Genomic DNA, 1153433 nt, shown 5'->3' on the forward strand with positions numbered 1-1153433 from the left:
ATGTCCTTATCATTCACCCTCCTGTTTCCACTCACATCCTAACCCACTCTTTTCCATCTTCCCTTGCCTCATCTACTGCCCCACAGACCAGGTCCTCCAAAACACCTTTGCAATTCATTTATATATAACAGAATCCTGAAAGCATGCACATGACTATCCAAAGTAACCACGCTCTCCTTTTTGTAACCTTTGTTGTCCTCAGTCTCGTCTCAGTTTTATCATTCGTGTCTGATCTTAAGAACTGGAACTGTCTTATCAGTGTGTAAAAGTGCTTAGTAATACTTTGGACACTACATAAATAGTAAATAATAACTGCTGTGTTACCACTTAATGCTGTTACTCAAAAGTGTTCCGTTCAATCGAATCAATGTAATATCAGCTGTACTCTGCCAACAGAGGATTTTACACAGCACATGTCCATCAGCAGTCATTAGGTTAAAAAATAAATTGCCAATTATTCTGACGACCTGCCTCACAACACTATGTGTAAGGGAGCAGAGTTCTTCCATCAAAAGTGTAAGGGAGCTCCAAACTACCTGACTGTGTCACCGCCCTCTTAGCCTGGTGACTGGAGTATATCAAACAAACAGGTAAGTAGTTGGACAGAGGGGAAACAAGTTATCTTCTTGTTTCCTTTTTTAAGAAAAACAAACACACCAAAATCAATTAAATTTCATTTCTATATTTCAGTAAAACCTACTTGAATACACTTTGAAACAAGAGTACAACAAAATAGAATATACTTCAAATGTTGAATATACAAACTATTATAGTTCATTCTGAACACTGGTACTTCCCTCTTAACTTCAACTAAGAAACTGTACAGGTTTAGAACTACCTGACAAAAATTCATGCTGAGCGTGACCTTTCAAGTGACAGAGTGGAGCTGAAACTGAAATGTATGCACAGATGTCAAGGCTAAGTGAGTGACATAGGCATGTTACAGCAAAAGGCCAAAAGCCTGCTGCTATTTTGTCCACAATTAAGAAATTTAGACAGACTTTAACTACCATACAAAATATGTTACATGTAATTCTATAACAATACTGTGCTAGGTACAAGATTTTTAAAAAATTTGTTTTAATAAAAAAGCTTTACACAAACAAGCCATTAGCTTATTTCAAGAAAGATAACTGAAAATCAGTCTAAGGCTTTCATTTTAAATCTGCTAAGCTGTATGATACAAAATCCCTCTAGGTCTCTTTGTCTTCTTTTAGAAGCTCTTAATCCTCTCCTTTAATTCACATTCTAGTATACCTAGTAGCAGAGTTTTTCACATAGCACCAGTTGAGTACTGTGCGCACACAGTAGTAATTGCTGGTATGCATACAAAAATGCATCAGATTTGCCATCTGTAACAATGAGACTCCTCTCCCCCTGAAAATTAAACCAAGACAAGCCTCTCACAGAACTCATTTTAGTGTTCCAGGTCTTAGTGTAACTTGATATCGTAGTGAACTGTTTGGTCCCTTTCAGTCCAGTCCCTATAGTTTTCCTTCTTCATAGGTTCAGTTGTTTCCCAACTGAAAGAGGCAGTTTTCTGTCAGCATATGAATGTGTGGTTCAATTCCCACTGAAACATGGGACAGTTAGTTAATTTCCAGCAAGTCTCTGATATACGCATGTATGTTTACATTTTTAAACTCTCATTTTTGACTTCTTGATCATGTCCATTCCCCCACCCCACCCCAAGTCTGTCAGAATGCTCAATCAATAAAAGTCAGGAAAATCCATGTTGGTAACTGCCTTTTCTTCATTTCTCACATGTTACTATTCCTTCTGTTTTCATTGTTACAGGAAGGGCAATGGCTGAGGGCGTACTAACTACTACAACATGCGTCACAGTCTTGCTTCCATCTGCTGGCTTTTCTTCTTGCACAAGTTGCAGTGTTTTCATTTCACGTTCCTGTTTTAAAGCCACTGTATCTGTTTTCACGTCTGGCCCTTTTATGACTGCACTAATAACTCTGGGAGGAGTCTGGCCAGATGCCTGCTGGGCAGGCATTGATAGTCTCATTACTGGTGTCCCATGAGCTATAGACACAGGGGTAAGTGCTCTCACAGCCAATGGGGTTCCGACTATGTTAATACTTCCTGACCCAGTCAGGCCTGTTTTTGTCTGCAACTGACACTGTGCGAGTTGCGTAGCAGGGATGGTAATGATTTTGGCAGGCTGCATTGTGATTTTATCTCCATTTTCAGCAGATGCTGGCATCACGGTAGGGATTGTCTGGATTACTACCTTTGGGGTTGTTGCCGTTGTTGGACTTGTGCTGGTTATTAATGGTGACCCTGCATTTACTGACTGTACTGCCACAGTTGAAATTTTCTGCCCCAGAGATGTCATTACGACAGGCACTTGCATCGCCACACGAACAGTCCTATTGAAAGATTAATATATATGTATATACATTCATTGTGTTAAAACAGCTGTCAGATCACCACAAAAATTAAAAGGGATAAAAATGCCAGGATTTACAGGGAGTTGTGCCAAAAGAAAACTGTACCATTTTTGATACACCCAGCAATCAGAAAAAGCATTCACATCCTTTTTCTTCAGTTAAATACATCATCAGATTATTTAAAAAATGAGTCTGGTGGCAAGCATTCTGATAGCAGCAGCACAATGAGTGGGCTGCGAATCTGTCACAGAGGTCATGGAATCCGTGACCTCTATAGTGGCTGGTGCTGGCCCAGGGACTGCCCGTGTCGGGCAGTTTGGGTGTGTGGGATGGTGCTCAGGCCTAGGGCTAGGGGCAGGGGTTTGGGGAGGGGGCACTACCTGGGTTTGGAGGCCCCCTCTTCAGTTCCCAGGCGGCAGGGGGGGGGGTCATCTCCGCGCCGCATGCTACCAGCGCCCACAGACACTGTCCCCACAGCTCCTATTGACTGCGGTTCCCAGCCAATGGGAGCTGCGGCAGCCGGCGCTTGTGGCAGGAGCAGCAAGCAGAGGAGCCCCTGCCCTGACCCTACCTCCACTGCCTAGGAGCTGCAGGGGCACAGAGCTGGGTAGGGAGCCCCGCCAACCCTCTTTCTCCCCCAGTACCAACGGGGGACACGTGCTGCAGCCCGCACTGCCCTCCCCCAGCACCAGCGGGGGTCCTGGGCTGCCTGCTGCGGCCTTTCCCCCCAGTACCAGTGGGGGTCCCGGCGTGTGCTGCAGCCTGGCCCCCACCTCCCCCGCACCAGCAGGGGTCCCAGGTCACCCCCCCAGCACCTGCAGCATCCCAGACCGCTCCCCCCCGAGAGCGCCCCTGCCCAAGTTTTAGTCACGGTGGGTATTCTTAGTAAAAGTCATGGACAGGTCACGGGCCCATGGACTTTTGTTTACAGCCCATGACCTGTCCATGACCTTTACTAAAAACACCCATGACTAAAACATAGCTTTAATGATGAGACATTATCATGAGATGCTTGCAATGGGCTCCAGTCCCAGAAGCTAGACTGGTAAATCAGTTTCCATCCGGTAATAATGCTATTTTGATAATCTCAAAAAATTCAAAAATTTTATGTTTAAAAACAAAATCTGTTTAAATCAGTGGTCCCCAAATTGTGGGGAGCGCCCCCCCAAGGCAGCATGGAAGAACATTCGGGGGGGGGGGAACAGCAAGGCCTGTATCAGCCCACATGGGGGGCAGTCAGGGAGTGCCACGCAGCCCTGCTCTGCCCCCAGCTCCTTTCCAGCCCCACCCCCAGTCACAGCTCGGGCCCCAGGAGCAATCTGTTTCTTGGCCACAGCGGTGGCTCTAATCCTGGCCCAGCTCCCAACCACGGCCCCCAGGAGGGGTGCGGACAGGTTCCATTATTGGTAAGGGTGGTGTGATGGAAAAAGTTTGAGGACCACTGGTTTAAATAGTAAGGCCAAAGCTTTCTAAATTAAGGGAGTCTAAAGTTTGACTCCTAAATAAGTGGTCTCATTTTTCACGAGCTGAGTACTTAGCAGGTCAGTCTCACTGACTTGCAGGCTGCTCAGCCCTTTTGAAGAATCGGTCCACTTATTTAGGAGCTTAAATATGGACCTTGGGAGCCACAAAATCCTATTTTTGAAAATCTTGGCCTAAGGGCTTCATGACTGGAGACCAGTTTACAACCACCTATGCTGGGCTCCCATTACCACAAGTATTGTTTTAGCAAGGTGGCTGACACCAGCTTATCTGTAGGCACTATATTACAACAAAACTCAGCTTCCTGACTGAAGGGTTCAGCAGATGACAAACAGTGTGGCACGAACCTGGGAGCTGCTGTTGCTGGAACAGTGGTAGTGGTGGTGGGAGGACGAGATGACGTTTCATGCCCTGGAGAGGCAATATTCACAACTCTGGTGACTGCCTTCTCTGCTCTTGTACAATTTAACAGAGAAGAATTTTTTCCACCACGTGCAGATGCTGCTGCTTTCAAGAGGCTTTCTGCAGACAATGACACTCGTTCCAATGACTTCTCATCTGTAGACATTGATAAATCTTCATTGCAGGATTCACTTTTGTCATCATCTATGACCACTATGTTTTTTGGCATCTCCTTAAACTGATATACCAGCCTTTGCCCCTCAACCTTTGCAAGAATTCCCCTTTGATAGTAATATCTGCAAGGAAAAGTACAATTATGAAGTAAACAACACTGATGGATGTACATAGGGACTCAACATTTCAAACTTGCTTGTTGACATAGATCAAAAACACACTAATTTCTACAATAATAGGAAAAAAAACTATCAAACATACTGGCTAAGCATAACTATTCAACAATCATGGCTTAAAAGTTTGGATTGTGGTTTTTTTTAAATCATGTTTATACAAAATATTTAAAAAATAAAATATATTCACTGGGAATATGAAAAAGCCATGAAAATGGCAGAGATTATGATTTATAGTCTACAGTTGCATTTTAACTCTTGTAAAGAGTTAAAATCTAGTAGCTATAGAGAAATTTAGGTCAGATGTTTATGATCATACTTTTTTGGGTTTTTTTTAAGTCTCCGATTTAAAATGACTAATTATATAATTGCAGATTATTTTGTAATTAAAGGAAAGCCCCAATATTCTTCTCCTTCATTTACCTCAGGGCCCTTCCCATTGTCTCATAGTTCATGTCAGGTTTGTTCTTGTGCTTTCCCCATAGTTTGGAGACCGCTTTGGAGTCCACAAGTTTAAAGATGCCCTTCTCTCGCTGAGTCCACTTAATGTATCGAGGACAAGTATTTTTGTCCTGAAGAAGATCCAGAAGGAACTCCCACAAATACGTTGTATTTCCTACAAAAACAGAAAGCATATGAACGTTAGACAACTTACACTTAAAGATATTAAAATCCTCTCCATATATAGACATACAAAAGTGCACTTAGACAACTATCTGATACAGAAACTCTGAATGACTACATTACATACCATCCTCTGCCTAACCTTCACTTGTAATGTGAATGTATTTGTTCACTCTGATAAATTTAGGAAAGATTTCATAAATATTTACATTCTGAAACTCAAAGGGGCTAGCACTAGAACTGTGCTATGCCGCATGATGTGGGAGACTCGTCAAACCAAAATTAGCTTTCAACTGCTATAAGAAAGGGAGTGATGGAGTCCTACACCACCAACACTTCCTGAACTGCCTAGAGGACATAAACAATGCTCTGAAAGGAGTTCTGTTCAGCTCTTAAGACTGCAGATAGCAGTTCCAGAACATAGACTGTACATTCTCGGATGGAGTCTGGTGATGAGAAGAGAAGGAGAGAGAATAGAGAGATTACTTAAGGAAAGGGAGACTTTTTCTTTGGCAGAGGACGGGGGGAAAAGATATCCCCATACAGAAGCCCCTAGAAACCACCCTCTTTTTGACCTGCCTCCATCCCTCACCTTTATTACTGGGAGTTCAGTGTTCACAAGTGTCTTAGCCTGTTCACTGGACTCCATTGCTGCGCTAAACCTTCCCAACAGTAACATCAGAGTGCCTAAAACACCTCTAAATCTCCAAGCCATTCCCCTACTGTGTAATATTATTTGTACTGCAGTAGCCCACAGCCATCATAGATCAACACCCCATTATGCGATGCAGTATACAAACAGAGAAGAAAAAGACTGTCTCTACCCCAAAAAGCTTACAATCTAAGTAAGTGTATGCTCTCAGGTTTCAGAGCTGTAGCATATGTAATAGAGAAGACCCAGCACTGCACTAAATTTGAACAGAGAACCTGCTTGGATGGTCCAATTAGACCACTTCCATCTGGGAGAAGGGGGCTAGGAACAGAAAAACGCAGGCCACATTCTGTTTATTACAGGTGGAAGGAAGTGATTATGTGAACAAATCATCAAAAAAAGAAAGAAAAGGAGTACCTGCGGCACCTTCGAGACTAACAAATTTATTTGAGCAGAAGCTTTCGTGAGCTACAGCCCACTTCATCCGATGAAGTGAGCTGTAGCTCACGAAAGCTTCTGCTCAAATAAATTTGTTAGTCTCGAAGGTGCCACAAGTACTTCTCGTCTTTTTGCGGATACAGACTAACATGGCTGCTACTCTGAAACCTGTCAAAAAAAGAAAGGAGAACCTGCAGAATCATGCGATGGGAGAGCAGGGGAAGGACTGCTGAATGCTGAAACACAGTTAAAAAGTTTGTCAATTTTGAGATTTACTCACACCTAAAAAAATAAAATAAAAAGAAGCCCTTCAATGAGAGTACAGATTAAAATCTGACCATCCTATTAAAGGGACACTCAGTCAGAGTCCCCAGATTTTGAGACCTGACCAAGTTTTCAATCCTGGAGGAATGCAGGAGCCCAAGTAAATAAACAAAAGCCCATTAAAGAATAAATCTGTTTGTGCAACATGCTGCCATATCAATTAACAAATACTCAAGCATTCGCTCCTGAAACTTGGGGACAGCATCACTGAGGCTAGACTATTACAAAGTCTATGATAAAAGCACTGCAAAGTACATTTACTTCCCTTAGAGGTAGTTTAAAGAGTGCCACAGTCCTCAAAATTCCTTAAAATTTACTAACCCTTATCTGGGGAAGCTATTATAGTTCCACTTTATATTTCCACTTTACAGAGATTAAATGACTTGTCTAAAGCAATATAGGTCCTGATCCAAAGCGCACTAAAATCAATGTGAAACTTCTCACTGATTTCAATGAAATTCATATCATTCCCATAGTGAGTAACAGTCAGGAACACAATCTAGGAATCCAGTTCTCAGTTCTAACCAAGAGACCACACTTCCGAGACACTCCCAGATCTAATCATTTTATTCTGACTTGCCAAATGAAATGGAAACAAAGTTCCAGTACTAAGTGCTGTTTTTTAGATATAATACTTAATAGCTGTTCTATCTGCCATGATAAAAAAAAGCAAAAATGAGTTTTCAATTCAATAAATTGCTCCTACTAGAAAAAATTAAACTGTTAATTTGCCGTAAATTCTTTGGAATTCTTTTAACCATTATTGACTTCTAGTCCACCCAGATAGGATTTCTCCAATGCTCATTACCAACATGCTAAACCCCAGCTATCAATGCTATCTGTCTTTCTGCAATAGCTTCTGCAGTGAGAAAATGAAAACCTCACAGCGTTAAGCGAACAAGAATTTCAACATCTGTTGTTTCCCGTGCAACAACACATTAGATCCACAAAGTGCCAGATCAAAGGAAATGGCCCTCATTTTGCTGCAAGAAGTGGTACTGGTGATTCAGTAGGTGGCACTCTTCCCTCATAGTCTGCATTGAACGAAATATGTATATTTCCATCAGCAGGAGTTTGGGACAGCCATATTAATCACAAAAGAGTGCCAATAAAACTAGATTATACCACTGCATATTCTGTAGCTATTACATATTTTCTAAAATAGTGTTTTTGTTAATATTTAATATAAATTTTAAAACATTTCAATGGGATTTTTTTAATCCCTTCACTTACAAAGCCAGGATCCCTTAGTGAATCCAAGCATACAGACCTCTGAGGAAGAGGAAATAATGCCTGAAAACCTTTTTAAATGATCTAAACTAGGTTTTCTTTGCACAGAAGTGTCACAATGGTAAAGCCCAATAGGGCAAGTCCTTCCAGGGCTAACACACATGCTGTATCTCACTGGAAAGCTATGAACGTGCTCTAATGACTCAGAACCCTATCTGTGATTCAAGAAAGATTTGTCAAAACCGAGTTGTTTTCACACAAACGGTTCAGTTTCAACAAATCAGCATTTTCAAGAAAAACTGTTTCATCAAAAAGAAAAGGAGGACTTGTGGCACCTTAGAGACTAACCAATTTATTAGAGCATAAGCTTTCGTGAGCTACAGCTCACTTCTTCAGATGCGTATCGTGGAAACTGCAGCAGGCTTTATATATACACAGAGAATATGAAACAATACCTATTCCCACCCCACTGTCCTGCTGGTAATAGCTTATCTAAAGTGATTTCCAGTGCTGGTTTCCAGTGCTGGAAATCACTTTAGATAAGCTATTACCAGCAGGACAGTGGGGTGGGAATAGGTATTGTTTCATATTCTCTGTGTATATATAAAGCCTGCTGCAGTTTCCACGATACGCATCTGAAGAAGTGAGCTGTAGCTCACGAAAGCTTATGCTCTAATAAATTGGTTAGTCTCTAAGGTGCCACAAGTCCTCCTTTTCTTTTTGCGAATACAGACTAACACGGCTGTTACTCTGAAACCTGTTTCATCAAAATACTTCCAACGACCTGACCTCTAAGTCATTCTTTACCACCTAGGGATCCCGCCCCCCCCACAATAAGGACTCCTCAGGGGACCAATTAAGCCACGTTTACAGCTACTTTGCACTACCACAGCAGCTCAAAGCACCAGGGATGCACCAGTGAATCAGTCTACATCTTTGTGTGCATATTATATGTATAATATAATCTTTGACAGTTGTAGTCCAATATGAAACTGGTTGCACACCATCTGCTGTCACTCCGCTAGTCCCTGAGAACCTTGCTGTCAGTGCTGAATTGCGTAAGGAGTTCCCCAAAAGATGCCAAATGTAAAAACGAACCATAAACATGCAAGAAACTCTTGAATACACAACAACCCCACAATACATCCCAGACAATAAACAAAATATACATCTAGCCAGGCTCAGGAGGAGAGAGAACTCTCCTCAATAAATCTTGGAAATTGAGAATCCTGTGAGATGACCCCTTCAAATAAGTACAATTACAGGTTAAGTAATTGCTTCTTCTTTAAAAATTCCAGGACTGTCAAATTCTTATTCTTGGAAACTAAATATTTTGAGAGATGTTAAGTTAGCCAATACCCAGCAAGATACATGAATTGTTTTTAATATAAAAGAAGGGGTTAGAGACACAAGCAGAGTCAGTCTCAAAGAAAAGTGTCCTCAGAAAAATAAACTTTCAAAATATTGGTCAACTAAAGAAGAAGAGATCCCAAATGGAGAAAACACTCAAGGAGACAGGAGTTTAGACATTCTTCAGAAACAGGTTCTCTAAAAGGCCTAGAACTAGGTCACTTCCCTAAAGTATTCTTCAAGTAATGGAAAGCCAGCTCGAGTGAAGCCAGTAGAAAGGAACAAAGTACATCAGCTAAATTTTAATGGAAATTAAGAGGGCTAAGAGGATGTTGAAATGCAAAGTGCTAAAACACAACACAAATGTATTCTTTAAGGGCAACCAAAAATCTGTGACAATCAATGGGGTTCACTGGAATACCAACGAGTAAAGGGAGCAATTAAAGAGCATAAGGACACTGCAGAGAAGTTAAATGATTTATTTACAGTGGTTTTCACAACAGACTTACCTTGGTCACACTACTCCTCCCCCATTCTCCCCCAGACACCTGCTCGCAAACACCAGGCCTCTGGAGCTCTACCCTGATAAGGAACCAGGTAAACAGGAGGGGACTCCTGGATTAGAACAGAGCATGTAGAGTTCTCCATTCTCCAAAGGAGGAGATTTTGCACTACCAACTACACTAGAGCTGAAAACCATACATGTCTCATCCTGTATGTTGCTATTAAGTTCACTAAACCTTTGTCTCTCTTGAGTTTGGTTAAGACCTTTGCTACCAATTGTACTAGCGGACAGGTGTACAGGAATTTCTCTCCTTTTCTCTTCTTCAACATAAAGAAACAAAAAGAAAAGGAGTACTTGTGGCACCTTAGAGACTAACAAATTTATTTGAGCATAAGCTTTCGTGAGCTCACTTCGTCGGATGCATTCAATGGAAAATACAGTGGGGAGATTTATATACATAGAGAACATGAAACAATGGGTGTTACCATACACACTGTAACCAGAGTGATCACTTAAGGTGAGCTATTACCAGCAGGAGAGCTGGGGGAGGGGGGACCTTTTGTAGTGATAATCAAGGTGGGCCATTTCCAGCAGTTGACAAGAACGTCTGAGAAAAAATGGGGGGGGGGTGCGGGGGGGAGATAAACATGGGGAAATAGTTTTACTTTGTGTAATGACCCATCCACTCCCAGTCTCTATTCAAGCCTAAAGTTAATTGTATCCAGTTTGCAAATTAATTCCAATTCAGCAGTCTCTCGTTGGAGTCTGTTTTTGAAGTTTTTTTTGCTGAAGTATTGCCACTTTTAGGTCTGTAATTGAGTGACCAGAGAGATTGAAGTGTTTTTTCCGACTGGTTTTTGAATGTTATAATTCTTGACGTCTGATTTGTGTCCATTTATTCTTCTACGTAGAGACTGTCCAGTTTGACCAAAGTACATTGCAGAGGGGCATTGCTGGCACATGATGGCATATATCACACTGGTAGATGTGCAGGTGAACGAGCCTCTGATGGTGTGGCTGATGTGATTAGGCCCTATGATGGTGTCCCCTGAATAGATATGTGGACACAGTTGGCAATGGGCTTTGTTGCAAGGATAGGTTCCTGGGTTAGTGGTTCTGTTGTGTGGTGTGGTTGCTGGTGAGAATTTGCTTCAGAAAACAGTATCCCTTACTTAGGGTGATCTTTTCCTTATGCCACAAGCAGAAGTCCAAACCACTTTTTGTTTAGTAAGCAGCAAAGGCATCCATGTTTTGTGTCTTCCACTGGAGGAAGATCTGATATATCACATACTGATTCTGAGGCAACTTGTGAATGCCTACTACCACCACCTTTCTGCTGACTGGAGGGAAGGGGCAGCAAGGAAGGATACTCTATGCATCAGTGGAACTGATGGTGAAAGCATGGCTCTTCTGACCAATTGGTCAAGAAAGAACAACTGGAAGGCTCTAAGGTAGTGACAGTTGGCAACACAGGGGCACGTATGCATACACACAGATAGGTGATGGTGGTCGTGCACTGACAAGCATTGCCTCGCAGGGCCAAAACACTTCACACTAAAGGCATTCTCTTCCTGCCTCATCTTGTGGACACAAAACCAAGTCTTGTGATGTAAGAAAATATATAATAATTAGTTTTCCACCTAGTTAAGCCAACCACTGAACCTACTGCTAAGGAAGGGTACTTCCTTGTGTATATTTAAGCTACTGCAGAGGCTGAATCCACTACTAATGCAACAAGCTTCTCTGAACATTCAACAGGGAGTCCATAAATGAATTATTATACAGCGTAAGTGCAGACACACTGTCTTGCTTGCTCTGCCCGACCACCGTCTCTCCAGTGGCAGCGTAACAAAGCATGCGTCCAGCAACAAGCCAACAGGGAGCACAACACCCAGCATGAAGTGAAGTCAATATGTGCAAACAGAATTTCAGATGAAAATAATCATAACGGCAGTCGTTATGATTATTAAATATTGATATTACAGTAAAACCTAGAGGCCCCAATTAAGGCTTCAATTTACTAGACCCTTTACAAACACATACTAAAACATTGGGTGGAATTCTGGCTCCGCTGACTTCAGCAAGGTATTTACAAATCTTGGTATTTTACAATATGTATTTAGTACCAGTGCATGAAAGATGTATTGGGATTTTTAGATAAAATGCACTACATTATTCTAAGACTTAATACATGGAAGAAATTACCTTTGCCTTCTCTGGGTTTCTTCTTTATACCTAAATCTGGAGAACCATTGGAAATGGCTGACTGTTGGGTCTTTGGTTTACGGCCAGCTGTATATGATATTTAAAAAGAAAATTGTAAGACATACATATAATAGAAATAATTAACATCTTATGTCTGAGTGGTAATTCATGTTTCTCATGTTATTTCCCTTATTACATTGTATGGACAAATAGGCCTTTATCAAGTAGGCTAATTTAAAATCTTATATTATTATAAGGTAAGATTATTTATTTTGCAAGTCACAACACTAAGTCACAAACTAATACTAAGTTTGATTGTGGATTTTGTAAGTCAACGTAACTCAGTTCCAGATGAGTTAAATATAAGGTATGCACTAAACATAAAAATTAACACACTTACAAGTTTGCATTCCTTTGGTCTGATGTCAGTAATAATTATTGCTATATTAATTTAAATATCTTGTCCATTGTATTTTATGCTTCCTTTCAGAAGAACTAATTTGTTTTATAAAAAGATTAATAAATATAAGGAAAACAATTTTTTAAGAAATCTGACCATTGAAATTGTACTTTTTTTTTTTTTAAAACCTATATGGAAAACAGCTCTTACATTAAAAATCCCTTCATTACTATGCAACTGTGGAGCAGAAATACATTTTACAGTAGAAGAACATTACGACACCACTGAAGCAGAGGTCAAAACATGAAGTACTGCATCCCTTCATTTCTCTTTAACCTTTTGTCCGTTAAAGGGCTAGGAGCGAGAGTCTGTGCTGTACTTCTAAGAGGCGCAGCACCAAACTCACAGCGCACATAGAGGGGGGGCTAAGGTGATTGTAAGCCAATTTTCTACTTTCTTGATGCTGGGCTGTTTTCCTTTGTGACTCTCAGAATTATTTAGACAGCCTTCGGGGCCTAAGTTATAACATCCTCTCTGTGGCTGCCTATGATCCCCCTGCCTGAAATCTCTGCAGTGGTGCATGCTATGGCCATGCCCTGACATGCCTTTCCTGCCCCCAGTTATGCTCTCAACAGGAGGGCTTGCGAAGTGGGGGCCTAGGAAGGCAGCTTTACAGTTGATTTCCTCAGGTTCTTGTGCCAAGGGAATCCTTCCCCAGCCAGATTTGGTGCTTTCAGAGCCACTCTATGACCCTTTAACTCAGCATAAAGGGGCCAGAGCAAGGGGTGAAGATCTCACCTTAGGTCAGCAAGCTGAAGAGAGTCTGTGTTTCTGTTCAAGGCTAAAGAAAACTTCAACCAATACCTCTCATATCTTAGTAACATGAACACAAATTACTCCTGAAGAAAAGTATTGTGCATCAAACATTGAAATTTAACGACATGTATTTTTATGGAGGTGCCAGTTGCAGTTCCATAGTTAAGGCAGAATTGAGTTTTACACTTACAGCAGGGTATCAAACTCTTTGTAATGTACAAAAATAGAGCATATCCCTCCCAAAAATCAAAGAACTTACTCTTTGACTATAACTCTGTCTGGTAGCGACACAATAGTAGGTTAGGGAAAAGTGTTTTTAAAAAAGTCTGTTTACTCTCATCTGGGACCACAAACATTAAAATTACTTAATCATAAAGATCACTTCAGGAAGGAGCTACAGTTGTTTGGATGCCTTAATTCTGCATTTCCATACCATGTTTGCATTTCTGTTAAGTTAGCCATAATGAACTCCTTGGATTTATACCGCTTTATCCCTGTACTGTACTTTATCCTAAACTACTGCTGGGTCCTCCATCTTAATGTACTTTTTGTCTGTAAATCTTTACAAATCTCTGTCATACAGAAACATCTCTATATATGTGAATGATTCTGGTGCCTCAATGAAAACTGCTTATTTTACTAATTGCCACAGGGAAGACTAGCCTGCTGCCGTCCTCTGAAGGCAGTGCCACTTAGCAGATGCATATGAGTTTGGAGAATTTCAGTGTTTTAAGATGATTTACATTTGCTACATACGTTTTTCTATTAAATAAAATATACAAAACTCTTCTTAAAACTGTACAACTCTCCAAATTCATGTATTCCCCTGCTGAGTAGCATTTCCTTCATCAATGGGTGTCAAGCAAACAAGCAAGAAAGTAACTTCTTCCTTTAATAATTTAATTCTTGTATTTATTTTTTAAAATTGGTGATTTATGGATTTTATAATTTGATACAATGGTTAAAAAATTTACAAATTAGAGTCCAGTTAGTCACATAATGGACCTGAAGCTTATAGTGACAATGGAATATTTACAAAAGACATATACTGAGGAGGATTACTGCCCACTGAAGGCAAATTTTTAAAGGAAAATACTTTGCTGAGGCTATGGTTTAGTCATGCCTGCTTCAACCGAGGCAACAGCTAAATTCAGAGGGGAAGCAGGATTTTTTTAAAAAAATAAAACAATAAAAATAAAAAAGTGGAAAGAAGAGACAGAGACATTCTGTGGAAAGAAGAAAGTCCCAAAAGGCGCATACACACAATTGGCTGCACTGCAGTTGTGTAAGGACATGGCTACACTTGTAGATATAGAGCACTTTGAGTTAAACCAGCCTTCGTAGAGCGCAGTAGGGAAAGTGCTGCAATCTGTCCACACTGACAGCTACAAGCGTACTGGCATGGCCATATTAGCAGATCTTGCAACGGGCAGAGAGAGCAGTGCATTGTGGTAGCTATCCCAGCATTCAAGTGGCTGCAACGTGCTTTTCAAATAGGGGTGGGTGGGGTGGAGTGTGACAGGGAGTGGGTTGTGTGTATGTGGGAGGAGAGAGAGTGGGTTGGGGGGGGGGCTGAGAGTATGTCAGCATGCTGCCTTGTAAGTTCAGACAGCAGCAGACACCCCTGTCCCCCGCCTCTCTCTCTCACACACAGCATTCCACACTAATGTCTCCGAGCAGATAAGCATGCCGCCTGTCAGAAACGGAGCTTTCAAAGAGCATATCCGCATTCCTACAGCAAGTTCAAAACAATGACAAGAGTGGCCACTTGACTTAAGGGGATTATGGCTCGTTTCCGGAGGCTGATCAGAGCGCAGTAATGCAACACCTCGTTCACACTGACGCCCGGGCGTTTCAGCCAAGGCGCAAAAAGCGTTAATCTTCTCGCTGAGGTGGAGTACCAGGAGCGCTCTAGCCGTGGAGTCAGAGCACTCTACGTACCTTGCCAGTGTGGACGGGTAGCGAGCTAGGGCGCCCGGGGCTGCTTTAATGAGCTCTACCTAGCAAGTGTAGCCAATTCCTCAGTCTTTCCGACCAACAATTAGACATTCAAGTTACTGGCACCAAAAACTTGGCCTGCTTTAAGGTTAACTGCTAAGACAGCTTTAGTAACATGACCCAACTCTGGTAAATCTGACTGTTTGATAGAGAGAGATTTTGGAGGGTTGTAGATTTTATTTTTCACTGGATATCTGAAGCATCAAAATGGCTGAACAGAGTATTGTTGTAGCTACTGCAGAACTCATTATGGCATTTGGATTTTGACAAAGTTATTTTTCTCCTCATGGTGCTGACAGTAAGAACAATCTTACTACTATATTCAGAAAATAAGCCACAGCTAATGATGGCAAAATGGAGATACTACTGGAAGTTCAACTACAGTGTCTTAGGTGTTGTCTACACTAAAATCTTAAATTGACCTATATTAGGTTGATGTACAGCCACACTACCCTCCTTGGGTCCGTGATGCGTGTCCTCACCGGCAGTGCTTCCACCAACCTCAGAGAGGCAGTGTGAGGAGCTGAAAGTCCAGTCTCTCAGCTCTGCTGGCAGCTCCCCACAGGCTCCTGGCAGGCTGCACCCCACCTCAGCTCCTCATTCCCCACTGGGAGCAGGGGAAGCCGCCCGGGGAGGCTTCTCACCTCCCCATTCCCTGCTAGGAGTGCAGTGGGGGGTTTGGGGGGGGGGAGTGGGGAGGAAGCCGCCCGTGGCTTCTTGCCCCCAGGAGCGGGATCCAGCTGCCTCGGCTTCTCAGCCCCTCGCTTCCCCTACTGGGAGTCGGGCAGCCTTGTCAATTTGACAAGACAGCCAACAGCCAGGAGCAGGCACCCAGCCTCCTGTGCTTCTTGCCCTGGCTCCCAGCTGTGAGCAGGCTCCAGCTACCCAGCTCTCCAGGAAAGTGGGGAACAGTTGTGCTCTAGCTGCCCAGCTTTCTTGTCAATTTCACACTCCCATCCCATTTCTGCTGGAGAAATGAAAGCTCCATGAAAGCCATGACAAGAGAGCTAACAGCCCATGTAAGTAACAGAGTGTCTACACAGACACTGTGTCACCCTAGCTACACCATCATAAGCCCTATGCCTCTCATGGAGGTGGAGTTATTATCTCAGTGTTCTGGGGCACTTACATTGGAAGGACATGGCTGTAGTGTAGACACTGACATGATACAGTTGATGTAAGCTGCCTTACATCCACCTAACTGTGAATTGTACACCAGGCCTTAGCATCTAGTGTGAGCTGTGAACCTCAGCCCTAGGAGGAGGAAAAGGAGCATGTTTCAGCCTATAAAGTCACTGTTCACAAGGACCCACCCACAAACACTTTCAATGAAACACCTGGCGCTAATGTGCATTCTACAGTTCTTAAACCCCCCTCTCCACCCCAGGCAATAATTTATACAGATGTCATTTCCTCTCATGGTGGCCTGAACTTGTTTCTGATGTGGCATTTGGAATGATCTGAAATGGAATTTAAGGCAACCATATATTAAAAACAGTATCTTTAAAAGGGCCCTTAGATAAGCAAGAATGTCTAACACACCAAGATTTTCACAGGTTTCAACTATTAAAATGTTTCAAGAAACTTAGAATTTTATTTATATTTGAGATACTCCTTGTGACTTATGGAAGAAATTATACATATTCCAGAGAATATTTACAGACAAATTCTGTCTTGAATCCTTTAATTTTTTCCAGTGTTGCCTCCTTTTCTTATCCTTATTTTTTCAACCTTTTTTCTTATGATTTAACAAACCATATTCTTTTGCTTATGCTTTCCCCCTTCTTTTATTGCATGCTCACAGCTCAGAGTTCATTTTGTACACATTAGCATATGAGTGGGGATACTGTCAAAACTATCTCCACCTGAACCAGAAACTTTGCATACAATACTTTGGACTAGGGATAAAATATGCTTAAAATCTCTTACTTTAAATAAAAGTCATGTGTACCTTTTTTCTTTTTCATTGGCTCACGGATATCAGGGGATGTTGGAACAGGAGACATATCCATTGGTTCAGACTCCTCGGTTGACACCTCCACTACAGTCTCTGTTATCACATCTGGCCTCATCGCAGCATGGATAAACTCTGGGGTTGACACACAGGGAGGGACAAAGACTTCCACTAAAGAAAAAAAATGCACAAGATAAAGTTTCTACCCAGCTCCTTTATTATGTCGTAAATCAAATTATTTACAGCAAAGAACCTGGAAGGGACCTAAGATTCAGGTACCAAATCATGCAAACTTTACATAATTTGTCACTCAGGAGCTCAATCCAGTCCCCAAAACATGCATATACAAGTCAATGTTATTAGACATATGGCAAGGACAGGTATCTAAAAGTCCAATCTAGGTCTCACTAAAGTCAGTAAGAATGTTGCTATTCACATCAGAGGGAGCAGCAACTTGTCTAAAGGGCAGAAATAAGACTAGAGACTTAAATAAACTGTTTGCTGCAAGGTCAGTAACATTCTTTCTTAACATAGTAAGAAAGCATTCTACAATATTAAAAATAAGTGAAAGATAAATGGCTGCATTTTAAATCAGATACGTTTAAGTACTAGTGAAACTTTCCACGTTCCTCTTTAAAGCCCAAATTTAATTTTTTCAAAAATGGGTAGGAGTTAAGATGCGGCATTTTGATATTTACTGACGTTAATGGCCCACCAGCAGTTCTATCATACTCCTATTTTCATAAGTTTATAACTTATCCATGATTACAAATTCTACCATAGAACTCTACACACCATTAAGTTTAATCAAAATGTTACATATGCATATAGGAGAGTCCCCTTTGTCCCCACTTAAAACTATGAAACTGTTTATTCAGCATATTAAAAAAGAGATTAGTTTACAATTTTAGTTGTATTTTTGCCCATGTATTTCAAAAATCGTTTTTAGGTGAATTTTTGAAGACTGGTCATCTAAAACATACATTCAGGCTTATAAGTATTTTTTGTTATTTATTAGAAGTAGCCAGATTACCTTTTTACAGCTACTGGACATGAACTATTGTCCTCACTTGATTAACTGATTTTCATGTGTAACTTGTATCACCCCCTAGCACAGGTTGTATGCTACATTATATCACCCAACAAACTATATAGTACATAATGGCTCCTTTGGAGACATTATGGTTTACCTGGTTGGAAATCCATTTTTTTTAATAAATACAGATTCAGCCAAGGAGCCATAACTGTTGTAAATAGGACTCTAGTAGAGTTAGGGGGCAACTATACATTTGTTATATATTTACACGATAGGAAAATTTCTCGAGCAAACATTAAAATATAGCAAAACTCATGAGAAACTTATAATCCTTAAATATTATTACAGTACTTGAAAAAGGGATAAACTTAGCTACTAAGAACTATGGCCCCAATCCCACAGAGACTTAAACTCATACACAATTACACATGAGTAGCCCTAATGAAGGGAACAGGGCTAATCACATGCATAAAGTTGAGTACATGCTTATGTTTTTGCAGGATATGTTATTATGGATTGGATTTCAACCACAAAAACAAAATTCAAAGTCAAGTTGCAATTAATGAGTTATACTTTTGATATATACATATTTAAACAAAAAATATCCAAGTTGTATTAAATATTTTTAGTTGATTTTAGAATGGCCTAAATTGAGGGAACAAAAAAAATCATCTCACATCTTTTGAAAGTGGCTTCTTTCCCAAGCATTCAAATGATTTCTACATTCACCAAGTATCCAAACTTTATAATGTGACAGATTCCCATTTGTCTTTATTACAGGTGGGGCTCAGAGCAGTGCCTATTATTAAGGTTGCCCACACTTTCCAACTGTTTTCAGATGCTTATAACTTTGCAAAACTCTTAACAGTTTGGGCTGAAATTTTCATGCCAGGTGTCCAGCTCAGGCTGAATTTTTTGGAATATTTCAGCCACAACAATTCAGTCATTTCCAAAAATAAGGCTATGGGGAAATATGCTGTTTTGCCCATATAAAAAAAAAGGTCTGGCAACTTTTTTGTTTTCGTAGCTCCTGTGCTCATCCACTTTGGAAAAGCGACTTGAAATTTGGCAAGGGGTGGGGGAGGACTTTATGTCAGGGACGTGCCTTTTCTATTCCTGTGAAAATACACCCAAATTTGGCCAAGTTATAAATCTCAAGAATCGTGGTTCACAAAACTCAGTAGAGACTTGCTAGAGCTTCACAGTTAAATTCCCTGAAGATTCCACCTGCACTGAGCATGCTCCAGCCTGGGTTCCGGCAGGACTTTCCCTGCAATTGCAGCTGAGTTGCCACTGGAACAGAGGTCAGAGAATCTGTCTCTCCTGTGCACTCAATGCTCCACCTGCCGGGCCCAAGCAGCATGGAGGAGGAAACTGCCCTATTCTTCTAGTGCAGAGGAGACAAGAGCCAGAACCAGAGGAGGGAGGGGAGTAGACTGAGACCAGGACCCTGGGGGCAGGGAGAGAGCAATCTTAATTAGGCCTCCATGTGCATAGGGATTATGATACAGTCTTTAATTATGACCACATGCTATTTTTTCCACAAGATCCCTGCCTCATTCAGTTCACCAAATGAATGGTGCTCGTTTAATAAGCAGCTATTCAATATTTTGGTTTCAATGTATTGTTTAAACGAGTGATCCCATGCCTTACTTACTATACACTATTCAAACCCAACTCCAAAGACAGAATTATCTTCGTGGGCTTTCCTATGGCACTCATCATTATGCTGAGTGCTTCACAGATATTAAATTATTTTCACAACACGCCATAGACATGAGGAAGTATGGTTATCCACATTTTATAGATGGGGAACTGAGGCACAGCGAGATTAACGTCAAAAGTATCCACTAATTTTGGGTGCCCTAGGTGAGATGCCTAGGACCTGATTTTTCAGAGTGCTTAGCATAATATAGCATTTTATAGATTCAAAGCACAGCTTCTATACATGTGAGTTGCAGCTGTGGGCACTCAATACTTCTGTACATCAGACCAAAGGGTCGCAAGTCAGGCACCCAGAAAATAAGGAACACACAATTAGTGAATACCTGTGAAACGTTTGGTTAAAGTGATTTGCCTAGCATCACAGAGGGAGGGACAGAATCCAATTATCTAGGGCATCATTCAACTGCCTTAACCATGAGATCATACTTTCATCTCCTACAATCCTCTGCCTCACTAGCTACACACCTTCCAACTTCTTCAACTTGAAGCAGGAGTCCTACAGATAACAGACTCCTTCATTATACAACCCTGATTTATCTCCAGAGTAGGTCCATCCTGTGCAAAAGAAAATAGTAATGATATGACCACATAAAGACTGTATCATAACATATACACACAAGGGGTCCAAATTAATATGGCACCAACAACTTACATTCTGGCATTTCCTAACTTTTGAGTGCTTGACTTTGCAGCCTCACAAATGTTCTTTTAATGTAGTTTGTGTGGTTGTGTAATTATACTAAGATACATCGGTAGCTACTTTTCAGAGGTGCTGAGAACCCTCAGTTCCCACTGAGTTCAACAAGAGTCTTAGATATCCAGCACTTCTGAAAATTAGACCCACGCCTTCTGTGTATGATTTAATCTCCTTTGTAATAAAATGGAAAAGTTAGACTGGAATTCTCTTGTAGGAATGTAACTTGGTTCTTTATCAGGCAAATTAGGGGTCAGGCTTAGAACAATTTATGAAACAAACTAGAAACAAAGCTGACTGGTGTAAGTTTCATGTCTGCAATTTTTCACGCCCAAAAAAGTTTTATGTATAAATCTAGCTAAAAATGTCATACTTTAGCCTTTATAAAAGAGAAAAAAATCATCATGTATCTCCATTGTGTGTGACTGAAGGGATAACCTATTTAAAGACTCATGGACACTGAACGGACCATGTCTAACAGAAAGCACTATTTACAATGGTTTTAGAACTACCTCAATGCTTTTGATCCTCAGCTCACTAGGATGAGAAAGTTTCTAGAAGTGAGACAGTCCATCTGAAGGAAGAATTCACTGTCACTTCGTAAAAGTACCACGGTGCCTATTGCTTTGCAAGGAAATAAGCGTTAGGCAAAGACTTTTCAAAGCTATCCTACCATTAAAACTAACTAATGTGCCAAGATCCTGCCTCAGAAGGGTGAAAACTGTTAGGAGTATATCCCTTTCAGGACAGAGACACCAAATAAAACCTCTCACAAACCTGGGGAACTAAAACAAATCAAACAATTGTTTTGAAATGAGAAAACAAATGTATTTAACATCTTACAGTCCTCAATATAAGCAAGCTCCTTGTAAATCTGGTTATTAAATTAGTGAAGGGAGAAAGATCTTATACAATATGCAACTGTGGTTGACATACCAGGACTCCTGGCATCTCTCAAGCAGGTAGGAGACTCCATATGAAGCAAAGCTTCTGCAGCTTCAATTGTTTTATCTGTGCAGTGCACATTGCTGCCATGAACGGATGCTTCCACTGCAAAATAATACAAAACATAATCATAAGAGGGTCACAGATGCTGTAATACAACCTCCTTACATGATTCAACATACATTTGAATTGTGTTGTACAAGGTGAAACCCAAGAGAAATCTGACAGATGTCATTACACCAAGGGCTTCATGCTAATAATAAAATATGTTTTAGATAGATCAAAGGCAACTAGAAACCAATGTCCCCACTTCTTAAACTGGATTTTGGTTAGTCAGTGAGAATACAGTTCCTGGTAGGTAACTAAGGGATTACAAGATAGGCCTTTGAGATTTGACTTCTGCCTTAATTTTAAACCAGACAAAACTGATTTTTAATAAGGATGGTTATAGATAAACCATTGTCTACACAAGGAGTTACTATTTAGATGCATAGCCAAGCACTGTCCCATTAAAGCCCAAGGGTCACCTAGTAATGTTTTCAGTTCATTTGGGCAGAACAGGTAAACAACAAAATATTTAGTTTGCATAACAGATCTATTTGGTTCTATGTTCTATTACCTCACCTTAACTACAACTTCACAGAGATGGGGGTTAGCAGTTTTCTACTATGCAGCTTTACGCTCTTAAGTGAGAGCTGGGAAGAGAGAACGAAGTACTGAATATTTCACTTTCAACTTAAATCTTGCAAACACCAAGTTATTAAACAAAAAGTTTTAAAATTAAATCTAGCTGTAGCATACATTTCAAATTATACCTTGACACAGGACACGTGTGTTAACATGAGCACAGCAATAGCCTTTTTTCTAATAATAAGCAAGCTGAATTTTAAGTTTAAAATATCATTACATTCAAGGCCAATTCTCTACTCCTCTCCCTTGGACAAGGTTTTTAAAACCAGCAACTCCATAAACACCTGTTGCACATCACTGACACTCTCACCAAGGTACCCTGTCCCTCTCCAGTTACTCTTTCCATTTATGGAAATCTGCTCAAAGCTAAATCGTTCCTGCAAGGCAGCCAATGTCTGAGCAAATCTATCTTTAGAGTAAGCAGAGTCACCTATCTCCAGCGTCAATGAACTAAAGAGGATTCAACTAGTAACCCTACTGGAACTTCAAGACACCTATCCAATTACTAAACATTCTGGTGAACAACCTGACATCATTTAACTAAAAAGTAGGGAAAATACCCAAACTATGAACTATTACATCTGGTGCAGGAAAAATAAATTGTTCAGATATATACAAAGTCATGTGATACATGGGGGGAAGAAGGTGTCTTTCTAGCATGGTCTCCAGTTAATGTTACTAAAAGGCAGGGACTGAGAAATATACCGAACACCTACTTGCCAAAGGACTAAACATACTAGTCCAGAAGCACATATGAGAAGGGCATTATCAGCAAGGCCCTGGGACAATGCAGTGCCTTGATGAAAAACCTATCTCCCCAATCAGCTGGCTACTGACATCTCTAAGAAGGAACTGATCCTGGACTCTAGTTATGGGCTTATCTTTTTGCAGTAGTAGGTGCCTGGTAAATTTGATGTTCCATCACTACTCTATAGCAGCCGGAAAGAAAAAAAAGCTCACTCCAGAGCATCCAGATTGCTGTGAGTTGAAATAGTCTCCACTACTTACTCATCCCCCCTCAACCTTAGCCGCTGTAAGAAGAGGAGGAAGGAATTCTCCAATTCCCTCCCCACCTTCCCATGGCTGCTATTTTTGGATCTTCCTGCCTCTGCTGCTGCTCCTGCTAACATTTTCCCAAGCAGCAGCAACTTGAAATTGACATGATTCTGCCAGTTTCACTGGTGCCCAGCATTCTGAAGAGCAGCAATGAAAATTGACCAGTTTTGCACTGTCACTGTCCCCACACACGCAAAACAAACCTCTGTGTAAAAGCTTCCATTATACAGAAGTTGATGGCTCAGCCCCCACACTCAATAGGTAAAACTTTCCTCCAGTCAGTCATAAGTAGAAATAAGAAAAGGAGTACTTGTGGCACCTTAGAGACTAACCAATTTATTTGAGTGTAAGCTTTCGTGAGCTACAGCTCACTTCATCAGATGCATACTGTGGAAAGTACAGAAGACGTTTTTATACACACAAACCATGAAAAAATGGGTGATTATCACTACAAAAGGTTCTCTCTCCCTCCACCCCACTCTCCTGCTGGTAATAGCTTATGTAAAGTGATCACTCTCCTTACAATGTGTATATTGGGGTGGGGATGTTGGGGGGGGGGGGAGAAAACCTGGATTTGTGCTAGAAATGGCCCACCTTGATTATCATACACATTGTAAGGAGACTGATCAATTTACATAAGCTATTACCAGCAGGAGAGCGGGATGGGGGGAGAGAAAACCTTTTGTAGTGATAATCACCCATTTTTTCATGGTTTGTGTGTATAAAAACGTCTTCTGTACTTTCCACAGTATGCATCCGATGAAGTGAGCTGTAGCTCACGAAAGCTTATGCTCAAATAAATTGGTTAGTCTCTAAGGTGCCACAAGTACTCCTTTTCTTTTTGCAAATATAGACTAACATGGCTGTTACTCTGAAACCTGTCATAAGTAGAAATGCTATTCAATCAACTAATTATACAATTTCAATTCCACACCAGTCTGGAAACTAAAAATGCAAAGTTATATTTAATGGCATGTTGCAGCAGTGTTGGTCCCAGGATACTAGTTACATTTTAGATAAAATAGACCCTAAAAAGCTTCCAAACAAGATCTCAAAATTATTCTGATACTTTCCCCTGTGGTCAGCTGTGAAAATTTTCATTTTGTTTTCATTTGCTTTGTCTTAGGAATTATTGTTTGCAGTATTGCTAGTTAGCAGCCTATACCTTTTCAAGATTTATTGTTCTGTACATAAATGCATTATATGAATACAAAACAATTTATGATGGATTTAAGTTCTAAGTAAACTAATTTATACTACTTCTAATTTAATAAAATTGTGTACATCTGTATAAATTTAACATCTGAAGTTGTTAGTCATTTTTTACAGGTGGTACTGGGTTCTGCTCTGCAGCTGAGGAGCACTTGACCTATCACAGGAGCAGAGGCACAAAAAATAGCTTCAAATCACTTTTGCACATCCCCAGTACTGAGGCTGTTTGGGTGCCAGTATAGTCCCAGCTGTATGTAAGAGCAGAGGTTCTCAACCTTTTTCTTTCTGAGTCCCCCGCCCCCCCAAAAAATGCTATAAAAACTCCACAGCCCACCTGTACCAAAACAACTGTTTTTCTGCATATCCAGTAAATTAAAAGCTTTATTAAACGGCTAGTTACACAGTTAAACACACACAAACAATATATTTTAAAAAATGGACAACAGAGGCACAAAAATTAAAAAACTGAATTTTTTTTTAAATTCTGTGAAACTTGTTGAGGGTGCTAATCAACAATTCTGTCAAGACATGGGGGAGTATCTTTGACATGCACATGCACAGGTCATGGTCAATGTTCATCCTGATTTGGTACTTCATTTTCATTGATGTCATGGCTGAAAATCTGGCTTTGCATAAGTAGATGGTATTAAAGGGGATCAAAATTTTCAGCACAGCAGAAGCAGCATTGATGAATACATCAGAACACTCATATCAAAATGTCTCCAGCAGCATGTATTTGAACCTGGTTCTGAGGGAGCTGTCTGACAAAATGTCAGTGAGCTCTTCTAACAGTTCTGATGGCATGGGAATGGAAGTTTATCTTCAATGTTCTCATTGTAGCCCACATGTGTGTAGCCGTTTCTTCTTTTGTGAGTTCGGAAAAATAATCATTAAATTTGTTAAGCAGACTAGACAGAGGCGCTGCTAGCTGAGGTTTAATTACGTCCAAGTCAATGTTTCATTCCTGAATAAAAGAATGTATGAGCTCAAACATATCAGTAGTGCCCTTCCAGACATGAACTTTCTAAAGTTGTAGTTTTCTTTTGAATGCCTTAATTCTTTCACGGTGGGCAATAAAATTAATATTCCCATCTTGCATAGTTTCATTCATCTTATTCATTGAATGTGTCTGTAAGGTAACCCAGTTTTGCCAGACACACGTGATCTCAACAAGTTCAGGATTCTTATCATCTAAGAAAGTACGTAACTCTTCCTTGAGATTAAATATATGGGCAAGCATTCTGCCTCAAGATAGCCATCTCACCTCTGTATGCATGACCAAGGAATGGTGCTCTGTACACACTTCCTCACAAAGTGCAGCAAAACAGCTGGAGTTTGTTGCTCTGGATTTAATAAAATTAATGAGTTACCGCTGCATTCAGAACACTGTGAAGACTTGGTTCAATATCTTTTGCAGCAAGCACCTCTTGGTGTAGAAAGCAGCGTGTCCAAATAGCGCAAGGTACAAAGGCTTTTATTTTTTGCATAACACCAGACTGCTTTCTGGTCACTGCTGTGGCTCCATCAGTGCAGACCTGAATGCAATTAGTTCAACTGATTTTGCTGAAATCATAAAGTCATCTAACAGTCTGAAAATGTCATCTGACTTTGTTGTTGCCTTGAGCTCTTTGCAAAACAAAAAATCTTCATTTCCTTATTCCACACACACCCCAAACACAGGCAAGTAAATGGGACATTTTCTAAATGTCTGTGGATTCATCTAGTTGTATAGCAACATCATTGTCACGCAGCCAATCAATACACTGTGAGACTATGTCTTCTGACATAGAAGTGATCCGTTGTTTGACAGTGTCATTTGACATTGGCATTTTTGTCAGTACCTTGGCCTTCTCCTCTCCAAACACTTCCTTTGTTATTTCAGTAGCACACGACATTAACAAAGTCTCAGCAGTTGTTTGTGATTTTTTTGTTTTAGCAATTTTCTGCGCTACTATGAAGGATAACCTTAAAAGCTTTTCATCCACAGTAGTTATGGATTTCATTACTGCTTTAGTACCAAGCACTTCCTTGGCCTTTCGCTTATCCTTATATAGTTCATGTTTTGTAATTAAATGTTTCTGTAATTTGGAGGGCGTCAAACATTCATTGGACAGTACTTGTGCACAAATTTCACACTGCGGTTGAGGTACATCTCCACTTCAAGAATAAAACCAAAATTCAAATAGATGTCTTTGTATTTCCTAAATTTTGCAAGGCTAATAGCTTTAAGTTTCTTAGTCACATCACCTCCTCTGTGTTCTTCACCCCTTATGGTAGCTGAACATGTTGAAGGAAGTTCAGTATTATCACTCTGTGGGTTTTGTTGTTTTGAAGCTGATGGTCAAATTAAAAATGTATCCATATTTGATATATATTGTTTACATTTACAACAATTTTCCCTGTCCTGTGTAACTTGTCCTGCTCCCACAGAAATAGATCCTTTACACCTGGTAAATGGAGCTATGTAACCTGCAAGGCTGGTGTTAGACTCACTGGGCCCAGAGAAGAAGCAAACTGGAGTGACCCTTGCATGCTCGTCTCTAGAGGAGGAGCAAGTGTTGGGTGAGAAGACACTGAGGCTGACCTACAGGCGGGGTTGCCCCCATCCCAGGGGCTGATGATGATGATTGATCCCCACCTCCCAGGGGCATAGGCTTTGGATTCTGCCCAATGTCAACTGTCATTAAATAATAACTGTCCTCTCCCATTGTCTGATCACCCCCCATAATTTCCCCAAACTGAAAATTGATAAAAATATAAAAATTCTTAAAAATTAACACTGATCAGTTTAAATTATTAATAACAAAAAACCCTGAATTCTGCCAACCCTAAGTACACTATTTTTTAAAACTCCTCTCATCTACCTCTGCATACGTACTATGTGTGTAAAATTCTGTAAAGTACTTAAGTAACCATATAAAAGCATCAGACCAAACATTACAATGTCCTCATCTTGATGGACAAAAAGGGTGTGTTTTTCAATCATGTTAGTTTAATCAAGTTATCTTAAGATGATCTAAAAGCCCTTTTAAACATTCGTTAAGACAGAGGCCATCACCTTTAAAGCCATGTTAGCTAGCCATACTCTTCCCTAGGCTTCAACACAGCCACCTAACACAGCTTCAAAACTGTTAGTCTGCCTAAAGAGCATTAAGAGGGCTTTTCAAACATGCAAAGTTAATATAACTGAACACACACAATTGCAGGGAGAAAAAAAAATCACCCTATATGGTAATTTTCATTTCTTAATGCCAAACATGTACATTTGTGCTTGATCTCTTAAGAGGCACAGTCCAGAACTCACAGCCCAGGCGGAAGAGAGGTGCTTTTTGTCCTCCTCCCAGGCATTTCTGGGGAGTTGGAGAAGCCCTTGTGGTAATTCAGATAGCTCTGACGACCAGTCTCAATTACAGTAATGTGTCTCAATCTCTGCAGCACTCCCATTCCAACCCCTTCTTTGGCACAGGCTTGTGAGAGGTCCCAGGATGGCAGCTTTATGGCTATGTTCCACGGTTCCTGTGCTGGAGGAATCCTTCCCTTCCTGAAACCATTTTAGAGCCCCTTTACATCTCTCCAGTCCCTTTTACACTAGACCAGTTTTGTCAAAGTCTATTCTGGAAAGTCTTTTTAATTCTCAAAATTGTAGTGTGTGTCTGGCAGGAACAGAACCTGGTGAAGCTTTGTAACAGAAAGGGGAACTATAAGAGGTATCCTGGAGATTTAATTGGGGAGAAGACTCCCTTTGCCAGCACTGCCATTGCTGCCAAAACAGCAGATGAGACAAATAAGCCAGTTGGCTGACCTTGAAGACACCAAGAGATCTGGGTGATAAAGCAGAGCAGGTCATTAGACTGCACTCCTCACCACCACCACCACCTTTTTTATCATGTCACCAGGTAAGAGTGGTAAAGAAGGGAGGAAAACAGGTGCCCCAATAAAATCCAAAACCAGTCATAAACAAAACAAACACTCTCACAGGGAAAAATAATTCAGAAGGCGCTACACAGCAAAATGCCTTTCAACAATATTGAATGACTGTCTGGGGTAGCCAACTTTTATTACGTTAGAAACCTCAATTCTCTCTCAACACCTATCATTATAATACATAAGCACTGACACCATAGTAAGACAATCTCCTTTTATTTGATTAGGAAAAAAATACTTCTTTACATTTTTTAACGTACATGCATAGGTACCTATTCAGCGCAAACGGAAATATCTTTATAACTATACTACTCACTTGCACGTCTGAAAAACTCAATGTAATAAATATCAACTGTACTGATTAATCAATTCAATAAAGACCTAGCTCTGACACCTTAAAAAAATCGCCTATGAATGAATTACTACCTGCCCAAAGGAGACTAAATAATTCGCTCATGTGGAGATAAATTTTGTAAAACTGGGTAACAGAATCACAGGAAATGACACTTACCTATTTGGAATAGTTAAAAACTAACATGACGCTCACATTCCATTCTTTACACCAAGTTTTATCTTACTACGTATATGAAACAACTTGATTTTCTGGCACCTTTTAGACAGTTTATAAAATGATGGCATCTACTGAAATGCTTTGTGGAGAAAAAAATTAATTCTTCTTAAAAAAAGAAGTTATGAACAATCCAACATGCCGAGTGGCTCTTTCTAATCCCTCACCACTAGGAGAGTTAACAGAGTAAAGAAATCAGGAGAGTTTTAATTATTAAAAAGTAGTAAGTACGTCAGTGTTTCTGTTCACTATTACCTAAATGTCATCTTATTTCATTTACATCTTTCTAAACAAACATTATGCACAGTAGATTATACAAGGCTCTCAACAGCTGTTACAAAACACCAAACTTGGTAAGTAAGTCTGACAGTGCTGTGCTTCAGCATTACAGAGCAGAATACTGGCAACGTATCCAGTTTTAAAACTAAGAGCAGTTACAAATAATATATAGTAACAAAATGAGCTAAAGCAAATAGAAATAAAGCCTGGATTTTTTTTAAGGCTAGTTTAAAAAAACAACAATTATGCAACAGATCCCTTCCAGTCTTTTATCTTGATAGCTATCATTACATGGTCAACATTTAACTGCTGCAGCTGATTTACAATACCTTATTATTTAATACCATGTCGCAACTAGAGCAATACTTTAGTGAAGAATTCATAATTCCAAGCATTGAAAATGGACAAATACATGAATGGCAAATGTATTCTAAATGATTTCATAAAGTTCTACAGAAGAACATTATTTTATTTCAATATTTCATATAAAAGAGAAAAACTAAATGTTAGTATTTAAATGATAATTTAATTAAATAGCTAAATTGTGTCTAGATGTATTCATTTAATACTCAGGAACTTTCAGAACAGAATATTCCCACTTGCTGACAGCAATTTTAGACTATTCGGTGGTTCTTGATAGAAATTTGTTCAGAAATCTAAAAGGGCAGTTTATTTGTAGAACATTTTGAATTCTAGTAATCTGAATTAACTACTTTAAGATTGTCATCTGAAAAATACTTCAGAGTGATAATGAAATCACTGCAGAAAAACAAAACTGAATAGTAGAAACAAGAATAAATGTTTCCAAACACTAATTTTTGTACAGATATTAGCAAATTATCAGGCCAACGTCGAGAGAAATATTTTGCTCTTATGGCCACAATTTTTTTTTTTTTAAATTTTAAGATCAATTCATACCACCAAAGATCAGGATGAACTTGAGTCTTGCCACTTTTGGGGTACGTCTTTGCCCAGGCCTTCATATAGTAACCATAGACTAGCTAGAAATTTTTGCTCTCAGAAACACGTATTAGAAGACCTCCTGAACAGAAAAGCCAAAGCACTAAAGAGTACAATTTCTTAGGATAAAGGCTTCGTTTTCCTAAATCAATTTGACATCATGTAGATACATTAAAATAAGTAGATAAATATGGTGTCTATATACTATGGTGATGAGCATACTAGAATTGTACAAAGAAAAGAAGTACTTGTGGCACCTTAGAGACTAACCAATTTATTTGAGCATAAGCTTTCGTGAGCTACAGCTCACTTCATCGGATGCATACATAGCTCACGAAAGCTTATGCTCAAATAAATTGGTTAGTCTCTAAGGTGCCACAAGTACTCCTTTTCTTTTTGCGAATATAGACTAACACGGCTGTTACTCTGAAACCTAGAATTGTACAGATACTCATATTGCAGTCATGGAAATGGCTATCAGTTAGTTAAAGGGTAGATAAAGACAGATGTTGTGCCCACCACTTCTGCTAAGTAAGGAAATACCTTGCAAACATCTAGGCCTATTCTACTCTAAAGAAATTAAACCAGTGAAAGGTCCCAGCACATTTGTAGAACACTATGTCCACACACAAAAATACCCCAGACAGTCTACCAAGATCTAATAACTGGTTTAAGACACTTTTTAGCAGGCTTAATAAAGTCAAGTCAAAATCATCTGGCTGCTACTGTGGATGCACATAAACTGAAAGCATTCAGCTAATGCTCCCACTATTGTCCTCGTGGCTTTGTGAAACCTGCCAGAATGCACTACTTCTGAGAGCTCAGCTAGGATGAATACCCAGCAGGAATTGAAAAATAAACTCTTTAGGATAGGGCTTCTGTAAATGTGAGGCAAAATTTATATTCAGGATGGCTAGTGTGAACACACTGTTTATGCTTAAACTGATTCAGTTACAAACAGTTCAATTCTCTAGTGAAGACAAGGTCTTGGGCCACAACCAGCTCACCCTATTCACCTTTCAGAGTAACAGCCGTCCTTTTCTTTTTGCCTATTCACCTTTGTAAATCCCACTGAAGTCATTCGGCCTACTCTACTTGCCTAAGGCAACAACGATTTAATCTTCAAATTGCATCTTTCTAAATGATTTAACACCATTAACAGCTCTAGTATTAAGAACAAAAGATAAAAGAACACTAAATTTAAATACACCACTAGTGTTGATCAGGCAATCCTATCCCTACTGTTCTTTGTATTCTCTTGGCATGCTTAAGATGATTCAGACTTCAGTTGTTCCTAGTTTCATACTCTTTTTTTCCCCACTAGTGAAAACTGTGGTAACCATTCGGATTTAACCAAATTTAGGTAATTTTATGCAGAATATTTTGGTTAGCAAGGGGCAAGTTCTGATGGAGGTGAGCTGCTTTTTTTCCTGCATTTTCTTCTTCTTCTAACTCCTATTGGAGTGTCTATTGCTTTTGATTGACAGTGCTTTTTATTATAAATCCAAACACAAATATTGCTCTTTTAAAAATCTGAATTTTAAGAAATTAAATGAAATAAACAAGCTCATCTTAAATAGTTTGAGGTGTGTGTTGGGCACAGGAGAGACAGGGAGTTCTGTGTACAATAGAAGAGATCTGATTTTACCAAAAACATTTTAATATTCCTTTAGTACACTGATAGACAACAGAGCATTTACATATCAAATGTGTCCATTGTAGTTGTCTCCCAAAGTAAGCAGTAACAATTATTAAATAACATTTAAAAAAAATCAAATTAATATTCAACTTGTCAGAGTCTGATTGAACTACATGGTGGTGTCTAATTCAAACTCAAAATTCCAGAGACTTCTTGACTCCATCCTGCAATCCATCCCGCATCAATTGCCTCCAGTTTTAAATACTAGGCCTCTATGAAACCTTCTATGTGACTACTCATGAGTAAGGACACCAGAATTGTATCCTTAAGTTGTAAAGGAAGGACAATGAAGAGAGAAGCATGCCAAATCAACCCAATTGCCTTCTCTGACAAGGTTAATGGCCTAGTAGTGGGTGGGGGGATGCAGCAGATGTTATGTGTCTTGATTTTAATTAAGCTTTTGACACAGTCCCATATGACATTCTCATAAACAAACTAGGGAAATTACAATTAGGTGGATATACAACTATTAGGTGGATATACAACTTGTTGAAAGACCGCACTCAAAGAGTAGTTATCAATGGTTTGCTGTCAAACTGGGAGGGCACATCTAGTGGGGTCCCACAGGGGTCAGTCCTGGGCCTGGTACTATTCAATATTTTCATTAATGACTTGGATAATGGAGTGGAGAATATGTGTATACAATTTTCAGAGGACACCAAACTTGGAGGGGTTGCAAGCACTTTGGAGGACAGGATTAGAATTCAAAACAACCTGGACAAATTGAAGAATTGATCTGAAAATCAACAAGATGAAATTCAATGAGGAAGGAAAAATCAAATTCACAACTACAAAATGGGGAATAACTGGCCAGGCAGCAGTACAGCTGAAAAAGATCTGGGGTTCATAGTGGATCACAAACTGAGTATGAGTCAGGAATGTGATATGGTTACAAAAAAGGCTAATATTCTGGGCTGTATTAAGAGGACTGCCATATGTAAAACACAGGAGGTAATTTTTCAGCTCTATTCAGCATTGGTGAGGCCTCAGCTGTCCGCCACTCTTGGCAGCATACTTTAGGAAAAATCCATACAAACTGGAAAGTCCAGAGATGAGCAACAAAAATGATAAAAAGTTTAGGGAACCTGACCTATGAGGAAAGATTTAAAAACTGGGCATTTTAGTCAAAAGACTAAGGGGGAACCTGAGAATGCTCTTCAAATACATTAAGTGCTGCTATACAATTGTGATCAACTGTTCACAAGATTCACTGAAGACAGAACATAAAACAATAGGCTTAATCTGCAGCAACGGAGATTGAGGTTAAATATTAGGAAAATCTTTGTAACTGTAAGGGTAGTTAAGCTTTGAAATATGTTTTGAAGGGAGATTGCAAAATCCCCATCAATGGAAGTTTTGAAAAACAGGTTGGACAAACACCTGAGAAGTGGTGGTCTAGATTTACTTGGTCCTGCCACAGTGCAAGGGGCTGGACTTGATGACTTCTCGAAGTTCTATCCAACCCAACACTTCTATGATTCTATACCTGACATCACAGCCCTAATGATGAAGTCAGCAGTAAAATGTTTATACTGTATCCCAGCTTTAGTTCGTTCTTAAAATGCTAATGAACATAGATTAATCTTTGTTTTCAAATATTTCTAAATACATTTCCAGAATGTTTTTGTATGGTATAATTTTGTTGTCATTCATGAAATATGTTCCAAAAGGCATGCAACACCTTAAAAATACTTTAATTTTAAGTCAAAATTTGTACAATTTACATTTTAATCAAAAAAACAGGGCACATTATGTGGATTTATGCCTGACTTTGTATACATTTAACAGCATTCCAGACAGGTGTGAAGTCTCCAGTCTCAATACTCTAACAGTGGATTCTGTCTATACATCATGGTTTTACAGATAAGGAGAAGTTATGGGAATGAAGAAGAAAAGTGTTAATACTGTACATCTACAGACATGCAAATAAACTTTATTTTTATAGACTTATAAATGAAAGAACATTAGCATCCTACTGCTGGTTGTGCAGATAATTTCTTGGGACAGTGGTTCTCAATTTTTTTCCAATTCTAGGACTCTTTCTATACAAGGAAACTGCCTTCCCCTTGCTTCCCAGGTTCTCCAACCCATCTTCCTGGGACCCCGTTCTCATTTAGCAATATTGGAAGGGCAATGTCACAACCCTGTGACACCTGTTTGAGACATACGTATACACAGACAAGTTGAGAACCCATTATTTTGAAAAATTATAACACTGCTATATTTATAATTATTTGCAAACAAAAAGTAATAATTTCATTCAGATCCTCTATCACCCTATGCAGGTCCAACCACTTTTTTCTCTATTCTCCCCACCTCCACACTGAATATACAGAATGGTGGCTTCAGTGTATAAGTGATGACCAAATGGATTTTCCCTGGGATATGTCTAGTTGACTGGAGGCATCATTGTTGAGCTACATAAGATTACCTCTCTCAGTGGTCTGAAGATGCTACTTCATTACATTCCCAGTATCTTTTTTTTTTTTTTTGCTTAGGAGCCACAAGAACCTATGCCTTCTATACAGCTAGGGGTGAATAAAGGTGAGAATACATGGTTCTGGGCCAGGAGAATGCAAGATTTGTATCCAAGGGGGGGACCCACAACCATCCTCCATAAAAAGTGGGAAGCAGGACAGCAGTGGCAGCAAGGCAGTAATGCTTGGAGAATTTTGATTTACTGTAGAAGATCCTTTGGTTGAAATGAATGTGATCCCCTTAATCCATCCCTGCAGGTGGGACGGCAAAACCACTCAAGTGATATTTTAATCACAGGGATGTTAAGGAGACAGCTTTCAGTTGGGCTAGACTACAGAGAGAGACTTAAGTTTGCAGGTTACTCTGTTAATGTAACTGTAGAAGCGTGTTCTGTACGTCTGTGTAGCACACCCTGCCCAACTCTTTCCATTACGTTCAGTCTGCTACAGACCACCGTAGCCCCTGCCGCACATATACCCTGCTGGGGGGCGTGGCGGGAAGGTCGAGTCTTCCTTCCGGGCCGTAGGGGGAGGGTGTTGAGGCAGGCGCCCCACGCGCGCTGGTGGAGAAGCGGAGCTGCCCGCCGCAGAGCCAGTGCCTGAAACATGGGTGCATGGACCCAAACCCGGGCTGGGCCCGCTCACTACAGCTCCAAGCGAGGAGCAGGCAAAAGTCACTCCCACCCCACGAGGAGACTGTCCGCTTCCCTCGCCTCTGGCCGGCTTGACATTGAACTTCTCCCGCGGCCAAGCAGGGAGACGGCCCCGTCCCAACCGCGCTCCCCCCAGCACTCAGCCATCCTCTTACCCCCCCCAACTTCCGTGTTTACAACCCTCTTCCCTCCAATTCCATACGCGCATTGTCAGCGCCACGGGGAGCTGCCACTCACCCTCCTACGCCGCTCGCATTGGTCCGGCCGGGCCGAGCCCCGCCTCCAAAGACCTTAGCGTTCTGATTCCGAACGTCCCCGGTAGTTGATTGGTGAGCGGGGCTCTCACTCCCCCCGAACTCGGGCCCCTGAGGGTGCTCGGCGCTTCCGCTATGGGGTTTTGTGGGGGAGGGGGAGACCGACTTTCCTTTATCACCCCCGTGCACTGCCCCCCCCGGCCGCACACGTGGGCCGGGCAATCTCCCTGCAGCTCCCGAGCCTGCCCCGCCGCAGCAGCACAGATCCCAGCCCCTGCGAGAGGGGAATTTAAAGGGCACAGGAACAACGGGCTCAGGGTACAGCACCGCCGGGCCGCACGAAGCCCGCCAGTCCGAAGAACGGGGCAACTGCCCCCACCCCGCCCAACGCAGGGAGGGGACGAGTGTTTGCGCGGGGAAGCGGCTGCCCACGGCCTCTCTGCTCAGACAGCGTGGCGGCAGCGGCGGGAGGAGGGACGGGAGGGAGGGAGGGAGGAGGTCGGACAAACCCACACACTTCCTGGTTCTCTCCCTAGCAGCACAAACCCCACAAAACTCCGCTACCCGCCCCGCCACAACTTCCCCAAAGGCAGGGGCTCCCCTACGCAGACACAGGTGCCCGCCGGCCTGCTGCCCAGCCCCATGCCAACCAGGTTGCTACCCAAGGTGATCACTTCCTGATTTGTCCTCCATTGCTTCAGCACTGCAGCCACCCCCGGCCCAAGGGGTGCGCAGCTACCCTCGCAGCCCCCGGCGCGCACCCCCGAGGCGGAGAGGAAACTTGTGCGGGGTACCTACCGGCTCGGATGAGCAGGTCGAGCTGGTTCGTGGGCCCCTCATGCAGAGAAGTCGCCATGTTTATGGGGCTGGAGCAGCTTCACATTGACTCGCAGGGAGCGCAGAGCGGGCGGGCTCGGTCACACGCGGCCCCAACGCGGGGCGGGCACACGGCGCGGATCCTTCCGCACACCGAGCGGCCCGCCAGCCAGCCCAGCGCGGGTCACCCCCACAACACAACGCGGCGGCTGGGGAGCGCTTCCTCCAGCACAGCACACGCGATCCTTCCGCCGCCAGCCTCAGACAGGAAGTGGCGGGCTGCCACTCACAGCAGCAACAGAGAGCAAGCGACGGAGCCCGCGGCGCGGGAGGGGGCAAGGGCAGGCCGGGAAACAGACACCTGCGGCTGGGGAGGAGGCAGGGGAGTGGCACCGCTGCTGGCTGCACCGAGTAGCTAATGCCGTGCCCGGTTCCCCTCGACAGGCTCCGGCAGCCCGGGGCAGGTCCCAGCATTCCCTTTACTAACGCTGCAGTCGCAGCGGAGGAGCCCTGCACAGCTCGCCGTTGCCCCTGTGCAGTAGGCAGGACTCCGCACTAACGCGGCGGCCCTGCCTTGGGTGTCTGCGGACTGTGGGTAGCGGAGGCTCGTGCCCATTGCACTGCGGAGCATCCTCTCCGCCCTTCTCAGCTCAATCGGGAGCAGGCAGGTGAGCGACAACTGTCTTCAAACGTCCCCGCTGCCAGCGAGGTGGCACCTGCTCGGCAGGCGAGAGCCAGCCCGGAGGAGGGCCAACGGCGGGTCCCTGTGCGGAGAGAAGCGAGTCCGGGGCCGACAGGAAGGATCGCGCAGAATGGCAGTAGGCTCCTCAGCCGTGCTGTCAGCGAGGCGGCTTTGCTCATGCAACGCACCTTCCTCCGAGGAGTCTAGCCTTTATATGAAAGGGAGGGAGCTTCGTGCCATTAGGTGTCCAGGCTCTGTCTCCCCATTCCTCCTGGAGCACAAGCGCCTCGGGCCCTGAGGAGTTGGAGATCATGAAAGGCTTCCCAAACGTCCGCAGACCAGAATCAGGAAGACCTATGAAAGTCAGCCGCAGGCTAAAATGCATTCTTCCAGCACTGCGTTGTTGCCTGTGTCCACTCCAAAGTAGTTTAACAAAGAAACTTTGCAAGAGATTGGTAAATTAGGTTGAGATTCAGTTCCACAAACAAATTCTGGATGAGCCTTAGCTACTGCCATGGATGTATTAAAAAAAATTAAGCTGTCCCTCAACTCTAGCCTAACTGCTAAACTCTGTTTACCTTCACCTTTAACTCAGCCACAACAGTTGATTATTTCAAGAGAACTGGGATTATATTATAATTCACTGTAGTCTCACACTTCATAAATACAATGAGTTACTCATTCAGATTTGGCAGAAATATTTTTTCTGGACCAGCTAGCTCTGTGAAGTCCATCTCTAAGACTTGTTGATAGAAGATGTGCCAAGGTATAGCATTTCTCCCACTGCATGTAGAATTCCTCCACCTGACAATAATTCAATCACAGCATCTACTTAAGATTCTGATTACTGAGAGAGACCATAGATACAGAGGTTGCTAGCTTCCATTAGTCTTACAACTGGAAGACTCCAACAGCTTTATAACCTTCCCTCTAGGAATTGTGAAAAGTTCCAGGTCTTGTCCTAGGCAAACTCCAGGTCTTCATTTAGACAAATGAAAGGCAGCCACTGTGCATTGAGTTTTCTATGAGAAAGATCATGTGCAAACACGGTTAGGTCTAGCTACTAGTTGTCTACCAAATAATGGCATGACTCTTTCTTAGGAAATTTTAACCCTTCCCACCAAATCAGGTTAAACCTCAGCAAATGAGCTGTACTTATATCAGATTAGCAACTGTAGGCACCTTGATCCTATATCAATAAGCATTTTGACTTTAAGTAGTGTGATTCTACTCTAAAAACTGAATAAGTGTTCTTTAATATCTAGAGAGCAGATTACTTAGTGGCAAAATCCAGCCTTCCACTGCCTGACATGAAAGGAAGTACCTACAGAAGCAATACTGAGAGAATTTCCATCCTTTGTTTACTGATAAGAGTCCACCTATAAACTATACTGTAATCTAGCTGAAACTGAAACAGTGTGTACTGGGAGCAGTTATCAACATCAGCAAAATTATGCTACATATTGAAGTTTTTTCAACAGTGTCTCACTGTGACTTTAAAAAGTACCCAACTGGGTATAAGCACTATATCCAGTGCACTGGGACTTTTCAGAAGGAATCTTTATCTAGACCAAGGGTTCTCAACCTTTTTCTTTCTGAGGCACCCCACAACATGCTATAAGAATTCCAGGCCCTGACCAGGTTGTGGGGAGGGACGACTCAGGCATAGGCATAGTTAGACTTCTATTTTGGGTAGGCAGGGGCCAGCTCTGCACAGGAGCATCTGGGGAGGGAGTGCCACTTCTTCTCCCTGACTCACCTCAGCAGGCTACCTGCCTGTCTGGTGGGGTGGGAGGGGGAGGGCACAACCAAAAATTATAACTCAAAAGGTGGGGGGCTCACCCCAAAAAGTTTGAAAAAAGTTCAAGGAGAGGGATAGCTAGGGGCTGCGTGCAGGCAAGAGGGTAGCTCAGGGTGCAGGAAGAGGGGGATGGCTGGGGCTGTGTGCCAGGAGACAACGGGGGGGAGGGGGCGGGAAAAGTGTGGAGCTGCCCCAGGACTGCCATGCTTTGTGCTGTAGTTTTTTTGGGGGGCGGGGGCAACAGTCCCTGTGCCCCCCAACTCTACACATGGGCTCAGGGCTTCTGCCCCATGGAGGGCACTGTGGCTTGGGGCTCCCGGATTCAGCCCCGCTGGGGATACCTAGGATTGGAGCTTCAGCACCACGGGAAGTGCTAGGGCTCAGGCTCTGGGTTTTGGCTGTGGGGGCCCATGGTCCCCCAGAAAGGGTTCATGGACCCCCTGTTAAGAACCGTTGATCAAGACAGTATGTTTTGCTCAAAGCAGCTTCTTTCATACATCTGCCAGCTACACAGGGCCCCATCATGTGTAGAGTAAATGTCCTCCTATGGCTTCCTTTAACATTTTTAGAAGGGGTCTCTATTCCTTCTATCAAGTTTTTTTTGTTTTTTAAATATAGCAGTCACATCAGCCAGAAAGCTCTAGAAAGTCATAAGACCGGCCCTACTGGGTCAGACCAAAGGTCCATCTAGCCCAGTATCCTGTCTTCCGACAATGCCCAGTGCCAGGTGCTCCAGGGAGAATGAACAGAACAGGTAATCATCAAGTGATACATCCCCTATTACTCATTCTTAGCTTCTGGCAAACAGAGGCTAGGGACACCATTCCTGCCCATCTTGGCAAATAGCCATTGATAGACCTATCCTCCATGAATTTATCTAGTTCTTCTTTGAACCCTGTTATGGTCTTGGCCTTCACAACATCCTCTGACAAGGAGTTCCACAGGTTGACTATGCTTTGTGTAAAAAAATACTTCCTTTTATTTGTTTTAAACCTGCTGCCTATTAATTTCATTTGGTGACCCCTAGTTCTTGTGTTATGAGAAGTAGTAAACAACACTTCCTTATCTACTTTCTCTACACCAGTCATGATTTTATAGACCTCAATCATATCTCCCCTTAGCTGTTTCTTTTCCAAGCTGAAAAGTCCCAGTTTTATTAATCTCACCTCAGCCGGAAGCAATTCCATACCCCTAATAATTTTTGTTGCACTTTTCTGAACCTTTTCAAAGTCCAGTATATCTTTTTTGAGAGGGGGGTGATCACACCTGCATAAGTATTCAAGATGTGGGCGTACCACAGATTTATATAGAGACAACATGATATTTTCTGTCCTTTTACAGAAAGTAAAAAAAAATAAAATAAAATCCAAACGCTAAAGTATTTAGGAGAGTTAGCCCATCAGAGTTTGCATACTGGCAGTGAGGGATCTAGATACTGAAGACCTTTTGTTCATCCATCGGATGACATGAGTCACACAAGGCAAACAGATTCTCTTCTGCACATAGATTATCTATGTATTAGGGGCATTTGAGGTGGACACATCCCCTTAGCAAGCAACCTGCAATACAGCCACATGGTCCTTCATAAAACACTTGTTGAGATGCAGGCCTCAACAGGGGAGGATTATATTGCATACTCTAGTGTCTCACTCACTCCACCAGGAAAGCCTACATGCCTTGTTTTTTCAATTTTCAGATATGTATTAGGGAGGAAAACAATCTAACCTGTTTACATGCTGCTGCTAAACTCAACTCTATGAACCTTTCTGAGCTGAAGAACAGGAAAATGGGCATGCCTACAGAAACTTCCATCTTCAATTAGTGACGTCCACATCTATAACCAACTCTTAAGAAATAATTATTTAGTAGCTAAGTCAATAATAGTTCACATTCCCAATGTGCTATAGGTATATTAATAGATTATTATTAATATTTTACTCTTAAGAACTTCAGAGTAGTAGAAAGCTGGGAAATCATCTCACCAAGATAATCTTTCTTCCAATAAGTAGAGACCTTGTGGTTTTTATATGCCTGTACAATCATCACTTATGCTGGGTCCAGAAACCTGTACAGCCCTCTTGATTAAGGGCCACTTTTATACAAGCAGCCCACCAAACATCAGATGACAGCTCTGAATGCCACCCTGAGCCTCTAGGTATGCTCTAGGAGCTAGCAGCCCAGCCCTGCCTTCTAGTAAAAGAAGTCCCTCTAGCTTTAAGCCTTTTTCTACTGAAGCTGAGCCATCACCTTCTCACCTGTGTGGAAGGAAAAGATCCAGGGCAGATGTGGGAAACAATACTCATGTAAATAGAGCAGTACAGAGCATATAGCAGAAGCAGCCCAATGATACACTTCATGTTTGATACGCTGTCCATACAAGTAAAATTCTAGTTATGCCAAAACTACAAGTTTGAAGAAATGTCTACTTTAAAGCTTGAACCCACAACAGACCGCTCCTGGAAGGTGGATTTACAGCAAGTTACGTGGCAAGTAGTGCTTACACAACGAGAATACAATTATCCTGTGTCTGAATACTGTCATCCATAAACAGGAAAAGTAGCTCTTCAGATAGAAGAGTACTGTGAAGATGCACTGCCTAAATTATAGCCCCATCTATTATCATGCAATGTAGTAAGACTTTGTAGGGGCACAAGCAGGTATGGACTAAAACTTTCACATGATAAAGCCCTGTGATTTCAGCTCAGCCTGGCTGCTTACCAAAACTCTCTCTCCACTACTTGTCCAGTTAGCATTTAGAACACTAATGTATTCATGTAGTTAGATCTAGGGGAAAACAGGGTTCACAGACTGCATTTAAGCACCAGTTCAGCTATCTTACATAAGAATGGCCATACTGGGTCAGACCCAAAGTCCATCTACCCCAGTATCCTGTCTTCCAACCGCAGCCAATGCCAGGTGCTTCAGAGGGAATTAGCAGAACAGATAATCAAGTGATCTATCCCATCGCCTATTCCCAGCTTCTGGCAAACAGAGGCTAGGGACACCATCCCTGCCCATCCTGGCTAATAGCCATTGATGGACCTATCCTCAATTAATTTATCTAGTTCTTTTTTGTACTCTGTTATAGTCTTGACCATTACAACATCTGGCAAAGAGTTCCACAGGTTGACTGTACGTTGTGTGAAGAAATACTTCCTTTTGCTTGTTTTAAACAAGCAGCCTATTAATTTAATTTGATTCTTGCTTTCCAAGAACTAGCTCCTTAAAGGAAATGGATCACTGTCCCTTGTAACTCCATAAAATAAGATTTCCTTGTAATAACTAAAACAAGAATAGGCTGTTATACCCTATCCATTACTGTAATATCTGAATAGGTACTCTGCTTCCTATAGTTATGTAAACCTTTACTGTGATCCTGCAGCTTGCTATTAATCATGGCCTTAAAATGCAACTCAACTCTGAAATATGATTATTTAAAATGTATTTTTATAGATCTACTGACTTTAGTGATTAAAGTAAACTGTTTAACTATTTAAGTCCATTTAGTACTGCAGAGCCCACCAAGCTTTGATAGTGAACTGGATTTTATTCTGACTCATGCATCAATTGTTAAATAAGTTCCAAATAAAGAAAAAACGCTGCTGTGTGTTCACCTATGAAATACTGTGGGACTCAAGGGATAGGATGCAACTTGGACAGACAGTATGAAATTGGATAGGTATAGTAAAAATTTGGCTTGCAGAATTTTATTTTATTTTTTTTTAAATACACACAGGTAGCAGCACTGCCTGAACCAGAAAGAACATAACTTGACTTTTCAGATCCCAAGTGGAGTCTTCAGTATTTAAACAACAAGCTTATGCCCCAAACTTTGACTGCCCCACAATGCTATTTTTGCAGTTCTATGCTGGAGAAAGACTATTTGAACAGGAAGACGCTGCTCAGCAAGAGGAACTATTAACAGAGAGCTCTAAGGCAGACATGTTATGTTCTATTCCAAAAGCTTCCTTAGAGTATCCTTGTAGGCTTTAGATTCCAAAAGTTGACTGTTTAACAATGGTGAAGTACCACAAGGACAACTGTCGGGGCTGCTTCTTCCTGACATAGAAACAAGATCTAAAAGTTACATTCGTTATGTTGCTCCCTTTCACTCCCATTTTAATTTACAACATGATTTGAGTAGTCCTATCACAAACAGACATTTGAATGCAGGAGTTTCAGGCTTTTCCATTTCTTCTATAGCAGTTTGAATTCAATTTGGGAGTTGAGGGGATATCTTCCAAGTTAGAATTATCTGAATTTAAGGTCTAGCATTTCAAAACCTATACAGACCTGGTAGAAAAGACTACAAGAAATCATATTCTCAGCCATAGAATGGCACACAGTTTAATTTTCCATCCCTGAATACTTCTGAAATTAGCTTTTCAAGTCATTGCGGACACATGTTGCCAGGTCAAAAGACAAACCCCGGACCTGTAAAAGGGATAAAAAGAACCCTTACAGGACTGCTCCTATAAGTGCACTTCAAAGAGATGAAAAGGTGCAGATATAACTATGGCACCCAATGTCTTACTAGACTATTGCTTGTTATTTTCTCAAGGAAGGAAACACACCGGAGTTGCATGGCAGAAGATGGCATCAAAGATTTCAGTTTTAAGGGATGCCTGCTGTTTATGAACTGAGAAAAGAGAATTCACCAGTGCATCCATCACTCTTTGGTTAGTATAACTGAAGGTGTAGAATTAACAATTTAATCCCCATTTTCTTATTTGTAGATATAGAGATAGAATTTATGTTCTAAATAACTTGTGTATATACTAGGGTTGTTAAGCAATTAAAAAAATCAATTGCAATTAATCACGCTTTTAAACAATACTTACATATTTTTGGATGTTTTCTATATTTTCAAATATATTGATTTCAGTTACAACAGAATAAAAGTTGTACAGTGCTCACTTTATATTTATTTTTTATTACAAATATTTGCACTGTAAAAAAAACAAAATAGTATTTTTCAATTCACCTAATACAAGGACTGTAGTGCAATCTCTTTATCATGAAAGTTGAACTTACAAATGTAGAAATATGTACCAAAAAATAACTGCATTCAAAAATAAAACAATGTAAAACTTTAGAGCCTACAAGTCCACTCAGTCCTACTTCAGCCAAATCGCTCAGACAAACAAGTTTGCTTACAATTTGCAAGAGATAATGCTGCCTGCTTTTTATTTACGTCACCTGAAAGTGAGAACAGGTGTTCGCATGGCACTGTTGTAGTGGCATTGCAAGATATTTACGTGCCAGATGCGCTAAAGATTCATATGTCACTTCATGCTTCAATCACCATTCCAGAGGACATGCATCCATGCTGATGATGGGTTCTGCTTGATAACGATACAAAGCAGAGCAGACCAAAGCATGTTCATTTTCATCATCTAAGTCAGATGCCACCAATAGAAGGCTGAGTTTCTTTTTTGGTGGTTCATGTTCTGTAGTTTCCGCATCTGAGTATTGCTCTTTTAAGACTTCTGAAAGCATGCTCCACACCTCGTCCCTTTCAGATTTTGGACAGCACTTCAGATTCTGAAACCTTGGGTTGAGTGCTGTAGCTTTCTTTAGAAATCTGATATTGGAACCTTCTTTGTGTTTTGTCAAATCTGCAGTGAAAGTGTTCTTAAAACAAACATGTGTTGGGTCATCATCAGAGACTGCTATAACATGAAATATGTGGCAGAATGTGGGTAAAACAGAGCAGGAGACATACAATTCTCCCCCAATGAGTTCAGTCACAAATTTAATTAATGCATTATTTTTTTAACGAGCATCATCAACATAGAAGCATGTCCTCTGAAATGGTGGCCAAAGCATGAAGGGGCATATGCTAAACATTCGTATCTGGCACTTAAATACCTTGCAATGCTGGCTATAAAAGTGCCATGCAAACACCTGTTCTCACTTTCAGGTGACAGTGTAAATAAGAAGCAGGCAGCAGTATCTCCCGTAAATGTAAACAAACTTGTTTGTCTTAGCAATTGGCTGAACAAGAAGTAGGACTGAGTGGACTTGTAGGCTCTAAAGTTTTACATTTTGTTTTGTTCGAGTGCAAATTATGTAACAACAACAAAAATCTACATTTTTAAGTTGCACTTTCACAATAAAAAGATTGCACTACAGTACTTGTATGAGGTGAATTGAAAAATACTATTTCTCTTGTTTATCATTTTTACAGTGGAAATATTTGTAATAAAAAAATATAAAGTGACTACTGTACATTTTGTATTTGTGTTGTAAAAGAAATCAATAATTGAAAATGTAGAAAAACATCCAAAAATATTTAATAAATTTCAATTGGTATTCTATTGTTTAACAGTGCGATTAGTTACAATTAATTTTTTTGAGTTAATCACGTGAGTTAACTGTGATTAATCGACAGCCCTAGTATATACATATGATGTGCAGTTTGGGAAAATGGGAACTTAGGCCAGTGCTGCTGCAGCATTAAGTGTTCAAAACATATTTTTTTAAATTCAAGTTTCAAAAATTAGTTCTTAATCCCCTTTTACGTTAAAACATAATAAAAGTTTGATTTATTCATTAAAATAGATACACCATCTTTTAGCCAAAGTTTTTAGATAAATAGAAAAAGTTTTGTAAAGTACTACATTTTTGCTCCCTGATGAAAGGGTAGTAACTGATATTAACTTTGCTCGAAAGAGCTGAGTGCTTAAGCAATTTTGTAGAGCTAACAACTGGACAGCCTCATCAGCGCTTAGATCTTCCACAACAAGCAACACTCGGTTTATATTTTTTAAACTATTCTCAGTCAATTCCAGGAAACAGTATTTTCCTACTCTGTCTGAATTCTGTCAATGGGATACATCTCAACCACTAATTCTAAAGGGTTAAGGAAGCAAATGTTTCCTGAAAATGTAGGCCAGATGTCCACATTAGAGTCTTGCTAGTAACACAGCTTAATCAAATGTCTGGACAGAATGGAGGATAATGTACTGTTTTATCTTGTCTCCTCCTCTTCTTCCCCCTCCCCCAAAAAATCAATTCTAATCCAACTACAAGGTTTAAACCTAATTTAATGTTCAGTGCTAAGCATACAATGTATCAAAACTAATGCAGACATATCCAGACCACTGTAATACTGCTTGGAGACTCAGAGTCAGAAAGGTCAAAAGTAGCATTTTTAATTAAAATGGAAAAAGGTCTAGGAACACAAACAGGTAAAAACAATTAAAGACTTGAAGTGGATGTACAGAATTGGTTCCCACAGCAGTAGTAGTGTATGTAGTAATCTGAAATTTCATCTGTGAGAGAGAGAGAGAGAGAGAGAATTTGTTTTAAAATAAACAGTTTAATGTATTATATTGTATAAAGGGATGGGGAGTTCTAAGCTTTACTCCACTGTTTACTATTCCCCCCACACTTTTTAAGGATAACCATGAGCATCTATATGATAACTTTAAATAACTAATCTTCCTATCTAACTTAATTTCTAAATAAATTATAAACAAACATACCAGCATCGTTGTCTTTCTAGCTCAATATTTTTGATCACATGGTAATCTTGAAGCGGCTCCTTTGCAGATCCCAGTTTTTCAGGTAGATCTTCTACTTCCCATGGCAACAATATTTTTAAAATTAAAACATTCACTTTTTGCCACAAGGAGGATTTCTGATGGAATGCCAAAAGCAAAAAGGAGTTGTCATAGTTCACAATGAAGTCAAATGAAATCTCAACTTCTCTTTAAAAAAAAAGTTGGGTTTCCTCTTGATTGTGATCTGATTGTTCTGTAAAATCTCAAACCTGTACTCGCTTATTTTCGCACATTTAAAAACAAGAAACAAAAAACAAAAAAACTGCATGCATACAACTGATTAGTAAATTTTTGTCTTGAATTACCTGAAACACGATACATATTAAGTATCAATATATTCTTAAAAAGAAAAGGAGTACTTGTGGCACCTTAGAGACTAACCAATTTATCTGAGCATAAGTTTTCGTGAGCTACAGCTCACTTCATCTGTAGCTCACGAAAGCTTATGCTCAAATAAATTGGTTAGTCTCTAAGGTGCCACAAGTACGCCTTTTCTTTTTGCGAATACAGACTAACATTGCTGTTACTCTGAAACCTGTCAATATGTTCTTAGTTTACCTAGTCTTTGAAAAGGACTTTGAGAATAAACATTTTCTTTATTCATTAGAGCAATATTTTTCAAAATAGCTTATTTAGTTTACTGCACAGCAAAAGGTATTTTAAACACAACCTGACACGGTTTCTGAAGACTCAACATGCAGTAGCAAACAAATCAGTGCTGACAATATGTTCATGTTAGCATGATCAAACAAGGTTCAACAAAATAATAAAGCAACTTTCCTGAAGTATTCCCAGAGATTTTCTGTTGTTGTATTTTTGAAATAGCATTATTTTAGTGTTTTATCTTTACTTAGGACTGTCATAACAGTGTGGCATTTTACCAAGCATCCAGTATACCAAAAGAAATTTAGTGATGTTACATGAATATAAACCTACTTCAGCAATGCAAGAATGGTAAATTAAGTTTGGGTGTTCTACTGTTATTAAGTCTCAGACTTAGTAATAGCCATATAATTATCAACATTCAAAATATATGTACAATCAGCAAAGAGATTTAGGTAAACTTTATTTCAGAGAGTGTGGCTACATTTTCTTAAATGGAAACACCTTCTGCTCCTACTAAGGGTTAACTGCAAAGGTTTTGCTGAAGGGTATACAGTTTAACAGTAACCACCACTGCATTTTAACAAAACTTTAAGACAGCAATGTCTACACTGCAGCTGGGAGTGTGCCTACCAGCCAAGGGTGGAGAGACACGCTAGATCAGGGGTCGACAACCTGCGGCACGCGAGCCAATTTTTACTGGTACGCTGCTGCCAGCTGTGGTGCCAGCTGCCGGCTCCGCTCAGCCCATTGCTGGCCTGGGTGAACGGAACCCCAGGCCGGCAGCAGACTGAGTAAGGCCAGCGGCCAGGACCCCGGCTGGCAGGAGCCGGTGGACAGAACCCCAGACCATCAGCGGGCTGAGCCACTGCCGCTGGTCTCGGGTTCTGTCTGCCGGCCCTGCTCACCTCGCTGCTGGTCTGGGGTTCCAGCCACCTGGCCCCCTGCCAACCGGGGTCCAGGCCTCCGGCCCTGCTCAGCCCTCCTGCTGGCTTGGGGTACCGGCAGCCAGCCCAGCGCTCTGCAGACCTTATCAAAAATTACACTACAATTAGCTTAAAAACTTGAAAACTTAAAAACTTTGTATATTACAGTAATCGTTAAAAAAATGTATAATGTTAATAAATACATAGATTTGATGACACAAAAGTAGTTGTACTTATGTGCCTGTGCTTAATTTGTGTTTTTGATGATTTACCTTCAAAAAAAAAAAAAAAAAATCTTGCATGTCTCACACCCCCAGAAAGGGCATCTCGCACCACCCACAGGGGGTGCGTGCACCCGAGGTTAAGAACCACTGCACTAAACTGATAAGATCTGCATTTTAATTTAATTTTAAAAGAAGCTTCTTAAACATTTTAAAAACCTTGTTTACTTTACATACAACAATAGTTTAGTTATATAATGTATAGACTTATAGAGAGAGACCTTCTAAAAACGTTAAAATGTAGTACTGGCCCGCGAAACCTTAAATTAGAGTGAATAAATGAAGACTCGGCACACCACTTCTGAAAGGTTGCCAACCCCTGCGCTAGATCTATTTGAACCAGTGTGCTAAAAATAGCATACCTGGGTGGCTAAAGCACGTACTGCAATGTCTACGCTGCTGTTTTTAAGCGCAATAGCTCAAGCAGAGCTAGCTTGTGTCAATCTATCTGAACTGGGAGGCATGCTCTCAGTGGCAGCAAAGCCATACCCTGTGAGTCTAAAGAAATTGGATTGTAGGCTCCCAGGTTCCTCCACTAGAGTGGCATCACATCTATGGTAAATATAAGTTAAGTCAATCTAAGCCCTATGTTCTGGCTTTGGAAGCTTACATAAAGCACCCACTGACTTCAGTGGAAATGCCATGTGTGCATAAAATTTAACCCTCAGCTACTTTCTTATGGTGTTCCTGAGGGCTGAAATTTTTCTACTCTCAGTCAACTGGTGGATATTTCTGGAATGTTCAGAAAAATGTCATTTGAGCTGTTCTTAAATTTTTCAAGAGTATGAAATCCATGTCCCTTTTAAAAAAATGAAGATGCCTTTTTGGTTGTTGTTTTTTTTAATACCCTGATGATTTATGCTGGTCATGGATGGAATCCTCAATAAGAATTAGTATCTGATGTTTAAAGAAACTTGGTATGACCAAAATAAAACAAACAAACAAACCCAACCCGTACTGCTAGCATTAACTGACAGTTAAGTACTACGGATTTCCATTCTTATGCTTTGTTTAGTCGAGTCAGTACTTATTTGAATCACATTCTTCAAATTCATCAAAAGCACAGTCCTTGATGACTTTTTGCTAGAATAAGCCCACACCACAGGCTGTGATAGTACAACTGGCGCTGCACTGACAGACACGAGGGTCCACACAAGCAGATCTGATGCCTGTAGCCTCTGTCTTGTAACCATTCTTCACTACATGGTACACAAGGTATAAACTTCAAATTCTCTCTCAACGTTACAAGTCCATTGTGTAAACCTTACCCTTAACCAACCCATTATATTTGGTAAAAAGGAGATTGTCCCATATCACTGAAAACAAGGAATTTGTGTTTTAATTATATGCTTGTGAATAGATTAGTTTCGAAGTGGTTCAGAGCTTTTAGGATATTCTGTGCTATTTACATCCTGTGTTACCCTACAGAAGTCAATGAATTGCAGTGGGTTGGAATCTAGCCCACTGATTACATTAGGCACTCAGATACCACAGTGAGTACTACAGAAATACTTACAGACAAGCTGTATATAATATTCAGTAGTGCAGTTGTATAATGAAATGTGAACTTAATGCAATGTTTAATTTTAAAGCCTGTATGAATTTTAAATATTGATTTTCTATCCTCTAGTACCAACACCCACAGTTGACTAGTAAGATGACAAAACAAGTTCATTATACAGTGGATTCCAAAGCTGTACAAGTGATTTCTGTTAAACTTTACTCCTACAGCATTATGTTTAATTTTATCCAAAGAACTACTGTATATTTAATGGTCAACATATCACTGAGCAGTCTTCTTTGAGAAGTTTAAATAATTTCCACACATTAGTAAGAAATACATTTGAAACATTAAGTTATTTGAAGTCTGCTCCGGCTAAATTATTCTGTCAATTTATAATACCTGAAGTTTTATGTCTAGTGTGAAAAGTCAAACCACAATATTTGTACTCCTGGTTCAAGTACATCAGCATAACTTAATCACATGATCCTTGGGAAGCCAACATGTACTCTTTCTTCTACTCTTTAAATTAGTATTATAGACTAACTGCTGCTGTCGTCTAACAAGTGCTTTCCTTGTTATTTAATGTATTATGTTTATCATTTAGATGCCTGCTTTATCATTCAGTTTTGTACACAATACCGGTCACCAACTCCTGCAAGCAGCTATTTTCCACTCAAAGCCCCAAATCCTATCCCCTGCACAAAAACATTCCCAAGGTTACAGCTTACTGCATCTCACTAGTTACTCTTACAGGTTACCACCTTTGGTTTACCCTTCTTCCACTGCAGCAAGTTTCCCAGGCCCTGCACACCAGTATTCTGAAAGTAGTACCTACACTTACCTTAACATTGGATGTGTAATATGCCTAACAGAAAAGATTAAATGACAACAATACTTAACAGATTTTCTTTACATAACTTTGTTAAACTTGTATGTCTTGACTTAATTACATGAATTAAATGTTGAGGAAGCTAGTTAGTGTAAATATTAACATCAAGTTACAATCATTGGCCTATATGCATTTTAATGGGCTGATGCGCCCTTTGGAGCAGTTGCCTGAGGGAACTAAGGCCCAGATTCTCAAAAGGTATTTATGTATCTAACGCCTACAGATTTCACTGGAAGTTAGTGAGTAAATATCTTTGCACATCTGGGTATAAGTAACTCTGCTTTTACTGAACTACTTTAACATCAGGGTCCTAAGTTTATTCCCTCTTAAGTTAATGGAAAGACTTCTATTGACTTTAATGGGAACTGCATAGGACCCCAGGTCAGGATCTCTTCTTGTGGGTGAATATAAAGTCACATTCTTCTGGGAGTGCTCGCCCTGAACTCATGGGAGGAGAGGGAGAAGAAAAGTTCATTAAAAACATTTAAAAAAAAAAAAAAGTCTACCTGTTTCCACAGTTTCAGTCTCAATTTCTTGTTCCTCTGCTACATCTTGCATCAGGTAAGTTTCATCATCATAAACCAGGACTTGAGCGGCATAACCCTGCTCTAGTCTCGCACTAGGAACTGGTTCCACAATCACTGCTGGGTATTCAGAGACGGGCTTATTTTCCTATAGGGAGAGAAAAAGTCTTAAATATTGAACCACCAAATCTAAACTAATGCTTTCACCTTCTTTTCTATTGTTTTTTTTTTTATATATTTTGTGGAATACCAATACAAAATATTTGTAAAAAGTTATTTTTTGTGGAAGTTAAGGTAAAACTTTTAAAACAAAATTAAAAATAAAGGACCTATCGTAAAAGAAGAGATACTACCAAATCATAACTTGTTTTATATTTAAAGCCAGACGATAACAGCAGAGTTTTAAAATATTTCTATTGTGACAATAAATTTATTTTCCATGAGAATGTTGGCAGAGTGTGTTACGTTTTCCAGTAAAAAAATTCAGATATGAGAAGTAATTCTCTCTCTCCAATGAAATAATTTACATGAATCAGTTTTAGACACGATATTTCCTTTCTGGTAATGTACTTGTTACACCACAGGGTCTTTGGTCCCTATCTTGCAAACACATATTCGCATGCTTATCTTTATGCATCTGAGTGGTCACAATGAAGTCAACTGAACTACTCAGATGTTTAGAGGTAGGAACATATAGAAGTGTTACATACTTAAATCCTGAACCTGCGAACATACTTAATGAGCCAAATTCTTCTTAGTGGTGGGGCACAGGTATAACTGAGTGGAAAATCTGATTAATTATGAACACTATACACAAAGTTATTGCGAGCCATATGACAGTAACACACCTCATTGCTTAACAATACAAAATATGATGATTTAAAAAGTCTTTGGAGCTAGCTAATTTTAAAAGCTTCTGGTCTTCTCTCTTTATATTATACAAATATCAAATTGGAACCCAAAACCCTGTTTAAACTTTTAAAAATGCATTTTATATACAATTCTGCAGTTTAGCAGACAGTACAACTCTCCATTTCTTCTCTGTGATAAGAGAATATCTAATAAAGGATACTTTTAAAATTGACTAATATCCTGCACTCTTCAGCAACTACTAACCTATTTTACAAAGCAAGTTTACAGTAACCCTTGTTTTTTATATTCAGAGTGATATGAAGTTTGTAGGCAAATAAGTTCTATACAGATTTCTAACCTCCTGATTTTCTACTCCACTGTTGTCAAACTCCAGGCCAGAACCTCCACTGTCAACCACTGCTGATGTCATGGTGCATTCCTTGGAGGAGCTTTGAAAGTTGTTAGTGATCCCAAAGACAGTAATGCTGAAAACTTGAGGTACCAGAGGCTTAAATTCAGTATCCAAGTAGCATGTATCCAGAACACCAGGTTTTTCGTACTGCTAATCAGAGATGCTGAAAAACAAAACGATTTGAGAGAAAGGTATAAAAAAGGAAAATACAAGTTTTGTAAATTCTCAGTTTTGCATTGTTTAAATTTACATTCAGTGCCTTTAAATTGTTACTACTCTCTTCATCAAGAGGGCACCAGCGAGCACTCTACTTCAGACACAATGCACTGATCTTGATAGTTCAACACTCTGAACAAGTAGTCATTTACCATCACACACACAACAGTATTTCCATACCAGCTTTTAATGCTGAGGGAATAAAGTTTAGTTACCTGGAAATTGACAAATAGTTTTACATTTACCTTAACTATATGCCATCATGTGCCAGCAATGCCCCTCTGCCATGTACACTGGCCAAACCGGACAGTCTCTACGCAAAAGAATAAAATGGACACAAATCTGACATCAGGAATCATAACATTCAAAAACCAGTAGGAGAACACATCAACCTCTCTGGCCACTCAGTAAAAGACTTAAGGGTGGCAATTTCGTAACAGAAAAGTTTCAAAAACAGACTCCAACGAGAAACTGCTGAGCTTGAATTAATATGCAAACTAGATACAATTAACTTGGGTTTGAATAGAGACTGGAAGTGGCTGGGTCATTACACATATTGAATCTATTTCCCTATGTTAAGTATCCTCACACCTTCTTGTCAACTGTCTAAATGGGCCATCTTGATCATCACTACAAAAGTTTTTTTTCCTCCTGCTGATAATAGCTCATCTTAATTAGCCTCTAACAGTTTGTATGGCAACTTCCGCCTTCTCCGTATGTATACATATATCTTCTTACTATATGTTCCTTTCTATGCATCCGATGAAGTGGGCTGTAGCCCATGGAAGTTTATGCTCTAATAAATTCGTTAGTCTCTAAGGTGCCACAAGTACTCCTGTTCTTCTTAACTGTTCACTGTCACTGTCCTTAGCACAACGGAAACATTCTCTCCTTGAAAACCAGAGGTTCAATTCTTTTGGGGCTACTTGTATGCATCCAATCAAATATAGTTTTAAAAAGTTAATTTATGGGACAAGTAACTGTCAGAACAAATATTTAATAAGATTTTTCTATATTACTCTTTTTCTTTATTGTTTCCCAATACAATAGGGAAGGAAGGAAAGGAAGACGTAAGGTGAACTGATTTTGTAGAAAATGTTGTGATTTTGTTACATGATTTTGGGAAGGAAGCAAATATATCCTATTGCTCTGGAAAGTTTTAAGAGATGATTTATGACTTCAGTAAATACTGTGGTCCAAATCCTCTGGTTTGGCTAACCTATGCTGATCATAAGTCAAGATGAACAAAGTGGTTTGAAGACATTTTTACAGTCCCTGGATTCTGAGGCTGGTCCACTTCCCAGTGCAAGGTAGAATAGCATTCAGGCTACTTATTTTACCATGTGTCAGCTCCCAATAGCATTTACTAGCAATTCCTCCATGTCAGGGGCTACAAGGAGGAATGACTCTATTCCACCTGGGAATTCTCTTATGCAGCTGGAATCCTTCAGTGGATGGAGCCACTGGATTTAGTGTTGCCTTGTATTATCCAAGTGATACAAAGAAGCCCTATCACTCTACAGAGCTCGGTCTAGTGTGTGTGTTTCCCTTAAATTATTGTGATAATCAAACCCTTACTAAATACATCAATAAAATTCTCTGACATGGGAAGAACACAGACTGCCTGGTTAGGAAAATGGATCTTACCAAGTCACCAAACCATTTAATCTCTCACAGAAGACACATCTGACAGCATTAATATTAAGGAATTACCAACTCCCTCCACTTATTAATATCAGTACAACATTTTTAAAGATTGGTAGTGAGCAATTAAGGGAATTAATGATAGGTAAGGAACATGGTATTCAGGTGCAATTACATCTCAAATGGAGTATGAGAATTTTTTTTAAGTGTCTCTGAAGAAGTGACGAGATTAAAAATAGGATTCAGAGGTCATTTGACATGGATTGCATCAATTTTTGAGTATTTAAGGTTATGTCTACGTGGAGGATTTGCTCACTCTACTGTTGTTGCTCTAGAGCCAATGCATCTGCAGAGATCACTAGCAACAACAGAAGCACTAGTCTCAACTGGTCAGAGTTTTTAGAACTGTGTCACCTAACTAGGCTCAGAAAGGGTCCAGATGATAACAGAAGTAAAGACACCAGTGAGTGGGTCTACATAAGTGGAGCACTGGTTTGCCTCATTAATATTCACCAAGTACTGATACAGGGGAGAGGCAAACATAACACATATTAGAGTCTAGATAGTTATCTGAGATACTCAGCAGGAAGGCAGATATCTCAATTTTTTAAAAAATGTTTCCAATTTTGCAAACTTTATCAGGACAGGTTTTTTGGTTCTGGGCTTTTTTAAAAAAAAATCTCTATATACAATTATGTTCTTGTCACTGATATTTATCAGAGACTAGTCCCTAGCTGTGAAAAAATTAATTTACACAAATGCAGTGCTCAAACAGGTGTATAGTACTTGATCATGTCAACACCTGATAAGGTATGAAAGAAGAAATATACTTACTAACTTCTACTAACAACATTTTTTGGCTTTAATACAGTTAAATACTAAATTACTCCTAAACATAAATTAATGCATTAGCCTTAACATATGTTTCCAGGAATATTGTAGATGGGAAGATGTAAAGACAGAAGGAACCACCAGATCATCTGACCTCCTTTCTGGATTTTTCCCTAAATGGACAGTGAACTTGAAAAAAAAAAAAAAAAACATGCCTCAAATTTTTTTCACCTACTGTAGTAACAATACCTACTATTACTATAATTTTTTAAAACGTTCAATGTTTGATTTGTACATTTGACAGCACACTGCGCATAGTCAGTTTCACTGGTTCCCTGGACAGTCAGCCTTTTCTTTGGTGAAGAAGAAGTGAACCTCCAACACATAAGCAGTATCCACTGGAGCCATGCACATCTCTTCACCACCCAGGTTCTGTGAATATAAAAAGTGCCATGTCCTCACCTGTCTTTCAGCTCCTTCACTATTCAGAAATCCTTAACTGAAAATTTTGAAAAAAAAGTGGCCGAAGTGGATGAAGAGTAGATCCATTAACACGGTCCTCTAGGAGAGCCACATTTACCAGGTAAACAACCATTTTTAGCTTTTCTAGAATTTCCTGTATGGATCCACACTTGGGAGATTAACAAGCAATAGCGACCCTCAAGGAGGGGTCTGAGTTTGAAATTGATTGATCTGGACATCAGATCAAAAGGCCAAATTGAGGAAGTAATGCCATGTAAAGGTATATACAGAGCACCAAGTAGAAACTTTGCATATTTCAAATGACACATGCACCATGAGGACATGCCATAAATCTAGTTATTTATATTAATATAGTGCCTAGAAATCCCAGTCATGGACCAAAACCCCAGTGCTGACGGTACTGTAATCCCCCAAAGGTGGCTGAACAGCTGCCAAGTTCTAGCAATCAGGAATACATAGATAAATTTGGACAACGTACACTGAGATACTGACCCTAGTCTTTTCCTTCTATGGCACAAGTAGTCTGGGGGACTTCTAGATTGGTTTGGTCCTATTTAAATAACTAGGGTCCTTCTTAAAATGCACCTACCCTGGCTGTCAATGAGGTGAAGGAGAAACAGGAAGAAATGGCAATGGCCTGAGTGTGATGGTCTTTGGTTTCCATCTCAATGAGAAATTCAAGGGGAAGACACAGGACCACCTTATTCTTACTGAACACAGTGTACACATCGGGCCCTGGATCTCACTAGCCCTTTGCTGGGTTAATTTATAGGTATGATGAATGCCATCTTCAGAGAAACAGTCGGGAGAATAGTGAACGAACAGGCAGGTTGATAAACAGATCTGACTGTTTTAAATCAAGTAGAAAGACCAAAATTAAGAGAATACAGGACTGTTGCATATCTATCCATTTCTGAGCTGCCCTGGTGAAGATTTTTTCCATTTCATTAAGACAAATTTTCTTGTAGAACACTTCTTGCTTTTCAATAGAATTTTTGGACCTCAACAGAACACTCAGTCTCGTGACCCCACCAGTTCAGAAACTGAACTGTCAGCCTGCGACTATGGCTCCAAGAATAGAATCTCATTCCAACCCTGAGATAAAAGATCCGGTAGACTGGGAAGCAGGACTTAAAGCTCCAATATAAGTTCCACGAAGTTAGAGAACTCAGACTGTCAAGCCCAGGACAGGGATATTAACAACATAAAACTCTGTCCTGTTTGGCTTTCTGAACAATAAGGGTCAGAGGGAATGTGCAGAGCAACTATTGTCCTCCACCTAGGAGAAAGGCACCCATTAGAGATGCTGGATCCTGCCTATCCCTGAAACAAAGATGGGGGCATTTAGGTATTTTCCTAGCTGGTTTACAAATCTAATTGAGGCCCTGCCCCATTTACAGAACATATAACAAACAACTAATTTATGAAAACTCATCCCCTAGATTATAATTTCTGCTCTTGATGGAGAACTATCAAGGTGATTATTATTATTATTATCAGATAGTGATTATTTCCCTCCCAAATCAAAATCACTGGGGACGGCTGCTACTAAAGACCCTAGAGTCACATGTGGGTAAAAGTACTCAAAACTTTCTAAGGAACTTTATATTAACGGTTTGCCTTCTTTGAGACAGGAGGCAATAAAGAGCCCACACATTCCATCTCCTCTATTACTGACCACTCAGTCTGAGACCACAGCTATGGAGATGCCGAACTGGAGCATAAGATTAAAGGCTAGATCATTTTCTTAGAATGATTCTCAATCTTTTCAATCCCAGGACCCTCCTCATCTAGCCATAATTCCACTTCCCACTTAACAATATGGGGAAAGCAAGGTGATTGCAATGCCCTAACACACGGGTCGGCAAACTTTTTGGCCCAAGGGCCACTTCGGGGTTGCAAAACGGTATGGAGGGCCAGGTAGGGAAGGCTGGGCTTTCCCGAACAGCCTGGCCCTTGCCCCCTATGTGGCCCTCCCACTTCCTACCCCCTGGCTGCCCCCCTCAGAACCCCCGACTTATCCAACGCCCCCGCTCCTTGTCCCCTGGGACCCCCCTCCCCTAACTGCCCCCAGACCCCACCCCCACCCAACCTCCCCCCGCTCCTTGTCCCCGACCGACCTGACCCCCACCCCCACCCCATGACAGGCCCCCCAGGACCTCCGTCCCATTTAACCCCCAATCCCCCCCCACTCCTTGTCCCCGACCACCCCCCCCAGGACCCGTTCCTAACTGCCCCCAGGACCCCACCCCCTATCCAACCCCCCCCACTCCCTGTCCCCCGCCTTCTGGGGCCCCCCGACCCCCCCCATCCAACCCCCCCCGCTCCCTGTCCCCCGCCTTCTGGGGCCCCCCGACCCCACCCCCTATCCAACCCCCCCCCGCTCCCTGTCCCCCCCTTCCGGGACCCCCAGACTCCACGGGACCCCCACCCAATCCCCCCGTTCCCTGTCTCCTGACCACCCCCCTCCCCGAACCTCCACCTCATCCAGTTGCCCCCTGACTGCCCCCCGGGACCTCCTTCCCCTTATCCAACCCCCACCCCCTTATCATGCCACTCAAAGCAGCAGAACAGGCTTATTGGAAAGCCTGGGAGGTGCGTGGGCGCAAGCCGTGCTGCTGGTGTGGCTACGAGGGAGGGGGACAGCGAGGGAGGGAAGAATGGTCCCACGGGCCGTAGTCTGCCCACCTCTGCCCTAACACCTGTTCAAAACTCCAAGGCTGAGAACCCCCGCTTTAAAGGGCAGGCTTCTACGTAGAGGAGAACTCAGCCTATTCCTCTCTGGAGATCAGGCCCCTGGCTCTCATTCCCCAAGACTGAGAAGGTCACAAAAGCCAAACAAGGCCAAAGGCTCATGGCTCCATAAGGAAAAGAAGGTGCAGAAGGTTTATAAGACTCCAAAGAACCTCTAGAGATACAGTTCAGACAGGGTAAATGCTGGTCCAGGATAAAAATTGTGTTGAATTCAGACACAGTGCAGCCAGAAAGATAAGGCAAAGCTTAATTACTCCCTAGAGAAGTGTGTGTGCCAAAGCTTAAAGTGGAGTAAAAAGGGGAAAATCCATGCTAGAGTCTATGGGGAGGAAGACGACAAAACCACTGTAACTAGTATTAACAAAGGCACAACCGGCATCATCTCCTCAATCTTCCTGGTTTACAGAGTATCAGCAACACTGAAGCTCCCAGAGCCCTTGGCATCAAGAATACTAACATTGCGGGAGCAACAATGAGGCATCATCCCCTTGGTAACAGAAAGCAGCTCGGAGAGTGACTTGGTACCATGTCTTCTGTGACAGATAAGTAGAAATGGGGAGGGGAGAAACACCTGTTACCAGAGCCGTCCCTGGGGTAGGGCAAATATGGGCAACCACTCCAGGCCCCGTGCTTTGGGGGGCCCCGCAGGCCAGTGCGATTGGCTGGCATGCTCGGTCCCAGAAGAGACGAATCCATCACTTCTGCCCGGGGCCATGCATCCCCATTGGGATGGCCCTGTCTGTCGCACTGTACCTCTTCAGCTTCTCCCTCTTGCCATGAAATACTGAGTCTAGATGCCAAGAAACTGCGTTGGAGTTGCAAGTCCATTTAGCTGGGCTCAGCATCAAGGAGCTTCTGGCACTGACCTTTACACTCCTCATAGACAAAGGCGAGACTAGAAAAGGAGTACTTGTGGCACCTTAGAGACTAACCAATTTATTTGAGCATGAGCTTTCGTGAGCTACAGCTCACTTCATCGGATGCATGCCGATGAAGTGAGCTGTAGCTCACGAAAGCTCATGCTCAAATAAATTGGTTAGTCTCTAAGGTGCCACAAGTACTCCTTTTCTTTTTGCGACTACAGACTAACACGGCTGTTACTCTGAAAGGCGAGACTGTGATCTTTGTTGCTTTTGGTGGTCCAAAAAACCACTTCTGGCAAGGAGATAAGTCTCAAGACTAAAGGCTACTTGTCACAGATGGTGTCAGATGTTAAGTACCAGACTTAGTCAACTAGGCCTATCTAGATATATTTATGGCCCACATCACTATAGTATCCGAGCATCTATCCACAGGAATTTGAGACAGCCCCAATAATATTTTGAATACTGTTGGAGAAGGTAAGAAATTTAGCAAGTCTAAACACTAGTCTTCTCCCAGTCACTGAAGTCAATGAATCATCAGTGACCATCATCACTGGGTCACATGAAGCCCAAGGCTTTCAGTCTATCCTGGTAGCCATGATGCTACTTGGCAACAGACCACTAACAAGGCCGAATTAACCCAACAGAGCAGAAAAAAGAAGAAAAAGGAGCATTAGAGGGATGGACCCTGAATGACACAGGTACTTCAAAACCGAGTTGTTGGGTTTAAAAACAAACACAAACCACACAATCTAGACAAAAGCACTGCTTAGAAAGGCAGAAAAGGAACAGCAGCAGCAACAAATAAATTAAACAAGGGAAGCTTTAAGGATACTGAGCTGTGCTCAGACATCTACTTCTGCAGGAGACAGAAGGAACTTTGGGTAGTTGAAACATTAACATCTTTTATACCCAGAGTGTGGGAGATGGATTTTGATTGGTGCCCACATGGATGAAGTCAGCAGCAATGTAGTATACTACTTTTCAAAACAGCAGCAAAACTTCCACAGATGCAATTCACAGGATGGAGCAGTCAGCCAAGAAACTAAATTAGTTACAAATTCAGGCCCAAATCCTGCACTGGGATCCACTAATCCAGACCCCCTGAAGAGTCTCTTTACCTGTAACAAGATTTCACATCTGCACAGGGGTCCAATTTAACAAATACAGTGGTTTCTGTATCCCAGCAAATTTTCACTATTACTCTCTGCTACACCTGCTATAATTAAAGTACTTATGAGAGATTTTTCCCCAGATGATATTCAAACTCTGGTTTAAAAAAAGAATAAAATTGGCATTTGCAGATGAAAATTTGGATCATTGTCATTTGCTGTGAAACTCAGAGAATCATTACCCAGAAAGAGAAGATGTGTTGTCGCGTCATCAGCGCTGGGAGAGAGCTCTCCCAGCACTGTAAAAAAACCACCCCCACAAGGGGAGTAGCTCCCAGCACTGGTGCACTGTCTACACTGCCACTTTACAGCATTGAAATTTGCATTGCTCAGGGGGGTGTTTTTCACACCCCTAAGCAAGAAAGTCTCAGCACTGTGAAGTGGCAGTGTAGACAAGGCCTTAGATTCAGGCACAGATCTTCCGTTACAGCTGCTGAGCACCCACCACTACTGCTTAAGTTAAGGGATGCAATAGTGGTCTTCGCAGTCCCCAGTCCAAGGCCACCTGTCCTCTGAGTCAGTCCCTCAGTGAATTCAGAACAGCCCAATGAGTTGCCAAATTATACCAGTTGCCAGTTCCAACTTGCTAATACAAGAACTAAGAATCACCAAGACAAAAAATCCTGGCCACATCCCCCACACCAGAAGCTCTACACCACCAATGGATCCCCCTGCATTAGGGTAATCTTTCTGTGGCCAGTTACATAAGAACTGCCATACTGGATCAGACTACCAGTCTGTCTCATCTAGTAACCTGTCACCAACTGCGGCAAGTACTAGCACCTTCAGAGGAAGATGCAGGAAACCCTACAGTGTAGGCAAAGAGTTTCCTCCAAAATCTCAGTACTTAGAGGTCATCTCAAGCTCTGAACCATGAGGGTTTCTATCCCGTCAAACCTTTTTTTTGGTCAGTATTTACTATTATCACTGGATATTTTTGTTATCCATACAAATGACTAATCTCTTTCTTCATCGAATGCATCCGATGAAGTGAGCTGTAGCTCACGAAAGCTTATGCTCAAATAAATTTGTTAGTCTCTAAGGTGCCACAAGTACTCCTTTTCTTTTTGTGAATACAGACTAACACGGCTGCTACTCTGAAACTAATCTCTTTCTGAATCCTGCTAAACTCTTGGCCTCCATTATGTTGTGTGGCAGCAAGTTCCACAAGTTAATTATGTGAAGTTATTTCCTTTTAACTGTTTTGAATTTGCCACTTTTCAATTTCATTGAATGTCCCCTGGTTCTTACTTTCTTAGATAAATCTGAAGCTTTGATTCACCCTACCTTTTCTGTACTATTCATTATTTTGTATGCTTTTATCAAGTCCCTCATATCTCCTCTCTAAGGTAAATAATCCCAATCTTTTCCATTTATTTTCATAAGAGTTTTTCCATGCATCGACTAAACCTTTCTCTGACCCACCCCCCCACTTCAGCAATATCCTTTTATACTGATCTTAAGAGTTGTTTTTGCATCTGCAGTGTGGTACAAAATGGCCACATCATAGCATTTAGGCCTATATCGCTTAGAGCAAAAGAAATACTTGATTATTAGAATGTTGTTTCAAAGCTGTTTTCTTGCATTTCAGATTTCCACATACCAGAATATCACCTAAATTTGTGTCTGAATCCTGATTTCATGCCCTTTGTCTCGACTAATTATGATATCAGCATAGAACTTTGAGACTATGGGTGCATCAAGAAATACCTAATAACCATAGGTCTGATATTATGATCCAAATTTACTGTAGCACTGATAGCGGGAATACTAAATTTAAATTCTGAATAACTCAGCATACATTTAAGAAGTTGACTCTTAGATGGCACGACAAGGACATAATACAGTATATCCTCTGGAAAAAATTATTTCACCAAAATAAGGCTCTTTAGACTACTTTAAAAAGTTGTTGTTGCTGCTGTTCTTTGTAAAAGAGATAAAATAGTTAAATACTGTTTGTGGAGGACATGGTAGTGACTAGTCATAGGTAGGGAACAGGAAAGAAGACATGAGGAATTAAATTATTTTAATGAAAACTTTAAAGGGATAGTAAGTAAAAACAAATACAAAATTGATAGATCTTAATATATTTTACAAAATATTAATATATACAGTTATATATAAGCAAGAGTTCAAAAAGAACATAAATGGACAATCTTAGAAATGAGCCATGATAGTTTAAAAATAACAATATTTAATTACTGTTACAATAAGAGAACACGATTACGAAAGGAAGGGTGGCAGAAAATAAATGTTTTTTAAAAGTAAACTTGGGAAAAGGCTACTAGCTAACCAGCCATCATAGAGCAAGCTAAGGCTGCCATCTTACTTAGCCCATCCTGTGTAAACAGGAGAACGTTTCTATAATATTTTTCTAATACCCTTTCAAGTTACTATGCAAACATGTAGATGTTCATATTTATCAACCTGAAGTTCTGCTTCTGGACTGGCAAGTAACATGAAGAAACATGGAATAGGTATTTTCATGAAAGTAGGAAACTAAACATACAAAGATTCCTGAGGCTATGTTTATACTGACAGCTAAGAGAACTGCCATCATGCCTGGCTGAGAATCTCCCCTCCCCTTCCAGGATATAACCCCTCTGGTGATGACTCCCTAACATTTCTGTGTTTAGTAGGTCATCAACGACAGGACGGGAATCCCCATGAACAGCACCACCATAAAACCAAGCAAGACACATCAAAGAGCTAGAGCAGCATAGGAACTAAATCATAGGGAAAAACACAGACTAGATGGTCTCAGTTACGGCGCTCCTACCCTGGAAAACATTCGTGTGTGGACTGCAGGCTGATTCACGCTGCTGTTCTCAACAGAAGTGAAAAACACTTCCAAGCCACCAACTCCTCGGCCCAGCACGCACGCACACACTCACTGTTTAAAAACTGACTCCCAGAACTAGTATCACACAATCCACAGCTACTCACAGCCACGAAGAAAGGCAAATGCGATTATCAAACCCCCTGCCTGAGTGACGGTTCCCCGAGGAGTTACACGCAACGCCGAGCAGGGAAGGGGGCGAGTAAATACACATGAAACTGAAAGTGCAGGCGGCTGCGGGGGAGGGGATGGTGTTGGTGTAACGCCGACAGCTCATTCGCCAAGGACCGATTCAAACTGCTCCATTTCAGTCCGCTCGGCTGCAAAGCAACACGATGGCCTCAGTCAACCCCAGCACGGAGCGGGCAGGCTGTTGCCTTGCAGATCACTCCGGCTCTCCGGAGACGTCTCCCTCGAGCCTGTTTGTTTGCATAGCACCAAACTGCGCGAGTGAGAGCGGGGCAAGTTCCCCCCGCCAGCGCCTGAGTGCCCTTCCGCGGTGGTAAATACCTACAGCACCTGCCCCCCCCCCCCCAGTCTCCTATTGCTCCGGCTGAGGGTGGAACCGCGCCGCTGTCCGCGGGGGCGCTGCCCAGGCAAGTCCTTGTTCCTGCCCAGGACACACGTCCGTAGTGGGGGGGGAATTTACCGAAGCCTCCGGATAAACAGCGGCGGGGCTAAGCGCATCCCAGCCTCCCCCCGGGGAGGGCGAGGTAACATCCCAGCCCCGCTGGAGAGGGCCACAGCGAGACCGCGCCGGGAACCGGCTGGGCGCAGGCAGACACCAATCGGCCACCTGAACCGGCCCCTCCATCCCGCCCACCATCAGCCCGCTCCGGCCCGCCACGCAGAGCGGGGGAGAAGGACTCGCCCGCCCGCACCCAGGCCGGACTCACCCCGAGTCGCTGCTGCCAGGGTCGCTGCCGCCAGAGGAGCGGAGCGGAGGTGGCAGGGTCCGGCCCCCTGGCGCACACGGGGAGGCGGCGGCGGCAGCAACACCCCTTCTCGCCTACCTCGTTTGTGTGTCGGGGCAGGCGTCGCGTCACCCTGTCTCCCCTAGGCCGAGAACCCGCAGCCGCCCGGAGACTGAGAGCCGGGGCCTCCCCAGCAGTAGCAGCCGCCCCGGGGGGTGGGAGGGGGCTTGGCCAGTGTAACAGCAGAACCTGCCCTGCCTCAGAACGTGCCCCGTTCCCTTCTGCACATGCTCGCACGCCGGACGGGGCCCCAGTGGGCATGCGCACAGCCTCCGCACATGCCCACTGGCGACGTGAGGCTGCTGCCCTCACCCTTTGCCTCCCTCGGGCTCCTGTCCCTGGCCAAGGTAACGCCCGCAGCGAGCCGGGCAGGAGCGGGCTGCAGCAGCGAGCACCCAGCAGCTCACCAGAGTCCGGCCAGATGGGTGAGTGGCTGGGGAGAGGAACGGATCAGGAGACAAAGGAGGAAATAGGGGCCGGAAGGATGAAGGAAGAGGTCGGGGTAGGTGTTGAGGGAGCAGAAGTGGATCGGAAGGAGAGGAGGAACAGATCGAGTTGGGGGACGGAGGAGGCTGGAGCAGCTTTTGGTGATGGAGCAAAAAGCTGGGGTCTGGGGGAGAGAGAGAGGGAGAAACAGATCGGGGATCCGAGGGGGTGGCAGAGGAGAGAACGGGAGTGGGGGACAGTGAGGCAGATTTTGGAGGATGGGGGTGATGGAGGAGATCGATGGGATGCAGAGATGGGTGAGCAGATGTAGGTTAAGGGAAGGAGGAGCAAAGGAGGGAGAATATAAGAATAATAAAATGATTTTATTGGATTTGGATTGTCATTACTGGAACAGAAGGAATCTAGATTGACGGGAAAAAACTAGAATACAAATATTCAGTGTCCGTTGTATGCTTGAGCGGTTTCCTCATTGCTATGATTAATTGATAGTGCCTGTGTATTTGATGTCCATGATTTCCCCTGAAGATTACCCAGAAGATGCATCTGATGAAGTGAGCTGTAGCTCACGAAAGCTTATGCTCAAATAAATTGGTTAGTCTCTAAGGTGCCACCAGTACTCCTTTTCTTTTTCCAGAATTAGGTATGATTTCTGTTCTGATAATTTTATAATCTACATTAACCAGATGTATCAGTTAAAACATAATAAAGTGTCTCACTTTCAAGTGACTTTCAAATTAGATTTTGCTGTGGATTTTTTTCTTTCTGTATTTCCATAGTTATTCGGTTTTATTTATATTGGGTGATGTTTCTAGTCATATATTTTCTTTTTCAGATTAATAGCCCTCCTTTTTCAGAAGTAAAAAAAAATGTTTAAATTTCAGTGAGTACCTATCATAAATATAAATTGTCTTGCTGAAGAAGTACTTTGGCTTTTCCTTCCAACTATTTTTGAAAAAAAAATCAGTAAACATGTTTTGTTCTGGTAATGTGTGATATTATAACATGTGTTGTTGTTTCTTCGTTACAGAAGGCATCTATACAAAACAATGTCATATTAATGGAAATGGAGATGTACTGGTAAATTTAATGATATCAGTGTAAAAAGAAAAAAATCTGAAAGACTTGTATGGGGTTTAAAGCTCTGATGTTTGGGTACCTACACATTTATAGAAACTGATTTCTGCTACAATAAAACAATGATTCTTTGTTGCAAGAGCAGCTGTCACTTGCAAAATAGAGGCTGTACATTAACAGTCCACTTACTATTCATGCTTGTGACAATGAAAATCATAAAAAGAACACTTTCAGTGACAGTTTCTGTAAACATTGCTGAATCAAATAGTGACTACTTGCACTAGGCAAGATAAACACCTCCATATGTTTGTAGGATTGACACTTAGGCAGTTTGCAATAAGATGACATAACAATCACGTTTGGTTCTATCAAGTTTGATTAGCATTCAACCTAAAATAATGAGATTTGTTATTTTGTTGGTCAACAGCTTATATTGAAAAATTCCCAACTTTCTCTTCTCTCCCCTCTTCCTCTCAAAGCAAGTTCACAGAACTTGAGTTGGTGGTTAGTTTTCCATTTCTGCTGTGGTGCACATTGATCAGATTTTCCCCTGGATAATTTCCAATGTAATAACCAAGGGAAAAAATGAGATCTTAGTGGAGTAGTATGACATTACAAAATTATTGCATTCAGACCCTTGTGGTGATTCCCTCACAGAGATCTCCCTCGTGTCATCCTGGCAAGGAAATGGGGATTCCCCTCATCCAAAGGAAAGGTTGTCGGACTGTCTCCAAGCCGGAAGGTTCCTCAGGATCCACAGCATGCCTCTGCACCAGCAGCTTGGCACTTCTGAAACCAGGCCACTTTCATTTAAGTACCTAAATATGTATTTAGGTGCTTAACTTTAAGGACCAAAGTTTGAAAAGAAACTTGAAAAGGTCTTAAAGAACGAGTGAAATGACATATGAAAAGAAATTAGCACATAAGGCTATATACTTTCAAAATCTTCTCTGTCAACATTTTTATATTGTCAAAAAACTCTCTGAATCGGCTGAAAAAAATATAAAAAGTTAATAAATATAGAACTAATGTATGCTTATTTCTGAAAATGAAGGGAGACACAATGTAAACACAAACTCATGTAATAAGAGTTCCTTTTGAAAACAGTTACGTTAAAAATGGCTTAACAGATAACATGTAGTGACAGTGTTGAAATGTCCATTCAAGTTTTCTACAAATAAAAAAACCACACGATTGTTAAAATAATCCAAATGTATAATACATTTATCATCCCCTCAGTGATGTGGCATGTCAATTCTTGGCCTGATTTTGCTTTCATACTAGTGTGTATCAGGAGTAACTCCGCTGATGTCAATGAGTTACACTGGTATAAAACAGCTGTGCGCTCCAAATTGAACCCTCTGTTTGCAAATATTAAGCTTTAGCCAGGCTAAAATGCCACGGTGTTGGCTGTGATTTAAGACCTTGAATAGAATAGAAATTTATGTACAGATTACACACACAAAACTGTGTTAAAAGAACTTTATTAAGATTGCCTGTGCAACCTTAATTCAGCCTCCTGTGTTTGCATTATGATACAGTCTTTAATTACATGATCACATACTATGTTTTCCACTAGTCCCTTCCCCTCCCTGGCTCCTTGTCCTAATCCTATTCTCCCCACCTGGCCAGTCCCAATCTACACTGCTCAGGCTGCTCATCCCAGTCTCAGTCTCCTTGCCCTACAATCCTAGTCTCCCTTTGCAGATTCCTGGTCCTTTTGCCTAGCCATTCGCAGTCCCTTTCACCTTCAGCTCCTTGCCCAGACAGTCCCACTTCTCCTTTTCAGCTCCTCATCTGATCCATCTTTCTCCCCAACCCTGGCATCCAGTCACCCTACCCCAGTAGCTCCCTCTCCCAATCTCCCTCCCCTGGCTCTTTGTCCCAGTCTTGTTGCCTGGTCAGTCCCAGTTTTCTCCCCATACCCTGACTCCTTGTCAGATCTGTCTCTTCCCCATAACTACTTCCTCCACCCCACTGGTTCTCAGTTCCAGTCTCCTTACCCAGCCAGCCAGACTGGCTCCCAGTCCCAGTCTCTACTCCCAGCTCCCAGTCTCTTTACCTAGCCAGTCCCAGTCTCCCCCCACTTCAGCTACCAGTTCCAGTTTCCCTCATTCCTACCAACCTCCAGTCCCAGTTGCTACCACTCACACTCCTTTTCCCTAACTCATATCATCACTAACCTCCCACAGTCCCAGCTCTTGGACTCTCTACATTCCAGTCCAGCAGTTTCCTCCTCCACACTGCTTAAAGTTTGGCAAAGATATAAGCAACAGACAGCACGATCTTACAACTGGCAGTGTGGAACAACTTTAATGTTAGATGGTGATACCAGCCCCATCTGTAATGCAGCCAATTTACATGAAATCGCCACTATTGAGGCATATACTTGGTTAACAGTTGTTCGTAAAATATACACACTGTCTCAGGAAAATTAGGTCTTAGCATCTACAACTAGCCTGCTAGTCCTTCAACTAGGCGTGCACTTCCATATACGTGATCAGGAGACTTACACTGAATATTTTAATGAATAAATTAAGCACAATCAAATGCATATACACAGTTGTGTGTGTGTAACTTTAAAAATCTGACCACATCAGTTTTCAATTTTATGATCAGTCTTAAAGAGAAAGATTATAATAGCAATCAGTAAAGAATTCAGGAAAATAGTTCAGAAATTTTTCGGGACATAGTCAGATTCCAGTTTTCTGTTGGAAATCATAAGAGAGTTTCCAGTGCTTGTATTATTGTGCAATGTATTTGTTTATGATGTTTTAAAAGATAATTGAGATGCTAATTGTGTAGACAAGGATATACAGTTAGAACCCCACTGATGATGCATTGAAGATAATTGCCTTCTACAACTGTAGAATGAAAAGAAACAATATAATTTGCATTTCCTTCAAACTGCAGTTAAGCTTCAAAATCAAGCCAATTTTCTCCAGTAAAAACCATAAATTATTCATTTTTGTCTGCATTGTTCAGCTTCAGGTTTTCTGTGTACTGGAAGGATCCTCTGTGGTACTTTTCAGCAACCTTGATGCCTTTGATTTAGTGCCCTCTTCTGTTTGATAGTGTCACTACACACGAAGCCAATGGTTTGTTGTCTTCATTTAGCCTAAACAGAGATAATGCTACTAAAAACTATAGGGAGTGGAAAGAGGCTGAAATGTTTTAGAAGTTGAAAACTACAAGAGCACTAGACATAGGAAGAAAAGCTCCACTAGAAAATTCTATTGTGGAAAAAGCCATGAAATCATTGCAAGCCTGTATGTCCCTTTCTTTTAATGTAATTACAATTCTTCAGAAAATGCCCTTTTTTGGAGTAATCTTTGCTGGCTATATATTGCATACTTGACAAGTGTTTGGGCTTTCTCCTTTTCCACTTAGTCTCTCCAATTTATTCCTATGTCGTTTCCTTTTGTTTACTCGTTTGCAGAACTGCAGAATTTTTGCTGAGACAAATTACAACTCATACCACCTACTGAGCTGAGCCAATGAAGCAGTGGCAATATACAGTACTTTCCTTGGTGGGACATCTGGGTTCATGTTTATATCATAACCATGAGGTAAGGAGGCCATAGGTATTTGGAGTGGGGAAAGCTAATCACCAGTACACTACCAACCCTTTGAGATATTTAGGAACACTTAATCTGTACATGAAGCTGATACCTTGGGTTTATGTCCAGCAAAATATAATTAGTTGGCCAAGTACAGCAAAGTCCTACATGCAACTTGATGATATTTTTCTGTTTGTCTGTGTGTAACATGGTAACTTTAGAACACTGAATCTGATCAACTACAAAATTTCAGGGAATGTTCTAGGCATTAATGGGCAGAATCCTATTGAATTTGGTAAAAAAACAGATGGGGAAAATGGGACCAGCTCCTTTTGTCGGGTTAGCAGACCAAGCAGTTTCATCGACATCTGTAAGTGTCTGTAGATCAAGGAACTGGTTCATGGGATCCATTAACAGTTTCTGGCATAATAATACTCCAGATCAGCTCTCCTCACCATCCCAATGTTAAAAATGTTGACAGGTAAAAATAAAAGAAATTAGAATGGTGGAGGAGAAGGGGGGGGCATGGTAGGGACCCAGGAATAGGGAGGCACAAGGAATAGATCCACAAAGGTACTTAGACACCTAAGTCCTGTTTTTGGCCCCACTATAATTCACAAAACTCCCTCCTGGCTGCTGCCTATCCCTGTATGTGCCTAAATTCGCTTGATGTCTAAGTTTTTGCCTCTGTGCATGTGCACTTCAGTCTCACTCTAGATGCCCAGATGCCTATCTCCTGCCACACAAACTGGGAAAGATAGGTGTGCAGCTGCCCAAGTCACGTGTGGGTGGGGGGCGCAATCCACTAGGCTTGCTCAAAGGCTGCCTACGGGATTGGGCCTCTCAGGTGAGCTTATACAATAGCAGGTGCAGTGGGGAGGAAGGAACTCCCTTGTAATCCTTAGTGGACAGGGTACTTACCAGGATGTGGGAGACTCCCGGTCCAAGTTCCCCCTCTTCTTGAGGGGGAAGAAGGGATTGGAACAGGGATCATCTACCTCTCAAATGGGTGCCCTAACCACCAAGCTAGATAGTCATTCAAATGCTTTCTTTAGCCCAATTAATGTTTAGATAGTCCGTTGTTTAATTTAAGTGGACCAACTTCAACAGAGATTGAGGGAGCCCCACATCAGAATATCCTATAACCTAGTGATTAGGGCACTCACCAGACTGCAATGAGTGATGTGTTTAAGACATACAAAAATCCAGGCCAGATAAGACCACCAAACTTATTTGGGCTGATGACCTGACTTTAACTTTGAGGAGATGAAAAGCTAATGCATTAACCCACACCAAAATATGCCCCCAGCTATTTTTTAATATTTTTGGCTATTTTAAGGATTAGAACTTGGATGACCTCATTCTAATTGCTGCCCGCAGCCCCTTTTATAGGCACAAAATGGATCAATTCTTGGTGTTCATGTTATATTGATCCTTAAGGAATAATAAAATGATGCTGATATATGCCTGAACATAAAGAGTAGACAGAGTTACAATATAGTATTTGATTCTGTTGGTATTGGAAAAGTAATGGTTAAGAGAAAATAATTTCATACAAATCCCAGTACAAAGTACTAGCTCATTATTGCTTGTAAATCTGCTAATCATGCCATTGTACCCTAGCTGAATGTCTTTTCTATTGATATGCATGAGATCTAAATTTGATTCTCACTTGACCACCAAAGAACTCAGAATAAAGCAAGGAAATGCACTCTGCCCCTTTCAGAGAGCGTTTTAAGTTACTAAACACTAACCCTTCCAGTTAAACAGTAGCATTGATGAGCCGCAAAGACAATCCCATCCATTCTTTCTTAGGGGGAAAGATGCTGGGTGAGATTCAGGGCAGCAGATTCTGTGCTTCCTATTAGCCATGTTGCCACGGTCTAGAAAGCTGCCAGATCTGGCCAGGCTCCTTATTCCAATCTACTCCCTCCTCTAAACTCTTGTCCCATCTCCATGTTTCTCCTCCATGCTGCCTGGGTCATTTCAAACACAGGAGAGACAGGCTCCCTACTCTCAGTTTAGGTGCCTGTGCCAGGATCTGAATCTGGATCCAATCAGCCCCTGGCATCCAGGGCTTTATTGCAGGGAAAGTTCTGCTCAGCCCTATGCTGGAGCATGCCCAGAGCAGATGGAATCTCCAGAGAATTTAGTTGCTAAAATCTAAGGTCTGGATCCATAAAGGGACAGAGGCGTTGCAATGCTCAGTGTCACAATGCTTAATTGTTAGACACCTAGAAAATCACAGGAACAACACTGTGATCCACAAAACCTGAATTAGGCACCTTGACTCCCTATACAATGCATGGGGAGAGATAGGCACCTTAGAATGTGATCAACAAAAGCCAGCAAGTCATTAAATTAGTCAATGGGAGATGCCAATGACAGGGGGAATGCTGTTCCATTGTCTCTAAATACTTAAATAGTAATGGGCCGAGAGAGAGGCACCTAGGAGGTGGGAGACCAAGGTCCAGTGCCCCCTACTCCAATCACTCTTTCATTATTTATCCACAGTGGAGCAGCTTACACAGGAGAGATTGAGAGAGACCCATATCAGAAGAGCCTATAGCACCATAGTTAGAGCACTGCTGAGTGGTGGGAAACTCCTGTTCAAATGCTTTCTCCCCCATCAGCCAGAGAGGGCAATTGAACCTTGGTCTCCCACATCCAAGGTGAGTGCTCTAACTACTGAGCTAAAAGTTATAAGAAGACACCACTGCCACTGCTGAGCACATGTACCTGATCAGCTGCTGCCTGGAGATGGATGAGTGAGTGAACACCTATTTCCCCCCAGTTTGTGGATCACTTTGGGGCTTAGGCAGGAAATAAGCATCCAGATGCCTAGGGTGAGGCAGCAGCGCATGCTCCCAGTGGCAGAAACACAGATGCCTAGAGAACATTTACCCTGAAAACTTAGGCACCTGGAGCACCCGGATCACAGTGGAGCCTAAGATTGGGACCAAGATTTAGCTGCCTAAGTAACTTTGTGGATTGGTGCCTGAGTCTCTACGGAGCATATGCAAACTATGATTTTTTAAAGGCTTAGAACTTGGCCAAATTTGGGTGGGTTTTGACAGGGGCTGCCAAAGGCACGTCTGTCACACAAAAGCCACCCCCTGCCAAATTTCAGATCTTTGCTCCAAGCAATGGAGGTGCTAGAGATTTTCAAATAAAAGTTTACCAGAGTTTATTTAGATGGACAAAACAGCATGTTTTCCCCTGACCTCGCTCTCAGAAACAGTTGAACTGTTTTGGCTGAAATTTTCCAAAAATAAATAAAAATAATCAGCCAGAGGCAGACAACTGGAACAGAAAGTTTCAACCCAAATGGTTACAGTTTGGCAAAGATATAAAGCCACTGAAAACAGGGCCTCAGAGTATTACATAGAAAGACTGTAAGCTTTCTGCGGCAGTGTCTGTCTTTTTGTTTGCTGTTTGTACAGCGCCTACCACAATGAGGTCCTGGTCTATGACTGAGGCTTGTAGATTCTATGGCAGTACAAACCCAGAGTTAACTCAGGTCTGGGCAGTCAGGGAACCTGGCTTAGCAAAGCCTGGGTCTGAGTGTCCACACTGCTAAGCCACCTGTCCTGCCTGCATAGTCACATCCCCACTGGCACTGCCCTAACCCAGGTTAGGACTTCTGGGGCCATATCCCATGGTTCTTAGCTCTGCACTAAGCTGCACCACTCTATGAATTGTTTCACAGTGTGTTGTGGGAGAACTTGTCTGTGCTTGCCTTCCCCCTGTGTAGAAGGACTCTTAGCCTGTTTACTCAGTAAACTGAAGTACTTCTAGAAACTTGGAACGTGGGTTTAAATACTAAACTGGTGTACATAAACTGATAGGTGACTTCCAGTGCAGAAGAAGGGAGTAGGTAGAAGGGCAGGAAAATATGGCCCAAGAGAATTGTGGGAAGGCATTGGAAGACTGTCAGTACCCATGTTAAATAACTGGTTTACAGCCTGCATCCATACTGCAAAATACATGGGTTACAGCCCAAGTTCAAGCAGAACCCAGGCTCTAGTCTATACCCTCAGCTGGGTAAGTTAGCTCGCATTCAAAGCACCTCCAAACCCAAGTAAAAAGTTTTCATATGTGAATAGTCAGGGACTCAGGGCTAAAGCCCAGGCAGGAGTCCAGGTTAACCCTACAGTGAAGGCACACCCAACACTTCCAATGAGAAAGATAACCTTAATACTACCAGCTCCACCTATAAGTGTTTTTAAAAATAGGTGGGGGAAACCTTGATGCATTACCGTGGTATTAATAATAGTGCACTGTTTTGATAGAGAGGTCAAAGACAACCATTAAATGATTCTGACATTAACTTTCACTTTAGTTGAGGTTTCTCCAAAATCTCATTGTTAATTATGTTTGTGGGGTTTTGGTAACTGATGTATCAAGACATATCAATGGAAGTCATCTCTTACGCAGCAGCTCAGCCAGTATAGACACCAGATATTAATGATTCAACCAACAGCACATCACCATGGTAATCTGCACATGTATAAGTAAGGAAATTTTATAGACACTCCAAATTCTCACATTCCATCATTTTTCAAGGCCTAGTTCATCCTTTCTTGACACAGCCAAATGCACAGATGTATGCAGAATATCTCATGTATTTGTTAGAATTGTGGAAATGCCTGGTTATGGAGACTCCATAGTTAGGGTAATGTTCAAAAATAGGGCATAAATTCCTGTTTTTTCTCCAAAAGTGTATCGCCAGTTAATGTGAAATTTAAGATTGGGTTAATGTTTTTTCTCTTTGAATTTTCTATGTAGTTTTTGTTTTGTTTCTTGTATTTTTAATGGTAAGGGTTTGAAACTTGGGCTCTGGTTCAACATCTCCTTGGCAGTTCTACTTACAGTTTATCCACACAAAAACTTGGTAGAGGTGGATCCTGCAGAGAACCGGGGCAACAGAGAAAATGTTTTAACCGAATGTGGGATTTAGGGTCATTTTTAGCTGCTACTAACATTGTAACTGAAAGTTCATATGTACTGTGCACGCAAGCATGATCGATGGAGTGCAAGTACACGATAACACAATTGATTGTGGCAGTGAGGGGAGGATGTGCACAATATTGATTGATTGATGGTGGGGCATGGAAGCCTGATTATTCTGAGGAGGGGAGGGCAGAAAGGGGCATTCACACAACCCTGCTTGGTTAATGGGGTAAGGCAGGAACACAGAAGGCTGATTGGTTATTTGGGAAGGAGTGAACGCAGACAAAACATGATTGATTGATTGGTGTGGGGGCATACAAAAGTCTGATTAATTAGAGGAGAGTTTAGGGGTGGGCACATGCTATCCTGACTGATGGTGGGGCAGCAGTGGGGGCAAGCACAACCAAACCTTATTGATTGATGTTAGGGGAGACATAGAAACCTGCTTGAGTGAGGGGGAACAGGCCTATGCAACCCTGACCAATGGGGTCAAGAGTCCAGACACACTTAAAACTATCTCCGGGAGGAGCTGACTTTTCTGTCAGATTTTTGTCCTACAGCAGAAAAGGGTTTGTGTGCACAACTGCTGGTATGGGAGGGTTCAGGCAGAGCTAATGCCAGATAAAATATTTTCCTACTTCATTTGTAGCCCCGCAGGCCCACTCCTCTCTGCTCATCCACTGCCCACCCCATTAAGCACAGAAAAAACCTTGGAAATTAATACACAGCATACTGAGCATCAAGTATCTGGTGTGTTGTTCTTATTAAGACATAAAGAGCTTAATAGTTAAGTTAGTTTTATTTAAATGTTCCCTAACAGCCATCTGAGCCAACTATAGGCATCAGACTGCCAGGCTGTCTGCCCTCTGCCTTCCAGATGTCCGTGTTCTAAAACCTTAGGGTTCCGGACTCACTCCCACATCCTTACATAACCGTGGCAGCTACTCCATACACAGCACAACTGATTCAAACCCACAAAATCGAGGTCATGAAAAGTTAAGCCACTTGACAGCAACCATTATTCTGCCCCCTAGAGTTGCCAGCCTTCAATTACCCCCTTCAGCTGCCCGTCTGTATGCAATCCTTCATCAAACTATCTTCTCTTAATGTAATCACCTACTACATCAAACATCCACAACTACTTGTGTTGTGGGAAAATAAGCTGGTAGGGATGTGTGCAGAAATGTGAAAATGGAGCAGTGTTACGGCTGCTGTGCATGGTTTGTGGTGTATGACAGTTGTAATGATACTTAAAGTGAGTGCTTGTGGGTGGAGGAGTAGAGGGTATGTACTGTTAAGTAGCTTATCTTTTAATTTCCTGCCTTTTGTGTGTACAGCAACCCTGCTTCCCAATGAAGTTTTGTGTATTAATATATTAATAATGCTAGCCACTTTAGATTCTATAAACAGGTAGAAGATTGGAGAGCGGGGGATACAGGCATAAATCCACCAGAATACTCACAGTTCTCTGCTTAGTGAGGGTCTAGTAGCCATCAGCCTTGTCTTATTTGGAGATTTGTCCCTTGATAAAAATATTAGATGCTGACAGCTAGCCAAGGCCCCCAGTACAAGCGTATGGGCCCCACTTCTCTGACAGTAGACGAAGCATTTTCTTTAAAATGGCTCAGTTATGTGTATTAGGGGGGCCCAGACAGGTCATCCTAAACTCTCAAAGTCAGCTGTGGGAGCATCACGGGATTTTGTGAACTGTTCTGTTTACAGACATAATAGAACTTTTTTGCACCTTTCAGATTTGTTCAGTCTCAGGTATTACCATTTTCATGAAAGCACTGCCTTCTGTTGGAGGGGGGAAAGCCCTTCCTTCTTCTCTAAATGTATTCTGTAATACTTACGACCAAAACTAATTTCATGCAACCAGAACTACCTATATGCTAAGAGAAGCCCTTAACTGGCTTCGCTTGATGCCTAAATACTACACTAATGAGCACCCTCCACTTACTCAGAATAGGTATGGATCTTATCTGGAGGCAACATGATCCAAAACCAACGAGGACCTGGACAGGAATTGGTAAACCTGTGTTCTACTCCCTGCTCTACCATTAAGCTGTTGTGTGACTTTGACCACCTGAGTTACTTCAGCCACCTCAGTCTCTGTTTTCCTAATCTACAAAACAGGGATAATTATATTTACCATCCTTTGTAAAGCACTTTGCCACCTTCAGATTATAAGCACTAATTATTATTCTTGCTGTTGTAGAGAGTGGTGTGATCATATACAAGGATACATTTTATCTTTACATTCTAAAACTTCTTTTAAGTGCTTTACATGTTGTAGTTTGCTATTCTATATAGAGCACCACTCTACATACTATGAAATACCATCACACGTCAAATCCATAGCTATCCAGGTGTTTTGGTAGGCAGTACTGTATGTTGTGCTAACATGTAGTCACAGCAAGACTTTACAGTACAACCCTGGATTTCTTGTCACATAGGTTGCAGAAGCACTGTGGACATATTTTCAAAAAAAGAGCTATGACAAGAAGCAGCTGTACAATTTGCACTGGAGTCATTAGATTCTTTAGTTTGGTTAAAAAGCCTCTGGAAACCCTAAACAAGTCCTGGATTGAGGCCTGCTTCTAAGGACCTTTCTTCTTGAAGGCTGACAAACTTCTCACTCTTGTGAAAGAGCAGCTTCAGAAAGCAACTGAGCATTCTCCAACACCGACTTTTTGAGAAGTACAGTCAGCACTTCCTGAAAAATAAGTCTTTTTTTTTAATTTTTAATGTTTAAAAATAGGTACAGCATGTTTAACATTTGAAGTAAGTTAGGGTACAGATCACAGCCAGAGAAATATCAGATTAAGACTTTTATTCAAAACACGTCTTCCCACAATAGTATTTGTTTCTAATCAGAATAGCACTGTTTTAAAGTGAAAGTTTGGGGTATAGATTATTGAAGTTCAGAAGCCCCATTCTGCCTCTGCATTATACAGGGTGCAGAGACTGAGGCCATATATTCATCTTGACATCATTATATGGGTGGTGGGGGGGAGCGATAACTCAGTGGTTTGAGCATTGGCCTGCTAAACCCAGCATTGTGAGTTCAATCCTTGAGGGGGCCATTTAGGGATGTGGGGCAAAAATTGGGGATTGGTCCTGCTTTGAGCAGGGGGTTGGACTAAGTGACCTCCTGAGGTCCCTTCCAACCCTGATATTCTATGATAACTTACTGCAGGATGTCAGGGAGGGAGCATACATTCGTATGTAATCAGAAGGAAGAATTCCACATGTAGACTACACTACATTGATTTTTGATTATTACTACAAAAGGCTTCCCCCCCCTCCCCCGCTTTCCTGCTGGTAACTCCTCACCTTACCTGATCACTCTCCTTACAGTGTGTATGGTAACACCCATTGTTTCATGTTCTCTGTGTATATAAATCTCCCCACTGTATTTTCCACTGAATGCATCCGATGAAGTGAGCTGTAGCTCACGAAAGCTTATGCTCAAATAAATTTGTTTGTCTCTAAGGTGCCACAAGTCCTCCTTTTCTTTGGCTGCTACTCGGAAACCTGTCATTAAATCTACTGTTTTTCTTGGTAAATAGATTTAGTGTGTACTATGTGGTACCTTGACCTATATTACTGTATGCTGTGTCTCTGATTCAGAAAGAAGCATATCCACTGCAAAAGCCTATTGCTCTCGGACAAACTATACCATGTTAGGTTATCTGTTGTAAGGAATGAATACTGATCAAAATATCAAATGCTAGCCCTAACAAGCAGTTTTAGGTGCAACAACCTGCAAGATTTGTTTTACATCTCCAAAGAATAACATTAGGTTTCAGAACATCAGCTGGTTGATTGTCATACATATTTCTGTGAAACTCTTCAAAGGCGTCACTGTTGCTCACTGGGAAAAGAGAAAAAAAATACACTGATGTTTTAGAGAGAGAAGAGTAACTTATGTTTAATGGTAATAAACCTGATGCACCATCACTTCCTGTGCAGCTATTAGAAGTACCACTGTATGTTTAATTAAACTGGCTTAAGAACATAAGAACAGCCATAGTGGGTCAGACCAGTAGTCCATCTGGCCCAGTATCCTGTCTTCTGACAGTGGCCTGTGCCAGGTGCTTCAGAGGGAACAAACAGAATAGGGCAATTATTGAGTGATCCATACCCTGTCATCCACTCTCAGCTTCTGGCAGTCAAAGGCTAGGGACACCCAGAGCATGGAGTTGCATCCTGACCATCTTGGCTAATAACCATTGATGGACCTTTCCACCATGAACTCGTCTAATTCTTTTTTGAACTCAGTTATAGTTTTGGCCTTCACAACATCCCCTGGCTATGAGTTCCATAGGTTGACTGTGCATTGTGTGAAGAAATACTTCCTTATGTTTGTTTTAAAACCTGCTGCCTATTAATTCATCAGATGACCCCTTGTTCTTGTGTTATGTGAAGTAGTAAATAACACTTCCTTATTCACTTTCTCCACACCAGTCATGACTTTATATACCTCTATCATATGCCCCCTTAGTCATCTTATTTTCAAACTGAAAAGTCCTAGTCTTTTTAATCTCTCCTCATATGCAAGTTGTTCCATACCCCTAATATTTTTGTTGCCCTTTTCTGTACTTTTCCCAATTCTAATATATATTTTTGCAGATGGGGCAACCAGAACTGCATGCAGAATTCAAGCGTGGGCATACCATGGATTTATATAGTGGCATTATGATATTTGCTGTCTTATTATCTCTCTCCTAATGGTTCCTAACCTTGTTAGCTTCTTTGACTGCTGCCGCACATTGAGTGGATGTGTTTAGAGAACTATCCACAATGACTCTAAGATCTCTTTCTTGAGTGGTAGCATCTAATTTAGATCCCATAATTTTGTATGTAGAGTTGGGATTATATTTTTCAGTGTACATTACTTTGCATTTATCAACATGAGTTAGCTTGTGCAAGCTAACTGACTAAGCAATAACTAAAGAAATCTTGGGACCTCATGTCTCAATCAGGAGCTAGCTACACTAAAGATTTGCAGAGAATAGGTGTACAGTTTGGTGTATGGATGGGCTCCACCTAAACCAAAATGGAACCAGATTGATGGTACTTAACATTAAAAAGGTCATAGAACAGTTTTTAAACTAAAGGCTGGGGGAAAGTCGACAGGTGTGGAGGAGCACATGGTTCAGACATCCCTTAGGGGAGGATCTATTAAGAGAGAATCTCTATGTCCTAGTGAGGACGAAAGGATGGAAAATGATAAAATACAGGCAGGGTCTGATCAGAAATAGACAAATAAAAAAAAAGAGTCCCATTCAATTACATCATGTAATGGCAGACAGTCTAAAGGAGACAAGTTTTTATAGTGCTTATATACCAATACTAGAAGTCTAAATAATAAAATGGGTGAACTAGAGTGCCCCATATTAAATGAGGATATTAATATAATAGATATCACAGAAACTTGGTGGAATGAGGATAATCAATGGGATACAGTAATACCAGGGTACCAAATATAACGGAAGGACAGAACAGGTCGTGCTGGTGGGGGAGTGGTATTATATGTGAAAGAAAGCGTAGAATCAAATTAAGTAAAAATTTTAAATGAATCAAATTGTACCATAGAATCTCTACGGATAGAAATTCCATACTCTAATAAGAATATAGCAGTAGGCATAAATTACCGACCACCTGACCAGGATGGTGAGAGTGACTGTGAAATGCTCGGGGAGATTAGAGAGGCTATTAAAATAGAAAACTCAATAATAATAATAGTAATTAATAATGGGAGATTTCAATTATCCCCATATTGACTGGGTACATGTCACCTCAGGACAGGATGCAGAGATAAAGTTTCTTGACACCTTAAATGACTGCTTCTTGGAGCAGCTGGTCCTGGAACCCCACAGAGGAGAGACAATTCTTGATTTAGCCCTAAGTGGATCAAGGGTCAGGATCTGGTCCAAGAGGTGAATATAGCTGGACCTCTTGGTAATAGTGACTATAATATTCTTAAATTTAATATCACTGTGGCAGGAAAAACACCACAGCAGCCCAACATTGTAGCATTGAATTTCAGAATGGAGAACTACACAAAAATGAGAAGGTTAGTTAAACAGAAATTAAAGAGTATAGTGCCGAAAGTGAAATTTCTGCAAGCTGTGTGGAAAGTTTTTAAAGACACCATAATAGAAGCTCAACTTAAAATGTGTACCCCAAATTAAAAAACATAGTAAGAGAACCAAAAAGGAGCCACCATGGCTAAACAACAAAGTAAAAGAAGCAGTGAGAGGCAAAAAGGCACCCTTTATAAACTGGAAGTTAAATCCTAGTGAGGAAAATAGGAAGGAGCATAAACACTGGCAAATGAAGTGTAAAAATACAATTAGGAAGGCCAAAAAAGAATCTGAGGAACAGTTAGCTAAAGACTCAAAAAGTAATAGCAAATTTTTTTTAAATACATCAGAAGCAGGAAGCTTGCTAAACAACCAGTGGGGCGACTGGACGATCGAGGTGCTAAAGCAGCGGTCCCCACAGTGGGGTGCGCAAGACTATCCATTGGGGGGCACGGCAGGAGGAGCGCCACCGGAGAAAAAGGTGCGGCAGGAGGGGCACCACTGGAGAAAAGGGGGGGGGGGCGGCCGGAGGAGCGCCACCCTAAGATTGGCTGGAATGCCGCCCCTTACAGTGTGCCACCCCCCAGGCACATGCATCCTACGCTGGTGCCTGGAGACAGCCCTGTGAGGTATCCTGAGGGAAGAGTGGGAGTTCCACAACCAGAGGGGTTGACAGTGGCGCCCTCACTCGTTCATTGGCTTTCAGCGTATTGCGACGTATTGCAGTTTACATGTGCCCGGTTAAGTGGATTTACGGATTATATTATTTAGTTTTAACTAAAACTAACCCTCACAAAATGGACAAGTGGCTTAAAAAGATTCCTGCAAAGAAACCGCGGATTGAAGAGAATACTAATAATGCGAGCACAAGCAAACAAGAAGAAAATGGCAGAGCTGACAGTTCTCCTACTCCTAGTACGAGCTCTTCATCAGCCACATTATGAGGTGAAAACAACGACGATCTAATCAGATCTGACAAGAAGTCAGCCAAAAAAATTTGAAATTATCAAGAAGACTATTTGAAATATGGATTTACATCCACTATATTAACTATGAACCTCGCCCTAAGTGTGTATTGTGCCTTAAGATATTAACTAATGATAGGATGAAGCCCTCACGATTAGCAAGACATTTAAAAACTAAGCCTCCAGAACATGAAGACAAACCTCTACCATTTTTTCAGCGATGTTTAAAGTCATGCGATACTCAATCCAGTACTTTACAAAATTTCACTAAACTTAACGATAAATGTTTAGAAGCCTCTTTTGAGGTTTCTTACTGAATAGCAAAAGACAAAAAGCCACAAACCATTGGGGAAACACTTGTTCTTCCTGCCGCGGTAAAAATGGATGAAATAATACAAGAAAACAATATGGCGACAAACTAAAATGCATTCCTTTGTCAGCAAATACTGTTGGAAGACGCATAGAAAACATTGCTGAAGATTTGAAGAAACAAGTATTAGAACAAATTACGCAGTGTGGGAGGTTTGCTATACAGTTGGATGAAAGTACAGATGTTTCTAACATGTCTCAGCTTATGGTATTTGCTCGATTCTGTTTCAATAATGAAACACATGAAGAACTACTTTTTTGTGAGCCATTAAAGGAAAAATGTACCAGAGAAGATATATTCTCAACAGTAAAAGACTTCTTTAATAAAAAACAATGTTTTATGAAAAAATTGTAAGTGCAACCACTGATGGAGCGGCTGCTTTGACTGGAATAAAGAAAGGATTCCGGGGTAAGGTTACAGAGATAGCACCACACGTGAAATTCATTCACTGCATCGTTCATAGGCAAGCTATTGCAGGAAAGAAGTTGGAGCCAGAAGTGCACAAAGTGCTATAGGATGTCATCCATGTGGTTAATTTTATAAAAACAAGACCTTTAAATAGTAGAATCTTTACAATACTTTGTAATGAGATGGGGAGTGATCTTGAAAACATTTGTACCACACACAGACATTTGCTGGTTAACTCGTGGCAAAGTGCTTAAAAGAGTTGTCAAACTTAAAGATGAGTTACGCATTTTTCTTTTAGAAAAAGACAAGGGTTCCAAATTTGCTGACCTTTTCTGTGATGACAAGTGGCTGTCAGTAGTGTGCTATCTAGCAGATATTATCGAAAAAATAAACACACTTAATCTGTCCCTTCAAGGTAAAGGGGACGTTTTAACAATGAGTGAGAAAGTAACTGCTTTTCGAAATAAACTCGTGCTATGGAGAAAATTTTGAAAACAGATGTTTGGAAATGTTTCCATCGTTATGTGATTTTGTTGCCGAAAACAATGTAAGTGTGTCACCTATAAAAACCTCTCATATCTGCACACTTAAAAAACTTGGAAACAGAATTTTCTAACCTGTTTAAAAATCTTCCAAATGAAGAGGTTCAGTGGGTTTTGAACCCATTTGTTAAAAATATAAAAATGTAACATTATTATTATCTGTTCTGTTCATTCCCTCTGGGGCACTTGGCACTGGCCACTGTCGGAAGACAGGATACTGGGCTAGATGGACCTTAAGAATGGCCCTACTGGGTCAGACTATGTTCTTATGTTTGAAAAGCAAACAGTTAGTTTTAGCAATAGTACTGGATTCTGAAAGGATGGATAAATCTAGCAAAGTTATTTCAGACTTATATGAAAGCACATATTAAAAATTCCTGTCAAAAATGAACTCCATGCATTAATAACTGAGCTTTCCTTTTATAACAATATCTTATGAATTAGTTAAAAACACATAAATATTATATAATAGTCATTAAGTTGTAAACAACGCCTAGAGTCAGGTATTCAGTATGCATTGTGTTAAATCAAATCATCATATATGTTTTCGGAATTTACAAGCCACCGCTTCCTGTCAACCCCGTTTTAGATCATCTGATAGGGAGGATTTTATGCAGCAGTAGTTTTTGTATACTATAGATCTCTTACATGCTGGTTTACAAATACTTTGACCGTTAGCACAATTAAAACTGCCAGACCTTCAAGGAATGTTTAAGGTGATAAGACATTCATGTATTTTGATACACGCTATGGGCATGCCACTTAAGCACAGATCCTGCAATACACACAACATTAAGCATTTAAGTAGTCCTATTGTCTTCAATGGGACTATTGATGGGGTAAAATTACATATATGTAAGTGTTTGCTGAATGGGGGCCTTATGCAGTAGCCCAGTGCAGCGATGCCAGTCAGTGACCAGTGTAACTACCCCCAACACCACTCCCCCCAGATTTTTATTTTAAAAAAATAACTTTGTGGATTCTAACACCTAAACTCAGTTGTGAAGCTACTGTTCTGCTGTGTCTCTATAATGTGCTTCTGCAAAGCTAGATAAAGCAGATATTATGACACCCTTTTTGTTGGACCATCAACTAACTTAAGAGAGACACTTGGTGAAGGCCAAAAGAGAGAGGTGCACCATTTCCCTTGTCAAAGCTAAGGTAATTGGGACTTTGTGCCAGGACCTATACAGGGTTAGGGAGACTGATTCAGTCTCAGACCCCAGATAGGCTGTGGTGCTGCAACACCACCCCCTCACTGTGCTTGCCCTTCTTCCCCACCTCTCAAGGCACAGTTTTGGGCCACTGGAACCACTGAGTGTGGAGCCACAGGCTCTTCTCCATTACACCCTCTTTGGTATCATCCTATTGGAAGACAATACAGATTTCCCTCTGCAGTGTGAGGGGTTGTGGATGCATGCCTTGCCCCAGAGCCTCTCCACCAATGGTGTCCTGCATGGATCTATCCAACCCACAAGGCTTAAGCAGAGTGAAGGGCCTGTTGTGATAATTGGGCCTACAAATTAACCCTGATTGTGAGTTCAATTGCAAAAAGTGAAAGTTCATAAACTGTCACAACAACTTATAATAATAAATGCTGATGGGAAAAGGTGTAGAAAAGAGACAAAGGCTGAATTAGTCCAAACAAAAAGGCCTACTGATAAAACTCAAGCACTGTGTTAAAATCATACCCCATAACAAAAACCAGAACAGTGTGATACTGGAAATCAATGACCCAAAACTGATAAGTCAGACATTAGGCCTAACTGGTTAACAAAATAATGAGGGAGATGAGCTATTCCACACATCACTCCCTTTTAGGGTCCTCAGAAACTTTGCAGGGAAAACTGACTCCTGCAAAACTGGCTGACAAAGAGGAGAAAGGATGAAGCAAACTCCACCATGATGGCTGCCATCCCCACTGCATCCTGGACCCTTGACCTTCTTCATCCTAATCCTGAACAATGTCCTGACCAGACCATGGAGAGGGAACCAGATGACATTGCCACCTTCACTGGCTCTGACTAAGTCCTGAATACCACTTGGAATGTGAGACTTTGTCTCATGCACACACACACCTCCCGCATGTGTTCTTTTCCTTCCCTACCATATTTCTTCTCTTTCCTATCCCTCTCCTTTTTCCTTCTGTCTAATACGAGTTTGGCTTAGTCAGTCAAGCCTGTATATTGTGCAACACTGTTGAAACCCTGTGACCAGAAAGAGGCTGCTACATGCAATGCCCTAAACAGCCCAAAGCTGGTACAAATTTGCCAGGTCTCTGAGTGGCTGATAAGACGCCTGTGCTGTGCCTGTGTTTTTCCAGCAGTCAGATTGCAAGTGAGAGTCAACATCAGAGACAGAAGTCACATCGGCTATCTTTGCAGTTCTTTGCCCTCCTCCTTTTAAGTGTGTTTGTCTTGTTTTGTCTTCTAGGAAACAGGTTCGGACTTTAACAACAACAGCAACTCCAGCCCATCTCAATGGCTTCTTCTCGTTTCCCCAAAAAGATAGTTATTACCATTTAAGATGGTCAAACACAGGGGATTTTTCCTTCTAAAGACTGTCTCCAGCTAAGTGGAAAAGGAACAGGGGATGTTCTTAAAATTAAAGCCTTACTTAATACTTTACATTTCGAAGGCTTGAAGTGTTTTTCTTTCCCCCTCTCCAAACCTCCCCAGAATCTTTAATAAAGGTTTAAAAGGTTTGTAATAATGTGTTTGCCAAGACAACATGCAGGATGAGGTCTCTGTATTCCAAACCCCAAACTTTGTTTAAAAAACAGGCCTCATATAAGCCTCTTCCACACCTGAATGATTTTACTTTGGGGCCAAACTCTCACCCAACAGGCATATATTGAAGCATGGCTCTACTTTGAAAAGTAACTATAAAAGTTACATCTTTCAGTGTCTATTCAGAGCCATAGCTAATGACTTCATCAATTAAAATAAAAAGCTTACCATCTTGTTAACTATGTCCCGAGTGGAGAATCTTTATTGCTAGTGATGCGTGGGGCAGAAAAACCCAGCTTGCCTTTCAGATTTCATGCTGTGTTTGCAGCACTGGCAGTTAGAAAAATACATCCTTTTATTTGTAAACTAAACAGGATTATATATGGAGTCATTTGGATCCCCATGATGCTATTTTGTAAAAGTTGCTTTTTGGAGTAGAAGCACATTTTAACGAGTAATATTTGCAGCCATATTCTAGTTGGTAACAACCACATGCACAGACTCTCCCTTACTGCTCAGAATAATTTTTCCTTTAAATTTGGAGTTAGTTCAAAAACGGATCATTTACAGTTGTGTGTGTTTATTATTCCTTAACAAATGAAATAATACTGTTACTACCTCTACATTCATTAAGGTGACTATGTTTTCAAAATCAAAACCTGGGACACCTTTATGGGAACAAGTAGTTAGGATTGCAAAATCTTCATGTAAAAACCAAAAATACATTTCCTTTTTTAATCTATACTAGTGTTGTTGCTGTCGCCTTATGATTCAACAATATGTTCACATTTCTCGGCTTGCAGGATAAATTCCAGTAGGTTCGTATTCTCAATGAATTTGTCATGACACACTGTGTCCACTTTGAACAAAAGAACGGCTTTGCCTGTGTCAACACTCATTCAGATTTTTTCTGCACTCCCAACATGTGCATCAAACAGAATACCTGTTCCACTGCACCATTTTATTCCTGGTAAGTACAGAGCAATTTCTATTTGGAACAGCAATATGTCCTGAACAAACATTGTGTAGTTATTAAAAAATGTTTGGATCAATGAAAGGAAAAATACAGGACATTTCAGATGATCCAGAAATGGTTTTCGGGACATATCAGATGAAAAACCAGAACATATGGCCTCTCTATTAGTACAATACAAAACAATATTTGCCCTTTTAATCACAAGATGGTGACAGGTATTGAGTGATATTACATAGTGCCATGTAATGGACTGAGCAAATTAGCAAACGGATAGAGAGTGACAGTTCCCTGGTAAACAGTCAATTCATTTCTATTCAACTTCACCCTCTTCTTTCACAGGTCCACTAGGGAAGTGCTAGAAGAAGGTTGCTTGAGAAACTAGTAGGGAGACAGAAAATGACTTTGGGAAGGGTTGAATCCTAAGCTGAGAGTTTTTCTGTTTATGATCATTTACATTTTTCTTATAAACCCTTATGGAAAAGATCTTGCAATGGACAGTTTTTTCTGCAGATTCATTTCACTATCTTACACGCTCCTTTAGGTCTATATAAAATCACATGGCATGGTAACACTTTCTTCTGGAAAGCCAATTCAGCAAGGTACGTAAGCACACACCTAAGTTTAAACCACATGTTGTATGCCGTGAAGAAGAGCTCCGTGTGGCACAAAAGCTTGTCCCTCTCACCAACAGCAGTTGATCCCATTAAAGATATTCCCTCACCCACCTTGTCTCTTCAAACTACATGAGTAGTTCCATTGTCTCCAATAGAACTACTCACATTATTAAAGTTAGGTATGTGCTTCAGTAACCTTGCTGAACTGGGTCTGAGAAAGATATCAGACAAACTCAGGAGTTGTATTAAAGGCAAGTTGAAGAGTCCTAAAAATTGAAAAGCTGATCCTGGTCAATGACTGTACTTAAAAGGAACATATTGGGCCTGATTGTGTTTATAACAAGAGAGGAGCTCAGTTTGATAAGGTAATAATCCAGGGGTTCAATATCTGTTCCCATTTAAATCAACATCTAAAGAACTCATTATCTTGAACAAAATTAGGATTCCACCAGCTCCTACGAGCTTGATCGAACTCCCATGAAAGTCAGTGGGAGCTGAATCGGATAAATGTGTAATCAGAAATTTCACTCATTTTAATAAAAATCACTAGAAGCAATATCTCCTGGGGAGTGTAATGATGCATATTCGGTAACAGGATAGCACCATGTTAAATGGAGATTTGATGGATTAAATTACTGCATAGTATTTCTCTAAACAAAAACTCACTGTTGTAATGAATATAATTTTGTCACTGACATATACATAGCAATGATTTATAAACCTGTTAAAACTTGCTAAATAAATAGATAAAAAAATTATGAGACCATTGATAGTGTAATAAAGCTATGCTTCCTCTGGCTCCAATCAGATGTCAATAGAACCACTGTGATTCTTGAGCTATTCAAGACACTTCAACGAAGTTATTTTTTACCATTTTCTTTTATGGGGGATGGAATGTGAATTCACAATCAATATCTATGTGCAAAGTTTCAACATAGCCTGATTGCAAATAGCTGAGAAAGCTTGGAAGTTGGAGGTTAAAATGAAAATGGCGTGCTTGAATATTCAATATACCTTTAAGAATCCTTAAGAATTTCTTGAGATCCCGTTGTTGCCGAAGAAGCTGGAAGACAAAATACAAACAGTTGGAAATATTTCTGTTCAGTGGTTTAACAGTGTAGCTACAGAATAAAGCAAACCCTGTTTTAGAAATAAGAGAGGTACTTTGGATTCATGGATTAAAATTTTCAAAGACATCTAGGGGATTTGGACACATACTGGTCATTAACTTTATTTTGTTTCTAGTTTTAATGGAAGATGTATTTACCCCTCTAGACTGCTCAACCATGACCCATTCCTTCTAGTTTAGTTATATCATATTACTGTTTAAGATAAATGAGAAATTAAAGGTACCATGACTGTATTAAACATTACATTGCTTATAAACAATAATAAAATACCCCTTTAGCATATTGGTCTTTTCATCAGCTTCATGTCAGAAGATTTCTCCTTTCAAATTCAGTTAGGTTAAAAATTCTTTATCACAGCATGTGACAAAAGTCGAAGTTTTCTTTAGGCAGTAACTTTTCCATCAAATAATTTTGCTACCTGTCATGAGGAAATTGCAGTATGCTACCCCCAAAAAGCTCTGGGGGTTTAACTTATTAGCCAGAGCTTAATAAAAGCTATTTTCAATATGTGGTGATGATTTAAAAATTAAATTGACTTACAAAAGACATTTTAAAATGTATGGTATATTCGTTAGCATATATATGGCTCCACTTAATTTTTCTAGACAACAGTGCAGCTAACCCAAAGCAAACAGCCATGACTTTATTTTTAAAATAAACCATTTTAGATTAGACAATACTCTGTACCTTCTGAATCCTGCCCAGACTCACCCTCAACAGCCTCTTGGTTCCTTGAGGATGCGTCAGGCATCTCTTGAGCTGCTGAGGCTGTTCCTTCTTGAATACCGTCTACATTGTCCTCATGAGCAGAAGGTGCTGCAACATCCAAGCCTTCACCCACAACTTCTGTGAATTAGAGAGATCATTGTCTTTTCTTTTTTCTCCTTTTGCCAGTACAAATGAAGCCCCATTTGAGCCCCAATTCAGTAAGCATGGTTCTAATTTTAAGCATAAGCTGTTGAAGTAGATAAGACTATTCAAGTGCTTAAAGTTTAAGCATGTTCATAAGTGTTTGCAGGACTGGAATTTAAGATACCATCCACTGTTTTTCGTTGAATCCGCCTACCCTTAGGGCAGAGAAATATAAACATTGATTAACTATTTTGCTAATAATTTATAATATTTTTCTAGTACTTTTGAGAAAGTGTCTCCTGGTGGGTCATTTTTATATTTTAATTTTCAATTTTTTCTAACCCACATTGCACAATGCTGATACTTAATTTGGGTGAAGAAGCTTCAGTGCAAACTGGGTGGGATTGGATAATCTACTGTTTGGGGATTATATACGATGTATTTCCACTTTCCCATATTTTATGGAAAATGAAGATACTGTTGAGCAGTTCTTTATGTAAACTAGCCCTTTTAAACAGCATGCTTGGGTGATTGGTTTGAGATCTGCCATAGCATGAATGCTATTTAACCTTGATGGGCTGTATTCCTTTGCCTCTTTCGGGCTTGTCCACAGGGAGACTTACTTCAAGGCTAGCCAGGGTGTAAATGTACAGCACACCAGCCTGTCAAGCACTAAATTGCCATGTGGACCCTGCTGCCATGCACTGAAAGTTCTGTCACGTGCTTTGACCTACTGTCTGAAACAGCAGTACATCAGTGCGTACTACAAAACTTAAACACCAAGACCAAGATGTTTAACAAAATAAGCTCTAAAGGCAAAAGACCCACCATTAAACTCAGCAGTATAAGCTAACTTGAAACACCTTAATTCACTGTATTGACACCTTAAATGAAAAGGTTCCTTATGGAAAATGGGGATGCCAGATTGCTGAAAGGTAAAGTATGTTTAAAGCTCAAGAGCCTTGTGTCTTTTCCCCTCCGTCTCCATCCCCTTCCCTATGGGCTCATCCCCAGAATGACAAAATACATGTAACCATTCCAGGTTTCCATGACTTACCTCCCTAGTCTCTTACTAAGACTTTTTTCTCCCACATGAAACTGCAGTTGGGTGTGACTATTTGAGGCTATTTGATCACATTTGTTTCTTAAGAACATCACCTTGTAGATAAGACTTTAACACGTTCAAGCAAGATCATAATTTATGTCCCATAAACATCACTGGCATCGGCTTTGTAATTGCAAGTACTGCATTCCTACAGGCCACTAGAAAATTCACAGTCTCGTGTTGTAAGGTACTTTTATCCGAGCTATAGCACAGTTAAGTTGCTTGAGTATGTCTGGATAACTTTTCCAGTAATCCATTTGTGGTAAGATGGCAAGGAACTGATGTAAGACATTTGATACCATTTCTTTTGACAAACAATTGAAACTCTTCAGATGTGAATTGCATTCCATTGTCACAGTCTGTTCAGGAACTCCCACACATGAAAACAATAGTCTTAATACTTATACCATCTATGTTGATCTAGTTGAATTCAGACAGAATACTTAGACTCATAGAAGCATAGGACCGGAAGGGACCTCGAGAGGTCATCTAGTCCAGTCCCCTGCACTCATGGCAGGACTAAGTATTATCTAGACCCTCCCTGACAGGCGTTTGTCTAACCTGCTCTTAAAAATCTCCAATGATGGAGATTCCACAACCTCCCTTGGCAACGTATTCCAGTGCTTAACCACCCTGACAGGAAGTTTTTCCTAACGTCCAACCTAAACCTTCCTTGCTGCAATTTAAGCCCATTGCTTCTTGTCCTATCCTCAGAGGTTAAGAACAAAAATTCTTCTCCCCTCCCCCTTGTAACAACTTTTTATGTACATAAACTGTTATGTCCCCTCTCAGTCTTCTCTTTTCCAGACTAAACAAACCCAGTTTTTTCAATCTTCCCTCATAGGTCATGTTTTCTAGACCTTCAATCATTTTTGTCTCTCTTCTCTGGACTCTCCAGTTGGTCCACATCCTTCCTGAAATGGAAAAAATACTCCAGTTGAGGTCTAATCAGTGCAGACTAGAGCAGAAGAATTACTTCTTGCGTCTTGCTTACAACACTCCTGCTAATACATCACAGAATGATGTTTGCTTTTTTTGCAACAGTGTTACACTGTTGACTCATATTTAGCTTATGGTCCACTATGATCCCCCAGATCCCTTTCTGCAGTACTCCTTCCTAGGCAATCATTTGCCATTTTGTATGTGTGCAACTGATTGTTCCTTCCTAAGTGGAGTACTTTGCATTTGTCCTTATTGAATTTCATCCTACTTACTTCAGACCATTTCTCCAGTTTGTCCAGATCATTTTGAATGACTTCCGGCCATTTAGAATGGGCACCTATTGCAATCATAGATGTCCCAAAAACTGTCCAGCCTTGGCTATGTGGATTCATTGCCACTGCATAGAGTGCTATCAAGGCTGATTCCCAACTCTGGCAGTTGGAGTGCAGAAGGTGAGGGCCCGCAATGATTCTAAAAATTAATACTGGCCACTCCAGGCTTCTATTAAACTCCCAAGGTTACAGCTTCTCTCTGACCTTGGATGGGTAGATGCTGCCACCACCCAAATGCAAAACCCCTGAGGACCCAGGAAGGTGTACTTGGGAATTCCTTCCTGTGGGGTACCCTCAAGCCCTTTCACCCACCGTCTGGGGAACAGCTGAGAAAGAAGACAGAGGAAATTAGCCATTGCCCCCAGCTAATTAAACAACATATGCACAAACCTCTTAGGACACCAAAAATCCAATCCTGTTCTTTAAAAAGGTAAATTTTATTAAAAACAAAAAGAAAGAAAATACATCTGAAACTTAGGCTTTGCTAGATTAAAAAAAACACATTTACAAAATTATCAAGAATAACCTTCTTGAGGTCCAGCTTAAAGGTTACAAGCAAAACAAAAGCATTTGGGGTTAGCACAGTGGAGTTCACAAGCCAATAAGAAATAAACAGAAAAACTTAAGTGCATCTTTCTAGACATTTTCTGATTTATGAATAGGTTTTAGGTATGATTTGATGATTTCCATACCTGACAAAAAGCTTTTTACAGCATAGTCCCAACCCTGTCTGTGCTCTGTCCCCTCTGGAGAGCGACAGCAGAACAGACAAAGGGAAGTTTTTTCCCCAATTTTAAAAAGTTCTAGCCCTCCCATTGGTTCTTTTGGTCAGGTGCCCACTCCTTTCCTTTTACCTGTGGGCTTTTTAACAGGTAAAGCAAGTAGAGAACAGCTACTAAGAGGGATTTTATACTAACTGGCTCACTGGGTGTCCATAAAAGGGAGCTCCCCCCCCTCGCCCCCCCACTTCATTTATCACAGGTGCAAAGGAGCATGTTTAGGCATGGATTGACAATCTCATCTGTGTTTTCACCATTTCCTCTATTTGTGTATCAGTCCCTGGCCACCACACAAAACTCCTGCCCAGGACTTTCATTTTGACAATTCCCAAATGGCTTTCATGTAACTCTTGGAATACCTATGACTTGAGATTCATAGAAGTAATCATGCTGGTGCCACAACTTAGGGAACCATGATGTACACTTTACTATTCTTTTTAAGAAAATAAAGCTGGAAGAGTTGTTTGTAGGCATATGTCCATTCATTCATTGTAATGTCATATACTTCAGCTAGCAGTGGATCATTTTTTGTTTTGTGTTGCACCATGGCCTTTGTCACTGCCAAGGGTTCAGTTTGTACCACAGAAGTCATATCTACTGTCTCTGGTTCCACTTCAGTATCCTTATCTGCTATTGCCAATGGTAGCTGTGACAAGCAATCTGCACTGGTTCTTTGAACTCAGTATTGTAACAATGAATGCCCAAGGTATCACCTAGCTCTGTAACTGTGCTGCAGCCATTGCCGGTACTCCTTTCTTTGGGTTAAAATTTTAAAGCAGCAGTTATGCTCTGTCTGCACTCAGAGTAAAATTTTTCCCATACAGATATTGGTGAAGTTTTTTAACTCCCCAGACAAAACTCAAAGCTTCTCTGTCAAGTTCAGTATAGTTACATTTGACAGAGGTTAGAGATAATAGGCCTTTCTGGTCAACCTTCCGTCATATGAAACTATTGCATTTATTCCATGTTGGGAAATGTAACAAGCTAACGTTTTATGCAAAGATGCACTGTGGTACGTAAAACCCTTTCAGATGCTAAAAGCTTATTGGCTTCATCCAGAGCTTTGGTTTGGCGTAGACCAACGCCATTTCTGTCCATTGTGTAACAGTTCATTCAGAGAATGTAACACTGTTATAATGGTAGGCAAGAGCCTATAGTAATAGGTAATCATTCACAGGAAGGAACATAATCATGACATGTTTTGTAGTTGTAGTGCCCGGAGGAGTGCCTTTGGCTTTATCTTGCGATTCATGCAAACCATCTCTGTCAATGGTACAGCCACAATATGTAACAATCTTTGAAAAATTCACATTTTCCCTTATTTGCTTTAAGGCCACACTCAGCCTTCCAAGTGGAGATTCTCAAGGTGTTCATCATTAGCTTCTGTGAGCAATATATCATCCAAGTTAACATGAAGTGCCAGGAATCCCCTGTAATACCTGGTCCCTGGGTCACTGCCAAATAGTTGGTTTGGAAGCAAGCCACACACTAGCCTGTTATATTGAAATAAGCCCTTGTGTGTGTTAATCACAAGGTTGTACTTACCACTGTGTTCAATCTCCATTTGTAGATAGAGTTGGGCTAGGTTGATCTTGGAGAAATGCTTTCCACCAGCTAATGAGGCAAATATATCTTCTATTTGCGATAAAGGATGTTGATCCTCATGCAACACTGGGTTAGTGGTAACCTTGAAATCACTACTGGTAGGGACAGCCACATTCTTTTTCATTACTGGTACTACAGTGATGTTCTAGTCTCTCCTTGGAAATAGTTCCAGAGTCCTATAAATGCTGATGCTCCACCTCTACTTTTGGCTATATTGCAAAAAGTACTGGACAAGCTTGGTGAGATTTAGGAATTGCTCCTTCTTCAAGCAGAAATTTTTGCTTTCATATGTTTTAAGGTTCTGATACCACACTGAAAGACATCAGCTGCCTTGTCCAAAAGTTCATCTAATTTTTCTTTTGTGCTGAAGTTTATAAAATTAGATTTGGTTTTGTTAAGCCGGCAGACAATTCAGGTGTTTCTAGACCAGCTGAATCTCTTTCAGCCCTTCACTTCACAACATAAAGGTTTAGCACATCTTTAATATAAAAAGTGATACTTTTACTGTAATAACACCCAGGGAAGAAAGGATTTCCCCTGTATATGTTTTAGTAGCAGTGAGATTTTCTGCAACTTTACCTCTCAGTAGCCTGTGATAATCCTACAGGAACAGCAGACCCTGTGTTAAGGTTTAAAATGGAGCTTATTCATTCCACTTGTAATGAAATCCAAATGACACTTCATTTGTCTTAACAATTGTAGTGACACTGTAACATTCTCTGTGGATTCTATATCAGTGGTTCTCTAACTTTTGTACTGGTGAACACTTTCACACAGCAAGCCTCTGAGTGCGACCCCCCCCTTATAAATTAAATACACTTTTTTATATACTTAACACCATTATAAATGCTGGCGGCAAAGCGGGGTTTGCGGAGGAGGCTGACAGCTCGCGACCCCTCATGTAATAACCTTGTGACCCCCTGAGAGGTCCCTACCCCCAGGTTGAGAACCCCAGCTCGAGAACCCCAGCTCTATATTGTCATCTGCCAGCTGATGACTTTGAAATCCTCTGATATTGCTCTTGTGGGGAGGTGATTATGCTTTTCCCAAAACCTGCACATTTTCTGCATGCATCCTAATTTCTTCCAGTTTCTACAGATTGTGCCCTTAAACTAACAATCATTTTCATTTTGAGACTGTTTCCCACAGTGAAAGCCCACAGTCTTTGAGCATTTTCTGTTGTGCTTTCTGTGTGACCCTCAGTTTATTTGTTGCACATATAACATGATGCTGTTACAGCTCCATGGCATCTTTGATAGCTGTCTTCAGCAATTTTTGTATGTTTTAGAGTCAAATTAGCCTTGGTCAACTGGTGTTTTGGGATTTCTTCATGTTGAACATCACATACTAACAGCTACCTTAATTCATTATTTACAGTCTTTCCAAACTGACAGTGCTTTTTTAGTTTCCTTAATCCAGCCCCAGATTCAGAAATTGTTTCATTTTCTTCTTGAATCAGTTTATAAAAGCAGAAACACTCTGAAATCACTCATGGCTTTGGGGTTCATAGATTCCTAGATATTAAGGTCAGAAGGGACCATTATGATCATCTAGTCCGACCTCCTGCACAACGCAGGCCACAGAATCTGACCCACCCACTCCTGCGAAAAACCTCTCACCTATGTTTGAGCTATTGAAGTCCTCAAATCGTGGTTTAAAGACTTCAAGGAGCAGAGAATCCTCCAGCAAGTGACCCGTGTCCCATGCTACAGAGGAAGGCGAAAATCCTCCAGGGCCTCTTCCAATCTGCCCTGGAGGAAAATTCCTTCCTAACCCCAAATATGGTGATCAGCTAAGCCCTGAGCATATGGGCAAGATTCACCAGCCAGATACCCAGAAAAGAATTCTCTGTAGTAACTCAGATCCCACCCCATCTAACATCCCATCACAGGCCATTGGGCCTATTTACCATGAATATTTAAAGATCAATTAATTACCAAAATCATGTTATCCCATCATACCATCTCCTCCATAAACTTATCGAGTTTAATCTTAAAGCCAGATAGGTCTTTTGCCCCCACTGCTTCCCTTGGAAGGCTATTCCAAAACTTCACTCCTCTGACGGTTAGAAACCTTCATCTAATTTCAAGACTAAACTTCCCAATGACCAGTTTATATCCATTTGTTCTTGTGTCCACATTGGTACTGAGCTTAAATAATTCCTCTCCCTCTCCGGTATTTATCCCTCAGATATATTTATAGAGAGCAATCGTATCTCCCCTCAACCTTCTTTTAGTTAGGCTAAACAAGCCAAGCTCCTTGAATCTCCTTTCATAAGGCAGGTTTTCCATTCCTCGGATCATCCTCGTAGCCCTTCTCTGTACCTGTTCCAGTTTGAATTCATCCTTCTTAAACATGGGAGACCAGAACTGCACACAGTATTCCAGGTGAGGGCTCACCAGTGCCTTGTATAATGGTACTAAAACCTCCTTAGCTCTACTGGAAATACCTCACCTGATGCATCCCAAGACTGCATTAGCTTTTTTCACGGCCATATCACATTGGCGGCTCATAGTCATCCTGTGATCAACCAATATTCCAAGGTCCTTCTCCTCCTCCGTTACTTCTAATTGATGCGTCCCCAGCTTATAACTAAAATTCTTGTTATTAATCCCTAAATGCATAACCTCACACCTCTCACGATTAAATTTCATCCTATTACTATTACGCCAGTTTACAAGGTCATCCAAATCTTCCTGTATGATATCCCAGTCTGTCTCTAAATTGGCAATACCTCCCAACTTTGTATCATCCACAAACTTTATTAGCACACTCCCACTTTTTGTGCCGAGGTCAGTAATAAAAAGATTAAATAAGATTGGTCCCAAAACTGATCCCTGAGGAACTCCACTGGTAACCTCCCTCCAGCCTGACAGTTCACCTTTCAGTAGGACCCGCTGTAGTCTCCCTGTTAACCAATTCCTTATCCACCTTTCAATTTTCCTATTGATCCCCATCTTTTCCAATTTAACTAATGATCCCCCATGTGGCACGCTATCAAACGCCTTACTGAAATCTAGGTAAATTAGATCCACTGCGTTTCCTTTGTCTAAAAAATCTGTTACTTTCTCAAAGAAAGAGATTAGGTTGGTTTGGCATGATCTACCTTTTGTAAAACCATGTTGTATTTTGTCCCATTTACCATTGACCTCAATGTCCTTAACTACTTTCTCCTTCAAAATTTTTTCCAAGACCTTGCACACTACAGATGTCAAACTAACAGGCCTATAATTACCCGGATCACTTTTTTTCCCTTTCTTAAAAATAGGAACTATGTTAGCAATTCTCCAATCATACGGTACAACCTCTGAGTTTACAGATTCATTAAAAATTCTTGCTAATGGGCTTGCAATTTCATTTGCCAATTCCTTTAATATTCTTGGATGAAGATTACCTGGGCCCCCCCGATTTAGTCCCATTAAGCTGTTCGAGTTTCGCTTCTACCTCAGATATGGTAATATCTACCTCCATATCCTCATTTGTCATGCTACCATTATCCCTAAGATCCTCTTTAGTCTATTAAAGACTGAGGCAAAGTATTTGTTTAGATATTGGTCCATGCCTAGATTATCCTTGACCTCCACTCCATCCTCAGTGTTTAGCGGTCCCACTTCTTCTTTCTTTGTTTTCTTCTTATTTATATGGCTATAGAACCTTTTACTATTGGTTTTAATTCCCTTTGCAAGGTCCAACTCTACTTGACTTTTAGCCTGTCTCACTTTATCCCTACATGTTCTGACCTCAATAAGGTAGCTTTCCTTGCTGATCCCTCCCATCTTCCACTCCTTGTATGCTTTCTGCTTTTTCTTAAATCACCTCTCTCTCTGAGATGCTTGCTCATCCAGCTTGGTCTACAACTCCTGCCTAGGAATTTTTTCCCCTTTCTTGGGATGCAGGCTTCCGATGGCTTCTGCAGCTTTGATTTAAAGTAATCCCAGGCCTCCTCTGCCTTTAGATCCATAAATTCTTCAGTCCAATCCACTTCCCTAATCCACAATCTCAGCAAATGTTTTGTCCTTGAGCTTAGCAGGACCCGTTAGCTTACACAGCAGATTGTAAAATTTTAGCCCCCCTATTACACTCCATAGAATTGCCACCTGTTTTCCCATCAGGTATTTCATTAGCTATCATAGTGTTCCAGTATAGTTGGGCCAGTCATCCACTGAGTTATCAAAGAAGTCTGTTTCCCTCAAACAGCCAGATATTTCAATTTTTCTCTGAGTGAGCAGTTAACTCACAGTTCCAGCAGCTGCAGTTTCCTTCTCAGTTTCATTACTTATTAGGCCCCTGTAGTCACACTTTGTTTCACTGTATTCCTGGACTAGGGGTCTGTCCTTGTCCCCAATTGACTTGTGTGCTTTAAAGAACAGAAATGTAATCTGAAGGAACCACAGGGCTCAGCGGGGGTCCAAGTATCTGTTTATTAACGACAAACAAGGCCTACCTACTTCTACACACAGCTGCTCAGTCTGGCAGGGTTCCAGGGGCTTTTAAAACACAGAAGATACTGAGGGCCATTAGAGTGCTCAAACTTTTTTAAGGGATATCTACTCTGTTCCTCTCCAGTCTTTCACAATTTAACTAAACGCTTAAACTACGCTAGTTGCTTACATATCACACTGCTGACATCTAATGAAGATATTTTCTATACCACACATTTTTTGTTGTAGTATTGTCCATGCTGACTAATTTCTGTCCTGTTCTTGGTATAAGAGGACAACTATTTTGGGAAGAAATATGTCCTTCCAAGCTAATTTTATAGACCTAGGGTTGCAAACACAAAACGTGACTGAGCAAGTGCCATCAGTGCCCTTGGACTGCTATCAAAGCAGGGGATATCAAACTATTCGTTATAAACACAAAATTCTGTAGGTAGTTATGTGGAGGAGAGGAAATTGCTTATGAGAACAAAAGGAAATGGCAGATTATGACTGAATGCTTAGGAGACGGGAACTGTGATGCTCCCAATAGCTTAGTTCCAATGGAATGAACGTGGTATGAATCTAAAGCCTGCTTCCACCCTGAGAGCTGGGTTTATAAAAATGCCCCTACTTACTCAATTAACGATCTGCTCCCTAGATATATGAAGAATCAAATCTGCTGGATTTAAAGACATTTTTACTCCTAGAATCATTGAGCACCAGCACAGTTAAAACTGTGACAGAACAGGATTCTCTATTCTTATGTAGCACCCAAAGAATTAATTTGTTTCATCAGCCACAATTGCAGTCCTTTTGAAAGTAATGGGACTCAGGCCATGATTGCAACAGAATGGCAGGCAGAGGTGTAACTGAGGGCCTAATCTGACCTGCAGAACCTTTATTATGGGTGATGACACATGAGAGAGAAAGAACCCAAACTAACTTTTAGAGTCAAGGTTGAGTTTTGAGGGCTAGCTGTTTGGAAATAGATTTACTCAATTTATTAGTACAATATGAGATATGGAAATTTTTGTCAGCTTTTATACATACCCACAACATCCTTACAGCCATGTTTTAGGTTACAGACATACTTTAAACTGGCAAAGATTTCTTTCCTGAGCAACCTGTGTCAGTCTTTTAATAACACTTACATAGCATCTTTCCTCTGAGGATCTCAAACTGTTTTACAAACAGCAGTGAATTAAGCCTCACCTTTCTTAAAAGATTAGATACTAGCCCCATTTTACAGATGGGAACTTGAGGCAGAGAGGTGAATTGACTTGCTTAAGGTCACAGAAGAACAGGATTATGAAAAATCTTCTCTCTCAGGAAACAACGCCGTCCGATAGGTTTTTCCCACTTCTCCCTTTATTTTTTTAACTTGTCCCTCTGAAGTAGTTACGTGAATTGTAATATTTATGAAAGTTTTTTGACATTAGAAACGGGCTGGAATTTCTATCCATGAATAAAAACTTTATTCTACAGCGTTAAAAAAAGTGGTGAGGACAGCAAGGGACTTTTGCCTACTGGGAAACAGCGAGTTATAGAATTGTCTATTAAGTAACAGGTGAAGGGGGATGGGTACAGTGAAGGCCATGGCAAGCATATGGAACAAACTCTCAATGGATGTTGTTGGAACTGGGTGGATTTGAGAACGGGTAGGGACTTGGTTTAGTTAATTAATAACTTTCCTGAGTGTTCACATTTAGACAAGCCCTGAGAGACCACAAAGAATAGGAGTGCTCAAGGTCAACTGTGCCGTTTAATGAAGCTTTATCCATTAAGCAGAATAGAACAGAACACTGGTGAGCTCGACAGTTCTGGAAGTGAACTGTTTTCAACAGCTATGTTGTAATTAAAAAAGGATCCAGGATGCCAATTTAAGGCACTGTTTTAAGCCTTGCAGCAACTATTCAACAACACCAGCACCTGTATTTAGGGGAGGCTCTGTACATGTTCAAATACCCCGACTCAAAAAAAAATTCTGATTATGCTCTAAGGAAAACTAAAAAGGCAAATACTTGAAGGTTTCAACTTTCTTCTATAACAACAACATGACCTTAATTTAAAAAGAAATAAAGGTGACACTTTATCCTGTGGAATTAATAATGAATTCCTTTCCTTCTTAGCATTTAAGATGGAAGATGGTGGCAGGGAAGGTTGTGTCACAATTAGTTGCAGCAAAATGATGGAAAATGATGGAAGTAAAAATAGGACTATGGAATTTGGAATTGTCATAGTGTACAAAGTGTTCAGCACTTACCGTTCTGCCGGCTCTGTAGCAGTTCAGCATGTTTATAGCACATGGGGATTGCTTTGGTTGAAATTTAGTAATAGTGTAGGTGCTGAAAGAAGCAAACAAGTTGCTAAAAGTATTGCTTTCTAGGGCCAGATACAAAAGAGCAGTAGGCCTAACTATCTAACTTAACTTGGTTATTGTGTTCTTGTATCTTACTTACGGGAGTGCAAGCTTTTCAATTTGGCCTGTTTTAATGTTTGAGGAATGAATATATTCACAACATGATTATTATGTATTTTCTTCTTCCTCCCACACCCCTTAAAACTTGGGGCTTATTCACACATTTTTCCCCCTCCAGAGAGAAAAGAGGGAAATTTTTTTGCAGATAGGGAGAAGTCACAAACAGCCAGAAGTGGAAGACTGCAAATAATTCAGGAATAGAACTCATACTTCAGTTCGCAAGTTCTTTCTGCTATTAGTTGTAAATTCTTCCTAGGTTTTCTTCCTGCTTAATAGGAAGCAAGGTTTAACTGTTAAACTCAAAGAGTGATGTTAAGCTAGAAATAAACCAGGGGACACAGAGGGGGAAAGGAATCTTTTCAGAAGTAAGAATTTACACTGCTTAGGTATTTAAAGCAATGTTTAAAAAGCAAAGGAAACTCTATGAAAGAGACTGACTACTTCACTCAGAACCACATCTTCCATTTAATCAGTTAACTTTTCAACCAAGAGAAGTCTGCTCTTTCTAATGCAAAATGTCATGTTCAAATAGTTCTGCAAAGAGTCTTTGCAGAACTTATGAAGCTAAAATAATACAAGTTGGCCAGCATAATACAACAGGAATCTGCCTGGAGCTATGCATGTGAACAAGAGCAGGAGTGCAATGCAATGTCTTTCACGATTTAATCTATCTGCAGTGTATGCAGTGCGTGCTGCACAGAGCAATGCAAAAGAAAAAGATTCTCTCATAACAAACACTTATGAAAACAGAAGATAAAATATTCTGTTAACAATTGTTGAACACTGTAGCTAAAAACCATCACATTCTAGTGCAACATAGAAAACAATCCTTCAGTCTAATCTCATGCCTTAAATACGAGTTTGCTGAACACATTAAAGGGGCAAAGCCTCAGGGTAGTTTCTATTTATGAATGAAAGCTACATATAAATTTATTATAAATAAAATTTACAGCAGAGCTCATAAAAAAGGGAAAGTTTTCCCACCCCATCCCTTCAAACAAAATTAAGAAAACTTTTGTGCACCCTTTGAATTGTAAAGATCTGCAAATTTTATGGTAATCAACTTTCTTGAAATATACTTTTGTTCTTTTTTTAAAGGGTAATGCCATGTCTACACTATGGGTGCTACAGCAAGATAGTCATGCTGCTGTAACCCCATAGCGTAGATGCAGACTCCAGCGACAGAAGGAGTTTTTTTCCATCTCTGTAGGAACTCCACCTCCCTGTGTGATAACTAGGTTGATGAAAGCATTCTTCTGGTGACCTAGCTGCATCTACCCTGGAGTATTTATTTTCAGAGTAAGCTACTTTTCTTGCCAAAAATATGCCAGATGTAGTTTAGGTAGAGGGACCCCCCCACCCCCAAAAAAAACCTCCAAAAAACCCAAACACCTCCCAATTCTGGATACAGTTGAAACTTGGAGTCTCCTCCTTTTGGTACCACACTAATTTCATAACTCATCCTGAGCACAATGCTCAATTTATGTCCAAGGGGTTCTGAGGAAGTGAAACCAGAATGGAGAAGGCTTGGGATTCCTGAACCTTTGTGCCCCTATAACTCAGAATGCCAGCCTTTTCTTTTATAATTCATCCATAAACCCTCAGAACAGAAACTTGAGGAAAGGCTCCATCCAGAGACAACTATCTCTGGATCCTAACTCCAACAGTTTAGAAGTACATTTAAAAACAACAAGCAAGGAGTCTGTATTTCTAAAAGTTTGATTTTCTAAATCCCTGTGTAACAATGAAATTGGTTTTCCAAGCAAACATCCTGCATGTTATTAGTCCCTAAGGTAGGTCATTAGCTCCTACACACATACACAGCCCTTATTAATTCACATGAATGACTAGAAGACCCATGGCAAACTGGTGAATTTTGTGAGTTAGCAAGTGAGCAATTAAAAACCCAAGGATACAGCATTGTAAGATATACTTTATTAATTTGATAAGTGTAGTTTAATGTTATTGGTGAAAATTCATATTATCACAAATTTAGTAAAAGTAGGAAGTATTTTCATTGTTAGGAACTCAGGTTTTTAGGTTTGTTATGTTTTATAGAAATATGAGAGAACTCACATCTTAACTATTCTTGTTTTAATAAAATGTTTTCCATAGTGGTCTATTCTGATCTATTACTGACAACTTAATATCTAAAACTAGTAACTAAAATTCATGTGGCTCTAACAATCAAGTTAATGTTATAGTTTACATCTGAAAGTGGTCAGTAAGAAATAATAGGATTTATGAAATCTTTCAAAAGTTTTTATACCATATTTCCCCTCCCACCAAGATGCATTTATTTACTATAGTACCAGTCAGACTCAAGATATACAAGTGAATCCACTGAATTACACTAATGTGGTGACTGTTTCCAAAGGAGCAACCAATGTGCCCTTGTTACAGTAACTCCCATGCAGTTTTGAAAATAACATTTACTGCAAGGAGAAATGTTGGCCTCAAATATTTCCCCCCAATTATTTAGAAGAAATATCATGGGATTTTTTAACTTGCATTTGAACAGCCACTAGAAATGAGCAGAAAAGAATTGGTTTTAACATTGTTCAAAGAGTAGCATCACTAATATTCCCCAAACACTGCAGTGCAGTAGTGTCCCTAGATGTAGCCCATGTACTGTTCAGTGTAAGGTAGACATTAGCAGAGTTTAGGTTCATCCAGGATAAAACTATTTTCTATTCTTTAAAATAGTACAGTTATCCCAGGCTCAGTCTTGGCAGGAGTGTCTATATCTTTTATAGTTTTGTTAGCCTAGATAATGTAACTGCAGATGATCATTTTATCATTAATTATAAGCCATTTGTCTCAGTATGATTCATGGCCATGAGTTTCACATGTTAAATCATTTTGTAAAGCTATTTCATCTGAATTAAATTATCGTCTTTTAATTTCACTGCCTGTCCCCTTGTTCTTTTCTTATAAGAAAAGATAAATAGAAGCACCCAAACAACCATCTCTGTATAAGTCATGATTTTATACCACTATCATTGTAGTACCTATTGGTCTTCTCTTTAAACCAGAAAGCTCTAGCCTTTTTAATATTTCCTCACATATGGTTTTCCCCATTCATCTAATATTTTTATTGCTTCTCTCTGACCCTTCTCACATTTGATTAGATCATCCTTTTCTGAGATCTGTTCAGTTCTGGGCCACCATTCATCCAACTTATAACTTCAGATTCTAACAAGCTCTCTGTTTTAAAAATCCTTCCCTAGAGTCCTCCCCCAAGGATTTGGAACTTTGTTATACTACAATCACTATTACTCAGTGGCTCAACTACAAGGGAAAGAGAGAAAAGAAATAGGTAAGCAGTGGTCAGTGTATTGCAGTAGCACAGATGAAGTACAGAGGTGGTAAGAGAAGAGAGGGGGCACATGAAACAGCTTGAAACTGCCTAGGCAAGACCTTTGGGGGGAGGAAAGAGAGAGGCACAGAGACAGGAAGTGACTTGCCCAAGGTTAGATAGCAGGAATCGACCCTAGGTCTCCTGAGTCCAGTCCAGAGCCCTTTCTGCCCCTCACCATAACATCCAATGTGGAAGAGATCCCAAAGTGCAGGCAACTGGGTTTTCCCTCCAAGTCACACTCACCTGATTAGGAAGACACATCCTCACTCTACTGAGTGGACTGAGGGGTTTTTTTTAAATTGCTATGAAAGACATCAATAGTTTCATCAACTAATATTCTTCAAGCAGTTCTCAAATGCCAGTTTATCCTTCTCCCATTATTAGGGTCGACATTAAAACAAAGGTGGACATGCACACGGGGTTGACATCACACCAGACAAAAGGATAACATTTACTTAGATAGGTTTTTTGGGCCATTGTGTACAGAGATTTTGCTGAACCTTATTACAAAAAGAAGCGACTCTCCAGTCTACTGCAATCTAGCCCCGTTGCTTTGAATGGAATCAGTGCACAAACATTTAACATGGAAAACACTGGCACATTCACACACTAATCCTCTCCAAACCCACTTTACTCACCCTCCCTAAACCTCTTCATGAAGGACAGTACTCAAAACACCAAACTGACAAGAGAGTCTGTACTCAAACATTTGCAAGATTGAAAATTAAATTACTTCCACTGTCTAATTCAGAGGCTCTCAACTTTTCCAGACTATTGTACCCCTTTCAGGAGTCTGATCTGTCTTGCCTAACCCCAAGTTTCACCTCACTTAAAAACTGCTTGCTTACAAAAAGGAAGGAGGACTTGTGGCACCTTAGAGACTAACCAATTTATTTGAGCATAAGCTCAGACAAAGATACAAAAGTGTCACAGCATACTGTTACTCACAGATTGCTTACTTTCTCGTTTTTACCATATATAAAAAAAGTTAATTGGAATATAAATATTGTGCTTACATTTCAGTGTATAGTATATAGAGCAGTATAAACAAGTCATTGTATGAAATTTTAGTTTGTACTGACTTCCCTAGTGCTTTTTATATAGCCTGTTGTAAAACTAGGCAAATATCTAGATGAGTTGATGTATTCCCTGGAAGATCTCTGCATGCCCCATGGGGTACGCATGCCTCTGGTTGAGAACTACTGGTCTAATTTACTGCTTTAGAACTCACAAAATTCTGCAAAATGCCTGTTCCAGGGGAAATGGTTTTGTTGCTGCAGTCATTAGCACAAAGCACATAGAGATCAAGAAAAAAGTGTATAAACAAGATGTGTTGGGCAATATTTTCAGTAAGTTATCATTAAACAGTACTCAGATTGGAAGGAAACATAAGTGTGATGTACCTATTTCATTTGTACTTTCATAAATATTTTGGGTGCTGTACAAATAATTATGATAAGCAATTTTTAGAATTTTTCCTCCTATTTTCAGTCAATGAAAGTAAGAGGAAGTATAGGATAACTACCTACAAGCCTCCCCCAACCCAGTTCAAGCACTTTGAAATACGCCAAAGCCTGCAACCCATAAGATATTTAAGACTGTTAGGGTACTCACCTTTCATGAAGAACATAACACTGCTCAATCTTAACAGGTAGGTTCAGATTAAAACATTTAGCTTTTGTAGTTTACCTTTGCCACTTTTGCCAATTCTTAGACGTATGCTCTCAAGCATTTCCTGCCCCATAGCCCATAGTTAATCTTGTCCTCCCACTTGATCCCAGATTGAGAGCTGTCCTAACAATACTTAGTTACAGATATCACAATCATTTCTATGGTAAGAAACTGAGAAGCCTGAAACACAGGATTACAATTCTGTGCAAGATCAGGAAGTTAGGTTAAGAGATCTTATACGTAGGTCTGCAACAGCAGCCAAGTACAAGAAAAAACACTTTTTATTCATCAACTTTTTGCATTTTTGTTTCACTGTGAAAGTACTCAAGTGTACATTTTTAGTTAGCTATTTTAATAAGTTATCTTAAAGTCCAGCACGCTGTTTACGTGGCTTTCAGTTTATGTTGATTTTCAATCTGTTTAAGAATCAGGTTTTGATTAAAAAAATAAAGCTTAGAGATCCACTGATGAAGAGTGCTAGATAAGAGTAAATATTTTTCTTTATACCATCACAATAAATATATGGAAGCGCTTTGTACTATCTGTCAATAAAAGTGGTGCTAAACGGGTATGCCTACAAGCAGCTGTGCCAACGTTAGTTATCTGACTCTGAATCTACAGATAAATAATGGGAAGGAAGTAGGTATGTCAAAGCCTAAAATACATAGTAACTAATGCCTATTCTGAGTTAGCAAAACATGTTTCTGCTCCTGTGCTATTAATACCAGAGTGGGAGTAAATATTTATTGCATAAAAGCAGTCCAAATGCTCTCATAAATAATGAGACTCTTAGTACAAATGACAGGTTTCAGAGTAGCAGCCGTGTTAGTCTGTATCTGCAAAAAGAAAAGGAGGACTTGTGGCACCTTACAGACTAACAAATTTGAGCATAAGCTTTCGGAAGTGAGCTGTTAGTCTCTAAGGTGCCACAAGTCCTCCTTTTTAAATACAAATGGTGTCCTATCAGTTCGTGCATTGTTTAATATCTATACCGCAAGACTAATGGACCTTATTTAATGGCCTCTGAACATCTAATGCATGATTGTAATATAGACTGATACCAACAAGTTTCACACAACAATATGGCACTTTGATAGCTCAACTTCTATGATCAGCCATTACTATGCAGAAAACTGGAGTTCAGAGTAATTTTCAATCTCAGAAGAGTAACATGGAGGAGCGATCATGGCATCTCTAAAACATTAGGCCCAGACCCCAAAAGATTCCTCTTGACTACGGCGGAACTAAGGCCCGCATCCTGCTCTCATTGATTTAAATCAAACATAATCAGCTCTTCATTGTGGCCAAAATCATTTGCAGGACTGGGCCAGAGAAAGCAAAACTTGCAATGTGAAATTAGAGGCAACGTATTTCATAGTGTTATCTTGTTAAATATACAGACTGACTGTCCAGTCTCCATGTATCACAGGTACCACTCAAGGGTTACGTTGGGGGTGTGGAGAGAATTCTGACTGGTAACTAGCTTTCATTTACTTGGTAAAATTGTAATTATCCTAATCACGTGAATCTAGCCCCTTACATATCCCTTTTTACACCCTAGACTAAAAGATGGATGTTCACAAACTGGATTCTTTATATTTCCAATTATATGGCAGAAGAACTTGATTTATCCCATGGTAAGTAGTGAAAGTTGGTTTGTATTTAACCTCCTAGAAAAAATACTTGCAACACTGTGCAGAGGCATGTCGACCTACCAAACACAAGCTTTGAAAAGGGTACTTCTTACTAATAATTTTTTAATATGCAAGTATTTTAGTAAGTCTGCCTTTTCATTATCAGTAGTAGACACCTAAACATCTGAAAGGAAAATATTGCTATATCTGATTCAGCAAAAGCTTGTCAAAACCTAAGTTGTTTGTTTTTAAATAAAGAGGCTACATTAAAACACTGCAGAGGATGGTGTTACCAGAACTTGCTTGATAAAGCAAAAGAAAAATTAAATTTAAAAAAATGCAAACTGTTTGTTTACTGCAGGTAAGTCCCTTGAGCAATAACATCATTACCCAGTCCTTGATCAGAGATCTGTTTGAAATTGACAGCTATCAACGTGAGTTAGAAAACTTTCTCCTTGTAACATTTCAAATAAGGGATCAGTGTTTTCTGTATCTTCTGCCAGGAAAGAGGGAATTGCAGTTTTTATACAATTTCAAGTTATGTACTCAAAGAAGAAACTAATATTTAACCACTGAATATCCTTGTGATCCAGTGTATAGTTCAGCTATATTGGCCAAGGGTCTACATAGTGACCAGTGGAGTTTGGCATTATCTAACAGTTTGCAGATAAAACTGGTCTCTAGAGATGCATTCAGTGCCAAATTATAGTAAAGGTAAAGATCATAATGTATCAAATTCAAGAGGGGACAGGCAGTTGCTACATTGGACAGGATATACCCTTCTATGAGAGCATGACACTATTCATAGGGACTGTAAGAACATGGTGGTGAGCTAAACTTTCAGCTACCATGTAATATTTTGTGACTAGAGTTTAGCAGAGAGAGGGCTGAAAATTGTGAAAGGCTTTTTTTCCCCCTTGATTGGTTCATGCAGTTTCACATCCCAAATTCTGAAACCCTTGCAAAAACATTACATTTTTTTCCAAAATTAAACAAGATCTCAGTCCCTCTTAATCAAACATTTGGAAGGCTGGGTTTGCATTGGTACCGTTCCGCTTTAGGCCTCTTGAAAAAGATAGGGCTGCAAGTCAAGAATACTATACCTGCCTCTGATCAACTTCCATAATCATTTGCACTTACATAGTACTTAAACATTTAAGTATGTCTCATAACACACCATGAGGAATCCAAAATTACTATGTCCACAATTAGACCATCAAATTCCAGTCTCACGCCCCATTCACTAGAGAATAATGCCTCCCAGATAAGTACCTGGATCTTAGTTTCCACATCTATAATACAGTGGCAATTACATTTACCATAGGTAAGATGCACAGGATTTAAGAGGTCTACAGCTATACATAGGTAGGTAAAACAGGAAAATGTATGAACTGCATCCAGATAAAGGAAACAGCAGAACAGACTTAAGAGAAGTTCTGTAATTTTTCTGCAACAGGACAGGGCATATGCTAAAAGGGGGAAAAAAAGTTATACAACTTCTAAGAAGAGCTATGTAAATATTTTGCTGAACCCTGTGTGTCTTGAGCTCTAATCTGCCTATGTTATTATAGGTTGCACTGTATTTCCCATGGAATTAGAATACCAGTCTGCTAGGATTGTATAGCAATGGAGATTTTGAAAGATTCTCGGCTATTCTTTAATTCTGCTTTATGATTTCCTTAACTTGCTACTTCATATGCAGAATGTAAGAATCATTGCAGACATATTCATCAGATGAGAAAAAAAACTTAAAGACAAGCCACCACATCTCAGTGACACAGGTAATATCTAACAGTACACTATTATTTTGAGAGCTTGACTACCCCACTGAATTGAAGATGAATGAGTAATAGAAAACTGCTTTTTTGTTTTAAACTACATTTATTACTCTATACATATACTTCATAACTGATTGCTTTGCAAACAATTGTCTGTAGACACTCTTCAAACATGAAAGAAAAATCCATACAGATCCAGAGATTTTACAGAAGTCTGCAATTTGAAATCCTGTGCAAAATGTACCTCCCTGCTTTATTTAGTAATAGGCAGTTAACACACACAAACTCAGCATTCTGTTTGTCAGTAAAAAATGCTCTATGAGCCAAAGTGGGTAAGCAGATGCAACTTGCGAGGTCAAATGAAGTTGTGTCTGCTTATAGCAAAGCTGAAAGTAGCCCTAGTCTTATACTAGTCACTTCAGTATTGTGAATGCAAGACTTAGCCGACACACCTAATTTATGGAGGGCTTTTCATAGTCATTACTAAAAGTCCATTTCAAATCACCACAATTGACAACATGGCAGTCATTTAAAAAAACCTCTGAAATCTGCTTTAATGTATTCCATTAGGCTGATGCTAGCTTGTTTGGCTGAAGAGGTACCATGCATACTCACATCGCATCCAATGAAGTGAGCTGTAGCTCACAAAAGCTTATGCTCATATAAATTGGTTAGTCTCTAAGGTGCCACAAGTACTCCTTTTCATTTTGCGAATACAGACTAACACGGCTGCTACTCTGAAAACAGTACAAGATAAGTTCCAGGAATAGTACAAATAATACTCACTTCTCCTATCCACCCAAGATATTCCTAGACTACATTGCAAATTATATTGAAAGCTGTATCGATGTATTTTTCATCCACGTTACATTCACACTAAAGACTAAAAAAAAAATTCTTCCCTTCAAGACAGGAACTGAGACACTGCACAACAGATCAAGTGCATATGTCTGTTTTTTACAAAAGACCTTGGATTTACGTGGATGTTACTTTCCTATCCACCATGAAATCATGATTGCTTTATGTCTCCCTACTGATATTAGCTGTTCCTTTATGGAAGAACAGGACAAATAGATGCTCTATATTTCCAGCCCAATCACAAGATTTATGTTACTAAAATCAATTTAAATTATTTCTGTAGTTTTTAAATAAAGTCTCATTTTAAAATCATTGCATTTCAACAATGTACTTGTTGGTTTGCATTTGTATTGCTTTATGATAAAGAAAATAAAACGTGTTAAGTGAATAACTACTATGTCCCAAACAGGGAAAAGCTTCAGAAGACTTGAAACTTAACGAGATAAATAGCCTCCAACAAACTGTTTTTTGCCATCTGCAGCAAAGTCATTAAATACCTAATTCTGATATTTTTTACTGCACTGTAACATATGATCATCAAACTGACAGTTGTATGTCTTCTTGTGAATGTTTTAAGGTGGTATTTTCTTTAAGTCAATGAGGGAGAAGTTTATTTTTGGATGACAAGCAGTGTAGTAAAAATATAGTTATTTATTTACATAAAAAGAATTAGATGCTTCATGTGCAAGCCTAAATAGTAACCAACGGAGTATTTAAATTCCTTATGAGGGAGCGCTAACACATCTGTATTCCTGTCATGCTATTTGCCAGTGTTACTTTAAAAACATGTGGAAGAGACATGGAATGTAGAAGTAGTAAGGACCAGTCATTCTAATGGTCTTAAGCACCAACTCTGGTGCCCCAGGTGCTATGCTTTTAGAAGAAAAAAAAAAAAGATTACTGCAGTACACTACTTGAGAGTACAATTAACAAAGCTCGTGATTTGTCAAGCAGATGATGGAATTAGTTTTCACTGCAGGTTAATTCCACTAGGAATACTACACTATTCGTTGTGAACAGTACAGAACTCCCTGCAGTAAAATATTTTTTTGTTTTTGTTTTAAAAAAATAATAATGAATTAACCTTGCATTTGGGCAGCCTCCAAGCTAGCAGTGGCTTCCTGCCGTGCTTCTTCCACAGCAGAGGATGCATCTGCAACTGGTGATTCTTTTTGCCCTTCAGCTTCAGTGGATACCATAGATCCTTCATTCTGTTCTGTTGATTCATCAGCAGTTAGTCCTCCAGCTTCTTCTGTAGGTACCTCTGTGGCCTGCTCGCTTGCTTCAGTGACTTCAGCCGTCTCCAGTTCATCACCTTTTAAGGATTTATTTAATACAATAAAGCAAGTGTAAAGTGTATGCATGCAACAGGAAAACAAGTTCACCAATTGCTTTCGCCATCTTATTTAAACTTAAAATGAAAAAATTTTGTTTGTTTTGTGGTTGAAATTTTCCATATAAAAGTCAAGGAACTCAAAGTTATGGTCCCCATATCAGATAATGTTTAAAATATCATTAAGCCATATTCTCAATCATTAGCTTAGCTTTACTACCATGTCACTATAATGAAAAGGAAAATATGGCTTAAAGCAAGTGGTTGACAACAAAGAAAATAATAGAATGAGCGTGCACACACAAACTGAAACCATGCCAGAGGGATGTAAGATTTATGGGTCCAAACTTGTTCTCATTGAAGGACTCAATAGGAAAATGGTTATTGACTTCTTTGGGATTAGGATCAGAGTCCACATTCCAGTTGAACCCAGTGATGAAATTATCTAAACATCGAATACAACACATTAACTTTCGTGCTTAGAAGCTCTTATGCAGTTTAGCACCATTCAGAGTTTCAGTTCAGGAGAAATGGCATTCATAAATAATTAAGGAAAGTAAAGCCCACTCTATGGGACAAACAAAAACAACAAAAGACACTTATTAAAAAACTAGGTGTGTAAAATGGAGAAAAGTTTGTAAACACTAAACCATAGTTGATCATCCAGAGACACTGGAGATGCATGCAGCCACTTACAACTGATCATTTTCTTGTTTGCAAACCTGAGCTCTCTCTGTTTGAGGTTTACCAGCATCTCTGCGTATAAAATTGTTCAGAAGCAGTGAAACCCCATGTTGTCTCATAGAATGAACTAGTTCAGCCTCAAATGGGATTAAAAAAATAATTCAGATGAATACAGTCCAAGGTAGGAGGGCATGCAAAGGAGAACACACACATGTACATGCACAAAAACCAAACATGCATACACATCACACAAGTTGGCAAAATGAAAAAGTATGCCATGTGTTCGTTGTTAGTTAACCCTCACACCAAATTCATCAGGTGCAGAACAGAACTTGAAAGAGTTGTATAATAGTTACAAGCAGGAAGAGAGAGAAAAAATAAAAAAGCTTAAAGAGACATTGTCTGGCTAAAAAAATAATCCTGTTTTTAAAAATGTTAGTACTTTGGATTAAAAGGGAGGACCATATGCCATTTACTTACTCTTTGCATTTCACTCAGATAGGAGAATGAGAACAGGTGCGGGGGAAGGGGTGAATGAAACTGACCAGTCAGTTTCACTCCCTGGTTCTCATGCACTTGCACAGGGAGGCATTGTTTGGGTTTAAATTCAAACAAATTTTGATTCCATTGGTTAAAAAACAAGACAAAAAAAACCCCTTCACAATAAATAGGATCAAGTTACCTGACTGTGTCCCTTTAAGTGTCCCTCAGTATCTTTCCAACAAACTAAGCTTTATCACACAAAGACCAGAGTAACAGGCAAGCTCAACACTTTATTGGACAGTCAAATAATATACAAGTGCATTCATTCAAAACAGCCAGCTCCTTAACAATCTCAAAGTTGCCTTCTACAGGATATATTCAGTAGCTCAATATGGTTGAGCCTTGCAAATGTAAAGATAGTATTTTTTAAGTCTCACAAGTGTGAAGTTTTACAGTAGAAGGCATAAAGTCATCCCAAGGTAGGCTGCGAGGTATGCAATGGTGAAGGATTATCTCTTTGTTTGTATTTTACATCCTCAGGTTTGGAAAGACAGATTTCCCTTGTATTTTATTCTGGAAAGTGTAAAAGTAGAGTAATGATTAGAAAGGCTGAATCAGCTTTTACAATTAAATGTTAAATTAAGAGAAAATTACCACTAAAAAGCAGATCAGAAACAAGTTTGAAGAGGGGGGCACATTAGAACAAGAAAGGAGGACACATAAGCAAATACATGCACTCAGAGGATAAAAAATGAAGTGTATTCTGTTGCAGCAAACATTCATTTCACAATAAGTTAATTCCCTAAGATTTTCCACCATTGTTTCTATTCATGCTCCTCCCAGAGACTTTAAAACCCACTATTACATTCTGTGTTTGTTAAAGTGTGGTTTATAGATCAATAGGAGTTTAAAAGGTTTGTTATTAGAGCTGGTTGCAATTTCTCAAGTTTTCAAATAACCAAATTAAAAATGAACTTGAAAAAAGCATTTGATATTTTTGACCATTTTGTAGGTTTTTTTGTACAAATTCTTTTTGGGAGGGCTGTGTGCCGTCTGAGAATTGAGTATTTTTGGAAAAAAACATTTAACAGGGAAAATGACATTGGTTACTTTATGGAAAAGAAAAGACAAATGCCTGGGAGAAAGTGAAGGAAATTCTCCCTCTAACCTAACCATCCATTCCCTGGTTGTAAATTCCAGTCCTTCTAGCCACACGGTTGCCCTCTCCATGTTATATTAATAATAGTAAGTAAATATAACTATTATTTGTATCATGCTAAGAGAGTGTACTGGGATGTGTTTACCTCTGTCCACTGTTTTGTACAGTTCCCCAACATCCCAAAAAAAGCAGAAATTTCTCAAATAAGTCACTACCCGTAGCATCACCTAGCTTTAAAGGGTTAGATTTTATGTTCTTCTGAGTGGCAGGTTCACCAGTTCTCTAATTAGTTATTTCCACAACAAGCACTGTGAAAAATAAGTATGACTAACTGCACTCAAAGGAGGTGAGGGTGGCGAAGTTGTGGGCGCTGATTCTGTGGAGGCAGGGAGGGGAAGCCATGTAGCACTGCTCTGTGATGAGACACATGCTAACTACAGGATTAGGACTACACGTAGAAGAAAAAAATAAGAGAGAGCAAAGACATTTGAGAAAATGAAAAATGTTAATCTAGGGGATTCTAAGATAGAAGGGAACAGAAGCCAGTTTAGGGAACATGGGAGAAGAATTTGGGGGGCATGGAGAATGGAAGGGGAGGAACAATTTTAAAAGCTATAGAAAGGGTAGAAATGCGAGAGCTGATTCAACGGTGGATTTGTGTTATAAATTGAAGTTACCGCTATTTGAATGCTGAATTAAAAGTGAAAATCCCAAGGCTGACATTCAGAGTCAGGAGTGTGATTCTGGGAAAGAGATTGGAGAGAGGTTTCAGAATGTAAGTTAATTTATTAATGGGCATGGTCATTAAAGAAGAGGACAGTTGTGAACTGACAAACAATAGAAGAGAAGTATCTGAGCATCCTCCATTGATGGTCACTTTACCGCTTCATCAGATCTTTGTGAAATACATCCAGGAGATGAAAGATATTAGGTATTATATAGTACAGATTTAAAGCTGTGGGAAAGGATCTTGAAGATAGTTACAAAATCAAGGCTTGATCCTATATGGTATAAAGTACTCTGACCCCAATCCAAATACATGCTTAACTTTAAGCATTGAAGTGGGCCCATTCACTTTAGTGGGATCACACTCAAGCTGAAAGTTAAGCACATGCATGCTCTGCTGGATTAGGACCAAAAGCCCCAGCACCTTGTAAAATCAAATCTTCAGAGAAAGAATCCAGTTAACTACCTTATGAAGTTCTACTTGCCACTGCTAGACTGTCTACCCCTCTGTAGAGATATCAGGCTTTTCAGGATAAAATTACTCTAAGACCATCCCAATATTGTCAGGAAAAGGCAACATCTTTTTTGGTCTCATCACAGAAGTATTTTAAATTCTCACACATTTATCAAATAAAGACTTACATTTTGGGAAGAGCCTGCCAATGTTTGTTTGCTTTTTGTATTTAAACTAACAAGTCCTAACACCTAGAGAGGAAATTTAAAAACTTACCATTTCCAGTTGTTTAAGAATAGGAAAGAAATATACATATTTGATCATTTATAAGAGTAGTGTTAAAATCCTTTACTCTTAAACTTTAGAACTAGTGAAGGAAGTAGGATATAACTTTCCCTCGCAAAGTAATAGCAATCCAGTACAATTCAAGAGGGGAATCAACCTTTACAGAAGCAATCAGTTTTAAGAATGCCTCTGTTCTGAAATGGGACTTTCAAGATGGTGCTTTCTTACTCCAGAAATCTGCTCTCTGTATGTATTCAGTTGTATTCAGCAAACTTTAGCCACAAAAATCACATATACCAGCTAAGTGCCATCTCTCTATTTGTGAACTGAGCCCATTTGGCAATTCAAGCAATATATATATATATATATATATATATATATATATATATATATATATGGATCCCTACAATACCATTTTACAGTTATTTTTCATAATGGAACTGCATTTAAAACCTCGGGTCATTTTTAGCCTAATTTCCCTCCCCACCATCTTTTTTTTTTTTAATTTTAGTAGTATTAGGTTGCAATATACATTGTGCGAACCCGGGCATGTACAAATAGGCCAATATCTGAAACAGCACATATAAATATGGGCAAAGTACACACCAGGGGAAAAACATAGTCTAATATAGATGGAAAACTAACTGATTAATGAAAAAAGACTATAAACTTCTGTACAATAATAATGTTAAAGAACAAGAAGAATGATGTCTCTGCTCAAGCTAACAGACCTCTGTAATCCTCTAGTTCACTTAAATTGGCTGTAAATTTAAATTATGTCAGTTAGTTTAATGTTAAGATTAAGCCAATGCTTGGGAGGCGAGAAGGCAGGAGGAAGAAATGGGTTTTATACACAGTATTTTGAAAACTTAAACAAATTTCCCTCCCCCCAGCCTGCTGAGATCGGACTGTACAATTGTGTTCACTAATGTATGGCCTGGAGCCAAACTGTTGACCAGGACAAGGACATAATTTTGCTTCACAAACAAACAAAAGGACAGAACTGGTTTTGACAGCATTATTCATTTAGTCGACTTTAATTAAGCTTTCAGTCATCAAGTTCTATCACCCTGTCTGCTATTACTGGTTCCTCTGTTAACCATTTCCTTTCAAATGGATTTTTTCTAATGGGGTACCTACCAGATTCACTGTCTTCTCATTAAGTTTTTTTTCTCTGCAGTTTAAACAGCAGCAGAATGATTTAAACTGATAAAGTAAGTAAAAAGCTACGGACTGTGGAGGAGACAGAGTATGGTAGAGGTCTGACTGTCTAGTCTAGAAATAAGCTCCATTTCTTGCAGAATTCTTGTGTGCTGAAAGAAACATGGTAAAAACTAAAACAAAACAAAAACACCACAACTTACACTGGGGTGGCCAGGGTTTTGGTTTCCACTCAGCTGTATTACTCTGCTGAATAGCATGGATACGTTCATTGTACCTCTTTTTGTCTGACTTGATTGTTCTGTAGGCCTGAAAATAAAATTACATACCTGCACTTATTTCCACAGCTCTACTACTAAGTTAAAAAAAAATATATCATACTTTAACCAAGTGTTCTTCCCTATATTGAAAGGCCACCTTAGATTATTTTTTTAAAAAAGTAAATCTGCTTTAAATAGTTAATCATACAAATTTTAGTTTTAAATTTTGCATTTCTCTCCCCTTGCAAAGTGGAAACAAACTAGTCAGTCTCACGTTCACACAATACTGCATCGCTTAGGAATTGGAGGTGACTATTTAAAAACAAGGAAATATTTCTGTTAATCTTTATGCTTTATAAAAACGCTAAATGTGGGGGTCAAAATTGACTCAGTCTTCATTTAATAAAAAATACTTGTCAATCAGCAGTAGAAATCATTACAAACCACTTGAAGTAGAAAATTAAGCCTAATGAAAATAATAAAATGAGTATATTTTTGAATACTCATTGAGTGATAGATTCCATTCACCCACCAGAAGCTGTTATATTTGGAGGCAGCAATTAATGGCTGAAGAAACTGAGAAATGAAGGATTTAGCGAGATGAAGTGGAAGAAAAAAAGCGTGAAAGACTGAGGGGGCGGGAGGAGACTGACTTCGCAAAAGGGGGAATAAAAAAAATGCATCACTCCATCATGAAAATACTACACATTCACAGAACTGAAGTATTTAGAAGACTGTTATAGTCTGACATCGGTGCTTCAAAAAAAATGTGTCCTCAGGGAGCAATCTATTCAAAGGAGAATGGGTCTTGAACTGGGCCCAAACATGGTTCGTTCAGACATGCCTGTAATCTTTATACCTGTTTTCTTATTAGCCAAGAACACAGAAAGAGGAAAAAGCTTGCTCTCTCTGTTTCTGTACACCTCTTTTACATTATCTCACTGCCGATGTAGAACAGCATCATTTGGTATGAAATTCCCACTTCAAGAATCTCCAAAAGAGAAATTCAGCTTTACTTTGGGACAAGAGATTTCCCTCCCTTCCCCCCGCCAACTTGAAATTTAATTATCCAGAACCCATCATCTCATTTCCCTGGTATGGAAAGAGAAGAGGTGCTTGATTCACCAAGGAGCTCTGTTTTCATATTTTAAGTCCATGTTTGATTACGTGATCATGCTACATCTCCCCGTCTTTCATATACTCTTAAAACACAAGGCACTTACATAATATCCACCAGCAGTGCACGCCACACCAGCAAACAGATAGTAAATCAGGTTCTCTCCAGAAGAGCCAGGGACGCTGCCAGATGACATCTGGCGAAGAGGTGCTGTATAAAACATTAGATATTTTCTGTTATTTTATTAGCACTTTATTTTAATCTGAGATGCAGAGTGATGAATCTGTAGAAAGTTGAAACAAAGTCAGCTGGCAAAAACAAAGAAAATTAAGCAAGTACTTTAACTAAATGTAGCTTCACACTTGCTAAGAGGAGTATCTCACTATGAGAACATTACATGTGTGGTCCATGATGTGCACTGGCTGTCTATTAATTTAAGCTATGAAGCCCTAAATGGAACACACTTATGTGTGAGAATGACTGTCCCTTTGTGACTCTGCCATAGTTGTAATCAACAGAGGCACTGGGCCCTGTCACTTTAAAGAGGAAGGATTACTGGCTGTGCATTCTCTGGGAGGAGTCCTTGGCTTTAGATTTACATATTCCTGGTCCCGATAGCTCAAACTTGGAGGTCACTCCAAGAGTCCTAGTCTGGGACATCCCGCAAGGCCTTGTCTCTCAGGCATTTGGGAAGGGTTAAGAAAGGGTGGGGTATTACACCATGTTATCAGTAGTGGTTGAAATTTATTTTGTTATAGGGAACAGTAGCGTTGTTAGCTGGGTTTGTTTTTGTCTGTTCTGGTGGTTTGATGCTCACCCAGATGTAGATCCAACAGGCACCGCCAAGGAATTCTATTGCACATCAGTTTAAATGTCAAATAGAGCTTAGAAAAAACCATACATACTACTGTGACCTAATGAAGATTTTAACTGCACTCTGTAACTGCACCCCAAATTAATAATATATATTAAGTGTTATGTTCTTTAAAGATCTTTCAATAAATATAAAGCTGTTCTGTCGTCAGAGTTGTAACTAGGGTATTTAGGGAGGCAAAATGGACTCAAGCCTCAAAATGGACTCAAGCAATATAATCATACATTCACAGGGTCTATTGCAATTCAAAATCTATGTATATTGTCCAGTCATTTCTGCAGCTGTATACACACCAGTGTCTGGAAGAAGAATCAATAGCCTCATTCTGTAATAAACTATTACCATCATGTACCAGATTATGTCTAGCAGCATTTGTCTCATCACATGCTATGCTGACTGTTCTCTTGGTGCAGGAATCTGATGCATAAATATTGATGAAGCTCTGTTGCAAGCGGTTGCTGCAGTGTTCTGTGGGTAGGGATTCTCAGCGTGGCTTGTGTGTTATTTGTATGAAAGTATACAGTTAGGATGAAAATATTCAGTATCGTTGAGAGGCATTGCTACGGGTTATACACCTCCGGAAGTGTCAAAAAGTATCACTGCTATGTACCAGACTGAATTGTATTGTCATATTCAGAGAGAAAAGCTGAAGTTTGGACACTACTCAGAGCCTCTTCTTGACTATTTTCATTCAAATTACAACAAAACAAACAAAAACCATTCTAATCTAAATATATAAATGCATTTTCTTTTGAGTGAAGAGGAGGAATACACATTTGAACCACTGACTCAGAAGATCAAGCAGCGAAGTGCACTATAGGAAAAAAGTCAAGAATAAACTGAGTTTTGTTTTGTTTTTTATGAAGACTTGGTCATCTTCAATAGACCAGTTGTTTTTAAACACAGCAGTTACTCTACACAAAATATTTGTCATTACTAGAGAAGACTAGGGGAATGTATTTTTCAAAGCAAACTTTTGCTATCACCTTTGGCTACTTGAATCTTAAATTTCTATCCTTATCACTTATTCTCCTTCCCTAAGCAAGCACCAAGGTGTCATCACTGAGTTGCTAATCATTACCTTTAAAAAATTAAAACAAGTTTTGTTCTTCCAAGATAACTTTACATGGACTTTAGAGACATATGGGGGAAAGAGAAGGTTATAAGGCCAAAATATAACCTAACATAGCAAGTGCATACACTCAGATAAACACACAGCTTATTGCAATGCATCTAAATTTTCAGGAACAACAAATGAAATGGATCAACGCTGGCTGGAGGCAGCAGGTTTTGATGCTGAACCACATGAAAATTCTGTTCTTGCTCGTTATTCCAACCCAGCCACATTCAGAGTTCCAAATTATTCACAAAATCGTTGGACCTTGTTTGCAATCTCCTGTATTTGTGTCAGCTGGTTACACTGAGGATCCCTGTAGGGCGCAGACTGAGGACGTCTGGCTTCAATTGCACAACACCCTCACAATGCTCAGTTGGCATATTTATAGACTCGTGTCCCCCCTTTTCTTCTTCAGCAAAAAATAGCCCAACCCACCCTACCCTCAGTGTTTAGCACGACATAGAAATTAAAATCAGCGCAGAAGGATCCGGTAGCTCAAGACTGAACGACACCTCTCGGTCAGGCAAATAGCAACGGTACAGGGAGAGGCGGGCGACACCTAGATATGTCAAAGGAGCAGCTTCCAGGCCTGGAGCCGGTTGTTTCGTTCCTACCTCTGCCTGGCATTCCTCCTCTGCAGGACCTGGCAGGAGGATGGCGGGGCTGAGCTGTAACTTACCCCCGGCTGGGCTCCATTCCCCACCTGTGACCTTCACTTCTCCTCTCCCCGGGCATTTCACCAACAGGCACGCGCGGGGCGCCCTTCACCAGCACGATTTCACCTCCTCGCCCAGCCGGGGGCTGCAGATGACCGAACGGAGCCGTGACTATGAATCGCTGTTGTCTGACCGCTACCCCAACCTGCCCCGCAGCTCAGCCCGTCCGCGCCCCGTCCCCATGCGCTCGGCTCCCCGGCGCTCTTACCATGCTTCCTGAGAAGGGTGGCCGTGGAGGACACGCTGGCCAAGCGAGCGGCTAGCGCCTGCCAGGCAGCCCTGCAGACGTACATGGTGGCTGCGCTGCGGCGGCTGCACGGAGCGACTGGGCAGAGCGAAGCTGCGGGATTGAGCCAGGGAAGGAGGCAGCGGTTCCGCATGAGTGGGAGGGAGCAGGTGGGAGGGGAGAGAGCAGACCCGGCCCACTCTCCTCCTCCCGGGGCAGGGCCTCACCTCTCCAACCAGGGCCCAGCATCCCTTCCTTCTGACCGGCACCTCGGCTCCTTTCCTCCTCTCCGCTGTCCGTGAAATGACCCCACGACGGCTGAGTCACGAGCCACGCACGGACCGTGCGGACCTACCAGTCCTTGGGGGATCGGGAGCTCTCCCATTGGGAGTCATTTATATAACTAAAGGGCTAGGGTGATTAGAGGAGAGGTTTTTTAAAAAGTTGTAATCTGAATAATGCGCGCACACACACACAAATCCTCCAGCACACAAGGGATCTCTCATGTCTGTGATGTAGGATTTTGCTAGTCAGGTCTAACCGATTTAAAAGCCAGGAATGCAAGATTCTTGAAGACCATAGGTTTACTTATTGTGAAGAAGGGTTGTGTGGTCTTTCCAGTTTCCTATCTTACTTTATTTTAATCCTCTGCTGCAATTTGTTGCAGTCAGTGCTAGAGAAACAAAATATAGTTTGAAATTTTCCCACCCTATGATTGCTATTTATGCCACAGTAGGTTGAGTAGTACTATGTTCCATCAGCTAAATCAAAGGTAATCTATTTTTTGTCAAGGTCCAGACTCAGAAAAATTAAAAGATTTCATGGTCTATTCAAAAGCATCTGTCCATCCAGATTTGGCCCCCAATCTTCTTCTTAACCACCCTTCAGCTAAATATTGTCACAGCAGAACTTCAAGCTGGGCCCCATACTGCCAATTCTCAACCCTCGTGGTCAAACTTAATTATTGTCACCCTTTGAGAACTCCACACCTTCTGGAGAAGTCAAATATCTGAAAAAAATTCTATAACTTTAGCATAGGGACCAATGCTGCTTCATGAACACTGACCTGTAGTTAAAAGGAATAGAACATGATCTAGATCTATGGCTCCCAAACGCACAGAAGATTAATCTCTATTAGGCCAGGTTTCTGTGAATGCAGAAAGACATGTGATGATCAGTTTTAGGGGTTGATGCAGCAGCCCTTGCGAATGGCCCAAATAGGAAGGTTCCTTGAAGATTTTTCACTGGAGAACCATCTTTCCCCAGTGTCCCTCATTTTGAGTGATAGCACTCATTTTAGTCCCAATTTCCTATATTTCACACAGATTTGGTGTCCTCTTTATTTGTAGAAAATTTACATTAAAATAAAGGTTATTTTAGTAAAGAAAAAAATCCCACAGCATTTTAAATTTCATGCATAAATATTATATTGCAAGTCTTTGTCACATAGTGTCCCAAGTTTGGGTCTTGGGAGGTTCAGAGGTATGTTAGGAACAAGGTAACAACTGCTGATTTCTATACCTGTATCTGATTGAAAGAAACAGGGCACAGAAGAAAGAGATTATCTGGATAATCACAAAGGAGTTGCTGGAATTTTCAGTAGGGTTGAGTAGTCTTCATTTAAGGCAATAGAGCTTGTCACACAAATAAGGTCGTTAACTATGACCTGAAAAGGAAACAAAATAGCTCTGTACCCTTTGTTGCTCTGTGATTAATCAAGCAAACTTAAAGCCCTTTCCATACACCCAAAAAGATTTGTTCCACTTACAGAAATTCAGGTTTTGTCTGACCTTAATTTCATAAAAGGGTTGGTGGCTGACTGCAAAAATAGTAGGTTTATGACAACACAGGTTTAAAGGAAATAAGAACTGGATTAGTTGAAACAGGAAATTATTTTAATTCAGTCTGATTAACTTCTTAATGTTAGCATCTATTTAACTCAAACAGCTAAAATCACAGCTTTCTCTGAGACTTGGCATCCTTGCTCCTTCAAGGGCTTCCACTGCAATTCTTTTAAGACTGGACTAGATTAGACGTATGCACTGGTGTAACCAGATAGATTTAAAATCTATCTAGTTACATTAATTCAAACCCTTAATAATGTTGATGCACTTAACCAGTTTAAATCATGCTTAAAGAGATTCACTGATTTCAAATGGTTACATGCATCTACAGGCAGCATGATCCACTGGATTAGGTGCTGGACTAGGACCCTGGAGCTGGGTTCTATTCCCTACTCTGCCTCTGGCCTACTAGGTGATCCTGGGCAAATTACTTCACCTCTCAGCCCCAGTTTCCCCATCTGAAAAATGCGGATAATGATACTGTGTAAAGCAAAAGGTCTAGGTATTATACTAACCATTTGCACCCCAGTCTAATAGATAAATTAAAAATTGATGTAGTTACCCTACTGTAATTTTTCAAAGAAAGACAATGCCTTAGTCATCAAGGGAGAGAAGACTTAATACAGTAAAGAAAAATCAAGTAGAAACCATAACCCCATTCCTTTTTCTCTTTTAAATGAAAAAACCATTTCACACTTTCTCTACATCAAAATAAGTTTTTTAAAATAAAAAAACCTCACAAACCCATTTTTACCCTCAGCAGCCTTTAAATAGGAGGAAACTATTCTCTTACATAAATAGAGGTCTTGAAATGTTTTATCATTTAATGCAAGAACATGTTAACAATTACAGACCACCAAATATCCGTTTAAGACTTCTGAGTCACCATCCTATCTCAGAGAACATGTGATATCTTTAGGGGTAGACTGGTATGCAGAGGTGAAAGTAAGCCGGTACAGTGTACCGGCAAGAGCCAGTGCGCCATACGGGGGCAGTCCGGCTTCCCCAGGGGGCAATTTAAAGGATCTGGGACTCCACATGCTGCCCCCGCCCCAAACGCCTCCCCTGCAGCTCCCATTGGCTGAGAACTGCAGCCAATGAGAGCGGCAGGGGCGGTGCCTGCGGACAGGGCAGCCTGCAGAACTGCTTGGCCACACCTCTGTGTGGGAGCTGGAGAAGGGACATGCTGCTGCTTCTGGGAGCCGCTTGAGGTAATCACTGTTCAGAGCCTACACCCCTGAGCCACCCCCCCACACCCTAATCCCAGCCCTGATCCCCCTCCCGCCTCCAAACCCCTTGGTCCCAGCCTGGAGCACCCTCCTGCACCCCAAACTCCTCATCTCCAGCCCCACCCCAGAGCCCACACTCCCAACCGGAGCCTGCACCCCTTCCCGCACCCCACTCCTCCGCCCCAGCCTGGAGCTTCCTCCTGCATCCTAAACTCATTTCTGGCCCCACCCCGGAGTCCACACCCACAACCTCCCACACCCCAGCCCCAATTCTGACCCACCTCCCACACCCCAGCCCCAATACTGTAGCATTCATGGCCCGCCATACAATTTCTATTCCCAGATGCAGCCCTCGGGCCAAAACGTTTGCCCACCCCTGTGCTATATACACTCATGAAGGGGAAAAACATGGAAGTATGTTTCTCTTTGCACTATTAAACTTTTAATTTAAGAGCTTGATTTAGTGTGTGTTTCAAATTTTATGATTCAAGATAAATATTATTTATAATCAGTCTCCAAAAAATTAGTGTAAAAAAAATCATCAACTCCCTTTCCTCCCATACAGAATTGTTGAAGGCTAATTCTGCTTTCATGATTCTCAATGGAGCACTTCTAAAACAGGGGATGTAGGGCAGATCAGACTAACTTCAAAGTTAAGACTAACCCTTCATTCCATATTGCATGACCTTCAAAAGAGACACTACATAGCATTTCTGTAATTTACATAGCATTTCTCAAAAAGCCCTAGAAAGCAAAAGCTCCAAACATCCACCACACCAAATCCAAAGGCTGACTATACCTCTGGTTTTTCTCTCCTAGCTGAATGAAGGTCTACATCTTTGCTATGGGACAATGAACCCAGTGTGCATCTTGCAGAGCAGACAAGATTGGAGAAGCACTCTAGTACTCTAAGAATGACTTCAAGCTTGTATGCAGATGTGTAAATGTGAGTTGCAGTAGCTCCTGAAGCAACTCTTCCAAGGCCAACTGGAATTTCAAACAAGACTTATAAGAAGAAATTATTTTCAATGTACAATATTCACAAGGTTAAAAACCCTGAAATGCACATTTTAGCATTTATATACAGATTGCAACTTTGTTAGTGCTCTTCTTTCATGAAGCATGATTCACTTTTTCTAAGTGAATCCCCAACACTTATGAAAGTCATATGGTTTATTTTCTGTACTTTTAAAGGTTAGTGACTGAAATGATTTAGTTAATGACTTCAGCAATTTGCTACATATAAAAATTCAGAGAGAGTGCTATTTGAACTCCACCTTTCAGAATAACTGAGGTAATCTCAAAAGCACAATGATTTCTTAAAAATTAAAAATCATTAACTCTGAAACAGTAACACTGATTTTATGCAAAGGTGAAATATCAGTTGAACACACTTTCTGCTAGTCTTCAGAATAAAACACATACAGCAAGAAAAGAGATTCAACCACTTTCTTCCATATTAATTGCTGTTTATTTCACAGTGCTCTGTACAAAACATTCAGAACAGATAAATATCCAGATATATTCTGATACCCTGTTCATCATTTCCTTGTGGATTACAATTATCACTCAATCACTTCTTAGAGCATATTGTCAACCTAGGAAAAAAAACATACTTGTAAGGTTGACATGAAAAATTAAATACGTTCAGTAAGTGTGATGAAATGTTTTCTCTATGTTCATTCCATTTTTAGCTGCATAGTAGAGGCATTTATAGAAAATTGAAAGAGTGACCATCAACTGTGGGGTTTCCCAACAAAAAATGTTCTTTTAAAGCTGCATATTAACTGCTCTGAACCCATAGCTGTCAGTTAATTATGTGTTTTGTAACAGTAAAGTAAATAAATTACATTTAAACACAGATTATGAGTGAAATATTCTGATCAGCATTATGAGGGCTATTACCTTTATATTTAAAAAAAATCAAATGGCCCAATTCATATGCATTGATTTAGAGTTTTGGTATCCTCTATGTACCAAGCTATATAAAATACAAGGCACAGGAAAATTCTCTGATATGTGAAATTAAGAAAATATTGATTTCTATTGTGGGCCTGATCCTACAATAAGCTGAACAGCTCCTTCGGACACCTTATTATCAAAACATATATATTATGGTACTGGCCATAGGGCTCAATAAGGACTGAGGCCCCCTTGTCCTGACCATCATACAAACGCTCAGACACATACATGCACAAAGAGAATTCAGGACTTGGTGGGCTTACAATCTAAAAGCCAAACACAGATGAATTGGCACAGGTATCTTAGTTATTATTTGTGTTGGACTTTTTTTCTTTTTTAAAATTCTTAATGAGGGGTTGAGTTAGGGAATGGGGGATAGTGAGTAACGGGTAGGAAACAAGGAAAGAAGAGGAACAGACAACTCTCATTGTTTAATTGGCAAGACAGGCCAGTAAGCACCTTGCAGGAGGTAGGCTTGTCTAAAAAGAGATATATCAGTCTATGTATTACCAGTCTGTATTTGTATACTTACTATGAACATCCTGTACATGCATCATGTTTCTCTCTCTCTTCTCTTCTCCTTTCATATTCCATTACATCTTCATTATGTTGCTTGAAGAGCTAGAAGGTGACAATATGATTAAAAAAGCCATATGGGGAAGCAGCAAGCTGGAACCAGCATTATTGTAAAAATAAATAAAAGTAAGTTTTGGAAGAGATAAAATCTCCTGATTCAGGATGTAAGTCGGTGTTTGACAATCGAAAGATAGGAGGAGACTCCCTGGGATGAAAGATTATCCCACTACTACCCACAGGGAGGTTTCTTACACCTTCCACAGCATCATCTTGTGCTGATCACTGATAGACAAGACACCGGATACTGGACAAATTGGGAACAGTGAAACATTTCTCTGACTGCTGCTTATTCTGCACAACATGTTCATTTTACCGTTACTACATTCTCCCTCCACCTACTATGTCTTGCCACTATCCTGGACTATGATGCCTCTCAGGAAAGAAATTTTATTTAAGAATTTGCGCAGTGCCTTGCACAATGCTGCCCTGATAGTAGACAGGACAAAGCTTTAAAGTAGCAAAAATAGGAGTGTCTGATCCAGTCATAAAATTATGATTTTCCTAATATATTTAAAAGAAAAATAAGGTTTTATTACAGCCCCTCCCTAAAGCATGTCTAGTTTCTCTTGGAGCAGAAAAGAAAATGCTGTTAAACACATCTACACAAATATATACATGCCCACCCGTTGTCTGGGAGAGAAGTTGGTAGATCTGTAGAAAATCAAATCTTCAGTGTATGGTTGTTTGGAAAGTTGTAGCAAAGAGGAATAGCTTCATGAATTTCTAGTTTATAAAGGAATATTACAAACTACCTGGGGCTTCAGAGAGACATATCTGATCTACGTGTATTTCTTAAACCTTGACGTTTCCTTTGGTTATCTTATCCATTACAGCAAATGAATCGGTATTCATATACAACCTTCTCTTAACAAAAAGAAAAGGAGTACTTGTGGCACCCTAGAGACTACAAGTACTCCTTTTCTGTTTGCGAATACAGACTAACACAGCTGCTACTCTGAAACCTTCTCTTAACAGTAGCCCCTGTCTTAAGATTTCTCTAGTGACTAGTTAAGTATAGTGTAACAATGTGAGAATACTTACTAGGACCCACAGAGCTGCAGCAGTGCCAAAAGTCAGTCCAACCTTTCCCCAGTTTGGTTTAGTATGGTCAGGATTTCTTGCAATGAATGCAGAACGAGTCAATGCTAAAATACAGGAATTTCATACACACACGTTAGTTTCTGTCAAGTCTATTAGATTATCAAACCAATTCATGACAGTCTTGTCTGATCTGTATTATAAAAGATTCTCTGAAAAACTATATTACCAGTGTAAATGGTTTTCCAGCCCTCTCATTTCACCCATTTCTGCAAAGATCATTCATTGAGCACAGGGATTCATCAAGGGAAGGATGAGCAGCAACAACGATAACACAATTCCAACTAAATTACCTATTTCCATCCCTCTGGGAATATAGGATTGTACCTGACTATATTTTACTCAATCAGTTGTCTCACTTTAGAAGTCCTAAGCAACGGGTCTTCCACCACTTCCCTACATATATCATCACACTGTGTATTAGATCTAATCATCACAAGGAGGAGAAAGGGAAAAAGTCTTTATTATGGTGAAGATTATTTAATCAGGACTTCAAGAGTCAAAAAGTAAAAATGCAACCAAGAGTGAGAAGATGTGCATTTTCAGGGGGAAGGAATTTAAGATACTCAGGGAGAGGTTAACCAATTATTTTTGATGATAAAAGTAATAAAACCTGGCTAAGCTAAAGGGTGATAACAAAGAAAACCTTCCTAGAAACAAATGTGTGTGTGAAATAAAAACAGCTCCATGTAATACAGGCAATAATATTGTGCATTTCTATATAAGTGCCTTGTTGCTATTAGGGTGACCAGATAGCAAGTGTGAAAAATTGGGACAGGCGTGGGGAGTAATAGGCACCCATATAAGACAAAGCGTCAAATATTGGGACTGTCCCTATAAAATCAGGACATCTGGTCACCCTAGTTGCTCTGGTGATTGGTGCTCAAAGTAATAAAGACAATAAATAAGTTATAACTTCTTTCATCCAGTTTTCTCAAAGCACCTTAAGTGTTTCAATATAAAGGGGGATTAGGATAGGGATTTCACTATTATAAATGTTATATGCAAAAATTAAAAATATTTTTAAAACTTAATCCTAATATTATGAGATAGGCCCTATTGTTAACCTGAGCCAGCTCACAGATGGCAGTAAGAGGTTGAGGGCAAAAGCAGGTTAAGATTTGCCTCTGTCTGTTCTAAGGTATGTGTGAGAATATAGAGGAAGGACAGTCTGGCAGGGAGTTGGTACAGAACTTCTCTGGGATTTACAGGCACCAGAGGAGAGGGGTCAGGAAAGGTCGTTTGTTTGTGTGTGTCCGCAGCTGGCCCCAGCCAGCCCCATTTAACAGATGGGCTCATGGGCATTGAAACGACACACACAGAATAAATATAACGGGCAAATCCCGTCAATGCGCACCCTCTCCAAACCTCTTCCAAAGAGGGGACCCCCAGTCTGATCACCTACCTTCGGAGGCAAGAAAGGGCTAAATCCAAGACAAACCCTATGTCGCGGGCAGGCACCTACCGTGCAAACCCCCTCCATCGCGGCCGCCCTCCGCTGAGCCGACACAGGACACAAGGCACCAAATGGGGGGACTCTCCCCACACCGATCCTGCCAGCCGCATCCCGCCTCCGCCAGGGACAGGGGCGCGCGTTGGCCCAGCGAGAGGCTGAAGGTCACTCCCAGCCCCAAGCCGGGGGGCCGCCAGCCCTCCCCGCGGAGACAGCGGCCGGGCAGGGGCCCGCCGCTCCTCTCCCCTCCCCTCCCCGCGGCTGCGGTCCGGTCTCCCCAGCCGCCATGCCCGCCAGGGCGGGGCCCGCGCGCACTCACTGTGGCTCAGGCTCCCGGATCTCAGCAACAGCCGCTTCACCAGCCCCAGCGGCGGCGCCATCTTCCCGGCCCAGCTTCCCCCGCGCCGCCGCAGCCCGGCCTGAGCCGCCCAGAGGCGGGGCTGGGGCGCTTAGGGCTCCCCCTGCTGCGGAGAGGCCCTAGCACAGCGCCCGGAAACGGGAGAGCTGTGGCGGCCCGCCCAGGCCGTCTCCTCTCGCAGGGACCCTCACTCCTCTCCTTGCCGGGCTGCTGAGGCAACAGCCTGGCACTCTCACTGCGGGGCTCATGGGCTGCCTGGCGGCCCCGCCTCACTCGGTGGATGGGTGCAGTGTTTAATTTGTGCCAGGGCTCGGTAGTTCATAGCCCCGCCACCTCTGGGCTTGCTGCATCATATTTGAATGTAAAAGCAATTGCTTGAGCCCTGGCACCTGTTTCATTACAAATGAAGCACTTGGCAGGTGCCCAGCAACTGGCCCCCAGGAATGTCCCTCACCGGCTGCACACTATATAAAGCAGCATTGATTTCCATGCCCCCCTATTGTTTACCCTTTCATTTACCATTCAAAGCAGAGGGACAAATCAATGTTCACTGCACCCTTCCTACTTTTGAGTATCTCTTCTCTAACTCATCACCTACTTGGTGTTAAAGTAAATCATCCTCATTTTTTGGCCTCCTTTTGTAACCTACAAGTCTCATCCTCTAAGCACCATCTCTGCACCTTTTCATTTTCTTCTGTATTTTTCCACTTGAAACCTTCAATTAGAGAGTAGCAAATTGACAGAATTAACCATCCAATGAGAAATAATTTCCCAGAATAAAGTGGGAGGCATAGCAGTGCCAAACCCAAGCATTCACAAATCATGTCAGGCCCCCCAAAATCTACTACTGACTTAAAAATCATTACATTTACAAATCTCACATAATCGCATGGCTCTAGTAGCTGGGGCCTTACGGAAAACACCAAATATCATGATACTCATCATAAAATCACAACAGTCTGGGTGGTGGAAAAAAGGTATTTGAGGGACAAAAGTCAAACAGATGGAGTATAGATGGGGTGTTGAATGACTTTGTTTGGTGGAATATGCCATCTAGCAACTGTAACTTACAGTGGGCTAAGTATTTTGTGTGGAGATTTCCCAGGTTTTTAAAGAATTGTGCATCAATATATAAAAATGAGTCACATGGGTCCCAACCCTGCAAACACTTATACATGTGCTTAACTTTATTACCAGGAGTAGTCCTATCAAAATCAGTGGGACTATGCATTGTAACTGTGATGCTGGCAGACCAGATGTCAGCTTGTGCCAAGTCCCAGGGCCTCACTGAATACAGACCTAAGCATAGTTGGAAACTTACCTGTGGGTTAGTATAGTAAAAATAGATATTAGTTATAAGGAAGTGTTTATACTTTATGGAATGTTTGTAGGATGCTACATGTGTTAATCCTACTCATAATATCTGTATCCCACTTATAAAGTGCTCACCAAACAGGAAAAGAAGCATTAATGAAGGTAAAGTGTTCATTCTGTACACAAGATGGCCCATTGAAAGCAAATGAGGCATCGTGTAGTACCGAAGGGTAGAGAGACCTTGTTGATTGTTTTCCCAATCCCCTCCAAGAACGGGAGGCTTGCACATGAACTCATCCCATCAGCTTGGATTCTAGGTTCAGGGGCAATACAAATCCCTAATAAGGAGAAACTGGGACTCTTTATGCCTGTCCTGAGCCCCCTGCCCCTGACCCTGCACCCTGACCCCCTGCTGCACTCCGAACGCCTCCTGAACCCCCTGGGGTGCAGGGAGGGGGCGGAGTGGGGGTGGGGACTTCGGGGAAGGGGTTGGAATGGGGGCAGGGAAGGGGTGGGAAGAGGCAGGGTGGGGGCAAGGCCTCATGGAAGGGGTGGAGTGGGGGCGGGGCCGGGGCAGCGAGTGGGGGGGTGTCAGTGATGTAGCTCTCAGGCCAATGCACCAGTCCTCATGTGGCCCTTGTGGTCATTTGAATGTGAGGCCCCTGCTTTATGCTGTCTGGACTCTGAGGTTACATCTACACTGCAATTAAAAACCTGTGGCTGGCCCAGGCCAGCTGACTTGGGCTCGCAGACCATGGGCCAAGGGGCTGTTTAACTGTGGGGTAGATGTCTGAGCTCAGGTTGCAGCTCAGGCTCTAGGCCCTTGCAAGGTGGGAGGTCCCAGAGTTCAGGCTGCAGCCCGAGCCCAAACATCTACACTGCAATTAAACAGACCCTTAGCCCAAGCCCCGTGCGCCTGAGTCGGATGGTATGTGCCATCTGATTGCAGAATAGACATACCCTAACCAGCCATGTAGCCAGGTGGAGGGAACAGGGGGAGCGATCCCAAAAAAAGGTGCTTTTACTCACCTGACAGCACTCCGGCTGCTGGCCAGGGTTCGGCAGCAGGCTGAGTGGGGCCGGTGGCTGGGACCCAGCAGGCAGCAGCGTGCCATTAAAAATTGGCTTGCGTGCCGACTTCGGCATGCATGCCATAGGTTGCCGACCCCTGATCTATCACATAGTCTATCTTGCCTGGATGGCAAGATAAATTGGAATGCCCAAGGGGACTATCTACGACTCTGTGGTAAGACTATTATAGTGCTTCAGGAGTTCACACTTGTTTTTAGGCTGGTGAAATCTAATTATAGAACATACAACCAGTTTGGGATTTTTGCCCTGTTTTTTGACAGTCTGCCCTGAGGATGGCATTCATGGTCGTGAGCTACTCCAGTCAGCATGACAACAGTAAAGTTAAGCATGTGCAGTGTGCACAAATCTTTACAGGACTGGGATCTTAATCTTTAGTTCCTTCTGAAAGCTTCTCAGAGCACTCTTTAGTCTCTTCATATGCAAATTTTGTGTCCCGGTGTCCATTCCTTTTTCCAGATAATTAATACATATATTAAACACCTCATACAGCCTTATCCAAAACCCACTGAAGTAAAAGGAAAGAATCCCATTGATTTCAGTGGGCCATAGATCAGACCCCTAGTACAGAAGCAAGGCACCCCATTGTTAACTTTTGCTATGTTGAAACTAGACTGTTTCTTCCTATTGTTTGTTTTCTGTTTCTTAGCAAGTTTCTAATCCATAAAAGTACTTTAACTCTCATCCCATTACTAATTTGGATGTTAAAAGCAGTTCAGGACTTTTCATTTAGGGTACAAAACCGTTTCACAGTATCATTGGCTGAAGGCTTGTGGCACAATAGGTTGAATGTAAACTTTTCATTAGACAATTGGGTTCAAATCCTGCTGAAGTTATCAACAAAAACTGAGGATCTCATCCTAATTTGCATTTAAATACCATACAAAATTCTAACACTGCACATAAGAATTGCTTTACAGACTTCCAAAAGTGCAACAGTTGTGTTTTCTGTGGTTCCACGGCCCAAGAGGGAAGCAGAGGAGAGCAAACAGTGGCCTGAACCACTGTCTTGGGGCAAGAGTTGACTAGCTTCTGAGTTGTTTTGCTGGCACAGCACTGTGAAGGCGGGTCCCAAAAAATAGCAGTCATTTGCCTTTTTTGTAACTGGTTCTGCAAGGTTGGAAGATAACAGGGTGATGCTGCAGGTGGAGGTGGGGTGTCAGAGCCGTGTAAGGGGAGCTGGCACTGCACCAAATGCCCACATATGGTAGCGACTCATCACTTTTGGTAAAAAGCCAGAGAGGGAGGTACGGTATGTTCCTGAAAACGGCATCCACCCAGGCCTGATCTACAGTAGGATTTAAAGGCACAATGTTAGCACGAGCTAACAATCTAATAATTCTAATGCAGCCAACGCGCAGCCCCCCGACTTTAGCCCCACCAGGCTGACACCTTACAGGGAGCGGGCCTTGTTTACATTAGGCTTCTACAAAGTGCTGGCTAACTCAGGCGATCAGCACAATTAAACCCTAGTCCAGCCGGGCCGGAGCTGTCCAGCCTCTGGTGGGAGAGACGCGCCTGCAGCCAGCTCGCGGGACCCGTAAAACCTGCCAGCAGAGGCGGCCCCGGAGCCGCTGCGGGGCGAGGGAGGGCTGGTGCCGGTTGCTGGGCGGGGTGCATAATGGGGCGTGCAAAGCCCCCGAACGGCCTCATTCCACCCTCGGCTTTTGCGGCTGCGGGGGCTGGAGGCGAGTCACGACAACGCCGCCCGCTCCGCGGGGGAAGCCTGGGACGGGCTCTGAGTCACCAGGGCGGACCGCGGGAGCGGCCTCACTTCCCAGCATGCCCCGCACCGACTCCCGAGCCGTGCTCGAGCCGTGCTGGGCCACGGGGTCGCGGCGCATGCGCGTTGAGCAGCGTGACCCGGCTGGGGAAGCCGTAAGGGGCGGCGGCCATTTTGACGGTGCCTCTCTCCGGCCTGTTCAGTTACCACGTGAACTGTCGCCTGGGACTCGGTGCGGGGCAAGGGGGAACCCAGCGCGGATACGGCGGCCTGGAGGAGCCGGGCCTGGGACGGAAACGAGGAGGGGGCGGCCCGGCAGGGAGTCCCGGGAGGCGGCGGTGACCGAGCAGTGGCAGGATACACCCCGCCCCCCGGAGCCTCCAAGCGGAGCCGGAGCCGGCCGCGGCAGCAGCAGGAGCGATGCCGTCCGTGAGCCTCCCGCCCAAGGAGAACGCGCTCTTCAAGCGTATCCTGGTGAGTGAGCCGGGCGGGGTGCCCTCGGGGGCGCCTGGCCAGGCCCCTGCCCCTGGTGAAGCGCAGGGAGCTGCAGCCCTCGCTGCTTCGGTGGGACGGGACCTAGGGAGCCCCCACACCTCTGCCTGGGCCCTGGCGCCGGCTCTCGTCACCCCCTGCTCCGCTGGTTGCTACATCCTCCCCGCTTCGGGCTCTGTCTTTCCCCCGCTGCCCCTGAAGAGGATTGGGAGGACGGTCGAAAGCCCCCCTGCTCCCCCGGTGCTTGGGAACGAAGGACTTCTTAAAGCATCCCGAATTCACTAATTCTGTTCCTACAATAGTTGGGGGCCTTGGGATTCCTCTGGGTTTTTTACAAAGTCAGATTTGGAGAGATTAGTTCTTGCTATTCAGTGGGGAATGTGTCTTCGGCAGGAGGAAATGTAAAATGGTGAAGGTTTTAGAGTGACTTTTCCTAGACTAACTGAGCAATTAAGCCTTGTCTACATAAAACATTTTGACAGTTAACTTTCCCTGGATTCTAATTCCGGCATGTGTCAATGAAACAAACTCTGCTCCAGAAAATAATTACTGAGAGTACAAACTAAGACATTGTACTCTCCTTTTAAAGTATGCATAAAAGGAATACATAATTTACTGTACAAAGCAATATAATAGGTGCACATCAGCTTTGATTCAGTGCAGTATGAAATTTGATTATAAGGCACTTGATGTGCATGGAGTATTGTAAGGAGATGGATCAATTAATGAATGATTGTCAAGAGTTTCATGATTAGAGGATTCCCTCTTATCTACTTAATCTTGAAATATCATATAGTTCTCTCCTACAAAATTTTTTGCAAACTATTGCACGTTAGTTTAGATTCTAAAATGTTTGTCTGTTTTTAAAGACTCTTAAACTATTATGTGCTCCCAGAGATCAGGAATGTTAAGCCAGATGCTGTAATCTATATGAAATGTCTCAGATTGCAGAAATAGTAATCTGTACCACAGATGAATACAATTGGGTTATGCAGAGAAACTCATTAGAAGGCTGCATCTTATTCATGTTAGTTTAATCTTGTCAATTCTACTGAAATAATGAGAAATATCCCTTTTAATATACGCATCTTAAGGTTTTTTGTGCAAAACATTCTTACAATCTTCTATAAACCTTTGCTTTTAATGTATCATATATGTATTCTATTACTGAGAGTTTAGTTGAAAAACACTACATTGGAAATAAATGTACAGAAGTGTAGATAACTGCACAATAGTTAATAGTGCAAAGGTATGTATTATCATCATGAAACACATAACTTCAGTTAGTACTCAAGAACAGAAGTCACCACCCAAATGTGGACACAAGTACATTCTAAATCCTTGCTATGTAGTCTCTTCAAACTTCCTTCGAAAAGTTCCTCAAATGTCAAAGTTGTCTTGGCATTCCACTTTGAAAGGTGTGGCTTGGAGTGTTCTGTCATAGCTGGAATTTAAAGAAGATGGCATTAAGGAGCGAAAAAGTCAGCCTAACCCAGCTTTGAAAAAGTCAGCCTAATTTGATCTAGCTCAGAAAACTTGGTTTTAGGCTGAGGTCTGTTCCAGACTAAGCAGATTTTGTTTAGCCTGTTGTTTTTGTTCTGTTTGTTTGTTTGTTTGTTTTAACTGGAAATTCTGTTGTCATCAAGTTGTGGGGGAATGTTTGTAACCTAAATAACTTCAGTTCCTGTGTGATATACAATTTTACATTTACACCTCTACACTGATATAACGCGATCCTCGGGAGCCAAAAAATCTTACTGCGTTATAGGTGAAACCATGTTATATCGAACTTGCTTTGGCCTTGAGCATTTCCGTTATTAATAGTCACTTCCCACCCCCTGACTGACCTCTCAGAGCCCCCAACCCATCCAAACCCCGCCCCCGCTCCATGTCCCCTGACTGCCCCGACCCCTATCCCCACCCCCTGACAGGCCCCCAGGACTCCCACGCCCTATCCCTGTCCCCGTCCCCTGACCACCCCACCCCCAGAACCTCCGAGTCATCCAACCCCCCCTGAACACCCCGCCCCATGACATTCTGCCCCAATCCAACCCTCCAGCCTGGCACCCTTAACATGCCGCTCAGAGCAGCGTGTCGGAGCCATACACACTGATCCGCTGGAGTGCGGAACCCCGTCCCCCAGAGCACTGCTTTACTGCATTATATCCAAATTCATGTTATATCGGGTTGCGTTATATCGGGGTAGAGGTGTATTTTGTAATGCTCCTCACTCTTTCTGCACCTTTCCGATTCATGGTATTTGAGCCCACGACCACGGTTCACGTGTGTAGACCGCTCTGTGGTTTTCTACTTGGTTGCAAAATAAAATAGGTAGGTTGAAAAATAAGTTTTTCAGTATTCCTATTGAAAGCTTGACCAGTGAACATGTGGAACATGCCACCTTGTTTCAGGTATGTCATTTTTTCGTATATATCAAGAGGTGACTTATAGCTTCAAGGCTTTTTCAGCAGACACTGATGTGATCTAGCCTACAGGGTACCCAGAAGAGGCATATTGCCCTTCAATAGATAATATTGTTACACAAAACTTTTATCAGAATACAGAACCATCTAAACTGCAGTTCTCTCGGCTGTTGTAAACTCAGTAGTTCAAGCAGGTAAACTGCCATTTTATTTTTGTAAGCAAAGGTTAAAACAGACAGACATTTTGGAGACTAAACCAGTTCTGTATACTTTGGAGAGGGGTCTCATTTATTCATAGTGTTAAGAAAATTTACTCTTAATTCAAAACTTGAATGTTATGCTTTACAGAAACAGAACAAAAAGAAAAGGAGTACTTGTGGCACCTTAGAGACTAACCAATTTATTTGAGCATAAGCTTTCGTGAGCTACAGCTCACTTCATCGGATGCATGAAACAGGACAGGATCTCATCAGTCTGTTGGGAATATAATTTACCTTTTAATCTTTGGAGGTTTGGAGCAGTTGTCAGTTTTTTAAAGCTGTCAAGATCAAAAATCTGTTACAGAAATCTTTATGTAGAAATCTGCTTGCAAACCAGTTCTTCCACTTATCTGTGTCTGTCCTATCACTGTTTGCTAAAAGAACTGAATAGAGTAAGATTTTCCTAATTTGCTCATAGATGTATGGCAGTTTTACTGGGAATGTGCTCTGTAGCTCATTTAACATTTTGGCACTACTGTAATACAAACAATCAAGGCTTGAAAAATCCACTCACCCTACTCAGTATGAGTAAGAGAGACTCTCCCAGGAAGTTACCACACTCTGCTGAGCTTAAGTTCATTTTTGAATATGTTTCTCTAGCCCTTAGAGATATGAAGGTATACAAGTGCAAACCAAGGTTAAACTAATTCACTGTTGTCTTAAATCTGCAGACAGAGCGCTCCAGTACCTCTGCTGTTGCTCAGGGCTTCCACAGGGTGCAGAAGAGGGAAAGTGGATTTCCTAAGTTGTCACTTTTCACTGTTTCTTTTTGATCCTTGTGGGCATCAGTGAAACTGACATGAATTGGATATATTTCATTCAACTATACTTGGACAAGCTATGAGCAAGGGCAGAGGCTAACACTGGAGCTGTTTACTGAAAGGAGGACTCAAATTGGGGTTGAGAAGAGGGAAGAGTAATAAACACCCCTTTCACCAGCCAGAAAATTGCGGGAGGGATAAAAAACCATACACCCCCTTTGCGGTTGCTGGTGAGTTGTAATGTAATGGAGAAATGCACTTTCCTTGGAAGGAAAGGAGAAAGTGGAGTGAAGAAAAAGACAAAAAAAGTGAAACAAAATCAAGGCATGTAGGAGGAAGGACTGGTTGAGTTGTAGTTTACAAATGACTGGTGAATTTTACACGTTTTTGGCAAATATTCAGTTAATACTTATGCTATTTAACCAGCTTTCGTGGTATGACTAGCTGGTCAAATACAACTCAGCAAAGGTATTTAGATTAGTACTAATTTGATATGTCAAATATTAAATGAATGCTTTTGTTTGACCAGACCTTGTATGCATTTAGTGGGGGAGGGAAATAAACAGAGAGCTGATTTGCAATGATAGTTAAATATGGTACATGATATTACAAAACTTTTTTATTCTTTCAAATTGCAGAGGAAATAACTTTGGGGAACAATATCCTTTTGGGAAAGCATGGTGTCACATGTACTTTTCACCCTGGCTAGTATCATAGGCTTACTAGGTGTAAGGTAACTTTTTTGAGCCTCAAATATAACAATATTTAATTTCAATTTTGTAAAGAAAACATTTTCAAATGAGGAAATTACACCTAGGCCATGTCTACTATAGGGATTATGTTTTTCCAGTGCTTCAAAGCTTTGTACTAGATGTGCTAAAGTAAGTATCATATTAAAAATATTCCAAGTATGTGTTTTAGATCTAGTATTAAGTACATACTGTGTGTTGTTCAAGATATATTCTTTTATGCCATGCAGCAGCAACCTGGTCCAAGATTAAAGATTGTGATAATTCCAACTTCTAGTGATAACCCACTGAGTTAATATGCTATACACCAACGATGATAATTGCTACACCATAATGTTACTGGTTACTTGAGTATGCTGAACTCTGTAGTTTAACTCTGTGGATCACCATGCTTCAAATGGGTAGGGATAACAAGATATTACTGTATTGGTTTCTGGTTTTCCCTGCTAGGAAGGGTATTTTACTAATATATCTTTCCAGTAATTAGGTGGAAGTATGGTCTTGTGGTTGAGGCAGTGGGCAGGAACTCAGACCTAGGTTCAGTTCCTGTCTCTTACACAGCCACGTTTGTGACCTGACTGCTTCTGTGAAAATGGGAATATTATTTCCCTACCTCATAGGAATGTTGAGGATCAGTTTATTGGTGTTTTGAAGGTCTTGGGGACTACAGGTCATGTAAGTACTTAGGTAATTTAATAAGCTTGTTTACCAACTGAAATCGCTGTCTAGCATCAACTGTATCATGGATTTTATGCACAAAATTCCCTGCTCAAAAGTTCATAGTATTTATCATCATTTGATTCTCTGTTTTCTTAAGTGTGAAGGAAAAGACCGTTGCTTGTGATCGAAGAAGCTTCTACCTAAGGCCCTTACCTGAAAGAAATAGAAAAAATCTCCTAGTCAGCCATAGCTGTAAATACAGGAATCTAGGAGCAGATATGAACTTAGCAGAACTCAGAGACTGGGCATTGCATTACAGTCTGAAGTGGGGAATAGTCTCAGTGAAGGAGAGAGATCCAAACTCAACCAGTTTTGTACAGTGTCTTCTGTCAACAAATACTACCTTCTCTCTTGCTCCAATTGAATCTAACCTAGCAATTTTTGTTCCAGTACTTTGGTGTCAGAAGGGTCTGCTGGTTTTGCTTCTGGACATAGTTTAGATAACCACATTGATTTATTGTGTGTTATCACTTTTAAATGTGTCACAGACATTGAATAAGAGCAGTAACAAGACTGAACTTTTCTGGACTTGGCAGATTCAGGTTCTTGGAGAAGGTGACCAATTGTGCATTGCTACTCTTATGGTGATTCTGTTCTCAGACCTAACATGTTTCCATCTACTTCTGTGAGAGTCTGCATTTGAGCTAGCAGAACCTTGTAATCCATGATGTTGAAGAATGCCAACAGATCTAGTAGTATGGATCTTCATCCTCCATTCTGAGAGAGATCATCCATCAGTGCTACCAGTGTGATCTTTGTGCCATATTCAGTCATGAAGCCTGATTGAAAAAGATCTAGAGTATTGGATGGAAGTCAGCTGTTGTTGTTTGGCCCGCTGCCACTTTTTGAATAACTTTTCCAAGAAGGGGACACTAAAAATAAGGCAATAGTTGCTAAGGTAGTTGATGCTGAAAGATTGCTTTTTGAGCAGGACGTGTGGCGCAAGTTGAGAACCACTGAGCTAGAGTGAGTGACCACATTGCAAAACACTCAAGATACACTGTGATATTAAGAGTGACTGGATTAGCAGCAGATGATTTGTTGTAACTTGAGCTACAGCGTCTCCACTGCATTACTAACTAGAGATTCTTGTATGTGGATGGAAGTCGGGCTGGGGCAAAACTCAAGTTATAGCTTGAGTTAATGATGCAGGGAAGACAAGTCTGACACTTTCATTTAAAGAAAACCTAGTCTTTATAGTTGCAAATAGATTGTTCCCAACATGACCCAAATGTAAACTGTTTAATTATCATTTTCCTATGATATGTCATCACTGCAAAAAAGTGTGTTCTTAACTCTCGTTAGCTAACACATATCAACTAACTCAGGTTAAAATAGAGGTTAAGGGCTTGGCTACACTTACATTTTATAGCGCTCTAACTTGCTGGCTCAGGGGTGTGAAAAATCACCCCCAGGAATGCAGCAAGTCAGAGCGCTTTAAAGCGCTAGTGTAAACAGGCTCCGAGCACTGGGAGCCGTGCTCAGAGCTAATCCCCTCATGGAGATGGATTACCAGGAGTGCTGGGAGACGTCTCTCCCAGTGTTCGCGTGGGACCACACTTACACTTCAAAGCGCTGCTGCAGGAGCTCTCCCGCGACAGTGCTTTGACGTTTCCAGTGTAGCCATGCCCTTAGACAGGGCAGCGCTGCTTTTAACATGGATTGGCAGCGCTGCTTTTAACATGGATTAGCAGCTCAAATTCAGCCTAAGGCTGCTGTTTAGGCTTCAGCTCGAGTTGCTAACCAGAGTTTAAAAATGTGACCATGTCTTCACTGCTGTTGTAACCCAAGTTAAGACCGCACTTTTCTTTTGCAGAGAAGATAGACCTTAAGGCTCCAGTGTCATTGCTGCTCACAGCTTTTCAAGTGGCAGTAGAATGAAGACAGACCATTGTCCTGTCAGTTTTTACTACTCCTCTTAGTACCATTATGGGCAGTAGTGGAAACTGACAAGAATCAGTGGCTCTTTGAGAAGGCAATGAACATCAATGGAGGCAGGCACTTGAGCCATTTGGGGAGGAAAACCCAAGAACAGAAGTTTGGGAAGAGGTAGATTAGCGGAGACCCTCCCACTACCATCATCATAGTAGCCAACAAACCACAAGTTTGAGGGGTATAAATGGTGCGAGTATTGAAACTGTTACTGCTTGCTTCAAGCAGCCAGAGAGAGTCAGGTTATGTCAGGTTAACACTGCAGTTAAATACCTGGGGCTGGCCCATGTTATCTGACTCTGGTTTGGTCTATGTGGCTGTTTAATTGTGTAGATACTCGGGCTTTGGGACCCTGCAATGGGGGCATAGAGTTACAGCTACTGGTAGTGTGATCATTAGTGAACATGGAAGAACTTGTTCACTGACTGAAATTTCTAGGCAATAAACTGAGTTCTTAAGTGGGGACAGCTATTGAGTGTCCTGTCCAAGGGATTGAATGCATGCACAATAGGAAGATTGCTGGTACTTTGTGGCAGAAAATGACCTACAGCTGTATCTTTCTTTGAAGCAAAGATATATGAAATGCATCATTGTCTTAGCAGCTCATGCCATGTCTTCGACACTATGATTCACACTCAGATATTAGTCCTTTGCTTGATTTGTATCTTTATGCTTTAGTAGAGAACATACATACATGGCCATTTAAATTAAAACTCAATTTTGAGAGAAAATAAACATATGTTGGATGGGTAAGTTAGGGCCAGAAAAGTCCATTTGCCTACTTTCCTCTGGTGAGAGGGAAGAGGGAGAATTAGTGAAAGTAGCTTTTGCAGATTATTTTAAAAAAAAAAAAAGTTTATAGGCTTTACAGGTGTGAAGATAAACTTTCCATATTAATACCAAGTGTAAAGCAGTACACTGTTGTCTTATATCTGTAGACACGTGACTTTAGTGCTATTGCTGCTGCTCAGAGCTTTCCGAAGTTGTATCAGAGTGATCGCTGACAAGACCTGTCAGTTTTCATTGTGGTTGTTTATAACCTTGTGGGTACATAGTGAAACTGATGAGAACAAGTCAAGTTTTATTCTGTAGCAGTTTCTTTGGGAAGCTCTGAGCAGCAGGTGAAGGCACTAGAGATATTACATAGAGAGGAGGAACTTAAATTGGCAGCTCCGAGAAGGATAGAGTAATAGAAATGACCCCGTTGCATCAGCCAGAGTAGGGTTGGGCATTTGAGCAGTCAAAAATAATTGGTCAATTGCAAACATTGGTTAAATGTGAAAAATGGTCAAATATTTTAAAGCACTAATTTGTTAGACAATAACAACTATAACGAAAGGAGTAAGACTTTATGGTCTCCAGTAGGCTTAGCCTTAGATTCTTATGCCTAATTACAAAAAAACAAGTTTTGTAACTGTATTATTTTAACTCAGAAAAATGCAAAACATAATTAAATGAAGTTCTAAAAAATGAAACTGTTCAGTCTTGAATAATTGTCACATTCTTTCATTATTGCTATGTTTGCTTTTCTTTTGTAACAGAAATAAAACAAACGTAGCAACTATAAAGGAAGTCATTTTTAAATGTTGTTCTGTGCAGGCAGTAGTAGTATACAGAAGTATTAAAAGAATTTCTGCTGTTGCAGCTAGACTGCAAGTTGGGCATGACCCTTTCCACCATGATCGAGAAAGTTGTTTTCATTCAACTGCTGGGATTGCACTCTGGTTGTTTTACAACTGAATGGGATGCTTCTTGCTTTATAATTTGCTACTTCCATCAGACATGTTGGTTTGTGTGCATGTCCTTTAACACTTGCAACAGCCACTATGAGGTCACCAGATGAATCAAATTAATCATCAGAAAGGTCTTGGCCCTAGTAGTGTGGATCAAGAAGATAGGCAGCATTATGGGCAGGACTGATCGCCTGATTTTTTTTCTGTGATATTTTGTTTGTCTTTTTCCCATCAGCTTTTGTATGTGTACTGTGTTCAGTATTCTCACAAATGTTTTTCATGTTCAAGAATCATCCTTGGCATCAGACAATATAGAACTATAATTTTCTGTATTCTGAATGGACTGAGCTCCGAGTCCAAATAGTGAAATGAATTTTGGATATGCATCCAAAAGACTGCATCATCAAGAACATGAGTGACGATTACTTGAGGGTAGCACCCAGCCACCCCTTTGTGAAGAGTCTGCTTGCGTATTGGAAGATCTTTGAGGCATTTAATAGAAGGAGCCCCATTGAGTATGCAAGACTTACTCAGTGTGGATGAAATTGAGTGCTTTACTAAATGATGCAGAGAATGGCTGCTGGTACTTTATTTTTGAAAAACTTGACAGTGCTTTTTCACTTTTCTCATATGTGATGAGAAAGTTGTCAAATCTTGAACATCACCAATGAAATGCTGTCTCCTCAGAGCAGCGTGCTCATAACACAGAAGATGTGGATACTCATTTATCAGCAAAGACTAAGCTGCTTTCACATTAGTCATGTTCTCAGTCACAACTGAAATACCCTTCTGTGTGGACCCAATTCATTTATTGTATTGTCAGCAATATTGGGCTGCGTGATTATGCTCAATTGTGCATTGGAATGAGTAAAACACTGGTTGTGGAGTTGTTACCATGAAGTTGATGATGTTCTCACTGTGAATATTGCTTCATCTATCAGATACTAGAGACACATAAGGAGCTTGAGGAATAGGAACACCAATTCTTTTTCACATCCACTTTTGGCATTCAGAAGACTTTCCTGAAAGCTGTTTCCTACTTCGTAAATTGGACACAACTTATGAAAAAAATCTAATATATAAGGATTTTTTTCTATATGAAATGGTTTATTGCTGGCATTAATACCTCTAGCGAGCATACGGTCAGGTTTGTTTTTCTGGTCCGAGGACACTATCAAAAAACCTTTTAATGCCAATTTGATGAACATATGAAGACTTTCCAGGAGTAAGGAATTTTTGATACTAAAAAAGATGGAGTAGCAAAATTCTTAATATGAAAAAATGGAATTCGCTTCACTTTCATTGTTATTTGTATCACTATCTTCATCAAAAGATGCCATGCTCTGTGATGCAGCTGCTGAGGACAAAGTAGAAGAAGAATGCACAGAAGAGAAATGTTGATGTAGACCAGTTTTATGTTTCTTGCTGTTTAACTGCAATAATTCTTCTTTGACAGTAGCTTTACATATATCACAAGAATTTAACAAGCACTTCTCCTTTCTATCTACATGTATCACATAATCAGAAGCACAGTAGTTGTGTTTAGCTTTAATTTTTTTCAAAGTTTGTGGAGTAAAAAATTTCCATACAAATAATTTTTGGCTTCCACTGACTCTGTGTATATTATGATGTCACTGTTAGCATTCCAGAAGTAGTGAGACATTAATATCTACATTTATGAAGTATCTTGTGGATTTCAGTCAACCGGTAACCGTGCAGTTCTATTTCTAATGGCTGCTATATCAGAAGATTCTAGGCACTCAATGTTTTTGGGCATGCTGCCCTCTCCCTCCCTCCCAGGAGCCTTACAGATTAGATGGAGGGGAAAGGTGGCAGGCAGTCCATCTTCTTGCAGCAAATGCAATGGACTAATAAGCAGCTGCAGGAAGAGAGGGTCTTTACAGAGATGTAATGTTACACCTCCTTCATTAGCCTAGAACTTTGCATATTATCAGCAAAGTATTGCTGGGGATACACGTGCGGTATGAAGGGGATTCTTGTTGAGGGGGAGGAGTGAGGGTTTTCTTACATGGGCATTTAATGTAGGTTATTGGGGGAGGGGAGTATTAGGGGGGTTTAATAGCTGTGTTACGTTTGTTTAAGGGAGAAGCTTAATCGCTGCACATCTTTGCGTAGAGGAAGGAGGTTTAGTGACTGAACGCCCCACTCCCTTTTCAGTTAATTTCTGTATGTTTGCCTAGTCACTTTAGATTGTAAACTCTTCAGGGCAGGGGCCATGTCTTACCTTGTTTAATGTGCTTTTTGTAAACTGCTGTGTGTGTTGATGGCATGGTATTCAAATAAATCTACACATACGTACAATGTTTGTTCTAGTATATTGCAGCCAATCAAGATGCTCAACTTTCAATTAGTTCACCTTTTTCCCAACAGGTGGCATTAGTATGTAGTATAGTAAGTGATCCAAACATTTAAGTAGGGCTTCTTAACAGATGGCACCATGATTCAGTCAAAAATGTAGGTCACTACCTACATGAGGGTATTCTTGCTGGAATACTTAACTATTTGACCATGCTCAAATAATAGTCAATTGACCAGTTTGCCAAGCCTAATCCAGAAAGTTGAAGGAAGGGCACATCTTCCTTCAGTCCCCTGTTGCAGCAACCAGGAGTCTGAGTGAGGTGTAAAGAAGCGGAGTCCCTCCATCTTATCCTGCTGGCAGCCAGGAGGCTCTGAATGGGAAGAGGTTGGGGAGAAACAGAGAGAAAGCTTCTTTAACCTTTTAACATCTGGAGGGTTGATTGTGGGTGGTGGTAGTCAGGATGTATTTATTGTCCATTTGTTAGATGAAAGGTGATTCAAAAGGGGTGTCCCTAAATCCTGCTTGAGAGTCTCTACCCATACAGGGATGTGAGTCCTTGCCCGTTCTCAACATGGGGGTGGAGGATTGGACTTCTTACTAGGATATTATAGGTTATAGATCTCACTCAGTCTGTTTTATATGGCTCAGTCTATCTAGTACACTTCATACTTCCAAAGCCCTGGAATAAATGTTTCATGAAAAAATAAATCAATAAAAATCAGGCTGAATAATTTAGTGTTTAGAGCAGGGAACAGTAGGCACTGTGAGTTTTGTTCCCATTTTTGCCACTGACTCAATGTGTGACTTTGGACAAGTCTGCCTCATCTTATATATAGTGGTGTCCCTTACAGTCTCATGAGCAGATACCTCAGTTATTTTCATGTATCAGATATCACCATATAATGGTAGGTAACTTAAAAAGTTAAATTTTATGTCCATAGCACTCATAGAAAGGGATATCTACTCATGGCTGTAAAACCCTTGGTGATTTATTGTTTGAAAAGCCCTGTATAAGTGCAAATAATTTAACGGATACCTGGGGAAGTTTCAACATTTCTGTGCCAGTTGATAGTTTATTTATTTTGTATAAGTTGCCTGCAAACTATGGGTTGGAGTCTGCGAACTAGAGTGCCCAGAACAGTGGGTTGGGGCCTGTTGGCAAACTTCAATGAAAGGACATTTTCCCATTTATTTAAATGGGGGGAAATACATCTCCCTTAATTTCTCCCCTACCCCCTTCCCCCATTCCAAATGGAGTGTGTACAGACAGACACAGGGATTGAGGAAGCTCTTCATAAAGACATGTTTTTAGGGTGGATGATACTTGTTTGTCTCTAAAATTCCTGAACACCATCTGCCTTTGAAATAAACAATTTTAAATAAAATCATTTCAGCGTGCATTTAAAAATATGCAGATAAACTTATTTATAAATATTTTTCCTATTCAAGGGTACTTTGCTATTTTTATTTAACTGGTTCACAGGGAAGATGGCAGTCTCCATGAAGTCAATGTATCTTTCCATTTTTATTAAAAACAGATTTAAAAAAATGATTTTACACATGCTAGTCAAGTTTCAGAATTACACAATCACTGAAGTTTTCCTTTTACAAAATGAAATAGATTGGAGAATGTGAACCAGGAAGTTCGGAGATATTTCATGTAGGAAATCCGTGTCAGACCAATTATCTTCCTTTGGCCTACCAACATCGGAGAAAACAGAAACAGCAGCCTAGAATTCTTAACTACCCTATCTATAATCAGTTTGTTCATTTCCCAAGAAAGCAAGCAACTACACCGGACCGTCGCTAGAACACGGGATTTGGGATCCATGCGCAGTACCACTTTAATGCAGGGACAGCGTTATAGCGGGGACCGCGTTAAAATTAATTGCAATTAAAGTATTTAAATTTGGGATCTATGACCGCGAGCGCGTTATATGCGAATTCACGTTATGTAGATGTACGTTCTAGCAAGGATCCGGTGTATTACTGCTGGGTCCTCAGTTTCAGCACCTCAGGTGTCAGTGTTTGAGTTAATTTGTAACAAGCTCTTAGGGTCTTACCAAAGCTCATTGAAGTCAGTGGGTGTCTTTCCTTTGACTTCAGTGGTCATAGGATCAGGTCCTTAGTTGTCTAAAAGAGAAAATTTGCTGTCATTCTTAACTTGTGTTATGCTGGCCATCATAATAATTTTAGAAGATGCTGAAAAAGTTTTATCTGGACATCTAAAACTTGTGTAGACATTTTCCTACTTCTCATGAGTATAATATGCATCTTTGTTGACTTGCCTTAAATGTCAAGATAAGACTTCTGTCAAAGCACATACAACTAAACTGCCAAGAGGTAAGATCCAGTGTTTCTAGCAGGCAAAGTAGTGTAACAGTTGTACTTAAAGCTGAACTGCAAAGCCAAAAATTTGTCCCCTTCTCTTTATGGTGTTATCTGTGTTACTATTGCAAGCTGCACTTTTAGGCGCCCCCGCGCGCCCGCCCACCCCCCCTTTAGTCCCTTTGATGACGGAATTAGAATGGTCAGTTTATTTGCTTTGTGTCATACATAAGCAAACTATTAGGTTTGGATTTTACAAAACTGCAGAGGAATGTTTAAATATTTCAAAATAAAAATCTGTTAATGCATTTAAAATTCGTATCATATTCTTTGTTCTAAACAAATCCTAAATTTCAAATCTAAACTAAATAACAAAACCCTTCAAACTTTTAGGTACGAAAGGGGAACATATATTAATCCTGACTTTTTTTTTTAAAGTGCTACTGAAAGCTATGTTCTCATCAAGATGACCACTTCAAAGAAAAAAAGGGAGAAACTGGAGAACATCTGCAGCTTTAGTAGATTTCAGTAGCATTTTCATCATGGTACTGTTAAAGGAAAACTCCAATGTAATAAGAGCAATTGCATCATGTAATTACAAAGAAGAAATCAAGTGTCTTGTATATAATAAAATAAAACACACACACAAAAATAACATCCTCTGTGTAGTGATCAGCTTTTGCTGTTAAAGTATTCTCTTATTTAATTAACTGCTGTCCAACATATTACCAATCATTGGTCTTTTCCTTCACACTTTCTTATTTCACAGTGCATCTTAAACAATGATCTCTTACGATCTATTTAAATAGCAGATTCGGGAAATCCAATTTGTTATCCTAGTTAGACATTTAGGTCATGTCTGTAGATACAGCGTTGCAGCAGCGCATATGGTGAAGATGCTCTATGCCGATGGGAGAGAGCTCTCCCATCGGCATAAAAAACCCACCTCCACAACATAGCACCGTGCACATGGATGCTTATGTCAGTGTAGCTTATGTCAATCAGGCAGTGGAATGTTCATACCCCTGAGTGACATAAGTTCTGCCGACATAGGCTATAGTGTAGACAAAGCCTTAAAAATATCTTGGATCCTCTCCTGCTGAATATGGCATTCTGAAACATATCTGGAAAGGTCACAGGTTCCATATCTGTGGGAGGCTATTATACTAAGCAGGAAAATTACCTTGCTCAGTTCTTTTTAAAAAAAAGAACAGTTCCACAGCTCAAAGCGGAGTAGTTTCACTTGGAGAGCTTATTTAAATAATTTTTATTTTGGAGAGTTTCCTGCTCCTGTTACAGAACCTCAAGGATTGCATTCAGGTAATTGTTTTTGTTGGAGTCATGAGGAAATATAGTATAAGCCCCAAAGGTGTGAAGACTTAAGCATATGTGTAACTTTGCACATGAGTATTCCCATGGGCTCTCTGCCCCAAACTACTCCACAACTTGAATCAGTGGGGCTATTCTCACTGTTTATATTGGTGAAACTATACCCAAGTGTTTCAGGTTGCTCGTGTACATGTGCCTAAGTCTTTGTGGATTCAGTGCTACTGTGATGAAAGTATTAAAAGAAGCAAAATGGATCTGGTGTTATCCCAGTATTCCAGAAAGGAGAAAACAATGTGTACAATTTAGTATTTGAGTCTTGCTAGTGTTTTCCCATTTGCTGAGAAAAAATCTGTTTCAAATATGTAGTTGACTGTAAACATCTTAGTAACAGTTTTAGAAAATTACATACCATACAAATAACATTTATTAGCTACATTCAAGTGAACCTAATTGGCAAGAACAAGATAATAGAAGGGAGAATCGGAAAGGAGGTGGAGAGAACAGGAAAGGATACCATATGCAATCCTCATGATACAGACTAACACCTTATTGCTGTAGAGTGTCTTTACTATATACTTCCAGGAATGAAGACCATATTTCTTCAAAGGAAGCCAAGCTCTGACTTACCAAGAGGAAAACTCTCAAGACTTACTAGGTCATTGAACTTGTACCAGACGCTAATAGGAAACTTCAGTTTTTCTGCTTTCCATTTCTTTGCAGTATGATTTTTTTGTGATTTGTGTGGGTTTGAGAAGTAGATAAGTCCCTCAGTTCTCTGTTATATCCAGGAATAAATAACAAAGGATCACATGATAAACTGAAGATCAAATTCAAATTAAACTAGATAAATATTGCCGGAAACCTTTATCTAATAACCACATAGCATATATCTGTGGCCTGGTCTACAACTACAAAGTTAAGTCAACATAAGTTGCTTTGCGTCAACCCTATTTGTGTATGTGTCTACGGACTACATTCAAATTTGTCTCCGGCCGACATAAGTGCCCCGTTACAGCAACACAGTAAAACCACCTCCCCCTACGGCATTGAGTCCCGGTCGACCTACTGAGTTTGATGTAGTGCGAGTGTAGACAGTGTGTGACCTGTGTTGATCCTAACAGTCTTCCAACAGCTGTCCCACAATGCCCTGTTCCCTGCTGCAGTAGCCACTTCAGTCACAATTCTGAACTCGACTGCCAGGGTCACAGACTGGAAGCCACCCCCACACCCTATTTAAAAACACCCTTTGAAGTGTCTTTTCCTGATTGCCCAGCATGATGAGCACACCTAATAACTCTCCTTTGAGTGTGCAACTGCCCAACCGACAGGGCCAGGAATCCCAGCAGGAAAAGGAGAGGGAAATGCACTAAGACATAATGGGGTTTCTGAGGCAGCAAACATAAATGCCACAGAGCCGATGCTGGTTGACATACAGGTCCAGCAATCCTGGACTCCCCACCCTTTGCAGTTGTTTGAGAATTGCCAGGTACCGGCTCCCTGCCTTCCCCAACATTCCATCTGGTCTCATGGGCCACCTATTTACCCCTACTATTCCACGCCAAGGGACAGCAAGGAAAACCACAGCTTCGCATATGCTGACCTATGAGAGCCATGGTTGGTGTATGTGTAGCCACAATTTTAATTACATTGCTATTTTTTTGCACATTATTTTTTCTGAACTGTTTTTACTACTCCAATACATTTCAATTTTTTTTCCAAATAAAATGTTCTTTATTAGTTCACAATACATAGTGCAGAATACATAGTGGTTCTCTAAGCACCCAGTACTTGAGCTCTTCTAATGGCCCACTTGTCTGCCTGTCCAAACTTGTCTGCCTGTCCAGACAGTCTCTCCACTTCTGCCCTCCACTCTGAGTGTAGATTTTCCCCTTTACCTCACAGTTACTATGCAAGACACAACAGGCAGTTCTAACCATTGGGATATTTTTCTCACTGAGATCCAATTTAGTGAGTGAACACCACTCGTGTACCTTTAATCTATCAAAAGCACATCAAACTGTCATTCTGCACCTGCTGAGTTGGTAGTTGAATCTTTCCTTGATGCTCTTCAAGGTGGCCTATGTATGACTACATGTGGGTACTTCTGGAGGGTAGGCACAATGGTTGAATTTAGTAGTAAAAGCTTTAATCTCTGTCCTGTAAGATCAGAGAGGGTGAACATGTGGCTTACCCAGAGGCTCATCCCTTATGTCATTGGACATCTGCAGTGGCATTTGGCAATCTAATTTAGAAACTCTTTACTTTCAGATTATAGAGATCTGAACCTTGCTGCTTTTCCCAATCTTTTCTGCCTACATGGCCAATAAAGATTACATTTCACATTATTAACTTCTGTGACAGAGGCTCATTGGTGACAACTGGCAGAAGGGTTCAGTTTTTTCCACAGGCTACTCCTCTCTCAGACCTGATAAACTCACTGGACCTAATACATCACTTTTATGGTATTTCTCAATGAAGGGTGAGGTCTGTACTGCACGTTTGTAACTTACCAGTACTCATAATCATTATGAGAAGTGTGTATGGATAATATTTAAGGATTAATATAACTATATTGAAAAATATTCCGTTATGGTCTTGGAGTAAAAGTTAGTCCCCAGGTAACCATTGTCTTGATGATGACCCATTCATGTGGGAGGGAGTTGTCACCACACCCTGGGTAGCCAATTATGTGACATGTTCGATTGCCCACCCTTACCCCATCCAAGAATAGTCACTGGAAAACTACCAAAGACAACTGCAAACAATCAAAACCACTTGAAGGTAAGGAGCATTGTAACAGACAAGTGCTCGCCCTGCCTGTGAATAAAGACAAAAAAACTTGATTCAGTATATGTGGGGGTGGAGAAAGACCCTCTGCATCCATTCACTGAGGAGAAAACTTGTTGAAAGGGGGTGTATTTCATGAAAGATTAGATCTGCAAGAGAATGAACTTTGGGATGGGGGGAGAAAACTACTTTATTTGATAGGAAAGTAACTTAATTGTAGGCCCTAGTTTGTATTGTATGAATTTATTTTATATTGTAACCATCTGTTTTCATCACACTTTCTTGTTTTTAGTGGAACCTCTATTCTTTTTCACTTAAATCTTTTTTATTATGAGTGCTCACAAGAGCTGTGTGTTACAGAGGAGTGGTGATTTAAGGTAAAACTGGTAAACTGGGCTACATTATTCCTGTGGGAGCAGAAGACCTGTCATTTCTATGAGCTGCCAGTGTCAGGGGCTGGTTATCACACGGGAATGCTTCAAGGGGGCTCAGGAACTGGGGTGCACCACTTGTTAACCTGCAAGGTGAAGTGAGGGCTGGCATAGCCTGGAGGAGGTAAGGAGCTAACCCGGAGCTGCCACAGGCAAGACTCACTCCTGCTGTAACAAGGTGACTCTCAGCTCTGGGTACCCCAAGAACCATCACAACCACCCTTCTCCCCATTTGTCCATCTAGAATATTTGTGTTATGCTATATCCCCTTGTGAAGAGGCATTATGCCAAAGTTGATTGAACACTTGTAAGGCATGTTTTTTTAATAAAAAAGGTAATCTGTTTTAAAGGAGTTGAATAGGTCTGATATGGCTTCCATAATGTAGAGTCTGAACGAATATCAGTTGTTATACAGGAACATTATCTTCAAATATGAATCACTTACATTGTGATAAGTATTTAGATAAACTACTTAGCCTGAGTATGGGTACAGTATGAAGATGTTTTTTAATTTTGATGAAGTGCCACTGATTCCTATTGTAAGGTTAATAAAATTGCCAAGGACATGAAATATTAGCTTTTACTGCTAGAAAAACTATATTGCTTAATGATAGGTAACAGAGTAGCAGCCGTGTTAGTCTGTATTCGCAAAAAGAAAAGGAGTACTTGTGGCACCTTAGAGACTAACGAATTTATTTGAGCATAAGCTTTCGTGAGCTACAGCTCACTTCATCTCTAAGGTGCCACAAGTACTCCTTTTCTATATTGCTTAAAGCAATAATATCCAATATGTTGGTACAAATGACTGATATTCTTAACATTACAATGGTATGTTAATGGACATAGCCCATTTTTTTTGAAGCCCAAAACTGTCCACACAGACATTTCAATATCTGAAATTATAGTGCTTTAGCTTTTTGTTTTAACATTGCATAACATTTGTGAATTAAATTACTGACTTTGTTGTTCTTCTACAGAGGTGTTATGAACATAAACAGTACAGAAATGGGCTGAAGTTTTGTAAACAGATCCTTTCTAACCCAAAGTTTGCAGAACATGGAGGTGAGGCTTCAGATGGCATATTTTAAAACTACCATAGCCTGCTTATCATATGCTTTAAGACAAGTAATACATATTTTAAGAGATTTTCCATAAAACTTCATAAGTCTTTCAGCATCTTTTTGTTCATCCTTTTGGATAAGTAATTTTAAGGGGAAACCGATGAAGTACAAAGTGTAACTTTTGGAAACCCTGCATCATAATGTGATACTTTATTGCTGATGTAACATTTTTAAAATCTGTCCTTAATCTTTTTATTTTTTCTCTGTCTCATATCTGAACAAGCAGTACAGTATTTGGGGAAGGGGTTGGGTCGAACAACACACACAAATTGCGGTTAGAATTATCTTCATCTTCCAGTGAGAGGGACACAGTTTGGAAGAGAAAAAAGGGTTTTTTGCCACCCAACTTTTTTTTTTCTTCTTCACTCTTTCGGTTGAACCTCTTTCAAGTACTCAAAGGAATTGCCTTTTTACCTGTTAAACTGGCATGACTGTCCTTTTCTGGAATCCACTTTAAATGACTCCCTTTTCTGTTAAAGAATGGACTATTTAAACAGACATGGCACTCCTTTCCAATAGAGAGAGACTATGTCTGCCTACCAGTGTATACAGGGAAAACCAATGTGCTCTAAAGTAGAATACTGGTTCCTTTTTTTAACTGATTGTTTGAGCCTCATCTGCTAACTGAATAAGCTATAATGTAATCTTTTGGACCTGAAAATAGAATAATTGGAATCTTTGTGCTACTAACTTTCCTGAGTCTAAAGTCTTATGTATGAATATTTATATGCATTAAGTTATTAGTTTATATCAGGGGTGGGGAACCTACGGGCCAGATTTGGGTCTCTGCTTCATTTCATCCAGCCCGTGGCAAGTCACTGCACTGTGGGCTGGAAGCCTCCTCTCCCCCCCGTACGTTAAAAGTCCGGTCGGCTCCCAGAAGCAACCGACATGTCCCTGTAGCCCCTAGAAGCAGAGGAGATAACGGAAGCTCTGCGCGCTTCCCCCAGTACTGGCTCCGCAGCTCTCTTTGGTCGGGAACCGTGGCCAATGGAGCTGTGGGGGTGGCGCCTGCAGACGCGGGCAGCATACACCATATATATACGCCAAGGGGACGGATATAGCAGCCCCTTTGGGGAGCAGCGCGGAGCCAGGGTAGGCAGAGAGCATTTACTAGATAAACCCCCAGCCCTGAGCCCGTCTCACACCCAAACTCCATTCCAAAGCCCACACCCCGAACCTCCTCCCAGCCCTGAGCCCCCTCCTGCACCCCAGAGCCCACCCCCATCCCAGAGCCCACTCGCTCAGCTGGAGCCCTCCCTCCCTCCCACATCCCAGCCCAGAGCCCCTTCCCACACCCTGAACCCCCTTTTCTGGTCCCACCTGGGAGCCTAGAGGAAGCCCCGAGTCTCCGCACCACCCCGTGGGGCTGTGGCGCCTGCAACTGATTTTTTTCTGTGGGTCAGTGTCCCCGATAGAAAAAAGGTTCCCCACCCCTGATTTATATAATGTCTCTTGTGTTTAATAAAATAATAGATTGGTGTCAATTGAATCCTAATGTTTTTTAGAAACTCTGGCAATGAAAGGACTAACGCTGAACTGTCTAGGGAAGAAAGAGGAAGCATATGAACTAGTGCGTAGAGGTTTACGGAATGATTTAAAGAGTCATGTCTGTATCCTTTTTGAATATACCTTCCATTTGTGAATGCAGAGAAGGCTGTTGTTAGAGTAACTGATTATTTTATAGAATGTGAACAAGAGCTAACATCTATCACTGTTCCAAAACTGAAAGTGTACAACTGGTACTTTTAATATGCATATACATATACAAGTACATTTTGTTTAAACTTTTCTTGAACAATTTCATACCTAAATTTTGTGTCAAAGCTATCCTTCAAAGCACAAGCAATTAAATACACATTCTTGCTTTTGTGGGAAGAATTATAGTTGTTGAATCAAAATCATGCTGTTCTTTTCCATTGTATTTGCAAGTGTAAACTTTTTCCTTCAGAATTGCTTGCTATGGCCCTGATTTAAGCATGTACTTGAGCATGTGCCTAACTTTAAGCACACGATTATCCTATTGATGTCAGTGGGACTAATGACATACTTGAAGCTTAAATACATACTTAAGTGTGTCCCTGAGTTGGGGCCTGTATTAGGCAAGTTAAAAAATGCAGGTAATACAAGTTGATAGTCCTGTCAAACAGTAGGAAAATGAATTGCGATAATGTCCGTCCATCTCTCTCCTTTCCACCCCACACCGTGTTCCTGTAATATCAATTGGTGAAAAGCTTTATATCATCAGTTTGAATGTTCTGGTGGTGTTACTGTCTGTTACAAAGCTGGATTGATTATTAATTATTATTTTATTTTATTTTACCTAGTAGGCACGCTCTTTGTGCCTTTCTGGATTGATTTTCTTCACCCTCAAATGCAGTAGTACCCTTAACAAAGTTTTCCAGGCTGGCATGTCTATGGTCTTCTCCAGAGGTCAGACAAGAAGTATGATGAAGCTATCAAATGTTACAGAAATGCACTGAAATGGGATAAAGACAATCTTCAAATCTTGAGAGATCTCTCTCTGCTACAGATTCAAATGAGGGATCTTGAGGGTTACAGGGTAAGTAGAGTATTTATGTTGTTGGTTTCCAGGGACACAGAGCAAAGGGTTAGTGCAATAATTAGTAACTTGCATACGGTTTCCTCGGGTTAAAGACCATAGGAATCAAAACATTAAACCCTTATATGCTTAACACTTAGACATTCATACTCAGATATGCAGAAGACTACTTTTTAATAACTTTCATATAAAGAAAATAATTTGCTAGGTTATCTTTCTATTAAAGTAGAATTGTTCACTGGTGGACACTTTGAGTGTTGTCTAGTCTATAAGTGTCCCAGGTGTTGATAGGGCTTTTACCACTTTCTTTTGAAGACTGTTCTGCTGCCTAACAAAGTTTACTATCAGGAAAACTGTCCTGATATTCAACCAAAGTGTTTTCCTTTCATAACTTTCTCCCATATACTCATATAAGCCTCTATCTATTCCTCTCATTCCTTGGTTTTAGATTTTCAGTTGTTCATAGACTGTTACCCTGTTTCTCCTGTTGATTATCCTGTAGCCAAACTGAACATATTTTAGTTTTCAACCTTCTGTTTTCCTTTTAAGCCAGTTTCTTCAGCCCCTGACTAAATGTGTTGCTGTTCTCTGAATTCATGTCAGTTTGTCAATAGTTTTCTGGTAAAATGTTGCTTAGAACTGAACATGCTATTCTAGGTACAGTCGCACTATGGTGTTTTGTTTCTGTGGACAAGGACTACAAGCACTGCTCTCACATCTCTGCAAATGCATCCCCAAATTGAATTGCCCTTTTTTGCTGTCCTGTTGCATTGTAAACTCATGTCTGATTTGCTGTAATTAAGAATTACTAGTTTTTTTATCTCCCCATGTGTGTTGAAGGTGGAATATTTTCCAGCAAACATATGTGCTCATATGTTTCAAGTTGAATCTCATATGCTGTTCATGTTTCTAATTTCTCCAAGTCCCTTTGTATTTAATCTGTCTTGACTGAAGCTCAAAACTCATCACAATTTTGAATCTGTGAATGTCATCATGCAGTTTTCTACTGCTAGGTCATTTAATATAAAGGTTAATTAAGAGTGGACATAATGCAGCTCCTCCCAATTTTATGCATTACTGTTTATTATTACTCTTAGCTGTTCTTCATGATCCCTTTCTGTTTATTGCTCATGCTTGTTACCCTCTATGTGTATAGTGACTTTTTAAAAATATTTTTAAATTACTTGCTGTTCCGGAAATCTGAGTCAAAAAAATTCATGACTCCCTGAAGAGTCATACAGCTAGGTTCAGAAACTAATTAAAGGCCATTTGTAGATGCAACTGTAATCACCATAAAGATGGATGCCATTTACACGCAAACACTTTTATGTTGAGTTGGGTAGAATCTCTGATTGAATACATACAGGCTCCTTGATAAATCTGAAGTGTCATTACAACAAGAACTTTTCCCTAGGTCCCAAACTGAAACATCCTGAATGATGCTTTTTATTTAGTAGTTTTAGGATAGAGAAGAACATGCCTTGATACCTACATTAATGTTAGCCTGGCTCATGAGGACCACTTAGTTGGAAATAGGACCTCTTTAGTACTGTTTTAGTTAAATGTTATCTTTTTTCACTTTATCAAAGTTCAAGCTTTTTAATTTGGCACAATTGCTATTTTTTCCTTTGTACTGTGTCAAGTAGTCTTACTAAAATATATTGAAATGTTAAAGCTACAGTATTTTATGGAGAACTTTAGCGTCCATGAGAACAGGAAAATTAGTAGTTATAACTGTGTTACAGGAAACCAGGTACCAGTTACTTCAGCTCCGACCTGCACAGCGAGCCTCGTGGATTGGTTATGCTATTGCTTATCATCTGCTGGAAGATTATGAAATGGCAGCAAAGATTTTAGAGGAATTTAGGAAGACTCAACAGGTATAAAAAAAGAAAACATGGAATTCTTCGTTTTGATTAGTTGTGAGCCAAAAAAAGTAATTGTCTTTCAAACACATAAACAATTTAATAACATTTAGATTTTTAAAACCAAATGAATTCAGTTTATCTTAAGTTTAAGTTTATGCTACAAGGGTGAACACTCATCTGCCTTGTTTACATTCAGACGTCTCCTGATAAAGTGGACTATGAGTACAGTGAGCTGCTGTTGTATCAGAATCAAGTCCTCCGAGAAGCAGGACTCTACAAAGAAGCCTTGGAACACCTTGGTACCTATGAAAAGCAGATCTGTGATAAACTGGCTGTTGAAGAAACTAAAGGTATTTTGCCTCTTCAGGATGCTGTCACTCTTTGTGCTTATACATATCTGCATTATGGAATCTTGTGTGTGGTTCCTGTATATGCTGTTTGAGAAACGAGCTATTTTTATATGACTGAATTATGAAGCATACCAGACAGGCCCGTTTAGGTCTACAAGAGTTAGCATTGGGTCTACTGTTTTCACTGGACTTTCTAATGTTCTTGGCAGAATTTAGCTCTCTTCTGGTGAGATACTACTTCCTGGTCCTGTCATGTTGGTGGGTGGGCCAGAGGTGTCTCTCCATGGCTTAAGATTATCTAAGGTGGCTGCTATGTGAAGACCCATAGCCCAAGTTAACATTTCTGTAGTAAGCACTAGCTTGTGCTGTGAAAGTTGCTGGAAGAGAGGAGAGGGGTAAGACTTTGCTCTTTTCTTCCTTTCTGTAGAGCAAAATTTCACTAAGTTATTGAGACTTTCCTCTAAACATGATTCCTTCTTAATTACCAGATCACCTCTGATGAATTCAGTCAAGTGTGCTTACTTGAATGGGTGTGTGAGGGGGAGGTGTCATCAGTTACGTGATGTCTAGTTACTTTTAAGTGTGTGTGTGTGTAAAATTACTTTTACTGTTTTTTAGCACTGCTAAGTCAATGCAGCTCTGAAATAGGTGGATTGTGTTCTGGCTGTAGCATCAACAGAAATGCTGGTTACACCTGCTGGTCCAAATTCTATCTTTGTTATCACTATGCCATCCCATTGCCAGCTGTCAGTGAGGGAAGAACTTGCCTGCAGAATCTCTCAGTACAACTCACAAGTTAGACAAATAGCTGATGTACAAATCTGAAAAGATGGTTTTTCACACTCAGACTTTGTAAACTTTTCCTTTTACTTGCAAACTGAGCATATTTGATTTTGACGTCAAGAAACTATAAACATGGAATACCACGTACCATTTTTAATTACTTTCCATAGTAGAACTGTACTTAGTTCTTTAAAAATTTTAATCAAGATACATCTAATTTTTGTTCCTCGCTCTTAATGAAGTAACTCCTTCTACCTATATAAGTCTTCAACTAAAAAGCTTAATGAGTTGTTGGCTGTGAACATGAAAAATTGTTAAACCTCAAAATTGAAGTTCTTGTCAGTCATACCATTGATATTCATGTCTAGGAAACGTAGATTAACAAAGACTTGAGGAATGTCTAACAGTCAAATTAGCACTACAGATGTTTAGCTGTTGCATTCTTCCTCACACTCAGTGTATAACTTTATGAATTTTAAACAGGAGAACTTCTGTTACAACTCTGCAGGCTGGAAGAAGCAGCTGAGGTGTATAGAGGATTGCAAGAAAGGAATCCTGAAAACTGGGCTTACTACAAAGGCTTAGAAAAGGCACTTAAACCAGGTAATGATTTTACAGCTTGTAATAATAGAGTATCAAGAATCTGTTTTTGCTCAGTTGTCATTTACTTATGCATTGAAAACATGCATTAAGTACGTTCTTAAAGGGACACATATATTTGACAACTTCTAGTCTAGTTTTTGATATGTAGTAGGGATTTTTTATGTTTTTGTTACTAACATTATCTTGAAAAACTTGCATGACTTTTTGTCCTGATGTCCTGTTTGTCTTCATTGGGTAAAAGATAGATAAATAAAAAATGGCAGATTGTAAGAGCTGTAGTCCTTCTGTTTGTATGAATGGTAGAAATAGAAGACAAAGTCCTTTTTTTAGAAGGGACACTATCAATTAAATTTTTTTCTCTGATCTCATTTATGGTAATCTTGTGTTTACAGTCAATATAATTTTCAGGCAGAAGTATGATTTCTTTGTTTATTTACTTTGTGCCTTTGACAGCACTTCAAATACAGTCAGTTTAATTGCTCCATCTGTATAGTTGGTTTTCCTCTGTGTGGGTCATTCACCCAGCAATGGAGGATAGAAACCTTTTTTTAAAAGGGGAAAATGCAATCAACAAACTTGCAGGGGGACTCATAACCGTTGTACCTGAAACTACTTTTTAATGACCTTTCAAAATGGACTACATTGCAAATTAACTATGTTACTTAAAGTATACAGCTACTACTTGCTATGCATTCTGGGGAGGGTGTAATTTAATTACCAGAAAAGATTCTTTTTAGTAGTTCCAAATTTTGTTTTGTTGTAGCCAATATGCTTGAGAGGCTGAAAATCTATGAAGAGGCCTGGACTAAGTACCCAAGGGGACTAGTTCCAAGAAGACTGCCACTAAACTTTTTATCTGGTATGTGCATTTTTGGCAAGCAAATAAAAATAATTTCACTTTTTTATTTCTTTTGCTAAAACTTCCTATTTAACAATATAAAAAGTTAAAATCGCAAAGTAATATTTGGTAAAAACAAAATCAACAGATCTTTTTCCCCCAAAGGTGAAAAGTTTAAGGAATGTTTGGACAAGTTTCTAAGGATGAATTTCAGCAAAGGCTGTCCACCTGTTTTTAATACTTTGAGATCATTGTACAAAGATAAAGAAAAGGTAAATGAATCTTTCCAACAATTTGGGTTTATTTTTATACACTAAAGGAATAAAAGCAACTTTATATTAAGTTGGAGCCTACTTTGGCCTGGAATTTCAGTGCTTAGACTGGGATCTCCCAGCTGACACTACTCTATTACTGTCACTGACTTGATTTTTCTCATTATTCTAGGTCACAACAGCAAAAATCCAGTTCTACATTTCCTATTGTGCAAATTTACATAGCTCTTTTCCAAGTCAGTTGTACCAAACCATGAACTACTTAACAGAAATCAATTAAGTGTATGTGTACACAAAATTGTCAGGATTTCTCTCTATATGCCAACAGGAGAGATGGGAATTGAGCACATTCCCCTCTGTACTAGGACTTAGTATATTGCAATAGTAGATCTCTTATCGTCCGTGTGGACAACACCAAGGACGTTCATGTTAAAGTGAAATAACACCTGGATCACTAATATTTCTTGTTTTGTCTTTGCATGTGGAGGTGGTAATTATAGAAGAGTTGGTGGTAGGTTATGAAACTTCTCTAAAAAGCTGCAGGTTATTTAATCCCAATGGTGAGTAACAATGATTTAATACTTTATGAAAACACTGTGCCAATCATATGTTATATGTAACAATTCAGGCAGGGGTGAAGGAATAGGAAAAAAAAACCCTACAAACTTTTGAAAGTGGAGAAGTGAGCTGTAGCCCTCCTTACAATTTGAGTACCATAGTATGTTCTCAATCTGTACTCAGAATGTATGCTGTTTTAGCCTAGGCAGCTGTCCGCACTCACTTCAAGATATCATACGATGGGACACCCTTAAATGTGATGAGGAAAGAATTATAATTATGGCAGCCATGTGAAATAAAAATGGATTATGTTGTAACTGTATTGATAGTATTTAGTATATACATTGTTCATGTTACAATAAAACTTTCTATTTACAGAGAAGAACTTGAGATGTAAAATTCCCATATTTAGATATCTTGGCCAGTCTGTCTTTTTCCAAGAAATGATGACTGTTTCACAATCTTGTAAAGACCTTCTTTGGGCAGTTAATTAAAAATTCATCCTTCCTTGAATGTGAAAACATTGTCTACATGTAAACTTGCAGCAGTTAACAAAAGATTTGTTTTTCAAACCAGTGCAAGTAGTGTGGAGATGCTCTTTAGCTAAGAGAATGGCTTACTTTATTTTGGCTTGGTTTTTTTACAATATTAAGCTAAACTGAAATAAGCCAATCTTTCAAACTGAATTCAAAATTTAAACATAAACTTGTATTGGCTTTTTTAAAAAAACTTTAAATTAGGGCACATTTGTGTGGACATGGCTGAACAAAACTCAATCTGTTTAATTTTCATTGGAGAGAAAGTATTAAAAGTAAAAATATGACTGTGGGGTAAATCATGTCATATGTAAGGCTGTTTTAGTCATGGGTATTTTTAGTAAAAGTCATGGACAGGTCATAGGCAGTAAACAAAAATTCACAGCCTGTGACCTGTCCATGACTTGTACGATATACCCCAAACTAAAACTTGGGCCCGGGGGCCTGCGGGTGCTCGATAGGGGAGCGGTCAGCGGCGCATGGGCCGGGACCCCCACAGGTGCTGGGGGGAGCAGGTGACAGTGCACAGCCAGGACCCGTACTGGTGGGGGTGGGCAGGTGGTGGCACACAGCCTGGGACCCCCCGCTGGGGTGGGGATGGGTGGCCTGGGACCCCTGTTGTTGCTGGGGGAGGGTGCGGTGGGCGAGACGGGGTTGGAGGGGCTGGCAGGCTCCCTACCTGGCTCCGCACAATTCCCCGGAAGCAGATGGCATGTTCCTGCAGCTCCTCAGGGGAGGGAAGGCCTGGGGGATGCCGCACACTGCCCCTGCCACAAACTCTGGCTCTGTAGCTCCCCTTGGCCAGGAACCGCAGTCAGTGGGAGCTGCAGGAGCGGTGCCTGCAAGCAGGGGCAGCACGCAGAGCCCCCTCACCCTCTGCCTAGCAGCTGCAGGGACATGCCAGCCGCTTCCGGGGAGTACCATCCCAAGGTAAGCACCGCCCTCCACCCCAGCCCCCTGAGCCAGCTGCAACGGCCGCCGCAAAAGTCACAGCAAGTCATGAAATCCGTGACCCTGACAGACATGCAGCCTTAGTTATAGGTACAGTAACTCGTCACTTAACGTTGTCCAGGTTAACATTGTTTCCTTGTTATGTTGCTGAACGATTAGAGAACATGCTTGTTTAAAGTTGTGCAGTGCTCCCTTATAACATCATTTGGCAGCCGCCTGCTTTGTCCACTGCTTGCAGAAAGAGCAACCCGCTGGAGCGAGCTGGTGAGGGCTTGGAACCAGGGTGTACCGGCAGCCCTCCGATCAGCTCCCTGTTCCCCTAAGGTCCCTGTGCGACAGCTGCCCAGCAGGCTATCAATTGCCAGCAGTTCAGCTGTCCCTCCCCGCACTGCCATGTGCTGCTCCTGCCTTCTGCCTTGGAGCTGCTCCTGGGAGCCTTCTGCTTGCTATGCAGAGGGTGCGGGGGGGAAGAAGGGTGCTAAAGTCAGGGTGTCCCCCTCCTGCTCCCCACTCCTGCCCTCCATCTCTACAGAGCAGGGGGGACACAACAGGGCTCAGGACTAAGGGAGCTTGCTGGCAGCAGCTGCTGTCTCAACTTTCTGATCTACTTAAAGGCAGGTTTCAGAGTAGCAGTAGTGTTCGTCTGTAGTCGCAAAAAGAAAAGGAGGACTTGTGGCACCTTAGAGACTAACAAATTTATTTGAGCATAAGCTTTCGTGAGCTACAGCTCACTTCATCGGATGCATTCAGTGGAAAATACAGTGGGGAGATTTATATACGCAGAGAACATGAAACAATGGGTGTTACCGTACGCACTGTAACTAGAGTGATCACTTAAGGTGAGCTATTACCAGCAGGAGAGCGGGTGGGGGGGGAAACCTTTTGTAGTGGTAATCAAGGTGGGCCATTTCCGGCAGTTGACAAGAACGTCTGAGGAACAGTGGGGGGTGGAGGTGATAAATATGGGAAAATAGTTTTACTTTGTGTAATGACCCATCCACTCCCAGTCTCTATTCAAGCCTAAGTTAATTGTATCTAGTTTGCAAATTAATTCCAATTCAGACTCGTTGGAGTCTGTTTTTGAAGTTTTTTTGCTGAAGTATTGCCACTTTTAGGTCAGAAACTGAGTGACCAGAGAGACTGAAGTGATCTCCGACTGGTTTTTGAATGTTATAATTCTTGACGTCTGATTTGTGTCCATTTATTCTTTTACGTAGAGACTGTCCAGTTTGACCAATGTACATGGCAGAGAGGCATTGCTGCACATGATGGCATATATCACATTGGTAGATGTGCAGGTGAACGAGCCTCTGATAGTGTGGCTGGTGTGATTAGGTCCTATGATGGTGTCCCCTGAATAGATATGTGGGCACAGTTGGCAACAAACTTTGTTGCAAGGACAGGTTCCTGGGTTAGTGGTTCCGTTGTGTGGTGTGCGCTTGCTGGTCAGTATTTGCTTCAGGTTGAGGGGCTGGCTATAACCAAGGACTGGCCTGTCTCCCAAGATCTGTGAGAGTGATGGGTCGTCCTTCAGGATAGGTTGTAGATCCTTGATGATGCGTTGGAGAGGTTTTAGTTGGGGGTTGAAGGTGATGGCCGCTAGCCATCACCTTCAGCCCCCAACTAAAACGTCTCCAATGCATCATCAGGGATCTACAACCTATCCTGGAGGACGGACACACACACACACACACACACACACCCCGTTTCCTCAGACATTCTTGTCAACTGCTGGAAATGGCCCACCTTGATTATCGCTACAAAAGGTTCCCCCCGCCTCCCCTCCGCTCTCCTGCTGGTAATAGCTCACCTTAAGTGATCACTCTGGTTACAGTGTGTATGGAAACACCCTTTGTTTCATGTTCTCTATGTATATAAATCTCCCCACTGTATTTTCCACGGAATGCATCCGATGAAGTGAGCTGTAGCTCACGAAAGCTTATGCTCAAATAAATTTGTTGGTCTCTAAGGTGCCACAAGTACTCCTTTTTTTTTTTTTTTATTTTAAAGGCAGTGTACTTAGAGTGGGGTCAGCATACTTAAAGGGGCAATGCTTGTCTCTCTCACACAGGGTGTGTGTGTCTGTTTGTGTCTCTCTCTTTCTCTGCCATGCTGTGTCTCCTCCCTCCATTACTGCTACCTTGTAGAGTGTGAGGCTACATTAACAACAGTGTGTTAACCATTGAGGGCTCAGCCAAGTGCTAGTTCATCATTTAGCATTAAGGCATTCCGTGGGAAATATCCCACCCACTGACTCCACCACCTGAACCAAGCTTCACAATCATCATTGCTGTGTACAGTATTAAATTGTTTGTTTAAAACTTATCGTGTGTGTGTGTGTATTTTTATATATATGTATACACAAAGTATTATGTCTGGCAAAAAAAAATTCCATGGAATCTAACTCTACCTCCCCCCCTCTCACCCCCGCGATGTACATTAATTCTTATGGGGAAATTGGATTCGCTTAACATTGTTTTGCTTAAAGTTGCATTTTTCAGGAACATAACTACAATGTTAAGTGAGGCGTTACTATACTGAAGAATTAAAGCCTTTGGACTTGTTCTGGTACTGGGCACTCCATTCCCAATTCAGAGTGAACTTAACTTTAGGCCTTGAGTAGTCTCTACTGACTGGTGCTTAAGTGCTTTACTGGATCAGGGGCTCAGCGTGTTGCAGGATCAAGTCCTTTCAGAGTCATGGTTTGTGTTGCACACAAAGGAGATATCTTATGATTTAGGGTTACTTTGGAAAAAATTGGAATACATTTATCTATTCAAGGTGGGTTTAATCCAACGCCAGCTATGTCCAAAGCTTTTTAAAGATATTTATAATGAGACCAGAATAGATTGGTGCCACTTAATCTGAGCTAGTTAAATATTTAAAGTGCTTTAAATTGGTGTATTGAAAATATACTGATGTAAATGCCGAACACAATGATATATTTCAGTTGCTAACATTTGCAATTGGCATACTATGTCTTTGACCTAAATCAGTAATTTACTGTAAAGTGCTAAGATTACTCTCCAGATAAAGTAGACATGTTTCCTACTTTTGATTTATCAGTGGGTTGAGAGGTAGATATAGAGATAAACAATGAATTCTGTACACTACATCAATAGGATATTCCTTGTGCTATATGCTGGTTAAATGGAATATATGACATCTTTTCCCCCCATAGATGACGGTAAAGAAGAACCTCCAACCACTTTACTGTGGGTCCAGTACTACTTAGCACAACATTATGACAAAATTGGGCAGCCATCCATGGCTCTGGAATACATAAATGCTGCTATAGAAAGTACTCCCACCTTGATAGAACTCTTCCTTGTGAAGGCTAAAATCTATAAGGTAATCTTGATTGATTTGTTCTTAATTATCAGATATGACTTTTCTCTTTTATTTTGCAGTGAAACCTTTAATCATGACTGTACTTCCCTGTAGTGGTTCAGCACTAATATTGGTTGAGGAGTTGGGTTTTGTATGAGCAGACTTTTACAAAACCTAAGACCCATAGAAATGTTTCCATGAGTTCTTAAAATTCCATATAGTAGAACCTCCCTAAATTTACATCAATTAGTTTATTGCAAATTAGTAATCATTACTAATTATTAGTAAAAAACAATTAGAAAGGAAAAGTGTTATCACAAAATGTACTTTGTTGATTGACGGTTATTGTAATTTTAGTTTACTTTGCTAAATCATAATAAATTAGTAAACTTATTAATTATTTTTTAAATAATCATGTCCTAAAAACACCCTAATCTGACCCCAATTCTCTGTAACAACTCAAAGTGCTGTAGTGAGGCCTAGTTTTATTAAGAGGTCTTAGGCTTGTGAATTAGCAAAATATGGATTAACAAGGTCTGTTTGGAGACAGTAGTGTCAAAGGAGGGAAACTATAATATTGAGATGCAGTTGTATCGCCGCTTTTTTGTTGTGAGGTATGGTTTTGTTTATGAAACAGTCTTCTTACAACAAAGTTTTTGGTACCTTGTTTAAATTAACCCTATTTTATAATATTTAATTTGTTAATGAAGAGTGGGTGGATAAGGCTAAACTGTATGCATTTTATAATTTCCTTGCTTACTTGATTTGAATTTTTCTTTTTAAGCATGCTGGAAACATTAAAGAAGCTGCGAGGTGGATGGATGAAGCCCAGGCTTTGGACACAGCAGACAGATTTATCAACTCCAAATGTGCAAAATATATGTTGAAAGCCAACTTGATTAAAGAGGCAGAAGAAATGTGTTCTAAGTTTACAAGGGTTTGTTCCTGTTACTATAGTTTTTGATGAATAAAATGTAGACATCATCAAGTGTAAAGTACGTTGCATATTTTAGCTGTCCTTCTGAGCCTCTAAATTGGTCAGTAATTTCTTTCCCTGTTCTGGCTGAGTTATGAAGGTTGCTCACTTCACTTGTAGCAGTTTGTAGCTAAATTTCATTTACATGGTGATAATGGCTCCATAGTTAAGGTTAAGCTGAGTTTTGCACTTACAAGGATTCAACTTCTTTGTTACATATGAAAAATGCAGTACATCCTCCCCAAAAGTACAGCACTCTGAGTACAGAAGTTTCTGCAGACTTACAGATAAATCAATTTAGATTTTAAATTAATTCTTAAAATTCCCTTACAAAATTTAGAATCCTTTGTCAAATCCTTTTTTGTTCCAAATGATCTCAACAACAGAGACTATTTAAACTTTCCTCATAGAAGTTCCATATAGTTGGTAATAGTATTCTTTGAGGTCCCTTATCTCTGGAACAGGCTATCCCCATCCCATATGTCTGAAATATCCTGAGTATAACGATTTCCAAGGCATACTCCAAGGTGCATCTTATTTGTTGGGCTGCTGGGGAGGTGGACTTTTGAGAGTAATCGGAGTTGTGGGGAGGACAGTTTTGTGTTCTGCAGGTTGTTTAATTTTATTTCTTCTTGTTTATGGCAGAGACATCTTTAGCCTTGGATAGGCGCTCTGTTTTTGTTTTATAAATTAGAGGCTAAAATGCACTGAAATCTTGATCATGGGCTACATGTGAAGAATTTTTGAGAATTGACTGTCACTTTTCGCCAGTGTTCTTCATAACTGAAAGTTTATTTTTCAGCAGAGGCTGGCATAGTCTTTCATCAGCTTGCTCCCTTTCAAAATGGTTGCTCTCTTATTGTTTACAGAGGCACTGAGGCCACAAGCTGCCGTTAGTTATTGCCTCCATTGCTCTGTTCCTCTCTTCCTTCAGGGAAGGCAGGAGGGAGGAGAAAACTGAGGTGTGCCTGAGCAGAGAAATGTTTTTGGATTATTTCTAATATTTCTGTTTTGCTTTTAGGAAGGAACCTCAGCAGTAGAGAACTTGAATGAAATGCAGTGCATGTGGTTCCAGACAGAATGTGCCCAAGCTTACAAGGCAATGAATAAATTTGGAGAAGCACTTAAGAAATGCCATGAAATCGAGAGAGTATGTGTCTAAGTAATTTAATCTGTTAAAATTTCCAGTTTTGCTTTACTGTCATTGCATGTTTTCATCTAAACATTAACATCTCTAGCCTGGCCCTTAGAAACCTTGTAATTTCCTGTGGCATGCTATGGCCTTCCAAGTGTGAAAGAGCAGCCTATACCCATGTCTAATTGTAACTGTATTAAATAAAGCTCTAATCCTGCAAACACACGTGTTTAATCTTACTCATATGAGTAGTCCCATTGTGTTCAATGAAAGTACTCGTATGAGTAAAGTTAAACATGTGCCTAAATGCTTGCAGGATTGGAACTTAATCTGCATGGGTTTTGACAAACAAGGCCATTGTAATGACTTTTTTAGTCCTAAAATGCCAGAAAGCAGCCAGAAGCTCAGAATGATTTTTCTCTGGTTTAATTGCTGAAGGAGAAAAATTGTGCCACAAGTCAAAACTTTGTTTGGTACTCTGAAACTACTCAACTTGTGTGCTTAAGGCTCGACCACTCCACAAAGTCTTCCATGGCTTTTTTCTTCAAAATTTATAGTTCATGTTAAATTCTTTCTCACAAAATAAATATTCTTTTACAAGTTTGTTTGTTTTCCAGCACTCTCCTCTCCTCTCTATTCGCTGTAGTAGTGTCTGAAAGAATTAAACTTGTGCTTTTTGGTCCTGACTTGTTATACTCTACATTGGTCCTGGAGTAGTTCCTTTTTTGACATTGGGTATTAGGCAGTTCGTGGAATTATTTTTGTCAGCTTTTAGGAGAAAAACGTCATTTTGTAACTTCACCCATAACTTCATACATTTTTCTTAAGTCCAAGTACCAAAACTTGAATGACACTCACTAGTTGAGTATGTAAGGCACTGATCCATTATCAGTTGGCCGGTTTTTCTTCAGTTGCAATTTTTTTCCATAGCTGCGTCTAAGAAAATATGTATTTGAATTTCAGGTTTGTTTGGTTCTCTAACACTTGCTAAAACTTGCTGTTTTCTGTTAGCATTTTGTAGAAATTACAGATGACCAGTTTGACTTCCACACTTACTGTATGAGAAAGATTACACTTAGGTCTTATGTGGACTTGTTAAAACTAGAAGACGTACTTCGGCAACATCCATTTTACTTCAAGGCTGCACGAATTGCCATAGAGATATATTTGAAGCTTCATGATAATCCTCTAACAGATGAGAATAAAGAACACGAGGCTGATACAGGTATAAGAAATTTCCTGGATTTATTTTGTGTGCAGTTTATGTATTTGGGGTATATTCTGTAGATATAGATATTTGTATGTTTGACATTGATAGTTAGACTGGAGCTCCTAATTCAGTGGTAAAAGTTGCAAGCCAGAAATTGACTTGTAACAAGTGAATGCTAACTTTCTATTAAAAATAGAGGCAGTGTATCCCAGTGGGTAGAGAGCTGGACTGAGACTCAGGAGATCTGGTTTCTATTCTGTCACTAGCCTGCTTGGTGACATTGGACAAGTCACTTTAACTCTCTGTGCCAGTTTCCCCATCTGTAAAAATGGGATAATGATACTAACCTCCTCTGTTCAAGTGCTTTCAGATCTACAGATGAAAAATGGTGTTATTACTTCTACGCATTCTGTTTATACAATGCAGATTTATAGTTAAAATCCAAGTAGGATTTTGATGGGATAATTCTAAAACACTTTTTCAAACCCTTTTATAATTTCCAAAGAAAACCATTCAAATTTCATTTGAGACTGATCAAGAAAATGCTGCATATTCATGGTCTCTTGTCTCGATGAAGCAGATCTCAGGGGTTGCATTTGAAGCAGCTGTTCTTCCAACAAGTTTCAGCACAATTCGAAGGTGACCTGCAAAAGGTAGAAAAATTGAGTTGTGCTGTTGTGACATTCCCCAAGGTACAATCTAGACTGATGGACAGCTGTGACCCCGCAATTCTCCGGTGCCTTTTACACGGTGTAGCTGTGACAGCATCCACTCGTGGTCAGCTCACACACTGCTTCCAGCATGTAAATCGCTTCTAGCTATACTGTATGAGTGCTACAGCCACGCATTAATTACACTGCAGGGCAACACCAGCAAACTCCCGGTCCCAGACTTTCACCCCAACTGTGCGTCCTGTACTGCCCAGCACCTTCCTGGACAATACAAGTTTGGTGTAAAGTCCATCGTTTCATTAATAGAAATTTATATGCACAAATCTTGTTATCTCAAATGAAGTTTCTGAAATACTTCAGTCCAAACACACACTGGTTTAGATAAAACAATAAAACAAGTTTAGTAATTACAGAAAGATAGATTTTAAGTGATTACAAGTAATGAGGCATAAAAGTCAGAATTGGTTACAAAGAAATACAAAATAAAATGTAACTGACACCTACCTTAACAAGCTAAGTGATTTCAAAGCAAAAGTCTCTCACTACATGTTTTAGCAGTCTTACGGACTGAAATTCTTTCAGCCATGATCCCTCCCCAGTCCATTGATGCTTCCTTTGTCCTTCAAGTGTTGATGATGCCGTCAGTAGAGATGAAGGGAGAGATATTTTGAGGACAGGAACCTCTAGCTGTTTCTTTGCCAAAGCGTAAATTTCTCACTCACCCTTTTTCCTGCTGAACAATGGTCGTGTAACCAGGTGATAGTTCATTTGATTTTGTTTACACCTGGCTGAGGCATCAGTTTGCCTTTTGTCTTTGAGGAACTGGTTTAGGCCTGCTTTTCTAAACTTGGAATGTGTCTCAGTAATGTTAAATCTTATAACTTTATATATAGTGTTGCCACGCACAATTTACCAGGACAATAATGATCAGGAAATTGAGTTTTCAAATAATACCTCACAAGGCATACTTTGTACAAAATCCATTATAGTTTTGTAAAAGGGGCAAACATGAGGGTACAGACTGTCACAGATGTCTTCTGCTTTTTGATCTATAAAGTCCTCAGTGTTAAGTATTTGGTGGGGGGCGGATGGGTGTTTTTATTATTAAAATGTCAGTCTGGCCTTCTTAACTGAAGGACAACTTGGATGACTTGTGGACTGGGGACTTAATAGAGGAGTTGAAAGGAAGGGTACTGAATCTTTGTTAAAGAAATAGGAATGAACAAAACTAGACAGTTTAAAAAGTTTAGTGAAAATTGCTTCTCATCTCAGTTTCACTTGCATAGCTTCAGGTCTAAAGAAGCTAGAAAAGGCACAAATGCAATATGTTTTTACAGATTAATTTTTGGATTTTGTTTCAAACTTTCACAATGCCTTGGTTGTTATGGAAATCCCAAATGTGAATCAAATGTAAACTGATGCAGTGTTACCTCTCAATTCTGCCTATTCATCTGTGTAGGCAGTGAAAAGTTAAACCTAATCACACCATATATTTAAAAATTTAATTGTTTACCTCAAATATTTTTGCTAAATGTTTACGTAATTTGTTAAGCAGGTGCTTTCTTTAGTTGTTAAAACTCAAGGATCTGTTCTCTGCTCTGAGTTCTACTCCCAGCTCTGCCACTGACTTGTTAAGTCAAAACTTTTTACAAATGTAATGGCAGCATTACTTAATAGGAAAAATATGGGTTAGAAAATAGACGTGGAAACTGGCAGTCGTTTGAAGTAGAGTAAATTCAAATATGTAGTTTTAAAAAAATCAAATCTGTGTCATCACCCATTTATTGAAACATTGTGTGCAGCAAATATGTCTGACAAGGAGCTAAAGAAGCTTCGCAATAAGCAGAGAAGAGCACAGAAAAAAGCACAACTAGAGGAAGAGAAGAAGAATGCAGAAAAAGAGAAGCAGCAGAGAAATCAGAAGAAGAAAAAGGATGATGATGATGAGGAAATTGGTGGTCCAAAAGAAGAACTTATCCCTGAGAAACTAGCAAAGGTACTTGCCTGACTGTGTTCAGTAACTGGCTATGAGATTAAAATCATCTTTGCAGCATATTATCTTGAACTCCAGAGAGCCATTAAATTTTATTCTTGCATAACTTCTATTCAGAAGTGTCACCATTTCAAAACAAAGGTTTCTGGAACAATTTCTTATCTGGTTTGTAATCTACAAGTTTTATGGAGGAACTGAGTTTGTCTCTAATCCTTCAAAGACCACATGCATTGCAGCAAGAACTGTTGTTCAGTCATTCACAATAAGTAGAAATATCTTCATAAATGTGTTGTACTAGGTCACTAATTAGATTTATCATCAAGTTTAGCAGGTTAAAAATCTTCATATTCTGAAGGTGAGATTGATACATTCATTTTTACATTCTTCACATCACATAGTAATTTGTATTTGCAGTTTGTCAGGCATTGTGGAATTTGTAGGAATCAGGAGGTAACTGAAAAAGTTTCAGTAAAATGATTGAGAAAATTGGGTGAAACATTTGTTTGGAATTACCTGGAGGATGAGTTTGAGGTTGGATTACAAGTTATGGAATAATTTACACTCAAAGAAACTGCAGTAGGTAGAGGGAGAACAACGTATGAGAAGAATGTTCTATGCTTCTGTTCTTGTGAAACATAGGCTTTGAGTAGGAGGAATAGAAAAACATTTGAAGTGTAGGGAACAGCACGGAAGAGTTTAGGTTGGACAGATAGGGAGAGCAGACTAATTCCATGAGGATCTTGAATACTATTGTAAAAAGAAAAGGAGTACTTGTGGCACCTTAGAGACTAACCAATTTATTTGAGCATAAGCTTTCGTGAGCTACAGCTCACTTCATCGGATGCATTCAGTGGAAAATACAGTGAGGAGATTTATATAAACACAGAACATGAAAAAATGGGTGTTTATCATGCACACTGTAAGGAGAGTGATCACTTAAGATGAGCTATTACCAGCAGGAGAGTGGGGGGGAGAAAACCCTTTGTAGTGATAATCAAGGTGGGCCATTTCCAGCAGTTAACAAGAACGTCTGAGGAACAGTGGGGGGGAGGGGGAATAAACAAGGGAAACAGTTTTACTTTGTGTAATGACTCAACCACTCCCAGTCTCTATTCAAGCCTAAGTTAATTGTATCCAGTTTGCAAATTAATTCCAATTCAGCAGTCTCTCGGAGTCTGTTTCTGAAGTCTTTTTGTTGAAGAATTGCCACTTTTAGGTCAGAAACCGAGTGACTAGAGACACTGAAGTGTTCTCCAACTGGTTTATGAACGTTACAATTCTTGACATCTGATTTGTGTCCATTTATTCTTTTACGTAGAGACTGTCTGGTTTGGCCAGTGTAGATGGCAGAGGGGCATTGCTGCACATGATGGCATATATCACATTGGTAGATGTGCAGGTGAACGAGCCTCTGACAGCGTGGCTGATGTGATTAGGCCCTATGATGGTGTCCCCGAATAGATATGCGGACACAGTTGGCAACAGGCTTTGTTGCAAGGATAGGTTCCTGGGTTAGTGGTTCTGTTGTGTGGTGTGTGGTTGCTGGTGAGTATTTGCTTCAGGTTGGGGGGCTGTCTGTAGGCAAGGACTGGCCTGTCTCCCAAGATCTGTGAGGGTGATGGGTCGTCCTTCAGGATAGGTTGTAGATCCTTGATGATGCATTGGAGAGGTTTTAGTTGGGAGCTGAAGGTGATGGCTAGTGGCGTTCTGTTATTTTCTTTGTTGGGCCTGTCCTGTAGTAGGTGACTTCTGGGTACTCTTCTGGCTCTGTCAATCTGTTTCTTCACTTCAGCAGGTGGGTATTGTAGTTGTAAGAATGCTTGATAGAGATCTTGTAGGCGTTTGTCTGAGGGGTTGGAGCAAATGCGGTTCTATCGTAGAGCTTGGCTGTAGACAATGGATCGTGTGATGTGGTCTGGGTGAAAGCTGGAGGCATGTAGGTAAGCATAGCGGTCAGTAGGTTTCCGGTATAGGGTGGTGTTTGTGACCATCGCTTATTAGCACTGTAGTGTCCAGGAAGTGGATCTCTTGTGTGGACTGGTCCAGGGTGAGGTTGATGGTGGGATGGAAATTGTTGAAATCATGGTGGAATTCCTCAAGGGCTTCTTTTCCATGGGTCCACATGATGAAGATGTCATCAATATAGCGCAAGTAGAGTAGGGGCATTAGGGGACGAGAGCTGAGGGAGAGCTGTCACCTACTACAGGACAGGCCCAACAAAGAAAATAACAGAACGCCATTAGTCGTTACCTTCAGCCCCCAACTAAAACCTCTCCAACGTATCATCAAGGATCTATAACCTATCCTGAAGGATGACCCACCGCTCTCACAAATCTTGGGAGACAGGCCAGTCCTTGCCTACAGACAGCCCCCCAACCTGAAGCAAATACTCACCAGCAACCATACAACACAACCACTAACCCAAGAACCTATCCTTGCAACAAAGCCCGTTGCCAACTGTGTCCACATATCTATTCAGGGGACACCATCATAGGGCCTAATCACATCAGCCACGCTGTCAGAGGCTCGTTCACCTGCACATCTACCAATATGATATATGTCATCATGTGCAGCAATGCCTCTCTGCTATCTACATTGGCCAAACCGGACAGTCTCTACGTAGAAGAATAAATGGACACAAATCAGACGTCAAGAATTATAACATTCAAAAACCAGTCGGAGAATACCTCAGTCTCTCTGGTCACTCGGTTTCTGACCTAAAAGTGGCAATTCTTCAACAAAAAGACTTCAGAAACAGACTCCGAGAGACTGCTGAATTGGAATTAATTTGCAAACTGGATACAATTAACTTAGGCTTGAATAGAGACTGGGAGTGGTTGAGTCATTACACAAAGTAAAACTGTTTCCCTTGTTTATTCCCCCTCCCCCCCACTGTTCCTCAGACGTTCTTGTTAACTGCTGGAAATGGCCCACCTTGATTATCACTACAAAGGGTTTTCTCCCCCCCGACTCTCCTGCTGGTAATAGCTCATCTTAAGTGATCACTCTCCTTACAGTGTGCATGATAAACACCCATTTTTTCATGTTCTGTGTTTATATAAATCTCCTCACTGTATTTTCCACTGAATGCATCCGATGAAGTGAGCTGTAGCTCACGAAAGCTTATGCTCAAATAAATTGGTTAGTCTCTAAGGTGCCACAAGTACTCCTTTTCCTTTTGCGAATACAGACTAACATGGCTGCTACTCTGAAACCTGAATACTATTGGGGGATTTTTAACTGAAAGCTGATATGGTGACAGGAAGCCAGTGATTTGAAAAGATTGATTTGGTTTTTGGTATGGAAATTAAATAAATACAGATTGAGCAAGTTGAATTTTAGAGACAAGGCTGAGCAAAACCACAGAGAAAGGAATTACACTAATGCATATTAGTTCTGATGAAGACCATGGATAAGAGCTGTGGCAGAGGAATAGTTGAGTGACCAGTTCTGATTTTGTATGAAGCTTATCTGCGAGGAGTGAAGCAAAGAAAGCTTTGTGTGGCAAGTGAAATGCCAGCATTGAATGCAACAAAACGTTGTCTAACTTTAAAATTCTCAGTAGGGTAATCTCTGTTGACAGACCTTAATTAAAACTTAATATTTGGCTTTTGGCAGAAAATGACTTGGATTCTCCTGTTTTTGAAAGAGTGTATTACCAGTGATAAAGGCAACAGCTGGCTCTTGTTTAAATTGCTTCAGTCTCTAAACATTAGACATCTGAGGCTACCATGAGGGTTCAGTAAGTGTTTTAGCACCAGGGCCTCTAACTAATCCCTAAACTAACCTGCAGTAAGGCAGACTTTCTGTTTTATTAACCATCAGAGAGGGATCTCTGGTAGAACAAATCCTTCAAAATGGTGGATACTGCAGATGCCTTGTCAGAAGAATGCTGACTGCACTAGTCATGTTAGCTGAGCTAACGGCAGCTGCTCCCCATGCCTTTTTTGGGCCTCTCTGCTCATAGAAATGTCAGTATCTCCATATGCAGGCAGATACTGTGGGATTAGGAGAGGTGTCTCTTGTCCCTTGGCTAATATGTATCAATATGTTTTATTTCCTGCTCTGAATTTATCTTTTGTTCCTTTTCAATTGGAAAAAACTCTCCTTGGGCTCTGAGAGATTATATTAAGGGTACGCCTCAGAGAAACAGAAGTGTACAACTACCACTCTGTTTCTGCTATGATGAGTAAGAGGAGCAATGGCTGCAGATAGTGATCTCTTTTCCACTGGCACTAGCCGAGTGAGGCAAAGCTCCTCCTTTGGGTGCATTACATACATTTTATGAAGAATCATGGTATCAGGGAAGCAGTGTTTGGGTATGTGATCTGAGCTAAATGTATACACAAGCTATTGTTGCATCAGCAGGATTCCCTTCTACTGAACCACAGGAGGTTTGTCAGGTGGAGTACCATTGTGTTGCTTCTGTATTGTCTTGCAGCCCTGTGTAGTTCCTGAGTGCCCTTCCTATTTGGATCTTTCTGCTCCTGTGACATCCAAGTAAGGTGCTCCTCAGCCAAACTTCAGCTTCTCCCCCGAGACTCCCTTTTCCCACCAGAAATGCGGTGATTTGTGGAAACTGCCAGTAGCAGGAGGAGTGAGGACATTAGAGGTGCTTAGGAGCAGATTAGAGGAATAGCTGGAAGAAGTGGGGAGGAAGCAGGAGCATTTCCTGTCTTTTCCACCTGACAGACTTCCTTTGGTTCATCAGAGACTCCTCTTATAATCCCAAGATAGTTGGAAGACCTCAGGAAGGTTGGAAGACGGGGACGGGAGGTGACTAACTGAGAACATAGGGCTTGGGGCAGTGTGAGAGGAGCTAGTCTTTTGGAATGGACTTCCTAAAAGGCTTCAGGAGAGAGGAGAACCCCCAGTGAATCTTAGGAGACTCAGCAGGAGCTCTCACAAATCTTTTGGAGAGGAAATTGTTTTCTACTGATGAGCCCCCCTGTTGGCTAGTTAAATTTTGAGATCCATCTCTATAAGGGAAAGGGCTAGAGAAGTTTTTAATTTTTTTTTAAGTGAATTAGACAAAAGATTCCTAAATTATGACATCCAGAGTTGTTCAGAAATCCCAAAGTAACATTGTTGCACTTCTTAGAAAATAAACACAAAGCAGGAGAGAAATAAAACTTTGTTTACTGGACTGTTCTAGCTGGGATCTAGTGACCAAGATCAACATTTAGTCACTTAAAGTCTACCTTAAAGCTTATCAGTGTCTTAATTGGGACTGGTGCTATGGGTTGACAGCTCCAGTGACTGTCGAGTGGCATGTCAACTGAGTGCTAGATACCTGAGGATACTTTTTTTTTTTAAAAAGGCCACCAAAGCAGGCTAATACTTTGACAATCCATGTTCTTATACCAATATATGAATGCAATATCTGACATGCAATATATGAAATAATATACTTTCAGGGCATCCAGTGTACATCACCCTATGAGAGCTGTCCTATTGCTGGTTTGATTTCAAACTAGAAAGTTCATATTTCTATTGGTAAAGAAGAAAATTAATCTAATTCATTTTATTCCCATTTGAATTGCATATTTCTTGCCTTTTTAGGTTGAAGCACCTTTGGAAGAAGCCATTAAATTTTTAACACCGTTGAAGAATTTGGTGAAGAACAAAATAGAGACCCATCTTTTTGCTTTTGAGATTTACTTCAGGAAAGGTAGGTGAGAGAACTAATAGAATAAAGAACTTTGTAGTTATCACACTAGAATAATTTTCATAGATATTACATTAATCATCACTGACCTATACTGCTGTAGTATCACTAGTTGATGCAGATTGCTTTTAATTGGACACATCCCCTCCCCTGATTGTTCTGTGGAATAACAAGGACCACCTTTTTCACAGATCTGGAAGAGCTGGTGTTTATCCAGTTTTTTTGCTGTATTCTTTAAATCCTTACGAACCAGAGATAAATACGCAAACTTTCACATTCCCAGTGTGCTTGCTTGCACCAATAGTCATTCATGCATGCAAGTTAAAGGTATGCAGATTTTTACATTTGGATTTAAGTGTCCTAATCTAATTTCAGGCTCGTGTTCTTATGTAAATATAGGTAATATTCAGGTTTCTTTCACTCTGATGTGTTTTGTAGCAGAAAGATCCTCACTGTATTGAATCAGGACACTCGTAAGTCAAAATGGGATATGCTCTTAACATCTGTCATAAATATAAAGGGAAGGGTAACCATCTTTCTGTATACAGTGCTATAAAATCCCTCCTGGCCAGAGGCAAAACCCTTTCACCTGTAAAGGGTTAAGAAGCTAAGGTAACTTCGCTGGCACCTGACCCAAAATGACCAATGAGGGGACAAGATACTTTCAGATCTGGAGGGGGGGTTTGGTCTGTCTGTGTGATGCTTTTGCTGGGAACAGATCAGGAATGCAGCCTTCCAACTCCTGTTAAGTTAGTAAGTAATCTAGTTAGAAAATGCGTTAGATTTTCTTTTGTTTAATGGCTGGTAAATTACGCTGTGCTGGAGGGAATGTATATTCCGGTTTTTGTGTCTTTTTGTAACTTAAGGTTTTGCCTAGAGGGATTCTCTGTTTTGAATCTGATTACCCTGTAAGGTATTTACCATCCTGATTACAGAGGTGATTCTTTTAACTTTTCTTTAATTACAATTCTTCTTAAGATCCAAGGGTTTGGGTCTGTGTTCACCTGTACCAATTGGTGAGGATTATTATCAAGCTTTCCCCAGGAAAGGGGGTGTATGGCTTGTGGGGGATATTTTGGGGGAAGACGTCTCCAAGTGGTCTCTTTCCCTGTTCTTTGTTTAAAATGCTTGGTGGTGGCAGCATACTGTTCAAGGACAAGGCAAAGTTTGTACCTTCGGGAAGTTTTTAACCTAAACTGGTAAGAATAAGCTTAGGGGGTCTTTCATGCAGGTCCCCACATCTGTACCTTAGAGTTCAGAGTGGGAAGGAACCTTGACAACGTCCATGTGTGATCAGTACAGTTAAGTTGCACTTAGGTCAGGGCTCTTCATTGAGGGGTTGTGGGCAGTGTTCTCTTCCCTCCTATTGGGTCCAGACTGAATAACAGGTATCCTATTGCTGCTTAGGATTCTGTGACACAGACCACGTCAGTGTTATCTACACTTGCCTCTGTGGTGACTTCAGCACTGATACCTCTGATGTTGTTTTTTTTCCTGCCTTTGTTTCAGCTAAGAAAAAAAAATTGTGATTTGAATGCCCTTAGGCATTTCTGCCATGCACCAAAACTGAAATCTGCAGTACCTTTTCACCATAACCTTAATTTGGCCATATTGTACTGTATTGAGATACTGTACTACCTGTACAGTAATATGAAACACTACAAAAAGAACAAGATACTCAATTGATGTCCAAACTAGAAAATTTGATTGCTTAACTTTTGTACATTTAAGTTATCAAATAAAACATTGTTTTAGTTTGAATAGCTTGTATTTTCATTCACTCACTAACTTTAATGAAGTAGGGGTGAATTACTTGCAAAAGAAGCAAAGGTAATACATTCATCTTTGATTTGTTCTGGTTATTGACATTTCAGATATAATTTTCTTTCTCAATCTTAACATCTAAAACTTAATTTGATGGTTTCATTTAAAAGATTTTCAGAGATAGTTCTATAACCACCCACCACCATTATTTCATTTACAGAGAAATTTCTTCTGATGCTGCAGTCTGTGAAGAGAGCATTTGCTATTGACTCCAGTAATCCTTGGCTTCATGAGTGTATGATTCACCTCTTTGGCAGTGGTATGTATCTGTCGTATATATCTCTACGTAAAGTATTCCTAGAGGAATTCTGCACCAAAAAATTAAAAATTCTGTGCCAAAATTTTTTATATTCTTCACACGAGTTGTTAAAATTATGCAAAATTCTGCATATTTTATTTGTCAAAATAACACAATATAATCATGTCAGTTTCAATTATTTTAGTAATTTATTTCAAATTAAGGGATGGTCTAGATAATATTTAGTCCTGCCATGAGTGCAGGGGACTGGACAAGATGACCCCTCGAGGTCCCTTCCAGTCCTATGAATCTATGATATCTGTCAAGAAGTATGTCTATAACAATACAGTCCACAAAGAAGATTCAGGAAATGTTTTTTGACAAATACATTCCTTATTAGGCATATTAAGACACAACTTTGAGTAATAATTCATTTAAAACTACAATACAGAAACTTATTTCCCCATTCCCCTCAGAAGCAGTGAAAAGGCTTGGGTGGGGAGGCAGAGGTCAGGGTACTGGAGGAGATGAGGGAGAGGGAAGTAATTCCTGGGAAGAAGCTTAGAAGTGAACCTGGAGGGTTGTTGAGTGTGTGTGGGAGAAGTATGGAAGAGTTTGGGGTAGGAAGGTTAGGGGGTGGAATTGCTAAGGAGTTGGGGAACCTCACCCATGCAGACTGTGGCTGACCCCTAACCTCTTTCATTTAGTCAGACACATCTGCCCCTGTCCCCATGTGTCCCTGCACCCCACTCCCATTCATCCCCCACCTGTCTGTCCCACACTAGCCCTTCTGAACCCAGGTCTGACACCCACCCAGAAGTCCCATGTGCCCCATACTGTCCATCCCCTCCATATTCTGTGCCTCCTCACTTGGCCCCACAGGCAGGGTGCTTTGAGGAATGCAGCTTTTTCTCCTACATATCCATAGAGGGCTGCTCCCACCTGGGAGCAGCTGCCCTCTGGTCTGGTTCCACAGCAGCCTCTGGTGGGCAAAAGAATGTATTTTCTGCGGAGAAAACAAATTTTGCCGGGGACATGAATTCTGCACGTGTGCAGTGGTGCAGAATTCCCGCAGGAGTAATATGTATGCTATCTGCAGCTATCTTTTGTGGTAATCTGTTTCCGTTTACAAACTATCAACACAATTAATTCAAAATATTTAATATCAAATGTACATGCATTAGAATGCTCTTTAAATGACTAACTTCATGTTGCTAAATTAACAGTACAGTTTTGGCTACTACAGAGTGACTTAAAGGAGCGCTGTGATATTAACAATCATATTCTGTAAACAAACTTCTTAACCAGTGCTATTAAAAGTAAGGAATTTTAAGTCAAATTTACTTCCTGCTATGTAAGTTCTGTTGCTTTTTTGCATTTCTTGCAGCTATGATAATGAAAATCAGTGAATACAGATTTACCTTTTCGTAAACATTTTACCTTTTCGTAAACATTTTACTTTCATGTTTGTAATGCTGCAGTCTTTGGGTTACAAATGCTCCATGAGAATACTACTTTGTTTTTTCAGAACTTTAATTTTGGCCCAAACTTATGTTGACATTATCCTTTTAACTAATGTGATTTCCTCAGTTTTAGAAAACCCTTTGATAATTTTAGAGGTTTTTTCCCCCCATTCTAAGGCAATGGTACCTAAAGCAATTGGTTTTGCAGTTAAATGGCTATGGGGTTGGAGAGAGGTGTTTTCTTTTTTTAAATGTGGCATAGCCAAAGTACTTGTTTGTGTTTGGTGGTATAAAAGATTTTGTGGGGATCTTGTATGTCCTGCATAACTTGGGAGTGGTTTTGCCAGTTCTTGGCATCAAGTGAAGTCAATTGTGAGTAGTTGACTAAAGTGGCCATCTGAAACTCATATCAGTATAGTTTTATACCACAACATGCCTTCATGAATTTTGTATAAAATGTATACTCAACACCTAAATCTTGCTATTTGTTAAGAAGAAAACATTCTGAGACTTTTTTTTTTAAACTTTTTATTAAGGCAAAGTTGCACTAAAATGTTAACATGCTACATCTTACATTACTGATGACTTGTTCAGGTTAATACTTTTAAACTGTTCAGTAAAATATTTTTAGGAAAGCCTCCTGTGTTCTGTGCACTTATCCATAAAATAAAATATACAAAAGGACTGTCCACTAATACAGTTTTTCAATGGCCCTGATTAACTTCTGCTGACAAACTCTTTAGATGTGATCTGCAAAGCGGGGGAGGAAAAATTGGGATTGTGCACTTCTGCTTCTTTATGTTTTTAGGACACCTAAAGGCTAATTTACATGCTGTTAAGAAGTTTGTTGGAACCCCACCTCTTCTCCAATCCTGCTGGAAGAGTAGAACTGTTATATCATAGGGCAGGCAATTTCTCCAGGTAGGAGATGTGCTTATACAAAATGTTGCTTAGAGTACTATATGCCTGAAGTCTACTTTGGTGAAAGAGTCTAAGTGAATTTAGAAATGGTTGAATGTGTGGGACAAAGAACAGATGGTGGTCCTGTGGCTCTATACTTCCAGCAGGATGTGGGAGAAGAGGACAATGGATCTGTACTTTCAGCAGGATGGAAGAAGATGAGGATGGGTCAACAAAGGCTTTTTATTTCTTTTAATTTTTTTTTTTTTTTTTACATCGGGAACACAGGTCTTGTTTTGAGAAGAACTGCTTATTTGCTGTATTTAAAACTTGTTTAAGATTAAATACCTGAGCAAAGAGTTAGAAGAAAAGTTCTTTTTTGTTAAAGGTTCAGCACTCCTGCACTTTTCGTTAAGGGGTCCCAATCTACATCACTGCTTTCTGAAAAAAGACCCATAAGCAGAACAGGGAAGCTGTTTAAGGGATCCCGTTCTCTGTACCCTCCCTGACTGACACACATCACAGATGCTTCAGGGACAGCCAGGAGTGTCCATCTGAGCCACCTGCAGATGCAGGGGACATAGTCTCAGGATAATCTGAAGTTACTGATAGAAGTAACTTCATGGATAATGTTTCTGCCTGTTCTGCAGGAGTGCACAGTGGTGCAAATCCTGAAAGTGCATCCAAGATGTACTATATAAGCAGAGAGGAGCTTGATCATGCTTTGTCTGCCTGGAAGCCATTAGGCTCTGGAAGTGGAGTCATCAACATAGGATAACCCCGCTGGCTCTGGGCATCCCACTTTCCACTGGCAGACTTGTTAATTAGACATGCAGTGACCAACCATAAGTGGCCAATGAAGAAATTTGTCATAGATCCCATATTTCATTTATGAGGAGCTACCATAGTAGACTTGTTTGCCACAGGGGACAACACCAAATGACAGACTTCTCCAGAGGAGGCATGAGGCAAGGACCATTGCTGGACACCTTTCTTTGGTGGTATCAAGGACTCCCCTTGTCTTCCCACAGATTCCCCTGATCTTCAGAATAGCATCCAAGATCAGGAGAGACCACACTACAAAAATCCTGATAGCTCTTTACTGGCTGAGACAGATTTTTGGTTGTTGGATCTTCTGTAGACATTCACATGACCTCCCGGGCACCTCATGGCCTACTTTGGACATAATATCTTGGAATCACAGTCAGTTCTTCTTTGAGTAGCGTCCCTATGGATGCTCCACTTCAGGTGTGCTTGTGCCTCTTGAGCCTTGATCAGAGATTTTCCATTAGCAGCATCTGTTCAGCCCACATATATGCATGCCACACACCAAGGGTATATAGAGTTGCGCTGGCAAACCGCCCTCAGTTTCTTCACTACCACCTTGGTCTGAGGCAGAGCTCCACCATGCCTTAGTGTGTTCTTCAGTTGTTTTTTTAGTTAATTTAGTGATTCTAGTTAACATTAGTTGTTGCTGTTAGTAGTGAGAGGTTTGGGGTTTTTTTCTCTCCCTTTTCTTGGGAGCTTATATGGCTTGGCTGAGCATGCCTTGCTAGCCAGGTTTCATATGTTGCCTCTGTTGTCAGGAGGCTGTCCCAGTCAGCGAGAGCCACTCTAAGTGTATCCATTGCTTGGAAGAGTCCCATATGTCCTAAGAGTGTAACTTTTGCCTAGTTCCCAAATCTAGAGCACAGAAGAATCAGGAGACCAAACTGAGGCTTCTGATGATGGAGTGCTCCCTTCGACCCACTTCTGAGTCAGGACAGGAGTGCGCACACATGCCATACATCTGTCTCTTGCCAGATCCATTGCCCCTTTGACCTCAACCAGGTCTCTCCTAAGAGGGGCAAGATTTCAGAGAACTCTGGGAAAGCTCCAAAGAGGAGGAGCTTGGTCTCCCACCACAAAAAGCTGGCTCCCAAAAAGCTCCAATCTCACACTGAGTCTATGGTGTTGGAGCCCTCAATGGCTTGGCTAAGTACTCTGGAAATGAAGGACTTTTCTCTGGTACCAGCAGATTTGTGAGATCCCAGAGTGCTTTGGAGAAGCACAGCTCTAGGAGGCCCGCCATTATTGTCTGTGAAGGACAGGGAGGCCTAGGACATACATTCCTCTAGAACGGCACCATCTGCATCAGACTTACTATCAGTGTCTTCTCATTCGGCACCGTCGGTCCCAGGAAAATTGAAGCACCAACAGTTTTGGTCCTGGCTCCAGATCAATGGTATCACCCACCTCAACTGCTGCATCAGTACTGACCCACTCGGTACTGCAGGAATTCTGCTACTCTAGAGACATGCCAGTTTTAGATGATCCAGAGTCCCCACTTCTTAGGGATACTGAATGACTCCCAGTACCGGGGCCCCGGTCTTTGGACTATCCTTCCTTCCTGGTATTTTTCTACTGCCCCCCGCCTTCCCATTGGAGGACGCTGAGGAGGAGGCTGAAGACCTTCAATCAGTCTCCTCATCAGTGCAGGGCTCCCCTCCACATCCATACAGTAACCCATACTTTGACAAGGATCCTCACCCACAACAGGGATGGAGAGATCAGTATTGCGTGCCAGCCCCTCTCCAATATGCCTCCCCGCCCCCCCATGCCATACTGGGATCCTTGGGATCAGCAACAGTTTGCCAGATCTCTAGCTCCATTGCACTGAGAAGCTAGGGCTAAACAGTGTGCTCTATCAAATCCCCAACATGAGATGACCTTTGAACAGCAGGAGACTAGGGTGGATAAGGAGGCCACCCTTTGAACTCTTATTTCATCCTCGACTCTTAGTGAGGCCATCTTGCTTACACCACTATCAATGGCCAATGATTTCTGACAGTTCAAAAACCTTATGAAGAGGGTGGCTGCCAACCTTCTCAAGAGGTATGTGAAGGATAAAGGCCCACAACACAAGCTCCGTCCAGCTCTTTCAGTCACCACCACCCACATGGGTTGTGCTATCTGTTTAGTGAAGTGCTCCTAGATCCAGTAAAGACTGTGTGGCAAACTCATGTCACCATCCCACCAACTTGCAGATGGGCAGATAAGAAATATTATGTCTCTCCCAGGGACTCAGAATTTTTGTTTTCCCACTCACTCACCTAATTCCATGGTAATGGAAGTAAATGAGAGGGGTAAACAGCATCACTCTAGGTCTACCCCTTATGAGAACCAGAAGAGGTTAGACCTTCTTGGCTGAAAGGTTTACTCATCTGCAACCCTCTAGTTTTGGATAGCAAACTATCAGGCAATCATGGCCAAGTATAACTTCACAAATTACATCAAGTTTGCAGCAATTAGTGAACGTTTTCCATAGGAGCATAATAGAGAACACTGCTTATTCTATGCCCTCAAGATTTATTAAGGGTTTAGGGAACCTTTACCCCCCTGGTTAAGGATCCTACTCTTTCTTGGGATCTCAACTTTGTATTTAGCTACCTCATGGGGCTTCTGTGTGAACTTATGGCATCCTGCTCCTTGCTTCACTTAGCTGTGGACAGGCCATATTCATAGATATCACATCAGCCTGCAAGGTTGGGGAGATTGGGGCATTGTTCACAGACCTCCCATTTACGGTATTTTTCAAGGATAAGGTCTTACCTAACGTGCTGTCAGATTTTCATCTTAACCAGGCCATTCATCTATCAGTATTTTTCCCTAGTCCACATAGATCTCAGTATGAGACCTTCTTTCATACTTCGGATATTATACAGGCGTTGGCCTTTTATCTAGATGGGACCAAACAATTTTGGAAATCACCTAGACGGTCTCCATCGCAGAGAGATCCAAGGGGTCCACGATCTCTACACAGAGGCTTTTAGGTGGATCTCTGGATGTATCATCGCAGCTGGTGCTCTGTCTCCCCAAGCGATAATACCACACTCTACCTGGTCACAGTCAACTTCCCCAATTTTATTCAAGAGCATTCCAGTGTCTGAGAGATGCAGAGCTGCTGCATGACCCTCATTGCATACTTTTTCTAAACACTGTTCCGTGGTCCATGCTGTCAGATCTGATGCAGTTCTTTGTATTGCTGTACTGTCTTTAGTCTTGGACTCGATTCCAAAGCTCCCTTCTCCCTGTGGGGATACTGCTTGGGAGTCACCTGTAGTGGAGCACCCATAGAAACCCTACTTGAAGAAGTAGTAGTTACTGACCTTGGGCAGTAACTGTGGTTCTTTGGGATGTGTGTCTCTATGGGTGTTCCACTACTCACCCTCCTTCCCCTCTGCTTCAGATTTCCTTGTTGAACATTCAAATAGAGAAGGAACCAAGGGTGATTTGCACTCACAGCTCTATATACCCTCAGTGCACAGCACAATGTTGTGTAGAGCACACACACGGGCAGAACAGATGCTGCCAACGGAAAATGTCCAATCAAAAGCTCAAGAGGTGCATGCACACCTGAAGTGGAGCACCCAAAAGGACCCACTTCTCAAAGAACCACAGTTACTTCACAAGGTGAGTATCCTCTTCATCTACCATGCAGACCTCCAGTCATTGCACCTGGCAGCTTGGATGTTGGGTGGTTGAGCAGTACTAATAGGTTGCTCCCTTCAAGTTTCATTAATTCTCATACAAAATAGAAGGTCCTCCATCAAGAAGACTTACTCTCAAAGTAGAAAAGATTTTCCATATGGTCAGCCCAAAACAACTTAGACTCAATTGAGGCACCAATACCAAAGATACTAGATTATATGCTGCTCCTGAAGCAAGTGCTTGGTTCTCTCAAGGTTGAGCTAGCAACAGTATCCGCTTGCACATCCGTCCATAGGATCTAGGCGGTGCTAAGACTGCACCCAAGTTCATCCCTAAGGTAGTCTCAGATTTTTACCTAACTTTGCCAGTGTTCTTCCTGAAATCACACACAATAGGAGAGAAGAAACTACACACACTGGACACCCAGAGCATTTACAGTATTACCTTAATAGGACCTGATCCATTTTAGCTGTCTCCCTGCCTCTTTGTGGCCCTTTCTGGTCCATCCAAAGGCCAAGCCATCTCATCACAAAGAATCTCCAAGTGGATTGTGCAGTGCATTTCCATTCTGTATCATGCTCAAAGAAGGAGAGAATGATACTTACCCAACAGTAACTGTGGTTCTTTGATGTTGTAGTCAGTGTAGATCTCATAACCTGCCCTCAATCCCTGCTTTTCGGTGTTAGACACTGGCTTCGAATTGCGAGGGAACTGAGGGAGGGTCATAGCTGCCCCACCCTTTGTCTTTGTATGACATGCGCACCCTTGACAGACACTGCTACTCAAATTTCTAGTCTTGGGTGCATGAGATGCATGCACACCGTACAGTAGGATCCACGCTGCCTACAACATCTCAAAGAACCACAGTTATTGTAGAGTAAATTGCTGTTATTTTTGTTAATTTCTGGGCACCAGCAATTGTTACAGTATTTGGCATCTCTATAACGAGGTAACCTTTACCCTCAATATAATCTGTAAAAGCACAGCTTGCAATGCTTCGTCTGTAAAGGCTTATTAATGATAAAGTATAGAGGAAAAAATAGAACTTCTTGGTTATTTACCTTTTTTCATCTTAATGAACTTTCAGTTGATGCTGATTTCTTTCAATTACACTGATATAAAAATGGTGGGTGATATTTTTCAAGTCAGTTATATTTTGCTGTGATTAATGGTAGAAAGTATCTATATTTGTGTTAAAGATTTTTTTTTTCCTTTTTACCCAATAGTATCTGAAAGTAAAGATCTACCTGATACAGTTAGAACAGTGTTAAATCAGGAAATGAATCGGCTTTTTGGGGCAACAAATCCAAAGAACTTCAATGAAGCTTTCCTTAAAAAGAACTATGACTCACTACCACATAGGTTATCAGGTACTTTGTTTTTGTTGTTTCTAAATTATGTTTCCTGTTTTTGTGGATTTATCTCAAGGACCCATCTCTTTTTCTTTCCCACTTCCTATGCTCATGTAACATTGGCCTCTCTCTGTTCCCACGCTGTCAGTGTGATAGGCTGCTCTTTCCATTTGGAATGGCTTTCTTGTATCCATTTAAATTCTCAGTTGAAAACAGCTTTTTCTCTTTGCCTATATATCTTAATAATCTCTCCCTCTATGCCTCAATTCTTGGCTGCACTGTGTAAAAAATCTTTGCATCATCTCTGGCCCATAGACATTTCTAGTGTAAGTGAAGTGTCATGAAAGATCTTTTAACGCTAACTGTTGTTTAACTCTGTAAAATGTTTTGGGATACGGTTTATCAGAATGACACTTGACAAAATAATTGTATTTTACTGATTCATTAATTTTAAAATAGCCTGGTGATGGGAAGTTTCCATAAAATGGAAAAACTTAATATTGTGAAACATTTTTCCAGCAAGCTTTCTTTCTAATTCTAGCAATAATTAATTGATTTTAAAATCAAAGTGATCCTTCAATGCTGGTTTTATGTTTCTGAAATTGTTGGATTAAATTTTGGTGCAAATCCGAGATTATAACTGCAAATGGTATTGGCAACAAGTGGTATTTGATCAAAATAGATAATAAATAGTGGGTCCAGTAGTCTAGATATGCTGCACTTAAACATTCAGGCAACTGCCGTCTCTACTGGCTCAACATAAGTGCTGTTGTGTCATGGAAAAACTTCTGCTTCAGTTTGTACTCAATCATTGTCTGAACTGGTTGGTTCCAATAGGGCAGAAACCTGTAGAATGGTTTGTAGCCACTAGAGAATACTCTCTTCCTTTATCTGGAGTTGCAGCCAGGTGTCCTGAGTCTGTATATTCTTCTGCTGTCAGCAAATAGCTGTGAAACTCACTGGCAAAGTGTCTCATCCTCTTTAGTGGCTGTTTCATGTAGACAATAACAGTCTACTATCCTGCTACCAGTTACACCATTAGCTGAAGAGGTTGATGTCTATGCTGTGTGTCTAAAAGTCTCAGTCTTTCTGATGACCCAAGTTGAGGATCAGTGTGATTCCAAGTGATAGATTTTCTGTCTTTAAGAGGTGTTTTGTTTTTGTTTTTAATTACAACAGTTTTGCCCTTGATCTCTTTGTGTCTCAGTTCCCCAGTTGCATGAATGCCACCTAATCTCACTGGGGTGCTGGAAAGATAAATTAATTGTTCGTAAAGTACTCAGATAGTATGGTGAACTCAGGATCAATGTTCCCTCTAATTTTTGACAGGGTGTTTGCGCAAAAAATTTCTTCTGTGCAAATTGTGCTTCTGTGCAAATTTTTGTGCGCGTGGTGTTTCGCCATGTGTGTGGGGTTTAGGATCTGTGTGTGTGCGCACACACGCACAGCTTAGAGGGAACAGTGCTCAGGATACACACTCACCAGGAAATTAATAATAATTGTTTTTATTCAGTGCAGGATTTAGATGGTTTACAGTCAGTGTGTGACCGATCCCTTGTTTAATGAGGAGGATAAATTAAAATACACTATAACTACTCATTTACTGTATGAAGCCAGGGTCCTGAGGAAAATGTAACATAATCATGATAAAAGGCTATCCTGTATATGCACAAGAGGCCAAACTAAGGTTGCATGGGTAGCGTGGATTCTGTCAGTTTGGAACTTCTGAGTGCTTGACTTCTGAACTGAAACATTCTTTTAATGTAGTTTTTAAATATTATATTAAAGCATTAAAATTAACATTATACATGACGATAGAAATGCTACATATAGACAAGTGGCTGATTTGTAATAGCTGTGGGAAGCCAAATTTGAGTTTCTTCATGTATGTCTGAAATGTCAACTATAGTATTATATTAATGCAGGTTTCCTAAAATGTGTTAAAATGTTCAGTGCTGGTGAAACATCTCCAAGGTGCAGACAGTAATTTGAAGCATACAAACCTCCACTTTTCCTGCAGAGTTGCATAAAGGATTGGCCTTCTCATCAGGGCATTGTTCCCTTGACCTCACAGAACCCAGTGTTGCTGGAACAATTTTTATAGTGGGGGTACTGAAGGCGGAAACCATGTATTTGGGTTGTTATTACTACTTGAAGCCAGATGGTGGGGCAGCACCCTCACCAACCCTAGTTGCAGCACCGATGGTAGAACCTTCCCTCTTAATCTCCCATGTTTACTTCAGCCTAATAGTTTGTCATCCAGTTATTAGGTGTCCTCATTTTTCAAGTCATGGTTTACCATAGCACCCTTTCCCAATGGTGATTACGTATTATAGTGACTACTGCATTACAGCCTGGGCAGTGGTGACGCAAGGTTCCCAACACAGCCCTGACATTGTGCCTCAGCTTTGATCTAGAGGGGCCACCACTAGCATTTAGAGGTTAGTACATTCTCCATGCCTATTCTGTATTTTGAAACCACCACCAAGTGTGCCAATCTTAATTTGTTTTATGTAGACTCTTATGCATTAAAAAGTAGACAGAGAGCACCATCTATTTACTCTAATCTGGAGAACATGGAACATAAGACTCCCAAAGGTAATCCCTTTGGGCCAGTTTTGAATTTTGATCTAGAACTCAGTATCCTATTTTTTTCAGAGCTGTGCAGTCTTTATATTGTGTAATACAGATTCGTTTGACTTGATATTATGCTGGAGAAAATTATTTTTCTCTTGCAGCTGCCAAAATGGTGTACTATTTGGATCCTTCCAGTCAGAAAAGAGCAGTAGAGATGGCAACATCCCTCGATGAATCCCTTACCAACAGGAATCTTCAGGTAAAGAGGGTAGATTTTTTTTTTTTAATTTTTTTGGACCTTGCGATTTGCCTCTTCTAGATAATTGGAACCAGGAGTGTTGTTCCTATGTTTTGTCTCCCTGCTGTATTAGCCCCCTTCAACTTTTTGGTTCTGTAAGCAATATCATTTTGGTTGTTTGGGAAGTTTTGGATTGTATTAGACAGTTGGTACATCCATAATCTGTACATTTAATGGTATTCTGCAGATGGGCAGAAATCCTAGTTTTAGGATGTTTTTGTCAGTCATAAAAACTGTTAAAATAGCTTTTTTCCCATCTTACCTGCTTTTGCCACAGACTTAGGAATCTTTTTATCCTGCCCTTTCGGGGGGCGTATGGACTTCAAATCTGTGAAATACTCTCTCTCTTTCAGGAAGAAATAATATAGGAAAGAATTAGGACAACGTGTATCTGATGAGTGAAAATCTAGTATTGAGACCTCAAATAAAGGTCATTATAGTTGCAGCTATTTTGAACAAATCAGAGTGGACAGATCAAAACTGTCTGGATTAATGTACAAAACTCCTCTGAATTTCCTCTTTCTCCTCCCTCCTTCAATGCCAATGACACTTACTAGACACTTGACACTTACACATAGGTGTTGGAACTAGAGATGCGGGGGGTGCTGGAGCACCCCCTGGCTTGAAGTGGTTTCCATTATATGCAGGGCTTACAGTTTGGTTCAATGGCTCTGAGCACTCCCACTATAAAAATTTTTCCAGCACCCCGAACTTACTAGAAAATGTGGTTCTTCAAAGGCTGTTCCTTTTCAGTATGCTCCTTGGCTCTTGCTCCTAGTGCTTGACTGGAATGCCCATAGCTCAAAAAGCTGAGCCATTAGGCTCTAGCGTTGTATATAACCCCAACTGCAGAACCCAGGTGTCTCTTGTGCTGCCAGCTGTCCAGTTCCTTTCTTACTATTGAGATCACTGTCCATCAGTTGTTGTAGCAGACCTGTTTCCTCTTCACATTCTTGGAAGAAAAAACTCAGGTTTTCTTCAGCAGAATTCATATACTTACTATATAACTTAGTGCTGTTTCATGTTAAACTAAAAATAAACCATTTATCAGCATCACATGTTACCAGTTTCTTCTTCCCAGTATAGTAGACTAGCTGTGGAGTCGGATTTTTTCAGTATAATAGACCTAAAATAGAAAATGTTTTTCAGTGATACTTTGAGAACACACTTTACAGGGCTGCTAGCTGATGGAGCGGTTGATGCTTTCCAGCATTGTGGTACTATTTTCTTAACCAGTGAAAGGAAGTCTGATTCTGAATTTTAGTGACTTAATGATTGCTTGCATTAAAAACAGACTAGGAAAACATTGAATAGCCACTCGAAGGGTGGGATTAATTATAGCATTCTCATCATCCAAGAACCACTAATTATCAGGCAGTCACACATCTTAAATACCCTTAGCCTGACAGTTCCAACAATTAGCAGTAAATAGAAATTAGATTTTGAGCTACTTTGTGTAATCTTGGACTCACATGAAGATCTTTATTCTTTGCAGTGACTGCAGCCTGCAGAGAATGTGGATCAGTTCAAGAACTGTTGAATTGCTTTGTAGACCACTGAGCTGGAGCCCGGGCTCTGGGACCTTCCCCCCATGTGGGGTCCCAGAGCCCAGGCTCCAGCCCAAGCCCAAAGGTCTCGACCACAGTTAAACAGCTCCATAGCCTAAGTCTCTCAAGCCTGAGTCAGCTGACATGGGCCAGCCATGGGTGTTTAATGGCAGTGTAGACATACTGTTTGAATCTATCACTATAAAGCAGGTTTTCTAATCCTTTAATCATTGTCGTGAATCCTCTCTGAACCCTCTCTAATGTATCAACATCTTTGAACTGTGGGCACCAGAACTGGACACAGTATTCCAGCTGCAGTCACACCAATATCAAGTACAGAGGTGAAATAACCTCTCTACTCCTACTTAAGAATTCCCTGTTCATGCAAACCAGGATTGCGTGAGCTCTTTTGGCCACAGCATCACAGTGGGAGCTCATGTTCAGCTGATTATCCACCACAACCCCCAAATTTACTTGTCACTGCTTCCCAGGATAGAGTCCCCCATCCTGTATGTATGGCCTACATTCTTTGTTCATAGATGTATACATTTACATTTAGCCATCGTCAAATGCATATTGTTTGTTTGCGTCCAGTATATCAAGAGATCAAGACCACAATGAATCAGTGACCCATCGTTTTAATATTTTATCACTCCCTCAATTTTTGTCATCTGCGAACGTTATCGGTGATTGATTTTGATTTTCTTCCGGGTCATTGATAAAAATGTTAAGTAGCATAGGGCTAAGAACCAGTCTCTGTGTGATCCCACTGGAGAAACACCAACTTGATGACGACTCCCCATTTGTAGTTACGTTTCGAAACTTCTCAATGAGCCGGTTTTTAATCCGTTCAATGTGTGTCATGTTCATTTTATATTATTCTAGATTTTTAATCACAATATTGTGTGATACTAAGTCAAATGCCTTACAGAAGTCTGAATATATTGTGTAAACACTATTATCTTTATCAACCAAACTTGTAATCTCATCAATAAAGATACCATATTAGTTTGACAGGATGTATTTTCTGTAAACCCCTGGTGATTGACATTAATTACATTACCCTTTAACTCCTTATTAATTGAGTATCAGCTGCTTAATTATCTTGCCCAGGATCAATGTCAGGCTGACAAGCCTATAATTATCCAAGTCGTCTCATTTACCCTTTTTAATAAATGTAGGGAAACTACATGGAGTTTTCAGATGCTCAAAGTATTATTGCTTGGATTCAGCCGTATAGTAAAAATCTAGATTTTTGCCACCAATGTTGTAAGTCTTTGGGTTATGGATGCTCCACCTGTTATACCTCCCAGATGTTTTATTTATTTAGTAGATGTCTTTATAATTTGTAGATGGTTCTCCACAGTTTTCTCTAAACTATGTCATTCTTCTGGTCGAGTATCTTTTCCCTGTGTGGTTATCAAGGTGCCTTCAAGTATTCTTTCCAAACTCTTCTACTTGCAGGCCCAATTTAATGCAGAGTTCTATACCTTTTTTTAACAAAAGGCACATGATTCTTGTAACTCTTTGAGTCTCCAGGGACTTGGATCTATTGCAAGGCATCTACATTTGATAAAAAGAAAATATACTTCCCTGTAATTTTTGAATAGTATTTTTCTGCCTGTAACTTGACCTCTTTTTGCCTTAGAGTTGGGGATTCTGTAACAGTTTTTTAAGAATCACACCTTTTACGTAAGAGCTAATACTTGGAAGCACTGTGGCTTATGTAGAGCTCCGCTGCACTGGTTCCTTCTGGAACCCATTGGCTGAGGATTTTGAGCAATGAGGTCCCACTAGTTATGTGTGAGGAGTGTTATTGCAGGAATATGGATCTCTTGCAATGCAAAACACCTATACATGGAAAAATAACGACTGATAAGTATTTTCTCCTTGGTTTTATAAACCCTAGTGAGTCCTAGACACAATCACATAATGGTACGGTCCAAATATTTAGGAAAAAATACTTCCGATTTCATCTAGAATCATTGTGTAGGTAAAGCTAGAAACAAAATTTAAATCAAATGCTTTATCACTGGAATTGCTGACCTCTGGAACTGTGTGGTATTGACCCTTTGATACTCTTCCAGTTTTTTCTCTCAGCAAAGTCAACAAAGTGAAGTGATAATTATTTGTGTTAAAAGACTCTGCAACTACTTGATGCTTTCACTCTAGAGAGTAAATTTAGTATTTTTACAATATGCTATCAGAAGGCTTTTGCAGTAATGCCCTTAAACTAAGCCTATAAATGTTCATACAACTTTCTCAAATATGCATAATGTTCTGTATATGTATTTATTTAGAAAAATACACATTTGAGAGTAGGGCAGAAGCTAGAAAATAACTATATATTCAGAAGTATTAAATCTTTTAATGAAAAAAGAAAAGGAGTTCTTGTGGCACCTTAGAGACTAACCAATTTATTTGAGCGTAAGCTTTCGTGAGCTACAGCTCACTTCATCGGATGCAAGTACTCCTTTTCTTTTTTGCGAATACAGACTAAGACGGCTGCTACTCTGAAACCTATCTTTTAATGAGTGTCACAGATGAATATAAGAAGATTTAACACTTTGTTCTTTTGTTTTAATTAGACTTGTATGGAGGTATTAGAAGCTTTGAGTGATGGTAGCCTGGGAGACTGTAAAGAAGCAGCTGAAACTTACAGAGCGAATTGTCATAAGCTTTTCCCTTATGCTTTGGCTTTCATGCCCCCTGGATATGAAGAGGATATGAAGATCACGGTTAATGGAGATAGTTCTGCAGAAACTGAAGAACTGGCCAATGAAATATGAACAACTTTGTTTAAAAAAAAAAAGAAAGAAAGAAAAGAGAGAGTGGAATAACATTGGTCCATATCTGGTGTATAATATTTTTGTCACGCACCTGCTGAATTGTTCTAACTTACACAGAGAAAGGAAGGAGTAAAAATGTTGCCTTCAAATAGTTTTACTTTTTTTATCCTGCTGACAAAGTATATATATAAAATATCTAACATATTACTGGATATAGGTTGTTCAGTTTCTTAAGAAAAATTAAAAGCTGCTAAAATTGAAGAAAAAAAAACCCTTATCCTTACCTACCTACCCCATGTTTTTAAACTAATTTATATGAAATCTGGAGGCTCATAACCCTCAGAGCAGGTGTGTGGCAGAAATATTACTTTAAATTTGTCTTGTGAGATTACTATTATCTCAGACAGCAAAAACGCTGTTTTAGCACTGGATTCTTTCACTGAGCACAAAGAGTTGTTGGGGCTTTAGCATCTGACTGATTTTGATACGGAGATGATTCTATTCATAGGAAGTATTCATTGTGAATCACTATTTACAGAGAAACCTACAACATACATGTGATGTTGTAGAGGCTGGGACATATAGATACCAGCCAGAATTAAGAAACATAGGGTGTTCAGTAAGCTTGTTGTGTCTCCGAAGTTCACTGTGCATGATTAGTTTGGTGTTCTTGCACCACAGGTTTTAACTGAAGGAAACCAGTTAGAACAATCTCTTCATTTTAATTAAACTTGAAAAGAAAAAACACTGCTGGTTTTTGAGATGAACCTCACAGCATAGTTTGGCCAAACTTGTTAAAACTGTAATGCAAGAACCAAATGAAATCATGCACTGTGATGTGGCACCAACTAATTAGAAAGATAGTGTGCATTTTTCACAGAGAGTGAAAACAAAATGAGAACATACTATGGCTTGAAGTTACAAAGAGCGGAACTCCTGACTACCATTTTATGACTGATCAAGAGACTAATAGTTTAAAACCTCAGCAGGCCTTGTTCACGTTATGCAGAGAATAACAAGTGCTGCAGTTTAGATACCTCTGGAACTTTTCCACAGTGTCACAGGTTTGTAATACTTGAAGCCCTACATTTCTAAGAATATATTTCTTGCTCAGTTGTTTCAGGCAAACACAAGACTTTGTAACTTTTAAGGGGCCCAAGATTTTTTTTTCAAATAACAGACCAGATTCTTATTCCTGCAGTTACAGATGTAATTTCCTTTGTCAAACATAAGGTACCAAATATAATGCAATAAAATGTTTTGAAAAACAGTTGTGTGAATATTTTAACCAGTCTGTGTTGGACTTTGTAAATTACTGGCTGAAGAGAGAGGTGCAGTTCAGAGTTGATTTAATATGCTGTTCAGTTCCACTGTTAATGTGTCACTGCTGATGGGTGGACTTTGATTGTATATTAAGTGCTAATGCATTATATTATTAGTGCTTCATATCAGGGAAATCCAATAATACAAAATGCATTACTACTTGGCTTCAGAATCCCAACAACAAAGATTATGCTGACCGCTATTGTGGACTGCAATTCGTCACTTGCAAAATAAAGTTCAAGCAACCTGCATTAATGGTATAGATGAGAGAAGTGCCCAATGCTTTTATGGACCATAAAGCAATGAAAAAATTGACCACAGGCTAAAAAGTCAGTGCCTTCTTTGCAATATTTCAATTATAGAATATCATAATGAAGTGAAAGTATAAATTGTATCTTTTTTCATATTGTGGAATTTAATGATTGACACTTTTTATAATTGTGGCCTTTAGGGGGGCTACTTGTTTCTCTAACCCTCCTCTTAAAATAGGAAGGGCAATTTTTACTATTGATTTTTTTCCATGTAATGCATTCAGCATCACTTATAAGCATGGTTTTCATGGATACAGACTTATTCTTGTGTATGCAAATGGTCTAGTTCATATTGTAAATGTAGTGAAATGTAAGTTGCATTGCCATATATGTGTTTTAATTTGCCAGGCTTTCAGGAACTCAAATACCTTGGAAACTTTTTAACTGACTCTGCGACTGGTGCTGATGTATAGAGCCTGACCCGTCCTTCAGTCCCAAGACATTTGGACTACACCTCTTCTGCAAATACTGAAGGCAATTCAGCCTTGTCCATAAGGGTCTGAGTTTTGGCCATGCTGCTTCAACCATCATGCCACTTTCTCTGCCTCTGGTACTGTAGGCAGGCAGTTCTGTGCTTCTGCCTTTTTGTAGTTAATTGTGAGTCAGCAGAGAGCAAAATCTTTCCCCCCCTCATTCTCTCCGTTCTGGGGCTCTGCTGTATGAATGGGACCACTCTCTAAACTCATTCTCTGTATTTGTTCTCTCTTCATCATGATGGATCAGGCAAAACAGGGAATGCCAAGAGGCACTCCATCACCTTCACTCTGCCAAGTGACTCAATCAATAAGGCTTGTTTGGGCCTCTGTCTCACCCCCCTCCCGTCCCCCCCCCCACAAGCTGTGGTTACTAGAGCCACCGCCACACCATCTCTGTTCAAAGCTTCACCCCGATCAATCCTTCAGGCACAGTGGTTCATGATAAAGAGTTCTTTGATCTGCTCTGGGAGGACTGTGCACTTACAAGGCTAGATAAGCTAAACTAATTTTCCCTATGTGAAGAAGGCTTTTAAGATCCCAGCACTGATCTTTGAAGTATCACATGGAACAAGTGTGTCATCCATCCATCTTTACCTTAGCTTCTGTATGTTCTTGTTTCATGCATAGAGCATACTTCGTGGGTAGGAATGTATTGAGAACTGCTGGGATTCAAGTTTTGGAACCATTTCCAGCAAGAAATGCAGAGGAATGTGAAACTATCATCCAGAATAATTCATTCCTTCAGCTGGTGGCAACAAAGCCCCCACTGATGGTAGGAGCCTGCCTTCCTATTCTGAACCCCAAAATACTCGTCATTGACACCAGTCTTTGAAGGTGAGGAGCACACTAGGGGCATCACAATACACAGAACATGGTCAAGATCAGGAGGACTTCAGAGCCTCAGCTTCCTAGAGATGGTAGCAGTTGAGTTGGCTCTTTGAGATGTCCGATATCACCTGAGGAAGGAGCACTTCCTCGTTCAATCAGACAATATTACAATCACAGCATACATGATATAAGAAGCTGAAGTCTAAATGTCAAAGCCAATCAGGCTCTGGCCCTGACAGAAGATCACCTAGTGTGCCTCAGGGTAATCCACATAAAGAGGAGACTTGCTACAAAAGGTAACAAAGTTGTCAGCAGATAAATAAAGTGGTCCCTGAACCAAGATGGTATTTAGGGAACTAGCCCAAGATGCAAAGGGTGAGACTTTCCATAGGAGATGCAGACCAAATTTCATTGGGAACACAAATGGCAGAATGGGTTCTCTGTGCTTTCCCCTCCTCATTTTGCCTGAAGTTCCAATACCCAAAAAGAAAGCACAAGAGAAGAGCAGGAAAATATCTTAGTAGAACCAATCAATTCAGGAGTCCATCTTTGTTTCTTTGGCCTTAAATGCCTGCCTTTGAAAGCATCAAAGTAATGCATAGGTAGGTGCATCAAGCTCTGCAATATTGAGTTCTATTACACCACTGATAAATCAATTTGAGAGAAAATCAGAGCCCATGCAACACATTCTGTGGTGGCATCCTGAATAAAAATGGTATTTTCCACCACAGAGGAAATACATAAAGTTTCATCTTCCATCAATTCTTGCAGTACTACATTCTTCAGCAGGGAGCTGCTCCAAGCAGTGATCCCAAAATAGACTAATACTACCAATTGTAAGGAAACATAGAACATTTTCCCCTGTTGATCTCTTTCCCTCCCCCCCTTCATTTTTTTTTTTCTGCTTGCTACATAAATGTATATGACTAGGGCAGATAGAGTGGAAAAACTGTCACTTGATTATCCTTTCTGGAATTTACCCTCTCCTGTCGGTCCTATCCACGTTCTTGAGATATCTGTACCATGCCTTCTTTGCGTCTTGTACATATAATTAACAGCGCTATTTAAAGTTTAATAAGTAAAAGGTTCAAACATAAAGCTAAGACCTTTGATAAGATGTTTTCTTGTAAGGCCACTATAACCAGTGCCAACTTCACTGCAAAATTACCATTCCAATAAGGATGGTTCAGCTGGGGTTGCATGCCACCAGCCACACAAATCGAAAACAGTTTGGTACAATATTGTGATCTAAATGTACTGAATTAAAATTAAACACTGAATTGAAACTCGCCCTTGCATGACTGGTTTAAAAATGGCTTCAGTTTGAAGTAGTTTAGAAAGGTCTCTCTTTCTGTTCCGTGGGAGTAGGGAAAAAAAAGACTCATTACTTGTTTTCATAACTCATTTTGAACTGGGATCTAGTCTGCACTGGCAACATTGAGTAACTCTACAATTGACTTGTTGAGTACTCTAGAACAGTCCCAAACTACCTGTTTATAAAGTTTTTGGTGAGGGTGTATTGCTCTAATACAGCTTTAAGAGGAGATGCCAAGGTCATTCTTCCAAGGACATTGATCATCTTGAGTACTGGGCATGAATAAAACCTACTTACTTTAGCAAGCTCAACAAATATGGGGTAAAAGTAACGTACATATACTGCTGCAGGCATTTAAATGTCTGTTCACTTAAACCCTCTGAAAATTAGGTTGATATAAGCATTAGTGAGAAGTAGTTTGACCTGCCTTGCTATAAAGAGATTAGAAGGAACATGGAAATTGCCATAGTAGATCAGACCCAAAGTCCATCTAGTCCACTATCCTGTTTCTGACAATGGCCAGCCCCAGATGCTTCAGAAGAAGATGCAAGAACCTTGCAGTAGATGGATGTGGGATAATCTGCCCTGTTCCCATACACACACATTATATCTCATTTTAATCTCTAACAGAGATTGGCTTAAACCCTGAAATAGAAGGTTTAATATCCCTTCCACAAAACCACACAATTTTTGTGAGAATTAGGATAATTTTGGATATTCTTAAGATTCAAAAAGGGATTTTTATAAGGATCTCAAATTCTTGGCTTCAATGACTAGTAGCTGATTTCCTTTAAATTAAACTTCAGTACTATGAATGAACACCAAACCTGTGTAGGGTGTTGAAATTTAAGGACTAACCTCAGTTCCTTTCTCCAAACACTCAAATCAGTATTACAAGTATAGCCTATACCTGACACTGACAAGGCAGGTCCGTTTTGAAGTGAAATAGTTTAGTTGTACATGATGTTAGTAAACATTTTTTTTCAAATATCAATGGCCAAGTGCTGTGGGATCCTCTGAGGAGAGGTGCTGTAAATGTAGACAAATGGTAATAGCAATAAGGTGCAATTGTTAGGAGGCTTATTCCTTCACCTACTTACTTCCCTGGTCCTTCTCGCATGAACAGAGCACAACAATACCCAAAGGTGCAAACAATTTGCTGTTTATTGGGGTGAACTTCCAGCAAGCATGATTCCAGTTTCCTTCCTTAGTGTCCCCCTTCCCAGCTCTGACACCACAGAGCCTTACCTGTGTCCCTGTTCCCATTCTTCACCACTTAGCAAAACATGATTCCAATTCCCCTACCCCTGTTCCCGTTCCCCCACTTATTTCCTGATTGACTACAGACTATATAGTAAAACTTGAGTTCTGCTTAGCTATACCTTAACCAATCATTTTACTGAAATTTAACTAACCAATCCTAACATATTGTAGCATGATTAGCTAACCAATTATATCCCCACCACCTTAATTAGTGTACACCCAGCAAAATTATGCATACCCAGTTTCCACGGCATGCATCCAATGAAGTGAGCTGTAGCTCACGAAAGCTTATGCTCAAATAAATTGGTTAGTCTCTAAGGTGCCACAAGTACTCCTTTCTGGAGGTGATAGGCATTATCTGGACAGGATTGTATTCCTAACAGCCCAATAGCACCTTATTTCAGTGTGATTAGTTTGGAATGTGAGGATGTGACCGGTCGCTTCCCAGCTTACGGATGCCTCTGCTGCTTAGCCAAAGGCCTTAGCCTAAGAACAGGGCCCCAGACTGTCACAGTAAGGGAAGGCCCTTACACCAGCAGACAGTGATTTTGTTTCTTTCTTTTATCCTTCTATAACTAGCTAAGTGAGAAGAATACAACTTTACAGCTTTCCACACAAAGATGGACTACAAGCCGTCAGGAACAGTATCCCCGATTAATGTCACGGCAAACCTGGTGGCTGAACTTTGTGACTTTGTCCTCACCCATAACTATTTCACATTTGGGGACAGTGTATAACTTCAAATCAGGAGCACTGCCATGGGTACCCGCATGACCCCACAGTATGCCAACATTTTTATGGCTGACTTAGAACAATGCTTCCTCAGCTCTTGTCCCCTAATGCCCCTACTCTACTTGCGCTACACTGATGACATCTTCATCATCTGGATCCAGGGAAAAGAAGCCTTTGAGGAATTCCACCATGATTTCAACAATTTCCATCCCACCATCAACCTCACCCTGGACCAGTCCACACAAGAGATCCACTTCCTGGACACTACGGTGCTAATAAGCGATGGTCACATAAACACCACTCTATATTGGAAACCTACTGACCGCTATACTTACCTACATGCCTCCAGCTTTCATCCAGACCACATCACGTGATCCATTGTCTACAGCCAAGCTCTACAAAACAACTGCATTTGCTCCAACCCCTCAGACAGAGACTAACACCTACAAGATCTCTATCAAGCATTCTTACAACTACAATACCCACTTGCTGAAGGGAAGAAACAGATTGACATAGCCAGACGAGTACTCAGAAGTTACCTACTACAGGACAGGCCCAACAAAGAAAATAACAGAACGCCAGTAGCTGTCACCTTCAGTCCCCGACTAAAACCTGTCCAACGCATCATCAAGGATCTACCACCTGTCCTGAAGGACGACCCATCACTCTCAGAGATCATGAGAGACAGGCCAGTCCTTGCTTATAGACAGCCCCCAACCTGAAGCAAATACCAGCAACCACACAACAAAAACATTAACCCAGGAACCTATCCTTGCAACAAAGCCCGTTGCCAACTGTGCCCACATATCTATTCAGGGGACACCATCACAGGGCCTAATAACATCAGCCACATGATCAGAGGCTCGTTCACCAGCACATCCACCAATGTGATGTGCCCCTCTGCTATCTACATTGGCCAAACTGGACAGTCTCTACGTCAAAGAATAAATGGACACAAATCAGACGTCAAGAATTATAACATTCAAAAACCAGTCGGAGAACACTTCAATCTCTCCGGTCACTCGATTACAGACCTAAAAGTCGTAATATTACAACAAAAAAACTTCAAAAACAGACTCCAGCGAGAGACTGCTGAATTGGAATTAATGTGCAAACTGGACACCATTAAATTAGGCTTGAATAAAGATGTGGGGTGGATGTGTCATTACACAAAGTAAAACTATTTCCCCATGTTTATTTTTCCCCCCTACTGTTCCTCACATGTTCTTGTCAACTGCTGGAAATGGCCCACCTTGATTATCACTACAAAAGTTTTTTTTTCTTTCCTGCTGGTGATAGCTCACCTTACCTGATCACTCTCGTTACACTGTGTATGGTAACACACATTGTTTCATGTTCTCTGCGTATATAAATCTCCCCACTGTATTTTCCACTGAATGCATTCGATGAAGTGAGCTGTAGCTCACGAAAGCTTATGCTCAAATAAATCTGTTAGTCTCTAAGGTGCCACAAGTCCTCCTTTTCTTTTAACTAAAGCTGTGATCAAAATTTGGGTAGGTGGTATTGAACTTGGTGACATTTTTAGAAATGTTTCAATTGCAGAATGTCTATTACTGGATCATTTGAGGGACAAGAGTATACATTGTCTTATCTGAATCTCATCATGATTGTGTTTCTTGGAAAGTAAAGCTACAGTGCATGAGCAAATCTGGTAAATGGTGGAGGGACTATGTGCATAGGCTCTTCCTTTCCAGAACATACAAGCAGCAATGAGAGTGGAAGAGAGAAGTTGGCAGGCAAGGGGAGACTGAAAGCCATGGCATAAAGTAGCACAGTCAAGATCCAGCTTTTAGGCTGATTTGTAAAAAATGCATTCTCAGTGTGTGTGTTGATATGAAAACGTAACTAGATCTGCTGGACCTGTAAACTTAGCCATGTTGCAGTAAGAAAACTGCAGGAGTGTGTACCATTTTTCAGTGGTGTGACAAAACCATTCACACAAATGCCTGCTTTCAATGTTGGTCTTTTGAGATTTGTTTTTAAGGTTAAGAAGGGGGCTTGATCACCTGCAAGTCACATTATGGAGGGGGGCTTACGGAAGATAGAGAGTAAGACAACCAGCTGAATTACAAGGCCATACATCAACAGGTTTGTAAGAAAGCTACACGACCACGATTCAAATGGGTTGCAACATTATAAGACAAATCCAAGATGGTTTAGAATGGCATTCCTAAGCTGCTTATAGTCTAATGCATTAACAGGGCAGTTAAAATTGAAATACAAAAATACACTTTAAAAAACAAATATATACCTTAAAAACAATACACTAACTCCAAATTCAAACCCTGCCCAGCACCAGTCCCATTCTCGCATGGATTTCACAAAATTTTAGTCCTTTATACTTTAATTCACAAAAAAACACAATGTTCATCCGCCCGTCTTGTGACAAGGGTTTATTTGGCTTATTTTCGTTTTTGAAAATTGAATGCAATAAAAATCTCACCTATTATGTCCACTGCAAGCTTCATAGTCTGTCAACTGCAGCAACATCTGCAAGGTGCATGCTAAACTGCAAGTTCTTAAGTTGTAAACTCTGCCAATTTATTCACAATTGTACTGATGGTTTCCTTTTTTGTCAGCAGTGTTGCAACCTGTTTTTTACCCATTCTCCCTTGTGAAGGCAGAGTTTATATTTGACATGAATAATAAAAGCACTGACTGTGAGCTTCATGGGGATTTGAAGTACAGGGGCTAGGTAAGGTACCATTTGTACAGTGCTTTGAATATGTAAACTGCCAAGTCTTCTTGCTCCTTGGTATATCTCATTTCCATCAAGTATGAATGTTTCTCCAACTTGTACATATTTTTCTAAGTTGTTTTGAGGGTTACAGACCCTCTAAAAGATTAATAAATATCTGGTCCCTTTGATGTCTATACAGACCAAAACCTTTTTGTCTATTTCACTGCATCTTTTCATTGTTTTTATGGATATTCTGGAGAACTCTGCAAATATCCAACTACTTCTTCAAGTAGTGTCCCTGTGGGTGCTCCACTGTAGGTGTGCCTGGGTCCCTGCGTTGCTGCTTGGAGAACTTTGCTAGCAGTGTCCATTAGGCCCACGCATGCGCTGTTTCTCCTCGTGCCTGCCACTAGGCTAGCAAGTGCGCCCAGGCTAGTCCCCCTCAGTTCCTTCTCAACCACCCCTGGCTAGAGAGAGAGCCATTAGCAGTCTGTTTGTGATCATTAGCTTCTTTACCATTTCTAGTAGTTGGTTAGCCTACAACTAAGACTAAGGAGACTTTCTTCCTTTTATGTTCTCTAACCCCAGTCAAAACAACTAAACAAAAGTCTTTATTCATTGGGGACCATTTCCTCCAATGGGATATGCCTGGTTCACCAGGCTTCAAGAAGTGCCTGTCATGCAAAGAGGCCATCCCTGTGGCAGATAAGCATTTACACTGCCTCGGGGAAGGCCACATCACACAAAAGTGTGGTCTCTGCCAGCAACTTAAACCCAGGTCTCAAACGGACAGGGAGTTGAGACAGAAGATCATTTTTATGGAAGCCGCCCTCCAAACTTCCCTAGACCCACGCTGAGTGTCATCTGGCAGATGTAAGTCTTCCCCACAGCCCTCAACATCCAAGGATTGTGGGTCAAAGAAATCAATGGTGGACCCCTCTCGTAAGTCATTGCAGAAGAGCATGGTGAGCCTCAAGCTAGCTGCACAAGATCTCTAGTAACATCAATACTATCAGCACCAAGACAATCCCAGGCCAGTACCCATGGCTCACAAAGATCTGGAGCGGCTGGCACCATTGACATGCCTAAGGACCTGCTGGGCACAGGCATTCAGACAACAGTACTGACTGACAAAGACAGGCGTGAATGGCATACCAGTATGAAGACACTGCCGGTATGCAATGTATCGTCAGCACCACCATCAAAGCCTCATTTGGTGCCAGAGTGGTTGGTATGGGCGAGATCCCCAACGCTTTCTGTACTACCAGTGGTACCAAGTCGGTCAGCACCACCGGAATTCCAGCATTCAAGAGACCTGTAGCTATCTGACATACCAGAGTCTCTCCTCGGCACCAGGACCTCAGCACTGAGTCTCCTCCTAATGCGGGAGTCTTCTCCCGTACCTTGCCATGCACCTCCACTTTCAAGTGCAGAGTCAGACAGTGAGCCAGAGGAGACCATTTTCCACTACTCCTCCTATGCTCCCCACTACCAAGAGGGTCCTTGAGTATAACCTCAGACAGCCCTACCACCACCTTGATATGCTCACTCTGTTCCACTGCCCCAGTGGCCACACTGGGATCCCTGGACTGCATATCGCCCCCACGCTTCTCGAGCTTCCAGCCATCGCCTATGAACCCTCAAGATGTGCTCCCTCAGCTACAGCATCTAGAACATGGGAACCTCTAGAGATTGCTGAGGAGCAGGAGGGTGAAATTGAGGAATAGGTGACTCCGAGGACAACATATTCTCCTCCTCCTCCCCAGATGAGGCTCTCATGCCCAGGCACTGTCTTTAGCCAAGGATTTCCAGCTTTTCCAGGTCTTGGCAAAATGGGTTGCAGATACACTGTAGATACCCTTGGAGGAAGTCAATGAATCCCATCACAAACTCCTTGATATATTATTACATGTGTATTTGAAGATTTTTAACTGACTATAGACACTTCTGTAGCACAAAAAAAAGTCTGTGGCCTAAAAATCACTACACTATATATGAGTGGACAACTAATTTCTTATCGGATTTGTAGACACAAGTGGCCAGTTGACACAAAAGACCTGCTTCAGCTGTGACTTGTACAAATATTGCCTTTCTACAAATGATATAAATAGACATGTAGTGTCTTTTCAGAAAAAATTGGGCATATCAAAGGTGGATCTGATAGTTAATTGATTGGTTATCACTTTTGTCTAAAAGCACACCTACAACTAGACCGTGATCTCTTCCTACCTTGTACATTTCCACGACCTTTGTGCTATTTGATTCGCTCCTGAGCCTCTCGGAAACGAGAGCGATGCCTTCTCATCTGCACCAGAACACCACTATGGTGGCAGATCTGTGCTTGCTAGTGTAGCAACTTAAAATGGGAAAGCTCTTCCTAAGTAATTGCTTTGATCAAATGCATTGCTTGGAAAAAAGAAAATGTAAAATCAAAATATTCTTAATCTCCAAAACTGTCATTACTCCATTATATTTATTTTTCTTGCAGAATAAATAATTGGGTTTTTTATAAGGTATCTTTTCATTTAATTCAAAGCCTTTTTGTAAAGTTCTAGACTTTTAGCTGTTTGGATGATTGTTTATGTAGAGCTGTACTAAAAAAAATTTTTTTTGCAGGATTCCAATCAGCAACATCCATGAGTTAGCATTTTCACTTAATTTTATTTGCAGTGTAGATAATTTCAATTTTGTAATAAGACACTTATATTTTGACACATTTTAGCTGTGAATGTATCTTTGCTTTACTGCAAAATGGACCTTTTTGGCTTGGAAAAATTCCCGTAGTTTATTTTTCCTTACAAACACTTGTCAGGGATGGTCTAGATAATATTTAGTCGTGCCTCTGTGCAGGGGACTGGACTAGATGATCTACTGAGGTTCCTTCCAGTCCTACATTTTTAGGATTTTTCCATCACGTCACTTGTCTTACACTTTAGTTTGTAAATTCTTCAGGCCAGGGACCATCTGTTATACTTGTTTGTACAGTGCCTGCCACAATAGGGCTTTGGTCTCTAGGTGCTACTGAAATACAAAAAATAACCTCTGATATCAAGTAGATGTACTGGTTGAATTGATATGGATTATTTAACTAAATACTACAAACCCTTGCTCATGTGAGTAGTGCCAGCGATCTCAAGGACTATGTGCATAAGTAAGAGTTTGCAATACCAGGGTATAAGTTTGTACTTTGTGCGGTTCAATGTTTATTTTGTGAATTACTTATGAAACAGCCCTATCCTGTTCTTATTTGTTACCTTTAAATAAGCAGGCTCTGACCCTATCTTTATAATTTTCTCCCCAGATATGCTAACAAAAGAATCAGAATAATCCCCACAGTCCAACTCAGCAGAATGATTTTTCTACTGTTTTTGGATTTCAGCCTATTTTAAAACAAAGCCAAAATGCTCTTTCTACTAATAAGGCAGCTTTAGTGCCAACTGGCAAATTCAGCTACAGTAAAATTAAAATAGTAATAAAACAAGTTTAAAAGACTGCTGAACTGGGGGAAATTTCACCTTGAAGATTAACATATCTGTACATAATCGTACAGCTGGTACATTGTCTATATTGTCAGACTGCAAATAATAAAGTTCTCTCTCTTTTAGGAAAATTGCCTCCTATTCAGTATATCTGGGATTATAAAAAACATATTGTAACAATCAATCAAAGCCATTTTAATCACTCTAGATAAATAGAATGTAAAGGCACACAGAGTTCAGAAGAAAGCTATATCTTTTTTTGGAGCCTGATCTTCAGAGCGCTCGAGCTAGAACAAAATATGATTCTGTATTAACTGTCATCACTCATGCCACTCCATAAAATCCCAATTTAGCGGCATGATAAGACTTTAAATATTCAGATTATCAAAACACCCTATTAACAACTACTCCTCAGTTTTCCCTTGCTAGAGAAGGCATTCTCTATACAGCTAAAACAATGGAGCTTATCGATGGTGCTTACATTTGCTTGTGGCCCATCTGCTTTCTATCGCTATTTAGTTCAACCTGTGTGTATTGGACCAAATTACATTATAATCTTGCTTTAGCCTATCCTCAGTCTGGGCTAGAACAAGTTGTTTTAATACAGTTTTGACATTGTTTAGCCCTGTCCACACGTGTTGGAACTGTATTTTACCACAGTGTATGGGTTTGTTTGAATACCTAAGTGTGGTATACAATTGTGTTTTCAAATGCCTGCGTCAATGATTTGGGTTAGCACAATTCTCAGCAAAAGGCCCTGTTCATGCCTCTCAGAGAACCAAATGGTGAAAAACCTGTGGAAATTGTCAGGGAGGGGCATTCCCAAGGATACAAAAGTGTTCCATACCATGTAGTTGCCTTTTATCTCATTGCAGCGAAGGGAGGCAGAGGTGGGGCAGGGAGTGACTGGTCAGTGGGGCATGTTCTCTTTTTAAGGCTGCAGCATTGCTGATTCATTCTGACAGCTTACAGTTGGTGACAGACTACAAGAAAGTATAGGCAGATGGCTAGCAGAAACTGAGGGGGCCCAGCAATGCCAATGGGGGCAGAGAGAACAACTACGGTGTGAACAGACTGAGGGTCATAGGACATGGTTCTGTTGTTCTCCCAAATCTCAGCTGCTTGTGACAAATGGCAGCCTTGCTTCTTCCAAGTCCATTTTGCTGTTGACCCTGCTTCCTAGAGGGGGCAGTGCGGTTGAATGGCAGCCCAATGAGGAGCATGTAACTGGGGTGGGGGGAGGAGGAGGCCACTTTTATGCCTGAATGGAGCCCTTGGCCTAGTGTTGCAAATCATCATGCAGAAACCTAGCTCGTTGAAGACAAAAACCAGCCCTTCCCTGTCCCCCACTAGCTTCTGAGTTCATGTTATTTAGGGAAGCAAGTCGGAATGCTGCTGCTGCAGGTTTCCTCAAGTGTATCAGATGGCTGTAGCAACCTGCATGGAACTTGGCGGGAGAAGCATGGGTGAAGGAGAGAAGACTGTTGCAGGCTCCAGGGAGTCAGTCTGTGCGCCCAGGCTTAGGAATGCTAAAATACAGCTGGCGCAGCTCCATAAATAGTTGCTTTAACACAGAGAGAGAATTCAGTTTAATCAGAATTGAGTCCTCCCCCATTATGACACTGCATTCAGTACATTACATGTGGTGGCAGTGGTCAGTTTAGCAAGACCCACAGCAAGGAAAGATTACAAGGTAGTATGGAGGCATGCAGGCCACCAGCAAAGCCGGATTCCAGATAAAGCATATGAAACAATGTCTGCAGAAATATATCTAAACCTCTGGCCTGCCTGGGAAAAAGGGGGCCAGGGCAAGTGAGCCTGCTGTCCCTCACCCTTTTGATGAAGTATTGATAGGCACACAAATGTAAACATGAGTGCAAATTACTTATTGTGCTCTGAAAGTACACCTGAGGGAAGAATAAATGGGGATGGAGGAAAAGATCTCTACCGGGATTCCATAACACTGAGTGAACAAAATGGCCAAGCACAGGGTCATATATCTTGTGGTCTCTCAATGCAGGATGTTGCTGTTGACAATCTGTTTAGGGGAATGGTTGGCAGCTGAAAGGCTGACATAGGTTGATGGATGGGATGATGATATGAAGAAAAGGGGAAGCGCTAGATAGAGTCTGATGAATGTAAATCCGTAATGTACTTGAAAGACAGGCAAAGGTGTGGGGAAAATGATACTGTATTGAATATTTTTCCAAATAAACTAATTAAAGCCAAAACTTCTTGCCTCTTCTCCGTTTAGATGCCAGTGTGGAAGGGTATTCCGACTCTGACATCAGCAACAGCCAGAAATACCGTTTCTTAAAAAAATCGTGGCTCTATCCTGCAAAACCTTACTACTTACTGATTGTGATGCTCACTGCCGGGAGTAGTCCCACTGAAGGTTAATCCTGGTAGCAAATGCCAGGAATAGTTTAAAAAAAAAAAGTTTTCATCAGGCCCTATATCTTCATTTTCCCCATCTATGTTTTTAATCTTTACTTATCTTAAGCAATTGTTTCGGTAGGAGATTGTGACCTGAACAGCACAAATCTGCACCAGAATTTGTTTCCAAACCTCCTTTCGCTACATCACTTTCTTGAAACAAATGCAATTGTGTGTGGATGATAGCTGTGAAGACTGCTTTTCTGATCAGACCAGATGCACTTCAAGCCACATCCTGATCTGAAGGGAATGGGCTCTCTAGGTAATAAAGTAGTTCTGTCACCGTAGCCCATGCACTTCCTAATGCCTCTAAGGAGAGTTGCCAACTAGTGCCACTTGTGTTGGGGGTGGGTTTGGGTTTTTCTGAGAACATCATTTTATTAAATTGTTCATATGGGCCTCCATCCTGCTGTCCTTGAGCCAGCAGCAAAACCCCTATTGACTTTGGTGTCCTCAGAATTGGGCCCGAAATGAAATTAAGGAATTCGAAAAAGAAACGAGAAAGTTCAGGTCTCAGTCCTGTTCTCATGGAAATCAGTGAATGTTTTTCCATGACTAACATGGGAACAGGATTGTGCCTTTAAGTAACAAATGGAAGATTGGTCAGGCAGGGAAAAAGTTTGCCAGCCTAAGTAGAGTGATTAAAATATATTCTAATATTCTTGCAATACTTGTATTGGCAGCTGTTGACTAACAGGAAAGGAGATGATAAAACTTCAAACCAAACAAAGTAATGAAAATACATTTCATGGGGATCAATATCCTTAATGAATTGGGAACTTAGAAATTTGGCCTAATTGGTGGCTGAGCACTGTGCTACCAAACATGATTTATTAATGGTTGTAGGACACACAGAGATAATTATAGATAGCTCTTGACATTACTTAAAACTGTCTGCAGTGCTCATGCTGCATACAGAGAGAGCCTTCTGCACACAGTATACAGAATTGCATGTGGTCGAAAGATACTGGGAACATGGGTTTCGATTATAAATGTATTTCCTGGATCAAAACATTCTAAAATAGCTTTAATGGCTCATTGTCAAAATTGTTCAAACCTATTGTCTAGGTGTTTAAAATAAAGTTGTCCCATCTCCCTTGGTTCAACATCACACTAAAACCACAGGAACCACTTTGGGGAGATTATTTATAAATCTAGAGGTTGCATGAGGTATGCATACAATTTTTGTCTATGTTGATGACATATTGGCCTAGCACAACTAACTCCTTTTCCAATGATAATCTGTATACATAGAAGTGATTTGGTTACCACCTATACTATAGAAACTCACTGACTAGCTAATTATTTTAGTCCTCTTCATGACAAGTTTGCCACTACACTGCCTTTAAACAGACTTCTGTAGCACAATATTGTATTTAGGCACTAAGGACCCGATCCTATAACCCTTATTCTTACTAAAAGGAATAGTTCAGTTTGCAACTACTCCAATCAGGATTACTCACATGAGTCTGGATTGCAGGACTGGAACATGAATTCTCTCTCTCAGTCTTTGCTGTGCCTTTACATGGGCAAAATTCCGCTTGAAGCAGGCTTTGTTTGTGTAAGGACTGAGTAATATCTGCAGGATTAAGCCTATTAATACCCATAGCACTTGAGAATATATACAAATATGAAGCCCCTTTGCTTCAACAAATGAGAGTTAAACACCTTGTCACTTATCTAGAGTACTTGTGTTTATAAACATGAATATCTTATCAGATTTTTCTCATGTTCCAGGCAAGGCATTGTCACCAGCTAAACAAAGGTTTTAACTCTGAACTTCTGTGGTACCTTCTAAGGATTTCAATGGGTTTTATAAACATTGCTTAAGTTTCTCAGAATGCCTATGAGCTGGTAATTTCACAGATGAGGAAACTGAGGCACAACGGTTAGACTTGCCCAAGGTCACACAAGATGACTGGCAGAGACTGGAATAGAACCCAGGTTTCCTGACTGCCTATCTCAATCACATAACCATCCTCCCTGCCAAGGAATCATAGATTCATAGACTCATCGCGTTTAAGACCAGAAGGGACCAGTAGATCGCCTAGTAGTCTGACCTCCTGTATGCTGCAGGGCATTAAACGTCACCCAATTACCTCGTATTGGGCCCAACAATTTGTGTTTGGCTCCAGAAAGGCAAACCATGATGAAGAACCCATCACATCCCTTGATAGTTTGTTCCAATGGTTAATCACCCTCGTACTTAAAAACCTGTGCCTCATTTCAATCAGCCAACTAATACATTGATCTATATGGAATAATAAAAACAGAATATTTAGTTCTTAGTTTTTTACCCAGAGCTGGTTTCTCACATTTTGGGTGAGATTTTCAAATGAGATCAACTTTAGCCTATTGAAGCCAAAGGGAATGTGTCACCACTGACTTTGATGGGACCCATTCTAGGCCAAGACGGAGTGTTTTTGATACTTCCATCCTAACATATGATCAGGTACCACTTTTTTAAAAGATTACAGAAATAGATGATCCTAGGAACAAATAGCGATATATGGAACCTCTATAACTGAATTGTTATAAACAATTTAAAAGCTTAGATCAAATTACGTAGGAAAAGAGGGACTGTTTGGTAAGTTGAATTAAAAAAAACAAGAGCTAATCAGTACATTCTCAGTCTGAACCCTCTTGGTAATATTTGTCTGAATTTCCAGTATTTTACCTTTTTTAAAAACTGACCATAAAATTTCTAGGGATTCCTCTTTCCTATCACCATTTTTGAGCATTTAATTTTACTCAAAATAATCTTTGAATAAGAATAAATATTCAGCCCTAAACATGAGGCAGTAATGTTCCAATGATGCAATATGGCTCATCATCATTTCTTCACAGAATCCGCATCTGGGCTCCTTTTTTTTCACTCCCTTGGAGGACCGACAGCAACAGCAGTGGATCTGCCAGCAGGAGTGAAAAGTTAATGCTCTCAGATTTCTGTAAAGGGGGTTTCAAGTGATCTCAGATATTGTACTGTCCCTGTAATATGCAAATCCAAAATAACCTTACTAAATATACTGTACTGCCAGAATTACTTAGCTACTTCCATTTAGATGGCAAATTAATACATTTATTTTTGGCATTCTATTTACAAAAGCTGCATGATTAGAACGGAGATAAGTGAGACTCTCTTCCACGTTCCAAGATTGCCAGATGGAAATCAATTATTCAGTGACCATGGAAAATGAGACACGATAGTACATAAGAAAACTGTGTGAAGCAATGTAATCTTTCCATGTGGAATACAAATATTTTAAGGGAGTTGTATTTCTAATCTATAATAGCCTCTCAGGATACACAAATGGCAGACGTAATTTTTGCTCATCTTCTACTGACTATTTCCCTATATTCCATAAGTGTTTGCATGTACCATAGCTAGGGAGTGAAACTATATGCTTCATTGATCCAATCCTTTTTTTAGATCCTCATCTCATCAGTCAAAGGGAGGCCTGAAGGCCTTTGCCATTTAATACAGCATCAAACTTTAGATTGCTGGTATTTAACTTTGTGTGACACCCAGGCTGCTTCATTATTCTGGCCAAAAATAGGCACTACATATTGCCGAAAACCTGTTTGATCAACCAATAATTAAAAGCTGCAAGACAATAATGAGCTTAAAAAGACATATTGGAGGTAAACAAATATTGGAAATGACAGGTTTCAGAGTAGCAGCCGTGTTAGTCTGTATTTGCAAAAAGAAAAGGAGTACTTGTGGCACCTTATTTGTTAGTCTCTAAGATGCCACAAGTACTCCTTTTCTTTTTGCAAATATTGGAAATATAATACAAAAATGTGAATAAATCCATTATGGAATTGAACAAAATTACTAGTAATAAACAACAAATAGAATCATAGAACCATAGAATATCAGGGTTGGAAGGGACCTCAGGAGGCATCTAATCCAACCCCCTGCTCAAAGCAGGACCAATCCCCAACTAAACAGGGAATGAACTATTGAAAAAGGGTGACCTTTCTCTACTAGCTCCAAGGATTTGTTTTTAATCTCTCTACAGAAGATGTTGTTCTCACCAACAGAAATGTCTACATAACAGTAGTTTTGTGTGTCTCGTGCCAAGGGCATTCAGAAAAGGTCTAAGCAGTAAATGAAGAGATTTAAGAAGGTTCACAGTGGGCTGACGATGGATTGATTTATAGACAGAGATAAGTGGGACTGTTCACAGGACCCTCTTCTAGGTACGTTGTTGTATAAAATACAGTGTTATTATACTTCCTAATGTTCCATCAGGCAAACACTTTACTACTGAGCACAGTGGTTACTATCATGAAGTTCAGTGGGACTCTTCATGGTAAAAACGCACTATGCTTGATAGTCAGTTTTTTCTGGATTGTGCCATTAGTTTGTTTAAAAACAAAACAGAAGTTGTAGGAATATAGACACACATTAGATTTGGGTGAACCGTCGTATTAAATTGAATTGGGATATTAGCATTAGCAATAGGCCCCAAGCATGTGAGTCAAAAGCATGAGATCATGAGAAAAAAGAGTTGTTTTAAACTTGTAATGACCTTTGAAATACCACTGTTATCTTATTTAAGGTTTGAGCTGTAGTAATAGAAATAAAAAAGGGTTAAATAGGTACCAAATGCAGTAAATAATTGGCTATATAAGAAATTCCTTCATCTGGCCTTAGCTAATGTCTGATAATTGGCAATGACATCACTTGTTTGTTAAAGGGTATAAAAAAGTAAACTTTTAAAGGCTTCAGGGCTAATACCTGCCTGACCACATTGGAGCCAACCAATATGGGCTCCCTGGTTTTAGCCCATTTGTAAGAATCTTGAGCAAAAACTTATAAATATTTTGTTGCTGTTAGGATGTAGTAAACTGCTTATTATTTAGGCTTTTGAGCATGTTTAGAGCAATTATATAAAACCATTTGGCCTTTAGGTTTAATAAAGGAATTTATGGTTAAAGTGGTGTCATGGTAATACTGTGCACAAAGAATAATTCCACTAGAAAGTACTGCAAGTTGTCACAGGGATCTGGAGGACAAGGCTCTTTAAAATGAGGACTTTTTATGCTAGGGCAGATAATTGTATTTTGTTTGTAAATGTAAATATCATTTACAATGTTGGGAAAATGAGTTTTAAGACTCCATAAGCATGCTGCAAAAACCTATGAGACTTTTCTTTCATTAAGGATTGGGGGGTGCAGGGCGGGGGGGGGGCTTTTCCCTAAAGTGTACTTTCAAAGACTGGGCCAGATTAATTTCTGGCATAATGCCATTCAACTAAATGGAGAAAAGATTATTATTATTACTGCACAGTTACAGTGCCAAGCTAGGATACAGTAGATGTCATTTTTTTAAAAGTCAGTGATATCACAGTTATCTCATGTCATAAGTAGAACTACTGCAGTATCTCATCATATACCACTCTGCGTCAGCTGCTGGTTAAGTGTTGACTTTCTCGTGGCAACCGCTGCGATAATTGCTACCTATTGCTTGAGTTTTGGTCTCTGCTATTTTGCAGAGCACTGAGACTTGTCTAAATTAAAATAAATGTACATTAATCTAGTATTGTTTACTGTATCCATATTTTAAAATTGTGCAGCCTTGAAGGAATTGGAGTAATTGGTTGTAGAATAAATCACGCACTGTCTAGAAATCAGTAGGGTCATTGAGCCGTTTTACTCTGGAGATCTGAGTTTCAATATGATTTTGGAGCCATCGTTATGAGCAAAACTCCAACTGATTTCAATGGGAGCAGGTTCAGGCCCTTAATTAGCAGCGCTGTCTAGCTTTCTAGACATTTGCACACCAAATTTGCACACCACCAAAGAATTTGCTAGAATCTCTGATGTAGATAAACCCAGTACTGGAATACTCTGGATTGAGAGCCACACAAGATCTGTGGCATACACAGCACCTGCTTGAATTGAATTTGATTCTAGCCAGAGTTAACAAAGTCACTTTCACAAATTCAAAAGGGTTATCACCTACGGAGAGTTTTCTGATTCCCCCCTCAGACAATGACAGTGGAAGAAAGATACTCCCATATTTAGTTTTTAAGTGTAAATTTGTTCCTTAATTTTCCGCCAAAAAACCCTCTAGACGTTAATTTTCAGATGTAAACACTTTCTTCCATGTTTATATGACTGACAAGTTAAAAAGTGTCTCTGGGAGAATAATTATCTAATCTTGCAATGATGAGCAAATCCAGAACATTTTGTAACTGTAGTTTCAGGAAGCCTCTTCCTTAGAATTCCTCTACCTCTGCCAAAGAAGACTATCAGCAAACTTATGCTCTTGCACATTTGCATACTGAACACATTTGAATGCTATATTCAAAGCATTAGTCTCTGTAAAGAAGAAAAAATGCTTTCTCAAATGATTGAGTAACAAGAAACATTTAAATGTATTCTCTTATTTCTGTGCATTGTTTTCTGTGTACTTGGAGGTTGGTAAATCTTAAGAGGCAATACAAAGTTAAATTTAGTTATGAGTGCTGAAACAAATGTCAGTGATTTAATCTTCATATTTTAAACTTTAAGCTACTACCTATCTGAAATGGAAAATACTGGAAGATTACAACAGAATGGTCAACATGGGGGTGGGGCTGATTCTTGGAGGTTCTGTTGAACTCCCACTAATTTGATTTCTGTGGGAGTTATGGTGCTATCTAGCTGCTAGTATCAGGCCCAAATTTAGAAGAAAACCCAGCAGACAATTCCAATCTTAAGAAGTGATAAGCCCCTCTTGGGAACTGCTGAATGCCCTTATAAACTTTGAGGCCAGAAAGAACCATCATGATCATCAAGTCTGACATGCATATTACAGGCCACAGAACTTCACCCGCTACTCCTGTAATAGGCCCATAACCCCTGGCTGAAATACTGAAGTCCTCAAACCTTGATTGCAAGGGTTCAAGTTATAGAGAATCCACCATTTACTCTAGTTCAAACCAGCAAGTCATCCATGCCACACACTATAGGGGAAGGCAAAAAACAAACCCCATGGTCTCTGCCAATCTGACCTGGGTGAAAATTCCTTCCCAACCCCAAATATAGAGATCAGTTACACCCTGAATATGTGGGAAAGATCCACCAGTCAGACTCCTTGGAAAGAATTCTTATAGTAACTCAGAGCTCTCTGGAACTATTGTCCAATCTTTGAAAATATTTGCTAATAGTAGGTCCGGATGTAAGGTGTAAGGCTAAGTTTTAGTCATGGGTATTTTTAGTAAAAGTCATGGACAGGTCACAGGCAGTAAACAAACATTCATGGCCTGTAACCTGTCCATGACTTGTACTATATACCTCTAACTAAAACTTGGGCTGGGGGCTGGGGGTGCTCTGGATGGGGGGCGGTCCAGGGGTGGCCCGGGGCTGTGACTTCCTCTGGTTTGGGGGGGGAGGTGGGTGCCGGGAGTGGCCTGGGACCCCTGCTGATGCTGGGGGGAGGGGGGAGAGGCAGGCAGTGGCACGCAGTCCGGGACCCCTGCTGGTGCTGGGTGCTGGGGGGAGAGTTGGCAGAGCTGGTAGGCTCCCTACCTGGATCCATGTGTCCCTGCAGCTCTTAGGAGGAGGAAAGGCCAGGGGGCTCCCCGTGCTGCCCCCACCATGAGCTTCGGCTCTGTAGCTCCCATTGGCCAGGAACCACAACCAATGGGACCTGTGGGGCGGCGCCTGCAGGCACGAGCAGCACGTGGAGCCCCCTGGCCCCTCCACCTAGGAACTGCCTGGACATGCCAGCCACTTCTGGGGAGCCCCCTGAGGTAAGTGCCGCCCCACACCCCAACCCCTTTCCTCAGCCCTGAGCCCCCTCTCACACCCAAACTGCCGCAGCAGCAGCCAGTGCTGCTGGCCCAGGGGCTGCCTGATCTGCCCAGAGCCAGCCGCACCGGCTGCTGTAGAAGTCACGGAGATCACGGAAAGTCACAGAATCTGTGACTCCCATGACTTCCATGACAGACACACAGGCTTAGCCATATGCCATTGTAGGCAACCTCATCATATCATCATCTCCATAAAATTATCAAGCTCAGTCTTGAAACAAGTTTGGTTTCTTATCCCCACTACCCCCCACCCCTTGGAAGGCTGATCCAGAACGTCACTCCTCTGGTGCAGGTGCTCCAAAATAAATAATGAAAAAATGTTAAAGCTTAAATTAGAAAGATGCTTCAAAAACCAAATGGTTTATTTCACTTTCTAATGAGTGGTGGTACCTCATGTTTGTCTCCAAAATTAGTTGATCTTAATTTACAGATGAGGTAGATTAGAAATATTTGTTTTTATCTAACAAATAAAACAGGGGAAAGAGCCTCATATTTCACAAGAGTTGTGCAATCCTTGTCATATGAAACTCTAAACAACACAGCTTGGTGCCTGGTTCTGCACCCATTGAAGTCAATGGGAATTCTGCCATTGACTTCAGTGGAAGCAGGCAAAGGACCTTGAAACTTAGGCCAAGCTTGCTGGAAAGTTTGCACACCTGTTGTGGAAATTTCAAGCAAAATTGGGATGATTTATAGCTTTCCCATCAAAATGATATAGTTTAGGGTTTGCATGGTTTTCATGCAAAATCAAGTGAAATGCAGAAGTTTTGACTGAGTTTGGAATTTGGGGATTGATTTGAGGAGGAGGAGCAAAGCGGGAGCGAGGGTGTTGAGGCAGAGGAAGACACCCCGGAATCCTTAGATGCATGCAACCAGAAGCTGTTCTCAAGCCAGGAGGAGGGTAGCCAGTCACGGTGGCCGGTGCTTGGGGAAGGACAAACACCAGAGGAGGTCCCGGTAAGTGGCTTTTATTTTGGGAAGGAAGTTATTCGATGTGGGATCTTGGGGCGAGGAGGGTTAGGGCTGCATGCATGCTGAGATGCGGAATAGGGCATTGATGTGGTCTCTCACATCACGGTAATCGGCCTCAGTGATCTCTTCAAAGGTCTCATCCAGAACTTAGGCATTGCGCTTGCGCAGGTTTCTCGGGAGAGCCACTGTGGTCCTTGTCCCAGTAAGGCTAACTTGTCCACGCCACTGTGCTGTGAGGAGCAGGGGGACCATTGCTGCACACAGGCAACTGCATATGGGCCAGGGCGGAAGCCACATTGCAGTAGAAGACCCTCCCTTGCTTCCCAGGTCACCCTCAGCAGCGAGATCTCTTCCAGGATGAACTCCTGTGGAAAATGTGGGGACAGTGTTCAGTGTAGAGGCCCCCTGCCACTGCTGGCTCTCCTCAAAGCACAGAAACCCAGAGGACAGCACAGCCGTGAAACAATCAGTCACACTTGACCCTGTGCTTACTCACCATTTTGGGGTTCCCGTGGGTTATGTGTGCTCTCTTTGGGATGGGCAAATTATGCTATTGTGTAGACTGTGCTTGCTCTTAAGTATGGGGGAATCATTGCTCTGTCTGGTATGAACAATGCTGCCTCTGTTAAGTGTTGCATTTTGCCTTTACAGATGCAACCTTGAGATCTCAGCTGTCCATGTTATCACCAGCCGAAAGACTCCAAAGAATCAGAAAGAGGCCACGCAGAAGCAAGGAAGACATGTTGCATGAAGTAATGCAGCATTCAAGTAATGAAAATCAAAAAGTGCAGGAGTGGCAGAACAGTGAAAGGAGGATCCGCCAGCAGAATGAGGAGTGCCCCACAAAAGTGTGGTGCTCCGGCAGCAAAGCACAGATCGGCTGATAAGCATAATGGAGCGCCAAGCAGACTCTATCCAGACGCTTGTAGCCATGCAGGCAGAGCACTACCGTGCCCACCCCCCTAGCCCCCCCACAGCCCTTGTCCCAAAACTCTTTCCCTTGTGCCCCCATGTCACCTCCAACCCACTTTCCCCAACATCCGGGTTCTTACTGCCACCAGCTGCCCCCAACACCTGTAGCTTCACCACCAAGCCCTGAAAACTACAACCCTTACCCACTGTACTCAACCCCCATCACCATGCAGTATAGCCATCCTGAAGTGCTGCACTCATTGCACAGCACTCCAGACAGGAAGGCTGAGTATAAGAGGACATACGCAAATCTGTGACTGTACTGTTCGCCACCTAACCCCCTTGCCCTTTCTGTTTCCCAAGCAGTTGTATTTCTTTTCAATAAATGAATTTTCTTTTCAATAAATGGATTTTTTGGCTTTGAAAACATTCTTTATTATTGCATAAAGTAAAAGATACCTTAGTCCAGGAAAGAAACAGGCACTGCAAGTCAGCGTAGCAAACACAGATTCCTACTAACATTGGAACCACTGCAGTTCACTCCTATGCAGGGCACCAGACATTACTGGTGACTTTCAGCCTCAAATTGCTCTCTCAAGGCATCCCTAATCCTTGCAGCCGTGTGCTGGGCCCCTCTAATAGCCCTGCTCTCTGGCTGTTCAAATTCAGCCTCCAGGTGTTGAACCTCTGAGTTCCAAGCCTGAGTGAATCATTCACCCATCCCTTCACAAATGTTATGGAGGGTACAGCACGCGGATATAACCGTGGGGATGCTGTCATCAGCCAGGTCCAGCTTCCCATACTGAGAGCGCCAGAGGCCCTTTAAACAGCCAAAAGCACACTCCACAGTCATTCTGCACCAGCTCAGCCTGTTGTTGAACTGCTCCTTGCTGCTGTCAAGGCTCCCTGTGTAGGGTTTCATGAGCCACGGCATTAACGGGTAAGCGGGGTCTCCAAGGACCACAATGGGCATTTTGACTTCCCCTACAGTGATCTTCTGGTCTGGGAAAAAAGTCCCGGCTTGCAGCTTCCTGAACTGGCCAGTGTTCTGAAAGATGCGTGCATCATGCACCTTTCCAGGCCAGCCTGCGTTAATGTCAATGAAACGCCCACAGTGATCCACAAGCGCTTGGAGAACCATAGAGAAATACCCCTTCCGATTAATGTACTTGGAGGCTAGGTGGGCTGGTGCCAGAATTGGAATATGCGTGCCATCCATCACCCGTCTGCAGTTAGGGAAACCCATTTGTGCAAAGCCATCCATAATGTCATGCATGTTACCCAAAGTCATGGTTCTTCTGAGCAGGATGTGATTAATGGCCCTGCAAACTTACATCAACACGAGTCCAATGTTCGACTTTCCCACTCCAAACGGGTTAGCGACCGATCGGTAGCTGTCTGGAGTTGCCAGCTTCCAGACTGCAATAGCCACCCACTTCTCCACCGTCAGGGCAGCTCTCAGACTTGTGTCCTTGCGCAGTAGGGTGGGGGGAGAGCTCCTCACACAGTCCTATGAAAGTGGCTTTTCTCATCTGAAAGTTCTGCAGCCACTTCTCGTCATCCCAGACTTGCATGATGATGTGATCCCACCACTCAGTGCTTGTTTCCCGAGCCCAGAAGCGGCGTTCCACAGTGGTGAGCATGTCCGTGAATGCCACAAGCAAACTCATATGCATTACTCGAGTCAATATCATCGTTGGAGCCTCACTTTCACTTTGGATCATAAGGAATAACTCCACTGACAAATGTGACATGCTGGCGAGACTCGTCAGCATACTCCTTAGCAGTGCAGGCTCCATTCCCGCAGACCGAAAGGGAAGACAGAGTGCCCAGTACAAAAAACCTTGAAAGATGGCACCAAATGTGGACGGAAGCACAGGGATTTCTGGGATGTGAACCGATGCATCACGGGGTGTTGGGACAGGACCCAGAATGCCCCGCACCCTTCCCACAAGCCACAGAGCCAGAATAGGAAGACACGCTCTGTGGGATAGCTGCCCGTAATGCACGACTCCCAATGCTGCTGCAAATGCCGCAAATGTGGCCATGCCAGTGCACTTGCCGCTGTCAGTGTGGACAGACTGCAGCGCTTTCCCTACTGCGCTCTCTGAAGGTGGGTTTAACTCAAAGCGCTCTACATCTGCAAGTGTCGCCATGCCCTGAGTGTAGACAAGCCCATAGGCAGACTGGCTTGCTGGAGATATCAGCAGCAGGCAGGAAACTGTGCAGCCTTAAGCCCGCCTTCCTTCAGAGGGGAGTGGGACAAGGGTCTTTTCCCAGAGACAGGCTATGGCTGCAGTCCTGACTGGAACTCCTGGAGAGGGCCGCACAAGGAGAGAATACTGGAGCAGTTACTCTGCAATGACAACTAGTACATGGATTAAAAGGAATATCAGGCTTTCTTACCACTCCCACTCCCAGTGTCAAGAACATCTAATGTTGATACTTCTGTTGACCTTGTTGTCAATAAAACAAAGGTTTAGATTACTGGCTTCTCCCTCATCTCCAAAGAGCTTGCTGACAAAGCATTTAAGGGCAAAGTGTGGGGAGTCCAACCCAGTTGCTGTAAAATTAAAATTGAGTCAAAAATTCTGTGGCCACTAGATGGCCTACAGATACTGTAATTGAAGGATCTGATAGATGCTGACATTAAAACCATGTTTAGAACTCAGTTTAAGCAACTGAAATCTAATTATAACACAATTTGGCCCTGTTCCCATATACCAAAACAAATAGTGTTAACTGAGGTATGGTCAAATCATGCTGAACAGCTGTTAAACTCTTGTTTTAGCAGGGTAATCAGGGCTCCAGATCAGAGCTTCTCAAACTGATCCATGGAGATTCTTTCAGTGGTCTACAGAGTGATATGGTTGGCTCAGCCCTCATGTGAAAACCCAGCTGCCATGTTTAAAAGCTACAAGCATTACAAGACTGAAAAGTGGCCAGGCTCAGGATCAAGAGGTAGCTGCTACCACAGGTACCCCTTGGGACTCCTCACAATCATGGAGGCAACAGCAGTGAGGTAGCTGAGCATCAGTGCCAGTGGCATAGCAAGGGCGCCCTATATTGCGGCTGCTTCTGTTCAGTGGGGATGCAAAGCAGTAGCATTGCTACAGACTCCTTGGTGCACAGGAAGTCAGCTCCCCCTGACCCCACATGCAGAGCTCTGGATCTCCAAACTTTAGCTCCCTTCCCCTTCATGCATTCCTGATCTCCATCCATCCCCATTCAAGAAAGTGCAACTCTGTGGGCAGGTGTGGGAGGGAGAGAGCAATTTAGCAGGGAAATAGCATGTGGGAATGTGAAGGGAAGTAACATGGAAGAAAAAGTGAGGCTTCAGTCAAAAGCTGGGATAAGCAGAGCAGAGAGGATCCCTGATGAATATCTGGTGGTTTATCTGCAGCTGCTCTGATGAACCATGGGATGAGATTTCACTTCTCCCACCCAGGTTCCCACAGAGCCCAATCCTCCTTTCTCCCCTGTAACACTGCCTCTGTGATCTACATCCCAGATCTCCCTGGTCAGTAATGTACCCTTGACCACATCACTGCTTCCCACCATTCCCCGCTACAGCATTCAGCTTTCTGAAGTTATGTAGCAATGTGGTCGTGGGGACATATAGAGGGGGAAAGGCTGAGTACATGCATGTAGAACATGAGGTAACAGATGGAAGGGTAATGGGGCTCTGGAAGGGACATGCTAGAGGAGCACAGCTATGTGATGGGTTGGTAAAAGAAGTGGGCCTATAACAGAGACTGTGAAACACATGAAAGATAACTTACTCTAATGTTTATAGCTATCCCTATGAACACTGTCAGTGTTGATATACATCCATTGTGCAATTCTCCTCCATTCAAAAACATTAACTTAGAGTTAAGAATGTTCGAGGGCAGATCCCACCATAGCAATCATTAAAAATCAAGACAGTCAACCTTCTTTCACATTCCTTGTTAGCCAAACATCGCAATACCCAAACAAGCTCACAGACTCCTTTCCTCTACATAAGTCCCTTGTGCTTTCAACATATGATCAGCCGTAATGCACATATCATCAAACTTCACTAAATCACATGGAACTGCACAATCTGCACTCTGGCTGCATATTTTTCTGTGTGCACATATGCTCAAATAACACTTTCTCTACTTTACCAGAATACATATATCTGGACAGACTACATCTTAATCTAGCTATGGTAGCAAATAAGATTGTGCATTTGAGTATGATGTAAAGGAATTGTGACACTTACTGGCTTTTAGATCCTTGGATGAAATGTGCTATATTGGTGCAAACTATTATTTTAAAAGGGGTGGGGGAGAGAATGTTCACCAGACTTCCACACAGTCAAAAAAAAGTTCAGATTGCTGGAAAAGATCAATTCTTCAATGTGAGAGAAATGAGACACACAGACAGACCTATTTCAGAGTAGCAGCCGTGTTAGTCTGTATCCGCAAAAAGAAAAGGAGGACTTGTGGCACCTTAGAGACTAACCAATTTATTTGAGCATAAGCTTTTGTGAGCTACAGCTCATTTCAGCGGATGCATTCAGTGGAAAATACAGTGGGGAGATTTATATACATAGAGAACATGAAACAATGGGTGTTACCATACACACTGTAAGGAGAGTGATCAGGTAAGGTGAGTTATTACCAGCAGGAGGGGGGGCAGGGGAGAACCTTTTGTAGTGATAATCAAGGTGGGCCATTTCCAGCAGTTGACAAGAACGTCTGAGGAACAGTGTGTGTGTGTGTGGGGGGGGTGGAATAAACATGGGGAAATAGTTTTACATTTGTGTAAATGTGTCAGTCATGACACAAAGTAAAACTATTTCCCCATGTTTATTCCCCACCCCCACCCCCTACTGTTCCTCAGATGTTCTTGTCAACTGCTGGAAATGGCCCACCTTGATTATCACTAAAAAAGCTTTTTCCCCGCCCCCGCTCTCCTGCTGGTAATAGCTCACCTTACCTGATCACTCTCCTTACAGTGTGTATGGTAACACCCATTGTTTCATGTTCTCTATGTATATAAATCTCCTCACTGTATTTTCCACTGAATGCATCCGATGAAGTGAGCTGTAGCTCACGAAAGCTTATGCTCAAATAAATCTGTTAGTCTCTAAGATGCCACAAGTACTCCTTTTCTTTTTACGGACAGACCTAGGATGTTTTTTATTTGCAGTATCTACACTGTTCCTATTCACCATTAAATAAAGATAAAAATAAAATAAAAACAGCAACAAAACTTATCTACAGAATTTCAGAACTTCAGCTAAACATTTCCTCCTTTGTGTTCCCTAACTCACCTTCTCTTAGTGCTCTTTCTATACTGCTTCTCTCAGTTGTAAGTCTTTGTACCTTATCTCTATCCCAAATGCATTGAGTTTAGTCTGTCACTCGGGGAAGGGAGGCGTCATTTAAAACCACTCCCCCTCAACCAGGTAGCTAACTGTACAGTGAGAGCCAATGTCCAGCCAAACTCTCCTTATCTGAATTCTCCAATCAGATCATGACTGGGGGAGGAGCTGGTTGTTCACCACCACATAAACAATAGCTGATTTTAAAACAATAGATGCCAGTGTGGCAACTAATGTGTAAGCATCTTACCCAAATACCTGTGCAGGATTCTGTGTAGGGTAGGTCAGATATTTTTTAATGGTTTCATTTCTCTACCCTCTTTGCCACAATAATATTTTACTTCTTCATGTGGTAATTTTCTTTGCAGTTTTTACAGATGGAGTTTGTTTGTAGATGATGTCTACATAATACCCCCTCCGAGGCTGGAGGACCTGGGGTGCCTCAAGCATCTGCTAATAGACAATGCCCTGTTTCTCATCTCATTATGAGATATGTCACTCATTTTAGGCCTAAATGTATCTCTGTCACAAATCAACTTGTTATCTCATTTGTTATAGAAGATGACAGGAGAACACTCAAGTGCTACATTGTGAGACTTTAATGTCAAGCTCTACCTTCCCCCTTCTGCCCATACACAAGAATGCAGTGTTGACAAAATGTCAGCAATGCCATGATACCACACTGACTGCCCCAAAGCTAACTCAGGGGTCGGAGAATTTCAGCCTGAGATAGACTTGTTGCCTGCTTGAGAGAGACTTGTTCTGATTACATATGACTTGATAGGCGTGTTGCCTAGTATCAGCAGAAATGCTGAATCATGAAATTATTGGGGAAAATTTTCTTGTTAAAAATAAACCCTAATGATTTCAGGCTTCCTCTTATTGCTGATATCTTCATTGCTCTCAGTCCAAAGGAGAATCTGACTTTTAAAGTTTAAGCTACTTCACTTTACATTTATTTTACTGTTCCCTAAATTTAAAAATTCCTGTTGTAAAAAAATTTCCTGTGACCTAATATACGCAGCTAAAATAATTGAAAGGTAACCAAAAGTAACAATTCAAACTGGCTTGTCAAAAAAAAAATTACACTGATCAAAACAAATGAGCAGAAGCTTGAAGGAAAATGATGTATTATATTTAGTTAGATGTTCAAATAACAGCAGAATGTATCATTACCAGGGAGTGGCACACACACGATAACACTATCAGATGCACCAAAAAATAATCTCTGTGGACTCTCTTCAGCTCTTACTTGTTCCTTACTTAGACTATGCAGGGACACCATTTAGAGAGGACAGGAGGGGGGACCTGCCCCTCCCCCACTTTCGTACCACCAGGGATGGCCTTACGGGTGAATAGGGTGACCAGATGTCCCGATTTTATAGGGACAGTCCCGATTTTGGGGTCTTTTTCTTATATAGGCTCCTATTACCCCCACCTCGTCTGATTTTTCACATTTGCTGTCTCGTCACCCTACGGGTGAATGATGTGGGGAACTGTCCAAGGCAGTGCAGTGTGCAGCACAGAGGTGTGCGCTGCCAGCGGGCAGGGGAGTGCCTGGAGCACTGAGTGACAGTGGGGAGTGCTGCGCTCACTCTGTTCCGCAGAGGCATCAAAAGGGGCACCCATGGGGAGCCAGGAGTGGCCAGAGGGCTGAGGATTGACCATGGACTCCAGCAAGATTCAGCCCCTGTATGACAGCACGGAGCCCGCCTTGAGCCACAGGCCGAACACCAGGCACCACGAGCCACAACAGTAGCAGCAGCAAATGCAGCTGTGGCAGAAGCTGAGGGAGCTGCTAGCGCTTCTGCAGAGCAGCTCACGCTGTGGAGGAACCCGCCACTGGGGGCTGGATGAGTGACCCACCGACCCTGACCTGCCCTTCAGCAGCTGCCCCCTTCCCCAGCCACTGTAACACCTGAGGGAGACTAGTGGCCTCAGTCCCACTCCCTGAGGTAACTGCTTGGGTAGAGGAGTTCTGAATAATTACCCCTTTCCTTCCTCTGTGCAGAAGGAGGTCAGTTTGACTCTGGTGCTTGTGGCCAGGAGGCTGCTGAAGGGGGTGGGCTCTCCCGTGAATCACCAGTGCAGGTGTCCTTTTCCTAGAGACGAGCATTTCTTGGAAGAGGTCTGTGCCTTCTACCGCTCCTGAAATAACCAGCTTTGGAATATTCCCTCCCTGCCTCTGTGATCTACAGGAAAGTGGGGTTTGCTGCATGGTTGAATGGCGGGGGCTGTGTACAAATGCTGGCCAGGTCTGGTTTTCTTGGTGTATTCTACCTGAGTCTAGTGTAAGCCCCACCAACAACCCCACAGTAGGGATGGCTTTTTGGACAGCACATTAGTCAGTGAACCCTCTCTGCTTGAGTAATGCTTCATATATGCACGACAGGAATTATTCTGAAATGTATAAGTACGGCTGGATGGGAAATAGCTTTCCCATCCTGCAAAACTTCAAGATTTCAGAATGTTTTCTGTTGGGACCAAACAAGGTATTTTGAAATCTCTTGCAAAAACCAAGTGGGGTGCAGAGAGAGAGAGACACCAACCCCAAAATAGCTAATAGTCCAGTGGTTAAAGCACTTGTGGGAGACTCAGTTTCACTGTCCTAATTTAGTCTTAATTAATTTGTGAGATAGTGATTTATTGTTAATTCCTATTTTGCCAGTGGGGACATCGAAGTATAGAAAGGCTAAATTATTTTCGCAGGTTCACTCAGCAAGGGTTTCTCAGGTCCAGGATGGAATTTCTGGTCAAGGAGAGAGACCCAACCTACTCATTGCTCTCCTTGCTTATGAAGCTGTCCATTGGCCATCTTGACAGCACTAAGGAACAATTCAACTACCAGCTCAGCAAGTGCAGAATGACAGTTGAATGTGCTTTTCGTCAATTGAAAGGACAGTGGCATTGTTTACTCACAAGATTGAATCTTGGTGAGAAAAATATGCCAATGCTTATAGCTGCCTGCTGTGTTTCGGCATAATATAGGTTAAGCAAAGTGGGAAACCTTTCTGCTGGGGTGCAGGGTGGAGGTGGAGTGGTTGTCTGCTGCGTTTGAATATAGATATAAGGTCTAGTAGAAGATTTCAACTTGGAGCTAGATGTCTCAGGCAGACTTTAAAAGATCATTTTAACAGTGAGCCACAGTAACGCATTTTGTTGTACTGTGTTCTAACTGGCCCTGCTCTTTTGTGGCCTGTTAGGAATTGTATGATGATTATTGAGCAAATAGGAATATAACATTGTCAATACATCTATTAATTTTGTTTGTGGCTTACCCTATGAGTTGTGTCACACTGTCAGTAACAAGTAATTGGTTGTTTTCAGACCTGCTAAGCACACAGTAGCGGATGTTGCAAACTAATAAAGATGAGTTAATATAATAGACAGGTTTTTTGCAACAGAATTCAGTGCAGAAAAAAAGAAACCATGACATTTTAAAACAAATATATTTAAAACTTAATAAATCAAGAGAACAGACTGTATGAAGAGGAAAGAACGTTCACGTCCATTTCAGCTACATCTTCACCGACGATGGCTTTCACAAATCAGTGTATGTGAAGCTGTGATTGTCTTTACTGTCCCACGAAGTGGAGTGGGGGGTAGTGCAGTGGCCCCTGATGCCACTTGGAACATTGGTGGTGGTACAGGGAGGTCCCAAAATTAAGTTTTCAATGGGCTGCAGAGGGAGGCAAGCCCAGTATTGTTGAATTTGCAGTTTCACCAGAATCGGCAGTATCTGTGTTTGCTGCCTGAGAAGCCCCATTATGTCCAGGTGCATCTCCCTCTCCTTTTCCTGCACCTTTCTCCTCTCTACTCTTTCCTTTTCCAGGCTGTCCTCAATGTTCATCCTCCAGGCGCTGTGCTCACAGTCCAATGCAGCACTGGCTCATAGGATCTCACTGGACATGTCATAGATTCATAGATACTAAGGTCAAAAGGGACCATTATGATCATCTAGTCCTACCTCCTGCACAACGCAGGCCACAGAATCTCACCCACCCACTCCTGCGAAAAACCTCTCACCTATGTCTGAGCTACTGAAGTCCTCAAATCGTGGTTTAAAGACTTCAAAGAGCAGAGAATCCTCCAGCAAGTGACCCGTGCCCCATGCTACAGAGGAAGGCGAAAAACCTCCACGACCTCTTCCAATCTGCCCTGGAGGAAAATTCCTTCCCGACCCCAAATATGGCGATCAGCTAAACCCTGAGCATGTGGGCAAGATTCACCAGCCAGATACCCAGGAAAGAATTTTCTGTAGTAACTCAGATCCCACCTCATCTAACATCCCATCACAGGCCATTGGGCCTATTTACCATGAATATTTAAAGATCAATTAATTACCAAAATCATGTTATCCCATCATACCATCTCCTCCATAAACGTATCAAGTTTAATCTTAAAGCCAGATAGGTCTTTTGCCCCCACTGCTTCCCTTGGAAGGCTATTCCAAAACTTCACTCCTCTGATGGTTAGAAACCTTCATCTTCCTGAGTCCTCTTCTTTCTCCGCCTTATCTGGATTGGGCATTCTGCAGGTGCAGACGGGGAGACCCTCAAGGCCACAATGGCTGCAGCTGCAGATAAAACACAGAGGTACCACTGTCAATATATTCAATATGTAAAGCGAAACTTAGAATGCAGAACTCACTCCTGTTGCTCTCCTAGTGTTTTAAGTACTACGTTCTCCTTGTCAATTCTGCTTGGGAACGCTTGTGCACTGGGCAAGTCATGGTGAGTATGGCGCAGCAGGGGTTAGGCAAATAAGAAGGGAATGGCTGGGTTGAATGAAACTAGTAGCACAGGGCAGTGGCACCGAATATTGGCATCATTATCCACAGAGCATGGTGATTTTAGTTGATATCTCACCCCTGAGGGTAACAAAGGCACAGAGAGCACTGCTGCTGCTGGCATCCTGAAGCTGCACAGGCCCGTATGCTGCTAATCGGCGTACTACAATAGTGCCTGCTGAAATTAACGCTGACTGACGTGGGAAAGTGTCCTAGCATGGAGGAAGAAATAAGGCTGCCATCCCCACACACCTTTCATCGCAATCTCTCAGGAGGATTCAAGGGACATCCCTATATACAAACCCAAACTGCTCTGCATGGCCCCTCTGTCTAATTCTAGAGGGGACTGAAAAGCAGATAGCAACTCTACCTCTCTTGGTTGTACCACTATCTCTTACAGTACAAGTAAATTAATTAAAAGTCAAACCCTGTGTCCTGCTGCTTTGGAAGCGGGGCATTCCTCTAAAGGAAAATTTATGTATACACTTACCGGAGGCTTCTTCCCCTAACCCTGTGCTTGACTGACTGGACTGTGTTGGAGTCAAAAACAGTTCCTGGCTTACTGCGCAGCTGGCTCCCTCGGTCACCTTTCCCTGATCCACCTCCTCCTGCACTCTGTTCATGCCGGGGGCCTGTGATTTGGGCTCCTCAGAGGTATTGCTTGTGGTATGTGGGGTTGTAGTGAGGTCTCCACCAAATATGGCATGCAGCTCATTGTAAAAGCAGCAGCTCTGTGGCTCAGCACCAGATTGATTGTTGGCCTCTTTGGCCTTAGGGTATGCTTACCACAGCTCCTTGGCTTTCACATGGCACTGTTGCAGGTCCCAGTTGTAACTCTTCTCCTGCATCCTCCTTGCAATCTGCTTGTAGTTGTTGACATTTGTACAGTGGGTTCAGAGCTGTGCCTCCACAGCCTCTTCTCCCCACAGACCCAGGGGATCCAATATCTCTTGTCTATTCCAAGCCAGAGTGCATTTGGAGCATGCAGCTGGCATGGTTAGCCAGGCAGTTGCACTAAACAATGGAGAACTGCTATGTGTGGTCACCAAACTGGGAAATCAGGAAAAGGAATTTCAAAAATGTGTAGGGCTTTAAAGGGGAGAGTGACCTTCTGGTCTACATGACCCTGGGACAGTGTGTCGGGATATATAGATATATACATTGTGATTCACATATCCATGCAATATGTTATAGGTCACTGAGGCCTGGTATGAATGAAGCATGCTTGACATGAATACATGCATTGCAAGTTGGCAACCAAAGTAAGAACTTAAGGTCAAGAACTATTAGAACTATCTGTGCAAAAACAATCTTGTTATGTTTTGAGAAAAATACAGAGAATCAGCAGAAAAGGAAACGACACCAGCTGGATTGATATAAAATTGTATAAGAATTGGAAGAAATGGCACGACTTGGATCATGGCAGCCTGCCCAGGATTGTCTCTATGGAATTGTGTGGGTAGAAGGCCTAGTAAACAAAGGCAAAGAACAGATGACGTGATGGAATGGACTATAAAATATTGCCAATGACTTCCGCAAATAAGAGTAGTTTATCCCGTGTGGATATAGATGTGGTTTTTGCCAGCTCCTGGCATTTTATGATCTTATGGATGGAAGGAATCTCAACTGGCCATCGGGACCATTCTGACCTTTGGACTCTGGTATAGTATGTTTGGTGTATGAATGTGGAGTGAATAAGGTTTGTTTTGTAATCAATAAAGAGCATTTAGCGTATTATATACCAACACTCTGTCCGGTATCTGCCTGCTCCCCATCCCATAGGGAGACCTCTATTGCGGGTCTAACAAGTGAAGTTCACAATGGTGACCAGAGTGGTCAGTGTAAGGCATTGTGGGAGAGTTGCTGGAGGACTGCTAGGCTCCATAGGTAACACAGTCTCTACAAGCAAGATGTGTCGACCTCATAAACTTTGGTTCCCCACTGCTTGGAGAGGTGGTGTAGTATGTTGGCGTAACGGGGCACTTACACTGGTGGGAGACAAATTTAAGTGCACAACTAGGTTGACGCAAGGCAGCTTGTGTTGGCCTAACGTTGTAGTGTAGATCAGGCCTTAGAGCAAACTCTTAAAGGCTGGACTAAAAAGGGGCAGAGATTATTTCAAAGTGACTGTGAATATGTATAATTTCTGAGTATGTTATTTTTTACAAAAGCTATCATTTCAGCTATAAAAAAAAAACTGTGGGCAGATTACAGATGAAAAGTAGTCAAAGGCAGGGGGAAATGTTTCAAAGTTACCTTGCCATTATCAGTGACATGTAATATTAAAAAAATACTGTCATTTTTAAGGGGGGAAGGTAACTTTCACAACCTCATGCTCTACCCACCTCCTCGGCCCCGCTTTGCATGGGAGCCCCGATGTGGCACATGGGGGGAGGGGGAGGCTGCGGTTGCCAACTTCGGTTGGCTGTATTCCTGGAGGTTTCAACATATAATTCCTGGAGATGCCAGGGCAATCCTGGGGGGCTGGCAACCCAACGGCCCTGGCGGTTTTCCGTTCGTGATTTAGTAACCGTCAGGATCAGCCGCAGCTGGCGACTCGGGGCATTATTCCAGGGGGCAGAGCGCGCGGCCTGGCTCGCGCTGGCCCGAGGCGACCCAAGCCACGCGACCGCCCAGCAGGCGAGGGCAAGGGGAGGGGCGAGAGGAGGTGCAACCGGGCGACGGGCGACGGGCGGCGCCGGCGGGGGGGACGGGGAGGACGCGGCCTGCGTGGGCCTCGTCTGCCCCGTTACATTCAAGCTCCCAACGCCGCCCTACCCTGCCCACTCTTGAAGAAGGGGCCGGCAGCGCCCCGCTCTTAATCCCACTTCTCGCGATATTTCTAATACAACGGTGCTGCGGCCACCGAGGGAGGTTCTCGCGGGAAGTCTCCTAGTGCCCGCCACTCAGAGGCTTGACCTGCCCTCGGAGGGAGTGGCACAAATTACCGTACGTGGCGGGCGCGGGCGTTGTTACTCCGATCCTTGGCCTGCCGCGGCAGCGAGGTGCGGACGGTTGAGCGGCTGCTGCTGCTGCAATGAGCGCGCGCCAGTGAGGAGCCGCGCGCCAGTGAGGAGCCGCGCTGAGGCTAACGGGTGGGCGCGCGCGCGCCAGCCAGCGAGGTGGCTCCGTCCCCAACCGTTCCGTCCGGGAGGAGGATGGAGGCGGCGGCCGATCTGGAGTCCTCGCTGGAGCTGAGCTACTCCGGCGCGGGCCCTGGGGGGCTGCCCCCTGCGCGCTCCCGCATCTTCAAGATCATTGTGATCGGGGACTCGAACGTGGGCAAAACGTGCCTGACCTACCGCTTCTGCGCGGGCCGCTTCCCGGGGCGCACGGAGGCCACCATCGGCGTGGACTTCCGCGAGCGCGCCGTCACCATCGACGGGGAGCGCATCAAGGTACCGCCGGGCCCCGGCCCTGCGCTCCCGGACGCCGCGGGGGGAGCGGCCCTGCTGTGCTCGGCGCTGCACGAACACCCGGGACCTCCCCGCCCGCTCCCCCTCCGGCCCTGACATCCCGGCGGCAGCGGCTCCCTTCTGGCGTGGGGGCTTCAGGGCCGGCCGGCCCCCCGTGCGGCCCGCGGGGATGTCGGCGCCGGCGGGTGAGAATGCGGCTGCCCTGGGGCTCCTATTGCCGTCGGGCTGATTGCCTGATAGGGTAAATAGGAGCTGCCACCCCTCGGTGCAAAGAGGCAGGCTGAGCAGGTTAGGGAGCCCATCATACGGGGCTGTCGTGCCGCCTAGTTAAAGCTCGACTCTTGCATGCTGGGATCTGTAGTCCCTTCAGGTTACATTTCCATAGCAGGTTTCAGAGTAACAGCCATGTCAGTCTGTATTTGCAAAAAGAAAAGGAGTACTTGATGCATCCGTTGAAGTGAGCTGTAGCTCACGAAAACTTATGCTCAAATAAATTGGTTAGTCTCTAAGATGCCACAAGTACTCCTTTTTTGTTTCCATAGCAAAGCATCAGGGGACCATATTCTAGAAGTCCAACCATTGTGGTATAGCCACACCTGCTTCACAGCTTTGTGCACAATTCCTTGTGAGAAACGTGCATTGGTGTAACTAAACTGATAACCCCTTAGCTTGGCCTCTGACTGGTGTTAAAAAGGACAAGACTAGCCCTTTAAAAAGTGTCTTGATTTCCAAACTCATCTACTGAGAGATGTCAGTGTTTACTGTGACTTTGCTTTAGATGCATATTAACAGTGAAGCCATGTTTCAGTGTAGCACCACCAATCTTCCTTGTAAAGTGCAAACATTCACGCCATATGGGTGCGTGCCACTGTTCTGGAATGTGCATTTGGGCCTTTGGCTGTCAAGTTATTCTGGCAGTGGTCTGAAATGTTTCCCAAATTAAGCTTTTTTTGTAATGCAAACATAAATCCCAAAGGTGATGTGCAGGAGGGAGAGGGAGAAAGCAAGATTCTGTTTACTGGGACACTTTATCTCTAGTGTCAGTTTCAAGATTTATCATTTCTGATACAAACAACTTAACAGAAGTGAGAACTCTACAAATATTCTATATCAAAATAAGAGATGTATCTAATAACAAGACAGTGGAGAGGTGTGAGCTAATGTGGATATTTTACATGTTAGCTCAAGGTGTTCAGTGTCAGTTTTTAACAATCAAAGAATGTAATGTTCTTCAATGACAGATGTACTTCATTCAGATTGTCACACTGCTAGGGGCAGGAAGGAGGGAAATTGAGCTTTGGAATGTGGCAGGTTGGATAGCTAGATCACATCTCTCTCACTTCTGAATCTTAAATTTTGTTTAAAGATTATTCTTACAAACCTAAATTTAGGGTGAAATTTGACTCAAGGGTGAACCTAGGCCCTCAAATTCCTAAAAGCAAAGGAACTGAAATATACTAAATTTATCTAATAGGTAGGCACAATGAGGCACTGAAAGGCGAGAGTTAATTTCAAGCTCTGATGATAAGTTTGTGTTAAAAACAAACAAACAAACATATTGTTGTTTGGATATAGGAGTTGATCTTAATGTTTTGTGGAGGGAAAAAAACCATACCCTTGGGATTGCTCCATTGAATTAAAGGACAGTAAACCCTTTATCCGTTAATATGTAGCTGATGTTTATGCTCTGTACTTACGTGCATTTGTTTACATGGCTTCTGATTTAAAAAAACACCTGGGAAGTCTCCAAGTCTTTCTGTTCTCTCTGGTTGTGTGTGTCTTTTCCCTTCTGAGGATTTTCTCTTCACTTCATGTTCTATTTTTTATTTTCCTACCATTTTCTCTTCTGTAGTAACAGATCCTTCTGTTTACCAACACCAGGGGTCTGCAACCTAAGGCACACGAGCCCCCAGCAAACAGCAGCATGCCATTAAAAATCTGGCTTGGCCCGGTCTTCTCCCCCTTCCCCTGCCTCTTCTCCCAGCTTGCTGGGTTCCTGCCCCTCCTCCTCTCCCTCCCTGCGGCCAATCGGCTGACGGAGGTGGAGAGGGAGGTGCAGCATGCTCTCTGCTCCGGGACCTTCGGCAAGGGAGTGGAATTGGCATATCCCCTCCAGCACCCCCACGACCCCAGCCCACACCTCCAGCCCTCTGCCCTGAACCCTCCTCACAGAGGCCCAGCCCCGTGCCCAACCCTGAACCCCCCACACCTCCCAGCCCTCTGCCCTGACCCCTGCACCCCCCCACAATCCCAGCCCTGACTCCAGCACCCACCACACATACCCAGCCCCCCTGCCCTGACTCCTGCACCCCCACACCCCATGCCTTGACTCTTGCACTCCCCACATCCCCACCCCCAACCTGAGCACCAAACAGGAGCTCCTGCACCCCCACCTGCCACACACACACATTCCCACCTGTACCTCTTCCACCAAATGGGAGCTACCCAGGTAAGCACTCCACACCTAAACCTCCTGCCCCAACCCTGAGCCCCCTCCCTCATTCTAGCTCCTGGCCAGACCCTGCACCCCAACCTCCAGCCTGCTCCTTCATCCTCAGCCCTGTTCTCAGCGCACTCCCACTCTCATCTCAGTGCAGAGAGAGGAAGAGAATGGCTAGAACCAGGGAGAAGGTAGGTACTTACTCTGTGTGGGCAGGTCCGGGACCCCAAGCCAGCAGCCGGGACCCTGGCTGGTGGGAGTCGGCGGACGGAACCCCAGACTGGCAGCGGGCTGAGACGCTCAGCCCACTACCAGTGTAGGGTCTTGGCCGCTGGCCCCACTGAGCCCGCTGCCGGTCTGGGATTCTGGCTGCCGGCCCTTTGCCTGCCAGGGTCCCGGCCGCAGGCCCTGCTCAGCCTGTTGCCAGCCTAGGTGAACAGAACCCCATGCTGGCAGCGGGCTGAGCAGGCCGGCAGCGTAAAATCAGCATTTTAATTTAACTTTAAGCTTCTTAAACATTTTGAAAACCTTGTTTACCTATGACAATAGTTTAGTTATATAATATATAGACTTATAGAGAGAGAGCTTCTAAAAAACGTTAAAATGTATTATTGGCATGCGAAACCTTATTCACTTTAATTTAAATGAAGACTCGGCACACCACTTCTAAAAGGTTGCCGACCCCTGACCTGCACTATTCTGCTTTGGTCCCTTCCTTTTTTATGGGAACTGCTGAATTCTTTCCTTTAGCTCTTCTTTATTCTGAGACTGTACATTTTTCTTCCCTAAGCTGAGAAACTGGATACAGTGTTCTCTGGCCTCTTGATATCCATCTCTTGTCATGAGGTGGCCTCTAAAGGGTTATCTACCTCCCCCCCCCCAGCACCATGTAAGTTGTGGATGTGTTTACTGTTGATAAGGTATTTGTAGGTGCTGAGGAAATGTGGGGGATCCAGCCTGGTCCTCAATTCTGAGATACTTCTAGTAGGTCTTAGGGCCATAATATTATCGTATATATATTTTAGAGGAGGCTACCTACAGGGGACACCAGTTCCTTCAGTCCTCCACCTTCTTCATCAGGAGACTCCTTCCGTTCATTCCATTCCCATAAAGCTATTTGATGATCTGCTCTAATTAAGTCTTTTCCACTTGTCATGAGTCCCAGTGTTCTGGCTGATAAGGGATTGCCACATGCAGGAAGGGTGCCATGTGCAATCATACTGTGCACATCCATAGGACCCCAACTTCTTATATTTCTTTCCTCTTTTTTCTTTCTTTCTTTCTTTTTTTTTTTTAATTACCTAACCTCAACCCGTTTCTCTGTTTTCTGGCTCCTGCCCACTTATTTTCTTGTATATGGTGGTAACACCTCTCAAGCAATGCCTGCTGGAGGATCAGAGAAGGAAACTGGTGAGCCTAATCGCTCTTGGGCCATGTCTACACTACAGATTTAAAGTCATGCCAGCAGGTTGGTCCCTGGTGTGAAAAGGTGAGATCTGACTGACAGTAGCTGTGCTAACAAAAGCATCTAGTGCAGACACAGTTGTACCAGCAAAACTGTGCTTTTACCATTCTAGCTTGTTTCACTGGGGGGAAGTAGGCTATGCTGGTAACAGGACAGCTTTACTGGTATAAGCTGTGTCCGCAGCAGGAGTGCTTTGCAGCGCTCTCCTAGACTAGGCATGGCTGCTGTTCTTGCTGGGCCCTGGAGGAGCTGCTAAGAATAGAATTCTTACCTTGTTACTCTGGAAGGGTTTATTACATATTAGTCTCCCCTTCTTCTCTGCTGCTGTTCTCCGCTCCTCCAGGTAGCTGGATGGTTGGTCTTTTGCTGGCTACTCATGCACAGAGCACTTCCCTTGCAGCTGTGGAAATGCTGTGTCATTGGTAGTAAGTAACACAGGCACAATTCTTTTCTGCAGGGTTTTGTTACCTGGGAATTTAAAAAAAATACAGGGGCAGCCAGTGTTCATGTTACATTTGTATTGTAGACTAATGACTTTTAGATCTTTTTGAAGCAGCAGTGCTTAGATGTGATATACGCACTAAAGCTATCTCAGAAAATGAGGATCTTCTCAATTTTAACTTCTTATCTGTTTGATTTGAGCTCTAGAAACCCATTGTCTTAACTCTTTTTATTTAATTGAGGTAAATAATGACACAAATAAAATAAAAAGGAGGAAATCCCATAAAGCATATCCCATGCCTTAGAGCGCCTCACTGATTTGCAAAGCAAAATGAGGTGCAGAGAAATATATGAATTATCTTAATCAAAAGGCCATTTATATTTTTAAATTGGCGTAAACGGTGCATACAGATTGTTCATGGTGAAGAAGCCTTTTTTAAGAATGCTCATCCCATCTAATTCAACCCCAAGTCTCTTTAGTTTAGCTTGAGGGGAAGGTGTTAAGTCAACATATTGTTTAAATACCTATCCCTCAGCTTCAGTAGTTGAATCATGTTGTTGTTTTTGCCTCAAATCTAATGTCCCAACGGGGTCTTGGCTGCATTATACTTTAAACAAAAATGCAACCCCTTGATGGACGGTTTATTTAAATAATGATTGAATCATAGTCTCAATGTCAGTCTATCAATATGCATTTTTCAAAGTGTGTTTAATCATCTGTGTTGTGTTTGTGAGGAGCCAGGGAGGGGGAAAGTACAAAAAGCACTTTGAGTATAGTCTGCAGAATCTCAGATAAATACTGGGGTGTCCGTAAGAGTTGGCTGGCTAACAGAAGAAATGCATATATAAAAAGTGAAAAACTTTGTGCAGCACTAGAGAGCGACAGAAAGCCACTTATCGGCTTCATGAGCTAACATATCAAGAATATATATTTAAAAATAATGGTAAAATCATAGATTTCAGGTCCACAGTCTGAATAGCTGCAAGTAAACAAACTGTTCTTAAATTGCAGCTTCTCATAAAACTTTTTTTCCCCTCTTCTAATGCATCAGCAAATAGTAGTAATGCTCTGGGTCTCATCTTTGCTGCAAATCTTCACTGTCACTTTATTATCACTTAGTGTAGTTTTTATAATCTCCACTTTTTGGGGCAGAGTTTCTCTAAGTTCTGCAGCTGCCCAAGTAAATAAGTCAATTTTAAAATCTAGTATTCAGATCGTGTATCATAAGGTTGTTCTGTAACTCCTCAGCCGCACACTGTCCCTGCATAGGAGCTACCTATTTTATCTGCCCTTATTCTGAGTTGAAGAAAACCCTCCCTAAATCTCTTGGCTTTTCAGGCTTTCTTTCTAAATCTCTAGAATCAGATCCCAGGAAAGATGAGAAATATCGAGTAAAAATAGCTTCCTTTGAGCCAGCCTCTGGGAAAAATGAAGGGTAAGAGAGAACAGGGTGGGTCCTCAGCTGGTGTGGATTGTCATAACTCCATTTACTTCAGCTGAAAATCCTCCCCCTGGTCTGTTATTTAGTGAACTTTGTGTTAGAGAAAGATGCCAGCCTGAAGTCCTTTAATTGTGGTGAAAAAAAAATTATTTAGGTGCCTCAGTTAGGTATCCAATTTATATTTAGTCACAAAACAGATATAGCTCTGGCAAGAGCAGTGCAGCCTCCTTACCCCTTGATACCAGCTAGAGGAGAATTGACAGCAAGGAGTCTGCTGCTCCTGGTGCCTGCTTACCACAATGGACTCGGAAGTGGGGAGAAGTAGTTGCAGGGGCAGTCCTATTCAGCCCCTGTAGCCCAGGGGAATGTTCTCAGTTGCACTGTGGGCATGGTGCGCAGTCAGTCTGTTCAGCACGTAGAAGCAGGGTGGGGATGGAGCATGCTCAGAGCAGGTAGACTCTTGGAAGAATTGAGCAGCAAAGCTCTTACTAATCTCTGCTGAGCATGTGCTGCTTGGAATTTTTTGGAGGTTTATAACTTGGCCAATTTTGGGTGAATTTCCAGAAATGGCAAAATGCACATCTCTGATGCCAGGGGGAGCCCTTCCCCCACCTTCCTCCAAACTTCAAGTCTCTGTTCCAAAGCATGGAGGTACTAGGGCAGGGGTGGACAAACATTTTGGCCCGAGGGTCACATTGGGGTTCCAAAACTGTATGGAGGGCTGGGTAGGGAAGGCTGTGCCTCCCCAAACAGCCTGGCCCCTGCCCCCTGGCTGCCCCCTCAGAACCCATGACCCATCCAACCCCTCTTTCCCCTCCTCCCCCCCGCTCCTTGTCCCCTGACCGCTCCCTCCCGGGACCCCCTGCCCCCCCCCCCGGGACCCCCTCCCATCCAATGCCCGCTGTCCCCTGATTTCCCCGACCCCTAGCCACACCCCACCCCCAGATAGGCCCCCTGGGACTCCCAAGCCTAGCCAACCGCCCCCTGGGACTCCCTGCCCCTTATCCACCCCACCCCCTTACCATGCCGCTCAGAGCACCAGAACTGGCAGCCGCTTCGGCATGGCTGGAGCCAGCCATGCCAACGCACAGTCTAGATCACCGGGGCAGGCCAGCAGCTCTCACAGCTGCGCTGCCTGGCAGGAGCTTGCAGCCCTGCCACCCAGAGTGCTGACCGCACAGCGAGCTGAGCTGAGGCTGCAGGGTAGAGAGGACAGCAGGGGAGGGGCCAGGGTCAAGCCTCCCTGGCCAAGAGCTCAAGGGCCAGGCCGGATGGTCCCGCGGACCATAGTTTGCCCACCTCTGTACTAGAGCTTCTCAATGGAACAGTTGTAAGATTTTTATTTTGTAACATGGACAAAATATTTTTCAGTAATCTTTCTCAGAAACAGCTTGAACAGTTTAAGTTGAAACTTTTCAAAAAGTTCAGCCTGAGCAACTTGGCATGGAAAATTTCAGCCCTATTAGCTAAAATTTGGCTAAGTTATAAGTAGCTATAAACAGGGTCTCTTAATGGAAAGTGTTGGGCAACCTTATCTGCCTATAATGGTGCTGGTATTTTTTCTTTAGGAAATGGACTTAACATGCCAACTTGTGGCCCTCTGAATAGACCTCCCACACAACTTCTTGGTCACCACTTGGTCACACTGGTTTAGTTTTAAACTAGTATATTAGAGGTGTAAAGCTGATAGCCTAATCTCATGATTCATCCAGTTCCTTTCAGAAGAGGATTCTTGAATCTGCAGGGCCCCATGTTCTTTTCTCTGACTCTTAATTGCAAATCATTATCATAGTTGGAGCGAGAAGGAAAGTGAAATAATTTTAAAAATAGCTTTCTTGCGTTTAATTCAGGTGCTAATTGCAATAATAGGCTCCTTTCCAAGAATACTGTGCATATATCAGGAAAGCAGTTAAGAGAAACACTGAAGTAACATCATAAAATGTGACAGATATCAAGTGATCTCTCATTATGCTCAGTCCAGTCGCCCAAAGCTGTATGTTCCCATAGCTAAAGCAAAGTTTTATTTATAAGTAACATTAAATAGTAAATTTAAACTGGACATCTTTTATTAGCAACAGCATAAGATATTATTATTCCACATAGTGCACCTCATAGCTTTGTAGAGAGTCTGAAAGTCAAGTGCCATTGACCTCTTAAGTGTCCTACTTCCTGCACAACCAAACTCTTGGTTGTAAAAGGCATTTTATAGGTGTTTTTATAAAGAAATGCTGTGTAAACTAAAGACACTTTAAGGGATGCACGTATAAAACCTAGTCAATTTAAAAAAAAAATTAGTTTCCAGTACTACAGCTGCACCTTAATCACCCTGCCAAATCTTAGGGTTTCCGATTACATCTCCCTATTTTGAAATTGTTACTTTCCCTTATTGCTGTGTGAAAAACGTCTGCAAACAAACACAGCTTACAAAAGTATTGTCAAGTGGACAAAGTAAACAAACAAGGTTAAAAATAGAAAATCTGTTTTTCTGCTGGAAGAAGTAGTTTTTCCAGAGGAATTTCTGAGAAGTTAAAGGAAGAAAAAATATTAGTCCAATTTGATCTCCTGATGTTGACCAAAATTTAATTATAGAGCACAGAGGAAGTCCACTTTCAGTGTAGATAGACATGGTGGGAATTTGTTCCAGAGTTCCGTTTCTCTGCTTTCTTTTGTTTATGTACACTACTGACAAATGTATTTTAAAAAAAAAAAGGGGGGGGGAGTGACACATTTACAGTTAACTCGTCAAGCTATACAATTATCTGCCATTGTGAATAACTTGGCCTTGTGTGCCGAACTTTGAAACCCCCAAATCTCCTGAAGTCTATACCTTGAAAATGTTTCCTTATTCAATTACTGAAAAGGCTGTAGGTGTGGAAGCATGTCTGGTGCAGAGCTCTATCCTCTGACCAGCTCAGTACTATCAGTGCTGAAGAAACCCTCTTCAGCAAAATGAGTGTGCTAAGAGATGTCTATTTGTTGCTACTTCAAAAAAAAGTCTTTTATTACTGCAGATTTCAATATCCTTTGGTGTAAGATTTTACAAAATATCAGTGTCCGTAAACTCTTACAGAAATCTGTAGTGGTGATCAAGCAAAACACAACACTAATTTTTTCATATCTTTGATTATGAATAGGTGGCTCTGAAAACAGTATTTATATAATATTTTGGAACCTTCAAAAACTATGGTGAATAGCCATAGAATTTTCTTCAAGAACTAAACTTCCCAATATGACTAATACAGAGATGATCTATGTGGTTTTCATAGTTCAGAATGATTTATGTTGTTGTCTAGCATGAATTGAAATCAGTTCTGCTTTTGTTTTCTCTGTTCCTTTTTGCCCTTTTAGATCCAGCTGTGGGATACAGCAGGACAGGAACGCTTCAGAAAGAGCATGGTGCAGCATTATTATAGGAATGTACACGCTGTTGTGTTTGTGTATGACATGACCAACATTGCCAGTTTTCATAGTCTGCCATCATGGATAGAAGAATGCAAACAGCACTTGCTTGCCGGTGATATACCACGGATTCTTGTTGGAAATAAATGTGACCTAAGAAGTGCTATTCAGGTGCCTACGGACTTGGCCCAGAAGTTTGCCGATACTTACAGTATTCCACTGTTTGAAACCTCTGCTAAAAACCCCAATGACAATGACCATGTGGAAGCCATATTTATGACACTGGCTCATAAGTTGAAGAGCCACAAGCCATTAATGCTTAGTCAACCCCCAGATAACGATAAGATACATTTAAAGCCTGAGCCAAAACCTGCCACGACCTGCTGGTGTTAGATCACAGTATTCATGCAGTTATCACCTCGTCTTGTTTGCAAATACTCTAAAAATATGATCTTGGCAGGTTTTAGTATCAATTATGTATGATCCCTTTGGCACTTTAATGTGTGTTTTTTCTTGTGTAGATGTGCCCCACTCATATCTCTGCACTTTGTGCTATCTCAATTACTGAAGCTTCACTGTACATATACAGAAAAATAGACTTTCTAATGAAGTTTTGATGCAGCAAGTTCACTTAAGTTACTTGCTGCTTGAGAGCATTTCCATCACTGATGGTATGGTTAATAATCCAATTTATTTATTTTTGTTTGTTTTTTTGGTTAGCATTTCGTTGGTCCTCCTGCATTATACCAGAGTTTTGGAGTAGCCAAAGGACTCACATCTTTGGCTAGCAGCGGATGAGTGTTGTGAATTGTTGGTTTTGTGGGTGTCTGGGATAATGACACAGAAGACTTAGACGTTTCCACTGCATCTCAAAGTAGCTATAGCTGTAGATGTGTGCTATGAAAGGAAGGCCATCAATAAAGATCAACCTAGAATGTGAATGTAGGGGAACACCATTGGTCTCAGTAGTTTGTCATTCCACCTCAAATCCTGGCTATTCATACATGGCAAAGGTGGGAGAATCCACAGATTGTCCTTGCCCTCAGATACTTATTTAAACCCTAAAACTTGATAAATTCTTTGTAGTTCACACATTTTTATCCCACAGGCATCCTTCTTATGAAAGATAGTTTGGTTAAAGCACAGGGATGGGATTTGAGGGAGGATCCAAGTTTCTAATCTCGAGTCAGGACTCATATGCTGCAGAACAGGGAGGAGAGCTCAATCAAACTGCTCTCATAGAAAGTGAATTGGGTTTGGAGAATGTTGTTATGCAGTAACATCACATGAGCTCATGTTGCTTCTGTGATTTCAGTGAAAAAGTTCAGCTCCACACAGCACTTGAATAGTTGTAGAGTTAGAGGCATCATTGAAGCATGTTCCCCTCTCAACATAGCATAATGTTATGGTGTATTGTACGTCTGGTGGCAAGCTAATATCAACAGCCATAACTCTCATGACATCTTCCAACCTAATTCAAATTTCTTCACTTGGATCATTTAAGAACAAATGCTGTCTCTGAATTGTGTATCCCAAGGTAAATAAATGTACTCCAGTAGTCTAAAATTTTAGTAAGGTTGAGAGAAACAAATACTGACTTTTTCAGATTATTTTAAAAACAAAACGCAATTTTGAAGAGGAAACTTATTATGCGTTTTAGGGACTAAAGTATTTTGGAAAAAGTGCTAGTTCCGATGCCCAGTTGCCACATTCAGACCTGTGCCTTAGCTTTTGAAAATGTCAAGGTCACTATGTTTTAATGGTAGTAAACTGGTCTCTGCCAGAAAAATGTGAAGGCAGATGTTCTGGATAATTGAACTTCACGATAAACTTCCAAATAGTGTTCAATTCATTCCCACTTGCCCACTATTATAGTAGAATGATATATTCTCTTTAAAGAACAGAGAAACTGGAAATCCTTGAAAACATACTTAAATACTGAATCATGTAAATTAAGTATGGAGAAGACCTACCATGTCATTTTGTTCATCCCCAAACAGATTTTCCTTAATAGATCTTCAGGTTAAATCCTGCTTGGGTAACCCCTTAGAGTTCTTTTGCAGAAGAAAGGTGAACTGGGTTGGATTTTTAGAATCCTCTGCTTCACTTGGTATTGAGAAAGTATTGCAACCATTTCATTTCAGTTGTTTTTTGTATGCTGGTTTGAAGGTCATGTTTCATATTGGAAAGCATTCTGGATTGCACATAACTGTATGGTTACATCAAAAGGGAATGTAAGCCATAGAACTTAATTCAGCATATAACATTCATATGCAGTGATACAACAATAGTATGCTTGATTATTATGTGTTCAAAGAAAAGACTTATAAATGAGGAACTCTGCTTACAATATGTGTATTGTAGGATGCTGACTGGAAACTAAACACAAAGGTCATTTTAGAGCTTTGTCAACTATTATCCTGATGGTCATATTATAGTAACTAAATAACTGAAACAAGGTAATTATATTAACCAAACTATGAAAAGTAATAAAGGATGTAATTATTCTATTACACACAGCATTGGTGAAAGAGAAAATCCACTGGCTTTATTCTAGGTTTAGAAAGATCTATTTGGCCTAATCATATTGGAATTAGGATTTTTAGGATTTTTTTCATTTAGAAACTATTTTTGTAATGCCACAGCTGTGACCATTTTATTTATGCAATACTTGAAAAAGGGAACTCTGTTTTATCTGTTTCAAACCCTAAATAGAATTTGATTTACAGTCCTTCTAGAAATAAGAGCTTTTTAACACTAGGGACCTTAATGATTTTTAAGAAGGGATTGATCTTAAATGTATTTTGTAGTACTACAAATAAATATGGTTTACAGTCCTCCTGAAGGATTTATTTTTTCACTCATGTCCTTAATCCTCTTTCAAAGGACCGATCTGAAGTGTTTGTATAGTATTAAAGTATTTCAACAACCTTTCTAATCTTATTTTTTTATTTTTTAATATTCCAAAGTAAGAGAACTGGAGTAAGGTAGTAAATCATGTAGACACAATATAAATGTTCAACTCTCAGTAATAAGCAGCTGGGAATCTAGCATAAGTTTTATTTAAGCAAATTACTTACAATTTGTAAATAAGGGCCCTGAATCGTAACCACATGAAATAATGTTTAGCTATGTAATCTAGTCTTTTCAGTACCAAACATGTTTTGATTTTCCTGCCCTAGAGACAGTGTGGTCTTTAATTCAGGATCCAGTATGCTTCCTGGAGTAATGTTCTACTCACAGAAAGGATGTCAAAGGTACTGAACATTTTGTGTATGTATTTTCATCCTACCAAAATAAAATCATATTTTGTCTGTTTTTATAAACAAACACTGGCACAATCCCAGCAACCTAATAAACTGGCTTTGTCGTAAATAATGTCCTTGGTCTTCATTTGTGTTATATGGGGGACATGATGAAACTATTTGTTGGTATCAACAATATAACCAGATAAAAAGGAATCCCTAGTCTTCACTGATCTGGACAGCAACCTGGTGAAAGAGACTTTCAGTGCTTGGGCTTCTACTTCCTGCTCCCTTGCAGGGTGACTTTCTCACTACGTGAAATAGACATGTCTGGATTTACCCTAATCTCGGCTAGTGCACTCAGTCTGTTGTTCCCTTAAGTGAATAATATTCTGCTCATTACCTTAAATGGAGTTACCTAGACACTTCAACTTAAACGGGCTGGATCAGATAAAACAAGTTTAACTACAAAGAGAGAGATTTTGAGTACAAGTAATGAGGCATAACAATCAAATGGTTACAAGAAAAAATATAAAATACTTTCTAGTGCCTGCCTTAACAAACAATATTAGATTGAAGCAGTTTCTTACCACATGCTTCTAGCAAATTTACTGACCAAACTCTAGGCCAAACCCCTCCATCGGAGTTAAAAGGCTGTTTCTTTTGTCATCCTTCATGCAGAGAAGGTGATAGGTGGGTAGAGAGGGGAGAAGTCTTGGGGTGTTTACCCCTCCTTTTTATAGTTTCAGTCCTCTTTGAAAAGCATTTCTATCTTGAGAACCAAGAGACAGGGAGTGGATGTGGAAGGATGTTCTCTGCCGCTTCCTCCCTCCCCCCACCTGTTTGAACTTCATTTGTTTTCTTCCTGCTTGATAACTCTGTTTAGTGCTTAAATGCAAATTAAGGCAAGCATGCATTCTTTTGTTGAGGACAGAGCTGTTTGCTGACTTCAACCTGTGGGGTTTGGAACATAGGTTAATAACATCATACAGGGGAATCTAATAACTTCGCAATACAATGTTGCCACACATATTTTTATCAGGACAATACTGACCAGTGCAAGACACACTTTGTACAAAGATTACTCCAGTAGCGTGTAGGGTGTGAATACAGGGGTGTATTCCATCACACTCTCCCCAACCCCTCAAAATACACTGTAGCTACTAGTTTCTCACACACATAGCCCAGAGGGTTGGGGGATGGAACTAGTTGTTATAATGCTGAGAGGTGTGCAACTTCTGGCCTCACTCCTGCTGCAGGAGGAATGGAGCAGGGGACTGCACTTTTGAGTGGAACTAGATTTCTCCAGTCATAGTCTGCGCTGTCTGAAGACTGGCATGGGCAGTTGGGCTGCTGAGATGCTAGTGGAGAGCAAACTCCCTCTCCTGCCTGCTTTGGAGTGCAGCGGGGGCTTGTCCCTAAAGCTGCCTCTGGAGCTAGGGGTGCCAGCTCCATTCCAACAGCTAGAAGCACTGTAGCCAGAGTATACCTCCCTTCACTCCACTACCGCCATCCTCTCCAGCTCCCTCCTAGTGTAGAGCTGGGGGAGGGGAGGAGGGTCTTAGGAAAGTGTGCTCAAGGCTTCCACTGACTCTGTTAGTGGTGCACATATGACTTCATTTTGTCCCCAAGTATGTCCTTAAAGGGCAGTGTGAAAGATATCCTGTCTCTCTCTTGCAAGATGCCACCGCTGGCTCCTTGCTTACCTAAGGGTTTTATAAAAACACTATTTCTGAAAATCCATTAAATAAAGGATCAGTTTCAAAAGCACTAGGGCCACCTTCCTTGCTCTGTAGAGGCATACCTGGGGCCCATGGAATCGTCTCTGTCCCCAGCAACCCTTATGCACCTTTCAGGCTGTCAGAAGCACAGCTGGTAAGCAGAACCTCACTCTTTGAGTGTTTGCAGACATGTATTCTACTTGGGTATGCATGCACCCAGCACACTGAAGCTGGAAAACTTAGTTTAGCAGTACCCGTTGGAATAGGGCCAGTGGTAGCGAAGGAGCTACTCTAGGTGGATTGCTTGGAAGGGTTCTTGGGATCAAACAGGGAGACATCTCAGGTAATCATACCTGATGATCATCTCATCAAGACCTCTTCGAGATCACCTTCATTATTGGGATCGGTACCATTCCTGCAGTAGGGCCAAAAAGCTTCCTGGGCTAGTTCCTACTGGCCACTGATGCCTTACCTCTGCACAATGGCCTCCTTGGAATCCCTGTGAGGTTCCTTGTTCAACAAGGTCACAATCATCTGCTCAGTCCAGAGCTATATCCTCTGTTTCTCTGGTACTCTCTCTACCTGGGCCACATCCATAGATTGAGGAGACTCGTTCTGACTTCTTGCAACCTGAACCCTTGATGCCGTCAGATGTGTTACCATAAGAGATTCCGATGGTTCTGCTTTCCTCTTCCCCAGATGATGCTATGGTTCCCAAGTCTTCATCTCTGATACCAGAGGACTTTATATCTTCTCATGACCACCTGAGATGAATGGCATCATCCTTGGGTATGCAGGCTGAGTTTGTTCAAGAGACCACCCTAAGTTAGTGGATATTCCACAGTCCTAAGCTCCTGGTGGAGGTTCTACAGACCACAGAGAACTTACCATTTGGTGCCATTTTTATAAGAATTCCTAAGTGACTTTTGAGGTTTTTACACCCAGGCCCCAAAGAGGTGTCATTTTATGGGTGAACAACACCACCATCAATCTTGCTGTCAGCAGTACTTCTGTCAGTCATCCTATCCTGCTAGGCAGCTACACTTCCCTAGAAAAGGACATAGCCTCACAGAAGAGAATCACCCCATCCTCCTCCACCGTCAGGCAGGCAGCCTATTTGACTGGCATATCCAGAGCAACATTCCAGTTGTGAATGTCTCATCTCTGTCTCCTCAGTTTCAGGACAGGGTATCTTGTTTCTGCAAGTGCTTGGGAAACAATAACAGTGAACAGATAGGTTCTAATCACTTTGGGATCAGGTTATACTATTCAGGTGCAGATTCTGTGTGGTCTAGGGGCTATAAAGGAGGTTCCTCATCATCATATGGAAAGGTGAGTCTACTCCTGATACTGCCTGATCCCCAAGTCCAAGGGAGGGATGAGACCTAGCCTCCATATTCACGGTCTCAACAAGTATATCAAGTATATGACATTCCATGTGGTTACCCTGACTATGACTATTCCCATATTGAACCACAATGACTGATTTGCTGCGCTTGATCTTCAGAGCACCTATTTCCACATGATCATTTTCCCAGGTCACAGGAAGTTCCTGAGCCTCTTTGTCACTGGTCAAAACTATCAGTACATGGTTTTTCCCTTTTGGTCTATCATCAACCTATATTTCTTTACCATATACATGATGGTGCTAGCAGTCTTTTGCAGAAGGAGGCGATTGGCTATACAATTGGTTAGTGAGACGCAGATCTGAGGAAAAAGTCCTCAGTCATGTCCAGTTTACACTGGACCTCTTGAATCAACTGGCATTGATTTTGAACAAAAAGCTGACATTGAATCCAACTCAAAAAATTCAGTTCATTATGGACCCTACTAGGTGTATGAATTCGAGGGCCTTTCTACTCCATGAACAATTCCAGTCAATTCAGCCCCTTTGTCTGGACCTTCAATGTCATCCTTTGGGCACGGTCCATGTATTCCTGAAGTTAATGAGCCATATGGCTGCATAAATTTACATGGTTCAGCATGCAGAATTGCATATTTGCCATCTTCAGTCATGGTTGGTCTAGCACCAGAGTTGCCAGTCATTGGACATGCTTAGCCAATTGCCTCCAGAGATACTGGACTGTGGGCTCTCTACAGTGGTGGGTAAAACAGAACAATATGTGCCAGGGTATTCCCTTTGCCCATTCTCCACCGACCAAGACTGTGGTCATCAATGCCTCCTCAGTAGATTGGGGAGCACACATAGGGACATTAAAGGTCCAAGGTTTGTGGTCAGAGCAGGAAGCATCTTTTCATAATGGCATATTGTGACTTTGAACCATTTACAATGCATGGGCGATCGGACAGGGAGAGCAGTGGTTCTCATGCTCACTGACATCACCACTGCAATGTATTATGTGAATAAGCAGGGAGGCGCCCACTCCAACCAGCTTTGTCAGGAAACAATGAAGTTTTGGCATTTCTTCAGGAAGGAGGATGACAGTCGCACAACCGCACATTTACTGAGCTCTCAAAACCAAATTGGCCAACCGTCTCAGTAGGACATTCTGCAACAACTGCAAGTGGTCGCTAAATAGCAGTGTGATGAGGTTTCTGTTAGGGAATGGGGCATCCTGTCAGTCACCCTATTTGCAAGGAAAGACATGAAGAAGTGCTGTCAATTTTGTTCCTGATGGGGACTCAGTCCAGGATCTCTAACTGATGCCTTCCATCTGAACCTGATGTATGCCTTTCTCCTAGCCCACTCATCTCTCAGCTTATCCTCAAACTGAAGTTAGACCATGCCATTCTTACACTGGCTTGGCCAAGACAGTGTTGGTTCTCCAACCTTCTCAGTCTGTCTGATCTCTTCCTCGCTTCCCAACCTGATGACTCAGCATCCTGGCCAGGTTGTTTAGCCTTTGCTGAGCAACCTACACTTCACGGTCTGCATGGTAAAAGGCTTGAGGAGGAGGAAGGCCGATGTTTGGCAGCAGTTCAGAGGGTCCTCTTTAACAGTAGAAACCATCTACTAGGTCTACTAAGTGGGGTATGTGTTGAAGCCGAGCAACAGCCAGCCAGCACATCAGGGATAAAAGCGATCCTATGGGCAGAACTTACAAAATTTTGTATCCACATCCGAGCCACAATCCGCAAACATGGTCTGCAGATATCTGCAGCTATCCACAGATTTTCAGGGCTGTACCTGTGGGCTCAGCTAGCCCATCCCTTTATACCTGCAGCCAATGCCAGGCTTGGAGGGAGGGAAAAAAGGAAAGAGCCTAGCTCAGTTTGGGCCTGACCAGTAGAGGGGCAGGAGCTAGCCACCTCGCTAAATGTGGGGAAAGAACACTAACCTGCCCACCAAGGCAGCCACCTGGGAGGAAGCACTGTCTCCCCAGCCAAGGGAGACTCTGGAGCAAACCTAGGATCCTCCACCTCGGAAGTCAGCTGAGTGGGTGAAGCCCGGGGACATTGTGGGACTCAGTCTCTTTGGCGGATTGGGTCACAGAAACCACCTTGGACCTGCCACCTGATGTGCTGGGACTACCTCTTAGCCCATTTTCCCTGGCAGCTTGGGACTTCGGTACCTTGCCTGGTTGTGCCAGACATGCTAGCCTGTACAAATACAAATACAGACCAAGGTCTGAACCACGTCCCCAAAAAGCTGCAGGCTTAACTGAAAACAGCTTAAGAAGTGCTCCTGTCTCCAACACCCAGATACCCAGTTCCCAGTGGGATCCAAACCCCAAATAAATCCATTTTACTCTTTATAAAGCTTATACAGGGTAAACTCATAAATTGTTCGCCCACTACAACACTGATAGCAAGATATGCACAGCTATTTGCTCCCCCAGGAATTAATTGCTTGCTCTGGGTTAATTAATAAGTAAAAAGTGATTTTTATTAAATATAAAAAGTAGGGTTTAAGTGGTTCAAAGTAATAACGGACAGAACCAAGCAAAATAAAATAAAATAAAACACGCAAGTCTAAGCTTAATACAGTAAGAAACTAAATGCCGGTAAATCTCATCTTCAGAGATGTTCCAATAAGCTTCTTTTAGAGCCTATACGCCTTCCTAGTCTGGGTCCAGCAATCACTCATACCCCTGTAGTTACTGTCCTTTGTTCCAGTTTCTTTCAGGCATCCTTTAGGGTGGAGAGGCTATCTCTTGACACAGCTGAAGACAAAATGGAGGGGTTGCCAGGGGCTTATATAGTCTTTTGCTTGTGGGTGGAAACCTCTCTCTTCTCCAGTGTAGAATCACAGCTACAAGATGGAGTTTTGGCGTCACATGTCCATGCATGACCCAGTTCTTTATAGGCCGCTATCATTGTTTACATATTAGTTTGACCGGTCCAAGGAAAGCTCAGATGTGGATTGGCATCTTTCAGTGTCCAATGTTAGTTAAATATGCCCAATTACTTGAATAACCCCTTCACACTTTAGTGACCAAATTTGTCTTATCTGTCTTGTCCTACAGCAAACACTTTAACTACAAGCACAGAGCCAATGCTCATAACTTTGGATATAAAAATGATACATGCATACAAATAGGATGAATCCATTCAGTAGATCATAACCTTTGCAAAGACATGGTTACATGGCATATGTAGCATAAAACTTATGCCAGTTATATCATATTTACATTCATAAGCATAGTTCTATAAAGCATTATGGGGGGCAATGTCACAGCCTCCCCAAACTGTGGCCACCTCCCTGAAGGAGCCTCAGACTATGACAAGGTGCTACTCAAGACCCACAAGAAAGACCCTATGGGAAGCAGGCCCCCCCCAACTAAGTGGACTAGACGGGCCAGGCACCAAAATGAACAAGACTGGTTCAAATTTAGACTCCCTACTAGGAGGGCTGCGCCTGTTCAGGAATGATGAAAACAAGGGACCCATCAGACAGGGAGGGTCTGGATTTCCCTACCTCCCTGCCCTTAAAGACTGATGCCTGACAACCAAGCAGGGGACCGGGAGCCAGGCACTCTAACCACGAGGCCATCTGGCCCTCCATGTTTTCAGTTTGATCATTATCTAAGGGGATATTACACCTCAGCTTGTGTTCAGGCCATTTTGCAGTACCTCTTATATTTGACATCATGTGGGGGGGGGTCATACATGGATCATTGAGCATGGGAAAAATCAATTCTGGGGGTCAGCCAGGATAACATCAAGGCTGGGGTGGGGGTGGGGTTCCCCGCAGGAATCAATTAAGAAAAACTTGGAGGCATTTGGGGTCATGCAAGATCAAGGACGGTCACAATCAACAAGGTGGCGTCACACAGTGTGAATGAGTGGAAGGTGGAGAGGGGTCATACAAAGGTCAATGTGGGAAAATGTGAAGGCAATTTGAGTGAATTAGGGTAAATAGTGGGGTCACGCAGGGTGATAGCAAGTGTAGAAGTGCTGGGGTTTATGCAAGGGTCAATGAGGTATAGTTTGGGGGACAGGTTTCAGAGGACGTCATGGTCAATCAGAGTGAATAGCAAGGTAGAGGGGTTACACAAGGATATGGAGTGCAAGTCTTCAAGTGCTTGGTGGTCATCCAGGGGTCAATGAGGTGTAATCTGGAGGCAGTCAGTGTCAATTAGTCAATCGACTAGGTGTCATGAAGAGCAGGACTTGAAGAGCTGGGGGGGTTGTACAAGGGGATCAATGAGGCATAATTTGGAGAAAGTCTTGGTCAATCAGGGTGAATAGCTAGCCTGTGGGGGTGGGGGGGTGTCACACAAGGTCATTCACAGCAAAGCCCTTGACATGCTGGGCCGGGAGGAGGGAGGGCGTGGTCATACAGGGTTCATGAGGATGAATAACAAGCCTAGTGGGGGGGGGGGTCACATGAGGTCAGGCACAGCAAGGCTCAGAGTGCTGGGGGTAATGCAGGGAGTCAATGACACATAATTTGGAGAGCGACCGTGTCAACAAGCCTGTTGGGGGTCACGTGAGGTCAGGCACAGTGAGGCTTGGTGTGCTGGGGGATCATGCAGGGGTCAAAGAGACATAATTTGGAAGCTGTCACGCTCAATCAGGGTGCATAGGAAGCCTGTGGGGAGAGGGGGGGCCACACGGGCTCATGCAGTGAGGCATAAGTTGGAGGCCCCCCCCACTGCCTTCTTGTTCACCCTGGTTGACTGAAGCAGCCTCCAAATTATTGACCAATTTGATGACCCCCCCCCCTCCCCCCAATATTTATAGTCTCATTCAAGGCAGCAAAAGCAACACCAATTGCATGTCTCCATGTTCTTTGAATAGTGAATATGTCCAGCGCTGCTCTGTTGTCTTCTGTGCAGACTTTCACCAAATATCATTACTGCCAAAGCAGCTCAAGCTGAGTCAAACTTTGGGAAGTGCATTCTGCAGACGCTGTACAAGTGGAGGCTGAGCTCCACCGCCTACTAGAACTGCTTGTGAGTCAGCTGACTGAAATGCACATCTGGAACCAGTCCAAGCAAAGATGTCTCCTTGTCTGTATTGTAACTGTTGTTGTTTGAGTGCACGTGTGTATTCCACATCCGACCCTTTGATTCCAACATTGGGGTGTGAAGAAACTGAGGAAGGGCAAGGTGATGCTGCCCTTATATAGCCCTGAGGACCTGACTGCCACTCCGCTGACTACTGCTAAAGCAGAGCTCTCTGGCTTTGCCGTTTACACATAGCTGCCCTTTGTGTGCACCCCTATCCCAAATAACAGCAGTTACAATGCATGGAAGGAATTGTCCTTTATTATTTGGGTTGCAGGAGTGCCGAGGAGCTCCCATGAGGCCCTAGGTCCCAGGCTCATCTGTGCCCCACAAGTTTGTTATAGTCTTCTCCTGTTATTGACAGCTGCCATGCCTTTATATCCAGGGTCACTCCTCCTTCCTGCTGCTGCTCCCCAAACTTCCTGCCTTTGGTGGCTCAGGCTGATTGTGCTGGTCTCCTCTCCCTGCCCCTGGGATGGGTTGGCATGGGGGAGATATGGGTTTGTCACTGAGGTGAAAGGAAGAGTACAGGGGCAGTTGGGGACAGAGTAGAGCTTAGGAGGAAATTTGTGAGGGCAAGGGCAGCTGAGGTGAAGGTAGAGCAAGGATGCAATCTCTACGCATCGTGAGTGACAGATGGCCAGGTAATCAAGGGCAGGGGTGTAGGGCTGCTGGACTGTGAATCATGGAGTTGCATGGGTTCTGAAGATCCAGCGAACTGTTGGGAAGACTCAGATCTGAAGAGTGAGGCAGCCCCTGCTGCTGACAAAGTTCCCTTCGTTTGCTGAAAAGGAGTTCAACTTCTGGTGAAGCAGGAATTCTGTCAGAGCCGAAGGCTGCCTCACTTCTCGGCTCCGCATCTCCTCAGCTCCACAGAAGTTGATGGCCTCTGCCATGTTCCCCAGACCTTGGAATTCTCACACTGTGCTGCTTCACCTGTCCACAAGGGTCTTCTTCAGCCTGTAAGACAGGTGAGTCAGCCACCACCTTCCTCCTAGCCCAAGAAACCGAGCACGTTCACATGCACACACTTCTTTATGGTGAAGTTAACATGACTGCCCAACAGCGTAGTCTGTTCCCCATACCCTTCTGAAAGGATGGGCTTTCAAAATCAAAACTCAAACATTAAGGGCGGGGAAAGGTAAAACTGAGCTAAGATCTACTGCATATCCCCAGAACTAATGTTAGTGTTAACAAAAACAAAACACACGCACAAACACACCAAATGTCATGAAAACCAGGACATGCAGAGCTGTGGTGGTGCTTAACACAAAAGATAGCCGCCTACCCTTAACTCTACCCCTTTAAGACAGCAATAGGGACTGGAATGCTCAGAATGGACCTGATTTTTAGATATATCAAAGCTCATTTTTGCTGCTCAGTGGGTAAAAAAGGGAATTAGTGTGAGAAGCAAATCTAAAGTCTCACTTCCCCTTCAGAAAAAATGCCATTTTCTCTGTTTGCACTCTAAATCCAAATCAGGACTCCTTGTCAGAGGATAAATAGAATCATCAATGCAGCTTGTGAAGCACCATGAATATGGAGAGTAATTGCTGCTAGTTTCCAGTAATCACATTTGACATCTTTTCCTTGCTTTTCCCAGCTGCACAAATCTCAATTAAACAACATATTGGAGAATTTCCTAAAATCTGGTCCCTGCAGTTTAGGCAAATATTCTCCACATTTAAAAGAATGATGCATAAAGTGCTGGTATAACAGTGATGCAACCCCACTAGGTTCAAACAATATCTGGACTGCTTTTATGCTGCATCTATGTAATCCTCTTGTTAATGAGACTGTTGAACGAAATAACTTCCTTATTACTAATAGGGGGTGTCATAAATATAAAGGGAAGGGTAACCACCTTTCTGTATACAGTGCTATAAAATCCCTCCTGGCCAGAGGCAACATCCTGTTACCTGTAAAGGGTTAAGAAGCTCAGCTAACCTGACTGGCACCTGACCCAAAGGACCAATAAGGGGACAAGATACTTTCAAATCTTGGGGGCGGGGAGGGGGAAGGCTTTTGTTTGTGCTCTTCGTTTACGTGGTTGTTCTCTCTTGGGACTGAGAGAGGCCAGACGAGAAATCCATCTTCCCCAACCCATCCTAATCCAAGTCTCCAATATTGCAACCAGTATAGGTAAGCCAGGCAAGGTGGATTAGTTTATCTTTTGTTTTATGTGAATTTTCCCTGTGTTAACAGGGAGGTTTATTCCTGTTTTCTGTAACTTTAAGGTGTTGCCCAGAGGGGGATCCTCTGTGTTTTGAATCTGAATCTGTAAAGTATTTTCCAGCCTGATTTTACAGAGGTGATTCTTTTACCTTTTCTTTAATTAAAATTCTTCTTTTCAGAAACTGATTGATTTTTCATTGTTCTTAAGATCCAAGGGAAAGGGGGTGTAGGGCTTGGGGGGGATATTTTGGGGAAAGACGTCTCCAAGTGGTCTCTTTCCCTGTTCTTTGTTTAAAACGCTTGGTGGTGGCAGCATACAGTTCAAGGCCAAGGCAAAGTTTGTACCTTGGAGAAGTTTTTAACCTAAGCTGGTAAGAATAAGCTTAGGGGGTCTTTCATGCAGGTCCCCACATCTGTACCCTAGAGTTCAGAGTGGGGAAGGAACCCTAACAGGGTGTAATGTAAAAGGAAAGAAAAACTTTCAATTATTTCAATAATTACTCAATAGAACGTAATCAAAACACTCACTCTCTCTGTTCCCAGTGTCCCCACTGCTCCTCAGTCTTTGGGACTGTTTATAACAAGTGCAGTTTTCAACCCTTCCAAATCCAAGAAGTTTGTAGTTGTCTCAAACAGCATCCTTCACAGACCAGCAAGTAAGGACACTGGTGAGATCCCCTCTCTTAAAGTCAAGGTTAACAGGCATATACACTCAGCTATAGGAGATCTCAGATCTCCAACAGCCTGTTTTTCTCTGCCTCGGTCCACCCAGCATGCTCGGTTCATTGTGAGCTGCCGAAGACAGCTAGGCTCCTTCTGCTATAGCATCCCAGACAAAGCAGGTTACACGAGCACCCCACAGGGACAGAGTTAAAGTTATGCGGTTGCAGTGCAGGTGAAATAGCACCCTAGCTGCTCATTGTATGGTTTCTATAAATTTGTATTTTGTTTCTCTTGTAACTAACATTTTAATCAAGGCATGCAGAATATAGCATATGGAAATTGGGAAGCATCCCTCTAACTAGGTTGTGAGCGCGCTCCAGTGGCCTTCACTGTAATCTGTCTTTTAGCACCCCCCAGAGTCCTCTCATAGCAGCAGTGTATATGCACTGCTAGGAATTGCCAGTTGTATACGTCTTTAGTATACACTGTTATTTAAAGCCCACCAGGCCTCAGTGGTTCCTCTATACTACAGATGTTGTGTAAAGAGCAAGAGACACATTAGCTCAGCCTCTCCTTGTTTTCTATCATTTCAGTTGTGGTCATCTCACCTTCCAGAAGGGGGAATAAAGGCAGCACTGGTGCGAGGTAGCAACCTAAATTCCACCTTCACAACGTTGGCTGTTTTTGGTTTTGGTAAGTGAATTTAAACAGTTCTGTAAGCAAACAGGGAACGCTATCAAACAAAGGCAATTTCTACTCTACACCGTAACCTAGATGCACAAGCAGGAAAAGCAGCATGGCTGCTTTCAAGAGTGTCTGTATAAAGAAACCAAGAACCATCCAGCCATAGCCTGTGATCCTTTTCTGCTGTCTTTCATAGTGCAGCCTCTGTGTTTACTTTGAACGGTCCAGGAAAGGAGAACACAGTATTTTACATACAATAGCTTTTCCTTCTCTCTACTACCACACACTCAGTCAACCCTCTCAGAAATTGGAGACAGCAAAGGTTTCTAGACTGTCATGGCTGAACACTCAGCTGCAAGAAATAGCCCCACAACCGGGCAAATGTTTCCTTGTTTCCCACCTTTAGATTATTCATTCTCACTGTTGCTATGAAGTGTTAGTGTGGGTGTTGCAATAGCACAGTCAGGCTACCTACAGCACTATTTTCAAATCACTATTGCCAAATCCCACCCTTTTATCAGGAGTGTTGCAATTCTTGGTGCTTTTCATAAAGTTCCAGCTCCTGGAGGCAAGGGAGGAGGACAGGACTTTTATTATTATTATTTTTTAATTAAAGTTTCTAGGCAGCACAACTGTGGAGAAAAACTTGTGACTTGCGTTCACAACTTGAAAGGCAAAATTAAAAGAACTCCAGCTGTATTTTTTTAAAATCCTAGGTTTTAAGTAAATCTCATTTTTGAACATTTGAACGCAATCCCGGAATGTACTCTTTGAATAGATATTAGCACTAACGGAGAAACTGATCTATGCAACATCTGTATTTAAAAGTCTCACATGACAAATGGAAGAGAGAGAAAATCATAGAATATCAGGGTTGGAAGGGACCTCAGGAGGTCATCTAGTCCAACCCCCTGCTCAAAGCAGGACCAATCCCCAATTAAATCATCCCAGCCAGGGCTTTGTCAGGCCTGACCTTAAAAACTTCTAAGGAAGGAGATTCTACCACCTCCCTAGGTAACGCATTCCAGTGTTTCACCACCCTCCTAGTGAAAAAGTTTTTCCTAATATCCAACCTAAACTTCCCCCACTGCAACTTGAGACCATTACTCCTTGTCCTCTCCTACCACTGAGAATAGTCTAGAACCATCCTCTCTGGAACCACCTCTCAGGTAGTTGAAAGCAGCTATCAAATCCCCCCTCATTCTTCTCTTCTGCAGACTAAACAATCCCAGTTCCCTCAGCCTCTCCTCATAAGTCATGTGTTCTAGACCCCTAATCATTTTTGTTGCCCTTCGCTGGACTCTCTCCAATTTATCCACATCCTTCTTGTAGTGTGGGGCCCAAAACTGGACACAGTACTCCAGCTGAGGCCTCACTAATGTCGAATAGAGGGGAACGATCATGTCCCTCGATCTGCTGGCTATGCCCCACTTATACATCCCAAAATGCCATTGGCCTTCTTGGCAACAAGGGCACACTGTTGACTCATATCTAGCTTCTCATCCACTGTCACCCCTTGGCCCTTTTCCGCAGAACTGCTGCCTAGCTATTCGGTCCCTAGTCTGTAGCGGTGCATGGGATTCTTCCGTCCTAAGTGCAGGACCCTGCACTTATCCTTGTTGAACCTCATCAGACTTCTTTTGGCCCAATCCTCCAATTTGTCTAGGTCCCTCTGTATCCTATCCCTACCTGCCACTGTATCAACCACTCCTCCTAGTTTAGTATCATCCGCAAATTTGCTGAGAGTGCAATCCACACCATCCTCCAGATCATTTATGAAGATATTGAACAAAATAAGTGACCCTAGACTATTAAAATACTTGAGCAACTACAGATTGGTTAAAGAGCATCATCTCAGATTTGTAAGTGTGAGAAACTTGTAAACACAGACAGTCACAGCAGAGCTGATGGTATGCACAAAGTGCTGGTGAAACCCCCGTTTTGGAAGTCATATTAGATAAATTAGATGATTTGTTCTGTCCAAAATATTTAAGGGGCCTCCTATTGTAGCTGCTGGGGAAGACTAGGAAATAATTTCTATTTATCTGAAAAGGGAAACCAGAATAAGCCCACATGATTTCATTGCATACTTTGCACTAACATAATCTTGATTGTGCAGAGAGCGCATTGTAATAAACGAGATAAGGCCACTTCAGCCCCAACACCGTACATTGTTCTTTGGACAGACTGGCTGGATCCTAAGCCTAGGTCGCTACGTAAATCTACTTACATTTAAGATATCAGCTACCCCTCTAAAGTTCAATGAACAATTAGGAAATACCGCCTGAACAAAATACCTTACTTTACCCAGCCCAGTAGCTGCCTTGACAGTTCAGGCAGCTATCCACCTCCCTTTCTTAGGGCAGACTACCAATCTCACTGGGTTTTAGAGTAACAGCCATGTTAATCTGTATTCGCAAAAAGAAAAGGAGTACTTGTGGCACCTTAGAGACTAACCAATTTATTTGAGCATAAGCTTTCGTGAGCTACAGCTCACTTCATCGGATGCATGAAGTGAGCTGTAGCTCACAAAAGCTTATGCTCAAATAAATTGGTTAATCTCACTGGGGTTACTGCTGTACTTTCCCACCCTCTTTCCGGTAGGGCCAGCTCTCTCTGCTCAGCCTTTGTGGCCCAGCTGACACCACTTTCAGTTCTGCATGTGTTACAGATTATGGGTAGGAAGGAGCAGCCATCATGCTTGTGTGGGGATTGTAGCAACAGAACTACAGGGGCCAAGAGAGACCTTGGTGCTAAATGGCCTTATTTATTACACTCCTGTAAATGTGCCCAACCATGCAAATATAGAGCTTGTTTACCTTTCACTTGCACACTTCTGCACCCCTATATAACAAGCAGCCTATATTTTTTGTCTGGTGAGGCACAAACAACAAAAAAATAAACCCATTGGTCATTTACCACCTGCATCTGATGAAGTGAGCTGTAGCTCACGAAAGCTTATGCTCTAATAAATTGGTTAGTCTCTAAGGTGCCACAAGTACTCCTTTTCTTTTTGCGAATACAGACTAACACGGCTGTTACTCTGAAACTTACCACCTTCAGTATCGGGGTCAGTTTATGCCTGCACAGGAGCCTGACTTTAGAATTACTACACCACACAAGGGCATTTAGTCAGGTCATCCCTCCCTAAGTGTTACATGTTCAAATTTATGAGCATTTAATCACAGTCAGCCACTGGACAAAGTTCCATGCTATCATATCCAACCAACGTACACCCTCCTCCCCCAGCCAACCATGGCAGAAGTCTACCTTACCAAAGGTGGGCAGGGAAAGATTTCTGTACCTTCTGGCTTCGCGTACAACAACCTTGTCTGTCAGCATAGCCAAAGGAGCCAGGGAAGCCAGTTCATGAGGCACAGGAATCCGCTACCTTGGAAGAGCCTAGAGGGAGCAAATGAAGCTAGAGGAAAGGGAGTTTCTAGCAAGGAGTGTATGTGAGGATCCCATCAGAGAAAGCGAGGAAGGAGGAAAAACATGAAATGTCAGAGTTCTGTTGGAAAGGAGGGATAACTAGCATGTAGAATAGGCTACTCAAAATAGGACTGGAAGCTGCAATCGTGAATATATTTTGTGCAGTGCAAGGCAATTGGGGGAGGAGGAGGTGACACTGAATGGGTACTAAACTTACGCAAGATTTCTGCTGCAGCTGTTCTCCTTTGCTTTAGTGGAAAGAGATCACTGTCATGCATCACTAACTGTGGGGTAGTTAAGAGAGATTTCCATAGCAATACCATAATAACCATGTTGAAATTATACCCACCGGCAATGAACAGATGTAGAAAATCAGTTACACCTTTTTATTTATGAAGTAGAGAGGACCTAATTCTCTTTTACACGGACATGCCTTGAAGGGTGTTAGAGAATAATTTACATCCAATTTAAACCCTCTTTACATTACCAGCAGATTGTTAAGGAGCCTTTGTGTAAACCAGAACCAGGCTTAGAGTCCCTGCAAAGCCACCTGCAATGAGAGGGCCAGATCCCAAACTGATGCAAACCAGAGAAGCTCCATTCACTCCAATGGAACTACACTGATTCACAAGAGCTGAGGCACTAGCCCAGTACGTGTCTTTTCTAAGAATCTGCTTCTGATAACATTAATTTGATGAGTAGTTCCCAGTTCCATTTCAATGTGATTATTTCTGATCAAATTATATACAGGTGTTACCTATAGCAAGGTATTGCAATTGCATGTCTGTACCTTTAAGTTTCCCTTTGTTAGTTAATGTTCTACCAAAACAGTATTAATTATAGAAACAAATCAATGTTTAATTGCTTGGAAGACTAATTTTAACATAGTTAGTTGAATTACTCTATAGTCAGAAAGAAAAGGTGTACTTGGGGCACCTTAGAGACTAACAAATTTATTTGAGCATAAGCTTTCGTGAGCTACAGCTCACTTCATCGGATGCATTCAGTGGGAAAAAAAAATTGCACTGAATGCATCCGATGAAGTGAGCTGTAGCTCACGAAAGCTTATGCTCAAATAAATCGGTTAGTCTCTAAGGTGCCACAAGTACTCCTTTTCTTTTTGCGGATACAGACTAACACGACTGCTACTCTGAAATCTATAGTCAGAGATCCCCTTTGACCATTCATTAGGTTAAGCAGCTTCTGGATGGGATTCAAAACTTCCAAACAGAGATGACAGCTGTAGCTAAGCAGTGCTTGTTTGGGGTCCGGACTTTCCAATATGTCTCTTCCCTCTATAGAAAAACATCCCATTTTAGAATAAAGGAGAATCAAGGCTATGCACTTGCTCAGTTTATTAAACACCATTTTTTTCAGGGACTCTTATTCACTTCCCTCAATGGATTTGTGGTAGCAGCTAATACTGACTACAAAACAATAAGTGGAATTTATCACAAACTAGATGAATGGTTTTGAGCTCTTCCATAACCTTTCTAGGACTATAAAAGTAAACGCTTCATGCTTTGTGTCTACTGTTAAAGTTGCTCGTTGCCAATATTTGTACTGAAGAACAAGGCACAACACATCATATTCTGTTCTCTGCTGGTAGCTATTAAGTAATTAAAAAGCCAAGACCCAAATAGTCATTTAAGGGTCAGTCAACTTAAAATCTAGCTAGTTTTTAAAATTTAAAGGAGATTCAGATGTTCAAGTTGCTTCTAAATCAACTTGTTTGTAGCTTTATAACTATATATATTTATTTTAATTAAATGTTTCTTTCCTGTGTTACTGAGGAAAAGATCTACTCAAGCCAGGAGAATGGGGAAACTGTAACTGAAAGCATCAGAAAACATTATTTTTCTTTGATCTATTAGTTATGATAATCTTAGGATTTACTTGTGACAATTACATTGAAGGTCAAATTTGAACATACAAGTATTAAAGTTTGCTGTGCCCATTTGTAAAAATACTTTCATACAATTAAAGCTGCTAGAGTAACAGCTTTGGAGTTTTCAGGTCTTTATTCACAGAACAAATGCAATAGAGACAAGAATGCAAAGCTCCAGTGGTTGAGATAACAATAGATCTTAATCATTATCTTGAGGATCTGCCTTTATGCTCACTCTCTGGACCTATTCATCCCTTTGGCTCTGCTACAACTACTAGCAAGTTTGGCAGTAGTGTTTACTGCATTAGTGATGCAGATACCGCTGCACTTACAACCTAGACTGAAACCATCAAGTCCATTTAACATAAACCAGCAGCTGGATGCAACCTTCAGTCACTGCTTCTCTAGCCTGGATTTGAACCAATATTAAAAAGTTATTATCCAGTCTCCTGAGATATCCCCATTAAACATACACTTCAAACAACGTAAAAAAATAATTATACCACCTTAGGTAGAAATGTGATTTCTGAATAGTCCAGATCCAGTTAGAGTCAATACTCAAATATTTTCACCTGCATTTTAGTTGCTTAAAGCCTGCAAATCATAGAAATGTAGGACTGGAAGAGACCTCAGACAGTCATCTAGTCCAGTCCCCTACACTGAGGCAGGACTATGTATTATCTGACCTGTTCTTAATCTCCAGTCATGGAGATTCCACAACCTCCCTAGGCAATTTATTCCAGTGCTTAACTACCATTACAGTTAGGACGTTTTTCCTAATTTCTAACCTAAACCTCCCTTGCTTCAATTAAAGTCCATTGTTTTTTGTCCATTCTCAGTGAATAAGAACAATTTATTACCCTCCTCTTCATAACAACCTTTTACACACTTGAAGACTTATGTCTTCCCTCAGACTTCTCTTCTCCAGACTAAACAAAACCAATTCTTTTCAATCTTGCCTTGTAGGTCATGGTTTCTAGACCTTTAGTCATTTTTGTTGCTCTCCTCTAGACTCTCTCCAAAATCTGCATTTTCCCAAAGTGTAGTGCCCAGAACTGGACACAATACTCCAGCTGAGCCTTTATCAGTGCTCATTGGAGTGGAAGAATTACTTCTCATGTCTTGCTTACAACACTCCCGCTACTACACCCCAGAACAATGTATGCTTTTTATTTCTGCAAAGTATTACACTGTTGACATTTATTTTGTGATCAACTATAACTCCCAGATCCCTATCCGCCGTACTCCCTCCTAGGCAGTCATTTCCCATTTTATATTTGTGCAATTGATTATTCCTTCCTAAGCGTAATAGTTGCATGTGTTCTTATGGAAATTCATCCTATTTATTTCTGAGCATTTCTCCACTTTGCCAATATCATTTTGAATTTCCAATCGTGTCCTCCAAAGTGCTTGCAACCACTCCCAGCTTGGTATCATCCAAACTTTAAGTGTACTCTTTATACCATTATCCAAATCATTTATGAATTTAAATAGAATTGATGCAGGACATATCCCTACAGGTCCCCACTTGATATGCCTTTCCAACTTGACTGTGAACCATTCATAATGACTCTGAGTACGCTTTTCCAACCATTTGTGCACCCATCTTATAGTAGATTCACCTAGGCTATATTTCTCTAGTTTGTTTAAGAGAATGTCATGAGGGCCAGTACCAAAAACCTTACTAAAGTCAAGATATATCACACCTACTTCTCCCCCCAAAACACAAAGCTTGTCACCCTGTCAAAGGAGGACATTAGGTTGGTGTGATATGATTTGTTCTTGACAAATCCATGTTGGCCATTATTTATCACCTTATTATCTTCTAGGTGCTTATGTATTGTTTGATTTACACTCTTCTTTCTGGGTACCAGTGTTAAAATGACTGTTATATAATCCCTGGGGTGTCCTTATTCCCCTTTTTATAGATAGGTACTATATTTGCCCTCTTCCAATCCTGTGGGATCTCTCCTGTCCGCCACAAAGTTCTCAAAAGTAATTGGTAACAGCTCAAGGACCTGGTTGAAGAGATCTTTAAGTATTAGGATGCATTTCACCAGACCCTGCTGATTTGAAGTCATCTAACCGATGTAATTCTTAATGTGTTTTGTCCTATTTTAGCCTCAAATCCTACTCCATTCACATTGATCACTATTTTAGTCATCCCATCACTACTAACCTTTTTGGTGAAAACAAACAAAAAGCATTTAACACTTCAGCTATTGCTGCATTTTCTGTTGTCGTCTTTCTCTCCTCATTGAATGATGGGCCCACCTTGTCCTTGGTCTTTCTCTTGCTTCTAATGTATTTGTAAAATGTTTTCTTACTACTATTTATGTCCCCTACCTAGTTTAAGCTCATTTCATGCCTTGGCCTCTTCAGTTTTGTCCTTACATTGTTGTGTTTTTGCTACTCATGATGTTCATAATTTAACTTCATTTTCACATTTTGTAGGATTTTTTTTTTTTTTTTTTTGAGTTTCAGATGGTTGATGTTCTCCTGGTTAAGCCAGTGTGATGTCTTACCATACTTCCTGTCTTTCCTACACATTAGGATAGTTTGCTCTTGTGCCCTTAATAACGCCTCTTTAAAAAACTGCCAACTCTCAACCATTGTCCAGCTGAGAAGTATTAAGTGTCCCAACTTCCTGAGCACACTGGAGTTCTGCTGGAGTGATTGCCATTTGAAACAAGTCTTATGTTGAAAGTTCCAACCTTCCACACATTAATATCAACTATCACAATGACGTTCTCCTGAAGTTAATGTAGAAAGTAACCCCTAGAAAAGTCACCATAGAGACCCACAAGGCATCACGCATCTTGGTATTGATGTCCACCCTGCTATTAAACAACAAAGCCCTAAAGCAGTAATGGTATTACCCCACTATACAATACACTCGGTTCCAAAACCTGACTGCCTTCTTAGCCAAAGGGTAAGTAATAAGGTCAATCTTCTCTCTGCTCCAATGATTCAACTTCCATTCTTTATGAAGGAAGTGGGCAGGGATGTCACTAGCTCGTTCATAACTATTATTCCAGGCCTGGGTCAATTGAACCCAGATTGACAGCCACTGCAACCCTTAACATGATTATGACTTAGGTAAGTGATTGATACTAGGATCAGACCTGTCAAATACCAACTAATGACCCAATTTTGCAGTTACAAGGCCAGTGCACTAACCCTATAGCACCACAGAGCAGAGTGATTTTTTCTAGCCAACTCCTTAGCTGTTGCTAGCCTAAGAGGTTTGGGCTAGGGACTAAAGCATTTATCGGAATTTGTGTTCCACCCAAGAGTACTAGCCAATCAGAAATTAGTACACATTGACCGGCACTTTGTATAGACACTGAGTTGTTAGTGATGGTATTGTAAATTACCAGAATTAGGTGCATTTTTGTTTGACAAACTATGAAATACCTCAGGGTGAATGTAGAGGGCAGGAGAGTATGTACCAAACCCCCAAATATATGCGGATTAGATGGTCATGTTGAAAGAGAATGATGTTAACCTAGCAACAGCTAGGCTGGGTTCTCTAAGATAGAATTATTTAGAGCATTAAACCACTTCACCCACTATAACATTAAAATCTTATATGAATTTAACATCCATTTTCTTTAAAAGTAGCACACTGGAATTATAGTCATGCTTTTTGGGCTACAGCTTTAGTTAGTATTTGTTCTTGGTCCTATGTACTTAACAGACATTATATACAAAAAAAGCAGGACTTATAAATGAATATCCCTTTTTCCTCCAACCAAGGAATTAGGACCATAACTCCCCAGTAGAACTGAAGATGCACAGAGATGCTAACAGTTAAACAGGAAGTTGTAGCACTTCACAAATAGGACTGGCTGTTGTGAATAAAACTCCCATCATGTTAAGACACTGATGAGCACAAGCCAGAAATCTAATTAAAATTCTGTTTTATTAGGTGTCCATTGATAAAACATAAATAAGATTTTTTTAAAAAAACACAAAACTGTTTGACAGCGGCATTTCAAGTTTTAATTCCAGACATTTTAGCCTGTTCCCCAAGAAAGATGGAAGAAGATGGTTGAATATCCAGTGCAGTCTACAGAAGTATAAGAAATTATGTCTAACCATAAGTGGCTCCTTCATTCTAGTATAACTTGCTTAAAAGGCAGAAAAAATACAAGTTATATTTGAGAAAAATATAGATGTATTAACAAACATTTTAAAACATTCAATATGATTTAATATTTGAATGCGCAAAGCTAGCACTAATAAATTGAAGCTGCAAGACAATTCCATTGTCTAGATTAAAATATGGATCTCATCTAAATGCTGCAGAAGATTGGTTCATACATCCCAGAAGAGATGAGGTATTTTAACTGTGCAAGATCTAAATCAGCTTAAGAACCTGTAAGATCTTTTCATCCACGAGTGCGTAGACAATTGCACTGCCATCTTTGTTGAACTTTCTGTGCATTCAGTAATTCCGTGTTTAAAGAATCCAAGAAAAAGTGCACAGATTTTGTTTTTAAAAAAGTCTTTAAAAAGGTAGCAAAATATAAGGTAAGGTCTCCAGTGTATTAGCATTAAAATTCTTAGTCATTCTTCAAGCAAGTCTGATATAGGGAGGTGGTTTGGATAGTTCTTCCTCTGCATTTAAGTCTTGATCTGGAAACTGCACTGGGGCATTAAAGATTCTGTTCCCATAACCTATGTGAGGGGGAAAGGAAAAAAGACAATATCTCAACATACTGTGGCTGCTTGGGCCAAATTACTTTGTTTTCAGTCACTATCAGGATTTGGCTTGTAATACATATTCAGTAGATGATACTGTGTGGAATGATCACCTTAAACCCCAATGATCTATCTAGGAGTTGGAAGGGAGGAGAAAGTTACTTACTTTGCATAGTGCAAACCAGTTCCACAGTCTGCTGCGGATCCTCAGCAGGTTGTAACCATTCCTAGAGATGAGATTTATATTTATTTTTTCATTGCTAGTCAAATATGGATGTTCTTAAGCAAGTTTATAATCCAGTTTAGAAATTATCCTTGAAAGTAAACTTTGAATTCGTATGTACAATAGAACCTCAGATTTACGAACACCAGAGTTATGAACTGACCAGTCAACCACGCACCTCATCTGGAATCAAAAGTACAAAATCAGGTGACAGCGGAGACAAAAAATAGCTTACACAGTATACTGCCAGGTTAAACTACTAAAAAAAGGGAAAGCAGCATTTTTCTTCTGCATAGCAAAGTTTCAAAGCTGAATTAAGTCAATGTTCAGCTGTAAACTTTTGAAAGGCCAACCATAATGTTTGTTCAGAGTTCGTAACTCTGAAGTGTTCATAACCTCTGTTCCCAAAGGGTTCATAACTGAGGTTCTACTCTAGTTTATTTGAAACGAGGCTAATTTTAATGTACTAGATTTAAATTTCATTATCACCTTTTCTCCCAAAGGAGGGCATAGTTTAACACGTGGAATTAAATAGTGACATTCACCACTTTTGATTTAAATGTCATTTCTGACATGTATATATGATAGACTGATACTTTATACAAATTCCTTTTCTTGATATGTGATGTAGTCAATTTTTATTTATATTCTGATAAAATAGGAAAAAAATGTGATTTTGTACAAGTTGTTTATTGAATCCACTAGCAGTCCTCCTTCCCAACACTAAATTTAAAAATCAGGAAAGCGAGCTAGAGAACTGGAGTCGCAATATTCAGAGAGATTTTATAATAAACAGCTCAGATCTTAATGAAATCCGCTTGGTCAATTATAGTGCTGGTCGAAGGTTTTCAAAGTGTGCAGTTTTTACGCAAGAGGGACAGTTTTCCTGAAAATTACTCCTTTGTCCCTGACTGGCTCTACTGTAGTACATGCGCACCGACAAATAAGCTTAGCGAGGTATTTAAATTTAAATCTAGTACGTTAAAACACAAGAAGTGTTACTGGTATGTGTTTGGGATGACATTTTACTCATAATTTATGCAGATCATCCCAAACAAGTACTAGTAAAACCCTTATACCTCATGGTGGAGTTTGTATTTGCTATAGTTTACAGGAAGTGCAGAGTTTAAAATTAAGGGGTTATTTTATTCATCGGTTGGTACGTCAATTGCATCTGTAAATCAAGCTGCCCTAATACAGGCCTCAAAAGGAAGAGAGGTGATTGTTAAGACACTTCAGAAACCTCTAAAATTGTTCTAAAATGCCTTTCCATATCTAGCATTACAAGTCTGATGTCTTGTGATCTACTAGGACTAGGAAAAAGGTCTTAGAGCATTAGGACGAGGCATCCCCAGCTCAAAGTCACAAAGGCACATCTTACACTCTGGGGGTTTAAAAGAAGATATCAGAACTTCTGCCTTTCATCGGATCAGGGCTGTCCCACATCTCAAGGCCAAAGTAATTTTAAGGAGCTGGGGGTGGTGGGGGAGGGAAGGAAGCAGGAAGCTTTGACAGCTCCATTTTTGAAGAGGGAAAAAAGGTATGGCACTTTGACAATTTGAATTGTTAGAATTAGCCATAGTGGGGCTAGATGGCATAGAACTCAGATAAACCAGTCAGATAGATGACGAATGCATTTACCCTAATCCACACAGTTTTCCCTATGTACCACATGTGTCATAAATATAAAGGGAAGGGTAAACCCCTTTGAAATCCCTCCTGGCCAGGGGAAAGCTCCTCTCACCTGTAAAGGGTTAAGAAGCTAAAGGTAACCTCGCTGGCACCTGACCAAAATGACCAATGAGGAGACAAGATACTTTCAAAAGCTGGGAGGAGGGAGAGAAACAAAGGGTCTGTGTCTGTCTGTATGCTGGTTTCTGCCAGGGATAGACCAGGAATGGAGCTTAGAACTTTTAGTAAGTAATCTAGCTAGGTATGTGTTAGATTATGATTTCTTTAAATGGCTGAGAAAAGAATTGTGCTGAATAGAATAACTATTTCTGTCTGTGTATCTTTTTTGTAACTTAAGGTTTTGCCTAGAGGGGTTCTCTCTGTTTTTGAATCTAATTACCCTGTAAGATATCTACCATCCTGATTTTACAGGGGGGATTTCTTCATTTCTATTTACTTCTATTTTTATTAAAAGTCTTCTTGTAAGAAACTGAATGCTTTTTCATTGTTCTCAGATCCAAGGGTTTGGGTCTGTGGTCACCTATGCAAATTGGTGAGGCTTTTTATCCAACATTTCCCAGGAAAGGGGGGGTGCCAGTGTTGGGAGGATTGTTCATTGTTCTTAAGATCCAAGGGTCTGGGTCTGTAGTCACCTAGGCAAATTGGTGAGGCTTTTTACCAAACCTTGTCCAGGAAGTGGGGTTCAAGGTTTTGGGAAGTATTTTGGGGGGGGAAGGACGCGTCCAAACAGCTCTTCCCCAGTAACCAGTATTAGTTTGGTGGTGGTAGCGGCCAGTCCAAGGATAACAGGTGGAATATTTTGTACCTTGGGGAAGTTTTGACCTAAGCTGGTAAAGATGAGCTTAGGAGGTTTTTCATGCAGGTCCCCACATCTGTACCCTAGAGTTCAGAGTGGGGGAGGAACCTTGACAACATGTGATGCAATAGAATTAGAAACTATGTTCAAAAAGTCAGCACTTACATACCATTCCAGTTACACCGTCATAACATGAACAACGTGGAAGACTTCGGCAGCCCATGTAAGCAATAATTAGCACAATGAAAGCACTGCAGGTAGATGCAATTAACATTGCTACATTGGCTCCTTTGACAAGTTTATTAAGCACAAACTTCTGAAACAGAAACAAAGGAAATGTCAGATGGATAAACAATGCAGGCTTCAACTTTAACTTAACTTCCAAAACAATGTTTTGACTAGTGACTGAAATTCTTATCTGTAGTGTATTTACTCTTTCCATTGTAAAATCTTTCCTATTCTTTTACATGTCAATGGGGGAATACAATAGTAGTTTTTAGTATTGAGGTACTCCAAGTACTTCTCATTTAAGATTAATTCAGTAACATCACTGATGTCGATGGGAGACATTTCCCTTCTGTATTTGTGTATTTCTTTGTACTACCCTCTGCAGAGGCAACAATAATTTCTTATCCATTTTGTACTATATAGTCAAGTTTGAAATTAATAGGCATTTTGTTTAAAGTTCATTGTATTTAACACCTTGTCCCAACACGAGTGCATACCAACGTTGACTAATGTCAGCTTTGGAAATTGCTGTACCCTTTGCTGCATCAGTAAATACTGAAGGACCATCCTCTTAGATCAGTGGTCTCCAATCTTTTTACACACAGGATCACTCTTTGAATTTAAGTGCAACCCAGGATCTCCCCGTCCCCATCCCCCTCACTCCCATTCGCCCCCCCCCCCGCCGCTCTCCATCACTTGCTCTCTCCCACTTTTGCTCACTTTCACCGGGCTGGGGAAGGGGGTTGGGATTCGGGAGGGGATGCAGGCTCTGGGCTGAGACTGAGGGGTATGGAGTGTGGGAGGGGGCTCCAGGCTGAGCCTGGGGTATGGATGCAGAAGGGGATGAGGATTGCAAGCTCTGGGAGGGAGTTTGGGTGCAGGAGGGGGCTCCAGGCTGGGGCAGAGTGTTGGGGTGCGGAAGGAGGTGTGGGGTCTGGGAAGGAGTTTGGATGCAGGAGGGGGAAGAGTGGGTAGGGGGTACAGGGTGCTGGCTTTGGGAGGGGGGTCAGGGCAGGGGATGCAGCATGTGGGGTGCTGGCTCCGGGTGGGGGCTCAAGTCTGGGCTCCTGCCAGGTGGCACTTACCCAGTGGTTCCCAGCCGGTGGCGCTGTGGGATTGCTGCTAAGGTAGGCTCTCTGTCTGCCCCATGCTGCTCCCAGTAGGGAGTCAATGCGCCCCTGTGGCCCCTTGGGGCGGGGGGTGCACTTGGCTCTGCATGCTGCTCCTGCCTGCAAGCACCACCCCTGCAGCTCCCATTGGCCACAGTTCATCATTCCCAGCCAATGGGAGCTGGGGGGGGGGCGGTGCTTGCAGGCAGAAGCAGCACACAGAGACCTCTGCCCCCGGCCTCACCCCTCCGGGGCTGCGCTCGCCACTTCTGGGAGCTGCATGGGGCCAGGCCAGGCCGGGAGCCTGCCTTAGTGGCAGCCCTGCTGCGCCACTAGAGATCACAGTTGACTAGGAGAGTCTCCAGGATCGACCGGTTGGTGACGAGTCAACTGCCTTACAAATCATCTTGTTCTACAGTGAGACACATCACACCTAAGCAGCATGACATCAGAAAGTTGGCCTGCAGTGCATGGGTCTATTTGCATTTTTTTCATAAATATATTAATCCCAACAAGCTATTATTGGTACCAAAAGGATTTTGTATCAAGAGACCAGATATCAGCAGAAAATTTGCAAAAGCAAGTATCTAAATGTCAGCACCTAAATCTACGTCTAGGTACCTAAGTGGGCTGATAATTCAGAAAACGTTTACACGTTTTACAAATATGCAAACTGAGGTGCAGAGAGGTTAAGTGACTTGCCTAAATCATATTGCAAGCTTTGATGGAGTTGGGACTCAATTCTTTCCTCAAACCCCTAGACTATACTGCAGTTTAGTGAAGTTGCTGAGTTATCTTGTCGTTTGTTTACATTTGAGTCCCCAGTTTGTTTTATAGTAACTCAAGCCAATGGCATCCCTTCCTGTCCCATTCAAAGTTATTCATTGTTTGAAGTTGGGACAGATATTCTAATTTCTCAGTACTTCCTCGCACAATGGGTCTCAGTCTCAGTTCGTGTTCCTATTTGTCTCCATAATCCAATAAAACTGTATGAATAGATTCTGTGGCCAAGAGGCTAACGGTTTCAGATCAAATCAAGTTAGAATGTTGACAGTTTTGATCTTAACTCTTCCTGTTCTAATTCTCCTACACTCAATTTCATATCAAGAACTGTCGGTACAAACTCTCCAGTTATATAGGCTACATGCTATAATAGCCACCAAGTACTCCCATCTCATGGGAAACATCTCCAAAGCATTTATGTTCTACAAGGCAAGAACCCAGATCTTCACCACTGAATGTTCTCTCTGTGGGGAAGACCCCATGTTCCTAACATATTTTGACCACCAGGTTCCTTGCTACTCCAAATTGATGTCTCCTAGGATAGGAGTTCGGTATCTTAAGAATTTCCACATCAGAGGAAACCAGTGGTCCACCTAGTTCTGCATTCTCTCTTGGACGGTAGCAAGTACCAGGAGAAGATTATACCGTGATTCTTCAGAGAATCACAGAGCTTCCTGCATTCAGCAATAATAAACTGATTTTAGAATTGTTGGTGTATGCCTAGTTTGCACATACTGAAAGGAATTGCAAAGCCTGGATTACATTCCTACAAAAGGAAGCACAATTTTGTCACAAAATACTGCCACTTACCGTATGAACAACATGAACTGGCTCATGTGTGAACATCTCATCATCTTCACCATAGCTTAAAGTTAGGGAAGCATAGACAACTACAATGATGATGGCACAACAAGAAAATATAGAAGCTAATATCATTGCATTCACCTGCATAGGAAAAAATTCAAGGAAAATATGGGAGTGGGGACAGGAAGAGTTAGTGCATTGTCTATTTTTCCTTTAAAATTAATAAGCCACTCTGAAATATATTAACAATCAAACTTGAATAATTTCAAATGCTCTGACCACCACCCTTAATGCTGCAGTGATTGTATTCTATTGAGGCTGGTTTGAGAGATAGACTGAAGCCATGTGGAAGCCCAGTGACTTTGCAACAAGATATCAGTGCATCAAGAGCTCCCCACAATACTCATTACTGTGTTTACCAGTTGTTTTTCTACTCCCCTCTTAAGGGATCCACAAGTCAGGAATCCCTTCTCTAATTCACTTCCTTTTACAGAAAAAAAAGTCTACCTTGCCCTCCAGGTCTCTCTTTCCAACTTTGAGTTTTTGATATTAAGAGGGGCAAAAATCAGGATCATAATAGAAAATCATTTGCAGCAGCTCCTAAAGCTTTATAGTGATAGATCGGTAACAAAGGACAGTAGCAGGAAGAATTATTATGAAACCATAGTCAAGTTCAACATGTATCTCCAAGCCACTACCACCTCTATATTATATATGCCCTATAATCTCAAATCTTGACCACAGAGATGTTTGTCTGTTAAAGCAATTAGATTAAGTAAAACCCCAAGGGTCTTTTAGCAGTTCACTCATTTACAAATAAGAACATATCCTTTTGGAGTTTAGCTGGCCAGAAAGTCAAGAAGCAAGCTCTTTACACATTCCATTTTAATTCCTATCGTACTATATAGTTCAGCAAGCAAATTAAATTTGTGGAAATATTTCTCTAGTACATTCAAAAGTAACTGCTAGAAAATACAGAGCTTGAAGGAATCTAAAATCAGTTACAAAAAATCACATGTTCTGGAATAACTGATCAGTAAATGCTGCCAGAATTCTCATTTTTCTACAGAATTTAATACTGCTACATAGAACTCAGAGTGAGGATCTTGCAGCAAGATTTAGCACCAAGTACGATAAAGTGAACCGGGCCACTACCAACTTAATGTTGTTTACAAAAGATGTATCTGGTCACCCCTTCGCCTACCCCTTTAAAAAAAAAATTCTACAAACTTACAAGAACTGGATTTTTTTTCTGGGAAGAAAATAAAGCCAGAATTCCAGGAATACCCATGACCTGCATGTGAAAAATAAACAGATTATTTTGCAACTGGAAAGAAACCATGCTAACCAGTTATGCTACTATATTGGGTATGACAAGTTTCAGAAAATATATTCCATAAGGAGCCATTTTAAATTATAAGCACTTAAAGTTATTTAAGTTCATAGTGACCACACAGAACTTGAACCTTTACACCCCACTTTATAAGAAGAATGAGCCTATGAAGAGAGCAGACATTTTATGCCACAATAACTGACGTGGTTTTAACAGTGAAGATCCTGGAGTTTAAGAAATGGCATTCTGTCACTTCTTTAGAAAATGAAACATTCTGAGAGTGAAAGTTAATATAAAATTAGCAGTTATTCCAGCCTTGCTTTATAATTTTGGAGTCAGATTTCACATTTCAGCAGCGTTACATTTCCGCTAGTGTGAAAAGAGTGAAACTAGCACATAATATTCCAGGGAACTAAGGACATTTGCGTTTGGAAAACAGACAGCTCTCTTCAGTACAGGAAAACTTATCACCACATGTCTAGCAAAATTTATCACATGTGTCGACACATTTATAAATTATATAGTAGTTTAAATTTCATCAACCTTTATAGCATATGCTGAAGGTATTACAGAGAGACTGTAGATAGCTGTCCACTACCACAAGTTTTGATGCTCTCCCTAACTTTGCTAATGCTCAGCTAATCCACCTGAAATATCCCATGTATACTCCTATCTTGAGAATGTGTATAGTGGGCTGGGGGAGAGGCATATGAATTGGGAAGGCATTTATCAAAGTAGTATTTTGCCATTTTAATATTGGTTTGTCATTGACATGTCATCTTAAGCGTCTTGGCCGAGAAACTCCAAGCTTGCTTTCTTTAACTGGACTCAGCGAGGACTGGTTTCTCTGACTATTTTTGGTTAAGCCTGTCAGCTATTTGAGTTATTTAGGCTGATTTTGTAGACCTACAGTCACAGTGTCTGCAACAGACTATTCATAACTTAAAGCTTGCCACTACCTACCTATCCACCTACCATTGGTCTGGAATTTCTGTTTTCTAAAGTTCATTCCATTAGGCAGCCTTATTCGGCTTAATTTCTGGAAATTAGGACATTTTCTGTCATTTATGTAAATATGGTAACATCAGTCAAAAATGCAAATCAGGACATTAAGTTACTTTCTAAAATCTCCAGTTTTCTGAACTTTCAGTCTTTAACAGCAAGCCAGTGCCAGCATTGGAACCCAGATCTTCTGATTTCTGGGTACATTGTTCTTCAGTGTCAATCACTGTGACCCTGAATGGGCAAACAGATGAGGATTGCAAGCACAGACCTGCTGAAGTCACAGATGACAGAGCAAGGCTGTATTCTGGCAATCCCAGTTTGGAGCAGCAGAGACCAAACAGTTCTACTACCCTTCATAGTGTCCCAGAGACCAAGCCCAAAGTGGTGCACTCTGGTAAGAGTGACAAAGATGAGGATGGGGCAGAATATTGGCCAGGTAGGGCTGAGGTAAAGGTGGCAAGCCTCTTGTTTCAGGACTTAAGCTTGTCTAACTAGTAGAGATCAGGATGAGACATAATTTGTTGGGTGATTATCTTACCGCTAAGTTCTTACACCTTCCTCTGAATCGTCTGATGTTGGCCACTGTCAGCGACAGGATTCCAGACTAGATGGGCCACAGTCTGATATGGTATTGCAACTCTTGTATTGACAACCCCAAGAACAGCTTTGAAGCTGCGCAATAGCCAACATGTGCCAAGGCACCAGTGAGCTACTAAAAAGTTGCGTACTCCAACATACATTAGTAGTTCTCTGCTCCTTTTGTGAAAGGAAAGAAGCTATGACTCAGAAGGTAGGTATGAGTCCAGGATGAAAGAGGATGCTTTGGGTCAGCAGCTTCCTGAGTAAATTGGCTGGAGTACATGGACAGTGAGGAGGGGAGATCTGGGGACATGTGAGGAACAGGGAGAAAAACTAATGAGTTTTGTACTTCTAATATTTTGTTTGTATTTTTAGGCACTATGGAACAGAAACATTCCCCTAATAAAACTTTATTAAATGTGAACTGATGATGTCAATGTGTGCCAGTAACTTAACGGATAAAATCTTAACATAAAGGTGCAGTAAAAATAATCTGGTGGAAGTCAAGAAACTCACAAAAAGGAGCAGGGAACTACTAATGTATGTTGGAATAAGGTTATGTTTACCCTCAAACATTGGAAAGCATGGAAATAAAGAGTTTGCATACACCCAATGTACCTTATATGGTGGCTGCACAAGATGGCAGGAACAAAAGAGCAGAGTTAAAGTCGTTTGTGGTACCCTAGTGCAATAGTTTTCAAACTTTTTTTCTCACGACCCAGTTGAAGAAAATTTTTGATGCCCGTGACCCAACGGAGCTGGGGATGAGGGATTTGGGGTGTGGGAGGGGCTCAGGGTTGGGGTGTGGGGGTGAGGACTGCAGGGTGGAGCCAGGAATCAGGGGTTCAGAGTGTGGGAGTGGGGCTCTGGGCTTGGGCTGCGGGGGGTTTAGAGCTGTAGCAGAGGGTTAAGGTGCGTGAGGGGTTCAGGGCTCTGGGTGCAGGAGGGGGCTCAGGGCTGTGGTAGCGGATCAGGGCTCTGGGATGGGAGTGCAGGCTCTGGGCTGGAGCTGGGGGTGAGGGGTTTGGGATGCAGGAGGGGGCTCCAGGTTTGGGGGGGGCACTCAGAGCATGCAGACTCTGGGGTGGGGATGAGGGGGGTTCAGGGCACAGCGCAGTGTTGGAACAGGTAGGGACCAGTTTGCGTTAGCTGGGAAACACCGCCTATGGGACTTTTAATGCCCCGGTCAGCAGTGCTGACCAGAGCTGCTGTGATCTAGTGCATTACATTCCGGGAACCAGTGCTGGGTTGCGACCAACAGTTTGAAAACCACTGCTCTAGTGTACTTTTTGAGGAAACCTTTCTGGCTTCCATTCCCATCCCCCTCTACATCACCTCTCCTGCCCTCCAACCTTAAACCCATATTAAAAGATATGCATCTTTGGGTTATCTACACTTATCTAGAATGAAATCCTGGCCAAACTGCAGTCAATGGGAACTCTGATAATTACTTAAATGGGACCAGGATTTTACCCCCAGGGTACAGTTTATTTAAAGTTTTACACAAGTTGCACTTCAGTAACCTGACAACCTGCTCTGACTAGATAACAGAGAACCTATTCTTCAGAAGCAGTCGACAGACAGACAACCCAAGAAGGCACCACCACCGTGCAGCAATGACTCCTGATCATATTATGCTGTAGCAATGGTATGTTACTTTTGAATCGTAGGAATATTTTCATACGGGAAACCTTATGAATCTGAGCTGCTCAGAACACCTATAAAGCTTTGATGCAATTATTAAGCTTTCATCCCTAACATCAATGAAACAGTGCTGCCCCTAATAATAAAGTTAAAACCAATTAGGGTATTGTTGTACTCTTACTGCAATTCATTTTCAGTGAAAAGTTCAGCTGTGTTATATGGGCACCGAGTCAATCTTATGAAATGAAGGGGTCCTCTGTGTCCCACCAATACATTGAAGCTCAATACAATCATTAGCTTTATACAGTTTTTTTTGGTTACAACTTTTAAAATGGCAACTCTCCACAGCCTCATTTTCTAAATCATCCCATGCCTGATGAAATAAAAGCAGAATTACAGTGTGTCTTGTTATTCTAGTCCTCGCTGAAGGTCTCCGCCCCTCACCTCGCAATATCCCCAAATCTTTTCCCGGTGCCTCTCCACTCTTGTGCTTTCAGAGCAGTGGACAAATACCAGATTCCAAGAGAGGTGCTGGAGAAGAGTCAGCAGAAGTTCTCCCAGAGGGAGCCATAACCATAACCATGAACTATAACCCCCAATAGGATAAGTAAACAGAAAAATAAGATATGCAACTTTACCATTCCAGCCCAGACGGGTGCTCTTGTTTTACTCAGTGCTGTTTGTGTTCTGAAGGTGCCATCCATTAATCCACTGATGACACACACTGTAGCAAAGGCTATCTGCAAGAACCCCAGCACAACCATACTTTTCTGGTTAAAGATGAAATATCTGTAGCGATCCATTATAATGAATCCACACGTGAACTTGTGTGTGTACACACTGTGTGATCTTAGGAAGAAGCACAGGGATCCTTCAGGAAGAGTCAGCCTAACTGTTTTTCCCTAAACAGAAGGAAGAAGGTGCAAGAGGATTAGCACTTCAACAAGCATCATCTGACAAATTGCTGACATACCTTGCCATTAATAGCATGAGGATCTGCTATAATAGCGCAGCGTCAAACATTCAACTTTGCCATGTACATGGAACTTATCTTTTTATGGTTGCCAGAAGATGTGGGGAAAAATACAAGAATGAGAAAAATGGACGTCAAAGTCACTCGCACCACAAAAGCTTTGTTTTTAAATGCACACAGTAAGGTGTTTCTGGATATAGAGAATTACCTAGACAGATAAATCTTTCTTACAACCTCTGCTGCAATTTTTTTCCCCTTTAAAATTATCAGACAACCAGTAGAACATGCAAGATCCAGTTTATTCTTAAGCTTTGTTTAGAAGCCAGGTTTTGTTCCCTTTCAGCAATGACTTGAGTGGTCACTCCTTGGAGCAAGGATCAGGGATTATACTGCTCTAGTGTTTAAAATAAAACTGCTAATAACTTTGCTATAACAAGATTCAGATTGTAGCATGTTTTCAACATTTTAAATGTATTGTCTCCATATTAAAAAAAAACCTAACTGTTGCCCCGGTATTACAAGCCTATCCTACTGTACGATTTAGCAATGCTTAATACATTTAAAAGGACAGGATTCCAGCTAGTTCATGACCTCCAGAAGTCCAGGGTTTAATCTGCTACTGTCCTAACCTCACTACAATTAAATGACATTAAGGAAGCTAAACATTTAAAGAAGTTTAGATGCCTCATATGAATACACACGTTAATGACATTTCAGCCTGGCAGCTTGCTGTAGAATAACATTAGTTGACCTTCCTAGTCGTCCCCACAATACACACACAAATAAAGAACAGGTTCGCAAAAGTTCTCAAATTTTACAGTCCACATTTTGACAAAGTCTCATGAACCTCCTGTTCACAGTTATGCAGAGTACATCCCATTCCTCTGACAACTACAGTAATTACTTATGTGGACATTTAACATTAAGAAAATAAGTGCTAAAGCTATCTCAGTACAATTCTGTAACTGAAAACACAGAGCTGACCCATGTGATCAGCCTCCTCTCTACTTACAACCTGCAAGAACTCCGTGGTCTACAGTTGGGGAACTTCATTTCTGTAAGTCTTTGCTTTAGCTCAGTACTTCCAAACCAGGAAATAAACATGGATATTTGTCTGATCACATTCATATATATTCACCAACTATCATAATGAAACCTACAGTAAGGACCTGCTCCAGCAGCAATTCTTAACAATTCTACAGAGCCTACTTTAAACAAGGTTTCCAGTATAGTTTAGTTTGACCTTCAGAATCCACCACAACTAGACAACTAAATTTGGTCATTCTGGGAGCATCAGGAATACTACTGTGAGAGAAGCTGAAAATGAAACTGGTGCATTGCTTACTTCGTAATTTTCAGCTCAATCAACATTACAAAGTTGCCGTTTTAAAAATCTAAAAGGTGTTAACATAAGTAAGGAATATTTTAAACCTAAGGACTTTCCTTTAAAGGAAAGGCACTATCGAATGATACAAACTATCCTTCTTGTCCCCAACACAGCGAGTTAGGCACATGGCTCAACATTTCCAGTCCCCACTAACCTAGGAATGGAACTGGGGGGAGACAGTGGATTCTCCTACAGTACAAAATATTATTGGGCCTGACTTATTCCCCCTTTAGCGTCAGTTGAGAGTGGTAAGGCATATGATAAGTTAATTTTGAAGAGGATCTTAAAATGGTGGTGCTCATACCAAATTGTTATCAAGAGTATAGTGCAGGTGTTTTGGACATTTATATCATGTTGTTAAAAGATTAGTCAAAATTTAACTTGGAAAATGTATCTTTTTAACAACATACATCTTTAAACAAAACTTTTTAGCCAATCAGTAGTGATGCCGAATTGCTTCACCCTACAGGTTTGATTTTTACCCCCAGTATTTACACATATTAAAGTCAACAACAAAAAAGAAATTCAAAGGCTCACAATCTTTTTAACATATCTTGTTGGCCTAGGTGCTAGGAGTGTCTCCAATAAGTGAGATTTTAAGGCCCTGGTATGCCTAGACAATTGATTAAATCAGCTGTCCACTAGGTTTTCTGGCTCTTGTATAGAAAAGCTTTACTTCCAGAAGAGAGGCCTTCCAGCCTGGAAGAGTGCCACCCACACAAACAAAATGTTCGTCTAGAGTTTAACTCAGAATAAAGCAGCCTATCCAACATATGCTAAACCTTACTATACTGAAAATCTGTTAATCTCACAGAAAAGCTTAAAGCCTGGTCCTAAGGAACAGCTTCAAGGAAAAAGAACCATTACCCAGGAGGACTGGAAAGGTGACCCATGTTCTTCGTACTGTAGCAGAGAGTTTTCTTTTAAAGACACTCTTTCCTTACTTGAGCGTTAAGGAGAAGAGCAGCCCGGGTGAGCATACAGACATGCAGTATCGTTAAGGCCATGCTGGATTTGGGCGGGTGTCTACTTTTTGGACTAGAACTGCGCCAGGAAAGAAAGAGAAAAATGGCACGATTGTTCCTGGAGGGATCTAACAGTCTGCTGGAAAACGGGGCCCCGCGCCCTCGGTGCGGGAATGAATTATTTTGCTCTTTTCTACAAGCAAACCCTGCGCGCGGCTGCCCCCCTCGCCCCCTGCGCGCGTCTTTGCGGGTTAGTCTTAGCGCAAGCCAAGGCCTTCGCGTCCGAAGCACCCACCCACCGTTCACCTGCCCCGGGGAAGCGAAGAGGAGCGTTAGCCTGACAGCCCCAGACAGCAAAAGCCCGTCGGGGCCCAAGTAAGCCGGGGAGGGGAGGGGAGGGGAGAGGCGCGCACACGGAGCCACCCGAGCCCTACGGGGAGCGGCCCCAAAGCCGGCCTTGCAGCTGGCCCGCTGCGCGTCCGGAAGGGCAGGCGGGAGCGAGCCCCGCCCCAGCCCGAGCCCGAGCCAGTCCCTCAGCAGAGCGGGCAGGCGAGGCGAAGGGGGCCGCCGGCCGGGGGAACGAACTCACCTGCGCCCAGCCGCCGCCGCCGCCGCACAGCGGGAAGCCCCGGGTGCACCTGGGCAGGTGAGTCAGCGCGGCTGCTCCCGCTGCGGTGAGAGCCGGGGCCCCGCCCTCGCCGCTGGCTTTAACCCCTGCGGCGCCGCCCCCGGCGGCCACGGGCTGGTGTGCAAAGGCGGCCGCCCGTGCGAACAGCTCCCCGGGCAATGGAGGAGGGCAACAAAAATGATGAGGGATATGGAATTTCTTCTGTACCAGGAGAGGTTAAAAAGACCGGGACTTTCCAGCTTGGAAAATAGACAACTGAGGTCAAATGATAAGAGGTCAATAAACTCATGCAGGATGTGGAGAAAGTGAATAAGGAAGTGTTATTTACTGGTTCAGCTAACACAAGAACTAGGGGTCACCTAAGGAAATTAATAGGCAGCAGGTTGAAAACAAACAGAAGGAAGTACTTTTTCACACAATGCACAGTCGACCTGTGGATGTTGTAAAGGCCAAAACTATAACAGGGTTCAAAAAGAACTAGGTAAGTTCATGGAGGATAGGCCATCAGCAGCTGTTAGCCAAGATGGTCAGGGATGCAAGCCCATGTTCAGTGTCCCTGGCCTCTGCCTGCCAGAAGCTGAGAAAGGACCACAAGGGATAGATCACTGCATGATTGCCTGTTCTGTTCATTTGTTCTGAAGCAGCTGGCATTAGCCAGTGTTGGAAGACAGGAAGGATACTGGGCAACAGGGACCTTTGGGCTGATGCACTATGGCCATTTTTATGACATTCTAATGCCACTGCAATGGGCTCCTCACAAGCAGCCTAGGGAGATTATGGCATGGGGGGGGGGGCTAGTGAATTGTTCGAGGCTGTGCATGTGGAGTGTTCATATGGAGTTGCTTTTGATAGCTTGTCACACACCCCTCACACCTCTCAGCTGAGCCAAGAAGGGCCCAGGCTAGTAAGGGAAGCCTTGAGAAGCTACTTTTGGCAAGAGGCAGGGCGAGTAAAGGGTGGTCTCTGCTTCTCGAGCAGCCTTACAGAAATTTGTGGAGCAGAAGCTAAAAGGCAACCATACCCCACCCCGGCAGACTGCTTCATCTCTTCACTGGCGCACAGCTACTGTCCCAGCAGGCAAACAGCAAATATATTCAGATTGTTTAGCGCTGCCAGGTCTAGTTATTGTACAAGAAAAGCTCTGCCCTGCCTGGAGGAGCACATGGCTGAGAGCTTTCACACAAGCGAGGTGGGAAGGTTAGAGCCTTGCTCTGCACTGCAGTCCTGTCCACAGCAGCCCTAGGCACCTGGTGAGGCAGGAACCATGGCCAGCTGCTCTTCTCTCCACCCTGCTGAACACACACTTCTAGGCATTGTGGCTTGGTAATATGCACACAACCCTCCCCTGTGCATAGGGAGAGATCACCCTTCTTGTACATTTGGGACCCATGTCCACTTTGTGCCCTCAGCACTATTCAGGTATATCTTCCAAGGGGGGCAAATTCCAGTCCTCACGTCTTCCCCTTTCCTCCCACAGGGATTCCAGGTCTCCTACACCCAGCTGGAATCTCCCCCCCCCCAAACCAAATAAGTCAAGTTCTTGGCAGACTCCCCTGCTCTCCACCATATAGGAACAGCCTCCCCCTCTGCCAGAGAGGTGCAGCCAGGCCAAATTTCAGCAGCATTGGTGTTGCAACCTGGTGCACAGAGTCACACTCACTGATGATCTGGCCATGCCTCCATTTGTATGGGAGGGGCAGCCGGGGCAAATTTCAGTAGCACTGTGACCACATCAGACAGCTCTGGCAGCAACCTTCCTGATTCAATATAGGACCACTGCTTGTAAGTGATCAGGCCACGGCCCCCCTCAGCTCTACAGCCTATGGAACTTTGAGCAAGTGCAGGAACTTTGGAGGGGGGTTGCTGCTGTCATCAACCCCTTCCTCCCCAATTTGCACTACTGCTTTCTACCTAGGTTTCCAGATTGAAGAGCTAGGGGGAAATATTACCTTAAAAAGATGTCAGCCTGGGGCTTTCACAATTCCATCCTCTCTTGTTTCTCTTACTTCTCTGATAGTCTCTTCCCATAGGATCTCTTCTCTCCCCTCCTCCCCAGCCTGCAGCTCTCTTATAGAAAACTCCATGTTGGGGTCACTCCTCTCCTCCCTCTACGCCTCCAGGTGACATCATCTGCTCTCACAGCTTCTAGTGCTATTTCTATGCCTGTCTCCCTCCAGTCAACCCAACTTTGCTTGGCCTCTCTAACATCTCCTGGATATCTGTCAACTTAAAATTAATGTACCCAAACTGAATTCCTTGTATTCCCTCCCATACTCTCCCCATGCAATCAATTGGTTACTGTTGACACCCCCCGCCTTCTTTGTCACTCAGCCCCATAACCTTGGTGTCAACACCACCCTCTCTAAACCCACACATCCAGGCCCAGTTCAAATTTTTCCCTGCACAACATCTTCAAAACCTAGACTTTTCCATGACAATAGTTAAAACTCTCATACATCTTTCCAATCTCTCTTGATTAGTGCAACCTATTCCTCCCTGGCTTTCTGTGGCTCCATTCAGAATACTGCAATTAGCCTCTTCCTCCCCCATAATTCTGACCATGTCATCCTTCTAAGTTCCTCTACTGCTCCGTCTTCTCCACTGTAACAAAAACAGGTTTATTTTTAAAGGATTGTAACCATTTAGTGCCTCCCTCCTTTTATCCACTTTTCCAATTTATTACAGAACCCTCCAACTTCCTCCACTTTGTACACAAAGGCAGTCTCCTTGACCTGTTTGTCCACTTTTCCCACAACCTCCTGTTGTGTTTTTCCCCCCCCCATATACCATCTCCCAACTGGACTCTAAAGCCATTATAATCAAGATTTCAGTGCCCTGTACCATAGTAATACAGTAGCAGTTTTAAGCCTCTATAGACCACCACCTAAAACACTAAAATTGTACTGATTAAACTATTGCTTTAGAAAGAGATTTAATTAAATCAGTGCAATTCTCTTGTGTGAGCACTCTTAAAAATCCGTATCAGAATGGGTAATACTGATTTAGCTTAATTCTTAAATGGTATGGGGCTCAGATGCTCATTTAAGTTTTCTAATTTCTTCAGGCTACATCACCACACTAGTTGAGGAGTGTGCCAAATTTTAAAATAGGAATACTGATTTTTTTTTTTTAAAATAAAAGGCAGACCTTTTCCTTACATGCAGGAAGTTTGGGATGAATACCCGTACAAAACTGTAACCAACACATCCTCCCCAGTAATTGTGTTAAGCCAGTCCTTTTCCAAGTTTTGTCACTGACACAGTCTTCCAAGCGGCTTCGTTATCTGGGTATTGGTAGCAGCCCATTTCTTCAGTGTTATGATTATGGAAGTTCAACAGGCAGTGCAGAAGCCACACAGAGCAGAAAAAGGGCAGAGGTACAAGTAGTCTTCCTGTATACGCCTGCACAGTGGACAGCATATCCACAAGAGGACCAGGAAAATTTTTAAAAAGTGGAGATCTCACAAGGCTGAGATGGACAATAGCCTGGCTCCTTTCCACACCAACCAGATTCAAAGATCCCAGCCAGAAGGGACTGTGGTGATCATCTAGTCTAGCTTGTATAACAGGCCATAGAACTTCCACAAAATTCCGGGAGCGTATCTTTTAGAAAAACATCCTATCAGAGAATGAGCATCAGCATGAATGAGTGGGGTGTGCATGGGGGGCAAGGACGGATGAACATTTCAATGGGTATCCCAAGTACTTGTAGCATTCTGGCTACATTAGGCAGGAAGCTTCTGTGGTTCTTCCCCACCTCCCCCATGCACACCACATTGACTGCAGCAGTAAAGAGTTAGAATAGAGTTCCAGCTACAACCAAACACTTCTAAAAACATTTTAAAAGCTGTTTTGGGTAAACAAAAATCTGCTGTGTTCTTCCAATGCACAAGACACACTTCCTGTTACTTTAACATGAAAACCTAATTCCATGGGAAAGTGACTAGTACAAGAAATGTTGTCTTGTTAGTTCACTATTTTGTATTAGTATAACATAGCCCAAAAGACTGCTGAAACTGGGGCAAATTCTACCTATGCGCCACCAATAAATATGGTTGCAGGGATCAGAGCTGCATCAGAGTAATAGAAAGCACATAAAACAGGGCGGAGTGTTGGCAGTCCAAGATTTTATATTAAAAAACACAAGAGAACAGAGATTGTTCTGTTTGAATATTTTAATACCTGCATTGCTTTCATCACGCAATTAAACAGTTTGTAAGATTCATTTATCACAAATGTTTGTCAATATTTTTCCCCAGAAACATCTTTCCTACATCTGGGCACATGCACCCAAACACACTGTATAAAAAACCTCATTCATAACATGAGAGGAAGGGCAGGCATCATTCATGTAAACATCTTTCTTTAGAGTTATCCATTGTTTTAAAAGTCATAAATAAACCTAATGATGTTCAATAAGGCTCACAGTTCTAGTACAAATGTCATAAAACACCTATCAAGTTCTGTATACAAGCTAATTATTGTGGGATTCACTTCTCAAGTCACATGTAAGCTTACCCCCAGACTGGATTCTTTAGCATACCTTAGAATTCAGAGACCGAACAATTGTGGCCTAAAAAGTGTAAAAATAGCAGAAACTGTCAGAGCTGGCAGCTTAGATAAAATGGAATGGTTTCCAGTCTCAGTTTTAGTTAACTAAGTACAGTAGTTATTTTGAAATAAAATTAATTACAGTTGAAAAAAGTTTTATAGGAGAAGACTGAGACTGAAGCTTTCATTATATAATGCATATAACTGAGGGAGAATTGAAAGGTTTGTCTTAAAGATGTGATTGGCCAGGGTATTGAAATGACAGTTATATGCAACACTACATACATATTCTCTCTCAATAGCTTATCTATTAGCTACTGTAAGGATAATATGCTGCATCTCCAAATTTTAAAAGTTTCATGTATTCATTTTCAGTTATACTCAGATCTTATAAAAAGACACCCTTGTAAATCTGATTTCAAATAGAGGGGAACTTTTTTTTTTTAAAATATATTCATTCTACCATGAAAATATTTCATACAAACATCTATTTACATACAAACACGTTAAAACTTGTGAAAAGGGTTTCCCACACCTGTGGTTTTATGGCTTGAATTCATTGCTTTGAATTTATATACCTAGTTCCTTTGAAAAAAGAATGAAGTCTATTTAAAAATCAAATGTATCTGAAATAAAATTAGAGAAGGGCAGCTTCTGCTGAACTGGAGGGAAAAAGACAGACACAAGAAGGATCCACTGGATAGTTAGAAATCAGTGTTCAAAACCTTTGATCTATGACAGGTAAACATACAACCATCAATCGTGCAACAATTTTTTAAAAGTCATTTGGAATACAATTAATAATCACTACTTCCAAAATATAGTTCTAAGGCTGCTAGTTCCATAGAGATATCCCCAGATTCTCCACTGGTTTAAGTAAGTGCAAATACATTGATTCCAGTGGAGTGGTGTATGCTTATATCAGATGGGTGAAGTTGGTCCTCTGTCTCAAGTTGCCCATCCAAATACTCGAACATTAGGTTACTTATGATACTATATACATTGCCCCTGGTTTTTTAAGGACCATGTTTCAGCTAAATGGGAAATAGTGCTTTCCTTTTTTTTATTTTTTTTTTTAAATAAAAAGTTATCTGGTACCATTGGACCAAATTGAGAGGTGGCCTCCAGAGGCATGTATGGGCAGAGAGCTTTAGGATACATCTGTTGTGCAGATGAAATAAAGCCACAAAGAATCTGATCTGGGGAATCCCGTACCTCTGACCACCACCAATGTCCTCTCCAAGGGGATGTCAAGTCAAGTGAAAGTGGTCAAAATCGAAAGCTTTTCAAGGCAGAGATAATGCCTTCCTGTGTTTTAATACAGCCACTAGTGCAATGGGGCTGCAAGCATCTTCGGGTTCTACTGCAATATAAGTGACACCCACAAACTGCAGCTGGGTAAATGGGACCACACAGTATGAATAAGTAGGATCCAAAGCCAATGGAAAAGGGAAGCAGATGGGCTACATCTACCACTACCACAGACATCCAGCAGTAGCTAGAAGCAAACTAGGTGCACAGGCTGTTCTGTGCCTGAAGCACATGGTGGTGGTTGTGAATCCCCCGGTAGTCCTGCTGAGTTCTCTTGCTGCTTTGTTCACACAGGAACATTACTGTGGCTCTGATCCCTTGTTTGGGATTGTATAATGATAGTCTCCCCTTTAATTTTAAGGCCTTTTAAGGCTTAAAAAACTCTATTCACTCCATAAATGTCTAAGTTCTCACACCACAGATCATCATGGAGGTGGAGATCATCATCAAACAAGGTCCCAGATGATCTTTTGACTGTCTGTTTCACCAGTGAGCAGTTAAAAGTAGATGAGAATTTCAGAAAGGCAGAATGAAGTAGAGAATTCATGTAGTCAAATCTTTCTAACCCATTCCACTTTCCACTCAGGTTGACTAATGGTCAGCAAAACCCAACTCCAACATGATTTTGATTTTCCAGAATTATCCCAGCTCAGATTTGTCAGGTTGACTTTTGTGAATTAATTCCTCTTAACTTGAGCAAAGCTCAGCGTGACACCCTCGTCAGATTTGTAGTTAAAATGGCCAAAACCAGAGGGAGGTTCAACAGATACAGGAATGCAAGGTGGCCAAATTATGGCATCAGAATCTCCTGGAAACCCCTCAGAATCCTTAAAAGGCATGTGTTGAGCATGACTAAGAAAACAGCCTAATCCCACTTCCCTGTTCCTGAAGTCCACAAAATACACCTAGCAGCTAACATTACAGTTTAGAGCCCTTCTTCTCATGCTGCTTTGGCTCTTCTACAATTACTAGGTCTTTCAGCAACCTCAGGTTCCTCGATTTCTCTAGTTTCATAAGAGACTTGATGCTAGCTCTCCACAAACTACTGGACTCCTGATTACAATGACAAGCTGCTGTCTTGGCAGTGCTTGGTCCTAGCCAGATTACCTGGCAGAAAGACAAAGGCGATCTAGGGCACAAACCACCATAGTATTTAGGTTGAGGACTGATTTGCAAACTGCTTTATGTGCTGCTCCTTCATAAGGAGGAGCTGGGGCAATCATCTTATTACAGATACTTATTTATGGGAAGATTTTGCAGACCCTGATACAAACAAGGAGGCTGGAATTGGAGTCACACCCAAATCACAATGAGCATCTAGGTGGGGACTACATATTCTGCTGTGCCATCCTCCAGGAATAAAGAATACTATGCCACGTAGTCAAGCAGTGTTCCCTGGACAGCATGTGTCCCTATCTGTAGTTCATCTGCCTTCAATTTCTTGTAATAGGACATGTCTTTGCCAGGCTCTGAGCACAACAGTTTGCTGTCCTCATGTGAATCTAACTCTGTTTAGATTTTGGTTTCATTTCATATTAGCAACACAGTAAATGTATCCATTCTCCTGTGGGCCACTTTACATAAAGACTACTTGCCTAGAACCAGAGAGAAATTTTCTGTATAGGTCTCTTAAGTGCCACTACTCACAACTCATTTCACAAAAATATTTTACCTGAAGGTTCCACAAGTTTATCTGCAAGGTCTAGAATGGATTAACAAATTAAACTGCAGGCTACCCATGTAATTCTGAACAATCAAAGGTTATTGAGCCAACAAGGCCATTGAAACACATGAATATATATCAGACTGCATTTCAAGCCAAAGTCAGTGTCCCTGTAAAAGAAATGGGTATTTACACCAGCAATTTCCAATCCCCGAGAGCCCACAGGAGAAATGAAAAAGAATCAGACCTGACTCAAAACAAAGATGTTGATGTTATAAGATGTGTAATTGGGGAAGAACCAGCAGGAGGATCAACAGATTCTAATGGAGCAGGGAGTAGTATAGTAATGTGAAGAGAGAGACTAAGCTTTTGCTTATCATAATTATGGCACATCCTCAGACTTCAACATCCTTAAATCAGTACTTGATAATCTACTTGCCCAACACCAAAATGAATGGCTTTAGAAAAAAACCAAACAATTAAGACCATTATTTTGGCAACCTGCGGGCTTAATTCTCTATTTTTGCATTACAACAATCAAGTCTGTAAGCAGCAGAAAGCATTTGTCTAATGTTTGCCTTAAAAAACAAAACAGATCACCTCCATGAACAAAGTTCATGGGAGACAGCAGAGGCAGGAATCAAAGTGAAGCAAGAGGACTGTAGCAGACAGAACACCTTATACAAGATTTTCCAAGTGACATGGAAATGTAAGCAACCTCCCTATGGACAATTACCTAGAGTAAGTCAAATCAGTTCGCTATTCATTCATAGCAGAGTTCAGCCAGACCATTTGTGTTTCCCATTGAAACACAACCCTAATTTTCAAGATCCTTTCAACAGTTTAAAGGAAGACATGCCTCTAATAAAGAAGCAGTTACGCCTCAACATTGTGATGCTCTTAAAATGTTGATCTGTGAGGAGGCAGGAATAGTTCTAACATTCATATTTCCTTTTGAGAATCATCTGCTGAAGTGGTATTGTCAATCAGCCTTTGACAACTCTCCACTACGTGTGAGGATCAGTTTGGTCTTAGCATACCCAAGCTGAGTCACCAAAATATCATCTGTGTAGGCTACCTGCCATATATGAAGAAACACCAATGTGCCTACAGTCTCCAGAGTGAAGGAGTGGGTGTTGAAAAAACCTGCATTCTGATCTTTGCTGGGAGTGCGCCATGGAACCCAGGGCATAGACCCACCAACTGAAGATTAGCTTCTGTGCAAGCCTAAACGTCAAAGTCCTCAAAAGGCTTTGTGATCAACAATTGTATGAGCTAAATAAATAGAGCCCCAAATTAAAGAGGGCCTTACTTAAATTCCCTAACTTTGTATGTACACCACATTGAGGATCTTCACAGCATAAAATAGCAACATCATTCTTCTGTGTCTTTGGTCCATCCAATGCATTCTCTAAAAACATTAGTTCCTATACCGTCAGATGCTTTTCTCTATTTGAATTGGAAACCTGTATTCATACTAGTTTTCAGATCCAAGAAAACTGGATGGGTAGCTCTCAACTCTTAAAGCAACAGATCAAAGATGCTACTGCTCTTGTAGAAATTTAGGTCTAATTTTCCCTAAAATCTTTGTATGTCACACACACACGCAATTCTATACTCATTTAAAAGTAAGCATATTGAAAATGCATTTTAACTGTTCCTGAACTACTTAAAACCCCCAAACACAAAGGTCAGCACGATTGTAGATGCCCAAGAAGGCCCGGATTATCTAAACTGAAATGGTGGCTTTATTAATCTCTTCTACAACATTAGGCGAGATTTGTTCATTTCCAGATGAATGTTCAGGAGCCCGTTATCTGCTGAAGTAGATCTATAAACAAGAGAAGCTGACATTTTCTAAATGTCTCTTAACAATAGCGACTGATGTTTTTACATTAATTGTTTCAGTCTTTCCGTAAAACCCCTTTTGCAGTTGCTATTTGAATCTTAGTATGTCATCTATCATTAAACTCATTTACTATGCCTCAAAATGAACAAGACCAGTATGGACCATATTCTCTGCAGATGTTATACCAGTAGAGACGCTGACCCTCTATACTAACCCAGGACTACCTTCTGCCTGCAGATGCATATACTTCTACTGACTTCAAAGGCAGAATTCAGCCTTAAGAATTAGTAGCTCTGATAAGTGAGACATAGAAAGAAGAAGTCCCCCAGACACCATCCAATGCTTCCCCCCTCCCCGAACATAGGTGCTGGAAGTAAGGGTGCTGGCTTAAAGTGTTTTCCTTCATATAGATGGTTTACAGTTTGGTACGATGGCTCTCCGCACCCCCACAAAATAGTTCCAGCACCCTTGCTCCTGAATGTCAATCTTAAAAATAATAAAAAATCAAACCCCACTTTCTCATCTTTAAACATCTTCATGCAAATACATGTTAATTCATGTGCGATAATCATAATTAAACAGTGTATCCCAGCCCCAAAGGCCAAACACGTGTTTGTTTTGGACATGAACATCACTAAAACTATTTATATAAAACGCCACAAAGATCTATACACAGCACTCTCTCTCTCTCTCAAGTACACAAACCTTTTTCACTGGTCAGAAAGGTTTTCTCCTGCAAGAGAGGATTTGTAAAAAGAACAACGCTCAGATAAGAGGACCAGGGAATTAAAAACCCAGCCTCCCATACACCAATAAATAAACTGCTCTATTGCAAGATTAAGATCAAAGGTTTAAAAAGGCAAATTACACTATTAGAGAATATCAAAATATTATCATCACAAATGGCATGTATGTAAAATGCAGTCACACAGTAATGCCTAGGCCGTAGAAATAGTAACACTGAAGTCTGCTGACTAGAAGTGAATGATCTTTTCATTTTCGGTCTAATCTTTTGGCATCTTTGCATATGGTGCAGAATTAGATAAAAGCTACTAAAAATATCACGCTGCCTTGTATAGATATTTAATAATTCTTTCAGATAAGACTGGTGCAACACTAGCTAATTTAAAATCTGCTATGAATAACGCAGTCAAACCTAGTTAGTACGCAAGAAACTGGTTTCTAACACTGAATGAGAGGTTATGATGCAACAGCATGAACAAATCCCTGGTTGTCCAGTTTTCAGTATAAAGGTAGTGCATAGATCAAATTTTCTATTTCAGTTTGCTGAACTGAGAATTTTCCTGCATTTCACTTCTGCTGGGCAGCCTCGAAGGCTTTCAGTTCCACCTGGTACCATTCTGGTGCTTCTGGCCCATTCTGCCCGATGGGATTGTGATCATATCCATAAGCCACTGTTAGTTCTTCATCCTTCTCCACAGCCCTGATGGTGCGTATACACTTGACTGGGCCAAAACGAGGATGAACAAACCTAAACAATGAGGAGTATACACTGTAAATTTTAGCCCTTTAGTAAACTTTTTTTTAAAAAACACTAAACCTTCAAATGTAAATTCACGATCCCCTGCCACACAGACCCCTTTAATTAATAAATTTAATTTAATTTAATTTAACCCCTCTAATTAATATTTAAGCCATCAAATCAGTCTTGTGCCTCAAACAGTTGTTTGGCACTTAGCAATATTTATGAAACCTTGATTTACATGAATTTTAAGAAATTGTTTAAGGAGTTACTGCCTTGAACTTCAAGACTTACTCTGGTGTAAGATTTAAAAAAGGCTTCAAATACTGTGTCATGTTACATCAAAAAAAACCAACTCTGAAACTGTGACTTGGGTATTCTCAATATTCCTGTAAGATATTGATGGTCTCAAAAAAGTAGTGTCTGATTTGTGCAGGACTTACAACTACCTTCATAATAGGCCAACAATGAATATTATTTGCAACAGGGGAAGTCAATCATCCATGTTTATCTACTACAGGTTATTTACTAAGCCCTGGTCTACACTAGGACTTTAGGTCGAATTTAGCAACGTTAAATCGATTTAAACCTGCACCCGTCCACACAGTGAAGCCCTTTATTTCGACTTAAAGGGCTCTTAAAATCGATTTCCTTACTCCACCCCTGACAAGTGGATTAGCGCTTAAATCGACGTTCCCAGCTTGAATTTGGGGTACTGTGGACACAATTCGATGGTATTGGCCTCCGGGAGCTATCCCAGAGTGCTCCATTCTGACCGCTCTGGACAGCACTCTCAACTCAGATGCACTGGCCAGGTAGACAGGAAAAGAACCGCGAACTTTTGAATCTCATTTCCTGTTTGGCCAGCGTGGCAAGCTGCAGGTGACCATGCAGAGCTCATCAGCACAGGTGACCATGATGGAGTCCCAGAATCGCAAAAGAGCTCCAGCATGGACCGAACGGGAGGTACGGGATCTGATCGCTGTTTGGGGAGAGGAATCCGTGCTATCAGAACTCCGTTCCAGTTTTCGAAATGCCAAAACCTTTGTCAAAATCTCCCAGGGCATGAAGGACAGAGGCCATAACAGGGACCCGAAGCAGTGCCGCGTGAAACTGAAGGAGCTGAGGCAAGCCTACCAGAAAACCAGAGAGGCGAACAGCCGCTCTGGGTCAGAGCCCCAAACATGCCGCTTCTATGATGAGCTGCATGCCATTTTAGGGGGTTCAGCCACCACTACCCCAGCCGTGTTGTTTGACTCCTTCAATGGAGATGGAGGCAATACGGAAGCAGGTTTTGGGGACGAAGAAGATGATGATGAGGAGAAGGTTGTAGATAGCTCACAGCAAGCAAGCGGAGAAACCGGTTTTCCCGACAGCCAGGAACTGTTTCTCACCCTAGACCTGGAGCCAGTACCCCCCGAACCCACCCAAGGCTGCCTCCTGGACCCAGCAGGCGGAGAAGGGACCTCTGGTGAGTGTACCTTTTAAAATGCTATACATGGTTTAAAAGCAAGCATGTGAAAGGATTACTTTGCCCTGGCATTTGCGGTTCTCCTAGATGTAGTCCTAAAGCCTTTGCAAAAGGTTTCTGGGGAGGGCAGCCTTATTTCGTCCTTCATGGTAGGACACTTTATCACTCCAGGCCAGTAACACATACTCGGGAATCACTGTAGAACAAAGCATTGCAGTGTATGTTTGCTGGCATTCAACCAAAATCCGTTCTTTATCTCTCTGTGTTATCCTCAGGAGAGTGAGATATAATTCATGGTCACCTGGTTGAAATAGGGTGCTTTTCTTCAGGGGACACTCAGTATAGCCCATTCCTGCTGGGCTGTTTGCCTGTGGCTGAACAGAAATGTTCCCCGCTGTTAGCCACAGGGAGGGGGGAAGGTTGAGGGGGTAGTCACGCGGTGGGAGGAGGCAAAATGCGACCTTGTAACGAAAGCACATGTGCTATGTATGTAATGTTAACAGCAAGGTTTACCCTGAAAGAGTGTAGCGACTGTTTTATAAAATGTGTCTTTTTAAATACCGCTGTCCCTTTTTTTTTTCTCCACCAGCTGCATGTGTTTCAATGATCACAGGATCTTCTCCTTCCCAGAGGCTAGTGAAGCTTAGAAAGAAAAAAAAACGCACTCGCGATGAAATGTTCTCCGAGCTCATGCTGTCCTCCCACACTGACAGCATAGACGAATGCGTGGAGGCAAATAATGTCAGAGTGCAGGAAAGCACAAAATGACCGGGAGGAGAGGTGGAGGGCTGAAGAGAGTAAGTGGCGGGCTGAAGAGAGGGCTGAAGCTCAAATGTGGCGGCAGCGTGATGAGAGGAGGCAGGATTCAATGCTGAGGCTGCTGCAGGACCAAACCAGAATACTCCAGTGTATGGTTGAGCTGCAGCAAAGGCAGCTGGAGCACAGACTGCCACTGCTGCCCCTCTGTAACCAACCGCCCTCCTCCCCAAGTTCCATAGCCTCCACACCCAGACGCCCAAGAACGCGGTGGGGGGGCCTCCGGCCAACCAGCCACTCCACAACAGAGGATTGCCCAAAAAAAAGAAGGCTGTCATTCAATAAATTTTAAAGTTGTAAACTTTTAAAGTGCTGTGCTTAAAGTGCTGTGTGGCATTTTCCTTCCCTCCTCCACCACCCCTCCTGGGATACCTTGGTAGTCATCTCCCTATTTGTGTGATGAATGAATAACGAATGCATGACTGTGAAGCAGCAATGACTTTATTGCCTCTGCAAGCGGTGATTAAAGGGAGGAGGGGAGGGTGGTTAGCTTACAGGGAAGTAGAGTGAACCAAGGGGCGGGGGGTTTCATCAAGGAGAAACAAACAGAACTTTCACACTGTAGCCTGGCCAGTCATGAAACTGGTTTTCAAAGCTTCTCTGATGCGTACCGCGCCCTCCTGAGCTCTTCTAACCGCCCTGGTGTCTGGCTGCGCGTAACCAGCAGCCAGGCGATTTGCCTCAGCCTCCCACCCCGCCATAAACGTCTCCCCCTTACTCTCACAGATATTGTGGAGCACACAGCAAGCAGTAATAACAGTGGGAATATTGGTTTCGCTGAGGTCTAAGCGAGTCAGTAAACTGCGCCAGCGCGCCTTTAAACGTCCAAATGCACATTCTACCACCATTCTGCACTTGCTCAGCCTGTAGTTGAACAGCTCCTGACCACTGTCCAGGCTGCCTGTGTACGGCTTCATGAGCCATGGCATTAAGGGGTAGGCTGGGTCCCCAAGGATACATATAGGCATTTCAACATCCCCAACAGTTATTTTCTGGTCTGGGAAGAAAGTCCCTTCCTGCAGCTTTTGAAACAGACCAGAGTTCCTGAAGATGCGAGCGTCATGCACCTTTCCCGGCCATCCCACGTTGATGTTGGTGAAACGTCCCTTGTGATCCACCAGAGCTTGCAGCACTATCGAAAAGTACCCCTTGCGGTTTATGTACTCGCCGGCTTGGTGCTCTGGTGCCAAGATAGGGATATGGGTTCCGTCTATAGCCCCACCACAGTTAGGGAATCCCATTGCAGCAAAGCCATCCACTATGACCTGCACATTTCCCAGGGTCACTACCCTTGATATCAGCAGATCTTTGATTGCGTGAGCTACTTGCATCACAGCAGTCCCCACAGTAGATTTGCCCACTCCAAATTGATTCCTAACTGACCGGTAGCTGTCTGGCGTTGCAAGCTTCCACAGGGCTATCGCCACTCGCTTCTCAACTGTGAGGGCTGCTCTCATCCTGGTATTCATGCGCTTCAGGGCAGGGGAAAGCAAGTCACAAAGTTCCATGAAAGTGCCCTTACGCATGCGAAAGTTTTGCAGCCACTGGGAATCGTCCCAGACCTGCAACACTATGCGGTCCCACCAGTCTGTGCTTGTTTCCCGAGCCCAGAATCGGCGTTCCACAGCATGAACCTGCCCCATTAGCACCATGATGCATGCATTGGCAGGGCCCATGCTTTCAGAGAAATCTGTGTCCATGTCCTGATCACTCACGGGACCGCGCTGACGTCGCCTCCTCGCCCGGTATCGCGTTGCCATGTTCTGGTGCTGCATATACTGCTGGATAATGCGTGTGATGGTTGATGTGCTCCTAATTGCCAAAATGAGCTCAGCGGCCTCCATGCTTGCCTTGGTATGGCGTCCGCACAGAAAAAAGGCGCGGAACGATTGTCTGCCGTTGCTCTGACGGAGGGAGGGGCGACTGACGACACGGCTTACAGGGTTGGCTTCAGGGAGCTAAAATCAACAAAGGGTGTGCCTGTACATCAAGGAGTATTTCAGGCAGGACTGCACGGAGGGTTCCAATAAGAAATGGTGCACCAAAGTTATCGTTGTTATTGGAACAAGGAGGTTAGCCTGGCCTCTGATTGATACATGGCTAGATTAACCTCGCTGCGCCTTCTCTGTGACTGACTGCAGTGTGATCTAGACAGGGGAGGAGGAAAATGAGTACAAAACAAATCTGGTCTATTTCTTGTTCTGACCCACTCCATCTATCCTTTACATCTTTGGCTGGCAGCAGACAAAAAAGGCGCGAAATGATTGTCTGCCTTTGCTTTCACGGGGGGAGGGAGAGTGGGAACGGGGTCCTGACGATATGTACCCAGAACCACCCGCGACAATGTTTTAGCCCCATCAGGCATTGGGATCTCAACCCAGAATTCCAATGGGCAGCGGAGACTGCGGGAACTGTGGGATAGCTACCCACAGTGCAACGCTCCGGAAGTCGACGCTTGCCTCGGTACTGTGGAAGCGCTCCGCCGAGTTAATGCACTTAGAGCATTTTCTGTGGGGACACACACACTCGAATATATAAAACCGATTTCAAAAAAACCGACTTCTATAAATTCGACCTAATTTCGTAGTGTAGACATACCCTAAATGTTTTACAAGAGCACACTTCTGCTCATCTTCCCCAGGGACTCGCTGTAAGCAAGGCAGTTTTTTAATCTGTAAGTGTCCAACCCATTATAGTTGTAGGTAACAAAAGAGTACTAGAACTTCGAGGGGGGGAGGCAGAAACACCCCAAAACTAGTTTTTTCATTTTTTGTGGATTTTTCTTTTTTAAACTTTGACAGCACTTTGTATAAAAAAGATTTCACTGTTTCCCAGGAACAGTCGGCATTATCCAAAACTATTTTTAACTGTCAATTTTTTTTTTTAAAGTGCCCCCCCCCCCCCCCCGGAACATAATGCAGAAGTTTGAGAAGAACCAAAGGTCTTGGGGTCAAAATCAGGCCAAAGAGAGCCAAGAAAGCAGCACTATTGTTTTCACATGAACAATGAATAAGCAAATATTGACTTGATGTGTAGAATTCACTCAAGAGATGTGAAAGAGTACAGTCATGAGTTTTTTAATTTGCCCTTCCTGTATACTGTTTTGTGTCTAGGTAGGTTGATTCAATAAGTTCAAAATATTATCACTAAATTAACAGATTCTAAGAGTGATCATCTAGTCCAGGGGTTCTCAATGAATTTTTTTGTGGCTTCAGAGTGCAGCCATCAACTCTTGCCGGTGGCCGCTGTTCTAATTTTAACTAAAATTCCTAATTAAGTTTAAGACAGACAAATAAATATGCACATATACATGTCCAAATCATTACAATTTATTTTTTGGGGATTTTTTGCAGACAAAAATATAACATACACTTGTCTCTATTCTTTATTCGATCTAAAGAGAACAGAAACACAAATAAGGTGCTTTGCACGTTCTTGTCTTTTTGGTTGTTTATTTTGCTTTTTTGGTTGCTTTTTTAAAGACTTGCTAGCTAGTAAGTCTGCTGCTGTGAAAAGTGATATTAACAAACATCACTTTTCACAGCAGCAGATTCACTCAGCCCTGGCATGCCCAGGAACAAATCAAGCCCTGGATGGGGAGGTGGGTAGGCAGGCAGTGGGGGCCAGAGGTGATGGGGATAAAGGACGGGGGGCTGAGGGAGAGCCCAGAGCTGGAGCCTCCTGCCCACCCCAGGGAAGGTGAGGAATCCTACTCGTCCAGCATTTGTCTCTCTAGATGGGGGGCAGGACCCAACCCCGGCTGGCAGCCTTGATGGAGGTGTCACTGCTTTGCCTCCATCACTGCCCAGGAGGTTGTGGCCACAAGAAAAGCTCCTGGTGGCCACATTTGAGAAACGCTGATTTAGTCTGACTTCCTGTCTAACAGAGGCCATAGAATCTCCCCAAAATAATTCCTATTTGAGCTAGAATGTATCTTATAGAAAAAAAATAAAAAAATCCATTAAAAATTGCCAGTGATGGGGAAACTCCCCACTTAAGTTGTTCTAGTGGTTAATTACCCTCATTCTTAACAGTTTGTGACTTATTTCCAGTCTGAATTTGCCTAGCTTCAACTTTCAGCCTTTGGATCTTTTATACCTTTGTCTCTTAGGCTAATGAGCCCTTTTATCAAATTTCTGTTCCCCATGTAGGTACTTACAGCCTGTGATCAAGTTACCTCTTAACCTTCTCTTTGTTAAGCTAAAATCAACTGAACTCCTTGAGTCTAATCACTATATGGCATGTTTTCCAATCCTTTGATCATTCTCAGTGAGGGTTGCGTTTGGGGGTGCGGGCTCTGGGGTGGGGCCAGGGATGAGGAGTTTAGGGTGTGCGAGGGGGCTCCGGGCTAGGTGGGGGAGTGGAGGGAGGGGTGCAGGCTCTGGAGTGGAGCTGGGGATGAGGAGTTTGGGGTGAAGGAGGGTGGTCCAGGCTGGGATCGAGAGATTCGGAGGGCAGGAGAGGGATCATGGCTGGGGCTGGGGCGAGGCTCAGAGGTCCAGGCTCCAGGCGGCGCTTACCTCAAGTGGCTCCCGGAAGCAGTGGCATGTTCCCCATCCGGCTCCTACGCGGAGGTGTGGTCAGGCAGCTCTGCACACTGCCCTGTCCACAGGCACCGCCTCTGCAGCTCCCATTGACACACTGGAGGGAGCCACTGGAGCATGTAGGAGCCAGAGGAGGGCCATGTGCCGCTTCTGGGAGCCGTGTGGAGCGGCCCCCAACCCTGCACCCTGGCTGGAATGGGGAAGGCCCCAGGCCCTGCTCCCCAGCGGGAGCTCGAGGGCTGGCTTAAAATGGCTTGCCCACCCCTGTGTAGCCAGTGTTAATGGGTGCCATAAAAATATTTTTATTTATTTATTTATTTGCTCTATAGACCATTGCAGAGGCACTTGAGGCTGTGGCTGTGCTGAGGAGCTGGCAGGGGCTTCATGTATCTCCCATTTTCTCCCCCCCACCGCCCCCAACATCAATAGGGTTCTGACCATTTATTTCCTATAAGATTCCCTGACATTTGGAACATAATATCATATGCAGTGATCAGAAGTGGTGTGCAAAAATCATTGAAGACAAATAGAGAAACGTTGAGTGCAAGACCTTTGCAAGTTTGGCTGAAAATATATGTAATTATGTTGTTAAATTGGCAAGGATTCAGAGAAGAGCACCCCCTCCCGCAACCTAACCCCAATTTTGTGAACATTCATGGCCCGCCATATAATTTCTATTCCCAGATGTGGCTCTCAGGCCAAAAAGTTTGCCCACCCCTGTGCTAGCATAACAATACTCCTATTTTATCTCTGCCCATTCTCCCAATGGGATTTAAAATGTTGGAACCCTGAATAACTTCTCTCAGATAGAAAGGTGGGGTGGGGGGAGTGAAGGAATGTGGGGGTGCACATAGCTGTTGGCATGGGGGACCCTGTTGTGGGTGGAGGGGAGAGTATGGGCCACCCAGAACCCCTGCCATGTAGGAGGACCCTGGAATGAGTGGCACAAAACCTCTGGTGAGGGAGCTTGGAGACCCTGACATGGGAGAAAAAGGGAATAGGGGCCATAGAGAGAGTTGCTGGTGTTTGGAGGAGGAAGTTGCGAGGAGTCCCTGGAAACAGAGCGGGAAAAGGGAGGGATACAAGGAGCCCCTGGTATGTGAAATAAGTTTGGTCTCTACAAGCTACAAAGCATACCCCCCCACCCCTTACTATATTGTTTTAAAATATGTACATCCTTACACATTTGTATATGTCAACAGTTTTTCAGCTACTGAAGAGTACTAGAAAAAATTCTTATTTTTGAGGCTTCATGTTCCTAAATGATGCACTGTAAAACATTCTCTGTCAAATGCTAGGAGTGAGGCAGCCATGGCCCTATCCTTGGACAGCTAAGATTTATGTTTCAGCCAAGGATGCTGTATTTTGTGTATTTGAGAATCAATGGTCAGACACAAACGCATAATAAACATGCAATATAATTCTAAACCTGAACCTGCCCTCAATGTTTAGAGATGCTGAGCACCTGCAATGCCCACTTGATGCAAGTCTCCGGTCCAGTACACAGAGACTGCAGTGAACCTGAAGAAAGACTCTTGGATCCAGAGAGTACATCCAGCCATCTCAAAACATTGTACAAGCACAGTGCACTATAGTGCAGCAATCTCACCTCTGCAGCGTTTGGTCTGAAAAACAGGCTAATACTTACGGGTCATAGGTGCAATTAGGAGTGAAGGAGTGGTTGGCCTTATGCCCCAGCGAGGCACAATACTTGGTGGCATGGTTGTAAGGCTCTGGCACATCTATGACTGTTTCATCATCCAGGGCTATTGTGTTTCCATTGAGGGCCCAGTCTCTGCTGTCCACCTGATTTGCAAGTTAAAAACCCAGCATGTCTGGTCACCTTTTATTTGTTTTCAAAAGTTCCAGTAAGCACACACACAAAAATCTTACATGAAAACAGTTTTAAAAAAAGCAATGAAAATTCAGGCTGGTTATATTCCGCCTGCCGCCTTACCTCCTGGTGTGTAATTCGCACTCCATTGTAAAAGGACATAACCGTGCGCGAACCTGCTGCTATTTTAGAAAATAATCCTTCGCCAGCACTGGAAATGAGAGATGCATCAACATACACCCTAGAAAATAAAAAGAAAGGGTAGAAATTGGATATTTTCTTGTGGTCACATTTCAATCCTCTACACAGTATTATTACTACAGCTACTAGTGCAGAGGTTAGTAGTTCATGCCCTTTAGAAAATGCAAAAGCAAGAAGAACCCAAAACCTAACAACATTTTATTATTAGAGAAACAGGAGGACTTTTCTTGGGACATAGTTCTTAGGAAAAAGAAGTTACTTATAATTTCATTTTATTGTTCAGATGACCACCATTTTCCAGTCTCCCCCTAATGATGGTTAAACATGCAGGGACCTCCAATCCTCACTCCATGACTAGTCCAATTGAAATTCAATGGGACTACTCATGTGTGCAAGGACTACTCACTTGAGAAAGCACTGTCAGGATCAGGCCCTAGAACGCCACGTTTCTAAACAGTCACTAAGAACCTTTTGCTACATCGCACATTTAGATGTTTGTAATACCAGAAGAGGAAGATTACCATCAGGTATACAGCAAAACCTTGTAAAATGAATGGAATTAAGGCAGCGAAGACAAGCAATTCTACATGCTGTACACTGAGAAACATAGAAAGGTCATGTTAGTGACTGACTGGAATCCAGCATTCTGTAGAGAAACATGGCATGTCAACAGTCTCCCCTTTCCCCAGGGCTTTGTACTTTATTACATAATAAACCCAATCCTGCTCACTTTATTCTGGTCAACTAGACTACTCAGATGAGCAGACTTTGACCTAACCTGAATCACTATGCTTGGCATACGCATCAATTTGAGACTGATTCTGTGTTCTGAAAAAGGGAACAGTGTATTTGTGCCAGATCCTTTAAGATGCTGAGCACCCTCAACTCCCCTTGACCTTTACCTCGTAGGTAGGGCCCTTAATGAAGGGTTCTGGACTTCACTGAACAGGACTTTGCAACTACATTTTTTTAAAGTCACTTTCAAGACGTTACCCAGAAGTATATTATGTCCATGTTCGGTCTACTAGATTGCCAGTTTTTCCATGTAAATCCAAAAGAAACTTCAGTTCAGTTAAGTCTGTGCTCCACATCAGTCAAGTTCAAGGTCCAACCTGGCAAACCCTTAGACACCTGACTAGTCCTGCAATTGTTCGTATAAGTGAGGGTTTGCAGGATCGGGTCCCTAAATGCACAGCAGACCAAGAAGTTTACTGAAAGATTTTTAAATGGGAAAAAGAAAAATTCTACCTCTCTGACTCGTAAGGATCAGGAAGAAGTGCATTTGTAGAAATGCAAGATGAAGTAGATTTATCAAAACTGTATACTGGGCCTAAAAATAAATCAATACAGGAATTAAATTAATGGACAATATTAAAAGCATTTCTCTCTTTTGTTAAAGGGACACGCATTCAAGACATTCAAAAGCAAATTAAGTCTGAAAGATGAGATGAACAAAAGAAGAAACATACTTAAAAAGGATATTCCATAGAGCTGCCCGGAAACAAAATACCTGAATCCTCAGCCAGTTTTACTCCTTCTAGATTTTTCTCCTCCCAGGCAACTGAAAATAGCATATTTTATATACAAGAGCTTTAAAAAAAAACCATTAAAACAAACACAAAGAGGATCTCTATTATTAAAATTAGGGCCCATTTTAAAAAAAAAAAAAAAAAAAAAAAAAGGACTAATGGTTTGTGCGCCCAACTTGGACACCTTACATGGGCCAGACTTTGAGGAAGTGCTGAGCATCCACCTTCTGACAATTAAGCCCTTTCTAAAGTCTAAATTCTTGCACACTTGTATAATCAACTGTCTGATGTAATTTTGCCCCAAAATAAGCAATGCAGGTGGAAAAGGCAGGGAAAAAGCTGAGTACTTGGAAGTTTGATAAAAAGCTGTTGTCCATGGTAACCAAGTTCTAAAAATGGAGCTCTTCTTTCAGCTTTGCACACAGAGTGTAGTTGTATCCTATTTACAAAGCACAAACTGTACCCTCTCAGCTGGATTTTCTTCTTTTTAATTGTGCTATGCAAAGGTTTTTCTACCATGTTTAAAAACAAAAGGTCACTGCTGTCCTCTGGCCTGTTTTCCCCCCTTTTTCCTAATCTTTAAGTTATTTCCAGGCAGTTTAAGTACATAGATCTTTGGGGCACAAAAGTAACAGTGCTAGGATAGATCATATTTCTACTAATGATCCTTTCTTGTCCACAACTGTAAAAATATCTACAACAATTAATGAAACACCCCAAAACACTAATTGGTCAATTCACCATAGCCCTACACCTTTTGTAATCATTTACCGCAGCACTGAATTGGTGTAAGATACTATCATTCTTACATTTAGCATTTTATGCCCACACACTGGTGTAAACGACGACACAAGTTGCAGGGAAATGGTGAATCAGATTCTTTCTTATCGAAAGAAACTCATTAATCCTGATGTCTATGTCCCATGCTCTCTATTTAATGCAGTATCTAAGGGCACCCAACAGTGTTTGTACAAATCAGTACTAACAAACAAACCCAACAGATAGCAATACAGTTAGGACTGAATCATGACCCTTCCTTGCTTGTTTGTTCGCTCATTTTAACAATATGTCTGTCAACACGAAGAGTCATTATAAGCTAATTTTCCAGCTGGCATGGGGAAAAAAGTGAATTTAAGGAGTGAACTGGATGGGGCAAATTTCCCAGACTTTTCCTCGACCTTCCCCTCCCACTGTAACCTCCCACAGGATGTCTGCATTTTTCAGAGCAGTGGACAACACTGGAAATACACACCCACCCAACCTAACTTACAAAAGTCCTCATTAATGTTCTGTAATAGAAAAAAAATCTGGTGTTCTCCCTAATTGATTCCTCCTTACCAGTCAGACCTTACAAACCCTCAAGGGGAATATTCAGAGTATGGGGACTGAGGTGAAGAAAGAATGAGACACATAGACCAAAGAAGATATTTTTTTGTCAGTGTACAAGCTGCACATCAACTGAACTTACTGCCTGGTATCAGTTCAAAGTGTGGCTTTCCTTCCTCTACAGATGTAAGAGTTGCCAGTTTTGCTTCTATCATTTCTCCATCTATGAACCTTCCATAATATGCAGTCTTCTCATCAGGGTACACATAGGCTATTTTTTCCCCCGTCATCTCCCCTTCTTCATTCACTTCTCCTACAAGGCTGCCTCCATCCTGAAAGAGTGTCCAAAAGAAAAAAGTTTTTAATTATAATATATAATAAAAGAGCTGGCTATAAAAATAAAGTATCGGAGAAGGTCCTTGACGTAGTTTACTGATAGGGTTAAAACTAGTTAGTAAGGAATCTATATAGCCTTGATTAAAATAAGACACTTTTATTCCAAACTAAACTGTCCACACACAGATGCACACTGAAAGAACGAAAGGTGTAAATTAAAACTCATTTCATTATTTCAGTGCCAGGAGTAATTCCAATCAATGGAATTACACCAGAAGAAAAAAAACTGGTGTAAAATCTGAATTAGGCCTTCTGTCCTGTAGGTAAGTAGAAACCACAAGGACTTCCCTTCCACTTGAAACAAACATTGAGATTTCAAACAAGTAGGGGTAACAGAGCTAGGCAGTGGCCCAGGGCACTAAAAACCTAATGCATCCTGCCTTGTCACATTTTGCAAAAATGGTTCAGTGCTGGGGGGGTGGGGAGAAGAGAGAGAGGAGGAGGAAGAATAAGAAGTGCTGCTTTGTATATTGTTATATGATGGTACATCAGAGGACTGAAGCCTATAAAGCATTATGGATATATATTGGAGGTCTGGGAAGTAATTAGGAGTGGCACTGGAAGGAATGAACAGAATAAGAACTACAATGGAGACGGTGAGAGAAGAAACTAGAGGAAAGGCAATGAATTTGGGGAGAGAGAAAAGGGGACAATGGAAGGAAAAAACCATCCAGAAAACTGGAGAGAGTGGAATACCAAAACCCCAGAAAGAGAGTGCCTTGTCAGTTGCAGACTTTGAATCACCACTTCCAGCATTCAGATGGAAAGAAGTGGCAGGAGCAATAAATAAGATCAACTCACCTGAACAAAAGGAAAGAAAAAATGAAAAACAAGAGACTAAAAAGAGAGTTACAAGTAATTATTTCTTTTACTACCAATGCTTCCAAGCAGCATTTATTTTTCAAAGTTTTCCATGGAAAAGACCCCTAGCCACTCCATCTCCTCCATCTCCTGTTGACAGCTCCCAGCAATGTGAGCCCCTTTCCTTTTCAACTCTTCTTTCTTCCACCCCAACCATGTCATTTCAGCACGAGAGACTGTTGCTGTGCCAGTCCAGAGCTACCTACTGGAGCTTACCTACTGAATATCAGGGAGCTTAAATGGGTTATAACTCCCAACTGTTGGGTATATTTTGCTTCTTCCATCCCCAAAATTACATCTCACCAATTTTGGGGGAAGACTTCTTCCTGGCTGCAGGAATGCCACACAGAGAGAGACACTGGATTATGTACCATACTGCCCAAGTACAATGGTTGTAGAGTTTCTAAGGCCTAGTCTTCAAGACAAAACTATCTTTAAACATGGGTATGGCTTAATGATGTTACAGGTTTTCTGTCCATAGAGGTACAAATGAAACATGTTACAGCATATTTTGACAACAGCTATGTTTAAACAGTTATTTTTGGAGCAAAAATGGCATCTTAGAGATCACTTCTCATCCTAAATTCCATCCTGACAATTAATGCTAGCCAGACTGTTAGGAATGAACTTTCCAGGACTTGCAGCAGAGTTCTATCATTAGCAACTTGAAGGAAAAGTATGTGACCTTCACGGTCAGGTGTATTTAATTTTTTGCTTTCACTTGCACTCTGTTCTTGATCACAGATAATTGCTATTGGTATTTCCCTGGCAGCCTCAATTGTAGTTTTAGTTACCTAATTCACAGACTGGACAGCAGTAAGTTAGGTTTTTAATTCCTTTAAGAAATACCCAATGGTCACAGCATTTGAGAGGCACTAAATATGCATAAAGATGTAACACAGAAGGAGCTGCCTCTTGCCTCGAGAGAATTCAATCTACTGGGTAGATAATTGTGTACAGAAGTCTTCCACTCCAACACTGCCTTTCGTTTTCCACACCCGAAGTTCTTCAGGCCTTTGGTGGCATGCTACAGACAAATGTGCTGTACATGGTCACTTCAGGCCCTACTCAGCACTTACTCAGACAAAATTTCTATGGACTTGAGTGGCCTGAGCAGGGAGTGCTGAATAGGGCTATTCATAAGTTAAAAAAAAAATAGGAAGGAACACTACTGTACAGTCTATAATTTAGCACATTTTAAAATATTCCCTAGAAGACAAAGATTCACAAAGAAAAGTCCCACCATTTACTTAGAGACAGGAACAGGAAACCCTTGCTATTTTCTGGAACTAGGACTTTTTACCCCTAAAGGAGCGGTCATAGGGAACAAACCTTATTCCCCCCTAAGCCAAGTTCATGGAGCCAGGTCTAGCAAAATGTCTTGAACAGCTAGAAAGAAGCTTCCTCCCTAGGCCACATAGCAGTAACATATTTCAGCCTATACGGCTTCTGCGCCCTTCTTTTATTCTCCAACAAAGAAAACAGGAAATCAGGCTTACCGGGTAATATATCCAACACACGCCATGTCGATTATCATCTTTGTACTGCCCTTTGAATATCAGTCGTCCATCAATGTCATATTCCTGAGCAGGTCCATTAAGTTCTCCATCCACATGCGTTCCATGAAGAACCCCTCCATCCTCATAAGTATAGAGTCCCTGGCCTTGGAGAGCATCATCGACATAATACCCTTCCAGTGTGCTGGTAACAAAGGAAAAGACAGATGGTGCAGTTGTTCCCCTCTTTTAAACAGAGCTCTTGAGAACTGAACAATATACTCAGTACAACCCTCACCCTCTGTTTAAAATCTGGGCATACTGCATATCATTTTAAAACCCCAAATCAAAAAAACAAACAAAAACAGCTAGTCTCCACTGAATTCTCTAGTTAAATAGCACTTGTATTGTGCTTTCATTGTCCAAGCACTTTACAGATGTTAATCATTCCATTGTACTGATTCAGCATTCTTGATCCACACTGCTACATTTTATAGATGGGGACACTGAGGAATAGAGGTGAAGTGATTTATCCAAGGCCAAAGAGGGAATTCTTTTCAAAGCAGATTGCTTTTGGATTAGGATTCTCTCTCTCCTAACCCTATGCTCAGACCTTCAGATCCCATCTCTTCAAAGTCAATGTCTATACTACGCCCCTGATCAACGCTCCGGGGATTGATGCACCAGGGTTGATTTAGAGGGTCTAGTGAAGACCCGCTAAATTGACCACAGATTACTCTCCAGTTGAGCCCAGTACTCTACCCTGAATGAGAAGAGTAAGGTAAGTTGACGGGAGAGTGTCTCCCGTTGACCCAGCGTAGCGTGGACCCCGAGGTAAGCTGACCCAGGGCTGGCTCTACTCAGCATTTACCAAAAAATCTGCCACCCCAAGCTGCGAGAGCGCAACTGCAAGAACTGCAAGCAAGAAGAAGAAGAAGAAGAAAAAAGGATGGATGGATGGCCGGAATGCCGCCCCTGGAATTGTGCTACCCCAAGCACATGCTTGCTTTGCTGGTGCCTAGAGCCAGACCTGAGCAACATCGACTCCAGCTACATTATTCATGGAGCGTGTAGCTTAGGTCGACTTACCACAGTAGTGTAGACATAGCTTAAGTCTTGGGCTACACTACCAACTGACGTCAGTAAAATTATGGTGCTCAGGGTGTGGATATTCCACACCCCTGAGCAATGTAGTTATATCGACCTAACCCCTAGCATAGCCAGCACTTCTCCCATCAACATAGCCACTGCCTCTTGGGGAGGTGGAGTACCTACGCTGATGGGAGAAGCTCTCCTGTCAGCATAGGCTAGCAGCTGCACTGCTGTAAGTGTAGACAAGCCCTAACATACTACCAGCCTGGTGTTAGTTCTTGTCAACAACGTATTTAACAGCTGCCTGCACCAAATTTTCCAGAATCACTGTCATTTTGTTCTTTATTAGGACTGTCAAGTGATTAAAAAAAATTAATCTCGATTACTCACGCTGTTAAACAATAATAGAATACCGTTTATTAAAATATGTTTGGATGTCTTCTACATTTCAAATATAATTGATTTCAATTATAACAGAATACAAAGTGTACAGTGCTCACTTTATATTTTTTATTACAAATATTTGAACTGTAAAAAACAAAAGAAATACTATTGTTCAATTTACTTAATACAAGTACTATAGTGTAATCTATCGTGAAAGTTGAACTTACAAATGTAGAATTATGTACAAAAAATAACTGCATTCAAAGACAAAACAATATAAAACTTTATAGCCTAGAAGTCCCTTCAGTCCTATTTCTTGTTCAGCAAATTGCTCAAACAAGTTTGTTTACATTTGCAGGAGCTAATGCTGCCCACTTCTTGTTTACGTCACCTGAAAAGCGAGAACAGGGGTTCACATGGCACTGTTGTAGCCGGCATTGCAAGACAGTTTTCACGTCAGATGCGCTAAAGATTCATATGTTCGTTCATACTTCAGCCACCATTCCAGATGACATGCGTCCATGCTGATGATGGGTTCTGCTAGATAATAATCCAAAGCAGTGCAGACCAAAGCATAACATCTGACTCAGATGATGAAAATGAACATCATCAGAAGGCTGATTTTCTTTTTTGGTTCTTCGGGTTCTGTAGTTTCTGCATCAGATCGTTGCTTTTTTAAGACTTCTGAAAGCATGCTACACACATCATCCCTCTCAGATTTTGGAAGGCACTTCTGATTCTTAAATCTTGGGTCGAGTGCTGTAGCTATCTTTAGAAATATCACATTGGTATTTTCTTTGCAATTTGTCAAATCTGCAGCAAAAGTATTCTTAAAATGAACAATATGTGCTGGGTCATCATCCGAGACTGCTATAAAATATATGGTAGAATGCAGGTAAAACAGAGCAGGAGACATACAAGCTTCCAGCAGGGGGTTGGACTAGATGACCTCCTGAGGTCCCTTCCAACCCTGATATTCTATGATTCATATTCTATGATTCAATTCTCCCCCTAGGAGTTCAGTCACAAGTTTAATTAACGCATTTTTATTTTAAACAAACATCAGCATGGAAGCATATCCTCTGGAATGGTGGCTGAAGCATGAAGGGGCATGCGAATGTTTAGCATATCTGGCACATAAATACCTTGCAATGCCCGCAACAAAAGTCCCATGTGAATGCCTGTTCTCACTTTCTGGTGACATTGTAAATAAGAAGTGGGCAGCATCATCTCTTTAAATGTAAACAAGCTTGTTTGTCTTAACGATTGGTTGAACGAGAAGTAGGACTGAGTGGATTCTTAGGCTCTAAAATTTTGCATTGTTTTGTTTTTGAGTGCAGTTATGTAACAAAAAAAAGTCAACATTTGTAAGTTTCACTTTCAGGATAAAGAGATTGCATTGGAGGTGAATTAAAAATATTGTTTCTTTTGTTTATCATTTTTACAGTACAAATATTTGTAATAAATAATAAAAAGTGAGCAGTGTACACTTTCTCTTATGTATTGTAATTGAAATCAATATATTTGAAAATGTAGAAAACATCCAAAATACTTAATAAATTTCAATTGGTATTCTATTGTTTAACAGTGCAATTGAAACCACAATTAATCGCAATTAATTCTTTTAATCATGATTTTTTTTTTTAGTTAATCGCATGAGTTAACTGAGATTAAAAAAATAGGGCTGTCAATTTAAATATACACATACACACCCACCCCCTATTAAAAAGGAATGTACGTTGTCAAGCAAAACTCATACAGCATTTTGCTAGCGAGTCACTGATTTCACACAACTTTTCTCTTACAATACCTTTAAAAGAGTAGCAATGATACTCGGAGCTAGAATATGTTGTCATTTGTTTTCTTTTTTAGAAAACAATGCTGAGAGAAACTAACAATTAGGGATTAAAAAAATTCCTTATTATAATGTCTCTTTCCTTGCAAGCTAAAACTTTTTTTTTTTTAAAACAGTGTCTACTTTGCCTCAATATATGTAATTAACATATTAGCTGTTTTCTACTTAATGTCTAATAATATTGTCTACATAATTTATGTTAAAATGCAATGACATCTACGGTAAAAGCATAACTGTCTATCTGGGAATATAAGACTCCATGTGTTTCAGAAGACTTCAAATATTTGCTTTATTGTTGTTGGATATGGGTATCAAAGTGACTCTTGAGTTTCTAAAGTTTCCCTTCTTTACTTTTACAGTGTTTTGTCCCACTGCAAGAAAGATGCTTTTGCGTTGTATCAACAAAAGTAAGATGCCCATAACTCAGTATTTCAGATCGCACTAGGACTTCAGGTTTATCTGCAAAAGGAAATGAACCTGTTCATTCCAAATGTCAGTTGAGGGAAGGCTAAGGAAAAGCGGTTGTGGACAACCATGCTTTGGCTACTAAAATGGACAGAGTTAAACTTTTTTTCCAGCAAGGACAGGACATTCAATACAAGCACAAGGGATCAGTTGTTGTCAACCACGGGCCATTTTCCTAGCGTATAAGGTGTTAGTTTTCCCTGCTTGTTTCTAGCTCCAGTAAAAATCAGCTTCAGAAATCTTCCTATGAAGTGAGCTGTAGCTCACGAAAGCTTATGCTCAAATAAATTTGTTAGTCTCTAAGGTGCCACAAGTACTCCTTTTCTTTTTGCGGATACAGACTAACACGGCTGCTACTCTGAAAAGAAATCTTCCTGGTAAATGAACATGCAAAGAATGCCTGCATGTTAAGACTGTAAGCTCCTCAGGGGAGGAGTCACCTTCACATTGTGTCAAGCACATTTTCAGCAGTTATTATTATAATAAATTAAAATGTTAAAGCCCCAGGTCACTGACATTACAACTGCCCTGTAAATTTTCAAACAATTTTTGGGAGGTTGTTTGTCTCCCCCCACCTCTCATTTTCTCCAACTCAAGTCTCTGGGATTTCTCTTAAAAATACAAGTTAAAAATGTCAACCTCCCACCTTTCCTCTCTATGCTCAGGGATGCCTCAATCTTTCCCACTTCTAGTAATTCCCATACAAATAGGCTTCAAACTTTCCCTTTTGTAACACTGTTCTCAGCACTTGCTAGAGAAGTGCCAGTTTAGAAAATGCATCTGAAGAAGTGGGTTTTTTACGCACGAAAGCTTATGCCCAAATAAATCTGTTAACCATCGGACTTCCTGTTTTAGTTTAGAAAAAGTTTCTAGTTCTCCATAGAGAATAGCAGTTGTTCGATGATATCCAACGCTTTTCTGCTCACAGGGATTAATTCTCAAAATGCTCTCAGACAAATATTAGTGTGAAAGTAAAAGTACCCAATACAAAATGTGGAGCATGCTGGAGTTGAAATTTCATTCTTTGCAAAACATGCGTTTTCTACAAAATGAAAATTTGATCCAATCTCTCTCACTTTTTTAAATAATCAACAGACAGGACAGCAATGCTGACAATATTTAGCAGAAGTAAACCTTTCTGCTTACCCAAGTGCTGGTTTGGACCATTTTATTCCCCTATCCAAAAAAAATTTTAAAAAATGAGAACATTTATAATGTTGCATATGGTCCCTATTCAGGGTTTGGTAGGAACAACCTACTCCTGAACAGGAGAGCTACAGTGCAGTTGTCAGCCTTCACTGGCAGGACTGCAATGGAAACTGGCCATGGAGGAAACGTGTCTGGACTAAGCCAAAAACAATTAACTTGTGCTAAAGCACACAAGAGTATAAGGGGTTGGGTGTTTTGGGATCCATGGCAGAAAGAGTTGAGCTCTGATGAATACAGGGAGCAGGGAAATGACAGTTTTGATGAAGCCAGGGGAGCAGAAAATCTGGTGTAATTCCTTGTTTAAGAAAAAAAATCCTTAAAGAAACAAAAATCAACTTTCCCGTCCCTTCCACACCCCCTCCGCCCCCTGTATTTAAACCATGAACTTTTGGGTGCAGCATCCTTTTTCAATAGCTGTCCCCAAAGCTGTGCAAACTGCATCATCATCAGTTAGGCTGTCCAAAAGTAACTAGCAGCATTTGAGTCAACTCTACTTAAGTTAAGCTCAAACCTGTATGGGCCCTATCCACATTACAGAAAACAGTTTTAAAATATATATGTATATATACACACACACACATATATATATATATACACACACACACACACACACACACACACACCAGATACTCAGACTATTGTGTTTAATTTTGGTCTGGTAGTTACCAAAAATGTACAATAGGTAACTGTTTTGTTTTTCAAAGAATCTGATGTTCATGAAAGGTGCTGTGTTGACAGCTCTGAAGAATTACAGAAGAGACACGGCATAAATACAGGGAAGCTCAGGCTGCCAATGCAACCCTGCCTGCACCCTGCCATTTGGAGGGACCACTTCTCAGAGTAAAAAACAGTAGCTCAGTTTCCATATCGAGACAATCTTTGGCCTCTCTGCGGAGACTTCCAACAAGTATGTTTACACTGAAGCCTCCTCTGAGAAATCAAACCTCATTTTACATATGCCAGCTGTTAGTAATATTTTTCAGTCACTCCCAGCAGGCCTTGAAATGGCCAATTGCTACTGACAAATAAGGTTTCCCTAGTGAGCATGCAGGCCCATGAAATTCAATTCTGCAGAACTTATTCTTTAGAAAAATCATTTAGAAAAATAAGGTTACAAGCCCTTATGGCTGGGAAAATAACCTTGCCAGTCTGAACTACGTGTAAAACAATGCCATGCTACACCCCTGAGTTAGCGGATAGGCAGCTCCAGTACCTCTGGCTGCTGCTCAGAACTTTGCCAAGCATAAGCAGAACGGAATTGACAAGACTTTGGGGGTCAGTTTCACCACCACTATTCGTAGCACTACACAGCTGGGAAAAATCAAGAATGAGGTCATTTTGTAGATCAGCTGCTCCTTCTGAGGAAATTGCTGAGCAACAGCAAAGAGAGGTACTAGACTGATTTGTGAGGAAAGGGGTGGGGTGGGGTGGAGTGGGGGCGGGGAGAGAGAAATACGGCTAGGAACAGTGAAGTAATTGAGACCTTCCACTTTTTACAGATGAGGAAACTAGCCTGATTGTCAGAGCATAACTCCCACTGAAGACCATGGCAATTGTAGATGCATTTCTGAAAAAGAGTCAGGTCATAAATGATTTTTACAAGATCAAAGAGCTGGGAATAGCCATATTTAATTCAGTCAGTATTTTAACCACCAGACCGCACAGTGTCCACTAAACAAGTTTCAGCACTAATTAGATTGTAAGCTCTTTTGTGCAGAGACCATTTCTTTCTATATCTTTGTAGTGGCCCCATATTGCTGGGCCCAAATCCCAAATGGAGCCTCTGGGCATTACCATAATACAAAAAGCCCACTGAACCAGCCTGGAAAATAGCGGTCAGCAGGTTTTTAAACCACCATGTATGGAGTTAAAATCATAAGACTTCCTTGAAATCTTGAATTAACTTTAATATTAAAGAGGACTACAGTGACTTGACTCTCATATTAAGGAGCAGTCCCTGGGGTCACTCCATTATTTTCAGAGTTCACAAACAGATGGAGACACTGTGTTACTCTAGCCAGCACACAATGAAGAAACTATCCAACTAAAGCTCTCATGGGAAAGCAGCTGCTGGAACTAGGAACACATATATCCTCTCCCGCCAAAAATAGTTAGTTACATACTGGTGTAAACAGGAGAAAAAAAAAAAAAGGAAGACGAGAAAAGAGCCAATGTTTACCTTCCATCAAAAAAGAAGAACTTGCCACGGCCGTTCTTTTCTCCATGCACAAAGTTTCCCTCAAATCTGTCTGTGGACGAATAGGTGACTGTACAGAACCCATGTGGCAACCCATCATCATCCAGAAGCCCTTAAGCAAAAACAAAAACAAATAAAAAAATAGCAAAGATATCAGAACAGGTGTGCAATCACATATAGTAATCAACATATATCTCCCTTCCATACGTTGTTGCTCCCCAAAATATTTATTTTAACAGACCTACTACTCAAAATATTTTATTTAAAACAAAAAATGGACCAGAGCTCTTCAGGACTATTTGCAGCCAGTTATTTTTGGAACAACCTGTTCCAAAAATCTTTGGGGAGAGAAAAAAAAAAAGAGCCAAGATAGAGTAGTTGATGGAATAAGACAAACACACTTCTCAACTAAGTACTGCCCATACTGTATTGTGTTCAAGTACCTTTACAAAAAAAAAAAAAAAGAGCTACTTCCTAGAAGTATTTCTCCCACATGACACTGGAATGTATTCAAGGCTTTCCAATTCATACAATTATAAATTTAAAAAAAACAAAAGAAAACTTGTACATCTTGAAAAACATGCTCAACACCTACTAGCCCAAAGACAAATCCTACTAGCCAGGGTGAAAAAAATCCCTTTGTGTCCAAACCACATCCCCTGAAATTTAAACAGGCTTTGTAATGTTTATTATTTACTCTAGTTGTAACAAATCAGACCACTTTCTATTTAACACACTTTAAGTATAGTTTACTATGTCTTGCTTGCTAAGGTTATACCTCCTTTCCCTTCCAAGCTTCATGTCCCTTTTTCCTTTATTGCAAGAGATCACAGCGCATCTTTTTCTATTGTTTTCAATATCTGTTTTTTCTCTCTTCCTTCACCCTTTGTAAGCTTCTCTTCCTACACTGTGTGCTTTTCCTCCTCTCCTGTATTTTCTCTCTCTCATTTCTCCTCAAAGGCTCTCCGCTATCCCTTCCTCTATTTCTTCCACCTCCCTCCTTAAGCAGACAAAAACCAAACATCTAAAAAGCCAAAAGATGATCACAGATGGCCCTGCTGTCTAGAGGCAATATCCAGGTGACAAACCCAAGTTCTCTCCACAGCTGCTGGGAAGTGGGAGAGTGCTTGGGAAGTTCACTGCTTTGTAGACTCCAGCTGGGAAACGTCTGATTTGAACACCTCCCAGCCTGATCTGACCATTCCATTACACCTCTTGCTATTCCACAGCTTCCGGTTGCTCACGGAGCAGGGAGCATGGCAAATCTCTGCTAATCTATACCTCCTCTGCTTCTGATTCTGGGGTTCCTCTCTAGCAAACAGCTTCCACATCTGCTTCCACTGTTGCTCTGAACTTTCTCAAGCAGCAACATGAATCAGACCTGATTCCTCCCACTTTCACTACTGCCCACAGGATTCAGAAGAGCAGCTGTGTAAACTGATGAAGGTCTGTCAGTTTTCACTCTTCTGTAGTTTTGGAAAACCAGGAGCAGCAGCAGCAAAGAAACCAAAGTCACTTGATTAAGAAAGATGATACTTCACTGGTTACCACTTGGATTCACATTCTGGAAGGTGATCTTCCCAACTCCACTGTTTTTCCCTGCCCTGCCAACCTTACAGTCTAGGTTAGAGAGGAAAGATGACACAGAAAGAGACACTGTAAGGGAAGGAAGGAGGACAAATGAAGCTTCTATCAGCTCAGGGAAAGCATGTTGCATAAGCATCAATCCCCCTTCTCTTGAGTCAGGACTTTCTGTGCCCTTATTTCCCCTTCTTTACTATTCCCTAGAGCTGAAAGCCCCATGTTATTGTTTATCTATAACTCTTCTACAAAGTACACCATGCAGTTCAGAAAAAATGTAACTATCTTTTTCCAGGTAACACACATATATACACTCCTACATCAGAGCTGGAAACAATGTGGTCTAAGGAATCTCCTCTCAGTGTTAATAAGTTACATGCACAGACCAAGGGGGATGAACCAAGCAGCCACATCCATCATTTTAAAGCAAGCTGGTTTTCAACATGTCTCCTTAAAAGGATGCTGCCAGCTAACAGATCACACTGTCAACATACACATTTCTTCACCTTTGTTACCAACATCACCTTGAATTATTAAAGGCCTTAAAATCCATTTTACTGTCACTGCTGTTTACTGCTTGCATTTCTCTCACCTTGGATAATTAAAGTGCACAGAATCAGCGTTAGCTTGTGAGCACTGCAGCAGTGACTGTCTTTTTGTTGTGTGTTTGTACAGTACCTAGCACAACGGGGTCCTAGTCTGAGTAGGCTCCTAGGCACGATGATAATATAAATAATAATAATATTTTCAGGATGTTAGTGCTTCAATATTTGGGTTTCAAAAATTGCAGAGGAATGTTTATTTAAAAACTCAAATGTTTCCACTAGCATTTAAAAACACAAGATCAGATTCATCGCTGCAGGTGCCATGGAGAGGCAGTTTTCACCTCCCCTACTCAGGGGCTGCAGGGACCGATGTAGGCTATTATTCACTTTTGTGCTGCCCTAAGTCATGCCCCTGTTGCAATGGCCCCTATGGGGTTTTGCAGGGACAGAGAGTATCCAGGCTCCAGTTTTTTGGGCTATACCACACTCCCTTGTGACTGCTTACACCCCATTTTCACACCATCCTCAGCATGCCCTGGAACCCCACAAGCCAGGATCTGCTGTGGAAGTGGTGCAGATGTGGCCCTCTGCCTGGCATAGGAGCCTTCTTCAACAGGAATACTCACAAGTGGTGCGTATGCAGTGTTCCCACCTCTCATGGTTTTGTCATGAGTCTCATGATAATTATTGTTTTCTTAAAGCACCAGCTCCTGGAGTCAAGGGGATATGTGATTATTTCAGCCTTCATTCTTAAAGAAAAAGTAAGTTGCCAGCCCCCATGGCTCTGGAGAAAGTTTCAAAATGTGACCCGAGTGCACCCTAAAAGATCAAAAAGCAGAAGGCAAATAAAAAGACCACATCTATTATTTTTACATAATCATGATTTTAAAGCAAATCTCATGATTTTTGCTGAGCATGACTCATGATTTTTGAACACTTGGGGATGGCAATACTGCCTATACTGGTCCTACGGACCTTTCTCCCCAGACTAGCTCACACAAAGGGACCATGAGGTAACAGATAATCCTGCCCATTGGGGAAAACACATCCATTGGTCTCAGGATTTAGGAAAGAATTTAAAAAAATATTTATTTAAACAAAAAAAGTTACCTTTTAAGCCAAACCCAAATGGATAGTGTCCCTTGGTACTCTAACATTGGTTATTTCATTATTTAAACTCCACAATTGCTACAGGGAGAGTGACACAGAGGACTGTCTGTGCCAACTGACAAAGGGCTCACTGTTCTTTACAAGCAACTCCTGCCTCAGACCTAACAAACTCACTACACCTAATTCACCCTTCGATTGCATTTATCCATAAAAGGTAGCATGTGATATCTGTACTGAAAGCTTGTAACTTACCAATATTCAATCATTGCAAGATGCAGGTACAAGTAACATTTAAGAACTAATGTAGCTACATTGAAAATTATGCCCTTATGGAGTGAAGTGAGTCACTAGGGAATCATATGGTTAGGTACTGGCCCATTCAAGTGGGAGAGTGTTGTGAGACCTCCCTGTCCAGCCAGTTATGTAACGTATTGTTCAACTGTCCACCTCTGCACTAAGCCAGGACAGTCCATGGAAAACCAAAGTTAAAAGAAATGATAGGACAGTGAGGGGATTGCTTTGTCTGTGAATAAAGCCATGAGTGATTCAGTATATCACAGGGTGGAGAAAGTCACTCCATCTCCATTGACTGAGGAGGCACCTTGATGAAAGACTGGGTCCTAGCTCCTTGGGGCTAGCAATGCTTCAAAAGACTGACTTGAGGGGTAAGAATCTATTTTACTAGACAGGATAGGTAATATTCATAAATTTAGGCCCTAGTTCAGATTTTATTGTTTCCACCACTCACACTTATTTCTACATAAATCTCTATTCATTCTTAAATAAGTTTCCTTTTTGTTTTACTATAATTGAATTCAAGTGTTGTGTGATATACAGCAGTGGGCTAAGGTCAGACTGGTAAACTGGGGTACACTGCTCCTTTGGGAATGGAAGATCAGGGATTTCTATAAGTATCCAGTGATCAGGGGCTGGATACCACAGGAGGACACTCTGAAGGGACTCAGGGTCTGGGGCGTAAATATTGTCAAGCTGCAGGGCAAAGGCAGGGCTGGCATAGGCCAGAGGAGAGTTCTTGAGTTGCTGACAGGATAGCTGTGTTAGCTCTAACACCCAGCTGGCACAGGCAAAGAAAACTATCATGCTGGAGGCAGGTGGCAACAAGCTGACTCACAGATCTGGGTTCTCCAGAGAGAGTCAGAGAGAGTATGGAGTCTTAAGTTGGAAAGGAGATGTCCAGGAGAGGATTGCTGTGGGTAGAAGTTCAATTAAGTATGAGCAAGTTTGAAAAAAGCTGAAGTTGACTAAACAGAGCAGGTTATGTCAACTTCAAGCTGAGAGTAGTGAGAAAAGGTAGTGAGAGTGTAGGAACGATGAAAAATAAGTTACATTGTAAAAATATTTTGGTTTTAATAATCTAAGGTATTACTAGTAAGTAGGAGAGAATGTTTTTAAAACAGGCAAGCATGCTGTTCTCCAAACCAGTAGAAGAAAGGCAAGCTCCTGGCCCATTGTGTGTGGGGGGAGTATATGTGTGTGTGTGAGAGAGAAAATAAGGGTTTGTCTACATGGGAAATTGTTTACTAGTTACACCAGTATAGTTAAAGTGCTATAGTTACACCAGTATAACAGTGTGGACACTCTGATTCCGGAATAAGAGTGGCTTTTTCCTGTTTACAAACTAAACCAGAAAAAAAGCAAAAAAAAAAAAAAAAAAAAACCACCCTCTTATACCAGAGTAAAAGTGCTCACGAGTTATACTAGTGTAACTATATGGGTTTAAATTCACAACTTAGTTTACGTTGATTTAACTTTCCCATATAAACAAACTGTAAGAAAGTACAACTAATTCCTGACAGAAGGGCAAGATTGTTATAAAATACCAAGGAGAAAATATTTTCAGGTTAAGTCAAACTGTGCACACTGTACTGCAACAAAATATGTGTTCAGTTTGGTGAGGATGCTACTGGAGTGCAAAAACAAATAAAACTGTCATTAATGTACGTTTATACAGCTTATACATGCCAGAATTTTTGTGCAGTAGGAGGCATATTCTCCCAATGATTTTAACAGAGACCTGCAGTCTAGTGGCCTCTGTACAAAGCGAGAGCCATGAACTTGAGTTCTAACTTCAGACATGACAGAGAATAGTGGCTCTCAAATTTTTGTACTGGTGACCCCTTTCACATCGCAAGCCTCTGAGTACAACTCTCCCTTGTAAATTAAAAACACTTTTTAATATATTGACCACCATTATAAATGCTGGAGTCAAAGCAGGGGGTGTGGTGGAGGCTGACAGCTCATGACCCCCATATAATAACCTCACAACCCCATCAGGGGTCTCCAACCCCCAGTTTGAGAACCTCTGACATAGAGGGTCCAATTCTTCTCACATTACTTTTACATCAGAAGAAGTGAAAGGGGAAAAAAGTTAAATCCAGCCTGCCTTAACCTAAGGCAAATCAATTTTAAGCTTAGTTACACTGGTGCAACTTTTCTAATATACACCAGGCCTTACGATTCAGTCCAATTCCTACTGAAGTCAACTGCAAAAGTCTCACTGATTACAGTGGAACCAAAATGGAATACTTGATTTCGCCTCCTCAATTGCCCCTACCCATTTGTAAAAGAGAGAGTTTTTGCTTCATTCTCTTATTTGGACATTATCAAGATTCTTGTATCTTCTCTAGATAGTAAACTCTTCAGAGCAGTGACCTGTCTTTCTGTGGGTTTGTAAAGCATGTAGCACACTAGACCCCCAGCCTTAATTGAGGCCTTTATACCTACAATACAAATAATAATAATAATAGGGTTAATAAGAGACAAACACATGAAGGCCAGCCTGGTGGTCTAGTAGTAGTGGTCTGTATCGTAAGGCAACAGACCTGGGTACGAGCTCATTCCTAGTTCTAGCCCTGGGGTAAGGGCAAAAAGGAAGTCCCTAATGTCACACAAAAGCAATCCCTCTGCCAACCAATAGTTACCTTCAAAACTCACCCGAAAACACAGAGAAATAAGCCATTATATGAAACCATAACGTGCTGCAAAGGAACTAGCTATGATATCAGGAACCATATCATCATGCCTAGCACAACTAAAAATAGCCCCCTTACAAGTATTTTTTGGCACGGATATAATACCAAGTTCCTAGACAGGTACACATATAGGCAGAGGCGGTCTACACATCACATCCACAGTATCCCACACTTTCAGAAACCCCTCTATTCCCCCTTGCAATTTAAAGTTCCTGTATAATCTATGAGTTTTGCATAGCCCCGTTGCTAAAATATCCAATCACTTATTATATCTAGGTCATAAGACCAGATTCTAGTAGTAGCTGCACAGCACACACTTTCACACATCTACTGCCATGCTGCCAAGCTAAGCTCAGTAACCTCTTCAATAAGTGATAATGCACACTGGGTCCTGTTTACCTGCCACAAGGTACAAGTAACCTGCCAATGACTGATGGGAGTTAGTTGTATCCTGCCACACAAATTCCAACATTGTGCTCTTAACCATGATATCAGAGTATCTAGGACTCCTCTTGGTAGTAGGAGCTGTGACCAGGAGTTGTCAACTGGCAAATTTTACTTAAGAGCTTCATAAGGCAAATCCTGACTATATTCCTAAATGCCTAAAAGGGGAATGTATGTTGCTGACAGGGATGCCATTTGTGCTACTATAGGAAATTTTGGAATAGCTTTGACATCACAAACTTCTCCTTTTTAAGGTCTGTATCTCAGTCCCAAAACTCTTCTCTGGTCTTAAAAATGTGCCAACCAGGTGGTTCGCTTTGGGGAGGCACTAGGGCCCAAGGATAGAGCACTGGACCGGGAGTCAGGAGACCTGGATTCTATTCCAGCTGTGCTACTGATCTGCTGTGTGACCCTGAGCTTTTCACTGCCTGCCCCAGTTCCACCTTCCACTCTGTCTCCCTTGTCTCTTTACACAGTAAGCTCTTCAGGGTAGGGACCATCTCTCACTATGTGTAGGTATTTAGAGACTAGCGCACTGTCATCTGGGCCTGTGGATGCTCCTGTAATACAAAGAGTATCTCCGTGTGTGTGTGTGCGCGCGAGCACACATATATACACACACACACACGTTAGTTAATAGTTTTGTCCTGCATCTTCAAGACAAAATGTCAATTTTTATATTGCAGAGAGCGTGTGTGTGGTGGGGAGGAGGAAGACAGTAATATTTTATATTTACATAGTGCCTTTCATGCTGAAGGACCTCAAATAACTTAGAGTCACTAGAAATATGGCACACTACTGCTAAAATGCAGTCACCTCAGAAGCAGGCAACTAACTGGTGCACACCATACGACACAAAAATGGGAAATATGAGAGTGGAAATGTTGGCTGTGGTGGTCTTTAAGTTGCACACTGAGCCATTGTTTTATACACTATCCTCCAAAAAATGTGGACGTGATTCTCTGTTGTCTTGCACTTAGTCTCGTCATTTACACCAATGCAAAGTGTGTGGAAATCAGGATAAGACACTACCAAATCAGAATGCAAGTGACCACACTAGGTGCAAGGCTACAGAGAATCAGATCCAATTACTTTAAATTAGACACAAAGTAGATGCCACATACACTTATTTCTTGTTTCAGGTCAAGTGTGTCAAAACAGAGTAACTCCACTGAAGTCAATTCAGATTGACTGGATGTAAACTGTTGTAATACAGTACCAAACAGAATCTGGTCCTTAATTTGCCATGTAAACTAGGTCCTTTCTGGAAAGTCTCCAAGATCTTAACATTAGACAATTAGATTTAAAATGAAATGCGTGTATTACCACTGTGATAGTGCCTACATAGAACACCAAGTACTCGGGGCCCAGACCCTGAAACACTTAAAACACGGAAGTAACTGTACTCACTTAGCCCTGTCCCACTGAGTAGTTACTCGGGTCCTTAAGTATTGGAAGGATCAGACCCTAAAGATTTACACAGCACCACGTACTTATGAACAGCAACGATCTATTTAGCTGAAAAACGAGTGGCTACTCTCTCAAAAAAAAAAAAAAAAAAGTATAAATGGGCCTGCAACAAACCAGGCACGAACCGTTCTTCTCCATGGCACTGCTAAGTTTTCCCAGGCATCAGATACCATCTGAAACCTTCTGCCCCACCAGAGATCTTGCCTCGCTATAAAAAGCTGCTTCAAGCACTTTTTTTTTTTAAATGTCGTGAAAACAAAAAGCGGCTCCTTACAAAAGGAACCACCGCCCCGCTGCTCTTTACGCGTGGTGGTGGGGGGGGGGTCGGCTGCGGCTCGGCGGGCCGAAGCCGGTAGCGAGAGGCGGAGCGCCCCAGCCTGGAGGACGCGGCAGCGGGGCCCGGGCTGGGAGGTTGCTGGGGGGCGGCGCGCGGCCCAGGCCGTGCCACGTGCTGGCCCCTGCACGCCAAGGCTGGGCTGCGGGAAGGGGGGGGGCGCTCGCACTGCGCAGGCCGGCTCTGCCCGCCCCCAAACTTGCCCCCACCCCCGCGGGAGCTGTAAGGCCCAGGGGGCTGCAGCAGGTTCCGGGCCCCGGCGGCTGCAGGCTGGGGCGGGCAGAGCCGTGCCTGGGGGGCAGAGGGCGGCCGCTCGGCAGCGCGGGGCTGGCGGCGAGCCGCGGTGACCCGGGCTACCCCCGCCGGACGGGGCTCGGTTACCTTCCACGGTCTCCTCCAGCGTGTCCTCATCGCTGTCCATGGCCGGGGCCGCTGGGCGCCCGTCCGCGCTCTCCCGCCCTGTCTCCCCCTAGAGCCCGCGGAGCGAGCGGCTCCGCGCACCCCGACCGCGGCGTCTGTGCGGGCGCCGGCCTCGCTGCGCTTTGTTATAGAGCAGCTGATCCGCTGACATCACCCAGGCAGGGCCGGGGCCGCCGCCTGACTGACAGCTCCCTGCAGCGCCCGGCCCGCCAGGCAGGCCCACCCCCGCCGCGCACACAGCCAGGCCCACCCGCGACCCGCCCCGCCGGGAGGTGGGCGCCGAGACAGGGCGAAACCCACCCGCCTAATGCACGGAAACCGGCACCCAGGCAGGCCCCCACACCCAGCCCGCGGGCAGCCAGCAGAATCAGCAACCCCCCATGTTCCACAATGGTGAGTCAAGGCACCCAACATCAGGAGATTGATTAAAAATCATGAGATTTAAAAAACAAAATCAATTTTAGATTATTCTTGTCTTCCAACAGTTGAAGCTTTAGGAGACATGCGGCTCACAGTTGTGAGTTTCATCAGCAGAAAAAATGAAAGCCGAGATTCTCATGAGACAACATGATTCCTGTAGCCAGGGGCTTAAGAAAAACACCAAATATCACAAATCGTGAGAGCTGGCAAGATACTGAGTCAGCACAAACTCTGAGAAAATGGCAGACACACAGTGGTGGCCTGGCATGTAGACATCGGCAGGCTCCCCAAAAGAATCCTGCACACACAGGGCAGGACTGAGAAGGTGTGAATCTGCACTGGATTCTTTTTGAGGGATGTCCCCAACTTACTATGAATCCTACATGACTGCAAAGGAATAAAGCAGAACCTTTCTTGCTTTGTAGTCTTTGACCTGCTAGAAGACCTTAATCTGGTAATGCTAAAGAAGAGTTTTCTAGCTCAGGGCTTCTCCAAATTTTTCATTCAATAGACCGCTTTGTAAAGAGATCCTCTTGGATGCATCTCCCTACCCAGCACCTATCCCCCACTCCTTGGTACTTAGAATCTTGTGTAGTCCATCAGGAAGACCTCTGGTGGCCCACAGACCAGTTTGGTGTGGTCTTTTTCACTGGTTCTCTGTTAGGGGAACGGACAAAACAGCTGTGGATGATATTCTGGACAGAACTGTAACTACTACAATATTTGAATACTATTTCTCTTACGTTTACTTAGTCTAATAATTGTTAGAGATGTTAAATTTAACTGCATGGCAATATAGAGAACGCTGTGTTTAAGGGTCAATGTATTGTTTTAGCAGGGGATGTGGAGGCTTCTTGCAGAAAGTCTGTATTGCCTATAGAACAGCTCCTCTTCCACAGCAAGAAAAAAAACAACAACCTTCAAAGCACGGAACGATGCCTGTCTTATTTGTAAATTCTTGTCATCAGTATCTAGGAGTTGCTTTCTTCTGGACACAGAGTACAAGCTCTTTCGTAGACTTTCAACCATTTAGTAAATAATACAAACTTCAAAACACCACAATGAGGTAGTTATTATTACAATTTTATAGATGGCAACACTGAAGCAAACAGTTAAGATCAACATTTATTTAAAAACTTGGGTGCCTAAAGTTAGGCACTTATATCCAAATATGGTAATTACATAAAGGAGGCCTAATTTTCAGGGTACCCTGAGTTCCTACTCACTGACTTCAATGTGTGTTCAGCACCACAGAAATTCAGGGCACTTTTAATTAGATATCTAACTTTAGTCAACTAATTTTGAAAACTTGGCCTATATCTCCTGACACCCAGCCTTGTGTTTTGTCCAGCCTTTACCTAGTCTGTGTTATATCAGCTTATGCTGCAGGTCACTTTTTGAATATGTACTCATAGTTTGGCCTACTTTTATCAAGATTAGGAGCCCCCCCAAAAAAGGTGGGATAGGGTTTCCTTCAAATCATTCAATTGGAGTGGTGGAGTATGCCTCCTCTCCAGGTCCTCAGTATCTCCAGGGATTCCCTGCACAGAGGCCCTATGCCTCCACCCCCACTCTGGAACCACAGATTTCCCTGATTCCATGTTACCAGAGGTCCAAGACTTTTTTAATAGGGGCTTTCCCAACACAGAGGGAACATTAGGTTTAGCCTGTATTAACTCCTGAGCGAACATCCTATGGTTCTGGGCATTAACTATGCACATCTTTCCTCCCTGGCCCCTCCCCACACAAAAATCCCTGAACCCACTGAGTGCCCAAATCCACTTGAGCTGTTTAATGGTGGAACCAGAAACGGAACTCAGCAATTCCTACCTCGCAGAGCTCAATCCTCTTGTTTGCTTTGAGGCAGTGAAAGAGGAGAGCAGATAGGACATTGTGTCACAAATACTGTGGTGATTGATGCTATAGAAAAACCTGAATGCCTTAGAGAGTCTCCCTGCCAAGACCTTGAATTCATCTCTAGTAAAAGATATTCTTTCCTATGGTCTCATGTCATGTATTATTTTATTTGCCTGGCTGTAGCAAAGCTTTTGATCTCAGGGTTCAAAACAGAGAAACACTGCAAATTATTTTATGGAATAAAGTGCAAGGAATGTGTACCTCTAGAGAGGTTGTATTTGATCTGTTAGCCTATCATCTTTCAAGACTTATAAAAAAGATAACACATTAGAGTTATAAATGTATTGAGAGATTACACCACCAAAAAATATTATCTGGTATTTTAAAAACAAATTTACCCCTCCAGCTGCTTAAGTTACAAGCTTTATGGAAGTCATGCTTTTGACACATGGTTTATGGAAAACTGCTACTTTGCCAGTTAGCGCTATTACTTCATTTCCTGGCTGGAGGTATGTTCCTATTATGACAAGTTTTCATCAAAAATAAACTGAATAATAGGGAAACAAGGAAACATTTGAACTTTTTTTTCAGCTCTTTAAATGTAGTGCAGCACTTCCATTATAATTAGTATGTGATTCTCTCTCTGTAGAGAGAGAATATATAGTGATGTGGTATAAAGGTTTTATTGACTTGATTTTAGGATGGCTAAACTGCCAACTTGCTCCTGTGTATGAGATGACCTCTTAGGATTGGTCCACCAAGACACTAATCGCTCTTCACTCAAATCCCTCTTTCCAGAAAAAAAAAAAAAAATTAGGCATCTCCTTACATCATAAAGGAAGCAAGAAAGGGCACAAATCCATTTTTCTCCTTTGCAGGTCACCTTTAAGGTGTTGCCTCTCTCTGCAAAATTCCCATTCCCTCCTAACCTGTGACAGAACTGTCAAGCTTGGATCACTGAGTGATAGTACTACAGGTAGAGTATCAGTCCAGTCCGGTGTACAATTTGTTAGAGAGGCATCCCAGCTAAAAACCCTCTTTCAGACTCCATCTGGGACTTTAGAAACCTCTGTGGTCAGGCCTGTGCACTAGGATGTGGAGGGATAGGGATGTGCTGTAAGCTTTGGCCAGTGTCAGAGCCAGCAAAGGAAGAAAGCCAAGGTTCAAAAGTGGTCTTTTTAAAAAAGTCCTTGCTGCTCTTTGCACGGCTGAGAGTGAGGATTAATTTCAGTCACCCAGTGAAAGGGAATCGTCGCCCATTGCCACCAGCTTACAGGAAGATTTTCCAAGAGGTACGTCTATGGATTTGTCATTTCTCTATTGGAAGGTGTTTGTGCTCAATGGAATGCTTTGCTTTCAAAAGCCTTAGTTATATTATTTGTTGTGTTATTCTGCATCACATTGCAAAGTCTGACATTTTATGTTACTATGAGGCTTTGATTTCAGTTACATAACCTGTGTCAGTTTGAAATGAGTCCAAGCTGTTATAGAGTTTGTCTCTCCTTTTTTCTGAAACATTTTGAAAAAAATTGTTTATAAAAAATAATAAGGTCCTGGCAATTGAGTTTCAGATTTCTATTTTCCCACCTGTGTGTGTAGAGGGTCACGTGGTAACACCCAAATTGAAGCTTAATTTACTTATTTGGTGCCAAGCAACATCATATCTGGGATCTTACACTATTTTAAATAATAAATACATCTACACTGTTTGCAAGAGGCAGCAGGAATCAGGGCCTATTCCTTATCTGTAATTATGCTTCTTTGAAGGTATCGTCCTATCAGATTCCCACGGCTGAGTCTCCAGTTGCTAGTACAGAGAAACTGTCCTAGCTCTGAGTTTTGAGGCAGCTGTTGTTGAGCACATCTCTGCTTCATCATACATACTGATCATCCGTCAATAGCTTACCTGTCTAGAACCTTCCCAATTATTTCCTCCACATGAGCCAGCTGGGAAACAAAGCAGGAAATGCACATACTTTCCAAATAAAAAAATAACAGCTCCTCCTTGAGGCTGTACAGAAACATATCCATAAAGGTGCCTCAAAAACCAGAACGACCAAATAGTGCAGGGACACGGCTGGGTAAACAGTACTCCTGTGACATCCTATCACTTTAAAAATCAATCTTTCATACAGCTTTAACGCTCTTGGGCCCCACTCTTGCACTGTGGGGGTCCACATAGATGGACAGCAGCATACACACAGAGCCCCCCCACTGAAGCCACTGTACAGCTGTCCTCAAGGGTGGATCACAATACACGATCAGGGTCTTAAAGACTGCAGTTTGAAGAGTATCTCAGAGTAGAAATGGATACCCAATACTGTCACAGACAACACAATGGCAACTCATTAGAAAGCAGTAATGAATAACATGAAAAGTTTAATATCTATATCAGTATCTTTACATGCTCACCTCCTTCATCTCCCTCCTCAAAACCCACCTCTGGCACAAGGAGTTAAAGAAATCAGGCTAATGATAGCTCAATTGAGGAACAGATGGAGGTAGTTGGCACTTGCTTTATTGATAGTAATAAAATATCAAGTGTTTTATACACACACAGTCTATATTTGATTGTATCTCCCTAACCCCACCCTTCACACATCACTTAATTTAAGTTCTTTGGGGGAAGAGATTGTGTAATTCTACATGTCTGTAGCACAATGAGACACTGATCCTGACTGGAGCCTCGGGCGGGGGACTACCATAATTAATATTGAACAATAATAATAATTTCTCCAAATAGAGAAGAAGTATGTGTGGTGCATAGTGGAGAAGATGTTGAATGGCTACTGCACAATGAGCTGAGGAAGCATGGCCTACAGCACCAATAGGCTTTGAAAGATCATGCTACTCTAGGGCCACTTTCCCTAGAGTGCTGAAATGGACCCAGGCAGACTAAGAAAGAAACAGAAGTGTACTGGGCCTAGCTCTGGATAGAGCCAATACAGCATTCCTGGTGTTGCTATGAAATGCAGCAAGTTGTTGGCAGAGCTGGAATGGCAGCCGCTAAAGTTTGGTGTCCAGCCCCATGAAGCAGCCCCTTCACTGATTGCATTCCAAAAGGAACTGACTGAGAGGATCCTAGAGAGCTCAAGTACTGGAAGTTGTCAGCACCCAACCTTGAAAATGTTGGCCACAGCATCCACAGGTTGATATGATCTTCTGTCCCTGTTCTAAAGTAGACTGACTTCCAAAGTGTGGTGTCTTCACACTGGCACCGATCTACTTTCAGTACATGTCTCCAAAGAAGACTGACTCCTACAGCATGGGTTTGCATGGCTGACACCAGCCACCATTTCCTGCTCATGCTAGGGGTTGGCTGACTCCAAGAACAGATTGTGGTATTCACTAATCACTCTGAGCTACACAGTCTGACACAGGTCTTCTTCATTCAGTGTCTGGCTTCTAACTGATCAGCATTACATGCCAGGCAAGCTGGCTCCCTGGCATTTTCTCTCTCCTTCAATGCACATAAATTCTCTTTTGCTGCCTGGGTCATGCCCTTTCTGCAAATCCCTGGGCTGCTTTGATATTGCATTAGCTCAAACGAGGACCAGCTCTAGGCACCAGCAAAGCAAGCAAGTGCCTGGGGCGGCACAATTCCAGGGGCGGCGTTCCGGCCATCTTTTTTTTTTTTTTTTTTGCTTGCTTGGGCAGTTGCGCTCTTGGAGTGGTGGCAAAGTTTTTGCTTGGGGCCCTGGCTCAAAGCTAACATTAATGCAGGCCTGGAATTTGCAGAAAACTAAAGCTATTATTGTGGTATAACAGCACTTGCTACCTTGTTTCAAGCATGGTGGAAGGAACTTGCTTCATTTTGTTAATTATACTTACATTTTCAGAAGGACATTGCCAATTTAGTGTATGGATTTTGCATTTATATGTCTGCTGTAGGGGGTGTGTTCTCATCTTGGTGGTCAGAGATTTACACATATAATTCCTATTTGTGTTAATGAGTTAATCCTTTTGGCAACACACACTGCTAAACTAAGCCCTCCATTCAGGGTGCCTATGTCATGTCAGTGACAAGGAACAGATGTTTACAGACATACTCCTGAACCAATACAGGGTATGCCTTAAATATTCAAAAGGTTGGGACAGATCTTGATAAAAATATGTAGTTGTTTAACCTCTTTTGCATTGAACTAGACTGGAAGTGTTATGATAGAGAGCAGGAAGGATGCGCTCATAATTAAGGTATAGAATTACTTGTCAGACGACCTGGGTTTTATTCCTTGCTGTGTGACAGATGTCCTTTGGAGTCTTGTGCAGGTCACTTTAAAAGAGCTCAGCATTGGCCTAACTCTCTTCCTATTACCACTGATTTCAGTTTGAGCAGAAGTAGCCAGTGCCGACCACTTTTGAAAATCCCACACCTGCAGTTTCCACTGAAATCTGTGCACCCAAACTCGTGAGTGCTCAGCACCTCTGAAAATCAATGTATGATTGCTCCATGCCTCAGTTTTTCACAGTCTACTGTGAAACTAAATTAATGTTTGTAAAGCACTTTGAGATCCTTGAATCCATAAATCTTAAGTGTTACTAGTGGTTTGGGACTTCCTATTTATGTCTGGGAACAAAGCAGAAGTACGGAGATACACAATTATTTTAAGATTGATTAGGTTTTGTCTGTATCAAAGATTCATTTCAGTGTTTATTCTAGAGTAGTTAGCCCATTCCAATACTCCCCTCTCTGTCATTGGCCAAAGCAAAACCCTCGTCCATGCACTCCCAAACTCTGGGGAAGTGTAGAGCCAGATCAAAACTTTGGAACTAAGCTTGACTACACTTCAGGGAAAACTGACAGTATGAGTGTTGCTCAGAGGGAACCAAGTCATTCTTCACAATATTCCTGGAAAGACTGTGATCAACTGTAATTGCTTATTATGCAGAGAGAGAGAGAGAGTCAATCACCCATCATTTCCAAAAGATTACCTTTCATTGCAGTCTGGTGAGATAATCCTCACCTCTTATAACCAGCTCAGTCTTAAGGCGGATTTCCTCTTGTCCCAAAGAGACTAAAAGAAGCATGGAGGTTGAGAAGTGTATATTTCTAAAGTCTAAAATAATTTTGCAAACTTGGTAACTGGCTACAGAAAAGATGCATAAGGTATACAACACAAACATAATAGACTTGAATGCCCTACACCCCAGTTCAGGGAGCATTATATGCACTCGCTGTGGGGGAAGCTGTACTTCATGGCAGATTCAACACCTTGTCCTGTCAAGGGAAGGCTCTTAGACAGTCGGCATTTGGATACCGTGGTGATGGGTAAGAACCTAGATAAATAAGAACCCTAACTAGAGGTGGCTTGAGAAACACTGAATCAGTTCATCTCCTTAGTGTTCTGTCCCATAGGCGACGACTTCTTCTGGCGCTGGTGGCTGCTTGACCCCCCTCTGCCTCTGGCCCCGCCCTGACTCCACTCCTGCCCCGCCCCCATTCCAGCCCCTCCCCCAAAGTCCCCACCCCAACTCCACCCCCTCCTTGCCCCTATTCCAACTCCTTCCCCAAATCTCCATCCCGGCCCCACCTCTTCCCTGCCTCCTCCCCTGAGCGTGCCACATTCCCTCTCTTCCCCCCCTCCCCAGAGCTTGTTACTCTGTCAAACAGCAGTTTGGCAGTGGGAAGCGCTGGGAGGTAGGCGGAGGAGCGGGGACTCGGCACGCTCAGGGGGGGAGGTGGAGCGGAGGGGAGGGGAGGGGAGCTTGGCTGCTGGCGGGTGCAGAGCACCAACTAATTTTTCCCCATGGGTGCTCCAGCCTCGCTGCACCCACGGAGTCAGTGCCTATGTTCCGTCCACACTCTCTCCCAGCCAGGGCTACCCTGTGAATACACAGGGACAACTTGCTCTTCACAGCACCTATCATGAGTAGCTGGCAGGCACCTTGGGCATGTTTGCTGAGGTAAAGGAGGAGGATGCCTTTCCACAGGCAATCCAAACAACTATTCCAGCTAGGGTGACCAGATGTCCCAATTTTATAGGGACAGTCACAATATTCAGGGCTTTGTCTTACATAGGTGCTTATTACCCCCCGCCTCTAGTCCTGATTTTTCACACTTGCTATCTGGTCACCCTAATTCCAACCCTTGGGATGGAGTAGCTTCTGCAGCCCTTGACCTCCCTATGTGGATGTCAAAAGTTGGTAGATCCACATAGGCACACATGCTCCCCTCAGCCCCATCTGAGCAACACAGAACTGAGGGTGGTGCAAAACATTTGTGTGTGCTTCTGAAATTCTACATCCTTTGCACAACTATCACACTGCAGGGGAAGAGGTGGGAGATGTTGCAGCCTGCACACGCAATTCAACTGTTTAGCTGCAGTGCGTAATTGTGCTTTACAGTAGCAAGCAGAGTTACTAATTACAGCAGGTCTCCATGCACATGCAGCTTATATAATCATCATACTAGTGCCACAAGCCCCTCCGTAATCAAGGCCCTGCCACAATTTTCATTACATTTCATTTCTCATAGGTTAAACACATTCTTCCCATACTGAAACGTGGCAGAGAAAAATCTCAATAGGAGTGAATTGTGAAGTTTTTCCTTCAAAATTATTAATACTAATTTTCTGTAGGGAGTTAAAAAAAACAAAGCACAGGCTCACTGGGCTTGTATAACTACAAACTGACATTCAGTAAAAGAAATTTCAGACAGTTGCCTATACCGTTCTGGCAATTCAATTTAAAAAAACCCCAACTATATCATTCACAAACGCGTCACTCAGCATGTTGTCATCAGCCCTATCCATAACATTATGATGGTCCCATAGCATATTTTAACATAAGATAGTTGGGAATGGATAAGCTATAACATTTTGCAATCTGTACTGAGTATGCAGTTTTGAAAATTAGGTAAATAAGCATTTCCTAGGGAGACCGTTTCCTTTCCAAATACCAACCAAGCAAACTTATCACTGTCACCTTTGGATTTACTCTCTTTCCCCCTTTTTGTCTATTTAGTACCCTCATTTGTGAGACATCTCAATATAGGCACCAGTCCTGCATTTGGATCTCTGAAGGTGAACCCGTACACTCAGATGTAGTCCTCATTGGTTCAGCAACATCCGGCTGCCCTAATGGTCCCTTGGGGCCAGCCATTGTACTGCTGAGCCAGGACTGGAGGAGTCGAGAGAGAGGGCTTAAAGCCACCTTTTGTGCACAAGGACACGCTCTCTTCCCCCAAAGTTGCTCTGTGTGCTCCTCGTCTGCATCCTCATCAAGGATCAGAACTAAAGTGTTTAAAGTATCAGGCTAAGAAGCATTGGAGATTCCCAAGTTGTGCTGTCTCCAGGGGATGCATATTTTGCACTACTAGAGAAATAATGTAGTCACCATGGAGAGACAACAGAAATGATCATGTGTATTAAATCTTAATGCAGTAGAACCTCAGAGTTATGAACTGACCGGTCAGCCACACACCTCATTAAGAACCAGAAATATGCAATCAGGCATCAGCAGAGACCCAAACCTCCCCCGCCCCCAAACCAAATACAGTAAACTACTGTGTTAAATGTAAACTACTAAAAAATAAAGGAAAGTTTAAAAAAAGATTTGACAAGATAAGGAAAACTGTTTCTGTGCTTGTTTCATTTAAATTAAGATGGTTAAAAGCAGCATTTTTCTTCTGCATGGTAAAGTTTCAAAGCTGTATTAAGTCAATGTTCAGTTGTAAACTTTTGAAAAAAACAACGATACATTTTGTTCAGAGTTACAAACAACCTCCATTCCCGAGGTGTTCGTAACGCTGAGGTTCTACTGTAAGTGAATTTAATTTGCCCAAAATATCAGTATTTGCCTGAAACTGTTAAATGTGTGTTATGTCCCTGGTGTTACACCACTGTATACAATAATAGCACTAGGCCTGACCTGCAATGGCAGCTAATTAGTTCCTGTCACCAGAGGGCATCAGAGGACAAGCTGATTTTTAGATAGCACAAGCCATATCTTCCTTTTAGGTTTCAGAGTAACAGCCGTGTTAGTCTGTATTCGCAAAAAGAAAAGGAGGACTTGTGGCACCTTAGAGACTAACCAATTTATCTGAGCATGAGCTTTTGTGAGCTACAGCTACTCCTTTTCATCTTCCTTTTAGTTACACCAGCACAACTTCAGTAAGGTCAGTGGACCGGTGTCTCCTCTCCCATTGTTTTGACACTGGTGTAATGTCATCCACTTCACCTACCCAGAGTGAGAGGGGAATAAGGCCAAGTGCTCAAGGATGCTCCTTAAGGGAGTTGGTCATTTGGAGCCTTCCATTAGGATGGAGCTGGTTGCTCCCTGCACTGTGCCAGCCCTGCTCTATGGGCTGAAGCCATTACCGCACCTCCTACCTGCTCCTCCCTACCTTCTTTTTCTGCACCCTGCTTCCTAAAAGCACATAGACCACAGGGACTGTCTGCTATTGTGTGCCACTCATGTGCAGTTGTGCAAGGGAGAGGGAATCTCCTTGCTTGCTCCTCTACATGGACTACACACAACCGGGCACAAAGGCTTCAGCATAGTTCAGGAACATAATTAAACTGTGCTTCAGTCATGCCTACATTGCAAGCCAAAGCCTTGCTGGAACAGTGTTAGGAATTATTTTTGTGGTAGGCAGGCTCACCAACACCATACTAATAATATTTAGCACTTCTTGCCACATATTCTGAAAGTGCAATACAAAATGCTTAAGTCTTATCACACGACAGGGAAACTGAGACCCAGGGAGTTTTACTTACCCTGGCCACGTAGCGAGCAGGTAGCCGAGCTGGGAAGATACATTCCCATATGACTTCCCCTCTGTTTGCTTTTGTAGTGTGGGTGAGACCGTAATGTACAGTGAGATTAGATGGCTCTTAAAGTTTCATATGGATTCTCACTACCACTTGGGAGTGATTCGTGGGATTTGTTTTTACATTAAATGCAGGTTCAGTTGCTCAGTGTGAGAGGATTTTTTTTTTTTTAGTCTTGACTGAGGTGTACATTTTAAAGTTAGTTTTATTTCCCACATTAATTATGAGAATAGATATAGCGTAAGAAATCTGCAGTTTGTCTGGTGGTGTAATAACAAAAGCAGACATATGTCAGTTAAGCAGAGAAAGATACTGTCCATGAAAATAAAACCACTAATCTTTTTTATGCATTCTGAACACATTACATTTAAATGGAATGGGGCAGGCCAAGTGACTTAATTTTTACCACTTTTGCTTCTTCTTAAAAATAAACTTTCATTTAACCTTCAAAATTATGACCAATAACAGAAACTACAAACCTCAAATAATAAAACAATGATAATAATAGTAATAGTCAAAAATAAAGCATTTGTTAAAAGATTTTAAAACAATTTAAGACAATTAGCCATCTTTTTTTAAATAAAAAAAATTAACAATTTGCTTTGCATGCTTATCTCAGAACAAGATCACCACATATGAGAATTTTGAAAACAATATTTTGTTTTAAAGTAACTTTGAAAACAATTGTTGTTTGCCAAGGTGTTTGTGAGTATGTATTAACCCTTTAGGCCCCAACATGGGACACCAAAAATGTTGTAATCATCTAGATGGAATAAGAAGTCGGTAAAGTATAGGTAGAATTGAGAGAGAAACAATGAAACATAAGAGTCCCATTTAAATATAACACGTGAAGGTGAGCAACTGAATATTGACAGAATGATACAAGTGCTTATATACAAATGCTAGAAGTATAAATACTAAGATGGTAAACTATAATGCCTGGCATTAAGTGAGGATATTGATAGAGTAGGCTTTGAGGAAACTTAGTGGAATGATGAAGATCAGTGGGACATAGTAATACTAGAGTACAAAATATATAGGAATGACAGAGTAGGTCATGCTGATGGGGGAGTGGTGCTATATGTGAAAAAGCAGTGTCAAATAAAGTAAAAATCAAATTGTACCATAAAGTCTTTATGGATAGAAATTCCATGCTTGAACAATAAGAGGATAGCAGTAGGAATATTCTACTGACCACATGACCAGGATAGGAACAGTGATTGTGACATGCTCAGGGAGGTTAGAGAGGCTAAAAAAGCAGAACACACAATAATAACGGGGGATTTCAATTATCCTCATATTGACAGGGTATGTGTCACCTCAGGATGGGATGCACAGATGACATTTCTAGACACCATTAATGACTGACCGTTTCTTGTAGCAGCTAGTCCTGGAACCCACAAGGGGAGAGGCAATTCTTGATTTAGTCCTAAATGGCACAGAAGATCTAGTCCAAGGAGGTGAATATAGCTGAACTGATCAGTAATAGTGACCATAAATTAAATTTAACATCTTTCTAGGGTGGAAAATGCCAAAGAAACTTACCACAATAGCAGTTAATTTCAAAAAGGGGAACTACACAAAAATGAGGAAGCTAGTTAAAAATTAAAAGGAACAGTCACAAGGGTGAAATGCCTGCAAACTGCATGGAGACTATTTTAAAACACCATCAAGGCTTAAACTAAATGTATACCCCAAATTAAAAAAAACACAACAGTAAGAGGACCAAGAAAATGCCACCATGGCTTACCAGCAGAGTAAACAAGGTGGTTAGAGGCAAAAAGGCATCCTTTAAAAATTGGATATCAGATTTTAATGAGGAAAATAAAAAAAGGAGCATAAACTGTGGCAAGTCACCTATAAAAGCACAACAACAAGACTTGTGAATAGTGGGGAAGTGGTAGACGTGGTATATTTTGACTTTAGTAAAGCTTTTGATACTGTCTTACATGACTTTCTCATAAACAAACTGGGGACATGCAACCTTGATGGAGCTACTATAAGGTGGGTGCATAACTGGTTGGAAAACAGTTCTCATAGAGAAGTTATCAGTGGTTCACAGTCATGCTGGAAGGGCATAATGAGTAGGGTCCCACAGTGTTCAGTTCTGTGTCCAGTTCTGTTCAATATCTTCATCAATGATTTAGATAATGGCATAGAGAGTACACCTATAAAGTTTGCGGACGATACCACGCTGGGAGGGGTTGCAAGTGCTTTGGAGGATAGGATTAAAATTCAAAATGATCTGGACAAACTGGAGAAATGGTCTTAAGTAAAATAGGATGAAATTCAATGAGGACAAATGCGAAGTGCTCCACTTAGGAAGGAACAATCAGTTGCACACATACAAAATGGAAAATAACTGTCTAGGAAGGAGTCTGCAGAAAGGGATGTGGGGGTCATTTTGGACCACAAGCTAAACGTGAGTCAACAGTGTAACACTGTTGCAAAAAAGCGAACATCATTCTGGGATGTATTAGCAGGAGTGGTGTAAGAAAGACAGGAGAAGTAATTCTTCCACTCTACTCTGCGCTGATTAGGCCTCAACTGGAGTATCATGTCTAGTTCTGGGTGCCACATTTCAGGAAAGATGTGGACAAATTGGAGAGAGTCCAGAGAAGAGGGACAAAAATTATTAACGGTCCAGAAAACATGACCTATGAGGGAAGACTGAAAAAATTGGGTTTGTTTAGTCTGGAAAAGAGAAGACTGAGAGGGGACATGATAACAGTTTTCAAGTACATAAAAGGTTGTTACAAGGACAAGGGAGAAGAATTGTTCTTAACTTCTGATGATAGGACAAGAAGCAATGGGCTTAAATTGCAGCAAGGGAGGTTTAGGTTGGACATTAGGAAAAACTTCCTAACTGTCAGAATGGTTAGACACTGGAATAAAATTGCCTAGGGAGGTGGTGGAATCTCCATCATTGGAGATTTTTAAGAGCAGGTTAGACAAACTCCTGTCAGGGATGGTCTAGAGAATACTTAGTCCTGCCATGAGTGCAGGGGACTGGAGTAGATGACCTCTCAAGGTCCCTTCCAGTCCTATGATTCAATAAGGCAGGCCAAGAAAGAATTAAGAGCAACTAAAGACATTAAAAAAATGTTGTTGTTAGTTGTTAAGTACACCAGAAGCAGGAAGTCTGCCAAACAGTCAGTGGGGCCACTGGACAACTGAGGTGCTAAAGGAGCACTCAGGCAAGACAAGGCTATCGCAGAGAAGCAAAATGAATTCTTTGCATCAGTTTTCACTGTAGAGGATGTGGAGGACATCCCCCCACCCGAGCCATTCTTGTTAGGTGACTACTCTGAGGAACTGTTCCAAATTCAGGTGTCAGTAGAGAAGGTTTGGGAACAAACTGATACATTAAACCGTAATAAGGTCACCAGGACCAGATGGCATTCATCCAAGAGTTCCAAAGGGACTCAAATATAAAATTGCAGAGCTACTAACTGTGGTATGTAACCTATCACTTAAAATCAGCCTCGGTAGCAGATGACTGGCAGATAGCTAATGTAACACTGATATTTTTAAAAAAAAGCTTCCCAGGATCACCTCTAGTGCCTAACTTCAGTACCAGGCAAATTGGTTAAAACTATAGTAAAGTATGGTAAAGAACATAATTATCAGACACATAGATGAACACTATGTGTTAAGGAAGAGACAATGCAGCTTTTGTAAAGGGAAATCATGCCTCACTAATGTACTAGAATTTTTTGAGGGTACCAGACAGCAAGCATATGTACGAGAGTGTTCCACTCAATATAGTGTACTTGGACTGTCAGAAAGCCTTTGACAAGGTCCCTCAAAAGTTCTTAAGCAAAGTAAGCAGTCATGGGATAAGAGGAAAAGGTCCCCTCATGGATCAGTAACTGGTTAAAAGATAGGAAACAAAGGGTAGGTATAAATAGTCAGTTTTCACAATGGAGAGAGGTAAATAGTGGTGTCCCCCAACATTCATAATGATCTGGAAAAAAGGGTGAAACAGTAAGGTGGCTAAATTTGCAGATGACACAAAATTACTCAAGTTTGTTAAGTCCAAAGCTGACTGGGAAGAGTTACAAAGGGATCTCACTAAACTGAGTGTCTAGGCAACAAAATGGCCAATGAAATTCAATGTTGAGAAGTGCAAAGTAATGTACATTGGAAAAAAAATCCCAATTGATGGGTCTACATTAGCTATTATCACTCAAGAGAGAGATCTTGGAGTCATCGTGTATAGTTCTCTGAAAACATCCCCTCAATATGCAGCGGTAGTCAAAAACCTAATAGAATGTTAGGAACCATTAGGAAAGAGATAAATAATAAAACAGAAAATATCATAATGCCACTATATAAAGGCATGGTATACCCACATCTTAAATAGTGGTGCAGTTCTGGTCACCCCATCTCAAAAAAGATATATTGGAGAAGGTACAGAGAATGGCAACAAGAATGATTGGGGTAATGGAATAATACAACAAGAGGTTAAAAAGACTGGGACTGTTCAACTTAGAAAAGACAACTAAAAGGGGATATGATAGAGGTCTATAAAATCGTGAATAGTGAATAAGGAAGTGTTATTTACTCCTTCACATAACACAAGAACTAGAGGTCACTTATTGAAATTAACAGGCAGTAGGTTTAAAACAAACAAAACACACAAATACACAGTCAACCTGTGGAACTTGTTGCCACAGGATGTTTTGAAGGCTAAAACTATAACTGGGTTCAAAAAAGAATTAGCTAAGATCATGGAGGATAGGTTCAGCAATGGTCAGGCACTCAACCCCATGCTCCAGATGTCTCTAAACCTCTGACTGCCAGAAACTGGGACTGGACGACCAGGGATGGATCACTCAAAATGGCCCTGTTCTGTTAATTCCTTCTGAAGCAACTAGCACTTGCCACTCTCAGAAGACAAGATACTGGGTTAGATGGACCACTGTTCTGACACAGTAAGGCTAGTCTTATGTTATATACGAATTGAACCAAAGGCTCCTGATGCTTACGCCTATGCTCTATCCTAGTGCACACTGCCTCCCATGCATTGAACAGAGATATTTTAATGAGATAGGCTGTTAACAATCTCTCCCACATCCATTATCAAGTGCATAATTCCTGCCATCAGGAAACCTAAGCACAAGTTGAAAGCTAAAGCTACTTGAAAGTTGAAGTGCCACTTTCTTCAGTCATGCAATTCCAGGACCTCGATGGGTATAATCTAAGCTGCAGTTTGCTTAATATTTATTTATTGTTATCTTTCCTCCAGTCATTTTTCTCCTAGCTGAATGGGGAAAATATTTTTAAAGTGGCATTGCCCTTTAAAATCATAGGCCAAATTTAGCTCTAGAGGTATTCTACCAATGTCAATGCAGCATACCTTCCCAAACTCCCCAGTGTGTAGGGAGAGCTCATCCTCTGACACTAAGCATCCATTCTTCTCCATGTGCTGGGGAGGGGAACTCCAGAGTCAGGGAGGGCCATAGCCCCACCTCCTTCCTCACTCCCTTTGTGGCCCTGGGTGCTCTCAGAGACACAGGAAGGGTACAGCCCATGATACAGAAGCTGCAATGGCACCTACACAAGCCACACAAGTCTCCTTGTGCCCTTTCCACCTTCCTGGCCACCTGCATAAGAGCCAGGCATACACTAGCCCTTAATGAGTAATTTTTAAAAGCAGCAAACACAGATTTAAGCATGTGTGCCTGTGATGGGGCAGGCTGCTTCTTAAGGTCAGTATTCCAACTGGTCAGTCCACCTTGCCACCTGGCATGGCTCTTTAAGCATTGAAAGGTCGGATTATAGATGTAAGGATCTGGGAGATATTGGGAAAGAGGAAGTGGTCCCAGGAGTAAGTAGGGGTTGGGACAAAACCCTGGTACTGTTTCTTTAAGGGCAAGGAGCATTGCAGAGAGGGGATGAGCTGGGAGAAAGGGAACAGCATAATGCTGCCTCCCTCATAGCAGGGCAGACCCAGGATCTCAGAGCATGGAGGGGTTGTGGGCAATGAGCTGGCAGAAAAAGTGGCAAAAAAAAATGTTTAAAATGAGCAAATTAATTTAGAGCTCCCTTCAAGGAAACTGGAGTTTAAAAATCTAATTAAAATTTAGTTGAGAGCGGAATGGCAGGATCTATACCCAAAAGAAAGGAAGGGAAAAATATTCCATGAAATATGCTCAAGAGTAAAAAAATGCTGATATACGCCAAGGCCCTGAGAGACAGAGTGAAGTAGCTCTGTTTAGAATTTTAACTGGCCATTGCGGCTTAAATAGTAATTTGTTTTTAATAAATAAACAAAGATAGATTAAGTGGGACGTGCAAGGTCCAGGAAACCGTTGATCATCTCCTTGGGGAGTGCAAAGAGTGTACCATCAAAAGGAGTTATTTTTATGGAAAAAAAACGTAGAGGCCTTAAAGTAGTCCCATTAAAATATTAGGTTTGCCCAATTAAAATTTAGTTGGTTAGAAATAATGTCCAAGAAACTAAGCATTTGTGTACAGCTCCCACTAGCATTCATGGGAGTTACTGCTCATACAAAGGGCAGAATAATTTTTCTGTATCAGAAGAATGCCAGCTTACAAAATTTGTATGCAAGACCTTGGTCACCGAGGGTTAAACAAACACAGTAGCACACCAGTTTCAGGATACATTTGCACTGGGAACAAAGAGATGATGAAGAACCTGATGCTTCCTTGCGTCTTGTGTAGTCATTTACACCAGTGCAAAGTGGGTGTGCAATGTTATCCTTCTGATATGGTAGTAGTTTGCATTCACTCTGCACTAAACGAGATGTAACGCAATGGAGAATTAGGCCCTTGAAATCCAAGGAAATGAAGTGTATAATATAATCTAGGAATAGGCAATAATAGGACATTTCTACTTGATATCACTGCAACAGTTAACATGCAGATTCTCTCGAGTATTCCCCCAGTCATCAGGTAAAGAACTAATGGACTTTGAGCTAATAGGACTTTTTGTCAGTGGGGTGAGAGAGCACCGTGGAATGGGAGGAAATTATTTCTTCAGCCCATTGTTGTCATGCACAGCAAGGAGATTTGCTTAAACACGTCAGAGGCCCAGTATCTCAATGGAACATATTTATAGCACTGTTTTTGGAGATGAAAATAGTTCTGCCACTGAGAGAGGGAACAAAAAGTGTTACCTAAAAATAAATATCCCAAGTTGATGTTACCGGTTTCATTTCCTTTTTTAGAGCTGGATAAATGAAATACATGAAGAAACATTTGGATTGTGCAGGCAGAACTAAGGCCCTTTTGGAGCCGGGATGGTTTTCACTTTCACACTCTACTAATTTATCAGCAGTTATCCATTTTCTCCAGAACAATCTCTCTGTTACTAAGAAAAAAGGCACTTAAATATGCACTGGGAAATTAGCCAGTCTAGGCAAAACACAGGTTGGGAGTCATCGGGATAGATGCACATTTTCCTTCACATGCACTGTGCTCTCACGAACTGGCATGACTCTCAGTGGCTTCAGTATGTTTCACCTGTTTATGCCGGGGCTGAGTGTGGTCAGTGTTAGTAACTTCTCTCTTTTTACCCAATCAGAGGTTAAAATAAAAGAGTGCCAGGTCCTCAGTCGGTGAATATTCGTGTTGTTTCATTGACCTAAATGGAGGGGATTTATACTAGCTGAGGGTCTGGACCATCAATTCTGCCCTGAGTTATACAGCTGTAGTTTCCATTGACTTCAAGAGGAATAGCATTCCTGTAGTTGAGGGCAGAACTGAGCACAAGTAGTTATATTATTATTAGCTTACAACAATATAACTTCTATAACGCTAATTCCATCTAAGAATTTCAAGCCACTGGCAGATCTTACACTTCCATGGTAAGACCATTTGTCTCTCTAAAGGGCCTGAAGTTAAAATATTTCTAAGCAGACCACAGTTCATTTAAAAAGGAGAGTGCCCAGGAGAGGAGTCCTTCTTATCACAGCTCATTAGCATGCTTTGGATTTCTATATGGATAAGCTAAACTAAAACCCCAGATCTGAACCCCAAAGCCTGATCCAGGTTTAAATCTGAGTTCATGTCTCAGACCCTTTTTCAATAATGGGCTGAATTCACAAACCTATTCTGAATACCCCAAAGTTTGGGGAAAATTAGATTCATATCTGTTTTGGATCACTAGTTTGAGACTATTCAGATCTGTTGCACTCCATATGTTTTATGGAAATATGCTTATGAGTGTGAATATGATGTAACTGGAATATGCTTTATGCAAAAGGTCTCTTGTAAGGTATCATTACAAAGTTTAGAATCTACGGAGTGTGTTCATCCTATTTGTATGCATGTATCTTTCTTGTATCTGAAGTTAGAAATATGAAGTATAACTCTGAGGTCCTATTGTAATTATGCAAAGTGTGGGCCATTAATGGTGGTTTAGAATCTTGATGGCTCCCATTGACTAGGACAATTGGTTGTAAATGGTTTATTTACCTGCAAACCTTCCTGTGTTCATGTGAGCCAGCCCAGGAAAAATGGAGGCTGGGGTCTCACAGGACATGTGAACATGTCACCTGATACTGGAATCCATTTTAAACCTGGTGCTTTTCCATTTAGAAGGAGGGGTAGGGACCCAGAGAGAAAAGATTTCCGCTTTGTGCCAAAGCTATAAAAGGGAGTAGAACAGAACAAAGGGGCTGCAGTCATGAGAAAGCCCCTGTTTTCCACCTAAGATGTCTGTTGGAATTAACAAGGACTGTACCAGGGAAAGGATTGGACCCAGACTAGGAAGGAGTGTAGTCTGTGAAAGAAGCTTATTGGAACATTTCTGAGGGTGAGATTTTACCTGTAATCAGTTTCTTCATGTATTTGGCTTAGACTTGCATGTTTTTGCTTGGTGACTTACTTTGTTCTGTCTACTACATGAAACGACGTACATCCTACTTTTTATACTTAATAAAATCACTTGTTTATTAATTAACCCAGAGTAAATGATTAATACCTGGGGGAGCAAACAGCTGTACATCTCTTTATTAGTGTTATAGAGGGCGGACAATTTACGAGTTTATCCTGTATAAGCTTTATCCAGAGTAAAACGGGATTTATTTGGGATTTGGATCCCATTGGGAACTGAGTGCCTGGGTGCTGGAGATACGTGACCTGCTGAGCAGTTTTTGGTTAAAGTCTACAGCTTTGGGGACGTGGACCAGATCAGGGTCTGTGTTGTAGCAGGCTAGCGTGTCTGGCTCAACAAGGCATTGTTCTGGAGTCCCAAACTGGCAGGGAAAACAGGCTCAGAGGTAAATCTCAGCACGTCAGGTGACAGTCCCAAGAGGGTCTCTGTGACCGAACCTATCACACTGAGATTCTGGTTCTCTCCTAAAGAAGAAATTAAGGGCAGGAGATCTGAAGATTAGGTCAAGGGCTTGGTTTGAGCCTCTCTACATTTAACTGCATAGAGATATATGAACTATATCCAGATACACCATCCGAAAGGTTGGTTTAGTAAAGAAGAGAAGCAATGAGTAGCCCCACATGTACTCCCCACATTGGTGGTGGCACAGTTGGTTAGAACCAAAGCTCAATGGAAAAATATATACCAAGAGAAATATGCCTTCCTTCTGTGCTCCAGTGCTGGGGCACTCACCTCCTATGGGCGCTTCCTGTGAAGTGTGTGTGCCCCTGTACTTACACACACACACACTCTCTCTCCCTCTCTTTGCGGTGACTCCTGCTGGCAGTTAACATCTCAGGCAGGTTTTCAATGACTGAGCCCTCCAGCCGAGTCACACACAGGCTTTAGGTGTACAACAAAACAACCCCCTTTCAGAGTACACAGTCCAACACGGCCTATCCCAATAGCCTCAGTATCTTTAGCCCTCTCTCCAGGCTTAGTGCTCAGCCGCCATCTGAGCCAGGTTTCAAATGGTGCTTCTCCAATGGTCCCTGCTCTGGGATGGAGCAGCGCTTGTCCCCTCCCCCCGAACTCCCTGCTTGGAGACTCTTCGCCTCCTGGCAACTGACCCTAGCTGAGTAGCTCTCTCAGTTCAGTCCCCTTTGGAATATCAAAGTCCACAATGCTGACCCTCTTCAGGGTCTTCAGCCCACTCCCTGGGCCTGTGCGAACTCCCTTTCCTCAGGGCTTTGGCTACTCTGCCAGTGGGGAGGGAGGAGGCATGGTACCCGGCCCACACACTACTTTGGGTCCCGACCCAGGGATCCTATAAGTGGCAGCTGCCTGCTGCTTCCCTTTAACTACCTGCTGCTTCTGTTTCCTGGGCCACTTTCCTGCATCCCCTTCAGCTTTACCTTCACCCTTAAGTTTTGGCTGAAGATTCCCCTTGCACCCCCACGGCTGGCCAGGAACACCTTCCAACGTGCAGAAAGAATAGCAAATATGGCAGGCAACCAGATTGGCCTAACAGAGAAATCTTTGGTGAGCTTAAATACAAAAAGGAAGTTTACAAGAAGTGGAAACTTGGACAGATGACTAGGGAGGAGTATAAAAATATTGCTTGAGTATGCAGGGTGTAATCAGGAAGGCCAAAGCACAATTGGAGTTGCAGCTATCAAGGGATGTGAAGGGTAACAAGAAGGGTTTCTCCAGGTATGATAGCAACAAGAAGGTGGTCAGGAAAAGTGTGGGACTCTTACTGAATGGGAGAGGCAACGTAGTGACAGAGGATGTGGAAAAAGCTGAAGTACTCAATGCTTTTTTTGCCTTGGTCTTCACAGACAAGGTCAGCTTCCAGACTGCTGCATTGGGCAGCACAGTATGGGGAGGAGCTGAGCAGCCCTCAGTGGTGAAAGAACAGGTTAAGGACTATTTAGAAAAGCTGAACATGCACAAGTCCATGGGGCCATTATCTTCGAAAAGTCATGGCAACTGAGGGAGGTCCCGGACAATTGGAAAAAGGCAAATATAGTGCCCATCTTTTAAAAAGGGAAAGAGAATCCGGGGAACTACAGACTGGTCAGCCTCACCTCAGTCCCTGGAAAAATCATGGAGCAGGTCCTCAAGGAATCCATTTTGAAGCACTTGGAGGAGAGGAAGGTGATCACAAACAGTCAACATGGATTCACCAAGGGCAAGTCATACCTGACCAACCTGGTTGCCTGCTATGAGGACATAACTGGCTCTGTAGGTATGGGGAAAGACGTGGATGTGGTATACCTTGACTTCAGCAAAGCTTTTGATACGGTCTCCCCAGGACTGTCCTTACCCATACACAAAGTACGCAGCTGTGTAGGGCATGAGGAAATCTGGGGCACCACATTTCCTGGTGTCCTGCGCAGCTGCGTACTGCTCCAGCCCCTACTCCGCCTCTTCCCCATGGCCTTTGCCCCTGCTCTGCCCCACCCTGCCTCTTCCCTGCCCCGTCTCTTCCCACCCCTGCTGTGCCTCAGCCTCACTCCCACTCCCCTGAAGACTGCAGTCAGGCCCAACACTGCACTCACTGCATGGTAAATGGAGCGACCCAGCCCCAGCCTGCTTTGCTCCTCTGGCTCCCCGCTGCGCCGCTGGTGAGTGCTGGGGGGCGGTTCACCACAGCCCTCCAAGGCTGGGAGCCAGCGGAGCAGAGTGGGCTGGGGGGGGGCAGTTTCCCCCCTACCACCCAGCCCCCACCCCCGCGGAGGCCTGGGGCCCCACACAGCCCCCCCGGGTTGGGGGGAAGACTGTGTAGGGCACCACAATGGCTAGGGACGGCCCTGGGTCTCCCACAGTATTCTTGCCAGCAAGTTAAAGAAGTTTGGGCTGGATGAATGGACTATAAGGTGGATAGAAAGCTGGCTAGATCGTCGGGCTCAACGGTAGTGATCAACAGCTTGATATCTAGTTGGCACCCAGTCTCAAGCGCAGTGCCCCAGGGATTGGTTCTAGGGCTTGTTTTGTTCAACATCTTCATTAATGATCTGGATGATGGGATGGATTGCACCCTCAGCAAGTTTGCAGCTGACACTAAGCTGGGGGGAGACGTAGATACACTGGGGGGTAGGGATAAGGTCCAGAGAGACCTAGACAAATGGGAGGATTGGGCCAAAAGAAATCTGATGAGGTTCAGCTAGGACAAGTGCAGAGTCCTGCACTTAGGACGGAAGAATCCCATGCACTGCTACAGGCTGTGGACCAACTGGCTAAGTGGCAGTTCTGCGGAAAAGGACCTGGGGCTAACAATGGACGAAAAGCTGGTTATGAGTCAGCAGTGTGCCCTTGTTGCCAAGAAGGCTAACAGCATATTGGGCTGCATCAGTAGGAGCATTCCCAGAAGATTGAAGGAAGTGATTATTCCCCTCTGTTCGGCACTGGTGAGGCACATCTAGAGTATTGCGTCCAGTTTTGGGCCCCCCACTCCAGAAAGGATGTGGACAAATTGGAGAGAGTCCAGTGGAGGGCAATGAAAATAATTAGGGCGCTGGGGACATGACTTATGAGGAGAGGCTGAGGGAAATGGGGTTATTTAGTCTGCAGAAGAGAAGAGTGGGGGTGGGGGGCAGAATTTGATAGCAGCCTTCAACTACCTGAAGGGGCATTCCAAAGAGGATGGAGCTCAGCTGTTCTCAGTGGTGGCAGATGACAGAACAAGGAGCAATGGTCTCAAGTTTCAGTGGGGGAGGTCTAGATTGGATATTAGGAAAAACTATTTCACTAGGAGGGTGGTGAAGCACTGAAATGGGTTACCTAGGGAGGTGGTGGAATCTCCATCCATAGAGGTTTTTAAGGCCTGGCTGGGATGATTTAGTTGGGGTTGATCCTACTTTGAGCAGGGGGTTGGACTAGATGACCTCCTAAGATCTCTTCCAACTCTAATCTTCTGGGATTCTATGATTTCCGCTCCTCTAGCTTTAGCCTGGTCTGTCCAGGTACTGGAACTGCTGCAACCAGTCAGGAGCATCGTCCTTGCTCTGCTGGCTCCAGCCTGCAACTGATCTGCTCTGTCCAGCAGCTCCTTTTAGTATGAGCCTGCTGGGCTCTGCTTGGGTCTCTAGGCAGGCTGGAGGAACCACCTCTACTGCTCCCTTTTTGGGGCAGGCTGTGGTAGGACTGAAAGGCCTCCAGCAGGGGCCTCAAAGGGCCTGATACATCCTGTCATACCGTATAAAAATCAAGTAATTTATAAATGAAATTATGTCCTTAGCCTCCTGCTCAGTTTGAGCCTTGGGAAGAACATAGTTCCTCTTGTTTATTAGTTCTTTTCATCACTTATTCCACTGATTTGTGAACCTGTATCTGCTACAGAAATAACATGATGATCAATGGCAAAATAGATGCAGATATGATGGTTGTCAGTTAGCTACATGCAAGTGACTTTGGGATTAAAATGGAGGTTTTGGTCCATTAGACAAAGGGCATACTCCTATTCAGGAAGCTAAAACAGTTCCAGTAACTGTAGAGGTGTAGCCAGACAGCCAGCTCCCCCCCCCCCCCCCAGACCAGCATTGCTGGAAGCACAGGAGGAAGCCGGAACAGGACACTTAACATATATTCCAGCACAGCCTTTGAAGCTGTGAAAGCACAGGTGTGCTGCTACAATGTGCCTCTGGGAACAGATACAACGATTAAGCTCACAGCACCATGATTTTTGAGTGCTTTTCACTATCTATCTGCTGGTCAGATAAGTGACAGCCTCCCAAGGCTTCTGCAGCTAAGAGGGTCCCTACGCCTTGTCCCTTATTCGTCTTTCCGCGGAATTGAGTGACTGATCCTGGCTTGGCACCGCTGGAATCGAGAGATGCAAGGAGGGTAAGAAGCACCCACACCTGATCTCCTATCTTTAGTGTACACATATTTTGAAATAGAGCTCTATACTTTGTTTTCTTTCTTTGGGATTGTGGCTTCAGTTTTGTAACTTGTTTGTGTGTGTAACATCTCTACATTTAAATAAGTAGGCACTAGCAATTTTGTAACCACATGATTAGAATCTAGCTTAATAAATTTTGGTAACCATTTGTGCATAAGCCTGACTTGTTTTCTCTGGTTTACTGTAAAGCAGCCAACACAATTAAAGAACCTCAGCCGTTTTGGCTCTAAAGCCTGGCCATTAGGTGAGAGTACTAAGAGCCTAGCGTTGAGTTGTGCCGCCTCCACGGGGCAAACTCTTGGGGCACCTGTCAGTCAATCCTGGCTGCCCGCTGCGAAGGAGCTCTGAGCTATAGCAGTTAAAGTCACGGGTGTGGAGAGGCTCTTAGTGCTGCCATGGGGGCACCTGTCAGTCAGTATTGACTGCCCGCTGTGAAGGAGCTCTGAGCTCTAGCAGTTAAAGTCACAGGTGGTTAGGACTTTGGGGCATCCGTCAGCCTAGCCCAGGCTGCCCACCGCGAAGGGACAGTGCGTCCTAGCGGTTAAAGTCACGGATGGTATAAACGGGCATAGCTGGCACCTCACCAAACATCCTTGGCCGTCGGCTAACAAGAGGGCACACACCAGCAGTTCTGATTTATTCCAGCAGAGGGCAATAGTGTGGATATATATATATACACACACACTATGACACATCACAATTACAATATTAAAAAAAAGCTCTCTAACCTGTCAATTTCTTATTTCTCAAATAGCATGTCCATCACATCTAACCAGGAGAATAAATCTTCTCTTTGTGACATCTGGAGGCAACATTTACCATTCTGTGTCAAACAGTTTGTCCACCAGTCCAAACCAGAGGGATGCAGATAGAAGTGGGGGGTAGAAGAAGGAAGAGAGAGAACAGATGTATTGAGGGACAGGGTGTAACAGCATAGCACCCATCACTCACAAGATCCCCCTTCTAGTCAGGTGAGCGTGCAGTCTTTAAACCCATCCCAGCCCTGGTATAAGGCCGTATCCCCAAGGCTTCCCACCTGTAGGCAATGGTTTCGCCCTCTTAGTCTGTTCTGGCCCCAGCTCTCCAGCTGGGCCTACTGACTGTTTGGCCCCTTTCTAGGAGTTTACTGCTGTCCAGTTGTAGGCCCTTCCCCAGTGGTCTATGGAGGGAACCCGGGCCCACCCACTGCTCCAGGTCTCAACACAGGGACCCTAGGAATAGCAGCCATGCACCACTGTGTCCCTTTAGCAAAATTGTCTTCCGTTCCCTGGGCCTCTTTCCCAGGACCTTAGCCTTCACCAATGCCTTACCCTTAGCTCAGGGCTCTTCTAAACTCAGGCTCAGCAGCCAGGCAGGAGCTCTTCCTCACTCCCTGGGTTCCTACTAGCACCGAGCTGTCTATTTGTGCTGTAGTTTCCTTTAGCCAGCCAGAAGCACCAGCAGAACTCCTCTAGCTGCAACAAGGAACTGACTGTCTCTGACTCTGTAGCTCCTTTTTATAGGGCCATCCTGGGCCCTGATTGGCTACTTCCCCTGCAGCCACACTAGCCCACTTGGAGGACCTCTCCACTGCTCCTTTCCTGAAATGAGCGTGGCAGGACCCTGAGGCCTCCAACAGGGAGTCTCTGGGCCTAATCCACCCTGTCACAGGGGGATACAAGCATCAAGGAGTTAATAGAATCATTTGGGTTCACTCTGAAATCTTAATGTTAGCACTGATGTACTTTTTCAGTAGACAGAAAGAGTTACAGAGCCAAATTATTGAAAGTATCCACTAATTTGGGGTGCCTCAATTTGTAAGTGCCAAATTTGAGGCACCTAGGGCCAGATTTTTCAAAGGTGGAACTCCATAGTTCCAAGTCAGTAGGAGCTTCTGGTGCTCAGCACCTATGAAAATGAAGCTATGAGTGTCTCAGTTTGGGGACTGAACCACAGAGGCACTCAAAATTAGTGGCCACTTTTGAAAGTTTTTTGAAAATGTTGGCCAAATGCGGTAAATGCACATTAATTATGAAAACATACTACAAAGATCAGCTCTGTATTAAACAAGGCAGGGCATGAAGAAATCCGTATAAACCCCTTCATAGCAATAATAATAAGTAAATACTGACAAGACCAATTGCTGCTGTAATATTACTTTCATTTGTTGTGCTTACATCAGCAGGCAGCGGAGTAAGGAAATGACTGATCAGAGAAGACAGAAATATGTTGCTAAGCAACACAACACTGGATGGGAGACCTGCTCCCATGTTATGAAATTGACATGCTGGATGGGTTGCTGGATTTTAAAGTACAATAATTCTGAAAGATAGAAGAGGTTGGAAGAGTTAGCATCTGTCAGAGCAGAGGAAAATGACAGTGAACAAGAGGGGTCAGTGACTGGGAGAGTGGGGTTGAATAAAAGAGCTATTGACTGAGGAGGGGAGTGCGTGGAAATGGAGAAAAGAAATAATAAATATGAAAAGAGAGAAAGGCAGAAGGGAGAGGAGAAGAAAAAGACAGAAATGAAAAAAGAACTATGGAGACAATTACAGGCTATTAGAGATGGCACAGAGCCAGAATGATTTAGATCCAAACTTCCCCAAAATATGAAAGGGTTTGAATCTGGTGGTGTGATTCAGGCCCATCTTGGCTGATTAGAAGAGGAAAAGAATATAAGAGCAAGGTGATATTTTAAAAAAAGTGGGGGCGAGGGGGAGGGAAACAAAAATTAGTAGCAAATGTTCAGTGTGGGAAGTCTGGCTTGAAAGCACGTCAGCATCTGAAAAAGTGATTTCTATAAGGAATCCTGTCACTACTGGTGGTACAGCCATTGTACAGTCACGTGATCTGAGGTCCTAGCAATAGTAGCAATTGAAAGGAGGAAGGATGGACTTGCAGTTAAAGCATTGGACTAGAAGTCAGGATACCTGGCTCTGTCTCAGACTTTCTGTGGGTCCTTGGGCGAGTCACAAGCTGGGATTTTCAAATTAGACAGAGGCTATGTCTACACTACTGCAGTAAATTGACCTAAGTTTCACTACTCCAGCTACGTAAATAACGTAGCTGGAGTCGACGTAGCTGAGGTTGACTGACTGCGATGTCTACACCACGCTGGGTCGATGGGAGGCACTCGCCCATTGACTTACCTTACTTTTCTTGTTTAGGGTGGCGTACCAGGGTCGACCGGAGAGCAATCTGCGGTCGATTTGGCGGGTCTTCACTAGACCTGCTAAATCAACCCCCAGTGCATCAATCCCTGAAGCGCTGATCCAGCAGTAGTGTAGACATAGCCTAAGGGAATTAGATACCCAATTATCATTGAAATTTAATGGAATTTGGGTAGACTCCATTAAGTTTCTTCAAAAACTTTCAGTTTTTCAGATACTCCAATCATTGTTGGAGCCTTTAAGTATCCAGATAAATACCATGGTGGTCAGACTCACGCATGTATAGGACAGGTAGTATGCCACTCAAGCATCATGATACCAGCACTTAACATTAATGTCATGTATAGGCACAACATAAAGGTTGCAGACTCAGACCATAAGTAATGTCACATTTGTAATGTCACAGTTTTGAAAAGCTGACCACATGTAAGGGCCTGGTCCAACCCCAATGCTAAGACTCCCACTGACTTCAGTGGGCAGTGGATTAGGGTCTACATGTGCGCAACTGCCTTCCATCTCCCACCCCCCTTAGCACACCTGATTGACTGGATAAAAAAAAATACATCCACATGAGTAACAAACTGCTGGAAAGATCCCTTTGATTGGAACTGGTTCACTAATTAATTCAGCCCTCTCCATAAGGTTAGAAGTTAAAAAAAGTGAATCCTGTAATGCCACGAGTCTATCGTGTGTCTGTGAAAAGAGATGAGAGGTTTACAAACAGTGCAGTTCTTCAGATCTCACGCCGAATCTTCTTTAATCCACAGGATTAAAGAGCAAGCAGGATGGGTTCAGGATCTGTCTGCAATTGGTCAATAGTAACAGGAAAATCTTTAAATCTTCTTTTGATCCAAAAGGTAAATCATAAAGGATCTGGATCTCAAACAACAGTCATGAGGGCTCTAAAGATTATTCACTGTAAACTAGAGATGCTGTATAGAGAGAGAAGGAAATATTAGTAACTCTTGGAAACACTAATAACTCTCAGCTCCCATAATTTATTAATGGATTACAGTATTATAAATTATTATTCACCTATGAAACACCGACTTGTTATAAAGGAAGTCAGATTAGATGATCATAATAGTCCCTTCTGTACTTAATCTATGAATGAATCATTGACTATACCAGCTAAAAAATGACCAAGTCAGTTTTATTTTTAACAAGACATAATCATAACTGATTATAAAACAGTTTATTTTTCTCTCTCTCTAATCACCGTGTAGTGCCCCCTGAATAAGTGGCCCACATTGCCCATCCTCACTGTGCCAGCTTTCAGATCAGTCATTAAACTTCTCACAATTAAGCCAAAGGAAAGATGGGCTATAGCTTTGTATTTTGCATTAACTCTTTTCCCTCTGAAGAGCAGAGGGAACTCTGCAGACTCCACATTCCCACCATGAGTTAGCAATAACTTTGCAGAGAACAGCCAGACTCTTCAAGGAGAAGCCTTCAGATTAGTAGTAGCTCTTGGGACACAAGAAGTGAGAGATCATTGGCTTCTAGCAAATGACATGCTGCAGCAGGTAGACTCTGAACACACTGCATCCTCAGCTTTTACATGGCTGAACAGATGTGCTTGTGCACCTTTCTGCTAGAAGGATTTGATAATCTCTCCAAAGCCTCCCCAGTTGTGGACACTCTCAGAGCAGAAATCAGACCTAACACTAAACAAAATGGGACATCTGGCAGCTTTCTGGCTTTTTTATACATGATTTAGACCTCTCTCTGAACTGGTACAAGGAAAGCTTTGTAATGATTACTCTGAGATGAAACATAGGGTTGGGATAAGGCTTCAGAGATGCACATGGTCTTTCAATTTCCAAAATGAAAAAGCATAATGATGTCCAAAAAGCCACAGAGAAACTGAATGGACCTCTGGGTGTGTAGGCGTGGGAGGGGAGAATTTATGTACAAACAGTAACTCATAGGTGCCTAATTCCATCTATGTTATAAATCTTTTATATACGCAGGTGGCCATATTATGAGCCAAATTCTTTCCCAACTTACATCCATGCAACCTAATAAAGTCAATATGTGGTTGCATTGGGTGTAAATGAGGGAAGAATCTCACCCCATAGTTTATCTAATGCCCTTTACAATTATATGTTTATATTCATACATACCTCTCAGTGACAGAGTATCTCATTCCACCAATGTCCAGTGGTTAGGATGTGTGAATAATAGAAGATAGTATTTCTTCTGTATTTGGTGAGAATTGAGGGGGCACTGAACAACTAGAGCTTGAAATGGATCAGGTGCCCAACATCTATTTTTCTCCCTGAGGTCCCGTGTAAGTTCTCTATATATAGTACCATGACAATCTACAGCGCATCCCTGCAGTATTGCCATCCCCAAATATTGAAAAGTCCTGGATTAGCCCCCCCAAAATTATGAACTTCATGATTTTTAAGACGTTATGCATATAGTTGCCTGATAGGTTTTGTCCCTTTAGGGTGCACTTGGATCACATATTCCAAGCTTTTCTTCCTGCAACCATGAGGACTAGAAACTCTCTCTTAAATGAAAGCTGCTATTCACTTATAATCACTTGTGTCCAGCAGCAGGGGCTTTATGCAAAATCTCAAATATCAAAAGAATCTCAATAATAATTGGCACCGTTGTTTCTATCAGTTATATCAGCACAATCAGAAACTGAGTTTGTTCAGCTTGCTCCCTCTGCTGTCTATTTCTGTAGCACAGATATATCAAAGTGGAAATATTATTGTAAGTGACAGAGTGGAGTGTTTTTGGTACTTAGAATCTGGAATATATGTAATTTTCTCCCTGATTTGAGTAATTTCAGAAAAATTAGTGGGCCAATTTCTGATGTCAGTCACACTGGTATAAATTCAGAACAATCCCAGTTTTTCGTAAATGTTTATTACACGAGGGGCCTAATTCTCCACTCTCTTCTGTGGCCAGTAGTGTTTTACACTCACTTTGCCTGGGTGTAAATGCCTACACTAGAGCACAAGGTTGTGGAGAATCACACCTCAGGTGTAATTTTGCTCTGATTTATAACCTGTTCTACCCCAAAAATTACTTCAGGGCAGTGGTGCTTATACCTCTGGGGGTACGCAGAGATCTTCCAAAGGGTACATCAACTCATCTAGATATTCACCTAGTTTTACAAAAGGCTACATTAAAAGCATTAGCAAAGTCAGTGCAAACTAAAATTTCATACCAACAATGACTTGTTTATACTGCTCTATATACACTATACACTGAAATGCAAGTACAATATTTATATTCCAATTGATTTATTTTATAATTATATGGTAAAAATGAGAAAGTAAACAATTTTTCAGCAACAGTGTGCTGTGACACTTGTGTCTTTTTATGTCTGATTTTGGAAGCAAGTAGCTTTTAAGGTAGGTGAAACTTGGGGGTATGCAAGGCAAATCAGACTCCTGAAAGAGGTATAGTAGTCTGGAAAGGTTGAGAGCCACTGCCTCGGGCTTGTAGGTTGTGTCAGTCTCAGATCTGAATCTTAGCCCTGGTCTACACTAGGACTTTAGGTCGAATTTAGCAACGTTAAATCGATTTAAACCTGCACCCGTCCACACAGTGAAGCCCTTTATTTCGACTTAAAGGGCTCTTAAAATCGATTTCCTTACTCCACCCCTGACAAGTGGATTAGCGCTTAAATCGACGTTCCCAGCTCGAATTTGGGGTACTGTGGACACAATTCGATGGTATTGGACTCCGGGAGCTATCCCAGAGTGCTCCATTCTGACCGCTCTGGACAGCACTCTCAACTCAGATGCACTGGCCAGGTAGACAGGAAAAGAACCGCAAACTTATGAATCTCATTTCCTGTTTGGCCAGCGTGGCAAGCTGCAGGTGACCATGCAGAGCTCATCAGCACAGGTGACCATGATGGAGTCCCAGAATCGCAAAAGAGCTCCAGCATGGACCGAACGGGAGGTAAGGGATCTGATCGCTGTTTGGGGAGAGGAATCCGTGCTATCAGAACTCCGTTCCAGTTTTCGAAATGCCAAAACCTTTGTCAAAATCTCCCAGGGCATGAAGGACAGAGGCCATAACAGGGACCCGAAGCAGTGCCGCGTGAAACTGAAGGAGCTGAGGCAAGCCTACCAGAAAACCAGAAGGCGAACAGCCGCTCTGGGTCAGAGCCCCAAACATGCCGCTTCTATGATGAGCTGCATGCCATTTTAGGGGGTTCAGCCACCACTACCCCAGCCGTGTTGTTTGACTCCTTCAATGCAGATGGAGGCAATACGGAAGCAGGTTTTGGGGACGAAGAAGATGAGGAGGAGGAGGAGGTTGTAGATAGCTCACAGCAAGCAAGCGGAGAAACCGGTTTTCCCGACAGCCAGGAACTGTTTCTTACCCTAGACCTGGAGCCAGTACCCCCCGAACCCACCCAAGGCTGCCTCCTGGACCCAGCAGGCGGAGAAGGGACCTCTGGTGAGTGTACCTTTTAAAATGCTATACATGGTTTAAAAGCAAGCATGTGAAAGGATTACTTTGCCCTGGCATTTGCGGTTCTCCTAGATGTAGTCCTAAAGCCTTTGCAAAAGGTTTCTGGGGAGGGCAGCCTTATTTCGTCCTTCATGGTAGGACACTTTATCACTCCAGGCCAGTAACACATACTCGGGAATCACTGTAGAACAAAGCATTGCAGTGTATGTTTGCTGGCATTCAACCAAAATCCGTTCTTTATCTCTCTGTGTTATCCTCAGGAGAGTGAGATATAATTCATGGTCACCTGGTTGAAATAGGGTGCTTTTCTTCAGGGACACTCAGTATAGCCCATTCCTGCTGGGCTGTTTGCCTGTGGCTGAACAGAAATGTTCGCCGCTGTTAGCCACAGGGAGGGGGGAAGGTTGAGGGGGTAGTCACGCGGTGGGAGGAGGCAAAATGCGACCTTGTAACGAAAGCACATGTGCTATGTATGTAATGTTAACAGCAAGGTTTACCCTGAAAGAGTGTAGCGACTGTTTTATAAAATGTGTCTTTTTAAATACCGCTGTCCCTTTTTTTTTCTCCACCAGCTGCATGTGTTTCAATGATCACAGGATCTTCTCCTTCCCAGAGGCTAGTGAAGCTTAGAAAGAAAAAAAAACGCACTCACGATGAAATGTTCTCCGAGCTCATGCTGTCCTCCCACACTGACAGAGCACAGACGAATGCGTGGAGGCAAATAATGTCAGAGTGCAGGAAAGCACAAAATGACTGGGAGGAGAGGTGGAGGGCTGAAGAGAGTAAGTGGCGGGCTGAAGAGAGTAAGTGGCGGGCTGAAGACAGGGCTGAAGCTCAAATGTGGCGGCAGCGTGATGAGAGGAGGCAGGATTCAATGCTGAGGCTGCTGCAGGACCAAACCAGAATGCTCCAGTGTATGGTTGAGCTGCAGCAAAGGCAGCTGGAGCACAGACTGCCACTGCTGCCCCTCTGTAACCAACCGCCCTCCTCCCCAAGTTCCATAGCCTCCACACCCAGACGCCCAAGAACGCGGTGGGGGGGCCTCCGGCCAACCAGCCACTCCACCACAGAGGATTGCCCAAAAAAAAGAAGGCTGTCATTCAATAAATTTTAAAGTTGTAAACTTTTAAAGTGCTGTGCTTAAAGTGCTGTGTGGCATTTTCCTTCCCTCCTCCACCACCCCTCCTGGGATACCTTGGTAGTCATCTCCCTATTTGTGTGATGAATGAATAACGAATGCATGACTGTGAAGCAGCAATGACTTTATTGCCTCTGCAAGCGGTGATTAAAGGGAGGAGGGGAGGGTGGTTAGCTTACAGGGAAGTAGAGTGAACCAAGGGGCGGGGGGTTTCATCAAGGAGAAACAAACAGAACTTTCACAGCGTAGCCTGGCCAGTCATGAAACTGGTTTTCAAAGCTTCTCTGATGCGTACCGCGCCCTCCTGTGCTCTTCTAACCGCCCTGGTGTCTGGCTGCGCGTAACCAGCAGCTAGGCGATTTGCCTCAGCCTCCCACCCCGCCATAAACGTCTCCCCCTTACTCTCACAGATATTGTGGAGCACACAGCAAGCAGTAATAACAGTGGGAATATTGGTTTCGCTGAGGTCTAAGCGAGTCAGTAAACTGCGCCAGCGCGCCTTTAAACGTCCAAATGCACATTCTACCACCATTCTGCACTTGCTCAGCCTGTAGTTGAACAGCTCCTGACTACTGTCCAGGCTGCCTGTGTACGGCTTCATGAGCCATGGCATTAAGGGGTAGGCTGGGTCCCCAAGGATACATATAGGCATTTCAACATCCCCAACAGTTATTTTCTGGTCTGGGAAGAAAGTCCCTTCCTGCAGCTTTTGAAACAGACCAGAGTTCCTGAAGATGCGAGCGTCATGCACCTTTCCCGGCCATCCCACGTTGATGTTGGTGAAACATCCCTTGTGATCCACCAGAGCTTGCAGCACTATCGAAAAGTACCCCTTGCGGTTTATGTACTCGGCGGCTTGGTGCTCCGGTGCCAAGATAGGGATATGGGTTCCGTCTATAGCCCCACCACAGTTAGGGAATCCCATTGTAGCAAAGCCATCCACTATGACCTGCACATTTCCCAGGGTCACTACCCTTGATATCAGCAGATCTTTGATTGCGTGAGCTACTTGCATAACAGCAGCCCCCACAGTAGATTTGCCCACTCCAAATTGATTCCCAACTGACCGGTAGCTGTCTGGCGTTGCAAGCTTCCACAGGGCTATCGCCACTCGCTTCTCAACTGTGAGGGCTGCTCTCATCCTGGTATTCATGCGCTTCAGGGCAGGGGAAAGCAAGTCACAAAGTTCCATGAAAGTGCCCTTACGCATGCGAAAGTTTCGCAGCCACTGGGAATCGTCCCAGACCTGCAACACTATGCGGTCCCACCAGTCTGTGCTTGTTTTCTGAGCCCAGAATCGGCGTTCCACAGCATGAACCTGCCCCATTAGCACCATGATGCATGCATTGGCAGGGCCCATGCTTTCAGAGAAATCTGTGTCCATGTCCTGATCACTCACGGGACCGCGCTGACGTCGCCTCCTCGCCCGGTATCGCGTTGCCATGTTCTGGTGCTGCATATACTGCTGGATAATGCGTGTGGTGGTTGATGTGCTCCTAATTGCCAAAATGAGCTCAGCGGCCTCCATGCTTGCCTTGGTATGGCGTCCGCACAGAAAAAAGGCGCGGAACGATTGTCTGCCGTTGCTCTGACGGAGGGAGGGGCGACTGACGACACGGCTTACAGGGTTGGCTTCAGGGAGCTAAAATCAACAAAGGGTGTGCCTGTACATCAAGGAGTATTTCAGGCAGGACTGCACGGAGGGTTCCAATAAGAAATGGTGCACCAAAGTTATCGTTGTTATTGGAACAAGGAGGTTAGCCTGGCCTCTGATTGATACATGGCTAGATTAACCTCGCTGCGCCTTCTCTGTGACTGACTGCAGTGTGATCTAGACAGGGGAGGAGGAAAATGAGTACAAAACAAATCTGGTCTATTTCTTGTTCTGACCCACTCCATCTATCCTTTACATCTTTGGCTGGCAGCAGACGGTGCAGAAGGACTGCATGCCATCCACATCTCATGGCTGCTTGGCAGAAGATGGTACAGTACGACTGCTAGCCATCTTCATCTCTTGCCTGCCTGGCATAAGATGGTACAATACGACTGCTAGCAATCCTCATCTCTTGCCTGCCTGGCAGAAGATGGTACAGTACGACTGCTAGCAGTCCGTATCGCCTGCCCGCTCACCATAAGACGGTTCAATAGGACTGCAGGACTAAAGAGAATGACCTGGTCAAGTCACTCCAAATTTAGTCCCTGCGCCCATGTCTGCCCAGGCGCTCCCAGCCAACGTGGCCAGGAGCACCTCGGACACGACGAGGACGACTACCAATTGTATTGCACCGTCTGCTGCCACAAGGCAAGGGGTTGCTGCTACTGTGTAGCAATGCCGTACCACGTCTGCCAGCATCCAGGAGACATAGGGTGACGGTTACCTGAGCGGGCTCCATGCTTGCCGTGGTATGGCGTCTGCACAGGTAACTCAGGAAAAAAGGCGCGAAATGATTGTCTGCCCTTGCTTTCACGGGGGGAGGGAGGGTGGGAACGGGGTCCTGACGATATGTACCCAGAACCACCCGCGACAATGTTTTAGCCCCATCAGGCATTGGGATATCAACCCAGAATTCCAATGGGCAGCGGAGACTGCGGGAACTGTGGGATAGCTACCCACAGTGCAACGCTCCGGAAGTCGACGCTTGCCTCGGTACTGTGGAAGCGCTCCGCCGAGTTAATGCACTTAATGCACTTAGAGCATTTTCTGTGGGGGGACACACACTCGAATATATAAAACTGATTTCAAAAAAACCGACTTCTATAAATTCGACCTAATTTCGTAGTGTAGACATACCCTTAGGCTCTAAGGAATGTCAAGCAGGGCAAAAATTGTCCTTTGTTTTTAAAATGGTCATATTGTTGCACTGACAACTATGTTAACAGAAACATTATCAAAACCATGTTTAAACACAGGAACACATTTTTATCTCCTGTATAAATTAGAACTAAATTTAATCAGGCTTCTAATTGTTAAATTCAACAGACTAGAGGGATCTTGGGCCAGCAATAAGTGAGGGCATTCACAGTCAAACCAGTTCCTTAATGCTCAGTTATTAAATAAAAAATTATTACTAATATTAATATTTACTTTGCTCAAGTGCAGAGTAAGAAGTAGCCATACAAACAAAATCGGTATTCCAGCCTTAAGGAACAAAACATAAAGAACTCCATGGAAAAAAACCAAAACAAATCTGATTGTCTAATATATATATCACTATAAGAATAAGATAATCCATTGTCTCCAGAACTTATTAGTGTACAGTCCAAAACACTGGACTACAAGAAGAGATTTTCTTTAATAGCAGCTGCACTGTTTCAGCTATTATTGGGCTTTTAGGACATTTATACCCTCCCAGTACATTTTAGAAATGGCCTTATCCAAAGCTCAACTCTTTTCTGCTTTTCTAGAGGCAAAACCTAACAGCTTTGACAGTATAACACCACTAAAACAGATTACTTGATCCTACATGGGTTATACTTAAAATGCTTTTGGCTTCATTACACCAACCATCTGCTCTCTTATGGCAGGAGTTCAGTACCCTGCTGGGATTTGCCTTCTCAGTGGGGTCAGCAGGGAATTTCTATATAGATGAAACCGACAGAATCTCTTCAGTAAGAATCACGTAGGGAGATGCAGGGGATGGAGTGAGAAGGGAAAAAGCATAAAAGAATAATTAGTTTGTGATAAATCACTGCTCCAATGCACAGTGGACTGAACTGGGCATCATGAACTGTGGATTCCATTCCTCATTCTGATACTGACCTGCTGGCTGAGCTTGTCAAGTCACTTGACTGATCCGTGCCTCAGTTTCCCCATCTGTAAATTGGGGATAGTAATACCTGCCTTCCCTTGTAAAGTGCTTTGCAATCTCTAGATGAAAATTGCTGTATAAGAGCTATGTATTATTTCCATAGAATATCTAAAACTGCTAAGCTAGTGTAAAATGCATGTTTCTCAGCGTAGTGCATTTCCAATGCCTTTAAAAAAAAAGCTTCCTCAGTTATTGTTTGAACACTGCTGCAAATGTCTGGAAGAGAAGACAAATTGATATGCTTCTTTATGGCCTTTGATACATCAGCTACTCCTGAGAAAATTCTGCACCACTGTGCATATGCAGAATTCATGTCCCACTGCAGGTTTGTTTTTTTTTCTCCACCGAATAGAGATTCTGCTGGCAAGGTGCTGCAGTTACACCTTTCACCCACAAGGGGTTGCTGTGGCACCAGAAGAGAGGACAGCCAGCAGACAGAGGGAAGGGGAAGAGGCTGCATTCTTCACAGCAGGGCCAGGTGAGCAGGCACACGACAGACAGAGCGGGGCACAGGGGGCTGCTGTGGGAGGGGGTCAGAGACTGGGATTCCAAAGGGCTAATGGGGTGACAGCATTGGGCCAGGGCCTGAATGGGAGGGGGGCTGCAGGGCCACATGGGGAGGGGACAAGGCAGTGCAGGGATAGACATGGATGGGGTAGGAGGGTGCAGGGACAGGCAGGGACAGGGGGTGTGCAGATGTGCCTGACGGAGGCTGGGGTCAGCCCCCGCAACTCCTTAACAACCCCCCCCAAAAAAAACCCCAAAACCCCCAACACTGTTCCATACTTCTCCTACCCACACCCAACAACTTACCCAGTACTGTCGCAGGCTCCTTCTGTCAGCTCCTGCATTACCCCTGATTCCCACCAAAAAACAAAATATATATTTCCTGATTATTTTTTTAAATATGTATTGTTACAGACATACTTGCTGATTAAATTATGTTGGTAATTTATTTCAAAATACCTATTTAAACTGGCATGTTATATTGTGCTATTTTGAAAAAAAAATATGCAGAATTTTAAAATATTGCACACAGAACTTTTAATTTTTTGGCACAGAATTCCCCCAGCAGTAATCAGCTACAATAGACCAAAAACATCACAGCACATTTCACTGTACAAGATTTCTATTCTTGCTTTTTGACTCTGGAACTAACTGGATCGTGTATTTAATGTGGCGGAGAGAAACCAATGTCAGATCCACAGGATCTGTGCCATGCCCAGCCTTTAAGCAGTCCCTTGGGAGAATCCCCTCAGTGTGCTAGACTCCCTCAGGGTCACTGCTACAAGGGTAGCCTCCAACACCTCCTAGACTGAGCCTTGGGCTCCTGCACTCATTTTTCATTGTGCACTTTGCCCAGTGAGTCCTACTGAGATAGATTCCTGTTCAGAAACTTATCAATGCACTCCCACAGGTATATGCAGCAATTCCATGCCACCTTTTCCAAAAAGAGTAGGGTTTATTAGACACACAAGGTGTGTGAGGTAAGATCTTTTATTGGACCTACTTCTACTGTTGAGAGAGAGAAGCTTCTGAGCCACACAGAACTCTTCTTCAGATAACTGGAATATTGGATCGGGAAGTCCTTAGATGAGAGAAGCAAAGGTTAAGACGTAGTCCATGTTGGCTAAAATGAGAGCTCCCATGAGCCATGTGGCTGGACGAACCATCTTGGTTTCCTTTCTCTGTCTCACTTTGTTCTTTTTGTCTTAGCTTCAGGTAAGAGACCTGTGCCACACTGTGTGTGTGTGTGTGTGTGTGTACGTACACACTGTAAAAGAACAGCTGTGGCTGGCCCAGGTCAGCTGACTTGGCTTCCCAGCCTGAGCCCAAACGTCTACACGGCAATTTTACAACCCTGAAGCCTGACCCCTGCTCATGAATCAGCTGACTAGGCCTACCACTGGTGTTCTGTTTCAGTGTAGACATACTTTGACACAATTCCTAATCACCACCTCCTCCATCCATTGTTCTCTGGCTGTAAAACCATGTTAAGTTCACACGTCTTGCTTGCTGGAAGCCTGCCATGGATGTATTAATTGTTCAGTCCTTGATGTTTCCATTCCATTCCATTCCAGTATGCAGGGTCTTCCATTGCTATGGGTTGGTTCCAGCCAATCTTTAAACAAACCATTCATATCACCCCAGACAGCTATGTGACAAGACACCTGCTTTGCCCCAGGAGCAGGATTTTAAACCCTTCTTCACTCACTGGTTAGCAATACCAGAGTGAAAGGTACAGTCATACAGATAGAAGTGGGAATTGTCTAATATTTTTATGAACTGTTGCAACATACACAAGAATATGTGCAAGTAGCAAAAACAAATTCCACACCATGCACACTAAGGGGAAAACAGACACAGAAGCTTTGACATTTAGTAAATGTATAGCCAAGAATAGACCCAGCCTAAGAGCTTGGCTTTGCATACGATTCAGCTTCCCATTCCCAGTTCAGGTGGTAGTAAGAGTAAATCCAGTTCAAACACGTAATTATGAGTTATGGGAAAGGAAAATAGAAATCTATGGGCATGGTTCAAAGTCCAATGAAGTCAAGAGAAGGACAGCCACTGACTTAAATGGGCTGTGGATCAGGCTCAGTGTGGGGAATTTACACAGTCCATGGATTTCAGATCCCCCATACATTTTATCCTTGCCTTTTTACCCCATAATTGTTTTAATTTTTAAAGTCAAATGGAATTACTGTACACTGAACTTACATCAGCTGAAGTTTCTAGCCCTTCTGGTTATAAAGAAAACCTTCCAGATAAGGCCCAATACATCAGTACTTAACAGTAGCCAGACAACCTCAAACAGCAGCTCTAACAGATGAGTGAATTCCCCCATCTTAATAGGATGTTAACTCTGAACCCTACTGAACAAGCCTCTGGGAACACAATGGAGCTGTGCTGCCATGAAGCAAGTCCAACAGTAATAACTATAATTAATAATGCCAATTTAACATTGTTGGAAGTTTATTGACATCATTGGTTATGCAAGCTATTATCATGGCCCAAATTCAATCAAATTCCTTTATTAAATCTAAAGGCCAAATGGTATTTGTACATTGCACTAAACATGTCTAAAAGCCTAAATAATAAGCAATTACATCCACATAGTAACACACATTCATAAGCATTCTCATGAAAGTGTTATACCAATAAAATAAAAACCAGCAGGATCTTATTAAAGGGGAAAAGGCAAAATACCACATTTATTGTGAATATAGAAAGAATCATAGTAAGCAGTTAGTTATAGTTATAACATTCCATTCAATCTCATATTTATTCACACATTCATTCATACACACACACACACACACAGGTTCTGCAAGGTTGTTATCATAGTTACCAGCCTTAGAGTTGCTCATGCCAAGCCACTGGCCAGGTGGCCTGGACATGAGGAGGGAGCAGGGCCTTGTCAGATGCTCATCTGATGCTCCTGGAAGTTGGTTTGCAGAATCAGACCCCAAAGTTCTCACTTTCTAGAGTCCATTTTTATAGGAATTTCTTCCTATGCCAGTCTATGGGAATTGCTTCATCATGCTGTTGCTGAATCAATCAGCAGATAGCACATTCCTGACGGCTCCGTGCTGCTAGATGTTATCTTGTTCTTTGGTTCTCCCATTCTTGAGGCTGTTGGGTGGATTCCAGTCTGCCCTCCGGGGGTCCTCTGGTTATTTCCACTTGACGCCTTCTTCAGCCGATGGACACTGGATTCTTAGGCTGGCACCTCCCAGATCATTCAGTTATTATCCACACCAAGCATCCATCCACATACATCCTCTATCTCTATTTTAATCACAATTGTTAATACAACAAAAGGGCGGGGAGTCTCTGGGTGCTGTTTCTGTTGTTACAGAGTATTGCTTTGAGTCTCTCTCTGTGTGAATTGCTTTGAGAACAGACTCTGTCTTAGAATGTACTAACACAATTAGCAGCTTGCAAGTTTCACACATAGAGGGACAGAAACAGTACCAAAAACCAAAGAGACCTCTTAATTAGTAATACCCTGGAATTTAAAACTATGGGGAATCAAAGTCATTTGTGATTTTAATACAGAACTTCTTTAATATGATTCAACAAAAGGATCAGTTCCAGGGATAACCCTCTCCTCCTGGCTTGCGCCAGTATGACCAGATAAGTTCTGATAATACCCCTCACAAGCCGTATACACTAACAAATAAGTGATGTCATAATGAGTTACAATCTTAGCTAAACCCAGGTTTTGGCCAGGTTAGGGTTGATCCCTTTCCTGGTCTTGGCTAAAACAAAATATGGCAATTTGATCTTTCTCCAAGATAATGTTGGTATGTTGGGGCATCACAATCCTCCTTTCTTGTTCAAGCTAGGTAGAACCAGTCGTAAGAAAAGGGTCCTAATTATTATCAACCACATTTTGAGCTCAAAGAAAAGGAGTACTTGTGGCATTTTTACAATTTATCTTGCCAATTGCATGGTTACCTATATTTTCAAAGCCTTTCCCATGGCTGCTAAAACACCTTTATTTCCCTTAAATAACAAAACATTTTCCTTTAAGAAGCTATGCTAATTTAACCCTTTATGTACCCATCTAATCCTACAAATGTAAACATTAGTAACTATTTCATTGCGGATTTGCTTAACAGAACCATCCAGCTCATGTGCTTAGTGCTTATCCACTGAGCCATTCTTCTGAAAGAACATCCCCCTGAAATAAAGTTGCAGGATTTCAAAATGTAACCACTTTAAAATCAAATATTTGATTTAACATTAACATTATTTTATTTTTGTCCTCAGCTAGAACCTCCTCCCTTTAAAGGAGGAATCTTGGTTTACCGGAGGAAAAAATACATTGAGGAGGGGAGGGAAACCCCAGTGCCCAGGCAAATATTGAAACGATTTGCCCTAGTTGTTTTAGGGAGCTTAATCCCCATTAAGGCTAAAAGAAATTAGTGAGAAGGAGCTATTATTTCATCTAGTCCATTCCTTGCCAACTGAAGACTGCTCTCTGATGTACGTTTCCCAGTTTTGTCTAGTCTTAAGCAACGGGACAGCCACAATTTAGTGGACTTACCTCAGATCATATCATTAGAAATTTCCCCCTGATATTCTGCCTCAAAATTCCCTTTAATAGAATTCCATTATTGTTATTTTTACTCCTAAACAATTCCTCTCCCTTAGTGTTTACTCCTACAGACAACCAGAGGCAGTTATCATGTCATCCCTTAGACCATGCCTACACTGTTGTGGCTAGAACAACACAGCTACAGCTGTGCCGTTGTAGTGTAGATGCTTCCTACATCCCCAGAAAGGGTTTTTCCTTCAATATAGTTAATCCCCACTCCACGAATTCGTCCTTCAACCTAGCTGCTCCAACAGCGAGGAAGAGGTCAACCTAAGTACCTGAGCCTCACACAGGGCACTACATTTTTCACACCCCTAAGCCACAAGCCAGGTCAATCTAATTTTTAGGTGGAGACCAGCCTGCCCAATTAGTCTGCATTTAGCTGCGTTGCTCAGCAAGAGCCAGAAAAGAATCCTACGGCTGTTACAATGCCCTCCCTCCCCACAAGTCCCCCACTTCCTAGAGAGGTTGTTTTTGCTCTGGGTACTTCACAGATTTCTAGGAGAAGCCGGTGGACAATTTTCAAGGATTCAGCATTTTTCACGCAGCTCCACTTCTTGGTTACTTGATGTAAATAAGCTCACTCCTAAATGCAGCTCTTGTTAGTAGAGCACCACCTGACTATTCAAGTATGAAAACAATTTTCAGGTCAAGGAAACAAGAACTGGCTAAGCAGCCACTGCTCATTTAAAAAGGGAAAAATAAAAGTTGCCTTGTTTTCTTCCTAAGGCGTGTCTTTGAAAAGCATTTTCACTCCCTGCCCCCAACCTGCTTCTTTATCTGTAGCTCTCACACACACACTCTGACACAGTGCCCTGGCTGCACAGAGAGACGGAAGCTGCTGGAAACATGGCTGGTGATTTAATTTTGCTTGCTGCAGTATCCCTTCTTTCAGCCTGCCAGCAAAGTAAGGCCTGTGGGGTTTTCTGGCTGGGGCTGAGGGATAGTTTCCATGGATCCTAGAACACTGGAGATATTTTATACTAAGCTAGTTTTCTTGTCACTTGAGTGTCTGAGAATTCATAAAAAAAGTTGTCACCAACTGGAGCATTAGGTACCCCTTCTCTGTCCTCTGAAGAGGATGTGGTACAGGGAGACAGATTACCTTGCTAGGGAGTGGGGGGGGGGTTTACAATTTTTCCCTTTTATGTTTTGTTTGTAGATTTTTGGGATTGTTAAACTGTTGCTAGAGAGTTTGTAAGCTGATGCAGACTCATCCTTCTGCCATGTTCTGCGCTGGCTTCGGGTTTTTTAGACACTTACACAGCTTGAATCCTCAAACTACCAACTCCTAAAATCACATTCTTGAAGCCTTGAGCCAAAAGCTCTTTTAAAAACTGTCCCCTCAAGCAGATGGCAAAGTATCTAATATCAGAAAGGAAAAAGGACAAAACCTATTAAGTTACAAAGAAGGCACTTGCAGCATGTGGATGTTTCATAATATCCTCTCATCAGGGGTTCCTAAATATATAGATTTATTTTATCCACTGTGGAAATACTTCTTAGATTCACATACAGTATGTGGCTTTCCCACCACTTTGCAAACTACAGCTATAGTAGATAAATGGAACGGGAGAAAGAAGAACGACAATAGTGTGATTAGATATGGTACAGTGACAGCATTTTCAACACTAGCAATTGTTTTCCTTCAGATAATATGGTTGTGTCTACAGCAAGCCATAGGATATATATGCTGTATGGGTTGAAGGAGGACTAAGCCTGAGATAAGGAGCAGAGGTTCAAGTTTACGGCTTTGTCAGTACTTGTAAGCTGACTGCTTTGTCTGCAGCAATGCCAACTCTTTATATTTGGTGTTTTCTTAAAGCCCCAGTTCCTGGGTCATGTCATTCATTACAAAAAAAGTTTCTAATTTGGGGAGAAAAGCTTAAAAATGTGAACCCTCAAGATTAAATAACCAGAAGCCAAATAAAAAGAACCCAACAATTATTATTTTTAAAAATCTCATGACTTGAGGGGGGCCTGGCTCATGATTTTTGAATGTTTGAAGTTGGCAACACTGCTTTCATTCTTGAGTTGCGTGTGCCAGATGGGGCTCTCCCGAACAACCTATGTGGCTCTTAGCACAGCGTTTATCTCCTGCGACAGTATTTACCATGAGCTTCCATGAAAGTTCATCCTGCTGCAAGGGCTGCTGTGCTTTACACTGTTTAAAGTGAAAACAGGAAGAAATGTGACAAGGAAGGGCAAAGAGCCGCTGCCGAAAAAGTGAATACATTCTGAAAACTCTAAAACACAGGGGCTACATCGACACTAGAAATGCCACAGTGACACAGTTGCAGCACTGCAGGTGAGCTGCTATAACACTGTCTTGGAGCCGCGACAGTAACAGAAGGGAGTAAATCCCTCCCTTCAACAAGCGATAATTAGGTTGGCAGAAGAATCATGTTGACCTAGTGGTGTCTATACAGGGGTACTTAGATCAGTTTAACTGTATCATCTGATCAATCAGGGTGATTTGTCACAGCACCGAGGGTGTGGTTAGGTCAACTGAACTTTATAATAAAGACCCACCCAGAGTCGGTGAGGTTAATCAGAAAATCCAGCCCTGCCCAAGCCTCTGCTCTTCCGTGTATTCTGTTAAAGTGGCAGTGTAAGAACCTGTTACAACCAGTTCTGGTAGTGGGAGCAGCCCTTTGTCCAAATGTTTGACAGCTGTCAGCACAAGACACCTAGCTATTAAACATCTAGTGGCTTGTCTGCACTCCCATTTATTCCATTACATGTACAGTTCTGTGCTGGGAGTGAACAACTAGGCAATAAGACCCCTCTGCAGCAGCGCTGGAAGCTATGCTTCACCTTACAACGGCTAGAGGCGTGGTAGGACAAACTTTCAGCCTCCCAGAATCACATGGGTATTCAAGGAACCAGGCTGGGCCACGGATTAAGCCAAGCAAGAAGTGGTCTGTGATGGAATGAGCAAGCAGAAACATTGCACCAAGTGGGTTTCCAGCAATGTCTTAGTTTTTAAGAAGAAAAGTAGTACTTGTGGCACCTTAGAGACTAACCAATTTATTTGAGCATGAGCTTTCGTGAGCTACAGCTCACTTCATCAGATGCATGCCGTGGAAACTCTAGCAGACTTCATATATACACAGAGAATATGAAAAAATACCTCCTCCCACCCCACTGTCCAGCTGGTAATAGCTTATCTAAAGTGATCACCAGGTGGGCCATTTCCAGCACAAATCCAGGTTTTCTCACCTTCCACCCCCCCACACACAGATTCACTCTCCTGCTGGTGATAGCCCATCCAAAGTGACAACTCTTTACACAATGTGCATGATAATAAAGTTGGGCCATTTCCTGCACAAATCCAGGTTCTCTCACCCCCTCACCCCCCTCCCAAAAACCAGACACACAAACTCACTATCCTGCTGGTAATAGCTCATCCAAAGTGACCATTCTCCCTATAATGTGCATAATTAAGGTGGGCCATTTCCAGCACAAATCCAGGTTTTCTCACATCCCCCCCACCCCCATACACACACAAACTCACTCTCCTGCTGGTAAAACCCCTTCAAAACTGACCACTCTCCAAGTTTAAATCCAAGTTAAACCAGAACATCTGGGGGGGGGGGTAGGAAAGGAAAAAACAAGAGGAAATAGGCTACCTTGCATAATGACTTAGCCACTCCCAGTCTCTATTTAAGCCTAAATTAATAGTATCCAATTTGCAAATGAATTCCAATTCAGCAGTTTCTCGCTGGAGTCTGGATTTGAAGTTTTTTTGTTTTAAGATAGCGACCTTCATGTCTGTGATTGCGTGACCAGAGAGATTGAAGTGTTCTCCGACTGGTTTATGAATGTTATAATTCTTGACATCTGATTTGTGTCCATTTATTCTTTTACGTAGAGACTGTCCAGTTTGACCAATGTACATGGCAGAGGGGCATTGCTGGCACATGATGGCATATATCACATTGGTGGATGTGCAGGTATACGAGCCTCTGATAGTGTGGCTGATGTTATTAGGCCCTGTGATGGTGTCCCCTGAATAGGTATGTGGGCACAATTGGCAACGGGCTTTGTTGCAAGGATAAGTTCCTGGGTTAGTGGTTCTGTTGTGTGGTATGTGGTTGTTGGTGAGTATTTGCTTCAGGTTGCGGGGCTGTCTGTAGGCAAGGACTGGCCTGTCTCCCAAGATTTGTGAGAGTGTTGGGTCATCCTTTAGGATAGGTTGTAGATCCTTAATAATGCATTGGAGGGGTTTTAGTTGGGGGCTGAAGGTGACGGCTAGTGGCGTTCTGTTATTTTCTTTGTTAGGCCTGTCCTGTAGTAGGTAACTTCTGGAAACTCTTCTGGCTCTATTAATCTGTTTCTTTACTTCTGCAGGTGGGTATTGTAGTTGTAAGAAAGCTTGACAGAGATCTTGTAGGTGTTTGTCTCTGTCTGAGGGGTTGGAGCAAATGCGGTTGTATCGCAGAGCTTGGCTGTAGACGATGGATCGTGTGGTGTGGTCAGGGTGAAAGCTGGAGGCATGCAGGTAGGAATAGCGGTCAGTAGGTTTCCGGTATAGGGTGGTGTTTATGTGACCATTGTTTATTAGCACTGTAGTGTCCAGGAAGTGGATCTCTTGTGTGGACTGGACCAGGCTGAGGTTGGTGGTGGGATGGAAATTGTTGAAATCATGGTGGAATTCCTCAAGGTCTTCTTTTCCATGGGTCCAGATGATGAAGATGTCATCAATATAGCGCAAGTAGAGTAGGGGCTTTAGGGGACGAGAGCTGAGGAAGCGTTGTTCTAAATCAGCCATAAAAATGTTGGCATACTGTGGGGCCATGCGGGTACCCATAGCAGTGCCGCTGATCTGAAGGTATACATTGTCCCCAAATGTGAAATAGTCACATAGACAAAGTCACAAAGTCACAAAGTTCAGCCACCAGGTTAGCCGTGACATTATCGGGGATAGTGTTCCTGACGGCTTGTAGTCCATCTTTGTGTGGAATGTTGGTGTAGAGGGCTTCTACATCCATAGTGGCCAGGATGGTGTAATCAGGAAGATCACCGATGGATTGAAGTTTCCTTAGGAAGTCAGTGATGTCTCGAAGGTAGCTGGGAGTGCTGGTAGCGTAGGGCCTGAGGAGGGAGTCTACATAGCCAGACAATCCTGCTGTCAGGGTGCCAATGCCTGAGATGATGGGGCGCCCAGGATTTCCAGGTTTATGGATCTTGGGTAGTAGATAGAATATCCCAGGTCGGGGTTCCAGGGGTGTGTCTGTGCGGATTTGATCTTGTGCTTTTTCAGGAAGTTTCTAGAGCAAATGCTGTAGTTGCTTTTGGTAACTCTCAGTGGGATCATAGGGTAATGGCTTGTAGAAACTCGTGTTGGAGAGCTGCCGAGCAGCCTCTTGTTCATATTCCGACCTATTCATGATGACAACAGCACCTCCTTTGTCAGCCTTTTTGATTATGATGTCAGAGTTGTTTCTGAGGCTGTGGATGGCATTGTGTTCTGCACGGCTGAGGTTATGGGGCAAGTGATGCTGCTTTTCCACAATTTCAGCCCGTGCACGTCGGCGGAAGCACTCTATGTAGAAGTCCAGTCTGCTGTTTCGACCTTCAGGAGGAGTCCACCTAGAATCCCTCTTTCTGTAGTGTTGGTAGGGAGGTCTCTGTGGATTAGTATGTTGTTCAGAGGTATTTTGGAAATATTCCTTGAGTCGGAGACGTCGAAAATAGGATTCTAGGTCACCACAGAACTGTATCATGTTCGTGGGGGTGGAGGGGCAGAAGGAAAGGCCCCGAGATAGAACAGCTGCTTCTGCTGGGCTGAGAGTATAGTTGGATAGGTTAACAATATTGCTAGGTGGGTTGAGGGAACCATTGCTGTGGCCCCTTGTAGCATGTAGTAGTTTAGAAAGTTTAGTGTCCTTTTTCTTTTGTAGAGAAGCAAAGTGTGCGTTGTAAATGGCTTGTCTAGTTTTAGTAAAATCCAGCCACGAGGAAGTGGAAGTGGAAGTGTGTGAGGGGGTGGAGGGTGAGAAAACCTGGATTTGTGCTGGAAATGGCCCACCTGGTGATCACTTTAGATAAGCTATTACCAGCTGGACAGTGGGGTGGGAGGAGGTATTTTTTCATATTCTTTGTGTATATATAAAGTCTGCTACAGTTTCCACGGGCATGCATCCGATGAAGTGAGCTGTAGCTCACGAAAGCTCATGCTCAAATAAATTGGTTAGTCTCTAAGGTGCCACAAGTACTCCTTTTCTTTTTGCGAATACAGACTAACACGGCTGTTACTCTGAAACCTGTCATTAGTTTTTAAGACTTGCTGCAGGAGAGAGAAGGGGAGGTTTTACAGACCCATTAGAAAAACTAGTGGGGCTCCAGACTGAAGTAGAATGAATTTGAGTCATGGCTGCTTGGAGATGATTCTGTAGAGAGAATAGATACAGTGTCCCCTTTCCTGTGTTTTATTTGGTGCCTAATATCCTTTTATCTGCATCCAGTCAGGTGCTACTATGAGGCATCTGATTTGTTTTCAAATCAAGAATAGTTTAACACACCATTGACTGTGATACAAATGACTGATTTTACACTGTGCATGATTTTTGCACCAGGAATAAGACATCTGAGGTGCTGTCCCTTGTACATAAGCTTTGTGCTATATTTTCATAGCAAGGAGACAGTCTTGCTAAATGTGACTGCCAGCTGAAATCAGAAAAAGACCAACTCAAGCATACTTCTCAGCTAATAGATGTGACTGGAGTCCAGTGGTTGAAGTCGATTGGATTTGTGCTGGATTGTAATCCAAGGGGTTAAACTAGGGTATATAAAACTGCTTTCATTTCTATTTGCTTTCAAAGAGTTAAGATGCAAATTCTAACTGGTGAAAAAAGTATATGTGGTAACTTGTTCCACCGCAGCTAAGGCCTCATGTCACCTACTGTATAATTCAAAGCATCTAGATGCATCTTCTCTTTTAAGAAAGAAGCGATGTAAATTCTCCAGTAAAAAAAAAATGGTTACAACTGGTTTTCAAAGGGAAAAGCAACTTCCTGTCTGTCTGCAAAAGATAGCAAGTTATGAAAATTGTAGTTGGGTAGGTATAAAGTTACTCGCTTCTTTCAGGGGGCATATAAACCCCAATCTCACCGTCCTGAGTTAGGCAAAGATCCCACTGAGTTTGGTGGAAGCTTTTCCCGATTAAGGAATGGGCCATTGTCAGTGCAGTACGATCACAAGAGTCTGGATTTTTGCCCATGGTGAGCCAAATTCACCCCGTAAGATTTCATTAAGCCTCTTAAACCCAACTATAACTAGAGGCTTGTTAAACCACCAGTGGCAAGTGTACACTTTATTACAGCTAAGGCCTTGTCTGTACTAGAGCACATTTCAGCTGGCTGTACTGCACCAGCTGAGGCACAAAATTCCATGCTAGCCGCCCTAAATAGGCTGAGATTTTTCCCTGAGTCCATACCAAGGTTGTTCTAAACCAGTTTGGGTATGATGGGCTGCTCAGCTGGCCAACTTCCTTTATTTCATCAGCTGAGAATCCTGTCCCAGCCTGATAATGCCCCCCGGCTCAAAGTACAGCCTGGGGACCAACCAGCTATGGTTTGCTAGCTGCAGATGGTGGTCCAATGAAACATGTGGTCTGTCAAATTGGCCCTTGCAGCTCATGAACCAAGTAGGGTTTGGTGGCTCTAAGTAGCAGCAGGAGGAAGAGAGCATTTTGAGTGGGTGGTAAGGGAAGGGCCAGAGGGAGACCTTTTGAAAATTCCCTTCCCCACCCCCCCGAAATATTTCAAAAAGTGGCCATCTTGTCCCCCTGAGCACAATTACCCTGAAATATGCTCCTCTGCCTCCTCTAATGCCACCCTCCCCCTCTAAAAGAATTCTGTGGTAGTGAATCACAGCTTGGTCATCAGCTACAATGTAAATGAAGGCGCATTAATGGAGGCAGAGAGGCCTTTCTAGAGGGGAATCCTGTACAAGGTCTGGCAAACCTGCCTTACAGTGAGACTCAAGAAGCTCAGTCTAGTTAGTTTATCCAGAAGAAGGTTATGGGGTGATTTGATCATGGTTTATAATTAAGGTTACGATTTGGTCCCAGATTCTGTGACTTTAACAGATGTGCATGGACTTCTTTGGCTTCAGCTTCAGCCCCGGGGCTCTGGCTTCCGTGATTTATCATCCATTGCCTGTGCCTTTTACTAAAAATACCCGTGACAAAATCTTAACTTTATCTAGAATTACCTACACGGAGAGGAGATTTCAAATTGTAGAGGGCTGTGGACTAGTGGACAAATAACAAAATCCAATGGCTGGAAGTTGAAGCTAGACAAATTCAGTCTGGAAATAAGGTGCTCATTTTTTAACAATGAGGATAGTTAACCATCAGAATAATTTACCAAGGTCTGTGGTGGATTTTTCCAATCACTTGAAATCACCTTGAAGATTATCAGACTGAGAGTATCAGGTCATTCCTGAACCAGAGCCTCCTACAGAACACCACGTTGTCCTGTCCTGTGGCCACTATTAAATAAATCAGATTTGCTTTTCTGCATGTTTAATTTTGTATCAAGTATGACCTGGCCATCTCCATCAAAATCTGATAAACTTTTTAAATAAGATTCACGTTTCTGAGCTGAAGGTGGCAATGAAAATAGATTTTAGGTACACACAGAGGAATGGAGATTATAGAAATACTGGTCACAGCTCCTTAGTTAAGACTTTTGCATTTACAGCAGATATTTAGTCTATTTGTAGTAATAATTGATAATAATAATTAATAATAAATAATAATAATAATAATAATACCTCTTATGTAATACTGCCTAGCTCATGTATAGCACTTCCGCAATAGATCTCAAAGTGTTTTACAAAAGAGGTGAGTAGAACTCATTTTATAGCTGAGGCCACTGCGGCACAGAGAGTTGAAGTGGCTTGCCCAAGATCACCCTCTAGCAAAGCCAGGCATAGAACCCAGGTCTGAGTCTTAGCTCAATGTGCTATCCCCAGGGCCACATAAAGGGTAGGTCTGAATGACACCTGGGAGCATGCTTCCTGATATGGGTAGATAGACACATGCAACCTCTGCTTGAGCTAGTGTGATAAAAACAACAGTCAGGCAGTGGCCTGCCTGAGCTCAGCCCATGTTACTCCTGGCTTGGCTATGCTGCTATTTTTAGCATGCTAGTTGGAGCAGAGCTAGCCCACATCTGTAGCCCTGCACTGGGAAGTACACTCCCAACTGCAGTGCAGGCATACCCAAAATTACAGCACTTACTCGGAGTACAAAATGAATTGCTATGGATGGATGTGTAATACATGTGTGTACACACTCAAAATACTAACCATTGCCAGATGTATCAAAACACATTTGGTACCCAGCTGTTGTTTCCAAAATATGTAACGTTTTCTCTCTCAAAGGTTATACAGCGGAGTCGCATCTTACACGGGGGTTAGGTTCTAAAGTCAGCGCGTAAGGTAAAAATCGCATATAGTCAAAATTACCCTTGAAAAATCCCTTAAATCGCCCATAAAGTACAGTATACTGTACAGGGTTGTGTACACAACCCTGTACAGTAATATGTATAAACATATAAAGTATACAGTAATGTACAGTATATAATAAAGAATACATATGCAAAATATAATTTTACAATACTGTATTTTTAATTACAGGAGGTAATTACAGGGGAGTTGTCAGGGCTTGATGTCGATCCAGGAGATGGAGGCGACGGAGAGCTTGGGTGATAAGAGCGAGTAGTAGACGAAGTGGTTGGCTCTGGTTCAGCTCAAGAAGTTGATTGCATAGGCTCATCTGCTGCTGGTTGTTTTTCCCTTGAAAAACATGGTGATCAGCAACTGTAGCTGTTGTCTCTTGAGCTTCTCAAACATTTTTTGATACGGTCTCAAATAATCTGTAATACGACATGTGATTTTGAGGCTTTGTTCCAGAGGGATCGTATTCAGAAGTTAAATCATTCAAGTGTTTCGCTGCTTGGAACACTTCAGCAAATTTATGAAGATTCCAACCTGCTGGCTCTTCCTGTTCATCGTCATCATCTTAGCCTTCTGTAGACTATTTTATTAGTTCCTCTAACTCTTCGTTAATCAATGTTTCTCTATGGCTCTCAATTCTTCAATTTCTTCCTCAAGAACATTGACGAAGCCATCACCACCCACTTGCGTGGCCACTTGAACAATGAGTTTCACTTCATCAGTGGTTGGGAAACCCTTAAAATCATTCACACGTTCTTTCCATAGGTTTCGCCAACATGCTTTGACTGTTTCAGGCTTGACTGCATCCATTGCCTGTTTAATATAAGTGATGCAGTCGGCAATGTTGAAGGACTTCCAACACTCCATCACATTAAGATTGGGATCAGCATCCATAGCGCTACGCATCCGTGAGAACGTAAGCCTCGTGTACGTGAAACGGTGAATCACGCCTTGGTTGAGAGGTTGGAGGTGGTACTGGGGGGGGAGAAAGATGACTTCAACATCGTTATGCACAAACTGGAGTGCCGCAGGGTGGCCAGGAGCATTGTCTACAATCAGCAACAGTTTAAAGTCAAGTCCTTTCTCTTCGAGGTACCGCTTGACCTCTGGAATGAAACACTTGTGGAACCAATCCAGTAATAATGCTGCCGTCACCCAAGCCTTTTTACTTGATTGTCAGAACACAGGCAGGAGATTTTTGTTCTTGCCTTTTAGGGCATGGGGATTTGCAGCCCTGTAGAGGAAGCCCGGCTTTATTAAATGCCCAGCCACATTGCCACAAAACACAGTCACACAGTCTTTAGCTGCTTTGAAGCCAGGGGATTGTCTTTCTGATTTCCAAGTGTAAGTGCAGTTGGGCATTTTATTTTTCAAGAAGAGCCCAGTCTTGTCAGCATTAAAAACTTGTTCCGGAAGATAGCCCTTTTCTTCTATGATTTTCTTTAATTGTTTGGGGTAGGCTTTTGCTGCCTCTTCATTGGCAGATGAGCTTCACCAGTAGTCTGCACATTTTTGAGGTTGAAGCAGTTCCTAAAACTGTTAAGCCAACCTTGTCTGGCTTTGAATTCCTTCTCATCAGAAGGCTGTCCCTCTTCGGCGGGAGGTTTGAACAGCGCATAGCGGCTAAGAGCCTTTTCTCGCAACGTGTTGCCATTGATAGGCACACGTTTACAGTTCATGTCTTCCAGCCATAAGTTTAATGCCTTTTCAGTCTTCACTAAAGTCGTATCACGCACCTGGCTCATCAACTTAGCAGTTATTGGAGAACTTGATGCCATGGCTTGATGAATTCCTCTCTCGAATCTTGATGGCACGGATGCTAGATTCGTTGTGGCCATATTTACGCGCCACATTGGAGACCGACATACCATCTCTCAAAAAGTCCAACACAGCCAGTTTTTCCTCCAGCATTGGAACAGATCTGTTTCTTCGGTTGAGCACCAGATGAAGTAGTTGGCTTGCGTTTAGGGGACCATGTTGTACAAAAAAATATGTACAGTATCTTTAAACACTAGAATCACACTCAGCACGGCGAAATGCTCAGACTATGAGAGGCATGCGGGAATCGAGACCGACTGAGGGAACAGCAGATTCATGTTTCCCATCTCATGCTCACTCTGGGGCATTGCTCATTAAGTGGAATGGTTGGCAGAATCGCCCGCGCTATTTACAGGTATCTTGTTATTTTTCTTTTTTTTTGCCGAGTGCATATAGTTGAATTTGCGTAAGTTAAATGCGCATATGATGCGACTCACCTGTATATTATTACAAAATTTAATACTACTACAGCACAAAAATGCAGGACCTTAGGGCTGGCTCCACATGGGTTAGGGTGGTGGGTGTGAAGTCACTAGCATAGTGCTTATGTAACCTTTGGGTGGGCTACAGTTGGCTTCATTGCCCTTCTCTAGTGTCTAAAAAACACAAGTCCCACAGAAAAGCACCTAGAGACCCAGAATTCAGTCACTGAGGTTTTTCACCAAGGATCATACAGGGTCAAACTCCTCACAGTCAAGTCCAAAAGAACAAAAGAAGTGAACTTAAGAATTAAGTACCAACTTTATAAAATCTTATGATAGAGGAAAAAAAATAACTTAATTTTTACAACATACCATGGCTACTCCATAAACCATATATATTATCTTCACAGTTCAACATTGTCAAGGTTCCTTCCCCACTCTGAACTCTAGGGTACAGACGTGGGGACCTGCATGAAAACCTCCTAAGCTTACTTTCACCAGCTTAGGTTAAAACTTCCCCAAGGTATAAATTAATTTTATCCTTTGACCCTGGATCTCCACTGCCACCACCAAACTTTAACTGGGTTTACTGGGAAACGTAGTTTGGACATGTCTTTCCCCCGCAAAATCCTCCCAACCCTTGCACCCTACTTCCTGGGGGAGGTTTGGTAAAAATCCTCACCAATTTGCATAGGTGACCACAGACCCAAACCCTTGGATCTGAGAACAATGAAAAAGCATTCAGTTTTCTTACAAGAAGACTTTTAATAGAAGTAAAGGAATCACCTCTGTAAAATCAGGATGGTAGATACCTTACAGGGTAATTAGATTCAAAACATAGAGAATCCCTCTAAGCAAAATCTTAAGTTACAAAAAAGACACACAGACAGGAATAGTCATTCTATTTAGCACAGTTCCTTTCTCAGCCATTTAAAGAAATCATAATCTAACACATACCTAGCTAGATTACTTACTAAAAGTTCTAAGACTCCATTCCTGTTCTATCCCTGGCAAAAGCAGCATACAGACAGACACAGACCCTTTGTTTCTCTCCCTCCTCCCAGCTTTTGAAAGTATCTTGTCTCCTCATTGGTCATTTTGGTCAGGTGCCAGCGAGGTTACCTTTAGCTTCTTAACCCTTTACAGGTGAGAGGATTTTTCCTGTGGCCAGGACGGATTTTAAAGGGGTTTACCCTTCCCTTTATATTTATGACAAATATAAAGAAAAATTAAACAGTCAGTGCCCACAGAAACAATGAGAAGAACTCAACAGTTCCCAAAAGCTTAGATTGAGTTCACCTGAGTCTCAGTTAGAGTCTGCCAAGTCAAAAGCAACATCTTCCCTCCACCTGCACGTAGAAATCTTCAGTTGAAATCCATGCAACTAGGGTGACCAGATGTCCAATTGTATAGGGAGAGTACCGATATTTGGGGCTCTTTCTTATATAGGCACCTCTTTCTTATATAGGCACCTTTTACCCGCCACCCCCATCCCGATTTTTCATACTTGCTATCTCAGACTCTCTCTCCTCCTCTTGCTTTCTCGGACTCTTTCTCCTCCTCTGCTGAAAGCAGCTAGTCAGCTAACTAATTAACCAACCACTCAGTTAAGTACATATCCCAACCCTCTGCCCCAGACCAGTGCCCCTTCCTGCACTCTGAACCCCTCATTTCTGGCTCAGCCCAGAGCCTGCACCCACAGCCTGAGCCCTCATCCCCACACATACCCCAATCTGCTGCCCCAGCCCAGAGGCCCCTCCTGCACCCTGAACCCCTTTCTGGTCTCACCCCAGCTGGAGCTTGCTTCCCCTCCCATTCCCCAACCCCCTGCCCCAGCCTGGGGTCCCCTGCTCCACCCCAAACCCCTCATCCCCAGAGCCCGCACCCCCAGCCGGAGCCCTCACTCCTCCCACACCCCAACCCCATGCCCCAGAGCAGTGAAAATGAGCAAATGAGTGAGGCTGTGGGAGAGCGTGCAGTGGAGGGAGTGGGGAGGGATGGAGGGAGGGAAGAAGCGGGGCAAAGGTGTTTGGTTTTCTGCAATTAGGAAGTTGGCAACCCTAGGCACATGGTCTTTTGTAAAGCAGCTTCCCTGACTACTTGCCCTCATGGAGTCTGAGTCCAGCAGCAGGGAACCTATTGAGCATTCCCAAAACTACCACACCCAATTCCAGAAACTTCTGGATGTCTAGTGCCAATTGTGCATCTGCCTAGCAACAATGAACCAGACTCAACTCATTCCTACCCCTGCTTCCCTAGATCTCATATTGGGTTCTGGGAAGTGGGCGGGCCCCCTAGATCTGTTAAAGAGATCTCTCACTATTAGGTAGGTGGGCTACACATGCTGGGGTGTCATATGGAGCAGGAGCCAGCCATCCTCAACATCATGCTTTGCCAGAGGAGGAACAGAATATTAAGTGTGTAGACAGTTTTACAAAAAGAAAAGGAGTACTTGTGGCACCTTAGAGACGAACTGGTTAGTCTCTAAGGTGCCACAAGTACTCCTTTTCTTTTTGCGAATACAGACTAACACGGCTGTTACTCTGAAACTAGACCGTTTTAGTGACTGAATTCTCTTGCTTTGGGGGGCATTCAGCACGTAACTGTAAAGTTACTGAAGTTGGATTTTGTAATAAGGTTCAGGTCACATTTGAAGTTAGCGTGTGAATTTTTATAGGGGAAGGTAGGGGAGCTGCAAGAGGTGTTGGTCCTTTTCATTCAAATTTAAAAGCAAAACCTGAGGAATGATTATTTCCATTTGAAAAATTGAGATTTGTAGAGGATTGACAGGGCCTGCTGCTTTTCTGAAAAAATAAAGACTCTTTAATCCTTGATCCATTACTTTTACTTGCAGGTCATTTTGCCTGGCTTGTAGGAAAATCAAGAAAGCAGCACAAGATCATGCCCCCAGAAGTCACCGGAACCCCAGAATTTGACAGAATATTCCGTGCACAGTAAGTTCTAGTGTCATTAAAACAGTGGCAATGAGAAACTTCTCATTCATTTAATTAATTGGACACTACAGAGGTCTAATTTAGCCATTCAAGCGTGAAGCAATTTTTTTTCCAGGGTATTTATGATCTTCTGCTGTATGCTATGAGCATAGATCTTAACTCTCAGTGACCTTTCTCTCTTACAAGATATGGGTGGAACAATTGTGGGCATCTCCACAGAACAGCATTTACTAAGACTTTGCACTAACCTGAGGCCTTGCATGACCAAGGTCTTCTGTCCACCACTTGTGAGTGTTTGGTCTCCTCGTAAGAGTAATTGCATTGCATATTCATTCCATGTTCATTGGGCCTGATTCTCCCAGGTACACTGGTCTTCAACTCCTGGTTTACACTGAAAGGAGATTCAGTCATTGTGTTTCTCTACAAACTATATGGAGAGGTTCCATGTACTTTTTCTTTCTAGTTCAAGATACCTAAAATCACAAACTCAATATTTATTAGACTTAGAAATCTTTGTGCTCAAATATTCAAAGAAATTTTTAATTTTCCACAAATACAAAAGCAATTTCAGTCCAGAAGAAAAGGGAAATCACAGAAAGCTCAGACAGACAATACACTATGGCTACTCAACATCTCTAGAGAAATTGAACAACAGATCAGAGCTATTTAATGTGAATATGCTGGTCAAAACTTCACACTTAAGGCTGCTTTGAGTTTATTTTAAGCAGGGTTTTAGCCTTTTTGTTTTTATGAAGATTACAATGTATATTCCCCAAATTTATAGGGCATCTGTGATGAAAGACTGAAATTTCTGAGAATATACAGGTAAATTGGCTAATTAGTTTGAGTTAAAAAATTAATGAGCATTTAAGAAACTTGTCCTGGTGAGTCACCTATTTTTGTATCCTTTTACCTAAAAAAAACAAAAAAAACCAATAGTTGTCACAAGTACCAAACTAGTAACTACACACCTATACCCACAAAAGTGTCTCAGACATAGGACAAACCATTCAGCAATTACTTTTTGAATAGAGTACACTAGATGAACAATGCAACCCACTTACTTCACTCCCTGTGAAGTTTAATTAAAGCTTCAACTGTCACATCATTTAGCTTCCAGCTTTTTATTTAGGTTTGGTTGGTTTAACATAGAAACTGTCATACTGGATCTATCTAGTGGTTCATCGAGTCAAGGAACTTTGCTCAGAGTGGCAAATACCAGATACATCACCATCCCTTGATGCAAGAAAAGCCAAAGTGGATCAGTGGACAACTGTGGAATAACCTGCCCATGGAGGAATGTTTTCCTAGAGCAGTGATTCTCAAACTTTTTTTTTTCCCGCTGCAGACCACTTGAAAATTGCTGAGATCACTTAATGATCTTTCCAAATCTTGTTTGTACCATTAGCTAACTATTGTAAAAAGAAAAGGAGTACTTGTGGCACCTTAGAGACTAACCAATTTATTTGTAGCTCACGAAAGCTCATGCTCAAATAAATTGGTTAGTCTCTAAGGTGCCACAAGTCCTCCTTTTCTTTTTGCGAATACAGACTAACACGGCTGTTACTCTGAAACCTAACTGTTGTAAAGCACTTTGGATAAAAGCACTATATTAAAACAAAAACTTAATAAACTTTTTGTTCTACAAATAAAAGCACACAACTCATATTTTAATATCAGTAGTCTTACCTTTCTAATGTGATGGATGTGCCCTGTCTCCCCTGCTGCGGCAGCCCCCGAGCTGGGGCTGGGAAGGAGCGGAGGGTCTCTCCACAGTTTGAGAACCTCTGTCTTAGATCATTTCATTTAGTGATTGGCTTATGCCCTGAAGCATGAGATTTTAATGTGCAATGTAAGGGTTATTTTAAAACAATCCTATCTAATGTAACTAACATTACTGGATAATAAAAATATCCAGTTATAGAAAGTTGCCTTAAGTAAAAAAGAAATACTAAAATTTTGAATATGAGCAAAGGAAAAGAAAAAAACAATGTGATATCAGGTACAACTGAAAGTTGTGTTTTCAAGCCATTACTGTTGTTGTAATCATTTAGAAGTTCTACCATGTGCTTGTCATGCTTGATACTATAGTCATAGGAATAGTCAGACCAAGGCCTAGTATTTCAGTCACAATGATAGGAACAGAACTGTACATATTTGAAAAGACACAGAAGAGTGAGATTTTTCAAAAGTGCTCATTGTTGGCCTCTCTCTGCTCCCATCCAAGCCAATGGCATGAATTTCACTGGGAACAGCATTTGGCCAAAGCGGAGAGCTTCTGAAAATCCCACCCATAGTTTCTTTCTTGCTCAGGTAACTTTTTTATTAATTTATTCCATAGACAAAACTGTGTGGAGTTTTATTCAATCTTTCTGGTTGCTCTTTGGATTGCAGGCTGGTTTTTCAAACAAGGTAAACACAATTGTTGTTTTATTTTGGCCTAAACAATGTTTTATCAGCTATAATAGTTTCAGTTGTACCCTGAGGTTAATTTAGATGTCCTTTTATTGGCTTTAAATGTTACCTCTTTACGCCCCTTGTTCTTGAGTTATGAGGAAGAGTAAACAGGCTCCAGAATGATCTTGGTATTTTACATGTTTCTGTTCTACCAACTTTTACTCATTGCAGACTAAGGATGCAAACCTTGATGTTCTTACCACTGACTTCTTTAGGCCAGACCAATATGTGAGGACTTCCCATTAGGAACCCAAAATATGCATCCAAGGGCAGAATTTAGCATAAATAGTCTTTCCTCTTTTTCACATACGGAATCCCCTCCTAACACCTAATGCCACTAGTAAGTAAAGAATTATTATTAATATTTCAGAGGAGTGTTCGGAAGGTAAATTTATTAATCTGTATAAAAACCTGTGTTGTACATTGTTATCATTAACAACAGTTTTCATTATGTTTCTCCAGAGAGAAAATAAGCCTCCACATATTCAAATGCACCCCCCCTCCCAAAAAAAGATAAAACGCTTTCTCCTTTTTTTCAGTATTTAAGCTCATTTTCTCCATTCATTTCAGAAAGTAAAATTCTCATTTGCCCCTCTAGCTGAGAACCTGATTCTGAGGGTGCTCAACTCACCACTGGGATGGCGCCTCCTCCTGATCGTTCTGGGGAATAGCTTGCGAGGTTGACACCCCTTCCCACATTTGCATGCAGTCCTCTGCCTCTCTCTGGGTCTGCATCCATTTCACTCCACGAGCTGCTGCTGTCTCAGCCCTACGGCCAGTCATTCCATGTGTTTCCCCGTTCTGGGATACCAAAATCTTCCTTCAGCAGTCCTAGGTAGTCTACTCATTCACTGCCTTGTAGTGTCACTCCCTCAGCATCTGGCAGGGGAACATGGGCCTGCCCTCTACTCTGTGTTCCTGGCTTCCTCCTTTTTCCAGCTTTGCCAGCCCAAAGTCACCTCTCTTCTCCCAGGAAGTGACTGCAGACTTTCCCAGCAGCCCCTTTCTGCTGCCAATTTCCTGCCTTTAGTCTCAGCCCAGCGCATTCCTCCTCAGCTGGGTTTCTTCATTCAGTCAGAGGATTGCTTAGCCACCTCATTCCTCTCTACTGAGGCCTGTTTCGTTAATTAGTATGCATTAATGCTTTCAGGAAAAGTGTGGGATGAACATCCCGTCACACTGATACATGGAATGAGTCTTGCAATAGGAAATGCAGTGTGATTCTGACTCATCCCCCAATTGTTCTCCCACAAATACAAGATGATCAGGGAGTAAAAACTGCAGCAAGGGGGAATATTCTAGAAATAAATATAAAGGAAATGCCATTGGTGTGAATAAAAACTAGATGTGCCTGGTTCTTACCCTCTGATGTCTGCTGGACAAAGGCAGGCCACAATTTTTTTATTGTATATATATAAAATGCATAGGCAAAAGGGGTTGCACAGGCAACGTTAACTTTGGCATTTCTTAACTTTTGAGTACTTGACTTAAAATAACATTATCATGGTAGCAAAGTCAAGTACTCAAAAAAGTTAAGAAATGCCAGAATTAAGGTTGCCTGTGCAACCCCTTTTGCCTATGCATTATGATGCAGTCTTTCATTACATCATCACACACTCACTTTTCCACATGCCTCATTCAGCACATGGACTGGATGGTGCTCACTTAGTGATCAGTTATCCAATATTTTGTTTTCTCCTCACTGTTAAATTTGTGCCTCCAGTCTGGAGCATGCCTAGTGCAGACAGCATCTTCAGTGAATTTCGCTGCAAAAATCTAAGGAATCTCTGCAGAGTATATATGAATTGCAGTTTTTCAAAGGCTTATTATGTGGCCAGATACAGGCAGATTTTTACAAGTATGGCAAAAGGCACATCCCTGGTACAAAAGCCACCCCCGCAATGCCAAATTTTAAGTCATTGCTTGAAAGCCTGGCAGGTGCTAGAGCTTATGAAAGAAAAAGTTGCCAACTTTTTTTTTTTAGCATTGGCAAAACAACATATCATTCTTGGAAACCACCACCATTTTGGCTGAAATTTTCCCCCAAAAGTTCTGTCCGAGACAAACACCTGACGGAGAAAATTTTAGCCAAAATGTTTAAGTTTGTCATAGTTGTAAGCAACCGAAAATAGAGACATAATAGGGAGTGACAGGCAACCTTAATAATAGGAGGTGCCATCATAATCTTGCCTGTAACAGATCCAGTTTTAAAAAACAGATTGAAAAACTCTGGACTAGAAGGGCCTCCCAGAATTTAGGGTTAAAGTCCATTTTGACAGCCTAAGTGAAATGGGATTATTAATGCCCACTTCATCTCCGGGGAGACAGAGCTAGTAACTTTTCCTCAAAAGAGATCCAAAACTGAGTGCATTAAGGCAGCCAAGCTTGTCAGAACACAGACGTGAATATGATAATAGCTACAATCATATGGTGCCTTGCATCGAAAGGTCTCAAAGCACTGTACAAACAGGATGCCCTGCACCTCCCCTGTGAGGCAGAAAAGTATTATTAGCCCTGTTTCACAGCCTGGGAAACGGGCACAAACTGCTCAGGGTTTGACCTTGACTTCAGTGGGATTGTGCATGTTTGCCACTTTTCAGCAGCAGGCCCTAAGGCCATGTCTACACTGGAACAGTTGTGCAACATGATGAGCACTATTGTAGATGTGGCCTACACGGGCTCAGGCATTTTCAGCACCGTGTCACAAAAAATCTATTTGGGTTTTGAAGATCTTCAGATTGAGTCTGTGGTTAAAGTAGATTAAAACAACAGCAGGAACTCTGCCTGTACTAGCTGAGGAGGAGAAGGGGAGAGCAAGCCAGGGAGAGAATGGGAGCCCCCTTTTTCTTTTAGCAGAGGAGAGAGAGCTGTGCCCCTTCTTACTTTAACCCCTGTATTTAATACAGCTGAGAACAGGGAATTGAAGAAACCCTGTCTATACTAGCACTTACAACAGCATTGTCAGCACAGGTGAAATTGCACCAGTGCTGGAAAGAGGGATTCAGAATTGGAACTGAGCAAATAATTGATTTTTCAGTTTGGTGATCAAATCAGAAACTCGGGGTGGGGTGGGGGAATGATTTGGGTCAAAACATTTTCTTCCAACCTGAAATGAAATTTTCCCCTCCATTTTAAAAACTGTTTCATATTCAGGTTTCTTTCACTCTGCCCACCCCCGCTTTTAAAAAAAATACATCCAGCTAACTTTCAACACCATCTTTTGAAACAAAAAATATTAAACATTTAAACAAAGTGACTTTTTCAGGAGGGTTTTGCGGGGAAGGGGAACTATTCTTCAGAGTCGACCCAAATTTACATAGCTTTGGTTGACCCAAAGCCACATTTTTGGGGGGCAATCTGAAAATATTCGCCCACCTCTATTCAGAATGCGTTCACATGGGCAAGGCTTATGTGGCTTTCCCAGTCACCCAGGAAGTCCTGTGACACTGTCCAGGGATCTCCTAGTGATGATGACATTGGCTCAATTTGGAGCTGGATCTCTTGTGACTGCTCCTGGTAAAACAATAACCCTTGTTCTCATCTCTGTTTTCTTATTAACTCTTTCTCTGGCTGGTGTTCTGGCCTAGCAGAGTCAATGTGGCTGGAGAGAAGATGCATAAGTACAAGTGCCATTTAGTTTCCTCCCCTTTTTGGCTTCTCTTGTCCCGGCTACTAATTTTCCCTCCATTTATACAGTCATTAAAGGCGCTAATTTCTCTTTGTTTTACAGGTGATATGTGATTTCCTACAAAAAGGCACCTTCTGGAGGCTAACTTCTTCCCCACCCAGATCCTAATCTCATTTTTGCCAATATAAATCCAGAGTAATGCCATTTAAATCAATGGAGATACTGGTGCCACACAATTGTATAAGTGAAATCAGAGCCAGGCCCTTGGAAAAGACAGAAGTGTTTGCTAGCCAACGCTATTACCAGCAGGACAGTGGGGTGGGAGGAGGTATTTTTTCATATTCTCTGTGTATAAATAAAGTCTGCTGCAGTTTCCACGGCATGCATCCGATGAAGTGAGCTGTAGCTCACGAAAGCTCATGCTCAAATAAATTGGTTAGTCTCTAAGGTGCCACAAGTACTCCTTTTCTTTTAGCCACCTACTGTAGTATCTCCCTTTTGAGAGGAAAGGAGAGGCGAAAGGGACCAGGGTAACTTCCCATTTTAATTATTTTTCCCAGTCAGCATGCCCAGTAAGAGTCTCTTCTTCACTGACATCAGTGTGGAATATAGTAAAAATTATTTTTTCCAAGTATTTTGTTAGACTAAAAGAATAGGGGACTCTACCTGTTGCCCAGACAAGCCCAGGACAATGTGGCTGATTTTAGGAGGGCTGGCTAGGGTTAAATCAGAAAAATGCAGAAAGATACTGCAGGTATTTAATTTCCTCTATTTAGTTCCCTGTGCTTTTGCTGGGCTCGCCCAGGATGGTGTAAAGGCATCCCAGAGCAACAGGGATATTACTTTTGGGACTGCTGTGTGATTTTACTGATTTCATTACATAAGCTGATTCAGGTCTACCATGCTGATAAAAGACTCCATAAAGGGGAGGAGTGGGGCCACACAGTTTCCTCTTCTCCAAAGCATCAGGGTCTGGGCTCACAAGGATCTGATTCCAGTCTTTCTCGACACCAGGGTGTGACGTTGCACTCCATATGATTTTATGAAAATATGCTAATGAGTGTGAGTATAATGTAACTGGAATATGCTTCAAGCAAAAGGTCTTTTGTATCATTACAAATTTTATAATCTACTGAGTGCGGTTATCTTATTTGTATAAATGTATCATTCTTGTATCTTATATTTCATATTTCTAGTTTCACTCTGAGGTCCTATTGTGATTATTCAAAGTGTGGGCCATTTATGGTGGTTTGGAATCTTGATGGCTACCACTGACTAGGACAACTGGTTGTAAATGGCTCTGTTTACTTGCAAGCCTTCCTGTGAGTTAGGCCAGGAGGAATGAAGGCTTGGGGTCTCACAGGACATGTGACCATGTCACCTGATAATGGAATCCATCTTAAACCTGGTGCTTTTCCATTTAGAAGGAGGGGTGGGGACCCAGAGAGACAAAAGATTCCTGCCTTGTGCCAAAGCTATATAAGGGGGTGGGTTCCAGTAATGAGAAATCCCCTAATTACCACCTGAGCTGGAGCTAACAAGAACTGTACCAGGGGAAAGGATTTGGCCCAGACTAGGAAGGCCTCTAGCCTGTGAAAAGCTTATTGGAACATCTCTGAGGGTGAGATTTGCCTGTATTCAGTTTCCTACTGTATTAGGCTTAGACTTGCATGTTTTGTTTTATTTTGCTTGGAAACTTATTTTATTCTGTCTGTTATTACTTAGAACCACTTAAATCCTACGTTTTATACTTAAGAAAAATTACTTTCTTATTATTGAACCCAGAGTAAGCAATTAATACCTGGGGGGGGGAGGGGGGAACATCTGTGCATGTCTCTTTCTCAGTGTTATAGAGGGCAGACAATTTATGAGTTTACCCTTGTGGCAAATTGCCGGCACTACTATGATGGGCCTCGCGCTTTCTCTTCTTGGGTGGGGGTTCAGGGCACCGTTTCTTGCCCCTGAACTGGAGTATTAACTGCCCCACTAGTGTCCTAGAGGAGGGAAGTGGAGAGGGAGGGACCCAGGCCCACCCTCTACTCCAGGTCCCAGCCCAGGGGCCCTAGGGGTATGTCTGCACTACGGAATTAGGTCGAATTTATAGAAGTCGGTTTTTTAGAAGTCGGTTTTATATATTCGAGTGTGTGTGTCCCCACAGAAAATGCTCTAAGTGCATTAACTTGGCGGAGTGCTTCCACAGTACCGAGGCAAGTGTCGACTTCCGGAGTGTTGCACTGTGGGTAGCTATCCCACAGTTCCCACAGTCTCCGCTGCCCATTGGAATTCTGGGTTGAGATCCCAATGCCTGATGGGGCTAAAACATTGTCGCGGGTGGTTCTGGGTACATATCGTCAAGCCCCCATTCCCTCCCTCCCCCCGTGAAAGCAAGGGCAGACAATCGTTTCGCGCCTTTTTTCCTGAGTTACCTATGCAGACGCCATACCACGGCAAGCATGGAGCCCGCTCAGGTAACCGTCACCGTATGTCTCCTGGGTGCTGGCAGTACGGTACGGCATTGCTACACAGTAGCAGCAACCCATTGCCTTCAGGCAGCAGACGGTGCAATACGACTGGTAGCCGTCATCGTCGTGTCTGAGGTGCTCCTGACCACGTCGGCTGGGAGCGCCTGGGCAGACATGGGCGCAGGGACTAAATTTGGAGTGACTTGACCAGGTCATTCTCTTTAGTCCTGCAGTCAGTCCTATTGAACCGTCTTATGATGAGCGGGCAGGCGATACGGACTGCTAGCAGTCGTACTGTACCATCTTCTGCCAGGCAGGCAAGAGATGAGGATTGCTAGTAGTCGTATTGTACCATCTTCTGCCAGGTAGGCAAGAGATGAGGATGGCTAGCAGTCGTACTGCACCATCTTCTGCTGAGCAGCCATGAGATGTGGATGGCATGCAGTCCTTCTGCACCGTCTGCTGCCAGCCAAAGATGTAAAAGATAGATGGAGTGGATCAAAACAAGAAATAGACCAGATTTGTTTTGTACTCATTTGCTTCCCCCCCGTCTAGGGGACTCATTCCTCTAGGTCACACTGCAGTCACTCACAGAGAAGGTGCAGCAAGGTAAATCTAGCCATGTATCAATCAGAGGCCAGACTAACCTCCTTGTTCCAATAAGAACAATAACTTAGGTGCACCATTTCTTATTGGAACCCTCCGTGAAGTCCTGCCTGAAATACTCCTTGATGTAAAGCCACCCCCTTTGTTGATTTTAGCTCCCTGAAGCCAACCCTGTAAGCCATGTCGTCAGTCGCCCCTCCCTCCGTCAGAGCAATGGCAGACAATCGTTCCGCGCCTTTTTTCTGTGCAGACGCCATACCAAGGCAAGCATGGAGGCCACTCAGCTCACTTTGGCAATTAGGAGCACATTAAACACCACACGCATTATCCAGCAGTATATGCAGCACCAGAACCTGGCAAAGCGATACTGGGCGAGGAGGCGACGTCAGCGCGGTCACGTGAGTGATCAGGACATGGACACAGATTTCTCTGAAAGCATGGGCCCTGCCAATGCATGCATCATGGTGCGAATGGGGCAGGTTCATGCTGTGGAACGCCAATTCTGGGCTTGGGAAACAAGCACAGACTGGTGGGACCGCATAGTGTTGCGGGACTGGGACGATTCCCAGTGGCTGCGAAACTTTCGCATGCGTACGGGCACTTTCATGGAACTTTGTGACTTGCTTTCCCCTGCCCTGAGGCGCATGAATACCAGGATGAGAGCAGCCCTCACAGTTGAGAAGTGAGTGGCGATAGCCCTGTGGAAGCTTGCAACGCCAGACAGCTACCGGTCAGTTGGGAATCAATTTGGAGTGGGCAAATCTACTGTGGGGGCTGCTGTGATGCAAGTAGCCCATGCAATCAAAGATCTGCTGATATCAAAGGTAGTGACCCTGGGAAATGTGCAGGTCATAGTGGATGGCTTTGCTGCAATGGAATTCCCTAACTGTGGTGGGGCCATAGACGGAACCCACATCCCTATCTTGGCACCGGAGCACCAAGCCGCCGAGTACATAAACTGCAAGGGGTACTTTTCAATAGTTCTGCAAGCTCTGGTGGATCACAAGGGACGTTTCACCAACATCAACGTGGGATGGCCGGGAAAGGTACATGACGCGCGCATCTTCAGGAACTCTGGTCTGTTTCAAAAGCTGCAGGAAGGGACTTTATTCCCAGACCAGAAAATAACTGTTGGGGATGTTGAAATGCCTATATGTATCCTTGGGGACCCAGCCTACCCCTTCATGCCATGGCTCATGAAGCCGTACACAGGCAGCCTGGACAGTAGTCAGGAGCTGTTCAACTACAGGCTGAGCAAGTGCAGAATGGTGGTAGAATGTGCATTTGGACGTTTAAAGGCGTGTTGGCGCAGTTTACTGACTCGCTTAGACCTCAGCGAAAGCAATATTCCCACTGTTATTATTGCTTGTTGTGTGCTCCACAATATCTGTGAGAGTAAGGGGGAGACGTTTATGGCGGGGTGGGAGGTTGAGGCAAATCGCCTGGCTGCTGGTTACACACAGCCAGACACCAGGGCGGTTAGAAGAGCACAGGAGGGCGCGGTACGCATCAGAGAAGCTTTGAAAACCATTTTCATGACTGGCCAGGCTATGGTGTGAAAGTTCTCTTTGTTTCTCCTTGATGAAACCCCCCGCCCCTTGGTTCACTCTACCTCCCTGCAAGCTAACCACACCCCCCTCCTCCCTTTGATCATTGCTTGCAGAGGCAATAAAGTCATTGTTGCTTCACATTCATTCATTCATCACACAAATAGGGGGACGACTACCAAGGTAGCCCAGGAGGGGTGGTGGAGGAGGGAAGGAAAATGCCACACAGCACTTTAAAAGTTTACAACTTTAAAATTTATTGAATGCCAGCCTTCTTTTTTTGGGGCAATCCTCTGTGGTGGAGTGGCTGGTTGGCCGGTGGCCCCCCCCACCGCGTTCTTGGGCGTCTGGGTGTGGAGGCTATGGAACTTGGGGAGGAGGGCGGTTGGTTACACAGGGGCTGTAGTGGCAGTCTGTGCTCCAGCTGCCTTTGCTGCAGCTCAACCATACACTGGAGCATTCTGGTTTGGTCCTGCAGCAGCCTCAGCATTGAATCCTGCCTCCTCTCATCACACTGCCGCCACATTTGAGCTTCAGCCCTGTCTTCAGCCCGCCACTTACTCTCTTCAGCCCGCCACTTACTCTCTTCAGCCCGCCAGCTCTCCTCCCGGTCATTTTGTGCTTTCCTGCACTCTGACATTATTTGCCTCCACGCATTCGTCTGTGCTCTGTCAGTGTGGGAGGCCAGCATGAGCTCAGAGAACATTTCATCACGAGTGCGGTTTTTTTTTCTTTCTAATCTTCACTAGCCTCTGGGAAGGAGAAGATCCTGTGATCATTGAAACACATGCAGCTGGTGGAGAAAAAAAAGGGACAGCGGTAGTTAAAAAGATACATTTTATAAAACAGTGGCTACACTCTTTCATGGTAAACCTTGCTGTTAATATTACATACACAGCACATGTGCTTTCGTTACAAGGTCGCATTTTGCCTCCCCCCACCGCGTGGCTACCCCCTCAACCCTCCCCCCTCCCCGTGGCTAACAGCGGGGAACATTTCTGTTCAGCCGCAGGCAAACAGCTCAGCAGGAACGGGCTCCTCTGAATATCCCCTGAAGAAAAGCACTCTATTTCAACCAGGAGACCATGAATGGTATCTCACTCTCCTGAGAATAACACAGAGAGATAAAGAACGGATGTTGTTTGAACGCCAGCAAACATACACTGCAATGCTTTGTTGTACAATGATTCCCGAGTACGTGTTACTGGCCTGGAGTGGTAAAGTGTCCTACCATGAAGGACGCAATAAGGCTGCCCTCCCCAGAAACCTTTTGCAAAGGCTTTGGGAGTACATCCAGGAGAGCCGCGAATGCCAGGGCAAATTAATCCTTTCACATGCTTGCTTTTAAACCATGTACAGTATTTTAAAAGGTACACTCACCGGAGGACCCTTTTCCACCTGCTGGGTCCAGGAGGCAGCCTTGGGTGGGTTCGGGGGGTACTGGCTCCAGGTCCAGGGTGAGAAACAGTTCCTGGTTGTCGGGAAAACCAGTTTCTCTGTTTGCTTGCTGTGAGCTATCTACAACCTCATCATCATCTTCTTCGTCCCCAAAACCTGCTTCCGTGTTGCCTCCATCTCCACTGAAGGAGTCAAACAACACGGCTGGGGTAGTGGTGGCTGAACCCCCTAAAATGGCATGCAGCTCATCCTAGAAGCGGCATGTTTGGGGCTCTGACCCGGAGCGGCCGTTTGCCCCTCTGGTTTTCTGGTAGGCTTGCCTCAGCTCCTTAAGTTTCACGCGGCACTGCTTCGGGTCCCTGTTATGGCCTCTGTCCTTCATGCCCTGGGAGATTTTGACAAAGGTTTTGGCATTTCGAAAACTGGAACGGAGTTCTGATAGCACGGATTCCTCTCCCCATACAGCAATCAGATCCCGTACCTCCCATTCAGTCAATGCTGGAGCTCTTTTGCGATTCTGGGACTCCATCATGGTCACCTGTGCTGATGAGCTCTGCATGGTCACCTGCAGCTTGCCACGCTGGCCAAACAGGAAATGAGATTCAAAAGTTCGCAGTTCTTTTCCTGTCTACCTGGCCAGTGCATCTGAGTTGAGAATGCTGCCCAGAGCGGTCACAATGGAGCACTCTGGGATAGCTCCCGGAGGCCAATACAGTCGAATTGTGTCCACAGTACCCCAAATTCGACCCGGCAAGGCCGATTTAAGCGCTAATCCACTTGTTGGGGTGGAGTACGGAAATCGATTTTAAGAGCCCTTTAAGTCGAAATAAAGGGCTTCATCGTGTGGACGGGTGCAGGTTTACATCGATTTAACGCCGCTAAATTCGACCTAAAGTCCTAGTGTAGACCAGGGCTAGGATAGCAGTAAACCATTAGAACTAGCAATTCCTTCCCCTGGGCTACTTCCCTCTCCTGCCCTTCAGCTTGTGGGGCTTCCTGCCCTCCCTCTGCACAAACCAGGTGTCCCTTTACATAGGGTCTTGGTCTTCTTAGCCCACCACAGCACTTCTCCAAACTCTCCTCTGCTTCTCTCCAAACTGCTCTTTGCTCTAACTCCAATCCACTCTGTTTCAACCCCTCCAAACTGCTCTTCGCTCCAATGCAATCCACTCTGCTTCAACTCCTCCTTTTGTCTGATTGAAGCAGGGATTTTTTATCATGTGACTGGCTTCAGGTGCTTTAATTAATTTATAGCAAACTTTCTTCCCTCTACAGGGAATAAGGCTCCCTTCTAACACTCTTCTGCTGCCCTCTGGCCATGCTGTATCACACCCTGTATAAAGCTTTATACAGAGTAAAAAGGATTTATTTCGAGTTTGGATCCCACTGGGAGCTGGGTGTCTGGGTGCTAGAGACAGGAGCACTTGCTAAGTCTTTTCCAGTTAAGTCTGCGGCTTTGGGGGGTGGGTCAGATCCTGGGTCTGTGCTGGAGCAGACTGGCGTATCTGGCTCAACAAGGCAGGATTCTGAAGGCCCAAACTGGCAGAGAAAACTGGCTCAGAGGTAGTCGTAGCACATCAGGTGACAGTCCCAAGGGGGTCTCTGTGACCGAACCCATCACAGCAGGGTAAATCGGGAATAATTCTGCTTCAGTCCTTGAAGTTGCACCAACGGAAGTGAGATCAGGCCCTGAACAGCTCAGAGTGAATCGAAGAGCTGTGAAACCAGTTGGTGGCACAGTCCCATAGGTGGGGGACAGGGAGACTTTCTATCAGACTTTTGCCTCATTTTGCCTCTTTGAAATATAGTTCTATTGCTGTTCAGCAGTTGTTGAACCCGTTTCTTTATCTCTTATGGACAGTGCATCATATTTAGACTCCTCACCATTGTTTTCTGGCTAGTTGCTACTGGAATTGATTCACCCCTTTCTCGGTTTACTCCACAAATGTTGGACACTTATGTTGAATTGTGATCTCTCTAACTAAACGGGTCCCATGGTGGGGGACTGATCTACCTCTTATCTTTACAGAAGAGTGGTTCTTCTAGGTCATGGCTGAGGCCGTTGGTAAGGCAGTGAAGTGAAACACCCCAAGGAGAGTATGCTTATGAATTGCAGAAGAAAAAGATTTCACTGCTTCCAGTCCATTAACTCTCCTGTACGCTAATAATCAGCTAGTTAAAGGCAGGACTGGGGAGGCTTGTGGGTACAAGCCTAGAACTGGAGTAGAACAAGAGATGGATTCTGGGACTAGCTCGGATATTGACTTCCTTGTGACCATTGACAAGTTATGTCCCTTCGGGTCTTCAATTCTTTCCCACTGTAAAATGGGGATAATATTTTTTCTACCTCAGAGGGATATCACATGAGCATAATTCCTTACAGTGTGTACCATACTCCCATCTTTCACCTAAAGATACTATATAAATGCAAATTATTAATGGCAACAAATAAAATAAGTAGATAAAAAGTCTTCTGTTTCAGAAACAAAATGTGACTGTTTACAGCAAGGGATTGAGATGTCTGTGAAATGCCATGAAAACCCCTGGAACCACAAAAATAAAATAATCACAATGAAACTGACTAGTTCCTTCAAACCCTAATTTTTAAATTCCCCACTAACTTTCTCCCATTAATCTCTTTTTTTCCTTCAGAATTGGCTGCCCTTCTGGGTCTGGTGTACATGTACACCCATCACAAATACTTCCATGGATATGCAGAGTCTGCAAAAGGAAGGTAAGAAGGACCCACCATCTGTGCTTAAGTTGAATGCTCCAGTTTGTGGCCTGAAGCTGGGCTTACCACCAACGACTGGTAGTGAAAAGTGACTATAATTGAATGCAACATGTGTAACGTGTCAGCAAGAGGTCTGAAATGAAAACCCGCAGGGAAGGTAGCTGGCTGCTGCAGCTGAAGCCTAAGGTTAAAGCGTGAATGTGCTACTGGTCGCAAGAGACAGGAGGTTTGATGGTCTCAGTGCAATGCCTTGTGGGTGCCTACTTTGCACCCTACAGTCTAACAGGGTTGGCATATGTGCAGTGAAGAGGCCCAGAAATAGAAAGCCTAGAGATTTGCAGGTCAGGATTGCACTACATTGGAGACTGTTGAGACAAAGCTTGCACACAACCTGTCTGGCTTGTACTACTGCCAGCATTTCCTCAGTTCATTAATAGTAAAATCATTGTATTCACGTATTTATTATGCAGACCACACAAAGTACACAATGGGAACGAGCAAGAAAATTTGACCTTGTAGCTAGAGGAACTTTCACCAAACAGATGAGGAGGCTTTGGATAAGCACAAACTTACAGTGTTTAAACTGATCCTCCAAAGGCTTGAGATTGCAGAAATGTGCAATAGCTTTGGAATCCATGCAAGATCTCTCTACCTGCCACTCTCCATTTCAAAATCTGATGCTGCCACTGATGGGACGCATGCGCACTCTCACAAATTGTTTCCTCTTTCATCTCAGTACTGTATTAACCCAGATAGGCTAAAGAAACAGCCTCATCTGTGATGCCAACGTTCTTCTAAACCTCAATACAGTGTGTAAGACAAGGAAAAGACAAACCCCCCATCCCTGGAGGGGTTTACAGTTAGACTGAGGGGCTGGGGGTGAGCACTTTAACACACCTTTATAGGGAACAATCCTCTAGTCCATTCCTCCGCTCCTAGAGGAATAACAAAATGTTTTCCAGCTCTACTTTCCTGAGTCAATGCACCAACGCTAACCTCCTGCCTCTTCCCTGCTCCTCAAAATACCCAGTGCCAGTTAGTAGTCCGATTTTGCAAGGCTTCCTTCCTTTCTGCCCCTAAGGAATGAGAAAGAGAGAGACTCCCAGATAAAATTATACCCTAAAATTTGCCCTTTGTTAGGGATGCAATTGTCAGGATAACCCTCTGAAAAACCAGAAAGGACCATAGCTATAAAGGAATATCTAGGAGGGAATGCACATTTTGAAATTAAATATCCTTTTTGTATCAACTAAATAAAAAAAGCTTCTTTGCTAAGAAACCTTTCCCCCTCTGCAACTCTATGATTTTAAAATTATACCATCAGCTCCTGAAATTGCACTCAAGGAAACAAAGGTATTGCCTGGGTCTGTTGTTGTACTGGGGTTTGCTCTTTGTTACTTGGTGGAACTCTTTTTCACTTATTTAAGCTGAGTTCAGTGCTGCTGTCAGGGGCCAGACTGGTGCCCTGGAAAACTGAGTTATTCACAAAGGCCCACATCTTCAAGGCACCTAATGGCCATTGAGATGCAAAAGGGCCTGTTTCTGCAACCCTTGCCCATGCTGATCAGCCCCTTACATTTGGTGGGGCTGTTCATGGAAGTACTGCTCAGTACAAGTAAGGGTTGGAGAATTGGGCCCAAAACATGTACTGGCCAGGCAGAGGCAGTGCCAGTTTGCCCACTCTGCCCTGTCAATAGATCTCAACCTGGAGAGGACAGCCCTATCCGTGTGAAGGTAATTCCATCTTCAGTGCGGGCTGACAAAGGTGCCGGCTGTAATGAGGATACCTGTCCACTAGAAATTGTACAGAGACCACCCATACATTTCACATAGACCACTGAGTGGTCCTCAGCTGGTGATGAATTTTGGTCATTCCCAGTCTGACCTGCATTTGAAGCAGTAACCTGTTATAATAAACTGTGAGACTATGTATCCAATTAGCAACCCCAGAGCAATCCAGTTGTAGGACACTCTGTACTGTTCCAGTTCAGACTGCCAGCATCCAAGTTCCTTTTTCCATCTTGCTCCTTATTGCTAGAATCCTTCTCCATTGACCACTGCTATTTGGATCCCAAAACACTGCACAACAACGTTCTTGGAAAAATGTTTGGGGGCCTCCTACTGCATCTAGCCAACGCTTGATTTTTCCAACATTTCTCAGCCTGCTGGGGATATTTCACTCTTTCTGAGGAGTGGAAAACTGGTTTTTAAAAGAGCCAACAAAAACTTTGGCTTAACATTTCCTTCCCATTTGCATTTTCTGCCTTTGGTGGAAACCCGAAGTACCAAAGGGCCATGCGAGAATGTTTTCTTGGTATTTTCAACAAAAGCCACCTTCAGTAAGTATTGATGATCTATCTCAGCCAATACTGATCTTACACAGGGCCCAGGGCTTGGGAGAGAGCTGTGGTCAGGGGACCTGTGCACAGGGCTGTGAACCAAGAAGTTGAGAGTTTTAATTTCAGCTGTGACTCTGACTCCCTCTGTGAGTTTGAGCATGTCACACAATCTACCTTTGCCTCAGTCTGCCTCTCTGTAGGTAAATGGAAATAATTATTTCCCTACTTGCCTACTGCACAGGACGCTTTAAGCCTCCCACATGTTCCCATTGCAGCTGCAAAACCCCACAATTGTGTGCACAAATTAGGTGACACCACATTAAGTCATAGAGCTCATAGCATGTGTAGTTATCGGACTTGAACATACCAACCCCAGTTTGCATGTGATAAGGCTGCAATCTGTAAACATAAGAGGTGCCTGGGCAGTTCACCTTTTTCCCAGGCCTTGACAAGTGTGCAAACCGCCCCCCCCCAAACACACACACACCCCCCTGCAGCAGAGCAGTGCCAACCTCCCAGCTTTGTTTGCATGAAAGATTTTTCACATTTTCCTGAGAATTAATAAATTAGGTAACTGGTGACTGTCAGAGTCCACTCACCACAAGCAGTGCCTCCTGCTGGCTGTCCTGGGATTAGCTCTTCCAGTTTGCACACTCCTTCCAGTATTGTCTTCTCCAATCTTGTCTCACTCTGCTGGCTTGCTCACTCCCAGGTCTGCAGCTTCCTCTTTGTGGCTTGGCCCTCCTGCCAGGTCACTAAAGTTCTCCCATTCTGGGGAATCCACAGTCTTTCCAGACCTGCTGTACTTGCTATTCCCCAGTGGCTGGTAGGGGAGCCCAGGCATGCCCCCAACACTGGATTCCAGGCCAGGAACCCTATAACAAGCAGCCACAGTCCCTGTACAGTCCTACCTCTTGCTGCTGTTTCCCTGGGCTGCTTCCTATCTTGCTTCCCACCTCTTTGGGTTTGCCAGCCTCCAACTTCCTCCACTCCTGGAATGACTGCAACCTACCTCCCTACATCCTTTCCCAGCAGCCCCCCTACAGCCAACTAGCCAAATACATGCCCTGCCTGTTCCTGTACAGGTGAGTCTGTCCTTAATTAGCTGCCTCCAGCCTAAGTCTCCTCTACAGTCTAATTAGCTGATTGGGCCTACCTGGCCTAATCCAGCTCTTGCAGGGCTAGTGTGAGGAGTCCACCCCGTCACAATGACATTTTTCCATTTCCACATCAGTGACTAATTCTTCATGCTGTGATCAATCCCACTCTGGAACAAACTGCAAATTGTCAAACACAACTACCTCGGGGGAACATCACCATTTTCACAGAGGAAAATTTACTAATTTTTCCTGCAAAAATCACTTTCTGGTGAAAAGGTCATTTATTTTTCAAATCAGTTTCATCAGTGGCTGATTTTTCTCTGGCACAGCTCTGATCAGCTGGTGTAGACTGAAAAGTTTCACAACAAACACAGCGTGTACATCTTGTCATTGTGTTTCTTTCCGTTTTTGTCCTCTAGGATAACATGTTTTTACTGGAGTGTGGTGGTTCTGCTCTCACTGATGGCCCTGGCTGCAGCTGGGATTACTAATAGCTTTCTGGAAGAATACTTGGACATCAGCATAGGAAAGAAATTACATAAATTGCTCTGACGATTATTTATGTATAAATAAATAAAGCAGATGCTTTCCCTGGACATTAAAAGGCAGATGAGCTGCATCATGTGGAATGAAAGCATCCAGATTTCTTTATTAATTGTCCATTGCAATGTAAAGTGCATGTCTTTCCTGACCATTTGTTTACACTGTTTCTTTCCTATACCACAGAAAAGCAGGCACAAAGAATATAGCAAATGTGGCTTCACTTTTTGAGTTACGTGTTCAATGAACTGGTCTTGTGTACAATATCGTATGACAGCAAAAATTACATTGAATTCAGACAATGTTAATCTAGGGAGTGGCTTATTTGAAACAGTTGCACGTGACAGCTATTTTACCCAATGTCCTTCGGCTCTGCTGTGGCTGTTGGATTCTTCCTCTCTGCATCGTGTTTGGGGCTGAACATAGAGAAACACATGACCCGTGCACAGAGGCATTTAGAAATCTGTGGCCCCAGTCCAGCAAGCGACTCCAGCCCTGATTCAGGAGAACATTTAAGCATGTGTTTACAGTGCTTTCCTGAATACAGACAGACTTCATTGACTTCAAACACATGATTAAGTCTTTGAAGTTAAGCACATGCTTAAAATCAGTATGTGTTTAAGTCCCACAAAGCGCCTTTCCTGAACAGGGACACTTTCCTGATTTGCGGCCTCTCTGTGGGCAGACCCCTGTTTTCGCAGAGAACCCCACTGAAATCAATGGGTCTTCATGAGGGACCAGAGGTCTACCAATCTGAAGTTAGTGGCAGGATCAGGACCGAAACTAGACACAGCTAGGCACAGATGCTAGTCAAGCAACTGAATCTATTTCAGTGTTTCTCCATAAAGCACAGATGGCTGATGTATAGGAGAGACGAGACAAACGCTCCAGCACAGCCAAAGCTCACAGAGAGTCATAAAATAATAACGAAAGCAAACTGACTGTGAAAACAGTTTTCATTAAAAGGGGGTGGGGCAGAGAGAAAAATCACTGCCTGGTGGGCTTTCCGGGCATGGTGCTGAGGTTGAATTGAAACATCACTGTAGAAAGAAAAAAGGCAAAGCTGTTAAATGTCTTTAAATAGGTCTAAATAAAGTTACAGCAGATTCCTGATTACTCAAACTATTTGGGTGACACCAAATCTGTTCAGATAAATGGGAGCTCATAGGCAGAGATTCCTTCTGGCACACATCTGCAGCTGGGGTTTGGCCACAAATATTGTATGCACTTGGTTCTGGTCATTCTGGGCACTATGTGGCATTTAGGAATCCAAAGACCATTGACTTAAACAGATGTTGAGTCAGACCACTGATCATCTTCCACATGATGATCGACGATAAAGTTGAGGCTGAGGCAGTTCATAGCCACTGTAACTAGATCACTTGCCATATTCTAGCATCTGTGGTGCCTGAATAGCGATGAGATTGCTAACTACGCATGTCCAAAGAATTAAAATTCAACATGGGTGGGGCAGTTATGGTTGCAGAGGGAACGATGATGATGAATAGTCTGGCTTTTGCGCTTTTAAAGGAGACTTGCCTTGAAGCCACTGTGGCCAGAGAGATTCCCAAACACCATGGCTCCAGGGGGAAAAACAGGAGATACAGGGCCTGATCCCACACCCACTGAAGTTAATGAGAGTCTTTCCATTGACTTCAATGGGCTTGGATTTGGTCCACTAAGAGGTAAGAAAAGAGACAGAAAAATCTATTCTAGCAGAAATGATGCCTCTTGACAGTCACAATCAGAGGTGCTGCCTCCAGGAGAGGGGATGGTAATAGGGAACCAAATTAAATCATAGTAATGAAGCACTTTCAGAGGATCCACAAAGGCCATCTTTAAGCAGTGTTCAGGCATGCTAAACCTTAGCCTTGCATTGGTACGTTTATAGCGAATCTGCCATCCCAAGGCCCCTAACGACTTTACAAAAAGAGCAAAGTGATAAACCAACTCTATGTACCACACGCCAATGAAATGCTGCCACTTCTGGGATGAAACACAGCAGCTGTTTAACAGCACAGAGCAGCAGTGCTAAAGGAGAAATATGGGACCAAAATTATGGGAGTTACACCTGCTCACTACAGAGCTGAGGTGGGCTACTTAAAATTAGAGAGGCTACCACATTGCCTTTTACGCAATTTACCACGCACTGGACAAATACTAACATCCCTCTGAGGTAAGTACGTAATAGCATCTTCATTTTACATATGGGGAAACATAGTAGGTTTATATCAGTGTAATTCCATTGACTTTAATGGAGTGACTGACAGGCCTGGAGACTTTCTCAAAGCCACATAACTTGGCGGCAGTGCCAAGACCAGAATTCAGCAGGGTTCTGAGTCTAGCAGTAGCACATGTTCCTTTCATATTATTTCTTCTCCCTTTTACAGGGTAATAATCAGATTCTCGACTGGATAAACTCCAGTACAAATCCAAAGGCTGACCACTCACTCACAAGGAAGGAACTGAATTATTGCCGAGGGCAAATTAAATTGCTACCATCATAATACCAGCTTAAATACACTTAATATAAAATGACGGCCTGATCCCAGGAGATACCGAGCACCCTCAACGACAATGAATCTGATTTTTTTTTTTTTCAATTTTTTTCCCCACTCAAAGAAGGCAAAAGCACTATACCTCATTGCGTGCTAAGTACGTGCCAAATATCACGTTTCAAACCTCAGCTGATTTCACTGTCATCCTTTTCGAAGAGTGATTTCAAAAAAAAATGTGTTTGTTTACAGTGGGAACACTGTGTCTTTTTTACTCTCCCATACCTCAAATAGGACTGAAGCAATTTTGCTCAAACTTTTAATTCAAATAAAATTAAAAGAAAACCCTCAGCACAGCCCAAACCTGGAAAAAAATTAAGACTTAAAAATGATTTCTCCGGAAAGTGTGAAAATGACTTATAATGAAAACATTTTTGCAATGTTAATTATAGCTGTTGTTACTGGTGATCATGACAGCATACCACAAAGTGAATGGTTCACTCTTGTAATCAATAAACCCCAACAGACTTTGCCCCTTTCTTCTCACTGACTGTTACTTTATAGCTAGCCGACTGAAGAAAATAACCTTCACGCCCATTTTAAACTCGATCCCTCTTCTTCCTTTGAAGCCCCAAAGATAATAATGATAATATCTGGATATCATGGTTGGATGAATGTGAGGTGCCATGAGTGAGAGTCCTCTAAATCAGTCTTTTCTTTGATTCAGATAACAATCTTTTATTTGTTTTTTTGTTTTTTCTTTAAAAGTGGTATGTTAACATCAGGTCATTTCTACATTTTCAGAGCTCTGTACAGGTCTCAAAAGGAAATAAGCAATGCTTAATGTACAAAGTAAAAACAGAACACTAGAAAAATCTGAATAAAACGGAGCAAGTTGCTGTCAGGGATACAGTACAAATTAGTAATTAGATGTCATCTGAAGTGCAATACCACTGCAGTGAGGATGAGTTAAGGAATGAAATAAAAATACTCTATTTTAAACAAACAGTATATATATATTTATATGTATATATTTTACAGATAGTAGACCCAGTGATATCTGCAGAATTGTAAAAACCTATTTACAAATAACCTTTTTTTTTTTTTTTAAACATTACATATACATCAGCACCATAGTAAGAAAAAAACCAAACCTATTAAAATCTACCTCTCTATTACTTGGTCCCAGTACGGAGTATTTGGAGGAAGCTTTACAAAGACAACAGCGACTCAGCCCTCATCAGCAAACTTCTTGTCACCATATATGAGCTAATTCCTGTACCCTTCCAATAAAAATGAATTTCCATTACGTCACTTTTCTCTGTGTGTGTGTGTTTCTAAATCTAATTTCCCAGTTTGCCTCTCCTAGGATACATCTACAAAGCAAAATCAGACTTGTGGCAGAGAGTCTCAGAGCCTGGGTCAACTGACTCAGGCTCACAGGGCTCATGCTGCGGGGCAAAACAAAGCAGTGTAGATGTTCCGGCTCGGGTTGCAGCCTGGACTCTGAAACCTGGCGAGGGAGAGCGTCCTGGAGCCTGGGCTCCAGCCCGAGCCCAAACACGTACAAGACTATTTTCAGCCTCGCAGCTCGAGTCCAGCGAGCTCAAGTCAGTTGACCTGTGCGCTGGGACTCAGCACCGTAAGGTTTTGGGGTTTTTTTGCTGTGTAGATGTATCCATCGTTGACAGGGAACCCTTTGTTACCAAGGCCAGGAAATAGTGACGCTGCCTGGGAGATGAAGACCAGCCACTCCATCCCCACCATGCTTGACGTCCTCACTGCTGTATGTGACCCTTGGTTAGCATGGTGCAACTGTTTGACACAGTGAAGGACAAGCATGTGCCCCACCCAGTCCCATAACATTTACACATACCCACACCATTTTCCCTTGCGGGTGCCAGTTCTACCCCTTCATCTATCCCCCTTTTATGCTAGTATGACTAAGCTCCTACTAGCTATAAAATGCTTGTGGTTGAAATCTTCAGTTGGTGCTCACTTTTACAGGATTAGGGCCCACCCTGACGTCCACTGAAGTCAGTGGAAAGACCAAATCCCATGGACTTCAACGGATACTGATCAGCCCCTTCAGGTATATTATTAAAATGTGTTGGGTAAAACATTTTTACTAATGCATTTTAAAACTCTGGTGTAGACAGGACACGCTGCATTTTAACACAGATTGTTTGGGAGTTACCTTAACCAGCTAACCCATGTTAAAATACAGCTTGCCCTGTCTACACCCTTTGTCCTAGTCTAGCCAAGTCCAGCAAAGGGTTACCACACAAGAGTGAACAAGCAGCAGGGCACTGAGTTCCCTGATGCTGTGTCTATACTGCAGCTGGAGGTGCGATTCCCAGCACAAGGTCACAGACTTGCATTAGTTCAGCTCAAGCTAGCACATTAAAATAGCAGTGTGGCTGTTGTGATGGCTCAGGCTACCAACCCAAGCTCAGACCCAGGGAGCGGGGTGATGGCTAGCTGGAGCGGTTGCCAGTGCCACAATATCCATGCTGCTAATTGTTAGGACAGTAGCTCCAGTCTGTCTACCCAGCTGGGACTCACACCACCTGGCTGCAGTGTAGACACACCCTCAGGAGATAAAGGGACCATTTTACTCCCATTTCTTGCTCCTGCTCAGACCTGTGCTCCATGCAGAAACAAAGGGCTTGAACCTGTGAGGTACTGAGTGCCCATCCTCAGTTCCCACAGATTTCAGTGGGTCAGCACTTCACACCATGGAGCCTAAACCAAGCCACTGAAGACAACTCAATTGGTAGGTTTGGATCATTTAAACAATTTTCACTTCAGCAAATGTTTTGGCTCATAGAGATTGGTTTCAGACATTCTGAAGGGCTGGGTTTTATTATTTTAAAAGCACCATTTTGAAAGATATATCACAGTTTTGTTACCAGTTCAGCACAGATCTGCTTTTAACTTGTCAAGAGATATGTCACTGCTACTGCCTAGCGAGCTTGTCTGGGTAGACCCTGTATTTGTGATAACCAATATACAGTCATTTGCCCCTCCGTGGATGATCATTACAACCAGTCCTTTCTTGATTCCTGCTGTTTGGATACCCCCGCGAATTTATCCCAGCACTAGGAAGTTTACACTGAACATCTGTTTAGGACAGAAAAACAGGCTGCATGTAGTATTAAATCAACTGCATGGGCATCCCAGCCCCAAATAACACCTCTAATCTTGTGCATTCAGGAGAAGAAGGGAAACTCATTCAGAGTTCCACACTCTAGTGGGGCATTTTAATGTTCTCAGACCTGCTTCCTTTCTTCTTTGTCCCTGTTTGTGGGGGCTCCTGCTCAGATGAAGAAAAGTGAAGTGCAATGGCCTTGTGTTACAGTGCATATTTCTCCCCATGGTCAAGGGAAAATCATGAAACTCATGAACATATTGGGGGAGGAGGAAGAGAAGGGGACTTGAATTCGGTCTGCACAGAACTCTACTGTAATCTGTTCACTCTGCGTAGTCCTTTTACACTTTGTTTAGCTGCTAGCCAACAGCACACTGCTAGGCAGCACAGGTGTGCCGAAGCGCCCAGATACAGAAGCACAGACATGAGCCTAAAAGAGCATTAATAGCTCATTAAGTTAACCCGCGCACCTAAGCAGTGGGTGTGCCCACTCACACCCACAGACTGTCCTGCACTCAGACTGTCCTGCTCTTTGTATTGCCAGGTTTATGTTCCGCTAATCTTTTATTTTAAATTTTTTATCATGCTACAGTGAAAATGGTAACCCCTCTATGATTGTTTAGGCTAATCACATGTGCTGGACATTCTTGCACAATAGCCTAGAGTAGGCTCCATAGGCCTTGTTCTGTATCAAATCAAAGAGAGCGGTACACTTTGAAATCTGGGATCTGCTGACACCCAGAGTTCAGAACATTGCTGACCTGTGCACATGGGCTGCGCAATCACCTGGCAACCCCCTTAGGTTTTGTTCCCGGCCTGAGGGATCTAGCTTTTCACACGCCCTGAAAGCTGCAGTGGTTACACTAAAATAGAGTGGGAGAGACTGGGAACACCACATCGCTGTGCAACAGTGCCTCACCGCACAGAGCGTGCCAGCTCTTCCCAGGGACAGAGAGCAGGTGATTTCCCAGCCCTTCCCTCTCTCTCACAGATGGACAGAGCAGGTACTGCTGTGCAGTGGAGTTTGCTATGTGGAAGTTTTGTGAAATCGACACGTCGATGTTTTAACCACCACCTGACTCTTCCACCGTTGGCTGCAGTTCAGCTCGGTTTGCACAGATTAAAAAGCAAAAAACAAGGATGGGGGGACATCCTGTTTTCTTTTTTTAACGTAACTATCAGAGTTTAAAACTATACAAGCCCACTCACTATGGGTTTCCAAACAACTCGTCAAGTTCTTGCATCCACTCATCACCTGGTCCACCTTTAATGATGGAGTCCACAAGGTCTGCACCCTCTGCTATACTTGAAAAGGAACCTCCAGCTCCTTCATTACTGTAATTGTAAGATATGTCCTGAGTGGGATTCCTCTCATAGGCCTGACCTTGGTTGCTCTGAGCAAAATTCCCACCTGGCATTTGTTGTGCAGGGGGCTGATTGAAACCAGGCATAGTGGGAACCCCCTGACTTATGGCAGGCATAACCATTGTCCTTGCTTGGCTGGTTCCTTGCTGTGCAGGGAGCTGTTGCAGCATTTGTCTTCCCACTGCTGGATTTAGGGCTCTGACTGTTCCACTTGTGTCCACGACTGACTGGTTAATTCCCTGTGGGAAATGTTGCTTGGGCAGCCTTGGTTGCCCAGACTGCACTGGGTACACTGTGCCGTTGCTGAATGACCCCATTTCACTGCTAGTCCTTCCAGGGATACCTTGTATGCCTCGCTGCTGCCAGCTTTGTGCTCCTTGAGGGACAGTTGCCATCATGTTTTGAAGTCTAGGGGCTTGTGGCCTGGGCAGGACCTGGCCCACAGGTCCTTTCATCTGCTGATGTTGCTGGGGAATAGAGTTCACCAGAATACTTTGACCAAAACTACTGACAATTCCAACCCCTTGTCCAGACGCGGGCTGTCGTGGTCCCTGGCCTGCACTATGTGCCAGGGTCATGCCACTTTGGTTTGGGTGCTGCAACATTTGGCTCATTCCTGTGCTCATATTGTACATTCCTGGTTGGCTGGTAGATGTGTTGCTGTAAGGAGTCATTCCCATCTCGGACTGACCAGCTGCTGTCGACATTGTGCCAGGGTTCGGGGAGGGCCCCATTGCCATCATGCTCGCATTCTGGGCCATCATTCGAGAGGTCCTCATACTCTGAAGCGCTGCTTGGTTTCTCACTGCTGCTATATCCTGGGGAGAACCTACAGCAAGGAGGGGGGAAACTGTAAGTGTTAAATCATACATCTTTGCATACCAAAAAATTTGTAGGAGTCTTTCAGATTGTAGGAGCCTTTCAGATTGCTTTGCTTTTTGGGTGAATAAATTATTCTTTCATGCGAGAGTTAAAGGAGAGAGGAGAAGGTTACCCATCCCGGGAAGGAAAACTCTAGTCCTCCTGGTATTCACATGTCAGACAGGACATGCTTCCCCACAACATTCTAGCTGTGACCTGAACGCCGACCTGCAAAGTCTCCTTTCCTTGAAGGTGAGAGGTGGTACATCTCCAGTGCTACCCTAAACAGGAACTGCTGATCATATTAGGTATTCAATCTGTGAAGTGGAAGACTGTTAGCAGAGAATACTATCAATACAGGCCATTAGACTAATTTCCCTGAAGACCTAAAATAGGGCTGGAGAGGTTAAAAGCCAATGATTTACCCGCTAAGCAATTCTCATTTATGACAATTTTTGGAGATGTCCCCCCAGAGATCCAGGGGCTTTTGGTTCTCCGTTCATCTTTAAAATATCAAGGCAAACTGATTCTGTGCATGACCCAGCCTAAACCATCAGAGCCTTCTTGATAATGTACTATACAAGCTCCTCTAGTAAAACTGTGAGGCTTCAAAGCAGCAGGTACACTGCAGAGCCATGGGAGCAGCAGTGCTGAGGCAGAGTTGCCCTTCTATTAGGCAGTGACTGACGACAAAATGTTCAGAAGGCTCCTATGTCACTTAGGCGCTAAGTCCCATTTTAAAAATAATGTAGGGTGCTTTTGAAATTTTTACCCTAAGTCTAGAAAAATTGTAAATTACATACCAATATATAACACTAAATCATCTCCTCACTGGGAAAAACGGGACCCAGGGACATTTTTAAAAATTACACAGACAAAGGTCTTCATTTTTCTAGCACTGTATGCAGCTGCGCATACGCTATTCTTTTCAGACATGGGGCCCAATGCTGCTTCTATCAAAGTAAAAGACAAAACTCCTATTGGACTTCAATGGAAGCAGGATCAGGCCCATCATAGTGCATGTGATGGTTAGAAATCTACTTTGTTGGACTGAATTTCAATGTAAATAACTGAACTTCAGCCAACCAGTTAAGACTCTCTTCTAGATATCTCCATTGTCTTTCAAAACTGAGCCATGAAAATGGAAATGTCAGACTCAGAAGGCCAATCAATTTTTTAATAGCTCAGGAGGCATAAATGAATGGATTTTCTATGTCATTGTTACTGATTAAGTCTACGGAAAGAAGAAAAATTGTTTTTTCTGGACATGTAGAGCAGAGAGAGTGTATTAGTGAATCAATATTATAAACACATTTTACTCCACCTTGGACCAATGATGGGAAGCCAGAAAATCCTAACCTTGTTAAATTCCACACCATGGCAAATAACCGCACCATGCTTGTGTCTTTCTGATGTGGGATTATCGATTTCTGGGAAGCCAATATGCCTCTGTATTTACTATCTTTATTTAAAAACAATTACAGGAATTCTGATTACGCCACAGGTTCATTATGGTTTTGGGTCAATACCATACCGAACTAAAACAATCAAATACTCTGCAGATGAAGCTCGAACAGGATCACAGAATGAGGCAGACAGTTATTCCCAGATCAAACATTATTAAATTTAAATTAAAAAAATCTGTAGTAAGAGACAAACTAAACAACAAAAGCAAGACATGATGTCCTAACTCAGTCCTCGTCACCATGGCATACAGCACAGATGAGTGTCAGTCTGAAGGACACAGAACACTGTCCTGTTACGTAAGATGGATGGTTCTTCTTTGTGAGTATATAGAAAACGTGTGCTAGAGAAAGCACGTCACATATTATTGCACACATGGCTCAATGGGATGGCCCCATCTCCTTTGCCTGGTGCCTGGGATTGGGTGTGGAGTGACGTGCAAAATACAGGTAAGCGAAGTGTTTTGGAGAGTGAACAAAAAACCTATAAAAACCAGATAATCCAACAGCTTTTACTTAGCCTATGTTACTGACACAAAACAATTTTCTCAATGTTATACATTAGCGAGTCTCAGTTGTTTATGGTGCTCCCCCATTTATGACTGGGCAACCATCTCCCCACCCATTGGCAAGCCCATAACATTTTTATTGTGATATCTGCAAGTGCTTAAGGAGAAAAATAGTATTAGGAAAGTATACAATGCATTCTTAGCTGTCTTTTAACTCATGTTAGCAACTGGAAACAATCAGAAGAGTCAGCACCAGCCAGTCCCAGTCTGAGCAAGACTACAATCTGAGAACCACAGTTTTACCTGCATAAGATACAGGAGCTCAGATAATGTGGTAGTTTAGAGAGATAGGAATTTTAATATACTGGTGAAGTTCTGCTGTCAGCTACATCCATGCAACACCCATAAAGTCCTTTGGATTGTGTGTATATAACCAGAGGGCAGAATTTGGCTAAATATTTCTATTTAAATTAGTTTATTCATGAAAACTAATCCCTTCATTGGTCAAGTTAGACTAATTCTTCTCTCTATTTTCTTCTAAACAATGGAGCTGGTGCAATATTTCAGAAGATTAATAAAGAAACATTTTGGGCAGGATTCTCAGCTGGTGGATACTGGTGAGCTCTGCTCAGGTCAATGGAGCTGTGCCAGTTTACAGCTGGAGAGGATGTGGTTCTTTGTTCACATGGCTATATGCTGGTATCAATGTACATAAGAACACAAGAACAGCCATACTGGGTCAGACCAATGGTCCATCTAGCCCGGTATCCTGTCTTCCAAGAGTGGCCGATGCCAGGTGCTTCAAAGGAAATGAACAGAACAGGGCAATCATCAAGTGACCCATCCCCTGTTGTCCAGTCCCAGCATCTGGCAGTCAGAGGCTTAGGGACGCCCAGAGCTTGAGGTTGCATCCCTGACCATCTTGGCTAATAGCCACTGACGGACCTATCCTCCATGAACTTATCTAATTCTTTTTTGAATCCAGTTATCTTTCTGGCCTTCACAACATCCCCTGACAATGAGAGCCACAGGTTGACTATGCGTTGTGTGAAGAAGTACTTTCTTTTGTTTGTTTTAAACCTGCCACTTATTCATCTCATTGCGTGACCCCTGGTTCTTGTGTTATGTGAAGGGGTAAATATCATGTCCTTATTCACTGTCTCTGCACTGTTCATGATTTTATAGATCTCTGTTGTATTCCCCCCCCCACCCTCCAGTCATCTCTTTTCCAAGCTGAACAGTCCCACTCTTTTTAATCTCTCCTCACATGGAAGCTGTTCCAAACCCCTCATCATTTTTGTTGCCCTTCTCTGTAACTTCTCCTATCTTTTTTGAGCTGGGTTAACCAGAGCTGCATGCAGTATTCAAGGTGTGGGTTTACCATGGACTTATATAGTGGCATTATATTTACTGCCTTATCCTTTTCCTAATGGGTTCCTAACATTCTGTTCGCTTTTTTGACTGTCGCTGCACATTGAGTGGATGTTTTCATAGTACTATCCACAATAATTCCAAGATCTCTTTCTTGAGTGGTAACAGTTAATTTAGACCCCAACATTTTGTATGTATAATTGGGATTATGTTTTCCAATATGCATTACTTTGCATTTATCAACAATGTAGTATGCATTCCTCCTTTACACATAGTCTGTGTATGCGTTCCTCACTTACAAATAGTCTTTTACTATTACTCCACGCTATCACAAACAGATACTACAATGATCGTGCTTTAGTCCTTTATATATTTACACTGCATCATTAAGGGAGCCATTAAACTGGATCTTCATATTTTAAAAGCTCAAAATTAGTTGTACCTAAAACAGGATATTTTCCCTAGGTTTTTCGACAACATACGAATGTCCTGAAAAAGTCCTTGAAGCTTCAGACTTGTAAGCTATCTCTCCTAGTATCTAAGATACTTAACTTTTTTCTATAGCTGCCATTTCTGGCATGACTAAATCCATTCCTTGTCTGAATTAAGATGACCTCTTCTGAAGGATAATCATTGAAAATCCCTTTCCAAAAAGGGAAGGAGATGGACTGAAACAAAGGTGGGGAGGAAGAAGAGAAGAACCAAGAGGGAGGGAGAGTCACTGGTTGAAATAATTTATAATGGGGAGTGGGGAGAAAAGATAAACTCTCAAAATCAAAGAGCCAAAGAGGCAGAACAGAGGTGAAAGAAAAAAGTGACTGGGAGAATTTTTAAGGGGCAGATTTTATTGGAGAAAGCTAAAAGCCACTCAGAAATACAACTCTCCATGTAAAATTGTACAACACCCTTCTGTGAAAGTGTGTTATATAAGTGTACATGTGAGCGTGCAGGAGGCAGAGAGAGAGAGAGAGGGATCTTTTCCCTCGATACCCCCCAGCCTCCCACCTACACAAAAGAAATGAGCGCCCAGATGCCTGCTACAAAGGACAGCACCGATTTGCAGGGTGTGAAAAGCATTTATAACTTTTACCTGGGAACTGACCGGCTTGTTGCACTGGATACGAGCTCCGCTGCTGCTGGAGATGGTGCCGAGGCAAATGGGGCTGCTGCTGCTGCTGCAAGTGCTGGAAGCGAACGAGAGAAGGAAAGACGGCAGGGGAGAAAAAGACGATTAGCGAAAGAATGACTGAACGTGACCGTTCTGAGACCGGCCGAAACGACACACAGCAGCTCAACTGCAGCACTTCCGCTAGCAGGCCGTTCTGGGTGTCAGCAGACAGGAGAAGTGTGCCGCAGCCTCACGTGAAGAGTCCTACTGAGAGGACCTAGAGCACTCAGCACATGGGCTTCTTTTTGGTTCAAAAAGGAACCAGCACTTTGACTCCCATGACCTGTCCCTACTCATCAGCACTTCCTAAGTAGCAGTAGGATTGTCTCCAACCTAGAGGGAGGGGAAGCGAAGAGGGGATGGGAGGGAATATTTTTAGAAATGTCTTTGTCCATCAACATGAGAGGTGGGTTCGAAATGAAACTCTGGATCCCAAATCCCTTGAGCTCTGGCAATGTTCCCTTCCGGATCCAGACTTAGTGGCTGGCCTTGCTCTTTAGAATGAGAACACACACTCCGGATTCATAACAGCCCCAACTATGAGGATTGTTGGTTCCAGACCTGAACTTTGTGGCTCAGGCCCATCTCTATCCAAACAAAATGAGCTGCTGGGGCCCAATTCCCCTACTGTTTCCCCCCCACATCCGCCCCATTTTTTGGCTTTGTTTTGTTGTTTCCATTCGCTTGTTTAATTTACCACGTACAGTAGCACCACAAATGTGCTGATAACTCTTTCAGGACAAGTGAATCCGTCTGAGATAGAGAGTGATTGTGCAATGCCTGTGTGTCCCGATTTGTTGCACAGCTGTGTTGAGCAGTCTCTCATATCTGCAGTATATGAATATTCTTCATTTATTTAAAGCACACTCAAATGCTGATTGTGAATATAAGTGGAAGCCAATGATGTCTGGGTTTATATGTGCCTTCAAAAGACTAGTGGGTGCTCTGCAAAGCAGCTCTCATAAGACCCTGAGGTTATCTGGTTGCTTCATCAATGTACTGTAAACAGACAGTGGCAAGAGAGGGAATGAAAACTGACCTCTTGTACCTTGATTCCTAGTCCCACAAATGTTCATTATAAACTTCCTGGTCACAATATATAGATTCCCCCAGCTCACAAAAAGAGCCTTAAGAAGAGCCCGCTGCTGAATACAAAATGTGTAGGAATCACAGCACAACTTTGAAAAATGTATTAGCAAAACACAAAGGAAAAATTGCTTGATACGATTTCCAGTGCACCAGAAAAAGCCAGGAATCTAAGCGGACCATTGGCCCAAGAGGCTTTTAGTCATGTGTGATGCAGCTGATCGTATAGTTGCTGTTTCCCAGTACTTTTAGGGTCTGGTTCTCCACTGGCTTCCCCTTGGGTTGCGATGACCACCTGCGAAAGCGGGTGTAAAACACCACCATTCTCAGTGGGCAGCTTAACATGCATTTTGCACAGGCACTAGTGATGACACAAAGGGCAAGGCAAGTGAGAATCAGGCCCTAACACTGAATTCAATTTCAGCCTCTATTACCGGAATACAGAGGCACCATTTGCCATTCTACTACAGAAAAGATGGAGTCAGGTGGTGTCTCCCTTACAAACTGAGGTCCTGATTCTGATCTCCTCCACAGCAGTGTAAATGGGGAGCAGCTCCAGGAATCAGTGGGAGTATAGAGATGTGAAACTGGCTTGAGTTCAGAAGCAGCGTTTGTGCTTTTCAAATTTACTTTTCAGTTCACTCCAGGCTGACAATTCAGTGTACACTAATTCTGTTCATACCAGTTTTACACCCGCATACCTCCAATGACTTCAGAAGTGTAGCTCCAGATTTACCCTGGTATGAAATCAAAGTCAAGGGCAAAGTATAAGCCAGGGGACATGAAATTAGTTTGACCATGTGTTTACTACATCAATCACAGTTTGCGCATATGAGCATAGATGAGGAAAGGCTGTGCTGTGATGCTTCCATTGCCCCTGCTCTCATGTGTGTGGGTATTGTACTGTCTGAAATACAGAAGAAGAGCTACAGTACCTGCTCTGCCAGGATCTGCTGCTGCTGCCGTTGCTCCCTTAGAAACTGTTGCTTCTGTTGCTCCATCACATGGAGCTGAGCCCTTTGCTCTATCAGCATCTGCTTCATGATGGCTGCTTGTGGCTGATTTCCCAGGAAACTGGGACCTCCTGGGTTTGCACCTGTGACCACGTTGCTGGAGCCTGGTGGGACAGAAGGCTGCATAGGGCCTGTGGCCCGAGAAAGTCCCACCGAATGTTGTTCCTGTACAAAGAAAGAGATACAGCTTTACTACTCCATGTACTTCACATACAAGGGGAAAGTGTGAACCAGGAACAGTAAGTGGTGGACTCGCTTGTGAACCTAACACACCTCAGAAAAGGCAAGAGATCCCTGAAAACCCCCCACACCCAACCAACCAATTTCATATAGTACATTCCAAATGGAACAGGTATTAGACTGAATTATACTCAGCACCCACATAAACTTATGTTGAAAGCACTGCACAGAAATTAATTATCAAGATCCTTACAGCTGCCTTGCTACAGAGGGGAGAATTTACTATTTCCATTTTACAGATGGGGAAAGTGAGGCAGAGAAGTGATTTGCCTATCACATGGTGAATCAACAGCAGTGCTGGGTTTAATAGGACTTCCAAAACTCCAGCTCTGAGCTCATCAGTATTGCCAACTGCAAGCATTCAAAATACATGAATTGGGACCCGAAAAATAACGAGATTTTCTTTAAAATCATGAGAACAATAACAGTTTGGTTCTTTTTATTTTCCTTAAGGTTGCTGGGCCTTTAGGAGTCATATTTTCAAACTTTTTCTCTGCAATCATGAGGATAAGAAACTGTTTTTAAAAAACAAACAAACAAACAACAACAAAAAGGAAACTGAGATCCTCACATCATTAAGAAAATCACTAACTACTGTGAGATGCATTAAATCTTGAGAATTGACAACACTGATTCCTGTAGACCACAGCATGGTTCAGGATTTAGCCACAAAATAGAATCATTTAAGGTTCATACCTCAATCACATTGTGAGAGCTTGGGGCTGAGGAGGAGAGGAAGCAGGAAACCATTGTGACAGGGGTACTTCTGCCTAAAATGACCCCATAGCTCCCCTCTGTCTCCAATCCAATGTGTCCTACAGTTGTGTTGGGGTAGGTACTAAAACGGGAGAGGCAGGCTGGATTTCAAGGTCATTCTGGCACCTATTCACTCTTAACCCATCATCCTGTCCCCTGCCCTCATTTCCCATGGAACTGCACACAGTGTTCGCCAGAGCTGTGGCGGGGACTGGTAGGATCTTCCTTATCAGCTCTGTGAGCAGCATCTACCCAGTTTTCCCAGGACGATCTTTTTGACTAGAAGATTTTGTTAGAGTGCCTTCCAGGAGGTCAGTGCCTAAGGGCTTGTCTACACTTACAGTGCTGCAGCAGCACAGCTGCATCGGTGGAGCTGCGTCGTTGTAGCCCTTAGTGGAGATGCTACCTACACTGACTGGAGAGCTTCTCCCATTGGGGTAGGTACTCCTCCTCCCTGAGAGGCAGTAGCTATGTCGATGGGAGAAGCCCTCCCGTCAACATAGCTCTGACTACACCAGGAGTTTGGTCAGTAGAACTATGTTGCTCAGCGACGCAATTATACTGACACAAGTTGGCAATGTAGACCATAGCTATTGCCAAGAACCACACAAAGGGAGAGAGGCGTGTTTCACAAACACTGCGTCCCTCAAAACTCACATCTGTTTTATGAAATCTTTAGAGGCTGTACACGCCTCTAACACTGCCCAAACCCCCACTGAAACCATGAGTCAGGGGCTTAAGTGCCCCACAGGACCCTCTCCAGGGGGGTATAATGCCCAATTTATTAATCTGTATGTGTCCTGTTACTACAGGCTAGGGTGACCAGATGTCCCAATTTTATAGGGACAGTCCCGATATTTGGGGCTTTTTCTTATATAGGCTCCTATTACCCCCCACCCCCGTCCCGATTTTTCACACTTGCTATTTGGTCAGCCTACTACAGGCGGACCCCCTGGGATGGGAACGCCTGTTTCTGAAAATGGCCAGTGCTGCTGTTCTGTCTCTACACCAGCAGATGGTGATATCCGCCTGATCCTCCACTATTCGGCCCAGCTTGGTGATTGCTGCCCTGTCTCTCTCCCCCACACCCCCCCCCCGCACTTGCAGATGGCTTAATCATGACTACTGTTCCTCCTCCTCCCCCCCGCACACCCCCTCAGTACGTCTGGGATAATGCTGCTAACGTAGATCTAGGCAGTCAAGTGTTACAGCGTAGGGCAGGTAGCCTGGCAACTGAGAGTATAATACTGAACAGATGGTGTTCGTACAGCATGATGGACATCACACACGACAGCCTGAGACAATCCAGGAATTCCCTGGTGATTTGAGGCCCTCTTTACACAAAATGAGCTCGCATCACCGTTGCCATGTATCTGTTGGGTTCCTCCCACCTCTCCCATTGACATCTAACCAGCAAACTGGCTCCCTATTATTCACTTTACCTACAGCCCAAAGGGCATGTTATTTGGTGATGGTGGAGGCAACATGCTGAGGTTTCAAATCAGGGTGCCCTGAACTAGACACTGAGGCGTAGCTATTCGGAACAAGGAGGAGGAGGAGGGAGCTTTCCAAATCTTTGTTTCAAATCAGGGCCCTGGCTTTCCCCAATGAAAATAATTTGAGGTGGGGGGGAGGAGAAGGGTGCATGACAGAGAGAGAGAGAGAGAGATACAGTCTTATGGCACACCAGGGTGTATACCTCTTAATGTAAAGACTTTAAAATACAATGGGTCATTTATGGGACATTGTGATTCATGCCTGAATTATCTGTCCCAATACCCCTGGGTGTTATTTAGCCCTCTCGACAGCATGGATGTTTAAAGGAGCCCTTAAAGAAGACAGTAATAGATGGGAAACCTTACACCCCAAATCCCTCGCCCCACCCTGCTTTCCCAAACAAAGAAACAAACAACTCTTCCCCCTGGTGAGAGCTGCAGGCAGAACTGCAGTGCACCGGCTCAGACTCCAAATTCAGTGCGATACTGAGGGGACTCCTGACACTTCTTTTACAGAGCATGCTGCTATTTACTAATGAGCTCAGGAAGTGGAGACATACCCAGGCTGTCAAATTTTCAAACACCAAACAACACATAATGTATGTCTGTGGCTGTGGTTGGGAAGGAAGCAGGGGAAGAAGGAGCAAAACTCTAGAAGAATTTTCAGAGGGAGAAGAGAAAAACAAAAGACAATAGTCTTTCTGCTACAAAATGTACCGAGACATAACAATAGGTATATAAGAAAATCAAACAGTGCTCTCTCTCCCACCCCACATCCACTCCAAGTGAGGGTGCTGCTGAGTTTTATTCAATGACTAATGGGTTTATTCCATCTTTTCATATCTGACAATTTCCTCTGACACTCCCTCACTACCAGTGTCCCCTGCTAGCAGTGATTTATAGGTGAGGAAATAGGATTTCTAGGGCTGAGGTCAGAAGGACATCTGGCCTACAGGCAATGCCAGCTTGCACTCACTGAGGGCTTGTCTACACTTACAGCTGCAGTGGCCCAGCTGTGCTGCTGTAGAACTTAGTAACAACACTATCTATTCCGACTGGAGAGCTTCTCCCATGGGTGGAGCTACTCTCCCTCCCCGAGAACTATGTCTACGGGAGAAAAGCTCTGGTTGACAGAGGACTGTCTACACCAGGAGTTCAGTCGGGTACAACAGCATCGCTGAGTAGTTCGTAATTTGGACTAGGGCTGAGAAAGATCTGGGACAAGCATTCAAGACTCTTCTAGGGCTGGCCTGTGGCTCCCTGCACAATATGCATGCACCCTCCATCATGAAAACTACACCTACTTTAAGCCCTGCTTCAAGGGAGGGTATTGTCTACACGTGCCTAGAGCCAGCCCAGGCTCTCCAAATGGTGCCTGAATCCACACTGTCATGGGGATTTTTGTGCCTGTGAAAGCAGTGCCTAGAAGAAGCATGACACAGTAGTATTGCACAGCATCCCTGCTGGCTGTTATTATGTGCTGAATACTGCCAGGATAGCCTGAGCTGTGCAGAGCATAAAAGAAGCCTAGCTCCTGCCCTAAGGAGTTTAAAACCTAAAAGCCAGGCAAAAGAGTCCCACTGGAAACGCCACACCAGCTCCCAAATCCTGTGGTGGTGGACATTAGGAGCAGGAGTGAGAGAATCCACTTTGAAGGCTGTAGTTTGGGAATGATTAGCGATAGCAGCAGACCCAGGCCAAGGAATGACCACCTGGGAAAAGACCAAACAAGAAGCAGTTTGAAATAAATGGAATGGGTATATGCTACGTATCAAGAACAGCACTGAGATAATAAGGCAACAAGCACATTATAAACAGGGAGATGCGGAAATAGAACCACATGATGGATATTATACTATGGATGTGATAATATTTTGAAAGCAGTCAGACATAGGTGCTGGAACTAGAGGTGGGGGGGGGGTGCAGCACCCCCTGTGCTGAAGTGGTTTCCATTATATATATGAGTTACAGTTTGGTTCAATGGCTTTCAGCACCCCCACTATACAAATTGTTCCAGCACCCCTGCAGTCAAATACAATTGTCAGGAGCAGACTATAAATACCTAGGCAGATACAGCAGATATAGATGATAGATAGACAGATTAGAAAGAGAGTCTGAGTCGGTGAGGAATATTAAAGTAGAAAATACACCAAGGATCATGGTAAGTTCTGAAAAAAACACAAACCTTTCTTATAAGCCATTTGCCACCCTGAACAGGGAAGATCCCCATTATCAACTTTGGCATTTTTACAAAGGTCACAAAATGAGACCATATAACCATTAGAGAAAAAAATCCAATATCTCCCTTTGAAACCTGCTCAGCTATTAGGAACCGAGCTTCATCTCAGAAAAGACAGGTTTTTAAAAAAAATTAATTTCTGCTTTTGGTTATAAAAGCTTCAGGATTCTCCCTTCTTCTCCTATGATCAAAAGAGATGGAGGATTTGCTGCTCACTTCCATATATCTATTTATATGGCTCTCATCGTGTCAGTGTCTGAGCATCGCACAATCACTCAGACATTTTATCCTGGGAGGTAGGAGAAGTATCGTTCTCATTTTCAGATGGGAAACTGAGACACATAGTAGCTGAAGTGATTTGACCAAGGTCATATAGCAAGTCTGTGACTGAGCTAGGAATTGAACTCAGGTCTCCCAAGTCCCAGTACCCTAGCCTGTAGTCTATACCATCCTTCCTACCTTTTCGCTAGATTCTAACTCTATGGGCCTTGCTGTAGTATCCAAGTCCTTTTCAACTCCACTAATGATCATTCTGCCATTTACTTCCCCATTCCTCAACACTTAATCTGTGACCAAGAAGGGATGTGTGTGTGTGTGTGTATAAATGTACAAAGGAATGAATTCAGAGGTGGAGGAGGGATGACCACAGTTGGGCTTGACTTGGCCTGGCTTCCCTTAAGATAAAAACTCTGCAATACGAGTCCTTGGCTTGTCTTTCTTCAGTGTTGGAAAGTGCCTGGAACATAATGGGAACGATTATAATTAAATAAGTAAAAACAAAACACTCTCAATCTTTACTGGGGCCTAAGCTTTAGACCTAATCCTTCAACCATGTGCGTAACAGGAATGGGCCCAATGTTCCCTCACTAGAGCCTCTTTAATTGTTCCACACAGCAGCTAGGTCACCTGGTTACTCATTGCCCTACACAATTTTTGGCTCCTCTGTGAAATACCTGAAGATAACCTTTAGATTCACTTGCAAGATAAACACTTTGAGTTACGTCAGGGTCTGTGTGACTGGAAAAAGAGAGTAAAATGAGAATATGACCCCATCAGCTCCTCCCCCACAAAAGCCCAGTCTCTGACAGGGTTAAAATCAATGCTGGAGCGTAACATGGGAAAGTAGGATCAGCCCTTCTGCACGAAGGTCAGGTTTGCAAGGGCTTTTTTGAGAAAACAACAAGAAAATACAATTTGTCCACATCTCTACTTTGCACAGATATTCCCTGAAGGGCTCTCTGCTGAAAGGTAGCTCTTAGATTTTTAGGTTGGGCTTTTTTTTTTCCTTTTTAATTGTATGTCCTGGTTTAAAAGTTTCCTCCACCTGCACTTTCCCCCCATCTCTTTCTCACGCTGTGTTTTGGAACTGGTTGAACACATTCGAAGAGCAGTGTAACTGTCTGAGTTGTGTCACCTGCACAGTGGAGCAGAGCAGCTGCTACAGCTTCTGAGCAGCCTGTGTCACTAAAATACAGCACACTAATGATCTTTCAGTTGCTCTGTGAATTGAGCCCATTACCCACCCTATCTGCATGCTACCTCTTTCTTTCTTTGCTTGGGAAAAAAAATGTCAGCTGTCTCTAGCAAAGCTGATTGCAAAGGCTTTTTCGTACCCTCCTCCCCAACTCTCCCCCGCCCCCGCCCTCAGTTCTGATGAAGTCATCAAGCTAAAGATTTCATAACTGATGCACAGGACGATCTTGTGTTATACTGGGAGATGGGCCAAGTGCTTCCATTTATAGACAAAAGCACCGCCATGCTGCCAAATGGAGCCCTTTGCTGCAGACATTACAAGGAAAAAGAAAGGGGGGGAAATCAGGAGCCAGAGGGCATGCTGTGAAGTGACATCACTAGGAGCTTCCTCTAACAATCCCCAGTGCACAGCTGCCTGCTGCAGCAGCAGCCTGAGACCAAACTAAACCTACTTCAAAAAGACAGTTATATAACTACTGTCCTAGCTCCCTTAAACACACACCACACATACTCCAGTAGGCCAAAATTAACTCTGGTGTACCTGCATGGACGTCACCCAATTCTGTAGCACAGAATCAAGTCGATTCCAGAATATTGTTCAAAAAGGCAGAAAGGTTTAAAATAAATCATGCCAATGGACATGTGTGACCGGGGTCCTAGTGGGGGCCAACTATGGTCACCCAATTAGGGTGAACTGCAAAGAATAGGGCAGACAATCCCCATCAAGCTGGTGGATATTTCCAATACTTAGCTTTACTAAGCCATCATAAAACAGCTTCTTTACTACCTTACTGGTTACTCAGAAGTCCAAACAACACAATTCCCTTAAAGTGATCCATCCAGTATGTAAGTCAAATATGATGATTTCTGAAAATCTTATTTCATCATATAAAAGAAAAAGTTCTACCAATCCCAAAGGATCGGACACATTACCTCCCAGGTTATCGAATATTCCAGATTTTACTCAAATACACGCTACAGCCAATTCTTATTAACTAAACTAAAATTTATTAAAAAACAAAAGAGAGAGAGTACGGTTAAAAGATCAATATACATTCAGAGTAGCAGCCGTGTTAGTCTGTAGCCGCAAAAAGAAAAGGAGTACTTGTGGCACCTTAGCGACTAACCAATTTATTTGAGCATAAGCTTTCGTGAGCTACAGCGCGGATGCATCCGATGAAGTGAGCTGTAGCTCACGAAAGCTTATGCTCAGATAAATTGGTTAGTCGCTAAGGTGCCACAAGTACTCCTTTTCTTTTTGCGAATATACAGTCAGACATGAGTTCAATTCATTACATGCACACCAGCTTTGTTTTAAGCACAAATCTGAAAAACTTCTAGTATAGTTTGTTTAATTATTTATAGGTTCAAGAATTTAGATTTCAACGGAAGCTTCCTGTTGTATTGATATTTATTTACCAAGCAAAACCCAAATTAAGGCCAAACACCCCAATACACCCCAAAGCTTCACTCCTGGAATATTTCATACGGCTTTCTCTCTCTTACAGCCAAAGGCCAAATTTTGTTCCCAAGATAATTACAAAGCACCCAGTGACTTCAGCAGGTACAGGATAGGGCTCCAGATCCGGAAAAAGGCAGCACAGGCCAGGTCAAAAGGCTTTGCACACAGGAAAATGGACTCCAGTGTCTGAGACGGGGATCCAAAACCTCAGCTACAACATTTTATTACCTGCCAGCCAGGTTGTCCACACCTCTACTGTTAGGTTCAGAGCATAAGCAACAAGCCAGCTGCATGGTTCTTATAGCAACGTTGGGCTGTACAGACTTGTGCTGTGCACTCATCTCCCGGCTCAGCCCCAACACATGCACTTTCCTTCCTCCACAGTAAACTACCTAATCTGGATAGGAACACAGAGCCCCCATCCCCATTGCTGCTAGGAGCTGGAGATGAGCTAGGGTATGTCTGCCCTGCAGCTGGAGCCAGGAAGACAGACTTGCATTAACTTAACATGCTAGTCCCAGACCCTGAACCTGTTCCTGCCCCTCCAGGGCACGCTGCTCAGGGCAGGTGGAGGGTCCGGGGCTCCCCATAGCAGCATGAGCTCCCTGGTCAGCTCTTACTACTGCCTGGCTTTAGCTTCTGGCCTGGCCCACCACCACCACCTGGAAGAGGTTCAGTGCCACAGGGAATCCAGGATAAATGCTGTCCTGGAGTCATTCAGCCTGGAATTGGGACTTGAACTCTCCATTTTGAGACTGTCTCAACCGTTTGTATGGGTGGTCACCCTAGTCGGGGCAGTACCCAAAGCATCAGTGTTCCTTTTGGTTCCCAAGGGACAGGTATTTTTTTAGAAAAGCACAGAGACAGATTTTCAAGGCTCAGCACCCACAAGTGGAGCCAGATTCTCAAAAGAGCTCAGTTCCCATTGAGGTACCTAAATTAGGGACAGATTTTCAAAAGTGATCTGTAACTTGCAGCTTCCACATGCTACATATAGCCACATTTTTACAAGAGCACAGCAGCCAATATGCAGAGCTCTGGTGAAAATCTAGTCACCTATTTTGGTGCCTAAGTGGGAGCTGAGCTCTACTGAAAATCTGGGCCTTAGCTAAGTCCGTAATAGGAGTTTACACTTGTTAAAAGTTAAGAACATTAAACATGGATGGCCTTACGAATAGGTTAAAGTAGAATGGAAAGATGCCTGTGTTTGTCTTAAGCTAGATCTCAAATCCTTTTTCTTTTCACTGTGTGATTTACATTATTCCTCCTACTGCATCATCAGTTTCTTCTGATCGGAACTAAAAGCAAGCCCAGGAAGAAAAGAACAAACACCTAATAACCCCACTGGGGCCTGGACTGAGGGTATCGATCAGAAGGTGTACAATGGGGATGACAACAGGTGCAACAAACCCTGCCCTGTGGATTCCTGTGCATGGACTAGATATTGAATATCCTGATTCTACCTCACTGAAGTTAATGGAAGCAGCATTGGCCTCCATGAGCAAAAGGACTGTTCAAAACAACCACCCCTAATGAGGACCGTTATGCCCCTCTTGGTCCACTCCAACTACTGGAGGTGGCAGGAACAGAGTATCTTGTACTGTTTCAAAAGATTAAAAAAAAAAGTGTTTTAATACAGCCACATGTAAAATTATCCATCTAGGCACAAGGTACCCAGGCCATATCTACAGAATTGGGGACTGCATCCTGGAAAGCAGGGACCCTGAAACGGATGTAGGGGTTATAGTGGACAAGAAACCGAACATGAGCTCCCATTGCGATGCTGTGGCAATAAAGGACTAATGCAATCCTTGGATGTATAAACAGGAGAGTAATGAGTAAAAATAAGGATGTGATTTTACCTCTGTATACAGTATTGGTGAGACCAATACTGGAATACTGTGTACAGTTCTGGTGTCAACATTTAAAAAGAATGTTGAAAACTTGGAGACGTTGCAGAAAAGTGGCCTTATAGTGTGAGACTTAGAGAGCTCAATCTGTTTAGTTTATCAAAAAGAAAAGTGAGAGGTGACTTGATTACAGTGTATAAGTACCTTCACAGGGGAAATATATTGAGTACTAAAGAGCTCTTTAATCCAGCAGAGAAAGGCATAACAAGAACCAATGTCTGGAAGCTAAAGCCAGAAAAATCTACTCTGAAATAAGACACTTTAAAAAAAAAACAGTGAGGGTGATTAATCATTGGAACAAACTACCAAGGGAAGTGGTCGGTTCTCCATCTCCTGAGGTCTTCAAATTAAAACTGGCCCCTTCTGGCCCTAAACTCTATGAATCTATGGCCTGTCCTTCCCCAGCAGGCAATGGGCCTGCATCAGACATAATGCATCCTGGGACTCCCATTGGAGTAGTGAACTTCTGCAGCCCATGTACCATGGGCCTGTGACTTTATAGCCACTATCTCGTCCCTCATGAGTATAGAGTGACTGTTCATCTCTCATGATGCACTTAAGTGATACACTGAAGCTGTACCTATTTAGGGGAGAAAATCTCTATTTATTTTAAAGCAAAATATTAACATTTATACATTCTATCCCACTAAAAAGTCTATCCACTCCAATGTATTTCAATGCAGGCTAAAAGAATGTCCCTCTTTTCCCCTGAAAATAGCCCTATTAATTGTTTTGTAATGCTGGTGTCTATCATAGTGCAAGGACCTTAACCTACACCCCTTCTATAAATGGGGCAGCCCTAATAGGCAGGCCACTGTTAGTGGAGTGGTACTGTGTGAACAACTGGGGGAACTACAAATGCATTCATTTAAGACATTTTGTCTTTAATAAACCAACATACGGCATGAACGGATATGCTGCTTTACAACACTGAAATCACCAACAGGCTCTGCAAAGTGGATTGCTTCACCTATTTGTTCTGTCATCTAATCTAAGGGAGGAGCTACAAATCTCTCCTCGTCTGTCTCTCTCTCTCTGGGCCCCTGGTTGCCATGGTCTTTCTTATAGTATCTGAGGGAACAAGATCCCTCTGACGTTTGACACTGGACCTCTGCATGCAGCCAATTTGTTTTCCTTTCACCTCCCTTCCCCTGCATCTCTCCCCTCCACGTCTTTAATACAGTTTATTCTTTCTGTAGAACAAATAGCATTTGTCAGACTATTATTTCTGTGTATTTATTTATTTATTGAAGAGACTAATTTCTTCATTTTCTTTGACAAAGTATGCAACAAAGGGTTCTAAACGAGCGAGTATTTTCCTATCATCTAAGAGCTAAAGAGTGTCAGAAGTTCATCACAAGGAATGCAAGGCCAAATTGGTTCCTAATTTTACCCTGTGGCCTGAAGAGTCAGAAGCACTCTCTTTGAATGCTATTCTTGTATGTTAGTGTTATAGCACTGACTTCTGCATCAAGGCAGCCTTTGAAATCTACAGATCCTAAGCAGTTTGGAAATGCAATATTTTAAAGGAGCAGTACCCGGTTAAAAATCACATATTAAAATAGTTTCCTTGCCTATATTACTAGTATTATTTTTGATGATTAAAAGTAACAAAACAGTACCTTCATTAATTAAATTAGTCACTTTCACTTTTTTTGTTTCTGTCTCTAGTCAGTTTCACATTCTAGTTTTCAGGCACAAACAAAATGCTACCATGACTGGGTTGCATACACTGTAAAGGGGGTAGTTTAAAATTGCTGATTTGCATGGAATTAAAAAACTCTATTGGTCTTTTTTTTTTTAAATGAGCCAAATGTAATCTGTCTCTACAAATATGCCTTTTAAAAGTATGGAGAGGATTCCGAAAAGAAATGAGCAGTGAAACATTAAAATACACATTGATAATTTTTTGAGAGATGTGACTACTGGTTTGAGTATAACCCAGGTCAGTACTGACCTAAAGTGGTTACTACCTGGTATCTGTTCTGTTGTCTTGGTGAACTAAGCATGATGGTGTCAGTTGAGAGGCAGTGAACCGGTCCACACCATTAAAAACACCTGTTTGGCAACCTTGCTGGCATTCACAGAGAAAGTCCAAGGACTGAATAGGCATGGACACTGAGCTACCCTCTCATCCATAGATGTAGTCCTTCCCTACCAGTACTGAAGAACGATTGTAGGTCATAAGGGGGAGCTTGTAATGCTTCTATCTGTGTGTCAGCTATTCTGTGAATCAGCCAAGTTCTTCTGTCTCCAGTGCTTTCAATCCCACAACTTGCACCAGCATTAGATTCATATAAACCATTGATTTTAAGCAAAAACAACGAGGAGTCCTTGTGGCACCTTAGAGACTAACAAATTTATTTGGGCATAAGCTTTCGTGGGCTAAAACCCACTTCATCAGATTATTTTAAAGGAATAAATTCAGTGGGGTTACACCAGAGTTTATCTGCTCCTCCCACATCTCCTGTCCTTGACCAGCACTTATTATCTATTATGGGAAGTGACTTTTAACCCTAACCTGTGATACATAGGGGTTAAAGGAGTGAAACTATTCTTGAGAAACCAATTCCAATTGCACAGCTTTTACACTTAGAACATACCGTGAATGCTATAATTATTGCAACATGCAGCAATTATTGTAGGAAATGCCATCATGGTGTCACACATTATGTCTTACCATCCAACAAAAGAAAGTAACGATCTTCAAGGAGGAAAAAAAAAGAGAAGTTGCAGTTCAAAACTGGCAAAGCTCAAGACTTTCTCCAAACACAGCACCTCTGTTGGGACACTGTCTTTCAACGGTAGGTATGGACTAGGTCTTCAGATGGTGTAAGTCCGCGTAACTCCATTGGCTTCAGTGGAACTACGCTTATTTACACCAGCTGAAGATTTGGCCGACCACTTCACATGTCCAAGATGTTAATAAGTAGGTCAGCACTCTGGAAGCAAGCTACAGAGCAACTCAAACCCCCAGAGGAGTGTGGGGTACTAAGACGGGTGCCAGGCTGAGTTTCTCGTGTTGGAGTTTTAATGCCTGTCAATGTCACTTTCCAGGCTCAGGTGCAACTGGCCCATCCTCAAACTAGAAAGAGGGAGGATTGCGAAGAGCAGGGATCACCAGATCAGAGAGCTGAGAGCAAGAAGCAGGAAAGGCGAAAATGGAAAATGAAAGCAGGTGGACGGTTTAGACAGACACACAGGGCCAGTGAAAAGTGGGATGGACAGAGAATGACACAGCAAAAGGAAGTTCTATAAAGAAAAGAAAAGCTTACAGAGTATACAAGAAACAGTGCACCGCCTAGAAGATGCACAGTGCAAGGAAGGCTTATAAAGCCCTACTGGAGCTTTGCAGCAGCAATGCTATAGCTATGACAGACAAGGTCCAGCCCTACAAAGAACATATCACCTTCCACTTCCACTGCGTTCCCTGAGTGTTGAGTGCACGAGGCACTTTATGGCATCAGGCTCTAGAGTTAGGCTGAAATCTCTCATGGATGGTTGTGGCCCTTTTCTGTATTGTGATAAGTGAAAACTTGGCACTTACGCTAATGCTCAGTAAGGAGTGTGTGGTTTGCCAGGTCTGAAAGAATACTGGCTGAGAAATAAAAACATTGGCCCACAGGCTCCCTGTCCCGTGTGTGGAAGGCAGTTACCTCAAATGTTTGCTAGAGGCTGCAGTTGCAACACATTGTCCCTGTAGATGCAGAAGATCCATAGGAAATTTCCCAGGGCTAAGACTATGGATCTTCGGATAATCATAAGTAGTGGCTGCCTCATGCCTCCAAAGGCCCCTCTGGCACCTTTGTTGTGTTGCCATTGGCCCACCTTGACTGCTGCCTGATGTGAACCCAGTAATGGGATCAGAGTGCAGATGCCAAGTTACTAATGCTCAGAGCAGAGATACATTGCCTTTGTCAGTACTTACGCAACTTTGTCAAAGGAACATGCCACATAGCACACTTGTTCCTTTGACTCCTCTCCCTCTCCCCACTTGCCATCGGACCATGCTCCTATGTGACACAGAGCACACACAAGCAACTGGTGGGAGTCACCCCCATCTCTCAGGATTTCTGTCTTTCTGTTCCACGATACGTTGCATAACAGAAAGAAGCACAACAGCCACTAAAAACAAATGAATATAGCGTCCCACATACTTGCAATACTTCACTTTCTTTACAGACATAAGCATATGCTAAGTGTGGCTGTCCGGTTAACATGCACTGAAATAAACACTTGTATTTACTACAAATGGTTACCCTTTCAAATTAAAACACAGATTTCCCCCACATGCTCCTTCCTCACCTGATACCCTCATACAAAATCAGAATAATTGGTCTTCATGTGAGGAACGCCACTAGATGCCTCCTGCCAACCCATGGCCAAGTACTCTTACGCAGAGACTTTGGGCCACTGGACCCAGACAAGTGTGGATCTAGTAGCCCATCTCCTGGGCCATCCCCAAGGTCCCTTCCCAATGGTTTATTTGGGGCTGATGCACAGCACGCTTCTGTGGCGCACAGTAGGTGCTGAGGCCCTACTGGAGACACAATGGCTACTCTGTGTATGCCTCCCTTCTCCACAAACTGAGGAGTTCACACGTTCAGGGTTTAAGCACTTGGAAGAATACCAGGCTGACTTCCTTCACTACAAATGCATTCACTCCTCCTCGGGTTCTACCATCTTTCTAGCTAAACAACTCTATTTCTCCAACTTAATTGAATCCTATGTTCTCAATCCGAGGTGCCTTTTTCCCACCTTTGACTCACTCCTCAAAACCTCCCCTCCTCCCGTCTCCCACTTATCTCTTTGCACAAGAGCCTGCCAATTATTGCAACTTTTCTCTGGCTTTGACAAATGCAACCTTGCCCTGCTCTTGTCCATTCAGAATGCTGCTGCAAAGATCATTTTTCTAGCCAGTCACTTTGGCCACATCATCCCTCTCTTTGCATCCCTGTGTAACCCACACACCTCCTGGGTGTGGTGCTGTGTCCCACCTCGTGGCACCAAGACCACATAGAGAGAGATTAATGAGGTTGCTCTACAGCCTTAGCTAAGGGCCATATGGCTTTTAGCTTATGCAGTAGAGGTTCATGTATTTAGCTCCGGAGGTCCCAGGGTCGATCCTGCCTGCCGACGACCGGGGTCTGTTGGTGTTACGCCTGCACTGGCTCCTATCTCATTAAACATGAACTACTTGTCTTAACTTTCAAGGCTCTACACAGCTAATCCCTACCCTACCTATCGCCTCTCATTCACTTTGGAGATGTCGATTCCTACCTCCAGTTGGCCCATGATGCCAGCCTCCATTTCCCACTTGCTAAATTTTCGAACATACACCTTTGTGCTTTCTCCCAGGCTGCCGCTCATGCTTGGGAGGAGCTCTCCATAAACATCCACAAAACTACCACGTTATCCTCCTTAAAATTCTCCTTTCCCATGATATCTACAAAAAACTTGACAGTGGCCATTGTTATGCTGAGAAGACTACCTATCACGATGACCAGTATTGTCTCAATGTTTGCTTGTACTCCCCTGTCTGTTTCCTTCTGTTGTCTCTTGTCTCATGCATAGACTGTAAGCCTTTTGGGCATGGATTCTTCTTTTTGTTCTGTGTTTGTACAGCATGTAGCGTAATGGGATCCTTGTCCACGACTGAGGTTCCAATGTACTATGATAAATAAATAAATAAATAAATGATGATGCATTTATATGTCAGACATCTGGGACCACTGAAATTTTAACGTGCAATGGCTTTTTAATTAAAGAATGTAATATTAGTAGTGGGACTTTACATATATAAAAACCAGGACATTCAAAGTTATGGTTCCCAATTGTAACAGACTCAAGTCTTAAGGCAGAAAGGTTATTACCATATAGAATAATTAAGGATGCTGAACTCATCCAAAGGGACCGTGTAGCCATCATCGCAGGAACCATAACCGTGAACTTCCTGACTTTTGTGCAGATAAAATCTCAACCATTCACAGAGCTTTCTGCATTTAATTTTCAATATCAAAGTCAAATACCCTCCAAACAGAAATCGAAATTATGTTGTATAGCTAGTAACCAATCCTAGCAGTAACTCACAGCCCTCATCACAGAAACTGCTAATGGCAACAAGAAATATTTCCGTTCATTTATGTGCTCTGGTAGCTGTCAAGTGAGGGGGGAATCTGCCGATCACAGAAATCTGGGAAGACATCAGTATGTCAGAACAAGTAAAAAGACTTGACATAGAGGGCACATTTTTGTTGAGCAATTTGCATTAGCACTTCTGGACAAATTCTACATTTCACATGCAATTCACAAACCAACAGCAGCAGTGCTAATTGGTGCGGTTGCCACTCAAATGTGGCACCTTCTTTGAGCTATCACCAACGTGACTGAAGAATACTGAGTTTTGGAAAATGCAGTAATTATTTTACAGGGTTTGGGTTGTATTTTTTCCTCCCACCCATACCATTTCATTAACTCCAAACCTCAAATACAATCTTCTGTAGAAAAAACGCACACCTTAGCAACTGCTGTTATGAAGAGAATAAATGATTGCAAAGAATGACAACCCTTTCGTTAATATGAAGCAACTGCTGGTGCCACAATGACACTGAATTTGATTGTGCCCTAAAGTGTCAATAGGGTGCCAAATGGTACTCTGAAAAAAACAACAACAAATGGCAGAATGTTGGGTGATTCCTAACAATCCCAATCACCAATGTGATGTTGTTCTTTGCACATATCTAAAACATTGACAGAACTGACAGACACTCTCTGCCTCCTCTTATGTGGCATTAGAAGCCCTTTAACTTAACACAGGAAATATTTCTCATCCATCATTCTTAATCCTTTATAAAAATCAAGTCCCCAGAGAAAACGAGAGATCTTCCATATTACTGCTTTCTATTACCACTACTTAAAATGCTCAGGCAGCGGCCGCTACTGCTCCACTGGAGGCAAATTTGGCTGATCTGTAGGAAATGGCTATTATGTTCCCTTTGTATAGAAGTTGCATGGCTATTTTTAGGCCAACTTTCCTTTAGGCCTCTAAAGTATGGAATCCGGTTGAATATATTTGATAGGCAATTGTGTACATTATCTGTGACCTATGCAATCCCAGAATTCACCTTTCCCCGCCTATTGATTTAATGTGTATATTTCATAACTACAAAAAGAATGAGAACAACATACAATTAAATATCCCCGTCTTAGCTAGCTCCTATATGCATTATAATTAAATGCCAGAAAAAGAGATTCAAAATGCAATAGTTAGAAATGGGACTAAACCAAAACCCCAGATCTGAATACCTGTGAACTGGGGAAAAGTTCAAACCCAGTTCTGAACTTATCATCTTGGGTGCATCTAAATAGATAAACATTGTATGTTCAAAATATGCACCTGTAATTTAGTCTGACTCTGGCCTTGATCTCTCCCCCAGCTTTGAGCGCCTATCAGTGACCTAATTTCAGAGTAACAGCCGTGTTAGTCTGTATTCGCAAAAAGAAAAGGAGTACTTGTGGCACCTTAGAGACTAACCAATTTATTTGAGCATGAGCTTTCGTGAGCTACAGCTCACTTCATCAGATGCATACCGTGGAAACTACAGAAGACATTATATACACACAGAGACTATGAAACAATACCTCCTCCTGCCCCACTGTCCTGCTGGTAATAGCTTATCTAAAGTGATCATCAAGTTGGGCCATTTCCAGCACAAATCCAGGTTTTCTCACCCTCCGCCCCCCCCACCCCCAAACTCACTCTCATGCTGGTAATAGCCCATCCAAAGTGACCACTCTCTTCACAATGTGTATGATAATCAAGGTGGGCCATTTCCTGCACAAATCCAGGTTCTCTCACTCCCTCATCCCCCTCCAAAAACCACACACACAAACTCACTCTCCTGCTGGTAATAGCTTATCCAAAGTGACCACTCTCTCTACAATGTGCATGATAATCAAGGTGGGCCACTTCCAGCACAAATCCAGGTTTTCTCACCCCCCACCCCCATACATACACAAACTCACTCTCCTGCTGATAATAGCTCATCCAAAGTGACCACTCTCCCTAAAACGTGCATGGTAATCAAGGTGGGCCATTTCCAGCACAAATCCAGGTTTTCTCACCCCCCACCCCCATACATACACAAACTCACTCTCCTGCTGATAATAGCTCATCCAAAGTGACCACTCTCCCTACAACGTGCATGGTAATCAAGGTGGGCCATTTCCAGCACAAATCCAGGCTTTCTCACCCCCACCCCGCCCCCCCGGGACACACACACACACAAACTCACTCTCCTGCTGGCAATAGCTCATCCAAACTGACCACTCTCCAAGTTTAAATCCAAGTTTAACCAGAACGTCTGGGGGGGGGGGGGTAGGAAAAGACAAGGGGAAATAGGCTACCTTGCATAATGACTTAGCCACTCCCAGTCTCTATTTAAGCCTAAATTAATAGTATCCAATTTGCAAATGAATTCCAATTCAGCAGTTTCTCGCTGGAGTCTGGATTTGAAGTTTTTTTGTTGTAAGATAGAGACCTTCATGTCTGTAATTGCATGACCAGAGAGATTGAAGTGTTCTCCGACTGGTTTATGAATGTTATAATTCTTGACATCTGATTTGTGTCCATTTATTCTTTTACGTAGAGACTGTCCAGTTTGACCAATGTACATGGCAGAGGGTCATTGCTGGCACACGATGGCATAAATCACATTGGTAGATGTGCAGGTGAATGAGCCTCTGATATTGTGGCTGATGTTATTAGGCCCTGTGATGGTGTCTCCTGAATAGATATGTGGGCACAGTTGGCAACGGGCTTTGTTGCAAGGATAGGTTCCTGTGTTAGTGGTTCTGTTGTGTGGTATGTGGTTGTTGGTGAGTATTTGCTTCAGGTTGGGGGGCTGTCTGTAGGCAAGGACTGGCCTGTCTCCCAAGATTTGTGAGAGTGTTGGGTCATCCTTCAGGATAGGTTGTAGATCCTTAATAATGCGTTGGAGGGGTTTTAGTCGGGGACTGAAGGTGACGGCTAGTGGCATTCTGTTATTTTCTTTGTTAGGCCTGTCATATATACCATCATGTGCCAGCAATGCCCCTCTGCCATGTACATTGGTCAAACTGGATAGTCTTTGTGCTGGAAATGGCCCACCTTGATTATCATACACATTGTGAAGAGAGTGGTCACTTTGGATGGGCTATTACCAGCAGAAGAGTGAGTTTGTGTGGGGGGGGCGGAAGGTGAGAAAACCTGGATTTGTGCTGGAAATGGCCCAACTTGATGATCACTTTAGATAAGCTATTACCAGCAGGACAGTGGGGCGGGAGGAGGTATTGTTTCATGGTCCCTGTGTGTATATAATGTCTTCTGCAGTTTCCACGGTATGCATCCGATGAAGTGAGCTGTAGCTCACGAAAGCTCATGCGCAAATAAATTGGTTAGTCTCTAAGGTGCCACAAGTACTCCTTTTCTTTTTATCAGTGACCTAAGGATCCCACACTCTGTCACTCCTTTCTCCCAACCTTCAAGGACTTTGCTTTAAGGACTCAATCTTGCTCCCATTGAAGTCAATGATAAAACCCCCATTTACTTCAATGTTACAGGATCCCTGCTCCGTTCTTTTGGATGAGGTGGGCTGGATCTAAGGAATTCACAACTATCTTGTTCCTGAATTAACCAGGGGGTTGCTGACAGACTGAGTACAGTGACTCCCAGTGCTCCCAGACTGGTACGAAATGGCTGAGTTTGAGTCTCAGACATGGACTGCACATAACTGTGCATTGTGCTATCACCAGACTGCTGGGCAAGCTCGTAATATATAGTTCTGAGGCAATTAATACATCTTGGATTTCCTTCCTCCATAACCCAGCCTCAATGACTAAGACCAGATTTAGAGCCAATTATTTTGAGTGCCACTGTACAGTCTTCTTGAGGTGCTATTTGCATCCTTACTCCTCATGCTCCTGCAGTGATAGCTGATGAAGCAAGAATTAACTGGATGTTAACTCTTTGTTCAGTGCCATATGTGCCCTGCCTGGCAAGAGTATTTTTGCTCATTTTTTCACACATTCCCAATTGTTTTCTTCATTAATCAGTCTAAAAAATTCCTTAAAGCCCATAAGATTTTCTCTTTCAAACTATATTCCACCTGTTTCGCAGCTTGTAAACTGAAGTTGTGGAAAACTGCAAGAGGCATCCAAAGATGGAAAATGAGTTTAGTATCACCATTATCTACACCTACTGATTTGCAGGAACAGAGATGTGTGGCTAGTGAACTCCTCTGGGGTATCAACTCCCTCTTTCCTCTCCATAGATACCTAAATAGTATTGGTTAGCTTGTCCAAACCTAAGTACATTCTCTCTCTCTCTCTCTCTCTCTCACACACACACACACACACACACACACACACACACACACACACACACACACACACACACACACACACAGAGGGAGGAAGGCACATTTGTGTGTGAGCAACACACCATGCTTCCTCCTCATTTTAAATCAGGGTACCAATCTATACAGCATGTAGGATGGTCATCACTTTTATTTCTCCTAAGTCTTCCCAGCAGATGTCATTGGGCTACCTCATACTGCCTTTTTATTAACATATTGAGTTTTGTTTTTTTAGGTGCAGCTTCTCACCTGCTTAAATATCATTCATTACAAAATATCTAGCTAATAAGTATGGCTCTTTGTAATCATCTTGTTATTACCTGCAGTGCTCATGTGATGCACACCTGTGGCATGTTGGCAATACACCTAGTTGAAGAGTGGGAGACTCCTAGGTTCAAAGCCGCCCTTGTATCTTTGCTTTCTATTGAATGGTTCTTTTGTTTAGTTTTTTTCTTCTTTATGTTGCTGCTGTAATTCTATCATTAACATCTTTAAAACCTTTTTCACACAAGTTACCCTTAGAACGAAGAAAGGTTGTGAGCATACCCGGAGGTATATAAATGGATAATGACCCTTACTTAAGACAAGTTTAACAGGTCCTGAACTCTGTTTCAGCAGCATTGTTGGTTACATAGCAGGGCAGGTAATCAAACAGTCAGTCACCTGAGAATCAACTAGGTTAGTCCTTCTGTACAATATTCCAGCTGGCAATATATGTTCGCAATATTTCCAGTAAAGAACATATTAATTCTTAGTGAGATAATGATAAAGTGTTCAGTGATCCTCCATAAAATACTTCTGCACAGTAGGTGGGTACTACTGTTTGCATGCAGAGAGACACATTTGTGCATTCAAATCGCCATTTATTACACAGTTACTTGCTTGCATACACAAATGCAGCTTTTTGTGTGAGCTGGATGTTCCTGCAACTTTTTCAGGTACATTTGTGGAAGCCCACTGAAAATGCAACTCTGTATCTTTTAAGAAGTAACATTATATGATCCTTTACTAAGTATTTCTTTCACATCTCTCCCAACCACCTCCATATTATACATGTTTCACACCACCAATGGGCATCAAACTGCCTAGGGGTCCTGGAAAACTGGAGAGAGACACCAAGATCAAGAGTTAAAAAGCATCACAAGTAGCCTCAGTTGATTGACAGCTGTTCACCTTTAGCCATTCATTTATTTTTAAATGAAATTCAGTGGCTTTTTATCCTCAAGAAAAACAACACTTAAAAGTAATGAGTGATGGTAAATTCAGTGGGCTGACTTGGCAAGTGCTCCTGTTCTTTGATTTCCAAAGTTATCAAACCTCTTCCTCAACATAGTTTAACAACTGTATAGGACAACAAACAAATAATAAGGGTTTCAGAGTAGCAGCCGTGTTAGTCTGTATTCGCAAAAAGAACAGGAGTACTTGTGGCACCTTAGAGACTAACAAATTTATTTGAGCATAAGCTTTCTAAGGTGCCACAAGCACTCCTTTTCTTTTTGCAAATAATAAAGGTGTAAGCCAAAGAGTTTTCTTAGTGAGGAGAATAGAGCCAAGGAAAAGAGAGGAATGTGGTGTAATTGTTATGTGTGTCAGTACTCCTGGGTTCAAGCCTTCTCTTTGTCCGGGACCCCTTAGGCAGCTTAACTTCTGGGGCAATGCTTCCCCATTTTGATATCTGCATAACACCAGGCTGTAGTGAGCCACAATTAATACCTGTAAAGAGCTTTGAGACCCTCAGATGACAGGTGCTATGTGGGCCCAGTTCTGTGAGGTGCTAAGCAACCTCAAATCCCACTGAAGTCACTGGTGCTCAGCATCTTACAGGAGGTGCTCAGCACCTGAGAGGATCAGGTCCCAAAAGCACCATATTATTAGCTAGTCCTCTTCAACCCATTATGATATTATTTTGATGTAATTGTGGCATGTTTTGAGCGCTAGTGACCAGCTCCTATCCAAAAGAGCCGGTTGCTCTGAACTGAGGTAAAATCTTTGCTCACCACTTCTGAGAAGACATTTGTAATTTTTAAAAAATCAACATGCCACTATTTAAAGAGTGATGTAACGACAATACACAAGAAAAAAACTGAACCATAAAGCAAACACTCGCCCCTCCCCAATGATTTTACAGTATGTAATTATACAGAAAATGAAGCCCCAAGATGAGCAAAACTACATCACTTCAAGTAGGATGGCAAGCTATGGGACACAGCCAAAAAATAAGGCAAGTCAGAGTCTCTGCTCTTCACACAGGTTCAGACATACTGGGTTCTAGAAGGCTTCACAGAATGCTTCTTTGACTGGCCCTGCTCTCCTCCTATTGCTGTTGTTCTTTCCCATAACAGAGCTGGAACTCTGATAGCTATCAACATGGCTTGTAAGAACACAGTATGTTTACAGCTCACCTGACAGCAACCTCTCTTGTCCTGAAACCTAGCCACCACTAAGGAAACTCCATATGAATCAACCACAAAATGCAGCTGCAGAAGAGGAAGGCTCGCTGCATCTTCAGCAGACGCTATACACGCACACGTTGGCTTTCAAGAGGAAATGACTAAAGATTAAGATTTACAAAAGGAAGAGTGCTAAATATAGATAAAATACACAATTTAACTTTTTCCTTCCCCCAAAACTTTGTCGTCTTGTAACTACAAATACTACTTATGGAACAAGAAGATGAACCCAGAAACAGCTAATGGTGTAACCAAAAGAATTAGAACAATGTTCAAAATCATATCCGAAAATGCAGAAAGCAAGGACATTAAAAATTGCAGGGAAAGAATTTATGAAACTCCTTATACTTGTACTGATTAGGAATATGAGATAGGAAGTGGAGTAATCCAATTATTTACACTATTCGTACTACATTTGTACTTCTTAACTGCTATTTCCCCGAGCTGATCTTTGCTTTCTCCAAAATGAAATTGCTTAAAAAATAAAAACAAAAAAATTTAAAAAGTCCTTCCATTTGCCATCCAAAAGGCTGTGGCTAGATTGACTGGCAACAGTGAAAAGCTGCTGCACTATTATGAAACGATGGAAGTGGTTTCAGTACAGTGTGAAGGCTGGACCCACAATGGGATTCAATTGTTTTGGTAGCTGATGTGAAGTGAATAAAACTATTAATGAACCCCAAAGTTGGGGTGTTCTGGTCTTTACTCAGAGAATACAATTAATATTAGGTGTAAAAGCTGAGAGGCAACCAGAGATTACTTTAGTTGCAAAATAAATTAAATTGCTTAATTAATCTAACTAACCTCCCCCCAAAACTGTTCAACACTGGAAAAAACACATGTCGATGCTGCCCTTGTTTATTTGGCTGTGTGCTGGACTGAGGGTATATTTAGCTTCAGTGTGCTTTCAGGATTGCATCTTGAAGCTCAACAGGAAATCTCTGGAGTCAAAGCTAAAGATATCACTGCATGCTCGGAAATTTACGACCAGCTGTAAAAGTGGAGCTGTGGTGGTCAGAGTGCTGGAACAGTCTGCTTTTTAAATGAGAGAGAAGGCTGAATTAAACACTTCAAAGTACTGAGTTCATGGCAGGCAGGATGCACCCAACAAGCTAAAAATAGCAATAGTGGAGGCTCTTCTACTTCTAAAGTAATATTGAATTGATATATATACACACACACACACACACACACACACACACCCCAGCACCAGACACGAACTCACATAGAGTGGGCGGATGGGGTAAGAATTCCAGGGATGGGGGAGGTGGAGAAGGTATGTGTGTGAAATGTTGCTGAAAGAGGACAGAGATCTCCTCCTCTTCCTCGGAAGCTTTAAGAAACCTAATAATCCTCAAAACCATTTCAACTGAGAGAAAATTAATCAATATTAATCTTTTAAATAATAAAATTATACACAAATTGCAGCACCAAAATCTGCGGCAAACTTCAATCCATGATCAGTCTTACAAATTTCTTTTTGTTCAGCCTTGCTCTGCCCTCTTCATTTTTGCCTGACACTTTTAAGGCTACTCGGTGTTTGTTGCCAATACAACTCGTGCTGGGAAAGGCTATGTTGGAATGGCTGCAGGTTAACTTTGTGAGTAGCCCTCAGAGACAAAGGTTGTTATGGGGGGTGGGGAGGAATTAAATTAGCAGGATTTTTGTGCTAAATGTTTTTTAAACCATTACAAACTAATATAACTATGCAAACTTAAAAATGTAAACAGCAATGGCTGGATTCTGCTCTCAGATGAAGTCAATGGAGTTTTTTGGGAGGAGAGAAATGGGTGGTTTGCCTGGACTAGGGAAGTTTGCACCACATTGATCCAGTTACACTAGTGCAAACCCTTAACCTAGACACCCTGCACTAGTGCAAAATGGGGCTTGTACCAGTGTGGTGTACAGTGGTAACGTAAAAGGATAAATTGTACTGGTGCAAGCCTACACTGGGGGTTTGCTGTGGCTCAGCTACACTAGAGAAACCCCCTCTCCTTCAAAACAAACAGACAAAAACAGAACAGATAGGGCCTAAAAGCATATGCTGGCCCTGAGTCTTTCATGGCTTAATCCTGCAAGGTCCTAAATGCTACTGAAGCCAATGGAGTTGAGGGTATTCAGTACATTACAGGATCAGGCCTTTATTTCTTAAGTGGAGTGAGATACAAACATTACCCAAGACTGTTTTCCATTGGGATCATAGGAAAATAGTACGAACAGAACAGCTTGTTTTCTGTTAGTAGGTTCCAACCACTATCATCGTTTTCTATGTGTAAAGCCCATCTGATTGAGTTTGCACCCCATCTTTGCTTTGTGCATCTTTCAGGGGCCCTGAGGGACACAGAATGCCCCTCTTTTTAGTTAGTTATATGACAGGACTTGTGTTTGGGGAGGTTAGTAACAAGACAAATATTAAATCTGCCCTCTTTAAAGAGCTTTTCAGGGTGTTTGGTCAATAGCTGTTTAAATTGCCTGAGAGTCCTCCTACCTTTAAGCCTTCCACGTCAATGATAACAAAGCAGCAACTTTGTTAACACAAATAAGACGATCTGAAAATGCCTGGTGCCATCCTGCCTTGAAGAACCAGCTGAGTAGTCTCACAAATACAAACTAATTTCCTTGCCTGGAAACAGTTCATTAATTCAAGAAGAGGGAGTGAACGGATGATCCAAGCCTTGTAGTGTGTGCAGGTTTTTATTAACCCTACATGGGAGGCAGTTTTTTTAAACGATTAATGCTGGAGATGGCAGTCAGGAGCCACGCTCCATTCCTCAGTGCTACAGAGTCACTGTCTGACCTTGGACAAATCACTTCACTGCTTTGTGCTTCAGTTTCCCCTTCTGTATAGTGAGGATAATGATACCTCCCTACTTCACCGAACTGTCATGAGGCTTAGTTAGTTATTAGTTGTAAAGTGTTTTGAGATCCTGACAGGTGTAACAGGAGTGCAAAGTATTATTGCATGGTTAAAGAGAATGTCCTTTTGAAAAGAATCTGACTTTTACTTTGCTCTTTTGCATGTAGCCATCCTCAAATGAGCAGGGAGAAGTTTTACTCATAATGGATCATGTAATAAAGTATACTTATTGGGGCTGCCCAGTACATCGAATTTCTAGGCCGCCAGTAGCATGCTAAGTGTACCGCAACTTGGTCGGTGCTTCAGCAGTTAGGCCTCATAGGCGTTAGTCCTTGTGGGTCCCAGCAACCACTCAGACACATGGCTAAAGGAAAGCATATTTTATTAGGGCTGGCAGGAGGTACAGAAGATTGAACCGTCGGCTCAAGAGTCCAAAGTGAGCAACGGCGGCTCTTGTTTTTGGACTGGGCGCAGTCCAATTGAGAGTAAGGGCTCATCAGGCCTACTGTGTGAGGTACTCTCTCCAGTCCAGTCTCTACTCAAGCAAACCCACGGCAGGCTCAGTTAGTGTTTCTCATTCTCTGCATGGGCTCTCTGCTGCTCCTCCATAAATTCCACACAGATCTGAGCCCAGCTGTAATGTCCAGCAGTCACAGCCTGTTCCACACACTCCTCTGCATATGGTTCCTGGGGATTCCACTCTGCATTCAGCTTCTCTCTAGCTTCCTGCTTGCTATGAGGCCAAAAATGGCCTGGTGACACTGCCGGGTTCAGGACCGTTCCCTTATCTGGCCTGGAGGAAGGGGATGTGCAGTGGGGAGGGGGCAGAGGGGAGCTGTAGTCCCCTGCTTAGCCGATCCATTGCTAAAGAAATGAGTCCCCCTCTTCCCTTGTTGTAATATTACTAGAAAATGCCTTCAAAAATGGCTAGGCAGAAGAGAACAGGGCTGTTTGGCTAGTGAGCAGGGACTGTCTCTGGTCGAGACAGCAACTAGTTTAGCTGAATTCTGACACAGCATTTGCTTACCTCTGGAGCTCAGTCAAAGAAAGTAAGCAGCAGAGGCTGGAGAATCTGTCACGGCTGTCGGGAGCTGACAGCTGTACATTCACTCTTCAACAATCTGTTTCCCCTTTGACAGGTGTAATTTGAGTGCTACACACCAACAGGCACATTCAGCCCCTTCATTACAGATGGCTTTGCAATGCCAGAGTGAGGTTCAGTCACCACCACAAGATTTAAGAAACTATCTCAAGAATGGGGCTGAGGACTCACAGAGATATTACAGTCCCCGAGCCAGCAGAGCAATGCTTCTGCAACAGGGGCAGTGTTTCACATGCAGCGCTGGCTTGTTACGCTATCAACATTAGTTTATTGCTGAACTCACTAAACAAATCAAAGTTTAGCAGTAACCAGAAGACTCCCTGCCAGTCATGGACTGCAAAGGCCCTGGAGATTTCCCTGGAGTGGGAGAACGGGAAGAGTGGGGAGTCCTTCTGCATCAGGCAGTGTTCCAGAAGCATGACCTAGTATTAGGGTACAAGGCTGTTCAGGAACCCTCCCTCCTCAAGCACCTCTTCTGAGTGGTGACGGACCCCTTACAATAGTGCGTTACAATCCCCAATGCTCAGAGTGTCAAGTCATGACCCGACAGGCAGATGATGGGACTCAAACCATGCTCTCCCGAGTACATCAGATGCTTACAATGCAAAACAGCTGCTTTGGTTAAGTTTTTATGCTTTCTATTATGTGAGGTGCTCTAAGCTAAAAAGGCTCTCCTTGGATAATCCCAGCATTTTACGGTTTTACCACCTGGAGTGCTTTCTAAGGGCAGTTTAGAGAGGTATAATGTACAGTAGAGAGTAAGAAGACAGAATCACAGAAGTTACATATGGAGAAGATCAGCCAGTCCACCTCCCAGCCAACATCGGATTCTTCCCCATAGGACATTCTGTCCAATATACAAGAACTGCTGTAACAGAAAAACTCACAGCCCCACCACCACTCTTTAACAAACAAATGAAAAGCCAGGAAAGGGCTGATCAAGAACTTTACATCAAATGCCCATTAGAAGACAGAGCCTTCTCAGCACAAACTGGAGTGTTCTTGTTAAAATCCCACTGGGCACATGCCTTTTTTTTTTTTTTTTTTAAAGAGATGCATGTTGCTTTTTACCAGCTTTGCCTGGCCCAGTTCAGACAATTATAGATTAACTTCTGGGAGTAATTTATTTACACTGTGTGTTAGAAAATGAGACATAAAGGGTCATTCTAAACTATTTTAGGCCTTGAACTATCATGTGTTTAAAGGAAGGGAAAGCATTCTCTAAAGAGGCCCTTTTTGTCATTTGAAAAATCCCTCTAGTGTTTTTATTATTTTTTGAAAGAAAAAAAAAAGAGTGTCTGTGAGCCCAATGGCCTTCAGCAACACATGATGCTGTGGGCGTTGGTTTGCATGGAAGCCTTATGGGGTTCTCACCTTTAAGGTCTACACGGAGGGGGGGTGCAGAGGGGGCGGGGGGGAGAGAAGTGTGGTCTTAGTTTGGAACCTGGGTTAAAATAGCCACAAAGACACAGCAACTCAGCTTTTAACAGCTTGAGTTCAACCCCAGGCTTCCCTAACCCTCTTGGTGCTAACCAAGGTTACAGCTGCTAGACTGGGAGTAGATGTGTCATTACACAAAGTAAAACTATTTCCCCTTATTTCCCCTCCTACTGTTCTTGTAAAGTGCTGGAATTGACCCACCTTGATTATCACTACAAAAGGTCATCCCCCCCCCCCCGCCCCCGATCTCCTGCTGGTAATAGCTCACCTTAAGTGATCACTCTGGTTACAGTGTGTATGGTAACACCCATTGTTTCATGGTCTCTGTGTATATAAAATCTCCCCACTGTATTTTCCACTGTATGCATCTGATGAAGTGAGCTGTAGCTCACGAAAGCTTATGCTCAAATAAATTGGTTAGTCTCTAAGATGCCACAAGCACTCCTTTTCTTTTTACGGATAACAGACTAACACGGCTGCTACTCTGAAACCTATTTTAACCCAAGTTATCTAGCGTGGGTGAGCTAACGTGAGTTAAAAACACACTTCCCTGCACCCCCCAGTGTCGACATACCCTATGACTTGCAGGGATAAAATGGCTTTGCCCCTTATGAAGAGGAGTCCTACCAGTAGCTTCCCTCTAGAATGCCTGCTGATGCCTGGGGAGCTCTGTCAGAAGATTGACAAGGTGCAAGGCAGTTTCTCCTGGCAGCTAATGTGACCCCCGCAAAGATTCCTGCTGGCGTGAAGAAGACTCCGCCAGTCTCACACCCAAACCCAAAGACTCCCTTGATTGCAGAAAGTGAGACCTCCATAAAAATGACAGTGTGTGCAGTGGCACTGTTTTCCCAGCTTCCCCGTGAGAGTCCCACTGGTGCATGGACAGCTCCACTGGTAACTCTATGCTTTGAAGATATGCAGTAGTGTGGCAGGAGCTCTCCTCCTCTAAGGATATATCTGCACTTGGAGCTGGGGGTGATTCCCAACTTAAGGAGACATACTCCTTCTATCTCTAGTTTTAATCACGCTAGTTCAATCAGAGTGTAACCACTGCAGTGCAAGTGGCAGGAGACCCTACCAGCCCCGAGTACATGCCTGGCTCTCAGATGGGTATGCACTCAGGGTAGCTAACTTGTCCCACCACCTGTGCTGCCAAGGCTATGCTCTATTTCTAGCGTGCTAGCTTGAGTCTCCTCAAGCTGGGAACCACACCACGAGCTCCAACTGTAGACATACCCTAACAAAAGGTTCCTGCTGGTGCTATGGGCATGGGGTGACTCTGTGCTCCTTTCAACTAGGAAATCCTGGATAAGTTTGGGAAATGTGCTATCAGTGAAGATGGAAGGTTGGTAATGGTCGGGTTGCAGAAATTTGCAGGATCTGGCAGGGAGGCATCATTCTCAGACATTTGCAGGGGTTGGAGAAATATTTAGATTTGTAATATCCTTACTTTTGTAACCGAAATAACATTAAATAATAATAATGACACACAATGCACCACCAAAGACATAACCTCCACTAATGCTACTCCTCCAAGAACTTGCATGAAAGGGCTTCCGGAGTTCTGCAAAAACTTGATGCTGAACAATTGCCAACCCCAAACATTCCAAAACTTATGAATCAGGCCCTACAAAATCATGAGACAGGTTTAAAAAGCAGGAGACTTTAAATACTGTAATAAATTTAGGGTTCTTTTTATTTACCTTTTGCTCTGAGTCTTTGGGGTTCACCTTTTAAGCTCTTCTTTGCGAACACAAGGGCTAGAAACTTACTTTTTTAAAAACCTGAAAGCTGAGACGAATCGTGTAATCAGTTGACTCCAGGAGTTGGAGCTTGAAGAAAAAACACCAAAGATCACAAGACCCATGATAAAATCATGCGAGTCAGCAACACTATCACACCACTTGTGTGCAAAACTCTGCTCTTGGATGCCCATATAGGTCATGCCAACAACAGGAGACGTGGATGTGTGTTCTTTCCAAGGAGTTATTAAGCGCCTCTCTATGAAACAACAAATAACGAACGTTACCTCAGCCACATACACGCACACTGTGAAAATTCAGAGGATTCATTTTGGAGAAAAAGGAGGAATTGCATGATGTGCAGCAAAGAAGGATTTTGTTTGTTTGTCTGTTTCTAAACATTAAGTAATCGGCTTCTTCTCTGGCCTACTTCTTTAGCTTTCAATTAATTGCTTTTCAGACGAATCTCTGCTTGCGAGGTTCATTTGGCCATTTTAGTTTAATAAGCAGGTCGAAAAGGTTTCAGGCACATGTAGGCAATTATGGAATGCAGCACTAAGTAGTAAACATCCAATAAGAGCAGTGTTTGTATGGAATTTTACTGCTGTGTACACTTCCGATACCAAGAAGGGGAAGGGGCGGCAGAGGAGAACCAAGTCATGTGTTCTGGGGAAGGAAGCCACAGTAACCTTTCTGTTCAGATCCTCCACAAGGTGTCTCTTTATGCTGAGTATACCCATGCTCATTCAACAGTTCCCTTTTTCAACATATGCCCTATATTTGCTCTCTCCTCCTTCTTGATATAAGGCTACAGTAATGGGGTAGGTATTCTAGGAGTGCTATTTACCCTGCTGTTTCCTTTTCCTTGTAAACTCTTGTTTGCAGGGGCTTACAGTATGGCCACGTTGATTCTCTTCTCTTTAACAATGGTTTTATATTAGCGTATCTCCATGTTGCTCCTGATTTACACTGCTATAAGTAAGAGAAGAATTAGACCCACTGATTTTAGGCCCCCAAGAGACCTCAGGCAGAGTGAGATCTGATTATATATGAAAAAACACTCTAACATTTGTCATGAAATATATGAAAAAAGACTCTTACTTTTATCATTTTAAAGGCACACCGTAAAAAAAGCCAAGTAGGTTAACAGTATTTTTAAATCGCCCATACCAGTGATTTGCAAAAGGTTTGCTTTATAAAATGGAAGTTTGCTAGCAGGGGCCATTGCAGTAGCTAGGACATTTGGAGTGTCTGGAGAGAAGAGCTAATTTAAAATTATGTTTACAGAACTGGGAACATCTTTGACCTGCATGTTCTGAAATAAAAGTCCCACTCATTATTCGTGTTTGTGTACATTCTTAATAATCGGTTTAGAGTTAAGGTCTTTAAATAAGTACACATGTCAGAAGGCAGACCTGTGTGGCAGCATGGTCAGACCAAGGTTCCTAAAGAGTTCAGCAGCTAAAATGACTATGAAAAATAAGTGTCAGCATTTCTTTACAGACGCACATACACCCTGCTTTAATTTCATTTTTGTCTGCAGTGCAACCTTCCACCTATGTTTTATGAAATGGGGGACGTATTTATTTTGGGGAACATACTCCAAAACTATTTGTTGGGGAAGGTTATATTCCTGAGTTTCTTTCAACTACTGATCCACTTAAATGTGCTTAAGTAATAAATAGTAACAGAAATAAATAAAATAAATAAATAAGTGCATGAACAACACTTAAATATAATCCATAGTGCAAAATTAAGCAACTCACTTCTATTTTTCTTTTCTCTTTCCATCTCTGTTTCTACCCTGGGTTTTTTTTTGGGTCTTCCTCCACTTTGGTCTGTTCTTGTTGCTCCTTCTGCTTCCTCCTATCAGGGGCATGATCGGAAGCTGGTGTACAGAGCATCATGGAGCCACTCCACTTAGGATGGACACCAGTTGTCAGTAGGGTATATTTACATACTCTGCTGCCTACAGCTGGCTAAGTTGAAGGCGACTCTACCCACTCTGCTCTCACTCTCATGAAGTTCGTGCCTTTCAGATCCATAACACAGATGGAGGAATATGTAGAAATTCGGAAAGGAACATCCTCTGACTTCTATAGAGCTTACAACTATACTCCCCATCTGCCCTTACAGCAATTGGACTGAAAAGCAAATGTTACATGACATTATGTGATAGCTCCTCCTTTGAGCATTGGGTCTGTGCTCCAAAATATACAGCCTGCTGAGAAGTTACTTTTCCTTAGCTAGTCATATTGTAAACTGGAAAGTTTGCATTGGGATGTATTCTAGCCGACTCATCCCTTACAACATGATAAATAGAACATAATAGCTCCTGCCACGCCAATAAAAAGGCCCTAAGTTTGTGCATACATGTTATAGCTCCAGAGGAGAATTATAGCCTGCAGAGAAAAGATGACACATCTCACAAGTCTAAAAAAGGAGGTGAGGTTTGCAAGAGTAAAGCACAAGGAGGATGCATCTGTGTGTGATCAGAAGTGGATCTGTTCATTGAAAAATCACCATCTGTCTATTCACCACCCCACTCCAATTTTGACTTAAAAAGTGAATGTAAAGCGGATGGTTCAGCAGGGGAGTTTTAGAGACTGAAATAGTGAATTTAGTGTCCATACACAAGATGCAGGAACAGGTCCTGTGTGCTGTAGAGATAATTGGGTTTGATTTCTGGTTCTTTTCCCGCTGAAGCAGTCACAACGGGGAGCAATGCAAAGGTCACGTGCTCAGCCTTTAAAGGAAAAAAGGGTGCCTCACTCAGAGACCTCTTTGGTCAATAAAAGAACAGCACTGACATGTTCTACACCCAGTCCGCCACAGCTGGAAGAATGGTGACCATGACACCATGCCTTGGTCAGGAAGCAGTTCCTCAGGGCAGTTTCACAGCTATGGAGGACCTAAGCAGAGAAAAAAATGTGTGCTTAAAAATTGGGGCTGATCAAAAACTTTCCTTTGAAACTTTTTCAATGGAAAATTGGGATTTCAACTAAGTGAAAATTTTTCAGGAGTAGTTTCTGCCATCTGTGGAAAGTTTCAAATTATAGTAAAAAAACTGAAAAAAATGGAAAATTTTCAGATCAAGGAAAAGTCAAAATTTTCCACAGAATAGATACCCATTCTCTGACCAGCTCTACTAAACATAAAACCGATGTCAATTTTTCTACAGTCGCGTTACTCTAAATAGTCTTCTTTACTGAGCTCTGTAGAAACGGATGGACTTTGTTGACTGCTGAGTTTCAGGCTGTAACTTGTTGAATCATCATATGCAAAAACTAGCAGAGTCCAAATTCAAACTGCTGATTGCTTTAGAGGATACAATTCAAAGCTTGTCTGTAAAAGTTAATGTGGTCTGTGACAGAAGTGCAGCTGGGCTGTAATAATTTATGAAAAGGGTATAATGATGCGGTTATTGGGATATTTACTGTAGGAATATATTGATTTAGTTTAATAGGAGGCTGTAAGGAAAAGCAAGCAGTAAGGAAACAAGGTCTCAAGATAAGCCACCCCTCAGTAAACCCTTTAATTTATTAAGAAACAATGCCCAAACTATTAGCTCCTGAAGATTCTACCTCTCAGCTCCAGCCAATTAAGAGAACTGATTTTGACAAGCAGGGCCCAATGGCGGATTAGCAAATGGGCCGATAAGGCCCATGTCCAGAGGCCTCGGCCAACTGGGGGGCCCCAGAAAAATGTGCACCACTGCGCCCGACCCTGGTTCCTGGCAGAAGCACTGGGCGGTGGGGGAAGCCCCAGTGCCCAGACCTGGCTGTGACCTTGGGAGTTGGGGAGTTCTACCTCCCTGTTGTGGCCTCAGGGCTAGGGGAACTCTCACTCCCTGCTTTGGCCCCAGGGATGTGGCGGGAGACAGAGCTTCTCTAGTCTTGGGGCCACAGTGGGGGTGGAAGCAGAAAGGAGCAAACAGGTTGCAGGGCCGTGGTGGGGAGGGGCACAGAATGGGTCAGACCATGGGTGGAATGAGGCGGTGGGGGAAGGGGCAGAATGGGGTGGGGCCATGGGTGGGGCCACAGGTGGATGGGGTGGGGATGGGCCCCGCACTTGCTCTGGCCCAGGGCTCCACAAAACCTTAATCTGCCTCTGGAAGGGCCAACACCCAGGAAAGAACATGAACAAAGGACTATAGCAGTTTAAAAAGGGACTTCCTCTCAAGCGGTGGGTAATGTTTCAGGAGTTGTTTAGGGAAAACAGGGATGATGGTAAGCCTATAAGTAAGATAGACTGTTTAAAACCTTTTTCTCCAAATGCTTTTTCCTTACTGTTAAAGTAAAAAACCTACGGTTTAAGTGAAGGCGGCTGCCTGGTCACTATATTAACCACTGGCCACAGACTCCCAAAGGGAAGAACTGTAGCTGTCCGAATCCAGTAAGAACTGCTGGGTAATTGTGAAACTCCACTCCAGGAGAGGTAAAGGCAGAAGGCCTGCCATGTGAGGGGCTGCACTGAAAGATACCAGGAAGGGGACAGAGGTGCGGCTAGCCTTGTAACTATGACATGGTCGTCTCAGGTACAGAGGTCTGGATCTCCTCAATGTCAAAATGCAGTCTCACCTCAATCTTTCCTTTGGTTTGAGGGCAGAATTTTAGCAAAGGACTCATGGGAAGGGAGACCCCAAAAGCCCCCCTCCAACACATCACTCTATCCCAGCCTGGTCTAACTGCTGTACCTGTACTTTCTGTGCACGTATGGAGGAAAGCAGCATTTTTCCCTTTGCTGGATATAGAAAGTATTTATTTTCAGTCTGTTTTATACAATAACAGCACTTCTGAAACTTTAATGTATAGGTCAAGATATTTTCATGTGCCCTCGTCTGTCCTGACTTGCACAATTCAATAAAAACAGTTACAAAAATGTCCGTAATAACAGTTTTCATAATTTGCATTTTTAGAAGTCAGCTCATACACACGAGGAAACAGTCTGTCAATCCATGTATTTCCACTAGAAAATTAATACAATGTTCCCAAACCTATGTTTTGTAAACAGCAGGCTAGGAACTTGTCCAAGGACATCCCGAATTTCAAATGTGGATGTCTGACAAGAAAATATGGTTGGTACAATTTTTTGAGCCTGTAAAGTCCCCTGTAGTACTGAGGATGGTAGGTGACAGACCCTGCAGTTTTCACTGGCTGTCTAGTTCCCAGAATGACTAAAATAACTTGTGTTTCCAACAAAGGACCTCTTTACAGTCTTGGCCAGGACCAACCTAGCAGAAACCATTCTGCTTCAGCCTGGGTGTCATGTCCCACGTGACTGGAAGTTCCTTAAGTCAAAGTACTGTACAGAGACCTGATACTTTATTCTAAACATCATGGAGCATGACTGCAGTAATGGGCTTCGTGAGGACCCACACTGCACTGATGTAAACTGTCAAAGTCCTATTCCCTTGCAGCAAAGCACTGTATTTTTGGGTTTATAGACCAGAAAAGTTCTGCATGATGTGAGTCTATGTGTGGGCTCTCTTTGCCTTCTTCATGACAGTAGCATAGGCTTATAGAAAGACTTTGGACCTAGTCTGTATCAGATTGAGTTTTCTGCCATCAAACACATACGTATTCCTCCTTCCTATCTTTCCATCACAGGCCATCCAAAAACCACAGCGATCCGGTGTGAGTGCTGTGGTAGGAGAGGGCTATCTGATGCTACAATGCCTACAGTAGTAGTCAGGGAGCGTTTGTAGGGATGATGATTTGCTGGTTCCAAATATGAATATCTTAAGGAGAACGTGGTTTCTTTGGGCCTTTGTCATTGTGTAGAGCTAAAGTGCAAGACAATGGAACTGGAAACAGCCTGCCTCTTGACATGTAAATATTTCCTTGAGGATACAGGCTCCATCAGGCAAACAGCTAATTTCTTTACTCCAACTTCATTCTCCAGTACTCCAGTGTTAGTATGATGTCCTGTCCCTGAAGTCAAACCTTAATTACTGTCAAATGTTCAGAAGCGAAAGTGATGTCTACATATCATTCGTTCAAGTGTTGTTACTGGACTGTGAATTAAGCAGCGGCAGCAGCAACAGAAACCTCTTGTCAATTTACTCCCATGCAAGCTGTTTTGCTCAAACAGGGGCTTACATTTTAAAAGCATCAAGGTTCAGTTTCAGTAAAGGTAGGACCACCAATAAAGGGAGGAATTCAGATATGTTTCACTGAAGTACCCTTAGCTGGTCCAGCTGAACCAGGCTTGCAAGGGTACAGGGATTTCTCTTTCCCCAGTCATTCACAAATCTTCCCATTGAAGAAAAATGTGCATTTTCCTTTGTCCTTATCCAAGAGGCCATTCAGTATGAAATTGGCACTGAGCACAAAGCCAAGACACAGAGTTCCTCATCTGTCTTATTCACGGGTAAAACAGACTTTGGAGCTGGCTAACTTTTTGCCTCCTGGAAACCGTACTGCCACTGAACAGACAGGTAATACTATTGGTCATCTGATTGGATGCACATTCATCTTCAAATTATGTTATGTGACAGCACAGGCTGCTGAACACCATTTTAACATGCAGGATGACTCCTCAGGAGGCTCTTCATTATGCATTCAGCAGGCTATTTTCAGACTCAACAGCACATCAGGAAGCCCACTGGCTGTGTTTATCCCTTTCCACCTGGGCAGAGGAAACAGTGCCGTGTCCCTCAAGGGAATAGATATATTTCAAAACCCACACGTCAACTCTCCTAACCAGACAGAAATGGCCAGACACATTATGTGTTTCCATCAGAAATTAAATCCCTAAATTCGGTATCGCTAAGGAAAAAAAGTGTTCAAACAATGACCCTTTGACAAGCAGAGAGAAAATTTGATCCACCTACATGAAGCCTTTGCTCCTGCTGCCCCCACCCCCAGCCTGTTACATGTCCAATATCCTGCTTCTAAAACTGCCTCATAAAATATTTCACTTGTGTCTCCAGTAGAATTCCAAGCAGTCCTGGAGAGTCACAAGATGAACGGATTCAGAATGAGCATTGTGGCGCTTCAGACCTCTCTTACACTGTCCACAGCACAGCACAGTCGGCATTTGCAATGAGGCTCAGGGGAGCCTTCTCCCTCTCTCTCTCTGTCTCCTCTCCAGCGTGATTTACTTCCACTTGCTAAGAATACTTCATCTCCTGCCCTTTAATAAATTCCACCAGTGAGCCGTGCTGGTGACTTCCTGCAAATGGATTCATGCAAAGCAGTGACTGAATAGTGTAAACCTCCCCCTGATATTATTCCTTCTCTTGTTCTCTGCTTTACCTATTCACCATTGATGGGGAAAAAAACCCTGCCAGGAAGCTACTCTTACCAAGACTCAGATAATGCCTCTGAGTTTTACTGGAGCTAACAGGACCTCCAAATAACAATTAACAAGTTATGGATATGCTTATACTTTGATGAGTACTACAGAGGGGCCTGAACTGGAGCACTGGATCCCAAGCATTGCCCGAACCCAGAATTTCGATAAATGTGAGATCCCCAGCAGGGATCTGAATCCAAATCCAGACCCAGTTTCAGATCCAAACTTCATGACTTATTCCTGTCTTTATAATGGACTGAAACAGAATGCTGAAACTCAAAACCCTCAAACTTCGATGCGGTTTGGATCCAGAGCTGAATCTGAACGCTGTGCAGTACGCCCACCTCGCAGTAGCATGTCTTCAAATTTCTAGCAGTGCACAGCAGAGATATTTGGAAAGAAGGTTACACTTGTTTAGTGCTAAGCAGTGCCATGACAGGTCACGAGATCAGAAGGACAAGATCAGAAGTTCCTATGTACAAATGTAAATTAAATTTGAAACAAAAGTTTGGGGGGGGGGTAGGGTTGTATTAAAGCTGAGATTTCTAGGGTGACTGCCCAACTAATTAGAAGTAACAGCTGTGAAGCCAGCAATGGGAGTCCCAATATAAGATGCTGCAGTCTCCATCCTGCATCACTACCAATTTAATAGTCACAGGAGGACATTTAAGGCCAGATTCTTTGGTCTGCTAAGGTCACTTTATACTGTGTAACCATTTGTAGTGCCAACCACCCTACCCAACACTGATGACAGGGAAAAGGGGGGCGTGTCAGAAGTGTTCCGGGGTAGGGCCAGGTGTGGTGGAGCAGACCCTCCACTCATACAAGATCTGATATGGACCTTATGATAATGGCAGAAGTTAGAGTAGGCCCCCTTGCTCCTCTAACCTTCTCCAGGGCTTCGCAGTTGAGGATTAGGGAACTGCAACTGGCTCCCATTGGCCTTCATTCTCTCATTTCTCCCAAGTCAGAGCCACTCTCTCTAACTAATAAACAGGAAAGTTCATTCCAATGTGGTTTTATATAGTAAATTAATATTGCATTACACTACAGAGGAAAAACTGAGAAGTTAAAAATCAAATGGTGGCAGGTGCATTTCATGTGATTACAGAATAAGCCTGGGAGCTGCATGGACAGCAGTTTCATTATGTATTTTAACTATGCAAAGTATGAAATCCTTTGAAATCAAGAGGACTTTAGTTGCAACTATCGACTTAAATGTTATTGAGGGATACTCCAGAACACTATCAGGAAGAATGATGTGCGTGGTATAAGCCAGGAAGAATAATATGGCTGCCGTACTATCTTACAAGAACTGAGCAGGGATCCATCTACAGACATATCCCATATAGATTATTCTGTACTATTATTAAAAAAAATACCAAAGAAAATTAAAAGCAATATACTATATTCAAAATGCCATTGCAAGTCTGAACTTTCTGTTTTAATACCTCTAAAGGCCTCAGAAGAGGGAACAGTAGTGCCAGTATACCATCATGAACTAACCCAGTTGTGCTCAAAACTGTAGGTTTAAACCACCATCCATTAGAGGTGACTCTATACAGTGTATCACATGAACTACAATAACAGTATTGAACCTTAGATTTATTTTAATGTTTTTTTTAAAACAGACTATATACTGTAATTTTACCTTGTTTCATCAGTACAGTGCCTGCAAAAGTACATCCACTTTTCAGTCACTGCTCATAATCCAGAATTGACAGCTTGAACCAAGGAGATGCTGTGAAGAACCCATATGACCCTTCAAATAAATCTTTGGATTCTTGTTGGAGCCAATCAATTCTGCTTTCCAAGTGTCAGCTGGTAACAGACATATCTGTCAATACCACAAGTGTTGCAGTCACCAGGCAGGTTGTATTCACAGTTGGAAACCTAGCTCAGCAATTGCTTACATTTAAGTAAAGGATAACCCTGGATTATGCATTTCACACACTTGAGGTTAAAACAGGGTTGGGGTTTGGGTTAATACCAATGCAATGTTTCCATCTGACATTGAGAGCACATCATGTTGCATTTAGTGATGTCTCTTCTCAGCGCCATTTCTAAACATGCCTCTCCCAAATGGCCATGAAAAATAAGGGATGCCCCATGGATTAGACTTCAATTTACCTCCATTCCATATTGATCTGATATTAGCTCACTTTTATTATTGCAAATTATTCACACCAGAAATGCTAAATTGTGACAAAAATAGTTTAGAGAAATACATTTTGTTAATAAATAGGTACAGAGGCTTTATTTTGCTGGATGAGACCATAGGTCCATTTAGTTTGATATCCTGCCTCAGACAGCGGGCAGTACCTAATACGTCAGAGGAAAGTGCACGCAAGTCATAGTACAATTAGCTAATTGTACAATGGGGGGAAGCGTGGGGTGGAATCCATTTCTATGCCCTATAGGAAACCAGTTTGCAGTCGCAAACATTAGGCTTGCTCACCTTCATATCATTACCTTAACTTGCATATGTACAAATGTTATTAATGCTCATAAAGTCCTTATTAAATTAATTTACAAATGGACCATTAGTCTGACCCCCGTATGGCTATTCTTATGTTCCATGTGAACCCCATCATAAACACACATATAGAGGGACTTGCAATAGCTGGTAATAAGATATGAGAAGCAGAGAACCCAGCTTGATTTTTAGATCCCAGGTACAGTAAGAAGGGCTGGAAGTTGAAAAAAAATTTTTTAATTGCACTGAGTCTGTCTGATATGCAGGTCAAAGAAACCTCATAAAGTCTTTTTTACAGACCTACTTTTCAGAGAAGAGTCGTATTTCAAAACATTATAAAGAAGGGCATTTCTATTATATACGCTTCCTGGAAGTTATTATTCCATGCTTCCAACTCCCAAATGAAACAAAAACAGAACAGAAATTATTTCTGGAACTTCAAATATGTTACTATCCATGCAAAACCATCCATTATAACTGGTGTGCACAGTATTACACTAACTCCTTCACTGCTGGTCCTCCACCACAACTCCCATGCTGCAGTCATCCATTGACATTCTGCAGAAATCTATCTACACGTTTCTTACTCAACCCCTCACTGCAGAGTTTAAGAACTGAACAATACAAATGCAATGGCGTGTTAAATATATTCAGCAACACAGCGGGTACATTCTTTGTGAAGTTATCTAGAACATTCGACAAAAATCAAGCAACTAATGGACCTCAATAGTGCTTCCCTGTGAGTCAGAAATACATCCATAAGGTACAATTGAAAAATTATGGAGAAACCTCTACACACAATGGTAATCTGATACACAGTCCAGCTGAGGGTTAGCAACAATGTAAATCTTACATATGTTAGGTGATGTGCTAGAATTGCCTGGAAGGCACCAGATTTTTTCATTTCCCCCTCCTCTTCTCCCTGATCAGGAGGATTTCCCGGCTCTCTCACCCTGTCAGTCTTCTTCCTATTTGAAACAGAACAATTTTATTGCTGTCACTCCCAGCCTGCGAAGCATAGCCACTGCGGGATGCCAAGGACAAAAGCATGCAGTGACTCCCATGTCTGACCTTCCCTGGGTTGACTCTGGTGCATACAGGTGAACATAGGGCATGCAACAGCAGACAGCCTTGATTCAGTGACTGTGAACAAGAACTGAGACAGCTCAACTTTCCATTTCTGCAGAACAGCTGCTTTCACCCGCTAAGTCCTCACGCTCAATAAGCCATTTGGCTGTAGAACAGCCGGGATTGCAGAGCTCAAGCCGATGATTCTGTCTGCAAAAGACAAGGGGCCTCACCACCTCTCCAGGCAAGCACTTTAGTGCAGGAAATGGCTCTTCCCCCACCTCCCCTCATTCCACAAGGGAACTGCAAACTTCTCCACCAAGTCAATTGCTTCCATGTAACTGGGGCTCTCCATGAAGTAAGTGAGCAAGAAACAGATATTTTAATTCCATTTTATGATTTTTAACAACTTTGTCTCAAAAGCAAAGCTCCCTTCAGTTCTCTGGTTCATATTTAAAACAGTAGGAAATGCAGTTTAATATGTTTTTCACAAGTGGTAAAAACAGAAGGGAGAAAATAAAGGGAATAGGAGATAAATGAAACAGGAAACTGAATGTTATATTGCCAAAAAATATATTCAATTTTTAATACAAAACACAGTAATGTGAACCACAGGCAGAGAGCAAACTATAGTTCACAGTGGGGAAGGCTGATTTTGGGGCTAAAAGGAAAGGTTTGAGACACCAGATCTCTGTTACATTCTCAGTTCTTCCCCTCACTTTGTGTGTAACCTCTGGCCAATCTCTTAATCCTGCTGTGCCTCAGTTTTCTCACTTGTAAAAAAGGGGATAGAAATCTTTATTTCCTTCACAGGGATGGATAATTAATTACTGGGCCAACTCCAGACACACTGGCACAGCTACCACTGACTTCAAGGAGAGTTTTGCGGCAGTAAGATCTCTAGGATTTGGTCCTACTCTTGAAGTATGTCTTCACTACCCGCCGGGCGATCGATTGGCCGGCGGCGATCGATCCAGCGGGGATCGATTTATCACGTCTAGACGCCATAAATCGACCCCCGAGCGCTTTCCCGTCGACTCCTGTACTCCACCGCTGCGAGAGGCGCAAGCGGAGTTGACGGGGGAGCGGCAGCAGTTGACTCACCGCGGTGAAGACACCACGGTAAGTTGATCTAAATACATTGACTTCAGCTACGTTATTCACATAGCTGAAGTTGCGTAACTTAGATCGATCCCCCCCTCCAGTGTAGACCAGGGCCAGGGCTGGCTCTAGGCACCAACAAAACAAGCAGGTGCTTGGGGCGGCACATTTCTAGGGGCAGCATTCCGGTGCCAGCCATGCTGCCCCTAGAAATGTGCCCCGCTGCCCCAGCTCCACCTTTGCCTGCTTCCCTGAGCATGCTGCTGCCGCTCTGCTTCTCCCCCCGCCCTCCCAAGCTTGCCATGCGCAAAACAGGAGGGAGGGAGGGAGGAGAAGCCGAGTGGCATGGTAGAGAGGAGGTGAGCTGGGGTGGGGGGTGGTTCCTCTACCTCCCCATTACTTCCTGCGCTCCCCCCCACCCTCACTCACCTCCGCTCCGCCTGCTCCCCTGAATGCACTGCCTCTTCCTCGCCTGAGAGGGAGGGGAGAGAAGCGGAACAGCGGTGTGTTCAGGGGAGCAGGCAGAGCGCAGGTGAACTAGGGTGGAGGGTTGCGGGGGGGGGCGGGGAGCTGCAGGAAGCAATGCGGGGGGGGGGGGAACGGACAGAATGCAGCACGCCCCGGGGGAGGAGGTGGGGACAGGGTTTTGGGGAAGGGGTTGGGCCGGGGAGGAGGACGGGGATTTGGGGAAGGGGTTGGGACGGGGAGGAGTTGGGGCGGAGCCGGGAGGCACGAAAAAAAAACAGGGGTGGCCAAAAATTTTTTTGCTTGGGGCGGCAAAAATCTTAGAGCCGGCCCTGACCAAGGCTTGGAAAAGCATGCTGAAACCCTTGGATAGCAGTGCAAGGCATTATCATCCAGTATTCTGCAAATTTGTCTTTTCTAGAGAGAAAAAAAAGAAGGAAGCTAGTACTGCTAATCTGATACTGTATGATGGACTATATTACTCATGATCTGTGCTAATCTGGAAGCAATTTCCAAGTACAATTAAACCTATGGAGTATTACCAACTTTATGTTTTTGCATTTTGTTTAGATACATATTTTGGGATTTCAGGATGGAAGAAAGCCAAGATGTGTATCTGCTCCTATCCTCCAGTCTTGTGTTCACACCCTGTGATAAATGTTTCTCTCTCTCTCTCTCATCCAAGTGCTTGTTTGATTATCCTTTTAAAATGGAGAGACAGATGCAGAGCCTATATGAAGTTCAACATCCATGTTACGGTAATATTAGGGATCCATGACAAATTGGAAGAATTAAACTCCCTGTGCCCAATCATCCTTTTTGGCACCAAAAAGCAAGCAGGAGAAAATTGCCATGCAAGTGCATGATTCGTCTCCTCTGCTCTGCCCAGAGGCTACAAACAATTCCCACTGAAGTCAGGGAGAGTTACTTGTCTCCTGTGGGGGAGAATCCAGCCCCAGGAAAGTGTCACTAGCTGCACACTGTTGTTTCTCTGAATCATTGTCTTCAGGACATGTGTGGAGGCTGTCGTGAGTATGGTTAGTAGCAGGACTCCATGACCAGAAAGGAGTGAGGGAGGTGCCTGAAGTGCGTGCCATAAAGTCAGCTTTGCAGCAACTCCCTCGGCAAAGAAGGAAAGAGGTGATGTCAACTTTGACGCTGCACGGAAGACGGAGATCCCCCAATGGAGGCCAGTAAGCTAACTGGTTGCCAGAGGAACAATCAGTTCAAGATATATTTTAAAAATTGGAATAAATACTAAATAACCTTATCACGGATCCATGTCAGAGATGGAGGGTTCAGGACTATAAAGAAGTACAGCGAGTATGCAATAGGTGCAAAACGTAAGCCGAGGGCTAGCACTACCACAGAACGCGGCACTACCACAGAACGCGGCACAACCAAATATGCTGCTGAGGCTCAGGGCATAGCACCGACACTGCCATACTGCTCCTCTGCAAAGCTGATGGGCTTTATACTCCTGCGGGTGCCAGTTTGGTGAAACTGGCACCCTTTATCGTTAGTATGCTGCACAGCCAAGAGAAGGGACCAACAGCCACATCCTGTTCTACTTGAGCATTGGTGCATCTACTTAGGTACATTGTCCACTGCTGGCGACGACTCAGAGAGAATCATTTTAGGTGCAATGTGCAGGCACAACAGAACCAAACTATAAAATATCCTGGGTTTTGTGGATTTGAAATACAGATTAAAATATTATTTTACTATTGTCAGGGTCCCTTTTAAATATATCTTTAGGCCTTTAAAACTGTGCAATGCCTAGAGATCTAAGACAGAGCTCAGACAGATTGTGTGCGTTTGTACGAGAGAGAGGAGTGGGGGACTTAGGGAGCTGGGGTTTGGAACGGGATTAGTAGATGAGTGGAGATGAGATGGTTAAAGGTACAAATAAATGTAGTTTATCACATTGTTCCTGGGTTGATCGCAGGGTCTCCCTACCATAAGATATCAAAGTGGTAAGCATGGAATAAATTCCTAGATAGACAGACATACAGTACAAATAAATATATACCAGACTAACAAGCAATGCACAACCAAGTATGCTCTTATACCGGATACAAGAGGTACAAGAGTGAATACACAGTGGCCAAGTTTTGAATCATGAGAAATATATCCTTACAGTATTGGACTCTACTGCTTTTATCACTTTTTAAAGGGTTACAGTACTTTATTAAATGACATGCCCTGTACCTGTAACCACTGGCTGATCCCATATGTCTGTTAAGTGAGAATCTTTTTTAGCCATTCTGACTCCTCTTTTTATGACATCCGTCTTCATAACAATTATAAGAATAATCAACTAGTCAGGTGCAAAGTAGAGTCCACCATCTCCAGCTAGAAGTCAATGGAAGGAAGAGGCTATAGAACATCTTTCAGACTTGGGGTGATGAAGGTCAAACACCTGCATCTAAATTTAGGCACCTAAATAAAAGTAGCAAGATATAGATATCACCTTTCATCCCCAAAAGATCCCACAGAGACACTGAACACTCACAGCTCCTATTGACTTCAGCCCTTTTATGTAGGTATTCAACTTCGAACATCCAAGTTTGTAAAATCTGCCTAAGGGATTAAATACACTCATTTTACTTGGTCTTGTTAAACACAGCTTGGGTCACAAATGATGAGTCTTGTAGGCACAGTTTAGCATGATTGACAAGCTATGACTGGGAGGATGGTGCTATGGGCTAGGACTGAGACAGGTGTGGGGAAACTTGACCCATGTGTATCTGCAACAGAACAGACCATAATCAGATCTCATTATAATCCGCACCAGAACATCACCAAAATTAAGGAAAAAACTGACTGATCAGAACCCTCATTGGTGCTAATCTGAGTTGGAGGGAGCAGGGGATCTCATGGGAAGAACTAAGGTCCTTGCATAATCAGGGCTCTTTCTGTATGTTTAATGAAAGCGGGTGTGTGAGATGTTATTGTTATTATTTGACAGTAGCACCTATTATCCATTATTTTTATTACAGTAGTGCTGAGAAGTCACAGTCAAGATTTAGGCCCCATTGTGTCAGGCACTGTACAAACGCACACATGACAATCCCTGCCCCAAAGAGCTACATTTGAATGGCAGAGATGGGAAACAGAGGCTCAAAGGCAGCGAAGTGACTTGCCGGCAGTCACACAGCAGGTGTGGCCAAGCTAGGAACAGAATACAGGTCTGCTGTCCAGGGCCCTACTCACTACGCCATGCTGTCTTCCTGCTATTCTGTGCCCCTTGTTGCTAATATTCCTATCCTTGTTTGTGTATATGGGTTTTCTTTAGTATTTAATTTACATATTTGTATGGGGTACTGGCTAATACCCCAAAACACTAGTGTATCATAAACGTTCAACACAGGTTCAGAAAGGGCCACTGCGATACCAGCAATTATAAATACATTTAAAATCCCTCTGCTGCCACTATGAAAAGAAAGGAGCAAATTAAGAACTGCCTTCTCACTAGTTTGTGGCTGGTGGCTGCTACTACAATGCTTCTTTGGAACCCAGTTATTTTATTATCACCATCTTTACGACTACCCAGGGAAAGAGCTATCTCAGCTTTGCGGCTTTCACAAGCAGCTGTCCTACTGCTCCACCGAAGCCAACAAGCTGACACCAGACCACAGCACTATCCTTTTTACGGCAATTCCACTTCTAACCTGAGAGATGAGGAGCATGCAGAGTCATGCAATGACCTAAGGAGATATTAGCTCATTGAAACCATATCACCAGGGCACTAAATGCTAGTCACTCAAATCGTCTCTCTTCGTTCCCCTGCCTTGTGTGCCTCTCGTCTCTGTATTACCCTCTCCCTTGCCCCCACTCCCCAAGACCCTGGCTACATTCTCATCCCTCCAGGGCGATTGAAGCAGAATCAACAACAAAGGGAAGGTTACATGGAAACCTGTTATTTATACTCGGTGCTATGCTCTTTCGTTCAGTTCACAGAGCCCACCCCCGTGCAGGTATCCTGGTCCTCCCAGGAGCAGGGGGCTAATGACCTCCACCAGCTGGGCTACCTGAGGTGGTGCGCAGTCAGAAAGGTTTTTTTCCTGTGCCGAAGAGGCACTCTTCTTTCTCAGAGCAATTACTACGAATGATTTATGTGGCCAGTCAAGAGGGCCCTGCCAGGGTTCTTATTTCATCTATGAAAAAAGGAACTCTGCTGGAATTTTATCAGGGAGCTTGGATTAAATTGACAGCTGCCTTTTGTTTTGTTTCTAAAGACCTTCCCTTCGGAGCATTGCATTCTGTTTCGAAATGGGGAAAAAAACCAAGAAAAAAAAGCCAGAACAGAAAAATCCATTTTCTTCCTTTCTCTCCGTATACATTTTAAATGGGGCCGTTTTTAAGAAGCTGACATTTGAGAATGATCCTGGCTCACAGTGACTCGAAACAGCATTTCATTTTACTCCCCCGAAGCCACCAAGGCAATAGCTTTTACTCCCTGGTACAAGTGTCTGTTAGGCTGATGGAGAAAAATGACGGCATCTCCATCTCAACAAGAGAACAACCCACGAATTCTGTTTAAAATGCTACCCTCCCCTACTGCACACAAAGACATACAGGTAGATAGACACACAGACATGCAGAGACAGACAAAGGCAGGAACACGCACAGTCACACGGAGACACAGAAAGACAGACAGATAGATACACACAGAGAGGCACCCAAATGTACTGACAGATTGCACACACAAACACGTCAACAGAGTTACAAACACACACACAAAGAGACAGACACACAGTGAAACAAAAGCTCTTCCAGACATGCACAGATGGACAGAGACACATGCAACACACGCACCAAGGGACATGCAGTTATAGACAAAAAACACAGGCACACAAGCACATTGACAAAGCCAAATGCAAACACCAGAAGACAGAGATGGACACACAGACAGGTGCATTAAAACCTCAGACTCACAGCAAGAAGTACAAAGAAGCATTTAACTGCCACCTAGCCCCTTATTTCTGTCAGTTTCTCACTGGGTGCTGCAACCTCCAAATATATGTGACAATCTTTTGTTTTTTATTAAATTATTTGGTTTTTATTTAGGAATCAGAGCCTAACACACATACATAAAATCATCAAAAACACAATTAGCTAAAGCATCAGTTCTAATGTGTTTAGAACTAGATTTATTACCATCAGAAACAATTCTAGTTTTGATACACAGAACCATTCTTCCTTGGTGCCCTCATTTTTGGAAAGAAGGGTATTATAACTTTTGATTAAAACAGTTAAAGAGAGAGAGATGAACAGCCCAATAACTAGTGGTGTAGAAGGTATTTCACACAAGGGATGGGTGTGCGTCATTTTTAAATCTTAAAGCTAGTCAATTTCAGAACACGAGTTAAAAACAGTTTCACTGAATACACCTGCCATATACCTCCACTAACTTTTGTTATTTTATGATCAGATCCTCATATCCTAAAGATTATTCTCTCTCCACTGTTGCTGTATGACAGACTGAAACAAGCAACTGCGGAAACTAACTGTCATAAATATAAAGGGAAGGGTAACCACCTTTCTGTATACAGTGCTATAAATTCCCTCCTGGCCAGAGGCAACATCCTGTTACCTGTAAAGGGTTAAGAAGCTCAGCTAACCTGACCGGCACCTGACCTGAAGGACCAATAGGGGGACAAGATACTTTCAAATCTTGTGGGGGGCTTTTGTTTGTGCTCTTTGTTTACGTGGTTGTTCTCTCTTGGGACTGAGAGAGGCCAGACAGAAATGCATCTTCTCCAACCCATCCTAATCCAAGTCTCCAATATTGCAACCAGTATAGGTAAGCCAGTCAAGGCGGATTAGTTTATCTTTTGTTTTATGTGAATGTTCCCTGTGTTAAGAGGGAGGTTTATTCCTGTTTTCTGTAACTTTAAGGTTTTGCCCAAAGGGGGATCCTCTGTGTTTTGAATCTGAATACCCTGTACAGTATTTTCCATCCTGATTTTACAGAGATGATTTTTACTTTTTTTTTTTTTTTTAAATATAAAAATCCTTCTTTTAAGAACGTGACTGATTTTTCCATTGTTCCAAGATGCAGGGGTTTGGATCTTTGATGATTTTGTAACAAATTGGTTAGGATATTATTCTCAAGCCTCCCCAGGAAAGAGGATGTGTAGGACTTGGGGGGATATTTTGGGGGAAGACGTCTCCAAGTGGTCTCTTTCCCTGCTCTTTGTTTAAAATGCTTGGTGGTGGCAGTATATGGTTCAAGGACTAGGCAAAGTTTGTACCTTGGGGAAGTTTTAACCTTACGCTGGTAAGAATAAGCTTAGGGGGTCTTTCATGCGGGTCCCCACATCTGTACCCTAGAGTTCAGAGTGGGGAAGGAACTCTGACACTAACTATACAGGAGAAACACTGAACTGATTATATACAATATGCTGTCAAATGTTGAACTGGAGAAACAGAAATAAATGTCATCTTTAATCTCTTTCACCTCTAGTCTCGTTAGATATTGCTATTAACAAAAGTCATTAAAATACAATTTTAGACAAATATTTTTAAGTTGATGGTCTCCCTTTAAGGTGCCAAAATCTTTTAAGATCCAGCTGCTTCTTACTATTCTGACCATTCCCACTGCTGTATGCCCTCCAGACCCAGGTGTTAGAAGCACTGTGCAGCTGACGGAGTCACATCAAGCACGCTGCTAATTCAAGTGCGCTGCTCTTCCAGGAGCATTTCAAGAGTGTTGCTCTTCTGGTTCCCCCACATACCTTTACTAGTGGCTTCAGTGGCATAAAATGTGCCACAGAACAACCCCCACAACTGCCCCCAAAACAAAACCAACAAAACTAAAACACCTACCAAAACAAGCCACTCCTGGACACATACTTCTCCTGGGGAGAGGATGAGAGAACAAACAATACATGGCTGACATTAGTCTTGTTGCTTAATGAACTAGTAGTGGAAGGAGTTCAGATACTTCAGTGATGAACATGGTATAATAGACTAGAAAGGAAAACGTTTTTAAGAGGTGCTACAACCATACACTTTACAGCAACCCTGTTGCCACTCTGTATCAATTTTACCTACTTTGGAGAGGCAATGTTGATGAGGGGAGGAAAGGAGTTGAAAAAAACCCCAACATGGCCTCTTTGTAAGGAATAAAGTACCAATATGCCAATGCTTTCCTGGATTCAGCATTATGAAACCCATGACTCATCCAGGATGGCTTTTAAGGCTACCTGATGGTGTGGTCAGCTAGTGGTGAAGTCCCCGTTACCTAACATTTTGGGTGGCTTCTTGGACCATAGAACTGGAAGCCAAAGAATGTCCCAATCAGCACAATTCTTTGAATTTGGGCAGAGAAGAAGATGACAGGATCAACTTTGGAGCCCAGGGGAAGATGACTGCTTTGGATCACCCAGGCACACTGCCAGTGAGACTGTTTGCTTTAAGTTCTTTTATTGGCTGTTCAGGGCACCCAGTTAATGCCCTCTGTTTAGTTGAAAGTAGCACATTTGGCAACCTAACAAATTCCAAAGCTACTTTTCAGATTTTGGTGTCTAAAATTCAGCATCTAAATAAAAATTACCTGCTTTTTCAAGGTGGTGACCATCTGCAGCTCCCACTGATGCCTATGGCTGCTGTGGGCACTCAGTGTCTTTGAAAACCAAATCACTTAGGCACTCAAGTTTGAAAATGTGAACATAGGCCTTGTACTGTATAAGAGAGAGAAGATGGGTAAGAGAATACCTTTTATTGGACCAATTTCTGTTGGGGAGAGAGACAAGCTTTTGAGCTACACAGAGCTCTTCTTTGGGTAGCTCGAAAGCTTGTCTCTTTCACCAACAGAAGTTGGTTCAACAAAAGATATTATCTCACCCACATGGTCTCTCTAATATTCTGGGATTGACATGGCTACACCAACACTGCGTTACATTGTATAATTAATTTGGCACATACACATATAAATAAAAGGTGCTTTGTGTTTTTTTTCTTGGAGTTAATGGTTAAAAATTATTACTTTTAAAAGCTGATCTAGTATTTTCATCACTCTAGTTTCTAAAAGATTTTGTCAAGATCAATCATTCCTTTTTGGGTATGGTTAGGCTGCTTGGATCAAGATGGAGAACAGAATAAAGAGTGTGGCTGCAATCTGCTCCATTTTATCCAAATTAAGTGTGTCTTTGGAACTACTGGTAAACTGCCATTTTGGTCCTCATTTGGGTAAAGTTTGGCTACCCCACTCTAATGCACAAGAAGCTCAATAACCAACCCAGGGCTTTCTTATTCCTCTAGCACTCAACTCAGACCTTGGGGGCAAACTAACAACAACAACAACAAATAAAAAATTAGGAATCCAGCCTCACTAAAAGAAAAAATATAATGCTGGAATCTTCATTGTTTTGTTCCATTTGTGGTTCTTTTTTCCACAGTCACAAGACTGCCAAGCTCTCAGACCCAAAAATAGTGAGTCAAGCAGTAGAAAAATCAGAGGGGAGGGGGAGTCTCAGATAAAAATAGAGAGAAATCTTGATTGCATTGTTACTGCTTCAATTAAGCTCAGATGCACCATCCTGATGAGTCAACAGCAATGACAAGAGGGCACTGAAAACGAGAGACTGCAATGCATAACCAGTTACCAGCACCATTAAGTGGAGGGACCACTGAACTCCCAAGCCAATGACTTTTACAATCAAAGGAGAAACAGTCGTGTGACAGTCGTGATATCCCTTTGGTGTGAGAGTTTGAAAACAACAACAAAGGCAAAGTTAATAAGCAGTGACAGCTAATGCTCTGTTAAAGAGCTGCCCTAAGTGTGCAGTGACAGGGCTGTAAAAATTAAAACCTCTCCAACGCATCATCAAGGATCTACAACCTATCCTGAAGGACGACCCATCACTCTCACAGATCTTGGGAGGCAGGCCAGTCCTTGCTTACAGACAGCCCCCCAACCTGAAGCAAATACTCACCAGCAACCACACACCACACAACAAAAAGACGAACCCAGGAACCTATCCTTGCAACAAAGCCCTTGCCAACTGTGTCCACATATCTATTCAGGGGACACCATCACAGGGCCTAATCACATCAGCCACACTATCAGAGGCTCGTTCACCTGCGTATCTACCAATCTGATATATGCCATCATGCGCCAGCAATGCCCCTCTGCCATGTACATTGGCCAAACTGGACAGTCTCTAAATCAAAGAATAAATGGACACAAATCAGACGTCAAGAATTATAACATTCGAAAACCAGTCAGAGAACACTTCAATCTCTTTGGTCACTCGATTACAGACCTAAAAGTGGCAATTCTTCAACAAAAAAACTTCAAAAACAGACTCCAACGAGAAACTGCTGAATTGGAATTAATTTGCAAACTAGATACAATTAATTTAGGCTTGAATAGAGACTGGGAGTGGATGTGTCATTACACATTACACAAAGTAAAACTATTTCCCCTTGTTTATTCCACCCCACTACTGTTCTTATTAAGTGCTGGAAATGGCCCACCTTGATTATCACTACAAAAGGTCCTCCAGGGGTGGTCTTCCAGGGGTGGCAGTTTTCTTCAACTTCATACAGTCTACACTTCTGCGCACACCATACCACGCCCTATAAAGTGCTCTCCTCCTGTCATGTTTTATGACGAAGAAGGAGAAGGAGAAAAAGAAGATCTCTGTGTAGCTTGAAAACTTCTCTCTCTCACCGACAGAAGTTGATCCAATAAAAGGTATTACCTCACCCACCTTGTCTCTCTAAGATACAGTATCAGCATTTATTGCACTGTCTATTAGTGCTCTCCCTTGTACAGTGAAAACCAAGACAATCACTATCAAAAGGATGCTGAGGAAGTGGTGGATGTGACTTACAATCAGTGGCAGTTCCACAGAGCTGTATTCCATAACCGGTGCAGGCTCAGTTATCTCACCCAACAGGTGCTTACCCCACCCTTGCCCTATCCCTCCATTGAGTGGAGCTCAGGAGGAACCGAATATTTGGCCCTCTGTTGTTCAGAGGAAATGTACAGTTAATCTAATTAATCAACTGTGGTAACTGCTGCCTACTGAAAGTACTTGTTCCAGTGGTCCTGGGGCCAGTTTTGTTCAACATCTTTATCAATGATCTGGAGTGATGGGATGGACTGCACCCTCAGCAAGTTTGCAGGTGACACTAAGCTGTGGGGAGAGGTAGATAAGCTGGAGGGTAGGGACATGATCCAGAGTGACCTAGACAAATTGGAGGATTGGGCCAAAAGAAATCTAATAAGGTTCAACAAGGACAAGTGCAGAGTCCTGCATTCAGGAAAGAAGAATCCCATGCACCGCTACGGGCTGGGGACCAACTGGCTAAGCAGCAGTTCTGCAGAAAAGGACCTGGGGATTACAGTGGACAAGAAGCTGGATGAGAGTCAGCAGTGTGCCCGCATTGCCAAGAAGGCCAATGGCATATTGGGCTGTATTCGTAGGAGCACTGCCAGCAGATCGAGGGAAGTGATTATGCCCCTCTATTCGGCACTGGTGAGGTCACACCTGGATTACTGCATCCAGTTTTGGTCCCCCCACTACAGAAGGGATGTGGACAAAGGAGAGAGTCCAGCAGAGGGCAACAAAAATTATTAGGGGGCTGGGGCATATGACTTATGAGGAGAGCCTGAGGGAACTGGAGTTATTTAGTCTGCAGAAGAGAAGGGGGGGGGGGAGTTCCAAAAAGGATGGAGCTAGGCTGTTGTCAGTGGTGGCCGATGACAGAACAAGAATCAACGGTCTCAAGTTGCAGTGGAGGAGGTCTAGTTTGGGTATTAGGAAACACTTTCACTAGGAGGGTGGTGAAGCACTGGAATGAGTTACCTAGGGAGGTGGTGGAATCTCTATCCTTAGAGGTTTTTAAGGCCGGGGTTGACAAAGCCCTGGCTGGGATGATTTAGTTGGTGTTGGTCCTGCTTTGAGCAGGGGATTGGACTAGATGACCTTCTGAGGTCCCTTCCAACCCTGATATTCTATGATTCTACGATACTTTTGCTGTTTCTACTGCATATTCTTTCCTGTATATTAAACGTTGCCGCACTTCAACCTTACAGGTGAAGTGATCTCTGTCTGTTTGTAAAGTGACTTGAGTTTCTTGGGATGAAAGGAGATACCTAATTTTAAGACAGCTTATGTTTACAATACTAAATTTTATTATCCTAAGTATGAATATTTTATTATCCAAATGAAGGCTACAGCAAGGCTTATCTAAATTTCAGTGCAGGATGAAGGACATGCCAACAAATAACTTCCCTGGGCACTCCAAGAGCGTAACTGGGAATCACATATTACCTTTTTAATTGTGACACAGCCTGGGTTAAAAAGAAATACACGAGGGACACAGCCATTATAGCCTTGGGTGAAAACCTGCAAATCCTACTGAACCCTGGGGACAAAAGCAATTGGCTTCTAAGACATGAAACTGCTCAGAAAGGAAAAGAGTTGGCAAGGGATTAGAGTAAGTGAAGTTTGAAAGTCCTTAGATCTAGTGTTTGCACATGCATGGGTCTGTATCCAAGGTTCACAGTCTTTCTGGTAGCTATTCATCAAAACATTTGCATTGCCAATTTGGACTACTCTCATTAAATTTATGTTTCGTTTGTAAGTATCAGGCCAGACTGTTCAAATAAATGACCTAGCAAATTAATCTCCTTTCCTAATGGTATCTCCTGATATTTAGGATGACTTAATGCCAGATATTCTGCTAAAGAAAAAGAGTGATGTTTTGGTGGGGGGATGTGTTGAGGAGAGGAAACTTACTAACATTCATTCCATTTCTCTCCCCTGTGAGCCCCTTTTCATGATACCACCAAGCATAACACAGTTCGTGAAAAGGACCCACGTTTCCTCCAGGAACCAGGGTCCCAAAAAGGTACATCTTCAACATCATTAGCAGTTCATCTTCTTAAACCTCCAGGCAGCCCCTAGGCAGATTCCCTCATGCAAAACCCCTCACCCTCCTCTTTTTAGTGTCTGCTTATCAAACTAATGAAGCACATCTAGACTGAAAGGTCTTGGGTGGAATACAGCAGCTTAACAGTGATTCAATACATGCCCCTTTCCCTCTTCCTCTTTATCATATAAAGCAAGCAGAATTTCCTACACTTAAATGGGAAGGGGGAGGGAAATGGGAGGGAGTCGTTTGTCTAGTAATTCCCTGCAGAAGGAGATGTCTGTTTACTTTCTTTGACTGAGCATTTGCATATTAAAAAGGCTCAGCTCCTTTGCGGATGGGATTTATCAGTGCCACATTTTCTTCTTGATAGGCCAGTGCACACAATATCTGTTCCAGGTAGAAGAAGGATAAAGCAACTTCCTATGACCTTCCTCCTGCCCTTTTATAATTCCTTCCCGTCCAGTGGAATGTGCTTGCCATTAAGAGCAGGCAGAGATTTTAGTGGTTTGTGTGAATGCAGTGATGTGTGCTGAAAGGAGTGAGTAGGGAGTAATGCCTCTTGCATTGTAGACCTAAAACAACACCACCACTACAAAAGCAATGAAAGCACAACAAGGCTCCATTAGGGTTTTTCCATTCAAAGATATTCAGAGAGGCAATTTCCAGCTTTAAGTTAAAAACACATAAACATCTTATCACGTCAGTGACCTAAATATAGACGATTACTTCAAGGCGGCGAGTGGGTGGGAAGGTAGGGGGTGGAATCATATTCTTATACCTTCAAATGCTGTGAAGGCCTTCAAGCAGACTGTGGTAAAGAGGAGCAATAGATAATCAGTCAGTTGTGAAGAGAGAGAGAGAGAGAAAGAGAGAGAGAAATGCATGTTCTAGAATGATTGCCTGATAGATGATTACATTTCTGAGCAGAGCACGCATCTTGTAATATGGGTCTCCCCAGTGAGGGGTTTGGAACCTTCCACTGCACAAAGCCGATTCTTGTAATGGGCCCAGAAGGCTTTAGTACAGGGCATCCTTATCCCCCATCAGCACTCATGCAGGACTTCAGTTTTACCAAAGAGCCTCCCCATTTCAAATTTACATTGACTACAGGCCCTATTATATCTGATTTGTAACTCTACCCTAAAGATAATGGGTAAATTTTTCAAAAGGACCTAAGTGACTCAGGAGCCTATGTTCCATATCCAAAAGTGCCTAAGTCACTTAGGAGCACAAGTCCCATTGAAAGTCTGTATGATTTAGGTTCCTAAGTGACTTGGACACTTTTAAAATCTTACCCCCTCAGTCACTGTCACACTATAACAAGATCACTTTCTCCAACCTAGGAAAAAGATAAAATGGATTTTGCTTGCAATACTTGGGCTGATACGCAGCAGTCTTCACTGACAGGGTAACAACCTAACAACCATAGGAATCACCAGTCAGAGCACTGCATATGGTAACTGGTAACCAGCAGCATGTGGGATTGTGACTCAAAATTGGGTCACCAGAATGTGTCAAAGAGTATCAAGGCTGGCTGGGCTTGGCTCCTTGCTCCGGGCATTGCAACTTCGTGCACAGGGTCACAGCGCTGCTCGGGTTTGGCCCAGCCATCCCTCTCTCATGATGGCAGGAGGCTAGCCAGGACCAATTTGAGTAAGAACACTGTGACCCCACGTGCTAGGTCACAACGCCATTCACAAAAATTTGGCCCTGGCCAAACCTGAGTGGTGCTGCAACTCCAGAGTAGGGAGCTGAGCCATGCCAGCCCTGTTGGACCACAGCCAAGAGGGAAACTTTGGTGTCAAGTTGTCTTGTAAGTTCCAGACCCCCAATGTAGTCCCACCCTACAGCTGGACAACACCTCATCTGCAATACCTCCTGTCCTGCCCCTGGGCCTGGGAAGGGAACTATACCCCCCTCTCCCATAGCTGGGCAACTCCCACTCTATCATACCATCCCATGCTGGCCCCCAGATATTCCCCCATTGCACTCCAAGTCCTTTCAGCCCCTATAGGCTTCCCCCAGCCCCCAGCACCCCCACCACTCTGTCCCCAATTCCTTCCCCAGCAGCCCCCAACTTCTTCCTAACTACACCCCAGGGTCCTCAATCTTCCCACTTCACCAAAAGGCAGGGGTGCTGGAACAATTTGTATAATTGGGGTGCTGAGAGCCATTGAACCACACTGTAAACCCTGTATATGATGGAAACTAACACCTATGCCAAAAGGCCCCAAAATCCCACATCCTTACCCTCTGCCTCCCATGAGCCATGTGGAGGGGTTGTGTGTATTTTTGGGGTGTCTTGGCTCACCACCTCTCCCCACAATTGCCAGTGGGGGGGATTCCATGTCTGGAATCTTAGTTCTGAGCTCCACCCCCAAAGGACTCCCATGGGGGGAAAGGAGGCTTGGATTGAGGGGCATCTCCAGTGGGTCTGTGGTTTGCAACAGGCCATCAAGGTTTACAAATAGGTCCTGAGCCCAAAAAGGATGAGACCCACAGATGTAGAATGTTCCCATATGCACACTTTTATTGTGAACTACACATTATGTGGTAAACCGGTAGTAGATGATAATGCAGGGGAGAAGCGTTATGTCTGCTCTTCAGGGAAGTGAATGTCATATCAGACCTTAGCTGCCATGCATTTTCTCTGTACACGTGAATGTATATGGAGGCTGGTGTCTGACCTAAATGCTACACAAATCTGGTTGGTTTGACCAAACTTTGAGGCCAAGTGTACACTACAAACTTACATTGGTATAACTACGTCACTCAGGGGCATAAAAAATCCACACCCCTGAGCGACGCAGTTACTGACCTAACCCTGAGTATAGACAGCTCTGTCAATGGGAGAGCTTCTCCCGTGAACATAGCTACTGCCTCTCACTGAGGTGGATTAACTATGCTGATGGGAAAAGCTCTCCCATTGGTCTAGTAGCATCTTCACTAAAGCGCTATGGGGTGTAGCTGCACTGTAGACCCACGTGCCCTCTTAACTCGGCTCAGGATTATGTCTTTAATTGCTCTGTGGCCCAGTTTACCTAGATGTGAAAGTGTATATTCTAATATATACAAACTGCTATATATAAAATGTATCTTACAGAGATGTTGTGAAGCTTAATTAATAATTGTTTGTAAAGAACTCCCAGATTCTTTGCTATAAAGTGCTATTCATTTTCATTGCAAAGCATTAGCAGTTCTCACTTTGTTTCTGCTCAATTCTGATTCCACTGAGTCAGTGGTAGTTTTCCCTGTGTAAAGACTAAGTAAAAACTGAGTGAGGACTGCAGGATTAGGACCACTATAATTATTATTGTTAGAGAGTTGAAACCTTGTCACAAACTGAATATATTCTGAAAAGTTTACTGAATACTCTTTTGTCATAAGTGCTGTCTGCTATATAGTCTCCCTGAGTGTCACATAATTACCTGCTGTTAAGGGACAGACAAGCCACTTTTAGTTTAAGATGCCTTTCTTTAGAATGAAATAGAAATTCCCTCATGCTCCCTAACACGAGCAATGATCTTGCATTTGCTGTATTACTTTGTGTCTTCTGAGAAAAAGTAAAGGCAAAGCTCAGTTGATCTGCTTAGCTAGCACTTGTTTGGAAGCTCTAATTGTATTTCCTGGAATTAAGCAACTCCTGCCTCTTGAAGGGCAGGAACTAAACAATAAAACAGGACATATGGTAATAGACACTGAATTTGTGGGTTACAACACTGAACAGAAAACAAGAAAGAAGGGGTGCATTTCTTAAAAAGTGTCAACAGATGGTTGCTAAGAACTAACAAACTCTGATATCAAACAGATGTAAAGTCACTCCACAGAAGTTGGCACCGGTGCTAAATGTAGTCCAAAGCTCTCAAAGGAAAAAAAGTTCTGGATAAACAGAATCTGGAAGATAAGAACCCCAACTAAGTCCTCACTGATTGAAACGAGGCTTGTGGTGAACCAACCCAGACACCAGCCGATGGAACTCTGCCCAGATGTCAATGCATCCACAGCTACAGTGACCCTCCCATACTAAATCCTGTTTCCAGACTGACTGGACAGCAAGAATGCAGAATTGGGCTCTGGTGTTATATCACAAGGTTTTGCTTTCTATTTCTACACAGAAATAAGCAGTAACAAAAAATAACAACCAACCCGCCCCCCCCTCCGCCCTCCCCCGCCAAAAAAAAGTGGTGTAAGACAACAAGGTTCTGTACCACTTTGGGAGAAATGCACAAGCCTTTCACTTCCAGAGACCAAAGTTCGAATCCTGTTAATTCCACAACTGAAAATGAACCTGATGCTTTATTCTAGTTTCCCTTGGCCCCCATCACAAAAACCATTATGGACCTTGTCACAGCAATGATTGGCATTCTTTCTGAGAAATTTAGGCCTAGAACAGACAGAGGGTATGATGTTGCATATATATGCTTTATGAAAAATATGCTTGAAATGTAACTGGAATATGCTTTGTGCAAAAGGTCTCTTGTAAGGTATCATTACAAAGCTTCAGAGTAACAGCCATGTTAGTCTGTATTTGCAAAAAGAAAAGGAGTACTTGTGGCACCTTAGAGACTAACCAATTTATTTAGTCTCTAAGGTGCCACAAGTACTCCTTTTCTTATTACAAAGCTTATAATCTACGGAGCGTATTCATCCTATTTGTATGTAGGTATCATTCTTGTATCTAAAATTAGAAAGATGAAGTTAACTCTGAGGTCCTATTGTAATTATGCAAAGTGTGGGCCATTAATGGTGGTTTAGAATCTTGATGGCCGCCATAGACTAGGACAATTGGCTATAAATGGCTCTGTTTACTAGTAAGCCTTCCAGTGTTCCTGTAAGTGAGGCTGGAAAGAATGAAGGCTTGGGGTCTCACAGGACATGTGACCATGTCACCTGGTAGTGGAATCCATCTTAAATCTGGTGCTTTTCCATTTAGAAGGAGGGGTGGGGACCCAGAGAGACAAAATATTCCAGGCTTATTCCAAGCTATAAAAGGGGGTGGAACAGAACAAAGGGGGCTGCCAGTCATGAGAAATCCCTTAGGTACCACCTGAGCTGAAACTAACAAGAACTGTACCAGGGGAAAGGATTGGGCCCAGACTAGGAAGGAGTCTAGTCTGTGAAAGAAGTTTATTGGAACATCTCTGAGGGTGAGATTTACCTGTATTCAGTTTCCTACTGTATTAGGCTTAGACTTGCATGTTTTGTTTTATTTTGCTTGGTATTTTACTTTGGTCTGTCTGTTATTTCTTGAAACCACTTAAATCCTACTTTTTATACTTAATAAAATCACTTTTGTTTATTAATTAACCAAGAGTAAGTGATTAATACCTGGGGGAGCAAACAGCTGTGCATATCTCTCAATCAGTATTATAGAGGGAGGACAATTTATGAGTTTATCCTTTATAAGCTTTATACAGAGTAAAACAGATTTATTTGGGGTTTGGATCCCATTGGGAGCTGGGTGTCTGGGTGCTGGAGATTGGTGACTTGCTGAGCAATTTTTGGTTAAAGTCTGCAGCTTTGGGGGCATGGCTCAGACTTGGGTCTGTGTTGCAGCAGACAAGCGTATCTGGCTCAACAAGGCAAAGTTCTGGAGTCCCAAGCTGGAAGTGGAAAACGGGCTCAGAGCACATCTTCAGCACAATGGGTGACAGTCCGAAGGGGGTCTCTGTGACCAAACTCATCACAGAGGGTATCCTAAGTCAGGGACACAAGTCCATTGGGAAACCGGCATGGGAGAAGCTAGTGCAGCATGCCTGTGTTATGCCTGGCTTGAACCAGTACTATTAGGGGTAGATGACAACCTTTATGTGGTCTCCCCTGTTACGTGCAAAAGCACAATGAATGTCATCAAATTGGTGATCAAATGTCCTTAAAGGACCCCCTGATCAGAAAAATAATGGCAATAAGGGCCTATGTCAGGGCCAAACCTTCCTTCAAATAGGCCCATCACTGCAAATTATGCAGCTCAACATCGAGGGCCTATCCAAAGCAAACTGTGATTATATTGCAACGATCCTATGGACTGAAAACTCTGATTCCTGGAGTTACAAGAAACACACATAGAACAAAGGCCACCGATCAAAGATAAATGGATCCTCATATCTGCAAGCCTCCACTCTAAATATGGACTTGTGATATACATAAAACATGACCTTAAGGATTCTACCCAGGTCATGTCTATCACAAACCCCTACTCAATTGCCATCAAGATCAACGATCTGACATAAATATGTACAAACCACCATCAATTAAACAGCCACACGCCAATGTTACCAACATTAAGCCATCCCACCATCGAAGTCAGCAATTTCAATAGCCACCATAGCTTATGGGGCTATAACAAGAAAGACTGTGCTGGAGAATAGCTGACATCCTTGGCTTTCAAGAAGACCGGCACCTCCTCTACAATGCCAAAGACCGTGGTATGTTCAAGTCAGCCCAGTGGAGAAAGTGCTACACTTCTGACCTTGTTCTGTGTTGTGTAACATCAGCAGCCAGTCAATACCTTCTGAAGACTCAGTTCTCAATAAGAAAAGGAGTACTTGTGGCACCTTAGAGACTAACAAATTTATTTGAGCATAAGCTTTCATGAGTTACAGCTCACTTTATCGGATGCATTCAGTGGAAATTCAGTGATTTTTCCATTGAATGCATCCGATGAAGTGAGCTGTAGCTCACGAAAGCTTATGCTCAAATAAACTGGTTAGTCTCTAAGGTGCCACAAGTACTCCTTTTCTTTTTGAAAATACAGACTAACACGGCTGCTACTCTGAAACCTGTCAGTTCTCAATGTCTTTCCCAACAGCCAACACCACCCAGTCGTGATTTGCACAGGCCTACAAGTTCCACTCATTCAATCCCTCCTGAAACTATGCTGGAATCTACAGTCTGCTGACTCACCTTGCTATGTGGTGATCATAGAGGGTTCAATAAAGTGGATCATACCATATCTGGCTCTTTACCACTGCTTTGTAGGCTCACTCATATTGGCCACCAAATTGAGCATACCTAGGGGTTTCAGAAAAGCATTTACTTTGTGCTGGAAAAAAGAGAGAGAGAGGCACTCTTCTGACAATTTCAAGCTGAAAAACTGCAAATGGTACTGCTTCCGTCTTTGAACTCAGCAAGAAAAAAAGGTGGTGTGAAAGTGTGTGTGGTGTGATGGCACTTGACTTCACAATGGCAAGCCAGAAAGTCCGGAAGCTCCTTCGTTATTTAGGCAGTGTGGCTCCAGCAGCCTACAAGCCATCTCAAGTAAGTGTAGATGCCATCTCCACAGTCTTAACTGCCAACTCCCATGTATCAATGGATAAATACACGAGACGGCAAGTCCACAAAGAACTTTACCACACACTAAACCAGCGCCAGTTGTCTTCACCACTTTCTGTCCCCTACACAGTAGATGAAATGGACAAGAGTCTCTTCAACACTAAGTCTGGGAAATTGGCAGGAATGGACAAAATGTATTCAGAATTCTTGAAGAACCTTGTCTGAAGGCAAGAAAGGGGCTGGCAGACTTCTTCAGCAACATCTACTCTTCTGGCATAATACCAAAAGAGTGGAAGGTAGTCAAGATCATAGCCATTTTGAATCCCGGAAAAGAGACCACTGACCCAAAAAGTTACTGGTCCACACCCTTCCTTAGCAGATGCTATAAACTGTGGGAGCGGCTCCTAATTCAAAGGTTACAGATGATGCTAGAGAACTGATCCCCAAAGAGCAGACCAGAATTAGAATCAGTCGCAAGTGCTGTGACCAGGTGCTGGACTTAACCAGCTACACAGAATCTGGCTACCAGCAAAAATTAAAAACAGCGGCTGCATTCATTGACCTTTCTTCTGCATCATTAGCTTTCCCATGCCAATCAATCATCAGACTCACCACGTGATGCTGAGTAACAGAAGAGTCACCATACACCTTGGTGAGTCTGCCAGCAAATTACGGAGCTTGAACAATGGCCTCCCACAGCAATCTATTTAGCACCTGCACTCTTCAATCTCTATACTAGCAACATTCTGGTCATATCATCCCAGAAATTCATATATGCGGATGACGCGACACTAACAATACAAGCATCCTGTCTGAAGGCCATAGAAAAGGTCATGACCAATGACCTCTGGACACCTGAGATGTATTTCAAAGCTTGGACACTGAAACCCAATACTTTGAAAATGCTCATCTCTGCCTTCCACTTGAATAATCACAAGGCTAAAGTGCCACTGAAAGTGGACTTTTGTGGTCTGCCTTTATTGCATGACTACAATCCATGATACCTTGGAGTTACCCTCAATCAGACACTGAGCTATCACCAACACCTTGATAACACCAAAAAGAACATAAGACAAAGGTTGACATCACCCAGAAACTCGCTAGCACATCCTAAGGGTGCGATGCATGCACACTTTAAACATCAGCACAAGTCCTGGTCTTGCCAATAGTGGAGTGTTGCGTGCCAGTCTGGGACACCACTCTTGTTGACAGTGAAATCAATGTCATGCTTAGGATTGTTAATGGCTCTTGCAAATCAACTCCAATACCATGGGTCCCAGTTTTGATGGGCATTGTGCTAACCTTGCAAACATGAGGCAAGATGTTGCTGTGGTCCGGGAGTACAACAAGATCCTGGCTGTTCCAGATCTGCCAATACACAAAGACAGCAATTCACTGCCATTTTCCCGACTCAAATCCAGGAAGCTTTTCTAGATCCATGTGTCAACTATACAGGCCAACAGAAAGGACACCAGCACTTGCTGGATGAAATCCTGGGCCACTTATAATGACCCAAAGAAAGATCTGATTGCAATTACAATAAAAGAAGTCCTGGGATTCTGCCTTCCTGGTAGGCAGTGGACTGTACTTAACTGCATTTGGACAATGTGTGGAAGGTGGGGATATCTCCTGCACAAATGGAAAATCAAAGTGTCACCAAATTGCGACTATGGTGCGGTACAAACCATGTGACATATCAGAGACTATGCCCTATTCACGCTTGTAGTGGCACAAGGGGGATTCACCTAGCTATCTCAGAGACACTGGAACAGCTTTTGAATCTCAAAATTCAATTATAATCCCAGCCTGTTGCTTTTCAAATGCCCTACAAAAGAAGTAATCTCTCACTTTCCTGAGCACTACATGCAAAGATGGAAAGATTTAAACAATTGTGACTACATGTAACTCTAAAATACATAGCAGTCTAAATGCCTGGAGATCACAACAAAGATAGTGGCAATAATGTGGAAGAATTGTTCCTTGCAGAGCATTCCTGTTTGTTATGCCATTTTCAATCCAGAACTGTAATTAATAGATTGCCAATGAGTGCTATAAACAGTGCCAGAGCCCAGTATTTCCTTCCTCACAAAATACCTCCACCAACCTAATTCCAGAGAGAACCCCGCCCTTCCATGACCAAAATTGTAGTAGTTTTTACAGAGACCCATGGATATTCTTGCACTTTACGTTTCTTGCACTTTACGTTCCTTTCAATTTTCGATAACGACATAGTCTTTGGTACACAAGTCTGTTCAGTATCCGGTTTGTAAGGGCATGTCTACACTTGCCATTTAAAGTGGAAAAAGTCCCCTTTTTGCACAAAAAACATGGGAGTGTCTACACTTGCCAATGACTTTAAGAAAACCACCTCCACGAGAGGCGTACAGGTCTTACCGGTGATGCTTTTGCAGTGATGTGCAAGTGAAGACACATACTTCCTGTTTACAGAGCTTTTAGCCTCCACAGGATATCACACAGTGCCTAGGTGACGACTCTGGCCAGCAACTCTGCTGCTCTGATGCCAGGTAAACAGAGGTCCACCTCTCCCCCTCTAAAGCCCCAGGAACTTTGAAAGTCCCCCTCCTGTTTTCTTGGCAAGTGGCCACCTATCTTCTGGCCAGGTGACAATGCCTGCTCCAAGGAGCAAACAATCCCCTGCTTGGAGCAGTGCTGAGGCCTTGGCTACACTTGCGAGTTACAGCGCAATAAAGCCGCCCAGAGCGCTGTACCTCACTCCCCGTCCACATTGGCAAGGCACGTACAGCGCTGTGTCTCCGCGGCGACCGTGCTGCTGGTACTCCACCTCCCCCAGAGGAATAAACTTTGTGCGCTGCCGCTGGTGCGCTGCGGCACCAGTGTAACTGCCCGATGTGCTCCGATTGGCCTCCAGAAGAATTCAGAAGTATCCCACAATGCCTGTTCTAGCCACTCTGGTCATCAGTTCGAACTCTACTGCCCTGGCCTCCGGTGACCAACCATCAGACCCGCCCTTTAAATTCTCTGGGAATTTTGAAAATCACCTTCCTGTTTGCTCAGCCAGGCGCCGAGTGCTCTCAGCGAATCTTTCCAGGTGACCATGCCTCCACGCGCCAGGCGAGCCCCAGGATGGAGCAATGGAGAATTGTTGGACCTCATCAGTGTTTGGGGGAGGAAGCTGTCCAGTCCCAGCTGTGCTCCAGCCATAGGAATTACGATACCTTCGGGCAGATATCAAGGGGCATGAGGGAAAGGGGCCATGACCGGGACGCACGGCAGTGCAGAATTAAAGTGAAGGAGCTGCGGAATGCCTACCGCAAAGCCCGCGAGGCAGACAGCCGTTCAGGTGCTCCCCCCGCGACCTGCTGATTCTACAAAGAGCTGGACGCGATACTTGGGGACGACCCCACCTCCACTCCAAGCACCACCATGGACACTTCAGAGCGGTAGGAGGAGGAGGAGTAAAGTGGGAGTGAGGGTGCTGGGGCGGGCGGAGACACCCCGGAATCCCTGGAGGCATGCAGCCAGGAGCTTTTTTCGAGCCAGGAGGAAGGTAGCCAGTCGCAGTAGCCGGTACTTGGTGGAGGACAAACAGAAGAGCAGGTTCCTGGTAAGTGGCTTTTTTTTTGGGAAGGAATTTTTTCGGTGGGGGCTCTTTGGTCAAGGAGGGTTAGGGCTGCATGCATGCCTAGATGGGGAATAGTGCATTGATGTGGTCTATCACATCACGGTAATCAGCCTCGGTAATCTGTCTGAAAGTCTTATCCAGAACATGGGCAATGCACTTGTGCAGGTTTATTGGGAGAGCCACCGTGGTCCTTGTCCCAGTTAGGCTAACCTGTCCACGCCACTGTCCCGTGAAGGGCAGGGGGACCATTCCTGCACACAGGCCAGGGCGGAAGCTGCATTGCAGTAGAAGACCCTCCCTTGCTTCGCAGGTCACCCTCAGCCACGAGATATCTTCCAGGACGGACTCCTGTGGAAAATGTTGGGACAGTATTCAGTGTAGGTGCCCCCTGCAGCTGTTGGCTCTCCCCAAGGCACAGAAAGCCAGAGGACAGCACAGCCGTGAAACAATCAGTCTCCCTTGACCCTGTGCTTACTCACCATTTTGGGGCTCCCATGGGTTATGTGCTCTCTCTTTGGGATGGGAAAATTATGCTATTGTGTAGACTATGTGTGCCCTCCTTAAGTTCAGGGGAATCATTGCTCTGTCTGGTATAAACAATGCTGCCTCTGTTAAGTGTTGCATTTTGCCTTTACAGATGCAACCTTGAGATCTCAGCTGTCCGTGTTATCACTGGCTGAGAGACTTCAGGAAGAGGCTACGAAAAAGCAAAGAAGACATGCTGCAAGAAGTGATGCAGCAATCTCTTAATGAGAATCAAAAAGCACCGGAGTGGAGGGAGAGCGAAGGCAGGATCCGCCAGGAAAACGCAGTGCACTGGCAGCAAAGCATGGCACTCCGGCAGCAAAGCACAGATCGGCTGATAAACATCATGGAGCGCCAAGCAGACTCTATCCAGGCGCTTGTAACCATGCAGGTGGAGCACCACCATGCCCGACCCCCCATCCCCCGCAGCCATTGTCCCAAAACTCTTTCCCTTGTGCCCCCATGTCACCTCCAACCCACTTTTCCCAACATCCGGGTTCTTATCGCCAGCAGCTGCCTCCAGCACCTGTAGCTTCACCACCGAGCCCTGAAAACTATGACCCTTACCCACTGCACTCAACTCCCATCCTGAATTATAGCCATCCTGAAGTGCAACACACATTGCACAGCACTCCAGACAGGAAGGCTGAGTATGAGAACAGGACATATGCAAATCTATGATTGAACCTTTCCCCACCCCACCCCCTTGCCTTTTCCGTTTCCCAAGCAGTTGTGTTTCTTTTCAATAAATGAATTTTCTTTTCAATAAATGGAGTTTTTGGCTTTGAAAATATTCTTTATTATTGCATAAAGTAAAAGATACCTTAGTCCAGGAAAGAAACAGGCACTGCAAGTCAGCGTAGCAAACACAGATTCCTACTAACATTGGAACCACTGCACTTCACTCCCGTGCAGGGCACCAGAGGTTACTAGTGGTTTTCAGCCTCAAATTGCTCCCTCAAGGCATCCCTAATCCTTGCAGCCCCGTGCTGGGCCCTCTAATAGCCCTGCTCTCTGGCTGTTCAAATTCAGCCTCCAGGTGTTGAACCTCAGAGGTCCATGCCTGAGTGAAGATTTCACCATTCCCTTCACAAATATTATGGAGGGTACAGCACGCGGATATAACCGCAGGGATGCTGTGTTCGGCCAAGTCCAGCTTCCCATACAGAGATCGCCAGCGGCCCTTTGAATGGCCAAAAGCACACTCCACAGTCATTCGGCACCGGCTCAGCCTGTAGTTGAACCATTCCTTGCTGCTGTCAAGGCTCCCTGTGTAGGGTTTCATGAGCCACGGCATTAACAGGTAAGCGAGGTCTCCAAGGATCACAATGGGCATTTCAGCTTCCCCTACTGTGATCTTTCACTCTGGGAAAAAAGTCCCGGCCTGCAGCTTCCTGAACAGGGCAGTGTTGCGAAAGATGCGTGTGTCATGCACCTTTCCGGGCCAGCCTGCGTTGATGTCAATGAAACACCCACAGTGATCCACAAGCGCCTAGAGAACCATAGAGAAATACCCCTTCCGATTAATGTACTCAGAGGCTAGGTGGGCTGGTGCCAGAATAGGAATATGCGTCCCATTTATCACCCCTCCACAGTTAGGGAAACCCCTTTGTGCAAAGCCATCCACAATGTCTTGCACTTTTCCAGAGTCACGGTTCTTCTGAGCAGGATGCGATTAATGGCCCTGCAAACTTGCATCAACACGAGTCCATCAGTCGACTTTCCCACTCCAAACTGGTTCGCGACCGATCGGTAGCTGTCTGGAGTTGCCAGCTTCCAGATTGCAATAGCCACCCGCTTCTCCATCGTCAGGGCAACTCTCAATCTCATGTCCTTGCGCTGCAGGGTGTGGGCGAGCTCCTCACACAGTCCCATGAAAGCGACTTCTCTCGTCTGAAAGTTCTGCAGCCACTACTCGTCATCCCAGACTTGCATGATGATGTGATCCCACCACTCAGTGCTTGTTTCCCGAGCCCAAAAGTGGCGTTCCACGGTGCTGAGCATGTCCGTGAATGCCACAAACAATCTCGTGTTGTACGCATTACTCAACTCAATATCATCGTTGGACTCCTCACTGTCATTTTGGATCATAAGGAATAACTCGACTGCCAAACGTGACGTGCTGGCAAAACTTGTCAGCATACTCCTTAGCAGTTCGGGCTCCATTTCCCGCAGACAGAAACGGAACACAGATCACGCTGCACAGAAACCGTTGAAAGATGGTGCCAAATGTGGAGAGAAACACAGGGATTGCTGGGATGCGAAGCGATGCATCACAGGGCGTTGGGATGGGACCCGAAATGCTCCGCACCCGACGCCTCCTTTCCACAACCCACGATGCCAGAATGGGAAGAGGGATACCTGTGGGATACCTGCCCATAATGCATCACTCCCATTGCCACTGCAAGTGCCGCAAATGTGGCCACAACAGTGCGCTGGCAGCTGTCAGTGTGGACAGACTGCAGCGCTTTCTCTACTCAGCTGTACGAAGGCGGGTTTAACTCACAGTGCTGTACATCTGCAAGTGTAGCCAAGGCCTGAGCTACTGGAGCTGATCAGTGTTTGGGGAGAGGAGGCTGTGCAGGGACCCAGGATGCCCTGCAATCACACCCCTCCCTTCCCAAAAGACCTATTGTCAAAGTGAAGAGAGCTGCACTGTGGGATAGCTTCCCTCAGTGCGCTGCTCTCATCAGTGATGGAAGTCCTGCAAATGTAAACACTCATTGATGCTTGTGGAAGTAAGTGAGTACACAAACCAGTGCTTTTCTTTCACCAGTTCACTATCACCGTTGAAACTGACAGTGCAAAACTCTGCAAGTATAGACATAGGCCAAAACTTGCTGCCACCTTGAAACTCTTCACTGCTGTCAGAAACTCCCTGAATTGTCTGAGTATTGAGAATGTATGCTTCTGTCCTAAATGCAAAGGCTGTTGAAGAGGTGAAATGCATTCTGGGGATGGAAGCATGTGGAAGCATGGGGTATCCATGCATGCCACCTGTCACGCCGTCTGGAGTGGTTCATGATTGTGAGCGCCAACCTCAGAGCAGACTGTCAAGCAGGGCAGAAATCCCACACTGGTTGTATGTTCTATAATTAGATTTTACCAGTAACAAATGTGGACTCCTGAAGCACTAGAACTGTCTCACCATCAAGTCACAGACAGTCTCCTGGGACATTCCAGTCTCTCTTGCCACCCAGGCAAGCTGGACTTAGGGATAGTTGATTGCTATACACCAAAGATCACAAAAGGTTTAGGTTGCTTCCAGTTCCAAGGCACCAGCACTGAACCAGGTCAATTTCTATCTCTGATCTCACACCACAGACAACACTTGTAGCCAATCCTACAGTAAACTAACTAAGGATTTGTTAACTCGGAAAAAGAAATGAGAGAGTTATTTACAGGTTAAAGCAGGCAAACATATACACAAATGAGCTACAGTCTATGCTTCCAAAAGGTAACAGGTTTTAGAAATCTATTGGCACTGAATATCTTTTAGGGCTAACCCAAGATCCTGGGGATCCCTGCTTCTGTTTTGTAGCCTTGTGAGAGGCCAAACAGCAAAACAGATGAAAAATTTTCTTGTTCACTATCTTTATTGCCTTCTTCCAGAATTCAAATTGATGGGACGAGCCCTTTTGCATGTACCCTGGGCAGGGGCAATTAGCAAGTCTTTGTATCATGATGTCCAACAATGACCCATTTAGTTCTGACAGTCCTTCCTGAGGAACTAGAGAGGATCCCATCTGATGGGATGGCTGTTTTAGGGCAAACATTTTTTAACAATTATAAAACAAAAACTTAAATATTACCTTATAATGTGTGATAAAGAAATTATAAGTGAGATTAACGCATGCAGCAATTTACAAGCATTTTATGAAGTCTAAACACTAAACACATTGCTATAAGCTCAATATCCATCTTAAACATGCTAACACAGAGATGAAATAGACTGGTTTCCAGCAACTAATTTGTCAGTGCTTGGCTGAGGCCTAAAGCCTTGGCAAGAGCTGGCACCTGGTTTGCAAGCATCACACCAACATCCATGCAAGCATGGGGACTGCATGCAGCCCAGTACAGGGAATGTACATGTGAGCACACCTTTGTGTATATGTGGTAGGGAAGAGAAATTGATTGTACGAGAGAGAGAGTCTCCCAAGGAGGACTACCATCTCTGGATTACCTGCTTTCGCTCATCTTTAATTATAGCCGCTGTATTCATGTAGTATATACGAAGTGCTAGAAAGGACACAAATATTTACACAGTCTAAAATATCGTATTAGTCACAGTGACTGGAAGAGAGAAGAAGGTAAGAGGCCGATGGCCTCTGCAGACAGCTGGGCCCTAGTCTGGGTGTTCAGTGCTAGAGAGAATTTTCCCACAACACAATAAAATGTGATATTTTCTCCCACTCTATCTAGTTTAATCTCATCAGTGTATTAATACTGCTCTCCCCACCATGATATGTAACCCAACCTTGTAATTCCTGAAGCTCTCTTACCTGCCGTTAGTCCCAGTATAGTTTCAGCTCTTGAAATAGTGACATGTACCCCCCTTTATAGGAACTCTGCTACTTAGTGTTATAATTGTATGAAGGCCGTTGCTTCTAATTCTCAACAAGCCACGCACTATGGAGATAATCACTTTGGCCAAACTCTGGTCCCAGTCAGACCAATAGGAATTTTGCCATTGACTGCACTTGAGCCAAGATTTAGCCCTTTATAAAGCAAGTGTATGAAAAAGCTTAAATATGCACACACACTCACAGACAGCCTATACAAATAATTTGGCTCTGTGTGCCTTTGACACACAAAAATATCTGTAGAGTGAAAATAACGCTTAGGCTGTGTCTGCAACAAATATTTTTTCTTAATATTTTCCACCATTACTACCTTGGCTGCCAGTCTACCAGTGGTAGCAATGGTAGAAGATCTAATGTATACGAGAAACCAACAACTAGCATTAGAATTACTGTCTGCAGTTTCCACGGCATGCATCCGATGAAGTGAGCTGTAGCTCACGAAAGCTCATGCTCAAATAAATTGGTTAGTCTCTAAGGTGCCACAAGTACTCCTTTTCTTTTTGCGAATACAGACTAACACGGCTGTTACTCTGAAACCTGTTTCATCTAGATCTGCTCTGATCAGCTCTCGATGGTAGGGTAGTTAAAATGCCAGCAGCCAGTCTAGCCCTCTCACAGTTGCTACTACTAGTGATGCTGCACTGGTGCTGGCCCCAGCCACGGGAAACTTGAAGACGTAACTACAGCGTAATTAGCGTGACACAGTCAATACATCTTAAGAGCCACCAAGGAAGAAGCTGTACAGAGCCTGGGAGCTGCAGAGACACAGAGTCACTGGAGAAGAAAATACGTGCAAATAACAGGGACTAAAAACGTGGCTCAATTTTTAAAAAAGTGAGAAAATGAACAAAGTCTATGTCACGTAACAGAGATGGGCCTGTGCAACACAATGAGGATTGGGGGCTCACGTCTGGATTTCAAGTGCTCCCCGAAGTTCGAGGGTGTTTGGATTTGGGCTTCTGGTGAAGCCAGGCACATATCTATCTGACACAGCCTGTTTTGTTGATCGCTTTTGTGTGTAATCACATTGTCATCAGTCCAGTGCCCCATCTCCTATTTAAATGTAAATACTAACTGGAGGGTTAAGGCAGAATATAGCTATTTTATTTTCAGTTAAAAAAAAAGTCCAGGCATCATAACAGCAATTTATGATTTTACTGGTGTATTATCATTGGGTAATAAGTGCAACCCGAAACTGCCAATTATCTTATAAGAGGGGGTATCACCTTTTCTGTTTTGAATGACTATCAATAAACGCAGGTTCAGCTTGCTCTAATGTTGTGTCACGCAATCAGTGGCCTTACAGCAGGAGACAAGTGAGAGAAAGAGAGGAAAAACAAAATAGCAAATACAAACACTTCATGTTAGCTAAGCCCTTGGCTCAGAAACCGGGGGTTGGGGAGGAATAGCCTGCAGCAGTCAGCAGGTCACACACACAGAGTGTGCAACAGCAAACTCAGTTTACAAAGAGACATCTGTTCCATTACTTCGATGCATTGTGGCTAATTACATCCTGGCCCGTCTGTGAAATGACAGCCACTTATTCTCCAGTGAACCATAAAATCTGTACATGTTCGATTTGGGGAGTGGGGAGTACAAGGAGTGCAGAAAAGGAGTGGGGTAGGGGTGGGAAAGGGAGAATGGGAAGGAAAGGGAGAAGAGAAGCACCAAGAAAATGTGTGATGCTTCTCCTACCAATTCAGCACCAGAAAGTCAGTAACCGGCAAGAGAGAGAGAGCCACTGGCAGAAAGGCCCTAACAAAGCACTGCCATTCTGAAATAGGGCTCAGGTGCCCGTTCTAACTCGAGAGTCTTCTTTCCCTTTCATTGCTTTCTGATTAGGCAATGAAGTGTTGCCAGCAGAAACTACACCAAACATGCATCAATATACTTTACTTTCAGATTCCCTCAGGGTTCCTGTTGATACTGATGTTTAAACATTTCTTTTCTGCTCCTTACTGCTCTTATCCTCTATCCCATTTGCATTTTAAACTTAGCTAAATGAAAAACCAGGCCCTTCCCCTCCCCACATTTTTGGGAGTCTGAAGAAGGGAGTGGCAAGAAAATCAAACTTGTCTGAATGACTGTGTCTCTGAGCAACTGAGTGAGATGACACAATGTGTCTTAGTGATCCGTGTAGACCAGCCAGTGTAGACAAATGGCGTTTAACCACAATTAAATCCCGATCTTGGTAGGTTTGCCAAAAGAACACCAAATCTTTCAGCAAACCTGGGATGAAAATCAAGGAAGTCTGGGGCTGTAATGACTGGAAAGCGATTATAATCATGGGAATTAAATGCTAGCAGCTTTGACTTCTGCCTGCACAGAACTGTCATGACAGCAGCAATGCAGCTGTTCGCAGAGCACTTCTGTCCCCACAGCCCACCACTTATCCTGCTATAAGAGCTTACTGGCCAAGGAGGCTTGCCAACAGACCACTGGAGCTGCTTAGATTGTGGGGTCAAATCCTAAAGTTGGCAATTTTTTTTTTTTTAAAAAAAGGTAACATTGGAGGTGGGCTAGTTCTCAGGAGGCAAAGGAATGGGGGGAGTCAGTGCTAGATGAGAGAAGACCAGCTCTGCTAGAAAGATGCAGCACTGCTGTCACATTTGTTCCATGCTAAACGCACCAAGAAATGCTAGCAGAAGTCTCCCATTATTACAGTCACAGCTTGTGGTTTTGGGTGGAAACTAAGTGGAACTTCGTAGTTGTGACTGAGCTTTGCTGACCCAAACCACATTCAGTGGAGGAAAAAGATTTTTGTTAATCTTTACAGGTCAAAGCTGCTGAAATCTGGTGCAGTCTAACAGCAATAGCTATTCTCTAAAAATTTGTCACAACGCTGAAATGCTTGGGGAAGGGGGGGGAGAATTTTTCTTTTGTTTGGCTGCAGGTGTGGGGAATAAGAAGTGCATATTAATCCAGCTGAATCTCTGGCCACACCATAGCCTGCGGTGTTATGGTTATTCAAAATAGCCATGTATGGGGGAAGGAAAATACAATTAATCTATGTTCACTTATGGGATGCTGAGACAGCTGTAGAAAAGGGAAGTGCTGTAGGCAGCTGGTTATGTTTACTGCCTTAAAACAAAACCACCTAGGGCTGAAGCATCAGGAAGCTGGTATGTGCAGCCATGCTTTTGTTTCAGCATTCAAACTGCCTTCTGTAGACATCTTCCCAACAGCATGCTTATTCGGGGGATGGGACGGCTGAGAGGATTGGGATCTAGTGCCCGCTACAAATTGGCAGCCAGGCCAGGTTGGCAGTAGAGTTGGTCTGGAGTTTTCTTGCAAATATTCATCATTTCTCCCCCATTTTTAATAAACATTTTGTGATTTTTTTAATTCCTCATTTTTGACAGAATTTTCATTAGGGCTGTTGATTAATCACAGTTAACTCACGTGATTAACTCAACAAACTTAATTGCAATTAAAAAACTTAATTGCGATTAATCGCAGTTTTAATTGCACTGTTAAACAATAGAATACCAATTAAAATTCATTAAATATTTTGGATTTTTTCTATGTTTTCATATATATTGTATTCTATGTTATAACTGAAATCAAAGTGTATATTATTGTTTATTACATATATTTGTACTGTAAAAGTGATAAACAAAAGAAATACTATTTTTCAATTCACCTCATACAAGTACTGCAGTGCAATCTCTTTGTTGTGAAAGTGCAACTTACAAATGTAGATTTTTTTGTTACATAACCGCACTCAAATGCAGAATAATGTAAAACTTCAGAGCCTGCAAGTCCACTCAGTCCTACTTCTTGTTCAGCCAATCGCTAAGAGAAACAAGTTTGTTTACATTTACACAAGATAATGCTGGCCTCTTCTTATTTACAATGTCACCAGAAAGTGAGAACTGGCATTTGTATAGCACTTTTGTAGCCAGCATTGCAAGGTATTTACGTGCCAGACATGCTAAGCATTCATATGCCCCTTCATGCTTTGGCCACCATTCCGGAGAACATGCTTCCATGCTGATGACACTCATTAAAAAAATAATGCATTAATTAAATTTGTGACTGAACTCCTTGGGAGGAGAATTGTATGTCCCCTGCTCTGTTTGACCCGCATTCTGCCATATATTTCATGGTATAGCAGTCTTGGATGATGACCCAGCACATGTTCATTTTAAGAACACTTTCACTGCAGATTTCACAAAACTCAGAAAAGATACCAATGTGAGATTTCTCAAGATAGATACAGCACTCGACCCAAGGTTTAAGAATCTGAAGTGTCTTCCAAAATCTGAGAGGGATGAGGTGTGGAGCATGCTTTCAAAAGTCTTAAAAGAGCAACACTCTGATGTGGAAAATACAGAACTGAACCACCAAAAAAGAAAATCAGCCTTCTACTGGTGGTATCTGACTCAGATAATGAAAATGAACATGAGTTGGTCCACACTGCTTTGGATTGTTATTGAGCAGAAGCCATCATCAGCATGGACTCATGTCCCCTGGAATGGTGGTCGAAGCATAAAGGGACATGTGACTCTTTAGCGTATCTGGCATGTAAATATCTTCCGATGCCGGCTACAAAAGTGCCATGAACATGCCTGTTCTCACTTTCAGGTGACACTGTAAACAAGAAGTGGGCAGCATTATTTCCTGCAAATGTAAACAAACTATTTTTTCTGAGTGATTGGCTGACCAAGAAGTAGGACTGAGTGGACTTGCAGACTCTAAAATTTTACATTATTTTATTTTTGAATGCAGGTGTTTTGTACATAATTCTACATTTGTAAATTCAACTTTCATGATAAAGAGATTGCACTACAGTACTTGTATTAGGTGAATTGAAAAATACTATTTCTTTTGGTTTTTTTACAGTGCTAATACTTATAATAAAGTATATATAAATAAAATATATAAGTGAGCACTTTATATTCTGTGTTGTAATTGAAATCAATATACTTTAAAATGTAGAAAACATCCAAAATATTTAAATAAATGGTATTCTATTATTGTTTAACAGTGCAATTAATTGCGTGATGAATCGCGATTAATTTTCTTTTATCGCTTGACAGCCCGACTTTTCATAGATTTTAAGGTCAAAATGAACCATTATAATTATCTAGTCTGACCTCCTACACAACACAGGCCAAAAAATCAGGCCCAAAACTTCTTGATGAGCTTGAGTATATCATTTAGAAAGACATCAGGAGTCTTGATCTAGAGAGTTTGAGTGATGAAGACTCCACCATTTTCTACCAGCTCTCGCTGGTGGTAACAATGTTATTACCCTCTGATGGCTATTGAAAGGCCTCTGGGAAATTAAATGGTCTCACACTAACTCACATTGGATGTATCTATATCACAAATCCCACTGCATTGACAGACAGTCCTGCTGGCAGTCCCAGCAAGAGAGGTTTTCTGTCTGGGCAGAAAGGAGGGGGGTCTCTGCAGGTCAGGGTTGGAATGCCCTTGTGGGGAAGCTGCTTAGGGCAGTTTGGAGGAAGTTTGCACTACTTCTGTCTATGCTGGCACCTAGTCTGTGGATAAACAGAGTACTTCATTTTCCAGGGGATCAGGACTCTTTTCACCAGCACTAGATTCACATGCACAGAAGAACAGATTAACAGAAAAAGGAGTTCAGACTATGTAATTCTCCAAAGATCTTATTGGAAGGATTTGTAACAAATTAATACTCAACAGCAGCCATACAACTGTTTCTAACCTTTCTGAGTAACTGTGATTTACTTGAGTAATACTTAGGTGTAACACCCAGCAATCTCAATTACCCCTTCCCCTTCTCCTTCTCCTGTGAACTTCCTCCTCCCTGCACCTTAATGGTGAACTCAGCCTGAGCCTAGTCTCTCACATAGGCATTGGGTCCATCCCTTTTCATCTCATAACATACCATATCTTGGCCTACTCTCCTCTGGTGCACAGTTTCAGGGTGGGTTACAGCATATACCACGGGTAGGTAATAGGTGGACCACAGGCTAAATCCAGACTGCCAGATGCTTTTGAACAGACCACAAAATATTTTTATTATTTTTTTTTTTATTATTTTCTCTGGAGTCTGGACCTTGACTATACTTTGACCAAAAAATTTGGACCTCGACAAAAATAATTTACTACCCCTGGCATACACAATATAATGGAAACTAGAAACAGCACATCAGACCCCAGCAAAGAGGCTAGATCCTGAGTTCATCCTGATCTCAAAAGGTTAAAAATAAATTGTGCCCCTCCTCACCCCCTTTTTTTCTTCCTCACCTTGTATATTGAAGGCCTCAATGGATTTTTCCTGTCTAGCCTAGAATTCTATGATGACTGGGGAAGTAGAAAAACGGTGATATCAAAAGACCCGAGAGTGAAAGTTGCAGAAATGAGAGGGGAAGGGATTTTTAGTCAGCCTGTTTAAAATGCCTGTTTTTTTCTTTTAATTTAAATTTCTTTTGTTAACACCTATTAAAATTCATTGATGCATGAGAATTTTGGAGAAAGGACATCTTAGTCACAGATGCAACACTCCCAACCCTTTAATTAAGGTGCAAGCACTCTCTGCACACACCACGAGACCCCCAGGAGCCACTCAGCCAAAGGCTTGGAGGACCAGATTTGACATTCCTGATATTTATAAGGTAAAAAACCCAAACAACCGCCTTTCCTCTTGTCAGTGTCTGCCCCCTCCCCTCACCGCCCCTTTGTGAAGGGAAAGGGGTACTTCTAAAGCTATCTTTCCAAATCATAAAGATGTAAAACAACCTGCAGAGGATTTTTTAAATTTGGGTCTGTGCCGTTTTTTTAGTAGTAGAAGGGAGCACCAGCTGAATGAAGGACGAACATGTAAGCACCAGCAGCAAAAACTGTAAGGACTAGTATTAATAAAAGAATCAGAATACAGATCAGCAGCTGGGAAGTGGGAACCACTGACATACAGGTTGAGAATGGTCTCTTATGTGCAAGACAGATGCCCATAATCGCTAAGCTTCACATTTCTCTCTCCCATATTGCTCCTAAAATAACACTCATCCCCCATGTAACCCAGACTACATGTGTTAATTTACATCACAGTGGGAGGAGAGCAGAACAATTGTTGCTTGTTCATCCCTTATTACTTGGTAAACAAAAGGCCAGGTTAACCAGAGCAGCTTGAATGAAGGAGGGGAGTAATCATTTTACTTTTAAATAAAGAAGGATTTTTTTGTTTCTTTGTTTTTGGGCATCTGAAGGTACAAACAAACATTCAGGGCTGGTCAACACCTCAATTATGGATTTACTGATTTCTTACCCAATATAGCTAAATCAGTACAAAACCCAGGTGTGGACCAGGGCTCAGACAGATGGTGGGGAGGGGGGAAGGTTCAAAAGAATCCATTTTAAAACCACATGAGGAATATGGAACATTCTTAGAAAAGGAGATATTTGCCCAATCTATTGTGTTAGAATTCTTTGAAATAGACAAATTAAGTGTGTGTGTGTCCAACTGTGTGCACTGGTGCAAATTAGGTAGTTAGATGGCTACCCAATCTCTACTAGGGGCAACTAGTGCTTGCAAAACCTGATTTGCATCTGCAACCATGTGGTAAGAAGAGATGCATATACTTACATTTATGCCCACAACTGGGTCATCTCTACAGCTGGATTGCTTTGCTGCTGTAGCTGTATTAGTATAGTACACTGGCAATGTGTTCCTAGCGTGGACACAGTTTTGCTGGCATAACCGCATTTACACTAGGGGATTTTGCCAGCATAGCTAAGTTAGTCAGGGATCACATCTCTTCACACCCCTCACCGACCTAACTATGTTGGCAGAAATCTTTAGTGTTCACCTGCCCTGGCCTTGAATTGGGAGCACCAAATGCACCCACCACCATCATTACCCTTTTGGAAATATGGACAAGGTGTAAACCTTTCATTTGAGGCTCTCAAAGTGTTTAATGTTATTTAATGAAACCTCACATCCTTGGGGAGCTAGGAGTTAAGAATTATGATAATTTCTCTTTTACAGATGGGCAAGCAGAGGCACAGAGCAGTCCCACAGTAAGTCTGTAGCAGTGATTGGAACAGAATTCAGGAGCCCGAACTCCCCCAACCACCTTGGCAATAGTGATCACTCAACTTGGTGTTTCAGGTATCCAAACCATGAGACCAGATCACTAAAGTGTTCCCTGGCAGTACAAAAATTTAAGCCCCTGGGTGAGGCTGACATACAATAGTTTAAACTGCCACTTCCTGGAGGCGAAGTGAATATGCAGCTGGACTTTTAGTCTGCTGGCTCTGAGTCATTCAGCAAGTACCTTGGTCCCAATACACCAGCCCTTAGGACTGGTCACAATTAGCAATGCTTGCTTGGGAGAGACCCAACTCATTAGCTAGCATAGAAAGTTAATCACCTGTCCACCCTTACAAAAGTGACAGTCCCTTCAGGAGCCAGGGTCGGTATCTGAGATCACTCAAGGGACAATGTCTGTTCTCTAAATGGTGCCCTATGAATAAATCAATCTCCAAATCCCCCGGCTTCTAAACCTTTATCATTATAAACACTCAGAGAGGATATACATTTAAAGAACCCTTCTTCCACTGAACCCCATGTTTCAAATGGGTTGTTCTCTCCCATCATTGCTGTTAACCCCTCCGCACTCAGGTAATCTTGTTCAGCTGCACAGAGTGCATTTTGTTGTTCCCACAGTAGGTTTGTTGAAATAAATATGGAAATAAGGCTGAGCAAGCCAGCCAAGCCAGCCAGACTGAAATAAATTCATCACTCACGGGCTCTCAAGGGAAGAAAACTGTGCATTTTTTCTAAATGATTATTTCTGAAGCACTGAAGGAATGGCTATATCACTAATGAGGCCAGTGCTCCATGACTGCTGATTATAAATGACCTAAAAAGAGACAAGGGGATGGCGCATGTGTGTATAGGGGGAGGGAGAAAGAGATGAATTGTTCTTTAGGATCTAGAATCATCTCCCTTGGCTCCTCAAAAGTACGAGAGCATTTGTAGTTCACCACAAACACAGAACATGGCATATTTACAGAGCCACATGATGAAGTCTGAGCCAGGGGGCTGCACTATTCTAAATGTGTAAAAGCATCACCACCACATGCCCCCTCCTCTCCAGATCAGTCACTACGTACAAGCTGCAACAAATATTAAAAAGAAAAAATCACTATGTTTGCCTGTGGTAGGTCTGAATTACAGCACTGAAGGTTGCACGTGATGCAGCTGGATTCCAGGATGAGGGTGGAGGCAACAGCCATGAATAAGACTCACTTGTGTCTTCCTTCACTCACTAATTCCCATGGAAACAGAAACTCACTGCAAATGACTAAAATCCACTTGCAAAGCCTTACTCACATGTTTTGCTCACTCCAGGTTGAGGCTGTGCTGATTACAGATCCATTATGCATGCAGCTCTCCTGCACACAGCCAAGTTTTGAACAGAATGACCACGTGGAGAGGATTTGGGAACGGAAGCAAAAAGCGGCAACAAAAGGCAGCTTGAAGTTAAAAAGTAATAAAGTGACTCCAATCAAAAAGCTGCAGCTTTCAGATTCTTACTGAACCAGATTATTTAGATCACATGATATGTACACGTAACAGTGACAGGAAGAAAAGGCTTGGCAAAGGAGATACCTCTCAACACACAAAATGACCTGTTACCCAAATGTGAGGTCACCAAGAAGAGGGTTTTTTGTTTTTTTTAAATGGGTTTATTATTTTATACCCCTGAATTACCCAGCATAGTCTTAAAGAACGGAGAGATCTGAAGGTGAGCTCCGGCAGAAGCTCAGACAAAGGAGCCTTGACAGATACGAGATGGATTATAGTGATGAACCAGTGCCAGAGGTTCCCTAACACATACTGAAGACCATCCCCTATCTCTGCCCTTTTGCAGTTAGCAATGTCCTCTCAAAACAACCTGATGGGGCTTGGGAGTTGCAGCTTCTGTCCTGTCAAAACAGTTCCACTTGCAAACTGATTTATTGTACAAAATAATACGTACTAATAGCCAAGGCTCATGCTAGGGCTCCTAATGCAACTTACACTCTCTGGTTCAGCTTATCAGATCAGCTGCTCGCATAAAGGTTATTATAATCTCAATGGTGGGTTCTGGAAGATTTTTATCCCCTTGATAGAGAGACCATTGCTTGGGAGCCTAGCACTCATATCATTATTCCCCTTAACACAAAAGAAGGTTTAAGGCACAGTAGCATCAAAGGTTACACTTGAGATGGCTTATGGTAAGTGATGACCACAAAAGAAAAAAATAAAAAGAAAGTTTAGCTAGGTTTTTTTCCCTTTTCCAGTTCATGTCATAATCCCTTACAGAAAATTTGTATAGTTCAACAGAGAACAACAATATTTTTATGAAATTTATAAGCCATATGACAGAATTCTATAGCAAGGAAATAATTCTGTTAGTCTCTGTAGAGTGATTCAGAAATCCTACAGAAATGTATAGTTGTCTATTAAATTCCACAGGTTTCAAATGTATTGGTTTAACTCTTGTTAAATTCTCTAGGACTAGATAATTGCAAGACATTAACCTATTCACTGCTGTCAGGTGCCTTGAGAGCTGTTTTCTCAGGACTATTCATAGCAGATAATGTCAGTCAGCTACATTCAACCAACACCATGGGCAAGAATGGAAACTGTTTGGCCCCAAAAGGGTTAAGGTTCACTCACCTCCCATTACTCCCCCCCATTTCGGCTTACAGCAAAATATGTGCACAAATGAAGCATCTCACTTGCTCACCCAAATGCCTTGATTCATCTCAAACAAAAATAAAACCTGGGGAGACACTGAAAATTGTGCCTTGAGCTATGTTAATTCCCTCCCCCTTCCTTAGAGCGAGGAGCAAAAGAAACCAGACCAGATGCTGTATCAGTATCGTCTCTGAAGTACTCTAATGAATCTGACCCCAGGCTGCTTCTTTAACAGAGTGTAGTGGTGTGTCAATGTAAACAGCTAAAACTAGTGTCATGTCAAGTGGTAACAAGGCCACTGCCGTTTTTACAAGCGCTGTGCACTTAGCAGATAAAAATGAGCACCCTATCGCTGCTCTCCACAAGTCGCAGTTATCAACAGCGGGAAGAAACAATGCCCCATATGATCGGTGTTACTTGGTGCCAGTGATAGGAAGTCAAATTTCTTACAAGCTGTCCATTACTATGATGAAGAGACGAATAACCACCACATATGGTTTTTTATCTTTTGTTGTTACTGTTGTTCTTGGTCCACTGGCAACTGCTAATAGCTTTCCAGTATTCCTTTAAATAAAAGAACTAATTACTCTGCACAATACCACCCAGGCTAACACACAACTAATTATGTTGGGGAGGGGTTTCAACAAACATACTTATTTGCAGAACGCCAAGTCCAGCACCAGACAAATCTATTTATGCTTTATATCAGCCTGGTATCAAAATACACACTGATCCAGATCACAAAACTTTAGTAGGCAGCACCACTGGCTAGGTTACCCAAGGCACCCAAACAGGGACACAACATGGAAGATGCATATTGTAGATAATGCATAGCAGTGTCATTGTTAGCCTCACACACATACAGTGCAATGCCATGATATAGTGCTGAAATACTTGTGTAAATAATGTTCCCAGTTCCCTGCTCCAATAACCCCTTTTAGCAGACAGGCGCAACAAACTGGGAAAAAATACGTTAGTACATTTTTGAGGGCAGAAATTCAGTTTGCCCGTTTTTAACAGACAAAAATCACAAAAAACAAATCACAAATTAGAAGTCAGGGTGATGAAATGCCTCTGAGCTGCTGCAAATCAAAAATGACTTTGTTCTTTAAAGGGAAATGTTGGATTAATATCCCTTGAGTACAATCAGCTCTTCCCTAACTAAAAAGCAAAACAAAAAACTACCAAAAGGAGGCTGCCAGACAACGCTCCAATACCAAATGCTACAGGCCACTTTCCTCAGATCCCACTGAGGAATACACTAAGAAACTGCACCATCTACTCAGGACACTCCCTACACTAACACAGGAACAAATCAACATACCCTTAGAGCCCCGACAGGGGCTATTCTATCTAGTACCCAAGATCCACAAACCCGGAAATCCTGGACACCCCATCATCTCGGGCATTGGCACTCTTACTGAAGGACTGTCCAGATATGTGGACTCTCTACTCAGACCCTACGCCACCAGCACTCCTAGCTATCTCCGTGACACCACTGATTTCCTGAGAAAACTACAATGCATTGGTGATCTTCCAGAAAACACCATCCTAGCCACCATGGATATAGAGGCTCTCTACACAAACATCTCACACACAGATGGAATACAAGCTGTCAGGAACAGTATCCCTGATGATGCCACAGCACAACTGGTTGTTGAGCTCTGTGACTTTCTCCTCACGCACAATTATTTAAAATTTGGTGACAATATATACACCTCCAGACCAGTGGCACCGCTATGGGCACCCGCATGGCCCCACAATATGCCAACATTTTTATGGTTGACCTGGAACAACGCTTCCTCAGCTCTCGTCCACTCACGCCCTTTCTCTACCTATGCTACACTGATGACATCTTTATCATCTGGACCCATGGAAGGAAACCCTGGAAGAATTCCACCATGATTTCAACAGCTTCCACTCCACCATCAACCTCAGCCTGGACCAATCTACACGGGAGGTCCACTTCCTAGAGACCACAGTGCAAATAACGGTGACGGTCACATTAACACCACCCTATACCGAAAACCCACCGATAGCTGTGCCTACCTTCATGCCTCCAGCTTCCATCCTGGACACACCACACGATCCATTGTCTACAGCCAAGCGCTGAAGTACAACCGCATTTGCTCCAGCTCCTCAGACAGAGACCAACACCTATAAGATCTTCACCAAGCATTCTCAAAACTACGATACCCGCATGAGGAAATAAGGAAACAGATCAACAGAGCCAGATGTGTACCCAGAAGCCTCCTGCTACGAGACAAACCCAAGAAAGAAACCAACAGAACTCCACTGGCCATCACATACAGTCCTCAGCTAAAACCTCTCCAACGCATCATCAGTGATCTACAACCCATCCTGGACAAGAATCCCTCACTTTCACAGGCCTTGGGAGGCAGGCCAGTCCTCGCCCACAGACAACCTGCCAACCTGAAGCATATTCTCACCAGCAACGACACAACGCACCATAGTAACTCTAACTCAGGAACAATCCATGCAACAAACCTCAATGCCAGCTCTGCCTACGTAGCTACATCAGTGACACCATCACAGGACCTAACCAGATCAGCCACAGCATCACCGGTTCATTCACCTGCACGTCCACCAATGTAATACCCGCCATCATGTGCCAGCAATGCCCCTCTGCTATGTACATCGGCCAAACTGGACAGTCCCTATGTAAAAGGATAAATGGACACAAATCAGATATTAGGAACGGCAATATACAAAAACCTGTAGGAGAACACTTCAACCTCCCTAAACACACGATAGCAGATTTAAGGGTAGCCATCCTGCAGCAAAAAAACTTCAGGACCAGACTTCAAAGAGAAACTGCTGAGCTTCAGTTCATTTGCAAATTTGGCACCATCAGCTCAGGATTAAACAAAGACTGTGAATGGCTAGCCAACCACAAAAGCAGTTTCTCCTCCCTTGTTGTTCACACCTCAACTGCTAGAAGAGGGCCTCATCCTCCCTGATTGAACTAACCTCGTTATCCCTAGCTATCCTCGTTATCCCTGATTCTTGCTTACATATTCATACCTGTCTCTGGAAATTTCCACTACATGCATCTGACGAAGTGGGTATTTACCCACAAAAGCTTATGCTCCAATATATCTGTTAGTCTGTAAGGTGCCACAGGATTCTTTGCCTCTAAAACAAAAAATGTAACTTTCAAAAGTTTTAGAACTGGCACTCTGCATGAACAGTAACCTTCCAGCTCCTGGAAGGATGTATAGCATAGACACTCAGGGGGAGTTCACCTCTCCATATGCACACACAACTCCCATTAGCATTAATAAGTTACATGTATGCATAAAGAGCAGCATGTACCCCTTTAAGCATGTATGAGTGGCAGTTGCAATGATACAAGAGAACAGAATAGCTTCTCTGGAGCCATTAGTGGTCTGTCTGGAAAAAAAAAAATCTGTATACAAAGGTGTGCCCAATTAGATACACAGTAGACCTCTAATCTCAAACCATAAGAGACACCAAGCACAGCTACACACAATAGACAAAGGAACTGCAGCGTCAATAGATTGCCTTTAAAGAAATCCCTAAGTCAATCATTCTCAGATTTTTGTATTGGTGACCCCTTTCACACAGCAAGTGTCTGAGTGAGTCCCCCCTTATAAATTAAAAGAAACCGTTATTTAACACTATTATAAATGCTGGACGCAAAGTGGGGTTTGCAGGTGGAGGCTGACAGCTCATGACCCCCCACATAACAACCCTGCGACCCCCTGAGGGGTCACAAACCCCAGTTTGAGAACCCCTGCCCTAAGTATGATTTTCTATATACAGACTGCATTTGAAAAAAGTTTCTAAAGCCCTTTTATAAAGGCAAAAGCATATAAAATGGTAGTCTGCATCTTAAACCTAAGGTTGTCTTCACTGCAAAAGCAGTGTGTTTTGACACCAGGATAGCTAACTGGAGAGAGCTATCTTGCTGAAAAATCCTAGGGGAGACAAGGCACTGTCATTTTTACCTCAATGGTGGCTAGTCAAGATCTGACCCATTGAGGTACAAACTATCTATGCCCTGTCTCCATTACGATTGCCATGTAAAAACACGCCTTTTTGCAATGAAGACAAAAGCTAAGAGTTTTTTCTTTTATAAAATGTGCCATTAAAAGAAGACAAGATGTGCACACAAAACTAAGCAATAGTGAAGTTGCAAAAGAAACCAACAACTGGCATGAAATCAAAAGAAACCGCTGACACGCCTTATCTCCCTTCCCTTGGCCTGCCCCGTATAAATAGTACCGCACAATACTATACCGGAATGGGACAGAACACAACAGCTCAAACAAGTGATGCTGCAGCATTTAGAAGTATTACAGAGGAATATTGTAGGGTTTTGTATTTTTTAATAAGGGTGAGTGTGGCAAAACAAACCAGTTGAGAATCCTGTAATACCAGCCAGAAATGGGGTAAAGTAGGGACAGAATTAATAACCTTGACTTTGAACTTCCTGATTTTGGTTAGTGCCATGTGACAATGGTAAAGAATCACAGAGTTGCTTTCTTCTAACTCTGAATAAAGAACTTTTTCCCCTTATTCTAATACAACCCTCTAAAGCTGCTCTCTCTTTCATTACTGTAGAACTTCTGCCTAGAACTTTCCCTAGCCCCTTCCTGATATAGATTTAAAGAAATATTATATATATCTTCACAGTCAGCCTAATATAGAATCTGATCACTCATTCCCATAGGAAAAGCAATTGGTAGGAAGGATTTCTCCCTAAGGTCTCTGCAGTGTTTTCTCTTGACTTGTCCCCAAAATCATGAGATTTTTTGTTTTGTGCTTTATTTATGATACAATTCAGGGACTCTGTCTATATACAGCCTACGACTTCTGCTGTTTATGAAATTGCTCTACCATGGAATGCCTCAATGTGTAGTGAGTCAACTATCAATTGACAGGGCTGTGTCATGTATCTGCCAGACAAGGGACAATGGTAGGTTGCTAAACCTTAATGGAAAAAGAAAAGGAGTACTTGTGGCACCTTAGAAACTAACACATTTATTTGAGCATAAGCTTTCGTGAGCTACAGCTCACTTCATCTGATGCATTCAGTGATGAAGTGAGCTGTAGCTCACAAAAGCTTATGCTCAAATAAATTTGTTAGTCTCTCAGGTGCCATAAGTACTCCTTTTCTTTTTGCAAATACAGAATAACATGGCTGCTACTCCTAAACCTTAATGGTCACCTATTCTCGTGGAAATCTCTTGGGACAATGGGTTGGCCGAAGGTAAGAGAACGAGTTCCTCCAACTTCTCTACAGGGAGTGGGGAAGTGGAGAAAGGAGAATTCCCAAACAGGACAAATGGATAGATGTGACAAAGCAGGGGCTTTAAAAAGTCTCATGGAGGGGAACAAAAGCTCAGGCTGTTGGAGGGAGGAGCAGGAGAGAGGGGGCAGCTTTCATAACAGAGGAGACCTTGTTTAACAGTGGCACCAGCTCAGGTCAAAAGAAGCTGACGTGGAGCTTAAAGAGAGAGAGAGAGAGAGTGTGTGTGTGTCCATGATAGGGAGGAGAAGCCATGAGCTTCAGGAGAAGGATCCTGGATACCCAGAGGACTCTGTCCTAAGCCCAGAGAATACTCCAGAGTGGTGAGGAAACTGAGGTGGGGAATTGTGTACAGGTAATTTTGTCTAAATCTGCATATCTTCTGTGCTAAATAAAGAATAATTTTGTTCAGAAACCCTTAAAAAGTCTGTGTCTGTTTACTTTACCTACCACATACCCAGGAAGAGATTAACATACATTTAGAGTTCCCACAAGACTGGAGCTCTGGGATGGGGTGTACTTAGCTTACTAAGGAGCTTGTCTAGTCAGCACTGGTCCTAGGGGCAGCTGGGCTGTGTTGCCTCATTTCAGCGAAGGGGTAACAGACAGAGTGCCTGTGTCTAGGAAATGTGCCAGTCAGGCTCAGGAAAGAAACAGTACTGGAGCCTAGAGAAACCCACGGAAACTTAAGAACACATGGTCCTAGTATGGTGTGACACAGACAGCACCCAAGTGAATGCTGAGCAGAAAAAGCTCTACCAGGACTGGGTGTGACAATTTGCCTTCTTGTTTTGAACCTTTCAGTTTTGGGTTTTCAAGCTCTCCTCCACTACCATCAGGGCTAGAGACTTTTTTCAAATGAAAACTGAGATTCTCATATGACCACATGACTCCAGGAGCTAGGGCTTTACACAAGACCCCAACATCATGACATTCAGGATAAAATTGTGAGAGCTTATAACACTGGTTGTCTGCTGCGGCATAGACTGTGGGGCCCACCCTGTGCCCCTGCAGATCCTGAGATGCCCATTGATGTAGGGATATCAGCAGGAGGCCAGGGCTAAGGCCCCTTGCCTCCACGGTTTGGCGCTGTTTCCTTGGCAACACCTTCCCGTACAATGAAGTCATGCTGCCAGGGCTCCTGCAGCCAATGGCTCCTCCTGGAAAAAAGGAAGTAAATAGAGGGTAATATAGGCTGTATTACACCTCTGTCCTTAGCTGTGGTGGGCTGGTGGCAAGATGATGCACATCCCTTCCAGCCCTTCTCCTGGTCTATCCCACAGCCCATTCACTCCATGCTCTCTTCCTCCTTTGCAGAACCTGGCAGGCTCACGGGGATGATACCACACATAGGTGACTAAGCACTCCTTCCAAGCAGGAAAGAGGAGGTTGTGTGTGGAGGTGCCTCTCTGTGTGTATGGATCTAGGAACCATGCCAGGGCCCACCACTTTTTTTTAAGTGGCCTGTGAAACATCTTTCTGCACTGATATATGCTGAATGTTCCCATTAATTAGGTTAGGAGCGCATTCAGTGGGCACAGACAGATGGCTCTGAAATCACACCAATGCAGTGATTATTTACATAGTGATAGCACACACAGCATGGTAGGTGCTTGGCCCCAGAATTCAGCATTGTGGGATGGCAAAGCTACCCAGGAAGACCCTGTAGTCTAGCATGGTGTTCTCCCATACATAGCACTTGAGAAGTGGTGGAGCGGGCTTCACTCAGGGGCCAAGAGGCCTAGTGGCCAGGTTGTGACCAAACTGTCTGTCTGAGTCTTGGGATGGCTCTTCCAGGCAACCCAGGGGGCCCAGCAGCCAAATCACAGTTTGTGTCCCACCTCCCCCTCCCACTGGAGCCCTCTGGGGTCTCTCTGGTGGCTGGGAAAGGAGGAAAGAAGAGAGGAACCAGGACCCTCCCTCTCCACCAAGTCCTGGTCCAGGGCCTAAGGGCAGAGAGCAAGGGGTAGCTCAGTTCCTTCTGGCTGCTACTCCAGACCAGCCTCCACTGAGCTGCTTCCTACCTTCCCTGTTTTCCCTTTGGCTTGGGGCATGGACCCAGCCTTCTGCTTGCAGTCTCAGCCATTCAAAGTATCAGCTGGTGGGGAGGAGAGTCTTCCCAGCTCATTTTCAGAGTCCTGTTGCTCCCATGCTCAGGGAGAAGGAAGGAACAGGAGAGGGGTCAGGCTCCCAGCCGAGCCTTACTGTCAGTCCCAGTCCTTCCCCTGTAGATCAGTGGTTCTCAAAGCCGGTCCGCCGCTTGTTCAGGCAAAGCCCCTGGCGGGCCGAACCAGTTTGTTTACCTGCCGCGTCCGCCAGTTCGGCCGATCGCAGCCCCCACTGGCTGCGGTTTGCCGCTCCAGGCCAATGGGGGCTGCGGGAAGGGCAGCCAGCACTTCCCTTGGCCCATGCCGCTTCCCACAGCCCCCATTGGCCTGGAGCGGCGAACCGCAGCCAGTGGGAGCCACGATCGGCGGAACCTGCAGACGCGGCAGGTAAACAAACCGGTCTGGCCTGCCAGGGGCTTTCCCTGAACAAGCGGTGGACCGGCTTTGAGAACCATTGCTGTAGATCACTCTGTCTCAGTGGCTACAGCCTATCTGCCTTCTTGGAGCCTCCTTCATTCTCCCCTGGGCTGGGCTGGGACACCCTTTTAAGCAAGGGGAGGTGCCTTCTTGGCCCAACACTGATCCACCACTCCTAAGTGTGGAAGTTTACACTCCATCAGACATAGTTTAACTCTACATAGTGGAATATTAAAGGATTTTAATTTAACCATAATTTTATATCCCAAATGGGTCCTGAAATGGGTAATACATTATCATATCAGCTAATTAAGAAATCAGTTGTCCTTCATGACTGCCTGCATTTATCTGAACCACAAGTGATATCCTGCATGAGGCTAGAGTAGACAATCAGTATATGCCATACCACATACTGCAACATGGGTAACTGATATAAAATGAGATTAGTGATGGCCTGAGACACAACAATTTAGAACAGATTCCAGATTTTGAATACTGCAAAATTCAGGAGTATTTGGATCCAGGGCTATGATTCTGTGCAATGTGGGCTAGCAGACAGCTGTGGAATTTGGAAGGGGATTCTGAAACGCCCCTTAGCTCCAGTACAAAGCTTCCGGGTGTTCAGATCAGGATTTTGGCAGTGTCCTATTTTTAATTCATGCAGAGGAAGACAGAGGTCAGAGGAAGAGTAAAGACACATAATCTAATTTTCATTTCATCCATTAACCATGCATGATTCCAAATAGCCATTTAAGAAGGTGGTATTCTAAAGAGATCTCTGCACAGACAGGGAAAAATTCTGTGTTGTTCTTTTGGTTTGAGTGCGTCTCCTAGTAGCCCCCTCCTCACATACACCACCTGCATACATGTGCCCTGGGAATAACTACATTCCATTGCTGCTTTCCCAAATCCTTTTGTTAAATCTGCAATGGTTGGGTGCACATCTAGTATCATCCCTCACAATTCAAGCAGAAAAGAGCAGCTCTGCAATTTTAATCCCACCTGATCATGAAGTTCTGAGTAAGGGCACAATTGCCAATATTACAGCTTCACAAATAGGGACACAGACCTTGGGCGAGAGAAATTCACTGTGTCTGGAGGAATACAAATTAAAGACACCCTTCTCCACACTTCCGCTGCAACCTGTCAGTCTCCCAGTGCCCTCCTCGGAAACCCCTCTCTTCGTCCTTAATGTGAACAGACTTAAAATGAAAAATAGGAGCATCTGTCCCAGGGGAGCTGGGTCAAGAAGGCTTTTGACATCTGTGGGTATGGGAAGGAAGGGTGCCCACTCACTCACTCCCTCCTCCCTGGCCAGCGTTAACTAACACACTAGTAGCCACTGAAGCCTTGTCTACACTATGGCTCCTACTGGTGCTACTACCAGTGCAGCTGATCTGGTTGTAACACCCATGGGAATTCTTTGCTAAAATGCCCTAGTGTAATCTCAGCCAAAAAGTCTCTCTGTAAGGGTTAAGAATGGTCTAAATGAGGTGGACTGAGGACCAGGGCAATGAGCAGCGCAAAAAAACTGGTCAGGGGCAATGAGTAGTGTGGAGTAAATATGTTGCCTCTTCATGTCTCACAGCTATTTAATGGGAGTAGATGTCACTTCCACTCCTACCAAGGACTGGTAAGTGATAAGTAAGGGCTTAAAGGAGCATCCTGAGGGGTGTAGGAGGAAATGCTCTGCAAATTTTTTTTCACCCTCTTTCATTCCTCCCCCAGGAATATCATCACAGACACTAAAGGCCACATTTTCAAAAGAGCTTTCTGATTTGGGTGCATCAATTTTTGGTGCCACTTAAAGATACCCAAAACAAAAGTAACAACCACTTTTCATAATTCTGGCTTAATTTCAGTCCGAAGAGAAAAGGTTAGGAGTTTCTGCACTGTCAGTGGTGCTCTGTCTATTGTTTAAAAGAGGCAGCAGCTGAGAAAGAAGATGAAACTCACCCTTCCCCCCCGCACCCCCAGAGCTAAGCAAAATGTCTCTACAACATGTTAAGCGCCTGGAAGCCATACTGGTTCAAACTGGCTGCTGGGAGGCATGAAGGGAATCACCTTGTGCTGGAGTTGGACCAGGAGATGAATATATAGCAAAGTATTTACTGAGAATTGATTGCAGCTGTGCAGTAAAGGAGCAACCCCATCAATTTGTTCCCATAAGGCTGCTGGTAGTCACAGGACTGAGTTGTCACAGCCACAGATTGTGAAACCTTCTGCTAGTTATATCTGAGTAGATTTATTCAATTTAGTCACTGAATATAACATATTCCCAAAGGGTTTAGAATCTGGATAAAGTTGTTCCTACTTTAGATACTGAAATCTTAGTGTAGAACCTTTTCATATTAGTTAAATCTTGTTCATCTGTTTAGGACACTACAGAAGGCTGTATGATAGTTTTGCTGCTTCAGTCCAACATTCTGAGAGAAAGAGAAATTTTTAATTTCTAATTTTATAAGTGACCTAATTGAACACTGTGACTATGTGAGGTTTCATCTGTGCATATTACCATTCCACACCACTGCAGATCAAATGCTGTTGTAAAAACTGTGTCACTGGGAACATGGGCTGAATTTGGTATATTGTCTCTCAGGATCAACCCCCCAAGATATTAAGAGAGACTAAAGCATAAGCGCAGTTCTCAGATACCTCCCCCTGCCCCGACTGAAAATGTTAAAATATTTGGTTGGTATAATAGGAAAATTATCACAGGGGAATATACTAGAGTAAATAATACAATATAACGTACAATGGTCGCAGGCAAGTTATAGTATAGTATAGCTGACAATATTAGATTCTTCTAACATGGTTTATTCTGCTGCTTTTCCTGTCCATTTGAAGAACCTGGATACAGTTTTCAGCCTTATTTGCTCATTGCTGATTCAGTATTATTTAACTGTGCCCCTTTGTTTTCTGTATAACCAATTGGATTAACGGTCTCCTGGCAAATGTCATTGTCTCTTATGAGTACCTATGGATGAGTGCATCTAGGATCATAGTAGTTAGACAGGGCTCAAAAAATCCACTTACCCCGGGCGAGTAGAAATCTTTTCTGGATCACTACCATCAACTTCTGCAGAATCTAAACTTCCTTTAAAATAAAAATAATAATGGGCCAGATTCAGTGGTGTAACACGCATTTACAACAGCTGAGAATCTGGTCCTAAGTCTCTAAAGGTATGTCTACACTGCAATAAAACCCCTGCGGCTGGCTTGGGTCAGCAGACTTGGGCTCATGGTCTTGCACTCTAGGGCTATAAAACTGCAGTACAGATGTTCGGGCTCGGGTGTCAGCTAACACGGGCCAGCCGTGGGTGTTTTATTGCAATGTACACATGCCCAAACGCTCATGGCTGTGAAGAAAGCCTTCCAAAAATGAACCAAGTGTAAATTGATTATGTGATGTCATCCAAAGTCTTCACTGGAACTGCTTCAGCGTGCTGACTTTGTGGAGGGCCCAGTTACCACCAGTGTTAGGTCTCCGGGGAGGAGGGGCTCCAGCTGCTGCTGTTAGGAGTAGGTTGCCCTGGGGGTGGCCATGTTGGATAAGGGGCTGCTCTGGAGTAAGGGCCATTAGGGGAAGTACCACCACACGGGGCCCAACTACTCCAGCAAAGCGCTCTCCCTGTGCGTATAGGGCCCTGGGCAACATGATACTGCTGCTCCACTAGAAAGCTCTGTGTCCACCACAGAGTTCAGCCAGTGGTTTTCAGGACCAAGAGGTGGGAATACCTGACCAGTGGGAGACTAGGTAGGAGGCAGTATGACTCAAGGCACTGGCATATTTCGGTCCGGTAAGTAGGGATAGTCCTTGCACTAGTAGGTGTTGGGCATATTTTTCAAGCTGTGGTGGCTACTAATGGAAATGACATTACATTTTTGAATTCACACTCTGGTAATCATGCCTATGTTCTCCTATAGATTAGATATTAAAGTGAAACCAAAGACCTAGAAGATCAATATAATGGTACAGAAAACATTTGAAGCCACAAATGAAATCTCTACTATACCTATGAGATAGCCCTGTGCATCTCTAGCAACATTTCCTATAACTCAAAGTCCCTGGAATACACCAACACCTTGCAACATGTGACACTGGTCAGTTTTAATCCCCTGATCCTGCAACAATTTATGCACACGCTTAACTCTGAGTAGTCCCATTAACTTCACAGGGACTCCTGGTGTGTAAAGTGAAGCACACGTGTAAGCCTTTGCAAGACTTAGTCCCTGGACAGCAGAACTGAAGTTGTGTTTTTGCTCCATTGGCTCCTGCATATAGATTTTCTGTAGAAACAAAGTTCTATAAATGTGCACAAACTTTTGGTGGATTGGATACTATTATGACTAATGCGTGCACACAGCAGGGCAATGATGAGTACCCCGAAAGGCCAAATAATAAAGATGTAAGGGGAAATTTTCAAAGGCACAAATGGGAATTGGAGGCCCAAATCCCATTGATGTTCAGTGGGAGTGGGATGCCTCACTGCCCTTTCCACCTTTTAGAAATCTCCTCAAAAGCCATGAGAAGAAGACTGTGTGTTCTGACAGACTGTACCTGCAGTCAGGAGGACAGAGGAAGAGTAGAGCCACTTGGTCAATTTTAGCCTCTTTATTAAATACCTTAACTGCATCTTGAGCCAAAATACATACAGGGAAACCCTCTGATGCAAACCCTGATAAACTAATATACCTAAAAAAGAATGACCTTCCAATCTTACTGAAAGACAAGCAGCTTTTGATAAATGGTGTTTTAAATTAATACAATTGTATGCCAAACCAAGATATAGTTCATAAAGAGTTGTTATGAGAGTCCAGTGGAAAGAATAGCATTCTGTTGTTGTTTTTGTTCACTTGCTTGATCTACAGGAAGCAGCAGACAGCTGAACTCTCAGCGGTTTGATCGGTTTTTCTTCTAAGTAAGAGTGCTTAGCAAACTACACATTGTAAGCAATGCCAGGGTGAACAATCCAAGCTCTGTTAATACACTTTTGGATTTTGACAGGGACCTCAACAACATGGAATAATCCTCCTCAATTGACTGAAGAAGTCCCCAATTTCGAAGTTTTTAAACTATTAGTGGCTGATCACTTGCAACAAATATGCTGCTGCTCCTCTGCTAATGATTGCATTTTTAAACATTCATGATAAATAGGGCCCTACCAAATTCATGGCCAAGAAAAACACGTCACAAACTGTGAAATCTGGTCTCGCTCTGTGAAATCTGATCTTTTGTGTGCTTTTACCCTGTACTATACAGATTTCACAAGGCTAGACCAGCGTTTCTGAAATTGGGGGTCCTTACCAAAAAGGGAGCCGCAGAGAAGTCACAAGGTTATCTTAGGGGGGGTTGCGGTATTGCCACCCGTACTTCTGCGCTGAATTCAGAGCTGGGTGACCAGAGAGCAGTGGCTGTTGGCCATACCATGCCACCCTTACTTCTGCACTGCTGATTTCAGAGCTGGGTGGCTGGAGAGTGGCGGCTGCTGACTGAGGGCCCAGGTCTGCAGGCAGCAGCACTGAAGTAAGGGTGACGATACCATACCGTTGCACTCCTTACTTCTGCGCAGCGGCTAGTAGTGGTTCTGCCTTCAGAGCTGGGATCCTGGCCAGCAGCAGCTGCTGCTCTCCAACTGCCCAGCTCTGAAGGCAGCACCGTCAGCAGCAGCACAGAAGTAAAGGTAGCAGTACCGCAACCTCCCCTACAATAACCTTGTGACCCTCCATCCCCCCTCAACTCCTTTTTGGGTCAGGACCACTACAATTACAACACCATGAAATTTCAGATTTAAATAGCTGAAATCATGACATTTATGATTTTTAAAATCCTATGACTGAAATTGACCAAAATGGACCGTGAATTTGGTAGGCCCTAATGATAGAGGCCATTCTGTGTGTGTAAAGAAGATGTCTACTGCTGCTTTTCTCAGGGACACCTTTGAAAATGAGTGGGGTAGTTCCTGCTTAAGTATTTCAATCCAATTTTAATATTTCCCCCACACTGTATGAATCTAGAATAATAATACAGTCCTATTCGCAAAAAAGAAGCAAGTGATGGGCGGGAAAAGCGTACTGAACTTGTGCAGAAGGCAATGTTTTTAAAATGAACATAACCGTTATTTTAATTTAAAAATACAAAAAGAAAACCAACAAAAACAGTAAAAAAAAGACCAGCTCAGAAGAAGCCTCAACCTCTCTTCCGAACAACTTACAAGCCTCAGTTTCTCACAAACCCTTCTATTAAACAAAGGCTCATACAGTGTTGTAGCTAGATCAGTCCCAGGATAAAAGATACTACCTCACTCACCTTGTCTCTCTAAAGGCTGATAAATACATTTTAATATAAATAAAACTAAAGCAGCTAAACCTAACGATTGCAAAGGTCCTTGAATCTCTCACAAGTCTTAATTTTGTATTTGACACCTAGATACTATGGTGATGAGCTCAACAGAAATATATAAAATAAGAAAGAAGAAATGACAGACTGAGCTTCACAGCTGACCAATGACCATCCAATTCTAAAATTCATAATCCTATTTTTTTACGGATGAAAAAAAAAAAAAGGAAACAAAATGTTGTTGGTGTTGGTCATCTGTAATGCCCAGAGGGGCCAAATGGATCTGACAAAGAATTTCAAAAGTTTATTCTGCTCCCAGGCTGAGACTTTGTGCTTAGCTCCTGTCACCCAAATCCAAGTGGTTTTATGCACACACTCAAAATATCTTGGTCCTGATTCTCCACTGCATTACATCAGTTTTACAGCAATGATACCATTAAGAATCAGGCACTGCTTAAGAAACAATCCAGCCTCTAGCCTTGTTTTCCCCCCTTGAATAAAGCTGTTCTTCTTGGTTTTGGCTTGGTTATTTTCTATTGTCACAATTAAAACCTATTCAATGTTAAGTGTTTTATTTATTTTAGTTGATTTAGTAATGGCAGGGAGAGATGTAGGCGTGTACACTGTTTGTCCAACTTTTTCATCCCTCAGACTAGTTTATAAGTGAAAAGCCCTGTCTCACAGATGCTGTTTGGGATCCCTCCAATGCCCCATTGCTAAGGTCACAAAATATTTCATTCTACACACCACCAGAAAGGGCTTGGTGGATCACTGCTGATCCCTGGCTCAGACCAGCAGACTGTAGTCTGGAGGTCGGAGCAGAGAACTGGGAATCTGGAATTCTTGAGTACCAACTCTGACACTGACTCTTTCTTTGGCTTTAGGCAAGTCACTAATGCCCATATTTTCAAATGTGTCCAATGATTTTCATTGTTTGAATTTTTTGGTGCCCAGTTTGAGCAACTGAAGGCCAGATTTTGCTGACAGCAGTTAAAGTTGTGGGTGCTCAGCACTTCTGAAAATCAAGCTCAAGCTGGTATCCAAACACTAACAGACCTGAAATCATTTTGGAAAATGGTAGCCTGAAACGAATTACCTCAAAAAGAAAAGGAGTACTTGTGGCACCTTAGAGACTAACCAATTTATTTGAGCATAAGCTTTCGTGAGCTACAGCTCACTTCATCGGATGCATACTGTGGAAAGTGTAGAAGATCTTTTTATATACACACAAAGCATGAAAAAATACCTCCTCCCACCCCACTCTCCTGCTGGTAATAGCTTATCTAAAGTGATCACTCTCCTTACAATGTGTATGATAATCAAGGTGAGCCATTTCCAGCACAAATCCAGGGTTTAACAAGAAAGTCTGGGGGGGAGGGGTAGGAAAAAACAAGGGGAAATAGGTTACCTTGCATAATGACTTAGCCACTCCCAGTCTCTATTCAAGCCTAAGTTAATTGTATCCAATTTGCAAATGAATTCCAATTCAACAGTCTCTCGCTGGAGTCTGGATTTGAAGTTTTTTTGTTGTAATGTCGCAACTTTCATGTCTGTAATCGCGTGACCAGAGAGATTGAAGTGTTCTCCGACTGGTTTATGAATGTTATAATTCTTGACATCTGATTTGTGTCCATTTATTCTTTTACGTAGAGACTGTCCAGTTTGACCAATGTACATGGCAGAGGGGCATTGCTGGCATATGATGTCATATATCACATTGGTGGATGTGCAGGTGAACGAGCCTCTGATAGTGTAGCTGATGTTATTAGGCCCTGTGATAGTGTCCCCTGAATAGATATGTGGGCACAGTTGGCAACGGACTTTGTTGCAAGGATAGGTTCCTGGGTTAGTGGTTCTGTTGTGTGGTATGTGGTTGCTGGTGAGTATTGCTCTACGATACAACCGCATTTGCTCCAACCCCTGAGACAGAGACAAACACCTACAAGATCTCTATCAAGCATTCTTACAACTACAACATCCACCTGCGGAAGTGAAGAAACAGATTGATAGAGCCAGAAGAGTTCCCAGAAGTCACCTACTACAGGACAGGCCTAACAAAGAAAATAACAGAACACCACTAGCTGTCACCTTCAGCCCCCAACTAAAACCCCTCCAACGCATTATTAAGGATCTACAATCTATCCTGAAGGATGACCCAACACTCTCACAAATCTTGGGAGACAGGCCTGTCCTTACCTACAGACAGCCCCCCAACCTGAAGCAAATACTCACCAACAACCACATACCACACAACAGGTATTTTTTCATGCTTTGTGTGTATATAAAAAGATCTTCTACACTTTCCACAGTATGCATCCGATGAAGTGAGCTGTAGCTCATGAAAGCTTATGCTCAAATAAATTGGTTAGTCTCTAAGGTGCCACAAGTACTCCTTTTCTTTTTGCGAATACAGACTAACACAGCTGTTACTCTGAAACCTAATTACCTCAGTTTCCGAAGTGCATAATGGCAATAGCACATATGGGGTTTTGGGAGGCTTAACCTTTCTCCCTTCAAGGTATATGTGCAAGCTGGAAAGATCAAATAGTCAAATGTCTTATAAAATCACAAAGAAAAAAGAAAAAGAAAATCTCAAGGTTTTGTTGCATGTGCTGGTGTAGACAAGCCTGAATGATTCCTTCGGTTCTACTGAGCTGTTTTCTTTAATGATCAGCACATACAATATGCTATCTACATAACACTTCTGCAACAACAACCTCCAATGGTTTACCGTTCCTGTTCTAGGCCACCCTCATGCCTTGACATCTTCACTCAGTTACACACAGCACTGTTTGGCAGCAGATGACCAAGAATTCACTGCTATAATAGGGATTCAGCCCCTATAATCTACACTTACTAGCAGCATGCACTTACTCTGTGCTTCATTAGGACACTGGGAACTTACTGGAATTATTCTGTCCCAGAGTTAAACTATATGCAGTCTTATTTTCTTGCCTGGGATATCTTAAAGGCTAGGACTTTGCTGCTACCATGATGGTAATTACCCAATTCACTAGGACTAAGAACTGAACCACTCAGTTAAAGCAAGTTCCACAAACAAATTCTTTGCTATGCCAAGGCACAGGCTCTGATTTCCTAACCTCAGAATGTTATCTGGCTACAGTATAGGATTACCATTAGCTCCATACGTCTGTCCTTACAGCAAGGTCACTCTCATGCCATATGGTACCTGAATAACCTTCCTCCTTTCAACATTTTTTTTTAAACTCACACTGTTCATTTGGAGAAGCTTGGATTCCCTTGGCTTTCAAAATCTGCCGACAGCCTTGTGTATTAGCAATGCAAAGCAAAGAGGTATTGTTTGCTGAAAACCAGTTGAGATATAGAATGTCTTCAGGGTACTCGGCTCTTAAATACTAACAAACATCATGGAGAGTTTATTTAATTTCTCTTTTCCAAACAGAGGCCCTGATTCTCCTCTTACACTGGTTTTACATCTGCGTAACTATTAACTTCAGTAGTTACTCCTGAGTTGGACCAGAAGGAAGGCTAGAATCAGACCCAGAAAGTGCAGATTAGGCTCTGCAGGGGCAGGGGACTAGTGTAAAGAGTAATATTATTACTACACAGAAGGAGTCTGTACAGTTTGTTACAGCAGGGAGGGTCTTTTGTTAAACTTGCTTTCACAGAATTTCCTCCAGTGTGGGCCAGTGAAGACAGAAAATGTGGCTGTTGTCTCTAGCATTGTGTTAGGAAAAAGGGGTCGTCAATCGTGGAAGTGACTGTTACTCCCTGAGTGGAACAACACACAAAACAGCAGAACAGCTAGAGGAGGAGTTTAAATGACTGGGCTGCTCTTAGAATGGTGGTTGGTCTTATAGTGTATTAGAAGTATTTTCCTCCCGAAGGCGCTCCAAGCACCTTACAAATTGAAATATAAACCATGCACAAAGATCACTTCATCCATCGTAAGGCAGTCTCTTCTGGTGAGAAATATACCAGCTGTTTAACAGCGCACAGCAACACCAGCCAGTGCCATCAGTGTGTAGAACTGTACAATACACAGAAGAGGATTTAGTTTCTGCCCTAGGGTTTTATAATCTGAGGGCCAGACTGTGTGAATTACAGAGTTGCACTGTCCCAGGAGGAGCTCAAGGAGAAATTATTCCTCAGGAGAACAGGCAGGGCATCTCTCAATCAGGGTGGCATGGAGAGAGCTGTGTGCTTCCAGAGGGGCTGATATTGTTCTGGCCCTTAATTAGACACGCAAAACAGTATAAACAAACACTAGATGATTAGATGCAGTTCGGCTCATGATGAGCACAGCATCAGAACCTACGGGCTTGTACACATTACCACTTACGTTGGTATAACTTATGTCGCTCAGGAGCGTGAATAAGCCACCTCCCTGAGTGATATAAGTTACACCGACCTATGAGCCAGTGTGGGCAGCGCTTCTCCCACCAACACAGCTACTGCCTCTCACGGAGGTGGTTTTATTATGCCAATGGAGAGCTCTCTCCTGTTGGCATGGAGCGTCTTCACCAGGTGCGCTACAGCAGCACAGCTGTAGGCTTCTAGTGTAAACTAACCCTAAGTAGAACAGAACAGAATCCAAAATGTTCTTTAAATGTCATTTCCACCTCTTCCTTTGGGGAGTTAATGCTGAAAGGTATAGTTTGCTTTAAGGAAGGGTCTGAATTAAGTCAAGGTGGTTGTTAGGCACACAAGAGGGAGTCTGTTTCAAGCACAAGGGGCTATAGGAAAGACAGTATGAAGGCAAGAGTGAGAAGAGGATACAAATAGGTGTTGGGGGGAGCCTTGTGTAGCAGGGAAGGACCAAGAAGAAATGACAACAGAAATGCAGATAAGACAAGAGTGAGGCCCAAATTTGCTGGTGAGGATTCACACTTGAACTAAATGCAGGACGCGAATGGAAACACTACACAGCCACCCAGGGGAATAAGTGAAGAAGACAGTAGCAAATTGAAACTATAATTTAGTGACTGTTCCCTTTAGTGACTGTTCCCTTTCCAGCTGAAGATAATGAGAGATTTTCCATCAGGTTCAAAGGGAGTAGGATTGGCAGGCTTTTGGGTAAGAATATCTGACTTGGACTGAGGCCAGGACTGGAGGGCAAACATCAGTCCTTTATAAAAAGTACTGTGGGCTCTATGATTCACTTTTAGATTTAATCCCCCCAAAATGACCATTCGAGCAGTACAATGCCCGCTAATGCCACGAGAGGTGGCGCTCTGGTTCAGTATAGACTCGGAGGAAAGGGGGACACCAGCTGAATCATCAACATGGCTTCCTGCAGCACATAGGTCTTCCTTAAGGCAAGTCCTACCACAGTGCCAGATGCTACTAGTCTTCCATAGCTTGTGCAACCTGAAAAGACTAGCACCAAGTGGTAAGGCTGCAGTAGAGATCTGCCACTCCACAAACCTGACAAACTCCAAAACAGCTTTGGAGAGCTCACATCCCTACAAATGTTTAATTGGTCACACAACTCCACTGAAGTCAAGGGAGATATGATAGTGAATACCTGTCCCCTGATGCAAACATACACAGCTTGACTTCCTGACTCTCCCATTTTTGATGCACAGTATTAAGCCTCCATCACCTCCATGATTTGCAGGCATATCAGTGGGATTGCCCACGATGAGGTGGTGGGGTAAGTGGTAAGTCAGGAAGAGGCTGGTCCCACTACAAGATACCATGCATTCTGCATGATTAAAAGTTAACAAAATGCAATCACATTAAAAATGATCATGAAGTGCACCATGATTTACTGACCAAATAAATGAGAAATTTATCTGAATAAAATAGTCCTAGACTTACTGCAGTGGCAATACATGATGAATTCCTGATTCTGAGAGGACCATCTCTTGCTATTGGATGACATATATACATTGATTTTTATAACAACATCAATTAGCATAATGGTATCTCCACATATATTACATAAGGTTTTCCCTTTGGAAGAGAAAATTATTGCAAGCCTGCAGGTCCAAAGTTGCAAAGAGCAAGGAAGGAAAAAAAGGATTGCAAACAGAATCTTTGTCTTTGATTATGTATATCAAAAGTCCCACCCCCTGGATTTTATGTAATTTTGAAGGCACAGGAGCAAAGTTCAAGGAAGTGCAGGCATCGTGCAGTTAAGTGGCACTCATAGAGGTTTGGTTCTTACGTGGCTGCTGAGCTAATTTTGTGAGGAAGGAAAAAAATTACAAAGAGGACTCTAAGAACTCGAGAAAAATGTTTCTCCAGTTTCATTCACACACACACAGGGAGCTAGACTGTGCAATCCTTAGTTGCACAAGTAGTCCCACTGATTTCACTGGGATTACTTCTGTGCATAAGTGCTTGCCAACATGAAAAAGGAATGCACAATCCAGCACAGGGACAGTAAAAGTTGTGGGGTAAATTGGGAAAATGAACAATTTAGGGGAAGAGAGAGGGAGATTTTCCAGTTACCTGGGAATCAATCAACTAAAATTATCTTTACTTAAATAAATCCCTGATAGGCGATAAAAACCACACAGAAAAGAAAACAGTACATCACTGTTTAGTACTCATGGAAGTGTTGGGAATTCAAGCCAATTACCTAATGACTTTCCAAATCTTCATATCCTTCCAGAGAAAGAAACTGCTATGAAAACCTGAGGATTTGCATGATAATTGTTGGTTTCAGAGTAACAGCCGTGTTAGTCTGTATTTGCAAAAAGAAAAGGAGTACTTGTGGTGCCTTAGAGACTAACCAATTTATTTGAGCATGAGCTTTCGTGAGCTACAGCTCACTTCATCGGATGCATACCGTGGAAACATCCGATGAAGTGAGCTGTAGCTCACGAAAGCTCATGCTCAAATAAATTGGTTAGTCTCTAAGGTGCCACAAGTACTCCTTTTCTTTATGATAATTGTTGTTCATGGCCGAAGGCTTGTCTCCATTAAGGCTTTTTATAATGCAAACACCACGCTCCAGTCACCCTCCACACAGTGCCAATGTTCTCACCAGGATACACCACGGCTTGCACCAGTGCAGCTTACAGTGTTCAGAGAAACCCGTAATGTAGAGGAGCTCTAAATCTACACTAGCCGGCTTCATAGCCGTAATTCACTACTGGAGCCAATCCACGAATAATAGCAATAGTGGATGCTAGAGTGTAGACAGGGCACAGGTACTTCTGCCATGGTGTCATCTAAACTGCAGAGTGGTAAAAACACACAAGCCCTGTTTACACTAGAGCTTCCAGCAGTGCTGACGCTAGTTGGAGATGCACAAGTAGTGAATTATAGCTAAGAAATTTGCTAGGGTAGATAAGGACTATTTGGCTATATAAACCCAGACATAGGCTATTTATAGCCAAATAGTCCTTATCTACCCTAGCAAATTTCTTAGCTATAGTTCACTAATTGTGCATCTCCAACTAGCGTCAGCAGTGCTGGAAGCTCTAGTGTAGACACGGCTTGTGTGTTTTGTATATATATGAATGTGTATGTGCATTCGTACTGAAATGGACAGGATACAAATTATAATAAAAATAATTAAAAGTAATGTTTGTTGGCACAAAATCATGGATTCACTCACTAGACAGAACTCTTCTCTATAAGAAACGAAGCAATCAGTGGGTTTTCCACGAGGGCAGTGGTGCAAGGAAATCAAGGATAAGGCAGAGTGGGTGGGGGAGGAACAGCCAGGATTAGTATTTCAAATAAGAAAAAATTACAAAAAAGAATCGGGTCTGAGACATGACAAATGATGTCAGAATTACTATCAAAACAAAGTGAAAGGGAATTAAAAAATACGCTCAGTTGTGAGACTATTAAACTACAGTCAGAGAAAAATGATAGATGTGAAAAGGCAGAGAGAGAGAGAGAGAGAGAGAGAGCGCGAGCAGGTGAAAGAGCCTCTTCACAAGAACACAAATAGTGGTGCATAAATCTTCTAATGTAAGACAACAAAAGAAGCCAAATCAAACAAGTAACACAAATCCCAGTGACAAAAAACACGGCGAGGGAAGGGGAAGGTGGAGTAAAGATCTGCTCACAAATCTGTTCTAGTAGTGGCTGGTGTGGGTAGAGGTTTGAACAACACTCGAGTGAAAGGTTTATGAATAATAAGAGGTCTGTGTTCAACTGGTCTTTATGTGACTGCACACACCCAGTGGGAAGTATTCTGGTTGAGTGACTATGCGTGTCTGTGCATGCACGCGCACACACACAAAAAAGAAAGCGAGTGAGTGAGGAGTGGAACTTTTCTCTCCCAGGGAGTAGAGCTGTAAGGGCCTCTCCATTTTTCATGGGTCCCTTTCTCCTAGCGGCTGTGCTTTCTCCCTCCCCCCCCCACCCCCGTCATTGCCATGGCTGCATTGTGACTGACCTTGAGCCTTTTCTGCTGCTTCATTAGCATCAAAATCGTATGCTCACAATGCATCTGCCACGTCTACCATTCGTAGCCAAAACAACTTCACTCAAGCTGTGACTGGGTCTGCAGGTGACACCTGTGCCCGTTTCAAGGGTGCCCTTGGAAAACATCCTACCCTTTATGTAATCAGAGTCAATGATTTTTTTAGAGTAATAGAGTTAGTGCTTCTCTAAGCACTGGGCAGAACTGGAGATGTAATCCCATTGTTATCTGCAAAGCAGGTGCAGTAACTGAGCAAGGGAAATAGAAACTTTTGAATCACCACTGTCAATGTATCATGAATTTGGTCATAGAAAAGACTGCTCTGTGCCCAGACGATGGGAATAGCTTGTCTGTCTGCCTAGCGCTGGATCGACCGTTCTGGTGACTGAAATTTTCTGTTTATCCTTAAAACAGGTACAACATGTTCATATGACATGCAAGCCTTCTAAGACCACCCTCTGAGTGTGCCACGCCATACCATCCTGTATTTCCCGCAGCTCCCCTTGGCCGGGAATGGTGAACTCCGGTCACTTGGAGCTGCAGGCGGGCGTGCCTGGGGACGGTCAATGTAAACAAACTGTCTCACGGCCTGCCAGCGGATTACCCTGATGGGCTGTGTACAGCCATAGGTTGCCCACCACTGCTCTAAACAGCCTTTCTTTGGGCCCTTAGCCCTTGTGGGGTTAATTTATGCAAAAACCTTCCCATGCCCATAACAAGTCCTAAAACCACAGTGCAGACAATACACCAGAATCTGCTCAGGTGCCCCTCATCCCCCACTATGCCCCAGCTCTCCAGCCTCAGCCTTCTCTGGCCCTCAGGCTTTGGCTCTCTGGCTCTGACAGCCAGCAGGCATCTCCCTCTACTGCCCTCAGCCCCCTCCAGCCTTCTCCGGCCATAGCTCTCTGGCTCAGAACAGTCAGCAGGCTAACCCTTCCACTGACTTCCTTGCCTTCAGCCATGTTCAGCCTCTTAGCACTAGTTTTGGCTCAGGAAGGTCAGCAGGCTAACCCATGCATTTGCTTCCTGCTAATTCCTTCCTCTGTTTTCACAGGGAGGGGCCTGTAGAGAGCTTTCTGCTCTCAACATCTTTCCCTGAAGAACTTCTCCAGGCTCCTGACAGCACCAACTCACCAGGCTGGCTTGTCAGCCTGCAACGGGCAGCATGCTCACTTCCTCATTACATCTCTCTCCTTCTTAAACTGTCCCTGGACTCTTTTATTATCTCCCAGGTGCTGCCCCACCCTCTTAATTGATCAAACTGGGAACACCTAATCTGGCACAGGGGAGCTGGACCTGCTCCATTTCTAGGGACCAGCCACCTTGTGACAAGTCTTTAAGGGACTTGTGATTGTTAAAGGTTTCAAGGTTTCAGAGTAGCAGCCGTGTTAGTCTGTATCCGCAAAAAGAAAAGGAGTACTTGTGGCACCTTAGAGACTAACCAATTTATTTGAGCATAAGCTTTCGTGAGCTACAGATGCAGCCGATGAAGTGAGCTGTAGCTCACGAAAGCTTATGCTCAAATAAATTTGTTAGTCTCTAAGGTGCCACAAGGACTCCTTTTCTTTTTTAAAGGTTTTAAGGTATCTTACTGCCTTCTAGGGCTAGAAACAAAGCCCTATACTATGGCAAATGGGAGATTCCATACTATCTAATGTATAAAGCTCTTATTTCTAGCCTTGAGGGATCAGGATTCACTGGACCAAGAATGTTGGCAGTGTAGTTTTTAGTGAGAAAGAAACATTTCTCTCACAGTTTTTCCTCTGTCTCATGACTGGTCAAAGACAATGATGTGACAACAAATATTTAATTCTATTTCCACTGAGCATCACAGTGTCTTGCACCAACTCCTGCAAACTGTGACCAGCTTTATCAGCTACCACGAAAACTACAGTGCTAAGGAACAGATCCCCACCAATAAACAAATAAGGCCACAAAGAGAAGGAGCTGGGGAGGGGAAAGTAGGATGAGGGGCTAGAGAGGTTAGAAGTGGGGGGATCAGAGGGAGAAAGAAAAATGGCAGAAGAATCAAGGAAAGACAGAAAAGGGATTACAGAAGCAGAGAAACAACAAGGAATACAATAAAACAGATCTTGACTGACTGCAGACTGACTGGACTCTAAGAACTGCACCTTAGAAAAATATTTCCCTTGACTGTGCATGTTGCACTAATGGTTCAGGAACTATCTTGGGAACTATTTCTTTCCTCCAGGCAATATTGAATATAAATATTAATTTAGAATGTAGATTCCTTCAAGGATGTTCTGCCTCATGCCTGTAAGCAGTAGAATGTCACAGAAAAAGGATACATTTCTCCAGGGCAGACATAACCTGCTTTTCAGGCTGACCTTTCTAAAATCTTTTGGTTTCTTTTTCTTAAATAAATTATGTTCTCTTCACTCTCTCCAAAGGGGATAAAGAAAAAAAAATTAGAAATACTTTTATTGCTTAAAGTAGAAGTAGAGCATTTACCTGTAGTGAGAAACTGGGATAACACCTAACAAAACAGTATTTTAACAGCAGTGTATTTGCTTGAGCAGACTCAAAGATGAGACTGAGATCCTGTAATGAGCACTGAATGCATCTGATGAAGTGAGCTGTAGCTCACAAAAGCTTATGCTCAAATAAATTTAGTTTAGTCTCTAAGGTGCCACAAGTCCTCCTTTTCTTTTTGTAATGAGGAACAAATTCCTGTCCTGGGTGAGTGTGAAATGTCACTGAGGAACAAAGGCAAAACCTTAAAACAAATGTTTGGTGTAGTAGGCCAAGCAAAAATGAAGTTACTTCCCCCTCTGTAACTTGAGGTTCTTTGAGATGTGTGGTCTCTATCTGTATTCCACTGTGAGTATGCATGTGCTCAATGCACCCAGAGCTGGAGAATTTTGAAAGCAGTGTGTGTTGGTATGTGCATGTACCCTTGCTCTCTTCGTACCTCCAACCAAGGAGATAAAGAGCGGGGTGGACCAACCATCTCTCCAGTTCCTTCCCTACCATGAATCAAAGATGATCTGAAGCAAAGTGGAAGGAAGCCGGGTAGTGGAATACAGATAGGGACTACATATCTCAAAGAACCTCCAGTTACTAAAGTAAATAATTTCCTCTTCTTTGAGTGCTGGTCCTTATGTGTATTACACTCTGGGTGACTTAAAAATAGTTCTCAAGTAGGAGGAAAGTGCAAGGATGGAGATTGCAGAGCTGAACCAAGGACTGCCATGTCATTCGAAAGGAAGCATTAGCTGAGGAGTCCTGCACCAAAGGAAAATGCCTTGCAAGTATGTGACTGGAACTCCACAGAGCTGCTTTGCAAATGTACATCTTGAAGCAATGTCATAGACTGCTGGTGCTCTCATGGAATGAGCCATCACCTGATGAGTGTGATAGAGATTAGACAGCTGACAGCTGAGCAAAATACAGCCCCAGATCCATTTAGAGGTTCTTTGCAAGTTCATAAATTCAGACTCATTCATAGACTTTAAGGCCAGAAGGGACCATCATCATCTAGTCTGATCTCCTGCACATTACAGGCCACAGAACCTCACCCACCCCCTCCTGTAATGGACCCCGAACTCTTTCTGCTATGGCAATAAACAGTCTAGCAGATTTTCTGATTATTTTTGTTCTTTGTGGGTAAAAGGCTAACACCCATCATATATTGAGGGAATGGAGCCTCCTTTCTTCTGAGGATGTGTGTGGTTTTGGAAAGAACACAAGTAAGTGAATTGAGTGCTTCAGGTGAAACAAACTACTTTGGGGGTGAATTTAGGGTGCAGACACAATGAAACCTTGTCTCTCTGGAATATGGTATAAAGATGATTTGCCTCCAGTGCTCCAAGCTCACCCACTCTCCTGGCCGAGCTGATGGCCACCAGGAATGCAACCTTCATGGATTTGAGAGATGCCTATGTGCTGGGGTGCAGTTCAGACCAGTGAGAGGTTGTGTCATGACTTTGTACGATAACCCTGAGTGCCCCAAAATGTTTCTGCTACTTGTGGCTCCTCACCTGGGACATACACACAGCCAGCAGCCAGTATGCACTTTGGGTTCTATATACTATACGGCTCTTATTCGAGCACTTTGAATCCAACAGCCTCCTAGCAGTTATCACAGATGCAGTCTTATCTTTATCACACTCGGTTAATGTTAGCAGGTGACCCCAGCACATCTCCAGTCATAAACTTCCCCAGACCTGTGTGTTCTGTTAAGTCTAGTCCTCTCCTGCAACATTCAGAGGAATAAGAAGATCCATTTGCTCCTTTAAGGAGACAAAACCCACCAGTTTCTCACTCACAAGTCTTCCAGCAAAATGGTAGCTGACCTCCCTTCTCAGTCGGAATCTCTTCCAATGGCCCACAGATGCTAGTTCCTTTATCTTCTTGGGTGCAAGAGATAACTTGGGGGTTTCTCCCCTTTCTTTTCTAGTTCAGTGAACCTTAGAAATGGATTCTTCTGAAGCTTATCCCTCAAAGTAAAGTTTATTCAAGCTGTGAAGAAGGCGACATGAGTCTGATGGTAAAAGAAAGCTCCATGCTTTTTTTTCCCTCCCACTCATGTTTGCTAAAATGCGAATTGTTTCGTTTCCTGCAATCCCCTCCCAATGCTGTCTTGATGGGTCTGTTTATTAGTTATATGTAAACTGAGGTAAAACCACATTTCTTTATTTAGGATAGGTCTGTTTAACAACTTTTGCCGAGGCAGGGCTATGTGGTTTTGAACAAGTAACATCATTCGGGGGGAATTCATAACTTTACATATAATGTTGCTACATACATTTCACTATGACATTATTGATCAGTGAGTTATTAGTTTTCAAGTTTTCTGCTATCAAGTTTTCACCTCACAAAGTTTATTTTGTACAAAAAATATTACAATAACGTATAGGGTGTGAATACCAGGTGCTTTGACTAACAAGAAACATAGAATATCTAGCTAATGGTTCGAAGTGGGGATTACTGAGCACAGAAAGAATAAGATTCAAGTCCCATTGAGGAGTGATCTTTTTTACTGGAGGAAAGGTTTTGATTAGGCCTTTCCAGAATCTGTTAGTCACTGGGTTAGCAAAGATCAAATAACCCTGTGAAGATGGATGGAACACACAGATTGCTGCCAAGTGGACCCATACATAAGTGATGGACAAACATGTTGTTTTTAGGGGGAAAATATAGTCCAAAATAAAAGGAATATCCCCAGAAGCTGTGGAGATAAGTCTTTGTCACGCCCAGACAGAGAAACACCTCTGCTTAGTTAACTAACATCTTCTAGTGGAACCCTTTCTACTGTTGGTAAGGATGCTTTGAACAGCTTCAGAACATGATCATTCTAAGGCCAACATCCATCCAAAAACTACACTCAGAGATGGAGTGGTTGGGATGTTTGATTTTGACTTTCCCCTGAGTCAGGAGATTGGAAAAGGGCTCAGTGGTGAGTGGTGGTGAAGATGACGTCCATAGAAGGCTTGGGAACAAAAACTGTCTGGGCCAGTTGGGAGTGATGAGGATGACCCCACTCTGTCCAGACGAATCTGCCATAAGACCGGAGAAAGGATTGGTAATGGAAGGAAGGCATAGTTCAGATGATCTGATTGTGAAAGAAATAATAGAGCAGGAGTGGGCAAACTTTTTGACCGGAGGGCCACATCTGGGTGGAGAAATTGCATGCAGGGTGGGACTGGGGGTTGGGGTGTGGGAGGGAACGCGATGTGCAGGAAGGGGCTCAGGGCAAGGGGCTGGGGCAGAAGAGGGGTGCGGAGTGTATGAGGGGGCTCAGGGAAGGGGGTTGGGGTGCAGGAGGAGTGTGGAGTGCAGGAGTGGGCTCAGGGCAGGGGTGCAGGGAGGGGTGTAGAGGGCAGGGGGTTGGGGTGCAGGAGGAGTGCTAGGTGCAGCAGGTGGCTCAGAGCAGGGGGTTAGGGTGCAGGCAGGGTGTGGCAGGGGGCTCAGGGCAGGGGGTTGGGGTGCAGGAGGGGTGCGGCAGGGGGCTCAGGACAGGGAAATGGGGTGCAGGGTGGGTTCAGGCTCCGGCCCGGTGCCGCTTACCTGGAGTGGCTCCAGGATGGCAGCGGCATGCACCTGGGCCAGGGCAGGCTCCCCCTGCCCTGGCCCCGTGACGCTCCCGGAAGCGGCCGGCACCACGTCCCTGTGGCCCCTGGGAGGGGGTGAGGATGGTCAGAGGGCTCTGTGTGCTGCCCTTGCTTATGGGTACCTCCCCCGAAGCTCCCATTGGCTGCGATTCCCTGTTCCCGGCCAATAGGAATTGCGGGGGGCAGTGCCTGGAGGCGGGGACAGTGCACAGAGTTCTCTGCCCCTCTCTCCCAGGGGCCGCAGGGACGTGGTGCCGGCCGCTTCCAAGAGTGGCGTGGGGCCTGCAGCACCACGGGGGTGGCAATCCCACGGGCCGGATCCAAAGTCCTGAGAGGCCGGATCCGGCTCACGGGTCGTAGTTTGCCCACCCCTGTAACAGAGCGTCACCCTGAGAATGGCATCCTAGGACTCCTCTGGAGCAATATATGCTGCATTTTCTGTTTGTCTGCAAGGTGAACAGATCCCTGTAGGGGGTCTCCCATAGAGCAAAAATATTGTTCACTACGAAGTCATATAACTCCCACTTGTCGTCAATAGCAAAACGTCTGCTAAGGGAATCCGCTAGCATGTCCTGGTTCCCTGAAAGATAGACTAGCGACAGGGTGATCTGATTGCTGATGCACCAATTCCATAGACTGACTACTTTTGCACACAGGGGGATGGGTCTTGCTCCTCTTTGTTTGTTGAGATAAAAGACAATCATGATATTGTCTGATGTTATGAAGTGTGGTGACCTTGAATGAATGGGAGAAAAGCTTTGCAAGCCTTTTGGACTTCCCGCAATTCCAAAATACTGATGTGCATCATGGACTCTTGAGATATCCAAGTGCCCTGCACTGTGAAGTTGCCTATATGAGCTCCCCAATCTAACAGGGAGGCCTCTGTAATGATCGTCCTGCCCAGGGAGGAGGAAAGGAAGGGAACACCCACGGGTACCTGGTGGGGATCCTTCCACCATAGCAGAGATGATGTTACTTTGGTGGGAACAGTTACTATGACATTCATGGACTGCTGATTTGGTGAGTACAGTTTCAAGACAGACTTGCAGGCAATGAAGATGGAGTCTGGCAAATGGTGTGCATGAAGCCGTATGACCCAGTAGAGAAACACAGATTCTGCTGTGCCTGAGGTTGCTTATGACTTCGTCCATGAGGAGGACATTCATCTCCTGGAACCTGTTCATCAGCAAATAAGCTCTTGACATGATTGAGTTTAGGGATGCTCTAATTAAGTCTAAAGTCTGCTTTGGGGTTTACGCTGACCCCAAGGAAGACAGGAGTTGAAGCATTACCAAAGTCAACCTGTAGGCTTCTTGATGCATCTTGGCAACAAGAAGCCAGTCGTCAAGACAGGGGAAGATGGTGAAGTCATGATGCTTGATATGATTTGCTATTACAGAGAATACCTTAGTAAAGACCCTGGGTGTGGTAGTAAGGCCGAACGGGAGCACTCTGTATTGAAAGTGGTGGGAGCCCATCATGATTCTGAGAAAACATCTCTGAGTGGGGTGAATATTTATGTGCAAGTATGTGTCCATGTCGAGATCTGCAAACCACATGTCTTTTTCTAGGGATGTGATTATACATGCAGGTGATACCAAGCAAAACTTGAGTTTGCAAATAAAACAGCTGAGATGGCAGAGATCGAGACTGGGTCTCCAGCTGGCCTTCTTCTTGGGTACTAGGAACTACATTGAGTAAAAACCCTTCCCTTGGTACTGAAGAGATACCTGCTTTACTGCACCTTGCTGTGAGAAGAATTCTACTTCTTGTTTGAGACTCTCCTTATGAGAATGGCCATTAAAAAGGGGTGGGATAAGGAGTTGTGGAGGGTACAGGGAAGTAAACTCAATTGCATAGCCAGAATGGATGATGTTAGCACTCACTTGTCTGTTACTGCATTCCAGATGTGGAAAAAAAGAGTGCTAGATGACCCTCAAAGCATATATAGGAATCAGCAGGTGGTGGTATTATTGGTTTACAGTTCTCATGCTCCCATCAAAAATTATGCTTAGTATAGGTCTGGGGCTAGGATGCTGCTGCTGCCACAGAAGATGCAGGGTAATGGGACTTTTTAATCCTTTGCACTACCATAAAGTGGTAGAATTGTTGAGCCATCAGCCCAGGCTTGTATGATTGCCTATGGAATTTCCTCTTCGGGGCAGGTATATATATTCCCAGGGAATGGAGGGTGGTCCTGGAGTCCTTCAGGCTGTATAAAGACTCATCTGGCTTTTGGTTAAACAGATGAGTTTCATCAAAGGGCAGTCCTCCACAGTGTTTTGGACCTCCCTGGGAAACCTCAAAGTGTGAAGCCATGGTTCTGGATGCATTATATTGGAAGTAACCATTGCCTTCAAAGATGTGTCTACTGCTGACTGAAAAGCAGTCTTGGCAACCATCTTGTCCTCTTCTATGAGAGCCTGAAATTGAGTTCTATCCTGATGTGGAAGATTGTCAGTAAAGTCTGAAAATTTTGAATAGTTCAGGAAATCATATTTAGCAATCAGTGCGTGGTAGTTGGCTATCCTGAATGGAAGAGAAGAGAAGAGAAGAGAAGAGAAGACCCTTCCTTCCCAACAAGTCGAGATGTCTGCCTTCTTTGTTAGCTGGAGAAGTTCAAGGATGTTGCTGTCTAGAGCGCTGTGGCAACCTGATGGAATAGTTAGAGCAGAATGGGAAAAAAGAAATTCCACCCCTTTGGCTGGAACAAAATACTGTAATATTTTTCTGCCCTCTTATAGGTAGGGGCACAAGTAACTAGCATATGCCAGACTGTTCTAGCTGGCTCCAGGATGGCTTTGTTAATAGGAAACACTATTCAGCTGGAACCGAAGACTGAAGATGCCTGGGACCTTATATTGAGGATCCTGAACTTCCTCAAGAGAAATCTGTAACTCCCCTGCAATTCTGTGCAACAGTTCCTAAAACTGCATACGGTCATCGTGTCACTAAATCACAGCCTGGTACCAATGGAACCCTAGATTTTTGGGCTTTCTTGTCATGCCCCTGAGACCTAGGACATTCTAAATTCTCTTGGGTGGAGCTAGAAGACACGCTCAATTTAGGCAGGGCTGTATCTGACTTCTAAGTGGATTTGGAGGAGGATTTACTTTCATGTTTATGAGAATGCTCCCTGGTCTCCCAACAAGGGATCTGTGGGGGTAGACTCCCTCACTCCTGAGTTGGACCTCATGGCAAGTGGCAGGAGATGCCCTCTTTGCTGAGTCAGGCTGATGTACAAGGGGAGAGAGGGAGATCCCCTGACCTGTGTCCACCTGAGGTCTCAATGCCTTTTCCACTAGGTGCTTCTTAAGGCAAAGTTCCCACCCTTCCTGGGTACGACTGGGGAACAAGTGGCAGATAGTGCACTTTGCTGTGATGTGGGCTTCCCTGAGGCAGTATAGAATATAGAATTGATGGTTGTCGCTGACCAAGAAGGAGCATGGATTTTGAAGCCCTGAGTCCTAGGCATTGTCCAGTACTCGTAATGAGGCTAGCGGGTGGGGGAAGGGGGAAGAAGCTCCCCAGGATAGGGAAGCTATCTAACTATAACCCAGTAAAACTATCATAGAATTCAAACCCAAAAAATTCTAAAAACTATTTACAAATACGTATGTTTTACACATAAATGGGTAAAGACGTCAAAGCTCTGGCCACTGGAGGTTGAAAGCCTGGGCATGTGGTGCTAAAAAGGAACTGGAGAGTTGGTCGTTCTGCCCTGAACTTTATCTCAATTGGAGGCAGGAGGAAAGCGAAGACACATGCATGGACCAATGGACACTGATTTCAAAATTCTTTGGTTTCAGGGCCTGGAGTGCATTGTTCCCACAGATGAATACACATAGGGACCAGAACTTGAAGAACCACCACAGGTCTTGGGCTTTCAGACATATGGTGTACTTGATCTGCTCAAGAAGGCATACATCATAGTCAGAATAATACTGTAACTCTGCTAACAAACTTCCACCACGTTGCCTAGTCTTATATATGATTGGTGACAGGACAATGCAAAGAATGTTATTCATGTCACCCAAAATGTCCCACAAATGTTGAAAAACAGACTAGATGAAGAGGTGCAGTATATGATAGCAGAATTCACAGAACTGAATAGCCAACGGACTGGGTACACTCCTCAGTAATTGTGAAGAAAAGAGGTTGCTGACTCAGATGCTGCATTGATTCTACGGAGTTGAACACGAACATAAAAAGGCAACTTTTCCACTTGCCCATAAGAAATGAAATGTTTGCTGAGAGCGAAGAAGCCAAATTCTTCAGCAAATCAGATGCATCATCCAGATTTTGGCAGAATCTCCTGAACGTGGAAAGCGCCAAGATTTGCACTTTCAGTACAGTATTTGGCAGATACTGCTTTTTATGTTCAGCACCGCAAGTATTTCACTGCACTGCCTCCCATACGCTAGAAGATCTTACAGGAATGAACATGCACATTCAGTGACATAACAGACTGGGGCAGCACTGCTACTGAACGTCAGGAAGGATTGCAGACTGTACTTAAATAACCTTAAAATGAATAAAGGCAAATGCCACTTTAAAACAACTGGAATCAGCTACTTAGGGAAACTGACCACAAAAAATATAATGCCTGCTGATTCCAAGATTCAAGTGCATCTGGCACAGAGATAGAAAAGAAATTCAGAAACTGCAAGACATGTTGCATTATTATGTCAGTATATTCATACCTAACTATTCAGCCTGGACAACTCACCCAAGAAAACTCCTTCACAAAGATACAGAATAGGCATGGATATCAGAGTGTGAAAGAGAGTTCAAGGATTTGAACATGTAGTAATATCAGCACCAGTGCAGCAATTCTTTGACCGCAGAGAGAGATCAAGTTCTTCATAGATGCTTCAAAAGAAGGGCAGTGAGCTGTACTGCTACAAAGCCATGGGATTGAATGATTGTTTGTGAATTATGCCACAAGAGTTATGATAGCACCAAAGAGAACGTATACATACGTTGAAAAAAAGCTACTAGGACTTGCACATGGATATACAAAATTTAATGATTTTCTCTGGCCACAGTTTCAAAGCTGATGCAGACCATAACTCACCAATTGCTGTACGCGCACAAAGACTGGAGAAGCACCATCAAGGATACAGCAATTGCTTCTGAAAGTATAAAAACATGACCCCATATTTCTAGCCAGGACATCACCTTGTAATTGCACATACACTAGTAAGAGAAAGATCTAAGTTATTTCATGCTCTTAGTTAAGTAAATTATTTAAAGCCTGTTTCAGTCAGCACTGAAATACTACAATGGAGAGAATGTGGCAAAGTTTGTGAAGCAAAACCTCAGTAGGAGGCAACAGTGGATACCAAGAAGCAAGAGAATTGTCAGACAACTCCACCAAAGCAGATTATGACGTCAATGGTAATGGGGAGCTGGACTCAGCAGCTTCATAGAGATGGATAATAAGGGGCAAGTGTGATGCAGCATTTAAGATATCTGGGGCCACAGGAGTATGCTCAAAGTGATCAATGCTACTGCCATATCATACATCCATATACACTCTGCCATATACAGGTAACCAGAAGCCAATGGTAATAGGATCCTGTTTGGTGGATACTGGCTGTGGCCCTATAGATCTTGGGCTTGTTGTGTCCACTGGTGTGATTTCTCCCCTCTGAAGTATAACTGTGCCTCTGGGCAGTTTTACTTTATGCTCATGCGGTGCCTTTTCAGGATGCTCAGTAGAGAGGGGAGCATAATATGGTGCTTTTCCTTCTGGGCATGCATTCATTTCCTTCGGCCACACCCACTTCCATCATGTTGAATAAGAACTGAGCGCTGCTTGCATGTCATGCTACCCTCTCCTCACTGTGCGTGAGAGCAGCATAACTACTATCAGTCTCTCTTTTTCATCACCTTCTTCATTCACTTGTGCAGCATGCAACAGAGGGGGAACCATTAAGCACCCAGTTTTAAACCATTTTTGTCTTATAGCTTCTTCCAGCCCTGACTGAAACAGTTACCTATTTTCAGAAGGAGACCATCCCACCCAGCCCTTCCTACTCACCCATGTGGGTTCAGGGAGAGGCCATTTAAAATGTCTAGGAAAAATCCTCTAGGAAGGAAAGGCTCAGCAGCAATGTCTGCCAGCAGCATCACTGGGCACGGGGTAGCCATTACCCCTCGCATCCTCATCATGAGAGGACTGAGGGCACATGGCCCCAGGGAAACTTCCCCTCCCCTGCAGCAACATCAGAGCAGGGCTCCTGCACAGCCATTCCGTCAGCAGCTTCAGACCCTATGAGCTGTGTGAGGTGGTTCGGTGGTGGGAGAGTTGGGGGAAACAAAGGTAAACAAGGACAGAGTTAGGAAATAGGCAGGCCCAATGGCAACTTCACAGCCCTGAACCAGTGGTGCTGGAACAATTTTTATATTGGGGTGCTGAAGGTGGAAACCATGTATTTGGGTTGTTATTACCACTTCAAGCCAAGGGGTGCAGAAACACCCCCAGTTCCAGCACCTACGCCCTGAACCTCAGCACATACCCTCCATAACTGATCAATAGACTTTCTTTCCTCTTGTACTCACCCCTGCCTCACTCAGAGTGGGTAGAAAGAAGCCTCAGAGTTCCACATGGGCAATCTGAGGCAAGAGGATTACAGAGGGTGACCACTGGGAGTTGTGGGAATACTTTATATTTAAATGGAGAGTTTCACTTCTCCAAGCAGTGGGAGTAGAGAGGGGGCAAATGCCAACAGAACACAGGGGTGCACAGTATGATAAAGGATTTTAAAGGATTTTTTTTTAAATGTTTAACTTGCATGGAACCATCAAACTGTGCACATTGTTAGCCTCTGTAACTGCATAATCCCCTCAGCTGGCATTTCCTAACTTCTGAGTGCTTGACTTTGCAACCTCAATGTTCTTTTAATGTAGTTTTTTATATGCAATCTTTAATTAGCTTGCAAGCTCTTTCAGGCTGGTATTACATCTCCCTAGGTGTTTCTTCAGCTGAACAGCATAATGGGGCCTGATCCTGTCTTGGACCTTTGGGCGCTGCCGTATAGAAAGAAAGAAGAATGATTTCCTTTCCTGGCAGCTGCTTTTTCATCAGCTTGACCAGGCTTTACAAGAAACTCTAGTGACTGCTTTCACAAGCAGCTAGAAAGGATCTCAGTCCCAACCCCTGCCTTCCTTCCCACTCACCAAAAAAGGAATTTCCTCATTACTTTAATATTCTACTGGTTTCCTCTTCTGCTGTCCCCCTCAGGTTATCCCTGCTCTTTTCTTCCTGTGCTTCCTCTACATTCCAACACTGCCTATCAATGTTTACCAAAGTCCAGGCACTGAAATGTAGTAGCAGCCCTTCTATGGTCTTCCACAGCCAGAGCCTTCACCAATTAACATGTAAACAGGAAAGAGGAGCTCCTTGTGCGAGACAACAAAGAGGGATTCATAGAGAGCACTGGGTGCTGCAAACATTCCACCCACAGGAAAGCAGCAGGCAGGGAGGAATACAGGCCCATGGTGACATTCTATAATTTACCCCCATTTTGGAGTCCCTTTCTTCCTCAGTTTATCTGACAGTGTGCTTTGGGTAGGGGTTAGACGACCACCTACATTTCACAGAAATAAAGAACAACTGTGAAAAATATAGGTCAAAGCTTGTTTTTAAGGGACCCACAATGTTTAATCCATAGTACAAAGCCTGGCATTTTAATGAGGGGGTATGATCTTTTTAATGATTATTGCTTGAAAATAGTGCTTTTATTTCATCAACTGCTTGTCACTAGCTCCTGACTGCATATGGATCATAGAATGTCTGAGCACCAAAGAAAGGATGTTCCTTAACATATAGGGTAATCAACCATCTAGAGTGGGCTTGAGAGAAGAAGAGGTTGAGTGACGAGTCTGCCAGACAAGAGAGTAAAACAGCAGCTGTCCCAATGTGAGGCTGGCTGATACTAGTGGTCTGAGCACAATTTTTTTTTTTTAACATGTAAAATTAACTTTTTCATCAGCTACTAATGAAAGAAACGATACAATGAGTTGGGATGATAGCCCAGCTTGTATGGCCATCATTACATGGGGCAGCTTTCTGAGTCCAATTTTTGTCTTTCTTTAGAAAACATGTGGAGAGATACAGAAAACAAATGCTAACTGAACAGTAAACTCTCTGCATGTTTGGAAAAGGGATTTCTGACAAAAGAATTTATTGCTGTTTAGTTCCAAGCCAGGTGATATTGTCAAAGGAGCCCACATAAAACAAGAACGATTTATTTAACATTATCAACACAGACATATGAACTGACAGGTACAGTCCAGGACTGAAACAGTGACTGAAAGGCAGTCCAAGTATAATTATCTATGTTCAGCCTAACAAGCATTGAGGCTCCAGTTCTCCCAGAAATCTAAAGCCCCTTACTAATATCTAAAGTAGGATTAAAGCCTTATTTATTATTTTACAAATACATTAAAAAGCTGGGGGGAAACCCAGTATAAGTGGGTCTTCCATCTCAAAACAGGAATTACTATTTCATTGTTAAAGAGCACAAACATAAAAAGTGTAGAAACCCTTCAAAGTAAATCACTGCCCCTCCATATAATATAGACATTCTTCCATGTTTGCTACTCCTTATTGGTTTATTTGAAGGTGATAACCTGGTGGGATCCACACATACCAGATATGGGTAGACAATTATAGAATGTTCCCTGCTCTTTCCATTGTAGTCCTTCACATACCAAAGTTGCTTTAATCATATGGGGCTCAATCCAACTTTTATTTGCTGCAGTGGGAAGCCCCCCTTTAGAATTGAATGTGCAGGAGTTGGAGATGGTGATGAAAGGAAGAAGAGAATTCTGCAAAGGGGCGAGCTTCTTTAGATCTGCAACTTCATTCTTATATCCAATCAGAAAGTGGTGACCATTTTATTATTATTGCTAGCAGAAGTGTCTAGTTAATGCATAAAATGCTTTTCTCTTGTTGGCCAGATGAAACAAATCAGATCCACCCTCTATCTGTCCATTTGCTGAGCAATTTCTTCATCCCTGTCCCTACTGAAGTCAGCAATTTGGAAACAATACAATTTATTTTTATATAGTATTCTTCATAAGTAGTAACACAAAACAGTTGAGAAAGAGATGGAGAAACACTTTCCAGAGACAGGATCAGACATGCGGACAGGAAAAAAGGGAAGAAAAGATATATGAAGACAGAATAGATTAGTCAAAATAAAAGAAAGAGAGAAAACTACAGATGACCTTACGGACTAGTGAAGTGAGAATGGAAGACACAGCAATTTGTGGAGTGAAAGGTTAGTATCAGTGCTGCCATCTCTTGAAGTTTTATCATAAGTCTTGCAATATTTGGACAAGAAAGAAAGAAAATGTTTCTGTCCCACGTATTTGTGGAGAAAAGCTTGGAAACTTTAACCCTAAAGGCAGAGGCAAATAAAAAAAAAACGCCATAGTTATTATTTTAAAAAATTCTCATGATTTGAAGACAATCTCATGATTGCTGAACACTTAGGGTTAGCAATACAGTGTAGCACAGGTGAGCTAAATTTTAGATACCTTCAGATTTGGATTTTTGATTCAGATAAGGCATTTGTGAATCTGAAAAAAATGGTAATCTAGTTTTGTGACTTGAATTAGTGTGTCCAATAATGATAAGCAGTATGGATAAATTCAAAACATGGAAATGCCCTGAAACTGGGCTAGGAAATTAGAATAAGGAAAACAAAAACAAAAAAACAGGCAAAATGAAAAATTGTAAATGTTGTGAACTTTTTCTCCCAAACAAAATGCTAGTTAAAAAGGACTCTGACTCAAGCTGTACATTCAGCTGAGTATGGAAGTCATGTTTAAAGAGAAAACAGAGTCAGGAGTCTGGAGAGTCAGGAAAAGAGGGGAGGGCCAAGAATGGGAATGAAGAGTGAATTGGTAAGAGGGGGAAGCAGCAGGTGAGCTGCATTCTCACCTTGACACTAATGATCTGAACATAATTCTGATCACAGGAATGTATTTTATTAAGTTATATTAGCTTTTCCACAGACTTCCTGCATGGCTTTGGGCAGGTCATTTAACATCTCTTTGCCTTATTCCCTCCCTCTGTAAAACAAAGATATTAATACTTTCCTACCAGACAGGGGTGCTTCTACGGTTTAATTAATCAATATTTGTAATGCAAATAAAGATCCTGACATGAAAGCTGCCACTGAAGTGCAAAATATTATATGCTGTTTTCCTGTGCTCCCCAATCCTTGAATACACAGTCAGAGAGGCAGAATGGAGCAAAGCCATGGAGAGTGTTAAAAAAACAGGAAGGCAGTTTTGAATTAGAAACCATGATGGCCACTTGGAGGGGTAATATGGTCAGGCTTCCTAAAACACAAGTGAAGAGTGGTTACCACTTTTTGGATCCTCTGAAGTTTTCAGAGGAATTTGGAAGATGTTGTCTCTTTTGCTCTTTACACAACAGCAGCAATATGAAGAAACCGTGGGAACACGTCCATCCCCAAAACAGTGTTTATGAAATATAAACAAGCATGCTATGTCCAGATACGTACATACTACTGATTTGAGGCAGCTTCTACAACAGAGAACACAGCGAGCATGACTTGAGGACTCAGAAACTATTTTAAGGGATACTACCCTATCCCTATGCTCTTCCGTAGTAAATAAAAGAGGGAATTGCAACAATGGAGATGGAAAACAATTGGAGAAAGAATACAGATTTCAGTAACATTAGGGTTAAGGATGATTTCCAGCAATGTTCTGGAGATACTGATAAGCCAATTTATAGACAAGGGAGATTTCGAAGGAAAATCCAAGTCTAGGATCAAGAACTCCTCCTAAAATGTCTAGCCTGGAGTAAAAGTTAAGAATAGTGATAGAGTTCATGGCTTGAGACAAAGAGTATAAAATCTTTTTTTACCGAGAACAACTTCAGATTTTGAAACACTGTCTAAAGTTGTGATTTAACTGGGAGCTGAGTCAGGCAGGATGACAGACAGCAGACACAGGGATCAGGTTAAGTCAAGAGAGATACACAGGCAAGAGTTATGTAAAATCTTGAAGTCACCAATGAGACTTCTCAGAAGTACATACAGTAACCCTTCACTTAATGTTGTAGTTATGTTCCTGAAAAATGCAACTTTAAGTGAAACAATGTTAAACGAATCCCATTTTCCCGTAAGATTTAATGTAAATGCGGGGGGTTAGGTTCCAAGGAAAGTTGGCGGGGCAGAAAAAGGCATAATATACTGTACAGTACTGTGGTGGGGAGGTGCCCCTGGCTTATCCCACACAGGCACAGCCTGCTGCAGGCTAGGAAGCACCTTGCAAGCAGAGGCAGCTTCCGTCCAGAACAGGCGCAGACTTTGCCAGGGGATGCTCCAGGCTCGCCTCTTCCCGTCCCCGCTCCACTCTAGGCCCACCTCTTCCCACCCCCACTCCATCTCCTCTCTGGAGCACGCCGCGTCCCCGCTCCTCCTCCTCCTTCCCAGAAAGTCCTAAGCGTTGCCAAACAGCTTTGGCGGCGGGGGAAGCGCTGAGAGGGAGGGGGAGGAGGCGGAGAAGAGGAACTTGTGCAATGCTCCCTTATAAAGTCGTTGCTCTTCCAGAGACTCCTACAAGCAGTGGACAGAGCAGGCAGCCAAACGACGTTATAGGGGAGCACTGCACAACTTTAAATGAGCATGTTCCCTAATGGAGCAGTGACGTAACTTCGAAACAACGTTAAGCAGGAGGACGTTAAGTGAGGAGTTACTGTATGTGGAGATGGTGGTTCATGTTGGATAAGAGGAGGAGAAACTGTGAAGCCTTAACTACAAATAAAATGGGAACATGTAGAATTCAAACCAGGAATTTAACCAGTCCATTCTTGAATATGAAGGTTCTCAAATGCTCCTTGCCTGCTCACTAAACACATGTAGATAGGTGATTTTATGTTTCCCATATAGCTCTGCATCAATGAATTGTTTCCTCCCTGTCTGTGATTTCTGAAGAGTGAATTTTAGTTGAATTTTGGTGTTTGTAAAAGCGAGGCCCAATGAAGATAACAGGAGACTTTCTTGAAAGCTGTGGCTGGAGCCAAACATGAAGTCTCTACATTTCCTCAGGTTGTTTGGCAAGTGCTCCTCAAAATTCCAAACTGCCAAATTTTTGCTATTCCAATCCTATGCCTCCTTGGAGCAGAGTCTGCCTGTTGTCTATGCTATCCCTGGAAGCACCAAGAGCAAGTGTGGGGACCTTCTTCTATAATTTCAGATTTCATAGAAATTTGAATGACTGTTTTGGTCTAGGTATAAAAGGCATTGTATTCAAAACCAAGACAATCTTAAAAGAAAGCAAAGATCTCTTTCACAGTTCTATGGGGTTTTTTCAGTAAAATAGTAGAGCTAGTTACATTTTAGAAATGATCTATGGATACAAAGGCCGTTTTCTCACTCACACACAAAAAGACTGATTGAATCAACTATACCTCTTCAAAGTTAAAACAAAAAGATAAAAAAGCAAATCTCAAGGGATTCTTTCTATGCGGTGTTATTTCTTCCCTCCTTCCCCATATACTTCTAATTTAAAACAAGGTATCTGATAGAATAGCCACAGCATCCTCACAACCTCATCAGGGTGAAGAATCAGAAGTTTATAAATTTTTTGTACATCCACAGAGAATTCTCTTTTGCTTTGGCCTCCTTCCACCTTCTCATACTAACTTCTGACAGCTCTCTCAGTTCCAAATGTTTGATTTTGTACTAGTCACACAAGATCTATTCTGTTATGCTTATTTCCCCTATACAATTTACATTTATACTGAAGAGTTCAAAGTTTTTTTTTTTTAAAAAAATTTCCAAAGAAAAGGGAAATTTAATGATTCTGAAATACAGGCGTGATTGACAATCTTCCCAATACACAGGGTAAAATGGCTCAGAGTACACACTGGTTTTGTTAAATCCCGATTTCAGGGTAATCTGGATTGTACGCCCAATCAAGATCATCACTGAAGTTACTTGACTAAAGCTACAATTCTCCAAACATGCACAGGTTTAACTGTGTTACCCTGAAATCAATGGGTCAGCTCTGCAAACCCGGATTACCCAGATATGTAAACATCCTACTAAAGTGAATATGGTTTCCCCCATCTTTTCATGTTCTCTGTATATATATATATCTTCTGACTGTATTTTCCACTCCATGCATCTGATGAAGTGGGTTTTAGCCCACGAAAGCTTATGCCCAAATAAATTTGTTAGTCTCTAAGGTACCACAAGTACTCCTCATTCTTTTTACTGTTACCATATTTCTCCTCTTTAGTCATCGCTACCCTGCACTTTGGCCCCAACTCAACAAGATAATTAAGCACATGCCTAAGCTGAAGCATGTGAGTTGTCCCACTGAAATCAGTGGAACTGCACATGTTCTTAAAATTAGCCATGTGCTTAAGCAGCCACCTGAATTAGGGCCTAAGAAATTACTTTATCCTGAGAACCAGTGCAACTGCAGAGTTAGCATTTTCCTACTACTAACATCTCCTTATATTAAAAGCAGGCCAGGGAGGTCAACTTTTTTTTGGAGGAGGAGGGGTATAAAATGGAAATAGGACTGCAGATAATCTTGAGGCTGTCAGGTGAAGAAAGTCTGACTTTATTAATTTGCAAAGTCTCATTGAACTCTACATGTTATAAAGGACTGAAGAGAAAGTTCAGTATTTCATTTCGTTCTTAATTTACACCAATTCCTGCATAACAAGAGCATATCTCCACTGTCCTGGCTCAAAGTAAAAAGAAAATATATAGAATGAGCAAAGGGGTGGAGAGCTTTTGATCTCTACGTCCCTAGTTCATAATCCAGCCCAGGCTGGTACTGAGTCAAAAGTATTACCATTAAAGGGTTTCTGGTGGTTTACATGTAACAGGTGAGCAATCTCAATCTAATTCCCAGTAAACAAGCCTCCCCATAAACCATTATCATAACTGGCACTGATTGTCAATCTTGTTAGCAGTCACAGCAGAACCCAAGGAATTAAGTGGCATACAGACTGAACTAACCTCTCACCCCTAAAGTAGGGCTTCACTGCAGAGTTTGCTCAGGTGATCGGCACCCAACTTAGCCGAGCCTGGGTGTCAGCAGTCACAATGAGTTACTCCTCAACAGAACTGAACTCCCTTGTGTATGTTGCTCTGATTTCTGAGGCCATACCCCATGGTTCTTTCTGCTGCAGTAAACTGAGGCACTCTGTGAACCTTTCCCAACAAACTGTGGGAGAACTTGTCAGCCCTTCAGGGTACTGCAGGGGAATTGTGGGAAGGGACTATCAGCATGAGAGTGGTTTAGCCTCTGTCCTCACTACAAAGTGGGTGGGTTACCAGCCTAAATGAAAGTGGTACCTGGGATTTAGCCTACAGCCCCAAGTGAGCCAGCTAGCCCCAGCTAAAAGCACTAAACTCAGGTGAGAGGATTTTGTGTATAGATGGGAGTGGAGTTAGGAGTAACACCCAGTAAGAGCCTCAGTAACTGTAGTGAAAATGTATCCTTAACAGGTGGTCCCTCTGGGTGAGGCAGTTTGGGGGGAAGGTAGCACTCTTGCTACCCAATACTAGTTAGCTTTAAGAAAAATACAAAGTGCCCATTATAACAGAACTAGGACTAGTATAAAACATAGGACTTGAAGTGCCAGAGTGTGTATGTTCCAAGGATTATGACTTTTTCAGCTTTGGTGGCAGTTTGTTCTAAACACTACTACTGCCTGCTTCAGGCTTTTAACTGCACAGTGAATCATTACTAGTACACTTACCAGGAACAATATCCAATGGTGTTGTCACATACACAGCCCTGATAGAGCTCCCACTCTGGCAGGACACTCCCTAGGCTGTTGTGTTTGGAGCCCATCTCAGTAGCCTTATGTGCTCTTTAAGCCCCCTGAGTCTGAAGAGAGATCAGGCGCTGCTCCTGGCTGGGGTCTCTAGGCACATGCTTAGGGTGAAGAGCCTCTGTCTAGCACCACCTCCTCCTCACAGCTGAGACCCCATGCTCCAAATGCCCATCTCCTGGGACCACTGATAACCTCTCAGATTTCCCCCTACCTTAAACACACCCTCTCCCATAATACCAGACTTGTGGGCACTCTGGGTTCACAGTTTTACTCTTCAGGGGCACATGAGAATGAAACCAAATAGACAGACTTTGCACAAGATTCTAAAACACCTTTACTCTGTACTTGGTAGCCCAAGAAATACACAGATCTAGACAGAATAATAAACACACATATGCATTTTCCGTGCCCCATGTTCCTCATCACTCTGGAACATTCTCTAGGATTGGGCAGAGTCTTCTGGAGTATCCAGGATCCTTCCCCTGCAGCTCGTTGCTTTTCTTCAGGATCACTGAACCTCTCTAGGTCAGCTAGCTTTCTCTGACTTTGGCTTCCCCCTTTCTTAAACATTGCTACAAAAGCATGCCCCACTCTCTCCTGCCCAAAGCTTCCTGTGTGGCTTTGTGAGATTCCCTTGAGTTAAATGTCCCCCTACCAACACCTGGGGTTTGTTGTTGTTCCACTGGTGATTTTCCACTGTCCATTTCATCAGCCCCCAGCAGAGAAACTTGGTCAAACTCTCTGTATTTGCTACAGCCCCCGTCAGCAAAGGTTGGATTCTACAACCACCTAGAGGCATTCTGTAGTACAATTTCATAACAAAAACAGAATTCTTAAGTTATACAGAGACAGATTCCCCAAATCATCACAGGTGGTAAATGCAGAAATGGAGGAGCTCATTAAGAGAAGTTCTACTACCTTTGTGCATGCAAGAATGTTTGTTATACGTAAGTTTCTCTCACTACCACCAATTTAACACTCTGCCAGTTGTCCAATTACTCACGTTCATGTTGAGCTAAATGGATTCCTCTCTAGCTGCACACCTTTTCTTCTAAACATAATTAATAAGGTTCATCAAAGCCTAGAAAACAGGGCCAGAGCACCAGCCAGACTGATGTGTTAATAGAAAGGTCAAATATGCTTGTGACCTCTCCACAGAATGCTTATATAGCCCCAACTTTGCTGATAAAATGGTGTACATGTTATGAACAGTGAATGATGCAAGTGGTAAATATGTGTAGATGTTCTATTTATTATAAACAGAATTACATAGATGCAGATGTGTATGGATTTAAGCCTATCTATATACTCTAATTTTATGCCAATATAGAAATAATACTCAAGATTTTTGTATGTACATAATCTGTTGAATAAACTTCTGTACCAGCCGTGCTTAATTTATAATGAAAGAGACGCTAGGGTTCCAGTAATTTTTTTTACTTTCATAACTGACATGCCAAGACCAGAGGTGCCAGGGCTATGAACTGCCTAGCCCAGAGGTGCGGGGGCTCAGCCCTGGCAAACATTGTACCAGCCATGCAATATGAATATAAGCTCAGTGCCAACCATGTGACCCAACTAGTATAGCAGTATCTCTTGTCCTTTGTTTTTAAATAATCCTGATACACACACTACAAAATATAGATCTATAAAACATATGAATACATGCCAGAGGTAAAAAAATTACAGTCAGAGAGTACCAATTATAAACTCACAGAAAGATATAGGCACACATTTATTTACATTTTGAAATTTGTTTCAAACAGCAACATAAGAGTTTTTCATTATGTTTACCTATAATCTGGGTCTGATCTAAGATTCTAGCACCTTTGTCTCTCTCTGTATCCTGGAGTCTGTAGCAGTAGCTCAACATCTGGATTTGGCTCAATATTATCAACAGATCTTTTCCCATCATTGTGTGAAACAATCCACTCCTGAATGAGCAGACCTCAGAATAACAACAGCTTTCCAGTTTTCCATAGAAAAGTTATCTTCAGGGAAGCAGTAAGGAAAGGAGTAGGGAAATACCTTTCAGTTGAAAATCTATTATTTTACCTTCCCCACCTCTTTGCACCTTTTCTATACATGCACCTTAACTGGCCCATGGGACTGGAGGGATCTTTCAATATGGAAGCAATAGGTCTCTATTTCTGGTCAGGTCATTTAAAGGTGAAACGCAAATGTTTTTTTAAAACATTTTTGGTACCCCCCCAATGTTGCCTTCTTCTAAACTACAAAGATGCCTTCAGTGCTTTGTTTGTTAAAGAGGGGTTTTCTGAATTTTTTAAACCATAACAACAACAGGAATATGAAAACTTGACTTCCCTGCTCTTGCTGGAGAACTGTAATGAGAGAGTGATATATTTGTAAAGGTAAAATCTGCACTACAGATTTCTCAGCCTTCAAGTGAAGGGATGTTAAATCTTTCACAGTGGCAGCTTTTCTCCTAACTGTTTGATAGGTGTTTAATTCAAACAGGTTTGAAAACAAACCAACAAAGAAAAGAAACCACAAAGTATTAGACAGTCTGGCTAAACATCCCTTTCCCTCTCAGTGAAAGGCTGGAAAAGCTGTAGCTCAGATTTCAGTCTGTTTTGATGTCATTATCCCACTATTTCTTTAGACAGGCCTTCACCAAAAACAGAGAAGTTGGACCTGTAATTTCTAATGCAAAAGACAAGCAGAAGAACAAACCTTTTAACTATCGTCATGAATCATGAACAACATGAAAGGCACCAGCACATTTCTTTTAGCTTTGCAGTTCACTTTAAACAACATGTGAAGGGCTCTATGGTGGAAAAGATATGCTCCCCCTGTTGGTAGATTCCAGAACTCATCGGGTTAAGGAAATGTAAAACCCCGCTATATTCACATGTGCATTAGCAATGTGAGTCACAATTAATTATCTCAAACTATGCTGAAAAGGAAGCACTTATTGTAGGTGGTTGTGGAAACAGCTAATTTAGTAAAAGCTGTTTGGACTAAAACTAACAATAGACAATTCTATTAGCATATCATTACATCACAATTCCTGACACTCTTTGGTGGCATACCTTCCATGAAATGTATCACATTAACTGTAGGCCTGGACTGGTTATAAAACAGTTGATTATTTTCTGTAGTTCTTTTTAAAATTAACAAAACAACACTCAAACATGAACAACATTCAAATAGTCACTCTGGTGAACACTTATGCACAGCAGTAGTTTTACTGAAGGTTTTTAGTGTGAATGAAGGGCTCTCAATCTGGCTGACCCATAATGTTACTTGGTCTTTCTATTGTTGGTATTTAACTCAATTATTTTAGATCCATCTGCTTGTGTATCCCCTAAACCTCAGAACACCAGCCCCACAGGGGTTTAAAGTGAGAAGGTAATGGAAACTCAGTCAAGCCAAGTAGGTAAAGCTTATCCCTAAGAGCTAAATCACTGGGCAAGCCACTGGAGAGGACTTTATGCATCTGGAAAACGAAAATACATTAAAAAGGGGCAATTGAGGATCACTTCGAAGTCACGCCATAAATAACCTCAGTTTGGGCATGATCCCATGAGGTGCTAAATACCTTCAACTGCTATTTACTCCCTCAAATAGGAGTTGAGGGCATTCAGCATCTTGAAGGCTCTTCCATTGCCAATTCATGCCACTTGGCCACATCCTTTCTAAATACTCTGCTTCAAGACGGCTTGAGCCTCCCTTTACTTGCCCACCATTGAGGGAAAAGTGACACTGCTAAACCTCCTCTTAAGATGTTAACATTCTAAAAATTAAACAATACAAGGGTACCGGATGCAAAGGTACAAAGTGTCCCATTACACAGAGGGTGTGACAAGCTCTCAGAGGAGATGAGACTTTAAAACTAATCTTCTCCATACCCTCCCTGCCAAGCCCTCATCAGCGGATACACAGACAGAGTATGTCTGCTCACAATAAAAGCATTAATTTGATGTCACACTGAAAACAAGAAGCTGCTGCAAAGAAACCCCTCCATTTAAAGAAAGAGAACACAGACATATGAGGAGCTGTGAACGCTGAAGCTTTGTGCTACTCTCTCCTTGCTTGTCTACAAAATGCTACACGTGCATTATTCAAAGTGTGTCCTGTATTCGTGCTTACCTGGCCAAGGGAAGGAAGTGTTGCATATGCAATTGGTTGATTCATCATTCCTTTCTGCTTCATAATAAGCATTCGTTTCTGTTCCTCACTCAGGTGTGTCATTTGAGCTTGCATCTGTGGCTGCTGGGACTGTTGCTGCTGTATGTATGGCATCATGGGGTTCTTGCTGGGATTGGCCACTGGTGGGGTCATTCTCTGACTCAATTCAGCATTAAAATGAGTCAGAGGTTTAGTGTTGCCATAAGTAAGCATATTGGGCTGCTTGCTTAAAGAGTTTGTACCCAAATTATTTGTCTGTTGATTGATCATATTCATGTGATTTTGAGGGAGGTAGTTATTCATTGTGGTCTTCTGTGGATTATTTGCCATAGGAGGCACTATAGGATTTTGGTTGTTAAAGGCTTGGGGATACATCATTGGACTATTTGGTTTGTCTGCACTGAAGGGTCCTCCATACGGACTAGATGGAGGTCCCACAGGTGACCAGCTTGATGCTTGATTTGGATGCTGCTGCTTCTGCTGCATGAGTTTAGCTCTTTGTTGCTGCTGTGCTGCCATTTGTTTGAGCTGTTCGGCTGGAGACAAGTCAGCACTGGGTATAGCCACAGGACCAGGCCCTGAACCCGCGACAGTCACTGCTGCTGGATTAATAAGATAACCATTTCCAGGTCGTGACTGAGTTTGACCTGGAGTATGGGCTTGGTTGGGAGTTTGGGGTGACTGAACAACACAGTTTGCTGGTGAGCTGGCAGGGATAGGAGCTGGTGGAGCACTGGATACAGAAGTTATACTAGAAGCTGTGGAGACATTTGAAAATGGAGGGCCTGACGAAGAAGGCCTCACCTGAGGAGACCCCATTGGTACGTGAGCAAATGGAGAATGAGATGGATCACTCTTAACGCTTGCACTTTCTTGAGTATCAGCGGTAGGCCTTGGAAATTCTGGTTCCTTCTTCTCTTCAAAGTCTTCATTGAACAAATCTTGTATGTCATCTTCTGGTACAGTGTTGGCCAGCTCATCTATTAACTCCTGCCACTCTTGATCATTCAGATTAATGTCTGAGAAAAGCTTGTTTTGATTCGAAAGGGATGTTTCAGAAGTGTCTATGCAGGTGGGGTCATCCAAAGGTTCTTGTTTTAGTTCCTTGTTTTGCAGGATGTTAAAACTGTCCTCAAGCTCACTGCAACCATTAACTGGGAGCTTTATCTCTGGAAGTCCACCATTTTTACCCAAGTCTTCCAGACCACTAGCATGAGTTCCACTCTTCTGCAGGGGTAAGGAAGGCTTCATGTCAAGCTGGTGAAGAGGAGAAACAGAAGGCAAAGGCAAGTTATTGGGCAAGCTATTGATTGTATCGATTCCTGGTACATCCTTCCGTATCCGCTTGCTGGTTGGAGAGAAACTACCATCACAGACACCATTCTGCTGCTCTCCATTGAGGGGTGAACGCGCTCCTTCCAGTTTCCTCTTTACTGTCTCTTGTAGCTTGAAGGAAGAAAAGAAAGAAAAAAATAAAAACCAAATAAGCCACTTACACAAATTTATCTTTCATACAACCATGTTATGAACTTTGCAACAGTAGCTTTCCCCCTTGCATCCTACAGATTTTAGAAATTCTGAATTGGAAAAGTCCTTGGTTTTCGCCTTATGCCTCAGAGGTCAGACAAATTGGAAAAGAGGGTTTGAAACAAACAAAGAAACCTGATCCTGAATATGAGGTGCAGAATCCCACCTATTGGTGCACTGCTGTTTAGTTTGCCGTTTGAGGGGTTTTACTATAAAGGTTAGGCTGCTATGTTAATCACTAAAAATAAAGAGACTGGCCAACATTTTCAAATGTGACTAGGGATTTTGGGTGCTTCCATTTTTGGGTGCCCAAAGTAGCGAGACACCTTAAAGTAGCTTCATTTTCAAAAAGTGCTAAGCATTTGCCCCCTGAAAATCAGACTCCTGTAAGCTAGCCTCAAGTTGGGCATCCAAAAACTGAGTCAAAAAAAAAATCACTAATCATTTCTGAAAATCTTTGTTTCTAGAAAATTATTTACAGTATAAATACTGCCATTCCAAACACACAAACTGTTTTCTTTGATGTTTTTAGACAAAACTTTTTAAATGAATCATTTGTCTAATCAGCACTTTGCTCTATTGTACTAGACAGAGATATATTGGAAGTTGGTCTTAAATATAGTAAAAAATATATGAACTTTAAAAAAAGAAAGATCGTTAGCACTTTATATGACATTGAACTGATTCAGATACTCAGAGATAAAAAAAATTATATAAAAAAAAGTTTGTACAGCACCGCTAGGTACTACCATAATATAAGTAATAAAGAACAAATAAAACCAATAAAATAGCAATATTCGCTTAACAAAATAAGTCCACAAAAGCAGCCAAATTAGCCTTGTACATAAAAAACTAACTCGTTAACAAGTATTTTAACTCAGATTGATATATTTATATTCCATCAATGCAACTAGCTACAATTCTACCCCATGCTACACCAAATGCTAAGTCTGTTGTTTAAGTGCCAGGCTAAAAAAGCAGCCCTCTTTGGCTTAAGCAAAAAGAACAGGGAGTGGACGAAGTGAAGAGGTCACAATTCCAGAGAACTTGTTCAGGACACATTTGCATCCTTGATAGTAAAACAATGGAAAACAAAATACTGAAGATTTTATCAATTTTTAACTATTTTACTTTTACTAAGATCATGGACATTCATCTCCCAGCCCTTCCCCACACTAGAGGTTCTCAACTTTTTTCTTCCCACAATTCCAAATTCAGACAATTTTTTTCTCCAGTGACTTCCCATCCCAGAGTCCTCTGTTGGTGGTGCTTGAAGGAAAGTTTGGTCACCTCAGCATATCAAAGAATTCCAGGGGTGGGGAGGGGGGGCTCGCCACGCTCCCTCTTCCCTTGTCCTTCCTGCTGCTCAGAGGAGAAGTACTGCATTCATTTCTTCTCATATCCCTCTGGTTATCTGGAATGGGAAAGTGTGAGTTCCAATCTCCTTCCCTCCCCAAAAGTTCATCCTGGCTGTGGAAAAGTAAGTAACGTGCCACTGTCTCTTCTCCCTTTATAGAAAGATCCTGCTGACTCACTCTCCCTCTCCAGTCTGTGTACACTCTTCAGAACCATTTATTTACTGGGAGTAAAATTCTCAAGACAAGGCCTATGCATCACACAGTTCCAGTTAAGAGCTCCACATAGTGTGTTAATGGGACTTTAGCAGTGCCCAGACCTTGTGCTGGTCCTCTACACAGGAATAATGTCACCTTTATAATATGGAAAGGAAAGTCTATGAGTCCCCAAGCAAAACATCAGCTTCTTCTCCCCAGTCCCAGCTCCTGACTCCACTGAAATGTATTAGAGATTTTTAAAGGGACAGAGTGGGAAAGTGATTAATATGTTGCTAATTAACATAGAGGCTCTCTCTCCTAAGTAAGGGTCTGTTGACATATAGACATGGGAGTTTGTTGCCTGTTACCCAAGAAGAAAGAACAGTGTATAAATACCACAGTCCATGTCCTATGCCTTTTTACAACACATTTTACCAGAAAGCATGGGTGACATAATAAGGGAACGTATAATGCAACAGGCAGATTACACAATCATCCACTGTAATCTGTCAGCAGTACTAACATTTCCAACTGGCTAACCAGACAAACCTCTTTATAAATAAACAAGATAAAACATCAGCCAAAAGCCAACTCTAAGCTCATCGGGGTGAGTTCCACAGGATGGACTAGATTAGGGTCAATCACTCTGGTATTTTTCTTTTTGCACACGTCTGGGTTACTTTTGGTGCAGCTACCCCCAGCAGGAAGAATGGTCTGGAGTGTGTTCTGAGGTTCCCTAACTCCTTAATTCTGGGGTCACCATTCCTATAGTTTGACTCCTCCCCAACAGTCTCACTGCAGCTCTCTGTGAGCAAGCACCCTCCTCCAAAACTAGTGCCAACAGAAAATCAGGTCCCATAAGGAGGCTTTATAACAGAATAACCTCTAAAGTTTAAAGCTAGATGATCACCACCATGTGACATCAGAGCTCCAGGCAAAGAGTGAGTCCCCAGGCTGTTCTTGAACTGATGTCACTAGCGTGTGGCAGTGTGTTACTGCCATTGAGCTTGTTTGACTGATCTTTATATATCCTTAGTTCAGACCGCACAAACCAACAAAGGATAATATGGATGTGGTAATACTACCTCTTCTCAAGTACAAAAACAGTCATTTCCAAGTTTACCTCCTTCAGAACTTGAAAAGAAAGGTCATAATCTCTTTTGGCTCCAAGAGTTGGTCTTCAATAAAACAGCTGATAGAGTAACTTAAAATAAATACTAGAAGCTGCAAGAGTATCTGATATTATCAGGCCATTCACACATCACGCTCTGTACTCAGTTTCTACACATCTTCATTTCAGCTATTAAACATTCAGTTAACAAGTACCTCTCTGTCTCCCCTTTACCAGCCTCCCTCCCCTGCCAAAATCCCAACAAACAAGTGACCCTAACTTGCTGTGCCGATAAAAGAGCAATAGAGGACACTGGAGTAGTAAGCATTTCAAAGAGCTGGAAGTTGCTGTGCTCAAAGACCCACAAGAAAATTCTCCATGGGCCTTAGCACTGAGTGACTGCATGCTTAGTACTTGGGTCCATCTACAGTGTACGAACAACCTTGCTGGCAGACCTGCTCACTGTACTAATGGTCCTTGGAGAGAGTTTACTATATGGTTTGGTCCGGTAGAGTAGGCAGAACCCAGCTGTGTTTCAGCCATGTCCCTGCAGTATGCAACACCCTTAGGCAATGTGATTCAGGGGCAGGATTACAACACAGTTGGGTCTGATGTACATTTGCGAGATTGAAGTATGTTTTTAACAATGCAAAGGGACAACCCTGTTCTCACCAGGTTCCCCATCATACTTATTTCTGTTGTAGAGCTGGGCCCTTTGTTCCCCGAGAATAATCTTATAACAAACACCTGCATTAAGAATAGGGCTATTATACTTAGGGTTTGGGTTCCAACCCCGCCCCCGGAGATTAACTTGTCAAGTAGTCACTCAAGGTACCAAAAATATGTGGCTTAATAGAGGTGGACATGTGGTGCTGAACTGTACTCAGTCCTTTTAGAAAGACTGAAAGTGGTCACTTAAAACATGAGTTTGCTAATAAGGAGATCTATTTGCAGGTTTCACTATATCATTAAATGATTTATACTGAACCCATCATGTATTATATGGACATGTTTATGAAAACTAACACAAATTAGTGCTAAAGGACCAGCAACAAATCAAACCCATTCCTGCCAATACCAACTCTTAAAAGATTTCCTAATGTTCCTAAACTTGGCTGTCTGACTATACACAAACACTTACTGACTTCAGCGGGAGTAAGAGCACGACCAGTATATGAATATTAATGACTACATTTATTTTTTATTGCAACAAAGAGCCACAAGGAAACCATTTTCCCCCACATGTCTAATGTGCAGAAAGCATGTACTGTTGCACATGAAAACAAGTGGACACTATTCTAAGTTTGCATCTAAAATTGTTTGATTTTTCCTAATGCAATTTCAGGATTTTGGGATATACACAAATTGCACAATCAAAAGACAAAAAAATAAAGACTTGAGTGGTTTCCTTTGTTTGCACTTTGAAATAGGGTGACCAAGATGTCCCATTTTATAGGGACAGTCCCGATTTTTGGGTCTTTTTCTTATATAGGCTCTTATTACCCCCCACCTCCTATCCCGATTTTGCTGTCTGGTCAACCTACTTTGAAATCACCTTAACAACAGTTACATTAGACAGAAACACCATATGAATGATGCACTCAAAGTGAATGTGCTGGTCATAAACTTTGAAGAGGGTAAAAGAGAAACCTGAGACTGCCTCAGCTGGGCTGGAGAGGAAATCTCTCTTCTCTTCTGGTATAAAACCAAAATATTCTCACAAGACCATTTTAGTGCAAAGGTTCATTTTCATGTCCTGACTGCGGAATGGTGAATGGCTGAGAAGTCTTGCATTGGCCATAGACTGGCAAAAACACCCTGCTTTTGTATAAAATTGCAGTATGTCCCCTTTCCCCTCTGAAAACAAAGCCTGAATAAGATATTCTATTATAAAACGCCTTCCATCTTCCTCAAAGAAACAATATGTTGCGTGGACATGCAATCTGCAGTTTGCATAAAGCGGTTATTTGCAGGAGCTTGGAGGTTTCTCTCTGAGAGCAAAAAATTCTTGATGCATAAAATAAAATAAAAACCTCTTCGTGCTGGTAGGACATTATTCTTATTAACAATACCTCACTGATGGGATTCCATTTCACAGCAGGTTTCTACCACAAAGCAGAAAAGCAGAAGGCTTGGTGATGCAGGACTCAGAATTATTTATATGTCATTAGAGGAACTTTGTGGAACAGGAAAAGGTCAAACTTAGTGGGCTGGTTTCTAGAGTGCGACTCTAAAGGGTGTGAGTGTGTGCTCACAAACACGCACAAATGCATGCACACGCTCTAACGGCCTAATCTAACCAGTCTTGAAATTTTCAACAGGGCTGCAGCAGGCACAGCACAACGTATCCAAAACACAAACAACAGGCCACTTGAGGCTGTCGGCAGAGCTTTCATCTGCTGGGAGAAGCTGCTCTGCTTCATCCCACCAGCAGCAATTCATTTTTCAAAAGAAATTAGACCAAGGTGCTGTTGTTATAGCAACAGTCAGAGCCACTTATACCGCCCCATCCCCCCAATCTCACTCTGACTTCAGTGGGCAGCTATTTCAATTATGTATGGGGAGTGACCAGGACGGCTGCTGTTTAGTCCTTTTATTGCTCTTCCAAAAAAAGCTCAGAGACTAAATTCTCTTTCTGTTTCCTATCTGGCTGTAAAAGTCAAACACACTTCAGAGTGTTTAACACAGTTCCCCTTATGCTTGATGGTCAGATGATCAGTGAGGCCATAGACAAGACGGCTCCAGTTGCTATTACAGATGTTTTCATCTACCAGCTACATAATGGTCATGTTGCCACTGACTTTTTCTGTTGTTAACCCAGCTCTGACCATTTCAATCCCTATGTTACAAGGCATGAATGACAACTATGGCAACTACTGTGTGCATATCCAGAAGTTCTGCTGGATGCAGTAGGATGAGGCTCTGTTCTGTAGCTGTCCTTTGTTCTCAGAGGAAAAATAAACAAACACTCAAACCCCAAAGTAAAGCTTGCAGGTGGAAGAGGTGCATCTAAACAGAACACAGCTTAATATTCCCTTTAGAGCACTCTCATGACTCAAGCTTTTACAAATATATATATATATATATAAATTGATCTTTTCCATCCCCCCTTCCCATCTCAGATGAGCTGAACTGTGTCCATCTGCCCTCAAGTCTGAAGCAATGACTAAATTCTGACCTTCCCTGCAAAGGGAGTCCTACTTCCCCTCTCATCTGTTTGGCTGTCCCACCATCTCTCTTTCCATGTTTTTCTGCGCTTGCCCCACCTTTCCTCTCTCACCATCTCTGCAGTTGCAGCATGCTGCCTCCCTAGCTGGGGCGAGGTGAACATGACTTTCCCGTGAGATCGCCGGTAGCTACGCCCAAGCATGAGCCTGATTCAGTCACCTCCATTCTGTATCTCTGTCTCAAGAGTGAGAGTCCTGAGTCTATAACCTCCATTGCTGCACCCAGATGCTATGGATAGCTCATTAAAACATCACAGCTGGTAAAGGTCCCTTGCCCTGGAGTGACATTGAGTAATTTTATTTGATATGACTGACTCCCAGGCAAAGGTGTAATAGTCCTCGTTGTGTCCTTTGATGATCAAGATGGCATAAGCATTCTTCTCTTTTGTTTTATTTGACCATTTGTGTGTTATGAGTTCAGCTTTAGCTTGTGAATGGACTTCTCATTCCTTCCACATTCCCTCTACTACACATGCAGTGATGGCTATTAAAGAAAGTCAACAGTTACAACATGCTGGTGTTTGAGAAAGAGCAGTATTGCTCTGTGTGGAATACAGAATATGAAATAAACTGCTGTATCTCAGATTCGGGGTGTGTGTGTGTGTGTGTTCGCTTTTGACTAGCAATGGCTGCAGGTGCAATGGGGGCGGGGGGGAAAATGTGGAAGGAATGAGATAGCCTTCCACAGATTAAGGCTAAACTCTTTACAGAAAAATGGTTTAGCAAAGCAGAAGTGCATTACATAAGGCCACTTCTAACTAATTAAGATATTTATCACCTCCAACCCCTCCCCAAACTATTTATATTTTTCTTTCTCCAGCCTTTTGAAGGCGATGCTCCCAAGGCTGAGAGATCATCACTTGAATCCTGCTGTAGCCAAATGATTTTGGATTGCAATTGCACATAGAAAGCACGTCATGCTCTTCCATCTTGGGCCTTGTGAAAAGAAGAGAGATTTAAAAATCCACTTTGTGAAACCTGTTTTAAGTCAGTATCTCCAATGGTCCACAGAGACACTACCCCATTGAGCTTTGCGGGTTCTTACAGAAACTTTGCTTCCAGTGACTAGACGTCACACCTGTGTGTTTGATCAATCCTGCTGAGTTGAGCAGCAGTGCAGGGCAGTAAAGACTCCAGCAGAAGTAAACCAGGCAAATAATGTGACTATCAGAGGACTCGGATGATAGCAAGGATTCTAGTCCGAGGTAAGGTGGCAAGGGCAAGGTGTAAGGTGTCTTATTAGGAAGAAGGAAGAGCAGGAGAGAGGATAGAGACACGGTTTCTGTGGGTGTGGAAGAAGAAAAGGACAGAATACTGTAGATAAGTCTACTCATCCCTAGCCCCTGGCTCCACCAGTTCAGAGTTAAGATACATTGGAAGGGCAGCGTAGAGAAGTTTGTTCTAGCACAGCCCATGCTGTGGATAATAAATAAAGGTCTTCAGCATCCAGGGCTTGCACTCCAACAACTTTTATGTAAATATTAATTTTATTACAATAAATGGACAAACATTCATTTTAAACAATATTCTTCATATTCTTTTTAACCACAGAATGTACCTGTCTTTTACATATCAATACAGTAAAGAGTGCACAGTTAGTGAGCTAGACAGACAGATAGGCAGGAGTAAGTGCATTAAAAATACACCAAATATGATGCTCAAATTGTTTGTGTATATAACATGCACACAAATTTCATGGCCAACGCTGAATTACAGGTGCATACATCTTACCTAACAACCTTGATTTTTCCTGCAAACATTTTCATTACATGCTTCTATTTATCTCCCTCTTTATTTAACATGCAGATACAAAGCAAATGTGAATATAAATACACTAAAGGATACGTTTCTGAGGAGACTCAGAATGCAGTGTCCCTTGGGCATATGTTGAGCAAAAATGGGCAACAGAAGTGCAATCAATTTTCTTAGTCCTAAATTAGCCGCATGTCAAATTGGTCCTCATCATTTCATGGATGAAATTTTTTTTATAATTCTCACATAGCCTTCACCACTTTCTGACTGAGTCTACAGTGCTTCCTTTCTCTTTAGGTCCATTCAGTTTTATCCTTAGCCCAAATAGCTAAATACTAGTAAAGCGGCAACCTAGCTACTGCTGCTGCGACTGTACATTTCAGATTGTGCAGAAGTCTTAATCAAGGTGCTGAGTGCATGAGGGTTAAACCATTTAGACAGCAGTGGCTATTCTTTTCACACAGAAAACAGCTGAGTTACACTCTTCCTACAACTGTCCTTAGAGACAGCAGGAGTTACACTGTCAAAGCATGGAATGAGGATTTAGCCATGAAACCTCTATTGACTTGTATGGGAGCTGTGCAGCTAAACCTTTAGCCTTTGAAAAGGTACCCTAGTCTGTTTTGTATTTGAACAGCAAATAAACTAGAGATAAAAAAGAAGTCATACAGGATTACTAAAGTTTATCTCCTGAAGAACCTCCTGTTAGCTGGAGCACAAATTCAACAAAGAGGTTCCCATTTACCTAAATGATTATTTCACCAATAAGAAAAGAGCTAAGTAAAACAGTACTAGATATACTCAGAGGTTATGATTTCTTTCCCATATTAGATTTACACTAGGGAATTTCATGGTCTTCAGTAGAGTTACTCCTTCTGTGTATGAGAGATGAGAAACAGCCCAGTTGGTGTGACTTTGTCCCAACTTATTAGAGGATAAGCAAAAATCTAATAACCTAGTGAAGGGAGCGGGAGCCATCCTGATACTGTGGTGCAGGATGGCTCAGAGGGTGCTGGAAGGAAGGACCAGCATGTTCTCCCCACAGCAACTGCTTCCCAAGGCAGAATTTGCAGAAGGGGCGAGAGAGCTAACACTGCCCACGCCTTCTCAAACTGGCAACAGAACATGCTCCCTACCTACTGCTGTAGAGAGCAACAGGCTACAATCCTGCCTTACTGCTGCTGCATCAGTGTGTTGGGTGTGAGAAGAGGCTCCTTGTGCATCTGCATAAAACAAGGCAGGATTTCGGATTGTAGCTCCTCGGGGCAGACAATTTATCTTCTTATGTGTATGCTAATTCCAATGCACATCTATGGTGCAATCTAAATGAATAATACAATCATTAATAACATACTCTGTTAAAATTCACTGATGAGAGAGAGAAGAGTGCAGCCAAAGCTGGATTGGCACAAGAGGCACCCCATGCCAGCACTTCTCTGGTCACTCCATCAGTTCTTGCAAACTATACAGTTTCATTTAAAAATATTAAGTTTCCAGGCCATATGGTTTTGAAAAAAACCTTTCAAATGTGAACCAATTCAGCACTGTATGACAATCTTCAGACAACCGGAAAAAAATAGTTCTAAGAATGGTGTCAACTGCTCCCATTCAACAAGTGGGAGTGCTAACTCTGAAACCTAATGATGATCACTTAAATGGTTACTTATTTTTGTGGCTGCTAGTTTTAGTAGAACCAGCCAGCTACTCTGGAATTCTATAGAGTGAGGCACAACCATTCACCCTGCCGCCCCCCCCAACCCTACCCCACTCTGTAACAATTCAGCCCCTGGGATAAGTGCAAGATCATGCTTTTAAGAATCTGTTCAGCAAAATCAAAGAAAGGAGAAGTTGAAAAAAAAAAAGAAGTGTCAGACAATCAAAATCAAACACTAATGTAGGTTCAAGCCAGTATTTCATTGGTGGTATACAGTATGACATCAGTGAGAAACCATCACTGGAGTGCAGAATAAGAAAGAAAAAAAATGTTTTCCTGATCTCTAATGGAGTACCAGCAGTTTTCAAAGCCCTGATTTTTATTATGGCACAAAGCAGTGTGTTTTAGGGGAACAAAAGAAAGAACAAAGATCTGAACGGTCCATGCCACTGAATGCAGCTTAAACTACACGACAACTTGCATTTTAAAAAACCCCTCCTCTTGGTCACTACTTTTAACAACAAAAATAATTATTAAAAAAATCAAACGTGAAATTCTAAAAAATGAAAAAAGGCACTTGGAAATGTTCAGAATGCATCTAGATCTCTTTTTTCTTTCCTCCACACTCGTTCCTGGTCACGGCAGTCAGCCCAAAGGAGATTGACTGAATGGCTAGCAGGCTGGTGGTGTTAGAGAGCTGACCCCCAGTTAAGCATATACAAGCCTCCCTCTTGCTGCAAGTGCGGGAGGGAGGGTAACAAGTTGGCTCACAGTTCTGGGCACCCCAAGAACCCACACACCTTGGAAACAAAACACTCTCAAATAGAATAATTCAATCTAAAATGTCTCCTGTCCTTTGCCCTGTAAATGCACGACATGCTCAGACTAGTTTTTTAACATTTACCTGTTAGTGATGGAGAAACTCCTATGTATTTTTCACACATGCAAGCATGCATAGCTGCTGCCTGTTACAGTCACATAGGCTTTCATCTCAGAGATCCATGTGTACTAAGCATATGTTACTGGCTAATAGAAATTAAATTTAGCTTTCAAGTCCCATGCACCACTGAGAGCTTGTTGCCTTTTAACAATGTTGAATAAACACATGAAGAACAAAAGAGCGTTTTCTATTGTTAGATGCTCTCGGTAAACAAGATCTAAGGCTGAGTCACTGAGAGCTCCACAGTTCTTTATTAAACCCCTTAAAGACATGAAGCACAAGATACCAGTTTGCTTAAGACTCTGGAACTACACAACAAACCAGCTGTGCATTCACAGAATGTCTTCCAATGATCTCATTTTCTTCCTTAAAACACAGTCATTCCCACCTTTTCCTCTTGCAGCAATACCAATGATCCAGCTAGCACTGACCTGCTTTTAATTTGTTAGTCTGTAAACAAAATGCTCCAGGGCTAGAACCAAAATTATTGGGACTTGATCTTGGGGGAAAACAGGGTGTATGTGTGAGAGCAGGAGAACTGAAGTGCAGAGGGGTTAAGTACCTTGCCCAAGGGCACATATCAAATAAATGGCAGAGCCAAGAATAAAACCCTAGGCTCCCACTCCTGTCCCCAATCCATAGGAGCACAGTACCATATTTCTCTGCCCTCTCTGCTCCTATTAGGAAGAGAGAAATAATTTGTAAAAAAGACAAAGATCCCAGGAGCTCTTGAATGTGCCATGAGCCACCTAGTGGAGACAGAGAAAGATGGAGAAGAATGTAGAAGGGCGGAGCCTTTCATATCAGTCTTCCAGGGATTGACAACTCTAGCTGCCTTCCTTCATTGCTTTAGGGGCCAATTCATATGTTCAAGCAGAGGACATTTGAATTTAATAAGGGTTTCCTTCTTCACAGCATTGAAGTCGGTCAATCATGTGGGGGCCAAACTCTGTTGAGGATCTTCCCTACACTGCTTTTTCACTGACTTCATCATTCAGAGTTTTGCCTCAATTATAACAACACACGCAGTTAGTTATTCTTATTTTCCTGCAGGGCCAAACAACGGAAGACAGATTATGAGGTACCAAATCCTTGTTTAATTACCTAGATTGTAAATTCCTGTTGGATTATTTAGATGAGAAACACTTTGGGGCGGGGACTGCATGTCCTTTTTGTCTATAAAGTGCTTTGCATTCACTGGATGCTAGATAAATAATAATCAGCTTTGCTAATTAGCAAACATGGTTAGGTAAATGAGGGAAAATCATATGAAAAGCATCTGGTATTATGTATAAATCTGCTATGTGAAAAAGTTTCCTGCTATATGAAAGTTCCTCTTAAAAAGAAATTATATGGATGACATCAGGTTGGGATTTTTCCTCATGCTGTTTAGCAGATGTATTTTTCCTTCCTTTTTCTGGACCTTCTCAAACTGTCACATGAAAAAAAATGCTGATTATCAGGATACTTCAAAATAAAGTGAAAGGGCTGACATAGCAGTCCCAAAAATCCAAGAGTTGCATTTTGCAATGCAAGGTGGCAGATGCAGATTTGATTCACAGTCCTGCAGTTTCTTGGTCTCCAGACTAGCAGGGATTAGGGATGCTGGGGAAGCCAGGTACTCAGCCGAGGGTGGGGAGGGGAGGAGTTCCTTGCTCTGCTGAGCAGCAAGTCCTTCCTGGATGATTAACCTGACAAATTTAGTCGGGGATTGGTCCTACTTTGAGCAGGGGATTGGACTAGATGACCTCCTGAGGTCCCTTCCAACCCTGATATTCTATGAAATTCTAAATCCAGTCGCCTTCAGCCAAAAAGTCCATGGCCACAACATGGGGCCTTAAGGAAAGGGGTGCAAAGCAGAGGAAAAACAGAGGACTCCTTTGGGTGCCATTAATAAAGTCAGTCTTATTCGCCTCACCCTAATGAGAAGAACCCAGGACATTTTGAGTTAGAGCAGAAATTCTTTCCTTGAAGTGCTCCTTATGTGTCTGTATATTACAGTACCCATTGTTCTGAGATTTCCCCTGTAATACAGGGTTTGGAAATTTTACCAGACACCTACATACCAGAGGCCTAGGACGACTCGCAAGAGGCTGGGAAGATAGCTGGGAGGGGACCTCACCAGGGAAGCTGAGGGGCAATGCCCTGGTGAAGCGTCCAGCAGAACACCAACCTGTTGGAATTCTACCTATCACGGGCGCTGACTGGAGCACTCACGGGGAAAAAATGGTGGGTGCGCAGCCTCCCATCAGCTGCCCCCATCCCCTCCCGCCCACCAGCGGGCCCTACCGAGCAGCGCTTCCCCCTCCCTCCCAGTGCCTCTTGCTTGACGTAATCAGCTGTTTTACCATATGCAGGAGACTCGGGGGGGGGGGGGAGCAGGAGGGACGGTGCGTGCTCAGGGGGGTAGAGTAGGGTGGGAAGGAGGGGCCTTGGGGGAAGGGCTGGAGTGTGGGTGGGGCCTGGGGCAGAGCCGGGGGTCGAGCACCCCCCAGCACATTGGAAAATCGGCATCTGTGCCACCTATTTTTGCATTTTCCAGCGAAAGCCAATGGCAGTTGATGCCTACCTTTTTTAGATGCTTTTGAAAACCCCACCATTAATTCTGCAGGAAATTGTGTCCTAGGTGCTCCCAAAGTTCCAAGTCGCCACTAGTGAGAGGATTTTGCATGATTTTCCCTTATGCCTGGTACAAGCTAAGGACAGAATTTCCTGTAGAAACTTAACATTTCCTGACTTTACTTATTTTCATCCTCTCCCTCAACATTCTAATTTAAAAAAAAATTCTTACCAAAAATAATGAGCGAAAATGAAAAACTCCTCTCTAGATGCATAATGGCTGGACATATACATATTGTCTTTCTGGAGCTTCTGTTGGCTGCTGTACACAGGGTCAGATTAATTAAAGAACCAACTGGTTTATGACCAGGAGCCCTAGAGCTGTAGGCCCTGGCCTTTCAGAACACCTTTATAAAAGTACTCTAGTATTCTACAGGAAAGGTCCCAAGCATGCTGTGTCATGACTGGAAGATGCAGTGTTTGGGACCATTCCTGCAGGATTCTGCATAGCATGGGCTAAAATTATAAAATGGAAAAAAATACTGAAAAATGTCCCTTTTTGAAAACCACTTTTGCCAAAAATAATTTCAAAATTTTTTGTATTGTTCTGGTTTTTTTTATTTAAAAATACCCCCCAATTAAAAGTGTTCTAGCTTTGATGATTTTAGTGTTTGGTTTTCCCCTTTCCTCCACCTTTCGCCCTATTTTTCAGTCAAAGGGGGGAAAAAGGAAAAAATGCGAGAAAGAAACCAAAAAAACTGAAAAGATGAAAATTTCCCAAACCAAAATTTTTTAAGAATAATTATCTCAAATGCATGAAAAACCATTTTTCGCTGGGTTTTTGTGTGTGTGGAAATTGTTAAACCATTTTTGATGTGATCTAATTCTGAAGTTTTTTTAAGCCAGGGTATAATTTAATGGAGTAGTAGTTTACTGGACACCAAATGCTTATTTTACATGTTGGACGTTGTGAATACAAGACATCCTTTCTTTTTCTAGAGCAAAAGTTAAGAAAAGAATGGTAAAAATGAATCTTATTAATGAGGGGAAATGAACAGAATGTTAATAAAAATACTACCTCAGCGGAATTTGAACTCCATCCCTTGGAAAGATTAGTTTGGCCACTGGAGGGCTCCATTATTGTTCCATGAAAGTAACAGACAGATACTGGGAAGATTGAAAACATTAAAAACTGGAATGTCTGACCTATAAAGTTCAAACATAATGTTCAGTCTGAACGAAGATCTATGGGCACACAAATATCTAACCCAAATATTTAATGAAAATCAGAACTAATTTACCTGTTTGGTTCATATGGCACAAAAGAAGTTAAAGGAGAATACTTTTCTTATAGTTTGGCTATCAATGAAGCGTAACTATTAAAATGATGCTTGTATGTGGTATTAGAGTGATTAGGTCTGTGCAAAAAAAAATAAAATTTCATCATTGTAATTTCAGGGAAACAGGACCAGTAGGGTATATAGAATGTAGCACTTTTTCTAGCATTATTGTGGCTAAGTCTTCTCAATAAAAGTTGGCACGTGCAAAAAACAAAAACTGTAATAACAGTGAGCACAGGGAGGAGACCTTGTTCTAGAAGTGCCCCAACATTTTTGTTAAACAGTCATTGTGAGCCATAGCTGTTTTCTAAAGGGTGTAACTTGGGCACGTATAGTCACTTAAAGGGTAAAATCCTGGCCCCACCTGAGTTTTGTTATTGACCTAATTCGAGCCAGGATTTCACCCAAAGAATTAATACAATCGTCAGTATAGGCCCTAATGTGTTACCAGTTAATGGACTACAAAAATTCCAGTTTAAAATTAAATGAAAGCATTTTCAAGTTACAAGAAAATTTAAGTCAAACCTCACTCACATCTATGGCTTCTTGTGTGCTCATGTAAGTTCAGAATTTCTCAGTCTATTTTTTCCCCGTCAGGTTTTGTCGGGGGGGGAGGGGGAGGGGGGGGAAATTAAACCTGAGATCCTGAATGCTAAATTTCACAGAGCCAGATTTTTGCAGCTGAGTTAAGCACTCCTGAAAATAAAGAAAAGGAGTACTTGTGGCACCTTAGAGACAAACAAATTTATTTGAGCCTAAGCTTCCGTGAGCTACAGCTCACTTCATTGGATCCATCATGAGCTGTAGCTCACGAAAGCTTACGCTCAAATAAATTTGTTAGTGTCTAGGGTGCCACAAGTACTCCTTTTCTTTTTGCGGATACAGACTAACACGGCTGCTACTCTGAAACCTGAAAATAAAGGAGGTTTATCAGAAATAGTGAAAGATGCTAGTGGGTATTGCTATGATAAACCCAATAGGGCACTGTTCTTGTTTGATGAAGTGTACTGTACTGTATTAGGCTGATATACCAAACATCATAGGTTTTTTTGGCTTCTTGCCTGCACAAATGATTTCTTTTGGTGCTTAAAACACCGCCCTGGTCCTTTCAATGCAAAGGGAGAAAGAAAAAAAGAGCTTGTGTTGCTTAAAACATGCCTGCTGCGTTTCTGTAGCCCTTCCTCTGGCACAGCACATGTTAATGCTGATCTGCTGGGAGATTGCAATTCTAACATAATGAGATATTAATGAGCTTTGCACATGTCCCTAGCCGCAACAGTTCCCCCCTCCACCTTCCACAAACCTAAGGAGAATCTCTGCTTGTTTTCCTGACGCTGCAATTGTGCCTCTCCCTCCCCCCAGCAAGCACTACTGCACCATTCACCTTAAGCTGCCAGCACTAAAGAGCACCAAATGGGCTGGCACAGTCTTGTTTCCTGGCCTAATGGATGCTTGTTTAAACACTGGAGCTGTTTGCATTGCTGTGGCTCACTGCATGTTAAACACAGTCCTCTGAAACCCTACGCGAATCCAATAAAGGTATCAGCAGTTCAGCGTGGGGAGGCAATTACTATAAGGTCCCAAGTGTGCCTTCTAAGCTCTAGGAAGGAAAATTTGATCGAACAACTAAAAGGAAAATCTGATTCGGCTCAGTATCACGTGGAGGACACAAGGCTTAACTAGAGCCTGGCCTATGGAGGGCAGGAGGAAATCAATGGACGAGCTAGCAAGAGCAACTGCACATTGTTAAGAGGGCTTTAAGCTGGCCTGTTAACAATGCTGGCTGCTGCATTTACCAAGCGTTATTTTAAGAGGTGCCTTTAAAAAAAAAATTATATACTGCCAATTTTTTTTCTTCATCAGTCCTTGAAACAATCCTCTTCTGGGAAGGGTCCCTTCCCTGTGCAGAATCATTGTCATATCAAAGGGGAAGAGAGAAACACAGAAGGGACAGAAATGACAGAGGGCTTGCAGAAACCAAAAAAGGCCTGCCCTTCAGAGAGCATGAAAAGCTAAATCTCAGACTAATGATAGTCAATATTTCAGTGGATCAGCTCTCTATCTGGGCGAGGGCAGGAAATCAAGAGATGCAGAAACTGCATTTCAATTCATTTTATACACTGAAACAAAGGTTTTCTAAAATGTCCCACTTCCTCTGCTTTAAAGTGAGGGACAAAGGGGGGTGGTGGTGATGGTGGGGTCTCCTTCATTATCTAACAGCTTTAAACTGGGCTTCACTCACAGGGCAGCATTGCAACTTATGTGGAAAGTTTTCTAAGCACTTGCTGTGGCCACATTCGCTAACAAGAATCTAGGACTATAGGATTTGCCACACCAGATCAGACCAATGATCCATCAAGTCTGGCATCCTGCCTACAGCAGAGGCCCACACCTGCCACTGTAGAGGAAGCTGATACTCCCCTCCAGCCCCCATATTGCAACTGACTGATCATACAGAGCTGCAAATTAGGGGAAATATCCCCTCTGGAAGCTGCAATGATCGGCTTATGCCTTGAACTTGCTGAACCCAGTTCATTTTAATGACTGACATGGCAGACAGGGCAAGAGAAAGAAACTGTCTGCATATGATGCTATCTGCCATCAACAGTGGCCAGTGGCAGTAGTTGGCTAATGGGCTTAAGGATCAAGCTGTCCCTTAAAAGCATCTTTGGCAGCGTTCTCCTGGGTCAGAAATCCAATGTGATTCTAAGAATTGCTGGCTGAAAGGTAGAGGATTCTGCCAGTTAACTGGAGGATAAATTACTGGAGGATAAATGTCTTGTTGAACTGCAGTCAGCCCCATCTAAAGACACTGCTGTCCTCAAAACAGAAGGGGGAAATGAGCATTTTGTTGTTTAAAAACATGGGGTTTGTTTATTTGTTTTCAATGGGCTTGCGGGAGACTGGGAGGAAAAGACTGTTGGGAAATCCCAAAACTTCACCTTGGGGACCTGGAATTACCCTGTGACTCCATTTTCTCCTGGGATTCAGAATTCAGAGTAGGCGGGGGTCTGTGTGTGCGCAGTGGGGGCGGTCTCAGTACACTGAGTTGAAAATTTTGTCAATAGATTTTTTTTTCCAAACAAACATTTCCCCCCCCCGCCAAAAATTTTTTTTGACAGGAAAACATCAATTTCTTGTTTCCAATTGAAAAAACGACAATGCAAAAGCCTCTCCTGTTTGATTTTTTGATAATCACTGAACACCAATTTTAAACAAGCCAACATTTTGATGAACAAGAAACTATTTTTGTTTTTGTTGAAATTTGCTGAAGGGGGGAGGGAATTCCTTTCTTGATCACCTGTAGATATGAAGCTGTGATCTTGTAACTTCCAGTAGACTGAATTTCCCATTTAAAGCACCTCTCAACAGGGATTGTTACTGATAGGTCAGAGCAAGCCCCTATAAAAGAGCAGTGTCCTCCTCAGTCCTTCGGTTAGACCCATGCAACAACCAGATGAGAGAAACAGACTGCATTCACAGGACTGGAACCCACTCACTTCAATGAGGCTGTTGTGATATCAAGCACTCTCTGCCTCTTGGAGCTAAGGATATCACTTCTATTAAGGCTTGAAAAACCCATTCATTTACCCAGCAATGACACGTGGGGTGATTTCCTGGTAAGGCTGGGGAAAGAGGTGGCTGCTGAAATCATCGGCTTCTGCAGAATCTAACCTTAAAAAAAAGTTTCTAGCCCTGAGGATCGCATAGATAATCTTCCAAAGGTTACTCATGCCAGTACTGTCTCTCTGAGTCTGCAGACATGTGTCGCTCCTGTGGGCCCCAAGCAGCAACACAGTGAAATCAACCAGATTCATTAATGATCATTGGATCCCTGTGGGCAGCAGCAAAACTGACAAGAACCATGTCAATTTTACATTTCTGCTGTTACTTGGGGAAGCGCCAACCAGCAGCAGAGGCAGATTTCCTACTTGCTCTCTTTCAGCAACAATAGGAAGTCAAAAGCTGATACAAAGGATGGAGCCCCTAAGAAGGGTCCAGACACAACATTCCTGTAAAAATCCATGCATTCATTCCCATCAATGTATTGGTCCATCTATGCAACCAATTAGGATTAGAACCTCTTTTTTTTTTTTAATTAAAAATTGGATATTACAGAAATTGATGATTTAGCTGTCCTCCTTCAAGCACTCCAAAGTAAATGTTCCCATTTTCTGTTCCACTGGCAGGCAGGCAAGCAAGCCAATGTTTTCAAGCCCAAATGGAAGTGATGTCCTCAATTCAGATAAGGAAGAGGAGCTATATGATGGTGGGGAACTAGATTTCTCACCAGTGCAGTGCCTTTGGACATCACTAGTGCACCTCTCCGTTTCCATATTCCCTCACCCCAACTAATAGATATACTTGTATGATTAATATACATCTAGAAAATTTTCAAGCTCTCACTTCCCCACCAGTTGATTATCTACTAAATAAAGCCTCCTTCTTCATGAGAAAATCCATGTTAATTGGCACAGTCCTAGTATCACAATACCTTATTTTACACAGTGCCATTAAAGCTGCAGGATCCTAAAGCCCCTCTACAAGCCATATATATCAAAATCACTTCATCTGCCACTAGAATGCAATCACTTCTGGTGGGGAACACTGCAGTTATTTAACAGCAATATCACATGACAGTTTAGGACAGGAAGTGAAGAATATCATATCCTATTGAAATCCGAGGAGAATTTAGGAAGTAGGGTATAATAATTCACTAAGTCTCAAAAACAGACATTTGAGAAAAAACTGCAAATTATTAAAAAAAAAAACCGAAGTATTTCACTGTTTGATTTACAAATGCCATTTCTACCTCAGAGGAGCCTGGTGTTTCCCATCCTTGAGATCTGGCTGAAGGAGATAGGCAAAAAACACATTAAGATTTAAAGCAGCAAGGCATATAGTTCCTCTTTCTTGTCGTCTCTGAGGCCTGGTCTACACCAGGAGTTGAGGTTGAATTTAGCACCATTAAATCGATTTAACCCTGCACCAGTCCACACGACAAAGCCCTTTTTTTCGACTTAAAGGACTCTTAAAATCGATATCCTTACTCCATCCCCGACAAGGGGATTAGCGCTGAAATCAGCCTTACTGGGTCAAATTTGGGGTAGTGTGGACACAATTTGGTGGTATTGGCCTCTGGGAGCTATCCCAGAGTACTCCATTGTGACCGTTCTGGACAGCACTCTCAACTCAGATGCACTGGCCAGGTACACAGGAAAAGGCCCGAGAACTTTTGAATTTCATTTCCTGTTTGGCCAGCGTGGCAAGCTGCAGGTGAGTGCTCATCAGCAGAGGTGACCATGATGGAGTCCCAGAATCGCAAAAGAGCTCCAGCATGGACCGAACGGGAGGTACGGGATCTGATCGCTGTATGGGGAGAGGAATCCGTGCTATCAAAACTCCATTCCAGTTTTCGAAATGCAAAAACACTTGTAAAAATCTCCAAGGGCATGAAGGACAGAGGCAAAAACAGGGACCTGAAGCAGTGCCGCGTGAAATTTAAGGAGCTGAGACAAGCCTACCAGAAAACCAGAGAGGCAAACGGACTCTCCGGGTCAGAGCCCCAAACATGCAGCTTCTATGATGAGCTGCATGCCATTTTAGGGGGTTCACCCACCACTACCCCAACCCTGTGCTTTGACTCCGTCAATGGAGTGGGACGCAACATGGAAGCAGGTTTTGGGGACGAGGAACATGATGAGGAGGAGGTTGAAGATAGCTCACAGCAAGCAAGCAGAGGAACCGGTTTTCCCGACAGCCAGGAACTGTTTCTCACCCTGGACCTGGAGCCAGTACCCCCCAACCCACCCAAGGCTGCCTCCCGGACCCACCAGGTGGAGAAGGGACCTCTGGCGAGTGTACCTTTTTAAATAGTATACATGGTTTAAAAGCAAGCATGTTTAATGATTAATTTGCCCTGGCATTCGCAGCCAGTACAGCTACTGGAAAAGTCTGTTAATGTGTCTGGGGATGGAGTGGAAATCCTCCAGGGACAGCTCCATAAAGCTCTCCTGGATGTACTCTCAAAGCCTTTGTAAAAGGTTTCTGGGGAGGGCAGCCTTATTCCGTCCACCATGGTAGGACACTTTACCACGCCAGGCCAGTAGCACGTAGTCAGGAATCATTGCAGAACAAAGCATTGCAGTGTATGTTTGCTGGCATTCAAACAATATCCGTTCTTTATCTCTCTGTGTTATCCTCAGGAGAGTGATATCATTCATGGTCACCAGGTTGAAATAGGGTGATTTTCTTAAGGGGACATTCAGAGGTGCCCGTTCCTGCTGGGCTGTTTGCCTGTGGCTGAACAGAAATGTTCCCTGCTGTTAGCCATGCGGTGGTGGGAGGGGTTAGCCACGCGGCGGGGGGAGACAAAATGTGACCTTGGAACGAAAGCACATGTGCTATGTATGTAATGTTAACAGCAAGGTTTACCATGAAAGAGTGCACCCACTGTTCTATAAAATGTGTCTTTTTAAATACCACTGTCCCTTTTTTTCCCTCCACCAGCTGCATGTGTTTCCAGGATCACAATATCTTCTCCTTCCCAGAGGCTAGCGAAGATTAGAAGGCGAAAAACATGCAGTTGCGATGAAATGTTTTCTGACCTCATGCTGTCCTCCCACACTGACAGAGCACAGACGAATGTGTGGAGGCAGACAATGTCAGAGTGCAGGAAAGCACAACATGAACGCGAGGAGAGGTGGCGGGCTGAAGAGAGTAAGTGGCAGGCTGAAGAGAGGGCTGAAGATGATAGGTGGTGGCAGCATGATGACAGGAGGTAGGATTCAATGCTGAGGCTGCTGGAGGATCAAACTAATATGCTCCAGTGTATGGTTGAGCTGCCAAAAGGCAGCTGGAGCACAGACCGCCGCTACAGCCCCTGTGTAACCAACCACCCTCCTCCCCAAGTTCCATAGCCTCCTCACCCAGATGCCAAAAACGTGGTTGGGGGGCCTCCGGCCACCCAGCCACTCCACCCCAGAGGATTGCCCAAGCAACAGAAGGCTGGCATTCAATAAGTTTTAAAGTTATAAAGTGCAGTGTGGCCTTGTCCTTCCCTCCTCCCCCACCCCTCCCGGGCTACCTTGGCAGTTATCCCCCTATTTGTGTGATGAATTAATAAAGAATGCGACTTTATTGCCTCTGCAGGCAGTGATTGAAGGGGGAAGGGGAGGGTGGTTAGCTTCCAGGGAAGAAGAGTGAACTGGGGTGGGGTGGGGTGGTTTCATCAAGGAGAAACAAACAGAACTGTCACACCATAGTCTGGCCAGTCATGAAACTGGTTTTCAAAGCTTCTCTGATACGCAGTGCGCCCTCTTGTGCTCTTCTAACCGCCCTGATGTCTGGCTGCACGTAACCAGAGGCCAGACGATTTGCCTCAATTCTCACCCCGCCACAAAAGTCCCCCCTTACTCTCATAGATATTGTGGGGTGCAAAGCAAGCAGTAATAACAATGGGAATATTGGTTTCACTGATGTCTAAGTGAGACAGTAAACTGCGCCAGCGTGCTTTTAAACGCCTAAATGCACATTCTACCAGCATTCTGCACTTGCTCAGCCTGTAGTTGAACAGCTCCTGACTACTGTCCAGGCTGCCTGTGTATGGCTTCATGAGCCATGGCATTAAGGGATAGGAGGGGTCCCCAAGGATAACTATAGGCATTTCAACATCCCCAATGGTTATTTTCTGGTCTGGGAAGAAAGTCCCTTCCTGCAGCTTTTGAAACAGACCAGAGTTCCTGAAGATGCAAGCGTCATGTACCTTTCCCGGCCATCCCACGTTGATGTTGGTGAAACATCCCTTGTGATTGAAAAGTACCCCTTGTGATTTATGGACTCGCTGGCTTGGTGCTCCGGTGCCAAGATAGGGATATGGGTTCCGTCTATGGCCCCACCACAGTTAGGGAATCCCATTGCAGCAAAGCCATCCACTATGACCTGCACATTTCCCAGGGTCACTCCCCTTGATATCAGCAGATCTTTGATTGCGTTGGCTACTTGCATCACAGCAGCCCACACAGTAGATTTGCCCACTCCAAATTGATTCCTGACTGACCGGTAGCTGTCTGGCGTTGCGAGCTCCACAGGGCTATAGCCACTCGCTTCTCAACTGTGAGGGCTGCTCTTGGTATTCTGGAGCTTCAGGGCAGGGGAAAGCAAGTCACAAACTTCCATGAAAGTGCCCTCACGCATGTGAAAGTTTCGCAGCCACTGGGAATTGTCCCAGACCCGCAACACTATGCAGTCCCACCAGTCTGTGCTTGTTTCCTGGACCCAGAATTGGCGTTCCACCTCATGAACCTGCCCCACTAGCACCATGATGCCCACATTGCCAGGGCCTGTGCTTTGAGAGAAGTCTGTGTCCATGTCCTCATCACTCTCGTCACCGTGCTGACGTCGCCTACTTGCCCAGTTTTGCTTTGGAAGGTTCTGGTGCTGCATATACTGCTGGATAATGTGCATGGTGTTTAATATGCTTAAAATTGCCAAAGTGATCTGAGCGGGCTCCATGCTTGCCATGGTATGGCTTCTGCACAGGTAACCCTGGAAAAAAGGCATGAAACGATCGTCTGCCGTTGCTTTCACGGAGGAAGGGAGGGAGGGAGGGCCTGATGACATGTACCCAGAATCACCCATGACAATGTTTTTGCCCCTTTAGGCATTGGGATCTCAACCCAGAATTCCAATGGGCAGTGGAGACTGTGGGAACTGTGGGATAGCTAGCCACAGTGCAACACTCGGGAAGTCGACACTAGCCTCGGTACTGTGGAAGCACTCCACCGAGTTAATGCACTTAATGCACTTAGAGCATTTTGTGTGGGGACATACACAACTGACTATATAAAAACGATTTCTAAAAAAAGACTTCTATAAATTCGACCTAATTTCGTAACGTAGACATACCCTGAGTAACATTTGCCATGTCATGGTTATGTTGCTGGAGTTTGGGTGATTCACTCCTGAGAATAAAGTGGCCTTTTCCAGCACCCAGGATGACACAACGGGGAACATTTTGCACATTAATCAATTTAGTTTGAGGGTAAAGAATTAAATTTATGTCTGTACAATCTGCTTAGATTTAAAATCCTGAACGTTCTTATGATTCACACTGTCAAGAGAGACAGAAGGATTGATAGACCCTACATTTGCTACGAGAAAAAGGAAGAAAAAAATCCCCCCAAGTGTTTCTCACAGCATAATGTCATCTCATCAAATGATGCACAGGGGTGATGCTGAGGTAAAGGAAATGCAGAAAATGCAATTTCCTGCATCATTTCCTCAAGAGAAAATTCAGAGAGAGATTTCATCAGATTAGATATCCAAACAACTATATGCAGATTAAATGTATGTTCTGCAGCTCCATGGCCCAAAGGGAAGTACCCTGGAGACAAGCAGGCAACAAGACAGCTCTGCCTCAGCTGAAGCAGTAGCAGGAGGAGAAGAAGCAGGGAAGAGGACAAAGAGTTGGGGGGAGAGAATAAAGTGGTGTCCATCACCCTCTTCCTTGGTTTCAAGCCCTCAGCCCCCACAGCTCAAGCAGATGCTTCTAGTTCCATTACAAAAGACTAACGTGTTTGAGCTGTTTGTGTTTGGTGGCTATCTGAAAACATGCCCACTCCAATGATAGCTGTCGAAACAGGATGCTAAAGATATAACCTTATATTTCTAAGTGAGTAATGATTTTGGGTACTCAACGTGCAGCATTTTAAAGGGACCTGATTTTCAGAAAGTGCTGAGTGCCGACCATCTGAAATCAGGCCCTTTAAAGATATCTCAGCTTGGGCACTCAAAATCACTAATCACTTTTGAATTTCTCCTCCCTCTCACTCCAGTGTAAATCAGGAGTGATTCCACTGACGTCAATGACATTACACTGGTACAAAAAAAAAAAGTGAATGAGAGGAGAATCAGTCCCATATATGTTGTATAAAAATTGCATCATTATTATCAGCTGTATTTTATTTCAGTGAAACATTATCATATATACATACACTGACAAACTCCTGGCAGAAGCTGCTAACTACACCCATTTTCTGTTGGGTGCTTTAGAAAGCTTACAGAATAAAAATAAGGTTGATGCCATTCATGCTTAAGATAGTTAAGCAAAGCACCCTGGATTCTGGTGGTGAGGGGTAGAATTTTCAAAAGGGTTTAAGAGAATTAAGAGCCTGCATCCCATTTCCAAGAGAAACTTCGGGCAAGTCTACACTACAAAATTAAGCTGACCTAAGTTACGTCGACATACAGCCACTGCAATAATTGAATTACTTTTACATGTCCACATTATGCTATTTGTGTTGGCATCCTCACCAGGAGTGCTTGCACTCATTTAATTGCCAGTGTGGGGCACTGTGGGACAGTTTCTGAAAGGAAGCAACAGTCGATGTAAGCAACACAGTGTGTACACTGACACAATGTCGACCTAACTATATTGACTTAAGCACTATGCCTCTGGCAGAAGTGGAGTTAAGTCAGTGTAATGGGTGAGTTACATCAGTAGGAGCTATATTTTAGTGTGACCAGGGGTTTTCAAACTGGGGGTTGTGACCCCCTCAGGGGATCACAAGGTTATTACATGGGGGTCATGAGCTGTCAGCCTCCACTGCAAACATTGGTTCACCTCCAGCATTTATAATAGTGTTAAATATATTAAAAAAAGTGTTTTTAATTTATAATGGGGGGGTCACACTCAGAGGCTTACTGTGTGAAAGGGGTCATCAGTACAAAAGTTTGAGAACCACTGTTGTAGACGCTTACAGAATTAGATTGACGGAAGCTGCCTTATGTCGACCTAACTCAATAGTGTAGACCAGGCCTTGGACACTTTACATACTTTTGAAAGGGAGGCTCTGAAGTCACTAACATGCTTTTACTTACACTGAATGTACAGAGAACCATCATGTGATCAGCAAGAATTCACATAGTCTTGGACATTAGAACTTGGTTTTACTGAAAGAGTTAATGCTGACCACCACTCAGCCTCACTTCAGGAAAAGGAAACTATCCTTCCACCGCCTCACCAACCACCTCACCATGTTTTGTTAAAGACCTATCAATCTTAATTTATACAACTACTGCATCCCAACAGTAGATTTCCATAGTATGTGTTTCGTTTCCTTTCCTTTCTTACATGGTTAGACAGCAATAGTGACCAATACTGACATTAAAGTATCATAACTGACATGTGAGTTACCAGCCATTGAGGCAGTTCATACCTATTGTTTCAGGCTCTATGTGAGCTCAGGCAGACATTTCTGCATGTGTTACACTCGCTTCAGTCTTGAAGGTTTTTGTTAGCAATTGTAGCAACCAGATACTAATTTTTTTTTTAAATGAAAGCTGAGATTTTGATGAACAATTGTGACAGGTCTATTTTTCCTAGATAGCATTTCAGCCCTCCACCATGGTCACAGCCCAGCCTTTGGGAAACATTGCCTCAATCTCTCTTAAAAGTATTGGGAGATCTTTCATTTCAAGAAGCACAAACAATCTGAAATTAATTTTGATGGGATTATTACATCACACCAGAAAGGCAGGGGAAGAAGGATGACATAAAAAAGGCACTTCCTTCCTGTGGAGTAGGATGACTGCTAAATGCCCCAGGTCTGACAGATAAGAATCAGCTCGCTGGACTTTATCAGAGTGACACTTTTGCTTTGTCTTGTGGGATGCTTTGGAGTACAGAATTTCAAAATTCAACCACAATATCTTTGTGAGCTACACTCAAACTCCAACCTAGAACACAGACTTCAGATTCTAAGTGCCTAGTAACTCACAGACAACTCATAATGCTGTTTGGAAGGGGCCATATTCTAGCTTTGGATACTGGCACACAACTACTATTGAAGTTAACAGAAACCTGTACATTTATCGTAAACCAGACTATAGTCCAAAGTGTTCTACTTTATGTTTTCTTTAACCAGGAAGTCAGGACACTGTTTCCATAGACGAAATATAGTAAATTACCCTGTTGCCCTTGAGATGCTACCCTCTCTCTCTCTCTCTCAATCCGTCTCAGCGCATGGGAAAGGTCATGGATAGGTAAGAAAGTTCATTATATATTTCAGATCTTTGTTAGCTTTCCAAATTGCATTTGTTCAGTTGCAGGGTATTTTTGTCTCTAGTCTGCTCTCTGGTGCAAGAAGAGACAGTGTAGAAAACTTCAGGCAAAAGACAGGTGGATATGTTTCCCCTCTCTTGGCCCTTTCAAATTACCATGGTGGTTTATAGTTTGATTTATGCATGTCTGCTACTTGATAAGTTTCGCTTTGTTGTTAAGTTTTGTATATTTTGCTGTTCTCCTTAGAAAACATGCACACTGATTCCAGCAGCAGCAGCAGGTGGGATGTACAGATTATAAAGAAGGAGAAGAAGAGGAGGAATATAAACACAGTCAAGGACATTCACTGAAATTAGCTTTAAAATGGAACTTGAGAACATTTTTATTAATGATGAGCCCAAACTGAACACCGGATCCAAACATATCCAGACTTGGAGAAATTTGGAATATGAACCTGAACTTCATAGCAATGTCCCATTTTTGTAATAGCTCCAAACAAAATCAGAGCCAGCCTTAGGGGGTAGGTTCCATAGGTAGCCACCCAGGGCCGGCTCTAGGGTTTTTTGACACCCCAAGCAAAAAATTTGCTGCTCCAAGCTCCAAGAGCGCAACTGCCCAAGGGTGGCCGGAAGAACGCCGCCCCTGGGATTGTGCCGCCCCAAGCACGTGCTTGCTTTGCTGGTGCCTAAAGCCAGTCCTGTACCCACCTAATTTCTGTGGCAACTCCTGCCTATGCATCTGCCACTGATTAAGATGACCTCAGGAAGTCTGCTCCCTTGAGTGCAGACCCTGCATTGCTAGGAACAGCAGCAGTGGCCAGGGCCAGGAGCCACCAGAGATCTGTAGTCCAGAGCACCAAAGTGCCTTGTGCTAAGCCCTGACATGAGATCATCATGAAAACAGAAAGCACAAATCTGGATCCGCACTTTGTGGATAGGCCTCTCTCATTTAGATCATAAAGTCTTCAGGACAGGGACCTTGTCTTCAGACCTGCTTTTAAAGCGCCTACAGTAGCACCCTGTTGGTACTAGATAAATATTTACTAATCATCTTTTGTTTTTACTCAGGAAAAGCTTCTCAGGAGAATAACTGACATGAAGGCAAAAAGGCCCAATGGCACAAAAACATACAAAAGCTGGTGACTAGTTCTGCTGTTGTCTCTCTCACTAATTGTTCTTTCTGAAATGGCCTAAAGTTAATGGAAATGTGATCGGACCTTAATGGTAAAATGAGAAAGAAGGGAGCCCCCAAAAATCTAGATTTTAAAACCAGTCTTCCCCCACTCTCTTCTGTAACTGGGACTCTGCCGAAGAGGCACTGGCCCTAGCTCACGTAGTGAATGGCCTGTACTGTTGCTTGCATTTTCTGGGCCTTTTGTCAACTATTAGTGGTTGAGCCTGTCATATACTCTTTGATGTGCAGAGTCAGGACAGCCCATGCCTGCTAAATATTTACCTAATCCAATTTGGCCAACCAAACTTCAGGTCTGATAAATGTATTATAATAATAGACTGCTCTTGACCTTTGCGCCCTTTTGCTTCCTAAGGTCAGCTTTGGGTTTTGTTTGAAAACAAGAACCTAGCAATCATTGTGTTGGGGCCGAGGTTGCGGGGGGGGGGGGGGCAGCTGCGGGAGAGAAAGACACAGAGACTCTCATCAGAGTGCTTTACAATTCACACCCCTGCTGGAAATACATTTACAAGGGAAAAAATTGCAAGAGGTTTCCAGCACTCCCTTTCATGATAGATAGAGGATCATTCCCTAGTGCTTTTCTCCCTTTACTGTCCACACATCCGTGCTTCCCTAGAAAAGAGAGGACAGCGCTTTCTGAGGGCTTGTCTACACTGGCAAGTTTTTGTGCAGTAAAGCAGCTTTATGCGCTCAAACTGCAGACGGGAACACACTGCCAAGCCACTTTGTGCGCAGAAATGCCTAAGTTGCAGTGCTGCAAAAAACCCAGGTCAATGAGAGTCGTAAGGCTACTCGCACAGAGGCTCCAGCGCTCTATTGCCAGTGTAGACACTTGATTGCCTTCTGTGCTGTAATTGGCCTCCGGAGCTGTCCCATAATGCCTCAAGTGACTCAGCTGCCCTGGAGACATGCGCCCCTCCCTTTAAAAGCACCATTTCTGACAGCCGCTGCGTGCTGTGCTGAGCTGCTCCGTTGCTTCCTGACACTGTCTGAACATACAAGACAGCATGCTGACACACTCTCTGTCCCCCAAAACACACAGTCTCTCTCCCCACCTCCACACACACACACACACACTCCCTGTCACACACTCTCCCCCCACTTCGGATGAAAAGCAGCTGGCAATGTAGTAGGATGCCCATGGACAATGGGATTGGGAAACCTGCATCATGTGACACTGTGCCTGCCCCATGAGACATTGCAAACCCTTCCCAAAGCACCCTGCGGCCAGTTGCACAGTGGGATAGCTACCAGAATGCACTGCCGTCTTTGCTGTTGCAAGAACGGCTAATGTGGATGCGTCCAGCATCACAAGGAGCATAGCTTGGACACGCAACAGCGGTTTAATTCCAGCGTTTTAATAAAAATGGTACAACTGGTGGTGCAGAAACTTGCCACTGTAGACATATCCTGAGATGTCCTATTCCCCATGCCCCACCACAATTCCTGTCAGGCAATGCTCTGATTAGCTTTGCAATGGAATAGGGATATATTGAAGAGACACTGAATAAAATTAAAATGCCCCTCCCTGAAATGGCAGATCGTTGTGGAACTTGAAAATAAGATATAAATTGCCTTCAAGGGAAAGGAATACAGATATCGGGTCTAATAACAGTTTTTTTTACAAAAATATGCTGCAGAATTCTTTAGGCAGCAGAGAGGGGAACCAATGGTATGTAACAATTTTCTGCCTATCAGTTCTTGTGCCCAGTTTGTCTCAATAAGCAAAACATTTTGCAGCATCAACCAGCCCAATTTATAGTGCAGGGACCTTCATGAAAGTGGAACAACGTTTAGCAACAGATTTCTCTGCTTAATGTCCTGGGCAAGGTATTAGTGCCAACATCTGTTTTATTAGGCTGTTTTATACCATCCATGTCACTGAAGTGCCCTCTCTTTAGCAAGCAATAGCCCTCCTTGGCCATAAGAATTTCTGAAGAGCTGCTGTCATATGACCCACACAGACGAGATTCTTTTTTTGATCAAATATTAAAACCCTTACAAAATCATTAGTTCTGACTCTCAGTAATCCATCACCCATAATTCCAATAAGCAATGGATGCCTACAGGTTAATGCTTAAATCTCAGTGGTGGAATTTATTTATTTTTACAAATTAAATTATATTTTAAGAAATAACAGATAAAAGCTGATTTATGCAAAACGTTCATTATATTTTCCCAGATGATGCTCTTTTTATTGCCATGCCTCCCCTTTGAAAAACAAACACAAAATTATAAAGACCCGAATCCTGAGGTCTTGACTCTGTTTTTACTAAGGCTATGTCTACACTTGCAGAGTTTTTGCGCTGTCAGTTTCAACGGTGATAGTGAACCAGTGAAAGAAAAGCACTGGTTTGTGTACTCACTTACTTCCACAGGCGTCGGAGAGCGTTTACATTTGCAGCACTCCCCGCAGTGAAGCTCTCTCCATTTTGACGATGGGTCTTGTGGGGTGATCAGGGGGCATCCTGGGTCCCTGCACAGCATCCTCTCCCCAAACACGGATCAGCTCCAGTAGCTCAGCATTGCTCCAAGCAGGGGATCGTTTGGCATTGTCACCTGACCAGATGATAAGTGACCACTTGCCAAGAAAACAGGAAGGGGAGTTTCTAAGTTCCCGGGGCTTTACAGGGGGAGGGGGTGGATGTCTGATGACCATGGTTTGCAGCTAGAACCTTATTCTGCAGGGACTTTGCAAATGCCACTTAGTGGCTCCTCTACCCATAAGGTGAGCTGCCTCAATAGTATCCCTGCACCATGCCAATTGGAGCAATTTTTCTACCCCATGGGATCAGTATAAATGGTTTACCTTCAGACATGTGAATATATGTTGTTGTATTATAAAAGCTTTGCAGGGGGGGAATTTCCACTGGGTGTCACACTGCTGTACTGCATAATCTATCACTAAATCAGAAAACATCTGGCTCTGAAAAAAAAAACGGTTGGGGGGATAAAAATTTATAATCCACACTGCTATTTGAAAATAAAAATGATGTTCCCTCTTGCTAGGTACATTGTATCTATTTTTAATGTATCATATTGAAAAATTAAATCCTGGGGAGAATTTTTTTTGCCCCCATCACTGAGCTGATGTGTCTATAAAAAATGGAGCACCAGAGGTATTGGTTACTTGAGCTAGATTGTTTCTTTAAGGCAGAGCCCATTTAAGGCAGAGCCCATTGCCTCAGAGGGCGCATCGGGAGGCAATCTGCCAGAGAGAGGCACAATGTTTCCTGGAACTCCCTGGCTTTGCTAGTACTGTGTGAGATCCATTTGAATGGCAAAGCACACCTGAGCCTAGGGAGCATGAGGGCAGACACAGAGAGAGTGATTTGCTCCCAGGCAAGGCAGCAGCTCAACAGTAGCTTCCATGCTCACACTGGGCCTAGTGGATAAAGCCTTGGACTAGATGTCAGGAGACTGGGGCTCTTTTCTCAGCTCGGCCATGGATCTGCTGCGTGACCTTGGTCAAGTCACTTCACCTCTCTGTTTCCCATCCCCTCCTTTGTTTAATTAGATGGCCAGTTCCTCAGGGCCAGAGCCATAGTCTTTTACTATGTGTTTGTACCATGTCTAGCACAATGGGGCCACGATCTTGGCTGGGGCCCTGAGGCACAGCTGTAATACAAGTAATCATCATAAACAGGGCGGCTGTTATGCCAGTTACACTGGTTTTGGAGGACTTCTTAATCCCACCTTCCCAGCTGTATCTGGCTGTAAAAGGGCCAAATAAAATCTCATCAAAAATATTAATTAGCTGCAATTTTAAATTAATTTTTCTTTAAACCATTGTGACTATGCTAAAATAAATAAATAAATAACATCCTTGTGACTACTTGTGGACACTCCTGCTCAGAGTGATCTCAGGATTACTTCTGAACATGTCATCCTATCATATCAGCATGGGAAAATAATGCTATTTCATTCTTTAGCTTAAAGACAGGAAAAAAGGCTTCTCTGAAGTCCAAATCACCACGCAGATCCAGTGTCACTTCCTCATTATCTCCTGATTTTCTTCTGCTTTGTTCTATCGTGATTTGCTCATGTGAGCAAGCCCTGAATTTGCGTGAAATGCTTTTAGTAATTACAACTCCCTTTTCTGCAGTTCGGAGGACTTAGCAGCAAACTAACTACATAGATGTTCCAAGGGTTTAGGTGTTCAAAAGCCAGCTAGCTATGGAAGTCAAATGTGCCTGACTGATATGAGAGACATAGTTTCTCTCTGCAGTGGAACCTGTTTACTATAGAGGAGTCATTTTTTCAGAGAACAACTTTACCATGAGCTCAGCCCTGCATTGCATTTTAGCACTTTCTGCAGGATGCTGAGTGCCCTTAACTCCTACTGACTGGACTCCAATGGGAACTGAAGATGGTTACCTACAGGGAACACTCAGAATCTATAGGAATGGGTCACCTAAGTAGAGAGGCTCACTATAAATGGAAATGCCTCTTCCACACAGTGAGATACAGAGTCAATTCAGGACATTCAGGTTACTCAAAAATAAATGGAACTTTTGACTATATCTGAGTTCATGCTGTGTGGGTTCCCGTGCATGTGTATCAAGTATAAGGAGACAGACAATCGCTGCACCGAATGAGGTGAGGGTCTTGAGGAAAACAACATTATGTGATTAGTGTAATTGATTCCCAGGAGGGGAAAGATTAAGGAGCCACACAAAGACTACATTTGTCAGTGCCTAACTTCTCAGTGTTTTACTCTGGAACCTTAACATTCCTTGTTGTTTAAAGTGCAGCACTGTACAGATTCCAAGCGTTCTGCCACTGTCCTTCAGCCCTACCCTGCAACAGTTTAGCTATTATCTGGAGCACAGTGTGCCAGTCTCTTCAAACCACAGAGTGGTTACATCTTGTATTGAGTATTGTAAAGAGCTAGTAGTTATCTCTTTAAGGGAAAGAGTCTGATCTGCATGTATTTTTTATTGTTCACTAATGCAAACTTCCCAATTTACCAGACTTATTTTGCTACCATAATCCTCTAGCAGTTGAACAACCACCAACACAGCCGTGAAGGAGTCTTCCTATTAAAGGCTTAACAGCTAATTCTGGTACAATGCAAAGGTGAACAGTAAGTTACCAATAAATTAAATAAATAAATAAATCGCACACAGCTATAGTAAGCAACATTCCCCCCAAAAGTACTTTCATTTCACTTAGCAGAAAAGCTGAAAGTAGGGTCTATTGTAAACAGCATAGCTGCTATCTTTGGTTCTTGAAGGAATTCCTCTCAAGTTGCATTAAATTTACTTCAACTCCTGCTGCGGTTACAAAAACAAAACAAAAATAGCAGCAAAACTCCTTTACCCGAAGTAAGCAAAGTTTGCAGCATGCTATAATTAAGCTCACATCCTGACAGTGGAAGCATGAAGTTTTATTCTAAATATAGCAGAAGTCTCCTCATTGTACAAAACTCAACTTTTTTTTTTTCAGTGAAATTTATAAATAATTATGTCATCAGTGTCCTCCTTACAATGAACAACTGCTTCTTTTAAAAAAATACAGGGTACTTCACAGCAGGGTTTTAATGTAAGCATTAATGTCACAAAATTAAGAATTTTTTGGTTTACTTATTATCTACATACCACTTACAGTGTGGATGGGGCATTATACAGACAACCAGGAAGATGTAGTCTCTAACTTAACCAGGAAGATGTAGTCTCTGCCTTGAGCAGATAGCCTATACAGCAGACAAAGGGTAGACAAATCCCTGAATTTTCCCCTAATATCAATCTCTTTCCCCAGCTACTAGCTGCTATTTCACATGGCACTTTACCTTTAGCTGGCAAGGCATTAAAGATTCCATCTGCATGGGGTTGGGAGCCATTTTTACTGAATAAATTAAAAGTACAGTTTTAAATCCATTCAGACTAACTCATTTTAAATGCAGTTTGGCTGGCTAATGTGAAAGAGAGTAGACCATGTTTACAAAGAGTTTGGAAATCATGTTTTCGTACAGATCCCTAAGTTATCCCAGGCTCAGATTCTGATCTCAGGTGTACCACTGTAAAACTGGGGTAACTTCACTTCAACAGAGTAACACTGGTGTAAAACCAGAGTAACAAGAAAAGGAGTACTTGTGGCACCTTAGAGACTAACCAATTTATTTGAGCATAAAGCTTTCGTGAGCTACAGCTCACTTCATCAGATGCATACTGTGGAAACTGCAGAAGACATTATATACACAGAGACCATGAAACAATACCTCCTCCCACCCCACTCTCCTGCTGGTAATAGCTTATCTAAAGTGATCACTCTCCTTACAATGTGTATGATAATCAAGTTGGGCCATTTCCAGCACAAATCCAGGTTTTCTCACCCTCCGCCCCCCCACACGGCTAACCTGGTGGCTGAACTTTGTGACTTTGTCCTTACCCATAACTATTTTACATTTGGGGACAAGGTATACCTTCAGATCAGCGGCACTGCTACGGGTACCCGCATGGCCCCACAGTATGCCAACATTTTTATGGCTGATTCAGAACAACGTTTCCTCAGCTCTCGTCCCCTAACGCCCCTACTGTACTTGCGCTATATTGATGACATCTTCATCATCTGGACCCATAGAAAAGAAGCCCTTGAGGAATTCCACCATGATTTCAACAATTTCCATCCCACCATCAACCTCAGCCTGGTCCAGTCCACACAAGAGATCCACTTCCTGGCCACTACAGTGCTAATAAACAATGGTCACATAAACACCACCCTATACCGGAAACCTACTGACCGCTATTCCTACCCACATGCCTCCAGCTTTCACCCTGACCACACCACACGATCCATCGTCTAGAGCCAAGCTCTGCGATACAACCGCATTTGCTCCAACCCCTCAGACAGAGACAAACACCTACAAGAGCTCTATCAAGCATTCTTACAACTACAATACCCACCTGCGGAAGTGAAGAAACAGATTGATAGAGCCAGAAGAGTTCCCAGAAGTCACCTACTACAGGACAGGTCTAACAAAGAAAATAACAGAACGCCACTAGCCGTCACCTTCAGCCCCCAACTAAAACCCCTCCAACGCATTATTAAGGATCTACAACCTATCCTGAAGGATGACCCAACACTCTCACAAATCTTGGGAGACAGGCCAGTCCTTGCCTACAGACAGCCCGCCAACCTGAAGCAAATACTCACCAACAACCACATACCACACAACAGAACCACTAACCCAGGAACCTATCCTTGCAACAAAGCCCGTTGACAACTGTGCCCACATATCTATTCAGGGGACACCATCACAGGGCCTAATAACATTAGCCACACTATCAGAGGCTCATTCACCTGCACATCCACCAATGTGATATATGGGGTGGGAGGAGGTATTGTTTCATGGTCTCTGTGTGTATATAATGTCTTCTGCAGTTTCCACAGTATGCATCCGATGAAGTGAGCTGTAGCTCACGAAAGCTTATGCTCAAATAAATTAGTTAGTCTCTAAGGTGCCACAAGTACTCCTTTTCTTTTTGTGAATACAGACTAACACGGCTGTTACTCTGAAACCAGTAACAAGATATAATCTGCTCTGTGTTCCAATTTGGGGGTTTTGGCTCAGATTCTGGGCCTCAATCCAGACTTTATGCCACTCCTGGAGTGGGAAATTCCTATGGCTCTACACCACCTAGTTCTGAAGCCCCTGTTATAAGGCTGTGCCCCCGGGATGAGGTGACATGTAGTGGCAGAATGGGTGTGGCTGGAGCAGTCTGTGCTTCAATTATTTTGGTCCACAGGCAGCTAGGGGAAATTGATATAAAAGGTAAAGCAGGACCCCAGACAAATCCAGAATTCATGGCATAAAGCCACTTTTGCCCCATCCTGCAACCCTTCCGGGCTATGCCTCCTGTGAAGGGCAACAGAGACTTGGGGCCTTTGGGCCTAATTCTGATTTCATTTACCCTGATATTAATCATCAGTGACATTGGAGTTACTGCAGTGCAAGATAAGTATCAGGTTTTTAGGCTGGAAATGGTTTCCAAAGTCAACTTACACACAGCTTGGCCCTGTGCACACTGACTAACCAGACTGTGTTGAAACTCAGTTAGCCTGAGGCAGTTCAATGGTGTTTTAAAGCAAACACATTTCCTGGCTCAGTGTAGGCAGAGGCCCTGTGGCACCCTGCTAGATAGATCTACATTGCAATACAAAGCCCAGACAACAATAAGCAATAAAGGCAATAGAGCTGTCTCTCATCCCTTCCCCATCTCGGTCCAGAGGCTGAACTCATCCATGGTACAAGCGCTCTGCCATCTAGTCAATTTACAAAAAAAACCAGTGTGAGGTCATCTCAATATGTATTTTTGCCCTACCTCAGGGCACTCAAAATTTGCCAAACTAAAAGCCCACAGTGACAAATTGCCAGGAGCTTGAAGACAGCCCCTAATTACCATAAAATGGAGTAAACAACAGACAGGCCCCAGCATGCAATTCTCCATATTGATTGGAGCACTCTGTAGTGTCTGCAGGATTCATCTCCATATTAAAGATGAAGGCAGAAATGGACCATGACGACAACATTTTGTGAGCTCTATTTTTGTCTTGGGGCCACTCTATGGCCTACCAGGGACAACCAAATACTATCACCTGAATAAAAGGAACTGGTACACACTGCTGCTTTAACAATCCGTGTCAGCGGCTCAAATGGGATTTTTAATGCCTCTCCTATTTTGTACAACATCATACACAGTGCTCTGCTCTCTCCTACTGCACATATCATACCCACAAAGAAAAGCTATGTAGGTTGTGGGTCACATCCATTCCCATAAAAAACTACCCCAAGCCCTACATTTTGCAAGAGTCTCCCTATTTTGCCTGGGAGCCATGAACATGTCACAATGAGCAAATCCGCCATTTACTCTAAGCTGTTTTCCTTGTGGTTTCTTCAGTAGCATGCATGCATGCCTTCAATGTTTACTGTCAGCAATTTTCAACATGCTGACATGGCTAAAAGTGACCACAAAGCCAATGCAAGCAGGCAAGAAGGAGAGACAGAAGTGGAAATGCCAGAACTTTGTACTTCTGCAGCTACAACTAACCTGGTTCCCTGATTATCACGGAGAAAAGATTTGATTAGTGCAGCTTGGAACAGCATCACCTTTCTCCTCCTTTTTTATTAGCCAACAGAGCATTGTTCCTGATGTTGCTATTTTTGTGGCTGACGCATGGAAAGTGGAGGAGGAGGGAGCCATTCCCTCTACAAACGTTACATTTCTCTCCCTGCTGTTGGCTCAAACAGGGCTGTGCTGCTTTTCCAGCAGCTTTGTGAACTTCTCCTCCCAAGTTTTGCTCCAGAAGGGGATATTTTTCTCAATTTTTTAAAAACAGAAACTGAAAGCTACGTAAACAAAAACAGTGCCTGAACATAGTTAGGGACTAATTAGTGGGGACATGTACAAACAGAGTTGAAAGGACAATCATCAAAAAGTTTAGGTCCCGAATTTGACCCACTTTCAAGTCATTGTAATCTGTTGAGAACTGACATCCAGATTCTAAATAGCTATTGTTGATTTTTTTTAAAGTAAAATATCTATAATAAAATATTATTAATGTAAGGACTTGTAATGTTTTGTGCATAGCTGGCCGAGGAAGCAAAAATTAACAGGTCCTCCTTCCTTAATTTTGCTGGAATAGATGAAGCAAGCAAATGGAACTAAACCCTCTGGGCTGCTGTTTCCTACAAATCCCAGGAATAGAGAGAGTCAGTTTTACAAAACAGAAAAGGTCAAAACCAAAAGAGGATGTTCTCACCATTCCACTGGAAATGGCCCATTTGTATGACAAGGCTTCACTACAAGTAACCTATAACAGGACATCCAGAAAGCTGTCTGTATACAGGAGTTTCTGCTTCTCCATGAGTTTTGTTATTTCTCCATGTTCCATTTCTGTTATGATGGATGTTAAATGCCACCTGTAGGTGAGCCTCCAAAAAACGGGCTCTATGGTATTAATGTTCACAGCCCATGGAATTTCTTGAAAGCCGAATGTATGGACTCCTTGGTTTTCCTATGCTTGTAATTTTTTCAGGGCCTGTGGGCATGGATATATGAAGAACAAAGTAGCCAAAAATGGTCAGCACTTATGGCATTCAAATAAGTGACAAGCAGCAGAAAAGCCTTGGCACCTGAATACACACTCACGGGGTTTCAGCCAATTATAGATTCAACCCATAAAGAAAGACAACAAATACTTAAGTATCAGCATTTAAAAAAATTAGATCCAGCATTCCACAGAGAAAAAGAGAAGAATGCAGAATGAGAGTGAAATTCATTCTTTATGAGTATGGCTGTATAGAGAATGCTTGATCCTTTCAGTGTTTACAGACTGGATTCTGCTCTTACAAAATTCCCCCATTATGTCTGTCTCTCTTTGTAGAGAACTGAATAGTACATCCCATGATGATGAAGCATTTGAGGTCATGGGGCTATTAGGCTCCTAGGTTGTAATGGTCATAATTTGTATTAGCAAAGAAATAGCAAAGCAGTACAGATTAGACCAGTGGTGGGCAACCTGTGGGTCACATGCAGCCCACCACGGTAATCTGGTTGCGGGCTGTAAACTCCTCACAAATCCCTGTCTGAGCTTTGGTTTGGTGTTTTACACATTGCCGGTGTTGCCTGTGTACTGCCATGTGAAAGACTTGAGGCCAACCACGACTGGGTAAACCAGGGTGGCAAGAGACCACCCTGGCTCGTCCAGGAGATCTTCAACAGTCCTACAAGAAGTGGAAACTAGGTCAAATTACAAAGGATGAATACAAACAAATAACACAAGTATGTAGGGACAAAATTAGGCCAAGGAACAAAATGAGATTAAACTAGCTAGAGACATACAGAGTAATAAGAAAACATTCTAAAAATACATTAGAAGCAAGAGGAAGACCAAGGACAAGGTAGGCCTGTTACTCAATGGGGATACAAAAACAATAACAGAAAATGTGGAAGTGGCAGAAGTGCTAAATGTTTTTTGTTTTAGTTTTCACCAAAAGGTTTAGTAGCGATTGCATGTCTAACACAGTGAATGCCACTCAAAACGAGGTAAGATCAGAAGCTAAAATAGGGAAAGAACAAATTAAAAATTACTAGGTAGATGTCTTCAAGTTACCAGATCCTAGAATACTCAAAAAGCTGATTGAGGAGATATCTGACCCATTAGTGATTATCTTCGAAAAGTTTCAGAGTAACAGCCGTGTTAGTCTGTATTCGCAAAAAGAAAAGGAGTACTTGTGGCACCTTAGAGACTAACCAATTTATTTGAGCATGAGCTTTCGTGAGCTACAGCTCACTTAGAAGACAGGAGAGATTCTAGAGGACTGGAAAGGGGCAAATATAGTGCCTATCTATAAAAAGGGAAATAAGGACAACCTGGGGAATTACAAACCAGTCTGCTTAACTTCAGTATCCAGAAAGATAATGAAACAAATAATTCAGCAATCAATTTGCAAACAGCTAGAAGATAATAGGGTAATAAGTAACAATCAGCATGGATTTGTCAAGAACAAATCGTTCAAACCAACCTGATAGCTTTCTTTGACAGGGTAACAAGCCTGGTGGACAGGGGGAAGCAGTAGATGGGGTATATTTTGACTTTAGTAAGGCTTTTGATATTGTCTTGCATGACCTTCTCATAAACAAATGAGGGAAATACAGCCTAGATGGAGCTACTATAAGGTGGGTGCATAACTGGTTGGAAAACTGTTCTCAGAGAAAAGAAAAGGAGTACCTGTGGCACCTTAGAGAGTAACAAATTTATTTGAGCATATGCTTTCGTGAGCTACAGCTCAAATAAATTTGTTAGTCTCTAAGGTGCAACAAGTACTCCTTTTCTTTCTGAGGATACAGACTATCATGGCTGCTACTCTGAAACCGTTCTCAGAGAGTAGTTATCAGTGGTTTGTAGTCAAGCTGGAAGGACATATTGAATGGGATCCAGCAGGGATCAGTTCTGTGTCCGGTTCTGTTCAATATCTTCATCAATGATTTAGATAACAGCATACAGAATACACTTATAAAGGTTGCGGACGATACCAAACTGGGAGGGGATGCAAGTGCTTTGGAGGACAGGATAATAACTCAAAATGATCTGGACAAACTGGAGAAGTGGTCTGAAGTAAACAGGATGAAATTCAATATGGACAAATGCAAAGTACTCCATTTCAGAAAGAACAATCAGTTGCACACATACAAAATGTGAAATGACTACCTACGAAGGAGTACTGTAGAAAGGGATCTGGGGATCATAGTGGATCACAAACTAAATATGAATGAACAGCATAACACTGTTGCAAAAAAAGCAAACATCATTCTGGGATTTATTAGCAGGAGTGTTGTAAGCAAGACACAAGAAGTAATTCTTCCGCTCTGCTCCACACTGATTAGGCCTCAACTGGCGTATCATGTCCAGTTCTGGGCACCACGTTTCAGGAAAGATGTGGACAGACTGGAAAAAGTCCAGAGAAGAGCAACAAAATGATTAAAGGTCTAGAAAACATGACCTATGATGGAAGATTGAAAAAAACTGGTTTCTTTAATCTGGAGAAGAGAAGACTGTGAGGGGACACGATAACAGTTTTCAAGTACATAAAAGGATAGGACAAGAAGCAATGGTCTTAAATTGCAGCAAAGGTGGCTTAGGCTGAACATTAGGAAAAACTTCCTGTCAGGGTGGTTAAGCACTGAAATAAATTGCCTGGGGAGATTGTGGAATCTCCATGATGGGAGATTTTTAAGAGCAGGTTGGACAAACACCTGTCAGGGATGGACTAGATAATACTTAGTCCTGCGACGAGTGCAGGGGACTGGACTAGCTGACCTCTCGAGGTCCCTTCCAGTCCTATGATTCAGGAGCCTGGAATCCTGCCTCCAGCTAGTAGAGCTTATAACTCTGCTCCTAGCACAGCTCTTAGTTCCTTGGAATAAAAAAAGGAGGAAAATCCTTGTCCAGAATGACAGGCGGTGAAAGAGTCCTTTATGCTCACCTGGAAAAAATGGCCGGAAAGGAAAGAATCCCACATTGTGTTCTAATATTTTCCTTCTGTCGAATGTATCTAAGCCACACTATCTCCATAGTATGACTGTCCTATTTCTTAGGACCTTCACACACCCAAAGGAAAAAATAGACAGGAAGAGTCTTTTATGGGAGGACAATGAATAATAACATCAATATAGTTTTTGATAAGTCAGAAGTAGACCTGAATTAGATAAATTCAGGAATTATTTTACTTGTGGCAGGTAATCACATAGAATGAGGAGGTTACTTACCCGTAACTGGAGGTTCTTTGAGACATGTGGTCCCTATTTGTATTCCAAACATGGGTGCACATTCATGCAATGCGCTGGAAGATTTCTGTTCCAGTGTCCATTGACCCACATGTGTGCCGTATGTAGCCTCATGTTGCAGATGAGGTTATATGAGGTGTGCGGGACAGCACCCCCCAGTCTCCCTCGTACCGCTGAGCAGCGCGGACTGCATCAGAGGGGATGGAGAGCAGGTACTGGAATACAACCAGGGACCACACATCTCGAACAACCTCCAGTTACAGGTAAGTAACCAGCTCTTGTTCTGAGAGTCATAGTCCCTATATGTATTCCAAACAAGAGTGAGTAGCAAGGAACGATCAGTGCAGAAGGGGGTGCGAGGATGCAACAGGTATTTTGGTATTGCGAATAGCAGAGAGGGAAGGTAGGGCAGGTCTAGGTGCACCACTGGAATGAGAGGTTCAACGTGTCCAGGAGTCTGCAGGGACATCTCTAGGACCGCATCCGTGGTGTGGAGTGCAGAAACACTGGCGGTACTGGTGGCGAGATCCCCAAAGAGCAATCCCGTCAGGCACCCAATGCATCCACCCTCGGAACGGGGAAGCTTAGGTTGTGGTGTGGTAAGGTCCATAAGGTCCCTGGCTTGGGGAGGGAATGCTGCGCTTGGCGTCAGTTCGCAACGAGGACTTCTTGCAGTGCCCAGAGAGTGTTTGTGACTCTCATGCTTGGGCTTGTCCTGCACCAGCCCTTGATCTGCAATGCGGGATGGGATAGGCTAAGCGAGGCACTCACCTCTAAGGGTAGTACATTGCTGAGTCCGATGGTCCCGGGTTGAACTGAGCGTGAAGCTGGAGAGCCTCCTCTAGGAGGAACTTATGGAGGTAGAGCAGACGAGCCTCGTGGGTCTGTGGTAGGAAGGATGTACGTATCTCACAGTGAGTGGCAAGATGTACTGAGGCAGTAAAGACAACGTTGGTGCTCATCGCTCACTGAGAACGAGTGAGGGTACAAAGCACAGTTCTTGAACTCCGGAATGTGGGGCATAGTCCCCCAGGGAAGTTGGGGGCGAGATGGGCCCCAAACAGGGTAATGGGAAACTAAGTACACTAACTAACTAACTAAATAAGAAAACAAGAACAATGATTATATACAACAGACTAGAATGCTCTCGCAGGTAAGCTATGAGCATGGAGGAACAAGGGTTCCAACTCCAACCATGCAGCCGTAAGAAGGAACTGAGGATGCATCATCCCGCACAGCATCATATAACCACTCCTGCCACATAAGACTACATATAGCGCACGTGCGGGTAAATAGACACGGATAGAGAAATCTTCTGTCTCCAGCATGTGGTGCATGTGTGCACCTGTGTTTGAAAATCATATAGGGAACCATCACTAAAAGAAGAACTGCTGTTTTTACAGTGACTTTAGACGACCCACACCGCCATTTTCATTCCAAGACACTAGTAGCACAGCACTTGATCTCCTTCGATTTACTGTGCCCAACTCCCATTTAAAGAGTTGAAAATCTGACTCAATTTCAATTTAATGCTCCCAGCAATCCAAAATCAACATTTACAAATAACTGATCTCTATAGCTTTGGCTCCATAAATATTCACATAGAGATACTTACAAACTAAACGCAATGAAAAGTAGTGGGAGTATTTCAATCCACTGCAGGATGAGTTGGGGGGAATGATAGCTCAGTGGTTTGAGCATTGGTCTGCTAAACCCAGGGTTGTGAGTTCAGTCCTTGAGGGGGCCCTTTAGGGATCTGGGGCAAAAATTGGGGATTGGTCCTGCTTTGAGTAGCGGGTTGGACTAGATGACCTCCTGAGGTCCCTTTCAACCCTGAGATTCTATGAGTACATTTTTGTAGCAATGAAAGAGGAACAAGGAATTATGGCTTTTTATGTGCTCTGGGCCAAATGGACTTATGTCTAGATGGACAGCACTAGGGAATTAAAGCAGTGGAAAAGACCTGTGCTGGGCTGCTGCACGGGGATGATTTTCACCCCCCATGAGGATGATGAGCTACTAACGCTTTGGCAAGTCAGACAAGCTACCATTCAGCCACGAGAGCTCCCTGGTGCTGTCAATCCAGGCCCACTGGACACATGTGAACATGCCAGACAACCTGGAACATGTGGTCACTTTAGTCTAGTCCATGGAAGTTGCCCCTGATTGAAGACTTGAAGACTTTTCACCACTTCCACCGAAGCTTTAGTGGAAGGAGGATATTTTGCTTTGTAATGTATCTTGTCTTTGTCAATGACATGCATATAAACAAACAGAACATACCAGACATATGATAGATTGATATTGCTAGAAAACATTAAGCTCTTTTTCTGCTGCCTCTCCAGTTTTGATTTAAAAACTACCATTATAATCACAACTCCACACATTTTAAAGGTATGAATAATTAAATAATTGTTGGTTGTTTTGCTGTTTGTTTTCTTTTACATCCTTTTCTAAGCCACAGTTAAAATGTTCCCCCAAATTTAAGCCAGAGAGGGGAATACAATTACGATAGAGCTGCAAAATATAATCATTTGCATATCCGTGACTGACACAGAAGATCATTAATTAGGCATTCTGAGTATAAGTATATATGTATAAATTAGCATCTATTCATCATTTAAACTGTAATAGATTTTTCATATCTGAATATTAACTATGTAGGAAAATTACTAAGTTTTCTAGGTAAGGGCATCAAACAAGAACTGTAGCAGCAAAAGTAAAATGCAAATTAAAAAAATCGAAATGTGAGAATAGATACCGAAAAATTTGACATCAATAGCTGCCAACACACCCCAGTTTAAAATTACTTGTTGCAGGCTTTTTGGTAAAGATCTTTTCCTATCTCCTTCTACAGTACCTCTCAAAACACACACACACACACACACACAGAAATTTATTTAAAGCAAAAGTATTTCAGGATTACTATTTTACTTGTGTAAAAAAGGAATATTAAGAAATTCAGACTTCCACATAGTTAATTCATGGAATTTATGAAGCTACAAAATAAGGTAGCCCTAGAAAATATTTGCAGATACACCTCTGCTTACATGAGTTCCTGATGACACACTTCTCTGTCCCAGGAATACATTTACTGACAGTCCTAAAATCCAAACCACACCAGGCTTCTAAAAGATAGAACTGGCTATTGGATTTAAATATTGAAGATGATTTGTACCTAAAACAAGCTAAGAATAAATAGCTTACCCTGATTCACTCTGATACACAATGATTCTTGGTGCAGAAAAATAATTTTAAGCAAGTGAGAGATTTAAAATGAAGATAAACACAACTTACCCTCCTTCACAGATATTTTAAAGATTGCACCTTGAGGGATTAAGGGAATCCTGTGATTGCTGGAGGTGCACAAGAAAAATCAGGAAACTACCACAGTTCATGTGTTTGGACATAAAGAACCATGAATTTTTGGAAGAAAGTGTTAGACACGATAGGGTCAGTACTGAAGATGGAAATATTAATGATCGTATCAGCATCTTTGTTTGCAGATACAACAGGTTTAAAGGGAATACACATGTTCCTCCTACTCAGATAAAAATGTAGGGCCTGATCTTTAGCTGATGTTTGCTGCAGCTTCACTGACGTCAGTGGACCTCTGCTGCTTTACATCATTTGAGCATCTAGCCCATAATTCTCAGAAATGGGAAGAATGCAGCAATGAGGTGCAACAACAGAAAGAGCATCCTCCAAAGTCTGATATTCAGGGTATATCTATGTTACAACCTACAAGTGCTACAGCAGCATAGCACTGTGGCATAGATACTTGCTACAGCAACAGAAGGGGTTCTTCCCTCCCTGTAGTAAATTCCCCTCCTCAAGAAGTGGCAGCTAGGTGACCTACTGGTGTCTGCACTGGGGCTTAAGTTGGCTTAACTAGGTCTCTCAGGGGTCTGAATTTTTCACACACCTGAGCAACATAGGGCAACCAAACAGGCCTTAGTGTGCAGGATAATATTTGATAGATTTCATACATATGAAAACCATTATAAGACCACAAAAATCTAACAGAATTAGTAGATAAGACATAGAAAATGTAAAGCACACTAGTAAAATAACTTTGTACAAAAACTCTCCAACTTTCCCCTTTCTGCTTTTCTCTGCCTTTCCTACCCACCTTTATTTTCCCTTTAGTTTTCTGTCAGGAAAACAGATCATGTTGGCTGTTTGTTACTATCAGAATGATGGCCTTCAAATGCAATGACTTGGCAGCTGCTATTCCAGCATCTTCTGAATTGGTTGAGATGGAAAAACCTGTAACCCCTGCATGTAATATAGCCTTGTGTGATATAACTTTGAGTAATGCAACTGTGTAACTGATGTATCAGTCACTTCAATTGTACAATAAAATAATGTAGACGTAACGAAAAAAAAAGATGAACATATTTTCCCTAATTTGAAAAAAACAGGCCCTTGAGATTAAAGTTTCCTGAATTCAGTACATTCAGATTCAGAGGTACAGAACATAAACTACACTTTGACAAAACCAACTACAACCACTCCACATCCCACAGAACACCAACTCTGGGAGACATCATGGCACTAGTACCCACCACATGGACATTACATGACACCAGAACAACATCAATTGATCAAGATACCCCTAACTGGAGCTGAATTATCTGTAGCCTGTAAGGGATTCTGCCTTACCACAGAATCTGATACCATACAAACATGTGGCGAACTAGAAGAATTCTTCCACTGACAACTCCTCAAAAATTCTCTCACAACGACGACATCACCTACAATTACCACATCCCAACCAACAATAAGAAATGAGAATCATCTGACTGAACATCACAGAGTGGACGAAACCACACTCTTGATCATTATATTTATTGCTTCAGGAAAAAATTGACTGTGAAACTCTTTACAAACATCACATCCAGCACAATCTCTCCACCACTGAGAGGACAGCACTCTTACTGAAGGAATATTGGTAATCATAGAAATCATCCTCAAACCACTCACCACACAAAGGCCCAGCTTCCCCCATGACACAACTGACTTCCTCCACAGACTCCGCAACACTAACAACCTTCTACAGAACACCATCCTTACCGCTATGAATGTCACTTCCCTATACATCAACATCTCTCACCGTGACAGTATACCTTTTTGCCTCAAATATTTAAAGACCATGGACAACTCTCAGCTATCCACCCAAAACACATCGCTGAACTCATCCATTTCATCCTCACCCAAAACAATTTTACGTTCAACAACAAACACTTTGTCCAAACAATGGTAACAACACTGGCTACTAAGATGGCTCCCTAATATGCCAACCTCTTCATGGGCTATCTTGAACATAAGAACAGCCAATGGTCAACAGCCAATTGGGTCAGACCAATAGTTCATCCAGCCCAGTATCCTTTCTTCCAACAGAGAAAGAATAATAATTTGTGGACAAATGCACCACAAAACCAATGATATACCTGAGATACATCAATGATATTTTCATCCTCTGGACAGACAACTTAAACTCCCTCAGATTTCCACCACAACTGCAATAACCACCACCCATCCATTAAAACTCTCTCTGGACACTCTCACATTAGCATCAACTTCCTGGACACCACGATCAGCTTCAACAATGGAACTCTACAGACAACTATATACAAGAAACCCACGTTTCACCACACCTACCTTCACAGATTGATGCAGCTGCACCGCTGCAGAGTGTCTGGTGAAGATGCTCTATGCCAATGGGAGAGCACTCCCTTGTCGGCATAATAAAACCACCTCCATGAGCAGCAAAAGCTCTGCTGGCAGGAGAGGCTCTCCTGCCGACATAGTGCTGTCCACACTGACGCTTATGTTGATGCAACGTATGTCACTCAGGGGAGTGGTTTATTTACCCTCCTGAGCGACATAAGTTCTGCAACATAAGATGTAGCGTAGACACAGCTCTACGCTACAGGTACTCAGATATCAAAGAATATGTTCTGAGGAGAAAGTCCGGGACATACATCTTAACACACTCAAACCTCCATTCACCAAACAAGAGCACTCCACCAGAGAAGTAGATCGCATCATGGATTGGGCCACCCAAGTACCCCGTCAATATAGAAATAAAACGCCCTCTAACTGCACACTCCTGGTTGTCACCTACCATCCCACACCGAAACCCATACAGGGTATCATCAAACAACTATAACCCATACTCGATGAGGACCCCATACTGAAAGAAGTCTTTCCTGAACCTCCTCTTCTGGCCTTTAAACAACCCCCAATCTCTCCAAGCTCATCACCAGAAGCAAGCTGTCCACAGACCAGGATGCACCAACTCAAAGCAGCACCCTGCCAGAACAACAGATACAAAACCTGCAGACATATCTCCGCTGCTACAATGATCAACATCCCCCACAACATACCTTTCAAGATCCATGGGTCCTATACATGCTTATCACAACATGTGATGGACCTTATCCAATGCACTAAATGCCTCCATAACAATTATACAGGTGAAACCAGACAATCACTACTCTCTCGAATGAGCTCACACAGGAAAATGAAAAAGACAAAAACACCATATCACCTGTGGGTTAACACCTTTCACAAAGTGATCACTCTATAGCTGACATATCAGTCCTTACCCCCCAAGAAAACCTGCACAACACTTTTGAAAGATGAGTCTGGGAGCTTAAATTCATAACATTTCTAGACCCTAAAAATCATGGTCTTAAAGACACTGGATTTAGGGCTTATTAAAACAATCTGTAACCCACTAACTCCCCTTTTTATCCTATGACTACAGGAGCTTTAACAGGCCACTTCACCTTGAATGGTCCCTTAGAGTATGTGCTAACTACTTATGCTAAACCATCTGTTCAATCTTGTATTTAGCTGGGACACTCTGAGTACCTTTCCCAGACCCAAAGAAGATCTCTATGTAAGCTCAAAAGCTTGTCTCTTTCATCAACAGAAATTGGTCCAATGAAAGATATAACCTCACCCCCCTGGGACCAAAACAGCTACGACAACACTGCATAAAACTCTGTCTTTCTTCCCAATCCTTCCCCACCCTCCAAGCCCCCCAATGTATCCATGCACACTGATCGTGTTTGGCCTCTGCTTTAAATTATATTACAAGGTTAGTTTACCCATTTCTTTAGATTGTCAAAGTAGAGAAAGTAACAGATCGAGTTTACTTTTAAATAAAAGTTGGATGGAGACTGTGCTTCTCCTCTTTGGACAAAAGACATTGGCATGAGACAGGCCAGTCCTCGCTTTCAGACAGCCCCTCACCTGAAGCAAATACTCACCAGCAACCACACACCACACAACAAAAACACTAACCCAGGAACCTATCCTTGCAACAAAGCCCGTTGCCAACTGCGTCCACATATCTATTCAGGGGACACCATCATAGGGCCTAATCACATCAGCCACACCACCAGAGGACACAAATCAGACATCAAGAGTTATAACATTCAAAAACCAGTTGGAGAACACTTCAATCTCTCTGGTCACTCGATTACAGACCTAAAAGTGGCAATACTTCAACAAAAACTTCAAAAACAGACTCCAATGAGAGACTGCTGAATTGGAATTGATTTGCAACTGGACACCATCAAATTAGGCTTGAATAAAGACTGCGAGTGGATATGCCATTGCACAAAGTAAAACTATTTCCCCATGTTTATTTTTTCCCCCTACTATTCCTTACTCATTCTTGTCAACTGCTGGAAATGGCCCACCTTGATGATCACTACAAAAGGTTTTTTTTCTCTCCTGCTGGTAATAGCTCACCTTAACTGATCACTCTCGTTATAGTGTGTATGGTAACACCCATTGTTTCATGTTCTCTGTGTATATAGAATCTTCCTACTGTATTTTGCACTGCCTGCATCCGATGAAGTGGGCTTTGGCCCACAAAAGCTTATGCTTGAATAAATTTGTTAGTCTCTAAGGTGCCACAAGTACTCCTGTTCTTTTTGCGGGTACAGACTAACACGGCTGCTACTCTGAAACCTATCTTAACTACTGTACGTGCATTTCTGTAGATCCAAATCTAACTATCATCTACCGTCTCTGCATTCTGGGGTTGTTTTAGCTTGAGGCTTTAACTGACTCTTAGGGCACATCTTCACTAGCAACTAGTGGCTTGTGTAGTCATGGCATAGCGCTGGGAGAGAGCTCTCCCAGTGCTATAAAAAAAACCCACCTCCATGAGGGGAATAGCTCCCAGCGCTGGTGCACTGTCTACACTGGCACTTTACAGTGTTGAAACTTGCAGCACTCAGGGGTGTGTTTTTTCACACCCCTGGGCGAGAAAGTTGCAGCGCTGTAAATTGCCAGTGTAGACAAGCCCTTACTCTGATCTTGAGAGCTGTTGAACACAGACAGCTCTCACTGAATTAAATGTAAGAGTATGGTGACCATATTTTCCCAAAGGGACAATGGGTCACCCCATGGGCTGACCCGAGGCCCCCTCACCGCCCTTCCACATGCGGGGGACTGGCCTGACCCACTCTCCTGAGCCCTCCCTCCCGCATGGAGCTGACGTTGCTGCCTGCCCCATCCAGAAGTTCCTCCGTGCCCTGCTAGGGGTTGCACTCCACTTTTTTGGCAAAACTGTGCCTTTGTCCAGTTTGCTCTTGCCCAGTTTTGCCAAAAAAGTCAGGACGGCTGGGACAGGGCTTAAAAAAGGGATTGTCCCGGCAAAAATGGGACATATGGTCACCTTGCATAAGAGTGAATTTGACTTTGCCAAAACTAAGCAGGATACTCATAGACCCTTCTGAAGCAATTCAGAATGAACACAGGGGATTTGGATTTTCTGTATTCCAGTTTTCTATATAAGCAGAATTTTCTCTCTCATAGCACACAGAATATGTTCCAAAAGGGTATTTTTTCTTTTTGGGTTCAGAGCAAAGCTGTGTAAAACAGTATCCTGATGATGATAAAAGGGGATCACACTTTTGGAAGCAAAATAGGGCACAGGTACTGAACAACTTTGTTTATCCATGTATGTTTATCCATCAAGCCAAAGGTCACAATGGCCAATTCTCCCACCTTGAAGACAGCAATTATAGCCATTAATACTGGCCCTACACTAGCCTTTCCCCCCTGTTTCCTGTAATTGCTACCTCTGTTGCAGTTGCACTCATGATAGCAAAGCTGCTGCTGCTTACATAAAAGCATGCACTTACTCATACCACAGAAGTTTGGGAACTCCATCGGAACCAGTGACAGAGCCACCAGCCACCCCCATTGGGGGAAGAAGGTATCCACAAAGGAATGGAATATCCTCATTAAATATGTAGGGCAGGACTTTGAAACTTGTTCCTTTGACTGAGAGAGAAAGAAAGAAAAAATATTCTGGTATCTTCATCAATGTAGGCCAGAGGACGACAGTGGAAAGTGAGGAAGAAAAGGGCACAAACATCAGAGTTTTCCCACTGGTTGCATCAGGGAGGAACTTCCCTGTGGATTGTACTAGTGGCAATCCAGGGCTCAGAGACATACTAAGACAATTCTGTGCTACCTGTAACCACTGAACTGTCTTGCCATTTTGAGCTCTGCGGGGGGGACAGGTGCATTTTTTCCTTTTTAGCCTAAATCTTTGAGGGATCACTTCATGCCCACAGCTGAAGCAGGAATTTGTAAAAATGGAAACAAGGACCCAAAATATGAGAGAAACAAAGAAAAAGATGGGATTTTCCATAGTGTGACGTGTTTGATGAGTTCAATTTAAAGGTAAGGTTATTGCCAGAAGTATCCATCCACCAATCTGGATTTACTATTGGGATGTAACAAGCAGTAGAGATGACAGGGGATAGAAGAAGGAATAACAGAGAAAGGCTTATCGGTTTCCATTTAACCTTTGTGACATGGTCTGGCCAGATGGTTACAGGAGATTGATAGAAGGCAGATCTATTAGCCCCAGGTTAAGTAGGTCCCTTTTCCCTGGGTAAGGTAACAGGGAAGGTTCCAGAACAATCAGGAACTTTCTGGAAACAATTAAGGCAGACAGGCTGATTAGAACATCTGCAGCCAATCAAGAAGCTGTTAGAATCAATTAAGGCAGGCTAATTAAGGCACCTGGGTTTAAAAAGGAGCTCACTTCAGTTTGTGGTGCATGTGCAGGGAGCTGGGAGCAAGAGGCACAAGAAGCTGAGAGTGAGAAGGTGTACGACTGGAAGACTGAGAAGTACAAGCATTATCAGACATCAGGAGGAAGGTCCTGTGGTGAGAATAAAGAAGGTGTTGGGAAGGTGATGGGAAGGAATAAAGAAGGTGTTGGCAAGTAGCCCAGGGAGTTGTAGCTGTCACGCAGCTGTTACAGGAACCACTGTAGACAGCTGCAATCCACAAGGCCCTTGGCTGGAACCCGGAGTAGAGGACGGGCCTGGGTTTCCCCCATCCCTCAAACTCCCTACTTGATACCGGAGGAGTTGAACTGGACTGTGGGTTCCACCTGAAGGGAAGGTCTCTGGCCTGTTCCCCAATCCACTAGGTGGATCAGCAGAGACTGCGGGGATTGTTCTTCTTCCTTTCCCCATGCTGGCCAGTGATGAGGCTAACTGAGTGAACGGCAGATTTGAGCCACGAAAGTGACCAAACTGAGGGTTGGCGTGAACCTCTGAAGTGAGAAAATCCGCCAATAAGCGCAGGACCCACCAAGATTTAGGAGGAACTTTGTCACACCTTCTACAACATTTAGCCTCCTACATTGTGTATTAACCCTAATTCTTAATAATCTGTCCCAACTTGTATTTAGTTCAGACACTGATTTCATTCCCCAGACCTGAATAAGAACTCCATGTAGCTTAAAAGCTTGTGCTTTCCATGCACAGGAAGTTGGTCCAATAAAAGATATTACCTCACCTACCTAATCTTTCCATTTAACCTAACAGGTAAAGCTTTGTACCAAGTTCAGAAAGGGTGGATTTTTTAGTATGATTAAATAAGTATTGATAGGAAGGACAGTCTGCAGGATCCAGCAACCAAAAGAAGCACCAGAGGAACTACATACCTGGTTAGTGAAAGAGTGGAGGGAGGTACAGGTCATGGCCTTGCAGATTTCTTCATGAGCACCTGTTCTTCTGTGCCTATGAAGCTGCTAATAAGCTGGTTGAATGGGCGTGAATCCTTCAAGGAAATGTGTTCAAAGATAGGATAAGATTGTTTGATTGAAACTTTGATCTTGATAAAGTGGGCTTTAGACACGTTAGAACAAATTCTGCTCTCTGAGCTGCTGTGCAGAGCATAATTTGGTGCATCTCACCCCAAGTCCTTTTTTTGTAATATTGTATGTATTGGCTTCGGAGACAGCAGCTGATTTCTTTGAAAGAGTGGTCTTGGTGGGATGGTGCAGGTCAGAAAAAAGGAAGGGATATCTCTTCATTGACATGGAAGGGGGAAGACCACCTTTAGTGTGAAATCCAGAGATGTTCTGAGCATGACTTTGTCCAGGATGAATTGCAGAAAGCGTTCCTTGCAGTAAAAAGGCCAGAGCACATGGATTCTGCTGGTGGTGGTGATCCTGATGAAGAAACCAACTTAATTGAAGAAAGGAAAAAAAAGAAAAAGAAAGCTTCCCACAGGGTTTAATGGGGGGAAGGGGAAGAGTGTTATTTAAAGCTTGAGGGTCCAGGTTACAGTTCCATTACTGTCAGTCTACAATGCCCTTTCCTGAGTTTCAAAATGGACTTTGTCAGAACTGTTACAGCTCCAGCTAGAGCAAAACTACTTACACAACTTGATCTTAATTGAAATATTTGGTGCCTGCTGATATGTTCAAACAAATTCACCAGATCTTGATTATGCGCTGGTAATTAAAGCCATTAAGTCAGTAGACAGACAGCAGGTTATTTCACTGCTATTTGACAAAGCCAGTCTCTTTCTTTCCCTCTTCTATGTGACAGCACTGTAATTAGCAGTAATCAGATACTATTTGTGCTAGGTGCTGGGAGTTTGCTTCCTTCGCCAGGAAGGTATCTCTGCCAGCCAACTGCAGAATGTGGAAATGTATCTCTGGTCAGAAGATACACAAGATACCAAAGGGTGAGGAAAACAGTGCAGTATTAGGAAGGACTTCTTGCTTACTCTAGCTTCTGCAGCTTGTGTTTGAGAGCCAGGTTCAAAATTGAGAACAGGCTTAATTTCTGCAAGTTAGATTTAAAAAATAATAATGAAGTTAAATTACAGAAGGCTGATCAAGTAATATTGTGCAATATAATGTATAATTATAATTATACTTAGCATTTATATATTCTCTGCTTGAGAAATGCTTGTAACCACCATTAGCATTAATGGGAGTTCTGCTCATGCATCAAGCAGAGACTAAAGCCTAATAGTGCATTACATCTTCAAAGTGCTGTACAAACATTAACTAATTAATCTTCATAACCACCCTGTGTGGTAGGTGAGTAAATGGCATATGAAATATATATCTGAGCTAGCCCAACAGCAAGACAGCACCACGCTGTGCCCTTCGATGGAGACCAGATATTCATCATGTTTATACTCATACCAGCTGTACATTATAGACCTGAGAGGGGTGAACATGGTGAGCCAAGTTCACTAAAGCTGGCATAGGAAGGAACAAATCACATCTTTTTCTGCCAGGCTGACCCCTTGTGTTCCAGGGGGTGGTTCACACACAAGGAGGGTAGGTGGTATAGCTGCCACCTGCCCCACCTGGGTGGGGGGAAATGATCCTTTGGACCCTTGCCAGTGGAGGCTGCTGAAGGGATGCACTGATTTACAGCACCCTTTGGCCTCCCTTTCCACACTTCTTCTCAGTTGATGCCATCCATTATTTGGCCCCTACCCCCACTTTTTGCTGCTGCACAGCTGGGTCCATGTTCCTTCTGGCTGACTTTCGACCTCAGAGACCCTCTGACAGCTTGGTTAGCATTCCAAACTAGTGGACCAGGAATTTAATAATAAAGACACTGCAACTCTGATAGTGTAACTTTATTAACATGAAACTGTTTTCATACGAGACGATAAGGTCCAAGGAAGTATTAGCCTGTCATATTGGTTCAATAAGTAAACTATTCTGTTTTTAAAAGAAGTCAACTACAAAACATAGAAATTCAGCAGCCTTGGAAAAAGAGGTTGAAATACTAAATGAGAAGGGCAAAACCAGAATTGCAGACCAGGTTCTTGATTAAAATATTACAGTATAGCACTTTTCATCTTCATTACGCTTTACAATCTTTAACAAGACATTACTCATTATGCAACAACACTGTGAGGTAGGTAGATGCTGTGGGAAACTAGGCATTATGTAGCTTTCCCAAGGCCTCAGAGAGAATCAGTGTCAGAGCCAAGACTGAATTGAGATTCGTGGTTCTTTGACCCGTTCTCAGACCACACCAATCCCTTACAGACTTAATAATTAAAGGGGCCTCAACCCAGCCTCCATTTGTGACTGCACAACTTTGCTCTCTCCAAAACCCACCTGCATTTTTTAAGTACTTTGCCCAGCATCTATTGGTGACTGTAAGAGAATTCACAAGCGAAAAACTACACCTGTGTACACAGGTATTTGGAAAGTGTGAGCATAGGAGTTTGCACAAGCAAAACTGTGCTCACATAAGTGGACGCTGCTTTATAAAAATTAGTTTAATTATTTTCTGTTACATCAAACACCAGAATACCCCGACAAAAATCAGAGGAACTTCTTTTGAATAACATATACAGCTTTCCTTTAAAAGTGGTCTACAACATGTGAATGCAATTCATATTCCCATACTTCTGTACATACGCTATTCAGAAGATTTTATTCTGACTACTTATCAAAGCAGAGGTCAGCTAGAATGTCAGCAGTAACTAACTGTATGTAGCAAAAAGAAAAGGAGGGCTTGTGGCACCTTAGAGACTAACAAATTTATTTGAGCCTAAGCTTTCGTGAGCTACAGCTCACTCCATCAGATGCATCCGATGAAGTGAGCTGTAGCTCACGAAAGCTTACGCTCAAATAAATTTGTTAGTCTCTAAGGTGCCACAAGCCCTCCTTTTCTTTTTGAGGATACAGACTAACATGGCTGCTACTCTGATAACTGTATGTAGGTTACCCAGCTGATAGGTTTGGTCTTCAGTGAAGGGGATTTATATGAAATATCATGGCTTTATTTTGCCATACTCTGCCCAGAATGTATAAAAAATTATCCTAAACAAGTAGGTATTATTCTAAGCAATATTAATGAAATTTCAACCAAGCTAGGACTAATCTTCCTAGAAAATGAACTGTCTTATGCCTTGAATTTTCCTTCTTAATGTCTTAACAACATTTACTCTGGTAACAGTCAAGCAACATCATGGCAATAGCAAGGCTTCTGATAGTTTAGAATGCAAACAAAGATTTCTGAATTCAGGTCAGTAAATAAGAACATAAGAATGGCCATACTGGGTCAGACCAATCAGACATCTAGCTCAGTAACTTGCGACAGTGGCCAATGCCAGGTGCTTCAGAGGGAATGAACAGAACAGGCAATCATCAACTGATCCATCCCCCGTAGTCGACTCCCACCTTCTGGCAATTAGAGGCTAGGGACACAGAGCATGGGTTTGCATCCCTGACCATATGGCTAATATGTCCATTAATGGACACATCCTCCATTAACTTATTTAAGTCTTTTTTAAACCCCATTATAGCTTTGGGCTTCATAACATCCCCTGGCAATGAGTTCCACAGGTTGCCTTTGAGTTGTGTGAGAAGTACTTCTTTATGTTTTAAGCCTGCTGCCAATTTCATTGGGTGACCCCTGATTCTTGTGTTACATGAAGGAGTAAACAACACTTCCTTATTCAATTTCTCCACTTCATTCATGATTTTATAGACATCTATCATATTATAGTTAATATAATTAAGTGAGTATGCCAGAGATCTGCGTTTGTGTTTTGGGGGAAAGGGGAAGGGTAGAAGTTCTAAATGGGTAAGGCTGAACCTATGTAATCTAATGAGACAATATGTAGGAATGTGATCTTTTATTTCACAGGACAAGTTACAGTATAGAAACCCATACAACAGAGTACTTGAATCTAGACTGATGTATATTGGGTGGAGACCTGAATTTGGTCCAGATTTTCAAACATGAGTAGTGCTTTTGGGTGCCCAATTGGAGATATCTCTTTAAAGAGTTCTAATTTTCAGAGGGCACGTACTCTGAGCCTTCTGAAAATCAACCCCCTTTAAAGTGTCTCAAGTTGAGCATCCAAAAGCGGAGGCACCCAAAATCACTAGTCACTTTTGAAAATTTGGGCTCTTTAAACTTTTTCATTGTGTTTCTTTATAACTGGAGTTCTTCACAACATGGAAAGACCTCAGCTCATAGGGCCAAACTTGCTCTTGGTCACACTGAGATAAACACGGAGTAACTTGACTAATTTCAATGGAGTTACTTCAGATTTATACTAATATACCTGAGAGTTTAATATTGACTCACATTTTCTCCCCTCTTTATTCTTATTTAATATTTACATGATAGTAGCACTCTAAGCCTCTGATCAGGATCAGTGCCCATTGTACTAGGCACTTTATAGTCAGAGGCAGAAATGGTCTCTGACACAAAATAATGCTTGTGTACCTTTCTCAGAAAGGTAACCATGTGTCTTTCTAGATTTAAGTTTAGGGGATATGTTACTTTTATCTGTTTTTCCTCCAAAAAAGATACGGTTTCCCCAAAAACCTTACAATGGCTATTCCTTTTAGCTGACAAAAGAAAGAAATCAATTCACGAAGAGCCTCAGAAACACCAGCAAATATTTTAATTCTGTATTTTAGGATGTCCGCAGAATTTCCTGCACGTTGAAAAGGATGCTAATGAACTGATCACATAAGGGCCAAGCAACAATTAGCACAAACATGTTCAGCTGATTTCACTCCATCAGTGTTTCTAAATCCACCCCAGACCAGACACATTGTAACACAAGGTTGCTCTTACTTTGCCTGAACAAATGAAAGTTCTGAGACAGGCAAGGTTTAGGATTCCTCCCAGCCCTCCACCTGCCGTTCTGAACGGTCTTTCCAAAATAAAAGAAACCAAAGGAAATCTCTTTCATTCTTTCCCTAATCCCACTGCTTTACCTGAAGAAAAACACAAAACAAAACAGAATGGAGAAGTGGGACCTGGAATATGGAGGCTCATTTCAAACACAGCCTGCATAACACTCCCTGTGTTTTAGTAAAGGTTCAACCAATGGTGTAACCACTTGATATCCATCTTCTCTCTCTCCCTCAGCCAATGAATATCATTTCCAAGTATGCTGAGGAGATATTCCCTGGTCAGATGATATTTAGTGTAGACAAGTGCAAGGTAATGCACATAGAAAAGGAATAATTTACTCATACACATTGATAGATTCTAAATTAACTGTAGCCACTCAGAAAAATACCAAGGCATCAATGTAGACAGCTCAATGAAAACATCTGCTCAACAGGGAGTGGCAGCCAAAAATGCAAACAAGATGTTAGACTTTATTAAGAAAGGGAAAGAGAGCAAGAATTAAACTATTATAATGCTTTAAATAAATCTAGGGTATACCCTCAACCTTGGATAATCACTATCTCAACTCAAAAAAACATACAGCAAAACAAAAATTATTATAGCTATGGAAGAATTTTCATATGAGGAGAGATTTAAAAGATTATAGCTATTTGGTTTCGAGAGGAGTGAAACAAGAGGTGACAAGATACAGGCATATAAAATAATACATAGTTTAGAAGAGCTCCATCAAGTGCTCCTACTTACCTTATTTTTAACCGCATGAAATGGGGAGAGCCAGTTAATTAAAAGGCAACACATTTCAAACTAATTCATAATTAACCTGTGAATTTCACTGCCACAACATATTATTGAGGCAGTGTTCCTAGAAAGATTATTTAAAAAAAAGACTGACATCTACGTTACAAATATCCAGTTTCACTACTTGTGTTATCCATTTACATGGGATCCCAACCCTCATGCTTCAGAACATATAAGACATCCACTAACCGCCTGGGTAGGAAAAATCTTCCTCCACAGGCATCTCCTTGCATAATTTTTCATTATGTTTCATTAAACATTTTCCAAAGCATCTAGGGTCAGAATTTTAAAGATATTTAGAAGCCTACAATTAGAGATAAGTGTGTAATGGGATTTCCAAAAGCATCTAAAAAAGTCAGCCATCTCACTTTCATTAAAATCAATGGGAATTAGGCACCTAACATGTTCAGGAGCTCTTGAAAATCCCAGTGGGCACCCATCTACAATTACAGACATACAGCAAAGCACCATAAAGTCACATCACAATGAACAGTAAACACAACACATGAGAGTCATTGGCCAGCAATCCTCCCCCACAGTCTTCACACAGCCTTGAGAAGTGCACCATACTGCATCTCATCCAGTCAGCCACATTGTCGAACCACATTCACCATGGGCTCTCCTTGCCCCTGGTACCTGTCCCTGCAATCTTCTCGCTCATCCGAGTCACATGTCCCACAAACTCAAGTTATCTTTGATCATCCTGATGATGTCAGGTGTCACTCCAGTTATACAGTAAATCTGGCTGATTTCCTCCTTGCTAACATGCAGCCATCACCTGTAGCATTTTAATTCAAAGGCCGAAAGACTCAACGTCCTGTTTCGTTAGTGTCCATGTCTCGCATGCATATAGCAAAATGCTGAAGACAAGAGACTGCAGCAATTTCATTTTACACTTCATGGTAATACCTTCGCTTCCCCAAATGTTGCTATGTGTTGCTAGAGCAGCAGTCCTGAGTACAATTCTAAGTCCAGATATCTAAGTGATGTTTAGTGTCCCTTGAAGTCACACTACCCAGGTATGTGAGGTACTCAATGTACTTCAATGCCGCTACAGATTTGGATAGGGATATCTTTGCCTTTTCAACAGACTTAGATATCCCCATTGTCTTTTTGTATGCTGCAATGATAAGCTTCTAAATGCCTTTGTAAATCTGGCTCCTTGTTCTGGCCACCACCGAGGCAGAAGGACATGGACTTAGATGGGGCACTGGTCTGGTCCAGCTAAGACAATTTCTGTGTTTATATCACACTGCTGATAAGCAAAGTGAAGAAACAGAGACGTCAAAGTTTTGAAACTCAAACTACCTCACAGGTAAGAGGTATCCACTTCAAAGCCAAAAATTAGTTTTATCAAGGTTGGTTTTCATTTGATTTCCCAGACACTGGGCCAGATGCTCCTCTCACTTAGATCACTCCACTAAGATCAATGGATCAACTCCAGATACCCACTAATGTAACTAAGACTATTGCCCAGAAATTGTACTAGACCTTGTCTGCGTTCTTTCTTTCATTCCATTAATGCCAGTCAGTTTCCTTAATTTTTGCAAGGAGGCCAAGGCAAACAAATGTTACTGATACAAATTATATTACAGAGGACACCATAATAAAGAGCAAAACAAGTAGCAGAATTTTAATATTGCAGTTTCAAGTTGTCTTGATTTTAAAGATCCTTCATATTGTTTGTTATAGAGGGAAAAAAATCAGAAAACTGAAAAGAAACCCCTGCTAGGGTTTGTTTTTTTGTTTTTGTTTTTTTGACAACCCCATAGTCTATATAATTACAAGACCATATAAACTAAGCAATTTGGCCTAACAGGTTGAAAGGTCAGAATTTATTTCACATAATTCAGAGCACTTCAAAACATTGCTGTGCTTTCTTTTTACAGTACTGTTCACTTCCTATCCCAATCTATTTATTTCCTGTTGCTAATTTCTCCTTACCCAACCCTCCCCTACCCTGACTGCACTACAGAGACACTCGAATTTTTACCAGGTCTATAGCTTCCCAAGCTTATTATCATTACAATACTGCCTTAGGGCCTGATCCTGTAATGAGTTCTCCAGGGACGGACCTTTGTACCCACAAAGAGTTCCCCTGGAGTCAATGGGGCTCCCCCCATGGACAGCTCATAGCAGGGTCAGGCCCTAGTCCCTGAGCTTGTATTTTAAGGTAAACAAAAAAACCCACCTGCTTAAAAAATAAAAATAACGAGCCTTACCTTCCCCCCCACCCAAACCCCACAAAGGGGGAAAACTATTGAATATCTTAGTGCACAGAAGCCAACTCATCCTCCCTGCAGGGGAGAGGGACTAGCAGCTTCAGAGAAGGGATAAAGGACTCAGGCTCTCAACTATTCACAGCAAGAGTATTAATGAGGCATCCTGGCCCCAAACCTGTGGCTCTCAAGTCACCAGCACATCAACTAATTCCTTTGTATGACATCAGCCACCCTTTCCTCAGGCAGCATGACTGGCCCTGCAAGCATGTACCCATTGGACTCCAGTCCATAATCACAGACCACTTCTGGAGTTACAGAAGCACAGATCAGAAATTAATGTTGCAAGGAATCGCATTACATTACGAGGGGAAACCCACAGGAAACTGAGCAGGTTTCCAAGGGGAGGGCTGCTTACAGCAGCTGTCCTACTGAATTCCCTTTGAAACCCAAGAGCATCAGCATAGAGGGCTTCTGTCAACCCAGGAGCAGGGGGAGGCATGCAGTAGGGTCTGCTCCCCTTATCCTGCAATATTCTGACCTATTTGACTGCAGTTACCACACTTTTCTACCCTCTGTGCCTTGTGGAGGGGACCATAATACCCACTGTTCTGGAGCAAAGGGATTTAAGACTGAAAACATTCCACAAAGTCGTGCTCTCACACACAGTGTTCTCTTTTTTCCTCTTTAAATTATGCAGGATAGTTCTATTAAGATTTATTAGCAGATCTTTATGAACAAGCACACCTTCTTACACACAAAAAGAAAAGGAGTACTTGTGGCACCTTACAGACTAACCAATTTATTTAAGCATAAGCTTTCGTGAGCTACAGCTCACTTCATCGGATGCATACTGTGGAAAGTACAGAAGATCTTTTTATACACACAAAGCATGAAAAAATGGGTGTTTACCACTACAAAAGGTTTTCTCTCCCCCCACCCCACTCTCCTGCTGGTAATAGCTTATCTAAAGTGATCACTCTCCTTACAATGTGTATGATAATCAAGTTGGGCCATTTCCAGCACAAATCCAGGTTCACCACCACCACACACACAAACCCACTCTCCTGTTGGTAAAAACCTGGATTTGTGCTGGAAATGGCCCGACTTGATTATCATACACATTGTAAGGAGAGTGATCACTTTAGATAAGCTATTACCAGCAGGAGAGTGGGGTGGGGGGAGAGAAAACCTTTTGTAGTGGTAAACACCCATTTTTTCATGCTTTGTGTGTATAAAAAGATCTTCTATACTTTCCACAGTATGCATCCGATGAAGTGAGCTGTAGCTCACGAAAGCTTATGCTCAAATAAATTGGTTAGTCTCTAAGGTGCCATAAGTACTCCTTTTCTTTTTGCGAACACAGACTAACACGGCTGCTATTCTGAAACCTGCTTACACAGAGCATACTACAGTATGACTCATAGTGAAAGAAAGTTACAGTTCAAAGGGTGGAAGTGAAGACACGTGTGAAAAATGTCTGGCAAAGTAATGCGATTAATGTGAGCGATAATGTTTAAAACATGATATTGCTGGTGTCTTTTTGCCACTACACAAGCTAAAAGCAATAAATCAAAAGCAAAAACAAGGCATCTCCCCCAGTATAAATAACATTAAAACAGTAACTGACTAAGTCAGGCTGGGGGTTGAGTGGGGAATTAAATTAAGGTTAATACAGACTTGCAAAATTTTACTCACCCACTCAAAGTAAGTAATGTTTTTGATGGACAAGTAAACTATCATATATTTTTTCATATCATATTTTTTCATATGAGGGCAACTGAGTTGTTTTGTTACTGGGCTAGTATATTTTTGTGCCTGGGCTGGTATAGTTTTGCTGCTTTAAAGGGAAGGTGTCACTAATATTCAGGTGTTGGGTTTTTTATGCATTCATATTAATTTTTGTATTGTGACGTAACTCCAACTTGTGCTCTCATCTACACAGGTATAGGTCTAGAGTAACAGGTTTATCTGAGACTTTTACACTTAGGACATATGCTGCTTTAACACAGCAGAATTTGGCCCAGTAACATTCCATAGAGCACCCTCTATTCTTCGGAGAATTGTATGTGTTATAAAAAGGGGGAATCTGTGTTATTGAAGGTAAACAGAGGGAACACATTCCTGCCTCTGCCTTTTGTGGGATGCATTTAACTTCACTGGCATCGTCTCTTGTTCACAGGAATGTTAACAAGTGGAGCTCACTATTTAGATGACTGAATTTGTCAGCTCCAGTACAGACTATCCTAATGATGGAATTTCTTCACCGGTCATGTGTAGAATAAAACTATTTCTGAAAGGTTCCTGAACTCTGTGTGTTTTCTCACTTCTACACAGTTAAAGTTCTTCCAGAACTGGATCATGGTACAGTAACTCCTCACTTAACATCATCCCGGTTAACGTTGTTACGCTGCTGATCAATTAGGGAACATGCTCATTTAAAGTTGTGCAGTGCTCCCTTATAAGGCCGTTTGGCAGCAGCCCGCTTTGTTCCCTGCTTGCAGGAAGAGCAGCCCATTGGAACTAGCTGGTGGGGGCTTGGGACCAGGGTAGAGCGGCAGCCTCCCCATCAGCTCCCCTAAGTTTCCTGTGCGGCAGCTGCCCAGCAGGCTATCAGTTGCCAGCAGTTCAACTGTCCCTCCCCACTGCCATGTGCTGCTCCTGCCCTCTGCCTTGGAGCTGCTCCCAGAAGCCTCCTGCTTGCTGTGCAGGGGAGGGGGGAAGAAGGGTGCTACTGTTAGAGTCCCCCTCCTCCCCTTCCCCCTCTCCACTCCTTTACCCCATCTCCACGGGTGGCGGGGGGGGGAAGGGGACAAGACAGGGGACAGGGCTCAGGGCAGAGGGAGCTTGTTGGCAGCAGCTGCTGTCTCAACTTGCTGATCTACTTAAAAAGGCAGTGTACTTAGAGTGGGGTCAGAGTACTTAAAGGGGTAATGTGTGTGTGCATCTCTCTCTCTCTCTCACCCAGTGTTCGTAGTAGCGAGGTAGCAAAGTTTGCAGATGATACTAAACTGCTCAAGATAGTTAAGACCAAAGCAGACTGTGAAGAACTTCAAAAAGGTCTCACAAAACTAAGTGATTGGGCAACAAAATGGCAAATGAAATTTAATGTGGATAAATGTAAAGTAATACACACTGGAAAAAATAACCGCAACTATACATACAATATGATGGGGGCTAATTTAGCTACAACTAATCAGGAGAAAGATCTTGGAGTCATCATGGATAGTTCTCTGAAGACGTCACGCAGTGTGCAGCGGCAGTCAAAAAAAGCAAATGGGATGTCAGGATTCATTAAAAAAGGGATAGAGAATAAGATGGAGAATATTTTATTGCCCCTATATAAATCCATGATATGCCCACATCTTGAATACTGCGTACAGATGTGGTCCCCTCATCTCAGAAAAGATATACTGGCATTAGAAAAGGTTCAGAAAAGGGCAACTAAAATGATTAGGGATTTGGAATGGGTTCCATATGAGGAGAGATTAAAGAGGCTAGGACTTTTCATCTTGGAAAAGAGGAAACTAAGGGGGGATATGATAGAGGTATATAAAATCTTGAGTGGTGTGGAGAAAGTGAATAAGGAAAAGTTATTTACTTGTTCCCATAATATAAGAACTAGGGGCCACCAAATGAAATTAATGGGTAGCAGGTTTAAAACAAATAAAAGGAAGTTCTTCACTCAGCACACAGTCAACCTGTGGAACTCCTTGCCTGAGGAGGTTGTGAAGGCTAGGACTATAACAGGATTTAAAAGAGAACTGGATACATTAATGGAGGCTAAGTCCATTAATGGCTATTAGCCAGGATGGGTAAGGAATGGTGTCCCTAGCCTCTGTTTGTCAGAGGGTGGAGATGGATGGGTGGAGAGAGATCACTTGATCATTACCTCTTAGGTTCACTCCCTCTGGGACACCTGACATTGGCCACTGTCGGTAGACAGGATACTGGGCTGGATGGACCTTTGGTCTGACCCAGTATGGCCATTCTTATGTTCTCCCTCTCCCTTCTCCGCCCCCTCCCCCCCAACACACAAGAGTGTGTCTCTGTCCCTCTCTGCCATGCTGTCTCCCCTCCCTCCATTCCTGCGGCCTTGTAGAGTGTGAGGCTACATTAACAACATGTTAACCCTTGAGGGCTCAGCGGAGTGCTAGTTCATCATTTAGCAGTAAGTAATTTCCCTGGGAAATATCCCACCCACTTCCACCCTCTGACTCCACCACCGCAACCAAGCTTCACAATCATTGCTGTGTACAGTATTAAACTGTTTGTTTAAAATGTATAGCGTATGTGTACATTATATTATATACAGTCTTTTCCCTAGAACCTAACCCCCCTCCCCCATTTACATTAATTCTTATGGGGAAATTGGATTAGCTTAACATCGTTTCACTTAAAGTAGCATTTTTCAGGAACATAAATACAAAGTTAAGCGAGGAGTTACTGTAAATGACTGCATCAGAGACCCCCTGAATTCCCCCATTCATGCACAGTAATATCAACCAGAAGCCAGGTGTCACTGAATTCCAAAGGACTAAATGCATTTAGAATTTAAAATGCAATTTTTCATTAAAAAAAATCCATCTATCCATTTTAGGTAATTCCAAGGCACCCATCTCCTTGGCAACTATCCTGATACTTAAATGAAATTACATACAAAATAAAAATCTGCTTCTGTGGTTAATGGATGATCAAAATATCATTTCATCCAGCCACTTTAAAGAAGAATATCATGTGGATGTAAACACAAAACAAGCTTAGTCTTTCAGTCCCTACTGGAAAGGAAAAAAAGCACAAGCAAAGAGTAAGAAAAGAGTCTAGCTATCACCTGAGTTTGCAAACTCTCTGTAGCCAGGTCTACCCGAGAAAGGGTTTCCTGGTATAGCTACCAAGAGATGCAGCTTATACCAACAAAAGAGTTCTTAAGCTATACTGGCAAAAGGACTTTTTGCTGGTATAAAAAAGTGTTGTAAATAGTCACACCCCAACTGATATTATTAGAGAAGCAAAATTTTTACTGTAGACCTGGCCTTGTGTTTGTCTGGATTTCCACCTTTATGTAGATGCCAATGTCCATTGGGGGCAGCCCTTACTTACCTCCTACCCCACTCTGAATTCTACACCAGCCTTGCAAAACTATCACAAACATGTACGAGCTTGGAGGGGTGAGGGGTGTAAACAGTGTGTGGTACTTGTATTGGCAAATGCCATGTTGGCAATGCTGCTTTAAATCACTCTTATTTCCAATCAGTGAGAACATAAGAACAGCCATGCCGGGTCAGACCAAGGGTCTATCTAGCCTAGTAGCCTGTCTTCCGACAGTGGCCAATGTCAGGTGCCCCAGAGAGAATCAACAGAACAGATAATTATCAAGTGATCCATCCCCTGTCGCCCATTCCCAGCTTCTGGCAAACAGAGACTAGGGACACCATCCCTATCCATCCTGGCTAATAGCCGCTGATGGACCTATCCTCCATGAACTTACCTAGTTCTTTTTCGAACCCTGTTACAGTCTTGGCCTTCACAACATCCTCTTGCAAGGAGTTCTACAGGTTGACTATGCGTTGTGTGAAAAAATACTTCCTTTTGTTTGTTTTAAATCTGCTACCTATTAATTTCATTTGGTGACCCCTAGTTCTTGTGTTTTGAGAAGGAGTAAATAACACTTCCTTATTTACTTTCTCCACACCAGTCATGATTTTATAGACCTCTATCATACCCTCCCCTTAGTCTTCTCTTTTCCAAGTTGAAAAGTCCCAGTCTTATTAATTAAATTAAATTAATGAGGGGGCAGAAACAACAGGGCATGGTGCTACCTCAATGGGGAGGCCTCAAGTATAGATGTAGGGCTTCAGGGGGCTGCCTCACATCTTGTCTAGATTAAGGGAAAAGGTGTTCTTTTCCATAGAGCTAGCTTAACTCGATGGAAAACCCTGCTTAGCACCAGTGTAGACACAGTTTAATCCCTTCAAGCGGGTCAAGTTAGCTAGATGGATTTAATAAAAACACCTTTTTCCTTGTCTAGACAAAGCCTCAAAGAGCAGGCAACTCCATTTTGTTATAAGCCCTGTGGCATGGAGGATGGTTTGCTGGAGGACAGAGTGGCTTTAATAGGAGCTGATGCTCAAGCACCTGTGAAAATCAGGTCACTTATTCAGGTGCCTAAATATGAGTTTAGGTGCCTAATTTCAGATATATAAGTTAGAAAATTTTCACCATAACTCTCTGCCCCCATTTCCATTGCTTTAAAATGGAGACAATATTTACCTTACCTCAAAGGTGATGTAAGTAGGAGAATAGCTACAAAGCATCTCTAAGACAAACAGCACTAAAATTCAGGCCTTTTAGCAAAGCACATGCAGCAAGCTGTAAAGTGGTAGTTTTCAACATTCTTTCATTTGCGGACCCCTAAAAAAATTTCCAGTGGAGGTGCGGACCCTTCTGGAAATCTTAGACATAATCTGCAGACCCCCAGGGGTCCGGAGACCACAGGTTGAAAACCACTGTTGTAAAGAAACAACGTTGACAGTGTATAGTCATTTATCAGCTATTTGCTAGAGCCCTTTACTTTTAAAAATCATCTGCACAAAACCTTGCCTTACTTTTATTTCCTATGGTTTACCTCAAAATGCTTTCAATACCCCCCATTTATATCTTCTCTGCTGCTTTGTCAGTAACTTCTTGGACAGACACCAAGTTTACATGGTGGAATCAGACCACTGGAGATAAACTACTAGTTACAAGTCTAAACCAAACGGACATTACATGTGGCAAGTAAAAAATAAACTTTCAAATTTCAGAAGGCTCCGTGACAGTATTTAAAAGGCTGCAGCATACACGCTGCCAAAAAGCCTATTTGGTGCAGCTAACACAATGAATCCACAAACTGCACCGCACAATAGACAACACCGAAGAGGAGGCACAGGGGGAGGGGGCAAGGAAAACCCAGAGAACTGCTGGAGAGGGCTGCAGACACAGGAGCTGAGTCAGCCACAGACAGCAGCTCTGAGCTCTTTAGCTGAGTAAATGAGAGGCTGCGGGAGAGTTCTCTGTGGGCCCTGCAGTGATTGATTCCACTAATGACAGGGCTTTGTGACTTTTCACTAGTCAGTAATAGCTGCCTGAATGGGCAGAGGAAGAAGCTTGCTGTGCGAATAAATGACTAATGATCTGCTAACCCACCTCCCCTCCCCGTTTCCCTGATCCAGGACAATGCTGGCTCCGGTCTCCCTCTTTTCAGCCTGTTTTACACATCCATGCCATCATGAGGAGTGAAAATGCTGCGTGTTTAAAGGCATTCTTCTCCCACCACCCAAACAAACCTGCTCCCTCTGATCTCTGTTCTCATGCAGAGCACAACTGAAAAATAAATTACACGATTTGTTTCACTGGCCCTTTCTGTGATCATCAATACACAGAATATCTGTCAGGAGAGGCAACAAATAAATTAAGGAAGCTGTTTAAAAAAGAAAAGAAAAATGCCTTCTGTTCTTGACAGTGCTGCAGGCGCGGTGAAGGAAGATCTGTTTAAGGCTCCCTTTGTCCTCTGCTCTCCCCATTTCTGTTTCTTTCTCTAAATGTCACAACATTTGATGCCTTCATCTGAAAACGAAGACAGGTATATTTCCTTATAACACAGCGCTGTGTGAAGAATTCATAGGTTAACGACATTTCCCCAATATTGTTCCATAAGCAGGGATCCGAGTCTCACTAAAGACTTAGGCCCGGTCTACCGGAAGGAAATTTGCACCAGTGTAATTGTTGATGTAGCTAAACCATTGCAATCCCCTAAAGGAGATGGGGTGTGTCACCACAAACAAGGGGTTACCCGGGGTACCTTAATCCAGTCACATGGTGAAGTAAACTATATTGGCATAAATTCCACTTTGCACCAGTTAAGCATATCTACATTAGGGGTTTGCATTGATGCAACTACATGAATATAATTACACAATCTTAATACAGGTTGGCTGGGCCTTCCTACTAAGGCCTGGTATACACTTAAAACTGACATCGGCATAGCTGTGTTGGTCAGGGGTCAGAAAAAAGTCCACACCTTTGATTGACATAGCTATGATGACAAAGCCCCAAGTGTAGACGCAGTTTTGTCAACAGAAGAATGCGTCTGCCAGTACAGTTAACATTGTTTGGGGAGGTGGTGTCCCTACATTGGCAGGAAAACTCCTTCTATTGGCATACACTGAATCTACACTAGGGGGCTATGCTGGAATAGCTATGTTGGTATAGACTCTGTAGTATAGACATGGTATACTCTTAACATTTAGGTTGACACAGATACGCGCCCAGGGTGTGAAAAATCCACCTCCCTGACTGATGTAGTTATGCTGCCCTAAACCTAATGCAGAAGCAGCTATATCGACAAAAGGTTGCATCTATACTACACGGTTATGCCACCATAACTACGGCAATATAGCTATGCCAGTACAGTCCCCATAAAGTGGACCTACCCTTCGTGTAGTGCTTGCTACCAAGAATATTTCCACTTACTTTAATATCCGCAAGAACAGACTCAAATTTCTGATTTGGATTGTAAAATGTTAAAATGTAAACATATTAAAAGTTCTTTGACAACACAGCACTCAATAGTTGTGATGTAAATTTTAAAAATATACATTTCATATTGCATTATCTTTTAATCTTTATTCCCACTTCTAACTAGGCCTGACCAGCAGCTCTCAAAGCATGTGTGACTTGAACAGCAGTCAAGGGGAATTTTGTGAGCATAAGTACAGCAGTATTAGCTTTGAAATTCTTCATCAGAATATTAAAATGTTTATCCTTAAATCAGTGCACACACTAAAATCCCATTAATGTTAAAAAGAGTTACAGAAAAAAACTTTATACATTAGTGGGAATACAGAACCCTTGACAGATAAATTAAGCTCTCCAATTCCTTTGGGATACTGTAGGGGCAATTCTGATCTGTTATACTTGTATAAATCCAGGGCAATTTCACTGAAGCCAATGAAGAAACTCTGAATTTATACGAATGTTATTCAGAGCAGAATCTGGTCCAGGGGTTACAACTAACAAAGTGGCACTTACAAGACCCTAGAGATATATGCCATACTCCCTCATATTGCACAGAATTTAATGACCACTCATTACAATAACCTGACTTATACCTCTCACAAATAGACAATGGACAGATCAGAATAGATTTTTTTTGGTCTCGGTTATAAGAAAATAGTAATAGATTTACTGTTAATATTTACAAGGATATGTGGAACAGTGCTGACACTGGTTAAAGCAAGGGACTTCACAGTGAAGGGACTTCAAATCTTTTTCTTGTTCTTCTACTAAGTCAGTGTATGAACTTAGGTATGTCACTTCACCTCTCTGTGTTTGTCTACCCATCTCTAAAATGGGGTTAGTCATATATATGTGTCAAAGGTCTGTAGTAAGATTTAGCTAAATTTATGTTTGTACAACTACTTTGAAATCCTCAAACAGCCCTTATGGAAAATATACAGAATTTAATAAATATGAACATAATAATGCTTTAGAGAAATTACTCTTAAGTGCTATTAAGTTCATAGAATAATATTCTTTCTATAGGCTTTGTGAACCATCCTACAAAATTCTATAGCAGAGATATTCATTGATACTTGGGAGGCACTCTCCTACTATGCTGATGGGGGTCAGTTAGGAACTTAGCAATAATTCTCTATTAAATTCTGTAGGATGATTAAAAACAATAGAAAACATCTTTCCATCAAGGAAAAGCAAAATTGTTTCCCCCCGCCTCAGAATATTGTATATTTGGGTGGGTGGGAGATCTGCAAGGTGGAGCTGCTGAACATTTAGACTCTGTCAAAAACAAGAGTTTTCAAGGTTCTGGGTTTGTAGGTAAAAGGTCAACATTTTCAATGGACAGCAGACACTTTTCATGAAAAATTTTGTTTAGTTGAAAACCAAATTTTGACAGAAAACTTTCGATCAGCCCTTCATATATATATATATTATATATATATATATATATATAAAAATATATAAATATAAATAAATTGACCTACCTCTTGGCGTTCTCTGTGTCCCTGCACTTGAGGCATTAAATACAATAAACTTCCCTCCGGAACTTTATTTAGAAACCACGCTGCTCACCGCTGAAAGAGGAACCTTATCATCATGCCCACATAGACCTATGTTCCATGCTATTATTTAAAAGACAAACTTTACAACAGTTCTATGTCAAATGATAAAAATGGATTCCTGAAATCTTTCTGATAGGCTGCAAACTTCTGTGGAGCTTCCAAAACTGGGTTTATATAACACGGAAGAGACATGCAGATGAACTCCACCATAAAGGGCCTATTTCTGTTTGCATCACTCCAATGAGTAGTCTGAACGGTTTCAATGGAACTAATTGTGCAAGTATGAAGAGCCCTGCACAGACACAAAATTTGTATCCGCATCCAGTCCGTGACCCACAAACATGGTCTCTGGATATAAAGCGGATATCCACAGATTTGCAGGGCCCTACAAGCATGGAGAGCATGATTGGACACAAACATAAACCTATAAGAAACGTAAAAACAACATGCAGTCTGAGGACTTGTCAGGAAAGTGCCACTTTCTTGAAAGAGGTTTGGGCATATAGGAGAAAGACAAACAGTGAAAGAGAAAAAAAGCTTGATTCTGATCTCACAAGAATTCTGTGATAGGTCACTATATTGGTTTCAGTGGGGTCACCATCTAATTTAGGTTCTGATTCATGAAACCATTTAAGCACATACTTAAAGTCTACCTTTGTTCAAGACAGCACTTTAGCACATGGTTAGCCTGTAGTCCCAGCGAAGAAGCAAAGGACTGAATAGACCCAGAAGGAGCACCACTGTACCTGTCACTTTTAGAAAAGGCCCTACTCAGGTCAAGATTGGAAAACACTGGAGACACACTGTAGGGAAACGTGCACAGCTGCTGCCTCTGTTGTACAAGTTCTGTGGATAAAGGACATTAAGTCTTCACTGCCGTCAGGGTGGTACCTTTCATAAATGTAAAATTCAGTTAAAAAAACTAAATAAAACCTGTGACGGGGTGTACCAGCCCTGCACTGGGCCGCCAGAGGTGGACCAATCATTGTGGGCCCAGGAGGCCACACCTCCTCTTCCCTGCTGCAAATGCTCCAAGTGGAGAACTCAGATAAAAGGAGGCAGTCCAGGCCGGGGGGAGGGGGGGGGGGAAAAGAAGGAGGAAGGAAGCACACTGCTAGCTCCTGAAGCAGTAGCGTCCCTGATGGTAAAGCCTGCTTGCTGCTTCCCCCTGACCAGGGGGCTCATCCCACAGACTCTTTGATTGTTAGCTGCCCCAGCCAGGAGGCTACCGGGCTATAGACACTACTCGCTTACTTTGTCCCACCCGGGGCTGCAGCCTGCTTGCTGCTTCCCCCTGACCAGGGAGCTAATCCCACAGACTCTTTGATTGTTTTGCAGCTCAGAATCCATGGACCACCTGTTTAAGTGACCCCGTCCAGGGGCCGGGCCACACTTGGCACAGATCACTCCGCTTAACGGGGAAGCCCACGACTGAGCGGCGTAGCGGGCCAACCCCATGCTGGACTGACAGGGGTACCCCAGCTCAACCAGCAAGGACCTGCCCATCACAAAACCCATAATAAAAAGTCACAAGATTCCATGATGACTTGTGTGTCTCCAAACAATTCCAGCAATGAAAGACTGCCCTAGATGTAAAGGTCACCACTGGCAGCTGGTCACTTGTAATCAACCTTTAAGCACTGGTCCAGTAATATCTCTTTTCTGCGAAAATAAAGAGCCCCTTGTCAGTCAAATACTTGTTTTATTTGAGAGGCGGCATTGCTACAGTCCACTGAGATGCTGGATTAGCAGAGCCACAGGTTATTTTTTTTCCTTTCTGTTCATTACTATCAGTTTTTGAAACCTGATTAGCTGTGGTTGTTATTCATTAGTCACATCTCAAATATCTGAATTAGAAACACCTTTATGAAGTCTTATTCTAATCAACGTATCTCAAGTCTTGCAGTTAATACTAATACCACCAGAATATTAGAGCATCGTGTTATGTTTTAAAAAACCCAGCTAAATCCATTTGAAAAAGAAGAGGAAAACGGAACCACAAATGGCCTAATGGAACACAAGGTTCTGTTTTCCCCCCATGCACACAGCAGAGAGTTCATCTGTTTAAACACAGGAAATACAGTGGGTACACTGTAACTGCACACATGAAGCAGCCATTAATGATATGCCTGGTGTGGCCAGATATTATGTGGCTGATAGATCTAAGGAGAACAAGAACACGCAGGCATGATGAATTAAGAGATTGCCATTGGCTATGTGCTTGCCCTGAAAACTTTGCTATGGACAATAATCAATTACTGGGGACTGGTAATGATGCCGATCAAAAGCACTTAGAACTTCTGCACTATCAACCTGGGGGCTGCAATCCTGTCAGTTTTAAAACACATGAGCACATATTCAAGATGAAATGTGATGTCTTCAAAAACTTCAAAACCTGAAAGGAACACTGGTTTTTCTTCCTCTTATTAATATAGGTTTGTTTAAAATTAAGCAAACTTTTTCCCATAGGATGACACAGTTTACATATGTTCTAGCATAAAGTGAAATGTCTGTGTCAGCGGTTTCACATGAGCAGATATTCACTGCTGGAGCAAGTAGTTAGGAAGCAAAAAGCCCATTCCCGCCCTACATGTCTGCTTCCAGCAGTTCGTGTATTATACAGTCCAGTTCCTGCCTAGTCTGATGTCACTTCCCAAGCTTTTGATCTCTGACCAGTAACATTTTGCTTCATCATCATGATCATTATTATAGAATGTTGATTTTTTTCCTTCCAGTTTTTATGACGGAAGGAAATAAAATTTTGACACTGGCTTCAGTGAGAGCAGAATCAGGCCAAAAGTTTCTGATTCTGTTCTAGGCATCCTGAGCTGCAAATTAACTCAGTTTCCCGTCACTGTAAGCTCCCTTTTTCCTAGGTACCTTTTCCCAATTAACTGCTTATCTATCAACACACAAAAGTTGTACCACTTTAAATATACCAAAATAGCTATTCCCATATAGGAAGCAGAATAAGCTATAGAAGAATAAGCTGGCACAAGACAATTTCATACCAGTATAACTGTGTCCATATTGGGGGTTCATAGAATCATAGAATATCAGGGTTGGAAGGGACCTCAGGAGGTCATCTAGTCCAACCCCCTGCTCAAAGCAGGACCAATCCCCAATTAAATCATCCCAGCCAGGGCTTTGTCAAGCCTGACCTTAAAAACTTCAAAGGAAGGAGATTCCACCACCTCCCTAGGTAACGCATTCCAGTGCTTCATCACCCTCCTAGTGAAAAAGTTTTTCCTAATGTCCAACATAAACCTCTCCCACTGCAACTTGAGACCATTACTCCTTTTCTGTCATCTGCTACCACTGAGAACAGTCTAGCTCCATCCTCATTGGAACCCTCTTTCAGGTAACTGAAAGCAGCTATCAAACCCCCACTCATTCTTGTCTTCTGCAGACTAAACAATCCCAGTTCCCTCAGCCTCTCCTCATAAGTCATGTGTTCCAGTCCCCTAATCATTTTTGTTGCCCTCCGCTGGACGCTTTCCAAATTTTCCACATCCTTCTTGTAGTGTGGGGCCCAAAACTGGACACAGTACTCCAGATGAGGCCTCACCAATGTCGAGTAGAGATCACGTCCCTCAATCTGCTGGCCATACCCCTACTTATTCAGCCCAAAATTCTGTTAGCCTTCTTGGCAACAAGGGCACACTGCTGACTCACATCCAGCTTCTCGTCCACTGTAACCCCTAGAACTGCAGAACTGCTGCCTAGCCATTCGGTCCCTAGTCTGTAGCGGTGCATGGGATTCTTCCGTCCTAAGTGCAGGACTCAGCACTTGTCCTTGTTGAACCTCATCAGATTTCTTTTGGCCCAATCCTCCAATTTGTCTAGGTCCCACTGTATCCTATCCCTACCCTCCAGCGTATCTACCACTCCTCCCAGTTTAGTGTCATCTGCAAACTTGCTGAGGGTGCAATCCACGACATCCTCCAGATCATTAATGAAGATATTGAACAAAACCGGCCCCAGAACCGACCCTTGGAGCACTCCACTTGACACCAGGTGCCAACTAGACATGGAGCCATTGATCACTACCCATTGAGCCCGATGATCTAGCCAGCTTTCTATCCACCTTATAGTCCATTCATCCAGCCCATACTTCTTTAACTTGCTGGCAAGAATACTGTGGGAGACCGTATCAAAAGGAATAACACGTCCACTGCTTTTCCCTCATCCACAGAGCCAGTTATCTCATCATAATGGGTTGTACTGGTATACCTATTTTGGCAGTAAAATAAAATATCATACCCATAACAGACAGTGTTATGCCAGTACAATAACTGTGTACACCAGCCCTAATTTCCTGATCGGTTGCTTTCTATCAATCAGCTGGGCTCCTGACTTCATATGATCTTATCCTCTCTTCATCCCCTTTGCATCTCTACCTTCTGCCATATGGCAGACTGTCCCATAATAACACTCTGAGTGACCCCACAGGTTTGCCAACCACAGGGACCAGTCAGCAATCTGGAGCACAACTCAGAACCATTCTTACAATCATGTTGCATTTAGTCAACTTGACAAAAATAAACTTTCAAATTATTACAAACTGTAACTGTCCAGGAGGGAATCTGTAGCAATTATTTCTGCAGAAAAGCATATGTTCTATAGCAGTGCTTCCTTTGAACACAAGGTGTATGCTAAAAAACACATCTTATTTTTTTATAATAAAAAAAAGAAGAAATAAGAAATTACATTTCTATAGCAGCAAAAAGTGTTTTTACAAACTATATCCAGGGATCACCTCGTCCACTGCTAGTTTACACAGAATAACTCCTTACCAGCTTATAGTGATTCAGGACAGGAAGTAAAGAAACCTTTTTTCAATGGAAACTGCAGAGGAATTTTAAATAGAATGCAATTACTCAATTTGCATTTTAGCCAAGATTTACCCATCTGTAAAATGAAGATAATGATGCTTCCCCAACTGCCTCACAGGTGAGGGAGGATTCATTAATTAGTTAAAAAGGAAACTTGGGTTGTTAACAATTCGGCTCTGTTACTAACTGTTTATTAAGCAGTAAGTGCTAAGTATGATGATAATGATACCAGGTTAATTCCCATTCTTGAAAAATTGCCACAGTACCTTTCACAACAACAAGATTTTATAGCTTCAGTTTCATATCTCACCTCCTCCCACCATGCTGGGTCACTACTTCATACAGATTCCAAAAGAAGAGTGCCACCTACTGAACTGCCACCAAACATCATAATCAGCAGAGGTTTGGTGATCCTTGGAAGTCTCCTATGCAAGTGCTGACCCAGCCTGGCCATGGATAGATAATTAGAAGAACTGGCAAAATCGCTGCACAAAGCAGTATGGCTTCAGGCAAATTAAATTTGGCCTTCGTGAAATGAACTGGTGTAGTGTCAGGTAGTTCCTAAGGTACAGGTGTACACTACACAGAAACTGCTACCCACAACTGATGTAAGTCTCGGCAGAGAGGCCCAAGTTTAAACAGCCATGGAGTCTGAATTACACTCTCACCTCTAGAGCTGGTCTCCAGCAGAGTTGAGGCACATTGGTGAGGCAGTATGGGGAAATTTGCACTACTATTGCCAATGTTCAGATGGTACACTCTTTGGAGCCGGGACTATCTTTTTGTTCTGTGTTTGCACAGTGCCTAGCACAATGGGGTCCTGGTTCATGACTGGGGTTTCTAGGACAAACATATACAGAGAATTTCAGTCTCCAGGACTGTTAGACTGACACCTTTCATCAGTACTGAATTAACTTCAAAATATAACTTAAATAAACCAGACAAACCCAAACAATAAATGCATTTAAAATGCATTAATAGACAGAATATGGAGCACAGAAGGCTTCCTTTCTTGGAAAGAAATATCAAACAAATGAGACGGTTTGCACAATACAAGATGCAATGACTTCTCAGCTAGTTCTTTAGCCAAGCACTTCTGAGAACAGGCTCTGGAGACTGCTGTTTTACTGTAATTCGCCAATGCTGTGTATAAAACTGTTCTGTTCCTGCTCCATCTATGGGCTGTTCTGAGGCAACTACTGGCAACTTGAAAAGGAGGACTTGTGGCACCTTAGAGACTAACCAATTTATTAGAGCATAAGCTTTCGTGAGCTACAGCTCACTTCCTCAGATGCATATCGTGGAAACTGCAGCAGGCTTTATATATACACAGAGTATATATATATTGTATACATATATACAACTTGTTATTCTACAGTATTCTATTTTATCATTTGGGTCTCAATAAAAAACCAAAACAAACTGATTTCTTCCTCCAACCCTCACAATCCACCCCTTGTCCCATTCACTCCACATGCCCAATCCAAAGATGCAAAGAGAGAACCATCACCACTTGAGGAAATTAATTAACCATCACCACCAATTAAGGAAACAGAAACCTTAACTGTGGAGGCAACTGCTTTGGTGGCCTTGGACAATTAATATTTTGAGTAAATTAAGCAATTATCAGGAATAAAAAATAAAAACTTCTCTCCCTCTACAATCCTTTCTAATCTTTCATTCACCATGGTGTGCATATTATTCCCCAACTGACTAGTTTAAGAATCCAACACAGCTTTCAGCAACCTACCTACTGTGGCCATACACCTCTTCCTGGTACTAGAATATATTACTAGTTTGCATATTGAATAGTTATTTATTTACATGTTTGCTTCTGGATTCCTTTGAAAGCTCTCTCTCACTGATTAGGATAAATGTTCTTTCTGGAGGTGTTGCCAAGCTGCCCTGATTCTCAGACGTCAAAGGATGTAGTCTGCAGAATCTATCAGATGTAACTCATGGTCTAAGGGCTTTGAAAATTACAATTGATACAGTTACCGTACAGTGGCTTCAGTTAGGTATCACTCCCACCCAGCATCACCTAATCCCTTCTCGTCTTCTGAGATCTCCTGATAACCATGGGGAATTATCTATCTGAGAAGCAAATTAAGAGAGAGCATTGATGCATCCTTTTCTTTTTGGAGGTCAGCGATCAAGGTCTTGTCTGTTTTACCGGGGAACCTCACAAGAATGTTTTTCACTTACAGATTCTGCAGAGACCAATGTGAGGATCTCTAGAATTTGTGTACACTAAGGCTAAAAGCAAACAAATAATAATAATAATAAAAAGCAGGTTTATTTTAGATTTAAAACAAAACCAAAAACTTAGTTTTCCCTGTTGCAGTAGTTCTGGACTTTAGCAGTGATTACTTTAGCTGGAGCCTCGCTCTGAATCTCAAAGTGGATATTCTTTTTTAAAAAGATAAAAATAGTACTTAGATGTTGAATGAGGTTACCACATCAGGCCTGATTCACCCTGCAAGTGCAACAAGGTGCAATTGGCATCCCCTTGTGGCTGTGGGGGCAGCTGCACCATCGGGTAAATTCACTCCCTTATAGAGGGTAGCTCTCTTGAGGATGCACTAAATCAGAGCACCTCCGGTCTCACCTACCTGAGGGCTGAGCCAGCCAACACAAGAATCTTCCACTACAGAGCAGGAATTGTAGGAAGCTTTCACTGCAGTAGCTCTGCTTCAGGCAGATTCGTCATCTTTGGGGATGCCAATGAAACACATGAGGTTCTACTGAGTGAATTTCTTTCAGACAAAAAACTCATGACATCATGCTTTAACTGCAAAGCGTCTGTTAATGAGAAGGAATGTAGGGCAGTGTTTTTCATCATGTGCCACCATGCCGGCTGAGAGCAGTAGGGATAACGGTCCTTAGATAAACATCTAGGGGCTGGCAGCAGGGTACTTTCAGTATGATTCTGAAAATCATTTTCTCCACTGATCCACCAGAGCTGTGTCCTGTCAGCCTCCATGGCCCAGCATCAGACTTTCATCTGTGAAGGGCAGCAAAAAGTTCAATGGTGGATGAGAGTCTACCCGTACTGATAATATTTGGTTAATTGTCCAGAGAACTAGACGGGCATTTTTATAAATAATAATAATATAAGCAAATGATCAGCCCTATTTAAATATTTTGGACCCATAAAAAGGAAGTTGATGCTTTAGTCAGGGCAGGTCTATACTTAAAACTGGTGCCGCTGTAGCACTTCAATGAAGATGCTATTACGCTTCTCCGGTCGGTGAAGTTAATCCACCTCTGCGAGAGGCAGTAGCTATGGCGACAGGAGAAACCCTCCCATTGACATTACCATGGTCTATACTGGGGGTTAGGTTTGTGTAACTGCATTGCTCAGGGGTGTGGATTTTTCACACCCCTGAGCGAGGTAGTTGTACCCATGTAAGTTCATAGTGTAGACCTAGCCTCAGAATTTTTTTAAACCAGCAAAGATTTGTGTAGTGTTTAGGTCAGAAACCAGACTCCATATACATTCACACATATAGAGAAAATGCATGGCAGCTAAGAGTTGATATGACATTTTATCTTCACAAGTGAGAAGATCAAGTGGCAGTGGTACTTCAGAATTATCCAGTGTCTCCTTACAAGTGGCGATAAATATCGTGCTTATATCAAATCGGAGCCATTTGTGCATTGCGTATTTTACAGTGACACATTTGGTCTGCACATTTTTCCAGGATGCCCTCTCACCTATTTCCCGCCTCTCGCCCCCCCCAGTAATTAAACAAAATGGCTCAATAGGGTCTTTAGACATTTTTATTTTTTCAGTTTTCCCCCTTTAAGCAGCTACAGCAGGATCCTGTCACAGCAGGATCAACATTTCATCTTCTTGTTGTTGTTGCTTATCAGTGAGACTGAGTAAATGGACACTTGCAAGCTACTTGCTGCGATGTTTCTATGATAGGTATTAATGCCCTTGAATGGATGGATTTCAGAAGTGAATGTGGACACCTTTACCCACTTTAAATGAATGGCCACCACTGGCTGGAGCAACTAACTTTACCAGATGGAAGTCTTTTGATGAGGATGTGCCCACAAATTAAATAAAACAATATAAACGAGAAATAAAGTCTGGTAGATGGTCCAGATGCAGAGGCTGAACTATCTTCTCTTTCCTAAAGGTTTTCATACCAGGTCATGACCAGGGAATTGTTAGTTTGCACCACTGCTCCCCACTCTGTTTCGTACAGAGCCAAATACTGGAAGAACAAGATAGCCGACGTGCACTAGAATCACCCTGCCTGCCTGCAAAGGGACCGCAGCCGCAGCAGCAGGCAGGCAGGGTGATTCTAGTGCACGTCGGCTATCTTGTTCTTCCAGTATTTGGCTCTGTACGAAACAGAGTGGGGAGCAGTGGTGCAAACTAACAGTTCCTTGGTCATGACCTGGTATGAAAACCTTTAGGAAAGAAGAAAAGGAGGACTTGTGGCACCTTAGAGACTAACCAATTTATTTGAGCATAAGCTTTCGTGAGCTACAGCTCACTTCATCGGATGAAGCTTATGCTCAAATAAATTGGTTAGTCTCTAAGGTGCCACAAGTACTCCTTTTTGCAAATACAGACTAACACGGCTGTTACTCTGAAACCTGTCTTTAGAAAAGAGAAGATAGTTCAGCTTCTGCCTCTGTAACTTTCACTCCATGCATCTGAAGAAGTGAGGTTTTTACCCACGAAAGCTTATGCTCAAATAAATCTGTTAGTCTTCAAGGTGCCACTGGACTCCTTGTTGTTTTTGTGGATACAGACTAACATGGCTACCCCCTGATACTTGACACTAGTTACTAGTTACCCATGGCAGCTGGGGCACAAATTTGGGCAGCCCTCAGTGCTACCCTAATTTGCGCTGGTTTAAATGGTGTCAAAAGTCCCAACAAAAGGAGTTCTATACTCCACCCAGAGCTCTGTACAGACAGCAATGAATTGGGGCCATATCCATTTTAATGACAGATTATTGAAATATATCCTAGACAGTCCAATGTTACAGAGAGTGAACCAAACTGCAGCCTCTCTCATCAGTGCAATCCTTCTGAGGCCAATGGAGTGGGTCTAACGAAAGGCAAAATTGGCCCTATAGATATTTAACAAATACCAGGCCAAACTGAGCCCAACTTATTTGGGGTTGCAATGGTATAAATGAGATCATGAGAGCAAAGTCTGACTCCATGCTAGCCGTTATTAGATATTGCTTTACAAGCAGGACCCTTCTGTGAAGTGATCCCACATAGCACTGTGAAAAGATCACTTACTCAAATGGTGCATAAATACATTGTCCTCACAGCTATAAAACCCCACATGATTTGTTATCACTGCTAAGAATAGGATCAACCTGTGTCGTACCTGCAGTAGATTACCCTAATTTTCTCCACCAAAATATTCCCATAGCACAGCAGCCATCAATTCCTAACTGGTGAAAGTGCAAGTTTACAATGCTACTGTTCACATAACCTATATGCTCTCAGCCATATGCCTTAGTTATAATTTTAACTGGCTATGTCATCTGCTGCACTGTAGTATGTCTGTAACAGTTTCTAAACAGGTGTTCCAAGGGTATCAATAATGTTCCTTAATATGTGGTATGGAAGGCTGGTGGGTACTACATGTTAATTTTCTCATATTCCTTCCATTGAGTCAGACCATCTGAATATCCCATAGAGTTCTAGAGTACATGCTCAAAAGATGATGGGACACCTAGATATTACTGCAGTCCTTTGTTGTCAGCAGCAAACTGGAAAAAGAGGGTACATTATAGTGTCCTGCTGTGTCTTTATTTACTTGGAAATCTGTTAAATATTATGCAAGACACGGTGCTTGTAAATTAACTACTATTTATTTCCAACAATGTCTTGAGGAAAAGGCCTTTGGCTGCAGCAGGTTAGAAGACATGCTAGCAACTCAGCAGATATTTCTCAAGAGGCCATTTTGGGATTTCACCCTGGTCTTTCTGGGTATGTCTACACTGCAATTAAAAACCTGCAGCTGGCCCATGTTAGTTGACTCAGCCTAAGGGGCTATTCTTAATTGTGGGGTAGATGTTCAGACTCCGGCTGGAGCCTGGGTGCTCGGACCCTGTGAGGTGGGAGGGTCCAAGAGCTCAGGCTGCAGCCCAAGCCCCAATATCTATGCTGCATTTAAACATCCTCTTAGCCGGAGCCCCTTGAACCAGCACATGCCAGTCGCAGGTGTCCTACTGCAGTGTAGACATACCCTGTGAGGTCCTGAAATTTCAATTATGAAATTAAAGACAGAATTTAGCACTTCTGGGACTGAATAAAACTAGGCACATGGCTCAGTAGTGCCAACTAATATTTTTTCTTTTTAGCCTTTCTCAAACTGCAAAATAAACATCACAATTCCTCATGATCATGAATGCAAATAAGAAGGTAAACTTCTCTATCATATAGCAAGCGCAAATGCTAGGAGAATTAAAGGGACAAGGGCTAAAAAGGAAATGTTAGCTTTCTAAAAAAAAAAGCACTCAGAGAGCCACATTCATCTCTTGTGTCATGCCACTGACGTCATTGATTAATCTGGGCTGCTGTATTTAAAGCAAGAGAAAAGGAGAATGGATGTCTGTTAAAAACAAGCAGAAGGAGGAAGTCATTTAAATCAGAGACAGAAAGAACATTTTGGTCTCAGATGGGGATGGACTCATTTCTAGAGGGTTTGGATACTGCCTACTGGAGAGGGAGATCTTCGAGGCACAAACTGCAGTTAGGTACCTAAATCACATTAAAAATCGAAGCAAGTTAGGCTTTAGAAAATCTCCCCTGCAGCCATGTATTGATACAGAGACACACTTGACTTGTATTATGTGCAGAGACTGCATGTGCTCAAGTCAGGTATGAACACAACTGCACCTTTGAAAATATAGCTGTGGAAAACTAGTACCACAGCAACCATATTAGTGGGTCAAAGGCAAAGTGTCTCGCCCTGTCTCAGATCCGCCACTAATACTAGTCTAAACACCAACAGACTTTACAGTTGGGCACAATTGCTGTTTAATCACAAATTACTAAGTAATATGAATTAAAACTTTCAATTTATAATCCCCTCTACCCCCCCAAATTAGGATCTACATCAAACCTGCAAAGACCCTTAGCCTTAGCGGCAATGGCAACTGCTGCCGTAAAACCACAAATTATGTTACTAATGTGATCCGGCACTTTTACTTGTGTCCCACAGCTGCAGCTTAATCGTATTTTTGACACAACTAAATTGTCAGTCAACATTGGGATCTGTATCTAATAATGTTGCTGTAAAAATAAACCAACTCCTGTTTTCTAAAGAGATTATGAAAGAGACAGATTTATATTAAAGGGATGACATCATCTTAACCATCCTTCTCTCTGAAAGTTCATCTTCTATTGTCACAAATAACTGATTTGTTTATATTATTAAAACTGAAATGGGTTAGACAAACTTTGTGTATAGTCAGCTTCACTGTTGCCCTGGTGCAGTCAGTTATATGTTACTCTTTCTGTTTTGTTTAATGCAGCAACAGGAGAGAAGAAAAACACTTAAAAAACAGGAAAATGTGATTGTACAATCACAATTGGCAGTGGGGACTCAGGGCAGCTGTATTGAAACTGCTTTTAACTACTTTCCTAGATTTCAAGTTGACAGTGTCCCTGGAACTCTGCTCCAAAACGCTCCACCTCCAAATCTTAAAGTTATTGCATGTGTTCCATGCTAATCAAAGCATGGCCAGATTTAGACCGGTATAAGTACGTGGCAGTTACACTGAATTCAGTAATACCAAACCTGCTTACACTGGGTCTAAATATGGTCCAATATTGTGAATGTATTTGTAAAATCTGGAGAGGTAATTCTGCCATTGTGTGGATATGTATGTTTTGGAAGATAATATATTGGATAATTATGAGACAAGTCAAAATCTTTTATCTGACCTGCTTCCTCTATCTCTTATCAATCTGCCAAACTTTTGCAATTCAGATCCAAAGAAACTCAGATCTGAACTGAAAATATTGTGCAACAAAAAGTCAGCCTCTTCAGTCTATTTCACTAAAAAAATCTAAAAGAAACAAACAAAAAAAGGCACACATCTAAGGGGAAAGACAAAGAGTGTTTTGTTTGATTGGTTTGGGGGAGGAGGGATTGTCTGTTTCAGTTTCGGATATTCACTAACATTTTTTTCTCTTTGAAAATTTTTACTATACCATCAGTGACAGAAAAAATTTTAAAAAGAAAAATGTTAGTGAATATCTGGAACAGACAATCCCTAATCTTTAAAGTGATACATATGCATTAATAAAACCATGTCTGAGCTAAGCAAGCATTAATATACCCATTTTACAGGTGGGTATACTAAGATCTCCATACTGCTAAATCAATTTCTTCAGTTTAAAAACAACAAGATTTTTTTCCAGCTACCAGCCACGAGGGTGAAATCCAGGCCCCATTAAAATCATTAGAAAAACTCCCATTGATTTCAATGGGGCAAGGATTTCACCCTGAATCAAACCAGGTTCTTTCCTCTTCATATCATCATCTAAAAATTTTGCAGGTCAAATTATGGCTTCAGTTACATTTGTTGTAAGGCCAATCCCCATTGTCTTCAAATGATACTTGCATTTGCAGCTGTGCAATAAAAATACCATTTTATTATTAAAAAGAGCACATCTGATCCAAGGGGGCATAATAAACATAATAATAAATAAATAATTATTAAATAATAATTATAATAATAATAAATCAAGGGGGCATAATAAATATAGAACCCCCACAGTGCCATTTTTACAGTCACCGTTCAGAGTGGAATCACACTTCAAAGTGCACCAAAGAATTTATTTCAATAGATTGTAAAATACCAAGGTATTTCACAATGGATTTATCATCATATTTCTTCCTTTATTAACCATGGCACGTAAACCAAGAGCACAAAGGCAGCTCTCAGAGATAGATATCCCAGAATCCTTTGGGGGAAAAATCTAAACAGAACTATTCTGCTGTTCTCTGATATGTTACCAAGGCGCCCCCCTCATCCCTCACCCCCAGAAGTGTTCTTAATTAAATAAGAATCTATTAAAGAATACAGTGCCCCTCTGTGTAAACTCCCACCCCCATCCTTGTCTCTCAGTTCTAAAAGCCTGCTACCTTGCCTTCTAACTTCCTAGGAGCTCATTAGAAACAGCCCCTTCTACACGTATACATCACCATAACACTCACAAATTCTGAGAGAGAGACAGAAATAAGAAGCTGAGTGAGAATACTGGGCCTGTGACACAAGCAAATGCAGACAAAGAACACCCTGATATTCACAAGGAACAATGAAGGCTCAGAGAAGTACACTGGGAACATGGGATTAAAATACAGGCTACTGCTCAGTTCTGCACCAGAATTACATTGGTCCTCTAACTAGGTTCAATTATCAACAATAACCATAGCAGACCAGACAGATAAATCACACCAATTTCTGTGGGTGGTAAAATGTTTCAATTAAATGATCCTTACACTTCACATGGCAGTTTTAAACATGGGCACAGTTCCAGTCACTCCAACTTGTTACATCTCCCTTCAGATATTAATTTTCCTCTTGTGGCTTTTGGCTGTTCATTATGTAACACTTATCAAAGCACCATTTTGTTTTCTGACACTTGCTTCAAAAACTAGCCCTTTCTTGTCTGAAACATATGAACTGTTCAAATCAAGAAAAGGAAAGAAAATAATGAAAAATGTGCATATGACGTCCCTCCCTGTCAGCCACATGGGTGATGAACACAGTAACACAAATGCTACTGACTCTTCCATCCCTTCTCAACAAGGGGCAAATTATTCTAGGAAGTAACCCCGTCATCTCATATTAAAATAATTTTGGGCCATTTTGGCTTTCTCACATGCAGGCCATGTTCAGCCAGATGCCTTTGGAGCAGGGTGACATGTCAGGTGCTGGCAAGCCATCCCAAACTGGAAACACCGTAACAATCAATAATCTTAAGGCATGAGACAGCTTGATGACAGAACACATAGCATTTCCACAACCTCCTTGACACAGACAGGAACAACACGGGGGAGGGAGGATCACAAAGAGAGTCATGGGACAAATCCAAAATGCAGTAGATGAACAATCTGCCTGCCTTAAAGTTCAAAAGAAATTAAAGGTAATCCTTGTAAACGGCTCCTATTTAAAATACATACAATAGTAAAACAGACACTCACTCTGGGCGCAGTTTGGAACAGGGCCTTCCACTCAGTCCGCCTTGAAGCACCTTCATAAAAGGTAGTTTAACCTCTAAATGATACCAGTTTCTCTTGCATAGGATTGTGCAATGATATGTGTCCAGAGAACTGCAAGTGCAAAACAGGAAGTTCTACACATCTAGAATAGTACAACCAGTACATCTAACATTACAAACACTTCACCTACAGAGCACGGAGTTTAATACGAAGTATTTCAGCAAAGATTGCAAATGAAAATTGCAAGTCACCTTGTAATTTTCCTGGATGCACTACAAATGCTCCTCTAATTGACCCTCAGGAGTTTTTCTGAGGGCAGATCTATAGGCTGCTCAACCTGTACTCTCACAAGTCTGTGACTTCTGTAAGATGCTTCAAATGAACTAGATTAGGGGTTCCTACACACAATTCATTGAATCCTGTAGCCATCTCATCTTTAATAAGAAAGTCCATTGGGACCATGAGGATCCATGGGATTGTATACTCCCACCTGTGATCCTACACCTTAACAGGCAACATTGCCTATTGGGACTTTTTAGTTTACCTGAGTCATACTTTGGTAACAAACACGAGAATGGTTTCAATCTGCTCCACTCTATGAGAATTATGGGGGCTTTTGGGCTCCCAGAATGTTGCACATTTGGCCTAAATGGGAAACATTTGGAGACTATTAAAACAGAAAATCAGAAAAGAGATAACTGCAGAGAGAATACAGGATGTCTAATCTACTCCAGGGCTTCCAATGTCTTCCAGTGAATGAAGAGGAGCAATGCCCCCAAAGAGTGAATTAAGTCCAATCTATTTACTGCATTCATGCAAAAAGAAGATTTTTGACTGGATTTTTGGTAACCTTATACATTTTTTGTAACTCTCTTCAGGAATGTTGTGGTAGGACTGGACAGACCATTCCTCTTCCCACCCCCGAAAAACTGTGCCAAAAGAGTGGAGAGCGGGGAGGAGATACACAACAGGGACCATAATTGTAAGACAGATTACAGGGTTGTTTTATCTGGAATGTCACTGCAATGTTTTTCTCTTTCATATATTGTGGGCCTGCACTCTATTGAGGGCCTTGTATTCTTCTGACGAAATTATATCAAAATTCTAGAACATATTCTGGTAAAATTTGCAGCAGTTAGCCCCAGCTTCAAGACAGTGCTTTCAGAGAAAAGATTGCAGGGCTTTTCCAGGAACATTACTGGGAGATTCATTGTATCTGCAAGGAGAAACAAAACAATGCCACCATTAAAGCGTCCCACTGATCAGAAGAGAGGAAAGATTCAGTTAATCTTCTTCAAACACAAAGACTAAATGTTCACACTGATCCTTGTTTCTAAAATTGCGTGATCATCCACTCATCTTAATCTCAAAATCTGCTTGGTGCCACCTGTACGGGAGGGGTCTTCTAGAGTAGAATTTCCCCTAAGATTTTTACAGTCAGCTGCTGAAGCACATGTACATGTAAGAGGGAGAGAGCGCGCACAATCCATACATCACAATGCAGTACTAACATTCAAATAGTAAGAAACTGAATAGCAAACTTGACTGGACCTTCACCATATTGTCAGTAGTAAGGCCTGTAAATTGAGGAGGAGAGTGATGGTAAGAGAAATCTTTAAGAAGTCAAGCAATTAGACATAAGGTGGCTATTTACCTTTTTAATAAATCCTTTCCCAGTCTGGGAGAAGGAGGGGAAACCCCTCCATGAGAAACACACTTTACAGATTGAAAAACATGGTACTACATACTCTATACAATTCATGCCAGTCCTGAGAAAAGAATAATAATAATAATTTTAAAAAGAGGTGGGACAGGGGGGAGTGCTAGGGAGCGGTATGAAAAAGGTCTGGTGACTGCATCATGTTTGAGTACCTCCTACTGATCAGTTGACAGCAGAGTTAGTACAGTTTTGGTAGACACCCTCCAAGGCAGGGGTGGCCAAACTGTGGCTCACAAGCCACATGAGGCTCTTTTACATTTAAAAGTGTGGCTTGCAACGCTGCCCCCACCATTCTTCACTTGCAAGACTTGGGGTGGGAGGAGTTTGGGACCTCTGCCTTGCAGCAGGGTGGTAGGGTAGGGGCTTCCGCCCAGTGGGAAAGGAGGGTCATGCCTGCCAGGGCTTGGACCTTCAGCAGCAGAAGGGCTGAAGCCCCAAGCCCCAGTAGGTGCCTCCTGCCAGCTGAAGCTCGGAGCTCCGGCTGGTGTACCCTGGCTCTCAAACTTCTAAAGATGGTCATATGTGGCTCAGAAGGCCAGTAAGTTTGGCCACCCCTGCTCCAGGGTGTTAGTACACAATGAAAGAGCCATGAGGCTTCAGAAAACTAGCGTCTTTGGAGGAAGGGTGAAAAGTGATAGTTAAAATTCACACCACACTTATATTTCTTGAATTAATGCCTAGGTGCAGGTGGAGTCCTTTCAGCATATTGTGGGCCAATTTTTGAAAGGCACCTCAACTCAGCCTCCATTTTCGCTGAGTCCATCAGTTTGTTAGATGTCTTGATGCTAGCTACAGCTGATAACACCCACAAAAATTGAGGCAGTTGTTTAAAAAATTAAAACAACTGTCCTGTGTGTTCTTAGTCCGGTGGTCCAACAGGGAACCAGATGAAAGGAAATCAACCCAGCCATTCAGAGATTCTAAACTTCAAATAAGTTAGTTTTAGATTTCCATTGCTTTCCTTTTGTACACAGAAACACACTATCATAATGATCCTAAACCCTGCACCTTACAAGGCTTTCAGTGCAGTATTTAGATTGAACCTTTGTTGTAGAATACCGTGGGGAGTTTTTTCTTTGTATTTTTTTAAATAAGGAACTTCAGCCTTCTCCCTCATTTAACCCCAATTCAGCAAAGTACTTAAGCACATGTTTACCTTGAAGTCAATGGGACTTAAGCATGTGCTTAAGTGCTTTGATGAACTGGGGCCTTAATAGGGAAGTACCAAAGACATTTACTATGACATCTAACCCATAGGCCCAGGTCACATTGTGAACAGGGCTGCCAAATGCCAACAGGGAGCAAAACTTCAGAGACTGAGCTTATCTAAAGGGGATCTACGTTCACCCTCCTCTGGATAGTTGTGCAATGATCTACCTCCCCAAAAAGAAATGAGGTTTCAGGGTGAGAAGTAGGGTCACTGACGTCATATATGTTTTCTCCTTTAACGGTGGTGAGGCTGAGAGAAAGGATACCATCTTTAGAGTCAGAACATGTGCTGCTTTCACTAATTTTCAACTGTTTTTAACATATATCATCAGCTGAATGCCAAGTCACAAGGTAAAATACAGTCACATTTTTTATTAAAATATATGCCTAAGACACACTGGGCCTTGATTCTGTTTCCATTGATGCCAATGGAGCAGAATCAGGCCTGCAATGGCAAATTTTGTCCTCTGATATATTATCAGCTCTTACTAAAATTAATAGGAGTTTAACAACCTCTAAACTCCAGGTTTCTCCCGAGCTGCCCTGCTGGACCTCAGTTATGCCATCCCCTGGGAACTGGGATGTGCCTGGTTGTAAATGCACCTCACCTTCCTGGTGCTACGGCTCACCACACACTCTTAAACAGAGACATGAGCAAGGATTAAGTAAAACAAAATCTATAATAAACAGAAGAAAGAGGGAGTTGATAGTAATGAATATAAACTGAAGTTACAAATGTAGAAAATCGATAAGGGAAGCAGAGGGACATAAGGCAAAATCTATGGCCAGCAGAAGGAGTTTTTTAAATATATCAGGAACAAAAAGTTTCCTGACAATGGTACTAGTCAACTACTAGATGGTAAATGGCAGAATCATCAACAATAATTCAGAAAAGGTAGAAGTGTTCAATAAATATTTCTGTTCTGTATTTTGGGGGAAAAAACAGGTAATATAGTCTCATCATATTGTGATGATAATACTAACATCCTCCAGAGATAGTAGTGGAATGGAAACATGGAAGCTACTAAAGTCAGACATTTCTATATCAGCTGATCTAGATAACTGGCATCCAAGAGTTTCAAAAGATCAGGCTTGCTGGAGCATTAATGTTGATTTTCAATAAGACTTGGACCACTGGGGAAGTTCCAGAAGACTGGATGAAAACTAGTGTACCAATTTTTAAAATGGGTAAACAGTATGACCCGGGGTAATTATAAGCCTGTCAGCCTGGTATAGATCCTGGACAAGACAGTGGAGTGGCTGATATGGGACTTGATTAATAAAGAATTAAAGGAGGGTAATTTAATTCATGCAGATCAACATGGGTTTATGAAAAATAGATCCTATCAAAATAACTAACTAGATATTTTTGATGCGATTACAAGTTTGGTTGATAAAGGTAATAGTGTTGACTGCTTTAAGGAGTTGACTTGGTATCACACACCATTTTGATTAAAAAACAAAATGATATAAGATTAACATGACACAAATTACATGGATTAAAATCTGGCTAATTGATAGGTCTCAAAATGTAATTGTAAACAGAGAATCATCATTGAGTGTGTGTAGTTCCAGTGGGATCCAACAGGGATCAGTTCCTGGTCCTATGCTATTTAACATTTTTATCAGTGACCCGGAAGAAGACATAAAATCATCACTGATAAAGTTTGCAGATAACACACAAATTGGGAGAGTAGTAAACAATGAAGAGGACAGGCCACTGACTCAGAGGGATCTTAATGGCTTGGTAAACTGAGCATAACCAAACAATATAGGTTTTAATACCACTAAATGTAAAGTATACCTCTAGGAACAAAGAATGTAGGCCATACTTACAGAATGAGGGACTTTATTCAGGGAAGCAGTGATTCTGAAAAAGGTTTGGGGGTTATGATGGATCATCAGCTGAACATGAGCTCCCATTGTGATGCTGTGGCCAAAAGAGCTAATGTGATCCTGGGATGCATAAAGAGGGGAATCTCAAATAGGAGTAGAGGTTATTTTACCTCTCTATTTGCAAAATCTATGAAAAAACAGAGTCATGACTTCAAGTCACATGAGTGTGTCTGTGTGCAGGATTTGGCCCATTCTGTATCTCATGCTGAAGTACAAAACCTTACATTTTGTTTTGAGAAATTCAACAGCTTTTCAGCCATCTACCACATAATTATTATCCCAGGAAGTCTGCTTCTCTCCAGAAAACAAATCTCTGATATTTATGTGTACCCAGAAAGAAGGGCATAGAGTATTGTATTCCCAGTTATATGACTATCCTGAATACTGCTTTTATCTCCTCTTCAGTTCAGTTTGTTAATGAATATAGGCAGTGAAGTTCTCTCTAGCTGTCCAACAGGTTCTCTTGGTACATTCCCTGCTACAGTAATGAAAGGGAGATATCAGCACAGCAGCGGCTACATTTGCCTAACCTAGCAGGCAAAGCAAGGAAAGAGATCCTAGATACAGTTTGTTTGTATGCCTGCATATACAAGCACAAATAAGGTATTAATATGTATTGTAGCTATTGAGACTTGTGCTATTTAAAACGACTTGTTTCTATCTTATGGTGAAGGCCAATTGATATAAACATATTACTAATCCTGGTACTCTTTATTTAGGTTGCATCAATAAATATGTATTAAGAAGCAGTACGGAGCACAGGTTCATCCTGCCAGATTGTATGCCATGTTAGCTTGTTATCTGCTTCTTCATTATGAGTTGCCATTTCCCTCTATTATATTCTTCTTAGTCTTCCCAGTGAATGTTACCCTACACATCGTTTCCTTCCCTCCGTCTGAATTCTCGATGCTTATTTTAAAGAGGAAAAGTGTGAAAGGTACTTGCAGCCAGTGATAATATATCAGGTAAAATTTTCAAAAGCACTTAAGGAACTTAAGTGTCACTGAAAATCAAAAGATACTTAGGAACCTAAGTCCCAAAGTTGCTTTTGAAAATGGGATTTAGGCTCCTATGTCACATAAGCACTTTGAAAATTTTACTCAGCATGGATAAGGGAAGTTCTGATACAGCTCCTTCCCTTTTTGACAATTTATTTTATTCAGATCCCTCAAGTGATTTAATTCCAAACAACAAAGTCTTGAAGCATGGTCATATTTCAAAGCAGGTTAAAATAAATGTGGAACTATCTCTGTACTGGGCTAGATATTCCCAGAGTTCACCTTAATAACATTTCCCGTCAGTTCTTGTAGCTTCACCTTTATGAGGGGGTCTCCTCTTTTCCTCTCTGCTGAAAGGGAACTAACAAGTCACACTTGCTCTGGCTGCCTAGAGGAGTCAGCACAGTAGTTCTGCATTTCCCATGTAGCATTGATGTTTCTTCTCTTTACAGAAAAAGGCCCAGGATGTTCTTCAGAAGATCTTGTCATACTTGTATAAGGGGTTAAATACACAAACCATAAAATGCTTTAAGAAAGGTCCTTATAATGGCCGTTTATTTCAATACATGATGATGTGGTGTCATCATATTATGCCTCTCTTGTCATCACACAATAACCAAGTGACACAACATAGCATAACATCATGTCTTTTTAATGTGTCACAGCAATTTAACAATATCTAAAGCTTGGTTTTCACATATATTTACAGCCACACAAAAAGAAGATGGCCTACCTTTTAGATGGTCTCTGTCTTTTCCAAATAAACAAATACAATTGATGGGAGCTGTATGAGAGATACAGATCTTTAACTTCAAGCAAAATGAAAAATGCAAGTCAAGCTCGTGCACAACCAAGTCTGTCCCAGAAGGAAAGTGGAACTGCTGATAAATTGCACTTTTCCTGATGCACTGTTTAAGCCTCTAGATCCATGATTACTCAAGAGATCTTTTCTTTCAAAACCCTTCAGGGTATGTCTACATTGCAGCTGCGAGTGTGCCTCCCAACCCACACAGACAAACTCACGCTACCTCCGCCCTAGCTACTGTACTAGAAAAAGTAGTGTGGACCTTACAGCATGAGCAGTGACATGGGCTGGCCACCTGAGCTTGGACCCAGGCGGTAGGACAGGCTTGGATTCAGGAGGCTTGCCCAAACCTGTGCCACCATGTGGTTCAGAGGGTATTCTGTAGCTGCTTGTGTTCTCTCCCTCTTGCACACAGACACACACAAAAAATAGATTGTCCAACTAAATGCTAAACCTCAACATTCTGCACCGCATCTTCAAAATTTATCCAACAATTAAAACTTTCTAGAAGAAAACCTGCCATTTATTTAAATGTTTATAATCATTTCAACTATTTATAAAACTATTTATATGCCAGTATCTTATCCCAATATAGAGAATGTTAACTAAAAACTAGATATCTTCCATATGTCTTACTTGTCTAGTTTGTGATAAAGAAATGTTATTCAAACATCTGAATACGAGACACTTAAGATCGCTGTTTTAGGGTAGGTTTTTATTTTTGAGTTGATTTTTTGTTAATTTAACTTCAGTGTGAACATTACTGATACAGCTTACACAGATCTTCTCCTACAGAATCAGAGAATGGACTTTCAAACACTGAAAATCTCCACCTTTTCTCATGTATCTGAATGCTGATTAGAATTTCTTTTAGCACAAACTACAAGCCAGGGGTACTGAACAGCAGCAGAGCTGATTTTGGTTGTTTAGGATGATGTTGGAGATATGTGGGATGTGGAAAGGAGGCAGCTGAGGGTGAGAACGAGAACCGATGAGTGGAGCAGGGATGGGCTACTGAATGATTTATCTGAGAGATTAATTGCTTTTTATAGTTTTCATTAGTGGAATATGCAGTCGAATTCAAATTAACCTAGGTTTTTGTGCAGGAATATATAAACATATAAACACAAACAAAGACATGCACACAGAGTTGTTTCTAAAGAGAATGGTTTCTGAAGTTGCCCATGAGACATGCCTGATCATGACATAAATGTACAGAATTGTACATGCGCTACTCTGGCACTGCATCTTAGGAAAAGCTAGAAACCTCAGCCTCCTGTATCCCTGCTTCAACATAACATGACAGTGTAAATGCAACTCTTACCACTTCCAGACATAGCACCTCAATCTTTCCCTCCCAAATTCTTTCTATGTCTTTAGACCATTTTAAGATGCTTACCTACTTCTCCCACACCCAAGACCTCGCCTTCAGCAAAGTAATATGTGCATTAGCTTAGCAACCTGACATAAATATCCAACCAACCAGCAAATAAACACCGGCTCACTCCTAGTTACCATGTCCCCATGCATAGCCTTATTACAAACAAAACATGAAATACAGGATAAATTCATTATTTAATTCAATTCAAGTTATCATTTAAGGTTTGGGAAGGGGTAGGAGGGCATCTGCTTCCTTTTTGTTTTGCCAGAAGTATACTCTTTAAGTCTCATACTATTCACTGATTCACTATTGTAAGAAAATACCAGGTACCATGTCTTTCTCTGCTGATTTGTAATTGACTAGCCAGATATCTTAGCCAGCATAAGAGGGGCAGGATGCTGTGTTTCAATGGTAAGCAAAAGGTAATATATTAGACAAATGTAGTTCACTCAGAGCCAGATCCTGCGGGTGCTCAGCAGCACCTCTCTGCTCCCAATGAAGTCCCAGGGCACTCAGCTACCCTACTACAATGGACACAACATAAGGAACTAGATAGAGCTCTTGTTTATAATTTCAGTAATAACAGATCACAAATGTTGCGGGAGCGAGGGGAAGAGAGAAGAAAAGCCACACATAAAATCATATGAGATTTTCTTTTAAAAGTTCCAGCTAATCTTGGTCTTGGTGGAAACCACAGTGCCTTCTCACATTGTGACAAGACTATCTGTTCTGAGCAGTTCCTGATGTCTGAAATAATGACTAATGGCCTTCTTCCAGCTCGCTTTCAGCAGATAAAAGGAAGCATGCCCAGTACAGAGATCATGGCTGCACACAAGAAGAATCAGGTTTGCCCATCAGTCCTCTCTGAATGTCTAGTATGTGATGAGTATTCAGAGGGCAATGTGCTCTCCAAACTCCACAGAGGCAGAACTCTAATGCTGAATGTTCAACAAGAACTGCTCTTCCCATCTGCCCTCAGCTTATACTAACACTAACTATTTTATAAAACACAAGGCAATTTTATGTTTCCATCTATCATCCCTACATGAAAGGGGTGTGAACCAATTTCAGAGGGGATAAAAGTGGGCAATGTGTATATCCTGAATGCAATTAAATTATTAGCAGCCAAAAAAAGATTGCTTATGGTAGAATTACAATTTACAAAATTCAAGGAAAAAAAGAGGACAGTTTCCCACTCCAACCTTAACTATAGCCATTGTGACTGCATCAGCTAATGCAGAATCTGAGATCTATTGGTCAATAGACCAGAGTCCAAACAGGTGATTCTGGCCTTTAAATGTGTGACAAGGCCAAAGTGAGAGACTCCCCTGCAATAAAAAAAAAAAAAAGTGATATTTTGACATGTAATAAAAGTCGTCTTCACCCTCACTTTAAGGTAAAGCATTGTTAATGTCAATAATTTCCAGTAACAAACAAGGAGATAATACCCATACCAGGTTTGTGTGGGATGAAGGTAAATTTAAATGACATGCCTTGTAAAGAGGAACAAATTGTGATTAGTACCCAACAGAATGTTCCACACGTACTGTACTGCAATAGCTAAGTACAATGGCAAGAGTTAAGGATGCAGTGGAAATCTTAACCCTTAAATTGCTGTAGTTTTCCAGCCACCAAGTGAATGCTTAAAAAAGTATATATAGACAGAGAGAGAGAGAGCGCGTGAGCAACTTTAATATAGAGTTAAGATTGAGACCATCATAACACCTTCATATGATGTCCTTTAAAATAACACTAATAGTCAGGTCTTAAAAAAAAATCCCTAGACGCTACAAACTTGGGAAATTCACAGTTAAAGTTTGAGATCATAACCTTAACTCTCCTTTGGATCTCCAGTCAGCTTCTGCCTACAGGATGGAGACTGTCCCCTCCCTCCATTACCTACAATCCCACCCTTAAAACTGTCCTAAGTATATGAATTTCATCAGCATATGCTTTAGCCATGTCATGGTTTAGCACACACAAATCTTTCCAGCCCACAGATCTTTGCTACTTATTGGGATCATACTGAAGCAGATATTTGTATACTTAGGATTTACGTATGGAGTTGAAAAGGACCCCTCAAGACTGTAAGCTCATGTTACATGTAGGATTGTTGATGTCTGTTTACCTGGTGCATATGCAATGTGCTGGACCCAGAGTAAGTGGTCAGAGGAACAAGTGATTCAATGGGTTTTCCTTGAACCCATCAAGTTGCTTCATGTGACTTGCTGATTAAGTTGAGGGATGGCAGAGTAAAACTGGCCTGAGGTGTAAGAAGACCACCAAGCAGAACCTGCAAAGTTGGCTCATCTCCCATCTCCTCAGCGAGAGGGGCAGAAGTAACGTGAATGGCATCTCATCTTGGCATCCTAAGTGGGCAGACCGGGGTTTGTAAGTAGAGCTTAGCAGAGAATTACATTTTTCCCTCAGTTCAACTTCCAAAGCCTGGATACCTGGGTTCTCCTTGCTGTTTCTCTCTCTAACTTGCTGTAGGACGGTGAATAAATCATTTAACTTCTCTGAGCCTCAGCTATCCCCACCCCAAAAATTAGGGTAATCTAGTTTTCCTACCTCAGATATCTGGCTCCCACTGATATTATTAGGAGGTTTTCCATTGGTGTGAGTGAGAGCAGAGACAGGCCCTAGAAAACACGGTGAGGCCTAAACAAACAAAGTTAGTAAAATAAGGGTAGCTTTTATATGTATAATTTCTATAGCTTTATGAGTGTAAACAGTGCATTATCAATAGAGTAAGTCCTGGTCTATACTACAACCTTATGTTGGATAACGAAGTCACTCAGGGGTGTGGGAAATCCACACCTCTGAGCTACCAGTTATACTGACCGAATCCATATAGACAACGCTATGTCTACAGGAGGGCTTCTCCCAGCAACAGAGCTACGGCCTCTCGGGGAGGTGGAGTACTTGCGTCGATGGGAGGAGTTCTCCCGTCAGTGTAGGTAGCTTCTTCACTAAACTCTATGCAGCTGCGCCGCTGCAGCACTGTAAGTGTAGGCCCGCCCTAAGATAACTTGCCTTGTCCTGAAGAGCCTCATTTTACACCCTACTGTATTTTATAAACCGTTATCTCTACAACTTGTGCAATAATATGCAACAATATTCAGCAAAACTAATTGGTGCAACAATCTACAACTGGCTTTTTAACCTCAGAACCAGAAAGACTACAAACATTTTTTTTTTTAAACAAAAGCTGAGATTCTGTGGGAGATCTCAAGACCCTCAGGAAATAAGTCTGCTGCTCTCGCTTGGGTGAATGTTGAGGGATTTCTTTATTATTTTTAAAAAAAATAATGAAAAGAAAAATATAGAAATGTCACATGTCAAACACCCAAATTACACAGCATCTTCTGAAATCTGACACACAAATTAGTTCATCTGAACATACTCATGTTACAGTTTCGTTGGATGCCCTATGGAAATCAATAAAATGAGGGCTGCAAGCACTTACTCCATACTCTTAATTACCAAGACCTTCATAACTAAAACCATTCTGTGAAATCCGATAAAACAAAGACCCCATGTAAATGTTGAAGTCAGATGCATGTTTGCAGTTATATGGAGCAGTCACTCATTGTTCCCAAGCCTGGGGTTTTGGTTTATCATCTGGCACTCCTCTCAACTGAGCAGAATTTTTATTGTCCTGGGACTAGTCTCATAATAATGTAGGTGGCCTTCAGTTTGGAACTCATTACTTACTCCTCCTATTGGTCCATCCAAACTGGGCTAAATGTATTGACAGGTACTCTGCAAAACCTCTCTTTGTGGGGTGAGTTGACTGGTCAGATATTGGGGAGGGAGTGGCTCCTGTTTAGTTTTGATTTTGAATGGATTTTATTGAATAAGATTGGAATTCTAATTGAAGGCAAGGACACCTAGCACTAACGACAAATATTTTTTTTAATGTGCTGAATTGAAATAAGTTAATAAAATTCATGATACAAGGTGCTTCACTTCTGATGCTTTAAGTTCCCATGGATGCTATAACTTGTTCTACCGTGTTCTCCTCCTAACACCAGTCACAAACTGCTTGTGTCTGACAACAAAGACCTCACAAAAACGTACGTGAGTGGGTATCAAAGTGCAGCAGCTTATCAAAGAAGTAACAAAACAACAAAAACATTTAAAGGAGGAGATTTATTGTGTTCCAGGAAAATAAAACCCAAAGAATCAATTCCATTAAAAAAAACCCAACAACAAAACTCTGGGTCAATTTGTATTTGTACATGGATAAAAAAAATATTTAAAAAAATATAGAAGTAGTTGCCAAGTTAATTTAGTAGATGAAAGCCTCAAAATAAAGCTCCCCATTATAAGATTACTTCATTGCAAGGTTCCTGCTGCTGCATCTTCGTTCCCAATTTATTTGCAAATCATTCATTACACAAAACTTTTCAGTTGGACAATACTTTATTTGGACAATGCCAATCTTCAAGGGTGCAGGGCCCTAGTATTTCCATGTCTTTTGTTTCAGGAGATTTCCACTTTGCAGACAGCAGAACTGTTTTTCCCCTGACTTTTGTCAGCTAACATCACTGCACTGCACTTGGAGGTAAGTAATAACAATGGATATGACCTGCCTTATTTATTCAGTGTTAAGTATTAACAAGGCCTGCGCTATCTCATCCACTGCCATATTTCACTAGGCTAGAACTGCGTACATAAGTGGCCTTATACAAACAGTGGCCCAGCCTTTGGGAAGGATAAAGCATCCCTCAAATTGAAAAAGAACCTTTCCAACTTTTTGAAAAAACTCAACTGTAAAATAAAACTGTGCGCGTGTGTGTGAGAGAAACTTTGCTGTTCTGCAGTTAAATGATCCTTATTTCTACCTTTGAGAAATCAGAGGTGAAATCGACTATAAGATGGCTTCTGGGTTTCTCTCACAAATACCTCTCAGTATGCAAAGAAACAGTGGTCCTCAGGATCTGTTCTGCAGGGATTCATCTTTTCAGTTTCTTCTGTACAGTGGAAATGTTGTGGAGAGGGAAAAGCCAATGAACGTTTATTAAAGCACATTCCCAGGATTTTAAACTTACTGGATCACATACACACTGTAATGACTTTTGTTTTAACTGCTTTTGGAGATTGCTTTAGTGCACACTGAAAGTGAATTGCCAGCTATACCCGTAGAATAAGAACGTTTAACATGATACATAAAAAGATCTATGTCATTATGTTGTACAGAGGTTTATACGCATTTGACCAGAGGTAGGAACAGATAAATATTTTTGTTCTCAAGTTGTTGTTTTTAAATCATACTATAGTCATTTCGGTGTATCTATCTGCCCATGCACAGACAAATGTACCATAGCTACAGATGCACTGCATACCCCCACCCCCCATCAACCTAAAACTGAGGGGAGCTGCTCATGGACAAATCTGTATAAAATATAGTTGTTATGGAGAGGTAGCAGCCTGCTCTCTCCATATTTAAGTTTGCAATGAGTTTCCATTTGAAAGCCCTGTTTTACCCCTATTTTGCCTTAAAAAACTAGTCATGAAAACTCACAGATTTACTCCGCAGGCAAAGGAGAAAATTCTCTACAGAGTTTGAAGAAAACTGGCCACACTGTTTTTGAGTTACAGGACATAATTACTTCAACTGAAATTTTGATGGTCAAACGTTTATTTTTCTCACTCTAGTTCAAAAATGGCTTATTACTACTCCTTTAAATTTTTGAAACAATTAAATCTCCTTGCAAATGCATGAGGTAGTTACATGTGAAGAAAATCAGCAATGACTTTTGTTACTTTGAACCCTATTTCCATAGGAATTATGGGCCCAATCCAACTTTCACAGATGCCAATGGGAGGTTTCTTTGCCAATGACTTCAGCGGGAGCAGTATCAGCCCACCATAGCTCCATTACAGGCTACACATGGAGTTATTCAGGAACGGCTATTCCCGAATGACTGTCTGTGTGGACACTCTTATTGTGGAGGTGGTTTTTTCCTGTTTCTTAGTAAAGCTATGGTGGCCTGATACAGCTCCTTTTGAAGTTACTCGCAATTAAATCTACCACTGACTATTAATAACCAAGCACACTATTCCAGAATAAGAGTATCCAAACATGGAGTTATTCAGGAATAACTGTTACTGAATAAATCCATGTGTGGACAAGCCCTAACTTCAGTGGAGGTATGCTGATTTACACCAGCCAAGGATCTGATCCTAGGGACATTTGAGCATGCTGCACTCTGCTGACCGTTAGAAAGAACACAAGGGCCTCCTACCAAGAGGTAACAGAGATCTTCCTGTAGTCAAAGTAGTGGAGGCCTATGTTTTTGGAGTTATAGGACTAGGGTTCTGGCCCTGGCTCTGCAAGTATCTGTGGTTTATTTAGGACAGATCTTGATCCCTCTTGTAGAACCAAAAAATTAAAAATTCAGTAAACAAAAAATACTTTTGATTTCAAAATTTCCTTGACAACTAGAATGTGTCCTGAACATCCAAATATATGAAGTAAATTTTCCAATGAAAAGATTTAAAAGTTTAAAACTTTTTACATTTTTGTGACTTTTCCTTTAGCCTTCTGGAAATCCAAGGACATTCCATTACATCCAACAAGTCAGTTTGAAGACTGCCCCCAGACTGCCTCACAGTTGATGTCAATCCATATGCAGTACTCATGTACGGTATCACAATGATAAACATTTTATAAATGCATATATGCCAATAAATAGATAAGACAGACTTTGACACTGGCTTGTGCAATAGGTTGTTTTCAATGGCAAGAACACTAAAATGTCTAAAGCGTTGCCAATATTTGAAAACTAGTCATGATTCTCCATCAGTGAAGCTGACAGAGAAAAGTAAGAGCCACGATAGCTGTTGTCTTTAATAAATTATTTCAACAATAAAACCAAAAATGTATGGGTGTGGTGATGCTAGTCCATAGTCATTGCTCTTCAACAAGTGCTTTCCATAACCCTTACAGATGTATTGGGGGTGCTGTATTGCGACAGACAGTGCATTTTCCCCACACGGATTCTTTCAACAACTATTTCAAAGCTAATAGAGGAATAAGTCTGTTGGTTTCCAGCCATCAATAGCTTGGACAGCTCCATTTGCTCTTTTAGCTTAATAATATTTTGACTCTGCCTTCTCATTCATTTAATTTTTTTTTAAACCATACCTTTATTTACCTATACAAAAAAAAATTAGTTGTAAGGAAAAAAACACTCTAGGAAATTCCAGAAACAAAAACTTTGTTTACAAACAAATGAAGGCTACTAAATGACAACAACATACTCACCTATCACATTTACAAAACCCACATACTTAAAAGCAAGGAAATGAACAGTAAGGCTAGATGAGAAGTCTGTTGAAATTCTTCAAGCATATTTATAAAATGCCAAGATTACTACCTGGCAGACATTACCAGTAACCAAGGGGTTAAAAACCAGGAACTTCCCTAGTCTGCTCTTAAGGCAAATTAAAGGGGCAGCAGCTGCTTTCCTAAACCTGCAACAAAATCTGTAACAAAATATTCAAACACTGTTGGCCCAAATGGGGCTTGAGGCAAAACTGATAATAGGTTCAAGTGTAGCCTACAAGGAACTCTTTCCAACAGCTGTAGTGAATATATACCACCCATGTCACTCTTTCTTCCTTCAGCCTGCCTCAATCGCTTCCATGCATGCACACACAAAATTAACACTCACATACACCCACACACTTTGTAAGTGCAAACACTTAACCACACACTAAAAATATTCTAACAGCTGGGGATACATAAGTGGTAGAATTTGCACCTGGAAATTCATTTAGGATGAGTGGGTTTTGTTGGTGCAAGTTCTAACAACTGAATAATATTCCTCACACCTGCCCATGCAAAAGAGTGAACAACGTTTGCACTTGCATGTGACACTTCTCATGCACAAGTGCAGGGGTGAAAATAAGGCTCTTCAAATCTGTAGTAAACTACAATTTCAAGTTCCCCCAACAGCTGGTTCTGCATTTTTTCATTCTCACTCTCCTTCTGTCCATCTAAATACAAAAGATGACACACTCCATGTTCTCATTTATTTTATCCTTCCACCATCCCTCTGAATTATCAAATTTCATCTTGCTAATTTTGTAAATACATTTGACTTTCTGTGACACCCCACCCTAAGTCTTTCTTTTCTGTCTCCCCTCTATAGCTTGCACCCATCCATGTTGATATGTCAGTGGTGAGAATTCTCTCACCATGTTGCACTTACACCCACAAAAATTAAACTCTCCAACATTTAGTATCACTCATATATTTCCCATACTGCTTACAACCTGGTCTCTAATGCTCCTTTCTTACTGTTTTTGTTCATCTGCACTTATAGTACCTATATGGCCTATGACAGCCACCAGTTACAGCAGCAAGGAATAGTGGTCCTGGGCACATATAGTAGCACGATAACGCGTGCCATGTTAACGCATGCAGTTGGCAACAGGTTCTTACAAATCAGATATCTTAGAAACTAAAGTATTAGGAAATCGAACAACTAAAAACTGAAGAAAGAGTGAGAGAACTGCTCACTATTACATTATTAACCCTAATACAATTTATAAACACTATATCTATCACTTCAATTGTACATTTCTAAACAAGACAAACAAGATACCCATAATTATACTGAAATGCAATTTTTCCGTTAGCCCAACAATTGTATGCGTTTTTCCTCACAAAATGCAATAAGCAAACCACCAATTTATTATTTTCTGTAAATTACAGACAGATGAATCAATCTAAATACTTCTTTTGTCACAGATTTGATTTTTAACCCAGAATTCTGTTTTCTTCAGATAAAACAAAATGCAGCAGGTGTTCAGACTCATTTCTGCCTCCTCTATCATGCATCTCCCCCATACACCAAGTCTTTCAGGCTGGCAGGCTTAAACTAGTAGCTAAAAAGTAAAATTTAACCCATCTCATAACAGTGAGCAATTCATGTCTCTCTCCTCTTTTCTTCCATCTTCCCAGTTCTCTCTTCCCCTCTTGGAATCTGTGAAGCATTTCCCCAACCCTTTATTCCTACCAGTCCCCCCCTTTTCTTCCACATTTCTCTTCTCCCCCAACTCGCTTTGTTTTGTCTTCTCCCTTCTCCCCGTTTATGGGAGAGCGTTCTGACTTAGATACTCTCTCCTCCTTTTACCCTCCCGCATCCTCAAAAGTGACCTGTAACAGTGACGTTCCCATTCACTGTCACTGAGGAGCAATGGACGTAGAGCCCATTGATGCTGCTCCTTTAGTTGGCCAGAAGTGATGGTGAGAGAGCAGTATGAAGCACCAAGACCGAGTTCCCAACATCTGCTGCACAGGATCATCCTCAGAGCTGATCTTGGATGTGATGCCATGAGACGACATTCAGTTCATGTGGTGCTCTGTGCTCTACATCCTCTGCTTGTTTCTTCCTCACTTGCTCCATTCCACCCCACCTCTCTTCCTCCAACCGTTTCCCTTCAAAGCAGCGTTTCTCTCTCTTCCTTTCTCTCCCCTGCTGTTGATCTCCACTCTCTCCCCTAGCCTCTTCCTTCACTGGGGGACTGTGCTGCTGCTAGCCATGTTGTGTGCTACTGTATTCCCACCACCACGAGGTGGTCAAAGTGCATTACAAACAGTAAATATAGCCCCCACAAATTACAGATGGGGAAACTGAGGAACAGAGAAGGGAAGTGACTTGCCCAAGGAAATATTTAACAGATGCGGGAAGAGAACCCCAGACTGTCCGACTCCCAAGACTGTTTTAGTTAGGAAAAGGAGAGTTTTGAGGAGGGATTTGAAGGAAGACAATGAGTTTTGTGGATGTGTATGGGAAGCTCCACCCAACCATGAGGAGCAGCATCAGGAGAAAGCACAAAGGTGCTTGTTAGAAAATTTAACTAGTGGGTGATGGAGGCTGGCACAATCGGAGGTGGGAGTTGACCTCTTGATACTGAATGAGAGATGATAGGTAGGGTGGGGGGTAGACTGTCAAGGGCCTCGGTTATGAAGACAAGTAGCTTGTTTGATGGGATACAGAAGGCTGGGCCAGTGGAGAGATGCAAAGAGAGAGGGGACATGGTCAAAGTGATGGGCTAGGAAAATGCTCTTTTTAATATCATTCATTAGATTTCATCGACCTTTCCATTTTAACAGCCTTTGACCTTAAAATAATGATTTTAACATAAACAAAGGGGCAAATTAGTGTTGCGATTAAGATTACTGTGCATTTGACATGTATTTTTAAAAGTATGGGAGGAAATGATTTGATGGAGGGGAACATCTATATCACTTCTGCATAGAGCATTTCCCTAGCTACATTGGGATTAGGGGAGAAAGCATATTTGCTGTGACGCCTACAAAAAACTTGACAATAGTTAGGCTGCTGCTGTGCTGCACCACTGCCAACCACGTTGAGCAGTACTGTCTCACTCCCGCATCGGTCTGTCTGTATACAGCTCTTATCTCTTGTCTTATACTTAGATTATAAGGTCTTTGGGGTAGGGACTGTCTTTTTGTTCTGTTTGTACAGCGCCTAGCACTGTGGGGTCCTCATCTATGATTGGGGTTCCTAGCTATTATGGTAATATAAATAAGTAATAACCACCAATATACTGGAGACATAAACCAAACTGATCTTTCCTGTTACTCTTTACACAGCTATCATGTACCTTTATATTTGACAGTGATTTCTTACTGAAAATATGGATTAATAATTTATTATAAATGTTGCCAAACAGAATATAATCAATCATAATAAAGACTGAAATCTGTACTTGAAATGAACAGCAGCAGCCAGGGATGACTCTTGGCATTTTGCTCGCCAGGACGGAAAACGTTTTTAATCAGTGGAGTAAAAAACAACTCAGGGCCAAACAGTACAGTGGATGGCCCTTGTATTTGGCACCCTGGGCAACCACCCTGCTCACCTGCCCCTAGAGCCAGCCCTGATATTTAGCATGGTAATTTATCTGTCCACATATTTTAATGGATGCAACTGGCTTAAGTTACATTGGAGCTATTTAGCAATCCAGGAGGTAATTAACATGTTTGAGATTTGACAATACCACTGTAAGCCAGTATGCAGGTACACCAACCAGAGAAGATAAAATAAAGCTCCAAACTGCAGTTCAGTCCAAGTCCCCTTCCTCAGGGCTGACTTTAATAACACTAAAAGCGTCAAAAAAAGAAAAAAGAAAAAAACTAAAAAGGAAGGAACTCAGCCTACTTGTAAGGGGACATGCCCTCTACCTTAGGTAGCCTCTCCTTGCAGCTGCTAAACCTGTGCTCCTCTAGCCCCATCCCAGATCACTCACCTGATAGGCAGGGAACCTGGGTTCTCCTTGTAATCACTTTTATGCTGAGATTCAAGGAGCACCTTCAGGCCTTGTCTCAATTATCAGTTGACATTTTTATTTTGGATTTAGTAGAGTGAGCTAACAAATAGATAAGATATGTAGGGTCTTGCCCTATCAAGCCCTTTGCTTCCTTTATCCACTAACATCTCCACACAATTTTTCTTGGTGTCCATTGTGCCCAGAAAAGCCTCTGTGATCCAGTGTGCCTAACGACCTTGCTTGACTGAAATCCCTCTGTTCTACTGATTAGTCTTCCACTGCTAACCACCCTCTCTTTCTCTTGCCTACAATAATATAGATACCAGTATTTTATATTATTTAACATACAAATTAAAAAGAAACATCATGGAATTACTAAAAAAGAAACATTGTGGAATTACTACAAGCCAAATGTTGTCCACGTATTTACATGACCTTTTATTACATCCAATCGCTCACACTTTTTGACCGATTACATAATTTAAACTGTAAGCTTTGCGGTCAGGGATCTTGTCTTCTTTTATTTGTTTTTAAAATACCATGCCACTGTAAGGCAGGTACTGTAACTAATGAATATATTTTAAACTAGCGATCAAGGCCAGACTGATCTCAGTTTTAGCAGTATAAATCTGGATTTACTCCTACCGCAGTCACTAGAGTTATTCCTAATCTGGACAGGTGTATGTGAGGGCAAACTTTGACAGCACCTTTGTGTATTGGGTTAATCCAAGGTTCTCAAACTTCATTTCACCGCGACCCCCTTCCGAGAATAAAAATTACTACATGACCCCAGGAGGGGGACCAAAGCCTGACCCCAACCGAGCCCCGCCGCCCTGGGTGGATTAGGCCAAAGCCCCACCACCCTGGGACAGGGAGCCAAAGCCCAAGGGCATCAGCCCCAGGAAGGGGGCCTGTAACCTGAGCCCTGCCACCCAGAGCTGAACCCCTCTGCCCCAGATAGTGGGGCTCGGGCTTCGGCCCCGGACCCCAACAAGTTTAACACCAGCCCTGGCAATCCCATTAAAACGGGGTCGCGACCCACTTGGGGGTCCTGACCCCAGTTTAGGAACCGCTGGGTTAATCTAATTCTTATAAAGACAGTTATTAAAATAGAGATCATTACTTTTAAATAACTTTTCGAGACAATATACTTTTTCTCTGTGCATGCCAACCTCTTTATTGTCCCTTTTGTTTTGATTTGAATAAATAATGGAGGACAATTAATATTTTTCACTCTTTTCTCAGGCTATGAAAGATGTAGGCTGTGGGTTGGAGGTGATGATACTCAAGGACAGGCCTTCTGTGTTATTTTGAGCCGTTATTTTGAACTTTCAGAACTCATGTTACATCTGTATTGAGAAACCATCACAATTCTCTTAAAAAGAAAATTCCCGTCAATGGACTGATAAATATGCTAGAATTATGCTACTAGCAAAAGTGTCCTTGAAAAAGGTTTTGGGCAAAGCTGGTGCTAGCAGAGTTATAACTATAGTGAAGATAAATTTAGAGAGACAAATTGACTTAGAGAATTATAATGAAAACAACTAGATTCAAATTAAAGATCTTTTTTATCTGTAATAATTAGAAGCTATGTTCACACTACATAAAATACCACTTTATATGTACATGGCTCACATGTAATCTTGTTCTATTATTAATAGGTGAATGACACAACAAACAGACCTTTGTTGGCTGAAATTTTAGTCTTGGACCAAAACTCCCCCTTCTCTTCAGTCAAAACCATAACTACAGTATCCTGGGTAGCATCTTTTAATAAAATATAGCTTTTAAGAGCCAGACCATGTCTTTCCTGCAGGGAGTGCCTGGAAAGTCTTTTAATTAAAATGCTAGTAGAACAATAAAGCTTAACACCAACTTTCACCATTGCAGGTTGAGAGCGAAAGCTTTGGTAGAATTCCTTTCCGAACAATGTCTACTTTTTTGTTCAAGTTTTATTCTTATCTATTATTGATGAGCCAATGAGGAGTATCATTACATTCAAGAATGAACTCAGATGAACTCAAACAAGAAACAAAGCCTGTCTATACAAGGGAATGAACAGCATAAGAAATTAAGGGAGGAGGCTTATTGCGTTTCTAAATGGTTTGTCACTATAATACAACAGTATTTTGTTGTTCTTGGTGATACTAATTGCATTCACCCCTCTGATCTGCTTTTATTTAGTGTAGTCATTAGTGTACTCATTTAGTGTACTCATTAAATAATAAAGCATCAATGCTTAGAATATGCATTCATGATGTTTCTTAGATCATATGAAACAAATGGTTATATGTCCTAATGTGAAAGGACACGTTTTGCAATATGAAAAAAACCAATCTCGTGTTGTGTTACATTTTCTTTGGTTCTCAGAATGTGGGGCGTGAGGAGTAGAGACCTTGATGTCCAAAAAAGAGGGACAAGAACATTTAAAGCATCGAGTGTCCTTGTCAGTCAGTGACATATGACAAGCATGAAAGAAACACAGTTTCAAACTTTTCCTTCTTAAAGTAACTGCAAAGCTGCAGTGCACAGTGCCCCTTTTACTTTACTACCAAGATGGGCCCAAACCTACGTCTTGTGGGACAGACACATAGGAGCACGGGAGATGGATGAGACTTAAAGAAGAATTATCTGCTCTACACTCTTCCCCCCTCCCTCCAGTCAAGCACCTTTAGTGCTCCCATTAAAAAATAAAAAGATTAAAAAGCAACCTGTTACAAGTTCTTAATAAAACTTAACAATGAGAACAAAACATTCCCTGGAGACGTATGTACAGTCACCTAAATAGTCATGTGATCTTCTCTTTGCAAAACTTGTGGCACCTTAGAGACTAACCAATTTATTTGAGCATAAGCTCAAGAGAAGAATGAGGGGGGATTTGATAGCTGCTTTCAACTACCTGAGAGGTGGTTCCAGAGAGGATGGTTCTAGACTATTCTCAGTGGTAGAAGAGGACAGGACAAGGAGTAATGGTCTCAAGTTGCAGTGGGGGAGGTTTAGGTTGGATATAAGGAAAAACTTTTTCACTAGGAGGGTGGTGAAACACTGGAATGCGTTGCCTAGGGAGGTGGTGGAATCTCCTTCCTTAGAAGTTTTTAAGGTCAGGCTTGACAAAGCCCTGGTTGGGATGATTTAATTGGGGATTGGTCCTGCTTTTGAGCAGGGGGTTGGACTAGATGACCTCCTGAGGTCCCTTCCAACCCTGATATTCTATGATTCTATGATTAACTACGCCTTTTCTTTTTGCGAATACAGACTAACATGGCTGTTACTCTGAAACCTGTCTTTGCAAAACTGTCCTTTCTTCCCTCCCATCCCCCCTTTTGTCTTTTTCTGTATTCACTTATTACATCTCTCTTCAGACTGTCAACTTTTTACAGCACAGCCCATGTCCTTTCTAACTTCTGGAAGAACCTAACACACTTTGGGCTGTCCATTAAAAAAAATAAAAATAAAAACTAGGACTAAGAATGCATCAAGAAGCTACAGAAGAAGGAATAAAGCATGTGCACTCTTTCCTTTGTTAGCCAAAAAGAAACCTACATTCTCCAGTGTCACCTGCCTTTATCTGAGAAATTTATTTTCTGCTGATTCTCATTATATTTTTAATGATTCAAGAAGAGCTTATTTAAAGTCATTCCATTACAGATGAGATGCTTCCTTCCTTCCTTCTTTCTTACTTTTTAAAGTACTGCAGTACTGGAGGTGATCTTTATTGTCAGATGCATATTTTACAGAATACCACAGAGACTGCAACTCATCATTTTGATCTAATAACTAATACCAAATCTCTGGCCCCAGCCACTCCACAAGCATGGAAGAACCAGAATGAAGTGGACATGTTTTGTTTCTGTTTCACATGGCGGATAGACCAGAGAGTCAATGAAGGAGGATTCTGCAATGCCCTGCACATCATAATGCAGAATTCCACAGCTGCTATGTTGGACCAAGAATGGGCTTGGCTCGTGGAGATAGTATAAAACATGGAGCCTGCACTGAGGGCCTTGGCCACTCTTTCTGCCAATAGACTGCAGTAGCAGCCATGGCCAAGTTGCACTGGTATTCTCTGCACCCTTCCTGCCAGTGAGGAGTGCGGATTCTGTCCCACGCCCCAGTGAAGTCCTTTATTCAGGCTTTACATCGATGACCAGAGTTGAATATACAGCATTTACTCTTCTTTCTACATCCAGCATGCAGGACTGACTAAAACTTTTGCAATGAACTGATTTGTAACACACTGAGGCTGTGACAAGCACAAGATTCCTGGACAAGGATTTACATACTCTGGCCTTGCCTGGGAACACCTAGAGCGGGATAGGCAAACTTTTTGGCCTGAGGGCCACATCGGGGAATGGAAATTGTGTGGCGAGCCATGAATGCTCACAAAATTGGGGTTGAGGTGCAGAAGTGGGTGGGCTCTGGTTGGGGGTGCGGGCTCTGGTGTGGGGCTGGGGATGAGGAGTTTGGGGTATAGGAGGATGCTGTGGGCTGGGACCAAGGGGTTTGGAGGGCAGGAGGGGATCAGGGCTGGGGCAGGGGTGCGGGAAGGAGTGACGCTTCCAGCTGGGGGTGCAGGCTCTGGGGTAGGATTGGGGATGAGAGGTTTGGGGTGCAGGAGAGTGCTCTGTGCTGTGATCGAGGGGTTTGGAGGGCAGGAGGGGGATCAGGGCTGGGGAAGGGGTGCGGGAAGGAGTGAAGGTTCCAGCTGGGGGTGCAGGCTCTGGGGTAGGATTGGGGATGAGAGGTTTGGGGTGCAGGAGAGTGCTCTGTGCTGAGATCGAGGGGTTTGGAGAGCAGGAGAGGGATCACGGCTGGGGTAGAGGGTTGGGGCTTAGGGAGAGGCTCAGTAGGCTAAGCGGCTTCCGGAAGCAGTGGCATGTCCCTTCTCCAGCTCCTAGGTGTGGAGTGGCCCCCGATCCTTGGAGGGGGGCCATGCAGCTGCTTCCGGGAGCCACGTGGTGTGGCCCCCGACCTGGCACCCCAGCTGAAGCCCTGGAGTGGGGCCGAGACGCATGGTGCGGCCCCTGTCCCAGCGCCCTGGCTGGAGCCCTGGAGCAGGGCCAACCCACGTGGTGTGGCCCCTGACCCGCACCTTGGCTGGAGTGCTGGAGCTGGACAAGCCTCAGACCCTGCTCCCCAGCAGAAGCTTGCAGGCCGGCTTAAAACAGCCATAGTTTGCCCACCCCAACCTAGAGTGAGCACTAGTGCTAAGCTAGTTTGTACCACACATACTGTACTGCTGGTTCAGGGACTAAAAACAAGAGATTACTGAGGGGGAGTCACCAAGCAGGACTGGTTTCAGAAAAGGAGACTTTGGAGCCATGAAAATGTATTCCAACACAAATAGAAACCACTTCAACTCTTGGCCCTGGCTTTGGGAAAATAATTAATGTTCCCAAAGTTTTTTGAAATGAGGTTTTTAAGAGAATTGTAAACATGTTCTTTCCCCCTCAAAAATTGGCCTTTACATTTCAGACAAATACTTCTAAAAACTAATGCATTAACTACAAAGGAATAACTCTTCATTTAAATTACTGCACAAGCAGATGGCTCCTTAAAATGGCTAGAGCAACATGAAAGGAAAATAAGCAGAAAAAGAATTTGAATAATGCCCTATGTCCAAGACAATGGTTCCCAAACTTGTTCCACCGCTTGTGCAGGGAAAGCCCCTGGTGGGCCAGGCTGGTTTGTTTACCTGCCGCGTCTGTAGGTTCAGCCAACTGCGGCTCCCAGTGGCTGCGGTTCGCTGCTCCAGGCCAATGGGAGCTGCGGAAAGCGGCGCAGGGACTGGCTGCCACTGCCAGCAGCTTCCATTGGCCTGGAGCAGCGAACTGGGAGCCGCGATCGGCTGAACCTGTGGACGCGGCAGGTAAACAAACTGGCCCGGCCCACCAGGGGCTTTCCCTGCACAAGCAGCGGAACAAGTTTGGGAACCACTGGTCTAAGGGTTACTGTCTAAATAGTTCATGTCTCAACCGTGTTATGATCATTCAGGTTTAAACTTCCCCAAAATTATGACTATTTTTACAGAGGCCTCATCTACACCTACATCTTAGATCAAGGTGTGAAAAATTCATACCCTCAAGAGACATAGTTAAGCCAACCTAAATGCCTGTATAAACACTGCAAGGTTGATAGAAGAATTCTTCCACCAACCTGAGGGGATGGATTTACGACAATGACAGAAGCCCCCGCCCCTGTACACTACAATGCTACAGTGGAGTAGCCGTGCCTCTGTGGTGCCTGGTAGTGTAGACATAGCCAGAGCGTTAGCTCCCCATCTGGCGGTGTCTCCATTTGTTTTTTCATAATCCATCATTAATGGTATAATACAATACTAGCAACTTTAGGAGTTCCACAATGTAGAAAAACAGCAAGACAATCCAAACTGCGCTTTTAAAAGAAATCATTTAGTCGTTTCACAAAATCTCAGCTGGCACTGTGACTAGACATAATCTTATAACGGTCTTTTGTCTCTGCCTGCAATCTTCTGGTATATAGCACTCTTTGCTGTTATAATTGGTTTGGCTGTCCATTCCACCCATCAGGTGATAGAAAACTATCAATCAGGCTAAATGCAATGTGAGAGAAGTCTCTTTAGCCAATTAGTTGGTAATGAGAACATTAGCCACAGTATCTTCTGCAGAGGGCACCTTAGCAATTCTAGTGGAGCCCACGAAGATGACAGTTCTATCTATGTGATTAATAGAGATCATATGATACTACAGGAATTCTACACAGTTGTATAAAATCTGGGAGGAATTATCCACTTCACTTTGTTAAATATTTGAAAAGCCACAGATGATCTTATACTTCAGAAATAGTCTTATTTTTGTCTTGAAATTAACTCTCTTTGTACCAAACATAGATTTGAACACTTTTTGAAATCCTCTGCATGAGCAGAGCTGTATAAATTCAAGTCATTATTACTACTATTCACAGAATTATTTCATTGCCCTGAGACAATGCTGGTTGGAACTCTAGGAGAGTGCAACTAAGTAATCTGGATTCTTTACTAACTTGCACCTTGAGCAGTCATTTATACCTATACAAAATGGATGTAAAATGCTACATTCCTGATCTGGTAGCTTTTTACATTCTCTTTTCACCTACATAAATAAGTATGCAAGGTGTGAGGAAAATCAGGCCAATGAATACACATACGCTTTTTGTTACATGTCTCCTTAGAATGTAAAATTTTTGGGACAGAGACCATATCTAGTGAGTGTCTGTAAAGTGCCTGGCAACTGAGTCCTGTGAGTGCTACTGTAACGTAAATCAGAGGAATAAGATGCTAAAATGGCCTGGCAATGAGTATGGTATTAAAGTATAGATAGATTAGATTACCACAGCAGGAGTGGGAAATACCACTATAGTTAGGCAAAGTGAAGAAAACGTAGAGTGCGTGTACAATCTAAACAGCAATTAAATTCCATTTTCATAAAAATCAAAAGCAAAAAAAATAATTAATTAACCCTCACAACACACCTCCTCAGCAGGCAAGTATTCTGCCAACTTTAAGGCGAACAGAGATTAAGGCAAAATTGTTTGAACGCTGGTATCTAAAGCTTAAAAAATATAGCCTAAATGACTTGATCACAATCACCAAGTGAGACAGTTGGGAATAGTAACCAGAGAACTCCAGTGCCCTACTCTAGATTACAGTGCCTCCCACATGTACAAAACTATAAAGGGAATGCTGTACTTTCTCATAGCATGTGGAATTAACTGCCACAGGATGTCACAGATTTAAGGATAGATCCGTTTAACATAGATATGCTATGAGATAGTTTTAGAAGGTGGGATTTTCAAAAGAACTTGACTTCCAATGAAAGTTAGGTGAATAACTCCCTTAGGTGCTACTGAAAAGACCATCCATAACTAATAATGTGTCATACTATAAACTAAAATAGAGGGACTCTGATACTATGCCTCAGGACAATACTGATCACTGCAGGAGTTAAGAATTCCTTGACTACCACCATGTACATGCTACCCAGAAGACCAGGTGCACTGCAGTAAGGATGTAAATATCGCTTAAAAAGTAACAGTTTAAATGATTAAAAATATTTCATTTAAATGGTTAACCAATTAAAGGACTGGCCGGCGCAACTGGGTTTGATCTGGCTGGCTGGCGCGGCCGGGGCTGCTCTGGCTGGGGCCAGGACTAGTGGGGCTGCTCTGGCCAGGGCCGGTGTGGCTGGGATTGCTCCAGCCGGTGCAGGTGGGGCCGCTGGGGTCGGTGGGCCAGCTTGCGTGGGGCTGCTGGGCCAGCCAGCCCCGGGGTTAACAGTTAAGGCAAGTTAACATTTTACATCCCTACACTGCAGTACTTTTAGGTATCCTCTAAAACATGAGACGTGGGTCACTGCCAGAAGTATGCTACCTAAATTGATTGACCAATGGTCTGATGCAGTATATTGCACTCTGTGCCTATACTGTTGAACTGCATGAAACCTTGCCTACATTAAGAAAATTTACACTAATATATATAAATTGATTTGGTTACACTGGTGCAAACCTCTAGTATAGACACATTGCAACAACATAGTCCAGTTTAGTTTAATTTGAATTACCAAATTAAGATAGAACCAGTTTAACCACTCTGCACCAGCATAGTGTCTATATTGGGGTTTGCAACAGCGTAGATACATTAATTTTGTTACAGCGGAGCAAATTTTCTTAATATAGACAAGGCCTGAGTAATCTGTGTTGGAGACTGGAGTGAGGTAGAAGAGATTAGTGAACAGTATGATGATGGGAAGTGACAGGGCAATCAATAGGTCTAGGTTCAGAGGGTAAATTGAACTGACAAAAGTCATCCTTAATTTGCATATCAAAATTTCATTTGTATAAATTCTTCTTGGAAATCAGAGAATAGGAGAATGTAACATAACTGTTGGGATGATTTAAACCTATTTTTCTTCTCTAACTACCCTTTTACAATGTTATTTCTTCCTCGGCCCTTCCTCTCATTCAGGTCCTGTTAAATTTGAAACACATGGTGAATTTCAGATGGAATGTATTAAAAAGTGCTTAGATACCATAGTGATAGTCACATTAGAAATACCGCAGAACAGAGGAGATGAGACAGACAGACAGATTTAAACACACAGTGAATTTCATATGAGAGGCATTAAAATAAATCTAATTTTTTTTTTAAAAAAATCAAGTCTACTGGGGGATTTTGCTTGCACGTAAAATAGTAAAATTTCAGGGCTGGATCCTGCAGGCACAACTTCCAATGACTTCTGTAGGAGTGAAGCAAGCACAAGTATCACAGGTCCAGGCCCTTGATGCGTAAAACAGTTTTCTGAGGGGAAAACCCCATTCTATGTTACATGGAGACTTTAATGAGCAGAACTCAAAATCCAAGGGAAATATTCTCCATTCACATCTGCATGGATCTCTCCCCCTTGCCCCCATCGATGTCAATGGGAGAGCAAGGCATACATGGCAAAATTAACCTATTCACAAGGGTCAGTGGAGACCCCCAAGCAGAAGTGGATTAAGGTTTCCTGGGGCCCTGGGCCAGAGCAAGTGGGGGACCCCCCTCCCCACCCCTTCCACCTGCAGTCCTGCCTCTGTTCCACTCTTGGTCCACCCCATTCTGACCCCACACTGTGACCCCTCAACCTGTTTGCTACTTTCTGCCCCCTTCCTCTGTGGCCCCAAGACTGGAGAAGCTCTGTCCCGCCACCATGGCCCCGGAGCTGCAACAGGGAGTGAGAGCTCCTCCAGTCCCAGGGCCGCAGCAGGGATCCGGGTGCTGGTGCTTCCCCTGCTGCCCTGTGCTTCTGCAGGGGACCAGGGTCAGGGTGCTGGGGCTTCTCCTGCCCTATCCACCCAGCACTTCTGCTGGTAACCGGGATCAGGGCATCGGTGCTTGCCCCACCCCACACTTCTGTCAGGGACCGGGGTTGGGATGTGGGGGCTTTCCCTGCCTTACCCGCCTGGCGCTTCTGCCAGGGCTCTGGGCTTCCGCTACCGTGTGGTGAATTTCTGCTGGGGCAGGGTGCGAATTTTTCCGGGGCCCCCCAATTGGCCAGGGCCCCTGGGAATGGGCCCCGTCTGCCCACTGGATAATCCGCCACTGTCCCCTATGCAGTAGAACAAAGAGTTTCTGTGAGAAGGGGGCTGGGTGGCTGGAGTATGCCAAGAACCAGTGCCACAGAGCCCAACAGTGAAGAGGAGTTTGGGGACAGGAGAGAAGAGCATTGGGATGGGATATGACTCCATTAGCCACAGTCCCAGAAAAGGACTGCTCAGTGGTCATACCCCAGTGTTAGTCCAGGTGCTGGAGGAACAACCACACAAGCGCAGCAGAACTGCTCCATGCACTAGCTGCAGGTTGGAGTGGATTCCCTCCTCGTCCACCTCCTGTACAATTTACTTGGGCTTTACGCAGGGGCCTTATGGATAACAGAATATCTGAGCAGAGATTTGCTATGTAGATCTGAGAGGAGAATTTTGCCCACACAGTTTTATTGAAGAGTTAGGGCTGAAATTATCAAAATGCACTTTTCTTTAGTTAATAAATAGATGGGTGTGTGTGCATGCGCGAAGGATTTTCTATCTAAGGAGAGTTACTCTGAAAAGAATATTACCATGGAAGTTGTTCGAGCACTGGGAATTAAAACTGCTCTGTACTATTGTGGATTGACAATGTGTCATTTGTTAATTAAAGTAATTGACGGCTGTAGCATTAGATTCCATTGCACAGAGCAAGATTACTGAGTGTGGTAAGGTTTCCCTAATTTGTATCTACTTTACAACAGTCTGTGGAGTTAAAGAAGTAAACAGAATGCTAATTTTGCAGTGCATTAAACAAATTTGCCATCTATTTACTAACAGACGGTTTCTGTTGGCTTAAAAGGGCCAGTGTCATGTCCCTGCTTAGTGGCACAGCAGCAGCTGTGAAATGTCAAGGCAAAATGACATGAAGGATCCACATGGTGCCTGAACTGTCGACAGAATAAGCTTAGGTTTAAAGAAACATTTACTGTAGCCATACTGACCCTACATAAAATCATTGCATCATGCTGACCCGCTATCCAAATTTCAATCTTTCGTACTAAAGTCCAGCTCTCTTTTTATTTTATTTTTTGCACTAAGAAATCAGAACTGTTTGAATCTCTTACAGTCATGAAATACACAGCTGTGGCAAGGTAAAGCTAGAGAGGAAACAACAGTTACTGTGCAGTACTGCTCCTCCTGACTGACTGTTCCCTGTTCTTTGCATTCCTAGCTCCCATTAAAATTTCAGGCACAGGGAGCAGAAGAGGAAGCCCCTTTGGTGGGCTTTAAGGGAAAGTAAAACAAAATTAACTACTTCTCTTATGCTGTGGTTGTGCAGAAGCCGCAAAGTTTCCATTGGCAGAACTATTCCAAATGGTTAATAACATTGATTAATCCAGGTGATCTGCATCTGGTGACAGGGTGGAGTATTTTTCTGTTTGAGGAGATTTCAAATTATTTTGCAGATAAGATCACTCAGAGCAAGAACTCAGCTTCTTTGGTAGCAAAATCAGTTTTTGGAGGTACAAACACAGCCTCTTCTCTGTTCTGAGTTGTACTCTTCGATGCTTTGGAGGTCCTCCTAGTTGATGAAAGTCAGCAAGGTGGTATGGGGGCTATTGTTAGTGCTGACAGTCAGTGCCTCCCTGTGGTCTCTTAGAGAGACCAGTGTAAGACCCTTGCTCAAGAAATCATATCTTGCACAGCAAGTCTCTCCACCTATTGCCCCATATCCCATTTCTGGGGTAGACTATCAAGCAAAGCACCTCCAACAGGACCTGTACCCCTCAGGTGTCTGTGATCCCAGTCAACTTGGTTTTAAACCCTAGCATATATTAAGAGTTTACTGATGTTACTTCTGGTGACGGATGAAAAAGAGGTGTCTGTGAAGATTCTTTTAGATTTATTAGCTCCTTCCGACACCGGACCAAAAGGTATTATGAAACTGTCTCTGGACCATGATCAGAGGATCCTGTGGTGGCTCAAGTGACTCTGTTACCAAGAGTTCCTAGAGGTGGTATAGAGCAATGGGTTCTCTGTCCAGTGTGCTCTTATGCTGGGCTCCACGGTGTTCTTAACAGCTCTCCTTCCTTTCAATATGTACATGAGGCAGTTTGAGGGGTTCATTGTGCTCATGACATCCAGCTTTATGTTCCTAGTTCTTTGGACTCTAGTGATGCAGTGACTTATCCATTGTCTAACAGAGACAGGTGTAGATGAGTGCTCGCTGTCTGAGGCAACTCACACAACACTGAGGTAGCACTCAAAGGATGGGAGAAACAAACAGCAGAATCGATACTAGTTTCTTTCAAGGCTTGCAGCTAGCGGATCTTGTTGGCTTCGGGATATCCACACAATAGTAGTGGCTGAATGTGTCGTCTATCATTTGCACTAAACAAGAAGGTTATGCCCTTTTCTTCCAGATCCAGACCTCACTGCAGTTATCCGTGTCTCTATCGTTTCATGGCTAGATCAGTTCAATGCACTCCACATGGAGCTATGCTTTAAAACCATTCAGAAAGTGCAGAGCGCAGAGGCCCACTTATTAAGCAATGTTTCACAGAGAAAATGCATTACACCTGTGCTCTGTCATCTGCACTGTTGATTTTGAGGTGAAGGGTGAAGTGTTGCTTCTGTCCAAATAAGCCCTAAATGATTAGAGTCCTGTGTGATACCACAGCAGAAGCAACCCTCTGGCTGAACTAACCACCCCAAGGTTTAAACAGGAGAAGGCTGAAGGAAGGGCATTCTTGGAATCAATACGTACCCCCTTGATCTGTCAAAGTCTGGATTCAGTTACCGTTATGACATACTGTACGAATGACCTAACAGGCTTTTTATCAGGGAGGAGAAGATTGATTGGGAAATGGGGTATGAGGGACGATGTATGTTGCAGGATTGGGAAAGATTTTTTTCTTCAAAAACCTTTTTTTTTTTTTTAAATTTCAAATGACTTTTTGTCTGGTGTATGCTTAAAGCGTGTCCTTGTTAATCTCTATACTCTGCCTAGAGAACTGTGATGGGGCAAGTGGAAACGAACAGTTAAAATAGTGAGATATTCAAGACAGAATCTAACTTACCCCCAGACTTAACAGTATGTTGAAGTCAGACATTAAGCCATCAGCAAATAAAAAATTTTATTTAAACATTTTATTCAGGAAGATCCGAAGATCCTAAGCTCTGTTTGTGGCTACGTCAGCCATAACCTATCTCACTCTATGGAATGTTACTATAAAATGCCTAATTCTTACACACACAATAACCAACAGCTTATGTGGTTGTTTTGAATTGACTCATTCCTCCACCCCCAAAAGCTAGATTTCAGCAAATACTGTATGTCTCACAAGTGTTTCATGTCTGTGCAGCACTGAGCCCCCCATTTGGCACACAATAAACAAGTAACTGAAAACAATAATTATGAGTTGATTTAAAATACGTCGTTGCTAGTTGGGGGGTGGGGAGGGTTCACGGATTCCACTACATGTCTTATGCTGGGTTCAGTCTCAAGACCTGTTTCATAACAGTAAAAATTGATAGCTACACAGTCCACAGCAAAGCAGCCACACAGTCTGAACACAATTCTTAATCACAGCTTGGAGTTTACAGCACAAGGGAAAACAATGCACTTCCTTGTTGCTTGTAAATACACGGGAGCAGCATGTTTTTTCTCCTTCACAAGGAAAAATGGCATTTATCTCCAGCACATCAGTGGCTATTAGGAGTTATCTCCCCCATTTTCTCTCTTTTCTCTCTCTCCCACCTCACCAGCCCCCTTCAGAAAAAAAAAAATGAAGAAACTACAGCACATTAGAGTCTCTTTCTTCAGCTTTTACCAGCCTTTGGAGGTCAGGATACTATTGGCTCAGCTGTGTGTGATATGGAGCTGCTCACTTAGCAACAGCAAGCAGAAGAGCCAGACAGCAACACTAGCTGGCTCAGCAAGTGTGAATGGTTTAAAAGCTCTGCTCTTGTATTGCACACAGAAGGTCTAATCTTTAGAAGTGCTCTAAGCCTTGGACATCAGTGGGAGTTGTGAGTGCTCCACACATTTATAGGGTCCCATCCAGTGAAAGCAGCCTCAGGGACTTACTCAGAGTGTACCAAGAACAACAAAAACAGGAAGTCTTGGTAGAGCGTATATTTAATGTGAGTTGTAAAGTGTGTGTTCTCTGTGTCTGAAATAAAAAGGGATATAAACTGTGATGCAGTAGAGGCAAAAGACAAGTGAGAGAAACCAGAGCTCAGATTTATACGAAACACTACAAATGACTTATTTACTTTCATCTGCCTTTTTACCTACTATTTCTCAAGGCAAGAAAATGTAAAACTGAACAGACTTGAGTGAGCAACTGGCTATGATAATATTCAGCATACAAAAGGATTATCAATTACTGCAGCTACTTCGAAAGCAATCAGTTCCTTACATGATAAAGAAGAGAAAGAAAAGAGAAAGGCAATGGAGAGGGGGAACTTGTACTGAAGAGTTTTTGTTTTCTTTATGAAAGAGAGGAGAATGTAGGGAGATTATCTAGTGAAGAGGTTAACTGTCATGTTGCCACTCAGGCTGATATAGGGACATAGGAACTGCCATGCAGATCACACCCGTGTCTGGTGGCTTCTAGTCCAGTATCCTGTCTCCAATAGTGGTCAATACCAAATGCCTCTGAGGAACAAGCAACAAAACCCTCTTTACTTCATGCCAGAGCCAATGGCATGAAATAAAGCCTCTAGAACATCTCTGGGGGGAAATCATCAGCTTTTACATAAAGTGCCACCCAAGAAGTTAATTCTGAAAGTTAAAATAGAAACTTTAACCTAATCCTTCACCCAAATTGCTGATGCATTTTTAACCTGAATTCTAAAACTAAACTAAATTTGTCCCTGCCTGTAGTCTACCACTTTTAGACTATCCAAATTTGATCAGGGTCTAAAGTCTTAAATTGTCTTTAGTTACTGCCATTCACGAGAGCAAATTGTAATGAGAAGGGCAGAGCTGAACAGTTTTTACTTTCCACGGTTCCCCTCAGTTAAGTTAAACAAAAAAATACTCCAGCCATTTAGAGCTTGGGGTTTAAATTCAACCAAGTATGTTGTTTTATCCCTTTCACCCCTCTGTGTGACTAATCTATGGGATTTTCCCTATATTCAAAAATACAACAGACACATAATGAAGGAGAAGAAATATGACTTTCTCAGATCTAAATTATTTTGGATAAAATGTGTGATTATTAAAGGAAAGTCTATTCTTTCCTAGAAACAGAACTACAGTGCTGGTTTCAGGCCTGATGTAATAGGAATTGACTTTCCCAACAACTCCCCTGACTTCTGGCCGTAAGGTTTGAATGCTAAGGCAGTTACCAAGAGTTGCAAGTTGGTACTAAGAGAAATTATCTGGGGTGGGGATAAGACAGTTTCATATATTTCAGGGTTTGTTATATGTTGACGGTTCATGAATGAATGAGAGTGGAATACAGCAACATAAGGAACACAAACAGCAAAAGGTGTTGGAATCTATTACTTAGGAGCTACCTTTACCCAAAAGCATAGCTTCTCTCTCTCTTCAGCATTCAGTACAAAATAAATTAAATGAAGCATGTAAAGTAGCCTATTTTCAGGATCCTCCCTTGTAATCATCACAGCTAACGAACAGGAATAGGAATCCACAAGGTAGAGCCCCGTTAGGAAGGCCAGCAAGTCTACTTTATATACAGTGTGGGAATCTTCCAGTCACTTTTTGTTCTGTTACAGACTAAGTTAAGAAACAAAACTGTGTGGAGGAAGCTGCCTACCTCACTGTACAACTTCTTTCCTGTACAGTATCAGCCTCTGCAACCACAATGCACAGCTTCGCTTCCGAATGAGAGTTTTACAAAAATGTAAAATTAAATTCCTGATGGACAGAAAATAGAACTCTCCCAATTGTGGAAGGAGGTCCTTGGACATGCTCTCAAAAGGGTCACATTTACCTTCTTCTGCTCAGGGGATACATAAGAGCAGAGGTAAAATGGACCTGTTGGCTCGTTTAATCTTTCACAAATGTCTATTTCGCATTTAACTATTTGTTTTTTTAATTTGATCTTTTAATCTCTCTCTACCTATTTTTTTCTAAATTTGCACTTATTATAATTTGCTTTTTCACTTCGTATTTGAGTTAGATGGGGTTTTATTTCTGTTTCACTCACTTGCTTTTTTCATTGAGTTTGGGGTTTCTCCTGATTAAGGCAAAATTCAGGACCTGAGCTAGTTTTTGTACCAATACCAATTTACTGTTCTGGATTACCATAGGTACAGTTCTGTATTTGTAATATATTCCTGAATATGTACATGTCAAAGGTCCTCCTGTTTTTCTTTTAATTTACTTATTCTTCCTAAAATTTTACATATTTTTTTACCTTTGACTATTTAATGTACAGTTCTTCAGTACAGAATGTATCCTAATAAAATTAAGCTACTGGCATCATTACCTGTTTTAAGGCTCAGTCCAACTCTCATTGAAGTCAGCAGGAATTTGGATTATGTCTTTATAGCAAAGTGGTTATTTATGTAGATTCTGTAATTAAAACACACATACACACACAATAGAACCTCAGAGTTATGAGCATCTTGGAGGCTGTTCATAACTTTGAAATGTTTGTAAGTCTGAACAAACATTATGGTGGTTCTTTCAAAAGTTTACAATTGAACATTGACTTAATACAATTTTGAAACTTTACTATGCAGAAGAAAAATGTTGCTTTTCCTTTTTCTTAGTACTTTACGTTTAACACAGTTCTGTATTTGTTTGGGTTTTTTTATTTGTTTTTTTTTTTTTTTTGTCTCTGCTGCTGCCTGATTGCACACTTCTGATTCCAAATGAGGTGCGCAGTTGACTAGTCAGTTCGCATCTCTGGTGCTCGTAATGCTGAGGTTCTACTGTACTGGTTTTGTTGGTTACTTACGTGAGATGAATAATGCAGAAGTAAATAGTAACCATGTTAATCCAATGGACAAAAAATACATCTATAACAAAAGGCATCACATAATTGTCGCGATAGCTTTATGTTAGACTAAAACCCTTCCATCTCTTTGGAAATCACATCTCCTTGGCCTGCCACAGCCTGAATTTAATGACTTCAGAGAACACTGCAAGACGTTCTCATTCTCTCTCTGAAAGGCCTATTCTTTCTTACTTACTTGTAGGTAGTATCTTACTCCCCCCGCAGTCTCACTGACCTCAATAGGAGATGGACTGAGCCCTAATAGTGGTGATTGTGCCAGCAGTTCATTTGTATGGTCCTCATTGGGACTATGCCTGGAGCACTTACCACTAACGGTGGCAGAATTAGGCTGCAGAGGCAGGAAGTATGGATCAGGGGCATGGGAATGGGGTGGTCTCTCTTTTGGAGTTAGGTGGGTTGTTTAGAAGACTTGTCTTTCTGACTTTTTTTTATCATTGTGAGTGTTTTAATTCACACTTTTCTATTTGTGCCTAGAGAACTGATAGGCACAACTGGAAAAACTGAAATAAATTAAAAGATGAAAATGTGAGCTTTGGGGACTAGGCGAAGATCTACAATCCCACTCCTCCATATCTAGTCAATGTTGTCATCATCTGAGGGGTGTGAACTTAGCTGGTGGTATCAATCCAATTCATAGTGAAGTGTCCACATCACAATTATTGTTGTTATTATTTAAAATTGCATAGCATTTTACATAGAGAAAAAACAGCATGGGCAATCAAAACAGAGAAGTTAATGAGTCTAATCTACTATCTTACCACTAGAGTTGATCCTTCCAGGACAGAGCCTCATCTACACTGGCAGGACAACGTGGAAGGGAAGGTTGGATGGCCACAACTCATGCTGTGAATAGAGGATTTTGACTTCTAAGGTACTTTATAGGAGCACTAAGACCCTCATTCTGCATGGCCAGACAAGTCACTGGGGCTCCATGTGGATGCAAAGGTTGCACGTGTGCTACATTTTGTTTTTTTCCTAAATTTTTTTTTAAGTAAGCTTTTAAGTGCCAAACTCGGTATTCCCATGATCTGATGACGAGACTATTACTGCTCTAAGCTCACCTTTTAATTTTTATTTACTGTTACTCTAATAAATGGGGGTCCCTTGCCATTTAGTGATTTTTTTTCTAACAAAATGACATCAAATATCCTGTACACTTCAACTATGAGAGTCTAGTCCATGCCCTTCTGTTTTGAGCTAAGGACTCTTGTTCTGTAAGGGAAAATGAACGTTGTGATTCAGCTAAAACAAATACATATTTTTTAGAAAGAAAAAAATAATTAATTCCCTCCAGCATCCATTCTGCTGATATAAACAAAACTTACCAAAGAAAAGGTTTTTGCTTATAAACAAGACTAGATGCTTGCAGCTTCCAACTCAAACGAAGAAAAGCAGAAAGGTATCCTAAGAACTCAAGAGACAACCTAAGGGACAACAAATACATCCTGGAAACTGCCTCTATTTCTCTCCCATACTCCAACTATGTATCTTTATTTCTCCCGCACAGCAACTGAGAAACACTTCCAGCAACAGAATGCTACATTAAACCACCAACAAAAGCATGCTTCCTTTCTCCCTTTTTGGGTGATTCTTTTGAAAAGACAGCCCAGTATGTGCCCATATAACGCTGATAACATGAGACTTCCATACATATTCTGAACAAGCTACCCTTTCCCTGGTCTCCAGCTTTTTGATGCCACCTAATTTCAACACAACTGTTTAGATACTCCTCTAAAGATTTTCAGTGTAAGTAATCTCGGAGTTCCAGGCAGTCAAAGGAATTTTCACAGCTTCTAAGACTGGGGGTTATTTTTATTTTAAATGGAAATTTTAGCAACAGAGTCTGCCTGCCTTTAAAACGTCCAGGCTGTTTCTGCTCTCAGAAATGTAATGTGACCATGGAGCAATCAAGTTCTGTTATTAGACACAGACAGGAAAGCAAAGCACTACAATATGACTTTATTAAGCTAACACATATTGTAAACAGTATCTCTGAGAGCTTCTTAAAATGAATACTACTACTTAGCACTTATACAATGCATTATGAGCCTAGTTCTCCACCCTGCTACTTCTCTTTTACATCAGGATATCTCCATTTACTTCAGTGAAGTCACACCAATTTAAAACCCACACAAAGGAGTGGAGAATCAGGCTTATATGACCAAAGCACTTTACAGGCATTGACTAACTTTCACAACACACCCTTGTGCAGGAAATGCAAGTGGGTACTCTTTAATTTACAGATGGAGAAACTGAGGCAGAAAGCTTAAATAACTTGGCCAAGATCATGCAGCACATCAACAGCAGAACTAGGATTAGAACCCAGGCATGTTTGACTGACAGCCCTGCACTCATTCCTCTAATTGCTTCAAAAGAGCACCACCCAACCCGCCCCCCCCCCCCCAAATTACAATGTAATTACAAACAATTCTGAATCCTTTGGTAACACAGCTACTTCATGTGACATCAGTGGTAACAGAATACAAGCTGAGAAAGCCAAGCTGCTAATGTCAAGTGGTTAAACAAAAAAACAAACAAACAAACCAAAAAGAAACTTCAGTTTCCTTTTTTAAAAAGCCTCAATAGAATAAAGGCTCTTATCTCCCTAGAAAGAGAATTTTCCAAGGCAGAAGAATAATGGTAACATGTACTATGACTGGCAGAGTGAAATCTAGCCCTATAGTAAAGCAGCATCAGTAGGTGGTTATCAAATCAGATTCACCAGACAGTCCAAGGCCATGCAAAGCTTTATAAATCAGTACAAGGAGTTTACAACTGATACGCTATTGAATAAAGAACACTAAAGAGCCTTCACCAGTTCTGTAAGGCAGATTTTTGGCAACAGTCTAGCTGGATCTTTTTTAAATTGCTTCCAAGTATCCAAGAGCTGAAGCAGAGAAAATGAAGTAATCCTGTCTAGTAGTCAAAATAGCATGAATAAAAATCTGTGTCCATTGCTCAGAGAAATTGTCTAACACTGATAATACTCTTTAGATAAAGGGCTGTCTGAGAAAGAGTCCAAGTATTGCATGAGAACAACAAATAATCAAGATCCTAAAATTTTGTGACATTCTTTACTATCTGGAAGTTGGTGTGGGCACCCCCATCAAGTCATATGTTATCACTATAAAGACACTACGTGACAGTGACTACATTCAGTAATACGTAACTTTTCTTTTAGTTTCAAACTGAGCCAGCTATTTGGCCACCTAAGCCTGGATCTCAACCAGACATTGCCATCAATGAGAAATTGGATTGAGATCTGGTAATAGATATGTAGATCTGTGTATCACCTACACAGCAATGGAATCCATTATTTTTAAACCCAATATAAACTTCCTTCAGTGGCAGCATAAAGCCATAGAGAATGTAAGTCACTGAAAAGAATGGAGACTGAAATGAATTTCGGATGGAGCACAGCAAAAACTGTCAATGGCGATTTATTGGCAAGACAAGTGAAATCTTATAAACAGACAAGTATGATCTATCCCTGCAAGCTCCAAATTCAATTCTAGGGACTCCAAAAAAGATTCAACAGTCCAATGTGTCCACAGCTGCAAGATCAAAAAAGGCAAGAATTGACAAGGAACCTTAAGCCATGTTAGCAACTAGATATATTACCCAGCCCATATCTGAGTTCTACTTTCATTGAAATTCAGACTGGAATTTCTGAAGTAAATTGTAGTGAGGTTTGCAAGCAGCAACCATCTTGTTTGACACTGCCCTAAAAAACTGAATAGAACAGCTTCAGTTTAAAAACAATTTTTACCTAGAGGGAGAGATTATTTAATTCAAGTAACCCAATGAACGTGGCTGTTTGATGCAGGACATATGTACTTTGTTATTCCATCATTTACAACTGAAGTGTGATAATACAGAGGCACACACAAAATGCTACATTGGCCAGGGTTGCAGGAGGAAAGGCAGGACTTCTTAGACTCTCATCATTAGGAGATTAAACTGAGCAGGATGCACATCACAGAAGACAAATGTGGTTAATCAAATTGAGTTATTCAGGTGAGAACAGCCATTAAACAGTCCCAAAGAGAACTTCATAGAACATGCTTTGTTTCTAGGATTCAAAATATTTTCCTCAGCCTTGAACAGTGCACCAGTCTATTTACGCCCTGTGCAATTTGCCTAGAAAAATACAGAAATGCATTTTTCATATTAATAACCTGACTCTTGGAAAAATGGACCCTCCAAACAAGACACTGAGCACCCAGACCAGACATTCTCCAAGGCCACACAAGTCTATGCCTAGTTCTTAATACTTCATTGAAAGCTGGGATAAAGCACCAAGTCTTGGCAAGGCATAGAGGGAATAAGATTGTAATGTGGTTGCTGTGTGTGACAGCTCAACAGCCTTGTATTGATCAAACCTGATTAGTTAGGAGAACCTAGTTAAATCAAGCAGTTGATGTGTTATAAAAGACAGTTTCGGAAGTAATCTGTGCGCAAACAAGTCTAAAAGAAGAAAAGAATGCAGTAATCAAGAAAAAAAACACAAAACAGTGAAGTAAGAAGCACAGAGCTTGTAAATCACCTTTATAAAAAGTATGAAATTCCCCCTCTGTAACAAATGCCTGGGACAGTGTGTAAGTGAATTATTAGTAATGGCCATCTCAATGTGCTAATCACTTAAGGCCAAGAAACAAAGACAGCCCAATACCAAATCTTTCGATAAAAACGTGAGAAACCTGAAAGAAAATTTGAACCAGGACCAGGAGGGCAACAAATGACCAAAATTAAAAGAGGATTTATGATGTCACAAGAAACCGTAATGTGTTCAAGAGAAATTATTGTGAACTGAATGCCAAATGGATCCATTTAAGGAACAGAGAAGCAAAACTGAAGTGCTACCATTGCACCAGAAAGTAAAGATTTATGAGCAGCCTAGACATTAGGGAGAGCATGCTTTGGCTATTATAAATCACTCTTTCTTCTCCAGCAAAACAGTGTTCTGGATTTCACAGTGATCTGACGCACGTAGGGCCAAATGGAGCTACACCAATTTATACCAGCTGAGGATCTGGCTCAAGAAGTTAGATGGAGCTATGCTGATTTACATCCAGCCCTGACTGTGTTTGCAGTTTTGTTTCACTTCCCACAGAATGTCGGGGAGGCTCAGAGCCTGACTAGCTGGGGAGAACATCAACTGTTCACAGCCTGGAGCAACAGGAGCGTCCTCTTTCACGCTAATACCAGTCCCCACCCCCACCCATCCCTAGGGGCCAAGTTCTGTCCACTGAAGGAAATGGGAGCATGAGCTTCCATGGGGTGAATCTGTTCCTACAATGTTAACACAAATGAATTTACTTAGAATATATGATAACACATTAATAAATTAAGCAGTAACCCAAATGAAATGTGATCTTGCTAAGTGTCTAACCATCAGAACAGCCTAGAGACAATCCTGCACCCTTAAAGCAGTTCACCTTAATACATAATCTCCTCCAGACCTAACCAGTTCTCATTTATACAGACTTTAGTAACACATTGTTCCATGAACAATCCCATCAGATAAGTTTTTACCAGAAACTGATCCTATTTTTACTAATACAGCTTTTGCTTTACAAAGCATCTCTCATTAAGTACTCAGATGAGGCTGATGGAGGGGTCATTTTTTAGAGGGGATTCCTCTAGCCATTAGAATTCTTTCACAGGTTCTCTAGTTTTTCACTAGAAGCTGGACTTTTAAGGCAAAGTTCCTGATCCTCCCAAAGAGTTGAGGGAACAATATTTTCCAGCTAAGGGACTGATTCAAAGCCCAGTGAAGTCAACAGAAGTCTATTGATTTCAATGGGCTTTAGGTTGGGCCTTCACTAATGTAGAGGGTAGGACCCGGTTAAAATTTCAGTGACACAATCAAAATTTGTTCTATATAAAGAGCTTTGTTTCATAAACAAACTTTTTTATGTGGCCCCTTTCAGGAGCTGAAAGTCCTCTCTGGTGCTGGTTCGCTAAAAAAAGCACCACCTGTAGGTTGCTGGTTCAAATCCAGATCAAGTCAATAGTAACTGACAGCAACGGGTCAGCATCCTCTATGGAAAGTGGCATAAGTCCAGTTTTTACTGAACAGTTTGCCCACATAATAAAAGCCATCACAGTTGTCACTTATTTCTAGTCTGTTTACAGACTCAGCATAGAGTCTCAGCATCGAATGGTCCATGAACTAGGAGTCTCTCAGCCCTCAGGCTGCGGCAGTAGGAGAGGCTTAGTCTGTTGCAGCCTACACTGGACCTGTTCTGTGGTGAGTATCCTTCACGGCTGTCAATCCGGTTCCTCCAGAAACCTGGTTTTTTGTTTTTTTTTTCCTATTTAAAGAAAAAGCATCCTGGGAAATACACCACTGCCCCAATGCCTAGGGACCTAGAATTCTCTTCTCTGCTTCCCACGCCCCAAAAAGAAGAATCATTGTTACAAAATGCGGCTCAGGCACCTTCTTCCTGGGAGAAGTTGTTAATGTAACGGACTCTTCTGGAGAGGGGTGCCGCACCTGGTGTTAAGAGGCACTCACTATATACAATTTCAGAGAAAATAATAAGAAGAAAAAAAAACTTCCCTGGGTTTAATGTGAGTTTGTGAGAAAAGAGCTGTGTTCCTTGCAAATGGCTTAAGCACCTGTAAAATGCTTTTTCACTCACCCAAAGAATTACAGGTTTGATTAGCACAAGGACACCAACATACAGGCCAGATGCCAATGAAGTTACAAAATCAGTTATAACAGGAAGATACATCTGTTACAAAAGGCTGTAGCTCTCAGTGTCTGTAATTCACATGCTGTAAATTGGCCCTATGTTCATAGGTAAGTGCATTCTCCATGTGAAAACTCCACATCAACAAACTAGAGAGTATTCAATGCACCCACAAGCAGCCATAGTAAGGGGAAATGCGACTAACAGCGTGACCTTCACTCCAACCAATGAAACTGTTCAAAATGGTTGACAGCTTAGTGAATCTAGTCTGCCTCCAAATGGAACTGGAGTTGGAATTCTTTTGCTGAGAGGAATTTTCCCAACTACTTTGCAAAGAGTGACTGGATTCTAACATCCGCAGTTGCAGATACATGTCTGAAGGGGCCAACAGAAACCTGTTCTGTGGAGTTTCAGTCTCTCTCACTCACCAAGTTTCTAGAAGCACTAAGGAAATTACAGATGGGCAACCTGCATGCTGGTCCCTAGCTCTTTAGGATTAGTAAAATGAAGCAGAGATGGACTGGGTCTTCTGTGCATTTAAATTGTTAACCCTGCTCCATAATTAGCAAATTAGGTACTGCTCCTGGCAAGTTGCCAAGAAACCCTCAGATGAACAAAGGTGGGGCATCCTTGCTCTGATTTTTTTTTGGCACCCAACATACAGTACATAAGCATTACCCAGTGAAATGAAACTACACCAATACTCTCACCCTCCTTCCATTTTGACTGTGGCAAAGACTAGTCACTTTTCCTGCTCTACATAAGCTTGATCAATCATCACATTACCAAAAATAGCATAACAGTTGTATACTATAATTAAAGTGGGGTTTTTAATTAATAAAAAAAGCACAGCTGTTTGTTACTACTGGAACAAAGTCAGTCATTTGAAGGACTGTAGTTTATTACTCACTGTAGTGGAAGTAAATGCTTGACAACACATCATATGTTACTCTGCTCTACCAAAAGGTTACAAACTTCCTTCCCCTGATACAGAGAGATCCCATTGTACAGTCGATATCAAGAGGATACTTCTTTTTGGAACATTCTGAGAGATCTAAAGTTTCTGCACCTTCAGCTGACTCAAGACTGACCCAACCTTAAAAATAAAAGGGTGTGTGTGTGTGTGTCATGCACAGGTGTTATAAATACTGGCCCAGTATTTACATTTGAATGTACACACCCACACATTCATAGAGAGACTTATTTGTTTCAAGCCACAGCACCAAGGATGCAATCAGAGAAAAGTGGAGAGACTTTGGGAAAACAGAAAGTTAACAGAACAAAAAGAAACTACTGTCTGAAACTCCACTAGCAACCACTGACTATGAAATCTGTGAATCTGAGCCCCACTCCCTGGCTGGTGGTTTCTTTTAACTGTCCAGCACAATCCTATCGCAGGGATCTCTCATCTACCCATCCTTGGCCTCAGTCACACTTCAAGAATTTAGCTGCATTCAGGCCCATAGAAACTGGGAATGGAAAATCCAGGACTCCTTTGCCTTTGTTATGTGAAAAGAAGTGTTAAAATATAAAACACAAAATTGGGACAATGCGCAGAGTACAGGGCTTGAATACAAGTGCGCTCCAAAGTGACTCACTCAGAGAAAATGTTCCTATTCTGTACTATTGTCACACTGAGAGCTTGTCTCCAGAATTAAGAATGCTTCGCAAAATACAACCCTGGCTCTTTAATACAACATACAATATCCTGGCCTCCATTGCTGTTTAATACCTCTCAGTGGCAGAACTTTACTCTCATTGCATAGTTCAGACAAGGGAAAGAATTTATTACTGGAAAAGTCAGTCACTTGAAGGATTGGTGACTCAAAGTTTATTAATTTCCTCTAGCTGGTGGTCAATTGTAGGTTGTGGTATAACCTGTAAATCATGTGTCTGTTGTGATTATTTTGTATATCAAGTCATATTTCTCCAATGAATTGTCCAAACTGTTGCAGGGTGCCAGTGCTGAGGAGATTCAAGAAAAAACACACTGAGTTATTCTCAGCTCATAATAACTGCAAGAAAGTAAAGTTGCATCTGTTTCCTCAAAAACAAGGAAATGGGACACGGGAAACAATGAAAGATCTGGACCTGACTCTCAATTTGCTATATACATCATGGGTGAAATCATTATCCATGGTTGTCAAAAGGAGCTTGGCCATCAACTTCAACAGAGCCAGAATTTCACTCTCCCATGCATGCACTGATGGCTGTAGTCTTATCCAGGGAATTAAACCATGTTAGGTTAGTGGAACTAGTTTTAAAGTAGCTTTAAAACAGTTCTGGCTAAGACTGTGTTTAAAACTATGTTAACAAGCAAGTCCATGGTGCATTTCAGTCCCCAGCATATGCAAGGCCTTTGCTAACCCAACTTGTGCTCAGGTGAATTGTGAAAACAAAACAAACTACCTTCCTGCTAAGAAATTTTCCTGACCTCCTCGTTATGCTAACTGGTCAGCAAGTGACTGATTCGTAAAATCACAGCTGCTTTTGACACCTTCAGAGCATAATCAAATTATTAGGACATGGCTCATCCAAATCAGCTAGGAATGAAAGATGTTTTTCAATGGCCAGAAAGATAGATAAAAATTTTCTTATAGAGATTCTGCCACCCACTCTCTTCCCAGGTTAGGTAAGAGTATGTTTTGTGTGTTTGTGCAGGTATGTGTAGAGTTGGGCAGAGGCTGTGTTGGGAGAATGTGGTTAAATGTGTTTCACCCTTTCCATTCTCTCTCGTGACCTCCTTATCAACTTTTGCTCACTGGATTAGGTGACTGATTGGGTCTTACTGCCACCATTGCTAACTCAACATGGAATCAAACCCAAGCATAAGACTGTGATCTTGCAGGTCCTCCCATGTCCATAGGAAATGCAAAAAAACAAAAACAAAAACAAAAATTAACTCCTTTCTTACACAAAGCACACAACCCCTTTCTTAGCTGACTGAGAAATGTGCACTGCATTATCAGAGGAATGCTACTAGATAAGAAGAAGCAGATAATTAACCAATTTGTGTTCCCACTTACATCTTTGCCAGCCCCACTGAATTGAGCTAAGGGAAGAATGTGGCTTCATGGTGTATGCACTCGATAATCTGTAACACTCATGTCAGATTTTTTATTATATCTGAGGGGCCCAAGAGGGAAAAATATTGGGCCAAATTCTGGGCACCATTAAACCCAGTCAGCCCCAGTGAAGTCAACGGAGTTGCAAGGTGGTAATTGAGATCAGAATTTTGCCCAGTATGTTTGAATTGGTTTTAAGCTTAGTTCCTGGTTCACTGTAGATCCCTGCAAAGGGGAGACATAAAAATAATGTTGGGCCTTAATATTCTAAAAATACTATATTAAAAATGTGGGTTTTTTCCATCATAGTGTGGTTGCAATCAAAAGAGTGACTACATAGCACCCTCTTCTTCAACATATCTTCTCCCTGGGCATCTGACAAATCAAATCTAATCATTTTCATGACAAAAATCAAGATTTTACTCCTGCTAGCACTGCCGAGCAACAGAGCAGCAAGCTGGATTTTCTTCTGCTTGATGCATTATCAACAAAATTGTTGATTAAATTCTGTTATTGCTAAGCATTTATTAGCAGGTGAGAGGTAAAAGACAGTGAGAAGTCAGCCTTGTGTAATTCCTGCTCTGCTACTCACTTGCTGGGTGATCTGGGACAAATCACTTCAGTATCTTTGCTTTTTGCTTCTTCTCTCTCTCCTATTCCATTGCTTCCGTTAATTCATGCCTTCCTGTCTTCTTCTTCATCCTGACCTCATAACACATTTCAATAAAAATAATCAAAGCAAAATGGAAATAAGACATTTGCCAATCAACACGGAGCACTTTGCTTATATGTTTCTTTCGCTTTGTCTGTCTTGTCTACTTAGGCCCCAGTTGAACAAAGCATCCCTATTCAGGTTAGCACTTAAGCACATACTTAAAATTAAGCATGTGCTAAAATGCTGTCCTAAATAGAGAAGGCCTTAAGTACTTTACTGCATCCGGGTCTTTGATTATAAGCTCTACAAGGTAGAGACCATATTCCCATTTATGTTTATGCAGAGTTTAGCAAAATGGTCCCCGATTCTGACTTAAGGAGATTCTGAACGTCAAATTAGGCCTCTAGCAGCACCTGTGTGTCTGATTAAAACTTAGTAAACAATTCTGTAGATGACACACATCTGAAGAAGTGAGCTGTAGCTCACGAAAGCTTATGCTCTAATAAATTGGTTAGTCTCTAAGGTGCCACAAGTCCTCCTTTTCTTTTTGCGAATACAGACTAACACGGCTGTTACTCTGAAACCTGACAAAAAGAAGAGAAAGCAGCTGCCTCCCTCAGAGTTGGGTAACCTCTACCAGGCTAATATGGGTACTAAACAGTATAACCTTTGTTTGGTAACTAATCTCAGCAGACAGAACTCGGCGCACACCCAGGGCGCAGACCTGTTGAGTATGAAGGTGCCATTTGTACAATCACTTTTTAGAGTAGAACTACACTTTAGTCTCTCTGTGTCAGAGTTTCCATCTATAAAATGGGGATAATATAACTTGCCTGACTCAGCTATTGTGAGGATTAATTGCTTGTAAAGTGCTTTAAGACAGGAAGCTCTCTATCTGCTAAGCATTTCAATTATCAGGTGTTATAGTAATACACATAATAAATAATACATAGACTCCTCCCAGACACACTGCAACTGTTTTGATGAAGAAGGCTCAATGCAGTTCCCACTGATGCCTATCAATGCCACTTCCGCATTAGCTAGAGGAGTCTCTGCAAAGCAACCAAGATAATCTCTTCCCCTCACAGGGCTATTCAGACTGTGGCCTCTGCAGCTCTCCTAGGCCTTGTTGGCCTAAACAAGAATGTGCTTGAGTCTGAATTTAATATATTTGAATTAGAAATTGCATTTTCACCCCCTTTCCTTTCAATCTTTTAATTAAATCTTTGGTAAAACAAAAAGTGTTTTTACAGAGAGTCTCAGTTTTCAAGGCAGAGAGTGCAGCACATTCTGATCAGCTCTCCTCCCTCATAACTGGAGTGAGTTTAAATTCATGAATGTTGCAAGGACACAAACAGTGTGTACATATTGTACAGTCCTAAGCACCTGAGGACTCTGATCACGGCTGCATATTGTGTCATTTTAATGATGCACAACTGTGGTAGCTTTTTTCAAAGCTTTATGTAGGAGGCATAATTATGTAATAAAATTCCTGTTTCTGCAGCATTCTCCCTACACCAAACAAGAAATGTGGGCTTTATTATGCTTCCTAGCTAGTAGGCACTGAATTACCAGCATATTAACCCACTTTGCACTAAACCCGCAGTTTGATTTCTGACTCCAGCAGCAGGAGAAACAAACACTGATCATTTCTGTTCTTTTACTTGTGAGTTGATTCCTGGCCTTTGAGATCATCTTTATCAGCTCATAAACCACCTGCTTGTTAAGGATCTGATCTGCTTCCTGGGGAAACTCTTAGTCATCATGGTTGACTTGTTTCCAGGACTGGTATGCTACAGCCTCAGGACAGAACTGCTTGACCCTATTTCACTTCTTGATTGCACTGAGAAGGATGGCACACATCCTGTGAAAGGGCATAGGTACAGAGAGTACCACATTATGCTGCTCAATTATGCGTCCACCTTGGAGGCAAAGCTTTAGGTGTCATTGATAGTAAAGGGGTAACTTCCGCTGACATTTCATTTTCATTCTTTGAAAGGCAAGGATCAGAGGCTCACATCAAGCATCTCTTCTTGTTTTGATGGCCCTGATTGCTACGTGTTCTTTGTTTCTAATACCCAGTCATTTTTTCCCCTCTTAAAGACCCAAATCCAGCTCCCATTATTCACATGAGTCATTTATGTGACAAGTTTTACCACAGCCATTAGAGGAGCAGAATTTGACCTAAAAATCTCACTTAGAGAAATGTAGGCAGGCCAGTGACACAAAGCACCATATGGTTCTTTTTAATTACAAGGGACCAACACCTGGAATCAACACATGTAATGAGCACTGGACACAGACACATAGCCAGAATATCAAATGCTTCCCTCATGGCTGGCTCCAGCAACATACAACCTGGTACCTTCACAGAGTTAGGAAAGCGTTCCTTTAACTCAAGTGTTAACAGCCTGAGTTTTTTGCTGAAGGTCTCAAGTTCAGTTACCGCTGACTTGGCGTCTTTATGTACAAGCAGCCATAGTTCATTACAAAACAGTAGCTCATTTGGGACCTGAACTCCTGTGGCTCTCAGATGCTCTGGAACGGGGTTATGGAACAGGGGGAGTATATCTACTACATCAAATGGCCTAGTGCATGTGATCATGTCTCCCTCTAGTGGCTGGCCCCTGTGACAAATTGTTACTATCTGATAAAGTTCTCCATGTAGCTCCACTGGTAGGACTCTTCATAGGGAGTGTGGGGGTGGGGTGAGTCCTCTCCCTCAGACCACGAAGTGTCTGAACCAGTGAAGCAACACCACAGCTCTCTCAGGGTTGTATTAACCTCCTGCAGCCTGTTCTTCTCCCATCTATGAAGATAAATGTCCAGTTGTAATCCACATAATCTCACGTCCACTGCCCCCAACATTCTCTGCATACTGAGGCACAGAGAAGACACCAGTGTCCCCAAATCCTAACCCCCTCCCTTCTTTACCATGCCGATTCTCGTGGGTCAAAGCTTTCTGTGGTTGTGAGAAGGGGGAAGGATTTAGTTTAAAAAAATCTGTAAACTAGGGTAATTCTTACAAATAAAGAGGATCGGAGTATTTATTTTAAAATAATTAAAAAGGGGCATGTTGGTATGGAAATATATATTTATATTCATCTTCCTAGGTTATGGCCACAACCCTACTTTGCGAGCCATATTAAAGTAACGTCATTTCATCTTTTTCATCTTCATATTAATGCCAAAACAAAAAACAATGAGGAGCTTGGGTTAGAAAAAAAGCCACTAATTTCGTCAGCCTTTTTGTCTTCACCAGCCCTCTGCCATGGGGCTGATGAGGAAGAAGGTCCTGTGGGCTAGTGGTGTTCCATGCCAGCTATCCAGCTTAGCTCGTGGACTAGTCACCTGTCTACACTGTAAATACACAACAGCTCCCATCAGCAACTTCCTTGAGGTTCAGTGAACAAACTTCCACAAAGCATGAAGACTCAACAAAGTTCTGTTTATTTTGTTTTGCTGAATAATCTGGTCCATTTTAGTGTTAGAATTGTAGCACTCTTGAACCAAGTGATACAATCTACCTCCTTCTCTGTGCCCCCACTAGGGTGATCAGACAGCAAGTGTGAAAAATCGGGATGGGGGTTTGGGGTAATAGGAGCCTATATAAGAAAAAGACCCAAAAATCGGGACTGTCCCTATAAAATTCGGACATCTGGTCACCTTAGCCCCCCCTGCCATTTGCTTTGCTCATCTAAAAGCTTTTAATTTGGAGGGAGGGTTGGGGTGAGGAGGAGGTAGAGTGTTGAAGTAAAAATCAGAGACACTAGTTCTGCTCTCTCCCATTTTTGGTTCCCCCCTGAAAATAAACTCAAGGTTCACACATTTAATAGAAGAGATTCCTTTTTCGAGAGGTGAGAGTGTAAAGGGAAATAGTGTGTGGGGAGGGACATACAGAATTAAGAAAAAAGAAAAGGAGGACTTGTGGCACCTTAGAGACTAACAAATTTATCTGAGCATAAGCTTTCATGAGCTACAGCTCACTTCATCGGATGCATTCAGAATTAAGAAAGATGATCTGACCTTTGTTCACTGATGGATGTAAAATTAAAAAGCTCAAGAAGGTTTTTCTCCTGTAAAGTTTCAGGCAGTCACAGGAATGTATCTCTAGGAAAAAGCTGGCTGAGTAAACTGGATAGAACAAGTTCAGGGCAGTGTTGCAGCGTGCTCTGACGCCATTCATGGAGGGGGAGAGGGAGGGAGAACATTTAAATAGCAGCTGCGGGGCCACTTGCTTCTACACTGAACAGCAGCAAGGCACAGTGTGAATTTTAGAGGAGTGGATGGGAGAAGAAAGGGGGACGGACGGACAGGGACTAAGGATAGAAGAATTACAAACAAATGTTTTCTTTCCTCAGCAGATGTGTCTAGAGGTGTTGCATTCCTGATCCCAGGGAACAGTGTTTGTTGCTAAAAGTTTGGCAGTGGCCATAAAGAAGCTAGGGTAGTGCTGGGATCACACTAAAATACAAAGCTGTGCCTGTCACAATAAATGGGACTGGTGACGGGACAGCCATATTTCCACTTTCTAATGATGGTTTCATGAATTTAGTGTAACCAGAAGATCAGAGTGTGGGTGTGTTCATTAACCTTTTGTTGGAATTAAGTCAGTTTAATTATTTAAAGCAAATAGTTGCTTTTTTGTATGCTGCACTGTAAGGTAGCAGAAACCGCAGTTAGGCTCAGTTATTGAAGAAGGGGTGCTTTTCATCTTTTCAGTAGTAGAGAAAAAAGTGATTTTCTTTATTCAAATTCTCTCAGAGAAAAGATTTCAGAGTCCACTGACTCAAACAGAAGCGACACCTATTTAAACAAGGGCACAATTTGGCCCAGTCACTGCAAATCCACACACACAAAGAGGACTTACTGTGTATACTGTCCTTGGTTGTGCAATACTGTGCAACCTGCCTACGCTGACTTTTTATAGAGTGAAACTTTTTGTAAAGAAGTAGGATTAAAGTCCTGGATTGTTCGGGACAACTCCAGAGTACCAACTGCAATTCCAAGGATAGTGAGCCTCCTACTTATACTCACAATCCTGAAATGCTAATGCTAGCAAAAACCTAGGGCCTAATTCCCCATTGCCCTCCACATTCTGGTTTGATAGCATTTTAACCTCACTTTCTCTGGTGTAAGGGAGCAGGGCAACAACTCACCAGGCCCCTACTGAGTACAGTAGGAAGTTTTCCTACTTGCAGACTCCAACAATGGGCCCACATCTAGTTGTACTGTGGATATAATTTTCACTTTCAGAGGGTTCTGCTATATATCTTTCCTAGCTAATTTTGTAATTATTATGGTGAAAAACTTCTCTGTTGATTTAAATACACTAAAGATTTCTGCAGGGGAGTTGCTACGTACATACAACTTATTTAACTAGGTAATAATATTGCCCCATCACTGTGGTAGCTGAGCACCTCACGAACACTAATAAATAGAAGAGTCAGAAAAAATGACTGGGTTTTGCTTTTCTGACTCAGAGAAAAAGTCTCCGCAAGAAAAGTTGGCCTTAGAAGTTATTAACTAAATGGAGCAAGTTTCCGAAAGACAAAGGGTTACATTCTGTAGATAGAAAAGGAGTACTTGTGGCACTTTAGAGACTAACCAATTTATTTGAGCATAAGCTTTTGTGAGCTACAGCTCACTTCATCGGATGCAACGAAAGCTTATGCTCAAATAAATTAGTTAGTCTCTAAGTACTCCTAAGTGCCACAAGTACTCCTTTTCTTTTTGCGAATACAGACTAACACGGCTGCTACTCTGAAACCTGTCATTCTGTAGATATTTATTATAGTATCAATTCTCAGCATTTCCATTAAATGAGAACATAATCCAAGTTTTTATTTTACAAATACATTTGTGTGCAAATACATTTCTCTAGCAATGGTTAATACACAGGGAAGAATAAGCGAGCCCGTGTAATTAGCACAAATGTAATCAGCATAAAGGATGGGAAAGGAAGACCATGAGAGTGCATCGGAAAGGCTGTTAGCAAGGGTAAAGATTCCACCTTGCTTCCCTCCCTTCTTTTACTACTACACCTCTCTTTATGACACGAGTTTAGAAACCCTGGGCCAAATTAATCCATGATGTAATTCCACTGGGGCCAAAAAGATTACACCTCCTACCAGGCAAATTCATTCTTCATTTACTTCATTGGTAAATCTGACTACGAGTGAAGAAACTGGAGAATAAGATATAGAATAGCTAAAGAGTTCTGAAAACAATGGGACAAATCCTTCAGTTCTTAATTAGGAAAATGGGAGATGTGCCTAATTAAAGAGGCACAGTTAAAAAAATAATCACATTTCTGCCTATGAGTTTTTGTTTTGTGATTTTTTAAAAACTTTCAATTCTTACAATTAAAACCTAAGATCAGTATAATGGAAAGAGATTAGAGATAAAAATATTTCTCTTTAGTTTTTCAGTTTGCCCACTTGACAGCAATGTGTATATAGTCAGTTTCACTGTTGCACTATAGTCAATTTCCTCTGTTGTTACTGAAGGTCTTTCACAAAGCAACAGACAGAGAAAACATTTTTAGACATAGGAAAATGTGGTTGCAAAGCCACAAATTGGCTGGGGCGCTTGGGCAGGTGCAGGATCTGAAACTACTTCTAACTTTCTTTTTAGTTACAAGATTTCAAGTTGTCAGTGTCCCTTTAAGGACTGCAGTTTTCAGCTGATTACTTGGTTGTTTGTCTCCCCCCCTCCCCTTTTGTTTACCTATTCCAGATGCTCCTGCCTGCATGCTCTCTATAAAGGCCACTTACCTAGCAGTAGCTAGGGGATTCTTTATTGTAAGAACCACACAGAAGACAGACAGCATTAAAATTGTAAGAGTTTTTTCTCCACCTGTATGAACAGGTCCTACATAACCTGTGCTTTTAAAAAGTGTTCTTCTGAAGTTTTTAAAAAAGCAAGTATTAAACCTCCAGGATACCAAAATATCAATTGACAATTGAAAGTTCCCAGTGTTTAATTCTGGCTGATCTTTGACAGGCCTGATAGTTGTGAATTGTTAAAACACTTTAAAAAAATCTATTTCTTTGCTTAAAGTAGGTATACTAAAATCAAAGCATTTATTGGCTTTTCTAGAATATTTAAGTACCATTCAGCATACCTTTTCCTTCCACTAAGCATACATATGCCCCCCGCTTTTGAAAAGAATGAGTTTAGTTATAACCAAGGTGAAGACTCAGAAATTACAGCGGCGAAAACAGTAACACATCATATAACAAAATAAAGAAACACATACGGCTAGATATTGCCCTCTGATGTAATTCAGACAGGCAGCTCTCATTCAGAGGTCAGCATTTGGTCCTGAGGATTTAAGTGGATAGATCTACAATGTAAGTAAGCTTTCGTGCTACTTCTCTACAGGCAGACACAATGGTAAGGAACCAGCTATATTTAAATGCACATTCTGAAGGATCAGAAAGCAGTGGGAGGAGAGAGAGCAAGAGGACGGGGACTAAGTCAATAATTATTCTGTTTGAGAAACTGTAGAAGTAAACACCAAACTCTAGCTGATCTGATTTCATCATGGTTTCAGTAAACAACAAAAACATGTTCTGTTTCATCTCGTCAGAAGACTAAGGAACCAACCTTACCCATTCCAGGGTACCAGAGACATGAGTAATATGTGCCCTTCCGCACCTCAATAAACAGGGCATATCTTCCTCAAAGGCTTTTCTGGAATGGGGTTGAAGTTGTTTAAACTATTACTCCTTCTATCAGATTTACATTTCCCACACTAAACCCAGCCACCTTTATTGCCAACAGGGCTTCAACAAAATGAGACCTTCGGCTTTGAAGACCCACTTTAAGAAATCTAGAGGGGCAGTAAAGTTAAAGCAGAATCCATGGCAACAAAATGGGTTAAACTAAAGCTCTTGATCAGCTCCCATTAAAAAAAAAAGGGCTCAAAGTAGCTGTCCAATAAGGTTTGCTAAATGAATGTAAGGAACAAACTGGGAAGTTGCAGAATATAAAGAATTCCTGCTGTGCTTTCCCAATGCGTCTCCTTTATGTTCAAGAGTGTTCAGTAGAACAGGTTTTTAATACACTAGCTTTTCACATCTTGAGACATGGGTTCAAACTTGTGTTAGGTCGTAAGTCTCCATTTCTTCCCCACTGGACAAAGCACACACATATGGATAAGTTGGTACCCAGGAGAATACCATTACAAAGGCCATGGAAAACACATTCAACACAGATGGCATGGATATGGGCTAGACCTATAGATTTCTGTCATTTTCCTATGTTTTCTGAAGAAAATCTCTCTCCTAGTTTTCAAGATAATCCTCTAAATTTGACATAATGTGGTGCTGTCTGAGTGGTACAGAGAGACAGTCCTGTCCTACACAACAGCTAAGAAAAGTATGGAGATGCCTGCCAATCATCCCAGCTGAGCATTACCTCTGAAAGCTAACAGCAGCAATCAAATGTCTTGTCGAAAATGACACTTAGAAAATGACACTTTTTCTGCCAATATCTTCAATACAGCCAATCTTCATTTTTTTCCCAGATAACCCATATCAGAGAGCAAGAACAGTTTTCAAACATTGCTTTTAGAAACTTATGCTCCATCCAAAAAGGCCAGTAAAACTGGGTTAGCCAAAACGGTATTCAAAACATAAAAACAGTTTCAGAACTTGCTATTTTTTCAAGTGTGGACAGGGCTTAAATGTCCAGACTGTTAATTATTTTGCTTCTGAGCAAAGAATATGCTTTTGTCCCAGTGCAGTTGAATTTTCATGGACCAGAATTCCACACGGATGTGGCAACAAGTTTTTAAGAGGCAAATAAGTGAATACCTATCAAATATATTGTGACATTACACTTCATATTCTTTATGGAAATATGCTTATGATATAGATATGACCTAACTAAGATATGTTTTATGCAAGATGGGTCATGTGAGATATCACTGAAAAGGTTATGATTTACTGAATGTGATTATCCAATCTGTATGCATGTATCATTTCTGTATCTAAAGTTAGGAATATGGACTATATAACAATTACAACTGGATGTTTATTTAGAAGACACCGACCAGACAACAGGCCATCAGATTTGATGGGCCATTAGGAAGAAACAACAAGACTGTGATGATACTAATACAAATCTCCTTCCTGAGAGGGAACAGTGACTGCTACTAGGTCAGGTGGTCTTGTCACCTGATACTAAGCATTATCTCGGACTTCTTGTAACTTTCCACTAAAAGGATAGGGGGGTCAAGTTTGGAAAACAAAAGATTCCTGCTCTATGTAAATCTTATTTAATGGTGGGGAGGAAGGCAAACGGGACTCTCCTCCATTGCCTACCCAAGGAGGACTGCTGAAAGAATCTGAAGGGACAAAGGAAATAACCTGAAGGGAAAGGCAAGGCAGAGTCCAGACTAGGACAGGGGTCCAGTGTGTAAGAAGAAATAACTGGAACTCTGAACTACAGCAACTCTGCATCCTGCCTATTTCAACATTTAGGGTGAGAAATTACATTTTGTAGCCTGTTTCTTTAGTGAAACTTAATTAGTTTAGTTTGAGTGTTTTGCTTTATTCGCTTAGTAATCTGCTTTGTTCTGTTTCTCTCTTATATTCACTTAAAATCTACTCTTTCCAGTTAATAAACTTATTTTTTGTTTATTCTGAAACCCAGTTTGTGCAATTCATAATTGGAAGGGGGGGTGGAGGGAAGGGGCTGTGCATACCTTCCTACACGTTGAGGGAGGGGGCGGATTTCACGATATACCTTTGGGTCTGCACTCCAAGGGAGGTGGGCACCTGACTGCTGGGGCAAGTCCCCTAAGCTGAGTCTTCCCAGAGCCGAGCTCAGTGTCTGTGTCTTTCTGCAGCGGGGTGTAGCCCTGCCTGTGTGTCTGCTAGAGGAGGCTTAAAAGCCTGCCTCAGCAAGACAGGGTAAAGGGGGCCCATGCTGGCAGAACAGGCGGGCTCAGTGGTATCTCAGCACATCAGGTGGCACCATAAAGGGAGCAACCTGTCACATATATATTATACACACATCTCATGTGTGTTTTGGGGTATTAGCTAGACTCCACTGAACACACTTTCATGCTTAACCTTAGTTAGTTTTTTGCTTGCGTATAAATAAGGTGCGGAAGGCTTCAACGTACGAGTCAGGAGGAGAAGGGAAACAAGAACATCTCAATGGGAAGAGAGGTTCTGAGAGGATTGGGAGATCTTCTTCCCCTGGAATTTTCATGCAGAAAGATCCCAGAGAGGCCTCAGTAGCTTTAATTTTTTTAATCAAGAGTGGGCAAAATAAAAAAGAAAATTTTGTTTTAAAGTACTCAAAAACTCAGTGGTCAACAAGAAACTCTACATTTGCCACATGCCTGTTATCAGACTCACCACGGTTATTTCCTCTTCTAAATATGGAAGGACTGCGGCATCTCAGATACCAATGCATACTAACGAACATCAGATGGTTACTTTTTAATGGTAACCACTATACTGGTGTTTTCATGTGTGTCTTGGAGTGTTTTTACTTCAGGCAGTAGCACAAATTTTCCTGGAGTTTCAAAATATGTCTGCAGAGTCTGGGGAAAATTATAAAGAATTTGCAAGATTTCCTACAGATTTCTTGTGGCCTTGACCCAAAAATGGAATAGCAGAAGTGAAATAAAGAAATTGTCAGAATGGAACAAAACAATAAATCATGTTGTCTCATGACCAACAGGGCAGAGGAGTGAGTCTTCCACCCCCACCTCCATAGTGGATCTAATTGTGACCCCCTAGGTGGCAATTAAACTTATGCCCTGAAACACACACAGCCCGCATAACATCTTACCCTTATTCACATCAGGTGAGAGTCATTCCCTTACAAAGGACCAGCACAAAGAATATGCACAACTTAAGTCATCAAAAGAAGGGCTAAGGAGGTAAATGGTGTGTAGACGTTATGGACAGTTTTCACTGGGTCTAGCCCCTTATTATTAAATCTTACTAAGACATTTGCTTCAAAATATCCTGCAGCTGAGAGTTCCATGAGTTAATCATGCATGCAAACTAATAGATCTTTTTGTTTGTTTACATCTTTGGCCTTTTAAATCTGAATGCCTTCTTGCTCTTGCATTAAGGGAAAGAGTTAATAAGGTGCACTCAACTGGCCCTCACCATGGTAGTCATTTTTACTGACTCCACTCACATACTTAACTCTTCTTTCCAGAAGTATTGCATTTTTTCATCTCTCTTGTTACGGAAGTTCTCTATCTTCTCACCCGCCACTTTGTTGCCTCCAATTATTTTTGTTTCTCTGATTGAAACTTTTATTTCATTTTATTTTTTTTATTTCCAGTATGTCTTTTGCAAGACAAAGTGAACAAAATTCAATACAACATGGAAAGCAAACTGTGTAAAAGTAATTTACATTGCTCCCTCCAATGTACATTACACTTTGCACTCCTGTATGGCAAACTTTGTTTGCCATTGTGTTGCCTTTAGGTTTTATCATGCAAGTCCTCGAAGTTTAATCAGAATTTCTCACAAAGGGTTTGCAGGATCTGGCCCTTACTTAGCGCCTTCTGGAAGTGTCTCATCTTTATTTTTTATGGTCCTAACCAGCTAAAAAATGACATCACATTCCCAGCAAATGTTGGGATTTACTTACTTTACTTACTACTCTGCCCTTCGTCTAGGTCATTAATACAGTGAATGATAACAGACCTAGTACAACCTATAGGGTGCTCTTCTTTTAACCTTTTCCTCTGATGAAAACTTTCCCTGATGAGAATTTGCACTCTTTGCTTTCTATCCCTTAAACAGTTTTTAATTCATAGTAGAACTTTGCATCTCACCTACTCCTGGGGGAATTCTGTGCCAAAAAATAAAATACTGTACACAATATTTTAAAATTCTACAAAAATCTGAAAATTTTATTTGTCAAAATAGCAGTACATAATCACACCAGTTTCAATTATTTTTGGTAATTTATTTTAAAATACCTTTCAGCAAGTATGTCTGTAACAATACAGACACACACAAAAACTCTCCCAGGAGTAGAGAGTTAAAGAAACCCCTATGACAACCTAGTTCCTGTTTCTCTGCCCCCTGTCACCCAAAGATCAGCTGTTGCCTCCCCCGCAGCCAATACACCCAAACTCCCCAACCCCCTCCAGAGCCCAGGTGTAGGGCTTCCCCTTGCCCAGATACCCAACCCCTCCCTCCGAGAGCCCAGCTGCAGGGCCCCCACCGCTGAGACACCCACCCCCACTCTCCCCGCAGAACCCAGGGCTCCAGAAGGAGAAACAGCCTGCTGCTCGGTCCCAGGCTTGTGTGGAGTTTCCTGCGCACTGCCATCTCCTTCCCTCAGGGGGTGCAGGGAAGCGCAGGCACTGGGAACTCTCTACTCTGTCCTCCCCATCCCCTGCAGTGTCTTCTATGTGCAAGCTGGGCTCTGCCAGGTCCAGTGGCCCCTAGTGGAGGCCAGCAGCACTGCAGCCCATTTTTGTGGGGGAAAGGAAATTCAGTGCAAAAACATTAATTTCTGCAAAATTCTGCATTTTGCAGTGGCGCAGAATTCCGCCAGGAATAGTCTCACCCCATGATTACCAGGTTTTCTTAATAGCTTCTTGTGAGGGACTTTAATAAAAGCCCTTTAAGAATCTAAATAAATTATAGTATCTCCACCAATTCTCCATTTTCTGCTATTTTAACTTTTCGAAGAATTCTAATATATTAGAGAGAGAGAATTTCAACTTACAGAAGCTATGTGGTTGTGTCTATCATATAATACTCAGGTGCTTTATAATGACATCTTTAATGATTTTCTGAACCATTTTTCTCGTTACTTAAATAAGGGTCATCTGTCTATAATTCCTAGGATCATCCTTAGCACTTTTTTAAAAGTAAGAACACTGGCTACTCTCCAGTATTCCGATATAGTTGCTGTAATGATAAATCATTCCTTTTTTTGTTCATAGCTCAGTCTTTAGTTTATTCCAAACTCAAGGATGAATACCATACAGTCTAAATGGCATCTTACCACTTAGGTTGATTTGTTCCATCCTTATTAACTCTTTTTGATGCCTCTACCCTGACAATACCTCACCTTTACTGGAATTAATATTAAACTCAGGAGGCAGGCACCCACTATAGGAGAGACCAATGCAAAGAAATTATTTAGTGTCTCTGCAATTTTCTCATGTTCTTTGATTGCCTCCTGAGTATCTTTGTGGTCTAGTAGGCTTATTAGATCTTCAATATATTTCCTACTTCTCACATACTTCTGTAGAAGAAATCACTGTGTTTTTGTCTGTTTGTCCTTTTCATTTCCTCCCATCCCTCTAGGACTCCATCTTTCCTACCAAAGTTTATGTTCCATTCTACTAGCACTACTTGGGCTGAATTTTCTTTTATAAAGGCTACTTCTTTGGCTGGAATAATCATTTGCACCTTTTCATTTTACCATAGCGTTTCATTTTTCTCTACTTTTTCTTCCTTTTCCCCTCTTGGGTATACAGACAAGCCTTTATAATTTTGTGTAAGATGTTATCTTTATTCATAAAAATGTTTAATCCTTATTCAATTTTACTAAGCTGTTTGGTTGAATAATATTGTGCAGCTCTGAGTTCCACTGATTATTTTTTAACTTTCTAGGCCAGATCCTCACACAGTGTAAAAACAGTGTTGCTCCATCAGAGCCAATGGAGCAATGCCACTTTCCCCCCCGCTGAGGAGTAGTTCTTTCTATGCAGAGTCTATAGATTATATTATTTCCTAACTTTTTGTTTCAGGCTCTTTCCAATTAGTTTCCTCGCTGCTCTATTCCAGTATGTTCTTTCATTCCTGTTCCCTAAAATCCCCCTTCTTGATTGTAGGCATCAAAGTAACATTAATAGCTTACATGTACATAGAATCTTTAATCTAGAAGCATCCCAAAGAGCTTTCTTTGATGTGAATCATCCATGAGGAGGAGCTACAGTAGCTGTTTACCAGCAAACAAAAATGCTACACAATAGTTTATGAGAGGAAGTGAAAAAGAATACCTTCTCCAGCTGAAACTGAAGGGAGACTTTAGGCAGGCAAAATATAATTATCCTCTCTGGAACTGGGACAGACATCACATGGTAAATGGCTGTTCTCATGAAAATAGTGACACAGGATAGTTACCGTAACATTGGTCAAAATCTTGAGTATACGTCTCACTCAGAATGCCACCGGTGAAATCCTCACCCCGTCCCAACCCCTTTACACAAGGTAAAAGGGTTGGATTGGCATAAAGGGGCTCTAAGATCCATGGCTGAGGTTGGGTGAGGATGTCCCCTGTGCAGGAGACAGTTGTATGGCTGACCTCTGAGAACCCCCTGGCAGAGGCACAGTACAGAATCTCACCCAGCATCTTTACTAGCACAATTTGCACCCCTATGCTTAGGTATTGGCTCAGTATCAATTTATCTTAGGCACCTGCACAGCACACTACAGCCTAGTATCTAAGTGCAATACTTATCAAGAGGGTACAGTGTCACCAACTCAACCACCACCAATACTTGCTGCAGCAACCTGTAGTCTTGGAAATCTCCCGCTCAAATACTGACCTGCCTCACCCTTAATTTCAAAATCTTGTGTTTTACTCAGGACCAAATCAAAAGTAGACTCTTCTCATGAATGCTCCAAGAATAAACTGTTCCAAGAAGTAATTATTTATGGTATTGACATTTTTTCCTGCAAACTATGTCCCAATATAATTTTCTATCTATTTATATTTGAATAGCTTATTATTATAGTTCTCGCAGATTCTGATCACTCCCTAAGCTCTGCATTTGCTATCACTGCTCTGATCTAAAGACTGACAGCATCTCTCTTACTGCTGTAGCTTTATTCCTATGGCATAGGCTTTTAAATCCAGCCAGATTCGACTTTATGGTCAGGGCCCTACCAGATTCTACTTTATGGTCCTTCACACGGAGATACTCTTTCAAGAGGGTCTATGGAATCCCTTAAGCACAGCATTACTTCTCTACTTCTACAAACCAACCAGTGTTTCCTATAAAGTTTATTATATCCAGAAATTACAATATTGATCACTCTCATCCCCCTATGTTTCAGAAAGGCCAATTCAGTCTACACTGGCTACAATGCTAGGTAGAGTGACCAGGTAGTATGTGCGAAAAATAGGGACGGGGTGGGGGAGAATAGGAGCCTATAAAAGAGAAAGCCCCCAATATCAGTTTCCACGGTATGCATCCGATGAAGTGAACAGTAGTTCACGAAAGCTCATGCTCAAATAAATTGGTTAGTCTCTAAGGTGCCACAAGTACTCCTTTTCTTTTTGCGAATACAGACTAACACAGCTGTTACTCTGAAAAATATCAGGACTGTCTCTATAAAATCGGGACATCTGGTCACCCTAACGACGGGTATTCCAGTTCATCTACTCTTCTGTGTCCAAGCTTTTCAATTTATGAAACTGGGATATTTCATTGTCCATCTAAACATGGTAGACCATTTTTATTTGTTAAAACTAAAAGTTAAGATGGTGCTTTGGCAAAGCCATTAGGGAAACTAATCCAGTGCCTTTAGCACTATAACTAGTGCTATCTCCAATTCCCAAATTAAAAGATACATTATATATATTGCCAAAAAAAAAAGCCTTATTTGGTAAAGTATACCTTTACATCTTCCACTCTTTTAATCTGCTGCTGCCAGAGTTTCTCTTCAGATGAGACAGAAATCTGGGATCCCAAAACTGACTAGTCTGACATGTTCATTTGTTATCTTTGAGAGAATTAAGCCCTACTGTTTAAGAGACCTGCTGAAACCTACTCAGCAACTTGCAGCTAACACAATATCCACACACTGAGAATTATTTTTAAACAGCTTTTAAGTTAAACAAAATGTCAGTCCTTGGGAAGGATGTGGTGAACAACAAACATTTCAATAAGATTTAACAATAAAAAACTGAACAAAGAAAGGCCCTCGCCCTCCCCCACTCCCCCTACGCCAAAGCAGAATCAGACAAGAAACTAAGTGAGACATGTTAACAGAGAAGCACTCCAATTAATGTGTTACAGCTCCTTTAAAACAGAGAACAAACGGCACGGCTGCTCATGATACTGGAGGATGCAGAGCAATAATTGTCACTTAGCCACTTAACTCCCTGCTGCATGGCTCACTCACTCATTGTGGTTTATCTCTCAGCCAATTACTACTGTCATTTGCATTTCAATGTGTGCCATCAGGAACCAGTGCAGAGTCAACAGCGGAACAGGAAATAGAAGCAGAGTAACTTGAGGTTGTCTTAGACAACATTTTATAATTTGGGGGCAGGACTATTCTCTGTATGTGGCCTCATGATGTTGGGCATATATTTTTCCTTAAGGCAAGTTCAGAAACCTGGCAAAAAGTCAGCTTTTGCCAGATGGGGTAAGGCTGATGAAGATTCAGAAACAGGAAATAAAACCAATGGAAAGTAAGTTTAGACTGACAGCTGACAAGACACAGCAGAGGAATTTTTTAGGATGATTTTACAGCTAAGGAAAAACATATTATGTAAATGCAGGAGTCCCACTTACGATGCAGCCACTATGATGTTCTGGAATTTTTTACTCAAAGTTCACTTTTCTCAGTCACTTTAACTCTACAACACATGTAGAAAATGTGTACAGCTTGCAACTCTGTTTTCACAGTGCATGTGTCCCTTCTCTGTTGTCTTCGCTCTAGAACAGGGGGAGGCAAACTTTTTGGCCCAGGGGCCACATCTGGGTATGGAAATTGTATGGCGGGCTATGAATGCTCACAAAATTGGGGGTTGGGGTGCAGATGGGGGTGAGGGCTCCGGTTGGGGGTGTGGGCTCTGGGGTGGGGCTGGGGATGAGGGGTTGCAGGTGCAGGAGGGTGCTCCAGGCTGCGACCAAAGAATTCGGAGGGCGGGAGGGGGATCAGGGCTGGGGCAGGGGGTTGGGGCGTAGAAGGGGGGCAAGGGTGCAGGCTCCGGGTGGCGCTTACCTCAAGCAGCTTTGGGAAGCAGCAGCATGTCCCCACTCCGGCTCCTATGCAGAGGTACAGCCAGGCAGCTTTGTGCCCTGCCCTGTCTGCAGGCACTGCCCCTGCAGCTCCCATTGGCTGGGAACAGTGCTTGGGGCAGGGGGCAGCGTGCAAAGCCCCTTGGCTGCCCCTACGCGAGGGGGAACATGCCACTGCTTCTGGGAGCCACGTGGAGCGGGACAAGCCCCGGACCCCATTCCCCAGTGAGAGCTTGAGGGCCGGATGAATACATCTGAAGGGCCGTAGTTTGCCCACCCCTACTCTAGAAGCACAGTGCAATCACTTGATTTTATATGTTAATATTCAGACATTTTTGCTGAAATTAATACTTGCTAATTGCAGAAATCATAGGCGCCGACACTGTGGGTACTCTGGGGCTGGAGCACCCATGGGGAAAAATTAGCAGGTGCTCCGCACCCACAGGTAGCCAAGCTCCCCGCTCCTCACCTCCTTCTCCCTTCCCGCCCCGAGTGTACCGCGTCCCCGCTCCTCCCCCTCCCTCCCAGAGCTTCCACCCCTCCCCCCCGGCCTAACAGCTGTTCGGCAGCGCTTAGGACTTTCTGGGAGGGAGCGGGAGGAGAGGGAACTGTACACTCAGGGGAGGAGGCAGAGAAGAGGCAGGGCAGGGGAGGGGACTTGGGGGAAGGGGCGGGGCTGGGATGGGATGGGAAAAGGCAGGGTGCGGCAGGGACTTTGGGGAAGGAGCGGAATAGGGTTGGGGCGAGTGCAGTGCAAGAGGCGGGTCAAGCACCCACCGGGCAGAGGGGAAGTTGGCGCCTATGGTAGAAATGATTAGTGGTTTGTATTGCAGTAGGTTTAAGTCTATGTATTCACAAGGTATCACTGCTGGTGTTTACTACCAAGGTTCAGCCACATTTTAAACAGCTTAGGTTTGTCACAATATTTGGTGTTCAGGGATCAGATTCTTAGTCCTAGCTGACAAGTAATGCTCAGCTTATCAGCATACTCCCTATAACATTCCATCACCACATGTTGTATAGCAGCCACCCAAGGGGATAGGGAAACCTGCTGTAGCTGGATCTAATTCAATGTGGTCTCTGAAACTGAAATAAGATTTCTGACTTCTTCAGCCAACAAGAACCAGATGATGTACAGAACAATCAATTTTATTTGCTGACAAGATACATTTCCATGGGTTTTTCCATGAGTGAGAGAAAAACATTTAGTGGGCAATTCAGACTATCCACCCACTATGCACACAGAGCGGGATACAAATAGCTGGCGAAGTGCAAAACAAATTTTACCCTCCTACTTGGGAGTATGTTAAGGAAAGCTGGTTTGTCATTGGCTAACTGCAATCTTCAGGCTATAAACTCCCCACATAATATTTGAAAAGGATTCTGTTCAATGTTTACCTACAAAACTCAGATACAAAACAAATTCATTGAGTCTTCTTTTTAACTAGTAGTCAGAAAAATGATAGGTGACTTAAATTCACCACAGCACCTAGCCAGTTGCTCCTAATTAAGAAAACCTTATACTTATTTATATATATATATATATATATATACACACACACACACACACACACAATCAATTTCAAAAAGCCTTCATAATCTGCCTCTCACAAAGACAGTACTTAAATAAATGATCCAATGCAGCTCTTAAAAAGCAAGTAGCCAGAGTGCGAACCTTGGTTAATTAAAGGCCAACACAAAAGTAACTTACCCTTCCTTTTGTCTCTTTTTAAGTGTTTTTAAATGCTTTTTTTGGCTGACCAAATTACTTGAAAATCTCTATATTAATAAGCTGATCAGTTACTGGCTCCCTGTCTGCTAAACTGAGCCAGCAAACTGCTCTTTTTCTTTTGTCTCCAAGCCAAAGGAAACTTTATGCAGAATGAAATCTCTCCCTCCCCCTACAGTGAATCACAACACAATGGTGATTTGGAATCCTGCCATGTATCACTAGGAACAAAAAAATGCTAAGCCAAACAACAAGTCATGATTTGAAGCAAGGACTCTGAAACAAGAAACTGCCTTCACCACAGTCTATAGAGCTACCGACTAGGGCCTTTACCCTAAACACCACCACTGTGCAAGGTACTGCTACCCTTCTGTATACCAGCTAAAGTTGCGCTTCGCTGGGTTCATGTGCTTTCACAATTCTATATTACAGTTCACTATGCTACAAAATGGAACAAAATCTTTTGTTCTTTGATTTACCAATCCACATCTGCCAAACTTATATACAGTACTCTTGGGGAAATTCTGTGCCACTGCACATGCGCAGAATTCATGTCCCTCACAGAGGTCTTTGCTTCCCTGCAGAAAAATTACTTTCTGACAGCAAAGCAAAGGGAAGCTGCAAGAGTGGCCACGCACCCCTCTCTAGCAGGGCAAGTACAACGTTTTGGGCACCCGGAGGAGAGGTAAATCACCACGGGGCTGGTGGCTCCTACCCTGTGCTGGGATCAGCTGCTAATCCTGGCTGGGCTGGAGGCGGGGGAGGATGGGACTTCCTCTTCCCCTGCAAGGAGTAGATGGGGCTGGGTCAGACCCACCCCAGAAACTTCCCCCATCTGCAGGAAGCTCAGCATCCTCCCCAGCTTCTGTCCCCATTGCTCCTCTGCCAAAGGGGGAGGGGTCACTGTACAGAAAGATGCTCCTCCATCTGCCCAACCCACATGCATTTGGACCCCCCGATACCCAGACCCCCACACCATGCCTCACCCTGTACACCCAGAACTCCTCCCAGCCCTCCATATCCAAACCTCACCCTGCTGAACCTCAACCCCTGCCTCTGGACCCCTACTCCTGCACCCAGACCACTCCCCACTGAGCCCCCTGCACTCAATCCTCCATCCCAATAAGCCCCACCCCCCTGCACCTGGACCACCCCAACAAGCCCCCCCCACCCAGACCTCCACCCCACTGAACCCCAACTAGCTGCAACCAAACCCCCACCCCACCATGCTCCACTCCCCCAGCACCCAGACCCCCTCGCTGAGCCCCAACCTCCTTCACCAGGAACCCCCTGCACAGTCCCATTGCCTCTGTACCAGGAACTCCCCCCAATGAGCCCCTGTGCATCCAGATCCCCCCACACCTGGATCCCCCCACACTGAGCCCCTCCAAACTTGGATCCTGCCTGGTTGAGCCAGTCTGCCCCACACCTGGCACACCGGGGTGGAGGGGCAGGACCCAGGGTGTTTCTGGGGCAGGCCCAGCCCTTACGCTGTGTCAGGGCTGGGTGCAGCCTCACTGCCGAGTCCATGTCCCAGAGGGGGCAGGGCTGCAATGTGATCTTCCACCTCTATGTAGCCAGTGGCCTGTGCGCCCCACTGTCATCCTGAAGCCTCCACATTTATTTATTGAAAAATAAAACTTGCAGATTTTTAAAATGTCGTGTGCAGAATTTTTAGTTTTTTGGCGCAGAATTCCCTCAGGAGTAATATAGACAGAAATCAAGTCAACTGTGTGAGTGGAAGTTCTGCAAAAGGAAAGGCAGGTTGAATGATGGCCTGTACAAAAAAGTCCATAGGAATCATCTGGGGTGAATTTGCTGACATTCAGTGCTTATGAAAGTGACAAAGTGATATAACGTGGACTGTAGCCAAGAACTATGCTAGTAGGCTTAAGAATGCTCTGCACACACAGCTCTGCCAATCCAGACCAGTAATACCCTGTCATTCTTATCCAGAGCAGAGAGCAAGTAGCTTTGTGGTTTTGGGAAGTGCACAACATGATCAGTTGAAACCACATGCATTTCACTTGCAATAATCAAAATTTGAAATCAGTTCACCAGAAATGAAAGTTTAATGCATTAATCCACTACACTCTGCTTCCCAACCCTCTAGATTTTGGAATGTTTCCTACCCCCAGGGGAAGGGGGTAGTGTGACAGTTCAGAGCACCTGGACTCTGTTTGCCAGGCACTTGCAGCCAGCCTGTGCAACCTGGTCCTAAAAGGGGGAGCAGGCCTGGAGGTGGATGGGACATGACCAGGGTAGCTAAAGCAGTGCACACCTGAGGCAGTCTATGCCAGATCTGTGGAAACCCAATCACAACTTAAAACTGCCCTTCCCTTGATGAAAGAAAAGGAGTACTTGTGGCACCTTAAGGACTAACAAATTTATTTGAGCATAAGCTTTCGTGAGCTACAGCTCACTTCATCGGATGCATTCAGTGGAAAATACAGTGGGGACATTTATATACATAGAGAACATGAAACAATGGGTGTTATACACACTGTAAGGAGAGTGATCACTTAAGGTAAGCTATTACCAGCAGGAGAGCAGGGGGGTGGGGGGGGACGACACGGAGGGGGGGGAGGGACCTTTTGTAGTGATAATCAAGGTGGGCCATTTCCAGCAGTTGACAAGAACATGTGAGGAACGGTGGGGGTGGGGAGGAATAAACATGGGGAAATAGTTTTACTTTGTGTAATGACCCATCCACTCCCAGTCTCTATTCAAGCCTAAGTTAATTGTATCCAGTTTGCAAATTAATTCCAATTCAGCAGTCTCTCGTTGGAGTCTGTTTTTGAAGTTTTTTTGTTGAAGTATTGCCACTTTTAGGTCTGTAATCGAGTGACCAGAGAGATTGAAGTGTTCTCTGACTGGTTTATGAATGTTATAATCTTGACGTCTGATTTTTGTGCATTTATTCTTTTACGTAGAGACTGTCCAGTTTGAGCAATGTACATGGCAGAGGGGCATTGCTGGCACATGATGGCATATATCACATTGGTAGATGCGCAGGTGAATGAGCCTCTGATATTGTGGCTGATGTGATTAGGCCCTGTGATGGAATCCCCAAAGCAAAACACCATCTACCCTCCGCAGTACATGACCTTTCTACCAGGGCACAATACCTACCTTCGTCCACCAGCATAGGTGAATCACACCTTATATGTAGCTTCCAGTAGGATTTCTCATTAAGTCAGTCTAATTTACTGCCTAGGGTAGCTCACTAACCTTCACCACCATCTTCACACACTCCACTACACAATCCACCTTTTATGCAAAGTCTCATAGACTCAGACTATCAGGACACCATGTAGCAGGTGCTACATCTAAACATTGGCTAATCTTGTGGGGGCTAACAGAGACAAAACATTTGCTGATTAGCACTGATTACTTGCAGCTGAAAGGTGAAATAAAAGCTAGACCTAAACGACGTTGAAACACTGGGCCACTTTGAAGGAGGATACTTGGTACAACTAGTTTCTTTTCTGCCTCCCAAAAGAAGAAAGACAAAGTGCCAAATAGCGCACAGCTCCCAATTTTCAGATGTATTTATTACATGTAGAATTCCTCTTAGATCTTATGTCCAGCATTAGAATAAGACTGGCAGAATTACAACAAAACACTGTATTCGGGACCAAATACTGTTCTTATAGGGCTTTGATTTCATTTTTGCTTATGAGGGAGCTCTCTCACACACACAAATGGTGGAGATTGCAAACATTTCAGGTTGGAGGTTGTATTTCTGCATTTCTTTGGTTACCAATCTAATTAACTCTGACCACTAATTGGATAAACAGCCAAGAGAAACTTGAATATAATTCCCATCCTAAAATTAAGCAATCAGCCAGATTTCTAGAGGTAGCAAGCACTCACAGATCCCATTTACAGTAGACCCTCAGAGTTACGAACTGATCAATAAGCCACACACCTCATTTGGAACCAGAAGTACGCAATCAGGCAGCAGCAGAGACAAAAAAAAGGGGGGGGGGGGCAAATAGTACAGTACTGTGATAAACGAACTACTAAAAAAAAGGGAAAGCAGCATTTTTCTTCTGCATGGTAAAGTTTCAAAGCTGTATTAAATCACTGTTCAGTTGTAAACTTTTGAAAGAACAACCATATGTTTTGTTCAGTTACTAACAACCTCCATTCCCGAGGTGTTCAAAACTCTGAGGTTCTACTGTACCTAAATGGCAGTTTTGGGTGCTCAGGCCCCCTTAAAAATCAGGCCCTTTGCTTCTGTTTTTATTTCTCTCCTGGTGTCTCTCCTCTATCTGGGGAATTATTCTGGTCTCCTCCCACATCCTAGAATATTATTATTGGTTTCCTCCCATTTCATGGTTCACCTACTTCCTCTTCTGCCTGAGGTTCCCACTTTATTTATGTCTTCTGTTCCCTGCTCTGAGTGCCTACTACTGCTCCTTCTCTCCCTCCCTTATTGTTCCCCTTCTTCCTGCTACCCTCTCTCTATTTACAGTGGAAATGTAACTGCAGCTTTGCAGCTAAACTGGGTCCAGATGGAGGATCTCACAAGGCACCATGACCATACACAACCATCTTCTGGCTATGTGGAGCAGAGCAAAAGGCTGGACTCCTCCATCTATCTGGCAGGAGAAGCAGTTACTGAAACTATTACCCCAGTCCTAGACCCGTAAGGTATGTCTACTCTGAAGTTAAACACCCACGGCTGGCCCATGTCAGCTGACTTGGCCTCATGGGACTCAGGCTAAGGGGCTGTTTAATTGCACTGTAGATGTTCAGGCTGGACCCCCTTGTGAATCCCAGAGCCCAGATTCCAGCCCAAGCATCTACACCAGTGGAGGGCAACCTGTGGTCCATGGGCCACATGCGGTTCATCAGGGTAATCGGATTGCAGGTCGCAAGACATTTTGCTGACGTTGACTGTCTGCAGGCACGGCCCCCCACAGCTCCCAGTGGCCGTGGTTTGCCCGTCCCGGCCACTGGGAACTGCGGGGGGGCCGTACCTGCAGACGGTCAACATCAGCAAAATGTCTCGCGGCCTGCAATCTGATTACCCCGTGGGCCACAGGTTGCCCATCAATGGTCTACACCATCATTAAACAGCCCCTGAGCCCAAGCTCTGAAAGACCAAATCAGCTGACACGGGCCAGCTGTGCGTGCTTAATTGCAATGTACACAAACCAATAGAGAGTAAGATGATTGCGGTGGAGCGGAGGTCCCTGGTCAGCAGTGCAATTCCTCCCTTTATAGAGCAGTTCAGATCCTCATCTGCCCAGTTGATTATCCAAAGCACTGAGTGAGGCACTGATTCTGGTTGAAGGGTAGGATTCTCCCTTGTTAGGAGAAGTAGAATTGTGACGCATACTTTGAAGCTACCTGTGTAACTTTATGACCAAGTTTATAGAAAATTAATGTTCAGAGTCAAACTCACAAGAGTTAAGAAATGCAAAGAAAAGATTTCCTCATTTTCATTTCTGCTTGTTCTTTCTCCTCTTCCCCTTTCAGTGTGCATGTACCTCCTTCCTCCTCCATTTCCACAACATCCATATCTCTGACCCCTTTGCATTTATAGGCATTATGATAAGCATTAGGTGAACCTGAGAAAGTTCAGCTAACCTAATCTGGACATTTCAATCTGCAAAACTTGAATTAAAATCTCAGGAGAACAGCCTCTCTTACAGATATCAGTGATCTATCACAAAAGGAGTTCAGCTGAACAACAGAGATAGTTTCAGGTCACTTTTTATTTTATCAGGATTAGCTCAGCCATTCCCAATGATCATAGGGCAATTTAACAAATAACTTTACTATAACTAGTATATTAAATACATCTGTAACTTCAACCCAGCTACCCCATTCTTCTTTTCCCCCTCTCCAGATAATTGCCTTTTTTAACTCTCTTTTTTTACAGAGAGAAGAATGATGAGGGCTTAAACCAAGAAGAAAAACAAGCCTGGATGTCTCTATATTTCCACACACACTCCCCAAGTTTTTGGTGTTCAGCCACTGGCCACACTTTTCTTCCTCCTGTTTGTGCTTTGTGGGTGGACCTGTAGAACACAGACCAGCTGCTTCATGGCAATGCACTGACATTATCAAGGCTCAACATATTTCTTGGCCCATTTGTGGAGTACATTGGCACCTGCTTCAATGAAATAGCAATTGCTATGAGTACACATTGAAAAAGTTTCTTATTTTTTATTGTTCCAAAATGCCTAATTAAGCAGAGATAATGCTCCTGTGTTTCCTCAGCTTCTCCCCCACGGGCACTAAGGAAATGAGCTTTTTCCAGCAAATAGAACTTTTTTAGCTTTTAAAAAGCAGCCATATATAGTGGACTCACTTGCAGCTGTCATTTGAAATGTAACATATGAGTATCTTTCATGACAATCTGACCCTTCCATTAAATACTATATATATGTATGCTGAAATGCATTTCAAAATAATTGCAGCTTTACGATTCTATTTTGAAATACTTTGGACAAAATATTCAAATATGGGTACCTAAAGGTAGGCCTCTAATCCATATTAGGCACCTAAATGAAAGTCTTTGTTGAGAGAAACACTGAGCTACATGTTGAGTGAGGGGAGAAACAATGGACTGAAAAAGGGTAGCTTGAGGCGCCACAAAATTAACCGTAATCACTACAGCTCAGGCCTTTTCTTCCCTTCTGCTATTGCAGCCACAGGAGGTGAATACTCTCTGCTACCAGACTCCCTCCTCATCCACAGCTCCGAGAGCAGAATGATTAATTATCACGATTATTTATTCATTATTCTCAGTACCACGTGTAAAGAGTCAGGGCAATTCCAAATAGAAAGGAACAAACCGTTCTCTGCCCCAAACAGCGCACAGTCTGAAGACAGAAAGAGGGGAAGGGGAACAACATAAAATTAGAGAGATGCAAAAGGCAATTGGCCCTGTCTTGGTCATACAATATGTTAACACAATGTAGCAGAATATACACTTTACACTTGCTATTATCTTTCAGTTAGTTTGCCACAAGCATCACAGCAGGGGATGCAAAACGAGACAAAGACTGCTAAGTTAGGAGGGGAAGAGTTTTACTAGACTTTGGAGGGAGTGGCAAAGGTAAAACTTGATGTAGGGGGTGGGACCTTAAGTTGAATTGGAGGGGGATTCCACGGTAGTTGCTGCCTTTCTGGAGCCAGGAAATTCAGGGCCCCACATTCAAAAGCCCAGCCTGCTTTATCATTCTGTATATAACACCACAGACTTGGTCAATGAAGACTGATCCAGCAACACATTTGCTATGTCAGTACAACCTTATAAGTGTATGTACTGGCTTATCTCTTTGTAAGCAAACTAAACTATACTGGGCTAAGTGTGCAGGAAAGTACACTAATCATGAGTGGATGTAAGTTTTTTGGCACTAGAAGCAGCCACTTGGTTTAAGTGGCACATGTCTTAGTATTAAGACTCATACTGAACAGTTCAAAATGTGACAGGCGAATGACACACACAACTGTCTATATTCACCAGTTTGTACATTGTGATGCAATGTACACAGCTGATTCCAATGTACACAGCTGATTCCAGAGAGTGAAGGAGATGTATTCAGGAGGGAGATCTCAATTTTTTCCCCCTAAAATTCCCCAAAATTGTCTCTGTATACACCCATTTCCAAATGTGTGCTGACCTGCTCTTATGAATGCATAGTCTCTGTAACAGCTAAACCAAAACCTATTCTATCCACCAAATCAATTAGTCGAATATTGCATTTTAGTGCAGCAAGAGCCAGCCTCAGCTGTATGGAAATTGTGTACGTAAGTACAGTGACTTAGGCAAATATGTCATTGCTCTTAGACATAAGATTTCATTACATAAAGCCAGCCCACTGAAAGTAAATGTTAGAGAGGAGAGGGGAAGGGAGACTTTCAGTAGAGAAAAAAGCCTGTGAGATCCACAATAATTGATTCTTGATTCACAGTGAGCCAGGAAATACAGCTCACACCCAAACACAGACACTCCTTCATGGCAGACAAGCATCCTGATGGTTGCTGGCTTTGTTGTAACAACAGGAAACCTCCCCCTCCCCACTAGGCACTACTGGATTGTCTGAGGCAGTCACTAACTTGAGGCTTTTGCTCTCCTGTCCGAGCCCCTGACTACCAGTTACAGGACTAAGAAACAACTCAGAAATGCATCATCTATCAACCACAACACAAATATCTTTTTGATTCAGAAGGACTGAAAGGGATCAAGACATTTTTTAAAAAGCGTGTTTTTAACCTAACACATAGTATAATGCAAAAGCAGTTAACATGGCTTTCTTCTTTACAGTAATACACATTCATGTACAGTATTAGCAATTGCAATAACCATGTCACTGTTGTAGCCTGTTTGTACAAGGATTAATGTTAAACTGGATGCTCATTAATTATTAAGGTCCAGTAACAAGTATTATATTTGAAAACCTGAGAGTAGAGTAAGTGCAGCTTTATTTTTTTATTTTTGTTCTGTTCATGACTAAACAGCTTTTGAGAATCAGGGGACCTTACATTTTCCAGGCAACTTAAGATGTGGAAAAACATTGCTAATCTTTAAAAGCAATTTAAAGCAATACATGAGCAAGCTAATAAAAGACTACAGCACAAAATTTGAGAGGGACATTTTTATACAGAGCATTAGCACGGGTCAGTATTGTGAGCAGACCCTTTTTCACAAGAATATACAAAACCAGGGAGGTCTGTGATTCTGCAGTGAACTGCTAACTCAGTCAGGATACATATCGCTTTGAAAGATGTAATCTGTATTGTCCATTTCCCTCCTCCTCCTCTCTGCATGAGTACAGATGTTCAAATCTTACAGCTAACCCTCAGCAATGGATAATGAGGTAATAACTCTGCTCAGACTAAAGCCTCTGTGCTTACCTTCACATTAACTTCCAAACTACATTATCAGATTCACCATACCAGAAACAAAATTTGAGTTCACCAGCCAGACCATCCTGTTGGTCAGGAAATGGTCCTAACAGCTACATTTCTGCATAGTTTTTTACCCTTCAAAGTTGTGTACAGTTACTGTAAACTTATGCATCAAACCACCTCCACACTCTAGCTTTGAATAAAAAACACACACACCATAGACTATTCCTGAATACTAATGACGAAACTACTACAAATGCTAATTTGGCACCAACAGCCTATGATTAAAAAAACAATAAAGGACCTTAAGTACAAGAATTAAGGCATCATTGTAAAACACCCTCTCTTTTTCTTACCCAAAAGGACACTTACATTTATTTTTTGCTTTTGAAGATTTTAGAGTTGCAGTCCCTTGCATGAGATGTTAATCCAACACCCTTTTTGTTTTTTCCTGGTCTCTCTCTGAAGGGACATTAAGGATCCCTAGCACTCTGGAAAAGAGCAGGGGGTCAGCCTGGTGTCTCAGTTAAAACTCCCCATTACAATAAACGGATTTTAATGTCCTAGGGCAGTAACTGAGACCTAATAGTTTCTTGGTGTCCCTGTTCAGTTACTGAATTATTGAAACTTAAAATTCAGCATTCTGTAAAGAACTTTAGGATACTTTGAATGCCTATGATAATTCAATAAATAATACATGTGCCCTTTTATAACACTGCCCAGTCAAGGTTTTGAGATCGCAAAACGTTTTATAAACATCAATGAATTAATCTTCACAGTGCTTGTTTTAATCACAATTTCACAGACTGGGAAACTCAGGCACAGCGTGGTTAAGTAACTTCCTGAAGGTCAGACACCAACTCAGTGACAAAGCTGGAAATAGAATCCTTACTGCTCAATTCCCTTCCATGTGCTCTCAAAACCAGACAATATTCCCTCACAATACTATATAAAACCACATTCTATTCTAATCTCCCATTTCTGCGCAATGTCTAGCCCACACAATATATTTCATCAAAAGAGTGAAAAGGCAGATAAAAAATAACCTTGGAGAACATACTAGCCAAGATTAAAAGAAAGAAAAGATAAAATAGGTATCTCCCATGTAGGGTCTGGAGGAGTTTTGCACATCAACCAGCCATATGCTAAACTAACTTAATAAAGGACCCACCTCTCCCTCCTCCACCCCCCCACCCCAACATTCGCTCCTCCAAAACACTAGGAACTTTAGGATAAGGACTAAAATAAATATGCTTGTTCAAGGAATTTCCCTGCAACCCAACAGTGGTTTCTGTGGGTAACAATCAGACACCAGAAATACTAAGGATCTAGTAGGTCATAGTGTCCATTCTTCTACCAGTGCAGGGTTGTTCCTGCTAGATCTTTTTATTTTTCTGCTTGCAAAGTCAAGTATTTATGATGTACCGTAAATATCTGCCTGCATTAATAGTTTAATGGACAGATTTATATGTGAACACCTGGCTAGTGGGAAGATGCTTATGAGGAACAGAGTGAAAAACAAAAGTTCTTCCTGTTGTCAGTCAAAAGAGTTGTAAGAGATGTGCAATGTAAAATCCCAATGATGCATTAATAGAGGCATCTAAAACTGGGTTTGGGAGTCTTGAGAAACAGAACTCTAGATTAGAAAGCACCTAGCCATGCAATTCAGAATCAGTTTCTATCATTTGACAATTATTCACCCATCAGATTAGTCATAGTTTTCAAATGATAAAAATGGATACTTAATTGCTTGGCTGGGTGTTTTGTAATCCACAGTTCAATGCCTCAAGACTCCTGAAACCCAGTTTTAGATCCTTGATTGATGTACCATTGGGTTTATATTGGGATGTTGCAAAAGAAGATATAATTAGCTGATAACACAAATGTGACCCTTATTCAAGTACAAACTGAAGACCACTCTTTAAAAAGCTGCCTTTAGTCAAGCCTATATTTTCTAGCAGTTTTAGCATCTAATACTTGCTGAGGAAGAGAGTTCTGATTGCTTTCTTTTCATTAATATTTTCCATGCTTTCCTATACTGTATATGGTGAGACTTGCCCTGTTTCCACGCAGGAAGGACTGGATGACAGTTAGTCCTGCTATGAGTCGTTATGTTTCTTGTGCTACTACCTCTGAGGCCTGGTCTACACTACGAGTTTATGTCGGATTTAGCAGCGTTAAATCGAATTAACCCTGCAACCGTCCACACAAAGAAGCCATTTTTTCCGACATAAAGGGCTCTTAAAACCGATTTCTGTACTCCTCCCCAATGAGGGGATTAGCGCTGAAATCAACATCATCGTTTTGAATTAGGGTTACTGTGGATGCAATTCGAAGGTATTGGCCTCCAGAAGCTATCCCACAGTGCACCATTGTGACTGCTCTGGACAGCACTCTGAACTCGGATGCACTGGCCAGGTGTACAGGAAAAGCCCTGGGAACTTTTGAATTTCATTTCCTGTTTGGCCAGGCGAGCTCATCAGCACAGGTGACCATGCAGTTCCAGAATCGAAAAAGAGCTCCAGCATGGACCAAACGGGAGGTACTGGATCTGACCGCTGTATGGGGAGAGGAATCCGTGCTATCAGAACTACGTTCCAAAAGACGAAATGCCAAAACATTTCAAAAATCTCTGAGGCCATGAGGGACAGAGGCTACAGCAGGAACACAGCACAGTGCCGCGTGAAACTTAAGGAGCTCAGACAAGTGTACCAGAAAACCAAAGAATCAGACATACCGCTTCTACACTGAGCTGCATGCAATTCTAGGGCGGGCCGCCACCACTACCCCACTCCTGTCCGTGCACTCCGATGATGGGGTACTCCCCACCATGCCTGAGGATTTTGCGGACGGGCAAGAGGAGGAGGAGGACGAGCTTGAGGAGAGCACACAGCACACCATTCTCCCCCACAGCCAGGATCTTTTTATCACCCTCACTGAAATACCCTCCCAACCCAACGAATCCGGAGAAGGGACCTCTGGTGAGTGTATCTTTTAAAATATAATACATGTTATAAAAGCAAGCGTTTTTTAATGATTAAGTAGTCCTAAGGACTTGGGATGCATTCGTGGCCAGTACAGCTACTGGAAAAGTCTGTTAACATGTCTGGGAATGGAGCGGAAATCCTCCAGGGACATCTCCATGAAGCTCTCCTGGAGGTACTCTAAAAGCTTTTGTAGAAGGTTTCTGAGGAGAGCAGCCTTATTCCGTCCTCCATGGTAGGACACTTTACCACACCATGCTAGTAGCAAGTAATCTGGTATCATTGCATAACAAAGCCTGACAGAGTATGGTTTCGGTGTTTGCTGGCATTCAAGCAACATCCGTTCTTTATCTCTCTGTGTTATCCTCAGGAGAGTGATATTGTTCATGGTAACCTGGTTGAAATAGGGGAATTTAATTAAAGGGGACATTCAGAGGTGGCTGTTCCTACTGAGCTGTTTGCCTGTGGCTGAAAAGAAATGCTCCCTGCAGTTAGCCTTGCAGTGGGGGTGGGGGGGCCATTGGTGCTGAGTTGTTCGCGTTTGGCTAGCAGGGATCTTCCCTGATACCAGCCAGGCGGTGGGGTGAGGGGTAAAGCAATCATCCCAGACAATTGGAGGGGAGGGGGGTTAGTTTGGTTTCTGCTGCTGCATGTTAACAGGAAAACCGCAGCACTAAATGGCCAACTCAACGTGCTTTGCTTGGTATGGGAGTGGAGGGTGCTGCTGTTATGAAGGTTGCAGAAGCCAAAAGACTATGGCTTACCAGGCCGCCTGCAGGCCGAATTCTGTTGCCCAGCACCGTGTGTGTGATCTCTAACACCAAAGCCGCAGGCACTCAATATAAGACGTAAAATGCGACCTTGTACCAAAATCACATGTGCTATGTAATGTGAATAGTGTTGTTCACCATGAAAGAGTATAGCCATGTTCTGTAAAATGTATCTTTTTAAATACTTCACTCCCTTTATTTCCTCCAGCAGCTGCAAATGTTTCAAGCCTCCCTCCTCCATCCCAAAAGCTATCTCAGATAAGGCAGCGAAAAAAACGCACGCGCAATGAAATGTTCTGAGCTCATACAGTTGTCCGGCACTGACAGAGCTCAGCGGAATGTGTGGAGGGACACAATAGCAGAGTACAGGACGGTGGCTGATGAAAGTGAGGAGAGGTGGCAGCAGGAAGATCAGAGGAGGCAGGATGCAACGCTGGAGCTACTGCAGGATCAAACGGACATGTTCCGGTGTCTGGTGGAGGTTCATGAACGGCAGCTGGATCACAGACTGCTGCTGCAGCTCCTGTTTAACTGCCCTCCCTCCTCCCCAAGTTCCATAGCCTCCTCACCCAGACGCCCAAGAATGCGGGGTGAGGAGAGGCTCCAGGCACCCAACCACTATCCCCCAGTGGAGAGCCCAAGCAACAGAAGGCTGCCACTCAAGAAGTTTTAAAGTGGCCTTTTCCTTCGCTCCTACCCTCCTCCCAGACCCCACCTGGGCTACCTTGTGAGTGATCTCCCTATTTTTATAATCAATTAATAAAGAATACATGTTTTTTAAACGACAGTGACTTTATTTCCTTTGCAAGCAAGCTGTGATCGAAGAGGGGAGGGCGGGTGGCATACAGGGAATTTAGAGGCAACCAAGGGGGCGTGTTTTCATCAAGGACAAACAAACAGAAGTGTCACACAGTACCATGGCCAGTCATGAAACTGGTTTTCAAAGCTTCTCTGATGCGCAGCGCTTCCTGCTGTGCTCTTCTAACCGCCCTGGTGTCTGGCTGCATGTATTCAGAGGCCAGACGATTTGCCTTAACTTCCCACCCCACCATAAACATCTCCCCCTTACTCTCACAGAGATTGTGGAGCACACAACAAGCAGCAAAAATATGGGAATATTGGTTTCACTGAGGTCTGAGCAAGTCAGTAAACTGCGCCAGCGACCCTTTAAACGTCCAAATGCACACTCTACCACCATTCTGCACTTGCTCAGCCTATAGTTGAACAGATCCTGACTACTGTCCAGGGTGCCTGTGTACGGCTTCACGAGCCAGGACATTAAGGGGTAGACTGGGTCTCCAAGGATAACTATAGGCATTTCAACATCCCCAACAGTTATTTTCTGGTCTGGGAAGTAAATCCCTTCCTGCAGCAGTTTAAACAGACCAGAGTTCCTGAAGATGCGAGCGTCATGAACCTTTCCCGGCCATCCCACGTTGATGTTGGTGAAACGTCCCTTGTGATCCACCAGTGCTTGCAGCACCATTGAAAAGTACCCCTTGCGGTTTATGTACTGGTTGCCCTGGTGGTCCAGTCCCAAGATAGGGATATGCGTTTGTCTATTGCCCCTCCACAGTTAGGGAATCCCACTGCAGCAAAGCCATCCACTATGACCTGAACATTTCCCAGAGTCACTGATGATTGCGTTGGCTACTTGCATCACAGCAACCCCCACAGTAGATTTGCCCACTCCAAATTGATTTCCGACTGACCAGTAGCTGTCTGGTGTTGCAAGCTTCCACAGGGCTATCGCCACTCGCCTCTCAGCTGTGAAGGCTGCTCTCATCTTGGTATTCTTGCACTTCAGGGCAGGGGAAAGCAAGTCACAATGAAAGTGCCCTTACGCATGCGAAAGTTTCGCAGCTACTGGGAATCATCCCAGACCTGCAACATTATGTGGTCCCATCAGTCTGTGCTTCTTTCTCGGGCCCAGAATTGGCATTCCACGGCATGAGCTTGCTCCAGTAACAACATAATCTCCAAATTGCTGGGGACCGCGGTTTTAGAGAAATCTGTGTTCATGTTCTCATCACCGCGCTGCAGTCGCCTCCTCCCCTGGCTTTTCAGGTGCTGTTTCTGCATAAACTGCACAATAATGCGCGAGGTGTTTACAATGGTCGTAACTGCTGTGGTGAGCTGAACAGGCTCCATGCTTCCCATGCTATGGTGTCTGCTCGGGCAATCCAGAGAAAAGGGCGTGGAATGATTGTCTGTTGTTGGTTTCATGGAGGGAGGGAGGGTTGACTGACAACATTTACCCATAACCACCTGCAACAAATTTTTGGCCCCATCAGGCATGGGCGCTCAGCCCAGAATTCCAGTGGGCAGCGGGGACTGCGGGAACTGTGGGATAGCTACCCTCAGTGCACCGCTCAGAATGTTGACGCTTGCCACGGTACTGTGGATGCACACCACCAAATTAAAGTGCTTAGTGTGGACGCATGCACTCTACTTTATACAATCTGTTCCCAAAAATCGACTTCTGTAAAATCGGAGTACTTTCGTAGTGTAGACATGGCCTTAGAGACTAAACCACTTTCCCCCTCATCTTGTTTCTAGCAGTCAATTTCACCATCTGCTGTCTAGTAGAGCAGCTGAAATGTATGATATATCTCTGGAGAGTAAGTCACTCTGTACACTCTTTAAAGCAGTGTTGATTTTTCTACCTACGTATTTGCATAAAGATATATTCTTAGTGGATCACAACATCAAAGTTGTGGACACGGTCCCAAAAGCATACTCCGAGGTAATATATACCATATTACTTCAAAATATGAGAAAGAACCCATGTATGCATCTCAGAACATGAAAAACTACTGAGACCAAAACCGTCAGATTAATTTAATGGAACCTACAACAAAATTCTTGCAAAGACTAATGTATTGTGCCAGGAAATGACATCAAACCTGAATACAGTAAAGTTTAACTTTTCTACCATCATTATTATTCTCGTTATTATTATAACCACTTGTGAAGAGTGTGTCTCTCATCAGAGCACAAAGGCAGGTCACTACCTAGTGTAAGGAAGCAGTACTTAGCAAAATTACAGAGATTTAGCTCTGACATTAAATTAGTTCATCTAAATTCCAGAAGCTGGAAAGGTATGGAGGGGGTGATGAAAAATAATTTATTTTTGATCATCATGCAAGAGACTAGAAAACCTATTAAATATGCAATTTCTCCGAATAAGAGACAAAGTTATAGCAGTTCTGACAGGCATTTGCTTTAAGACATCGTGACTTTAAAAACAGGCTGCTTTTCAACATAAGTTTTGGTCTCCTCTGTACTCCTTCAACATTTCCACATTAGGTCAACTTTCTCTGGGTGATTATAGTACTGTACATCAGTACTATGTAAAGGTAAGAGACCCATCTTTTCTCACAGCAGCAGTGTGTTCTGATGTTGTATGGTCTGATCCAGCTGTCAGCTCGAAGGTATTTTGTCCTTCTTTACATTTCAGCATGATACTATTATGTTCTCTCAGGCATTTTCCCAAAGTTGAAATAATTATAAAAACAGACAATGAATTTATTTGGCAGTTTCTTTCTTTAAAAATATATTTTTCCCTTACAAAAAAGGAAAAATTCTAACTAACAATTTCTAAGCTACCAAATGCTTCTACAAAAAACTGGCTAGCTCTCCTCCACCTGATCCTATAAACACTGCTGGCATTTTTTTCCTCCCAGTGCCTCTAACATATTTTCACTTAGCACCAGTTTGATGTATAAGATCTGACAGCTAGGCAGTTATAGGCCACCTGCATCACTGTCGCCATGACAACAATGAAAGACAATCCATGATCCCATGCCCTGGTCACACGTTTCAATACAGCTTATCTGTCCAAAGCCACAGAGTCTAATGGAAGAGAGTAATTACAATCTTCCATTCATTATCAAAATTCTCACCATATAATGCTCTTCAAAATTATTTTATTCCTCTCACATGGCTGCTTTGCAAAAAAAAAAAAAAAGAAGAAGAAAAGAAACCTTAAGTGAGTGTGGGGAGGGGGGAAGAGGAGAGAAAAGGGAGACTGTGACTGGTATAAAAATGTAGCAGAATGTGAGCGAACTGTCCCCTTGCAGTGTTAAAGGACTAATCAGAAGCAGAGGAATGTACCAACCACTAAGAGGGATAAATTAAATTCTCTCTCTTATTCATAGATCATCACTAATGATTCTTTTGGCTTTGGCTGCCAGGGAGAAGAGAGAATATCAGCTGCCTCTTCTTTCTCCTCCCCTTCCTGGGTAACGCCTCCCTATGAAAACTGAACAATCACAGTACTGTACAGTGTAGCAGCAGCCCTCCACTGAGCAGCCTGGCTGTTCAAACAAACTATATTGTCACGATGAACAGAATCCTGAAAATCTGTACCAAGAGATGGCTAGGTGGCAAAATCCCCAAAAGGCCCTGGCTATCCTCTCATTCTTAATACCTTGGCCTTTTAAATGAGGATACATGCTCCTATGTGTATCCTTCCTGACCACCCTTGGGACATCATGCCCCACAGACTTCAGAGCATGCATGTGCCACAGGGAAACATTACAAGACACTACTCCTTTGTCCATAGATCCACACGCAGTTCTGGGAGGTCCAGAAAGAAAGCTCTGCCCCAGTGAAGGCTTTAACGGAATATTGGTCTCAGTTCCTCATCTGGAAAAGGGGAGATAATAATGCTTCTCTACCTCACAGGTGTGAGAGGGTAAATACATTGAAGATGTATATTCTTATATTTAGAGGAGGCTGATAAATAATAAATGTATATTCTTATATTTAGAGGAGGCTGATAAATAATAAAATTAAGAACTGAAAACTGAATGAATAAAAGCAAAATTAAGCTGATAAAGTTGCTCTTTAGAATCAAAATAACTGAAAAGAAGTATATTGTGTGAATAAAACCCTGATCCTGCAGCAAGCTCCACGTGGGTGCAAGCACTCTCTTGCATGGACCACACTGCAACATAAGGGGCATAAGCAGAAGGGAAGAATGAATTTCCCTGTTGCTGTTACTATCCATTACCCACTCCTCCTACAGAAAGCAGCACATTACCATCTACCAGTCAAAATTCCAAAGCCCTCTATTCCACAGTCAGACATATCACTTTGATCAGTGAAACGTCTCCTTTCCAATAATGAGCTAATGGATAAACAAGAACACTTTATTAGCCTCTTTCATCCAAGGGTACCAAAGCACTTTGCACTCATTAGTTAATTAAAAGTTGAGACACCCCAATGCGGTCAGTGTCATTAATATTACAACTGTGCCCATTTTACAGATAGCTGTTAGCCACCAGTTTAGGATCACATTGTCAGCTAGTGACAGAGCTGGGAACAGAGTCCAGGAGTCCTAACACCCAGCTCCAGAGCAGCAAGTTAAAACATAAAATTCAAGGAATTACAATACCTGCATATCTTATATAAAACCACAACATTTATTGGACTCTGAAGCAGTTTAACAGGATCTTTCACCTGAAGGGGGGAGATTTTCCCCACCATTCATGACAGGATTACCTCAAACATAAGTGAAGTTATATCTGTGCTTTAGCAGGTCTCGTCTCACGTGAACTAAATAAAACATAACAACAATAATAATAACAACTTAAATAGCATCTTTATATTTATAAAGTGTCTTTTATCCCAAAGCCCTTTACAAACTTTACATGTGTACCCACCGTGGAAGTACAGCGACCTCAAGAGTTGTTCTACACCATAAGACTACACAGCAGTTCAGGGCCAACAGGGAAGAACACCCTATCCAACTGAAAATGTAGGGGGACTTTTAGGTAAACAAAATATAGTGACAAAAATTGGATTTGAGCCAAGACATCAGGACTCTCGAGAAACATGTCATGGGATCTTTGATCTTTAATGACAAGTGGTCAAAAACTTGGTTTCATGTCTCATTCAAAAGACCGGACCAGACTGTCAACTGGTATAAATCAGCATTGCTCCGCTGACTTCAAAAGATCTAGGCTGATTTACACCAGCTGAGAATCTGGCCTGTAACCGCACAGTGCCCCCTACCATTCAACTCTGGCATTGGTTCAGTATGATCTCAAAGGGAAGAGTGCCACCTACAGCACTGCCAACAACACTTCCTGTAGCACCCTGGGTTTCCCCTGGTGGTCTCCCACTGAAGAACTAACCAGATCCAGCTACTTAAAATGAGAGGCTGTCAATTCTTACAAGTGAAGGTGGTATGATCCCAGACTGTGCCCTTCATCCATTTGTCACTTTAAATATGCAGGAGTACAGTCTCTCAGAAAGAACAGATTTTGTGCTATTAATTCCTATAAACTTTCCAGCCTGTGTCATTCTTCCCTAGCAATGAACTTGAATATTAGAGTACAATTGAGACGAAGAAAATTCCATTTGTTAAGAGAACAAAATACCTGTTATCTTTCTATTCTGTTCAGGAAAACAGTGTCAAACCTGTCAAAATTTTTGCACTAGAGACAGTCCCTACTCCAAAAATTTCTCCACCACCTGCCCTAATTTTTGCCCCTTGTGTACATCCAAAATATCTATTCACTAGTTATGCAAAGACAGTTATTTTCACTGTCGTGAAATTGCGGCTTGTACTTGTTTTGGAGTTCCTGTACATTTAATAGTCTGACCTCCAAAAATGTATTAGAAGTGGAGTACAACTTCCTGTTTTTAATCCTTTTAAACCACTAATAATTCATACACTAGACACATAACCAGTATCTCTCACTCTCTCAAAGTATTCTAACTGGATCAGTCTATGATAATCTAAGGAATTCAAGGCAAAAGCCTCTTGTGGAATGCAAAGAATAGACACAGAAAAATCCAAAAGGAAGAAAAGGAAGCTGGGCTGAATCTGACAGGACATCCACCATTCTTCATGCTAGGACATATAAATGAAAAGCTAATTTACAACCATACATACTGCAGAAATTAAAAGTAGATTTCAGAACAGCACACATGTTTCTTTAAAGTAAGAAGTAAGTTTCTTCAAAGTAAGGCTAAATTCTTCTCTCCAACCCACACTGCAAATGAATTCTCCATAGAATTTTGCCCCCATTTTCCCAGGTATATTTTAAAAATTATTATTAAAAAGACAAAAACATATGATTGCAAATTGTGCTCCATGTTGATGACAACAAAGAAGTAAAGATTAGAGCTAGGTTTTATCAAAAATTCTCTAACACAAATTTCACAAGATATACACTGGCTATATCCCCAGCACCTACAATCAGAAAAGAGTGAAATCAGAATTAATTTCTCATAGCTTTAAAAGGAAGAATCTCTCATTCATATTAAGTCACAGTATTCCTTGCAATGGGGTCACTTTTGCCTGGTGTGGACCCCTATGGCCCTGATCCAGCAGAGCTTTTAAGCAATCTCACTTAAGTCTCATATGTAAGCAGAGAACGGGTATACAGGGAACCACAAAGCCACGCCTATTAAGGGGCTGTACTTGGAAGCCTGCTGGGGGAGTACCTATGCAGGAATATCTGCACCGCCCAATTTTGCATCACAGACAGGATCTGTGCATGAGTCCTGCATAGTCAAGAATGAAAGGTCACACTGAAAGCAGGCCAAGGAATGGTCACAGATCCATCTTTACAGAAATCCAGCCATCCCAGTACACCGTACATCTAGAATAGTGGCCACAGGGGGCTCTGCACCCACCATGAATCTTGAACCTAAGTCAGAAGAGAGGATTTCACCTCCTCAGTGTCTCCACATTCCATGTGCATAAAATCCAAATATTCAGCTTTGTGTACATGAAGCTGATTTCACTCTAAATCCTTTACTTAGCCACTACAACTACATCTTAAATTGTTAGCTAGCATTTAGCTCTTTACCCAACTGTTATAGCAGAGGGAAAAAAAATGGACAGCAACTAGGATGTTTTTGTTTGGGTCTGTTGCATGGCCAGGATTGCTCAAGATTTTACACTACAGCTCAGTGGCAAGGAGCCAACTGGAAAGGAGCCGATGGAGAAGGAAGTCTGGTGGCCTGACAGCAGAAACACAACACAGAAAGATGTTAAAGCATAAAAACTAACTTCTGACATCAGAACTTGGGCCTGGGTCTACACTTAAAAGTTAGGTCGACACAGTTACAGCGCTCAGCTTTACACAAACCTCACCACTGTAGCTATGCCAACCTAACCCTTGGTGAAGGTACAGCTAGGTCAAGGGAAGAATCCTTTCATCGACCTAGCTATCACTACTGGAGAAAGTGGAGTTCCTACGGTGATGGGGAAAAAAAATTCTGTTGCAGTAGGAAGCATTTACAGCACAGTGCTACAGGCTACAGTGACACAGCTATGATGCTGTAGCCCCGCTCATGTGGGGCACTGGACTAGATGACCTCTCAAGGTCCCTTCCAGTCCTGATTCTATGCAGACATGACCTTAGTTATGCCACATATCCTGCACTCAATATGTTTGCATGTCTACCTCAGGAGCTAGGATGTCATCAAGGATATTAAGCATAAGTGGAAGCCACTCCAATCCAATGAACCTTTAAGCCCTGTTCGCACTCTCAGAGCCAACATTTGCCATCAGAAAAACCACGCAGAGCAGAAAGTGTAGTGAGGAAGGTTGAAAAGGGCTGAAACTCCCCTGTGTGCAGTGACGTTAACTTCACAAGATAATCCAGTGAAGCCAGAAGTGATTTGTTTGTGCTGAGCAACAGTTAGGTGATTTTCAGCTAGGCAAAGGAAAAATCAAAAACAAAAAAACAGGCCATGGCCTGGGGCAGAGTTCAGGAGTAAGGAGAGACTGTTGGAGAAACACTGAAAGCAGTAAGAAAAGCATCCAAAAAGGCATTCAAAACCCCTGAAACTAAGGGCATGTCTCCACTACAAACTTTTCTTCTCCCTCCTCCCTGTAACAACCTTTTATGTACTTGAAAACTGTTATGTCCCCTCTCTGTCTTCTCTTTTCCAGACTAAACAAACCCAATATTTTCAATCTTGCCTCATAGGTCATGTTTTCTGGACCTTTCATCATTTTTGTTCCTCTTCTCTGGACTTTCTCCAATTTGTCCACATCTTTCCTGAAATGTGGTGCCCAGAACTGGACACAATACTCCAGTTGAGGCCTAATTAGCATGGAGTAGCGCGGAAGAATTACTTCTCGTGTCTTGCTTACAACACTCCTGCTAATACATCCCAGAATGACGTTCACTTTTTTTTTGCAACAATGTTACGCTGTTGACTCATATTTAGCTTGTGATCCACTATGACCCCCAGATCCCTTTCCGCAGTACTCCTTCCTAAGCAGTCATTTCCAGGAGTGGCAGGTTTGTATAATTTTTGGTGGTGTCCAGAACAGGTCCAAGTCCCACTCCCTCACACCTGCCTTATGAACTCATATATATATATATATATATTTAAAAATAATATAAAAATGTGAGGGCTCTGGGGTAGGGCTGGTGATGACGGGTTTGGGGTGTGGGAGGGGCTCAGGCAGAGTGTTGGGGTGCAGGGGAGAGGGCTGTGGGATGGGGCCCAGGGATGAGAGGTTCACAATGCAGGAGAGGGCTCAGGGCTGCGACAGAGGGTTAGGGTGCAGGGAGATAAGGGCTCTGGCTAGGGATGAGGGGTTTGGGGTGTGGGAGGGGGCTCAGGGCTAGGGCAGAGGGTTGGGGTGCAGGGGTGAGGGCTGCGGGGTGGGGATAAGGGGTTCATGGTGCAAGAGGGGATTAAGGGCTAGGGCAGAAGGTTGTGGTGCAGGGGGGTGCGGGCTCTGGGTGGGCCGGGGCCGGGGATGAGGAGCTTGGGGTGCAGACAGGCTGCCCCGGAGCTGGGACCAGAGAGGAGAACTCCCCCCAGCCCTCTCTCCGCTGGCAACAGTGAGCTCCAAGGAAGGGACCCCCTTTTTCCTCCCCGGCAGCACACTCACCTCACACCATTGTCCCCGCACGTACTCCTAGGGCCCCTCTCAGGTCCAGGGGTCCTAGGGCCCCTCTCAGGTCCTTCGCTTCCCCTGTGGTGGGTGCCAGGGGGGCCTGCGGCTGCCATCACATGTGCGCCTCCCTCCCCAGCTGCTGCCCCTCACTGTAGCCTCACTAGGGGTGGGGCTGCCCCTTCCCCAGCATGGGGCATGAGCGGTGACTGCGGGCAGGGGGGTCCCTGTGCTGGTGAAGGATCTGAGGCAGAAGGGCAGGGGCAGGGGCAGGGTCAGCCTGCCCTGGCACTAGTGGATGTGGGGCGCTAGGACCCTGCAGCGGCAGTTGATGCCAGGAGCCAGCAGAGCGGAGCGCAGTCTGGAGCTGCAGGAGGCAGCTGCCGGCTTGAGGCAGGGACACTCCGGGGCCCAGGGGAGGTGCGTCGGGACAGCAAGTGGGGGCCAGGGGACACTCAGGGAGGCAGCAGGTGGGGCCAGGGGAGAGACCCGGCCCCAAACATTGGTGGACCCGGGCCCTGAATATTGCTGGAGCCCAGGCATATAACTCGCCGCCCCTGGTCATTTCCCATTTTGTATGTGTGCAACTAATTGTTCCTTCCAGTTTGTCCAGATCATTTTGAATTTTAATCCTATCCTCCAAAGCACTTGCAACCTCTCCCAACTTGGTATCATCCGCAAAATTTATAAGTGTAATCTGTATGCCATTATCTAAATTATTGATGAAGATATTAAATAAAACTGGACCCAGACCTGATCCCTGTGGGACCCCACTTGTTATGCCCTTCCAGGATGACAGTGAACCAGTGATAACTACTCTCTGAGAAAAACAACGAGGAGTCTTTGTGGCACCTTCGAGACTAACAAATGTATTTGGGCATAAGCTTTCGTGGGCTAAAACCCACTTCATCAGATGCATGGAGTGGAAAATACAGTAGGTAGGTATAAATACACAGCACATGAAAAGATGGGAGTTGCCTAACCAAGTGGGGGGTCAGTGCTAACAAGACAATTGAATTAAGGTGGAAGTGGGCTATTCTCAACAGTTGACAAGAAAGGGTGAATACCAAAGGAGGAAAAATCACGTTTGTAGTGCTAATGAGGTCATTTTAAACAGTTGACAAGAAGGTGTGAGTATCAGCAGGGGGAAATTAGTTTTTGTAGCAACCCATGCACTCCCAGTCTTTATTCAGGCCTAATTTGTTAGTCTCTAAGGTGTCACAAGGACTCCTCATTGTTTTTGCTGATACAGACTAACATGACTATCACTCTGAAACCTACTCTCTGGGAGCGGTTTTCCAACCAGTTTTGCATCTACCTTATAGTAATTTCATCTAGGTTGCATTTCCCTAGTTTGTTTATGAGAAGGTCATGTGAGATCGTATCAAAAGCTTTACTAAAGTCATATATACCATGTCTACCACTTCCTCAATATCACAAAGCTTGTTATCCTGTCAAAGAAAGCTATCAGGTTGGTTTGACACAATTTGTTCTTGACGAAAAGTTAAGGTGACTGGTCTGTCATTTCCTGGGTTGTCCTTATTTCCCTTTTTAAAGATTGGCACTAAATTTGCCCTTTTCCAGGCTTCTGGAATCTCTCTCGTCTTCCATGACTTTTCTAAGATAATCGCTAATGGCTCAGATATCTCCTCAGATAGCTCCTTGAGTATTCTAGGATGCATTTCATCAGGCCCTGGTGATTTGAAGATATCTGATTTGTCTAAGTAATTTTTAACTCGTTCCATATCTATTTTAGCCTCTGATCCTACCTCATTTTCACTGGCATTCACTACCAACCTTCTTGGTGAAAACAGAAACATAGTGGATGGATTTTTAGCACTGGGGTTCCTGAATTGCAGTGAAGTGACAGACTGCACATATATCCCTATTTTGGCACCAGACCACCTTGCAACAGTGTACATCAATAAAAAGGGCTGTTTTTCTATGGTTATGCAAGTGCTGGTGGATCACCGGGGATACTTCAGCGACATCAATGGGGCTGGTCAAGGAAGGTGCATGATGCTCACATCTTTAAGAACACAGGACTGTTCTTTCCTGACCAGCAGATTACCATTGGTGATGCTGAAATGCCAATAGCGATCCTAGGGCCCCGCCTACCACTTCCTCATGAAGGTGTACACCCAGGGGTGAAAGTAACTTAAAGGACTTACCGGTACACCAGAGTCCTGAGTGGGGGCGTGGCCTCAACCGGAAGAGGCGATTTAAAGGCCCCGGGGCTCTGGCTGGGAGCCCTGGGGCCTTTAAATCACCCCGCTGCTGAGGCGGCTGGGAGCCCCGGGGTTCAGGGGTGAATTAAAAGGCCCGGGGCTCCAGCCGCAGAGCTCCGGGCATTTTAAATCCCTGCTGGAGCCTAGCTACCAGAGCACTGGGGCTCCGGCAGCCGGGCTCAGGTGGGGATTTAAAGGGCCCAGTGCTCCGGCCCCGGCAGGGAGCCTCCGCCCGAGCCCTGCTGCCAGAGCTCTGGTGGTGCTTTAAAGGGTCTGGGGCTCCCTGCAGTGGCAGGAGCACTGGGCCCTTTAAATCCCTGCCTGAGCCCGGACCGGACCGGCTTACTTTCACCTCTGCGTACACCAGTCACCTCGACTTCACCAAGGAAAATTCAGGTACCAAATGACAGTTGAATGTGCTTTTGGTAGAATGAAAAGAGCTGGTGGTGTTTATCCACAAGATTGGATCTCAGCAAGAAAAATATCCCAACGGTTACAGCTGCCTGCTGTGTCCTGTGTAATATTTGTGAAGCAAAGGGGGGAAAGTTGGCACCAGGGCAGAGGTGGAGCAGTTATCTGCTGAGTTTGGACAGCCAGATACAAGGGCTACAAGAAAAGCTCAGTGCGGAACTATACGGCACAGGGAGGCTTTGAAAGAGCACTTTAACAGTGAGCCACAGAAATGCATTGTGGGCTACTGTGCTCTACCTGGCCCTGCAGTTTGGGGTCCTGTTAAAAAATTATGTCATGTGATGAAACCTCCAGGAATACGCCCAACCAAAATTGGTGACCCTACTCCACAGCAGTGTGCAGGGTGGTGAGGGGATCTATGGCAGGCAGCTCTTTGCAAAAGTGGCAGGTCTATGGCTCTGTGCCAGATAGACTGTTGGCCCCTCTGGCCTTCTGGTATGCCTGCCACAGTCCCTATGCTTTCACACGGCACTGCTACTGGTCCCTGTTGTACCCCTTGTCCTGCATCCCCATCAATCTGTTCATAAACGTCCATGTGTCTGTGGCTGATCTGTACCTGTGCCAGCACTTGCCTCTTCTTCCCACGGGGGCCGGGAAACACCCAATATCTCCTGTCTAATTTGAGCGGGCGAGAGCAGCCTGCATGGGCAGCTGGGCATCTTCACACAATAGCGCAGAGCTGGTAGGTGTGCTTGCCAAGAGGGACGATCAGGAAAAGGCACTTCAAAAACATATGGGATTTTAAAGAGGAGGGCGGGACTCCAATTTCCCTGACCCTTGGACAGTGAAGTTCACAACTGTGACCAGAGCGGTCACTGTCAGGCATTGTGGGATAGCTGCTAGAGGGTTGTTAGGGTTGACATACGTAACACAGTGTCTACATCTGTGCTGCACTGACCTCAGTACATTGACCGTGACTTACCACCACTTGGTGAGGTGGCATTACTTTGTTGGCATTATGGAGAGTCCACATTAGTGCGGGACAAATTTAAGTGTAGACACATGCACAACTAGTTTGGATGCAAGGCGGCTTACATCAACCTAACTTCATCGAGTAGACCAGGATGTTTTACCATTAACATAGGCCAAAATATTCTCACACTCGTAGATCTGGTAAAGAGTGCAGCATTGCGGTGTATGGATGCATACATACATATACTACAGAAAACATGAAAAGATATTTTTCAACATGTGCACAAGGGTATGGTCAATCTCATAAAACCATCACCCTTCAAAGTAGGATGAAAATGAGAGGTACACTGAATATAAAAATACGTAATTAATATATTTATGAAATTGGTAAAATGTTATTGTGAACCCAATATAATTAACCTCAGATGTATAGATTTTCCATTACTTGATTTGGTGAAATAGCTAACACATAAGTCATAGGCTCCACAGGGTTTACATATTTACCGTGTGTATTCAGGCACATCTTGCACCCCCTCTTCCACAAGTGTAAGGATCCCCGTGAAGAGTTCCACTGCACCTGGGGCTGAAGGACAATGGAGAAGGGGGTCTGAAGGTATGCAGAGATTCTGGCTGTGCCCTGAAAGGGAGACTCTGAGACTTGAAGCCTGCAATTAAGTTGTCAGAGTGTGTATGTATTTGCACACTTAATGGGACCATACCTGCACAAACTAGCCAGTAACTGGGCTCACAAAGAGCTAGTTACACATTCAGCTGGATATTTGTCCATAAAAATATCCAGTTTTGCAGTTCTGGCATGCATTAACTAAGCATGCAATTGCAAGTGCATTTTTCTTCATGTAATTATTTATTCACTATTACCTGCACATGCCTAATGTAGAAAATAAGACTCATAAGAACTATTTCATAGTATATGTACATTGCCAGACCCTGTATTGATACTGGCACTGTCTGCTGGGCTCTTCTGCAGATTCCATTCCGCCTTCCCCCGCCACTCTGTTTCTCTACAGTTAGCCACTTTTATTGGCAAGTCCCCTTGTGACTCAGGCATGTTTGATTGTGCCCTGAAGTTGCTCCTATCCATTTTTAGTGCACTAGAAGGATTGGGCCCTCAAAATATTCATATAAATGGAAGATTTTTTTAAAAAAGGCTTTATTTAACACAAGTTAAACATACTTTGCCTGCTGGCCAACGTGGAGCAGGTAAAAATGTATTAAAATTATTTAAGAAAACAAATTCTGGAAAAAGAAAAGGAGTGCTTGTGGCACCTTAGAGACTAACAAATTTATTTGAGCATAAGCTTTCGTGAGCTACAGCTCACTTCATCGGATGCAGGCAGCAGAAAATACAGTGGGGAGATTTTATATACACAGAGAACATGAAACAATGGGTGTTACCATACACACTGTAACAATCACTTAAGGTGAACTATTACTAGCGGGGGGGGGGGGGCACCTTTGGTAGTGATAATCAAGGTGGGCCATTTCCAGCAGTTGACAAGAACATGAGAGGAACAGTAAGGGGGGAAAATAAACATGGGGAAATAGTTTTACTTTGTATAATGACATCCACTCCCAGTCTTTATTCAAGCCTAAGTTAATTGTATCCAGTTTGCAAACTAATTCCAATTCAGCAGTCTCTCGTTGGAGCCTGTGTTTGAAGTTTTTTTGTTGAAGAATTGCCACTTTTAGGTCTGTAATCGAGTGACCAGAGAGACTGAAGTGTTCTCTGACTGGTTTTTGAATGTTATAATTCTTGACGTCTGATTTGTGTCCATTTATTCTTTGCCGTAGAGACTGTCCAGTTTGGCCAATGTACATGGCAGAGGGGCATTGCTGGCAGATGATGGCTATATCATATTGGTAGATGTGCAGGTGAACGAGCCTCTGATAGTGTGGCTGATGTGATTAGGCCCTATGATGGTGTCCCCTGAATAGGTATGTAGACACAGCTGGCAACGGGCTTTGTTGCAAGGATAGGTTCCTGGGTTAGTGGTTCTGTTGTGTGGTTGCTGGTGAGTATTTGCTTCAGGTTGGGGGGCTGTCTGTAAGCAAGGACTGGCCTGTCTCCCAAGATCTGTGAGAGCGATGGGTCATCCTTCAGGATAGGTTGTAGATCCTTGATGATGCGCTGGAGAGGTTTTAGTTGGGGGCTGAAGGTGACGGCTAGTGGCGTTCTGTTATTTTCTTTGTTGGGCCTGTCCTGTAGTAGGTGACTTCTGGCTCTGTCAATCTGTTTCTTCCCTTCAGCAGGTGGGTATTATAGTTGTAAGAACACTTGATAGAGATCTTGTAGGTGTTTTTCTCTGTCTGAGGGGTTGGAGCAAATGCGGTTGTATCGTAGAGCTTGGCTGTAGACAATGGATTGTGTCGTGTGGTCTGGATGAAACCTGGAGGCATGTAGGTAAGTATAGCGGTCAGTAGGTTTCCGGTACAGGTAGTGTTTATGTGACCATTGCTTATTAGCACTGTAGTGTCCAGGAAGTGGATTTCTTGTGTGGACTGGTCCAAGCTGAGGTTGATGGTGGGATGGAAATTGTTGAAATCATGGTGGAATTCCTCAAGGGCTTCTTTTCCATGCATCCAGATGATGAAGATGTCATCAATGTAGCGCAAGTAGAGTAGGGGCATTAGGGGACGAGAGCTGAGGAAGCTCTCATAAAAATGTTGGCATACTGTGGGACCAAGCAGGTACCTATAGCAGTGCCGCTGATTTGAAGGTATACATTGTCCCCAGATGTGACGTAGTTATGGGTGAGGACAAAGTCACAAAGTTCAGCTACCAGGTTTGCTGTAACATTATCGGGGATACTGTTCCTGACGGCTTGTAGTCCATCTTTGTGTGGAATGTTGGTGTAGAGGGCTTCTACACACATAGTGGCTAGGATGGTGATTTCAGGAAGATCACCAGGGGATTATAGTTTCCTCAGGAAGTCAGTGGTGTCTCGAAGACAGCTGGGAGTGCTGGTAGCGTAGGGCCTGAGGAGGGAGTCTACTTAGCCAGACAATCCTGCTGTCAGGGTGCCAATGCCTGAGATGGTGGGGTGTCCAGGATTCCCAGGTTTACGGATCTTGGGTAGCAGATAGAATACCCCTGCTCGGAGTTCTAGGCGTGTGTCTGTGTGGATTTGTTCTTGTGCTTTTTCAGGGAGTTTCTTGAGCAGATGGTGTAGTTTCTTTTGGTAACCCTCAGTGGGATCAGAGGGTAATGGCGTGTAGAATGTGGTGCTGGAGAGCTGCCTAGCAGCCTCTTGTTAAATGAAAGCCTCTGAAACCTGACATTCTGGAAAGGATCCCAAAATACTGAACCTAGCTAAGTTAGAAGACATAGGCTTGGCATGCTTTGCCTAGTCCACACTGAACTTGGAGACATGTATAACTTCGGCTATCTGTCACTGTTTGGGGGGGTTTTGTTTTTTAAGTTCTCATTCAACACAGGTAATTTCTTAGGTCCCTAACCTGTGGATGTCTGTGTCTACACAAAGGCCGACTTGAAGTCAGTTGGGCTGCTCACATGGTTCAGCTTGCAGAACTGGGGCCTTGGTGTGGGTGGGGACATATTCATTATAATTTTCTCCCCATTTGTTTCACCCATGATGGGCACAGTATCCCTGGCTACGCTGATCTTCTTGTGTAGCTGAGAAATGCGATTGTTTTAAGGTTTTACAGGAAGCCTTTTGTCCGAGATGCCCTTATGGTAGCATTTTAGCAGTTCTTGTTTCTTCCTTCTCACATGTATAAGGAACAGCTCTTGCTAATAGCAATGACCATTTCTTTACCATCAACTAAAACTATCATTAGCTGATTTAGCGAAGCAAATTAATAATTATTACTTGGAAAAAAGAGCCACAAATCATAATCAAATATGTCTCCTGAAGTTAAAAGCTAACTAAAGTGAAATGCCTACAATGTGGAGCTGGGTGTCTTTGCCAATGGGTAATGAACAATATTAAATTACAGGTTGCCACAGATACCTCATATGAAAAAAGACCCACTTCCAAGCAAGGTGAAGTCTTGTACAAGGAAATATTACTACCAACAACACCTTTTCTATTAACTGATATTACTCCACCCCACCCCACCCCACGATCTACTATGTATCTGTTTCTGTCAGTTATTGCAAACTATGGGCCAGATTCTGTAAAACCATAACCCTAAATTTCTATAAATAAGTCTCTTTTTTGCCCCTCCCTCCCCGTTTCATGGAAGTCATATGCTACTAACAGACTCCCTCTCGTTTAATAACAGTGTTATACTGTCATTCTAATGCATTCTCACATTTCCTGTTAGTGCTACTGTATTAGAACCCAATCCTGCAAATATTTAAGTATGCAAATAACTTTGCATACGTGAGAAGACCCACAGAATCTCAGGTACATTTGGAATGCACAGAGTTGGGCTCCTATAACCTACATCAGGCTGCTCCTGAACCAATGGGATTTACTCACAATACACAAAATTACATAAATCTGTGCAAGAGAAGGGCCTTAAATCAGATTACCTGGGAGTTAATGTGCATATCAGAATCAAGGGATGGTTTTCTTTTTAACTAAAGTCTCAAAATTTTAGAAAAAGTCTTTCCAACAAATTCTGCAATAGTTTCTGACAACTAACTTATCACTGCAATTTTTTTGTAGGAGAGGAAGGGCAATTTTTTTCTTAGTTACACCACAGTTAATCTAGAATTACTCCACTAAAGTTAATGGAGTTACTCTGGTTGGATTTATAACAGTGAAACTCTCAGCAGAATTTGCCCAAAGGTTCTGGATAGGTGCATAGACTTTCAGTGACTCATGAATGGAAGTCTGATTTGGGTCTTATGCCGCCTGCATTCCAGATGCAGCTAAATACATCCTGCAGATGTTTCTTACAAGCCATGATGCACTGCTGTTTATTCCCACTGTATGCTCCTCCATTAGATATTTTATTTCATTTCCTATTAAAGAACTAATAAGGGCTAATTTTTTTAGGCTTCAACTCATATACAAGACTTGTGCCAAGTCAGGCTATTGTAACGAAACAGTCTAGATGCATCTATCTGTGTTCTGATATGAAATTATGAGAAAAGGAGACCTAGTCACATAAATGCTGCTACACTAATCTGTTGCATTTCATCACTTTCCCATCTTTTTCCCACAGTCCAATTTTAGAAGAAGTATTTTTAGTCCACTCGTATTTGATCTTTTTCCATGTTCAGAAACGAAAGGTTGGTCACAGCCCAGATTTGCTAATTTATTCCCAATTTTGATGTGCAAAGAGAAAAGTAAACGTAGGGTGTTTTTTTTTAATTGTTCGACACCAAATTTCTATCTTTATATATGAAAGTCTGAGAGAAATTCTCTCTTATCTATGTCTGATAATCAACGGTCATCGTGTTCTAATTAACAGCTTCCAGCCAAGCACTCTCCAGTATGGTCAGAATATTCTTTTTCTTAAAAAAGGTATTACCGTCTATAACCTGTCCTAAAATTATTCCTGGAACGCACTTAAATGGGAAAAGTCTGCTCCTGATTCAATGTAAACCTTTTTTCTACAAAAAGAAATAGGTGTTGACTATATTTGCTAGTAGATCTCTGTGGACTATTGAGCTGTCAGTACCACAGACTTTATTTTCATACGTGTAATGTAGACTTACCTAGTACTTTTGCTAATAATGCTATCTGGTGCTTTACATTGCACAACCTCAGAACACAGCATTATTTTCAGTCAGTCATCTGGACCCTGATGAACACAACTTCAATTTCTTGGTTTCTTGCCTTTGTTTCTGTGGGCTCTACATCAGTGAAAGAGTGTTGCTGTTATTATTCATTCAGATCAAGATAGCACCCACAATGTGCCAGTCACTTTCCAAACATAGCAAAAGACACACACCCCGCACCAAAAATAGTCAGAAAAGGTTTAAAACCTGAACAATACTTTCCTTTGCTTTCCAGTTGAGCAGAAATTGGATAGTCACAGAAGTAAAACAAAATAATCTGCCAAGCACCCTCTCTCTCATCTTTCAAATCCTTTCACAAATCCACTTCCTCATGCAGTCCTTCTGACATTTTTATCATCAACAATTCTCACACCTCCCCTATTCCTGCTAAATCCAGTGGAGAGCAGCTTGAGACCCCTGAGCTATAGCACAAAGCTTTGCCTTTATCACGTTTTAAAGAGTGTAAACTTGTTGTTGCTGGACACCAGTTTTGATCTATACTTGTAAATTTACTAGGCTGACTGACATACTACTAAAATAGTAATAATCTTACATTACAGGGACGCTAAAGGACCTATCCCAATAAAGTATGCTAACAAAAACCGGAAAGCAGATATAATTTTGGGGTTTGAATTCATCTTTCTGGGGGTCTTTTGATATCTTCCAATTAAATTTAGCAATCTTGTAGCGTAGACACCAAAATTAAGATTCTGGAGAGATCACTGTCATCATAAGGTTCTTAAATCCATAGTCCCATTGCCTTTAAATTACATGATGTGGAAAGAAATTTGGGACATTACTCCTGTACAAAAACACAAACTATTCTTTCACTTACAATGCCTGCAGCTTTGCTACTCAACTGAAAAAGCGAGAGCTTTTCTGAGACTCTTCTATGGAATCATCTTTGTGTTCGTAACATCAGAATGAAATAATGGACCAATGGTTCACAATGGATGTTAAAAGTCCCATCAGCGGAGCTGCCTGGCTAAGATAGGCTAGTCCCTACCTGTTCTGACACTGCACTGCGCCCCGGAAATGGCCGCAGCAGGCCTGGCTCCTAGGTAGGGGGCCATGGGGCTCTGCACACTGCCCCCACCCCAAGCACTGGCTCTGCATGCCCATTGGCTGGGAGCTGGGGGGGTTGTGCCTGCGGGCAAGAGCCGCGCGGAGCTGCTTGTGCGCCTCTGCCTAGGAGCCGGACCTGGGGCTAGCCGCTTCCAGGGAGCAGCGTGCTCCGTGGTGCCAGGACAGGCAGGAAGCCTGCCTTAGCACCCCTGCTGCACCGCTGACCGAGAGCCGCCCAAGGTAAGCCTGTGCCCCAATCCTCTGCCCCAGCCCTGAGCCCCCCCAACCTGAAGCCCCTTCCTGCCCTTAAACTCCTCACCCTGGCCCCACCCCTGAGCCTGCACCCCCAGCCCAGAGCTCTGACCCCCTCCCACACCCAACCCCCTGCCCCAGCCCTGAGCCCCTCCCACACCCCAAACCCCTCATCCCCAGCTCCATTGGGTCCCAGGCATCAACACTGAATCACAAGGACATGCTAGGCAGAGCATTAGGCAGCACAGGAGGCACACGCGTGTTATACATTTTCTTACTGTTTGCTCAGCAGGAGCAAAGCAGCTCAATGAACAGCTGGACTTCAGCCCAAGGAAAAAAATGCAGGTATCTGGGCCACATTTTTATTCTGCAAGTTACATTTTAATTGTTTGAAAAATAAAACAGACAACAGTTTCCCTGGTTATTTCCAAATCATTTAAAACGTATGCCTCAAAAACTATCTGAAAATAATATTTAGAGATGTTGTACAACACCCCAAAGCAAAGTAACCCAGTAAATTAGTAAATTCCTAATATAAAGATAAACAGGGTGCCATCTTCGGCCTCAATCCTGCATGTCAATGAATAGCCTTTGTAGCTGCCGGCTTGCACTCTACTGCCAGTGGACAAGGAGGTCGTGTGATATGGAAATGGCTACTACACATGCTGCACTGTGTGGCATAGGGGCTGCTTATCCCCAGTGCCAGCTATTGCACAAGCAACAGTGAACTAGGCATAAAGGAGGAGAGTCCACAGCAAAGAGGAACTGATCTGCATGTCGGATTTCAAAATTGGCTGTTACATAACTTCACATTTTGCCAATAGCTTCACTGGGGTTCTACAGGTTGGCAGGACAGCAGAATGTACTGCCTTCAGTAATTGATGGTGTACTTTTTAGAGGGATTTGTACTTGTTCTCTTTACATTTGTCAGACTGTACTTCTAGCACCGGCTAAAGATTAACTAAATGTAAAAGCCAAAAACAACAAACACAACCTAGCAAAAAGTCCTCTGCATAAACTCAGCCCCAGTTCATGAGCTGGCTATTGGCATGACAAGCAATGCACGTTAGGAGAGTGTCCATCACCTCCTGCTTACTGGGCCTTCTCACAGCCCCGACATCTGACTATTTTTATGTCCAGGATGGTGTGTGAGCTCAGAGCTTATTACCAGGTTTTCTCTGCACACAGTAGTAATCCCACAGATTTTCTCAAGTGCAGGAATAGGACCCAACAATGCTATCCACGTCATACCTAGGAACTGAGGTTTAATTCCAGATTGAAATATTTTGATTTTTCTCTGGGTTTATATCACACCCATAATATTCTCAGAATACACTTTAATAAATCATTTTGAATTGCTTGGGGGTAATTTCTGAAAGCTCTTATGTTGCTCTACTTGTCTATGTGACTTCACCTGAACTCTCTGTGCCTTGGTAAAAACTGGAGAAGCTGCTGCATTACGGCTCACGCCTTTGAGTGATTTAATACTCTTATCTGTCCTTTGAAAGAAAAAAAAACCTTGAAATTATACAACTGAACAGTACCTGACCACTTCACCCCAGGACACAGTAAAGCTGATTGTCTGGTTTCCTTGTTACTGACTGGGGTCTGACTCCATGTGCCAGCTTTCTTTAAAGTTAATTTTAGTGCTCATCAGAGGTGCTGGTTTGACAGTCCTGGCGAATGAGTATCACCTTTAGCCACGAATGGTACAAAACAGCAAGCAATGACAGTGCAAGCTGCTCCAGATCATTCCAAGTCTAGAGTGAGAGGGCAATTCAGTCTCTATTCTCCGTCAGCATTTGGCCTCTCTGATCAGACTGTCACACGGGGCTGCTGCTGCTGTTTAACTACTGTGATGCTGGGATCTTTTTATAATATAGAAACAGGGCCGGTGCAACCACTAGGTGAACTAGGCGGTCGCCTAGGGTGCCAAGTGGTTGGGGGCGGTGGTGGAGCGGAGGTGAGCTGGAGCAGGGGGGGCATGGGGAGGGCGGCCTTCAGCAAGTAACGGGGGGGGTGGGGGGTGAAGGTTGGCACACAGGGGAACCGCTCCCCGCCCCAGCTCACCTCTGCTCCGCCTCCTCCCCTGAGCACCGCCCTGCTCTGCTTCTCTCCCTCCCAGGCTTGTGTGCCAAACAGCTGATTGGTGCCGCAAGTCTGGGAGGTGGGAGAAGCGGCGGCGTGCTCGGGGAGGAGGCGGAGCAGAGGTGAGCTGGGGTGGGGAGCTGCTGCACGCGGCTCCCCAGGCCGAGGGCGGCGCAAGGTGGAAGTTTCGCCTAGGGCATGAAACCTCCTTGCACCGGCCCTGTATAGAAACCTATCTACTAGGAACTGGACTGAGACTACTGAATCATTAACATGCAATAAAAACAACGAGGAGTCCTCGTGGCACCTTAGAGACTAAAGGCTACTATACACAATCATTACATGTGTCAGATTTGACCCAGAGGTGGAAGGCTCCTATTCCATTACCAATCACCTGCCCTTTCAGCCCCAACTACAGAAAGGCTTTCTCAGGGTCTTATGTAAGTAATGTATACAGACACACAGAATGGTAGTAACTTCATTCTCCTATTTTGCTCTGGCTCCTAAACTGATATGCAAGAGTTTACTGCTTTAGTTCTAAATTAACTTAAACCAAATTGTAAGTTCAGAAACATATATAGTGATCAACACACATCCTCCCTAGAGGTAAAGGGTAATTTCTTAAGTGATAATTTGGTTTCTCAGAGTCCTCCTATATTAGCCAAGCGGGTGGGCCTACCTATCTCCTTTTACCAGCAGGTAGAGATTGGACCAAAAAATACAAATAAAAATAAAAAAAAAGGTTTGATAATATCAATCCATTACACAGGGGCTTGTTGACTACATCAGTTCAGTTGAACACTTCCTATCAAGTGTTCCATCCAGACTTGTTGCTTCATATCCAAGAAGTGCTGGACTGTGTGCTGATGGAAACCCTCTGGAAATCATACTAAAGTTAGCCAGGAGAGGATCCCCTTCTGTGTTCTGGCTCAGGTTTCTCATCTTTTAACTAAAGGTTAAAACCACCTTTTAGAAGAGAGTCTTATGTCTTCTGTTAATTAGTCAGGCTTTAGTTCCTCTTCAGACAGGATCTCTCTTCCTTGGGGATAGGGGGGAAAAGACCCACTTCCATGGGGAAAAGGGCTTGGGCAGAAGAAGCCTGCTAGAGTGAGGGCTTGTCCATACTGGCACATTAAAGCACTGCCGAACGTGGCTGTGTAGTCATGGCAGAGCGCTGAGAGAGCTGTCCCAGCACTCTAAAAAACCCATCTCCACGAGGGGCGCAGCTCCCAGCAATGGCGCACTGTCTACACTGGCGCTTTACAGCGCTGAAACTTGCTGCGCTCAGAGGGGTGTTTTTTCACACCCCTGAGTGATACAGTTGCAGCACAATAAAGTGCCAGTGTAGACAAGCCCTCAGTGTCTTCATACGATGGGCTGCACTCCAGTCAGACTTCCACAGTCCTGGGCTTTTCTGACATTTCAAGGGCTGTGCAGCATAACAACAAAATAAAATGGCTGCCACAGAAAAAGCTTAGGGCTATCACTACTTGGTGGGTCCAAATATTTTTCCCCCCTACCATGGAACCAATTTCTTTAGACTACCACTAGGATCCCCAGAGATGCAGGAGCACCTTCTAATAGGGTTGCCAATTTTGGTTGGATATATTCCTGGAGGTTTCATCACATGACAATCTTTAATTAAAGATTATTTTTTAATTTCTGGAGACTCCAAGGCAATCCTGGAGGGCTGGCAACCCTACCTTCTAATCTCTGTTGTGTGGAACTGGTACTCAACACTGCACCTACCTTCAGAAAAACAGCTTCATCTTACAGTTTACTATCATGGGAAAGAGATCAAACTCCCCCTTCCCCAGCACACCCATAGCACTGTTTCTGCTCAAGAAAGAAGGATAAACTGCAATACAGGATTCACAGGAAGGTCACTATATCTCCAACCACAGCAGAATCAGGAAGGAGAAACCACTAAAGCCAAAATGAACACAATACAAAGATAAACTTAAATTAATTTTAAAATGTAGCCTAATTCTCTGAGTCTTAACCTGTAACAGCTGCTCACAGCAGCAGCCAGCAGAGAGGTCTATCCATAGCATCAGAGCAGGGAACAGTTAGTTGAGCAGAAGGAGCCAGTAAGACCCTGTTCTAGGGGGAAGAGAGCTTTCCCCACTCCCACTCCCCCCCACACACACACCTTTTTTTTGTTGTTGCCGCTATTTCCACCTGGAGGAATTCTTGTGCCATCATGACAGGCCTTTGGAGAAAAATGATTTTGGAGGAAATAAAGACTATTTTTCCAAGCATATAATTTTTTTGAAGCGTCAAACCTCCACTTCCTCAAATTTCCATTTTACAAATGGAAATTAAAACATGGCCCCAGTTGTCAAAACCTGCATTTACCGTAAAAAGACCGGTTAGTAGCTGCAAGGTTCTCTCTATATGAATTATATTGCCTTATGAGCAATTTGGATATCAGGCTAAAGAACTGTAAAGTGTAGCTGAATATCTCCTGACATATGAAATCTGAATAAAGTAAAAAGAAAAGGAGTACTTGTGGCACCTTAGAGACTAACCAATTTATTTGAGCATGAGCTTTCGTGAGCTCTCATGCTCAAATAAATTGGTTAGTCTCTAAGGTGCCACAAGTACTCCTTTTCTTTTTGCGAATACAGACTAACATGGCTATTACTCTGAAACCTGAATGAAGTAAGTACCTTCTAATTCAATGAATGACAACCTTGGAGCAAAGTGATACGCTTATTATAACGCACCTATGATGCTATCTTTCTCTTAATAAAAATAAACCACCACAAGCTAATTTCTACCCTGAATGAAATCTTAGGTCTATTGGTAGCACATGAATTCACTGACAATTCTGAAAGTATGGACAACTGGACTTTGAAGAGTTAGAGATAATGAATCTATGTGCTGCCTAGGTCGGACATAATGTCTGGAGCAATGGTTCACAAACTTGTTCTGTCGCTTGTGCAGGGAAAGCCCCTGGCGGGCCGGGCCGGTTTGTTTACCTGCCGTGTCCGCAGGTTCGGCCGATCGCGGCTCCCAGTGGCCACGGTTCGCTGCTCCAGGCCAATGGGAGCTGCGGGAAGCAGCGCGGGGACTGGCTGCCACTTCCAACAGCTCCCATTGGCCTGGAGCAGCGAACCGCGGCCACTGGGAGCCGCGATCGGCCGAACCTGCAGACGTGGCAAGTAAACAAACAGGCCCGGCCCGCCAGGCACTGTCCCTGCACAAGTGGCGGAACAAGTTTGGGAACCACTGGTCTAGATAAATCTCACACACACATGCAGAGAAGAGATACAACGTTCTTCCTTCAGCTCCAGAAACACAGGCCTCTGCCACCTGAGCTAGAGATCTCCCTCTAGCTAGCAATAGTAAATGCTTTATCCTCTTCCATTGGGCCAAGCACTAGATGGTGACACGATCTCAAACACACATAACAAAGCAGTACATTGCAATAGTCACTCAAAAATCTAATTTTCCCTAGATTTGCCATAATGTCTTGGATTGGACCTATGGCTTTTAGACTGAAAGCTCTATAGCACATGGACGGTGTCTCCCCTACATTCTGTACAGACCCAGACACAGAGTTTACACTCGACAATAAATAAGTAGGCATGGGTTAATAATAATCTCCATAGAATATATCTCAAATCTAAGCAATGAACCCACATTTTTGTAGACTTGCTATGAGGATTCTCACCAGTTGTTTCTACAAGTGCGGGATTCTGCCCAGAACGAGTGGCTTTCAGAGAATTTCCTTATTAATTTGTTTTAAATGCTGCCACAAACACTCACTTTTGTTGTCTCCTTAAGGCAGAATTTGACTCCCTGATTCCCTCTAGTTCTTTTTTTCTTTCAAGTAACATTTCCCAAAGATGAACCAGATTAGGCTAAATGACCTCTTTTTTATAAAAACAATATATTCATCGGGTAACAAAAATACGTGATTGATTTATGTTGGTATTTACAAAGCAACAACAAACAGAACAAAAATAATACACGTAACAAACAGCAATCAACAGCAAAGAAACAAAATAAACAAACTGCACCTTAACAGCATCACAACACACATGGTCCTCAATTATCCACCATTTACAAAAAGGAAAAGGTGTCTTTTGTGACACAGACTATCCAAGCAGTCCTCAGACCTTAAACTTTCCTGTAAGGTGCTTTTGAAACACTGGAGATTACAGGAATTACGGGAAACAAAAACGTTTCATTCTCCTTTAGAGATCACGCCATGAGTTGAAGGCCAAACCCAAACTTCTCTGACTGAAGTCAACCGTCAACTGAAGTCTGTCCCAGTCATCACCATCCCCATTCTAGAACTCTCCTAACTCAAGAGGATAGGGCTTGGGACGAGAGTGGTAATGTATATGATTTAAATTCACTCAAACTGAATACAACTATTCCTTGGACAGGTAGCTCAACATACTTAAAATAAGTACATAACCATTTCTTTCCTCCTGCCACCACGTCCATTAAGACTAAATAGTACTGACCATTGTTATATGTCACGTTACCCAAGGAATCCTTTATTGGAATTACAGTAATAGGCATGTTCAGCTAATCAAGTATTACTAGCCCAGTATCCCTTAGTGTATAGTATATCATTACATGATCCCCAGAAAATACTTATAACTGAAATACAGAACATACTGTGAATGGCCAGGAAAGTAGAGGGGAACAGTTTCTTTGCAGTTGTTAATAGGACACCCTTTAAATCGGTTCTGAGTACTCCCTGGAAATCATACAATTGTATTGGAAAACAAGTTTGAGAAATGCATATGTAAAGCTAGGGTTTTTCCAAGAAGATTAAAAACATACAGTTTAAACATCATACAATTGTTTAACTTCGTTGTCTGAAATACAGTAACTTACGTATAAAAAGTCCAACAAGCTTCAATAAAGCACTCTTGCAAAAATTTTCAAGCTTGGGTGCATAACAGTACGCAATCTAAACCCAGGGCCTGATTTTCTGAAGTGCTGAGCACCCACAACATCCATTAAAGTATAAAGCTTATTCTGCTGATGGCAAGGTATGATTGTTGCTATCACTTATTGCCTTATGAAGTCTGTAACAAACCTCTTGGACATCTTGGCTTTTGAGCAGTTTACAGCAACAGCAAAGATAAAACTCAGCTCCTCATCCCCTAAAAATAAGAGATATTACTGCCTGAGTTAAAAGGAACAATCTCTTTTAGCTTTTTAAGCAGTATAGCGCTGAAGGTGCACAGGTGGGCCGTTCTCAATCAATCCATTAAGAGAGCAATGATACACACAGGCAGTAGACAGTACAATTACAAGCTACTTCAAACATGGTTCACCTGCTGAATATCATTAATGGGTTTGGCAAAAACAGAATACCCAGCATCAATTTCTCTCTTCCACCTCCAGTTGGAAATCCAAACCTTGTGTAGATTGTATGTATCAGTTCTGGTTGTACAGACAAAGAGAAGAAAGTAGTGGAATGTTTGTTCTAATAATGATAATGGGTAACGCATCAAAGGTGAGGGAACCCCATAATTTAAGAAATTTTAGAAATGTATAAGTGGGTTTTGGCATAAAGCACTTGAAAAATACATACATGTATTTGTTATAATATATCAGAGGTGATGTAAAGATTTAATCTACTGCTATCAAACTGATAAGTGCATAAAAGCAGCACTTGCAACATACAGTAAATCATACACTGTAAATCCAGTGGTGGATTTAGAGTTAGTGGGGCCCCGTGCACAGCTTTATGTTTGGGGGCCCTCCCTGGGGACCCAACCAAGAAAAAGAACATTCTCTCTTATCTCCCCCCACCCCTCTGTTTTTCACTTTTTTCTTCATCCGCCTCCTATATTATAAGTAATAGGAAGCAAACGAAAATAAAGTGAGGTACCTTGATTCAGACAGGGCTTTGGGTGCAGTCTCTGGGGTGGAGCAGGGGGTTGAGGTGTGGGAGAGGTGTGGGCTCTGGGTTGGGGTGTGGAAAGGGGTGAGGGCTCTGGGAGGAAGTTTGGGTGCAGGGTGTGGGCTCTAGGCTCGGGCAGGGGGTTGGTGTGCGGGAGGAGTCAGGGGGTGGCACTTACCATGGGCAGCGCGGCTCCCAAAGAGACCAGCATACCCCTCTGGCAGCGGCTCTGGGTGGGGGGCAGGGTGTGTCTCTGCACCGCTGCCCACAGGTGTCGCCCCCACAGCTCCCATTGGCCACATGCCTGGCCAATGGGAGCTGCGGAGTTGGCACTCAGGACAGCGGCACCGCGCAGAGACACAAGACACCCTCCCCCCTCTGGGGCCACAGGGACATGCTGGCCGCTTCCGGGAGTGGCACGGTATGGAGGGAGAGAGGGAGGGAGGCAGCGCAGGCAGAGAGCCGCCTTAGCCCTACTACTGGCACATCTCTGTGTGCCCCTTAGGGGGAGGGAGGCAGCGGGTCTCCGTGCACTGCCTGGAGTGGGGGCAGCGCATGGAGCCGCCTCCCCCCCAACCAGGGGCACGCAGAGATGTGCCAGTAGCCAGCCACTTCCGGGAGCAGTGTGGAGCCACCGGCCACAAAATGCAGGCAGCCTGCCTGCCTGAGCCTTGCTGTGCCACCGGCCAGGACTCGGGGGCAGGCTGTCACAGGATATTTGTCCTGCATTTTGGGAGCTCCCTGTGACTGGGGGTCCCAGGCCACCGCACTGTTTGTTTCATGATAAATCCACCTTTGCTGAAATCTACATCATGCAAACTCATGCTCTTAACTGTTACCATAAATATGTGAACATATACTATATACAGACATGGCAAAGTTTTTTCTACATGGGGGAAAATACAAAGTTGTAGTGCAGTGTGGGGGAGTGTGGTGTGTATTGTTCACGTTTGTATGCTGAAAATCCAAGGGAGTTTGTTGCAGAGGTAAGGCACCTGTGAGTGAATTTGGTAGTGTAACATTTCTGTGCTAAGGCATGAAAATTAAGTTTGCCTTAAATGGTGATTTCCTTAATTTTTAGTGATTATGTTAGTGAACCTTGCACTCAAGCTACCTTGATTCTGAAGTTTTCTTTGGTGGTGGAGAAGGATATATGTGTATGTGTAAAATTACATTCATAAAACAATCTTAGAAGGATGTTGAGGTTGCGAAGTCAAGCAATCAAAAGTTAGGAAAAACCAGCATTAAGGTTACCCATGCAACCTTAATTCATCCCCCCTGTGTATATGCACCATTATATTGTCTTTCATTACTTCATCACATACAATTCCAGGCTCTGCAGGGGAGTGCATTCTAGTAGTTATGGACTGTTCTACCTCTGTGCCCCCTACCTGTCTCTATCCCCCTCTGCTCCTAACTCCCAGACTCAGTCCTGTTCCCCTCTGCTCCTAGTATTCACCCCAAACCTGGCTCCTGTCCACCCTCACTCTGCTCCTATCCATCACCTCCAATCCAACTCCTGTCACCCCTCCCCCACCTTCCATCTCCCTCTGCTTCCTGCCAGCTCCTGTCCCACCTTTTCTCTCTGCTCCTATCCACTCTCCAGCTCCTGCCCCACCTTTTCTCTCTGCTCCTATCCACTCTCCAGCTCCTGCTACTCATCTCCTCATCCACCAATTCCTCACCTGTCTGCAAGCCAGCATGGCTGCTTCCTCAGTCTCCTTCACACTGCCTGGCACCAGCAGGGAGACAAATGAGAGTACAGGCGAGACATTCCCCCACTCTTAGTTCTGGTGCTCAGAGCTACTGCAGCCTCTGGGAGCTGTGAGAAGCAACTGCAGGGAAAGTCCTGCTCAGGCTCTGCACCCCAGGCCTGAAGCAAGCTCATTCACTCTGTAGGAATAGTGCACGTGCAGTTCAATCAGCACTTAGCAGCTGAGAGGGGATGGAGCATGCTCAGTGCAGAGAGACTCCTTAGAGTAGCTGCCAAACTCTAACAAGTCACTACTGAGCATGTGCAAACTGAAATTTTTCAAAAGCTCATAACGTGGCCAAATTTTGGTGAATGTTCAGAGGGATGACAAAAGGAATACCCCACCCCACATGCCACCTTTCAAGCCCTTGCTCCTAAGTATGGTTATGCCAGAGCTTCTCATTGACATGGCTGTAAGAATTTTTTTACCATGGGCAAAAACATATATTTTCTCCTGATTTCATTCTCAGAAAACAGCTGAATCATGTTATTTGAAAGTTTCCCAAAAGATTCAGCCTGAGGCAGCCAGCAGGCATGGAAAAACTCAGCCCAAACCATTAAAATTTGGTAAAGTGATAAGCAACTGAAAACAGGATCTTCAAAAGCATTAAGCAACCTCAACTACAAGCAGTGCTACCAGCTCCATCTATAACAGGGGTAGCCAACCTGTGGCTCCGGAGCCACATGCAGCTCTTCAGAAGTTAAAATGTGGCTCCTTGTATAGGAACCGACTCCAGGGCTGGAGCTACAGATGCCAACTTTCCAGTGTGCTGGGGGGTGCTCACTGCTCAACCCCTGGCTCTGCCCCTACTCGACCCCCTCCTGCCCTTGCTCCTGAGCCTGCTATGCCCTCACTTCTCCCCCTCCGAGCCTCCTGCACGCCATGAAACAGCTGATCAGGAGGTGCTGGGAGGGATGGGGAGGTGCTGATCGGCGGGGCTGCCGGTGGGCGGGAGGCACTGGGAGCGGGGTGGGGGGAAGCTAATGGGGGGCTGCTGACATATTACTGTGGCTCTTTGGCAATGTACACGGTAAATTCTGTCTCCTTCTCAGGCTCAGGTTTGCCACCCCTGATCTATAATTACACACATACATACATACATATATATATATACACACACACACACTACTTATAGTGATGGTATTCAGATGATAAATTACAGAATCTTGTGATAAACGACACTGACCGTCTCACCTCACTTGGCCCACTAATCCATTTCCACTGGGACTACAATTCACTCTATACCTTTAAGCACCTTCTTGCAGTCCCTCCTTTTAAAAAATAAATCAATAAAACACCAGCAATAAAAGTGTTTTCTGCTTTCCCACCAAATGTGGAATTTCTCCAAAAACTCTCTACTGGTCTGAGGTGTAAGATGAATAATATTCAGACCTTGTCCAGCAACAGATTTAAGATCTGAGATCTTGCTATCCATCACTATGAGAAATGGGAGTTTTGTACAACTAGACTAGTGAGAATATGCAACATGATTGTGTATAGAAAAGATGTTTTAGATAACTAGTACACTTTAGAAACCTCTAAAATTATCATTTTTCTCCCTCAGAGCCCTGTACAGTTCAACTCATAACTAAGATAGCCTGACTTTACAGTTAGAGGTCATATGAAAAACAGTCCCAATTTAAAAAAATATATTAAAAACACCCTTAAAAGATTTAATATAAAAAACAATGTGGAATATACATAAGGCATTATGATGGGCTATGGTACATATGTTTTACTGGCACTTATACGACATGGTTGGCATAACTCATTCATGGTAATGTGGCCAGCCCAAATTCATAATGATAAAACCTATATGCCACACTATCCCACCATATGTCCCTCGTTCATATCAGATATTTCATGGATTTTAATAGTAGATAAATCTGACACTAAAACAATGCCCTTTCAAGTAAACTAGGGTGATTTGATGTGTCAGAAACAATGGTATTGCTAATAGTAGAGTTTCTTTGCTGAGCTTGTAAGTGATTCTAAAAATCAGACAGTGTAACATAATCCTCCGACCCTGACAAACACTAACTTGTTTGGTTTAACTAATGCCAAATATTATTATTGATCATCATTCAAATGACCATTTTGCATGAAATCCATTGAGGGAATCATAATTTACTTCTTCAGTATCAGCTGTCCCATGAGGAAACAAAGTTAACACAAGATGCCCTCTAAGAATACTTTTAAATAATTCTTATGCTGGCTGTCCAGAACACATCTCACACATAAAACTGGACTGGGCTGTCCTTCAACAGTATTCAAATTACACCAGAGACAGGGAGCTATTGAAGGAGCAGCTCCAGCAGTTTAACTGATGGGAGATAAGGCAAAATGAAAAGGCCCAAACCCAACTCTAGAAGCTGAATTCAACACTGTCCTCTGGTCTATTCAACAACTGCAAGGCACTGCATCCAAGGGATGGTGACAGAAAGCCTTTTCTTAATTATTGTAGCTGTTTTGAATTCCATGTAAAATAATGCATCAGTATGACTGCATTTGGGTAGCTGAGAGAATACTTTTGAACCCATTTAGTGACAAAAAGCTGTCATTTTTCTTTTCTCTCTCTCTCTTTTTTAAACATCACAGAGTACTGCATACTAAGTTTATCAGATTCACAGAAAGACAGACAGAGAACAGAAAAATATGAATGCAACTCATTTTTTCACAGGAGGAGCAGGGTTGGCCAACATAACAATGATCTACACTCTGACCAATGTGTTGTTCTCCCCAGCCATCCTCATATCTCAGATCATTATTCGGGTCCCTCCTCCCTCTCACAGATACCTACATCAGTACCCCCAAGTAATGAGTCCGACTGCTGAGACTGACAGTGACAAAATCTACCTCACTCTGCCCAGCTGTCTATATAAAACTGTCTAAATATTTAACTGCAAAGTTAAATTCCCCCAGATAGGTCCATCTTACCTAACCACCAAAGGAGGTCCCCAAAGACTTATCTTTATTTCCAGGTTTTTGCTAGGGTTGGTAATAGGGCGGCTGAAAAGCAGGGTGACAGAGATGCTCAGATGGAGAGCATGTTAGGGCGTTGGAAAGAAGTTGTCTTATTGAGCTATTCCAATGGAGTATTGTTTTGGTACCTATATGTTAGATTTCAGAGTAGCAGCCATGTTAGTCTGTATTCGCAAAAAGAAAAGGAGTACTTGTGGCACCTTAGAGACTAACAAATTTTGAAGTTGATAGATTTCCACTCCATTTGTTAGTCTCTAAGGTGCCAGAAGTACTCCTGTTCTTTATATGTTAGAATACTGTTGTTATCTATTCTGTAATGTGTCTAAATGCACAGATATTACAACCAAATAAGATTGGTAAGCAAATATGCTTACATCAATAAATTGAAATGACATGAACTTTATGGTAAAAAGGAGGGAAAAACAAGCTAAGCACAACTGGGGGAATAGTTCATTCCCAGTTCAAACTGTGTAGTATTTTGACTAACAACAGGACAGAATATTCCTCATACTCAAAGGCCCAAGGCAACTTAAAAAGCAGCATACACTCCACATTCCACCTTTGGCTGTAGCTAGAGAATCACATGGATTTTTAACACAATAATGGCTGAGGCTGGGGAAACCTTTTAACGCCGCTAGTCAAATCTATTTTGTTTTTGCTGCTCTGCTTTCACAAGCACTCCCATTATCCATTATCACTCCCCACTGCAGGCATTTCCCACAACAGAAATATTATTAAGGGGGGAAAAAAGAACACCAAAGATCAGATAATGAAGAAAACATTCATTCTAACATTTCATTTGTTTGAAAACATTCATTCAAACAAACATTCACTCAGGGACAGCAGGACACAGATCCTCTTGTACCTATGGCCTGCTACACACAATGAATTCGTGCATCCTAGCATTTGTTAAGAATTCGTCAGATTATGATTTGCTCAGTATTTGTGCCGTAATCCTTTCCACAGACAATGCACTTACCCTCTTGCCCCTGGTACTTCTTGTTCCCCCTTTTCTCACACCACTTTTCTTTCCTGAAACAGCCCCAAACATGATCACTTCTCCCTCCCAATTCACCGCACAGATATACTGGAAAAAGTTGGGAACAAATCAAATGGGAGAGAGAAGCATAATAACTATTTCAAAGAATCCCCCTCACCACTTCTCTTTTCAAAACGGTGTGAAAACTGCATAAGGAAAAAGTGAGCATTACACCAAAGTCAATACCTTTATTCCTCAAATACAGCAGTCTAGTTAAGCAAACTTGAACTTTTAGTAAGAGGTACCAACTAACTCCCCCAAGGTGATGACTGGTGAAAGACTGTAAATTGAATCCTCTCAAATGGGTTTGTGAATCTGCGACAATCTGAATGATAAATTAATATTCAGCCTACCAAACCGGTAACACAATGATTCCTGCCATCAAAGAAGGAATGAACGTCACATACTAACAGCAGCATGCCTATCCACACACCTGGTGGAACCAAATCAAACATATTTCCCAATGCACAGACTCCAAGCTGAGCCAACCAATTTACCTTAATAGAAGGAGCTAGGGATTATTTTGAACCATTACTTCAAATCCAATCATGGATTACACGCCAGAAATGTTTCAGCCAATTTTGAGCTCAAACTATGTGGCTGTCACTCAGTTACAGAAGTCTGCACTTCAAAGTTACCATTACGTGAGTCAATGCAAATTAAAAATATATGTTATGGCTACAGATGCAAATTGCCAAAACAAACTTTTCAAATGGAATTATTTAAATTTGTGACAGTTTCCCCAACAACCTCAATCATTATTTGGATCGGAACACAGTGAAATCAGAACCCAGAATCACAGCCACCCACTTCACTGATAAATATAAACTACTTTGGAAATTCACTGTTAAAATTTAAATTTTGTTTTCTGCTGTTCAGCCACAATTATTCCTAGCTAAATTACTTTTTAAAAGGTCATTGTCTTAAACAAACACTAGAGAATAGTGAGGACAACACTGCATGAAAAGAAATAGTATAGAAATGAGTTAGGTGCTGATTTGCACACAAAGATGTAAGGAAATATGTTAAGTGATTAAAGAAACACACGCGTAAAGCTTTTTCTAGCCAGTCATCTGCCATAAGCACCTCCCTTTTTCCTGTAGATTACACATTGGAAGAAAGAGCTAAAATACCACAATGGATTAGAAATGTGAACCAAAGGAAAAGAGAAAAGAAGTTAGGGGAGCACAAAATGGACCTATATATGTTAGCTCTTTGATGTTAAATGATAAATCCCACGATTCATATAATGTAAGGGCCCAATCTAGTAGTTCTTACTCAAAGAAAATTCTGAAATCAGTTGCTTAATGGATGTATGATCAGGCACTAAATATTCCCAAGCTACAAAAAAAAAAAGGAACAAAAAGATGACAAGCTACAGAATCTTAATTGTACGGTTTAAGGGACTGATTTGTTTGTTTGTTTTAATGTAAAGCCTGGAGGAAAATGAAGCTATGATCATTTTATAAACCCTGAAATATTCCAGCCTGGCAGCTGCTTGGAGCACCAGAAGAGGAGCCTGAAGTCTGGAAGTAGGAGGAGTGAGTCTCCCGTACTCCAACAGCAACTCCTTCAGCCAATTTTAGAGCAACACTGACAGACTCTGACAGTAATTTAGTTCAGTCCTCCACTGCCAAAAAGATGGAGGCTGTGATACAGGGCAATTAAAGTAGATGGGGTGTGATCCACAAAGATATGCAGGTTTAGGCCTAAGTCCTGTTTTTAGGCACCGCTGTGATCCACAGAACGGCTGGCCAGCTGCCACCTAAATTCACTCAGCACCTAAGTTTTTGTCTCTGGGCATATGCCTCAGCAGCCTCATGCTATGCATCTGGGCGCCTATCTCCCGTCTAAGCATGTGCACTGCTACCTCACAATAGGCATCCGGAGGCCTATTTCTCACCTAAACCCCAAACTGGGGAAGACAGACATTCAGCCACCTACGCTGCTAGTCGCATGAGGGAGCCTGATCCAGTAAGCGTGCTCAGAGGCGATCTACTAGATGGGACCCCTCAGACAAGTTCAGGGGACAAGGACGTGCTCCTTTATAACCTTTAGCCTCGTGGACAGGGTACTTACCCAGGATGTGGGAGATTTAGGCTATTCTGACTGAAGCTATTCCGGGAGATTTCCCCCCCCCCCAACATGATATTTCTTAAAATATCCTACAAAATCTCCCAGAGTGCTTTCAATTGTCACCAGAAGATCAGTGCCAATTCTGGGAGACTCCAAGCCAATCCTAGGCAACCCTAGGGAGATTCCCAGTTCAAGCCCCCTTTTTCCTGAGGGGGTAAAGGGATTTGAACAGGCATCAGCCACCTCCCAGATGAATGCCCTAACTACTAAAATATGGAATATGCTGATGTGAATCTCCCTCAATCTCTATTAGTTGTTTCACTTTAATTGAATAATGAAATATTAATTGGGACAATGAACAAGTTAGAATGACTCTCTAGCCTAGTGGTTCGGGCACTCGCCTCAGAGGGGGAAAATCCTTTCTCTCCCTCTGGATCGGGGGGCTTGAACCAGGGGGTCTCCCACATCCTGAGTGAGTACCCTATCCACTAGGCTACAGGTTATAAGGGAGGTCCCCTGGCCACCCCCCATTTCGTTTCAGACTATATACGCAACTTAGGCAGCTGAGAGCCGATCTTCCCCCAGTTCATGGATCACTAGCACAGATAGGCACCTCCCTGCAGCCCAAACTTAGGTGCCTATCTCCATGAAAGGGCAAGGCTTAGCATCTCCCATTGGCTAGTTTAGGCAGCTTCCCGCCTGCTTTGCTGGGTTTGTGGATCCCGTTCCTAGGCACCTATCCTCTCCATTGGTTGTATAGAAGTCTAGGCACCTAACTCAGTCTCTGTGGACTACAGAGTTGTTCCTGTGATAAGTCAGGTACCGCAATGCTGAGCATTGCAACATAGGGATGGGGAATACCCTCCTACCCTTGAGGAAAGCAGTCTTGAAAAATTACCTTTTACAGGAAAAGTAGGACATATTCTACACATTCCATATGTTACAAAAAACCAAGTTCCGTTATTTTTAAAGTCATATGCTAAAACTTCCCTTTTACTCTGTGTGTTCTGGGGTTGTATGGAAAATACTAAAGGCAGACAGCAAAGGCCAGGTCTGCTATCACCAGTTTAGCAGCATCAGTGTAAATGCTCAGGGGAACCAAATTGTAGACAGAAGGTTCTCATAGTTGGACCGATTTTTATCACCATTTATCACCAGGTCAATTAAACCTGCTGAGACACTCCTATACCCATGTCAATCTACATTTTATGTGATGCAGTGAAGTTAATATAAAAGGGGGCAATCTTAAAGGGAAACTATATCTTGTTTGTTCAGCCCAAGAGTTTAAAACTTCAGAAGGTAAAAAATGTATGATTTTTTTTAAGCTTTCAATTACATTTGGCACTTCTGAGGCTATTGATGTTGGTGGCTGATGTGATGTCATCTCTGACATGAGCAGCGTAAGGACCCTGAGGGAGCGATCATAAACCACTTCCTAAAATAGTTTAACATTAGCAAAATAGAATGAAAAACTGGTATACCTAATATTAAAATATTAAACATTTTGTGTTATTTGTTCTTTGATTGTTAAGCAGTTATTAAAACAGGTGGGACTCTACAGTCTCTTGCTAGTCCAACAAATAGCATCCAGCAATAAGTATGCAACCAACACCAAGTTTAGAAATACATGTATTCATGGTGAAAAATAATTAGTATCCTACAGACTTTTATGTCACCTTCAAAAGAAAATGAGAGCTACAGTAAGTGTTCAGTGATACTTTTTTAGTTATTTAGATGCTCATACCTGAAAGTCTCTGAGTGCTTTAACTAAAAAGAATATTCAAATGGAAACATACCCCAAGGCTGAAACAACACAAGTGCCTTCATCAACATATTTAAAGGACTGTACATACACAGACACAACCAAACAGAAAAGGAAATGAAAATAATCATGAATCCTTAACCAAAATAATGGCACAGGGAGCCTCACTATTCACCAGAGTGTATGTGACTGGCCCAATGTCACACAGAGAGTTTAGTGCCAGAGCCACAAGGATCCATTTTTCCTTTCAGGACCTATGTTCAGAGAAGTGTACTGGCCCTGACAGTATTTGTGGTGGTTCATCAAAAATGGGCCTAGATCATAAAATATCAGACACCAAGATAATTTGATACAGTATCATCTTGTGTGTCTCCCACCATGTCAGTTAGGACAAGATTTCAGCAGCTGATATCTTATGAACTGTCAAAGAATTAAACACAGATGATTTCGCTTAGCCCATTTAAAAACTGGGTTTCAACCTTGCAGAAGGCAAACAACTACAGCACTGGTTTCTAGCTCTAGTGATCTTTGGGATATAGAAGCAACTGCTAAAATAATTTTGGAACTGAAGTGAGTGGTACGGAAGCAAGAGAGTAATCACAATGATATGATGTTATGATTAACTATCTAAACAAACAAGGGCTAGAAACAAATACCCGTATAGCACTGAAGAGCTGAAATTCTCAAATTCCCATTGAGTATATGGCATGCTTCTCATCTTGATGGTTTGCTAAATCTTAGACTTGAAATCTGTTACTGGTCAGTCAGTGCTTTTTGGCTGTGGCCCAGGACTGGGCATATCAAGTCTCACACCTCAAAGCAGCAGAATTTATTAATCCTGCTCTGTAGGGAATGAAAGTCAGGAGTTCCTGGCTCTCGGACCTGTGCTTGAACCACTAGACCAAAGCATCTCTCTCATATAAATCACACCTACTAAAGCATAGATAACAAAATGTTATACAACATATGCTCAAATCTTAGGGTGTTGGCTACACTGCAAAAGAAAGGTGTGACTGTAGGATGGATAGGCATACCCATGCTAGCTTTGATCTAGTTTTGATTTAGCTAACACAGGTAACAATAGCAGCATAGATGTCTACACTACACACGTGTAAAGTACGTGTACCTACATGCCACAGTGCAAAGCAGGTGTGTTTCCTCACTGAGCTGTGTAGCTGTACGTGTCAGTGAAAGGTTCTAGCAGAGGGGAGGCAGCAGGGAAAGGCTTCAGCAGCTCCCAGAGCCTTTTCCCATTGCCATCTCCCCATTGCCAAAGTCTTTCCCCTCTGAGGGAGTCTTTTCTGGAGAAAGATTCCAGCAGTAGGATGCTATAAAGAAGAGCCATGTAAGATGGAAGGCACGGCTTAGGGAAGTAGAGAGCTGTATACAGTATGAACTCGGGTACATACACACCACCCTTCAGGCATGTCTTTTCTCACCTAAGCCATGCCTCACGGTCTATGTTGCTATCTATACCTGGGCTGGGGGGCTATGCATGTATGTACCCTGCACACCGCCAAAAGAAGTGTTCAGCTTAGATGTACCCTTAGTGTCTTGTTTTGTTTAAGTGAAATTTAACTCTGACATCTTCAATGACTTTTAAAGACCCTCCGAAAATCCCAGTGTGTATGTGAAAGAATGGAAAGGCATGTGCACACTCTGAAAACTGAAACATAGTAAAATGTAGGGTTTTACTTGACTAGGACAAAAGGTATGTTGTCAGCTAGCACATTGTAACTAATGTGTTCTGGGGTCTTGTCTGTACTAAGGTAAAGGTTAAATTTAGATCAGGCTTAGCATAACACAAGGTAGCTAAGTGAAACCTAAATTTGACCAATTTTCCAATCACATATAAACGGTAAGACCTTTAGCTCAATTTTAGTATGTTTAATTGTGGCCTCAGCACGAGCTCAGTCACTCTTTTTAGTCTAGACAAAGCCTAAAACTCTCTTGCATACAATACTTTTAACATGCGCTATCTGATCAAGTTGAAGCCTAGGGTTCACCATGACCAGCTAACACAGGGGTGGCCAATCTGTGCCTGCAAAGGAGCCAGAATTTGCCAATGTACATTGCCAAAGAGCCACAGTATTATGTCAGAAGCCCCCCTCAGCTCCCCCGCCCCGCCTGTCAGCCGCCCCACCAATCAGCGCCTCCCCTTCCTCCCTGTGCCTCACACAGGATACAGGAGGTTCTGGGGGCCGAGAAGAGCGAGGGCACGGCAGGCTCGGGGAATGGGGTGAAGTGGGGGCAGGGCCTGTGGCAGAGGCAGGGGTTGAACAGTGAGCAGTGGGAAGTTGGCACCTGTAGCTCCAGCCCCGGAGTCGGTGCCTGTGCAAGGAGCTGCACATTAACTTCTGAAGAGCCGCATGCAGCTCCGGCGCCACAGGTTGGCCACCCCTGAGCTAACACATTAAAATACAGCTTGCCTTGTCTACACTAGGATTTATAAACATGTGAGTTAAAACATGTTAGCTAATATATTTTAAAAATACCTTTTCTATCATAGTGTGGACAAGGCCACAAGTGGCTAGAAGACTTGAGGCACTGCCCAGCATCAGTCTAAACAGCCATCCTGTCCAGCTGTTACGCGAAAGCCTGTTGTGCCAACTAGCTTCAACAGGAGATCCTGTCCACTCCTCCTGCCCCAACAGGTGATGATCACACAGGGGCATCAAGTGTAAGGGGGTACGAGATGGAGAAGAAAAACTGGGAGAGGGTGGGATAACTCTGGGTCCGACACAGGAGCCGCTAGAGAAAGAAATTAAAATCCACCCTTTGAGAAACATCAAAATGAGTTCTACTTCAATAGTACGATCACTCTTTCCCTGCTGCAAATTAAATGAAGGAGCACTGCTGACTGTGAGCCTGATTCTGGTCTTACACCAGTTTTACCAGTGTAATTTCACTGACTTCAGTAGAGTTAAGGCTTGTATACACTTGAAACACTACAGTGGCACAGCTGCAGCTGCACCACTATAGTGCTTCAGTGTAGACACTACTATGCCAATGGGAGGGGTTCTCCTATTACTGTAGTTAATCCATCTCCCCAAGAGGCAGTGGCTAGGTTGATGGAAGAATTCTACCATTGACCGAGCACTTGTCTGCACTGGAAGTTAGGTTGGCTTAACTATGTCGCTGTAAGGTGTGGATTTTGCACTACCCTGATTGACATATCTGGGCTGACCTGACTTTTTAGTGTAGACCAGACCTTACTTCTGAATTACCCCAGCAAAAGTGAAAGCGAATATGGCTCATTATGTCTAGCATTGACTTAATCTTGAAGTTCCTACTTAGTCATCACTGAGTAAAGACTGAGAAAAGACTGCAGCATTTGATTTTCTGTGGAAAATGTCTGCTCTTCATTTTCATCTGTGTGAGGTTGAGAAATGTACAATTCCTGTAGTGTAAATTGCATATAGCTAGTACCCTGAAGCAAGTTTAATAAATTATATTACAACATGAGGGGAAAAAAAAATCAAGATTCAAAGAGGAGGTGTGTGTGTACATGCCCACACACAAATGTTTAATGTAACAGATATATGTTTAAAAAACAAACTTGCCTACAAGTATTGAAAGCAATCGTTTGCAGTGTTTAACAGTTATCCGCTCTACTAACACTGATATCTACAGAAAGATCACAAAGATAAACAAGGAAGTCCTAATTTTCAAATTCCAATTCAACAAGAGGAAAAGTCCTCTTGGAAAAATTCTCCTCTTTAGTGATGGCATACTTCCAAAATAGGCAGAGAGCCCCTTCAACAACTAACCTGATCTTTATATTTTTGTGCCTACCATTTTGCTCCTATGCTATGTCAGCTGAAACAGTGAGCCTGCTCATCTCCTGTACCCCAGGTGGAAGAGTGACAAGATTTTTAACTTCTGTTAGCAATGCACTGTCCGAGGGAGTGTGAAAAAACAGTATTGGAAGATGTTGTATTTATAAGTCATGTTTACACTAGCTCTAAACTAACCCTGAACTGGCATAGTCTGTCTTGGCAGGGAAATAAAAAAGATGATCTAAAGGGTCATTTGACTTCTGTCACGAATTTCTATGATCTGAATAACATTTTGTGTTATGATGTTTAATTCTAGTGCCGCGTCCTCTTTGATTCTTAGATGTCAGTCTTTGGAATAGGAACTTGTCAATATGATAATAATGAATCAATAATGTTAGATATATACAGCTTATTTTAATAAAAAAGGTCTTCAAGGACTTTAAAACTAGGACAAAGTAAACCTCAACACACTTAAGCCCCAGTGTAAAGTTAAGATTCTAATAAATGAGTATAAGAAAGTCAACGTGATAGTTATGGGAGTGGCATTTCAATGGACAACAAATTATAAACCCATCCTCCAAGAACAGCAATACAATGGGATCAGATACAGAGGTGGTTTAACTTGGTAGAGATTTCAAGACGGTATGTAACACTGAACAAAGGTCACTAAATAACAATGAAGAGCCAGAAGAATCTTGCAGCTAATGCAGTGGGAAATGGGCAGGCAGATTAGCTCACAAAGAACTGGAATAATGTGTTGATGTTTCCTGGAACCAGTCTGAAGATGAGCAGCAGAGTTTTGGATGGGTTGCAATTTTCCCCAGTACGTTCTTTGAAAAGCTAACTAGTACGGCATTCAAATAATCCAGCTCAGAGGCACAGAAAACAACTTTGGCCTTAAGCCAGGTTGAACTGGGAAAAAGAAAAAGTACTTTCATCCATTTACAAATAATTTAACATTTTGTGGGAGTCCAGATTTTTCATTATCTATTTAATGCCTACATATGGTGTCTGAATTTCACATCTATATACTGTTCTACCCAAATTAAGTACATTTAAAAAACAAAGTTGTCAATAAGACTTAAGAGACTTCGTAGCCCAAATTCATCCAGTGAAAACTGTACCTCTGCTCCCTCCCAGTTACCATAACTATTTTCTACTTCTCATGTTCCAGGGCATAAGATAACTTCTAGCTACAGTATTTGGGGTTAAGAGATTTGCCCTGGCACAAGTTTATTCCAGACCCCTTTTGTACACCTCCTCAGAAGCATCAAGGACTGGCCCCTATTGCTGACAGGATACTAATCTAGATAGACCACTGATCTAATCCAGTATGGTCACTTCTATACTCCTCTGTTCCTTGTTACTATTTTAAAATAGCCATTCAGTCATAGCTGCTCTTCAGTGGACACAAAATCTCTGAACATTGGAAATGGCATAATTCCTCCCTTGAGTTTAGGAATAGGGTGTTTTGGTGTAAATTGTGGGGGTGGGGATGAGAAACATCTTAAATGTTCAATAATTCTTATTCCCCTCAAAAGAATAAAATCAGGATGCATGTCTTTAAATGGCAACACTCCTTTTAAAACCTTGACATTTGCTGCCCAGCTTGCTGAAGGGCAGATCGGTGTATGTGTCAGCACCACCTAGTGGGAGGGCTTGATGGGGCCCAGGCTACCTCCTAACAGCCTTAAACCAACACAATCTCTCTTTCTCCCTTCCCCCAATGTCTGTGAACTTGCAAAGAAAGAAGGGGAGAGAAACACACTGAAAATTACTAGTTCTCCTTGGACTGTCTCCCTCACTTGATAAGAGAGAGAGATTTTTTTAAGTGATCAGAAGAACAAAAAAACAATAATAGCAACAAGACAGAAATACTGTTCCCTCTTGCATTTGTTTATTACTTGATCCTAGTTGTTCATTTCTCTAATGACTGCATCATGTTCAAAATCTGCAGCCTAATCTAAGGGCTGAACTGAATAATGGCTCTGTGTAAAGATAGTGCTACACTGTAAAATATTAGGTGAGACGCGAGATTATGTCAGTGTTTTTGCTGTAAACTCCTATTTTTAAAAAGATTTAAAACTTAAATTCCAAATGAGAGTAAGGGAGAAACACATTTAAAGAAAAAAAATCAGTTTACCTATTTTCACATGCCAACAACAAAAATCAAACCCTAAACAACTTTGTGTAGTTTTTGTAACTAAAAATATGACACACATATGAAACATGAACTTGGCAAGTGATTATTTGAGAGTATTAACTATTTTCTGCACAACTGAAACACGCACACACATCTCTAAACAAAGATTTTAAAGTTTGAAAAGTAGCTTTGAAAGGATCAATTTATCAGATAGAAAATCTAACTCTTTAATGTGCATATTACACATACTACAGACCACAGTGTATTTTCAGTCTTTGGGCAAAACTCACCAGCAATAATATTCTGTCAGTGAAACAAAGCAGAATTTGTCCCTACTCTTTGCCATAACAATTCTCTACAAATGTTTAACTTGATAAGAACATTTTAGCAAATATGTTCAAATTTATCTTTTTAAAATATTGCACATAAAACATTTAAATTATATGATTTAACAGAAAAACACATCTTTATCTTAACAATGGATTTAATAGCTAACTCCATCACTACATTAAGCCACTATTTCTTTTTAAGTTTTCCATCATGAAACAAGTTGTTATGAGTGTGGGCTGCAACGGAGTTTCTTAGCTTTTTGCTGTGTGTCACGACTTTTTACAATTATCAAAACACCCTTTTTTATTTCTGTCCTATATATTTCATGCAAAACCAAATAAGCATAAATGAAAACCCAAAGGTTTGGTGCTTTCGTGTACTTTTGGGAAGGGAGTTGCTACAACCTAGGTGCCTAAGAACCCAGTCAAGAGAGGTCAGACACTAATTTTGATCACGTTTGCACAACCAACCTCCTACATCATAGTTTTCTGGTGTCAGGAACCCCCAGAAAAGACTCCTACCCTCTGAGGTTAAAACCCCTTCCACAGCCTCTGGACCTGCAAAATGGAGAGTGTGTTTTGCGAAAGACAAACCAAACCCTAGGCTCTAGGGAGACTCTTTTACAGGAAACAACATAAACTCCACAGCTGAGCAGAGGGGGAATCGAATTGACCGAGTATTGAAGAGCCCGAAGCCTGTGGCAAGGAGGAGACCCGGAGGAAGGGGGGGAGGGTTTACAGAGACATGGTTGTGTATTTCTGGTGGTATCAGGAAAGCTACACTGGGTCCGTGAGGCTTTTCAGCTTCCTGTTTGCAAAGCAAGAGCCTCTCCCTGTGTGTCTCTCTGGATCTTCCCGGCTGTCCCCTGTACGTGCTCCCCCAGGTGGGGGGGGGACAGGGGACTGACTGACGCTGTCCTGGGACGCTCTGGGCCGTGGGGAGACAGCGGGTGCGTGTCTGTCTCCCAGGCGCACCCCCGCCCCCGAGCCGGGCCCGCCGGGCTGCCTGGGGAGCGCTTCCCTGGGACACACGGCGGCGGGGGCGGCCGCTGTTGGGTCATGCCGGGCGGGGGGAGGGTTAATTCCTCCACCTCCTCGTTTTCCGGCTGCTTATCCAGCGGGCCGTGGGGCGGACAAAGCGTCTCGGCCGCTGGGAGGGAGGCGGCCGGCGGGCTGGGCAGCGGGGGCGGGAAGGGGCTGCCCGCGGGCTGGCACGGGCTCGGGGACCGGGGGGAGGCGGGGAGGGCTTGGTACAGCCCAAGATAAACAAATGGTCCCTCCTCACGTGTGGGGCGCCGGGGAGCGCGGCGGCCCCGCCCTGCCCCCGCTTTGTCACTGCCACCGCCGGAGCCTCCCAGGGCAGGGGCGGGACGTGAGCGGCTTGTAAACCGCACGGCGTGATCGCGGCTCCCTCCGCCGCTCTCCCGAGAGCCGGCCAGCGCCATGCGAGGAGCAGCCGCCCGCTGCCGAATGGCTAACGCGGGCGCGTCTCCCCGCGCGGCTGCGCCCGGCAGCGCAGATTCACGCTCAGGCGCTCATTAAAAGTGCGGACTGTCACCGGGCACACGCGGGGGGTGGGGGGGCTCGCAGCAAACCCCTGCTCTCACTCAGCCCGAGACCAGGTCCCGGGCTCCCCAGCACCCCTGTTATTACTCCTCACCCGGGCAGGCTGGGAGTGGGAAACTCCACTTCCTGCTTGTAGTTACACTCCTGGCAGCTCAGCGCCCGCCCCCTTCGCTGTGCGCTAAGCCTCTTAAACACAAGGAAACTTTAGCACGATATTCAGCTGAGTGGCGGCTGCTGCTGAAGGGACTTGGGCTCCTGCACCCTGTCTGGCAGCGGAGGCGAGAAACCTGCCAACTTTTCTGCCTGTTGTCTCCAGCCTGGGAAAGCCATCTCTTACCTTCCCCTTCTGCTGGGTTTAAACAAGCAGCCAGCATCTACGCACGCACACACACACTTACTTTTTCGCTCCCATTTCAAAGCTGATTCACAAAACTCTTAAGACTTTGTAAAACCCCAGGGGCTGGTCCATTACATGCTCCATACTCTTCCCCTTCTCTTCTTCTGGACTAATTCTTCCTGCAGGGAAGAGCTATGTCAATTTCCCCTTCCCGTAGTGGATCTAATAACCTGGGTGGGTTTTGGAGGGTGGAGCAGTGTTATTTTAGAAATATTTTTCATCTGAAAGCGAATCATGGTCTCAGCTATCATGGCAAAGTTTCCCCTCCCCACTTATTTTTACAGTCTTAAGAGTCTCAGCCAGCTCTTACCAGCCCCTACATTTCTCCGACGTGCACTGTGCGAAGAACGCTTGGGTCCTGTGCCCCACTGCATAAGAGTAAAGTTTACTCTCCTCTCTTTGCTTTAGCCAAGCCCCTCTCCATCCCCCCCACCCCCCACCCCAGTCATAGCTCCTGTTCAACCCAGTCAGTAACTCCGAGCGGACAGCGACAGCCCCATCCCCGTCCCTTACCATGATCAGAGTGTGGTTCCTCTGCTCGGCCGTGGCAGACTCAGCATCTTGCTGCTGTTTGCTCTGATGCTGCTGTTTGCTACTCCCGCCGCCGCCGCCGCCGGTGCCCGATTTCTTGGCCCTTTGCTCCAGGGTCCTCTGGTAGAGGCTCACCGTGTCTCTGCGTTCCAGCTCCAGCTGCTCCGCCTGGGCTTGCTGGTACCTGCTCTCGCAGTTGATATGGTGCCTCCTGCAGCCCTCGATGCGCTGCCTTAGCCTCTCCACCACGGTGCTGTGCTTGGGAATGCCGCCGCCGCCGCTATTAGTATTGTTACTGGGAGCAGCAGCAGGAGGACCGTGGGGAGTGTTATTAACCCCGATACCGGCACCACCAGCCCCGCTGAGGCCGCTGTTCAGGTTATTGTTGATGCAAATACTGCTGCCATTCGCGGCGGCAGCGGGGGCTGCAAAATCCCCCATCCTCTTCCCCGGGCACACTATTTTGGAAGAACTTTTTATCCTCCCTTTCACACACACACGCACGCAGCCTCCTCTGGGGTCCTGAGGTGATACTTTTTAGTGAACCATGGGGGGAAACACCAACAAGTAGAAGGGAAAGAGCGATCCCAGGTGAATGTTTTTCTCTTCCCCCAGCCGATCCTCTACAAAAATCTCCAGTATTTATATAAAAGAGCAAAAGAAAAAAGTGCTAAAAGGTTATCATCACCACATACACAACCGTAAAAAGAATCACAACAAAGTGAGCAGCAGCAATTCGGGTTGCAAACTCCAAGAGAGCTCAGATCAGTTCCTGCCCTCCCTTTTCTTTCTTATAATCCATTATTTCAAAATAAATTCCAGGAGTTTTCCGGAGATTTTGCCAAAGACTTCTCTCCCCATGTATAAATATAGAGAGAAACACACGCACCCTTCCACATGCATGCACACACAAACACATACACACATCCAGCAAAGGCATACGCTGGTCACACACAACACACGCACTCACACTCCACAGCATCAAAAGACAGGCAAAGCTGCTTTCTTATTGTATTTTCCTTCCAGAAAAAAGTTTTGGTGTTTATGCCGCACCGTGTTCTCAGAGTACTTTGGCTGCTCAGTTGCATTTCAACAGGAACCTAAATAGCAAATCCTCAGGATGGGGGAAGTAAACACATGAACAATCCGGGCGATCTGAAAAAGTGGATCGCAAAAGTCTTTGCAAATCGCCGAGCTGATACAGCCTAATGCTTTGCTTTGCTTTGCTTGCTGCTGCTCCTGCTGCCACCATCACAATGATCAAGTGCTCTCCTCCTCCACCTCCTCCTCCTCCATGCCAGCGGAGTGATATCAGGACAAGAGCTCTCAGTAAACACAGCAGCAGCTCCTCCAGGCCGTGAGGCAGACCCGGGGACAAGGTGCAAAACCCGGTGCGGACTCCAACCCAGCAGGAGCGGACATGGCAATCCCCCATCTAATTCCCCCCACATTTAGTACTTATTACCTTGCACTAGACGAGAAACCAGGGCTGCCAGAAACAAGAAAGATATGGGAGGGGAGGGGGATTGTACGGCCCTCAATCAACTTCTGACCTCTGTGTGAGAATGTGCCTTTGTGCTTGATTCCCTTATTCAGTGCGACCTACTGTCTCAAGCAAGCCCAAGTTGTTATACATTTATGCATTATATTGCAGAACTTGTGCATGACCACGCAGAAACACTGGAGTTTCGCAGCCGTTGTCTATCGTCCCCATCCATGTGGAAAGGAAAAGGTAAATAAGCGAATGTTTTTTAAAACGATCCAAGCAACAAAGTCGTCTCTCCACACACCCCCCCCCATCCACTTCCCCTCCTTTAAAAAAATAGTCAGGGGGAATAGACACTTAATGAAACTCTGTCCCCTCCTAAGAAGATATAGGAGATAACCTGCACTGAGCTAATGGGGGATACAAATGAGGGCAACTATAAGAAAATTATTTATTCTTAAAGCCCAGGTATATTTGCCCCAGAAATATTCAAGATTAAATACACAGGCTATTAGGTTAGAATGATAACAGATGTTAATAAAATGTTGTGGACCTTAAAGGCAATTGACAGCAGAAGTAATTAACAGCAAATAACGCAAGCAGAAAGATTGCAGATTTCATGGACTAGAACTGGAGGAAATACACAACTCTGCACAATCTGTAGTGGACAAACACAATACAAAACAAGTAGTAAACAATTCAAAAATTGTTTGTGATTTATGTCCCTCTTATGTTCAAATTGCTGAACAATGAATGCAATTAAAACAAGGAATGCTGACCCTCCAATAAAGACATCTGAACTTTCTATTTTAAAACAAGGAAAGAAACATGACACCTTGAGCAGAAACATTTTTCCAACCGAACAGTGGATGCCTCCATATTCAGCACTGATGATTAACGGATCAAAAATAACATCCCAGGAACCTGGTTTTAAACCATTTCACAGACACAATAGTATTCAATGAAATATTTTAGCTAAATATCCTATTTTATTATTAGCTAGCAGCATAAGCCATGCTTTAATTGGAACCAGAACACTAATGTCCTTCTGATTCCATATTTTTCAAAAACAATACAGAATAATTTATTTAAGGTAAAAAAAAACAACTCAAGTTCTAAAATGTAGCTGGAATTAAAGAAAATTTGGATTTCATGTATTAGTCATGAGATCTGATTTAAACCATCTTCATTTCTGGCCTTTCTGCAGATTAGCATAGGATACTATTTCTAAACCAGTATCAGAAGGAGTTTTCTTTCTTTCTTCATTAAGCACTTCTGCAATATGAAATTTGCCTTTTGAATACTTACTGTTCTCTGTAATTGCAACATATTATTAAGATGGTATAAGAATATTTCATGATGGACAAATAAAATACAAAATTACTGCAGTAATTATTCCCTTCTTGCAGAATATATAGGGCCATGGGGTAAATGAGCGTAGTTTTTTCTCCATATTAAAACTTCAGCTCCAGAAATAACTTGAGAATCAGCCTGAAACTATTTACTACTCTCCATGATCAGTAGTTACATGCTCTAGAGCATGTAATCAGTTGTATCTCTTTGCTCTGAAGAGACCAAGGAGTCAGGTGAGAAGTTGAATTCCCTTGCCATTTACAAATAGCACTTCCTCTATCCATTTGGAAACACTGTATAACAGTAGACAGGAAACTCTGTTATGGAGGTCTTTATTAGTATTTCTCTGCCATTAGCCTCACAGGAACACAATATACTTGCAAGCATATGCCATAGGTGTGGATTGTGTCTTACAACAATATGAAAAGATAGAAAAGAACCAAAGAAAAGTGTCTGAAAAATCCATTTGTGAAAAAGTTAAGAAGTTTTGTAGTAAAATGGCAGCCTAGCAGGCCAAAGACCAGGAAGGGAGAGGGCCCTGCTCAGCTTCTGAACAGTGCTTCAGGCACTTCTCTGCAGCATCCCCTACAGCTCACAGACCTGCTTATTGAAAGATCTACTGAAAAGGGGCCTGATCCAATGGCCATTGAAGTCAATTAAAAGACTACCCCCATTGACTTCAGTGGACTTTAGATCAGGCCAAGAAGAATGCTGGTAGCACACTGACTACCACAAAGCTACACTGTTTGCTGGTCTAAATTGCTTCTGTTTACTTCCAAAGGGTAAATAGCTCATTCAAAAAAATAGAGTGAGAGAGAGAGAGATGAATGGAAACTGGGAGGGAGGGTGGGGAATTATCAATGTTATACACATTTAAAATAATAAAAAACAGAAAAGAAAAATGTATATATTGCTTTGCCTTTGATGAAGCAGGCCAAATTCAGAACTATTCTAAGCAACTGCAACTTCAGTGACTTGAATGGGTCCAGACTGGATGTGGCCCATTATGTACAATGTGTAACACACCTTTTTAATAATACAGTAGTTCTCCATCTTTAAGTAATTTAAAGATTGAGAGATTTTATTTAGACTTGGTGAATTATTGTTTTATTTAATTTCAGTGCTTATGTACCATGGTACTAGGTGCTATACAAAACCTGAGACAGATACATTAATGAAAAAAGAAAAACAATGTGCTTGTTTTTTATTTAGTAATTTAGATCCTGATCCTATAATAAGCTCCACAAAGTCAGATCCCTGCACCTAGGCAGAGCTCCAAATTAAGTCACTGAGGACCCACGTAGCCAGCACTCATTGCTGGAGTGGGGCCTAAGGTGAGAGTTTCTTACAGATCACCTTTTTTTGGTGTACTTTATACATGATTTCTTCTCTCTTTTTTAAATAGCCACTTTAAAACTATGCAGAACATTAATATATTTCATCTTTTAATATACATCTTTTGGTAGTGAACACATTCTTTTTAAAGTCTGTGTTGAACTGTTGTAGAATTAGACTAGCATATTTGCTGTTAGGAAGTTTTTGAATTTTTCAGCTATTATATCTTGGTCCTGATAGGCTGTATAGCCTGAAGGCTGATAAGTTGAGTAGCATCATTTGGGATCTAGTTTATGCTAACTAGCTTTCAGTGTTAAAAGTTTTGCAAGTATATCCATCATGAGTATAGTGCAAAACATCTGAATAGAATCAAAATAGTGGATGCTGCTCTTAAGAGATTTTTTTGATTTGGGAGAGGTTTAACTGGAGCTGAGTAAATGTATATCACTATATTTCCTCACTCATTTCAGCACCAACAGTTGATGTGTTTATATTTTTCTGCATTATACCTATAAGAAAATACAGCATTATCTTCATATTTTAATATGGTCAGTTGAATCTAAGTTCCATCAGAAAATAATTGAAAACTGCTACCTAAATACTGTCCTATTTTATACTTGTGATAATTCAGTGACCAGATTTCAAAAACAAACTATGGTGTTTTTGTTAGGGATGTTTTTCAGCTGGTGTTTTTGTTAGGGATTAGATTTCTGTATTTATTTTTTTGTGTAATTTTTAATCAAAGGATATTTATAAAGAGGAGTACTAACTTCTATAAACACTCAGGGCAAAGTCCTGAAGTTTTTAAACTTAATTTTTACTCAAGGCAAAACTGCTGGTAAGCTAATGCCTATGAGTGAATAAAAACTGAAAAAGAACTTTAGGATTTGGCCCTGATAGCACAAAACCTGAGAGGTCTCAGAGTGCTGCTCTAGTACTAACTGCTGTCATTAAAACAGATGTTCTCCATAACCTTGACCAAACAACTCCATTCTCTAATCAGAAAGGAGCACAGACTTGTTTATGGATTTATGATAGATGTGTGTGCCAGAACTAAGTCTATGACTGTGGACTTACTTTGTATGTAGTAATTTAGCTCGTGTGATTTTAAAATCTGCTTTATACACTTTCATGCAAATGTTATCATCTTTAGAAAGCCTTCTTAATAACTGGATAGTTCAAAGAAATATATATCACAATTATAAGTGATATGATGAATTTGCTGATGTCAGCAGTTGAACACTAATGCCTACTGATAGCAACTGACAGGACACTAATTACTAGTTATAGGAGACAATTGCCAGTTAAAGGAGCTATTCAGTGAGTTACAATTTTGAAAAATTATAAAGTACACGCCTGATTTGCAAAAAGATATATGATATGAAAATACCACGCAAGTTCTCAAGATGATTATCATGACAGAGATTTGTCTAATTAGGAAGAATCTATTTTAATGCTGAAATATGAAAGAACCCAGCTGGGAGAGGAATTTAGGGGAAGACACAAAAACAACACTGCTGTCAACACTGACAGCAAGTACAGCCTAAGCTTGTTCCAGTGGCAGTTTCTGAAAAAAATAACTCATCTCAGCATTTAATCAATAATGGCTTTAGAACAATTACATCCTTACAGATAATCTATCTAGTCATATTAGTAGGAGGAGCTTCATAAATAACATGAAAAATGTGTTGTGTAAACACTCTTTTGCCTGCTGAGCTGTCTGCCCAGTAGTTGGACAGCATTAAACATACGATAATGCAGTGAACACATGCATCACCCCGTACTCAAGAGACCACAGTTTAGTGCCCAGTGCTCCCAATCGGGTTGGGACCTGCAATTGTTATGGCTGCAAGTTTCAACCCAGAGCAGGCTGCCGATTAACCTTGAGTATGGTTGCTTGGATAGAAACCTTTCTGAAGGATTCTGCAGTAATTAAATGGCTTATGTCTAAATCGGTGGATGACATAGTAAGGGCTCCTCTGCTGGAAGACTAAAGTGGTATCAACAACTCAGTGCAATCACTGAATATAACTCCAAAAACCTGTTAACAGAGACATTTGGGAAATGTGAAAAAAAACTTTACTACACACAGAGAAATGTTCTGTAAAGATTCCTCCAGAAACATCATTTGGCTTCTGCTCTGTTTAACTGAACAGATCAGAGTTATCTCAGTTATTGCTGAAAACTATTTTACTGTGTGTTCCTTAAATACAGCTCTAGCGAAAAGGAACAATAATATCCACTGGAGAGCAGGGGAAATGCCACCATAAAGCTGGGGATGGATAAAAAAAATACTTCAGAAAAGTATTTGTGAAACACAACTACAGTTTAGCAACATGGCTGAGACTCACAAGACAGCTGGGCTAGAAATGAGTTCTGGCTTCCAGAACATCAAAAGCTGTAGGAGTTCTGGAAGTGATGAACTAAGTATGGTGCAAAAGAAATTAAAGTGTTTAGGGGAAAAGGCTGAAGTAGCTGAAAAGGAGAACAAGAAAGTGAAAAAACAGGCAACAGAGAAACCAGAGGTAGTTAGATTAACCATCATAAAAATAAAACCTTTAGCATGATAATCTAGAATCTAGCAATTCTTATAATTTGATGTAAATAGTAGTGCTTTTAGGCAATTATTGGCATGTCTGTCTACCCATTAAGACATCATACTAGAGCAGTCAAAGCAATGCCAGGTCTTGAAGACCCATATTGTCCCTACTCTACAAAACTGAGACCTTGATCTGGTTTATCCCTGCACCTTCAGAGAACCCGAGAACCCCACTGATTGACGTCTGTAGGGCTTGGTATAGGCACATGGTCTGCCTGCATGCATCTCTTTGCAGAATTGGCACCTAAGAGTTTTCTGAGTTTTTCCATTTGTTTAGCTCAACATTACTACCTAAGGTCCCAATTCAAAAAAGGTTCTGCAATGGGACAACTCACATGCTTCAAGTTAGGCATGTACTTAAGTACTTCGCTGAATTGAGGCCTAGAGGAATAAGGGGAAGGAATACAAAATAGAATAGAGCTAGTGGCTCTATTCTGACCAGAGAGAGGCCACAACTGGAACTTCAAATCCAATCTCTAAATATTTTTTTGTGGGGGTCTCAGATTTAAATCCTCAGATTTAAATCCATCCCTATGTTGTTTGCTTCAAGGAAAGACCCAAAACGAAAGGGAGTCTATTATCTAGATTTTGTTCCTATATGGTCCAAGGCAGAAGTCTCATAAGAACAACAGATCTCATGAGATATTCAACTCAAGAAAGGAGACATTCAGCAAGATCAGCTGCTCTTACAAGGTTTCCAGCACCTGGTTCTCCATGTCGTCAGATGTGTTTGTACAGTGCCTAGCACCTCAGGACCCTAATCTTGGGTGGGACCTCTGAAAACTAATATAAATATTACATAGTCATAAATGAGTAGGTGAAATCTGGCAAGACTATTTGTGTTGTGGCTCCTTACATTTGGTCAACAAAATTAAAAGATTGTTCAGATTTATTACTGTACTCAAGGCAAAAATCCACGAGAATAACTCAGACTGGTTAGAAAAAGCCAAAATAACACAGATATTTTAAAGGGCGAGTTTTTATTTGCAATACTAAGAGACCTGATAGTATAGGGAAAAACAGCTATTTAAACACTGCTGATGTGAAGATTTAGAGAAGACTATTTTTCATTTTCTTCTTTTTTGGGGGATTGGAGCTAGATCTGAAAATCCCAACTATTTATTTCTTTATCACTTACTTATTTCATGTAGCAATCAAAGTGAAAACTATCTAAAGCCAGCAGTGAGGAGAGCAATGAGCAAAAAGGATTTAAAAACAAAACTAAAAAAATGACTGCTTTTATTCTTTACTGCATGAGACACTGTTTCAGGCAGATTGGATAGATTTAAAAAAATATTATTTATTTATACAGAAAGTTTAATAGGTTTACAAATCCTTGCCAGCTTAATATCAGAAACAAAAACCAACAATTATTACAACTATGAGCTTTTGTTTAAAGAGACATTATGCAGAAATAGAGATATCATTACAACACCCATGACATGTCATTTTTAGCGATTTTATTAAACTGAGTGAAATCTCTGATTACGCATATTTAATAGATGAGGCATGTCTATCAGATGTTAATATTCAAAAAATTGGACACATGCTGGAGGTTTTGTGTTTCTTTTTTTACAGGTGAATGTACTTTGTCCGAGTACTGACTAAACTGTAACCACATATCTAAGTATCCATTTGTCCTCTGTCTATTTTGCTGGGTATGTAATTGGTGCATTAATTTTTCCACAACAACCTCCCATATTATTTGAGCCGTTCCTCTACAGTTGGGACTATTTTTCTTTTTCCAACAAGAGGCTAGCAGTAGCCTACCACATATGTGCAGATGAGAGATTAATTCTTAATTTCCTTTTGTGTGGCTATTTTTAAACCTACATTTTACTGAACCAAGAGTAGCAGCCACAAGACATCACATGACATTTCAGATAGTACTACATCACACATGATAGTTCTTCTAACCAGAACAAACAAACAAATAATTAGAGCTATTATAGCAAGACTTTTCATGTGCTGTTGGAGTGGGAATTTCTGAATGAGCTTCAGAAAACAGTTGAGGTTGTCAGGTGACCATTAATAGTAACCACCAGTTCTGAAAAGGTATAGCAAGTGACCAACTTCTCCTCACCTACAAAGCATCACTAGTGCAGCACCAGAGGCCCAGGCCCAAACCCTTATGGGAAAATGTATCAAGTTGCAATTTTGCTTTCTATCACAATAGCCCAAATTCAAAAGCTACCTCTAACTCTAGACCTAGCATAATATTAACACAAGGTCCCATAAATTATATAAACAGTAGGACTGCACAGGACATGGAGACAGAGGACAAAAATACAGTGGATTCCTGCTGGGGCCCAGGAAAGTGAACAGTACCATTCTGTGGTGCTCTGACCCCTTTACCCAAGCTGCACGGAAGCCCCTAGACAGTATCTCTACAGGGATGTGGAGCAGTGAGATAAGGTGGAAGTGGACCCAGACTGGGCATTTTCATCCCATTATCCCATCAAAGTTAAACAGTGTTAATGCAGTGCTTCCCTACAACTCTGTTCTGAACCCCATCCTTCTGGTGAGATTCTGGCTCTGAGGCCACCAGCTGGGGCAGATGTCCCTGGAAAGGGCTAACAGAAAGCCAGGAGAGAAGAAGAAACAGTCACAGGCATCCATGTGGCCCAACCCCTGTCAAGATGCACTCTGAGCTCAGGGGATCCTCTGGTTTTGGGGGGGCTCAACATTATGCTTGGAAAGAACAATGCTAGGGACACCCTACAAGGGACACTTCATAAGGTTTCCAGTATCTTACAGTAGATATTCCCACACAAGAGCAGATCTGGCCTTCAGTTTGGAGGCCCTAGTTGTCCTCAATACATCCTCCCTATATTTTAGCCCATTGCTCCTCAGGTCTCCTGGATAAAACCTTCTGCCCATTTCAGTTTAGTTAGACTCTTGTTTAAACAACAACAGACTTTAAACAATTCCAGCCTGTCTAGTGAATAAAAAAGCCAGGAGGGAAGATTAACTTCATTTCCCTTTATGGCAATTGATGCTAAAGGTCAGCCATTTACAATAGTTTTAGAGTGAGAATGTGACCATTTTGAAATTTCCAAGCCAGAATATTGACAACCTATTCAAAGCTACTTTCCATCCTTCATATAAAGGACTGGTAATTGTGCTGTGACTCTTGGCATAGGCAATCAAATTTAATTTGACTTTTTTTTATTTTTAAATTATATGGAACTGGAAGTAAAGACCATTTCTTTGGAAGATATATATGCTCATTCTTATGGAAAGGTAAGTGGTATATTTCCCTTATCCAGCCAATGTGCTGACTGAGAATATCACTGTTTTGTTGAAACTGTTATAGATAAAAATCAATCAATAGAGATATATATTACATACAAAAAAGCTACATTAAAATAACTTTGTGAAGGTTGCAAAATCAGGTACTCAAGAGTTAAGAAATGCCAGAATTAAGTTTGTCTGCACAACCTTAATTTGGCCTCCTTGTGCATATGCATTATAATTATAGCTGATTTTTCAAGTTGCTGGCAGTTCTGAAATATCAGAAAAAAAATCTGTTTGTGTCAAACTAAATCAGAAAATTCAGAAAGATTTCAGCAAATCAGAAATGTCTGTTTCCGGTCAAACAAAATGTTTCATTCAACCTGAAGCATTTTGTTTCTGAGGATTTTTAAAGGGCTAAATTCAGAGGAGAAAGAGGTTGTGCCCCTCCTTATAACTTTTAACCCTCCGGTTAGGGCACTCAGTCAAGATGTGAGAGACCCAGGTTCAATTCCCCTCTGTAACTGACGTAGATGAGGATTTCAATTTGGGCTCCCCCCAGCTCAGCGGCCAAACCACCAGGCTATTGGCTATTCTTTGGGAGTGGAGGCGGTTCTCTCAATCTCTCCTGTTGAAGCTGTTCAACTCTATATAAACAATTAAATATTCACTGGAGCAGAGACTTGCACATGGGTCTCTCCCCTCCAAGGTGATTGCCCTAGCCACTGGGTTATGGAGTCAGTCTCTCTCTTGCTCTGGCCCAATGACTGTTCCATTTTGTATAAAATACTTGATTATTTTAAGAAGAGAGACAGAGAGAGAGCCTAGAATAATCCATAGCTCAGTGGCTAGGGCACTCACCTGGGGAGGAGGGAGACCCGAGTTCAAAATCATTCTCCACATCACATAGCAGGGGGAACAACTTGGGTCTCCCACATCCACTGGCCTAAAATTTATAGGAAGGGCAACCACCACCACCTTTACCTCTCTTGCTAATCGAGCCTGATTTTGTTATTGTTGTCTGTAACTATTCAGCAAATTTGTGTCACATTTGCTAACAGTTTCAGGTCAACTGAAATGGCATTTTTTTTAGAGAATAAACTATTTGTCTGAAAAATTTTGCCCAGGTCTAATTATGATACATTTTCTAATTACATCATAACATACTGGTTTTTCCACAGGACCCCTATCTTGTTTAGTTCACAGAATGGACAGTGCTCACTTAATGAGCAGCTATTTGATATTTTGTTTTCTCCTTGTCTTTCAATGTGTGGTCTCATGCTGCGCACTATTTAAACCCTGCTCTGAGTGCCAAATTTTTTTTTTCATGGGCTTTTCTGTGGCAGCCATCACTACTGTATCCGAGCACTTCTCAAACATTAATTACTTTATTTTCACAGCATCACTGTGAGGTGAGGAATATTATTAACCCCATTTATCAGATGGGGGAATTGAAGCAGAGAGAGAATAAGGTAAAAAGTTTCCACTATGAGACATCTAGGACCTGATTTTTTGAGAATACTTAGCATTATATAGCACTTTTGTGAAATGGACAGTTTCAAATTATGTTCAAATAACAGCTTCCACTGACTTCAGCTGCAGTTGTGAATGGTCAGCACTTTTGCAAATCAGACCCCAGGGTCTCTAGTCAGGAACCCAGAAAATAAAGGAATACATAATAAGTGACCACCCATGAAAAGTTTTGTTTAAATGACTTGACTAGATAGGTACTCCGTGGCAGAGGTAGGGACAGAATCCAATTCTCCAAGGCAGCATTCAACTACCTAAACCATGAGACTATCCTTTCTCTTCCTGCAGTCCCCTGCCCCAGTCACTACACACCTTCCAACTTCTGCAACATATAAAGCAGGGATTCTACAGACAACAGCCTCCTTCATGACACAGCCTTGATTCATCCCCAGAGCAGGGCCATTTTGTGCAGTGAATGAAGCAGGGGTCCTGTGGAGAAAATAGCATTTACTTGTTGCCAAGAAGGCCAATGGCATTTTGGGATGTATAAGTAGGGGCATAGCGAGCAGATCGAGGGACGTGATCGTTTCCCTCTATTCGACATTGGTGAGGCCTCATCTGGAGTACTGTGTCCAGTTTTGGGCCCCACACTATAAGAAGGATGTGGACAAATTGGAGAGAGTCCATCGAAGGGCAACAAAAATGATTAGGGGTCTGCAACACATGAGTTATGAGGAGAGGCTGAGGGAGCTGGGATTGTTTAGCCTGCAGAAGAGAAGAATGAGGGGGGATTTGATAGCTGCTTTCAACTACCTGAAAGGGGGTTCCAAAGAGGATGGCTCTAGACTGTTCTCAATGGTAGCAGATGACAGAACGAGGAGTAATGGTTTCAAGTTGCAGTGGGGGAGGTTTAGATTGGATATTAGGAAAAACTTTTTCACTAAGAGGGTGGTGAAACACTGGAATGCGCTACCTAGGGAGGTGGTAGAATCTCCTTCCTTAGAGGTTTTTAAGGTCAGGCTTGACAAAGCCCTGGCTGGGATGATTTAACTGGGAATTGGTCCTGCTTTGAGCAGGGGGTTGGACTAGATGACCTTCTGGGGTCCCTTCCAACCCTGATATTCTATGATTCTATGATTCTACTTTTAATCAAATAAATATTGATGAGTGAAGTAAATAGATCATTATTTTCCACCTGCCTCTTTCATATATGTATAATTAATATTTATGTTGTGCTGGGGGAGGGTTCTTATGGGTCGTAACAGTGTAACATAGCATGTTTTTATGGGACTAGATATTTTCGGCTAATTTGTTTAGTTTCTACAGCTTGGTTTTGTATTTCATAGCTCAGTAGGGCACCCTAATTTAATAATGCAATACAAACATGAGGCCATATGTTCCCATGGTTTGCATGGCACATATCCTGGAGAAATGTAGCAGTATAGACTGAAAAATACCAGCAGCACCATCATTGCTTAAACATGTGACCTATCAATAGTAACAATAATTCTCCATAACATGGAAAACAAGATAGCTAAATATCTGCAACTTTTCTGTAGTATCTTTACATGGGTGTGTGTTTAGTTTTTTCAAAAGCAGGTATCTTATTTCAGCTTTTTCATTGTATTTGATGCACAGTCATTCCTCTCTCATTTTCTCTATGCGTTCTGTCTCCTCTTTTCCACCTCTGCATTATGCCATTTGTTCTGTATTTAGTGGCACTCTGCCTTACTTTTGCACATTTCATTTTGGTGAATCGCTCTGTTAGTATGATACGTCTGCATGTAGAGATACAGAAATCTAATTATTTGTCTTTTTTTCCCTACAGCGGCTTGCATATGCATATTTGCATTTTAGAAACTAGCTTGTTTCTCAAGCATGGTTTGGTTTGGGGTGGGGTTATCCGCATCACTAGTCAAATTAATGCTGTTGTGATCTATGAGCGATGTGGAGTGCACTGTGTTTTCATTTGGGTTTGGTATTTTATCCTCGAGCACTTTGTTCTTTTGGTTGAAATGGCACCAAAAGTTGGATGTTCTTGTCTTTAAATTGGCTGAGCGGGTGGCATTATCATAGTTCTGCTCTGTAGCCATTCATGCTGAACCCAGATTTTGTTTGCAAGTCTGTAGTTATAGAGTTTCCTTTAACTAGGTTCATGTCCCAATTGACATAATTATCTGTTAAACTTGGGTTCCAAACTTCACTCTCATAGAGAGGAATGCATTGAAATTTTTCTGCTGAATCGTTTAAGCTGTGGTGTTAGCAGTGAGTTGCACTTATTCATGCTTTCAGTATTATGGTATGGTAGACAGACATAACTTTTTCTAGTAATGCTTTTGTACTTAGTCTGAAACTCCCTGATGCATTTCTTAGGGAGCCTGGATATCTATAAATTAGTGTGTGTTCACTGTGTGTTCATCTTGACTGTTTTGATCCAAGTTATGTTGCTCCTTTAGCCATACCACTGCCAGATGCAACCAAAATTTCCCTCTGTATACGAAGGCATGCGAGGCCTTAACTCCTGCACTAAGTGTTTGTCACAACTTTCAGCTGACACTTGGGCTTAAGTACCTTTTAGCGTAGAAGGGCATCATGTGATCCATGAAAAGGTGTTAGTCTATCACTAGTTAGCACAGGTATATAAAGGCATCTAATGCTGTGCATGTATGGGAAAGACAAGGTGAGACCTCAGAAGGACAGAGAGTATTATTCCCAAATGAAAAACATTTAACTGTCAGTTATTTCTCTGGAATCTATACACAGTTCTGCTACTAAATGAACAGACCATTAGAATGTGTATTAGTTGTAGAGATTTGTTTACACATCCCTTTTGGTTATCACTTTGTAGCAGTAGCACTGAGAAGCCAAAATCTGGGTGCACAGACTCCCCATTTCTGGTTTTATGAGCCAGAAAGAAAACTGCCATCTGTACTGAACCACCTGGTTGAGTAACATAATGGAATTTCATCTCCATGTATTTAGTAACAACACAAGTTTGGTACTGTACCAATAGTTAAAATTCTCTTACAGTCATTGCTAATTTACTGATTCTTAGTGCTGCTGAATCAGCATAACTGAAAGCAATGTCTCCTCTTAATCAGTGACAGAAAGCACTGCCTCTGCAAGGCAAATTCAACAAAGAACAGGATGAGGATAGTCTGAGAGCAACTGTGTCCCCCCTTGTATTGGGGGGAGAGATAGCTCAGTGGTTTGAGCATTTGCCTGCTAAACCCCAGGGTTGTGAGTTCAATCCTTGAGGGGGCCATTTAGGGATCTGGGGCAAAAATTGGGGATTGGCCCTGCTTTAAGTAGGGGGTTGGACTAGAGGACCTCCTGAGGTCCCTTCCAACCCTGATATTCTATGTAATCATTTTTAAATGATCTAAAAATCATGTACATTGCCATGTACATTGGTCAAACTGGACAGTCTCTACGTAAAAGAATAAATGGACACAAATCAGATGTCAAGAATTATAACATTCATAAACCAGTCGGAGAACACTTCAATCTCTCTGGTCACGCAATCACAGACATGAAGGTCGCTATCTTAAAACAAAAAAACTTCAAATCCAGACTCCAGCGAGAAACTGCTGAATTGGAATTCATTTGCAAATTGGATACTATTAATTTAGGCTTAAATAGAGACTGGGAGTGGCTAAGTCATTATGCAAGGTAGCCTGTTTCCTCTTGTTTTTTCCTACCCCCCCCCCCCAGATGTTCTGGTTTAACTTGGATTTAAACCTGGAGAATGGTCAGTTTAGATGAGCTATTACCAGCAGGAGAGTGAGTTTGTGTGTGTATGGGGGTGGGGGGGATGTGAGAAAACCTTGATCTATGCAGGAAATAGCCCGACTTGATTATGTAAAGAGTTGTCACTTTGGATGGGCTAGCACCAGCAGGAGAGTGAATTTGTGTGGGGGGGTGGAGGGTGAGAAAACCTGGATTTGTGCTGGAAATGGCCCACCTGTTGATCACTTTAGATAAGCTATTACCAGCAGGACAGTGGGGTGGGAGGAGGTATTGTTTCATGATTTCTGTGTGTATATAAAGTCTGCTGCAGTTTCCACGGTAAACATCTGATGAAGTGAGCTGTAGCTCACGAAAGCTCATGCTCAAATAAATTGGTTAGTCTCTAAGGTGCCACAAGTACTCCTTTTCTTTTTTCTAAAAATCACTAACCTTTAAGAACTTCTGGAGCACTGGGTTCAAATCCTGTGTCAGGCCATGAGTGAAAATGTATTCAATGGTCTTATTTTGGTCTCCACAAAACCATCTCATAATTTGTCATGACTGGCAAATTCTGCTAAGAAGAAGGGAAGAATATGAATTAGGAAATAAAGTAGAGTTTTAGTCAGGTAGAAAAATGATCATCAATAAACCTGAATGTCAGGATCACAAATACAAATTCAGACTTGAATGTCAGAACCTTTGCACATCCCTAATATAACGAGAGCCAAATCTTAGAATACATGGGAGGATCCACCTTAGACTGAGGGTTTGTCTTCACTACCATGCAACATAATGTAGTGCATCAGGTGAAGACACACTATGTCAACAGGAGAACACCTCAATGAGAGGCAGAAGCTATGTTGGCAGGAAAGCATCTAGCACAGTGTAAACACTGCTTTAAGTTGCTGTAACTTACATTGCTCAGGGGTCTGGCTTTTTCACACCCCCGAGCGACATAAGTTACATCGACTTAAGCAGTAGTGTAGACAAGCCCCCAGTAAGTGGGCATCATACCAAAGGAACCTCATTGAAACAGCAATGAAACTACCAGGATCCGTTCTGAACCCTCCTCCTACATCTGTAGAGCGTATGCCATTCCCACAAGATGTGTCCCTATTACTGCTCAATCAGGTGTAGCAGGCAGCTTTGAGTCTCAAACATGCCCTAGAACTTTCTTATGCCAGCAGCATTTTTTAAAAGCACTGCTTCAACTGGTGCAATGAATTTGGAGGTGCAGCTGAGATCCAAGGGTTGTCTGTCCTTTACTGAGCAGTAACGGGGGCTCCCTTTTGTATTGGGAAGCCACACAGCAGTTCCTGCCAACAGAATACCTGGTTCATGTCGGCTACCAGTCCCCCTCCTTCACGAACATGAAATTCACAGTAAAAAGCATAATTTTAAAAATACTATACAATAGAAGATTGGGGACAGATGGGAAAACTAAAAGTCAGAAGAAAGGGATAAGAAATGAGAGTGAGACAGAAAGTGAAGAAAGGCATCCCCGTTTGTCATTTATCTCTTCTCACTTGCTTTTGGTGACCACCTTTAGGTCCTGACCCTGCAACCTTTATGTGAATAGTCTCACTGAAGTCCACTAGGCTACTTTTGTCAGGGTTGCAGGATCAGTCTCTTAGCTCTTACTGTACACTTATCTGCTGTGTGGATACATTATATCATCTCTTGCATCATTTCCATTGCTATTTTCTTTTTGTCTAATTCCAAACTTGGTGACAGTTTAGGAATTCTTTAAGCCACTTCTTACATAAGAGTACCTGCACAACAATGCACTGTCATTTCAAAATGAGGAGAAGAGAACTGAAAGAAGATGTACCCTTTTAACATCCTGGGGTCCAAATGAAGACTCTACTTGTATTGTACACAGTTTAAAGCACGAACCATGTTTTTGTGTATGTTTGTACAGCACCTAGCACAAACAGGTCTCAATCCTGACTGGAGCCTCTGGACATTATTGTGTTATATGAATATTAAAAAGCTTAATTATAGCTGTCAGTGCCAGTTTGGCCTACAATAACAACAACGACCCAAAAAAGAGGAAGATTTCAAGGAGGTGGGATTAAGCGTTTTAACATAAATAGTAAATGCAGCATCAGCTGTAGGATACAGATTTTTCAGATGTAAATAGTTTACTGTAAGAAAAGTGAGAAAAGCAAGTTTGTGAACGACAGGATTGTACTGAGCACTCCCCAGCCATCTGGGAACATGGGGGCCTAAACAAATAAAACTGTTGTAAAGTCACACAGGTGGGTGAGGTAATACCTTTTATTGGACCAATTTCTGGTGAAAGAGACAAGCTTTCGAGCTACCCAGAACTCTTCTTCATAACTACACACAGAGCTGGCTCCTGCTCCCACGGAAGTCAATGACAAAGCATATTAAATTCAGTCAGCCCCATAGCACAGATCAAATACACACAGTAAGCTTTGTGTACAACAGCTTTATAACCTAAATAAGTGTATTTTGTGTTTAAATCTGTAATAACAACATTCTGAACCTATGTATGTGTTAAATTGTGTAACTGTTTTAATTACACTTCTCCGTTTTTGTCTTTGTAAAAGTTTGCCTTGTTTTGTGTCTAGTGATATGTATTCAGGCCAGGCGGTTTAACCCATAGGATGGATAGGTAGCTATTGTACATAAGATGCTACATGTCAAGGGGGAACCATGTCTCTAGGAGAAATATCGCTGCCCGAAGAAGCTGTTCAGTTGAAAAGCATTGCAGTCAAAAACCCATCCCCAGAGTGGGAGCTGCGGAAAAAGATCATTTACTCAGAAGATTCTGTACCCCCGGATCATATTCCCCAGATTTGGGGTTGAGGAAGGAAACTGATCTGTCAGAAGATGAGTTCCCCACCTTCGCAAGGGGAAAGAGAAGAGAAGCAGAGAAGTTGGGGAGAAGAAGAGTGATAAGCGATGAGAGCTTAGCTCTAGGAACAGAATAAAAAGAGATGAAGGACTTGCTGTTTTGAAAGTTAGGGCACCATAAAAACTCTGCCTAGAGCACCAGTACAGCTAGGGTCAGATAGTATAGAGCTGGCCTTGGCTGTATTAATCATTGTAACATTTCTAGAAGGGGCTGTCATTCAAAATGCTTCCCTTATCAACTGGAACACACACTTCCACACCCTTAGCCCCCGATCCCCATTTTTCCAGGGGTTCCAGTCCCTGGCTCCTCAGTTAATGCATTTTGCTTTTGGGGAAAGATTGGAAATGCCTCTACTGTTTGCTGTAAATTCCCTAGTGACAGCCCTGCTTAGTTTAGAAAAGAGGCACCTTTTGGCATACATTTCAAATTTTTCCAGTTCTACTTCTGGAACTCAACTCTCATGGTCAACAAAGCAAAGGGTTGATAGAGAAGTCTAATTTTACTGTCCATTTGCTAATCTAAAGACATATTAGAAATTAATTCACTGTAGTCTATATGAAAGCATTGCTTTAAAAATGGATACTTGAAAGATGCTCTATGATTTGTAAAAATAAAGAGCAGATTCTCTCAGAAATGAATGCCAAATAATTCATTACCTGAGTTATCACTTTTCAGTCAAAAAGTATATGAAGAAACTATATAACTCATTTAGACAGCAATCACCATGGAGTTATGCTGGCCTTTCATGCAGGTGATGAAACAGCCACATTCCCTGACAGTGGTGAGTTATTCCTTTTATCACTGGCAGTGCTGCCAAAAAAATCATCAAGGCCACAGGCATGGAAAACATGAGGCCTCTTCAAATTCAAGTGATAAAAAGACATGTTTTATGTTTGTTTTAATCTCTATCATTTAAGTTTTAAAATTAAATTACAGTGATGTTAAACATAGCCAGGGACCAACATGATTAATTTAAATTCAGTATTTAATTTCTATAAGTACGCTTTCTTTCAGGACAGGGCCTTTGGACTTCTGTCTCCAACTCCCTCTGCCCTAGTCCCTCTTGTAACTAAAACATGTGTCTTTCAAACCTGACAACGTATGTATAAAATATTGGGTGTTTTATTACAATTTATAATTCAATCATTTTGGAGGTGGATTTTCTCTGTCTCTCTCCATAGTTACAGTAATGATCTGGTATAGTAAATCAATGATTTTTTTGTTGCAGCTTTATATTGCTAGAGAGGTCATATATTACAAGTCAGAATATAGGTGATTAGAAATTTCTCTGCACAGCCTGGTGAATTTTGAAAATCCTAATGAATGTAAAATTATACTTAATTCTTTTGTCCAGTTAAAAGTTTTTATTGTAAAAACCTAACATACTGAGGATCAGTCAAGGCAGTAGGCCTGATTTCAATTTGAACAGAATTCCAGTTAATAATGTCGTACACATAAACCCTCTCTTAACAGTTCATAATGTTAAACTGAAGACAGGATTGCTAAAGAACTGTTATTTTTTCTCCCTATTAAATCAGCATTACAGACTTTCAACAGATGTCTTTAATAGACATTGTTATTAAAAAGAATATTACATAAAATAGATTTAGACCATTTCTCCACCATTATCACTCCTACCACCAAAAGGAAAGTTTTTCTTGTATCTTCAAATTATTAAATTTATGTCTAATGAGAAAAAATAACTCTGGATATTATCAACCTATAGCAACATCCATACCATTGCTACAGTTAAGGCTTTGTCAGTGCTTCCATTATACTGTAAACCCTGTACTTTGAGGACTTTAGAGGTTGGCTGTAAAAACATGCTCTAGTTAAAAGGTTTCAGCCTAGGAGCAAATTCTTTGTAAAATTGTGGGGGGGCGGGGGCGGGGAATCCAGCTGCTTAAGTTCTAAGCTTGCCAACAAATAAATTGTCTGGTTTCAGGTTCTTTTCTGAACTCTCATAACTCAAAAATGTTATGTTTTAAGGCAAGGTTTTACAGGCTATTAGTCAATAACATGGATTTGTGCCTCTTGGATTCTTTGGAAAAATGCTAATAAAAACAACAATTATGTGGTTGGAAAACTGCCAAATTTGTCAATATTGCTCAGGTACCCACAGTTCTATTGACTTCAGTGGGATATCATAGAACCATTGAATATCAGGGTTGGAAGGGACCTCAGGAGATCATCTAGTCCAACCCCCTGCTCAAAGCAGGACCAATCCCCAACTAAATCATCCCAGCCAGGACTTTGTCAAGCCTGACCTTAAAAACTTCAAAGGAAGGAGATTCCACCTCCTCCCTAGGTAATGCATTCCAGTGCTTCACCACCCTCCTAGTGAAAAAGTTTTTCCTAATATCCAACTTAAACCTCCCCGAATGCAACTTGAGACCAAAACTCCTCGTTCTGTAATCTGCTACCACTGAGAACAGTCTAGATCCATCCTCTTTGGAACCCCCTTTCAGGTAGTTGAAAGCAGCTATCAAATCCCCCCTCATTCTTCTCTTCTGCAGACTAAACAATCCCAGTTCCCTCAGCCTCTCCTCATAAGTCATGTGTTCCAGTCCCCTAATCATTTTTGTTGCCCTCCGCTGGACGTTTTCCAATTTTTTCACATCCTTCTTGTAGTGTGGGGCCCAAAACTGGACACAGTACTCCAGATGAGGCCTCACCAATGTCAAATAGAGGGGAATGACCATGTCCCTCGATCTGCTGGCAGTGCCCTTACTTATACAGCCCAAAATTCCGTTAGCCTTCTTGGCAACCAGGACACACTGTTGACTTATATCCAGCTTCTCGTCCACTGTAACCTCTAGGTCCTTTTCTGCAGAACTGCTGCCTAACTATTCGATCCTAGTCTGTAGCGGTGCATGGGATTCTTCCGTCCTAAGTGCAGGACTCTGCACTTGTCCTTGTTGAACCTCATCAGATTTCTTTTGGCCCAATCCTCCAATTTGTCTAGGTCCCTCTGTATCCTATCCCTATCCTCCAGCATATCTACCTCTCCTCCCAGTTTAGTGTCATCTGCAAAGTTGCTGAGGGTGCAATCCACGCCATCCTCCAGATCATTAATGAAGATATTGAACAAAACCGGCCCCAGAACCGACCCTTGGGGCACTCCATTTGATACTGGGTGCCAACTAGATATGGAGCCATTGATCACTACCCGTTGAGCCCGACGATCTAGCCAGCTTTCTATCCACCTTGTAATCCATTCATCCAGCCCATACTTCTTTAACTTGCTGGCAAGAATACTGTGGGAGACCATGTCAAAAGCTTTGCTGAAGTCAAGGAATAACATGTCTACTCCTTTCCCCTCATCCGCAGAGCCAGTTATCTCATCATAGAAGGCAATTAGATTAGTCAGGCATAACTTGCCCGCGGTGAATCCATGCTGATTGTTCCTGATCACTTTCCTCTCCTCTAAGTGCTTCGGAATTGATTCCTTGAGGACCTGCTCCATGATTTTTCCAGGGACTGGGGTGAGGCTGACTGGCCTGTAGTTCCCCGGATCCTCCTTCTTCCCTTTTTTTAAAGATGGGCACTACATTAGCCTTTTTCCAGTCATCCGGGACCTCCCCCAATCACCATGAGTTTTCAAAGATAATGGCCAATGGCTCTGCAATCACGTCCGCCAACTTCTTTAGCACGCTCGGATGCAGCGCATCCGGCCCCATGGACTTGTGCTCGTCCAGCTTTTCTAAATAGTCCCGAACCACTTCTTTCTCCACAGAGGGCTGGTCACCTCCTCCGCATGCTGTGCTGCCCAGTGCAGTAGTCTGGGAGCTGACCTTGTTCATGAAGACAGAGGCAAAGAGAGCACTGAGTACATTAGCTTTTTCCACATCCTCTGTCACTAAGTTGCCTCCCTCATTCATTAAGGGGCTCACACTTTTCTTGACTTTCTTCTTGTTGCTAACATACCTAGGGGGGGAGGGATAGCTCAGTGGTTTGACTATTGGCCTGCTAAACCCAGGGTTGTGAGTTCAATCCTTGAGGGGGCCATTTAGGGATCTGGGGCAAAAATTGGGGATTGGTCCTGCTTTGAGCCAGGGGGTTGAACTAGATGACCTCCTGAGGTCCCTTCCAATGCTGATATTCTATGATATGCAGTTGTTCACCATGTCTCCAAACAGGGCCTTTAATTAGGCAAATTTAGGTGCCATGGGTCTCTACCAAGTTCTCTGTACCTCACTTCCCCAACTGTATAATGGGAACAATAGCACTTCTCTACCTCACAGAGGTTTTGTGAGGATAAAGTACATTAAAGATCATAGTGCTCTCACATACGGTAGTGATGGGGGCCATAAGTAACACAGAGAGATGTATTTGTTTGAATTTTTTTACTCCCTGGCAGCACTATAAGAAAAGCCCTGAACAGTTGCTTATAGCTTGGTAGCTGTTTTAATCTTTGCCTTGAAGATTTGAAGATGTTCCAAGCTGCTCCAAAGTGCATCATGGCTCCAAGTACCTCAACCCAACTTCAAAGCACCACTACATAAATTGTTGGTGCACTATATGAGCTATAAAAGGCCTGTTGCTATCTGTGCATTGTGAAAATCTTTACGGAGATGCTCACAGTACCTTTATTGACACAAATATGTATTCCAGCTGTAGGCCCTTAAGAGGCACTGAAAAGAACTGCCTTCAAAGGGCACTGCTAAGGGTGGTAGGACAAAATTTAGACTTGCTGGTCTTGTTTTGTTTTGTGGACACACGTACTTGCAATCAAACAGCACCTGAGGCTTGTGGTTGGTGGGTCACCCGGCTGAGATTGTAGCTATGCTATAGTCCTTGTTTTTAGATAAGATAATGGAACTTCAGACTGAGGATGACTTTTTTTAAAGTAATTGTTATTAAGGTTACATTTTTGAGTTGCTGACAGTGTCTCTTTAAAAACTGGCAAACTATCGTTAAGTACTCACCAGCTACTTTCCTTTATAACTGGATTTAAAAAAAACCTGACTGCATGGGCATGCTCTGATTATTACTCTCATTAACTACTATGCTATTTATCAATGAAGATAGACTTCTAGATGGAAGAAGATACATCTTTGAAAAGGAGCAGGAAATAAAGGAAAGGATGGAGCTTGCCCAAAAGACCTCATGTGAAGAGACAACAAGCTGAAGTAGGGACAAAAGAGGCAATTACATTAAAGCTATTCCTCAGCAACTATAAATTCCACACAGACACTGGGGCCCATTCAGACATCCCCATTGTATGTCTCAACTGTGAGACTATGGATAGGCACAGTGAGGTGATCTTGGCAATCATAAATATAAGGACATCATTTATTTTCATAAATCATTAAGATACATTATCCATATGCTAATATTACACAGTATGTGTTTTATGTTTCAGCATTTATGTTAAACATAGTCAATCACTAAAAGTTATGTTACCCTATACAAAGCAACGAAAAGAAAGAATGAAATTGCCTCCCTATCTAGTCTCAAGCCAGTTACGTGTCTGTGACCAACCGTGTCCAGCTGCCTAACACTGTACCTGCCTTAGAAACAGCCATGATTCTGATCATTTGTGTTCTACATGTAAGCCTCAAACTATTTCTCTCTACAGAGCTACGCTGTATGAAAGTGCCTCTCTCAGTTTGCATGGAAATAATAAAGTACCACTAAAGACAGTGCTTAGAGCGGGGTGTGCAAACTAAGGCCCGCAGGCCAGATCCGGCCCACAGGATTGCCACCCCCATGGTGCCAAGGGCCCCGCGCTGTTCCCAGAAGTGTTCGGCACCATGTCCCTGCGGCCCCTGGGGGGACAGATGGCTCCGCACACTGCCCTCACCTGCAGGCACCGCCCCCTGCAGCTCCCATTGGCCAGGAATGGGGAACCACAGCCAATGGGAGCTTCGGGGGAAGTACCTGCAGGCGAGGGCAGCACACAGAGCCGCCAGCCCCCCTCCAGGGGCCACAGGGACATGGTGCTGGCTGCTTCCCAATGCAGCACGGTGCGGGGCCAGAGCAGGCAGGGAGCCTGCCTTAGCCCTGCTGCGTGCTGCTGCCACCCTGGAGCCACTCAAGGTAAGCAGGGCTGGGCTGGAACCCGCATCCTGAACCCCTCCTGCACCCCACACCCCAACCCCCTGCCCTGTTCCTCCAATGCACCCCTCCTGCACCCCAACCCCCTGTCCTGAGCCCCCGCCACATCCCACACCCCAACATCCTGCCCTGAGCCCCATCCCGCACCCCTCCCTGCACACCTGCCCTGAGCCCTCTCATACACCCTGCACCCCTCCTGTGCCCCTCCTGTGCCCTGAGCCCCTTCCTGCAGACCGCACCCCCTCCCACATCCTGCACTCCCTCCTGCAACCCAACCCCCTGCCCCAGCCCTACACTCATGGCCCTGCATGCAATTTCCCCACCCCGATGTGGCCCTTGGGCCAGAAAGTTTACCCACCCCTGGCTTAGAGTCATTGGGGCAAGTTCTTTGCTGTGTACAGATTTTGCTGAGAGCAAAAGTATGGGGGAGTTGGTTAAGGCTCCAGATTATCTATCTCAGGCAGTCATTGCAATGCATAAGCTAAGACATCATGAAGGCTGCTTCAATTAGCACCAGCTGGGTATGGTCCCCTAGGAACAGCTGGGGATTACTGTAGTACACTGCATGCTGACCACTCACCCATCTTTCTTCCATTATGCTCCCTGCTTTGAGTGTTACTGGGAGGAAGGTGTGTGAGCTGCCTCTCTGGGCTTATGGCTGGTGAGGACTCCTCTGTGTCAGGGTTATCTTCCACAGAGATTTAGCAGAGGTTTCTGCTCTCTTTGCACCATGTGAGTAGCAAAAAGGGAGCAAACTGGGGACTCTGTCCCATTAGCTCTCCAAAAAAATAGCTAATGGGGATCCATGCAAGACTTGGGTAAATTAGTATTTCCAGTTATCATCTGCTCAGATGGTCATACATATGGACACAGTCCTGCCTTGTGATGTGACCCACAAACTGAACCACCTACTTGACACCTTGTCCTCAACCCCAGGAAAGTAATTTTGACATGTCCAGCTGACAATATAATTCAGCCACTCCATCAGGACACAGATGAAATCTGTGAGGTTCACAGGGAAAGTCCATCTAAACTATCCATACAGAACAGCACAAACTCACAACAGCTAAAATAGCTACTGATATAGTGAAGCAGTCTGGATTAATCAGACTGGTTACAACCCAAGAGAGTTCAGTTGGATAATTCTTTGAAGTGCTGTCGCTGAGAAGTAACATTTATTGACTTTAGTCAGAGCTCTGAGGTACATTTACCTCAGAAGATAACCAGGCTTCTCTTGTCCACACAGATATCTTGATTCCAACATGAACCCCAGCTGCTTCAAGTGTTCAAGATCACTGTTGGCTCATGGTTGCCTCTGGAGGCCAAAATCTGCAAGGTTGCAGCCAGAGGCCAGGGAGTTGATGATTGCCTCTAACAATGGAGAATAGCCATGGATAAGATGTTTCTTCTCTATCAAGAGCAAGTTGGTGGCTCTCACCCTTTCCAGACTACTGTACCCCTTTCAGGAATCTGATTTGTCTTGCATACCACCCCCAAGCTTCACTTCACTTAGAAACTACTTGCTTACAAAATCAGACATAAAAATACAAAAATGTCACAGCATGCTATTACTGAAAAATTCCTTACTTTCTCATTTTTACTGTATAATTATAAAATTAATGGGGTGTATGGGGGACTAGGGGAGGGGTAGTACCTCTATTGGAGGAACATGTCGTGCTCCTTTGGGAGTAGTTCATCCGCTTTGGTCCACATCTACACCCAGCTCTCACCTGTGGCTCCAAGTAGCTGCTTGCATGCAACAGCGGCCACACCCCAGGAAACCGCTTTGCCGAGTGGGCCAAACCAGGTGAGGGTAGCCAATGGGACTTTTGCCCTTGGTGAGATAGGGAAACTGCCTCTCTCTAGTATGCAAAGACTGTTTCTGTGGACTGAGCGGAGAAAATCAATTTGTGATTCAGCGGCCATGAAAGTGGTTCAGCAACGTGCTGTGGGGAACAGGGAGCATGACAAGGCTCTGAAGCTGTCCTGGTCACCCAGTGCAGCTAAGGAAGTCCCCAGCCATAACGATTTTTTGTGCCGCTGGAATCTGGCTTCCACAGCTGACAGAGTGGGACTGCCCCTGTGCAACAGCTTTCTCACTTAAAAATTTCCCACGTAGGTTTTATTATTTATTATTATTTTTGTCATAATCATCAGCGATGGACTACCAATAATAATATAATCTAAAATTAATCAACTGGAATATAAATATTGTACTTACATTTCAGTGTACAGTATATAAAGCAGTATAAACAAGTCATTGTCTGTATGAAATTTTAGTTTGTACTGAATTTGCTAGTGCTTATGGGCCCTGTTGTAAAACTAGGCAAATACCTAGATGAGTTGAACACCCACCCTGAAAGACCTCTGTGTACCCCCAGGGGCACATGTACTCCTGGTTGAGAACCACTGATCTAGATCAGTTGCTCCAGATGTACAGATTTGATAGCAACACTTTGTTGCTGCTATGCTCTCTACTTAAGATGTATTGGTCACTTTAATTTTAAATGCTGTTTTCCTGAGGTTTATAACCAGAGCTTTTGTTACAAAGTCCACAGCCAGACAAAACTTGCCTTATTTTTGTTTTCATTACAAAACCAAGACTTTGTCCAGATTCACCAAAGGGACTGTATATTACAGGTGAATCTAGGCCAATTCTAGATGATCCTAGAGCAGTGGCTCTCAACCTTTCCAGACTACTGTGCTCCTGTTAGGAGTCTGATTTGTCTTGCATATCCCCAAGTTTTACCTCACTTAAAAACTACTTGCTTGCAAACTCAGACATAAAGATACAAAAGTGTCACAGCACACTATTACTGAAAAATTGCTTACTTTCTTCTTTTTACCATATAATTATAAAATAAATCAATTGGAATATAATACTATACTTACATTTCAGTGTATAGTATATAGAGCAGTATAAACAAGTCATTGTGGGTATGAAATTTTAGTTTGTACTGACTTTGCTAATGCTTTTTACGTGTCCAGTTGTAAAACTAGACAAATATATAGATGAGTTGATGTACCCCTGGTAGTTCTCTGTGTACCCCCAGGGGTACATTGAGAACCACTGTCCTATAACAATAAATGGGTCGGAATCTTGCAAAACTCTGATTCTGGCTGAATTATTCTTTCAGTTTTTGGGTTCTTTTGCATTCAAAGCAAAATCTGGGATGAGGTAGGGGGGTGATGAGAACCCAGGTGGACTGAAACAAACAAACAAACAAACAAAACCCTTGTTTGCATGAACCCATGTGAAAAATCAAAATAGCTGCATTTTGCACAGCTCTATTTATAACTCTGCAATTTTTAATGGTAAGGCCAAAAATAGTCATTACAATATGTCAGCCTGATGCAGTTTTTTCTTTCCAAAAGGCTTAACATCAGTATAAACTTTTTTTGATGCAGGGTAGTAGGAAAAAACAAAAAAGAATAGTTTTTTGGGTGGATTCAGATGCTTGTTTTTTAGTTTTAGTCCTTAGTGGCAGGAGTTCTTGGCATTTGAATGTGACTTTGCCTCATCTGACTTCATTTGGGGGATACATATGTTGTGTCAAGGGACTTTCACAAACATGTAATGACTCAACAAGGGAGCCAGTTCAAGTGGGGGATAATTAGGTTTCCACCCTCCCCTTCATTCTGTGCCACTGTTTTTACTCTGTACATCTCCATTGTACCCTTAAGAACAGCAGATCTGCAGCCAAGCACTGCACACTCCCCACAGCCAGCAACTTCCTCTGAAGCTGCAATACATAATTACAACCAGCTGCTAAGTGTTGCTTGAGAGCAGTACAAACAGCATCCTCATACCCAGAGATTGAGAGTCAACTCCCAGGCTTTGCTGCAGTGGATAAGCCGAAGGAAGCTCCCGCACCCTTGCAGTAAAAGAGAGCAACAATTCCTTTTATTTCCTGTACCAACAGAGGTGTTAAGAGGACAGGGCATTTCTGACCCCTCTCTCTTCCCTGCCTTCCCCTTTGCCCATTTGTTTAAATGAAAGAAAGCCTCCTTCCATGGCCTCTGCTGCTCATCTGGCTGACCCACTACTGTGTTGCTCTGAGTCTGCTCTAACACACACAGCGCTCCTTCTTAATGACTGACAGGAGGCACTGCCTATGCTGGAGTTGACTCGGTCATGCAGCTGGATAAGTGATAGTGACAGCAGTAGGAGATTACCTCTTTTTAAATCATGTTCATTGGCTCCTGTGAGTCTTATCTTCAGTGTAGGATTTTAACTTTTAAAGTTCAGGGCCCTTGTTGCCAGTCTTGAAAGTTCCCTCCAAAGCCAAGTCCTCTGAGCCCCTTGAGCTCTAACACAAACACACACAGTTTTCAACTATTTAATTTTTTGCAATACTGGACTCTTATTTTTTTGCACTATTTGAAACAAAAAGGTTGTATAGCTGTGAGAAACCGTACAAATAATTAAATGTGATTTACCCATGGATACTGAGTTATCGGACTCTCCCCAAGCAAGCGAGAGAAGACCACAGCTTTAGAGTGGGAATAGTTCAGGGTGAGATTTTCAAAGGCACCTAATGGAGCTGAGAGGCCAACTCCCTGTGACACAGGCAGCACCGGTGGCCGACCTTAATAACATTTTGCACTTACAGAGGACCAAAATCTCACAGCACTTCACAAACATTAATGAATTCAGTCTACTAAGCATGAGGCAAGGATCCCACTTTAAAAGTTGGGGAAAGAGAGGCACGGAGACAAACTGATTTTCCCAAAATCACAGCAGAAATTGGTGACAGAGCTGGGAAAAGAACCCAAATCTTGTACCTTCACTGTGAGACCATCCTTCCTCCTGTACAGCCACTTTTTTTTTCCTCTTTACCTCTACCTACTGACCTTACAGTTAATCTAGCAGGGGGGAAGCAGCAGGAGAGTAAGCTAGACTGTTTAACAGTGTGGCTGGTTTTTTCCAGGTAGTCTCTATTTATTAAAACTGTACTTAATATGGAATTGTAGGGCATATCTGGATATGGCTTGTTTAAGAACCAGAATACAAAAATGAAGTCATATTGCACTGCTATTTCACAGATCAACTCCCTGGTGGCTTCAGCATAGCAACGATGGGGAGGTATCAGCAGTGTCATGCCTCCTTAATTAACCTTTGGCTAATGCTCCAGAACCAGCAAAACCAGGAGTACAAAGGGTCATATTCACACTTGGCTGATATAATAAAACCACAAATGTTGTTGTAAGTGTCTATTGCATTTGTGTCAAATTGTTAAAAATATTGTGTAAAAGTCTCCAAAAATGCCTAAGGGTTTGGCTACATTGCAATAAAAAACCTGCAGCACCGAGTCTCAGAGCCTTGGTCAATTGACTAGGGCTCATGGACTGTGGGGCTAAAAATTGCAGTGTAGTACTCGGGCTCTGAGGCCCTCCCACTTGTGGTCTCAGAGCCCAGGTTACAGTGAAGCCCAAACATCTACACTGAAATTTTTAGCCCTGCAGCTCAATCCCTACAAACCCAAGTCAGCGGACACAGGCCAGCTGCAACAGTGCCCCATGTCTTTCACTGCAGTGTAGATGTACCTTAAATGACTTAGAAGCCTATGCACAGTTTTGCGAAGCCACTTGGGGATTTAGAGAAGAGACTTGACTTAGATATATTTTAAAAAATATGAAAAATCACCACCACGAAGTTGTGTTGGTTACCTGTGACATTGTGGGAAAGTTCCTTGCTTAACTCTATGGGCCTGATTTCCCATTGGGCTGCACTTTGTGTTGTCACTCACAGCAGACCGAAGTGGGTATAAAATGCTACCATTTTGATCTGGGAGCATTTTAAGCTCACTTCGGACTGGTATAAATAACAGAGGAGAGGGTGAATTGGACCGTATACATGTAAATGACAGTGAGCTACAGTGTGTCCATTTCCTTCCCCTGCTTTTTTTGTTCAGATATTTATTTCCTTAACAGTGTTCTTTTGGTGATCAATTCACATTTCCATTTCTTTGACCATCAAGGTTGGATTCATGCACCCTAATAAACAAATCAAACATTTGTAACAGGATCCCAGTGCAGTATTTTCAGTTGGAATGTTACTTGTTGGTTTTAGCAGCTCACCCGACTCTCTAATTTAGAGCAGTTTGCATTTCCCAGTGACGTTAGTTATATAATTTTCAGCTGACTTTTTGTAGAGTTCTAATAATGAACAAGCTTACCATGCAACATAAAAGTACTTTAGGGTCTCCATACTGTCACATATCTAACTTCGTAAAATATCGAGTGTGCGAGCTTGAAGGATCTCATCACCTATAGTCTATAGGTAACAGATTACTACTGATCTATCTTATCTTTTCTGAATTTTATATATATGAGGGGGGGGAAATCATAATATAGGAAAATATAAAGGAATACAAGAATCTGCAAAACAGTTCTACATCAGCCTTAGAAGATGGCAGGTTAATATTTTTCTGTTCATGTTCATTTTAGTCAAGGTACTGTTTATCTGTTTTTCTGTGACACAGTATACGTTTCTCTACCTGAGTAGTAACCTTGCGGGGTTACTCATTACCCCCGCAAGGTTATAACCCCCGCAAGGTTATAGATTCTCATTGTCTATAGGCAGCAGATTACTACTGATCTATCTTATCTTTTCTGAATTTTATATATATGGGGGGGGGAATCATAATATAGGAAAATATAAAGGAATACAAGAATCTGCAAAACAGTTCTGTATCAGCCTTAGAAGATGGCAGGTTAATATTTTTCTGTTCATGTTCATTTTAGTCAAGGTACTGTTCATCTGTTTTTCTGTGACACAGTATATGTTTCTCTACCTGAGTAGTAACCTTGCAAGGGTTCTTATGGTAATCTAACAGACGTTAACTATTTTCCAGCTACATGTATGCAGGCTGAGTTCCATTTAATCCTTTCTTCTGACACTTCTTCACCCATATCATTTCAATGTGGAACAAAGTGACCAATCATGTTACCAATTAAATCATCAGCAATACACCCAGGACTGGACCTCCAACCAGCAAATATCTTCCTTTTGGACTCCTGGTATATAAAAACAAATTCCCTTAACCTTACCTTCTAAAGAAAGCATGATGTAGGCTTCAGGGCTTCAGATTTTAAGAATAAGATAGTAAGTTCTGTCAAGATTTGCATATGTAGCAGCAAGTCTCTCCAGAGAGTCTGAAGTAAAAATTGATGGAAAAGTTTTAAGAGGCACCTAGAAAAAGGTATCTTATTTCAACATACATTGTTTAATCACAAAATCCAATCTTCATACATTTTGTATCACTATCCAAGGGAAAGAAAAATACAATCATGATTTTTTGGAGGCCCAGCAGTTAAGAACTTTTTTAAGCTGATGGAGTTTTAAAAAGCCAGAAATCTTCCAAAACCTTTGGAATACTTTTTTCATCACCATAGTGTTCACTGGAGAAAGTGTCCACAAGGTGAACATTAAAAAGGACTTCCATTTGGAAACATGGCCATGTAAGTAAGATAGGTTAGCTACCCACACAAAACTGCTCTCATCCCCACATGCACTCATTGTCATTTTTGCTTTACTTCACTGAGCAAAATAAGCTTTTACTACTTTTTAGTAGAATAGCCAACACAACTATGGTATGAGAGAGTGAGCTGGATTCTTTTACTGCTTTTGCATGATGAACAGAACATGATTCTAAGTTCTGATTCCAGAATTATTATTAGTGTAATATATGAGCCAGAAAGAACTCAAGTTGACTGTCTGATTCCAGACTGAGTTTGCAGGGCTGTCAATTAGAGAAAACAATCTTTCACTTGTAAACTGACCAGATTTGACTTAGAGCAGGGGTGGGCAAACTTTTTGTCCTGAGGGCCATGAATGGGTATGGAAATTGTATGGTGGGCCATGAATGCTCATGAAATTGGGGTTGGGGTGCGGGAGGTGGTGAGGGCTCCGGCTGGGGGGTGCAGGCTCTGGGGTGGGGCTGGAGATGAGAGGTTTGGGGTGCAGGAGGGTGCTCTGGGCTGGGAATAAGGAATTGGGGCATGGGAGGAGGTCAGGGGTGCAGGCTCCGGGCGGCGCTTACCTCAAGCAGCTCCCGGAAGCAGCAGCATATCCCCCCTCCGGCTCCTACGCAGAGGTGCAGACAGGCACTGCCCCTCCAGCTCCCATTGGCTGCAGTTCCTGGCCAATGGGAGCTGTGAGGGCGGCACTTGCAGTGGGAGCAGCATGCGGAGCCCCCTGGCTGCCGCTATGAGTAAGAGCCGGAGGAGAGACATGCAGCTGCTTCCGGGAGCTGTGCGGAGCCACGGCACATGCGGAGCGGGGCAAGCCCCCGGACCCCGCTCCCCCGCTGGAGGAGGGCAAGCCCCAGACCCCGCTCCCCCGCTGGAGCTCGAGAGCTGGATTAAAATGTCCGACGGGCCAAATGTGGCCCGCGGGCCATAGTTTGCCCACCCCTGACTTAAAGAGACAAGGTGGGTGAGGTGTAATATCTTTTATTGGACCAACTTCTTTTGGTGAGAAACATAAGCTTTCGTGCTTACAGAGAGCTCTTCTTCTCTGTGTAAGCTCAAAAGCTTATGTCTCTCACCAACAGAAGTTGGTCCCATAAAAGATATTACACCTCACCCACCTTGTCTCTCTAATATCCTGGGACCAACATGGCTACAACACCACTTCACGAAGATTTGACTTGTAAGTCATGAGAAACAATAAACATGGAGCCCTATGATGTCGCTCTCCTTTTTCAGGGCAGAACTGCAGTTTAATGGGGACAAACTTTACAAAAATCACTTCCAACATGGAAGTTCAAAGAAGAATGGGAAAAATGGTTAGAGGCCTGGAGGGACAGAATAGCGAGGAAAGAATAGAAGACTTAAACATCTATAGCTGTACTGACAAAGGAATAAGGTGTGGAGAAAAGAACACAGCCTGTTTGAGGGGGTCAATATCAAGAAATGACCAGAATTATTTAGAATGGTACGAGGTGATAAATCTAGGGGAAACTGAATGTATTTAAGAAAAGAGAAATTTAGGTTAAACATCAGGAAGAGAGTTCTAATAGTACGATGTGTAGGCTGTGGAATATTTGCCTATGGGATGAGACGGAAGCCCCATCCCCGGAGACATTTAAAACTGCACTGGACAAAAGCACTACAATATCTGGTAAGGAATAGTCCTATACTAGCAGGGAGATGAACTAGATGATCTAATTGAGCTTTTCCAGTTCTATTTTACATGATTCAATTATAATTCTACAGTACTAAACAATTCTGATTTCAAATACAGAAGTCCAGCATCAACGGAAACATGCTCAACCCAGTTCAGAAATAAAAGTTTCCCTATTTTGAATGGAAATTCTGCAGATACTAAATGAGGATAACAATACTACATAGCATGATCAGCTGTCAAGAGGTAAGCTAATAAAATCTTCACTTCAACCTTCCCCCCTGCCCCCCCAAAGATACCAGATGAAAGAACATACAAAACAATTAACATTTTGAAGATGTTTTACATGGAGCCCCTAGAAAATGCTGCCATTTCCACCTGAGATAGACTGTGCCTGGATTTGATCCCCGGATTTGATAGAAAGTAGCAACTAACTAGCTCTATGAGAATTCACAAGAGGGGCCGATCTCCTTTTAAGGTCCCTATTCTTCAACTCTTGGTAATACTGAGTAGCACTTGTGCCAATAATTCCTCTAACTACATGGGAATGAGGACTTGTCTACGCACTATTCAGAGTGAGTGAGGCTTGAAGGATCAGGCTGGAGAAGTGCTGCACTAGAAAAACAGTAGTTGTCTTATAAATAGAAGACTCCCATGAAATACTGATAGGTTAGCTAGTATGTTTGTTAGCCTGGGAGTTCATGTAGTGGCCTATGTCTAGACCAGAGATTCAGTAGAGTTTAGCTCTTCTCCACCTTCTGCTCTATTTGGAGCGCACCTGCTAGCTGTATAAAGTGAGCAAGTGTTACTTCAGAGAATTCCAATTTGTAAATGCTTTATTTCTTAAAGAATGGATCAGCATTTCAATTAACCCAGGTCATGATCCTGTTGGATGGATTTCCATCTAGCATATCACTGCTGAATCTGGGGTGATAAACTTGGCTACAGAAAAAGGGATACAGAGACTTTTCCCCCGCACCCTCCCCAGTCACCAGCAGACAAGAACTGGGCAAATACTGCAAAAAAGTCCTCATAAACGCTAACTCAATACAACTACAAATTAATTTCAATGGTATTTGCCCCACTTTTAGGTCAGTGAACTCTGTACTATTCAGTGAATGTTCCAAACATGTGTGTGAACTTGTATTTGCATGAGTATTTACACTTGAAGTGTTTGCCTGGCCATCTTGAAAGCTCTTTGTGGTTTGGGAAGCATCTAATCGGGAACAGAAACAATACCCCATGTGACTTAAATTACCAGTTATACAGCATAAGTAGTAAATAAACAAATAATTTACAAACAGCAAACATTTGAATAAATTGTTCACTGTGAATAGCTCACCGGGTTCTAATGGAGGGAGAGGAGAAACTTTATTAACTTGGAGTTAAGGTGGAAGACTCTCTTTGTTACTTAAGCTGAAATCTTAAATAAATTATTGGAATTTTCTTAAAAGATTCAGACATTACAAAGCTTATAAATTTTAAGTATTCAAAACTAATGTAAAGTGGAACTAACTTCACTCTGCTCCCTTTGCAGTGAATGCAATGCCACAACTTTTAGAAAAATTTGCACAACACTGTTCCCCACAATACAAGTGTAATTCAAGTATATAAAATGTAATTTTATATCGATATAATTCACTAAATACTTTTAAATCTAAAAATAAAAGCAGAAATAAAACTTTTTAAAAAAACAAATGCTAAGAATCATATCTAAACTGAGAACTGGATCTCAAAGGATCTGGATTCTTTTCATGTAGTAGTGTTTTCTGCTTTCAGCAGAACTGGGAACTCTGTCTAGATTAATTCGTTTTCCATAGGCACGGAGATAAAGCTGTTTTATTGTTAAATCTACCAATCAAATGCTACCAATTTACAGCTGTAGTGAATCCTAAAAAGGTTGTGCCTTTACAGATGTGCACATTTCATACTGGTTTTGAAAACTTATGAGAAATTTATGTGTAAGAAATGAGCTATACTGAATCCACAAAAGATGGTTCCCTGCTTCTGCAACCAGTGGGCTAGGGCTGTCAGCTACCCACTACTCAAGTCAGGGTGGGATCTTTGTGGCACAAGCAGCGTCTCCTGTTCAAGGCTCGCTCCTCAAACCAAACTCTCAGGAGCAGTAACCCCCCAAAAGGATCGTATCACTTCAACATTTGTTGGAACACAGATCATTTGTCAAGATCAGCACCCAGATATGGGGGCCCAATAGCACCCAAGCAGCAGAAAAACTTTTCCCTTCCCACCAATGGCAAGAATTCTGTTCCCACTTGCAGCAACCGGAGGTCAGCCCAGTAGTTAAAGGTCTGCCCCCACCAGCCTCCTTTCAGCAACTGCTCTTCCCCTGCCAGCCACAACAGCTCTGCCACTCCAGAACTTCAGCAAGAGCTCAGTCCCCACCCCTCAGCACCAGGGGCCTTGTGCCGCAGCACTGCTGCTCTACAGGCTCTTGTCACCCCCCTCCCCGCCCCGTCTTCCCCAAGGGTTCCCCTCCTAACACCAACAACACACATGCACCAAACCTGTTTCTAACAAGACCGCTGTAGCCTTGCAGCTTGGGAACTAAAGCAAAGTCTGGGTGTGGGCATGCAGAAGCCAGCCTGTGTGTGGCAACAGCAACAGCGTGAGGCCTGTCTGCTCCTGCTTTATTTGTTGATTGTCCCCAGTTGTCTGTGAGGCAGGAGGCAGCCATTGTGAGATTTCCACCTCTCCTTGGGTCCTACATCCATTTACACAGGGAATAAACAAAACACCAGCAAACAGCTAAAGCCCCTCTGGCTGCAGTAGGCTTTGGGATGAGGTAGCTATACTCTGCAAGGGGGATAGGACCTCCCTTGACTACTTCCTTCTCCTCAATGGCTCCCTCTCTCCGACTGGAGCGGTCACCAGCAGGACATACACTCTGTACTGGGAAAAGCCTGAGCCTGCCGCTGGGGCCTTTGTGTTGAAGGCTGGCTCAGTGCCATTCCTCCTCCTCTTTCCCATGTTGCTCTTTTCCCCCTGTCCCTGTCAGGCGCCCAGCTGCTGACAAGCAAGGGGGGAGTCACGGCTGCGAGGTGTCTCTGCGGTCTTCATCCCTTGCCTGGCCCGCATAGACTTACTGCTGCCTGCTGCAGGTACGCCATCTACTGGCCAGTCACTATTACTGCATGGCTACAAGAACTACTCAGCCAGGTGTAAATGTCAATTTTAAGTGGATCGTGATCTCCAGTGGACAGTAGAGTTTTCCTAAGTGATTCTTAGGGGGTGGCAGCATGTGTGTCATCAGTGTGAAATCTATTTTAACATCTTTTCATATTCATTATATAAAGAACAAGAGAATCAGATTCTGAGACTACCAAAGAAATATTTTCAATGTCCATTAATGACTAACATTTAAGTGTTGGAAGAGCAGGCACATTGTAATAATAAGAGACTGAAGTGGCGGAGGTGTACAATCTATATCTGCACATCAGAGGAAGCATAAGATAGTGGTTAAAGCACACAATTAGGAGTCAGGAGAGGTGGATACTATTCCTGGGTCTGCTACTGACTTGCTGCGTGACCACGCCGAGCCCACAAATATCTCTGTCTCATTTCCCTATTGATAAAATGCAAGTTGGGATACCTACCTTACAAGGATATTGTAAGGACTCATTTGTTAATGTAACCTTATAGATCTTCAGGTAGAATGTACTATAGAAGTGCAAAATATCTCCCAATCCTCCCAGTTTAATTTTCAGATTTGTGCTGCTCTAAATATTTTCCTTCCTTCCTTCCTTCCTGAAGTGCTTTACAGACTAAATACATTAGAATCTTTCACTGATAGCTGAAATGCAGATTTTCATGCAGTGTATGTAACAGCAGTTTAACAGCACAACTCTGCACCAAATTGTGAGTTTCTTACCCATAAAAATCCAACCACCTCCATTCATTCCATTGGACATTTTATTACGTTAAGATGGTTGTGTTTTGTGTTTTGTTTTTAAACAAGAACAGAGTTGTACCTCAGGAATACTGGTCCTTCCTCCTGGTGCACGCATATCCTATGGTCTGCCTGGAAAAACTTAACCAATATGCTACAAAACAGTCAACGTGTAGTAAATATTAATGGGAACTACACCAATAAGACAGTGCTGATGCCCCTTATCCTCACTCCACTTCCAGAATGGCACTGTGTATCCCATTCTCTAGGACTTAAAAATATTCCTTGAAGTTATGAAGTATGTTACTACCATAGAACGCACCCTTGTGAGTCTTTTTGCAGACCTCAAAGAAAGTCTGGTCTTCCAGGTTAATATTTAAAAAGTAAAGGTAAACACAGCAAAATCACAAAACCGGAGGCAGACTAAAGCCCAGATCCACCAAAATGTTGGCTCCATTAACAAACTTACAAGGATCCATTCAAACACTTCCTGCCATCTCATGACAGGAACAAATTATCCCTTCTTTCTTCCATCCCAGCCCAGAAAGAGTCCTTGCTTTTCCTCCCATCAAGGCTACCAAGTCATGCTATGACACATGGCAGTCCATCACTGCATTTAGCATGCTGAGTGTGTGAGAGAAAGACTCTCATACCGCACGCACGCACACACACAGAGTCCAGATTTCACAGTCTGTCCTCTTCCTTCCCCTCTCTCACTCAGGTCACTCATAAGTCAAAACAAGACAATGTGCTATAGCCACTTTTCCTTTGCCCAAGCTCCTCCTCCTAACTTTTCTACCATTGTAGGCAGCTGGCTGGAAACAGGCAACTGATGTACTTTGACTCCTCCTTCCTCTTGTCCATCTTTCCCTTGGCGCATAATATAACTTGAAATGAGGAGTCAAGATTGCAAGATAGAAATGCATTTCCTCTTCTCTTCTGCTGGAACTTATCCTGATAGAACCATCCTACATCACTTAATGGGAATGAAATCAATAGGGTTCTACAGAAATGTAAAAGGCTTCTGTACAAATGACTCTAAAAACGTATAACATTTGACAGAGAATGATATACCTTCTATATTATATCTAAACCATCCTATAGAACTCTATATCAGGAACATGATTTTCTGTCTAATTCTGGCCTTCTACAAAATGGGATACTGAACCAAGACTGTGCTGGGTGCGTTGGTCCTCCTCAGAATGGTTGAGATTAGATCTTCATGGTGATATTATCAAACCTATCAGCTTCCTTCAAGTTGATTGAGTGTGTATGTCTAGTCCCCCTATTATTAAGATTACCTGACAATTTCCATTATAAAACACTGTATCCAATTGCTTACAACTTTGCCAAACTTTAACAATTTGAGCTGAAGTTTTCCATACCAGGTGTCTACTTCAGGATGAATATTTTTGGGGAAATTTAATTCATAATGGTTAAATTATTTCACAGAATGATACTATGGAAAAATGTTGTTTTGACCATGTTAAAAAAATCAGGTGACCCTTATTTTTGTATGCTCTAGCACCCTGATGCTTTGAAACAGTGACTTGAAATTTGGCAGCGGGGACTTTGTGTCAAGGATGTGCTTTTTGCCACCCCCATGAAAATATGGACAAATTTGGCCAAGTTATAGGCCTTTGAAAAAAAAAATCAGTTTGCACGTGCTCAGTAGAGACTTGCTAGAGCTGTGCAGCTCAACTCCCAGAAGAATCCATCCACACCAGGCATTCCCCCGCCAAGGGCTGAGCAGCACTATCCTAGCAACTGCAGCTCTGGGCTGCTGCAGCATGAGCCAGGGCCAGACTCTGGAAATGACAGCAGGGAACCTCTTTCTTCTGTGCTCTCAATTACATGCCTCCTGCTAGGCTAGAGCAAAGAGTAGGAGAAAGTTGCCTGATTCGAATGATGGAGGGGACAAGAACTGGACCTGATTCGAATGACGGAGGGAACAAGAACAAGTCTCGATGGAAGGAGCCTGGGCCTGAAAGCTGGCATGAGAGAGAAGAGGAAAACTGGAAGATGGAGAGGAGACTGGGACTGGCTAAACAAGGAGAAAGGGATCAGGAGCTGGGGACAAGGGGAAGAATGGAAGTGGCTGCCAAGGAGACTAGGACTGGGAGACAAGGAGGGAAAGTGGAGGTAAGGGAGAGACTGGGAGCCAGTGGGTTGTGGAAGACTGAGGTTGGATGAGGAGCTGGGGGAGAGACTGGGACTTGGACTAGGAACCAATGGGCAGAGGGAAGGAAATGAAGGGTGAAGAAAGGCAGCTCTGATGAGAAGTCAGAGAGCAAGTGGAGAACTGGAACTGGCTCGTGAAAAAGGCCGGAACAAGGCGTTTGGGGGTGGGAGGCACTGAGATTTGAAAAAAAGATCCCAGGGTGGAAAGAGACTGGGAGCCAGTGGGGACAGGAAACATAGGCAAGAGAGTGCAACTGGATGCCAGTGACGAGGTGAGAGAGAGAGATTGAATGAGGAGCCAGAAGGATGGGACCTGGGATTGGCTGGGCAAGGAGCCTGAAATTAGCATGAGAAGCTTGAGGGGAGGCGTGTGGGATTGGCTACGTGAAGAGAACAGGACTGGGACAAGCAGCTGGGTGGGAAAGAGACAGGAGTGGAATATGGGCATGCTTCAGGGGCTGGGAGAAAAGGAGTCAAACTTTGGGGAAGGGTGGGAGAGCAGAAGAGTTGATGCTTGCTAAAGCACACTTTCCTCCAGGGCCTGGAATAGAACCCAAGATTCTTGAGTCTGAGCTTTCCTCTGGTGTCAGCAAACATCCTGTGAAAGCCACTGACCAAGTGTCCCATCCCCCTGTAGTGCTGATCCATATAGGGGATGACAACCTATTAGTTACATCAATAGCTCAAGTGATATAGATCTGTGTAGTGGATATGAAGGTTCTAGTCGTGCTGATGACCCATGTGGGCGTCAGTGATAACTCATGATGAAATCTGTAGGTTTTTTAGGTTTTTTTTTTTTAAACCTAGAAAATTATACACAAAAAACAACATTAAAAGAACATTAATAATGTTGCAAAGTCAAGCACTCAACAGCTAGGAAATGCCAACATTAAAGGTGCCTATGTGCTCCTCATTTTTTTGGGTGCCCAACTCAAGACCCTGACCTTCATAAGTGCTAGCACTCACAGCTGCAACTGAATGTGGGGTGTTCTTTGAACATATAAAGTGCTATATATAATGCTAAGTATTCTGAAAATTCGTGTCCTAGATATCTCAAATTGGGCACCCAAAATTAGAGGATACTTTTTACTTTCATCTCTCCACCTCAGTTCTCCATCTATAAAAGGAATATTTCATCTCACAGGGGTTTTGTGAAAATAAAATGTGTTAACATTTGTGAAATGGTCAGATACCATAGTGATGAGTGCCACAGAGAAGCTCACAAGGAAATTAATAATTCTGTCTTCAGAGCAGGGTTTGAATAATGTGCAGTAAATAAGGCATAGGTACACACATTGAACAAGGAGAAAACAAAATATTGAATAGCTTAGCTGCTACGTGAGCACCATCCACTGTATGCACAGAATGAGGCACATGGAAAAAATAATATGTGATGATGTGATTAAAAATGGCATCATAATGCATACACACAAGGGGCCAAATGAAGGTTGCACAGACAACCTTAATTCTGGCATTTCCTAATGTTTGAGTGCTTGACAGTGCAACCTTAATAATATTCTTCTGACAAAGTTTTTTGTGTATAACATACACACGAGTTTTTCTTATACCCAGGTAGTGTCAACTATTCCCATAATGTGTTCAACCTAGCTATCATTAGCATTGTCTTGAAATAATGCAAAAAAATTGTGAAGCAAATAATTATTAATTAATTTCTTGCATTACACCCTCACATGGCGTTATGCTCATTTCTGCCCCAATTTTCATTAACTGGTATTTGCAATTTCAACATTTACTGAGTATTCATCATTCTGTTAGCTGAAAATGGGTTCATAGATAACACTGAATGTCTTCTTTGTCAGATACATAATTTATGGCAAGAATCTCCTTCAAACGGATTCTTAATTCTTAGTTAATAACCTGCTGAAGAACAGTCAGTAAGCACCATTCAGGAGACTGGGAAATGCCTTTAGGGAAGGGTTAAGATTAGGCTACTGGTAATAGGATATTACCAGTATGGGCTCAAAATCAGCTTGCTCAGATTTGGTCACTGGTTAAAAACTTCTGTCCAACCAGTCAAAGATGATGACTTCTGGAAGCACTGCAATGTGATGGTGCAGGTACACTTAAAATGAACACACACTGAAGAAGAAAGTAGATGGTGGGATGTAAACTTCCAAGATGCATGTGTACTGATGTCGACTTGCCTTCTGAATTCCTGTTTATGGGCACTATGTTTGAATCTGCAAGGTCCTGTGAATATTCTTATAAGGTAATGAGCACCCTCAACTAAAATCAAAGTGAATTTAGGGCACTCAGCACCTCTTGAGGTCTTTGCAAGATTGTGTCTTTTGTTTCAGTAGTTCAAGGCAACATCCTTTGGGGTGGAATTGAGATTAGACTATTAATTACTTGTTATAATTTACATAGCACTAGCAATGTACCATTGTACTATTTATATAAAACTATGAATAGTTTGGTCTCAAACTTGGAGTACAGTTACCTGGGAGTTATATGAAACAACAACCTTGCTTTCACAAGTTCTGAAGTATATGGTGGAATAATTCACAATAAATTAGACACAAACCCATGTCAATTTTAAGGATTAGCTATTCTGTAGAGTTGGTGGGCTTTCAGAGAGGCACCAACTAAGCAGCTTAATTAAGTGAACTGAGATTTCTTAATAAAAAGCTGCTAGGATTGTTTAGAAATGAGTGGAGAATGTCTTAGTAGAAAAGGTAGATGATACTAGAATCAGAAGCAGGATATTAGCATGTATCTGTGAACAAACTGTTAAATATGGCACTTTAAAATAAGTAAAGATGAAGAAAGGATTCCAGAGCCTCATGACAACGGAGAAATCTGTGTGAAAGTAGAAAGTTATGACTCGTTTTCTAGTTCAGTTATAGCATCACAGGCATGGATGAAAAGGTCAGCAACCTAGGATAAAGAGTAGGAGTAAGACAGGCTGAAGAGGCAAAAAGATCATAGCCTCAGGCTTGGTCTACGTCTAAAATTTATGTTGATTCAGGGGCATGCACGGTGGGGGAATGGGGGCGCCAAGCAGGGGCACCCCCTCCTCCGCCCCCAATAATTGTCAGGGACACAGAACTCCTCCAGCCCCGGGCCATGGTGGCAGGGAGAGTGAGCTCCTCCTGGCTCCCAGGCTGTGGGAAGGAGAGCAAGCTCTGGCCAGAGTAGGGAGGAGAAGGGAGGGAAGAGCGAGCTCCTGCCCAAGATATATCACTGAAGACTGTGAAAATTTTCATGTGCTGTGCGATACAGTTAGTTGCATCCAACCCTCACTGTAGGTGCCCCTAACTTCTGGCTCTTGAGGGGGTGGATTTACTACAGTGACAGAAAAAACACTTCTGTCATTGTAGTAAATGTCTGCGCAACTGCGACATAGCTGCAGCACTGCATCTGTGCTGCTTTAGCACTCGTAGTGTAGATATACCCTTTGATGAAGCAAAAAAGTCCAACCGAAATACTACTACTAAAATTTTGTCCATATAAGGAGAGAAAGTTAACCAGGTCTAGAAAAATGTAGAGGCCATTGGCATTCTTGGGAGTTTCAGAGTAGCAGCCGTGTTAGTCTGTATTCACAAAAAGAAAAGGAGTACTTGTGGCACCTTAGAGACTAACCAATTTATTTGAGCATAAGCTTTCGTGAGCTACAGCTCACTTCATCGGATGCATTCAGTGGAAAATCTCCTCACTGTATTTTCCACTGAATGCATCCGATGAAGTGAGCTGTAGCTCACGAAAGCTCATGCTCAAATAAATTGGTTAGTCTCTAAGGTGCCACAAGTACTCCTTTTCTTTTTAAGAATTCCAGAGTAACTTTAGCAGAGAATGAGGAGTAATAAAGCCAGGAAGCAATACCAAGGAAAAGCACACACCAGGAAAGAAGAGAAGCCAAGGATGCTAGTAGAGGTTGTCATAGATCCTAGTAAGCACCCCCTCTTGGCCACCCACTAGGACTGCCGTGAAGGGAATCCAAGCCTGTGCTCTAGATTCCCAGTTGTTTCAAGCTTCTCTGGGTCTTAGCAGGCTGCAGCACTGGTTTCTCCTTTGGCCCTTCTGGCACACCTTCTGGACACTGACTCTCAGTCTGCCATCCATTCTTGGAAACAGAGCTCCTTGGCCCACCTGCTCTAGGCCCCCAGGACCAATGCCGACCACCCCACGGTACCCCAGTTACTTAAACACACCATCTCCCAGAATTCCACCCAAACAGTGTGAAGCTTCTGGTTACAGTTTAACTCTTGTCAGTTTTGAAGAAGTTACACACACACACACACACACACTTTGCACAGCGTCTAACTCCTTTATGCTCTTCTACTTAATCATACAAAGCATAGGAGAGTCCAGATCATCCAAAATAATATACACCTGACATCACAATGTCCCTCTCACTAACTTACCCGTCCCTTGTGAGTCCTTGGGGACCGTCTGGGTCCAGTAAGGCTGGCAGGGTGACCCCTCCTCATGCAGGCTACTGCACACTGGCAGGTCTTTCTCCTTCACAGAACACCTTCCCAGCTTCTCTTACCTTCTCCTTTCCTGCCCCACATTTCCTCCTCTTTTCTTACTACCCCATTGCTGTGTGGCTCGCTATTTTAAACCCACATTGACTTTCTTTGTTCCGTTTTTTGGGTAGCTTTCCGATGCTTCTCCTTCCTTATCCCCTCCCTGTAGAGGAGTCAGCTAAATGTTTTTTTAAGAATGCAGCTCACCCATTGTCCCAAGTGTTTGAACCTGAATAGGGTCATTGAGGTCTAACCACTCCCATGGTAACTGTCTGGTTTGTTCCTGCTACAGTCCCTGTCAGCAATAGTGGATCCACAAAGTAAAACTATTTCCCCATGTTTATTTCCCCCCACCCAACTGCTGGAAATGGCCCACCTTGATTATCACTACAAAAGGTCCCCCCTCCCCGCTCTCCTGCTGGTAATAGCTCACCTTACCTGATCACTCTTGTTACAGTGTGTATGGTAACACACATTGTTTCATGTTCTCTGCATATATAAATCTCCCCACTGTATTTTCCACTGCGTGTATCCGATGAAGTGAGCTGTAGCTCAAGGAAGCTTATGCTCAAATAAATTTGTTAGTCTCTAAGGTGCCACAAGTACTCCTTTTCTTTTTGCGGATACAGACTAACATGGTTGCTACTCTGAAACCACATACATATAGGCACTCATGATATAGTGGTCACTCGATTACAGACCTAAAAGTTGCAATACTACAACAAAAAACTTCAGAAACAGACTCCAGTGAGAAACTGCTGAATTGGAATTAATTTGCAAACTGGACACTATTAAATTAGGCTTGAATAAAGGCTGGGAGTGGATGGGTCATTACACAAAGTAAACCTATTTCACCATGCTTATTTTTTCCCCCAACTCCTACTCACACCTTCTTGTCAACTGTTGGAAACAGGCCATCCTGATTATCACTACAAAAGTTTTTTTTTTCTCCTGCTGATAATAGCTCACCTTAACTGATTACTCTCGTTATAGAGGGTATGGCAACACCCATTTTTTCATGTTCTCTGTGTGTATATATATATATATATCTATATATATATCTTCCTACTGTATTTTCCACTGCATGCATCTGATGAAGTGGGTTTTACCCCACGAAAGCTTATGCTCAAATACATTTGTTAGTCTCAAAGGTGCCACAAGTACACCTCGTTCTTTTTGATGATATAGCAGTTTTTCATACTAAAACTTCATATATCAGAATTGATAATTTGGAGAATGGACAATGTAGAGAGGTTTAAAACCTGCCTGCAGCATAATACATTCAGAACAGGAATCACTTTTAATTATAATGCTGACTCTTGGTAGATTATCTACATTTACTTTCTTTACAAGGCCAGAAAGACTTCCTGTCCAAAGAAGAAAATGTGTGACCATGAGGTAAATTTTGAGTAAAAAGGCACAATGAAGTGGATAGAGGTAGTGGAACCTTTTGTAAGAGGTAGAACTATTGTTTGTGAGGGAATCTTCAGTAAACAGCTATAAACCATCACTCAAGATAATGAAATCAAAGGAAAGGAAGGTGGCAATGCCTTCTAAAAGATGAAGCTCTGCTCAGAAGAATGAATTTATGGGTACACAATGGTGCACCACAATGACAGAAGACACAAGCTGAAGTCAGTTATCAAGCTGAGTCCTTGGGAAGGATTTTTGTGATATAATTAAGATGACCTAAGAGAGAAAACAATTACATATGGAGTAGATTTAGAGCACCTAAAAGCTACCTAGGAGCAGGTAATATAATTGAGTTGCCTAGAAAGGAAGAGGCTTTAGAATGAAAGTTAAGAAATGACAAGAAAACAAATACATTTCAGTCAATCACAACCCAACTTTTTTTCTTATTTTGAATGTACAAAGTCTTGCAAGGAATGTGGAAAGGCTTTGAACAAGACAAAAGTGAAATTAAATATTAATTATTAGAAATTTGTCTTGATATATAAAGCCAACAATGGTTGTTGGTGCTGCTTTAATAGCTGATGGTTAATCATACTATAAAATAGAATTTATTAGGCCAACAAACTTTGAGATGCTGTGAGGGAAAGGATTTATGGATATGCCTTTGAAAGGTAGTTCTATCTGGTTTTGACCTACCATCTTGAGAAAAGAGTTGTTGTGGTTAGCTGATGGGTACTGGTCAGAAAACTCTTCACTATATACTAAATTGTTAATGGTAGGTATTAGTTGACAAGGGTGAAGAGATTAGGGAGCCATCACTTTTATCCAGAGCCTTACAGGTGGTTCCCTTAAGTGAACTGACATATGGGTGAACATCTTTGCAATCTACAGCACTTTTCATATGAGGCTCTCAAAGCACTTTGCAAATATTAAACAATGGGAACTTGCAGCTCCCATTGAATACAATTGGAGTTATGAAAAGTTTCTAAGTGTATAGAGGTAGGCATCCAAAATTAGTGTACATTTTTGAATACTTTGGCTTAAGTGACTTGCCCAAGATCACAAAGTGAATCATTTGCAGAGTAGATAATAAAACCACCTCATGCTGTATGTGGAGAAAAATTAAAGCAATTAAACAAACCCCAAGGATGAAACTGCAGAAAATCTGGAACTCATCACATAAAGGGTAAGGAAAACTTTGAATGTCTAAGAATTTAAGTGATCATATTATATACACATTCAATTCATGCTGAGAAATAGGTGCGTAATATGGGGGTAGGAGCAGCAATAGCAAAATGGAGATACATCCAGGGCTCAGAATGAGATACCCAGAAAGGCAGTTCCCATTTAAAAAAAAAAAAAAAAAAGAATAGTAAGAATGAATAATCCTAGAGAGAGACAGAAAATGAAAGATTAGGCATCCTACTTGTTAAACTTATTACTGCAGCCCAGGGTATATAAAGAAAATAGGTCTTAATGGACCAAAGAGCCACAAAGCAGCACGTATGGAAATGAGTGGGCCCTGGGAAGATGTAGTTCTTTCTCAGGAATACTGCAGATGGAAATATAGGGGGGATATATATTAGAAGCTAAAAACACATACCACCTAGAAGCAGGGGAGATGCAAAAAGATCACCTTAGGAGTACAGATGCTTGCCTCTCCTAAATTAAGGGACCAACTATCTTAAAAGCTTGCTGAAAGATCCACCTGTAAGAAGGTGATCCCACTGTAAAACTCTATTAAATCAGAACAGTAGCAGTTTACACCCACTTAGCATAGCTGTAAATAATCATACATGGTGCAAGGCAGTGGAGAATCAGGTCCTATCCTCGTTAAATCCCGGCCCTCTATGCTGAAACTGCCAGCAAGCATGTTAATGAGTTCCAGTTGTGATAGTGGTCCTTCTGTTGCAGACATCCATCTTCTAGAGACTGGACTGAGATCACCATCTCAAAATCAAGCACTATGACCCCATTCTACCTTTGGTGACTGTGTGTAATTCCCAATGATACCAGCGAAAGGCAGGGCTGGCCTTACCATGAGGCGAACTGAGGCAGCCGCCTCAAGTGCCAGACTAGGGGAGGGGGGGCGCCACTAGGACTCAGAGTTTCAAAGTTTTGGCCCAAGCGAGGGGGCATCATTTGAGCTCCCTGCCTCAGGTGCCAAAATATTGTGGGCCGGCCCTGCTGGAAGGGAGAGTTCCATGAAGGGACTGAAAGAGGTATATGGTTCTAGAACCTGATCCTGTGATGTGTGGAGCAGAACCTCTCTCTGGATGCTAAGAGCCCTCTTATAGGAGATTCTCAGTGTTTTGCTGAATTAATCCCTAAGGCAGTAAAACATCTCTACATTTATTTTCACATGAATGTACGTGCACTTCCTCTTGCTCTTGGAAGCCTCATTTTTGAGATTTCTCTGATTTAGATTCTTAGCTCTAATTTTCTTAAATACCCATTTCCTCTAATTTCACTGTCAAGATTTTAAGAAGCCTTCTTATGGTTTTAAAGAGACTATTACATAATCTGTTCATGTTTAAAGAAAGAATTACATTGTTAAATAAATTTGGCTCTCCATATTCCAAAATAAAAAAAACAACAAGTGAAGTTACATCATTTGAATTATGAAGTGATAATGTCTTCAGTTCTGCCCCAATCAGAAGTGTAACAGTTTAAGGCTTATAATAATCATGTTCAAACATATTCAGATTATAATTACTTTTCTTCTGATAATGATAGCCCGTCTGATTGGATGATTACCTATTTGACTTTGATAAGTCTCAGAGGTCAAAGAAGAGATAATTACAGACATCTGTTTTCTATGAAAATAAAATCTTGGAAAATAGTATTTAAAGTGACATCTGCAAATATGTGTTTTACAAAGATGCATGTTGCACATGTGAAAATCAAGGCAAAGAAAAAAGCAGCAGCAATTTTTAGGACTGCTGAGTTATTACATCTTCTTTGTAAATAGTGCACAAGTTTAACTTACTGTTATTCATGTATGATAATTAATCTAAACCAGACAGGAATATATTCTGAGTAGGTGTCATTAGGAATCAAAATAAATTATCCCCTCAAAAATGAAAATAATCTGTGTTCTAGAAATCTTTACACCACACATACAGGTAGGTCTGTTTATTATAGTACAAATTCTAGTAAGCATAATTTGTTAGAAAGAGAGAACTTTTTTTTTCTTTTTTAATGAGGCAGGGCAAGCAGACCATGCATTCTGCCATGCTTTTTCTTCCAACAAAGGAAGCAAGCTAAGGCATTTTCAATTCCCTAAACCATAGACCAATCAGAATAGATGCCCCTACTTTGATTCATACTGTCACTATGCCCTCCGTTGGCCATAGGTTCATTGCCCAATAAATTACCACCTAGGGGACAATCTACTCCCAGACTGTCACAGAGTTATTAACCACTAAGGGGTGTTCTAATATCACCCTCTTTGGCTGAATATGTGCTCTCTCTCTCTCTCTCTCCTATCTTCTTCCAGAGACTGAGCCCAAACCCCTGATCTGAGCCTTCCAGCCCCTAATAGCTCCTAAGTCACTAATAGGCTAAGGTTCTACAGTCAGATAGTCATAGTCTGATAGAGGATAGTCTGATTTACAGCGTTATGGGGTGGTTCTGGGAGTTATACAGTGGTTCCCAATCAGCCCAGAGAGGTGGCCCATGTGACATCCTCAGGGCCATATAGTATTGTATACGGCCCACATAACACATTGTGGGCCACATATGTGGCCCACAGTGGTAAATAGGTTGAGAACCATAGGCACCAACTCCGTGGGTGCTCCGGGGCTGGAGCACCCATGGGGAAAAATTAGTGGGTGCTCTGCACCCACCGGAAGTCAAGCTCCCTGCCCTGCCCCACCTCACCGCCTCCTCCTCCCCTGAGCATGCCACGTCCCCATTCCTCTGCCTATCTCCCAGTGCTTGCTGCTGCCAAACAACAGCAGCAAGCTCCAGGAGGGAGGGGGCAGAAGCAGGAACGTGGCACGCTCAGGGGTGGAGATGCGGAAGAGGCCGGGGCTGGGGCGGGGATTTGGAGGAGGAGTAGGAATAGGGGCGGGGGGGAGTTGGGGCAGGGACTTTGGGGAAGGGGCGTATGTTGGGAACCACTGTACTAGACACTAGACACTTACTTGTTTAGAAACAAGACATATTTCCACTGGCAAGGAAATGAGAACTTTCATTCCAAGAAATGCTGAGGAAAATACACTAAAGAGTTTTATGGGAACACCCGATGTTCATACCTACACAATGAAATTTAGAAGAACAGTAACAAATGCCAGTTAGTATTCTTATTGATATTGGAATAGGAAAAGTAACCAAAATTAAACCTAAAACAATCCATGACAAATGGTTGTGTTACAGGAATAGTTATTACTATTTGTATTACAATGTTGGATCATATTAAAGAAGTTCTGTATTAAAATCACAAATGAGTTTGATTCCCCAGAGTTTAAATTCCAGGGTATTACTAATTAAGAGGTCTCTTGGTTTTTGGTACTGTTTCTCTCCCTCTATGTGTGAAACTTGCAAGCTGCTAATTGTGTTAGTACATTCTAAGACAGAGTCTGTTCTCAAAGCAATTCACAAGAGAGAGAGACTCAAAGCAATACTCTGTAACAACAGAAACAGCACCCAGAGACTCCCCGCCCTTTTGTTGTATTAACAATTGTGATTAAAATAGAGATAGAGGATGTATGTGGATGGATGCTTGGTGTGGATAATAACTGAATGATCAGGGAGGTGCCAGCCTAAGAATCCAGTGTCCATCGGCTGAAGAAGGCGTCAAGTGGAAATAACCAGAGGACCCTTGGAGGGCAGACTGGAATCCACCCAACAGCCTCAAGAATGGGAGAACCAAAGAACAAGATAACATCTTGGAGCCGTCAGGAATGTGCTATCTGCTGATTGATTCAGCAACAGCATGATGAAGCAATTCCCATAGACTGGCATAGGAAGAAATTCCTATAAAAATAGACTCTAAAAAGTGAGAACTTTGGGGTCTGATTCTGCAAACCAACTTCCAGGAGCATCAGATGAGCATCTGACAAGGCCCTGCTCCCTCCTCATGTCCAGGCCACCTGGCCAGTGGCTTGGCATGAGCAACTCTAAGGCTGGTAACTATGATAACAACCTTGCAGAACCTGTGTGTGTGTGTGTGTTTGTATGAATGAATGTGTGAATAAATATGAGACTGAATGGAATGTTATAGCTATAACTAACTGCTTACTATGATTCTTTCTGTATTCACAATAAATGTGGTATTTTGCCTTTTTCCCTTTAATAAGATCCTGCTGGTTTTTATTTTATTGGTATAACAACAATAGCACCTAATAGCTCTAACTGAGATTGTGAGTCCCTGTCCAAGAGAGCTTACAATCGAAATCAGTGATGCTCAGACCTCAGTGGTTCAGGAGCCAAATTAGCAATCAACATTACCCAAAAGAGCCACAGTAGTGTGAATTCATTGTTTCATTTACTCTATGTATATATATATGTGTAATCCTTCTGCCCATCAGAGTTGGCAGCAACAAGGGCCGGGTTCAGTATCTAGGGGTTCCGTTCCAATAACAAAATGCAAAACTGGCTTGAGGCCCCACTCAGTGACCTGGGACAAATATATACCCCACCCCGGTCGCCTCTAAGAGGCAATGCTTCCCCCCTCGCAAGCACAGAGTCTGAGTGTAGCAAAAGCCTTTTAATAACAGAGAGAAACAATGTGGCATTATGTTGGAGAAACAACACCAACAGGATTCATAACACAAATCATGAGCAAAAACCCACCCCAAGCAAATTGGGCCATGTCCTTTCCCTTAGGTTCTTGAGTCCAGCAAACCCAAAAGTCACCCAAAGTCCTAAAAGTCCAACAACCCCGAAGTCCAGCAACCCAAAAGTCTCTGTCCCTGGTCAGTGCAGCCCCAGAGTTCAAAAGTTTACCTGCAGAGTCTTACCTACCAGCCTCGGTGAAAATGGGGGTGTTAAGGGGCCCCTTACATGGTCCGAGGCCGACTACCCCACCTCTCCGTGGAATTCTGCTGTAGTCTTCACCACGAGCCGCTCTGCTCCAGCCGCCCGCAAACTGCTCCGCTCCGCCAGCCGCTCTGCTTTGCCAACCATCCCGTGAGCCGCTCCAGCCATCCCGCAAATTGCTCTGCTCTGCCAGCCATCCTGTGAGCTGCTCCAGCTGTCCTGCAAACTGCTCCGCTAATGACTCAGCCATATATCTTCAGGCCCCCCACTACTTAACACAGCACTCAGTGATTTCAGCTCTTAGTAACTTTAGCTCTTTAGGGATTTCACCTTTTAGTAGGGGAGCCTCAGCGCTGGTACACCATTGGCCCAAAGTAAATTCAGCTCAGCAGTCAGGAAAGGCCCATCCACTTTCAAAAAGTGGGAGGGCCATGGACCCCACATTCCAGCACCACTGATTTAGGGATAGACAATACAAGAACTTGGGAGAAAGGGGACCTGAAACAACCTGCCCACGCCGCAAAAGGAAAAACTAGCACATTAGAGCTATTACCACTGTCTCTTCAAATGCAGGATCAAGTCCTCTGTTTCTTAAGTACTTACGCTCACTTTTCCTCCCCCTGCTCTCAGTGGCCTGGTTTGCAGGCTCCTTGCTTCTGGAGGAACTAAACTATGGAGAGCAGAGAGTAGAGGAACAAGTCCAGGAGAACTTAGAAGAAAAAGGGACCTGCACCCCCTAAGTAAAACAGAACTATATTTAACAATACTGTACTGCTTTCTCTGGGAGAAGAGAAAGGGCCCCTTCGAGCCTAAGTGTGTCTGGATTTTTCCCTTCTGTGTCAGTAGAAACAGGAAGGCTCTGCCTAGCTAGCCCCCTTTGATCTTAATGGAATTAGTAAAACGCTGAAAGATTACCTTGGGGTATGCTGAAAATGAACAGACATTGAGACAAAGTTAAGATTCCACCCCCTATCAAAGTGGCAGACCCATAATGCAAATCACAATTTATAATTCCATTAACCTTATTACCATTATGCCAAACAATGTTGTTTAAAACAAAAATAAAATTAATTACTTCTGAGTGACCCAAAGTACACACATTCATAGAATGAGATTCAATGTGGCAACTTTCCCTAGCCGACAAGATGCATTTAAAAGACTTAAAAAGAAACAAACAAGGCATATCAATTTTGTCTTAATATTGTGATAGACCCAGGCCAGTTGGGTACAGCAGAGGAGCCTTATTGGGATCCAGGAAGTGGGCGGGCTGCTAAAGGATCCCCCCCCAGCCCAAGCGGGGGGTTCACAGGACCTGGAAAACCAAGTAATTACGGGGGACAACTAATGAACAACAGGGACAGGAGTGCGGTCAAAGGGTCAAATGAATGGAATCGGACGGGGACACCGAGCAGAGGACCCCGGACAGCGCCCACTGCTCCTCAAAGGCGTCAAGGGAGTCAGTGGATGCTGCCCAGAGGCATGAACGGACAGAGGATCGGAAATAGGCCCCACAGTCGCAGGAGACTCCATCAGCCACCCTCCTCACCCTGGTTTTATAGATGGCCACTTAAGCCAGGGCCAGGAGGAGGTTGACCAGGAGGTCCTGCGACTTAGCAGGGCCACGGACAGGGAGTGCATAGATAAGGAGGTGAGGGGAAAAGTGCAACCAAAATCATAACAAAATATTCATGAGGAGCCAGAATAGGGGCTGCAGCCTGGCGCACTCCAGGTAGACATGCGTCAGGGTTTCCCTCACGCCACAAAAGGGGGGTAGGTGTCCGGGATTGGGGTGAACCGCGCCAAGTACACGCCCATGCTCACGGCCCCATGAAGGAGCCGCCAACTGATATCCCCGGCGGGCCTCGGGACTAAGGTGGAACATAGGCTGGCCCACCAGGGCTCCTCACCCTCTAGAGGTGGCAGGAGGTCCCACCACTTTGTGTCAGGGCGGGACGCGAGGGTGAGGACGTGAAGGGTGTGGAGCACAAGTGTGTACAGATGTTTCCTTGGCACGGTCTGGAACTGGACCGGCTGCAGCTCGCATAGCCGGCTCAAGGTGAAGGGGCGGAGGGGTTGGTCGGATCCATGGGGCAGGGGCCCGATGGAAAGGTCTGGAGGGCCTGGGGTGGAGGATGGGCGCGGCGCGCCCTCTCGTAGGACCTGGTCGAGGTAAACCCGAGCAGCAGGCGGCAAAGCGGCCCTCACCTCCTGAAGTACGCACAGGGGAGTACGAGGTCTGGAGAGCCTCATGCGCTGAGCGAGCGTCAGGGGATCCAGCCAGTCTCCCCGGTCGTAGTCCAGGAGGTCTCCGACTCTGGTAACTTCTGCCAGGACCAACCTCTGGTGCACCGAGGGGGACTCCACCACCTGCACACAGAGCTGGGGGTTGTGTAGCAGGGGCTCTGCGAGGAGGTCTTCCCCCACGGACCTGGTCGCTGTGAACAGTTTCCAGGTCCGGAGGAGGTCCTGGTAAAAGACCGGCAGCCCAGAGAGGTCTCGCGGAAGACCCCTCGGATGGAGATAAAGGAGCTGCCGGTCATATTGGAGCCCTCGGAAGCGGCGCAGGAAGGTGTGTGCCAGTACGCTCCACGCTGGACTACCTGCACCATAAAGGAGCCTCTGCAGGGCCTGGAGGCAGAAGACATTGACCTGAGTGCGGAGACACTTCAGGCCCTGCCCTCCCTCCTCCACGGGTAGATGGAGAACCCCTGCAGAGACCCAGTGCAGTCCTGACCAGAAGAACTCCAGAATCAACGTCTGGAGGTTGGCCAGGAAATCCGGGGCCGGGACCAGGGTGTTGAGCCGGCATCAGAGCATGGACAGGACTAGTTGATTGAGCACCAGTGCCCACCCTCAAAAGGACAGACACCGGAGTAGTCCTGTCCATCTCCGGATCCGCTCTACCACCCTGCCCTCTAAACCCTGCCAGTTCTCCGGTGGAGACGGATACGTGGCAGAAAGGTAAACGCCGAGATAGAGCAGCAGACCCGTGCTCCACCGGATGGCCTGAAGCACGGGTGGGAGGGAGCTCACCTGCTGCCAGTCCCCTACCACCAAGCCAGAGCTCTTGACCTAGTTGACCCAGGCGGAGGAGGCAAGCCTCCACCCACGCCAAGTCGCCCGGGTCCTGGACCACGAGGAGCACATCGTCGGCGTATGCCGACAGGACCAGACGCAGCTCAGGCTCCCGTAGCACCAACCCCGTCAACCTCCTGCGGAGGAGATAGAGGAAGGGCTCGATCGCCAGAGCATACAGCTGGCCTGAGAGGGGGCACCCCTGCCATACTCCTCGCCTGAAGCTGACTGGTTCGGTCAGGGTCCAGTTGAGCCTGACCAGACACTCTGCGGAGGCGTACAGCACCTGGAGAAAACCCACAAACTGGGGTCCGAAGCCAAATACTCGCAGAGTGCTCAGGAGATACCCATGATCCACTCTGTCGAAAGCCTTCTCCTGATCCAGGGACAGGAGGGCAAACAACAGACCGTCCCTACACTCGAGTTCCAAGAGGTCCCGGACAAGATACAGGTTGTCGAAGATGGTGCGGCCCGGGACGGTGTAGGTCTGTCTGGGTGGATCACGTCCACCAGCACGGACCCTAGCCGCAGCAAGATGGCTTTCGCTACGACCTTGTAGTCCGTGCTGAGGAGCGAGACGGGACGCCAATTTCGTAAATCGCAGAGGTCCCCCTTCTTTGGCAATAAGGCGAGCACGGCTCGCCTGCACGAAAGAGGGAGGACCCCGCTGTGCAAAGACTTGGCCCAGACGGTTACTAGGTCTGGGCCGAGGACGTCCCAGAACACGCAGTAGAACTCTACGGTCAGCCCGTCCATGCCCGGAGATTTATTAGTGGGCATGCGGCGGAGGGCTTCCAAGAACTTGGCCAGAGTGAGAGGCAGCTCTAGCCAGTCTCGGTTGCCCGCGCTGACCATTGGGAATTCGTCCCAGAGCACTCTGCAAGCGTTAGGATCGGTCGGATCCGGTGAGGAAAGGCCTGCGTAGAAGGCCCTGGCCCTCCCGCACATCTCCGTCGGATCCGTGAGGGGGGTGCCATCCTCTGTGAGGAGGCAGGTGACATGCTTCTTGGCCCCCCTCTTTTTCTCCAGGGCGTAGAAAAAGCGGGAGCCGCGATCCATCTCCCGAAGGAGGCGGATGCAGGATCTAACAAAAGCACCCCAGGTCTGATGGTCCTCGAGGGCCCGGAGCTCCTCCTGCTTCTCCCGGCATGCCCTCAGAGGGATGGATTCTCGGGGCTGGCGGCCAGAGGCCTCTCCAGCTCTAAGACCTCCCATTCCAACTGCCCTATCGCCGCATCCCTCCGTCGGCTGGCGCCCCGGGTGTAGTCACGGCAGAAGAGCAGGGCGCACACCTTCCCTAGGTCCCACCACTGCCGCGCTGAGGGAAAGGCACGCCGCTGCCTTCACCAGGCCAGCCAGAACTCCTGGAAGGACGCCACGAAGCCCACATCCTCCAACAAGCTGTTATTAAAATGCCAATAGGCCGGCCCCGGCCTCTCTGCGCAGAGAGAGACCGTCAGGGTGGCCAAGTGATGATCGGAGAATGGGGCCGGCTGGATGCTGGAGGAGTGGGCCTGTGAAAGGTGGAAACGTGATAAATAGATGCGGTCCAACCGGGAGTGGCGCGACCGATGGGCCTCCACCCGGACAAAAGTGAACGTCGAGACGTCGTCCGGGTGGTGATCGCGCCAGATGTCCACCAGGGAGTGATGGTCAACTATCTCCCGGAGGACGTCCGTGGTGGCCGGGCACTGCTCGGTCCCTGAGCGGTCCCGCTCCTCGAGGGTCATATTAAAGTCCCCGCCCAGGACCAGGCATTCGTGAGGATCCGAAGTGCCGAGGAAGGCAGACGCCTGCTGAAAGAAATGCAGCCACTCTGGGCCCGATGTCGGGGCACAGACGTTGACAAGATTGACCACGAGCCCCTTCAAATGGACCCGGAGGTGCAGCAGGCGGCCCGGCACAGCCTCGGCGACCCCCAGCACCTCGGGCCGTAGGTCGGGGGAGAACAGGGTCGCCACTCCAGCTGTACGAACTGTGAGATGGCTAAAGTAGACCCTGTCCCCCCATTCCAGCCGCCAGCTAGCTTAGGCGGCCGGATCCTTATGGGTCTCCTGCAGGAAAATCACAGATTACCCCCCCTCCCGAAGGAAGGAGAGCACCTGGCACCTGTGGAGACCCATCCTACAGCCCCGGGTGTTTAACGTGGTGATGGTGAGAGGTGCCATGAGGAGGGCTGGGGGGGATCCTCGCTGGCAGTGACGCTCGCGGTTCCCAACGGGCCATGCAACAATCCGTGACCTACCCCGTAGGTAAGTAGGGAGTCACGGAAGAGACGGACCCACTGGTAGGCCGCGGCGGCCTGCTTCCCGGTCCTTTTACCCTCCCCCATGAGGGCCCTCACGGCCCGGAGAATTAGATGGAAATCCCCCCCATTGCTGCAAGGCGAGCTGCACCTTATTACGGGAGCCCCGGATGTACTCAGGGAACTCCTGCAGCTCCTCTCGCAGCGTATGGGGGGCTGGGGTCACTAGCCCCCGGCTGTGTTCCAGAGGGACCACTGACACAGCCCCGTGGCCCACCGAAACAGGCAGGCAAGGCACAGATCTCCGACGTGGCGCCTGATGGGCTGGCGCCATGCAGCCCCCCTCAAACCCTGGCTCGATTGGGGGCGGCGGAGGGAAGGTAGCAGCCCCTAGTGAGTCGGGACTGGGAAATACAGAAGCCGCTCCCTGGGGGCTATCCTCTAGGAACGAGGAAAGAGGGAGAGGGGCAAAGGCAGGATCCTGGGCCTCAGGAGCCAGGCTGTTGAGAAATGGCCCCTCTCAATCCGGCTCAGGGAGCTGGGGGCAGGGCAGGGGGCCCTCTGTGACGCTGGGCCCCAGCACCACGGCCAGCGTAGGAGCCACAGCATCTTCAGTGGGGTCCCCGCCCAGGAAAGAGGTCGATCGCCCCACGCCCACGAGGGACAGCCCCTGGGGCTCGGGTCCCAGCCGCTCGGCACCAGCCGTCGCCTCGGTGGGCTTGGCGGCCAACGGCAGGGTGCCACCTGTGGCCGGGCAGATGGAGGAGCCCAGGGAACCCTCGGAGGCGGGAGCAGAGGCAGTGGTTAGGGGAAAGGAGCATGGGGAAGGCGGGGCCGGGGTGAGGTCACTCAAATCGAGGCCCGCTAGCGGAGGGTCATCCTCCTCCTAGGTGACTGGGGTGAGATCCAGGGCCTCGATCTCCTTATAAATGGAGGGGAGCTCTCCTTCCACCACCCTGGAGGTCTCCCCGCCCGTGCCCGAAGCGACGCTCGCCCTGGAGCTCACGGGGGTTCCGGATGGTAACGGGACAGGTGGGGCTCCATTGGGGTCCTTGGAGGGAAGGGACTCCAAGGGAGGGAAGGTACTGCCCTCCCGTGCTGCCACGTTTTCCTGAGCCGGCACCAGGGGATGGTACACATCCGCGGGCAAGGCAGAGGGCTTGGCATCGGCACCCCCCCTTCTGGTCTTCCAGGGGGCTTCCGCATCGGTGGAAAGGAGCAGAGCTCGAGCCTTCCCCTTGCCCCGCTTCCCCTGAACTAGGGCCCAGCCCTCCATGGCATCATCAGGGGGCTGGCTAACGGGGTCAGGTTGGGGGGCAAGGACTGTGGAAGGCAGCGGTGGGGCGGAATAAGGGAGGGAAGATTCCCCTTGGGGCGGGCCTTCTCCCATGCTCGGCGGTATCCCTGCCGCACCCTCCTCTAGGAGCCCTGCCGAATTGTAGGCAGCAGAGGCGGGGCTCTCCTGCTCGTCTGGGCGTGTTGGGGGGAGCGCCCCTTGGGCCCAAGCGGGAGCAGTGATGGACTGAGTAGGAGGAGGGGCGGCTTCGGGTGCCAGGCAGCCAGGGGCGCCGGTGATGACAGGGCCAGCGCCCTGCTGGGGCTCGGGGGTCCCGGATGCCTCTCCGTGCCGGGCCAAGGGACAGTCCCTCTGGACGTGCCCCATCGCCCGGCAGAGGTAGCACCGGGCCTCCCCCATGGAATAATGCACCCGGTAATGGGCCCCCTGGTAGGGGATCAAAAAGGATCCCTCAAGCGCCTCTCCATCATGTGCCGCTGGCGGCAGTTACAGCTGCACTTGCTGGCGGAACGAGAGGACGTGACGGAGGGCGGGGTCCTTGCAGCCCAGTGAGAGAGGGCTCAAAACAGAGATGGGCTTCCCCAGAGTGGAGAGGGCAGGTAACAGGGCGGCATTGGGAAGGAAGGGAGGCACGGAAGTCAGGACCAGGCGGACACCCAGATCATCCAGCGGCTCCAGGGGGACGAACACCCCCCCCACCGCCAGGCCCTTCTCCACCGCCTCCTGGGCGGCGGCCTCTGATGCCAGGAAAAAGACCACTTTCCCGTACATTTTGGAGGCCGCCACAATGGCTGTGGGCCCCACCACTCTCACCAACGCCCGCACGTACGTCTCCACGTGGGGCGAGGCGGGCACGAGGAGGCAACGGACGCCGTGCTTCCTGGTCATGGTGGGGAAGGAGCCCCGGCCGCTGTAGCTGGTAATGGAGGCGGTGGGTGGGAGAGATGACATAGCGGCAGGCGGGGCGGGGGGCTGCCACCACCTGGGCATACGCTCTGGGGGCTGGGGGAGGGACACACGCAGAGCTGGTGGAGGGAGGAGCGGGGTGGGACACCGCGGCCGATGGCGGGGCCGTGGCAGTGAGGGCAGTCCTTGCCATGGAGGTCCTGGTCTTTTTAGCAGGGCCCTTCCCCTTCTTCCTATCCTGGCTCTTCCCGCTAGCTGGGGGGGCTCCCCCAGAATCTAAGGGGGGGAGGGACGTGGCAGCAACGGAGGTCATCCCGGTGCCTGCAGCTGCCAGCGCCCCAGCGGGGGCGGTGGCAGGTGGTTTGGCAGCGGCGGCTGAGGTAGAGGCTTGTGGGGGAGACGGAGGGACAGGCGGGGGAGGGGTATCTAGGGCTGCTGGAGGGGCCCCACCCGTCGTGTCCCCCACCATAATGAGCAGGGAGGGAGGGAAAAACACCAGAGAGAGGAGGGGAAAGGGGAGGCAGTTTCAACCACTCCTCCCCGCTAGGCTGCAGGCAGGGGAGGAGGGCACCAAAAGGGGTGGGTTGGACAGGGGGGCTATCAAGGGCTTGTGGGGGACAGTCACCGACTCAGGATAGGAATCCAGCTCCTCTAGCTGCACTAGGGGAGGGGGCTCATAACGTTTGGGGAGTGCAGTAAGATCGGGGCAAACTCAAACAGGGGAAGGACACAAGCGCATGGGAGAGGGCATGGGCGCACTGAGTAAGGGGCCAATCAGGGCAGGGGTACCACTTGGGGAGTGGGGAAAACCAGGCTGGAGGCAGGACAGGGAACCAAGGGGTCAGCTTCAGAGGCAGGGGCGGGACAAACAAGCACAGGCTACAGAGGGAAAAGGGCGGGGCAGACAAACTGAAGCCTGCGAGGTGCTGGGGTAAAGGGGAAGGCAAAAAGGCTGCAAGGGGCAAAATGGGGCAGGGAGCCAGGGACAAAGCTGGGGGCTTGCTGAAGGGGGTCAGTCCAGGATGGGGCGGGGGGGGGACGTGCACCCACGTGCGCTTGCAAAGAGTCAGTGCGGGCTGGCTGCTGCTTCAGGCCCAAAAGGTGGTGAAAGGGGGCAGCAGGCCAAGCAAGCAGCGGAGTCCCAGAAGCAGGAGCAGTTTTCTGTTCCCTGACTGACCAGGGCAGGGGCTGCTCCAGGCTAATGAGAACACTTGACTCCGATTAACCTGCAAAGAGTCAGGTGAGGCCATTAAGCTAATGTGACTACCTGACTCTAATTAAGGCCCCTCTGATAATATAAAAGGGCCAGAGGAGAGGAAATGTGGATGAAGGGCTGGTTAATGAAGACATTCTCAAGACTTTGGTAAGGGAGCCCTAAGATAAGGGTGAAGAAGGGAGAAGCAGGAGAGCTGTGGGGAAGTGGCCCAGGGAAATGTAGCAACTCTAGCAGTAAAAGCTTGGCTGCCAACAGCTGCTACCATTACGGTCCCTGGGCCGGAACCTGGAATAGAGGGCGGGCCTGGGTTCCCCCCAACCCACCACTACAGAAACACCTCCTGGGAGGGGAAAACAGGCCCCTGTCAGGACAGGAGGCTAAACTGTTTTGGTATGTGGCCATAGGAGCAACAGAGACTGTGGGAATTCTCTCACCAACCTCCATTGCTGGCTTATGATGAAAAGGGCTCAGTAGACTGTATCCCTGGCCCTAGAGAGAGAAGGGCTATGTGGAGGGTTGCAGTGAGCCTCTGAAGCTAGCATAAACCGTCTGGAAGCATGGGGACCTCATCCCAGCCAGTCAGAAACCAACTTATCTTAATGAACACATGAAAAATACACTTTCATTACTGAAGAACTGCATTTGCAAATGGCATTAGCTGCTGGCCTGATTACTGCTGAAAGAGGAGGAGAGTGAGGGTTGATCACCTTTCATAATTTGTTTAAAAAATAATAATAATTTTAACATCACATGTGTGTTTCTGCGACAAGAAGACATTTCAGGATGGGTTTGGTCTTGTTAAAATTCATTCAATGGGGGATGGCCATGTACCTGTGAAAGCAGAATTTGACCCAGTTTTTCATCTACTAGGAAAGCAGAGGATTGCTTTGCAGTAAAACTGTCATCAAAGACTTCAGGAGCAGACAACGTGTGATGCCAATTAATATCCAGCATAATGAACCCTTTGCAGTTGGTCCACTATTTTGGAGCTAGGACCACATCTACTCATTGGTGAAAGGGTTATGGGGGCCTGGGAGCAGTGACTTCAGACCATCTGAAGGAGGATGGAAACCTTTTTTATTTGTTGTGAGATTCCCCTGTAGAAGCGCCCTTTCTCTCCTAAAGATTTCTGATTCCCCCCCCCCACTCCCTCTGCAACAGCACGCAGCAGAAACATGGAGGCTCCGCCAACCCTGGCTGGCTAACTACCTCTGCTATTAATGGTGTGCCAGCCCAACTGGAAAAATGTTTCAACTGCTATAGATAAGAGAGAGGGGATTGCTTTGTGCTCCGTGAGGCATGTGTTTAATGCGGCAAGTCCACTGTCCTTCAGGTATGGCCGGCAGTACGTACAGTCTTATCAAAACATGTGACCCAAGTGGAAAACGTCCATAAGCTAACTGAAGGGTTTGAATGCTTGTGAAATTTCCCAAACTGTAGTGGAGCTACAGATGAAGAAGAAGAAGAAAACTATTAGAGCCTCCCCTGGGATAGTGCTTGGGGTGTGCTATAGACCACCAGGATCTAATTTGGATATGGATAGAGCCCTTTTTAATGTTTTTAATAAAGTAAATACTAATGGAAACTGCGTGATCATGAGAGACTTTAACCTCCCAGATATAGACTGGAGGACGAGTGCTAGTAATAGGGCTCAGATTTTCCAAGATGTATAGCTGATGGATTCCTTCATCAAGTAGTTGCTGAACCAACTAGAGGGGATGCCATTTTAGATTTGGTTTTGGTGAGTAGTGAGGACCTCATAGAAGAAATGGTTGTAGGGGATAATCTTGGCTCAAGTGATCATGAGCTAATTCAGTTCAAACTGAATGGAAGGATTAACAAAAATAAACCTGCAACTAGGGTTTTTGATTTCAAAAGGGCTGACTTTCAAAAATTAAGGAAATTAGTTAGGGAAGTGGATTGGACTGAAGAACTTATGGATCTAAAGGTAGAGGAGGCCTGGGATTACTTTAAATCAAAGCTGCAGAAGCTATTGGAAGCCTGCATCCCAAGAAAGGGGGAACAATTCATAGGCAGGAGTTGTAGACCAAGCTGGATGAGCAAGCATCTGAGAGGTGATTAAGAAAAAGTGGAAAGCATACAGGGAGTGGAAGATGGGAGGGATCACCAAGGAAAGCTACCTTATTGAGAAAAGGAGGACTTGTGGCACCTTAGAGACTAACCAATTTATTTGAGCATGAGCTTTCGTGAGCTACAGCTCACTTCATCAGATGATGAAGTGAGCTGTAGCTCACGAAAGCTCATGCTCAAATAAATTGGTTAGTCTCTAAGGTGCCACAAGTCCTCCTTTTCTTTTTGCGAATACAGACTAACACGGCTGTTCCTCTGAAACCTACCTTATTGAGGTCAGAACATGTAGGGATAAAGTGAGACAGGCTAAAAGTCAAGTAGAGTTGGACCTTGCATAGGGAATTAAAACCAATAGTAAAAGGTTCTATAGCCATATAAATAAGAAGAAAACAAAGAAAGAAGAAGTGGGACCGCTAAACACTGAGGATGGAGTGGAGGTTAAGGATAATCTAGGCATGGCCCAATATCTAAACAAATACATTGCCTCAGCCTTTAATAAGGCTAAAGAGGATCTTAGGGATAATGGTAGCATGACAAATGGGAATGAGGATATGGAGGTAGATATTACCATATCTGAGGTAGAAGCGAAACTCAAACAGCTTAATGGGACTAAATCGGGGGGCCCAGATAATCTTCATCCAAGAATATTAAAGGAATTGGCACCTGAAATTGCAAGCCCATTAGCAAGAATTTTTAATGAATCTGTAAACTCAGGGGTTGTACCGTATGATTGGAGAATTGCAAACATAGTTCCTATTTTTAAGAAAGGGAAAAAACGTGATCCGGGTAACTACAGGCCTGTTAGTTTGACATCTGTAGTATGCAAGGTCTTGGAAAAAATTTTGAAGGAGAAAGTAGTTAAGGACATTGAAGTCAATGGTAAATGGGACAAAATGCAACATGGTTTTACAAAAGGTAGATCATGCCAAACCAACCTGATCTCCTTCTTTGAGAAAGTAACAGATTTTTTTAGACCAAGGAAATGCAGTGGATCTAATTTACCTAAATTTCAGCAAGGCGTTTGATACTGTGCTACATGAGGAATTATTAGTTAAATTGGAAAAGATGGGGATCTATATGAACATTGAAAGGTGGATAAGGAATTGGTTAACAGGGAGACTACATCGGGTCCTAGTGAAAGATGAACTGTCAGGCTGGAGGGAGGTTACCAGTGGAGTTCCTCAAGGATCGGTTTTGGGACCAATCTTATTTAATCTTTTTATTACTGACCTCGGCACAAAAAGTGGGAGTGTGCTAATAAAGTTTGCAGATGATACAAAGCTGGGAGGTATTGCCAATTTAGAGAAGGACCGGGATATCATACAGGAGGATCTGGATGACCTTGTAAACTGGAGTAACAGTAATATGATGAAACTTAATAGTGAGAAGTGTAAGGTTATGCATTTAGGGATTAATAAGAAGAATTTTAGTTAGACGCTGGGGATGCATCAATTAGAAGTAATGGAGGAGGAGAAGGACCTTGGAATATTAGTTGATCATAGGATGACTATGAGACGCCAATGTGATATGGCTGTGAAAAAAGCAAATGCGGTCTTGGGATGCATCGGGAGAAGTATTTCCAGTAGGGATAAGGAGGTTTTAGTACCGTTATACAAGGCACGGGTGAGACCTCACCTGGAATACCATGTGCAGTTCTGGTCTCCCAGGTTTAAGAAGGATGAATTCAAACTGGAACAGGTACAGAGAAGGGCTACTAGGATGATCCGAAAAATGGAAAACTTGTCTTATGAAAGGAGACTCAAGGAGCTTGGCTTGTTTAGCCTAACTAAAAGAAGGTTGAGGGGAGATATGATTGCTCTCTATAAATATATCAGAGGGATAAATACCGGAGAGGGAGAGGAATTATTTAAGCTCAGTACCAATGTGGACACAAGAACAAATGGCTATAAACTGGCCACGAGGAAGTTTAGACTTGAAATTAGATGAAGGTTTCTAACCATCGGAGGAGTGAAGTTTTGGAATAGGGAAGGGAAGCAGTGAGGGTAAAAGATCTATCTGGCTTTAAGATTAAACTCGATAAGTTTATGGAGGAGATGGTATTATGGGATAACATGATTTTGGTAACTGATCTTTAAATATTCATGGTAAATAGGTCTAATGGCCTGTGATGGGATGTTAGATGGGGTGGGATCTGAGTTACCCAGGAAAGAATTTTCTGTAGTATCTGGCTGGTGAACCTTGCCCATATGCTCAGGGTTTAGGTGATTGCCATATTTGGGGTCAGAAAGGAGTTTTCCTCCAGGGCAGATTGGAAGAGGCCCTGGAGGTTTTTCGCCTTCCTCTGTAGCATGGGGCACAGGTCACTTGTTGGAGGATTCTCTGCTCCTTGAAGTCTTTAAACCACGATTTGAGGACTTCAATAGCTCAGACATAGGTGAGAGGTTTTTCGCAGGAGTGGGTGGGTGGAATTCTGTGGCCTGCCTTGTGCAGGAGGTCAGACTAGATGATCATAATGGTCCCTTCTGACCTTAGTATCTATGAATCTATAAAGGCACCATTCTGTGCCCACTCTAGGAAACAATGGACTATATTAAGTGAAAACTACTCCATTGTGATACAAGTTGCAGTGGATGCTTAAATAGGCTGGCCAGGAAACATGTAAGATACATATATTTTTTCAAGAATTTGGAGCTCTTGGAGGGAGCACACAATGATGCAGTCACCTCATTCCATATCACAAACATAACCCTACAATGATCCTTGGAGACCCTGCTTACCTGCCACTCCTCTGGCTTCTGAAATCTTTTTCAGATTACACCAACAAGGAGAGGTGTCACATCAACTTCTGCCTCAGTAGGAGTAGGGTAGTGGCTGGATGTGTCTTTGACAGTCTCAAAGCAAAATAGGAATACCCCTCGAAGCAGAATGACCCTTTCTGTTGTTCTAGCATGCTAGATTTTTGAAAGTCAAGGAGAAGTGTTACACAGGCAGTGGGCTGAGCAGGCACTACAAGGCACAGGATTTCACAAGCCAAAACTGTGTGGGATCTGGGAGTCCATCATTGCTACCAATAGTAGGAGAATTAATATGGTTTGGGATGCCCTCTTTCAGTACTTTGCCACTGCTGCTGTTGAGAATGACACTGAGAACTGATTCCATTATTTGACTTTGCCTGAATGGTGACAAGGCCTGTAATGACAAAGGTGCTCCCGTCTATCTTTCATGTATAATAATCAATCTACATTTGAGGAGAGGGAACTTCCTTGTTAAGTTCTTCACTAGTACAGCAATAAAGAAATGTCTTTTCTCTAGAAATTTTAAGATTTCAGGGACACTCAATAAAAAGGCTTTCAAGGAAATCTGTGTTCCATGGTCACTCAAGCCAAATAGCACTATATCATTTATAGCATCCATTCCATAAAGAATAATAAACAAAACATACCTGGATTGGGTGGGGGAAAATAACCCAGAAAAGTATGGGATGTGGAACTGATGGCTGTGCTGGAAGTCCAAACTGTCTGACCGTCCTGGTGGAAAGACGGTGTTGATGTCTGATGTGATGGGACAGGCTGGTGGGAATATCACAAGAGTGAATATTTTTCAAGTGTGGCTGGTGGGATGTGAAGCAAAGATGCAGTGGCTGACTATGCCCTTGGAAGGCAAAAGACAGGGCAGCCCATAAGTCTCATATTATCTATTATTTTGTATTACTACAGCGCTTAGAAGACCCAGTAATGGACCAAGACCCCTCTGTAGTAGGCACTGTACAAACACAGAACAAAAAGGCAGTCCCTACTCTAGAGTACTTATGATCATCCAGTAGACAATGTCCTATTTTCTGTCTCTGACCTCCTCAGTCTCTCTGATGTTATATGGACTCCATCATTCTCCATTCCTCTCTCTCTCATTCCATAGTCTAGTGCTCTCTAATCATAGGACTGGAAGGGATCTCGAGCGGTCCTCTGCACTCATGGAAGCACTAAGTATTATCTAAGTGCTAAGTATTATCTGACAGATGTTTTATCTAAGTATTTTATCTAAGTATTATCTGACAGATGTTTGTCTAACCTGCTCTTAAAAATCTCCAATTATGGAGATTCCACAACCTCTGTAGGCAATTTATTCCAGTGCTTATCCACCCTGACAGTTAGGAAGTTTTTCCTAATGTCCAACCTAAACCTCCCTTGCTGCACTTTTTGCCCATTGCTTTTTATCCTATCCTCAGAGGTTAAGAAAAACATTTTTTCTCCCTCTTCCTTGTAACAACCTTTTACATCCTTGAAAACTGTTATCATGTCCCCTCCCAGTCTTCTCTTTTCCAGACTAAACAAACCCATTTTTTCAACCGTCCCTCATAGGTCATGTTTTCTAGATCTTTAATAGTTTTTGTTGCTCTTCTCTGGACTCTCTCCAATTTGTCCACATCCTTCCTGAAATGTGGCACCCAGAACTGGACACAATACTCCAGTTGAGGCCTAATCAGCGTGGAGTAGAGAGGAAGAATTACTTCTCGTGTCTTGCTTACAACATTTCTGCTAATACATCCCAGAATGACGTTTGCTTTTTTTTGCAACAGCGTTATACTGTTGACTCATATTTAGCTTGTGGGCCACTATGACCCCCAGATCCCTTCCCAGAGTACTCCTTCTTAGGCAGCCATTTCCAGTTTTGCATGTGTGCAACTGACACTTCCTAAATGGAGTACTTTGCATTTGTCCTTATTGTATTTCATTCTATTTACTTCAGACCATTTTTCCAGTTTGTCCAGATCATATTGAATTTTAATCCTATACTCCAAAGCACTTGCAACCCCTCCCAGCTTGGTACTGTCCACAAACTTTATAAGTGTACTCTCTATGTCATTATCTAAATCATTGATGAAGATATTGAACAGAACTGGACCCAGAACTGATCCCTGCGGGACCCCACTTGTTATGCCCTTCCAGCATGACTGAACCACTGATAACTACTCTCTGGAAACGGTTTTCCAACCAGTTTTGCACCGACCTTATAGTAGCTCCATCTAGGTTGCATTTCCCTAGTTTGTTTATGAGGTCATTCAAAACAGTATCAAAAGCTTTATTAAAGTCAAGATATAACACATCTACCACCTGCTCCCTATCCACAAGGCTTGTTACCCTGTCAATGAAAGCTATCAGATTGGTTTGACATGATTTGTTCTTGACAAATCCATGTTGACTGTTACTTATCACCTTATTATCTTCTACACGTTTGCAAATTGATTGCTTAATTATTTGCTCCATTATCTTTCCGGGTACAGAAGTTAAGCTGACTGGTCTGTAATTCCCTAAGTTGTCCTTATTTCCCTTTTTATAGATTGGCACTTTTCCAGTCTTCTGGAATCTCTCCCATCTTCCATGACTTTTCAAAGATAATCACTAATGGCTCAGATATCTCCTCAGTCAGCTCCTTGAGTATTCTAGGATGCATTTCATCAGGTCCTTGTGACTTGAAGACATCTAATTTGTCTAAGTAATTTTTAACTTGTTCTTTCCCTATTTTAGCCTCTTCTGATCCTACCTCATTTTCACTGGCATTCACTATGTTAGACGTCCAATCACCACTAGCCTTCTTGGTGAAAACGGAAACAAAGAAGTCATTAAGCACCTCTGACATTTCCACATTTTCTGTTACTATTTCCTCCCCCCCCCCATTGAGTAACGGGCCTACCCTGTCCTTGGTCTTCCTCTTGCTTCTAATGTATTTGTAGAATCTTTTCTTGTTACCCTTTATGTCTCTAGCTAGTTTGATCTCATTTTGTGCCTTGGACTTTTTAATTTTGTCCCTACATACTTGTGGTGTTTGTTTGTTTTCATCCTTTGTAATTTGACCTACTTGCCACTTTTTGTAGGACTCTTTTTTTTATTTTTAGATCACTGATGATCTCCTGGTTAAGCCAGGGTGGTCTCTTGCCATACTTCTTATCTTTCCTGCGCAGTGGGATAGTTTGCTCTTGTGCCCTTAATAATAGCTCTTCGAAAAAATGGCTCTTTGTCAACTGTCTTCAATTGTTTTTCCCCTTCGACTTGTTTCCCATGGGATCTTACCTACCAACTACTTGAGTTTCCTAAATTCTGCCTTCTTGAAATCCATTGTCTTTATTTTGCTGTTCTCACTCCTACCATTCCTTAGAATCATGAACTCATCATTTCATGATTGCTTTGACCCAAGCTGCCTTCCACTTCCGATTTCTCAGCCAGTTCCTCCCTATTTGTCAAAATCAAATCTAGAACAGCCTCTCCCCTAGTAACTTTCTCCATCTTCTGAAATAAATTCTCCAATACATTCCAATAACTTATTGGATAATCTGTGCTTTGGTGTGGTGTGTTTTCCCAACAGATGTCTGAGTAGTTGAAGTCCCCCATCATCACCAAGTCCTGTGTTTTGGATGATTTTGTTAGTTTTTTAAAAAAAGCCTTATCCACCTTTTCTTCCTGGTTAGGTGGTCTGTAGTAGACTGTACCATGACATCACCCTTGTTTTTTACCACTTTTATCCTTACCCAGAGACTTTCAACAAGTCTGTCTCCTATTTCCATCTCAACTTCAGTCCAAGTGTATACATTTTTAATATATAAGGCAACACATCCTCCCTTTTTTCCCTGCCTGTCCTTCCTGAGCAAACTGTACCCTTCTATACCAATCTTCCAGTCATGCGTATTATCCCACCAGGTCTCTGTGATGCCAACTATGTCATAGTTGTGTTTATTTACTTGCATTTCGAGTTCTTCCTGCTTATTCCCCATACTTCTCGCATTAGCATACAGACATCTAAGATACTGATTTGATTTCTTCCCCCAGTTCTGTCTTATCTCTCCTTAATCCCTGCTAAAATGGTCCATGCTCCCCCAAATTCCAAACCTTCTCCCAGGTCTCCATGTTCTTGACTCACCTGCAGTTTTTGGTCACCTGCCCCCTTCAAACCTAGTTTAAAGCCCTCCTCACTACATAAGCCAGTCTGTATCCAAATATACCCTTCCCCTTCCTTGATAGGTGGATCCCATCTATGCTTAGCAGTCCTTCTTCCTAGAACAGCAGCCTGCGGTCAAGGAAGCTGAAGCCCTTCTGGCAACACCATCTTCACATCCAGGAGGCTTCTGTCTCTGGCTGGGCCCCTACCCTTGACCAGAAGGATTGAAGAGACCACTACCTGTGTTCCCAACTCCTTCACCCTTACTCCCAGAGCCCTGTAGTCACTTCTAATTGGCTAAGGGTCATACCTTGCAGTATCATTAGTGCCCACATGGATGAGTAGCATGCGGTAGTTGTTAGACAGCCAGATGACCCTCGACAATCCCTCTGTAACATCTCAGATACAGGCCCCTGGCAGGCAGCATACCCCCTGGAATGCCACATCAGGGTGACAGATGGGTGCCTCTATCCCCCTCAGAAGAGTCACCAACCACCACTACCCTATATTTCCTCCTGAGAGTGGTGACTGTTATCCTCCCAGCCTTGGGGGTACATGGCTTCTCCTCCACCACCTTTTGGGGGTGATTCCTCATCACTTGTTGCTAGGGCAGCATATTGGTTTTCCATCACCATGGTGGGTGGGTGGGGAGTAGAGGTGGAGCACTGCCTGCTGCCAGAAGTAACCAGCTGCCAGTGTCCTTCCTGTGACAGAGCCATATCCTCCCCCCCGCCCAGTGGTGTGACAGCAATTCTCTGTAGCTGGATAGCCTCCTCAGCCTTGGATGTCTCCATATGAATACTCTCAAGGAATTCCTCATGGACATGGATGCTCCTCAACCTAGCCACCTCCTCCTGTTCTCTCCCATCTGCTTCCTGAGAGATTCCACCAGCAGGCATCTTTCACACTGGATGGTCCCCCCAGCCTGGCTTTCTGAGAGTGGGAAATGCAGTCGAGAGTCTCTGAAAGTCCACACCGGGTTCTGGGTAGAGGCCACAGCATGAACCTCACAGACCTCATCCAGCAGCATCACTTTCACCTCCATGTGCTCCAACGCCGTCATCACCACTCTGCAACTTGAGGATGCTGTCTCAATACATTTTTTTTTCAGGTTGTTGAGTTGCTCTGGATGCCACCTCTTTCAACACAGCTGAGAAGTTCACAGGTCTCTCAGTATTGTCCCCTCGTGGTTCCAGAGGCTCTATCTGTGTGACTTCAGATCTTGCAGGCAAACAACTGGTAGTCAGCACCAAATACAGAAGTGTGCTGGCCAGTTGTTGAAAATAGCTTGGCCCTGCCAGTACTCATGTGTGAAACAGTTTCATCTCTTTTTTGGGTTCATAACTAGAGTTGATCATGGTTAATTTCTCTGAGTCTTGTGTGTGTTTGGGGAGGCATTCTGAACAGAACTTACTATAAGCTGTCCTTGACATGGGCAATAACTGACTGAGACATATTTTTTCTGGGAACACATGGGAAAGAGATTCCATGGTGTTAAAGCATGGTAATACCTATATAAAACCACAGAATCTTGGTTTTAACTCCAAGTACGATATAAGACTCATAACTGTATCTTAAATTAGTTTTCATAGCCAAAGTAACAGCCTATTTCCAAGGACTGTATAAGCATAAACAAAAGCAAAGTAGGACTGACTATTAATCCTGGAACTGCTGTCCAGGCATTCTCTCCCCTAAAGGAACTAAAAAAATTCTGTGGCCACTTACATACGGAATATGCAGCTCCCTATTCATAGCCCTAAATCTACAGAATGACACAAACTTGTTTTATTTATACTGCAGTGACTGAAAATAGTATTACTGTTACTGCAATCTACAGTAACTCTTAGTGGTAAGTAATTAAAGCCACTCATAACTTCTTAACAAGCAAATATACAGTATCAAGTCTGACCCTAATGGTAGCTAAATGGTTAGTCCATTGCCATCAGTGCCACTGGGGGTTGGTGAAAATGTGTAACTAGTCAACTGGCTTTGCTTAATAATTTAAGTCCCGTGAGCTGCTATTTGACACAGTGATTGATTCATGGAGGCCTGCAGCCTTCAGTGTATCTTATATTTTGGTTTAGAATTTAGATTATCATGAGAATCCTCTCCTGTAGTGCTGAACACAGAGCACTGATGCAAGACTGCAGTCTCAAGACTGGAGAATGGGTCTTGTGATGGGGTATGCCAACATCACACTGAGCCAGCAAGGATTAACAGGTGGGCTCACTCAGCCCTGCCATTATACCTGCACTCACTGTCAGATAATGAAGGGGCAGTTAAAAAGGGAAGAAGACACCACAGTAGTGGGGGAGCTGATCTATGAATCTTTGCTCCCTGAGGAAAGGCTCAGCCCAGCACTTCTGCAGAGACTGTTGAATACTAGAACCTTTGGGAAAGAGGCAGACGTGACAAAGTCAAAAAACCAAACTCAGTTGTTGTATTTCTTTGCTTTATTAAAAAAAACACACACACTACTGGGCTGTCTTTGCTGCCTGGGACAGGACTGTGGGGCTTAATGAGACTGTTGCAAGGAACCCCTGCCCAGGGGTATGTGTGGGGAACTGCCTCAAACGGCGTGAACTTTTGCATCCTACTTGAGTCTACCCTGTAGTTTGTCTTGGACCCTGGAGAACGTAATCATTGGTATATATTGAAAAGCTGAAAATTTGGAGTGGAGAAAGTGAAGGAAAAGACTTTGGTTCTGATGCTACAATCAGATTTATGCAGGCAGATCCTGACAGCTGCATGGTGCCTTCTTGAAGTCTACCTGCACAGATTTAATTGAAGAATAATGTCCTGATTATACTACTGATGTTTGTTAAAATTTACTGCTTCTCAGTCTACCTTTCATCTCTTTTTTCCATTTCAAACTGAAGATCAGTCCAGAAACAGATGGTACAGGCCCAGTCCAACTCTGGACTGGGCCCTTTATGAGGCAGATGAACAACAAACATATGGGAATTATAGATCCTAGCATCTAGGCTGTGTCTAAATCTTGCCAATTCCTTCTGCACAACATCTCTAATATATAGCCTCTCCTATCCATCCACACTACTAAAGCTCTCATCATCTTGTGTCTCAATTACTGCAACATCCTTTTCTTTAGCCTTGACAAATGTAATCTTGCCCTGCTCACATCCATTCAGAATGTTTCTGCAAAGATCATTTTAGTTAACTAGCCTGTCCCTTTGACCATGTCAACCATCTCTTTGCTTCCCTCCACTAGCTTCTTCTTTTCTATCACATCTTCACTTTCAAGGTTTTTCATGACCTATCCCTTCCTTACCAATCATCTCCCATTTGCTATCAAGATGTCAACTCCATCCAATAGGTCAATGACATTAGCCTTCATCCCCCACTAGTTACATTTTCAAGCAAGCACCCTCATGCCTGGGAAAAGCTCTCCATATACATTCACAAAACTAACATCTTTCCTTCAAATTCCCCCTCAGAACTAGCTGCTGGTGTGCTGAGACCACTGCTGATCACATTGACCAATACTGTCTCACTGTTTCCTTGTACTCCCCTGTTTGTCTGTGTATCCATCTGTTGTCTGTCTTACACTTAGAGCTTGTCTGCATATCGAGTTAGTGTGTGTCAAACCAGGGTGTGACACTTCAGCACAGCAATGGCTTTGTGGTCGCTTCTACAACACAGTGAAAGACCTGGAGTGTGGCTTAGATTACTACTGATGTGCAGTATGCTAAATCGCACTCCAGGACTTTCATTGAGCTGTAGCAGTGACCATATGCAATGTTACAGCGTAGAAAGCTAATATACTGTAGAATCACAGCTTGGCTTGCTTCACATTAACTCACTTGTAGACAAGCCCTTAGATTGTAAAATCTTTGGGGTAGGGAGTATCTTTTCATTCTGTGTTTTGTACAGCATCTAATACAAGGGGTCCTGGTCCATGACTAGAGCTCCTATCTGCTACAGTAACATAAATAATTACAAATAAAGGTATACAGAATCACAATTTCTTTGAAAAAATACTGCAGAACGAGAGCCATAATTCTTGCCAAAAACTTTAAGTTACACTAATAAGAAAGGGAAGGACATACTTAAGTATCTTTCCCTGGATTGAAGATATGCTGTTTTTAAAGGACATAATTAAATCTTCAGGTGGTTTTTCTAGCAAATAAATATTATTTTTGACAAAATTTAATTTTAAATTATGCAGCATTTTCAGAGCTATGGGATTAGGAAAAAGCATCCCAGAACAGATATGCTTGGGTTAGTTTGTTTTTCATTTTTGAAAACTTGCAAAGAAAAACCACTCCCTAGCTCAGATCTTATAAAGGAAAATTTCACTGCAGAAATAATTATAATAGGTGGAAACCCAAGAAAATAATGTTTTTAACGGAATTGCTCTCAGACCCTCAAGTGTTGCAGTTAATGGCCTCTCCTTCCTGGCCACAGGACTTTTCATTAAACTTTGTGCCACATGAACAAATTTAATAGAATCACAAAAGTTAGAGATGGAAAAGACCAATTGATTCAGCTAGTCCATCTCCTCCCAAATAAAATATCCTTCTATACAGAGCATTTCCTAGCATTTTGCTTAGCCTGGTTTTCAAAGTCCCAAATTATGGGGTTTTCACTACATTCCTTTGGATACTTTTCCACAGTCTAATACATACCATATCTGGAAGTTTTGCCTTTCTAAATTTCATCCCATTATTGCTAGTATACCATTCTGAATAATTCCTCTGCATCCTTGCTATTTATACTCTCCAAATATTTGGAGTCATATCCCTTTCTAGTCGTTGCTTAGTCAAACTCTACATATTCAGTTCTTCTAATCATCCCTCATAAATCATTCCCTTTGGTCTACAAGAACTTTTGTAGCTAGCCTTTTAGCTCTCTTGTCTGTCAATTTTTTTTTTTTTGTTGGTAATGTGACCAAAAATAAAAGCCCTATTCCAGGAGACGTTGACTAGAAAGGGTCTATTATCCCCCTGTACATACGCAGTGCCAAATTATTTTAGTCTTTTCCAAAAAATTTCTAATTTGCTGTCCATTATTATTTAAATTATGCTGGTATTCAAAAATCCTGTGCTAGGCACTGTACAAACACAGAGTTAAAGTGGGCTCTGCATAAAACATAATTAATTTGGCTTTCTCCCTCCCAGCATATGTTAATTTTCATTTTTCTAAACTGAATCTGATTTTATTATCTTCTCCTGAGTCCCTTGTAGCATTTCTCAAATGTGACTGTTATTTGCAATTCTTCCCAATGTAGTATCACCTGTGAATTTCATTAAAATTCTGTTTACTTTCTCCTCTAGATCATTAAATAAGATTTTAAGGACAATGTGATTTAACTCAGATACACTGCAGCACTCTACTTTATACCTTCACTTCTTCAGCTAGTTTTCAATTTAGAATCATAGAATACCAGCTGATTTGAATTACTTTTATGCATAAAATTTCAAGAGGTACTGAGACAGATTTGCTGAGCAGAGATATAGAGTGAAAAAGGCCACACACTCCCAACAGGCTATTCCCCTGCCTTAGGGGAGCCCCAAAAGGCATAGAGCTGGTGTAGCTGTCTCCTATGCCCCTTTCCCCTGTATTCCCAGCATAGGGATGGGTAGGCTGATGTCGGATGGATAGTTGTATGCTCTAATTGCGGCCTTTCTCTGTTCTCAATCTACTCCATTAGTTTCTCCTTCATTTTTCTTTTTATTGTAACCCCCACCCCACAAAACCCATCACCACTATACTCTTTATTGCAGCATCAGATGTACTTCTGGCATACACCATTACCTCTTTGTATTTCTCATATACAAATTGTACCAATCCACATTGCAGTTATGATAACCCTCATATCAGGTTACATTTATGCCCATCAGAAAATAATCACTATCACTTAATGGCTTCTAGTTCTTCTTGCTTGTTTCCTATGCTCCTTGAATTTGTATACAGATGTCTCAGTACTTCAACACTCTCCTTGTTCATTTTTTTGTTTAGGAACAGCTCGATCTTCTGCTATACTCTGCTGGAAATCCCTACGAGATTTTGAGTTAAGAAAATCTTCCCCTGTCTTGCTTAGTTTAAATCATGCCTAGTAAGCCCTCTTATTTCATGGTTTGACCTAATGTCAACTGAAGTCAATGGGATCATTTCTATTCACTTCAATGGGTTTTTGGATCCCATTCTGACACTCCAAAACCTATATATCTAAATCACTGGTTTGACTTCTGAGTCCATCTTGTTCTTTCTTTTCCGATACTAAATAATGAGAGGATCACCTCTATCACTCCCTTACCCCTCAGTTGTCTTTCTAGGCTCCTTCCCTGCTGGTGTTTGTTCTCAGGTGAAGTTCAGTTACTGGGAATATCCAGCATTACTGAGAATATCCTTCTCGGATACTGGGCTAAATCGGAAAGTATAGCTATGTATTAACTAGAGAGCATGGTCAACCATGACAAGATTAGAATAAGTTTACTTCTTTACGCCATCCCACTAAATCTATATACATGAGATCTGCAGAGATATGAGAGGAGAAGCCTTGTGGGCTACATAAAAACAGTGTAAAAACAATGGTGCCCAGGAATCTTGTACATTATTTATTCCTGCATTTAATGAATGGCCATGTGCCTGAGCTCCTAGAAAATAACTGTGGGGATTGCTGTAAGCCTGCATTGCACTCAAAAAGACCTGTACTCAATGTACTGATACCACTGATCAAGTGACCTATTTCTACATCTTATATAATTATGATGAATTTGGATACATGGATGATGAGTTGCTGAAAGTGACTGTTTTGTCTCAGTGCCTATGGAATCTCTGAGGCCATCACATTACCTCTATTGAATAATCCATGTTGCAGATGTTAAAGCTAGCATACCATTTGCAGATTTCAAGGAAGGCTACTCAATTGCATGGGTGCACAACAGAACACAATACTTAATTATTTTTCTACACAAGGCCTCAGCCCTCTTCTTCTGTCTACTTCATAGTATTTTACACTGACACTGACTATTCTACGGTCATCATACTTGTTGCTTAGCTTTTTGAAGATCTTAACTCCTGTTATTTATCCATTACTCCTAAGGCATAACTTTTCAAATTGATGTGTACAGCTGACACCTGTGCTTCATACTAAGTTGAGCCACATCACACAAAGGACTAATTTAAGTTAGGGATATGAGCATGTTTTAGAACCCACTCAAATAGTGGGCTCTAACTTTACAATAGAAGAGTGCTTCAATGAAACAAAGGTAAGCATCACAGAAATAAAACAGAACTAGAAATTTTGATGTCTGACTTCTTTGGCTCTGGCTAAGTGTGAATTCACTGCTGCACTTTCTTACCTTGGCAATGCTAGAAACAAGGCAAAAATTATTTTCAAAACCAGAGTATTTATTGGTGTTCACAGCAATATGAAATAGAATTTTTTTTTGGAAATTTAAATTTTCTTTGAGTAAAATGGGTTTTAAATGAGGAATTTTTAAAATGATATTCAAAATTCTGCAAAACCTTAACTTAAAATAAATGAAATTTTCCTAAACATCGTCTCATCCCTAATTTAAATCAATGCCATTATGTCAGAATGATTATTTTGTTAAATATTTTTCTAACACATTCATCTAGCACCTTTCATACCAGAAGACCTTGCAAACTATGGGACAAATTTTGCTCTAAAATATCAGGACAATCCCACTGAAGTTCACTGGAATACAACCAAAGGTGATTTTTTTTCTCCAAGGGACTGCGGGTGAGAAAAGGAATATTGAATTAAAATTTCTCACATACACACACACACACACCACTCCTCGTACATCCACACAGCTGCAGCCACTTCTCGAGTGAAATATTACAATTTTTTTAACACCATATGCCTAATTCTCTACAAAGTACAAGTTTTACATCCACTCTACCAGGTGTAAATCACTACCCAACATGCAAGGCAGTGGAGAATTAGGTCCACTTGAAATTTCAGAGAGAAGTTACAGAGGCAAATTAATCAAACTGGAATTTGTCCAAAACAGAATTGATCTAAACTTTGGTTTTAAGTCTCAACAAAAATATAGCATCAGCACAACATCCCATAGGCTACAGCCTTGGTTCAGCACTGACTTAGAAATGGGGGACATTCATTATCATGAATCACCTCCACCTCTTTATGCAGCAGTGTCTAGGACCAGACCTGGTTAGTTTATAAGGTATGACAAGGTTACAGCTCTTAGCTGTATGACTATGGAAAATTATTAAAGATATATTTAAAAATCTCTTGGATCTGCCTTCACTTTTTTGGGTGGAGAAGAGCACTGTAATTTGTGTGCAAAAAAGAATGGAATAAAAATGTGTAGGTTGTGGTTTTTGCAAGTTTAACAAAATAGCTGTAGAGATCTAGGTTCCCTATGCATGCAAAGCATACAGTACACAGAGCATGAATAATTAGCATTAATGAATTTGAAGCTCATCAGTGAACACTGATTGTTGATTTAGAACACTGCTGGCGTGTGAGAGTACTGCTCTACTGGGAGCTAATACAAGGAAAGGACTAAAGTCTATTGGAAAAGTCAATAAAGACTAAGCCCTAGTCTACAAAAGGAGTTGAGGTCGAATTTAGCAGCATTAAATCGATTTAACCCTGCACCCGTCCACACGACGAAGCCCTTTTTTTCGACTTAAAGGGCTCTTAAAATCTATTTCCTTACTCCACCCCCGACAAAGGGACTAATGCTGAAATCAGCCTTGCCGGGTCGAATTTGAGGTACTGTGGATGCAATTAGACGGTATGGACCTTCAGGAGCTATCCCAGAGTGCTCCATTGTGACCGCTCTGGGCAGCACTCTCAACTCAGATGCACAGGCCAAGTAGACAGGAAAAGACCCGCGAACTTTTGAATTTCATTTCCTGTTTGGCCAGCGTGGCAAGCTGCAGGTGAGTGCAGATCTCATCAGCAGAGGTGACCATGGTGGAGTCCCAGAATCGTAAAAGAGCTCCAGCATGGACCGAACGGGAGGTACGTGATCTAATCACTTTATGGGGAGAGGAATCCGTGCTATCAGAACTCCGTTCAGGTTTTCAAAATGCCAAAACCTTTGTCAAAATCTCCCAGGGCATGAAGGACAGAGGCCATAACAGGGATCCAAAGCAGTGCTGTGTGAAACTTAAGGAGCTGAAGCAAGCCTACCAGAAAACCAGAGAGGCAAATGGCCGCTCCAGGTCAGAGCCCAAAACATGCCGCTTCTATAATGAGCTGCATGCCAGTTTAGGGGGTTCACCCACCACTACCCCAACTGTGTTGTTTGACTCCTTCAATGGAGTGGGAGGCAACACGGAAGCAGGTTTTGGGGACGAAGAACATGATGATGATGAGGTTGTAGATAGCTCACAGCAAGCAGAGAAACCGGTTTTCCCGACAGCCAGGAACTGTTTCTCACCCTGGAACTGGAGCCAGTACCCCCCGAACCCACCAGGCAGAGAAGGGATCTCTGGTGAGTGTACCTTTTTAAATAGTATACACGGTTTAAAAGCAAGCGTGTTTAATGATTAATTTGCCCTGGCATTCGCGGCCAGTACAGCTACTGGAAAAGTCCGTTAACGTGTCTGGAGATGGAGTGGAAATCCTCCAGGGAACATCTCCATAAAGCTCTCCTGGATGTACTCCCAAAGCCTTTGCAAAAGGTTTCTGGGGAGGGCAGCCTTATTCCGTCCACCATGGTAGGACACTTTACCACACCAGGGCAGTAGCTTGTAGTCGGGAATCATTGCAGAACAAAGCATTGTAGTGTATGTTTGCTGGCATTCAAACAACATCCGTTCTTTATCTCTCTGTGTTATCCTCAGGAGAGTGATATCATTCATGGTCACCTGGTTGAAAGAGGTGCTTTTCTTAAGGGGACATTCAGAGGTGCCCGTTCCTGCTGGGCTGTTTGCCAGTGGATGAACAGAAATGTTCCCTGCTGTTAGCCATGGGGAGGGGGGAGGCAAAATGCAACCTTGGAACGAAAGCACATGTGCTATGTATGTAATGTTAACAGCAAGGTTTACCGTGAAAGAGTGTACCCATTGTTCTATAAAATGTGTCTTTTTAAATACCACTGTCCCTTTTTTTTTCTTCACCAGCTGCATGTGTTTCAAGGATCACAGGATCTTCTCCTTCCCAGAGGCTAGTGAAGTTTAGAAGGTGAAAAAAATGCACTCGCGATGAAATGTTCTCTGAGCTCATGCTGTCCTCCCACACTGACAGAGCACAGACGAATGCATGGAGGCAGACAATGTCAGAGTGCAGGAAAGCACAACATGAATGTGAGGAGAGGTGGCGGGCTGAAGAGAGTAAGTGGTGGGGCTGAAGAGAGGGCTGAAGCTGAAAGGTGGCGGCAGCATTATGAGAGGAGGTAGGATTCAATGCTGAGGCTGCTGGAGGATCAAACTAATATGCTCCAGCGTTTGGCTGAGCTGCAGGAAAGGCAGCAGGAGCACAGACCGCCGCTTCAGCCCCTGTGTAACCAACCGCCCTCCTCCCCAAATTCCATAGCCTCCTCACCCAGACACCCAAGAACGTGGTGGGGGGGCCTCCGGCCACTCCACCCCAGAGGATTGCCCAAGCAACAGAAGGCTGGCAGTCAATAAGTTTTAAACTTTTAAAGTGCTGTGTGGCCTTGTCCTTCCCTCCTCCACCACCCCTCCCGGTGCTTCCCTCCTCCACTACCCCTCCCGGGCTACCTTGGCAGTTATCCCCCTATTTGTGTGATGAATTAATAAAGAATGCATGAATGTGAAGCAAGAATGACTTTATGGCCTCTACAAGCAGTGATCGAAGGGAGAAGGGTGGTTAGCTTACAGGGAAGCAGAGTGAACCAAGGGGGGCATTTCATCAAGGAGAAATAAACAGAACTTTCACACCGTAGCCTGGCCAGTCATGAAACTGGTTTTCAAAGCTTCTCTGATGCGCACCGCGCCCCCCATGCTCTTCTAACTGCCCTGGTGTCTGGCTGCGCGTAACCAGCAGCCAGGCGATTTGCCTTAACCTCCCACCCCACCATAAACATCTCCCCCTTATTCTCACAGATATTGTGGAGTGCACAGCAAGCAGTAATAACAGTGGGAATACTGGTTTCACTGAGGTCTAACAGAGTCAGTAAACTGCACCAGCGCGCTTTTAAACGTCCAAATGCACATTCTACCAACATTCTGCACTTGCTCAGCCAGTACTTGAACAGCTCCTGACTACTGTCCAGGCTGCCTGTGTATGGCTTCATGAGCCATGGCATTAAGGGGGTAGGCTGGGTCCCCAAGGATAACTATAGGCATTTCAACACCCCCAACGGTTATTTGCTGGTCTGGGAAGAAAGTCCCTTCCTGCAGCTTTTGAAACAGACCAGAGTTCCTGAAGATGAAAGCATCATGTACCTTTCCCGGCCATCCCACGTTGAAGTTGGTGAAACGTCCCTTGAGATCCACCAGTGCTCGCAGCAATATTGAAAAGTACCCCTTGTGGTTTATGTACTCGCCGGCTTGGTGCTCCAGTGCCAAGATAGGGATATGGGTTCCATCTATCACCCGACCACAGTTAGGGAATCCCATTGCAGCAAAGCCATCCACTATGACCTGCACATTTCCCAGGGTCACTAACCTTGGTATCAGCAAATCTTTGACTGCATGGGCTACTTGCATTACAGCAGCCCCCACAGTAGATTCGCCCACTCCAAATTGATTCCTGACTGACCGGTAGCTGTCTGGCATTGCAAGCTCCACAGAGCTATTGCCACTCACTTCTCAACTGTGAGGGCTGCTCTCATCTTGGTATTCTTGCACCTCAGGGCAGGGGAAAGCAGGTCACAAAATTCCATGAAAGTTCCCTTATGTATGTGAAAGTTTCGCAACCACTGGGAATCGTCCCAGACCTGCAACACTATGCGGTCCCACCAGTCTGTGCTTGTTTCCCAGGCCCAGAATCAGTGTTCCACTGCATGAACCTGCCCCATTAGCACCATGATGCCCGCACTGCCAGGGCCTATGCTTTGAGAGAAGTCTATGTCCATGTCCTCATCACTGGGCGCCCAGATAATCTTCATCCAAGAATATTAAAGGAATTGGCACCTGAAATTGCAAGCCCATTAGCAAGAATTTTTAATGAATCTGTAAACTCAGGGGCTGTACCGTATGATTGGAGAATTGTTAACATAGTTCCTATTTTTAAGAAAGGGGAAAAAAGTGATCCAGGTAAGTATAAGCCTGTTAGTTTGACATCTGTAGTATGCAAGGTCTTGGAAAAAAATTTTAAGGAGAAAGTAGTTAAGGACATTGAGGTCAATGGTAAAAGGGACAAAATACAACATGGTTGTACAAAAGGTAGATCGTGCCAAACCAACCTGATCTCCTTCTTTGAGAAAGTAACAGATTTTTTAGACAAAGGAAACGCAGTGGATCTAATTTACCTAGATTTCAGTAGGGCGTTTGATAGCGTGCCACATGGGGAATTATTAATTAAAGTGGAAAAGATGGGGATCAATAGGAAAAGTGAAAGGTGGATAAGGAATTGGTTAAAGGGGAGACTACAACGGGTCCTACTGAAAGGTGAACTGTCAGGCTGGAGGGAGGTTACCAGTGGAGTTCCTCAAGGATTGGTTTTGGGACCAATCTTATTTAATCTTTTTATTACTGACCTGGGCACAAAAAGTGGGAGTGTGCTAATAAAGTTTGCAGATGATACAAAGCTGGGAGGCATTGCCAATTTAGAGAAGGACCGGGATATCATACAGGAGGATCTGGATGACCTTGTAAACTGGAGTAATAGTAATAGGATGAAATTTAATAGTGAGAAGTGTAAGGTCATGCATTTAAGGATTAATAACAAGATTTTTGGTTAGAAACTGGGGATGCATCAATTAGAAGTAATGGAGAAGGAGAAGAACCTTGGAGTATTGGATGATGATAGGATGACTATGAGATGCCAATGTGATATGGCTGTGAAAAAAGCTAATGCGATCTTGGGATGCATCAGGAGAAGTATTTCCAGTAGGGATAAGGAGGTTTTAGTACTGTTATAGAAGGCACTGGTGAGACCTCACCTAGAATTCTGTGTGCAGTTCTGGTCTCCCAGGTTTAAGAAGGATGAATTCAAACTGGAACAGGTACAGAGAAGGGCTACTAGGATGATCCGAAGAATGGAACTTTTCTTATGAAAGGAGACTCAAGGAACTTGGCTTGTTTAGCCTAACTAAAAGAAGGTTGAGGGGAGATATGATTGCTCTCTATAAATATATCAGGGGATAAATACTGAAGAGGGAGAGGAATTATTTAAGCTCAGTATCATGTGGACACAAGAACAAATGGCTATAAATTGGCCACCAGGAAGTTTAGACTTGAAATTAGACGAAGGTTTCTTACCATCAGAGGAGTGAAGTTTTGGAATAGTCTTCCAAGGGAAGCAGTGGGGGCAAAAGATCTATCTGGCTTTAAGATTAAACTCAATAAGTTTATGGAGGAGATGGTATGATGGGATAATATGGTTCTGGTAATTAAATATTCATGGTAAATAGACCCAATGGCCTGTGATGGGATATTAGATGGGGTGGGATCTGAGTTACCCAGGAAAGAATTTTCTGTAGTATCTGGCTGGTGAATCTTGCCCATATGCTCAGGGTTTAGCTGATCGCCATATTTGGGGTCGGGAAGGAATTTTCCTCCAGGGCAGATTGGAAGAGGCCCTGGAGGTTTTTTGCCTTCCTCTGTAGCATGGGGCACGGGTCACTTGCTGGAGGATTCTCTGCTCCTTGAAGTCTTTAAACCACGATTTGAGGACTTCAATAGCTCAGACATAGGTGAGAGGTCTTTCGCAGGAGTGTTGGGTGAAATTCTGTGGCCTGCGTTGTGCAGGAGGTCAGACTAGATGATCATAACGGTCCCTTCTGACCTAAATATCTATGAATCTATGAATCACTCTCGTCACCATGCTGACATCGCCTACTTGCCCGGTTTTGCTTTGGCAGGTTCTGGTGCTGCATATACTGCTGGATAATGCACTTAGTGTTTAATATGCTCCTAATTGCCAAAGTGATCTGAGCAGGCTCCATGCTTGCCATGGTATGGCGTCTGCACAGAAAAAAGGCGCGGAATGATTGTCTGCCATTGCTCTGACGGAGGGAGGGGCGACTGATGACATGGCTTACAGGGAATTAAAATCAACAAAGGAGGTGGCTTTACATCAAGCAGAAACAAAAACAACTGTCACACAGAATGGCCCCCTCAAGGGCTGAACTCAAAACCCTTGGGTTAGCAGGCCAATGCTCAACCCGATGCTCAACCCACTGAGCTATCCCTCCCCCCGGTATTTCAGGCGGCACTGAATCTCCATTAAACTTTTCAAGGTGCCCCTGACAGACCTCACCGAAACAATTGTTGGCCGTTGATTTCACGGAGGGAGGGAGGGGGGAGCAAATGAATACAAAACAAATCTGGTGTATTGCTTGTTTTGATCCACTCCATCTATCTTTTACATCTTTTGCTGGCAGCAGACGGTGCAATAGGACTGCTAGCCATCCTCATCTCCTGCCTGCTCAGCAGAAGATGGTACAATAGGACCACTAGCCATCCTCATCTCCTAACTGCTCGCCATAAGACGGTACAATTAGGACTGCTGGCAGGACTAAAGAGAATGACCTGGTTGAGTCACTCCTATTTTAGTCCCTGCGCCCACGTCTGTCCAGGCGCTCCTGACCGATCTTACCGAGGCGGCCAGGAGCACCTCGGACATGACGACGATGGTTATCAGGCCTATTGCACCATCTGCTGCCACAAGGCAATGGGTTGCTGCTGTGTAGCAATGCAGTACCGTGTCTGCCAGCACCCAGCAGATGTACGGTGACAGTGAGCTGAGCGGACTCCATGCTTGCCGTGGTATGGCATCTGCACAGGTAACTCAGGAAAAAAGGCACAAAACGATTGTCTGCCATTGCTTTCACGGAGGGAGGGAGGGAAGGAACTGGGGCCTGACGATATGTACCCAGAACCACCTGCGACAATGTTTTTGCCCCATTAGGCATTGGGATCTCAACCCAGAATTCCAATGGGCAGCTGAGACTGCGGGAACTGTGGGATAGCTACCCACAGTGCAATGCTCCGGAAGTCGACGCTAGCCTCGGTACTGTGGAAGTACTCTGCTGAGTTACTGCAGTTAATGCACTTAGAGCATGTTTTTCTCCCTTTTAAAATCCAATTTACTCTTTAATTGTGTACTCGGATCTGGTGAATTCTCGTGGATTGAGAGGGAACTGCTCTTTGGGCAAATTCTGACACGCTTTACTCAGTTTTAACTCAGGCAAAGAGTTTGCCAGCGTAAGAACTGAGTAAGCATCACAGGATCTGGCTCTTAGTACACAGGATGCAAAGAACTCTAAGAATAGTACTTCTGTTGCATAAAGTTCTGAGCATTTAAGAAAGCGATTTGTTCATTAATTTGTGTATACATAGTCTCAGCTGGATACAGTATTCTTCACTTCCTTTCCTAGAATGTTGAACAGAGTTTTTCTGAAGCTGCTACCTGCCACTTCTAAAGTTACTGTATTTCTGCTCCAGGAGCTGAGGCTTTAAGAAAACACCAAATATTGTGAGACTCTTGATAAAATTCTGTGAGTTGGCAACACTGTTTAGGGTAAATGGGCACAATTCGTTGGAGTTGTTCCCACTTACACTGGGACTGAATGAGAACAAAGATTTTCCCCTGCTACCAAAAACAATCAAACAAAAACAGTTACCTACCATTCTATAACTTGTGTTCTTTGAGCTGTGTTGCACATATCCATTCCACTGTAGGTGTGGGCGCACCTCATGCACAATTGTCGGAGAACTTTACTCTACTAGGCTTCGGCACTGCTGCCCCGAGCAAGGTACGGAACCTCAGGAGGATCTAAGTCTTTTCTTTGATACTGGCAAATGGGACCGAGGAGCTGCAGACATCTCTGGTGTTGTTCTGTACTGATGTTAATGTACTACTTCGGGGACAAGTAAGAAAAGTCCGGGGGGGGGGAAGAGGGGGCAAATTGTTGCCTTCATGAGTAGACATTTGAGCTTCACCGCTTTCTTTGAGCTGGGCTTAAATAAATGTGACATTTATTACTTATGTGGTATTCTCCCAAACATTTCAAACATGCCAAATGTGGGTCACTGACCAAGATAGGTTTAGGGCAAGTGTGACATGACTTAAACCCTGGTGAGCACGGCATCGTTCCAGTACTGATCCCAGCAACAGAAGAGGAAAACTAGTCCAGAAAGTCCCAAGACTAAAATCTATCACTAAAACTAACATAAATTTAGTTACATAACTACCTCCTAACAATAACAGGGTATATATATATATATATATACAAAGGAGTGAGAAAAGCTTATGACAACAAGTCTGAGATCGCTCCGACAACTGTCACTGGCGGTAAGAAAGAACTGAGAGGGAACCGCGGGGTGGCTCTGCCCTCTTATACCAGCATGCAGTGGCGTGTGGCAACAGAGGGTGCTCAAGCCATCCCAACAGGTAACGCTGAGGGAAAAAATTCTCCAGCAACTGTGCACAAGGTGCACACACACCTGTGTTTTCATTTAGATGGTATCATCTTTTCTAAATAATGCCCATATTCTATCCCATCTGTGATTTGTCCACTATAGTATTATTATTAGCATTACTGATCAGTCTATTAAAAGCATTAGTCATCTTATCAAATTCTTCTCTCCAGGAATGAGCTAGCCTCAGTCACAGACGCCATCAGCAAAAATCTTTCAGGAGGCTTGAACAGTAGAATCTCAGAGTTATGAACATCAGAGTTAAGAACTGACCAGTCAACCACACACCTCATTTGGAACTGGAAGTACACAATCAGGCAGCAGCAGCAGTGGGGAAAAAACCCCAGTACAGTACTGTGTTAAACATAAACTACTAAAAAAAATAAAGGGAAAGCAGCATTTTTCTTCTGCACAGTAAAGTTTCAAAGCTGTATTAAGTCAATGTTCAGTTGTAAACTACTGAAAAAACATAATGTTTTGTTCAAAGCTACGAACACTTCAGCATTACAAACAACCTCCATTCCCGAAGTGTTCGTAACTCTGAGATTCTACTGTACTGGGAAAAACTGCTGAAGCTTACATACACAGGGCCCAAGAATAAGACAAAAATGGCTGAGCAAACACCATGTCACATGGCTGCAATCCACCAGGGATTTCTGTGAAGAGAGAATAATAAACTTGGCATTTAAAGCAGGCAACACAGCAGAAGGAAACAGGAAATGATGTACAGAGCTATAAAGGAGCCACAACAGTCTGTGAGAAAATTCCCCCAGAGCAGAAACTGCACAGGGCTAGCATACACAGTCTTATACCACCCTTCCTCACAGCCCCTAGCGTAGCAAGCATGCTGGAATCAAGGTGGCTATCATAAATTAGAACAACCCCAGGGCAGACAGAATCCAGGTACACTTATTGACAAATTAAAATACTCATATTTATTCAGCCAGCTATAACTTTAAAAACTTTAAACTGTTTTAAAATCTGCATTTACATATTTTTCTCTATAAATGCTAAAATTCAGACTTGCAAATTTTTATAATTCCTGTGCAGAGTAAAAACTATAAGAATTTTGGTTTTGAAACAATCTATCAAAATCATTCATACTGGACTAGATCTCTACCAGCCATTTAATGGTTAAAGTTTTAATTACTAAGCAATTAGCAGTCGGAGCCTGAAGTGCTAAGCATTTAACTATATTCTGGAACTGCCCAGAGTGCGGTAGACAAAGCTTTGTTGGTAATAGGGAATCCTGTGGGACCTTGGATGCGGCCGGGAAAATGGGGAGACTTTCTGATGTATTAATTCAACGAGACTTTATTGTCATGACAAGCTAAACAAGTGTTCCCAAAAAATATAAGAAAAAGACAGACCTATCCAGGATAGGGTTACACACACTGTTTGATCCTCTGTACTCATTTCTCATATTCTGTCCAATCCACCTTCACTTATATTCTATATATGAGGGAGGAAAAACCAAATAAACACCTAGGTAATATGGCTATGTACACTCATCAAAAAAGGACGCATGCATTGTCAGTATATAAGTTTCAGAGTAGCAACCGTGTTAGTCTGTATTTGCAAAAAGAAAAGGAGTACTTGTGGCACCTTAGAGACTAACAAATTTATTTGAGCATAAAAGCTTTCGTGAGCTACAGCTCACTTCATCGGATGCATTCAGTGGAAAATACAGTGGGGAGATTTATATACATAGAGAACATGAAACAATGGGTGTTACCATACACACTGTAACCAGAGTGATCACTTAAGGTGAGCTATTACCAGCAGGAGAGCGGGGGGTAGGGGGGGGGACCTTTTGTAGTGATAATCAAGGTGGGCCATTTCCAGCAGTTGACAAGAACGTCTGAGGAACAGTGGGGGACGAGGGGGGTATACACGTGGGGAAATAGTTTTACTTTGTGTAATGACCCATCCACTCCCAGTCTTTATTCAAGCCTAAGTTAATTGTATCCAGTCTGCAAATTAATTCCAATTCAGCAGTCTCTCATTGGAGTCTGTTTTTGAAGTTTTTTTGTTGAAGTATTGCCACTTTTAGGTCTGTAATCAAGTGACCAGAGAGACTGAAGTGTTCTCCAACTGGTTTTTGAATGTTATAATTCTTGACATCTGATTTGTGTCCATTTATTCTTTTAAGTAGAGACTATCAATGAGACTAAGAGACTAAGTTTGACCAATGTACATGGCAGAGGGGCATTGCTGGCACATGATGGCATATATCACACTGGTAGATGTGCAAGTGAATGAGCCTCTGATGGTGTGGCTGATGTGATTAGGCCTTATGATGGTGTCCCCTGAATAGATATGTGGACACAGTTGGCAACGGGCTTTGTTGCAAGGATAAGTTCCTGGGTTAGTGGTTCCGTTGTGTGGTGTGTGGTTGCTGGTAAGTATTTGCTTCAGATTGGGGGGCTGTCTGTAAGCAAGGACTGGCCTGTCTCCCAAGATCTGTGAGAGTGATGGGTCGTCCTTCAGGATAGGTTGTAGATCCTTGATGATGCGTTGGAGAGGTTTTAGTTGGGGGCTGAAGGTGATGGCTAGTGGCTTTCTGTTATTTTCTTTGTTGGGCCTGTCCTGTAGTAGGTGACTTCGGGGTACTCTTCTGGCTCTGTCAATTTGTTTCTTCACTTCAGCAGGTGGGTATTGTAGTTGTAAGAATGCTTGATAGAGATCTTGTAGGTGTTTGTCTCTGTCTGAGGGGTTGGAGCAAATGTGACCATCGCTAAACACCACCCTATACCGGAAACCTACTGAGCGCTATTCCTACCTACATGCCTCCAGCTTTCATCCAGACCACACCACACGATCCATTGTCTACAGCCAAGCTCTACGATACAACCCCTTTTTCTCCTTTAATAAACATCCATTTGCTCCACCCCTTTGTCACATAATTTCATAAAAAGCTGGGGGGGATTCAACGAGAAAGAGTAGGCTAACAGGATTATTATTTATTGTAGCACAGTAGCACCTAGAAGCCCTAATTAAGGATGAGGAACCTAACGTGCTCACAGTTTAGAATTATGAGAGGATTCAGTAAGCAAAAGAAACAAAGCAATGGGATTGGGAAGTAGGAGAATCAAGTAACAGTAAAATGAACATGCAGGTCAAGCATTAGTCTCATCTCACCACAACCCCCATCATAGTCAGATTGCAATATCTTGTAAGCCGCCCAGCAGAGGTGACTTTTAAGGGGGATTTGAAGGTGATATGGGGGTGAGGTTTTGGATTTTGGGGTAGGAGGCAGGATGAGAGACACTCAAAGGTGTCTGAGGGAAGAATGGACAAGCAGGAGGTAAAGGCCGGCATCAATGGACTGGAGCTAAAGCAGGGGTGAAAGTTGGGGCTGGGACTGTCTTTTTGTTCTGTATTTGTACTTAGCAGAACGGGGTCCAGAACCATGACTAGGGATCCTAGGTACTACAATAATACAAATAAAAATAATAATCATTTTAAGCAACGTTGCAATACTAGATCTGATTGGTAGGGCAGAGTTAAATAGTGAAGAGACCTAAAGGTAGAAATGAGAAACTTGTGTTGACAAAAGGATGTCCACAAAGAGATGTCAGAAAGATGGGTTGAGATGCTAGATTAGATAGAGGGAGACAGCTCATTAGCTAGAGAAGCTGATTTGTGAATCATTGGCATTAATAGGTAATCAAAACCAAGCAGATAACAGCACCCAGAAATATGGCATAGTGGGAGAAGGGGAATAGGCCAAGGATAGAGTCTTGGGGGGAAGCCCATTAAAAAGGGGAGAGGGGATAAAAGAGGAGAACCTTAATTTATGGTGAAAAAAGGCTACATGGTTTCAGGCCTCCTACCAGAGACACTCAGCTGCATGCGGGCAGTATGGGAAATAGAAGTTGAAGGTAAACCAGGATAGGAGTTGACTGGGCAGGAGTTCTTTTGGAAGGGGGTAAAAGAGTTGAGGGTGGAGGACAGAATGGAATTTTCCTTTGCTGTATGGAATGTTGTAGCCATGTCAGTCCCAGAATATTAAAGAGACAAGGCGGGTAAGGTAATATCTTTTAATGGACCAACTTCTGTTGGTGAGAGAGACAAGCTTTTGAGCCAAACAGACTATAAGAAGAGTTGTGTGTGGCTCAAAAGCTTGTCTCTCTCACCAACAGAAGTTGGTCCAATAAAAGATATAACTTCATCTACCTTGTCTCTCTAGCATGGAGTTTGTTATTATTTAACATTTATATTGTTGCAGCGCTTAAAGGCCACAAGTAGGGTATGGCCTCATTGAGCTAGGTGCTCTAAAAACGTGTAACAAAAGGGAGTACCTGCCCCAAATAGCTTGTAATGGAGAAAAGAAACAACTGAAGAGAAAGTAGAGAAAAGAGGACTGAGAGCTGAAAAGAAGTAATTGTTGATGGTCGGACGGCTCAGGTAAGGAGGCAGTTGTTGTTAGGCAAAGATAAAAGAAAGACAATATCTGGTGACGACCAGATCAAGTATGCAGCTCTTTTGAGTGGGAAAGCTGATTCGGATCAAATGAGATCAGAGCAAGGGAGTGAGTGACTGGAGAAATCAGACAGCATGATGAAATGGAACCTGAATTTGCTAAGGATGAGGATAGAGGGTTGCTATATGAAGAGAAAAATAGGGTTCAAAGGAGGGAAGGGACTGGCAACAGCAGGAGAAGGAGAGAAATATGCAGAAGAACCATGCAGAAAGCTGCACATCAAAAGTTCTGGTATAACACTAACATTTTTTTAAAAAATTGGCCCTATTTTAAGAAGAGGCAAATATCCATCTGGACTTTAAGAGCCAAATGTTCAGAAGGCACATGTCCAGATGTGCATAAAAATAATCTGATCATGCAAAAAGTGTGCATGCATTTACCAAAATAACATGTCCAAATGGGATTACTGTGAATTCAGATAGCTAGTTAGCTGCCCAATCAATCATTTGGGCATGCAGTTGTGGTAACAGCATGTACACATTTTTAGATACTTTTGCACACATCCTTCAGTTTTAAAAAATCTGTCCCTGAATGCACATAGGAACCATCTGAACCGCAGCACAGTGTGCAAGTGTCTCAAATCGGTAAGCAGCGAGGAGGGGGAAAGTATGCCTAGCAGAGTGACTGACAAGCATTAATATACTTCAGTTCAGTGGTTAAGACTATGAATGACACTTCTAATGCAGTTCTGTCACCACCTTAGTAAGCTGTTGTTCTGCAAGTAGGTTATTGTCAGACAGACTAGCTTTGAACATGCCATGAATTTACTAGCAATATCACTACTTTATTAGCATGCACTGAACACATGAGCCACAGCTTATTTCCATCAGAGTTCATTATAACAGAAATGCGCTGGCAGCTGTCATTTTCTAACAAGACACATGATTTAAAAATACAGTATTTTACATACTATGTATGACTGATAAATTGGAGAAGTCTTACCAAACATTGTAAAAAAAATAAAAATTAAAAATATTCTCATTTTGAACTGGAGAAAAGCTGACAAACTCAAATAAGCAAACGTAATTCTACAATCATGTTTGGGGCCTAATTCTGCAATCCTTTACCTACAGAAGTACCCCACTGCCTTTGCTGAAAACAAAGTTAAAACAAAATGATGATCTTTTAAAATTTACTTATCCACTGTGAACATGTAGCCACAAATAGGAAAATTTCCTTAATATATACCCCAAGTTAATGCCCACCATACAGAAAAATCAAACTACAATTAAATGTCCCAGTTGCACTTCTTTTAATTTTTAATACTAAAAATATAAAAATTGCAATTCATCACTTTATAATTAAATGGATTTTCCAATAATTACATAGTAAAGGTAGCATAATGCATTTACAATGTAATTGGAAGAAACAAGTCATGAGTCAAACATTCTTCTATATACAAACCACGTCTTTCTCCCACTTCAAAATCTTTAAATGGTATACTTAATACTATGGTGCTTAGATTACATACCTCTATATTTGTAATAAATGCTTCAAAGTTAGAGAGTCATTGCTAATTCACAATTTAACAATAGAAAACTCAATAAAAACATCAGCCAGATTTGAAGCAATGTAACCCAATAGGAATATTCAAATGTTACTTCCTGATAGTTACAATGACCTAATACAATGTGTATCACATGCATCTGGAGCCTGAACCAGCATCCATTTAAGTCAATGGGAATCTTTTCACTTACTTTAGTGGCTTTGGATCAGGCTCTTTTCTTTTTTTAAAGGTGTTTGTGCTGCTTTAATGGCTTAGTGTCCTAATCTACAAACAGGAACATAAACATTAATCACATGAGTAGACCCCATGAGTTTTGTGACATTACCTGTGAAAGTAAAGTTATATGTGTGTGTTTCAGAGTAACAGCCGTGTTAGTCTGTATTCGCAAAAAGAAAAGGAGTACTTGTGGCACCTTAGAGGCTAACCAATTTATTTGAGCATGAGCTTTCGTGAGCTACAGCTCACTTCATCGGATGCATACCGTGGAAACTGCAGCAGATATTATATACACACAGAGATCATGAAACAATACCTCCTCCCACCCCACTGTCCTGTTGGTAATAGCTTATCTAAAGTGATCATCAAGTTGGGCCATTTCCAGCACAAATCCAGGTTTTCTCACCCTCCACCCCCCTACACACAAACTCACTCTCCTGCTGGTAATAGCCCATCCAAAGTGACAACTCTCTTCACAATGTGCATGATAATCAAGGTGGGCCATTTCCTGCACAAATCCAGGTTCTCTCACCCCCTCACCCACCTCCAAAAACCACACACACAAACTCACTCTCCTGCTGGTAAAAGCTCATCCAAAGTGACCACTCTCCCTACAATGTGCATGATAATCAAGGTGGGCCATTTCCAGCACAAATCCAGGTTTTCTCACCGTGTCCCCGGGGGAAGAGGGGGGTGAGAGAGCCTGGATTTGTGCTGGACATGGCCCACCTTGATTACCATGCACATTGTAGGGAGAGTGGTCACTTTGGATGAGCTATTACCAGCAGGAGAGTGAGTTTGTGTGTAGGGGGGTGGAGGGTGAGAAAACCTGGATTTGTGCTGGAAATGGCCCAACTTGATGATCACTTTAGATAAGCTATTACCAGCAGGATAGTGGGGTGGGAGGAGGTATTGTTTCATGGTCTCTGTGTGTATATAATGTCTTCTGCAGTTTCCACAGTATGCATCCGATGAAGTGAGCTGTAGCTCACGAAAGCTCATGCTCAAATAAATTGGTTAGTCTCTAAGGTGCCACAAGTACTCCTTTTCTTTATATGTGTGTGTATGTTTGTAGGGTCAGACCCAAAACGTTTACTAAAGTATTATTATTTATATTACTGTAGTGTGTAGGAGCCTCGGTTATGGACCATGACCCCATTAAGCTAAACATTGTACAAACACAGAACAAAGACTACTAGCCTCATTGCCTTCAACAATAATGAATACGATACCTAGTAGTAAGTGTTTGGAGGAACAGGTCCTAAGCCCATACTGTGCCTTTGTAAAATGATTTTGGGATGACTAAGAAAATATTATAATTATCTGAAATTTTAGTGGAAATATCTCAAGGCAAAATAAAAATATCCCTTCCTAACCTAAAATATTTGAAATTAAGGCAGAGTAAAAATTTCTAAAGCAGTGGTTTCCAAACTTTTTGTATTGGTGACCACTTTCACACAGCAAGCCTCTGAGTGTGACCCCCTCCTTATAAATTAAAAATGGGAGGGGGGACTTAAAGGGGTGTGGGGCTCTTGGCCCCACACAACCCCTGTGTAACCACCTTGTTGACCCCCAGTTTGAGAACCCCTGTTCCAAAGCACCTAAGGCAGGGGTGGGCAAACTTTTTGTCTTGAGGGCCACATCCAGGTATGCAAATTGTATGGCGGGCCATGAATACTTATGAAATTGGGGCTGGGGTGCGAGAGGGGGTGAGGCTCCGGCTGGGGGTGCGGGCTCGGGGTGGGGCTGGGGGTTTGGGGTGCAGGAGTGTGCTCCAGGCTGGGACCAAGGGGTTTGGAGGGTGGAAGGGGGATCAGGGCTGGGGCAGGGGATTAGGGCACAGGAGAAGGTCAGGGGTGCAGGCTCCGGGCGGCGCTTACCTCAAGCAGCTCCCAGAAGCAGCGGCATGTCCCCCCTCCGGCTCCTATGCAGAGATGCAGCCAGGCAGCTCTGTGCACTGCCCCATCTACAGGCACCGCTCCCACAGCTCCCATTGGCTGCAGTTCTTGGCCAATGGAAGCTTGGGGTGGGGGCAGCATGCGGAGCCCCCTGGCTGCCCTTACATATAAGAGCCAGAGGGGGATCATGCCGCTGCTTCCCCGGAGCCACGCAGAGCCATGGCATGTGTGGAGCGGAGCAAGACCCCGACCCTGCTCCCCCACTGGAGTGCCGGAGCGGGGCAAGCCCCAGATCCTGCTCCCCAGGGGGAGCTTGAGGGCTGGATTAAAACATCTGATGGGCCGGATGTGGCCCATGGGCCGTCATTTGCCCATCCCTGACCTAAGGGCTAGCTTTTTAAAAGTATTTAGTCATCTGAGATAGCTTTACAAATCTAGTCCTAAATGTCGTAGGAACCTAAGTCCTATTTTCAAAAGTTGCTTAGGCACTTAAGTCTTCTGAAAGTCAATTTGATTTCTTAATGTTTTGTTGTTGCTTTAATTAAAAAAAAAAAGAGAGAAAAAATAAAGAAAAAATACCCAGAGCTATTTGGCTTATGAAGTATATAGATTCCTTGAACCAACCAGCTGAATGTAAAATCCTTAAACCAACCACCAGGCACTTACACAGATCTATAAGCATGAGCAGTATATATATTTTTGATGTATATCTGGAAATCTTTCTACCAATTTTTATTATTTTTATAAAGTTGATTAGTCAAAGAAAAATTGGTTAAGTTTGGGCCTGTAGATCTATTTCTTTATGGTGTATGAAGAAACCCTGAGAATTTTTAAAAAATTAAGCAGGAGTTCTGATTGTCCTTTTACATCAGAAATTCAAGTGTCATCTATCCCAGATTTCTGTGAAGACCGTATGGATGTCTGGTTATTTGTTTTTAAACATCTATTTAACTCAAATTCCAAACTGTTGGAAAAAACATTTTTTTTTAAAAAAGATATGACACCTCACCCCTATAGTTAGTTGAGAGAGTTCCCAATCCACATTTGTATCTTCCATGGGAAACCTCCAGCAAAACAAGGAAAATGAGACCTGATGTATTTAATATTTCTAAGGTGAAAACAAGCAGAATTGTGTGTGTATAGATATAGAAACCTTCCAAGTCTTTATTATACATCATAAAAAAGGCACAACCCCATATGTGACAGATATAGCAATTTCCTGCAATATCTTTGGGAGATCTTACTGTATTAAGTTTATGTACCATTGTGGGCCAGATACTGTATGTAACTCCCTGGGGGAGGGTGACCACAGGTCCTCCAGGAACTAAGAAGAGTGGAGGGTGATCAGGCAAATTCACTCCTGTTGTAACATCTCTAGAGAGGTACCACCACCTGGGGAGAGGCTCACATGTATTGATTCAACTGGGATTCTCCAGGGACCAATACACAAATACAGGACTCTTGGATAAGCCTGAGTTTAAACTGACTCAGGCCCTTCTTTCTGATCCAGGAAAAGGACAGAACCTTCTATCCAAGACGGCCCCCGTCCTGTTGGGAGGATTTTGAAGGACCTTGGCCTTTTGAGGCCCCATAAGACAATAAGTTACCACTGTTGTTGTTTTTAATACGACTTCTCTGTAATGCTTTCACTTTAAGAATAAATGGGCTTGCTTAGAAAGAGCTGTGTGGCAAGTCACAACTGGTGGCAATTACGTTGTTCATAGATTTTGAAGAGTAACCAAATGCAGACACTCGCCTAGCTAGGAAGTCTAGCTTGCTAAGGATATCACAGTGTAGGCAAGGAACTGTGCAACCTGGAAAAACTCCAGTCCAGAGAAAATGAGAAGCAGGTCTCTACCCTGGAGAGGTGATAGCTGGGAGCCGGAAGCATAAAAGTGGGTGCCCTTTGCTGGACCACAGAGAGGAATACAGGTGCAGTTGCCCTGAATTGTGACACCACATATCTCCCCTTCTTATAGTTATGTTCCAGGCACTGAAATGAGTGTCCAGGGAAGGGGAAAAAGAGACCGCAACCACCAAAAAATGGAAGATGGAAGGAGGGAGCAAAGCCTTTGGGGTATGAGTAGAGGTTCCTTTCTCCACTAGAGGATTTTTCCCCCCATTCCAGTACTGAAGGTTACATCATTTACCAAAACCTGTTTCTCTAACTTACACTTAAGGCTACATATTTGGCACAAAAATCATGATGTTCAGGGTAATAGTGAATTTGAATAAAGTTTGTGACCGCCACAACAGTTCCTTTCCCCTCCAGGTGTTGCAACCTGACCCATGTGGTCACTCAGGTTTGAAACATCCAAACTTTGCGACCCTGTGTGCTAAGTTGCAACACCAATGACATTTGGCCCTCTACCTCTCTGTCTCCATCTACAGAGGGACAGATGGCATTGTGACCATGTGGGCCAGGCTGCAACACTCAGAGCAGGTAGCCAGGCCCAGCACCCCAGGACAGGAGCTGCCACTGCAAGGTGAGCTCATTGTCCAACTTACACCCCCACTCCCTTTACATGACACATCCTTGCTTTCCCTACCTCTATTTGGAATTATTAATAAAATTTGAAATTATTAACATGGGAAACCAGACACTAATTCAACCATAAATTCCTTTATTAAGTCCAAGGCCAAATGGTATTTTATACAAATTACTTTATATATGCCCAACAGCCTAAAAATAAGCAATCACTTCACCCAATACAGTAATAAAGTATTTGTAAGCATGTGATCAGTATACTTACATATAGGCCAGACCTAGGGAAAACTATATCATCCTGGCAAGCTCCAGCATGAGCAGGTAGGGTCTGACAAAGAACCTTCAAATTCATGGCTCTCTCTATATACTTCAGCTAACTGGCTAGGTTTAGCAAAAACCCAGTTTGAAGCAGTTTAGCCTTGCTACTTTCCTTCCTCCAAGGCCTTCCTTCTTATCTTCTCCCACCTCCTTGCTTGCCAGCAGAACAGTGAGAAGGGTTGTGCTTGTTTCTTTTAAGACAGCTTTCCTTTGTCTTGTTACTGCAGCTTTTCACTTTATCGGTTACTCTTTAAACTATACATCTTTCCTACACTACAAGTAATATTACTTATTATTCTCATGGCCTTCTTTTACTTGCTGATTGGGACTTCTTCCTTTCTAGCCATAAACTGCAAAGATATTATTTTCTTAACCAAACTTAAGCTAATTTTAATTATTTTAATTTCATAAATATCTCTGCACCTCTGCTGTGAAATTTATTAACATTTTCCATGAAACTCTCACAGCCTTACACATACTTCATCCCTGTCCTCAACTAGTACCATAAGTTATTCACCATCACTTGAAGGGCTGGTCTACTTCGGGAATTTATATCAGCATAGCCACATCTCTGAGGGGTATGAAAAACTGATACCCCTCAAACTCACATTACAAGCTTGATACAGGAATTACTGAATGGAGGCTCATTGGCCCATGTTACGCAGGAGGCCAGAAGCCAGTGGGAATTTTTTGACCGAACATTTTTCCATTAGAAAATGCCAATTTGTCAAAAGAGAAATGTTCAGTGGAAACATATAATTGTCAATAAAATTTTATTTTGGGGGAAAATGAAGTGTTTCAATGCAGTACAAATAATCCATTCTGACATATTTGGAACAGAATTTTTGATTTTTTGTTTGAAAGTGACTTTTCAATTTGAAATTTATTTTCTTTTATATTATACAAAATAATTGAAAAAATTTTAAAAAGTTAAAATCAATATGAAATGTTTTGACACACACTTTTTTATTTAATTCATGAGAAATTTCATTTTTTGTTTTTGTTTCTGTTTCATTTCAGAAAAGAAAAATACATTTTAAATCACAGAATTTCCCATGAAATGGAAAATCCAGTTCCCACTCAGTCATAAGAATAATGGTCCCTTCTGCCCTTAACAGCTATGAATCCTATTTTAGTACTTAGTTCCAACGTTGCATTCAATGTCATCACAGTCTTCTGATCAAATTAATGACTTGCAATCCAATTCACTAGTGATAAGTCTGGACACATTACCAGGCAAATCTTGGTAGCTGACAGACAAGATGATCAGGATTATTTATTAATATAGGGCCATATCCTGGCCTTACATTTCATGATAGTATGGAACTCCACAGCACAATTTAGTAACTTGCTCAGTCCCATTTATACAGGTAATGCTGAGCCCTGCTTAAAACTATATCAGAGCACTGCTGTACTGTAACTGGGTCCAGAAGCACTGTAGTTTTGTTAGTACAAATGGCACGTCGAACACACACCCTGGTTAGCTAGGACATTCCACACTTATCTGTATTTAACTCAATTCTGACTTTCTTTGCAAATCACTATTTTTTTTTAAATAATTTTATTTAGGAAAAGGTTACATATTACTTGCAGTAGTAAAAACACGAACAAAATACTACCAAGAGGGTACATTAGATTTTAATTTAACAAAGCAGATTTAAACTACAGTAGCTAAAGCTAGCACCCCCAGCTTTCCTCTCATAGTGCAGCGTACAATGTAAACACACTCCCTACTGGCAACGACACCTTAGTCCTGGAATGTCCTGTTTCTGCAAGGACACTCTGTCTGATAACATTCACAGGCTTTTAGCTGTTCCTTTTTACGATTGTTATATCCAGCCATGGCTGTACTAATGTGCTAGTTACAGGCACTTCTCACAAGTGACCCAGCACTTGGTGGTAACACCACCTCCTACCATTGTTCCAATATAGACACAAAAGGCTTTAGACGAAAATGGACCTCCTTGCTGACCTGCTGAGACAGCCTCTTTGGGGTGCAGCCACTCCTCTCCCACTTCCTCAGAAAGCTTATGCCGTGGGATGTAAGATTGTCCAACTAGCTGCCCTACACTCCACTACTTCTGATCAATAAAATAATAAAAATCTCAACAAGATGAACAAACACTTTATAACCAAGTTAAGTTTTACTTTACATTAATGGCTATTACCCAAGTGAAAATAATGCACATGTTGAAACTACAACATTAATTTGCTCAGGTACAAATTGATTGTGCAGGTATTTCCTTTCAGCCTAACTGTTCTGTTTAGCATTCCTCTTCCAACTATAGCTGCTCCTTTCAGCTCTTCTTTAGAAAACAAAAATAAATAATTCACAATAAGAAAATAATAATACTTCTAATTTGCATTTACATAGCACCTCCTATTCAAAGTTCTCAAAGCACTTCTAAAACATTGGGCATTAACTGAAAGTCTGCTACTTTCACAGAGTTCATGAGACAAGCAAGCTATAGATCCAGTTCTCTGGTGCCTTTAATGATACAAAACACATGTCCAGGTTTCAGATCTAACTCTCTAGTACTCCCAGAGGGAAGACAACAAGTAGTTTCATATAATTAAAAACTACACATAGACCCTGAACCTCTGGAATGACCCTTAACTGCACCCTGGCAATCTATTCATCCCCCTCCTCCTTTTAATGAAAGCATTAGAGGTCTAGGGCCTTTCGCCAGTCCCTAGCACCATAAATTGTGTGCACCTTGTTAACACCATATTACCTCCATGAAGCTTTGCGGTTCTAGGGGGTCTCTCTATACTTTCTATAGGCTTATAGCATAACCATCAAGTGACATTTTCAGGCTGAGGCTCCTGCTTCTCACAGAGAATCTCTGGTCTGGCCACTGACATAACACATTTTCATTAGGGATCCCAGTGTAAGCAGCCATTCTAAAGGTGCTTTTTCAAGTTTGTGATGACCTTACTACAATTCCTTCAACGGATACAATCCTATAAAGTACCAGTACTTTCTGTTATTCACTCTTCCCTACAAGAAAAAGCATTTTGGAGCACAGAGGCAGGTATTTAATATGTGAGGCAGAGTGAACCCTGTGACATTACACCCCATATTTTTCATAGAAATACTGTTATGATACGAATAAGGCACAACTAAGATATGTTTTATGCAAGATGGGTCAGGTGAGGGATCATTGAAAAGGTGCTTATCCAATTTGTATGCATGTATCATTTCTGTATCTGAAGTTAGGAATATTGACAATTACAATTACAAACCAATTACAGCTATGTGTGTACTTGGGGGAACACCCACCAGACAGTAGAAATCAGCCTGAATGAGTCATTTAAGAAGGACAATAGATCTTTGAAGATACTAATCTCCCACCTTCCTGAGGAGCTTCCTGGGATGTTGCTTTGACACTGCAGGGTCATCTGATTATGTCACCTGATATGGAGTACCACCTTGGACACTACTGGTATTTTTCCACTGGAAACAAAGGATTCCCACCTTATGTAAATTCTACTTAAGGCTGGGAAGTAAGTCAATCAGGGCTCTTTTACATTGCCTCCCTGCCCAAGAAGAAAGACTGCTGAAAGCACCTGAAGAGACAAAGGAACTAAGCTGGGGAAAGGCCAGGGCTTAGTCCAGGCTGAGACAGGGGTCTAGTATGTAAAGAAAAGTAACTGGAACTCTAAGCTGCAGAAACTCTGCAACCTGCCGAACACAATATGCTCAAATAAATTTGTTAGTCTCTAAGGTATCACAAGTACTCCTTTTCTTTTTACAATATTTAGGGTGAGAAATTACATTTTGTAACCTGTTTCTTTAGTGAATTAGGATAGGTTGCGTGTTTTATTTGCTCAATAATCTGCTTTGTTCTGTTTGTTATTCCTTATAATCACTTAAAATTTACTTTTTGTAGTTAATAAACTTATTTCTTGTTTATTCCAAAACCCAGTTTGTACAATTAATATTGGGGGTGGGGGGAGCTGTACATATCTCCCTACATCTTGAGGGAGAGGGAGATTTTTATAAGCTTGCATTGTACCGGTCTCTCTATACAGCGCAAGACAATATTATTCTGGGATTTACACTCCAGATAGTGTGTGCACCAGAGTGCTGGCCATTCCCCTAGCTGAATCCTCCTACACAGAGCTGACTTCAGTCTCTGTCTGCAGCTAGGTGTGGCCTAGCCTGGGTGTGTGCTGGAGAGGGGCTTGAGTGCCTGGCACACCAACCCAGTGCAAGGGAAACGCAGGCTGGTAGAGCTGGCGGGCTCAGTGGGACCCCAGCACAACTGGTGGCACCCCGATAAGGGGGGTCCAACCCATCACAAACCCACCTGAGCATTATAATCTCACCTGTTTTACTGGGCTCAGCTCCACTGCTTCATTAACAATGACTCTCAAAACCACAAAAGCACCCTTCTATAGTTTCCAAACAAGGGCCAGTTTATCCACTGCATCTGAAGCAGTTGGCCCTGGCCAGTGTCACAAACAGGATGCTGGTCTCATCCAGCATAACAATTCCCATGTCCTATGTCCCCTTTCACAGTTAAACCCACTGGAGGGAGGAAGTGAAGGGAGATAATCTTCATGAGGTTCATTTTGTTAAATTCCTTCCACATTATTCTGCTGGGGAGCAAAGAACCCAGCTCCTATAGAGCAGGTTGTCAGGGTCCCCACAAACAAAACAGATCTCAGATGCCTGTGAAAGACAAAGGCATGCCCCCCACATATATACTGTCATAAATATAAAGGGAAGGGTAAACACCTTTAAAATCCCTCCTGGCCAGAGGAATCCCTCCCACCATGGAGGGATTACTACCTTTTCCAAATAATCTCTCCAGGGCCAGTGGGGGAACAATAGCCTCAACCATGCATTGAACTGGGGAGTGGGGAGCACAAATTAGTCCAAGGCATGTTAAGTAGGTCTTTAGTCAGTTTTAAAAATGCACAGCTCACAGAACAGTTCTTTTCCTCAGCCTCACTCATAAACCTATAATGGCTTCTGTAAACCAACAAGAGTCATTCCCTCAAAGCCCCCCTCCGCCTCCTCAGTCCCATTTTGTTGTGCCTGTAAAATACAGAGTCCAAGTGGCATGGAAACAGGGACCTGATCCTCCAAGGTGCTGAGACTCACTGGACCAAATTCTCTTTCACAGGAAAGAAGTCTCTCTTAGAGTCTAATAAAATATCTCTCTCCTAGTGTTCCAGTGGTAGCAGTGAAAGAAGACATCACACAGCAACCGTATTCAGTAAACTACAGTGAGTCTTTGTTTAATATCAGCCCATAATTTTCATGTAAATTATCTACCAGAGAGAGACCATAGGGCCAATATAATAGAAACATATTGACATTGGCAGGAAATGCTAATTAAAGATTTTAGATAAGGGCTACAGAGTTCAAACAACGCACATCCCTTAGTTACACAGACATATGATTTCACAAAAATTAGATGTAACGTTCCTTACTACTTCTACATATTTGGACTTGTGACACAGAGGCCCAGTGGTGGTTCACTACTCTGTGTCAGTAACTCTTGTCAGTGATACATACATGTGGTGCTTTAAAAAGGCAAGTTTCACAAAGCTGAAAAGAAATATGAACCAAACCAGCTGGGAATAAGAATATAACCAGAAAAATGAGAGTTATAATTGGGAATTGTTTTAGAACATTTCATTAAATGCCCAAAAGCCAGAATCCCACAGTTGAGGAAAAAGGCTATATCTGTTTAAAAATGGCCTGGTTTATCAGGAAGATAAAAGTAGTTATAAAAAATAATAAAAGTATATATAACGAATGGAGGAAATGAATAGGAATTAATATAAATCAGAAGCTAGGAAATGTAGAAAATTGATAAGGGAAGCAAAGGGACACAAGGAAAAAAATCTATGGTCAGTAGAGTTAAAGACAATAAGAAGGAGTTTTTAAAGTATCTTAGGAATACAAAAAATCCTAACAATGGTATTGGTTCATTACTAGATGAAAATGATACAATTATCAATAATAGTGCAGAAAAAACAGAAGCATTCAACAAATATTTCTAGTCTATATTTGGAGAAAAACAGTTGATGTAATTATCTCATATGATAACACTCTTTCCATTCCACTAGTATCTCAGGAGGATGTTAAACAGCAGCTACTACAGTTAGACGTTTTTTAAATCAGCAGGTCAAGATAACTTGCATCCAGGAGGAGCTTGCTAACGAGCTCCCTAGACTCTAAATGATTTTAGGGCTGTTGATTAATTGCAATTAACTCACGTGATTAACTAAAAAAAATGAATCATGATTAAAAAAATTAATTGTGATTAATTGCAGGTTTAATCACACTGTTTCTAACAATAGAACAATTCTAAACAATAGAATGCCAATTAAAATTTTAAAATATTTTTCTACATTTCCAAGTATGTTGATTTCAATTACAACACAGAATACAAAGTGTACAGTGCTCACTATATATTATTATTTTGTATTACAAATATTTGCACTGTAAAAATGAAGAAACAGTATTTTTCAATTCACCTCATACAAGTACTGTAGTGCAATCTCTTCATCATGAAAGTGCAACTTATAAATGTAGAGTGTTTTTTTGATTACATAAGTGCACTCAAAACCAAAACAATGTTAAACTTTAGAGCCTACAAGTCCACTCAGTCCTACTTCTTGTTCAGCCAATCGTTAAGACGAAAAAGTTTGTTTAGATTTATGGAGATAATGCTGCCCGCTTCTTATTTAAAACGTCAGCTTAAAGCGAGAACAGACATTCACACAACACTTTTGTAGTCGGCATTGCAAGGTATTTACATGCCAGATACGCTAAACATTAGTATGCCCCTTTATGCTTCGGCCACCATTCCAGACAACATACTGCCATGCTGATAATGCTCGTTAAAAAAATAACGTGTTAACCAAATTTGTGACTCAACTCCTTGGGGGCGAATTGTATGTCTTCTGCTGTTTTACCCGCATTCTGCCATATATTTCATGTTATAGCAGTCTCGGACGATGACCCAGCATATGTTGTTCGTTTTAAGAACACTTTCACTGCAGATTTGACAAAACGCAAAGGAGGTACCAATGTGAGATTTCTAAAGATAGCTATAGCACTCGACCTAAGATTTAAGAATCTGAAGTGCCTTCCAGAATCTGAGAGACGAGGTGTGGAGCATGCTTTCAGAAGTCTTAAAAGAGCAACACTCTGATGCAGAAACTACAGAACCCAAACCACCAAAAAAGAAAATTAACCTTCTGCTGATGGCATCTGACTCAGATGATGAAAATGAACACATTGCTTTGAATTATTATCGAGCAGAACCCATAATCAGCATGGTTGCACGTCCTCTGGAACGGCGGTCGAAGCATAAAGGAACATATGAATCTTTAGCACATCTAACATGTAAATATCTTGCAACGCTGGCTACAACAGTGCCATGTGAATGAACGTCTGTTCTTACTTTCAGGTGACATTGTAAAAAAGAAGCAGACAGCATTATCTCCTGAAAATGTAAATAAACTTGTTTGTCTGAGTGACTGACTGAACAAGAAGTATGACTGAGTGGACAAGTAGGCTCTAAAGTTTAATACTGTTCTGGTTTTGAGTGCAATTATTTTTTGTACATAATTCTACATCTGTAAGTTCAACTTTCATAATAAAGAGATTGCACTACAGTACTTGTATTAGATTAATTGAAAAATTCTATTTCTTTTGTTTCTTTTTTACAGTGCAAATATTTATAATCAAAATAAATATAAAGTGAGCACTGTACACTTGGTATTCTGTGTTGTAATTGAAATCAATATATTTGAAAATGTAGAAAACATCCAAAAATATTCAAATAAATGGCATTCTATTATTACCAGCACTATTAATGGCAATTAATTTTTTTAATCGCTTGACAGTCCTAATGATTTTCAATAAGTTTTGGAACACCAGGGAAGTTCTGGAAGAAAGCTGATGTGACAATATTTAAAAAGGGTAAATAGGATGACCTGGGTAATTGTAGTCTGATAGATCCTGGGCAAGATAAAGGAATGGGTAATACAGGACTTGATTAATAAAGAATTAAAGGAGGGTAATATAATTAATATCAATCAACGTGGGTTTATGGAAAACAAATCCTGTCACATTAACTAGATTTTTTTAATGAGATTACAAGTTTGGTTGATACAGTTGTTGATTTAATATACTAAGACTTCTGTAAGGCATTTCACTTGATACCACATGACATTTTGATTAAAAAAACAGAATTATATTCAATTAACATGGCACACATTAAATGGATTAAAAATTGGCTAACTGATAGGTCTCAAAATATAACTATAAATGGGGAATTTTCATCAAGTGGATGTTTTTCCAGTGTGGTTCACAGGGATTGGTTCTTGGCCTGACACTATTTACCATTTTTATCAATGACCTGGAAGAAAACATAAAATCATAACCGATAAAAGTTTGCAGATGATGTAAGAATTGGGAAAGAGGTAAACGATGAAGAGGACAGGTCACTGATTCAGAGTGATCTGGTAAACTGGGTGCAAGCAAACAATGTGTGTTTTAACACAGCTAAATGTAAATGTATACATCTAGGAACAAAGAACATATGCCATACTTACAGAATGGGGGACTCTACCCTGGGAAGCAGTGATTCTGAAAAACATTTGGAGTTGTGCTGGATAATCAGGTGAACATGAGCTCCCAGTATGATGTTATGGCCAAAAGAGCTAATGGGATCCTGGGATGAATAAAGAGGGGTATCTTGAATAGGAGTAGAGAGGTTATTTTACCTCTCCCTTTGGTACTGGTGTGATCACTGCTGCAATACAGTATCCAGTTCCAGCATCCACAATGCAAGAAGGATATTGATAAACCGGAGAGGGTTCAGAGAAGAGCCATGAGAATGATTAAAGGATTGGAAAACATGCCTTACAGTGATAGATTCAAAGAGCTCAATCTATTTAGCTTAACAAAGAGAAGGTTAAGGGGTGACTCAATTACATTCTGTAAGTGTCTATATGGGAAGCAAATATTTAAAAATGGGCTCTTCAATCTATCAGAGAAAGGTCTAACATGATCCAATGGCTGGAAGTTGAAGCAAGCCATCTTCAGACTGGAAATAAGGCGTAAATTTTTGACAGTGACATTTTAGCCAGTGGAACAATTTACCAGTGGTCACGGTGGATTCTCCATCACTCGTAATTTTTAAATCAAGGGCCACATCAGGGTTGCAAAACTGTATGGAGGGCCGGGTAGGGAAGGCTGTCCCTCCCCAAACAGCCTGGCCCCTGCCCCCTATCTGACCCATCCACCCCCTCTGCTCCCTGTCCCCTGACCACCCCCTCCCAGGACCCCGCATCCCTAACCGCCCCCCCAGGACATCACCCCCTATCCAACCCCCCCTGCTCCTTGTCCCCTGACCACTCCCTCCCAGGACTTCCCGCCCCTAATGCCCCCCGGGGATCCTACCTCCTATCCAACCACCCCTTCTCCCTGACCACCCCATTCCCCGAACCTCTGCCCCATCCAACTGCCCCCTGCTCCCTGTCCCCTGACTGCCCCCCCAGGATCCCCTGCCCCTTATCCACCCCCCCCCCCACTCCACACCCCCTACCATGCCACTCAAAGCAGCAGGACTGTAAGCCCCGCTGCCCGGCCAGAGCCAGCCACATTGCCCACGCAGCGTCATAACTACAGGAGAGGGGGGACAGCAGGGTAGGGTCCGGGGGCTAGCCTCCCCGGCTGGGAGCTCAAGGGCCAGGTAGGACGGTCCTGCGGGCCGGATGTGGCCCACAGGGCATAGTTTGCACACCTCTGTTCTAAAAGATACGCTCTAAGAATAATTTTGGGGAAGTTCTGTGGCCTGTGTTATACAGGAGGTCAGACTACATGATCACTATGATCCCTTCTGGCCTTGGAATTTACCAACTACTATACGCAGAGCACTGAAAAGCAATCAGATAATCATTTTTAGTCATTATTGATTTGAACCAAATTCAAATGAATGACTTATTCCCCAATCCTGAGAACTATGTGCTTAACTTAAACGAACTGCTCCATTCACATCAGTGGTACCATGCATGTAAGTAAAATTAAGCACATGCATAAGTATTTGCAGATAAAGTTGAAAATCTCCATATTAACTGGCATGTTTGCCATCTATCACTCTGTAAATTGCATCCTTCCCCACCCTTTGTGTCTCGTCTCTTTAGGCCCTGCTCCTGAAAACACTTACGTACATGCTCAATTTTATGAATAAGAACAGTCCCAGGTATGTAAATCTAAATACTGGCGTAAAACCACTCACAAAAGTGAACTCACAACACGCTAAACATGAAGTAGACACAATCCAGTATACTATCTTTGACCAGAGCTATGGACTTAATAAAAACCTTTCAAGGACTTGTCTAGATGGCATGGAAATGTGTGCTTCAGAGGTGTGATTTCTAAAGCACACTAATATATTTGCATTCATTGGTTCACGTAGATCCTGCTGGTCTTTTAGGAACCTTTACGGTACACCAGCCGGGTCATCAGAGACCAACTGATGCACAACATGTTATTGTGCTTTAGAAATCATACCACTATAGTATCCATTACCCCACTATGTAGGCAAGCCCTAAAACAGATGCTAGAAAGCAGCCACTTAGTTCCATGAATGCAACAAAAGTATGTTTCTGAGGGGTACACAGTTCAAGGTGCATTTCCTAGTTTGTCATATCAAATTTGACACATATACAGAATTTCATAAAAAACAGACAATTTAAAAATGCAACCTAAAAGAATAAAGAAGGATTTGTCTATATTGTGACAACTTCTCCATTTTCCTCCTATCTACAGCACAGAACATAAGGTCCTATCCTTAGACTTGCAAGTAACTTTGCTCATGCAACTAGTCTTATTAGCTTTGATGGGACTGCTCATGTAAGTAAAATCACTCCTGTGTCTAAATATTTGAAGGACTAGGCTTTTAATCTGCAGCTCCCAAACCTGATCATTGCATTTACTTGAGCTACAGGTAAAATTATCTGTTTGAGCTCTTAAAGTTGGGTTTTCTCCCCTACCTCTTCCTGTCTTGAAAAGAAAAGATAAAAGAAAAGAGACCTCATTATGCAGAAAGTACAGTACTTGTCACACAGCCAGTCTGAAACAATAGTGTTTGCTCTGCATGTATCTGATCAAGCTGTTATAACTCTTTAACTTTGTAGTTTAACAATTTCCGGGAAGGAGCTCAGGGTTCAGTCAAGAGATCACACTGAAAGAAAGACGTGTATAGTTACTGGAAGGATCAGGTAGCACCAATTTGGTGGATGGAATCATTAAAGATTTAACAAGAGATGTCATATGCAAGCTGAAATATGGGTGACAAATGCCACTGATGCATTTGTGAAACAAATTTGTTTGAAAAGCTGAAACAAAATGGAGGAGCCTCTAGAAGAGGAAGACAGCACTTTCACCAACATTTCCTTGGCAGATGATTCAGGTAAGAAGCCAGTCATTTTATTATAGTACACAACAAATTTTAAGGCTAAACAATAATATTAGGTAATACAAGTAGTCTGTGTGTGCGCATGCAGATCTCTCATTATTCATTATCTGCTAGAATGTTATTTTTAGAAAATGCCCTTGAGTAAACTTTTCTAGTTGTTTAGTTGAATAAGCCTTGTGATTTTAATAAAAATTGAGATTTTTCTGGGGAGTTGTGGAAGAAGTCTAAATAGTGTACGGTGACACATATTTCCAGCTGGAAATTGTGTAGCCTTCCACTATCTTAGTAGGAAAAAACAGTATGTTTGTTAGCTCAGTAGCTGTTACTGTTAAAAAAAAAAAAAAGAAATACCCATTGAATACAGATTAGCACCATAATCAATATACAGCAGATAAAGGTCACAAGAAGTGTCACAAATTAATTAGTGACTGGAATGACATAATCTATTCAAATCCCAACGGTTATGCATTTAATTGTTTTTAAAGAAACTGTAAGGGCACCTGCTTGTGGACCAAAAAATTATTTGGAAGGAGGAATAGGATATTTCTATTTATGGGAAAAATTGAATGTGTTATACCATGCATATGTAATAAAATTATTAAAGAGGACAAGCCAGATTCTCAGATGGCATAAATCAGCATGACCTCAGTGGAACAATGCTGATTTACATAGGCCAGAAATGTGGCTCATTGATTACTATGTAGCATGGCCCATTTCTCCCCATTCTATCATATGACTCTTTACTATAACATTTTATTTTGTGTAGTGTCTTTTGTTCATACTGTCTCCCATAATTCAGACTTTTAAAATCTGATTCTCTACCAGCATCATATAAGTGTGATGGAGCAGAGAATCAGACCCTTAAGTATCATTTTATTGCTTTAGAAAGCATGTATCACTATATAGCTAGGAGTTTATATACAAAATTAAAACTATAATTTACATAAACTCATGGGTGGCGTGTATCAGAGGCTTGGGGAGGCTAAGTCTCCCCAAAATAAAACAGGCTGGCCTTGTAGGGGACAAATGCCGTACACGACACAGATCACCTCCCTTTAGAAGCGTGCCAGTCTGCTGCCTTTGTGCCCTGTGCAGTAGCACCAGAACCTCCCTAGAAGTGTGGGGGGGGGGGCACTGGTGCCCAGGCTGTGGCCCCACACGTACTCCGCCCTGTCCCGCCTTTTCCTCCCAAGGCCCACGCTTACTCTGCTTCTTCCCACCCCTGCTCCACTTCTTCCCAAGGTCCGTGTTTGGGTGGGTTACACAGAACGGAGGGGTTGGGGTGTGTGTTTGGGATTCATTGGCCACGATCCCCATGCAGTGCAAGCCCAACAAGCCAGTGGATTGTTTCCCCTGCCACAGCACTCGGGGGTGCTGGTGGGGGGAGGCAGGTTGCCCAGGAAAGGGGCAGGAAGAATGGCAGCCTTTGTTCTGTGCCCCAGGGCAGCACCCATTCAGCCCAGCACAGCTCTTAGATGGCTGGGATGGAGAGGCTGAATTCCTGGTCAGCCGGGGACCAGGTTGCTCTTCCCCAGGCCAGACTCTGCAGGGAAGTAAAGAGGGGTGGGCAGAAGGGGGATTCACAGAGTATCGGTTAAGTGGTTGTCTAGCACTCCCCAACTGCCCTACCCTTCCCCCCACACTATACCCTCTGCACAACCCACCTACACAATACCTGCCTACACAACCCACCTACATACACTATACCCTCCCACCTTTTTCCTGCCTTAAGGACAAACGACTGTGGGGGGAAGGAGCAGGCAGAGAGGAGTGAGCTGTGAGCTACAACTGCACACTAAGCCCTAATTTGTGGGACCCAGGCTTTGGATTCAGTGTATCCAAGCCCATGCTTGAGCATCCACACTGCACTATAAATCCAGGTTTACAACTGCTGGACCCAGGTCTCATCGCTGTGCTAATGTGTCCATACTGCACTACATAGACCTTTTGACTCGGCTCTGTGGCTTGAGCTGTATCCATACTGCAAAATGACAGGGCTTAGACTTGAGTTATAGTGGGACTTGGGCTCTGACTCACCCCCCTAACAGGGGTCTGGGACCCAGGTCCTGACTGCCTGCTGACCCTAGTCAGACTGATTTGTGTGGGGGGCAGAAGAGGGGCTCTGACTCAGAGCCCCGGCTTAGTGTGCAGTGCAGGCATACCCACAGTGGGTCCATGATTTAGGGTAATCTGCATCTGCCCAACACCCACCTTCTCAGACTGGACTAGCATGTGGATTCTGACCTTCCAAAGGAGGATCTCAAAATGCTTTAGAAATATTAATGAATTAAGCCTCACAACACATTTGTCAGCAAGGGAAATATTATCCCCACTTTACAGATGAGGAAAGGGAGTTCAGGCCTACTTTTTTTAAAGTGTCCACTGACATTGGGTGTCTGTGTCATTTTTCAGGTGCCCAACTTAAGACCCTCTTGGCCTCATTTTCAGAGAGGCAAAGCACATACATTTAGTTGAAGTCCATTGGTGCTACAGCACCCGGGATCTGATTTTCAGAGGTGCTGAGCTCTGACAGCTCATTAATTTGAACTAGATGTAGTTGCTCAGTACCTCTTCAAATCACATCCTAAGCATCTCAAAAGTTATGCACTAGATACTTGACCTATGTGACTTGTCCAAAATCACACAGGAAGTCTGTGGTCACATCAAGAACAGAGGCCAGTCCTGTTCTTCAATACCAAGACCACCAAGTCCCCTGAGTGGGTAACACAAACAAAGCTGCTGCCACCATCTATAATATTGATAACTAACATGTCATTTGTCAGTAATTAAAAAACCGTCAAATATAAACACCCAAACCTGGAATTAAACATGCTAAACTAAATAAATATGCTTTGCCTTGAAAGCTGAAGTGCGCTACATTGGGGCTCTGGTGGCCCATGGAGAGGTGTGAATTCCAGAGTTGGGGTCCCTTAATGTGATAGGTCTGCCACTGATCCCAGAAATTTTTGTTCCAGCAGGAGTCAACAGCAAGAGCAATAATTAATAATATCACAGGAGAGAGAAATTAAGAGGTACTGAATAGGCAAGACAGAAAAGTGATGTTTTCAGATAAGATTTGAAATCACAGGGAAACAGGGACACAGGCATGCTGTTCTAGGAACAGTCATATGATTCAGACCAGTGATCCATCTAGTCCAGTGTTCTGTCTCCGCCAGTGGCCAGAACCAAATGCTTCAGAACAAGATGCAAGACACCACCTAACCCCTAGGAGTTAGATACTGGTTTAAACCCTGAAGCATAAAGTTTAATATCACTTCCAAAATGTATGTTAGCATTAACTATTATAACTCTGGATGGCAGGAACTGAGGAAGAGAAGGCTTTTGTGGCTATAGTGGTAAGACTGGTGAGAAACAGAGATGAGGCCAATTACAGATGAATGGGGAAAGAAGGAAGGGAATAAGAGTCAGACAGGAAAAGTTCCAAGAAATGAATTACAGCCAGTGCAAGGAGGGAGCAAAACCAAAGTGCAATTTGAAACCGGACCCTGAAATGAATGATAAGCAAGTGGACATTGCTTTCAGAATGAGCTGATGTGATTGCAGAAGTAAACGCTCCAGTTATTAAGTTTAAAGTCTGATCACTCATCTTAATGAACTGTAGCAAATATTTTTGCACCAATCCTATCAGAAATAGACAAAAATAAAGAACTTTAATACTGAAGAAGACAAATATAGCCTACAAGAAAAATATTGTGCTAAATGTGCGTGCTACCTCATAACATATCAGACCAATAAACATATAAACTGCAAAAACGAGCAGTCCGTGGGTTTTTTACCCACGAAAGCTTATGACCAAATAAATCCATTAGTCTTTAAGGTGCCACCGGACTCCTTGTTGTTTTTGTGGATGCAGACTAACACGGCTACAAAAACTGCAAGTTTACATGTCAAAGTTTCTTTAGTATAAACATAGCAAAAAGTCAGGGAAAATTGTGGCTAAGCAACAGGGTTACTGATTCTGATTGACTGAAAGCCATGAATATTTAATATCTATTGCTATTTCATAACAGCAGCATTTCTCCATTTTGGTGTTAAAACCCAGATTTTTTTAATCTCATTTTTAATTTGAATCAGACAACCAATACAAAATGGTAGCAAAAAGATAAGCTTCAGGGGCAGTACAGTAGCAGCACAGACATCTAGGTGTGTCCAGAAACAATAATTAATATTTGTGAAGCAGTAAAAGTACTTCCACCTTTGGGTAAAGAAGTAAAGGTATACCTTTTCTTTTACATACTAACAACACTTTACAAATTTCTCAAAGATGTTTACAGACCCAACTGATTGTATAAAGTAAATAAAGACAAAATTTCAACTAAATGGTGAGACCAGCACTTATTGTTAATTGTAGAAGCTAGCATACTGCCATTCTGTACACTGTGTTAAAGGCAACATAAGCTGGAACAAACATTGGATTTGTGCTTGTTTACTTCTTTACAATGTATAAAGAAGGCCCGAAGTTTTTTCTGCTTTGTGGGTTGGTGTTTTATATATACATGTACATACAAGAAAAACAGGGTAAACAAGAGCTGAATTTCTAATGGAAAGAGAATTGGACATGAAAAGCAAAACTCTTCTCCATAGACCTTTCAGGCCTTCGTTATGCTGTACTTCACAAAGAAGCAAAAAGCATAAACCTACTTCCCCCTTACTGTAAGGTCACCATTAAAGCTTTGGTGAGCTATGACTCATTGAAAGGTGTTCTCACAAAACATAGCAGCACAAGGGCTACATTAGCAAAATGCCAAGACCATGCCATGTACTTTATGTTTGTCATCCATAGCCTGAAGCTTGGGGGAGAATCAGTAAGACAAAATTTTTAAAAACTGGATGTCAATTTGTGCATTGGGAAAAATGCACATGCAACTCTTCTGGGTGAACAAAATGGATTATTCTGTATACAAATAGGTTCTTGGCAAACAGTTTGAACATGCAATTGCCATATCGGTGTGTACAAATGAGGGTGCATGCATGCACACATTTTCTCACATGCAGGTGGAACTCCCATTTTTTGAAAAAAATCTTATTTAAATGGTTTCTTCATCATCGTCATCATGTTCCTATTACACCTCCGGCGCTTAGTGACAAAGCTCCTCTACTCCTGTCTGTTTCTGGCAAGTCTTCCAATGGTTCCGCAGCTGTGCCCCAGGTTTTTCAGCTCGGCTTCCACAGCTCTTCGCTCTTTTAGTTGGCCTCATTTTCGCTTGCCTTCAGGTGTCCATCTTATTGCTACTCTGGTGATGGAATCAGTTTCCATCCAAAGCACATGACTGATCCATCTCTAACACCTCCTAGATTGCAATGATGGTGCTCAGATCCTCTTGGCTGCACTGTGCCAATAGATCTTGGTTTGAGATTGTTCTGGGCCAAAAGATACGGAGGATTTTTCTGAGGCCGGTTGTATGGAATGAAGACAGTTTGGACATGTCATACTTTCTCATTCCCCAGCATTCTGCACTATAAAGTAGTGTTGAAAGTACGCAGCTCTGCTGAATCTTGAGTTTGGTTTTGGTGTTGTATTTTGTGGATTTCCAGACTGTATTTAGGCTGCTGAAGGTGTTCCTGGCTTTACTGATTTTGTTCTGGCTGCCCTGGCTTGTTCCTCCATCCTGGCTGATGGTGCTGCCCAAGTATGTGAAGGTTTCTACATTGGTGAGAACATAATTCTCTATCCGTACTGGCGATGGTGAGGCAATATTAAAGGTCATGATATCTGTCTTATTGCGGTTGATTTTCAGTCCAATTTGCTGGCTAAATACGTTGAGTCGAGTAGTTTTTTCTTGTATATGGTGTTGGGTATGTGATAGAAGAGCAACATCATCTGTGAAGTCCAGGTCTTCAGGGGATGAGAAGAATGTCCATTTAATGCTTAAATTAAATGGTTTACTTAGTGTTAAAGAGAGGAAACATAAGCAGACTATAAGCTCATTGGGTCAGGAACTATTTCCTATTCTGTGTTTCTACCATGCCGCCCACAATGGGGCCCTGATTTCAATTTGGGCCTATAGGTGCTACTGGCATACAAAGAATATACAATAATATGAGACAGTTCATTACAATAACCTGAGACACAGAACTCATTCATTCAAACAATAGCTTGATTTTGTTTGGCAAATAAAACTGCCATTATGAAACTATTATGGATAATATTAATCAACACTCTTTCTGTTTTTGGTATAGGTCTATTTTCTTTAGCTGAGACTGTCAAGTTGTATGAAGGTGCCATGTGTTACTTACAGCATTCCTTACAGCTAGTGGCAAAATGAAATAATAATTGTATCGCATTCTGGCAAAAGCAGCATTACTTGAAAATCTTCTCAAAGGCCATCTGTCATCTCTGCAGATAAAGAAAAGACTTGACATTATAGACCTGTAGTACTTAGCACTGCTAGTAAAAAGTATCAAGCAGTTTGTATTCCTTTTCATTTCCCCACCCGTAACAATATTGGTTAAACAAGGAAAAACTGAAGTCTAAAAAGTGATGTGCCATACTCATTTTAGAAAATGTACAACAGATCCTATTGTTGATGAAAAGGGAGCATACATTCCTGTTCTAATGGGGAACAGTGAAGCCTCTGTTGTCAGTCAGTGGAAGCAGATTCCTCCTGTACCTGTAACATTGTCAAGAGAAGTGAATGGTTTATTGGTGTATCCTATGCATCACAGAAAAAACCATGATGCAGACACAAGTTTTAGAAATAAAACACCCGAAAGTGTTCACCACCAGTAGGAAGTGACAAGCTATATTACTGTTTGTCTGTTGTGTCAGGAGTCAAAACATGCTGAGATTCTGTCTCTCTTTCTAGTCATAATGTAATTGTACATATTTATGCACTCAAATAATCTTGACTATTAATGATACCTTATATGCTGAAAGATCATTGCTATTATATGGAAAATACTCTTTTCAGTGAAGCTGAATAAATTAATTCCTTTTGCAAGCAATGTCAGCTAGTTTTAGGAAATCTTAATTGGAACTTGGGATACATGTAAGTATAGATAATTACTTTTGTACAGTGAAACTTGCTGTTCCTGTAGTTGAAGATAATATGGGCTACAGTACCATGAATACCTCTCCTGGCCTGGCAAAATGCCTTAGATAATATTATAAAGAAAATTAATAAGAAATGGATTAGTGCTGGTTCTTAGTTACATGTAAATCAGTTGTGACTTCAGGGTCACTGATGTCTTGCTAAAAATTATACGGTCTCTCTCTCACTCTCTGTGTAAATCTTCAGTCAGAAAATACAGTTAGCTGAAGTAAATGATCTAGTGTGCAATGTAAAAACAGCTTTAATAAACAAAGACGCTGAATAGTGGAACATTACTTAGGGCAGTGTTTAAGTATTTCCAGTAATAAAAAGAATCCTCTTATTTCTTCTTTAAACAGCGCTGAATAGATATTAATATCTTGGTGTGCTGCTTTACAAGACAGAACAATCAATTTTTAGCATATGTGATTAGTAATAAAATATTTTCTTCAAGATAAAGGGCACTGAATTTCAGAAACAAAAATAAACTAGCAAAATTCTATGAACATAGTTTATGCCTAATCTCTCAACCTTCTAGTGAATGTTTCAGACAGTCTCTACTACTCAAAAACAAATAACCAAAATCAAGGATGACTAATTTGCACTTACTCATATGCAAATAAATATCTGCCCTTTTGATTTTGTTCTTCTCAGTGAGAGAGGAGCCAGGTGGCAGCTAGGGTGACCAGATGTCCCTATTTTATAGGGAAAATCCCGATATTTGGGGCTTTGTCTTATATAGGTGCTTATTACCCCACACCCCCGTCCCAATTTTTCACCCTTGCTATCTGGTCACCCTAGTGGCAGCAGATCTGCTTCTAGGTTCTCACCAAAGTGTAGTTAATCTTCAGAAAGGCAAATCTGATTGGATGTAGAGATGGGTATTTGACATCATACATGTTACTCCTGGGGGAATTCTGCACCACTACATACAGGCAAAATTCATGTCCCTCACAGAATATTTTTTTCTCCGCAGAAAATACATTCTGCTGGAGAGGCACTGCAGTTACACCTTTTATCCACGAGGGGCTGCAGTGGTGCCAGAACAGAAGCAGCTGCTTCCGCTCAGGAGCAGCCAGCCGCAGAGAGGGGAGGAGGAGGAGAAGAAGCTGTGTTACTCACAGTGCCCTGCCTGTGGGGCCAGGTGAGGAGGCATGGGATATAGGGGGATGGACAGCATGGGACACATGGGGCTTCTGAGGGTGTGTGTCACAGACTGGGGTTCAGAAAGGCTAGCAGGGAACAGACTGGGATGGGGGCTGAATGAAAGTGGGGGTGCAGGGACACATGGGAACAGGGGGTGGATGAGTGAGGGTGCAAGGACACATGGGGATGGAGGACTGGGTCGGTGAGTGGGGGTGAAGGGACACATGCGGATTGGAGGGGTGCAGGGACATATGGGGACAGGCGCAGATGTTCCTGATGGAATGAGAGAGGCTAGGGGTCAGCCAGAGTCTGCATGGGGGAGGCTCACCAACTCCCTAACAATCCCCCACCCCCCCAAAAAAACTGTTCCATACTTCTCTCACCCACACCCGACAACCCTCCAGGTTCACTCCCAGGCTTCTTCCAGCAATCACTTCCCTCTCCCTCAGCTCATCTGCTACCCCTAACTCCCCCAAGCCTTTGCACTGTGTCTGAGGGGTGTGGGAAATAAGTTTCTGTGTTGTAGTTTAAATGAATTATTACTCAAAGTTCTGTATGAATATGCCTCGTAAGGAATCTATTTGTCAAAAAACATTTCTTGAATCTTTTTTGTTGTCTGTATTGTTACAGACATACTTGCTGACAGGTATTTTAAAATAAATTACCTAAATAATTGAAACTGGCATGATTATATTGTGTTATTTTGACAATTAAAATATGCAGAATGCAGAATTTTGGAAAATGTTAAAATATTGTGCATAGAATTTTTAATTTTTGGCACAGAATTCCCGCAGGAGTAACATGCATGTGATATCAGACTCCCTTTACCCATCAGAATCAGTGCAACTAATCATGAGAAAAAATAACAACCAGACTATTTTGTCTGATATCCTCCAAAGGGAACACTTATGTACTGATTATGACAGTATTTCTTTTATAAAGGGATCAGCACTGTTGCTTTTTCTGGCAAATTTATCAATGTAGGTGATCACTATCACCTTCAGTGTACTCCTAGAAAGTATCCAGACAAGATCTTTGTGCTAACACTTTTGAAAAGTAAGAAGTGACAAATTTTATGTAAAGAGGTCAGCAAAACACTGTGAAGTCAGGAGAGTTACACAACGGATATATTTGGTCTACTTCACTCAAAAGGGACACGGTCAGTTAAGATTCCAAAATGTACCTTCCCTAAAAAGGAGGGTAAGTTCCATGTAGTGTCTAATGCCAAGGATCTCTGTATGCAGGGCATTACTTGGAATTTATTTTGCATTAAGCAAGGTAAATGATTGTTATTTAGTAAAATATAGCACCATATGCATGCTAGGTACTCTACAGACAAAGTCCCTGCCCCAGAGAGCTTCCAACCCAAGGAGCCCCACTGACTTCACTTTGATTCTGCCTGCACAGTTCGCAGTGCATTACTGGGGTCTAAGTGGACACAACCTATAAATGAGATCTGGGGGAAGGATGTAAAGAAAAAAAAAAACAAACAAGTGACAGAGCAGCTGTGCCTAGCAGATATGTTGGTTTCACTTTTTAAAAAAATGTACTTTTTCAATTTATCATCTATTTATGTAACACTTTGCTGAGGAGTAGGATTTGCAGGCACCAAACAAACTGTATCCCTTTAAAATCCTCAAGATTTTTTTTTATTCTGAACTTGTCATAGACTATGAAAATTTAAAAAGCAAACAAACTTACCTCAGTCTTTGTTCTGCTGAAAGTGTTGAAAACATAGTCCATCTTCCAGTTCAGCTTCCTCCAACATAGCTAGCTCACTGCCATTTCACTTTCTTGAAAATATCTTTCACAGTGTTGCTACAGCTGTCTTGGTCCCAGGATACGAGAGACACAATTTGGGTGGGGTAATATCTTTTACTTGACCAAATACTGTTGGTGGAAAGGACAAGCTTGCATGCGGTACAGAGCTCTTCCTCAAGTCATTCCCTTGTCAGCCTTTGGGGGACCATCAGTATTCAGGATGGCAGGCAGACACAGATGATCCCCCAAGGTCTCAGAAGGCAAGGACTGTGCCACTTACACGCTTGTCCTTTCCACCAATAGCAGTTAGTGCAATAAAATATTACCTCACCCCCCTGGTCTCTCTAATACCTTTTACCCTTCACTTTCCAGATCTTCACTCTGATGCATACAGTTGGTATTTGTTTAACAGCTTGCCCCTTATTGGTTACATAGTTACACATGTTCTTGGTTCAGGTCCCAAGCTCCTCCACTCTACCCTGCTGTCTTAAAACAAAAAAACTTCAAATCCAGACTCCAGCGAGAAACTGCTGAATTGGAATTCATTTGCAAATTGGATACTATTAATTTAGGTTTAAATAGAGACTGGGAGTGGCTAAGTCATTATGCAAGGTAGCCTGTTTCCTCTTGTTTTTTCCTACCCCCCCCCCCCAGATGTTCTGGTTTAACTTGGATTTAAACTTGAAGAGTGGTCAGTTTGGATGAGCTATTACCAGCAGGAGAGGGAGTTTGTGTGTGTATGGGGGTGGGGGGGATGTGAGAAAACCTGGATTTGTGCAGGAAATAGCCCAACTTGATTGTCATGCACATTGTGTAAAGAGTTGTCACTTTGGATGGGCTATCACCAGCAGGAGAGTGAATTTGTGTGGGGGGGTGGAGGGTGAGAAAACCTGGATTTGTGCTGGAAATGGCCCACCTGATGATCACTTTAGATAAGCTATTACCAGCAGGACAGTGGGGTGGGAGGAGGTATTGTTTCATATTCTCTGTGTATATATAAAGTCTGCTGCAGTTTCCACGATATGCATCTGATGAAGTGAGCTGTAGCTCACGAAAGCTTATGCTCTAATAAATTGGTTAGTCTCTAAGGTGCCACAAGTACTCCTTTTCTTTTATCATCATAACTATTCTCTCTATGTATTCACCAAGGAAATATTTCTCTCCTCCATCCCACACAGATTACTTAAGTACAGAAGAGTCAACCGTCCACTCTCTACTCTCTTGTCCTGCTAACTTTGAAAACATTGAACAGAAGCAAGAGGCTTTTGATGGGAAAAGTTGCCGAGTACTTAAGGGACTAGTCTAGGACTTCCCTGCTCTATTACAAACTTTCTATGTGATCCTGGGCAAGTCACTTAGTTTCTCTGTGCCTCAGTCCCCCATCTGTAAAAATGGGATTGTAGAGGTGTTGTGAAGACAAATACACTAAAGATAGTGATGCACTCAGATACTATAGTCATAGGGACCATATAAGTACCTACAAAACAAATGTGGCAGTATATGATTCAGACTACCAAGAGCTAATCTAGCTAATAGTGCTACAGTAACACATGCAAGGAAACATTTGCCCAGTTCCCTGTGCATCTTTAAATAACTTAATAACCTAATACTGAATTCTCCATCATCTCATTTTCTGCATCAGTTGAGACCTAAAACTATACGATTTTATAAACAGAGAAACGTAAACCTCAGATAAGATAAAACAACACAAAGCACATTTGCTCTCCCAAATGATCAGAGTTATGTATCAAAAACAGACATTATGATAGGATCCTACCCCAAACTGAGCAAAGTAAAACAACCCCTGACAGCACCCCATACGACAAAATGGAAAATAAACGCAAGGCAGAATTTCCAATGTTTTATCCAACATGATTTTATAATTCAGACAACTGGCTGGTCCACAAAAGAACAAGCTAGAATAATGGTCTGAGGACATCTCTTATTACAAGCAGTTACACTCAGTCATAGAAAGAGTCATAAACTAAGCAAGGACTCCATTGCAAGCCCACTCCATCTTAAAAAAACAAAAAAAAAAACAAAAATCTCTAGGATTAATTTATGAACATTTTTACAAAATAATAACAGCATCTACATAGGCATTTTGGAGTCTTCCCCATTGTTCTCCTTGCATTTTTATAAACGTTATTAATGCTTATTAAACCACTAATTTACTTGGAATTTACTTGAGACTAGTTTGGAAACCTAGCAATTATACCACACCAGTGAACACTGTAATTTGTGCAAGAACCAGGTCTTTTGCACTTTAGAGGCCTGTGAAGTGCTGAATACCTTACCTTATACCTTCAGCTCCCATTCATTTAAGTAGGAACTGAGGGTGTTCAGCATGTTGCCCTGCTGAAATAGCATAGTCAGGCCAAGGAGCAGAAGGGGGCAGTGTTTTAGTTAAATGAAACCCCATGACTGATAAAAGGAGTGGCACTGCTAGGATCCAAAGCTCCCTGTCTTAAAACAGGGAATAATGGAAGGGAGAAACTACTACAGATTTGAAGAGAAGTCTCCTCAGGTAAAAAACACCTGTAACAATTTTTTTGTTTGTGGACAAAAGGGAGTGGTTTTTGCCTGGCAAACAAACTCCACATATGCACACATACATATGCAAAAGCCATCCATGCTCTTGAGTTTAGAAGGAATTTAATTAAAAACAGGAGAAATGGATTGTGCTGGTAGTTTTGTTGTAGCAGTACTACACTCGGTCTATGCCAGAGATCTAAGATGACTCTTGGTTGCCAGGCTGGCAGCATAACAAGGGCAGCATGCAAGATCATAGGAAGAGAGCTAGCTTCTGTCATTCTACTAGTAGCACTCGCTGGCCAATCAAGGGGTGCCACTGACAAGCTCCGAAGTCATAGCTACAGTACTGGGGGCTTGTTTGCAGGGATTAGAGAGGATTAGAGAGGTTTAAAAAAACCGAAAACCTTTTCTAAAAGCAAACAGCTTGCAGCAGCTCTAATTACAAAGGCATGACAGAGAGGGTGAGGATCAGCCATAAATCCTTTCATATCCTGAGAAACGTGTTCATTTTTATATAAACTGTTGCTTGATAGGTAAAAAGAAGAGTGGTTTTTGTTTGTTTTTAAAATTAGCACAGCATTTAGGAGGCATCCATCAACATGGTACAGTACCATGGAATACTTTCCAAGGTGTAAATACAGCAGAAAACACACTTCCCCTGAAAGGGAGTGTATAGTCCAAGACACTCACCTACATACCCATGTGGCACAAGTTATCTATCTATAACCAGGTACTTATGTGCTGTCCCATCCCCCTTGAAAAAAACATTCTGGTATATGAGATGGCTAAACTTGAGGTGTCAACAGATTATAAAACAGGAGAGTTCACTTAGTTGTATCCGACATCTGATTTTCTACATTGCATTTTCAGGATGAGACTTGAAAGTAGAAGCAAAATCAAACCAAACCAAAAACCTTACAAAACACGCCAGTGGCTTCTTTAGGTCCAAAATGATCTTAGTGGGAGCCGTGTATGTGCATTCAAGGACAGATTTTGGCTGAAACACACTAAAAGCTATCAAAAGATTTCCAATCTAAAAATTCTAAATTGCTCAGGCACTTATACAGAATATCTTGCAGACCATACCACTGACATTAATGTCCACTCTTTGTGGCAGGGGCCATCTTTTTGTTCTGTGTTAGTACAGTGCTAGCAAAACACGGTCCTGGCCCATGATTAGGGCTCCTAGCTACGACAGTACTAAATGTAACAATAATAATATTGGAAAAGTGTTTTTACATGGAAATCTGTAAGAAGTCTAGATGACAAAAGACAATCACAAATTTGCGCCTCTGCAACATGTAGTATTTGTATTTTCCCTATTATATGGTTATGATACATTCTAGCAATATTTTATGGTCTCAGAATACTACACTATCAGGTTGTATTAATTTGAAATTATTAATAGATAGAATATTGATAATTAATGGTTACATGCATTCAGCTACACTCTATTAACCTAACTTTAATAAAATGGCATTTCGGTACCGTTAACACAACAAGTGATTGTGCAATCTACAGTCTAATCAGAAAAAAAATCTAAATGCAAATAAGAACTTTCCTGAATCTATTTAAAAGAAAAGAGATTTGTGCCTAGCCTAACTAGACACTAGAGGTCTCTCTTACGCCATCATTGGTTCTCATTTCATTGGTAGAACTGAGAGGTAAACCTGATTTTGGGTGAAGGCTCAGACTGAAACATCACAATGCAGCATCACCATGTCACCATATACAATAATTACATAGGCTTTATAGAGCACTGTATAGAGCATTGAAGCATTGTACAAACATTAACAAAAATAGTAATATCATTTGAGCTTCATAGCAATCTCCCAATCAGTGCACTCTAACAAAATGCCCTCATCTCTTACACTGTACTATAGGATCTGAGAAGGTGCACTCACCCAATTTTGGGTTGAAAGAAAAGGAGTACTTCTGGCACCTTAGAGACTAACCAATTTATTTGAGCATGAGCTTTCGTGAGCTACAGCTCACTTCATCGGATGCATACTGTGGAAACTGCAGAAGACATTATACACACAGAGACCATGAAACAATACCTCCTCCCACCCCACTCTCCTGCTGGTAATAGCTTATCTAAGGTATAAGGTAATAGCTTATCTATTACCAGCAGAAGAGTGGGGTGGGAGGAGGTATTGTTTCATGGTCTCTGTGTATATAATGTCTTCTGCAGTTTCCACAGTATGCATCCGATGAAGTGAGCTGCAGCTCACGAAAGCTCATGCTCAAATAAATTGGTTAGTCTCTAAGGTGCCACAAGTACTCCTTTTCTTTTTGCGAATACAGACTAACACGGCTGTTACTCTGAAACCTGGAATTTTGGGTTGGTCCACTAACTGAACCAGTTCCCAACATAAATTAAAGAAGCCTGATGGTTGATCTAATTTATGCTGACTACAGTTTTGAATGACTATTCTGGCAACTGGGTCATAAGAGATCCCTAACCATGCCCCCTTGCCAATCCCTGTGTGGGAAGCTGGGAGAGTTAGAATCATAGAATATCAGGGTTGGAAGGGACCCCAGAAGGTCATCTAGTCCAATCCCCTGCTCAAAGCAGGACCAATTCCCAGTTAAATCATCCCAGCCAGGGCTTTGTCAAGCCTGACCTTAAAAACCTCTAAGGAAGGAGATTCTACCACCTCCCTAGGTAACGCATTCCAGTGTTTCACCACCCTCTTAGTGAAAAAGTTTTTCCTAATATCCAATCTAAACCTCCCCCACTGCAACTTGAGACCATTACTCCTCGTTCTGTCACCTGCTACCATTGAGAACAGTCTAGAGCCATCCTCTTTGGAACCCCCTTTCAGGTAGTTGAAAGCAGCTATCAAATCCCCCCTCATTCTTCTCTTCTGCAGGCTAAACAATCCCAGCTCCCTCAGCCTCGCCTCATAACTCATGTGTTCCAGTCCCCTAATCATTTTTGTTGCCCTTCGCTGGACTCTCTCCAATTTATCCACATCCTTCTTGAAGTGTGGGGCCCAAAACTGGACACAGTACTCCAGATGAGGCCTCACCAATGTCGAATAGAGGGGAACGATCACGTCCCTCGATCTGCTCGCTATGCCCCTACTTATACATCCCAAAATGCCATTGGCCTTTTTGGCAACAAGGGCACACTGCTGACTCATATCCAGCTTCTCGTCCACTGTCACCCCTAGGTCCTTTTCTGCAGAACTGCTGCCTAGCCATTCGGTCCCTAGTCTGTAGCTGTGCATTGGGTTCTTCCGTCCTAAGTGCAGGACCCTGCACTTATCCTTATTGAACCTCATCAGATTCCTTTTGGCCCAATCTTCCAATTGGTCTAGGTCCTTCTGTATCCTATCCCTCCCCTCCAGCGTATCTGCCACTCCTCCCAGTTTAGTATCATCCGCAAATTTGCTGAGAGTGCAATCCACACCATCCTCCAGATCATTTATGAAGATATTGAATAAAACCGGCCCCAGGACCGACCCTTGGGGCACTCCACTTGATACCGGCTGCCAACTAGACATGGAGCCATTGATCACTACCCGTTGAGCCCGACAATTTAGCCAGCTTTCTACCCACCTTATAGTGCATTCATCCAGCCCATACTTCCTTAACTTGCTGACAAGAATACTATGGGAGACCGTGTCAAAAGCTTTGCTAAAGTCAAGAAACAATACATCCACTGCTTTCCCTTCATCCACAGAACCAGTAATCTCATCATAAAAGGCGATTAGATTAGTCAGGCATGACCTTCCCTTGGTGAATCCATGCTGGCTGTTCCTGATCACTTTCCTCTCATGTAAGTGCTTCAGGATTGATTCTTTGAGGACCTGCTCCATGATTTTTCCAGGGACTGAGGTGAGGCTGACTGGCCTGTAGTTCCCAGGATCTTCCTTCTTCCCTTTTTTAAAGATTGGCACTACATTAGCCTTTTTCCAGTCATCCGGGACTTCCCCGGTTCGCCACGAGTTTTCAAAGATAATGGCCAGTGGCTCTGCAATCACAGCCGCCAATTCCTTCAGCACTCTCGGGTGCAACTCGTCCGGCCCCATGGACTTGTGCACGTCCAGCTTTTCTAAATAGTCCCTAACCGCCTCTATCTCCACAGAGGGCTGGCCATCTCTTCCGCATTTTGTGATGCCCAGCGCAGCAGTCTGGGAGCTGACCTTGTTAGTGAAAACAGAGGCAAAAAAAGCATTGAGTACATTAGCTTTTTCCACATCCTCTGTCACTAGGTTGCCTCCCTCATTCAGTAAGGGGCCCACACATTCCTTGGCTTTCTTCTTGCAAGGTGATACAGTCTCTAGGTCACAGCAGTTCTCAACCAGGGGGCTGGAAATAGGATTCAGGAGGGCTGTCAAGCAGGACCAGCCTTGGACTTCCTGGGGCCCAAGGCTAAAGCTCTGGAGCCCCATGGGGGCTGACGCCCCAGAGCCCCACTGCCTGGGCTGAAGCTGAAGCTTGAGCAACTGAGCTTTGCAGGGCCCTGGACATTTGCCCTGCTTGCTACCCCATAACATTGGCCCTAGCTATTATAGGCATAAGAACAGCTGTTGTGACACAGATGGGCCATGGAGTTTTTATAGCATGTTGCGCGGGGGTGGAGGGGGCTTGGAAAGAAAAAGGTTGAGAACCCCTGTGTTCTAGGTCACCTGAGGATTCCTATCTACCTGGAGGAATCCTTCAGTATTGTCTAAGCCAGCCTTAGGACAATTTTCAGTCCAAAGGTGCCCTATCCAGATCAGAATCTGGAGCCTTGATTGGAACTCTCAGAGTAGCTGGCTTCTCATTTGCCTGATAAACACAGGTTATGAGTCTCATCTTGTAAACATTTACTCCTGGGTAGAGGACCCACTACGATGAATAGTCCCATTAAAGTAAATGAGACTACTCACAATATTAATACTATACTACTTCTGTACTTACAGAAACATAAAGATGTTAATAAAATCCAACAGATGCGCATAAAAAGCAATAGGAGAAGTTCAAATGGTTTGGGAATTAGTGACTGAGTCGAATAAGTATCCATATTTAGCCAGAGATGAAATCCCATAGATGCTGCACAAGTGTCCCTCAGTACCTGATGCAAAGGACTGTTGTACCTTGGAGATACACCTTGTGATTACTGGCACATATCAGGTTTCAGAGTAACAGCCGTGTTAGTCTGTATTCGCAAAAAGAAAAGGAGTACTTGTGGCACCTTAGAGACTAACCCATTTATTTGAGCATGAGCTTTCGCGATGAAGTGAGCTGTAGCTCACGAAAGCTCATGCTCAAATAAATGGGTTAGTCTCTAAGGTGCCACAAGTACTCCTTTTCTTTTGGCACATATCAGAAACACTTCTAGAGGGTGTAGTGTTACTTAGCCTTTATCCCCATTCAGAGCTAATTTGCATGTGCCTTTTACCAAGGCAGCCAGGGGAACATTTTGCATATGTAGTATTGCCAACCTCAAGAGATCAAAAATAATGGGTTGACCCCCACCCCAAATAATGAAATTGGCCCATAAAATCATGATTTTTAAAAAAAATTCCAAGTAATATTTTTAGCATTTTGACTTTGTAACCTCTCTATTCCTCCACCAATAAGTGTGTGTGATAATTTCAGACTGAAAAGTCAATCGTTAATGAACTAAAAAAACCACACACCTGTCCCTGCCTGCTCAGACGAAGACTCTAGTACTTACCCTCTCCTTGCCCCTAAGATAGGGGAACTACTATCCATTTCTTATTGGTCTTGACCCAGCAGCAACATTCTGGTCACAACCAATTTCCAAGAGTTGGCACCACCACCTTCCCCCTGATGCTCAGAGGGAACTCCCCTTCCCCACGCCCAGGCTGAGGGAAGCTGCCATCTGATCCCCTCCATGTCCTACCCCACTCACTATCCTCTGCACCTCCTCAGCTCCCTACTGCATCCCCCCTCAAACCACTAAATCTGCCTTCTGCTCCCCCTCCTTTCAAACTGTCCCTGCTGCTCCGCACGGTCCCTGTGTCTGTGCAGCCCCGGAATTACACTGGCAGCCGTTTTGCCTGTGGGCTGGGTTCAGCCCCTTGACACCCGTGGGCGATGATAATGACTTTAGCAAGGGCCGCTGGCTGCCCCACGCGGATGGGCCACCAGGACAGGGCAGCCCCCGTGCTGGTTCCACCCCCGGGGACAGTCACAGGAGACAAGGGGAAAATTCATGAGTTGGCGCCTTTCCGCCTATTTTCAGGAGACAGGTTAAAAAACACCCCAAGCGGGCAGCGTTGGGACACGGCTCAGGCCTGCTGTGCGGCTGCCAGGGCAACGCCACCCCCCGCGAGCACAACTACTGCAGGAACAGGCCCACCGAAGGCCGCAGCGAGTCTCTGAGCCAGGGCCCGCCTAGACCCCGCCCTCTTTCCCAAGCCTCCTTTTGGTCTCGCAGGCTCCTCCCCCGATGGGACAGCTTATCCAATCAAGCAAAGCGCCAGAGTGACGTTAGGACAGATGTTAGCTCCCTTTGCTTATTTGCTGTCCCTGTGGAACGCTCCGCCCTCCGGAGCGGTCTGATCCCTCCCGCCCCGCCTCCTCGAGGGTGTCTGTTCCGTTTGTCGGGTGAGCGAGGCGCGGTGCGTGCGTGCGTGCGCGCGCACCGGCCCTGGGCAGGACGGCTGCGCAGGCGCGCTGGGGAGAGGAGGCGGAGCGGCAGTGAGTTGGTTCTGGGCGCCGGGGACCGCAGCCTGTCGAGCAGCGGCGCGACTCCGGGGTGAGTGGGGCGGGGTCGCCCCGCTTCGGGGCTCCTAGCTGAGCGCACTGGGCCAGCGCCGCGTAAGCGAGATTCGGCTGGGCTGAGCCCGGCCGGCGGCGTTGGTCGCTGCGGCGGGGCGGGGCCGAGGCTACGGTAGGCGGCAGGCCGGGCCGGCGGAGCTGTTCCGCTTGGTGCCCGGCCGCTGCTCCGCCCGTCCCGCCGGCTGCGCTGGGGGAGGGAGCCGTTCCCGGCGCTCCGCCCTGTGCAGCGCGGGCTGTCCGCATAGCGAACCCGTCTGGAAGGGCCCGTGCCCCGGCTGAAGGCAGGACACAGCAGCCCCCAGGACAGCGTTGAGCCGGTCTGTACAGGGGAGAGGCGCCCAGTGCTTGTCCTGTGAACTGACCCAGGCCTGACTGACTGCAGCTGTAGTGCTAGTCACTTACTCCCTGTGTGCCCTGACAGACCAATTACCTGGAGTGCAGATTGGGGCAGGGCTACGCTTGCAGATGTAGAGCGCTTTGAGTTAAACCCGCCTTGGTAGAGCGCAGTAGGGAAAGCGCTGCAGTCTGTCCACACTGACAGATACAAGCACATTGGTGTGACCACCTCAGCAGCTCTTGCAACGGCCCCAGAGAGCAGTGTGTTGGGGTAGCTATCCCAGCATTCAAGTGGCTGCAGTGTGCTTTTCAAATGGGGGAAGTGGAGTGTGACAGGGAGTGTGTTGTGCGTATGTGGGGGGAGAGAGCATGTCAGCATGCTGTCTTGTAAGTTCAGACAGCAGCAGACCCTCTTCCCCCCCACCTCTCTCTTTCACACACATTCCACACTAATGGTTGCTTTGTCTCCGAGCAGATAAGCATGCCGCCTGTCAGAAATGGAGCTTTCAAAGGGCATATCCACATTCCTACAGTGAGTTCAAAACAATGACAAGAGTGGCCACTTGACTTAAGGGGATTATGGGATGTTTCCAGAGCTTGATCAGAATGCAGTAATGCAACACCTTCTTCACACTGATGCCCAGGCATTTCAGCCAAGGTGCAACAAGTGTTAATCTTCTTGCCGAGGTGGAGTACCAGGAGCGCTCTAACCATGGAGTCAGAGCACACTATGTGCCTTCCAGTGTGGACGGGTAGTGAGCTAGGGCGTCCAGGGCTGCTTTAATGTGCTCTAACTCGCAAGTGTAGCCAAGCCCTAGGACTGGGACTAGGAATCGGTTTGAAAGCCTCTCGCTGTTCTGTTTGGTCTGTGTGTGAATAGGGGCTAGGCAATACTTGACTCACCACCATAGCCCCTGTAAAATTCACCTCTAAAGATTATTACTTCTACGTTATAGCAGCGGCTGGTTCTTCTTTTGACGTTATTTTTTTTCTCTTTAAGCAGAACTCCTTCCAGAAGACCTGAATCCAGGAGTGGAAAGTTCCCCTTCCACAATGATGAATGCTGACATGGATGGTAGAAGGCCTTTATTCTTAACTAATATTCTTTAGTGTAATAGCAAATTCTGCCACAAAGACTGCACTAAAGTTTATGTGGTTTATTGCAGCTGTTGAGGCTGAAAATCAGGTGGAACTGGAAGAAAAAACACGGCTTATTAATCAAGTTTTGGAACTGCAGCACACACTCGAAGGTTAGCAGTTTTCCATCCTAGAATGTTGCAAATGTTAAGCAGCATGCACGTATTTGTAGGGAGACTGCCGGTATTCTATGTTAACGCTTAATCTACTGATCAAAAGGGCAATCTAAAGTACTGCTATCCATGGCCTTTATCCAAGGGAACGTTTACCACAAAAGGCAGAGTAAGATACATAAATGTGATGGATAGCTACTTCATTGGCACCAAACAACATATTTTTCTATGATTTAGTGTCCAGGCCCTTTGATATGCTCCCAAATCACTCAAAAGTCAAAATGGACCTGCTTCAGTAACTTTTCTTTTCGTCATAGAGTAAATATGGTTGTGGATGAGCTTATTAATGCTTGAAGTTCTGCAAATTTCTATGGCTGCTTAGTCAACAGTAGATAAGCATGTTAGCACCTGAAAAATTAGGTGAATCACACAAAATAAATCTACAATTGAAATCTTAAACAGTCCAGAAACAGAAAAGTGAAGGGTAATTAACAGAATGAGATGGTTGGGTAACAAGTTTGCCATATGATAAGACTTTTTTCTAAATGAAGCTATTTGCAACATGACAAAGAAAAGGTGTACTTGTGGCACTTTAGAGACTAACCAATTTATTTGAGCATAAGCTTTCGTGAGCTACAGCTCATTTCATTGGATGAAGTGAGCTGTAGCTCATGAAAGCTTATGCTCAAATAAATTGGTTAGTCTCTAAGGTGCCCCAAGTACTCCTTTTCTTTTTGCGAATACAGACTAACACGGCTGTTACCCTGAAACCGTTCATTTAGAAAAAGACTGTTGGATGACTCTTATGCTACTGTGGTGTTTCATACTGCATTGTCTTGCAGTTTTACCTTATGTAAAAACTTGATTTGGGTGTATCACATGGCTTAAGTGTGTTGTGTTAAAGACAATTTTTTTTTTTTAAATAGATCTGTCAGCACGAGTAGATGCTGTTAAGGAAGAAAACCTGAAACTCAAATCAGAGAATCAAGTTCTTGGACAATATATAGAAAATCTCATGTCTGCATCTAGTGTTTTTCAGACAACTGACACAAAAAGCAAACGAAAGTAAGGGGTTGATTTCCAGATTACATCATTGTATTGCTGCTGCTTTTTCTGTTTTCATTGGCATAGGCTACATGAGTTAAAATACCATAGTTTTTGGCTTCTCTGGCTATTTGAAGATTAATAAAAATTATAGATAGTTAAAAACATTATCATAAACAACTGGAGCCATGAGTTTGTGTATTGTTAGCCTTTGAGCAATGTGCAAATGTAAAGTAGAGACTTTATAACTAGACTTGCATATTTGTTTCAAAAATCAACAATGGCATGTCTTGTCAAAACTGGATTCAGTTTGTCAGGTTAAGCAAACATCGGACTGTCAACTATTTAAGATTTTAGGATAGTGTCTTGTAGCAGAATACTACGATGATGTGTAAAATGGTGTTAATCTTATTTTAAATGAACACTTAAACTTACTTTGCACCACCTTTTCTTCAGCTCAAAAAATAATTTTCGGTATCTGTCTAGAACACAGTCATTACCCCTTCAGATGAAAACAAACATTTTAAAAAATAAATATTTCAAACAGGTTAAGGATTTTCATGAACTAGCGGAGATGTGACTGTTCTCTGTAGGGTTTGAATGGCTTGCTTGTTCTTGACAAACTGAAGATTAAACCCAGTTTGTAAAAGATTTTATGGGGACTGCTGAATTACAGGGATGTTAAACTATTTACAAGGTGTATGATGTCTTTCACACTTCAAACCAGTTTCTTTTCCCTAATTGCCAGCAGTTTTTCTATTTGCTAATGTCATTCAAGGAGGTGGTGTTATGCCGTCTCAAGAACTACTCATCTTAGCATATCTGCTTCTGTAGTGGGCGCTTTGCCAGCATAGCTATATTGTTTTTTTACACCCCAATGGACATGTCTATATTGACAAATCTTTGTAGTGCAGGTGCCAGAAGCTAGCCTACTGTTTCAAATATTTGGTGCCTGACCAGTCTCCTTGTACTGATTTCTATTGCCATAGGTGGTAACTTTCAGTTCTTGCACTAATATGCTTCTGTGCTATCGGGAAGGAGCAGAAATTGGTAGTGCTGGGATGGGATATTCTGGTGACATGAGTAGTTGAAATGCTGTTTTAGCACAGATTCAAGGGAACTGATTTATGTGACCCTCAGCAACCGTTCAGTTTCCTAGTGTAGATGTGTTAAATGGTCTGCTGTTACTGGGGTTGGGCTGTAGTAAAGGTCAGTAAAGTCTTCACAAATATTTCTAGTGTACTTCAGTATTAATAGTGAAAAAGCAAAAGGTATCAGTATTGAAATTTACACATCTCTCCCAAATGTCTTTATATCAAGCTAGTTGATTGGCTGTGGTTTTATGAATGTTAGTTAAAACATCTTTTCAATAATGGAAATCACTTTTCCCATGCTAAGAGGTGAAGTAAAATGTGTTCTTGTCAAGGCTGCATTTCATCACTACTGTGATGGATTCTGTAAAATAAAAACAAACATGAAAATTATGTTTAGGTGAGTGGATGTAACTGTAAAGAGTTAAACCAATGTCAGACTGAGCTTCCTTGGCAGCTAAAAGAGCTAGAGTTCAGCAACACCAGAGTGGTGACACACAAGACCACATCCATGAAAGATTGAGACTGTTCAGGCAATGGGGCCTTAGTCCCTCCCCCAACTGTTTAAAAAAAAAATTACACTTGCATAGTTTTAGATGGCTGCAGGTGGGATGCCCCAAGTGAAGCTTCTAAGTCTGATATTGAGTCAGGGCCCTGGTTGTAACAAGGTTAAGTTTGTAGAGTGAATGGGACCTAACCTGGCTAGGGCTTTAACCCAACTGCCTGGCCAACATAGTGGCTAAGTCTTAAACCTCTGACAGTAATTTTAAACTCCCTTGGGGTTTATCTGTCCCCTTCATGCTTACTAAACACCCTGTGTGTACTCAAGTACTGGCAGCAAATAGGCAAGTGGTGTTTGGGTATAAAACTGCCCATGACACTTGTCTTTGAAAAATATATACCTTTGCTCCTTTCTCCATAACTGTCCTATGACTTAAGGGATAGCACTACACCCCCTTTACATAATAAGAAAGATCTACCATTGTCACCTGGTGCACTAGTTAGAGTTGAGCCACTTTCCTAAAATCAAGGAGTAATCTTAATCATGTTTTGTATTAATGTAAGATTGGATAGTGGTATTTTAGCCATATGTACATAGAGTAGTCATTTCAACTGTAAACATTTTGCTTCCCCCTGTTGTGGCCTTTTAACTTATGAACATTTTAAAATTGTGTTGTATTTCTGATTTTACATTTAATAAAAGCTTTTGACTTGTCTCAGTTGGTTTGTCTTAGAATGGACAGTATATAGGGTTGGAATGTTTTACAGATGTAAATGTGGGAGTTAAGGCTGTTTTTCACATTAGTTTAAAAGTTCTACATAGAAATATTACTTAAACAGTAGGCATTATTAGCATTTGCTAACCACACTGAGTATATAGTATTTTCCAGTAAGTTATCACTGTATAGGGCCCTGACACTGGTTGTCTCTGGGTACTAAAATTAAATTTATGGATAGCTATCCAGTGAAACTAGTCAGAAATAGAAAATTCATATTCACTACTTTCCCTCAACTTTGTTTCTCAAAGTAATTAACCTGAATAAGCTGCAAGTGCACCAAAAGAAATCTCTCTCCTGTAAATACTTTACATTGCTGTATGATTATGTACACAAATTATTTTGTATTCTAAACACGACATAGTGGGTACAAAAAAGGCCCAATCTATTCCATTAACTGCAGTGGGATCAGACCCAAAACATGTCAGATTGGTGTTTAACCGTAAGTTATCATGGCCCCAATGATTTGGGCATCTAAAAACCACACTAATAGAGAACCTAGTCAAAACTGAAGAGTGGAAACCAAGAAAGCCCTTAAAAAATCCCTTTTTAATAATTCAGAAACATTACACTTTTAAATAAAGTATATTTTTGGAGGTTTGTGCACCCTGTCTAGGTTCTTAAGCTACAGACTTGAACACTACGTAAGTCAACTCAGGGCTAGTGTACACTAGAAGCGCTACAGTGAGGCAGCTGTGCCACTGTAGTGCGTCTGGTGAAGACACTCTGTGCCAACAGGAGAGCACTTTCCCGTCCAAGCAGTAGCTATGCTGGTGGGAGAAGCTCTCCCACTGACATAGCACTATCCACACCAGTGTTTAGGTTCCTGTAACTTATGTTGCTCAGGGGAGCGGCTTTTCCAGAGAAGCCTAACCCTGCTTTTACAACTTTGAAACAGCTACATCTCTCTCTTCCACATGGTTAATCTCTAGATCGGGCCTTGGAACACTGGTTACCTCAAAAGGAATAAAAATTGAGGAAAGGGGGTGTGAAGTCTCTGCACGGGAGGGGAAACCTTTTCCCTCCTCCTCTCTGTAGCCTCCCTGTTGCCGTGGAAAACCTGGCTTTCCCCAGTGATTCTGTCCTTGAACAGATATGGAAGCTGTGGGAATGGGGATCCCATGCTCAGGAAGAGGCTATTAAGACTTATCACCTCTTTTCTGGCTCCCAGTCTTAGTGAGGTAGGCTTACTTTCTCTCTGCTCAACCAGCTCAGCATGGATGAGACTTTCCCCTGCTGAGCCAGTTCAATATGGATCTTGGCTGCACACAAGCTAGAAACTTCACCTTTACCCCAGACAAATGCCTCATGGACAAGACGGTCAAGCAATGGGGATAGTTACTGTCCTCTTACTTCCCCTTGCTGTTTTCCATTTCTGTGGGTGGGGGATAATGGGAGAAAGAAGGTCAGGGAAGGAAGAGAAAAAGATGCTGCTCCATAAAACCTCCTCAGAAATCCACAATAATGTTTTGAAGGAAGTAGTGTTTTAGAGGATGTGGTGGGGCGGTCAACCTGCCATGCCTTGAAGGGCTTAAAACAGTTTAAGAGAGGGCTGTAGCCAGAGGAAAGCTAGGCTGATTAGGGGGAAGTAGCCATAGGTGGGGCCCTATAAGAGGGCTGTTAGCCAGGACAGTGGCTGACAGACAGACTCTCTCTAGCTACATAGAGAGGAGGACCTGGTTGCCTGGGAAGCTGAGGAGGGTACCTAGAGCAGAGCAGTGCTAGGGAAGGGCAGAGGGAGCTGGGAAGCTCCAGCCCAGCAGAGCCCCAGACTGCAGGCTAAGGTAAAGGCCCATGAAAGGGTACTAAGGCTGCAGAGAAGCAGCCCAGACCTAGACAGAGGCAGCTGGTCTGACCGCCATTGCCGATGATGAGTGGTACAGACTGCAGTCTGCCCCAGGGAGCGGGGCCTAGATGATGACTGACAGTAGCAGCCATTGAGGCAAGGGAGGGATGGGGGGTTGTGGGCTCCCCTGAGAAAGGAGACCCAGACTGAAGGGGTAATGCCTCAGGGCAGAACCCTAATCTAGAAGGGCACCCAGGGTCCGGGAGGAGCACAGAGCCAGCGGCAGGCAAGACTCCGACCGGCAGAGGGCGCTCCTGGCTGAAAAGAGCCAATTCCCTGAACAACCTGCAGGACATGCCACAGCGGCGAGTCGTCGCCCCATTACAGAGGAATAAACAACACCACAAAGAAAATGAGAAACTTAGTTTAAAATCTTAAATCCTGTGAAAGGCTTTGCTATAAAAAAAGAGCTAGAATCTGACATCCATTCAGGTTTGGAAGCAAAGTGAGTAGATTTTTTTTTTTAAACAGCAAAGATGAACTGCTGGAATAGTGAAGGGGGTGGTAGTGTAAGACAGAGTGCCTGACTCATTGCTTTATGGTCAAAAATTCTAGAAGGAATTCTGCCAAACTCAGTCTAGAAAGCCAAGATCCCACAACTGAGAATTCTGGCATAAATTCTCTTTGGCAAAAGACAAAATTCAATAAATTAAATAATTTCAGAAAACCCTGCTTTTAAAGACCTTTGTGGTATCTCCAGTGATTACAACTACATTTTGATTGATTTTTTTAAGTATAAGATAGAAGCAAACAAGTTTCTCTTGCAGTATGCTGTTTATTTAGATCCTAGTGTAATTAAAAGTGTCCAGCTACTTACGACTATAATAAAAACTCAACCCTTAAATTCTTATCTGTAAGACTAGTAAATTTCATGTTAAACATAAGAGATTATATTAAATATTTTATTTTCAAGGGGCAATGTACACTTAGCAAATATTTTGTCAACCAGCATTAGGCCATTGTGGCTTGAAACATGAGAACTATAAAAGTTTGAAAAAGTCACCTGTACACAATTTTACTTCAAGTAGAGGTGAAGTCTCTGCATTCAAATGTAAAACATGCTATACTATCTATTAACCAGTGTTTCTATGAATGATACATTGTCAAATAAATTACTGTAACAAATGCCTAAAGTGAACATGTGACCACAAACATAACATTATAAAGGTAGATCATTTACAATAAAATGTGTTGCTAGCACTGAATATTTATCATACAAAAACAACTATTATATTTAGCTCTGCACAGAAAAAAAAATGACTGGCCATTTCTTTAGGGCTGTGAACTACTAGAGATGCTATATTCCACTTCAGGTGAAGTGGAAGCAGCTGATTTGTGCTAAAGCTGCAAAAATACTATCATTGCATTTACTAGTCATGTTTTAAAAAATGTTTAGAGCCTAAATGACGGTCAACCAATATTAACTAATTTCTAAGAATATTAATCTTTTAAATCAGATAATCAAATTGCCATTTTACTTTTATTCTAAATTCAAAATACCATCTAACTCTTCACAGATTTTTTTTTTTTTTTTTGAGGAAATTGCTAAGTTTGGGAATATCAAAGAGGCTGGACATGGAAGCAGGAGGCTATGTAGTGATAAGTCCAGTCTTTTTTTTTTTTTAAGTCTCAGTAATTTGCATGCTGTCAGGCACACCAAAATAGCACACCAAGTTTCTATAATCAGGAACTAAAAATACTAATTGGAAATTACTCAGTCCTTTCGTACTCTTCTTTTGCGTACTGATTTCATTGGACCATCTCCAGACCCTGTGCTTTCATCAGCTTCTTTCATCTGGAATAGAAGATTTTGGTTTAACTTCTTCAAATCGGCAATTTAAATTTAATTATGGCAATAATGAGAGGTATTTTCCTTATCCCAATCATATTGACTATGGATAAAATACTGCAACTCTTGGCAAGTGTTACAAAATGCACAATGGTAAAGTCCCTTTCCTCAGCTTTAAATCTTTATTTCCTGTCCTATAAACAGGATATAAAAGATGAGTATACACTGAAGTTTTTTCCTCAAATCTTTCTTTCTTTTCTTGCCTAATTTACTCAGTAGTATCCAAAGAAACAACTTAATTTGCAGAGTCATGAATGCAGTGACTTCCCCTCCACCCCCCTGGCTTAAAGTACAGTCTCCACTTATTCTACCCACCATTTCTTTCTTTGGAGATTTTAGGTACTCCACAGCTGCATTACTCAGTGAGACAAAGTAAGCAGCATGAGACTGGCCAAAACAGATGTCTGACTTATGTTTCTTAATTTGAAAACAGATAATTACCGTATCAGAAGTCCTCCCAGGAGGAAACTCCTGTATCGGCCAATGTATTGCAACCCTACTTCCCTGTTACACCCAATTGCAGGCCTGTCATTTTAATTTAAAGTTCCTGAGCGATAGCACTGTCTTGGCAATGACAATCAACTATGTGAGAAATCTGTGAATTAGATATTAACAGCTAGTCATAATTATAAAATTGCTTGCATATCCTAGTAATAACTAGATAAGATATGCAGGCTGCTTCCGAACACATCATCATTTACAAAACTGCTGGATGTAGCAGGGGAAGCTGTAACCACAGATTTTACAAGCCTATACAATTCTAATGTCTGAAATAATAAAATACATTATTAAACTAATATAAATAGAGAAAACATTTAAATTAGTACATGGGTGGGGGTCTGGTTTTTACATAAGAATGGCCATACTGGGTCAGATCAAGGGTCCATCCAGCCCAGTAACCTGTCTGCTGACAGTGGCCAATGCCAGGTGCCCCAGAGGGAGTGAACCTAACAGGTAATGATCAAGTGATCTCTCTCCTGCCATCCATCTCCACCCTCTGACAAACAGAGGCTAGGGACACCATTCCTTACCCATCCTGGCTAATAGCCATTAATGGACTTAGCCTCCATGAATTTATCCATTTCTCTTTTATGGATAAATTGGAGGGGGAGAGAAGAATGTGGTCACTATATTCCCTGTAAAACATATTTCTGTGAAACAATCAAATTCCTGCTTTTTCCCCACTGTGCTTATTTCCAAATCTTATTTGCAGTTCTAGAGTAGCTTACCTCATCCTCGGAACCACATTTATTTGATTGGTCACCTTCTTCTTCCTGATTTCCTTCTGCAGCTTCATTCTCCTCTTCATCATTTTTATCTTCACCTTCACCCTCACCTTCACCTTCTAGAGCAGAGATTAACACAATGACTCAGTAGATGGACTATTTTATGCAAAGATAAGTGAGAAAACCAAATACACTGCTAAAGCAAAATATAAACAAAACAGACAATTTCAAATTTTAACACGGACCATTTTATATGCAACTGTTCAAACTAACAAACCCCTGATACCAGGGGTAGAGATTTCTTAACATCAACTAGTATAAGATCCACTGTCAAAGTTTAGTACCCAATTTTGACAATTTCAACCTAGCCTCTTTTTATGCCAGCAATTCATGTATTTAGACATTCAAGCAACATTTACTGCAACTGCAAACAACTGTTGACACAAAAAGGAGAAATCTACTCCTTAATCTCCAACTATTTTAGCAAATGGAATTTCAGTCCAAAACAGAGATTCGATGGTTCATGAGACAGACAATGGAATTATGGGCTTTTATACACAGTATCATTAAACAGTTACCACCCATACTTGATGGGTTTCCCAAACCCTCTATTCCGGCCTTCAAATAACCTCAAACTCATAATCACAAGCAAGCTTCCACCAGACCAGGGCACACCAACACAAAGCAGCAGCAGACCTTGTCGTAACAGATGCAAAACCTGCAGACATACCTCCACTGCAACGATGATCAATGCCCCCCACAACACACCTTTCAAGATCGATAGGGCCTACTCATTCTTATCACATATGGTGTACATCCAGTGCACAAATGCGCCAACTACAGTTATGTGGGTGAAAAAGACAGTTATCTTTTCCATAACTGGTGTTCGAGATGTGTTGCTCGTGTCTATTCCACAATAGATGTACACGCTCGCCACGTGCACCGGTGCTGGAAGTTTTTCCCCTAGCAGTACCCATAGGGGGGAGCGCCCCCCGAGACCCCTGGAGTGGCATCTGCCTGGCACGGTATAAGGGGAGCTGTGCACTCCCCCAATCCTCAGTTCCTTCTTGCCAGACAACTCCGACAGAGTTCGCCTGGCCGAAGTGATTGCAACCAGGAAGGCCACCTTCCACAAGAGGTGAGACCAGGAGCACATGGCCTGTGGTTCAAACGGGGACCCCGTGAGATGAGCCAACACCAGGTTTAGGTCCCACTGCGGGACTGGGGGTCTAGAATACGGAAAAAGACAGTCCAAACCCCTAAGGAACCGGCCAGTCATAGCATGGGAAAATACCGTGTGCCCTTGCACCGGCAGATGGAAGGCCGATATGGCTGCCAAGTGCACCTTGATTGATGAGGGCACCAGGCCTTGGGCCCTCAGGTGGAGGAGGTAATCAAGGACAAGCTGGATCAGGGCGGTCACCAGGGAGACACCCTGGACTGCCTGTCACGGAGTCCCTGGGCGATGCTCTGGAACTGCTCCCCATGAAGCCAGTCAGGACTCTGGGGCAGTGGCCTTTCTGTGAGCAGCCTGTCTTCAGGACACACAGCTCATACAGCTTCCACCTTCCTGGGTCTGACCTCGGAGCATTCAGCATCCTCTGCCCCTCCGTGCGCTTCCCACAGCGAGTCCGCTCAGCCAGAGGGTCCTGCACCCCAACTTCGCAGTCAGATGTGACTCTCAGCCAGCCCGTAAAACAGAGGTTTATTAGATGACAGGAACATGGTCTAAAACAGAGCTTGCAGGTGCCGAGAACAGGACCCCTCAGCTGAGTCCATTTTGGGGGGCAGTGAGCCAGACAACCACGTCTGCCCTTTACTCCATGTCCCAGCCAGCCCCAAACTGAAACTCCCTCCAGCCCCTCCTCCTCTGGGCTTTGTTCCTTTCCGGGGCCAGGAGGTCACCGGATTTCTTTGTTCTCCAACCCTTTAGCTCTCACCTGGCAGGGGGGAAGGGCCCAGGCCATCAGTGGCCAGGAAACAGGGTGTCGGCCATTCTCTGTGTCCAGACTCCTGCACACACATGCCCTCTAGGGCTCTGCAATGATCATACACCCTTATCGCACCACCTAGATACTTAAGAACTTCATAGGGGAAACTGAGGCACCCCCACACTATTCAGAGGAAATATTAAGAACAGTCCCACTTCGTCACACTGCCACCCAGCTAGAAAACTGGGACCACTTTGCCAAATAAGCATGGCGAGTAGAGGGCAGTATACTTTCGAGGAGGATGCGCTGAACCTGCTCTGAGCACGTCCTTTCCTCTCCACCTAACCACTGAGCAGCCATGCCGCGAGGTGAAGAGCTGCTAGGTTGGGGTGGAGGCAGTGGCCCTGGTCCTGAGAAAGCAGGTCCGGGCAGAGCGGCAACGGCCACGGCGGATCTACCGCCAGACCTGTGAGGGTCCTGTACCAAAGCTGCCTGGGCCACGCCGGGGCAATCAGGAGGACCCGGGCCTTGTCCGTCTTTATCTTCTCCAGGACCCTGCTGATTAGAGAGAATGGGGGGAAAGGCGTAGAGAAGCTGGCCTGACCAAGACAGGAGAAAGGCATTGGAGATAGCACCCCTCCCCAGGCCCCTCCAGAGCAGAACCAGGCACATCACCGGTTCTGCCAAGTCACGAACAGGTCCACCTGAGGAGTTTCCCACATTCGGAAGAGCTGGTGGGCCACTTCTGGGTGGAGGAACCACTCGTGGTGCGAGGAAAAGTCCCTGCTCAAGCGATCCGCCCTCTTGTTCTGGGTGCCCAGTAGGTAGAAGGCCTTCAGGTGGATGTTGTGGGCTATACAGAAGTCCCACAGCCTAAGGGCTTCACGGCAGAGGATTGGGCCCCGCCTTGCCCGTTGATATAGAACATTGAGGCCATGTTGTCCGTGAGGACCCTGACTACCTTGCCTTCCAGGTGCGAGCTGAAGGCCATACCCGCCAGCCGCACCGCCCTGAGCTCCTTGACGTTTATATGCAAGGTCAGATCTCGAGCCAACCACAAGCCTTGGGTCTGAAAGTTCCCCACATGGGCCCCCCAGCCCAGGTCTGACACATCGGACACCAGCTCCAAAGACGGGGCCCTGTCCCTGAACGGGACCCCTTGGAGCATGTTGTTTGGGGTGGACCACTACCACTGGGAGGTGATCAGAGTCTGGCAGGGTGAGGACCTTGTCCATACTGTCTGTAGCCTGGGAGAACTTCAAGGCCAACCAGAGCAGGAGGAGCCTCATCCTGAGTCTGGCGTAACGGACCACGTATGTGCACACCGACATGTGACCCAAGAGTTGTAGGCAAACTGGCTGTTGTCACCGGGAACCTTGTGACCGAGTCGATGAGACCTTTCAGGGTCTCGAATCTGTCTGGGGGGAGAGATGCCCTGGCCGACACTGCATCCAGGAGTGCCCCAATAAACTCTATGAGTTGGACCGGGACTAACGTGGACTTGGTGTTGTTTACCAACAGGCCCAAGGTGGTGCATGTGGACAGGAGGAGCGCCACGTGATCCCTCACCTGCAATCAAGAGGTGCCCTTGACAAGCCAATCATCCAGATAGGGAAATATCTGGACCCCCCGCCATCTGAGGTAGGCCGCTACCATTGACATGCATTTTGCAAACACCCTGGGGGCAGTTGACAGACCAAACAGGAGGACCGTGAATTGGTAAGGATTCTGTCCCACCCGAAACAGAGGAAGTGCCTGTGCCACTCGAATATGTGGATGTGGAAGTACGCGTCCTGTAGATTGAGGGCAGCATACCAGTCCTCAGGATCCAGGGAGGGGATGATGGAGGCCAGGGAGACCATGTGGAACTTGAGCTTCAGCATGTACTGGTCAGACTTCAAAGGTCCACGATGGGCCTGAGCTCCCCTTTGGTCTTCAGGATAAGGAAATAACAGGAGTAACACCCCTTGCCCATGAACTCCTCAGGCACCACCTCTATCGCTCCTAGTCCTAGGAGCCACCCCACCTCTTGCTCGAGCAGAGCTTTGTGCGAGGGGTCCCCCAAGGGAGGTGGGGGGAGGACGTAAACTGGAGGGCATAACCCCGGGAGATGGTGTTGAGGACCCATCGGTCCGAGGTTAGCCGCAACCATTCTGGGAGGAAAGCACACAACCGGTTGGAGAAGGGAAGCTTTATTGGGGGTGGATCCCTGATGAGGACTGGTGGGGTGCCCCTGAGCGTCCCGTCAAAAACACCTTTTCCCCACCTGCTTGCCCTTGGAGGACTCAGGCTAGGGGGCAGGCCAAAACTGCCTCGGAGGGCGTCTCTTATAGTCCCACTGCTTCTTATGGGCGGCCTCATACTTCGGGAGGGCGGCCTGGGCAGGAGTCTGCTGTGGCTTGAACTTTAGGCATCTATGTCCTGGCTCTGGCAAAACCTGAGTCTGGAGGGTCATGCGGGAGTCTTTCATGCCATGGAGCCTTGTATCTGTTTCCTCCACAAACAGAGCTTTCCCGTCAAACGGGAGATCCTGCATGGAAGACTGCGCCTCACTGGACAGCCCAGAGAGCAGGAGCGATGATGGCTGTGTCTGCAGCATCCGAGGCTGCCTGCAGGGATGCCCTAGTGGCCGTTGCCCCTTCCTCCACTAGCACCTTGAACTCCTTCCTATTGCGCTCCTGGAGGGAGTCCTCAAACTTGGGCAGGGAGCCCCACAGATTAAATTTGTACCTGCCCAGGAGAGCCTGATGGTTTGCCACTTGTAACTGGAAGCTCGAAGATGAATAAACTTTCCTTCCAAAAGGGTCCAGTCTCAGAGTCTTTGTTCTTTGGGTCAGGGCTGGATGACCCTGCCTTTCCCTGTGGTTGACCGACTTGATCACCAGGGAGTTGGGCACCAGGTGGGTATACATGTCCCTTAGCGGGTACAAAGTACTTGCATTCTGCCTTTTTCTTGAGGACAAGCGGTGCCGCGAGTCCCAGCCGGACGGAATCCGCCAGACAGTCTGGTCGGCACTGAGGGCGATCCACCTACACTCTGCCCTGAGCGATTGCTGGGCGGTGATCGACGTCGGGAACATTCCCTCAACCGAGACTGGTACCAGGCTGGAGGCGACTGCAGAGATCTCAGCGGCGGCTTGCCTCTGGTGCACAGGACTGACATCGGTGGACATAATGTCCCGGGCTGCCTGGAGGGCTTCAGGCATGGACGGCATCTGGAGAGCCCTGTTCCGAAGGGGCTGGGCTTCTCCACTCAACGTGAGTCAGAGGCCTGGAGCCCGGTGGGGATCGAGGACTGCCTGACATGGTCCTAACCTCTGTCCCAGACTTCCCTCCGTGCCACTGCAAAAAGGGAGTCTTCCTGGCCCTCTTGGCATGCCCCGTGGATGGGAAGCGGTGCCGACTGGTCGATGGCACTGGAGGGTCACCACGTACCGACGCTGCGGTGCCACATACTGGTTCGGAGCGGCATGCCAGGGTCGGGGTCAGTGCTGACTCCATCAAGATGGTCTGGAGCCCAATGTCCCTTTCTCTTTTGGTCTGAGGCTTAAACGACTTGCAAATCTTGCACCTTTCGCTGATATGGGTTTCTCCCACGCAGCACAAACAGTCTGCGTGCAGGTCACTTCTTGGCATAAAACGAGTACAAGAGCCGCACAACTTAAACCCTGGGGCACGGGGCATGCCCCGGCCCAGGCTCACTGACGAACTAAACTACCTACAGGTACTAACGCTGAATGAACAAGCAGTTCTGGGGATGAGCTACAGCTGGAACAGAGCAGTTCCAACACACCTTCACTGGCAGCAAGAAGGAACTGCGGGTGGGGGGAGCACGCAGCTTCCCATATACCATGCCAGGCAGGCGCCACTCCAGGGGTCGTGGGTGACGCTCCCCCCTACAGGTACTGCTAGAGGAAAAACTTCGGTCACTGGTGCACATGGCAAGCATGCACACCTATTGTGGAATACACATGAGCAATCACCCGAAGAAGAATAAGACGATTACTATACTCTCAAATTAACTCACACAGAAAAATGATAAAAAAAAGTAACTACCATCACCCTTGGGCAAACACACTTCACAAAATTATCACTCTGTATCTGACCTCTCAGTCCTCATTCTCAAAGGAAACCTGCAGAACACCTCCAAAAGATGGGCCTGGGAAATAAAATTGGTACGTCTTCTAGATATAGACTATAATGTGGATAGAAAGCTGGCTAGATCGGGCTTAAAGGGTAGTGATCAATGGCTCCATGTCTAGTTGGCAGCTGGTATCAAGTGGAGTGCCCCAAGGGTCGGTCCTGGGGCCGGTTTTGTTCAATATCTTCATTAATGATCTGGAGATGGCATGGGCTGCACCCTCAGTAAATTTGCAGAGGACACTGAACTGGGAGGAGTGGTAGATATGCTGGAGGGTAGGGATAGGATACAGAGGGACCTAGACAAATTAGAGGATTGGGCCAAAAGAAATCTGATGAGGTTCAACAAGGACAAGTGCAGAGTCCTGCACTTAGGACGGAAGAATCCCATGCACCGCTACAGACTATGGTCCGAATGGCTAGGCAGCAGTTCTGCAGAAAAGGACCTAGGGGTTACAGTGGATGAGATGCTGGATATGAGTCAACAGTGTGCCCTTGTTGCCAAGAAGGCTAACGGAATTTTGGGATGTATTTGTAGGAGCATTGCCACAATCGAGGGATGTGATCATTCCCCTCTATTCGACATTGGTGAGGCCTCATCTGGAGTACTGTGTCCAGTTTTGGGCCCCACACTACAAGAAGGATGTGGAAAATTTGGAAAGCGTCCAGCGGAGGGCAACAAAAATTATTAGGGGACTGGAACACATGATTTATGAGGAGAAACTGAGGGAACTGGGATTGTTTAGTCTGCAGAAGAGAAGAATGAGTGGGGATTTGATAGCTGCTTTCAACTACCTGAATGGGGGTTCCAAAGAGGATGGATCTAGACTGTTCTCAGTGGTAGCAGATGACAGAACAAGGAGTAATAGACTCAAGTTGCAGTCAGGGAGGTGTAGGTTGGATATTAGGAAAAATTTTTTCACTAGGAGAGTGGTGAAGCACTGGAGTGCGTTACCTAAGGAGGTGGTGGAATCTCCTTCCTTAGAGGTTTTTAAGGTCAGGCTTGACAGTTTAGTTTAGGTCCCTTCCAACCCTGATATTCTATGATATCAAAAATCATGGACTCAGACACTGGATTTATGGCTCATTACAACAATCTGTAACCCACTAACCTTCTTTTGTTCCTATGAGTGCAGAGGATTAATTGTCCACTTGACCTGGAATGGTCTCTTGACACACACATTAACTCCTTATGCTTAACAATCTGTCGTTCTACCTTGTATTTAGCGGTGACACTCTGAATACCTCTACCAGCTCTGTGTAAACTCAAAAGCTTGTCTCTCTGACCAACAGAAATCAGTCCAATAAAAGACATTACCTCACCCATTTTGTATCTCTAATATCCTGGGACCAACACAGCTACAACATTGCAATCAACATTAGTAATCAAAATATAGTTCTTAGTGACAGACATTCAGGTCAGAAAAAATATTAACTGGCACTTGGTGGTAGTCTCAACAGAGGTGCCATGAACTGAATGGGCACGGACACTTAAAATCATCTTATTCTCTCTGGACTGATCTACAGTAGGAAATTTGGACACAATTCGCTACCAGTTCAACTCCAGTGGTGGAAATAGTAATGTTAACAGGTACTAAGTGTTTTTATTCAGAGCAAGGAAAGATGACATGGTGGTAGAAACACCCGATCCGTCTGCACCATAATCTCTACCAGTGCTACCAACAATAGAGACAATACCAATAGAAAACAACATTTCCTAGTTTTCCTGGTATAGATGCAGGCGTAGAGATGTTGACTTAAAAAAATAGCTATATAACGGTCAGGATAGTGTGGCAAAACACCAGTGTTGACATTCTGTCAAAAATACTTCAGTTTTTAGTGCTGTCAATCCAGCACTCTGCAGAAGCACTAGCATCACTTAAAAATAATAGAAAAAAACCAAAAGTAGCAACTGCCAGAAACTGAATAAACAGGACAATGTACTATTTGTTACTGATTACCTAATAAATAAGGATCTAATTGTTCCCTAAAAGCTGCACATGCACCTTATCCTCCATGGCAGAGTTGCCTCCTTTCCCTGGATACCTCTTTAGGGGTCAGGAGCTCCATGCAGAGGAATGAGGGCAAACCAGGGGATGTGTGGCCAAAACAAGTTATCACCACCCACTGGCCCCACAGAAACATCTCATTAAAGTAACAAAAGAGCAAATCACAAAGCTGAGGAGCCCCTTTAGAGATAACGTCCTGTCAGCAGCCACACACACCCTTAAACTGAGGAGGTCTACTTCAAACGCTTCTGCAGTTCACAATTGTGTTGTCTTGCATGGAGGGGCAGGAAATTTCTCCCATAGGCAGATCCCAAGAGATTTAGGACTTCATAGGTCAAATCAACATCATACTCTCTACCCAGAAACAAAGAGGCAGATATTGACTCTGCAGATGTGACAGCTGTGGTCAAGATCAGAAGTAAAAAACTAGTAGTAAATTATATTATGGTTGCAGATTCCATATGAAGTAGTCTGGTAGAAAACCTTTTACATCTCTGCATGGGAGTTGCTGCCCATCAGCATGAAGTATTAACATCAGCAAGAAGGTGTAGGAAGAGAAGGAAGGAGTAGAGGCCATTTCCAAGCCCTGTCCCAGGTTATTTCCCTTTCTCAGTACCTGAGGGAGGATCCTTCCTTCCTTTCTTCTTTTTCTCCTTTATCATCTCTTTTTCCTTCTCCTCAATTTGTCTTCTTTCTGTAGGAAAGACAGAATCAGGGAAAAGCAAAAGCCACGTGCTCCACGCTTTCAGGCATGAAGAGGCAAAAGAATGATGTAAAGGGAACAAAACCTTCTCTTAGGTATGAGAGCTTGATTAATAGGTTTTTTGCCTGCTTCTTCCTGGTAAGTGGAATCATAAGTTTCATGTAAAGAACAGGGAAAAGGAGAGATGTATGACAAAGCCTTTATTTTTTCCTGTCAGAAAGCACAGAAGTTGTCTAAAGACCTTTAAATAGACTGCATGTCTAGAAATTAAAAAAAGACTTTTCTTTAGTATGTGTTTAGTTACTACTGGGATTTTAGGCTTTAACACTGGATCCAATGAGTCTCCTTGGTGTAACAGTACTGACCGTAAACAGCCATTCCAAAGACAAAATTCTTAAACAAGTTAATCAAAGAAGTTTTGTGATTCAAGTTAGTTTTTCTTTGCAGTTGGTGCCACATGTATTACACTTTCAGTCCAAAATCTACTTTGATAATGCTAGTCATCTATCAGAAAAAGATCCATCTTTTAATAATGTTTCAGTAATATTTTGAACCTCCTCAGAATAAAACCAGAAAAAATCTTGAATGGCATTCTGAGTATCTGAGTTGTACAGCTTGATTCAGTGCATAAGGATTAATGCAGATTTAAGAATTAAGACTGTTTACCACTAAATTAATCTCCTTTCTGCTGAAGGGAAACATCACACTACAACGCGCTGAAAATCCTGGAAGTTTAATAGATAGAGATTATTTTTACAGTATGAAATCTGTAGTCTGAGAAATATGATTATTTTACTTGTATCTTTAAATTAAGTTTCATCATCATGATATTACGTATGAAGTCACATCTCATGAGTTTAACTATGTAGGACAGGCCTGAACTGGGCTGCTGTGAATGTACTTAGGAGGGGAGTCATTTCTATGGACTTGCAGGGCAGTTGGCCATTCCCATAGGATTACTAGCAGAGATCACATGATGGAGCGGGGGCTATCAGTGTTCAGCTCACTCTTCCTGCTCTAGTCTTAGAAAAAGCAATGCGGGCGGAGTATGATTAGTGAGCTCTGTACTGGTCTGCTTAAATCCCTGATATGCAGTGTAGTTGTAGCCATGTCGGTCTCAGGATATTAGAGAGACTAGGTGGATGAGGTTACATCTTTTATTGGACCAATTTCTATTGGTGACAGAGACATGCTTTCAAGCTCTGTCTCTCTCGCTCACCAACAGCAGTTGGTTCAATAAAATATTACCTCACCCACCTTGTTTCTCTAAATTCCTGGTGGCATTTTGAGATGCTGGCAGGCTGAACTATTCTCCTCTAGGACAGGAATAGACAGGGGAAAAAGAAAAGAATGAGATGAAGGAAGGAGATGATCAGTGGAAATGTGAAAAGAATAAAGTAGGGAAGTGAACATTGCAGTGAAAAACGTACAAATTTAAAAAATCAGACTGAAGGAAACAGATATGGAAAGAGATAAAGGAAAAGGAAAGAAGAATAAAAAGCAAGAGATGCACTAAAATTTATTTAATAAAAACAATGCAAAATGCCCAGTAGGCCCAAAGTGCCGGTGGTTCATAGGAAAAAGGTGGGTGCCCAGAGAAACTCTTACTAAGAGGGAGCCCACACACAAATGCAGCATCACCTGAACTGGATGGAAAGAACCTGTAACTCAGGAATCCTAGACTGCTATGCTGATAGCAGTGAAGTAGGCTCCAGTAGCCCCTGATTTCCAAGATGAACTCCATTAGGATACAGTAAAGTGAAGCACGCAATGGAGAAGCAAGGGAGGCTTCTTTATTCAAGGGCAAAGAATATGACAGTGAATGGGCCAAAATAAGAGGAAGAATAGAAAGAATGCCAGAGGGTCTGGACTGGAGATTAATGCTTATGACAACAGTATAGGTGGCATGGAGACAGTTAATGCGTCTGATGCTGAGGTATAGCCACAGACTGTACCGAATCACTAACACAACCAAAAGCTATCAATATTGAAGCATCCATCTTATGCAGGGGTGGCCAATGGTAAGGCATTTGACACTGAGGTCAATCACTAATGCCAGAAAACACTGGCATCCAGAGGGTACAGACACTAGTGTAGACGCAATTTGACAATCACTTGCCTCTTGACTGTTACTTCCTTAGTAAGGAGAGAAAAGAGTAATACTGAGAGAACGTCTTTGGAAGGCTTAGTCTTCCGAACAAACTTGACAGACGTCAAGACCGTGTTCAAGGAAGGAGCTGACCCCTCTTCTTATATACAACTTTGGGTGAGAGGAATGGTACTGTGAAGTGAAAAGGTATCAGAATGGTTTGCTAACACTCTCCCTATTGAATCCAGTGGCATGGGATGTTTTAGCTAAGTCCGAGTGCCAAAGTGTTTCAAGGCCTGATGATCTACTGGTTTCTGACTCGGCAGAATGAGACTGAGATCTGTGCAGGCTTCCAAGGCAGTTCAGTGCCAGCAGACGACACCCTCATAAAAAGTGAAGTTTAAGGCAGCTCTCCAGAATTGTGTGTGCGTGACAACAATTTGCACATAGAATAGTTAGGAAAAAGCTTCTCCAAGGGAGGAGAAACACCACATTCATTTAGCGATGATGGACGAAGCGTCATAGGAGAAGCATAGCTTAAAGCCACAGATTTGCCTATGGTCATCTTAGATCTGAAATGGTGTGGGAACATCTCAATAGCATCTTAAGAGACCAAATATCCAGAAGAGGTATAAAGCCTAACATTATACACAACTAACTAAATATAAATATTAGAAGCATTAAAAACTCTCTCGTAAAGGAAGTTGATTGATGAAAGATCAAAAGACCCTGTAGCATTCCTGCTTTTTGCCTTGGTTGATCAGAAGGAACCGCAGGGCAGTTGGGACTGTGCACTTTGCTCGAGGGTGGAGAAAAGAATGGCATAAGGGCAGAGGCAAGGTGTGCATACAGCCCCAGCAGACACAGCTATTCAAAAAGGTCAAAGAAGATACATAGAGTAGACTCCAGGCCGGCAATGTTCAAAGAATTACTTATACTAATGGAACATTGGTTTTTCTCCAGTCCTGTTACTCTCCAGTAGCTGGTTTTAACAACTGGCATTAATCTGCCTGGAAAAACAGTCTATAGCTATTTGAATTTTGACATGTCTACAACCACAATTTGTTTGCTCAGCTTACCCTCTTCAGCAATATCTTCATTTTCTTTTTCTTCTTCCAATTCTGCTTCATCATCTATCTCCCCTCTCTCTTGTTCTAGTTCTCCCTTTGTAACTGGCTTACAGACATCATTTTTTTTGTAGTCAATGTCTTCTTCTATTTTCTATAACAAATTAATCATTTACATTTTTAAACAGATATCTAACATTTATTTTCTAATTTGGGGGGATTTTGTAAAGGCATATAATTAAAACTAAGATTTAAGATAAAACCCAACTGATTTTATTTGTAAGTGATTTTTCAATTACGTAAATGTATTGCTGCTAGAGGGCATTAAGGTCAAACAAATTATTATCATAAAAAAGGTGAAAATAAAATCAATTTTTCTTTTACCTTGGCTGGCCAGCAGAAGAGTACACCCAACCCTACTGGCAGTGCTAAAGTCAAGATGTAAAGAACCCAAAGCCATGGACGGTCTTCTGCAGCAGTCACCAACTGACTAAACATACCAGGCTGCAGAAAGAAAAGAACGAATCACTATATTGAATAAAGTGATGTAGCATTTATATAGCTCATTGCATTTTTCAAAGTACTGTAAAGACATTTGGTAATCTTTAACATCCTGCAAAAGGCTTCTCTTTTGGGAATTTAGGGGTTTTTTTTCATTTTCTTTACCAGCTATAATGTTGCAAGCACACACACTCTCTCTCTAAAGGGCAAGAATATTGTTTATTGAATATTAAGCGACAAAATTTTGTAAACTTGCACCATTAGAGATCTGCAGGTGTAAGAAAACAGCAGCCACACACATCCAGAATACATAGTCATGAGTGGGATAGGCCTGGGAGCCCAAGCACTGAGAGCACAGGCCAGGAATCTACCATTTGAGCAATAGGAGAACTCTTAGGACTCATCTACACTGCAGGGTAATATGCTCTATGGAGGTGTGGTTTTGTGCATAAATTGGTCTGTGTAGACCCTACTGGTACAAGCTAAAGGTTCCCTAGTGCCCTTAACATAGTACTGTTTCAAAACAGCATTACGTTAAAGCACACCAGCAGGGTATATGAGGACCAATTAATGGAAAACATGTTAGTGCGCTTTAGAAATCATACCTTTGTAGAATGCATTACCCCACCATGTAGACAAGCTCTTAGCAATAAAAGGCTTTGTAGTTGCTGGGCACAGCCATTAGAGAGAGTTATGATCACATACAATAGGCCAGAGTAGCATGTGCACATCTTGTGACATAAGCCGGAGCTGTGTGCACACATGATTTCAAAGGTGCTGGCTGTCTCCAGGGAGTGCACATAAAGATGGATATGCACATGAGGACAGGGTAAGGGACATGGATTTGATAACTGATGCACACTGTATTTTCAGAGTTGTATAGTGTGTACTCAGAGTGACTTAAAGGTCTTAAATTTGCTTGACAGTAGATTTGCTACATGTCCAGTATCCTTAGTCATTGATCCATTCCTAGAGAGATTACGTATTTAGAGTGAGTATACTATCAAGGCTTTGAGCCTAAAGATCCTACTCTTACTTACCAAGGAGTATTGAAATCTAGGGGTGAAATCTGGCACCACTTGAGTAAATAAGAGCTTTGTCATCGACTTCAGAGAGATAAGGATTTCACGCATATGTAAGCCAAGTGCTTCAAAAGGCTTACATTTGAGAAGTGCATAGATTTGGAAAAAGCTAAGCAGTCAAACTAGAAAGATTTAGCACATTTCTCAGAACTGTTATCCACTTTGAATAAAAAGTAATCAAATCAATATACTATCTATATTAACAGTAAAATCTTCTAACAGCATATTTCCCCACTTATTTTGGCTACTATAGTTATGGTAAATACTATACCTCATTAGCACTAGCTACCAATTTCTTCAAGCCCCAGCCATCTGCAGCCCATTGATCTGCCACTTCCTTTTCTGAACAGATGATAAAATTATCAAAGTAGATATCAGGGGTCATAGACCACAGCTCTAAACCAACAGCACTGACAGCAGTCATTTCAAATGGGTGAAGATCCTCAAAATAATCTGGGTTAGGGATTTTTTGAGGACTCCAGATACCCTGTAAAAAGAAAAAAGTCGTTAGAGAGATGCTACTAAAAACATAAGCAGTGAAGCACTTAAAAAAAAAAAAAAGCCAAACATATGCCAGTTAGAAAGGAAGGGGAAGTTACTTACCCTTCAGAGAAGCAAAATTAAAATGTATCTTGCAGTAGTCTCACTCTTGCATGTTACTTCCCTAGAACATGATAGACTGACCACCTCTAAGTCTTTAAAATTTTTGCTCCCTAAGGGTTGTGCTAGTGGTTGGTAGTGCAAGGCACCTGCATCCCTCATGCTACTTGTGGGCTCATCAGTGATTTGACGCCACTGCCCTTGGAATCCTTCAGTCAACTGTTCATGGCCAATTATAAAAATTAAAATTTGATTATAAAAACTGGAGATAAACAGCAAGACCAATAGGCTTTACATCTTAAATCCTAAAGTAATCAGCACCTCAAACAGTTATCTCAGGAGAGGTGAACACACAAATCCTCAAAAATGAGGTCTTCAGAGAAGCAGGATTACAAGTTAAGAAAAAACCCAAGTACTCTCCTTCTCCTAACCCTTGTTCTTAAAGATACATTGCATATGTTCATTACACTGTGGATGTGTGTGCATCTTGTGTACCACTGAGTTTTCCCAATTGGTGACCACCAGATTTGTTCCCAAACTGAGAATATAAAGGGCAAGCTGCTCAGTCCATCCATCCTTCATTTCCTTTGCATGATGATCATGATAATAGACTTTAATGCATTAGGGAAGGATGGTGGGTCGCGTAATGTAATCACGCAACATATTCTTGAAGAACCTTTAGTTATAAGAAGGCGAGTAACTTTCTTTTTCGAGTGCTTACATAACTCCATGACATTGTAGGCGACTTCCAAGTCACTACCAATGGAGATAGGGCCAGAAGTCCCATCAAAAGGCCTGTAGGACCACTTTTCTCCATTTGGATCTTCCCTCGATGCAGCTGTAACTGCAAGGTGTCTAGCAAAAGTGTGGACCAAGGACCACATTGCTCATTTGAAGATGTTCACAATAGGGACAATTCCCACAAATGCTGTGGAGGCAATATCCACTCTGGTTGGATGCACTGACAAATTCTCAGGAGGTATGATACCTTTGGCAGCACAGCACATGATTATGCGGCTGGTAATCCGTTTAGAGAGTCGTCATGGTCTAACAGAGTGACCCCACCTTTATGCTGAATAGGTTATGAAAAGCTGGGAAGAAACCCAAAAGGGATTTGTTTTGTCTAGGTTAGGACAAGGCAACGACGCAGCACACATCTGAAGTGTGCAGCTATTGTTCATCCTTGTGAACATGTGGTTTTGCAAAAAAGACTGGAAAGTGCATAGACTGATGTAGGTGAAATCAGATACCACCTTGGAAAGAAACTTGGTGTATAGCCTAAGATGCACCTCGTCCTCATAGAATACAGTGTATGGGGAATACATTACCAGCGTGTGACGTTCCCATGTGGTGTTATCTGGACCGGTGATCTGCTAGGTCACTCCAATCCTTGACTCTGGGAGCCAGCCTTACCCTGCTCTGCTGTGAGAACCCACACTCGTGGGATGTTCATGCACAGCCTCTAGCATGTAAGCTGCTCCTTGGATTGCGCAACCAAATGACACTAGCCAATATCTCCGGTCCCAGACGCAACTCTAGGAACCTCTGTCTTGCAGTGTCCAGTTATGCCCGCTGGATGCTGCAAGCTTATACGAGTTTGTCAATTTAACAAAGAAATTGATATGCACCAGGCTTGTTATCCCTAGGGGAGTCTCTGACTCGCTTTAAACCAAATGCACTGCTTCAGGTAGAACAAACAAACAGATTTATTAACTACAAAGACAGATTTTAAGTGATTATAAGTCAGAGCATAAGAAGTCAGATTTGGTCAAATGAAATAAAAGCAAAACGCATTCTAAGCTGACCTTAACACTTCAATGCCCTTACAAACTTAGATGCTTCTCACCACACACTGGCTGGTTGCTCTTCAGCCAGGCTCTCCCCTTTGATCTGTGCTTCAGTCGCTTGGTGTCTGTAGATGTAGGTGGAAGAGAGAGAGGAAAGAGCATGACAAACGTCTCTCCCTTTTATCATGTCCTTTCTTCCCTCTTGGCTTTGCCCCCTCCCCCCTTTCAGAGTCTGGTGAGCATTATCTCATCACAGTCCCAAACTGACCAAAGGAAGGGGGGTGACTCCCTCAAGAGTCCAACAGATCCTTTGTTGTTGCCTGAGCCAGTGTCCTTTGTTCCTGTGAGGCTGGGCTGGGCTTGTCCCATACATGCCCTGATGATGTGTGAACTGCCCCTCTGCTTCTGGAGAGTTTTTGCCAGGGCTTTCTTTAAGCCATGAGGAAACATTTTCAGCCTCATAACTATATGCATGAAATTACAACCTATAATATTACTAAAAACAGCAATTACTATAACATTATTATAACAACAATGCTCAGTATGTCATGAGCCTTTTGAAGACACCCGACATGACAAACTTTGCATTAGATACCACACAATCATTTTATAAGGATGAAGATGGGGGTATAGGGTGTTCCCATGAGGTACAGAACATCACATAGGGAATGCAGTTACTCAACCGTTCTAGCAGTAGTGATGGTCACGAAGAATGGCACTTTTGCGGAGAGGTGTAATAATCAGGAGGTTAAGGGCTCAAACAGAAGACCCTTAAGAGCAGACTGCACTAAATTCAAGTCCCAAGGAGAAGGTGGATTTCTGATAGAAATAGATAGGCTCTTCCCATCTTTTTAGGAATCTGGTTGTCAAAGGACTAGTGAAAACACTCCTACGTTGTATACAAAAGGTGAAAAGCTGAAATTGTAGCTCGGTGCACCTTAATGGAATTGAAAGCTAGACCCAACTTTGAGATGTAGAAGATAGTCCAAAATATTTTGACTTGTGTAGGAGACTCACTGTGACTAGCTGCCCAAATGGAGAAACACTTCCACTTACTAAGGTAAGTAACTAATATGGAATGTTGCCTGCCCTGCTATTAAGCAGGATGTTCTTAACTGCCACTGAATAACGTGCCTCCTCTGTATTTAACCACTGATGAACTATGCCGTGAAATGTAGCACCCAAGGATTTGGGTGCAATACTCGCCTGTGATTTGGGGATGTCAACTCTGATTTGTGGAAGTAGTAAGGGTTCTGCACAGGTCCAATACTATAGTTGTCTCAGCCAGTCTGGAGCTAAGAGGATCATTTTACTTTGTTCTTGCTTCAGCTTGATAATAACTCTAGGAATGGATTGGCATTGGCTGTACACATACAAGCTGGCCCTTGCCCTACAGGAAAAAGAAAGTGTCTGAGATGGACCTGGGACTGTGACCCATTCTTCAACAAAGCTAGGCACATTTCCTGTTCTGCCAAGTTGCAAACAAATCCGCTGCTGGAAATCCTCCTATTCAAAACACTGATCCTTGAATGCCTTTGTTGAGAGGCTATTCATGATCCAGGCTGAAGGATCTGCCAGACCAGTTTGAACTCCTGGCAGGGTAAGATGCCTTAAGAGTTATCGAGTTCCATATGCAGAAATGCCACAGCCTGACTGCCTCCTGACACAGACTGACACCCAGCACCCCCTTGTTTCTTCCCATAAAATACTGCGGTGATGTTGTCAGGGAGCACCTATATGGTCCTGCCCTGAATGCATGGCAGGATCTGTTGATGTGCTCGGAATATTGCACATGGCTCAAGAACATTTACATGTAACCTAGCCTTGTGAGTGGTGCACAAGCTCTGAGCCTGATCATCATCCAAATGACCTCCTTACCTTGTGACTGAAGCGTCCATTACCAAAGTCTGATGGGAGAGATGGACACAAAGGAAATTCTCTGTATACATTGCCCTGACTCCTCCACCAATTTAGACACAGACCCCGACTGAGATGCATACTAGTTTGTCCACAACATGAACCTGGGGGTGGTAGACTCACTTGAGCCATGCCTGCATTTCCTGGAGGTGCAACCTGGCGTGAGGGGTTGCATATGTACAAACAGCCATCTAACTTAGGATCCTCATGCAATTCCGCACTGTGGTTCATGGCTGATCCTTGAACCATGCACAGAGGTCATGTTTTGTCTTGGCAGTGGCTGAGTCTAGGACTACCCCAATGAACTCTATTTTTGGAAAAGTGACATGATTTGACTTCTCTGTTTATTTTCACACCCAAGCTACTGAACAAATGGAGAGTCCAACAAATACTGGTCTCTACCCGATGACTGGAGTGACCTTGTGCCAGTTAATTGTCCAGGTAGGGATACATGTGGACATCCTCATTGTGGAGATAAGTGCCTGGCAGTGGTGACAGTCTGATAAAAGCCTTGGTGCTGATGATAGTCTGAAAGGTAGAACAGTGAACTGGTAATGATCTCCTACTACCATGAACCTCAGGAACCTGCTAGGATGGATTGCCACATGGAAGTAGGCATCCTGTAAGCCAAAGGCAGCATCTTAGTCTCCCAGATCTAAAGAAGGGATAACAGAAGCTAGGAAAACTATATGGAACAACTTTAAACTTTTTGATATATCTGTTTTGGTTCTGAAGTTCTGGAATGGGTCCAAGAACCCCTCTGGCTTTGGGTATTAGGAAACATTGGGAGTAAAAACGTCAACCCAATGTGGAAGAGGCACTTCCTCTATGGCTCCCAAAGAATGCAGAATCAGCACTTTTTAATCTTAGCACAGACTCATGAGATGGGTCCCTGAAAAAGGAAGTGGAAAGGGGGAATGGAAAGAAACTATAGGGTACATTCTGATGCCATTCTGCTTAGCACCCACTTGTCTGTGGAGATGCTCTGCCATACATTTAGGAAATGGGATAACCTGTTCCCAAAGGAAGAGAAGAAAGCCAGAGTGCGCCAAGCTGGTAAGCATGCTGTGTTTGACAAAAACGTCAAACAGGCTGCTTTGAGGCTTGTGGTTGCCTGAATGAAGTGACCCAGGAGGTAGAAGGCAGAGGCCACCTCCTTTTCTTTTTGTCTAAATGGTCGGACAGCCTGTAGGGGTAGAATTGCGGTCTTGGATAGAACAGAGGATGATATTTTGTCCTCTTTGTAGCCAGCGTGTAACAGACCTAGGAACTTCAAAACTGTTCTAGTCTTTTAATGTGTGTAAAGCCTCTCCAGTCTTAGAGGTGAAAACCAGCACAGCCCTCAAGAGGAAAGTCTTCAATAACCTGTTGTACTTCAGCAGGAATCCTAGACACCTGCGAACATGAGGATCATTGCAAAGTTACTGCTGTTACCATAACTCTTGCCACAGAATCTGGTGCATCTAAGGAAGCTTGCAGAGCTGATCAAGAAACCAGATAGCCTTCCACCAAGGAGGTCTGGAACTATTCCCTAGAGCTTTCAGGCAATTTATTTACAAAATGAGATAGACTCCCAATTTCAATAGTCATTCCAAGTCAAAAGGACCTTGTGGTTGGCAGTGCACAGCTATAATCCCACAATTCAATAGATCTCTCTCCCAGAAACCTCTAGCTTTTCTGCATCCTTTTCTTTGGGGGTAACCTTAACTTGATCTTGAGGGTGCCTTTCATTCACAGGGGCCTATACCAATGAAGGGAGCAGGGTGTGAACACAATTGCTTGAACCTTTAGGATGGAATCTGGTATTTGCACTCCATGCGCTTAGCCACTGGTGGAGGAGATATGGGGATCTGCCACAGTGACTTGATTGGCTGCATTATTGCCTAATTTATAAGAAGTTCTACCTTCTCTGCAGTTGTTGGGTGCTAAGTCTATAAACATGTGAAGATTCTCCTCCACCAGAATACTAAGAAATATAACCATCTTTTCCAGCAGCTCTTGGTAGAATTTATAATCATCCAGTACGTGGGAGAAAGCTTCCAGTATGACAGCTTCATCTGGTGATGATGAATTCAGAGGAGACAAGGCAGAACCTTCTTGAGGTTGATCTTGCACTGCTGGGGCAGACTGCTGTTCCAAGGCAGGTTGGGGAAAGTCCATCAACTTTGTGTCCAGAGGCTATTTGGTAGTGACTATTCGTAGTCTCTCAGTACTGGACAGGGAAGCCTCTGTCCTGGGCAATCTGCTTCCATGAAGAAACAAGTGTTGGTCTGGATGATGGAAGCATCCTTCAAGACATCCAAAATGGCCAGTGAGAGGGCTGTTATGGTACCAGAAGCTAGTTGTACATAGACCAAGCTTCTCAATCGCTGGAGCGCCTCAAGGCAGAGTATATTCTGTGAAAGCAGGAACAGGTTCCAGAAGAGGCCCTGGACTCTCTAAAATGAGAGACTTGGGAACCCACTTCCAACTCTGATGAGGAGTAATAGTACTCTGAAGGCAAAGGCAGAGCATTACCAGGAGGAGTCCTCAGAGACCAAGACAGGATCTGTGTTGAGACTGAGGTCACCGGAAGCAGCAAAAGATTCCTGACTATCAGTACTGTGTGATGAGATGGAGTCAGTACAAGGGGTCTAGACATAGTTTCTGGGGAGGCTGATAAACGTGATACCAGATAGGTCCATAACAGACCCTATTATCAGTGCTGATAAGCATGGCACATGCCACAGTGCTGGTACACAATCTTCATCCTGAATCACTGGTGAATGACAGTAACAAAAGGGCACAATAGGTTCCTTACAGCTGCAAAGGCCTCTGGCATTTTCAGCACGGAAAATGATGGTTGCCCTGCTGTAATCTGCAATGGCAGATCTACCGCCGTCACTGATGAACTAGTGGCCTTGATGGTCCCAGGGTGGATATCAGAGTCAATGGCTCATCTCTGTGTCACTGTGAGACAGTGCCGGGGAGCAGCAAGCTGAAAGGCATACTTTATCTTCAGTATGAGTAGGCTTCTTTTGCAGAGGAGGACTTTGAAGAAATCAATGCCATCTTCTTATGCTTCAGAGGCTGGGAGGGGTCCAACCTCTTATATCCCAAAGAGGACGGCCCCAGGGATGGGGATCTCCTATTGCCTCTGTCCATTGGCAAGACCAGGGGAGAACTCGCAGAAGGAGAGGTCAATGAGCTCCCTCGTGCCAACTGAGGGGGTTCCAAATGCAGATAATGAACAGCCTCCATGAGAATACATTTAAGATGCTCTTCTCCTGTTTCTTCTTTGTTTCTGCATTTGAAGCCACGGCAGATAGGACACCCGTCTCTAACATGACCCTCACCCAAGCACTTTAAACAGCAATTTGCAGGTCATTATCAAGCATTGTCTTCCAACAGCCAGAGCAGGGCTTAAAACCACAGGAGCTTGGCAAAGGCTCCTCCGGTATCAGGCAAAGCCTGGAGGCTTGCTGGATCAAAGTAATAACAAATGAAAACAAAAAGAAAAGCTGAAGAAAGGTGTCCAAATGATGAAGCAACAAGTACCACTAGATAACATGAGCTAACTACAACTATAAGGAACTTTGTTCATAGAGGAATGAAGATGTAGGAGAGTGAATTTGTGTGGGGGGGTGGAGGGTGAGAAAACCTGGATTTGTGCTGGAAATCACTTTAGATAAGCTATTACCAGCAGGACAGTGGGGTGGGAATAGGTATTGTTTCATATTCTCTGTGTATATATAAAGCCTGCTGCAGTTTCCACGATATGCATCTGAAGAAGTGAGCTGTAGCTCACGAAAGCTTATGCTCTAATAAATTGGTTAGTCTCTAAGGTGCCACAAGTCCTCCTTTTCTTTTTGCGAATACAGACTAACACGGCTGTTACTCTGAAACCTGTCATTATGCAAGGCACTGCATTTAGCCGTATGGAGTGGAAATCTATCAACTGCATGAAAAAACTTGTACAGATACAGACAGACATCATCTTCCTTTCCAAATGCAAACAGATGGACATCGTACCAAAAGGACTGAAGGTAAAAAATCCATTACAATCTACATACCACACAGACTATGCTGACAGCTTATGCCACACGCTCTCAAAGAAACTGCGGAATCACCTGATCAACATCCTCTACAGCAAACAGGGAAAGATTAAGAATGAGCTCTCAAAAATGGATACTCTCATAAAAAACCAACCTTCCACACAAACTTCCTCGTGGCTGGATTTTACTAAAACTAGACAAGCCATTTACAACGCACACTTTGCTTCTCTACAAAAGAAAAAGGACACTAAACTTTCTAAACTACTACATGCTACAAGGGGCCACAGCAATGGTTCCCTCAACCCACCTAGCAATATTGTTAACCTATCCAACTATACTCTCAGCCCAGCAGAAGGAGCTGTTCTATCTCGGGGCCTCTCCTTCTGCCCCTCCACCCCCACGAACATGATACAGTTCTGTGGTGACCTAGAATCCTATTTTCGACGTCTCCGACTCAAGGAAGATTTCCAAAATACCTCTGAACAGCATACTAATCCACAGAGGTCTCCCAACCAACACTACAGAAAGAGGGATTCTAGGTGGACTCCTCCTGAAGGTCGAAACAGCAGACTGGACTTCTACATAGAGTGCTTCCGCCGACGTGCACGGGCTGAAATTGTGGAAAAGCAGCATCACTTGCCCCATAACCTCAGCCATGCGGAACGCAATGCCATCCACAGCCTCAGAAACAACTCTGACATCATAATCAAAAAGGCTGACAAAGGAGGTGCTGTTGTCGTCATGAATAGGTCGGAATATGAACAAGAGGCTGCTCGGCAGCTCTCCAACACGAGTTTCTACAAGCCATTACCCTCTGATCCCACTGAGAGTTACCAAAAGCAACTACAGCATTTGCTCAAGAAACTTCCTGAAAAAGCACAAGATCAAATCCGCACAGACACACCCCTGGAACCCCGACCTGGGATATTCTATCTACTACCCAAGATCCATAAACCTGGAAATCCTGGGCGCCCCATCATCTCAGGCATTGGCACCCTGACAGCAGGATTGTCTGGCTATGTAGACTCCCTCCTCAGGCCCTACGCTACCAGCACTCCCAGCTACCTTCGAGACACCACTGACTTCCTGAGGAAACTACAATCCATCGGTGATCTTCCTGATAACACCATCCTGGCCACTATGGATGTAGAAGCCCTCTACACCAACATTCCACACAAAGATGGACTACAAGCCGTCAAGAACACTATCCCCGATAATGTCACGGCTAACCTGGTGGCTGAACTTTGTGACTTTGTCCTTACCCATAACTACTTCACATTTGGGGACAATGTATACCTTCAGATCAGCGGCACTGCTATGGGTACCCGCATGGCCCCACAGTATGCCAACATTTTTATGGCTGATTTAGAACAACGCTTCCTCAGCTCTCGTCCCCTAAAGCCCCTACTCTACTTGCGCTATATTGATGACATCTTCATCATCTGGACCCATGGAAAAGAAGCCCTTGAGGAATTCCACCATGATTTCAACAATTTCCATCCCACCACCAACCTCAGCCTGGTCCAGTCCACACAAGAGATCCACTTCCTGGACACTACAGTGCTAATAAACAATGGTCACATAAACACCACCCTATACCGGAAACCTACTGACCGCTATTCCTACCTGCATGCCTCCAGCTTTCACCCTGACCACACCACACGATCCATCGTCTACAGCCAAGCTCTGTGATACAACCGCATTTGCTCCAACCCCTCAGACAGAGACAAACACCTACAAGATCTCTGTCAAGCTTTCTTACAACTACAATACCCACCTGCAGAAGTAAAGAAACAGATTGATAGAGCCAGAAGAGTTCCCAGAAGTTACCTACTACAGGACAGGCCTAACAAAGAAAATAACAGAACGCCACTAGCCGTCACCTTCAGCCCCCAACTAAAACCCCTCCAACGCATTATTAAGGATCTACAACCTATCCTAAAGGATGACCCAACACTCTCACAAATCTTGGGAGACAGGCCAGTCCTTGCCTACAGACAGCCCCGCAACCTGAAGCAAATACTCACCAACAACCACATACCACACAACAGAACCACTAACCCAGGAACTTATCCTTGCAACAAAGCCCGTTGCCAACTGTGCCCACATATCTATTCAGGGGACACCATCACAGGGCCTAATAACATCAGCCACACTATCAGAGGCTCGTTCACCTGCACATCCACCAATGTGATATATGCCATCATGTGCCAGCAATGCCCCTCTGCCATGTACATTGGTCAAACTGGACAGTCTCTACGTAAAAGAATAAATGGACACAAATCAGATGTCAAGAATTATAACATTCATAAACCAGTCGGAGAACACTTCAATCTCTCTGGTCACGCGATCACAGACATGAAGGTCGCTATCTTAAAACAAAAAAACTTCAAATCCAGACTCCAGCGAGAAACTGCTGAATTGGAATTCATTTGCAAATTGGATACTATTAATTTAGGCTTAAATAGAGACTTGGAGTGGCTAAGTCATTATGCAAGGTAGCCTGTTTCCTCTTGTTTTTTCCTACCCCCCCCCCCCAGATGTTCTGGTTTAACTTGGATTTTAACTTGAAGAGTGGTCAGTTTGGATGAGCTATTACCAGCAGGAGAGTGAGTTTGTGTGTGTATGGGGGTGGGGGGGATGTGAGAACCTGGATTTATGCAGGAAATAGCCCAGCTTAATTGTCATGCACATTGTGTAAAGAGTTATCACTTTGGATGGGCTATCACCAGCAGGAGAGTGAATTTGTGTGGGGGGGTGGAGGGTGAGAAAACCTGGATTTGTGCTGGAAATCACTTTAGATAAGCTATTACCAGCAGGACAGTGGGGTGGGAATAGGTATTGTTTCATATTCTCTGTGTATATATAAAGCCTGCTGCAGTTTCCACGATATGCATCTGAAGAAGTGAGCTGTAGCTCACGAAAGCTTATGCTCTAATAAATTGGTTAGTCTCTAAGGTGCCACAAGTCCTCCTTTTCTTTTTGCACACACAGTAAGAAGCAACTGAAGGATGGACATGGCAGCTCCATCTTTTATACCCTCAGTTCGGAGCACAACGTGGCCAGGTTGCATCCAGAGCTGCCCCCATGAGTACTGCTAGGGAAAACTCTCCAGCATCTGTGTACGAGATGCAGACACAAACCTACAACATAACAGACATATGCAAGCACTCAAAGAAGAATTTCCTATCCATTTAAAGATACTACCTTTTCAGGATTCTTACTCCTGGAGAGTAAGTAGCTCTAGGAATTGCCAAAAAGAAAAAAAAATGTAATACAACACAACATAAAAGAAGACTGGCAACAACAAGAAATAAGACAGCTTGTTTAAAAGAAGTACTCTGTATTTGCAGATAATTATTTTATATACACACACCACTTGGGAGAAGCACAATCTCTCTCATAACATCAGATTTACAATTCAATAGCCTCTAGCATATGTCAAAAAAACAAAAACAAAACAAAAAACAAAACAAACAAAAAAACCTTCCAAAATATAGCATAACATGTATGTTTCTTCCCAGATTTCCCTATTAGCAGACAGCAACTGACCAATCAGGAGCTTGAACCTCAGAAGCTCCTCTACCTCCAAAAACTCATGTGTGCAGTCTCACTGGTTCATTCTTCACTTCCAGGAGATTGTATTCCATTCTATCAGACTATGACTTTCCCACAGTTATCCATACATTCATATGGCTTGAATGTGGCAATGTCAAACCTTGGAAAGAAAAATCTGACTCTGAAAAAAACTTCAGCTGGTTCAAAATGCTATAGCGCATCTTTGTAGCAACACAGATCTCCAAGTACTGTACGGTATATGCCTCCTTCATGCTCTGTTCACTATGGGTCAAATTCAAAGTCTGAATCCTAATCTTCAGAAGATTTCTAAGGAACTGGCACAAGCCATTTAACAGACTGCCTTTATCTTTGGAATCATGACTTCCCACAAACTACATTCTTCAATAATGACAGCATTATCAGCCATATAAGTAAAACTCCTGAGCTCAGTAGAGACATCTTTTCAGCAAGCTGGACCACGAATATGAAATTTGCTCTCAAGTGCTCAGAACGACAGGACAAAACGTAACACAAACTATTTGACTTAAGTTTTCCAAATATCAATAAAAATTAAAAAGTGAACCCCTTCTGGTTCAAAAGGCACAAAAGATAGGAACCAAAGTCTATAGCCTTTTTGCATTTGATTCATGACTCAAATACCACAGTCTCGTGTATAATACATTCTAAATGTTTGGGTAGATAGAACAGATTCATAACACAGCAGAATGAACATGAACAGAGTATTCACAAGAAATATCAGTGAACTGGGTACAAGAGGTTGACTACCTTCAGACCATTTGTCTATCCTTTCTGTTCCGTTAGTCCGTAGGTAAGTTAGTTGTACGATGGAGTAGCTGGTAGCAACCCGCATATTTATATTGCCTAATGGTTTCCGTTATAACACATTTCTGACCTTGGAGAAATAATATCCTCCATTGTTTGCAGCAGATGTTTGAAATTTGTAGAGACAAAGCGCTAAGGCTAGTGAGACACACCTTTCACTTGTCCCATGAAAATTCTGCTAGGTTTGCCTGATTCAAACCATTAAACCTGCCATTTCCCTTCCCTCACTTGCACGCTGTAAACGTTTAACTGAACGAACATTATAAAGAGCTAGGCCCATTCTGCCACAAAAGCAGCAATAGTACACACAGAGCTGGGAATGACCAGAAGCCATCACAGTGGTCCCCTCCCAGGACTACTTTTGATCCAGCACATCCTTACCCTTTGGGGGCACCACAGAGGGCAGGAGCTCTCCCAACTCTCAGCTGGGAAGAGAGGGAGCTGGGCTGAGCGTTCCATAACCACACCTCTGGACCCAGCATATTGCACCAGAAACCCATCCCTCCCTCTGGAATAAGCCTTCTCCTGCTGCCAGCTAACGTAGTCGGTCCTGTAGTTCACATAGCGTAAATCTGTGCTGTTCTACTGAAGGTCTGCAATTTAAACTCTGCTGGTAATGCATGATGGGGAATTACCACCACAAAAGAGGTTATTTTTACCCTTTATTAAAACGCTAGGAAATTACATACAAAAAAGCTATGTTAAAAAGAATATTTAGGTCACAAAGCCAAAACACTCGAAAGTCAGATTTACAGTTACCTACTGAACCTTAATTCTACCCCATTGTGCACAAGTGTTCTGATAATCTTATTACATGATCATTTACTATATTTATTTCAGAACCCTACATTCATTGCACAGGTTGGAGGAACAAAGGAGCAGAAGTCAGGTTGCACAAGCAACTGTAATCTAGTATTTCTTCAATTTTCAAGTGCTTGAATTTGCATTGTAAGAGAAGGTTACTCACCTTGTGCAGTAACCGATGTTCTTCGAGATGTGTGTCCCTGTGGGTGCGCCTCTTCAGGTGTTGGTGCATCCTGGCGCTGTCAGAGATTTTCGGTCGCAGTGTCTGGTGGGGGTGCACATGCACAGTAGTAGTCTCGCAGCACCGCTGGTGCCTCATCTAGCCGGCACACAGCCCGACCCCTTCAGTTCCTTCTCTACCATGGAGAGTAACTCGGACTCCGAAGCAGAGGGGAGAGGGGGGTGGGTAGTGTAGCACCTACAGGGACACATATCTCGAAGAACCTCAGTTCCTGCACAAGATGAGTCACCTTCTCTTCTTCCTTCAAGTGCTGTCCCTGTGGGTGCTCCACTTCAGGTAAATGTAGAGCAGTGCCCTCATGAAGACTGAAGGGGCTTCGGAGTTGAGTTCATTGCTGAGACTAGCACATTGAGGCCTAGTCTTGTGTCTGAGCTTGAATCAAGAGTAATTGCTTAATGGTTCGTGAATGTGTGTTCAGAGGCCTAGGTGGCTGCCCTGCAGATGTCTAGAATGAGCACATTGTGTGGGAATACTATGGAGATAGATGAAGCTTTTGTCGAGTGGGTTCTGATGCCTGGAGGGCTTCAGTGTTGTGTAGTGAATAGCACATATGCATATAGCTGGTTATCCATTAAGAAAATCTTTGCATAGATATGCCAGAGCCCTTTGATCATTCTGTTGACACAAAGTCTAGGTGATTTTCAGAAGGGCTTCATTCTGTCCAGATAAAAGGCTAAGGCACGGTGAACATCTAGTGTGTGTAGGTCTGCCTCTTGAGCGTTAGTGTGTGGTTCTGAATGAAATGTAGATAAGTGAATCGCTTGGTTGAGGTAGAACAAAGACGATATTTTGGGCATAAACTTAGGATGGTGTTCGAAGTGTCACTTTATCCTTGAAAAAAATTGTGAAGGGGGGGAACCATGAGAACCCCTATCTCACTGACTCTGCACATGGATTTAATGACCACCAGGAATGCCACTTTCATAGATAAGTGAAGTAATGAGTATGTGGCAAAGGGTTCAAATGTGGTTCTGGTTAGACTTCTGAACACCAGATTTAACTCCCATGCTCGTGCGGGTTCTCAGATGTCCGGGTACATGTTCTGTATTCCTGTGAGAAATCACTTAGTAAACGGGTGATCGAATATCAAAGTCCCATCTACCTGTTGATGGAAGACTGTGATGGCAGCAAAGTGAACTAAGCGAGCTCGTAGCAAGCCATGAGGTCTTTAGGGATAAGTAGTATTCCAGAATTAGTGGTAGCGCTGCCTGGCTTACAGATGTTTGTTTGTTCTGGCACCACAGGAAGAATCTTTTTCATTTTGGGAGGCAAGTAGTACACGTGTTGGGTTTCCTGCTGTTTATTAACACCTGTGTTATTTGTTCTGAGCAGGTTAGTTTGTTGTGGTGGATGGCTATCTAACTAGATTTAACGAACGCTAACTATATTAAGGCCTGGTCTACACTGTGGGGGGATCGATCTAAGTTATGTAACTTCAGCTATGTGAATAACGTAGCTGAAGTTGACGTACTTAGATCTACTCACTGCGGTGTCTTCACTGTGGTGAGTCAACTGTTGACCCTCCCCCATCAACTCTGCCTAAGCCTCTTGCTCTGGTGGAGTTCAGGAGTCGACGGAAAAGCGCTCAGAGGTTGACTTATCACATCTAGACTAGACGTGATAAATCGACCCCTGCTGGATCGATCGCTGCCCGCCAATCCGGTGGGTAGTATAGACATACAGTAAGTTAAGTAACAAACTGTTCATAAACAAGGGTAAAAACTAAGCTATCTAACTTAATCTAATCTTATTTTAAAGTTTTCAGCAACACCTCTAACGGACTCCATCTCAAGCAGAGGACAGTTGAAAAGGAACTGAAGGGGTCAGGCCATGCATGTACTAGATGAGGCACCAACCGCGCCATGAGACTGCTATTGTGCACGTTCACCCCGACCAGACACTGCTACTGAATCTCCAAACAATGGTGCTGGGATGCACCAACACCTGAAGTGGAGCACCCACAGGGACAGCACTCAAAGAAGAACTTTAATACTGCTTTTTTGTATGTAATTTTCTAAAGGAAAAAGTAGTTTTGTAGTAGTTAGTATCTGTAGGATAGTTGAGAAAACCACAGTAGAATAACTGGGTTTCTGCAGAAGCAGTTCTTAATGGAGAAAAAGGCTTTATACAAGAATGCATCAATATTTTCAAGCATACTTAAAATAAAGTAATTAAGAAGCAAGCTACTTACAGTAAAAAACCTGAAGTCAAATGTGATCAGAGCCATGTATTCATGATTCAGATACATAGTAATAAATATGGTATAAAAGCCTAGACAAATTGTTCTACGGATCTCTGAACCTTTAAATGAAGAATACAATATTTTGTTATTATATTTCATTACTACCTGATAGTTAGGATTATCTATCATTGGTGGTTTCCATTTGCCTTTATAGTTTGGATTGGTCATCAAGGGACGCACCCACTCTCCACAGCCAGGTGCAGTCTCACATTTTGGATTAGGGATCTGTGGGGCTTCCCATTCACCATCCATTTCTTCATCCCTGTGGAAGGGATTACAAACTATTGAGTGTTTTAAAATAAAAATATGAATGGAATTTATCTCCCATATCTAATCTACACTCACAGCCTGTATATGGTTCTGCAATTCTGCAGCCTCAGAATTTTGCCCACCCCTTGACCACAGAACTGTATTCCACAATGCAAGATCTTTAAAAACATTTTTTCCTAGCCTTCATGGTTGTGCAGATAGTCTTGAAAACATGAAATATGAAAAACATCAACAGAGTTGTATTCCTGTCTCTGCAGACAGCCTGAAACATGCTTTAAGAGGTGTGGACTGCCCCCTCAACATAATGCATCAAGCTAAAGATGACAATGTAAAGTGTCAGCACCGTTAAGTATTTCAATGCTTATTTTAACATCCACCCCCAACTATATGTGCTTATTTTACAATCCTGAACTGTTTCCCTGGTACCAAAAGCCCCAGATGTCTCTTGCTACACCTAGCAACCAAAAGCTATAGCTTCCCCGGTGAAAACTTTTACAATGCAGTTGTGCATTGTTAATATAAAATTCTTCAGAACAACAAAAAACTAACGCTGAGGACACCATAAAATAAATTTAATACCCACAATTAACAACGAAGGGTCTACTGTGCAGATTACATTGTCCATTTTCATATTTTATTCCAAAATTAAGATATAAAAATGTATCTGAAGATGCCTCAGAATTTCCAGTCTGCTGCATCAAAGTACAGCAAACTCTAGTGACCAAAGAGCAGAATTTTAGTCCAATTTACCACAGAGTAAACAAGGCCTTGTCTACAATACCTCTGCAAAAAGATTTGCTCTTAATGAGTACAAGTTCTTACCAATCCTCTGGTTTTTCTGCACTGGGATCTGGGATGTATTGTAGTTCATCATCAAGCCAGCCCTCAGGCTTGACAGCATCAGGATCTTCTATTTTGGAAGGCTCACCTTCATCCCTTTAATTACAAACTGATATTACCAGAAAAAAATATAGCAGTCTGGTTCAAAATGGCAAAGTTCTAGTCAAAGGAACATAACTGACACAAAATAAATGATTTTCAAAGGCACAAAAGGGTGTTAGGCACCCAGCTCCCCTTTGTGCCTTTGAAAATCTGCAAAACCAAGTTAAGTAGTTTCAGGTAATATACCTGCTCCCAAATTACCACTGCCAACTTGTGGTTTACAGTGACACATACCTATTTTAAAAATGGTTTTCTTTTCCTTGTTGCTATGTGAAAGCGCCAGTCATGGAAAAACTAACTATACAGTAGAAAGAGGGAAATGGACTACACAAAAGTGCTGTCAGATGCATAAAGTAAAACCAAAAAAAATGTTCCTATTAATATTTCATTTATTGTACCTATAGGTGTTACCTGCAACAACAGTGGGTACAATCTATTCAGAGACAAATGTGATTTTTTAAGTTACCAGTGTCCCTTTAATTGATGCACATATGGACTCAAATATTACTCCAATTTCCAGCAGAAGAGTATAGTCTAAGTGTCAACACCATAGAATTAGAAGTCAAACCACCAAAAACGAATAGCTTTCATACTATATAGCCTGTATAAATAAAATATATTTTCTCACCAATCATCTGGTTTGACAGCATTAGGGTCAGGGATCTTTGCTCTCTCATCCCAGTCATCTGGCTTCTTATCATTGGGATCTTCTATTTCTTTCGGAGGGTTCACAGGAGGAACCATATCTTCCAGAAGGTTTCCTTTGCTGACAACTGATTGGTCAATTAACATTTCAAATGTGTCATCTGGTTTCAGCACTAAATTGCAAGAAAATAAATGTATTTTTAAAATTGTGTATGTGCATGCAGACACACAGACTCATATGTAATAAACAAATATGCAAGGTTAAATCTGCTTTCCTGAAAGACTTTGGAAAAAATTTAAATGTGTGTGTGTGTGTCATTAAGCAGCATATTTTTTGCCACTTATGCATAATAACCCCACCAGTTTCCCGCTCAGCAGCCATCTTAGGGTTTCCATTTCTTTGTTTTACAAACCAGGCAACTTATATTCAATTTGTACTATGGAATTAAGTCAAAATACTGCATTAGTGAAGTGCTAGGTAGACAAAGCAGTGTATCGGTTCTGGCCTTTTACCAAAAGCATACCGCTTTTCTGTTATGCACAATTTATATTATAATTGCATGCAAAAAAAATGTTAAAAGAACATTAAAGGTTGCAAAGTCAAGCACTCAAAAATTAGGAAATGCCAGAATGAAGATGGTCTGTGCAACCTTAATTTGGTCCTATTTTGTGTATGAATTATGAAACTGTCTTTAATAACACAATCATGTACTGTTTTTTCCCCACAGGTCCTATCTCATTCAGTACACAGAATGAATGGTGCCCACGTGATGAGAAGCTATTCGATATTTTGTTTTCTCTTCATTGTTCAATGTGTGGCCCCATGCCTTATTTACTGCATACTGTTCAAACCTCCGAATAAAATATTATTAATTTAATCACGGGCTTTTCTTTGCACTCATCACAATTTTACCTGAGTACTTCACAAATATTAGTACGTTTATTTTCACCACACCTCTATGAGATAAGGGGTATTATTATCCCCATTTTACAGTTGGGAAACGGACGCAGCAATTAGGATAAAAAGTATTCTTGATTTTTCAGGGTACTTAGCATTATATAGCACTCTGTACATTGAAAGACTGGTTCCACTGACTTCGTTGCAGAAGTGAATGCTCAGCGCTTCTGCAAATCAGGTCTCAGGATCTCAAGTCAGGCACTCAGAAATTGAAAAGAACACAATTACTGCCCACTTGTGGAAAGTTTAAGTGACTTGACCTAGCATCACATAGGAACTCTATGGCAGAGGCAGGAGGAGAATTCAGTTCTCTAGGGCAGCATTCAACTTTCTTAGCCATGAGGTTGTCCTTTCCCTTCCTACAATTACCTGCCTCATTCACTAAACACCTTCCAACTTCAGCAACAAATGAAGCCATAGTCCGATACACAACGGCTTCTATTTACTACACATCTCTGATTCATCCTCAGAGCAGGTTCATCCTGTGCACTGAGTGAAGTAGGGGTCCTCTGGAAAAAACAGTGTGTGTTCATGAATGAAAGACTGCTTCATCATGCATAAGCACAAAGAGGGCAAATTAATGTCGCACAGGAAGCCTTAATTCTGGCATTTCCTAACGGGAGTGCTTGAATTTGCAACCTTAATGATATTCCTTTAACATAGGTGTGTGTGATTTCATACGTTTTAAAGACAGTAAACTGGAAAAACAAATTCCATCACGCAGCAGAAATTCCATCATGCATCATCATTCTGACACCATCAGCAGGATTGGAACCTTTAGATCTATCACAAAGACTTTTGCCACTTGAGCTAATGGAATAAGTGATAGCAACAGCAGTTTGTCATTCTCTGCATAGACCAGCACTAGAGGGGGATAGCCGGGTGCACAGGTATCTCTAGACAGCAGAAGAATGACAAGAACAAGAGTCAGGAATTTTTGTTTCCAAATTATGGAGAGACGGGTTCTCTAGCAGGCACAGACTCTGACCATTCCCCCCAAAGCTTGACTCCTGTTGCCCCCTTCTTTCCAACTTGTCTGAGATGCATTTTTCCAGCATCTAGCAGTATCACTGCCAATATTTTCCCATTTATCAAAGGATCATAGAATTGGAGGTAGATGGGACATATTAGGTAATAAAGGGAATCTCATGTTACACACAGTAACCCAAAACTAGTGTCAAATTTAGGAGTGATTATGTTAATTTAAAACATTCAATTGTTACAGACTTATCAGAAATACTTGATTTTTTTTTTAAAGTAGTAGTTTTAGGTACACCAAGCAGCCATTAACTGTTTCAAGGATTCAATCTCCATAATCAGAAAGATGTTTCAAATCTCATCTTTTGGAACACTGGGGGAAAAGACAAAATAAGCCCTTGTTGCTGCCACCTCTAATCTAGTTCTCTAAATTAATCTATGGCCCCAAAGACTGGACTATTGCAATGTGCTCAGCACGGTGCTTCCCTTTTGATCAGTCTGGAAAGAAACCAGTGCAGAATGCAGCAGCCTACCTATGTAGCGGTGCTTCTTGGTGGCAGTACGTACCTCTGGTGCCCCATGATCTGTACAGATTGCTGAATTTAAAATGACGGTTTTCATCTGTAAAGCCCAAATGGGTTGAGATCTTGCTATTGGAGAAACTATCTTTCTGTATGCCACACTGCTGCAGTTGTGATCAGCAGAGATACTAGAGCTGGCTCCTTCTTTTAAAAGAAATGACTGGGAATAGAATGTTCTTCAGTTGTGGAACAGGCTTCCTTATTTTTGTCTGAAATAGCCCCAATTTATTTGCTTTCAACGAGTGCTGCAAGTCATTGATTTATGCACACTTATGGAGAGGTGGACTTTTGAGAGAAATCAGTTTTGTGGACGAGAGGGAAATTTGGTGTTCTGCAGGTGATCTAATTTTGTTTTCGTAATATATGACAGGGCACCTGGAGCAGAGGCCTCTATTCTTCCTACAAATCTAACAACGACAACAGATTATTTACACTAGTTGCTGTAGTCAATGATGTAGTACTGATAGCGTACTACATCACTGCTTACTGCAAGTGTAAATAATAGCGTACTTTAATGTTAATAGTTGGATATGGCCAATTTTTAATTTTTTCCCCCTCAAGTGAATCTTAAGCAACAGAATTTCAAAGCCATTTATTTAAGATACACACAATACACAAATATCCATAGCAATGAACAAAACTACTGTATATAGACAGAAAACAGGCTCATTTGTAAGTCTTCAGTGCAGGGGGACCCTGTTTTCTAACGTTTCCTTTTTAAGTGCAACATTAAGAATTAAAGGATACCCAGAGTATACAGATGTGTCCTCTTGTCCGAATAAAATTTTTTTAGGTCTACATCAGGACGCTTAGCATGTTTTTCCTCATAATCTCCAGTTTTAAGATTCTTATGTCTGAAGATAAAATGCAGTTTGTAATCTTCTCCACATTTATCTGGTCCAAACATAATTGTGTAAGGTGTTTTGTCAAAAAAGTATTCCTGTAGAAGCAAAAATGTTAGTATTGGTTATGCAGTACAGTTAATTAAATAACTTGTGTACCTCTACTCCTTGCTGCTGGTGGTCTTTAGCCTGCTAATAATCCTATTGTGATATATTTCATGCAACGAAATGTCAGTTCCAGCACCCAACGGTTATAGGCTCAGTCCTATAAGATGTTCTGCACTTCTTGAGAGCTGCTGAGTGCTGTTTCCACCCAAATGACCAGCCATAAAGGATTCTCAGCACCTCACAAGGAGTCATTCAGCAACTCACAGGATCATGCCCGAAAGGTGGAAGAGCAACTTCCGTGGACACTATATTAAAATGAAAATGCTCACCATAAAAATAAAACAGCAGCTGTACTCTACAAGTATTGTGCCCTGTAAAAAAAATTGAAGGGAAATAGTTGATGTGCAATTTAAATGTTAATATGTTAAAAAAAAAACCAGACAGTATGTCACCATCTACTATTTTTCTTTATCACTGTCCTGCTGCTCTACATTTGTGAGTAGTTGATACTAAATACCAAAACAAAAAAAAAATGATTTATTTTCCTCACAGGGGCATCTCCATACTACCTTACGTTGTTAAGATCTTTCGCTATTTTAATTGTTTATGGGAATTTTTATATTTGGAAAACATAGCAATAGTTAAGGTTTTTAAGCTCCTTTTTCAGCCACTTATAATTTCTAGAAAATTTATTTCTGAAAGATAAATTTGATAGTCTGGTCTCTGTCAGGAGGTGACTTTCTGTAAGTGAACAAACATAATGCAGCAGTTTTTGAGGGCGAAATGAAAAATCCACAATTTAGATTTGCCGAAGTTTAAAAATCATACTTTGTGAACATGATGCCATTTTCCACTATTGATGGGGAGAGCAAATTATTTCCTGACTGTTCTAACAGTTCTAACTGTTCTAACAGGCGTGCATGTATAATACAGCTATGTGAAATCGTGCTAAAAAATTTGGGAGACCCTATGTCTTTCAAGAGTTCACTGAATGTGACAGGGCTCTAAAGGAGCCATTGCCCAGTGCATTAAAAATGCTGCTGCCAAAATAACCTTCCCAGTATACCACTTCAATCATGTCACAATTCTCACACACTGAGTCCCTCCATTGTATCAAACACAAACTTCTGGTTCTTACTTTCAAGGACCTTCATAATTTAGCTCCTCCCTACTTGGTCAATCTCTTATCTAACTTCTTCCCACTCCCTTTGTTCCACCAATAATGGCAGCCTCTATCACTTGCTTATGTACTTCTTCCACAGCACCTTTGCATCTTCTTCTAGGATACTGCTTATGTGTGGGACATATCCCCAGATACATTCATATAGCTATCACTTTGTCCTCCCTCAAATCCTGTAAAATTTATTTCTACACTGACTTCAAGGGGAAAACTGTCTAACAACTAATGATTCGTTAATCTCTTATTCAATTCTCTTGTTTAAAAGAAACAACTATAATGGTGCTTACAAGCTCTTCTCTTCCCATACCACCCCTACACTGTGTTTACACCTGCTTGTCACGTCACATCACTCTTCATACTAATCTCTTTGGGGGAGGCAGGGGCTTCCTTAATTCACGTTTCTTCAGCACCTAGCACTACTATAGGACCCCAAACCTGACTGAAGACTCTGGGTGTTACTGCAATGTAAAGTAACAACTAGCAGCACCTGCCAAAATGCAGCAAAGGGATTCCATCTTTAACCTCTGACATTTCACAACTGGTTCAACACACTTCACACCCAGTAATTTCTTCAGGCTTCCAGATCTCTTATAGACTGTAAAGCACTGTGAATAACACCCCTGCCCAATTTGCACTGGAGAGACTGGGGCAATGGCCTAATATTTAGCAGAGAAGAGTTACAGCTAATTGTCCATCCTCTGTTTTGGTGAATTTGAGCAGGGGAAAAGGGGAGGGAGGGAAGAAAGAAAGAAAAGGAATTTGAAGTGGGCATTTTGATCTACAGGGACCCAGGACTCAGATGCAGCCCAGTCCTGAAGGGAGAAGATGAGTAGCCAGGGGTAACCCAGACTGATCTTTGGGTTGGATCTCCATATAGTTTTTTGTAATTTTATAGAACTCGATGGGATTGAGACTGGGAAAACACCATAAAGGATCAACCACAGACTGGAGGTCAAATGTCTTCGGGGGTATACAACATCACTGAACCAAAGACAGTGTGAGAGATTGACAGCTACAGTAACTGTACAGATTTTTTTTCATCTTTCTTATTTAAAGTTGTGTATGTGCTCAGTAATGTGGATGCTGAAACAACTGATTGTGTAGTACAATTAAATGTTTTATTTGTCTATATAATACCCACTAAAGGGATTGGGTAAAGCCTACGTGAAAGTAGAAGATCTCCGATTGTCAGAAGTCCCAATCCCTGTATTTATTTCATAAGGTATTTTATATCTAGATCTATCTACATTTTTGAGGTGGGGAGGAAGACCTGGGTTATACTCTTCATTTTAAAGGAAAAAATAAAAAATCTCTAGTTAGTGATGTTAGTCTAGCTAGAGTTCATTCAAACTGCTGTGCTGTAATGGTTTATCTTTGGAGCGTTATTCATAAAAAGGAATTTGAAATTCTCAATTGTCTGTGCGTGTAACTGTCTTATGGTGAAGACTGGTACTGGATTCCTAAGAAGGGAAAGAAAGTGAATCCTATTATAATTTCCACTTTTAGTATTTGAAAAAGTTCATATAGAAAAATTCAGCTGTAGTCTCTGGAAAGGATAGACATTCATGTATGTGTGTTCACTTAAAATTGCCTGCTTCTATGGGAGGAAAACAAAATGGTAGAGGACCAGATGGAAAGGGAGATCTATTTCTGAGACTTTGGTATTGTCCTCAATTCCACAATCAAACAATTTGGGGCCTCTGAAAGTCTACCAAAAGTTTAAATTGTGGGACATGAACATGTCTTCTAAACTAATTTAGCATCCTTTTTTGATGGTTTAAAAGATTTCAGAATAATCTTTCTTTGTACCTGTCATAAATATAAAGGGAAGGGTAAACCCCTTTGAAATCCCTCCTGGCCAGGGGAAAGCTCCTCTCACCTGTAAAGGGTTAAGAAGCTAAAGGTAACCTCGCTGGCACCTGACCAAAATGACCAATGAGGAGACAAGATACTTTCAAAAGCTGGGAGGAGGGAGAGAAACAAAGGGTCTGTGTCTGTCTGTATGCTGGTTTCTGCCAGGGATAGACCAGGAATGGAGCTTAGAACTTTTAGTAAGTAATCTAGCTAGGTATGTGTTAGATTATGATTTCTTTAAATGGCTGAGAAAAGAATTGTGCTGAATAGAATAACTATTTCTGTCTGTGTATCTTTTTTGTAACTTAAGGTTTTGCCTAGAGGGGTTCTCTATGTTTTTGAATCTAATTACCCTGTAAGATATCTACCATCCTGATTTTACAGGGGGGATTTCTTTATTTCTATTTACTTCTATTTTTTTTTTTAAAAGTCTTCTTGTAAAAAAACTGAATGCTTTTTCATTGTTCTCAGATCCAAGGGTTTGGGTCTGTGGTCACCTATGCAAATTGGTGAGGCTTTTTATCCAACATTTCCCAGGAAAGGGGGGTGCAAGTGTTGGGAGGATTGTTCATTGTTCCTAAGATCCAAGGGTCTGGGTCTGTAGTCACCTAGGCAAATTGGTGAGGCTTTTTACCAAACCTTGTCCAGGAAGTGGGGTGCAAGGTTTTGGGAAGTATTTTGGGGGGAAAGACGCGTCCAAACAGCTCTTCCCCAGTAACCAGTATTAGTTTGGTGGTGGTAGCGGCCAGTCCAAGGACAACGGGGGGAATATTTTGTACCTTGGGGAAGTTTTGACCTAAGCTGGTAAAGATAAGCTTAGGAGGTTTTTTTCATGCAGGTCCCCACATCTGTACCCTAGAGTTCAGAGTGGGGGAGGAACCTTGACAGTACCCTTGAGTAATAACTCTCATAGATCCAAACTACATGGATATCAATCTTATTAAGAGCTACAAGAATGATCTGAGGTCTGAAAACTATCCCTTACAGTGAGAGACTTAAGAAGCTCAATCTGTTTATCAAAGAGAAGGTTAAGAAGTGACTTGTTCACAGTTTACAAGTATCTACAAAAGAAAGATTTCCAACAGTAGATAACCCTTTAAGATAGCAGGGGAAAAAAGGCATAATGACATCCATTGGCCGGAAGCTGGAATCTAGACAAATTTACACTATAAATAGGTTATAAATTATTGTTAAAAATTTGTGTGAATTAACAATTGGAACTTACCTAATGACATGGTGGATTCTCTATCACTTGAAGTCTCTAGATCAAGACTGAATATCTTTTTAAATGATATGCTATAACTCAAACAGAAGTTATGGCTTGATGCAGGAATTACTGGTTGAGGTTCTATGGCCTGTATTATTGAATTAGATCTGACTGGCTGATCAGAATGGTCCCCTCTACCCTTACCATATATGAATTGTCACTTTATTTAGATTTTAAGAAAGAATAGTTGACATCACTTGAGTTCTGCACGTTGACTATTGGTAGTATACAGTCTACATTATATAACATCATGCCCTTGATCCTAGATATTCGCAATTCCAATGAAAATTTAACAAATCAGAGTGAATGAATTATGTGTTCTTCAGTGATTCAGACCCTTATAGGTTTTTTTTTTTAAACCACTTTTTTTATAGTAGGCTAAAATTTTTGCTTTAAAAATAATGGAAATTAATTATTGTTAAGATATTTCTTGTATTCAACATATAACAGATGCTTGTAAGCAGAGGCTAACAAACTCTGAAGGCTTTATGTATATATAAGATTTTATACAAACTATATTCAGATTAGAAAAAATACAAATTTCTATTTCAGACTTTTCATCCATCTAAGTAAACTTTGGGCCTGATTCCTGCATTTGCTGAGCATTTTGGATATTCATGAATGAATAATCATGCCCTGAGTCACATTCCCCTAAACAGAAGAATAATTATCAAATGTTACATAAAGGACATACCAAATCCAAATCATTGGAACTGGACAGAAGTTTAACATATGCACCGCCACAATCAATGCCATCTTGAAAATTCACTTCATACCTGTGTAAAAGGGAATCAAAGAGCATATTGCTGATACCTTGGAGTAATTAAAGATCATAGAATATCAGGGTTGGAAGGGACCTCAGGAGGTCATCCAGTCCAACCCCCTGCTCAAAGCAGGACCAATCCCCAATTAAATCATCCCAGCCAGGGCTTTGTCAAGCCTGACCTTAAAAACTTCTAAGGAAGGAGATTCTACCACCTCCCTAAGCAACGCATTCCAGTGTTTCACCACCCTCCTAGTGAAAAAGTTTTTCCTAATATCCAACCTAAACCTCCCCCACTGCAACTTGAGACCATTACTCCTTGTCCTGTCCTCTTCCACCACTGAGAATAGTCTAGAACCATCCTCTCTGGAACCACCTCTCAGGTAGTTGAAAGCAGCTATCAAATCCCCCCTCATTCTTCTCTTCTGCAGACTAAACAATCCCAGTTCCCTCAGCCTCTCCTCATAAGTCATGTGTTCCAGACCCCTAATCATTTTTATTGCCCTTCACTGGACTCTCTCCAATTTATCCACATCCTTCTTGTAGTGTGGGGCCCAAAACTGGACACAGTACTCCAGATGAGGCCTCACAAATGTCGAATAGAGGGGAACGATCACTTCCCTCGATCTGCTCGCTATGCCCCTACTTATACATCCCAAAATGCCATTGGCCTTCTTGGCAACAATGGCTGACTCATATCCAGCTTCTCGTCCACTGTCACCCCTAGGTCCTTTTCCGCAGAACTGCTGCCTAGCCATTCGGTCCCTAGTCTGTAGCTGTGCATTGGGTTCTTCCGTCCTAAGTGCAGGACCCTGCACTTATCCTTATTGAACCTCATCAGATTTCTTTTGGCGCAATCCTCTAATTTGTCTAGGTCCCTCTGTATCCTATCACAGATCACTTTGACCTACAGTTTAACTTTGAATCCATGTCCAAGATTGTGTATAAGCATTTGTATTTTAATATTAATCACTACACCCAAACATTTTTACAAAACTGCCTGAAATATTTTATTGCTATTGCAAAGTAAGGCAACAGTTATGCAAAATGTAACAGTGTAAATCTAAAAAAAAAAAAAAAAGTTACAGTTCAACATAGTAGCAATCTCTACAAAGAAAAGTTTCTGGGCAGCATTTGCAGAAATACAGAGGCCACTCACTACTTCACTTTGACTGAGTTGCATGGCCAAGTTTTGTACTATGTTTGTGCCTACCTACATCATAGTCTAGATTTACCAAGAGCAGCCATCTCAGAGTTTCTTCTGAATTACCTGTAAGTCAATTTCCACTGACTTACAAATTTCAAAAATGTATTTAAACATCATTATATTCGTAGCCACCTGAAATTCTCTCACATTCCATGTAATTTGGAAGCTCAGTTGCAAAGACATTGACATTTAAATGGCAGTCTTTTATATCCATTTTATGGAATCTTGAATCCCTGACTAAGTATTCAGACAAAAGGTTTAAAACATCATTTCATCTATTTTTAACATATGAGCACTAAAATATAACTTTAGTTTGGGTTTGAAAACCTTAAAAGATAAAACATTACATTTATAATAATTTATTAATGCCTTCATATTTGTGGTTTTGGAAAATTTGTGCAAGGCAATTGATGTTGGAATGGAAATCAGAATAATACAAAACATATTACTTTTTCATGATCTTTCAAAGTTAGAAGAGTAATTAAATACAAATCTGAAGAGCAACTTACTGAACAATCAAAGGCTTAGTATCAAAAATAAATGGCTTTGTTAACATAGCTGATATTGCATGATGCCTTGCTATTGACTTTAAAACTAATCCTTTGTCTCCAGGCACTGTGTTTTCTTTAAGCTCTTCTACTTCCCATCTTCCTAAAACAAAGAAACACAAGTTTGAAAAACAGCAAGATAAAGGCAAGAAATTACTGCTATCTTGAAAAGAAATTAAGAGAGCTGCTAGGAGCTAGCAGACAGATTACCTTAGCTGTGTTATTATTTACAATGTGGTTTAAAAAAAAATCAGAAAATAACTTGTGACTGCATTTGAGATTTCCTGATACCAACCGCTATTGCAGATACTCAGTGTTACTGCACAAGCAATTACTAGGAGCAAATCCTGACACTCAATGCCGAAGTTAGAAGTTAGATAACTATAGAGTAAAACAAACATCCAGTTTATTACTAATGATACAACTCTGAATATTTTTTTTTAAACAGCAGTATAAACCTGGAATAATTTCCCCCAAAATTTGACTGCTCCAGATCACAGTTGACACAAGATAAATGATCATGTTACACATGCACAGTTCACATTTTTCTAACAGCTCACTGAAAAATTAAGGTATATTTTTTCAGGAAATAGAGCCCATTGGAAAACTACTACTTCAAGTCAGTCGTACAGAGCAACACCAGAACAGCTTTTCTTTTCTTTCTTTTTTAAAAGTATACATTTTAAAAACTGCTGTCAAAAACAGTTCCATAACTACAGAAAAGGATATAAATAAAATACTGACAACTTAGTTATATCTATAAAACAATTTTCTGATGAAAAACCACTAAGGGAAACCAAAGCAGGAGAAAAATAATATTCTCCAAAAAATCCACTCGCAAAAGAGGATACTGAACAAGAAACCACACACATTTTTAACATACAATTATTCTCTTCAGTCAACTAAATCAATAAGGATGTAAACCCACAAATCTGAAGCATTGTTTTGCACAAACGTGCATACTCATCAACTTCCGATTAATTGCAATATTACACAAATGCAAGACAAGAGTACAATTCTGATCTCTGTCACATTATTCAAGTTTCTATTAATGCTGTTGTCTTGAATACTTAAATACAATGTTCAAATTACTATTCACATTTTTCAGAACTCTGCTACAAAATCTATTTCAGCCTTACAAGCAGTAGATGAAGATTCAAGAGATGCATTCATAAATTCTTGCTTATAAACAACGTTTTGGGCCTATGTAGATCTACAAACACCAATAAAAAATTACCTTCACAAGTTGTTGTTTTTTTAAACTAGGTCAGTACCCTTTCTTGCTGTTTTATGATTTATAAAATCCTGAAATTAAAAGTTCTTTAACCTTATTTTTCTTCTTCTAATCTCACAGGATCCTAATCTTTTTAGTGCGAGACTGAAAGCATTCTTTCACTCTCATATTTAAGGCTATTTTGTTGTCCTACCCTTAAGGGCAACAGTAGCAAGATAGAATGCAAACCAGCTCCCCTATTAGTCACTGAATGACACTTCTTGAGTTTAAATTTTGCTCTCCTAATCTTCCAATCAGTTCCAACTGCACAGGAGGCAGAAAGAGAAGCCTATCCAAATATGATCACATCTAATCTGAAAACATGGCCTTAAAAAAAGTGCTAAGCAAAAACAACTTCTCAAAATTGTGCAGCTAAGTATCTTGCTAGACAGATGATATCATCAGACAAGGGGAAAGACAAAGGTCTGCTCTACAGTACAACTGTACCATTAAAACTTCCCTTAGTTGGCACATCTGTGTGTGCATCCACACACAATTTGACGTCCTGTTGGGAAAACCCTGAATTTACAGTGGTCAAGCTAAACCAACTCCCTGAATGACATAAGTCCTGTACCAGCACTGTTCCGCTGGTAGGATGCCTATGTAGACAATTCATAATACTCAATCAACAATCCCAGAATGCCTTGTCCCCATGACAGTGCCCACTCTGGTCCCAGTTTTGAACACTACTGCCCAGGGTCACAGTGACCACAAGCCCATCCCCCTCTTCTCCCACCTTCAAAATCCCCAGCATGTTAAAGTGCAGCTAAGAGAAGTTCAGGCAAGCCTTGTCCTACAGCCTGAACTAGGAAAGAATTCCTGGACTTTCTCAGCTTGCGCAGAGAAGGGACACTGCAAGCACAACTTCAGAATTACCATAGGAATAAAGATGCTTATTTGGATGTTGCAAAGACATGCAAAAGCTAGGATATAAAAGGGACAAGCAACAATGCTGGGCTAAGGAGAAAGAAGTGGCAATCCTACCTAAACGCAAAGGCTACCAGAAAATCTGGATCTGGCCCCTCATGCCTGCCTGGATTTCAGCTACTATTTGGAGGTGGATGCCATAATGAGTAGGGACCCCACCACCAACTCATGAGTGATGGTGGACTCCCCTTGAGCCCTGGAGGAAAGCAACCCAACAATGAATGGCTCATTAAGGGGATTCAGACCCTCAGAGAGAGTCAGCCAAATCCAACCCAGGCTAGTCAAGAGTCAGAACCCACTTACGAAGGGGAAGGGAGATCAGGTAGGAATATTAATGCACCCCCTTTTAAAAAAACACTTTGTTTATGAACCCTGAAACTCCACCTCAAAATGGCAGCCAAATGGATGTGGACAGGAAACAAAGGAATTGCCCAAACATGGCGATCAATTACACCCTGAGCATATGGGCAAGACCCACCGGCCAGACACCTGGGAAAGAATTCTCTGTAGTAACATAGAGCCCTCCGCATCTAGTGTCCCATTACTGGCCATTGGAGATATTTGCTGCTAGAAGTCACAGACTGACTATATGCCATTGTAGGCAATCTCATCATAGCATCCCCTCCATAAACTTATCAAGCTCAGTCTTGAAGCCAGTTACGTTTTTTGCCCCCACTGCTCCCCTTAGAAGGCTGTTCCAGAACTTCATTTCTTTGATGGTTAGAAACCAAATTTCAAGCCTAAACTTGTTGATGGCCAGTTTTCATCCATTTGTTCATGTGTCCACACTGGCCCTTAACTTAAATAACTCCTCTGACTCCCTGTTATTTATCCTTCGGATGTATTTATAGAGAAGCAATCATATCTCGCCTAAGCCTTTTTGGTTAGGCTTAAACAAACCAAGATCATGGAGTCTCCTCTCATAAGGTAGGTTTTCCATTCCTCTGATCATCCTACTAGCCCTTCTCTGCATCTGTTCCAGTTTGAATCCACCTTTCTTAAACATGGGAGACCAGAACTGCACACAGCATTCCAAATGAAGTCCATGCTAATGCCTTGTATAATGGTGTCAAGGTTCCTCCCCCACTCTGAACTCTAGGGTACAGATGTGGGGACCTGCATGAAAAACCTCCTAAGCTTATCTTTACCAGCTTAGGTCAAAACTTCCCCAAGGTACAAAATATTACACCCGTTATCCTTGGACTGACCGCTACCACCACCAAACTAATACTGGTTACTGGGGAAGAGCTGTTTGGACGCGTCCTTCCCCCCAAAATACTTCCCAAAACCTTGCACCCCACTTCCTGGACAAGGTTTGGTAAAAAGCCTCACCAATTTGCCTAGGTGACTACAGACCCAGACCCTTGGATCTTAAGAACAATGAACAATCCTCCCAACACTTGCACCCCCCCTTTCCTGGGAAATGTTGGATAAAAAGCCTCACCAATTTGCATAGGTGACCACAGACCCAAACCCTTGGATCTGAGAACAATGAAAAAGCATTCAGTGTTTTACAAGAAGACTTAATAAAAAATAGAAGTAAATAGAAATAAAGAAATCCCCCCTGTAAAATCAGGATGGTAGATATCTTACAGGGTAATTAGCTTTAAAAACATAGAGAACCCCTCTAGGCAAAACCTTAAGTTACAAAAAAGATACACAGACAGAAATAGTTATTCTATTCAGCACAATTCTTTTCTCAGCCATTTAAAGAAATCATAATCTAACACATACCTAGCTAGATTACTTACTAAAAGTTCTAAGCTCCATTCCTGGTCTATCCCTGGCAGAAACCAGCATACAGACAGACACAGACCCTTTGTTTCTCTCCCTCCTCCCAGCTTTTGAAAGTATCTTGTCTCCTCATTGGTCATTTTGGTCAGGTGCCAGCGAGGTTACCTTTAGCTTCTTAACCCTTTACAGGTGAGAGGAGCTTTCCCCTGGCCAGGAGGGATTTCAAAGGGGTTTACCTTTCCCTTTATATTTATGACAAATGGTATCAACACTTCCCTATTTCTCCTGGAAATATCTTGCCTGATGCATCCTAGAACTTTTTCATGGCTGCATCACCTTGGCACTCTGTCATCCAGTGATCAACCAATACATCCAGCTCTTTCTCCTCCCCTGTCTCTATCAACTGATACATTCCCAGCTTATAGTAAAAATTCTTGTTGTGAATCCCAAAGTGCATGATCTGGCACTTAGCACTATTAAATTTCATCCCATTTCTATTACACCAATTTACAAGATTGTCCAGATCTTCTTGTATGATATTCTGGTCCTCCCTATTGGCAATACCTTCAAACTTTGTGTCATCTGCAGATTTTATTAGCATGTTCCCACGTTTTGTGCCAAGGTCCTGAATAAAAATGTTAAATAAGATTGGTCTCAAGACTGACCCCTGAGGAACTCTATTAGTAACCTCCCTCCAGCCTGACAGTTCACCTTTCAGCATGACCCACTGTACTCTCCTCTTAAACCAGTTCCTTATCCACCTTTCAATTCTCATATTAATCACCATCTTCTCCAATTTAACTAAATTTCCCATGTGGAATGGTATCAAACCCTTACTTGAAATCCAGTTAGATTAGATTTACTGCATTTCCTTTGTATAAAAAAAATCAGTTATCTTCTCAAAGGAGATCAGGTTGGTCTGGCATGATCTACCTTTTGTAAAACCATGTTGTATTTTACCCCAATCATCATTTACCTCTATGTCCTTAACTACTTTCTCTTTCAAAATTTGTTCCAAGACCTTGCATACAATAGAGGTTTTAACAGTTTTATAATTTCCTGGATTACCTCCCTGTCCCTCCCCCCGGTTTCTTAAAAAAGGAACGATATTAGCAATTCTCCAGTCACAGGGTATGACCTCCGAGTTCACAGATGCATTACACATACTTGTATTGGGCTTGCAATTTCATGTGCCAGTTCTTTTAATATTCTTGGGTGGAGATTATCTGGGGTCCCCAATTTACTCCCCTTAAACTGTTTGAGTTTGGCTTCCACCTTGAATGTAAAAAGAAAAGGAGTACTTGTGGCACCTTAGAGACTAACCAATTTATTTGAGCATGAGCTTTCGTAAGCTACAGCTCACTTCATCGGATGCATACCGTGGAAACTGCAGCAGACTTTATATACACACAGAGACTATGAGGAGGTATTGTTTCATATTCTCTGTGTGTATATAAAGTCTGCTGCAGTTTCCACGGTATGCATCCGTGGAAGTGAGCTGTAGCTCACGAAAGCTCATGCTCAAATAAATTGGTTAGTCTCTAAGGTGCCACAAGTACTCCTTTTCTTTTTGCGAATACAGACTAACACGGCTGTTACTCTGAAACCTGTCACCTCGAATGTAGTAATTTCTACTTCCATATCATTGTTTCCATTAGCCACCCTGCCATTACCCCTAAGCTCTTCATTAGCCTTATTAAAAGCTGAGGCAAAGTATGTGTTAGGTGTTGGGCCATGCCTGGATTGATTATCTTTAAACTCCACCCCATCCTCAGTGCTTAGAGGTCCCCATTTCTTTCCTTGTTTTCTTTGTTTATATGGCTAAAAAACCTTTTACTATTGGTTCTAATTTCCTTTGCAATGTCCGCCTCTGCTTGGTTTTTGGCAGTTCTCACTTCATCCCTACACTTTCTGACCTCCAAGAGGTAGCTTTCCTTGCTGATTCATCCCATCTTCCATTCCTTATAGGCTTTCTGCTTTCTCTTAATCACTTGTTTGAGATGCACTCTCATCCAGCTTGGTCTGAAACCTTCCCTACGAATTTGTTCAGTGTGATCTTGAACTTGACCTTTTGTCTTGCTGTTGAAAATCAGCAGGCGGTCTTGCCACTTCCCTCCTCCATCCTTCTGGTAACGTTTCTCCTTTTGCTACGCAAATATTATGTAAAACACAAGATGCTGCAACAATGGGAATATATGGCTCACTGAACTCCTGCTTAGTCATGAAGCAACATTCAATCTACCAAATAAACACTCAACATTCATTCTGTACCTGCTCAAACAACAGTTAAATCTTTTCTTGCTGCTGCCCAGGTGCCTGGTGTATAGCTTAATGAGCAAGGGAAGCAGAGGGTAGGCTGGGTCCTGGAAAAATCACAATGAGCATAGCAACCCACCCTTCAATGTAAATGTATTTGTTTGGAAAAAATCTCCCTGCTTTTAAGCTTTTCAAGGAGTGCTGTATTCCTAAAGAAGCAAGCTTTGTGCATCTTCCCTGACCACCCTCTGTTAGTGTCAGTGAATCATCATTAGCGATCTACCAACTCTGATATAACCATATCAGTGTACCTCTCTGTTCAGAAGCAAAAGGTGGTAAGAGAACAGATTCAGGATATACATTCTGTCTATTGCACCACCATACTTCGGGAAGCCCAGTGCATGAAATCCTTCTATTATTTCCTGCATATTGCCCAGCGTCACAAACCTGTGCAGCGTCACAAACCTGTGCAGCGTCACAAACCTGTGCAGCAAGAGATGCTTAAGGGCTCTGCACATCTGGATGGCAACCAGCAACACTGTAGTCAAGCAGGAAGGCTATTATTGCTGCTCATTGCATCTTTGATCTAAAACCAGTGTCAATGCATTTCTGCTCATTTATATTTAACATGGTAGCTTAACTGTCCATTTGAATTAGGACTACTTTTTGGGACACCAAGACAACAAAGCTTTAGGATTATACATTTCCAGCATATTTGTACAGAGTTGCCATTCTGAAAGAGTAAATTCTCTGGGTGCAGAATCCCTCTGTGTGGGCTTCCCATCTGAGGCTGGGCACACTCTTGTGACAACCAAATTTCTATTTTTTTTTAAAGGCAGAAAAACCAATTTGACAAAAACCTTTCAGACTTCCTTTATACATCATAAAGGAACAAAAACGATAAGCCTAGTCTTTTTCTTTTGAGAGTTACATTTAAGGACCAAATCTCACATAAGAGAACCAAAGAATATGAACAGTGACCCCTAAAGACTCAGAGGCCACAGACACTTCACACAGATGCAGAGCTTTACAGACCCTTTGGATGCAGCAGCCCCCTACAATCCATAAAGCTCACACTTTGATTTGGCAAAAATAAGCTTTCACCAAAGTTGGAAATTACCAAATCATTCTAGCTCATACAGATATGTCAGTGTAACCCCACCAGTTCTCACCAAGGACGGGACCTGATTCTGTGCCCTGTAATCACTTTGAACTGCATTTGACCTCACTAGCTAAGAAAGAAACTGAATGGAAGGGGGCATCCCTGCAAAATTAAGCCCTTAGGAAACAGTAGCATTTTCACATATTTTAGAAAATATGAGGTTTTGGTTTTTCCTCCTGGATGCTATACCATCTCATCTCAATAACTGCACCTCTATTTATCTCTGCGGCTTCCAAAAAGTCTTACCAAATCCTTCTATAGCTCTCTCAAAAATCCATTCTGTCCTATTTTGGCAAAAAGAAAATCTGCAAATCATCTTCCACGTCTTTTGTATACATTTCTTTCATTCCTTTACTCATTAGATAAAAGAGCTATCAAATCCTCTTCTCTTTTCTTTGCAGCAGGATCTCCATTTGGTCTCCCTACCTCCTGATGAATGAAGGGTACAGTGTCTCTCTAAAGTTACTACTATTGATCACATCTCTGTCAATCACAATAAGAACACAAAATCATATTCAGGTTGACAGTTCTTAGTTAAGAATTCATCAGGCCAACTGCGGTAACTCTAGTTACCACTGCAGATTGTTTCTAATGAACTTTTTTTTCCCTAATATCACTTGCTAACTTCCCCTACTGTGAACAGCAGGAAATATTTTATATTTCTGTATCAGTATAACTTTGTGCATTCTACACATTAAGACTTTTTGATCAATGTCAAATTTATGGAGAGAAAAACATACTAAATTATAACTGAAGTTTGCTTTTTGAGAAAAAAGCTACACCACACTGAAAAGAAGGAAGGGAAGTTTACCATCATATTTAGCAATGTTTTCATCTGTGTCTTCTTTCTTGGTTTTAGATAACATCCACCTGTGAAAGAAAAACAATTGTTTTGTTTAAATTGTGTAATCAGGACAAGAAAATAATAAATAAAACTGGATTATTTAACAAAGGAAGTAGGAATTACTTTCTTTAGATTGTTAAGCAGTAAATGCACAATAAGGATATTTTGACAAAATAAGTCACTCTATTCATTCATCATTTAGAATTTAAAGAACATGAACAAATAATATTTAGGAAAAATTAAAAACAGGCTGAGGCTAATCTGCAGGAACGCTTAATATTGACTTTAAAGTCCTAGTAAGAATTTGAAATGAAAATAAAATTAATATGACCCAAAGCTCTAAGCTTCCAGATAAAAACCTGTGTTACATGAGGTAAGGTTGAGATTACATTTCAGTCATTTAAGGGTGATAACATTACAGATGTGTTGTAACTATCTCAAAAATAAGCATTATAAACCCAGCAAATTGAGATTTAAGGTTAAATTAAAGAATTCCAAATATGTCAAGGTAATTAAATGCATAGTTAAGGCACCCAAACCTTAACGCTATCCTGTAGGGACACCATGCAGGGGGTGGGGGGGAGGGGAGGAGAGGAGAGGAGAGGAGAGGAGAGGGAGGAGAATGGAAACAGACAAAAACCCCAATGTATCTTTAAAAATCAGATAATCCAGACGTGACACTCTATTCATAATTGTACGCTTACTGCACATATACTTTAAGGGATTCACAGGCCTTCAGTGATAGGTGCTGAGAAATTAAAACTATAATTATACTTTTTCAGGGACAAAGTATCTGAAATTATTTTAGTCTCCACTTCACCTAAGTTTTGTGTACTAATACATGATTTCTCCCCCCACTTACCTTGCAAAATAAGCTACCACCACTACAGCCCATAGCACTCCTTTCATTGTTGCCTCCTAGTATTACTTCAGTGGGGAACACTAAATATTCTTTCCCTAAGGAAACCACCATTTTCTGCATCTGGCTATAATTCCAACAGCACAGGGAATAAATAAAAGCAACCTGTTAAAACCTGTTGTGCCATAACAAACTCTGAATCTGAACTTGACAGCTGAGTAACACTGATCGGGAACAGAGAAAAATCTGGCTTTTACTTTCCAGTGCTTCAATATGAATTTTTTCTCAGCAGAAGTGATTTAAAATTACACTGGTATAAGGTCAGGGATTATATTCATCTCTGGACCAGTGGCAATATATTTACGCACACACTTTAATCCACACCTACTAGTTCAAAACTTAAACCTACTAGCTAGGCTGAAAGATACTTATACCTCTACACTAAAGAGGTTATAATGTGCTTATGCTTAAGAAAATCAACTCCTGATGCTGACAATCTGGTTAACCATTGATTAGTGTCCCCATATCCTATTTTTAGGAAAGATCAACTGAGAAGGCTGTGGCACTAGCTGGCAGTTTGAATCCTCATATTTCCTTCAATCTGGCTAAAGCCCTGTGTACTAGGTAGACTGCACCGTATGCATTATGTGATGCTGTCAACAATGGATGAAGATAAAGTATCCATGCTGCTGCTTTGACATTGTCAGTAGCCTTTAATGTGTTTCAGCACAAGATTTTGTTGCCATGTTAGTGGACACTAGCAGGAGTGAAGTGAGTGCCAGTCAGTAGCTTTGCTCTTATCTTTCTGAGTAACACAAGGAATAATTGTGGACAACTTTTCCTCTACCCCCAGGATGTTCTTTTCTTGCAGGGCGCCACAGGAATTGACTGTCATGTCTCTTGTTCAAAGCATATATAAGGTCGTCGAGCAGGTCAGCGGAAAGACCCTGGCAGGCGGCAGTGCATTCAGGATGCAGCTGACACCATGCTGGAGAAATGGAACGAACTGTCCCATGTCTACATGATGACAACGAGCTAGCTGTGATTTCATGGGGTCTGAGGGAAGCAAATGGAAGAGCTGACAATTTATTTTGCCGTCCATCAGGAAAAGCACGACCACCATTTGTAAAACAGATGTATAATTTGGGGTATTAGATCCTGGGCTACTCCTAGAGGCAACCTTGTCTACAACCTTGTCTCCTACCCATATCTTTGTCATTTTAAGATTAGATTGTTGTTAATGTGCTCTACATGGAGCCATACTTTGGGACCATTTGGTGCACACCCATTAAGTGGAGTTGCATGCTGTTGGCATGTTAGGCAGTGCTCCATGGTCTGCAATGGCTTCTAATCAGCTTGCATGTGGAAATCAAGGTGTTTTGTTTTAACCTATGTAGCCCAAGTGATTTGGGGTCTTGTTACCTGAGAAACTGTCTCTCTCCCCATGATATAGTACCACAGTGAATTGAGCAGAGCACTGAAGTTGGCATTCCCTCAATATAGGCCAGAAGGAATTGCTGGCAGGCCATTTCTGAGGGATCCTCGATTTTGAAATGCCTCCTCCCACCCCTTGTCTTACAGAGACAAGATTTGTGCATGGAGGGCTAACCAATGTAAAACCCTATCACCTCTCATTTAAAACAAAAAAAAAGTATTTTTAAGGCTGTTGAGAAGTATAGAGGATAAGATGCATATATTTACAGGCAGACTTGCGTCTATGAAAAAGCACTCACCAAGCATCTCAGATCAGAAAAAGCAGCAGAAAGTATACCATCAGTACATGCTTCGGACTAGTAATGAGATCACTAGTTAAAGGAATTAATGCTGCAAGGCTTAGATCCCCTCCACAACTTTGAGTAACAAGCTACATGAACTTCCTAGAAATACTGTATCATGTGGATCACTATTTTTTGGGTCAGGTCCATGATCTAACTGGTGGGACAGTTGTTAGACCCCTGAAATGAGCAGCAGTATGTGCAGCTCTTCCAAGAGAAGAAGAGGACTTTTCTGGTTGGGATGAATGGATGTAAAAGCATGAAAGATTTGCATATTTTCATTTGCTATGAAATACTGCTTCTTTAGCTAATGGTAGGTTTTACCTTTTTATAATTTCTTTATCATGGGTATTGCTTTTCTTTTCATCATTTACTCAGACTCATAACTGTAAAAAGAGTAGAGAGGCTATTCTGAAGGTATGTGATGTATTAACAGTTAAAGATTGAGTCACAGACAAATGTTGCAATTTGCAAATCAGCTTTATTACACATATAAATTAGTAGGACAAATGCAATAGGTATCTAGTGGAAAGTAAGAAAACATTAAGGATAAAACACGGTTTATGGGACATGAAATGCATGTCCAAGGGATTTAAGTTCTTTTTCTCCTGTTCTCTAGCAAGGATGAAGTGTTGTGGAAATGTACATGAGAGAAGAGTATAGGGCAATTCAATAAGAGATGCTACTGTCTTGTATCATGCAGTTTTGCTTAGACGGCAACACCACACACACGACAGATGCAGGGCCTGTTGCTGAGATAACACTAATTTCTATGCCCTTGAAAATTCTCATTCAAGTACCCTATGGAAATCTTGTTCAGGCAGCTTCAATTTTTCTATCACAATGGATGTATACCATGGTCTCTTCTTTTGCCTTATCTTGAAGCAGAGAGTTGTTTTTTTCCTCCTCTCACTTCAGTAGTTTATCAGAGTCCCTTTTCATGCTCCTCTGCAAATCAAGAAGTCATGCTTCTCATTTTCATCTTTCTTCTCCCTAGATTGGTCAAGTGCTCTGGACTTTAAGTGTCAGATGTATAGTCCTCTCTTGCACTTTCATGGCCTTGTCATGATCAACACTGAAATTAAAAATATGAAGAGGTACTTAGTAATGGCACAGCCAATCTTTAAAATTCAAAGGAATTTAATAAAATCTACCAATTTGTTTAGTTTATAATTCTAAAGCATTCTTTCTAGGTATTCTATTCACAGGATTCAAACTGGTGAGAAACCAAGACTCTCTCTCTAACTTAAAATAAAACTTTAGGAAAGGGACTAATGAAACTTAGTCACTGTAGGCTTAACCGGTGCCTGAACAGAATCTCTGTACTGTGAGTTTTAGCAAGGGTGAAGGAAGGCCATATTTAGATGACTGGTAAGGCTGATCATTGAAAGAATATTTAGAGTGGAAACTTGATAACAGAGAACAGGCTGTAGGAGTGGTATAATGAGCTTCTGTGTGGCTACAGAGAAATTAGCATTGGCCCTAACCTAACTTCTACAACAGAGTACTGGCCTTACCAAAGATTTGCAGAAGACTAGGAAAAACTAGGTTTAAAATAAAATTTTCCATTAGATTGCTGCCCTGAATTTGCTGGCTGGGCAGGGGATGTTTACAGAATCATTATCCTACTTTCCACAGACTTGATTTAGATATGGAGTAGTTTGTTATTCAATGGCACTTATTCCTGCATTTCAGCATTAACTAAAGAAGCAGAATGAAATGTGATTGCAGCTAGAACAAACAAACTAACTAGCACCCTGAGCCTGCAGTCAGATCCATGCAGGTGAACCCTCACATGCAATGGTCATTGAGGTCAAAGGACTCTTTGCAGCCCATGCAGATTCAATTACAGGGCTGAGGACAAACCAACTAAATGTCCTGGCAGCAAGCAAACCATGTACATGTTGAGGCTGTGTACCCAATATGTTGACTGCCACAATAAAATTTGCTTGTTTCAACATTTTTTTAATATATGGATGGATTGACTTCATTTTGCACACCCTTCGGCTCCAATTTTGAGGTGGGAGAGGGGATGGCACCTTACTGTGACATGCTCTAGGCCTGGGCACTTTCGCCTTTACAAGAGTTATTGCCCTAAGTAATCAAATATGGAAGAGGTGAAAGAGGACTGTCGAACCTGGTGAATCTGGTAGAACTGAACAGGCAGAGGGAAGTAAGGGGGAAGAGAAGGAAATTCAGGAAGGACTAGCCACTTGTGCTACAGCAATTAAGCCAGAGGTTGGCAATTAGTTTTATAACCACACTGTACGAAAAACCATTCCGCCAAAACCCTAGAATATACAAAGCCAGCCATTATCAGTTGAAACAATAGACAAAAAGCATACCTTGTGGAGAGGGGCTCCTCATCTCCCAAGCAGTCATCCTCCTGAATCTTCTTGGCTTGAGATTCTCTGAAGACATTTGGGATTCTGCTATAGTCTCTTGCATCTAGTGACCCTGCCCCATATATTTTGGGTTAGCTGTCTCCTCCCCCTTCTCCCTGTCCCTCAGTCTGGTTCTTGGTTCTGTTCAACACTATCTCTAATTCCGTAAGAGGAAGAGTGCACCAAGAATATAGTTGGTTCATCATAAAGGCACAGGTTTTCTTCGAAAACTTCACAGCATTGTTCACATCACAGAGACTATGTTATACTGAACCTTCAGCCTATTTCTTTTCCTTGGCACAGTTTACTACATCTAGGCAATACTCAGCTCAAGCAGATGTTCAAATATCTGCCCACGCATCAAAATGCTTTTGCTAAATTATAGATTGCCACTGGAACCCACATCTTCTGCTTGCCCCAGGCATACATGGATGTCCAGCTTGAGCCTACTAGAAACAAGCTGGTATAATAATTTCAAGACATGCTCCAGAACTGGCTTGCTAAACAATACAAATTGATCACATCAAAGTGGACAGTGACAAAAAAGGTACTCACTCAACAAGATTTATGATGTATGCAGCACGATTTGTAAGTTAAGGCGCTTCCAAAACACTTTGCTTTTGGGCCAGTAAGAAACAAAAACAAAACAAAACAGGAATTTAATCAAAACTGCCACCTAAGCAGTGATCAGTGTATTCTGGAAGGATGGGGAAGGGGACTGTTTTCACAGCTGAGATTATTATGTCAGCACTTGTCATACACTGGCACTGCACTGGTGGAGACAGATATTGAGATGCAAAAAAAATAAAAAAATAAATAGTATTTAGCCTTCCATAAAGGAAGTATAAATCCAGCAGTAGTGATAACACCTTTGAACTGTTGAGAGCAGTTGTAAGCATAGGTGAATTGTGCATTACAGACATGGAAGGGATCCTAAAAAAGTTATTAGCATGCCATAATAGCTATCTTATACCTTTAAGTTACCTATGTAAGATATTAATGCTATCCAGTGTAGCTGTGGATGTTCTCATTAATCTATGAGAATGTCTAATCTTTTTGAACAGCATAAAGTAATATGTGGCAAATAATGTGATAAATGAATGAGAAATCATCACTGAATATAAAAGAAAGTTTTTCAAATAGACATTCTACAACCCCGGACATATCAAAAGGTAGTGACTGGGAGACTTCAAAGTGGACAAGACACTGCGGTGGGGGTGGGAGGAAAAGAGTACAGTAAGAAACAGTTTTGCTCAAAATGGAGAACTCACTGACTACCTAATAGATTTTTCCCATTTCAAACATCTTGTAAATATATTTAGAAAATACATTATTAAATTAGAGAACAAACAAGTTGTGATCAGTGAACCATGAGCAGTTCTGGCCAGACTACTAGCTCTAGAGGTTATCAGCTATTCAAACTGCTGAAAGTCAAGCTTTACAATGCCATCTTTTATGAACACTTACCCAGTCAATACTCCATCATCAAAGGTTTCTGTAAAATACTCTTCCCCAGTAGGCTTTGGAGTCTTGTACATAACCTAAAGACATTTACACAAATATATCCAATGCATGAATTACTTTTTGCTGAAATACATCATAGCTAATATGTACATTTATACGGTGTATTATACCTGATGCAAGGAATACAATCAATTTAATTCTCTGAGAAGTGGTCAGCCCCAACTACTTGAACATATATGGTATTTTCTAGGTAGTATCTTGACTAGCTTGGGCTTATTACATTTTCTATATTATACTGTTTAAGTTTTAAAAAGTTCATGGTAAACCGATTGTTTTGCCCCACATAAAATGATAGTCTCTGTTAGCCCTGCAGGTGGCCAATGAATTCCATTAAACAGACTGAACTATATGGAAGTTGAATATATTCCTAAGTTTTAAAAAGATGTGCGTGTTCTGTGCCTACAGATATAGAAAAGTTAAGCACCTATAGGGTACCTATGCACTACTATTTTCAGTGTGTGATGCTTAGCAGCACAAGCTATTGCATATCTAAAAGTATAAATGGAAGATCAAAGGGCATAATCATTATGGCAAAAAATGTGTGAGATATTATCAGTAATGGACAACTTAGGGAGAAGTCAGCAAACTTGCCCTGATCCTCCTCTTCCTACCTATTTCTTTCCTCCACTCACTTTTTCCATTCTGTGTTGTTTTCTTCCCTATGTGGTTAAGTGGTATAATAGATTTTCATTTTACTATTTGAAAAAGAAACCTCTTGTTGTATTTTGTAAGCATATCCCCTCTGCCCGAAGTATGATGTAATTTACAGCAACAACATTTTAAATATATTATCTAGAAGAAATTGGCAGAGAGGGAGGGATAAACAGAAGCAACTGAGACTAAAATGGTGACCAAAACTGAAACAAGGATAAACCCAAGCAATATTTTCTGCTTTAACTTCCAGAAATACAAGTGAGATTGCAGGATATAGCACTATTAGGTACTATGAGAGAAGGAGCTAGGTCCTGCCTTAAGGATAAGTGTCAAAGCCTTGGTCAAGCTCCCCCCCACGCTGGACACTGACCAGCGTGTTTGGATCCACATACTAGGCCCTTGGTCACTGAGTGGCTCCAGCCATGTCTGGGGCCAAGCTTTCTGGCACACTTCTTGGGGCCCCAAGACTGAGCCCCTTAAGAGTCCTCAGTAGCTTAAGTACACCCTCTTGAGAGAGCACCACCCTGGAGGAAGTTCTGGTTTACAGTTAACCCTTTCAAAGGTATGCAATTGTTGAATCAAACAGACATGGACTTTGCCTAAGATTTCTAAAAACAATCATTTTACTTTAGACATCAACAGATATAAAAAGCCATACAAAATAATACCTTACCATTCCCTAAGTCTCTTAACCACTCTTGAGCATTCTTTGGGATTTGGTTAGAGTCTAAGGAGTCCAGGGTCTCCCCCTTCCCCTACACATGGACTTCTCCTGAAGATTGTGTAGTCTTCTTTCTAACCCCTCTAGCCAGACACCTTCAACTTGGCTTCTCTGGCAGTCAAAAATAGTTTCCCTCTTTCAGGAAGCATGCCTCTTTGTTCTTCTCAGCCAAATTTTTCAGCCTCTTGTTTTATAGGGCTGTATCAACACCTAACCCACTGGAAAGAACTTAATTCCTTAAGACCAAGCAGGTAGCAATATAACAATGAACAGGTAAACCAAGTCACATCATTTTCACAAAGATATAGAAGTTTCCCACATTCTTCACAATAAGCAAAGTAATTTGCCAGATGTGGCAAACCCATTGTAAGGTCTGCAATTCATTCAGCCATATTCTAATCACTGAGCACCCCTGACAACGGAAGGCCTGGGTTTCTACTCTGGTAGTTTGGGTTCACACAAGGTTTGCCATCACAATGCCACACAGCAATTAAAGAAAAACAGAGTGGCTACACATGACTTGCCAACTACATATATACACTGTCAAATCTCTGTATTTCTTATAATTACCCATTTTGTAAAACTTAAGTTTTGGTCAATATCAACAATAACCTTACCTCTAGAGAAGAGCTGCCTTTGTCAATATCAGTTTCTTGCAAGTTCTTGTCAAAATCCTCCACCTCAACATCTGCATCCTGGATTTCTTCATCATGAATTTCTGCAGTTACTGAGCTGATTAACAAGACACCCAACAACAGCCAATCCCACTGGACTTCCATACTGATTATCTGCAGAATTAATAAGTACATTGTCACTGCAATACTATAGTTTACCTCATTAACAGTTCATTTGCAAGAAGGGCTACAGGAGAAATACATTTAAAGATAATATGGGACAGAGACTGAACATTCATTTTGTTATTTGCATTTTTTCAAAAGCTCAACAGCTTTGATAACCCTCATGAAAGCATTCTGAACAAAATATTTAAATATGACAACATAGTTAAAAAGGTAGCAACTGTAAGACAGTGGAACATGTTTTCTTGTCCTGTTCCATCCAAGGAAAGTCAGATATAACTGGTGCAGCCAAGATATACTTATCTCCGTTATTCGTGGTTTTTAAGAACAGATTAGACAAACATTGCCAGGAATGTTCTAGGTATACACAATCCTGCCTCAGCACAGGGAAAATGGACAAGATGACGTCTTGAAGTCCCTTCCGGTCCTACATATCTGTGATTACTTTATCGATACCACTCAGATGGAGACCATCTTGGCTGGTGTTAGGCAGCTTTTCTATTGCACAGTCAACCGCAGAGTTTCACTCTAGTGTACTGGTGTTTGAGAACATCCATGGACTGCCTCAGCAAGATTTAAAAATCTGTTTCAACACTTGCTAAAGCTAGTTTTGGGGTACCATCTTCACTGCACATGTCCACAAGGCCCATGTCCAGCCACTTTCCAACAAGATGCCACACCATAGCTACCCTTAACTCCTTCTGGGCTACTCACAAAAGAATGTGTTAGCTTTCTCCTTCTATTCCCAACACAAATCACATACAAAAGCCCCTCCTTTGACCTGCCATATCAGAAAACTGACCATAACAAAAAACAAAAAAAGCCACAAACCACCCACCCGCCACCACACCTTGGGAATATTCAGCTATCACTGAAAGGGAAACTGTCTATTTATGCGCTAAAGAGTCCTGTGACACCTTATAGACTAACAGACGTATTGGAGCATAAAAGCTTTTGTGGGTGAATACCCACTTCATTGGATGCAGGCAGTGGAAAATTTCCAGTGGCAGGTATAAATATGCAAGAAAGAATCAGGCTAGGGATAACGAGGTTAGTTCAATCAGGGAGGATGAGGCCCTCTTCTAGCAGTTAATGTGTGAACACCAAGGGAGGAGAAACTGCTTTTGTAGTTGGCTAGCCATTCACAGTGTTTGTTTAATCCTGAGCTGATGGTGTCAAATTTGAAAATGAACTGAAGCTCAGCAGTTTCTCTTTGAAGTCTGGTCCTGAAGTTTTTTTGCTGCAGGATGGCTACCTTTAAATCTGCTATCGTGTGTCCAGGGAGGTTGAAGCATTCTCCTACAGGTTTTTGTATATTGCCGTTCCTAATATCTGATTTGTGTCCATTTATCCTTTTACGTAGGGACTGTCCAGTTTGGCCGATGTACATAGAGGGGCATTGCTGGCACATGATGGTGTAGATTACATTGGTGGATGTGCATATGAATGAACCGGTGATGGTGTGGCTGATCTGGTTAGGTCCTGTGATGGTGTCGCTGGTGTAGATACATGGGTAGAGTTGGCATCAAGGTTTATTGTATGGATTGGTTCCTGAGTCAGAGTTACTATGGTGCGGTGTGTAGTTGCTGGTGTGAATATGCTTCAGGTTGGTGGGCTGTCTGTGGGCAAGGATAGGTCTGCCTCCCAAGGCCTGTTTGTGCGTCTTTTCCTATGGTGTTCTCTAATCTTTCATTAGAATGATAGTTTGGATGAAGAAAAAAATGTTTACATCTCCATTAACGAGATGATCATCTTCTGAAAATGTACTTAAAGTAACCCTTTTTTCCCCCTTCACAGTTCAGTAGCTGGGTCAGTGATTCATAATCAAATATAAAACATACAAAAAACCTCCTCAGCATTATCTCCAATTCTTATCCATCTTGTACCTCATTTTTAAAAGCCTTTCCACTGGCAATTGCTCCAAATTCTAAAAATCCACTTGTTAATCCTTCTCTTCCAGCACTCATTAGCCCAAGGACCAAGTCTACTCACCAGATCAAAATGTGTTAGTGCTTCAAGCCACAACTGCTCCTGGTCCATCTCCGGCTAGTCGGGTATCTTCAGCTTGGATCCACAGATACCACTCTTCACTCCAATATTAATGCCCCCCACCAATACACCAAATCAATTGAAGTTGAGCAATCCCACAGACAGTGAATCAGTTTATACCATTAACCCCCCCACACCTCAACAGAATCCTCTGCTGAGATAGCAGATGGCCACCCTACCTTCTCAGCAAACATGCATAGAGGCCTCTTCTGGAGTGGAGTGTGTACACACACATCCATGGAGCCCTCTGCTAGGGTGGCTGGACTCCCCAAAGAGCTTCCTGCTTCAGGGTTTGGGAGTGAAAGTCTCCCCCCTCCCTCTCACACCCTTCCCTTAACAGCTAACACACACCACCAGTGGCAGCACTGGTCTGTGCAGATTCAAAAAGACATTACTGCATTAAATGTATACTGTTCACATTAAGCAGGCTCTTCATAACCATAAGGCTACAAAATGTCTTTTTTCAATTTTTAAATGAAATCTTAGATCCCATGGGTATCAATGGCACTTCCCTAGAGATTTCTGAAGCCTTATGTTCCCATATTTTGGGATCATAATTTTTCAAAACCACAATTTCTACTCTTGTTGGTGTTCAGAGATTCCTAAGTTAAGGCTAGAAAGGTCTGTTACAATAACCTAAACACCTGCGTAACAAAAGCCACAGTAATTCCTGCATCAACCCCTGAAGGTCTGTTTGAGGATATCTTTTTGATAGTCATCCAATCTTGGTTTTAAGGACTTTATGTAATTGAGAATCCACCATCTCCTCAGGTAAATTCCAGTGGTTAGTCACCCTATTAAAAACATGTAAAATATTTCTAGTTTGAATTTGCCTAGCCTCATCTTCCAGCCACTGCTGCTACATTAAAGAGCATCTCCTGTTAGAAATCTTTCCCACATAAACCTGTCTCCTGTTGGCCATAATCAAGTGACCTCTTAACCTTCTCTCTAGATATAAAGCATGGTTTGTCATGCCTTAGATCATTTTTGTAGCTCTTTTCTGAACCCTTTCCAAATGTTTCAACTTTCTTTTTTAAACAAGAACAGCAGAACTGGACATGGTATTTGAGTAATGGTCTCACTAATGCCATATACAGAAGCAGTACCATCTCTCTACACCTACTTGATATTCCCTTATGTTTTCAAGGATTACATGCACCTTCTTAGATATGCCACCTATTATAACCTTGAGTCCTTTTCCACATCACCACATTCCAGAATACTGTCTCATCTTGTATCAACATTCTTTGTTCCTAAAAATAGGACCTTGCATTTGGCTCTATTAAAAAAACCAAAAAAACCCAGAGGTTGTTAAAATGAGCCCACCTTGCTTAAGCCATCCAGTTTGACCTATTCTCCATCATTATTTACCATCCCAACAATCTGTATTATCAGCAAGTTTTGCCAGCAATTATTTTACATTAAGACTGCCAACACTTCTCATTTTAAAACCCCTTTTTCAGTTGCTTATAACTTTGCCAAACTTTTTGGGCTGAAGTTCTCCCGTTCATTTGTAAGACTTCCGCCAAAATGATTCAGTCATCTGCAAGAAAGGCTGGGCAAAACAATATTTTCCTCTATGTTCAAAAATTCTGGCAGCCTTCTCTCTGAAATGCTCTAAGGCTCTCCTGATTTGGCAGGGGGTGGCCTTTGTATCAGGGATATGCCTTATGAAATCCCTGTGAAAATTCACCCAAATTGGGCCAAGTTATAAGCTCCTAAAACTGTAGAGCTTGCATAAACTGAAAGTCGCTACGGGGCATAAATAGCTAAAATCTCCAAAGTCCTTGTCCTCATTGGGCATACTCAAGCCTCTCACAGCTCTCAGTGCTGGCCAGATAGAGCATCCACCACCCCCTCTCAGCTTCTACATGCTACTAGACTGCAGAATGCTCCAGGCCCAGCCCACGGCTATGGGGTGAAGTTGAACTTTCCCTGAAATAGCTGTTCTGGGACAAGGTGGGGTGGGGCCAGGCACTGGACTTGAGAACCTCTCTCCCCTGTGCTCTCAATGAACAAGGGAGACAATGCCCAGTTAATGCCCAGGCATTGTGGTGAAGGGAAAGGAAGAGGTTGTGGGAAACACTTTGGATGAGGACCCCAGGGAGGTAGAGGTATACTGAAAAAAGGAACTGGGGACTGGGACTCACAGGGAAAGCAAACTGACTTAGTGAGCCCAGAGGAAGAGACTACAACTGAGATGAGAAACCCAAAACCCAAGGAGTGGGGACTGGGTAGGCAAAAAGAATGTGAGTGGGACAAGAAGCCAGGAGTGGAGAAGAGACAGGACAGACAGTTTGGAAGCAACAGGGAAGAAGGCATCGAGCTGGGGGAGGAGGAGTGGAGGGAGAAGAAAACAAGTGTCTGTGCCCACTGGTGAATAGTCTCACTATTTCTCAGCTGTCTGCAAATATTTATGAAGCCAACTGGCAAAATCTGTCTCATATCCCCCTCAAATACTGGTCCCCATATAGTATGACCACATATTACTGCTATCAGTTACTCAACTAGCTCAAGTAGCAGAGAGGTCTTAGGTGGATCTAATTGCAACCCTGATGATTACCCATGTCAGTGTCAATAAAATAGACTTTTCTCCAGCTTGCTTTTTTCCCTCCTCAGAGATTACATAAAACCTATGTTAAAAGAACATTAAGAATGAAAAGTCAAAATAAAATGTTAAGCAAAGGTAGTCTTAATTCTGGCACTTTCTAATTGTCTCCCTTCCTCATTCATCTCCATTAGGATATATTCTAATTACATGAACACATACTTTTTTTTTTTTTGCACAGGACCCTTGCCTCATTCAGTGCATAGGATGGACATGTTCTGTGGATAAATCAAGGATGTGTAGTGAAGAAGGCTGTTGTCTGTAGGACCCCTCCCTCTTTTGCTGAGGAAGTTGGAAGGTGTGTAGTTACTAAGGCAGGGGACTGCAGGAAAAGAAGAAGAGAGCCATGAAGCCCCTCCAATCCGAGATAGCTGAAAACTGCCCTGGAAACCTGGATTCTATCCCTGCATCTGCCAGAGGTCCTATGTAATTCTAAGCAAATCACTAAAACTAAACATTTCAGATATGGTCAATAATTGTGTGTTCGTTATTTTCTGGATGCCCAACTTGAAACTTAAGGGTCTGAGTTGCAGAAGTGCGGTGTACTCAGCTGAGACTGTAGTAAATGAGAGCTGTGCTTGAATATGCATTGCACGATCATGTTAAGTACTCTGAAAAAAAAAATCAGGTCCTAGGCAGCTCCCATAGTCTGTGGATACTTCTGGCTTTAATCTGCGTGCCTCAAATCCCCATCTACAAAACCAGGGATAATGGCATGTCTCACCTCACGTACGTTTTGAGACGATTAATTAATGTTTGATAAGTGCAATAGGAAAACCCACAATAACTATATTGATAATGCAATACGAAAACCCACAAGCAAATTAATACATTTCTCTTCATAACAGGGTTTGAATAGTGAGCAGTAAATATGGTCTAGGGACATTACTGACACCAAACAGGTTCAGTTTCTATTAAAATCTCTGAAACCGTCTATAACGAGACCACAGATAAGGATTTGGGAAAGTTCAAGTTGGAAGACAACTTGGGTGAAAGTGATCATGAAATAATAAAAAAAGGAAGTAGTGAGAGCAGCAGAAGGGCGGACTTCAAAAAAAAAAGGAGACTAAAATTCAGAGAGAACTGGTAGGTAAGAACCCATACGAAGAACATTCAGGGGAAAAGGAATTCAGTAGGGCTTGCAGTTTCTCAGCAAGACAGTATTGAAAAGACACAAACAGAAGCAAGCTATCCCAGTGCAAAAGGTAAGACAGAAAGAAAGAATAGAGAGGTCAATATGGGTGCATTGGGATGGGGGTTTTTTTTGTTTTGTTTTTTTAACTGACTGGAAAAATCTTATGAAAAAAAGTGGAAACAGGGACAAATTGCTAACAATGAGTACAAAAGAACAGCACAATCATGTAGGGACAAAATCAGAAACTGTAAGGCACAAAATGAGTTACATCTAGTAAGAGACAAAAAGGCAATAAAAAGATTCTAATACATTTGGAGTAAGACAGACAAAGGAGAGGGTAGATCCATTATTAGCGGGGAAGAAGGGCTAATGGATGACACCAAAGAGGCTGAGGTGTCTTAATTACTATTTTGCTTTACTCTTCACTAAAAAGGTTAATTGTGATCAGATGCTTAACAATTATGAAGAGTAACAACGGTGAAGGAACACAAGCCAGAATAGGGAAAGAACAGGTTAAAGACTATTTCAGCCCTGGTCTACACTAGGCCTTTAGGTCGAATTTAGCAGCGTTAAATCGATGTAAACCTGCACCCGTCCACACGATGAAGCCCTTTATTTCGACTTAAAGGGCTCTTAAAATCTATTTCCGTACTCCACCCCTGACAAGTGGATTAGCGCTTAAATCGGCCTTGCCGGGTCAAATTGTGTCCACAGTACCCCAAATTCGACAGTATTGGCCTCTGGGAGCTATCCCAGAGTGCTCCATTGTGACCGCTCTGGACAGCACTCTCAACTCAGATGCTCTGGCCAGGTAAACAGGAAAAGAACCGCAAACTTTTGAATCTCATTTCCTGTTTGGCCAGCGTGGCAAGCTGCAGGTGACCATGCAGAGCTCATCAGCACAGGTGACCATGATGGAGTCCCAGAATCGCAAAAGAGCTCCAGCATTGACTGAATGGGAGGTACGGGATCTGATCGCTGTACGGGGAGAGGAATCCGTGCTATCAGAACTCCGTTCCAGTTTTCCGAAATGCCAAAACCTTTGCCAAAATCTCCCAGGGCATGAAGGACAGAGGCCATAACAGGGATCCGAAGCAGTGCCGCGTTAAACTTAAGGAGCTGAGGCAAGTCTACCAGAAAACCAGAGAGGCGAACGGCCGCTCCGGGTCAGAGCCCCAAACATGCCACTTCTAGGATGAGCTGCATGCCATTTTAGGGGTTCAGCCACCACTACCCCAGCTGTGTTGTTTGACTCCTTCAATGGAGATGGAGGCAACAGGAAGCAGGTTTTGGGGACGAAGATGATGATGATGAGGTTGTAGATAGCTCACAGCAAGCAAGCAGAGAAACCGGTTTTCCCAACAGCCAGGAATTGTTTCTCACCCTGGAGCCAGTACCCCCCGAACCCACCCAAGGCTGCCTCCTGGACCCGGCAGGCAGAGAAGGGACCTCCGGTGAGCGTATCTTTTAAAATACTATACATGGTTTAAAAGCAAGCATGTGAAAGGATTAATTTGCCCTGGCATTCGCGGCTCTCCTGGATGTACTCCCAAAGCCTTTGCAAAAGGTTTCTGGGGAGGGCAGCCTTATTGCGTCCTTCATGGTAGGACACTTTACCACTCTAGGCCAGTAACACGTACTCGGGAATCATTGTACAACAAAGCATTGCAGTGTATGTTTGCTGGCATTCAAACAACATCTGTTCTTTATCTCTGTGTTATCTTCAGGAGAGTGAGATATCATTCATGGTCTCCTGGTTGAAATAGGGTGCTTTTCTTCAGGGGACACTCAGAGGAGCCCGTTCCTGCTGGGCTGTTTGCCTGCGGCTGAATAGAAATGTTCCCCGCTGTTAGCCACGGGGAGGAGGGAGGGTTGAGGGGGTAGCCACATGGTAGGGGGAGGCAAAATGCGACCTTGTAACGAAAGCACATGTGCTATGTATGTAATGTTAGCAGCAAGGTTTACCCTGAAAGAGAGTGTAGCCCCTGTTTTATAAAATGTGTCTTTTTAAATACCAGTGTCCCTTTTTTTCCTCTCTCCACCAGCTGCATGTGTTTCAATGATCACAGGATCTTCTCCTTCCCAGAGGCTAGTGAAGATTAGAAAGAAAACACTCATGATCATAGAATATCAGGGTTGGAAGGGACCTCAGGAGGTCATCCAGTCTAACTCCCTGCTCAAAGCAGGACCAATCCCCAACTAAATCATCCCAGCCAGGGCTTTGTCAAGCCTGACCTTAAAAACTTCTAAGGAAGGAGATTCCACCACCTCCCTAGGCAACGCATTCCAGTGTTTCACCACCCTCCTAGTGAAAAAGTTTTTCCTAATATCCAACCTAAACCTCCCCCACTGCAACTTGAGACCATTACTCCTTGTCCTCTCCTACCACTGAGAATAGTCTAGAACCATCCTCTCTGGAACCACCTCTCAGGTAGCTGAAAGCAGCTATCAAATCCCACCTCATTCTTCTCTTCTGCAGGCTAAACAATCCCAGTTCCCTCAGCCTCTCCTCATAAGTCATGTGTTCCACCAGACCCCTAATCATTTTTGTTGCCCTTCGCTGGACTCTCTCCAATTTATCCACCTCCTTCTTGTAGTGTGGGGCCCAAAACTGGACACAGTACTCCAGATGAGGCCTCACCAATGTGGACGATCACGTCCCTCGATCTGCTCGCTATGCCCCTACTTATACATCCCAAAATGCCATTGGCCTTCTTGGCAACAAGGGCACATTGCTGACTCATATCCAGCTTCTCGTCCACTGTCACCCCTAGGTCCTTTTCTGCAGAACTGCTGCCTAGCCATTCGGTCCCTAGTCTGTAGCTGTGCATTGGGTTCTTCCGTCCTAAGTGCAGGACCCTGCACTTATCCTTATTGAACCTCATCAGATTTCTTTTGGCCCAATCCTCCAATTTGTCTAGGTCCCTCTGTATCCTATCCCTGCCCTCCAGCCTACCAACCACTCCTCCCAGTTTAGTATCATCTGCAAATTTGCTGAGAGTGCAATCCACACCATCCTCCAGATTATTTATGAAGATATTGAACAAAACTGGCCCCAGGACTGACCCCTGGGGCACTCCACTTGACACCAGCTGCCAACTAGACATGGAGCCATTGATCACTACCCGTTGAGCCCGACAATCTAGCCAACTTTCTACCCACCTTATAGTGCATTCATCCAGCCCATACTTCTTTAACTTGCTGACAAGAATACTGTGGGAGACCATGTCAAAAGCTTTGCTAAAGTCAAGAAACAATACAGCCACTGCTTTCCCTTCATCCACAGAACCAGTAATCTCATCATAGAAGGCGATTAGATTTGTAGTCAGGCATGACCTTCCCTTGGTGAATCCATGCTGACTGTTCCTGATCACTTTCCTCTCATCTAAGTGCTTCAGGATTGATTCTTTGAGGACCTGCTCCATGATTTTTCCTGGGACTGAAGTGAGGCTGACTGGCCTGTAGTTCCCAGGCCTCCTTCTTCCCTTTTTTAAAGATGAAATGATGATGAAATGTTCTCTGAGCTCATGCTGTCCTCCCACACTGACAGAGCACAGACGAATGTGTGGAGGCAAATAATGTCAGAGTGCAGGAAAGCACAAATGACCAGGAGGAGAGGTGGCGGGCTGAAGAGAGGGCTGAAGCTGAAAAGTGGCAGCAGCATGATGAGAGGAGGTAGGATTCAATGCTGAGGCTGCTGGAGGATCAAACCAGTATGCTCCAGAATATGGTTGAGCTGCAGCAAAGGCAACTGGAGCACAGACTGCCGCTACAGCCCCTGTGTAACCAACCGTCCTCCTCCCCAAGTTCCATAGCCTCCACATCCAGACGCCCAAGAACGCGGTGGGGGGGGGGGGGGCGCCCACCGGCCAACCAGCCACTCCACCACAGAGGATTGCCTAAAAACAGAAGGCTGGCATTCAATAAATTTTAAAGTTGTAAACTTTTAAAGTGCTGTGTGGCATTTTCCTTCCCTCCTCCACCACCCCTCCTGGGCTACCTTGGTAGTCATCCCCCTATTTGTGTGATGAATGAATAAAGAATGCATGAATGTGAAGCAACAACGACTTTACTGCCTCTGCAAGCAATGATCAAAGGGAGGAGGGGAGGGTAGTTAGCTTGCAGGGAAGTAGAGTGAACCAAGGGGCGGGGAGTTTCATCAAGGAGAAACAGAACTTTCACACCGTAGCCTGGCCAGTCATGAAACTGGTTTTCAAAGCTTCTCTGATGCGTACCGTGCCCTCCTGTGCTCTTCTAACCGCCCTGGTGTCTGGCTGCGCGTAACCAGCAGCCAGGCGATTTGCCTCAACCTCCCACCCCGCCATAAACGTCTCCCCCTTACTCTCACAGATATTGTGGAGCACACAGCAAGCAGTAATAACAGTGGGAATATAGGTTTCGCTGAGGTCTAAGCGAGCCAGCAAACTGCGCCAGCGCACCTTTAAACGTCCAAATGCACATTCTACCACCATTCTGCACTTGCTCAGCCTGTAGTTGAACAGCTCCCGACTACTGTCCAGGCTGCCTGTGTACGGCTTCATGAGCCATGGCATTAAGGGGTAGGCTGGGTCCCCAAGGATAACTATAGGCATTTCAACATCCCCAACAGTTATTTTCTGGTCTGGGAATAAAGTCCCTTCCTGCAGCTTTTGAAACAGACCAGAGTTCCTGAAGATGCGAGCGTCATGTACCTTTCCCGGCCATCCCACGTTGATGTTGGTGAAACGTCCCTTTTGATCCACCATAGCTTGCAGCACTATTGAAAAGTACCCCTTGCGGTTTATGTGCTCGCCGGCTTGGTGCTCCAGTGCCAAGATAGGGATATGGGTTCCGTCTATGGCCCCACCACAGTTAGGGAATCCCATTGCAGCAAAGCCATCCACTATGACCTGCACATTTCCCAGGGTCACTACCCTTGATATCAGCAGATCTTTGATTGCGTGGGCTACTTGCATCACAGCAGCCCCAACAGTAGATTTGCCCACTCCAAATTGATTCCCAATTGACAGGTAGCCGTCTGGCGTTGCAAGCTTCCACAGGGCTATTGCCACTCGCTTCTCCACTGTGAGGGCTGCTCTCATCTTGGTATTCATGCGCTTCAGGGCAGGGGAAAGCAAGTCACAAAGTTCCATGAAAGTTCCCTTACTTATGCGAAAGTTTCACAGCCACTGAGAATCGTCCCAGACCTGCAACACTATGCGGTCCCACCAGTCTGTGCTTGTTTCCCAAGCCCAGAATCAGCATTCCACAGCATGAACCTGCCCCATTAGCACCATGATGCATGCATTGGCAGGGCCCATGCTTTCAGAGAAATCTGTGTCCATGTCCTGATCACTCACGCGACCGAGCTGATGTCGCCTCCTCGCCCGGTATCGCTCTGCCAGGTTCTGGTGCTGCATATACGGCTGGATAATGCGTGTGGTGTTTAATGTGCTCCTAATTGCCAAAGTGAGCTGAGTGGCCTCCATGCTTGCCTTGGTATGGCATCTGCACAGAAAAAAGGCGCGGAACGATTGTCTGCCATTGCTCTGACGGAGGAAGGGGCAACTGATGACACGGCTTACAGGGTTGGCTTCAGGGAGGTAAAATCAACCAAGGGGGTGGCTTTACATCAAGGAGTATTTCAGTCAGGACTTCCCAGAGGGTTTCAATAAGAAATGGTGCACCTAAGTTATTGTTCTTATTGGAACAAGGAGGTTGGTCTGGCCTCTGATTGATACGTGGCTAGATTTACCTCGCTGCACCTTCCCTGTGAGTGACTGCAGTGTGACCTAGAGGAATGAGTCCCCTAGACGGGGAAGAGGGGGAAGCAAATGAGTACAAAACAAATCTTGTCTATTTCTTGTTTTGATCCACTCCATCTATCTTTTACATCTTTGGCTGGCAGAAGACGGTGCAGTAGGACTGCTAGCCATCCTCATCTCTTGCCTGCCTGGCAGAAGATGGTACAGTAGGACTGCTAGCAATCCATATCGCCTGCCTGCTCACCATAAGATGGTTCAATAGGACTGACTGCAGGACTAAAGAGAATGACTTGATCAAGTCACTCCAAATTTAGTCCGTGCCCATGTCTGTCCAGGCGCTCCCGGCCGACGCGGCCAGGAGCACCTTGGACATGACGATGACAGCTACCAGTCCTATTGCACCGTCTGCTGCCACAAGGCAATGGGTTGCTGCTACTGTGTAGCAATGCAGTACCGCGTCTGCCAGCACCCAGGAGACATACGGTGACGGTTACCTAAGCGGGCTCCATGCTTGCCGTGGTATGGCGTCTGCACAGGTAACTCATGAAAAAAGGCGTGAAATGATTGTCTGCCCTTGCTTTCACGGAGGGAGGGAGGGAACGGGGGCTTGACGGTATGTACCCAGAACCACCTGCGGCAATGTTTTAGCCCCATCAGGCATTGGGATCTCAACCAATGGGCAGCGGAGACTGCGGCAACTGTGGGATAGCTACCCACAATGCAACACTCCAGAAGTCGACTCTAGCCTCGGTACTGTGGAAGCGCTCTGGCGAGTTAATTTACTTAATGCACTTAGAGCATTTTCTGTGGGAACACACACTCGAATATATAAAACCGATTTCTAAAAAACCGACTTCTATAAATTCAACCTAATTTCGTAGTGTAGACATACCCTAAGACAAGTTAGATGCACTCAAGTCAGCAGGGCCTGATGAAATTCACCCTAGGGTACTTAAGGAACTAGCTGAAGCAATCACTGAACCATTAGCAGTTATCTCGGAGAACTCTTGGAGAACAGGTAAAGTCCCAGAGGACTGGAAAAGGGCAAACATATAACCTATCTTTAAAAAGAGAAACAGAGCACCTGGGGAATTACAGCCCTGTCTGCTTAATTTTGATGCCTAGGAACATACTGGAACAAATTAAACAATTTGTAAGCACCTAAAGGTCAAGAACAAATCATGCCAAATCAACCTAATTTCCTTCTTTAACAGTGTTACTTCCCTACTGAATAGGGGGAAAGTAACAGCAGATGCAATACATCTTGACAGTCCCTCATGACAGCCTCATAACCAAACCAGGAAAACTTGCTGTAAACAAAATTACTATAAAGTGGGTGCAAAAAGGGACGTATTCCAGGCTGTATTAACAGGAATGTCACCTGTAAGACAAAGGAGGTAACTGTTCCCCTTTACTTAGCACTGATGAGGCTTCAGCTGGAGCAGTATGTCCAGTTTTGGGCATCACACTTTGAGAAAGATGTGGACAAACTGGAGGGATGGGGAGAGAGAGACAGACACCTCCACACCCCTAGAAAAGCATTGAAAAAAGAAAATATGTCCAAACATGACCTATGAAGGAAGGTTTTTAAAAAATGGGTATATTTAGTCTTAAGGAAAGTAGACTGAGCAGGGACCAGATAGCAATCCTCAAATGTGTTAAAAGGCTATTGCGAAGAGGATGCTGATCAATTGTTCTCCATGTCCATGGAGGGCGGGATAAGCGGATTCCTTCCTGATCTGAGGCAAAGGAGATTTTAGTTAAATAGTAGGAAAATTTTCTAACTATAATGCTAGGCACTAGAACAAGTTAACTATCTAAGGAAGCTGTGGAATCCCTATTATTAAAGGTTTTTGTTCCCCATTATGATGCTTCCCGTGGGTACCCAAGATTGCAAGGCACTTTGCTACCACCTGCCCTTAGCATGAAGGAGTCTAACCTGTGCTTGCTGAGGGCCAGCATCCCAAACCCATCAGCCACAGGCAATACAAGAACTCCCCTCCAGAGCTACACAAGCCCCACTTGCTCTCTTCAGGTTAGTGGTAAGCACAGTCCAACCTCCAAGCATTCTCCCCCCCCCCGCCCCCGGGCCACTGCTTCCATAGTAGCAGCTTACCAGTTTCCCTTCAGATGACCACTCTTATGTGTATAGGGAAAACAAGTTTAACTAAGTAGCGATTTCAGACAGCGAACAGAAATACTGGAAACAAAATAAAATCATAACATACATTCTAGAACCTAGATTTAACTAGTTATTGTTTCACAGTATTGCTCAATGTTTTTAAGGCAGGTACGCGGTGATCCTTTTTTCATGAAATACACACACAGAGCTCGTCTCCTCCCTTTGCACCACAATTTACACCCCAAAACCCATTGTCTTTACTTGTAGACTGGATGCCCTCTGCTGTATTATCCCCCCACAGATCTCCTCTTATGTGAATTCACATTCTATCCATTAGCACTAGGCTCTGTAAGACAAATGTATAGTGTCTCACAACATAAAATGACCAGCCAGAGAGTTTACAGCCCCTTGCCTGCCTCCTGATGACTTGTTTTAAATTACACACCTTATGGACACAGTTTTAATTATAGATAGATTACTCCTTAAATATTATCCAAACAGATAAGCTATTACCAACAGGAGAATGGGTTTGTTTGGGGTGAGGGTGGAGGGAGAAAACCTTTTGTAGTGATAAACACCCATTTTTTCATGATTTGTGTGTATAAAAACAAATATCTTCTGTATTTTCCACAGTATGCATCCGATGAAGTAAGCTGTAGCTCACGAAAGCTTATGCTCAAATAAATTGGTTAGTCTCTAATGTGCCATAAGTACCCCTTTTCTTTTAGCTCTTGTTAGAGACCTTGCTTGCCAAACTATTATATACATCTCTGTAAACCCTTATGCCAGGGGATCTCTGTCAACCCTTACGTATCCCTTATACCACTGCCAGGTGGCATCAAGGGGGTCCCTAGATCACACCAACGTAGGCACTTATAGACTATGATCAAGTCATCTTTTATCCTCCTCTTTCTCACACTACATAGACTGAGCTCCTTGAGTCTATCACAAAGACATTTTCAAATCCTTTAATCATTCTCATGCATCTTCTCTGAACTCCTTCCAATTTATCAACATCCTTCTTGAGTTGCAGACACCAGAACAGGACACAGTATTGTAGCAGCAGTCACACCAGTGTCAAATATTCTACCCCTACTTGATGCTCTCATTTAGGCATCTAAAAATCACATTACTCTTTTCACCACAACACAAGTTCAGCCGATAGTCCACCATTCAAAAGTCCTTTTCAAACTCACTGCTTCCCATAATAGAAGACCCCCATCTCATCCTACAAGTATGGCATATATTCTTTGTTCCTTGAGAAAAGACTAATAATTTGGCCATATTAAAATGCACATTGTTAGCTTGTGCCCAGCTTACCAAATGATCCAGATCACTGTAACAGTAGCTGTCCTCTTTGCTATTTACCGTTGCTCAAGCCTTAGGTCATCTCCAAACTTTATCAGTGATTTTATATTCTCATTGACAAAAGTGTTAAATAGCATAGGGCCAAGAACCAGTCCTTGTGGGACCCCACTGGAAACATCTTCTTCGATGACACCTCCCCATTTACAACTACCTATTGAGACCTATCTCATGGGTGACTGCTGTAACTTTAAACTTCAGTCACCTAAAGGATCAGTCCTCTGTTTCTTTATAGCTATGGAACAGGAGTAGGGCAGCACGACTGTTTTCTGCACAACCTCATACCACCACCTTTTTAGTTTTCCAGTGGAGGTCTCACCACATTTGTCTTCCTCACAGTAATTTATTCTACCAGTTGACGTACGTTAGTTATGGAGTTAATAGAGCTTCCATCTTCGATTCTTCTTTGAAAAGGTAGTATTTAGCCTAGGTCCTTACTTTGTCCACAGCCAAGAAACCACTTATACAAGTCTATTTCTCTCCCTTATTTTTGCCTTAAATCTAGACATCTTTAAGAACACAGTTTAATGCTTTGGTCCAGTGATACTACACTTTAATGACACCTGAAGATTGGAGAAAGTCAGATCTTATTCTTTCTTCATGGGAATCTTTTTAAAACAAGCATTTTTTAAAAAAAGTCTCAGTAGATCGAACGAAATATGCCAAGTCAGAAAAACTCCCAATAAAATCCTCAAAGCCTTAGGTTGCATACCATACAGCTTTGTTCAATTATATTTGCAATTCCTTCAAACGCTACAAGAGCGACATTCCTTCCTCAGCTGAGAAGTCTTTGGTTCTTTCCGTTTCATTTGATATAAACTAATCAAGCAAATAAAATTAAGGTTATAAAAATAAAGTTCTCAGATTTTAAACTTGTGTTTGATATTTCTTCCCTTCCCAGGAATGTATTTTTCTTGCTAATTCCAATAAGTAGAATCCAGATCAGCACATGCCCATGTATGAGAAACAGAAGATTTCTTACTTGCTATTTCTATTTCTCACAATGGAGGATATCCACTGGTCTGCACAGACTCTCCACACATATAATATATAATATAGAATTAACACTTCCATAATCTACAAAGGTATTATGTTTTGTGCAGTTTCAGTTTTGGAAGTCATCTCCTGTGAAGAGACTGTAGTACTACAGGAGAAAGGAAAAATTCTACAGCCTAAACTGCCTCCACTAAGGTGGCATGAGCAGGAATAAACCGTGAGTATCATCCAGACCCTCTTTATTACAAGAAATAAAGTTATAGGTAAGGAAATTAATTTCTCTCCTCTTTTAAAAAACCCTACTCTTTAAATTGTCTTGAGAGATTGTTGTGAGGCACCTCCTCAGACTATTCCAGTCCAGATCCACGAAGATCCCCTTTTTCTGTCGAAGGTAAAGAGACCATGAGAAAAAAGTGATGTTATTTTTCCAACTCTTCTTAGATCTTCTGCCCACTCTTCTCTTTTTGGGAGTGGAGATTTAGGAGATGGGAGAAGAAAAAGTGAGAGGAATTTCAAAAACCATCCTCATAACTCTACTTAAGATAGAGACGGCTTTGTGTGGTAATCGCTCCTGTCATCATATAATCATTGGATGACCCAATCAATAAGTAAGAGTATACTAATATAAGAGAGGTCTCCAATAGTATCCAGGGATTATGATACCCAAATCAGACCAGTTTCTTTGCCTTTATAATACAAACTCATTTAACCACTTTACAAAAAGTACAAAGTTTGTTCTGTAAAGCCTCCAAGACATTACAGCGCTTGCCTTTTGCATTCCCAGTGTCACCAACCCCTGTATGCTAGTCATTAACAGGGATTCTGCTGAGAAGAGATTAATAGTAATCTCCTAAATCCACCTTTTACCTCAAGTCCCCAACTGTCATCTGTGGGAGGTATGGTGAGAAGAAGAGTTCCATTCATGGCTTCTCATAATTGTTTGAGATGTGACTGTTCTTTTTTAAGATGTCTTTTGGAGTTTTGGGGGAGGTGTTTCTGAAGCTGTATACAATATATTTAGATTGCAGTAGCACCCACAAGATGTATTAAACCAAAACACTGAGGAAAACAGTTTCTGTACCACAAAGAACATACATTTATAAATCTGTGGAGCAGTCTCGGATTTTCTAGATTTAACCTGCATTTCTATATTCCTGTCAACCACAGTGCAGTGACAAGTCTGATGTTAGAAGAACTTGAAATTATGATTTTCTTTGTAATTTCTATAGGTAAGTGCTATCCATCTGCCCTAAAGATTAAATCTTGTAGAGAAAAGCGATACAGGCAAGGCCTAAAAGGGCCAGAAGACTGGGGGAAAGCTTCTAAGAGAGTAGTGGCAGAACTTTCATTCAAGACAATGTTTTGGTTGACAGTTCTGTTCCAGCTGACTCCAGAGTGGGAATGACACAATCCTATCACTGAGAATGGTGGGAAATACTTTAGCCTTATACAGTGTTCCAGTATGCTTTAAAAGAATTAGTTGTCACTGTAAACATAAAAAGATTTCCTCTAAACAAATGAAAGGAGATATCCCCAATGCTAATCATACAGAAGACTCTCCTTTCCACATGCAAGCAGCTTAATGAATTGTTGCACATGCTACCTCTCTCTCCTGCAATTTGTTACTACACTTATAGTCTCTTTTCCTAAGGTTATTATGCAGAAAGCAATACAATGTTTGGCACCTCATAGAAGAAGAAATATAATATCTACTGCAAAGAGTTTACAAGCTAGTGTCTGACATTAGCCAAAGAGAAAACCAAGACAGCCAGGGAGAAGCATAGGGAAAAGAGGAAGAACGAGGCATCATCCATATGATTATGCAATTATTCAGCAAGACTAGTGCAGAATACAAGGAAGATAAGCCACTCAGCCAAATACAAAAATATGTGACTTATTTAGCTAGTCTCTTGCAGGCATTGCAGAAGAACTGGATCCAGCTCAAGAAGAGCATTCCAGATCTAAGGGAGGACGTAGAAGCAACTGAAGGCATGTCTACATTACAAAATTAGGTCGATTTTATAGAAGTCAATCTTTAGTAAGCGATTTTATACAGTCGATCATGCGTATCCCCACTAAGCACATTAGGTCGATGGAGTGTGTCCTCAATACTGTGGCTAGCATAGGCTCACGGAATGGTGCACTGTGGGTAGCTATCCCACAGTCCCCACTACTCATTGGAATTCTGGGTTAAGATCCCAATGCCTGATAGGGCAAAAACATTGTCACGGGTGGTTTGGGGGTACGTCATCAGTCTCCCCTCCCTCCATAAAAGCAATAGCAAACAATCATTTCACGTCTTTATTCCTGGGTTATCTGTGCAGATGCCATAGCATGGAGCTCACTCAGCTGCACACTGATTGCGAGCATTGTAAACACCTCTTACATTATTCTGCAGTATGTGCAGAGCCTGGCTAGGAGTCGCCAGCACAAGGAAGATTGTGAGGAAAGGGACACAGATGTTCCTGAAAGCATGGGAGGTGGCAATTGGGATATCATGGTGGCATTAGAGCATGCTGATACAATGGAACGCTGATTCTGGGCCCGACAAACAAGCACAGACTGGTGGGACCCACATAGTATTGCGGGTATAGAGTGATTCCCAGTGGCTGTGAAACTTTTGCATGCATAAGGCCACTTTCATGGAATTTTGTGAGTTGCCTTTCCTCACCCCAAAGCGCAGGAATACCAAGATGAGAGCTGCCCTGACAGTTGAGAAGCAAGTGTCGATAGCCCTGTGGAAGCTTGCAATGCATGACTGCTACCAGTCAGCCGGGAATCAATTCAGAGTGGGCAAGTCTACCGTGGGGGCTGCTGCAATCCAAGTAGCCAGGGCAATCAATATCCTTCTGCTAAGAAGGTAGTAACTGGGAAATGTGCAGGTCATAGTGGATGGCTTTGCTGCAATGTGGTTCCTAACTGTGGTGGGGCAATAGAACATATATCCCTATCTTGGCCCTAGAGCACCTTGTCAACCAGTACATAAACCGTAACGGGTACTTCTCAAGGGTGCTGCAAGCACTGGAGGATCACAAGGTTCCATTTCACAGACATCAATGTTGGATGGTTGGGAAAGGTGCATGACGCTCTCATCTTTCGGAGCTCCAGGCTGTTCTGAAAGCAGCAAGGGACTTTCTTCCCAGACCAGAAAATTATTGTTGGGGATGGTGAAATGCCAATAGTTATCCTTAGGGACCCAGCTTATCCCTTGCTCCCACAGCTCATGAAGCCATACATAGGCAGCCTGGACAGCAATAAGAAGTTCAACTATAGGCTGAGCAAGTGCAGAATGGTGATAGAATGTGCCTTGGGATGTTTATAGGGGCACTGGCGCTGTCTGCGGACGTTATACCTCAGTGAATGCAATATTTGCATTGTTATTGCTATTTGCTCCATAATATCTGTGAGAGTAAGGGGGAAGATGTGGGGGGGGGGTTGAGGCAAATCGGCTAGTGGCCAATTTTGAACAGCCAGGGCAGGGCAATTAGAAGAGCACACCGAGGCATGCTGTGCATCAGAGAGGCTTTGAAAAATAGTTTCATGACTGACTAGGTTATGGTGCGGCAGTTGTGTCCTTAATGTAAACCCAACCACTTCAGTGAATGTACTTTGCTGTAATCCAATCCCCCTCCCTTTGGCCACAGCTGGCATAGGAAATAAAGTCCCTATTGTTCTGAATCCATCCATTCTTTATTAAAACAAACTTTGGGATCACTGACAAAACTGAGTAGTAAAAAGGTAGCCTGGATGTACAAAGGGTTTGATAATGGGATGGGGGAGGAGGGAAGGACAAGGCCACATTGTAGCCACACTACAAATCAAAGCTATTTGAATGACGGCCTTCTGTTGCTTGTGCCATCCCCTGGAGTTGAGTGGCAGGGTTCCCGGAGACTTCCCCCCGCCCCACATTCTTAGGCGTCCAGCTGAGGAGGATATGGAACTTGGCGAGGAGGGCAGGCGGTTACACACTAGATGCAGCAGGTGTCCGCACTCTAGTTGCCTTTCCTACAGATCCACCAGACGCCTCATCATGTCCATGTGCTCCCCCATTAGCCTCAGCATCTCCTCCTGCATGTTCCGATCATGCTCACTGAATGCTTTCCTGGCCTCTACCACTGAATGCCTCCAGCATTCAGCTGTGCCCTATCAGTGTGGGAGGACTGCATGAGCTCAGAAAACATGTCATCGCGAATGAGTTTTTTTCACCTTCTAATCTGCGATAAACTCAGGGATGGAGTTGATGCAGGGAGCATAGAAATAGTTGCAGCTCCAGCGGGGCTGGGGGGGGGGGGGAGAAAGAGTAGATTTTAAGATATACATGTATGAGACCAAAAGGGAGATTCTTTCACAGTGAATCAAGCAATTCACAGCAGACAGCACGTGTTTTAGGTACAAGGTTGCATTTTGCCTTTTATATTGAGCGCCTGCTGGTATGGTGACACATCACACATGGCTGGGCAACAGAATTCGGTTTCCAGGCAGCCGGGGTAAGCCAAAGGGTACGTGGGGTTGGCTTCTTCCGCGTTCATAACATGTGGGAATGGTTTCAAAGTGCAGCACCTTCCTTTCCCATAGCAACCAATGCTGGTTGGGTTTGCTGTTTAAAAGGAGGGGCTGCAGTTTTGGGGTGGATGTGCAACACACACTTCTCCAGGATGATCCCTTTTAGCCAAGCACAAACAGCCCAGCATGAACAGGGATGAGTAATGTGTCAGGGGAATTTTTGTAAGGGACCAGTAATCCCCTCTGTTTGGTGATCCCTATTTCAACCAGGTGACCGTGAATGATATCACTCTTGAGGCTGACACAGAAAGATAAAGACCGAAAGTTGCATGAATGTGACCAAAACCCAGGACCATTTGCTGCCATGCTTTGTGCTGCAATGATTCCAGACCATCTGCTACTTGCTTGGCGTAGTAAAGTGTCCTACCTTGGAGGACGAAATAAGGCAGCCTTCCCCAGAAACCTTCTGGAAAGGCTTTTAGAGTACCTCCAGGAGAGCTTCATGGAGATGTCCTTGGAGGATTCCTGCTCCATCCCCATATACGTTAACAAATTTTTCTCGTAGCTGTACTGGCCGTGAATACCTCCCAGTTGTTCAGGTCAAACAAAACAATAAAAAACAATTTAACCCCTGTAGTGTCCTTACAAAATGTGCACTTACCAGAGGTGCCTCCTCTGCCTTCAGGGTCCAGGAATAACATGCCCTGGGAGGATATTGGCTCCAGGGTGAGGAAAAGGTCCTGGCTGCTGGGGAGAGCAGATTCTCCTCTTCCACAAAATCCTCACCCGTGTTGCATGAGGCTGCTGCCTTACAGGTGTCCATGGAGAGTGGTGGGGTACTGGTAGGTTCCCCGCTAGCATGGCATGCAGCTGATCACAGAAGCGGCACGTATGGATTCTGACCCGGAGTGACAGTTTACCTCCTTTGTCTTTTGGTAGGCTTCCCTGAGCTCCTTAATTTTCACGCGGCACTGCTGTGTCTCCCTGGTGTATTCTCTGTCCAACATGCCCTGTGTGATTTTGGCATATATATCAGCATTTCTTCTGCTGGATCAGAGTTCTGCCTGCATAGATTCTTCTCCCCATACAGCAATCAGATCCAGTGTCTCCTGTTCGCTCTATGCTGGAGCTCGTTTGCAATTCTGAGACTGCACAGTCACCTGTTCTGCTGAGCTCACCATGCTGACCAAACGGAAATGAAATTCAAAAGTTCCCAGTGCTTCTTCTGTGTACCTGGCTAGTGCATTGGAGTCAAAAGTGCTGTCCAGAGCGGTCACATTGGAGCACTCTGGGATAGCTCCCGGAGGCCAATACCATTGAATTGCATCTGCACTACCCCAAATTCGACTCATGAAGGTCAATTTTAGCACTACTCCCCTTGTCGGGGAGGAGTAGAGCAGTCGATTTTAAGAGCCCTTTAGGTTGGTTGTGTAGATGCATTCATTATAAAAAAAAAAACGCGACCTAACACGGCTAAATTCGACCTAATCTCATAGCGTAGACCAGGCCTGAGTGGTGACACAGTGGTGGAATACAAAGAAACATGGCAACAGAGTTAGTATCTTTGATGGAATGAAGTGAATAGGGGTGATGTAATAAGAAAGAGGCAAAGTTATGCAGGGCCTTGAAGATTAGTGCAAGTAGTTCAAACTTACTGTGAGGGATAAGGAAAGACAGTGGAGATACTCAGAGAAGGGATATTCATTGAATAAAGTTTGAGGGGAAAATATACTTTGTTTCCTACAACAAGCAAGCTCCAATTCTGGACTTCCCAATGATATCAAGCTGAAAATACAGTTGCAAAGACAGACATTAAAATAGAATTAAAATAGCTTTAGCTATCAGGTCACCCCAAATTACAGATGTTCATTAGATACCCATAAAAGAATGTTATACTGCTTGCCAGTTGCCAAGAAAACACTTGAAGTTCTTTTGAGGGGAAAAAGAAAGTTAGTACAGGTGGCAGCTTTGCTTGCAAAGGAAAAAATGATAGGTTCCTTCAAGTAAGCACCAAGAAAGAGAGAGGTTAGCTTTATGGCTTAGCTATCCCTTTCAAAGACTAAGCAAATCATGCTGTGGATTTGACCAAAAAGAAGTTACCTGGGGTGAAATCCTGGTCCCATTGACTTAAACACTAAGGATGAAATCCTGGCCTCATTGATTACTTTGATACTGACCTGCTGTGTGGCATTGGGCAAGTCACTTTACATAGACAAGACAGAGCAGATGAGAGGGGAACTGGGCATAGAAAGGTAAAGACTAAGCAGTTTGCAGCAAAAAGATTGTATCTTACTGTGTAATTTGTACTGTGCCAAGTGCCCTCTGGCTCCAGTCTGGGCTGGGGCCTCTAGGCACTACTGGAATACAAGTTACACAAGACAGATCAGGAAGGTTTTGGAGCAGATTTAAGACAAAAACCCAAGTTAGTGATTTATTCAGGAACACCAATACAACATTGTGTTGAACATGCCAGTATATTACAAGTTATTACAGCAGCACCAGAAGCCCCAGTCAGAATCCAGATCTCCTTCTGCTAAGCACTGTACAGACACATACAAAGATGATCCCTGCCCCATAAAGATTTTTAATCTACACTGTAGCAATTTCCACTATCATTTCAAACCTGGGACAATTATCGTTTTATATATTTCTTAACTCTACTAGCAGATTAGATTTCTTTGGGGATCTATTTTCCCCTAACCTAGTGGGGACCACTTTAAAAAACAGACTACCAATATACAAAAGAATGTACATAGTACCTATTTCTTTCTGATCACCTTTAAAGCCTGCTACTCAATGCAAGAGAGAATCAGAGAGAGAACTCTTTGTCCTGAATACATTTAGATGTACAGGGGTAACAACAACAACAAAAAATGCAGTTTAAACCCTCTGCTGAAAGATCCAATTAACTGAAATGTAGGGTCTCTAATCCCTGACTGGCCCAACACATTTGTAATCGTTAACATTTGTGATGAAGAATTAAGAGTGGGTTTACCCACAGTTAACTTTAGACAGGACAAAATGCATGAGGTGGTCTTTTTCCAAACATTCAAACAAAACAGAGAACACAGTGAAGAGATGGTTATTTGGAAAGTTCCAAAATCATGGTCAGTAAATTTATTGCACATTAAAAGGAACCTGAGTAGGGAGAAGTCTTATTTAAACCACAGCACAGGGAGCAGACATTTCCCCATACTATCTAACCTGCACAATTGAACCCTGACCCAGAGAAGCTTACTTCTAAGGTTAAGAGTATTTTGTTCTCCATGTCTATTCAGTCCTTGGCCTCTGATTGAGGATGCCAACGTTCTTGTGGTTAGGTAACATGATCAAGGACCATCACATTATTTCTCCCAACAGCTATCAAATGCCCTCTTTTTTTTCCCCGATCTCTGTGCAACCTTAATGCATGTGCACAAAGGGGATGGATTATGATACAGTCTTTATTTACACAATCACATTCTAGTTTTTCCACAGAACCCCTGCCTCATTCAGTACACAGAGAATGATTCAGGATTACACAGTCAATGAGGCTGCTGTCAGTAAACCTCCCCCCTCCTCACCCAATCCACCCACCTCATCAGTTGAGGAAGTTGGAAGGTTTGTAGCAAGTGAGGTAGGGGACTGCATGAAGAGAAAGTATGATCTAATGACTGAAGCAGTTGAATACCATCACTGAGAAGTGGATTCTATCCCCGCCTCTACCAAAGAGCTGTTATATGATGAAGGGCAAATTATCTAAACTTGTCACACAATTAGGAGAGGGAAGCAGAGAAGCAGCAGCATTAAGCAACACACTTGTGGGCCCTGGAAGCTGAGAGGCAGAAAGAGAAGAAGAAAGCAGCTGCACACCAGTGAGTCATTCAGCTGGAAGAGAAGAAAACCCTAGAGAGAGGCTATAACACCTAACCACCATGGAGAAACATGGACAGATCCCACAGCTCACATTACTTTCTCATTAAGATACACTCAGCTGAGATAAGCAGTGTTCTGCATACAAAAAGATTGCAAAGAAGAATACTTTGCCATTTTTGAAAGATTCTGTGAGGTGTATAACAGCAGCCATATTGGGCCAGACTAATGGTCTATCTAGCCCAATATCTTGTCTTCCGGTGCCAAATGCTTCAGAGGGAATGAACAGAAAAGGGCAATTAAGTGATCCATCCTCTGTTGTCCAGTCCCAGCTTTTGGCTGTCAGAAGTTTAGGGACAGCCAGAGCATGAGGCTGCATCCCTGTCCATCTTGGCTAATAGCCATTGATGGACCTGTACATCCATAAAGTTCCAGAGAACAAGACAGACCCATTTTTGATTCTCGGGGAAAGCTTTAAATGTATTTAACAAAACGAATTGAACAAGCATTGAAATATGGTGAATTTAAAAAGGTGTATTGCAAAGGTTACAGATTACTCCTGAGGTGCATAGAACAAGATTTACAAGACTTAAAATGAATGAAAAAGAGAGTCAGAATATTATATATAAACTGTGTGATTTGATGAAAACTGGGTCAAAGGGAAGAGGAGGGGAGGGGGGCAGGCGTGGGTGGCATTTTGTTCCTGGGAAGAGAAAGGACCGATGGGAGCCCTGGCAGTCTCCTCCCCAGACTATATCCTCCCTTGGGAATCTCACTGGCAGACCCCATGTACAGAACAGTTCAAGAAGGCGTTTCACATGTGTTTTGACTGAACGCCCAAGAAATAATTGCCCTAAACTGAAATAAGATAAGTCCATACCCCATCCAGCCTAACTTTATGCGCCTGTCCTTAAAACAGGATCCAAAGAGGTAACTGCAGGTCTTCTGATTAGTTTTGTGAGGTCCGACACATTGAAGGTTAACGTGGTTACTTTGGCAACTTTAGCAAAGAAAGCATTTGGTAGAGACACTGGTGCACAGATTTCTCTGGTCAGGGAAAGCACGGTTAAATAGACAGACATGCTCGCTGGGGAGAATAAACAAGTCCTAGCATTGGGGTGATAAAAACTCCCTTTATCTTTAGAGAAAATACAAGCAGAGAGGGATGATCCAGAGGGAACTCAGAAAGTTGGCATGCTGGGTAGTATTCCAACAGCAGTTCTTGTGGGACATTATATTTTGTCTACATCTAAAGTGGTTAATATAGTAACTCACAGCAAGAAGCAATATTGTTCTGTGATCTTAGGAGATAATTGTGCAGAAAAAGCAGCAGCAAAGGGTGGAGGAGATGGCCTCAGCTCAGCAGGAGAAAGCAATGTGCTTTCAGGCGTGGGAGGGGCCGAAGCCAGCTCCAGCATAGCAGAGGAGAGCAACACACCTACAGAGTTAGAGGATGAGGAAGAGGTAACCCCTATAACTGAAGCAGCTTTGCCAGTTGTCAGCTGCTAGGGTTTTGCAGATCAATAGACCCCACACTAAAAAGCATCCATGGGTACATCCTTAAGGGGCAGGGAGGGAAAACAGGGAAAGGTGGGGTTTTTTTTTGGCGTTTGTAAGAGAAAGGATGATTATACAGGGAAGTTCCCACAAGCAAAAGTTAAAAGCCATGGGAAACCTTACAAGCAATTGATTGTGCTAACACAATTGTCCTTTTGCCAGTCACTTGGGGGCACAGGATAAAAATTTTTACTGGCCAGGGATACAGAATTAGAGATATTGCAGATTTAGTGACTTATGTCAGATGAGAAAGAGACCTGCAGGACCCCCAGAAGTTCCAGTACGTCCCTTGCCTGTGATACAAGAGGCATTTTTAGGGTAGCAATGGATATTTGGGGCCCTATGTCACATCCTACATCTGAGGAGACAAAGGAACCAAACACTTCATGCTCCATGCATAGGGTCCTGGTCAAAGGGTCTGGGTCAGCCATGCTAGAGAAAGAACAATTGGTGAGAAAGCTACTTTGAGCTAAGTCTGTAGCTTGTTTAGTTAGGTCTCGGGCATCAAAAAGCATATTTTTGTTTGTAACCCATTCTATCTTCAATCACTTAACCTTTGTTTTAATTTTTACTATAATACAACTCTGTGCTGTGTTTGAATTGAAGTGATCGTTAGCTCCAGTTAAAGTGATAACCTGTGCTTGTGTCTTTTACAGGAGCAATGGACCTTAGTTCCCCGAGTATTCCAGGAGAGGGGTGGACTCTTCATGGCAGACAGTTTTGAGGAAATTCAGGAGTTGGGTTATCCTCCAAGTAGTAACTACGGCTGGTGAAGGCCAGGGTGGGGCTGTTGTGTTGTAGGCAGGCTGCTGGGGTCAGAGCACTGGATCAGGGCTCCACAGCATACAGACATTCAGGGAACCACATGCTTGTCTGTGAGCTGGTGGCATCCGAGCTCTGAGCCACAAGCAGCAAAGTATTTAAGACACCCAGGATTACAGGACAGAAAGTGACAAGCCCTTACTAGGCTGGGTTGAACCCCAAAATATTACAGTGCACCAAGGAAGCCCTCCTGTAATAAGAACAGATTTAGTGCAGCTAACATGTAAGATTAACAATATATTCAACATGGATATCTATGTTTAAAGCTACCCACAAATGAAGGCAAGCATATGTTCAGAATCAAGAAGCTATATCCAGCTCAGGTAACACACCCCACAAATCCAGGGCCTACATTTTGACAAAGACCCATCACAGGGTCCTTAAGGAGGGTGCATTCCAGGGCAGTGCAACCCTCCTCCTCAGCCCCCTCCTGGCCCCAGGGATCTGACTGCAGCACAACTTGGCAGCACATGCTCAAGAGCAGCTAAAACCAGAGTCCCAGAGTGTGATTGAGCCTAACCAACAGAAACCAGCCAGTTAGGTGGAATTAGCCACAACTTCCCCAGTCAGGCAGATAAATAGGGGACCTGCTTATTTTTATACTCGCCTTAGCTATACAACTCCTGCTGTCAGTCCCCCGCCCCCATACGGAGCTAATTGCTGTTGTTCTCTCTGGCTGGTCCCACTAGGTCCCAGAGCAGCTCTAGGGAGAGGCGGGCAGGTGCTGCCGGGAAGGGCAGGAAGCTCTCTGCCCCATCCTTGGGGGCGGGGGGCAGTTTGAACGAAGTCAGATGTCAGCTTGGACGCTGGAGCCACTACACTGAAGAGAGGGGGCATAAGACTGAACGCGCTCCCGGGGAACCCCGTGAAGCGCACGCCCAGCAGGGAACGCGCAGCGCCTACAGCTGGCGCTTGGAAGCCTCATGCCACTGACATTCTAACGGTAAAATAACGGCCTCACCCGCGTGCCGAGGGGTCACCGGCGGGGCGGGGCGGGGGGGGGGTCGGCACGGCAGGAGAACGGCCTCCACTCCCGACTTCCTCCGCGCAGCCCCTGCCTGAGGGCCGCCGCGTTCCTGAGCGCCTGCGGAGCCCGGGCCTCCCGCTAACAGTTGACCAAGGGAGCAGCTGCCCCAGCGCCGTCACTCGCCTGCGGAGCGCGAAGCGAGACCCGGGCAGAGCTCCACTCTGGTCCCGCGCGGTGAAGCTCATAACCCCAAGCCTCTACACAGCGAGCAGGACCGGAGGTAGCCCGCCCAGCGTGGCTCAGAGACGTTTAGCCGCACCCGGGAAGACAGTTACCGGCAAGATAGAAGGTCCCGTCCGCCTCGCTCTCCGGTAAAGCCGGGCGGCGTTTCCCAGCGCATCACGTATATTGAACTGCGCGTGCGCTGTTGCACTCTTGGGGATGCTAGCGCTGAAGAGCAGGTGCTGCCGGGCAGCCGGAGCCAATCCGCGCACGCTCTGAACAGATCAAGCGAATCACAACTCGGAACCATCCCGGCGCAACTCACTGGCTGCGGACTCCCCGCCCGAGCCAATCACGGCTCAGTCCGCGGCGGTCAGAGCCCAGCACGTGCCGGCTAAGCCAATCACAATCAGCCCCCAAGGGACTACTCGCGGCGCCGCGCATCAGTTACTGCTCAGTCTACTCCGCTAGATTCAGTGGCCAGTCCCTGCGTGGGAGCTGGGAAACAGTTACCAGTTTGCTGCCGCCCCGCTTCCTGGCCAGGGCAAGGAACTGGGTCTGCGAGCTCAGTCCCCGGGCTTGGCGCGCTTCACCCAGCACAAAGCGTCAGCACCTGCCATGGCTCCCGCGTTAAGGCTGTTCCAATAGCAGGGATTCAACCTCCTGTGCATGGAAAGTACAAGCTGTCCTCCCTCCACTTACAGCGCGTGCACTGGAGAGTGGATTTCTGAAAGGGGACTAGAAAACCCATTCGCCTCTGAGCTACAGAAGAATTACAGGCCGCTGGTTCTTTGAGATCTTTAGCATCTGGCAGTCTTTACAGTCTTACGTTTGGAAGATCAATCCGAACAAACACAGACTCGTCTAACTTTCCATAGAGTTAAAATCAACCGAAATCTTACGGGCAATATTTGAAAGAAGAGGTTGTAATTAAACTAATATTAATGATTGTTGTATCTGATTGATATGATTAGATTACAAATAGGCTAAGGCAGTTTAGTGGGGACATTATGACATCAGAAATAAAGCAACCACCACCATTCTCTACAGCTAATTTTTGTGCAACAACTTTATTGGCTATAATGAGATAAGATCGGTGACATATCTTTTCCTGGACCATATCTGTTGGTGAAAAAGTCAAACTTTTGAGTTAAACAGAGCTCTTCTGGTCTGGGAAAGGTATTCAGTGTCAAAGCTAAATACAAAGTGGAACAGGTAAGGAATGAACATATGTTGCCCAAAATCATTCCAAGGGAAATGGGCATTAACACATGACAAAGGAGGATGAGTGGATTACAGATTGTGGTAATGAGCAGTAAATCCAGCATCTTTATTAAATCCATGATTTTTGGTGTCTAGTAGAGTTCTGAATTTAAGTTCCCAAGCTTGTCTTTTGACGATGTTATGCATGTTTCCTTTAAAAGCAAAGACTGAGGGGTCAGATATGGAGCAATGGTTTTGTGAAGTGTGTTCACTCATAGGTGATATTTTGTTTTTGTCTTACCATTTTTCTGTGTGAGTTCATGAGAGGGCAGAGCAATTGTCTTATTTCATCTACATAGTTGTTACTGGGGCATTTAACACACTGGATGACATAGAGTATACCAGATGTGCTTATAGGCCAGGATTTTGAAAGCTGTGTTGTCAGGGGTTATTGATCATTGTAGCAGTGAAGCAATGTCTGCAGGTTTGCATCAGTTGTTCTGGCTGGGTCTGGTGCTGCTTTGAGTTGGTGTGTGGGGAGGGTCTGATGATGAGGTTGGGGAGCTGTCTGAAGACCAGAAGAGTGGGGTTCAGGAGAAATTCCTTCCAGAATGTGGTTTCCGTCGGCTGTACGTGTTTAATGATTCCTCATAGAGGTTCAAGGAGGGGTGTATAGTCCAGAGGGTTTTTTTCCCCTTGTATTGAAGCAGGTTCTCCTGGGGTATTTAGGTGGATGCAATCTACTTTCTGGTGGAGTGTCCTTGTTTGGTAAAGGTGGGTTTTAAGTGTGTTAAGGTGTGTATTCCTGACTTTCTCCTTGAAGTTTATTCTGTGGTACCTGATGGCCTGGTACTTGCAGATAACTGATTTCTTGGTGCGGTTGGGGTGGTTACTGCACCTGTGATGGTAACTGTGATGATCTGGGAGTTTCTTGTATATAGCTGTCATTGCTGAAGCTGATTATGGTGTTCAGGAAGTTGATGCTGGTGAGGGAGTGTTGCAATGACTCATCTGTATGAGAGACACTGGACACGTTTTCCAGAGTTCTCACTGGTAGATTACTTGACCCGCTGTCACTGCTCTTTGAAGATTTCATAGCTATATTCCATCTTGGGCATGTTTATCTATAAAACTTCTAATAAATGTTAAACTAAAGACATTTCCGGACCACGAAGAAAATTAAAATGGAGTTATGGTTGAGAGTATGTTTCAGTAACTTATGGATAAAAATCACTGTTAAAGTGTTGAAATAGTAGCAGTCTTCATAGAACTTGGAGGGAGAAGCAGTTTTCAGGAGGGAAGCTTCAGGCTGTGTGCATATGGTTTGAGTGATAGCTGCAGTTGTAGCAACTCTGTAACAGTTCTTTTAATAAAGAGAGAGTTTAATTTTAGAAACATATTTTTACCCAGCATGCGGTACTTAAAACAGTAATTAACACTAAAACCAAGCATTATAAACCTGGGAAAATTCAGAGTTAAGATTACACTTAAAAGACATTCCAAAATGTTAAGATAAGAAATCCACAATTATGGAACACAAACAACCTTAATGTTGCCCAGTGGTGATGCCACAAAGGAAGAAAATAGGACAGTGTCTTTAATTTTTTTTTTAAACTAATCTGGGTTCACAAATAGTAAAATGCCTTAAATACTGTAGGCTATTGTATAGTGTCACTGTATGGCATAGTTAAGATTGTTTGGGTGCCTTGGTATATACAACTATGAGCTAGTAGTTAAGGGGATGCTCTTGGGGAAGGAGGCAGGTTTATGAAGCAGCTCTAGAAATTCACATAGGTTATTAAGTCCCATTGTATTGAGACATACTTGAGCTGGATGGAAAACAGAAATCCCTTCCTGCAAAAAAATTTACATTTTTGAAAAAAAAAATTGTCCTGAAATTTTTCCCACAAGGGGATTTCCAGAAAAATTCCATGTCAGGAGAATGGAAGCTGAATGTTTTAGCTTCATAGCTGCATGCTGTGATGATTTGGGGAATCTATCTGTACAATTTATGAATTTTGTGTAGATCAGGAACTCTATGTATTTTATCAGGCTGCAAACTCCATTTTGAATGTGCAGCTTGTTTGTCTTCTCTGTGGTCTCTTTACTGCCACATGGGTCTGAAATTCCTGCATGGGTAGTGGGAAAGGCCTAACGATAGAACATCATTACACTTTGACAAGCAGCCATCATTAAGAGGTCTTCTCCCCACTGCAAACCACTTTTTCAAGTCTAAACTCACCTGACATAGGGGGCTGAAAGTTATTAAAGGGCAGCAGCTGCTTTACTCGGGGGATCACTTTTCTCCAGCTCAAGATGAGAGAAGTAACCCAGCATGTAGGAACCTGATGAGGCAGTGGACCTGCCTGCCTCGTTACGTAAACAGAGATGGGTCTCCCAAGGAAAGGGTGAACTAGTAAGGGCCATATTGTGGTTAGGATGGTGGTAGTTTTCTAAGCGTATGTCTCTACTTGGAGCTAGGGGTGTAATTACCAACTGGCATAGACATACTGGTGCTAGCTCTCACTGAAGTAGCAAGCTAAAAATAGTAGTGTAACCAGGCTAACACAGGTGGCAGCAAGCGGTGGCACTGGCTAGCTATGCTGAGAACGTATGCTAGGGGTTCAGGCAGCTTTGTGTTTGGCACAGCTAGCCCATGCCACTGCTTGCTGCTGCCCAGGCTATCCTGGCTACACTAGTATTTTTAGTGCACTAGCTCCATTAGAGCTAGCATAAGTGTGTCCACACAAGCAGGGAATCACACTCCGAGCTATAAGTGGGGCTCTCTTGTGCTTCATTTGTTAAATAAGAGTTAGAACCCTGTGCAAAATGTCTGTGCGTGTTATATGCTACACTTACACTGTGCCTCAAGAGAGTTAAAGTGTAACCCCAAATGCTCGGGTCTTTGGTGAGATTCTGGGAGAGGGTGTGTTTAAGCTAGAGGGGAATCTAAGAAGTCAGCACTGGTTCTGGGGTCTGGGCAGAGGACCACAAGGTCATGGCTCTCAGAAAGGAGGGTGCAGAGCCTCTGTCTAATACTGACAGTGTGCCTGTGGACCCCCAGGCTGCAACAGTGCTAGGCTCTGTTCAGACTCTGGAGGCTTAAAACACCTAGGTCCCTTCACAGCAGTCCAGCGAGTGCACATGAAGGGTCGCTCAACCAAATTTGTGACACTCATATGGAAGGTTTTTGTCCGTTTTTCCAGGGAGAAAGTGATATTGACAAGAGCCTCCATGTGGGCATCTGTGGACCTATCATTTGGATTTTCCTGATGGATTTTTTTTTTGGGAGGGGGTAAATTTGAAAAAATCACTTTTGCAAAAAGGGCATTTCCCATCAGAAAAATCATTCTCCTGGAAAATTCCTAACTAGCTCTAATACATACTTACTGAGACTCTCACTTGGCTGGGGTAGGAAAGTCTTTCTTGCAGTCACTAGTTGAGGCAATTCGGCCCAAACCAAAGAAGAAAAGTCTCCCACTACAACTGGGACGTCTATCTCACATTCCTATCATACATTTAAGGAACAACTGAATGAGGGAATCAGTTTCAGCTATTCCAGACCGACTACTGGGCCCAGATCCATAAAAAGAGTGCCATTTACATGCATGTAATCCAAAGCAGGCAGGCTAATAAAAATACATCTGGAGAAAAAATTATTTATTGCAATAAATCAGATGTGTACAGATGTTTACAAAACATAGAAATATCCTGGCAAGACAGTTTATGCAACATAAAAAATAGAGTTAAACATCTACAAAGATTGTGATTTATAAGTAATGGAGAAAGAGGAAGAGTGGATGTGGAAGGTGGAACTCCCATGTGTGGTCTGTACATTAATTCAGATATTTTTAAAGATCTATTTTAATCTAAATAATTACAAGACAGTATTAATTTGTTTGGCCTACATATCTCAATTATATCTGAAGGATTATTCTTGTCTCAGAGGGATCTTTTCTCAGGGTGCATGCCTATTAGTATTAACAGTAGTTATGCACAGGTATCAAGACCACGTGGAGCTTCCCTTACTTATGCAACTGGTCACATAATGAAGGACAGTAGAATTTTTCCTGCAGAGCATAGAACCTTAAGATATCAATAAATAATTCAACAAAGAAATTAATAAAACCAGATGGATAATTCCTTTTAGACCTAACCAGATTTTAGGATTTTCCTTTAAAAGTCCATGGGGAAAATAAAAAAACTCTAAAACCGGACTGCTAAAACATAGGCACTAGAGGTCAGTCACTTTCTCACTGCACTTAAATGAAAATCAAATAGGTTGAACAAGCATCATTAGTATGTATTTGTCTGAAGTTTTTTCCATATCTTTTAAACTAATTATTAATGTGTGTAATGAGTCTGAGGTAGCCTGTATTTTGGAGAATTTTTTTTTTAAAACCCCATTAAGGCAACATAGTCCTTGTACTAAAATAGTATTTCTTACTGAAAGAGCTCAGTGCCCTGCTTTGGAATCTGACATTTTGCCGTTTTATGTTTTATTTTTGTAACTGGCATTTACAATCCTTCCTTCATGCTTTGTGTTTACAATATTTGTTTGTATAATACACATGTATAATACAAAGAATACTTTTTTTCTCTATGAGGTCTCATATGAGCTAATGTTCCTTATCCTCTTTTTCCACTTCTTTCAAGTATCAGCCAGCTCTGTTGCAATTCCCTGGCACTTACTGACAAATGTGTAGGTGGGACCATTGCCAGTTCTTTATGAGCCCACCAGGGGATTCTACAACAGCCATGTCACTGTCCCCAGACATTTCTTATGTAAGTTCTCTTGGTTCAGTGATCTGGTTTGCAGTGCAACTCTCAGGTTTGAGTCACAGTTTGAAGGGTCAGCATGAATGTACTGCCCGTTCAATAGCCTCTTCTTTTGAGCTAAACTCGTATATGGAGGGGCAAAACTATGGAGTTAATTCCCTGGAGTTGTAGGTTTGTAGCTTCCACTGTTAGCTTTAATGTAAAATAAATAATGTAAAGATGTTCAATATCTTCATAAATGATCTGGAGGATGGTGTGGATTGCACTCTCAGCAAATTTGCGGATGATACTAAACTGGGAGGAGTGGTAGATACGCTGGAGGGCAGGGATAGAATACAGAGGGACCTAGACAAATTGGAGGATTGGGCCAAAAGAAATCTGATGAGGTTCAATAAGGATAAGTGCAGGGTCCTGCACTTAGGACGGAAGAACCCAATGCACCGCTACAGACTAGGGACCGAATGGCTAGGCAGCAGTTCTGCGGAAAAGGACCTAGGGGTGACAGTGGACGAGAAGCTGGATATGAGTCAGCAGTGTGCCCTTGTTGCCAAGAAGGCCAATGGCATTTTGGGATGTATAAGTAGGGGCATAGCGAGCAGATCGAGGGACGTGATCGTTCTCCTCTATTCGGCATTGGTGAGCCTCATCTGGAGTACTGTGTCCAGTTTTGGGCCCCACACTATAAGAAGGATGTGGATAAATTGGAGAGAGTCCAGCGAAGGGCAATAAAAATGATTAGGGGTCTGGAACACATGACTTATGAGGAGAGGCTGAGGGAACTGGGATTGTTTAGTCTGCAGAAGAGAAGAATGAGGGGGGATTTGATAGCTGCTTTCAACTACCTGAGAGGTGGTTCCAGAGAGGATGGTTCTAGACTATTCTCAGTGGTAGAAGAGGAGAGGACAAGGAGTAATGGTCTCAAGTTACAGTGGGGGAGGTTTAGGTTGGATATTAGGAAAAACTTTTTCACTAGGAGGGTGGTGAAACACTGGAATGCGTTACCTAGGGAGGTGGTAGAATCTCCTTCCTTAGAAGTTTTTAAGGTCAGGCTTGACAAAGCCCTGGCTGGGATGATTTAATTGGGGATTGGTCCTGCTTTGAGCAGGGGGTTGGACTAGATGACCTCCTGAGGTCCCTTCCAACCCTGATATTCTATGATTCTATGATTCTAAGCTACAGTAGGAAATTTTGATTACTGAGCCAGATTTCTGTTCTCATTTACACTGGTTTAAATCCAGAGTTGCTATTTATTTCAATGAAGTTACCCTGGACTTACACCACTGTAATGAAGAGCAGAATCAGGCCTGCTGACACCAAACTTTAACACTAACCTGCTAAAATTCTGTGATTTGTATCTCCTGCAGCTCACAACACAGCCTCAAGTTTACTGTTACTGTGAAAACAACCTTTTAGGTATCAGAAAATTTAGAGTATGAAACTCGGTTCTCAATTACCCTTAATGAAAATCCAGAGTAACTCCAATGATCCAGTTAGTTTGGCTTTACACCAGGGTGATTAGGGCTCTGATTCTGCAATAAGTTTTGTACAGACAGACCTCTCTGGCCACACACAGCTCACTGCGGGAGGGGTTTGAAACAAAGTTTGGCCCACAATAGTCACTATTTATAAGCAATACTTACACTACTTTAATATTTATAATGTGCCTATACTCCTCAAAGTGAATGGTTAAGGCTCCCAGATATCACAATGATGGGGGAACATATAAGAACATAAGTAAGCAGATTAGACTAGATAGAAGGTTGACTGCATGGAAGGAAAAATTTCTACAGCAGTGCAGCTAGTTAACCCTGAAGAATTCAGGTTGATCAAAGCATTGTGAACTTTCTGACATTTTACTTCAAAGTTTAAGGGCAGTTTATTTGAAGGGAAAAAAAAGAGGGTTCTTTTAAGTAGCAAAAGAGTTATACTAGCTTAAACTACAAGGCACTATCATTCTAGGTCTATTTTCAGTAGTTTACAGCTTACCTAAATATTTTCTTAGACCATGCCACTCCCCGCACCAAGTTCAGGGGGGCATTTAACGTGGCAACAGAGTGTTTAGCACCTTGCAGGAGGCACTCAGCACCTTGTTGGATCAGGCACTTAATTGACAAAAGGTTCTGGGAGGCCATGCTTCTCCCACTTTATCAGTTCTTCCCTTTATTTCAATGGGAGGAGGAGCAGACCGCAATATAACAATGTGATTCACACGATAGAAACTGCAGTCAATTAAAAACTCAGGTTTAGCATTGCAGGATTCTGACAGAAAACCTGAAGATGTACATAACGATCCTGGGACCCAGTGTCATTTTAACAGAGAATACTGTCCCAAAAACTGCAGTGCACTTTAGAACTAAACACCCATTTTTTCATGGTCTGTGTGTATAAAAACATCCTCACTGCATTTTCCACTTTAATTATGCATCCGATGAAGTGAGCTGTAGCTCACGAAAGCTTATGCTCAAATAAATTGGTTAGTCTTTAAGGTGCCACAAGTACTCCTTTTCTTTTTGCAAAGACAAACTAACACGGCTGCTACTCTGAAACCTGTCAGAAAATAAGCTTGGTTTAAACATTTTCACATTGACTGGGGTTTCTAAAGGTCAGTGAACAGAAAAATGAAAAGTTTGGGCCTCAATCACATGCTTGTGTCTTTCTGGAATGCAGGTACCCCATATGGAAGTGTGTGTTTTCCTTGGAGATGCTACAGTGTTTCAGGTGAAGAAGGGTGTGAATTCTGTGCAGCTTGAACTTCTGTAACACTGAGTGAACTATCCTAGTTCCATTACCTTTGAGGCCTTCTGAAGGCTGCAACATTTGGCTCATTAAATGTTTTTAATGAGAATGGTAGTATGCTGTACCATACTGTATTTTGTACAGTATATACCTACATCTTCATTGCCTAAACAGAAGATTTTTTTAACCTATATTAATCTCACTTCTTTTAATCATACTTCACTTATTAGACACAGATGAGTTCCCCTCACAGTTTCCTCTGCATCTTCCCACTAAGCAGAGTGGTTTGTTGCACCATAGAATGGGGAGCAGGTGTAGTCTGCAGACTCTGCAGATCACAAGGCTCCACAGTGAGGGCCCAGTCTTGCAAACATGCATGTAAATCCCTGATTATATATGCAACTAAAATTTCTCATGTGTGTCCATATTTGCAAGATTGGAACCTCACTGGAAATTTCCTAAAAAGGGATGAGGAAGAGGCAGACGTATGGACCCACCCCATCTTATATTACTGCCTGGGTGCGCCAGGTGATCAAGCAGCAATGTCCTAAGGAATAGCATAGCAAGAGCACATACTCCTTGCAAGCTGGGAACAATCCTTCCCCCTTAGGTATACAGTTCTGTACTGCTCCCTGCTTAGGGTTAAATGACACAAATGTAAATCTCAGAATGTTATTTACTTAATAGCATACATTATCAACAATACTCTACTATTAAAACAAGATTTTTTTTAAAAAGACCATGAACTGCTGATCTGTTTCAAACAATGTAAAGAAAGTGGATTTTAAATGAAATTATCTTGCTCTAAATGTATTATTATTTTTGTTTAGAAACATGTGGGCCCACAGTGATGTCAGTGGAGTTACACTGCTGCAAAACTGGTGTAAAGTAGTTATTTTTTGGTAGTATGTGCAATGACTGTGTGAGAGACACACAGTATGCACACTTCGTGCTAAAGAGGTATGTGTATGAAGTCTGACACTAACACCAGACCTGACTGTGTATTATGGATTCCTTATTATATTCATTTTAAATGGAGCTTCTCCTGTTTATATTTTTAATTTAAAATTTATACTAAGTTGTGCCTCTTTGTGACTAGGATTTAAGTACCAGCACATACAATTCAGGAAATAATTTATTATTTACAATTAATTCAGTGTACAATTTTACAGTGTAGTATATATTTCACTGAAGAAAAACTGTTTAAGATTATTATTATTTAAATGATAACTTAAAGGGGCTTTCTATTTAATAGGTACTAAACATACCCCATCCTAAAAGGGCTTCAAGGCTGAAATATTCTGGTTAAACTTGGATTTAAACTTGGAGAGTGGTCAGTTTGGATGAGCTATTGCCAGCAGGAGAGTGAGTTTGTGTGTGTGTGTTCCCCTGGGGGGGGGGGGGTGAGAGCCTGGATTTGTGCTGGAAATGGCCCACCTTGATTACCATGCACGTTGTAGGAAGAGTGGTCGCTTTGGATAAGCTATTACCAGCAGGAGAGTGAGTTTGTGTGTGTGGTTTTTGGAGGGGGGTGAGGGGGTGAGAGAACCTGGATTTGTGCAGGAAATGGCCCACCTTGATTATCATACATATTGTGAAGAGAGTGGTCACTTTGGATTACCAGCAGGAGAGTGAGTTTGGGGGGGGAGGGTGAGAAAACCTGGATTTGTGCTGGAAATGGCCCAACTTGATTACCATGCACATTGTAGGGAGAGTGGTCGCTTTGGATAAGCTATTACCAGCAGGAGAGTGAGTTTGTGTGTGTGGTTTTTGGAGGGGGGTGAGGGGGTGAGAGAACCTGGATTTGTGCAGGAAATGGCCCACCTTGATTATCATACATATTGTGAAGAGAGTGGTCACTTTGGATTACCAGCAGGAGAGTGAGTTTGGGGGGGGAGGGTGAGAAAACCTGGATTTGTGCTGGAAATGGCCCAACTTGATGATCACTTTAGATAAGCTATTACCAGCAGGAGAGTGGGGTGGGAGGAGGTATTGTTTCATGGTCTCTGTGTATATATAATGTCTTCTGCAGTTTCCACAGTATGCATCCGATGAAGTGAGCTGTAGCTCACGAAAGCTCATGCTCAAATAAATTGGTTAGTCTCTAAGGTGCCCCAAGTACTCCTTTTCTTTTTGCGAAGACAGACTAACACGGCTGTTACTCTGAAACCTAGTTAACAGAAAGCACCCTCAAATCATCATAAAACTTCAGTGTGCTCTCCATATTGATAAACTGTCCCTAGTCAGGATGGATTATCCTATATTATATTATATTGTATTATAGCAAAATATTGATTGTTTTCCCACTCTGTTCCACTTCTCCTCCAAAATGCTCTGTCAATATATTTCAAAGGAATTTTAAAAGTGTTGTTTTTTTTTCTCCCGAATGTCCCTATTTCTGGTGGGACTGAATTTGGAATAAGGACTTTAATGTTATGTTCCCTGTGGGAGGTCTTATAACATCTTGTCTTTGACAATGACTATTTTGTTTTAATTTTACAGTAGTGTAGTGCTCACTCCCTGTGATATGTCTATGTATTCAAATTAATAAAGCATTTATGTTTCTAAAAGGTCTACCAGGAACATTTTATATATTTGTTTTTTAAATATTCAAGCCCTTCAAAGAAAATTTGAGGTCCCTCTGCCCACTTTTTAATACACAGTATTAAGTGGTAGTAGTAATAGTACACAAGGGTTTATTTTTTTTCCCAGCAGACCATTTGTTGCTACCACTAGGTGGCCTGGTTTTCAAAGCAAGCCTTAAGAAAAGACACATCAAAAATGTGATTTTCTGCAGTTTTGTATTTTCAGGAAGTCTTGATCAATATCTGGAAAAAAAAGGAGGAGGAGGGAATAAAATATATAATAAATTTACAAAAATCATATCAAATGTTAGAATAAAATTTATTTATTTTCCCCTTTCGGATACAGTGATGGATTTCCTCCACATTTTTTCAGTGAAATCCTTTGAGATTTCCACCCCCCACCCAATGAGATGTGGCTATTGAGTCTATAAACAGTCAGACACAAGCAGTTTTAAAATTACACTATTGTCTGAAGATGTTTGCCTACTCTTGCTACAAATAACACCTGAGATTGCTACTACTGGAAGAGAAGCTAGAAAAGAATAAAAGTAAACAAACTAGTCATGGAGAAAATTGTGTCCATCATGGTTCAAATGTTACTAGCCTTACTTATTCCAACTAGTATTTACAGATAGGCTTCTTTTCATTGAAGTAAAGATGATTACTTGGGTAAGTGATACTCAACATAGGCAAGGTTGGAGAATCGGTCCCTTTGTCCACTTCAGTACTTCTTGTGCAGTTTCATTTTTTCCCTGTATTGTTATTTTCCCCTGTCTGCATAGGGCTTTCACAATTTTTTTTTCAAAAATTAGGAAAAGGGGATTGTAAAGCCATAAATATTGGCAGGTGGACTCGGGCAGGAACGGGAGCTGAAACTGCTTTTAACAATAGACCTATTAATATGCTTCCCATATGCTTACCTCACTCAGTAATGCCCACACAGGAGAATCAGAATGGATAGATAAACGAATAGCCTGTATTTTTCCTACTGATGGACTGATGATGCCTTCTGCTATTCCATTATCAAATGTACCTATGTATAAACAAAACCAGTCAGCACTAATATGAGCTATAATGAAATGTATTTTTCTAGTGGACTTAGCGCAGACAGTTTTAATGTCAATAATAAATGTTACCTAAAGCCCAGATTCACAAAAGTTAGGCACCTAAGCCTGAGATTTAGACACCAAGTCCCATTTTTAGGGGCCACTGTTAGCCTCAAAACCTGCACTTAGCTTCTGCCTAATCCTGTAGGTGCCTAAACTCACCCTGAACCTAAATTTTTGCAGTAATTGTTCCCTAGGTGACTATGTTTCTGCCTCTGGGCATGAGCACTGTTGCCTCTAAGTGCCTGCACACCAATCTCCTGCTAAGCCCCAGAGAGATCCTCAGACCAGGGGAAGGTAGGTGGGTGGACACCTATCTTGCCTGCAGGGCCCAATCCATATGTGTGCTCAAAGCCCACTTAATTCCACACACAGAGTCCAGAGGAGGAAGACCTCCCTTCTCATTTTTAGCCCGGTGGTTAGGGTACTCACCTGGGAGGTGGCAGATCCCTGTTCACATCCTTTCTTCTCATCAGGCTGAGGAGGGACTTGAATCAGGGAATCTCACACATCCCAGTACCCTTACCATTGGGATAAAGATTACAAGGATCATCCTCCCTCTCATGGCTGTTTTGTGTGAAGTTTGGCAGCCTCTGAACATTATTGAAATCATTCTTTTGGTGTTCTATGAGTTTGTGATGTTGACAGTACATCAGCATATTACTAATAGAAAATACTGTTTAATAGATTTGTATCATGTTAAGATGTAGAAGATCTCTTTAAAAATAGCATATTCTGATGAAACATTCACTTTTGTTGCTGGCTGAACCACCAGTTAATGATGTCAAAATCAATTAGCTCAAGCTGCAAAACTCAAGTCACAGTCAGTTATCCTACTGAAGAGCTTGAAATGATTGGGCTTTTTCTTTATCTTAAAACCTTCACTATCCCCTTTACTAAAGTCTGTTTTCATTACTCTGCCATATTGAATTCTAAGTAACCAAACCACATACTGCAACCTGCAGAAGTTCAAAATGTATTCTTTGATTACTTTGAGATACTGAGTTTCTTATAGAACTAAAAGAGCTTTCAAGTGTATAGGTTTTTTTTAATAGTATGTACACACAAGCAAATTGTTTTAGTCTTTGAAATGATAATAAGTAGTTTACCTATCTTTAAATATCCATCTTTGGTTGTTTGGTCGTTAACTTTGCCTCCATTGCCTACTGCATCGTTTAATAATTCTGTTTCCTGTAACAAAACAAAAGAGTAAAAGTCCCAACCAGGTTTTATAAAATATATTTTTTCCAAACTTCATTCATAAAATGAGTAGTATTGTGTATTGCATTGGGAAATGAGACACTTACAGCAGCAGGCCAAACTTCTACAGTAGTGTTAAACAGTTTATCACCAGGGTGTTCCATGTTTCCACTTCTAAAGAGGTACCTGCCAATGAGAACTAGATGATTTCTGTATATTTTTGTATTGTAGAAAATTCTAGGTGAATAGTTCTCAAGAATCATTTCTGAAGTAAAACTTTAGATACATGTTCTCTATTGCAAATAGCACATCAGTGAAGCCAGAGACAGATGTTAGCATTTGCAGCCAGTTGGCCAAACTGTACTAAAACCTTTACATTTCAAACAATATCTCCCCAAAAGACAACCTGTTCTGGAAACAGTGATAGGGGAAAGCAACAACCATGCTGAATTGTCACTAACCTTTCTCCCTTTCAGTGCTCAAATCCCAATCAACCTAACCCATTCCAAGCTTCACCAGTCCTTACACACAGACCCCAGTGATCCCATATCATTCCAAAGCCTACCTGAGGCCTGCAGCACCCATGCAGGCAGCTGCATAAGGATCATACCCAAGTCTTGCTACAAGAATGTGGACCTCCTTGTGAATCCAGCATTCTTAGGTACAGAAAGTGGGCTGTCTCCTAATTCTTGTGAAACTTCCTTGATGACAGGGTGTCCAACTAGCACCTCTTATTGTGGGACCTATGTGCCAATGGCAGCCCTCAATTATTCATGGAGGTCTACTGATAAATTCAAGTGTTTCTAAGAAGCTCCAATATTGGCCAATGAGTGACAGTATTGCCAACTTCAAGCATTCAAAAATCATGAGTTAGGCCCCAAAAATACTCATGAGATTTTAAAAAATATTTTTTGGATTCTTTTCATTTGCCTTCAGGCCTTGGAGCCTCTTTAGATTTCATGCTTATAATCCTTTCTTTGCAACCATTCAGGCTCATATACGTTTTTTTTTTAAATGAAACCTGAGATTCTCACTTTCACATGAATCCAGGAGCTGACGCACTAAGAAAAACTCCAAATATAAGGTTCACAATAAAAATCTCAACATTTAGCAGCACTAGAGTAGTGGGGCAATGTTGTGTAGAAGCCACCTTCTTCCTTTTTAGACCCCACATTGGGAAAATGGAAGATATGGACTATTTAAGTTTATTAACATGTAAGCTATTGAATTATGAACATTGTGAGTCACAGCAGTTTCTATTTATGCTGCAATATATAATATTGTTATGATGGGGTCACCTGCTGGGGATATTACACATGATCTTGTAAATTCTTTTTCTGAGTGTGTAAGCAGTGTAAAATCTTTGAATAAATGTTTGGATTGTTGTAGTGTTTTGTGATGCTGCAAAGCAGTTTCCTCCCTGCCATATTCTCTCTAACCTGAGTCTATTCTTGAGGCAGAGGTACTCCCTAGGAGTCGGGCATTGGTGTTTTGGTGAAGATCCCTGAAAGATGAGATGGGCAAACAGTATTCAGGCTGCCTTCAAGTATGGTATATATAGTGCAAAATACCAAAGCTGCACTAAGAAAATATCCAGATCTGTCACCCATGTTACCGATTTCTCATCCAGTAAGGAACTGACCCACAAGACACCAAAGGGGCAACAGTATTTTTTCATTACATTAATGTGTTGTAAAATACATTTTACAAATTTAGTGGTATAAATGATTTCATGTACATTATTTGTGATGGAGAATGCATTTCACAATGTATTTTTGCAGACTGTGTCTTTCTGGGAAGTCAAGAGAGAAAACATTTATTTGTCAGACGACAGGATGGACATATGCAAAATAATTAATAATATATAGAACGAAAATTAGGAACTTCCATTTACCCCTTCTGATAATACACGAACAAGAGAATATTTAAATATGTTGTCTTTCAATTTAGTTAAGCATGATAGAATAATTTTTCACGTAACACACAGTCAACCAATGGAGCTCACTGTCAAAAGATATCAAGACCAAGAACTTACTAGGATTAGAAAAATTTAACATGTCTATGGATAATGAGAACATCCACAATTACATTAGACAAATTAAAAAGTTTAGGTGTATAAATCCTCTTGTTTTAGGACATAAGCCAACTACTAATTTAAGGGGCTAGGAAAAATTTCTCTCTGTAAATAGGTTATTCCATAGTTGTTTGCTATGGGTTTTCTTGCACTTTCCTCTAAAGATGTATCTGGAAGTGGCCACACTCAGGAACAGCATATTGGATTAGAGGGACTGCTGGTCTGATCTGCTATGACAATTCCTGTTTCATCATTGAAAGGGCAGGACTGCAGCTCTGCTAATTAAGCATTTCAACAAGGATCTAATTTATGTGGGGACCCACTCTTAGGGCATGTCTCTAGGATCTCCTGAATCTTTGGAAGTTCATTTCCTAATATCTGCAGAGGAAGAACTTCCCACCTGCACATGGGAGACACGCAGAACAGGAGCACCTGTCCTGGCCCTACCGCAGAGTTTGAAAAATCCCTTGCCCACTGCTCTGTTCTCCAACCAACACCACCCCAGACCAATTAAAAAATGGCGCAAGCTGCCAAAGGTGACTAGTAGGATGGTATAAGTTAAAAGAAGTCCTTGTCCAATTTTAGTTCATATTCACACCACTGCAAGCATTCCTAACATGGCAACACAGGAAAGCCCCGCCAATGCACCCCAGTGGTGGGAGAAACTATGCTCTTAGACCAAACTGCATTTCACCACTAAAACTCTGTCTTAAAAGTTATAAAATTTGTATTTTAAGAAATTTAAATATGTGGTATATATTGGAAATTCATAACCATATATTATTTTAAAATAGGAGTATATAGCATAAAATATATTAGAAATGTTTACAAGCCAGACAAAATACAAGAAGCTTGATTCTGATCTCACAATAATGTTATGTTGTTGCAGCTACATTTAATTCAATGATTTACACCACTGAAAATTCAGAAGCAGACACAAGGTCCTTGCCCAGGCTCTCACCTCCCTCCTCTAAGTCCTTCCCTAAAACATTTCTTCCTTAAGGCATATGAACTCTAGCCTTCCTCACAAAGAAGTATAAACTAAATCATAGAAGGAAAGCAACAAAGCAACAAAAATTAACACAAAAACTTTAGAACTGCCAAGATGTGTTGTAGTAGTAGGATTTTATATTTGTATTTTGTATAATTTAGAATAAAAGATAAAGAATAATCATGTAGCATGCATTAAATATATTGATGTATGATTTGACCATATCCTGCCAGCCACCCTTTCTGAAAGCAGAAAGGAATGGCCTAATGGACCATTGGTAAAGATGCATTAGCAAGAATCTTGTGTCTGAAGCTGATTTCAAGGCAGTAACAGACCTTTAGGGTCACCACTTTGTTGTAGGTTTAGCATTTTGAAATAAGTAAAAGAATGCAATGATTGTTTTCTCCTGCATTGCAGTTTGATGTTCCTGTTCAAATGCTTTGCATAAATCAATCCTCTTTTGTGTGTGAATGAGGAATGTGTGTGTTAAAAGACAAGTGTGAAGGCCATCACCGGACCAGATGTTCTAGGGAGGAATCGAGGACGGATATAAAGGCACCAGGAGATTGCAACATGCCCCTATTGAGATGTCATAGGAGGGCAAATTGACGACTCTAAAAGATGTGGCAGGCACCCATCAATGGGGACAAAATAACTGATCAAAACCAGCATGGGGTAACTCCCTAAAAGGCTAATAAAAAATAAGAACAATCTAAAAAAACAAGCATTCATCAAACAGCAATTGATTACAGCATGACAGTGCAAAACTCATTGGTCCCAATGAAGGAAGATCACTATGTAAACGGGGTTCTTTGCCATGAAACTTTGGATTCGTCCTGACAAGACTTCCCCGGAGCATCGTGTCGTGACTGACAAAACCCAGCTCCTCTCTACCTGGCATCAACCTAGCTGGCCAATAGATTGATCCAGACTCTGGACTGGTAACTATAACATCGACTGGCAGGAGGGAGGGAGGGAGAGAGAGAGTGTGTGTGTGTGTGTGATTAAATGGATATGCTAATTGTTGTATCGCCAATAAACACGGCGTATTGCCTTTTCCCCTGAAAAAAATCCCATGTGCTTCTTATAAGCATAATAGTGTCACCACGCAATCAGTTGTTTTTCACTGTTTTCACTATAGGGTTTACACTTATTTTTGTTTCTTTGTTAACTATTTAATTTTCATTCCTGTGAGAAGTCTAGAATTCATAAGCTTTTAAGGAAGAAGTGTATTTCAGGGAAAGTGTTAAAAAAGAGGAAAGGGGCATAGCAGACTTATTTAAGTTGGCAGTTTGTGAATACTCGAGCAATAGAGAATTGGTAATCTTGACAGGATTCAAAACTGGGTATAAGTATCCTACCATATCATTTAGTACTTACCCTTCTGCTTTCAATGGCTGTAAAAAAGTGAATAAGATATAATCTCCAGCCACTGGAGAAAAAGCCCAAAAACAGTCCATTCCTTCATAAGCCTTTTCCAAAGTATAATGCTGGAATATTCTTAGGCTGGTAGTCACTTTTGCAGGGGGGTTAACATGTGCTTTATGTAGCATGTTTTTGCCAAAATCTTTATCCTGGTAGACACAAAGAGAAACAATATCACATATAAAGACTCACAATTCAGTGTTCAAATATCTTGGATCACAGAGGGCTGTTATAGAAAATGAAGAGTTATTATCTGAACTATTTTCATATAAAATGATACATTTAGGTTTTAAATATTGCATCCCATATTTATGGGAGCTCCTTCAGTGAAACCACTAAAACTGAACAATATGTTGTGTAACTATAAACTTTATCGATCATTTCCTAAATGATGTAGAAGCTTTTCCAATGGGCAGGCTGTTCCATAATTTCCCATTATGCCTTCTTCTGTAACATCTGGTATAGGCCACGGTCAGAGACAAGTGGACTACACAAACCATTGGTCTGATCCAATATGGTGATTTTTATGTAATCATACAGCACTGACTGAAGTCTTGAAGTCTTGTACTTAAGTGCTCTTATATGGTGAGAACAACTGCTTTATTGGAGGAGGTATGCCACAGGCAATACAGACCTGTGATGCTTTACTAATAGGGGGGAGCGTATAAGGAAAGCCCAGTATCTAAAGGAGGAAAGGCTACCAGAAGGAATCTCTCCATTTCCTCAGGAATCTCAGGAGAATCTTTGTGGGTAGACTAGAAATCAAGCCCTATGCTAGTTTGTATTATTTACATTGTTTATGTAGCCATTCCAGAGTCTCTTGAGACGGTATTTGCATATGACTACTGTGGATTTGAGATGACCTAGACGTAATAAAGGAGGCCTCCCTGAGAAGGTGTTTTTTCCCCAGTTTAAGTAGAGGAGCCTCTGATTGTTTGTAGTAGGACACTGTAATTGAAAAACCCACTCTTGACCTCATGTGTCTCTCCAAATACCACCTCATCTCCCTTTCATCTCTAAGATCATTAAATGCATTGTATACAATTGCTGTCAGGAGTTCCTCTTCCCAAATTCCACCCTAGACCCTCTCCATTTCAGCTTCCACCCCTTGCACTCCTCTGAAACAGGTCTCACTAAAGTCTCTTATGACCTCTTCCTAGCCAAAGCGCAGGACCAGTACTCCATCCTCACTATCCTTGACCTTTCAGCTGCCTTCAACACAACTGACCATGCTCCTCTTGAAATATTGTCTTCCCTTTGCTTTTGTGACTCTGTCCTCTCCTTCTTCTCCTACCTCTCTAATCACTCCTTGTGTCCTTCGGAAGACCTGCTTCGTTCCCTCCTCCAACTTTCTGTTGGGGCTCCAGAGGGGGTCCTTGGTACCCTTATCTTCTCCCTTTACACCTTATCACTACGTAATCTCATCTGCGAACACAAATTCAACTGCCATCTCTACGCTGATGACTCTCAGATCTACCTCTCTACTCCAGACCCATCTCCTCCTGTCCAAACTAAAATCTCAGCTTGTCTCACTGACATCTCCTCATGGGTGTCTAGACATCAGCTCAAGTTCAACATGGCTAAAACAGAAACTCTTTTCTCTCCCCTCCCCATCTCCTGCCAAGCCGACCACTCTACCTCCTTTCTCGATCATTGTGGACAACACCACCAATCCGCCACCCAGTCCGGTAAGCTGGGAGTTATCTTTGACTTGGACTTTTGTCTAGGTCATCAGATACAGGCTACATCTAAATCTTGCAGATTCTTTCAGTATAAGATCTTTAAGATACTTTTCTTCTTATCCATCCACAGAGTGAAAATTCTCACTAGGCTCTCATCTCACATCTTGATTACTGTAACATTCTTCCCTTGGCAGATGCCGCACTCATATCCATTCAAAATGCTACTATAATGATCATTTTCCTAGCCTGCCACGTTGACCACATCACCCTTATCTTTGAATCCCTCCACTATATTTTACGTGATAAAAGGGGAGACAAACTACATTGGTGGGATATGTAAGGGTTAAGTAAAGACCTGGGTAACTGCTAGCATGGTAATAGGAGTAGGCGCGGGCACACACTGTCTCTTTGCTTGATAAAGTTGCTACCCTTTTCCCTTCCCTTCTGCTTGTTAAGGATTGATAAGCATTGCAGCTGCATAAGGAATGTGGGGATCTAAAGGATACTTTCTGTGTAAAGCAGTGTTATCTCCCCCTCCCTTCAAGCTTGGGGTCATGGCCCCTTCCGCCCTTCCCTGAAAACTGCTGATTAAGGGAATTTGTGGCTGCATTTATTGCAAAGAAATGTATCTTCAAAGTAAAAATGTCAGTAGAATATGCTTAATGCTGTAAACAGTAAACAGGGGCGGGGAAATTATATTCAGTATATATCTATTAATATTAATTGTGTAGGCATACATATTACTCTATAAGGGTTTTGGGGGTGTTGTAGTAAATGCAGGTATTTACATACTAACTTAGATAAAAAGAGTGTGTTGTAATTAATTCAGTGTTTACTTGACAATTGGGTCGAGGGGAACAAGTACAGCAATAAAGAAGCCCGTCTATTCAATCTGCCTCTGGGTCCTCCTGCTCTATCTAACATATATGTCTTCACTTTCAATGCCTTTCATGGTCAGTCCCTACCTATCATCTTCCATTAACTATTGAGACGTTGACTCCAGCCTCTGCTCAGCTCCTGAGGCCAAGCTCCATTGCCTACTTGTTAAAGTTTCAAACAAAGACTTTTGTGCTTTCTACCATGCCACCCCTCACAGTTAGGAGGTGGGCCTCAAACATCTGCAAAGCTACCTCATTATCCTCCTTCACATCCCTCCTCAAAACTTTCCTTTGCCATGATGCCTACAAAAAATTTACAACAGTTAGCATGCTGGTGTCCTCAGACCACGGCTTATCCTGTTGACCAATGTTGTCTCATTGTTTCCTTATACTTCCCCATTTGTCTGTATCCTTCTGTTGTCTCTTGTTTTATATTTAGATTGTGAGCACTTTGGGGCAGAAACTGTCTTTTTGGTGTGTCTGTCCATTGCCTAGTACAATGGGCCCTGATCCATCCAGAGGGATCCTGGGCACTATGATGGTACTACTACTAATTAATTGGAGGCCCAGACTCAGGGAAGATATCCTAATATGTCCTGTGAGTGTATTTCCCCCACTCAGTTCAGATTACAAATTAATATGGTCCTCTCATCTCTCTCCTCCATTAATCTGCACTTCTGGTACATGACATTTATCACCAAATACACAATGTTTTTCGGTTCAAAAAGCAAACAAGTCAGAATTCACACAAATAATTTAGAAATATAGTGGAAAAATTTTTAAGAGTCTTACTTTTAAATTCTGTATTTTTCCAACCAAAGATGAATGAATTCCCACGTGCTGAAAAAGAGATGGCTTAGAACGGATACGTAAATAGGCCTTTTGCTGTTCACAATGTTTCTGGAAAGGAAATAAAAAGGGTCATGTGTATGAATTTTTTCCCCCTCAACAACAAAGGGATCCGTCCTACCATCAGTAATTCAATTTCATTTCATAGCTATAGGCTTTGTCCTGCAATCCATATTCACAAAAGTAATCCTTTGGTGAGTATCCCAATGACTTCAGTGAGACTCCTTAAGAACCATTCACATAAGGCAGAATTGGAACTCTTCACTTAAGCCTCTATTCTCTCTGAACGTTTGAATGTTATTAGATTTTGTTTGGGGTTTTTTTGGTCAAAGAAATAACAATAGGAGAAATCAACTAAAGACCACTTTCCTATCTATATTTCTATCTAAAGTGTGGAGGAATGTAATCCTAGCACAAGTTTAGTTGTATTTTATTGCAGGTTCTGTCTGAAAAAATTCAGTTTGCTTTTTGAGCTCATCATATCACTTTTACCAAACAGCTCTGACCATAATCTGCATTGACCATCTTGTTGTAGATCCTGGTCATTTTTCCACTCCTGGCTCTTTCTGTTGTGTTTGATACAGGCAATTGTTACAACATTATGCTGGATCATCCTGAAAATGACGTGGAGCTCTCAAGCACTGGGTTTAAATCTTAGTGTTCTAATTTAGGTATAACTTCGGACAATTAAGTGACAAACTGGGAAATGCAAGTAACTGCCGTTCAGTAAGAATTTCTGCAATGTCTTGTTCCATCCGTGTGTTTTCTCAGATATGAGAATATTCCCCTAAAACTGATTTGTGCTCTGGATGTAAACAGCAGTGCAGTTTGATACACTAAATAAAGTAGGCCATAATGATAAATATAAGGAAGCCTCATGACCTAAATAGAATAAAGCACAAGACTACAGGCAGAAGCCCTGGGTTCTACTCTCAGCTCATCACTGAATCACTGTGCAACCCTGGTAAGTCACTTAACCTCCCTGTACCCCAGCTTCCACATCTTTAAAATGGGCATGATAATATTTAACCAACCTTGTAAAGTGTTTTGAGCGCTATAGATTAAAAGGTGTTATGTAAGTTCTATCAGAACTAGTTAAAGTGAAAAGGGATGGAAAAGCTGCATCTAACTAGCTCAAATGCAAAATCTCAGATGGGATTTATGGCTCTTACCGAAGTACTAATTAGATACACAAAGATAGCTGAGAGCATATAAATAGAAAAAAGTGTTTTTATATTTGTGGCTAAAACAGATGTTCAGTAAAACAATGCTAGGAAAGGGGAGTGAATGCAAATCAGTGCACTGGCAGCTGTTTCTTTAGAAAAGGGTGCTACACTTTTGAAACAAAAAGATACAATTGTGACACGTTATTGTCCCTGCTGGTGGAATCAATGTGTAGCTATACCATATTTTACCATAGTCACAGTGACTACAAAATACTACACCTAGGTCCCCAGTAAGTCCCTTTTTGTGCCACTGCAGCAATGCAAAAGGGACTTAACCACCTTAAAGCAACTTAGGAGGGTATTGCAATCATAGAGGAATCCTCAGTAGGCCTAGGGTCCCAGCCTAGGGTGTGTTGTGTGCAAAGGTAGAGCATGATACACTATAGCAGGGGTTCTCAACCTTTTTCTTTCAGAGCCCTCCTCCCGCCCCACAACATGCTATTAAAATCCAGGGCCAGAGTGTGGGGGTGGGGGGGGGAGGACTTGGGGCTCTGACCACCAGGTGGGGTGGGGCCTTTGGGCACAGGCATAATTTGACTTCTATTTGGGGCAGGGGACAGGGCCTGGCTGGACTCAGGCCAGCTCCACATGCTAGGGACCAGGGAGGGAATGCCACCTCCACCACGGGCCACACCTCAGCAGGCCACCCAGCCTGTCTGGGTTGTGGGGACAGGGGTGCAACCAAAAATTATAACTCAAAGAGGAGGGCTCATCTTAAAAAGTTTGAAAACACTCAGAATGCAGGCAGGGGATAGCTAGGAGCTATATGCAAGCAGAGGGTAGTTCAGGATGGAGGCAGGGAGGTAGCTAGAAGCTGTGTGTTTTAGCCCCATGGGGGACACCGGGACTCCAGGCTTCAGCTCCTGACATCAGCCCCGTGGGGGGCACTGGGGCTTGAGGCTTCAGCCATGGGGCCTTGCACCCCCGGCCCCAAATGGCTCACAGACCTCCAGGGGGCGATAGACTCCCGGTTGAGGACCAGTGCATTATAGGAATGGTGAGTCTACTCTAACTTGTACTGAAGTTCAATTAAGATCCTTGCAATCCTCAGGATCCAGGGGAGAAAATGGGAGACAACCAACACATTTGTTCCAATCACACTGTGTATGTAACCTTAATTTATATATGCCTCAGTGACATTTAAATATCAATTTGATTAGATAACCAATTTACCTGATAGGTTTCAGAGTAACAGCCATGTTAGTCTGTATTCGCAAAAAGAAAAGGAGTACTTGTGGCACCTCAGAGACTAACCAATTTATTTGAGCATAAGCTTTTGTGAGCTACAGCTCACTTTGTCGGATGCATACTGTGGAAAGTGTAGATCTTTTTATACACACAAAGCATGAAAAAATACCTCCCCCCACCCCACTCTCCTGCTGGTAATAGCTTATCTAAAGTGACCACTCTCCTTACAATGTGTATGATAATCAAGGTGGGCCATTTCCAGCACAAATCCAGGGTTTAACAAGAACGTCTGAGGGGTGGGAGGTGGGAAAAAACAAGGGGAAATAGGTTACCTTGCATAATGACTTAGCCACTCCCAGTCTCTATTGAAGCCTAAGTTAATTGTATCCAATTTGCAAATGAATTCCAATTCAACAGTTTCTCGCTGGAGTCTGGATTTGAAGTTTTTTTGTTGTAATGTCGCAACTTTCATGTCTGTAATCGCGTGACCAGAGAGATTGAAGTGTTCTCCGACTGGTTTATGAATGTTATAATTCTTGACATCTGATTTGTGTCCATTTATTCTTTTACGTAGAGACTGTCCAGTTTGACCAATGTACATGGCAGAGGGGCATTGCTGGCACATGATGGCATATATCACATTGGTGGATGTGCAGGTGAACGAGCCTCTGATAGTGTAGCTGATGTTACTAGGCCCTGTGATGGTGTCCCCTGAATATATATGTGGGCGCAGTTGGCAACGGGCTTTGTTGCAAGGATAGGTTCCTGGGTTAGTGGTTCTGTTGTGTGGTATGTGGTTGTTGGTGAGTATTTGCTTCAGGTTGGGGGGCTGTCTGTAGGCAAGGACTGGCCTGTCTCTCTCACAAATCTTGGGAGACAGGCCAGTCCTTGCCTACAGACAGCCCCCCAACCTGAAGCAAATATCAGCTACACTATCAGAGGCTCGTTCACCTGCACACCCACCAATGTGATATATGCCATCATGTGCCAGCAATGCCCCTCTGCCATGTACATTGGTCAAACTGGACAGTCTCTACGTAAAAGAATAAATGGACACAAATCAGATGTCAAGAATTATAACATTCATAAACCAGTCGGAGAACACTTCAATCTCTCTGGTCACGCGATTACAGACATGAAAGTTGCGACATTACAACAAAAAAACTTCAAATCCAGACTCCAGCGAGAAACTGTTGAATTGGAATTCATTTGCAAATTGGATACAATTAACCTAGGCTTGAATAGAGACTGGGAGTGGCTAAGTCATTATGCAAGGTAACCTATTTCCCCTTGTTTTTTCCTAACTTCCCCCCCCCCCCCCCCCAGAAGTTCTTGCTAAACCCTGGATTTGTGCTGGAAATGGCCCACCTTGATTATCATACACATTGTAAGGAGAGTGGTCACTTTAGATAAGCTATTACCAGCAGGAGAGTGGGGTGGGGGGAGGTATTTTTCATGCTTTGTGTGTATATAAAAAGATCTTCTACACTTTCCACAGTATGCATCCGATGAAGTGAGCTGTAGCTCACGAAAGCTTATGCTCAAATAAATTGGTTAGTCGCTAAGGTGCCACAAGTACTCCTTTTCTTTTTGCAATTTACCTGCGATGTTTTTCTGGAGGACTGCAGAGTGATTTGAGGTTTTGGGCTGTTTTTTGTTGTTGTTCTTGTTTTTAAATGTTAGCTCCCATTAGTCTCCCTCCACTCCAGTGAGTGTACTTATTGCTATCCTTACACTGAGGGTATGTCATCTGTGATGAGCCAGGCTTTGTGTCATCTCCTCAGTGTAGGGTGACCAGATGTCCCGATTTTATAGGGACAGTCCCAATTTTTGGATCTTTTTCTTATATAGGCTCCTATTACTCCTCACCCCCTGTCCCGATTTTTCACATTTGCTGTCTGGGCACCCTACCTCAGTGCAACGTGCATCCTTTCTGTTGCTATGATGCTTTTGGCACCTACTTTATCAACAAATTTTATGTTGCTGTAGCCAGCTCTCTCCTTCCCATAATAACCTGAGTTATAATGGTAAGAGGAAAATTCACACCATGACACTCCATTCCCTGCTCCATCTGTCTAGAAGATTCAGAAGTATACACACACCCACCCACCCACCCCTTTAGATAATTCTACTTGTGGGTGGGAATTTGGAGAGCTACCGACTCATCCTCAAAGGACCTGAACTTCCATAAAATTATATGAACCTTTCCATTCACTTTTAAAGGTAGATTTGAATAAGTTCCTGAAGTGCCCATGGACCTGATGGCTGAACCCATTCACCAACATTTAGTGAAAATATATGGTTGCTTCTACAATGGCTCCCAAACACACTGCTAGGGATAGAAACATGTACTTAACCTATTGCCAGATGACTAAACATACCAACCAGAGGTGGATAGGCTGGGGCAACACACTAGTAAGAATTCCAGTTGCTTGGAAAGGGAAAGTTACTTTCATGGAGTTACTTTCATGGTCCTTCCCTTAACCCTGGTTGAAGGCTCCATCTTTCATATCAGCTTATGAGCTGCTGCTGGGGGAAAAGGCAGTCTGTCCTACTGTAGCCCTCCTCCTGCTCTTGTTTGTGGCATACTTGTAAATAGCTGCCTCTGCTGCTGCTCATTCCACTTGTAACAGCAGCATGCAATTGACTTGACTTGACAGTGTCCCTGCAAGGCACAGAATTTTGATTAGCAGATGTGAAACTCACTAGAAACTTGTGGTCATCACTCTACTTTTGCCAACTTGAAGCAAACACAGAAGCAGAGACACATGCTATTTTATCTTCCTGGTTTATGTATGATTCACAGACTTACGGGCTACCAACTTTTTTTTTTTTAAATGAAAACTAAGGGCTCAGTCCTTAGGAGCTGAGCTCAGCACATCTGAGGAATATGGAGGGGGAAGAGGTGACATTATAACATCTTTCCATCACCCCTTGTTGGTGCATCAGACGCAGATTGGGGCCACTTCAGGCCTTGGATAAATTAGAGCTCCAGGGTTGCCAGCCCAGGATGACTGGAGTAAAATCCTGGTTCCTCCTATGCTTAAGTGGGGAGTGTGAAACGCCATGCTGGGGGAATCCTCAGCTGCCTCCTTAAGGCAGTTTTAAGTCCTCTTTATACTGATGGAGCTTAAAACAAGCCACCTTCTGCCATCCCCAAAGCTCATCTTCCCTACAGCGTGTCATCATAATGAGTCTTTTTCAGCCCACTTGCTCAACTCTCTTCACTCACCCATTTACACATCCCATATCTTTCTCACGTGGAGTCATTTTCCACCCATACCAACAAAAAATAATACACATGCAAAACACTTAAAAAAACCACAAAGAGTGAGAACTGTCATTATCCTATTCTCAAGTAAAACCATGTGCGCTCTAAAAACTAGGGTGGAGGGAAACCTCTTGTTGCCCCCCTGTAGCGTAGTCAGCAGTCCTCTTCAGGAGAGCTTAACCTAGCCCAGGATCTAAGAAGACCATGACTGGTGACAAAAGGCACCACAGGCTGTGTAAGTGTGGGAGTTAGAGAACACTCAAGCACCATCTAAACAAGTGAAAAGGAGTGTAAAAATAGAACTATTTTAAAGAATCACACAGTTAAAATGCTATTGGAAACATTTGGAACTCTAGAAATGGCACCTTCTCCAATATTACCTGGAACTGTTTATTTCAGTTTCAGTTAAAACAAGTACATTAGGTTGGTTTTGCTCCAAACACTTTCCTGCATTATTTGCAAACATATACTACAGCCTTTTCCTAACTCATAAAACCAGACAGTGAAACAGACTAGAAACAAACCAGTCTTCTACTTCTAAACAGAGGGAAATATAAAAGGTAAATAGCATGAAGAGTTTCAAACAAATTAGATTTTAAAACTGGTGGTTTTAATAAACTAAGGTGTTGATTAGTAATGCATAAATTTTATCTTAAGTATCCTAGCAGTCTGAAAATACTATGAAATCAAATGCTAAGTCTCAATACAATATGCTACATAAGGCGCTAATTCTGCAATTGACTACACAGGCAAACTCCTGAACCCATAAGAAGCCCCATTAAAATCAGTGGAGCTTCATGTAAATGCAAAGTCTGCCCACACAAGCCATCTATAGTACTAGAACCTAAATTCTTATTTTTCCTCATTAGGTTTCTTAGAAGGAACATTTTAATAGTTTGATGTTTACTTTTAATCTTTGTTCTTGCCATTTTAATTCCCATGTCGCCATACCATATATTAAGTAGCAAGCATTGCTTTTACTGGTTAACAATATAGTTGTCAGGTTTCAGAGTAACAGCCGTGTTAGTCTGTATTCGCAAAAAGAAAAGGAGTACTTGTGGCACCTTAGAGACTAACCAATTTATTTGAGCATGAGCTTTCGTGAGCTACAGCTCACTTCATCGGATGCATACCGTGGAAACTGCAGAAGACATTATATACACACAGAGACCATGAAACAATACCTCCTCCCACCCCACTGTCCTGCTGGTAATAGCTTATCTAAAGTGATCATCAAGTTAGGCCATTTCCAGCACAAATCCAGGTTTTCTCACCCTCCGCCCCCCCCCCCCAAACTCACTCTCCTGCTGGTAATAGCCCATCCAAATATAGTTGTGTATGCTTACTTCATTACGGAATGAAATCAAACAAACTATTAACACAAGATGTCCAAGCTAGTAGTTCAGTTAAATTATACTTTGAATCACATTACAGTACAATCCCCAACAACTGTTTACAAATTCCAAACTGCATAAATGTGTTTTAGGGATTTTTACTTTTCTGTTTTTGAAACTGAATCATGTATTAACTGTGATTTATAATATAATTTATTTTGTAGTCATAAAATATGGAAATACTTACTGGATCCTTTTCTGGATTGCATACTTTAACCCAGAGAAAGTGGTCTAGAAGCCAGTCTATGGGCTTATCTTTGTAGAACATTAAAAAGAATTCTACTATGAGTGGTAAATCTTTAGTCCTAAACAACTTTCCTGAAAACAAAATAAAAGAAATCACACATTTCAGTCATATTTAGTCCTGTTGCATATCACTACAGCCCATGTTTTCTTCCTGCATCCAAACACATAGGGTAGAACCCAGACCTTACTGAACTTAACAGAAGTTTTACCATTAGAATCACAGAACCATAGGACCACAAGGGTCATGTAGTTTAATCCCCCTGCCAAGATGCAGAATTTGTTGTGATTAAACCATCCAAGACAGATGGCTATCCAGCCTCCTTTTGAAACCTATCCAGCCTCCAGTGAAGGAGCTTCCACGATTTTCCTCAATATGTTTGTTGGAACCTCCCATGGTGGGGGAACCTCACATCAGTGGGGTCAGGCTTTCACCCATAAATTGTGTCTAAACAAGGAAAGAGCATGATTTAAACAAAAACAAAACAAAACAATTAATCTCCTGTTTACTAATCCCATATGAAACATCTGTTAGCACGTACTGTAGATGCAGTTAAACACCTTTAAAATTGTGTTAACTTTTGGAGTCGATGCTAGATGGGAATACAACGCTTGCAGGATTAGGCCTGATCTACATGTTCCAGCCTTATCTTTGCTGGCAGTGTTGGATCATATTAAAGAAGTTCTGTATTAAAATCACAAATGAGTTTGATTCCCCATAGTTCAAATTCCAGGGTATTACTAATTAAGAGGTCTCTTGGTTTTTGGTACTGTTTCTCTCCCTCTATGTGTGAAACTTGCAAGCTGCTAATTGTGTTAGTACATTCTAAGACAGAGTCTGTTCTCAAAGCAATTCACAAGAGAGAGAGACTCAAAGCAATACTCTGTAACAACAGAAACAGCACCCAGAGACTCCCCGCCCTTTTGTTGTATTAACAATTGTGATTAAAATAGAGATAGAGGATGTATGTGGATGGATGCTTGGTGTGGATAATAACTGAATGATCAGGGAGGTGCCAGCCTAAGAATCCAGTGTCCATCGGCTGAAGAAGGCGTCAAGTGGAAATAACCAGAGGACCCTTGGAGGGCAGACTGGAATCCACCCAACAGCCTCAAGAATGGGAGAACCAAAGAACAAGATAACATCTTGGAGCCGTCAGGAATGTGCTATCTGCTGATTGATTCAGCAACAGCATGATGAAGCAATTCCCATAGACTGGCATAGGAAGAAATTCCTATAAAAATAGACTCTAAAAAGTGAGAACTTTGGGGTCTGATTCTGCAAACCAACTTCCAGGAGCATCAGATGAGCATCTGACAAGGCCCTGCTCCCTCCTCATGTCCAGGCCACCTGGCCAGTGGCTTGGCATGAGCAACTCTAAGGCTGGTAACTATGATAACAACCTTGCAGAACCTGTGTGTGGGTGTGGGTGTGTGAGAGAGAATGAATGTGTGAATAAATATGAGATTGAATGGAATGTTATAGCTATAACTAATTGCTTACTATGATTCTTTCTGTATTCACAATAAATGTGGTATTTTGCCTTTTTCCCTTTAATAAAATCCTGCTGGTTTTTAATTTATTGGTATAACAGCAGCGGCATGTGGTGTATGTGTAGCTACAATCCACAGGGAAAAGCAGGCTGCATCCACACTGCTGTGTGTAGCTGCATGCCACAGTAAAAGGCTCTGGGGCAGCAGGGAAAGACTCCAGCAGCTCCCCAATGCTGGAACCATTACCTACTGCAGGTTGCTGCTGGAGCCTCTCCTGGTCAGGGAAAGGCTCTGGCAATGGAAGGAACCTGCTTGGGAATGTATTAAACAGTGTAGAGTACATACCCTGAGGTTCAGGCATGTCTTAACTCTCTTCACCTAAGCAGTGCCTCACCATCTGTGCTGCTATCTATATCCATGCTAGGGGAGTGTACAGTGTATGTTGCTATCAGATAGTCATAGCCAAAGTTGAACCAGTTTAGCTAAAGGTGTAATCTTAAATGGATTTAGTTAAACTGGTCCAACTGTGTGTGTGGAGACTCATCTCAGTTTAACCCACAACACCTTCACTCCCAGCCCCAGCCAATGTCTCATTTCCCTGCTTTGCAGAATAGCTGAAGGCTGCTAAATGGAACAGGGAAGCATCCTGCATAGACATTTCCCTCCTATATGGCCCAACCATAGATTTGTCTACAAGTTTGCTTCCTCTGCACAACATTCAGGAGCAGGATGCAGTTCAATATGTTTGTTGAAACAAAATCCGTTTTGAATTACCCATTGTTCGTATTTCTAGACTGTTAAACTTGAGAATGTTGTTTGCTCATAATATGTATATTTTGTGATTACTCACCATGTTGTCAGATAGTTCAGTTATACTAACAGTTATTAAAGCAAAACAAACAACTCCTAATTTATGATGACTTAGCTGATTTAATGCACAAACTCAAGGGGCACTAACAACCAATGGGCCAAGTTTTACCTTTGGATGAGTATGCATAGGTCCCACTGACAATGAGTCAAAGTCCACTGACTTGAAATCAATTGGAGCGAAAGGCAGAATACGGCTCATTGACATTTTGGCAATCTAACCCACTTAAAATTACTTCTAGAGCATCATTCTGGTTGTGCCATAACAAGGATACACAGCTTCTAAAAATTTTATGAAAAATTTAACATAGATTTGCAAAGGGGCTGCATTTTATTTTTAATCTTGAATTTTTAGGAATTGCTATGTGATCATCAACTGACATATAGAAACCTTTGCATGTTGAAGTATACATGTGTAAAAGGGGAACGCTCACCACCAGTGCTGCAAAGGGGTCAGGCAGGAGTGCACCAGGTGGTCACATCTTTTTATTATAGTTATGTCCTTCAGCTTCCCCAAAGGCTTTTGTCTTAATATGGGGACTTTGGGGATTTGGGCCCTTGAACAGTCAGGGTCTTCCCCAGATGGACTCTCTGTCAAGATAAAGCCTTTTGTTGATCTCCTGGTTTTTGGGAATGGGTTAGGTATCTAGGCCCACCCTCTCCACCAAGCTCTGATTCAGGGCTCGATGATGGGCAGCTATGTTCTGCACCTTGGGGTGCTATGCAGCTGCACCCCCACCACCCCTGGGACCACTTCCTACCCACGTTTCCCATCTCTCAACAGAGTAAGTTACACAATTGCAAATAAAGGCTCTATCCATCCCAATAAGCATCTTTGGAAGCCTGCCACACCTACAGTTATTGTGCAAATTGTCAGTCTTGGAGGGAGGGGCTGACTCCTGGGTCCAGTTAAGTGTGTAGACAGTTAAAAAGGAGCTGGGAACATGGCAGGACCTCTTTTCCCTGTGGGAATGAATACAATGTGACTGGATCTTGGGTTAATAGGATCTTGCACTATAAGGATAATGCCTACAGGCTCAGTGCCATACAGCATGGACAGTGAGAGACTCTGAACATAGACTGGGAGTCTTACATGGTTGTAGCATTTCCTAGAGAATCAGGGATGTTTTGGGATTAGCCCTTCCAGGGTTTGAAACACAATTCCATGTAAAATTTACATTAGTAGTGCACCTCTGAGTTTGAGCTGTATGCTAATGATCCTGCAGAAGCTGCAACACTTACCAATAAATCCAAGCTGAGAGAATTCAAGAATCATCCACTCATCAGATGGCTGTTTAAGAGCAAAGTTTTTTATTTTCTGAACGTACTGAGGTTTTGCTACAATATCATCTTCTAGCTGAAAAAAAGAACAGTGAAACTGATGTTTTCCTTGCTTACAGAGAGGAGGTTATCTTAATACGTATACATTATATATTTTGTTTTATTGCTGTCAAGTATGTGACTGGGATGTGCCAGACTCTAGCACATGATAGTGATTTCTCTAGTCTTCTCAAAAGAGTCCCATCTCAGAATCACACAAATACTTGTTTTACAGTAGTACCCATAACATGCTAAGCACTTTCCAGATATTCAAGAAAGCATGAGTCCCTGTCTTAAGAGCTCTAAGGGAAAATCTAAGGATAAATAGACAGACAGACAGAGGTTAAGGTAAGGGAAACAATAACATTTTATATAAAAATAATCTCCATTCATTGTAAGAAGCATGGTAGAAGTGACTCTTTAAGAGAGACTTCTAATGTGAATGGTGTAGAGCTTTGCAGATGAGCTTGCAGGGAGGTTGTACCATGTATGGGGCTGCATGGGAGAGGACATGGAGGCAATTGTGTGATAAGTTAACAAACAGCTGGACATGGTAGGGGAATACTAGTGGAGCAAGAAGAGAGGTGTTGCAAAGCTCAATAAGGGGCAGAATCAGAGCTTTAAAACTGGTGCAAAGAAGCTTAAATTAGATGCAAGGGTGGATGGGTCACCTCTTTACAGAAGAGAGTGGCATGATCAACTTGATGGCAAGGAAAAAGACTTTAGCAGCTGCAATTTGTATGGTTTTATGGGGACAAAGTGTGCATTTGGGAGGCCAGAGAGAGGCTATTGCAGTTGTTGAGGCAGAATATAATGAATACCAGAATGAGAGATGTGGCTGTAGTGATGCAAATAAAATGATGGAATTTTGAATTGTTGGGGAGGAAGAATTAGCAGGACTTGTATAGAGACTGGATTTGTGGGAAAGGGGAAGGGAAAATAACCCTGAGATGACAGTAATTATGGTGTGTCAAGAGTGAAAGAAGGTTGGTGGTTGGGAATGGAAGATTAGGAGTCTCCTTTGACCACGTCATCAGTTTAAACTGATTATAAGACATCAAAGAGGAGATGCCAGAGATAAAATGAGATGCAGGAGTCAATGTAAGGAGCAGTTATTCAGTGGAGAAACAGATTTTTCAGAGATCACACCTGAAAACATATGAGCTGGTGAGATTATCTAGAGGCAGTGCATTAAGTGAGAATGGCTAGGAGACAAGGACAGAGCATTGGGGAAACCTCCAGAGAGAGGAGAAGAGGAGAACCCACCAAGAGAGATATGGACAGAACTATCAAAGGCGGGAAGAAGAGCAAGGGAGGACATTATCTCAAAAACCCAATCAGCATCAGATGTCAAGAAGAAGAAGAAGAAGAAAGCTGACAACATCAAAAATCAGCAGAGAAGATGAAGATAAGTAGAGGTCCTGAAATATGGCCACGAAGAGATCATTAAAGACTTAAATGAGAGAAATTAAAGTAGCAGAGAAAGCAGAAGTCAGTTTGGAACGGATCTAAGATAGTTTCATAGAGTCTAAAGCCTGATAGGACCATTGGATCAGCTAGTCTGACCTCCTGTATATTCACAGGCAATTAAATTTCACCCATTTACCCTTGTATTGAGACTTTAACTTGTATTTGGCTAAAACATAACTTCCAGACAGGCATCCAGTCTTGATCTGAAGATGTCGAGAGATGGAGAATCTACCACTTTCCTTGGTAGTTTGTTCCAGGGGGTTAATCACCTTTACTGTTAAAAATGTGTCTAACTTCTACCTTGAATGTGTCAGTTTCCAGCCACTGGTTCTTGTTATGACTTTGTTATGATGTTGAAGGAAAGAAAGTCAATGCAATGGTTGTGCAGTGCTTGATCAGGAAGTTTAGCAATGAATGGGAGGCGTGTGTGGAATTGTATAATCTAGTTGTCAGGATTGACACCTGAGAGCCTAGCAGAACACAAGACTACAGGCGTTATCTTCCTTTGTTCATCAGTACTTCATAGATTAAAAGAGGCACTTTCATATGAGTGAGGTTGTTATTAAAATTTGGTTTTCAACTAAGGAAACCAGAAAATGAGAAAATAAAAAAAGCAGCAAAATAAAATGGAAAATGGCAGTTGTTCAGATTTCAAACATTTTAGTAAAGCATTATTTCACTTTTTCAGACGATTTAAAATATTTATTTGCATTTGTGACACATGGCCAGAAAGGGTTAAGCAGCTTGCAGGCAAATAGACCCCCAATTCAACCTTTAGGGAGATATTGGTAGATAATGCCTCTGTTTCTGTGTGTTTACATATATATTGTTAGCGGTTAACAATGTAATCGAGCAGTCCCTGTCTATGCTGTATTCTATTAATTCAGAGATCAAAAGGAAACATTAACATTTAAATGAACTGTAAACACAGTGATATCACTGTATTCATCTGTCTTTGAAATGTATAGCAAATCACCTGCGAATGGTGGAAGACAGGCAATTGCCTTATGTTAATCCCTGTAGCTAATTACCGATGATGCTTAGGAAATAGGTCTACTTCAAAGTCTCCATGATTGCCTATTGTTCGCTTAAGGACTTCAAGCTGTCAAAAGAAGGCCTGGAACTCTATAAAGATATCTTGGGTCCTGATTCTTTTTATCTCCGATCAGCTTGATGCTTCATGCAGAGGAAACTTGGGTTGTAAGACTGATATCCAGTCCCATTTGGATCACCCTGAATATGAACACTGGACGATAACCTATGGACTAATTCTGAAAGAACTCTTTGCAACTACAAAGCTCACCATTTCTACTATGAATCTGATCTAAGAACTGTACTCATGTCTGTATGTATACTGATCGTTTAACCAACACTTACTCACTCTCTTCTTTTTAAATAAATTTTAGTTTAGTTAATAAGGATTGGCTGTAAGCGTGTATTTAGGTAAGATCTGGAATACTGATTAACCTGGCAAGTAATAAGAAAAGGAGTACTTGTGGCACCTTAGAGACTAGCCACACGTACTCCTTTTCTTTTTGCGAATACAGACTAACACGGCTGTTGCTCTGAAACCTGGCAAGTAATGTGTCCAATCCTTTGGGATTGGTAGAACTTTCTTATATGATGAATAAGATTTTCAGTAATCCTCATCATATTTGACTTGGGTGTCTGGGTGGAGGCCTACGGTTGGGTTGCTTTAAGGGAACTGTGTTGTTGGCTTCTGGGTAACCAGTGAGGTATTATAGAAGCTGTTTTGTGCTGGTTTGGTAAATCTAAGTATTGGAATATCCACCAGCTTTGGGGATTGTCTGCCCCATTCTTTGCAGTTCACCCTGAGTAACTCCAGTGTGGCCCCCTGGGGCCCTGATCACAGCATTTTAAACCACTATTCAACAAATATGCAAACACCGTTTACTTGAAACATCTTGTTCTAGCATGCCCCAATGTGATCAGAACATTCAGTTATCTCATTCAAGTAAGAGACCCCCTCCTTTTTTGAAAAAAAAAAAGCATAAACAACAAGGAAAGCTGCAGGTTTAAAAAACGCTTAAAGATTACACCATTTAGGAGATCTTCCAAACAGAGGGGTTGATCCAAAGCCCACTGAAGTAAATGAAGAGAGTCTTATTGACTTCAAAGATCTTTAGGTCAGAACTCAAACAGCATTAAAAAAGCAAATTTAAAATCCCAGTCCACTCAAGTGCTTACTGACAATGTAGTGAAAAATGTAACTATTAAAATAATACAGGAAATACATTTTTTCCCTTAAGACCTGATCATAGATGACTTTTGATACGTTTTTCTTGCTGTTTTCACTGAACTGCCTTATTGTACACTTTTCTCCCAATTTATCTTAGTTTTATTATCTTTTGTAATTTGTCTACCCAAGATCTCTTTCAATTAATTGGGCTGATATTAAGATCATCCCTACTGATTTCCACTAATATTAAGTCAAAATGGCACTATATGTGAAAGAAAGCATATAGCATCAAATAAAGTAAAAAAATCTTAAATTCATCAAAACGTTACCAAAGAATCTCTATGGATAGAAATTCCATGCTTGAATAATAGGAGTACAGCTGTAGGAATATACTACCAATCACCTAACCAGGATGGTGATTGTGAAATGCTCAGGGAGATTAGAGAGGTTACAAAAACAGAAAACCCTAACTCTAACAAGGGAGGATTTATCACCTCAGAACATGTCACCTCAGGAAAGGATGCACAGATAAAATTTCTGGACACCATTAATTACTGCTTCTTGTAGCGGCTAGTCCTGGAACCCACCAGGGCAAAGGCAATTCTTGATTTAGTCCTAAGCAGTGTACAGGATCTGGTCCAAGAGTTGAACTGCTTGGTAATAGTAACCATAAAGTAATTAAATTTGACATGCAGTAGAAGGAAAATGTCAAATAAACCCACCCCAGTATCATTTTAACTTAACTTGCCTTTTTGAAATTTAAGAGAAATTAGAAGTAACAGTCAAAAGTGTGGAATGGATGCAAGCTGCATGGCAACTTTTTAAAAACACCAAAATAGGGGCTCAAACTAAATGCATACCTCAAATTATTAAAAAAAAAACAAAACAGTAAGACCACCAAGAAAATGCCACCATGGCTTAACAACAGAGTAAAAGAGGTGGTTAGAGGCAAAAAGACAACATTTAAACATTGGAAGCCAAATCCTACTGAGGAAAATAGAAGAGAGCATAAACTCTGGCAAGTCAAGTGTAAAAGTATAATTAGGGAGGCCAAAAAAGAATTTGTAGAGCAGCTAGTAAAAGACACAAAAATTAACAGCAATTTTTAAAAAAAGTAAATCAGAAGCACAAAGGCTGCCAAACAATCATTCGGGCCACTGAACAATCAAGGTGCTAAAGTAGCACTCAAGAATGTTGCGGAGAAGCTAAATTAATTCTTTGCATTGATCTTCACTGAAAAGGATCTGAGTTAGAATCCCACACCTGAGCCATTCTTTTTAGGTGACAGATGTGAGGAACTGTCCCAGATTGAGGTGTCAATAGAGGAGGTTTTGGAACAAACTGATAAACAGTAATATGTCACCAGGACCAGGTCGTATTCACCCAAGAGTTCTGAAGGAACTCAAATATGAAATAACATATCACAGTTTGTAGTTCTGCAACCTATCACTTAAATCAATCTTTGTATCAGATTACTGGAGAATAGTTTATGTAACATCAATTTTTTAAAAAGCCTCCAGCAGCAATCCTGGTAATTACACGCCAGTAGGCCTAACTTCAGCATCAGGCAAATTGTTTGAAATGATAGTAAAGAACAGAATTATCAGACACATAGATGAGCACTACATGTAAGGGAAGAGTCAACTCAGCTTTTGTAAACAGAAATCTTGCCTCACCAATCTATTAGAATCCCTTGAGGGTAACAACAAACACACGGACAAGGGTGATCCAGTGGATATAATGTATTTGGACTTTCAGAAAGCCTTTGACAAGATCCCTCACCAAAGTCTCTTAAGCAAAGTAAACAGTCATGGGATAAAAGAGAAGGTTCTCTCACAGATTTCACAAAACTGGGTGACTGGGCAACAAAACAGCAGATGAAATTCTGTGTTGATAAATACAAAGTAATGCACATTGGAAAACATAATCCCAAATATACATACAATATGATGGGTTCTAATTTAGCTGTTAACACTCAAGAAAGATCTTGGAGTCATTGAGTAGATGTTTCAGGAGAACTAGCCACAAAGTGCAGCGGCTGTCAAAAAGCTAACAATGTTCGGAACCATTAGGAAAGGGATACATAATAAAACACCTTGAATACTGTGCGCAGTTCTGGTTGCCCCATCTCAAAAAGGATATATTAGAATTGGAAAAGGTACAGAGAAGGGCAACAAATACGATTAGGGGTATGGAACAGCTTCCACAGGAGGAGAGATTAAAAAATCTGAGACTGTTCAGTTTAGAAAACAGAGGACGAAGGGGGGATATAATAGAGGTCGATAAAGTCATGAATGATGTAGAGACAGTAATAAGGAAGTGTTATTTACCCTTTTATGTAACACAAGAACCAGGGTTCACCCAATGAAATCAATAGGCAGCAGGTTTACAAACACAGGGAAATACTTCTTCACACAACACACAGTCAACCTGGTAACTCGTTGCCAGAAGATTTTATGAAGGCCAAAAATATAACTGGGTTCATAAAAGAATTATACAAGTTCACAGAGGATAGAGCCCTCAATGACTATTAGGCAAGATGGTCAGGAACACAACCTCATGCTCTGGGTGTCTCTAAGCCTCCAACTGCCAGAAGCTGGGAATAGATGACAGGGTATGGACCACTCAATAAAACTGCCCTGTTATGTTCATTCCCTCTGAACCATCTGGCACTGGCCATTGTCAGAAGAGAGGATACTGGGTTAGATGGACCATTAGTCTGACCCAGTATGGCCATTCTTATGTTCTTATTAAGTTAATGGCAGTCAATAAGAAAAAATTGTGAAATGGCAGGTTTGCTACAGATACTAGAGTCGCAAAGCACCTCAAAAAAGTAAGGCTGAGTAAGGCAAAGTAAAAGTAAAGGCAAAGTAAGGCAAAAGTAAGGCAAAGTAAAAGTAAGGCAAATTCTGAAAGCTGCTGTCATATTTAATGTTTTCGTTTAAGTTCCCATGAGGATTGATAGAAAGCACTTTCCAACAACTGTAGTAATTGAACTACTCAAAGATGCTTTCAGCTTTGGAAATACATAATTACCTAAGTATAAAACAACTCTAAATGGACATGAGAAAAAAACTACATCTCCTCCTAGGTATGGAGAAATTTGATTGCCTGCTTTTATGGATGACTTACAATCCTATTATCCTGGCTCTGGCATTAATACAAGTGTCTCAAGAGGCTCTAGTGTACTGCAAAAAAGTTGAGCAGTTACAGTGAAAATGACAATTGTTTCTAAACATCTCTCAATCTTTTACTGATTAACAAAGACATTACCAAGTATAAAGAGAGCAGAGCTGAAGATACAGTAGCTGATCACATACAAAAACTTAAAGTAGAAGAGATGACTGAATAAATGTTAGGTCTCGTTATCTTTTTCCAAATATTTATTTGTGATAAGTGCACTTCACAAAGCAGCTCACTTAGACCCCAGTTCAGCAAAGACCTTATATTTAAATGATTTGCTGAATTGGGGCTTTAGCTGGCATGTGATAGTAAGTGAATTGTAGATACACAATTACGTAACTTTATTGTCTTTTCAACTTTAGAAGTTCATATAAGTTATTTACCAAAATGATACTATTTCTGAGAAAACAGTAAAATAAACTCTCAGTTTTAAGATTTCCCTAAAATACTAAACACACCCAAGAAGTAAAACAAAAGCATCTGAAAAAATGTCACAAACCTCAATTTTAATCGAAAATGTTTATGTTACAGTATGGTAAGTAATGGGCTCAGGAAAAGAATTTTTAAGCTTTTTCTTCATGTTGTTATGGAGCTTCCAAATAGTGGCCTAGAGTATTCCCATTAGATCCATGCGTGCAGGGGGTCCTCAACTGCCACTGTAGCACCCATTTCATCCCCCTTGTCTGAAGCCTCTCTGTACAAGTCAGGGTCTGTGCTGGGGAAAGATCCAGAGACTGGACAGACCAAGGGAAGGAGTGGCAGGCTGGGAAAGGGCCAAGAGGAAGGGCATCATTTCCCTTCTAGTCCTCCAGAAAAGTGCTATAGGCACCACCACAACCTAGGTTCTGGGTGTATGCCCCGAGGCAGCCCTTAAGATGTCTCAGATAAGGTAAACAACATTTAATTATTCTTAAAGGAAACTGGAAATTCATAATAACCATCCCTATGCAAGCACCAATATTTCTGGTATTGTTACAATCTTCCCCAATCACACCAACACAAATCGTAGAATTATAGAAGATTAGGGTTGGAAGAGACCTCAGGAGGTCATCTAGTCCAACCCCCTGCTCAATGAAGGACCAACCCCAACTAAATCATCCCAGCCAGGGCTTTGTCAAGCCTGACCTTAAAAACCTCTAAGGATGGGGATTCCACCACCTCCCTAGGTGACTCATTCCAGTGGTTCACCACCCTCCTAGTAAAATAGTTTTTCCTAATATGCAACCTAGACCTCCCCCACTGCAACTTGAGACTATTGCTCCTTGTTCTGTCGTCTGCCACCACTGAGAACAGCCTAGATCCATCCTCTTTGGAAGCCCCCTTCAGGTAGTTGAAGGCTGCTAGCAAATCCCCCCTCACTCTTCTCTTCTGCAGACTAAATAAGACCAGTTCCCTCAGCCTCTCCTCGTAAGTCATGTGTTCCAGTCCCCTAATAATTTTTGTTGCCCTCCACTGGACTCTCTCCAATTTGTCCACATCTTTTCTGTAGTGTGGGGCCCAAAACTGGACGCAATACTCCAGATGTGGCCCCATCAGTGCCAAATAGAGGGGAATAATCACTTCCCTCAATCTGCTGGCAATGCTCCTACTAATGCAGCCCAATATACCATTAGCCTTCTTGGCAACAAGGGCACACTGTTGACTCATATCCAGCTTCTCATCCACTGTAATCCCCAGGTCCCTTTCTGCAGAACTGCTTCTTAGCCAGTCAGTCCCCAGCCTGTAGCGGTGCATGGGATTCTTCCGTCCTAAGTGCAGGACTCTGCACTTGTCCTTGTTGAGCCTTATCAGATTTCTTTTGGCCCAATCCTCCAATTTGTCTAGGTCACTCTGGACCCTGTCCCTACCCTCCAGCGTATCTACCTCTCCCCACAGCTTAGTGTTATATGCTAAAAGTACAGAGCACTTTGTTTGGAGACATTGTTAATTTCTGGACAGCCATCCTCTCCCTGGCTGTGTCTAAGGTGCATTAGAGACTTGGGTAACATTTTCAGGAGTGTGCAAGTGACATAGGCAGCTCAATCCCATTTTCAAACATGACTTAGGTGGTTAGGAGTCTATGTCTCATTAACTTGCACTGACACTTTAGCTCCTAAGCACATAGGTGCTGGAACTAGGGGTTGGGAGGGGGTGCTGTAGCATCCCTTGACTTGAAGTGGTTTCCATCATATACAGGGTTTACAGTTTGGTTCAATGGCTCTCAGCACCCCCACTATATGAATGGTTCCAGCACCCCTGCCTAAGCAGGTCAATCATGTTTGAAGATTGGGCTTAGGCTCTTAAGTAGAACTGGTCAAAAATTTTCGGATGGAACATTTTTCCACCAGAAAATGCTGCTTTATCAAAAATCAACATATTCTCCAGGAATGAGTCTTTTTTGACAAAATTCTGATGGAAACCTGCCTGCCAAGGGTTACCAAAACACGCCTGGTTTCCTGACAGCTCCCCTGTCTGGCTCCTCAGGAGCCCATTGGTGTGCTAACATGGAACCAGAAGCCTGGAAGCTCTGGAAGCTCCCAACTCCGTAGCAGCCTGGGCTTCCTCACTCCAGGGCAGCCTGCAAAGTGGGCTGCTGAAGAATCAGGGATTCCAGGGTCCCAAAGCTCCTCATTAGCCTGGGAACTCTGGCTCCCAGGATCCCCAAGTTGTGCAGTTCCTCACCTGGCAGGTTGTTGGGGTTCTGGGCAGCCTTGGAAACATTTCTAAAAACATTGAAATGAAATGGCCAAGTAAAAATTCCCATTCTGTGCGTAATGTCTACATCTCATTTTTCATTCTTTTTCAAAACAATTTTTTTTGAAGTTTCAGTATTTCCTGCAGAACAGGATTTTCCATCTTTGGACAGTTCTACTCCTAAATCACTTTGAAAGTTTTACCTTTATCCAGTAGCAGTTCCAGAAAAGAGGAGAAGGAGCCCTTCTATGTGCCCCATCCTGCTGCTGACCACCTGGGAGAACCCTTCCATGCAGAACCCTAGGATCCATCATGGGATTGGGAAAGCCTCACTCCTTATTCCAGTTCTCTTCCCACCTGAATGGAATTTCTGGATGCTCTCCTCTCCAGTGAAACCCATGGTAAACATTAAATGAGGTAAAGATGCTTTCTACCTGGTATTCTTTCCTGGTTTCATATCTCTTCCCCCACACATCACCACCATTATTTTTAGCTAGTTTATTGTTTCTCTCAGACAGCTGTTGTGAAATCTTCTAGATGGTTACAGTGCAGTGCATTCTTTTCATTGTAGACTGCTAATCAGCCATATGTCTTGACTTGTTCTGAAGTTAAGCCCAGATTTATGTGGATCCAACCGCCCACACGTTCTGGGGAAGTTGTGGGTCTGGATTTTGCAGTTCAGCATACACACATCCCAGTTTGTTTTAATGAAATGAACTAGTTCATATTTTTCCCATTTTGAAAAAATCCTTTGAGAGATTTTGGCCAGCTATGACCTGAGTTGTCACCTGGATCTGTAACCACACTGTCTGTTTATACTACAAGCAAAAACTCATTAAAAACAGATTCCCGTAACCTGGCCAGAAAGTTGTTTGATGGTTCAATTAGTTTGCAAGTCTGTCATTCAGCCCTGCAAATATCAGAAAGGTACAAATGAAACTACCATTTTAGATCAAATAATACATAGTTGTAAGATGAATACCTATGAAAATATGGAGACTCATGCTTACAAATGATGTGAGCAAATATACTGAAAAACACAGGAGACTTACCTTCATGGTGTAGTTCAACAGTAATTAAACTGCCAATACTAAAAATCAGCACATTTTATTTATTGATTTACAGCTGGTTATTGATAATGTGAACATACCTGTAAATAAAATGTTCCCTTAGGTTGTGCATATAGCATTAAAAAGCTATAATCCAAATTCTGTTTAGTTCTCCACCTAAACATAAACAACACATTCTGTTAAACTTTCTCTGGATTTCTCAATGGAGTCATCAGCATAATACTGGCATTAGAACACTGTAGTTATGCAGTCTATACTAGCAACTATTCCCACTCACTATTAAATGGATCAGACGAAAGCTAGTAAAAAAAAGTGTCTGATTCAAAATAAACTCAGTTTTAGAATTTCCTCTATGCACTGCACATAAACCAATTTACACATTTCAGGTGAACTAAACCACTCTTCTTGTTTTGTTATAAATAGTACCAGTCAACATACAGTTATAATTTATTGAGATTTCACCATGCAGTAAAATACAGTGCTTTTATGAGTCAACACAGAAGCAGGTCAACAAACTTAATTGTTATATTTAATAGTAAAATGTAAATTTTCCTCTACAAAGCAAACCATCTCATTTTACTATCAATAAAGTTGATATTTGTTAATCTGCAACAAGACTTTAAAGAAGCAGATTTATAAAAAGTGATAAGCAAAAAGATTTCCAGAAATTAATTACTGTAGTACATCTGATAGGCTCATGACTTTAATTATCAAATTCCATGTACCTGATACATTCCTGAACTAGGAATATTTTTACCTTTATTATCTTAGAGTATATATATATAATTTTCAGTACCTCATAATTTTGTTCAGCAGTAGAGATCAAAGAGGTGATCATTTCATACTTGTCACCAAATCTTTTTCAGGCAGTCTTTCCCATATAGTTTCAGTGGGGGCAATAATGCTTGTGTGAATAAGGAGAGTATGATTTTGCCATTCATTTAGTACTTAAGACCCTTTAATTAATCTGTTTCTCATTCTAAACATTTTCTAAACATTCCTTCTGAGAAGTGAGAGTCCCTTAAAATCCATCATGCTTACCAGAAGATAGTTAATTTACAAATGATCACCTGGGGCCAAAAGTTAAAAGGCGCTCAAGGTCAAATTAGAAAGTGCCCAGGCACCCAACGTGGGAAATTCCAATATTACAAAGTTTGTTTTCATCCCAAATTGGGAAAAAAGTGAAAATATCAAAATCTGAGTGAAACACAATTCCTCAAAAGGATTTAGAATTTAGATTTAGAATGATCAAAAATGGGACTATTCAGACATTCCTGAATTGAAACATTTCAATTTGGTTTGTGAAACTGATTGCAATGTTTCATTTTGCATCAATTCGACATTGAAAAGTGTCGACCTGAGCTACCATGGTGCCTCATGGGAGTTGTAGTTTGAGCACACCACGCCATCAGTCTCCTTTCTAGGCCATGTCCCCCAGTTGAACTGTATCTCCCAAGACTCATCACCATGATTCAACCAGAGAAGAGACTAACGTGGTTCATGGGAGATGCATCCAGCCAGAGAGGAGAACAGGGGCATGAGGCACCATGGCAACTCAGGCAGACACAGATCTGAACTGAAATTAAACATTCTGATTTGGTTTGACAAACCAAGGTATTTCCATTTGGGTCAATCCAACTTGAAATGAAATACTTAATTTCATTGTTACTGAGTAAAAATGGAAAAACTTTGGCAAAATCAAAATTTCCCATGAAAAATGTCAAATTTGTGGAAATTGCATTTTGATGAAAATTCCTAATCAGATCTATTGATATTAAATATTGTTTTTGCTTATTATTTTTGAAATTCCACAAAGCTTATTTATAAAAAAGAGTTCTTCCTTCACCTTATCTATAAAGGTTTGAGGATGACTGCAAAATCCAAATTATAGCGGTGCAATTCTAAGAATTTGGGCCTTGATGGGAGCAACTAGGAATATTCTACTCATGTGTACCAAATATATTTGCTCTCTAGAAAGAATGGGATTTAATTTAAAAAAAAGCAACCTGATTTCATTCATGTATGCAACATGCACTACTGTTCTCTTGCTATCATCTGTGTTGCTTCAAACTGGCAGCTCAGTGCTCTTGAGCATATGAATGTGGAGCCATGAAAGTTGTTGGTGACAATCTAAACTTATTTTTGGTCTACGAAAAACTGATTGGCTTCTGTAAATCAACCAGTTTCAGGTTATAGTTTCCTGTTAATGAATTTGAAGCAAGTGGGCCAGTGATACCACCAGGAGTTAGTAAAAAGGATTCATTATATTATATAGAAGTAACAACAAAAGTGAGGCCATCTATCAACATACTATTCTAATCTATATAAATCATCATCTGGCACTATATACTCAGTTTTAAACCTGTTGGATTTTTAGAAGCAGGAGAGAATGTTTTGCTCTCACTCTGAAGTTGATGGACACCGACAACAGCATTGGTTTCCACCATACTTATACTTGTATTAAATAAATTTTCCATGACCTTCTGCTTAAACTTACAGTGCTTTATCAATTTAAATACAGTGGACTATTTAAAGGAATTACTGCTGAACAAAATTCTTGGAAAGTTTTTACATAGCCTATCTTACCTTACTCTTTCCTTTGAGTCTCCAAATGTTTCCTTGAGATTGGAGAAGTCTGGGTAATAGGAAGCAAGAGGGGAAATAACCTCAAGAATGCCCGACTGCACTTCGTTAGGGAAGCTGTAAAGAAAAGATTAATAACTATGGGCTAAATCAACAAAAGGACTTAGACATTGCAACTGCCAGCATTTAGCACATTTAGGCACCTTGATGATCAGTGGAATCCTGAGCACCAAGTTATACAATGCATGGAGAAAGTTAGGCACCTAAGAATGGGATTCTTAGAAGCCAGGAAGCTGATCAGGACTTAAGCTAGCCAGTAGGAAATGCTGGGGAGAGGAGCAGGGACTAGGCCCCATGCTTCAAATGTAGTTAGGTGCCTAAGTGTGGGTCACAGGGAGGTGCCTATCTCCACTTGGAATTCACAGCCATGAACCCTTTCCTGGAGTTAGGTGCCTAGGTCAGGTCAGCCCTTTCTCACAAAAATTACCGAGAGAGAAAGAGAGAGAGAGAGACCACTCCACCACAGCCAATAGCCCAGAGGTTACAGCACTCACCTATGATATGGGAAACCTGTTTTTCAAATACCTACTCAGCCCAGTTTCGAGCAGGGATTCAAACTTGGATCTCCCATGTCAGTTCCCGAGTCACTGGGCTGTTGGGTATTCTGGGATGGGTATACAGACACACACACTCTCTCTCACTTGTTTCTTGATCTGCTTCCCCCCCGACTGTCTGGCATGCTCTGCGAATCCCTACCAGATCAGGCCCCACAGGTGAGACAGGCAGGGGAATAACTAGTTTGAGAATCCTGCTAGGTCTTAGACATCAGCTAGGGTGCCGAGCAGTCAGTGGAATCAGGATTCAGGTGGTTTTGTGCATGCCCACTGGCAAAAACTTAGATGCCTAAGGAATTTAAGTACCTACAGGTTTAGGCGGTAACTGACTGGACATTTTTAAGATCATAGTGGTGCCTAAAGGGGCAGTTAGGTATTTAAGAGCTTTTCTACACAATTGGATAATGCACTCAAAGGGGATGTGATTTCAAAACCACATTAATTGGTCTATGTAGACTCTGCTGGTATGCGCTAAACGTTCCCTTGTCTGCTTTGATATAGTGCTGTTTGAAACAGTACTATGTTAAAGCACACTGGGGAACCCTTAGATCTGCTAGTGCACACTACACGAGCCAATTAATACATGTACTTCAGAAATCACCCTCCCATACAGCTCATTACTCACCATGTAGACCAGCCCTAAAATTCCTTGTGGATCTAACTAGCCCTCAGGTGTTAATCCTGGCATAGGGATCTGTACAGGCAGTTCCTAACCCCACGTTCAATCCCAGACCATGTCTACATGGGCAAAAAGATGTGTTTTTAATAATCAAGCTAACTCAGTTGAATAAACTTAACTCAACTGAAAAGTATAATGAGGCTTGGTCTACACTTGAAAGTTTTACAGGAATAACCATTTTGGTTCAGACATTTTACTAAAATAATTAAACCGGTAATAGCCCTAATGTGGATGTAACTATACTGGTATAAAAGTGACCTATACTGGTATAGCTTTTCCCATATGGGATGGGGAATAACTATGTGCTAGAGAGTAGAGATGTCACACTTCATGTACACTCTTCATGAAGTCTTTGGCTTTCCTATGACACACTTTCTGCTGTGGAGCAGAAACAAAGGAACCTAGAACAGGACAGTAGCAGGCTACAGCCAGACAGTTGCAGGAAGTTTTACCACCTTATTTCTGTGCATAGTTTCCATTCTTAATAAAGGGTTATCTTCAAACTGGTCTGTTTGTTGGTAAAAAATGATTACCTTCCTTTGTATAGCTGTTCTTTGAAATGTGTTTTACATGTTCAGTTCCACTGTAGGTGACTCAGAAGAAAACACACACAGAGGTGAGTTTGGAATCTACCTGAACAGAGACTGTAAGACAACCCACCCGAAACTGGTATCATCTCTGGACTGATTGGCAATGGCATAATGAGAAGCAAAACTGTGGACTAATGACCAAGTGGCTGCTTTACAAATATCTACAATTGGCACTGGACCCAAGAAAGCTGCAGAAGCTGCCTGTCTGGTAAGAGAATGCACCAACACTCTAGTTGGCAGAATAGTATTAGCCAGTGGGTAGCACAAACATGCATGAAGTGGGACCTAGGATGAGATTTTCTGAGTGGAAACTGTTTGGCCTTTAGCTCTGTCTGCAACACTACAAACAACTGCGTAGAGGATCTAAAAGATTTCTTCCAGTCCATGTAGAAAGCTAAAACTCTTCTCACATCCAATGAGTAAGCTATTCTTCATCCCTATGTGCATGAGGTTTCGGAAAGAACAATGGAAAACAGATTGCTTGGTTAACATGAAAATCAGAGGCTACTTTCGTGAGAAATTTTGGGTGAGGACAGAGATAAACTTTATCCTTATGGAAAACTAGGGGGGTTCTGACAACTCGCCCACCCTTCTGGCTGAGGTAACTGCCATCAGAAATGATACCTTCATGGAAAGGTGAAGAAGAGAGCAAGTTGCCAGGAGCAAAAAGGGAGGTCCCATAATTTTTGCTAGAACTAAGTTCAGGTCCCCAGGAGAGACGGGGTCTCATACATATGGGCATAATCTGACCAAGTCCTTTAGGAAGTGGGTAATGATGGGGTTTGAAAAAAGATCTATCATCCACCAAGAAGTGGAAGGCCAGAATGACTGTCAGATGCACCCTTATAGAGCTAATAGCCAAACTCTGTTTTAGATCTAGCAGATAGTCCAGCACGAGGTCCAGGGGTGCCTGCTCTGGAGATGCACCTTTCGCATGACACCAAATGGAGAAATGCTTCTGTTTAGCCATGTAAGTGCTTCTAGTTGAGAGTTTTCTGCTATTCAGAAGCACTTCTTGAATGTCCTTCAAGCAGGACTTTCCAAAGGATACCAGCCATGAAGAATCCATGCTGTCAGATGAAAAGCTTGGAGGTTGGAATGGAGTCCCAGAAAATTACATCTAAATCCAATGGGAGAGACAGGGGAGGCTTGACTGACAAGGATATCAGGATCAAGTACCAGTGTCGATCACGCAATGCTGGTGCTACAAGGATGAGGTGAACACGGTCTTGTTTCACTTTGAAAACAACCATGGGAAGCAAAGGAATCAGGGGAAAAGCATATAAGAGAAATTTCTTCCAGGATAGAGAAAAGCATCTGTCAACAAGCCTGGACCAAGCCCGCCTTGGAAGCAGAACTGATGTAATTTTCTATTGATTCTTCTTGCAAACAGGTCCACTTGGGGAGTTCCCTGGAGCTGGAAGATGGACCTGGCCACATTTGAACGTCGTGAGCACTCATGGTGATCGGAGAAGGATTTGCTCAGCTTAACCACTAAAATGTTCTGTTTTTCAGGATGATAAGCAGCTCTGAGATGAACTGGGTTGGCTAAAAAGAAGTTCTAGAGGCATGCTGCCTCCTGGCACAGTTAGTTCAACTGTGCTTCTGCTTGTTTGTTTATGTAAAACATGGTCACCGAATTGTCGGTCAGAATTAACAATTTTTTCCCCCACTACATGGGGGAGGAAGACCAAGCAGGCTAGACATACCTCTCAACTCCCTGACATTTATGAGTCTTTTGAGGCTACCGAAGACCTTGAGTCTGCAGGGACCCCATATAAGTCCCCGAGCCCAGAAAAGACACATTAGTAGCAGGGGGAGAAAGGGAACCCCCATGCAAACTTTCTGAAGGTTCATCTACCAGTCTAGAAATGACAAAATTAACATTGGCACTCCAACCACTTTAGCCAAATGGTGATGACTCATGGCACACACTAATACTAGCCATGCCTGCAGCTTTCTGAGGTGCAATCTGGTGTGCTGAACTACATAGGTACATGCTGCCATGTGACCGAGAAGACTGAGGCAGCTGCATACTGTTGTGCAGCAGCATGCTCTCAGTTGCAGCACTAAATCCTGTAAAGTTTCTAACCTGGCTTGTAGTAGCAAGGCCATAACCTTTGTGGAGTCTAAGACTGCCCTGATTAATTCTTTTGTCTGTACCAGTTTCAGGATTGATTTGTCTCGATTTACTAAGAGCCCCAGCGCATCACATGTGGACAGGACAGTTGATAAACTGGATAGGTCTTGAGCCTTAGACCAACCTCTGATCAACCAGTCGTCCAGGTATAGGAATATATGAACACCTAATTTTCGTAGGTGAGTTGCTACGACTGCCATGGATTTTGTGAACACTCGGGGAGCAGCTGACAGACCACACACAAGCACTGTGAACTGATAATGGCACCCATTCACCACAAATCTGAGACACTTCCAATGGTCGTGATGTATTGTAACATGGAACTAAGCATCCTTTAAGTTGAGGGCAGCATACGAGTCCCCCTGCTCCAGGAAAGGAATAGTTGAAGCTAGGGTAACCATGTGGAATTTTATTTTCTTCAGGAATTTGTTCAACTGTCTTAGATCTAAAATAAGCCTGAGACCCCCTTTTGTCTTGGGGATCAGGAAGTAGTGGGAATAGAAGCCCTTCCCCTGAGGTACAAGGGGACTTCCTCTATGGCCCCTGCCAGAAGAAGAGATTGGACCTCCTGTTGAAGGGAAATCTTGTGAGAGTGGTCCCTGGAGAGGATTGGGGAAGGGGGTTGAGGGGTAGAAATTAACTGGTTGGCATACCCAGTTCCACTGTGCTTAAGACCCACCGGTCTGAAGTTACGTGGACCCAAGCATTTAGAAAGTGGGATAAGCGACTGGTAAACAAATGATGGCAAACAGAGGGAGTTATGGTGACTGGTACACTGTCCTTGACAAACCCATCAACATGCCTCTTTGGATGAGGCAGTTGGACAGGGTGAGCCCATTGATGCTTAGGAGGAGGGCAGTGGAGGGCATCTCCTATAACCTTTGCCCTTTTTCCTTGGCAGATCTTGAGATTGGGAAGCAAACCCTGGTGTCTCTATGGCTGCTGCAAATGAAACTGCTTTCTTTTCGCTGCTGGGATATAGATCACAAAGAATTTGAGTGTTGTCCTAGAATCCTTAAGGTTATGAAGCCTGCCATTTGTTTTTTCTGAAAAGAGGGAGGGATCTTTGAAAAGTACGTCTTGGATAGTCTGTTGGACTTCTAGAGATAGACCACAAGACTGCAACCACGTACACCTTCTCATAACAACACCTGATGCCATGGTTCAAGCAGCCAAGTCTGCACTATCTGAACTGTCCAGGACTGGAGGGCAGTCCTGCCGACCAGCTTACTCTCTTCAGCCATTACTGCAAATTCTTTTCTATAGCCCTCTGGTGGCTTATCTTGAAATTTCATGATGTTTCTCCCGGAGGGTGAAGTCATATTGACTCAGGAGAGCCTGTTGGTTTGCAATCCTTAGTTGTAGTCTTCCTGAAGAATAAAGCTTGCAACCAAACAGATCCAGCCTCTTTGAGTCTTTGCATTTTGGCATTGAAGCTTATTGTTCTTGTCTTTCCCACTCATTTGCAGCTCCCACCACAAGAGAACCCGGAGGAGATGAGAAAAAAAATGTTCATATCCCGTTATAGGGGACAAAGTACCTCCTCTCAACTTGTTTTACTGTCTGGGGCAAGGAGGAGGGTGCCTGCCAAAGGGCCTTGACTGGCTCCAAGAGGCTTCATTAATTGGTAGCACCACCTTGACTGGGGCCGCCGATACTAGGATGTCCACCAACATATGAAAGCTTTCATGAACCTTTTCTGCCTGAATGTCAAGTACAGAGGCCACTCTTTTTAAACTATCTTGATAAGCTCTGTGGTCCTTTGGCAGCTGTGAATCACTTGACAGCTCCACAGCCTCATCTGGTGATGAGGATGAAGATGCAACAAACATCTGAGATGGTGGTTGGTCTGTGGCTTGTAGCAGGGAGGGTGCCTGAGTGGCTTTTGGCCAGGGAATGATGCTCTCAGTACCAGTGCCTCCAGTGCACTCTCCATGACAGCAAGCAAGATGGTTGAGGGGAGGTCCTAGCCCAGCTGGGGGATGGGGGCAAGACCACACAGTGCCCATAATGGCCACTTATGTAGGCCCAGGACCTATCCTTGCCCAGGTGATTGACCCTTAGGAGGACACCAATGCTGGGGCTGCTGCATGGCGCAGGGTCCCAATGACTCTGATGGAGGGCATGTTCTCCATCCTGGGTGGGAAATAGAGGACCTCACCTCTGAGTTGGGGAAGAAGAGTCAGATGCTTTTGATGGTGAAGATGCAAATCCAGATGGGACTTGTGAGAAATAGCCTCATCCCAGGGATGGCGGTACTGGGGAAATCATGGGAGGTGACTACACAGGCTTTTGTGGAGGTTTGGGTAGTGGCACCATCGGATCTCGATCTGGACAGGCATGAACCATGGGCATCCATATTGGCTGTGGACCTTCCCCTGCCAGTGATACAAGTACTGAGAGGCTAAACAAGTCTCTTGTGGCTGCATACTCTGGTAACCTCTCCAGGGTTCTTGGGATCAGCGCTGTCTTTTGGCTCCATTAATGTCTTTCAGGAGATGGCCTTGACAGACCTAGCACAAACTCCAGAGGTGGCAATCCCCTCTTGGGAGGAGAGGAGTGTCTCTTCTGAATGTTTTTTCAGGTTTCTACCTCTAACTGATGCAACCAAGCTAAGGAACCACACCTGAGGAAGGCCCAAGCCTTTTCTTCACACCTGGAGAACAGTCCTGAGGAGCCACAGACATCTCCAGTGGAATGCTCCATACCATAATTGATGAACTTGGGTGCTTGCCATGTGTGAAGACTCTGATGGGGGTCAAAGTGCTGCCTCCATAAGCGAGCACTTAGCCTCACTGCCTTATCTTTTTTTGAACAGCATTTGAATTCTTTGCAAATATGACATTTGTCACTAGCATAGGATTCCCCCAAACATTTCAAGCAGGCCGGGTGTGGGTCACAGACTGGCATGGGTTTTGCAAGGCCCGGCAGGACTTAAACCCTGGCAAACACAGCATCATTCCAGTACTGTTCCCAGTATTGAAAGATAAAAAGCGATCAAATGAGACCAAAAATGGGAACCTAAGTACAGTAAAAGCTGTGTTATTCAGCACTTTATCAATCAGAAAGCTCTATAAACCAGTATTTCTGATATTCAGTGGGGTTGCTAGGTGTCTGGTTTTCGACCAGAATGCCCGGTCGAAAAGGGACCCTGGCGGCTCTGGACAGCACCACACACTGGGCCATTAAAAGTCTGGTTGGCACAGGGCCAGCAGACTCCCTACCTGGCTCCGCGTGGCTCCCTGCTGCTCCTAAGTGGAGGAATGGCCATGGGGGCTCCGTGATCTGCCCTCGACCCAAGTGCTGACTCCGCAGCCCCCACTGCTGGGAACCGCAGCCAAAGGGAGCTACGGGGCAGCGCCTGTGGGAGGAGGCAGCGTGCAGAGCCGCCTGGCTGTGCCGCCATCTAGGAGCTGCAGGGACATGTTGCTGCTTCCGGGGAGCTGCCCAAGGTGGGCGCCACCTGAATCCGGCACCCCGAAACCCCTCCCACCCCCAACCCCTGCTACTGAAATTTTGCAACTTACCTAAAATAACATTGAGGGTGAGAAATCGCTTCTTGAAACCAGTCTCTTTAAGATCTTAAGCTTAGTATGCGTGGTTTGTTTTATTTGCTCAGTAATCCGCTTTGTTCTGTTTGCTATCCCTTATAATCACTGAAAATCTGCCTTTTATAGTTAATAAATTTGTTTTGCTTATTATTAAATCCAGTTTGTGCAATTTCTAACGGGGCCAGGGGGAAAGAAGTAGTGCATATCTCTCATCACATTGAGGGAGAGGGTGAATTTTTATGAGCTTGCGCAGTGCAGATCCTCCTATACAGCACAAGTCAATATACCTTTGGGTCTGCACTCCAAGGGAAGTGAGCACCTGAGTGCTGGGCAAGTCCCTTAAACTGAGTCTTCCCAGAGCTGATCTCAATGTCTGTGTCTTTCTGCAGCTGGGTGTGGCCCTGTCTTTGTGTGTTCTAGAGCAGGTTTAAGAGCCTGCCTCAGCAAGACAGAGTAAAGGGGGCCCATGCTGGTGGAACAGGCGGGCTCAGTGGTATCCCAGTACATCAGGTGGCACAGTGCATTACAGATCCATCCTGTCATTCAGTTCCAGTTTCCGGATGTAGTTATTATCGATTATATTCTTTGTCATTCAACTGCCTTTCCACTCTGTATCCTCCTTGCATTTAATTGTTCTTCTTTAGTGAGTAAAGGTTGATACTTAAAACACAGCATCAACAATGCAATGTTTTTCACAATCAGCTAACGTAGCTGCAGTCAATATTCCATTTAAATGGGCAATTCAAGCACTTGTCCCTTTCAAGCGAAGACTTTCAGTTTTTCAAGTGTTACTAAACATTTACCAGAGAGTAGGATAAGAGCAAGCAAAATTACAGTGAAATCTCAGCCTGAGCTTATTTCTTCATAACAGTCACACTTGAATTCAGTCTTTCAAAGTCTTTTCAAAATTACTTCATACTGAATCGCAATATAGATAACTGAATTAGTGCATTTCATTGAAGTAGATTGCTATCCAAAATCTGTGGCCCTTAAAAAAAGAAGAACTGCTACCCAAACTATCAAACAAAGACACCTAGAAAATGTCACAGATCTCAGCACAGATAGCTATAGATTTTAGGGGACTGAGGTCAATGGGGACAGTGTATGAATACAAAGGTGCTTTGGATTGCACTATTAATTCCTTGGAAAGCAGGCTCACATTGAAGAAAATTAACGTATGTTTCAAAGGTTAGAATGCAACCTAAAAGCATTGAATTATGAAATGTGAGTAATGGCACCATTTCAGCAAATTTTAATTTTGTAGTTCATTGTTGAAACGCTGCAACTTTTCAGGTAAAACTGATTAGCCATTAGCCATACAATAGGTCCTGAGGGAGGACTTACCTGGTTCTAACACTTTCTGCAATACTGTTAACATACTCTGCATTCACCTAGAGAAGTAAAGAACAAAAAAGTATCTAACACACTCCTTCCTTTTACCCAATTTAATATTTTCATTAACTTCCAGTCTAACTGATATAAGTATACACAGAAAACACTTCACTGCCTAATTTTTTAATTCTAGGCAAGAGTAATTATATCAGTGTTCCTACAACTAAATATTGTTGTGTTACCCAGGCATCTGAATTTATATTATAAATCATAGATGCTTCATTTGTGTGTAAATTATTTGTGTGTGGACTATATACAGGTTCTCATCACTTTAGTAAGAGAGAGATCACAGATTTGTGGCAATCTGTCTACAGCCTCTAGTTGTGAGGACTAAATTTAGTATGCCCCTCTGATCCTGTTCTCAGTAAAGAGGTCATTTGGATTAATCATCAAAATAATCACTAACTTTTATTAACCTGATCCGGTTGTTGGTGAGAAAACTCACCTGTGCAAACTTTCCTTGCCTAGGGCTATCCATATCCAAAGTTTTAAACAGGAGATTGCTCCTCATTTAACTAACTGCTGGCATTTAGCCTGGAAATTAGAATGTCAGTTTTTGCTCATTATTGCTGCCCCATACAACTAGCAGTTTTAGTATGGAAAATTCAGGCTTTAACTAAATGAAAATCTAACACTGCTTAAAGGTGTTGTCCCTTTGGAGATGTAGGGGTCATTCTGTCAGTTTAGGATTGGTTTTTAAAAAGTTATAGCCAAGCTTCATCACAAGATATACATTAAAACAGCAATAAGTCAAGAATACATAGCTGTTGAGGGTTGCCAAGAGAAAGCTACTTCAACAACCGTGTTACCCACTTACAGACATGATACTACTTAGAGTTACCCATGATGCAAGCATTTGTGAACCTGATCCCCAGAAGCTTCAACGACTAATAAAGCTACTGTGCCCAAAGCCACTTCACTCCGTTTAAATTGGGAAATTACACCAAATTAGAAAGTGACCCTGAGGATTCCTGGGGAGAGACTCCACCCTTCCTACCCTACACTACTCTGGCCTGGCCCTTTTACACTGCTACAGCAGCATAAAGAGACAAGAAAAAATCTTTAGCTGGCTGGTGGGCAATTCCTTTGCTACAGGCACTATGCAAAGCTGCTGTAACAGCCTTACATAGGACCCTCTCAAGCTCCTTCACTGGAAGCATGCTGGGGGAGGGGGCAGAACTTAAAGCAATCTTAGCCCTGGTCTACACTAGGACTTTAGGTCGAATTTAGCAGCGTTAAATCTATGTAAACCTGCACCCGTTCACACGATGAAGCCCTTTATTTCGACTTAAAGGGCTCTTAAAATCGATTTCCTTACTCCACCCCTGACAAGTGGATTAGTGCTTAAATCGGCCTTGCCGGCTCGAATTTGGGGTACTGTGGACACAATTTGACGGTATTGGCCTCCGGGAGCTATGCCAGAGTGCTCCATTGTGACCGCTCTGGACAGCACTCTCAACTCAGATGCACTGACCAGGTAGACAGGAAAAGAACCGCGAACTTTTGAATCTCATTTCCTGTTTGGCCAGCGTGGCAAGCTGCAGGTGACCATGATGGAGTCCCAGAATCGCAAAAGAGCTCCAGCATGGACTGAACGGGAGGTACAGGATCTGATCGCTGTATGGGGAGAGGAATCCGTGCTATCAGAACTCCGTTCCAGTTTTTGAAATGCCAAAACCTTTGTCAAAATCTCCCAGGGCATGAAGGACAGAGGCCATAACAGGGACCCGAAGCAGTGCCGCATGAAACTTAAGGAGCTGAGGCAAGCCTACCAGAAAACCAGAGAGGCGAAGGGTCCGCTCCGGGTCAGAGCTCCAAACATGCCGCTTCTATGATGAGCTGCATGCCATTTTAGGGGGTTCAGCCACCACTACCCCAGCCGTGTTGTTTGACACCTTCAATGGAGATGGAGGCAGCAGGAAGCAGGTTTTGGGGACGAAGATGATGATGATGATGATGAGGTTGTAGATAGCTCACAGCAAGCAAGCGGAGAAACCAGTTTTCCAGACAGCCAGGAACTGTTTCTCACCCTGGACCTGGAGCCAGTACCCCCCGAACCCACCCAAGGCTGCCTCCTGGACCCGGCAGGCGGAGACGGGACCTCCGGTGAGTGTACCTTTTAAAATACTATACATGGTTTAAAAGCAAGCATGTGAAAGGATTAATTTGCTCTGGCATTCGCGGCTCTCCTGGATGTACTCCCAAAGCCTTTGCAAAAGGTTTCTGGGGAGGGCAGCCTTATTGCATCCTCCATGGTAGGACACTTTACCACTCCAGGCCAGTAACACGTACTCGGGAATCACTGTACAACAAAGCATTGCAGTGTATGTTTGCTGGCGTTCAAACAACATCCGTTCTTTATCTCTCTGTGTTATCTTCAGGAGAGTGAGATATCATTCATGGTCACCTGGTTGAAATAGAGTGCTTTTCTTCAGGGGACACTCAGAGGAGCCCGTTCCTGCTGGGCTGTTTCCCTGTGGCTGAACAGAAATGTTCCCCGCTGTTAGCCACAGGGAGGGGAGAAGGTTGAGGGGATAGCCAGGCGGTGGGGGGAGGCAAAATGCGACCTTGTAACAAAAGCACATGTGCTATGTATGTAATGTTAACAGCAAGCTTTACCCTGAAAGAGTGTAGCCACTGTTTTATAAAATGTATCTTTTTAAATACCGCTGTCCCTTTTTTTTTCTCCACCAGCTGCATGTGTTTCAATGATTACAGCATCTTCTCCTTCCCAGAGGCTAGTGAAGATTAGAAAGAAAAAAAAACGCACTCGTGATGAAATGTTCTCTGAGCTCATGCTGTCCCTCCCACACTGACAGAGCACAGACGAATGCGTGGAGGCAAATAATGTCAGAGTGCAGGAAAGCACAAAATGACCGGGAGGAGAGGTGGCGGGCTGAAGAGAGGGCTGAAGAGAGGGCTGAAGCTCAAATGTGGCAGCAGTGTGATGAGAGGAGGCAGGATTCAATGCTGAGGCTGCTGGAGGATCAAACCAGTATGCTCCAGTGTATGGTTCAGCTGCAGCAAAGGCAGCTGGAGCACAGACTGCCACTACAGCCCCTGTGTAACCAACCGCCCTCCTCCCCAAGTTCCATAGCCTCCACACCCAGACGCCCAAGAACGCGGTGGGGGTCCTCCAGCCAACCAGCCACTCCACCACAGAGGATTGCCCAAAAAACAGAAGGCTGGCATTCAATAAATTTTAAAGTTGTAAACTTTTAAAGTGCTGTGTGGCATTTTCCTTTCCTCCTCCACCACCCCTCCTGGGCTACCTTGGTAGTCATCCCCCAATTTGTGTGATGAATGAACAAATGATGCATGAATGTGAAGCAATGACTTTATTGCCTCTGCAAGCGGTGATCGAAGGGAGAAGGGGAGGGTGGTTAGCTTACAGGGAAGTAGAGTGAACCAAGGGGAGGGGGGTTTCATCAAGGAGAAACAAACAGAACTTTCACACCGTAGCCTGGCCAGTCATGAAACTGGTTTTCAAAGCTTCTCTGATGCGTACCGTGCCCTCCTGTGCTCTTCTAACCGCCCTGGTGTCTGGCTGCGCGTAACCAGCAGCCAGGCGATTTGCCTCAACCTCCCACCCTGCCATAAACGTCTCCCCCTTACTCTCACAGATATTGTGGAGCACACAGCAAGCAGTAATAACAGTGGGAATATTGGTTTCGCTGAGGTCTAAGCGAGTCAGTAAACTGCGCCAGCGCGCCTTTAAAGATCCAAATGCACATTCTACCACCATTCTGCACTTGCTCAGCCTGTAGTTGAACAGCTCCTGACTACTGTCCAGGCTGCCTGTGTACGGCTTCATGAGCCATGGCATTAAGGGGTAGGCTGGGTCCCCAAGGATAACTATAGGCATTTCAACATCCCCAACAGTTATTTTCTGGTCTGGGAATAAAGTCCCTTCCTGCAGCTTTTGAAATAGACCAGAGTTCCTGAAGATGCGAGCGTCATGTACCTTTCCCGGCCATCCCATGTTGATGTTGGTGAAACGTCCCTTGTGATCCACCAGAGCTTGCAGCACTATTGAAAAGTACCCCTTGCGGTTTATGTACTCGGCGGCTTGGTGCTCCGGTGCCAAGGTAGGGATATGGGTTCCGTCTATGGCCCCACCACAGTTAGGGAATCCCATTGCAGCAAAGCCATCCACTATGACCTGCACATCTCCCAGGGTCACTACCCTTGATATCAGCAGATCTTTGATTGCGTGGTCTACTTGCATCACAGCAGCCCCAACAGTAGATTTGCCCACTCCAAATTGATTCCCAACTGACCGGTAGCTGTCTGGCGTTGCAAGCTTCCACAGGGCTATTGCCACTCGCTTCTCAACTGTGAGGGCTGCTCTCATCTTGGTATTCATGCGCTTCAGGGCAGGGGAAAGCAAGTCACAAAGTTCCATGAAAGTTCCCTTACGCATGCGAAAGTTTCGCAGCCACTGGGAATTGTCCCAGACCTACAACACTATGCGGTCCCGCCAGTCTGTGCTTGTTTCCCGAGCCCAGAATCGGCGTTCCACAGCATGAACCTGCCCCATTAGCACCATGATGCATGCATTGGCAGGGCCAATGCTTTCGGAGAAATCTGTGTCCATGTCCTGATCACTCATGTGACTGCGCTGACGTCGCCTCCTCGCCCGGTATCGCTCTGCCAGGTTCTGGTGCTGCATATACTGCTGGATAATGTGTGTGGTGTTTAATGTGCCCCTAATTGCCAAAGTGAGCTGAGCGGCCTCCATGCTTGCCTTGGTATGGCATCTGCACAGAAAAAAGGCGCGGAACGATTGTCTGCCGTTGCTCTGACGGAGGGGTGATTGACGACATGGCTTACAGGGTTGGCTTACAGGGAATTAAAATCAAGAAAGGAGGTGGCTTTACATCAATGAGTATTTCAGGCAGGACTTCACAGAGGGTTCCAATAAGAAATGGTGCACCTAAGTAATTGTTCTTATTGGAACAAGCAGGTTGGTCTGGCCTCTGATTGATACATGGCTAGATTTACCTCGCTGCACCTTCTCTGTGAGTGACTGCAGTGTGACCTAGAGGAATGAGTCCCCTAGACGGGGAAGAGGGGGAAGCAAATGAGTACAAAACAAATCTGGTCTATTTCTTGTTTTGATCCACTCCATCTATCTTTTACATCTTTGGCTGGCAGAAGACGGTGCAGTAGGACTGCTAGCCATCCTCATCTCTTGCCTGCCTGGCAGAAGATGGTACAGTAGGACTGTTAGCAATCCATATCGCCTGCCTGCTCACCATAAGACGGTTCAATAGGACTGACTGCAGGACTAAAGAGAATGACCTGGTCAAGTCACTCCAAATTTAATCCCTGCGCACATGTCTGCCCAGGCGCTCCTGGCCGACGTGGCCAGGAGCACCTCGGACATGATGATGATGGCTACCAGTCGTACTGTACCAGTCTGCTGCCACAAGGCAATGGGTTGATGCTGCTGTGTAGCAATGCAGTACCACGTCTGCCAGCACCCAGGAGACATACGGTGATGGTTACCTGAGCGGGCTCCATGCTTGCCGTGGTATGGCGTCTGCACAGGTAACTCAGGAAAAAAGGTGCAAAATGATTGTCTGCCCTTGCTTTCACGGAGGGAGGGAGGGAGGGAGGGAAGGAACTGGGGCCTGACGATATGTACCCAGAACCACCCGCGACAATGTTTTAGCCCCATCAGGCATTGGGATCTCAACCCAGAATTCCAATGGGCAGTGGAGACTGCTGGAACTTTTGGATAGCCACCCACAGTGCAACACTCCGGAAGTCGACACTTGCCTCGGTACTGTGGAAGCACTCCGCTGAGTTAATGCACTTAGAGCATTTTCTGTGGGGACGCACACACTCAAATATATAAAACCGATTTCTAAAAAAACAACTTCTATAAATTCGACCTAATTTCGTAGTGTAGACATACCCTTAGCCTCCCACCCTCTGGGCTGTATCTGTGTGTGCTGCACCTCTTGGAGGTGCAGCACATAATTGCACACCTCTTAAATAACATGGTGTTAAATGTAATTTATCACTCAGTGTATGGAGGGATTGTCTTAATTAATACTGTGTCAGCTGGTCAAGGCTAACTCTAGTGTGAACCTAGTATTTCTACTTCTGCCCTTCACCGGGGTCCACCAAAGAGGCAACTTTAATTCCCACTGAAGAGCCATCGGAGCTCCACCAGCAGGAGTCACAATGGAGTAACTGAATTGGTATATTCCCCAGTTGTCCTGGCCTCCTCTCCTTTACAGCAAGTATTACTCACTTTTACCTCAGGGGTGGCATATTATTGCCTACCCCTCATAAGTAGCTTCTTTATGCCACTGTAACCTAGACCCCTTGCAGGGCAAGGCCCTCTACCAGGACTTATACCACTGTAAAACAGTCTAAATTTACTGGCTTATTTTCTAGTCTAGCTAAATTTACAATTTAATTTTAAAAATTAAACTATCATAGTGATCTGGACCAGAAAGAGACATCAGGATCCTATTTAAGCTGATAAGGTGAAGTGTGATCTAGGTATTATTTATAGTTTGAACAGTTATAAATGTGGTTAACTAAATTAGTACACTTTATTTTACATTTAATAAATAAGTGGAAACTAGCCGTTAAAGAATGCATAAAGACAGCTAGATTGTGAGAGCGGATGTGGGTCCCCAACCATCACCATCTGTCTGCAAAGAGTTGCTAAATAATGCACTTTTATTAGGTGTATTTCATAGCTATAGTTCTTTCACCATAAGAACAAGAGATTCAGGGAGAGGAAAATTCCCAGTTACCTGAAACAACCTAATTTATGCACATCATTTTCAAACAAGAGCTATTATGTTTTGTAGATTTTATAACCACAGTATTTATTTTTCTCTGAAAAACTGTCACTTCACATGCAATCTGCTAGAGCGTCAGAGCATCTTGTAAAATACTCATAATCCTAAATAGCTGACAAATACCTCTATTTCTTTCAAATTAAGGTAATAAGCTCATCTTTTGTCAGATTCTATGGACTTTTGTGGATGACAGTTTTCAACTCCTTTCATTCTGAGAATAGAATACTTTGTGTTAAGAGACAAAAATGAATCCACATGATTTTATTTGAAGGAGATGTGACTGCAAGCAGAGCAAGGGTGCCTGTGAATATAATGTGAGAGTTGTTACCTGTATAATCTTTTTTTCACAGTTCTTTTCCAGACACGACCAAGGCACTGACCACTACACAAGTCCTAATAGGCACAAAGTTTGGGAATTTTATGACTGCCAACATCATTACAAAGGAATACAGTATGTCAGCTTCTAGCATGTAATTAAATAGGATTCCATGCAAATTCTTGACCATGTTATCGGTCCTTTATTGAAAAGTAGGGATATTTTCCCATATTTCAACTGCATGGAGAAATCCTTCCAAAAGCAATGATGATCAGTAAATGGAAGTGCTTCATACACTACTGTACTCACACATAGATTCCTATATTGTCTCTTTATTAACATAAATACACCTGTTCATACTAACTTACCTCTGCTACAAAGATAACCACTACGCAATCATTCTTCTGCTCTGCAGACATCTCATAGAAGAGAGAGTTCAACGTGCCCAGCAGATAACTTTGTTTTCCCCTTTTCACAGTAGGAATACCCATCACCAGGGAGACTGCAAACAGAAATTAAAATAATTTCATCTCAAGTCAAATAGAGGCTATTTAGTGAGTTTTTGCAATTTTATATGATAAAAATAACACACAGAAAAGGGACCATCATAAATAGGAACTTCAATAGACTGATCAACAAGTTAATGTTTCTGCAGAGTTTTGACAGGGTATGAACTGCCATATGGCATGGGATATATTGTGTGTCATGACCATAAATTAGGTTGGAGACATTTTCATTTGTACGCTATAGGCACTGGGTCTACATTACATAGCTGTTAAGCAGTTTTGAGGACTCTGACCGTGTTTACACGGGGATCTTACATTGATCTACTTTGTGCACTCTGAGTGCAACAATTAAATATATCCAACCAAAGTGTGTATACACCATTTTGTTTTGTTGGCTTAAGGTACTTTCCTTTATAATCATTGCATCCACACAGCTCCAAGTTTGTTTGAATGAATTGCTCAGCACTCTGATCTGTGATTTTTCTTTTGGTGCATTCTGGAATGACTACGAGAAAGTACAGAAATTTCTGTAATTGGGGGGCTCAAACTAACAAATCCCCATGATTCCTCTCCTGGCACCCTTTAAATTTGACAGAGCCATTTTAGAACTGCTGTCAAACAGAACGGAAGACAAACTGCTGAACACTGCAATCATAAGTCATTACAACAGAGGTGTGCAAACTACGGCCTTCAGGACCATTCTGCCCAGCCCCTGAGCTCCTGGCCCTGGAGGCTCGCCCCGGCCTCTCCCTTGCTGTCCCCCCTCCCTCACAGTCTCAGCTCATTGCACCGCCGGCGCAATGTTCTGGGCAGCAGGGCTGTGAGCTCCTGGGGCAGGGCAGCTGCAGATCCCAGCCTGACCCGGTGCTCTGAGCTGCGTGGCTGGCTCCAGCTGGGCGGCGCGGCTGCCTGTCCTGCCAACTACCAATGCTCCAGGCAGCGTAGTAAGGGGGCAGGGAGCGGGGTTGGATAGAGGGCAGTGGAGTTTGGGGGGTGGTCAGGGACTGGGGGGATGGATAAGGGTTGGGGCGGTCAGAGGGTGGGAAACAGGGGGGTTGAATGAGGGAGAGGTGCAGGGGGCGGTCAGGAAGGAGAGGGGGGGTTGGATGCGGTGGCGGGGGGCAGTCAGGGTTGTGGGTTCCGGGGCAGTCAGGGGACAGGGAGAACGGGTGGTTGGATGGGGCAGGAGTCCCGGGGGTGGGTAATCAGGAAGAAGAGGGTGGTTTGGATGGGGGTGGTAGGGGCCAGTTAGAGGTGGTCAGGGGACAGAGAGCAGGGAGGGTGGATGGGGCAGGAGTCCTGGGGTGGGGGGTGTCAGGGGGCAAGAAGCAGGGGGGTCGGATAGGGGGTGGGGGCCGGGCCACTCCTGGCTGTTTGGGAAGGCACAGCCTCCCATAACTGCCCTCCATACAATTTCTGAAACCTAATGCAGCCCTCAGGCCAAAAACTTTGCCTGTCCCTGCATTACAACAATGTAACAAACAGGGTCAGGCACGTGCATTTGGAGTCAGGGGGGTGGATGCATTTGGCTCTGCAGTTTCATAGGGCTGTTGATGCTTGTGACGGCGTTCCAGGGGTGCAGCTTGGACTGTGGAACTACTGAGCACTCTGTCCCACCAACCTGGGCTCCCTCTCACGCTGTGATGCTGTTGGCAAGCTACAAACCTCTGGCAGGTACTGCACATACACAGACATCCATAGGCAGGGACACACCCAACTGTGTTACATGAATGCGTCTCCCAGCCACTCATGAACCAAGAAGAGAGAGGCTTCAGCCAATTCCCTCCAGCTCCCAAGCCTTGCACCCCAGAACTGTATGGTCTTGCCCTGTTAGAAGCCTGACCAGTGTAAGTTCATTACCCAGTCCACCCCTCCCTCAGTGTGGAGAGGACACACACTAGCCTTTGTAAACTGAGCTGAGATTTCCCAAGCACTTCAGCCAAAACACACTGTTTTAGGTAAAACATAAAGCAGATTTATTAACTACAGAAAGATCGATTTTAAGTGATTAAGAGCTTGTCTACACTACCGCTTAAATCAGGAGTGGCCAACCTGAGCCGGAGAAGGAGCCAGAATTCACCAACATACATTGCCAAAGAGCCACAGTAATACTTCAGCATATGAGTGACAGTCAACCATGAGGGAGGTGTGAGGATGCAGCTGGTATAGCAGTCTGTAATACTGCTGTCCCCACAACTGCTTGTGCAAGAAGAGGCCTGGACTAATGTGTAATGTTTCATGAAACTATGGCTAGAGCTGCAGATAGCCACCCTACAGATGTCCAGTATAGGTATCTCTCAAAGAGATGCTGTAGAAGTTGCTTGTGCTTTAGCGGAATGGGTTCTCCCCTCATCCACAGGAGAAATATGCACCAGTTAATAAAGAATGATGCAGACAGAGGTCCACTTAGAGTGTTTCTGAGAAGATAATGCTTGTCCTTTAGATCACTCTACTAAAGCAACAAATAATCTAGGCATTTTCCTGATTGGTTTTGTCGTCTGCAGAAAGAATGCCAAAGACCCTCAGATGTAAAGAGATAAGTCTTTTCTCCTCATCGGAAGCATGAGGTTTTGGAAAGAATACTGGTAAGTGAATAGATTGATTCATAAGAAACTCAGGAATTAATTTAGGGATGAATTTTGGATGGAGGCAGAGGGAAACCTTCTTCTTATGAAATGTGGTATGTGGCAGATCTGCCATAAGCACTCCTAGTTCACTCACTCTTCTGGCTGATGTGATGGCAATTAAGAAAGTGACTTTTCATGGAGGTGTAGGACATGGAGCAAGTGGCTAGTGGTTCAAAGGGAGGTCTGGTAAGTATTGAAAGAACAAGATTAAGTTCCCATTGTGGTGTTGGTTTCACCATCAAATGGAAAGTTCTAATGAGGCCCTTCAGGAATCTGGTTGTTGTCGGATGAGTAAAAAGAGCATAGTCCTCAACTGAAGAATGGAAGTTGCTGACTGCTGCAAGGTGTACCCACAGTGAGCTAATGGAAAGACCCAACATCTTGACAGTGAGTAGGTAATCTAAAATAATAAGAGTTCCCACAGATTGTGGGGATAATTGGTTCTGTTGTGACCTTGTGGAGAAATGTCTCCATTTTGCCAGAAAGCATTTTCTGGTGGAAGCCCTTCTGATTTGATTGAGAACCGATTGATGTTCAGGCCTTTAAAAATGAATGCTCTAAATCTGATGCCATTTTAGATTTGGTTTTGGTGAGTAGTGAGGACCTCATAGAAGAAATGGTTGTAGGGGACAACCTTGGTTCAAGCGATCATGAGCTAATTCAGTTCAAACTAAATGGAAGGATAAACAAAAATAGATCTGTGACTAGGCTTTTTGATTTCAAAAGAGCTAACTTTAAAAAATTAAGGAAATTAGTTAGGGAACTGGATTGGACTGAAGAACGTGTGGATCTAAAGGTGGAGGAAGCCTGGAATTACTTCAAGTCAAAGTTGCAGAAACTATCAGAAGCCTGCATCCCAAGAAAGGGGAAAAATTCATAGGCAGGAGTTATAGCCCAAGCTGGATGAACAAGCATCTCAGAGAGGTGATTAAGAAAAAGGAGAGTGGAAGATGGGAGGGATTAGTAAGGAAAGCTACCTGACTGAGGTCAGAACATGTAGAGATAAAGTTAGAAAGGCCAAAAGCCATGTAGAGTTGGACCTTGCAAAGGGAATTAAAACCAATAGTAAAAGGTTCTATAGCCATATAAATAAGAAGAAAACAAAGAAAGAAGAAGTGGGACCGCTAAACACTGAGGATGGAGAGGAGGTCAAGGATAATCTAGGCATGGCCCCAATATCTAAACAAATACTTTGCCTCAGTCTTTAATGAGGCTAATGAGGGGCTTAGGGATAATGGTAGGACGACAAATGGGAATGAGGATATGGAGGTAGATATTACCACATCCGAGGTAGAAGCCAAAAACTTGAACAGCTTAATGGGACTAAATCGGGGGGCCCAGATAATCTTCATCCAAGAATATTCAAGGAACTGGCACATGAAATTGCAAGCCCATTAGCAAAAATTTTTAATGAATCTGTAAACTCAGGGGTTGTACCGTATGACTGGAGAATTGCTAACATAGTTCCTATTTTTAAGGAAGGAAAAAAATGTGATCCGGGTAACTACAGGCCTGTTAGTTTGACATCTGTAGTATGCGAGGTCTTGGAAAAAATTTTGAAGGAGAAAGTAGTTAAGGACATTGAGGTCAATGGTAATTGGGACAAAATACAACATAGTTTTACAAAAGGTAGATCGTGTCAAACCAACCTGATCTCCTTCTTTGAGAAGGTAACAGATTTTTTAAACAAAGGAAATGCAGTGGATCTAATTTACCTCGATTTCATTAAGGAATTTGATACAGGTCCACCTGGGGAATTATAAGCTAAATTGGAAAAGATGGGGATCAATATGAAAATTGAAAGGTGGATAAGAAACTGGTTAAAGGGGAGACTGCAACGGGTCACACTGAAAGGTGAATTGTCAGGCTGGACGGCGGTAACTAGTGGAGTTCCTCAGGGATCGGTTTTGGGACCAATCTTATTTAATCTTTTTATTACTGATCTGGGCACAAAAAGCAGGAATGTGCTAATACAGTTTGGGGCTGACACAAAGCTGGGAGGTATTGCCAATACAGAGAAGGACCAGGATATCATACAGAAAGATCTGGATGACCTTGTAAACTGGAGTAATAGTAATAGGATGAAATTTAATAGTGAAAAGTGCAAGGTCATGCATTTAGGGATTAATAACAAGAATTTTTGTTATAAACTGGGGACGCATCACTTGGAAGTAACAGAGGAGGAGGAGGACCTCGGAGTATTGGTTGATCACAGGATGACTATTTGCTGCCAATGTGATATGACCATGAAAAAAGCTAATGCAGTCTTGGGATGCATTAGGCGAGGTATTTCCAGTAGAGATAAGGAGGTGTTGGTACTGTTATACAAGGTCCTGGTGAGACTTCATCTGGACTATTGTGTGGTTCCGGTCTCCCACGTTTAAGAAAGATGAATTCAAACTGGAACAGGTACAGAGAAGGGCTACTAGGATGATCCGAGGAATGGAAAACCTGCCTTATGAAAGGAGACTCAAAGAGCTTGGCTTGTTTAGCCTAACAAAAGAAGGCTGAGAGGAGATATGTTTGCTCTCTATAAATATATCAGAGGGATAAATACCATGGAGGGAGAAGAATTATTTAAGCTCAGTACCAGTGTGGACACAAGAACAAATGGATATAAACTGGCCATCAGGAATTAGATGAAGGTTTCTAACCATCAGAGGAGTGAAGTTCTGGAACAGCCTTCCAAGGGAAGCAGTGGGGACAAAAGATATCTGGCTTCAAGACTAAGCTTGATAAATTTATGGAAGGGATGATATGATGGGATAGCCTAATTTTGGCAATTAATTGATCTTCAACTATTAGAGGTAGATATGCCAATGGCCCGTGATGGGATGTTAGATGGGGTGGGATCTGAGTTACTCCAGAGAATTCTTTCCTGGGTGTCTGACTGGTGAGTCTTGCCCACATGCTCAGGGTTTAGCTGATCGCCATATTTTGGGTCGGGAAGGAATTTTCCTCCAGGGCAGATTGGCAGAGGTGGGTTGAGATCTTCTGAAGGTCTGAAAACCAAAAGTGTCTGGGCCAGTTCTGCACAATAAGAGTGACCCAAGCTTTGTCATGGCAAATCTTTCTTAGAACTTCTGGTATCAGTGGGATGGGAGGAAAGGCATACCTGAGGTGGTCTGTCCAAGGTAGCAGAAGGGCCTCACCCTTGGAGTCCTGGCCCAGAGCTGGTGTGGATCTGACTTTTTTCTCTGTTTTTAATAGATCTTGTGTTTGTTTGAATTAAACCATTTGCATAATAGATTGTAAAGAGGTAAGATCACTGAGGTACATCTGGAAGGGAAGACAACCTCCTGACATCTGGTGAAGGAGAAAATAGTACTATTCCTAGACCACTCAGCCAAGGCAACCTCTTATGTGTGCCACCCAGATACCACAGTCAGGAGGGATATGGGAAAAGTTGATGGAGGAGTGGCAGGAAATGGGAAGCAAAAGTTACACTTTTAGTTCAAAGTTTTAAGAAAAGCAAGCTGTTGTCCTGCTTTCTCTAAGAAGGGTACTACAGAATAATGAGTCCCATGGGATTTTTATTATATAAGCATTAATATTCTAAGAGAATAACCTTCCTAGCCTAGTAATAAAAATGTATGTTTGTTCTTCTCACAAAAAATTTTCAGTTTAAAAGTTTGTATAGTTACTGACATAAATTAAGCCTTCATTACTTTTATCACCATACCCACTCTGGACAATGTGATCATGCAGCTTCAAATAATACATAACTAAAAACAATCTCTGCTGACAAATTGTAGATGTCAGGTATGAACTAAAATTACTGAAATTCCCTAAGAAAAGATAATGAACTTTTTTCTTCATGTTTCGTTTTATGGGTTTTTTGCAGGAGCAGACGGGGGGGACAATGACTGTATGGTTAGTTGCTAGGCTGTTAGAATTTGTTTTCAGAAAAAACATGTACTGAACTACTGTAAAGAATTAAGTGGTATTTTCAAACAGGTATAATAAAGATAAAAATTTATATATTAACCGGCCAAATTTTGAAACTACAAACCTTGTACGTCTCTTCAAGTGAAAATAAAAATGCCACCAAATATTAAACTTTAGCTCTTACCTCCAGTTCTCCCTTGTCCAATGACAACATTTGGATAAAGGCTGTTTTCATGCTCCTGGAGGTGAGGTAGGTAGTAGTGTATGTTTGTAAGACGCAAAGGGAGTTTGCTGGTGAGATTTAACACTTTCCACTTCATGGCATCTTAAAAAACAAAAACAGAAGAGGATTGAGCTCATTACTCTGACAAATATTTTCTCTCAAATAAAAGTTTAGCATATTACAAATACAAGCTTATTAAATCAGAGCCATTTTATCAGAGATTACTGTAGGTCAAATCAATTCTTTTTCATGGTGGTGAATGATTAGCTTTCTTGTTGATTGCAGAAGTTAAATAGCAGATCCTTCAATCAAAAACAATTTTCCCAAAGTCTCTGATGGACTGCAAGAACACGCCCCAAATGAGTTTATTATTGTGATGTGTTTGTGTCAAGGTTCCTTCCCCACTCTGAACTCTAGGGTACAGATGTGGGGACCTGCATGAAAGACCCCCTAAGCTTATTCTTACCAGCTTAGGTTAAACACTGCCACCACCAAAGTGTTACACAAAGAACAGGGGAAATGCCCACTTGGAAACGTCTCCCCACCAAAATATCCCCCCAAGCACTATACCCCCTTTTCTGGGGAAGGCTTGATAAAAATCCTCACCAATTGGTACAGGTGAACCCAGACCCAAACCCTTGGATCTTAAGAACAATGAAAAAAAAATCAGGTTCTTAAAAGATAATTTCAATTAAAGTAAAAGAATCACCTCTGTAAAATCAGGATTGTAAATACCTTACAGGGTAGTCAGATTCAAAACATAGAGAATCCCTCTAGGCAAAACCTTAAGTTACAAAAAGACACAAAAACAGGAATATACATCCCATTCAGCACAACTTATTTTATCAGCCATTTAAACAAAACAGAATCTAACGCATTTCTAACTAGATTGCTTATTAACCCTTTAAAGGAGTTCTGACCTGCATTCCTGCTCTGGTCCCAGCAAAAGCAACACACACACACACACACACACACACACACAGAGAGAGAGAGAGAGAGAGAGAACCCTTTGTCCCCCATCTTCCCCCAGCTTTGAAAGTATCTTGTCTCCTCATTGGTCATTTTGGTCAGGTGCCAGCAAGGTTATCTTAGCTTCTTAACCCTTTACAGGTGAAAGGGTTTTTCCTCTGGCCAGGAGGGATTTAAAGGTGTTTACCCTTCCCTTTATAATTTATGACAGTTTGGATTACAGTTGGTCAGAAACATTTCCTCAGAACAGTTTGCTGTCAGAAAATGCCATTTAAACAAAACCAAAATTTTTCATAAAATTATACTGATTTTGAAAAAAAAATTAGAAAAAATTGCAAGAATTGTTTTGAAATTGTCAAAGTGTCCTGGTTTGATATTTTTGGAACAAAAAGTTTTGATTTCTCATTTTGAAATTTAATTTTATATAAAAAATTAAGTGTCAAAATTGAAACTCTTCATATGTATCAAAATGTTTTGTTTTAGATGACCCAAAACATATTTTTAAAATCTTTTCTTTTTTGCAGGATTGAAAATTAATTTTCTGACCAGCTCTAATTTGTATTACAGTAGCACCCAGAAGTCCCAATCAGATTGGGACCTATTGTATTAGGATTCCTACAAAAAACATAGTAAGAGAGAGTCCCTGACCCAGAGATTTTACTATTAAATGCCCCAGTCCTGCAACTGCTTGCACATAGGCAGACTCCTGCATCCATACACAGGTCCACTGATTTCAGTGGGGCTCTGTAGGTGCTCTGCTTATGCACAAGCAGTTGCAGGATTAAGCCTCATTTGAGAGAAGAGCCAACAAGTCGGTGTAACAAACAATTAGAGAGGATAATTTTTGTCAGTTGTAAATAAACAAGAAATATCATTAATATCAGTAATTCCTAATCCTTAACTTCCAGTGTTTCCCAGCAGGCAAATGGTGAACATTCTCTCTTAGAATGCAATACATGGGGTTTTTAACTGAGCACATGAAGGGCCTGAATCAGACGTCCTTATACAGTTAGAACTCCCATTGTTTACAAGGACAATGGGACCATGACTTTTAAACACATATTGAGCAAACAAAAGCTGCAGTAGCAAAGAGTAATATGTAGCACTTTATTCTTGAGTCTTCAGAATTTTAAAAGGGAGGCGACATTTAATTAAAATACATACCAATGTTGAAATAATCCAAATGTGAATTTATAAAAATAATCCAAATTTACCAAATACAATCAATTAAAGTTGAAAATTGTCACTTGCTAACTTTAGCTGTCTAGATATAAATATATTACATTTCTATGGGCTCCAGTTTTGTGCATCATAGAATATCATGGTTGGAAGGGACCTCAGGAGGTCATCTAATCCAACCCTGTCATAAAAATAAAGGGAAGGGTAAACCCCTTTAAAATCCCTCCTGGCCAGAGGAAAAATCCTCTCACCTGTAAAGGGTTAAGAAGCTAAAGGTAACCTCGCTGGCACCTGACCAAAATGACCAATGAGGAGACAAGATACTTTCAAAAGCTGGGAGGAGGGACAGAAACAAAGGGTCTGGGTCTGTCTGTATGCTGCTTTTGCCAGGGATAGAACAGGAATGGAGTCTTAGAACTTTTAGTAAGTAATCTAGCTAAGTATGTGTTAGATTATGATTTCTTTAAATGGCTGAGAAAAGAACTGTGCTGAATAGAATGACTATTCCTGTTTGTGTGTCTTTTTTGTAACTTAAGGTTTTGCCTAGAGGGATTCTCTGTGTTTTGAATCTAATTACCCTGTAAGGTATCTACCATCCTGATTTTTACAGAGGTGATTCCTTTACTTCTATTAAAAGTCTTCTTGTAAGAAAACTGAATGCTTTTTCATTGTTCTAAGATCCAAGGGTTTGGGTCTGTGGTCACCTATGCAAATTGGTGAGGATTTTTACCAAACCTTCCCCAGGAAGTGGGGTGCAAGGGTTGGGAGGATTTTGGGGGGAAAGATGTGTCCAAACCATGTTTCCCAGTAAACCCAGATAAAGTTTGGTGGTGGCAGTGGAAATCCAAGGGCAAAGGGTGAAATTAATTTGTACCTTGGGGAAGTTTTAACCTAAGCTGGTAAAAGTAAGCTTAGGAGGTTTTCATGCAGGTCCTCACATCTGTACCCTAGAGTTCAGAGTGGGGAAGGAACCTTGACAAACCCCCTGCTCAAAGCAGGACCAATCCCCAACTAAATATCCCAGCCAGGGCTTTGTCAAGCCTGACCTTAAAAATATCTAAGGAAGAAGATTCCACCACCTCCCTAGGTAACGCATTCCAGTGTTTCACCACCCTTCCTAGTGAAAAAGCTTTTCCTAATATCCAACCTAAACCTCCCCCACTGCAACTTGAGACCATTACTCCTTGTTCTGTCAGCAGCTACCACTGAGAACAGTCTAGATCCATCCTCTTTGAAACATTACTCAGAATAAATGCTAGGAAATTGCTAAAATATAGAATTAGAAAAGCTACTAAAAACCTATAGAGCCTGTTCCTAAAATCATTCAGAAGTCAATTAAAAGCTGGTGAAACAAAAATATTTTCCACTTAATTAATACAAGGCACCCAATGTGCAAAGATGATGGGTACCATTAGGTAAACTAATAAATATTTGAAAGGACTAAATGAAAGACCTTACTCTTTATTTTGTTTTAAGAAAGGAACCTGAGCAGCAAAAGATCTTTCACTCAAATGTGTACCTGCTAAGCAGCTAGCAAGAAATCATTTCAAAACTTAACTTTACCAGTTGCCTTACAGCTTATTTCTGCTGTCCTGACACAGGTGAGACTCCTATGTACATCATATGAGAACTCTGTCTGTGTCATTCCCTCCCTGTCCCTGGGACTACCCATGCTCATGTAGGTTGTCAAGGTTCCTCCCCCACTCTGAACTCTAGGGTACAGATGTGGGGACATGCATGAAAACCTCCTAAGCTTACTTTCACCAGCTTAGGTTAAAACTTCCCCAAGGTACAAATTAATTTTATCCTTTGACCCTGGATCTCCACTGCTACCACCAAACTCTAACTGGGTTTACTGGGAAACGTAGTTTGGACACGTCTTTCCCCCCCCAAATCCTCCCAACCCTTGCCCTTCCATTTATATTTATGACATATACATAAGTATATATGAGAACAAGCACATAGATAGGCCTGAAAGAGAGTAAAACTCCTCTGATTTGCCTGAGAAAAGACTGAGTACACTTCAGGGGCCATTTCCTCAGCTCTACTTCTAGAGGTTTTGTACTTTTCAGTCTGTGCAAAGCACCCAGAAAACTGGAATTCTGCTGGTACTGAGTTATCTCCAAGTTGCACAAAGCAATCAGTGGCTACATACCCTCTCTGCATGCCCTCAAATGGTGTGGGGTAGTGCAGCAGTGGCTCTGCCTGTTTCCATCCATTTCAGGTTAAGGTGACCTAGCCCTCCAGCTAGGTCAGATAAAAGTACCATCCCTTCCAGAGTCCAAAATAAACACAACTCTTCCAAACCCTAAGGCAGGGGGTGGGTGGGGGAGGGAGAGCTCTAATAGGTAACCATTCCTGAGTTCCTGGCCCCAGCCAGCCTTCCCACCCACACAGAGCCAAACGTCTGCTCTCCCTCCCAGCCAGCCAGCAACTTTTTTAGCTCATTTTTCAAAGTCCAACACCTGTTTCAGGTATCACACTGCTGAGCTGACTGAGCCCCAAGCAGTCCTTTCTGATTCTTTTCTGACTTTTGCAGGGTTTACACACCCCATCACACCATCATAAAGCCAGAATAGTCATGTATATGCCATATTGGAGAAGTGATAGATGGGGCTAGAGTTTATTGTGCTTGGCAAATCCTTGCTGGTTTGTCATAAATTAGTCACCTCTCTCTCCCCTACCTCCTGGAGTGCCACAAAGTATGAGCTTGATGGACTGAGTGAGCCCCAAGCCTTGGTCCAAGATTCTTTAGGTTTTTTGACAGGAGCATAATGTTCCAAAACTTGTATTCTAATTTTTGAATATACCCTCCCTCTTGAAAGGTCTGGGTATTAACTTTTAACCCATTTAAAATTTTCCTCTAAAAAATCCAAACAAATTCATCACTTGTTTTGATAATCAAAGGGTTTCTGAGAAGGACATCTCCCTGCTACGAAGAAGCAGATTCAAAGTCAAACACATCAACAATGTGGCTTGATTAATCTTCAGAGGTTGTTTTACCTTTCTCTCTAGTGTTGACTTTCTAGGTAATTTAAGAAGAAATAATAATAATAATAAAGAAAGGTAAGCTGTTAGAATGGGAAGGAAAGAATGGCACAGAGTCAAAAGGGAAGCAAAACTATGTGCCAGAAATAAAAATAGAAATGAGCAGACTCATGCCTAACTCCTCCTGTCATAATGCAATCATATAAGCACTTGATGCTTGTAGTTCTTGAAAAGCAGTTATTACATGGTATGAATCCCATTGCACTTCACAATGAGTTCCTTTCATTGCAGAATTTTATAAAATGGATACCTGAAACAAAAAATAATTGCTATATACTTGTGAAAGCACATTGGCCATATTAAGATATTATAGTGGCTTACATTTATGCATCACTTTTCATTCAAAAGGATTTCAAAATGCTTTTCAGCAATAGGTACACACAAATTCATACCCATAATTATCATGACTGATGTGCAAGTAAAATGTGCACTGGCCATTTGCCTCTGCAGTTAACCAGTGTTCACTCACAGTAATTACTACCACTGTGGGTATGTCTACACTACAAACTTAAGTCAACCTATATTAGGTCGACTTACAGCCACAGCAGTAATTACTGCGGTGGTGCATGTCCACTCTACCCTCCTTGGATTGACAGAGCGTGTCCTCACCAGAATCGCTTTCACCGACTTAAGAGGGTCAGCATAGGGAGCTGAGAGCTGGCAGCTCTCTGACTGGAGCCTGGCTGCTCCACTGGCTCCTGGGCTCCTGGCAGCTGTCCCCCCGCCCCCTTCCCCTCCCCCCCGGCTTTCTATTCCCTGCCAGGAGCCAGGGGAAGTCACCCACAGCTTCTCCCCTATCCGTTCCTTGCCAGGAGCCGGGGGAAGCCGCCTGGGGCTTCTCACCACCGGAGAACAGGGGCCAGCTGCCCCCTGCTTCTCGGCTCCCTCTGCCTGCTCGTTCCCTGCTGGGAGCCAGGCAGTCTTGTCAATTACATGGCTCACCTGGCAGGGAGTGGGTGGGGGCCACTCAGGCTTCTCACTCCAGCTCCCAGTCCAGAGCAGGATCCAGCCGCCCAGCTCTCCAGAGGAGCAGGGGCTTTCTTGTCAATTTCACAGCTCCTGCTGTGAAGTTGACAAGACAGCTGATGTACCAGATGCAGTGTCTACAGAGACAGTGCATCACGCTAACTACACCAACATAAGCCTTATGCCTCTTGTGGAGGTGGAGTTATTATGTCGGTGTAATAGGGAACTTGCATTGGTGGGAGGAAGATTGTAGTGTAGACACTGACATAATTAGATTGACATAAGCTGCTTTATGTCGACCTGTGTAGTGTAGACCAGCCCTGAAATGCAGTTCCCACGGAGGTGGGGAAGACAGAAGGCATTCTATGCCAGAGTTATACAGCAGTGAGTTCTATCCAACACAAACAATAATAGCCTTCCAAGCTGCATGAACCTTAAAAAGCCACATCTCCACAGCTGTTAGCTCCATAACAGACTGATTGATTGATTGCTGTCCAACATCAGAAGGCAACCCCCTAGGCAAACTAAAACAAAGAAAAATTATTACTAACCTTTCGTAACGGTTGTTCTTTGAGTCGTGTTGTACATGTCCATTCCACTCCAGGTGTGTGCACGCCCCAAGCACAGTTGCTGGAATTTTTTCCCTCAGTGGTACCTGTCGGGGCAGCCCGAGCACTCTCTAGTGCTGTGTGCTCATAGTGCTGGTATAAAGTGCCCAGCCGACCCCCTGCTTGCTAAGTTCCTTCTTTCCAGAAGACTCCTATGGAGAGGGGTAAGAAGGCGGGTCGTGGAATGGACATGTCAAAGGACAACAGTTTCAGAAAGTTAGTAACTGTTTTTTCTTCTTCTTCAAGTGATTGCATATGTGCATTCCACTCCAGGTGACTCCCTAGCAATTGAATAGGTGGAGGGATTGGAGTTCATGGACACAAGACTGCAGGACAGCTCGATCTAATTTGGTATCATCTCTGGACTGCTGTGTGATGGTGTAATGGGAGGAGAGCGTATGCACAATGACCAAGTCACTGCTTTGCAAACGTCCTGGACAGAGATCTGCTCTCCGAATGCTGCTGACCGTGCTTGTGACCTTGTGGAACGAGCCATGGGATAGTTGGAAGGCGGTACCCCCGCTTGATTGTAACTAGCATGAGTGCAAGACTTAATCCAGGAAGAGACGAGATCAGGAGACCCTTCATCTTGTTTGCTACAAACAGCTGAGTGGACTTTCTGAATGGTTTACTCCATTCTATGTAGAAAGTTTGGACGTTAGGCGAGCCCTAGAAGTGAAGGTGCTACTCCTCTCTATTTGCATGCGGCTTAGGGTAAAAGACCGGAAGGTAGATTGCCCAATTGTTATAAAATTGTGATACTACCTTTGATAGGAAACTGGGGTGAGGTAAGGAAATGGTGGGTAACTGAACTTTGTCTTTAAAGAAGACTGTGTCTAGAGGCTCTGATGTGAGGGCCCTGAACTCCAAGGCCGAAGTGATGGCCACTAAGAAAACCACTTTCCAGGAGCGGTACAATAAGGAGCACATTGCCAGTGGTTCAAATGGATATTCCATGAGCTTTAATAAGACCAAGTTCAGGTCCCAGGGAGGAACTGGCTCTCTTATTTGAGGATATAATATCTCTAGTCGCTTCAGAAATCAGATGGACATGTGATGTGAAAATACGGACTGGTTATCTACCCAGGGGTGGAAAGCCACTATTGCTGCAAGGTGAACGTTGATAGAGGAGATAGATAAATCATGCTGCTTCAGGTGTAATAGATACTCAAGTCTTTCTTGTAAGGATGACTACATGGGCAAGATCCCACTTTGGAACATGCAGACCGAAAACTGCTTCCACTTGTAAAGATAAGTAGCCCTGGTTGAGGGCTTCCTACTCCCTAGTAGAACCTGATGAACTTCCCCTGAGCAAGCCTGCTCTTTGAGGTTTAACCATGGAGCTTCCAGGCCATTAGGTGAAGGGAACTTGGGTTCAGATGGAGCAGTCGACCATGGTCCTGAGAGATCAGGTCAAGGTGTAACAGAAGTGGGATTGGAGTCACCACTGAGAGGCCTAGCAAAGTGGCAGAACCAGTGTTGGCAGGGCCATGCTGGGGCTATCAAAATGATCTGGTTCCGGTCCCATTTGATCTTTAGAAGTGCTCTGTGTACAAGCGGGACAGGGGGGAAAAGTGTAGTAAAGGTGTTCCATCAGAAAGGCATGTGTGATAGACCCTGGACTGTGGCCACACAGGGAGCAGAATTGGTGATGCTTTGTTGTACTGGGTTGCAAATAGGTTTATCTCGGGAGTCCCCCACTGCTGGAAAACATCCCGCGCCACATCTGGGCAAAGGGACCATTCATGGTGACTGGAGAAAGTCCTGCTTAGGTGATCTGCCAGCTCATTTTGGGCTCCTGGAAGGTAAGAGGCCTCTAGGTTGACTGAGAGGGCGATACAGAATTCCCATAGTTGAATCACTTCCTGATGTAGGCTGGAAGAGCAAGCTCCTCTTTGCCTGTTAGATGGAACATGGCAGCAACATTGTCCATAAGAACAAACAAATCTCTGCCTGTAATACGTGGCAGGAAAGCCTAGCAGGCCAGGTGAATTGCTCTGAGTTCTTGGACACTGATGTGGAGAGAAAGTTCTTCTGGAGACCAAAGACCTTGAGTTCTGAGGGACCCAAGGTGAGCTCTCCACCCTAGTGCTGATGCATCTGAGATCAGGGTCACTGACGGTTGGGGCCATATAAAGGGAACCCCTGCACAAACATTGAGGAGGTCGATCCACCAATTGAGGGAGACAAGAACATGAGGGTACAAAATCCAGATGGTGGCAGTTTGGTGAGTACACGGAGGCCAGCAACGTGTGGAGGGGCTTGAGGCGCAGCCTTGAATGCTGCACCACATATGTGCATGAAGCCATGTGGCCTAAAAGCCTCAGACAAGTTCTGGATGTTGCGATGGGATGGCCTTTGAAGTGTGCTATTAGGGATGTAGTTGTCTTAAAATAACCCTCTGGAAAGTAGGCTCTGGCTTGAGAGGAGTTGAACACCGCTCCGATAAACACTGTCCTCTGTACTGGAGTGAGGATAGATTTCTACACATTTATCAGGAGGCTAGGGCCTTGAAAATCAACTAGATGAGCCCAAAGCTGGATACTACATGAGCCCTAGACCATCCCTTGATTAGCCAGTCATCCAGATAAGGGTAGACCTGCTCTCTTTGGAAGGCTGCCACTATCACCATACATTTTGTAAACACCCTAGGAGCTGCAGACAGGCAGAACCGGAGTACAGGAACTCCTCACTTAACATTGTAGTTATGTTCCTGAAAAATGCGACTTTAAGCGAAACGATGTTAAGCAAATCCAATTTCCCCCATAAGACTTGATGTAAATGAGGGGGTTAGGTTCCAGGGAAATTTTTTTCACCAGACAAAAGACATATATATACACACACACAGACACAGAGTGTAAGTTTTAAACAAACAATTTAATACCGGTATACGGTGATGATGATTGTGAAGCTTAGTTGAGGTGGAGGAGTCAGTGGGTGGGATATTTCCCAGGGAATGCCTTACTGCTAAATGATGAACTAGCAATTGGCTGAGCCCTCAAGGGTTAACTCTCACACTCTACAAGGCAGCAGGAAAGGACAGAGGGAAGACAGAGACAGAGACACACCCTGAATGTGTTTGAGAGACGGAGATATGCATTTCCCATTTAAGTATGAAGAGTGGGGTCAACACCAGGGCTGGCTCCAGGCACCAGCTTTCCAAGCAGGTGCTTGAGGTGGCATTGAGAACAGGGTGGCAGTTCCTCCGGCCGCGGCGGCAATCTGGCGGCAGCTTCTCTGTTCCTCCAGCAGCGGCGGCAAATTGGCGGCAGCTTCTTCCTTTTGCCATCTGCGGTGGCAGTTTTTTTTCACTGCTTGGGGCGGCAAAAACTGTAGAGCTGGCCCTGGTCAGAAGTACACTGCCTTGTTAATTAGATCAGCAAGCTGAGACTGGAGCGCAGCTCCCTCCGTCCATGTGTCCCCCCTGCTCTATGGAAGATGGGGTAATCGGGGTGCAGGAGCAGGGGGGACATTAGCCCCCCCTCTTCTTCCCCTTCGCCCCCACAGCAAGCAGGAGTGTTGGGGAGCAGCTCCAAGTCAGAGGGCAGGAGCAGCACATGGCAGTGCGGGGAGGGACAGCTGAACTGCGGGCAATTGATAGCCTGCTGAGCAGCTGCTGCACAGGGAACTTAGGGGAGCAGGGAGCTGATAGGGGGGCTGCCAGTTCACCCTGGTTCCAACCACCCACCAGCTAACTGCAACGGGCTGCTCTTTCTGCAAGCAGTGGACAAAGCAGGCAGCTGCCAAACGACATTGCATTGCACAACTTTAAACGAGCATGCTCCCTAATTGATCATCAACGTAACAACGAAACAACATTAACCGGGATGACTTTAAGTGAGGAGTTCTTGTACCATGAAGTGGTAGTGTGCGTGGTTCAATATGAATCTGAAGAACCTTCTGTGAGCTTGGTATATCAATATATGAAAATAGGTGTCTCTTAAATCGAGGGCAGCGTACCAGTCCCAGGGATCCAGGGAGAGGATAATGGATGCCAAGGTGACCATGTGGAACTTTAATTTCTTGAGGTAGCTGTTGGGGTGGTGCCGGCCTAAAATGAGTCTGAGACCTCCCTTGGCTTTTGGGATTAGGAAATAATGGGAATAGAACCCTTTCCCTCTTAAATTCTGCAGAATTTCTTTCACGGCTCCCATCCAAAGGAAGGATTGAACCTCCTGAGCCAGAAGATCTTCATGAAAGAGGTCCCTGATGTGAGATGGGAGGAAGGATAGGACGAAAGTTTGGAAGTAAACTTGAGGGTGTATCTCACTTACACCATTTTCAACACAGAATGGTCCATGGTGACACGGGACTACGCATTGAGAAAATGGGAGAGGAGGTTGGTAAACAAAGGAGAAACAGGGTCTGGCATCATGGGAACTGGTATGGCATCGTTGAGTGTCTTGTCAAAAGGCCTGCTTAGAGCCCCCTGAATGTTTAGGTGGGCAAGCATGGACATTGAGATAGCAAGGGCTGATGGCCTATGCCTAAAATGCTTGCTTCTTTTTCTCTGCAGTTCCTGACAGATAGGCAGAGCAGGGTACAAAACAGGCTGTTGGGACTTGTAGTGCTTCCTTGAAGTCATTGGTGTATACAAACCAAGGGACTTAAGTCTTGCCCTAGAGTCCTTTAACCCATGAAGCTTCACATCAGTCTGTTCTGAAAAGATTGAAGCTCCTTTGAGGGTAGATCCTGAAGGGTTTGCTCGACCTCCTGCAGGAGACACAAAGACTGTAGCCATGAACTCCTATGCATGGCTACTGCTGAAGCCATGAACCTGGCCGCCGAATCAGCTGCATCCAAAGCAGATTGCAACGAGGCCCTTACTACTGATTTTCCCTTGTCCACCAACAAGGAGAACTCTTGCCTGGAGTCCTGAGGGAGCAAGTCCTTGACTTCTGCATGAATCCCACATGTTGAAATCATATCTGCTTAGCAGCACCTGCTGGTTTGCAATCCTGAAGAATAAAATATTCTACCGAATAAATCCAGTTTCTTGGATTCTTTGCTTTTGGGTCTTCACTAAAAACCGACTAAACTATTTACAACTATGTACAGATATGCAAAAAGGAAAAACCACATAGAGCTTGCCAAAGGAAGGATAGCAATTCCAGTGACCATCATGGGCAGTAAGAAGGAACTGAGGGATCACGGGGTCAGCTGGGTACTTTATACTAGTGCTATGAGTCCACAGCACCTGAGGGCGCTCGAGCCGCCCTCATGGGTACCACTGAGGGAAAAATTTCTGGTGACTGTGCTTGGGGCCCACATGCACATAGAGTGGAATGCACATGTGCAATCACTCAAAAAAGAAACCCACAAAACCTACTCACTAGGTGCAAGTTAGCAGAAACAGGACTCTGATTTCCTGTTCTCCACAACTCCCTGTTACCTGCCTTTTCCATTCCCCTATGACAGCAAGGACAGTGGATTTATGACATGGACAGTAGAGTTGGTCAAAATTTTTCAACTAGAAAATATTCCTGCTAAAAATAGGATTTATAGGAAAAATGTGACTGACAAAAAAAATAGTACAAGAAATTTTGAAGGGAAAATTTTCATTTTGTTGTGAATTGAACCCCCCATTTTAAATGTTTTTTTCTCTTTTTTTGCCACTGAATACAAAAGAATGAATAATGTCTACAGCTTTTTCTCCACATTCCCTTCTACTCCTTTTTCCATTCTGTAACTTTTCAAAACTCCCTCAACTAGGGAAAAATAGAGAAAAGAGAGAAAAAAAGGAAGAAGTGAAAAAAATTGTGGATATTGTTAATTTTATTTCACTCAGTGACACAAAAGAGAAGAGGGGCAGAAAACGGAAAAATGAAAGTTCATTTTTTTCAAAAAAATATGTAACAAAAAGGTTTTTTTAATGTTTGGTTTGAGCCCTGTGAAATGGAAACTTCAAATTTTGTCATAAAATTGTTTTTCAACCAGCTTTAATGGGCAGAATGCTATGGAAACTCTGAACTATTGTGTTGTTTAGGTGGAAATTCTCCACTCAGTCACCACTGTATTGAGGGGTGAAAAGCTGCTTCTTCAAAGATTGCCTTTCAACACACACAAATTCAGGTTCTGATTTGACATTGGTGAGGCCTCATCTGAAGTACTGTGTCCAGTTTTGGGCCCCACACTACAAGAAGGATGTGGAAAAATTGGACAGAGTCCAGCAGAGGGCAACAAAAATGATTAGGGGACTGGAACACATGATTTATGAGGAGAGGCTGAGGGAACTGGGATTGTTTAGTCTGCAGAAGAGAAGAATGAGGAGGGATTTGATAGCTGCTTTCAACTACCTGAAAGGGGGTTCCAAAGAGGATGGATCTAGACTGTTCTCAGTGGTAGCTGATGAGAGAACAAGGAGTAATGGTCTCAAGTTGCAGTGGGAGAGGTTTAGGTTGGATATTAGGAAAAACTTTTTCACTAGGAGGGTGGTGAAACACTGGAATGCGTTACCTAGGGAGGTGGTGGAATCTCCTTCCTTGGATATTTTTAAGGTCAGGCTTGACAAAGCCCTGGCTGGGATGATTTAGTTGAGGATGGGTCCTGCTTTGAGCAGGGGGTTGGACTAGATGACCTCCTGAGGTCCCTTCCAACCCTGATATTCTATGATTCTATGATCCTGCCTTGGTGGCTAAAAATGTTGTGTATAAGGTGTGTTTTTGTTTTGTACGGATAGAAAAAGTTGTTACGTACTGCATATCTCCTTCTCTCCTCTCCCTACCTGGCTTCCTATGTGGTACCACCAACCTGGTAGAGTTGCCTAAATTCTTTCCCAGCTGACCTTGATTTCTAAATATGGAAAGAGGACTGCCCCAAATTATTACGTAGCTCTCAGTCAGAATCAGGCCCTCACTGAGGTAGCCATAGGGCAAAAATCCTACAACATGGACTCTACTCCAGTGTTTATAATCCAAAGCCAGATCCTGCAAACACCTAAGCATTTGCTTAATTTTAAGCACATGAATTGAGTCAATGCTGGATTGGGAACTAAAAAACAAAAAAAAAACAAAGTGAGGAAACAGGATAGCACATACAGGCAAAGTGGTCAGAAGGACAATGATGCACATCTTAATTCCTCCTCCCTTTCAATTTTTAATACAATATTTTAATTATAAAATCCCAAAGCTTTTTTCTATGTAGATTTAACTCCATGTATTCTGTCAGAAATAATTCTTAAATATTTTGTGTTGAGACCACAATGTCCCACATTTCAACTACAACATAACATTCCTAATCTATCTCCCCACAAGAAGGCAGCCCCTCTCATTCTCTCCACTCCCTCTTGATAATGGGGTTAGCAGCAATGAGAACAGATTTTGGAGAAAACTGTGCCTATGTCACCAGGGATGTGAGATGGCCAGCTCCTGCTCTGCCTTACTCCTCCTCCAGGGGACAGGGCTATCTGCCTAATCCATCATACTGCAACCACTAGAGTGGAGGTAGATCGCCCTAAGTATGTGCAGTAGCTGCTGAAGCAGTTGGGCCTAATGTGTTTTTAAAAGGAGAAGTGAATAAAAACTCTAATTAAATTAGAGTGGAAAGTCAGATCAACAGAATATGATTAACTGATTGGAATTACTTCTAGTATTTGTTGTCCAACTTTAAAAATGTACCGAAGGTGCGTGAGAGTGCGAAGATGCAAGAGAAAGAGAGACTTTCGGTAATAAACGTGTTTTAGTCTGCTTCTCATAAGCAAAGCAGGATGAGAAAGGGGTAAACATTTCATAGATATTTTTAAATGTCCCCTCTTTTGAAATTTGGGGTGAAAAGGAAATAAGGACTCTTCACAAGACAAATAAAAGGAGAAAAGAATGATAGAAAAATGTTCTTAGAGTTCTCTCAGGTTCCAAGCAACCAATCCTATAAATTGTCATGCATCAGGTAAGTATTATTAGGACCTAATTAAAGAATGGTAAAAGTCTTCTCTCACCCTCTTTTTAAACATATAAGGGCCTGATGCTGCCATCATCAAAGTCAATAGATTTGTTCCCATTAACATTAGTGGAAGCAGAATTGGGCCCAGAGTATATAATAATTTAATCTCTTTAGGAAGAAAAATTTTTATGAGCACAAACCTGTATGATTTGCTGTAGAGTTCAGTCTCTCCGCAACTACCCGTTTAACTGCATCCAGGACAATGCTCAACTCACGGGATCTTTTTTTATTTTCTTTTTCGGCATATAACAATCTTTGATGAAGTTCCAAAAACTGGGTTTGGTACATGTCTAAGCCACTTCCTGCAATGAAAACGTAAATGGTTTCTTCAGGGAGGGATTAACCATATACTAGAATAAGGAGGGAGTTCAGGAATAGGTGACAGCATGGAAAGAGAATGAAAAGAGAGTGAAAACAGAAAATAAAAGAGCTGATTCAAGGTTTATTGGTGGAGTGAAGAAGGGGACAGAATACTAAGAAATAAAGACAGGATTTAGGAGAGCACAGTTATACAAAACCTTGAAAGTGAGGACAAGAAGTCTGAACACAATACTGAGGATGACGAAGGCCATAGAAGAAATTGAAGTGGGGGATGGCATAGTCCCAGTGACAGGCAAGAAGGATGATTTCTGGACAGATTAGAGGAGCATGAGATGACTGGATGATAGCTAAAGTAGGAGATAAGGGTAAGGACATACACATTAGCAATAGGGATAGAAAGACACTTGGGTCAGAGTGTAGGTTTGATAGCTGCAAGCGAGGACAAGCATAACAGATCTACAATAGACTAATGCATGCTCTTCCTCCAGAAGTGAATTATAATGAAGAACTTCGTAGTAATTCGATTCATTTTTTTTCACGAAATCCTTCCTTCCTGATTCTTAAAATATATTATATACCCTACATTGACCACAATCTATAAGAGGAGTCCCTTCACTAACACCCCACCTCCCCTCCCCACAATCCCCTCCACACACTGTTTTTCACTTGTGGTGTACCCCTGCACTTCATGGTTTAATCCGAGGCCAGAAGTAAAAGTCCTGGAAGTGGAACTGAAAATCTTCCAAGAGAACTTGTTCCCATGAGATTCACAGCTTAGTTTTACAAATCCAAGAAGTCTGGAAAAGCATCCCTATTTTTGGGTGCTTATCTAAACTGGACCAAAAATCCTCCAAGTTTTCAAAGGTTCATCTATCATTAATAATCATCCAAATACAGAATTTCTTTGAGGCTATCCTATGCTAATGGGTCAGATTTATGAAATAATTCAGGAGTGGGTAAGAATGCTTTGACTTCAGCTCCTGAACATGGACCTCTTGAAGCAATATATTCATGCATATCACACTCTCTAAACTAAACTGACCAATCACCAAACAAAAAAGGGAGCACTTATATTAACTTCTTAGAGATGCCTTACAAGTGCATTTCCGGCAGAGTATTAAGCCACTTATTGCTTTCAATCAGCAATGAGTGATGATCATTTAAAACAACTTAAAAACTGTCCATTTAAATTAAAAATAGGAACCATAAAAGAGAAACAAAGCTATACAGACAATAAAGTACAGTGTAAGCAAATAAATCCTTAAGTGGCTCCTCCAAACAAACAAAAAACCTTTAGAACTTTTTGTAACTAAAAAGCTATTTAATAAGCTTAGAAGGGTTCCAAGTTTGGGTATTTAATGTCTGACAGAACGCCGTGTGCCTGAGCAGCATGCCAGGTTTCTGATGGGACTACTTCTCAGACGTCAGTGCAGCTATTTGGCATTTATACCAATATAACAGAGCTGAATTTGGCCCAGTGACACTACATAAAATGTTCTGAGCCAGATTTTCAGTGGGGCCAAGGAAGAGCTGGGACAGCATGGGGAGTGCGTGCAAAAGAGCCTTTTGCATCTCCTATGTTGGTTCTGTGACAGCCTGGCCTTCCAGCATAGATTAGAACAGCTTCAGACCTGTTCTACCAGCTGCCAAAAGCGCTCAGGTGCTCTTAAGGGAACAGAGGATTGTCAATGCATACCTATCTATAGGGCCCTACTAAATTCACAGTCCATTTTGGTCAAATTCACGGTCATAGGATTTTTTTAAATTGTAAATTTTATGATTTCAGCTATTTAAATCTGAAATTTCACAGTGTTGTAGTTATAGGGATCCTGACCCAACAAGGAGTTGTCAGGTGGTCATAGGCAACGAGTTATATGGGCCTGTGGTGCCCGTGATTCACCAATATTCAGGATCATGGGTCCATAATTGTCCACTGAGCATTAATTTGAAGGGCACTCTTAAGAACATAATAGCAGCCATACTGGGTCAGACCAAAGGTCCATCAAGCCCAGTATCCTGTCCTCTGAATGAATGAACAGACAGGTTACCATCAGGTGATCCATACCCTGTCACCCAATCCCAGCTTCTGGCAAACAGAGGCTAGGAACCCATTGCTGCCCATCCTGGCTAATAGCCATTGATGGACCTATCTTCCATGAATCTATCTAGCTCCCTTTTGAATCCCGTTATAGTAGTGGCCTTCACAACACCCTCTGGCAAGGAGTTCCAGAGGTTGACAGTGCATTGCATGAAAAAATACTTTCTTGTGTTTGTTTTAAACCTGCTACCTATTAATTTAATTTGGTGGCCCCTTGTTCTTATATTATGAGAAGGAATAAATAACACTTCCTTATTTTCATAGGGCAGGAACTAGGGGTGCGGGGGGTGCTACAGCACCCTCACGTTTTATGCGGGGTCCCATCCGTGCTCCCAGGTCCCGGCTGCTGCCCAGGGCTCCATTTCTGGCACCACATCTGGAGTCCCGACTGCTGCCCAAGCCCCTGTGCCCAACCCCAGCTGTGGCCTCAGCCTCGGTCCCCTAACCCTGTCCAGGTCCCCCAACCCTGTCCAGGTCCCCCCTCCTGGAGACCATGGCCCTGCTCCTGGCCCCAGCTGAGGGGGTGGGAGGGACAGGGGTAAGGATATATATTGGCTTACAAGGCAGTGTGGGGGGCAGAACTTGAACCCTTTCTGGGAACCACCAAAAATTATACAAACCTGGTGCCCACAAGGGTGGTCACAAGGTTATTGGTGGGGGGAGGGGGGAACAGAGGCGGATTGCGGTACTGCTACCCTTACTTCTGTGCTGCAGGCAGCAGCCCTGCCTTCAGACCCGGGCAGGTGGAGAGCGGTGGCTGCTAGCCCAGCTCTGAACGCAGAGCCTCTGCCAGCAGCAGTGCAGAAGTAAGGTGCCCGTGGCATGGTGTGGTATTGCCACTCTTACTTCTGTGCTGCTGCTGGCGGGGCACTGCCTTTAGAGCTGGGCACCTGGCTAACAGCCGCCACTCTTTGGCCATCCAGCTCTACAGGCAGCAGCACAGAAGTAAGGGTGGCAATACCATGATCCTCCTAAAATAACCTTGCGACCCCCCTGCAACTCCCTTTTGGGTCAGGACTCGCAATTTGAGACACACTGGTTTCCCCCAGGAAATCTGTATAGTATAGGGTAAAAACATACAAAAGACCAGATTTCACAGTTCGGGACACGTTTTTCATGGCTGTGAATTGATAGGGCCCTACCTATCTATAGTCTTCTTTCCCCTAAACACTGTCCTTATGCTAGGAGGATGGAGACACTGGAGGATTCCTTTACATGGGACAATTCTCCATCTGCAGGCTTAAAGGTCAGTTTTGAATTAGGCGACCATTGCAAAACTGCTCTAACTGACTGAGAATCAGCCCATGTGTATCCTCAGTACTTGAGAGTCTACTTTTTGTCTAATGTTCTCAGAAAATAGTTAAACTGCTGGTTTTGAATATGGCACAGGGCTAACAAAAACAAATACAAGACTCGTGCTTTGAAAAGTCAATAATAATATATATTATTCTTAAGGAAAAAATAGAAGATAGTGATTAAGATTGACATGATTTCTTTGGGAGTACTTGAGGCTGTGTTTTAAATGTCCTCAGTTGGGGATAAAACTAAACTTGTCATCTCCTACAATTGCCTATACATTTCCACTAATAGTAAAGCATATCCCTCAAAGATTAAATCTGAAGTAAACCAAAATATGAAAAGTTCCACTGTGCCATTGTGGGAACAAAAGATTTAAATTGAAATTTATTTCAGTCCAAATTCTAAATGAAAATTCCATGATTACATTTCCATTACATGTCAATCAATATTGCTCTTTAGTTAGCACTTTTCTATTCTTTTCTCCTAATTTCTCTCCCCTTTATATTTTTTATTAAAAAAATTAAATTTCAAAAATATTTGTAAAGTAGTAGACCCTGTTACAGGGCCAAATCCTGCTCACCTCATTCATTAGAACTACTCATTCAATACACTATGATTTAGCACAAAATGCCAAATCCCAAAAACACATTCTTCACTTTACCTACCTGAGTAGTCCCATTGACTTCAGTGAAATTATTCACATAAGAAAAAATGTGTGATTTTTTTTTATTAAACAATTAATGCTAAAATAATTTTAGGCACACTCCTGTACACCTTTTCATATCCACCATGAATGTTTTGCGTGTGCTAGGAGTGAAGGAACAGGCCTAAAGCTATGGGAAATTTGGGTGCAGAAAGCACTACAGACTGAGCCTCTATGCAACAACATTATTAACTACTTTTGTTGCAGCTCTGGGAATAGTGTTTGTTACTTAAATTGCTGTGGCAGAGTCATTAAGAAAAAGAAAAAAAAAACCTTGCAATTTCTATGCTCTATAAAACAAAAAGATACTGTTAAAAAATAATTCACTGTGAAAGGAGTGCTACTTTTAAAGAAAAGAAAACCAGCTATATTTCAAATCCTGAATTCTTTCCCAACCAGATGACAACCTTTTAGCAAGAAATATAATAAATTTAATATAGCTAATTAAACAACCAAAATTGACATTAATATCTAGTACCAGATGGACTGAGGCATAACAATACACTCAGCTAATCATTGTATCAGGTGCAGTTTAACACTGTTAGTTTTATAGTATATCAAGGAATATGGATTCACATCATATTCAGTAGCAATTCCGAAATACGTACTGGAGAGTTGAGTACGAAAAGTCCTCTATGGAGCTAGAAGCAGAAAATTAAGTTGTTGATTACTGTAGAATGATGGTATGGGAAGGATTTATAAATTGATTTGATTTCAGATTGCAAGTGGATCATAATCAGAATCCTAACCAGAAACCAGAATACAATCCACTGCCCATAAAATTTGGTTGTTTGCTTCCTTAACATACGTCAGGTTTAGAAGCATAAGGCAGTTTACCAGTAATTTTTTCAGGTTTCAGAGAATGTGCAATAGAGATTCAAAGGCTAAGTAAGTATAAGCTTTTTAGAAATCAAGGAAACAGTGTTGACTACCCATATACTTTACGTATAGAGTGTCAGCATTTTTCCTTTGATACTTTAATTTCTAAGCCTTTCCAAATTGGAAATTATGCACTTATGCAACCTCACATCAAACAATAGTAGAATGGTAGCACTACTACAATTCTATCCAGGACCTACTGACAGTACAATGAACAATACAGATTTTATCTTGACAAGTTACACATGCTACCTCAATGCTAAACATCAGAACTATTCCCTTTCTGCCCACAGCCTCACATTGCTAGATCAAACCCAGCCATTAATTAACCACTGACATAAACCTAATTTAAAAATGTATGGGAAAAGTTCATAATATTTCTGGGTTAATAAATTCTATCCACTGTTGACACTAGACACATTACAGTGACTGTAAATCCAAAGGTCTCCTAAATATCTCATATTGGTTTCAAGGTACGTATTCCTCTTATCTTATTAGTTGAAACATACATTTTACTGTCCTTGTCTATCACCAACTCGAGGATTTTCTTTCAGTGTTATTTCCAGTTCAAAATAAGAGACTCTAAGAGACTTATTATTTTATATCGTGGTTGAATGTAAAGGTCCTGTACAAACATATCACAATAAGACAGTTCCGTTCCCAAAGCTTATAGTCAGTCAAAGTAGAATCTAGGTTTTTCATTCTTCCACAGAAAATGTTTTAAGGTTCTATATAAGCGATTCCATCTGGCAAAGTTTAGTTGTACTTTTTGCAGTAAAGGTAAGAGGCTTCTGAAGTATAACACTGATGGACTAGTAGCAATCTCCACATCTACATATACAAATCCACACAATGACCATTTCAAATGAAAGTCTTTTGGTAGAACATTTTTTTAAATTTGGCCCAGAAAGGTTGCTTCTGATTTCAATATATGAGTCCAGATAGATCACCCTACTGTTTGAGCAGACAATGAATTTGTAGAGAGAGGTTCTAGGTGATTTTATATATATTAATAAGCCATTGGAAAATGTGTTATGTTCATGAGAACTAGGTTTAATTCCTGAAATATTAGGCTCTGTGAATATTGCTATTGTCAAAGACACAGTGGCCATTGCACACACAACAGGGGAAACCAAGCATACCTATTTAAGTCTTTTCTAGAGATTACACAGTGCTGACTGTATATTATTGGCAGAAACACAGACAGAATAGCTGAATTCAGAAAATAAGTTGTGGACCAAAATGTAGAGCATTTAATATATAAAAAAAAGCATCAAGGGGGCTTGTCAAATGTTCTCTCTCAGTTTAAACTGAGGATTAGTAGGCTCTCTTAAATTATAACTTTCAGGTAGGTCAAAGCATGGGCCTGAAACTGTTAATTTAATAAGCCTCTTAACAAGAGAAGACCAAAAAATACTTATAGGCCACTAAGTTGAAGTACTATGGCAGAATAAATGTTGATTCTTGGTAGATCATTACCAGGCTAATTCATAACCATATTCAAAATGAAATTGCTCTGTGATTGCTTCAACGCTGTGGTACTCATTAACTGTGGCTTTTCCAAGAACTGTATTCTCATATGTGACTCACTAGAGAACACAAATGCACATCAATAAAAGCAGCAACTGTTATTATCTCTTGCTTTTTACTGAGCGCAAACCTTTATAACACCTATGTATAACATTGAAATGCAAAGATCTAAAACTCATCAAGTACTTGTAGGACTCAAAAAAATGGTGTTTGACCATTTAGAATAGATTATACTGTTAAACATGTTAAGATGTTTTAAGATATTAATTATTATTATAGTAGGTGCTGCTAGTGCCCACTCCAATTTAATTTAATTTGATGTATTTATTTTAATTCTTAGACTATAGCTATTACAGTCTCCTGGTTCCCTAATATGATGTAAAATCCCTACAAAAAGTTTCAAATTTAACTCCTATACAAGATATTCTTCGCAATTTACCCATCCCACCAAGGGAAAAAGAATCTTCCCTTTCAACCCACTCACACACATCTTAACTACTCCTCCACAAAAGCCTGGGAAAGTCGATACATTTGTTCATTTTCAGGACACACTGCAAACCTTGGGATCAGTCAGAAAAATAAGGGGAGTTCCAGTAACTTCCTGGAGAACACCATGTCCGTTAAAGCTTTGTCTAAACAACAAAATGGTACATCAGGTATAACAAGAGTGTAAGCACTAATATAGGGGGCTCAGGGCAGGTTTTATTGACATGGAGCTAAAAACATATGAACCCTGTCTATACACGTGCTCACATTATTACTGGAGAGCAGCTACAAATTTTGAAGTGTTGATGTAGACTTTAGTTAAAATCGCAACACAGTTTCCATTGTACCCCCATTCTCCAGTGTTCATAATTATCTTTAACATTTGCTTTTGGGCCTATCACCATCTCTTTTCTATGTTTGTTTTCTGCCAGAATTTACCTCATCAACAATTTTTGAGTATTAAAAATATGAAGGTGAAAAATCTCTTATTACAGAATTCTTATGTTGACCTAATAACGTATGTGTCTACACTACCAGGTCCCTTCCTCCGACCTAACTCACCTGTAATATTAACTTAATTAATCCACCTTGGCTAGAGGCATAGCGCTTAACTCAATGTTGATGAGTCGACAGAGGCAGTGTAGATGCAGTGTTGTCTAAGTCGACTGAATTGGCCTCCAGGAGGTGTTCCACAATGTTCTGCTGTGACTGCTCTGGAAATCATTTTCAACTCCGCTGTACAGCAGCCAGGTATACAGGAAACAGCCCCTCCCCTGTTAAAGCCCCAGGAACTTTTGACTTCCCATTTCTTGTTTGGTCAGCATGGAGAGCTCTCCAGCACAGCTGATCTTGGTGACTCAATGTCCCAAATGTGCTCCAGCCTGGAGTACACAGGAGGTGGTGAATCTTATTGGTCTGTGGGGAGAAGAGTCCATACAGGCACAGCTGCGATCCAGCTGTAGAAATTTAGACATCTATGAAAAGATCATGCAGGGTGTGGGGGAGAAGGGCTACACGAGGGACACGAAGCAGTGCCCGGTGAAAATCAAAGAACTGCAGCAGGCATACCAGAAGACAAAGGCTCCGCACCACAGACATGCTGCTTTTACAATGAGCTACATGCGATTCTCGGCACCCACCCCCCACTACCCCAAAACACATCATGGACACCTCTCAGGAGTCTGAGTCCTAGGCCAGCTCAGGCAACAACGAGGAGGACATTCTGGAGGAGGAGGAGAACGGGAGACAGGCGAGCAGAGGATCCATTCTCCCTGAGAGTCAGGAGCTGTTTTTAACCCCAGAGCCCAGCCGGTTGCAGGACAGCATAGTGGCCTAGTAAGATGCTGGGCAAGGCACCTCTGGTGAGTACCTAATTCCAATAAAATTGTAAGGGTTACATGCTCTTATATTTTATGTTTAATCTTAATAAAAAGAGAAGTGCCTTGGTTATCTATATCCAAGTGGCCACTCCAGCTACATAGCGGGTTCTCTCTGGAAAAGACTCTTTAGGTGCACAAGAATGGCCAGGGAATCTTCCATGGAGATCTCTAGGAAACGTTCATGGAGGTACTCTGCAATCCTTTGCAGAAGGTTTTTGGGGGCTGTCTTATTTCATCCGCTATGGTAGGGCCAGTGGTGAGCTGGAGCCAGTTCGCATGAACCGGTTGTTAAATTTTGAAACAGTTTTAGAACCGGTTGTTAACCTGCTTCCCTGCCATGGGCGCTGAGGATTTGATGGGCTCCAGCTGGAAAGTGATGTAATTCCTCCTCCAGTCGCTGGGGGCGCTGTGCTGCGGGAGCCATGTGGGCTGCTGCCTGGCCCTGGGCACGAGCCCTGTTGCTGCTGCTGCTCCCCCGATTACTGGTCCTGGGGCTCCCGCTGCTGCCTGGTGGGTCCCCAGCTGCTCTACTGGGCCTGGGCTGTGTCCTGCTGCTCGGGCTGCTCTGAGCCGCTCTCCTCGTGAGTACCCACCACCCTGCCCGCAGCTAGCCCCTGTCTCCAGCCACCCCCACACCCCTTGCCCACACCAGCCCCTGCCGCACCTCCTGCCCTGTCTCCAGCCAGCCCCGCCGCACACACCCCCTGCCCTGTCTCCAGCCAGCCCCTGCCGCACGCACCCCCTGCCCTGTCTCCAGCCAGCCCCTACCGCACGCACCCCTGCCCTGCCTGCAGCCAGCCCCTGCTGCACCTCCTGCCCTGTCTCCAGCCAACCCCTGCTGCACCCCCCTGCAGCCATGCCCGAAGGCAGTCAGCTCCACACCCCCTGTCTCCAGCCAGCCCCGCACTCCCCTGCCCTGCCTGCAGCCAGCCCCTACCTCCAGTCAGCCCCTGCCCTGCCTCCTGCCAGCCCCACACTCCCTTGCCTCCAGCCAACCCCGCATCCTCCTGCCTCCAGCCAGCTCCGCACCCCCTGCCCTGCCTGCAGCCAGCCCTGCCCCACGCCCCTGTCTGCAGCTGGCTCCACGTCCACTGGTGCCCTGCAGTTCCCAGGGCAGTAAGCCTGCACACCTTCTTCAATGAGGGGGGCAGGGAGCAGCTGGGACCCACACATACGCACACCCTAGGGTGACCAGACAGCAAGTGTGAAAAAAAAAAGTGTGAAAGGACGGGGGTGGGCATAATAGGAGCCTATATAAGAAAAAGACCCTAAAATCGGGACATCTGGTCACCCTAGCACACCCCTGGGGAGCGGCGGGGACCCACACATGTGAAACGGAACTCATTTCTAGTTCAGGCCCATCTTTTTAAAAAAGAACTTTAGGCAGGGTTAACATGCATCCATGTTTTCCTGGACAGGTCATACTTTTTGCTACAAAAAATACATACTGTGGCACATCCCTTAAATCAGAACTTTTTATAGGAAACCGGTTGTTAAGATTTTGGCAGCTCATCACTGGGTAGGACACTTTCCTATGCCACTCCAGTATTAACTCTTCTGCCATCATTGCGGTGCACAGCATAGCAGCATAAAGGACCAGGTCTGTACCCAGATGCTTGCAGCATCTGCTCCCTTGCCACCTGTTACCCCCAGGAAACTGATATTACATAGGGTCACCTAGGGGAAAAAAGGGGAAGTTTTCATTACAAGTGCTAGGACTGCAAACAATGGCACATGTGATCCATCACCCATGGTGACTTCAGGGTCCCTCAACTGTGCTTTCCCTTACATGCCAGTGATTTGGTTGGCAGGGATCTGTGTTGACCTCTGTCATAAATATAAAGGGAAGGGTAATCACCTTTAAAATCCCTCCTGGCCAGAGGAAAAATCATTTCACCTGTAAAGGGTTAAGAAGCTAAAGGTAACCTCGCTGGCACCTGACCAAAATGACCAATGAGGAGACAAGATACTTTCAAAAGCTGGGAGGAGGGAGAAAAACAAAGGGTCTGTGTCTGTCTGTGTGATGCTTTTGCCGGAGACAGAACAGGAATGGACTCTTAGAACTTAGTAAGTAATCTAGATAGGTATGCGTTAGATTATGATTTCTTTAAATGGCTGAGAAAATAGCTGTGCTGAATAGAATAACTATTCCTGTCTGTGTGTCTTTTTTGTAACTTAAGGTTTTGCCTAGAGGGATTCTCTGTGTTTTGAATCGAATTATCCTGTAAGGTATTTACCATCCTGATTTTACAGAGGTGATTCTTTTTTACTTCTATTAAAAGTCTTCTTGTAAGAAAACTGAATGCCTTTTCATTGTTCTAAAATCTAAGGGTTTGGGTCTTCGGTCACCTATGCAAATTGGTGAGGATTTTTACCAAACCTTCCCCAGGAAGTGGGGTGCAAGGGTTGGGAGGATTTTGGGGGGAAAGACGTTTCCAAACAACATTTTCTCAGGAACCCAGATAAAGTTTGGTGGTGGCAGTGGAAGTCCAAGGGCAAAGGGTAAAATAGTTTGTACCTCGGGGAAGTTTTAACCTAAGCTGGTAAAAGTAAACTTAGGAGGTTTTCATGCAGGTCCCCATATCTGTACCCTAGAGTTCAGAGTGAGAAGGAACCTTGACATCCTCAGATTCTGCAAGTCAAGGCAACTACTACCAGCAGCATTAAGGGAATGGGGCAGAGAGAGCTTCCTGTGTTCTCTTGTTGCTGCAAACCCCCCACTCCTGAAACTGCCAGTAAGACATCAATTTGGGAGGTTTAACGCAGGTCCCTGGTCTCAAAGCAATGTCCATGTTTCTAGGGGGAGGGGGCATTGTCCACCTGCGCTCCTGACAAAGGTTTGCCACAAGTTGCAGGACAAGGCCTGTCTCTCATGTCATGGGGCCATACTCACCATGGCTGGAACAGTAAATTGGTTTATTGAATAGCTAGGGATTCTGATTATGTTCTGGCTTGCACTTGGGTGTAATAAGGGGAATGTTATTGAAATAGCAACCTTGCACTAGACCCAGGGTATGCACTAACAATGGTTGCCTTCTGCTTTGCATGCCTTACAGTGGAAAGCTTGGCCTTCAGCGGCGAAGAGACTTTCGCAGATTAGAAGGCAGAAAAATAGGACACGTGATGACATGTTCAGCAAGATAACGACTGTCTCCAGGACAGCTGGTATGGGCAGGCACAACACAGATAAGCAGCACATACTACTGTGGCTCATTACTGAAACTGGTTTTCAGAGCCTCCCGGAGACAGAGATCTCCTCACTCAGCTATTCTTATTGTCCTGGTATTTGGCTGCTCAAAATTAGCTGCCAGCCTATCTGCCTCCAAGTCCCCCCAGCGGAAACTTTTCTCCTTTTGCCTCACAGATATTATGGAACACACAGCATGCAGCAATAACAATGGGTGTATTGCTTTCATTGAGGTCTAACCTTGTAAACAAACTGCACCAGTTACCCTTTAAAAGCCAAAGACATTCCACCACCATTCTGCACTTGCTCAGCCTAATGTTGAACCACTCCTTACTGCTGTCCAGGTGGCCGGTGTACAGCTTCATGAGCCATGGCAGCAAGCAGTAGGCTGGGTTTTCCTGGATCACTATTGGCATTTCAGCATCATCAATGGTTATTTTATCATCTGTAAAGAAAGTCCCTGCTTGCAGCTTTCTGAACAGACCTGTGTTCCTAAAGATGTGTTCATCATGCACCTTTCCTGACAATCCCATGTTGATGTTGGTGTAGAGTGACCTTATTTCCGAGGCTGTCGCTGGTTGCTCGAACCCTGCCGGTCCCCGTGCACTGGAACCCGGCCTCCCTCCCTCCTCCCTACCTCCCCCTCTGCATGGGGCTGGCCTCTCCGCTTTCCCCCTGCATACCCTGCACGTTCCTTGGATGTCACCGCACCCCACTTTTTTGGCAAAAATAGGCATGTGTCCCTGATCAAGTTGGCAAGAGCAAATGGGACAATGCCTACTTTTGCCAAAAAAGTCAGTGCAGCTGGGACAGGGCTTAAAAAAGGGACTGTCCCAGCCAAAAGCAGACATATGGTCACTCTATGCCCCCTGGGATCCACCAGCACTTGCAATACCATTGCAAAGTATCCCTTGGTTTATGTACTCTTTGGCAAGGTGGTCTGGTGCCAAGATAGGGATGTGCATGCCATCTATTGCCCCACTGCCGTAAGGAATCCCCATGGCAGCAAAACCATCCACTATGTCCTGCACGTTTCCCAGAGTAACTACCCTTCTTAGCAGAAGTCAATTAATGGCCCTGCACACTTGGAGCACAACAGCTCCCACAGTGGAGTTTCCAATTCCGAATTGATTCCCCACTAATCAGTAGCAGTCTGGCATTGCAAGTTTCAACAGAGCAATTGTCACTCACTTCTCCACTGTCAGAGCAGGTCTTGTTTTAGTGTTGCTGTGCTTCAGGGCTGGGGAAAAGCTCTGCACAAAGTTCCTGGGAAGTGGCCTTCTGCATTCAAAAGTTCTGCAGCTACTGCTCATCATCCCGTAGCTGCATAACGATGTGATCCCACCAGTCAGTGCCTGTTTCCAGGGACTAGAAACTGTGCTTCACCACTGTCAGCAGCAACTGGAAATTGTTTTGTTCTATGGCTTGCAGCAGGACTGCTTGCATGACATCACAATGTTCCACGTGGCGGCTCCTGTCTCGACTCTGGAAATACTGCAGGATAAGGCACAAGGCATTTGTAATGCTCACAAGAGTGCACAGCTGAGCAGGTTCCCTGCTTCTCGGGCTATGGCATATGCACGGCTAAGCCAGGCTTTAAAAAAAAGGTGCGAGAAAGTATAGGTTGTTTGCCATTGATATCAGGGGAGGGAGGCAGGGAGGAAACTGCATCATGGGAGGCCGAAGCCATGTTCCCATTCCCCCCTGCAACAATGTTTTGGTCCCAGGAGGCATTGCAAGCCCTTCCCAAAACCTCCTGCAGCTAGTTTCACTGTGGGATAGGTACCCATGGTGCACTGTGTTAGGATAAAGATATTCAGGCCAGTCTGCAAAGAATCATAGAATCATAGAATATCAGGGTTGGAAGGGACCCCAGAAGGTCATCTAGTCCAACCCCCTGCTCAAAGCAGGACCAATTCCCAGTTAAATCATCCCAGCCAGGGCTTTGTCAAGCCTGACCTTAAAAACCTCTAAGGAAGGAGATTCTACCACCTCCCTAGGTAACGCATTCCAGTGTTTCACCACCCTCTTAGTGAAAAAGTCTTTCCTAATATCCAATCTAAACCTCCCCCACTGCAACTTGAGACCATTACTCCTCGTTCTGTCATCTGCTACCATTGAGAACAGTCTAGAGCCATCCTCTTTGGAACCCCCTTTCAGGTAGTTGAAAGCAGCTATCAGATCCCCCCTCATTCTTCTCTTCTGCAGGCTAAACAATCCCAGCTCCCTCAGCCTCTCCTCATAACTCATGTGTTCCAGTCCCCTAATCATTTTTGTTGCCCTTCGCTGGACTCTCTTCAATTTATCCACATCCTTCTTGAAGTGTGGGGCCCAAAACTGGACACAGTACTCCAGATGAGGCCTCACCAATGTCAAATAGAGGGGAACGATCACGTCCCTCGATCTGCTCGCTATGCCCCTACTTATACATCCCAAAATGCCATTGGCCTTCTTGGCAACAAGGGCACACTGCTGACTCATATCCAGCTTCTCGTCCACTGTCACCCCTAGGTCCTTTTCCGCAGAACTGCTGCCTAGCCATTCGGTCCCTAGTACTGTAGGCCTAGGCCTGTACTTTAAGAATTTAGGTGTATTCTTATCACTTGGCTAGTTCTAGAGGTATAAAAGAGAGAATCAAAATCACTGTCTGCTGGTGTAAGGGCCTTCTCTTACTGTGACAGTCTGAGGCCCTGTTCTTAGGCTAAGGCCTTTGGCTAAGCAGCAGAGGCAGCCATAAGCTGGGAAGTGAACAGTCACATCCTCACATTCCAAACTAGTCACATTGAAATAAGGTGCTATTGGGCTGTTAGGCACTATCAGGACAGAATTGTATTCCTATCACCTCCAGAGAAAGGGAAGTGCCTAGAAAATGTAAAAGGAAACTTAGTTTGATAGCATCCTGTCTGGCAAGAACTCACTTATCAATAGCTGGGATGTGAAATCCTCACTTCTGTATTGTTTTGTCATTATAGTTCCCACTTTGCTATTGTTTGTCTGTATAATCTCTCTGGTTCTGTGATTGTTCCTGTCTGCTGTATAATTAATTTTGCTGGGTGTAAACTAATTAAGGTGGTGGGATATAATTGGTTACATAATCATGTCACAATATGTTAGGATTGGTTAGTTAAATTTCAGGAAAATGATTGGTTAAGGTATAGCTAAGCAGAACTCAAGTTTTACTATATAATCTGTAGTCAATGAGGAAGTGAGTGGGGTGTGGGTGGGAGAGTGGGTTGGGGAGGGAGATGGGAACAGGGAATGGAGGTAAGAAAATTGGAATCATGTTTTGCTAAAGGGGGAAATGGGAACAGGGAATGGGAGTAAGGAAGTTGGAATCATGTTTGGCTAAGGGTAGGAAGGGGAACAGGGACACAGGTGTAAGGCTCTGTGGTGTCAGAGCTGGGAAGGAGGATACTAAGGAAGGAAACTGGAATCATGTTTGCTGGAAGTTCACCCCAGTAAACATCGAATTGTTTGCACCTTTGGACTTTGGGTGTTGTTGCTCTCTGTTCATGCGAGAAGGACCAGGGAAGTAAGTGGGTGAAGGAATAAGCCCCCTAACACACTGCTTTGTGCACTGATGCAAGCGCTGCTACTGAGGATGCACTCCACCGACAAAATGAGCATGGTGTGGACACGCATGACCAACTTAATTACTTCGGCAGCTGGATGTCAACTTACATTAAGTCAACTTAACTTTGTAGTGTAGGCAAGCAAAAATTAAAATAGTCAGTTAATGAGCAGGGAAGAAAGTGTGTATGTGTATATATTAGGACTTGGTGAACCACTCTGAAGATCAAAAAAATAATTTTGGGTCAGTTCTTATTCCAAAGAACAATATTTTACACTGATAGCATCTTTCATTTTGAAGGATCCCCAAGTACTTCACTAATGAATACATATTACAACACTGAAATGCAGCAATTCCTGTGCTGGAAAACAGCAACAAGCACACTGCATGCTACTTACCAGAGGAGGAAAGGAAAGTTTTAGCCAGGGACACTGGTGAAAAAGCCCTCTTCTTATGAAAACTACCATAGGATCTAATGTCAATGCAAAGCAGACAAACAGCCTTCAGTCCATACAGAAAGTGATAAAAAATGCAGTATAATTTTCTCATCCCACATATGAATGATTTTACAGCTGAGGCTCTGGATCTGTACTCAGGGGATCTGGATTCTTGTCCAAATCACAGTGTTATCTGTAAGATGGGGATCATCTCCCTGCCTCGCAGAGATGTTATGAGGATAGAACCAATGTTTGAGACATTTAATAGATTCATTTAAAGCCAGAAGGGACCATTAGGTCATCTAGTCTGACCTCCTATATAACACAGGTCATAGAATTTCACCCAATTACCCCTGCATTGCACCCAATGACTTGTCCAACACTGTAGCAATGTATGCCAAAGAAAAACCTATAAACAAGAAAAAATAATTTCTTCAGATAAAAACACAACTTAGAATAATAATTTGTTACTCTGTAAAGTCTGAATGGGACTATTCATGTGTCCATTTGCAGGACTAGGAACCAAATTAGCCACCTGGGAAATGTGCAAGGGTTTATTTTTCAGGAATTACATTATATTCGTCAGATCCCCATTAAAATCAATGCTGCTAAAGTAATTTACACTAACTCGGGATCTGGCCCTTTGTATCTGAAATATAGTGTGGCCTTTTCTCTTTTGAACAAACAGTTACTGAGATTAAGAAACAATAGTATTTATTAATAAGGTTGCAATTTAGTCACAGAGGTCATGGAAGTCACAGAATCTGTGACTTCCAAAGACCTCTGTGACTTCAGCCAGTGCCAGCTGAGCGCTGCAGAGTCCCCTGCCACCTGCAGAGACAGGGAGCTGTGGGGTACCCCCGCTGCCTGCCCCCACAGCTCCTGGCCACCAAAGGGGACTCCCAGAGCTCCTGGCCACCCCGGGCAGCAGGGAGGACCCTCGCAGCTTGGAGCTGCCAGTGGAGGGAGCCCTTGGAGCTCCCCGCCTACCCACAGGTGCCTAGACTCCCCATTTTGTCATGCACATTTTAGAAAAAGTCAGGGACAGGCTTCTGTGAATTTTTCATTATTGCCCGTGACCTGTCCATGACTTTTCCTAAAAATATCCAAGACAAAATCTTTGCCTTATTTATTAAATTATGCAGCTGTCATCTATACTTGGATATTAGCTCAAAAAAAAAAAGTACATGAAAGTTCATGGAAATCTTTTAAAAAGTTAACAGATGTTAATGTAGATTGTAATTTAAGATTTAAACTCAATGTATTTAATCCTCTCAATAGCAATCGGATTTATGTTCTGTCTTGGAATTTTTTTTTTATTAAATATGCTTATAATCTGGCTTTGGTTACAGGATATCACCCTGGCTAATGGTTCCTGAACGTCTGACTTCTGTTTTACTCACCAATCACCTTTACCAGTTTCACATAATTTCTCACATAACATTAGTTCAAGATTATATTTGCAGCAGATCTATCTTCATAAGAAGCAAAGAAATAATAAAACAAGTATTGTATTTTGTTAATGTCCCATATATAGAACTTCTCAGTTATCATAAATTATTTGTGAGACTCATGGATTTGTCAGTTCTTTCACCGGCTCATTGCTAATCAGACAGGGATCACTAAACTTCTTGAAAGTGGTATCAGCACTTTCCTTCTGCCACTCATGTTTGCAGTAAGAAGACAGGAGGGGAGAGAATGAGAGTGTGTGGGGGATGTTGGGCACCCTAAAGTTTTTGAAGAGGAAGTGGGGAATTATTGTTTTTGGATAAAGGAGATTAGAAGAAAATGTATATCACTGAACCACAAAGTCTGCTGCAGGAAGAGCTAGACAGGGAGGACCAAATCTTCACCTGAGGTATATTACCGCAGCTCCACTGAAGTCAATATAGCTATGCCAATTTACATTGCTGAGGATCTGACCAGGAAACTGGAGGCAGAGCAGAATGAGAAAAGAAGAGTTTAAGAAACCAGGAGGAAAGTCAGGATCAAGAAAATAAAGTATACAAATCAAAAACATCACCAGGGAATCAGAATGCAGAGTAATTAGCAGCAAGTCATTCTACTCCATATTTTACAATGTGACTGGGATATCTACTGAAAAAATATGCAATTTCATAGGAAAAGATTATTAGTCATTCTCATAAACCTCCTTCCCATGTTAAACACTTCTTAAATTCTATTTCCTACTGGTATCCATTTGAAAAACTGTTGATATAAAAGTGGTGGTTGAAAGTTGTCTATGAAAACTATTTTTCAATGGAAAGCTGGGGTTCTGATTAACTGAAATTTTCAATTAACATTTCTGCTTTCCATGGGAAATTGACTGTCAAAGAAATGAGGACTGAAAACCAAAACATTTCAGTTCTGAAATGCCACCGTGGTAACCTCATGGAATTGTAGTTCAGGTGCCTCTTGTTCCTATTCTCTTCTATGGGCCAAGCTCCCCAGCTGGAGTTCATCTCCCATGATGCACCAGAGGCACATGGAAGCCATAGTGCACTGCCTCCACGCAGCAAAAAGGGAGACCGTGGTGTCTCATGAGATGTGTAGTCTGACCAGGGAGCCTGGCCTATAGAGGAGAAGTGGAGTGCAATGCACCTGAGTGACAATTCCTATGAGGCACTACAACAACATTTCAAAGTCAACATATTTCAGTTTTTGTCCAAAAACTATATTTTCCATGGAAACTACCCCATCTCTCAATTTATGACCAGCTATACTTTCATTCTAATTCAGTACAGGTTAGTCTGTGGCAGTTGGGATCACCACCTGTATGAGTGACTGCTCCACGAAGGCAATTTCATATGACAGATGCTTAAATGTGAGGTCTGCAGCAGAAGCCTTGAGAGAAAGGATGAAAGCCCTAGCTGGCACAACACCCCCAGAAGTATATGCAGTGAGACAATTGAAGAGCAGGTGGCCAGGATTCCATACACAGAATGAAATACATTTACTGTGGGAGACAGCATGACCAGTTAAAGAAGTGCCCTATACATGGACAGCATTGCAAGGATTGTGGCAAGTTGAATCATTTTAGCAGTGTGCGCAAGAGCAGAAGCAGCTCTCAGAAAGATTCAGTACAAGAGATGGATGGCTCATCAGATAGCGATGATCACATTTGAGTCCAAGAGCCAATAAGGTTCAGGCTGTTGGGACAGGAAAGCCACAAGGGATAATACCAAACGCTATGCATTCCACAATGGTAACAGGAAAATGCCATGTGCGATTTCAGCTGATAGTGGAGCCTCCTATGGAGTGATTCCTCACTGTGAATTGTACTCAAACGCATCCATTACAAAGAGCAATCCCAATTGGATAACATACAATGAGAGCATAATGGAGTCTATAGGAAAATGTAACTTCAGAGTAACTAACCTGAAAAATAACAGATGTTTGTGGCTGTGGATGGTAAGTACCACAGACCCCTTTGGGGAATACGGCCATACAAGCTGTGGATCTGATCAGGGTGCAGCATCAGAATTTTATAGTTGCATCAAGAATCAAAAGGAGGCCCACCAATAATGGAGAAAATTTTAAAAGCATAGGGGATGTTTCCAAAGGCGATGGGTGCCTTGAAGGAAAGCTACAACTGAAAGTGGACCCCACAGTGGAGTTTGTGTGCTTACCATGAAGGAAAATTCCAGTGCAACTGTGTAATCCAGTATGCAAGGAGCTCTAAAGTTTGCAGAGCAAAGGTATCATAGCACCCTGTAGAAGCCAGTACAAGAGGAAGGAGCTTGTGGGTCGTAAAGAAGCCATCTGGCAACCTGTCTAGTATGCTGACAACCCTTGCATTTGGTCACTACAGAGGGCTGTGCATGTCAATGGCCATAAGTTCAACACCTGGATGTCTCAGAGAAGAATCACCCAAGCACTGGAAGGACTGCCTATGGTTGAAATAATTGCAGGATGATATCCTCATTGTAGGTGAAGGGAGTAATGATATAAAAGCTGAACAAGACCATGGCAGGAAATGACAAGCTTTTTTCCAGGAACACAAGGACAAGAACATAACACTCATTCCAGAAAAAGGTGACTCAAACAGTGTGAGGTGACATATGTCAAACATTTGCTCACAGCAGAGGGAGTGAAAGCAGATTCCAACAAGATCAAGGCAGTCAAGAGACAGGCCAGTTCCAGTGGGTGTGAAAGGGATACAGCGGTTCATAGGAACCAGAAATTTGCTGCCTCAGTTCTGTCCACACCTGGCTGCAGCAGTGGAACCCATACAACAGCTCACAAGGCAGGATGTTGAATGGGACTGGGAAAGTTCCCAACATCAAGCATGACACGCTGATCAATAATATAAGATGCCTCAGTCCTGAAGTACTACCATCCAGGAGGGTCACTGACACTCCAGCGTGATGCATTGGAGAAAGGATTGGGTGTAACTCATCTGCAGGACAGCCGATAGCTTGTGCCAGCAAAGCCCTGTCAGATACTGAACAGAGGTAACACCTAGATAGAAAAAGAGCTTCTGGCTGTTGTATTTGAAGTGGAGCAATGTCATCAGTTTACCAGTGGCCAACCAGTAATCGTGCAATCAGACCACAAACCTGGAAAAAACTATCATGGCAAAGCCCCTTCTTAGTGTTACAAAGAGATTGCCACATATATTGATGCACCTCCACCTCTACCAGGTAGAGATCAGATATTGTCCAGGACTACTAGTATTAGCGGAGACCCTGAGCATGGCATATATATCCAGCATCAGCAAGTTTGGGGAAGGTAATCAGGATACGGAATTCATTAACATGCTGCACTATGTCCCACTTTCAACAGGAAAGCTGATGGAAATCACAGGCTACAGAAAAGGACATCCAACTCCAGGCAGTCAAGAGAACAAGAACCCAGAAAATAAAATCCAAGTGCCAGTAAAAGCCAAACTATATTTTCAAATTAAAGATGAGCTGAGCATGAAAGATGGAATCATATTTCAAGGACAGAGCTGTTGTCCCTGCATCATTATGTAAGAATGTCATGCAAAAAATACATGCCTCACACATTGGCACCAATAGCTGTCTTAGACAAACTCAAGAGTGTGTTTACTGGCCAGGAATAAGTACACACCTTCACTCTGTGACTGAAGGGTATGACACCTTCTGGTTATGTAATAACAGTCTTCCGAAAGAGACTGTCACCACGTGATCTGCCCACCTGACCAAGGGAAAAGTTAGGGCTTATTTACCTTTAATTTAAAGCAGTACTTCATTACAGTAGATTACTATCCAAATTTTTGGGAGGCAAAGTACCTGCCAGATACAAGAAGAAAGTCTGTGATTGGTGAACTGAAGGCCCATTTTGTGAGATATGGTGTTCTGGACACTGAATTCATCCACAACATACCCCAATTTACCTCAGAAAAATTCAAGGAATTTGCTTGCAAACGGAAATTTGACCACCACAACTCCTCCCCAGCATACCTACAGAGTAATGGTAAGATGAAATCATCTGTGCAAACAGCAAAGAGACTGTTACACAAGGCTGTTTCTTATGGTTCAGACCCCTTCTTAGCGTTTTTGGCACACAGGAATACTCCTTCACAAGGGTGCCAAAACAGTCCAGTGCAGACACTGAAGAGGCAAAGGACCAAAATCCCGCTCTCAACAGGGGGAGATCTGTTGCAGCCAGAAGGATGGAGACACCACTGAGAGGAGATAGTCAACAATAATAGGAAACAGGTACTAGGGTTCAACCAGTCAGTCAAGGACCTACTGGCCCTGGAGGCAGGCGCTCTTGTGAGGATCCAGCCATTAGAAACATACCAGAATGCGTGGACTAAAGGAGTCATGAGGTGCAATCACACCCAGGTCAAAGGAGGTGACTACACATGAGGGACAAGTGATTTAGAGGAACAGGAGACACTTATGAGCTTGCAGACACAAGACGCTGAGAGAGCCTACCGAGATCATTGCATAATGGTGAGAGAGAGAACCATCCAGAGGCCAACCCCACAGGCAGGGAGGGGACTTCACAGAGAGATGGTTTGCTAGACTCAGACAGGTGACAGGGAGTCAGAGATAGGTCACTCCTGGTGTAGTTGTCTGTTGAGGAGACTAAACTATCTCAAAGACCATGGAATCAACTGAGTTTCTGGTAAAGATAAAACTCCAATTTGGCTATATTTTAGCAACTTCTCGCTGAAGGGGCGGGGGTCGGAGTCTGGGCATCAGTTATGGACGGAGCAGTACACAAAGTTTAATAAATAACACTTGTTTAAGTTAATCTGCATTCAGCTTCCTTCTTTGCTAATGAAACAGAGGGTAGGAGAAAACAGCCAACCAATCAGCACAATACAGAGAAAGTCCAGTCAAAACTTTATAAGGTTATCTGAATATCCAGAGATCCCTGCTTTGACTGCTTCTACTTTTACCTGCTGGGATCTTTGGCAGGTTTCTCTGCAGTTTTCCCTCAAGGCCACATAGCAGGGGGAGGGGAGGCACCACCTGGGTCCTAATGACCCCAGATTTTGGGAGGTTTCCCATGCACAGTTTTGGGTCCTGAGGGGTGCTGGGACAGGGGATGGATGATCCTGGTTGGGCCCATATTTCCCCTCCCAGTGCAGCAGTCCCTGCTTTGGCTACTTCTGCTCCAGTCATCTTGTAATGGAGAGGTTTTTTTTCCTAATTATATGTTTTGCAATGTGTTTCTGGATACTGCTATTTAACTTCTATTTTCCATGCTCTTATCACCAAACAAGATTTTTCTAAATTTAATTCAAGTTTCCATTGTAAGATTGTATTTGATCATGGCCAGTGCATCAGGACTACATTAAAAAGTTGGTAAGGCAAAAGGAATCAGTTATGAAATTGAAGGGAGAGGAACAGAAGACAAACAAAAGAACACATGGTCTCTGTCTCTTGCTCTCTCTCACTTGCTGTCTCCCTCCTTACATTTCTTTGAATGCTCCAATGTCAACTTAACCCAAAATGTCAACCCTGAACTGGCATTTTGGCAATTACATCAGAGTAAAGTAATTGTGCATTTTATTTATTTGTTCTTTAAACTTAGAAAATAACACGAGGTGCCTGTCTGAACACCCTAGGTGCCTCTGACAAACACTTAAAAATACAATCAATCATAGAAAAACAACAACCCTATAACACACTACTAAGTAACCAGGCAGCACAAAAATAAAAATAATACCCCCTTTTTCCTCTAATCACCCCACACATATCTACTTTTTCAACAGCCCCCTAAGACTATATGACTTGCAGTGCACCATGAAAGTCAGCTGACAAACTATTTCAAACTTAGGTGGAAATGCATTCTAAAGGAAAGGCAATCTCACAGAGAACACCCTGCCAGAAGTCCCCTCTCTTTTATACCAAGGAGAGCCATTTCAAGAGCCTCTGCTAAGCTCCCAAAATGGAAGTAAGTCACAAGAAGAAGGAAGCCATTTAGGATCTTCTCTCTCAGATATTTATAGCTTTATAAGTCAATACCAACATCCTAAAAATCAACCTAGAAACCTACAGGCAGACATTGCAGGTCATGCTCACAGTCAGACACTCCACTAATCAAGCTGGGTGCTGTATTCTGCACTACTCTTAATTTCCCAATGGGTTTTAAGGTGCAGCACCCAGTAGAGCACATTACAGAGTTCTAGCCTTGAGGCACAAAAGGCATGAATTTGGACTTGTCTGCACATACTTTGTGTATGGATTTTAACTATGTTGGTTTAGAATCCCATACAGTTAGATAAGTGCAATCTCTACTGTGGACTCAGTTATATCAGTACATTTTTATTTACATAATGGTGTTTATATTGGTGTAACTGTTCACAGAAGAGGTTGCACTGATCTAACTATATCAATTTCTAAATCATTATAGATGAAGTGGTGTGAAAACTGTGTGTAAACTAGACCTTAGAGTAATGAAGTTTATGTTGAAAAGATCATAACCTCCTAACCAGAGACAAATGATAAAAAGCAACTTTGGCTACTGCTGAAGATGATCATCCAGTGACAACTGGGAATCCAACCAAACTCCCAGGCTGCAAACAAGAGAAAGTCATTTGTAGACAAACCTTTAGTGTGTGATAGCTAATTTTGGCCATATCTTATGGCTGCTTTCCCAGACCAATCAACTCTGTCTCATCTGGACTGGGCTTCAGCTAACCAATTATCTTGCATGCCCCAGTCTCCACAAGACAGTGTGAAAGGCATTCATTCGCTTGGTCTGAGTCAGAAGAGACAGAAGTATAGAAGTCAGAAGACACAAAAATGGGTGTCATGAGCACATTGAAGACACCCACAACCAATGCTTCTACATTAATTCTCTTAATGACCTCATATGCACATTGAGCAGGAGGACAAGATGAAACCAATCCTGCAGAACTCTCCATAAGAGACCCTTCAGGGCAGAAGAGTAATCATCCAAGACCACCATCTAGGATCTCCTTAAGAAGTAAGAATGGAGCCACTCAGGAGCAAGATCACCAGCTCCTGCTGAGGTCCCAAATCAGTGAACACCACCTATAGAAGGCAACTGATAAATCTAATACTATCAGCCTAGATACTTGATTTTCATCCCTCACTAGGAAGGGAGCATCCACCAATACTGCAAGAGCAGTTTCTGTTCCATATGTATTTTGGTTCTCAGATTAACAATGGTAAAGGAAATCTTGCTACTGTGAGAGTTATCCCATCTCAACCTTCTGAATAATCTTTACTACCAGGAATATAACAGTCCAGATTGTCAGTATGAAGCAATTTATTGATCCTGGGATGCACCAGTGCCTAGAGCAAGTTCTTAAAGGAGATGTTGACAATCTCCACCACTGGCCTTTCCTAGCCAAGACAGACATGGATCAAGAACATAGTGAATAAAGTCAGGAATAAGCAATGTTAAAAAAGGCTTTAAACTTATTAACATAGGGGCTTCAAAAAAGAAAAAAAGACGGCTTGTGGGTAAGGCACCAGAATAGGACTAAGGAAATCTGGATTCAATTTCCAGCTCTGCCCCAGATTTCCTGTGTGACAGTGAGCAAGTCCCTCTATCTGTAGAACAGGGAAAATAATACTTCCCCACTTCACAGGATGGGGAGATAAAGTAATTAATGTTTCTAAGGTATACAGTAGTTTGAAACTAAACAAGAAAAAGGGTGCGCTGCTATTGCAAATAGATCATGTATAAATGAGTAGGTTTAACTATTAATAAGTATTAGCTTTTTTTTAAGGCTCTACTTAGAATTACACTAGTTGTTTCTAAATGTTAACAGAATTTCTTGGAAAGAGCAGTGAGAGAGTCTTCTGTGCTCACATCTCAGTCTGTGACCATGCCTTGCACAGGAAGAACAAGGGGATGGGAAGCTCTTCATACATTCTTCCTCCCATGAATCACTACAAAAGCCAGCTTCAATCTGGCCCTGCATATTTAGGGCACAATCCTGCTCCTGCTGAAGGCAAGAGCAAAAACTTCACACTGGAATCAGGCCTTACGCACAGTACAGTAAATCACATATTCACAAGACTGCACAACTACAGAATTTTTGCAGCCTTGGGTGCAAACTTTGGCATTTAATTTTTGATTTTGAGTACCATCTCCACTTTGGAGTCCTCAAAACCCTGTGGGTCAGTTCAGGTGACTAAATGTGTAATAGTGCCCCTATTTAGGGCTCAGTCCTGCATGTGCCAAAAGCCTCCCATGCTGACTGCTCTCAGCTTCCACTGAAGCCTATGTGGAGAGTATTCAACACTCTGTAGGAGTGGCCTTTTAGAGGCCTAGATATGAATACTGGGCTTCACTTCACATAAATCAGAATTAATGCTGTTTATCAAAATGAGAATGAGAAGACGCAAGACACACTGAAAGCCTGACAATTAATTTTGCCACTGTTTTAATTGAAACTTTGGGCCAAATATTGCAACTTCATCTGCAGAGATATCTACACTCATACAGAGCTCCATGAAAATGGGCGGAAATTCAGTGGGGTTCTGCATGGGTGCAATTGCAGGATCAAGGCTTCATCTGCTAAAATAAATATACAAGAGAGCTCACGTAAGTTTCTAGACTTTCTTGGTAAACAGCTGTTTGTGTTACTATGTACACCATATTATTTCAATTGTAAGCATGAAGAATTCATCAAAAATCAGATTTTCTTATTTCAGCAAGATATTTAAAGCCTGAAAACCAGAGAATTCCCTTTTCTGATGATAAATCTTGTGAAATTGTGAGACTGTTACATGCTTGGCTCATAAAAGATTAATATTTACTAACATGACATTAAGCATTTTTTAAAATTATCTACTAACTTATGAGTTACTTCTGTGAATTTGGATTTATATTTATGGTTCCTGAAAAGTCTCAATTTTTTTTCCAGATTATCTTTTTTTAATATCTGTATATTACTGTTTTTAAGGCCAAATATACATATTTATTCTCATGTTTATATTCTTGTGACTTCACATTTTAGCTTATTTTTTCCCTAGTTTCCTATCAATGTTTATTAGTACTTCACCTGGACACAATTTTCTGAAAATTTAGGTTAACAGGGCAGTAGCACATATGTAAATCAACATGGACAAGTCTAATCCTGCACCCTTTATGAACTACTGAATGGAACTAGGACTACTCATGTGAGGTAAAAGCCTGCTTATCATTATCATGGAAAAGGCTAGAAACTTTAGGACAAATTTTGCTGTTACGCCCATATAATCCATTGAACCCTTTGTGATTCCCTCTGATAACTGATTATAGTAAAAAAATGGCACCACCTCATTCAAAAGATATGCTCCCTGATTGTAATTAAAGCTATGTCTGCTTACTTTAATAAAAATCTTATTTCTGTTCCTATCTTTTACTGTTGTAAGCATTGCAGAGATAATGCAACTATGAAGGAAAGAGTTGAATTCTATGCCTTTTCACACATCAATAATAGAGCTGGTCAGAGAAACTCTGACAAAAAACCATATTCCATCAGAATATGTGGTTCCATCTAAATCGAAACACTTTGTGAAATCGAGTGATTTCACAGGAATTTTGTTTTGAAAGAAAGTCAGAAAAAAATTCTGACAACATCAAACTTCAGGGTTTTGACATTTTTGGAACCAAGTATTTTTAAAACATCAAAATGAAACACAAAACAAAAAAGTTCTGAATTTTCCTTGTGGAGAATTTCTAAAATTTACTATTTTCATTCCAGTTCAGAATGAAGAGAAATTTCAAAACCTTTGCGAAACAGAATGTCTGTCCTACACATAGCAGTAATCGGCAATTGGTTATTAAATCAGTCACGTCTATGTAAACCCACTTAAGATAACTGGGATGCACAGGTGTCATGGGGGCATAATCAGAAGAGAGCAGGATGTAACAGAGAGCAGATTTTATCCTGTGGGATGTTTAGCAGTGGTTTTATGCAAAAAGGAAAGAATTCAGGTTTGTTTTTAGAATCGCAGGTAGCGTATGTATAGTTTCAGCTTTTGACGTCATCCTGAGGTCAAAGCATGGTGCTGTAGCATCAGGAGTCTGAACTTAAAGGAGGAAAGAAAACAAAATATGGAAAGCCTAAGGTTCTCATCCTGCCATTACCTCCACATGGGCGGACTCCCACTGACATGCAAGGCTCATGCAGGCTCAGGAGTCTGCTTACACGGATACTAATCCACCTCCACGGTGGTGGCATGAACAGGTCTAATCAATCAATAGTGTCCAGGCCCTCCATGATGAGAAATAAGAGTTATAGCTAAGGAAACTAATTTTCTCTTTAACCAGTCTTCCGTGGTTTACTGTTTATCATCTCCCATCTGAATATGCAATTCCAAACACAGATTTTCAAAAATTCCTGGATAATATATTGTAAGCAGGGTCTGACTGAGTTCTCCCCTGACATTAAGGGTATGTCTACACTACGGAATAAGGTCGAATTTATAGAAGTCGTTTTTTTAGAAATCGGTTTTATATATTCGAGTGTGTGTGTCCCCACAGAAAATGCTCTAAGTGCATTAAGTGCATTAACTCAGCGGAGTGCTTCCACAGTACCGAGGCTAGAGTCGACTTCCGGAGCGTTCACTGTGGATAGCTATCCCACAGTTCCCGCAGTCTCCGCTGCCCATTGGAATTCTGGGTTGAGATCCCAATGCCTGATGGGGCTAAAACATTGTTGCGGGTGGTTATGGGTACATATCGTCAGGCCCCCCTTCCCTCCCTCCCTCTGTGAAAGCAAGGGCAGACAATCGTTTCGCGCCTTTTTTCCTGAGTTACCTATGCAGACGCCATACCACAGCAAGCATGGAGCCCGCTCAGGTAATCGTCACCGTATGTCTCCTGGGTGCTGGCAGATGTGGTACGGCATTGCTACACAGTAGCAGCAACCCATTGCCTTCTGGCAGCAGACGGTGCAGTACGACTGGTAGCCGTCCTCGTTGTGTCCAAGGTGCTCCTGGCCACGTCGGCTGGGAGCGCCTAGGCAGACATGGGTGCAGGGACTAAATTTAGAGTGACTTGACCAGGTCATTCTCTTTAGTCCTGCAGTCAGTCCTATTGAACTGTCTTATGGTGAGCAGGCAGGCGATACGGATTGCTAGCAGTCCTATTGTATCATCTTCTGCCGGGCAGGCAAGAGATGAGGATGGCTAGCAGTCCTACTGCACCATCTTCTGCTGAGCAGCCATGAGATGAGGATGGCATGCAGTCCTGCACTGTCTGCTGCCAGCCAAAGATGTAAAACATAGATGGAGTGGATCAAAACAAGAAATAGACCAGATTTGTTTTGTACTCATTTGCCTCCTCCCCCGTCTAGGGGACTCATTCCTCTAGGTCACACTGCAGTCACTCACAGGGAAGGAGCGAGGTAAATCTAGCCATGTATCAATCAGAGGCCAGGCTAACCTCCTTGTTCCAATAAGAACAATAACTTAGGTGCACCATTTCTTATTGGAACCCTCCATGAAGTCCTGCCTGAAATACTCCTTGATGTAAAGCCACCCCCTTTGTTGATTTTAGCTCCCCGAAGCCAACCCTGAAAGCTGTGTCGTCAGTCGCCCCTCCCTCCGTCAGAGCAACGGCAGACAATCGTTCCGCGCCTTTTTTCTGTGCGGATGCCATACCAAGGCAAGCATGGAGGCCACTCAGCTCACTTTGGCAATTAGGAGCACATTAAACACCACACGCATTATCCAGCAGTATATGCAGCACCAGAACCTGGCAAAGCGATACCGGGCGAGGAGGCGACGTCAGCGCGGTCACGTGAGTGATCAGGACACGGACACAGACCTCTCTGAAAGCATGGGCCCTGCCAATGCATGCATCATGGTGCTAATGGGGCAGGTTCATGCTGTGGAATGCTGATTCTGGGCTCGGGAAACAAGCACAGACTGGTGGGACCGCATAGTGTTGCAGGTCTGGGACGATTCCCAGTAGCTGCGAAACTTTCACATGCATAAGGGCACTTTCATGGAAGTTTGTGACTTGCTTTCCCCTGCCCTGAGGTGCATGAATACCAAGATGAGAGCAGCCCTCACAGTTGAGAAGCGAGTGGCGATAGCCCTGTGGAAGCTTGCAACGCCAGACAGCTACCGGTCAGTTGGGAATCAATTTGGAGTGGGCAAATCTACTGTTGGGGCTGCTGTGATGCAAGTAGACCACGCAATCAAAGATCTGCTGATATCAAGGGTAGTGACCCTGGGAGATGTGCAGGTCATAGTGGATGGCTTTGCTGCAATGGGATTCCCTAACTGTGGTGGGGCTATAGACGGAACCCATATCCCTATCTTGGCACCGGAGCACCAAGCCGGCGAGTACATAAACCGCAAGCGGTACTTTTCAATAGTGCTGCAAGCTCTGGTGGATCACAAGGGACGTTTCACCAACATCAACATGGGATGGCCAGGAAAGGTACATGACGCTCGCATCTTCAGGAACTCTGGTCTATTTCAAAAGCTGCAGGAAGGGACTTTATTCCCAGACCAGAAAATAACTTTTGGGGATGTTGAAATGCCTATATGTATCATTGGGGACCCAGCCTACCCCTTAATGCCATGGCTCATGAAGCCATACACAGGCAGCCTGGACAGTAGTCAGGAGCTGTTCAACTACAGGCTGAGCAAGTGCAGAATGGTGGTAGAATGTGCATTTGGACGTTTAAAGGTGCGCTGGCGCAGTTTACTGACTCGCTTAGACCTCAGCGAAACCAATATTCCCACTGTTATTACTGCTTGCTGTGTGCTCCACAATACCTGTGAGAGTAAGGGGGAGACGTTTATGGCGGGGTGGGAGGTTGAGGCAAATCGCCTGGCTGCTGGTTACGCGCAGCCAGACACCAGGGCGGTTAGAAGAGCACAGGAGGGCGCGGTACGCATCAGAGAAGCTTTGAAAACCAGTTTCATGACTGGCCAGGCTACGGTGTGAAAGTTCTGTTTGTTTCTCCTTGATGAAACCCCCCGCCCCTTGGTTCACTCTACTTCCCTGTAAGCTAACCACCCTCCCCTTCTCCCTTCGGTCACCGCTTGCAGAGGCAGTAAAGTCATTGTTGCTTCACATTCATGCATTGTTTATTCATTCATCACACAAATAGGGGGATGACTACCAAGGTAGCCCAGGAGGGGTGGTGGAGGAGGGAAGGAAAATGCCACACAGCACTTTAAAAGTTTACAACTTTAAAATTTATTGAATGCCAGCCTTCTTTTTTTTGGGCAATCCTCTGTGGCGGAGTGGCTGGTTGGCCGGTGGCCCCCCCCCACCACATACTTGGGCGTCTGGGTGTGGAGGCTATGGAACTTGGGGAGGAGGGCGGTTGGTTACATAGGGGCTGTAGTGGCAGTCTGTGCTCCAGCTGCCTTTGCTGCAGCTCAACCATACACTGGAGCATACTGGTTTGGTCCTCCAGCAGCCTCAGCATTGAATCCCGCCTCCTCTCATCACGCTGCCGCCACATTTGAGCTTCAGCCCTCTCTTCAGCCCGCCACCTCTCCTCCCGGTCATTTTGTGCTTTCCTGCACTCTGACATTATTTGCCTCCATGCATTCGTCTGTGCTCTGTCAGTGTGGGAGGACAGCATGAGCTCGGAGAACATTTCATCTCGAGTGCGTTTTTTTTTTCTTTCTAATCTTCACTAGCCTCTGGGAAGGAGAAGATCCTGTGATCATTGAAACACATGCAGCTGGTGGAGAAAAAAAAAAGGGACAGCGGTATTTAAAAAGACACATTTTATAAAACAGTGGCTGCACTCTTTCAGGGTAAACCTTGCTGTTAACATTACATACATAGCACATGTGCTTTTGTTACAAGGTCACATTTTGCCTCCCACCACCGCTTGGCTACCCCCTCAACCCTCCCCCCTCCCTGTGGCTAACAGCGGAGAACATTTCTGTTTAGCCACAGGCAAACAGCCCAGCAGGAATGGGCTCCTCTGAGTGTCTCCTGAAGAAAAGCACTCTATTTCAACCAGGTGACCATGAATTATATCTCACTCTCCTGAGGATAACAGAGAGAGATAAAGAACGGATGTTGTTTGAATGCCAGCAAACATCCACTGCAATGCTTTGCAATGCTACAATGATTCCCGAGTACGTGTTGCTGGCCTGGAGTGGTAAAGTGTCCTACCATGAAGGACGCAATAAGGCTGCCCTCCCCAGAAACCTTTTGCAAAGGCTTTGGGAGTACATCCAGGAGAGCCGCGAATGCCAGGGCAAAGTAATCCTTTCACATGCTTGCTTTTAAACCATGTATAGTATTTTAAAAGGTACACTCACCAGAGGTCCCTTCTCCGCCTGCTGGGTCCAGGAGGCAGCCTTGGGTGGGCTCGGGGGGGACTGGCTCCGGGTCCAGGGTGAGAAACAGTTCCTGGCTGTCGGGAAAACCGGTTTCTCCGCTTGCTTGCTGTGAGCTATCTACAACCTCATCATCATCTTCTTCGTCCCCAAAACCTGCTTCCATATTGCCTCCATCTCCATTGAAGGAGTCAAACAACACGGCTGGGGTAGTGGTGGCTGAACCCCCTAAAATGGCATGCAGCTCATCATAGAAGCGGCACGTTTGGGGCTCTAACCCGGAGCGGCCGTTCGCCTCCCTGGTTTTCTGGTAGGCTTGCCTCAGCTCCTTAAGTTTCATGCGGCACTGCTTCGGGTCCCTGTTATGGCCTCTGTCCTTCATGCCCTGGGAGATTTTGACAAAGGTTTTGGCATTTCGAAAACTGGAACCGAGTTCTGATAGCACGGATTCCTCTCCTCATACAGCGATCAGATCCCGTACCTCCCGTTCGGTCCATGTTGGAGCTCTTTTGCGATTCTGGGACTCCATCATGGTCACCTCTGCTGCTGAGCTCTGCATGGTCACCTGCAGCTTGCCACGCTGGCCAAACAGGAAATGAGATTCAAAAGTTCGCGGTTCTTTTCCTGTCTACCTGGCCAGTGCATCTGAGTTGAGAATGCTGCCCAGAGCGGTCACAACGGAGCACTCTGGAATAGCTCCCAGAGGCCAATACCGTCAAATTGTGTCCACAGTACCCCAAATTCGAGCCAGCAAGGCCGATTTAAGCGCTAATCCACTTGTCAGGGGTGGAGTAAGGAAATCGATTTTAAAAGCCCTTTAAGTCGAAATAAAGGGCTTCATCATGTGGACGGGTGCAGGTTTACATTGATTTAATGCTGCTAAATTCGACCTAAAGTCCTAGACCAGGGCTAAGTGATGAACTGAGGGAAGAGACTTTAGGAGCACACTATTTGCATGGACACACCTACTGTGCTGAGACCTTCAGCAGACAGAGCTGCATTGCCAAAGTGATCAATTTTGGCTGGTTTTGGGTTACAATTTATTTTAGTAACTCTTTCCTTAAGATTATTAGATCATTTTAACAATAGCTTTAATAAAAATGCTTGAAATTGAATGCATGGACAATGAAATTTGTTATCCTTATTGTATGAGTAAAGGGCAGCAGAACTGAAGCCCTCATTGAGGGGGTCACCCAAAAGTGAACCACATTCGCTAAGCCGGGGGTAGGAATGCCAAATCCAGTGAAGATGAGAGCAGGTAGGTACAGGTGTTTGTACCTGATAGTGTGATTCTGCCTAACAAGACCTAGATACCATTTGACTTTCCTGTATCCCATGTTTAAAGACAAAGCTGACTGAACTCACTTGAGAGTCCTTGTTTCTGTTCAGTGATGATCAGAGCTGAATTTGTTGATAAGCAGATCTAGGGGCTAAGACTTAGACCTACCATGGGGACAGTGTAGCGTTGCAGTGAAAGACAACGAAGAGACAAAAAGAAAAGGAGTACTTGTGGCACCTAGAGACTAACAAATTTATCTGAGCATAAGCTTTCGTGAGCTACAGCTCACTTCATCCTTACCTGATCACTCTCTTTACAGTGTGTATGGTAACACCCATTGTTTAATGTTCTCTGTGTATATAAATCTCCCCACTGTATTTTCCACTGAATGCATCCGATGAAGTGAGCTGTAGCTCATGAAACCTTAAGCTCAAATAAATTGGTTAGTCTCTAAGGTGCCACAAGTACACCTTTTCTTTTTGCGGATACAGACTAACATGGCTGCTACTCTGAAATGAAGAGACAGTTTTTCTGCTACCCAGAGATATCACTAAGAGCTGGGTTAAATGGTGCAACCTCAGAAGTGGCATCGCAGAAGTGCAGTGAGAAAAGCAGCAACAGCTGAGATAACAGCAGTAGTGAGCACCCTGTGGTGGAACCAGCGTTGAGTGGCGACATAGATAAGAGCTGCAATGAGCTACTTGCAGAGACAATGGCAGTAAAGGTGGCATAGCTTGACCTCGCCTGGGTTCATCTCCTACCTCAGAGGACCCACCTCTGAACTCTGGGTCTTTGCTGACCGAGGACAACCACTGTGAGTGGGGTGCGGCAGAGGGGACAGGGAGTGGTACATTAAAGGAACATCCATCAGATTTTCACACTGCAAGGTCAGAAAGTGAGGCAAAGGACATTGCCAAACGTATTGTGGGGTGGGTGTTTGCTTATGGTTACATGCTTCTGTACTGTGGTTATAGTGTTTTCTCAATTAATGCTTGGTTCCCTTTCAGTAATCAGTGCTTGTGAGTGGGGAAATATTGCCTCTTAGAGGTGGACAGGGGTGGTGTATAGTTTTCCCAGATCACTGGGTGGGGGCTTGAGCTGTTTTGCATTGTTAAAAGGAACCCCTAGATATTGAACCTGGCCCTTGTTGCTACTGACTCCACCTGGCAGGAAGGTTATATATATTAAAAACACTTCTGAGGACCCTAATCATAGGGCTCTACAGCAAAGTAATCCAGAGATGATTTAGGACCAGACTGAGCTCTAGCCCTACATGAAGCCTCTCTCCCTTGTGTCATTGCACAGGAGCAGAGGTGGATTTACAGTGAACCAGAGGGTGCCCTGGCATGGGCCCCCCCAATGACAGGGGCCCCTGGGCCAGGCAGCTGCGGGGGCAGAAGCTTGGTCCTGCCAGCTCCTGGGGCTCCTGCTGCAGGCTCCGCCACCACCAGCAGCCAACCTCTCCCCTCCCCCGCCTCTTCTCCACCTCCTCCCCCGAGCGTGCCGCATTTCCACCCCTTCCCCTTCCCTCCAGTGCTTCCCCCACGGCCAAACAGCTGTTTGCCAGTGCTCAGGTTGCTCTGGGAGGGACAGGCGGAGCCGCAGGGTGCTCAGGGGAGGAGGCAGAGAAGAGGCGGGGGCGGGGCCTTGGGGAAGGAGGTGGAATAGGGGCAGGGCGGAGCAGAGGTGGGACCCCAGACTCCCCCTGCACATACCTCCCCCCCCAGTCCCCTGCCATGAGCCGCTCAAGGCAGGAGACTGGGAGCACCCCAAGACCCCAGCCCACACCGCCAGTCCCCTGTCCTGACTCCTGCACCCCCCTGCGCTCCCTGACTCCTGCACCCCCACCCTGAGCACCAAACGGGAGCTCCTGCACCCCCCACATTCCCACCTACACCCCACGCACCAAATGGGAGCTGCCCCAGGTAAGCGTTCCACACCCCAACCTCCTGGCCCAAGCCTGAGCCCCCTTCCTCATTCTAGCTCCTGGCCAGGCCCTACATGCCAACCCCCAGCTCACTCCTGCATCCTAACTCTCTGCCAGACCTTGTACCCTCAGCCCTGAGTCCTGCACCCCCCTCATACCCACCCAGCCCCCTGACTCCTGCACCCCCTCATACATCCCCAGCCTTGACTCCTGCATCCCCTCAAACATCCCCAGCCACCTGCCCTTCCTGAGTCCTGCACCCCCCATATCCCCAGCCCCCTGCCCACCCTGACTCCTGCACACACACACACACACACACACACATATCCCCATCTTCATCCCTCGCACCAAACGGGAGCTGCCCCAGGTAAGCACTCCACACCCCAACCTCCTGTCCCAGCCCTGAGCCCCCTCCCGCACCATAAGTCCTGGCCAGACCCTGTACCCCAATGCTTTTTTACATTTTTTTTAAATAAAGCACTCTTATCTAAAGCGCTTTACAATCGTTAGCTAATGGTACAAACAATATTTGGAAAGACCATTACGTGGTCCACCGAGACCCTCAGCAATTTTCAAGTGGTCTGTGGAAAAATAAGTTAGACTACAAAAACAATCAGGGTACCTCACTTTATTTTCATTTACTTCCTATTACTTATAGGAGGAGGAGGAAGAAAAAAAGAATAAAAACGGGGGGAAGGGGAAGGGGAGGAAATAAGAGAGAATGTTCTTTTTCTTGGCTGAGTTCCAAGGAGGGATCCCAAAAATGAAGCTGAGCACAGGGCCACAGGAACTCTCTGCCACGTACAGGAGCTGGGCCCAACAAGAGTCCAGGATAGCACCTCCAGTTACTATAATCATGATTTGAGTTATGTAAACATAATTATCAGGTTACACACCCAGTTGTATCAATTAGCTAATAAGTTAATATTAATGAAAACGCCATACAAATACATACACATATAGCTCAGGGATGGGTGGGATGTTGCCATTTCCCTGCCTCTGATAGGGTTCATCCAGTCTCAACATTGTTAAACAATACCTACCAGAGGAATCTCATCTCTGGAATGCTCTAAAATGACACCTGGAGAGTAATTTTTTGACTTTGCAATCCAGATTGCAGCAGGAGTCAGGTATTTTAAAAAAATACCTAGGAGAAGATACTTTCCTTACAAGCTCTTTATCCCTTTCATCATCCTTTTCAAATTACACCCACTGAACACTTTGCTGTACTATCAACATATTAAGTATATTTTTCAGGAACAAAATATAAATATTTCCAGTGAAGTAAACATAATATAAACTCATTTGCCAAGTGCTTTTGTCTCCTCCCTGACTTATGATTGAGCTTTTTTTTAAATGAAAAAAATAAATGAGATTTTCTATTTCCTCACCTTCCTCTTTCAAGCCCATGTACCTGTGTGATTTATCATGGACTGAGAGGCAACACTGAAGACAAAGACTAAATCAGACTCCATACCTAACTGTGAAAGAACCTTGTTGAAATATGAGGAGCTGATCTCTATATAAATATTAGCTATTACATTGTTTTCCTAACTTTGAACCCATATCAGATGTAATTACATAGGGCAGTTATTTTATCTGGGAGTGGAGTTACACAATCAGGTTGGACTATGTTGCAATGAATCACCTCCACTTTGGCCCTAACACACTTTTCTACCCTTAACATGCACACATACCTGCTTCAGAGACACAACATGCCTTAGGTTGGATAGGAACCAAAAAGGCTCAGAGCAAAAAGAGTCCAGCATGTCGAACAGGCACTGCTACACAGTGAAACCTGCTTACTCATTGGTAGCAGACTGTGTGTACAGTGCTCTAGGCTAGGGGATACTTAAAGAGTAGGCATCTCAACAAACAGGATTGAGCCCATAATGTCTGATTCACTGGAGACTCCATAAGTAAATACTTCCAAGCTTCCTTGACACAATGAACTGAGTGTACAAAAGTCATCACTTTTGCTTACAGAAGTTATTTATAAAAGCAGGTGAAAAACTTTATCTGGTTTTGTAATGAAATTATCCCATTAAACCACAGACACTATAGGCCTGTGCCTAGGGGCCCAGCTCCTGGTGACTACATCACAGAGAGTCTTCATTATTAAAAAAGTAAGTTTCTAACTTCATGATTGTAAAGCAAAGTATGTAAAGAAGACATGATGAAGGGTTCATGCACCTGAAAACATTCAGGGCACACCCTGAGTGTTGTGTAGGAGCAGTGCACACACTGCTCCTTCCAAGGACATGGACCATGGGAAGTCGCCCAGAGGACATGAACCATGGGAAGCTTCCTTGGACTGGGCTCAAGGCCTGAGAGCAAGGACTGTAGTAGATAGAGGCTGGTAAATAAGAATATTAATCAAAGTCATATTATTCCCTTTGTTGTTTCCTTTTGCGGTTGGAGTATGTAATGCGCAGGGGGGAGAGAAATAAAAGAGAGGGTGGAAAGCTGACAGGCAGCAGCCTGCTTGCTTGCTTAAAGCCTTGTTCTGTCTTGTATTTGAACCGCAACAACATGAACTGGGCATAAGTGATGTAGTGACACCTGCCTGAGGACTTGTCTTCACTGCACTGTGATCCACATTTGAGTTAACTTCTCTCAAGTTAGCCTAGCTTAAAGAAGAGCAGTCACACTGCAATACAAGACTCAAGCTGCCCAGAGTGACTGTATTAACAGCACAGAGTGGTTGAGTCCCCCCATATTACTAGCTCAAACAGCAGCAGCACTTAGGCGTCACTTTACTCCATACTCTCTGATGGGCCACAGCGAGCTCAAAGCACTTCTGAGCTAGAGATTTTGTGTGTGCGCATAGGAGTCAGGTTAGGTACAACACAAATACTAACACTGCAGACCACCAGTGGAACAATTGCTCTGAGGGATGTACAGTACACTCAGTATCTGTATGGGGAAATAATTGCAAGACCATGGGTATGTCTGTGTGATGTTTTTGCCGGGGACAGAACAGGACTGGAGTCTTAGAATTTAGTAAGTAATCTAGCTAGATATGTGTTAGATTCTGTTTGTTTAAATGGCTGAGAAAATAAGCTGTACTGAATGGCATGGATATTCCTGTTTTTGTGTCTTTTGTAACTTAAGGTTTTGCTTAGAGGGATTCTCTATGTTTTGAATCTAATTACCCTGTAAGGTATTTACCATCCTGATTTTACAGAGGTGATTCTTTTTTACTTTTTCTTCTATTAAAATTCTTCTTTTAAGAAACTGAATGCTTTTTTCATTGTTCTTAAGATTCAAGGGTTTGGGTCTGTGGTCACCTATGCAAATTGGTGAGGATTTTTATCAAACCTTCCCCAGAAAAAAGGGGGTAAGATTTGGGAGGATTTTGGGGGGAAAGATGTTTCCAAACGAACTCTTTCCTAATAATAATAATAATAATAATACCAGTGTTAGACAGCGAAAGTCCAAGGGCAAAGGGTAAAATAGTTTGTACCTTGGGGAAGTTTTAACCTAAGCTGGTAAAAGTAAGCTTAGGAGGTTTTCATGCAGGGCCCCACATCTGTACCCTAGCGTTCAGAGTGGGGAAGGAACCTTGACAACAGTGTTAGACACTAACACAAGATCCTGCTGCCCAAGAATCAGCAAGTAAAACAGACTAGATCAGTTTCAGTGTCCCAGATGAATAAAATATAAAGATCAATTTTTAAAAATCATCATAATAGTTAGATATATAAAAGTCTTACCATATCACCAACTCCATTCCTGTTCTTAGCATTTTAATATCAGGGTGTTGTTAATAATATTGACAAGAATTTTCTTAAATATAATTTTCACCTAAAAGTATGATCCAGGACCCTAACCTGCAAAACACTTATGTAGACGTTTAACTTTACTCACTTGGGTCCTGATCCTGCAAAGAGTTACAATCATGCTTAAACTTTATGTACTGTAGTCCCACTGACTTCAATTTTGTGTTTTAATTGAAACATTCTCTTGCTGTGTTTATTTCAATGGACTGCACACGGTGCACAAATTTAAGCACATTTTAGTCTTCACAGAATTAGGATCTTGAGTAGTCCCACCTGTAAAACTGGTCATGTGAGTAAATTTGCATACCTGCATAAATATTTGCAAGATAAGGTTCTAAAACACAGAAGGCTGGATCCTGAAGCATTGAAGTCAACAGAAGTTTTGCAATTGATTAGTGGGAGCAGGACTGGGCTATGACCCCACTATAAAATGGGGGATCTCTCAGGATAATCAGTTCCAGATAATTCAGTGCAGACTGTGCAATACAAACATTTCCTAAACAGCTACTGGTTAGGAGCTACCTTCCTGTGTGGTCTCTTAAACAGTTTTTTTTTCTTAGCCTTAATTTGAGGACAATAATTAACCAGTATACAGCCTCTTATTCTGGGAAATGTGAATAGTTCTTAACAGGGTGAGATTATTATAAATTGTAACACCTCAGAAATCCTGTGTGTAACCCTTACCATCCCAAGTATGTAGGGATGTGATAATTATAAAGGTGGAAGGTAGTAAGACATAAAGGCTTGATTTTTCAGAAGTGCTGAGCCCCCCATGAAGTCAATGGGAACTGAAGGTGCTCAGCACCTCTGAATACCAGGCCGGAGGTAGCTCCTGCGCCGGACAGCAGCAGATCACAGCCAATGGATTAAAACAGCATTTTAATCTGAAATGCTACTTCGTGCCCCAAGACATTTTTGAAGCATCAGCTGCCTGCTGCCGAAGGTTTCCGCGTGGGTGCCCGGAGTAGCCCCAGGACCGCTCCTGTTCACCCGGCCCGGGGCAGTGTCAGCAGCCCGGGGAGGACAGAGCGACACCTGCGGCTCCCTCCTGCCCCAGTGCAGCTGGGGGCCCGGGGTTGTGGCCGGCAGCCCCCAGCGGGGAGGGGAGCTGAGCAGGTGCAGAAGGCGGCGGCCGTTGGGAGGTGACTCCCCCGGCACCTGAGGGGGACCCCGGCGCGAGGGCGGCGGTTGGCAGCCCCGAGGGCTCGCGCCCCGGCGGCTCTCACCTCCGCTCCTGCTCCAGGCGGTGAAGCAGACAAAGGAGAAGGCGGCGCTGAGGCACAGAAATGTCACGATGCTGCCGGGCTTGAGCCTCATCTCCCCGCATGCCCCAGCCGCAGCCTCTCCTCCAGCGACCCTGCGCCCGCGCTGGCCCCGCGGCTCCCAGCGCTCCCCCTGGCCGCCCGCGGCCACGCCCGCCCCGGCAAGTCTGCCCTCCTTGAACTCGCCCCGTCGGCGGCGCCCACCTGGCAGGGCACCGCCGCCCCCGCCCTCTAGCGCGCTCCCCCTGGCGGCGCTGCTGCGGCAGCCGCCCGGCTCCACGCTTCCTCCAGCCCCTCGCGTCTCTCGGGAGCCCCCAGCCGCGCCCTGTTCTGCTCCGAAGGGCTCGGGGGCCGGCGAGGGACAGCGCTCCTCCTCTCCCCGCCCCCCTGCAGCTAGCAAGGCTGCAATTCCACCTCCCGCCCTGCCCCATGGCCAGGCACTCGCTCGCGGCCCTAGCTTCCCAGTGCTATGCCGCGTCACCAGGCTCGCTCCCGCCTCCCCGGCTGCGCTTCTCCAACTCGGGAGCGCAAGAGGCCGCGGAGCCGGTCAGCGCTGTCCTGGAGGAGGAAGCGTACAGTCAGCCCGCGAGATCAGTGTGGGCTCCCCCGCGCCTGGTGCCTACTTACTGCATCGGAGAGCTGTATTCTTCCGTGCGAACCAGGATCTCCCTCACACCACAAAAGGGACAGGTGTCAGGGGTAGGAATGAACCACGCCACGTACACAACCATGCTCACGGCACCCAAAGGAGACAAAATAGGATCTTTTATTGGCCCAGCTGCTGTTGGTGGGAGAGACAAGCTTTCCAGCCACACACAGCTCTTCTTCAGGTAGCTGGAAAGCTTGTCTCTCTCACCAACAGAAGTCGGGCCAATAAAAGATACCTTGTCTCTCTAATATCTAACATATGCATAAATATTAAGATATACGTTTACCTCTATCCATATGTGCAAACCCTTCTGTCATTGTACAGTGCCCAGCACACAAATACATAAGAGAACTGCCCAAAATCTTTATCTATATGTACTTATAATACGGCCAAGTTACAGGGGCAATGGGAACCTTAAATTTGGAGCTTCCCAGTTTTCACTGAGACTTTAAATTTTAATTGAACCATGTTAGTTTAAGTCTAATTTCTATAGTGAGAAAGGCCCCTCCTAATCTTCCTTTGCACCTTAACAATGGGCGATCTTACCCCTCACATGGCTTTGACAACTCTATTTTCACCAGTTACTCCCAAATCTCTCTCTCCACTCTGGATCAGTCTTCTGCAGTCCAATCCCAGATCTTTGCCTGTCTTTCTTACCAGAGGCGGATTTACAATGAAACACACAGTGCCCTGGCACGGGGCTCCCCAGCTACAGGGGGCCCAAGGGCTAGGGAGCCCAGACCCATCCAGCACCCCCTGCAGGGGGACCACGATGGGGCAGAAGCTTTGGGGGAGAGCAGGGAGGGAGCCGTTTAAGAGCTGTGCTGGAGGCACAGTGTGCGATACATTCTCCCAGCTGGTGAGCTGGGCTCCTGCTGCCTCCCAGGGCTTCTGCTGCTGGCTCGTGCTGGCGGCCAGGTGAGGCAGGCAGGTGAGGGGCCAGCTGGGGGCATGCTGTAGGGGAGGCGGCTGCACTCCCCTGGTGGGGTGTCCGTCTGCACCTGTCCTGCTGCCCTGCTCCTCTGGACGCCAGGCAGTGCAGGTGCAGTCCCTGGCGTGCACTGCTGCTGGCAGCTCCTGGAAAAAGGCCAGAGGAAGGGAGCAACAGGCCAGCAGAGTCTCAGCTCTCACATGCTGCTGCCACCACAGCTCCCTTTGGCAGCGAACAGGAGTAGCAGTAGGGCAGGGACAGGTCCACCAACCAGCCAGGTAAGGTAACCCAGCGGCCACGACTGGGACTGCCCCAGCCCTGAGCCCTTCCGCCCCGCGCACTTCCCCCTACACACCACACATACCCCCCAGCCACCTGCCCTGACTCCTGCACCCACACACACCCAGCCTCACCCACATCCCCTTCCCTAATTCCTGCAGCCCCTCATTCCCACCCCCACCCTGAGCATCAAGCAGGAGCTTTTGCATGCCCCCCATTCCCACCTGCACCTCTAGCACCAAACAGAAGCTGCCCCAGGTAAGTGCTCCACACCCCAACCCTCTGCCCCAGCCCTGAGCCCCAACCTGCTCCTGCACCCTAACTCTCTCCCAGGCCCCACACCCCAACCCTGAGCCCTCTTCCACATCTTAACTCCTGGCCAGACCCTGCACCCTAACCCCAACCCCACTGCTGCACCCTAACTCCCTCCCAGACCCCACATCCCAACACTGAGCCTCCTCCCACATTCTAACTCCTGGCCAGACCCCACAGCCAATGTTTTTTTTATGTTTTTGTTTTGTTTTGTTTTTTTATAAAGTGCGCTTATCCAAAGCACTTTACAATAGTTAGCTAACAGTACAAACAATATTTGGAAAGATCATTAAGTGATCCGCTGAGACCCTTACAAATTTTCAAGTGGTCTGTGGAAAAATAAGTTAGAATACAAAAACAATCAAGGTACCTCACTTTATTTTCATTTACTTTCTATTACTTATAATAGGAGGATGAAGAAAAAAAGAATGAAAAACAGGGATGGGGGAGATAAGAGAGAATGTTCTTTTTCTTGGCTGCAGGGTGGGGTAGCAAAAATGAAGCTGAGCACAGGGCCCCACTAACTCTAAATCCACCACTGTTTCTTACATTTCTATTTAAACTCAGTATAGCAAAAAGTGAGCTCCTGATTATCTGTCCCCTGCCAAGGTATCCCCTTTCACTCTTTTACTTTGTCATTGTGGGCCACACAAACATCCCCCTAGTTAATCAGGCCTATAATCTGTGTCTTATTGACTCTGCCCTCTCAGTAGATCAACATCCCAGGCTGTGTCTATATCTTCCTGCTTCTTCCTACACAAGATTTCAAAGAAGCCTTTTGCCTCTAATTGCAACACCAAAACTTTCCTCCAGGCCATTTCACACTGTGACTACTAGTACAATCTTGTCCTGTTCAGGTCTATTTGGTTGGTAAAATAATTTATGTGCCCTGTTCTTACAACATCCTACTCCTCAACAACCCTGCTTTGAGTCCTTCCCCTCTGCATCTGAGGAAGTGAGCTGTAGCTCACGAAAGCTTATGCTCTAATAAATTGGTTAGTCTCTAAGGTGCCACAAGTACTCCTTTTCTTTTTCCTCTTATTTCACCATATCAAATACAAGCTTCTCAAGTGCGAGCCACAAAGGTATTACTGCAATCCACAAAACTCCCACTTGGCTGCCACCTAATCCTGTAGGAACCTAAATTCACTCAGTGCCTACATTTCTGCAGTAAAAGTTCCCTAGGTACCTATGTTTCTGCCTCTGACCATGTGCACTGCTGCTTCCCTCTAGGCACCTGGACACTTATGTCCCACCCCAAGCCCTAGAGCAATTTACAAACTAGGGAAGACAGGCATTTGGCTGCTTAACTCACCTGCAAGGGACTGATCCAGTAGGTGTGCTCAGAGGCCAGGTCAGGCCCCTCAAGCAAGCTTACACAAACCAGCTGGGGAAGGGTGGAAGAAGGATCAGGTCCTCCCTTATAAAACTAGCCTAGGAGCTAGGGTACTTCACTTAGAATGTGACATCCCCCACCCCGATTCAAGGCCCTCCTCCTGAGGGAGAGAAGGGATTTGTACAGGGATTGGCCACCTCTCGGGCAATTGCTCTACCCATTAGGCTACAGAGTGATTCTAACACTTTCAGTTGCCCAACTAATATTTATTAAATAATGTAATTAAAGTGGAACAATTTCAATATGACAGACTAAGGGAGACCCACATCAGAATATTCCATAGCCTAGTGGTTACAGCACCTACCTGAGAAGTGGCTGATCTCTGTTCCTATCTGTTCTGCCCCTCAGTTGGAGGGATGACTTGAACTGGGGGTCTCCTACATCCTGGCTGAGTACCCTAGCCACTTGGCCAAAGATTATAAGGGAGGGCTGCCGCTTCCTATCAGACTCTTTTGATTTTGGCCCCACAGACCATGTAGGCAACCAAATGCCTATCTTCGCCTTGTTTACAGATCACAAACCGAATTAGGTGCTCCCCGCAACTTGGATTTAGGTGCCTATTTCTGAGATGGGCAAGGCTTAGCACACACCCCTTTCCTCAGCATGTCCCATTGGATAGCTTAGATCAGTGGTTCTCAAAGCCGGTCCGATGCTTGTTCAGGGAAAGCCCCTGGTGCGCCGGACTGGTTTGTTTACCTGCCGCATCTGCAGGTTCAGCCGATCGCGGCTCCCACTAGCCGCGGTTTGCTGCTCCAGGCCAATGGGGGCTGCGGGAAGGGCGGCCAGCATGTCCCTTGGCCCGCACCACTTCCCACAGCCCCCATTGTCCTGAAGCAGTGAACCACAGCCAGTGGGAGCCATGATCGGTGGAACTTGAGGACATGGCAGGTAAACAAACCAGTCCAGACCGCCAGGGGCTTTCCCTGAACAAGCAGCAGACCGGCTTTGAGAACCACTGGCTTAGACTGTTTCCCACCTAGCATGCTAGCTTTGTGGATCACAGTCTCAGGCTCCTATCTCTCCCCATTCATTGTATAGGAGCCTTGGCACCTAACTCAGGCTTTGAAGATCACAATGGTGTTCCTGTGATTTTCTAGGCACTGAGAAGTTAGGTATTGTGATGCTTGGCATTGCAATGCTGAGGTCCCAGTCCCTTTGTGGATCCCCGTCCTGGTCCTCACCTTTAAGGTTTTCACAGTTTACTTCCCACTCTATCTGCTCCACAATCTTATTTTGTCAATTATCTCTTTGCACCCATGGCCGGCTCCAGCTCTTTTGCGGCCCCAAGCAGCAAAGAAAAAAAAAAAAACAAGCCTGGTTGAGCTGCCACCAAAGTGCTGCTGAAGAGGATGAGAGGGACTGCAGGGCTCGCCGCCGAATTGCCATGGAAGACCTGGATGCTATTGGCCGCCCCAGGCACCTCCTTTCTTCGTTGGTGCCTGGAGCCAGCCCTGTTTGCACCACCAACAAAGCGAGCATCCATGACCTATTTGTCAGCTTTCCCTTGAGCATCTTCTTGCTCTCTCCCATGTTCCTCATGTGTAGGATGCTACCCTAGAAAAATAAAAAGTGATAAAAACCATAAAGCTATTTCAACTATGATACTTATGGAACACTACTAGCTGATAATGGCTAGGAAAGCATTAAGCCAATCTCCTTATTTATCTCAATTAAGCAAACAACATAACCCTCTATAGCTATAAATAGAGCATACAGCTAATTTATGCAAAACATACTTGTATCACTATTACCCCATATTTCCCTTATCTCCTCCATTTGGTTGGTTATCCACTGATTCCATTTCATATTAAATTAAGATTAGATTCCCTTGGGGACAGGAATTCTGTTTTAGTATATGTCTGTACAGAACGTGGCATACTGCGGCCCTGATTTGATTGAAGCCTCTGTGAGCCGCTGCTACTACTCATACTAATAAAATGTTATGACCTCTAAAAATAAGCTAGTTTATCTGAGGCACTCACAAGCTATATGCTGCTTCTCATCTTCTATTGGTACAACCTTCCTTTGAGCTTTTAGAAGTGTAATAATAAAATGATTATTAAGAGAAGTAAATTATATATGTTGATTATTATTCATTAATACCCATGGGTGTGATAAACATCTTACAGCAACATATGTATGCAGCCTCTTTGATGCAGAGTTTGCACCCTAGTTTCCAACATGAAATATTATAGGAGGACAAATGAAGCTAAGGAAATAGGAGAAATACCCAGTTACAGTGACAATATTACATGAGGTCTTGGAATTGAAAGTACACATCACAAAGTTTAGTTACTCCCATTTAATTTAACATTTAAATAGCATTTTTCATATTCCATGCCGTGAGTAGACACCTTTCTTAGCTTGCTCTCAAACAGTCCACATACAACACAGAATCCCCAGAACCCTATTCCTGGGATCTGTTTTTTATTAATAGTAAAATAATATAAAGTTTAGTTCAAAATTTCACCCTAAGATTATCTATTCCTGAATTACTCCTACCTGACTGCTCAGTTCAAACCAGGGCTTAAATTCTCATAGCATATTTCCTGAAGTTCCCCACACCCTTAGGGTGACCAGATGTCCCAATTTTATAGAGATAGTCCCGATATTTGGGGCTTTTAAAAATATGGTTACCCCCCAACCCCCATCCCGATTTTTCACACTTGCTGTCTGGTCACCCTCCACACCCTCTGCATTCAAGGCTCCGGGCTTCAGGTGCAAGGCAGGGTTCTTGGGGCTCCAGCCCTGCAAGGTAGGGGTAGGGGTGTGTGTGTGTGTGTGTCCACCAATGCAGTAGGGCTCAAGCCCAATGGGATGCGCCAGGGGTAACTGTGGACCCCCTGAAATTGGCTCTCTGAACCCCTATTCCTGGGATCTGGTTTTTATTAATAGTAAAATAATATAAAGTTTAGTTCAAACTTCTCCTTAAGATTATCTATTCCTGAATCACTCCTACCTGACTGCTCAGTGATTAGAGCACACTCTTGAGAGATGCAGAAGACTACTGCAAACAAAGGGGGGAATTGAACCTGGGTCGCCAAGCGTGTGTTCTAACAAAAGCACTAGATTAGAAGTTATAAGGTGAGCACTCCTGGATTTTGAATGGGGTTTGATCTAGTGAATGGGCTCTGAGCACACCTACAGGCTCAAGCCTCACAGGCAAGATAGGCACTCCTCAACCTACCTTTTCCTGGTTTGGGAATCATGCTGGGGGTTAGGCAGGAGATAGGCATCCAGTGCATGCATATGCCCACAGGCAGAAATTTAGGGCCTTTCTACATGGTGTCAGGAAAGTGCTCCTGCCTCCTGCAAACTATATTTTAGAATGTGCCAGCAGCGCACTTAGAGCATTCTACAAATCCTCCAGAGCCCTTTGCTGGCATCATGTAGACAAGACCTTAGGCACCTACAGAACTTTTACCCTGAAAATGTAGGTGCCAAGTGAATTTAGGCACCTACAGCAATTGGGAGCAGCCAAGCAGGGGTTTTGTGGATCACAGTGGAGCCTAAAACTGGGATTTAGGTACCTAAATGTGGGGTTTGATGTGCCTAATTACCTTTGTGGATCTGGGCCTATTTTCCCAGGACTAAGCAAAGCAGAGTGCTTCAGTTCTGTTTATTGCTTTAAAATGCCGGTGTGGTCTTTGGCAGTCATTTCTTCAACCTGTTTGCCTTTTCAATATACTCAGAGCAATACAATATATTACTTGTGATCAGGGTAGTTGTATTAACAAATACCGAGTACATAAACTTCTTCTGGGCATTTGAGGTAATAGTTGTTTTGAATGGTAGTCACATTGCCTACGGAAAGGTTGGGAAAACGCCATCAAATCGCTAACGGAAGCAGCTGGCTAACTAAATTAAAAACAACCATCTGACATTAGTAAAACACCACAATTTATTTTCCAAGTCCATGAAGGTGTTCAGCACCAGGAACATATAAAGAAGCCCAAAGCAATACCAGCCTCTGACACTTCATGCCACACTCCCAGTGGACATGATACATTACTTTTCAGAGAGATGTCACAAATATAACATGCACTATTTGAATAAATAGTCAAAATAGCAGGATTGGTTTGTATTAATTGCAGATTACATTCTTCTTTATTCTCAGGTATCCTTGGTTACTTAATTTGAAATGATCAAAGGCACCTAAGGGAGTTAGGCAGCTAACTTCCAGTGAACATCAATGGAAGTTTGATTATCCCAACCTTCCTTTTCCATGCTGTCAGTATACTGACAATTAGTCTCTATATTAGAAAATGACGAATGGATATGGTTTGCCAATTTATCACCACCCATCCTGATAATCACATCAGGTCTGCATTTAATCACATGTCCACTCCTGATAAAAACAAATGCTTTACACAAGTCACATGATCTTGTGTAGTCTAGTTATAGTTTAGAAATTCGGAAATTAATATGGCCTAGGGAGCCACTAGAAAGGCTGGGATTAGAACTCAGCTATTCCTGCCTCCTAACCTATTCTCAGGGCATGGCAACACTTGCAGATGTAGAGTGCTGTGAGTTAAACCTGCCTTCGTAGAGCACAGTAGGGAAAGTGCTGCAGTCTGTCCACACTGACAGCTGACAGTGCACTGGCATGGCCACATTTGCAGCACTTGCAACAGCATTGGGAGCAGTGCACTATGGGCAGCTATCCCAGCATGCAGGTGACTGCAACGTGCTTTTCAAATGGGGGTTGGGGTGCCAGTGTGGACAGGGAGTGAGCTAGGACGCCCGGGGCTGCTTTACTGCGCTGTAACTTGCAAGTGTAGCCAAGCCCTCAGTCACTAAACTAAGCTGCTGGTTACTCGGTTTGTTTTGCTTTTAGCAATGAAAATACCAGTCTTCTTTAATCTGTATTACAAACATTTTACATTACTAATCAACTTGTTTGTCTCTGATATGAAGCCATAAAAGTGAACATATCTAGGATGTGGTTGGGCAGATTAAGCTGAACACATTGAAGTGGACGATGTTATAACTTAAAACACATTAAATTTTAGTTTATTTTCAGAGCCAGCTAGTAAAATTTATTATCATTTGTCCCCAGAAACTAATAAAATACCGAGACAACATACAGGGGAAAGTCTGGTGTAGGCTGTCAAAAATGCATTAGGTTAGTTATTAAGGTTTACTCTGAAGCAAATAGTTACTCAGAGCATGTTGAATTATGATGATCACTTACTTAATAATGAATGCAGGGAGTGGAGAAAAGTGTTAAACTGTGGAAAATTAGAGTGTGGCGTTTGGCGACTGGGCACATTTCAACTCTATTGCATCAATTGTTCCTCAAAATGTAAATATACCAATAGTAGCTAAGGTTTCACTGCCTGGCATAAAGTCAGAATTTACTGGCAAACATGCCCTCCTTATTTGCTCCATTCCTTTCAAGTCTCTCTCCTTACCTTTCTGCCAACGGTGCCTTTAAATTTACTTCCTTTTGTCTATGTGAGAAAGTTGCACTGGTTTAACTTGATTTGGCTTTTTAATTGACATAGTTAAGCTAGAACAAAACTTGCGTGGACTCATTTTTATACATGTGGCTTCTTTTTCTTTAATTAAACTTCCTCTTAATCAGTTTAAGCTAAACCAAAATAAACCACTCATACCAAAATAAGAGCATGTATACTGCCTTTTGCACAGATTTAACTATATCAGTTTAAATTCACACCTTAAGTTTTATTGGTGCAACTTTCTCGTGCAGACAAGCCCTCAGAACCATCTCCCTCTTCTGTGCATTATTAATTTGTCATTCTTCTTCAAATTCATTCTTTAAAAGCACATTTATGCTATAAGACATTTAAACAAGGGTGAAACACTCCCTGAGTTTATATTGTCACCCAAGGTACTATATTTGTCAGAACTGTTTTGTCTGCCTGCAGTATGCTGAATGCTCCTTGCGGCTATGCAAAGCACACTATCAGAGTTCAATAAATAATAAATATTAATAATGTATCTAGTCATGTGGATTCCAGTTCCTCATGTTTCCAATCATTATTAACCTATTACTGATGCAGCAGACAACAGGACCATGTTTCCAGCGGCACTTCAAATACATGGACAAAATCTTGACCTGATTTGTAGCAGCTTATTAGCTAATTTCAAAATAAGATATGGGACCATAGAGTCACTTGTAACACACAGACCCATATAACCAAAAAGTCCAGTGATGGAATTATTTAAGGAAGTGAAGAGAAAGGATTTGTGAAGAGGAGATTCTTATATTTGAAATCCCTCAAAATTCATTTTTACACAGAAAAGTATACCAAATTTCCTGAAATCTCTCTGGGAAGGAACATGTCAGGACAATTATTTTTCAAGTAGCAGCCAGGAAGTCTAAGATACTTCTATTTACAAAAATATTAATAAACAATAAATATTTTCAAAATAAAAAAGAAAGTATTTATAGCCTTTTCCCTGTTATTTTATCTTACCCATCTACTTTTCATAGTGTAAGGGTATGTTGCACCATTACCAGCCTCAGACATTTTTTAAAATGTAATTTAAAGTGAATTATCAAAACTCTAATAGCCATCAGCATTGGTGAACTTCTTGGGTGACTGAAGGCATTCAAGCATATCTGGGGCATGAACTACTAGCCTACTGATTCACACTGTTTGTGTTTTATTATTACATTAGGTACTTCAATGATTAAGAACAAATCAAAAGTGTGTCTCTAGATTTTAAATTTGGGGGAGAGTGCTTATTAGTTATGATTTTAATACCCAATTCCCATTCATATATATTGGATTGACAGATGTTTTGGGAAAGCCAGCCCACCATAATTTCTTTATTTCGATTTTGATCTAAGAAATCCAAAATGCTGGACACTCTTAACATACATTTATACTTTACAAAACAAATCATCCAAAGCCTCATCACTTCTCCTTCCTGCACCCTATCACATCTCATACGAATAACCATGCAGCAGACCAATAAAATTTAAAATCACCAGACAACAATCCCATCATAAACTGCTTCAGCCCTCCACAATGCCTCCTTAAACAAGTAAGCTTGGGAGCATGCCTGAAGCTCTATAGACTCAGGCCATTTTGGAATAGGGGGAGGGGAGGAATTCAGAGCACTCCAAAGGAAAAGATCCCTCCCAACCCCGGAAAAATGCTCTGCTAGCAGCCATCTCCTCTATACCAAAGGGGGATCCAACTTAGGAAACTCTGAAGATTTCAGTGGTGAAAGTGGAGAAACTTCAGTATGCCACTTTGTAATGTATGAAATTTTACTAGCAGCAGCAAAACTTAGAAAAGACAATAAATGTGAGGAAGACGCTTCCATCTTAACAATATTTAATCTTGGAGAAACATTATAAACTAGGGCTAGATACTGCAAACTCTTATTCATGTGAATAGTCCTTACTCACTGAAGTAGTCCCATTGGCTGTTTCCTGGGATAAGGAATACTAGTGAGTTGGATTTGTAGGATCTAGCCCTTATATTGTCTGAATATATTTTTTCTCATGAGTAACTAAAGTGGTTGTCCCACATTTTCAGTGGCAGTTTCACACATTTAGGTAGGTGTAAGCAATTTTACAGATAAGAAAGGTCAAGATGAATATTTGTCAAAATTTAGGATAATCAGAATGAATAAGATTATTCTCTGTGTGTTGCAGGTGTCTTTCAGATTCCCTTACTCTGAATGACTGCCACTAACACTAGTTCTTTTCACTGGGCAACAGTCACTGGAAGGGAAAAAAATCTGATTTACTACAGATTAGATTCATGTTGGGGGTTATAGGTTTTTTTCCCTGAAGGTGAAGGAACTTCTTAGTGTGCATTAGTTGCAAAGGGCCATAAGTGGTCATGAAGGAGGGTATCATTTCTCTTTGCATTGAAATTATGGTAAGAGGTCAGGTTGGAAGATTGATCAGTGTAAATTAAGAAAGGAAGCTAAAATTTTCAGAGAGCTGAGACTGACACCACAGTATTGATTCCATTTGAGTAATTAGTAGTTTATAGAAATAGCATCCCTGTGAAAGTAAGTAATCAATCAATCTTACTGGACTACACATTTGTTGCATTTCTGTAATGGATACAATAAAACTCCAACAAAAGGAAGTTTCATAATGAATGTTGTATTACATTAACTGTAAACCTCTTACTGAAATCATCAACACTGAGAAATTACAGATGTATAGATTACAGAGACAGAAGAGATTATTGTGATCATCTAGTCTAACCTCCTGTCTAACGTAGGACTTCCATGATTTAATTATTGTTTGAACTAGTGCGTATCTTTTAGGAAAAGCATCCAATCTTTATTTAAAAATTGCCAGTGATAAAAATCCACCACAATCATTGGTAAATTTTTCTAATAGTTAATTATTCTCACTTAAAAATGTGCACCTTATCTCCAAATTTGTCTCACTTCAGCTTCCACCCATTGGATCTTGTTCTCTCTTTGTCTGCTAGAATGAAGATGCTATTATAAATTTTATATCATCTATGTAGCTACTTATAAACTGAGATAAATCACAACTTAACCTTCTCTTTGTTAAACTAAATAGATTTAACTTCTTGAGTCTATCACTATAAAATATGTTTTGCTTTAATCATTCATATGCCTCTTCTCTGAGCCCTCTCCATATTATACATTCCAGCACAGATCTCCAAAGGTATTTAGGTGTCGTGACACTGAGCATCATGGTGCTGAGAAATTCACAGGAACAACACTGCAATTCACAAAGCCCGACTTAGGTGCCTAAGCTCCCGTACAATGAATAGGGATGGATAAGCACCTTAGACGTTAATCCACAAAGTCAGCATGGTAGGTGGTTAGCTGTCTAAGCCAGCCAGCCACCAATGGGAGTGACTGACAAGAGGTGTGTGTGTGTGGTAAACTCCACCCCATCTCAGAGACAGAAGCCTAAATCCAAGCAGCGGGGAAGCACCTATCTCTATTTACAATCCACAAACCATGGGATAGGTAATTGGCTGGCCAAGTTGTGTGCAGGATCCAAAACGGCAGGGAGAGATGAAGGTGGCACTCCTTTGTAATCTTTAGCATAGTGGTTAGGATACTTGCCTGGGATGTGGAAGGCCCCTCATTCAAGTCCCGCCTCCTATTGAGTGGGAGAAAGAATTTGAACAGGGATCAGCCACCTCTTTGGTGAGTGTCCTAACCACTAGCTACAGAGCCATTTTAACTCTTTCATTGGCCCAATTAATAATTATTTAAGTAAAGTGGAACATAAGAACGGCCACACTGGATCAGACCAAAGGTCCATCTAGCCAAGCGTCCTGTCTTCCAACAGTGGCCAATGCCAGGTGCCCCAGAGGGAATGAGCAGAACAGGTAATCATCAAGTGATCCATCCCTTGTCAACCCATTCCTAGCTTCCGGCAAACAGAGGCTAGAGACACTATCATTCATGAATTTATCTAGTTATTTTTTGAACCCTGTTATAGTCTTGGCCTTCACAACATCTGCTGGCAATGAGTTCCACAGATTGACTGTGCATTGTGAGAAGAAATACTTCCTTTTGTTTGTTTTAAGAACTGCATTAATTGAGATTGAGGGAGACCCACCTCAGACTATTCCACAAGCCTAGTGGTTAGGGCACTCACATGACAGGTGGCCAATCCCTGTTCATAACTTCCCTTTCCCCCACCCCCAGAGGAATGAGCACTGTAATTAGCCTACAGGAGTACCCTGTCCACTAGGCTAAATGATATAAGGGAGGTCCTCCTCAACCCACCTACAACTGTTTGGTGTGAATTTACCTGAGACATCCAATCTAGTAGGCAGCCTCTGAAAATGCCTACTGGATTAGGTCCCCAGCTGTGCCTTCTGCAGCCAAACACCTATCTTTTCCTGTTGGCAAATCAGTCTGGGGCTTACATGGGAGATCAGAGTCTGGATGCCTACCATGAGGCTGCAGTGCACATGCCCAGCAGCAAAAATTTAAGCGCTGAGTGAGTTTAGGCACCTAGAGGGTTAGGCGGCAACCAGGTAGGAGTTTTGTGGATTGCAGTAGTGGGTGACAATGGGACTTAGTTGTCAGAATACCTTTGTAGACCACACCCATCCTTCTTGAATAGTGGACACCAGACTTAGACATAGACGTATTCCAGTACCAGTCACACCGCTGCCAAATACAGAGGAAATATAACCTTCCTACCTGATATTACCATTTATACATCCAACAACTGCACAAAAATTAATGCCCATGTAATGGTGTGGCACCCACTTCTCACAAGCACCCCCTATTAATCAGATGTGTCTGTAGTTTTTCAGTTTATAATGACCCCTGTCAGTGGTTTCTCAGGTAGTTTTACAGGGACTCAGCCCTTTGGCCAAGTCACATACACTGTATGTGAAACAGAACAAACCCCTTCCAGGGAATACCGTCTTTAACTTGTCCCAGCCCTAGTATAGGGCCAAATCCCCAGGGCTTTCTCTCTGGAGACAGTATTTTCCTGTGGCCTTCCCTGGGCTCATTCCTTACTCAGTCCCAGAAGTCAGCCAAAAGCTCCTTCTTTCCTCCCCTGCTCCCTACCCACACTGAGATGTCCATGGTCCTGGTGCTTTTTCAGTCAGCCAGAATACAGACCTCTCTCCTCCAGTTCCAGGCAGCAGCTGACTGACTCCGGCCCTGCAACTCCTTTTATGTAAGTCTGCTGGCCCTGACTGGCTGCTTCCTGCAACCACTCTAGGCCACTTGGAGGACTTCTCTTCTGATCATCTCTGGGACAGGATGTGGTAGGACCCTGAGGCCTCTAGGCCTAGTCCACCGCATCACACCCTGAATTACAGTAATTCAAGCATGAAGGATGAATGAGGGCACAAAAAGACATTGATTACATTGCAGAATAATGTGCATATATCATATTGATTGAAGGGAACTAGGAAAGACCCACTGCATTATGATTAGAGATAGTCAAAAATGTTTGACTGAAAAAAATTTATATTAAAAAAGAAAAAAACAGCCTCTCACAAATGAATTTTCCATGAAAAATTCAGAAGTAAAAATTATCACTTTTTGCAAAAAATTGTGTGTCTAACATGTCTTCAATTTTTTATGGAATGCTATCAAAATATTACAGAGGTGGTTACACAGGTTTTTCATTTATTGAAAACCAGTTTTTCAAATTTGCAAAAGCATTCAGAAAAAATAGGATCCATTTTGAACAGTTCAGAACAAAAAACATTTCAAAATTTTGCAGTTTGTCATGCAAATGCTTTTTTTATTTTTCATCCATCTCCTATTGTAACATAACAACAACTTTGGAAAATGCATGGCTATCAACACCTTTATGTCCAGCAGCTTGGAGCCTTGGAAATCTCAACAGCAGCCCTGGAGATATAGGTGAGTATTAAGAAATTAGAAACTAACAAAGAATGACACGAACACTGAGGATTTTGTATATTTTTATTGTGAAAATAATTTTAAAATCCACAGCAAAGCCCACAAGGGAAGGGAGCATATCAAATCTATACCACAGGAAGACAGCTTAGATACCTCTCAACAAGCCCGGCTGAACTGAATTTCCCCAGCTAAGCACACGTATTTTAGAAGACAAAATTACATCTTTAATAAGTAGGAAATGTCATACTTTAAAAAAAACCTAATAGAATAAAAAAGAAGTTCTGAACTATAAAACAGTGCATTAAAATAACCCATATGTTGTTCACACATTACCAAACTGTTGGGAGATGATTTTATTTTTGCACAGATCTAGAAGGCTCTGATGAAAGAGGGTTTTCCTTTAAGGATTGTCTGTTGTCACACTTTGAGTGCAATTCAGATCAGTGAGAGGTTTTGTCATCGCTATATTGTGGACAAAGGCCCTTGCGAAGTCCTGTAATCCATTTAAAACTCATACAGTCCCACATCACTAATAAAAGCAGATTTTTTTCTGAGCATTATCTGAAGAATTTTCCAGCATCCTTTAAATAAAAAAAACTGATATAGTTAGCTTTTCTTAAGATATCCAGCATATCATCAATTCTAGGCATAGAATAAGCATCTGGCACCATGACAGCACTGAGTTTCCTATACTCAACCCAAAACCTTACAGTGTTGTCTGTCTTAGTAACAAAGACCACAGGTGATGCCCAAGAGCAGTCAGACTCTGTAATCACTCCCAGGTCCAGCATGCTCTGCATCTCTGTGCAAGTTTGCTCTTGTACCTTGCCAGTGGTACAGTACGCCCTGCTGGGAAGTGGCTGTGATCCTACAGTAACGATCTTATGAGTCAGCAAATGAGTCTTCCCTGGCTTGTTAGAAAACACTTGTCTGTGTGCTTGAAGTACAGATAACACCTCTGCCTTCTCAACTTATAGTAACTCACTGTAGTTATTGAGGCTTTCCAGAGATGAGCCAGTTTGGCATTCAGCCATCAAATCAATGAGGTTTCCTCAGTTTCCCCCTCTAAACAACAGATTATGTTTATCATGGCTTCTCTCTTGTGATCAACTTTAAATCTGTTTATATGCACCAGCTGTGTGGCAGCATTACTGTGAGGTCTTTTGCATGTATGTACATTCAGTTACCTCTTCTATCATTTCAAAAGGTCCCTTCCACGAGTTTTGCATTTTTTTCCACAGGGATAAGTAGCAACTCTCTGTCTCCTACTTCAAAGAGCATTTACAAATATATTGGTCATGCCATACCACAGGGACAGTCAGGCCAAACAAAAGGTGACTCTGAACCACTTCCAGCATGTCCTTTAACTCTTGCTTGAACCTTTGTACATATTCAGTTATAGGCTACCTTTCTGTCTCAGTATCTCCTTCCCAGCAGTCTCTGGTAAGAGCTAGGAGTCCCCTCACTTTCCCTCTGTATAGAAGATCAAATGGACCAAACTGTAGATTCTTGTGGCACTTCCTTATTAACAACAAATAGTGTAACATTTCGTCCTAATCTTAGTCCCACCTGCGGGCATGCATCCTCAGATTTGATTTCAGTGTCCCACTGAACCTCTCCACCACACCATTTGTCTCTAGGTGATATGGGGCAGCTTTTAGTTGTTTTATCCCACACACAACTTCCATAAGTCACTGAACAGCTGAGACATGAAATCTGACTAATGATCTGATAAAATATTTTTAAGAAAACACACTCTGCTAAAAATAATGAAAAGGGCTTTTTGCCACAGAAACAGGCTTTATGTCAATAGAGCAACTGCTTTCGGATATCGATGGCAAAATCCACTACCACTAGGATATATTTCTTCCCCCTTTGGGTGGGGTGTAGCATAGGACCCACAACGCCCATTGCTACCCTATAAAACGCCTCTAGTATTACAGGCAAAGGGCAAAGAGGAACTTTATGCAGTCCTGCAGGTCTTTTTTGACATAATTCACAAGACCTGCAATAATCTCTCCCCTCATTTTGTACTCTGGCCAGTAATTTTTTTTTTTAAACGGCTCATAGATTTTCGTGGCTCTAAGTGACCAGTAAAAGGAAAATCATGTGTTAGCAAGATTAATTCCCCACAGTGCTGGGCAGGCACAATCAGCCACTTCTAAGGTTTCCCAGGGATTACACTTTTCCCTATGAGCTTACTTGTACTTTCTCCATTTCTCCTCACTGGGGTTCCCTTCAGCACATATCCCCATATGCACTCTAGAGTGCAGGCTGCCCTTGGTTCATCTGCAAAATGCTAGCAGCTGACAACTGGGACAGATTCTTCAGTAGCAGGGGTTAATTCCCCCTCCCCCAGTCTCAGAGGATTCTACTTTCCTTTGCTATGCAGGAGCTGGCTTCAATCCCTCCCATATCTGAAAGCACTTTGCTTCCTCTTGCTCAGCTGGGGCTGTCCCCTTCTCCCACAGCTGCTCCTTTGTCTGCACAATTCTCTTCTATGGGTTACAATATTAACAGCTGTGAACATACTAAAAATATAATTTCCCACCAGCATTGCTGTGGAAGTGCTGTTTAATATCGCAACTTTCAAGGTACCTTTCAAGCCTCCTAATTGGAAATGCACCTTAGCCAGAGGTACAGCTATTTAATATTTCTCTAATGCCAGGAGCTCTACCTTCTGGTCAGGTAACTTGCCAGTTTTTCTGAATATGCTTTCCTTGACCTGAAAAATTTGTACTCCAATGTCCCTTGAGGCTACCCATTCCTTGCAATATATATTGGCAACCTTGATAAACTCCAGGTCCACTTCCTTAGGCTCAGGCCTCACAAAATTAATCAGTGGCCCCACATGTTCCTCTATATTAATGAAAGTTGCATTAACTTGCGTTGGATGGGGTGTGAGCTTAGTTTATCTTAGGGCACTTATTTCTCATGTGCTCAGTGGAGTTACATTGGTGATACCTCCTTGGACCATTCTCCTGTACAGGTTGTGTATGATGGGGATTTCCAGCAGAGGAATGATTCTGGGGAGGTGAGCACCTGGGCTCCCAACCACTCTCTTTCTTCCTAGTGGTAAAACACAGTCCTCCCCTTTACACCAGGCTTCTGTCCCTCCTTCGGTGTCTTGTGCTCATTAGACATTTGGGCTTGTACAATAGAATCAGGCGGCAGGATGGCAACTTCCTGTAGAGAACTTAAAGATTTATTCTATATTACATCTCGGAACACATACTTAGAAAATGCTCTTGAGCAAAGAGATCAAACAATTGGTCATAGTTGTCAGCCACTTCTTCCTTTTTCTTATTGGGCCACACATTTTCTGGACATATTGACTCACTTTTCCTGAGATTTGTGAATTTCAGCCTGTACAGATCAGGGTTAATTTGAAAGCTTTGCAAGACAGATTTTTAAAATTCACAATATTTCAAAGTTTTTTAAACTAGCATTTCATTAAATATGTTTTATGCTTTACCACACAACTTTGCAATCAGGGGACTCTTATCTTCTGGAACTTTATGAACCTCACATAACCTTTCAAAAGTGAAAAAATATTCTTCCATATAATCTGCTTCTTTTTTGTATGCAGGGCACAACCTGTCCCTCCTGGGTGATCCTTGGATGGAGGGAGTTCCTGGGGACAGTGGGATCTGCCCGTTTGCCCATTTTGCTCTGGGCACCTCTGCCTTTGTGCCTCCCATTCCTTGGCTCTCGTGTTTGTTTCCCACTTTTGGCGTCCATGTACTTTGTCTTTCTACCCAGACAACCATTTTTATGGTTCATGCTCATCTTTTAATTTGTCATTCCCCAACCTGGCCAGCAATAACTTTACAGTTGCTTCACTGATGCTCATGTTTATGCTTTACTTTTTGTTCTATTTCCCTTATCTGAAATAAACAAACTGAAAATAATAAAATGGTAACCTTTCTTTTGACTGTTCCTAGTCTTCACAATTGAGAATCACTTAAACTGTTACACGAGTGCTTAAAGTATAAATCTCAGTTAAAATAGCAAGATGTTTAAATCCTGCATAATTATGCCACTGTCACATTTAGGGGTGCAATTCAGACCAGGGAGATGTTGTGTCACCACCTGTATTAAAATGCTTCTGCTATTGGTGACTTCCAGCCTTCATGCACTCCATGTTCTGTAAATTGTATTACTCCGATTCAACCACTTTGAATCCAACAGCCTGCCAGAAGTTATCCCAGACACACTCTTGTCTTTATCAGACTTGGTGAATGTTAGCAGGTGACCCCAACTCACCCCCAGTCCTGAGCTTTCTCGAACTCATGTGCTCTGCAATGTCCATCCCTCTCCTGCAACATTCAGAGGCATAAAAGGTCCATTTGATCCTTTAAAGAGACAAAACCCAACAACTTGCCACATTAACTGGAGTTAACATACACTTTAAAGCAAACACAGAACTAGGTTGGGTTAGACCAGGGATCTCAAACTCAAATCACCATGAGGGCCACATGAGGACTAGTGGACCCCTTTACACAGGTCTGAAAACGTACTTTGAAATTTCAGTCAGGCAGTGTTCTTTCTCACTTATGCTTCTTTACCAGCACTATATTCTGCAACTGGAAGGTAGAGTCTTGTCTAACTCCCATTGAAATCAATGGGAAGAATGTCATTGACTTCAATGGGAGTTGGATAAGACTCATAATCAAAAGTTCTGTTGATGATGCATAAACCAGAATAGCATACAGCTCATGCTCCCCCTCCCTGCTCCTATTCCAACCCCTTCCCCAAAACCCATCCCTGCCTCTTCTCTGCCTCCTCCCCTGAGTGTGCCGCGTCCCTGCTCCTCCCCCCTCCCTCCTGTAAAATCCTAAGTGCTGCCAAACGGCTGTTCGGGGGTGGGAAGCGCTGGGAGGTAGGTGGAGGAGCGGGGACACGGCGCACAGTGGGGAGAGGAGTGGGGGGGAGAAGGAGTCATTTCCTATGGCGGGCCGCAGGAAATAGCTCCGCAGGACTGCTGCGTGTTTGAGATCCCTGGGTTAGATTAAAAGTAAAACTAGTTTACTAACAAAAGAAGACAGGATTTTAAGTGAGTTCAAGTATAAGAGATAAAGTTAGAAATGGTTACAAGCAAATAAAGGTGAACATACACATGTAAAAGTCTAAAACTTAATCTAGCAAGGTACAGGCTTTGTTCAAGATGGCTTTCCCAATTAAGTCTTCTGGCAAAATGGTGTCTGACTCCTTCCCTCCCCTCGGGATCTCCTCCAGCAGCCCAAAATGCAGGTTCCTTTGTTTTCTTAGATGAAAGACATACCTTGGGATATTCTGCCCTTTCCTTTCTAGAACAGTATGGATTCTTCTGGTTACCCCTCAAAGTAAAGTTTATTGAAGCAACGTGGAAGATGACATGGACTCTGGTGGTGAAGGAAGCTCCATGTTCTTTCTTCCTGCACTAGCGTTTGCTAAAATGTAAATTGTTTTGTTTCTTGCCATCTCCACTCTTCCCTCCCCATTAGTTTGATTGCTCTGTTTACTGTTTATGTCTAAACTGAGGTAAACCCACACTCCTTTGTTTAGGATAGAGCTTTAACACTTTTACCTGTCTGCTTTTGAACAAGTGCTAGTAACATCATTTCAGGTAATTCATAATTTTACATATACTGTTGATATTGTCAGCCATGACATTATTAACCAGTAAGTTATTAGTTTTCAAATGATACCTCACAAGGCATATTTTGTGCAAAGATTATTACAATAGTGTGTAAGGCAGGGGTGGACAAACTTTTTGGCCCTAGTGCCACATCGGAGTTGCAAAACTGTATGGAGGGCCGGTAGGGAAGGCTGTCCCTCCCCAAACAGCCTGGCCCCCACCACCTATCGGCCCCCTCACTGCCCCCCCCTCAGATCCTCTGATCTATCCAACCCCCACTGCTCCTTGTCCCCTGACCACCCCCTCACGGGACCCTCCACCCTAACCGCCCCCCCCGGGACCCCACCCCCTATCCAACTCCCCTTGCTCCCTGTCCCCAGACTGCCCTGACCCCTATCCACACCCCCGCCCCCCTGACAGGCCCCCTGAGACTCCCACGCCTATCCAACCTCCCTGTTCCCCATCCCTTGACTGCCCTCCCGAACCTCCACCCCATTCAACCACCCTCTGCCCTGAACCTCCGCCCCATCCAACTGCTCCCTGTCCCCTGATTGCCCCCCGGAACCTTCTGCCCCTTATCCAACCTCCCCACCCCCTTACCATGCAGCTGAGAGCAGCCGGACTTGCTCACTGGAAAGCCTGGGAGGTGGGCAGGCACAAGCCGTGTTACCTGTGTGGCAGCATGGCTGGCGGGGGGGGGGGGGGGGCTGACGGCTAGCCTCCCCGGCCAGGAGCTCAAGGGCCATGCAGGATGGTACTGCAGGCCGGATGTGGCCCACAGGCTGTAGTTTGCCCACCTCTGGTGTAAGGTGTGAATACAGGGGTGCATACGGTTACAGAGTCCCACACTCTTGGAACACTCCTGCTGCAACCTTCGAAAAAGCTCCAGTCAGAAACAGGGGTGCTTGGGTTACAAATATGTTGTCTCGCAGAAATCTGTGCTTGGGCTTGAGAACATAAGGAGCCAGAGACCCAACCCACTTCTTAATTCCTTCCAAGCACTTGTGCATCTTGTCTGAACCTCCTCTCCCCACGCTTCCGAAAATTAAAATACAAATGGTGAAATTTTGGCCCTACTGAAGTCAAGGGCAAAAATCCCACTAATTTCACCCCATGTATGAGTCTGGTATTTCAGTTCAAACACAATTAAAAAAAAATATCTATTTTACAAGTGGGCACCAACTAAGAACACTTCTATTTAATTATCTGTGACAGCGCTATCATTCCACAACACAACTAGGCAAGCAAACATCCTGAACAGCAGACAGCATCGTAGGAAATACAAGCCCCAGAACACTCTCTGATCTACTTTCATGCTATAGCACTTCCAAGTAACAAGGGACATTGTGAAAGAGAGTAAATTCATTTAAGAGGTTACACTGTAAAACAGGTTAAAAGGGTCTAGCATAAAACCCAGCTGCTACCTCTTAACATGGCCCTCTTATCCATTAACTTTCACCCCACCTTTTTAATATTTTTTTCAATGCATGATCATTTGATTGCACATTCAACTCAAACATCACATTCTTTTGGAGTGCATTGTGCTTTAAGAAAATATGAAACTTTAATTAGAGAGAATGCCAAACTTGCTGGGTCACCTCTGATATGATCTGGAAAAGAGGAACCAGCAGTCCTGCTTGGCAACCTTTGATATTATACGAAAGGTATAGGAACAAATTCTTTTTCCTGCATTTCAAGAGATATTAGAACATGGCCAAGCAAGTCAGTTTGCCCTCTTATAATTCAACTTTTGTGTCCAATTCAAAGCAAGTGAAATTCCCTTTACTCTCCTCACAGGAGCAACACAACCTACGAAAGTGTGCATTTCTACTATGGTTTCCATTAGAAAGTGTGCAATACTCAGGCCGAGCCCTATCTCAGGTGGTAGCAGGTTCCTATAGCTAGTCCAAGTGAGTTTAGACCTCTTTTCTGTCAATTACAGCTGTTACGATGCAAATATATTGACAGGTGGTTCTTCAGGTATGTAGCTTGAAACTATTTTTAGATATTTAAAAATAAGTACCATGATCTTGAAATGGATCTGGTAATAGCAGTGTAGTAACAAACGTAACAGTACTGGAGCCCTGCAGAAATGCACCCACTGCACATGTACTCTTTCTCCCTCTCCATTTTCTTCACCTACACTTATTGTACATGTATCCTGTAGCGGGGAACTGAAGTTACTCATTCTATCTCTGCAGTTTTGGAGCATGATGCATCACAATGCTCTGTCCTGTGAAAGTAGAATGAATTATATTGAAATTATAATTCATTAAAGAAATGCTACTTGAAGGGTTTGTTGAAATATAGTTGTCAGGAAGAGAAATATTAAGGAGTGTGAGACAATGGGTCCTCAAACTAACTTAGAGCTCCTACTGAGCTAGGAGATTGGTAAACGTTAGTATGCAAATAAGATATGTATGTATATTTGTCAGTTTCTGCTTTCGTCTCTTATGTTAAATTGGCTTTGGCTTAGCCTCAGAGAGGGGCTCACATCTGGGTGCATTAGCAAAGCGCTTTGCTAATAAACAGAGTGGTCTGACAAATTATGTGAGTCCTGAATCTGATTTTGACAGTCCTTACAATTGGTAGCACCACTCCAAGGAAGGGGGTAGGACCAGGCTGCCATACTGTTGTTACTGGACATAGCTACTGCAAATTCCTCCTTGAGCTGTGGGGAATGACGTGGCTTTCCTATCACCTCTGGATTCTAGAGCCTGGCCAGTCCCAGCTCCTCAACTAACCCTGACTCAACTACACTGCTGGTCTGGTGCTGCGCCTCAGCAGGGCCCAGAGCTATCATGCAGAGATGGGAGTGTGGTCTGTGGCTTTTTGCAGTAAGGAGCAGCAGCTGCCATTAGCTAAAAGTGCAGAGTCATGTCCCATCTAAACTGTACAAAACAATAGAATATTTGGTTGTTAAGGAAGAATAACAGATCTACAGACAAACATTAAGATGTTTAAAGAAAATCTTTGCAAGATAACACTCTGTTTGGCAGAAATGCTTATCAACAGTTGCAACTGGGAAAAAAAAATCTATAAATGCCCCTTTTTAAACCTCCAGTTGCTTCTGTCTGTTGCGTAACTAGTTTCACAACATTTGAATGGATTCTTGTGTGTAGGAAGTAATGTGCTAGTAATGGTTAAAGAATTGTTTCGCAATATTTAGTAAAAATAATTGGTTACGGTACAGATAAGCAGGACCTAAGTTTAACTATATAAACTGGGTCCCAAAAAGAAGTTATTTGAAACCTAATTCCAGGACACAGCCCAAGATCAAAGCTGCCAGAACCCTCAAATCCTGCCAACTATACTGGACACAGCCCCACATGACCCAATCCTGACTGGGCACCAGGAAAAGTTCATCTGCCATATGGGAGTGGTGAGCATTGTATGTTTAGCATGTGTATTCTGTTGATCAATTGCTAATAAATACAAGTTAAGGATATTACTGTGTAAAGACTCTTTCACTGGGAAAAGGTCCTGCCAACCCATAGAGGGATTGCTCTTGGTTGGGGGGACACTGAAGGCACTGCTGCTGCTTGGGCATTCCATGTGGCCAGCAGCACCAGCCGTTGCCCAGGTGGTCCCCACGGCCAGCTGCCAGGGCCATCAAGCAGCGGCTGCTTTGGCCGCCCCCAAGACCACTGACTAGCTATTGCACTGGCTGCCTGGGTCTGCCTGAGCAGTAGCTGGTGTGGCTGGCCTTGGGGCCACTCCAGCAGTGCCCAGTGCGGCTGACTGCAGGGCCACCTGATCAGCTGTCTATAAGGCTGCTCCAGCAGTGGCCGGTGTGGCTATCCCTGGGGCTGCCTGAGCTGCAGGCCCCAGAGCCAGCTGCTTGGGCAGCCCTGAGGTCAGCCACATGGGCTGCTGCAGAAGTAATGGAAAGTCATGGAATCCATGACTTCCACTACCTCCATGACAGACATGCAGCCTTACCCATCAACACTAAATTTCATCTGTCATTTTGTCACTGTGTTGTGAGATCCCTTTGTAACTCTTCACACAAAACTTTGGACTTACAATATTGAGTAATTTTGTATTGTCTGCAAATTTTACCCTCACTCTTCACCTTCTTCTCCACATCATTTACGAATATGCTGAACAGCACAGGTCCCAGTATCGATCCTTGGAGGACTGGATATTTACCTCTCTTTATTGTGAAAATGGCCATTTAATCCTTCCCTTTGTTTCCTATCTTTTAACCAATTACTGATCCATGAGAGGACCGTCCTTTTATCTCATGGGAAGTGTGACATATTGAGGGTGGGGTTGATGGAGCATGGTTCAGGGGAGGGGGAAGAGCAGAGAATCTGAGGGGGCTAATGGTCATAGAGGGGACAGTGCAGCATTATTATCATCATAGGCATACCCTGAGGTTCAGAAAATGACAAGGCCAAGCTGCCCGAGCATAGTTTTTCAAGGTGCCAGAGGGTAACGTCATCTTAGATTTCACATGCCTGAGTGCTCTGGGTAATAGATAAACAACAGACCTGGGTAATAGATAAACAACCAATGAGGGATGCCAAGTCTTGGGATAATGCATTTACAGCAATTTGCCCTACCTACTAGGCAGCTGCTTTTCGATAGATCAGTTGCTGTATTTACTGGGTAGTCTTCAGGCTCAACCTTGCATATAGCATACTTCTAGCTTTCATGTGGCCAAGCACAGGTCACTATAAGTGTGTGCATCCTACAGTGAGAGATGTAAACCACAGTATAGCACATCTTATATATCTGCCTCTGTGCCTGACCTAAAGGATGCAAATTTATTACAGTCCCCACCCGTGCACATAACACGTACAGATCAGCAGGTTACAGGGACACAATCTTCAAGTCAGCCTAAGCTGAAAAAAATAATTTCTGGTTAGTCTTGCTACCTTGGCTTCTTTCTATTTTAAATTAATCAATTGCACCTGAGCTCTTTATATACACTTTCTTTTAGTGCAACTGTTAAAAAAAAAAAAAAAGACAAACCTTTTCCCCCTCTGCCTACCAACATCTGGTCTACATTGAAGAGTTCAAACAACTTGATATAGAAAAAAAAAACCCACACCCTTGGCTGACACAGCTATGCTGACAACTCCCCTGTACAGACACAGATGGAAGAGCACTTAGGGAGACTGTGTTTCTACACCCTTCTGTCCGTGCACGCTGTGCCTACAGACCAGGGCTTTGTTGAGATGTTTGTCATCTATTCTACTTTTCTCACACATATTCTTCATTTTTTCAGACCTAGGACAGGAGGGAGACCCTTATAGTAAATCTCAAACACAGCAGAGCCAGCCTGACCCTAGGAACAGCAACGATGGTGGCAGACAGAGAGAAGAGGTTTCTGGTCCTTTTGGACGGTCTGCTGCTTATTACTCGGCCAGCTAGACACGGTCACGTGCTTGTTAACGTCATGCCGCCTGGCTCTGCCCATCTCCAGGTGTGTTACACGCACGCCCAGGCGACGGCACACGGGCCTCTGGCTAGGACACGCCAGGCGGAGTCTGCCGGGGGAGCAGGAACAGGTGCCCATCGCACGCCGCTATTACCTACCCCACCTCACAATGAGCCAGGGCTGAGCGGCCCGGCGGCTGCAGCGCCGAGGAGGCGCGTTCCGCAGGCAGAGAAGGAGGCAGCGCCCAGCGCCCGCCGGCCACGAGTCCCCCCTTCACGCCTCAGGAACCCGACAACTAACCGCTGCCCGACGCCACCTGGGGCTGCGGAACCGGGGCCCGGGCGGAACTAGCGCGGGTGGGGGTGGGGGGGAGCGGGCTACGCGCACCTCGTCGCTGTCCCTGCTCGCTGAACGGCTCGTGCCGGCCGGGGCTTGGCGGGTCTGGAGGTTGCGGCGGGCGCCCAGGCACCGCCTCGCTAAGGTCGCCCCCCCGTTACGCACGCGACACGCTAGCCGAGGGGCGGGGCACTTCAGCGACCCCAGAACGGCGGTTTGACTGGCCCGTCCCCCACGCCCATCAATCACTTCCGGGTCAGCAGGGGACAGCTTTCCTCCCGGGGGTCGCAAGAGTCAGGGGGCGAGGCCGGAGCCAGCCCCGCTCACTGGTTGGGACGATGTGAGCAGGGCCTGGCCTGCTGGCGGTACCCGGGCGCGGGGCGCGCCCTCGTGGCAGGACGCGCGGGCAGAGCTGCTGCCCCGCCCGGGAGGGGGGAGGGGGGAGGCGGCTAGTCCAGCGGGGCGTCCCGTGCGAGGACCCGTCATCCACCTGCTCCCCGCTGACCGTCTGGGGCAGCAGCTGGCCCTGGGCCAACCCCCTCCCCTCCTCTCAGCAGACAGCGGGCGTTGTGCGACCCCCGCGACAGCTGTCCGGATGAGCGACATGGCAACAGCCTCGCTTTCGATGAGCCTCTCTGCCCCTCCCCCAGCCCCTGCGCATCTTCCTCGGAGGGCGTAGCCGCCCCCCACCGCCACCCCGGGCTGCACCTAGGGGGCCGCAGGGCAGCGCGGCGGTGTTTGGGCAGAGCTGGAAGAGGAAGCTAAGGCAGTGCCTGACAGCCTGTGTCCTGCTTTGGCAGTGCTTCCAGTCCCCCCTCCCCCCCATAAGCCTTGGCATTGACCCTCCCCAGCTGCCTGCTCTTCCGCGTCCAGCTCTGGTACAAAGCATCTCTCCTTCTTTACCCTTTGCAGCTAAGGGAGGACGCAGCCTTTCATTTCTGACAGACGAAGGCCACGTGAGAGGGAGCAGATATTACCGTCGTTAGCAGGAGCTAGCAGCCCAGATAGATTGTACAATTTTTTTCTGTAGTGTCAGGCAATGAATGGCCTGTGATCAATTGTCACTCTCTTTGTACAGAAAATGTTTGTGTACTTATGGGGATACCTGTATAGTAACTTCTTCCGGTTTTGGCTGAAATGGATCTTGAGGCTGCTTACTGGAAAATGTGAATTACAGCGTATCTGTGGTGGCTCAAAGGAAGGTTCACAACGGACGCTAAAGATAGGTAATAAAGAATGTAATCTTTTAAAAAGTACATTAGAGCTTGCAACTGGTCAGCCAGTTCCTCTTGCAGTTAGGTTTGGTAACAGTTAATCTGTGTCACAGCAGTTTGAAGGCATACCTAAAGCATTGTTGGTTTCACATCAGGTCCAACTAGGGAAAAAAGGTCTAAGTCATCGATACTGTACTCCTATTGGCAGACTCAAGGGTTACATGGGCCTTAGATTCCTCTACAATGTTCATTGCTGGAATTGGCAACTATAGGTCTTCTAGAAGCATTTTGACAAAGCATGGTAAGAAAGCTGACACCCTTCCTGTGTTGTGTCTGTTTTGTAACTTGTTTCCTGTATTGCCTGCTAGGCCAATGCCTTTCTCGAGGACTCTAAATTTACTTTAAAAGCAAAGCGCATCATACTGTATATAAACTATAAATGCTTTTACTGAAGCTTTAATTATAAAAAAAATATAAAGGTCTAAAAGATATATTTTCCTTTCCCTGCTAAACAAGGGAAATATAGTCTGCTTTAAAAAATGAGCTAAATGGCGTTACACCTTCTGCTGAGTCTCTGGCCAATTTTTTTCTTTTTACCATCACAATTTCCTATTTAAAGCAAAAAAAATTGTTTTCTTTGAAAGACCCACACAAACATGGAAATTAATTATAAAGGGGAAATACTGAAAATGACGACACACAAAGTGATGTCAAATCTAAAATAAGTATTTTCTCTTACTGGTAAGTCAATCTTGGTTGCCGTTGTAACAATAGTAGGAAAATGTACGAAGTATGATGATCTTTTGAAGTTTACTGTTCCTTTAAACTCCTGTTAGTATAAATGACTGATTTTAATGCGCTTGGAAAGATATTCCTAAATACACAACAGCTATATTTTCACCAAGAACCCTTTTCTCTTTCAAACTGGCACCTCATCTTTCCAGGCTGTTAAACTGAGGTTGTAATGAAGTAAATTTAAAAACCACAAGACTATTCAGATTGCTATATTCATAAAGATGGTGATAGATTTACATCATGCAAAAGGTTTTCAATTCAGTAGTGTTGTCAATGATGTAACTCGTCAAAAGTTTGAATTCAATATATAAAACAGTTGTAGTGATCTAATTATTTGTCTTGTATTACAGAGTACTCATTGGGATTATCAAAGAGTAAGGTAGGATTTGATGGAGATAACACATTATAACCAGAAAACCAATTTTTAGAGACAAATATGCCCTTAAAGGAATACTTACTTGTAGAATTTGATAGCTTTCAGAGTCTTTTGGGTGTGTATTCATAACAGAATATGTGCTGGAGTAAAATTTTCTCTCACTGTTTTTCTGTTAAAGTTTTATACAGAATAATGCTCAATATGCTCAGTGTTATCCATATTTCCACTCTCATTCAGAAATATATGTAAAATTGAATAGATTATTTGAATAGGAAAAAATTAGTCTAATTCCTAATATAATTTTTGTCATGGTATCAAAGCATCGGTGATCTGCACAGCAAAAATGAAGCTATTAGGCAGGACAGGATAAATGCGATTTGCAGTCTAAAAATCTTTTGTAGAAAATGGAAATGTGATATGTAATCCTTTCAATGCTAGATATATACCATTATGCTATGCTGTCATGTGGTCGTGTTGTATAATTGAGGCAAATGGAATATGAATACATACTTGGCTGTTCAGCAGTATGTCACAAGTTCATTTTACTTTTGATATGTTCAGCATCAGTTAAAGGGATACTGTTAAAGTTTTAGATCATCAGATTTGCTTATCTTAAACTAAATTTTTTTCTTTGTAGATATGAAGATGAGTGACTGTTCTTTTCTGTCTAATCACTGCCAAGTGGTACTGAAAGAGAATTTTTGTGACTGCCACATAATTAAATTGTTGTTGTTATGATAGAGCACATTGAGTGGGTTCTACCAGAGGTCTTGATTATGATTTTAATATCTTAAATTTATAGAGTATCTTACCCCAAAATGACAGGTTTCAGAGTAGCAGCCGTGTTAGTCTGTATCCGAAAAAGGTGCATCCGATGAAGTGAGCTGTAGCTCATGAAAGCTTATGCTCAAATAAATTTATTAGTCTCTAAGGTGCCACAAATACTCCTTTTCTTTTTATCCCAAAATGGTTTCCCTTTGTGTGTCTGTGTGTGTATTACGAATCCCATCTCACATTATTGAAATGTAGCTGTTCAGGAATGGAATGAAAACTATTTTATGACTGCATAGTGCCACTAAGAGATTGGTATAATATAGCTGTCTGTAATATCCAACAATGACATTGTAGCATCTTGTGTTTTCTGTTGTGGCTGTATACGCCAATCTGTGAGGCACAAGGTTGCGAACAGATGTCACATAGGGATGTGTAAGCTCCCTCTGAAAACTTGGCATGATGCATGGTCCTTTTTTCCCCAATCATAGAATCGTAGGACTGGAGGAGACCTCAAGGGGTTCTCTAGTTCAGTCCCCTGCACTCATGGCAGGGTTAAGTACTATCTAGACCATCCCTGACAGGTGTTTGTCTAACCTGCTCTTAAACGTCTCCTATGATGGAGATTCCACAACCCCCCTTCGCAATTTATTCCAGTGCTTAACCACCCTGACAAGTTTTTCCTGATGTTCAACCTAAACCCCCCTTGCCGCAATTTAAGCCCATTACTTTTTGTCCTGTCCTTAGAGGTTAAGGAGAACAGTTTTTCTCCCTCCTCCTTGTAACAACCTTTTATGTACTTAAACTGTTGTCATGTCCCCCCTCAGTCATCTCTTGTCCAGACTAAACAAACCCAATTTTTTCAATCTTCCCTGATAGGTCATGTTTTCTAGAGTTTTAATCATTTTTGTTGCTCTTCTCTGGACTCTCTCCAATTTGTCCACATCTTTCCTGAAATGTGATGCCCAGAACTGGACACAATACTCCAGCTGAGGCCTAATCAGTGCGGAGTAAAGCGGAAGAATGACTTCTTGTGTTTTGCTTACAACACTCCTGCTAATACATCCCAGTATGATGTTCACTTTTTTTGCAACAGTGTTACATTGTTGATTCATATTTAGCTTGTGATCCACGATGACCCCCAGATCCTTTTCTGTAGACTCCTTCCTAGGCAGTCATTTCCCGTTTTGTATATGTGCAACTGATTGTTCCTTCCTCAGGGGAGTACTTTGCATTTGTCCCTATTGAATTTCATCCTATTTACTTCAGGCCGTTTTTCCAGATCATTTTGAATTTTAATCCTATCCTCCAAAGCACTTGCAACCCCTCCCAGCTTGGTATTGTCCACAAACTTTATAAGTGTACTCTCTATGCCATTATCTAAATCATTGATGAAGATATTGAACAGAACCGGACCCAGCACTGATTCCTGCGGGTCCCCACTCGATATGCCCTTCCAGTTTGACTGTGAACCACTAATAACTACTGTCTGGGAACAGTTTTCCAACAAGTTATGCAACCACCTTATAGTAGGTCCAGGTAGGTAGTATTTCCCTAGTTTGTTTATGAGAAGGTAATGCAAGACCATATCAAAACCTTACTAAAGTCAAGATATACCACATCTACTGCTTCCCCACCATCCACAAGGCTTATTAGCCTGTCAAAGAAAGATATTAGGTTGATTTGACATGATTTGTTCTTGACAAATCTAGGCTGACAGTTAATTATCACCTTATCTTCCAGATGTTTGCAAATTGATTGCTTAATTATTTGCTCCATTATCTTTCCAGGTACTGAAGTTAAGCAGACTGGTCTGTAATTCCCCAGGTTGTCCTTATTTCCCTTTTTATAGATGGACGCTATATTTGACCTTTTCCCGCTCTGGAATCTCTCCTGTCTTACATGACTTTTCAAAGATAAATCGCTAATGGCTCAGATACCTCCTCAGTCAGCTCATTGAGTATTCTACGATGTATTTCATCAGGCCTTGCTGACTTGAAGACACCTAACTTGTCTAAGTAATTTAACTTTTTCTTTCCCTATTTTTGCCTCTGATCCTATCTCATTTTCACTATGTTAGATGTCCAGTTGCTACTAACCTTGTGCATCTTTCTCAAAGTGATTAATAGATTCAAAAGCCAGAAGGGACTATTGTGATCAGCTAGACTGACCTCTTGTATAATAGACCATAGAACTTCCCCAAAATAATTCCTAGAGTATATTTTTTAGAAAAACATCTAACTTGATTTGAAAATTGCCAGTGTTGGAGAATCCACTATGATCTTGGGTAAATTGTTCCAAGGTCAATACCATCATTGTTAAAAATTTACACCTTATTTCCAATCTGAATTTGTCTAGCTTCAATTTCTAGCCATTGGATTTCTCTGCTAGATTGACAGGTTTCAGAGTAACAGCCGTGTTAGTCTGTATTCGCAAAAAGAAAAGGAGTACTTGTGGCACCTTAGAGACTAACCAATTTATTTGAGCATGAGCTTTCGTGAGCTACAGCTCGCTTCATCAGCTGTAGCTCACGAAAGCTCATGCTCAAGTAAATTGGTTAGTCTCTAAGGTGCCACAAGTACTCCTTTTCTTTCTGCTAGATTGAAGAGACCATTATTAAATACTTGTTCCCCGTGTAGGTACTTGGACTGTAATCAAGTCACTCTCCCAACCTTCTTTTTGTTAAGCTATAGAGAGCTCTTTGAGTCTGTTGCTGTGAGGCATGCTTTCTAATCTTTTAATCATTCTTGTGGCTCTTCTCCAAACCCTTTCCAGTTTATCAAGGACTAATGCATCCAAAGCCTTCTTTGCCACAGCATTTCACTGGGAGCTAATGTTCAGCTGATTATCCACTGCAACCCCCAAATCTTTTTCAGAGTTGCTGCTTCTTAGGATAGAGTTCCCCCATCCTGTAAGTGTGACCTTCAGGTATTTACAGCGTTTATTGGTATGTGATCTCTATTCATGTTGGTCTTTGGCTGTGTCTTTGAAGTTATCAACATTTATGCCGCATAAGTTAATATTCTGCTTATGGGTAACTTTAAAGTATTTACATTCACCGTCCTTCCTGTACTTTCCAAGTTTCAGCTAACCATAAGTGACTTTTTTGGAGACTCTATCATCCTCCTTTCTGATAACAATCTGTCCATCTGAGTTGAGCTTTGATAACTATTGTCTTGATGCAGGTTGTTTTTGCTCTTTCAAGGACGTTAATGTGTATGTTAAGGCCTCTGTCTCAACCTATTTGTTGTTACTAGCAGCAAATGTGCCACACTTTTCCAGAATGAAGATATTAACCTAGGTTCTGGAATTTGTCTTGGACTTTGGTTAATATCTTCACTCCGGAAAAGTATGGCATGCTGTTAGTAACAACATAGTCAAGGCCTCTGTCTCATCCTAACACTGGCATCTCACTTCCAATAGTACACTTGCTCCTTATGATGATGTGTTAGTTCATTATTGAATTGGAGGAAGAACGTCACTGAGAATTAGCTTGCTCCTCAATAATCCCATTGACTTCAGTAGGACTAAGTAAGTGGAGTAAGGTACTATTTAGCATGTTGAAGGGTATCAGAATCTAGGTTATAGTGAATTTCCAATACAACTTCTCTCCGGATCTAAGTTTGCCTTTGAGGATTCTCCTCCAAAAATTATCAGGCCTGACACTAGTTATCTTGAGATCACAGTCCAGGATGCATGTTTTTTAATTACTGTATTTTACCAGCTGACTGAAAAAGAATGAAACCATCCTCATTCTTTCACAGGCAAAGCAAGCACACTTAAGGACTTACCACAAAATGTATTTACCTTGACAACTGTCCCATATTTTTTCATTTTTAAAAGATGCAAATGCAATGGGCATAAACAGACTAGTAAATAATAGGAACAAAATAGATGTTACGTTTTGTATTCATTGTTTGACTTACGTTCACTTCTTAGGTATTAAGACATGCTATACATGTTGGTGAAGCTGAAGTGGAAAAATGTGTCATGGGTATAATGAAAGAAAAGAAGATTAATATACAGAAGGATACAGGGTATGTTGTTTGCTACTGTTACACAGGTACCTCTAAGTGGACCACATCATTTTGCCTTTTATAACATTGTATAGGTATATGACGAGAAAGATGATTATTTTAGGAATCACCTAATCTGATCTTGTTGTTTGAGGAATACAGTATGTACATCATACTTTGCAATTCACTTTTAAGGATTTAAGATGTATATATGAGGAGACTGCATATGACGTGGTGTGGTATAAAGGTTTTATTGGCATGAGTTTGGGATAACTGCATTACTCACAGTTGGCCAACCCCAATTAAATTGTACTGGTCATCTCAATCAGATCTTTACCATATCATCACATATCCCGTATGACCTATATTACCTATATTGTTTTAGAGAGTTCATTTAAAAAAAAAAAGCTTGTTAGATCAGTTTCTTTTGTGTCTCTCCACCTGTAACTGTATAGGCCTTGAAGAGGGAAAAGTATAACTAATTTAAAACAATTCTAAAAATGATCTTTCTCTCTACATAAAAGCCATCCACAGTTTCAAAGTTTGGGATATCTTCTGACCTTTGAAATCTAGAAGCAAGTGTGACATTTAATGTTGGAAAGCTGCGGTTTTCCCCTTTTCCAGAGATGCAATGTTCCCATTTCCAGCTGTGCAGCATTGAAGTATTGCCCTTAGACTTGTCACTGGAGCTGGATGAAATATTACCCATTCTGGAGTTTAGACTAGTGTAACATTCTGAGGTGAGGAAAGTAATACATTTCTCTCTGGAAGAAAGTTGTTGTTTGTTTTTTCAGTTGGGCAAAGCTTGTAGGAGTTTGGTGTGTCACATTAAATCCTGCAGGACCTGTACTCTCTTTTTTGTATGATCTAAGCAATGATGACTCTATGGCCATCCCATCATGTATTGCCTTAAGATCCTGTGGGGTTTTTTGTTTTTCAGTTTTAAGACAAGCCTGCAGGTATGTTTGCTGCAGATATCTGGTTATAAGAAACTTTATTTGGAGGTGGAAAATCTGAGGAAAGTTCCATATGATTCAGATAATGAAGAACATGAAAAGCAACTAATCCAGGTGAAGGAGTCTTGGAATTCTGAGTCCTAAACTATTACTAGAATAATTGAATGCTAATAAATTAGCCATAGAAGTTTAGCTTTCTCTAAATTTCTAACTGTCAGGCTGTTTAGTCTTTATAAACTAGAAGAGCAAAATTGATTTTAAAAATTGAAATAAACCAGCTGACAGGTGCCCTTTCAATAAGTCTCTGACAAATGCCCTTGACTGTATCCAACAGTATATGAGAGCTTAATTTATCCTCTTACTGCTAATTATTTTAATAGCACCTTGGCATTTTAAAAATATTTACTATTTTCAAGTTGTAAAACTGACTCACTGAAGTTAAACAATACTCTAAAGCAAATCTCAGACGAATAGCTCTGTTTCTTAAGGGTTTCTTACAGTAAGTTTATTCCATTTGAAATTGCAAAAATAGTAGCACACATTTTAACAAAACAAAACTCTGCATACCAAAAATACTTGATCATTTATGGTGCCTTTCACTCATGAAATTTTGTTTTTACAAATACTAGTGAATTTAACATTCCAATATCCCTGTATATAGATATTTATCCTCACTGTGGCTTTGATCCTTCAAAGATTTATGCACGTGTTCCAATTGAAGTACAGGGGTAATCTCATTGAACTCAATGATCATATTTGTGCCTAAAATTAAGCATTTGCACAAGTGTTTGCAGAATTGGGGTTTACGTGTATGAGGAGACTGACAACCAGAAAAATGAAGGGCCTGATGCTCTTTTACATCCACTTAGAGCCCTTTTGCACTGCCAGATAAAAGGGGCCTTAGTGTAAATGAGTATCAGGCTCTAAGAGAGTTAATTGTCCCTGACTTGGTTGTAATTTTAGTGTATCTATAGGGCTTAAGTGAGTTACCCAAGAGGAAAAAAAAGGAAGTGTGACAAAGCATAGAGAATCCATGTCTCCCAATTTTTAGTCTTGTCTTAAATGCAAGATTTTGTTATCTGACATGCATCAATAAGTGTTCTGAATAACATGACTAGGAAGAACATCGGCAGTTCTGTTATTTGTAACATGGAAGTATGTTTATGTAGCTTTGGAATTTGCTGATACCTCATGAAAATCTGAAGGCTAGAATCACCAAGCAGTGGTGTGACATTGGTTTCCAAGGTGATGATCCCAAAACAGACTTCAGAGGAATGGGCATGCTGGGATTAGTCAATCTGGTGTAAGTGAAAATAAATACTTTTTTTCTCTAAGACTTAAGTTTTTTCTATGTCTATGAATTCTTATTTAGTATTATTCCTAATTCCCCCTGCAATGACTACTTGAGTAGAAGAAAACAAATATATTGACTACTGTAATACATTAGTAAATAATGGAAAAGGAGCCCCTTTCTAAATGAGTAAACAGTTCTTCAACAGTGAGCTGCATTGTTAATTAGTTGGATAGATGATAGTTTTAGTTACAAATTGTAACAGAGTTGAAAAGAAAAGCAGAAAGGAGTTTAAGAATAAAGAATTATACACCTGTATGATAGGCCTGCTATGCTATAGCTGGGAAAGTAACTGATCAAAACTCTTCAAAATATAGTTATTACTAAGTTAAAAGTACTAATGATGTAGAACAGAAGATATGAAAATTCATGAATACAACCTACTTGAATGGGGGAATCCTGAGTTCCCTAGAAGGTTCCTATCCTACTGTTCTCCTTTATCATGTCATTCCTTGTTACAGATCACTTTTTCCGTTTACTTTTATCTTATTGGTTTTCATTCTGTACTCTTTCTCCAATACACATTTGTCTATAACTCCATTTTTCTGTTGTTGAAAATGTTTATTAATTAAATCTAACTACCTATGTAGTAATCCTTAGATTGAGTTTTTGTTTTCTCCTTCTCAGGTATTTTAGTAAACATTACACCAGTGAAGCTCGCCAGATCCTCTCTCATTCAAATCATCCAAAATTGGGGTAAGCCATTTGTACGGGCCTAAGATCTCACAAAGATCTTAGATTGTAGAGTGCCCAGTCTATATGGGAGGATCTTCTGAATTTTTTAAGAGGAAAACATTTGACACTTCCTACAGGAAATTGACAAACGGAATTAATTTGTAATTTTGGAGATGTGGTCACAGCATCTGAGTTGAAAACTGTGTGTGTGTAGCTATGTATTTGTTCCAAACAGTCTATTTAGTACCCTTAGTAATCTGTAGTCTTCAGTTAGTTTCATCGTAGCAAAACACTCCAATCCCTTATCCCCCAAAAATGGTATGGCTAACAGATTTGGATTAAACTTGGAAGGGAATAGTAATTATCCTTTATTCTATTTAATAACACAAACTTACTCAAGATGTATGTATTCATGCACACTGTGCAAAGTGCAGTACATACACTTTCATAGATTAAGTGCCCACCCAGTGGTCTGGACTGTACAAATATTTAAAACACATCAAAGATTATAAACAAGCTCTCTCACCCTTTACAAGACACTACTCCTCTTTCATCCACCCAATCCCCAGTTAACTCTGGTTTATCTCAATTATTAATACAGTAAGCAGGGGAAGGCTTCATCTTGTGCCTTGTCATTAATGTTGCCCTATCTATTTAAGTTGTGAGCAGTCATTAATGAAGACTTCTGCAATGAAAACATATACATGTATCCTTTAACATATTTGTTTTTCAAAATGATACACTTTTTGTGACTGCTGAACTTGTTCTAATTTTTCATCATTAGGCTTTTTAAGCCAAAAGAGTCCCATACATAACAGGAGCAAACCTAGAGTTGTCATTCAGGTTTATTTTCTGTATTCGGAATTCCACCTCCCGGAGGAAACAGGATATCCTGTACAAAGCCCCAAAATGCACTTTACTCAATGACTCAAATTGTGTGTGCAACTGTACCTGATTTAACACATTGTACTCTATAACAAGCTTTGAAAATTGTATCACATATGAAAATACACAAGATCTACTTGAGCTTCTGCTGGCCAGCTCTCTTGCTATGGCCGTGTTTTTGGTAGCAGTGATGTTAATATTACAGTAGATTTGGAGAGAGGGTAGTAGACCAGATTTAGAATTTTTTTTTTAAACTTTTACTTTTCTATATGCTTATCGAGGGCTGGTACACCCTTGGGGGGTGGGGGACATTATAACACCATGGCTGAGTCTGGTTGACTGCCCTTGGCTTCTGGGCAGTAAGGTCTAATGCTCGGGATCAATAGGCTAGCCTCCCTCACAGGGCCATGTGGGCTCATGGCCAGAGTCAATATGGCCACCCTCCCTTGCAGTGCCGTGTGGGCTCGTGGCCAGAGCGGCTGGAGAGGTGGGCTGCCACTTCAAGACGGGCAGCAGCCAGGGTAGGGGGACCCAGACCCTCCCTACTCCACTGGGTCCCAACCCAAGGCCCTGATGGTGGCGGGGTTGCCCGCCTCCTGCTCAGCAGGGATCCTGCCAAAACATGCTGAGCCAAGCCCCAGTTCTATGACTGGTTTCCTGTTAAGTTCCCCTGTGTTACTTCCTACCCGTTCCTCCACAGCTAGTCATCTTGGGAGTCCCATGGCCTCTCTTCCCTCTGTGGAGTAGAGTGCCTGCGAGTCATTGGTCAACGCAGTCTGTCTGGGCTCTGAGTCCTGGAGTGTCAGCTGTCCCTCTGCAGGAACCTGCAGCAGACCTCTGTTCCTTTTGGTAGTCAGCCCTGACTGAGCTGAGTTGCTCCCTTTTATAGCCAGAGCATGCCCAGCAGAGGCCAGGGGTGTGGCCTCCTCAACCCACAGAATGTGATTAACCCCTGCTGAACCAGTGCGGGGCTGGTACACCCCATCACAATGCTGATTAAACTTCCTATCCTGTTGTCTCTGTTCGGTTAATGGGGACATTCACCACATTGCTGTTGATGAAATTTTAGATTTCTTACACAGTCCATCTTTTAACTTCACCATAGTCTTAGATGTACAAGGCACTTCAGACAAAAATGCTCCATACACTTGAGACAGACCTTGCTTGATTCCTAGAATGACCCAAAATATAGAATAGTAATAATTTGGCAGATAATAATTTGTCTCTATACAAATTAGTCCCAGAAAATGGAATAAATTGTAAACATCAACAGGAGAATGGATTTCATTAGTATCTAATAGGAAATGTTTTTGGTGTTTCAGATATTCCTATGCAATAGTTGGGATCAATTTGACAGAAATGGCTTATAGTTTACTAAAGAGTGGTGCTTTAAAGTCTCACCTCTACAACTTGGTCCCTGGATTGCCACAGATGGAACACTTTCATCAGTTTTATTGTGAGTATCTGTAACTCTTATAAATTATCAGGGGCAGGACTACCTTCATTACCAAAAGTCCAGGCCTCTACCACCGAGATAAATGAGTAACTCCTTTAGTTGTTAGCAGTAATATGCGATTGTCCCTGGACCAGCTATTAGGACATCTAATACTCAGCCAGTTTGTTACATATTAAAAATATTTTAGTGCTCTGATGCTTCTAACATGCTTATGGATTTATTTTCAAGCATAGTTTAAAGGAAAAATAAACATTTACCTCCATTACTCCTCCAAAGCAAGAATTATAACTTGGATGTCTGACGACTATTTCTTCATTGGATAAATTTGGGTGGATGGATACAGCAGGCATCAATTTAATAAATATCTAATATTTTCTAAGGCATGCATTCTTCCTAGTTACTCCTACACTATCCAGAAGAATTGCTATTGATTAAAATGAGGCACTGCCTTCTTTCTCTAGGCTGAGTGGTTCTGATGGATCTTCCCAGCCTAAAGTAGAAAAGAATGGATCACAGGTCCTGTAGAACTTTATTTTGTTTTCTTTACAGGTTATCTGGTTTATGAGTTTGACAAATTTTGGTTTGAAGAAGAACCAGAAAGTATTATGCACTTCAACCACTATAGAGAGAAATTTCATGAAAAAGTTAAAGGACTTCTTCTGGACTATAACCAAGTACTAACCTTACAGAATATAAAGAAACCATAGCCTCATCTGCAGTCTACCCAGTTCTGCTCATAAAATAGAATTATGCATTCTCATGGAATTCGCACACTTACTTTACCAAAAATATTTGTTTAATGATGGAACTTTTTATACATATATTTTTGAAAAAACTCAAATTCAGTTATAAAAGCTTGGACAATCAGCCTCTGTTTACAGGTCTTATATGCTATTCTCCAAAGGAAAGCTTTTTTTAAAAAAATCCTGTATTGAATCTTTTGCCCTCCCAACTTTCATACACCTCTTGGTGCAGGAACATGAAGTAGGTATTTATGCTGTATTATGTTATCTTCATTATGTAACCTATTACTAGGTTCCTTTTCTACCATTAACAATTGATTAGTTGTCTTTAAGAGGGGAAATTGCTTTGGTTTTAGAGTTGTTTCTCAAGTTCTGTCCCCTTGTTTATCTGCACATAGCTTGTGGTCTATAAAAATGTTAAATTTCTGTGTAAAGAGGTCCATGAAGATGATGTATCAATTATTTGTGACTTGGAAGAACAGATTTCATTTTTTCATATTTACACACAAGAACAAACATGGTTCTGGTTGAAATGATCCTCCCTCCAGGAAATAAGTACCCACAACCCTGTGCCTGGAAGGAACTTCCCTCAAAAATAACAACAACAAAATAGTGTAAGGCCAGAGTCCATCAGTAAAGAAGTGCCCTTTAACAAGGAGATCTTTCATGTCAGATGGTGCCATAGATATTTCCAGCTCTCAATCCCTCTCTTTCAGTTTGGGCTACAGTTTTTCAGGCTCTCCTACTTGATTTTGTATTTTTTGTTGGCCCATTCTTTTTCCTCTATCAGCCAACAGAAAGACTTTTGAATGGGGAGTGATATTTAGGAGAATTACTCAACGAACAAACTACAAAAAGAGGTTATTTCCCACAAAACTTTGTTGCGGCTGAAATCCATGATTTGTGAAGGTAATTGGAACTCTTCACTTCATCCATACTTCGAAGGAAGTAGTGGCACAACTTTAATAGGATAAAAGCATGTTTCCAGATTTGGGCGTTCTAGGCAATCCAGGCACGAGGAGTTGATACCTACAGCAGTTTGTGATTATTAAGCATTGTTTAAAATGTTAAACAGGCTTGGCATGAACTTATATTTTTTAAAGCCTACTATTTAAATAAAGTGCCTTCTGCTTAATTCAATCACTGTTTAATTTTGACCCTCCATTTAACTTGAGCAGAGCTTCAGAAACCTCAGTTCTTTGGGGGCAGAGACTATCTCTCATATGCTTGAATATCACATAGTGGGTGCTATCATGATACAAATACAAAAAAAAATTTAAACATAATGCTTTATCTCTGGTAGGCTTCATTAGTTATGAAAAAAGGCCAACTTTCTGAATGGGAGAAGGAAAGAACAAAGGAAGATCCTTGTGATTTAACAAAAAGATAATTGGAAGATATTCAGACCCTACAATATAAGTATTATTGCGTAGGCTGTGATTTCTACCACTCCATCCCCTAATTCCTCTTGATCTACATGAACAACATGATCAGCTGCTTATTGCAGTCAAAATGATAGTAGAGAGCAGTTATATATACAAAAAGTTTTATTGTTTTGTTGTAAAATGTGTTACAAATAGGTGACATTGTTTGAGCTCCATCTGCCAGAAGGTGGAGGGATGTAAAGATTTATCTTCATATTTACATTTGCCCATTACCTTTATACTTGAAATGGTGCAGTTAGGGGAAGAAATTTGGTTGAAAAGGAACTGATGCAATACGCACAACACATCCTTTCTGTGCACACTACAGTAACTCTTAATTTGGCAAAATTTGTTTTTAAATGTGGTACATTTTTGTTCTGCTACGCTTGCACACACTTTTCTGGAGGCACGCTGGTACTATGGTGATGACTTTATAGGTACCTAAATAGCAGAATTGAATGTTTCTTCATTGGATTTCTGCAAATAAGTTTTGCTGGTTTCAAATGTACTTTATAATGAAAATATATATCTGCTATTCCCGCCCCCCCCACCTCCTGGCTGTTCTCCACCATTCTACCTGCTACCATATAGTTTCTCCACCCTAAGTAACTCTATTGCTTACCTTGCTGCTGCTGCATAGCTTTCCTTAGGAATAGCAGTATGAAATTGATCTGATGTTTGAATTTCACTGAGGACAACATGCTGAACAGAATTAGTGAAACCAGCCATACTATTGTTAATTTTACCATGCTACTGTTTGGCAAAGTTACAAGCAGCAACAATAACAGAGGAGTTGGAACCAATTGGCCACAGAGCCTAGCCAGTTTTGTCATCCTTACATTTGGAAGATTATTTTTGCAACTGTAAAGGCTAGAAATGGAATTAGAAAAAAAGACAAAACCTATAATTCCACAGAAATTGGTATGTTAAGCTTCTTTACTCCCAGGAAGAACTTCCTGCTTGCCATTGGCAAAAGGATTTTTCAAACCCTATCCTATACAATTTCAGATTTCATATAGCACAAAAGAAATCTTAACTAAGGCATCTTGGGAGAGAGTCTAGACCAGGGATTCTCAAACTTCATTGCAGCGCAACCCCCTTCTTACAACAAAAATTACTACACGACCCCAGGAAGGGGGACTGCAGTCTGAGCCAGCCAGAGCCCTGCTGCCCTGGGCAGGAGGGGGAGAGGAGCAGGCAAAGTCCAAGCCCCACCGTCCCAGGTAGGGGGCCTGTAACCTGAGCCCTGCTGCCCAGAGCTGAAGCTGAAGCCTGAACCCCACTCCCCAGGTCTGATGCCTTTGGGCTTCAGCCTTTGGGGGTGTGGCTTTGGCTCCAGGCCCCAGCAAGTCTAAACACCAGCCCTGGCAACCCCATTAAAATGGAGGTCGTGACCCACAGTTTGAAAACCGCTGGTCTAGACTGAGTTCAGTCAAAGGTTTGTCATCACTTTTTATAATCAAAACCATGAGCTGAGAATCATGAAAATACATAAAGTAAGAATAAAGTAACCGTCATTAAACATGGAAAAGCTATGTAGTCAAATGTATGGATGTGTTAGGTCACATGTAATAATTGTTTAAAATGAGTGTATTTTTCTAGTTCCCAGTGTATTGTTTCCTGAACAGTTTAAAAACTAGAATTTGTATGTAGTTTTGTACTATTAAGTACATATTTTGCATGTAGCAGGTTAATTGTATGTATTGGTAACTAGTTAGAATACAGTGTAAAAACACAGGGCAAAAACTGTGTCGGGGTGAGAACTTGCTGGAGGCAAAATTGTCTTGCAAAGTCTAGTTAACAAGATTTTATATTAACTATTGCATTCATACTATGAAATGACAATCGTAATTTAACAGACGATATAGACTGGAAGTGTGCAATGACCTGTTTAACTGGATATAGTCAGTTTGCATAGCATTGAAACTAATTGTGAATACTTGGTTACAAAGCATCCCTAAAATTAAAGTCTTGGTTAAAGTCCCTGTTGCTTTATAATACTGTATTAGATACATCTCAAGTTTTAAAATATGTATTTGACAATTCTTGGAAATATATCAAAATAATTTTAAGGTTGACATTCTTCCTTTTAAGTGGAATAAGCAATGTTGAAAGATGGGTTCAGTTGCAGAACATTTGTGCAGACACCATTTTAAACTGGAATTGTTAGTAGCAAAATGAAGACATATCTTAATGAAAAAAGTTCCTATGCTATTGCTGTTTCTGATAAACCAATATGGAGGATCATTGGGATGTACACTGCTCAAGCACTCTAGAGGAAGAAGCTAATCTAACATTTCCATGCACTGGCAAGCTTGGTTTTCAGACTCTGAACAAATGAGCAGTTCTCAATTCTTCATATTACTTCAGCTCTTGCCTAATTGAAGAAGTCTGTTTTCAATAAATGTTCTATAAAACATCAGTATAAACTTTTTTTAAGATGTATTGTGATGTGAGAAAGTTTTCTGTTTTAGTCAGAGGAGGTTTGCACCTTGTTCCACGGAAAATATTGTTAATGTGTGGTAAAAATTTAGTTTTTTTCACATCATAGTCACATTCTTATGGTGCTATAATATAGCTTGAAATGGCATTTCATGTCCTGCCAATTTATGGCACTGTCTGTTCCTGGAAGCAGTAGCCAGTAGGAAAGTCGGGCAGTAATTTGTCACTACTGTGCAATGAGATAACTGTACACTAATAGAAATGTCAACATTTGCCCCAGTATAAAGCAATAATGTGAACTGTGATGTCAATATGTTGGCCACAAGTGTTAGAATAATAATAAATAAAGAACAAAACTTCCAGACATTCGCAGTGGCAAGATATCCATATTACTTTGTAAGAGCTTTCTTTCCAGTTGGCCTTGTTTTCTCCTCCCAGTTAGCTGGCAGTCAGTTCAAAACAAAGCAGTATAGTTGGTTGTCTTTTCCCTAATGCTTTATTTTGGTTACCTCTACCAGTGAGACCTAGTCTTAACATTCCCTTAAGGCCATTGATACCAGTATTCCTTCAGTCATGGGACTTGATTTACATTTGTTTCTTTACCACACCTCTGTGCCAGGCAATTGATAATTTGCTGCTGCTTTCAACAATGTAGCTCCTTGGACCTAAGATGAAAAGTTAAATATGAAAACTAAAATGGGAAACAGGACAAATGTGTCCATATCACAAATACCAGACAATTGGCTCTAACTGGTGCCTGTGCTGGCAGTCTCAGCAGAGAGACCAAGAAACAATAAGCATTCAAACTAAAATACTCTCACACCAAAGTAATTCCCCCCCTCCCCCCCCAAAAAAGAGAGAAAAGCTACAAACAAAACATCAGTATATAGACATTGCCTCAGAGTTTGTTTTTAAACAGGCTCACTTTATAATCCTCAAAGTAATTACTGAAAAGAACACAAACCAAGTCCTTATCTTAAATCAACTACTTAACTGCAGCATATGAGATTAGAATCTAGGCATGTACTTCTATACAACAGAAAATATTTAATTCGCAAAACACACAGTTTGCGTGAGGTAGCAAATAATTCAGGAGAGAAGGTTACTCTGTGCATAAAATCTGACTTCTACAGTAGCTGTAGGCTGTGCAACCATCATTCGTGCTGTGCTTCCCATTGAAGAGCCTATCAGACAGGTATCTGACTTGTAATTCATGCATAGTGTGACTAGTTTTCTTCAAACTATACAGAAATTATTCTCTTTTGCCTTCAGAATAAGCCTCAGTAGGCCCCTTTTCCCTTGAAATAAGTTGTAGATTGATTTTTTTTTAAGATGGTAATTGAAATATCAGGATTTTCCTCATCATGATAGCAATTTTCATGGAGGTTAAGGTTTGGATTGTCTTTGAGTGTCTGTCCATGTGGATTCCACCCTTCATGTGCCCCACGGGCGGGAGACTGGAATCTTTTAACCAGCAGTGTCCATTAGGGCCATGTGTGTGCCCTGCATGCCCTGCTCAAGGGCATAAAGGACAGAGTAACCTAATCCACCATTCAGCCCTCCTTCTTACTGCTTGTGGTGGTGAGATGGATCAACCTCAGTGTCCTTCGAGCTCTGTAGAAGTTCTTGTTACATCGTGTGATAATGTAGGTAGTTTTCTTTTGATACCTTTAGCCCTCTGGGGGGAAAAATGAGTAAGTGCCATAGTACCAGGGCTACCATCCCTTTGGCTGAATCTACAAATCACCACATTTCAAAACCTGCCCATCCTGGAATGCAGCTATATCTTTGAATGACTGAGATGCCAAGTGGGCAGGCCATGTCCCTGAAAAATGTGCAGTTCATAAATCATTCTCAAAATTTACCCAAAAACCTATGAGTCATGCTTACAATTAATTTTGATCGAGAAGTAGATAAAGGCATTTGACTGAGTTCTTTCAAGGAAAGAATCTCCTGTTTCCTCCTCAAGACCACAGTTCACTAGTGCTTTGTCCTCTCAAGAGGTTACTCCAGGCTTCTGAGGGACAAAGACCTCATGCAGCTTCTAAAGTCCCTAGGCATAGTTGCTGTACCCTTGGAGCAGTCAATTGCTCTTGCTGTAGGAGGAAGAAAATAGCACTGCTCAAAGTGCACTTGGCACCAATCCCTGTGTCTGATACATTCTAAAAAGAAGTCTGACTCATCATTCTCTGAACAGTAGAAGTATTAGCTGAGTCAAGTGGCACCATGTGCTGCTTCTGCTCTGGCTCCACGCTGATTAAAATTGGTCACTGGTCTTCTACATCATCTGGTACTATCTACAGCATCAACTTTATGGTAGAGACTGGGGAGAAGAGATCATCTGCATCAGAATCACTTCATTTGGTGCAAATACCTTCTACTGTGACTACTTTTACAACTTACAGGGAATTGAGAATCACTCCAGAGTTGAATCATCAATCCTAGATGTGTCTCCATTGTCAGTGGCCTCGAAGTCTGATTTGATAACTGAACCAGATATTTTGAAAACGGAGTTCTCTGGTAGATCTGTTAGCAATCAACAAGAACACGAAATGTCTCAAGTTTTGCTCTCAAATTTTGAATTAGGACCCCATATCAGTTGCCTTTCTGATTCCATGGAGCAATCACCTGATGTATGCTTTTCTACCTTTTCCCTTAATTCATGGCATCTTTCAGAAGACAAGTCAAAACAATGCACAACTACTTCTCATAGTTTTAACTTGGCCACTTCAGTTCTGGTTCTTAGATCTGCTGCATCAGTTGAGCCAACCATTCATCAAACTTTCAGGACAGAATTTCACAGAACCACTGTCTAGTTCTTAATCCAGACCTTTCCTCTCTACATCTGACAGCTTGGATGCTGGCTGGCTGACTGCTGTGGCTAGAAATTCTGCAGAGGTTCAGGATATTATTATTCAGAATAATAATCCCTCCACCAGACTGATATAATAGTGGAAGCGTTTCTCCCTTTGGGTTACTCAGTGTCACCTTTAGCTGGAGGAGACTTCCGTTCTTGATATTTTGAACTATTTATTGTCTTCTAAGTCCTCTCGTCTGTCATTTAGTTCAGTGAGAGTTTACTTGGCAGTCCGGTCTGGCTATCACACCTACTGCATACACCCTAGAAGTGTTATCACTAAAGCTAAGATTTTGTCCTGGATATTTTTAGTAAAAGTTACGGGCAGGATGCAGGCAATAAACAATAAATCATGGGAGTCCCGCTGTCCAGGGCTGGGGCTGACGGCCCGAGCTCCACCACTACTATAGTTAAGGCAATATTGCTCAGTGTTGCCGTAACAACACATGTTGCAAGACCTCTTACTGTAAATTATGGTTCTCTAATCTTAACATGAAGTAAACTCAAAGTAACACTCGTATTTTCAATCAGAGGTAGTAGAGACCTGAATCTGAATTACCCAGAATCACAGGAGAAGCTTATGATTATGACACTAGACTGGGACACAAGAGATTTGGATAATTGACTCCAACAGGATTACTCACATGAATAATGCTAAGCACGTGCATAAGTGTTTGCAGGATTAGGGAACTCCAGTTCCCTATATGTAAAATGAAGATAACACTTTCTTTCTCCCACCCTTTGTATGTCTTGCCTGCTTAGGGTTAGACAGCATCATGACAGAATTTCTGAAAAACCTTGGTCAACATGGCTGCAACTGGCTGACATCCTTCCTCACCAAGTGCATGCCCTTGGCCAAGCGCCCAAGGTATGGCAATAGACAAAGGCCATTGCCATCCTGAAACCAGGGAAAGCAGCTGACAATCTGAAAAACTACTGGTGGATATCAATACTATGCATAACTTACAAGGTCTTGGAAGGGATGCTACACCAAAGATTTACACCTATCTTTGAGGACTACATCCCCAAATTGAAATCCAGGTTTAGGCTGGGACAAAGCACCTGCAACCAGGTAATCACACTGACTACCTACATCAAAGCTAACTGTCAACACTGGCTCAAAACAGCAGTGACCTTTGTGGACCTGTCCTTGGCATATGACATGGTTTGGCTGGACGGCCTGCTTCTAAAAGTGTTGAAAATAGCACGTTGTGGAAGAACACAGCACCTACTCACAGTTATGCTCACCAATTGCAAAGTTCATGTAGCTCCAACAGACCTAGCCTATTGAACAAACATCCAAAGGGATCCATTTGTCACCATCATTCTTTAATATTTATATCAGTGACATGCCATCAACTCAGTCATGGAAATTTGGATACTCAGATGATCTCATGCTCGCCATTCAAGCGAGCACTTTCACCCAAGTGGAATGAACCCTCACCGAAAAGTTGAAAAAGCTGGAGGAGTACTACGGGTTATGGCAACTCCAACTGAGTCCTCAAAAAACAGCTGCGTCTGCATTCCACCTGAGGAACTTGCACAGAAGAGCTTGAATGTCACCTTCTTTGAAACCAATATTAGGCGTGAGGATTTCCCAAAATATATTGGAGTGAGGTTCTGGATTGTAGCCTCAAGTTCTGCCAACATCTGATGAAGACCACTGCCAAGATAACAACTAGGAACAACATAATCCACAAACTAGCTGGGTCCGGTTGAATAGCAGATGCTTATGCCCTGTGGACAACTACCTCATCCCTCATCTTCTCCGCAGCTGAATATTGCATGCTCGTATCTGCAGGTAGTGTAAATACAAAACTTCTTGTTGTGCAATTGAACACTGCTATGAGAATTGTCACACAAGTGCTGAAGTCAACACTGACAGCCTGGCTTCCTGTCCTCAAGGGAGAGGCACATGTATATCCTGGAACATTTTAAATAATTTCAATATGAATCTCTCAATTAGCCAAGGCCTCAAAAAGCCGGGCACAGCTAACCCTCTAGAAACCATATAGGACCCATTTCCCCAGACAACCTCCTTCCCTTTCCCCCTTGCTGAGTGACTTGCTATTCTCCCCCATTTTCAGGGAACAGCAGCAGACCCACCCAGTCTCCTCTCTGGCATCTCCAAAGGAGATTCTGCTGTTATCTGCTTCTCCAGGCTCCAAGTAATTATTTTTTTCCAAGTGTCTGATAGCTGATGAAAATAGTGGCATAGATTCAGTCTTTGGTCTGAGGACCCTCCTGCCAGATGCCTTCTGTGTTTTCCCTTGTGTTCAGCTTTCCAGCTGTCCGCAGCCCTCAATCTAAGTAGAAAGGCTCAGTGCACCTGAGTTGCCTCTATCTCAGAATGCTCTCTCCTGAGTGGAGAGGCTGTGACTGCTCTCTCCTCTCAAGTGGCCCCACCTCCTTCTGAAGACCAGAATATGGAGGGGAAAGAAGAATGTTTGTGTCATTCCCCTTCCTGCTTCTTCAGTACTGTCCAGAATGCTAATGGCTGCTGCTGACAGACCACTAACCTAGTTCTCATACTCAGTCTTTTAACTGCCTGTTTCTCTCTTATATGTCCTAAGACTGTTGACAACTATGCACCATAGCAGTGCACTATGTAGTTTCCAGGTAGGCCAAATCCTACATCTCTTACAAGCTCCAGAGCACTGTATGAGTATTTTGCAAAATACAAATTTATGTCAGGAGTATGATACTAATGGTGTTAGTGTTGATATGCAATGGCCTGTGATTCTGTTCTTTTTTTTAAATAAAAATTTACAAAGAAAGTGCCCTTGCAGAAGTCCAATTGCGGATCAGTAATTATTAAAGGATATCAAAGGGCAAGTGAAGAAAATGCTCTATTTCTCAGTAGTTGCTTATGGAGTAACTGCAATCTCAGAAGAACTGCCTGTTGTCCTAGCTACAACAATAAAAGGACAGTGGTAGAAACAACAAAGTGTGTGCTAGGATATCACAGGACATGGGGAGGCAGTTCTTAAATGTAACCTGAAAAGGAAAAAACAATAATCAGGTTTGTGCCCTTTTTTGCTCCTTTATGATGTATCATTTACAAAACATAAAATAAATGCAGTTCGATTGCTGTCGCACAGCAGTACCTTCAGCTTTCCATACTGTTCTGAATGTGAGATTTCAACAACCTTATACTTTAGCTAAGCATTTCCTAGCTTTCTAGTGTTGAGGACAAGGTCCCCCTTCTCTCCAACATCACTTAATAAAAACAAATCTTGTCACTATCATGTCCAGGACACCTTCTGGCCAACAGTCACCAACAGCCGCCTCAGACATGGGATCCTCCTCAAAAATGGCTACTAAGGAGTCTCTTCCTAAAAAAGCCACAAAAAGCGGTCTCACTCTTAACTGCAGCGAGATTTGCCTTAAAAAAAATTGGCGATCTTCGACTGCAAAGTCTACCCCGGCACTAAGAGCGCCAGACTGCAAGGCACCGAGGACGTCCAGTACAGAAACGTCCTGAGGAGCTAAAGACCCGGTGCAGTCTAGCTCTCATGGAGGTACCAAAGCCAAGCCTCCTAGCTAAGCATTGGTGGAGCCTAAGAAAACCCAGGCACCAAGCAGTGCAATGGCGCCACCTGCTTCACTGATGCAATGCAGCAAGTCTGCGGCACCAGCAGCCCTCACTCTGATTCCCAGAGGTGGACTTCCTGATTACTTCAACTCCAAGGACTCCGCTTTTCAGCGCTGACGGCACCCCAGTCAGACTGGGACTAAGCCTGGCTACTACCTCCACCGGCTCAGCCCCTCCTCTTTCCAGCAATGAGGAGGATGTACACCCCTCTCCAGTCCTCACCCAGACCTGGACCCTTGCAGCACCAACATCTCTGGATGGAAGAGGCTGGCAGGCTCCACAATAAGTGCCACCTCCCATGGCCCTCCCACGGGCATTATACAAGACCCAGAACATCAGGCACCCCCAACCCACCCAGGTTCAGAACAACGCAATCACCTTCACCACCTGCCCCAGCTTCCCCAGGAGGAGGAAGAAGAGCCTGAGGATGCACCTGAGGGCAATACCCTCCCACCTACCCACATTTCCTCTTCGTCACCAGAGGAATAAACAATAATGTTGCCACCCCCCCACATCTGGAGATGACTTTAAATCCTTTCAGGATCTGTTTAAATGGGTAGCTAATTCCCTTAACATATCACTGGCAGAGCTACCAGAGACACAGCATAAACTAACAGATATACTCCAAGCTTCTCCCTCAGATAAGGTTGCATACCCATTAATGTAGCCATTATGGAATCTGCAAAAATTGTCTAGCAGACACCAGCCACAGCTCCACCTTCTTGTAAAAGATCCGACAAGAAGTACTATGTACCAGCTAAGGGGGCTGAGTTTTTGTTCATCCACCCTACCCCAAACTCAAAGGGGGAAGCAACATCAGTCAAGAATCACCCCTTATGATAAAGACTGGAAAAGGCTAGACCTTTTCGGAAGGAAAGCCTACTCATCGGCTACCCTTCAATTCTGCATAGCCAACTACTTGGCCTTACTAGCCAAATACACGCACATGTTTTTTCAGATGTCAACCTTTATTGAACATCTTCCAGAAGACAAAAAAGAGCACTACAAGGCCACCATTGCAGAAGGTTCCCTCATTGCCAGAACAGCCCTGTAGGCTTCTCTCAATTCTGCAGACACGGTGACATGATCCATCGCTAGTTCCATAGTCGCGTGTAGGGCTTCCTGGCTCCCTCTTTCTGGGTTTCCTAGGTAAGTTCAAGCAATCGTAGAGGACCTACCTTTTGAAGGCCAAAAATTGTTTTCAGAGAGCACGGACGTGTCCTTGCACATCTTGAAGGACTCCCGGGCGACATTAAAGACACTGCAAACAAAAAGAAACAGGGCAGATTCTATAATCAACAATTCCGGACTTCTCCATACACCCAGGCTCAAAGACACTACGACCAATGCCGGAAACAGAGGCAGACAAGATACTGACAAACACAAGATCAGTCATCTATGTCTCAACCATCCACTTTGAGGCAAATGTTTTGAAGTGTTGGTCAAAGACACGAGAACCCCATATTCTCCAATCCCAGAGTTGCATCCAATCTCCAGCCTATTTGGAGACCACCTGTCACCATTCTACCCAGTCTGGAAAACCATCACACAGACAAGTGGGTTCTGGAAATTATCCTGAAGCACTACTCCATCCCCTTTGTCTCTGTTTTACCTACCCACCCCTCTTCCCCGTCCCTCCTTCAGGGAACCCTCTCACGTCCATCTGCCAGAGCAGGAAATGTACGCTCTCCTACAATTAGGTGCTGTGAAACCTGTACCAGCTCAATGCAGGGGAAGAAGGTTTTATTCACATTATTTTCTCACTCAGAAGAAAATGGGCAGATGGAGGCCCATTCTCGACTTGCAAAAACTAAACAAGTTTGTGAGAACACAGCGTTTCAAGATGGTGACTCTAACAACCATAATTACAGCATTGGAGATTGGCTCTCGGCTGTTAACCTACAGGACCCTTACTTTCATGTTACCATTCACCTGGCACACAGGCGAATCCTGCGATTCACTCTAGGGAACCTGCATTATCAGTACAGAGTGCTCTCCTTCGGCCTGTCCACTGCCCAAGGGTGTTTTCCAAAGTTCTCGCCATTGCAGCAGCACACCTTCGCAGACAGGGTGTGATCATCTTTTCCTACTTAGACGACTGCCTTCTAAAAGCACCAAGATACCAGGCAGCAATCGATGCCACTCATACCACCATAACCCTGTTTATGGACTTACGGTTACAAATCAACATTCAGAAATCCACTCTGATACCCGTCCAACAGTTGAACTTTATAGCAGCACACCTTGACTGTATCACAGCAACAGCACGACTACCCCAACAATGCTTTCTTACCTTAACAAATCTAATTGCAACAGTAAAAGACAGGCCACAAATTTCCTGCCAGAACATGCCTACAACTCCTGGGGCACATGGTGGCTACAACGTTTGTCATGAAATATGCCAGACTCCACATGAGATGCCTTCAGGCCTGGCTCCTCACTGTCTATATTCCACAGAGGCACTCACTCAACAGATGTCTTACAATGTCCAGCAGGGTAAAAGACTCGTTCACATGGTGGGCAGAACATACGAACGTTTGCTGAGGTGTCCGCTTCCAACAAAAACCTCCAACTGTAACTATCACCATGGATGCCTCTCTGGTGGGATGAGAGGCATGCTTCTGTGACAATACCATCCAAGGTTGCTGGTCCCCAGCAGAGTCCAATCTCCACATAAGTCTGCTGGAGCTATGGACAGTACGAAATGCCTGCCATGACTTTCTCCCTCTAATATGCAACAGGACTGTCCAGATTCTCACGGACAACTTGGTGACTGTTTTATATAAATTGCTGAGGAGGCGTCCGACCTTATCTGCTCTGTGCGAAAGCAGTCCGCCTTTGGCAGTGGTGCATCTCCAACAACATAGACATCATGACAACCTACCTGCCCGGACACCAGAATGCCACAGCAGACCAACTAAGCAGGAACTTTTCACAAACCCACAAGTGGGAGATGGATCCCAGAATACTAAAAACTATATTCAAACAATGGGGATTCCCCTCAATAGGTCTCTTTGCAATGGCCCACAATGCCAAGTACCCTCAATACTGCTTCTGGTCCAGACTGGGGCACAACTCTCTGGGAGATGCCTTCCTTGTGAAATGGGAGGCCTCACTGCTGTATGCCTATATGCCTTCCCCCTCTACTGAGCTGTGTCCTTCACAAGGACAAGCAAGACAAATCCAGGGTCATCCTCGTTGCACCAAAGTGGCCCAGACAAACATGGTTTCCATACCTGAAACAGATGGCTGTTCGACCACCACAAACACTTCCTCTTGTGCCTTATCTGCTGACACAGGATGTCTCTGTCACCCCAACATTACAATACTCCATCTCAAGGCCTGACTAATCCATGGATGATAGGACTCGAGACAGACTGTTCCAAGGAAGTACAAGACATACTACTGAACACAAAAGACATACACGCACAAGTGGAAACAATTCTGTACGTGGTGAAGGGACAAGCAGATTATTCCACAGTTGTCCCCACTACCATAATCCTTGATTACATATGGACACTCAAAAAATTGCACGTAGCTACTAGCTCACTCAGAGTGCACCTAGCAGCCATCACCTCCTTCCATTCTAAGGTAGATGGAGTCACCATCTTCGCTCACCTGCTCACTAAACACTTCCTCAAGGGCACAGAGAACACTTATCCCACACTACGGGATCCAACCCCCTTATGGGATCTCAATCTCGTTTTCCGTACTCTCATGGGCAAATCCTTTGAAACACTAGTGACCTGCTTGTTGTTGCACATATGTTGCCTTCCTTGTAGCTATCACATCAGCAAAAAGGGTGGGAGAGCTGGGTGCCCTAATGGCACATCCACCAGTGTTCCCTCTAATTTTTTTTATGTGCGCCAATACAGAGGTGATGTGTGACACATCACCTCCATACTGGTGCACATAGAAAAAATGTGGTGGGGATGGAGCTGAGGGATTTGGAGTGTGGATCAGGGCTGGGGCAGAGGATTGGGGTGCAGGATGTGTGTGAGGACTCTGGGGTGGGGCCGGGGATGAGGCGTTTGGAGTGCAGGCTGACTGGGGAATACGGCACCTCTCTCCTGGCCGCAGCAGGTCCATGCCGGGGCTGGGTTCAGTCTGGGGGAGGGGCACCTGCTCCCGCCATGGCAGGTCCGTGCTGGGACCGGTGGGGAAGGGTGCCTGTCCCCACTCTGGCAGGGGTGCCTCTCCCCGCCACAGCCCTGAGCCCCTGCACAGGACTTAATAGGGGACCACATAGCTTAGAGGGAATTTAGACACCCACCTTATACCACATTCTCAAAAACAAAGTAATCCTACGACCACATCCTAAGTTCAGAAGCAAGGTTGCCCCCGCTTCCATCTCAACCAGCCCATTTACTTATCTGTATTGTTCCCCAAACTGCATGCTGACGAGAGGGAGGCCTCCCTTCACACACTGGACATCTGCAGAGCGCTAGTGTTCTATATAGAAAGAACAAAAACATTTAGAAAATCTAAATGGATATCTACATGTATCCAATTATGTTACACAAACTATACTCCGCAAACTCCCTCGGGACTTTGCACACACTCCACTAGAGCGCTATCCATATCTGTAGACTCTCTCAATAATGTACCCATCATGGACATCTGTAAAGCAGCTACTTGGGCATCAGCCCATACCTTTACCAATAACAATCAGCTGCAGATGCTCAGTTTGGACTCTCAGTGCTCTCCACCATAC

At 42.7% G+C, this 1153433-nt stretch overlaps 13 protein-coding genes and 6 long non-coding RNA genes across 59 annotated transcripts; 8 read left to right on the forward strand and 11 right to left on the reverse strand.

Annotated features, from left to right (window-relative positions):
* Positions 1-666: 666 nt before the first annotated feature.
* Positions 667-64171, reverse strand: ELF2 (E74 like ETS transcription factor 2). 11 transcript variants are annotated; one of them, XM_073341137.2, is made up of 10 exons: positions 63975-64171; positions 52621-52688; positions 52106-52322; positions 50878-51043; positions 21521-21634; positions 17127-17300; positions 11962-12048; positions 5057-5249; positions 4232-4582; positions 667-2381 (listed from the first exon to the last, which is right to left on the reverse strand). In XM_073341137.2, the coding sequence occupies exons 3-10, from the start codon at positions 52175-52177 to the stop codon at positions 1754-1756; spliced, it is 1785 nt and encodes a 594-aa protein (XP_073197238.1). In that variant the 5' UTR covers positions 52178-52322; positions 52621-52688; positions 63975-64171; the 3' UTR covers positions 667-1753. The 11 variants fall into 11 exon arrangements, with proteins under 11 accessions (XP_073197238.1, XP_073197240.1, XP_073197236.1 ...); XM_073341139.2 differs by having other exon boundaries at positions 63858-64171; XM_073341135.2 differs by lacking the exon at positions 63975-64171 and adding an exon at positions 63069-63202.
* LOC140910396 (uncharacterized) lies at positions 45119-46544 on the reverse strand. The gene is made up of 2 exons (XR_012158567.1): positions 46091-46544; positions 45119-45877 (listed from the first exon to the last, which is right to left on the reverse strand). It is a non-coding gene; the product is annotated as an uncharacterized LOC140910396 (long non-coding RNA).
* Positions 64172-65390: 1219 nt separating the features above from the next.
* On the forward strand, positions 65391-125171 carry LOC140910397 (uncharacterized). The gene is made up of 4 exons (XR_012158568.2): positions 65391-65459; positions 68896-69025; positions 106904-106979; positions 124100-125171. It is a non-coding gene; the product is annotated as an uncharacterized LOC140910397 (long non-coding RNA).
* Positions 76788-120502, reverse strand: MGARP (mitochondria localized glutamic acid rich protein). 3 transcript variants are annotated; one of them, XM_073341157.2, is made up of 7 exons: positions 120190-120502; positions 117381-117484; positions 116101-116206; positions 110697-110927; positions 88483-88638; positions 87680-87728; positions 76788-77846 (listed from the first exon to the last, which is right to left on the reverse strand). In XM_073341157.2, exons 1-6 carry the CDS (start codon positions 120359-120361, stop codon positions 87682-87684), a joined length of 816 nt encoding a protein of 271 aa, XP_073197258.1. In that variant the 5' UTR covers positions 120362-120502; the 3' UTR covers positions 76788-77846; positions 87680-87681. The 3 variants fall into 3 exon arrangements, with proteins under 3 accessions (XP_073197258.1, XP_073197257.1, XP_073197259.1); XM_073341156.2 differs by having other exon boundaries at positions 88483-88641; positions 120190-120499; XM_073341158.2 differs by having other exon boundaries at positions 88507-88641; positions 120190-120497.
* LOC140910398 (uncharacterized) lies at positions 84138-84973 on the forward strand. Its single transcript, XR_012158569.2, has 2 exons — positions 84138-84395; positions 84780-84973. It is a non-coding gene; the product is annotated as an uncharacterized LOC140910398 (long non-coding RNA).
* Positions 124729-129017, reverse strand: NDUFC1 (NADH:ubiquinone oxidoreductase subunit C1). Of its 2 annotated transcripts, XM_073341159.2 has the most exons (4): positions 128749-129011; positions 126920-127023; positions 125775-125863; positions 124729-124878 (listed from the first exon to the last, which is right to left on the reverse strand). In XM_073341159.2, coding segments are annotated over exons 1-4 (255 nt in total). In that variant the 5' UTR covers positions 128810-129011; the 3' UTR covers positions 124729-124877. The 2 variants fall into 2 exon arrangements, with proteins under 2 accessions (XP_073197260.1, XP_073197261.1); XM_073341160.2 differs by lacking the exon at positions 124729-124878 and having other exon boundaries at positions 125774-125863; positions 128749-129017.
* Positions 129018-133049: 4032 nt separating this feature from the next.
* NAA15 (N-alpha-acetyltransferase 15, NatA auxiliary subunit) lies at positions 133050-195332 on the forward strand. 2 transcript variants are annotated; one of them, XM_073341162.2, is made up of 20 exons: positions 133050-133387; positions 152156-152240; positions 153808-153912; positions 154705-154862; positions 156608-156742; positions 156927-157080; positions 158347-158466; positions 159230-159325; positions 159470-159576; positions 160064-160136; positions 164803-164972; positions 165736-165888; positions 166949-167077; positions 168074-168287; positions 170746-170939; positions 176499-176607; positions 178589-178687; positions 186726-186869; positions 189590-189687; positions 193862-195332. In XM_073341162.2, exons 1-20 carry the CDS (start codon positions 133334-133336, stop codon positions 194060-194062), a joined length of 2598 nt encoding a protein of 865 aa, XP_073197263.1. In that variant the 5' UTR covers positions 133050-133333; the 3' UTR covers positions 194063-195332. The 2 variants fall into 2 exon arrangements, with proteins under 2 accessions (XP_073197263.1, XP_073197264.1); XM_073341163.2 differs by lacking the exon at positions 189590-189687 and having other exon boundaries at positions 193862-193993.
* A 32069-nt stretch (positions 195333-227401) lies between these two features.
* On the reverse strand, positions 227402-232486 carry LOC140910401 (uncharacterized). 2 transcript variants are annotated; one of them, XR_012158571.2, is made up of 3 exons: positions 231706-232486; positions 229544-229807; positions 227402-228544 (listed from the first exon to the last, which is right to left on the reverse strand). It is a non-coding gene; the product is annotated as an uncharacterized LOC140910401 (long non-coding RNA). The 2 variants fall into 2 exon arrangements; XR_012158570.2 differs by lacking the exon at positions 231706-232486 and having other exon boundaries at positions 229544-229913.
* RAB33B (RAB33B, member RAS oncogene family) lies at positions 231656-244738 on the forward strand. The gene is made up of 2 exons (XM_073341164.1): positions 231656-232155; positions 241310-244738. The coding sequence occupies exons 1-2, from the start codon at positions 231916-231918 to the stop codon at positions 241751-241753; spliced, it is 684 nt and encodes a 227-aa protein (XP_073197265.1). The 5' UTR covers positions 231656-231915; the 3' UTR covers positions 241754-244738.
* A 20825-nt stretch (positions 244739-265563) lies between these two features.
* Positions 265564-322216, reverse strand: SETD7 (SET domain containing 7, histone lysine methyltransferase). 7 transcript variants are annotated; one of them, XM_073341168.2, is made up of 12 exons: positions 321828-322207; positions 312952-313081; positions 305771-305972; positions 303157-303346; positions 301408-301489; positions 300082-300199; positions 277123-277386; positions 273158-273217; positions 271930-272064; positions 269169-269315; positions 266455-266515; positions 265564-266264 (listed from the first exon to the last, which is right to left on the reverse strand). In XM_073341168.2, exons 1-12 carry the CDS (start codon positions 321865-321867, stop codon positions 266161-266163), a joined length of 1533 nt encoding a protein of 510 aa, XP_073197269.1. In that variant the 5' UTR covers positions 321868-322207; the 3' UTR covers positions 265564-266160. The 7 variants fall into 7 exon arrangements, 6 of the variants coding, with proteins under 6 accessions (XP_073197269.1, XP_073197272.1, XP_073197270.1 ...); XM_073341171.2 differs by lacking the exons at positions 265564-266264; positions 266455-266515; positions 269169-269315; positions 271930-272064; positions 273158-273217 and adding an exon at positions 299773-299930 and having other exon boundaries at positions 277265-277386; positions 321828-322214; XM_073341169.2 differs by lacking the exons at positions 265564-266264; positions 266455-266515; positions 269169-269315; ... (1 more) ...; positions 273158-273217; positions 277123-277386 and adding exons at positions 284576-291302; positions 299773-299930 and having other exon boundaries at positions 321828-322215.
* LOC140910404 (myb/SANT-like DNA-binding domain-containing protein 2) lies at positions 291844-293950 on the forward strand. Its single transcript, XM_073341174.2, has 2 exons — positions 291844-292764; positions 293354-293950. Exons 1-2 carry the CDS (start codon positions 292182-292184, stop codon positions 293530-293532), a joined length of 762 nt encoding a protein of 253 aa, XP_073197275.1. The 5' UTR covers positions 291844-292181; the 3' UTR covers positions 293533-293950.
* MGST2 (microsomal glutathione S-transferase 2) lies at positions 321682-401810 on the forward strand. Of its 3 annotated transcripts, none has more exons than XM_073341175.1 (6): positions 321682-322259; positions 359563-359688; positions 378883-378982; positions 381324-381394; positions 393733-393814; positions 401418-401810. In XM_073341175.1, the coding sequence occupies exons 1-6, from the start codon at positions 322247-322249 to the stop codon at positions 401554-401556; spliced, it is 531 nt and encodes a 176-aa protein (XP_073197276.1). In that variant the 5' UTR covers positions 321682-322246; the 3' UTR covers positions 401557-401810. The 3 variants fall into 3 exon arrangements, with proteins under 3 accessions (XP_073197276.1, XP_073197277.1, XP_073197278.1); XM_073341176.1 differs by lacking the exon at positions 401418-401810 and adding an exon at positions 397673-398101 and having other exon boundaries at positions 321722-322259; XM_073341177.1 differs by lacking the exons at positions 321682-322259; positions 359563-359688 and adding an exon at positions 365117-365224.
* A 1555-nt stretch (positions 401811-403365) lies between these two features.
* MAML3 (mastermind like transcriptional coactivator 3) lies at positions 403366-753067 on the reverse strand. 2 transcript variants are annotated; one of them, XM_073341166.2, is made up of 5 exons: positions 751735-753067; positions 540382-541866; positions 412198-412440; positions 410099-410192; positions 403366-405633 (listed from the first exon to the last, which is right to left on the reverse strand). In XM_073341166.2, exons 1-5 carry the CDS (start codon positions 752191-752193, stop codon positions 404648-404650), a joined length of 3267 nt encoding a protein of 1088 aa, XP_073197267.2. In that variant the 5' UTR covers positions 752194-753067; the 3' UTR covers positions 403366-404647. The 2 variants fall into 2 exon arrangements, with proteins under 2 accessions (XP_073197267.2, XP_078708609.1); XM_078852483.1 differs by lacking the exon at positions 751735-753067 and adding an exon at positions 571709-571858.
* On the reverse strand, positions 632777-637659 carry LOC140910407 (uncharacterized). Its single transcript, XR_012158573.2, has 2 exons — positions 636940-637659; positions 632777-633409 (listed from the first exon to the last, which is right to left on the reverse strand). It is a non-coding gene; the product is annotated as an uncharacterized LOC140910407 (long non-coding RNA).
* A 106271-nt stretch (positions 753068-859338) lies between the features above and the next one.
* On the forward strand, positions 859339-883791 carry SCOC (short coiled-coil protein). 6 transcript variants are annotated; one of them, XM_078852484.1, is made up of 6 exons: positions 859348-859610; positions 867645-867812; positions 879666-879722; positions 880194-880265; positions 880357-880440; positions 881367-883791. In XM_078852484.1, exons 1-6 carry the CDS (start codon positions 859547-859549, stop codon positions 881507-881509), a joined length of 588 nt encoding a protein of 195 aa, XP_078708610.1. In that variant the 5' UTR covers positions 859348-859546; the 3' UTR covers positions 881510-883791. The 6 variants fall into 6 exon arrangements, with proteins under 6 accessions (XP_073197285.1, XP_078708610.1, XP_073197286.1 ...); XM_073341184.2 differs by lacking the exon at positions 879666-879722 and having other exon boundaries at positions 859339-859610; XM_073341188.2 differs by lacking the exons at positions 859348-859610; positions 867645-867812 and adding an exon at positions 878678-878831.
* Positions 883792-886451: 2660 nt separating this feature from the next.
* CLGN (calmegin) lies at positions 886452-975529 on the reverse strand. Of its 3 annotated transcripts, none has more exons than XM_073341180.2 (16): positions 975430-975529; positions 947195-947365; positions 945146-945219; positions 938628-938686; positions 930426-930567; positions 928641-928722; positions 923443-923635; positions 920162-920351; positions 919414-919527; positions 918427-918583; positions 902567-902782; positions 901097-901216; positions 900725-900866; positions 897470-897547; positions 888777-888892; positions 886452-887493 (listed from the first exon to the last, which is right to left on the reverse strand). In XM_073341180.2, exons 2-16 carry the CDS (start codon positions 947354-947356, stop codon positions 887413-887415), a joined length of 1926 nt encoding a protein of 641 aa, XP_073197281.1. In that variant the 5' UTR covers positions 947357-947365; positions 975430-975529; the 3' UTR covers positions 886452-887412. The 3 variants fall into 3 exon arrangements, with proteins under 3 accessions (XP_073197281.1, XP_073197283.1, XP_073197282.1); XM_073341181.2 differs by lacking the exon at positions 975430-975529 and adding an exon at positions 975278-975391 and having other exon boundaries at positions 886453-887493; XM_073341182.2 differs by lacking the exon at positions 897470-897547.
* A 5636-nt stretch (positions 975530-981165) lies between these two features.
* On the reverse strand, positions 981166-1099259 carry MGAT4D (MGAT4 family member D). Of its 5 annotated transcripts, XM_073341192.2 has the most exons (16): positions 1098885-1098974; positions 1072141-1072443; positions 1059208-1059369; positions 1044321-1044461; positions 1037484-1037617; positions 1037128-1037192; positions 1021010-1021123; positions 1018504-1018579; positions 1007750-1007864; positions 1004091-1004221; positions 996768-996875; positions 993371-993564; positions 989033-989111; positions 988835-988916; positions 987540-987652; positions 981166-986862 (listed from the first exon to the last, which is right to left on the reverse strand). In XM_073341192.2, the coding sequence occupies exons 3-16, from the start codon at positions 1059353-1059355 to the stop codon at positions 986842-986844; spliced, it is 1521 nt and encodes a 506-aa protein (XP_073197293.2). In that variant the 5' UTR covers positions 1059356-1059369; positions 1072141-1072443; positions 1098885-1098974; the 3' UTR covers positions 981166-986841. The 5 variants fall into 5 exon arrangements, 4 of the variants coding, with proteins under 4 accessions (XP_073197293.2, XP_073197292.2, XP_073197291.2 ...); XM_073341191.2 differs by lacking the exons at positions 1037128-1037192; positions 1072141-1072443 and adding an exon at positions 1029925-1029971 and having other exon boundaries at positions 1098885-1099259; XM_073341190.2 differs by lacking the exon at positions 1072141-1072443 and having other exon boundaries at positions 1098885-1099259.
* A 14608-nt stretch (positions 1099260-1113867) lies between these two features.
* Positions 1113868-1125608, reverse strand: LOC140910412 (uncharacterized). 2 transcript variants are annotated; one of them, XR_012158575.1, is made up of 2 exons: positions 1125215-1125608; positions 1113868-1118173 (listed from the first exon to the last, which is right to left on the reverse strand). It is a non-coding gene; the product is annotated as an uncharacterized LOC140910412 (long non-coding RNA). The 2 variants fall into 2 exon arrangements; XR_012158576.1 differs by lacking the exon at positions 1125215-1125608 and adding an exon at positions 1124007-1125192.
* On the forward strand, positions 1124876-1142368 carry ELMOD2 (ELMO domain containing 2). 5 transcript variants are annotated; one of them, XM_073341197.1, is made up of 9 exons: positions 1124876-1124957; positions 1126242-1126389; positions 1127523-1127551; positions 1132259-1132356; positions 1133276-1133405; positions 1134461-1134594; positions 1135270-1135338; positions 1137525-1137658; positions 1138208-1142368. In XM_073341197.1, exons 2-9 carry the CDS (start codon positions 1126245-1126247, stop codon positions 1138363-1138365), a joined length of 897 nt encoding a protein of 298 aa, XP_073197298.1. In that variant the 5' UTR covers positions 1124876-1124957; positions 1126242-1126244; the 3' UTR covers positions 1138366-1142368. The 5 variants fall into 5 exon arrangements, with proteins under 5 accessions (XP_073197298.1, XP_073197300.1, XP_073197296.1 ...); XM_073341199.2 differs by lacking the exon at positions 1124876-1124957 and adding an exon at positions 1125216-1125418; XM_073341195.1 differs by lacking the exon at positions 1124876-1124957 and adding an exon at positions 1125417-1125503 and having other exon boundaries at positions 1126076-1126389.
* Positions 1142369-1153433: the final 11065 nt, after the last annotated feature.

This window comes from Lepidochelys kempii, chromosome 4 (genome assembly GCF_965140285.1).
Source record: "Lepidochelys kempii isolate rLepKem1 chromosome 4, rLepKem1.hap1, whole genome shotgun sequence".
Classification (NCBI taxonomy): Eukaryota; Metazoa; Chordata; order Testudines; family Cheloniidae; genus Lepidochelys; species Lepidochelys kempii.

Bases quoted from the DNA above. Each gene is read 5' to 3' on its own strand.
- MGST2 (XM_073341175.1), top strand. The intron at 378,983-381,323 runs GTAAGTTCTAGT...TTTATTCCATAG, and splicing joins GACAGAATATTCCGTGCACA to ACAAAACTGTGTGGAGTTTT. The intron at 381,395-393,732 runs GTAAACACAATT...TTTTTCCTTCAG, and splicing joins AGGCTGGTTTTTCAAACAAG to AATTGGCTGCCCTTCTGGGT.
- RAB33B (XM_073341164.1), top strand. From the start codon at position 231,916: ATGGAGGCGGCGGCCGATCTGGAGTCCTCGCTGGAGCTGAGCTACTCC. The intron at 232,156-241,309 runs GTACCGCCGGGC...TTGCCCTTTTAG, and splicing joins TCGACGGGGAGCGCATCAAG to ATCCAGCTGTGGGATACAGC.
- LOC140910404 (XM_073341174.2), top strand. From the start codon at position 292,182: ATGCAGAGCTCATCAGCACAGGTGACCATGATGGAGTCCCAGAATCGC. The intron at 292,765-293,353 runs GTGAGTGTACCT...TTTCTCCACCAG, and splicing joins AGGCGGAGAAGGGACCTCTG to CTGCATGTGTTTCAATGATC.
- MGAT4D (XM_073341190.2), bottom strand. From the start codon at position 1,098,975: ATGAGGCTCAAGCCCGGCAGCATCGTGACATTTCTGTGCCTCAGCGCC. The intron at 1,004,222-1,007,749 runs GTAAGTGTTGCA...TTTTGTTTTCAG, and splicing joins CTCTCAGCTTGGATTTATTG to GAAAGTTGTTTAGGACTAAA. The intron at 988,917-989,032 runs GTAAGTGTCTCA...GTTTTGTTACAG, and splicing joins TAGAAGTTTGGCCTGCTGCT to GAAACAGAATTATTAAACGA.
- NAA15 (XM_073341162.2), top strand. From the start codon at position 133,334: ATGCCGTCCGTGAGCCTCCCGCCCAAGGAGAACGCGCTCTTCAAGCGT. The intron at 152,241-153,807 runs GTGAGGCTTCAG...AATGTTTTTTAG, and splicing joins AAAGTTTGCAGAACATGGAG to AAACTCTGGCAATGAAAGGA. The intron at 167,078-168,073 runs GTATGTGTCTAA...GTTTTCTGTTAG, and splicing joins AATGCCATGAAATCGAGAGA to CATTTTGTAGAAATTACAGA.
- MAML3 (XM_073341166.2), bottom strand. From the start codon at position 752,193: ATGGGGGATTTTGCAGCCCCCGCTGCCGCCGCGAATGGCAGCAGTATT. The intron at 541,867-751,734 runs GTAAGGGACGGG...TCTTCCTTCAAG, and splicing joins GGAACCACACTCTGATCATG to CTACAAGAGACAGTAAAGAG. The intron at 410,193-412,197 runs GTACTGTAGCTC...GTTCGCTTCCAG, and splicing joins AGCAGATCCTGGCAGAGCAG to CACTTGCAGCAGCAGCAGCA.
- MGARP (XM_073341156.2), bottom strand. From the start codon at position 120,361: ATGCGGAACCGCTGCCTCCTTCCCTGGCTCAATCCCGCAGCTTCGCTC. The intron at 110,928-116,100 runs GTAAGTTGTGGT...AATCCTTAAAAG, and splicing joins AAAACCCTGGCCACCCCAGT to GTGATGAACTGGAGACGGCT. The intron at 88,642-110,696 runs GTTAATTCATTA...TCTAATTCACAG, and splicing joins GGAGGCTGCCCAAATGCAAG to AAGTTGTGGGTGAAGGCTTG.
- ELF2 (XM_073341142.2), bottom strand. From the start codon at position 52,177: ATGACATCAGCAGTGGTTGACAGTGGAGGTTCTGGCCTGGAGTTTGAC. The intron at 51,044-52,105 runs GTTAGAAATCTG...CTCTCCCTATAG, and splicing joins GTGGAGTAGAAAATCAGGAG to GAAAATAAGCCCGTCTCTGA. The intron at 21,635-50,877 runs GTAGACTTTTTT...ATTATTTTGCAG, and splicing joins GACTGAAACTGTGGAAACAG to TGGAAGCATCCGTTCATGGC.
- CLGN (XM_073341180.2), bottom strand. From the start codon at position 947,356: ATGGAAGTCCAGTGGGATTGGCTGTTGTTGGGTGTCTTGTTAATCAGC. The intron at 919,528-920,161 runs GTGAGAAAATAT...TTGTAATTAAAG, and splicing joins GCTGTCAAACCAGATGATTG to GGATGAAGGTGAGCCTTCCA. The intron at 900,867-901,096 runs GTAAAAGAAAAA...AATTTGTTATAG, and splicing joins TCTTCTGCTGGCCAGCCAAG to AAAATAGAAGAAGACATTGA.
- SCOC (XM_078852484.1), top strand. From the start codon at position 859,547: ATGGAGGAGCCTCTAGAAGAGGAAGACAGCACTTTCACCAACATTTCC. The intron at 867,813-879,665 runs GTGAGGAGGCAT...GTCTCCGAGCAG, and splicing joins TGCCCTGCCTGTGGGGCCAG to ATAAGCATGCCGCCTGTCAG. The intron at 880,266-880,356 runs GTAGAAGGCCTT...GGTTTATTGCAG, and splicing joins GATGAATGCTGACATGGATG to CTGTTGAGGCTGAAAATCAG.
- SETD7 (XM_073341168.2), bottom strand. From the start codon at position 321,867: ATGGACAGCGATGAGGACACGCTGGAGGAGACCGTGGAAG. The intron at 266,516-269,168 runs GTATGTAAGTGC...TCTCATCTCTAG, and splicing joins ATGACGGTGTAACTGGAATG to GAATGGTTACAACCTGCTGA. The intron at 266,265-266,454 runs GTAAGTAACTTT...CCCCTCACATAG, and splicing joins ACTGGTTTGCACTATGCAAA to GTTATGGGAACAGAATCTTT.
- ELMOD2 (XM_073341197.1), top strand. From the start codon at position 1,126,245: ATGTTTGTGTACTTATGGGGATACCTGTATAGTAACTTCTTCCGGTTT. The intron at 1,134,595-1,135,269 runs GTAAGTGAAAAT...TCTCCTTCTCAG, and splicing joins CTGGGATTAGTCAATCTGGT to GTATTTTAGTAAACATTACA. The intron at 1,135,339-1,137,524 runs GTAAGCCATTTG...TTGGTGTTTCAG, and splicing joins TCAAATCATCCAAAATTGGG to ATATTCCTATGCAATAGTTG.
- NDUFC1 (XM_073341159.2), bottom strand. From the start codon at position 128,809: ATGGCGCCGCCGCTGGGGCTGGTGAAGCGGCTGTTGCTGAGATCCGGG. The intron at 127,024-128,748 runs GTGAGTGCGCGC...CCTGTATTTTAG, and splicing joins ATCCGGGAGCCTGAGCCACA to CATTGACTCGTTCTGCATTC. The intron at 125,864-126,919 runs GTAAGTATTCTC...GTCACCTTCTAG, and splicing joins CTGCAGCTCTGTGGGTCCTA to CTCTTCAAGCAACATAATGA.